Raw genomic sequence first — 1,153,433 nt, 5'->3', positions numbered from 1 at the left:
TTTGGCACTTGGCTCAACTGGCCATGAATTTCCCTGCAGGTTTGTCCTAATTGTGTCTCAGACACTGGACTTTGTGGCGGGATCTTTCAGTCTTTATTCCGAAGCTACTGGCACTCTCCTGCTTCTCTATTACTTTTCATCAAACCAGCCTCCTGTGCATAAACCCCTGAAGCCTACCTAGAGAATGAACTTTGTACTTTCCGAAGCTCCATGAGTTACACTGATTGGAGCTTCATAACGACAGCTGGAGTTTAGGTAGACTATATATTATTTTCCTTGTAAGAAAATAAACAATAGAAAGAGAAAGGGACTTGCTCCAAGTAACATACCCAGTGAACAGGAAACACTGGCCAGGAGGGCTGTGGTGCTCTGCCAGGCTAGGAGGAGTTCTACTCCAGCACTGCACTGCCTCTCAATCCACCTAGAGACAGTAAATCCCAATAAAGTCTGTGCAGAAAAGACATATGAGAATAGCACTCTCAGATCTAAAGCCTACCACTGGTGTGGTGCTTCTTTCCAAAAATTTTAAATAGCTTTTCATTACACCTCATGTAACACAGCACAATAATGGGCTTTTAGTCTTACTTCAAAAGTTAGACAACTCTGGGGGAGAGGAGGGTTTGGGAAACAGGGCCTGTAGGATAGCTTAGAAAGACTGGAACTATTTAGCTAGGAGAAGGGAAGGTGATGGGTAACTTAATAATAATCTTCAAGGATTATTAAAAGACCAGCTGTTAGCCATTTCCACCCGGGTAGTAGGGAGGAAATTGCAGTAGTGAGAATTTAGTTACAACATTACGAAGAAACTTTTTTTTTTCCCCTTTAGCTGTAAGGTCTATTAGACACCAAAACATGATAGTAAGCAAAATTGTGGATTTTTTCCCCTGGGAATATCCCAGGATAGCGTATATACGCTTTCCAGTAGTTCCCTAGCAGTACTTCTTGGACCATTAAGATCAACGTGCTTGGAGCATCCCTTACAAATACAGATTCCTGGGACACGCTTCAGACCTCCCGAGTCACAATCTCTGGGGATGGGAAAAGGACTCAATATATTTTAACAAGGCCCCAGGTGAGTCCTGTGCACAGCTGAGTCGGAAAAATCCTTGTGTATATAAAACCAGTAAAAATCTAACACAGCACAAATACATTGCGTACCCACTTGGTGATCCTACCACTACTGTTAGCCTCAGGGAATAAATAAAAGAAAGCAATATAAATTTAGTCCTTGTGGAGCTTTCAGGAAAATAATTAAAGACTAATGACGAATTACGGGAACTGTTTTTTGCCTTTCACATAGTGTGATTTGGGGAGAGTTTCTGAATTCCTTTGGCCTGAGGAAGAGTTTAACTAAAGAGTTAAACGGAGGAGTTGCATAAAATGGTTGCATAAGTTCCTGTGAAACTTTAAAATAATACTATGCAGAATAAAGCCTATTTTCCAAAAATAACTAAATGCTAATTAAAGAGAATGAAAGGAACTACCAAGAGGGAGACTAATTTCTATGGACAGTAGCTCCTAGAGAATGTCTCAGGGTGAACATGAGACAAACTTGCCTTTGAAGGATGAGCGTGATAGAAATATATGTTCACATGCATATGTGGAGAGGAGGATCCAGGGTTTTCAATACTATTCTGTACCATGTATACACCTTACACCCCATTTGATATCTATAAAAGCTTGTGTTTTATAAGTAGGGACATTTTTTAAGAAGATTTTGTCTTCACTTAAATAGATGCTTTATAAATATTACCTGATGGAACAATCACTATTACATCATTTTCCAAGTGGCATAATAGAGCTTTCTCTTTCCCCCCAAAATTTCTAAGTTTGCCTGGTATGGGGACAGACAGAAAGGAAGAACAAAAGGCAGGGGAGGAAAGAAAGGCAAGTGGGAAGGAGGAAAAGCAAGCTATGGATGTAGAAATTAAACAGAGAGTAGAGGATGCTGAAAACCTGAGTCTAGTTTGGGTAAGAAGTTGAGTGCTCAGTTGTTTTTCATGGTTGTTGTTAATATAATTGGATGTGCTCTTTGATTGGAGAGTGACAAGAAGGTGGTACATGTGGATTTCAATGACGCATTTTTTTAAAGGACATCTGGACTTAAATATGGGAATATGTGTTATATTAATATAGTAGCTTCAGTTTTCCTAACCTGTTGAACATTTTCTCATTAAGTAGGACTCACAAATGGCTCTTGTTTGTTAATTTGTTATCTGTTCATAGGAGGAGAGCAATTTCTCAGCTTCTAATGGGCTTGGGTCTCATAGATTTCTGTCTAAGTCTTCATGGGCAAATGTGATGAGGTGACCAAATCATATTCATCTGTGTGTGGGCGACACACTTTCACAAGGTTCCCAGTAGTCAAGAGCTTGGACTTAATTAAGGACCAGATAAACATACATTCAAATCTTTGTTCTGCCTAAAGATCTGTGTAACTCTGAGTAAATATTATTTGCCTTACTGAGAGTCCTTTGCCTCAGGTATAAAATCAGGATGTCTCTAGGTGGACTCAATGAAATGCATATTTAACATTTCTTTGATCAAGTATATCTTATGAGATGTAACCATAAAGCAATGTACAATCCATTCTAGTCCATTGGGTGCTTCCTTGTTCTTAGATAGGCACTTTATCTACTCTGGCCACCAAAGAAAACATTTTAAGGTAACTAAATTATAAAACTCTATATCAATTTAAGAACAAACATGCCCTGTCCCAAACAATCCTCACAACCTAGAACTTGATATAAAATTAAAGCTTCTCCCCCCATTCCCACCTTTAGGGATATTTTGGGCTCACACCTGTAGAAGCAAAAGGGTACATGGATAGTGTCTGCTCCATTCCCTTCATTTTGTCTTCCAAACACCCTGTGATCTATGATCAGAACAAGGATTGGAAGGGAGGAATGACAGCAAGCAAGAAAGTTCCTCCTTGGCTGGCACTGGATGGAGATGAGATTCAGTGCTCTTTGCGCATGAATGATGTTTCATGCTATCCATTCCCACTATGGTTCTTCTGGCACTACCATCCCACTCAACTCCGAGTCTCTCTCGCCTGGATTTTTGTGACGTGTCTCTATACCATCTTACTATTTGCTACTCAGCCCACAGTCTTCAGCTATCCTGTGGTCTTCATGCCCATTCATGTGAACCTCTTACACCATTCTAGACAACTCAAAATCCGAGTTTTTATTGCCTGGCCTGTTTATGGTTTAGGGTAAAGGCCATATATCCTTTGCTCTACCAAACAGGGAGCATGGTTATTTCCAAAGCCACAGTTGTCTACTCTAAGAGTACAGGTCAGTTTATCCAGGTTTTTGACATTTATATTTCCCAGAAGAATATTCAATAAGCTCTTCAAATGGTTTCCCTAGAGTTGCATGTCTTGATGTGAAGTGACCAGGGAAGCCTTTCTCAGTTGTACCCTGGGAAGAGTGTAAGACTTAAGGCATATGCAGCACTATTTCCAAAATTCTTTCTTCACTCTCCAACTGATGGCTGTGTTATACCCATAATGAAAGGGTTGAAAAGCTGTCAGGTGACTATCCACTATTTTGAAATGTTTGCTTCTTGGTCTAGAATCTCATTTTAGATATGCCTCCAATCAAAATTTCCATTTTAACATCCTATTAGGAATATAAAACTGGTGATACAGTACTTGATCATTTTGTTAGAAAGGACAGTGTTCACAATAGTGCTGAAATAGTTATAATTGCATCCTATTATGCTTAGAGAAACACACCCATATATGTGATGGCACATTTTAAGAGTGGCATTGGCAAACAGGTATTTCCAAGAGGAAGTTCAGCAAGAATAAAGTCCATAGAGATGTCAGATTTATTTTGTTTGAGATGTCATGGTGGTTATCCATGGGACACCACGGTGTCATGGGGGGACGGATTCCTTTAAAACCAGGTCACACGACATGAAACAAACATACTGGCATCCAAAAGTTTGTTATAAACTATAAATACGATTACTTTAAAATCCTGATGTTCAGCATGAGAATATTGAGGGATTCATCTCTACTTTTTTTCTATCAAAAACTATTCAAGGTGTCTCCGTTTTATGAAGAAATTTTAGTAAAATCAAGCTTTCCTTCTCTCTTTATTCCTTCCGCCCTCCCTCCCTTCCTCTATCCCTCCTTCCCTTCCGTGCTCCCTTCTATTTTCCTGCACCCATTCCTTCCTAGATCACTTAAGGCAAAAGCCAATGATGAGATGGATCAAGATTTGTAACCTCAGGGAAGAAGGTCAATGCCTAACAGTTGTATTGGAGCCTGAATGGGTGAGGAGGGTGTTTGGGGGAAAGTGGCTGGTGGCAGTATCTTTGTATGCTGAAGTAGTTATATACATACATATCCTATGTCTGTGCCCTGAGAAGGCACAGGAACAGTGACATCTCACAACAATGAACACATCTGACGTACAGATCTGTGTCTCCAAAACATCCTCCAGTAAAAGGATCCTTAGAGAAATGCCTGACTTCAGGGTTGTGAGAGCTAAAGTTCAAGATGAGCCTGGCACAGCTTGGTGCATCAGAAAGAATGCAAATGTAAAGCATAATGTGGACCCACACAAAGGGCACAGAAACCAGCCAGAAGGACTTCCTATTGGAATAAGTTAGACATCCAATTAAGTTAGAAATTGTGATGGATTATAACCAACTGAATGAAATAGGCACCCATGAGTCAACTCTAATATACACAAATAAATAAATGAAAAGAATTGAGTACTTCTTGTTTTCTAGAATGCCACCTAATAAATGGAAAAGGAACAATAGTGATAGAAAATCAACATTTAGTAACCATAGCAATTAATTTCTCCAACTAACATTAATGGTGCTGAAACTAGTTGGTCAGAGTTTGATAAGGAATAGAATATTTGCCTAGAAAAATAACTCCTTACATAATACTTATTAATTATAGAAGTAACTGTGCAGTGGAGAATCCTATCAGACACAACCTCAATCAGGTAATCAAAGTCAATACTACTAGTAGTGGGACACACTGAAATTGTGTAAAACTTGATAGGATACAATGAGAAAAGCAGAGAATCTCCATTTTTAGTTTTTTTTCCCAAAAATCTAGAATCTAAACCCAATCATGAAGAAATCTCAAATATCCACATTAAATGACAGTCTACAAACTAATTGGCCTGTGATATGAAAAAGTGTCCAAGTCATTAAAGACAAGGATGGCTGAGAAACCAGTCCTGATTGAAGGATACTAAAATTATACGACAATTAAATGTGACATGTGATTCTGGAATGGACCTTTTTGCTCTAAAGGACATTTACAGAAATTAAAGATACTTGGAAAGGGTTTGTGAAGTTAGGTGTTAGTAATACATCAGTATTAATTTCTTAATTTTGGAGATTGTACTGTGGTGACACTGGAGAAGGTTCATGTTCATAGGACTTATCTCCTGAAGTGTTCAGGCGAACTGTTCACAACTTAGTCTCAAGTGTTTCAGGGATTTAAACAAAAGAATCTTTCTACTATTGCTGCAAATTTCTACAAGTTTGAAATTATTACAAAAATGTTTCTAATAGAGGAAAAGTTACACAGATAGGTGCTTTCTCTAGTACTATCTATTGCTTATTGTTCCAAGTCTGCTAGAACATGGCCTGATAGCATCTAGACACAGGAAGGGGGCAGTAAGCTTTCAGATTATCCATGTGCACAAGGGCATTTTTATACATAGGATACTTTGGAAATTTGCATGATTTTATGTAAATAAACATTATTAAGCCATACCAAATTGTATTGAGTGTACCAGGCATTTCATAAAGAGGGAAAAAAGTCATTAAGGATACCTAAAGAGTATTGAAAATGAGGTTATGGTCACACCTTCAAATATGTAAAATACTTTTGGATGGAAGAGTGCTTATATTTATTCCTATAGGCATAGAAAATAAACCAACTGATGGGAGATTGAGGTTTCTGATTCTGATTCAAGAAGAGATGACCTTATAATGAACACTGCTGAAGAAAGGCACTGCCTTGTGAAGTAATGAGTTCCCCATAGCAAGATCTGATCAAGCCAAGTCTGAGTGATGACCTGTTAAAGACATGACAGAACAAGTAAATGATGGCATGGAAAAGGTAAGTTGCCTGATTTCTAAATTCTCCTCAAACTGAAATACTTAACATCCAGGATTCCTTGAGCAATGGAAGGTGGAATTAATTAGGTCCACCAGACTGGTTTTTAGATTCAACTCAAGGAGGTGGAGTCTTAAAAAAAAAAAAAAAAGAAGAAGAAGAAGGTGGAGTCTTAAACATAGATTTTTTTTTTTTATTCTTACTCATGAGTATACCAAAGATGTTTCCATTCTAAGAAAAAATTGACTTTAAAATGCTCCGCCCGCCCCAGATTCAACAACCATTTCATGTCGATGGCCCTGGCTTCCAGTGGAAGGAAAAACAACAACGACAACAACAACCAAAAAAAACTTCTGTTCTGCCAACATAACAAAAAATAATGAGGTTATAGAAGAACACTGACTGATCGTCACTTCATAATTGAAAGATGGGCCTATTAAGGGGACACAGCAGGCCTGAGGAATTGTGTGATCATTTGCACAAACGCTAATTTTGATATGTGGTTCTTCATACCCATAAGCATAATGTGGCGGGGCTGGCATGATGAACACTGCATTCTTCCCTCAGGAGGCCTATGCCTCAGTGCATCGATGCCAGAAGGGCCATTTGCTGGGGCTGGTGATGGGGTATCCATCCTCTCTTCTTGTTAGGCTCACAGACAGAGCCAGTCTGAACTGCTGGGATGCTGTGTACACAGGGCAACCACCTTCTTTGCCAGAGAAGCCATCTTTCTCTGGATTATGTAAAGACGCAGCTATGAAGCCTGGAGCCAATGACCTCTCTTCTCTGCCCTCCGCTTCCTCAGTTACAATACAAGGGATTTGGAATAGACAAGCTAATGCCTCTGAGGCGATTCTGCTCAACAGGTGGTATGACATGAGAGAAAGAACTTGGGTTATCAAGTCAGAGAGACCTGGATTCAAATCCTGCTGCCACCCCTCCTGAACTCTCGGGCAAGTTTATCATGCTCTCTGAGCCTTACTTCCTCCAGCTGACTGCACATGGAAGGGATACCTTCTGTTCAGAATGTTGGGTATATTAGCTGGCACACAGCCCTAGATAAATTCTTGCTGCAGGGCTGAATTTTATGTATGTAAATTTACTCCACACCAATATGTGTAAGATCAAATAATTATTTACATCTACGCACATAAACCTTTGCAATATCTAGAGAAGATAAGAAAAATGGTCAAGTACTAAAGATGTGCTATGGATTTAGCTGAGTGAGAATTCTCTGCCCCAAGCTCACATAGCTCCATTAACAGAAGGCAGGCGCTCAGTAAATGTTTTTCACATAAATAAATGAACAAAAGGAGCCCATGGCAACCCCCATCCTCATAAGTGGAAATCCATGGTTTTAATGCAAATTCTAGGAAAATAGAATTTGCAACAAGGATATTAACTTGCCATCTGCTTTTTCTTCTTCTTTTTCTTAGCTCTATCTGGTTTGTTATGCTAACTTAGTGGAAGGAATATTTCTCATGGAATACTCTGAGTTCAGTTCCATTTAATCCCATATGGAAAGGCCCGTGGGTCTCTGAGCAACCCTAAAGTGGGTTTCTTATAAACATCCACTGAAATAAATAATTCAGGGCCTGTCCTCAGTCACACATGAGAAAGCCTCCATTAAATCCAATGGAGAATGTAAATGTAATGGTAGGACCGGAAAAAAAAAATTATATAACTTCCTGCAGATTCTTTTGGGAAAGATAATGAACTATAATGGCAGGGAATATTCTAATTTTCTCAAGCAGGAAAAAAGAAAATAGGTTGAGTTGGGAAAAATGGACTTAAAAATGGCACAGTATCTGATGTTTAAAAAAAATCAAATAAAAGGCCACAAATTGAATGGAATTGCTTTTGTTAATGCTGAAACTTGCAGCGCCAGTTAGAGCTCATTAAGAGGTGCTGGGAACTATGCAGATGAGATCAAGTTTGGTAATTGGCTGGTTCTGAATCCATTAGAAAGGTTATAGGGTTGTTTGGGTGGGTTATGTTTTATAAAGGAATGATTAGAAGTATATTAATGGGCCAGTGGGTTATGAGGCCAGGATTGGTTTGGTGCTATAATGTCTAGGATAGCATTAGGCTGGGGACAGGGTTATGTGGATAGGATTAAATTTGGGGAAGAGGTCAGCTATGATCATATTAGGAGGGTTACAGGGTTATACAAAGTGTCCTGTGTTTGATGGCAATGAGAAAACGAGAATCTAATTAGACTTCACTTGCATCCTTAGCACTTCAACTACGCTAACGCCTTTACAGGGAGAAATGGCTTTCCAGAATGTATGTGGGATCTGGACCAAGAGCCCCCAAGAGCTCAGATATTAACCTAAGCCCTTAATTCCCAGCAGAGTTAAGATCTTATTGGTGTGTTACCAAGATATAAAGAAATGCACACTGGGGAAAAGGAAGGGCTGAGGTAAAGTAAAAATCACTCAGGACTGGCTTCAAGGGGTGGTGGCATTTGAGTGGAGACATGGAGAGCTGAAAGGTACCCTTGTTACAGAGGTAGTAATGGAAAGTTTAAAAAAGCAGTGTAGGAAGAGGTGGCATTCTGTGCAAACATCTGGGCAAGATAGACCAGTGTCTTTGAGGAACTCAGAGGTCTTATGTGATGTGTGCTGGGGATAGTTGGGAATAAAAGAAGGAGGGCTGTGTTGATGTGTGCATTTGTGTGTGCAGTAAAGGAGCAGGCAGGAGAGGCTGGCCGAGGTCGGAGTCTGAAGAAAAAGTGGTTATCGGCTGGGCTAATAAGTGTGGCCTTGATCCTTTCTGCCGATCTGTCCTCACATGTATTCCACAGCAAATGAGTGTCAGAAGTAGACAAAATGATTTAAGAAATGATTCTGTGGACTCAGAATGTGTGCCAATGCTACATTTTACATTCTCAGCCTTTTCCCCTTCTATAGATGTTCAGTTCACTTAAGAATTCTAAATGTTCTGAGAAATTCTAAGTTACAAAAATGTGATTCCCTACTCTGCCATGTTTTAAGCTTTTTTGATCACAGATAGCTTTTTACCTACTCCAACCTCAAACAGAATGGTTATTAATATCCCTTTGAGCAAATGTTCTAAGGAAAACACTTTGGGAAATCACTGCTCTAGAAAAAGAGAAGTCCTTATAACAAAGACTAAGAAATAAGACACAAGGATACTCAATTTTCTCATTTTACAGAGAAAATATAATGATACTGGAAGGATAAGTAACAGCAAAAAAAGGAAAACAATTGATGTTGAAGTTGAACAGTCAGTTTGAATTATCTACTACCAAGTAGGCATATGACCTTGAGAAAATTTATTCTCTGTGTGTCTTAAGTTTTCTTAAGTATATGATTAGGATAAAAGAGGAATTTAAGACTATTAAATAAGATAATGCATGTAATGATGAACGCAGTGCCTTGTACATAAGAAGAGCTTGACTGATGTTAACGGTTGCAATAATTCTGAACTTCTCCACTTTCTGAGGTACTTTGGCATTCTCAGTTCAGCCTCCCATCTCTAAGTTCAAATGCGGGAGCTTGTCCCCCTATGATATCCAAATCTCCCTTTCATCTCTGTCCTAGATAAACACAGATTAATGCTCATCTTTAAGGGTAATCTAAGGAGACATCTTTGTAAGACAGACCAAGGTTGCCAGAGTAAAACTCACGGACTGGGTATCACTTTCCCTCCTGGCTATTGGACAGTAATGGTGATTGGTGATTGATGTTCATTGAATGAGGTGTTCATATGGGAAGTCTAAATATCTAACTAGAAAAAGACACAGGTTTTTGAGCTGCAAACACCCTAAGTCTCATGAGAGAGGAACCACCAGGTGACATGGATGTGGAGCTAGTAAAGACTCTAAGCTCAGGACTTTCCAGAGATCCTTGTGTCACCTTTATGCTCATTTCGTCATGGACAGCCAGGCCAGCTGCGGTCTGTTTTCTCAGTTCTGAACACTTGCCTGATATTCAGACTTTTTAAAAATTCTTCCCTAGCCTCATTAGGCTTCTTGGCTATAACCCTCTTATTAGTTTTTTAAAAAAACGTATTTTTTTTTCCTCAAAATTATCCTTTGTGGACTATCAGAAAGATCCTGGATATAAACTAAGTTCAAATGATTGGTAACAGGGGTGTCCCTCTTCTTCCAGGGGTTGGCTGGGTTACACTTAAGGGGAAAAATGTTAAAAGTCTGACCTGTGCTTCTCAGGGAGAGTGACAGAAGGAGACCTGAATTCTGTCCTAGGTAAGGTCCCTGCTCATTTTCAATCTCCCATGACTTCTAAAAAATAGCTAAATTTCTTCATCGAAACAAACTGGAAATTCAAATTGTTCCTCACCGTTAATACTTTGAGTTCAGTAATACAGAAACAGAAGCAGATTCTTTGCACCTTCCCTTTCTTCTTTTAAATTTTTGTTTCAACTTTCTTCCTCTTTCTTGGATATCTATCGATGCCTAGTATTTTCTCTCTGACACTCATAATACTTTACACACATTTCCGTGGTTGGGTTTGGTTCGTTTGGGATTTTTAAAGAATTTTTTTTTTTTTTTTTTTTTTTTTTTTTGGTTGTAATGTTTACACTTGCATCCCTCCAAGATTTAAGCTACTCCTTTTCTTTCTGCCTGCTCCTTTCATGGCCCAGGTTCTAAGGCTAAGCAAGTTTCAAAAGCGGCTGTTGGACAGCTACATCATCAATGAAAGCATTTTCTAAAATCTCAGTGGTCAACTTCACTGTACTCATCCTGTAATAAGAGGGCAGACACCATTGATTGCTGTTGTCCATGCCAGTGAAGACACAATGTGATCTGTGCTTAAAAACAAACAAAAAAGATTTAAAATAATCTTGAGTTGAGCAAATTCAGTAACCTGTATTTCCTGGTGAATGAGAATCTAATCGATTTTTCATGTTTGAAAACAAGACTTGGTTTGTATGCTACGTGAAGGGGAGTGCATTTCTTTCACTGTGTTAGAAATGTGTGAAAACAAGGGGTTTGGATGAAGACAACGGACAGACCCTTAACTATGAAATCACCAACGGGTGCCACCATAATAATCAGGTGTATTTCTAAATCAGGAACAACTTCCCCAGCAAGACTGTCTTCGCTCCCCTCCCACTGCATTAGGGCTCCCTGCCCAAGCTGTCAGCTTGTGACTGCATTGCTAATTAATGGCCCCGCTCGGCGCAGGTGGAGGGCTAGAGGAAAACCCACAATTTTCCCTGGGATCCTTTGTACTTCAGGTCTCTGGACTCTGAGACTCATTCTGCTTGATTTGCTCCCCGCTTTCCACACCAAACACACGCACACATGCTCATACCTGCGGGGAGAAGGTGTGGCCTCTCCAGAGGGGAGAAAGAGTGGGAACCATCTGTGATGTGTGCAAGAGAAACTGACTCAGGAGCTGGACTCAGTGTGAAAGAAGGAGCACAGTTGATAAATATACCCCAAAGGGTCATAAGAAAATATCGCCTTGATGTTCTCCACACAGAATAGCGTCCGACTAGAGGATATTTTCCCTCGGGAAATGTATGAATCCACCCAGCTCTTCATCCACACCAGCAAGGTGATTTTTATCAGCCATCCACATTTTTCTGTGCCCAACACTGTTCCACAGGATTACATCACCCTCATCCCTCACTCTAATTCCTATAATAGCCTCCTTCTTCATTATACAACCATAAAGTTTGGTTTATAGAAATCCAATTCTATTTTGAGTTTCCCTATTCCACCCCTGCTGCTTCAAACTTTAACTTCTTTCCATTAATCTTAGGAGAAAACCCTAAATTCCTAATGGCTCCCACCTTTCATGACCTTGCCTCTGCCTAACTCCCCAGCTCCCTCACATGCTACTGTGCATCTTTGTCACCATGCACTAGTTCTCTGCATAAACCACACCGTGTCATGCTTCATGACTTCCACACATGTTATTCCTTCTGCCCGAAACCTTCTTCTTCCAACTCCTTCCCTTACCTGTCATCTTACTCGTCCCAGAGACCAAAGCCTAAACATCTCTTGGTCATCAATAACACAAATCCACTGACACCCTGCAACCACCATTTTAAATCAGTCTCCCCAGTTAGAGCCTAACATTTCAGGTTTTATTTTTTACTTTTTTTCCCAGAGCACTCATCACAATCTGTAATTACACACATTTCTGTGTACATAACAACATCTGTCTCTTTTACCTGACCAATAAGGTTATCAACCAGGAGGGGACTATCCCCTCCAGAGGACATTTGGAAATGCCTGAATATACTTTTGGTTGCGAAAGCTGGAATCAGAGGAGGCATACTACAGGCACATAGTGAACAGAGGCCAGGGATGCTGCCAAAGATCCTACAATGCACAAGATAGTTCCCTGCAACGAGCTATCCAGCTCCAAAAGGCAATAGTTAGGAAACCCTGCCATAGACTGTGAGCTTCACAGTATAGGCCAAACCCATGCCTGTCTTAAACATTCCTGTCTCTCCAGGGCTTACAGTTTGCTTAACACAGAGTATGTTCAATGGATGTTGATTAAATAAGTGACTATAGAATGACATACACCATATTCCAAACACAGGGCCTTCACTTACTGATTAATCATATCAGGCCACGTGCTTCATGAAATATCAGACCAACATGTTTCCATTTGTGATATAATGGTAAATATGAAGAGTCCATGCTATCAGAAGCCTTGGAATCTAGAAGGGGAATAAGAAAGTAAGCAATAAGTTAAAACTGAGGGAAACTGTAATGCATGGTGCGTTGTAAGAAAATATTTTACCAGCTGAATGGCATAAAGGATTTTTTTAAAGGTACCTGGGTCCTTCATTCATTCAATAAATATTCATTGAGGACAAGATGATGGGGATGTGGCAGTGAGTACGACCAATGAGATTCTTGCCCTAATGGATCTTACATTTTCTTTTTTTTGTCTTTTTTTTTTGTTGTTGTTGTTGTTGTTGCTATTTCTTGGGCCGCTCCCGCGGCATATGGAGGTTCCCAGGCTAGGGGTCTAATTGGAGCTGTAGCCACCGGCCTACGCCAGAGCCACAGCGACGCAGGACCCGAGCCGCGTCTGCAACCTACACCACAGCTCACGGCAACGCCGGATCCTTAACCCACTGAGCAAGGGCAGGGACCGAACCCACAACCTCATGGTTCCTAGTCGGATTCGTTAACCACTGCGCCACGACAGGAACTCCGATCTTACATTTTTGAGGGGGAGGCATACATCAAAAAGTATACAATAAATCAATAAAGTCATTACAACTGAGCCATGTGCTATGAAAATGATGAATAAAAGGATGAGATAAAGCATATCAGGGAGGGTCCACTCTAAATTGAATAAGTCCTCTCTGAGGTGGCGTTTTTATAGGAGGTTTGGATATAATTGTGAGCTCATATAATCGGGAGCTATTACGAAAACTGGGCAGACATATTTTTAAGGTTATTAAATCACTTTTCAAACAAATGAAACAAGATATGCACCATCTCAGATGTAGGAGAGACCTTGTATGTTAGAGAGAGACAGAGGAGAGTCTAGGATCCAGTAAGATTCATGGAAATGGAAATCAACTGAAGCTGGAGATACACAGAAGCAAATTATGAGCATTTTCTAGACCATGGTAAAATTGAGGGATATCTAAATCCTAAAATCAATAAGAAACAATGGATGAGTTTTCTAAATTTAAATTTATATTTTAAATGTTCACTCTGGCTGTTTTATGAACAGAAGTGGAGAAGAGTGGAAACACAAGCCTGTTAGTAAGCCAAGGGCAGTGGTCTACGTGAGAGGTGAGGAAGATGTCCATATGGTGGTGGAAGTCGAAAACAAGACAAGTAAATGGACTTGAGATGTTTTTCTTAGTTGTGACAGACAGGAGTTTGTGATAAATTAAGTTTGAAAGGTGAGGGGAAATGGAAACTGAAGATAATATCCAAGTTTGGTCAGAGCAATTAAGTGTAGGAAGTATTGTTTAAATAGGAAAGACTGAGGGAGAAAAGATACTTGTGTATGTTGTTGGTGATGGCCAAGGTGGACATAGCACAACTGCAACATTCAGCATGAAAACCAGTAATAGCTTACATAGCACTTACCACATGCCAGACACTCTTTGATGCACGTTACACACAATCTTCAGGCCAACCCTGTGTGAGAGATGTGACCCATCTCCTCCTTTGACAAATGAGGCATTCAAAGTACAGAGAATTGAAGATACCTAACCTATCTTATGTGAATCAGCCAAGTATCATGGAAGTGAATATACAAACAAGGCAGTTAAACAGATGAATCTGTAATTCAGAATACGGTTCTAGGCTGGAGATATCAAATTATAACCCATCAAGAGTTTAGATGGTCAGAAGATTTTATAGTTCTGTACAAAGAGAATATAAACAAAGGCAGAGCTGGGGGAGCCTTTATGCTTTGGTAATTTGATTAAATAATGTAAAGAAAGATAGAAACAAATGAATAAGTAAGTCTTGTTTCTATGGTAAATTTATATTCTGTACTAGTGAAATAATTGGAAAACATTGGGAATCTTACGACTTTCAGGCCTTTAGATGCCAAGCTAAGTAATTTTGGTTTCTGTAGGTATTCTGGGCTATGTGAGAGTCTTTTGTGAAGGAAAAAAAAAAAGTGCCAGCATAAAGTGTTTCTCAGAGATGGCAGAGCAGGCAGTAGAAGGTAGAACAGTTAAAAGTAGGTAGTGAATAGAAGTTTTGAAATCATTTAAAAGGCAAGCACAATACCAAATTTCTTCCCAGGGACAAGGAATAAAAGAGCAGAGTAAACAATACATGGTGTTAGCAGAGGAGGGGGGGCATCCATTGGGGGGGCAGATAAATTCATTTTAGCTGAACAGCCCAATTTCCCTGGGAATTCTCACCTTCAAAGTGATATTTCTCCTTCATGCCTCAAATATGTCCCTTCTCTTTCACTTTCCTTGAAGATAGGTGATTTAAGAGCCATTGGGATTTTGTCAAAGGAAACATTCTCAGGGTTTCAGGTTCTCAACAAATGGAGCTCAGATGAGAAATTTCAATCTGGCATAGACCTCAGCGTGGTGTGTATAAATCTCTTCACAGAGAGGCAAAGACCTAAATTATGCACATCTAAAATCTTCAAACACTTAAAATCTATTCTTCAGAGCCTAAATAGTTGCTGCTAACTCTTTTTTCCCCCTGAATAATCCTTATGCGAAGTTGCTCTGAAGAATGTGGAAAGAAAGGTAACTAATATTTACGATTGCCTTCTGTATTTCAGGCTTTGTGTTATAACCTCGACTACATCGAATGGCAATTAGACTGTTTATTTAACTAAAAGGATTGACACCTCTGCTTATGTGAACTTCTCACTAGAACACAGAGCTTGCACAACAGTCATATAGTTGAGAACATGAGCCGCACAGCCACGTTTTTCTGGGTTTAAGTCCCAGCTTCCATTCTATATAAAGGTATATAAACTTGATTTAATCCATCTTGGCTTATTTTCTTCATTAAAAAATGGGAACAGTAATAGAGCTCTTGATGAGAACTAAGAGTGAACAGATGTAAGCTACTTAGTGCAGCATCATCATATTACATCAATCAATTCTGTTATCTCTCTCATATATAATTACTGATCAAAATATCTGATGTTAGTATTGTTGGAAAATGGGATGCTCTAACTTGAGTTACTTAAGGAAGTGACCTTGAGGGTTGTTTGATTCAAAGAAATTGAGAAATACTGAGTGCAGTGTGATTGTACTGATGACCAAGCCAATACTGAGGGATAGCAGTAGAGTTCAGAAGAAGACAAAAATCAAGGTCCTAAATGGTGTGTGCAATAGAATAATCTTCAATATATGACATGAATGAGTAGTAAAAGGTGCTTAGAAACCAGTAGTAAAAGGCGCTTTTGACCAGAAACCTGGTCAAAAGGTCCATGCAGATATTGTGAGAACTCAAATATTGTTTTAAAAATATTTGAGCATCTGGGGGAGGAATAAGTCACTTATGTAAGATGCTACAAAGGTTCTATAAAGCGATACAATGTACAGTTGGAGACTGTGAGACACAAAGGAGCATTTTTCATAAGAGCATAAGAGAGATTTGTAATAGAGGCAAAGACAAGCTAGAGAGTGGTGACATCACCTCAGAGACCGCAAAGTGAGAAATAATAAACAGGCTTCAGAGAAGAAGTGTTGTCAGGGAAGAGTTGGTTTCAGAAACAAAAGAATGTGAAGGAACATTCTGTGAGAAAGTTTTTGACATAAAGGAGACATTTATAATGGAGTTGAGGTTATAACCAGCATAGAAATAAGAGTCAAGAGATATTTCAGAAAGCAGGAGGCAGAGGTTATTATAAACAATAGTGCATGGTAAGATTGCAACTATATGTGTGTGGCAGGAGAATAGCAGGCAAGAGGGCTTGAATTTGGATGGTAGACAAGGATGTCCACGATGAGAGCAAAACTGCAATGATTATCCTTTAGATTTCAGAACAACTGAACTGAAATTCCAGGTGCTTCTGGAAGCAAAGAAGTGGCTTTCCGAGTCTCTAAAGAAATGAGAAGTGACCATAATTCCCAAAAATGATTATGCAAAGTGATAAAGTGATGGTTCAAAGCCCTTTGCATTAAAAGGGATATCCAGGATGGATATAAGCAGTAAATAGTTAAGAAGTACAGTTTAAGTGATTTAAAGTGCCATTTCTGAAAGGGTTAGATGTTAGCTAAGAATGTGGGCTTGGAAGTCAGACTGGGTTCCAGTCTTGATTTCACCGCTCTGTAAGGTATGGTAAAATTTGCCTCATGACATTTCCATTTCCACATCTATAAAATGGATATAATAACAATGATAATAAAATAATACATTCTTATAATTTGTTTAAAATAATTATTGGCAAATAGTAACTACAACAAAAGTATCTGTTAAATTATGCAAAAAAACCCCATACAAACCAAAACAAGTGCTTGATTTTAGGGAAATTATATAACCATTCAAGTCTCAGTTTTGAGATCTATGACACACAGAAAACTACAGATACACTTCACCAAGTGTGATAATTAAATAAAAATTAAATGAGATAAACCAAGGAAAGCACATAGTACTATACCTGATACATAGCAGTCAATGTTTCCTATTATTTGTTTTTATAATCAATAGTATCAAATGCAAATTTATAATTATATCAGTAATATGAATCTTTATAAAAATCACAATATTCTTTGCATTTAAGGTTAATCATTGAATTAAAGACATTTAAAAATTTATATTATTTCATATTTTTAATTTCTTTTTAACATTTTATGTTAAATGGTGTATAACATTACATAAGTTTCATATACACAACATTTTATGCTGACCTCTGTATACACTGCAGCATGCTTACCACCAAAAGTTTAGTTTTCATCTGTAACTATATTGTTGATCCTCCTTACCCATTTGGCCCTCCCACCACCCCCTATAGATAAAGAGACTGTTTCATTCTCTTTATATGTTTGTTTTTGCTTTTTTTAAAAATTTGGTTTTTTTTTTTTTGTTATTGTTGGTCGTTAACATCCCACATATGTCTCAAATTATATGGTATGTGTCTTTCCCCATCAGACTTATTTCACTTAGCATAATATCTTCAAGGTGGGAAAGCTATTCTATGCTTCTGGGTTGGAAAAGTTAATATTGTAAAAATGGCCATACTACTCAAAGCAATCTACAGATTCCATGCAATCCCTATCAAATTACCCAGGACATTTTTCACAGAACTAGAACAAACAATCCAAACATTTATATGGAACCACAAAAGACCAGAATTGCCAAAGCAATCCCGAGGGACAAAAACCAAGCAGGAGGCAAAATTCTCCCAGACTTCAGGCAATATTACAGAGGCACAGCCATCAAGACAGTGTGGTACTGGTACCAAAACAGATATACAGACCAATGGAACAGAACAGAGAACCCAGAAATAAACCCAGACATCTATGGTCAATTAATCTTTGACAAAGGAGGCAAGAATATAAAATGGGAAAAAGACAGTCCCTTCAGCAAGTGCTGCTGGGAAAACTGGACAGCTGCATGTAAATCAATGAAGCTGGAACACACCCTCATACCATGCACAAACATAAACTCAAAATGGCTCAGACTCAAGTGTAAGACAAGACATCATCAAACTCCTGGAAGAGAACACAGGCAAAACATTCTCTGACATCAACCTTACAAATGTTTTCTTAGGTTAGTCTCCCAAGGCAACAGAAATAAAAGCAAAAATAAAGTGATGGGACCTAATCAAACTGACAAGCTTTTGCAAAGCAAAAGAAACCGAAAAGAAAAACAAAAAGACAATTTACAGAGTGGGAGAAAATAGTTTCAAATGATGCAACTGACAAGGGCTTAGTCTCTAAAATATACAAACAACTTATATGACCCAACAGCAAAAAAGCAATTGAACAACCCAATTGAAAAATGGGCAAAAGACCTGAATAGACGTTTCTCCAAAGAAGATATACAGCTGGCCAACAAGCACATGACAAAATGTTCAACATCTATGAGTGCTAGAGAAATGCAAATCAAAACTACTATGAGGTACCACTTCACACATGTCAGAATGGCCATCATTAACAAGTCCACAAATAACAAATGAGGGAGGGGATGTGGAGAAAAGGGATCCCTCCTGCACTGTTGGTGGGAATGTAAATTGGTACAACCACTATGGAAAACAGTATGGAGGTACCTTAGAAATCCATACATAGAACTACCACATGACCCAGCATTTACCCGGAGAAAAGTCTCCTTAAAAAAAGACACATGCACCCGCATGTTCATTGCAGCACTATTCACAATAGCCAAGATATGGAAACAACCCAAATGTCCATTGATATATGATTGGATTAGGAAGATGTGGTATATATACACAATGGAATACTTTTCAGCCATAAAAAGAACAAAATAATGCCATTTGCTGCAGCATGGATGGAATTAAAGACTCTCATACTGATGAAGTCAGTCAGAAAGACAAAGACAAATACCATATGATATCACTTATATCTGGAATCTAACATATGGCACAAATGAACCTTTCCACAGAAAAGAAAATCATGGACTTGGAGAACAGACTTGAGGTTGGCAAGGGGGAGGGGGAGAGGTGGGATGGGCTGGGAGCTTGGGGTTAATAGATGCAAACTATTGCCTTTGGAATGGATAAGCAATGAGATCCTGCTGTATAGCACTGGGAACTATGTCTAGCCACTTACAATGGGGCATGATAATGGGAGAAAAGGGAATGTATATGTGTATGTGTGACTGAGTTACCTTGCTGTATAGTAGAAAATTGACACAATAATGTAAACCTGCTATAATGAAAAAAAATCATTAAATAAAAAATATCTTCAAGGTCTATCCATGTTGTCACATATGGCAACATTCCATCTTTTTTATGGCTGAGCACTATTCTATTGTATACATACACAATATCTTCTAGGAAGTGAATAGATATTTTTCCTAAGAGGTCATACTGGTGGCCAACAGGCACATAAAAAGAGATGTTCAACATCACTAATTATCAGGGAAATGCAAATAAAGACCACAATGATACATCACATCATGCCATTTAGAATGGTTATTATTAAAAAGGCAAGAACTAAAAAGTGTTGGGGAAAATGTGGAGAAAAGGAAACCCTCATACATTGTTGATGGGACTATAAATTGATGCAGCCCCATACTATGGAAAACAGTATGGGGATTCCTCAAAAATTTAAGAATAGAACTACCATATGATCCAGTTATTCCACTTCTGGGTATTATCCAAAGAATGTAAAAACACTAATTTGAAAAGATATATTCACCTCCTATATTTACTACAGTATTACTCACAACAGCCAAAATAGGGAAACAACCTAAGTCCCCATCAATGGGTGAACAGAGTGTTTCATATCTTAAAAAGTGAGCTGTTGCCTCAATTCATGGTCACTTATTATCATCATAACTGAAAGAAACACAGATGAACACAAATTAAACATGAAGATCATAAACACATGTTATTTTTTATCAGCAAGCAGGGCTTGAAGAGAAAGAAAACCTATTTTAATGGGAAGCAGGATATTTATGCAAACATTAGAAGGCTACTCAGGTGTGCAAATGGAGATGATAGAACTGAGAGAGAAATAGATTAAGTAGGCATTTTGTACCTGATACTTACTAACCAAAAGCATAAGAAAACTGGTATTTATTTACCACATGGCATGCACTGCTCTGGATCAAGATAATCCTCTTAAGTTTCAGCAGCTGTGAGTTCCTATGGGACATGCATGCTGTCTTGGTCACTCTTACAGATTTATTGCCTATCAAATTTCTTAAAATATTTTTGATATTTTTCCTAATAATTTTTGAAATTTTTATTTCAGTTATTATGTTGATAAGTGACAGCTTAATAAATGAGCAGAGGTCTAAAAATAAATGACTGTCTTCTCCATAGAATTTATACATTTTGGTAATAAATTCACATGTTGGTCACAGACTAATCTGTAATATTTTATAACTTATAATTCCAAGACTTTATGAAAACAACACTGTGGTTGTTGTAAACTCCCTGTTTCTTAAAAAAAAATGAGCTAATCATAATTCTGATATCCTTTATCAGTTCTTTATTAGAAGCTATTGGGGATTCCTTTTTTATTTGTTAAGACCAAATTCTCAAAACTCTTTTTGCTACCCCAAGGGTAAATTTCACTTTCTCCTGTATGATTTTATGCATTTATAATAACACTGTCACATTCTTTGATTCTCTGATAATTACCTGTGCATCTCCTCTAATTTCTTCTGTTTGTTAATCATACATCCCTTCTGCCTCCACCCATCTGCTCATCTGTATAATATCAATGTTTGCCTTTACATACTTCTGGGGCATCAATTTTTGAACTCTACAAAAGTACTTAAGTTTCCCCTAGTCTGCATTTAGCCCATTTCTTTCATTTTCAAATAGATTGTTAAAATTCAAGATGTCTTGTAGCAACTCCTGCAATTAAGAGACAGACGTGTGTCTGGATGTATTATTTGGGGAAAAAAAATTAATTCAAGAAACAGCTGTAGTTCAGAAAGGAGCAATTTTGCTCTGTCCCTGGTACTGAATGTGATTTTTCTAAGGGTATGGAAAGGCATTAATGGCTTGTCCAGAATCCAAACAGAGTTTGATTTCTACAAACCACATGAACAGGTATGGAATGTATGACAGAAAAATGCATATGAAGGTTAAAAATATAGTATCCAATTTTATAGCACTGAGGTGCATTTGACAGTTTTATTCATTTTTCCCTTCTATAATTGGAAATGTTTTACATAATACAGATATAATGTTTGAGTACCATCATTTGGGCTAAATATGTCTTTATAAGTACTGAATGTTCCTCCATTAATTAAGTTCCAAGTTAACCCCTGAGCTTGTAAGACTGCCTGGTCAAAAAAAGCATACGTTTGAAATTCGAAAGATTTTACTTATAGCAAAGGCATTGGTTGAGGACCTAACATGTGTAACAATGTATACCATATATTGTTGGGGACACATATTTATAAGTTACAATAAATGTCAATAGTAATTAAAAAAATACTTTTGTGGAGAAGATATGTGACTACAAGATCCTTAACTCTATTGACAATTACTTAGGCAATGATAAATAAAAGGACGTGGAATTCTGAGTGTGGGACTAATCAGGTTCTGACTTGATGCAGACTATGAAAGGGCCTGTTTTAAAACTTAAACTAGTGCTTTGCCCAATGCTAGTTAATCCTAGCAGGATCTTGGGACAGGAGAACGGCAGGATGGAGAGAAAGCTTTAAGTTCAACTAAACGCATGGAATTTGTCTGCAAAAAGGCAGATATGGCATGTGGAGGCTCCAGTGAGATCAAATGGCTTAAGGAATGTTTGATGACTGTTGCTGCCTTCCCCGTGGGTTCTTTCACTTGGAATTATTCCACTATGAAATAGTCATCTGCTGGCTGCAGAGAGAGAGAGTGACAGGGAGAAAAGAAACATCTTTGCCTTGTCTAAACTTTGTGGAGAGGTTGTTGCACATAGGTCGAGCTTGTCTCCTCTCATTTATGTTAACAGGCCCTAGATCACTCTTTCAAGTCACTGCCTCCCACCATGGACACCACAGCACTTTGTTCCTTCAGGATGCCACAGTCACAGAAAGCTCCCATGATACTTTTCCAGAGGTGCATTTGTAAGGATTCAAATAAGCTCTCCTTCCCCTAGCTAGTCCACTAAGCTTTAATTGTAAACACACACACACACACACACACACACACACACACACACACACACACACTCCCACCAAAGTAACAAAACTCAGAGTAACATTACCAGGAATAGTCATTAAAATCAGAATGTGCTAATTCATAGCTGCCAATGTTAATACATGAGGGTTGACCTCTGTGAACTTTATACTTAATATCTTTAACAAGGAGTTACTCTAAGTATGTGTTTTCTTGGACTTTACTGTCTGACCTTTTATCTTCTGGGCAAATGTTTTATCCAAATGAACCTTCTCAGTAACTCAGAGTAAGTACTCAAGTCAAAGAACCATATATCAGTATTCTAAAGCATATTTTCCAGAATCTGCCCCAGTGATGCTCAAGAAACAAGATTTTGGCCAATTTGCCAGGATAATTCTTCAACTGCACTGTACTATCCATGCATTGCAGGTATTGAGCAACCCTGGCCACAAGCACTAATTTCCTGTTAAATGCTATTCATTCATATAGAAATGTGTACCCGTATGCATTTCCAGAAGTCTCTCAAGGAAGCTTTAATATCCTAAATTTAAAATCATTGATAACCCTTCTTGCAGTGACTTATCCAAATTTAACTAATCAAGTAAACACCAGGAGTGTGGTTAAATTCCAAGAACCCTGTATTCAATTCTTAGGCCATCTGGGATGCAAGGGAGTCTCATATCGTGGGGGTAAGTTTAGAAAGAAAGAAAGCCAGTAGAAGTCACCCTCTGGATATTCAGCTAGATGTTGCTATAATTTCTTTTCATTCACTAAATATGTATAATACAATCTATTCTACCTAGAATTAGGGTTATTGTGCTCTTTCTTTACTTTGGTTTATGTATGTGAGGGAAACACTGAAATCCAGAGAACTATTACAAATAATGACATGTTAATTGATTTGATAAATGGTTAGTGTGTACGACAAAAGTATGATATTTATCCTAGAAACAGATTTTGTGTGTGTGTGTGTGTGTGTGTGTGTGTGTGTGTTTTCTTTTATTTCCTTTGTTTCAAATACAAATCTCATAAATTGGCTAATACTTCTAAGCTGTACTTTCAAACCAGTTGCCGTCAGAAGTCATTGGGAAGAAAGAACTATTTCATAATGGATTTGAAAGGAGCTTATGCTATCAAGTTCTTAATAGACAGTTGTGCAGCCCTAGGCATGATGGGCACAACTAGTGGGTGCTCTCCGGAGATCCCCCAAGGATTCGATAAATGGAATAAATGGGCAATGGAGGATGAAGTGAATTGGAAAAGTGCCTGACTGACTTCGTAAATACTGGCAGGGAAAGATAGGGCAGGATTTATCTTCCAAGAGGAAGCCTATTTTACTTGGACTATGCACACATATATGTGCATGCATTTGTGGCCACATGTACACACACACACCCTTTGTCTTTGGCTTTAAATCCATCAAGATTCCCTGAGCTTTATTCTGACAGTAAGTCAACCCACCTGGACTTCAAGTGTAGTTAAAGAAAACCCTACCTATCCGGGCATAATTTGTCTCTATGTCTGTTGCTGTAAGAAGCCATATCTCTGGGGTTTGACAATCACCCAGAGAGAGCGAAGACAGCCTTAGGGTCTCAGACTAAAATTGCTTTTACTTAGAACTATTTATCAATATGCTTACTCCACTTTCTCAGCATTTTCCTTCTGTGGCTTACTTTTATAATGTAAATACCTACAAGCTACCCCTGAGAAAACAGAATGTCTGGATTTGATGCCTCCTCTGCTATCTTGGTGCCCTCCGTCCTTCAATTAGTATGTAATTGGAATAACCAATATTTATTGAACAACTATTAGATGGTAAATACTTAACAGATATGACCTTATTAAATTTGTATAACAGAACTGTAAGTTAAGTATTAGTATCTTTCTTATTTGATAGTTTAAAGAACTGAGATCCAGGGAAGTCAGTAATGATAATAAAGCTTTAGTCATAATCAAGGTAGAGACTACAATTTGAACCCAGTTTCTCCTGACTAAAAAATATTCCAGCTTTCTTAGGAGTTAAATTCCAGAATTCAGGCAATACAAGTTTCTTTTTTTAAAATATAATTTCCTGATAAGTCAAGAATGGTAAAATTATGTCATGCAGATTGCCTCTTTCAGTGCCCACATATTTACAATTAAATATAGGATATTCTCATGAGGTTTTAGAATATTTCTCAACATATCTTTCCAGGAGACAACCACCAATCAACTGGAATGGATTCTCAAGACAAAATGTGCTCCTTCAATCATTATCCAGGAAAATACAAATCATACCTGTTAGAACGGTGTTGGATGGTGGGGGTAATAAATAATATCCGCTAAGCTGAGAAGGAACTTTGAGACCAAAAAACAAAGCAGGTAATGCCAAAGAGTAATTTTGAGTAACTTCCATCCATCCATTCATCCAGAGATGCTCTCAGCTAAACTTGTACCTCCAAAAGGGATGCAGGGGGACGTAAAGGGGCCAAAGCTAAAAATACATCTGCATGGACAGGAAAGGGATTTTCCTCCCCTGCAAGGGTCTCGTGATCATTAACCACATTTATCAGCAAAATGATTTCACATCAGATGATGGCAAGGGTAAATGCTGATAGGGAAATTCTCTGGTTTCGACACATTCCTTGTAAGCAGGCTAAGGCTCAATCATGCAGAAAGGGGAGGGAGGGGATAGGACTGTGGCCTAAGATGGAGCTGATACAATGAAGTCATATGGTTCAGCCACACAAATGGCTATTATCAAAAAGATGAGAAATAAGTGTAGGTGAGAATGTGGAGCAAGGGGAGCCTTTGTGCCTTGTTGCTGGGAATATAAATTGATACAGCCCCTACAGGGTTTTGATGTTCCCACAAAAAATTAAAAATAGAACTACTATATGATACAACAATCCCACTTCTGGATATGAACCCAAAGGAGATAAAATCAGGATTTCAAGGAAATATCTGCACTCCCAGGTTCGTGGCAGCAATAGTCCCAACAGCTAAAATATAGAAATAATCTAAATGTTCATAAATGGCTGAGTGGATAAAGATCTCTTTCTCTCTTTCAAATGCGCGCACGTGTGCACACATACATGTGCACACACATGCAAACACACACACACACACACACACACACACACACAGAGGAATATTATCCAGCCACGAGATAGAGTGAGATGCTGTTGTTTGTGAAAACTTGGTTGGTCCTTGAGGACATTATGCTAAATGAAATAAGTCAGACAAAGGCAATACTGTACAGTCTCATTTACATGTGGAATCATAAAAAGCCCAAACTCATTAAAACATAGACTACACATCATCATAGTTTTAATAGACTCAACCAGAGGCTAGAAGGTGGAGGAAATGGGAAGATGTTGGTCAAAGGGTATAAACTTCCAGTTATAAGACAAACAATCTTAGGGATCTAATGTATAGCACAGTGATTATAGTTAATAATATTGCATTATATACTTGGAAGTTGCTAAGAGAGTAGATCTTAAGTGTTCTCACCCTAAAAAATAAATGGGAATTTATAGCAAAAATAGAGGTGTTATCTAAATCTACATCTCCACTATGTAGAGCTGGCAATTATTCTGCAATATATAAGTGTATCAAATCAATAGGTTGTACCCCTCAAAAACTGTACAATGTTTTATGTCAATTATATCCCAATAAAGCTGGAAAATCTTCAGAACCATGTGTAATGCATCAAGAACATAGTGAGTTTTCATTCAATTGTTCATTTCAGCCAATTCTGCAAAATTGCCTGTTTGGAAATTAAGATATTTTGCAGTAACTAGACATTTATGCAAACTTTTAAATCATGCCCTTGGTTAAAAATCATATTCTTATTTGGGTCTAAATAATCAATATGTCCCCAAAAGTAAAGGATATTTCCTGACAGTGGTAAGAGAGAGAGGTATCAGGATAGAAAATGGTCAGAGAGATGCAGCATTTTTGACTTTGAAGATAGAGGAAAGGAGCCATGAACCAAGGAACAAAGGTGACCTCAAAACAGATGCTCCCCTAGAGCACCTAAAAGGAATGCAGCTTAGCTAACACCTTGATTTTAACCTAGTGAAACTGCATGTCAGACTTCTGACCTACAGAAATGTAAAATAACATATTTGTATTGTTTTAAGCCATCAAGTTTGAGGTAATTTTTATGACAGGCAAATCTAATACATACAAATAGTTAGGTGTTTGGACCACTCAAGGCCTATACTTGATTCCCCAATCCAGACCCTCTCTAGATATTTTATCATTACCTTTTGATGAGTATCACCTAAATGAACAGATACTCAAGTTTCTAAAACAAGGTATCTGTGGAATGATACTGCAGCCTTGGCTCTACAGTCTGGTGAGGCTGTGGCTCTAGTCTTGAACTCAGGTGTTGAGCTTTCTATATCACCGACACCCCATATCTATTCTCCAAGCATGGCCAAGTCTATAAGACTATACTTTTTAATTTCTTCAAAGACTTTTTTTTTTTTTTTACATCTACTGTGTACCATTTCAGAACTGGTTACCAGGACTTGGTGGTAAACAACATGGACAAACTTCCAATGTTCATGGAATTTATACTCCAGAGAAAGAGTCAACAAACTATGGCCCATGGATCAAATCCAGTTCACTAGGTGTTTTAATAGAGTTTTATAGGAACTCAGACATGCCCATTCATTTGCATATTGTTAAGGCTACTTTCACACTATAACAGGATGGTGGAATAGTGACATCAGAGACTATAAAATACACATTACCTGGCTCTTTACCAAACAGGTGTGCCACCCTTTGCTCTAGAGGAAAGACAGGGAATGAAACATATGTACAAATATGAAGAAGAAGTACAGGGTGCTCTGGAAGTGTCTTAGAGTGAAGGTACAACATGTAACTAACCGGAAATAACCAAAAACTAAAGGATGCATAAGAATTAGCCAAAGAGAGAAAGTATGAGAAGTTAAGAAAAAGTGTCCTAGGTAAAAGATATGTGTAAATGCCAAAAAATGAGAAAGTACATTGTAAATTTGATTTGTTTTGGCCACGCCCACAGCATGCAGAAGTTCCTGGGCCAGGGATTGGACCCATGCCACAGCAGCCACCTGAGCCACAGTAGTGATAAGGTTAGATCCTTAACCCACTGAGCCACCAAGGAACTCCAAGAAAGTACATTGTACCTTTGACATTAAGCTGGGAGAGGAAGAATGGTCCAAAATGATATCAACCCACGGAACCTATGAGAGGCCATGTAAAGGATGCTGGACTCCCTACAAAAGGCAAGAAGAGATCAATGACTAGCTGTAAACTGGGTTTCCCTGCTCAGAGCTTAATTATCTCCATGACTTGAAACCCATTCTTGATCTCCAACTGCTTGGCTGCATTTCCTGTATCTGCCTAGACTGCAAACTCTTCTTCCAGAAACCTTGATGTTCCTTCCTTGACACCAGTACTCTACATAGCTCCTTGCTGACTGTCTGATTTAAACTCACATCCTTCTTATACCCACAGCTGACTCAGCTTCCTGATATGGGCTCTGATCTGGCCATTGCTTGGTTTATAGGTCATTGGTCTGCCATGGCATCCCTCACTTTCATGAATCTCTGCCCTCGTTCTGTTGGCATCCGGTTCTCATCATGTAATGGAAACAGACAAACTTACACAAACAAACAGACTGACAAGAGTTATCTTGACTTCAAGTCCTGGCTTCCTAACTTCATAGCTATGTGGTATTAAATAAGATGTGACATTAAATGACTCCTAGGAACCTTCATTTGTAAAATGGTCATAGAATTCTCATGAAGATTCAGTGGAAAAGTATGCTGTGGTACATCATCTGCATCAATGGACCAAATTAGCGCTGTCCTTGTATCTCAGTCTTTGCTGTCCCTTCTCACCCTGTGACTTTTTTTTTTTCCAAGTCTTGACTTGTAACTTGACTTTGTGATTTTCTTTGGTCAATAAAGTGGTAACAAATGTAACATATGCAGAGACATCAAAATGTGTTTAAGCTTCCTCTCATACTTCTTGGCCTTTCTCAGAAGAACGTGCCTGGGATGGTCTCCTGAAGAAGGAGGCAGGGAAGAAATTTGAGTCAGCCCAGTAGTCCAAGCCAAGGCTTCAGGCATGTGAGGAAGTCCTCTTAAGATACGGAGAGTTACCTAGCCAATACAGTGCTGACCATACACCATGTGAGCTCATCAAGTCTAGTTCAGAACAGGAGAACCGACCTACTGACTCTAGACTCATGAATAAAAACTAGTGTTTATTCTGTATATCTCCAAGGCTTTGTGGTTGACTGTTTCACAACAGTTTTTGTAACTTTTGCTTATACAGCAACTAACTGATGCATATACAGGAAGTGAGAGATAACGGTGTGCCAAGCATATATTCTGTGTTCAATAAACAGAAGCCCCTCCTCTCACCACTGCCACCTGTGTGATATAAATACCAGCAGGTGGCAACCCAGAATATGCTTTCATCATTACACTGGTTGGGGTGGAGCTTCACCTCTGCTGGGTTTCCAGATAGCATGCTTGCAGACACACATACACAGTTGATAGCAGTCAATTCTGCTACAGTCCCATGACCTGTGTGCACGCACACACACACACACACACACACACACAATTTAAATGGAGGGTCCTACCATCTGCATTCTTAAATGAGTGCCTTTCTCTCACCAAAGTCATGACTAAATCACATTTTCCATTCTCTATACATGCCCGTCATAGCTCCTTCATAGTCCTCTGCCCAGCAGAACTGAACAAACTACATCAGGTCAGGGTCAGCACAGCCTGGCTTCTGAAGTAGGTCTGGGGACGGTTTTCAAAGAGATGTGTTATTAAAGAAACAATGCCTTTGTCTCTGCCGCAGGGCTAAGTGCTGTTTATTTCCAGATGCTTTCCTGAAACACAGGGGAGGGAGTGCAGCTGCGTGTCATTCAAGGAGTGGCTGAGTCTGGATGGGAGGCAGCATTCAGAAGAAATGACCAAGTTCATCCCGGCCTGGGGACATGATGCAATAGTCTGTCCCTGACCAAAAAAAAAGAACTCAGTTTCCTTCTTCACTGGCCCACACCTGCTCCAAACTTCAACACCCTTCTTTGTATGAATAACACCATCTGTTTGTCCTTCACCTGATCATTTTTTGATATCTCCATATAAGTGTCTCCCTTGTTTCATGTTCTTACCTTCACACTGTTCCTTCCGATTGAGATAAGTACAGGCAAGTGGCTCAGACCACAGGATCCGGGAAAAAATTGTTTTCATTAGTATCATGTTTTGAACATTTAATCTCTATTTATCCTTGGACAGTCCTCTTCTTTAAGACTACTTTCATTATAACAATAGTACGTTTAAAACAGTAGTTGCAAAACACTATAGATGTGTTTTATGAAACAAAATGGTGAAATAATTCACCATTAAGTGTTTATCTCAGGGTTTGACCAAGAGCAAGAACTGAGTAAATACTTATTGTTATTCTATCAGTATCGTCATCATTTTTTGTTGTAGTTTTTCTTATTATCCTGACTGAGTCCCAGTATTTGTCTGGTTAAATATCTCACATCAATCTGAATCTACCCTCTTAACACTCCTATATAAATTATCCTGGAAACCTCTCAACTAGCCTCACCAGCTTTTCTCTCTTTGCTCTGATACTTTCCCCTGGCACATCGTCTCTCCTAGGGTAATTCCCATTCTTTGTTACATGATGCCTTCACCTCCTAGGGCTACCACAGCAAAGTACCACCCACTGAGTGACTTGAACAACATGATTTTATTTTTCCAGAGTTCTGAAGGCCAAACATCTAAAATCCAGATACCAGCAGAGTGTCCATGCTTTCCCTGAAGCCTGCGGAGTACTTCCTAGTCTCTTCCTAGCTTCTGGTGATTTCCCATTATTTTTGATGGTCCTTGGCTTGCAGATGCATCTCTCCAATGCCCCACCATCATGTGGTCTTACAGTGTCTGTCTTTACACAATTGTCTTCTTAAACGGATATCTGACATGTTGGATTAGGAACCCACCCTACTCCAATATAACTAATTATATCTCCAGCAATTATTCTTACATATAATGTCACATTCTGAGGTACCAGAGCATAAGACTTCAATTTACCTGGTTTTTTTTTGGGGGGGGGGCACAACTTAACCCATAAAACATGTCTCTTTAGGATCTGCCTCCTTTTAAATCTCAGTCCCCTTCACATCTCATCTTTCTCCATATAATCTCTTCTGGCCACTCTAAACTTTTTCTGGTAAGTTGATTATTCAGGGTCTTCTCTGCCACCTTGGAGCCTTTTACAGGCTGTGAGTTCTTGCCAGAACATTCCCACTGCCCTTCCCTAGTTTTGTCTGTTTGTTTGTTTTCTAACTAAGATTTGCTTAATCTTAAAAATCTCAGTTTGTCATGACATGTTATAAGAAACCTCAACTGGAGTTTCCGTTGTGGCTCAGTGGTAACAAACCCAACCAGTATCCATGAGGATGCCAGTTTGATCCCTGGCCTCACTCAGTTAAAGAATCCGGCATTTCCCTGAGCTGTGGCGTAGGTTGCAGATGAGGCTTGGATCCCATGTTGCTATGGCTGTGGTACAGGCCAGCAGCTATAGCTCCAATTCACCCCCTAGCCTGAGAACTTCCATATGCCATGAGTGCCATCCTAAAAAGACAAAAAAAAAAAAAAAGGAAAAAAATGAATAAACACATCAACTGAAGCTCACTTCATACCCATTAGGATGGCTATTATCTAAAAGAAGGAAAGAAGAAAAGGAAGAAAGGAAGGAGGGGAAGGGGAAATGGAGAAAGAAAATAATAAGTACTGATGAGAACGTTGGCAAGAAGAAACTGGGACACTTTTGCATAGCTGGTGGAAATGTAAAATGATGCATCTATTGTGGAAGACAGTAAGGCGGTTCCATAAGAAATTAAACACAGAATTAGCTTATGATACAATGATTCCATTTTGGGTATATACCCAAAATAACTGAAAGCAAGAACTTAGATTCTTACATAAAATATGCATAGTAGCATTATTCACAATAGTTAAAAGGTGGAAATAACACATTCATCAGCGGACAAATGGGCAAACAAAATGTCATATGTATATAATGTAATAGGTATGTACACAGATACATACATTCATACACACATACTATACCCTAGGATAGTACTCAGATTTAAAAGGAATGAAATAATTCTGATACATGCTATAACGTCGATGAAACTTGAAACATTATGCCTAGTGAAGGAAGATAAACAGAAAAAAACAAATACTGTATGATTTGACTTCTATGAGGTACTTAGAGAGTTAGATTCCTAGAGAAAGAAAGCAGCCTAGTGGTGACCAGGGACTGGAATCAGGGTGGGGAGTAGGAGGAGTTACTATTTATTGGATACAGAGTTTCATTTTGTAAGGATGAAAAATTCTTTAGATGAATGGTGATGATGGTTGAGAAAAATGCCAGTGTACTTAATGCCTCTAAATGATACACTTAAAATCGTTAAAATGGTAAGTTACATGGTGCATATATTATACTACAATTTAAAAACTTACCCCTAACCTTTCCCCTCCAGCCTCAAAAAACCAAGAGAATGTATTCTACCTATGTATATAGAGGTATCTGCATAATTCATTTTTTTAATTTAACTGACATATAATGCATCTATATGCTGATCCCTGATCCCTGACCTAAGCACTATGTAAATGATACCTCATTTAACCTTCATAATATCCTATGATATAAATAATATTACCATAGCTATCTTATGACCAAATACACTGAAAGAGAGAAGCAAAGCAATTTTCCTAAGGACAACAGTTTGTGTGTGAGACAAGCATTAGAGGCTCTGGCTCTGGAGTCTGGATGCTAAATTCGCACAGCTCTGATCCTGTTTATCTCCTCCATGATCTCAATGCTCAGGAGATCTAGGCTATATGCCCAGTACAGTCAACATGACTTTATTTTCAGGAGGGCTCTCAAATTAACCCCATCCTATATTTATTCCTATAACATTATTTCTATATTATTCTTTCATATTCCTTACTGAAATGAAAAGATCTTTCACTAATATTCAGAACATTTTCTGTCGTTTCCTAGTTACATGATCTTGCCCACATTATTTGTTTTCTGTGTAACAGACTGGTATCTAGCTTTTTGTACTATAAAACAGCCATTTGTTTTGTCTCAAGCTTTGGTGGGTCAGAAATCTGGAAGGGCTCATTTGGGAGGCTTATCTTCAACCCATGTGAGACATCTGAGGCTGGACAGTACCCTTCCAAGATCATAGCTTCTGAATGCACTTGGCTGGCACGTGGGTGCTACCTGGCATTTCTCTATCTCTTCATATGGCATCTCACCATTCTAATATAAGATAAATCCACTGGCTTGGGCTACCCACAGCAAGGTGGTCTCAGGATACTCACACTTTTTACATGATTGGCTTCCAAGAGGAAGAAAGAAGTGGTCTAAGCAGTTAAAGGGCCTGCTTAGATCTGGCATAGCATCATTTCCACCCTGTTCTACTTGTCAAAACAATCACCCATATTCAAGCGGGTGAGGAGATAAGCACCATCTCTTGACGGAATCATTGCAAAGTCACTTTGCGGAAGAGCATGTGAAATAGGAGATATCGTTGTGACCATCTTTGTGAATGCAAATTCCTGTTACCTATATCTTGCTGGAATTAGATAGATAGATAGATGGATAGATAGATAGATAGATAGATAGATAGATAGATAGATAGATAGATAGATAGATAGATAGATAGCATTTTTTCTTTTATATGCTAATTACAAAATACTCTATCATAGTCAGTCATGTGTGTAGCAGCAACTCAATTTTAACTAAAGATTAAAAATATCATGTATTGGTTTAGTTACCGAAGTACAGAATGAGAAAGGAAAGTTTTTTGCTTGTTTAAAGTATAAGTCCAGAAAGTCAGATACCTTCAAATTCTTTCCTTCTATTATCTATTTTTTTTCTATGTTGGCTTCAATACATCACCAGAACGGGAAAGAAGCATGAGACTACTAGAAATATAGCACTGAAATTTAAGGAGAAATTCCAGAGATGGAGATGAATATCTGAATATTATCTACAAAAAAATAGATAATTATTGAAGATGTGGAAATGGTCAGTTCTTTGAAGAAGAATACAGGGCTAAAGAGGAAAAAAGATGGAGCCAGATCAACTTGATTTTCAGGATGCAAAGTTTGCTTTTTGGTGTATGTGAGAGAGAGAGAGAGAGAGAGAGAGAGAGAGAGTGTGTGTGTGTGTGTGTGTAACTGGTTAGGGAAATATTTAATAAGCCCTTTACTAGAGTAACTAGTAGTTACCGGTAGTTCCTAGTGGTAACTATTAGAATAAAAACAATCTCTGCCTTATGTGTGTCAAAGCAAAGCTATAACCCTGAGAAACAAATGAGGTAACTAATATTAGACTTCAGGGTGAGACTTAGGGGACATCTCTCTAGTTCTCCATCTTCCTCAAGTGGGAAAGGTGGCCTGGGACAAATTTTCTGGCCGCTTTGGTTTATTTCTTAAAGATATAAAATGAGGAGATTGAACTATATGGGTGTTGGAGGCTCTTCAATTCTCAAAGTCTGTGCATTATAAAACAGCTTTTGCCAAGTATAGAAAATATGACACAAAACAAGATTTTACGAGTTTTAAAAGCTTGATTTATTCAGAGTGTCTGTGTACATGGATCAATTTCACCATATAAATGTCACCCATTCAACTTTTATTTTAGGTTTAGTTCTGTATTCCAACCAGGTCCACAAGGCCACAGCCAAATGGAAACCAGGTGAAGCACTGCAGACGGTAAACTACAGATGAGCCCTCCTTATGCAGCTGCTGTGGTCATGACAAGCTTTTGGTGAATAAAAGTTGTGCAGATTTAGTTGCTTCTTAATTGCATTAGAAAGTCATGCCTTTTAAAAGAACCTCAGGGTGACTCTCCTCATAAATAGCAAATGCATTTGTGATATGAATCCTAATGGCTTAATTAACACTCTGCAAACTCAGATTTCAGATTTTGATTTCTCCAGTGTTCTTCACATTCAGTCTACACTTATTGCATAGTCAAATATTTCTATTTTATTTCTGCTATAGAATAATTTGATATGCAGGTTGATATCTGCCAAACAGATCAGCCAGATGCATTTTGTCAAGCGGAACCTTTGCTAAGGTTCTCTAAAACCAATGTTCAAATTCATTAGATAATTACCCCTACTATCTGCTGGAGTTTGACAGCCAGGCCATTTTCTCCTTTTCACTGCTTCTTTCTAATCAGTCGTTTTATCCATTTTGGCCTGGTTTACTTACTTTTTAATAATTTCCTTTGTTTTTGAAAAATTCATAGGCACATTTTACTGATTGTAAAAGATGAATTCTTGCTATGTTTTACAATCACCACTGTATATCATGTAAAATAAAAATTATTTTATGATCTCACTCCTCAAGCCTCTAAAACAGTCACCGTTCAATTTGGTATACATTCTTTTAAACTTTAAGTCTGAATTTTAAAATGCAGTATATTATATTAATCTTTGTAGAAAATGCACACATAACCACATTGTTTTCCAATATTATATGGCATCCCACTGAATGCTTTTCAATTTATTAAGTTGATAACCCAATTTTAGTTAAATTGCCTGTTTTCATTTTTTTCTCATTTCAGTCAAAGTTGTATTGACTATACTTATTCAGTGCTTTACTCAGTATTTAGTATAATTTCTTAGAAGTAAAATTCTTGGTTTAAATAATATGTACATTTAATATTTATCTGTATTGATCTATTTTTCTCTACAAAATTATACTCAGATAAAAAAAAATCCCACCAACAGGGTACCCTTTTCTCCACACCCTCTCCAGCATTTGTTATTTGTAGACTTACTGATGATAGCCATTCAGACTGATGTGAGATGTACCTCATTGTGGTTTTGATTTCCATTTCTCTAATAATTAGTGATGTTGAGCATTTTTTCATGTGCCTGTTGGCCGTCCACATGTCTTCTTTGCAGAGATATCGATTTAGGTCTTCTGCCCATTTCTCAGTTGGGTTGTGTTTTTTTTTTTTTTTTCCTTTTCTGTTGAGTTGTATGAGTTGTTTGTATATTTTCGAAATTAAGCCCTTGTCAGCTGCATCCTTTGCAACTATTTTCTCCCATTCCATAAGTTGTCTTTTCATTTTTTGTTATGGTTTCCTTTGCTATACAGAAACCTGTATTGTATATCACTATCATTTAATATTCATTTATTATCCTTCAAAGGCTCATCTTGCCCTTAAAGCTTTCCTGACTGTCCCCAGCTGAAGCTGAATTCCTCTAGCACTGCCTCTCAAAGTACTTAAAGCTGACACCATTCTCTTTAGGACCAAATTTTGGAAGCACTTGCATATCCCCTCTAGTTGCTTCCAAAAGCAAACAATTCCTTCTGGGATAGGATGACATTTAGTTCATTTGCCTTTTCTTTCAATTCATATAATGGAGTTTAGAACACTTTAAGGACTCCATAAACATTTGTTGAATAGTCCACCCATTTCTAATCCTCCACCTTCACCTACCTCCGGAAATGTTAACTCATTCTTGTCACTTCAGGTTTGAGCTATTGTAGTAGGTAGTGTTTTTGGATGCCTTCATACTTCTCTCTTTCTCTTTCCTCTGCTAATTCATTGCATGCTCTCAGATCACAAGAGATGACAGAACTCAAGTCTGAACAAACCAAACAAGCAACTAAATGAATGAATAAACATTTACCTTTCTGACCATATAATTGTTTTGGGAATGGGTACATAAACCAAAAATAAATGTAGTCTTGTTTCCCTGGGACTCTTCTGTGTGGAAATACTATATCTTTCCTTTGTTGTCATGGTATCAAAAGAATGCAAATCAGACTGGCACTTGCACAGTCTATGACTCCATGGATGGAACCCACTTTAAAATCCAGAAGAGCCAATGCATAGAGGGGAAAAGTCTGTGAGAATGAGCATATGGGGCAAATTATTTGAGCCCTAGATCAGAACATGCCTGCTCTCTGTTTCTCCTCTGTACCTCCATTTATGGGAATCTCGGGAACTAGTTTAATATGTTTGAATTCCTCTTCAACATATCAAACTACTTCTAATAAGAAACACTGTCCCTTTTTACTTCTCTGCTTGTGGCCAATCTGAAACTTTCCCTTTGGCTTTTTCCTCTGATCAATTTTTGAAACCTAGGTTAATATCTCTCATCCCTTTTATGAAAGCTTCTTCAGTTGCCCACTCAGTTTCTCTGTATGCTTGGGAAAGAGGAGAGGGTTCTGTGAAGCACTACACATTTGATTGGGAGATTGGAATGGAAGACAGGATGAAAAAGCCAGAATAGTTTAAGGAGTGTCCAAAAAAAGACAAATGGTTACAAAAATTATAGCATATTTGTTCTTAGGCTATTTTCTACATATATAATAATGATGAGCCCTATATAATAAGAAAGAAATGCTTTTGAGATGCTTAGCAAAGCAGAACATAGTGTTGCAGACATATCATAATTGTAACATAAAATAATAAGTAATACCTTAAAACTAGAAAAAAATTTGAAAAAATAATTCCTTGGTTTTGGTATGAGAGTTATGGGTGAGTTTTTTCTGTAAATATTTAGGTTACTTTTACAACTGAAATAATTAAAATGTTTTTCTCTCTATTTTTCCAGTTTTCTACAATGTGTGTGTTGGGGGTACAAGTAAAGGTGGGAGGCAGAATACGTGGACTTGTGTCTCAGGAACTCTACTTAATATATCATCTTAGAAAGATTCTGTCATTGTTAGTCTCAACTTCACCAACTGTAAAATGAAGGTGAATGAAATTGATCTGAGGTTCCAAATACAAAAGTTTATGTTTCTTAATCTAAACAAACTGTGTGTATCAAGTGTTTGCTTATTAAACTTTAAGAGCTATTCTTTACTTTTCTAAAGAATAAATCTACTTCCATGTTCTTGATACTTTATAAACCACTCATGCTACCCTCTCCCTTTTTATAGAGAAACATATTTCTGCCCCAAAGATATTAGCAGGACAAATATACTCAATTCTGAATACTTAGACCAGGCTTCAGTGTTGAGATGATATAGAATAGCTAAGACTACGGTGAACTGGAGCATTTGTCTTTGACTTAATGGACAAAGCAACTATTCATCTCCTGCTGATAACATCCAAGCCAGAATGTTAGCTCAAAGGTGTAATCTTCCAATTCCTCAGAAGAAACCACGAAGACCTGATTTTTTTGGCTTGGTTTTCAGATGTTATATACTACAACAAATGAAAACCAAACAACTTTTACAAATCTTAGAAAAGGAACCTTTGGGATAAATTGAGTCCCTGAGCCATGAATTGGTGTTGTCTCAGTGAGATAACCTGCAAATGTTCTTTCAGTTCTGTGACTGATTAGAAATTTTTTGTTTATATTATGCCTCTGTATTTGTTTTTTTTCTTTATTATTATTAAATTATAGTTGATTTATAATGTTTCATCAAGTTCTGCTGTACAGTAAAGTGACCCAATCACACACATTTCCCTGTGCTGAACAGCAGGGTCCCATGGCCCATCCATTCCAAATAGAAGAGTTTACATCCAAATGACCTAAAAGTGCCCATCCTTCCTACTCCTTCCCCTTTCCCCTTTGGGAACCCCGAGTCTGCTCCTCAACTTGGTCATGATCTGGTTCTGGTTTTTTTTTTTTTTTTTTTTTTTAAGACAGGATCATGTGTTCCATATTTTAGACTCCACAAATAAGTGATATCATATGGTATTTGTCTTTTTCATTCTGGTTTACTTCACTTAGTATGAGAGTATTTAGTTCCATCCATGTTGCTGCAAATGGCATTAGTTTGTCTTTTTTATGGCTAATATTCCATTGTATATATGTACTGTATCTTCTTAATTCATTCATCTGTCAATAGACATTTAGGTTGTGTCCATGTCTTAGCTATTGTGAATAGTGTTGCTATGAACATAGGGGTGCCTGTATCTTTTTCAATGAAACTTTTATCCAGATATTTGCCAAGCAGTGGAATTGCTGGCTCATATGGCAGTTCTATATTTAGTTTTCTAAGGTATCTCCATACTGTTTTCCATAGTGGTTGTACCAGTTTACATTTCCACTGATGGTGGAGGAGGGTACCTTCTTTTCCACACCCTCTCTAGTGTCTGTTATTTGTAGACTTACTAATGATGGCCATTCTGACTGGTGTGAGGTGGTATGTCACTGAAATTTTTATTTGCATTTCTGTAATAATTAGTGATACTGAACATTTTTTCATATACCTGTTGGCCATCTGTATATCTTCTTTGGAGAAATGTCTATTTAGGTCCTCTGCTCATTTTTCAATTGGGTTGTTTGTTTTTTTTGTTGTTGAGTTAAATGAGTTGTTTATATATTTTGGATATTAGACCCTTGTCTGTCTGTTGCATCACTGGCAAAGACTTTCTCCCATTCTGTGGGTTGTCTTTTTTTTTTAATGATTTCCTTTGCTGTATAAAAGCTTTTGAGTTTGATTAGGTACCATTGGTTTATTTGTGTCTTTGTTGTCATTATTCTAGGAGGTGGATCAAACAAGATGTTGCTGTGATTTACATCAAGGAGTGTTCTGCCTATGTTTTCCTCCAGGAAGTTTATAGTATATGGCCTTATATTTAGGTCTTTAATCCATTTTGAGTTTATTTTTGTATATGGTATTAGATAGTGTTCTACCTTCATTCTTTTTCATGTAGCTTTCCAGTTTTCTCAGCACCATTTATTGAAGAGACTATCTTTCTTCCACTGTGTGTTCTGTCCTCCTTTGTCATAGATTAGTTGACCATAGGTACTTGGGTTTATTTCAGGGCTTTCCATCTTGTTCCATTGGTCTATATTTCTGTTTGTGTGTCAGAATTAATTGGCATTTATTTCCTTGAGGTCTTAGAAGGCAGGTATATAGGACACAGTTTGGTTTCATTATCCAGCATCCTCTTACTCTTCCCTTGTAAAAACTCCAGGTTTTATTTGGAAATGAACATCTTTCCTTCATCTTAAATCTATATCTCCCACTGAAGTTTGAGTCCATCTGTATCTCTAAAGATGACTTAAGGGAGTCAAATATTGTAATCCAATGACAAGATAATTTCAGGCATAGATAAGTGGCTTGAGCCAAGCCAATCAGAGACAAAGGGACTCAATTCTGGGACATTTTAAAATGCTGTCAAGAAAGGAGACCCAGGGAGTTCCCGTCGTGGCTCAGTGGTTAACGAATCCAACTAAGAACCATGAGGTTGCGGGTTCGATCCCTGGCCTTGCTCAGTGGGTTAAGGATCCAGCGTTGCCGTGAGCTGTGGTGTAGGTTGCAGATGCAGCTCGGATCCCACGTTGCTGTGGCTCCTGGCATAGGCCAGTGGCTACAGCTCTGATTGGACCCCTAGCCTGGGAACCTCCATGTGCTGTGGGAGCGACCCAAGAAATGGCAAAAAGACAAAAAAAAAAAAAAGAAAGAAAGAAGACCCACCCTTTTCTCTCTTGGACAGGGACTAAAAAAGCAGAATCCCTGAAATATATCAGAAGCAATACAGGAATCATGGGGCAATAGAATAGAATCAAAATACAAAAGAACGGCATCCAAATAGAGGAAACAGATATAATAGAATTGGGAGGTAAATAACGGATCTCTATTATATTATTTGTACTCCTATACTCAGCATGTATGAAACTGGTGACCTTGGATTTTCACCATGGGATACATTAAATCTTTTTTTTTTTTTTTTTTTTTTTTTTTTTTTTTTTTTTTTTTTTTTTGGTCTTTTCTAGATCCGCACCTGAAGCATATGGAGGTTCCCAGGCTAGGGGTCTAATCAGAGCTGTAGCCACCGGCCTACACCACAGCTACAGCAACACCAGATCTGAGCCACATCTTAGACCTATGCCACAGCTCACAGCAACACCAGATCCTTAACCCGCTGAGCGAGGACAGGGATTGAACCTGCAACCTCATGGTTCCCAGTTGGATTCGTTAACCACTGAGCCACGACGGGAACTCCCTACATCTTCTTTTTAACCTAAGCTAATTTGCATCTAGGTTTCTGTTAATGGCAGCTAAAACTCCAAGCTGCTATACATAGGGGATGCTTATGGAATGGGAGAATTTCCCGAGTCCTGGATTTCTTCAATGCTTACACTCAAATAAATAAAAGAGCATAATAACACTATTTCTCCATCCTCTAGGATGCTGGCTATCTTTACTGAAGCATGGCTAGGCATACCGTCACCATGTCCCAACACCATTTCCAGAGGTTATTCTTTTGAATAAACATTGTCAGCACCTTCTTTTTGTACAGTGGGAAAAGGAATGCTATTTTTCTTTCATCCTTGTTGCCATAGTCCCCTGCGGAACCATTTCAATTTAGTGAAGGAGAGAGGGACCCAGCAGTTTGTGTCTTCTGTTATGAATGTGGTGCTTGAAATGCCAGAGTCAATGACATGAGAAGCAGGGCTTCATTACTTCTCAGCTCACCCAGACTCCGGCTTTCCAGGACCTGGTGATAGTCTGCTGCCAGAAAGATACATTTGAATTTCAATGTGTCAAGTCTCTCTGGCTGTACTTTCCATGTTGCAGGCTGCAAATGGCTTTTAGAAATCTTTTGAACAACTCAGGGACTCAGCTCTCTACCCTCTCTACTCCTGCCTAACACTAAATTGTATGTATGTACTTCCTAGTTGTAATAAATAAAGGAATGGGTGGTCTAGGGAACAGCACGAGACTGCTGATGACAAAGCATCCAATACATAAGGACCTCTCAACAAGATTCTTTACACTTTAGATGAGGCAACATGGAGAAGGTGAGAAGCAGAGCATTTGGCCTCTGAAAGCAGGGTTAAGTCTCTTCTCTACCCTTTCCTGAATAAGTTGACAATAATGCCAAACCGTTTCCCAGACTCATACAAATCTGATACTGTTCTCATAAAACGGGAATGATAATGATGCCTACCTTCACAAAAACGTGATCCATATATTTCATTAAAGTGGGAACTGGCATTAATCGTAGCCATTTTGCAGTGAAGAATTAGGACTGAGAAAGGGAAAATTTATTCACTCATTCAGGAAGTACTTAAGATAGACATTAAGAGTTAAAAAAAAAAAAAGTGGTATCTGGACTCAGAATACCTAAATTCATATTCTTGTTCTAGTCATTAATAACTGTATGACCCAGGGCCTAATTGCTTGTGCCTCCCCTTCCTTTTCTATATGAGGACCTATCTCATTGGGTTATAGTGAGGATTTATGAAATAAAATTATTAAGTTTCCAGGACTGGCAGTCACAGAGTAAGCACCTAACCAACGTCTGCATAATACTGTTACTGATAATGTTATTTAGCTGCCTGTACTTTGCAATGTATTAGATACAGTGCTCAAGAAATGATGGTAGAATGTGGTCACTTTGAGTTGAGGTTCTGAATCTGATTTTTTTTTGTACTCTTTAGCTCTCAGTCTTTGGGCAAATCATTTCACTTCTTATGCCTTTGTTTTCTCCCTTCTAAAATTGGAAGAGTAATACCACAGAGTTTGGAGGGCGTATATGAAGATGACAAAGGAGTTATTTCATGTAAATCACTTAGTAGAACACTTAATATGCAATATATAAAACAGTTTTTCTTACTATTATTACCATTATTAGCAGTTTTATCAAAGTCATATAGGAAATAAGAGGCATAAATGGAGGAGTTTGTTCATTTGCTGCTTGAGATACTTTGTCTTGACTCTAAAACTCACACTGTTGCCATTATACTACATTGCCTCTCTTTTTAAGAAGATGAACAGCAAAGCCAAAGGCAATTTTAGATTTATTTTACTGTCATTTCAAGCAGATCAGTGTAGGGTGCCATATCACTTTTGAAATGTATATATATTTTAAAAGAAACAAAAAATAGCTATAATAAGCACCAACTGCTTGCAAAGCAAATTGTGCTAACCCCTATGCTCCCCATTTGCAAACATATTTGGATTACATCTGGAACAAAATCATTAGTGGCAGGAAGACAGATGTTCTTCAAAGTTTGGGTGTGCATGAAGACATGGAATATTGATGTTGATGTTATTTACTCATTTGATTCTTTGCTCTTTTCCAAAAAGATGGATTTTGAGCTTTTTCAAGATTTATTCTTTCTTTCTTTGGTTCGCAAGGTGACAAATCAAAGTTCACCCAGGAACTTGCAAAGTATATCATGGTGAGAGAAATCTGTCAGACGTGGAATAATATTAATAACTAGTATTGTGCAGTTGTCAATCAGCCTAGAATCTTTTCTCAGAAATAATTTAAGTATCTTCTTCAAACCAAAGCAGTATGTATACAGCAATGGAAGAATATGCCTGCTGCTATTAATAGATTGACTAATATAGCACATTTCACTCTAGATTTTAATTTTAAGTATAATTCATTAAAGCAAGATGAAAATTTCATTGGGTTCATTTGGAAGACATATACTTAAGGGAGAGAATACATGTAATATGATAGTCTATTAAAAAGAACACATAATGTGCCATGGATGGTACAAACAAATAGGAAATTTTATGAGAGTGGGAATAGAAGAATATGAGGCAATGTCCTTGAGCGATATTTGTTGAAACTGCTGTAAAAATCCCATATTTATTTAATGAAATATACTGGAATTTGTTTTACCCTGAGATCGTTAACTACTGAAAGTGAAAAAGGTTTTCTTCTCAACAGCCACATAACAGCTATATTGCTTTGTAGAGCCCAGTTTCAGGATGCAATATAAATTTATATGTGGACACTAATCAATATGTTCTCCATGTCTTCTCTGCTTCTCTACAGAACCAGATTCAAACTCATATAATAAAATGCCTTGGAATTCAGGAAGGAAAGAACATAGGTAATATCCAACAGAGAAGCTGTTATATACTGAAGGGTTTACATCACCATAAAATGCATATGTTGAAACCCTAACCTCCAGTGTGATGATATTAGGAGGTGGGGCTTTGGTGACATCAAAAGGTCATGTAATAAGTGGAGCCTTCATGAGTGGGATGACTGCCCTTATAAGAAAGAGCTCTTTTTCTACCATGTGAAGGTACAGCTAGAAGACAACTAGCTAGAAATCAGAAAGAGGGCCCTCACAAGACAATAAATCTGCCAGCATCTTGAACTTGGACTTCCCAGACTCCAGAACCATAAGCAGTAACTCTTCGTTGTTTAAGCTATCAAATCTATGATATCCTGTTACATAGTATATGCTGTATTATCACAGCCTAAACTGACTAAGACAGAAGGCAAACCCAAGTCAATTTTTAAATTATGCATTACATATTTTCCTTTGTACATTTGCTCATGCTCTCACTGCATTTGAAGTACACTTTCCACTCCTTTCTCCATGTCTAATGTGTGCCAATCTTAAAGTTCCAGCCTAAACTGCACTGTATTTATAAATCTTTCTTTAAATATCCCATTTGAGTTAGAATTTCCTTCATCTTTGCTCTCAAACCACTTTGTCTATTCCTATATTTTTAGGATTTAGCAAGTTAGATATGAATTTTTGCCTACATGCTTATCTTTCAAATTCATCTTGTAGACAAAGAATGTTGCCTTATATATCAGTAACAAATGATGCCATAGTCCTCAAGTCATCAGCCACTGCAACTGCCCTCAACTGTGCACCCTGAGGGGATTCAGGATACAGAAAAATAGGATACTGGCCCTAGATAGTAAAGGTGCATATCAAAGGAATGATTTCCAAAAGCCAAGACTCTTATCTCTTCCTATACATAGAAAATCACTAAATTCATTAACTTGAGATGTCTCCTATTAATTAATAATATTTTGATGTTTCAACTACCTGGTTTTTGTGTCGAAAATTCCCAAATATCCTGGCTCCTCCTTTACTTCCTCAGAGTAGACCCTCAGAGCTATCCTGAGGCAGGAGATAGATGGGTCCAGGCTGAGCAACTGCAATCTATCCCCTGTGGACACATACTTGAATATAAAGGTAATGGCATGAGCAAGAAGAAGCTTAGTCCTCCTTGGATAAAAGATAAAGGCACCACATGTTTCTCATTCTTGAGGTCAAGGAGACCTCCAGAACTACACACTTGCTGAAAAGTTCCTTAGGAGTCAGAGGAGGGAGGGGCTCCAGGCCACAGTACATCCTGTGAACTGCCCAGAGCACCTGTGCTGGAGTCTCTCTTGGCTAAAAGATGTGTGCACACATAGCAGAGGGGCCCGAGCCAGGCCAAATATGGACTCAAGGCCAGACAAAGCAAGATGATTGGCCAGAGGAAGCCTAGAAGAACTGTGGTGATTTAAACCCCCTCCAAAGCACACATTGCTCTCTTTTCTCTCTGCCTCTCCCCCTGACCCCAGCCTGCTAATGCTTTCTCCATGCATATCTTCTCTCTTAATAAATACTTTATTTGCCTCACTACTTCCAGTCTCTCTGATGATTTTTTTCCCCCAAAGGACAAGGCATGAGGACCTACATCAAGTGGTTAGGGTTCAGTGCTCTTACATCACAGCCTGCTGAGAACAATCTGAGAGGCTATGATCCAGGCTTAGGTCCTCAGTGTTGTCCACCAAATAAAACATAAGTCTCAACTTTTAGGTTGTACCTTTTTTTTTTTTTTCTGTTGACCAGCTATATAACTTACCCAAGAAATGAGCCCATGATCTACTCATCTTGCTTAACATGGCACACATCACATAGTAGCTATTCAAAACAACCTTATGGAGAGGAAGAATGCAGGATATTTTTTCTCTTATGTTAAATCTCTTACATTATCTAGCCCAGTGCTCAACACATAACAGGAGCTAAGTGAATGGTAGGTAAATATTGATATTTGAATGTTGACCAAACAAAGTCGATTTCATTGTTTCACAAACCTTATAATTAGGGCAAGCCATTTTTTGTTTTGTTTTGTTTTTCATGATTCAGTGCACAAAATTAGCCCTTTTGGATTCTTTTCTGTCTTTGACCTTCTTATATCTACTTCCAATAGGCCTTTTGTTCCCCAGAAACATTGTTTTTCAAAGAAAATAATGCCCCAGGGTGACTAATTTGCGTAATAAATAAGAACCCAATATGGTCTTTCCCACCCCCAATCTAGTGCCAAGTGTTTTCTCCTACAGCCAATTGTGCTCAAAACACAAAATAATTGTATTCACTGGGGGTTTTGGGGGGGATGATTTTTTATTATTTAAAAGAAATGTTAATTTGCTATTAAATCTCTTGTTGAAAGACTAATAGCTTAATGAACGCATTAAACATGTGCAAATTAGGTGTTTTTTTTGAACGCATTACTTAGTTTCAGATTGAAAGGGGGTGATATATCATCGTCATCTCTGCGGGAATTAATGAGGCATTAGGCCATCTCCTGTCATGGAAGCCAGACTTATGAATGATCCGCCGGTTTGCACATGTGAACCCTGTCCTGTTCTCTCTCTCCACCCACCACATACATCTTTTCTGGGCCTCCCACTTCCGCAGCCTGAGCTTTGGTCCTTGAAATACAAATGTTGGTTCACCATCAGTGCTGAAGTACAAAGTCGTCCTCTGCAAGTGACAAATGTTGTTTACTGTTACTAGAAAAGAGGGTGGAACAATGAGTGCATATATTAACATCACAGGGGAAGGGTTTGGTAGTCACTCAATTGCCATCTTGCCCTGGGAAGACACATCACCTCTCTCCATTTCCCTCAATCACCCACTCACTCTCAGACATCTACATTAAAATAAAGAGCCCACAGCAAGGCGAGCTATCTTAACTATAATAAGTGGCAAGGTGTTCTCAACTCAACAGCTTTTGTCACCAGCTCTCAATCTCTCCTCATCACAAGCACAGCTTTCTCTGCCTGCATCTTTGATACATTTGCCCTAGCCCGCAGTTCCCAAATCAGCAGTTCCAAACCTCCTTGAATGTGCAGCATTTAAAAGCCATCGGTTTAATCCCATGACATAAAATATCTCTTATCTTCATTTATTTTTATAATTAGCAGGTATGACATTTAAGAATCTCTGATAAATTTTCAGTGTACCTTGAGATAATTGAAGATGGCATGGCCTACTTGAAAATCAGGGAGAGAGAACCCTTGTGCAGGTTTAGATTAGAAATAACGTGTGTGGGACATGGAAATGTTATAACAATGTTAACTAATTTTTTCTTAAACCATAAAAAGCATAACAGAACATAATGATTTGCCCTACTTGTTCAGCTCAAATAAAAAACTTCAGGCCCCAATCTATGCATCTCTTAGCCACCAAATCTCCTCGTTGTCCTCCAAGCCCATTTCAATTCACGATCCACACTGAATGTAGGCTGATTCATCTTTTGCTACATAGTCCCCATTCCAGCAACTCCCTCTGAGGCAACTTTGGGTAATTTAACTTGTGATTCAGTATCAGTCCATTCTAGGTATTCTTTCCTAAAAGTATATTTGGGACAAGCGCATTCGTGTCCACTATCAATGACATCGTTAAATTGAGGAATCTCATGCTCCTTATACAAGTAAGGGCTTTCTTGGTGGGGGAGGAGATAGACATATACCAGTTTACTTAACATTTTTTTGACTGTAAGCAATAGAAACTGATCTACCTAGTTTCCTTAAAATAAGAGAGGGGTAATTTATTAGAAGGGAGGTCTTAGGAGTTAGAAGTCAGGGGACCTCCCAGGACCCAGCAACTATAGCTCCTGAATCTTCTCTTAGGACACTTGATACCACGATGATATTTCTGAGTCTGCACGGAACCTGTGTCTTGAGAACTTCACTTGCATAGGAGTCATCCCAGGATGAGTGTCTCCATGATGATCCAGAAGCTGTGGCCAGGGAAGGAGGATTACTTAGTACCAAGATTCTGGGGCTAGTCCCTTGGTATTGAGAACCTTGCTGGAGAAAATACATGAGTAGGACAGTCTACTAAATGCATCCCCATTTGGGAAGTGTGCATATGATGCTTCCTTATAGTAAGGCCCACACTTTAGCTACCTACCCCCACCACAGAAACACACACACACACACACACACACACACACACACACACACACACACACACACACACATACACACACACACACTTCCCACACCACCACATCCATGTTTTCCTTACTACTACTGCATTATAAGAACAGCAGTACCCAAGGGAAGAAAGCTGCTTTTCTGTAACTGGGGGAAAAAAAGAGTTGATTTGACTTGAGACGTCCAATTCCCTCTCTTCTTAGTTAACATAAAGAGAAACAGTAACAGGTATCAGATACTTTTCAAGGTTTTGGGTAACGATTTCAACTATGAGACTGAACATCAGGAGGTGATCCTTTTAGAACATTGGCTCTTCAGGAAGTGATCAGAAAAGTATCTCTTGGAGTTCCCGCCATGGCTCAGCAGTAATGAAACCCGCTCGTATCCATGAGGACACAGGTTTGATCCCTGGCCTTACTCAGCGGGTTAAAGGATTTGGCGTTGCCGTGAGCTGCGGTGTAGGTCACAGATATGGCTCAGACCCCGCCTTGCTGTGGTTGTGGCATAGGCTAGCAGCTGTAGCTCTGATTTGACCCCTAGCCCGGGAACTTCCATATGCTGCGAGTGTGGCCCTAAAAAGACACACACACACACACACACACACACACACACACACACACACACAAAACCCAGAAAAGTATCTCTGACTGAATGGTGACTATTGCTAATGGAATGATAATAATGACAATATCTAAATAGCAGTTCTCTGTATTTCACTGATGTATTTTAATGCTTCTCCCTTCATTATAATGCAGGAATGTTAAGAGACCAAAATGCACAAAATATAAAACCATTTACTCATGACCTGCTCTGTTTGCACACAGGCATTGCTACTGTGTTCTTCATACTTTGGGCAGTGTTTTGTAGCCTTTATTATTATTATTATTATTATTTACTTAACAATATGTTGTGGACTCCATACAATGATAACAATATTCTTCTAAAGCATTTACTACTACTATTATTACACATTGTGGTGTATTTTAATCATAATGCAATTAGAATATACAAAGAGGCAAAAAGAAAAGTCACCAAGAATCCTACCACTCAAGGATGACCTCTTTAAAAACAAGGTGGTGGAGTTCCTGTTGTGGCTCAGTGGAAACGAATCTGACTAGGAACCATGAGGTTGCAGGTTCAATCCCTGGCCTCGCTCAGAGGTTTAAGGATCCGGTGTTGCTGTGAGCTGTGGTGTAGGTCACAGATGCAGCTTGGATCTGGTGTTGCTATGGCTCTGGTGTAGGCCAGCAGCTACAGCTCCGATTTGCCCCTAGCCTGGGAACCTCCATATGCTGTGGGTGCAGCCCTAAAAAAAAAAAAAAAAAAAGGTGGTATCCATTCTTTCAGGTTTATTATAAAATGACTTTAATGTCTGCAGACCATTCCATTGCATGCATGTCTTTTAATTTATTTAAGAATTCCCTCTCACAGAGTATTTAGCTTATTTTTAATTTTCTTATCAATAACACCACTGCAATTATCTCCTTTATGAATATTCTGTATGTATCCTTTTTCAAAGAACTTTTCCTAGCTAAATTCCTAAAAGGGGAAATTATTTGTTAATGATACATGCATTTTAAGATGCCTCTTGGTAGGCGTTCTCATGTTTGTTTTCAAAGTTCTTTCAGATTTATTATATCATTTGATTCTCTCAATTGTGTCGTGAGGGTGGCAAGTGAGACATCGTTATCCTCCTTTACAAGTGGGAAGACTGAGATTCAGAGAGTTCTGCCCAAAGCACACAACCCTTCAGTGGCAAAGCCTGGCGTCTATTCTAGGTCCTTAGTCTCCAATTCATATTTAAACACAGATGTGCTGCTGACAGAGTAAAGATCCAGTTCTAATCCTAAAAGGAAAACATGGTATAATAAGATAGCTGCATTTATTGCCTACCCATCCCATCCTGGGTACTCTGGGAGATGATTTTAGATACATGATCTCACATAATCCTGACAATAAATGTGGGCCATTGGTTATATTGTCTCCTTCACAGGTTATAGGACAAAGGATTGGGGAGGTTAAGTAATTCCTTCAAAGACACAGAGAGAAGAGGCAGAGAGAGGATTTTGACTCCAACTTTGAAATCCATGCTTTCTCCCATCCATCATGCTGTCTATGGTCCTTAATGATAAGACTCCAACCCAAACTGATTCCCCTTAGGGAAAGCCAGTGTCTGAATGAGGCTGTTGCTTGCACTGAGTTTGAAAAGGGAGTGGGGTTGGGGTGGTAGGGAGAGAAAGAGAGAGAGAGAGGGAGAAAGAGAGTGCAGGAGAGCTATGTGAAGAGTCGGGGAGAATTTTTTTTAAGGTCAGACACAAAATCAGTCAAGGTTAAAGAGGCAGGCTCTAAACCCACAAGACCCTCCAACTGCTGGCATCAGAAAGCAAGAGAAAAGGAAAGGGAGCTGTGGAGTACATGCAAGTAGCACAGGAGGTGTAGTGCTGGTTTTTAACAAGGAGCTTCCTGCTGGGTAGGTGTGTGAGGGGGTCATTAATAGTGCTTACCAATCTCCTAGGTGTAAATACTCCCACACAAAGGCTGATGTCAATCTACCCACCAATCCTGTAAGACCTTGAAGGGTGATTTTGTTAAACTTTCATGATTGAAACTCTGCTGGATCTTAGAGGTACAAGTCTAAGAATATGATATTCATCACAATAAAATTAGCAAACAACTCTTGAACCTTTACTTTATATCAGGAGGTAGGCTAAGCATTAGGATAACAAAGTTAAACCAGGCAGCACCCTGACGTAAAAACAACAAACAAACAAACAAAAACCTCTCAGGCTACTGGTGACAAAGACATGTAAACAATTTAATGTGATATATGAGTCATAGCAGAAGCATATTCTAGGAACAGTGATGATATATTAGCAGACTGAAATAATCAGCTTCACTCCAGTAGGCCACCTGATTTTTCTGTACTTTTCATTCATACACTTTGCCCTTTCTGACAGTCCAAAATCCATAGCAATCAGGAAAAAGACTGTAAATAATTTGCATTGAATAAGCTCTACATATTCAAACACGTCTTATATCTCCAGTGATAGGGTTTCCTATGTCTCTCTACATCTATGGACAACATGCAACAAAATGACATTCTCAGTGGCTCTTCAAACTGCATTAAGTTTGTAGATGAAGATTGGAACTATTTTCAGAAACTTAAAATAAATTACCAAGGGAGGCACTTTCATCATTTATTCATATGGAGGCTCTTTATTTTTTATTTATTAATGAAGTTTAGAAAAAGGTTCTTATAGAGCATCAAGTGGCTTTCTTATAAAAATAAAAGTATGACTAATCCAGGTTTTAATGGTTCTATCCCAACCTAGTGTTCAACTTTGGAATAAACAGTTTTTCTCCTGAGAATCTTGAAACATAATGACCATTTCTGTGCTACTGGGTACCAACAGCCTAAACAAAGGCAATGAGATAAGTTCACAGGACTAAAATAATTAGACAGAGCCCTAAGTATTTCATTTATTTGAAAAAAAAATCATGGGGTGTATTTCTCATTCACTGAGGCTGTTCAACAAAGGTAACAATAATTTCCTGGGGATGTTTTACAGAAAGATTTCAAGCATTGGGGGTGGAGGGGTGGGGTTGAAATAGGTTATTGTTTCCCAAACTATATTGTGGAAACTGGGGAAAAAAAAAAGAGCTATAGGAGTTCCTGTCGTGGCGCAGTGGTTAATGAATCTGACTGGGAACCATGAGGTTGCGGGTTCGATCCCTGGCCTTGCTCAGTGGGTTAAGGATCGGCGTTACTGTGAGCTATGGTGTAGGTCGCAGACACACCTTGGATCCCATGTTGCTGTGGCTCTGGTGTAGGCCAGTGGCTACAGCTCCGATTAGACCCCTAGCCTGGGAGCCTCCATATGCTGCGGGAGCAGCTCAAGAAAAGGCAAAAAGACCCCCCCCCCCAAAAAAAAAATAGCTATGACATAGAAAAAAAGAATAATATTCAAATAAGTTAAGGAAACACATATTCTTTGTTTTTGTCTTTTGTCTTTTTAGGTCCACACCTGTGGCATATGGAGGTTCCCAAGTGAGGGGTCAAATTGGAGCTGAAGCCACTGGCCTGTGGCCTAGGCCACAGCCACAGCAATGAGGCATCCGAGCCACATCTGCAACCTACATACACCAACCACGGCTCCTGGCACGGCTGGATCCTTAACCCACTGAGCAAGACCAGGGATCGAACCTATGTCCTCATGGATACTAGTTGGGTTTGTTAACCACTGAGCCACGACGGGAACTCTAGGAAACACATATGCTATAACTACCTCTTAGAGACTCACAATATTTTTAAATAGAGTAAAGGATTTGAAAAGTTCTACTGTTAAGAAAACAGTTTAACTTTGACTAAGAATTTCCCAAGTTTGGTTTCAGGAACTTTTTAAAAAACAGGGCACTATTAATTTATGATATATCCATGCATCACACAAAGCACCAAGTTTGGACAACCGTGGACTAGGATATTGTTAAGGTTTATTCTAATGCTAGTGCTTTGTCTTCATCAAGTTCATATCCTAGAAAGACAATGGCTCACTGAAATTAATGTCACCTATAACCAAAGATAATTTATTAGAGAGCCTGTCTAGTCTGTCTCCTCTCTTTGTACCCAGTTAATTCAGCTCATTGTTTAGATCTCAATGCAACCCTGTTCTTCAGAGGAACAATTCTCATGAACCCTGTATGACTTTTTTGGGATAGTTATCATTAATTTGTATTTATCTGATTAATACATTTCTCCCATTTGTAAGCTGAAAACACCAAGAGGAAATCATTTATCTTTGCATAAAGTGGCACTTGCCATGCTTCTTATGATGCTTGTCACATAGTGGTTGCTTAATAAGCATCTGCCAAATGCTTAAAGAATAAAAACCCTCTTAGAAGTCTAAAGATTCCTTCTCTAAGACTGTATACATTCAGTCTTGTGCAAAAGATTTTGTTAATGACTTAGAGGAAGGCTAAAAGATGTGTTTATCATTTTGGTAATTGGCACAAAGTTTGGAAAGTGGGTATGGGATGATCAATGAGGGAATAAAAACAAATCTCATCAGGATGAGTCAATGGACTGAATCCCTAAATATGGCCTTTAATTGGGATAAATGGTTGGCCTGAAAAAAAAATCCCACTGAATAATTATAGTATAGGGAGGACAAGCTTAACAGCATAAGACATTTTCTTATAAAACAAAGTGCATGTGAACACACACACATGCACACACATTTCATTTGATAATTCACTAAGTATCAAGGGTGAGATACTGATATCGATGATGCAGATGTATGTTGATTTAGACTCCATTAACAGGTACAACACCAAGATATGGGTTTACAGCATAATGATTTGCTGTAGGTAGGTTTTGGAGGCAGACTTACAGGCTTTGAACCTCAGTAATGCCCCTCAGCAGCTACACAACTCTAGGAAAGTGACTCCATCTTTTTGTGCCTTGGTTTTCTCATCTGTAAAATGAGCCCTTACCTCAAAGTCTCTGTGAAGAATGTAAGAATTAATAGGTACTCCATCAGTCAGCTCTCAATAAATCATAGCAGTTATTACTAACAGCGATACTAAGATTAGTGTTACTACTATTACAATGATTCTGTTTTGAATTTTGCACAAGAAATTTCAATCACCTGGGGCATGAGAAGGCAGTAGAGAGTATTTGTCTGCAGTCTGCACTATGGGGTCAAGTAGACATGGATTGGAATTCTATACACCCTCCTATTAGTTGTATGAGCTTACACAGGTTACTTAACCTGCCTCTGCCTTTGCTTCCTTATCTACTGCGGGTACTTGAAAAGAGTGACTGAGTGGCACCTGAGAATCACTCAGTTTGGGGCCCACAAGAAGTGCTCAAATACATGGTGAGTGAGAATTTTGGAAAATAGCGAGATGGTTGGATAAGAGAAGCCAAGCAAGAATTCTAAGACAAGACAGACTTTAGACAATGCACTCACAGTTTTAAAATGTTTGCGGAGCTCAAATTAAAAGGAGCCTAGAACTCTGGCTTTCACCAAATAGGTATAGTCTAGGAGGAGATATCTTTTGAGATTAGTATATTAAAAAAAAAGAATATTTGAGCAGTCATAGCTGCCCACAAATGAGATGGGAGGCCTGAGAAGGTAGTAAGCTATTCACTCCAGGGGTCATTGAAGCTTATGCTGCACAACAATGTATAGGAGCTGAGTTAAATATTTTAAAAATCCCTCTGTGACTATAGTTCTTAACATCTCTTATAGCGTCATAAGCACATGTTCCTTTGGGCAGAAAAGCACTCTGACTTGTCTTCTTGTGAGAAGAGAGAGGGGTGAGGAAGGAATATCAGGGAAGCTGACTTTGTTGCCTTAAAAACAAATCTCTGTTTCACCATTTGTCACTCCTAAACACCTGTGTGGTATAATTTCTGACCATCCTGGCATTCAATGCAGGTGTTCTGACTCACTCATGGACTGGAATGTCGACCCCATTCTACTGCCACATGAGCTACCACTGCAGAGCATCTTCTACTCTGAAAGTCTGCAAATCACATCCAAATGCCACACTCTTAAGGCATGAGGGGACAGCTGTGCTTAAGAGCATTAAATCTCCCTTTAACATGAAAGGGAGATTTCTTTGACATGGAGGCAAAAGCAAGGGAAACCAAGGAAACAGCATGCAAATTATCAGGCCAGGATTTGCCCTTCACACAGGGTGAAAGACTTAGCATTCAGAGGAAGACAGAAATAAGTAGGTGGACGCTTGCCATGCTCTGCATGGAGTTGGCTGAATCATAACAATAAACAAAACATAATAGCACTATTAGTTATTCTCATAAGGTTACCACGCCCCATGCATTTTGCCTGCACTTATTTTTTCATTACAGATGAAATGCATACAGTTTCTCATAAGATACATAAGATTTCTGATACAGTGTTCAAGATGAGGATACAGAGGTTCTGAGGGATTTTCCTCAAATCATGAAGTTGGACAGGGCACACCCAAGATTCCGGTACAGCCAGTAGTTTTCAAAGACCATGTTTTCAACACATCTTGCTCTTTCAAGGTGCCTGCCCATTCTTATTCATCCAGTTCCTTTTCAAATCCTCTTCTTATCCACCAAAATACATTCTACCTGGTTTATTCTAAATTATTCTCTCCTCTCTAGACCCTCCCAAAGCACTGTGTGTGTGTGTGTGTGTGTGTGTGTGTGTGTGTGTGTGTGTACACAGCAGACCTAAATGCCATAATGACGGCATTTTGATATATCATTATGGCATTTAGGTCTGCTGAGAGTCAGTTAGTTGGGACCCTACTTCTGTGATAATTTCTGCCACAATGAAATGACGAATGTCGATATATTTTTCTGTGTAGCTCCTGTGGGCAAAGGGCATAGAAATGGTATGAGTGCATAGAAAAGTATATAGTAATATTATTGTTACTATTATGTTACATAAAGAAGAGCTAATACTTATTGAGGGATTACCATGTGTCAGATCCTATTCTAAGCAACTTTCATGCATTAATTCATTTAATACTACAAGAAAGCAGAGCAGTAGGGATAATTATCATATCCATTATGCAGAACATTTAAGTACCTTAGATACTTAATTACATGAACATGTCTTTTCTTAGCCTTGTGAACTGCTATGGTTTGCATAAGTTTGCTCACCTCTTGCTTCTGCCTCTTCTAAACCATCACCTATAAGGCTCCTAGGATTATCCTGTAAAAGCCAAGGTTACATCAGCCCATTCCCCTCATGATCTCATTTCCTGCAGGAAAGAGTCCAAACCCCTTAGTTGATCAATCCAGCTCTTCCTAACCTGGCCTCAGTTTTTGCTGCCACTGTATTTTCCTCTCCTTTATTCATTGTCTGTGCCCTATATCACCTGGAGGGACCACATCTCTGAGCCAGTTTTAATTATGTCCCTCATCCTAATATGTCCTTTCCTGAGCTTGTCTGCTGAAAAAAGTGAATATTCTATTGTAGCCCTGATCACACCGAAGGAAATTACCACCAGCTCCAACGTGGATGACTGAAATAATCTCTTGCCTGATGTTTCTGTTTTGACTGTAGATCCTGCCCTCTACAAAGGATCCCCAACAACAGCCAAAGAGAACTTTTTAAAAGAAGAAAGTCCAATTTTGTGACTGTCCAGCTTGAACTCTATAACTGACGTTTCATCATATTCAGAATAATAATATAAACCCCTTGCCTGCCCTTTGAGATACTACATGGTGTGGCTAAAGTTTTCTTTCAACTCTTCTTCCACAGCCTCTTCTGGTTGCTTCACTCCAGCCATGCTGGCCTTCTTTGTGTCCCAAAACCAAGGGCTCATTTTCCACTCACCCACTGATGCCTTAGTGTTTATATTTATTCCCTATGCTATTGCAATTAATAGTAAGAAATACATTCTCGGTCTCATTCCCAAAGCTCAGAACACAGAAGCGCAGAGCTCATAAAACCCTTGTAATTTTCTATGTAATGAGAGCATTAAATGTTGGGAGTTCCTGTTGTGGCACAGCGAAAATGAATCTGACTAGTATCCATAAGGTTGTGGGTTTTGATCCCTGGCTTCGCTCAGTGGGTTAGGCATCTGGCGATGACATGAGCTGTAGTGTAGGTTGCAGATGTGGCTTGGATCCTGAGTTGCTGTGGTTGTGGTGTAGGTTGGCAATTGCAGCTCCAATTAGACCCCCAGCCTGGTAACTTCCATATACAGTTGGTGCATCCCTAAAAAGGAAAAAAAAAAAAAGTGTTTTTGTCTTTTTAGGACTGCACCCACAGCATATGGAAGTTCCCAGGATAGGGGTCAAATCGGAGCTGTAGCCTCCGGCCTATGCCAGAGCCACAGCAACACCAGATCTGAGCTGCATCTGCAACCTACACTACAGTTCATGGCAATGCTGGATCCTTAACCCACTGAGCGAGGCCAGGGATCAAACCCACAACCTCATGGTTCCTCGTTGGATTCATTTCCACTGCGCCATGATGGGAACTCCAAAAAAGTGTGTTTTTTTATCACTTTCTTCCCTCTCAGTGGCTAGGGTTGGCTAACTCATACTGCTCAGTTCACAACAAGTTTTTATGATTTGTCCTTAAAGGATTGGCTCTTGCTTTATTTCTTTTATTCCCTGGCATCCCCATTTCCTTTCCCACATTATAGGCAGTTAGTCTAATGTATTTAACCTGGTATCCTTTTGTTTCTATGAGTTCTTGTTTGTAGGTTGTTATTTTGTGGCTAATATATGTTTAATGCATATAATGAGATTGTATGTTTCTCCTTCTCTTTCTTCTGTTCTCCAAACCCTCCCATGTTGCTGTTGTACATCTAGGATGCTGTGTCACATGACCTTCTGGTACCCTGTGATGTGCAGCTGCCACATCTTACCTGCCTTGTGCTCCAAGGAGAGGAAGCTCCTACACTCCTTCCACCCACTCCTTCAGTGAAAACCTTCTCAAGTCATCCCTTCATATCCATGTATGGAAATTCCTTTTGAACATATACCCAGAGAAAGCTTGAGAACAAGACTATCCCAAACACCTCACTTGTCTAGGGATCACTTGGAATATTCTCTAAAATGCCTTACTCATCTGTTCTACAGCCAGCAATGCAGGACAGCATCATAATCGCACATCCTTCCCCACATTTGCCATTATTGAACTTTTCAATGTTCTCTAATGCACTTTCTACATTATGGCACATATAGCACAGCATACTTCATGTTATCAGCTCATCATTTCTGTCATTCTCTTTAGCCTGTGCTTCCTAAAGGGGGGGGGGGATTACAAGGTGATTACTAGTCAAGTGCCAATCCATCACACAATACAAGCTTGATTAAAAAAACACGTTGAATAAAAAATAAGTTATGCTCTATCACTTCACTCCAGTTTCAGTTGGAATATTTATTAACTTTAAAAATTAGGAGTTCCCTTATGGCACAGCAGAAACGAATGTGACTAGTATCCATAAGGATGTGGATTTGATCCCTTGCCTCGCTCGGTGGTTCAGGGATCCAGTGTTGCCATGAGCTATGGTGTAGGGTACAGACGGAGCTCAGATGCCACTGTTGCTGTGGCTCTGGCATAGGCTGGCAGCTGTAGCTCTGATTCGACCCCTAGCCTGGGAATTTCCACATGCCACAGGTGCGGCCCTAAAAAGCAAAAAAAAAAAAAGTAAAATAAAATAAAATAAAAATTCTATGTGAAAAGTGTTATTTTAGGTGATACAGACAGACTTTCTCTAGTTTTGAGGAAGTGTTTTGATTCCTATATACAAATGAGGAAACTTGAGGCTGAGCAAGTTTAACCAACTTATTAGCTGAGGCTTTTTTTAAGGGCTATGTCCCAAACACAGGGCCCGTACCTGAGTCTGAGTGACTCCAAAGTCACACCCCCCCTTTTTCCACTGGTTCCAATTGGCTCTGGTAGGGATGAGATAAATAAATTAAGTGAAACTTGTTTTTGATATTGTTATGTGGTAAGTACCCTATCCCTCCCCTGCGGTAGCATGATTCTATAATGACATCATAAAGCATAGCTCATTAACTCTATAAGATAATGGTATCCCCCATTCAGGACATGCTTAAAATCACTTGCAATGATCTCTGACATTTGGGAACATTTATATATATTCTTATTTTCTGGAGAGTTCTTTTCTTAAGGGATATCAACTCAACCAGTTATTAATCTAGACACAAAATCCTTGCTTATCTACAAGACATTAGAGGATCTGTGAAATGTCTGGGTTGAAATGTATTAAATCCATGTGTAAGTGTTAATTTCTTACTTTGTGCTAGACACTGTGCTAAATTCTGACACATGATGATGAATAGGCCAAACACTGTCTGTTACTTCATCATTTGCTGAAGGATATAAGCTGAGCATGCAGAAAAGATGGAGACAAAACAAACAGAGAAGAAGCATCAGGGAAAAATGTGAAAGCATTATAGGGATGCTTAACACACCCCTGTGGCCAGGGAGACTTTTGGAAAGAAATGATTGAGATAAATAAGACCTAGTCAAGGGTCAAGGGAGATGGAGGAGGGTGTTCCAAGAGGAAGGAACAGAATGTCCAAAAGACTAGCAGGAAAATAAAGCCTTGCATATTCAAGGACATGAGAGAAGTTGGGCGTGGCTAGGGTACTAATTACAAGGGGGAGGGTAAGCTATTGGAGTTTAAAAAAATATCAGACAGTTGGCCAGCGGGGCCAGGCTATACAGGTCCACTGCAGGTTACCTGGAGTGTGTACATGAGGGTGTTAGAGAGCCATCGGAATAATAAGTCAGCAAAGCAGAGGGATAACATGAGCAGATTTGTGTTTTGGAAGATTTTCCTGGCTGCAGAAAGATCAGATTATAGAGATGAGATTAAGGATGGGAATTGATGGTAGAGATAAAAAGACCACTTGGGAGGCATTTGCAGTGATCCAGATGAGTAATAATGACAGTGTGACAAGAACATAGATATTAATGGTGGAGATAACGGAACAAACTCAAACATTTTGAAAGGAGGATAAACCTAGGGACTGGCTGGATAGAAGAGTGGGGAGTCAAGGGTGATGCAGAGGTCTCAGTGCCAATCCCCTGATATGCCACGGACTATAATTCCACATGCCCTGTCTCAGTGATGAGCATTCCTGCAACAAGCACTTCATTTAAGTAATTTCTAGAACAAAGAACAGCATGAACTTGGGACTGGAAAACTGACAAAATTTAGTTATCCTTACCCCACCTTTTAGTTTATCTTCTTAATTGGACCTGAACCCAGTCCCTAAAGTCCATATTGCCTGAACTGCCTAGGGTTGGGTACTGGTTCCCATTCTCTTCCAACTCAAATCGACAGAGCAAGTGCTGAGTGAAGGTGATCAGCCTGTCACCTCAATCAGAATGCCTTAGCAAGACAGAGTTCTTAGCAGAAAGTCTCTAAGTTCTTGGCCTTGGATCTCTCCATAGAGGGGCCTTCACTAGTACCACCTTATGATCTCTCTCAGCCTGTTTCACTCTCCTGATAGAAGGAGGAATGGGTTATTTCATTGGGGAATTTGAAAAGAGAAACAGTATGTATGGCTGAGACATGCCCCTCAATTTCATAGCTTCTGTGCTACTCCCCAACGTCTCCAAAATGCCACATGTGCCTTCTCTTGATCTGAGAGCTCAGATGAGCTCACCACTTCTTGGTACAAGGGTCTTTTTTCAAAGCTTATTTCTCAATAGGTCATTACCTCTGCTCATTTTACTCTTTCGTCCTTTCCCATTTGTCTTCCATTTATACCTTATTTTAAACTTCTCTCTTTCTCTATTTTCCATTTTTCTCCTTCACCATGGTCTCACTTGTTTCTCCTTTAACTTGGAGGTCTAAATCCTCTGTTTCAATATAAAACACATAAGGGGTTTTTTTTTAAATTATTTAAAGCAGCCTTGTTCTTTAACTTTCTCTCTCCTGTTCTCAGAAGCGATCAGAACAATTTCATATCTATTAATTAAACCTGTCTCACTCTGTCGTTCTAAATTACTTTGGAACCAGTGTTAATTTCTGAATAACTATCTAGTTTTGTAAATATGATTAATTGAGAAATATCATCCAAACATTTAAGACCGTCCTTTATCTGCCAATTACACATCTTTTGTAGGTAATTGCTATTGCCTCCATATTTAAATCTTCTAACACTGCCCTGTAGCCAAATCAGCTGGTAGAGACTCCAAGATTTTCTGGAACGTTTCCTGGAATGTCCTCCCATCTTGGGCTATTATACACCTTCCACTACTTACAATAAGGAACTCAAAACACACTTTTCCTAAGATGCTGCCCTTGACCAATGCTCTTCTGATCATTTATACACTGCATCGTGCCACACATATACTTTCTACAAAAGCACTTCACCAAATATTTAGACTTCTACTAAGATCCCCCTAATCTCAAATTCATAAAATAAAACCATGGATTTTCCTCCCAGAAGACTTGCATCAGGAGTCTTTAAACGTAAAGTCTGAGCCACGATGATGTGGAAAGGATCATCTCTATCCATAGCTTAGAGAAACAAACATGTGTTTGCTTTGATCAAGCCTTCATTGGCTTTACTACAGGTCATATTATGCTCTTGGCTTTAATAGGTCTGTGTTGAGTGTTTATTTTCCCAAGAGCAGCATTTAGGAACCATTAGTTATCACAATTCCCTTTGGCCCCATAATTAGAAATGGTGCAGAATAATAACGAAATATAAGAAACCATTTGCATTTACATCTTGTTAAATTATAATCATCTTACTTTTCTTCCATGAGTGATTTCTGCTCCCATTAGTGTCTATACTTCTACAGGTGCCATCTTTGTTATTTATTTTGTGTCCTTTAATACAACTTATTGGGCATTGTGGACTCAGTAAGTGATCAATAAGTGCTTGTTAACCAAGTTGGCAGGAAATGGAGTCTTTGGCATCTGCCCTTGAAAAGGAAAAACATTTCCAGCCCAGAAAGTGTGAGAGCAAGGGGTCCACAGAGAGGGGCCATTTGGAACCTTGGCAAGTTGCATGCTGTCATATAGCCTCAAAGTCCTGGGCTCAGTGCGTAGGGAATGGGAGAGATGATCCAAGCTCTAATCAAGGACAGATGGTTGCAGTGAATCCTCAGAGCAGCAGGCAGAAGAGAGGTGATGTGAGACAGGAGTTTGATCTCCCAGGAAATATTAGACTTTGGAAGGTACGTTCACCGCCTGGGCACACTAACTCTGTCCAGAGCCACTGCCCTGGGGATCTCAAGTGTGAGCAGATGAAGCATCAGAGCAACGGCTCCCGAAGATGACTATTTCTGTGGTGAGTCTCCATGGCTCCCAAACTCATCCTTTGTAATTAAAGTAAGAACTGATGAAATTTTTCATCCTTAGAATTTCTACTACCCTCTGACATAATCCCTGGAGCTTTAGATGACAGGCTGTGAAAAGAAAATCCTGAGTTTTCAGACTATTTGTCCTGTGCAGCCTACAAACAGTCACTTATCATTACCTTCCAACTATTCTATCATATGTATGAACACTTCTGCTCATGGCATTTCTTTTGCTAGAGGAAGCCCTCATCACTCCATTTCTCATCTTTTAAGATACAGCTTTAAAAATAAAAACAAACAAACAAACAAACAAACAAATTCTCTTCTTTGAGGCCAGGCAGCAAAATGTGATTTCCAGTGTGAACCTAAGAGACAGACCTCTTGGATTCCTATCTCAGCTGTCTTGTTCACTAGCAGTATGACTTTAGGCAAGTTACCTAGCCTCTTTTGACCTCAGTTTTCTAAAGGTAGAATATCATGTGGATACTAATGTACCCACGTCAGGGATGCTGTGATAAATAAATGATTATGTCTATCTGTGTATGTATATGTGCACACATATGTATGTAAAAATTATAATGTTATAATTATATAAAATGTATTATAATATTATATGTATTGCAGTGCCTGGCACTTAGTAAATGCTGAGTGCTACTGTCATGGTCCTTTAGTTTCTTATTCCTTTGAATTTCCATAGTTTGTTCTCTCTCTCTTTCTCCTCCTTCCCTCCATCCCTTCCTCTCTTTCATGCACCACTTCTCAATGCATTATACTAAAGTATAGTCCTAATGTCTGTGGAACTAACAAATGTCACCCAAGTCGCATTAGTATTAAGACCTCATCCTCAAGATGAGTCCTCAAAGGGGTGCCTTGCATGTGCACACACAGTGGTCCAGGGGATACACTCACCCCCATGTGTCACCTTCCCTGGTTTTTCTTTCCTGCTCAGACTTTGACTTGTTAGACTTGTCTCTCCCTTCACCTGCACTAGAAGAAGCCTTGCCTGCTGCCGCTCTTTTCTACCAAAGGAGTGGTGATGTTCTTGCTGAGGGTAGTGTCTCCATGTGCTCCCAATCCTACCAATCCTTGTGCTGCTGTTGGAAGGTTGGCTCTATATGGCAATGAATGGAGGGCAGCTATTCAAAGACAGGAATAGGAGGACAGGGCCCTTCTTCTCAAGTTCTGCATCAAATTTTGGCTCCTTTTAGTGTCTTAATCTGGGTGGCTTATAAACAACAGAATTTTTCTTTTTAATCTGTTCTGGAGTTTCAAAGTCCCAGAGGAGGGTGCCCTCTTCAGGGTCAGAGAATTCTCACTATATCCTCACACAGCAGAAGCCGCTAGAGAGCTCAATAGTGTCTCATTTATTTACTTTTTATTCTTTGAAGTATTGTGATGTCTCATTTATAAGAGCACTCATTTTATTTACAAGGGCTCCACTTTCATGACTTAAATACTTCCCAAGGGCCCCATTTCCTAACACCATCTTATTGGACACTAGGATTTCAACAAACAAATTCTGGGGGGACACAAATATGTGTAGCATCTGGTACCCAAAACATCAATGCATTGTGGTCAGGGCGGCTCAAATCATGGGAGATACTCATTTTTATATGACTTTCTGTGTTTTTTTCCCCATGCATCTCTTCAGCTCTTTTGCAATCGATTTTTTTTTCCTCCTCTACTAACTTCAAAATAAAAAAAACTTTGCCATGTGACTAGTAGCTAGAAATGTGTGTATGTGTATAAATGCTGACCCTTTATTATCAACATCATATACAGTTTTGAATATATAACCAAGATAAGGAAATAATAAATAACTAAAACTAGCACTGAAAAATGAAAAACATTGTTTAACTCTTTTAGGGATATGTCAAGAGTAAGAATATTTCAAGGGTTTTATGTATGCATCTATACATAAAGCTCTCATCAGCACAGTGATTTACAGTTTCAAAGCAACTTGCATATTAAATTATGATCTTCATCACAAACCTGAGAAGTAAACAATTTTTATATTATTTGCTTTTTCATGAGACAACTGGTGATCAAAATTTCTTGGAAAGTCCTCATAGTGGCCAAGTCTCCAAAGCCATTAGGTGGAAGGACAAGGAATTGAACTTGTTATCTGATCCAAAGTCTACAATTTACCATCAAACATACTAGCTCCCATGATAGCAATGACTCTCATCCTTATAACACCAAGCTAATTTCCCATCTGTTTTATAATTTTATTTGTAACTGATGAAACTTGAATTTACATGACACAATCCTGACACAGCACTGCATTCATAGAAATATATATATATATATATATATATATATATATATATATATTAGTGTAGCAATAACAGATAATTATAAAATTTAAAAGATTTCCTAGAGGACCTCAAAGAAAATCAAAGGGAATATTCTTTCTTCCAGGAAGCATAGGTCTTATCTTTCTTACTCCTTTTCCCTCCATTATTTTACCCTGTCTTAGGTAACTTTTAGCTCACTCCGATCCAAAGTCATCATAATACCAGAAATAATACAAAGATTAATACCAGAAAATGGGCTAAGAAACACAAAATTCACCTTAGGAGTTGAAAAATGTTAAGAAAACGAGTAGGGACAGATAGGTTTCTTTTGGAGTTAGGGAAAGGAAAATGGTAAGCATTTGCAATTTAATCTCTTATTTAAGCTCTGTCAGATGCCCTGACAACTCTGTTATGAGACAAGTGTGTCTGGCATGATTACTGCTTTGTTTTACAGAAGAGGAAACCGAGTCTTGAATATAAGTGGAGGATGTCGTCCTACTGCAAAAATATACACACCTGAGTATATGCAAATATAGATTTGCAGACACATACCCCATTATACTTCATTTCTCTGAATGATCCTTCAGCACTTGCATCTGATGCTCAATAAATTAAGGTCCAGGACATACAGAGGAGGAAACAGATCCTCTGCTTATTCATCTCTCTTATGATGTACATGGAGTCCTGAAATTATAGTTTCATCTAATGATTGTGCCAGCCTCCAATCTCTGGTATTAATCAAAGCCTGGTTAAAATGACAGACTGCGGTGAATGGAGAAAGACAGCTATGCTCGGGTCAAAGCCCCAGAATTGCAACCCCAGAGGTGAGACTCTGCTTTGCAATTTATGAACAGAAGGATCTGGATAATCAGAGGACAGCCAATAAATGTAAAATACCCTAGGACTCCCTCCAGCTTCCATCAGAGGCTCTGACCTCAAGCTTGACCACAAACTCTGGACTATAGTTAATCTCAGGAACTGTCAGTCACCACCCTTTCCTCTGGTTCAGATGGGTTGTTTCTAAAATTATAGAATTCTAAAGCTAAAAAAACAAGAACAGGAATCTGACTCCAAAAAAGAAGTTTGCTTTCAGATAGTAGAAGATGCTGCTGCCTTCTGCTCATATACACATCCTAGAACTACTTTGAGCTTCACTCGCTCCCACTATGCTCCAGTCACACTGGCCTCCTTTTTGCACCTTAAGTATGTTTTCTCAGGGCATTTTCAACAGCTCTCCCCTCTGCTTGGAATACTTCCCCCAAGAACTTTCTACAACATCCCAATTACCACTGATTTTTAAAAAATATTAATTCCTTTTAGAGATCTGGTTCTCCACCTTAACTAAAGGATTCTGTGTTAGACTGAGCCCTCTAAGAAGCAGATACCAAGATAGAATTAAACATGCAAGAAATATATCCAGGGATATGCTTGTGAGAGAAAAGCAGATGGCTCCTCCCAGGAAAGAGCTATCAGAGGAATACAGTTCTGACTCTGCAAGAAGCAAAAACGGGAGGAAAGAAGACTGGGTAAAAATAAACGCCTCTTAAGCTGTATTGCAATTCTAAAGGAGGTTTGACGTAGCCAAATGGGAGTCCTTGGGCCAAAATTGTATGTTAGAGGAGTCAAACGTCTTCCAATCTGCCGAGCTCAGTCAGCGACAGGGAAGCATGGCGTCAGTGCACATGAACAGTGGATGTTGAAGGTACCAATGGCCAGCATCTTTAGATCTGCGTGGTGCTTTCACAAATGCCATATACCCCTTCCTCCATTTTCCGTCTTCATCCAATTCTTCTAGTTAATTTTTCTCCTTGAATAGTCTTGTCATCTTACTATATTTATCCTTTTATCATTTGTCTCCCTTGGTAGGGTGAAAATTCTATGAAAGCAGGAATATTGTTTATCTTCATGCCCCAAATGATGCATTAGTGGCATAGTAGGTAGTCAGTAAATATATCTGATATGTTAAAAGGCTGATTTAAGTAATTGATAAATACGTCACTGAACCTTAGCCATAAAATACGCTCCCAACAGACTTTCTATGAGCTATTTCTAGAAATCCTCTCTCACCTATTAAGACATTGTAGTCTCCTCCCTTAACAGCTTTGTTAGTGCCTTTTTACCCACCTTCTGATCCAAGGCAAACTCTCTAACTCTTTAATTAGTCCTGTTCCCATATTACAGTAAAGCTAAAACCTCAACTGAGACCATCCAATGAGGCTAGCCTAATGATAAACTTTGGAAGAATTTTAACATTTATAAAATGCTTACTTCTAAATGAATTGCCTTATAGATCACTCATTCTTAGTACTTAAGTGTGTAGTGGATACTTTCTAGCCCAGTTAATGATCCGGTTCTTTCATTTTGTCCTGAGATTTCATGTCTGTCCAAACCTTTCTAGCTATTTTAAAGACTGACATTACTCACAATTGAGACATTAACCGGGTACTCTTTGTCTCTGTAGGTTTCTAAGTCATTCTGGCTGTGCAGAAAGTCTCTATCACTCGCACTTTTCTCCGGTTCTTATTAACTATTGTTATTATTGCTGTAGGATAAAAGCCTTATGAAGTAAGAGCCTGTGGATAGCACTAAGTTCTAAACTTATACAATGCTGAAGTGGTGTAAAGTGAATATTAATAATCCCAAATATGCATTGTGCAACTACTACATGCAAAGCTTTGAATTTTCATCAAAATCTTCCATTACACAAGATGCATGCAACTCTCCTTATGTCGTCACTGAGATGATTCATTTTGGGTTTTGACACTTACTCTTAAAAAGTATCCTTGAAGCTATTTCATTTTCCACTGTTGGATTTATTTATAGACTTATTTATTTATTTAAAAAATATAATGAGATCAATAAAAAATTGTGATTATAAAGTGGCCCTTGTGCTACAGACACACCATTTTTTTCCCCTAAAGACAAATTCAGCCATGTCACTCCCTTCAATGACTCTGAATTGCCTTTGCCCTTAAAATAAATTTCTAACCTATTATATGGCTTCATCTTATAACTCCCTTCTACCTCTCTAGGCTCGTTTATCTTAATTTATTTCACAGCACACAATGGATGTTCCCCACACTGAATTTCTATTTCATCTCAGGCCCTTCCTTCTTGGAATTTCCCCAAGCCCCACTCTCACCCCCAATCTGGTTTACTCTTGTCAATGCTTTAGGTTTCAGCTTAGAAGTCACTCCCTGGGGGAAAGCTCTGATCTCTCATCTCCAGTCTCCCCTCCACCTGGCTATACTATGTACCCTTCTGGGCACCCAAATAAATGATTACTTTCCTATCAGTGTATTAAAACTAATTGAGCACATTAGATTAGAAGATTAGAAATCACATCTGCTTTGTTTTGCTCATGAATGCCTGATACTAACTCAATAGTTGTTGAAGAAAGGAGAGGCGGAAGGAAGAAAGGAAAAAGGAAGGATTAAAATCGAGACAATAGGCCCAAAATGGAGTTGTTTATGCCATGCTCTACATCACCAAACCAAGACTTCATTTCCTTACAGTTTTAACTCCCTCAGAAGCGGAATTTTAAACCAATCAGGAATCAGCGGAACAGCACGTGTCAGGTCATTCCCCTGATAGACCCCTGCCACCGGCTAAAGGAAACTAACTTTGCAATAACCAATAACCCACTCTTTTGCCTTATTAATCTCCTTACTCCCCCTCATGTCTGCTTACAAAAGACGTTCATCTGCACAGCTCCCCGGAGCCCCTTTCCATCTCTTAGAGTAGACGCTACTCGAGTCAAGCGAACTTTTGCCCCCAAAAAACTCTTAAAAGTTTAAATATGCATTACTTTATCTTTGAACACTTCTAGTGACAGAAGACAAAACCCAAGGAGGCCCCGACAGCCCCCAGGAGCAACTAGGACAAGACGTGGGTACCTGTTTGGTTCCCTTAAACTCGCGGCTTCCTGGCCACTTCCCTGAAGGTCGTGGGTTCATCCTTCTCAGATCCCAGATCTATAGCTTCTTCATTACGAGCTTTAGACTTTGTTGAAGCGTGGTGTTTTCTGAATTGGGTCTGGAAACCAGACAGTCCAGGTCCGACCTAAAAACCAGACCATGTCCAAGGTCAGAATGGTTCAGACTTAAAAAGTGGACCAAGGTTGATCCAGCAATCCCACTCCTGGGCATCTATCCAGAGAAAACCACGACTCATGTACTCCAAAGACACATGTACTCCAATGTTCATTGCAGCACTATTTACAATAGCCAAGACATGGAAACAACCTAAATGTCCATCGACAGAGGAGTGGATCAAGAAGATGTGGTACATATACACAATGGAATATTATTCAGCCATCAAAAAGAATGAAATACCAGCATTTTTAGCAACATGGATGGACCTAGAAACTATCATGCTAAGTGAAGTCAGCCATACAATGAGACACCAACATCAAATGCTTTCACTGACATGTGGAATCTGAAAAAAGGACAGACAGAACTTCTTTGCAGAACAGATGCTGACTCACAGACATTGAAAAACTTATGGTCTCCGGAGGAGACAGTTTGGGGGGGTGGGGGGATGTGCTTGGGCTGTGGGATGGAAATCCTGTGAAATCAGATTGTTATGATCATTATACAACTACAGATGTGATAAATTCATTTGAGTAATTTAAAAAAATGAAAAAAAAAAAAAAAAAAAAAAAGCGGACCAAGGAATTCCCATTGTGGCTCAGCGGAAATGAATCTGACTAGTATCCATGAGGATGTGGGTTCCCTCCCTAACCTCGCTCAGTGGGTCGGGGATCCAGCATTGCTGTGAGCTGTGGTGTAGGTTGCAGACATGGCTCCGATCCCGAGTTGCTGTGGCTGTGGTGTAGGCCGGCAGCTGTAGCTCTGATTTGACCCCTAGCCTGGGAATGTCCATATGTTGTGGGTGGGATCCTATAAAAAAAAAGAAAGAAAAGCCTAGAGTGAGTGGTTCCAATTTAGAAACCGGACTGGGCTTGGAGTGAGACTGGGTCTGGAGTCTGAATCTGACTTAAAACTGAACTGGGTCCAGGTTCAGACTGGGTCTGACTTTAGCTGGACTGGGTCCAGTGTCAGGTAAGGACTTGGTGAATAAAATTTTGTTTTAAGGCTCAGCAAAGAGGTTTAACGTACTGAAGATAATCCTGAATTTCAGTGGCCATAGTGAAAAACTTTTAACCATCTTAAACAAGCTTATCCATTTATGAGGTGCCATAGAGTAAAAAGGTCTCAGCCAGGCACTTCCCATAAAGAGCAGAGGAAAAATATTTTCTTCTCTACAGTTTCTGGTGGCCAGGATGAGACCCACTGGACACCTCACTCACTCCAGAGCCTGCAGGCAAGATCCTGGGAAAATTGGCAGAGTCAGCCAAGATTGAGAATTCTTACCTGTCAGCTTTCCCAGGTCTCCATCTGCAATGTCTGGTCCAGAGAAGGAAATACAATTTCATGCTGTCCCTTCCTTTCCAAATTTTGAATGGCGGGGGAAAAAAAATTCTAAGAATTATGGAGTTCCCCTTGCGGCTCAGTGGGTTAAGAACCCGACTAGTATCCATGAGGATGCAGGCTTGATCCTGGGCCTCATTCAGTGGGTTAAGGACTCGATATAGTCTCTGTAAGGATGCAAATTCAACTCCTGGCCTAACTCAGTAGGTTAAGGGTTCAGCCTTGCCCTAAGCTTCATGGTAGGTCTTAGATGTGTCTCAGATCTGGTGTTGCTGTGGCTGTGGTTTAGGCTGACAGCTGCAGCCCCAATTCAACTGCTAGCCCAGGAAACTTCCATATGCCACAAAAGAAAAACAAAAAGAAAAAGAAATGGTAAGAACTGGATCTTTGAATTGTGTCTTGTGACTGTTTTCAGGTACCCATTAGTTGTCTATTCTTTCTCTTCCAGGGATGGCTATTGCCGTTTTGTTTTATCTCACTCTGTGTCCGGAGAACTTGGATTGGCAACTGTCAGACTGGGGAACAGTAGGGCAGAGAGGTGGGTTGTCACTCCACTTGTAGCTAGAGCCCTTCCAATACGTGACAGCTCTTAGGGGGAGTGTCCAAGTCTTTCTTGTCTTTGGCTATCTCTGGGAGCAGCTCTGGATCTTAGGAGGGTAATATCTTCTGCACCACATCTGTGGATATCCTTTGTGTCTATGGGGTTGTTTCATCCTGCCAGGAATATGTACTGTCTGTCCCAGCTGAATCTTGACAAGGTATTTATAAGGATTTTTTTTTTTAAAGCAGCTCTATGGTTATAAGTTGGACAAATTGAAAGCTGATATTCAGAGCCTAATAGGAATTTTTGGAAGGCCTTCTCTCCTAAGCTAGAATGAAACCCTATACCCAGAGGGAAAGAAAAACATTCTGAGGCTTTTGTGGAAGGATTTACTAAATCATCCCAAAGGCACACAGCTCTAAATCTAGAACATAGAATCTTTTGATTTCCATTTTAGCTGAAGATCTTCCTGATATAAAGAAGCAAATTGGAGATAATGTAGTTTATTGGGTGCATCAGACTCCTGATATTCTGGTTGCAACCAATTGTTTGAGAAATTAAAAACGACTGCCCTTGTCTTATAAGCTGAGTTTTTATAAGAACAGAAATGAGACTCTAGAGACAATTCAAAGCTCACTTCTCCTTTTTCACCAATCCCCAAACCTCCCCTACTTACTTATCTCAAAAGGCTTGCAGATACTGTAACAGATCTGAACTTAAGGAATAAAAGTCCTTCTTGGTAACACTTGAATTCTTTCTAGGTGCCTTTCAAGATGTAAATAGTCTACCTGGTCTTCTCCAGGAACCAATGTAATTATTATCAGTAAGAGCAAAAATAAAAAAGCTAAGTTGAAAACTAAGCTTGTGAAAGATCTTAAAAGTTTCCAGCTAAGTTTAACTTATATTCTACTTGCCAGAAACATAATTTGGATCCAACTGTTCTTTTATGAACTATTGAGTTTTGCATAATTTTAAAATAAAAGCTATAAGATTGTTTACATCTATTTGTATGTTTATGTATACCTATGTATGTATATTATAAATATGTGATTTTTTCCCTACCTTACATGGTATTGTCAAAATTAATTTTTAAAAGCTCTATTTAATTAGATTAAAGAAAAAACAAACATTATACAGATCAAGAATACTCTTAGAAATATAAAAATGAACCCAAATATCTTTCAAGTTCACAAGATATAGGACAAGCTTTGGTAAACAAAGCTAGTTAAATTTGTTGGTTTAATTAAAACAGGTATGTCTTTAGAGTAATCAGCACTAAATATACTCTATTTTACCTAGGTTTACTAAAAGTCAAGTAAGTTCATGTTATCATTGTTACAGAATTTGTAACTTAAGATGATGGTTAGTTTAATGTCTTGAGAAATGTTCATGACTAATTCAAATATAATTGTTAAGAATAAATGAATTAGGAGTTCCCGTCGTAGCGCAGTGGTTAACGAATCCGACTAGGAACCATGAGGTTGCGGGTTCGGTCCCTGCCCTTGCTCAGTGGGTTAACGATCCGGCGTTGCTGTGAGCTGTGGTGTAGGTTGCAGACGCGGCTCGGATCCTGCGTTGCTGTGGCTCTGGCGTAGGCCGGTGGCTACAGCTCCGATTGGACCCCTAGCCTGGGAACCTCCATGTGCCGCGGGAGCGGCCCAAGAAATAGCAACAACAACAACAAAAAGACAAAAGACAAAAAAAAAAAAAAGAATAAATGAATTAAATAGATGTAAGATAAGTTTATTAAAAAAACTTTTCAACAATAATATGCTTTATGTATATCTACTTAAAATAATTTATAAAATATTTTTAGCAACTGGAAACCTTGAAGTTATACTGAAATCAGTGACCATTGGGTCAGAGGCATAGGTAACAACCTGGATTTGCAATTAATATGTGCTCTGGAGGGCAATTATGGGGCTAAGCCCTGACCCAGTGGAATCCAAGGTTATCTCCAAGTGGTTCAAGTCAGAATACTGTTGAAAGGTAGGACACCCAGATGGTGTTGGAGAATTGCTTGGTGGCTGGAGGAAAAAAATCTACACCTTAGAACTGGAGTCATAATATTATGGGTTATTGGAAATTGATGACAATTGTAGGAAAACTATACTTGTCCTTTTGAGGTTGCAGCAGAGAAAAACTACCTCATATTCACCTAAATCACCCCTTAGTGTCCCTTAATGCACCCAAAAGAAAGGTCGTGCACTAAAGAGAAGGAAAAAGCCAAGCCCAGCAGGCATTTTACTCCAGAGGGATGCAGGGATGCAGGGCTGACTTAAGTCACAAGCACACTTCTTATATTCTTTCTGTCCTACTACTCTTTAAGACAACTTCACTTACAAATCAAACCCACAAACCAGAAGAGCACTGGGCTGTGATTCAGGAATCTCATATTTGCTGTACAGCTTTGCAGGTTTGGGCTTCTTATGTCCCCTTTCTGGATTTTGATTTTAATCCCTATCAAATGAATGAGGCGTTCTGTTCTGTTCTGTTTTGTTTTGTTATTTTGGCCACACCTGAGGCATGCAGAAGTTCCTGGGCCTGGGACGGAACCCGCACCACATCAGTGACAACACCTTAACCCACTGAGCCACTGAGGAAAGCCAGATGAATTAGTTTAACGAGAAACTACCTATAGCCTTTCCTAGCTCTGACATTCTATTGTCTTAGGTTTCCAGTGGCCCATCTGCCTTGGTAAGAGCATCCGTGTCCCTCTGGAGCTGACGAGCCCCCTCCTCCTCTGCCCACATTCCCCAGGACAGTGCATCATCTTGGACCCCAAAGGGGTGTCAGGCAGCCAGAAAATCTCATTTACCCACAACTATTTCCGTCATCAGGACCCAGGATATCCAATGGCAATTTACCACACGTCGTTAATATGTTTGTTATATTTTGTTGGCGGAATATGAAAGTTCATCAGCAAGCCGCACACAGGGAAAGCATATTGAAATGAGCATTATGGATCTGTCAGGCTGGAGTTGATGGCCTTTTCTCAGTACTACACTGTAAGTAAAACAAGCCCTGATTGAGTCAGCAGCCTCCTGGGTACTCATTTGCCAAAGTGTGGGGAATTTTAATGCTAAGTTTATCAGCCTGCATTAGGCAGGCTGGGTGAGGGTGGGGGTGCTGGGCAGATTGCTTTGGCTTAGGGGTATTACAGACCAGCCTGGAAGTTCCACAGACACCAGGAGGGAAGCTTTAAGTGGGTTTGGCCTCTTATCTTCTTACGGTCTAATAGATTTTGGAGATATAGTGCCCTGGAGTTTTAAAACTCGGTTTGCAAATCCTCCTTTTAAAACCAGTGCATTGAAGTGCGATGGAAAACAGAGAGGAAAAAAAGAAATATTCACTGAGGAATGGCACTGAAAAAAAAAAAAAAGATAAAGACAAAAGGGGGAAGTGATTCATTAAAACCCTAGATACTGAGAATGACGGATGCAAATATCCTTCTACCTTTTCGCCTCTGCAGGCAACTTCCAGGGAGGGTTCAGGCTCCCTCACCAGGGAAGTGTATTCTCTGAATAGAACTTTCTAGATGCCAATGCTGTCTAAAGGGATTTGTAAAGCTTTGTAAGACCAAATTAATGCACTGGGAAATGAATTTTGGAAACAAGATTTCCATTTTGTCTCTTCAGCAAAGTATAGGAAGCACAAGATGAGGGGAGCACATTTTGAGATATGGGAAGAGCTGTGCTTCTCTGATTTGGGGAGCGTCAGACATTTTCAGGCAGTTCAAAGAGGATGCCCTGACTCAGGCTCAGGTGTCATTAGTATTAACAGATAGTGATCTCATAGCAGCAAAGTCAATCACTCCATTGTTTTCTTCCTCGCCGAATGGCTCATCCATTGCTTTTTCCTTGAGCAGGCACTTGGTATTCTAGGAGTCAGAATCTATTTCTCATTCCAGCAGCGTGTAGCTGTGGGTCACCTGGCTGATGCCAGGACCATTCCACATTCCAAAGGCATGGAGCTATGGTCATTTGGCATTCCAGAGGCATTCTGAAGCTGCAGGTCATTCATTATGCCAAGGTTAGTTTGTCGGCCTGCAGAGCTGAGATCCTTATTCTGTGCTGGTTGAGACTGGAAACTGCAAGAAAGATGTAACTCCTCTGGTGTCAGAAGAATGGAGATGGAGAGAAAGACAGGGAATAAAAATGAATGGCGGATTAGCAATGAGATCCTGCTGTGTAGCACTGGGAACTATGTCTAGTCACTTATGAAATGATAATGTGAGGAAAAATGTATACATGTATGTGTTACTGGGTCATCATGCTGTATAGTAGAAAAAAATTGTATTGTGGAAATGACAATTAGAAATAATTAATTAAAAATGAATGGCAAAGAATTCTCAACTAGTTCTTAGATTGTATGATGAGGACAGTATATTGCACACACAAGGTCAAAGGTGGGAATTTTTTGAGGAGAAAGAAAATACAAATCAGATAATGAAATTTTGCTCTGACTTTCTTAATTAAATGAGAAGCAAAACATAGCATAGTTACAAGACATACCAGCTCTAGAATCAGTCAAAATAGGGTTCAAAGCATGGCTCTGCACCTTATTAATTGTATGGCTTTGAGTGATGTATCTATCCTCTTTAAACATCAGTTTATCATCTGTAAAATGGGAATAATAAGATAGCCTACCATTTTTAGATGAGACAACACCATTAATATTGTTTAGCACAATCTGTACCTCAAAGAGAATACTCTATAGGAGTTCCCTTGACATAGCACATTAAGGATCCAGCATCGCTGCAGTGGCTTAGGTCCCTGGCCTGGGAACTTCCACATACTATAGCCAAAAAAAAAGAAAGAAAGAAAGAAAGAAATACTCTACAGATTTGTGGTGATGATGATGATGATTGGGAGATTCTTGAATGGGCAAGATAATGATAACTTTTTTTCAATATATTATTGATACCCATTCACTCTTTTCCAATATCTTCTTCCATGTCAGCCACTGTATTAGGCACAGACATTTTTAGGCTAAGTCTGGACAGATTAGAATTGGACTACTGCCTAAAGGACTACAGTTTCAATTTAATAGGCTTTCAGTGAATTCTCACTGAGTACAATGCACTTTCCTAATCCCTGCAGTTAACAGGAAGATCAAGGTTACGACACATGACACATAGATAACTGTGGGTGTGAGGAAGGAGAAAATACACATACATCTCCATTACAGAACTGAGAGAATAATCAGACCAGACTATGGTTCTTAACATGCATGCAGACTGGACATTTCTCGGGCGCAGCAGTCCCTAACGTGATGGTGATGTGGGCAAGATGCTGGTAAGATGCCTGGACCATCCTCAGCATTGCATCTTCCTAAAATCCAGCAGGACAGGGAGTTGAAGCCAGATAAGGAAGAACAATGATTTTCATGCTAGACATATAAACTTTATTCTTCAAGGCTTGCTTTACTTTTCGTTCCTACAGATGGATGACATATGTCCTTCAGGAGCTTGCCACCAAGTTGCTAAATAGTAGAGAAGAATATACATGTGCAGCATATCAAGACCATAAACCTAGGACAACCATCAACCTAGGACAAGTATGATCTATGTTCTTTGAGGCCAGGAGACAAGCCAGACTCGGCAGGGTGTGAGGTTCAGAGACAGGCCACAGCTACAAGGAATCTGTGTGTGACTTGCTTTACTGTTAGGAGCCTGGGCCTTTGGGACATGTTTCCCTCAGGGAAGCCCTGACAGTGCCCCAGCCAGGAAACTCAAGGGGAAAGAGAAGCTTTCTCTGGACACGTGAAGTTGCTGTGGAGTCTGTAGAGCCTGCTTAGGAGGGTCACAGTGTGTGGCCTATGGCTGCAGCGGAGTGCTTGTTAAAAGTGGATTCTGTAATCCTCACCAGGTAACAGATTTCCTTGGAGCAATTCTCAGTGGCCTCAGAGAAATAAAGGTCAAAGTTTCCATCACGTGATTCTCAAGGGAAACAGCAAATCAAGTTGAAAGGGATTCTTGGAGAACGTCTTATGAGTCTTCCAAACATTTGTTGACTCTCTCCTGATTTTAAAATCTAGGAACAGAGGCTTTAGGGCAAAACAAGAGTTTCCAGCCAAGGTCTGTCACTTATTTAATTCGGGGGCCCCCTTAAGAAACGAATATAGAAATAACAAAAATTTAGACACGACAGTAAATATTTAAAATTACAAGTCATAAATTATAATGCTCATCTGCTGACAATGCTGATGCTAGCATATATTTCACAAAAGCCAGAAAACATGATTTGTTTATAACCTGCATATCAGACCTCTATAATATTGTTTATGTTTTATCTGTATAATTTTTATATTTTCATATGTTTTATATTACTTTCTATAAAGAGATTAGAAAGTTAATTCTTTTTTTTTTCCTTCCAGCATAATATTTTTCTTAACAGGCACTTTGAAAAAGTTCATTCATCTTCACAACTCATTATTGAAAATGAGTATGTAAATATTTAGAATTGATGACATCTTGGAAAAACTAGTATCAAATTTCTTTAATACAGGAGCATTAAACTTTCAGCATTAAAATTTCAAGTTTTCTTGTGCAGTGATATATCCTAAATATTCTTTGCATTGATAATACTCATTAACCAGTTTACAATCGGGGTCCATACTGGATCAGTATATTACAGCTTTGATGCTTTGTTGATGTCTGTAGGTCATATCAAATCAGCAAGAACTGAGGGTGAGCACATAAAAATTGATTGGGCCAGGCAATTCTGATCAATGGAAGAAATGAATAAAGGCATGGTCTAACAGAATTAAGAAGTTAATTCAGACAGAGTGCACGGAGCAAGCTGGACAACAGCTGGTAATGAGCCTAGAAATGTGTATGCATACCTTGCAGCTAGGTATGCAGGTGTGGAAAAATTATCAGATACTGACAAATGCCTGGAGATACACCCTCATACGTCCACATTTTGGAAACAGGCACCTGTTGATTTATCACTAAACTTAAACAAAAGTAATGTAGAGCAATCTAAGACAGTACTAGAAGCAGGCAAATATCATTTGAATCTTAGCTCTGTCCCTTCCTAATTGGATAAATCTTGCTAACAATAACTTAAGTAGTCATGGCAGAAATGACAAACAACACAAAATTATATCCCACTAAACTCCACAAATTATACACCCAATTTAAAAGTCCCTTTAGGAGGATGCCAAAAGGCCCACGCCACTGGACATAGAGTTACATTGAATAGAGGAGAGAGTCAGAGTGAAAAGAGACAGTGGTCTTGACCAAATATATAATGAAATATTTTCCTTCTGAAAATCTGAAATTAAAAAATAGAAACAAACACCTTATCACATTGCTAAAGCAATCCTTGGGGGGTCCTGAGGGTGACACTTCCTTGGCTTCCTGGTGTATCTGCCTCTGCTCCCTACGGTTTCCTTGGAGCTCACATTCTAGTTAGAGAAGACAGACAATAAACACATGTACAAAATAATAAATAGACAATTTCAGATGGTTACTGTTCAGTGAGGAAAGTAAAAGAACACATACTGAAGAGTCCCTGGAGGGAGGGAAGAAGCATATCTTACAGGGAGGAGTCAGAGAGGACCTAGCCCAGGAGGCCAGCTTGGAGCTGAGATCCACATCAGGAGAGATCCAAACTCCCCAACCTGCAGACTGGACCATAAGCCCCAGAATCGCAGCGTGACTAGTCCAAGCTCCCACAGCAAATCAGTGGCAGGACTAGGACTATGGCTGAGACATCTTGGACTAAATTAAAATCCCTTGCCACCACTCAGGGATTTTATAAAGGTTTCACTTTAGACATTCTTGACATATAGAAACTGAGATAGCCCTTAAGCAACTGTCTTCACTAAGTTCCTGATAAAGAGAGTAGCTTTTTTTTTTTTTTTTGTCTTTTTTGCTATTTCTTGGGCCGCCCCTGCGGCATATGGAGGTTCCCAGGCTAGGGGTCAAATCGGAGCCGTAGCCACTGGCCTACGCCAGAGCCACAGCAACTTGGGATCCGAGCCATGTCTGCAACCTACACCACAGCTCACGGCAACGCCGGATCGTTAACCCACTGAGCAAGGGCAGGGACCGAACCCGCAACCTCATGGTTCCTAGTCGGATTCGTTAACCACTGCGCCACGATGGGAACTCCTTGTTTTTTTTTTTTTTTAATCACCAAAAAGCCAAAAGCTGAGCAGTCAATTCAATAGTCAAACAGTCATTTTACTATTTTAAGATAATCATAATGATTAGAAAAACTCGTTTCAGGACCATAAAATCGTTTTAAAAAACAGAGATATATAGGAGTTCCCGTCATGGCGCAGTGGTTAACGAATCCGACTAGGAACCATGAGGTTGCGGGCTCGGTCCCAGCCCTTGCTCAGTGGGTTTTGATCCGGCGTTGCCGTGAGCTGTGGTGTAGGTTGCAGACGTGGCTCGGATCCCACGTTGCTGTGGCTCTGGCGTAGGCCGGTGGCTACAGCTCCGATTAGACCCCTAGCTTGGGAACCTCCATATGCTGCGGGAGTGGCCCTAAAAGGACAAAAGAGAAAAATAAAAATTAAAAAAATTAAAAAATAAAAGCTCTGAAAGATCAATCACGCAAATATTCTCTTGGTTATTTTGTTTAATTAAAGTATAGTTGATTTACAATGTTGTGCCAGTTTCTGCTGTACAGCAAAGTGACTCAGCCATGTACTCAGAACTTTTGAAAAGTATTATGTTCCATCATGGTCTATCCTAGGAGATTGGATATATTTCCCTGTGCTATGCAGTAGGACCTCATCGCCCATTTATTCTAAATGTAATAGTTAGCATCTACCAACCCCAAATTCCCAGTCCATCTCACTCTCCCACCTGCCACCCTTGGCAACCACAAGTCTGTTCTGTATGTCTGTGAATCTGTTTCTGTCCTGTTATTCTGATTACATGTTTCTATTAGAATGCATAAATCAACCAGTCAATAAACTAATAAAAAGACATATGTATTTAGAGAGGAAGAATACACACACAGTATAGACTTATGTGTGTATTTACTTGCTGTTTATATTTTGTGGACTCCAAAAACATGCACAAGACACAGTGATTTTAATAAATACACCAGAAACAAATGAAAGTAAAAGTTATAGAATTTTCTTTCCCCACCCCTGTGGATCATTGTGTGTGCACTCTGAGAAGGCTTTGTCTCTCTTTGATAACAACTGATTGAGTTTATTACTTTTTGCTTAAACACAGAGAAACTGAGGCCAGAGAGAAAATGAGAAAGTACTATTGATGACCCAATATATTAAGTGAGCTAAAGTGCTTTAAAATAAACTCTTTCATATACAGCTTTCCTTATAAACTCCCCCTGTTACCTGTTAAAATTATCATTTTTCATATGCTTTCATTTAGTCTTTGCAAGCCCTTTATTTCCTAGAGACTGAGGCTTTGCTTCTGATCTCCTCTCAACAGTGAGCCATCCGGGGATTATCCAGCCTCGGTCACCAGATCCTAGCAAAGAGTAAACTCTGCAAAGTCCAGAGGCTCAACCCGAAGTCAATCTGTTTCCCTTGAGGATTCCCAGAACAGATACAGGCTCCCACTGCTTAGGAATGCTGCCCTGCACTTCTCAATAGCATTTTATGACACATTTCTCAAATCAAATTTGAAAGCATAACTGAGTGGAATTAAATTAATGCCGTCTGGCAATGTCAGCAGCACCAGAGCTGCAACAGGCTGGCTTACCTTCTAAACCTTCTGGAGCTTCATGATACATATTCAGTCTCTAGTATTATTGAGAGAATCTGTGTATATCACGTGTGTGTGTGTGTGTGTGTGTGTGTGTGGTGGGGCTGGTGTGTGACTGAGTGGTCTTTGAGACCATAAAAACATGTAGTTACATCTATTTAATGATCACACAGGCCCCATGACCTTGATGGTTTTGAAATGATATTGATACTCCCTCTGTGTCCCACAGAGTACGTTTAGCATCATTATATCATTTGATCGTCATAATCACCCTATGAAGAAAGAATTCGTGGTTTTGTCTCCTTCCCTTATTATTATTATTATTATTTACTTGAAACCAAGTGCCAAGTCCCCAAATTCAGCATTCTTTCCACTTGGTGAGTTTAATAACAATAAAAACATCACCGGTCTTTCCAAGGTTCCCTTAACCTCTGTTGCTAAATCTAAGACACGATTTGTAATTTTCATCTTCATAGATTCCATAGCAATATTTTCTCAGTTATCACTTCCTCATTGTCAAAGGGTGTTTTCCTCACTTTGTTTCAAAATACACATCCTTTATTTTTCTTTCTGCATTGGCCAACACTTAATAATTTTTCTGGGGCCTCTTTATCTCTCTTTTCTAAACGTCAGATGTCCCAGGGCTACTTTTTTCCCTGTATTTAAACTCTTCCTTTGGGTGAGCTCATCTAGTCCATGTTTTTTTTTTTTTTTTTTGTATTTTGTCTTTTTTGTTGTTTTTTTTTTGTTGTTGTTGTTGTTGTTGTTGTTGCTATTTCTTGGGCTGCTCCCGCGGCATATGGAGGTTCCCAGGCTAGGGGTTGAATCGGAGCTATAGCCACCGGCCTACGCCAGAGCCACAGCAACGCGGGATCCGAGCCGCGTCTGCAACCTACACCACAGCTCATGGCAACGCCGGATCAAAACCCACTGAGCAAGGGCAGGGACCGAACCGCAACCTTATGGTTCCTAGTTGGATTCAATAACCACTGCGCCATGACAGGAACTCCCTAGTCCATGTTTTAAATGCCATTTTACAGTAATGACTTCTCAATTTACATCTTCAGCCAAGATGTTTCTCCTGAGCTCCAGATCCCTTTATTCAATTCTACCAGTTATCCTTACTTGGCTGCATAACAGATATTGATGGAAATGATCAATAAACAATCTATAAAAGGAATAGCAAAGAGTTTTATCTGAGCCAAACTGAGGACCATATCCCAGGAGTCACAGATTTGAGAAGCATTTGAATTGTGTTGGGCTACGAAATGGGGGAAGTTAATGAAAGCAAGACCTGCAAAATTACAGTAGGTTGTTTGTCAAGAATTATAAGCATGGAGTGAGGGTGCTTGTAAGCAAGGATTGGTTGGGAACTGAAACGGGTGCACATCTATAAGCAGAGACCTTGAAAGCATCAGGTAGTAGCTGGCAGCTGCTGGCAAATATTGTTTTGAGCATGGCTGGTGGTGTCCTCCAGTCTGCTATAGTTCAGAAAAGTCAAGTTCTTAAGTGATGCAGAAAAAAGTCTGCAACCACATCCACCATGGCCACTGGGCTCCATTTTGGATGCCTGAGCCACAGTTTCTCCATTTTTATTTATTTATTTATTTTGGCCACACCCGTGACACACAGAAGTTCCCAGGCTAGGGATGGACCCTGAGCTACAGCAGTAACTCAAGCCTCAGCAGTGACAAATCAGAGTCCTTAACCACTAGGCCACCTGAGAACTCTGTTTTGAGGTTTTAGTTCACACTTTCCTTTAATGGTTAAAGCAAATATGCAATGCATGTTTGATAAGCCACAAAACAGGTTGTCCTGTTTAGCATAAAATTCAAGGCAAATCAAGTATAAGCCAGAATGACTTCCGCATAGGTCAAGATGTGAAAATTTCTTCCTTCACAGCGTATCAATATAATATCCCAGTCTTGACCCTACCAGACCTACTCCCTGAAGTCTTACTCATATTTGTAAATACAAATTCCATCCTGTTAGTGCTCAATTTCAGTGCCTGTGCTACCCTTGATCCCTCTCTTGCGTCCTCCATATCTCATTTGTCAGCAAATCCTTGTCACTCTACCCTCAAAGTATGCCTAGAACCTGACCCCTCCTCACCTATGCACTGCTCCCACCCTACGTCATGACATCATCATCCTTTGACACAGACTCCAGAGAATTCCTCCCACGGTGAGTCAGAGCATATCACTCCAATGGATGCTCATTCAGAGTGAAAGCAAAATCTTTATAGTGACTTATAGGGTCTTACTCTGTCTTGTCCCCCAACTCTAGTATTTCTTCCAATAATTCGGCCACACTGACATCTTTGCTATTTCAGATACACACTAACACACTCTCACCTCAGGACATTTGAATGCGCTCTTATTTTTTTCAACCTGGAAAACAAATCTCCATGTATCTTTTCCTGTTATCGGTGTTGATACATCATTGTTGTTACAGTACAAATCACTTTCTAACACCATGACATCCATTTTTCATTCATTTGCTCGTATCTACCTCTTCCCTACCTGATCATAAGCTCTATTACAGCAGGCAATTTCCAAGCCTTGTGTCCTCAGTTCTTGCAACAGCAACCAGCACAGAGAAAGACTTGTCCTTGATTTTCATTGTGTGAATAAAGAGTTCACACTTGTGTCATGCATTGTAGTTGCCAAAGTGTTTTCACATGCACTATCCTGTGTTGAGCCTCAGAGCAATCCCAGGAAATAAAGGTAGACATTTTCCCATTTTAAAAATGAGACGACCAAGACTCAGTAAATTATGCGAGTCAGCCAAACTCATCAGGTTATCAGGAAAAAACCAGGTTTGGATGCTCAAAGTTCACATTCCTAGGCTGCTTGTCTTTCACTAATGATTTCTGTCACCAGGTGTGTGAGGGTACGTGACTACGAAGGAAGGCTTAGCATGCCAAGAGGTATCTGACTGCTCAGGTTTAGCTTCTAGTTCTACCTATTCCTACATTGGTTAAGTTATTTAAGTGTCTATTTTGCCTTCTCTATAATCACAGCATCTTCCACAATGGGTCACAATGTGTTAAATGAGTTAACACAGGTCAAACTGTACACAAAGTAAACATTCAAAAACATGCAATTCTTGGCATATGAGACTGTTTGTCCCAAGAGAAACAGGAGTTAGGAGATAACCAACTAGATTCGTGGGGAGAGACGATACATATGAATTTGGAAACTTCACACTCTTTGAAGGAATGCATGGATATTAGATGCTTGGATTTCTACTCCTGATTGCTGAAACAGAGTGCAGCAAGGAAAACTTTACACTTCATGCCAAGGTGAAGAATTCGTACCGGGAATGCTCTGGAAATTCAAGAGTTCAGTGTACCTTGCAAAAGTCCAGAGAAGCATCTTGAACCATGCGGTATTTGACATGACTTAATTCTTACAGGTTCTGACAGTTCTGCCAATATCTAACATCATGCCTGCACATAGCTGGCACATATAAATGTTTGTAGAATGAAAATAAAAATGGGGGTGAAGGGAAACTGGAGATGATGAAAGACAGCACAGAGCATGGAGAAAAAGGGGACAGAAGTAGGGGGTACAGAAAGTATATTAGTCACCTAATTCTACATAACAAAAAACCCCTAAATTTAGCAGCTTAAGACAACATACATTTATTATCTCTGGAGGGTAGCTGGCATGACAGATGACTTTCAATAAATATTTATTTTAGCACTAGTTACAGATATCATGCCAATACTTAGAGAAGTGGATGTTTTTATTCATTATAATAATATGCCAAGCAGTTTAGAAATATTTACATATGTTATCAAAATTTATCATCACAACAATCCTATGACATAACTGTCACTCTGTCTTATGAAGTCATTCATTAATTAATTTACCAAGCAAGCTATTTATTAAACTTCTACTACATGCCAGACTCTGAATTCAGAAGCATACAAAAGGATAAAAATCCCTCCCTTCATGGAGCTTATGTCAATGAAGGGAAAGACAGACAGTAAATATAGATGCATATACATTAAAATGTACAGTATGTACAGCAGCATCAGAGGGTGATGTGTGCTATCAGGATAAAAAGTAGGGAAGGAGAAAGGAAGCATCCTCAACACAGAGAATTAAGTAATTGCCCAGCACTGCACAACCAGCAAGGAGTAGAAACAAAATTCATGTTGAGTCTGAACCCAAAGTGTGCACTAGTAACCACAGACCATATGATAATAATGAGAACTTCAGAGATTCCATAGGGCACTTCATAAGTTCAGATTCCTCAAGCAGAAGGGAAAATCCCAACATAAATGGGAAATTTGCTTTATATACCCAGAAACCTGGAGATTCCAGGCCTGGAATGCCAGAAACCATGTTCCCTCTGAGAACAAGGAAGTGGCAATTTTAGCTTCCCATCCAGATACTTCAACAGCCAATAGAAGAAAATGAACACTTTCTTGGCCAAGAAGGCCTTTCCCAGAAGGAATGAGAAGACCTTCCCTTAGTGCCCAGAGCAAGGTCACCTGATCCCCACTAAGCACATTCCTGGCAAGGTGTTAAGTACCCTCAGTATTCTGGATTTATTCCTGGAGTCAAAACTATCCTCCCCTGTGTTAGGACAGGGAGCAGTGGTGATTTAAAGAAAATCTGTCAACAGGAAAAGTGGGAGTAGGAAAGCACCAGCATTTGCCATTGGTGTGGTTCACGCCTTATTCATGGTCTAGTGGTCAGGAATGGACACATCAAAGACATTTCAGAAACAGTTACTGATTTGAATTAGAGTAAGAACTAGGAAAAAAAAAAAACAACACACACACACACACAAGGAAAAGAGAAGGGGGAGGAGAAGTAGGAAAAGTAGAAGAATTTCCATTCTAATCTAAAGAAGAGATAATGCACAACACTGAATTGAAAGTGAAAAGACTCTGTTCCTCATCATTGCCCAGCCATTCCAGGGCTGTGCAACTTGGGCTAACCACTTAACCTCTCTGTGACTCAGTTTCGTGAACAGCAACTGCAGTCTAATAAGGCTCGTTAGTCACATTTCATGAGCAGCAGAAGATTTAATAAGATGCCTGTGTTCAGTGAGAAGAAAGCAATACGTGACATTCCAGTTCAAAGTGGGTTTGTTCTCCATTTACAGATGTAGAGAGAATTGGAAAGACTGTCTATGACACAAAGATAATTGAGTTAGTCAAGCAGATGATTCAAAGAGGGCACCACACATACACTGACACGTGCACTAGTGCGTGCACGCGCACACCCCCGCCCTCCAACAATCCTTTCTCATTAAAAAATAGTGGTGTTCATTGTTGTTTGAGCAATTACTGTTTGCTGTGCACTAGCTAAATAATGTATGAGCATTGTCTCATTTAATTTCGCCACAACCCATGAATTAGGTACTACTATTATTACGATAGTTTTCTTTTGAATTATCTGGAATAGACTTTTCAAATTTCCACTTCATTTTGCATATATGCACTTTCTCTTCACCATTAAACAGATGCCATTTCAATGAATGGCTATGGTCTTCAGGTTGTTTCTCCTAAATTTAAACACAGGCCTGCAGTCATTTTCCTTGCAGCAATGAACCATTCCACAGCCCTTTGAGCTGATCAGATCAAAACTGTTCAGGAAAATTTAGCACCAGGCAGTTTTGAAATGCTGAGTTGGCTCTGATTTTTTTCTTGACCGTCCTGCATTTGCTCAAGTCCCAACCCCAGAACTGGGTGTCCATCCATCAATTGTAATCTATCCCTCTCTGTACTTCCTCAACAGAAACCTTGACTGAGGAATCTCATTGACAATAGCAAGCTAGGATTTCACATTGGATTCCTTTTCCAAGCACTTTACTCAGATGATGTGCATATCTGATACGAGACAGAAAACCAAGGTCAGAAAGGGATTCAGAAAGAATGGGTGATTTGGCAGGTTTCCCATGAGAACTCCAGAGGAAGGGCCAGGGCTTAGGCCAAGAGCACCAGGTACAGAGTCAGGAGAGGTGAAAACTTACTCTGGCTCTGCCAACACCATGCTGTGGTGACCTTGGGCAATTCTTTTCAATCTCCTAGCATCAATTTTCCCATCTGTAAAAATGCAGGAGGGGGCGGCAGAGAACTAAGCTGAGGCTGGAAAGCACCTGGCCTGGGGGCCTGTGACAGACATCAAGAATCAATCATGATACTTTTCCCCACTGAGCCTACAATGGGTTCCTGTGTTCTTCTCAGCACACACTCCAGGTAGCCCCAAACAACTAGAGCTGGCATATCATTTAGAATACAGCTGTCATTCCTGGAGGAAATAATCTCCACCATCCATTTTGGAACTAATATTTTTGGAATATATTGCTGCTGTGAAAAGAATCATGAACTTGGGATCAGAAGACTGGGTTTAAATCCTGGTTCTGACATTTATTACTTCTGTGACCTTAAACAAGTCAATTCACATCTTTGATCTGTGTGTGTGGGTTTTTTTTTTTTTTTTTTGGATCTGCAAAATGGGAATAAAATATCAATGTCCTATGGTTGAAATGAAGATCCAATAAAATATAGGAGAAGGCATCCAAATATTGTAGATATTCAATCATCCATTAAAATAAATATTTTAAAGGGGGAATCTGGTGAGGAAAATGCATAGATGAGGAGATTGTGAAGGATGCTGGGAGCCAAGAGGAAAGTGAAGGAAGAAGAGAGGGGTACTCCTCCTGGGATATTTCAGCTCTTCCCTTTTCTTACCACTGCTGCTGATGGATCCTACAGTCCTGGTGTAATTATCAGCAGCCCACTATATCTCATTTCCTCCACTCTGGCAAGAGGCTTAAGTCTTCCTCTTTGGTTCTGATGTCTGGCTCAAAAATCAATTTCTGAAAGACATGTCTAGGAACCACCAGTATCTGCCTGAGCCCTCTCTGCTTTGTTCTCCTTCCCTATGTCCCCACAATTACAGGGACAGGTACATCTCAGCCGTATGGTATCTCAATGGAATACCTGGGCTTAGTTCATCTATATTCAATAGATACTGTGTATGTTGCGGGGGGGGGGGGGTAGTTTGAAGTCAGGGGATGGTGCCAGGGGCTTCTTTACTTCCACATCACTAACACAAGTGATGTGTTTTCAGGGCCTTGGTCTCTGTTTCAGAAATTTGCAGTTATCCTGCTCTTGGTAGATAGCTGCCCATGTAGGATAATTACGGTGAAGGTGTTAGAATACCAGGGCATAAGCATCAGTCCATTGGTCATTGGACAGTGATGTCAGATTTATCAATGGTAGTTACAGGTCCTCCTGCAGAGCTCCTCACTGAAGGCGAAGCGTGGGGCTCACTGCTGGAACAGAGCTGGGACGGTCTCAGTCCACATCCCTCCCTGCACTAGTGGCAGGAGCTTCATGCTCAGGCAAAACAGGGAAATCTTTTTTTTTTTTTTTTGGATGACAGCATTTGAATGTTCCTCATCTCTCCATTTGCCCCTAAGAATCTATAGAATCTTATCAAGTCTTGGGTGATTTTGTATTGCTTGGAGCAGGGGGACTCATTATGCAATTATGCATGCATCTTATCTTTTGTTTTAGGTCTGAATCAGTTTATGTACTTGTATTTTATAAATATAGTGTCACCCAAAGCATGAATAGGATTATGTTGAGGAGTGTATGCTGGGTAAAGGATGGGTTCAAGGTCCAAGGGAAGAAATTTGTTAAGTTCCTAAGGAGGCAAAAAGCATATTAATTAATGCTTTTAAATATTTTCCAGTCAGCATTTTACCTAGAACAGCTTTTACTCTAGTATAACCAATGATGTAGTAATTACTCTGTAAATCATAAATGTACTCTAAGCAGGACAGATGTTGTTTAATGAATTTGGGTAACCAAAGGCAGAGATGGAGATGAGTCTAGGAGTAGGGGCTAAGGAGAACTGGATCATCTTGCAAAGTAGATTAACGAGATCTGGAGGTTCCTGTAGGCCTCTGGAAGGGAAGGGGTCTGGAGAAGATGAGGAAAAGGGAAGAAATGATGGGAAGAAGTGATGAGAAGCTTGCCTACTTTGTTGGATGAAGCAACCATGAATAATCTGCTGTTGAGCAGCAGAGGGACTTTTACTATTGAGAACATCTATTACTGAGTCGAGGTATTATTGGTTTGCATTATTGTGACAGAAACTCCTATTAGCTCTCAAATTTTTCAAGAAAATATCTGTACATAAAAGTGGACACATATGAGTAGGGTGTGTGTGTGTGTGTGTGTGTGCGTGTGTGTGTGTGTGTGTGTGTGTGTGTACGCATGCGCAAGCAAAAGAAGGGCAAAGATGAATGTCCAGGCTGACATAGCACAGAGCAGTCTCTAGGAGGTATGGGGTACCATGTATATGATGCTGAGATGACTCATAAAGTGGGAAGATATGAGTTCAAACTATAAATGGAGCCCTGTTCAGAAACTTGCAAATATCATGAGAGTTTCTGACTTCCAAAGAACACGAAATTTGGGACCCAAACCAGGCTTGTCAATATCTCAAGGTTCAAGAAAGCTCAGTGAACATTTGGGTTTGGCACTTCCCAGATCACATGGCATCTTCCCTGTGGAGCCTTCAAATACCATTTGAAAAAAATTTAATTCTTCTTGAAGCTCTTGTATACTTTTGTTTCTACAGAACTTATTATAGATTTTGATGTTTATGCTTATCTCTCACATTAATTTGCTCCTCAATGCGATGATGCCTATTTGTTAATATTTCTTCAGCATTTACTCCTATTTTTTGTGCGGTGAGTTAAAACTACTTATAATAATTTTCCTTTACTTCCTAATTAAAGGAGAATACCTTTGCATTGGTTTATGCCCGGGAAAACAAGTTAATCTCATCAGAATGGCAGAAACTGTGACAGTATGTAAAGAAATCTCCAAAGTCGGCAGAAAAAAGTGAAAGACTAAAAAAAAAGGAGGTGAACCCCAAAGAAGAACCTAGAAATTTTGCTAGGAAGAAGACAAGCTCTCCCTAATATATAGATCTTTGTATGCAAATGGTAGCATCTTCCCTCCCCTCTTTTCCACCTCTTTCTTCCTCTCATTCTATCCTATTGGAACTTGAACAAAAACTAAAGGTTCCATCACCAGCAGCCTGGTGTTAAGTGAGACCCCTTTTGTGATGATGAAGTCAGGGAGGGGTCCCAGGATGACTTTGCCTGATAGACTAGGGACAAGACCAGGTATACTTCAGGCTATTGAGAGGCTCAGCAGGTTTTGGCAAATTGAGGGGAAACCTCAAACACAATATATGACATTAGGTTCATTTTGAAAATAATAGGTAAGACTGGGTCACTTTGCTGCACAACAGAGATTGAAGAAACATTGCAAATCAACTATACTTTAAAAGAAAGGAAATAACTGCTAAGTTTGAAAGGACCAGCTTATAAACAAACTTTTAGAACAAACTCCATTGCTAGGATACAGATTTTCAGAAACACAGCAGAACTTGCTACACTGCCCCACACTCCTATTCCCAAACCCCAGGGAATTTCAACACCACCCTCAGTGTTCAGTGGACATAATTTTACTATTTTCATTCTCAGGAATGTTTATGGAACACTCTGCAGCCCGCCTTCTTCTAATTTGGCCACAGGAAGATGTTCAAATTGATTGTTCGAAATCAATTTAAGGGACCATTAGTCATCCAGAGGCTAATTGCCGTTATTATCTTATTATTCATCATAATCCCAATAACACAAGAATAATGCAAAATTGAAAAGGTAAATCCAATTTGGTATGCAGTCATCAGAAAAGTTCGTCGTGATTTCTAAACATAGCCCCTGGGAAGGAGTTTCCATGCTCTTTGCTCCACTCAGTTTGGCAAATGTTTACTAGGCCCTTCCTGTGTATAAAGCCCTGAATTTGTTACCGAGATGGGGGCCGTGTGGCAGGGGTCAGGGTGGGGTTCGTGGGTTGTGGGAGAATACACCAAGAGAAAGCTTATGGTCCCTGATTTGATGGAACTTTCTAACCACAAAAGGTCATGTGTTTCCTCACTGTTATGGAAAAGAAATGAGTAAGTGTGAAACGAATTGCTAATTATTATGGGTGAATGGTGTAGGAAATGGGGAACTAGGAAGACTTCACAGAAGAGGTTTTTATTGTCCCAATAAAGAAGAAGGCATTCTTGGTAAAGAAAACTGCCTGAGGAAAAGCACAGAAAAAGTGTGGTTGTTTTCGGGGAGTGGTAGTACTCCTGTGTGGTCTAGAAAAGAAACAGTAGGCTAGAGAAAGATGGGTTGGGGAGAATTTATAGTTGGAGATGAGACTCAAATGGAATATTGCTGTGGGGCCATGATGGGCCAAGGTGGCAGGATCAACAAATTAGGTTTTATCTTGGGAGCAGAAAGGAAATCACAAAGGCTTTAAAGTGGGGGAAGGATTAATAGATGTCTCCGATTTGAATTCAGGAAGAGAACTCTGATGCCAATTACAAAAATTGGTTTAGAGATGGAGAAGCCTGGAAGCCAAAAAGCAACTAGATTTGAATCATTGGAAAAATATGGATGAGATAACAGAACTGCATCTGTGCTGTTAACCACATTGCCATGAATATTCATTTATATGGTTCCACATGGTAGAATATTATATAGTAGGGAAAATGAATGAATCATAGTTATACTCAGTGATATAGATGGATTTTAAACATATCAAATCAAAATAAAAGCAAATTTCAGAAGACTACTTATAATACCTTTTTTAAAGCTCAAACATAAACAAGCTAAATAATATGTTTGGAATATGGACACACATAGTAAATCTATATTTTAAAAACATCAGAAAAGCATAAATATACCATTCAAGACATAAGTTAACTCTAGAAAGGAGGAAGGAGAAAGGATTTGAGTGGGGCGATTTAAGTTCTTCAGTGATACTGCAGGTGCTGAGTCTTATGTTAAGTAGTAACTTACAAATATATTTCTTCCCTGTATATGTTTCAAGAATTATATTAATTTAAAAAAACCTGTTTTTCTATAAAAATTAATTTTATAAGGTCAATTTCCCCTAAGCAACAAGTAAGCAAGTGATTGAACAAAATATTCTTCTACTCCTGGACTCTTCTTACCTCAATATTCCAGATTATTCAAGACAAATGTTTCTGCTTATTTTTAATTTAATCAACATGATTTGGAGACCCAAGGATGGCTACTGCCTGCCTCAGGCCCTTTAGAAGAAGTTAATTCTTTCACACAGCTTGTAAGAATTGCACACAAAATACAACTATGGACAAGAAAGAGTTTCCACATCCCACTTATATGCTCAATCCATTGCTTCCCATTCTCAAATCTTCAAATTTCTGGTCCCTAGTCCTGGATGCTGGCTTTTCATGTCTGTTCCTATAAAGTGTACAATGATGACACTGCAGGACTCACATGTGCCAGGCAAATACATGATGAATTTTACATGAGAGAAGTCTTTGCATTCTTGTAACAACCCTATGAAACACTGCAATCTTAAGTCTAGGGCTTATAGTGATAAAATGACCTGCTGGTTCAGGCAGGTGGTAAGTGATGGGGACTGGTTTTGAGTCCAGGCAATCTGAGTCCAAAGCCTATCTTTATTTTATTTTAGTTTTAATTATTTATTTATTTTTGTCTTTTTGTCTTTTCTGGGCCACACCCGCAGCATATGGAGGTTCCCAGGTGAGGGGTCTAATTGGAGCTGTAGCTCCCGGCCTACACCAGAGCCACAGCAATGCGGGATCCAAGCTGTGTCAGCGACCCACACCACAGCTTGTGGCAAGGCCGGATCCTCAACCCACTGAGCAAGGCCAGGAATCGAACCTGAAACCTCATGGTTCCTAGTCGGATTTGTTTCCGTTGCACCACGATGGGAACTCCCAAAGCCTATCTTTAAAACCACTTTGATACATGTCTCATTAGCTTTGCAACATTCTCTCCCCTTGGTTTCGGTGGCCTTTGTCATATTCAGGGAAAGCCATGAATATCCACCAGTCACTGACAAATCAAGATTTTCAGGGAGGAAGAGAGGAGTCAGATAATATTATCCACAAAAATCAAAGATAATATTGTAAACTGACCTATTCCAGATTTTCAGGATGATATATAATTGCAAAGAGACTGGAAAAGGGAAATAAAATACCTCTGGGCTATGATGTGGGCTATAGGGTGAGGTGAGCATGATGGACCAGAAGGGGAGCTGTCTCCATCTACTGTCCACATGGACACTGCAGTCTAGATCTCTCTTGGAACTGGCATTCATCTCGAAAGTGGAAGATAATGGAGACTCCTGGCAAGAGAGGATGGGAGAATCCAAACTCTGGGTAGTCTGAAGGCTGTGGAACAGAGACTCAGCTGTGACTCTTTGTGTTAGGAGCAGACCTTAGCAGAGGAAAAACAGATTTATTAAGAGTAAATACAGAAGTCACTCATTCAGCCAAGCCAGCTGGAGTTCATTGCTGATGTCCAGTCATGGTGACCAAGAGCCTGGACTCCAAGGCCAGACAGCCTAGTTCACAGGTTGGATTCACTACATTCTGCTCAATGCCTGTCTCACTGGCATAAGTCAAAGGGGCCAAAGACTTGGCCCTCAAGAAAAAGTGGGAGTGGATGTGGTACTTCAAGGCCTCTTCAGGGAAATAGTACTCAAAGCCTCTGGCCAAGATAAGAATTATCAGATACTTATTTTTTTACCACCTATTCCATTGTAATGCCCCATCCCCCAACTTGAGCATCTTGGCCTATTCCTTTCTACCCTCTACTAGGAAAGATATGTGGCCCATTCCTCACCCCACCCCTATAAGGGCATTATATGCCCCCAACCAACCAGTAAGTGTATATTAAGACCCTTCTTCCCCCAACCAATCAGCAGGTCAGCAGGTGTATCATAAGATCTCTCCCCTCTCCCTGGGCTATAAGAACAGACACAACCAAGTGCTTGGACTTGGCTCTCCCTGATTATCAGGAGGTCATCCTACTGTACTAATAGTGTTCTTATCTCAATAAACTCTTCTTTCTCTTCACTCCAAATAAAGAAAAAAGAAGAAATAATTATTGGCACACAGTAAGTGTTTACTATATTGTCTATACTTTGAAAACTATCATCATTTTAAAGCCCATTTGCTTGGGGCAGAGTTTAAGGTCCACATTCTATAGCTTTGCATGTTTAGGACATATCCTGCCCTTCCTGGCTCTGATGGGACAAAACCACTGCTTAAATGTGCATCAAGTCCTTATTCTTGGATGAGGCTGTTGGAGTCAGGGGCAAGCAGAGTCAGAACTGGAAGGTTCCACCAAGGAGAACACAATTAGAGCTGGATAAAACCAACTGGAAACCAACACTTCAAGCCTGAAGTGTGATTGCTGATTTTTGTTGCTGTTGTTTCTTTAATCTTTTTCCAGTTGACAAATCTGTTAGAAATACCTCCTAGGGCTTGGTGGAGGAACACTTCAAAGTTTATGAGGGAGATGATGTTTCCATTTAATGGTACTGATTAGCTTTGGTTCAATATTAGGCAAGTTAGGGTAAATTTTTGCTGGAGGGAATCTTACTGCCTGAGTCCATAATCAGTGTATCCTGAAAGCATCAGGACACTTGGAGAACCTGGGTAATAGAAAGAATACTGGTCAGAGAGGGTAAGTCCTAGATTCTGGTCCCTAAGGATCCTGCATATAGTCTTGACTCCCTCCACCAGGAGTCAGGAAGTCAGAGAAGAACTGTCCTAAGTCCAAACCTCTGGACTGTGATGGTTGCTGCAACATATTCTTACAATGCAGCAAAAGCAAATAAAAGGGAGGAATTAACTAAGGTTGGAGAGCAGCAGGAAGGCTTCTTGGAAGAAGTGGCTTTTAAGCTGGGAGGTGGAGGAAGGATCACTTTCAAGAAGTTCAGACCATTGAGAGCCTTGGAAATGACACAGGTAACTTTGAATTTTATCCTCCAAGGCAGGGAGGCAACATCCTGTCTGGGAAAGAACAACTGAGCAGGTCAGGAAACCTAGACTCTTGATCATCTCTGCCTTTGGGCAAGCTGTTTACATTCTCTGATTTGGACAGGAAGAATGAGAACGTTTAGGGTCACTTTTGTTTCATTCAAAGGTTTTTGAATATGTTTTGTATGTACAAATATGTATGTGCTCTTGGAATAGGTAGCTAGTCTTTCCTTTAAGCCATCAATCATCCCTTTAATTGTCAATCAACTGCCCATCAAGGCCAGAGGATGCTCTTTCCTGTCAGGTGTCTATTTTATCCTTGTGTAATTGGCTCCTAAGTGCTTTGATGTATTGGCAGCCATTGACCCTGCTAGTAACTTCCTGGAAGGGGGAAGGTGAGCAAGTCAAGCAAAATGGCACCTTCAGAAGATAAAAGGAGAAACAAAATATTTATCTTTCCTTAGGTCTGTGGCGCCATCAAAAATTAAGTGTTCTTAGGAAGTAGGGCTGGATAAGGGCACATGAATTTTAAGGGGTCAGAATCATAAGCAGGATGCACATGAGCAATTATCTCAATGTGCCCTTGAAAGCAAAAGGCCACTTTCAAAACCCTGAAGAGGCAGTGTGATGTAGAGAGGGAAAAAGATAAAAAAACAAAAGGCAAACCATGGTCATAGGGTCAGAAGATCTGTATTTGAGGCCCAGGCCTGCTCCAACATGTGTGACTCTGATAAATGACCTGTCTTCATGGAGATTCTGCTACTTATTAAATGGTCCTAACAATGTTTATGAGGCAGAATTTCTAGGGAGAGTCAATGAGATAATATACATGAAGATGCCAGATAAACAAGTGGAATATAAAAAGGAATCAGTAAGGCTGAGAAATGATAGTTGGGTTTTTGTGAGTAAAAGGAACAAAGACTGAATTTAAGGCACAGTACTGAGGCGATAGATTTTAAGAGTGCCCATAAGTGAGCTCAAGTCTTAATGATCTACCAGAAGAGAAGACTCTCATTGAACTTCAAGTGTAAGGTCGTCCTTTGGATTTGAGAGCAAAAATCTGTGGTTCTAAAACTGTGTACCAGACCCTTGATCTTTGTGTTTTGAAGTAAAAGCCCTTTCCTTTAGTCTTCCAGGCCTTCCCTCAGTCTCAAAAGGCTGACTTAAGAGTTGATGATTAGGAAATATTGTTACAGCTAAACACTAGTTAAAACAGTCTCCATTACATCATGTCCTGCCTTGGCCCACTAACTTATTGCTCATGTTTATTTTCTAGTTATAGTTATATTGCACCTAGCGTCTGGCTTTTCACAAATGATCTCTTCCTTGATTAACTGCTTTCTTTTACTAATGGTTACTTTCCAGTTATATTGCACCTAGAACACCTCTAACACCCCTTCCCTGTGAGCAATCTTCATTCCACAGAGAAGGTCAAGGAATGTTAACCCCAAAGACAACCAGAAACCATCATCGGACCCACTGACGCTGCACATGATGACTCTGAAATGATCTATGGATGAAGAAAAATACAGACACCTTAATAAACAACCCTGTCTTCTGAGCTAAACCTATAAAACCCCGTGCTCTCCCCTCTCAAGACAGGACATAGTTTTGAGGCACTCATCTGCTGTGTCCTCCTTTGCCTAGCAAAGCAATAAAAGCTATTCTCTCTCTTCCTCAAAACTCTATCTCCGAGACTGTCTTTTCAGGAGGGAGCTGTGGTCAGGGACAGTTTCCATTTCTTGCAATGGAATGAGCTGTCACCATTATTGGCATGCCTTGCTATTAACTTATGCCTTCTTATCTGCCTTATTTTGCAGATTGGGATATGATAATTACAGTGCTTGTATAATGAACTTAAGTATGGATAGCCATGCTAAGATTTAAACAAGACCGAAGGGAGTTCCCATTGTGGCTCGGTGTGTTAAGAACCCAACTAGTATCCTTGAGGATGTGGGTTCTATCCCTAGCCTTGCTCAGTGGGTTAAGGATCTGGTGTTGCAGATGTGGCTTAGATACCGTGTTGCTATGGCGGTGGCATAGGCTGCTGGCAGTTGAAGCTCAGATTTGACCCCTTGCCTGGGAACTTCCATATGCTGCAGGTGTGGCCATAAAAAGGGAAAAAATAAATTCATAAATGAGACTGGAGCCCAAGACCTCTGCCCCTTTTTTTTCTTGTTTTCTTCACTACCCCCCAATATTCTGTTGTCTTTTTGTTTTTGTTTTTGACTATGCCAGAAACATGTAGAAGTTCCCAGACCACAAATCAAACCTGAGCCACAGCAGTGACCATTCTGAATCCTTAACCACTAGGCCACCAGGGAACTTCCCAATATCATTCTTAAAACTGGATTTTTTTTGTTCCCCTTGCCTTTACTTCCTGAATTGCAAAGTCTCCAAGTAAGAGCTTCTGTTCTTTATATTGGCACAGGACAAATGCATAGCACAGAGCAGGACTTTTGAGTGTGGCTCTGGTTCCATTCTGCTAGGATTCAGACCAAAGATCTTACAAATTGTGCTTTCTTGGGCAAGCTGCTTCATTGCCCTGAGCCCTTAGTTTGGGATTAACATCTGTGCACATTTCACAAGGGTATTGATTAAAATAAGCAAGATAAGGCAGGTGAAGTGCTCAAAACAGTACCTAAGCATATATTAAGTTCTAAAACTTTTTAATACTATTTAGTAGAATTAGTAGTAGTAATTGCAGTAGTAATAGCCATATCTTGGATGGGTGGATGAATAGACATACAAATGTATGAAGGAAAATTCTATGACATCTTTTTCTAAAAAGCTACTTCCCTTTGATGAGGATTTCTTGTTCTTTGGTTTGCTTTGGCAGCCTGACGAAAAGGGTGGGGATTCCAGTTTTAAACTATATCCCCCCTGGGTTATCTGAATAGAATGGCTGAAGCAGAGAAAATGGCCAATAATGTTAAGAACAGAGTCCATCTACAGAAACAGCTCCAGCTGCAAGATCATCAGCCTTGTAAATTATTTACGCTATTGTTGATCTAGAATCCACTGCTACAATTTCAAAATTAATTTACTCTAATTACCCCCACTTAATAAGATAACTTGTCAGTTATCACCACTCCCATAATCTCCCACATTTCCGTCTCTTTTTAGCCTAAATTATCCTCTTCTAAGCTTGTTTTTAATGTATTGCAAAAAAAAAAAAAAAAAAATCCTTGGAGGTATAATTAACTTTTTCATTCAGAATCCTAATTTCCTCTCCAGCTCTGTTGCTGCAGTATTTAAACTATTTATTATGCAAACTTGCAGAACTTAAAACTATGAATTATGTACAAATCTCGGCTTGCAAGCTCTGTCCTCATCATGGCATCTCAGTGCCTTTCTAGTTCAAGGTAAGCAAAGTGTGGGCAAAATGGATGTTGCAACATATGGGCTTAAATTTGAGACCAGGCTTTCTTAAGGGTGATTTCTCTATACTAGTTATTACTGTTTAATCATCTTTAACTCTATAATTCCTTAACTCTTTTAAACTCTACTTTATTGGTTGTTGTTTTGAACGATAGAGATTTTTATATCGCTTTTTTCAAGCATGTGTAATAAGTACCAATAGTTTTCCATTCATTCACTCTTTCATTTCTCCATTTGTCAGATTTTCATTGCAGAACAACTCAATGTCAACTGAACTAGGCATAAAAATGAAACACTAAATACAGTGTGCTCAGTCCCAACTCTCACACAGCTTATACTTAAGTAGAAGATACAGAGATTGAGACAATTACAATACAGCTTGGTAAGTGCTATGATGAAAGGAAACAAAGCAATGTGGGAAGAAAGAGAAAGGACATCTAGGCAAACTGAGGGTGATGGAGAAGGGGAGGTGTCCTATAGAATTTGATGTTAAAGTGGAAAACAGATGTAGGAACCAGTTGGGCAAATGAAGGGGGGGGAAAGTATTTATTTCTCTGTATGTGTGTTTATGTGGGGAAGAGTGGGCAAGATCGAAGTGGTCAGAAGGTAAGGATGTGTATGGCTAGAAGCTCAGGTAGATCATGACCTGTTCAAGATTTGGAATAAAAAAAAGTATGGCTAAAATGTAGAGACTGAGGAAAGGCAAGACATGGAGCCATGAAGAAAGCAATTGATACTATATGCTTATATCTCTTATACACTGGAATATTCACTTAATCCAACCCATTTTTCTAGAGGCAATGTAGTAAAAGATCACTCGACTGAATGCCAGAATCTGGAATTACAATTTTGATTATATGCCACACACCTATAATCAAGCAGGCATATATATATGTATGTCCAGCAGCAGAAAATCTGGTAAAAAAAAAATACCTCTGAACCATTAGTGTATCTTATACAAGTTTTGTGACTCATTTGTTTCAGTTTCCTCATCTGTTTAAAAGTGACGGTAATGGCACTAGTGTCCTGTGAATAGTCAGTGGAAAAACCTATTAAATTTTGGTCTTAAAAGTTCAAGTGAGACATCTAACTTCCCCCAGTGCATGTTCATTGTCATCTTCTACCATCTTCTACCAATGTTCCCCTGAAGTGGAGGAAGGCAAAGTATAGAATGAATAATAGATTATCCTTACTATGCTTCCACATGCTCAAAGCACTGTTTGAATGGTTTATATCTCTCCAATCACTTAAATGTTAAACAAATAGGAGGCAGACACTATAATTCTCACCATTTTATGGGTGAGGAATGGAAGCATGGAGAGTTTGAAGTAATTTGTCTAAAATTAGTGGTGTACCTATAATTTGATCCCAGGATGTCTGGAATCATAGCACCTTTCTGTATCACCATAGAACATATCTCAGTGGAGCAGAAATAAACACAAAAAAAGACAGTATCTTATGTTCTATAATGAATGGGTAGTGACTGCATTTTTCCCAGCTCTATTGAGACATAATTGGCATATAACACTGTTTAAGTTTAAAATATACAGTGTGATGGCTTGATACATTTATATATTGCAAAATGATTACCACAGTAGGGCTAGTTAACACCTCCGTCACTTCCACAAATTACCATTTTCTTAAATGGTAAGAACATTTAAGATCTACCCTCTTAGCAACTTTCGAGTATATAATAAAGCATTATTAACTATAATCACCATGCTGAACTTTAGATCTGCAGCACTCATTCACCTTATAACTGGACCATTGTATAACTTTGACCATCATCTCCCCATTTGCCTTATCCCCTATCCCCCCAGTAGCCATCATTCTACTGTTTCAATGAGGTTAGCTTCTTTTAGATTTCCCATAGAAGTGAGAACATACAGAATCTTTCTTTGTCTGACTTGGTTCACTTGGCATTCCATCCTCAAAGTCTACCCTCTATTGTCACAAATGGTAGCATGTCCCAACTTGCCATTGGGATCACACGCAGAGAGCCAGCTCCAGGGGAAGGGGGAGTGTGGGTGAGGTGTATAGAGGGCTGAGGTTGGCCTTTAGCCTGCTGGGGTCACAGCTAAGGCACCCTTATTAGTCTGTGAGCAGTCTTCTTAAGGAGTCTGTAACGTAATTAGTGGCCCTCACCCCCCTTTAATGCCTTTCCCAGTCTTATCTGCCGCTTTCCCAGCTTCTTCCTGCCTCCCAGTGCTGTAGCTCACAACTCTGCATGGGATACACTCCTCTTGAAAAGTTTGCTTTATACCACTTTACTTCAGCAACCACTCACAGTATTTTTGCTAATTGAACAAAATACGAAGAGAATTTTCACTTTTACAAAAAGAGCTGAATAATACGGAGGTTAGGCACACCAACCCTTCTCACAGCTAAAAATCTACATATCATGTAGAGTCAGCCCTATAAATACAGTTCTTTGTATCTAAGATATGACCAACAGTAGTACTTACTATTGAAAAAGTTCATGTTTAAGTGGTCCTATGCAGTTCAAACCCATGTTGTTCCAGGGTCCACTATATTTACATTGCATCAGATGTAATGAGTAATCGAGAGATGATTTAGAGTATGGGGGGGTGTATATAGGTTATATGCAAATACTTCACTTAAGGGACTTAAGCATCTGCAGATTTGAGTATTCATGGGAGTCCGAGAACCAATCCCTGGGGAGGATACTGGGGCTGACTGTAATTGCTTTTTAATTTTACACCATTTTGGCTTAAAAGTATTTCATAGGGAGTTCCCGTCGTGGCGCAGTGGTTAACGAACCTGACTAGGAACCATGAGGTTGCGGGTTCGATCCCTGCCCCTGCTCAGTGGGTTAACGATCCGGCGTTGCCGTGAGCTGTAGTTGCAGACGCGGCTCGGATCCCACGTTGCTGTGGCTCTGGTGTAGGCCGGTGGCTACAGCTCGGATTAGACCCCTAGCCTGGGAACCTCCATATGCCGCGGGAGCAGCCCAAAGAAATAGCAAAAAAGACAAAAAAAAAAAAAAAAGTATTTCATAGGAACACTCTCCTTTCATATAACAAGGGAAACCTGTCCTTTGGATGGAACAGGAGAGAAATGGGCCTCTTTGGCAATGTTGCAAAGGGGAGCCCCAGGCTGACTCTCTGTGTTTCTCCCCTGTGGGAGAAATCACAGGCCAAGAAGGTCATCCCTGACTCTGAGCTGTGTGCCCTGGGGAAGAAGTGAAGTGAGGAAAGTCACGTTGTTCCTCCTACCTTCTTCAATGCATCCAAGCTTGGATTTTTTGGCTCCAAAGGTGTATTGAGACTTGTCCACTGGAAACCTGTATTCCATAGAGGCTCTCTCATGTATGGATGACTGTGTTAAGTCATTGATCTCCAGAGGCTCCAGGAAAACAGTTGAGAGGGACTGGAGCAGGTCCATGGGCCACTGAAGAGTCTACAGTTAGGCTGAGGTCTGTCTGCCCATAACCCAACTCACAGGTGGACCAGAGCTTTTCTGGTTCCTTAGTATGTGGTTCTGAACCCCACAGCTCCCACAAAGGCACTTTTGTCTTGGATGGATGCCAAACAGTCATTGCTGAGGGACGGATAGGACTAGGACATCTTATTCAGCCGTGGTGCTGATGTCACCCCCAGTGACTGCATTTCCACATGGTTCTTCGTGATTCAGAAAAGGGAGTCCAACTGATCTTAACAGTTCAGGAACCTACTGTGTGACACGGAGAAAAGGCTTATGACTGCTTTTTGAAATGAAGGAGATAGGAAGATACAAAAGGTAGGTGGGAGTACCACAGTGAAACAGGAAACCAGCTCAACTGGAAGTCATGGGATTTGCATCTTAATTTTAACTACTCAGTAATTTATCCTATGTAACTTCTTCTGGCTAGAAACTTAGTTTGTACCATTGGAAAGCAAATAAGTTATTAGAACCAACCATTCAGGTAAATTTCAGAGTGGGTATTTTACTCTAAAATCTTAGAAATGACTAGTTGAACTAGAAGGTATGTTCTTTCCTTCTTAGAGTGATATCCCTGAGATATAACTTAATATTGAAGATAGCATTTCTTGGCAACTTGCCTAATAACATTGAAGGCAGTTAAAACTAAAGTATTTTCTTTTTCAAGAAATCACATTTTATTGCACCAGCTGTGGAGTTTATTTGTTTGCTCAAGTTCGCCCAGTTGGAGTTAATATCTCTTTGCTTTATATTCCTATTGCACTTTCTCAGTCCCTTTGTTATAACATTTATAACAGTCTGGCTAATATTAAGACTGTGTGCCTGCCATTGAATTAGAGCCCCCTAAAGGCAGGGATTGCTTTTATGATCTCTCTCTCCCACTGTGCCTAGCATTGTGCCCAGCATGTTGTAAGGACTCAGGGAATAGTCATTGACTTGAATGAACTTACATTTCCAAACCTTGATTTAAATTTTGGAAGTCATTGTGTTTTTCTATTAACATATTCTACTTATTTATTTATTTATTTATTTTTGTCTTTTTGCCTTTTTTTCTGGGGCTGATCCCGAGGCATATGGAGGTTCCCAGGCTAGGGGTCTAATTGGAGCTGTAGCCAGCCTGCGCCAGAGCCACAGCAACTCAGGATCCCATCCTTGTCTGCGACCTACACCACAGCTCACGGCAACGCCGGATCCTTAACCCACTGAGCAAGGTCAGGGATCGAACCCTCAATCTCATGGTTCTTAGATTTGTAACCATTGAGCCATGGCGGGAACTCCCTCTATTAACATATTCTTTACAATAGCAGAAGTCAGCTTGCATTTCATAAAAGCATGGCTGCTGAATTTACTTGTATTAGTTGTTAAAATTTATGAAAAAATAAAACAAAATTTCAAAATAAAATTAAAAGGCAACGGCCATGATGAAATTAATCCACAGCAGTAGTGGTAACAATAAAAATTGGTTATACAGTAAAATCCATAAAAAGGGATATATGAAAATCTGAGGTTTACCCATGGCTAAATTAAATGGGCCTATATGACTGTATACTGTTCAGTTTTTACAACAGGACAGGTTATATTAGTTACGTATATGCTCTAAAAAGAAATGTGCAAATGAGAAGACCTGGCTTCTGCTGTCTGTTCCACTTTTTACTTGCTAAGTGATCATGAACAAGCAAGTCAACATATTCCAACAGTTTCTTGATCAGTAAATATGAGTGGTAAAATCCATCCTGTGTGATTATATGTGTGGTAAAAAGTACATACTCTATAATTAGTCTAAAGGTGCAAATTCCTAGTTCCACAACTAATTAGACATAGCTTTGCAATTGGATTTTGGATTTTAGAGGAAAATATAATCCTATATTTTATTTTACTCATTTATAAAATGCCTTTAATCACAATGCTTTTCCAAAGATTTAGCGTAAAGTCTAAATGTGATTTTTTTTTTTTTGTCTTTTTAGGGCCACATCTGTGGCATATGTAGGTTCCCAGGTTAGGGGTCAAATCAGAGCTGTAGCCACCGGCCTACACCACAGCCTCAGCAATGCCAAATCCGAGCCATGTCCATGACCCACACCACAGTTCATGGCAACACCAGATGCTTAACCCACTGAGTAAGGCCAGGGATCGAACCTGCTTCCTCATGGATACTAGTCATATTCATTTCCACTGAGCCATGACGGGAACTTCTGAACATGATAATTTTTATACAATGTCGACCAGGTAATAAGTACTCCATGAATGTAATTATTTTTAAAATGTTTCTACTTTTACATAACTGGATCATGATGAAGTTCAAATAAGATAAGTGATGTCATAAATCTTAGAAGTTATGCATGCTTTAAAGGATGAAAAGAAGAGGGATTATTGTTATTGACATACGTATGCAATAAGTAATTCATCAGTTTTTTTCCTTCTTAAAAAATGGGCCTCTCTCTTTCTTTCTCTCTTTCATGAATGGGTTGAAAACTAGCCATAGAATATACATAACTTTGGTAGACAGAAAGAGGCTTCAAAATTTAAAAACAGTGTAGTGATAGACACATAGGAACATTTATTAGTAATAAATTTGATCAACATCTCACAACTACATAAAGATAAGATCCTAGGTACTCTATTTCCATAAGTGGTCTGATTTCCATCATGCCTCACTGATACCAAACTAAGCCTTGAGGGGATTCTGGAAAAACAGTATCCCAAAAATGCTATTGTGGACAAGCAGGTAGGTAGGATCTGAAGAGTGCTGTCAAGTTGCAGCTTCCCTTGAAATCCTAATGAAATGGAATATGAAGAACAGCTTTCCCTTTCCATCAAAAGAAAGCCTAGGGATGGGTGGGAAAATCCTGATAAATGGCTAATCTATCAAAACCTGCGACCCTTCAGAGAAGATGGTTTATGTGGGTCACAGAAGCCATGCCCTTCTACTGACATTCATGGGCAGGAGGACTTGAAGTGGGAAGACAGGAGATAGAAGAGTTGTGCCCTACTGCCTCATTAGAGCATGGACTGCCAGCTGCATCTCACATATCTCAAGAGACTGCCATAGGCAAGGTTTTCCTAGGAGCTTGACTGAAAGCCCCAGAAGCAGCCAAAGGCACATAATAAGACACCCTATGGGGCCTGCAGCCAGATATAGAGGCAGAACAGAAAACAAAATAGAGGGTTGAAGGAGAAAGATGTTACTCTAAACAACTACCAGATCATTAAAGAGCACCTATATTCTTTTAATATTGTAATTGTTAATACTTGAAAATTGTAAATCATTTACAATCTTATTAAAATATAAAAAATAAAATCCGTCATATTTTATTGGATGGGAAGATTTAGTATATAAAGGGTCACATTTCTGGTAATTAATAAAAAAGAGAAGGAGAAGAAAAGATACGAGAGAGGGAGGGAGGCAGAGAAGGAGAGAGGGAGAAGGGAGAGGGAAAGAGTGAGAGATCATGTAGAAAACAAAAATCTCAGAGCTCAAAGATAATATCTCAGGTAATGAATATCAAGAATGCAGTTATAAGCAACATAAAAAATATAGACCTAGTACAGAAATGATAGACATCTCAAAAAGAGAAAAATGAATAGAGAAGAAAACAATTTTAAAATTTAAAATAATAGGAAAAAAGTTGGAAAAACCATTACTAAGTAGAATTTATCATTTGACTATAAGATTCAAGTGAACATACAGCTTAATTCTCTATATCACCATATTGAGGGGAGAAACTGACTGACGTACCAAAAGATTGTAAAACAGCATTTAATAAATAAAACTTATTCTTAAGAAAATATAGTTAAGTAAGAATTAAACGAAACTGTTTAATACAATGAATATCAGGAAACCGTAAGCAATGACTGTGATCTATATTAGCACTCAAAAATGTTTTAGACGTTCTAGCGAATATTCAAAACAGGAGAATTAAATTACTTTGTTAAGTACTTGAAGAGAAGAAATTTAAAATCATATTTTTAAGCAAGCCTATATATATAGAGAGAACTCAATATTTCTGGTAGAAGACACAAAAATAATAAGAGAATGTGGTTGGTGGCTGGATAAAAATAAATGTATGAAATACATTTTCCCTATTCTAGCAAAATCAGTTGAAAAAAGAAATAGAAAAATTATCAAAATAGACACAAAGTATAAAGTTTTAGAAAAATTCAACATTAGAGAAGTAGGATACATATAATCCTATACAATGTTATTGGAAAACACAAAATAAAACCTGCTGAGGAGAGTGGCATGTCTTTGGATGGGAAGTTCTACTACCACAAAGAGTCAACTTTCTAGTAATTAAAATAAAAATTATATCAATTCCAATTAGAATAACCACAAGTAAGTTTAATCTATCTAAATATCTATCTAAACATCTATATATATCAGAATTCCCATCATGGCTCAGCAGTTAATGAACCTGACTAGCATCCATGAGGATGTAGGTTTGATCCCTGGCTTTGCTTGGTGGGTTAAGGATCTGGTGTTGCTGTGAGCTGTGGTGTAGCTTGCAGATGCGGCTAGGATCCCACATTGCTGTGGCTGTAGGCAGTTGTAGCTTGGATTGGACTCCTAGCCTGGGAACCTCCATATGCCATGGGTGGGGCCCTAAAAAGCAAAAAGACAAAAAATAAAAATAAAGAATAAATGTCTACATATATCTATCCACTATTGTTGTGAAAATAAGATAATTCAATAAAAGCATCATAAAGATAATATAGTCCTAAATAATAACCAAGACAAAGTGTCCAAAGTAGAATGGCAAAGGTTGACTTGCCTTACTGATATTTAAGCATGCTTTAATAGTCCTATATTCAACTCAGTAGTACTGGACTAAGAATATAAAATAAATCAGTCTCTGAAAAGGCTGATGATAGCTTAACTATTCTTGCACATAATCCAGGGACACTAGCTTTGCTATTTTTCAGACAGAACGTGCCAAGCACACTCCTATCTAAGGTCTTTACATTTGTGCTTTCCTCTGCTTCAAATATTAGATTTACACGCAATTGCTCTGCAGCAGCATTCAGGTTTCTGTTCAAGTGTCATTTTATGAAGAAAGAAATGTCTGGGCCCTCTATCTAAAAGAGCATCCTTCTTCACTCTCTATCTTCTGCTTTATTTTATTACCATCAGACATTGATTGGTTGATTGCCTGATTGACTGGCTGGTTGATTGATTGAGTTATTTTCTACTTTGCTCTACTAGAATATAAACTCTAGGAAAATGAGAACTTTGTTTTGTTCCATGCTGTAACTCCAGGACTTAGAAAATTGCATGGCAGAAAGTATATATATTCAGAATCCAAAACGAGGTCACAATATTTATACGAGAATTTAAAATATAACAAAAGTGGCATTTCAATGTGGGAGAAAAGGATGATTAAACTAAACAGAGCTGGCACAACTGGCTACCCATCTGGAAGAAAATTAAGTTGGAGCCTGTCTCACATCATAGAAAAAATAAATTCCAGATGGTTTACAAGCTTAAATACAAAAATAAAAGACCAAATAAATAAAACAAAAGTATATCAAGATATTCTAAGCATAAGAGTAAACTTCATGACCAAGAAAGGAAAGAGAAGAGATTAAAAGTAAAATTTAGAGTAGAACTGCTCCTGACACATGGTAAACTCTCAATAAATATTTATGGAATGAATGAAAAAAAGTAAAATTTATCTGTATAAAAATCAGAATATACATACTGCAATTATATATAATTAATATATATAAAGTATGTGTGTGTGTGTATATATATATATATGAGGTAGCCAAACAATGAACTAAGAAAAAACAAAAAAATTTACCAACCTAATGATGGAAAAAAAAAGTTTACATAATTTGTTTTAACTATTACAAATTTAAAGGAAAAAAAAATTGTAAACTCATAAATATTAGATCTAAATAGCTAATAAAAAAATTAAAAGATAGTCATACTTCCTGTGGTCAAGGAAATAAAGCTTCCACTATAATGAGCACACCTTTATATCTATCCTGGGAAAACTTAATGAATGTTAATATCTTTTTCTAATGGAGATGTAGGATAAAAATCACTTGTTATTTACCTAAATGTTCACTGCTACAGGACTATGGTAGAGCAATTCAACAATATTTATTAAAGTTGAATATATTCATACTCTATGTATTAGTCAGTTTTTTTGCAATAACAAAGAATCCTCAACTCACAGTTACTTAGACAACAAACATGTATTTGCTAGGTCTATGGATCACCTACAGCTCTGCTGGATTTGGTTGGAGACTTCTCTTTTGGGGAACCAGGCTCAAGAAACAACCACTGTTGAAGGTCTGTTCCTTTAATACAAGGAAACGCTCAAGAAGGCATCCAGAATTTACCTCTTAAAGTCACATCATAGCACATCCAAGGTCACTGGGGTAGAAAAATGCACTTAAACCTAAAGTATGCTCAAGAAGAGAATGAATATTTGCTGAGTAATACAAGAATTGATCACAATAGTCAATCCAGCATTTTCATGCCAATGAATCCATCCTCTGGAAATCAAATATGAACATCTACCTATCTATGTGAAAAGCAGAATAATCCCCCTGCCCTAAGAGGTTCATATCCAATCCCTGGAACTTGTGACCACGTTACCTTAATGTGGGATAAGGGACTTTGCAAATGTGATTAAGTTGAGGATTTTGAGATGGGGAGATAATCATGTGTTATCTTTGGGTCCAATGCATTCACAAGGGTCCTTATAGGAGGGAGGTGGGAAGATCAGTGTTAGTAATAAGAGATGTGTCGATGGAAGAAGAGGTTGGAATGATGTCAGGAAGGGGCTATGAGCCAAGGGATGGAGGCGGACACCAAAAGATGAAAAAGACAAGGCAATGGTTTCTTTCCTACAGCCTCCAGCAGGATCTGCCAATCCATTTTAGGACTTCTATTCTGTAGAATTATAAGAGAAAAAAGATATCTTTAAGCCTCCAAGATTGTAGTAAATTGTTACTTGCAATAGGAAACCAATTCTCTTTCTCATATATATAATAATACAACAATATAAAACATATATACATACAATATAACATTTATACATATATAATACATACATAATGTATATAGCACACACAATGTGCTTATTTCAAGATTGTTGTTAGTGTCAAAAATCAGAAATGAAAATTTCATTCATTATTGGAGAGGGTGAACATCACCCCACGTACAGAATTTGCCCAAACCTTAAACAATTATCTAGCAATTAACATATAAATTACAACATTTAACTTGGAGGATATTCTGAGTGGTATATATAAAAAAAAAAACCAGGATGTATATATTATGATTCTATTTTATAACCAGATTGGTAGTTTTCATTTTTAACAATAAAATTATGTTAGTTACATTACTTTGTGTTTCTACATTTTTTTCCATTTTTTTTTTTTTTGGTCTTTTTAGGACCACACCCACAGCATATGGAAGTTCCCAGGATAGGGGTTGAATCGGAGATGTAGCTGCTGGCCTCCACCACAGCCATAACAATGCCAGATTCCAGCTGCTCTGTGACCTATGCCACAACTCAGGGCAACGCCAGATCCTTAACCCCCTGAGCGAGGCCAGGGATTGAACCTGTATCCTGATGGATTCTAGTCAGATTTTTCCTCTACAATACCCAGGAGTGGAATTACCGGATCATAAGGTAGTTTTATTTGTAGTTTTTTGAGGAAATTTCATACTGTTTTCCATAGTGGCTATACCAATTTATATTCCAAATATGGAGTTATTATCATGATTATTATTTTCCAATCAAGAGTTGATAACCCTAGTTAGTGTAATTTCAGGAGCATTAACCATTAATTAACACAAGAAGTATTTATTGAGAGCCTATTATAAACCATCTACCACGACAGACCATCATTGTACAGAGATACAGTGCAGATTTTGCCCTCCTGTTCTTGAAGAACTTAAATTCTTACGGGAAGGGTAAGACTGGAGAGACAATGAAGACATTGCCATCAGGCTTCCTACCGTGCTCCACCACAGCCCACCTGGAGAAGAGACATCCTCAGCTCTGGTCTCCACAGAGCACTAAGAAGAACAGAAGTCATTTTCATGTAGTCTGCATTGTATTCTTTCCTCATTATAGAAGTAATTACTATCTATTGTTTTATGATACTGGGAAGATATAGAACAACAGGTAGTCAATAGTAAATCATAAACATTTGGGTTGTTTCTTTTCAGTCTTACATACATCATAAAAAATTATATTACACTTAAAACCATATTTACTATAATTATGCAATATATTATGTGATATAGGAATTCCCGTCGTGGCTCAGTGGTTAACGAATCCAATTAGGAACCATGAGGTTGTGGGTTTGATCCCTGGCCTTGCTCAGTGGGTTAAGGATCCAGCGTTGCCATGAGCTGTGGAGTAGGTTGCAGACTGGCTCGGATCCTGCGTAGCTGTGGCTCTGGCGTAGGCCGGTGGCTACAGCTCCGATTCAACCCCTAGCCTGGGAATCTCCATATGCTGTGGGAGCAGCCTAGAAAAGGCAAAAAAAAAACCCCAAAACAAAAAAAAACATATATATATATATATATATAGTGACATAATAATACATATATTTTATATTATACCTTTTCTACATTTAAATTAAAACAAATTATTCCATTTTAGTACAAATTATCAGTAGGATTCACTTTTTTTCTATTTGTGAAACAACTCTTAGAAAAATCATTTTTTTCAAAATGTAAATTGTTATTTATTTGATTTTTATGAAGTTCAACCACTGCCAAGCTGATGGACACTAAGAGAAATTAAAACAGAAACTGCATTTAGTGAGAGGTGGCTCATTTTCTCTTTCTTTTTTTAAAGTATAGCTGATTTACAGTATTATATTGGTTCCAGGTGTATAACATAGTGATTCACTATTATGTATAGATTACACTCCATTTCAAGTTATTATGAAATAACGACTGCATTTCCTTGTGTTGTACAATATATCTTTATTGCTCATTTATTTTATATTCAGTATTTTCAGTCTCTCCTACCCTATCTTGCCCCTCCCCCTTTCTATTCCCCATTGATAAGCACAAGTTTATTCTCTATATTTCTATTTCTGTTTTGTTATATATGTTGGTTTGTTTTTTTTAGATTCCACATATAAGTGATAACATAGAGTATTTGTCTTTCCCTGACTTAATTCCCTAAGCATAATACTCTCTAGGTCCATCCATGTTGTTGCAAATGGAAGATTTTCATTCTTTTTTTTATGGCTGAATAATATCCCATCCCATTTTCTTTATCCATTTGTCTTTTAATGGGTACTTAGGTTGCTTCCATATGTTAGCTATTGTAAATAATACTTCTATGAACATCAGTGTTCATGAATATTCTTGAATTAGTGTTTTCTTTTTTCTTCAGATACATACCCAGCAGTAGAACTGCTGGATCATATGGTAGTTGTATTTTTAATTGTTAAGAAATCCCCATTCAGTATTCCATAGTGGCTGCACCAATTTATAATCCAACCAACAGTGTACTAGGGTTCCTTTTTTTCCACATCCTCATCAACATTTTATCTTTTTGTAGACTTTCTAATGACAATAATTTTGACAGGTGTAAGGTGATAACTTATTGTGGTATCGATTGGCATTTCTCTGATTATTAACAATGTTAAGCATTTTTTATGGACCATCTATATATCTTACTTTAACAAAAATATCTATTCATTTCTTCTGCCCATTTTAAAATTGAGTTCTATTTTTTTAATTTTTGATATTGGATTGTACGAGTAGTTTATATATTTTGGATATTAATCCCTTATCAGTCTTATCATGTTTGAATGTTTCCCCCCATTAAGTAGGTTGTCTTTTTGTTTTGTAGATGGTTTTCTTTGCTGTACAAAAGCTTTTAATTAGGTCCCATTTGTTTATTTTGGCTTTAATTTCTTTTTTTTTTTTTTTTTTTTGTCTTTTTGCTATTTCTTTGGGCCGCTCCCGCAGCATATGGAGATTCCCAGGCTAGGGGTCTAATCGGAGCTGTAGCCGCCAGCCTATGCCAGAGCCACAGCAACGTGAGATCCAAGCCGCGTCTGCAACCTACACCACAGCTCATGGCAATGCCGGATCGTTAACCCACTGAGCAAGGGCAGGGACCGAACCCGCAACCTCATGGTTCCTAGTCAGATTCGTTAACCACTGCGCCACGACGGGAACTCCTGGCTTTAATTTCTTTTGACTTGGGAGACAGATCCAAAAATATATCACTATAGTTTATGCAAAAGAGTATTCTGCCTATGATCACTTCTAGGAGCTTAATAGTTTCAGGACTTCTATTTAGATCTTTAATCCAGTTTCAGTTTATTTTTATATATCATGATGCAATGTTCTAATCTAATTGTTTTACATGTAGCTGTCCAGTTTTCCCAGCACCACTTATTGAAGAGACTGTATTTTCTCCATTGTATATTTTTGCCTCCTTGGTCATATATTAATTGCCTATGGGTGCGTGAATTTACTTCTGGGCCCTCTATTCAGTTGCATTAATCTATGTGTTTGTTTCAGTACCAGTACCGTGCTGTTTTGATTACTGAAGCTTTATAGCATAGTCTGAAGTCAAGGAGCATGATACTTCCAACTTTGTTCTTTTTTCTCAATATAGCTTTGTCAATTCAAGGTCTTTTGTGGTTCTATACAAATTTTAGGATTATTCATTCTAGTTCAGTCAAAAAAAAAAAATGCTGTGGGTATTTTATAGAGATTGCATAGATCTCTACCTGATCACTTCCATTCCCTTCCTGCCCAATTTCATGCAATCTTTCTTACAGCCTTGGTTGTACAGGGGTCTTTCTGCTAGTCTCCAGCTAGGTTTCCTTGAGCACTGTTCCACGTGTTGATGTACTTTTTATGAGTTTAGGGGTGGGGGTGGGGGTGGGGGCTGTGGCGGTGAGTTCCATATCTTCCTACTCCACCATCTTGATTCATCTCAGAAAAATCTTTTATTTTTATTCCTAAAATAGCTTTATTGAGGTATATTGATAGGCAAAAACTGCCCTATCAAAAACTGCACAATCGGGAGTTTCCACTGTGGCACAGTGGAAATGAATCTGACTAGTATCCATGAGGATACAGGTTTGATCCCTGGCCTCACTCAGTGGGTTAAGGATCCGGTGTTGCTGTGAGCTGTGGTATAGGCTGCAGATGCAGCTCAGATCTGGCATTGCTGTGGCTGTGGTGCAGGCTGGCAGTTGTAGCTCTGATTCGACCCCTAGCCTGGGAACTTTCTTATGCCATAGGTGCGGCCCTAAAAAGAAAACAAACAAATAAACAAACGAAAAACCTGCACTATTTAATGTACACAGTTGGGTGGGTATGAACAAAAGTATATACACATGAAACCATCACCATGATGGAAATAACAAACAAACGATATCCAAAGTTGTTGTTCACAGACTTTCTGATGATAGCTTTTTTTTTAAATGCCTGTACCTGCAGCATATGGAATTTCCCAGGGCAGGGGTAGAATATGAGCTGCAGCTGCAGGCCTATGCCACAGCCATGGTGACAAAGGATCCAAGCTGCATTTGTAAACTAAGCCGCAGCTTGAGGCAACCCCAGATCCTTAACCCACTGAATGAGGCCAGAGATCGAATCTGCATCCTCTCAGACACTGAGCCACAAGGGAACTCCTGATGATAGCCATTTTGACAGATAATCAACATATACATCACCTCCAAAGTTATGGAGGGGACAATTTAGCCCTTTTGCCCTGAAAATTAATGGGTCCTTTTTTTTTATACTTCTAGGGGGTATTTTACCCAATAATATTCCATCTCGGATCAATGTGAAATGAAAACTACAGTATTTGAGAATGCCGGCTACAAAATGTTTACAAACCACAAATCTCACAAAGATGAACACGGAAAGAAGATCAAGCAGAACAACTGCTCCCCTGTTTTGCTGTAAGACTAGCTAATTGGATATCTACCCTTTTAACAAAATCTTAAGTGCACAACCCAGTATTGTTAATTATAAGGACTGCGTTGTAGGACAGATAGCTACAACTTATTTTGCATAACTGTGCACATCTGTTGAATATCGCCCTGTTTTCCTCTCCCCTCAGCCCTTGGCAACTACCATTCTATTCTTTGCTTTTATGAGTCTGACTATTTTCAATACTTCACATAAATGGAGTCATACAGTATTTGTCCTGTGACTGAGTAATATGTCACTCAGCATTATTTCACGATTGATTACACTGTAAAATATTCAATTTCACCAGTATGTTTTGGCTGTCCACTAGCATCTTGCCAAGAGTTGGTGATGCACAGGTACAGGAGTCAGTAGAGTCACCGCTGTTCTACATCTTGAATTAATCATTCCTCTGTGGTTATGTATGAAATTTGTTCAAGAGTTTTCCTCGTGAATAAGGTGGTGGTAAACATCTTAGTACATACTATTTTCTCTGAATTTAAGATTATTTCAGGATATAGTCTCAGAAGTAAAATATTTGGGTCAAAGGTAAAAATAAGAATTTTTAAGACATTTGATACCTGTTGCCAAACAAAATGAGACGAAAAAATTTACAAGTCCATTCTGAAAGGTTGCCAGCTTCTAGGACACAATCAATACTGTGACCTTGATGCAAGATGTATTCAATAAAAAAGCTGCCAACAACAGATATATATATATATATATATTTTTTTTTTTTTTCTCTTGCCTGATAAATGAGACCCAAGTGAAGCTATCTTGTCGGCAAAAGGGGAGGGAATTTAATATGTATTTACTTGGGGTTTACAGTGTGTCAAATACTACTTTACACTTGCTTTTTCATTTATCACACATATAAGAGCCTCAACGAATCAATACTTGACTGATAAACTTTTGCATGTATAAAAGGCTATAGTTTATATAGTGCTTTCATTTGCATGATTTCATCTCTGACTAACAAATCTTGTCAATCTAAGAATGTGTTTTCATTTGTCTGTTTTTCCCTGGAGTTCTCGTTGAATAACTTGTTTTTGCAGAATAATATTTAAAGAAATAACTTTAAAATGTGATTTACATTTTAAAAAGGAGAGTAAAAGAAAAGTCAGTGAAAATGCTTTCAGGGAACTTTATGAAAGCATTGGAAGCTTTGAAATGTGATTCTCCCTCCTTCTCAACAATTTCCAACAAAAGCTCAATTTGGTACTTCTCCCTCCTGTTTTGCCCCTTTAATTTTATGAGACCTTAGCTTGCCTTCTTCTCTGATACGTCAATGAAAGGGAAATACAGACAATGGAACTGTACCGATCTGAAATGCTTCCATCTGCTCCTCCCACCTCCTCCTCACAAGTAGATCTCCATCTCAGAAACGCCATTCTTTCTGAGGATAGAATTCCAGCTAAAACTGGTAGCTATTCTATAGGGACAAATGTGTACAATAAAACAATCCTTTGATTTAAAAGATCCATTCAAAGAACACAGATTTGAAAGAAGAAGAAGAAAGAAAGGAAATTGCATCTTAAGGATAAATAGCAGTCAACTTCTGTCCAGGGTAGTGGCAGTCAAATGTAAATAAAGATCATTCAATGAAATCATTGAAATGCTTCTCCAGGAGGAACAAATAGTGTCAGCGGGTTGTTCAGGCTGTGAGGTTGCTGAACACAAGAGAATGAAAATCTGGTTAGTAGCCAGGTAATTGGTGCTATGGAGATAGAAGGTATAGAGTGATAATAGCAATAATTACCTCTCCCTACTTTGTATAAAATATACCGCTTTGCTGCCTTTAGAGTGAATCTATAAACAAAATCTCATTGAAGTCTCATAAAAACCCTCTGTGGTAGGCAAGTCAATTATTACTAAGCCATCTTGTAGGTGACCAAACTATGAGGGAGATTTGCTTTCTCAAAATGACCCAGTTTGTTAGTATTAGATCTGAACTGGGTCGCAGTTTCATAAATCCAAATTCACATTTTTTTTTTCTCTTTCCCACAGCATCATAAAAAACATTTTTGAAGGAGGATTCTATTTGGGTAGACCTCCATTATCCATGAACTCTTCACCCACCCTTAGCACAATTCTAGAACAACAAATAAACAGAAAGTTTGAGAGGTTCCTAAGACAGCTGGAACACCTTGTCCAGCTTATCACCTTCAGTTATCTGGGGCAGGGCTTGGTGATGATTAGAGGGAAAGCAATAGTCCCTAGAGCTGGGCACAGATTCACTGGGGGTGGGCAGTGTCTTGGAGGTGTCCTGAAAGGACCTTCATCTCTCAGCTTTCTCAGAATCTTCAGTAATTTCCTCTAGTTATTATTCCCATGAATAAATGAAGGAAGCCTGCTTTGTAAACAGCTTTAGAAGAAATCTCTAGCACTCGGCCCTTCCAAATTAATTGCTACTTTCCATATAGAAATTTTCGAGCTGCCACTGTGTTAAACTAACCTCATTTCCTCCTATATTAAGTTTACTAGACCAGAGAAAGTCAGTAGATAAGATGTGTTTGGACCTGAGCAAGACATTTGTCAACTGTCTCTCCCATGTGGAAAAACTGTCTCTCCTATGTGGAAAAGGCTAGTATAATTAGAGGAACTAGTGACTGGCTGAATGATCTCACCCAAATGGATTCACATGACTCAAGATTGAAATTTCTAGCTGTGTGTCTTAGAAGAAAAGAGGGAGTGAATTCATCTTTCTTTTCAATCTCAACCTCAAAATGGTGATAATTATTTTAATAGGCAATGTTGGGATTTTGCTTATGTGTGCATTTTAGACTGACCAAAAAATACCTGCTTTTTTTTTTTTTTTTGGTAGGCACATGATCCAGCCATATGACCCTGGAGTCTCAGGACCCTGGAGTTAGTGAGATCCTGGACCATGTGCTCTATCACGTGTTCTTCCCTTGATCCAGCAAAGTCAAGAATTATTCTCCTCTAGTTTAGAGAAAGAAACTGGGGGACAGAGAGTTCTTTACACCTCTTCAAGGTCATAAAGTTTCTAAAAACAAATTCATATCCCTTGATATTTTTTTTTCCACACTCTCCATTCATGGTCAAGTTTCCATTAGGCTCTAGAAATTATCATGCTAAGTGAAGTCAGTCAGACAATGAGACACCAACGTCAAATGCTTTCACTGACATGTGGAATCTGAAAAAAGGACAGACTCAGCTTCTTTGCAGAACAGATACCAACTCACAGACTTTGAAAAACTTATGGTCTCCAAAGGAGACAGTTAGGAGGGTGGGCGGATGAGCTGGGGTTGTGGGATGGAAATTCTATAAAATTGGATTGTGATGATAATTGTACAACTACAAATGTAATAAATTCACTGAGTAATAAAAAAAAAAGTTTCCATTAGGCTCAGTAGGTGCAGGAGACCATAAAAAAGTTCAGATTTTGATTTCTTTTAAAATCAGAAGAAAAAAATAAAGGTAGTTCTAATAATGAATCTATAATAATGAGTTCAGTCTGATTTTTATCTGCCTTTATACCAATATAGTCATAAACTATATTTTAAAATATTTTTAATGGAACATTATTTCCCATAATGACAAAAGTGCCTAGGCCCCACGCAAGGCGTAACACAGTCCTGTCTCCATGCCAGTTCTGTTTTGCCTGCTTCCCTGGCACTGTACAAGGTAGAAGAGGAAGCAGTTGTTTGATGGGGTGGGTGGGCATCAGAGGCAAAGACTGGTTAGTGAGAAATATATTGGACAAATGACAAACGCTGGAGAGGGTGTAGAGGAAAGAGTACCCTCCTTCACTGTTGGTAGGAATGTAAATTGGTACAACCACTATGGAAAACAGTATGAAGGTACCTCAGAAAACTAAATATAGAACTACCATATGACCCAGCAATCCCCCTTCTGGCATATATCTGGACAAAACTTTCACTGAAAAAGATACATGTACTCCTATGTTCATCACGGTGCTATTCACAGTAGCCATGACATGGAAACAACCTAAATGTCCATTGACAGATGAATAGATTAAGAATATGGGGTACATATACACAATGGACGACTACTAGGCCACTAAAAAGAAGAAAATAATGCCACTGGTGGCAACTTGGATGGAACTAGAGATTCTCATACTAAATGAAGTAAGTCAGAAAGAGAAAGACAAATACCTTATGATATCACGTATATCTGGAATCTAGTATATGGCACAAATGAACCTTTCCACAGAAAATAAACTCATGGACATGGGAAACAGACTTGTGGTTGCCAGGGGGAAGAGGAGGGAGTGGGATGGACTGAGAGTTTGGGGTTAGTAGATGAAAACTATTACATTTGGGGTAGATAAGCAGTGAGATTCCGCTGTATAGCACAGGGAACTCCATCTAGTCACTCGTAATGGAACATGATGAAGGATACTGTGAGAAAAAGAATATATATATATATATATATATATATATATATATATATATATATAACAACACTGGGTCACTTTGCTGTATAGCAGAAATTGACAGAACATTGTAAATCAATTAAAATAAAAAATTAATTTATATATATATATATTGGGATAAGTCAGTGAAGAATGAGAAGGGTCTTGTGCAGAGCAGAGGGTGCTGCGGTGGCTAACTCATGCCGCATGTTTACCTTGCTAAAACTTTCATTGTCTCACTGTCCTGATAAATGCAATGGAGGAATTTCTATTCCCTGATTCCCACACTGGCCCATGTAGGGCTTTCATGAATTTACTTCAAAAATGATCAGTAACGTCTCATTTCTGTTGAAGCCTCTGAAGCCACAGCAGAACTTTTTTTCTTTTCAATACCTAGAAGGTCGCAGTGTATTACCAAGAGCAACAACAACTGACATTTGTGTAATATATTGCAGTTGAAAATTACAGGCTTTGGATTCCAATAAACTTTGGTCCAAATCCTGGTCCTACTCTCTCTGCTGAATCACAGACTAGATTATATCTCTCTTTATGCCAGTGCACTCAAAGTACACTTTTTAAAATTATTATATGGAAAGAAAGGCAAAAGAAGTTATTTAAGCTCCCTAAGCCTTGGTGTCCTCAGCTGTGCATGAGAGATCCAGAGTAGCCACCTCAGAGTTAAGACACATTAATAGTTATTCTGGCAGCCACTGCCTTTATTTGTACCCCCATATTACAGATGAGCAAACAGATTCACATAGCAGAAATAAATTACCCAAGGTCATATTCAGAGAGAAGTAGGGTTCAAATTTCATTACAGAACCAATTCTTGAGCTTTTCTTCGTGACCAAACCCAAGTTCTCAGAATTCGATTCGAAGTCACTGAAATGACAAAGACTTCTTTGATGATAGGACCATCAGCGGGTGCATCAAAAGAGTTCAGATTGCTATGAGGAGCAAGGATTACAGCAGTTTAAGAGAAATGGCCTGCTACTTCAAATTTCATTCTTATCTCTGCCATTATTCCTCAGCAGTCAATGTTTCCAATAAATGTCTTTGTCTCTGGTAACATCCCAGGGACTTTGGACTTGAGATTTTGTTCCATTAGGAACTTTCCAGTGAGACCAGGAGACCATGATCATGTCCCTTATTTGTTCTGTTTCTCTTTTTAATTGAAGTATAATTGATGTGAACAATATAGTAATTTGTAATTTTTAAAGGTTATACTCCATTTATAGTTATTATCAAAGATTGGATCTATTCCCTATGGTGTTCATTATATCCTTGCAGCTTATTTTATTCAAAAAATTTTGTTTTCTTTTTACAGCCTCACCCACAGCATATGAAGTTCCTGGGCTAGGGCTCCAATCGGAGCTGTAGCTGCAGGCCTATACCACAGTCATGGCAACACAGGATCCAAGCCACATTTGCAGCCTATGCTGCAGCTTGTGGGAACACCAGATCCTTAACCCACTGAGTGAGGCCGGCGTTCAATCCTTCATCCTCACAGAGACTACATGGGGTACTTAACACACTGAGTCACAATGGGAACTCCACTTGTCCTTTACTTTATACATAGTAGTTTATACCTCTTAATTTCCTACTATATATTGCGCTTATGTTACCCCTCCCCCAGCTCTCTCCCTACTGATAACCACTAGTTTGTTCTCATATCTGTGAGTTTGCGTCTTTTTTGTTATATTCACTAGTTTTTTGTATTTGTTAGATTTCACTTATAAGTGAATATGATCATTTTCCTTTAATGCAAGTATCTCTCATTTACTTTTGTTAGTTAAAAAAAAAAAAATCCATGGAGTTAGGAATTAGAGTTATTTAGCGTACTAGAGACTTGAAACAGATATTACATAGGAATACTAATTAATATTTGATTATTAATTACATTTAATACTTAAATATGACCTATCTATAGGACTATACAACTTATAAAATGCTTTTAAATGTAATTTCATTCACTCTTCACTAATATTATAAAATAGGCAGGACAGGGACAATGATTTCCCATTTAGAGGTAAGAAAGTTGAGGCCCAGAAAAGTGAACTGATTGCCTCATGCCATACCCCCCTGAGCTGAGTCTTATATCCAGGACTGCTGGTTCCATGTCCTTGGGAATAGTATGGCACATTTCCAAACAACTCTCCGGCCATTCTCTCAAATAATCCACAAACGGATGCCCAGTTTTTAGATCTGATGTCTGGGAGGACACAGGTGGACCATGATCTTTGCACCTATGCTCACAATTAACTCAAGCAGTGTTGACTAGAAACTTTCTCTGTGCAGAAGGACTTGTGAGACTCTTCCGGGAGGAAAAAAAAAAAAAAAAAAAAAGGAATGGTCAAAACATACATCTGGTATATATATCGACAGCTAATCACAAGTAAAAGCATACTGAAATAAGAGCTCCAGAAAATGCATATAGAAACCACTACAATGAAGAGAGGAAGAAAAATCACCTCCTATTGGGAGACTGGTGAAAGATTTATAAAGCAACAATGCTGTTCTGGCTTGAGGATAAGGACAATGTTGGTGGTCATAGATATAAGAAAGAGAACAGACTGAAGGAACTGCCATTGAGGGAATATATGCAAGTACCTAACCTGTTTGCAGATTGGTAAATACAACCTCCATTTCCTAGGTGGCATAACATAGGCACAGAAGGGTTTCATCAGTTTTCCTAAAGTTGTAACCTTCCCGGAAACATGAGAAGTAGTTCAAGCTCCCATTGGATGTTCTTCCCATGACATTGATCAGGTCCTAAAAAGCCTGACCTGTCCTTATTCAGGGCTCATCCCCTGAATTTCCAGGTGTCTTCTCCATTCTTTCTCAAAGAATATTGTCTTCCCTCAGCAGGGAGAGAGCAGCTCACATTTCTTTGCAGTCAGGACCCACTTCCTATTCTGAACCATCTGTTCACTCTACTGAGGGAAAGGAATCTGTACCTACCTCTGTTCTGACTTATCCCTATTACCAAGATCCCACAGAGCAAATGGCCTTGTTATGTGGTAGCAATAGGCAATAAAAATACCTTGTGTGTGGCACTTAAGAGTACTTTACAACTAAAAAACTCCAAGTAGTTTTTAAAATATTCATCATGTTTAACAATGCCTCCTTTCATTCCTGAGTTGGACTTGAGGTAAGGAGAATGGGGTCCTGGCCACAACGTTGCAATGTCACCTTCATCAAGCCCTTCGTCTACTAGCCTCCAGTGCCCATATTTTATTTTTATTTTATTTTATTTTTATCTTTTTTAGGGCTGCATGTGCTGCACTCGGAAGTTCCCAGGCTAGGGGTCGAACAGGAACTGCAGCTGCCAGCCTATGACACAGCCACAGCCATACAGGATCTGAGTCTCATCTGTGACCTACACCACAGCTCATGGCAATGCTGGATCCTTTAACCCACTAAGCAAGGCCAGGGATTGAACCCGCATCCTCATGGATACCAGTTGGGTTCATTACCCCTCCGCCACAAATGGGAATGCCTAGGTGCCCAACTTCAAAAACAGAAATAAAAAAAAACATGGACCAAAGCCCTTGGGTGTTAACATTTGGGTTAATTTTCTAGGGAAAGGAATGATAGGGCATCAGCAAAAAAGTTTCAGATATCCTTGGTTGGCTCAGAATCACTAATCATTCTCTTTCAAAGAAAAGTCATTTTACATTTTTGTCCCAGTGACCCTTTGAGGAAACATGCTCAAGGTTTGGGGGGCAGAGACAAAGAAAGATGTGTTTGAGGCATTTTGTTCTCATCAAAGTCCAAAAATTCATTTGCATATCTATGCCCCCCCATTCCTCATTGATTATGAGCTTACTGTAACCTAATGAACAATAATTCTCAGTGTTGAAGCCAGACAGCCCCAGAGACACAGGATTTCCAGCATTTTCCACAAGGCCTTGCTTGAACTTTGCATCTTTCTGAGTCTTGATTCTTCTTATCAATTAAGTGGTATTAATAATATTTGTTGAATTGTTGTGTAGGTTAAATAGGATGAAGTATTTAAAAAGCTAATATAGTGCCTGGCACAAAGAGTCCAATAAAAGCTATAATGAGAAAATCTGGTTAAACAGCTTCCCATTTCTATTTTTGGAGGCAATCAGGAATTAACTAAAAGTAGAGCCAGACAGACCAGGCTTCAAATCATGGCTGTGGCATCCACTTAACACCTCTACACCTGAGTTCCCTCATCTGTAAAATGTAGATCACTCTGTCTAGTGGAGCTGTTGTGAGTGTGAAATGAGACAATGCCTACATAAACAGTTCATAAAAGGCCATATTCATGGAAAATTCTTGATCAGTGTTAGACACTATCATTATCATTGATTATTCTTTTGTGAGGTTATTTACACGCTCCATCATCAATCAGTCTGAAAAGACTTCCTGAGCACATGCAAGGTGCTCTGCTGGACACACAATGACAAACATGTTCCATTTGCTTCCTCAGATGAGCTTATAGTCCAGAGACAATTAAACTAAAAAACAAACAAAAAGGTATAGGTATTTCCAATGCAGTATCCTACAGTATTCACAAGATGCTAGAGAACTGCAGAGAAAAATCTTTAATTTGTCTGGGGAGTATGTTCAGAGAGGATTGCATCATGAGGATCATGGGTAGATTGAGCCAAGAAGGATTAACAGTTATGAGACATCACAGGGGGCTAAGAAAATATGTGTGTTCTAGGAAGGTGAATATCGTGAAATAGTGATTCTCAAATTTTGTGTCCCCATGGAATCACCAGGGCATCTCTGAAAGCCACTGATGCCTGGGGTTCTTCCCACACTAATTAAAACAGAATTCCTGGGGGTGGGATGCAGGCATCGGTTTTTCTAAACTCCCCAGGTGATACCATTGTGCAGTACAGTAGGGAGCCACTGGCATAAAGGATGACACACATAATTAGTGTGTGGATGGAAAATGTACTGACGTGGAAAAAGCAGGGACCAGTGAGGATGGACTTAAATAATGGGACAATGAGCTTGGATTTGACTTACACATGATGAGCAGCCATTGGGGGACTTAAGAGGGGCAAAGAGAGTGTCCATATGTGCATTTTGGAAGGATCTCTTCAAACATAGCTCAGAATTTAATTATAGGGGAAGAAAAAAGTTTAAAGTGATACACAATCTTCAGAATGCATATAATCTGTAGATGAGTCCTGGAAGAGTGTTCTCTGGATATGCTCTAATAACATGGGGAGATGATGCACATGGTGGTGCTTAAGGCTCTCAGACATCCAGGAAAAGTTTTTTGGAATATGGGACTCTGGTATTTGCACCTTAAGTTCTCCTAAAAGACTGAGGACACCTGCCAAAGGACTTGAGGAACCATCTCACCAAGAATATTTCGTCACTGAGGCGATAGCAATTCAAGACCTGTGTGTGGATCAGGCCAGGGCAGAAACAGGGTCAGTTCTTGGACAGAAGGCTTCTTTGTGTCCCAGTCTCCTCATTCAGGGCTTCTCTTTCTTTTGGTCAGTTTCTCTGCTGGCCTTTCAGTGTTCAGTGCCTACAACTCCCCTTGTCTTTATTTCTATTAGAACTGGCATCCCATAAAAAACCCTGAAATGTGCCACCGACTCTTTACCGAGGCAGGAATCACTGTTTCTGAGTCTGGAACAAACTCTAGCTGTGGAATGGAAGGGTCTGTCTGCTCTGAAGAGAGATGTAAGAACCTGCGAGCTCTGAATGTGAGTGGGGGACCTCCTCTGGCTGCTGATGGGGGTGATCACTGGCTGCATCGATGCATAAAAGCAGACCCCTATCATAGCGCCACCAGGCAGATCAAGGACAGATCAGCTCATTTAGCACTAGCTGAGGCAGCTCAGGACCACAGTGACATGGTCACATCTGACTTGGCACTTCTCAGGGGGAGGCAGGGAGAAGGAGGATCTATCTTGACCCTAATGAAGAGATGCCGACAAGAAGGGGACAGGCAGCCATCCCCAACCTCCAGCTCCCAGCATCTTTAAGGAATCAGACGTCTATATGCAGGCAGAGAGCTGCATTCCTGTGACTCAACAGTGACACCCAGTGACTCTCTCTGTCAATCCCAGGTGGCTGTTCCCAGAGGATCTTGGAGGGAATTCATTTCAGCCTCCATTACCTAACACTGGAGCAGCGGCAGCAATCACATCAAATTCAGTCCCGAATAAGACAAACATAATAATAAATCCCAGTTTGCATTAACATAATCATCTAACTGTTGAAGCATATTTCTCTCCCCTATTGGGCCATGTCTGATGTCAAACATAATAGCACCACACAGCATTGTACCTGCTTGACTTTGGAGTCACATGGAGGTGATTCTCTCATTTATATCCTTTGTCCAAATTTAGCAGGCCCTTGTTTTATGTCATTCTGAGGCATACACCACACACACACACACACACACACACGGGTTCATGGAGACTTAATAATGGAAATAAAACCCTAGAGACAGGATGTAACATATCCACATCATTAAATATTGGGCCTCATGAATCTGGAGATGCGAGGCAGAGATGAACAACGTGTGGTGTAACCAGAAGAAAGTCACCAGCACAGCCTTGGGATTCCAAACTCTGGCCTATAAATAAGAAGTAGGACTTGTGACATTTAGCTTAGGAGACAAGATTGCATGGAGCGAAGAGAAGAGGCGGGGATGGTTTCCTTCCCTACTGGATGAAATGCATTAAAAAAGGTATTATACTGGTTTTATTTGGTCCCAAAGGGTAGAAATAGAACTAATGAGTGGAAGTTTTAGGGAAACTGCTTTCAGCTCAACATAAGGATATACTTTATAACATTTGGATCTACAGGGAAATGAAAGAATTTCAGTAGGCAGAGAATTTCATGTCATCAAACACATAGCCCAGATATATCTGTTAGCTTACTCCCAGTTGAAAAAAAACATGATCAAGAGGGGAACAGATACAGAAACTGACTCGAGTAACTTTAATAAGTAAAAGGACAGAGATGTAGGCGGTCAAGAACATAGGGATGTAATTGGAGAAAGGATGTAGGGGGCTGATGGAAATCTTTCTCCAACTGTCACTATTTTTTCTAATTAAAGTGTTTCCTTCCTCATTCTCATCAGATCAGCATTTTTTTTTGTTTCTCCTGCTACCACGTGCGTAGAAGATGCTCCCTCCCTCTATCTATGTACTTGCACGTGCCACGTAAAAACAGATACGTCCCCACCTCCACCTTGTTTGCCTTTCCCTCGTTGTTTCTTTCTCAAAGAAGCCGCAGTTAGGATCAGGCTCTGACTCTGGGTGCAGGAAGGAGAGATTTAAACTGTAAAATTCTGGGAGAGGGACTGGGCCACATAGACTGTAATTTTCCAGGTCACTGAAAGATCCACTGTCCAGAAGTTTAGAAGGGACAGATACACTGAAGGAAGGAAATGGGTACAGAGAAAACTATGAGACCTCTATTTTCCCTTTAAATATCAGATTTATTGGTTCTCTGATTAATTCTTTTTTTTTTAATTTTTTTTAAGGGCCAAACCTGTGTCATAGCCTGGAAGTTCCCAGGCTAGGGGTCAAACGGGAGCTGCAGCTGCAGGCCTATGCCACAGCCATGGAAACACCAGGTCCAAGCCACATCTGCAACCTATGCTGCAGGTTGGGGCAACACTGGATCCTTAACCCATTGAGCAAGGCCAGGGATTGAAGCTGCATCCTCAGAGAGACAAAGTTGTGGCTTAACCCGCTAAGCCACAAAGAGAACTTTGATTCTCTGATTAATTCTAAATCATGTTGACCATATTTCTCAGTTTCACTATACTCGTTATTCTCTCAAGTGTCTTATCTTATTCTGCCAGTGGATATAGATGATGGAATGAGAAAGTGTAAAGAGAAAACTGAGATGATAGGAAAAGAAAGAAGCAGCATAAAGGCAGGGAATATGGAAGGGTGCGTTTGGGGTTCTGATTCCATTGCAGACTGGCCTCCAATGAGCAAAAGTAGAAATCAAAACTCGGAAGGCTTTAGGGACTAAGCCAAGCTGGTATTGTCGTAAAATCTGTCTTAACTAGTGGATGAGGTCACGCAGCTGGATTCTCTGGCAAGTAACCAAGCAGGGTGTGAAGATGTAGGCCAGGAAAGCTGAAATTCAAGGTTAATCTTCAGACCCAGTAGGAATGTAAACCAAAAACTGAGACAAACACCCACTCCAAAGCCTGAGTGACCACAGAGAGAGTTTCAATTCCTGGGAGCAGCCTCATAGCTTCAGAAACATGGAGATATGGAGATCTGCTTTGGAGACATATCTGAAATAAAGTCCCAGCTGAATCTCTTACCAGTTACACACACGGAGGCAAGTCATTTCCCTTTCCTGAGCTTCAGTTTTCTCATTTGTAAAAGCAGGATATCTGTAGCCATCTGATAGGACCAGATTTATCTGAGGATTAGAAAAGATATTAAACATAAATCACCTAACACACTGCCTGGCACATCACAGATGTTCTTTGACAATAACCACCAATTTCAGTGGGAATTGGGAAGGGAATGGTCAATAGCGCCCACTTCAAGCAAGCCTGTGCAATTTTTGAAATGATAGCTATCCAAATTTTGTAACTTAGCTGGTAAAGCTGATTTGACAAATTAAAATGTCTTGGTATTGACACAGACAATATTGAGGAAGGCAATGGCTTGTGTGTCAGACAGCTATGCATTTTTTCCTTCTCATATTCTCTTACACTATCATTTTTTTCTGGTCTTTGCTATAGCAACCAGCCATACTCAGGTGTAGCCTAACAGAACTTGACCTTGGCTTCACTGGGTAGCTCTTGCTTTTCCTCTGCCGCGGCTTGTCTGTCTCAGTTACATGGATCCATGGAGAAGCCTGATCAGCCATTCTGATGCCTGCACAAATCGGCAGTTTCCTGGGGGTAACCCAGGACAAAGGGGGCAGGAGTTAGGGAATACATATTCCCTTTTCAAGTCTCAGACATTCCGGGGGCACAACCCATGCAGTTCCTCAGAACATCACCAACAAGGTTGAACTCGTTTACTGTAACAGTAACCAGCTCAACAAAAAATGGTCCAAGCCATCTTTGGATTGGTTGCTTTTCCTTTTTCTCCATTCCACCATTCCCTATCCTCTAATCTTTGGTTTTCCTCCCCTTCCTATTTCATTTTTCCATACCCTGCACTCATGTACCGTAGTATCATATGATCCAAAATAAATACCTTCCATAAAAGCCCTTGTCTCAGCGTCTGCTTTTTTTTTTTTTGGAGGGGGGAGGTGGGGAATGCAAGCTACATCAGACCAAGAGCTGTGGCAAAAATTTCACAATTTTAGCATAAAAGAGCTGGGTAAGACTTCATGGATAATCTAGTTGATTCCGACATTTTATGGATGTGGCTGCAGAAACCGAGTAGGAAACTTCAAAGCCACATGCAGCATAGTGCAAAGGAGAAATCAAAATGTGAAAGGAGAACGGAACACTGGGGGGTGGGAAGAAGGGAAGAGGAAAGAAAGATAAAGTCACCTGGGTGATGAGAGAGAAGAAAGAGCAAGCCATTAAAACATCTTAGCACAGTGATGATGACATGTACTGAATCTACCCTGTCAGCAGAGAAGAGTACAGTACCAACCCTGATAAATGCCAGGTTTCCTTGCTGACACTTGATAAAGGTTCCATCTAGCAGCAGAGCAGCAGCCAAGAATGGGGTGATGGTGCTGCCTGCTGTTTTAACCCCCACAGCTCTCTAGTGCGTGACATGGAATTGGTGCTAAATGAATGTTTTTGGAATAACTGGCAAATTAGAGAGGTAGAACTCCTTAAGCATTTCCATCCTGAATGCAGACAGACCTAGCATCACCTTGTGTAATCTAGCTAAATTTGAGTGCTCATCTTTTTCTCCTTTTTTAACTATATTGTGTCATACCACATTAAAACATAGTTTTAGGTGTTCATATTATAGTGCGTAATATCCTTGAGTTCTTGGATATACTTCTATTTTCTGCTTACTCAAGTCTTTGACAACTTGGTTACTCAAAATCACATTTTCACATATTGCTAGCTCCTTACCTTTCTTATATAGATGATGTGGAACCCTTTCATGCTCATGAATGTAAACATGCTTATTTCCTTTCTCTAGTCTCACATATTTTGATTATATCAATGTTGCTTTTCTCAAGTTGCAAATTTTGAAAATAACTTCTTTCATTCACTTAGAGAAAAACAAAAATAGAAACAAAGAGAAGCAACCTACTAAGTACCATGTACCAGGCATGGTGCTGTTTATTGGAGCTAAACTGATGAAGACACATTTGCCTGGGTTTGGAGAGGCCAAACAGTATCATGGTAGAAATTTGTTTTCCCACTTGCCCCCTGTCCCTGGGGAGGGAACACCTTGACTTACTGGGGTAGGCATTAACCTGAATTGATGCTCATCTGAGCACTTCCAGGAATAGTGCTGGTCAAGTGTTTCTTAGGGACAGAGTGCTGTGCTTTGTCTCCGAGAGAAAAAGTCTAGCACTGAATTTAAGGTTCTTCTGGTTAAAAGTGCACATATTTCCCTGCCTTTGGTAGCCTCTATTAGATACAGTATGGTGCCTGGTACACAGCATCCATGATCTTTTTTATAGCTCTTCCCACCTTTTAAATTATGTGGCCAGTATTTTCATCTTTGCTGCGAGCGACAGGAATATGGGCACCATGTCTGTTTCTTTCAGGACTATTCCATTACCATGGGGCAGGAGATCTACGATGTTTGTTTTGGGCTCTATGATTCCATTAGATTGATTTCCTGATTAAATGAATGAATATATTACCTACTATGATTAGATTTCTCAATGGTATGTTAATATACACTGTTCATCACAAACAGTGTAGGAATGACTTAGGGTATTGACCAATGCTTTTCTAACTGAGGGTCTCTAAATGTGACTTTGAGGTTACCACAATTTGCAAAACAGAGATGAGAACCCTGTGTCCTCTTCAAACGACCAGTTTCACTTACTATCCATTGATAAATTGGAGTCTGGGTAATATTTTATTGAAGAAATAAAAGTAATGGGTTATCAAGAAAGTATTGAAAAAGATGAACTCCAACAACCTCATAGCATGTAGAAAACAAGCCTGAGTGGCACAGAGTAACTTGCCCAAAAACTCACTGCTTACTAGTGGAAAGCTAAGTCTCAAAACAAGACCCTCTGATTTGTGTGTGTGTGTGTGTGTGTGTGTGTTTTTAGGGCTGCACCCATAGCATATGGAGGTTCTCAGACTAGGGGCCAAATCAGAGCTGTAGCTGCTGGGCTACACCACAGCCACAGCAACGTGGGACCCGAGCCATGTCTACAACCTACACCACATCTCATGGTAACACTGGATCCTTAACCCACTGAGCAAGGACAGGGATCGAACCTCCATCTTAATGGTTACTAGTCAGATTCGTTTCCACTGAGCCATGAAAGGAACTCCCTGATTTTTTTTTTTTAATAATAGCTTATTATTATTCCTTTCAGCCTATTTCTAGTTTTCTTGGTCACTGAATAACCAATGCAAAAAGCCTGTTATATTAATGATATTAGTCTAGAATTTTTGATATATTCACGTACTCCCTAATTTTGATTTTTTTTCCTATTTCTAGTTTAACAATTTCATTCCATGGGGACCCTTTACTGCAAGCAACATTAAACTCTCATTGGATACAGTCTGAGACACAGATAATAACTCAGATACAGGTAAATTCTCCTCAACATTTCAGTATCTAAAGATTCCTTATTTTCCTTTGCTTATATACTTTTAATAATTCTCTCTCCTTTTTTCTAATCTCTCAATCTTTACCTATTGACAACTATTAGGAATCTCAAAGTGGCTATTGCTAAGTGCCATCCTAAGGTCTAATCGAAGTATTCCACTAAATAGAGTCACCAGAGCAGAAACTAATGCTAAGACCACATTGTTTCCTAAGTTGCCAGGGGAAATAGAAGAATGAAGTTACTGAGAGGACTTGTCCATGCTGAAGGTGTGCAGAATTGCTGTGCACTCAAAAAGGTAAATGACATGAAACAACAGCAACTACTTATTGAATGTACAATGTACCAGGCACGAAGAGGAACGCTATAAATGGCATCTCACTGGACCTTCATATGAGGTACATGATACCATGACTTTATTTTACAGGCGAGGAAAATAAGGTTCAGAAAGGTTGCATGGCTAATAAGTGGCAGGACTGCAACTGGAATTCAAGATTTTCTGCTTCCAAAGTACATGCTCTGAAGAGGCTGCTTCTGAGAAGGCTGGTTCATTAACAGCACAGAATCTAGAATATAGGTGATGCTTTTGTCACAACTCAAAAGAGAGAACAGCGGGGAGCTTGGATGAAGCTGCTGTGCACACTTCCAGCAGCCTTGTACCAAGATGCTCACAGCCTACCTGTGAGGAAAACACCTTGCTTCCTGTTGGATGGGTAAGGGAACTTTGGCTTGGAGTTGCCCATGGTCACCTGGCTAGGAGCTGTCATGGTCAAGATTTGAAGCAAGATTGGACTTCAACTCCACAACCACAGCTTTTTTTGCTCAATGATATTTGACACGTATGTCAACTATAGGATTCATTATCATTGTCGTAGAAATTGGTTGCCCTTGCCTCATTCTATCTCCTTCAAAACACCCCTTAAAATGGTGTTTTCAAAGGAGTTATGCTATACCAAACACTGGGCTAAGCATTTTCAGGGACACCAAGATAAAAACAATGTAGATTCTCCTCTAGAGTCTGTGTAGCCTAAGTAAAGGAGATACGGTGTAAAAACACAGAGAATAGTAGAAATCATGTTGACGACAGTGCTAGTAGTGTTTACCATGGGTCAGACACTCTTATGAGAGTCAACACCTCATTTAATCCTTATTTCAGGCAGCTGTTGATACCTTGCCTGCTCTCTCTTTGTCCCATCTAAGTTCACATGCAATTGATGTGAATGACTTTGAGAATGCTAAACTCCTCTGACCTCAAGTACCGACATCCCTCTACTTTTTGCCTGCCTTTATCCAAAGGCAGGCGTTTTCTCAGGCAGCAGCCAGAGCATCCAGGAAATGTCAGAGTTCATGCCTCCAAGGACAACCCTTAACCAGTGAGTGATAAGGGTGAGTAGATGAATAGCCCAGCTCCCCCATCCCTTAGTAGAACAATTCTAGGTACATTCTACAAAGTTACTCAAAAGGTGTCAGCAGCCTGTGGGGGAAACTGAATCATTCATGTTTCTCTCTTCCCTATCTTACTTCCCCAATTCTCCTGCCAGGGCTTCTAGTATTCTCTCCCAAATGAATGATATGCACCCAAGCTGCCGTCTCAGAATTTCTGTTGAGGGATAGAAGTGATTTGAGAAACTAATCCTTGGGATGGTATTCTGGAATTGGAATGATCATGGGGCAGATAAAAGCAAGGGGCTGATTGCTGCTTTTTAGAGTAGTGATAACCCATATCCTGGTGTAGTATCACAATTAGCAAGACTTTCACCAGAGGTGAAATGAAATGAGATACAGGAGAAAGACTGGTTATGCAACAGTTTTAGCACTTAAAAGATATGGTGACAATGACAATTATAAAAGTGATGGAATTGGATGTATGTTGGCAAATGCCCTAGAGGTCCTGAACATTAAAAAATGTAGGTTTTCTCCATGTGCCGTGGGTGTGGCCCTAAAAGAGACAAAAGGACCAAAAAAAAAAAACATGTACGTTTGGTTTAATCACTATCAAATCAAGGTGTCCTGTTAAAGCAGAAAAATCACCATTGCGGTATTTCTAAACTAGAGGAGGGTGGTTCATTATCAATAGAGAAGATGGGCTGATACTTTACTCAAAAATCAAAACTCTCTTAAAAAAGTGTAATACATTAGAAAGCTCACATGACTTCCTCATCGCTAGCAGCCAGAGGGCAGACCATCATGAAAATCAGGCATAATATTAAACATGTAGCTACTCTGAGGAACTACAAAAGAAGCAGAATATAGTACCAGTAGGTCTTATATGCTAATTTAGTGCTTTGGTAAAGAGCGGAACTCAAAGACTTGGAAAGGGATATTTAGGCAGAGGCCCCCGGGAAAGTGAAGTCCCTAGATTACCATCCACTCTCCAGACTGGAAAAAAACAGCTTTATTGTCCTTGCTAAAGAAAAGTAAACTCTCATTGCCTGGAGACCATTCAAAGATATCATCTAAAACAATTACCTTCAAGAATAATGCTCCTACTCAAGATTTTTTTCCTATCTCCTATTCCTATCTCCTATCTCTAAAAGTGGCTAGAGTCACATTTTAGTATAGCCCACGTGGCATATGGAAAGAGACAGCCTGTTGAACTAAGCAAAGAGTAGACCTAGATAATATATACTCCAGGAATGTAGAAGGAAAGTTTGGGGATGAATCTTGAATATGGGATATAAGGCTGGGTCAGGGAAAGTTTGTGTCTACTTATATGGGCACTTTCCTAGGACTTGAGATTTAATATCATAGAAAAGACACTTAAAGGAGGAACCAGTGAAAGTTAGCCCAGAGAATAACCCCTGAAGAAAAAAAAAAAAAAAAGAAATGTGCTAAGGGGCATGGTGTGTTAATATCATTGACAAACTCTATTCACTTAGGCATGTTTGTATGTATGTATGTATGGTTGGTTGGCAATACTCTCTTGGTCAGAGTTGATTAAGAGATACTATCACGGAACTAGGATCCCATAGTCCCAATAGTTGATAGAAATTTAGTACAGGAAAGACCAAGTTTCAGCATCACTGGACACAAGGTGATTCCATAATTGGAAGCAAGGTCAAAGTTGCCATTCAGAAGGATTTTCACCGCCTTGGATTTGTGGAAATGCCTAGTATATCACGATGTTTCTAGGCCTGATATAAATGGGAAGCTCACAGATATATGTTTCAATTACATAACCAAACGTTTTTAAAATCTGGTCAATGGAAAACTACATTGGGTGCTACAGTGGGAAATCATGATCTCTTATTCTGTTTCTGGTCTGAGACCCAAAACATAAGGGAAAAAAGATCATCTTGATAAGGAAGCCTATAGGATTATTTAAATACATGCAATAGGTATTTCCCCATTTCTTTCCTTCAAAGGAACTTATAACCAGTGCTGTGCTGGACCTGGCTTGTAGAACCTTCAAGAGCAAACTGGTCATATCTCCTCCTAACTTTGTGTTCAGTGACATGATGCTGATTGCTAATTAGCCATGAGCGGGGTTTTTTATACCAGAGAAATTTGTCAATGCTATACACCAAGGTTTCATTTTTTATTTTTGTTCTTTCCCTTAAAATCAGATTATTAAACATTTAACAGGTTTTCACTCCCTATAACAATGTACTAATTGTATTGTTTGGGAATAGAATTTGGGAATAGAGAATATCTAGATTTTTCTGGAGATTTTGGATACAGACTATAGTTGATATTGATACAAAGGGATCTAAAATGACCTCTTTTAAAATCGGAGCATATGATAAAGGTAACAAGTGGAATCCTGGCTCAAGTCTACCTCACGATTGATTCCTTGATATACATACCCGCCCTGGAGTAGTGAAATAAAAACATACATCCAAAAAAATCTCATACTACATCTAAAAAGCTTTTGCACAGTGAAGTAAACCACCAACAAAACAGACAGCTTCCTGAATGGGAGAAAATATTTGCAAATAATATATCTGATAAGGGGATGATATCAAAAGTATGTAAAAAATTCATAACCCTCAATATAAAAAAATTAAAAAATGGGGACAGGATCTGAATAGAAATTTTTCCAAGGAAGACAAATAGATGGCAAACAGACAAATGAAAATGTGCTCAATGTCACTAGTCATCAGGGAAATGCAAATTAAAACTACAATGAGTTACCACCTCACACCTGTCAGAAAAACTTTTATAAAAAAGACAAGGATGGTTCAACATATGCCAATCAATCAAGGTCATACACCACATTAGCAAAAGAAAAGTCGAAAACCACATGATCATCTCAATAGATGCAGAAAAAGCATTTGACAAAGTCCAACATCCATTCATGACAAAAACTCTTACCAAAGGGGGTATAGAGGGAACATATCTTAACATAATTGAAGCCATTTATGACAAACCCACAGCAAATATAATACTCAATGGAGAAAAGCTGAAACCCTTCCCACTAAAATCTGGAACAGGGCAAGGATGCCCACTCTCATCACTATTATTCAACATAGTATTGGAAGTCCTAGCCACAGCAATCAGACAAACAAACAAAAGAAATAAAAGGCATCCAAATAGGAAGAGAAGAGGTAAAACTGTCACTGTATGCAGATGATATGATACTATACATAGAAAACCCTAAAGACTCACCCTAAAAACTACTTGAAATTGCTGGAGGGGCTGTGGAGAAAAGGGAACCCTCCTGCACTGCTGGTGGGAATGTAAACTGGTACAGCCACTATGGAGAACAGTTTGGAGATACCTTAGAAATCTATACATAGAACTTCCATATGACCCCGCAATCCCACTCTTGGGCATCTATCCGGACAAAGCTCTACTTAAAAGAGACACATGCACCCGCATGTTCATTGCAGCACTATTCACAATAGCCAGGACATGGAAACAATCCAAATGTCCATCAACAGAGGATTGGATTCGGAAGATGTGGTATATATACACAATGGAATATTACTCAGCCATAAAAAAGGATGACATAATGCTATTTGCAGCAACATGGATGGAACTAGAGAATCTCATCCTGAGTGAAATAAGCCAGAAAGACAAAGGCAAATACCATATGATATCACTTATAACTGGAATCTAATATCCAGTACAAATGAACATCTCCTCAGAAAAGAAAATCATGGACTTGGAGAAGAGACTTGTGGTTGCCTGATGGGAGGGGGAGGGAGTGGGAGGGATCGGGAGCTTGGGCTTATCAGACACAACCTAGAATAGATTTACAAGGAGATCCTGCTGAATAGCATTGAGAACTATGTCTAGATACTCATGTTGCAACAGAAGAAAGGGTGGGGGAAAAAACTGTAATTGCAATGTATACATGTAAGGATAACCTGACCCCCTTGCTGTACAGTGGGAAAATTAAAAAAAAAAAAAAAAAAACACTACTTGAATTGATCAACAAATTCCGCAAAGTAGCAGGATATCAGATTAACATTCAGAAATCAGTTGCATTTCTGTATACTAACAACAAAATATTAGAAAAGGAATAAAAAAAACACAATACTTTTTAAAATTGCACCCCCAAAAATCAAATACCTGGGAATAAACCTGACCAAGAGGTAAAAGACATATATATGTTGAGAACTGTAAAACATTAATCAAGGAAATTAAAGAAGATGTAAAGAAACAGAAAAATATTCCAAGCTCCTGGGTCGGAAAGATTAATATTGTAAAAATGGCTATACTACCCAAAGCAATCTACAGATTCAGTGCAATCCCTATCAAATTACCCATGACATTTTTCACAGAACTAGAACAAACAATCCAAACATTTATATGGAACAACAAAAGACCCAGAATTGCCAAAGCAATCCTGAGAAACAAAAACCAGGCAAGAGGCATAAACTCTAGCAGACTTCAGGCAATATTACAAAGCCACATTCATCAAGACAGTATGGTACTGGTACCAAAACAGACAGACAGACCAATGGAACAGAATAGAGAATCCGGAAATAAACCCTGACACCTATGGTCAATTAATCTTTGACAAGGGAGGCAAGAACATAAAATGGGAAAAAGACAGTCTTTTCAGCAAGGATTGCTGGGAAACCTGGATAGCTGCATGCAAAGTAATGAAACTAGAACACACCCTCACACCATGTACAAACATAAACTCAAAATGGCTGAAAGACTTAAATATAACTCAAGACACCATCAAACTCCTAGAAGAAAACATAGGCAAAACATTCTCTGACATCAACCTTATGAATATTTTCTCAGGTCAATCTCCCAAAGCAACAGAAATAAGAGCAAAAATAAACCAGTGGGACCTAATCAAACTGACAAGTTTTGCACAGCAAAGGAAACCAAAAAGAAAATAAAAAGACAACTTACAGAATGAGAGAAAATAGTTTCAAATGAGGCAACTGACAAGAGCTTCATCTGTAGAATATACAAGCAACTTATACAACTCAACAGCAAAAAAGCCAACAACCCAATTGAAAAATGGGCCAAAGACCTGAACAGACATTTCATCCAGGAAGATGTACAGATGATCAACAAGCACATGAAAAAATGCTCAACATCCCTAATTATAAGATAAATGCAAATCAAAACTACCACAAGATACCACGTCACACTAGTCAGAATGGCCATCATTAGTAAGTTCACAAATAACAAATGCTGGAGTGGGTGTGGAGAAAAGGGAACTCTCCTGCACTGTTAGTGGGAAGGTAAACTGGTACAGCCACTATGGAAATTAGTATGGAAATACCTTAGAAATCCATACATAGAACTACCATATGAACCTGCAATCCCACTTTTGGGCATTTACCCAGACAAAAGTCTCCTTATAAAAGACACATGCACCTGCATGTTCATTGCAGCACTATTCACAATAGCCAAGACATGGGGATAACCCAAATGTCCATTGACCGATGATTGGATTAGGAAGATGTGGTATATATACACAATGGAATACTACTCAGCCATGCAAAAGAATGAAATAATGCCATTTGCAGCACCATGGGTGGAACTGGAGACTCTCGTACTGAGTGAAGTTAAGTCAGAAAGAGAAAAACAAATACCATATGATATCACTTATATCTGGAATCTAATATATGGCACAAATGAACCTTTCCACAGAAAAGAAAATCATGGACTTGGAGAACAGACTTGTGGTTGCTAAGGGGGAGGGAGAGGGAGTGAGGTGGTTGGGGAGCTTGGAATTAATAGACACAAACTGTTGCCTTTGGAATGGATTAGCAGTGAGATCCTGCTGTGTAGCACTGGGAACTATGTCTAGTCACTTATGATGGAGCATGATAATGTGCAAAAATAGAATGTGTACATGTATGTGTAACTGGGTCACCATGCTGTACAGTAGAAAAAATTGTATTGGGGAAATAATTATTAAAAAATAATCACAAAATTTTTAAAATCTTAAAAAAAAGATAAGAAATAACAAGTGCTAGTGATGATGTGGAGAAAAGGGAACCCTTATGGACTGTTGGTGAGAAGATAAATTGCTCCAACCACTATGGATGACAGTATGGAGGTTCCCCAAAATAGTAAAAATAGAACTTCAGTATGACCCAGCAATTTCATTTCTGGGTATTTACCTAAAACCATTTTTTTTTTTTTTTTGGTCACACCTGCAGCATGTGGAAGTTCTTGGGCCAGGGAGCAAATCTGTGCCACAGCAATGTGTTGAGCTGCTGCAGTGACAATGCAGGACCCTTAACCCACTGTACTACAAGGCGACTTCAAAACACCAATTTGAAAAAAAGCATATGTATCCTTATGTTCATTGCAACACTATTATAATAGCTAATGTATGAAAATAATCTAAGTAGCCATTAATAGATGAATGGATAAAGAAGGTATCATGTACACACACACACACACACACACACACATACACAGGAATATTATCCAGTCACAAAAAGAATGAAATCTTGCTATGTGTGGCAACATGGATGGATTTAGAGGGCATTATAGTAAGTGAAATAAGTCAGACATAGAGAAACAATTACCATTTGATTTCACTTCAATGTGGAATCTAAAAAACAAAACAAGTTAACAGAACAAAACAATAATTGATTTGTAGATACAGAAGCATACCGGTGATTGCCAGAGGGGAAGGGGAGTAGTGCGGGGCAGATAAAATAAGCGAAGGGAATTAAGAAGTACAAGCTTTCAGCTATAAAATGATTAAATCATGGGGATATAATGTACATATTGCAACAGTTTTGTATGGTGATGGATGCTACCTGTCTTAATTATGTAATCATTACATAATGTATAAAAATATCAAATCACTATGTTGTATAATTGAAACTAATATAATATTGTATGTTAATTATGACTGTAAAATTATTTTTCTTTAAATTTGTTTTTGTTTTTTCAATAAATTTTATTGGAGTGTAGTTGACTTACAAAGTTGTGTTAGTTTCAGGTGTACAACAAAGTAAATCTGTCATACATATTCATATATCCATTCCTTTTCAGATGATTTTCCCACATAGGTTGTTGCACAGTATTGAACAGATTAACATGTACTATACAGTAAGTCCTTGCGACCTATCTATTTTGTATATAGTACTGCATATATGTATATGTCAACTCCAACCTCCTAATTTATCTCTCACCATCACATTTCCCCTTTGGTAACCATGATTTGGTTTCAAAATCTTCTGAGTCTGTTTCAAAATTGTTTTTAAATGTCCACTGTAGCATTATTCATAACAGTGGAAAACTGAAAACTATAAATTCTCAAGAGGTAACTGGATGAACCAATTGTGTACTATTCATACAATGGGATATCATTGAGAAATAGATTTTTGATGCAGGCAATGATATGCATAAATCTCAAAAACATGATGTTGAGTAAAAGAAGACAGAAACATAAAAATGTATAGCTTATGATTCTATTCAAATGATTTTCTAGAACTGGGAAAACTAAGCTATTCTAAAGGAAATCAAATAAGTGGTTTCTGGGGAGAGGGGTGTATCTACTGAAAAGGGACATGAGGTAACTTTCTGAGGATAGGAAAATATCTTGATTTGAGTGTTGGTTACACAGGAGTATACATTTTCAAAAACTGATCAAACTGTACTCTCAAAACTGTACATTCTATCTAAATTTACTTGAGCTAAACTTTTCTTCACTGAGTGCTTCCAGTGTATCTGTCATTACTCTAAGCACTTATATAAATCACATCACTTCTTTCTCAGAGCAATCTTATAGGTATTCTTTCTCATTTTACAGAAGAAGCTGAGGCATGGATACATGAGTCAAGGCCAGACAGCAAAGACATAGCACAGCTAAGAGTCAATTCCAGGCAGTCTTAAACTAAAGCAAGGAGTCTTCATGTCTATGTTGCAATCAAGCTCTCCCCAAAGTCTGCAGCCTTAAACATTGACAATCACCTAAGAAACGTAAGGTTTGTGAGCATTACCTGCCATTTCAGAAAAAAGTTGCCATCATATAATGTTTTCTTGGAATGGTAACAAACACTAAAAGATGCCTGCAATGAACGGTGGGGAAATGTATTGCAAGCTTAAATGGTGACTGAAGGCTCCAAACAGCATCCTTGAACTGCAGGCAGGGAGGCTGGCTGTCAAGAACCATCAAGGGGAGAAAGCTGCTCTGTGTGAGGCTGATCAGACAGCACCTAGAATACTGTAAACAGTTCTGGGCATCTCAACACGAGAGAGCTGTCAAGAAATTGGAAGAGATTCAAAGAGCATCAGGGAGCATGATTAAAGGACTGAAGGGATTGATTTATGAGAAAAGATTAAAAGAACTAAATACTGCCTGCATAGATGGAGCATAACCAAGGAGGGACATACTAACAACATAAATATTTGAAGGGCATACACACAGAAGGAGAAAGATTGTTAATGTTGCCCTGTGGAGGTATAAACAGAAATTAGAGGATGGAACACAGAAATGAAAATGTTGTCCAAATATTAGGAAACATGTCCTGACAATGAGGTCAATTAGACTTTGAAAGAACTTCCCAGAGGACAAGTAGAAATCCAGTTGTCCAAGCCACTGGCAATCAGTCCTGGCACAGAACAACAACATCCTAAATACTTTGGTCTAGAGGCAGAAAAACTTTGATTTTATGGAGGGATTTCCCCCATCTCCTTAAGTATATAAAGGGAAAAAACAGTAAAGCTATTTGCAGTGCTTCAAATACTTTTATATGTAATATTTACAGCAATTCTTAGTGGGAAATATTCCACCTCGTCTACAAATCAGGGATGCTCAGTTTCAGAGGAGTTTTACACATCTTGCAGGTGTTAAGGTACAAAATAGGAGTTCATTCCAGTTTTTAGAACTTCAAAGCATGTATCACTTTCATACATGGATAGATATGAACACGACTTGCATTAGCCATTTTGAATATATTGTCAATATATGTTTTTTTCAGTCAGAGAAGAGCTAGGGTGGATCAGGGTTTGACTTTCACCCCCAGAATACTCATCTGACCCAAGACAATCTTAGGCAGTGCTTAACTTTGGGACAACAAAGTCAGGTCTGTTTTCAAATGAGTTATAAAGCTTCAAGAACTATTGTGAAGGATATGTTTCTTCCTACACTCTAGGACTGTGAAGTTGCAAGTTCTCATAAAACTTTGACTTTTTATTCATAATTCACTTGTACATTTTATATATGTGATATATATGTGATATATATATATATATATATATATATATATATATATGCATTAGACATTGCACTGAGAATAGAGATATGGACAAATCAATGTCCCTTAAGAAACTTACCTTTAGTTCAGGAAAAAGATAAGGGAGAAATTTTAGGAAATGACAGGTAATGATAGATGCAATTAGGAAAGAGAAAACAGATTGAGGAAATGGAGAAGATAAGCTACAGACTCAGAGAAAATATTTGTAAAAGATATATCTTATAAAGAACTGTTACACAAAATATACAAAGAAGTCTTAAAACTCAACTACAAGAGAATAATCTGATTAAAAATGAGCCACAGACTTTCACAGACACCTCACCAAAGAAGATATACACATGGCAAACAAGCAAGTGAATAGCTGTTCCACATCCCACACACATCATCAAGGAAATGGCAGTGTGATACTGCTACACACATATCAGAATAGCCAAGGTCTGGAACACTGATTATACCAAATGCTGGCGAGGATGCAAAGAAATGGGAATTCTTATTCATTGCAGGTGAAGATGCAAAATGGGACAATTGCTTTGCAAGACAGTTTGGAGGTTTCTTACAAAACTAAACATACCCTTACCATATGATATAGCAATCATGCTCCTTGGTATTTTACTCAAAGGAGCTGAAAACTTTTGTTCATACAAACACCTGCACACAGGTGTTCATAGTAGCTTTCTTCATAATTGCCAAAAATTGGAAGCAACCAAGAAACCCCTCAGTAGGTAAATGGATAAACCTATGGCACATCCAGACAATGAAACGCTATTAGTTTCTCAAAAGAAATGACTAATCAAGCCATGAAAAGACATGAAGGGAACTTAAATGAATACTACTAAGTGGACAATCTGAAATGGGTAGATGGTGTATAATTTCAATGATAAGACATTCTAGAAATTGCAACATTAAGGAGGTAAAAATATCAGTGGTTGCCAGGGTTTGGGTAGGGGCAGAGAAGGAGGAATCAACACGTAAAACACAGAGCATTTTTAGGGAAGTGTGATACTATAATGACAGATACAGGTTATTATACATTTGTATAAACCCACAGAAACTGCAACACCGAGAATCAACTGTTACGTCAACTATGAACGTTGGGTAATTATAATGCATCATGTAGGTTCATCAATTGTAACAAATGTACCACTCTGGTGGGGGATGTTGATAAGGGGGTAGGTTATGTTTGTATGGGGGCAGAGGTGTAGTGAAAAATTGGTACCTTCCCCTTAGTTTTGCTATGAACCTGAACCTGCTCTAAAAATAGTTTTATGTGCTTCCATGTGCACACACAGCCACACACATACAGAACGAGAAGCTGAATTGAGATGGGGTTGTGATTGGTAAGTTTAGATCTGGAGGTTTGTGAGGCCATGTTAGGAAAGTAATATCTGAACAGAGATCTGATTGAAGCAAGGGGGTGAGCTCCATAAAAATCTGGGAAAGGACAGATCAGGCTGAGGACAGCACAAGGACAATTGCCAGGGATGGGATGGGTTGGTCTATCTGAAAGAACAATAGTCAAAAGTTTGCTGTGGCTGAGTTGAAGAGAGGGAGTAAAAAGTGTTGAGCTGGGGTGCAGTCAGGGGACAGACTCTGAAGGGTATTATTGTGATTGACTGTAAGCTCATTTTACTCTGACTGAAGTCAGAAGCTACTGGGGGAATTTGAGCAGAAAAGGAACATGGTCTCTTATGTTTTTTAAAAAAATTCTTCTGGGTACTGTGTACAATACAGACTGTAGGCAAGTAAGGATGAAAACAAAAACACCAATTAATGGGCAACTGCCATTACTGGGTGAGAGGTAACAGCCACTTGGACCAGGGTGGCAGCAATGGAGGTTAGGGAAAATAATCCAATTTTGAGGGTATAACCAATAAGATCAGCCAACGAACAGGGATGTGAGATAAAGAGAAGTATCATTTTATAACATATCATGATCCATCTCAACAATTTCCCCATTTTCTTTTCTAGATCACAAATCCCTTAAAACAAATATTAATCACTACATTTAAGGCACTTAGAAATGCTTGGAATAAGAAACATTTGGGATTAAGGCTGCCTGGAAAAGAACCTCAGCTCTGCAATTTATTTGCTGAATGACCTTAACTAATACACAGTGTCTCCACTTTTTGCATCTGTCAAGTGAGGAATTCACTGAAAGCCCCACATAGGTTATACAAGTGGAAGCAAGGGATGTGAACAAGATTCTGGGCTTTGAGCCACTCCGATTTCATCCAGAACAGCTCTACTTTCATTAGTCTATATATTTATTACCTATGTAAATTTTCATTAGAAAAAAAAAAGTTTGTGGGTAAAAGATAAATGAGGTTTTTTTTTGTAAAAAACTAAAGCAAGCCCCTCCCCCCAAAAAAACCCACTTCTATTGAACTTGAATTACTCAAATTCTTAAAACAAGCTTGGATCTCCAAAACTTAGGAATCACTCGTCGTCATGATTAAAATCTCTTCCAGTTTTCTTATGCTATGTTTCTTTTGTTTCCTCAGCAATTTTGCTAAGACAGAGAATCTATGTATAAATAGAAATGCATACTGCCATGTCCTTTACACTTATAAACTTGACTTGCCACAAAAATATTTTTTAAACTGTAGGCAAACTACACTATAGATTCATCCAAATATAAGGGAGATTCCCACACTCTCCCTATCTATACTGGCAAATTGATAAAAAAAATAAAGCATGACGTGACTTATAACAGAAAACAGTCATTTAATTTTGTGTTTTTTTCCCTTATATTGATTTCCTTTTAACAAATAAGTTTGTTTAAAAATTATCTACTCGAGAGAGGAATCTGGCTGGAAGGAGGGTTTGCTCAGGAACGAGAAACAGTTAAACGTGTTCGGGGCCACTGCCCATTGGAAATCAATCAGAAGTGAATATAATGGAAGTTGGTGGGAAATAGGATTCCATTTATGCAATTGTGATTTACAGGCAACTTTTTAATTTTCTTTTTTATTATTCAAAGACCCAAAGTCTAGTCCCAGCTCTATCACAAATTAGCTTTGTGAAAGAAAATAACTCAGTTATTCTAAACCCAAGTTTCTTCATCTGTGGAGCCAGACTTGAAGCTCCAGTGATGTTGGAGGCAGATCTACATTTTTCAAAACCACACTTCTACAACCCAGCATGTAACAGAGAAACACTATAATTCTTAAATGGGCAGATGAATGAATGAATGAATGAATGAGGGGGCTGGAAGTCATATGGTAGGGTAGAAAGAATTCAAGGAATTAAAGAAATTGAAAGACATGAATCACTCATCCTGGCTTCCAAAATCATCACATGCATAACTTTGGGATGATATAATTTAAGACCTTATTTTTGTCATGTATAAAATTTACCGCACCAAGATATGTGAAAAGATTTTACCAACAAGAAAATAATTGGTGCAGTTCTACCCATTTATACGTGATTTCTGAAGTAGCTTTAGAGCTTTGTTATTCTCTGACTGTATCCTTCACCAGAGTTCAAGGACAAGTCTAGTGATTTCCTGAACTCCAGATTGGCTACCTATTATGGAGTGATTCTCAGATAATAAAATTCAGAACGAACACCTGAATGGCATGGATACTGCTGAAGCCAAAGTCTCTCCCTCTCCCTTTTTTATTTATTTTTTGCTCATTCTACTGTCAGATCATATTAAAAAATCTTAAAGAAAAAAAAATCAACACACACAAAAAAGCCATCTGAACAAGCAGTAAATATACCCAGATTATGTTAAAATATATTAAATATAATAAATGTGTGTTGCCTTTTTCATGAACATTGCCAGAGTTATTTTGGGGCTTGATTCAAATCCAACCTCCCTCTGAGATATAAAGGTTTTTAAAATGCAGTTTACAAGAGAAGAGAATTTGCTTTTATACAGTATACTTTATCCTCTGGGTTTCCAAAAGAGCATCATAAAGCAACATGTCAGATCCTCCCCTTGTGGGAAGTGCAGCCAGATTCAAGAGGCTTTGTGCATCCAGTGATGGGTCATGCTGAGCTCTGATCAGATGACTCTTTTACAAGGTGGCCATGGTGTATCCTGCTAGGGTTCAGACTACAGAGGAGCCCCAAAGGGGGAAGTCAATTCACAGGAGTAGTGCAAAGTGGGGTTTTGAAATTGAATCCACCAAAGAGGAGAGGGAAACATTGTGGAGATGAGATATGAAAAATACCCTAAGAGTAAGAAAGTGAACGGACTCATCTCAGAGGTTTCTGCTGTGGCTCTACGTGGATAGTTCAGAACTCATCAGTTCTTCACATCCAGCTGAGACCTAAACAATGCAATTAATTCATGGTCGATGCTTGCCCAGCTCTTCCCCTAGTCCCAACATTTAGTGAGACCATTTCTCACAGATATTTGACATCACGTCCCTCTCACTGCTAACCCCTCACTGATCCTACAGTTAGTTCACTTTTTCAGATCTTCAGTGCCTCTCTCCTGAAATACTTCACGGGTTCTTTTAATGGCCTCCTTGCTCCCAAATCTATAAGAAGCAAGTCATTAGATTATGTAACTCATGCTACCTTTCAGCACATATAGTCAATTGTATCTTCCAACAATCCTATGGAGTAGGTATTATCATTATCATTTTAGGAATAAGAGGACTCATGAGATTCACTCATGTATTATTTTTAATGTCAAATTTATTTTATTATTTTTTCATTTTATGATTTTTATTATGTTTTCCATTATAGTTGATTTACAGTGTTCTGTCAATTTCTACTGTACAGCAAAGTGACCCAGTCATATATATATATTTTTTCTCATATTATCCTCCATCATGTTCCATCAAAAGTGACTGGATGTAGTTCCCTGTGCTATACAGCAGGATCTCATTGCTTATCCACTCCAAATGCAATAGTTTGCCTCTACTAACCCCAGATTCCCAGTCCATCCCACTCTTTTTCCCTCCCCTTGGCAACCACAAGTCTGTTCTCCAAGTCCACACTCAAGAATTTTTAAGTGAAAGAGAAGTATTTATTCTCCCTGTGGCGTGCTTCCACTGTATTTTCTTTCTATATTATTGCCCTTACACTGTTTTATGATCTATCATCCATATGTGCATTTTCTAAACAAGAACATAAACTCCTAAGGGACCGGGTCTTATCTCATTCATCCCTCTATCTCTGGTACCTAGAACCCAGTGACTGCTATTTAAAATTTTGAATGAGTGTGTAAATGCATGCATGAAAGAATGCATACATGAATGAATGAATTAAAATGAATCGTGTTGGTGGTTCCACAGTTCCGTAAAGGGCAGAAGGGTGGATGTGCATTGTTCCCTGAAGCACATTTTATAAAATTCTAGTTTAATGAGATAATTTATGGCAAACAAAAAGCTTTCGAGTCCAACAAGACTGTAAAATTTGAAGATTCTCCTTCAGAATATTCTCTAATCAGACTCAAGAAGTCGCAAAGCACAGACATTAAAAAAAAATGTTGGAGTTCCCATAGTGGCTCAGTGGTTAATGAACCCAACTAGTATCCATGAGGATGCGGGTTCAATCCCTGGCCTCAATCAATGGGTTAAGGATCCGGTGTTGCCTTGAGCTGTGGTGTAGGTTGCAGACACAACTCAGATCCCGAGCTGCTGTGGCTGTGGCATAGGATGGCAGCTGTAGCTCTGATTTGACTCCTAGTCTGGGAACCTCCATATGCTGCGGGTGGCCCACCCCTCAAAAAAAATGTTGAATGCAGGGTTTCCCATGTCTATTGGACCTCAGATGTCTCCTTCTCTTCTTCCCCCTCTTTCTCTTCTCCTTACTCCCCTCTTCTTCTTCTTTTTTTCTCCTTTTTGCATAAGAGGAATTATCCTTTAATCCTCCAAAATAATTACTATACAAATATAAACTAAGAACCACAGGGCCAAAACAATACCTCTTCTGAGTCTTTTAGATACTGTCTGCAGGCAGAGACCTCTCCAGGAGGGGTCTTCAGAGTGAGATTTCATAGATCTAAACAGAAGACACCTCAGAAGTTCAGGGGGTTGGTCCTGTGACAGCCCTACTCTGAATCATCTGTCGTGTTCTTCTGAGTCTAATGTAAGCTTCGCCAGCGTCTCTTTCTCCAATGGTTGGAAGATTCTGGAGAATGTTAAAAACGATGGAGCTCTAGGGTTTGGTGTGCAGGTAAGGCACAGTCTTGGTAGCTGTGTCAACCACGAGGAATGTTTTATTGGAGAACAGAGGCATGAACAAAGTTCTGTGCATTTTCCACTCTGAGAGAAACTGAAGAAATCACAAGTCAGTTCTCAGCACTGACTCACAGCCCCTAAAATGGTGAGGATGGAAAATCACTGCTCTGAGGAGCAACAAAATGAAATATTTCTGAACACCTTTTCCTGACAGGTTTAAAAAAGCAAAGGGAAGCAAAGGAAGGGGGTTGGTTGCTGGCTGTGAAAGTCTTGGATGAATATATTGAGAGCAGTTATTTTAGTGGTGCTGGTGGTAAAAATTAAATGGAGGCCTTATGGGAAATGTACGTTTCCTCAGAATGTGTTGGGCAAATGCAGGTTTTTAGAGGCACTCTCAGAAGCTGGGCAGAGGTGGCAAAGAATACAAAGTCAGAACAAGGACTGGGTGAGAGAAGGAGGGAGACCAGAAAAGACACACTTTGCAAAAGCAGAGGAGATAACATTTAAGAACATCTGGGGTAGATACTCCATTCTAGCAAAGCCAAGGAAGGAAGAAGGGATGAGAGGAAGATAAGAAGGAGGAATCAAGGGAAGGGGAAAGAAGGAAGAAAGACAAAAGGAGGAAGGGGGTAGGGAGAAGAGACTTCAGAAAGAACATAAGATAGAGAGGAGAGAGAGGAAGGCACGAATGACTGTCACTGCAAATTAATAAGACATGGCTTCATAAAACTGCAGAGACCCTGGCGGTCAGACTAACCTGGGTTAAAAATCAGTATCTGCCATTTAGAAACTGCAGTCCTTAAACAAATACATACATTCGCTGAATATTTGTTTGTTTCCCTTTTTTAAAGTGGGGATAGGAATATCTGTTTCACTGAGTCACTTTATTATGTAAATTAAATAATGTTCACGAAGGGTCTAGTACCAAGCCTGATATATTGGTAGCGCTCAAGCGTGGTTACTTGAAATAAATTAGTAACATAAGTATCTAGGCAAAAAGAGGAGAAAATCAATGTCCTTGGCATAATGAATTTGAGGCATATATGTTAGCTTATATTATGGTTATTTTTAGTAATAGTGATATCATCATTAATTATTTCTGATCAAGATAATCTTATGCCTTATGCCTGTGTATCTGATGTTCTGTAGAATATTAATCCTGTCGGTAGCACATGAGAAGACTCCCTGATGATACCATCTTTATCTAAATCTGAGTAGTGGTTTCAAGAAACAGAAAAACCATTCTGACTAGCCTTGGCCAAGGAGTTTATAAGTATGACAGCGGGTTGGGCAGGGAAGTCAAGTTCAAAAAGGGCTTCTTGGTCTCTCAGTGGTCCAGAACCGGGCATTAAGAGGCCTCCAGACAGAGCAGGCTTCTCTCTGGGTGGGCACAGCTTCTCCTCACTGTGTCTGCTTTGCATTACAAACACCAGACTTCTGTCCCCAGATACAAGTGGACACAACTGTCCTGCTCTATCTTGAGATGGCCACAGTGCCCCAATGTTTATCAGCATTCTTCAAGAAAGAGTCCCAGTTTACGTGAGTCTCAATTTTCTACTTCCAGGACAGAGAATCTGCCCTTCAGGTCAAGAAGCAGGAATCTTGCATTGCCTAACAAACTGAGAGTGGAGGATATAGGGAAAAGTTCCTGGGAAAGAGTCAGATCTCTAAAAAAAAATATTTGGCTTTGAGGTTTTGGTGAACCATTATACCTGTTTGTATATTAAAGATGAAAACATCTGCACACACAAAAAAGAAGCTGTTCAGCTTTGATTAACTCAGATTTTATAAAACTTATTTTACCCAGAGCCTTTGATTCACCTTAAAACATAGGATGGAGCTGTACATGATTCACCTGTACGGGATTTTAGAGCCAAGGGAAGAGGCATAGGAAACTTAAACTACAGGTGGGCCATAATGATCAGTGGTTCTCTGTGGTCCCATTTCACAAGTGAGAACCGAGACTCAGAGAATGAAAATATCCAAGGTCACTTAGCTTGGGAGATGGCTAACTAGTACCAAAGCTCTGAATTCCTAGTTTTGTGTTTTCTTTCACACCCTGCTGATTCCCTAGGGCTGCCATTGTTGAGGCATTATCAGATAATCTATGAAGCTGGCTACCACCTAAACCCCCTAATCCTTTAAACCCTCAGGGATTGGGAGGTCGAGATTGGATTTTTAAAGGGAACCAATGAAAAGACCACATTTAATTCACTTGGCTGGGGCACAGCTATTTTGTAAAGTGAAGGATGAACCCATTATGATATTCTTCCCAATTATAAAGTGCTTCAGCTACTTCATTCATTAAAAAATATCTAATTTCTCTGAGACAAATTGGTAGCAATTATCAATCACCAGTGACCTTGTATTGGATGGATTCAATGATGGGCAAGTGATAAGTACCAGAATGTGGCTGAACTCACATCCAGACCATCCTCTTCTTCCAATTAGCCCACCCCTATATATAAACAGTTCAATAACCTGGCTTCTTAATTTTGTTTGAGTTTTCATCATAAATCTTTAAATAATATGCTTCAAGTTCAGCCAGTAAAAAGGCAATTAGATGTTTCATTTGCAGCCAAAGTATAGCTATGTTGCAGAATTTGGCTGTTTAGCAGGGGACATTTTGAGATACAAGATTAAGATAACAATGGAACTAATCTTTGCATGCTCAATTACTTCATGTGATGCTTTGCCTGGATCCTGTTACCTTCAACGTTTCTTTACTCTGTTGCATGATTTGACTCTCAAAGTTACATGCTTGGTCACTGGGGCCAATCCGGCCTCATTGTAGAATGGCTAAGGAATGTTAGCTCAGTCATTTGTAAGACTAAACAGAAAGGTAGTTTTTATTCTCTGAAAATGGGTTTATTTAGCCTCCATATTCAAGGATATTTGCCTTTGACTTCCTTTCAGTGGAATGAGTCTGTGTCTGCTGACTCTACTGAGGATATCTAGATTTCCAACCTTAAAATTTTCCAATCTGGTCTATCAAATACTTGGCTCCTATTCTTAGACTTGATGTTGGAGAAGTATCATACAAACCATATGCCATTGTCTGAGAATACAGAAATTGGTTGTCTCATAAAACCTATACCAAGTTTTTAAGAAAATAGAATTGATAAATATAATGTTCATATTATCTGTGATCCATTCTCAGTTATATATTTAAATCAGGAAATTTATAGCTTCCACTAAATATTTTCAAAAATTAAATTATTTGAAAGATCCTCCTATAACAGTATCAGGGAGCAGAAGCTATGAAAGTCACCTCAGCAAGCCTTTGAAATAAACAATAAACTGGCAAAATATAGGTGGTTGGGAAGTTCAAGATCAAGGTGCAGGCAGATGCAGTGATTGGTGAGGACTAGGTTCCTGGTTCATAGAGGACTCTTTTCCCTGTAATTTTCCATGGCAACTGGGGGACGAGATCTCATTGGAGTGTTTTTTATAAGGGCACCAAGTCACCTCTCAAAGACCTTACTTCCAAAATACCATCACTTCGGGGATATGGTTTCAATATAAGAATGTAAGGGGACACAAACATTCAGTCTACAGAATTGTGGATGTAGTTAACCTTGGGATTGCAAATTAAAGCATTGCCATTTTGATGAAAAGAGGTTGCTTTCAAATACAATCTGAATGGTGTGGTTAACAACAAAAAATATTATGAGCCCAAAACACATATGAAAAGATGTTCAACATCACTAATTATTAGAGAAATGCAAATCAGAACTACAATGAGCTACCACCTTAAATGAGCCAAAATGGCCATCAGCAAAAAGTCTACAAACAATAAATGCTGGAGAGGGTGTGGAGAAAAGGAAACCCTCTTACACTGTTGGGGGGATTGTAAATTGGTACAACTACTATGGAAAACACTATGGAGATGCCTAAAACATCTAAAAATAGAATTGCCATTTGATCCAGCAATCTCACTCCTGGGCATCTATCCAGAGAAAATCATGACTCAAAAGAATACATGTACTCCAATGTTCACTGCAGCACTATATACAATAGCTAAGACATGGAAGCAACCTAAATGTCCATTGACAGAGGAGTGGATAAAGATGTGGTTGTATATAAAGACATATACACAATAGAATATTACTCAGCCATAAAAAGGAATGAAATAATGGCATTTGTAGCAACATGGATGGACCTAGAAATTATCATGCTAAATGAAACTAGATAGTGAGACACAAACATCATATGCTATCACTTATATGTGGAAGCTAAAAAAAAGGATACAGTGAACTTCTTTGCAGAACAGATACTAACTCACAGGATTTGAAAAACTTATGATTCCCAAAGGAGACAGATTGCGCAGGGAGGGGGGAGGAATGGACTGGGGATGTCGGGATGGAAACACTACAAAATTGGGTTGCGATTATCATTATACAACTATAAATGCAATAAAATCCAATGAGTTAAAGAAAGATATTTCAGAAGTTTAAAGAAATAAATCTTGATCCTATACTAATACAATACATATTTCTAGTTAAAAAAATACCATGAGTAAAACTTTTCAATCTCATGCCAATGGAATAGAGTATAAAATAATAATTATTAATTATTGACAGGATAGAAGAAAGAATGGCTCAAGATTTTAATCCAGAAGCCTATGATAAGGAGATGAATTTTGCATATGCGACAGGACAACAACATACCATGAAGACATCAGTTTCCAAAAGAAAACTGATACAAAACTGGTACTGAAATGAGTGCTGGAAATATGGAGAGTCAGTAGTTACATCCATTTTCAGATAGCCTACAGTCTAATGAAGAATTCAGAAAGTCAGTTGAAGTGGGGAATGCAGAGGGATCAGAGTGGTCAGAGAAATGTGCATTGGTAGTAAAGAAGAGGAAACTTACCTGGGCACCTGAGGTAAGGTATGGAGGAGGGAAAACGTCACTGAAGGGGATCAATGATCAACAAAAGATCAGCAGTAGGCTGTATAGGTGGTAAGAGGATACTCTCAGAACAGGGTACAATTTTAAGAATAAAGGAAACTTCAGTGAAGATGATAAAACAAAAAAGGTCAATTTTTACCAGTTTATACAAGGCTCCATGGTTCCCAGAGCTTTATTCAAACTACATGAAACCAGCTTCTAGGTCAAGGCTATGGTAGCAATCCAAGATGTGTGCGTTGAAAATATAAACTGCCTCAATAAATGTTAGCGGGGAAAACACAGTTTATTAAGAGAAACCAGGAGTCTTTTGAAGGATGACCTTTTGAAATATACATCAATAAAGATAGGCGTGTCATTTTACAAACTACTTCTCAGTGTGGATAATGCCTGGAACATTATAGAAAGATTGGATGTCATACTATAGAGGTTGGTTTCTCAACTCTTGGAAGAACTAGTTACTTATGGCTCCTAAATGTGAATTCTTAATAACTGAACTGAGACTGTACCTTTGAGCCACTGAGTATTATTCATCAACATACTTCAAGTATTTGGTCCAACACTGAGCAGTGCTTGAACACATCTGAAATCTGTGAGAATCTATTCTAAGTCCTTAAAGAATAACACAGCTTTCATCCAAAACCACTCCTCTTTGATTGGTTCTTCAGTGTCACCCCGACCTCCACTTTGATAAATCAAATGACTGAGACTGGAGCAAAACTGTTTATCCTGCTATGCTTGAACTATCAGCATAATTTGACAGAGGTAATCACTTCTGCATTTGATACACCCTCTTAACTTTCCTTCCAAAACAGCATACTCTTCTGGTTTGTTCCACCCTCACTGACCACTTCGTCGTAGTCTCCTTTGCCAGCTCCTCTTCATCTCGCTGACTGCTTACCTTCAATGTACTTCCAGGCTTAGTGTGAAACTTCTTGGCATCTACTTATTTGCCTGAGAATCTCACTTCATGACTTCGAATATCATCAATGCTTCATGAACCTCAACGTTTCCCAGCTAATCCTGATATGAGATTTGCTTATTATAATGCCAACTGAACATTTCCTTAACTTTATAATAGTCACTAGAAACTCAAAAATCTAAAACTGAACTCTTGATCTGCTCCTTTTCTCCCTCCGAAAACATTTCACTAGAGGCTTTCCTATCTTCAGGACATGGGAACTCTATCTCGACTTTTGCAGATCAGAAATCTTGGAGTCATTCTGAGTCTTCACTTTTTCTCAAATCTCATTTCCAATTTGGTACCTAATTTTGTGGGTCTTACATCTGAGGTTATCTTCAGATGTAATCATTCTTTTTTAAAAAATTTATTTATTTATTTATTTTTCTATGGCTGAGCCTGCAGCATATGGAAGTTCCCAGGCTAGGGATTGAATCAAAGCTGCAGCTGCAGGCCTACACCACAGCCGCAGCAATGCAGGATCCAAGCCACATCTGTTGCAGCAATGCTGGATCCTTAATCCACTGAGTGAGGCCTGGGATCAAACCTGCATCCTCCAGGGCCCTATATCAGGTTCTTAACCCATTGAGCCACAACGGGAACTCCCAGATTTAATCATTCTTCAGCAGCCCCACTATTCCTGTTATGGTCCAAGCTACCCTTATCTCTCACCTGAACAATTACAATAGCCTCCTAACTATTTTTTCCTCTTTCTACCCTTACCAACCTTCTCATCAATTCTAAACACAGAAACCAGATTAATTCTTTTAAAATGCAATTCAGATAATGTCACTCCTTTGCTGAAATCCTTCTAACAATACCATCTTCCTGTCACCAAGAGTGTAATGGCCTACAAGGCCCCATGTGACCTGAGGTTCAAACTACTCTAATCTCAACTCCTTTTCTTCACCACCCACAATGATACCCTTAATGTTCATTGAACATTGAGGCACATGCATATCCTGATCCTTTGAACTTGTTCCCTTTGCCTTTGCCTGGAATATTCTTCCTCTAGATATGTCACCTATACCACCTTGATGTATTTGCTTAAACCTCACCCTCTCTTCGGTGAGGCCAGAGATCATCATATTTTAAATCGTCTTCATTATCTCCTGAAATCTCCATTATCATTTCCTCCTCTCTTCTTTTTCAATGGTATTTTTTACCTTCTAATCTATAATATATTCTAGTCTATTCTTTTTATTAAGGGACTCCCCAATAAAATACAGTCCTATAAGGGCAAAGACTTTGTTTTTTTGTACTGTTTTATACCCAGTGCTTAAAACTGTTATTGTAACATCCATAGTAGGAACTCAATAAATGTTTGTTGAATCAATGAATGAATAAAGATCCTAAAGTTATAGAGTATGCTAGAGGCAGAAGCAATCTTAGGAATTATCCAAGGTAATTCTCTTGTCTTTTTTTTTTTTTTAAATAGATAAAGAATCTGAAACTTTGAGAAATAAACTGACTCGTCTGGAATAGGAACATAGCTCGCTAATATATAGTTCAGACTATCATTTTCCTTGCTGTGTCTACAGAGTCAAGTACAGTACTTGACCTGAAGCAAGGGCTCATTGAGTGTCTTTTGAATGAGTGGCTCCAGTGTCCTTTCCACTACACCGTACGGACAGCCTAAACTTGTCATTTGGGGGCGATATGGGAAGAGGATGGGTAGAATAGATTACTTCCAAAGTTTATTTTGACTACACATTTCTATAGAAAAGGAATTCTAAATATCTTGCTAGTTGTTATATAATCATACTTTCTTTTCTCCCATACTTTTTCTCACTCTCTTTCCAATAGTTGTGTAAAACTTCCCACCTTCTCTCCCAAAAAAGAATATATAAAAAAATCTCTCCTTGGACTGTGAAATAAGTAACTTCTGAATACAATATGAAGAATATGCATTCCTAGGTACCTGAACCAGATTATTGGCTAAGGTTGTGGGTTTTGAGGGGATTTAGGTTAGCTCCTATTTACCAGGAGTATTTTAATTCCTGAAATTCCATCTTTAACAAATTAGCATATTCTTTTCTTTTCTGTTTTTTTTTTAAATGCAAAAAATAAGTTCATTCATTCTTCATTCAACACATTTTGAAATGTCTAATAGTCTTTGTGTGAAAACATTGAACATAACAGACATAGCATTGTCTTCATGAAGTTTACAGCCCAGTGAGGGGCCTATATTCATAAAATAATTATATAAGCATATAGCTAATTTTAAACTGTTGTAAGTGATTTAATGAAAATTCCAGGTTGCCATGAGAATATATAGCTAGTCTGAGACTGAAGTGGGTCATGAAAAGGCCACAACTGAGCTGAGACATGAAAGATAAAGAACACTAACTAAGAAGTTTTTTAAGAGTGGAAGATTCTTCCAGGAAGTGAACACCTATGCAGATAGATATTTTCAGGGTAAGTGATAAGGAGGTGACAGCTTGGCTCATCCAGTAACCAAAAGAAGACTCATTTTGTTGGAATGAATAGGACAAAGAGAAAACAAGTCTGTATATATAACAGGGTCTAGATTTTCCAGTCTTTAAGAGTAATGAGGAGGGAGCTCCTGTTTTGGCTCAACTGGTTAAAAACCTGACTAGTATCCATGAGGATGCAGGTTTGAGCCCTGGTCTCGCCTAGTGGATTAAGGATCTGGTCTTACCATGAGCTGCAGCAAGCTGTGGTGTAAGTTGCTAGGATCCCATGTTGCTGTGGCTATGGGGGTAGGTTGGCAGCTGCAGCTCTAATTTGATCCCTAGCTCGAGGAACTTCCATATGCCACAGATGTGGCTCTAAAAAGGAAAAAAAAAAAAAGAGTGACAGGGAGGATTAGAGATGGGAAAGATTTGGTCCCCCAAATTAAATTGTGCATATTAATATTTCAGTGATTTAGGTTTTCAGGTAGAAAGATTTGTAAACAAGATGAGTTGTTAGTGGATAACATGAGAAACTGTTTTTGAACATAAATTTTATCTAATTCAGAATTTCCCCAGATACCATTCCAAGTCTGTGTAGACTTGCATATTTTTTTAGCTTTGCCACCACATATGCAACATATCTTAACTTATGTCTTCTTTTTCCCCCTTTTATAGAATCTCACTTTAAACAGATTTCCCTGCCATTGTTTTCTAGAAAGCTCTCCCAGTGTGTGAGCTTAAAAAAATGAGTTCAATCTTAGTTCAGTTTGAGGTTTCTGCTATAGTTCAAGTCAGGTCTTGATTTGCCTGAACCAGTTTCTCTTCCCTGGGCGATATCAGTCTTGCCTAGATCTGCTCTTTAGACGAAATAGAGTTGATAGTTTCAATTTCACAAGAACTCATATTAGAAGCTATTTCTCTTTTAAATAATAACAGAATTCCAGGCAAAGATGGTCAGGTGGCAAAGTTTCATAAAGCTGTGAACGATAGGCTAGTACTGGAATTGATTCAAATGTTTAATTATTCGTTGAGAGAAGGTTGTCTGGAGGCTTCACACAAGAAGAGACTTTATTGATTTTTATTATTCAGGGAAGGTAATAATTTTGATATAAAAAAACAAGCTCCAATTCCTCTGTTAAGCAATAATGACAAAATGTTTGTCAAAATAATGCTAGCAACTGAGAGAATGAAGGGTCCAAAGAGCCCCTCTTCTTTATTTCATGTCATCAATCTTGTGGTCTCCAAACCTGCAGGGAATGTCACAGTAATGTAGGTTGCATCAAAGATATTTCTGAAGTTGAGAAAAGATACACCAATTTTTTTTGTATTTATGTCAGTATCAGACTAATGTCTTTGACTGAGTGCATTGTAATAACCAGCCCAGTAGTTTCAGACATCAGCCTATATTTTTTTAAGGAGTCTTGTCGTCCTATACCATAGGTAGATCATGGCCACAGAGGTCCAAGGTAACTAGGTCAGACAGTATAAATAGATGAATATATATCATGTGCTGTGAGTGAACAAAAGTAGATGGAATTTGCAGAGGGATTAGGAATAGATACAAGATGAAAGAATAATGTAACAAGTAACCTGAAGTACTCAGATGCAGCCTCATGTAAATAAAAGCACATTTGCTGAATGAGTTTAGAACCCCTAAGTTTTAGGTTTACTTCTGCTCCTAAATAGAAATATATTTGGGGGAAACTACTTTGTCTTTTCAGGCTTCAGTTTGTACACGTGCAAAATGGAGTCAATTAAAAAAATGCCTGAAATCCTTTCCCAGATCTATGCTTTTATAAAGATCGTTGAGATAATGATGGAAGGGTTTGGGAGCTTGGACTATAATGGGCTAGAGGGAAATTGGGAGAAGGAAATGAAAAAGAAAATATCAGCAGAGTTTCCAGTCTTAAGGGGAGATGGAGGTGAAATGAGGGAGTCAGAAGGGTAAATATGAGGATGAATGGAATTTCTAGTTCTATAAGAATTAAGGTTGATTTACAAATTTATACATTGATGAAACAAGGCCAGAAGTCTAAAGAAAATGCATCAGCTGAATGGGCGCCTTTCTCCTTTTCCCTCCTGAGTTTTCAATCAGATTTACCAACTGTATATTCTCCCTATTCTTCTCCACCACAATCTGTATTTATGGAACATTCAATACAGGAGCATATGCCAAGTCCTCACCTCATGTAATCTTGAAACATAAGTATTAATGCCCTCACTTTATACATGGATATATGAAATGTTGAGGAATTAAGTTTATGATCAAGTTGAAATGTCAATGGTTAATGCCATGAAATAAATCCATAACCCTTTCTGGAACTAGACAGGGACTACCTCCAAAGCGCTTCGATCCCTCTTACTGGTCTGTACCCATAGGAAATGCTCTAGATCATTTATATCACTGGCTACTTCAGGCATGTAATCAGGAAATCTTCAGTGACAGATAACAAGAATCTGCATCTGAAAATAGCCGAGGTCGTAAGAAACATTTAGGCAACTTTATCTTACGCAGTGCCAACTGATTTCTTAAATAAATTTTCCTGAGCTAACTTTCCTGTGAAGGTTATAGGAAAGTGATAGGGGAAAAACCACAAAGGAGACTTTCTTAACAGTAAAAGGAGGGAGAGGGAGTTAATGATCTTCGGTGCAGATGTGGTAACGGACCGGAAGAGAGGTGAGATGATAGGGCATTCAGGTTAAAGATGACTGAACCCAACGTAGTGGTTGATTGGAAAAGGGCAAATGAGGGAGAGGGAATGTCTACAGGGATTTTTTGACTTGGAAAGTGGCGCAGGTGATCCTTAAAAACAGGAGGGGATTCAGTGGTGTGGGGAGAGATCCTTTCTTTACTGCCCATTCTATGAACTTAGTCATGCTTACGTGCTATTGTCAGCCATGTGAAGATGCGTAGGTCATTGATTTTCACTTTTCTGAATAAATCTAGTATGCCCCCGACTCCAGACCCCATTCCAGGCTTTCGCCTCCCTTGCAACCTCATTGAACCCAGAGAGTTACTCAAAAGCCTCACTTGCCTTTACGGGTTGAATAATGCAAGCAAAGGAGGTTATCCACTGACAATTGAGTTGGGTCTGGACCTGTCAAAGTGAAATAGAGGTTGGCAATTATCCCAGAAATGCCTTTGTAGACCATCAGTCTAAAAAAAAGTAGACCCTTAAATTTTACTTAAGTAATTTGAGTAAAATAAGATTTTTACTCACATGATTTAAACCTTTGTAGCCTACTTAAGAATGAATTTTCACCATTCTTTAGTTGTCTGTAATGTTATGTGAGAGGACCTCTTCTTCTCTCAGGGCTTTCTCAGACTACTTTCTGAGACTATCAGTCTTTAATCACCTGAGACTAGGCAAGTGTGGACAAGTCTAGTCATTTCTCTAAGGTTTCAGAGGATGTTCCCAGACTCCAAGGATTAGAATGCAACCTCACCTCCCTCAAAGTGACTTGAATTTCCTGTGTAATATTGATACATAATATAAGAAAAGCACCTGGCCCTGCTCTTTTATCATTATTCTGAAGAGTGACAATGCCCAAGAATTAAATAAAAAAAATCTCCCATTATCATTGGACATTGACGTGACATCAAGTCTTACCGTAAGTAATGGTTTAAAGGAAGAGAGAAGGGAATAAGAAAAATCATAACAATATGGGTTCATGTGTTTTGGGAGAATGGAAACAGTTTAAATTATTAAACTGTCAAGTTGTCAGAACAGAGACAAACTCAGATCTGGAGCTGAATCCCTCTGTGGCCCTCGCCCAGAGAGTGGAGAGCACAGAAGGAAGGGGGGAAAGAAGAGGTTTTAAAATTCAAGTGCTTCCTGTCCTGAGAGTGAGTTTCTATCGTAATTCCCCAAGAGTCTGATAGCTAGTGTGTCTCTTTGAGTCATAGGTGTGTTTACTTATTCTGAGCGCAGTCCTTAGGGAGGAGAAGGACTAAACAAGACTGAAGCATGTTCTGGAAGAGAAGAGGAAAGGAAGACATCATGGTCATGCAGAATGTTTTAAAAAAGAGGTGGTGTTTTTTAGGTTGGCTTCCTCTACAGAATAAAGAAAGATGCATTCATTTGAATAATATAGGTTCATGACATACAGCCCCAAAGTTATACTCCCACAGTTTTAAGTTGCATTTTGAAAACTTGGGAAACTAAGAACTAGCCAAATCAGCATGAGGCTTATATATGTGTGCGTGTGGGGGGGGGTACACACACATACTCGTTCACATACGTATGTACATGAAATATATTAATCTATAGATACACAATATAGATATAGATATTCATATACTGATTACTGATATATTATATAATATCCCTTTCAGCTCTACCTTCCACCCTGATAGCTTCCCTTACTACATAATGTTTGTGATTCTGAAGACTTTTTCTGTGTGTCTGTAGTTGGAGTGCATAGATATTTGGAGCATCATCTTGAGAATTTGTGGAAAATTCTCTCTCTTCCAAACAAATAAGAGAAAGAGAGAGGATGGAGAGGGGAAGCAATCTGATTGTCAGCGTAATACCAAGCGCTTGGCAATGTGATCTTTGAATCTTGTTGAAAGCCTACTGTGAATGATCCTTTCTCTGAAACATGTCATATTTTACCTCTTGGAATAATCTCTCCTCTCCTACTTGCCTGACCATTGCTGCACCCAAAGTGAATGAGTGAATGAGCAAAGCAAGTTAATGTTGTGAATTTATTTGCCATGCTTGAGGATCATGACTAACAAAAAACAATGTAGAATTAATTATCATGCATTATAGTCTTTTTTATTTTAACTTGTCAAAGCTGTTTCACAAAGAAAGGTGCATCTCCTGTGTGTGTGTGTGTGTTTGTTCTTGAGCATCCCCCCCTGTTAACACAGCAGACACACAGGTACGTCTCATTGTCTATGAACATTCATCCAACACATGAACCTTACATCTTAAAGCTGACATAAGTGTGAGTTTATGTCTATGGGTTTGATTTTCTATATTTCTTTTCACAGTTCTCTTAGAAATAGATTTGCACCAGGATAATCAGATCATCTCCCTTTTTATTCTTTGATTGTTTGCTGTATGTCACTTTGCATCCTTGTGTTATCACTTGTTGGTGGAAATGTAATTACCTGTCTTGTATTTTTGTCAAAATGTAGTCAAGAATGTTTTATTAAAAAAGGAGAGACTGTAGCCTCAACCACTGCAGTCTTAGCACAAGGATAATTTTTTCAACAAGTTCTTTGGCTCTTTGTTTCATTTACTTATATTTTCCCCAGCTTTATTGAGATGGAATTGATACAGAACATTGTATGGGTTTAATGTGTACAGCACGATGATTTGATATGTGTATATATCGGGAAATGATGATCACAGCAACATTAGTTAACACACTCATCTCCTCAAATAGTTCAATTTTCTGGTGATATGTGTAGCAAGAACTTCTAATATCTAGTCTCCTAGCAAGTTTCATTCATGCAATAGAGTATTGTTAACCATGGCTACTAGATTATACATCACATCCCCCAAAATTATTCATCTTGTAATTGGAATCTTATAACCTTTGACTTTTGACTACTTTCACCCATTTAACACCTCCCTCTTACACACTCAAACGGCAACCACCAAACTGCTCTTTCTATGAATTTCTTTTTTAAAAGATTCCAAATTAAGTGAGATCATACAGTACTTGTTTTTCTCTATCTGACTTATTCTTCTTGGCATGATGGCCCTTGAGTTGTAAGTGGAAGGATTTCCTTCTTTTTGTGGCTGAATAATAGCCCACTGTATGTATCCTATGTATATACAATGGAGATAGGTACACACTGTTTTAAGTTTGTTTGATTGTCTATGTCTTCTGGTAGTTCACTGAACTTCAGTAGAATTATTCTGAATTCTTTGTCAGACAGTTCACAGCTCTCCATTTCTTTAGGGTCAGTAATTGGAGGTTTTTTTCTTTTTTTTTTTTTCCCCTGTCTTTTTGTCTTTCCTAGGGCTGCACCCGCAGCATATGGAGGTTGCCAGACTAGGGATCTAATCAGAGCTGTAGCCGCAGGCCTACACCAGAGCCACAGCAGCACTAGATCCGAGCTTCGTCTTCAACCTACACTACAGTTCACGGCAACGATGGATCCTTAACCCACTTAGCGAGGCCAGCGATCAAACCTGCAAACTCATGGTTCCTAGTCGGATTTGTTAAACACTGTGCCACGACAGGAACTCCTGGAGCCTTATTAATTTCCTTGGATGGTGTCATATTTACCAGATTCCTCATGATTTCTGATTCTTTGTGTTGATAATCTGTGCATTCTACTAAGTGGTCCCCTCTTCCAGACTTTATAATTTGCTTCAGCAGGAAAAGACCTTCAACAGTCAGCCCAGTTTAAGGTACTAGACAGTTCATCGGGCAGCATCTATGGGCAGGCAGTATCCCTATTTGGCCAAAGACACTGCTTGTGCTCTGAGGTCAGCAGTAGGCTGAGCTGTGTAGCTGGGCTGGTTTCTGAGGCTACCCAGGGTCACTGTTCAGGCTCCTTGGTTATGCAGGGCCAGAGGCTGTACTTAAGACTTGGGTGGGCATGGTAACTTGGCTCCTTGACCAAGTGCAGCTGTAGGATAGGCTTCAGAGCTGCCCAGGTTTTCTGGTCAGGCTTCCTGGTCCAGGAGGACTGGAGGTTACACTATGCAGTTGGACAGGGCTGAGAATTAGCTTCCTTGTCCAGGCAGAGCCATGGAACAGGTCCCATGTCCAGTATAGCTTGTTAGCTAAGGATCCAAGACAGGCAGACTGCCATCTGAGCTCCCTGGTCAGACAGGATGGGCTGCTGACTAGGATCTCTGCTGGGTGCTGCTGTGAGCGGGAATGCTGTCTGCCAAGATCTGGGCACTTGTCACCATAAAAGTTGCTCCTCTTCTCTGTGGCTACTGATCTCTGGTGGTCAAGCCCTTCAGATTCCCCTAGTGATCTCTGTGAAGTGAGATGATGGGACTCCTGGGATGTGTCCCACACTGCTGGGGGAGACGGATGTCCACCTTGGGGTCTCTGTTTTTTTTCCCATTGGGGAAACCATAAGCCCAGAAGGGCCCTCTCAGTGTGGTGCTGTTCAGCTGGAGAAGGGATGATGCTGTCAGAGTGTAGCTGTTCTCCTCACCCTTCTAACACAGTCTTTCTTGGTCTCTGTGGTCCAAGAGGTGCTCCAGACTCACCTCTAGATTCTGAGATTTTCACAGTGGTGTCCTGTCTATGGATAATTGCTAGTTGACCTTCCTATGAGGGGGACCAAAGTCAGAAACAATGTACATTGCCATCTTGATGACCTTACTCCAGCTGTCTTCTTTCAAACTAATATTTTCCCTCTCTCTTTTCTTTTTGTTCCTTGTATCTATCACTTTTATTTATCTTTGCAATGTTTTAACATTCTCTTTATCTCTTATTTCTTCCTGGACCTTTTCTGTTTCTCATGGTCTACCTCAATATGTTTTTCTTTCATTGTCTTCTGTATAAGACATAATAATTATAGCTAGTTTTTCTTTTTTTTTTTTTTTTTCACTTGTTTGTCTCCTTTTGATAGACTACAGACACTTTTGCTATTGTTATTGTTGCTTTCTAAGGTTGCACCTAAGGCATACGCATGTTCCCAGGCTGGAGTTTGAATTGGAGCTGTAGCTGCCAGCCTACGCCACCAAGGCCACACAGGATCTGAACCGCATCTGCAACCTACATCACAGCTCACAGCCACACTGGATCCTTCACCCACTGAACAAGGCCAGGGATGGAACCTGTATCCCCATGGATAGCCAGGTTCATTACCACTGAGCCACAATGGGAACTCCCTAGACTACAGTTACTTTGAAAGACAATATTTTGCACCTGAAAAGCTAAGTCTAACACCTTTCAAGGATTAGCTCCCCAAAAGTGTTGATTGATTTAAATAGCATTCCTGAATTCAGAAGACCAAATGAGCAACTAAAGCTGATGGTGTTTGAAACTTCTGAGCTAGTCAGGCTATCTTCAGTCCACTGCATACATTATCTTTTTAAATTTGTGTATTCTTCACATGATTTTCTCTGTCCCTGGAACATCCCACTTGTACTTTTCACCCTACCTCCAGCTTTGCCTAATTCCCATTCTTTCCTAAGCTTTCAAAACTGATGTTATCTTTTCCAATTAGTCTTATCCACTTTGTTTAAATATCAAATGTAAAAAACCTGCTTGGTGCTCTGATAATACTCTAAATTTTATCATCATATTCTGTGAACAACACCCCATGCTATTTTTTCCTTTTCACTTGTCCTTATTTCATACAAGGAAATGCACTTCATGAAAATGTGGGTGTTAAAGAGGTGGTGGTGGTTATATTTGTTTGCTCAAAGAAATAACCCCAAGGTATGTCATATGCTTGGCCTAGAGAAAGCTTAAATATAATATTTGCAAAATGCATGAATCATTGTTAAATTACCCATGGTTGTGAACAGGTTGCTTACCTCTTTGCAAACATATATGACACCAGATGCAAAATGATCCTTCTGATTGTTTATTCTCATTTATCTGCCTTTAGATGCAATTTCTTATCTTAATAAAATATGTTTTTTAGTTAGTCCATAGGGATTATGCATAAACCTGGATCACCTATAGAAGTGATTCCTATATTTAGTAATCCCTAAATCTGTCAGGTACAGAATTTTCAAAAAGAATTGAGCACTGTTAGATTAGACAACACGGTGGAAATGTTTGTCAGACATTCAAACGTCTGTACATGGGCTGGAATGTGGTTAGTGGTATGCATTATGAGGTCAAGTGATTAAAATTTTCTAAAATGTGGCTGGGAAGCACAGACAATTAAACCTAGGGTTTTAGGACTGATACACAGAACATTCCCAATGAAGGCTTTCTACAATTTATGAAACTGCCTGCTATTATCCAAATTTTAATGTTTACCCTACAGAAGACTGTCGGGTATATACATATATATATAAATACAGAGACTGACACTTATAAGCATACAAATATTACTTTCTGTTGTTCTATATGACTGACCACATCATTTTTGCTATTCAATCTCACTTAATTCAGAGACTATGACTGATTTAATTAAAATCACCCAAGGTATTTAAAAAAAGAACTACTGATGGAATAAGCTCACTTCAGGTACTAAAGTGGCCCTCAAATATAGAGAATTAGAAAAAGGATGTGTGAGAGAGAAAGAGAACAAATCATTAACATACGAAAGGATAAAATAATCCAACCAAGTTTCTATGTCCAGTGTGATAAGAAAAGGGATGAATATTGCTGAATAAATGAACTGTAAGGTGAGTAGCAATGTCCATTTAACCTTTGCCTTTATGCTAAGAATCGGTTCTATACCAGGGTGTCACATGGCTGACATTACACCATTAGTGAGTCAAGGTATGGGTAGCCTTTAGCTTCTTCGAATATCTTTCACATCTACAACATTTAAGTATTAGTTCAAACACTACTTCTGCCGTTGAATATTTTCCTTCTTCTGCCAGAGAAAAACTAATTTCTCTTTCATATGTGGTTCCACAGCACTTTCTCCTAACTCTTACTGTAGCATTTTCACATTTCAATTTTTAGAAAAATATTCAGTCTCTTCTGCTAGACTCTGGGACTAAAGTTCAAGTGCACAACTGAAAAAAGATGAATACTTAAGCAATGTATATTCTAAACTTGTATATTGACAACTGAATGATTATACTTTGCTCTACCCTCATCAGGATCTGGAGAGATTAAGGGCCGGGGCAGATAATGTTTATTTGGAATGAGAGAGAGAAAAGAAAAATGATGGGGGCAAAAAGAAAGAAATTAATACTCACTGAGATGAAAATAGAAATAACTGCATTTTGGAGTTTCTTCCATATATGTTCTGTTTATACTTTATAACAGCCTTATAAGATTATTTTAATATTTTTGCTTTATAGAAGGGGAAAATCAATAAAGACAACTTTCAGGGGATGGGGGAGGTGGTAAGGATAAGCTGATGGAGAACAGGAAACTAAGAAAGGGTGTAAAAGGGAAAAGAAACAAAAAAAGAGGATACTGAAAACAAATTTTATGTAAATAGGCACCAGGATGTGTATTGCTCAAAATAAAATATAGATAGCTGTAAGAGAGGGTTCCAATGATTAAGATATCTGAAGCATATTTCAAATTCTCCATTCCTTGACTACATGGATAACATGGCAGAAGAAAATCAATTCTGTATAAATTAGAGCATGGATTGCAAATTGGCTGTCTGCTAGTTGAATCCAAACCACTGTGGCTTACATAGCGCTCTGAAAGTCAAGATGCTGCAAGTAAAATTTCAACTGTTGGGTTTTATTGAAGACCCAGCAATACTGGGCCCACATTTCCATACGATTACAATCACCTAGATAAGATTATAGTAGCCCCTTTAGATGGAGTATGCACCCTCTTGTTTGTCAATATTATGTTACTTATGTGACTCCTAGGAGATTCTGAGTTTGTAACCATTGGCCTTAAAATATACCTTTCAGGAATTAAGAGGATACTTGAATAATCATGAAGCACAACCTGTAGTAGATAATGAGTGAGTAGGTAAAGATAATTAAAATGTATGGTTCTCTCATGGAATTCAGAGGCCAGAAGGCTAGATTAAATATAAGATCCTGCTGTGTAGCATTGAGAACTATGTCTAAATACTTATATCGCAACACTACAATGGGAGGAAAAAGTATGTATACATGTATGTGCAACTTGGTCCCCATGCTGTACAGCAGAAAAAAAATAAATTAAAATATTAAAAAAAAAGACAAAGGGAGTTCCCGTCGTGGCGCAGTGGTTAACGAATCCGACTAGGAACCATGAGGTTGCGGGTTCGGTCCCTGCCCTTGCTCAGTGGGTTAACGATCCGGCGTTGCCGTGAGCTGTGGTGTAGGTTGCAGACGCGGCTCGGATCCCGCGTTGCTGTGGCTCTGGCGTAGGCCGGTGGCTACAGCTCCAATTCAACCCCTAGCCTGGGAACCTCCATATGCCGCGGGAGCGGCCTAAGAAACAGCAACAACAACAACAACAACAAAAGACAAAAAAGACCAAAAAAAAAAAAAAAAAAAAAAAAAAAAAAAAGACAAAGGATGCCACAGGAGCGGCCCAAGAAATGGCAAAAAGACAAAAAAAAAAAAAAAAAAAAAAAAGGAAATATGAAAATGCTACAGTAAGAGTTAGTGGAAAGTGCTTTGGAACCAAGTATAAGAGAGAAGTTAGTTTTTCTTTTGCAGAAAAAGGAAAATATTCAGCAGCAGAAGTAGCATTTGAACTAGTAAAGAAGGAATAGGGTTTAAAAATTATAGATTTCAAAGGCATTCTGGGGAGGGAATAGCAAACACAAGGCATACATACAAACATATAGCATGTATAGGATAACATATAGCATAGGTAACACGTATAGGCATGGAAAATACAGGATATTGAGGGGGGGATAATAATTGAATATGGCTATAATATTGAGTGAAAATTAAGAGGAAGAAGTAATGATAAATTGATTAATAAATGGAGATGAAACAAAGACATCAAAGATCCTTAAAGGTCATATTAAGACACTGTTCTATAAGCAGCAATAGCCAATGGAAAGATCTGGAGGTATTTAGTTGGCTTAATATGTTGGAAGAATTTGATTTTTGGAAGTGAGAGATGTAGGAGGTCAGAGGCCAGCATGATTCCTACCAACGCTGGCAATGATTAAGAAAGAGAATGCAGAAGTTCCCACTGTGGCACAATGTGTTAAGAATCTAACTTGCAGCAGCTTGGGTTGCTACAGAGGTGCAGGTTTGATATGCAGCCTGGCACAGTGGGTTAAAGGATCTTGTATCCATAGCTGCGGGGTAGGTCACAGCTCTGGCTTGGATTCAATCCCTGGCCTGGGGAACTTCCATATGCCTCAGGTGTGGCCATAAAAAAAGAGAACACAGTTTAGCGGTCATTTTTCAATTCATCAAACATAAATTAATTCACTGTAATACTAATCAATCCAATATATCATTTATCAATCATATCATTTTGGATACTGATATTAGAATTCTGAACAAGTTCCCGACCATATCTGCTTCCATGTTGCTGAGACTCTAGCATAAAGCCCAATAGAATCAAATGAGAATAGGAGAGGCTGAGAAGTGAAAAAGGTAAACAAAGACACTTAAAAAAAATTAAATAATATGGAGGTTCTTTTAAGCACTCTAAAATCATATTTCTAACCCCATTGTTCTCCCACTTGGGGTCTAAGATACAACTAATGGAATACTGCATGTTTGGTTTAATGGTACCAAGATTTGTCTGGAAATGCAATCTCAAATGTGCTCTGTGATTAGTCTCAGAACTTTTGTTCAGTTCAATTTTTCTGCTACAATTTTTCTTGCTTCCAATTTTTATCTCCAAAAAGAACAAAGAGAAAGGCATGTGAATGTGAGCAATATATATATATATATATATATATATACATATATATATACACACACACACATATATAGAGAGAGAGACAGTGAGTGATTTTCACAGCAATTTTGCCTTTATGTTGTATTTCATTGTCTAGTCTTATAATAATGTGATGTTTTTCAAAAACCGATGCCTTAGCTCTGAGAACAGTGCCTTGCTGTGCTTTTAGAACTTTTGCTGTTTGTAGGCTGACAATGTATAGGGGGATTAAAAAAGATGAGAAAATAGAGTTTTAATTTTTCATAATGATTAATTTTTGACCTTCCTTTTCTTGTTTGTTTACTAGACATACATCTCAGATCCTTGCCTTTGCAGTGTCTTCCTTGCTACTTCTTTGCTCTTGGAGGAAAAGCTTTAGGGAAATGAGGACTGGATATGTGGGCTGAAAGCTTCTGCTCTTTCAGCAAATTCTAATCCTTTTTTTGCCCAGAGCTTTGTGGATGGATAACAGAAATAGCAGTGACTCATTATCACCTGGGTGTGGGTGGGTTGGGTTTCAGGAGCCCTATATCCATTTAACTATATGATCCTAGCAAGCCACTTCTCTGAAGGGGGCAGTTTCCTCACCTATAAATTGAGGGAGGAGGCTAGATGATCTGCAAGACAACTCTAGGTTTATGCATAAGAATAAATTGAGGGGTTCCTGTCATGGATCAGCGGTAATGAACCCGACTAGTACCCAGGAGGACTCAGGGTCAGTCCCTGGCCTCGTTCAGTGGGTTAAGGATCCAGCATTGCCGCAAGCTGTGGTGTAGGTCACAGATGTGGCTCAGATCCTACATTGCTGTGGCTGTGGTGTAGGCCAGCAGCTACAGATCTGATTCCACCCCTAGCCTGGGAACTTCCATATGCCACACATGCAGCCCTAAAAAGAAAAAAAAAAAGAGTAAGTTGGGAAATCAATGACATGTGGTTAGATCCCCTTGCGCAAAAACGATCAACAATCCCTAAGCCATATTTAAGAAGGAAGAACCTCCTCTCCAAAGGACACTGTTAAGAAATCATTACCTGCGTATCTAGGTTAAAATTACTTATCTCGGAGTTCCCATCTTGGCGCAGTGCTTAATGAATCTGACTAGGAACCATGAGGTTGCGGGTTCGATCCCTGCCCTTGCTCAGTGGGTTAAGGATCCAGCGTTGCTGTGAGCTGTGGTGTAGGCCAGTGGCTACAGCTCCGATTAGACCCCTAGCCTGGGAATCTCCATATGCCATGGGAGCGGCCCAAGAAATGGCAAAAAGACAAAAAAAAAAAAAAAAAAAAAAAAATTACTTATCTCTTCTTTACATTAATCAATTCTTCTTTTAAAATGTACATATCTTGGAGTTCCTGTTGTGGCTCAGTGGTTAATGAATCCAACTAGGAACGATGAGGTTTTGGGTTTGATCCCTAGCCTTGCTCAGTGGGTTAAGGATCAGGCAATGCCGTGAGTTGTGGTGTAGGTCCCAGATGTGGCTCAGATCCCGCATTGCTATGGCTCTGGCATAGGCCACTGGCTATAGCTCTGATTAGACCCCTAGCCTGGGAACCTCCATATGCCAAGGTAGCAGCCCTAGAAAAGGCAAAAAGACAATAATAATAATAATAATAATAAAAATAAAATAAAATGAAATAAAATAAAATGTACATATATTGGGAATCTTTGGAGGATGTTAGTTACTCTCTCTTTAATTAAGTTTTCTTATGATTAGTGCTATAAAGTGTAAGGATCCTTGGCTCCATGTATTTCTAGGCCTCAGTTTTCTAGTTTATAAAATGGAATTAATAACAGTGTTCATTGTGAAAATTGAGTGGGTTCATTTATGAAAATTGTTCATACAAGTGGCTGTCAACCCAAAGCATCAAATTCCATAGCATTTTAGAATGTGCCAATGCCATGTAATTAGTTTCAGGTACACAGTGGAGGGTGGTGGTCAGTAATGGGTTGTCGGCTAGAAGATAAATTCATTGGTGGTCAGAATAAGAGTTTGAAAGGAGATTCTTGGGCTGGGTGGATACTGGATAAAGTAAAAATAAAAGGGATTCAAAAGATGGTTAATGAAATTAGCAATACTCAGTCTTCCACTGCATTCCATCAATCCAAATAGGAGCTTGGCCAGAACCCAAAGGTCATCAGTGGCTTGATGATCTAAGAATCCTTCAAAATTTAGTGTGAGGAATGTCTTTCTGCTGCAACCTAAAATATTTGCCTACTCAGAGTCTATGTCTCTTCCCAAATCAATTTTTTTAATATAATAATTTTTATTTTTTTCCATTATAGCTGGGTTTACAGTGTTCTGTCAATTATGATATCACTTACATCTGGAATCTAATATACAGCACAAATAAACCTTTCCACAGGAAAAAAAAAATCATGGACTTGGAGAACAGACTTGTGGTTGCCAAATCAAGTTTTAAGTTAATTTTTTTTCTGTCATGCAAACTCCTACTTCAGATGATGTGAATCTTTTTTTTTTTTTTTTTTGGTTCTTTTCAAAATTTCAAAGTTCATCCAGTAGATTAAATTTCAGTACAATGTACCATATATTGCATTATCTTTTGTGCAAATGTCTCCACCAATGGAGAATAGATATAACCTGAGAATCAGATTTGGGTAAAATTATATATTTTTCAACTATGACACATAAATATTAAGGAATTGACCATGTCCTCTAACTGGTAAATTCCAGAACTTGGGTTTAAATCCAGATATCCGGCAAAAAAAATGGATCCTTCCTTTGAAAATATGTTCATACTGTTTGTATATGCTGCTTGAATATTAGAATAAACCTGGGTGTTCTTATTTAGAAACATAAATTTTTGACCTGTACCTGGTGAGTCAGAATTTTTGTAAGAGAGACCTGGTTGTTTACCTACTGAATAAGCACTTCAGTGTGGTTCTTATAAACAAAGAGATCTGGAAGCTCTTGGTGAAGGGGTTGGAAAGAAAAGAATGAATGTCACCCATTCATTGAAAGGGACCTAGACATGCCTGATATATTTGCCTCCATTTCCAAATAAGCACATCGTGAGAACTGAATATGTTTGGATAATGATAGAAAGTATAATAAGCCACTGGTAGGAGGGAAAAACAAAAGTGATTCACATAGAAGTGATAGAGCCCACCTATACTAGAGAGTCTTGGGATGCTAGATGCTCAGCAGGCACTGGGGGGTTTTCTCTATCTCTGTGATATGACCTACCTGTTCCTGGAGGCACATCTCCTCTCTAGGGAAGTACATGGCTTTGGGCATTGAGGTAGAAGTGCAATAATGCTTATATAGAAGAGAGTATAAAAATGTATCCCAAGATAATTTTCCAAGCTGATGATGGGGGTTGAAGGGAAAAGAGAAAGTCATTTTCAGGCCAATAATCCCTATTGCACAGCCGCTGTGAGCTGTGTGAATCACTGAGCACATTTCAAGGAATAGCTGTCATGTGTCACTAACTGATTCTCACTGCAGATGGGCTCCAGGGTACTCAAGATCTATTTTGGGGAGGCCACAAGCAGCGAAAGCCTGCTGGTGTCACTGTAAGGAAATCTCAGCCACCCTTGAAAATATGGGAAAATAAAACCTTAAGTCCAAGCATATTTTCCCCTTGATATGATTCACACTGTGTATATTTCTTCTCCTTCATTCCCCATTTCTACCCTCTCATCTCCGTGCTCCCTTCTTAGGCAACACCATCATTGTTCCTTTCTCTTAAGTCTGTGGGCAAAGTATGAACCTTGCTTGGAGTTGTCCATACACCCAGAAAGAAGAGAATAAAACAAGACTTAGTGTACATATTGTTATGTTTTTGTCATTCCAGTGACATGACATTCTCCCAGGTACAACCATTTCCTTTTTTTTTTTTTCCCACTTGCCAGTGAGATGTTGATACCTGGGGCTACCTTCGAAATTTCTACTGAAGTTATAGTCCCAGTGGTGAGCAGAATAATGGCACTTCTTCTCCCTTTATAGACACTTCTGTCCTAATCCCTGAAGTCTGTGAATATGTTACATTTCATGGCATAGGGACTTCACAGATGTGAACAGATTAAGCATCTTGTGATGACAGACATTCCTGGATTACCAGAGTGAGCTCAGTGTAAGGACAAGGGTCCTTATAGGAGGGAGGAGAGTCTGAGTGCAAGAAGGAGATGTGATAACAGAAACAGAGGTTGGAGTGAGAGGGATACAGGTCCCTGAGCTAAGGAATGCAGACAACCTCTAGAAACTAGGAAAGGCAAGGAAATAGATCATGACCCAAGCCCTCCAGAAAGAATACAGCCCTTATTTTAGACTTTTGACCTCCAGCAATATGACAATACATGTATGTTGTTTTAAGACACTAAGTTTGTAGCAAATTTTTACAGTAGCAATAGGAAACCAGTACAGCCCCAAAGATCAAGACTATTCATACTGGATCATCATGTGAGTAAGGAATAAACTTGTATTATGTATTTCACTGTAATGTTGATGTATGCTTTTAAAATTGGGTCATGTCATTGAGAATATTATAGACCCTAGGCATTACACTTCATGATATCCTGAGAAGTTAAGTGTTCACCAAATTGAGTCTTGCTCCATTTGTCTCCATTCTTCTCTACCTTGATTCTCTACTTTCTTTCCACTTTCTCATAGTTTCAAGTTCAATTTAATTTTGTAGCCTCTACCAATGCCTTTTGTGATTATGTCAGGCTAGAATAAGTTTAAACAGCCATGCATTTTTTTTCCTCTGCAAAATAAATAAAGTGGATAAATATGGTAAAACAAATGGAGCATCTCAACAAGGAATTACCAAAAAGACAATTTTAAAATGCAATTATCTGCAGTGCATCTGTTCAAACACCCTTACCACCATTTTTCTCTCTAAATTTCGACTTTTCCTTCTGGTGGCCCAATTTCATCAGGCTTTTGGATAGGTTTCATTGGAGACAGGGGTGGAGTTTCAGGCAAGCCAATTGAAATTGTTTACCTGCTAATGTCATCTTCCTACGTTTTTTCGGTTCTTTATGAATATGGAGATAGATGGGCTCATTGCAGAAGCCAGAATGCATTTTCAAAGGGCTTTACAATTGTTCCTATCCACCTTTACATGCTCTATTTTTATCTTACCTTCTGTAAGTATCTGTACTAGTCAAGATAGGTTGGAAGCAATATACACCAAGGCTGTATGTAAAAGCAGAGTTGCAAGATATGAAAAACCAGGACAACAGAGCCCCAAGGAATTGCACGAAGATGAGTTATATGATGCAGGACCTACATTTGGATATTTGTTACCATGAGAACTAAACTTGCACTGTGTCAAGTACCAAATTTTAGAGTTGTTTGTTTTAATAGTTGTTCCGCTCTTCCCCACACAGATGTTAGTGAAAAAAGTACAGAGAATGATCTGTGTGGTCTGACTTTGTCATTGTAATATACAGAATCATCAAAGTGAAATGACTTTCCCAAGGTCACATATATGACAGTGGCCAAGCCAAGAATTTCCAAGTCTCTTGACTTCATTCAGGCACTTCATCCACATACCCAATATTTAATTCCTTCAAATAACCATTGTCCATCATTCCTAGCCCTGAAGCAGCCAGGGAAATGTCTTCAAGTCTAGCTCATAGCACTCTCTGTTGCATTGATTTTCTAGGAGATTTATGGCATTGACCTGATCTCAATGAAGAAACTAAATCCAATTCGCTAAGGAATTACAAGCCTGTCCGATCAATAATCTATTTATCTCCTTCACTTTGCCATCTTTAGACACTCCAAACTTGTCATAGGAAATTGAAAGCATTTTAAAAATATAATTATGCAGCCTCAGGAAAGGTCTCCGACATCTCTGAAGATTTTCAATTGCCTTTGAGGAAATACTACCCTTGTCTGTGTAATAAAGATCACACGTTTCACCATCCAAGTATCTAACCTGGGCTCATTAATAGAAATACAGTGTCAGGATAATAGGGCTCATAACGGAAGAGTTTTCCATATTGGCAAAATTCTATTGGGATATTGGGCTCAGTTCTGGGAGCTAGGTTTACGAATCACCTACAGAATTGATGCCTATCCAGAAGAAAGCAACCCAAGTGATAATAGGAATGAAGTATTTGAATTATGAGGATTATTTGAAGAAGCTGGATATTATTTTGATGTAGAAACAAAGTGAATAAACTTGAAAGACAACCTTAAATAATCAAAGGCTGGTACCTAGGTAAAAGTTCTTATTATCCCATATAGATGCAGATAGCAGGCATAGAATATACTCAGACAATTTAGCTGGGGTATTTTAATTTGGTATAAGAACAAGCTTTCTTATAATAATTGCAATTACCATAAAATAAAATACCCTTTCCTGGAAATGGCCATTTGTATGCCACAGGAGAAATGTGAACCAAATAATCAGTTCTCTAGAGTGGACTATGGATTTAAAATGGGAATCAGTGGGATTTGGGTGAACATACCAGATGCTGCTCCTACCTGTTACACTGATGCAACATCTAATCCTGCCTGTTGCTACATCCGCATTTACATTAGCCCATTTATCCTTGCTCTCTTCTTCCTGATCCTTATATTTCTAGCTACATCCTATTGCCTTGAGATTGACTTCTGATCTCTTAAGAGCAGTGATGCTTGAGATCTCTCTCTTGGGCTCTTTGGTCTATAACGGTCGGTTCTGTTTTCTCCCATAGTTGCATGCATGTGTCTATATGATCATGTACTTGTGTCTTGAATTTTTGAGTAAAAAAAGTCTCTGTCCCCCAAATTATGTAAATCTTAGTGCTTAACACAAAAATCTGAAAATAAACATTAGATGTTATTATACTTATTCTACAAAGGCTTTACCTTCATATTAATTTCTTCTTATTGCACACTATTTCTGTTGTCCACCATTATCACCTTTGTGCCTCATAAGAGTATCATCTTCACTGCTAGATTAATCATCCCCAAACTAACCTGGATCAATTTTTGGAGAAATGCAAGTCAAAACTACAATGAGGTACCACCTCACACCAGTGAGAGTGGCCATCATTAAAATGTCTACAGATAACAAATTCTGAAAGAGGTATAGAGAAAAAGAAACCCTTCTACACTGTTGGTGGGAGTGTAAACTGAAAACAGTCACTATGGAAAACAGTATGGAGGGTCCTCATATAACTAAAAATAGAATTATCATATGATCCAGAAATCCCAATCCTGGGCATATATCCCAACACCACCATAATTCAAAAATATACACGCATCCCTACGTTCATAGCAGCACTATTCACAATAGCCAAGACATGGAAACAACCTAAATGTCCGTTGACAGATGAACGGATAAAGATATGGTACATATATACAAGGGACTACTACTCAGTCATAAAAAATTAAATAATACCATTTGCGGCAACATGGATGGACCTAGAGATGATCATACTAAATGAAATAAGTCAGAAAGAGAAAGACAAACCATATGACATCACATATATGTGGAATCTAAAACATGACACATATGAACTTATCTATGAAACAGAAACAGATTTACAGACATAGGGAACAGACTTGTGGTTGCCAAGGGGGAGGGGTGAGTGGGAGGGATAGATTGGGAATTTGGGATTAGCAGATGCACACTATGACATAGAGAATGAATAAACAACAAGATCCTACTCTATAGCACAGGGAAATATATTCCATATCCTGTGATAAGCCATAATGGAAAATAATATGAAAAAGAATATATATGTATAATTGAATTGCTTTGCTGTAAAGCAGAAATTAACACAACATTGTAAATTGACTATACTTCAATAAAATAAATAAATAACCACAAATAAGGATCAGTGAGGTTGGCTGCTCAAAACTGTTGAACACATATCCTGTTTGATCCCTACCACTGTTCCTCTTCATACATCCATTCCTTGTACTTATCAGTCCATGAAAATCACCCATAGTCTATCATCTTCTGCCTCTGTTTATGTAATTTCTTCTATCATCCCATTCCAGCCACACAGTTCATTAGCCATCTTCAAGACTGCTCAAAGCCACCCTTTCTTTGAAACATCAATGACCCCTGGTTCTCTACATTTTTTACATGATGCTCATCTCACCTAATTTTGGAGTAATTATGTCTGTGTATGTTTCTACCTCTCTTATTGGGACCTAAACCAATGGTTCTCATGTTTGAGGAAACATCAGAAGTACAAGGAAGGCTTATGAACCACAGATTTTTGGGCCACATCCCAGAATTTCTGATGTATCAGGTCTGGAATGGGGACCAAGAATTTGTATTTCTAATGGCTTTCTTGTGGATCTCAAGGCTTCTGTTTCAGAGACCACACTCTGAGACTCAAGACTGGTCTAGACCTAAATACCTGGTAAATCAAGTCTATGATATCTGTTAGTAAGATTTCAATGTTAGTTGATAGCACCATTGGCATTTTGAGCTTTATAATTCTCTATTTGCGGGGGGAGGGCTTATCTTATGTATTACAAACAGTTTAGCAAGACCCCTTGTCTCTACCTACTAGATTCCAGTAGGACCCCCTCCTCCAGTTGTGATAAGCAAAATATCCTCATGTATTTGCAAACGCCACCCTTACTTGAATTGAGAACCAATGAATTAAAGGATACAGAAGTATCTGATTCTTTTTGTTGCCAGTGAATTTTCATCCTAAGAAAGTTCTACACACGAAATTAAAAATCAAATAAGATAACACTTTGTTAAAGCAAGTGTTCATGTCTTATTCATTTCAACATGGGGCTTCTGTAGAGCCAGGCTGAAGCTCACAGGATTCCATCTCGCTGTGATTACTACATCTGGAAACTTTACTGTGGCCCGACCAGCTTCAGGGTACAGGAACTTAAGTTGTGGTCAGCCCACATGTGTAGTCTTGCTAAAATAGGACACAATATGCCTGCCTGGGCCTCCCCAGGGAGTTCTCTGTCCTTTTAAACAGCACCAATTGCACAAACTTGGGAGGGTGGTCGACAAAGATAAAAGCATAAAAAGGAGCATAACAGTTTAATAGACAGTATTCTGTCTAGCTATAAACACAGTCCTATGTGTCTCTTGCAATCTGAAAGGTTTCTACTTCCTTTGCTTGGGAAAGAATGAAAAACAAGCTGACACAGAAATGGTGAATGTTCCCTTTTCTGGTTTCTCCTTCCCGTATGCTTTATACAGAACAGAAATTCTGTGTTTGTTGAATAAATAATTGAATGAACAAACACAGATAAATGAAAGCTATGGAGGAAGAAGCTTGAACACTATCTTGAGAGTGCTGCTCAAATTGAAAATCCTATTTTTCTATGAACATACTGTCTGACTTCTCAGAAATATGCCACAAATTGCTTAAACACAAATAAAAGATTGAAAACTGACTTCCCATACTTAAATTACTAATGTGTGCCAGGCTCTTCTACATGCATTATCTTCTCATTTAGCCTCATAAAAGCCCCATGAAATTAGTATTAATGCTTGTGTTGAACTATGAGACGACCAAAGTTCAAAAAGGTGGAGACTTGCCTAAGTTTGAGCCATTGGTTAATGCCAGGAACAAAATCTGGGCCAGTGTTTTTCTGATTCTGCTGATTGTGTCACCCACCTTAAAATCCTCTGAGATCAACACCACTGTGCAATGCACACTCCCCCACATGGCAGGGCTTGCTCCACTTTGACAATAAGTTACTGAGTTAGCTCCAGCTCTGAACGTGACAGCATTTGTGCTTCTTGCTACAAGCTCAATATCTTCACTCTTAGATTGATAGTCCTCCTATCCTTGCTGAAAATCTCTAGGTAACACAAGTACTGCCAGTGCCATTGAAAGACATAAGACCAGAGACTCTGTGGGTTTGGAGGGTTCAAAGGGTGGTTCACAATGGCTAATAACAATAGCTAGGACCTAGGTATTAAGCATACCTCACTTTCCAGGCACACCCCCAAGACTTCTGAATCAGTAATTTCTCATGACCTTCAGGACAAGTCCGCAAGGCAGGCACTGTCATGATTCCTGCTTGACAGATGAGGATACCAAAGTTCTGAGTGGTGATACCATCTTCATCTTAACAAGGCTCAGGGGAAGTGAGTCACTTATTCAAGGTCAGATGTCAGAGCCAGAGCTCAAACCCAAGTCTTCTGATCCCTACTCTTGCAACTATTTCTATCACAGAAAAGTTAAAAAAAAAAATACAATCAGGCTACTTATTGACTTCTGTTTCCACTTCCTCTCCTCACGGGGTAACACTATCTATTCAAGGGTATACAGATGAGGCACACTGTGTGCCCTTAGGAGTCAACAACAGTGGATATAGACCTAGAAAGTGGGGGCTTTTAAGTTCAACAACAGTTCTGGGTCCAAATCCCAACTCTAATGTATTTCCTATAAAACCTTCAGAAAGCTGCTTTCCGTATTCAAGCCTCAGTTTCCTCATTTGAAATTTAAGGATTATAACTTTACCTCCTTCATCATGTCACTATAAGAATTAAATCATCTGCCCAATTGAAAACATTCTAAGTATTCAAATGGAATTGATCACTACTCTAACAGCTGAGAAGATAACCCACATCTGTGTAAAAAGAACTGAGAATACTTTTAAAAGTTGATGTGAACATACTTTTAATTCTAAGAGCTAAAAGGAGGGATGTCTCATGATGAGCTTAAATATGACTAAAACATTTTAGCTCTAAAGGATTCTCTTTCCCCTCTTTAGATAAGGAAACCATAGCTCAGATACAGAAGATGACTTGCTTAATCTGGTAGGAACATTGGGGATTTCAATTCTGTTCTGCTTGCTTCCCATTTGGTGTAAGTCATCAGAGAAGACTTTGCAGGTCTTGAAAACATGTGGAATCCCCTGAGCACAAGGATATGTGACTCTTTATAAAGACAGGCTAAACATGAAAGGATTTACAGTGAATGTATCCTTTCTAAACCTTTTTTCCTACTTTCATCCTCTACACAGATGAAATCTACGCCGAAAGAATCGTGTATCACATCATTTAATCCTCAAAGCATCCCTACTTCCTATGAGGTGGGTATCACCTCCATTTTAAAGATAGAACAAGAACAAAAATAAACAAATGGGACCTAATTAAATTTAAAAGTTTCTGCACAGCAAAGGAAACCCTAAACAAAATGAAAAAGACAACCCACAGAATGGGAGAAAATATTTGCAAATGAAGCGACTGACAAGGGATTAATCTCCAAGTTTATAAACACCTTCTGTAGCTCAATACCAAAAAAAAAACAAACACCCCAATCAAAAAATGGGAAGAAGATCTAAACAGACAATTCTCCAATGAAGACATGCAGATGGCCAAAAAACACATGAAAATATGTTCCACATCACTACTTATTAGAGAAATGCAAACAAAACCACTATGAGATACCACCTTACACGAGCCAGAATGGCCATCATCAAAAATACTACAAACAATAAATGCTGGAGAGGGTGTGGAGAAAAGTGAACCCTATTACACTGTTGGTAGAAATGTAAATTGGTGCAACCTCTGTGGAAAACAGTATAAAGTTTCCTCAAAAAACTAAAAATAGAATTACCATTTGATCTAGCAATCCCACTCCTGGGCATCTATCCAGAAAAAACCATGACTCCAAAAGATACATGAACCCCAATGTTCACTGTAGCACTATATACTACAGCCAAGGCATGGAAACAACCTAGGTGTCCATCAACAGAGGAGTGGATAAAGAAGAAGTGGTACATATACAGAATGGAATGTTACTCAGCCATTAAAAGGAAAGAAATAATGGCATTTGTAGCAACATGGATGGACCTAGAAATTATCATGATAAGTGAAGTTAGTCGGACAGTGAAACACCAACATCAGATGCTATCACTTACATGTGGAATCTTAAAAAAGGACACAATGAACTTCTTTGCAGAGTAGCTACTGACTCACAGACTTTAAAAAATTTATGGTTTCCAAATGAGACAGGTTGAGGGGGGGGATACACTATGGGCTTGGGATGGAAATGCTATAAAATTGGGTTGTGATGATCATTGTACAACTATAAATGTAATAAAATTCATTGAATAATTTTAAAAAATTAAAATAAGATAAAATTAAATTAAATTTAAAAAAAAGGTAGAATAAGAGAGGCCTGGATATATTAAAGCATGTGGCCAAGATTATATGGTAAATAACTTACAGAGCCTAGATTTTACCTCTTTAAAATTCATGCCTTTTCTGTTTCATTATTTCTTTCACACACAGAGTCTTTCTTTTCTAGGCCAACTACACCGTCTCTTCCCCTCCTCCCTTTCTCCACAGGTGCCCTTAGCTATGTCATATTTTAACCTTGCCAAGAGGAGAAAGAAACCTTGGAGAATTGACCACCAGGCAGAGAGAGAGACTGGTCTGCTTTTCGCAACAGCCTTATTTCATGCTTTTTCTTTTTAACTTCTAATACTATTTGCCACAGAGGCCTGTTTGTTAGGTTGTTGTTATATGCAGTGGCACATATGGGAGAAACTAACTCTGCTCTGGAAGAAACAATTGGAATATACATAATAGCATATTTGGAGCTGCATAGAAAGACTGCAATTCACAATGCTCCATATGTTCTCAAGTATGTTCCCATGAACATCTCTGGTGCTGGAAAGCTAGTGCAATATATGTCCCAGCTTAGATCAAATTGTTCACACATTACAATTTTGTTGTGGAAAATAATCTATAATGTTCATGAAAAATAACATGCCCAGTTCCTAAAATGTAATTGCTGTTATTCATTCAGACACACTCTAGGTACATATCATGGTTCCTTTAGATAAAATTTTGATGGGTCCCTAGTAACTGAAAGACAAAGTGGGTATAGAGGGAACATACCTCAACACACAAAGGCCAAACCTACAGCTAATGTCACAGTCAATGAGGAAAAGCTGAAACATTTTCCTCTGAAAACAAGATGAGGATGCTGACTATCTCCATGTTTATTCGGCATGGTATTGGAAGACCTAATCACAGAATTAGGCAAGAATATTTAAAACAGGCATGTAAATTGGAAAGAAGCAGTAAAAATGTCACTCTTTTGCAGATAACATGATACTATATATAGAAAACCTTAAACACTTGGGATTCCATTAATCTGGGTCTCATTTTGACTAACATATAAATGGTTTGTTATAGAAATATATTTGAAAATTTGGGAGAGGACACTTTGCTTCAGGCATTATAGTAACAAGGGTATAGAAATATTCACAAATTATTCTCAGGAAGAGCATTTACTTTTGGATGTAGATTTTATGCTATGCTACTTATCATTCTTGGAAGGCTCTTAGAATAATAAAAATAAAGCAACTTCCATCAACTAAAAAAGAGAAAATCTTAAAGACTCCAACAAAAAAATTCTTGGAACAAATAATTCAGCAAAGTCAGGATATAAAAACCTATATACATAAATCTGTGGTGTTTCTATACACTAAACAAACTTCCATAAGTAGAAACTAAGAAAAAAAACCCTCATTTATAATTGAATCAAAAAGAATAAAATATCTAGAAATAAACTTAATCAAGGAGATGAAAGACCTATACACTAAAAACCATAAGATACTGATGAAAGAAATTGAAGATGATGCAAATTAATGCAAATATATCCTGTGTTCACAGATTGAAAGAATTAATATTATTAAAATGTCCATATGACCAAAAACAATCTATAGACTGATTCAATGTAATCTCTATCAAAGTTCCAATGGTATATTTCATAGAACTAGAAAAAATAATTCTAAATTTGTATGGAACCAGAAAATATCCCATATAGTCAAATTAATCTTGAAAAAGAAAATGAAACTGAAGGTAGCATGCTTTCTAATTTTAAACACTACTATAAAACTAGAGTTATCAAAACAGTATGACACTGACACAAAAACAGACACAGAGATCAATGGAACAGAGTTTTGAGCCCAGAAATAAATCCACACATGAGTGGACAAAGAGGAGTTATTGTTGTGGCTAAGGGGGTTAAGGACCCAATATTGTCTCTGTGAGTATGCAGGTTCAATCTCTGGCCTCACACAGGGGGTTAAAGATCTGGTGTTGCTGCACACTGAGGCACAGGTTGCAAATGTGGTTTGGATCTGGGGTTGCTGTGGCTGTGGTGTAGGCTGCAGTGGCAGCTCCAGTTCAACCTCTGGCCTAGGAATATGCTACAGGTACAGCTGTATAAAGAAAAAAATTATATATATATATATATATATATATATATATGTATACACACACACATATATACACATACACACACACATATATGAGACCGAAGCAAAGAACATGCAATGGAGGAAGAATAGTCTCTTCAATAAAAGGTGTTAGGAAAACTGTACAGCTACATATAAAAGAATGAAATTAAACAACTATCTTATATCATACACAAAAATGAACTCAAAATGGATTAAAGTTTTGAACATAAGACCTGAGACAATAAAATTCCTGGAAGAAAACATAGGTGGTAAACTCACCGACATTAGTCTTACCAATATGGTTTTGGATCTCACTCCAATGGCAAGGGAAATAAAAGCAAAAATAAATAAATAGGACTACATTAAACTAAGAAGTGTCTGCACAGTGAAAGAAACAAATAAACTAAAAGACAATCTACTGAAATGGAGAAAATATTTGCAAATCATGGAGAAAATATTTGCAAGTCATATAACCAATAAGGGATTAATATCTAAAATGTATAAAGAACTCATGTAACTCAATAACAACAAGAATAAAAAGAAAGCAAAAATGGGCAGAGAATCTGAATAGGCATTTTCCCAAAGACATACAAATAGCCAAGAGGTACAGGGAAAGATGTTCAATGTCACTAATTATTATGGGAATACAAATTAAAACAACAATGGGATATTATTTTATTTTTTATTTTATTTTGTTGTTGTTGTTGTTGTTGTTATTGTTGCTATTTCTTGGGCCGCTCCCATGGCATATGGAGGTTCCCAGGCTAGGGGTCGAATCGGAGCTGTAGCCACCGGCCTACGCCAGAGCCACAGCAACGCGGGATCCGAGCCGCGTCTGCAACCTACACCACAGCTCACGGCAACGCTGGATGGTTAACCCACTGAGCAAGGGCAGGGATCGAACCCGCAACCTCATGGTTCCTAGTCGGATTCGTTAACCACTGCGCCACGACGGGAACTCCTGGATATTATTTTATATCTGTTAGAATGCCTAGTATCCAAAAGACAAGAAATAACAAATGTTGGAGAGGATGTGGAGTATATCCGCATCCTGTGGGTGGGACTGTACATTGGTGTAGCCACCATGGAAAACAGTATGGAGATTCCTCAAAAAAATTAAGACTAGAACTACCATGTAACCCAGGTATTCTACTTCTGTGCATTTATTTGAAGAACATGAAAATGCTAATTTGAAAAGTTATATGCACCCCCGAGTTTACTGCAGCATTATTTACAATAGCCAAGGTATGGAAACAACCTAAGTATCTATTAATGGATGAATGGATAAAAAAATTGATATACTTTCCTAAGGCTGTCATAACAAATTGCCAAAACTTTAGGGGTTTGAAAAGACATACATTTATTCTCCCACAGCTTTGAAGGCCAGAAATCCGAAATCAAGGTGTAAGCAGGGTTGGCTTCTCTGGAGGCTCCAAGGAAGGATCCATTCCATGCCTCTTGCCTGGCTTCGGGTGTCTACTAGTAGCCTTAGCATTCCTTACCTTAAAGACCCATCACTCTAATCACAAATCACCCTTGGTCTTCTCTCTTTCACTTTTTTTTTTGGGGGGGGGGCTATAACCTACGGAAGTTCCCAGGCCAGGGATTGAATCTGCTGCACAGCAGCAACCTGAGCCACTGCAGTGACCCTCTTTCTTTTTCTTATAAGGACACTTGTTATTGGATTTCAGGCCAGCATAATCTCATCCCAAGGATCCTTAAATTAAATACATCTTCAAAGACTCTTTCCAAATAAGGCCACATTTGCCACTTTGAGGGTCTATATATCTTTTGGAGAGAGGGCTACAATTGAGCTATATCATTTATTAGGAAATGTGCAGAAAAGCTAAAATTCTAGGGGGGTATAATTTTGGAAAAATTATAGTGGATGTTCATCAAATAATGATTTATTGATTGAAACCTTCTTTTGATGGGAACAAATCATTCAATTTTTTTGGCCCAAGTTTCATAATGTGAAATAATAATAGTGCTTTTTTTCTTAAGTTAAATTTGTTTCTTTCTTTCCTCTTTAAAAATTTATTTTGTTTTTATTTATTTTTATCAAAGTATAGCTGATTCACAACCTTGTGTTAATCTCTGCTGTACAGCAAAGTGATTCTGTTATACATATACATTTTTATTTTTATTTTTTTATTAAAGTATAATTGATTTACAATGTGCCAATTTCTGCTGTACAGCAAAGTTATTCAGATAACTTAATTCTTTTTAATATTCTTTTCCATTATGGTTTATCTCACAATATTGAATACAGTTCCTTGTGCTATATAGAAGTAACCTGTTGTTTATCTTCCTTTATTTTCTTGATATTGATAAATTTTATTATTTATTTTTATACATATATATACATATATATATATATAAGGCTCTGCAAAACTATAATTTTAGCAGAAGGGATTCTATCTCTTTTTAAAGTGCTCATCAATTGAGGAATCAAACTTGTAACATGCATACCACTTATAACTGCAAAATAGACACCTATTTCCAAAGTTTTCTCGTTTATTGAAAACATCAGAGTGACACTGTAAGTATACTCTAAATGATATTACCAGTCTTCTGCTTTAGGCTTCCCTATCACAGCCTATAATCTCAGTTAAATGGGTGATTTGAAATACAGATGACCCTTAAACAATGTGAGGGTTATGGGCACTGACCTCCACATAGGCAAAAATCCACATACAATTTTACAATCAGCCCTCTGTTTTCATGGTTCCACTTGTGCTGATTCAATCAACTGTGTATCATGTAGTATTGTAGTATGTATTTATTGACAAAAAACTGCGTGGACCCACACAGTTCAAATTTGTGTTGTTCAGGGGTCAACTGTTCTCTAACAGCTTCTATGAACTGTGCCTTTTGTGTACAATTACCCTCAGCAAATTCTATTCCCTGGCAAATGGTTTTATTGCAGATTTATTGTTGATTTCCTATTTAACAGTCATCCTCTTACTTTCTAAAACAACAACAGTTTGTGGTTCCATAAATACAACCTCAGCATGGGGATTGAATCATGATGGTTTTTTTTGTTTTTGTTTGTCTTTGTAGGGCTGCATATAGAAGTTCTCAGGCTAGGGGTCAAATCAGAGCTATAGCTGCTGGCCTACACCACAGTCACAGCAACTCCAGATCCGAGCGGTATCAGTGACCTACAAGGCAGCTCACAGCAGTGCCAGATCCTTAACCCCCTGAGCAGGGCCAGGACTCGAACCCACATCTTCAAGGATATTAGTCAGGTTCATTACCGCTGAGCCACAATGGGAACCCCAATTAGTTTAAATGTGGCCTCACGCTTGGTTCTGCCCAAGAAGAACATAAGAAAAGGTCTGTTGGAAAAGCTTCAGGGGTTGGGGGGAGAGTTTCATTGTTTTTTAAAAAGAAACACACGAAAAGGACAATCCCTTCTCTGTCTTTGGGAGTGGTCAGTCAAGATGAATACTGGAACAACTGTACACAACATGCATCTATGAGGGAAATTTTATAAGGGGACAAATTTACATGCTGAATGTGGCCAAGGAAAAAGATGTTAAAAAAACTTGTGAGTCCATGATACTTTGTTGAGTCACTGAATTAACTAACCCAAGCTTTATCTTAAATGCTTTGTAAGTGGGGAAAAAATTTACTTTCAGTTAGGTCTTTCGTTATTAAAATGTATATCATATCCTCTGTCATATGCATTCATCTTATAAAGTGATATAATTATCAAAGCCTAGTTCTAACTCTACCCCTCTTTAAAGAGTTTTTCTACCTCTCCAAATTTAGAATTTAAAATCTGTGGCCTTGTGTTGAATTTTTATCCAGATATTCCTGTACCCAGGTCTGTGTTCTTAAGAACGAAGTACTACATTTATTAAATTATTTCCTTTCAGCTCCAAATCCATCCTTATTTGCCTGGCTATGTGATGCTGGAGCTGGGCTCTATCAACATTCTCCCTTCTGCAATGGCTATATTCTTCAGAGTTCTCTTTACCCCTCTTAATAGTTAAGCCTTATTTAATAGTTAATAAATCCTTATATTGGAAGTCCCCTTTTCAAATTAAGGATGCATTTTGTCTCCTGACTGAAGCTTGATCAACACACAATACAGTGAGAGTGATGAATAATTACTTCCTACAATGGGTTGCTCTTTCATCCAAGATAACAGAGGTAACAGCCGTAGCTATAAGCATTGTGCTTATACTGGTGATTAGGTGATGAACAAGCAGACAGAGTCCCTGCCTGGTGACAGAACACTCAAATTAGCTATCCATTTAATCAATATTGGAGTGCCTGTTGTATACCAGGTACAGTTCTAGGTGCTGCAGATAGAGTGGAAAAAAAAGAAACTCAACTTTACCAATCTAGTGGAATTTATAATAACCACACAACTAAAGATATATTTTAAAATAATGAAATATTTAAAAGTATAAAAATTAAAATTATGAAGTGAAAGAAAGGATATGGGTACTATAGCAGATGATATCATGGGGAAAGTAGATGAGGAAAGACCTCTGTTACAGATCCAGTTGTATCCCCCCAAATCCATATATTTAAGTCCTAACTCCAAATGTGACAATATTTGGAGATAGAGCCTTTAAAGAGGTAATTAAAATTAAATGAGATGATAAGGGTGAGGCCCTAATTCACTATAAGGTGTCTCTGTTACGAAGACAAAGAATAACAGTGATGCACAAAGAGAGAAAAAAGCTCTAGGAGGACACTGAGAGGAGGGAAGCTGGGCTAAGGCTCTCTACCTGAAAGCTAAGGAGAGAAACCTCAGGAGAAACCAACAAGGTCAGCCAGCCTTGATCTTGAACTTCTATACTCCAAAACTGCAAGAAAATACATTTCTATTGTGATAGGTACCCAGCCTGTGGTGTTTTGTTATGACAGCCCTGGCTGACTGTTACAACCTCAAGAAAGATGAGAAAAGACACGTATGAAGAAGAGGCATTGAAGACGGGATGGGAAGAATGGGTAGAATTTAGTTAACTGAGGTGGGGAGCAGAAGCTTCCAAATAAAGCAAAAGCACCGAGGAAGACACTTTCTATTTTCTAGGATTTAAAAGACACACGGTGCAAAATGAGTATGAGGAATGGTGTCATGAGGTGGGGCTGAAGAGGGGGCAGGTTCCTGGTCAAGCCGGGCATGGTGGGTCACGGTGAGAAGCTGAAATTTACTATAACTGCTGTGAGAAACCACTGGAAATTTCCAAAAGAGTTGATGATCATGATCTGACAAAATGATGTTCTTTAAAAATCACTCTGGCTATTTTTTGCAGTGAATGAATGGATTGAAAGAGGTAAGAACTGAAAGATGAGAAATCAGAAGGTTACTGGAGTAGCCTTGGAGAGAGTAGAGTGAGCGGAGGGGAAAAGGTTTAGTACACGTGTCTAGAATAAACACAGGCTCAATTCTCAAGTAGAAAGTATCTAAGCATAACGTAATGCAGGCTGAATATATAACCACCAACATCAAGGTTGGCACCACCCAGAGGTCATCAAGAAGATGGAGAAAGCAGCTTGTTCACACACGGGGGGAGGAAGCCGCTCTCTACACCCCAGGGAGATGCAGGCAGGCTTTGCTCTGTGTTTTTCCTCTGCAATCACTGGGTTCCCCCCAGGAGAGAAGCTGCTTAATACAACTACCTTCTCCTTACTCACGATTGTTTGTGGTTCTGATTAAACAGCCTCCTGGCAGGAGGAAGTCCTTTCTGGGAAGGGCAGTGAGAGGTTTGCTGTTTCCCAGAAAAACCTGGCAGTTATTAGGCCTTGTTAATAGTAGCTGATGAGTTAATTGTCTTCCCTAACAAGCCTTCCTCCAAGAGACAGACATAAACACTAGCAGGGGGCTGCATGAAAATTGCCAGGTGCTCTGCTCCAGGCCTCCCAGGTCAGTACAGGACCTGTGATTTGCTGTTCCTGCTTAGGGTGAATGTGTTGGTCTAGGGCAGTAAGTTCAAGATGTTGATGGGGAATGATTTAAAAGCAAACGGAAAGCCATGGTTTTCTCTACACGTGGTACGAGAGCACCTTGGCAAAAATCACTCCTGCTCTGTCATTTAAGCATCAGGCTTTCCCCCTCCTACACTCCTGGTGACTGGCATCTACCACAGAGAGCGACAGCTGTGGGCCCAGCGCAGTTTCTCTGACCCACTTAGCTGAGCCTGGCCTCTACTGCCCCCTTCTGGCGAACATACACACAGCTGGTTCTTGGCTCAGGTCTTTAACTCTTTAACAGGTTATCACTAGGACTCCCCTACCCAGCCTGACCACTGTTTCCCCTTGCGTATCTGGACCACCTTATTTATTTTCAGTTTGCTTTTAGGTCTTGACTTGAAAACTGGCCAAATACGATTTACTTTCTGACTTTCTGAATCTAAGGGACAAAAACTTTCTAAAAGGAATTGCACCCATTCATAGAAAGATAAAACGTTAGTGTCGGTAGTTAAAGTTCATCTAATCCAAAAATTTCACATGCATAACTTCTGTGCATATCCTCTTTATCGAGTCCTGTGTCCATAAAAGGCATTTCTAATTAATCATACTGTACTTTCTTGCTGATCCTAGACATGATCTCAGTTCTTTTGTTTTCACCATTAATCTTTTGGATTGGACTGGAGATAAAACTTATACATTGCTTAGTTACTACCTTAATTTTACAGATAAGAAGCAGAGACCAAGAGCGGTGATAAGAATTGGATAAGAAACTATAAGAAACTGCTCACAGAATAGAGCTCTTTCCACTGAAACTGACTGTATCCCTTTTTTTTTTTTTTTGTCTTTTTGCCTTTTCTAGGGCCACTTCCCCTGGCATATGGAGGTTCCCAGGCTAGGGGTTGAATCAGAGCTGTAGCCACCGGCCACAGCCACAGCAATGTGGGATCCTTAACCCACTGAGCAAGGCCAGGGACCAAACCCGCAACCTCATGGTTCCTAGTCCAACCTTAACCACTGCACCATGACGGGAACTCCTGACTGTATCCTTAAGAAAAGGGTTTCTGGAGTTCCCATTGTGGCACAGTGGAAACGAATCCAACTAGGAACCATGAGGTTGTGGGTTCGATCCCTGGGCTCACTCAGTGGGTTAAGGATCCGGCATTGACATGAGCTGTGGTGTAGGTCGCAGATGCGGCTTGGATCCTGCGTGGCTGTGGCTGTGGTGTAGGCCGGTAGCTATAGCTGTGATTAGACCCTTATCCTGGGAAGCTTCATATGCTGCAGGTATGCCCCTGAAAAGACAAAAAAGACAAAAAAAAAAAAAAAAAGAAAGGGGTTTCCTTTTAGGGCAGTTTTTATGGTCCAGTTTGTAAGGCCATCTTTTTAATTATCACAGCTTATAGTGTCCCCTGCAAATTCAAATGTTGGAGCCCTAATTCCTAATGTAACTGTCTCTGAAGATAGGGTCTCTGAAGAGGTAATAAAGGTTGATTAACATCATAAGGGTGAAGCCCTAATCCAAGAGGACTGATACCTTTCCAAGAAGAGGAAGAAACAGGAGGCATGAGTACATACAGTGAAAAGGCCATGAGAGGATGAAGGTAGTGGTCATTTGCAAGCCAAGAAGAACACTTTCATCAGAAACCAACCCTTATGAGAAAATGAATGTATATACATATACATATTATATGTATGTATGACTGGGTCACTTTGCTGTGCAGCTGAAATTGATAGAACATTGTGCATCAATTATACTTTAAAGAAAAAAGAAACCAACCCTGATAGCATCCTAATCAGAACTTCTGGCCTCAAGAACTGTAAGAAAATTGTTGTTTAAGCCACGTAATCGGTGGCATTTTTTTTCGGCAACCTGAGCTGTCTTATACAGATGGTCATTCATTTGCTCAAACTTGCATTCTTTATCTAACATAGTGGTGGGCACCCTGCCTGTTAGAATCCGCAAGTGGGAAAATTCTATTTTCTGTATTTCTCCCAATGGAATAACCTTGGGTGCTGGCAGACAGCATTTAAAGTTCTTCTGAAGGAAATTATTGGTAGACACAAACTATTTTGAGCAGAGGGGAACACAGAGATCATGTATTTCAACCTTCTTACCCTTTAGACGAAACTTCATAGATTTTCCCCACAGCTCCTAATCGTCAGTATGGGAATCTTCTTACCCTTTAGACGAAACTTCATAGATTTTTCCCACAGCTCAGAAAGAGCACTGAGATGGCACACTCTCTTTATCAGGGTGGCGCATCAAACAAATGAATTTATCAGTCATTTAAAGTTATCCACTGTACTTGGTGCTTTATGAACAGCATCTCAAGCCACCACCACAAGTCTTGTGAGAAAGATTATATTCTCCTTTCCCAAAAGCGTGAGACAAAGCATTTTTATAACTTGCTAAAGGTGATGGTGGTGGACATTACCTGTGTTTATTTATATGCAGCCCCCTCTCCTTCCTGGACACTCGGAGGACCTGCCAGGCTCTTTGCATTTAGGCAGGGCCATTCCACTAATTTTGAACACTAAACTCTGAACAGAAGTAACATGTCTAGGTTGAGACAGTGAAAATCCATGCAGAAACTTTGAGCTCAACCTTTTCTCTTAAACAGAGTTTGTGGAAACAGCAATTTGCAGTGATAAAGCCATGAGACAGACTCTGCTGGAATTACCAGTGGCTTCTTATAAGGCAGCTTCCCTGGAACTTGCTGGAGCCACTACTATTTGTTGAGTCATTGATACATGGGGTTTGTTTACCACAGTACAGCTTATTCTATCTTGATTAATATTAACTACAAAGCAAGTATGTCCACTTAAAAGCAAAATCTTGTTGGGTCATTTTCTTTTTGCTATATTGTAATTACAACTTCTCTCCACCAATTAGGCTACTTCTAAATGATCTCTGAGCCTCATTTTTCTCAAATGTAAAAGAGTTATACTGCCACCTACTTAAGATAGTTGGTGCAAGAATTAATTGAGAAAATATATGTGTGGATATATGCCCAAGAGTGGGATTGCGGGGTCATATGGTAGTTCTATGCATAGTTTTCTAAGGTACCTCCATATTGTTCTCCATAGTGGCTGTACCAGCTTACATTCCCACCAACAGTGCAGGAGGGTTCCCTTTTCTCCACACCCCCTCCAGCATTTGTTATTTGTGGACTTATTAATGATGGCCATTCTGACTGGTGGGAGGTGGTATCTCATGGTAGTTTTGATTTGCATTTCTCTTATAATCAGGGATGTTGAGCATTTTTTCATGTGCTTGTTGATCATCTGTATATCTTCCTTGGAGAAATGTCTCTTCAGGTCTTTTGTCCATTTTTCAGTTGGGTTGTTGGCTTTTTTGCTGTTGAGTTGTATAAGTTGCTTGCATATTTTAGAGATGAAGCCTTTGTCAGTTGCCTCATTTGAAACTATTTTCTCCCATTCTGCAAGTTGTCTTTTTGTTTTCTTTTTGGTATCCTTTGCTGTGCAAAAGCTTGTCAGTTTGTTTAGGTCCCACTGGTTTATTTTTGCTCTTATTTCTGTTGCTTTGGGAGATTGACCTGAGAAAATATTCATAAGGTTGATGTCAGAGAATGTTTTGCCTATGTTCTCTTCCAAGAGTGGAACAAAGAATGTATACATGTATGTGTAACTGGGTCACCATGCTGTACAGTAGAAAAAAAAATTATTTTGGGGAAATAACAATAAAAAAATAAAAAAATTAAAAAAAAATATATGTGAAGTATGAGAAACAAAGTAAACACCCAAATTTTAGTTGGCTATTTACTGAGCTCCATCACCGGGTGGAAATAAACTAATGTCTTCCTCTGGACACTCTTGCATGGGTCATATTTCAGGGGTCGCATGATCAAACATACTCAGGAACCATGTAGTTATGATAAATTAGTCATTTAAACTGGACATGGTAAACTAGAGCACCCTAGAGCCTTTTAGAAGGGGCAACACTGCTCAGAGGCCACTGATAGTTGCTGGATAGGATTTTAAGGCCTGTGTATGGGAGATACTAGAAATCCAAAATTTCTTTTTTTTTTTTTTTTTTGTCTTTTGTCTTTTGAGGGCCACATCCGTGGCATATGGAGGTTCCTAGACTAGGGGTCAAATCAGAGCTGTTGCTACTGGCTTATGCAAGAGCCACAGCAACGCCAGATCCAAGCCAAGTCTGAGACCTATACTACAGCTCACAGCAATGCTGGATCCTTAACCCACTGAGTGAGGCCAGGGATCGAACCCGCAACCTCATGGTTCCTAGTCAGATTCATTTCTGCTGTGCCACGATGGGAATTTCTGATGAGATATATTTTTATTTTTATTTAGGAACTTACTTATGTTTATCTTTACATTTGCAAAGATTGCAGAGTTCAAATCAAATGTACATATCTGCAGGCCAAGCAGGCCTACTGGCCAGTGGTTTTTAACCTTTGGATTTAATTCTAATGTTAATTTTCTAAATCTAGCATGAATGGCATCCTTGTGAATGCTGGGCTTCCCAACTAGACTGTCCCTGGAAGAATGGGACTTCATCTTTCCATTTCTATGCACCCCTCACCTGACAGTACATTAATGAACTTGGAAAAAAAAAAAAAAAAGAATGAAGGGCTAGGTTGGCTTGACTTCCTAATGCCTTGTGGTAGACTTTTGGAAGTGAGGGATTTGATTTAAGCAATTTAAAAGTAATCTTTTCCAAATCGAGAAAGTAGTTGGCTCAAGTTGCTCGTTCCAACAAAAAGCTAAGAATTACCCCCACTGTGGTTTGAATTAAACTGTGTCCCATCTCGTTCTACATTCTGATGTCATAGACGCATATCCTTCTTTATAAGACAAAATTCAACAGGACACTGGAGAGCTAGTCCAACGTTGTCAACTGAAAAAGCAGAGTTCCCTGAGGGCATGTAAGAGAATTCCCAAAGAGATGGTAGAGTATGGAAATATGCACTCCATATTATCTATTACTTAAAGTGGTTTTCAGACACAATTACTATTTAAAATGTAAAGTGATATTAATGGAGGATGTTGAATTTGAACATGGGGTGTCTAAGAATAATAATGAGTCATATAAATTTCTGTTTGTTGAATGCTACCATGTGCCGAGCACAATTCCAAGTGCTTTACTAACAATATCTCATTTAACGCCTAATGCCTTCTGAGGTATGTAATGGTAATTTCTCCATTTTAATATGGAGTAACTGAGGCTCAGATAGGTTACATAGATCTTGCAAATTGCTCAGAAGAAGTATTCTCTCCATCCAGTGCTAAAGGCCATGATCTAAGCAAGAGTTCCCCTTCTGTTATAGAGACCTGTACTCCCACCCCTCGCTTCTAGAACAATCTCTTGGTAGGAGTCCCAGGAGGGACCTTGGTGAAAACCATTCACTTCACATGGAGACTTCACAGACAACTCTTGGTGATATAGTCTTAGGCTGATATAACATTTTCCTTTCTAAAGTTCCCCAAGCCTTTCTAGCATTAATAATATTATATTTTTATATCATCACCCCATTTTCAGATGGCCAAATTCAAGTACAAGGAAATTAAGTATCTTATCCATGTTGTGATTCATTTAAGTACTACAAAAAATTAAAACCTAGGATCTTATTCTACAGCATATTAGATAGATGGTTTGGTGCAAGTTAATTATTTACCCATGGCTGTTTCCTTGTCTGAAAAAATTGGGCCTCTACGTTATATGACTGTTTTGATGATTAAGTGACGTAAGAAAAACAAAACAAAATAATAGCACTTATTAATAGATGCTATTGTCATTTGGTACAGAGTAGGTGCCCAATGAATGCTAATGTTTTTAGAATATTTACCAACAATATAATTACCTGAGTATTTCAGCATCTATTCCTAAATGCCAGCAACTCTAAAATATTGATATATATTTAGCAAATATCACCGATGTTCAGTTATAGGGTAAAAGAAAAAAATATTATTCTTTAGGGTGTGGAGTTATTTAACGAGAATATTACATTTTGAGTTTAGGAAAATATGGTTATAGATTTTGTGAGATGCTCACCCATTAAGGTAATCTCTGCTTTATGTTGTCTTTGAGTTATTTTACAACTCTGATGAAAGTTGTAGAAAACTAACAGTAATACAGATAACTTTTTTTTATAGAAGTATAAATTTTATCCATGGAATGCAATACATGATCACTCTATGGATACGGAACATTTTCTGCAAATTTGAAATCTAAAAATTCATTTGTATATTGATTTCAGCATTTATCAGATTATAATGTATAAAACTTTTTTATTATAGTTCATTTACAGTGTTCTCTCAATTTCTGCTATACAGCAAAGTAACCCAGTTATACACACACACACACACATATATATATTTTTTCTCACATTATCCTCTATCATGTTCCATAACATGTGATTAGATATAGTTTCCTGTGCTACACAGTAGGATCTCATTGCTTATCCACTCCAAATGCAATAGTTTGCATCTACTAATCCCAAACTCTCAGTCTACCTTACTCCCTCCCTCTCCACCTTGGCAATCACAAGTCTGTTCTCCATGTCCATGAGTTTGTTTCTTTTCTGTAGACAGGTTCATTTGTGCCATATATTAGATTCCCGAAATACGTGTTATCATCTGGTATTTGTCTTTCTCTTTCCGACTTACTTCACATAGTATGAGAGTTTCTAGTTCCATCCATATTGCTGCAAATGTCATGATTTTGTTCTTTTTTATGGCTGAGTAGTATTCCATTGTGTATATGCACCACATTTTCTTAATCCATGCATCTGTCGATGGACACTTAGGTTGTCTCCATGTCATAGCTACTGTGAATAATGCTGCAATAAACATAGGGGTACATGTATCTTTTTCAAGGAAAGTTTTGTCTGGATATATGCCCGGGGTGGGATTTCTGGATTATATCGTAGTCCTATATTTAGTTTTCTGAGGTACCTCCATACTGTTTTCCATAATTGTTGTACCAATTTACATCCCCACAAAAAGTGTTGGGGGGTTCCCTTTTCTCCACACCCTCTCTAGCATTTGTTACTTGTAGACTTGCTAATGATGGCCATTCTGACTGGTGTGAAGTGGTACCTTATTGTAGTCTTGATTTGCATTTCTCTAATAGGGATGTTGTGCATTTTTTCATGTGCCTGTTGGCCATCCATACGTCTTCTTTGGAGAAATGTCTGTTGAGGTCTTCTGCCCATTTTTCAATTGGGTTGTTTTTTTGCTATTGAGTTGTATGAGTTTGAGGTGTTGTGTATTTTGGAGATTAAGCCCTTGTTGGTTACATCATTTAAAACTATTTTCTCCCATTCCATAGGTTATCTTTTTGTTTTTTCATGGTTTCCATCGTGGTACAAAAGCATGTAAGATTGATTAGGTCCCATTGATTTATTTTTGGTTTTATTGCTTTGGGAGACTGACCTAAGAAAACATTTGTATGGTTGATGCCAGAGAATATTTTGCTTATGTTCTCTTCTAGCATAAAACTTCTGAGTTTTTCTTTGAACCAGTTGTAACACGGTACTGACCCCCTTATTAATTAGTGAATTGAATAAAATAAATAATGTGTTCATTTTATATTTGTATGACAGGCATAATTTTATCTCTGAAAATATGTTTCTTTAGATAAGAGTCAAATACTGTGAGTTTAAGAACATACTTTGTCATTTATTGCAGTATAACCTCAAGCAATCACTGAATTTATCATCCTGTGGGTTTCTTCTTCAGTAAGATGATTTTAAAAATCATTCTGCTCTTTTAATAGGGTGATTCTAGATTCTAATGAAAAAATTAAAATTAAAGTGATTTAAAGCTATACATTTCTACACCAATGCCAGGGATTGGAAATTATTCAGTGAGTGGTGAAGCTGAGGCAGAAAGTTTAAGTGGCTCATGGTTAGTAATTTGTTGGAGACTGAAATGTAGCCAGGCTGGTTGCTGTCTAGTCTAATATCCCCATCCCATCACTATGTGTATTCCCCTCAAAATCACAGTATACTGGCCTGAAACAGGAAGCTGGTAGCAAAATGATTGTGCATACTATCAACAACAACTACAATAATAATAATAAGTCTATTAGGATAGGGCTGCAAGGCAAGTGGATTTCCTCTGCATATAATCCATCACAATCTCAAAAGAAACTACTTCCTTCTACACAGCTCAGGACCACACCAAGCCCTGATGGAAAAGCCATTTCCTTCCAAAGGAATGAACATGCTGAATTCAGAGCTCACACATGCAATTTTCAAATTTTAAAAAAGCGCACCTTATCTCCTGCTTCTCCTCAACTTACCAGCTTGGAGTGGCTAAATTTAATAAGACAATTTTCTTAGAGTAGTGAACTTTTGGAATCAGGAGAAACTTTAATATCATATCCAGCTCCTCTGGAATGCATATAACCTCCCCTTCAACAGCTCAGCTTTCATCTGAGATACTTATATGAGATCCTTTGTAAAATTTATATTTTCTACTTTGGCCAGATTCATCATCATTCTGTAGATTCATATTGAGTTCAGCGTTGGGTAGGGCTCTTGGTTCCTAAACCTGAAGAGGTATTATGCAGGGTCACTGTTAGGCCACCATGTCTCCGTAACAATAAAAGCTAACCTATTTCAATTTATGCTCCTTATTTCAGCCTGACTTAATTTAATTTCATAGTTATATTTATCTAACATCAGTAACTTTTTCACCAGCAGTGAAGTCTTGGAAGGGGAAGGAGACAGAGACAGAGAAAGGACTAGGGAACGAGGGATGGGGTAAGGAAAGAAACAGAGAAAGAAAAGAAACACATCACCTGACCTAAAGAGCTCATCTTAGCTGCTTGAGTAAGGGGACCCCCAGGAAGTCAGGTCACTTCCCTGGACTACAGGTTTCCCGTTGAGCCAAAAGGACTCTGGGAGGTATGGCTCTGAAGTTCGAACCTAGAACATGAAATGACTGTTGCTCGCAGGAATGCACTTTGCAGGATATGAAAATGCCTAGGCATTCTCTGCAAGCACCATCCGGAGAGGGATATTTACTACCTCTGTGTGTGGGAAGAGACCAAAGCTCTACAGAACTCACCAAATGCTAAATGGCTCGCTGAAGCTCCTTGTAGGCCTCTTTCCCGGATGCTAATTTATCAACCCCAAATTACCCTTTACATTACATGACTATGTGAATAAAGCAAAATGCTATGTGGAGTGAAAAATCGAGCTGCATTTAGGGAGCCTTTTTTACAGTGGAGTTAAAGGGCTGCTCTGTATCTATTTCGGGGAAATATTCAAGGGCCCCAGGGGAGCACAGTAGAGGGATGCAATTGAGAGGAAGAATCCACCTCCGCTTCCCCCGAATTCAATTTTGCGCATTCTCTGGAGTTAGGAGATTGACACACTGAAGTGAGGCTCAAGGGTCAAGATTCACAGGGTAAGACTGGAAATGCTATCGTGCTCCTCCTCTTCATCTTCCACTCTGCGAAACCTCTTTGCTCTCAGCCTCCCTCTATTTGCTAATGGCATTAGCACTCCAGACAACTACTGGACTAACAATAAGCTCAACCCTCTTCCTTCCCTCTCTTCAGTTGCAGCAGTGCTGTGGATTATTTAATTCTAATGCCCTTCCTTCCCACACCCACCTTTTCATTCCCAACACCCACCTAATTTCCACCGAGTGTTTTCTTGCACCCTGGGAGAAAGGCACTAATACTCTACTCTCTTTATGAACAAATCATTTAAATAACTTGCCAAGTTCTTCCAGTTTAATCCAGGTATGCCTGATCCAAGTGCCTTGATAAGCATATCAATCTGCTGCCCTCTGCTGTAGGATCTTCCTTAATCACATTAGTCAAAATAATTCCTCCTTCCTCTGCTCCTCTTGACTCTGTTTCAGCTTTCTCAAATGTTAAGGAGGGAACAAACCTCCCAAGGATCTCATTAAAGTATAGATTCTGATTCAGTAGGTCTGGGGTGCAGCCCTGAGAACCTGCATTTCTAACAACCCCCCCCCCCGGGGGGGGGTGTTTGCTGATGCTCTTACACCAGAGCAAGGCTCTAGATGCAGTTCGCTTTGTCTGATTTCTATAATCATTCTATAACTTCCAGTGTTTCATGGGAACAATCAAGGTTCATTTCTTTGGAATGTTTAATACTAATTATCATTCATATAGGACAGTTATCACATACTGGTTTTTATTGCAGATATTTCAATATTAAATATTACCCACCAAATATGTCTATTATAGAACCCAGAAAATAAGTGTTCCACAATTCTGCATCCCCCAAAATACTCTGTATAGGATTTTCTATATATTAGTCACCCAGAAAACTTTGCTGCATTAATCAATCATGCAGTTACTAGTGACAGGAAGGCGTTGAGGTTTTAGAGATGGTCCTGGCACATATCCTGGTCTCTATGATCTATCCTCTGAAAGAAACTGCAGATTTCTTGCAACACATAAGCAGTTACTGGGGGAAAGTATCACGGAAGCAGAGAGACAGGGCGTGTTCAAAAAGAAAGGACACAGGATTAAGATTCTAGTGACCTGGCATGTGGCCTCAGCTGTGCTTCTCATTCCTGTATGATTAGCAGAGGCCTCTAGGGGCCTCCTTTTCTTCATCTGGTAAATGGTGAGTTTGGGCTGCATTACGTTTCATCCAGCTCAAACCATCAATGAGCCTCCAATGTCCCTTGTTGTAGGAACAGGATGGAGAGGAACACGGGGCCAGAATGCAGTATGCTGGTTCCTTCTGTCTCTTTCATTCTCCAAAGAGGTAAAAAGGGCATCCTGTGCTCTGGGCATCAAGGCGGTTGCAATTGCTGTGCTCTTTTTGGACTTAATCTGTCACAGCTGCCTGTAAACTGCGGCTGAGTGGTGGGTGATGGGGGCTGCTTGAACGAGCTCCATCAGCGATCAATTTACTATCCTACAGCTATTCAAGATTGCACCTCATTTACTCAAAGAATGAACTGTTGCAAGACAAAATCTCTGCTGACATGACTGAAATAGGTCATGTTTCCACTGTTGCTTAAGCAGCGGGTGTTGTTGGACTCCCAGGCTCTACAAGGGCTGCGCTAGAGGTGTGGGTACAGATGATTCATGGTTCTTGGTGCCTAGGAAAATTATTCCAGGCTCCCAGTGAGGCCTGATTGGGATAAAGAGACTCTTGATCAAGGCCAAATGAGGGTCAAGGATTTATAGTCAAAAGATTCCTGAATGTTATAACTAAATGCTATCATCTGTGAATTGAGGAAGCAATCTCCTTTTATTTTTCTCAAGACTCATAGCAGTGCTGCAAAATTTAGCACAGAGCTATGTACACAAAAGGGTAAGCTGAATGAATGGATGTGTTAATTTTGCAAATATTTATGAGCCTTCAGCTAGGCATTGTGTATACTAATATTTTGGTTATCTCTTAGTACTTAACAAACCACCCCAAAACCCTGAGGCTTAAAGCAGTCCTTTTATTACCTCTCACAACTGTGAGTTGAGTGGATTTAGCTGGATGGTTCTTCTGTCCACAGAGTTTGGTCATTTGGATACTTAGCAGGGATACAATGCCCAAGAAATCTCATTCCCATGGAGCTGGCTGTTGGCTAGCTAAGAGTTCAGCCACGCTGCTCAACTAGTACCTTAGCTCTTTACAATGGGACTTCTACATGGGTTGGGCTTCTAACAGCATAGGACATGGATTTCTAGATCCATAGGTCTAGGAAGCAGAAGCTGTCAATCCTCCCAAGTCTTGGTTACAGAAGTACCAGAATATCACCTCTGCCTCATTTATTGGCCACGGCCATCAAAAGGCCAGCCCAGATTAAAGAGGAGAGGAAAAACTCTCTCTCCTGATAGAAAGAATAGCACACACATATAGGGAGAGGAAAGATAGTTAGGGACATCTAAACAGACTTGATCAGTTTTTGTTAATCACCTGAATGAGTCTATTTAATTTGCATAAAGTACTAGAATTAAAAGCATAAAGAAACATACCAGCTAAAACGGCTGAAATTTAAAAAGACGGACAATGGCAACTGTTGACAAGTTGTGGAACAACCAGAATGCTCATATATGCTGGTGGAAGTAGAAAGTGGCACAACCTCCTCAGATAATATTTTGACAGGTTCTTAGAAATGTAAACACAAAAGTCACATCTAATCTACAGTGACACAAAGCAGACTCATGGTTGCTTGGGGCCAGAAGGGCAGAAAGTGGGATGATTGACAAAGAAAGGGCACAGGGGAAGCTTATGAATTGAAAATATTTCACTTCTGGATTATGGTGGTGGTTACATGGATGTAGCCAATTATCAAGAAATCATCAAATGTACATTTTAAATGGCTGTATTTTCACCCATGTAAATTATAACTTAAAATTGATTTTAAAATGTCACTGGGAAACTATATTCAATATCCTGAGATAAAACATAATAAAAAAGAAAATTAAAAAGAATATATATATAACTGAATCACTTTGCAGTACAGTAAAAATTAACACATTGTAAATCAATTATACTTCAATTAAAAATAAATAAATACAGGCGTTCCCCTTATGGCTCAGTGGTAACGAACCTAACTAGTATCCATGAGGACATAGGTTGGACCCCTGGCCTCGCTCAATGGATTGGGGATCTGGAGTTGCCGTGAGCTGTGGTGTAGGTCACAGAGGCAGTTTGGACACCACATTGTTGTGGTATAGGCTGGCAGCTATAGCTCTGATTCGACACCTAGCCTGGGAACTTCCATATGCCATGGATGTGGCCCTAAAAAGACCAAATACATACATACAGACATTCATAAATAAAATTTTTTAAAAAATAAACATAATGTTCTAGATATCTCTTGAGTGTCCAGGGCTCTTTTAAATGTTATTGATGGGTTTGGGGAAGAGAGGCGTACTTTTTTTGCATAAATCTACCTACCACATGGTTTAACTGAATCTTCCCTGTTTCTTTTAGCTACCATGCTCCTACCATCACTCTGCCTGATTTGTTTTTGTTGTATGTAACACAATTCATTCCTCCAAAGCAGTAGTATCACAGGACTGCTGTGTAGAGCAGCAAGTTTTTCTTTTGTTTTGTTTTGTAGCTGTGGCAACACCAGGGATCAAACCCACATCTCTGCAGCAACCCAAACTGCTGCAGTTGGATTCTTAACTCCCTGTGCCACAGCAGGAACTCCAGCACACATTTTTCTGAAAGGTTTGTGTGGTAGGACTTTGATGGTGCTGGATACATCACAGCACAACATATGACCACAATCTAAATATTGAGTACCGCTTTCTTAAAGTTTCTTTTCAAAATTACCATAGGAAACATATCACTGGATAGTTCTTGCCTAGACCACACCTGCTGGCATATTTCTATGGCACCATATATAAGTTCTCTGAAAAAAATACCTGTAACTACCCCATATTATCATTCATGTGACTTTCTTAAGCACCACACATATAGACACTCTCATTGCAGTGTTCACTTTTTTCTTCTCCAAAACAGTAATTTTTGTAAAGAGGGATTTTAACTTGTTATTAAGGCAACTTATTCTTAAGTTAAAATTTAAAGCAGCTTGAGTCCTTCTTTCCCCCATTACGTAGATGGGTAAAAAACAACCCAAGCATGCACGGACTCACAGTGCAGAGGAAGAGACGATGCAAAATAACATGGCACTGTGTAAGAAGAGCTACCAGCAGAAGTTGCTGGAGCACAAAGAAGAAATACACTCAACATAAACAGGTGCCAAAAAGGGTGATGAGGCTAGCAGAGAAGGGTTTCTGGAGGAAGGGTGTCTAAACTGAAGTCTTAATGGATTATTCAGGATAAGCTGTATCAAAACATGGGGGGAGGGTAGAGTGGAGAAGGCACAGAATATTGAAGACAGGAAAAATGTCAGAAGAAGGGAAATTCAACTTTTGATCATACATGAAAACCAATATATTGACTTCTGGGGGAAAATCCACTGAATTACATAAAAGAAGAAGGTCTGGCTTTATGGGTAGGTTACTCTAGTGGACTGATATTTTCTTCTTTCCCTCTTGGCTTCTCTTTCCAGTGGTTTCTCCTATGACAATGAAAATGACTGTTGTAATTCCAGACCCATGGCCTCATTCTGAATCACCCACAGCAGTAGTTTATACAATTGGCTATGTATTAGAATTACCTGTGATCTTTTAAAAACAAAATTACAAGCTTCCAGGTTAGAGGATAAATGTACACATTAACCACACACACACACACACACACACACACACAATGTACATGTACATTCACATGTTAGAATTACTGACAGAGAGAAAAATATATGAAAAAATTGTGCATAGATATTCACCTTCACTCATAACTATAGGTATATATACCAACTGGAACTATTTCTTACCTATCAGATGGACATAAATGCTATAACACACTCTATTGGCCAGGCTTTGGGCAAGCTGATACTCTCATACATTGCTGATCAGAATGCAGACTGGTACGATCAGTTTTGGATGGGAATGTGGCAATATCTAATAAAGATGTATATGCCATTCGACCCATTTAATCATGCATATATTAATTTATTCCAATTTTTATCCTCCAGATACACAAAAATATGTATATACACAATTATTAATTGGAGTATTATTTGAAATTTTAAAATATTGGGAACAACAACATAAAAAGGCCTAGAGGGGAGTTCCCGTTGTGGCACAGTGGTTAACGAATCCGACTAGGAACCATGAGGTTGCGGGTTTGATCCCTGGCCTTGCTCAGTGGGTTAAGGATCTGACATTGCCGTGAGCTGTGGTGTAGGTTGCAGACGCGGCTCGGATCCCGCGTTGCTGTGGCTCTGGCGTAGGCCGGTGGCTACAGCTCCAATTGGACCCCTAGCCTGGGAACCTCCATATGCCGCGGGAGTGGCCCAAAGAAATAGCAAGAAGACAAAAAAATAAAATAAATAAATAAATAAATAAAAAGGTCTAGAGTGGTGGTTGGATAAACTGGTACCTCCATAAGTAGAGTGCTATAAAATACAGCTAAAAAATAATGAGGATTATTTCCATGGATGAATATGAAAAGATTTCCAGGATACACTGTCATTTAAAGAAAGCAAAATGAGAGAGTTCCTGTCATGGCACAGCAGAAACAAATCCAACTAGTACTTATGAGGATGAATGTTTGTTCACAGTGGGATCTGGCATTGCCATGAGCTGTGGTGTAGGTCGCAGATGTGCCTCAGATCTGGCGTTGCTGTGGCTGTGGTGTAGGCCTGCAGCTTTAGCTCCAATTCGATCCCTAGCCTGGAACCTCCGTATGCTGTGGGTGCAGACCTAAAAAGAAAAAAAAAAAAAAAAGCAAAATGAAAGAAAAAAAAATATATCTATAGACACTCCTTTTGTGTAAAAAAAGAAGAAAGAAGAAAATACAAGTTTCTGTTCAACTGTGCATCAAGAAACAGAGGATGGAGAACTTAGAGACTAATGAGATTGGTTACCCATGGGCTTGAGTGGGAGTTTGGTGAACAGAATGTGGGTGTAGTAGCACTTCTCTAGGGATAGCTCTGTGTAGAGTTTTACCTGTAGTACCAGATTAATGCATCACATAATCAAAAAATATTAACAAGTATGGGGAGGGAAGAAAGATAAAACAGAATAGAAATAGAAACAAAAGTCCCGTACTGAATTTGAAATGCATAGCTTAACCACACAGAAGGGGGAAAGGTCACTGACCTATTTTTTGAATGCTGTAGCTTAAGATGATCTGGAGATTTTAACATACATGCAGGATTGTGAGCCATCAACCTAGGGAAAAAAATTAGGATATCTTCTAATAATGTTCACAGAAAAGAATTTTTTTTCTTGAAACCAGCCCCCTTCCTATTCCTATGTGACTTTATTTCCCCCTAGCCACTGAGATTAGGTCACTGCTATGTGGCTGTGGCCAGGGAAATGGCATATATTAACCCATTAAGCTATTCAGGCTCATCTCAGAAGCCAAATTTGACAAAGGTGGTGTCCAATTCCACCCAAGAGGCATGGGTGCTAATGAAGTAAAGATGATAACCCCCCAAAATTATGGGGATTTCTTTTTAGAAAAAAAAAGAATAAATAATGGAGAAATATATTTCCTGATGAAATGGAGAGAAAATTTACACATCCAGCCAAAAATTGTGCATTTGAGGGGTAAGGATGCAGTAAGGTCTGCTCCAGGAGTCAACACATGACATTTTATTTTATTTATTTATTTATTTCTTTTTCTTTTTTTTTTTTTTCTTTTTTTTTGCTATTTCTTGGGCCGCTCCCGCGGCATATGGAGGTTCCCAGGCTAGGGGTCCAATCGGAGCTGTAGCCACCGGCCTATGCCAGAGCCACAGCAACGCTGGATCTGAGCCGCGTCTGCAACCTACACCACAGCTCATGGCAACACCGGATCGTTAACCCACTGAGCAAGGGCAGGGACCGAACCCGCAACCTCATGGTTCCTAGTCGGATTCGTTAACCACTGCGCCATGATGGGAACTCCAACACAAGACATTTTAAATGAATGGTAGCAAACAAACAAACAAACAAACAAACAAAAAAAAAAAAAAGAGGAGGTTTGGAATTTAGGAGAGTCAGCTTTGAGGGTTCTAACTTTGAACAAGGGAGATGTTTGATAGTTACTTTAAACACAAAATAAAAACAAGGATGGGAGATTTTCAGAAACCCAGCCAACTAAAAACAGTCCCACTAAACTCAAGGAGGGATAGGCTATCTTGTAAGATCCCAACAGTCTATAATCATGAAACATGACAGGATTCTCAAATTATGGTGTGCATCAGGATAAACTGAGAGCTTGCTGTAAAGAAGATTCTTGAGTTTTACCACATAAATTCAATAGCATGGGGTGAGTCCCAGAGATCTCATTTTGAACAATCTTCTAAGGAGATTCAGATGTGGGTGGTCTGACCATCACACTTTGAAAAACGACTGCACTGGAGAAAAATGATGACATTTATCTAGTCGGTTTGAAGTACTGAAAAGAAAATAAGAATCCAACTGACAAAATTCAGGTTCAGATTTTGAACTTGACCCCTGGGCCTGGCAAATATTTCCTATCCCAATGTTAATCATATCTAGAATAAAAAAATGCACGGATTACTGTCCACTTTCCATGAGCCATGTCATTTAAGCCTCACATCTAGAGGAAAGCTTCAGTGTTAATGTGTTTAGCATTATCTCAGTAAGTGGAAGAGATAGGGATTCTGCCTGACTATAGAAACTGAGTTTCAGCACTGTGCTATCTGCTACCTCCTTAAGAGAAAGTATAGAGGTAACTCAAGTTAAAAAAAAAAATGGGACTGTAGAGTTCTGCAGAGATCCTGATTGGGATCAGCCTTACTTCTACAAATGAGTGGTAGCAGGCGTGGTGGTAAAGACAACTTTATAGGAAAAAAGCAATTATAAAGGTAGAGGGAGTCCTGGATAAGAAGTCAAAACCACAGAAAACAAAAGCCAAAATAAACAGGTGGGACTACATCTAACTAAAGAGCATAGCAAAGGAAAAAATCAACAATTTTTTTAAAAAAAATTTACAACATACAAACAGAATACATACATACATACAGAATGGGGCAACATATGGAATGGGTGAAAATATTTATGAACCATAATCATTTTTCTGATAAGGGGTTAATATCCAAAATATCTAAAGAACTCATACAATAGCAAAAAGCAAAAAATCCAATCAAAGAATGGGCAAAGGACCTGAAAATACTTTTTTTCTGAAGAGGAAAGGAAGTAAATGGAAAAATGCTAAACATCAGAAATCATCAGGGAAATGCAAATAAAAACCACACTGAGATACCACCTCATACCTATTAAGATGACTATTATCAAAAAGACAAGACAGGAGTTCCCCTGTGGTGCAGCGGAAACGAATCCAACTAGGAACTATGAGGTTGCGGGTTCCATCCCTGGCCTCGCTCAGTGGGTTAAGGATCCAGCCTTGCCTTGAGCTGCAGTGTAGGTTGCAGATGTGGCTCAGATCTGGTGTTGCTGTGGATGTGGTGTAGGCCGGCAGCTGTGGCTCCGACTGAACCCCTAGCCTGGGAACGTCCCTATGTCACGGTGTGGCCCTCAAAAGACAAAAGAAAAAAAAAAAAAAAAAAAGACGAGATAACAAATGTTAGCAAGGATGTGGAGAAAAGGGAACTTTTATATACTATTGGTGGAAATGTAAAATGATACAGCCATTTTGGAAAACAGTATGGAAGTTCCTCAATTAAAAACTGAACTACCATAGGATCCAATAATTCTGCTTCTGCGTATGCATCTGAAGGAAATGAAATCAGTTTCTTAAAGACATATCTGCACACCTCTGTTCATGTACCATTATTCACAATAGCCAAGTGATGAAAGCAACCTCATTGTCCTTGGATAGGTTAATGGATTTAAAAAAAAAAAACTGTTACTCATATACACACACAGGAATATTACTGAATATTATTTCAGCCACAAAAAGAAGAAATTCTGCCATTTACTTCAAGATGGATGAATAACTAATTTGAAGGGAATTACACTAAGTGAAATAAATAAGCATACAGAGAAAGACATACCGTATGATATCATATATATGTGGCATCTTAAAAAATAGTTGATTTCACAGAAATGGAGAATAGAATGGTGGTTGCTAGAAACTGAGGGAGGGGAAATAGGGTGATGTACATCAAAAGGTGAACATTTTCAGTTACAAGAAGTTCTGAGCATCTAATGTATAGCATGATGACTATAGTTAACATGATAGTGTATATTTTAAAGTCACTGAAAGCAGACCTTAAGCATTCTCACCACACACACATATGTACACAAGAATTAACAAAGGTTAACTATGTCAGGTGAGAGAGGTGTTAATTATCTTGATCTTGGTAATTATTCTCCAAAGTATATGTATATCAAATCATCGTGTTGTGCAATTTAAATGTATACAATTGTATTTGTCAATTATTCCCTAATAAAGTGTTTGCAAAAGAGAGGAGTAATATATCACCTAAACTTTTTTTCTTTTTCTTTTTCTTTTTTTCTTTTTTTTTTGGCTAAAGTCTTTTTACTTTGACAGTTCTCAATTTCTAATGTGTGGAAGAATCACAATCAGAGCATGTTAAAGATACAAATTTCCACATGGTTCTCCAGAGATTCTGGTGTGGTGGTCTGAGGTAGGAAGCTGTATTTTAAACCAACTTCCAGGACAGTCTCTTATTTCTCTCTGAGGAACTGCTCTACATTCTAGACTCACTCTAGCAGTAGTTTTTTGTTTTTTAATTTATATAGTTGATGTAAAATATTATGTTAGTTTTTGGTCATTTTTAAGAATGGGCCTTTATTTTTTTTATTTTTTAATTTTGTGAAAAAGACAAAATATGGCATATGGAGGTTCCCAGGCTATGGAGGAACCGCGGCATATGGAAGTTCCCAGGCTAGGGGTCAAATCAGAGCTGTAGCTGCCAACCTACACCACAGCCAGAGCAATGAGGGATCCCAACCACATCTGCGATCTACATTACAGCTCATGGGGATGCCGGATCCTTAATCCACTGAGCAAGGCCAGGGATCGAACCTGCATCCTTATACTGTCGGATTCATTAACCACTGAGCCAAGAAAGGAACTCCAAGAATGGGCCTTTGAATTTTGGTTTTATTATAGGTATTTCATGTTGTCGAACATGTTTTTTGATATTTCTGGTCCTCAAACCTTTCCATTTATGAACGGAGAGTGACAGCCTATATACTTTATAGAGAAATGTAGAGAAATAGGAGATCTGAAACTGACTCCAGGTTTTTCAAAGAAATCATAATTAAAACCCTCCAAGATAGAAACCCATAAATTCAGACTTTACTGAATCAGGACATCTCTAAGTTGATAATTTTTATAAATTAATAAAATACCCTTGCAACTTATAAATAAAAAGTATTTTTCAAAACATAATAAATGTTTTAAATGCAACATAATCAAAGGGTGGGCATCTTTTTTGCCTAGGACACTATATTCAAAACTTACAAACTACCTATTTGAAAATGTTTGTAGGTTGCCATTTATTTCATGATAAAACAATGATCCAAAAGTTGGTTATGAGAAATATTTTGAAAGCATGTCAGCAATGCTAAATCAGCTCATGCCTGGGAAACCCCTTTTAATGTTGATGTGGAAACATCACCCAGAATGAGAGGGAGGTCTTATGGTCCTTCCTTAGTATGATTAAGCCTCTATCTCCTCTTATGTATTAGAATATCGTCAGGTCCTAGAGGGAAATAGAGTTGCCATGCAAATTCTCTGCACAAACAAATAAGCCAATAACCATTAAGAAGTACCCACGCCACTCTAAATCACTACCTCTTCTCTAAGAAGCCTCTGAGTGTCTAGCTAAATTTCTATGTGGCAGAATGATGGAAATCAGTATGCACCAATGTGCCCACTGAAGTGACAGAGCAAACATCCCAGCTCTACTGACATTACCACCAGGTACCGAGTGCCTAGGTCCCATAACAGTTGGTTTACACACATGGTTCTATTTAATCCAAATTTGGCTCTATTCCTATATTTCTGGTTTCCTTGGCTACCAATCAGCAACATCTCTCCTCAGCTATGCTGCTGCTGATACCTAGAGAATTTCTGGTCCCCTAGCACTGGCCTTAGCCTCTTACAACTTGATCTTTGCCCTCAAAGAATTCAAAGGCGAAGAGAAAAAAAAAAAAAACAAAAAAAACAGATATATAAATCAAATGAAGTGATGCATTTTGATAAGGGATAAAATGAAGATGATTCACTGTGTCATAGGGATTCAGGAGAAGTTGCAACTTGCTCTACAAGTTATAAAAGAATGACTCCTGGAGTTCCCGTCGTGGCTCAGTGGTTAACGAATCTGACTAGGAACCATGAGGTTGCGGGTTCTATCCCTGCCCTTGCTCAGTGGGTTAAGGATCCGGCGTTGCCGTGAGCTGTGGTGTAGGTCGCAGAGGTGGCTCGGATCCTGCATTGCTGTGGCTCTGGCGTAGGCTGGCGGCTACAGCTCCGATTGGACCCCTAGCCTGGGAACCTCCATATACCACGGGAGTGGCCTAAGAAATGGCAAAAAGACAAAAAAAAAAAAAAAAAAAGAATGACTCCTCTCCAAAAATACATTCTCCACTGAAATTACAGCATCATTCCCTAAGCTGTGCACAGCAACATGGCAAGAGTTTTTTATTTGTTTGTTTTGCTTCTTTTTTGGGGGTGGGGGGCCCACCCATGGCATATGGAGGTTCCCAGGCTAGAGGTCAATTGGAGCTGTAGCTGCTGACCACAGCCACAGCTACAGCCAGGTAGGATCCAAGCTGTGTCTGCAACCTACACCGCAGCTCATGGCAATGCTGGATCCTTAACCCACTGAGCAAGGTGAGGGATCGATCCTGAATCCTCATGGATGCCAGTCAGATTTGTTAACCGCTGAGCCACGACGGAAACTCCGGCAAGTTTTTAAGCAGGAGATCTTTAGTGGAAATCTTCTCTTACCCGCCCTCCACCCAGACGTTCCCACTTTACCATTTCTAGGTCACCATATCACCACTTCTCAGAATTAGCAGAAACCACTATGCACTCACCATATTTTTAGCACTGGCCAAAGTTCCATTTCTACAAAGTATAATATAGTTTTCTAAGGATGATAAGACAATCACATATCACGTTGGTTGTGACAGTGGCCCCCTCTTAAGCTACCGGTGAGGAAATTTGGGGTCACTCCATTATCAAGTCATTGCTTTTGAAATTCAATTTCTTCTCAGGATATCTATTTTCACTGAGAGGAAAGTTGTTTGAGAAATAAGGAGAGGCTTTGGCCATTCTTTTTCTTGTAGCTCCCCCCACCAACACACTTCTTTTTGTTTTTTTCCCAGGCAGAGGGTAATTTGTATAGTAGCTGAAATAAAAGCAGCTTAACAGATGAAATCCATGGTCAAAGCCTGTGGACATCATTGAGGAGTTAATGAAATTTCTGTGCCTGGAACAGATTATTAGGCAACAGCTGAGATTGGAAAAAAAGATTAAGCTACTGAATTGCTGGCAGAACCAAAGGAAGGAGTCTAAAGTCAGCATTCATCATGCCTCATAGAAGATGAACAATTCGGGAAATAGAATTGGGTGATTTGTTCTGAGCTCTGAAGGCACCGTGCCTTGTCCTTCCCCGACCTAAAAGAGTGGACGTTGCTTCTCTTGCCCAGTGCATTCCGTCACTCTCCCTGAGTGAAACTCTGCATAACACTTGTACATTTGTGTGCACTTGTCACCTAGCATTCTGGGACCTCCAGGACCCTCCCTGAAACCCTTTTCCACAGAATACCTCACTACATAAACTCTCATTTGCGGGTCACCAGGCTGTTTTTGCACAGAACGTTTTGCACAGACACTCATGATGTGTTATTCACTGATCTCTAGTTCCACATCTTTGTTTATATTATTGCCGCATCTAGAAACAATCCCTTTACCCTTTATATTTAGCTATAAGATAACAGTAAAATTGGAATTTGACCTAAATGATAATAGGTAGAATTGCAAGAGTGATTGCCCACGTGCTGCCCTGCACATGCTTGGGCTGAAACATAGAAGACTCAGAAATGTTTTTTGCTCTCAAGGCAACTAGTCATAGAAGAAAAATGACATAATCAGAAAAGGTCATTTTTCAATGAATCCTTATGGTGTCTTAATAGCTTCCATTTATTGAGTGTTTGTTTAGTAGGTGCCAAGTATTGTACTAAATGCTTTCCATGAACTACCACTTTTATTTGTCACAAATGTTTCGCGAGGTAGGGCTGTACTTATTGCCACTAAATTTACGGAAGAGGAGATGCTCAGAAAGGTTGAGCAACTTGCCTAACGTCAGGAAGTAACTAAGCAAAGATGCCCAGTGGCAGCTCTCTGATACCAAAGTATGTATTCTTTCCACCTTGTCATGCTGAGGATTAATTTAACTTTAGCATACACAATAAACTAAAGATGAGAGTAAGACTGAAAAAAGGAGTTAAATAATCCTGTGATATTCTGAGTAAAAGTTAACAAGAATATGGATATGGAGGTGATATCAGAATGGGCAACAGTGACTAACATGCTAAGGTAGTCTCTTTAAGGAGGACTGCTTGTGTAGATGCAGGTGCAAAGAGAGAGATGTCAGAGATACCAGGAAGATTCAACCTTAGTCAATAAGAGTATGGTCAGCCCTCTGTACCCATAGATTTTGCAACCATGGGTCCAACCAACCAAAGAAAAAAAATTTCCAGAATGTTCCAAAAAGTAAAATTTGAATTTGCCACAGCCAGACATACCTACAGAGCATTTACATTGTATTTATGATTATTTACATAACATTTACATTGTAGTAGGTATTATAAGTACTCTAGGGATGACTGAAAGTATATGGGAGGATTACATAAAGTCCTATGCAAATACTACACCATTTAATATAAGGGAACTTGAGCATCTGTGGATTTTGGTACCCGTGGAGGTCCTGAAACCAGTCCCCCATGGATTCTGAGGGGCTACTGTATATGCAGAGAGAAGAAAATCTCTTTGGAAGTAGTGGTTTCCCTGTAACATAAACCTGTTGGCTCAAACTTTCTTCTGGATAAAAGTCCTCCCAAGTCACTAAAAGAACAGTAATACCCACAAGAGTCTTTAATTCTTCAAGCTAACGAGCATCAGCCACATTGCTTGTTTGTCACAGGTCAAGACTTTCTGGTCTCTTATTCCCACAAGACTTCTGTTTCTTCTCTAAGGAAGAAGTAAGAAAGATTTAGAAGAGGTTGAGAGGGAATGGTTCCTCTTCCTTCAATTCCAGCCACAGTGGAGTGAAGTCAATTGGCCTGCACTTGATTTTTTATTTAACTTGTTGGTGCAGTAAAATGCTTTGGATGCAGATTAACTTTCTCCGTTCGATACTACCTAATTGATTCACCTACCTTGAAGCAGAAGCTTGCAAGGCTTTTGATAAATAGATTGAAAGGCTTTCTTTGTTTCATAACTGCCTCCATAAGCAATACCTCGACTAAGACAGAGAATCCTAAGTATTCTCCAGAGACATAAAGCACCAGCATTGGGGTTGGGTGGAATAAGGGTTTTTCTCCTCCACTAGAGGTACCTTCCTTTTACTGAGTAACTATAAAGGGAGATGGGAGAGATATTCCACAGGTAAAGTTAATGGGAGAGCTACTCCACAGGCAGCACAGGGGATCATTCTGTATTGAGCAGAGTATGGGCTGGAAACTGTGTTTGTAAAAGCGAACAATATTTTGTGTATCTGTTAGGGAACCATTGACTGAAACTGCCCACCTTGGCGAGGCACAATAATAATGGTTTGCAAGAGTTGTCTCACAACAGGAGGCCCCAATATGGAATGCAGTGCTGCCTCAAAAACTAACAAGGAGGAACTGGGAGGAGCTGAGAAGAGGGAGGAGGTGACCAACCTCCCAGAATCTTTGGCGCTGGAATCTATTTGGCTGAGAGACACTCATGTCACAAAGAATGACCCTGAGTCAAACCAGGAATGACCCTGGGCCAAGGAGATGATTTGCCAGAGGCAACCAAGAAATGAACTCCATTACCATAAAACCTGAGGCTGAGAGCCACATGGCAGAGCAGTTCTCCTGGGTTCCCTTATCTCTCTGCTCCCTGCCCGGGCACCTCTTCCCAATAAAGTCTTTGGCCTTGTTAGCACATGTGTCTCTTTGGACAATTCATTTCTGAGTGTTAGACAAGAGTCTGCTCTTAGGCCCTGGAAGGGGTCCCCCTTCCTGCAACATATCCATCAAGAAAATCTTATGAGTATTAAAATTCAAATTCTGGGGCTATGAAAACCAATGCACTGAGAAGTTAAATAACTGGACGAAGACAGCACGGTTAGAAAATGCAGGAGCAAAAATTCTCCCTCCTTGTCAATGCAGAGCCCTGGTACATTCCTTCTCTGAAGACAAAACCCAAAGGCTGTTAAACCAGGGAATTTAGAACTGAGAATGTCAAAAGCAAATTGTGATAGGATGAATGCCTAACAGTCAACTGCAATGCCTCCTTTTCTGCTAAGAATGAGAAAAAGCTGAGAGAAGGCAGGGGGAACCCTCTCTCCAGGGGCATATGGAAAAGTGGCACTGAAGTGAGAGATGTGGCAGGGAAGGGGCCTTTGATCATGGCACAAAGAAGTTATGCTCACAAGAAAGGATACTAGAGCAATCAGCAGCTGTCCCTGGCCTTAGGATGAGGCCACGGCCTCAGGGCCTGTCTCCAGTACAAAGGTAAACACCAGATATCCTCCCCACACCTGACTGTGCACTTCCTATTTGATCACTGAATGTATACACCTCCTGCAAAGAGAAAAGCCATCTGGTAGACTTTGCTCACAGTTATTCTGCTCCTTTTCAGGTCCATTTCCCATATTTTCCTGCTGTGTTTCTTCCATAGTTGTGTGTACACTTGAATGCACATGTGTACTGCACTAGCTCATAGGCCACTGCAGGTGTGTTGTATTGAGCGTGTACTGAGAAAGTTGCATACATTGGGAATCTTCCCTTCATTCCTTCTGCCATTGATCAATACTCATTTACCAGTACCACTGGATACCCAATGCACTATTACATGCAATATAAAGCATGACCTTTACCTTCAAGATATTCACAGATTAGTATCTACTGAAGAAAAATATATAACCTGGAAGTTGAGAATGATGTTTTATTCAGCAGACAAAACTGACGACTTAAGCCCAGAAGACAACCTCTCAAGAGAGCTTTGAGGAACGGCTCCAAAGAAATAAAGAAGGAGCCAGGATATATAAGAGTTTTTGCAACCAAAGCCAGATAGTCAGAATATCAAATATTATTATTAATTAAAGAAAACCAGCCATCTCAAGTCAATGAATTTAGCACTCTTCCATGTATGGGAAGATGCAAGAGTCTGGGCTCATTGAAATCATTCCTTTGATATGCACCTTAACCATCTAGGGCAGCTATTTTATTCCTTTCCAACTTGAACCACCTCAGAGTGCACAGTCTGAGCTGTGCTGGCCAAGGGCTTGATGGCCACAATACCCTTTGTTTACTGATATGGCAGGTGACATTCTTAGTCCACTATGGTAAGGGAAGGAGATGTGATGACACTGGCTAAGGTGTTGTATTATACGGGAGATGAGTGTGTTGTCTTGGGCAGTCTAAATAAGGAGGATCCACAATGAGGGACAGAATTAGAAGAATAAAGAAGTTTAATAATGACAATATTTATAGAGTACCTTATTCTTTCTAGACATTGCTGTTGAACACTTTCCAGGCCTTGGTGTCAGACAAGACTCCTGATCTAGTAGGGCAGGGAAGACACACAATAAACAGGTTCTCAAACATGTAAGTTAAGGTCCAATAGTGATTCAGGCTAGGAGAGAAATAAAACAGGATAATACGATATCAAGTTGCTCAGGAGTGAGAACAACATTGAATGATGTGGTCACAGAAGCTTATCTGAAAAACTGATATTTGAGTTAAGATTTAAATAAGAAAAAGGAAGCAGAATAAGATTGACTGTCACACAGGAAAAGTCATGAGAAAAGACTTTGGGCCAAAAATATCTCATAATGATGCCTTACATCTCACCATTGTTCATTGACCTGGTGTGACAGACAGGGAAAATGTAACTTTTAGATCTCCTACCACAGGGGGCATTTCAGATTGATGTCCCCAGCTACTGCCCCATGGATCCACCATGCTTCCCATGAGCCAATCCCAGCCAGCGGACCCAAGGCAATCAATGAAGGTCCACGCCAGTGTGACAGGAACTAATCAAACGGATGACTGTGGCTCAAATTCTTCCTATTGACCTGGGCGAATCTTTCCTGAACCAGGCTATACCCGGAAACTCCTGTCACTCCAGTCTTTCTCTTCTTTCTCCTTCCTCAGGAATCAGACCTGTATCGTACTCTGAAGGCTCTGTCCTCTCCTGCTCCCTCCCCTAATAAATCCTTAATCATTCTTTCTAGGCTTGGACTTCTCAGTGGACCCCTCAACCGCAGCTATGTGCAGGAGTTACCCAGCAGAGATCCTGCCTTGGGAGAAAGAAAGTGGAAAAGACAAGATAAGTGCTAAAGACCGCAGTGCAATATGTACACATGAATAGTAATATGTATTTACATAAAAAGAATAAAAATATCAGAGGGAAAGAATGGCTGGGAAACCAAGAGGCTACGAAGTAAAATTCAGAAGCAGCCAGCTGATGGTTAGGAACTAGGCAGAGATCAGAGGTTCATAGTAGACTCTTGAACCCAGAATTCAGTGGAAGACTCAGGTGCTAGAAACTGATTTTCTTAAGGAATTCCCTAATGAATTGAAAGTGTTCTCTGAGTATGCTGCGTAAGTGCATGAGAATTAGAATAACTTTCTGCCTAACATTTCTCAAACTCTCCTTTTCAGCATGAAGTTCTCCTATAACCTCTTTTAGCCCACATTCATTTTTTTGCAGTGTGAACTTAGTAAGACACTAAATCTCCTATTGACTTTCTCTCGAATGCATGGCGTTAGACAACTCTCATAGTTGGCTGATGACTGATGTTCGATATAGGAGGAGACCTAAAATACCCTAGAGGTCCTGAAAATCTAGAAAACATTGGAATTTAAAGGTCGAGGTTGCATGTGGTAACATAAAGTCTCCAAGGTAAAAGAAAATCCAAGATTGCATTGATGAGCTCTTTTAAAAATTATCACCTTCTGGTAACTTTTCACAGATGTTATAACTTTGTTGTAACATCTCTGGACAACAACAGATGGAGGTTGTTTTGGTAATGGTGGTGAGGTGAAAGGTCAGGGAGAGGGGGCTGTATGGAAGAAGGGCTTTATTATGTATATAAGGCTTAGTCAAAATATATTTTTGGACCAAGCTACAAGTTGTCTGGAGACTTGCCTCATGATGTCACAGTCATAATGGCATGAAAAAGAATAAAATTTAAAAAAATTCCAACAACCATAATAGCTTTGTTTTTTTCTGAATGATTTTCAAGAGACTGCAAGTATGAGGGGTAGGACTAGGTGTCGGTTATTTACATGATAATGGGTCAAAAAAAACTGAGGACACAATGAAAACTCATCAGGCAGGCAGGTATTCCATGAAGAGTATGTTGAGAAGACATAGGAAGATAATTAAATTCAGGACTCCGTTCAGAATTGATGTACAGAGATCCAGGTAGCCTGTTCACACCAGGTGAGATCCTACAGAATCAAGAATGAGATACTTATCTTCTAAGGCAAGTCCTTCAAAGCTCCTGGTATATGATGTACTACAGAGAAGTTGTGATGACAATGAAAATCTTAAAAATATTAGAAGGTTGTGTGATGATAATTAAAGAAGAAACTTTAAACAGATATAAATTAGTAAAGAAAAAAGAGAATTTAAGAGGGCAAGAAGCGGGAGTTCCTGCTGCTAAGTAGAAACGAATCTGACTAGTATGAGAATGGGGGCCTTGCTCAGTGATTTGGGGATCTGGCATTGCTGTGAGTTGCAGTGTAGGTTGCAGACGCAGCTCGGATCTCATGTTGCTGTAGCTGTGACAAAAGCTGGCAGTTGTAGCTCTGATTTGACCCCTAGCCTGGGAACTTACATATGCCAGGAGTGCGGCCCTTAAAAAAAAAAGTGGGGGGGCAAGAAGGCAAGACGGGAATAGAAATGCCATGCACATGTGAAAATTACCAGATCACAAGGGAGAAATGTATATAGCTAAAGAGACTCTCTAAACTCAAAGCAAAGGATTAAACAACAGGTCACCCATCACAAGACATCACTTATGTAGCATCTATAAAGTATATACAGAGTTTGCAAAGATGAAGAGCATTCCAATGATAATAGAGGCTGGGTGAACATCAGTGGAATGATTAAGAGGATTAGTCTTATTGGTTGCTAACTCTTGTGACATAAGAGAGGAGGTGTGTGCCATATTAACAGAATGAGAAAGGGAGATGTTTCCTAGGAAAGAGGTAGAGGGGTTGGAACTGAAGAAGTTGATGAGAGAAAAGGGCTAGTGGTACTTAGAAAGAATAGGGTTAAAGACTTCCCACCCCATTTTATATCTTCCAGAGAGTTATTTCATTTTTATTATAGTATATTCCCTTTCCCAGTGAAAACCATTTGTTGGGACTATGTTTCTTGATGGGTATAATTATGTAACTATTTGTAAAGTGTCTCCACCTTTTATTAATCCTGAGGAAAGGGAGAATTTCCCTTCAATTCCATATGACAACAGCTTTTCTGATAATTTCCTTGAGGCCTTAATCTTGTTTGCTAGGTTCCAAACACTCTCTCCAAAGCACTGGTCTCTCTTAACCACCCCAGCCATATCTGACAGAGGGAGCTTTTGTTTTTCTATAAAAATGGTACCCCACAGCACAGTGGTATACCACAAGCCTATCCAAGGTGAAATCACATGTTAATTTCTAATTCCCTTGGGCTACATATACCTGCAGGGACAAATCATGAAGATGATGCTTGTCTGATGGAGCTCCAAACTGAGAGCATTATGCAGTGCTCATCTCTTGCTACCAATAAGGGGGAAGAGGTGCAGTAGAAGCCCAGACCAGAAAAAAAAAATAATGATTGGGCATTTTTACTAAAGCACTGGAGTACTTCGTCTCAAGATTGTAAGAAAGTTCTACAGAGCTGTAACATTCTCCTCAAATGGCAAAGCAGTGCCAAAGGGTGACCGAGTGAGTGGTGGTAATAACTGTGGATGCTTTTATAGACAGAATCTGTGAGGCATCATTATACCAGGGTAGTGATTATGTTGTAATTGTTACTGACTTGTTTAGTGCTGTTTTGAGTCCTTGTGTGCCTTCAAGTGAGACAACAGAAATTCTAGTATTTGAATGTGTGCTGCCAACCACAGATGCTTCTCACCACTGCTGTGTGGATTTGACCAGAGTTGTCTGTTCATCATGACTGTCATTCCTAGGAGCAGGAAGGTGCATGCATGGGTGAATGTCTGCAAATGACTTTTTCTGACTGTGGAAACTTGAAAATGAGAAAGCTGAGTATGTCAATACCACTAGAGGCTTTGGGGGCTAGAGGCTATAAGAAACTATTTACATAATTGAAAAGAATTCTGAGAATATGCTCCATTTCACAGGGGAAAGTCCAAGGACCAGGTGGTAGAGTCTGCTTTGGTGATAAGACAGTAAGTTGTGGCAACAGTGTTGTGCATTATCATGGACTAAATAGTTCAAGAGAATGTCCATTTATTCCCACAAACTTATATAACGGGGCAGTCATTAAATTAGATTATGATGCTAGTATCAAAATGAGGACTTGCAAATTTCACTCTACCTCACTCTGAAGTATAACCTCCCCTCAGTCTGGTTTCCAGACAACATCTTGGCATGAACTTTCAGTTCTAGCTAGACTGACCTCCTTCACATTGACAAAACCATCTTCCATTTACTTAAGACACTATGCTAAGTCATTATTTTAAATCATCACTAATCCTCAAAATAGCTACATGTATGGTTGTTATTTTATCACAATTTTAAACGTAGAAAACTGAGACACAGAGAAATTATATAATATGCCAAAGCTCAAATGGGTAATAAGTCACAAAGCGTGGATTTAATTTGAAATGGTATAGTCCAAAGCCTGCACTTTTTTTCCTTTTTCCCTGGATCTTGAGTCTCTCCTCTCTAAGCTTTTGCTTTGAAAAAGATTCGAGGTTTGTTTCCTATCTTGATTTACTTTTGAATTCCTGATCATCATGGGGAATTACTCATTTTCCAGGTCTTGGGGATAGAGGGGGCTGGGTGACTGAGTAAGGGCCCCAGCATAAAAGGGACTGGGGAATTGAGCAGTTTATTCCATTTCCTGTATGTATGAAGTCATAAGGCAGAAGCCTCTTAGTATAAGGCTGAGAATCAGTCAATGGCAAGAAAGAATCTAGACAGACTGCCTTTGGAATGGATTAGCAATGAGATCCTGCTGTGTAGCACTGGGAACCATGTCTAGTCACTTACGATGGAGCATGATAATGTGAGAAAAAAGAATGTGTACATGTATGTTATAGTTGGGTCACCATGCTGTGCAGTAGAAAAAAAAAATAATGTATTGGGGAAATAAAAAAAAATTAGCAAAAAAAAAAAAAAAACCAAATTCTAGATAGACTAAGTGATGTGCATATTTGGAGAAGTAGTAAAAGGCCACATAGGGTTGAGTGACTATGTTTATCATGGCATGAATGCCTTCTACTAGGCATGTATGTAATCTGAGGACAATAGGGTGAACTGGAACTGGTGTCTGTGTTCGATGCTCCAATCCTGTGGTTGGGGGGGTGGTCACACAAACATGTTTGTTGAAAATATTTTAACATTTCCAGCAAAGTGTTGATAAAAAGACCTATGTTAAGGATTATTTTCTTGGAAAAAGAGAGCAAAAGATGGGAGAAGGAGATGTTGAGAAAGCAGGATTCAAATGGAAGCATCATGACAATTGAGTCACTGCAAAGATGAGAAGGCCAGAATAGGCCTCCAGGGAAAGATTATGGAGCTTTTCCAACTCCATTCCTTTCTCTAGCCATCAAATGATGGAGATTTGTTGAACATGACACCTGGCTGCTCTGCATTATGGATGTGAATGGAGAGACAAAAGAGAGAGCTAATTGTTTTCCATGCATTCAAGTTTAATTTGGTGCACTTTTAATTAGAGATCTGATGGGACTGGGAATCAGTTCCTTCTGCACAGGCAGCTCCTGACAGCAGGTGACTGTGTAGAGGAAAGGGATTATTACAGAAGCCACTCAGGTCACGTTGACATCAATATAGCAGTTACAGAGGATATACTGGGAAATGTTGGCCCTGATGTCAACAGTGACCCATTCAAGATGAAAAGCACTCAGCAGGATGTGAGGCATCAGGGCTTAGCCAACATGTGAAAGGCAGCTAGTTTCAGAACTGGTAGAAGGGAGTCACCAATAAAATCATCTCTAAGAAAGAGAAAGATAACATCTATTGAGCAACTTTTATGGGTCATAGGAACATGGAACATAGATCAAAAGTTCTTTCTTTTAACACTCATAATTATCCTTCCTGCTTTAGACCCTTTTACAACTGTGGAAGTTAAGGTCAAGTAGTTATTAGGGATTTGCCCTAAGTTTACACAGTTAAGTAGTCACTAAAGCCAGCATCCAGCTCAATTCTACCCCACTCCCAGATCCATGCGCCTTTCCTTTTCCTCTGAGTCCCTAACACATTCCATCCTTTCTGGCTTCTAGAGTAATCAAATAAATCTATTGTCACTTAGAGAAAAAAAATGAGTAACTGTGTAAGTTATCCATCTCATTTATTTATATATATTATTTTTTAATAAGTAAATTTATTTTTCATTTAAATTTTTTTTTTTTGGTCTTTTTGACGTTTCTTGGGCCGCTCCTGCGGCATATGGAGGTTCCCAGGCCAGGGGTCCAACCAGAGCTGCAGCCGCGGGCCTACACCAGAACCACAGCAACATGAGATCCGAGCCACGTCTGCGACCTACACCACAGCTCACGGCAACGCCAGATCCCTAACCCACTGAGCAAGGCCAGGGATTGAACCCGCAACCCATGGTCCCCAGTCGGATTCATTAACCACTGAGACACGACAGGAATTCCTTTCATTTAATTTTTGGATTCAATTTTTCAAGTAGTTACACAGTAGCATCGGTAAATAAGACAAGTCCTTTCTGTAGTAGCTAACAGCCTATGATACATGTTATGTTCATGGATTTGTGGAACATCCATAGACAACACCCTGTCCAACCCTCTTCCCCCAAATTGAAATGGTCTCCTCCAATAGGAAGCAATTATGTACTAGTCTAAAACTAATCAAGCAATATACAAAAGGCTTAAATGATAATATGGCCATTTTGACTCCTCAAAATCCTACTAAAATAGTGCCCATGGGTACAGATTTTCAACAAATTGTGCTCATTTATTTAAAAAACATAACTATCTTACTAACATGTGTAGAATCCCCAATGACACAAAATTTGATGCGTCAGTCAGATAGGTAGATGTTCAGCTTTAGGTCCAAACACTTTTATTGGCACATCTCTCTCTCCACATCCCTTTCAGTGTCTTGAGCTTTTTTCCTACAAGGAAGAAGAAGGCAGCCCCAGTGACTTCTCTCTTTCTCTGAAGTATAACAGGAAGTCCTTCTAAACTCCTTTTCCATCACCAGGCATGGACTACTTCAAGAGCTTCCTAACCTGAGTCCCTGGTTTTCATCCTTGCCCTTTTTTAAACTAATCTCTTTATAGAACAAATATTCTATTTAAGCATTTTTCATTGTAACACAAAACAGATGCAAAAATCCACAAAACAATGTAGAGGTTAATGGGTTCTTGTAGGGTAAACACACTTGAAACCACTACCAAGGACAAAAATAGAATTTTGCCTTCCACCTCAGAAGTCCCTCTCTGTGTCGGCTATTTCTAACTCAAATATCTCACTGAACCCAAAACAACCATTCCCCTAATTTTTTTTTTATGGCCACACCTGAAGCATATGGATTGAATCTGAGCAGCAGTGGTGACCTATCCAGCGGCTGCAGCAACGTCAGATCCTTTAATCCACTGCTGGGCCGAACCAAGCAGCTGCAGTAGGATTCTTAACCTACTGTGCTACAGTGGAAACTCCTCTCAATTTTTTTAAATTATATTAAAAATAACATTTTTTGACCCATGGAACTTCCTGGGTCAGGATCCAACCTATGTCACAGCAATGACGATGCCAGATCCTTAACTTGCTAAGCCACCTGGGAACTCCTCCTGACTTCTACAATAATCTCTTAAATGTATATGTGTGAGTGTAATGTTTCGTCATCAGATTTCCTTGATTAGTCTTGCCTATAATCTATAACCACCATGACTATTTATTCCCTTTTTTTTTTTTTTTTTTACTTACAATTTATCTGTTGAAGTGCCCAAAGAATTAAACTTGTAGGGTTCTCCACAGTCTGGTTTTTGTTGATGACACATTCATGGTCCAGGTCAACACATTTTTCACTCTTAACTTTGACAGCTGGATCTAGAGCCGTGATCACACTCATCTTCAATCCCTTTGGCAAAACTAGCAGTGGTGGTGTGTGCTTTCATCAAAAGGAACATCACATCTGCTGTCTCTTTTTGACAAGTTCTCAGTTGTTACAGTGCAGTGTCTGGATCCACTCATTCATGAGGAGTTGCCAAATGTTGATATTCAAATTATTCATTTCTATATTTATTAGTTGATGTACTTTTGTAAAGAGGTGCTTTCTTGCCTACTGTGTGGTTAGCCAGTGGTAGAGTTCCTGTGAGAACTGTAGACACAGGTAAGAGAAACACTGGGATTTTTTTTGCATTTAATTACCAATTTTCTAGATAAAGATTTGGTGCACTATCATGGCCAAATGTGACAAATTAGATTTTGCTGTTTTGTTTTACTATAAATATCATCAGGAACTCATGAAATTAAACATACTTGAGAATCTTCAGTTAATTGCAATTACCACTCATTCTGAAGCCCAATTGCCTGTGTTTGGTAGTGAGATCTTCCTTATGATGACTCTTGAGACTATCTGACATGTCTTTAACTGATCTTTGAATGCTTTCTCAATACTGGAGATAATAAGATGTTCCAGGTTCATCTTGAACACTTCTTGCCCCAGACCTGGCCAGATGGCCCCGAGCCATTTCTCCGAGAACCATTGCTGTGATTTTTTTTTCTTCTTTTTTTCCCTTTAAATGAAATGTGCTATCTCAATACCACAATCAGTACATTCTCTGTGATCATTACTACATTGCTAACACTTCTTCTTTAGACAGAACTTGAAAAAAAAGATATAGGTATAGATATAAAGATGTTGCTATATATAGACATAGATGCTGCTGATATTTTCAATTCTAATTTAGAATTACAGGCCTTTTTGTTTGTCGACTTTCTTGCTTCTTTTTAAAAGCTTACCTTCTATGTAACATCTACATCACTCCTCTTGCACAGCAAGAATCTCGGTACTTGAGGATACATACAATAATATAAGTATTTTCATTTCGTTTATCCCACATTACCTACACAATGTTCTTAGACTAACAATACCAATACCACCAGCACTAAAGTTAAAAAAAAAAAAAGGTCACATTTTATTCTCTTCACTTTCACCCCCTCAATTTTTGTTGCTGTTGTTGTTAAACTCTCACTGTCTGAGCATATAGTTTTTATGTACTATTTTCCATTGTTCTAAACCTCATGTAATTTTAAGTCTGTAAGTCAGTACAGTTGACTCTTGAATAAATTTGGGGTAAGGGGTTGCCAACCCTCCACACAGTTGAAGGTCGTATAATTGACCCTCCCTGCATCTTTGGATTCAACAAACCATGGACTGTGTAGTTCTATACCATTTACTATTGAAAAAAATCCACATATAACTGGGCCGGGACAATTGAAAACTATGTGGTTCAAAGGCAACTGCACACGTTTTATGCACTACACTAGCACTTATGTCAATGTGATTCCAATTATTTTATGTCATCAGAAGTTTATTCCAATTATATTATGTCCTCAGAAGCTTATTCTCTAGCAGATTCCTTAAGAAAGAGCTCATCAGGATAGCATTTCCTTGGTTCTTGCATGCAGATAACAGTTTGCACTCCTTGTACGTGAGAGTCAATTTTGCTGGATAACGATTCTTAGCTTAATTTTTCTGCCTTTGAATATGAAATACATTACTCCATGTTCTTCTGACATAAAGCATTGTTGTTGGAAGTCTGGAGATGGCTTTCTTTTTTCTCTTATAAGTCACTTGATATCTTCGCCTACATGTCCAAGCGATCTTTTTTATTTAAAGCCTTGTAATTTTACAAGAATATGTCTTGTTATGGTCTTCTTGGGTCAATATACTCACATATGTAATTGCTAGTGAATAATTCAATGCTGATTACTTGCTCACGGTCTGTTAGTCTTGTCCTAGACCTCTTGTCCTCATCTGACCAAAATCTCTTCAGCTGTTGTTTTTGAATTGACCTACTGCATTTCTAATGAATACCTGTTGACTACAGTGGATTTTGATTCTCTGTTGCTCCTCTCTGTTTTCTGCCACACAAATGTTGATATTATATATGTCTTATGCATTCTGGCAGTTTGCTTATAGTTCAGTGTTCCTGGAAATATCTTGTCACCTAGTTTTGTTGTAAATATAATCCAGTGGTTTTTGGCTTTCCTATCTAGGTTTCTTTGTTTCAGGTAGTGATTAAAAGAAAATAAAAGACTTTGCTACTACTGCCATCTTCCTAGAATCACCCAAGTAATTTTTTTAATGCCAAATGAATTATGTCACTTGGTATTCTAGCAACTTCCTATGATTTCTCATTTTTGTTTTGGCCACACCCACAGCACACAGAGGTTTCCAGGTCAGGGACAGAACCCACACCACAGCAACAACCTGAGCCACAGCAGTGACAATGCCAGATCTTTAACCCGTGGCAATACCAGGGAACTCCTGATTTCTCAATTCCTTATAATAAAACTACAGTGCATTATCCTAGCCTATGAATTATTTTATTATATGTCCACTATTTACCCCTCCAACCTTATCTGTTTCATTCTTCCTCCTTAGGAAGTTCTAGGATTTTCTTCTCCAGACTCTTGGCATTCTCCTTGTATGTTCTTCCTTCTGATTTCCATGTTTATCTCTCTCATCATTTTAAAATTTTAGCTACATTTCTAAGAGATTCTCTCAATCCTTATAACTTAAAGAAGACACCATAAGTCATCATCTGTGACATTACCTATAGTACTTATTTATTTAGCACTAATTACTAACTAATATTGTTTTGCTTTATGTATTCATTTCTGTGTCATTCAGGAGTCAGCAAACTATGGTCTGAAAGCCAAATTTGGCTGGCCATGTTTTTATAAATAAAGCTTTCCTGGAACCCAGTCCTTTATTTCTTATCCATGATCACTTGCATTATAATGGTGGAGGTGAGTAGTTGCATGAGAGACCCTATGGCCTGTGAAGCATAGAATATTTACTATGTGGCCATTTACAGAATGTTTCCAACTTTCTTGTTAGTTCATCCTTCATTTCCTCTCACTAGAAGGTAAGATCCACAGTAACCTGAGTGTTGTCTATATATTCTCACTACTTTACCCTCCCCATCAAGATTAGTAGCTAGCATATGGTAAGCTACCTCTAAACACTTGAGAATAAATAAACCTTGATCTTGAATTGTCAGTATCATTTCTAGGCTATCAGATAGTTGTAGGTTTTTCATAGGTTATTCATACCTTAGTGATAATTATATTCAATTCACTACCCAAATTCCCAGTGGACAAAACTGAAACTAGACTCTTAAAGGCATTAATTCTAAGAAAGAACTTTCAGGAATTTACATTTTTTGGTGATGATTAGCAAATACATGAATGTATAAATATTTGAGAGCATACCAGCTCTGAAGACAAGATGAGTATTTATAACTCTGTTTTACTATTAACTGGTTATGGGTAGTAGTTACATCACTTCTCTGTTTATTTATTAATCTGAAAAATAATGCTAATGAAATATCTACATTAAAGGATTAGAATGAATATTAAATAGGAAGAGTGCGCAGCCGCTAGTAAGGACTCCACATACGTTAGATGATAATAAAGAGGATGAGATGACAATGATCATGCTTACGACGATGACAATAATGATGACAACAACTATGGTTTTAAAAAAAAGAGGTTGAGTTGGAAGTAGAGGGAGAAAGGAAGAAAACAGAAGAGGAGAAAGAGAAAATGATAATGTGGGTAAAAATAAACTCAATAAGTTCAATTTATTGAGATTTTACTCTGTTCCAGGCACTATGATCTGTGGTTTCCATGGATGCATAATTTAATTATTCCAAGAGTGATTTGAGGCCAGCACACTAATATCCCAGTATTACAAATGCAGAATCCACACCCCATCTTAGGCTAACTTACATAGAAAGGTCCTCCACAGTCTTAGTTCTTGACCTATGTAGCTTTCTCCTTCTGTATCCCTAAAGATCCTCATGTTTAAAATGTGAGAGGTGTAGATTTTTGCCATCAGGAGTCTCCAATCTTATCGTCCCAACGTGGTTTAAATACGGCCAGTTTCATATTTTGTCATCTTCAAATACTGGTCTAAATTTTGCAATCATCCTGGGCTCCTTCCCTGGAAATTCTTATTTAGTCTACTGACCATGGCCATCTGTCAGAAGAAATCAATTGGGGAGACTGATTTCCACTGAGGTGCTCACAATGAAACCTGTTTAACTGCTGTTAACTCTCTGCTCAGATATAAGTTCTTGTAAGTTTGGACTTTGTAACTCCAAGCTTGTTGGCATAGGAAAGGAGCCAACCTATTGGCAGGGAACATCAATTCAGTTGCTTTGTAGTAAAAAGAATATCAACTGCTCAGAGCCAGGGATAGCTCTAACCTCCCGACTCTCAGGTCTCCCAACTCCTGCCTTGTACCTGGTAAAGAGAGGCAGTTCATTGGTAGCAACAGCAGTGGCATTAGCATTGATAATAATAATAGTAGTGGTAATAACAGCAGTAGTAGAAGATTTAATATGAATTGACTACTTAGATACCAGAATGTGTGCTAAGCATGTCACCCTTCACGATAATTCTATGAGAAAGTGAAATGCTCACCTATTTTATAGATAGAAACACAGAGCCAAGACTGAGTAAATGACTTGCCCAAGGTCACATTGCTAGAAAATCACTGGCTGAGCCCATATTACATTTTGTTAGATTCTGAATCTTTTTTCTTAATCATTATGCAATATCTTAGAAATCTATACATATAGAAAATAATTTCTAATGTCATGCTCTAATCTAAAGAGGAGATAGCATCCCATTTTATAGATGGGAGAATTAAGAATCATCAAGGGTAAGTGTTTTTCCCCTTGTCCATCAGCACCATGATATTTGTTTTATGCTACACCCCAAAATACCCATAATATATATCAGAATGTTTATCTTTGATCAAAGACCCCCCCACCATTAGCTATTACTCGTCCTCATACATACATCCAAATCATTGACCAAATCTGCTGAACTGTGTGCTGGTAAAGATTTCACACCTGGCTCTTTGGGATGGGGTAGGGTAGACTGGGCTCTAATTTCTCACATTTACCAATTTGCATGTTGTAAACACTCCCACTAGAGCTGATTTTAATCCACTAACGTGACATTATCTGAGCAGGGTCACAAAGGAGGTGCTAACAACAGGCTTGGATAAGTTGGTACAAGTAACATGTATCCTCCTCTTTCTCCACATCTCCTCTCCTTTCTACCATACACCTATATTCTTAGAATGTAAGAATCTTTCCTTGTAGGTTTTTGAATTTTTGTTTTTTGTTTTTGTTTTTTTGGTCTTTTTAGGGCCACACCTGTAGCATAGGGAAGTTCCCAGGCCAGGGGTTGAATTGGGAGTGCAGTGCAGGATCTGAGCAATGTCTGCAACCTACATGATAGCTCATGGCAACGCTGGATCCTTAACCCGCTGAGTGAGGCTAGGGATCAAACCTGCGTCCCCATGGATATTGGTAAGGTTTGTTACTGCTGAGCCACAATGGGAACTCCCTCCTTGTAGGTTTAACCTAGACAATGCCCCAAATCCATGATGAAATGAAGACAGCAATGTGAAATACACTGTAATGTACGATTGCAAAGAAGTGCTTCATTACTGATTCTGTAGGTCTGGGAGGAGACTTTGATTTTGAATCAGAGTCACCTGGAAGTTTGTTAGAAGGGCAGAATCTCTGACCCCACCTCAGATCTACTTGATCACAATCTACATTTTAACAAGATCTCCATTTGACTTATCTGCCCATTAAAGTTTGAGAAGCTCTGATCTCAAGAGCCCAAAATAGTCTAGATTGACACCTTTTTTCTACAGTTTTCTATGATAATGATTTTAGATATAATACTTTTTAAAAATTACAGAAACTGGAGTTCCTGTCATGGCACAGCAGAAACAAATCTGACTAGAAACCATGAGGTGGAGGGTTTGATACCTGGCCTCGCTCAGTGGGTTAAGGATCCGGCGTTGTCGTGAGCTGTGGTGTAGGGTGCAGACATGGCTCAGATCTGGCGTCACTGTGACAGTGGCATAGGCTGGCAGCAACAGCTTTGATTAGACCCCTTGCCTGGGAATCTCCATATGCCGTGGGTGCAGCCCTGAAAGGAGAAAAAAAAAAATTACAGAAACAAATGTTGCTCCACACTCTGTAAGCAACAGCTTCAATTTGTAAAACTGTTTATAGATAGTTAAAAAGTTTTCCATAAAATAAAAATAAAATTTCTTTGAAAAAAATATAGAAGTGCTTGCAGCATGTTTCCCATTTCCTAGATGCTGTACCTTTTTAAATACCAGTATGAAAACTGGTATTTGTGTTTGTTACGGATTGAATGGTGTGCATCCCCCTAAAATTCCTATGTTGAAGCCACAACCCTCGGAGGGGCTGTATTTGGATATGTGGCCTCTAAAGAAATAATTAAGGTTAAATGAGGTCATAAAGATGGAGTCCTGATCCAGTAGGATCAGTGTCCTTACAAGAAGAGACAGACACCAGAGCATGTCCCCTCTTTCTCCCTCTCTCTCTCTTTCTCCATGTACAAACTTGAGGAAAGGCAAGAATGCGGCTACCTACAAACCAGGAGGAGAGCTCTTGCCAGGAACAGAATCGACCAGCACCTTGATCATTGACTTTGATTCTCCCAAACTGTGAGAAAATAAGTGTCTTTTTTTTTTTTTTTTTTCAGCTACCCAATATGTAGTATTGGTATTTTGTTATGGAAGCTCCAGTAGAAAAATGTATTCAACAACATCACTATGTGATCGTGAGCAAATCTTTAACTTCCTTTAAGAGGCATGTCAAAGAAAGGATTGAAATAAAATATTTTTCTTTCTTTTTTTCTTTTTTTGGTCTTTTTAGGGCCACTCTCACGGCACATGGAGGTTCCCAGGCTAGGGGTCTAATCGGAACTGTTGCTGCCAGCCTACACCAGAGCCACAGTGACGTCAGATTTGAGCCACGTCTGCGACCTACACCACAGCTCACGGCAACGCTGGATCCTTAACCCACTGAACAAGGCCAGGGATTGAACCTGCAACTTCATGGTTCCTAGTTGGATTTGTTTCCACTGGGCCACGATGGACACTCCAAATATTTCTCTTGATTTAATTTACACTATCTTGTGTTTCTAGGGTGGCCATTTCCCTTTTCTAGTTATGCTCTTTTCAGGGAGAGTTGGGCAACTAACATAAACATTATAAGCTGTCTTGAGTACTAAATATGATACGCTAGAATAATCATATTTAAGTTATAGTATATAGGGAAATAATTGTAAATGAAAAAATAAAGTCCTAAGGGGACCATCATACCTGGTCTCTGATAAGGGAGATGGGATTTGGAATTTCCCACCATTGGTTGTGGACCTGTATCAGGGCAGGTGCATTAGAATTACCTGAGATAATTTATTAAAATATAGATTCTGGTAGATGGAAACTACTACATTTAGGATGAATAAGCAATGGGGTCCTACTGTGCAGCACGGGGGACGATGTCCAATCTCCTGGGTTAGAACATGATGGAAGATAGTGTGAGAAAAAGAATATATATATATATATATATATATATATCAAACTGGGTCATTTTGCTGTACTGCAGAAATTGAAGGGACATTGTAAATCATCTATACTTTAACAAAAAATTTAAAAAATATAGATTCTGTGGTGAACTACAAGAATATAAACCTGAAAAATTTATAAGGTCATTTTTCATTATTGGTGTGAAACAGCTATACTGTAGCGATAAGCACAAAGTTGGGGAGCAGTAAGGAGACACTGATAAAGGGCATAGAGTTAGGAGAGCTATGTTATAGTTTAAGCTTACAATCAAATAGTTCATAATCTTGGATAAGTCATTTCCTTTCTCTGGGTCTCAATTTCCCCATCTGTAAAATCAATAAGCTGGGTTACATGGTCTTTAATCTACCATCCACCCCTAACCACTTTCAATATTTAGTGATTAGTACAAGGATATTAGGCACTTTTTCAACGTCAAGGTGAAAAATAGTTTAGCAGCCCATGGATTAGTGGAGATGTTTCAAGCACAACAAATCATAGCATATTGACAATCCTGTCTTCTAGCTAATCTTAAATCTGGCCCTGGATTAATATCCACTAACCTTTCTGTTCAAAGAGAATATTTGGGCTCATGCATTGTTCCTGCCCTGATTCCCATAACAAGATACCCTCTTGTGTGCATGAGTAAAAAGGCAATTGAGAAGTCAAGAGAAGTGACTTTCAACGTGTGATCCAACACCCCAATGGACTCCTCTTATTTCCTGATAAAATCTATTAAATCCCCTGGATTTGGGGGTGTTATGTATGTTTGTCAAGGGTTTTCAAAAGGTTAAGAAATGCCTCTTTATCAAAAACAAAACAAAACAAAACAAAACGAAACAAAAAAACCCAGAACAATGGTGGGCACACAGTAAGCAGTGGACTTTTGTAAATGCAATGGATGAATCTTTCGTGGTTGTTAATTTTACTACTCCAAAGAATTACATAATTTCTGGAATCATAAGGAGAGGCATGGGTAGAATGGAAGCGTCATATAATCTCTCAGATTTGTTGTAAAAATCAAAAGAGGAGATGGCGTTTTGCAAACTATAAACCCCTGGATAAATAAAATTTAGGTAATTTAGTTATATATATTTTCCTCTGAAAATGTTCTCATTTTCTTCTTTACTTGTTATATTACCCTTGCTGAACAACGGTCAGAATTTAGTACCTAAAAAAAGCTTGAAACATTCACTTCAATGCTGAGCAAGTGAATACTAGAACCTCAACACCCTGAAAAAATAAAATAAAATTAAACAAATGTCCATCAAGCTGCAATGGTTTAGACCAGCTGAGCTCTAAAGATATAAATTCAAGTGTGAAATCTATCTAAGCAATGTCAGGAGGTGAATCAAAGCACCATAGGCAGAGGGCGTGAGGACCTCACCTCAAATGGTCTTTTATTCAGGGTTGAGAGGCTACAGGCTCGTAAGTATATGTGTGCATAGGTGTACATTTCTGTGTGTGTTTAAATTTTCCAACTGCATACATATCCTGTATTGCTCTTTGAAATAAAGTGCTGTTTACAAAGAATTGAAAATTCACTTCTGATACATTTATTTAAAATTAGGATTTCTGTCTTGATAATTACTTTTCAGGTATTGAAAACCGTTCCTCTTGCAGAAGGCAAATCATTGATTATTTTCTATAAATCAGTGGAAAATAGATTTTGCAAATGCTGAGTAAAGAGCCTGTCCTGTGTTTGTGTGGTTAAGTCTTTGACCACAGACATAATCTTAGATCTATTAATTCATAAACTAATTTAATGAAATAACTAGGGTGAGCAATTTTCCTCAAATCCACTGTCAAGGAGATCAGGGTTCCTCAAGCTTTAACAGGTCTTTGAGTCTCTTTACATCTACAGAGTGTTGTGACAGGTTTTATTTCCACAAGTTTTCATTGGCTTCCTTGAAATCCCCTGGGGTCTAGTCAGGATTGTGTGGAATGTTGGGAAAACCAGAAGTTCATAAGCCTTGCTGTTTCTGTCACATACTTGGGTTAACTGAGCCTGGACTGAGTCCTTTCTGAAGGTGCTCAGTTATTGAGTAGCTTGAATAAGGCTGGAAGCAACAAAGACTGGTATTAAGACCAACCATCTCAAAATCACCTTTAAAATTGTCTTTAAAATACAGAATCCACTAAATGAATTATTGTATAATAGATTGAATCCTGGAATAGTAAAAATAATAATAAAATAATGAAAACACTGGTGAAATATGAATAAAATCTATAGTTTAGTGAACAGAAGTATACCAAATATACCATAGTTATGTAAGATGTTCAGGTTAGGAGAAGCTGAGGTAAAAGATATAGGGGTACTCCCTAAACCAGTTATACAACTTTTTTGTAGATATAAAATTATGAAAAAAATTAAGAAGTTCATTAAAATATAGAATCCATGTTCCTATGTCAAAATGAGCATGAAGCCAAAGAATCTATTTTTGAAAAAAAAATGTATTGCTACAGGGTATAACACATTGAATCAGTAAAAATCACGAGTCCACAATATTACTCAAAAAAAAAAATCACAGTTTGCTGAAAAGCACAATATGATATAGAACATGAAGTTATTTATATACATTTTAAACAAATATTTCAAAATACCATGTAATATAAGTGCAGCCAGAGGTAGGACCCATGGACGGGAGATGGAGAAGTCCTCCCAACTCTAAAGAATGCTATTAACTCATGGGCCATCTGGATCAGGGTGTTTGCATTACCTATACGAGGGGATGTGAATTTGGCCTTGCATTACAATCTCAGGGGAGACTTTTCAAACTCTAGATTCCACGACTCCCTAAATCTATTAAATCAGAATCCCAGTGAATGGGGCTCTGGTCTATGGAGTTTTCTAAAAGCATCCCAAAGTAATTCTGAGGTACAACCAGAATTGAAAGTTACTAAAATGCAAATTTGATTTAAGGGATAAAAAGAAGTTTCAGACAATCAACGACCTCAGTAATGGCAATGTCCATGCATTTAAGGACATTAACAGCTGCACCTAGAAATTGTGTAAAGTGTAACTCCCATTCATATTTCTTGAATATCTCAAATTCTCTAGGATTATATGGAAATATTATTCAATATCCATAAAAATGGCTCAAACTGTTTGAATTTGAGCATCTCTTTCATTGCTTCTAGAAATACATCTATGATTTGTTTGGGATGGTAGTGGTGAAGAAGTTTTTGGTGAGCTATGTTTGCTCCTAGCTTCTTCAAAATAGGTTTTGACCTTCACTCTTAGCACCTGTCTCTTCAAGGTCAAGATCATGGAAACAAGGTAAGCAGCCACACTTGGCATGCAAAGGGCTCAGTCTTTTTGTGTATAAGCTAGGTAAAATAATCAAACTCTACTTCCTTACTCTCCTATACTGGCTTTACTCATGTCTGCAAATGGAATTTCTTCTAATGCTTAACTCATGGGTGCCTTCATGAAAAAAAACACACACCCATCCTTCAAAACTTCATTAGAATCCTACACTGTCTATAAAACACTTCCTGGCATCACTCTTCTTCTTTGTCTTATTCAAACTCCTACAGCATATATTTGGTACTATGTAATTAAGCAGTTAAGTCCATTCTAACATTTTATTATTCTCTGTCCCTTCACCTGTGACAGGAGGCAGTGGGATAGAGTGAAGGAAATCACTGGGGTCATTTAAAACCAGGTCAAATGCAATCTCAACTTGAGCTTTATGTTTTCCTCCTGATAATTAAGAGATACTAACATTTATTTTGTAGTGCTGTTGCTTAAATAGTGAAGCATGTGTAAAAGTGTCTAGTGTATTATTGCGGCTACTCAATAATTATCAGTTTTAATTTATTTATTTCCTCATTTATATTTCTTCACTCAGTATTGCATAAGGGCTAATCTTATAATAGTACCTAATATCTGTAGTGAATTTTACAGGTCCTAAACTCATAAAGCAATCTGCTGAAATATGTATCCAAGCACTTTATAGATGGAAAAGATGGTGAGATCCTAAACAGTTAAATATCTTCCACAGACCACACCATTTATAGGGAAGTCTGCTAACAGAGCCTGGCCCTTGTTGCACCAATGCCAGGATACCCTCTATGATATTACGTTAAATATTCAAACAGCCCAATTGAAAAAAAATGTGCAGAAGACCTAAACAGACATTTCTTCAAAGAAGACATACAGATGGCCAATAGGCACAAGAAAAAATGCTCAGCATCACTAATTATTAGGAAAATGCAAAGCAAAACTGCAATGAGGTACCACCTGCCACTGGTCAGAATAGTCATCATTAACAAGTTAACAGATAACAAATGCTGGATAGGATGTAGAGAAAAGGATACTCTCCTACACTGTTGGTGGGAATGTAAACTGGTACAACCACTATGGAAAACTGTATGGAGATACCTCAGAAAATTAAATACAGAACTATCATAAGATCCAGCAATCCTACTCCTGGACATATATCCACACAAAACATTCATTCAAAAAGATATATGCACCCCTATGTTCATCACAGCACTATTCACAATAGCCCTGACATGGAAACAACTTAAAATGTCCATCAACAGATGAACGGATTAAGAAGATATGGTACATATATACAGTGGAATATTAGTCAGCCATTAAAAGGAAAAAATAATGCCATTTGCAGCAACATGGATGCAACTATAGATTCTTATACTAAGTGAAGTAAGAAAGAGAAATACAAATACCATATGATATTATTTTGTGTGGAATTTAAATATGGCACAAATGATCCTATCGACAAAACAGAAACAGATCACAGACATGGACAGCAGCCTTGGGGTTGCCAGGGGGAAGTGGGAGGAGGTGGGATATACTGCGAGTTTGGGTTGGTGGATTCAAAGTATTATATTTAGAATGCATAAACAAACAATGGGGTCCTACTGCACAGCACAAGGAACTATGCACAATCTCTTTGTTTAGAACATGATAGAAGATAGTATGAAAATAAAATAACATATATATATTATATATATGTGGGACTAGGTCACTTTGCAGGACAGTAGAAATTGAAGGAACATTGTAAATCAACTGTAGTTTAATAAAGATTTTTAAAAATATATTTTGTGGGAGTTCCTATTGTAGCACAGCAGAAACGAGTACAAGTATCCATGAGGATGCGGGTTCAATACCTGGCCTTGTTCTGTGGGTTAAGGATCCAGCATTGCCATGAGCTTAGGTGTAGGTCACAGACACAGCTCAGACCCCATGTTGGTATGGCGGTAGCACAGGCTGGCAGCTGTAGCTTTGGCAACTATAGCTCTGATTAGACCCCTAGCTGGGAACTTCCATATGCCATAGGTGTGGCCCTAAAAAGCAAAAAAAAAAAAAAAAAAAAAAAAAGTAAACTGATTAAAATAATTAATGAATCCAAAAGGAAAGAATTACCTTCTATGTGCCAAGTTTTCAGTTAACCATGCAAGATACAGTAATGAATGGGACCAACTCAATCTGTGTCCTCACAGAATTTAGAGACCAGCAGCTGGGACAACGACTAGTCAAGATTAGAGCAAATGGACCCATCTGTTTTGATACATAACTCTGTCTCACTAACCCCTCTCATTAACCGTGATGGGTTAATGAGAGTCAGCAATGCTTCTAATATTGTGGCCCTCATGATCAGTGGCACTCACTAACGGTGTTGGTGGCAGGACGGAAACGAACTCACCCTTACGTCCATGCAACCCTGTCCTCATTAGCTCATGTCAGGAACTTCCAGAAGCTAAGCACTATTACAAGACAGATGGCTACAATTATTGGAAATAATCACCATTAGTCGATCCTCTTCTCCTCAAGAGAGTGGTTCTTTGGTGTCAGAAAGAAAGAACTTCTCTCACATCATCTTATGTTCCCTGGGGCAAAAGTTCAGCCTCACCTAGAAACGTCCTCACTTAACGACTGGTGTCTTGTCACAAAATGGCTCTAAAAGACCCACAGCAACGGGTGTCATAAACAGCCTGTTTCTACTGCCAGAGTATTAGGCTATGGGTTGGGTTTGTGTTGAAAAGACATTCAGATGAAGGTATGAATCTGCCTCGCCTCAACCCTGTGTGTGCTCCCAATTGGGGGCATTTGTTATCCCATTGAGAGTCATGGCTGACATGAAGCCAGAGCCAGCTTTCTACCACCCTGCTGGCCCAAGACTCAGTCATTCTAATACATGAGTTCTTTAGACACCTACCTTCTAGCACTTGTTACTTCTCTCATCGGCCCCTTTTCCCCTGCTTAAAGCTATATATATTTGGGGGAGCCGGATATTTGTGGAAATATTCCCTAACTTAAAAAAATACTAACACTGCATCTAAATTTTGTCTTATCTGTAATCTAGCCCTTTGTTTCCCGTTTTCTTAAGAAGGAGGGTCCCTTAGAGCCTCTATCTAGTCTACCATGTTGCTGGAAGACAAGAACCAGGCAAATTAACCTGCTCTTTTAGAGTCTCAGTAACCCCAAAAGGAAAATAAGTGGATTTAACTAGGATCTCACATTTCTAAGATTATTTGACCAATAGTAACAATGGAAGAAGTGATGATGAAAACATAGTTGAGTGGTTATGGTCAAAAAAATAAATTGTGGTAATTTAGCAGTGGCCTCAGGGAATAGGAGCTACCTTGGAGTTCATTCTCAGTATCTTTTTGCAGTGCCCGCTCTAATTAATTAAAGGATTTTATCATGTTTTGCTGTATGTGATTTGTCTCCTCTTAAGTTCTCTTCTCAATTTATGTGTAGCAGCTTGTCTGGGAATTAATCCTACAATTACTATATAAAAAGAAAAACAAACACACAAACAAAAATAGCTAGCAATGATTGCAATAGTACAACAGCCTTGGTTTTTAAAGACTTGAATTCTTAACTTTTTTGATTCCCGGTATTGTTTAGACTCTAAACATATACCCTATATCTATGTAAATGTATAGGACTGATTTTGTAAATTGGCTCAGTTTGACCAAATAGTTGAAGAGGAAGGCTTGAGAATTTCAGGCAGACTCAGGGTTTACCTCTTGAGCCACTACAGAAGAATGAGTTGTTTTGGTCACATGTGCTATTAAGTGCGTATTGACAGTGGTCACTGTGTATCCATCAGAGGCAGAAAGAAAAGGTAATCTAAGTTGAGGTTGGTGTGTACTCCTGAAACCAATTATTATGGAGAGTGGATTAAGAATAATAGGGCAGACACTAAGCAACAATAAAACCTGTTTACCCAGCTGAGTCAATGGCATAATAGAACAGAGCCCCTGGAGATCAATGAGCACACGGTTTAATCAGCACACTTGGAGTCGTGGCACACGAATGGGCCCTGCACAGCTGGTGTGCTCAGCACCATGCTGAGATGGAGCAAAGTAATCACTCGGATCTTTCCACCACTGTTTCCCCATTATGCCCCTCTTGGCCAGTGAGGCTCAGAGAACCAAGAATCATGTGTGAGACACCGGGAGATGGATCCCTAGCCAACCACCACTGGAAAAATCATAGAGGGGTCATCAGGTGGCAGAGGTGGCACCATTCTGTTGGCCCAATCGGCACTAAAAATGCAATTAGGATGGAAGCTAAGTAAAATGATTTGTATTTCAACCCATTTCTGACGTTTGACTGGCAAACCTACATCTATAACACCACCCTAGAAACTCATATGCAACACAGAAAAAAATAAAACTATTCTGCCCCATACCTGGTTTTTGCTCCTGCATTCCCTGACACAGCAAATGACAAGTCCATCCACCTTGTTTTAAATCTCAATTCCACCCTTTTCTTCACTATGTAAGTTTCAGAAGACAAGGGACACCATCATTTTTATTCACCTTCTTATCTCAGGAAATCTAAGGAAGTATTTGTGAAATGGATGAACAATTGAGATACAAAAAATTTTAATGGACTGTACAGGTCTGCTGCAGGCAATATGTACTTTCATTAAGAAAAGAGGTGGGGAGTTCCTGTTGTGGCGCAGTGGTTAACGAATCCGACTAGGAACCATGAGGTTGCGGGTTCGGTCCCTGCCCTTGCTCAGTGGGTTAACGATCCGGCATTGCCGTGAGCTGTGGTGTAGGTTGCAGATGCGGCTCGGATCCCGCGTTGCTGTGGCTCTGGTGTAGGCCGGTGGCTACAGCTCCGATTCAACCCCTAGCCTGGGAACCTCCATATGCCGTGGGAGCGGCCCAAGAAAGAGCAACAACAAAGACAAAAAGACCAAAAAAAAAAAAAAAAAAAAGAGGTGGAATCAGCAAAGATAAGCATCTCAATTTTAATCTGATATAAATTACTCAAAACAAAGAAATAAGCCTCTCATGTCAATGTATTAGTTTCTTATTGCTACTATAATAAATTACCACACACATACATTTATTATCTCACACTTCTGGAGGTCAGAAGTCTGGAATGAGCCTCACTGGGCTAAGTTCAAAGTGCTGGCAGGGCTGCAGTCCTTTCTGGAAGCTCCAAGGGAGAATCTGTTTTCTTGCCTTCCAGCTTCTGGAAACTGACCACATTCTTTGGTTCCAGGCCAACTGTTTCAACTTCAAAGCCAGTAGTGGCCAGTCAAGTCTTTCTCACTGCTATCTCCCTGGTTCAGATCTTTCTGACTCTCTTGACCCCCATTTAAGGACTCTGGTGATGACACTGGGCCCATCTGAATAATCCAGAATAATCTTTTTACCTTAGTGTCAACTGATGAGCAAACATATTTTCAGCTCTAATCTTAAGTCCCCTTTGCTATGCAACATAACATAGTCACACATTGTGAAAATTAGGATAGGGATCAAACCTGCACCACAGTTGTGTCCTGTGCCACAGCTGCATCAACAATGCAGTATCCTTAACTTGCTGTGACACAAGGGAACTTCCACTACCAAAATTAATATGCAATTTCATTATAAAACCCATGTTCCTTTGGAAAGCCATTATACAACCTGGGTCCTCAGTTTCCTTATGTATTGATCAAACTTCCCAACAAATATGAAGCACAGGCATATTCCTGGCACATGGGGGATGCTCAATGAATGTTATTTCTCTTCCCCACATATGTTTGTGATAAACTAGCATGTATTTGTGTGAGGAACTATTCTATCATAAGGAGTTTATACCCATACATATCTTCCCTGAATGACTGTGAGCTCTGCAAATGCAGGGACTCTGTCTTTATGCCCACTGTCATGTCTCCTGTCCCAAAGTGCCTCTCAACAATAAATATTTGCTGAAATAATGAATAATTCTTAGTGCAATAGACAAGAATGTTTCTCTGTCTTCCAGGGGTGTGATCTCCTAACTATATATCTTGTCACAAATTTTCCTGGTTCATCTGACTCAGTCCATGTTGCCTAAACCATTTACTCCCACGTACAAAATAAACTCTGACAAAGTTAAAAATCCTTGCTTACCTAATGCTTTAGACTCTTTCAATCTGCTTTCCTCCAGCTACCACTATGCCTCCTTGCAGAATCCACTTTTCTCCCCTTATGGGACTGCAAAGACACAAAAGAAGTGTAATTCTGAAAATGAATAATTGATATTTCTTCAGAGCGACCTACCCTATTCTACTTGTTCTCTTAATTTACTCAGTTTATACCAACTGATGACAGAAGCCCATTGTTTTGCTGAAACATTAACTTCACAAAGTCATTCTGCTCCCATCTGCAGCACTAAAATTAATGATTCCCTCTGCAACATCTGTTTAATTAACTATCGGCACCATAGAAGAGGCGTCCAAATACTCCAGCGACTAAATCAGGCTCAAATTAGGGAAATACGATGTTAAATTGTATCAGGGAGAAGCCGGGTTTATCCTTCCGAGCACTGGCATTCATTAGCTAGTAGCTAACCCATGCATCTTCATAATGAAGGAGTGTCAGCAGTGCTTGGCTATAAAGTTCTCATTTAGGGGCTACACAGGTCCCTCCTATCATGGTCACTGTGAGGAGTTGCAAAGAGGGACTTAGAGAGCCCCAGAGGTAGCACATCATTCCATCATCTTTGTTCCTGGAAAGAGCAATGGAGCTGCAGTTGGGCATGTGCAGGCTGAGGGATTCTGGGAAATGGTAGTAACGGGGACATATGTGAGTCATTTCTATTAGTAGTGGTCCATTTTCCATGAATCCTTTTAGTAATCTTTGCATAATTTTTTTGCATTGATCTGCACAAGGAGGAAACTTGTCTGGCCTCTTCAGAGGCACTGGAAAACCTCTCTAGTTCATACATTTGCAAGCATCCCCTTAACAAAGATCTATAGAGAACTTACTATATTCAAAGCATCCTATTAGGCATCAAAGAAAGGCAAATTAGACACAAATCCTGATCACCTTCAATGTGCACCAGAGTACACTTTCAACATTAGTATAAACCTGGGTGTTCACATCTGTGCATACACAAATAAAAGCAACTAGATCTGTGCTAGTTCTGAGTGAGAGTGAACTGAATACCATCTCTCCCCTTGCATACTTTATGTGTATCCACACACACATCAACTAGAGAACTAAATACAAAGAATAAAGTAAGCAACACATTAAGAGAAATAAGGATCGACCCTTACAGTTGTTCAGAAGGGGGAGATATACTAAGTTGGGGGGTGGTGTTAAGGAAAGAGATTTCAAGGAGCAGAGGTCCCATTGGTTGGTCTTGAAGGAAGGAAGGATCTGCGTGTGTGGCTAAGTGGTGAAAAGGCAATTTAGAGGTAGAGGAAGAGGGAAAACTCTTGCAGAATCTGGGAGCAGTGCCTCATCCACCTCTGTGGGTGGAAAGGCTGCTTGCAGAGAAAAGGCTTTACTTCCTATCATTCTCCTAGTCCCTGGCCCATAGTTGGCCTTAAGTAACTAGATCTAGCTGGATAGTATCGAAGAAGACCCTTACACATCTACCTACAGGTGCTTGCTCTCTCTGTTTATTGAGTTTGCCATCCTGTGCTGACACGAGCACCTGGCCTCCCAACCTGAGCCTGACATTTTGAATAATCCTCTGACTGGCCCTCTCTCTCAGACTGTGGCCACCATGCTTCACTTTAGCTTTGCATGAGACGTGGACCTTTAATCACAGACTAACTAGTTGTTAGTCTTGACACCTATTTCTGGAAACTACTTGACTAAAATTAATATGTAAATATCTCTTAAATTATAGCATTCAGATGAAGATGCAATTTTTTCCATGCTGTCTGACCAACACCAAGGACTATGATAAACACGACTTCTTCAAACACTGAATAACTCAGTCTGGGTTCCTTTTGTACACCAGAGGAAGAGTTACTGAAGTGTGGATGGGGAAAAAGTCTTCTTGGCCAGCTACCAAGCCAGGGCCAGAAGCAAACAAGGTCAGTGAAGGGGAGAGTGAGACGGCAGGGAATTGAAGGTCAGCTTATAAAGCTCTCAGGAAACATACCAATCCATTGGACAGATTACCCAAGATGCAGCCATGTGCCTGACTTGACACCAGCTAGGCATAAGTATGGTGGCTGATTCAACAAATTTTCCACTTTGTAGGGTTTTTATGTTGCTATGGTGACAAATGTGGTATGAAATTGCAAGTTTGCAAACTATATGGTGAGGGAGCTCCTGAAAGCAAGGGCTCAGAAAAGCCAAAGATGTGAGAGGAGCTGCGGAAACAGGACAGGGGCAGAACGGTCTAAGAATTCATCGAGTTTCCCCACAGAAGCATCCTCATGACCTTCCCCTCCTTGGCTGCTAAGTCTCCAGATCTTAGCTGCCAGGTGAGACAGAATATCAGATGCCAGATGTGCACATCTGTTGCTAAGTCACATGCATGAAAGGAAGGGGGCCATGTAAAATTCTAAGTTTATTTTTAAAAGAATTATTGAAGTCTGGCAACTTCTAGCAATGAAAAAAGTCCGAATAACTCTATCAGTGATGTTGCCTAGTTGTTGCCTGCAGGGGACAAGAGATCTTTTTCCTCCCTTGCTTCCTTGTTCATTCTCCTGCTCTACAAACCACTGTGGCTCATTGACTCAATGTGAGTGTCTGTTTACATACATATTACACCTAAACTGGTCAAGAGGTGGGATGTATGGTGGGTAGGCATCCAGACTCCCAACATCAACAGACAAGTTCCAGTTCTACTTATTCCCAGAGTGAATTTGAGCAGTTTATCTCATATTTCTAAGACTCAGGTTTTATTTAGCTGTTTCCTTTTTAATCTGAAAAAACAGTGGCAAGAAAGTATTTACTTCATGAGGTTAGCATGAGTATCAAAGGATATAAGGGTCACAAAGCAGTAACTAAAGTGTTTGTCCTGAGACAACTACTCAGTTGTTAAGGTTAGGATCAGCTAACTTCTAGGATAATTTTTAAGAAGTATGGACATTAACCTTCTTTTTACATGAAAGTTAAGCCTCACTGTTATTAGTGGGGAAAGAGTGAAAAGAGAATAAAGGTTAAAAGGGATTTTTAAAATTTACTTCTCACATGCAATGACAATGATTAACTGAAATTGTTTGGGGGATGTACCCCTGAAGCTAGGATGCCCCAGGATTCACTCAAAGATCATGAAAATAAGTCCACGATGACAAAAGGAAAATAATCTCCAGTTTGGACAGTGACAGGGGGACAGGCGGGCAATCTAGAAAACATGTGAACATCAAGTCCTAGGAGGATACCCAGGAAAGAAAACAGATGGAACACAACTTTGGAGACGCCAGAAGGCTTCCTCAGAAATCCAGATATGGGGGCAAACAAACATTTGGCCTCAGGGATGACTATCTGCAGGCAAGTCTCAGAGCAAGTTCAAAGCAGTGTTTGGACCAAGTTTCTAGAACCTGGATACAGAAGTTACAAAAGGAAGACACGACCCTTCTCCAAGAGTGACAAATCTGAGTGGTGTGCTGGAAGGTAGCACAGGGCACCGGGACACCATATCAATTTCTACAAGGGGATAAAAATATAGAACTGTTGGAAACAGTCCAGAAGTGCTGAAAATTCACTGGATCAGGTGCTTCAATGATGAAATAAAAGTCATTGTTCTATTTGTATACATCTGTGAAATAACAGAAATAGAAAAATACAGCCAAACATGAGTGTAATAATTGTACTAAATATCTACTATATCCAAGTACTTGCATTTGTTTCCTTTCAAATGTCCTCTGGAGTTCCCGTCGTGGCGCAGTGGTTAACGAATCCGACTAGGAACCATGAGGTTGCGGGTTCGATCCCTGCCCTTGCTCAGTGGGTTAACGATCCAGCGTTGCCGTGAGCTGTGGTGTAGGTTGCAGACGCGGCTCGGATCCCGCGTTGCTGTGGCTCTGGCGTAGGCCGGTGGTTACAGCTCCGATTCGACCCCTAGCCTGGGAACCTCCATATGCCGCGGGAGCGGCCCAAAAAATAGCAACAACAACAACAACAAAAAGACAAAAGGACAAAAAGACAAAAAAAAAAAAAATGTCCTCTAATATTTGCCTCTTTGTGGGGGTTACAAAGCAGTGACTATAATTTTGAGCATGTGAAAAATTGGTCTTTGAAGTCCAAGTTTGGATTTTCACTGCACAATTTGAGTACGAGGTGTTTTAGTTTCATTGTGTTCTGGTTACTTGTGTTATTTTGCCCACGGCAAGAAATGGGGTCCCGTAGAAGGCCTTAATTATTAGCTTGTCGGTATTTGCATAGGGAGTCTAGGGAGAGACAGTGACAGAGAAACACTGTTGAGAAGTGGGAAGAACTCTGACATAAGCCCAAGTATTCCAGCTAGAGAGATTTTAGCCAGAAGATGAGGAGCTCCTGGGTTCTCATATTACATTAAACCAAAGCACTAAATATAATGGATAAACTTAAAGCTGGCTGTCATCATATAGGCTTATGGTTGGTTTAGAAACAAACATTTGAGTCATGTTTGCATCAAGAACATTACTTTGCTGTACACCTGAAAATAACATTGCATTTTAAGTCACCCATACTTCAATAAAATTTATTTTAAAAATCAAGAATACAATTATCTTGAGCTCTTGCTAACAGGCAAGGTTTTCTGAGAAAATTCATAGCTAATATAACTAAATTTTATTTAAAATAGGCTCGCTCAATACTTGTTAATTAATAATGAATGCAAAATGAATGATTTTTTTGTATCCGCCTGCTCTTTAGACTTAATGGACATAAAGATACATTACAATCACTTCCAATTTGTATTTTAATTGCAGTTTCAATCATTTCAGCAGCTGAAACTCCATACAGGAGAAGAAAAACGATCCAATGAAATTTTACATCTTTTCTGTGATTGATAAGATGTTCTGTTAGTCTGTGTCTGTTACATTGGTTTAACATACATTATTCCAGTTAAACTTCACTATTACTTTAGTAGGTATTATTTTCTCTATTTTATAGGCAGGAGAACAGAACAATATTCCAAAGTTACTTGGCTAGTAAATAGAAGTGCCAGATTTATGTTAATCCCAATTCTTTGCTCTTATCCACTATACAAGGCTATCTGAAATGATAAAGTACTAAACGAGATCATTAGTAACTAAATATCCCTAAAATTTGACATATATATAAATTTGACACACACACACACACACACACACACATACCTTTTTTTTTTTTTTTTTTTTTTTTTCATTTTATGGCCACACCTGTGGCATATGGAAGTTCCTGGGCTAGAGGTCAAACTGGAACTGCAGCTGCCAGTCTAAGCCACAGCCAAGGCAACATCGGATCCAAACGCATCTGCAACCTATGCTGCAGCTTGTGGCAATGCTGGATCCTTAACCCATTGATCCAGGCCAGGGATCAAACCTGCATCCTCACCAACACTATGTCAGGTTCTTAACTTACTGAGCCTCAACAGGAACTCTCATATACTTTTCAAAAATACTGTGTAATTTAAAAAAATTAGAAAAAATATTTTAAAAAAAATCCAGTACAAGCTCTAGATTGGAAATTCAGGTATCTGATCTGCTGTCAAAATTGAGGACCTTTGATAAATATAATAATCTCCACTGACCACACAGTTTCCCTATAAATGAAGATGTGGGCCAGATAAATTGTAAGGTACAATGTGTGGTTTGCAAGAAGTAAGTACTTGATAGAACTTGAGAAGCATCCTTTCCACCTGGAGGAACATTAAGTTGACTTTGAAACCATTTCGTGTGGGTCATATGATAAAGAAACTTATGGAAACATGGATTACTCACATTCTGGCTCTGGAATCCCATCTGACTGGTTATTGAACTAGACCATACATTTACATTTAGTGTCTTGACACAATTTTCATATTCTTTAAGGCTAAGAATCTTGTCAGCATTTCTCTTCCTTCTTAGGGATTTCAGAGTTAATACACAAATGCTTGTTCAATGAAATATTGCCTGCTGAATGGGCTACTTTTATTCATTTTTTTAATTTATTTTTTCTGTCTATTCACTTTTAATACTTTGTTTACTAAAAACTAGGCTTAACACAATAAAATGATTGCTATCTCACAATCCAGATTTCAGATATTCTAATTGGCCTCTTGTGTTAGTCTGTTTGGGCTGCTATAACAAAGATACCCTGAATTGAGTAGCTTAAGTTCTAGACTTTTTTTTTGTTGTTGTTTTTTGTCTCTTTAGGGCCACACCTGCAGCATATGGAGGTTCCCAGGCTAGGGGTTGAATTGGAGCCACAGCCACTGGCCTACATCATAGCCACAGCAACCCAGGTTCTGAGCTGCGTCTGTGACCTACACGACAGCTCATGGTGACACCGGATCCTTAACTCACTGAGCAAGGCCAGGGATCTAACCTGTATCTTCATGGATGCTAGTCAGGTTCGTTAACCACTGAGCCACGATGGGAACTCCTACAGACATTTATTTTTCAGTTCTGGATAGGATATGGGGAGTTCAAAATCAAGGCACTGGCAGATTTGGTGTCTAATGAGGGCCTGCTTCCTGGCTCACCAATCGTCATCTCTCTGTGTCTTTACATGGTGTAAAGGAGCTCTGTGGGGGTCTCTCTGAGAAGGGCACAGATCCCACTCATGAGGGCTCCACCCTCACGACTAATCACCTAGACCTCACCTCCAAATACCATCACGTTGGAGATTAGGCTTCCATGCATGGATTTGAAGGGTACACAAACATTCACTCTATAGCACCTTCCTATAGATTATACGAATCAGCAAGAGCCATGAACCTGACTGTATTTTTAATTACTCCAAAATTGTGGTTACCAAGCTATGCTTGAGTTTGTCTATACCAAGGATGACTAACATGTGGTTCAGTGGCAACCTCTGTCTCATCTGTTGCCCACACTACTCACTTTTAATGAATCATAACACATACACAATTACCACAGTTTTTAGACTTCAATCAAGAAACAATATTCTCACTACCAACTGATTAGAGACAATACATAAACTGAAATCTTCTTACCTTCAATAGGCTAGTACGAAAAAAAATGTTAATAACCCACATTGAATCAGGGCCACAATATTGGACCAGAAACTTTTTTTTTCCCCTTAGAGGGACACTTTTAATAAGCATTAAGAATCAGAGAACAGCAGGCTCCCATCTCTTCCAAAGAACTATATGAAATAAATATGGGAGAAATCACAGAGAAGAATTTTCAGGAGCTACTTAGCTGTCCCTAGCTTGATATTTGCTATTGGTCTCGTTTAAGCCATTGGGGACATTTTTCTTCCTGGTGGGAATTATAAACCTGGCACATACCAGGAGTCATAAAATCCCCTCTGGTATCTTTAATCAATCATGACTAGTATATCTACCATACATTCTCCAAGTTTAAAATAGAATAAAGTCACATAATAATCTTTCTCCCAGCAGCTAGACTGCCTTTCAGCACAATGACCCACACTCTATGGCTGCATTAACAGATACGATCTATTCTTTAATGGAGCTCAGCCATGGGGATTAGCTACCTGTAATGCAGTTTGGGCTGTCAAGCACTCTACCAAACTGCTAACACATTACAAGTTATAGGCATCAATTCTTTCTAAGTGAAAGGCATTTCACATTCAAAACACTTCAAACCTAATAACGGGAAATTATCATGATGGATCCCCTTCAGCTGCCGAAAGGTAAAGAGATGGAGAGAAAAAAGACAGGCACCCAATCAAAAAATTCATATCAATTCTTTCTGATCTACCCGGGGCAGATTAAACTCGAGTAGTGGATAAGCTGTCAAAAAGATTGCAGAAGCTCAGCTGTGGATCAGAAGTGTTTCTGTTTGATGGAAGGAGGCAAATCCTAATAGAATAAGAATAAAGTCCAATGGATGAGATGGTCCAGTTTGCTTACAGTCAGAGTGGCCTGGGCCATCCAGGAAGACCAGGGAACATACATCATATTTAATTTCCTTCATGTTCAGTGTTACAGCAGGACACTGGAAACATTTGGGGAATCTGACTTGGAATAGGATCTTGAAAGAGACCTCCAACTAGGCAAGGGGAAACTACAAAGTTTTATGATTCCTGTCCTATTTTATAGGTCCTTCCGAGTGTGGTCAGACTCACACGGACTAAAGAATAAACCAGAGGACTATCTGGCATTCTGGACACCATGTCCCATTTAAGAGGGAAACTACTGTTATCTATATACGACTCAAGTATACTCATTCATCCATTCACTCTTATTCAATTACTTTTCCAATTTTGGTTGTATATTCATATGGGTATACTAGACAATATGGATTTGAGGGGCTTTCTGAAAAACCAAGGAATCCAAAACATAAATGAAAAAAAAAAAACTAAACCATTATTTTCTGGTGCAACTGCTACAGAAATAGTATAATATGTAGTTATCATTACTTACCATTAAAAAATCTTTTAATTCAAATATGTGCTAGGGTTGGCAAACAGGTTTCATCTAGTTGTTGGAGAGTTATGTTTAGTGAGAGAGACCAATTTGTGTTTGGTGAGAAAGAGTGTTAGGACTGACTAAAAATGTCTGCATTGGGAAGAAAGGGTATCGAGAGTGCGGAGCCCTCCTGCCAACTCTAAATCTCTAACCTGATTGCATTCCCACTTTCAGTTTTCCTTTTTTTAAACTTTTTTTTTTTTTACACTGCTACCAGTTTAACATCCTAGCATTTTATAGTTAGATGGCCTTGAGCAAATGATTAACAAATGTTAATTTTAACTTTCAGAATATTTAAAATGGAGCTAAAGCACAGTGCCTTAAAAGCAATTATTCTGTGCCTTCCACACATTCAGGTTCAGGGGAATAAGAACATGCTCAGTAGACAAGGTCCACAGCCTCATGAAGAGGGACTGAACGGAGTCCAAAAAATCACACCAATATATAATTTTTTTAACTTAGGTTAAGTGCCGAAAAGGAAAAAACAAAACACATGCAATAATAAATCATATAGAAAAGGGATTCTTTATTACCTGAGATGGGGCAGGGGAGTGTCAATTAAGTTTTCCTGGAGTAACTGAGGTTAAAATGGATATGAGCACATATAGACATTAACTAGGGAAAGAAGCATTGTGAACAGAATGTGCAAAGGCCCTGAGAATGGAATGAGAGTGATTTCTTTAAGAATGAAAGACAAGCATGCTTGGAGCCTCAAGAAGAAGGCAGAGAGATGAGGAGCTAGATCATATTGGATATCTTATATCAGGCTGAGGATTTTGCTTTTTATTCTAAGAACAGGAGAAACACGTTAAAGGCTTGCAAGCAGGACATAACTACGATCAGATACACATTTTAAAAAGGATCACACTCACAGTATCTTGGACATAATACTGGGGAAGGCAAAAGAGGAAGCAGCAGAAAACTGTTTTAAGTGCATTCATTTTTCTCCAGAAACACTGAAGTTATATCATTGTTAGAATGGAGACCAATGATGTGGCTTAAGAATAAAAATGAGCAGAAAAACTGATGCCCAAGATTAGTCACAAAAGGATCAGGTCTATGATTTTAAAATATTGCAAATAACTCATATTTATTTACTCCTTACTTAGAGTATTGCCTTGTGCTATGATGTGAATCATCAAAATGCTTTGTCCCACTTAATTCTTATATGAGCCCTATCAAATAGTCATTACTACAATCTCCAGATTATGAAAGAAAGAAAAAAAAAAGGTTAGCAAAATACCCTGTGCATAGACGACAGGACCAGGCTTCTGTTTCAGGAGATGGAGAGAATTAAATGCCCAAAACCCAGCTGAACGTCAGTCCTGCTCCAGTCTCCTGACTCTGGCTGGTCCCTTTCCATCTAGATATCCGGAATGGGTCTTTTGTTCTTTATTAATGCCTGCATTTCCTCTGAGTCTGCAGTGTCTTCTTGGGTCCCTCAATCCCCATCATGATACCCTAGTCCACCTTCCAGAAAGGAAGCGACAATGCAGCTGAGGAGAGAGATAGGAGGGATGAAGCAGTTCATTTTTCTTAAAATCTATGTTCTGAAAATGCCCATGATTATAACACTGATTCTACTTACTCTTCTGACTCTGCTGTAGCCTGAAGGGGAGGACAAATTTTCATTCCTGTCAAAAAGGAGCTGAGGAAACCGTGCCTATTTAGCCTCATTGGAGGATACAGTTTTGGAGATTCTGTTAAGACTGTCTCATTAGTCATACAGCATTTGCACATTGATGACTGAAGGCAGAATATGACCTTAATTACATTATCATGCTAAACTTGATGTTTTCCTTGAGGGCCAGGGGACAAAGGGAAAGGGATGGAGGCAGCAGCTATAGGCCAAGGATTGAAAACTCCTTGATAATATGTGACTGGTAATTAAGAGATAGGGGTGGGGAGAGGGCATGGAAAAAGAAAACAAATAACATGTCTTAAATGCCTTTTTATCTCAGGATCTAAGCTATGCATTTATACATACTGTATATAAAATAATTAGTAAGGATACCAGTGAATTTATATTACAAATAACTGAGGAAATATGACAATAAATATGCTTATTCTAATGTTTTGGGGTTTGGAAAGCGCTGTGAAACAGGAAGGCATTACTGCATTGTGTTTTAAGGAGGCCAATCAGTAAGTAAATACATCTTTCTTTCCCCGAAGTTCAGAAATAGCAGAAATAGCAGAAATAGTTCTAGGACTTAGGCAGGAATCAAAATATAAGCTTGTTATTGTTAAAGCAGTATTGCAGAGCATGTTTTGGGCTTGAGACCACGATCAAGCTTTCCTCTAAAGCACCTACTTCCCAGATTTATTCTTACATACCTGGGTACAGGCGGAGGGGCAATGGACAGGACAGGTTACTCACAGGGGCACCTGGAAGCAAGATGTTCTTAGGAATCCCTCTCCCCACTCAGTCATTCCAGTGTGACTCCTCCTCCTTTGGGGAGGAGCCAGCTGTGGGAAGGGACCTGAAAGGTTCCCTAGAAAAGCTCCCACAGGAAAACATGAAGGATAAGAATCAAGTTTCTGCAATCACACAGCAAAGTTGAAAAGCACATGCTTTAGAGGAAAAGAGACCAGACACTTAATATGTTACCTTCCATAGTTCCCTTAACAAGACCCTAAGCCAGGAGCATCATTTACGTTTATTACATAACTGATGCTATATTTATTTCAAAAAGTTGATGTTTTTGTGGAATCTGAAGACTAAAACAAAAAATGAATGTACCAAAAAAGAAATAGACTCAGACATAGAGCACAAACTAGTGGTTACCAGCAGGGAGAGGGCAGGGGCGGGGCAGGGGGGGTGGTGGTGGTGAAGGTACAAAATAGGAGTAGAGGATTAAGAGGAACGAGTTGCTATGTATAAATAAATAAGCTACAAGGATATATTGTAAAGCCTAGAGAATATAGCCAATATTTTATAATCACTATAAATTGAATGTAATATGCAAAAATTTTGAATCACTATGTTGTGAATTCAACCTAAGACTAACATAATTTTGTAAAAAAAACTATATCTCAAGGGGGAAAAAATGTAATTGTAATGTATACATGTAAGGATAACCTGACCCCCTTGCTGTACAGTGGGAAAAAAAAAAAAAAAAAAAAAAGAATAAAAAGAAAAAAAAGTTGATGTTTTATTCATTGTAGGAACTTGGCATTCATTTTGGTTACTATTTTACATTTTACAACTATATCAAAATACTATAATATTAAAATGTTTTTTATCTTGATTACTGAGATTATGGTGTCCTAGCATACTATGTTTCATACAGCAGGTCTCAGCAAAAGTTCCTGAGTACATTACATTGTCTAAAAAATGTTTCCTCTACCCAAGGACCTAACAGTGTAAAATAGGGCAGTGCTTTGTAAAGATTGATATAAATTTAGTGTGTAGTATATAAATTACTGATGCTATCCTAAATGATCTTATTTAGGCCATACATTAAAGTATTTAATAATTTTTGATAGGCATGTATGTATTTTGATAAGCCTCTAATTACATAAACATATATGCATACATATAATTACATTTAAATTTTAATTTCATAGATATTATTGCTTAGCATGAGGTTAAATAAGACATGTTTTTAAAAGTACAAAGAGAATATTAAGTACATAAAATATAAGCAGCATTCAAATTTGGCCAAATGTCTCAAACAAGTACACAGATAATTGGAGTTTGAGAAGCTTGGTAAAAACACAATCACTTTAAAGTCAAATAATGGGAACATTACAATAAATAGTCTACTAGATGCAGGAAACATCAACAGCAGTTATTGAGAGAAAGGGAAAATTAATTCCAAGCAGTGGGTATTTGGGAAGGCTTTAAAGAGGAAATGATTTTCAACTAGGACTTGAATGCTAGAAAGGATATCAAGAAACAGATGTGAGATCATTCTCCGAAGATCCAAGGTCCAAACTACATGCTGCATTTTATTCTGGGGTCTAATTCTATTTCATTTCAGCTGGCCACATCTCTAAACCATTCAGGAATAGCTGGTTGTGTTTCTAATCCCCATGAAGAGTAATTTGCATTGCATTTTAAGGTCACCTAGTTGATGGGGATAACTTCCCATTTCTCCTTTAACATTGCCTGATTGTCTCCTAAATTTGTTTACGATGCATTTATAGCCAAGAACCCAATTAAGGGTGTTCCAACCCCATACAAGTATAATCAGCAGCACCTGGAAACAATAACAGTGCCCCCCCTCCCATTTTCACCAACACACACCCTTTTTCTTGTAAATGTTATATCACAAAATGAAAGTCAGTCACCGATCCATTAAATGGGGGTTGTAATGGGAGGGACAAGCAGGGAGCTCTATCTGGGTTGAAGAAGATAAGCTGCATAAATCAGCACACCTTGCAGCTGAACATTTCTTTAAATAGCTGAACAGGAAAAGAACATGCCTCTTCTATTAATATTGCCAGCACTCCCTCCTGTCTTTAAAGGAAACCAGCCTGGAACACTGGGATGGGGCAAAGACTACCATTCTATGCTGAAGTGCAACAAAGTCAGCTATGATTTTGCATCCGTCACCACTGCAGTATTGAAATTGTCCCTGGGGGCAGAACCTGTCCCAGAGTATTCTTGGAATCTTTCCTCCCTTACATCCTATTATGTCCCAATTTACCCTTTTTTTTTTTTTTTTTTTTTTTTTTTGTATTTTAATCTAATACCTTTCTCTCACGTAGACTCAGCTAACAAAAATTTTTAGGTAGGCTAATTTCAAGAGGCAACATATAAAGCTACACCTGAGCTAAAGTGATAGCTTTCTCAATTATGAACTTTTTTTTTTGAATGCTTAAAATCCTGCCTGAAGTTTTAATTTGATTTAATTTACATGCTATTTTATTTATTACCAAGGTGTCTATTGTGGACTTAGTATACAGAAGCTTACTGTAGAAAGCAGTCAAGTATAAGATTCAATGGAGAAAAAGAGGAAACAAAAATGAGTCAAAATCATACCAACCGAAGATAATAGTTTTGTTGCAAAGACAGTAAAATGCATCCAAAATGCTTATGAAAAAACCTTGGGGTTGGATGCATTTCAGAATTTGTTTAGATTTTAGAAAGTTAATTTGGAACATATTCATTATATGACATATCACCACAGGTTCTGAGGCAGAATTAGTGAAAATTATGAATATTCACATTATGTGCTGCTAAAGTCTATAAATAAACTCATGTCAGTTCAGGTTAGGTTTTGTGGCCAAATGTGTTTTGGCAACAAAAAAATGGAAAAAAAATACATTTAATTTGCAGAGTGTTTGGATTTCCAAACTGAACATTAACGCTTACATTATTACTATTCTCTAAACTGCTCTTTGACATGATGGGTATATTATAAACAGCTTTCAATGTGCAAAAAATATGTATCCACACCATCACTGAATACCAAATTTTCACTGTTAAAATTTTAATACGTACATATTTTAAAATGCAAATTATAGAGAAATGCGAAACGAAGATGCTAAGTACCATTTCAAACCACCTTCGGAAACAACCACTATTAAGTGGAGAAGAGTGTCCTTCTCTGCCCTCATTTTGTAATATATATATATATATATATAACCTTATATAAAATTATTGATTTTTAAAAATAGGAAAATTATGCATACCATTTTGGAATCTGGTTTCCTTCTGTAATACATTTTTAAAATATTCCTGTATCATTAATATAGCACATCCTCATTCTTATGAATGCCCTCATAACCAAACACACAATGGATGAATTTCATCCCCTCCCTTCCTTCCGTTCTTTCTTTCTTAGCTTGACAATTAACTATTGTTTCCAGCACTGTTCGAAATACCAGGAAAATAGAAAGAAATCAGACAAAAATCCTTGAATTCAGGAAACAGTTTCTACTGGAGAGAAAGGCAATGAACAAGATAAAAGGTACAGTTTAGAGTATATTAGATAGGATGATGACAATGGAATCACATACAGGGATAGGAAACATCAAGCTGAGCCTGCATATTTAGATGGGTTGATCAGGAAGACAGGATGGCTGCCACTCCGAAGATATATTTGAGTAAAGTCTTGCAATAAAGAGTAAGCCATGCAGATATCTGGAGGAAGAATAGTCCAGGCAGAGAGACTATCAAACACAAAGACTGTGAGAAGCAGACCCAGAATGTGTCTGTAACAAAAAGGAAACCAGCATGGCTGATGCCAATTAAACACAGAGAAGAATACAGGAATATGTCAGAGATGGAATTAACGGGAAGATGTGGTAGGCCATCAGAAGGACTTGGATGTCACTGCAAATGAGATGGAAGTTTCCAGAGGATTTGATGCAGAGGAAGGAAAGACTTAGGTTTTATTTTAAAATGATGTTTCAGTGTGTTGAGACGAGACAGTGGGTGCAGAAGGGGAACCTGGAAAACCATTCTAAGAGGCGACTGCAATTATCTAGGTAAGAAATGTCTTGGATGAGTTTGACAGTGTGGAAGTGGTGGGCAAGGGACAAGTTGCACCTTCATTTTGAAGGTGTCTGTGACAGGGTTTGCCAATGGACTGGATATGGTGACTAAGCGAATGGAAGGTGTAAAGGGTCTCAGCCACTGGAAGAAGAGAGAGTTGCCATCAGCTGAGATGGGGAAGATGCTGGAAGAACTGGTTTAGGGGAGAACATCAGGAATTCATTTTTGACCATGTTAAGTTTGAGATATATGCAGCATATCCAAGTAGAGATCTCAAATAAGTAATCAGCTAGATGGAGAGGAAAGATCCAAGCAGGAGGTATATACGTAGGAGACATCAACATTTAAATGCCTTGACAAGGTAGGAAACTAGATAAGAATCAGAAGGATGAGTTAAATAGAAAGATTTTATTAAATCATTGTCCAGCTTTTGGACATACCATTTTGTTCCTTTTTTTTCCATTTACATAAAGAACGGAAAACCTTTATACATGTGTTTTGAAGACATGCCAGACTGCTTGAAGTTAATCTTCCTCATGAATAACTGTTTGATGAGAGACACATGTAAACATGGTGAATGATGCTTCATCAGTGGGAGTATATTTTTGTTCTGTGAACACAACGAGTAGCTTATGATGCTGCCTGGAGTCAGTGACATTTCCTAGAAGGAGATGCCATTTAAACTGCGTCCTCTAAGTTGCAAAGATATTTTGCACTTGGAAAGACTAGTAGAGAGGAAAAGCACATTCAAGGTACAGAAGGAACACAGTATGAACAGAGAACAGATGAGGAAGGAATGTAAAAGACCCTAAGAAAACTGAGGAAACCACATGGAATTTGAAGAGCAGCAGGATGTGGGAAAGCAAGTCAACTTGGGACCAGACCCTCAAGGATTTTACATTCTAGCTAAGGAATTTTTTATTATGTTTTAGAAACGCAATATAAAGAGATGGTAGAGGTATTTAAGTAGCAGTAGGTGATTTGATTAAATTGCTATCTATGGAAAACAAAAACATAAACCTCCATTGGCAGTAGGTAGGGTTAAACTTAAGGAATCTAGTATATTTAGACACGTCCTCCAGACTTTAAAGACTGGTTTCAGCAGGTAAAGACCTTCACCTCTCTGCTCCCTGGCTGATAAGATTACACACAGAATTGCAGTTGTCCTGGGGGGAACAGGTGACAAGGTTGTCCCTGGGTCTGCAGTGGGATCTGCAGATGTCGAGGTTGTTCCCAGGGCTCAGGTGGGTGTGGATCCTGTCTCTGAGTCTATGGAACCACCTCCTGGTACCTTGCTCAGTAGGGTAGCAGTGGAACAAGTATCGTCAGACAGCAGACTATTACTGGTGTACGGTCAGGTGTGGCTCCTGCCAGGCCCCTGGGAAGGCTGCTGCCTGATCACTGGAAATATCCCTAGAGGGCAGGCCTAGCCCTGGACTGTGGCTGAGGGACTAAAATAAAGTCTCAGGGCTCCGTCAGTTTCTGCAGCCAAGATTGAAGTCTGCACACCTGGCTCTGGAAGCAGAGATGGGAGTACTGTCATCAGATCCCTGGACAGACTGATCTGGTTCTTGTCTAGCTGTGGGGATGTGGCTGATCACAGAGCAGTTTCAGGATGTCCTAAGACATAGATAAGTGTGTCTCTTGTCTTGTCCCTGTGCAGGTGAGTCTGCTTACACACTCTGTCTGGGAAAGGCTGGAACTTAAGATAAAGCTCTTTTAAGATCTCTGGTGGTATAGATGGACTGTCCCCCACTAGCTCCCTGGGCCACAGTTCTGCTTCATGGACTGTGACCGGGAGGGGCTAGAGCCAAGTCTAGGGCCTGTACAAAATCTCCTGGAGTGCAGGCTGGAGTGTCTTCTGCTTGGTCCTTGGACTGGCAGGCCTGCTGTTACACTATGGCTTCGTTAGGGCTGGAGTCCAGTTACAGGGTCCTTTTGGAATCTATGGTCAGAAAGAGTTGGGTGGTCTTATTTCCAGGGACTCTTGGACTGTGGCCAAGAGAGTTGGGGGCAGTTCACAGGCTACTTCAGGGTCCACAGCCCAAGTCAAGTCCTCTCTCTCTCTCTCTTTTTTTTTTTTTTTTTGCTTTTTAGGGCCACACCTGTGGCATATGTAAGTTCCCAGGCTAGGGCTGAATCAGAGCTGCAGCTGCTGGCCTATGCCACAGCCACAGAAATGCCAGATCTGAGCCATGTCTGCAACCCACACTGTAGCTCTTGGCAATGCCAGATCCTTAACCCACTGAGCAGGGCCAGGGATGGAACCCACATTGTCATGGATACGGTCACGGGTTCATTTCTGCTGAGCCACGATGGGAACTCCCCAGAATCAAGTTTGTATGTCTATCATATGATGCACAGTTGGGTGTGACACCCCCTGGATTTCTTCATGTATGGTGCTAGAGACATGACCAATGTCAAACAGGGTTGTAGCTGGGTCTTCAGGGGTGTGGAGCTGTTTCCATGTCTGGAGCTGGGACCATGGTCAGCAAGTCATCCTCCTGGATGTCAATCTGCCTTCTCAAAATGTCTCTCCTTGGTCTTGGACTGCGCTAAGGTTTCAGTCTCCTACCTGACGCCCTGCACTCCCACAGAGGCATGTCTGTTGATGAATACCAAATTGTTGTTTTTGATGGGCAGATATGAGCAAAGGATGTCTTATTTGGCCATCTTGCACATTTCACTCTGCTACTTTTTTTGTTGTTGTTGTTTTTTGTTTGTTTGTTTGTTCTTGTCTTTTTAGGGCCACACTCGTGGCATATGGAGGTTACCAGGCTAGGGGTCCATTGATAGCTGTAGCCACTGGCCTATGCCACAGCCACAGCAACACCAGGTCGGAGCTGCATCTGTGACCTACACCACAACTCACGGCAATGCTGGATCCTTAACCCACTGAGCAAGATTAAGGATCAAACCCCATCCTCATGGATACCAGTCGCATTCATTATCCACTGAGCCACGATGGGAATTCTTGCTCTGTTTTTAAATTTCATTCAACAAGCACATAAGGGTTTGTCTGGGACAATTTGATACACTCTAAAGATATAAATGTTTCCATTCCTCCAGAGGTTTAGTTTTCTGCTCTCCTCCACAAGACTGTGGATTATTTTAGAAGAAGAATTTTCTCCTCCCATAGAGGTATAACACAGTACTTTATGGTAGATGCTCAATAAATTGTTCCAGCTCTTTGTTCATAAGAGAGATGGGCAAGGTTTTCCTGCTTGTGAATTAGGACATCTCTGATTGCTCCACAGTCTTAGCAAAATTCATTAAACAGATAACCTGTGACTTTTTCACATTAGCTTATATATTACTTGATCTTCTTCTGGAACTTAAATGCCCTTCAATTCAATGAATGTTTGCTAAAGATTATTTTGAATAAGGTCTTGTGAAATATTGGCAGAAAGAATAAATTTAAACATTATTCTTGCCTTCAAGGAGAGGAGAATCTAGTCAGAAATGCTTTTTTTTTTTTTTGACACTTAAAACAACACTAAATGTTTAATGCTCTAAGAGAGTCAAAAGAAATATTCTTGGAGATACAGAAAAAAAGGGGGCAATTAAATTAGGCCAGAGTCAGAATGGAAGATTTTTGTGGCAGATGCAGCCTGCAAGCTCTTAACTGAAAAGGGCAGTGTGGGGAATGGTTAAGTCTTTGGACTTTTAGACCTTTCCATGCTGGTTTTAAACTCTTGTTCAGTTCTTATTGGATTTGGGTAACTATTGTTCTCTGTACCCCTCTGACCTCACCTATAATATGTAGATTATGATAGTTCCACCCACCCATGATTGACTTCATGTTAAAATAAGACACTATATTCAATGCTTATCACTGTATCTAATATATACGAAGAAGCAAATAAATGGAACCTTTTAATGTTGTTTTAAATGGAAACATCTTATATTCCACCTTTGTATGTTGCAAGACCTTTGCCCCTCTAACATTGTGCTAGGATCTGAGAAGAAAATATCAGACGAAGGCCATTTCTCTTACATCGTTGAATCGATGCAGAAGAGAGGAGTTAAGAAAATAACCCAAGGAAACCTCTCCACAGGACATTCCCAACTCAGTTTGGGGGTCTTGTCGATGTTCAGAACACATCTCAAAGTTTAAGTTGTGAGGATTTGGCTTTCTTGAATCAAAGAGAAACTCAAATCTATTTAGCATTCAGAAACCAGCTCCAGCTGTTTCCTCCAAGAAAAAGTTATTCTCCTTCTCCTTCTGTTATCTTGATGGCCTTTGTCCCACTTTGATGGTGTGTCTGTTAGTCTGGGTCACATCTCCTCTGTATTCTCCACAATGCCAGAAACATGGCTGGAATTCATTAAAAGTTGCAACAATTGGGACCCTAGTCATTTGAAACCCCTAAAAATGTTAGCATACTTATACAACTTCCCTTTTTCCTAATTTATAGAAAGAAGCAATGCTGAAACATAGTGGCTATTCATTCATTCATTCATTCACTCATTCAATTAAGTCATTGATAAAATAAGCTTCAAATGAAACAAAGATTCCCTAGCACTGACATTGTATAATGGAGTTTGCAAGATGGCTCATGTTTTAATTTCATTATGCTATTGTCTAAGTCTCATTATGTTACTGTAAGAAAGACTGTATGAATAGATTGTTTCTTTCCCACCATGCCTGGTAGATACTTAGGGTATATTTGTTAACTGACAATAGAAAAATCACATAAATTCTCTGATCCTCAGTATTCACGTCTGTTAAAAGAAGATAGGATAATAATATTTACCTCTTAGAATCATTCTGAAGATTTCATGCATTAAGAACTGTGGCTTGCTTACAGCTGGACACAAATAAGAACACTCTAAAGAAAAGAAGAATTTTTAAAAAAGGTAGATAAACTTGTTTACTCATGTATAGACTATGACATCAAACTCATGATGGATGTGAGTGGGAAAAAAAAATGCCAAGTAACTTTAAAAATACAGATTTGTTCCAAATCAGCAGTCTAATGGAAGGTAAAAACCTAACTACAGGAAGGATGCATAAAAATAGATTTGGAACTGTACTTCAGTGGAAGTACAAAGCAGTCATTAGACTTCCTCTGCTCAGGAAAGAACCTCTCTAGCCTAAAAATATCACCTACCTGGTTCTGGTTGCTGGAGTATGCCTGTTGTGGGGATGGATACATCAGGGTCTATTAAACTGAAGCAATTAAGTATTTGCATCATATAAACTCATCTGCCTCGTGTCAATCCTGTGCTGATCAGGCATACTTCCTTCTCATTTATCTTCCCACTTATCTGGTCTATAGAGAGAGAAGGCACTGCCCAGGCTGACATAAAACTCCATCTATATTAGATTTATATTTCTCAGTGTAAATTAATATATTGTTTTTCTGGCCTTAGTCATCAGCTTCTTGTGAGATTTGTTAGTGTAAACCAACCTTCTTGAATCTGATAAACTCTGAAACACTTTGAACAATGAGTATGTGAGACAGGCTAGCAAAGGGACAGTCCGTGAATGGATCTGGACCTACAAAGGCAGTGCACCCCACCAAGACTTGTGTGACCAGGCAACTGGCCTTTGCTAACTGAACAACTCTGATGTCTTTATTCTTAAACTCCACAGCACCTAATGGGTGGATGTTCTATTTTCCATGTCTATAGTTCACTTTTTTTTTTCTTTTGCTGTTTTATCATGGAGAATCTTCATTCAATGGGAAATAAAGCTATTTACCCAAGATTTATAGAACCAGACATTTTTCTCTGGAAAGAGAAGTCTGGGAACATGACTGGCTTTCAGGAGTTCAGAAATGAAAGAGAAAGGGAGCTTTGAAAGGGGCTTTGTGTCTCCCTTTATTAAATTATAAGATGTAAGAAGTCTGATTTTTTTTTCACTTTTTGCAATCTGATATTTTTATTTTTTGATTCTTTAGATGAAAAGGGAGTAGATCACTGAATTTTTGTTCATCTAATTCTGGACTGTTTTTCTACTGTTACTGAATCCAGAATTAAAGAGAAGAATACTGAATTTGAATATCTATACAATGATGCTGAACTCCATGTCTTACCATATCCTTACATTATTCTCTACTTTCTCCCCTTTCCAGTGATATATTTCTAACGAGGGAAAAAAAATGATGTTTCATTATATCAAATTTGCACTGGCAGGTGACATGATTATTAACATGGACAATCCTAAAGAATTTGAAAATACCTATTAAAATCAATAAGTTAATTATCAAGGTTTCAGGGAAAAAAGAATAATCCAAAATTGCATTGTATTTTTACATGCTAGCAGCAAAAAAACAAACAAACAAACAAACAAAACAAACAAACAAAAAAAAAAACAAAAAAAAAACTGGAAATAAATAAAACAATTATATTTATAATGGGATTATTTATTGAAAAATTAGAAATACTTTTAATAAGAGTTATATAAGACCAATATATTAAAATCTGTGTAACACTGCTGAGGGGAATTTAAAAAAATAATCACCTACATAAGTGAAAATATATAATATGCTATGGATTCAAAAACTCAATATTTTTAAGATGTCAATTCTCTCCAAATAATTTCAATAGGTAGTTTTTTAGAGGTTGACATGCTGATTCTTGATTTATATGGAAGTACAAAGGGCCAGGGATATACAAAACAAGCTTGAAAAGGAATAAAGTTGGGAGACATACAGTACTCTGATTTCAAAATTTGCTATAATGCTCTAGCAATCAAAACAGTGCAAGAGTAGAATAAGGATCAGTGAATGGGTCAGTGGAACAGAATGAAGAACCTAGACTATTTCAACAAAGTGGTGGAGGAATCCAGTATAGACAAATTATATTTATATTTTTTTCAAGAAATGGTGCTAGTTTAACGAGGTATTCATTTTTTTAAAAAAAGAATCTCAACTCCTACTTTCCATCCTACACAGAACTTAACCCATAAAGACTCACAGACCTAAACATGAGAGCAAAAATACTATAAAGTCTTTACACGGAAACATAGGAGAATATCTTCCCAACTCGCAAGTAAGCAAAGAGTTTTAGACATATAGGAAAGAAAGAACTGTAAAAGAAGAAAATAATACATTAGACTTCATCAAAATCTAAACCTTCTGGATATCTGAAGAAAGCATTAGGTAAATGAACAGGCAATTTAATAAAAACGGGCAAAAGTAACAAACAGTTCACAAATGACCATGTCCAGTTTAGGCAATAAGCACAGGAAGAAGTTCTTAATTTAACATCAGTAGCAATCAGGGACCGCAAATTAAAAACACAGTGGGAGACTATTGTACAGCCACTAGAATGGCCAATTAGAAAGAGTGACAACACAAAAGCTTGGTGATACTGTAGCGCAAGTGAAATTCTCAGCCAGTTTTGTTGAAAAGAAATTGTACGATCACTTTGGGGGAAAAAAAATCTATCCTTTTTTTATAAAAGTAAACATATCACTATACCTTCCCTGTGACTCAGGAATTTCTTTGCTAGGTAGAGAAATGAAAATGCATGTTCACATAAAGATTTGTACAAGAATTTTCCTAAGAGCATTACTCCAAATACCCACAAATTGGAAACAGTTCCAAATGTCTACCAGTAGGAGGACAGATAAGCAAACTGCAGTGAATTCACTCAGCAGTGAAATGAATGAATCATGATGCAAAACATGGATGAATCTCAGAAACATCTTTCTGAGTGAAAAAAAAGCTCTACACAAAAGACCTGTGTAGATTTCATTTACTGTGTGACTTCACTTATATGAAATTCTAGAAAAGGTAAATAAGTATGGAGTGAGAAATAATAAAGGCATTCTTTTTTTTTTTTTTTTTTTACAGGATGGGGACAGGGAATGCCTGGTCAGGAGGCAAAATTCCAGGATAAATTTTTCTCTTGTCTCCAGGATCTAAGTTCACATTTCCTATCCTGTGACATGAAGTCTAATCATGTTACCTAATTTTTTGGTATAATTTTACCTCAAGGAGCAGTGTTTCATGAGAAGAATATATGTGGAAGTAAGAAAATAACCATTAAGTGGAACATCTTAGGAAAAAGAAAACATACACGACTTGGCACTGGAAGACATGCAGATGTTATTTCAGCCCTTCTGACTCCAACATGGCTTTGGCTCATTTATGGCTTTTGATTTTTTAAGGTGTTTATTGTCTCATAATGTCTCTATTCAGCTTTCTCAAACCAAAATGCTTAACTCTCCTTGGGTCACAAATTTTAAATCATCTGGTAGGAAATCTAATTGGTTCACTTATCTCAGTCCCCCTACTGTCTCTAGAAGTCTAGGAAAGCCATACTTAAATATACAAATGGCATCGAGTTATTACTTAAACCTAGATTGATGGATTAATTGTAAACAAAGGAGAATACACAAAATGAGTGAATCATTAAGAAAATGACATGTTGGTTGGCACGTGTATGAAAAATGCTAAAGGAGGCCAGTGGACTGATAAATGTCCCCTTCCAAGACATTTACTAAACATCTTCGCCTCCACACAATGGAAATGACCTTGAAGGTTAATCAAGACACTTCTAATTATTAGAACGTTGACTCACCTGAGTCAAAGACACTAGCGCTAACATAGGCTGTTAGCATTACAAAGGAAAGTTGGTCTTTTAAACCACGTGTGTTTCAAAGTATTTGCATTGTAAGATTTTAAAAAAATTGAAAAAAGAACTTTATCACTCCTCAATTGGACAAGCAGACATCTGCATAAGGAATAACCAAGGCAAGAGATGGAAGATTTGGATGTTTCGCGAGTCAGAGAGGAGAATAACTTGCCTTTTGAAGCTTGATCAACAGGATACTGACAAGTCCTCTGCAGTGTCAGGGTAATATATGTGTATGTCATTTATAGCTTGGGGAATATTTTTCTCTGTATTCATGCTACTCAAACACTACCTTCTAACTAACGTGAATTCCCTAAGCATATTTTGTTTGCCCTGTTCATACACTTAACTCATCCTCTTTGCTCTGCAATAAAATTGCCCTCCATTATCTACTCACTTTCTGATTAAATACTTGTCACCTCCTTCTTTCTCCTTCCAGTAGTATTGTACTAGGACATTACCATAATACCAACTTCTCACCTCAAATTTCTTATGGGGACTACATAAGGTCAGCTTCATTCCTATTCAACTCAGTGACTGCCACAAAGTGGACAATCAATTAGTATTACAGCCAAATCATAATGCCTTCTTATGGCCTCATATTTACTTGCTATTTTGAAGATTCTCTTCAGTAGAATTATTGAAATCAGGTTTAGCAATGTGAGTTTCATTCTTTTCTTTCTTTATTGCCAGTAATTACTGGGCAAAAAAAATATATCTTTTTTTATATGCCTGTATTTAGTTTGAGGAAATAAATTCCAATAAGCTAAGGACTAATGGCCAAATAGCTCCCAGTAGGTGGGGTTATACCATTTTGTGAAAAATATCATCTTCTCTCATTCACCTTAGCTGAATGTAATCTTTCAGGTTGCTACCTGCTGCCTCAAGACATTTTTGTTTCTCTTGAGAATGAGTTCATGATTACGGAAAGGTGAGATTTAAAGAGGAGAAGTGTAAAGATTGGGTAAAGCTCAGTAATTTTGGATGTCTCCAATCTAATAATGTCCATTAAAGTGCTTTGAGCTGTTTAAAATACTAACTGTATCATTATATTTCTGTCTCTGCTTTTAGTATAGGCCTAGAGTTAAAGCATTCAATAGATATCTCTTTTCTTTTTAAAGGTCTCCAGGATCTATTTAATTTTAACTCCAGTAATAGCAAGATTTCATTATTGACTATTCTTTGCTATCAAGCACTTTCTCATTTTTACTTTAACCTATTTTTTTTTTTTTTTTTTTTTTTTTTTTGCTGCAACCTAGGCATTTACATGTCCTTTTTCAAATCTGAATCTTACTTCTACAGGCTTGAAGCCAGCTGTGTATGTGCAAAATAACTCCCCCTGCTTCCTGCCATATTCCTCCCATCGTTTTTGTTTCTGGCTAGATCACACTTTGTTTAAACTCTATATAAGTCAGTGCCTCCAAAAAGCTATTCAAATCCTTTGGAACCATATTAATGTCCTATGCCCACCACTGTACTCTTTGTCATGACATCTATCTGCATCATACTTTCTAATATCATTCTTTTTTTTTTTTTTTTTTTTTTTTTTTTTTTTGTCTTTTTGTTGTTTTTGTTGCTATTTCTTGGGCCGCTCCCGCGGCATATGGAGGTTCCCAGGCTAGGGGTCGAATCGGAGCTGTAGCCACCAGCCTACGCCAGAGCCACAGCAACGCGGGATCCGAGCTGCGTCTGCAACCTACACCACAGCTCACGGCAATGCCGGATCGTTAACCCACTGAGCAAGGGCAGGGACCGAACCCGCAACCTCATGGTTCCTAGTCGGATTCGTTAACCACTGCGCCACGACGGGAACTCCTCTAATATCATTCTTATGTCCCTTTTTAAACTATCAATCCCTGGAAAATAGGCTCCACACCTTATCCATTGTTTTTTATACTGAAGGTCTTGAAGACAATGAAAAAATTGCTTTTTGAAAGTATGATGGATACTAGACGCACAGTCCAGTTTCTAGTCTAGGACAATGGGTCAGTAGGGGTTGAAAGGAGAGATTATTGTCCCTGAAACTCAAGAAAACATTCTAGTTCCAGCAAAATCCTAGGACGAGTTGAAAAAAAAAAAAAAGTACATGTATGTCAAAATTTACTCATGATTAAAAAATATATATCTTAGCAAAAAAAGATCTTAGGGAAAAAGGGGAACTACCTCAATTTAATAGGAAGTATCTACAAACTTCCTACAGCTAATATCATGTAAGCTCATACATAACAGAGAAAGATTGAGTGTTTTCCCTCTAAAACTGGGATCAAGTTGAGGAAGCCTACTCTCACCACTTTTATAACATATGATACTGGGAATCATAGCCACTTCAATAAGGCAAGAAAAAGAAACAGAAGGCTTACACAGTTAAAAGGAGGAAATAAAACTGTCCTTATTTGCAGATGATTATCTATGGGATCTAGAAAAATATTCTAGAACTAATAAGTGACTTTAGCACCACCACAGAACAAGGTAGACAAAATATGTCACAATGAGCCACACATAACAATATTAACAATGAACATATAAAAACAAAAAGTTTAAAACACAATGCCATTTTCAATCATACCAAAAAAATGAAATACTTAGATTTAAATATGCTCCATTGGGAAAAATCCTGGGGAATGATTTTGACTGGTCCATTTTGTGCCATGTGTCCTCTCTGAATAAAATCCTGTGACTAGAGAATTGAGTTATATGATTGGTTCAGCCTTGGGTGCGTGCCTAGAGTGTGACTAGGATAGAGGTGCTAGGGTTGACAACTTTAAGTAGAACTTCATTTTGAGGTTGGAGATAATTCCTCAAAATAAGAAGGATACTTTGCTCAGATTCTATCTAATGAATACAATGATAAATATTGACTAAATCACCATCCCTCAGTTCCCAACATTACTATTATACCTGACACTCATTTCTCTAGGCTTTGGACCATTAGATATTGGTCCCAGAAATTAGTGAGTATAAACTAAGCAGATGGAGCTGACAGAGATGTGTACAGGCACCTGGAGGACATGAAATATTCCATTAAGCAAATTAAGTTGGAAAGAAATTGGTTTGGTTGCTGAATGTGACTGAAAGATTTAGAAAAATAATTGCTTTATGTTTTATTTAGCATTCCTATCAGTTGGTTTAGTTCATAAAGGAAACAGGAAAGAGCTCTTGATAATATAAGCAAAAGAGAACTACTGGAAAGAATATTGAGGAATTTACCATTCTCATGGATATCTGAGGTCCAGGTTTAGAATTCAGGAGTTAAGTCTGTTGCAGATGGCTAGCCAGCAGGAATACAGTAGTTATCCAGTATCAGGAATAGTCTTATGAGAATTTTATGTCTATCATTTCTGGCTTCTCATTCTTCCTACTATTAAAATGAAAAACCACAGGACCAAAATGGCATCATTTGTGCTAAAGCCCATGATGCCAAACCTAGACTTAAAATCTGACTTACCTACTGTTTCAACCTTTCCCAGGAATGTGATCTTAATCAACAAATCTGGAATTTTCTGGTCAGCACCCATGAGGTAATCTGTCCCAGGGGCCCTCTCCATCCTCCAGAGGAAGAAGAAGAAATCTACATCATACAACCCTGTGGTTCTCTCCTGCTAAAAGATCTAAAAGATGCCCTGGTCTAAAAATAATGGTTTTCTTTTGCTAATAGCTCCCCTGCCCCACCCTTATTCCTATAAAAACCTTCCATTTTGTACATTGCACTCTTCTACTTCCTAGATAGGATGCTGCCTGATTCAAGAATCACCTAATAAATTTAATTAGATCTTCAAATTTACTCAGTCAAATATTGTTTTTAACCACTACCACTCTGGGATCAAATACAGAATCCCAAGAGGGAATGCCTCGTTGCTTGAGTATCAATTCTATGTCCACCCCTGGGTGTACTGGGGTAGAGGAATGCATATCCACCCTCTTGAGCTTTTGCAGAGAAAGTCATCCTGAATTATCCTCCGTATTCATTTCTTTTGCTGTATAAAAAGGTACTACAACCCAATGGCTTAAAACAACATCCAGTTCCATAGCTCAGAAGTCTCATCAGGCTCCCTGGGTAGCCAACTCATGGTCTCTCAAGGCCAAAAGCGAGTGGTTGCCAGCCTGGGCTCTTAACTGGAGTCTATGGGGACAAATGTGCTTCCAAGATTATTCAGGTTGTTGGCTGGCTTCTGTTCCTTGAAGTTGGATGACTGAGGTTATCATTTTCTGGCTGGCTTTCAGTTAAGGGTCACTTTCAGCTCTGAGAGACAACTCTCCAATTGTTGTATGTGCCTTTTTCCATTTTCAGGCCAGCAATGATGCAGCCAACCTTTCTCATATTTTCAATCTCTCTGACTCTGACCAAATGAAGAACATAGCAGAGGTAGCTTTTAAAGGAATCCTGTGATTAGGTTAGACCCTTCTAGGTAAGCCCCCTATTTTTAATTTTTTTTTCTCCTTTTACAGCCATACCTTTGGCATGTGGAACTTCCCAGGCTAGGGGTCAAATCTGAAATGCAGCTGCCTGCCTAAGCCGCAGCCACAGCAACACTGGATCTGAGCTGCATCTGTGACCTATGCTGCAAGTTGAATCAACACTGGATCCTTAACCCATTGAATGAGGTCAGGGATCAAACCCGCATTCTTATGGTCACTATGTTGGGTTCCCAGCCACAATGGAATTCTTTCCCTATTTTAAAATTAATAGATATGTACCTTAATTATATTGGCAAAAACCCTACTGCCAGTAAGATAACATAATCATGATAATAGCACAAGAGGGCCATCTAAAATTCTATATACTACACCTTTCTATCCAAAATAGCTTCAACTTAAAAAGACAAAACAAACAAAAAAACACAATGTGAGCATTGTGAGAAGTTTTATTCAGGGAAAAATGAGGCAAATTTATGACCATAGGGGGAGCCCTGTGAACTCGAGACTGGCACTTGCCATCTGCCTCTACAAGGGCAGAATCATGAGCCACTACAGCTATTGACTCTGAAAGAGTTCAGAGTGGAGATCAGGAGTGAGGCACTCTGTGCTCTGGGAAAACTGGCAGAACTGGTCTTCAAACAGTTATTTTCAGAAGATTTTATTAGTCCAATTCTTGCATCTCCTCGTATCTAGAAAAGCAATAAAATCCTTCCTGGTGATATCGGTTCCTTGTGACTAGGAACAAACTTCTGTAAAAAATGTGTGCTTGGTTGCATGTACCTCCCTTCTTCACCAAAATCAATATAATCAATAAATACTGACATCACCCCCACATACTCAATATATACTGACATCACCCCCCACCTCTTTGAGCGGTTTTTCAAAGCTATCTGAAATGCTGCCCCCTGGGCTATAGTCCTCATTTTGTGGCCCCCCCCAATTCAATTCACAACTCTCACATTGTGCCTTTTTTTAAAGTTGACAATAGATACAAGGGTAAAGAGAAAATGCTGTCAAAGAGTATTAATGTCTGTTAGGAAGGGAAATTTCCTGAACAGCCTAAACAAACAAGTAATTAAAAACATTAAATGTCCACTTCAATGTCTAAACTTTATTTTTTGAAGGACTGATGTGCAGAAACATAAACATTTGGACATGTGTTTTGCAACAATAATAAAAAATACAATAATAAGTATTGCTCTTGGATTGGTATGCAAAGTGATTTAACACATGAGAATCCCAAGGGACGTGGTACTGATGTAAAGGACCACTGAACAAGGAGTCAGATAACCTGGATTCAATTATCTGCTCCAATAGCAATGCACTCTATAACCTTGAATAAATTACTGACTTCTCCAGAACTGTTTCTTGAACTTTAAATAAGACAATTGGGCTAAATTATCTCTAGGAGTCTTTCTAACATTACATTATGCTGTAAAGTTCTTACGACTCAAAATTTAGGTGTGGGATGCTCTGTGCTTTACCAATTAAATTAAAATATATACATATATACTTAGCTAATGCTAGAAAAGTTACAATGAAATTGGCACATACACAGTTCTGGAACTGGTGTAAATTCTGTTATCTCTCTGGGAAATAATTTTGTATAATAAATCCAAAACTTAAAAGTATTGCTATGGATTGCTAGGAATATACTTTACCATACTGTATACAAATAAAATAGTCAATTACTTCAAGTCTGCATTCACTGAAAGATGTTCACTGTGGCATTGTTTACAATAAAGGAAATATGAATATTATATAAATCATACTTCTAAAAGAAGAACAATTATTTAACTTATAAAATATTAATGAATGTGATACAGACTTGACAAACTGTCTTAAGATCTGCCTTGCAATCTGAAATATGATTAGGGAACAATATGATAAGTATATGAATTGCAAGTTTTTAAAAATACATATGCTTCTATGTACATTTTGGAGGCAGGCACATAAAATTCAAGTGTATTTTTTTCATCTTTTTTTAATTTTAATTTTTTTGCTTTTTAGGACCACATCCAAGGCATATGTAGGTTCCTGGGCTAGAGGTCCAATCGGAGCTACAACTGCCACTCTACACTACAGCCACAGCAATGTGAGATCCAAGCCGCATCTGCAACCTACACCACAACTCATGGCAACGCCAGATCCCTAACCCACTGAGTGAGGCCAGGGATCGAATCCACGTCCTCGTGGATACTAGTCAGGTTTGTTGCTGCTCTGCCATGATGGGAACTCTGGTAAGAAATATCTTAATGTTCCCCAATAAGTGTACCCTACCTAGAAAATAATGTCTTCTACTTTCCATTGTCAAAGATGTTTACTCATCAATAGATGGAACTTACTGCCAGAAATCAATTAGTGGATTTAAGACATTCTTAGTGTGAAAACTATGACATTTGGAGGAGAGGAGCTGCAAGTTGACTGGGGACAAGTTCTGAGACAATTTGGAATGGTATCTTGATATTGTAGCATTTTACTTTTCCAATTTTCTAATATTTGCTATAGTGCATTCTGTTCCAGTTTGGCCCATATTACTTTTGCTTATAGCTTCTGGGTCCCTCTCTAAGCTGTGCTAAACATCTAGACCCTGAATTCTGCATTTATCCACAGCTTCTTACTTTCTGTCTTGGGTTTGCTCTCCTGAAGTATCTCTAGTCATTTGCCTCTAGCAATAGCCCTCAGTTCTGAAAGACTCTCACCATTGATCCTCTTTCAAACCCAGGCTGCACTCAATGCGAATAAAGAGAATTGTATTGGGAGTTGCCGAATTATGTAGCTGTTACCAGCCAAGTCAAGTGAGCCAAGGTCAAGATCCTGAGATCAGAGTGAAAAATGACTATCAGGAATTACCTGATCAGTGACCAGATCTGAAGTTACTAAAAGAAGGAGCCATGTAAGAATTAGCCAAGAGGCCACTCTTGGGAATGAAATGATGAAGAGGACAGCAGATAGTTCAGGACTAAGTGTTTGTTTAGTATCCTTTGGAGGATTCAAATTCCTGATAAATAGGTCCTAACATATCACAAAGCTGAAAAGAGCATTCTAAAAGGGCTTAAGACAGGTGAATGAACCCTGCAGTGAAGCATGGTACCCTAGGAAATAGAATTCTCTGCAAATATTATCAGATAGTAAAAAAAAAAAAAAAAAAATACCCCAGAGGTTAGCACACCAGACCTCCCATAATCTCCATGGCTAAACACAATCACCCGTGTAACATTTGTATCACAAATCAAATTCATTCTCCAGAAAACAAAGCCTAACAGATTGAAAATTTATTAGCATCTGTTGTGTTGTGATTATGGCTTTTAAAATGATTCATATCACATGTGTAAAATGCACAAATACGTTTCACCATTGTAAAATACATGGCATTTTGGTCGTATATAATGAAAGATTTTTATCTAACACAGGATGCTGCCTTTTTTTATTGCTCCCTGCCAAGAGAATGCTTGGAATACTTTTATTGGTTTAATACACTAATAAAATGGGATTGCACCCAATACGAAAGCCAGAAGGACACCCATATTGAAGAAGGTGGATTAATTGATTCCTCTGAGGAAATAAACTACCCTTTTGTGAATTTAACTTTGAGAAAGAAGGTTGTTTGAGTAATCACATTTTGAGGTGTCCATTCTCTGAATACAGTTTTATCATTATACATTTAAAAATACTCTGTTTCTCTCAAGAAACAATAGAGATTACATGACTTTTCATTGATTCCAAGGCCACTCACATCAGCAGGTGAGGCTGCAGGAGCTATGAGCAGAAGACTCTAAGAAAGTAGTCCTGGGTTACAATATATTTCTGGGTTGCTCAAAAGCTGGTTCCTCTTTTTGTAGGTTAAGTAAATACATGGAAGATGTGGATTCATAGTGATTTAGACCACTTAATGCTGTTTATCTCTCTTGGAAATTAAAACTGTGAGAGATAATTGTCTTCATTGAAATTAAACATTTTTATCATATTTATTTAAATAAACATCAAGGGATGGGGAAAGGTCTCTAAGTGATGTTGTAGCAAATAAGTCTTCAAAAAACTAGTTGCCAAGTGAACGGCTGAATAAGTAAATGGTTACGTACCATAGAGAGAAAAATGAATGTACTGCTGCTGGTTCAGGACAAATTTCCTGCTTCTAAAGTAGAACATCAAGGCAGGGTAACACATGTGGAATATTAGACAGATCAATACATTGATGGACAGACTGATAAATAATAAACAAACGAAGCAAAGGAAACCAAAGCAAACACACAGATTCAGAGAGAGTAGTGTTATCAGAGGGGAAGGAGAGTAGGGGGAGGGTGAAATGAGAAAGTGGGGACGACCCTAAAGTGACAGACAAAAACTAAGCTTTTAGTACTGAGGATGCTATAGCATATATAGAAGTCAAAATGTTATTTTGTACACATGAAACATACCTAGTGTTATAAACCAATGTCACTTAAAAAAAAACCATCATAACTTGGTGAAGGCATCCTGCAAGGGTTGAAATCTCTAGCTTTCATCTTATTAACCATGCGACTTTAGCGAAGATATATAACCTCTCTGTGTCTCCCTTCTCTTATGTGTAAAGTAGAAAATATTAATATTATCTACTATGGTAATAATATCTACTACAACATCTGTTGTGATGATTGCAGGTGTTCATTTTAGGTGTTTGAGTAGTGTTTGACACATAGTAAACTCCACATACATGCTAGCTAATATTACATAGAAATTTTGGAACCACCATTTGAGGCTGGATTATTCCTGAACTTTCCTCCCTACCACTCTATCACATTAATTCTATCTGAAGATACTTAGTATGTGATCTCTCATATCATGCTTTGCTAACTTGAGTGTGTCTATTTCTATCTTTTCAAAAATGGACATCTTACACAGAGCAGCAAGGAGGTCATCAAAACTCAACATTTTACAAACTTCCCAAAGTATCAAAGAGTTTAATGTGATTTTATACAGAATCTGACATATTAAGCATATGAAAGTTGAACCATCCTACTTTAAGGGGAAATAAATAAGAGAGAGTTTTATTCCAAAGATTTTCATCCTTATCCCTTGGAACAACTTCTATGAACTTTCCTTGGTCCTTTCTAGTTGGAAAATGAGCAAGACAACTTATTTGTTCCACTGAGGAAGTCAGTGCTCAATATGGAAAAGTAAAGTCTTACACCAGGGCAAGAACTATAAAAAGGAAGACACGATGACAAATGTATGGTTTACAAACTAACCCTATTATCCTCATAGGTGCTTTAAATCCTGCCTTTGTGAAGCAACTTAAAAATAGTTGTTCATATCAAGAGTATAAAGCATTCACCATAATTAACCATTTGTCAGGTTTATGGAGGTGCTACTTCATTTTTTTGACTTAAAAATTCATTCATGACTTAACACTGAATTATATTGGATATTGGCACAGAAAATTATATTTATAAATCTCATTTTTCTAGTAATCCTATTGAATTAGCACCTTGTCTGACTCGTAGCAATTTCCCTGCCTCTGATGCCTGAGACTACAGGTTTTTATAGGTCTTGAAATCTGCTAATTTATGTCACTGAAACTGTCTAGCGATCTACTAGATTATACGGATTTTCCTTCTCAGAGACACCTCTTCTTTGTTCTCTATCAGCCCACGGTATCTCCCATAGTTAATCTGGAGTCACAATTGTGTTTGGTAATGTGATACAGTGATTTAAAATAAGAACTATGTATCTGTTCTTTGTCCTTGTTTCTGGCATAGAGCTCCTAAAACCTTGATGATCTCCTAAGAGATAAGAGCGATAAAACTGTCTTGATATTCATAACAAACCTTTGTTGACCATACAATTTTTTTTGTTAATAGGTGACGTTTTGAAAACATCTAAGGATGGGGGATGACTGTCAGGGGAATCAACCATATGATTAGAGATTTGGAATTTCCATCTCACCCTCTTGACCTCCAAAGACAAGAGAGAGGCCAGAGAATGAATCAATCAATGGCTAAAGATTTAAATAATCATGGCTATGTAATGAAGTCTCTATAACCCCCCCCACCCAAATGCAATTCAAAGAGTTTATGTGTTGAGCATATGAAGATGCCTTGGGTGGAGGGGGCATGGAAGCTCCATACCCACTTTTCCATGCCCTGCCTGTGCATCTCTTCCATCTGGCTGTTCCTGAGTTGTATCCTTTTGAGTAAACCATTAATATAATCATCAAAAGTTTCTTTGTATTGTGGGAGCCACTCGAGCAAATTAATCAACCCCCAGGAGGGGGTCATGTGAACCTCTAACCCAGGACTTAGAAGCACAAGTGAAAAGCTGGACTTGTGATTGGCGTCTGACATTGTATATGGTGGGGGAGCAGTCTTGCAGGACTGAGCCCACAGCCTGCGGGAGTTGCGCTATTTCCAAGCAGTGACAACTGAGTTGAACTGTAGAACCTCTAACTGGTGTGGAGAACTGTTCGATGGTATTACGGGGAAAAAAACAAAAAAAAGCAAAACATATTGGAGCAACCACATAAGATGCTGGTACACTTGCTTCCTCAGATACTATGTTAATCAGATATATTGGCTTCTTACTACTCTCTGAAGCTAGATTCATTGCCTCATTGACTGCCTTCCACAATAGCTGAATCCAATTCCAGGTTCAGATCCTTTTCCTGCTAACGTTGATACCCTCAGAAATTACAGGGGGAGTGGCCATATCCTAAACACCTGTCCTCTTTGCCCCATACAGGGTGATACTCCTTTAATAATTGGTTCTCAGCTTTTGAATAATTAAGTATTCACAGGTGAGCTGCCTGAGCTTTATTTCTATTCCTGAGTCTCTTAATTTCTTTCAGTCTCCGGATTACCCTAGCTGGTGAGCTCAGGGGAAAGCTATGTATTTTCCTGTGCCCAGGAATTTAATCTACTCACTTCTTCATCAGAGACAGTTAAGAGCAGTGATGGAGAGATTTAGAGGACCACCCCAGACAGATGGAGAATCAGATTGTAATGAACAAAACTACTTTTCATTGCACCTCATTGCAGTTCTGTTGGCAGTACAGCTTTTATGTTGTGTTTCCTGTCTATGATGGCCTCATTTACCAGAAAAGTGTCTGTCACCACCGCCCACAAAAAGAGGCTGATAGAGTCTGATTAAACACACACACACACACTTTCCCAATTCACTTTCAAAATCCGGAGTGAAAAATACTCCAAAGAGTAAAATAGAAAATGTTACATCTCAGCTGTTCACTCTTTCATTATTATTCACAAGAGACTAAAGGTAGTGAATGGGCCAAGCAAGGCAAATAAGGCTGACAGTTAATCCCTTTTCTTTCTTAGTCAGTACAGTCCTTTGAGAATAACATTTAGGTCAGTGAATGTCCATTTACATGCTTTCATGAACTTGAAACACATGGCTGGATGTATTCGCTCAGTCAACACGTATTTACTGAGGATGTATTACATACCTACGACTGTGCTTAACAGTAGAGACATGAAGAAAAAAGGAGACATCTTATGTTCATGGTGCTTGCAATCCATGACATTTAAAAGTATTTCCTATACATCAGATATGTGTGATAGTCTTTCAAATATGGATGGAGACATCAAAATCCCAGATGTGAGATGTAAGGAAATAGGGAGGGCAGAGATAGAAGAAACTGTTAAAATAAAACACATATTGGAGTAAGGGTAGACAAAGTTTAGATGGAGTTATATAAGTCTCTCATAAAACCCTCTTTGTCAACATCATAAAAGCCATATATGACAAACACACAGCTAACATCATTCTCAATGGTGCAAAACTGAAAGCATTTCTATTAAGAGCAGGAGCAAGACAAGGATGTCTACTTTCACCATGTTATTCAACATACTTTTGGAAGTCCTAGCAATAGCAATCAAAGAAGAAAAATAAATCCAAGAAGCTCCCATCATGGCACAGTGGAAATGAATCTCACTAGTATTCATGAGGATATGGGTTGGATCCCTGGCCTTGCTCAGTGGGTCAGGGATCTGGCATTGCTGTGAGCTATGGTGTAGGTCATAGAGGTAGCTTAGATCCTGCATTGCTGTGGTATGGCTGTGGCCAGCAGCTGTAGCTCTGGTTTGACCCCTAGCCTAGGAACTTCCATATGCCACAGGTGTGGCCCTAAAAAGACCAAAAAGTAGCAGGGTGGTGGTGGGGGAGGGATCCAAACTGGAGAAGTAAAACTGTCACTACAGATGACATGATACTATATACAGAAAATTCTAAAGATGCTACCAGAAAACTGTTAAGAGCTTATCAATGAATTTGGTAAAGTTATAGGATATGAAATTAATACCCAGAAATAACTTTCATTTCTATATACTAATGATGAAAGATCAGAAAAAAAAAAAGGAAATAATCCCATATACCATCACATAAAGAAGAATAAAATACCTAGGATAGACCTGCCTAAAGAGACAAAAGACCTGTACTCTGAAAACTATAAGACACTGGTGAAAGAGATCAAAGATGACACAAACAGATGAAAAGGTATAACATGATTTTGAGTTGGAAGAGTCAGTATTGTCAAAATGGCTATACTACCCCAGGAAATCTACAGATTCAAAGCAATCACTGTCAAATTACCAACATTCTTTACAAAACTAGACATTCTGACACTCTTTAAAGAACTAGAACAAAATACTTTAAAATTTGTATGGAAACAGAGAAGACTCTGAAGAGCCAAAGCAATCTTGAAAGAGAAAAATGGAACTGGAGGAATCAGCCTCCTTTTACTTCAGAGTATACTACAAAGCTAGAGTAATCAAAACAGTAATGGCACTGGCACAAAAACAGAAATATCGATCAATGGGACAGGATAGAAAGCCCAGAAATAAACCCAAGAACTTATGGTCAACTAATCTATGACAAAGGAGGCAAGAGCATACAATGAAGAGAACACAGTCTCTTCAAGAAGTAGTGCTGGGAAAACTGGACAGCTACATGTAAAAATGAAATTAGAACATTCTCTAACACCATACACAAAAATAAACTCAAAATGGATTAAAGGCCTAAATGTAAGGCCAGACACTATAAAACTCCTAGAGGAAAACACAGGCAGAATGATCTTTGACATAAATTGCATCAATATCTTTTTTGATCCACCTCTTAGAGTATTGAAAATAAAACAAAAATAAACAAATAGTACCAAATTAAGTTTAAAATCTTTTGCACAACAAAAGATACCATTAAAAAAAAAAGGACAACCCACAGAATGGGAAAATCCTTGCAAATGAGGCAACTGACAAGGAATTAATTTCCAATTATACAAACATCTCATGCAGCTCAATTAAAAAAAAATCAAAAAATGGGCAGAAAAATCTAAGATGTTTCTCCAAAGACAGATAGATGGCAAAAAAAAAAGAAAAAATGCTCAACATCACTAAATATTAGAGAAATACAAATCAAAACAAATAGTCACCAGTCAGAATGGGAATCATCAAAAAGTCTACAAACAATAAATGCACGAGAGGGTGTGGAGAAAAGAGAACTATTCTATACTGTTGGTGGGAATGTAAATTGGTGCAACCACTATGGAGAACAGTATGGAAGTTTCTTAAAAAACTAAATATGGAACTATTGTATAATCTGGCAATCCCACTCTTAGGCATATACACAGAGAAAACCATAATTTGGGAGTTCCTGTCATGGCACGGCGGAAATGAATCCGACTAGGAACCATGAGGTTTTGGGTTCGATCCCTGGCCTTGCTCACTGGATTAGGGGTTCAGCATTCCATGAGCTATGGTGTAGGTCACAGATGCGGCTTGGATCTGGCTTTGCTGCAGCTGTGGTACAGGCTGGCAGCTGTTGCACTAATTGGACCTCTAGCTTAGGAACCTCCATGTGCCACAGGTGCAGCCATAAAAGCAAAAAAAAAAAAAAAAAGAAAAAAGAAAAAAGAAAATAGAAAACCAAAATTTGAAAAGATACAGGCACCCCAATGCTCATTGTGTAGCACTATTTACAACAGCCAAGACATGGAACCAACTTAAACATCCATCCACAGAAGAATGGATAAAGAAGATGTGCTACATATGTACAATCGAATATTACTCAGCCATAAAAATAATTAAAAATGCCATTTTTAGCAACACGAATGTACCTAGAGATTATCATACTGATGAATTTAAGTCAGGCAGAGAAATACAAATATAATATGATATCACATATATGTGGAATCTAATAAAAATGATACAAACAAGCTCACAGATTTCAAAACCAATCTTATGGTCACCACAGAGGACACTGTGGAGGGGAGGGAGGAATTAGGATGGGAGTAACATATACACACTACTATATAAAATGCACAACCAGTAAGAACTTACTGTATAGCACAGGAAAATTTATTCAATAGTTTGTGGTAAACTGTATGGGAAAAAAGAATGAACAGATAAATAGATAGATAGAGAGATAGACAGACAGACAGATAGATAGCTGATTCATTTTTCTGTATACCTGCAACTGGTATAAAACTGTAAGTCAACTATACTCCAATAAAATAAAAAAATACCTATATGTCTTTTATCTTAGCCTTTATTATACTCCATTATAATTATATTCTTCCCCAAAGGACTGTGAGTTCCGTGATTATAGGAATTTCACATATCCCACTCACCAATGCTCCTTCTGTGTCTAGCAGAGTTCTGGCATAAAGTACACAGTTAATAAATTTTGGTTGCCCTGCTGAATTAATATGTTAAATGAAGATATTGTCCTGACTTTACATGTAATAGCAAGTTCTAAGAACAAGCAAATGAATCTGATGAAAGGAAAGTAATAAATACTTTTTGTTGAATCTTTACAATAGTCTAGTCTGTAGCATTTGGGAAATATGTATCTCAATAACCTTAGAGGAAAAATTTTAATTTTTTTTTTCATATTTTACCAATTAAGAAGAAAAGAGAGAGACTAAAATTGAAAGATTTCAAGGAACTTCCCTGATCATATAACTGCTAAGAAGCAAAGACAAGATTCAAACTCAGATGTGCTTAACCTCAAATTCTGAAACTTTTATCAATATACTGAATACTCTTGAGCTGTAAAGAATGGAGTGGGATAGACTGGGAATTTGGGGTTAATAGATGCAAACTATTGTCTTTGCAATGGATAAGCAATGAGATCCTGCTCTATAACACTGGGAAGTATAATCTAGTCACCTATGATGGAGAATGATAATGTGAAAAAAAAAACGTATATACATATGTTTGACTGGTCACCTTGCTGTACAGCTGAAAGCTGAGAACACTATAAACCAGCTATTATGGGGAAAAAATCATTTAAAAAATTTTAAAAAACCCTCTACCATCATAAGATTAAAAAAATAAGAATGGCGTTACTTTAACAAGGTGAAATTTAAAAAGAAAAGAGTATAGGTTTTATGTTTTGATGCTATAATAATACTCCAATGCAGAAGTAAGAGGTGAGAAAATCATATGAAAAAATAAAAAAGAGTCCCCACTGTGGTGCAGTGGGTTAAGAAGGCGACTGCAGTGGCTTGGTTCACTGTGGAGGTACAGGTTTGATCCCCAACCCATTGCACAGTGGGTTAAAGGATCCAGAGTTGCTGCAGCTGTGGTGTGGGTTGCAGATACACCTCTGATCCAATCCCTGGCCTGGGAACTTTCACATACCACCGGTGTGGCCACAAAATGAAAAAAAAAAATAATAATAAAACAAATTTTGGGAGACTGACCTGAGAAAATATTCCTGAGGTCAGGTCAGTCTCCCAAGGCAACAGAAATAAGAGGAAAAACAAACCAATGGGACCTAATCAAACTGACAAGCTTTTGCACAGCAAAGGAAACCAAAAAGAAAACAAAGAGACAACTTACAGAATGGGAGAAAATACTTTAAAACGATGCAACAGACAAGGGCTTAATCTCTACAATATACAAGCAACTTTATATAACTCAACAGCAAAAAGGCCAATCACCCAATGGAAAAATGGGCAGAAGACCTGAATAGACTGTTCTCCAAGGAAGATATACAGATGGCCAACAAGCACATGAAAAAAATGCTCAACATTGCTGATTGTAAGAGAAATGAAAATCAAAACTACCACGAGATACCACCTCACACCAGTCAGAATGGCCATCATTCATAAGTCCATAAATAACAAGTGCTGGAGGGGATGTGGAGAAAAGTGAACCCTCCTGCACTGTTGGTGGGGTAAGCTGGTACAGCCACTATGAAAAACAGTTTGGAGATACCTTAGAAATCTATACATAGAACTACCATATGATCCCGCAATCCCACTCTTGGGCACATATCCGGACAAAACTTGCCTTAAAAAAGACACATGCACCCGCATGTTCATTGCAGCACTATTCACAACAGCCAAGACATGGAAACAACTCAAATGTCCACTGATGGATGATTGGATTAGGAAGATGTGGTATATATACACAATGGAATACTACTCAGCCATAAAAAAGAATGGCATAATGCCATTTGCAGCAACATGGATGGAACTAGAGACTCTCATACTGAGTGAAATAAGTCAGAAAGAGAAAGACAAATACCACATGATATCACTTATATCCCATCTAATATAAAGCAAAAATGAACATTTCCACAGAAAAGAAAATCATGGACTTGGAGAATAGACTTGTGGCTGCTAGGGGCGGGGGGTGAGGGAGAGAAGAGGGAGGGAGTGGGAGGGATCTGGAGCTTGGGGTTATCAGATGCAAACTATAGCTCTTGGAATGGATTTACAATGAGATCCTGCTGTGTAGCATTGAGAACTATGTGTAGATACATCACAATAGAACAATGGGAGGAAAAAAAATGGATACATGTTATGTGTAACTTGGTCCCCATGCTGTACAGTGGAAAAAATAAATAAAAAAATAAAACAAAAACAAAAACAAAATTTTGTCAAAAACAAGCAGATTCGAGACAGCAATAAACTATACCTGCTCAAAGGCTGTGGTAATTAGATTAATTAACTAATTAATAAACTAACCATGATGGTAATTCTATTCTATTGTTTTTAAAGATGCTCAGACCAGAGCTGGAGAATAAAGTCTGGTTCTGGGCAGCACATAAGTAATGGGAGGTTATCAAATTGAAGCATATATCCAGAGGGAAATGACCACCATTGGGAAAGGGTCAATGACTTGTCATAAAAAGAATGGGTCTGTTTATCCTGAGGCAGACCTGACATGACCTGAGGTATTATGATCATAGCCACACCTTAGCTGAAAGGCCATCATGGGCAGGAGGTGCAGACTTGTTTTGCCTGTTCCTAAGGAATCAAATTTTGATCCAAATGGAATCCTCAGAAAAAGTGCTTTAGTTCAAATGAGAATGAGCCATGGGAAAATGGAGCATGCTGCCCTTAGAACACTGTAACTTTCTTCTCATTGGAAATGTCCCAAGAGACACTGAGAGGCTGCAATTTAAATTGTTGTAAAGGGGACTGAACTTAGGTTGTTGGACTACATCAGGGTCATCAACTATGTGATACACACACTGCTACCCTCTCATGAAAGCTCACTAAGGCATCGCTACTCAATCAAGGCATCTTTCATGATGCTTCCCACTTCCAAGTTGATCTGCTGGCAAGCAAAGTAGAAGCACACTTACTTCCCCATATTAGGTTCTAAAGCCTGGCTGCCCATCAGAATCAGCTGTAGAAATTTGGAGCTTTGAAAAACTACAGATTCCCAGGCTCCACCCCCTCCTCTCCTGAATAAAGGTATCTATGTTCTGAATCCAGGAAATCTATGAAAATTATCTTTAGCTGACTCAGATGCGCTGAGTCTAGCACAGACTGGCAAACTGGTATACAGCAACAAGTCATAAAAGATCCATCCCAATCCTTTGGATCTTATTAAATCAAATGATCAAGAGTAAAAGTATGTGTGTCCATGAATATGTAAGCTATTTGAATCTCTGTTTATATGTGCATGTATTACCCAAGCATGCAATGGTTATGTGTCCCACGGTCCTCACTTTCCATGGATGAAATTTTGTGTGCACACCATCCTGCAGTACAGATTTATGTGTACGTCAGTCCCCTGACTTACACCAACTGGATGAATCATACTACCTGTTGGAGTATAAAAGAGCAAACATTAGTAAAACTGATATTACGCCTTGTGGTGGTGACTCAACCAAAGCAAGCACATCTGTCATGGAGGAAGAGCCTGCCAGCTTTCCACCAGGGGAAATGCAATTGAATAGTAATGCACCATACGTAAAGGAACTTCAATAATGCTCTCTGCCAAGTTAAATCACCTTAAGTTGGAAATGTGTGCCTATCCTAGGCAAATGCACAGTCACATAGTATAAACAGGCCAAAGACTTTGTACTCAGTATGTAACATTTTAAATACATAGACTCCTCTAACAACCATCAGGCATTGTGCTCAGAACTGAGGAAACAATGCTGACCTAGTCCTTTAAGAAGAGTGGCGGAAACATACTACTCTGGAAATGAGAGTTAATTCTAGGGAGGAGGCAAAGACAAACTCATGTAAATAGAGTCCCATAAGACAAGACCTATTAAGGCATTTGATCTTTAACTTGGAAATGAGGGAAGTGTCAAGCCCTGAAGGTTTCAATTAAAATGGTGCATTTTCTTTGCTGAAAGACCACTCAGGCTGCATTGTGGAGAAAGAGGAGTCAAGGTTAGAGAGAAATATACCCAGTACATGACTGTGTTACAGTGGTGCACTGGGGCTGTCCTTCTGGGTGGAGAGAGATTATTGTCAACAACTATATCCAAAGCAATGACTTCAAGTTGATAGTATGTAATTGGCATGGTGGGAGTATTTACACCACAGAGCAACATTCACATAAATGTGAATGTGAGTGGTGCCCCCTGCTGGAAGCCACCTGAATTTCCTATTCCTGAATCCATCTTTACCTTTAGAAGAAATTCTAAGTGCCTAATACAGTTTATAATAAGGCCCCTCATCCATCTTTAGCTTCTGCATTCCCGTTTTTTGGTTGCCATCCTGATCTACTTAATGTCCATCTCACTGCAAAGGTCTTTTCTTCCCCTCCTCCTGGGGTTTGCACAAGTTGAATTCTTCCCTACTCCCATATTCCTTAACTAAGTTCTTTGCCTCTTCTAGACTTTGGACTTTTGCCTCTTCCAACTCTTCTTCTGGGAAACCTTTGCCTAATATTAAAACATCTAAAAACATGTCGAGAACTTATTATAGAGCATGCTGAAGTACTCAGAACAGTTCTAAGTTCTATATAAGTTCCTTCACCTGCATAAACATTTATAAGGCTACAAGAGGATTTTCCCCTCAGAGATCTGGTTGACAGACCTTTATTAGCACACCACATTCATGTCAAGCCTGTATGTTGTGTCTACTCACAGTATGAATAAGAGCACCAATATAAAAGCCTAATTTAGAAGAATTTCACTACAGAAGTTGAACATGAGGAGAGAATTCTATTGATGAGAATACCTATCAGTCATAAAAGGCCTTACCCTCTGCAAAGTACTTTTATGTCTATCTTCTATTTATCTTTATTTTATTTGATTTATTGTTTTGTATGTGCCTGTGGCATGCAGAAGTTCTGGGGCCAGGGATCAAACTCCCACCGTAGCAGTGACAATGCCAGGTCCTTATACACTAAGCCACCAGGGAACTCCCCCCTTCTTTTTTTAGAAAAAAAAATGAAGATAATGATCACATTTGTAAAAAAGAAAAAAGAAAAGCATAACAAAGATAACAGAACTTTTGAAAAGACTGAATGGAAAAATTCAGGCAAATACCTAAGCAGAATGCTGGGCACATTTTAAGTGCTAAATTCAGAAAATTGAAATAAAGGACTGTGATGTAAATTAAATAACAGAAGAGGGCTCTAAAACCAGAAGTTCATTTAATTTCTGGCCCAGTGTTATGTCCATGATGCTTCATTCATTTATTTATCCATCCATCCACTCAACACATAGGCAATAGATACCTACTATTAGGTACTATTATGGGGAAGCGGCAATAAACCCCAAACTAACTTTGCTGTCAAGGAATGAATATCGTAGAAGTGACTGGAAGCATTAGCATATTAAAAATGAGTAACTAGAAATTCGATGTAACTGCTGGATATTGATTTATGCTATGAAGCATCATAAATCGCCTTTGGAAAGAGGTGAAGAAGGATGGTGTTTAGGTGGGGAGGGGATACCTGAAGGCCTCTCTGTGTAGGCTATTCAGTTGACTCCATGAAGAGAAAGAGCACAGTGGGCATGGCAAGTGCAAAGGTCTGAGGTGGGAGAGTGCTTGGTGTGTTTGAGATGTGCAAGGAGATGCTAGAAGCTGGAAGAGAAGAAGCCTAGGAGGGGAGAATGGCAGAAGATAAGACCGAATAAATAGAATCCAGATCATCAAAGATTTTATAGGTCCGTGTACAGTCTTTGGTGCCCTCCATTGAAATGACTGCAATGTAATGAATTTAGACTGATTACAGTGGGAGGTGGAAGATCACAATTAACATTCTGAAAACCTTTCCTATAAGCTTATAGAACCTTCCCATCAGAATGTAGAGGTTGGTTGGTCTCCCTGGATTCCTTCAATCTCTCTGTTTCTCAGCCACTGTTATTGGCTAAGTGTGCATGTGTGCATGTATTCATTCATTCATTCGTTCATTATTTATGACCCTCCTACTATGTGCTAGACATTGTTGCCAGTCCCCAGGAACAAATCAGGAACAAATAAGGTCCTTTGCCCCCAAGAAATCGACAATTCAACAGGAAATAAACATATTCACAGATAATAAAGTAAGGATTGACAAGGTCTATATGAACGAAAATATTCAGAAAACACATGTTCCTTTACATCCCCATGATTCACACCCATATGTACCCTTGTAAAGACCCTTCTCAAGTGCCATTCTGTGACCCAAAAAGGTGATGCAGCTTGTGAATTTGCAGCACTGCACAGCTTGCTTTGCCAAGCCTGGAAAAATTAGCAATAAAGGCAGGAAAATATTATTTTGTTGTTTTTTAACTAAACTCTATAACTGGAATAATATTACCTTTAATGAGGCTGGGGAACTTCCTCTGAGGAGTCTAAAACCCTTTACTGATGTTATTCCATTAATTCTCCCTGTGTCTGGAACTTGGCACCTGAAGCACAATGCATTATGCAAAACCAAAGCACACTTTGCATAAAGAAAAGATTGTGTTTCAATGTTTCCCTTGTGCTCAAGTTCAAAATGCTGGTGGATCTGCCATTGGGCGTATATCCTATATCCATGCTTTTGACGTGAAAAATCATCATAAGCATCATATATCTACTTGCTGGGAGAGAGAGGAAAGTAAGAGGGAGAGCAAATGGGGTTTGGCATACATAGGCAAAAATGCCCCTCAAATTTTTTATTAGATTAAGGATAAAATGGTAGAAGCCATCTAATTCAATAGCGGTCTATGGAAACCTTTTGCAAAGTGCTATTTGAATTCTGCTAAAATTCTAGGCAGATAACTGCTTGAGCAAGTAGACTTGATGCACCAACTGTGTGTCCAGTCTGGGGCCAGACAATGTGTAAAAGGAAAATGAGATCAAGACAAGGTCTCTCTTTCAGGCTGGGAGAAATGACTGCCTTATACAAAGCAGCTAATTTACAATGCAAACTTAGAACAAGTGCTAGATTGGGAAGTTTAGCCTTTAAGTGCTTCTTGGAGTTCAAAGAGGTGGAGATCAATGTTGGATGGAAGGATAAGAAACTCTTTATGATGAGCAATAGATCTGAACTGATCTTTGAAGACCAGGAAGGATTCAGAAAGGTGATTTCTAGAGTTGAAAAGGGTTGCCTATAACCCAAATATTCCAAAATTCAGAGCATCTTGAAGTCACCCATTCTTCCCTGGGGGAGGCTTCCTTCTCAGACTCTACATAACATAATTTCCAGGAACCTAGGAATCCTCTCATAATTCTATGTTTCCTGAGTAGTGATGCCAGTGCTTAAATACTCCTATGGGCTGCCTGTCATCTTCCAATTCAAACTCCTTTTCTCTATTTTATCTGCTCATAATGGCCTCTGTTCCTCACTTCTTCACCCTAACTGCCTACCTTCTGCCATCACCTTCATGGCCTTTCTCTGTCTCTTCTCACTCCCCTTCATTCCTTACTGTCCTGATTCAGCTTCAGCCCATGCATAAACCTGGCCTTCAATGCTTAAGTTCTATAACACCAATAACCCAACACTTTTGAGGAGGCCTATGTTATTTTCCTGAAAGGCTAGGGGTAATGGAGGGGAAAGAGAGCACAAAGACAGAGGGGCTTAAAACTGGGCATCCAAAATCACTGCAGCAAAATTAATGAACAGCTCATTCCCCATCCTCTGCACAGCAATCTCTTATTGGTTTCTGGCCCAGAGATCCCTGGCCTGGGACTTATCCTTAAGGTCTGAATCGCATAATCTTTGCCTATACTCAAGGTACCTGGGGTTGCATATCTAGGTGATCATTTTCTAGTTGTGAGAACTTAAGCAAGTTCTACTGCTGGGGACTAAATGAGTTTGTAGAGGAAAAACACTTAGTGCCTGGAACATCTTCCCAGATGCCACTATTAGCTATTAAATTAACATCATAACCCTTAGTACAGCCACTGTGGAAACCAGTATGGAGGTTTCTCAAAAACCTAAAAATAAAAGTACCATATGATCTAGCACATCCATTCCTGGGTATATATCTGAAAAAAATTTACCAGTTTGAAAAGAGACATGAAGCCCAAGGTTCATAGCAGGATTATTTACAATTAGCAAGTTATGGATGCTACCTAAGCATCCATCCACAGATGAAAGGAATAAAGATATGATATATATATATATATATATATACATATTGGAACACTGCTCAGCCATAAAAAAGGAATGAAATTTTGTCATCTGCAGCAACATGGATGGACTTGGAGGGTATTATGCTAAGTGAGATAAGATGGGCAGAGAGAGACAAATTTGTATGATGTTACTCATATGTGGAATCTTTAAGTCATCTAGTGACTATAACGATAATGAAGCAGATGCACAGATACAGAGAACAAATCAGTAGGGAGAGGGAAGTGGGGAGGAACAATTTAGGGGTGGGGGATTGAAAGGTACAAGCTGTTATGCATCAAATAAGCTACAAGGATATATTGGGCAACACGGGGATATAGCCAATATTTTATAATAACTATAAATGGAGTGTTATGTTAAAAATTGATAATCACTGTATTATATACCTATGACCATTACATTATATACAGCAACTAAACATCAATTAAAAAAACCAAAACAATACACTCTCACCTTCACCAAAGTTCTGGGCCCTATTGTATTTTTCCAAGGAAAACCAGAGGACCCAGATCTTGCAGTTAAAGGAATTTCTGTACTCAAAGTAGTCTGGCTCTCTGCATTTTCCCCTTTCCCAGTCAGGTGGTGCCAATCCTTTCCTTTCCTGTCCTTTCATAAGGTCCACTTAAGAGTTTCCAAAAGAGTCTTCCCTAACAGAAATGCAGCTACCTTATTAAATATTTTTCTCCTAGCCCGAGTTTCATAGAGCCATATCATCAGAGCAAATAAAATATCTTTTATAATTATATTTTATAATTGAAAGTGTCCCTTAGTAACCCACAGACATCAGGGACTTCTTTTTACAAATGAGGGAACTGAGGCCCAGAAAGATGAATGCCACTTGTCAAGGCCACCCACAGAATTAATAGCTGAGGCAAAACCAGAAATCAGATTTTCTCCTCTTTCTTCCTGGTTTATGTCTCTTTCTGGGGGTGAGCCTTTATGCTATCGTTTTCTAGGATGAAAATACTCACCTGTCCTGATTTTTGAAAGCGAAGCATGGCAGGCTCAGAGCATGAATGTCCAATGTCTTGAATTAACTTTTTTTTAAAGGGTTTTGAAGACCACCGACCAAGACAACCTCAACATTCCCCTCAGCTTGACTAAATTTAGACAGATTTCTTACATAGTCTAGGCCCCTGAGTTCCCTTTCCTTAGAGCGTTTACTTTATAAAACTTGTCATTATAAATTCTTTCTGTGTTCCTTTGAGGTCTAACTCCTCTCCCAGCCCCTTTGCCATTTTACAACCCAAGCATGTTTTTCCTCAAGGAACTAGCAGCCAGTGCTTTCAAATACAATCATCCAAGAAGACATCCCAGTCTCTTTGAGAGGGTAGGAATCTAACTTCAATAAGGAACAGATAGCACACACATACCTAATCACCTTGACCAATCTCCACCCCAGGTCCTGCGGTAATTTTCTATTAACTCACTTCAGTGCTTAAAAAAAAAAAAAAAAAAAGAATCCTGCCTTATGTTTCAGGAGAGTTGAGTTCAGTGCTGAACTGAAGTCTCTTTCACCTACTACAGTAGCCTGCATAAAATCTGTACTGCTATTTTTAACAAATGTCTGGTGCAATTTCACTTTGACAACACACAGTCCAGGACAAAGGGTTGCTCCAGCCCAGCTTCCTCTTTTGTTTGGGAAAGCACGAGCAAGTTAACTGGAAGCAGCCCAAATACTGCTGATTCATTTGCATTTAAATTGCCCAAATGGCATTTGGTAAGAGCTATTTGATGTCCAAGGAGGCTTTGGAGGCTTTTAAACTTCAAAACAGAAGGTCAGAATTGATCAGCAGGAAAAGAAATTGGGGCTAAGTGGCCAGGTTGATTTCCAAGCTTCTGACCTGGGAAGTTGGTTTCAGCTTGAAGCCTGAGGGAAGTGAGTCCTATCGACTCCCTCCAGGAAGGGCCAGGGCTGGACTGTGGGTGGGATGTCTTGAGGTTTTACTTTCTGGGATGCTATACTTCCCTGATCTGCTAGGGAAAGAGCAGAAAACAACAGCCAACCAAGGATCCTCTCACTTTCCTAGAAAATTATGCCTAAACCTGCTCATTTTTACCAAGCTCAAACACATCATGTATTCACTGAAGACATTCATATAATCAGTGACTGACTTTTTTTATTTGTAAAATGCAGATAGTGTTAAATTAACTAAACAAGGAGGCCTTTAGATTGAGGTGGCTGTAGTGCCGAGGTGACCTAAAAATCAAAGGAAAATTTAAGCATGTAAATGCCTCAGGGTCACAAAATTGAAACCTAAGGAAAACCAATCACAAACAGCCAACTGGTGAAAGAGGATGCAAAAAACAGAATGTGAGAGACATACTGTTGAATATTTGAACACCATGCTAAAGGCTACAGAAAGGCTGAAGCAGGACTCTCTCAAACACTTAGATTATCATCACTGAGGAGGAAAAGAAGGCTTAAATACTCAGGTTCTAGGTTAACCTGGCATGTCACTTGGCTGTTCTAAGCTTCTGAGATTCATAGTGCATTTATTTGCCACATGCCTAGTCCCCCTATATTTAGTTTATCTTGTCTTGCTTCATAGAATAACAACTTTCGAACAAGCCTTAGACATCATTTAGTTCAAATTCCTCATTTTACCAGTAAATATGATTTAGTTTTAAAGACAGAAAGTGAGGAAGTTAACCAAGATCACACAGCTCAATAGGGGAAGACCAGGACAAGAGACAGAATCAAGTTCTTTTAGGAAAGGGGATCAATGAACACCTTGAAATTGTTTATATGGTATTTTCAGAAATTGCTTTATTTTTCTCAATGAAATCCACGAATCAAATATTTTAGGAACCACTGTTATATGAGTTTTTCCAAGAAGAGCTCAAGAGGTACAGGTAAATTGCATTTAGACATCATTTTCATTGACTTATTTAAAAGCCAAAATGGGAGAAGAAATCTAGGAAGGAAGCAAACTAAAATAGAACAAATAACCTTCCTCTAGTTTCTTTAATCTACTGACTGGGAAAGATATATTTTCTAGAAATACTGTGCTAATACTAAAAATAAACATAGACTAAAAAATAAAAAAGGATTGCTGCTGATGCTGCAGTTAATTGCAAATGATTCCGATATCCCACATTCCCTCCTCTGAATGTTAAAGCACCTGAGCCATCTGGAATCAGAGCCACTGCAAACTTGCCACTGTGTGACATCACTCCTGGCTGTGTGAGTTAAAGGAAACAAAAGCTTTACTGGTGTCATTGCTCTTCTAAAAAGGATTCCAACAGTAACGCAAAAGTAAATAGCAGATGGAAAAAAATGATGCTTATAACATTGTGCAAGTAAAAAGGATTGTTGAATCTGCTTTAAATCCAACTTACAGAGAAGATGTAATCTCTTCCAGTTGAGAGTGTTATACAAAGTATGGAGGTGGGGAAAACATTCTCTTGAATTTACTCAGAGAACAGATGATTATTATTGTTATTTTAATTACTGATGATTATAATGATAACATGTATTTTATAATAATTATAATATAATCATCATAATAAATATATGCAAGCAGAGACACTGCAAAGATGTAAAGGAATGAAGCAAGAAATTGAAGACTTACATAGGAAATGCAAAAATGAAAGTGATGATATAGGAAAATGAGTTCAAGATATCACCTGATGTATTTTATTCATATTCATTTCTTTAAGGGGAAAAAAAAAAACCTACAGAATCCTTTCCTTGTATCAAGTAGATTCTGTGTTTATTATGTTTACAGGCAATCCTAAATTAGTGCATGGGGCAAGCAGGCACTCATGCCAGGATTTGGAGAAAGAAAGAAGTTAAAAATAGTTTAGCTATATTAATGGAATAGTAATCAGCAAAAGACATATGATACAGGGTTTCTTTTTCAATGGTCAAAAGACATATTAATATGGATTCTTTTCTAGGTAGATTTTCCTGCTTCCCTTTTACTGAAGAAGGAATGAAGACTCAGAGAAATTAAAAAAGCTGCCAAAGGCACATGGCTGGTAACCCCACAGGGTTGGGATTTAAAACCACATTTGTCTGCAAAGCCCAAGCACACCCAATGATGTGTTGCTACCTCCCAACCCTAAAACATCTACATTTAACGGACTGTCTTTTTGTCTTTGCTGTGGTTTTCCCTTTGCCTAAAACACATTTCCTACACCAGATTGTAGTTACTCAACTATGTCCCATCATCTGAAACTTGGTTCAAAGTCCATCTGCTCTGCAGAGCTTTACCCAAGTGTCTCCAATTGCTAGTTTCTTCTTCCTTTGAATCCACATGTAATTTTATATCTATATTTCTTACAAGTGCCTTGCTTTCTACTTCATACCACAGATAATTGCAATTTACAGAGCAGGGATAATGTAGTTTATGAATAAGACCTTTCGGCCTTTGTGTCAGAGGTCCATCAAGTTCCAGCTCTAACACATTATCTAGCAATATGCAAATCAATTAACATCTATAAGGCTTATTTTCCTAATCAAGAAACACAGATCCTAAACAAGGAATGACTTTTGCTCATCGTTAGGGTAAGAAACAGGTTAGCTGAAGAGGTAAAAATACTGTGTTTTCATCAGATTTGAAGAAGCGTATTACCTGAGATGTTCGCTGCAAGAAAGGGACCGCGAGATAAAAAGGCATTAATAACATGGAAGCTATGGTGTAACAGGGTCAGACAAGCATTTCAGGCTAGAAAGTAACTCTATTCCATGACATTATACAGGGACTCAGTTTCCTTGCATCTTCTCATACCTACATTACTCTTCTTCTTATCTATACATTGGGAGCTGGGTCACAAGTTCATTCATGTTCTGGCTGGAAAGGAAAGTTGTGAAGTCAAGATCAACTATTTTCACTTAAGCCAAGTAAGACAGAAGTCACACACACATACATCATTTTTGTCCTTATTCCATCATCAATACCTTAGTCTCCACAGTAACAGCCAGCTATAAGTCACTATAAAACAGAACCTCTAGCTAGGTGGCCATGAGTCCAACTTAAACTAAATCATTATAAAGATGGAGAGAATGGGGGTTCCTGTCATGGCTCAGTGGTTAACAAACCTGACTAGGAACCATGAGGTTGCGGGTTCAATTCCTGGCCTTGCTCCTCGTCGTGAGCTGTGGTGTAGGGTTCAGGCATGGCTCGGATCCCGCATCGCTGTGGCTGTGGTGTAGGTTGGCGGTTACAGCTCCGATTCGACCCCTAGCCTGGAAACCTCCATAGGCTGCAGGTGCAGCCCTAGAAAAGTAAAGAAAAAAAAAAAAAGAAAAAAAAAGACAAAAAGGGAAAAAAAGATGGAGAGAATGGATTTTTGGGGAAAATAAGCAGTTTTTGTCACAAAGGAAAAAGTAAGATGGTATCACAAGCATCAATAATCATTAAGGCAAGAAGATGCAAGGTAGACCTGACCAGCAGGCTTCATTTAAGTAGGCAGAAGAATGTAGCAAACCTTTTAGTACAGTTCAGTATGCATAATGAGGTTAAATGATTTGGAGAGATGCTTAGGCTATTTGAATATGCTAATTGTGGGTATCTACAAACAGATTTTAAACACTCCATGAAGAAGTACAGCTGTAGCTTAGAGAATAAAACTGATGGAAATGATACTACATCATTATCAATACCTTAATATGCTTAGTGATCCATAGAAGATGAGAAACGGCCAATGTTGCTTGATTCTATACTTCAGTGACCAGTACAGTTATTCCTCACATGGCATTCATTGTAGGGGAAATATTTTTAAAAGCACTACAGTTAAGACATTAAGAAGAGCTCCCTAATTGAAGGTGGCAAGAGATCCTAACATTTCTGTTTTGGATAGTACAGAATTTTTTCCTCTGATTAGAGGTGGAAGGATTGAGGGGGGCAACCTCTTGGTAACTTCATTTATAACAAGAATTTACAACAATAAGCAGAGATGTGGGGCTGTTATGATAGAGTCATGAGGGGCTCTCCCAATAAATCTTAGCGACACAATGAGATAGAGAAATAAGAGTATCTCTGTACAGTACAGAGGTAACAGTTCTGGTTATTTCTTGTTTATTTCCAATGAAGATGTGCTTTTTGGAAACTGCTTGGGAATTTTTAATTATTAACGAAAGCAATACAAATATTTACAAGAAAACAACTATAAAATAAATGGAAAAAGCACACCAACAAATTATCTTTTAATTACTAAATATTGGATGAGGCAGCTAAACACAGTGCTGCGTTTGAATGTGAGCTCTTCCAGGAATGGGTCTTAGCCACCCAGGGCTGTCTTGGGGTTTGTCCTCCACAAATAACAAGGGGAAAATCCTGTTTGTGATCATTTAAAGTCAAACAAAATATCTTTACAGCTTAATACCTAAGTTGTACTTAAGGTAATTTATCAAGCCTTTTTGCTAACATTTAAGGATCTACAAATCACTTACCCCATCACTGTGGTTAAGACACTTAGCTTTGCTGAGTCTCTGGGCCTCATTCTGTAAAACAGGTGCTGGGGAGGTGGTGCAGATAGAGGGGGCTGGGGATTGGCAAAGGTGCTTTCAAATATATTAGGCCCCTGATATTTTGAGCTTATAATTTTCTCAACTGTGGATGCTTCAAATTGAATAAATTAATTGGCTGCTAGAGACTAGACCAAAGATCCTGTCCAACACACTACAGTGGAAACTCTGATCTGGGCTCTCATGGGCCTTTGACACTGCGATGACTAAAGGACCCCAGTTACTGCTGGTATGTGGCTAAGTCTTCCTCAAGTTATCCCTGGGGAGGCAGTAATTATTTCTACAGTACAATCAGCAGCTAACAATCACAGCTCTGGTATCAGCCTTTTTCAAAACTTGGCGCCACCATTTGTGTGTGTGTGTGTGTGTGTGTGTGTGTGTGTGTGTGTCTTTTGTCTTTTAGGGCTGCACCCACGGCACATGGAGTTTCCCAGGCTATGGGTCAAATCGGAGCTATAGCCACCGGCCTATGCCAGAGCCACAGCAATGCCAGATCCAAGCCGTGTCTGTGACCTACACCACAGCTCATGGATCCTTAACCCACTGAGCGAGGCCACATTTCAAACCCGCAACCTCATGGTTCCTAGCCGGATTCATTTCTGCTGCACCACGGTGGGAATTCCGTGCCACCATTTTTAATATCCTGATCTTTGGCCAAGCATTAACCTCTCTATGACTCAGTTTCCTCATCCATAAAATGGAGAAAATAGTGCTACTGCATAGGAGTCTTGTGAAGATTTAAAGTGATAGGTACTTAACATATTTAGTGCACAGCCTGGTCCTTAATAATTACTGAGTAAATGCTTGTTATGGCCATTTCTATTTTCATTGACTGCAACTCTAATTTAGACACATCCTGACAGATAGATGGAGCCCAGGGGATTCCACCTTTATGGAAGTAGGAATACAGTCAACCACAGGATGATTTCTTAGGACTTAGCAGGGTCCCTGTACAAAAATATACACATTTCATGACTGTCTTTCCAGCTTATAGTCACCTCACCTTTGGAAACAGCTCCTTTCTCCCAATCCATGGGGCTAAGCAACTAGTATCCAGGTTTGAGCTGATACTCTGCTCACAATCCCAGCACTTAGTTGTCCATGAGATAATGATTAGAGCCATGATGAGCTAGTCCAATTTTTTTTTTTTCTTGGTCTTTTCTGGGGCAGCACTAGCGGCATACGGAGGTTCCCAGGCTAGGGGTTGAATCGGAGCTGTAGGCACCGGCCTATGCCACAGCCACAGCAATGCGGGATCCAAGCCATGTCTGCAACCTACACCACAGCTCACGGCAATGCTGGATCTTTAACCCACTGACCTCATGGTTCCTAATGGGGTTCGTTAACCACTGCGTCATGATGGGAACTCCGAGGGCCAGTCCAATTTTTGTTACTGGAATGTGGAATTGAGACTAAGGATCTCTTAGTGATTGGTCTCATAACATGAGAAGTTGGGAGTTAAGATGTGGCGGTATTTTTTACCATATGGGTCAAGGAGAGGAAACAGCTTCTGTCCAGATGGGGAAAAAAATCAAGCAAAAATCAATGATGAAAAAAATAAAAGTGTCCTAAAGATTTTCCAGGCTCTCTATTTCATTGGTTTCTAAATATGTTGGCCCATTAGAATCAGCCAGGGATCTTTTAAAATCTCTAAAGGCTGAACCACACTACAGACCAATTAATTAACAGTCTGTGGAGGTGGAACAGGCATTAGTACTATTAAATCTCTCTGAGAGATTATAATATTCAGCTTATTTTGGAAACAACCTCTAGCCCTTCCTGAGAGTTCATTACAGAACTAGCCATGGGTTACATAAGCCATGCCAATATTCTTACAATTAATTCTCTGATTTCTGCTTATGCTTTTTGAATTTACTTATTTTAATTTAAATAAAAATTTTAAAAAGACCATCTAAATTGGTATTTGGGAATTACATGCTTTGCCTGCACTACACAGGGAACCAGGCAAGGGTTCAATTGCCCAAACTAGTGTACATAGTAGGAATTTAACACCTTTATTCATTGGAATCTTTACTTATACACTGTTATTTCAAAAAAAAAAAAAAGACAAAACAAAAACAAGAAGCCTTTAAAGTTGTATTCAAAGATAAAACTTTACAGCATGTAGAATTGGATGAAAAAAAAAAAAAAAAAGAAATGGAGATAAGCTTTAGACTTGGTAAACCAGGCATCTGTTAATGGTGCTTCATGATTTTTTTCAAAATTTCCTGGTAGTCAAAGAGAAAAGGGTAACTGGTTTAGTCAACCAATTGAACTTTCATTTGTATCTAGAAATACAAATGTTCTTGGTATAAAAAGCAAACATGACGTTTTCCTCTTAGGTCCTTGTTAAAAAGATACAATGCATCTGGAGCATGGTCAAGGAAATATAGCAGAAAACCAAACACAATGGATGAGTCATAACAAAAGGCCAGAACAACAAAAGGGAGGATTGTGCTGAGTCAAACCAAAGAGCCAAAAGAGGGTGACAACCTCTTTAAATCACCCCCTTTTCTATGGAAAGGAGAAATTCAACATTGTGCCAGAAAGCCAACACCCTTCTCCACCACTGAGAAGAAAACTGTGGATTTGAGAGCAGGAATCCAAGTGAGGCCTAAAATGGCTTATTCACAAGTACCTGCCACCCTAGGTGTTTACTGTCTCTGGGGACTGCCTTCCAAGGACAGTTTAGGTAGAATTTCAATTTATACTCTCTGTTCCTTTAGCTGCATCCCTGACCATCTAAGTCACTTCTGGCTTCTTTAAAATCCCCTGTCTACTCAATTAATGTCCTCTGCTTAGGATCTCCCTGGATTTTAGACTACGTAATTAAATGTTAACAGCATCACCTATAGATTTCCAAATACTAGTTATCCAAATGTATGCACAGGCACTATGTGTCAAAGAGAAAGGTGAAATGCAGATTCCTGAGTTGCACCTCTGCAGACTTGATTCACTTGGTCTTAATGGGACATAAGAATCTATCCTTTTTTTTTTTTTTTTTTTTTTTTTTTTTTTTTGCTTTTTAGGGCCATACCTGCAACATATAGAAGTTCTCAGGCTAGGGGTCGAATAGGAGCTATGGCTGCCAGCCTACACCATAGCCACAGTAATGCCAGATCCTCGACCCACCAAGCGAGGCCAGGGATCAAACTCACATCCTCATGGATTCTAGTCGGATTTGTTTCCCTAGAATCTATACTTTTAAAAACACTCCAGATAACCTTGATTCAAGCGGAACCTGTTCCAGACAAGAAGAACCTTGTATTCTCAGAGTATGTCTTCACCACCTTTCTCCTGGTTCTTTATTCTCACCGTCAGGCCATATTTCCTGAACATTTACTATATTCCTGGAACTACACTCAGACCTTTCCCATGAATCAACTAAATAATTCTGTATAAAACCCCTTGTGATAAGTATCATTTTCCCCATGGTACAGGAAATGGAACCAAGGCTCAGGATCCTAAATAAATATTTTAAGATCACGAAAAAGTATGGGTGTTATACAGATACAAAAAAAAAAAAAAAAAAAAAAAAAAAAAGACACTTTTGCTTTTCAAAGGCAAAGATGCGATCTAGTTGTGTAGGAATTCCAGCAGCACAGAGCTGTGAGTACCACTGACTAAACTGAGATAGTCAATAGCTCATGCCTCAGTTTCTCCATTGTCAAATTAGAAATGACATTGGTGCAAATAAAGTTACAATACTTCAGGGGAAACATGGGTTCCAGGTGCAAAATATGATTAGCATGACAAGAAATGTAACAAATTGATTACGCTGCTGGTTAGATACCCAGAGTTCTCACAAAACATCATCTTGCTGCACTAAATGCCAATCAATGAGGATTAAGTGGATTGAATTTTCCTTAGAGAAACGTGAGTTTTTAAAATGAAAAGGAAAAAGGCTTGGATTAATAGTTTCTAAGGGTTTTGTAGACACAGAACTAAGGAAATCAGTCATTTGATAAACTTTCTATTAGTAGGGAAAACATGATTCATTCAGAATCATGGAAGCATTGAGTATAAAGTCTGGAAGAAACTTATTATGTGAAATATCATGATTAACAAAATAAAATCCTCAGCGTATCCTAGATCTATGAAGGCAAAAATTAATCAGACTATTTCCCTAAATTTCCATTTGATGTAAATGTATCTCAGCTGGTACACAAAAAATATACAGTATCATACAACTATATATTATATATCTATAATAAATATATAACGTATATGTATATAATCTTTTATCTTTCTGTGTCTCTATAATGCAAATGCAATTTTAGTACAGTGGGTAATACTGAAGTTAAACTGATGATACTCTTAAAGCTTTCAAATTCAGAGCAATCGTTGATATAAATTTGGCGGACATCAGACTTCTGTCAGGAAAAGATTAATTTCCATTTCATTGGTAATTCAGGGCCAACACTTTATTCTCAGTCACTATTGCATTTGGAAAGGCAAACCCCCTACAGGCAGTGTTAAGCCAATTGCTGAGCCCATTTGGACTGGACTAGCACATCTTTTACTTCCATCGCACAGTTCTAAAAGTTCCTATCAGATATTAGGAGAGACTTTAAGCCACCATGGCAAACAATCACCTTGCATGGACCAATAAACACAATTTCAGGTAACAAACAGGCATTGTGAGAGAATTAGCCAGATATTAGGTAAGGCTATTGGTTGTAGTTCTTGTCCCATTCACTTCACTGTCTGCCTTGGCGCCTTAGCCTAAGACCCTTTATTCCTTCCTGCTCTAAACTGTTCAGGACTTTGCCTTTTGATCTGATGGCTTCAGTGGGGTGCTACCTAACACCTGGCTTTTCAGATCATGGTCTATAGCTACCACCTAGATATTTCCTCCTGATCTTGATCCTGGATGACTCTGCCTCCATTTTGCCTGGGCTTCATACTCAATAACTGATTAATTAAAGCTTTCAAGTATACATATTGACACTTCAGGGTGCTTGGGAAGGCTCACTGTGAGTAAGATTATGTATTGTCTGTCCCCATGTTACTCTACCACAGTCTAATAGGAAAGACAGGAAGGCAACAACCCATTCCCATTAGTGTGTGAAGCAGTAAGGTGGGAAGAGTACAAAGAAAGTGACTTGGACATGCTCTACTGGGGTCGGAGAGAGACTTTAAAGGCGGCTGTGGTTTAAGCTAAGACTTCAAGACAAAGACAGGTAGGGAGAGAAGAAATAAGTGTTCAAATAAGGAAAACGGCACATATTCAGGCCTGGAGGTAAAAGAGAGTCTCTGTCTTTAAGGCAGAGAAGGAAATTGTGTTACATGACTTGAAACGACATTCAATTAGAGAATCAGTTGAGAAGGATATCAAAGATATGGACAGGGAATAGATCTGGAGGGGCCTTGAAATCCATGCCAAGGAGTTTGGATTTTATGTTTGGGGCAAGGACATTCTATTAAAGGGTCTTCGGCACTCTCCAGTAAGATGGTGAGGAGTTCTCTTCTGGCACAGTGGGCTAAGAATCTGGCATTGCCGCTGCGGTGGCTTGGGCCACCGCTGTGGCACAGGTTTGATCCCTGGACCAGGAACTCCCTCATGCCCTTCGTGAGGTCCAAAACAAAACAAAACAAAACAAACAAACAAACGAAAAACTCTTCTTACTGGAAGTTCCCATCTGACACAAGGGTTAAGGATCCTGTGTTGCCATAGTTATGACAATTGTGGTTCAGGTTCGATTTCTAGCCTGGGGATGTCAACATGCCATGGGAGAGGCCTATATATATATATATACACACACACACATATATCTGTATTTATATATATTAAAACCACCACAAAAAAAAGACGATGAGAAAAATCTTTGAAAAATCATTCTTGTAGTACATAAGAATAAAATGTTTCTTTTGCCCTCTATCCTGCAACTAGCCATACTGAAGCATATTCAAGCCAGTATCATGGCAGAAGGGTCTACGTTGAAAGCTAGCCCACTTGGTCTCCTCCTCAGGTAAATACTATTAAAGAACAATGAATCTGGACCCAGCATGGCTTCCCCAGCACCCATTCTGGTGACAATATTGGGAAGATCAATAAGTAGCATCTCTGAACAATAATAATTCCTATGAGATACACCATTCCTTTACATAAGCAAGAAAGAAGAGACTAAGACAGGAACCAAAAAATAGACATTTTATATATCATGCCAAAGACTGCTGAGGGTAAGAAAGAATCTAAGAAATGTCATCCATCATCCATCCAGGCATTTGTCTGCTCTGACAGATTCTGCAGGGACCAAGGACATATTGCTGGTGATCTTGGGGAGGGGGGGTACATTCTGTGTCTGTGTCCTTAAAAGGTGAACTTTAGACTGGGGACATCCTTCATTATCTCTTCTGCAAGAACCTCTTCATTTAATAATCATGTAAGAAGGTTCTTAACTGATTTGCATTTTTAATTTGCATTAAAAATATTGGGAAAGCTAGTGATTAGCCCAGTAGATTTTCAAGCTAGGATTTTTAGATCCCAGGATTGGGGAAAAGGTTTCAGATCCAGAGCCCCAAGATCTGCTTCAACAAGAAAAAAAAATCCATTATTTCAGTTTTGTTTCTGTGTGTATGCGTGTGTGCCTTTTAGGGTCGCACCCCAGACACATAGAGGTTCCCAGGCTAGGGGTTGAATCAAAGCTGTAGCTGCTGGCCTACACCACAGCCACAGCAACGCCAGATCTGAACCACATCTACGACCTACACCACAGTTCAAGGCAACGCTGGATCCTTAACCCACTGAGCAAGGCCAGGGATCAAACTTGTGTCCTCATGGATATTAGATTTTTTTCCGCTGAGACACAATGGGAACTCACATTATTTCAGTTTTCTACATAAGGGTTCTGTAGGTAATATATTTCAGTAATGAAACAATTCTACTGTTTGGGAGAAAGTCCTAGAAAGAATCAGGATGGTGGGGAAAACAAAAACAAAAACAGAAGACTTGAGCTTAATTAACTGTTAGACTTTAACATGTCTCTTCTGAGTCACTATTTCCTCAGCTGCACACTGAAGAAGCATAGTGGATAAACTAGGGTGCCTTTTAGATTCAGGATTCTGATATATATCTTGAAAGCTTCAGGAATGCAAAATAGAAGTCTATCTGCTTCTAGAGTAAACTTTCCTAGGAAGAATTTCAATCTCACCCTTTACTTCTGCAACACCCTTTTGTGTGAAGCTTATTTGATGAATCCCACAGGGTCTGCCTTTACTTCATTGTATCATTGCCCTAACTTCAAAATATCAAATCACACTCATATCTGCAGTCAGTAGTTCTTAATATAAGACAAAGCTCTGAGCCTATTCTCAGGACAGTTGGTACATATACTCAGGTTTCCATGCAACTTCAGATCCCAGTAAGCCCATTCATGCACTTGTCTTAGAAGAACTTTGCCTAACTTTATCAGAGCAATCATTCAACAAATATTTGTAGACTCTTGAAGTCCACATACCTCTCTCTCGAGTCAAAGGATCTCAAATTAACAGATACAGTTTTTATATAAGATTGCATTTTATTTGTGTAGGGGCTCACAACCCCTAGGAAAAGTCAAATCTGTAAACAGGTCAAAATCCAAATAGAGCTGCATCTATGGTGCTAGAAAGGTTAGAGGAGGGGACTGATTCAGAATCACACAGCTTAGAAGTGGCAGAGCTGGGGGCCCAGTCTGTTGGCTTTTTGCCAAATACACTTTTCCTTTCATCTAAAGATTCACAAAAGCTGCTAACATTTGAGTTCTACCTCTGTCTCCTTGAAGGACGTTGGAGGCTTTAGAAGACATTTGATGGTCCTTGACTAGGAGCATTAAGACACTAAATTATATTGACATGGTCCATAAATCACCAAATGAGTGAAATTCAGACAATGGGCCAGTGTGAATAGGATGCATCAAGAATGACAGCCACTGAGATCAGGTTGACGATTTGCAGGCTACATACAGAGTAAGCATGGGAGATGCATCCTTCGTGTTAGCACATTGTCAAGCAAGGAAGAGAGAGAGAAAGACAGTTCTTCCCTAAATCATGGTAAGGACTGCATACAATCAGTTTGGCTCTGGAGCCAGACTCCTTGACTTCCAATCAAGGAAGGCTTTACTGTGTGCTTTGTGATCTTGAGCACTTTAAGTACCTTTTTAATTTTTTATTTTATTTTTGAAAAATATTTATTTTTTCTTTTTAGGGCTGCACCTGTGGCACATGGAAATTTCCAGGCTAGGGGTCAAATCAGAGCTGCAGCTGTTGGCCTACACCACAACCACAGCAATGCCAGATCCTAGCCACTATCTGTGACCTACACCGCAACTTGCTGCAACACCAGATCCTTACACATTGAGTGAGGCCAGAAATCAAACCCACATCCTCACTGACACTGTGTTGGGTTCTTAATCCTCTGAGCCACAACAGGAACTCCATGTCCCTTTTTTAAATCACTTTATAGAAGGAGTCTACAGATTAAATGTGATAACTTGTAAAGTGATTAGTTTGTTCAGAAGAGGTGAAGAATACCTAAGATAATTTTTCAAATCTTATTTTGATTTGCCTCATTTTAGTTTACAATAATACACTGACATTGTTACAGGAGACAAAAATTTCATCAGTTATATTATTGCTATTAACTTGTCTGCAAAGGATATAACTAAGCTTATCTCCTGTACTTGGGACAGACAACTCCCCCCACAACTTTGGCACACACAGAAATATTCTTCCATCAACATCACTGCATTACTCTTTACACAAAGTCTGCTAGTCAGGCAGGGCTATCCTGTTTTATAAATATTAAAACTGAGTCATTAAGAAATAAAGCATTGATACTACTATTACTATTCCTGCCACCACCACCACTACTATCACTGCTACTGTTACCACCACAACTACCACTATTACTACCACCACTGCTACTACTACCTACTGTTTAATAGTATTTATTATATGGTCAGTATGGAACAACTTATTTAAAATGTACTTTTACAATGCACTCTCACATAAAGTCTAAGATGTAGATTGCTTGTTTGCCCTTCTAGAGGTGAAGATCTGAAGTTCCTAGTGATTAGTGACTTTGCTGCTGTAAGGGTGAAGCTAGATTCCAGTTTTAAGTCTGTTTGGAGTTCTAGTTTCCTAGACCTGAGAAGCCCACTCAGTCAGTGACCTACTGGTAAGGCCACATTCTGGGTCTAGGTTTTCTGATTCTTTCTGCTAAGATCTCCCAAAAGTGCCATAACAAAATACCACAGATTGGGGGCGGGGGGTGCTGGTGGCTTAAATAGCAGAAATGTATTTCCTCACAATTTTGGGGGCTAGCAGTCCAAGGTCAAGGTGGTGGTAGGGTTGGTTTCTTCTGAGGCCTCTCTCCTTGGCTTGTAGATGGACATCTTCCCCTGTGTCTTCACACTGTCTACTCTCTGTATGGGTCTATGTCCTAATTTATTCTTTTTGTAAGAAAACTAGTCATATTAGATTAGGGTCTACCCTAATGACCTCATTTTAGCTTTAACTGCCTCCTTAAAGACCTTATCTCTAAATACAGCCATATTCTGAAGTACTAGAGGGTAAGACCTCAACCTAGGAATTGAGGGTTAGGAGAATACAACTCAGCCCGTAACATGGAAGCCTTGACTTTTTTTTTTTTTTCCTTTGGTCTTTTGTTCTTCTAGGGCCGCACCTGAGGCATATGGAGGTTCCCAGCCTAGGGGTCGAATTGGAGCTGTAGCCACTGGTCTACACCACAGCCACAGCAACGCCAGATCTGAGCAGCGTCTGGGACCTACATCACAGCTCACAGCAACGTCAGATCCTTAACCCTCTGAGCGAGGCCAGAGATCGAACCCGCAACCTCATGGTTCCTAGTCAGATTCTTTTCTGCTGCGCCACAACAGGAACTCTGAGGAAGCCTTTACTTTTATCAGTCTCTGGCCACCACAGTTTCTCTGACAAAGGAAATGTTCCAGTTATTATAAATGTCCCTGTATTTCAGAATGTGTTAGCTGTGACCCAAAACAGAGGACAATGCCAACCGTTATAAAAGAAGTAGTGGTCTCGATAGAGGAGGTTTAGAAAGAATTGAATAGAAAGTGAATTTCCAACATAAAATAATTTAAAACACACAGTCCTTGTTATAAGCAATTATATAAGCATTATCTTAGTTAACACTTGCAGTAATGCTATAGTGGCTATGATAATATGCTGAGGAAGAAAAACTGTCCTATTTATTCTCCATTGACATATTTGCCTTTATCAGAAGATATTATTTCATTGATCAAGCATTTATTGAGACCTATGATACATCTGGCATGGTGCTAGGTGTAAAGGTGGTTGAGAACTTTTGAATGTCTAATACTTCATGAGGAATTGGGGTTAGGAGGAGCCCAGGTCATTAAAGAGAAGGACGGTCATATAAAAAGGGTGGGGTGCACATTGGTGGCCAGGAATTCCTGTATACATTTTAGAGATACTTATAGAAGTGTTGGGCAATGGATAAATTAACCTCATTTTTCCTCTCTTTCTCCCCTGCCCCCCAACTCACCTTTTTTGATGACAAGTGTTGTTTAAATTCCTCCATCAATTGAGATAAATGAGTTTGGTAGAACGTCTCCCCTGGCATTTGGGAGAAAGGTTGTTATAAGGATCTCCTGTTCCCTAGTCCTCTATACCCCTTTATACTACTAAACTATACTTAGTTTAAGGTATGGTCTTACCTATCTTAGGCTCTAAGGTCAACGATGCTTGAGGGAACCTGGTGGTAGGATTCCATCTTTATATATATATATATATATATATATATATAAATTACTGAGATAAATTGCCACATGAGCTTATATATAGCAGCTGAGTTGGACAGGTGCAGTTGAATAGGATGTACCCGGAAGAGGCCACATTAAGCAGATGATGGCATTGTGTCAGAGAGGTCAGTTTAGATGGAGGGAAATAGGCAGTGTCCATAGCGTGGAGATCAGCGTCATGATGAGAGGGGTGAATGGGACTGGGGTCTTTGATTCTTGAACCAAAACACTTCACTCAATGCTCTGTCTGGGGTTTGTATCTTTCAAAAGTAATTTGAAATTGTTCAAAAATTTTAGTCACATGTGAATTGGGCTCTGAATTAGACAAAGTCTTTAATATAATATATGAATCAGGTTTTTAACTTGAAAGGCATTAGCTTCCCTTTCCTTTTTAACATCTCTGTAGCCTGTTTACATTCATGGCACCAATTCTGTCTTTCTGATTGCTAAATACTGTGATATTTACTTAGATTCTTAGTTTTTTCTCCATTGGAGTTTTTCATATGGCCAGGTTCATCCAGCATGGAATTTGGGGAGTTTTGTAGGTCAACTGGGACAAAATGCACTGTGATTTTCCCTATTATTAAACGTTTTTATATCAGAACAAATTTGTCTTTCAAATTGGTCAAGGTTGCTTGCAATTCTAATATGTCTTCCTTCCCAAGACTATGGCAGTAGTTTTCCACATTCCCTGCTTCAAATAGTGCCTTATTTTTTAAAAAATGGGGCAAGCATCATTAAGAATAGGATGAATAGATTCTTGCTGAGGAGGTAAGTCACTCCTGGGGGAAAAAGACATTTATGATCTGGCATATGGTGAACATTCTCTTCAATGCTGGTGATGGTAGGTGCTTGTTGGGTGTAATTCACGATTAATTGTGCCCAACAGTTCAATAATAATTCAGATGGAAAGAGAAATGCAAGAGGATTCTTAGTTCCTGGGGCTGTTCTCTTGAAAACAAATAGCCAGAAACTAAGACTCACTTTGGGGAATTGTGCTGTAATTTTTTCCCTCCTCTTTTTGTGCTCTACCACACGCCCTCTTTTTTTAACCTCTCTTTACCCTCCCCTCTTCAATCAATCTTTGTGATTCCCCCTCATCTCCCCAGTCTCTCTCTCTCTCTTTTTTTTTATCTTATAGGCCACTGAGCTCCCTGTGATAGAAGATTCTTCAACCTGGAACAGCAAACCAAAGATTGTAGCTAGAACAGAAAATATTTTTTTCTGCCTGCATCCACATGAAATGCAAACACACACAATCACCTACTTAATGATGATTCTTCCTATATTTCCTTTCTGAAATGTCCAGAGTGAGAAGGATGGGAGTAGTTGAAAGAAGGGGCGGGGATTCTTCCTAAAGGATGACAGACAACCACAGACATCCTTTACTCTGCCTACAATCTGCTGCAAGGAGAAGAGCAAATTCAGCAGTTTTTGCAAAATTACCAACACAGCAAGAAAGGCAGGCAAACAGATTGCTCAGATGGACTGACTCTTAATAACTAGATCTATCAAGTCCCAGATTTGCTGCTTGCTGGGAGACTTCAAAGTGGGCCTGCTTTTAAATAGCATTTGATTTCCCCAAATTGGGGAAAACCCTCTGACACATTTAGTAGTGTGGGCCATACTTTGGGAGACACATGGAGGTTTTTGAATCATGCCACTGAAGATGACATCAAAGTCAGTTTCTCCAAAGAGTTGTCATCATCTTGGCTCCCTTTCTTTCGATTTATCTATGATCCAGGTTGGCTGCCAACTCACCACCTGTTTGTACCTACACATCTACTCCCTATCCTTCTCTCTCCTGTTCTGAGCCCCAGGAAGCTGACTGTTACTGAATATCAGTGGAGTCTTTTGTTTTATGGCTTTTGGGGGGCTCAGCCAATGGGAGGTAGTGGCAGTTGCTATGGAGGAGGAGAGAAATGAGGTGGGGGTGTTTATTCCTGAGGTCTCTTCCTGCAGCCTGGCCATATCCCTTTACAGAGCCACTGATCCTGCTAGGTGGCCCTCCCCTATTACTAATAACTAACCCCTGAAGGTTTCTATAACTGCCTCATAACCTTCCCTCTTCAGACCCAGGAGTACTGAATGTGTTCTGTTCTTGCTCAAACAGGGGTACTTTCTTGATCTTCTTTCATGTCCCTTAACCATACCTGCCTGATTGTTAACAGTCTCTACATTAAGTTTTCCTTAAATACCCTATGAGTGTGCCACTTATTTCCTGTCAGTACCTGGGCAGTGCTCAAGGGTCAGGATTATTCACTCAGTCAGATGAAGACAGTAAAGATACCTAAGCCATAGATAAGTAGAGTTGAATTTACACATGTAGGGCAGAGGCTTAGGGAGGTCAAATGCTCTGCCTAGGGTGACAGAGAGAGTCATTAGTGGAGCCAGGATTAAAACCCATCTTCTTCAGAATTCACGTCCCACATAAATTCATTCCAAATGAATTCCATGGCCACTAGCCCCATAGGTTCCCCACAATCGAAAGATGGAATTACCAATGTGTACCATAAATATCTTCAAGAATCACAAAACACATTACCAGTTTATAGGTTTTGAGAAATCCTATAGTAAGGTAACTGGTTAAAGTCAATTTTGTTTCAACTAGACTTTAGCACACATATCACCATGGCACCTTTTGGCTTTTTGTTTTTCTTTCTCACAACACCCATTTGCATCCTATGGAGGTAATGGTCTGTGAAATCCAGATTGGATTTCTCTGCTCCCCTAAGCATACTTTAAAAGTGGACTACTCCAGGGCTCCACAGTTTATGCATCCTTCTTTCAAGCTTCCAGTACAGGGTAATTTGAGCATCTCAGCTCTGATAATGAGGCACAGATTGTGACTGAACTTGGATCGGGTTAGGTCCAATTAAGTACATCCATAGTGGTGGGGTCATATCATTGGACTGTGACTGCTCAGAGCCTTTGAGCTGAAGAATGTGCTCAACAACAGGTGCCCAACTGGGCCTTCGTAGACACCCCCAAATACACACATCTTCAAAAGGTAGAGTCTAATGATTTGCATAGCCCAAGAGGACAACTTCTTATATAGCTGGATATTTTCATTCTCCAACAATGATGTGAAGACATAGCTATACCAAAAAAAAGACTTCTTCTAAAAGTAGTTTTTTTTTCTCTCCCATTCTATAGGTGGATGATTGCCTCTTCACAACACACACACACTGTGTTCCCCTCAGTACTCCTTAGATAACTGCTCTCTATTTCCTCTAGTCAATAATGTCACTTAGCCTTACTTAATGCGGCTTCTGCTTTAGTCATCACAACTCAAGGTGAGGGGAAAAGGAAGGGAATTAGCAAGTATCGAATACCTGTATGTGCCAGATCCCTTTATATCTCACTCCTTTCATTTTTTTCCTCAGTGTTTCCCACACGAGGAAAGTGCAGCTTGGCACATTTATATTCCCTGCCCAAGGTTTTCCAGCTCACAAAGGTCTTCAACTGCCTGCTGGCTTACCAACATTCATTCCTTTATATATTTGAGGCTACCTTTTATAAAGCATGCATTGTTACAGGCACTGACAGCACACAAGATGCTTTTTAAAAATACTACAGAATTGACCTAGACGCAATAATGAAAATGTATGCATGGGACTGGAGGCTACAAAAGGGGCAGTGGCCAATTTTATGGAGCAGTCAAAAAAGACAGTGAGTTTTGAAGTGGGTCCAGCAAATGGAAACGTTGTTGTTGAACATGGTAAAGTAAGACATTCCAGGTGGAGGGAAACAGTACGTTTAGGACTTGGCCTCGTACATGTAGGAAACCATGATTCAGCTGAGTTTTGAAACACAAAGTGAAAAGGAGCATGCTAGAGATGAAGCTGGTGCCGTATACAGGCTCTGGTCTCAGGGCCTCATACTGCAAACCATGCCAAGGGCCTATCTAATGTATAAAATTCACTAAAGAAGCCCAGAAGAACAGAATGCGTAATGGCCATGAGGGCCTGTGACTCTTTCACAGAAGAGACTGCATTCTGGATTTGAGATCATGTAAAAAAATAATTAAAAAGGAAGAGTTATAATAGTATATCACTCTCAGTGCTCGAGTGTCTTTTGGCTGGAGTACATACATGGTTCTCTTAAGATAACTAAATCTTGTTTGCTTTAAATAGGACACTCAGTCTAAATTTGACCTGCCCACAAGTAACATTTTGTCAGGGTCAACTCTTAACATGTCAACCTAGAGAGTTTTGGAATGGGTGACAGTTTTTTCTCTAACACCCATGGGAATTACCCCCCACCTCCCAGCCCAAATCATGCTATTTTCCAAATGAGTTTACTAAGAAATCAAACTGGTTTGCTTTAGGACCATTAATAGGGAGTTGATTTTCTTTGCTCAAGCACCCCAAAGGGCCTGTAAACTTGGATATTTAGCACCGTTCCCGCCTATGGGATATTGAGATCTCTCAGGACCTCTTACCCAAAAACAGCTTCTGCAGTTCCACGTTTGTATGCTAATTGATAATCCTTATTTCTTAGTAATGCTTCTTTTTGCATGTTATTGGAATTGGTTGCAGTGTAAATTAGGGCGAGGGAGAGAGAAAAGGCTGAATATCAGTAGGTGAATCGAGCCTTCATAAAGAAGGCAGACTGTAAAGCTGCTTCATAAAACTGCTGCAAAATTGCAGCGTTTGGCCTTGAGTTTCCATCTTAAAACCCAAAGAGGCATTTTATTTTTAAAAATTCATGTATTTTTATTTATTTATTTATTTATTTATGCATGCCATACCCACGGCATATAGAAGTTCCCGGGCCAGGGGTCAATTTGGAGCTGCAGCTGCTGGCCTATGCCACAGTCATGGCAACTCTGGATCCTAGCCACATCTGTGACCTACAGCACAGCTTACAACAGTGCCAGATCTTTAACCCATTGAGTGAGGCCAGAGATCAAACCCGCATCCTCATGGACACTATGTTGGGCTCTTAGCCCATTGAGCCAAAATGGGAATTCCTTTTTAACTTTTTTTTTCTTTTTTATTATAATGATTTTTATGTTTTTCCATTATAGCTGGTTTACAATGTTTGGTCAGTTTTCTACTGTACAGCATGGTGACCCAATTACACATACATGTATACATTCTTTCTTCTCATATTATCATGCTCCATCATAAGTGACTAGACATAGTTCTCAGTGCTGCACAGTAGGATCTCATTGCTAATCATTTCCAAAGGCAATAGTCTGCATCTATTAACCCCAAACTCCCAATCCATCCCACTCCCTCCCCCTCCCCCTTGGCAACAAGTCTATTCTCCAAGTCCATGAGTTTATTTTCTGTGGAAAGGTTCAGTTTGTGCTGTATATTAGATTCCAGATATAAGTGATATCATATGGTATTTGTCTTTCTCTTTCTGACTTATTTCACTCAGTATGAGAGTCTCTAGTTCCATCCATGCTGCTGCAAATGGCATTATGTTGTTCTTTTTCATGGCTGAGTAGTATTCAAATGTGTATACATACCACATCTTCTTAATCCAATCATCTGTTGATGGACATTTGGGTTGTTTCCATGTCTTGGCTATTGTGAATAGTGCTTCAATGAACATATGGATGCATGTGTCTTTTTCAAGGAAAGTTTTGTCCATATATATGCTCAAGAGTGGGACTGCTGGGTAATTAATACAATATTGTGAATCAACGGTACACCAATAAATTTTTTTCTAAATTAAAAAAAATTAATGTACCTTAGAAAATTATAAGTAATTTTTTTAATTTAAAAAAAATTTTATTGGAGTACAGTTGATTTTCAATGTTGTATTAGTTTCAGGTATACAGCAAATTGAATCAGTTACATATCTGCCTATTCATATATACACACACACATACATTCTTTTTCAGATTCTTTTCCCATATAGGTTATTACAGAATATTGAATAGACTTCCCTTTGCTATGCAGTTGATCATTGTTGGTTATCTAGTTTATATATAGTAGTGTGTATATGTTAATTCCAAAATCATAATTTATTCCTCCCCCCACAATTTCCCTTTAGTAATCATAAGTTTTATTTCAAGATCTATGAGTCTGTTTTTGTTTTGTAAATAAGTTCATTTGCATCATTTTTATTACATTTCACATATAAGTGATATCATATGATATTTGTCTTTCTCTGCCTGACTTACTTCACTTAGTATGATAATCTCTAGGTCCAGAGGGCATTTGCTTATGAAACCTCAACTCATTACCCAATCTTACAAAGTAGAATTGAAAGGAACAAAAAGGATAGTACAATTTTTGTTAATAAATCTCAATTCGGCATTTGTTCCTTCGATCACAGATTTTCCAATGATCTAAGCATCTGATGTATATAATGAATATTTATTATGTCTAATACATTGGAATTGATACTACTATATTGAGATAATTATATGTGAATGCTGCCCTTAAGAATTGCTCACTAGACTATAAGTTGTCTGAAGATAGGTGCTGTGTTTACTTTGTCCACTATTAAGTCTCTAGAACCTAGCAACATATCTGGAATATGGTGGATATTAAGAATCTAGATGGGATTTGGTGATCCCACCCTGTGTCTTTCCTTTAGTGGAGGCAAGATAAAATCTTTCCATGATCTCATCTGAACAAGAAATGCACATCAAGAAAATAGCTGAATTTTTAGAGTGCTTTTTGATTAATACTCCAAAGCATGAAATGATGTTCACTGCAAAGCTTTGAACAAGCTGTGTGTGAGAACATGAATTCCACTTCCTTATTCTGAATTTAAAATGCCCTCTGCAGGGAAATTCCATTCAGCTTACTTATCCAATTGCAGTTAAAGAATTGAAACAAGATAATCTAAAAGTGATAGACCTGTCCCAATTTTCCATGTCCTTACAAAATACTTTTGCCACACCACCTGCATGGAGATGAAAAGGGCCCAGAAGGTGAGGATGTGCAGAAGTACTGTGCCAAAATTTACCTACCTCGTTAGAGCAAGTTTAGGGCATCATTAACACCCGTGAATTAACCTTTGCCCTTAACAGCGGCTCAGCCCATAGGTAAACCAGGTCAGAGAGAATACATTAGGCTCTACTAATTCAAAGTAACCTCTTACTCTGAAGGGCTTCCACTGAGACACTAAGGACTTTGTACTTTATTCTTTAGGAAATAGAGAGCTATCATAACCAGGTGGCAACCATGGTAAAGGGTCAGTACAAGGGAGTTTCTTTGTGATGAGTTTCTTTGTATCTTTTTATAAATACTTATTATTTTTTAAAAAAATTATATATATAGACAATATATATTCATAGACTATACACACACACACACACACACACACATATTCTTTCTTAGATTCTTTTCCATTATAGGTCATTAAAAGATATTGAGTACAGTTCCCTGTGTTACAAGTAGGCCCTTTGTTTATCTATTTTATATGTAGCAGTGTATATATTTTAATCCCAAATTCCTAATTTATCCCTCCCCCTTTTCCCTTTGGTAACCATAAGTTTGTTTTCTATGTCTGTGAGTCTGTCTACATTGTGTAAATAAGTTCATTTGTATCATTTTTAAAGATTCTATATTTAAACAATATCATATGGTATGTATCTTTCTCTGCCCGACTTACTTCACTAAGTATAATACTCTTTAGGTCCATTTGTGTTGCTGCAAAAGGCATAATTTCAATCTTTCCGTGGCTGAATAATATTTCATTGCCCATTCCTTTATCCATTCTTCTGTCAATGGACACTTAGGTTGCTTCGATGTCTTCGCTATTGTATACAGTGCTGCTATGAACATAAGGGTGCATGTATCTTTTCAAATTAGTGTTTTCTCTGGATATATGCCAGATCATATGGTGACTCTATTTTTAGCTTTTTAAGTAACCTCCATACTGTCATAAATGCTGGAGAGGGTGTAGAGAAAAAGGAACCCTCCTATACTGTTGGTGGGAATGTTAATTTATAACCACTATGGAAAACATGATTGTATCTTAAGTGTAGTGACAGGTACATTCATCTAGATACTGGATTAAATCACATGGAAGCGCGCGCACACACACACACACACACACACACACACACACACACACACACACACCTAAAAACTGGTGAAAACTGAGTAAGGTCTGTAGTCTGTTAAAAAGAGTATACCAATGGTGATTTCCTGGTTTGATACAGTACTAGAGTCATATAAGATGTCACCACTGGGAGAAGCTGGGCGAAAAGTTCTTGGGATTCTATATACTGTTTTTCTAATTCCCCTTGGATATCTGGGAGCTTGGGGTAATGGAGGCAAGCCATTGTTTTCAGAATGGATTAACAATGAGATCCTGCTGTGTAGCACTGAGAACCATGTCTAGATACTTACAACGGAGCATGACGATGGGAGAAAAAATTATGTATACATGTATGTGTAATTGGGTTCCCATGCTGTACAGTGGAAAAAAAAATGTGTTGGGAGAAATAGCAATAAAAAAAGAATATCTAATTATTTCAAAATAAAAAGTTGAGAGAGAGAGAAAGAAAATCACCCTCACCTTCCTCAATAAAATGCTAATTTTTCAGGAAGTTGAGACTCCCTGCATTAGCATCTATGATGGGGAAAGACTAGAGGATAAGTGTCCACTTAAAGTCTCATGCTTCCCCCCATCTATTCCTACATTAGCACAATTCCTTTTTCCTAATTCAAAAATTTGACTCTGGGAAGAAAGAAGTAAACATATCACAGACAGAAAAAAAGATTCAAAAGTGAAAATAATCATTTTAATCATGTCTTCAGGTTTGATACACCCCACAGGGGAGCAGCTTGAAGCCAGGGGGAATGAGTAGATTCCAAGGAGGCTATGTTTGGAAAGTTTAGAATGAATTCCTTTGAAATTTATGGACAAAGTGAAGGCAACTGTCAATTTCACTGTGTCACAGTCTTTATTACTCTTTAATAGCATGTCACCTTTACTTAAAGACTTTATGGACCCACGACGAAATACAACCTAGAAGGGAAATAGCATACAAGAATAATATTTTCATGCAAAGGAGTTTTTAACATTCTAATGTGCTGGCACACATATTTTTCCAGTTTTACAATTATAATAATTATTTGAAAGAATTATTGATTGGTTCTTTAATTAGCTTGGGGATATATATAATTAATTTTTATTAGGTTCATTTTACTTTGAGGGAAATGAGGCACCAAGGACTTAGATGACTTCACTGCTTGTCTGTATCCCACTGAGCTAGGAAAGTACTGACATTAGAACCCTGCTCTCTGGAAGAACCACAGCCTTGACCATTATTTTCTGTGACCAGGCTGGGCTCTGACTTCTAAGAAACATCAGAACAAAGATACTATGCCTAATAATGCATGGGAAAAACAAACAAACAAAAACAAGCACTAAACTATGTATTCTCAGAAAATTGCAAAGATACATATTTTTCACACATTTGGCAAATGAAATTGCAGCCATTTGCATGAAGCTTTCAAACAGATTTCATTCCAAGAATGTTAAAACAACAGAAGCTGCAACTGAGTGTAACTGTGTTCAAAGCCAGACTTTAGGGCTTGTTGCAACTGAAGGCTTCCTGGTGAAACCATCAAATACCACTAAGGCCTCTTCCCAAAGTTTACCTCAAACATGAAAAATAATGGTGTTTTTAGATAAAGTGGCCAATAGAAGAAAATATATTTTAAAGAATATAATTATCTAATTCTTCATATTGGTGTATCACAGTGTTGAGGGTAAATATGATCTTGTCAATAAAGGGTGGAGATTCAATGGGAGAGCCTCACAAGAAAAAAAATCTTGAGCTTCTATCTCATATCTTATACAAAATTTAATTCCACATAGACTGATCACCCCAAACTGAAAAGAAACAATAAATATTTTTGAAGAAATCATAGGAGAACATTTTTTAAATTCTTGGAATTAAGAATAACTTTTCATTTTGATGAGTTGTGCAGTTTTTCTGGTTTTCTCCCAGGTGTACATATAATTGAAATTTTGCTTGAGATTTTTTCCTTGTAATCTGTGTCAATTTAATTCTTAGATGAGCTTAGATCTTAAAACCTAGAAGGTTAGAGAAAAATTTCTTCCTCCCTGACAGCAACCATCAGAATAAACAATCCTAGTATATTAACAGAAAGGAATAGTATACAGCAATAAGAATGAAAGATCCAGTGGTCCACAGTCATTTGAATATAATATTGAGCAAAAAAAAGAGAACAGACACAAATAACACACACACACACAAACACACTTTTTTAAAGACACATCTAATGTAGGCAGTTTCATTGTATGGTGGCAATGACAGAAGAACACAAGAAGAGGTTGGAGAGTGGAGATAATTTTCTGTTTCTTGTTCTGGGAGATGGTTGTATGAGTTTGCTATGTGAGTGTTCGTGGAGCTATATATTTATGATACATGGTCATTTCTGGACACATACTGTACTTCAATTTTTAAAAATTTATTTTATGGAAATTTTTTAGAGTTACCACTCTGTTTTATTTATTCATTTATACACTCACTCATCAGTTATTCTGAGAATCCTTCACGTTCTGGGTACATTTTCAAGCAATGGGGTTACTACCATCAGCAATCCATGAGGTTTACTATAAAATACCTCTTCTTTTATCCAGTTTTTCAATATCTCTTGGGGTTATTAAAAACAGCTTCCTAACTGGACTTCTTGTTGTAGGTATTATCTTCCTTAAATTTACTCTCAGTTATGGGGAAAGAAATCTTTCAAAATTTTAATATCCTTCATGTCCCTCCTGGCACACAAGATAGACTGAAGTTCCTGGATAATAATAAGCAAACATTTTAAAAATAGTAACATAGCTAAGATTTATTAAGCTATTGTCTGCTGGTGACCATGTTTAAACTTATTTCATCATAAGAGTAGGAATCTGTTTTGGATTCTGCATCAGTGATCCCATTTTATAGATAAGGACACGAAGGCACAAAGAGGAAATGTCACTTATCTAAGGTTTCACATGAAGATGAATTTAAGTGGAGCTGGTCTACCTGTAAAATTCATGCCTGCAACCTAATTTCACCTATTAGACACTTTGTGGAGTGTTTCTGCCCAACTTTTCTGCTTCACCTCTTCCCATCTCCTTCTAAAAATTCTACCCTGCCTGTAGGGCCCTGACTTTAGATCTTGCTTACTCATACTCTATTTCATTCCTTGGCCAGTATGTATTCATCTATTCTCTTTTCGCCAACCTTTCCCTGGCCATGATCACATTTCTCAGCACAACTCCTAATGGGATTTCCTTGCTCTCTGGCCAACAGGTTGAACCCCCAAATTTTACATCTACATTTATTGGCCCTTCATAATATGGCCCAAACCTACCTTTCTATTTGCCTAACTACTCCTGTCTACTCATCATAATCTTCTAATTCAATTATTCTTAATTCTTTTTCATTCTCCATGTCACTTTTCTTAAATCCCCTTGCCCCATCTCTAATGGTCCATGTCCCACCTCTCCTCAAGACCCACTCAATAAGTAAGCAAAGTATCCTTATTTATTATGCACAGAGTTTTCCTACAACCTCAGATTGGATGAGGTGTCCCTCCTTTGTTTTCTGCTGCTCCTTCTGTTCCCATCTACCGTTACACCATTACTTGTTTCTATGGTGACAGAGTAGTACAGGGCCTCTACCTTTATACCAACCCCCATCCCCTATCACACACACATGTAATTGTCCTTGGTGCCTAGAACACAGCAGATACCCAGTTCAAGTCTTTTGAACTACACCGAAATGGACCTGCGATAGGAACCTGATTTCAGTCTAATGGACAAAAATGAACATAATGCATTCATGCAGTGTTTTATGATTTTAAACTATATTTTCATCCCTTACTTCATATCACCTTCTTAAGAATTATTATCAACATTTATTGTGAAACTCAGGCTCTGGGATATGGATTTACCCAACCAAAGTAATACAAAATTATGAAAGAAATTCAAAGCTTCCAGAATGTGAATATCTCTAGAAAGTATCTCTGTAAGAATGTTATTTTTGTCAGAAACACAGAAAAAAATGAGGAGATACGTTGTTTTAAAAACATTTCTCTTGTCTTTGGTTGGCTGTCAGATCTTCAAGGTCATTTACTATCAACTTGGGATCAAAGGTTACTATTATCAAAATTGGATCTCTGGTGTTTCTTTTTATTTATTATTTCCCTTTCTTTTTAAGTTCTACAGAGTGAACTCCCTGGAGTCAAGAGGACACAACAGACATTATTTCAGTAGAAGACCATGGATTAAAGACAGACCACCTGGAAGAAAAGAATCATAGGAGTCATCCAGACAAGACTTCCTTTGTCTGATTTCTTAGCTTCAAATCTCAGGACAATAATAGAACCTGGAAAAGGAAGGTGTAACCTGAGAAACCTAGTGGCACTTGCGGGGCTGAAACATGGGTTCGAAATCAGTTAAGAGAGTATTAAAAATATGCCTTTATATGATGTGTTTATATGCATTTATTTAATAATGACTAAGTGCCAGGCATGGTGCTGGGTGCCAGACATACAAATAGATCTGGTCTTTTGCTATTATGGAGCTCATAGCCAAGTGACTAACACAATTGGAAGTGAATTAAAATGCTCAAATATATAATTATAAAATGCAATAGGAATGCAACCCAGCAATTGACTTCTTGGGCGTTTTTTTTTTTTTTTTTTTCAGCTAAATAAAAACATGTGTTCACATAGAAGCCTTGCTTGTAATCACCAAAAACCAAGGGGCAAAAAAAAAAAAAAAAAAAGACAAAAAACTTCAGATGTTCTGTGGGGGTAAATGGTAACAAGCTATGGTATGTCCATACCATGTAATACAACACATATCACTGTAATGCAATGATATACCCCAAATTGGTGTGATCTCAAGAAATTTGTTCGGAGTGAAAAAAGCCACTCCCAAAAGGTTACATATATTTTATTTACATAAAATGTTTAAATAACAAAATGATAGAAACAGAGAACAAATTAGTGGTTGCTAGAGTTTAGGGATGGCTCAAGGTTAGGTGTGAGGAAAAGGAGGTGATTATAAAAGGGCAATGTCTGGGGTCCTCGTACTGATGGACCATTCAGTGTCTTAGGCGTGGTGGTAGATACGTGGACCTACATAAGTAATAGAGTTGCATAGAACTAAACACACATAGGTAAAGAGTAAAACTGGGGAAAGAAGATTGGTAAAGTATACAAATATCAGTACACTTGTTGTGATACTGCACTGTGGCTTTGCCATAGGTTACATTTGGGGGGAACTTTGAAAAAGAGTATAGTGGATTTCACTATATTATTTTTTATAACTGCATGTGGATCTACAACTACCTCAAAATAAAAAAGTTTAACTAAAATATAATAGGAGCTGTAAGAGAATTTGTCTGATAGGATTGATGTATATGACAGAGGAACTTGATGGAGCCTGGAGAGATCAGTGAAATCTCTCCTGAAGATAGGACACTTAATCTGAGGATGAGCATGTGCTGCCTGGGCAGAGAGCGAGGGGCTTCTTGGAGGAGGGGTCATGATGTGTGCTTAGAACTGAAAGTTAACTTACAGAATACTACAAAATAAATTAAAAGAGGTAAAAAAGACTGCCTGTCATTCAGGCCATTGTACGTCATTTTAAAGGTTGGTTCTTTACTTTGTGCTTTTGTAAAATGTGATGATATGAGGAATGCCATGGCTTTCTCTGGGTGACTCCAGGGAATAAAACTATCTTCCTTAGAAATACCAATGGGATGATTTTTACTCTACCTTTCTAAAAAACAATTTTTTAACTTTGTAAATCACAACACTGTGCCAATTTTTGCTCTACAGCAAAGTGACCCAATTATTTATACATAAATGAAAAATGTTTATATATAAATACATAATTTTTTATTTATATAGACATATTACTTCTATATAAATAATTGGGTCACTTTGCCGTAGAGCAGAATTTACACACACACACACACACATACACTCCCTTTTTTATATTACCTTCCATGATGGTCTATCTCGAGAGACTTAAAGAAACCAAAGCTTTTAAAAATGTTTTTTTCATATGGGTCTGTGTTATAAAATAGTGCACCTTCCTTTTCCTTATTTGAAACTATTCATAAGGGTGGTTGACCACTGTAATGTTGGACATATATAACGATTAGGAGCAATATTAAAATAGATGATATCTAAGTTTCCTTTCCATTTCTATGAGATTATGTCTTAGTGTTCATCTTTCACAGGGATAAAGAAAAAAAGGGCACGCAGATTTGGGCGCACTACCTGGAAATTGATCATAGCATCTTGAGCTGACTTAAGGAATTGTTCTATTGAGTAATCGCAACATTCAGGTTGCAAGACCCTGAAGCATGGGGAGTGATAACAGGCATGACATCACAGAGGATTTCAGACATGGATCCCTGGAGTCATTTCTTCGTCTGAGTGGATGTGTCTTTTCTTAATGGTCTGCATTGCAGGCTACTCATTCTGGCTTGGGTTATAAACACAAGCCCTCCTATTAATTTCAAATGATGCATTTCTATCTCTGGCGATGAATAAAACAGATCAATGCCACCCGCATGTTTTATTGGGCCTCCTGTGAAATGAATCTGTAGGGAGACAGCCAGCAGGATGGAGTTGACATGCAGATGAGATTTGTAAGTGAGGACATATTGATTATTTTCATCTCGGCTCAGGCAGTAATTCCACCCAACGCTGCTTCCCCTGTTTGAGCTCATTATTTATGCCATAAAAACACTATCTCAACGATAATAACAGGCTTCATTTACAAGCCAGAACATAAAGCATCAGCGCTTAAGATTTCAAGAGGTAGGAGAGGAGAGAAATTTAACAAGTCCTAGAGAGGCACAGAACTGCCTCTTACAGCTTTTATATTCCTTCAAAAAGCAAGAATGAGAGCAGGTACTAGATTACTGAGCTCTTTATTAAAAACTCTAGATTTGTACAAGGTTGGATTTGATAGAGCACTGAGAACTTTCTCCATAGTGAACCTTTCCTATGGATACCTGATTTTTACTGTGTCATGCCTCTGCCTCTGTTCAAGGTATAGAGCACCTTTTTGGATGCCTCCTGGCACTTGTGTGTGACAATCTCAAATACCTATTTGAGTGTCCATTCAAATGGAATCACATTCAGCAGAAACGAACAACTCTTCAAAGTAAAGACTTTTTTTTTTTTTTTTACCCCCAGTGGGTAATTTCTATAGTCAACATGGCCTATCTCTAACGTTATGTCATCAATATCAAGGAAATCTCCTTTTAAATGTAAACCTAATGCAGGTAACTCACTTCAGGTCAACTAGCAGTCATTGTACACATTGCATTGCTCTTTGAAGCTATAAGAGTTTCTCAATTAGATAAGACATGGTCCCTGCAATCAGGGAGTCTTAGGCCTGGGGAAGGAGTCATCTTATAGCAAGAAGGTCTAAACACTTAGAGAAGAAGGAAGAAATAATGACAACATGGAAACATGGAAAAACTTCCTGTGACAGGTAATGCCTGTCAGCTAGGTCCTAAAATCGGTAGTATTCCTCAGCTGCATTTTTTTGTTTAAAACTTTGCTTCATTCCCTAATGAAAGAGTAATATATGTTTATTAGAGGAATTTGAAAAAAAATTATAGCTATGTAAGAAAAGAAAATGAAAACGAGGTCAGTATTTTATCATACATAGAGAATAGCCATTGATACTGAAGTATGTTTTCTTCCACACCTTTCCTATGTAGATTTCATATACAAAACAGATGCATACTTTACATGTTTTGCATCAATGTGTTTTTCACCTAAGAATGTGTTGTGAACCCCTTTTTTGGTCATGGCATGTTCTTCTCCATCATTCTAATGACTTCAAAGTATCCTTTGTAGGCACGTCTCATATCTTATTTAATCAATTTCCTAATATTGGACATTTAGTATCAAAAATGTCATTGTGATTAAAAACAATATTCTAATGATCATCCTAGAAACAAAATCTTTACTCACATCCATGATGATTAATTGAAGATAAATGTCTTAAACCAAAATTACCAGATTAAAAGACATTTTTAAAGTTGTTGATAGATACCAGTATGGCATTTTTGAGAAATGACCTATCAATCTTCTTTCCAAACAATAGATAGGAGTGTGACTTCTTAGACAGTTTTCTGACAGGCAGAGCTGATGGGGAATGTTTTGTCCACTGGTAAAATAACCTTCGCAAGGGTAATGTAAATATTTGATGGTATTCAGTCCTCATATCTAGGCATAGCTGGAGATAAAGTTTAAAGGGAGGTTTAGAGAAAGTGAGTAAAAATAAATTTGCCTTTTTTTTGTTGTTGTTGTTGTTGTTGTTGTTGTTGTTGTTGCTATTTCTTGGGCCTCTCCGACGGCATATGAAGGTTCCCAGGCTAGGGGTCCAATCGGAGCTGTAGCCACCGGCCTATGCCAGAGCCACAGCAACGCAGGATCCGAGCCGCGTCTGCAACCTACACCACAGCTCACGGCAACGCCGGATCGTTAACCCACTGAGCAAGGGCAGGGACCGAACCCGCAACCTCATGGTTCCCAGTCGGATTCGTTAACCACTGCGCCACGACGGGAACTCCTAAATTTGCCTTTTTAATTCATCAGCAAAAATCAGGCACTGACGAATGTTTTCAGTGAGTTGTATCATTAGTATAAATAATATATGTTCATAATAAAAACAAATCCGAAAAACACAAAGGACATAAAATGAACAATAATGGTTGCTTCAAGTCCTTGCTCTGGTTGTCTTCCACTAACATAACCAATAAAGAGTAGTTGTGAGGCAAGAGATAGGTGGACCCTAGAGGGACACTGCAACTCGCCTCTTGTTTACACTTCCCGAGGAAGAAGACAGGTGGGCTCCAGGACAAACATTTAAAACCAGCCACCTATTTATATACTTCAAGACAGAAATAACAACTGGCACAAGACAAATAACTGGTACTTGTCTTCTGTGAACTATTAAACAATAGTAATGACAGGATCAAAAGAGAGGCTGAGCCCTGAGTGGGAAGAACAAAGAAGTCACATACTCCTCATTTTCAGGGCCAACTACTCATGAACAGAGACCCCTCTGGGTCAGAAAGGGAAGCGGGGGGCAGGCCATAATAAGATAACCTTCCTGCCATGCTTTGCTGTGGAATTCATCTTGGCCAAAAGATGCACACACAGATTGGGGAAGGCCCTGGGTCAAGTCGGGTGTGAAAAATAAAAGAAGATAATTGGCCAGAGGAGGACAAAGATCTGGAAAAACTATCCTATGTATGTAGTTTAAATCATTCCCCTGGCATGCTCCTCATTTAGGGGGATGCCCGCACCCTCTCTTCTCCTTTGTGTGTGTGTTACTGCTTTTCTTCTATCTTAGATAAACAGACTATTCTCTGTGTGTTCTCCTACATGTTGCCCTGTATTTCTAACGATAAACTCTATCTATACCTGTTTTTATAGTCTTTGCCTCCTTGAAACTTTCTTGATTTCAACAGAGGCAAGAATCAATCCAATTCTATTTCTAGCCTCTAGCTGGTCTAGTGGCTAGGATTCTTGGTTTTCTCCTAGGCTGCTCAGGTTTAATTCCTGAGCAGATAATTAAGATCTTGGTTCAAGGCATCACACACTGTTGTCTCTCTGAAATCAGTTGGTCATATTTCCAGAAGAGTTTATTCAAGTATACTTTGCGGCCTTGGATTTTTTTTCTTGTGGCCTTGGATTTTTTTTCTTTCTTTCTTTTTTTTTTTTTTTTACCAAAATGGGATCGCTTCTCTGACTGGTTAACTTGAGAAAGAATGAATTGCACATACTTGTCTCAGCTTCTTCCTTTCTTCTCTTTAGGGAGTTTGGCCCTAGGGAACACCAGGAAGTGCCCCTAAAGGATCAATGTCTGCCCAGCAGGGAATCCCTCTGATGGTCTAAGGCTGCGTGGGCATTCTAGGAGGCCAACCTATCTGAAGAGATAAGCCACATTCTCTAGCACAGCTTTTGTTGTTTATTTAAAGAGGTTATTTTAGTTTTCACATATGCTATTCCTTGTCTCATTTCTCAACCGATTCTGAACTTAGGCAGGAGATAGGTGTGCTATTTGCTGAGTACTCTCTCAAAAAACCCAATGCATGTAAATGTAGAAAATTTAACCAGTCTTCTGTTATAGGTATTCACATTGTTTGCAAATTTTTTTAACCACATAAAATGCATACTTCCAAAAGTAAATGTGAGTATATCTGTAATATAAAATATAACAAATGTAATTACTAAATGAAAGAGTATGTAGTCTTTAAATTTTGATAAAGACAAATTGATATCTGCTTTTTACATGTTACATATTTTACAAATTTACAACTCATTAATAGTTAATGGGAGATTGGATTTTCCCAACCACTGCCAATATGCAGTATTCGCAAACTGATCCATACCATCCTGATAGGTGACAAATGGTATCTCATTAAAACTTTAATTTGCATTGCCTTAATTATATGTGAGATTGTGCTCTTTTTCATGTTTACTGGCCATTTGTATGATTCTCTCTGGGGCTGCCTCTTCATCTTCTTTGTCCATGTTTCTGTTAAGTCACGTGCCTTTCCATTATTGATTTTTAAGAGCTCTTTGCATGTAATGAAGCCATCCATTTCTCTATATTATATGAATAATTATGTGAATAATTTTCCATGTATTGTCTTTTGATCATGTGTGGACATTTTTGTCTTTTTTGTCAAGTGTCATGTAGTCAAATTTCCAATTGCTTTTATGACTTAGCTACATTGACTACTATTGGTCAAATGATCCCTAAGAGAACATACCACTTAGACTGGAAAGGGAGATTACCGAAAAACAGATATGAATCTGAAGAATATTATAATGACTTTAATAAGCAGTCAAGACGAGGGTAATGGTAAAGAACTGTATTACTCTGGACTTGGAAACAATTCTAACACGTTAGACTATTTTTAATAATCAAGGATACTCCCTTTTTCAGATGTCAACTACTTATTTTCCTCTCCTTAAAGAATGAGAAATGTAATAATGTTGCCATCATAGAGGATGGTCCTAGGACAATATCAATTTCATACCTATGTTATTATTTATTGATGAATGTTATATCTCTTTGTTAACCTTATAAAGGATTACTTCATGATGCTTATCAAAGTAATGATGACATTTATTTACGAATTTTTACCATTTGTCTTATACCAAAATTTCCTTGAAAATATTTTAAACAAGCAGGGCCTGGTGGGACCCCTGTGCACAAAAGCCCCTGTCCCCCAATTCTTGTTTTCAGGAAATCAGCCTAACGCAGCCTCCATGGCCTTCCCTGGGTCCCAAGGGGTAGGTTCAGACAGTTGCTGATCAGGGAAGGAAGGGGATGCAGAGACAAGGAACAGTCAAGCAACAACAGTAGAGCCTTGGGGCAGGATCCTGATTCCCTTTCAAGAGATACACATAATGATGTAGGCATTTGCTACATCTAAGAGAAAAGTTATATTCCTTATGATTCTTTTAGAAATGGATACTTTAAAACTGAAAAGCTTGGGGCCCTTCCTTGTGCTTCCTCCCTCATTTGATTGCACCCTAAACACAATCACCTGTAAACTAAAGATTAGGCACAATTACCTTTGGGTTAAAGATTATTAGCACACCCTGTTTTTCAGGAACTTTCCTAGTTTGTTCTGTTCTCTGATCAATATGCCCTTTTTGGAAGTACTGTTACTCTAGGCAATAACTCAGAAGACCACCACCAGAATCATGCCCAGATCTCTTAATACTAGCTTTGATGACTAAGATTCCCGCAAAGAAAAAAAATGCATGCTTGTGTCAACCTTGATTCTTACCTGAAATCCTGTTTTTTCCTCCTTTTAGACTCTAAAACTCTCTGCAATTCTTCCCCAAAAGAAGGCACAGTCTTTAAGGCATTATCATTGCGTGGCCTCCTTTGCCTGGCAAAACAATAAAAGCTATTTTTTACTCCTTTACCCCAAACTCTGTTTCTCTTTGGCACTGGTGGATACAGGCAGAGTTTCAGCACCAATATGAACCATGCCTGTTATCTATCTTAGCACAAAGGTAACATATACTAAGGGTCCAATAAGTACTTTTATAAGAATAACTAGTAGCTACCATTTGTATAGTGTCTAAAATTTAAATAAGGTTTTGGTACTTATAAAATATATCCACATACAGAATTTTATTTGGATGTTTAATGGCAACAGTAACTCTGTGGGTTAGGTTTTATCCTCATTTTATTGTGGAGGAAATTTTAGGCTCAGATATGTGACATGACATTTCCAAGATCACACAAAGAGCGAAATAATGACTTCAAGCCCAGACTTCACCCAATGCATTTTCCACAGTGTCATGCCTCAAGTTTAGAATCATATAAACTCTAATATGAAAAGGTTAACAAATTTTAAATGTTGCCAGACTTAGTAGTTCATAAAATAATTAGATGGCATTGTCCATTAAAATATATATATATGCAAAAAAACCTAAAAGTTGAAAGTTAAGTTTTATTCAAGGCAAAATGAGGACTTCAGCTTGGGAGGCAGCATCTCAAGTAACCCTGAGAAAACCACTCTGAGGAGTAGAGGATTTGTAGAGCTAGGATATGTAGGGGTTTTGCAATAAAGGGTAAGTAGTAGGAACAAAAGATTACCGCTAATGACAAAAGATCAGATATCTCAAGTTAAGGAATTTAGTGCTTTTTTATGTCTAGAAAAGATGCAAGGTCTGGGCTCACTGAAATCATTCTTCTGATATGAACCTCAGCTCTCTGGGGCCAGTACCCTTTGTTTGCACAGCCTGAGTTTCCTCAGGGCTCACCATTAGGAAGGGCTGCAGTCTGATTGGCTGCTAGATGGCAGGTATTCTTTGTTTCCTTCCTGAGTTCCCTCAGGGCTCACAGGCTCACCCTTGGAGGTGGCTGCAGTCACCCGATGACTGTGGCATCTTCTGTTTCCTGATATGGCAGGCAATATTTTATTTCTCAGTATACATCTTCATTAGGTGGTTCATAAAATTGCTGTGGTGACTTTGATGTTCAAAGCCAAAGGTTATTTACTCATTGTAAGTTATTGAGAATACACTGTGTGTCAATGGATTTTTTTTTTCCTCCTGAACTCAGTATGAAGAGTGTGGCTTTATGTTGGAGAAAGAAGGGTTTGGGTTAGCTAGTAAGATGACTACTTTAAGTTATGAGCCACTCTGTCTAAATTCAATTGTTACTCTTAAGTCAACCAGATGTACTAAGAGAGTAGAGCCTTTTACGACATTTGAGATTTAGACAAGAAGCTTTTTTTTTTTTTTTAAGGGCTGCACCTGCAGAATATGGAAGTTCCCAGGCTAGAGGTCAAATCAGAGCTGAAACTGCAGGCCTACACCACAGCCACCAAAATGTGAGATCTGAACCACATTCGCACACTACACTGCTGCTCTCAGCAATGCTGGATCTTTAAGCCACGGAGTAAAGCCAGGAATTGAACCCGCATCCTCAGGGATACTAGTTGAGTTTGTAACCCACTGAGGCACAAGAAGAACTCCAGATAAGAAGCTACTTGTGGTTTCAGTAGAGCCTGACCATTGGCAAACCCCACAACACTAAGTAACTCACTCGCACATACACGACTATGTACTGAATGCCTGTTTTGTACCAGCCCCGCTGCTGGGAGCCAGTGATTCCACAGTTGAGAAGTGGGGCAAAATCTCTGCATTCAGGAAGCATATATTCTAATAGGGTGATAGACCAAAGACAATGAACATATTAGTAAACAAATCATAACAGCTCCTGATTTCTGCTGCTATGGAAAAAAAAAAAAAAGGCATATGGGTGATAAACCAGAAAGTAATCAGGTGTGAGGGAGATATAAGAGAGATGGGTCAGAGAAGTCCTCTCTGAGGAGGTGATTGTTAAGCTAGATCTGAAGACTGGACTAAGCAATATACTAGAAAACCATCCAAGGCAGAGAAAAATAATAAGGATCAGAGTCTAGAGGCAGGATGTTTATGTTCACAAAACAGAATGGAGGTTTTTGAAGCTAGAGAGGGAAATGAGACATGATGCAGTCAAAAAGGTCGACAGGAAGAAGATCAAGCAGGGGCACAGGAACAGGATAAGAAGTCTGGTTTTTCTTCATTAAATGAGACATCATGAAAGAGTTTTAAATTGGGAGATATTTTGTGCATGAACAATGTTACCTGCCATAGCAGTAAACAAAGGATGTTGCAGCCATCTGGCCATGCCAGCCCCTGCCCCTGCTGAGCCCAGAGGGAACTCAGGATGGAGACAAGTGGGCTGCCCACTCCCAAGCCCTCACCCACTGCAGCCACCCTCACCTGTGTACCCTGAGGGGACTCAGGATGGGAAAGCAGTGGATATTGGCCATTGATACTAAGGCCAATATCAAAGGAATGATTTCACTGAGTTCAAATTTTATCATCTTTCTATACATAGAAAAGGGCTAAATTCACTAACTTGAGACATCTGGTTTTCTTTTATTAACAGTAATCTTTTGAAGTTCTGACTACCTGCAAAACTCCTATATAACCTCACTCCCCCCTACCTCTTCAGAGCAGGCTCTCAGAGCTACCTGAGAGGCTCTGTCCCAGGCTTAAGTCCTCAGTTTTGTCTTCCAGATAAAATACAATTTCCAACTTTTAGGTTGTGTATTTTTTTTTAGTTGACAATTATAATGTCATACATTTTCTTTTAATCTATGATACCTAAATAGAAAGAGTTAAGAGAAATGGGCATTAAGAAACTTTTATAAAATTCCTGCTCTAGTGGAAGCACCAAAGTCCAATGGGAATCAGCAAATTTAGAATGAGATTAGAGTGTAGAAGGGAAGGAGAGTGACCTCTGTGTTAGGGATTTACGGAAGAGGAAATGCTGCTGATGGTAAGCTCCTGGAAGCACCCGTGCTTTGAAGAACCTCTTCTAGCCTCTTATTTCTAAAACTGATCACAGCACATCCTGGCCACTCACCCGTGAGAAGTCTGAAAATTACCAATGGGGATTTTGGAGAGTTTTATTGCAACATTTTCTTTACTCAGGTAAATGAATGAATGAACGAACATATACATAAACAAGCAAATAAAATTTCTCTCAGAGTTTCAGTTGAAGATGAGATACAAATTAAAGCAGTGATTTCAAAACCCACCTTATCATCAGAATTGTTTGGGAAGCTTTGTAAAGATTAAAATTTCTAGGTCCCACTTGTGCAGATTCTAACCTGCTGATCAGTAGGGCTTTGTGCCCAGGAATCTGTATTTTTTTTAAAAGGTCCCCATTAAATGTTGATGTTCAGCCAGGTTTAGCAACATTGAATTAGCTAAGCTTGCCAAGTCCCTTTCAGCCCAATGAGTCTGTAAATTATCAAACTGCAGTGGGACCAACATGGGACCATTGCTAGATGGTGCTAATGTGGATTGCCAAACTGTTTCATTTTAAATTTCATTTGAAGAGAAAGCCAAATGATATTAGCAAATAAAAAAAAAATTTATTGGCATGAAAATTCTCCCAGCTGCTATGCATTGAAGGGACAAATTACTATATGTATACATTCTGATTGTCTGAGAGAGAAAATGCATCTTCCAGGGAGACATGACTTATGGTCAAGGGAGTGTTTAGGCACAGGAAAAAAGTGTTTAGGATTATCATACATTATTTTTGTAAAACTCCCTGTGTTGTCACTTTGGAAGAAAATTTTGATCACTGTGGCTGTGTCTTCTAGTTATAAGTTGTGTTAAGTGATGAGGAAGCTGATGTCAAAGGCATACCATGGGTTCAAGGTCACATAATGAGTCACTGATCAAAATAGTGTTCAGTTATAGACTCTACAGTGTTAATTATGTCATTAGTCTCCCAAGGCAAAGCAACAGCACAAATCAACAGAACTGTTTGTTTAGATGGAAATTACATTGTTTTCTTTTACCAGAGTAAACCCTCATAGGAAAAATGATAGGATATGGAGGGAGAGGAGTATTGGCAAAGACTTTTCTTCATAAATAATTTGCTTTTTCTACACTGGCATCATAATATTTGAAATGCTAGCATGAGTAACGCTTTTTGAAGAGGGAAACTTATGCTTGCATCAGGCCACATTTCCTTTTTTATTATTCCTGGGCAAGATAATAGAGTAAGTATTTAACACGTGTGTTCACTCTTTGACATTCTTTCAACAGAGTGGGATTTTTTTTTTTTTTGGTCATGTGGAAGTTTCTGGGCCTAGGACCCAACTCACATGATAGTGGCAACCCAAGCCACTACAGTGACAAAGCCAGATCCTTAACCTGCTGTGCCACAAGGGAACTCCTAATTAATTTGTTTATTTAACATGGAGCTCCTCCCGTGCAGCAGTCAACATAATGGACAGTAAAAGTGCAATGACAACTAAAACACAAACCCTGTTCTTATAGAAATGCTAGCTAGTACCGTGGCAGGGTCCTGTGCTCATATAAATATACTAGACTAGTTGATATAAGTCTATTCAGATACCATGACTTTTTTTAAGAAAAGAAACTTTTATGGAAAAGAATCTAAAAAAGAATATATCTGAATCACTTTGCTGTACACCTGAAACTAACACAATCTTGTAAGTCAACTATACTTTAATTTAAAAAAAACAAATAGGAACTCCTGTTGAGGCTCAGCAGGTTATGCACCCCACTAGCATCCAGGAGAATGTGGGTTTGAACCCTGGCCTCACTTGGTGGCTTCAGGATCCCACATTGCTGTGGCTGTGGTGGAGGCTGGCAGCTGCAGCTCTGATTTGATCCTAGCCTGAGAACTTCCATAATACTGAAGGTGTGGCCATAAAAAAAGCAAAAACAAAAAAAGAAAAAGAAATTTTCTTTCTGGGATGGTCTTTCAGCAGATTTTAATTTCTAAAGGTGGCCAAAAATACTTCCCCTCTCACATGCTCCTTTCATGCTCCCTTTTTGGACTGCTCTCTCTCAGCATTCAACTGCCACCTCCGAATAGCCCAAACCACAAGGTGAGATCCTCACACATCATCTGGTTCACAGTTGCAGCTGAGCTGAGAGTCGGAGACATCCATGTCCAGATTCTAATTATCAAGAAAAGAAGCCTCTAGGTACTTCTACATCCCAATCATTGAAGTCTTTCCAGAAAAGAGCCCAAACCTCACCAGGCAGAAATCAGTTATTCTCACTGTATTCTGGCTTAATTAAATAACAATAATAATATCTAATACTTATTGGACTCATTACTTGTTAGGCACTGTGCAAAGGGATTTATATAATTAGCACTCTCCCATTTTATCCTTAAAATGACCATATGACATTGCCTATTCTTATTATTCCCAGTTTACAGATGGTGAAACAGAGGTTTTTAGAGGAGGTGACTTGCCCAAAGGGATACAGTTGTTCAACAACAGGGCTGAGACTGGAACCCAAATGTAGTTGGCTATCTCCATGCTGATATGTAATTTATTTTTGCCAACAATCAACTTAACTTGTCAATCTGTATGAGTAGCTAGCTGAATTATCGACCTATAGAATCCATAGCATAATAACATGGTTTATTTATTGCATGACAATGTTTAGGGTCATTTATTATTCAGCAATAGCTAACAGAATGACCCTCTCCCACTCCTTCTATTAGTTATAAGAAAAATCCACATCCTTCAGGGGGTCAGTTTAATCGCCATTGCTAAAAGAAGGGGATGGTAACACGTACAGAGCTAATTGTACACTCTAATTTTCTAGAATGTACTATGTGCTTGCTTTAAAGACATTAGTCTTTTCCATTATGGACCTCATTTTATAGAAAACCACAATTATTTTGAGCATGGAGAAATAAATGCTCAGACATTACCTCGAGGTAGTATTCCCTCTTCCTGGATTGATATCTTTACATTCAGCATCCCCTTTAGCCTGCCTGCCTCATCCTCATCCTTCAGGAATCAGCCAGATTTAAATTTCATTGGAAAGATTTCCATGATCTCTATAATTTAATTAGTTGGGCCCCATCTGCGCTCCCAGTGCATCATGTACCCAGTAAAGCAAGTATTTCTGAATGGTCAACATTTACTGCCTATTTTCCCAGCTAAACTCTAAGAGCCTTGAGGACAGACATATAGGTTAGTTCACTGTTCCATCTCTATAACTTATCACAGTGCCTAGAAGATCATAAATGATCATCAGAACTAGCATTCAAGTTTTCAGGATCTCACCCCAAATCTCTTACATAACCACTTAATTCTTCTACATCTAATCAATGAAATCCTCCTTTTTTTTTTTAAAGGCTGTACCTGCAGTATATGGAAGGCCCGGGGCTGGGCTAGGGGTCACATTGGAGCTGCTGCTGCCAGCTTACGCCAAAGTCAAAACAACCTGTAATTCCAGTCACATCTGTGACCTACATCACAGCCTGTGGCAATGCCAGAACCTTAACCCACTGAGGAAGGCCAGGGATTGAACCTGCATCCTCACAGACACTATGCTAGGTTGTTTTCCTGCTGAGCCATAATGGAAACTCCTCCAATATTTTTCTATCCACCCTCATCTTCTTTTTCACTCCCTCAACTGATTCAGGTTAGAAGCCTGGCATAATGAGCCCTCACTGGTATCTAGGGAAAGAGTGGGAGGAGGCAGGAGCCCTGGATGGTTGGGTGAGATGAGGTAGACCAATGACATCCATGGGTCCTGGAGTTAGACTGAATCTTGGCTTCATTACCTGCTTACTTGTGATCCTGGTCAATTGACTTAGCCTTACCATGCCTAATTTTCCTTATTTTCAAAGTGGAGTTAATAGGGATTGCTGGAGAAATTAATGAAATAATGCACATCAAGAGGCTGGCTGTGGGCATGGCTCATGGCAAGCATTTAGTTATCATTGGTGATCATCTTCCAGAAATAGCAGTGGAAGTAAAACCATGAGCACCAGGCAGGGATTGCAAGTCACTATTCAAATTGTTTCACTTCCCAGATAGAAGTCTTGCAGTTTGATGTCTCAGTCACCTGACAGTTTTTCTCACTATATTTGGGACATTTAAATATCTACAGGGCTTCACCCCAATTATTCAGTTCGAACAACAAGAATAATGATGTCTTGAGCTCCAACAGAAAAAAGAAGAGATGTTTTCATTTACTGAGCACCTACTATGTGCCAGGGAATTGTTGTGGCTTTTGTACTAGGGAATTTTAAATTACCATTAAATTCTCCACTCTCAGGAAAAAAAAAATTGAGATTGAATTTGAAAATCTTCAATGTGTTATTCTGGACATGGAGCTACTGCAGGAGTCAAAAAATATTTTAAAAGGATTTAAGGTGAATAAAAAAAGTGTTGCACCTTTAGATTTTCTAATGTTAATTCACATAATATGGGCTTAAATTCAGTATGAAGCTGCAAAGGAATACTTGGAACTTAAACTCATGAGGGAGATTTTAAGTAGCTCTTTTTCCCTTGAGGAGCTGATGTTGAAAGGAAGTAAGAAGAACCTCTAAAAACAGCACTGAGACTATCATTAATTTGAAACAGAGCCACTGGGGATGGAAAAAAGTATTATGTAGCTTCTCCCTGGGGTCTGGACCAGAATGATTCCCCAGAGGGTTATTTCCAGTTCTGTGTGAGTTAATGATCCCAGTGTAATCAACCCTAGTCAAAGAGAATGCAACATAAAGAACAAACAAAAGAAAATTGTTGAGATTACAAATAAACTCTCCTTGGACATATGCAGGCTCACAAAGCTAACGACTTCCCCATTCAGACTCTCTGGTGGCAGTCTATTGTAATAGCCCTAAACATCCTGAGAAAAGTATTATCGAAGTTGGGGAGGAGTGGCTATTATGGCTGAATGCTGAAGAAGGCAGTTTGATGAGGGAGGAAGGTCTTTCTCCTGTGTCTGCCTTTCACTGACTGGAAAATGCAAAGCCCAGGGAAGGCCAGCCAGATGCTTGGCAAAAGCCATGTTAGCTTCTATAAAATAACAAAGGGGATGGAGTCGGGGGCGGGAGGGGTGTAGGAGTACACAGCCCATCCTGCCACAGGAGAACTAGGGTGTTGCTTGAGGCTTGGATAGGATACTTATGGGAAAAATTCAACTGCATGCAAAGAAGGGCAGTAAACATAGAAAACTCATTAAACACAACGAATAGAAATAGCACCCAGAAAAGAGATGAATGTGTTGATTACAAACCCCCGTGTTTGTAAAGAGAAGGGAGAGATATTTTAGATATATGATAACGTAGTTCAAGATTTTTCACATTTTAAAAAAAATATCAGAAGTCAGGTATTGGTGAAAACTTGTCTGGAAGTCCAAATCATAAAACACAACAAAACATATGTACCATGTTTAATGAAAAGGGCAAACTTAGATCCAATCTTTTCTCCTTTCCTCCTGGCCCTGACAGTTGCCCTGGGACACCCCACAGAAACCTGAGAGATCAGAAAACACAACTTGAAAATCTTTTCAGTCTGGCTTAGCTACAGGTTATTCAAGAATCACCAGAGAAGCTTCTCTAACATACTGAACTTCAATTTCTTTATCCTCAAGTTGGCAGTAATGGGAGTTCCTGTCATGACTCAGCAGAAATGAATCTGACTAGCATCCATGAGGACACAGGTTTAATCCTTGGCCTTGCTCAGTGGGTTAAAGATCTGGTGTTGCCATGAGCTGTAATGTAGGCCGCAGACACGTCTCAGATCCCAAGATGCTGTGACTGTGGTGTAGGCTGGTGGCTACAGCTCTGAATTGACCCCTAGCCTGTGGCAATTCCATATGCCACAGGTGCAGCCCTTAAAAAAAGAAAAAAAAAGTTGGCAATAATGCAAACCTAACAGGAATGTAGGAAACTTCATGAATGAAACAGTTCAGTGCTTGGCATATAGCAAGCTCTCAACCAAAGTTGATATCCTTATATCTGGAATCTAATATACGGCACAAATGAACCTTTCCACAGAAAAGAAACTCATGGACTTGGAGAACAGACTTGTGGTTGGCAAGTGGGAGAGGAAGGGAGTGGGATGGATTGGGGATCTGGGGTTAATAAATGCAAACTATTGCCTTTGGAGTGGATAAGCAATGAGATCTTCCTGTATAGCACTGGGAACTATATCTAATCACTTACAATGGAGCATGATGGAGGATAATGTGAGAAAAAGCATGTATACATGTATGTGTGACTGGGTCACTTTGCTGTACAGTAGAAAACTGACAGAACACTGTAAACCAACTATAATGGAAAAAAATAAAAATCATTACAAAATAAATAAATACCAGATATCCTTTCAAAAAACAAATAAACAAAAAACTAAGTTGCTTCTCTCTTTACCACTAAACAACATGAATTCTGCATTCTCTGGAAATCGTTCTTAGTACTTTGGCACCACAAATTTAGCTCATTTTAAAGTCCTTAGTGCACATTTAGTAGTGTAACACCTCACCATTCTACCACCTGCAGTTATTATTAACAAAACACTCAGAGCAGTTACTGTATCATTCACCACATATTATAAACAAAGTAGAATATGATTACATTTATTTTCTCAGACTTCTACAACAACCCATCAGGATAGCTATTTTTCCCAATAGTGTGGATAGAGAAAAAAATTGAAATTGAGGGATTTAAGTATGGTACTTTGTCAAGATCCTACAAATAGTAATTTTTAGAGAACCCAAGAGTTCCTGTCGTGGCTCAGTGGTTAACGAATCCGACTAGGAACCATGAAGTTGCAGGTTCAATCCCTGGCCTTGCTCAGTGGGTTAAGGATCCAGTGTTGCTGTGAGCTGTGGTGTAGGTCACAGATGCAGCTCGGATCCTGCGTTGCTGTGGCTCTGGCACAGGCCGGCAGCTACAGCTCCGATTAGACCCCTAGCCTGGGAACCTACATATGCCGTGGGAGCGGCCCTAGAAAAGGCAAAAAAAGCCAAAAAAAAAAATTTTTTTTTAGAGAACCCAGATCTGACTCCAAAGTCTTAAATCAACATATGAATACCTCACAAATCATTTTCTTGATGAGGCTGAAAATTCCTTGAGTCCAAGGAATTATAGATCATTTATTTATTCATTCATTTATTCAACATTTTATTGGGCACTTACTATGCAAAGATACTCTTTTAAGTCTTTCATGGATAAACAAAACAAACAGAACTCACTGTTCTTAATAAAAACATGAAAATGTGTTCAATGCCATTAATCATCAGGGAGATGCAAATTAAAACTTAAATGAGAGAGCACCACACGCCCATTAGAATGGGGGAAAATAAGACATGGTACAGAGTGCTGGCAATGATGCAGAGTGACTGGCACTGGTGATGAGAATGTAAATTGGTACAGTCACTTTGGAAAATATTTTTTTTTTCTTTTTAGGGCTGCACCTGTGACATATGGAAGTTCCTAGGGGTTGAATAGGAGCCGTAGCTGCTGGCCTAGCCAGAGCAACATCACTGTAGGATCTGAGCTGTGTCTGTGATCTACACCACAGCTCACGGTAACGCCAGATCCTTAACCCACTGAGCAAAGCCAGGGACTGAACCTAAGTCCTCATGGATACTAGTTGGGTTCGTTACCTGAGCCATGACAGGGACTCCAGTTTGTTTTGTTTTGTTTTTTTTTTTTTTTTTAAGTTAAACATACACTTATGCTGTGACTCATTCCAAGACATTTACCCAAGTAAAAAGAAAACAAATGTTTACAGAAACACTTGTTTCTAGTAGCTTTATCAAAGCCAAAACCCTGAAAACAATCTAAATATCCATCACTTGATACATAGATAAACAAACCTAAAAGCTGTATACCATGGAAGTTCTCAAGAACAACAGACTACTGATAAATGCAACAGAATGGGTGGATTTCAAAAGCAAGATGAAAAATACTAGCTACAGTAAGCTACATATTGTATGATTTCATTTTTATGACCTCTGAGGAAAAAGAAAAAGTACTGATCAGTTGTTTCTAGGAGACAGAGGTGGAGGGGGGTGACGATAAAGAGACATGTGATCAATTTTTGAGATGATGGCACTGTCTTGCCAAACTGGCTAGAGTATGGACCGGCAGAGGCTGATTAAGAATGGCTACACAATATCACCCTGGCTGGAATGGACAATACATGGGGATTTATGGTCCCTTTCTAAGCACAGATCCCTCAAGTGCTCATCTCCATTGTAACTATAAGAGGCATGATCCCAGGAGGAAAGTTTAATCTTGAATTAGGCAGAAAAGATGAGTAAGTTAAAATACCTGGAACTCAAACTGCTACACTCAACATCATTGGGGGAGGTTGTAAAATGCAGACGCATGAGCTTGATTTTAAAGATTTGCAGAAGAAAACTGGAAACCTTCTTAAAAGTATGTAATTGATAATCCTGGTCCATGTGGCTTCAAGATCCTGGACTAGAGAAATGAAGATGCAGGAGAATTAGCTCAACCATGTGCTCTTGTCTGGGTAGGAGAGGAGGAAACTTCATGATCCAGGTATAATTCAAGGTGTCAGCCTACCTGGGTCGGATTTGCTATCCGGGGAGATCCACAGCCATGAGTGAAATGTGTACTCAGGAGCACAAGCAAAGAATGACAACTGAGGACCGTAAATGACTTGTCAGGACCTCTCACCTTGCAGTCTTTCTTACCCTGGGTTCTTCATCTGAACCACAGATCACAGACACGATTCGAGTAATGATTTCCTAGATTCTTCCAGGAATGTTACCTATGGAGGACATTCTAGATGCATGGGGGAGAAGTTCTTTGCCTGCACATGAGGGATTCCTTGGACATTTGGGCTTCATTCTCTTTCTGAACAATGACTGAAAGAGGCTAGAGCAGAAAATATCTCCCATGCGATAGGATCAGAAGTAGGTGGAAAAAAGGCAGGAAGTCTCATGCTGCAAGATCAGAAAGGAAGTAAAGATGTCAGAAATTTCCATCTCCCCGACTGACACATATGCCTTGGAAGACTAGCCGTAAACCAGCACTCTTCAAGAAGAGTGGGGAGGGATGAATTAGGAGTTTGGGATTAGCAAATACACACACACACACACAGATGGATAGATAGGTAGATAGATAGATAGACATATAAGAGACAATTAACAAGGACCTACTGTTAGGTCCTTCTTAATTACCTATTACATGGTTCCCATATAGCATAGAGAGCTCTACTTAATATTATATAATAACCTATATGGGAAAAGAATCTGAAAAAGAATGGATATATGTATATGTATAAGTGATTCGCTTTGCTGTACACCTGAAATTAACATCAATTATACTTTAAAAAAATTTTTTTAAAAAGCTTAAGAAAAAAAAGAATCATCTTGTTCTCTTTATTATATCTTTCGTTTATTCTAAAAAAAACTCAGTGTGTTTGCTCATGCACATTTTTTCTTTTGTATGTATTCTATTTATTTATTTATTTTATTTTTTCCCGCTGTACAGCATGGTGATCAAGTTATTCTTACATGTATACATTTTTTCCCCCACCCTTTGTTCTGTTGCAATATGAGTATCATGCACATTTATTGTGTGTGTGTGTGTGCATTTGTAGGTGGGCACATAAGTGCATAGGTTCTCACCAATTAGTTTCCAATCTCTACAATAATCTTGGGCCTAGTCCAAAGGGACTGGTGGTCAGCTGAGGTTGGTGGTGTGGGCCATGTGTTTGGGCCACGAATTCTCCTTGCCAGTCATTAATCCTCAGGAAATGGACCACACTCACTAGTTTAAGCTCTCTCCTGTTCAGAGGACTGTGATCTCCATATATTGTGAAGAAAAAGATGTTTAATCAGTATTTGCAGTGTACACACTGACAGCTGGAATATAAACCTGTGGTTCTTTAGCAGGGCCCCCCAGATGTGTCCTTATAGTAACGTTGCTTATAAAGCGATTTGGTGATTTCCTGTTGTTTCTAGTCCTAATGAACTATTTACTTCTCATTTTAAGTAAGAAATCAGCATGATGTTTTGGAAAAAGCTCTGCTCCAAGAGGGAGGAGAACTGGCCTCTTTCCATCCCCTACAGATACCTGTGAGGTTCCATGTACATAATACTTACTCAATGCATATATTTGTTTAATTGGATTGAACTTGACTGGCTGTGACTCTAAATGGTTCCATTAATAGTAACATAGTATTTTCTATTCAATTACATATTTGTCTGTCTGTTTTCTGAATTGCTTCCTGGGACATACCTTCAGTGAGTTTGGGGTCCTTGACCGTTTATTTACTGAATGTTCTCAATACTTAAAATGGTCCTTGATCCCTAATAGGTGATCAATAAATGTTCCTTAGATAAATAATCTTACATTAAGTTTTTTGAAATATGCCAGACACTGTACAAAACGATTTAACATATATTATCCCATTTGATTAAGTTTGTCTTAAATTTAAAAATTAAAAACAAAATTTTTATTACTTTAATGTGCACATGCATCTCCTGACATCTTGTGAAAATGCTGACTCTTGTTCAGGGTTGGGGTGGCATCTGATACTTTGCGTTTCTATCAGGCTTCCAGGTGCTGATGCTGATTTCTGTAGCAGAAAGGATTAAATCCTTATACCAATACATTGCACAGAGACTATTCTCCCCCTTTGTTTAGAGAAGGAAACTGAGGCTTCTACATGCTCAGTAACTTATCCAAGGTCACACAGTCTATGAGCAAGAGAATCTTATAACATACAAAAAAGGTCTCTATGTCACTGAGTTACAATTCCTGAAAAATACTTATCCAGGTATGTGCATTTAGATTACTGCAGGTAACTGTTTCAGGTATGCTTAGAGATAAAATACCTAATTTATTCAATCAATTAAATATTTACTGAAGGTCATTTTTAGGTAGTTCTCACCTTGTTTGGAAGATGCATCTCTATCTTTCTTTCTATTTATCCATCCATATACAACTGGCAGTAGAAACAAGAAAGGTTTCTCTCTGCAGAATGCGTATATGTGTATATATATAATTTTATCGGCATAGAGTTGACATACAATGTGTGTATTGTTTCAGGTGTTCAACAAAGTGAATCAGCTATACATATACATATATCAATTCTTTTTCAGATTCTTTTCCCATATAAGTTAGTACACAATACTGAGTAGATTTCCCTATGCTATACAGTAGGTCCCTGTTAGTTATCTGTTTTTTTTTTTTTTAATTGTGGTAAAACGCACATAAGAAAATTTACTATTTTACCTATTTTAAAGTTTAGGGTTCAGTGGCATTTAGTACACTTACAATGTTGAGCAACTATCATCAGTAATTCTAAAACATTTTCCTTAGCACAAAGGGAAAACCCACACCCACTGGGCAGTCATTCCCCAATTTCCCCTGTCCTCAGCTCCTGGCTATGACTACTATGCCTTCTGTCTCTATGAATTTGTCTATTCTGAATATTTCATAGAAATGGAATCAGATGTTATATGGCTTTTTGTAGCTGGCTTATTTCACTTAGCATCATGTTTTCAGATTCTTTTGTGTTGCACATGTATCAGTATTTCACTCTTTTTATGGCTAAATATTTCACTGTATAAATACATACTTTTTTATTAAAGTATAGCTGATTTAAAATATTGTGTTAATTTCTCTTGTACAGCAAAGTGATCCAGCTATACACACACACACACACACACACACACACACACACACACACACACACACATACATTTCTTATATTGTCTTCCATCATGGTCTATCTCAACAGACTGGATATAATTCCCAGTGCTATACAGCTGGACGTCATTGCTTATCCATTGTAAATGTAAAACTTTGCATCTAGTATCCTCAAACTCCCAGTCCCTCCCCTCTCCTCCTTGGTAACCACAAGCCTGTTCTCCATGTCTGAATGTACGTATTTTTAAAATCCATCCATCAGTTGGCAGACATTTCCACTTTTTGGCTATTGAAAATCACCTGCTTTCTGTCCTTTTGGTTATAGATCTAGGAGAAGAATTATGGGGTCATATGGTAATTCCTTGTTTAACTTCTTCCTCTTTTTCTTTTCTTTTTCTTTTTTCTTTTCACAGCTGTACTTGCGGCATATGAAAGTTCCCAGGCTAGGGGTCAAATTGGAGCTGGAGCTGCTCGCCTATGCCACAGCCACAGCAACACTAGATTCGAGCTGCATCTGTGACCTATGCTGCAGCTCACGGCAATGCCATATCCTTAACTCAGTGAGTGAGGCCAGGAATCGAACCCGCATCCTCATGGTCACTATGTCAGGTTTTTAACCCACTGAGCTACAATGGGAACTCCATTCCTTGTTTACCTTCCTGAGGAAATACCAAACTGTTTCCCACAGATGGCTGAATAATTTTATATTCCCAATAGCAATGCATGAGATGTTCAATTTCTCCACATCCTCACCAACACATTTTCTGTTATTCAACTATAGATCCTAGGGAAGGTGAAGTGGTGTGTCCTTGAGCTATTGATAATCATCTCCCTAACGACTAATGGCTGCACCTGTGATCTTAATCAAAACCCTGAGCTAGATATCACATTAGCTCTTTTCTCTTCCCCAATTCGGACCTGATCTATCTATAAGCCTGCTCCAGAAATATGGAAGATGACTGGGTTGTTGGAGTCCTCTCTATTTCTCTATCTAGTATTTTTCCTCCAATTTCTCTGAAGACTCCTTCTTGCTAGGTGATGCTTAGAATGCCTTCCTTAGCCTTCAGGTACTCACCTCCAGCTTAAGGCAAGGTCCCTCTGCCTTAAATAGGTAGCCCCATTAAACAGGACTCAAGGCAAAACCATCTCAGCTTCTCCATCTAGTCCATGGAAAACACTTATGCACCCTTGCCCTGATCATCTCTTGTGCAGGCTGAGCTCATCATAGCAGCATTCTCATTCTCTGCTGTCAAAACTGCTGGCCACCCCGGCCTCACCCTTTAGTTACCTTGGGCAGTAGACTTACTTCACGTCATAATGTCCCTCAACCACAGGGACATAGTATCATGTTCTCTGGATAACCCAAGGAAACCTGCACTCTCTAGACTTGGGGTGAAGGAGGCTGCCCCCCACCACCCACCACCCCTGCCATCTCTCCATCCAGCCTTCTCCTTACAGATCCCTCACCTACCCACTCTCTTACTGCTGTTCTTCTGTTTGTAAGGTTAGGAATTATGGAAGCTGCCCCTTTACATTTATACATTCTATATACAAATATAACGAGGATTTGCATTCACTTTATTATTGACCCCTATTATGGGCTGAATTACGTTCCCTCAAAATTAATATGTGGAAATTCTAGCCCCCAGGACCTCAGAATTGCCTGGATTTGAAGACAGGTTCTTTAAAGAGGTGATTAAGTCAAAATGAGGGCCTTAGGGTAGGCCCTAATCCAACTGGACTGGCGTCCTTACAAGAAGAGGAAACTGGACACACTAGAGGACACCAGTGGCCCACGTGCATAGAGGAATGTTCACGTGAGGAGGCAGCTAGAGGGTAGCCATCTGCAAGCCAAGGAGAGAGGCTTCAGAGGAAATTAACCCTGCTGACACTTTGAGCTTGAATTTTCTAGCCTCTAGAACTATGAGAAAATAAACTTTGGTTGCTGAAGCCACCCAGAATGTGGTATTTTGTTATGGCAGCAAACTAATGCAGCCCTGCAGTGGAAACTTAGGCAGGGAATGGCTCATTCCAACTGTCAGTTACATATAAGAAGCCTGGTGATCACCAGCTCTGGATTCCCACATCCCCATCCCCACCCCCCCGGGACTGGCTTTAACCCTTACTAGCTGTGTGATCTTGGGAATGTTTTTGACATTGGTTTTCCAAAAAGATTCCCATGTGCATAAAGTAGAAATACTAGCGAGGAGACTGTGGTGGCCACATGTTGTTACAGAGGGTTTTAAATCAACGGACAACCGTTTATTTGCTCACATGAGTCTCGCTCCAACCCCTGAAGGATTCTAAGGCTTCAATGTGAAAATCAATGTGAAAGCACTTTCTCAAAAGTGTTACAAGTGATCATTAATACAATCATAACATCTACAAAACTGTTAGTGGGGGAGGGGAATCAATCAGTGTGTTATTTTGTTTTGAGTGCAGGGTCAGGGGGTAAAGTGCTATACACATCCCCTTGCCTGTCAGCAACCAACAATTAATCTGTCTCGGGGTATTTTTAAACATTGGGAATCATGCATTTTCCATTCACCAGCTGGAAGACTGCCATACAAAACAGCCAGCGTCAGCTATCAGCTAAATTAATACTTACTGATACTCAATTCCTCCACCAATTTCTTCACTTCCACCAGTTCATGCAAAGCAGCCAACACCAAGTTCCCTGGAGCTGAGCTTAGGAATATATGTGAAGCCTGATCCTTTCACTCTGATATCCCTGGTATTAGGGATCCATTACCTACACAGCACCCATATTTGTTGGAACATGTGCTAGAAATTTCACATATATGCAGTATCTCATGTCAGTCCCTTCAGGTGGGGGTTAGTAATTCTATTTTATGTTTAAGTAATTTGAAGCTTCAGGAGGTCAGTCATCTTCTATCCACACATTTGACAGGTTGTAAATTAAACACATTTCGCTAATTCCTGAGTTTATGCTAGAGAATATGAAAAGGAGCTTGCAATCCTGGTGAGGAAGCAGGCCATATAAATTATACTAGCAAATATATTTATACATTTTTTTTTTCCCAAAGGAAATTCACAACATAGCCACTGACAATATGGAACTTAAGATCTTACTGGAGGAGCAGACAACAAACACACATGGAAATGAACACAGATTTGATTTCTAGGAAAGGACATCACAGAAGGAGTGGTAAAAATTCAGATGGCTGGATGAGGAAGTATACTTAATCAGAAAACTGAGGGTGAAAAGTAGCCATCTGTCCAAACGGACAACATGGCGACATAGTCCCGAGGATACGATTCAAGCCTCCGTCTGATCACGAACTTGTAGTTTTCTAGTAAAGTTGGCATATTCTCCTTTTTTACTGAAGTTAAAAGTTAGGGATTTTAGTATGGACCCAAGGATAGAAGAACCAAACTGTAAGACCTTTTTTGTGACATTACCAGCTGGTGTCTTTAGGAAATTCATTCCATCTTTCTGAGCTTCAGCTTTCAAATCTGCCTTGTTAAACTTACAGTGCTGTTCTGGGGATCCATGGGGCAGTGTATGTGAAAATGCTTTTGAATGGGTTACACAAATGTAAGAAACTGTTGAAAACAGCAAACATTTCCAACAGGAAAAAGTGAGCCATGTCTGTCATTCATGTGATGTTAATCCAGCAGGTTAAACTGCTTACAGAAGAGTTTAGCAAGTTAGATTACCGCCCTGATCACAAATCTGGTGACAAATCATTTTGTTACTCCCAATTGCTTCCAGGGTGTGCCACTCAGCCTTCTCCCCACTCTTCTGCACCTTTCCATCACCAGAACCTCGAGCACCGTGTCCCAAACTTCTAGTATTTTAAGACCTACCCAATAGCTCATGGAGACGTAATATCTAGATTCCAATTCCTTTCTCATTGAATATGAATCTTGAGCCAAGGAATATGAGTACATGTGATAAGCAGTACAAGTGATTATTGTAATTGGCTTATGTGGAGAAATACTCAGGTCACTGGTCCTCAAACCCATGTGCACATAAGCATCATCCATGGAGCTTATGAAAAAATAAATTCCTGGCAACAACCGTCAATACAATTTCTTATTTAGTGTGTTGGGGTGGGGGGGCTAATTGAAGAATTGTACTTTTAACCAGCTTCCTCCCTCTCCCCAACTGTTGTCTGTGGTTTATTGCTCAAATGTGAGGAAGTGCTGGTCTAGAATGGAAGGGATCATCACCTCCTGCACCATCTGAACATCCACCTCCCCTTCTCTCCACTGTCTACATCAATTCCACTTCTCCCAAAAAGTCCTGAAATTCCTGCCCTCTCCTCTACTGCCCTAGAGTTATTTTTAACCATCATGGGAGAGAGAGAGACTTTCTGACATCACTCCATGCTATGACTTGGATTGTTATTAATTAGATATTGGAGGTAAAACGTAGAGTTTGGGGATAATTGGAAAGGAAAGGAGAAAGAGAAGGAGGGGAAGAAAAGGAAGGGAGGAAGAAAGGAAATGAAGGGAGGGAGGGAGAGAGAGGAAAACACAACCTACAACTGAAAATTCTTTGTAAGTGCCAGAAATAGATATGTACGTCAAAAACAAACAAACAAACAAAACACAACAACAACAACAAAAAAACCTTAAAGTCAAATGTGATGTATCTGTCCCACATGCTTATGGGGCAAGTGGATGTAGGATAAGCCTATGCTCTGAACGTGTAAAACATCTGTGCACTACTACAAGATTCCTGGCTTAGAATGAGAAGGATAGATGTTCAGATCATAGTGAGGTATTCTCCAGAGCCCCTCAACTCACATTTATTATAACGATTTTAACTCTGTTTGAGGAATATATGATCCTTCCTCTAAAGTGGGGTCTGGGGAAAAAAAAATGAACTAAAGAAAGGAGCAAGGAAAAGAAAGTAAATCATTTATCCAGGCAAACTATAGCTTCTCTGGATCCAATCTGTGATGGAATAAATGTTTGTGTCTTCTCCCTCCAAACTCATGTGATGAAGCTTAAATGCTGGAGCGGAGGGTATTTGGAGGTGAGGTCTTTGGGAGGTAATTCGATCTTGATAGTGGAGCCCTCCTGAATGGCATTACTGTTCTTATAAAAAAAGATATGAGAGAAGATTATGACACAGGTAGAAGACGGGCCATTTGAACACAAGGAAAAAAGCCCTCACCCCAAATTGAGCCTGCTAGATCTTGGACTCCCCAGACTCTAGAACTGTGAGAAATAAACGTTTGTTGTTTGAGTCACCCAGTTCATGGCATTCTGTTACAGCAGCCTAAACTGACCAAGATAGAATCTAGCCCACACCAGACTTTTCTAAATCATTAAGCCTCCCCATTGCCTGTGTGTAACTTTCCCAAATTCAATTACAATCATCAGTGAAAGAAAATGTGCTTTATAGCAGATGTGATAAGTCGACACAAGAGGATTTTGAGGGGAGGGGGTGGGCAGAGGACAGGGATGGGTGAGGTTAACAGCCACCTGCATGTTTGCTCCATCAGTGGGACTCCTTCCACATGAGAGCCTCAAGGTTTGTCATTTGAGCCAGCTGGTAGGATTCATGTGGACTCCAGCTGTGTTCCCCTTTCCTAGAAGCTGTCCACTGTTTCTCCTGTGATGAATCTAGTTCTTCCTTTCTTTAGTAGAGTCTTCCAAAGCGTGGGAAAACAAGACCAAGTCTGAGCACTTGTTTTGACTCCTTTCGCTTTAGATGCAAGTATAACATGGCCCAGTTTGCTACTTGCTACCTATGGACACTGTTCAGTTGTTTCTGGTTCTGTGCAAAGAACAGAAGACTGAATAATCAACCTGAATGATCCTTTTGAAAATGCATCTAAGTTCATATCGGGTACTTGACTGGGTCCCCTCTTCTCCCACCTCAGATGGACTTTAAAATTTTAATGGCTTCCAATGCTCTTCTAATGGAGAGTGAAGTAATAAAGAGCCTGTGAGGATGTGCACAATCTGGCTTCTACAATGTTTGAAGCTTGCTCATCACCCTGCATGGCTTGTCCACCTCCCACTCACTCAGTCAGTCTTCTCCTATCCCCTACTCTTGAGTTGAGACTCAGCCAAACTTGTGTTTCCTCAAGCTGTCCCCAGGCGAGTGCAGGCTCTCCATGGGAAGCAATGGTCTTTTAGAGCCTGCATTTCTCCCTTATCTCACTTGCTACAATTATCATTAAATTAATAACAACTATGGAATCAGTTGTTTAATGACCATTGTTAAATTCTCTAGAAGAATGTCAACTCCATGAAGATAAGGTACTACTCTTGTGTTTAATTAACATTCCCAGAGTTTAGCTGGGTGGCAGCAGCCCAAGAAATGTCTTTTAAATGAAGAGCAAACAGAAGTGAAGAGTATTTGTAGGAAAAGGGTCTGTGTTGCTTTCCTTTCATCTTCATTTGCAAATGTGCATAAATTAGTAGAGAGCAGGCCACTTCTGTAACCTACAAACTCTAGGTAAAGGTGTTAGGAGCCTTTATTTCCAAGGGCCTTGGATATCTAAATTCACTCATTCCTGAAATTTTTCCTACACATTTTTAGAAGATTTTCCTCCTCCTTGGGAATGTTGGCTTTCATTCTCTTCTTATAGACTTACTACTCTCCTTTGTACCATGCTGCAAATGGAGATGTAAGTTTCCCTCCTGTCTTTCACTTTATAAATAGGCGGGTGCATCTGAACCATTTCTGAAAATGAAAAGTATTGCTGAATATTTTAAGGGGTAGGAGGAGGCAGAAAAAGTGTTTTTACATCACAGCAGTACAAACAACTTTCAAAATCCCTTACCACCATACAGGTCTCCATCTGCCAGGGCCCTCCTCCCACTACATCTATGTTTTCAGCTCTTTCCTTCATCTTCTCTCTGCCTCCCATTATTTTCTTTCCCCCTAAACACTCTTTTCTATCCATTTACGTCTTCTATATGATCTCGGGAGTTCCAAAGAAACTCTTCTTCTATTCTTCAACAGACAGATTTTTCCTCTTTGAATGTCTTGTCATGTTGTAAAAATGGATCTGATTCTGAATCGTATTTTGGGTTATTTCTCCAAAGAAAGATAGTTCTTGCCCAAGAAGAATCTTATTGTCAGACAGTAAGAGGGTGTTTATTGATTTCATCTTACTGTTTCGCCTCTTTAAAGAATTTAGCTTGTGTCATATTTTCTTCCCAAAAAGTGTATACTATAGAAAAACAAACTAATAATGGAATTATATAGAACACTTAAAAGCACTAGCTAGAGAAGCATATAAATCTGGGTTAAAGTCTCCTTGAGCCTACAACCTGTAGGACTGCAGGTAAATTGTTTAAACTTTCTAGTATTCTATTTACCTATCTGTGAAATGAGAATAATAATGCTTCGGGACTTTTTAGTTGCATGAAATAGTAAATCATTTCATTGTTTAAGCCAGTATGAAATGGTTTATTTTTTCCTAACCATCAAAAGTTTGATAAATAACTCCCTGTTATTATCTCATGTATTAATACATGGCTTTTCCTATTTTAGAACCATCCTCTCAGTTGACTTGATTTATGTTTCTATATTTGCTATAGAATCACAGCTTGGAACTTGCTAATTCCTCAGCAAGTAATACTAGTGATTACAATAAAATAAAGTTATTATTTTACTTTTTAAATATTCAGTATGCTAGGACTATGCTAATTATCTTTCAATGTATCATTTTAAATAAACAAATTTATATATATGTTATATATGCATGTTTTTAAAATTTATATTTACAATAAATACATTTTAAAATAAATAACAACATACATATACAAAATGTTTTTTCTTCCTCCTTGACTATCAATGATTATAGTACATTACCACACACACACATATACATATAAACTTGATTTTTCCTCCTTGCCTATCCAAATCTTTCCTATCTTACTATTCTGACCGCACTGATACAGATATTTCCTTGGGAAGGTACCCTCTCCTATTGCATAAGCGCCAGGTAAGAAGTCAGGTTGAGGAGTTCCTGTCATGGTACAGCAGAAATGAATCCAACTGGGAACCATGAGGTTGCTGGTTCAATCCCTGGCCTCACTCAGTGGGTTAAGGATCTGGCATTGCAATGAGCCCTGGTGTAGGTCGCAGATGCGGCTTGGATCTGGCGTTGCTGTGGTTGTAGCGTAGGCCAGCAGCAACAGCTCCAAGTAGACCCCAAGCCTGGGAACTTCCATATGCTGCTAGTGTGGCCCGAAAAGGACAAAAGACCAAAAAAAAAAAAAAAAAAAGAAGTACGGTTGACCTTAGCTTTAATTTGTTGCAAACTAACTCCGTGTGGGACATTCTCCTGGCCATAATGTTGGTTCACAAAAAGTCAGCTCGAGGTAAAAGAGGATAATTAACTTGATGTGGAAATCCACCTGGTCTATGCCCTTGATGGAAGTGAGGAGCCCTAACTGCTGATGGTGGCCATCTCACAACCAGAAGGAAAACCAGTCTGCCACTAGGAAGAATGCCAAGTCAAGAAAACCAGGAAGAAATAAAGATTAAATCCTTGACCAAACTATTCCTGAGACCATATATTTCTGGCTCTTTTAATTATGCGAAAGAGTCAACTCCTCTTTATCATTGAAGCTAATCACAAGTGGTTATAGTAATAATCTACCAAAAGTAAGCTAAATAATATACTCATTACTTTGTGATAATATACTTTCTATTCAATTTTGCTGCTTTATGTTACTATATTTACAACAATACCTTTTTTTATCTGATAAGACTAGACTACTGTTACTGATATTCTTTCACTGAATAGTGGACCTTTCACATACTTACATTTCCAAATAAATATAAAATCATTTAATTAAATTTCAAAGATAAGCATTGTTTAGATTTTGACTTGAATTACATTAAATCTAAAAATCAAGGTTAATAGAAAATTTTCCAATATTTTCTCTTCTCATTCAGGAACCTAGTGTATCCAACTATTAAATCAAATCTTATTTTGAATTCTCTCTAATGTGATTTTATACATTTATCTATGACTACATATGGCCCACTCAATTTATGCCTCTTTCACATTCACTGCTATTATCAAAGGATGTTTAAGTATGATTTTTTTTTCACAAATGGTAATTGTTATTATACTAACATTCTTCCTGGCAGTTTATAGTCATTTTCAGAAGCACAGTATTGAGGAAGCGGACCAGCAGGATCTAATCATGGGTCAGGCACTGACCACCTTTATGTATTTGGGCAATACTTACCCCTGTGAGTCTTGGAACCCTCATCTTTGAAATGGGACATTCCTCACAGGCATGTTGTGAATATTAAACAAGTTAATTCATGGAAAACACGGAGCATTATGACTGACACACAGGCAGCCCTCTGTACCTCTTAGGTCCTATCATCTATTGTCATTTTTGTTATTACTGGTGTTATCCACATTCTTACTTTTAATGGCTTTCTTAAAAATGAAATTGGATTGATATTTTCCTCTCTATCCATACACACACACACACATACACATGTATATACATATACATATTTTCCCATCTCCCTCTCACCTTTTTTATGTTGGTATATTTGTGAAAATGGATAAAATTAAAAAATGGTAATACTATTAGTGGGCATGGTATTTACTTTATAAAATTTGAAAGGATGTTGATGGGCTTTCTTCATCGACTGTAATCATGTTCATAACATTTGGTTTTAGAGTGATACTCTTTATTATTTTAAGAGTGGATTATTTCTCCCCTGCTCTCTTCCCCTTCCTCTTTTTTTTCTGACTTCTTTCTTACTTCACAAATGGTACATAAAAATATATTTTTATGTGAAAACATCAAACAATAACAAAAGATAAACAAAGTGGAAAGTTTTTGTTTAACACTGACTCCATCCTTCTTCTTGTCCATCAAACTTCCCTATTAAGAGTTCAATATGGGGGTTCCCTTCATGGATCAGCAGTTAAGGAACCCAACTAGGATCCATGAGGATCCATAACTCACTCAATGGGTTAAGGATCTGGCATTGCCATGAGCTCTGGTGTAGGTCACAGATGTGGCTTGGATCCCACACTGCTGTGGCTGTGGTGTAAGTCAGCAGCTATAGCTTGGATTTGACCCCTAGCCTGGGAAATTCCACATGCCCTGGATGTGGCCCTTAAAAAAAAAAAATTCAGTATGTGTTTTTAAAGTCTTTAACTGTGTTGGTAAAATTCATACACATACACACAAATATAAATTGTAGGGCTTGTTTTTCTGAAAATTTACTTGTTTAACCTTCTAGCTTTTGTACAAACTGAGCTACACATTTGTTTTAATTGATACAGAATATTCCATGACATCTTCATCATAATCTATAATGATATAAGGCAATGTATTTAATCATATCCTTATAAGTAGATATTTAGAGATTTTAATTTTTCACTATTACAAATTGTGTTATAGTGAATATTCTTATATACATCATCTGTTGGCATATGTAAAGGACTCAACAGGAGAAAAGTACAGAGGTTAACTGATAGATGAATGGATATGTACATTTTTATTTGACAAATATTGGTAAACTGCACTCTAAAAAATTTCTAATACATTCCTATTTTTGAAGTCATTTTTTTTAAATTTCTATTTGAGTTTATTAATTGGCTTTGAGCATTCATTGATACGTGCTTGTGCATTTTCTTGTTCTTCCTATTTCTACAGTTTATTATATCAGTGTGTTCTCTTGAACTATTACTGTATTCCTATCCAAAAATACTATCCATTTTGAAAGATTAAAAATAATAGGTTAAAAAAAGAGGTAAAAAAAAACATTAATGAAAACATAGAGTTTTTAAAATTCCAATTTAAAATTACCTGTTTGAAAAATATAGAATTGTATACAAGCTATAAAATTGTACTAATAAGTTACAGAAATATTGGAAAGAACAAAGGCAAAATATAAGATATTTTTAAAAGTCATTAATGGATATAAGCAATTATTTTTTTTTTGTGGTATTAAAAGTGCTTATTGACTCTTCTAAGATGTTGAATGATTCCAAAATGGAATTTTACCCTCTGAATCTGAATTACAGAATATAACACAAATAAATAAAAATATATACATCAAAGGCAAATAAGAAAATAAAAATCAAATGTATTTTTAACTCAATTGAAAGGATAATGGCTGACATATTGTTTTGATATTCTGCAAAGCTGTATTAAGTTCACTCATCAAAGGTGTAATAAATATTTTTGGTTTGAACAGAAAAGTCAATAGTTTTTTACAAGTAATTTGATCCAAAGCCAGAGAAAAAATAACAATAAACATATAGGCAAATAAACTCTTACGAATAAAAGCAAGAGTGGTGGAAGCATACACTCAAAATTGATAAAATATGATATAAAGATGCTCATTGTACTGTGAAAACCATGACACTTGGTGACAATTATGTAGTATTGATAATTTTAATAGAATGAAATAAAACATCATAATAAAAAAAGCAACAGGCTTAAAATATACAAGAAGTACAAGAAATATAATTAGTTATTGGATTCAGCTCATTGTTACACTGTGTGACAGCTATAGCAGGGGGAAAAAAGGCTTAGATTAGTTATTCTTATGGGGCAGGTGGGACATATCACAATCCTCAAAAAATATTACTATTTTTCAAATTAAATAGACTTTGGCCTCAGTCTAGGCATTCTTATAGCTCATTTCTCTTCTTTGTCTTAAATACCACATCCAGAAAGTGATGTGGCCACTGTCACAGCCTCAGTTATTAAGGGAAATATGTCAATTTCCTCAGGTTTGCAGCATGAGAGAACAGCTGAAAACCACATAAGCAGTTTATTTCCTAAATGTGATTATTTATATATATATATATATATATATATGTATATATGTGTGTGTGTGTATATCTATCTATCTATCTATCTATCTATCTATCTATCTATCTATCTATATATATATATCCCTTCATAAGGAATACATGTTCTTTTTCTATATATAGAGATTGTATAAATAAAATTTAAAATTTACCAGCTAAGGTGGAAAAAAGAAAAACTGTTCTCTCTAGAACCTAAAGACAAATCTTAAAAAAGAAATCAATAATATGAAACAAATACAGAAGACCAATAATTGAAAAATGCATCTCTAAGTAATAGATAAAAGATGAAATGTGGGTATAATAGATGAAGTTTGTTAAATATAATGTGAAACATTATTTAAAGTGTTTCTTAAGTGTTTATAGTCTTATTAAAAAGAGATTATACATGCAAAACACAAAATTTGCTTTTCCACATCAAATACATAAAATGTAATAAATATTCCATAATACTTCAAAAATGAGGCATCTTTATCAAATATGTTAGAAATATATAGAAATTCTTTCACTAAATATCTAGACAAGGGTCCAGGATGCCAAAACCTTTTATCTAAACAAATGAGAACACTTAAAAGATAATTTTCTCAGGCAAACCTGCAAGTGTCCATTTAGTGGTCAAATTCTGGGCTAATTTTGATGTTTATGAAAATCATAGACACGTATTGACTCAGGCAATGCAGAAATACAGTAATGCAACATAGGAAACCAATTAAATTTTGCAAGAAATGGACATTGGAGGAAATGCACATTTTAAATTCTGGTTCTGACACTTTGCTTTTTTTTTTGGCCCAAGTTGGACACTTTGCTAACATTGTATCTCATTGACTTTTTGGAATTCCCTTTTTATCTTCTATAAAAGAGGGAGTACAAATACAGGAATCTATGTTTTTTACTAAATCACATGCTTTGATGGTTATTTGAAGATCTCAAAAGACTGTGGAATTATGGTCTGAGGAACATGGGGTAAAAAAAAATGTACATGGAATAAATGCATTTATCTTTATCTTCTCATTAAATCTTACGGTAAAGGGATTTTAAAAAGTGATAAACCCAGAAGGATGGCAAATTTTTCATAGTCTTAATGCTGTAGGAATGGCATTTAACATATTATTTTTTTAAAACAGAGGAAGGTGAAAACTAAGTACCTGAAAAGGATGATGGCAATAGGGAACAAAGTGGATCGATGTTGCAGAACTGGATAAAGGCTCATAAATTAGAAACATCCAGTTTTTCAGATGGCTGCAGTAAAGTGTGGGTTAAAATGAGAAGGACTAGATAAAAGTCTGAATAAAAAAAAACAATTAGGTCCCAAATTCTTCCTCTTAGCACACATAGCCAAGAAATTACTGCCCCCATCTTTGCAGATGGAAAATAAGTTTACTAGTTTAATTTAACAAAAGAAGCGCAAGCCGCTGATGCCACAGAGAGCAGAGGTGAAAAGAACTAGATTAAGTACAAAGATACATAATTAACTATGAAACCCCATGGCATCTTTCTCCAACACAGCTCAAGATAATTAGTAGCTAGACATACTCCCCATATCGGACACTGGAAGATTCCTAGGAAGAAAAACTGATCCAAGTTACAAATCAGGATATTTAGTGCCAATCTCTCTTTGGTTCTAATCAACTGTCCTTCAGAAAACACACTAGTGGACAATACCCAACATGATAGATGGGTTAACATAAATGCTTCATTTACATATGAATAATACCTAGGGATAACCAGAAATTTAAAAGAAACTCTATTCTGAAAAAGGCAAAAGCAAAATCAAACAAACAAAAAGGATTTGGAGGAAAACAATTTTCAAAGTACAATGAAATAATCATTGTAATCAATAACATTAGACATCTAAGAGAAAATATTAAAGTTACCAAAAAAAATAGAGAATAATAATGAGCTCTTGGAATTTAAATAAGTGACATATATATTTAAAAGGATGGGAGAATAGGAGTTCCTGTCTTGGTGCAGCAGAAATAAATCCAACCAGGAATTCTGAGGTTGCTGGTTCAATCCCTGGCCTTGCTCAGTGAGTTAAGGATCCAGCATTGCTGTGAGCTGTGGTGTAGGTCACAGACACGGCTGGGATCTGGCATTGCTGTGGCGGTGTGGTAGGCTGGCGGCTGTAGCTCCAATTAGATCCCTAGGCCTGGGAACCTCCATGTGCTACAGGTGCAGCCCTAAAAAGCCAAAAAAAGAAAAAGAAAAAGAATGGGAGATTAATGTGAAGAAATTTGAAAGTAGAATAAGGAAACAAAGAAAAAGCAAGGAGATGAAACAGTAGAACATTAGAAGCCTAGAGTAGGAGGACAAAAATCTGATTGTGAGAAGTCAGAAGGTGAGAAAAGAAAAAATGGAGAGCACAAAATAATCAAAGATATAATTCAAGAACAATTTCCATAAATAAAGGATATTTTTATCCAGACTGAAAGAGCCAAACAATAATGCAGTACAACAAATCTTAAAGCTCTATATCTTAGAATATCCACACAAAGTTTTAGAATTCCAACTATAATACGTTCTTAAATGCTTCTTAGGTGGGAAAAAAATCAAAGCAGTTAGATTTAAGAGATCAGGAACCAAAATTCCATCAGGCTTCTTATAAGGCAACAATGGACAAATGCCTTCAAATATCTGAACGAAAATGATTTCCAAACTAGAGTGCTAAACCCAGATAAACTATCAGTTAAATATCAATTAGATCTCACATAAGTATCAATTAAATTTCAGATTTAAAAATAATTTTCCAGTAGAATATGCTTCAAAGACCTCCAAAGGAAACAGATCCCTATATGGCCAAATCCAGAAATAAAACACATTATTCAAAAATATGAAAGAGTTGAAAGTGATAAAATGATACCTTCAATGGACTGAGGTGAGGCTAGAGACTATTTTTGAAACCACGACTTCATTGCATGCATCTAAAATGCATAAAAAATGAAAACAAGCATGCAAAATTATGTAGGAGGACAAAAAACATTGTCCCTGAGAACTAAATTTATATCTGAGCTTCCCTGATGTCAAGATATGAAGAGAAACAAGTCAGATAAAATAATATCTGTTAATATCTGATAATATGTATTTTATATATGTATGTATACATATGCAAAGAAAAATAATATTCATATACATAAAGAAAAATAAAATGTGTTCAATTCCTTGAAAAGAGAAAAAATACATTGGTTAGAAACTGAATATTTGCTACAAATAAGATGCTATTCAAATATGCCTTAAGGAGTTCCGGTCGTATCTCAGTGGTTAACGAATCCGACTAGGAACCATGAGGTTGCAGGTTTGATCCCTGGCCTCGCTCAGTGGGTTAAGGATCTGATGTTGCTGTGAGCTGTGGTGTAGGTGGCAGACGCGGCTCAGATCCCATGTTGCTGTGGTTCTGGTGAAGGCCGGCAGCTACAGCTCCGATTAGACCCCTAGCCTGGGAACCTCCATATGCCACAGGTGTGACCCTAGAAAAAAATACAACAACAACAATATATATATTGTTTTTTGTCAAACAAATCATTATAATTGGTATCCATGGAAAACATAGTGTTTTAAAACTCAAGGCTTCATGTAAGAAGAATGAAATCCATTTGAGATTCAGATGGAACAGACTCCTGATCCCTGAAAATATGGGTATGAGTGTCTGTATCCGTGCATTGTGAGTGAAAGAGAGAGGCACCAGAGAGAGAAACTCAAAAGTCCTAAGGGTCTCATAAAATTCTAAATGACAAAAACCTTTTCCTTTCCTTCACCTGCTTTCAGTTAGACACAGAGGTAATTCTGCCCAAAGTTAAGACACTAGTTTCATCAATACAGGAGATGGAGAAAGGTCCTCTTGTTCTTGACGGTCTGGAATGTTTCAGGCTCCTCACATGTGCTACCAGCTCACTCACTTCTAACTATGAATTGAAAGAAATGGTCTTCTCTCCACCCTGGTGCACTCTTTCTCCTCCTCTTCACCCCATTCCCTTTTATCCGCTGACTCTTAATCAGCTTTCCAGGTATCCTGGTTAATATAACTCCTCTAAGTAGATCTCTTCCATAAGGGATGTACCTCTTCAATTAGGCTTTTCAAAAGTATCCTGTATTATTTTTGCTTATATTATCCTGTGTTATTCTTGATTATATACTTTGCCATATGTTTTGCATTGTTTTGCTGCAGAGACATACAATAAAAGCTGTGTTTTTAATAATGCAAAGGAACAATGCTCTACTCTATCCACTTTATTCATAGATATATAGTGATCGCCAACCACAAAATTTTCATTCATTCAGTCAGTCAGTCAATAAAATACACATTGAACACTCATTCTGTACCGAACACTTAGATAGTCCTGGTATACAACCTTGGACAAGGCAAGTGACATTCCTCCCTTCAGAGAACTTGCACTATGGTTGCAAAAACAAATCGAGCACTCATTCTGTACTAAACACTTAGATAGTTTTGGGATACAACATTGGACAAGGCAAGCGACACCCCTCCCTCAGTGAACTTGTATTATAGTTGCAAAAACAAATGAACTAAATTAAAGTGTATTTCTCACACTGTCATATAGTTGAGCAGCAAGTAGCTATTATCTAACCCAAAAAGTTGTGTTTCCTAAAGATGAAGTAAAGTTAAAATAGGTGCAAAGTTTTCTTTATATTGAATCAACTCCTCCTTATTAATAAGAATCACTTGCTACTGAGTGGATTTCTGTAAGATGGGCTGAACCTTGAAATGCACCTGCGGAAGACTGGCTAGGAAATCTTCCTGGAGCATCGTCTTTTCTGCCTTGTTGAGGTGTGGAAGGAGTTCTTCCTGTGTCACTGTTGATTAATCCATGTCTCAGCTTTCAGCTGCTTCACACTGAGCTCACTGTAACTTTAAATATTGATAACCAAGCTCATACATCACAGAGCTGAGAGAATGACAGTTTCAGTGCATAATGGCTAAAGCTTTCTACAATAATCAGATATTCAATAATTCATGAAAATATATCCCCCCAAATCAAATTGGAAGCTATTTTGTGTAATATATTATTTAAAATTCAATATTATAATGCACACAACTTCTCCTCAGCCAGAGGAGGACCATTTCAAAATGTGATTATGTATGGACTCTATTTAAAAGTGACAATTCTGCTTTTCATTTGTTTAACAGCTTAAGCAGAGGAGTTCAGCTGGAACTAAGTCATCTGACAATGAAACCCAGGTGGCCACAAGCAACTTTGAAAAAATGACATCAGGACCTGCAAAAAGTGCACATACAAGTGGGTAGGAATGACGTGTATTTGGGGGGAAAATTCTTAATTTGTTCAGGCCTACATCAATTCATTCCCAAAGCCCCCTCCAAATTAACTATAATTTGTCATCACTGTAAAATAAACTGTGAACTCCTAGGTCTCAGAGTCAAGACACCTTCACCCCACCCCAGTGTTGTGAGCAGTCTTATTGCTTTCAAAGACATTATCTACTATGCTTTTTGCAAGAAGATGAAGGGAACGTTGTCTCATAAGCACAGAGTCAGATTCTGGTTTCATCTTGTTTCCTTCTTGGAATCAGCCTTCTATTTCTCCTCTGTCTATCTGAAACCTTCTTTCAAGAAATATATTCCACTGAGAGAAGCCTTTCCTGATGTTCCAAGCCAGATATGGATCACCCTTTCTCAGAACACCTGCATATTATTCTACAAGCAGCCCACTTATTAAGCTGTGGGTGTTCAGAACAGGACTCCTCAAGATATGTATGTGGATTCTTTTGAGCTAAAGCTAGTGGATTCTCTGTGAGCTCAAGAGAAAGTGCTGCTATTCCCTTAACTACCTAGAAGAATTTAAATTGGAGAGTTTTCCCAGAAAAAGTCATAACCAGAAAAAAAATTTCATCTCAATGGTCCTGTTTATATGGCAGGGCAAACATCTAATTACCTAATATCTGCTCTTAGCATCCTATGAATGATCCTTCTGTTCTTAGAAGTCCAGACCCCTATCCTATTCCTTAGCTGAGGATGGCATATATAGCTCATTTTACCTTTCTGTCTTTGAACCTTTTATGTCTGTGGGGTTCTTGTATATATGAAGTTTAATTTGACTGTCTCCTGTTAATGTTCCTTTGTCAATTTTCATCTTAATCTAGACAGAAGGCTCAGAAAGGTAGAAGGATATTTTCTTTTCCCCTACAGAGCACTGATCACACGTCAGGCCTGTGTCAAATGTCATGAACTTAAACGTTGTTCTAAGTAGATACTAGCTCTCCATTGCTACCCACATCAGCTGAGGAAACAGTCTCAGCAGTGTTCACAGAGTTCCTTAGGAAGTACTAAACACCAGAATGATTTCACAACTCCCTGGTGTCTCATTAAGACTCCATATCTGTTGACTAGCTGAGTCAATAAATGAACCCCGAGTGGTTACACAGCAAGTCCCCGTCGTGGCTCAGTGGTTAATGAACCCGACTTGTATCCATGAGGATGTGGGTTTGATCCCTGGCCTTGCTCAGTGGGTTAAGGATCTGGTGTTACCATGAGCTGCGGTATAGGTCACAGATGTGGCTCAGATCCCACACATGGCTGTGGCTCTGGTGTAGGCTGGCAGCTACATCTCTGATTCGACCCCTAGCCTGGAAATCTCTATATGCCACTGGTGTGGCTCTAAAAGACAAAAACAAACAAACAAATAAACAAAAAACCCTGATCATTCAATTGTGTATATCTAGTGTTGTCTTCTAATTTTGCAGACAATGTGGTTGGAAAAGACCAGTACACCTACATTAAGTGAAAAGAGAATGCTGTATAAGAGCAAAGCATGGTGTTTTAGAACAAGGGCTGAATGACTAAAGGCCCTGTCAATAGCTCCTGTCAATAGCTGGTCTCTGATAATTTGCAAGTGGATGACCTTGAAAAAAGTTATTGACTTTTCTGGTTCTCAGTATCTTCATCTATATTCTATAAGAGGAAAACTTCCGTAAGTAGTATAGAATTGTGTGTTAAACTGGAGGCTCTAAATCATGAAGGTCCAGGTTTAGATGTCAGCTATGACCTGCAGGACACTAGGCAATTTATTAATTATCTCTGGGCCTCTGGTTCCTTACATGGAAAAGTTGCATGGTAGTGGCTCCCTATGAGTTGTATGTGGTATCCTAAATGGAAATCATGCAGAACAATGCCCATTACATAAAAAAGTTCTAATTAGATGTTAGTTATCATTGTGAAGTGTCTGTAATTGTCACAGCACACAACACACAGTAGATCCTGAGAAAATGTTTCTTTCCTTCTTTCTCAGCACCTTGAAAAACTGACTTAACTGTGTGGGAACTGAACTCACCTTATTTATTAAATCAGAATAATAAAACTGACCTTCCTCCAAATAAGCAGAGATAACTGACATTTTAATAATATTTTCAATTCTAAGATGCCAATTACATGCTTATGATCCAGAATTTGTAGGCTGGAAAAAAGTAAACATCATCCTCAGTAAAAGATTGTTAGAATAGGAGGTACAGATTCAAAGCTATACAGTAAGTCATAGAGGAAAACAAATATCTCTTGGATCGGGTGATTAACCAAAGGGTCTACAGGAGTTCCCTGGTGGCCTAGCAGTTAGGGATTTGGCATTAACACTGCTGTGGCTCAGGTTTGATCCCTGGCCCCAGAACTTCCACAAGCCATAGGTGGGGCCAAAGAAAAGGATTCTATAGGAAACTTGGATTTGAACTGGGTTCTAGTATGTGGATAAGACAAAGAATGGTGGAAAGGATAGAACATTATGAAAAAGGTACCTACCTCACACAGATTCCCACCATAATTTCACCAAATACTGACTGGTTTAGATAATTTGATTATATGTTGCAACACTTTCTGGCTGTAGACAGAGTAACTCACATAGAGGAAGAGTTTCATTTATATCAGCATCATCATCAGGTCTTCCTTTATTGGTTGTCTATCTGACCTAAGTGTTGTGCCTTTATTATTCTTAGTTATTTGATATACCTAGTATTAAGCATAATCTTTTTCATTCAGAGATTAGGAACAGAACACGAGATTCAGCAAAGTCAAGTCACTTGAGCAGCGCCCCCTCGCTGCGTTGGAGCTCAGATGTGAAGTCAGGTCACCATCATAACCTCATGGCTTCCCTCTGTTTTAGACTATAACATTTTAAGTGATTAGAAATTTAATGGATTATCAATATTACTAAGCATGCCTACCTCCATAAGACTCCATTAGCATAATTAAAATATGCAAATTATGAATTTTAGACCATCTAAACAACAGCAGCCACATTTTTTTTTTTCCTGCCAGGGAATACTGGCTTAATGAGATTGGACTGTCCCCATGCTACAGATGCTTAAGCCAAGAAATGGGAAAGAATGAAAACAAGCATACAAGGTAAAAAAGGATGCTACTGGCCCTACCCTGGGGATTTAGGAATGTACAGACAACAATACCCAAAGGAAACCAAGCAATTTCAGGTGTAAACATAGGCACTATTATCAGTCATCCATTCACACCCAATGGGGTGATTTACAGGTCGCAGAATTATTTTTACCCACAAGTCTGGCATAAAGTGTACAATTCTAAATAATGTATTTCCTTCCTTCCATCACTCCTTCATCCCACCCATCCTCCTCCAGTTATTTCTTAAGCACTCAACCTGTACCAAACACTGTATTAAGTCTTTGAACCATACAATGATCCATAAGAAAGGCATGGATGTTGCCTTCATTGAACTTATAGTCTACTGAGCTCATGGGCAGTTAAGCAGGAAGTTATAGTACCTGTGATATTACATGTTGCTCATGAAAAAGCACTTAAATGTTATTTGAAAGTAAGTTGAGACCTGAAGGATAAATAGGAGACAAATCAAGTAAATGCTCTGTGTGTGGTTATCTGGATATGGGTGGAAGTGTACACATACATACGCTTTAGACAGAAAAAAACATGTGAAAAGGCTTGAAAATGAATGAGGAAATAGGAGAGAAAAGTTCCAAGTTTTTAAAATGTGTAGTAAAGGGAGTTCCCATTGTGGCACAATGGGTTAAGAACCCAACATAGTATCCATGAAGATGAGGCTTCAGTTCTCGGCCTTGTTCTGTAGGTTAAGGATCCGGAAAAGCTTTCACCGAGAAAGTAAATAGAAACAGGCAAAAAAAAAAAAAAAAAAGGATCCGGCATTGCTGCAGGCTGCAATGGGAACAATGGCAGTTCAGAAATAAGGCTCAGATCTGGGGTTGCTGTGGCTGTGGTGTAGGCCTGCAGCTGCAGCTGGGATTCCACGCCTGACCTGAGAACTTCCATACGCTGCAGGTGTGGCCCTAAAAAACAAAAATAAATACATAAAATAAAACGTGTAGTAAGGCTTAGCATGGTATGCTTTGTATGCATCAGGTGGGTTCAAGTCCAAAAATGAGGCTAAAGAGGTAAGCAGGATTCAGAGCAGGGCCAAGTAAGTAGACGCTGCCTCATTCAGAAGGCAAGGAGAGACTATAGAAGGGTGGCAGAAAGAGAGATGGGGCCATATTTGTTATAAAAACTATCCTTGTGGTTAAACATAGAAGATTTTGGAGGATCTGTTGCAGAGAAGGATTTGATTAGAGAGGTCTCTGCTGAAATACAAAGGGTACATGATACTAGTTAAAGACGTCTCCCTGAGAGCATAGAGAACTTTGACTTGGAAAAATGGAAATCTCAAGGGATATCAAAGGCTCTCTCTCAATAACTGTGATGCCGTCTCTGACTGAGAGATGGGGGTATTTCTGCTGGACCCAAGAAGCACGATTAAAACCAGGGGACAGAAACCAAAGGAAAGCTCACTCTAACAAGACAGCTGAACAAAGCAATGAATTCTCTCAGGTCATTATCTGGATCTTCTGGTGGCCACTCTGCCTCTTTGCCTTGCCATTGTCCCCAGGTGTCAACTCCAGGCAAAAACAAAACAAAACAAAAACAAAAACAACCCCCCCCCCAAAAAAAACCCTAGATATATCAGGTCTTTGGTAGCCTCAAGGCTGTAAGAGCATGTCTAACCAGAGGCAAAAATAGCTGCCATAAATTTTCAATCTAGTTGTGTGCGGGGGAAAAAAAACCCCTCTGCCAAGAGTGAGCAAGAAATCTTCTCTTCTCTGCAAGTGCAAGAAAACCAACACCTCCAGCTGTGGGAGGTAACAGCACCTCAGGTGTCTGCCCCAAGACACCACACTCACTCAGCCCTTTAAGAAAGTCACGTTTGAAGCAGCTCTCTCAGCCCATCCTCTAGGTCTTCACATTATCTTCACCTTCAAGACTGAAGATTGTCCCAGGGGTCTCTGGTAAATAACATGGACTTTATATGAAAATGCTTATCTGCTATTTTAGTCTGTTTGGGCTGCCATAACAAAACACCACAGGCTGGGTGGCTTAAACAACACAAATGTATTTCCTCACAGTTCTGGAGGCCAGAAATCCAAAGGTTCTTGCTAATTTGGTCCTTTGTGTCCACATTCTTCCTGGCGTGCAGATGGCCATTTTCTTGCAATTTCCTTGTTATATGTATATGAGGTGGGGGGCAGGAGTAGGGTAGGGAGACTGAGAGAGTCTGGTGTCTCTTCTTACAAGGACATTAATCCTATCAGGTCAGGATCCCACTCTTACAATTGAACAATGAGGATTAGGACTTCAACAAATGAATTTTTGTGAAATAGGGTGACACACACATTCAGTTCATAACACCTACCTTTCTTCTAGAGGTCTCAAGTCCAATCCCTGCAATTCAGCACATATCCATCAACAAATGGATATTCTGTGTTTTATGCATCACTAATATCACAAATCTTCCATTCTTCTCTACCCTTCCAAATACACCCTGTGGACCATGGTGTCTCATAAGCAGATTCCTTTTCATCTACAAATTCCGCCTGAATGTTCATTTCACCTTTTCCTCCAATGAATCCTCGACATAATGTTTACCTCAAGTACAGTGTCTTCCTTCTCCCACAGATATTGCAAGGAGTGCCTGGACATGGATATGTGTCCTTCTCTCTCCCCATTCCAAGCCTCCCTTTCCCTTTATCTTTCCTAGATGGTTCTTTTAAAGACACTCCATCACCCATTGCTATTCCTTGTCTCCACACTTGGCTTCATGGTCCTACACATTGCGCCATCAGTGCTTCAGGCTTAGAAGAGCCCAGAGCTTGGTTTAATGCTTTTCTTGTTACCTTCCTGAAATGTTTAATACTTTTTGAACAGGAAGACCCACATTCTCATTTTTTACTAGACCCCTGAAAAGTATGTGACCGCTGCGACTTGTTCTTATTGTCTATTGATACTCTGCCTTATTGGTTGATACCTTAGCACATAGTTCACTGCTTCCCATGCCATTATTACTTTCCTTATTTGGGACAATTTCAGAATTTCTATAGCTCTATCCAACATTCTAACCTCTCAGTTCCTTAACTTCCTCAGCTCCCACAATCTTCTCTGTTATCCTTTCAGTGACCTGGCAACACTATACCCTAGACCTCATTGCCCACACTAACCACTTCAGCTTTGAAATCTAGGAGGTAAACTCCTCATTTCCTGGCTCTCACCTCTATCATTCCAGTTCATTTGCCCAGTTACTCCCACTCCAGTCATTTTCAGACCTCACCAAGGCATCTGGTCCATTCGCCACGCTATTTAATTTTTAAAAGTTACATAGCACTTGATCACTTCAAAAGAATATATGCAATATGTAAACTGAGGAAACATTCTTAAAGCAATACTCCAGAAACCTTCCATTTGACATAAAAATAAAAACTTTCAAGAATCCCTGAAGGCAATTCTACATTTCATCTTAAACCCATTCCCCCTCCTCTTTTCTTCCACCCTAAAGTAGCCATTATCCTATATAATAGGTGTATCACTTCTTGCTTTCCTTTTTACATTTTTGCTATATATGTATATAGTAAGACTTGTTTTATGCTATATGACATTTTTTTGCAACTTTTTTCCCATTCAAAATCATGCTTCTAGGATATAGTTGTGTTCTTTTGAGTAAATGCATTAACAATAATTATTCTTTGATATATGCCTGGGACTCAAGTGTCTGGATAGTTGGATTCTTGCAGGTTCAACCTTACAAGATAATGTCTAATTGTTTCTCAAAGAGTTTATACCAATTTGCATTTCCACCAAAAGTGTGTAAGCATTCTCAGTGATCTACATTTTTAAAAATACTAAAATTGTCTCAATATAGATATTATTTTGCACTTCCTGATTACCAAGGATGGATATCTTAAGTTTATTTTACATTATTTTTCCTCTTTTGTCAAATGCCTGCTCAAATTTTTGCGGATTATTCTATTGAGCTGTCTTTTTTCTTAATGATTTATAAGACACACTATGGATTCAAGATATTTTCCTCATTAGATATTTTCTTCTAATTTGCAGTTTAATTATAAGTTAAAATAAGTCTTTACTGTCTCTTCTGATAAAAAAAGAATTCTTAATTTTGATTTCATAAATAATCAGTCTTGTCTTTCCTTTTTTTAAATGGCCACAACCATGGCATGTGAGGTTCCCAGGCCAGGGACTGAATTCAAGCCAACAGATCCTTTAACATACTAGTGCACTAAGCCAAGAATCAAACTCATGCCTCTACAGCAACCTGAGTTGCTGTAGTCAGATTCCTTTTTTTTCACTTTTAAAACATTTCATTGGAATATAGTTGAGATAAAAAGTTGTGCTAATTTCAAGTGGACCGATAAATAAATCAGTTATACAGATACATATATCCATTCTTTTTCAGATTCTTTTCCCATTTAGATTGTTATTAATTTATTGAGTAATTTTCCCTCTGCTATATAGGAAGTCCTTATTACCTATTTTATATACAGTTGTGTGTATATATCATTTCCAAACCCCTCATTTTTTTTTTTTTTTTTGTCTTTTGTTTTTCTAGGGCTGCACCCATGCCATATGGAAGTTCCCAGGCTAGGGGCTGAATCTGAGCTGTAGCTGTGGGCCTGCAACATGGGATCCAAGCCACGTCGGCAACCTACACCATAGCTCACAGCAATGCCAGATCTTTAACCCACTAAGTGAGGCTAGGGATCAAACCTGCATCCTCATAGATTCGAGTCAGGATCGTTAACCACTGAGCCATGAAAGGAACTCCAAAAGCCCTAATGTATCCCTCCCCCCACCGCATTTTCCTTTTAGTAAACATAACTTTGGTTTTGAAATCTTTCTGTTTTGTAACTGGATTCTTAACCCACTGTGCCTCAGTGGGAACTCTAATCAGTCTTTTCTTTTAAGGTACACTAATTAGGTCTTATTTAAGATACAACTTCCTATACAAAGTAATAAGGACATTCATGTATAATTTTTTTTCTAAAGGAATTAAAGTTTTCACTTTCATATTTAAAGCTTTGATCCACCTAGGATTGATTTTCCAAAATCAGGTCCACTGAAGCACAATGAACACAGTAAAATGTATATGTATTACATATAATGAGTATAGTTGAATGGATTTTGACAAATTTATACAGTCTTGTACCTACCATCACAACCCAAAGTATATTTTCACTGACAGACATTTGGGTTGTTTCTGATTTTTGGTCATAATGAATAAAACTTCTATAAATATCTGGGCAAAAATTTTTCTGTGAATTTGTCTTCCTTTTGGGGTGGTAACTATATTGTTAGGTCATACTGTGAGTACATATTTAATTTCATAAATTGTCAAAATGTTTTCCAGAGCAGCTGTACCATTTTACATTTTTATTAGCAATACATGAGAGTACCATAGTATTTTCATTATGTATTTATTTTAGCCATTTTAATAGTGTATAGTATAGTTTATTGTGCTCTGAATTGAATTTTACTAATGACTGAAGATATTTAGTATTTTTTAATGTGTTCTCGTCATTTGCATATCATCTTTGCTGAAATAACTTTTAAAATCTTTTGTCAATTTTCTTCAGTTGGGTTGCGTATGTTTTTATTATTGAGTTGAAATAATTCTTTTGTCTATTTTGCACCTTTATTAGATACAGATTACAATTTTTTTATCAATCTGAGACATAATCTGTTCATTTCCTCAATAGCGTTTTTTGAAGAGTTAAAGTTTTAAATTTGCTAAAATCAAGTCTGTTATTCTTTTTTCTCTTATGGCTTATATGTTTATATTTAGTCTAACACACCTTTGTCTAACCCCAAATCTCAGTCATTTTCTTATGTTTCCCATGAAGTTTTTAAGATTTTTATATTTAGATCTATGATAAATTTGATTTATGCTGGAGATCCTGACGTGGCACAGTGGTTAACGAATTCGACTGGGAACCATGAGTTTGCGGGTTTGATCCCTGGCCTTGCTCAGTGGGTTAAGGATTGATCCGGCGTTGCCATGACCTGTGGTGTAGGTCCCAAATGTGGCTCAGATCCCATGTTGCTGTGGCAGTGGTGTAAGCCGGCAGCAACAGCTCCAATTAAACCCCTAGACTGGGAACCTCCATATGCCGTGGGAGTGGCCCTACAAAAGGTAAAAATACAAAAAAAAATGATTTATGTTAACACAATATGAGATATGAGCTAGGTTTTTATTTATTTTGCATACAGACATCCAATTTTAACAGCATTAACTGAGAAAAATAATTTTATTTTTCTAATAGCCTTTGCTGAAAATAAATTCACTTCTTCATCAATACTTCATTTTCTTGATTAATATAAAGATTAAGTATTATAATCAGATAAATCCAAAAATCAGATACTGGAAGCCTACCAACTGTGTGTGTGTGTGATTTTTTTTAATAACTACTCTAGGCCTATTTCCTACCTAAACAAAAATAGATTAAATTTGTCAATTTCTGCTGAAAATCTGGCTGCAACTTATATTCTTTGCATTGAATCTAATGAAATACCAATTTTAGAAAGATGTTAACAATATTTCATATTTGAATTCATGAACCAGTATGTTTCTCCATTAGTTTAGGCTTTAAAAAAATTTTGTCCCTTAATATTTCATTGCCTTACCTTGTTTAAAATCTTATGGGGGTTGAACCAGAGACAGAAAACCAGTTAGAGATGTATATTAAGAGATTCATTGTAAGCAGTCAGCTAATACAATTGTGCTGCTAGTTAGGAAAGTCCAAAATCTGTAGGGCAGGCCATTAGGAAGTTCAAAGCTGTCAGGAAGGGCAGGCTGAAACCCTGTGAATGAACTGAAGCTGCTGTCTATAGGATTTTTTTCTTCTTCAGAGAAACTTTAACTCTGTTCTTAATGTCTTTCAACTGACTGAATAAGGTCTACCTTCACTATCTACAATCTGCAAAATAAATTGATAGTCTAGAAACTTGGAGACCTCAGTGTCAGAAAAGTGAACTGTATCTGTATCCTAAATAACCTAAGATAAGATTGTCGCTAAGAACATGTCCATTAGCAAAAATCAGATTAAAGGTGATGTTTATACACTGCTGGACACACACCTGTTTCAGTGACTTCAAGATAGAATTCCACTAAACTGAGGGAGATAGGTGTAACATAATCACAGAATCTAGTAAATAATGGAAAAATAATGGAAGATCCTATAGGATTAAGAACTATGAACATAAGGACAACCTGGCTGTGGAAACATAAACATACAACCTTCTGGAAAACATAGGTTGAATATTTGTTTTATAGTTGTTGGGCCTCCTCTGTCCTTTCTGCATTTTATTACCAAAGAAACCAAAGGATGGCATGAAAAATATCAGTTGACCTTGAACGACAGAAGTTTGAACTCTTTGGATCCACCAATAAATAGATTATTTTTTAAATAAATGCATACTACAGTACTACATCATCTGCAGTTGGTTGAATCTGCAGATGTGGAGCTATGGATAAAAAGGTTATGTGTGGGTTTTTCATTGTGCAAAGGATCAGTGCCCCTAACCCCTGTGTTGTTTAAGGGTTAATTGTAATTGTTCTACCCCCAAGTCAAATTCTGAGGTTTTAAACTTGTTCCTCAATGAAGAAAGGGGCAATAAAACTTTATCATTTGTTATCAAAAATTGATAATGTCAATTATCCAAGGACACTCTCTCCAATTTTATTTTCATATAGGACAACAGGAATATCAGAAAGGAAAACTTATTCTGAAGGTAAAGCCATGGGCCATGGAGGACAATGGACAAATTAGTGTTTCTCACAGAGCAAAACCAGGGTCCAAAACAAGAAACTTACTACGGTCCCAGTGGAGAGCATGATTGTAACACCTGACAATTATCATTTCACTGATGCTATGGAATAATGACTGCTGTATGTTTTACATTTTTATTTGTTCACAATTTGGCTTGAACTCTTTCTTTTTTTTTTTTCTTTTTTGCTTTCATTCCAGCACTAGTATTCTGTTTCTACTCATTTATTGTACATTGGATATAAAGAGAGAGTAAGAACATGGTATGGTAGATATTGTGTACTTATTCATAGATTTCTAGACTTCCAAAACCACCAAAATAGGATGTGAAGGATCACAGATTTGGGGCTGGATGTGACTTACATTATTTCTCCCATAAGCAGACAGTGGTTGTGTGGAGTATACATGGTGCCTAAGTGGCTAGAAGAAAGGATTGTGGCTTAGAATATAAATTTTTCCCTAAGAATATATTCAATTTCCTTACTGCTAATACTAGATTTCCTTTCCTTGCTATGGTTTAGCTGAGTACATGGTCATCCTTAAAAGACATTTTATTTCCTAAACTTTTTCATAGCAGATTTCACCATGTGAATAAATTTGGACTAAGGAGATCCTACTGGAAGTGACTGGCACAATCTCCACCTCACCTCCTTAAAGATGAGTTGTTTGCTTTGATGCCTCCTTTCCGACTCCTCCTCCCCTTTCTTCTGGTTGAGAAGTGAAAATAATTTGATTCTTGGATCCAGAGATTAAATTTGTATTTTGAGAAAAGGAAAACCAATAAACCAGTCTAGATCCTGAATAACTTCATGGGGAAGAACCGTCTGGCAATATCTGGACTATTAAGTCAGAGAGAAACAAACTACTGGGAGAAGACAGGAGTTAGATTCTGGCAAACACCATCAGACAACTATAAACTCTAGAAAAATTATACGGATCAGATGGCAACTATAAACTCTAGAAAAATTATACGGATCAACTACATGAAGGCACTGCTGAGTGAAAAACAAAACAAAACAAAACATGATATCAGAAGGGTTGTCAAACCTTGAGAAAAAGCAATGGGAGTGAGTATAAAGTCTCCTACTGGCATGGCTTTTAGATTAGAGACTATTTCCAGATGTCACTCCTTGGGAAAGCTAAGACTTACAAAGAAACTTTCAGGTTTGCTATCCTGAAAAAAAACATAGAATGGAGTTTGGAGCAACTGTACAGTCGGAAAGTGTAGAGAGATGCTCTAGCGAGGAAAGAAGTAGGAAAATAATCTAGGAGCTAAAGATTCTAAATAGGAAATCTTCTAGAATAGCTGAATTATAAACCTAGACTATGAACTTCAAAGGTTTTAAGCAGAATTCTAGCAGCCCAATTAAAGATAAAAACATATAAACTGGAACTTTAGAGTCTGAAATTTGACTTCAGACAAATCAACTGCCAGATAAACATGAGAATGCCAGTAACAAAAAACAGCACCTTGCAAATAAAGGCGAGATAATCCAGAGTCTTGATAGCATATTGTGGAACATGTTCAGGATCCAATACAAAATTCCTACTTATATGAACAAAAAGGAAAATGTCACTCATATTAAAGATAAAGATAATTAATGGAGACTAATCTTGAGAAGCTACTATAACACTGCTTAAGGGCAAAAGAGAAAATATTCTTATAATGGAAAAAAAGTAGGACATTTCAACAGAGAAATAGAAACTGTAAGAAGTTCCAACTAGAAACTGTGACTAAAACTGACAAAATCTGAACTCAAATTTAAAATAAAAGAATAGGCAAAAAAAAAACAGATTTGAGATAGCAGAATAAGGACTCAATGAAATAGAAGATCAAAAGACCTCGTCTGATGTGAATTAAGAAAAGAATTCAAAAAACAGAATTTCTCAGCCCTCCTCTTGGTGAATCTCTAATGGTCCAATCTGCATATAATTGGAGTGCCATAAGAAGAGGATACAAATTGGGCAGGAAAAGTATTTGAAAAGACACCAGTTTTTTCTTCCCTAAATTAACTGAAGATCTATACTAACAGAGTTAAGAAGTCCAGTACAATGCCAAGCAGAGGAAACAGAAAGGAAACCATGCCTAAGCATAAAATGGTGATTGTGACTAAAATAAAAAAATAAATACAAAGACTTTAAACCAGCCAAAAAAAAAAAAGCATACAAAGGAATAATAATTTGAACGATCACTGACTTCCCATCAGAAACAATGAAATTGTATTTTTAAAGCACTAAAAGAAAAAAAAATTCTGAAACCTAGAATTTTTACATTCAATAAAACTGTCCATCAAAAATAAAGGTGAAACAAAGAATTTTTAATACAGAGGACAGCTAAGAGAATTTGATGCCAACAAATCTGCACTTCAAGGAAGCTTAAAGGAAGTTCTGCAGGCTGAAAGGCAATCATAGCCTATGGAAACCTGAATGGTCAGGAAGAAGGAATAGCTGTGGAAAGGTGTTCATGCATTATCCATGGGCAGTTACAAAATGCTGTTTTTCTCTTAATTTGCTTAAAATAAATATGCCCATTTAAAGCAAAAATTCTAACACTGTAATGAATGGTTTCAAATATGTCACTAATATACATAAGAATTATTTCATAAAGGATGGAAAAGGGTTAAATGGATGTATAGTTTCCAGTTTTCTGTATTTTATTTGTAATGGTAGCACTATGACTTTAAAAGTGAAAACTTGGAGTTCCCGTCGTGGCACAGCAGTTAACAAATCCGACTAGGAACCATGAGGTTGCAGGTTCGATCCCTGGCCTTGCTCAGTGGGTTAAGGATCCAGGGTTGCGTGAGCTGTGGGATAGGTCGCAGATGTGGCTCGGATCTGGCACTGCTGTGGCGTAGGCAGGTGGCTACAGCTCCGATTAGACTCCTAGCCTGGGAACCTCCATATGCCACGGGTGCAGCTCTAAAAGACAAAAAGACAAAAAAATAAAAAAAATAAAAAGTGGAAACTTGAAGTAAAAATTTGAGAATGTAATTGTAATCTATAGCACAATGTATCAGTTTCCTAGGGCAACTGCAACAAAGATCCACAAACTGGGTGACTTAAAACAACAGAAATGTATCAAATCACATTTCTAGAAGCAAGCAGAAGTCAGAAACTAAGGTAAGGGAAGGATCCTTCCTTGCCTCCTCTGGATTCTGGAAGCCTTAGGTATTTCCTGCCTTTCAGATGACATTCACTCTGTGAATCTTCCTCTACAAACAGAATACAAGTCATATTGGTTTAGGGCCCACCCTGTTAAACTTGATCATCTGCAAAAACCCTATTACAAAAGGTCACATTGACAGGTGCCTGGGTTTAGGAATTTAACAGCTTTTTGAAGGAAACAGTTTTGTACAAGTAACTACTAAAAATATAACTATATATATATAATTTATATCATAGTGTTTTAGGAGTTTATTAACACAGAAATTTAGCATGTATCCTAAAAGTAATATAGTTACTATTATTATTCCCATTTTATTGATGAAAATCCTGATGTTTAGGCAAATTAAAGAGTCTGCCTAAAGTCTCATATCTAGCAGTTGGTTCATATTCTCTGTAATTTCAAGAAGTGCACTTTTAATCACTACGTTCTATTATTTGGCCTCACTGAGATTATGCAGGTAGCTTGAGGTAGCTCAAGGTCACAGCCCTGGCTAAGACTGAACTAAAACTGGAACACAAGAATTTGGATTCTCAGGCCAGAGGTCTTTTCGCAGTAGCTGCCTGCATGTGCTCTCTCCCTCTCAATTTGCAGAGACCTCTAACAATAGATGTCCAAAGGGAGCTCATGCTTAACGACTTTGATTAATTTTTCAAAGGAGTTGACAATCACCATAGATATAATTCACTTGGACTTCTAGTAGGCTTTGGTTACCGTGCACATCAAAGGCTAATCCATAAGGTTAATGTGGAGGGGGTTGGTGGAGAAATAGTCCATTGGATAAACATTTTACAATGGGTACAATAATGGAGGGCAAAAGGTCTATAGAAAGTGGCCTTGGCTCAGGTCAAAAAGATTCATCAATGCCAAGCTTAATCTAACTCATGCATCACTTACCTGGGAATGTTAAAAATGCTCTGTTTAAGAAAAGCTTTTTTTTTTAAAAAAAGCTTTTGTTGGAAACAATTAACAGGTCCTCTAAGAAATCTCATGTTAAGATATTTTTATCCTTTTTATTTTATTTTACATATTAGGGAAATGAGGCTCAAAGGAATTCATAAATGTGGCACTTTTTTTTTTTTTCAGGGCCACACTCGTGGCATACAGAGGTTCCCAGGCGAGGGGTTGAATCAGAGCTATAGCTGCCGGCCTACGCCACAGCCACAGCAACTTGGGATCTGAGCCATGTCTGTGACCTACACCACAGCTCATGGCAACAGTGGATACTTAATCCGCTGAGCTGGGCCAGGGATCAAACACGTATCCTCATGGATACCAGTCGGATTCGTTTCCACTGAGCCACGACAGGAACGCCGATGTAGCACATTTTTACGCCAGCCCTTTCAAAGCCAGAATTCAGGAGGACAGACTTCTAACGGTGACTCTCTACAGAAGTTAGGTATTCCCTAGAACCTGGTTCTTCTCTCACTTTCTGTACTTTTAAGAGTAGGATATGAATCAGATAATCTAAGTGTTTTTATAGCTAAAAAGTTCTAGAATTCTGTAATCATATACTTCTAGGAGTAGATAATACCTTCTTCCTGCTGAAAAAAGAGAGAAGCATCATGGATAAATAAAATGAATCATCTGGTGATTATCAGAAACATACTCATTTTCTTCTTTGGTTACAGGAACATTTCTATTTCTGAAGGACATCCCAGACTTTGGACACTGTGCGGCTAGAGCCGCAATCTCTGACTCATCAGCTCTGTTTCAGGTTCTGTCCTAATTTTCCTTCTAAATGTACATCTACTTTTCACCTAAGTCATGATTTGTAGTTGAAAAAATAACCAATGGAGAGAGGCAAAGAGGACTGTGTGCTAAAGAGGCAGATGTGAGTCTCTGAGATGAATCACAAATCAAACAAAGGCAAGATTATAAGAGATTTTAGGAGTAAGAAGGCTCCTTTCTTGAACTTATTTTCCTGCGTAAACCAGCAGGCCATCCTAGTACTCAAGCATGAAAGTATCCAGTGATAGAGACAGAAGATGATGCAGTTAGGCATCACTGATTTTTGGAATCTTCTTTTGTATCTCTCATATAATCCCTAGTTAATATTTTTTGTTTAAAAAAGTCAGTGTAGAGTTCCCTTGTGGTGCAGCAGGTTAAAGACCTGGTGTTGTCACTACAGCAGCTTGGTTGCTGCTGTGGCACGGGTCTGATCCCTAGCCTGGGAACGTCCACATGCTGTGGGCATGGTGAAAAAAAAAGTAAATGTATTAATTTGAGTCAGTTTACCCAATCCAGGAATCATCCTCTAATAGCTTGATAATTCCTACTTTACGTTGCCTACTAGGAAACTCAAACTGAGTTTATATTTCCTTTGTATGCTTTTCCTTAGCCAATTTTTCAGCTTAAATGAAATGGAAAACCTATTAAACAGTGGCTGAGTGGCTTAAACAGATTAAATGCTTGTTTTTTCATGTGTTAAAATATCAGAGGTAGGCTGTCCAGGACCTGCACGAGAGGGTCACAAGTCATCAGGCATCTGCTTTCTCCAGTGCACACTCTGCCATGCCTGCTTTCTGGCAGAGTATGCCCATGGTCTCATGGACCAAGAGGACTGCTGGAGTTCTAACCTCACATCTGTGTTTCAGGAGACAATAATGGAGCAGTGTGAAGTAGGCGTTGGGGTAGATCGCTGCAAGGCTGTGCCATCGAGTCTTGGGAGTTGTTTCTTTAAGTGATGATACACATGCACACTGGCAAGAGGCGACTCGCCTGCTTTCTTTTTTTTTTTCTCTTGCTTCCCAAATACATTTAAGAATTTGAATTGTGCCCACTTTATTTCTAAATCCAGAGGATGGGGGAATCTAAGAACTGAAATCAACGTCACCACTAAGGTAGCTGATACCGACAGAGAGGTGAGAATGTGTTTTCGGAATTACACATTGCCTTTCTAACTGCAGAAGTAGAGAAAGGGGACAGCCAGTGCCATTCATGGGCCTTTTGATTCTCCCATATTTTCCAGTGCAGGCAGTTGTTTATTCTCATCCTATCTCTTGCTCTTTCTATCTAATATGATTAAGGTGAAGAATACAGCTGTTATAACTATAAAACGAGCCATATTCTTTGTAACATGAACTAAATGAGGCACAGAGAGCTGAAGTGATATGTCTAAGGTCATAAAATAAAGGGAGATATCAACCTATACCATCCATTACACTGGAGCATAGGGACGTAGAGTTAAGACAGTTCTTTGATCCTGAAGTCATATTTCTGGGGTCAAATACTTCTCGTCCACTTACTTGCTAAGTGTTGTTGGGCACACTGTTTAAGTTCTATGTACCTCAGTTTTCTCCTCTGTAATATGAGAACACTAATGGTACCAATCTCAAAGGGTTTTGGGTGAAAATTAAATGAGATCATTTATGCAAAGCATTTAGTACAGCATTTGGCTTATTATTAGCACTTAATCTCTTTTAGCTAAGATTTAAGAAATGACAGAGACTAGTAAACATTTTGTCAATGGATAAATTAATACAATACACAGAATGGAGTTTGCCCTGAGTTTAGAGAAGGCAGTGATCCCTGAGAGCCTGAATGATGTGAGAAGTATTCGCAGAGAATTCTGCATGATTTTTCTGGCTGGGCTTGCTTGTTTAGTAACATTTTTTTTTTAACTGCTGTCCAAGCTGTTAGCTGGAATTGAAAGATACAGTGATGGTTAGAGGGCCTATTTAGGAAGAGCAGAAAAATGCACTGGGAGTGAATCATTTGTCTGGACACAGAAGGCTGAGTCAGGGAGAATGGGCTATCACATAGGCAGATTGGGCTAAAGCCAAGAATACTGGGCAATGACTGCTCTGAGGGATAATTTCAAGCCAGGCAATACCACTCTCTCCATGCCCCCAGCCCACTCCCCAGTTCAGAGTTTTTCAATAGTTCTCTTATAACTATAGGAAGGAGAGCACAGACTGGTACAAAGGGGAAAAAAAAAAAAGGAACTTTCCAATTTGTCCTCCACTAAGTTACTAATGGCACTGTGGGCTTCCTGTCCAACGAGCCTCATATGCTAGGGAAAAAAAAAACAGTGATTCAACCTGAGAAACAATATGCTAAAATTCATGGCTCTCCAATGACAGAGAAGACTTTCCTAGGGAGTAATGAGTTCTCCAAAGCTAGAGGGGTTCCAGGACACTCCAGATAATCTAGTGGGAATAGAAAAGGTTCATTAAGAGAAATGATTTTGATGACCTTCAGCCCAACACCTCCATCACTTTACATTCTGGATTGAAGTAAGAGTCATTAATCAAACACTAGCTTTCCTGACCGAACAGGGTAAAGGCTGTAGCTGAAGTCAAGGCAAAAATAACCATAGTAATTAATAAATAGTTTCTAGAAATCTACCACAGGGTGGACAGTGTCCTAGGTATTATGGAGGGTTGAAAGTTGCATTAAGCATAGTCACTGTCCTCAGAACTCGCAGGGAGGGTAAGGATGAAAAAGTATTTTCAAATCATTACACTATTCATTCTTTCTTTCTATCTAAAAGGCAATTGTCATTTACTGGCAACTACATTCTAAGCTCTCCTCTAGTCTGTAGGGATAAAACAATGAATAAGCTCAGACACTGGTGTCAAAGAGGCAGGACAACTACAACAGGTTTGGGAAGTCAAGAACTACTTCTTACTGGAAAAAAAAAAAAAAAGAACTGCTCTTAGAGGATATATATTCAATTAAGGAGACAAGGAGTAGAACAGAATCTTCCCACATTCAATCCACATTTCGGTCCAAAAGGGAGGGAGAGGGTGTCTAGTGCCTTTAAGAATCTGAAGGAAGTTCAATATCAAGGGGTGAGGATGGAGAGGTACTTAGGAGGAGAATCAGGATGCTTTTATAAAACTGTATTAAAAGGTTTGGGCTTCATCTGGAGATTAATGGAGAGCTACTGATGACCTTTCAGCAGAGTGACATCACCAGATGGATGTTTTGTAAAGATCATCCTGGCTGCTGTGTGTAGAGTGGACTGAAGAAGAAAGATTTGTTAGCAAGCTGTTGAAATGTTTTTGGAGGTGAGACACTATAGCTTTGAGGCTAAGACAAGGTTGGAGCATCTGCTGATTGTTTTTAAATCCCAGTTTTTCTCATTCTAGATGTGTGGCTTTGGACAAGCCGCTTCTTCTAGATAATAAAGATAGTAGAAGTACCTGCATTAGGAAATGATTATCAAATTAAACAAGCAGGCATATTATGTGCTGAGGACAGTGCTTGGAAATTAGTAAATACTCAATAAATACTATTTATTATTACCATGATTATTACACGGAGGTGATGGTGAACTTGGTATTGATGGCTAATCTGAGAAGCATGTGCATAATTATGGAGGTATTTCAGAAGATGGGCATTAGTTGAATACTGTTGAGTCCCCCAAGTACATGTTTAGTTACAAGATTGCTAACCAAGACACAAGGACACACATATGCAATTTCAGACACACACACACACACACACACACACACACACACACACACACTCTCTCTCACACACACATAGATTCCCATGGGCTAGAATATTCAAGGAATGCTTCATAGATCAGCTTTGATAATCAGGTATACTTTGAAGAAACTAAAGATTGAGAGGAGAAAGGAGGGCACTGCAGAGAGGAGAAAAATCAGGGGAAGTATGCTCAAAAGATAGAGCCTAACATATTTTTAAGGGATTCCTTCATTCATTCAGTGAGCCTTTACTGATATATTCTGTAAGTCAGGCAATGTTCTAGTATTGGGACTAAAACAAAGAGCAAGAAAGAGACATCTTTTGGCCTTAAGAATTTATACTATTTTGGAGAGCTTCCAGAGTTAGTTTTAACTCAATTAAAAGCCTCAGGAAACCTGCATTATTATATGTAATAGGCTGCTGGTATTAAAGCCAGATCCCTGTTACCTGACAGGTGAACCTGTTCCCTAGATGCTCTAAGTACAACTGCCAATGAATCACTGATTTACTTGTCCCAGCCAATAGGAGTCAGTTTTCCTGAAGAAACCTAGAAAGTTATACATCCCTCAAGAATGGCCTGAAGACAAAGACTGACTGACTGATAGATATGGGATAAAAAGGCCAGCACTCTTACCACAAAGTTAAACTAGCTCTGTGATGCAATTCATACTCTGGAGAAGCCTGGAATCAGGCTGAAGTTAGACTCTTGCTTAGCTGTACCCTATGCCCTAGGCTGCTTCCCCTACTCCATACAGGTTTTTCCTATGAAATCTTTGTCAATAAGTCACTTGTTCATCTGTACCCAACCCAGGCACTGCTCCTGCAAAACTCAATGTAGGACATCATTGACTGTATTTTTTACTGTTTTCTTTCTCAAATCCAATTATTTTCCCCAGCCTCCTCATACAGATACAATAATTATTTGATCTGGTTGCATCCATCCTAAAAATGGATGCTGATTTTCTAAGTATTGGGGATATATATACATATATATGTACATATATATATATGTATATATATATAATCCTTTTTTTGATACTATTGGCAAGGTTCTCATGGCTACACATTCCACCAAGCAGCATATTATATTAACTTACAATCAGCACCTCTTCTTCAGCACATTACTGGGCATCCCATTCCATTCCTAACAAACAGATAAGGAAACCAAGAGCACTTAGAAGTTTAGAGTCTTGCAAAATAAAGTCATACAACCAGAATTAAACTCAGAGTTTCCTGTTTCTCAGCCCCATACAGTTTCCATTATTCCAGAGTATAGGAAGATGCTAAGTATCCATGGATTGCACCTGTTTGCTTGTTGGTTTCATTTTGCATTCATGTATATACAATGAGAAGGAATCTTGATCCCTGCTTGGCTATGCCAACAAATCAGATATGTTGGGTTTGCACACCCCAGCATTATGGAAAGACTCAAGTAGCACCTTCAAAAGCCTGCCATCTGGGCCAACAGGCACATGAAAAAAAATGCTCAACATTGCTGATTATAAGAGAAATGCAAATCAAAACTACCATGAGATTCCACCTCACACCAGTCAGAATGGCCATCATTAACAAGTCCACAAATAACAAGTGCTAGAGGGGTTGTGGAGAAAAGGGAACCCTCTTGCACTGCTGGTGGGAATATAAACTGGCACTGCCACTATGGAGAACAGTTTGGAGATACCTTAGAAATCTATACATAGAAATTCCATATGACCCTGCAATCCCACTCTTGGGCATCTATCTGGACAAAACTCTGCTTAAAAGAGACACCTGCATCCGCATGTTCACTGAAGCACTATTCACAATAGCCAGGACATGGAAACAACCCAAATGTCCATCGACAGATGATTGGATTCGGAAGATGTGGTATATATACACAATGGAATACTACTCAGCCATAAAAAGAATGACATAATGCCATTTGCAGCAACATGGATGGAACTATAGACTCTCATACTGAGTGAAATGAGTCAGAAAGACAAAGACAAATACCATATGATATCACTTATAACTAGAATCTAATATCCAGCACAAATGAACATCTCCTCAGAAAAGAAAATCATGGACTTGGAGAATAGATTTGTGGCTGCCCAGGGGAGAGGGAGGAAGTGGGAGGGATTGGGAGTTTGGGGTTATTGGATACAACTTGGAATGGATTTACAAGGAGGTCCTGCTGAATAGCATGGAGAACTATGTCTTGATACTTATATTGCAACAGAACAAAGGGTGGGGGAAAACTGTATACATGTAAGAGGAACTTGGTCCCCATGCTGTACAGTGGAAAAAAATTAAATAATAAAACAAAAAAAAAAAGCCTGCCATCTGTAGGTACTAATCATAATGCAAATGCTCAATGGAAGTAAAATGAAAATCCTCTAATAAAACTTTTATACTACAGAAACTCCAATAAGACTGCAGAATTTCTGGTATTTGGCCACCATTAGGTCCCCAATACTTCTCTGTGTACAGAGTTGGGGGATGTTGTCATTTATTACACTTCTCAGGCTGCTGGGGTTCTCACTGTCCTAAATTAAAATGTTCCTGGTTTGTTTTTTGTAACAGAGTTAGTACATGTACATTAACACACACAATTACCCATGAAGATGTGGGAAGCTCTAAAAGTCACCAGAATGAGAGGAAGGGAGAAAATGTTCCCAGGAGTATGGATGGAGAAATTTATAATCTAGACCAATGCTAACTCATTCTAGATCCCTGTTCAGAATTGACTGAATGTCTTTTACATGCATAGCAGAATGTGTAGAACTATGACAATAGTAGGAAATAATTATAAGTCGTGTTTATTCCAATTTTTCAAACCCACTGCATGATACAGACCTGGGCAAGGAACACCCAAGAAATGTTTATTCACTAAATGTTTGAATTTTACATGCTATTTGAAGACCAATCCATATGTCATACACTGTGGAAGATATCATCATCTAGAAATAAATTATTTTTGAATGATACACAATTGTAGGGATAGGAAATGTTCTTTTAAAGACAAAATCTGCCTGAAGGATAAGAAACTTGAGGCCAACTTGGGCTTAATTTTATACTGTGCAACTAATTAGGTGTGTTGAACAAGCAAGTGGCTTAACTTTTCTGGTTTCCAGTTATCCTGAATATAAAATAAGGGGTCACACCAGGTGATGGAGGACTCCTTAATGGTACCTTGAGATTGTAATATTTTCTGAATTGAACTACAGTTCCTATGCTGTGTAAAAGTTTCCCTAGCCCTAAAATAAATTCCTATGGGGTTTGAGTTCCATTGAAACATATCCTAAAGGAAGTGTGCATTTCCCCTACATATAGAATTTGGTGACGGGCAGGTTGCCTGAAAAGATATTTCACTGCAATTAGTTTTCTTTACTCCTTGACAGAAGGTTTTACAGCCCAGAGGCAACTTCCACCAGGATAAAAATACTCTGCACTGTCAGTAGAAGATATTCTTATATAATACGCACTGATTTTCTTCTCCCCATTTTGCAAGAACCCAGAGGGATGGTGGGGTTTGCTGACAAGCCCAAGCAGGTCATCACACATTACTCCCTTGTCTGATAGAACCAGAACATTGCTGATCTCAACTATTCTGCGGATAAGTTTCTGAAGAGAACACTAGGTCAAGGGTAAGAATTTTTATCATTTTTTATTTATGCATATTATTTCCTTTTAAAATAGAAAAAATAATGAAATGTTTTATTAGAACAGCTGTTCTCAACCAGGAGTGGTCTTGCTTCCCCATCTCCCCCACCAGGGGACATGTGGCAAAGTGTGGAGACATTTTTGACTATCACAACTAGGGAAATTCTCCTGGCATCTCGGAGGTACAAGTGAGGGATGCTGCTAAGCACTCTACACTGAACACGATGCCCCCTCCCAAGGAATTATCAGGTCACACATTTACCCTGCACTATAATTTATACATATTTTTTTCTATGATTCTTTTCTTATTTTCCCTCATAAGCAAATACAGGTCCTTCCTCCTCTTATAGTAAAACTCATCAAAAGTTGAAAATATCCTAGTAAAAATGCATTTAACTCATCTAACCTACCATACCGTAGTCTAATCTACCATAAATGTGCTCAGAACACTTACATTAGCTACAGTTGGGCAAAATCACCTAACACAAACCCAATTTATTATTATTTATTATTTATTGCATAATATCTTATGTAATTTATTGAACACCACACTGAAAGTGAAAAGCAGAATGGTTGTCTGGGTACAGAATGGTTGTTAAGTGTATCCGTTGTTTCCCCTCATGACCACATGGGGATGGGAACTCCAGCTACCCAGCAGAGTATCAAACCACATATTACTAGCCGGGTAAAATAAATAAAAATTCAAAGTACAGTTTCTACTGAAGGCATGTCTCTTTCACACCATCAGAAAGTCAAAAAATTTTAAGTTGATTCATTGTTAGTCAGCAACCATCGGTATGAATTACATAGTTATAATCACAGTTTACATGTAATTTAGCATTCTCTCATTAATACCAAATTATTAACATTTTCACATTTATGTTTATGTTTCCCTAATTGCCATTTTAATGACTGCATAAGGATCCTTTGGGTTGATGTTCCACAGAATGCAATGCCCTCTTCCTAGCATTGATCATTTAGACTGTTTCCAATATATCCCTTTATTTTAAAGACCTCTCGCAAACGGTCAGGGATGTAAACCACTGTGTCAACAATATGAGTTTTGAAGTCTTTAGTTTTCCAAAGATTTTTCAGTTAATCTTGAAAGCGTGGATATCTTTCAAGTGACTTTTCCAAGGCCACTTGGTAGTATTTTGCAATATGTAAGTATATCAAATTAACATGTTATATACGTCAAGCTTATATAGTGTTATTTGTTAACTATATCCTAATAAAAATATATTTTAAAAATTATATAAAAAGTACTAGGCATCCTGTGTAAAAATAAAAAATACATGTCAATGACATCACTCAAATGTAGTTATTTACCTCTTGGGTTTCTCATTAAAAATATAATTTGGAAGAACAAAGCCCACAGAAGAGGTGGGCATATACAAATCCAGTACATCCTGCAACAAAGCCAAAGAGCACAGATCATTTACTTTTTCTAACATCTAGAAATATATTTATTTCCCATACCAAAAAAAAAAAAAAGACCCCAAGCCCTTATCCTCACCACCATAATTTTCCAAGTATAAATTACAAAGTTTAGTGGGGAATCAGGACTGAGCACAATAATCTATGACTCATTTCAAATATCCCTATAGGTTTGCTCCAAGTCACCATGCAAGGGGAAAAAAATGGGAAATGGAAACCATCTTGCCCATATTGGAAATAAACAGTGGAGTAGATTATGGTAAAAAATTATTCTAACCAATGGCCATCTTTGTTTCTCCTCTCTCTCCTTCTTTTCTTCAGTCCTTCCTCCTTCCCTTCACCCCTCCCTTTTTTTTTTTTTTTGCTACAAATAACTTTTATAGTCTAACATTTTATTGTCCTAAGTCTTCTGACCTATTCTTCTCTCCACCATTAACTTAGAATTAGTGAATTGTCCCTTTCCTCCAAAACCACACTTCCCCCTTGATTAATGGAAGAGCCAAATAAGTAGTCATTTGAGAAATGCTTGAGTAGACAGAGTTAGTGAGGGTTAGGGAAGTACAGAAGAGGTAAACAATCAATTAACTAGAAAGGTTCTGGAGGGTGGCCCAGAGAAAGCAGCACTCAGATTGGTTCCTGCGTGTTAAGTAGGAGTTGATTCTATGAGCAGCATAAGACATGAGATCCAAAGTGGAGGGGAAGCTCACAGAAGAGTGGGCATATACAAATCCAGTATACCCTGCAACATTCAGCACAAAGTGCTCCCTTTATAGAGCCTTTCCTGATCCGCCAAGGAGGAAGTAAGCTCTCCCTCTTTTTAACACACAAAAACTAAGAATATCCCTCTAGTGAGATGCTTCATTTTCTACTACATATATTGTCTTTTTAGGGCCAGGCCTGCGGCATAGGGAGGTTCCCAGGCTAGGGGTTAAACCAGAGCTACAGCCAACCGGCCCACGACACAGCCACAGCAATGTGGGATCCAAGCCACATTTGTGACCTACACCACAGCCCATGGCAACGCTGGATCCCCAACCTACTGAGTGAGGCCAGGGATCGAACCTGCGTCCTCATGGTCACCAGTCAGATTCGTTTCCACTGAGTCATGATGGGAACCCCTCATTTTCTATATTTTTTATTTTATTCCGAATGACAAAATCTTTGATGGCAGGAGGCATAGCTTGCCCATTTTTCTCTTACACATGACAGTTGATACAGTATGTTAAAGAGAGTAGCTGCCCATTAAATAGTTTTACTGAAATGACAAATGAATGAATATTTACCAAAGAGTATAATTAAAGGGATTCCAGGGATGCTGACCTTTCCATTATGCAGATTATGTTTGCAGACACATGATTTGATCTGATGGTTAATGAAAGTATTCTGATTCCTGTAGTTTTCAATGTCACGTACAAATTTAAAATCTGTGTACTTAAGAACTAAGACAAGGGGAACAAAAGAATACATAGAAAGAGGTTCAATAAAACAAATCGATAAAGAGGAGGAACATGAAAGGATATGGGTTGCATTAATTATCTGTTGCCACATAACACATGACCTCAAAATGTAGTGGCTTAAAATAATAAACGGTATGTCAGTTTTTTGTGAGTCAGGAATCCAAGTGGGCTTAGCCAGGTCCTCTGGCACAAGGTTTCTCACAGGGCTGTTATCAAAATGGGGGAAAAACGTTTTAGTTATCTCAAGATTCAAGTGGAGAAGAATATTCTCCCAAGCTCACTCACAAGGCTGGAAGGTCTCAGGTCTCCAGCTGTGAACAAGGCTGGAGACCTCAGTTCCTTGCCATGTGGGTCTCTTCATAGGTAGAGGAATGGCTCCGAGGGAGAAGGTGAGAAGAAGGACAAGCAAGATGGAAGTCATATCCCATAGCTTTGACCATGATCTATTTATTTATTAGAAGCAAATCATTAGGCTAACACACAAGGGGAGAAAATCACACAAGGGCATGAACGCTAGAGGTGAAAATCATTGTGAGCTATTTTAGAGGATGCCTAGCATATGGGTTAACAAAGGGAAATGAAAACCGATTGTGAGATTGGTTAGAAAAATTAAGAAAGAAAAGGAGCTAGTGGAGAGAAAGAGCTAAAAGAAAAGAAAAAGGAAGAGAGGATAGCTAAGTAAAAATAGTAAAAAATGGGGAAGGAGATATGAAAGGCAGGAGACTGCACCTATATGCTTTAAGTTTATGCCAAGTATTTTTTTTTCTCCCCTCCTGCAGTTGCCCTGATGAGAGAAACAAATCTCTCTAGAGGAACTGTCTTCAGTGTAAACCTCCCAAGAGGGGCCTGCACCACCAAGAGGACATAAACTGCTGTTTATATTCTCCATCACGACCAACTGTCTCATTGGGCCTGGAACAACCTTTTAAAAAAGAAGTTTTGATCCACTAGCCTGGGGAAGAACGTGCTTCAAAATTCTTGACCTTTTCCAGTGTTCCTAGGGGCCAAAAGTGTTTAGAGAAGTGAAAAATTCAATTTCTCCGCTTGGCTTGTCATTCAGACCTTGAAAAGAATAGAGAGACGGACCACTGCAAATATTCCCATGGTTTTGCTCCAAGTCCCTAGGGGAAGGGAAAAAAATGGGGAATAGAAACCACTTCCCTATCTCATGCTGGATAGAAAACAAGTTTTAAGCAATTTTGCACATTTATCCCAAGCTAAAAAGATATAAAGCAGTCCAAAATCCCATCTTTTATTCAGAATCCCTCCCCTATCATTAGATGAAACATACCAAGGGCAAAGCTAATTTCCTGCCCACACATACTTTTAAGTAAAATACTAATACTTTAATAGATGTCTGTATCTTAAAGGCTTATGCTAGGCTCTATTTCAAAAAGTTTTTCATGTTCTTACCCATTTATGCCAATATTTTCAAAATCAACCATCAGCTAACATCTTTTGCAAGCACTTCTCCCACTGTTTAAAATTTCTTCCATACAACTCTCTTTGCTTGGAAAACTATTTTTTTCCACTTAAGGATTGTCTTAATATTCATTTATTTCGTAAAACCTTTCTTGTCCATGCCTCACCCTGGATCAGATTGAGTTTCCCAAACCTTCTATCCTGGAAACCTGGGCATAGACCAATCAGAAACTACCACAGTGTACTCTAATTATATACTGAAAGTACAAGCTGTGCCTTTTGCCTGTAAATTATTAGCACTTATCTTACTGCTTTACTCATAATATATGCTCATTACACATCTGTTGAATAAGTGGGTGAACAAAAATTGGATATATAATTAGGTTTTAAAACTAATAAGCTAGAAAAATCCCTTCTTTTCCCTAGGATTCCTTTGTAAAGAACCAATAACTGCCCAATTGGCAATGCACAAGTGTACTACAATACCTGACTATTGGACTATCTATTGGAAGCAAGTAACTGGATCCAGCTTACCCTCAAAAGGATAGAATTACACAAGTGTATGGACACCGCTGGGCTGGGAGTGGGTATCTGATCCTCTCTGTGGTAATTACATTATGTTCCATGGGGAATGCAAATATAATCCCAGATATCCTACCTAGTCTACTGAACATTTGAACTGAGCAGTTACGTGAAGCCTAAATTGAGGCAGCCACTGTCACACTACATATTAAATGGAACAGGATGATACTTCTTTTTGTAAAGACCAGTGGGAAAGATCTGGTTTCCAAAGCTCCCCATTTGTTTAGAATGTTAGAGTGCCAGTCAGTGGAAGTAAGAGAAGTTACCCTTGCTTCTCTGCAAAACCAAAGTACAAAGATGCAAACCTATGTGATCCTGGGCAATGGTCTGAGGGATATGCACATAAACCTGACCTTCAGCTATAGGTCTGAGGTACGGTATGTCTAAAACCCAAGTGGACAGAGGACAACTCAAGGGTGATGCACATGCATCTATGAAATCTGCCTACTTTACATATTAAAACTGTCTTAAAAATATATATATATACACACACACACACATATGTACTTATATGTATATGTTTGTTTGTATGTATGCCTCTATGTATGTATACATATGTATTCATATCCATAGAGATTACAGACAGAGACAGCCTTTTTCACTTGGCCACACACCAGGTGTTTTGGAAGGCATAAGACTTTCTTTGGCTTCAGGGACACTTTAGTGTGCATGGGAAGGCTTGGCTTACTCACACAATTCTTAGTGAAGTCGGAAAAATCAAGCAGAAAAATATGTAGCTGAAAGGCTCCTGAGTGGCCAGCTAGTCATTCACTAACTTTCAGGGGATAAATATACTGTTGCCAAGAGACTGAACGTGAGGAGAAAAATGGCTATAAGGACATGTGAGTCTCCTGATTTTTAGGTTAGAAATAAAAGGAACTCCACTTCTTTACCTCACTAACCATGGGAGCACTGCGGAGGGCTTAAAAACTCCAGTTTTGTAAGCAGAATGTGAGGTCTGAATGTTGACTACACCATCTGCAAACCTTTGTTTTGCAAAATGGACACATTATGATTTCTGTGAATTCCAAGCTCTGTCTCCACTTGAGGGCTTGTTATAATGATGAATTAATGAATACCCATAAAGCATTTAGATTCTGGCGCATAATACTTGCTCAATTACTGCTAGCTATTGTTCTTACTAAGTTACTATCCTTATTGTTGTTAGAGGTACTTGTGACCATGGCCCTGCATTTAGTATTTTGATTAAAATGGGAGTGATTCAATAAATGTCATATTGATATCTCCTATTCTGTGAAGTTCTCCTGGGCTTCCTTCCACATAGTACTTTGTAATGGCCTTTGTTACAGCATAAATAGTGTTATTTTTACACACCTGTAGCCTCATCAGATTGTGTGGTCCTTAGAGTAAGGACTGTATTTACTTTTTGGATTACTCTGGCACTAACTAAGCCTCTAGAAAATGCTCTGAAATCAGTTTGTTCTGCTTCTGAATGGACACTAAGCCTGCAATTGTGTTGGAAGTGGCCTAGTGGTGTATTAGGACAAAATATAAAAATAAAAAAGAAGCACGTGATAGCTTTAGCAATGGGGCTCACTTGAGAACTTCTAAACCGTACATTTTATCTATTTATTTATTTATCTTTTATGGCCACACCCATGGTGTGTGGAAGTTTCTGGGCCAGGGATTGAACCCGTGGCACAGCAGCGGCATCACCAGAACCTTAACCTGTTGAGCCACACAGGAACTCTTAAACTGCACATTTTATATAATCATCATCACCATTGCTGCTGTTACGATTTATGGAGAGCTTAGTATGTAGAAATATTTGACCTAAAACATTACAATTTGGGTGTGAGAAATCATTAGTCTACAATGCATAAGAAAACACAGTATCAGAGATTTCCCCTAAGTTAGTTATTGTCTGAGCTAAAATACAAAGCAGTACATAGTTTTTATTTCAAAATTGAGGTTCTGAACTATCATACCATTTTGCCTCTAATCTATTTTTCCATTCACTCGTTTATTCAGCCATTCATTCATTTAACACTTCATAAGCACTTAGTATGTGGCAGGCTCTGACCTAGACAATGTTTAGTTATTATTCTGCCTTGCACACAAGTGAGTAATTTTCTGAGAGACAGTATAAACTATCCCCTGGTTGGCGTTGCCCAGGTAGACATATTTCGCCTACAGTCCTTACTCTGCTTCTACTCATCTTATTCCCTATATTCTCATTTTCCCATTTATGAATGGAGGGGAAAAAAAAAAACCCAATAGCACTGTTAATTCTCTTAGTGACAGAGCCAAGTTTTCTTGGCTCTGAAGGACTTGCCCTCCTGACTCAATGCACCATGTACCAAAGGTAATTAGGGCAACTTATTTAAAACTTACGATCTAATTAGTGGCTTTTAATGATAGTTAATTACATAGAGAGCAACAAAGCAGTTATATTTCCGACCAAGCTTTTTCCCAGACTGAGACAGGAACAGGTATTTATTTGGAGTCATAAAGGAGAGGGGACATTACAGTTAACATCTAATTACACAGAACTGTCCCTGGTAATTATGAGCAATGTGATTTTATTTATCTGACAATTATAGGGGCTTTGAAAACTCTTTGACCTGGGAGACTTGGAAAGGGGACAGAGAAAGAATTAAATGCTATACAATGTCCAGGCATATTTTTTTTTTTGAAATTGATCAGGTGACTGAAAGTTGGAACAACCAGGGAAAGAAAAAGAGGGAGAAATGCTCTCATATCTACTAGAGAGGTAATGATAAGGTACACTGGATTATGGAATATAAATAACATACAATGGAATGAATTAATAACAACTCTCATTCAAAGACCTTCACCACTTGCTAGCTTAGCAGAAAACGCATCACTCAGAACCCCAGTTTTCTATAAAGAATATTTGCCTCTCAAATGTTTGCTACATGAGTGACTATACCAGTATGAATTTAGGGAAGACTAAGACATTTCTGCCTCCCCTCAAGAGTCCTCAAGTTTAGTAAGAGAAACAAATATGCAAATAAATTACCCTAATAGCACATTTTAGGTTCCAGAGATAGTATTATGAGACTATGTAAAAGTTAATATAATGCATTAATATGATATTGTTAGAAATAATTATGCTGGTAGTTAAACCAATTATGCCATTATTATATCAATGCAACAAACATTCACTGAGGACTTACGATATGCTGGGCACTCCAATTTCCTGCCTATGGAAGGCACGGCTTCCATAATGACTAAAGTAGTGGAAAGTAGGATCTCAGCCCCAATGTGAAGAGTACTTTTGATCGTTCCAGTACCTATGATCTGTTTAGGCCCCACTTATCTTCTCTAAGGCAGCTAGGGTCCCTCTTCATAGAAGCTGGGCTTTAGAGTCAGATTGATCTGGATTCAAATCCAGGTCCACCCTCTGTAGTTCTGTAATATTGTGAGACTCAATTTCCTCATCTGCTAAATGTCAGCAATGCAGTGTTACTTCTTGGTAGGACCAAACACCCCACCTGATTTCATACCCACTCAACATTGCCAACATTAATAATTTTGATCCAATTATCCCTAATGAAATATTAATGTGCATGATTATTGTAAATTCCAGCTTTGGAGGCAATATGGTTAATGAAAAAAATGATATTTTCTGGAATCAAACAACCTGGACATGTTCTTTTGAATAAATATCCTCTTTTACAGCTTGACTTCTTTAGCTTGGGTCTATACCATTATATTACTGAAAATAAATATGCATCCCTTTTTTGTGGCACTGCTGGATTTCGATTGAATGTAACCTTGAATTTTGATTTTTTGATAAATGCAGCTTAGTGTATGGAAATAGCTCCAAACAGGGAAGTGGTTCCAAATGGAGAATCATGTGCCTTGGGTTCCTCCCCCAGTTTGGTCACAGAGTATGTGATAATAGATGAGTCCTTGTTTCATGTTTCTATTTCTGCATTTCTAAAAAGGGGTGCTGGTGGGAGGAGAGGGGGACTCTGTGGTCCCTTTCATAATTAAAAACTGACGGTTCTAAAAAGATTTTATTTTCACTTTCTTCCCCCATCCCTACTCCTTCTCTGGAGAAGATGAAAAAAGAGTTCTTTCCCACCACCTCGCCTCTCAGAATAGTACTCATCCTAAAAGCATTTTTTTTAAATATGATATGCTAGGAGTATTTTGCAGGAGAAGGTGTATGAAATGAAGGTATATTGTATTTTCCCAGGTTTTTTCATTTTGTATGGTTTTAACCTCATGCATAAGACAAGCAAGAATCCTGTGTCCTCAGAGTAACTTAGCATTGTGGGCACACGATCTGTGGTAGCTGAAGTGCTCCAACAACTTGCTACTGACTGTGGTTCATGACAGGGAGACGGCATAAAAAGGCCACTTGGTTCGTAAGAAATAAAGGGTTAAACTGCACATGGAATTATCATTTTCATTATTAATTTATACTCATAAATCTCTGTAACCTGAATTTCTATAGCTTTCACCTCTAAAATCCAAACTTGTGACCAGAAAAAAGTCCAGGAGCTGTCAGATGACGTTTGCTATTACATGTGTGTGCCTGTCGGGGTGGGTGAGTGGGTGGCATGGTGGTAAACCAGTCTATGTGTTGGCCCCAGGCCCAGCTCAGTCATTAAATCACTGAAGGATCTCTGGCAAGTTGCTTACCTTCTAATGGGAGTGACCTGGCATGCCCTTCCAGGGCTGCCCAGTAAGACTTTGAATTTATGTTCTCAGGCAAGACTTAACTCCTCTTCGGGTAATTCAAAGTGCTAGTTCCAGGCACCCATTGTCCTTCATTTATCTTTCCTTCTGCCCCTATCCTTTTTCCTTCCATTAATTAATTTATTCAACATATATTTATCATGTATCCTTCATGGGTTAGTCATTTTTCTAGCCCCAAGAGATCAACTGAGAAAAAAACAAAACAAAACATAAATCCATGCTCTTATGCATGTTATAGTCTATGAGGGGAAGAGAACAATGAAAACAAGTGAATAAGATGTTGTTTTAGAAGGCAATTGGAGCATGGGGGCGGGGGTTAAAGTAGAGAAAGGGAGCAAAGAGTGTTGGAAACATGATGATTCTAAATGAATGGTCAGAGAGAGGCTCAGTGGAGTGACTCAAGACTCCAAGGAGGGTAGTTCCCATTGGGGCTCAGTGGGTTAAGAACCTGAAATAGTGTCTGGAGGATGCGGGTTTGATCCCTGGCCTTGCTCAGTGGATTAAGGATCCAGCATTGCCACAAGCTGAGGCTAAGGTTACAGATGAGGCTTGAATTTGATGTTGCTGTACCTGCAGCATAGGCCTGCAGCTGCAGTTCCAATTCAACCCCAAACCCTGGGGAACACATTCCAGGTAAGGCACATCTGATGTGCTCAAGGGACAGCAAGCAGGGAAGACTTGTTTCTTGAACCAAGTGATGAAATAGAGAAAGGCTGCAGACAAGGTCACAAGAGAAACCTGCAACTAGATGGTACATGGATTTGTAGGCTGTTAGCCTTCCCTTGGAGTTGAATGGAAGCCATCGGAAAGCTTTGGGAAGGACTGTCACATGATCTGAGTTTTATTTTAATAGGCTCACTCCAGCATCTGTGAAAATAACAGAGAGGCCAATTGGGAGGCTCCCATAATATATTACCATAACTCAGATGAGATACAATGACAGAATAGACCAGTGTGGTAGCTGTGGAGATGATGAAAGATTCTGAATATATTTTGGAGATTTTCATGTGATGTTAACTATAAAACTTGACGTCCTCCAGAGTTATTTACAATGTTATAAACCACAAAGTACTCAAGATGTGAAAATCAACAGGAAATTTTTATTTTAGGTGAGATATACCTTCAGATAACAGCGTTTAGCCTTCCAGCAGGCCTGCTATGTTTCCCTTCATTCAACAATTATATTGTTAATACCTTACCATGTTTCAGATATATGAATCAGAGTCATAATCAACTTACACAATAAATCATTATATAACAAACTATTATGTATAACTGACAATCTACACATAAAGTGGACCAGGTTATGTTGGTTTTCCTCACCATTTGGTAAAACATCATATCTGCAGATTTAGTGCCACCCTAGCCATACAGAGCCCTGATTAGATCCCAGAAGCAACTTCATGTTTTCCCATGTTGACCAATGTTCTACATAGCATCCCCAGTTGCCTAACACCTGTTCTATCAAGGGCCCCTCAAAGTCACACTCCATTTTACCAAATGAGAAAACGCACTCAGGAATTGCATGGGAGTGAATGATAACCAACTCTACAAATGCAACTGAAGTGATTTTAGGGTCTATGGGTACTATATTAGAGAAAGGGGTGGATATTGCAAATTTTAGATACACTGGGGCTCACATAGTATTTGCGCCATTCTGTATTCTTTGTGATAAAGATCTGATTAGCAAGTATACCCTGAAGTATGGGTAGTGCTATTTGGATAACTCCTGGTATATTTAAACTTCAAAGGTGTCTATACCATCTGTGTTAAATCCCCAAATCTCACAATGTTTGGAACCATGGGGTAAACTCTTTGGGATGAATGTTCTCCAGAGACTCCCCCTCATAAGGCTGGCTTGGCTACAATCAGAATCCTAAATAAGTTGACTGCTTGAACCATATACAACCTCGCTTCCAATTTCCAGGGAGGAAATTAATCCAGAGCAGGGGCTTTTCTGACCACAGTCAGATGATGATTAAGTGACAGGATCGGCATCTGACTCAGTTCTACTGACGTCGTCTGTGTTGTCCTTTCCCTCTCATATTGTGCTGACCATCACTCTAAATAGTCCAGTGCTCATTCAGAAAAGGCATCATTGGGGAGTTCCCATTGTGGCTCAGCGGTAATGAATCTGACTAGTATCCATGAGGATGCGAGTTTGATCCCTGGCCTCACTCACTGGGTTAAGGGATCCAGCTTCACTGTGAGCTGTGGTGTAGGTTGCAGGGGTGTCTCAGATCCTGCATTTCTGTGGTCCCATTGAGAAAGAACAGTTCCTTGTCCTCATTTTAATATATTCATGTATTGGAAAAGTAATCACGTTTTTGCTCCGAATTGTAAGAAGTGACTAATGATACTCAAAGTTTTATTTTTTTTCCTACAAAACACATGAGGAATCAAGATAGTTAAAAATCATCAACTCATTCCCCCAGGATATTTCTCTGTTGGAACAGGTCTCAGTCTAAGCAAGTAGCTCTAATTTTAGATTAGCTGTAAATATATTATGACCTTATTTTCACCTAATAATTTTACTATTTTTAGAGAATATGATGGTCAGGGTATTTCTGTTATTGGAGATTTAGCTAGTCTGAGTCAGGAAATACACTTGCACACATACACAAAGAGGCACAAACACACATACATGTACATATGTATTCCAGTTGTGTTGTCAAGTTCTGGACTCAACATGACATATATCCGGAACCACAATTAGCTATCCCGAGTTGTAGAAACATTTTAAGTGCGAGAGAAACACTCTAAAATAGAAGAGACTTATTAACAGATGATACATATAGATTTTAAAGCATAATATACTTATATTACCATAGTTCTATGATGGTATTTTATACATCCCTTTATAGCTTATAAGACTTAGATATTCTTGCTATCTTCGTTTGTTTTTTTGGTTTTTAGGGCCTGCATGTGGCATATAGAAGTTCCTAGGCTAGGGGTCAAATAGGAGCTGCAGCTGCCAGCCTACACCACAGCCATAGCAATGCCAGATCTGAGGCACAGCTGTGACCTATACCACAGCTCATGGCAATGCTGGATCCTTAACACACTTATCAAGGCCAGGGATCAAACCCACATCCTCATGGATACTAGTCGGGTTTGTTACTGCTGAGCCACAATGGAAACTCCTTTTTTTTTTAAAAAAAAAAATTGAAAAATGTTGATGTTAGTAAAGTAATTTTATGTATCTTACACAACTGGAGAAGCTGAGAGTTAGAAAGGGAATTACCTTGCCCATGGTAATAGGTAGCTTTGAGCAAAACTAGGAGTAGGTTACACATTTCCTCTTTGTACTTATACTTTGTCCATATTCTGATTACCATTGTATGTGCCAAGGTAGCACCAATGCATAATGTGAAGTGATGTTGGCTATTCAGCTGAGGATGGGACCTAACCAAAGCAGGGCCTTTGAGACTTCTTTCATATTCTTTGGGAAGTACTAAAGCAATGTGTTTGTCAAACATAACCAGGCATCTGAAGGTCATTACATTTATATGAACAAATCATAATGGCTTCTTCTCCATACTGTCAAAACTTTCACCCTGCCTCACTTGTTCCTATCCATAGACTACCTGCCTTGTGGTCTCCTGCTTTCTCTAGCAACACTTCCCCCCAGAATATAAATCATCTCTAAAATCAGCCAAGCTAGTAGCAACTCTACTACATTGTTCATCACGTTACTGTTCTGTTTGTACATTGAGCCATGGGAGGGGGTGATAAAGACTACATGTCAGGACAGGATGGGACCACTGTAGCCATCAATCATACTTTATCAACGTCAAGGCTAAATCCCAGTGGATTCAAGTGACTTTTCCTGCAGTAAAATCTGAACTAGGACAAGGGATTCCTACTTTGACCTATAAGGGAGTAACTGCTACAAGTTTTTTCCTCTTGCTCTAAACTTAACAGAAAACTGTACTGTATACGTGAAACTTTTTTTTTCAGATCTTGAACAAAGAAGCAGTACTAATATGACACCTGAGGCAAGAAACCAAAAAGGTGTGATCTATGATATCCAGTCTTTCTATCGAGAGGAAATTTCCAGGCCAATATGCAAGCTAAGTCTGGCCAATTCAGTGAGGTGAGGAGACAGAGACCAGAGTTCAGGGAGACTGAGATGGCAAGAAATTTCAGGGAATAATTTGGAGAGGAAAGAGCTAAACAAACCAAAAACTCCAAAAATCAGCATATAAGACTCTTGGAGTCTTGGCTGAATGTTAAGCTTCACATGCACAGGTTGAAATTCCATAAAGCCATGTGACAAGAGCAACTGCCAGAGAAAGAACCCGAGAGCTGTTAGCTTAAAAATTCCCCAAGCTCATAGGAGGCTAGGGATCACTCAATATCCCACTAACCTGAATGGAAGCTTTAATGAATACAAAGGTTGTTCAGTAAAGACCCAAGGTCACACCATGCTCTAGAGTAAAGACTAGTCTAGACCTGGAAAAAAAAAATCTAAATGAGCTTAAACATCATCAGGTTGATCCACAAATAAATTAGTGGCTGGACCAAATCACATTCAACATTCTTTAAGGACAACAACAGAATTCAGCCCTCAGCAATGTAAAATCTGCAAGGTTTGGCAAGCAATCAAACTTACTAGATATGAAAATAAGCTGGAAAAAGAGACATCTAACCAGGCAAAGAAAATGGTCAACAACATCAGACTCAGAAAAGCAATAGATGATGGAATTAGAAGATAAGAATTCTTAATTAGCTAGAATAAATTTTATAAATGTGCTCAAGGGATTAAAAAAAGATACAGACATAATGAAGAGAGAATCATTACTTTAAATGAACTATTCATCAATTTGGCTCAACCTCAGAAGACAAATCAGGGAATTAAAGACATAGCAAGAGAAACTATCCAAAGAGCAAAAGGCTGACAAAAATAAACAGAGCATCAGTATCTCACAGAACAATAAGAACTATGGTAATTAAAATTCAATAAGTAGAAGGATAGATGAAAAGGAAAAACATGATGAAGGTGATAATTACTTAATTTTTTTCAAACTTGGCAAAAATAATAAATCCAAAGATCCATGAATCTTAACACCCACCCCCACCAAGGAGAAAAATAAAAAGACCACCAGTACATTTAAACCAAATTGTTGAAAACCAGGGATGAAGAGAAAAATCTTAAAAACAACAAAGGCAAAAAAACATTACTTACAGAAGAAAAAAGGAAAAAAAAAAGAATGACTACAGAATTATGAGGACAACACAATGGTACCTTTAAAATCCTGAAAAATATTAATCCAAAATTTTGTATTTTTTGGAAAACACAGACTTCTTCTAGTTAAAGCTGGGAAAATTTGCTACCAGCAAACATATTCCATAAGAACTATTAAAGGTAGTTCCTCAGCCAGAAAAGAAAGGGTAGCATATGGGAAAACATAACTAAAAAGGAGGGAAGAACATAAACATGGTAAATAAAATTATTAACTTAATTTTAGATATAATTAAATTTAAAGCAAAAGAAGCAATGTATTATGTATGAGGTTTATAATGATCATTATAATGACTGTGTGTTCTCACCACTTCTATTCAACAATGTGTTGGTGGTCTTACCCAGTGTGATAAAAGAAGAAAAAACACTTTTTTTGATATTTTATTTTATTTTATTTTTATAATGATTTTATTTTTTCCATTATAGCTGATTTACAGTGTTCTGTCAATTTTCTGCTGTACAGCGAGGTGACCCAGTCACACATACATGTATACATTCTTTTTTTCTCACATTATCATGCTCCACCACAAGTGACCAGACATAGTTCCCGGTGCTATACAGCAGGATCCCACTGCTTATCCATTCCAAAGGTTAAGTTTGTATCTATTAACCCCAAATTCCAAGTCTCTCCTACTCCCTCCTCCCTCCTGGCAACCACAAGTCTATTGTCCATGTCCATGATTTTCTTTTCTGTGGAAAGGTTCATTTGTGCCATATATTAGATTCCAGATATAAGTGATATCATATGGTATTTGTCTTTCTCTTTCTCACTTGCTTCAATCAGGATGAGAGTCTCTAGTTCCATCCATGTTGCTGCAAATGGCATTATTATGTTCTTTTTTATAACTGAGTAGTATTCCATTGCATATTTGTACCACATCTTCTTAATCCAATCATCTGTCAATGGATATTTAGGTTGCTTCTGAGTCTTGGCTATTGTGAATAGTGCTGCAATGAACATGCAGGTACATGTGTCTCTTTCAAGGAAAGTTTTGTCCGGGTATATGCCCAAGAGTGGGATTGCTGGGTCACATGGTAATTCTATATTTAGTTTTCTAAAGTACCTCTGTACTATTTTCCATAGTGGTTGTACCGATTTATATTCTCATCAACAGTGCAGGAGGGTTCCCTTTTCTCCACACCCTCTCCAGCAGAAAAAACATTTTAAAAGCTACTAGGCTTATAGAAGGGTTTTAGTAAACAACAGGATACAAAGTTAGTATCTACCTCCAACTATTTCTATATTTTAGTACACAAATGAAATTGAAAAACACCATATTGCAATATCATATATGATATTAAATAATTTGGGATTTAATTAAATATAAACCAAGGCCCATAAAATAAAAACTATAAAATATTTTTGAGATTATGTAAAAAAATTAAATAAATGGAGAAATACACAATGCTAACAAGTTGGGAGACAATAGTGCTGAGATGTTAAATTATCTCAAATATCTGTCATTTTCATGCACTCGATTAAAATCTCAGCTGGCTTTTTTGTAGAAATTGACAAACTGATTTTAACATTTATATTTTAAATTAAAGATAAATATAGTTAAAATAATTCCAAAAGTTAAAAACAGAATTTCAAGATTTAACACTGTCACATTTTATTTAAGGATTTTTAAATTAATGGTGTAACATTCCCATAATGACAGATATAGAGATTGGAACAGAACAGACACAGGCACATATATGGTCAGCTGTTTTTCAAAAATTGCTGCAGTCTTTAAATAAAGTGTATTATTTTTTAAAAATATTGCTCAAGCTACTGTGTATTCATATGGAAAAAATAAATCATGACCCTTACCTCACATCTTATATGGACAAAAAAATTACTTGAAATGGCTCACTGACCTAAAACACTAAAAGTATAAAATTTCTGGAAGAATATTTTTCCAAACTTATATTAATAAAACATTTCATAGGTAAAACAAAAATGCACAAAACAGGAGTTCCCACTGTGGCTCAGCAGTAACAAACCTGACTAGTATCCACCAGGATGCAGGTTTGATCCCTGGCCTTGCTCAGTGGGTTAAGGATTTGGTGCTATTATGAGCTATGGTGTAGGTCACAGCTGCAGCTTGGATCCCACATTGCTATGGCTATGGCTTAGGCCAGCAACTGAAGCTCTGATTCGACCCCTAGCCTGGGAACTTCCATATGCCTCAGGTGTGGTCCTAAAAAGACACACACACACACACAAATGCATAGGAGTTCCTGTTATGGCTCAGTGGTTAACAAATCCCACTAGGAACCATGAGGTTGCAGGATCGATCCTAGGTCTTGCTTAGTGGTTAAGGATCCAGTGTTTCCATGAGCTGTGGTGTAGGTTGCATATGTGGCTCGGATCCCGCATTGCTGTGGCTCTGGCGTAGGCCAGAGGCTACAGCTCCGATTAGATCCCTAGCCTGGGAAGCTCCATATGCTGCAGGTGCAACCCTAGAAAAAGCAAAAAGAGACCAAAAAAAAAATGCATAAAACATAAAAGCATTGATAAGTCAGACTTAAAACTAAAATTCTTCTTCAAAAACTACCCTTAAGGAAATGAAAAGCTGGTACACACATTGACAAAGGATTGATATCTAGAATATATATATATATAACTCTTGTAATTTTATAATATTAAAACACACAACATGGTAAAAACTAAAAAAAAAAAATTGAACTTTTCGCAAAAGTAAATATACATGTCACCAATAAGCGTACAAAAAGGTTTTTGACATCATTAGTCATCATGGAAATGAACACTGAAAACACAATGAGACACCCCCAGAAACTCACTAGAACAGTTAAACTGTAAAAATTGAAAATATTAAATGTTCTTATGGAGGTGGAGAAACTAGAAGTTTCCTACATGGCTATCTATAGAGAATGCAGAATGGTATAACCATTTTGGAAAACAGTTGAACAGTTTCCTTTAAAGTTAAACACATACATAGCACATAACCCAGCAATCCTACTTCTTGGTATTTACCTGAGAAAAATTAAAATACATGACCTCACAAAACTTGTATGCAAACATTTAGGGCATCTTTATTTCTTTCCACATGGCAGTTTTGTTTTTTTTCCCCCTCACCTGTGGCATGTGGAAGGGATTGAACCTGCACCACAGCTCTAACCAGCAGTGACAATGCTGTATTCTTAACCCACTGAGCCATGAGGGAACACTTAGGGTATCTTTATTTCTAATAGCCCTAAAATGAAATCAATACAAAGATTCCACAGGTAAATTGGCACACAAATGTTGGCATATTCTTCCAATAAACTACCACTCAGCACGACACATTAGATGCTCATCCATGTCTTTATGTCACTGGTTTGTATTGTTAAGTGAAAAGAGCCTGACACAAAACATTTTATACTGTAGGATGCATTCTAGAAAAGGCAAAACTATTGTGACAGAAAGATCAGTTATGTTTCTAGTGGGAGAAAGGACATAAAGGACATTTTGGGGATGACAGAAATGTTTCATGTCATGATTTTGCTGGAGGTTACATGAAGGTATACATTTGTTAAAAATTCATAGAATTGCAAATGTAAAATAGGTGCATTTTGTTGTATGTAGAATAGGGCTTGATAAAGTTGAATGGAAACCATCGGAACTAAACTGAGCCTTTACAATCCAACCTCCTCTTTCTTCTCTAACCACATCATCTGTTCTTCTTCCCCAGACTCTTCTAGCCAAACCAACTTCAATTTCTCACACATTCCAGGAGCACTCCAGCCTCGGGTGTTTTTATTTGCCATCGATTTTGCCACAGATACCCCATGACTCTCTTTTTATCTCCTTTGGTACTTTATTTGAACATTACCTTCTGGTTTAGACTTTCCCCCAAAGCATATTTAAAATGTCCAATTCCCTTCTCAACCCCAAATATCCTCAGCCCTTTCTCTACTTCATTTTTCTCCACAGTCTTTATCATATAACATGTTAAATATTTTCCTTCATTCTTACCTATCTACCCCACTAAAATGTAGGCTCTGTGAAGGCAGAGATTACTAATTTCGTTCACTACCATCATCTCAGTTTCCAGAATCATAGCTAGTACAAAGTAACTACTTATTGTTTTCTTCTCCACTCGACTATTACTATAATTTAACCATTTTAGACTACATTTGCATTTTATTCTGGCTCAGGCTTTTTAAACCCATCTCAAAGAAGAATACAAAATCTCTCAGTATACTTGTTCTAGCGACATATTCAAAGAGGCTGGTTTTAAAAACAAGGATACCATTTAATGGTACGATGCCGAAGAAGTTGGAAATAATTCAGCTTATTGAATTCAACTAATTTTCCAATACCACAGAAACCCTATATAATGAAGCAGTTAAAGAAAAAATGTATGTATGAAACGTCTGCAAAAATGATAAGTGCTGTAACACTTTGTTAGCTGGACCTTTGACCAAAAAAATTCTAATAAGCAGCACTTGAACATATGGACCACTATTTTCTGACCAAAGCTTACTACTCTCCTATTTTGCCCTCCAAAATCCAATGGCACGTCTTATCTTATCAATAAGATTCCAGGCCTTGCAAGGTAGGAAGGAGGGAAAGAGAGACAGACAGAGAATGAGCATTTTTGGATATTTTAATGACAGTGAGTCTTCATGCCCATTAACTATATGGCCCAATCACTGACATATCATCTGATCAATTATATTAGTATTTCTTCACCTTGGGGAGCCCATACATAGGATGAAAATAAAGAATGTGAAGGTGAAAAAACAAAGTGCTTCCTTTCCCTCTAGCAATAGGACTCTAGCAAAGTGAGCAAGAAAATAATTTCTCCTCATAAGAGATTTTCCAAGAAGTTCCCACAGGCCTTCAGTTACTCAAAAAGCTGTATCTTAAAATGTGTAGTAGCCAATTAGCCAACACTCTGGAGATGGATGAAATGACCTTAGTGTCATCAAGATGGGTGGCCGTCCCTACATGATTGGGTGTTGCTGTGGACTGATTTGCTGCCATTTTTATGGTTCAGTACCACAAAGCAATTAACAGTGAATGAATGAGCTTTCCCCATCTTTACTTGAAATGGTGGCTGTATATCATTGTGTCAGTCTCTTGGCAGACTCAAGAAATCTAAATTTAACAGGTGACTGCTTCCTCCATGGCTGATTGCAGCCAATGGATCTTCAGGATACCTACTCCTAGCCTGATGATCCGGACCAATAGAACAAGCTGCTGAAGAGAAAGGAGAGGAATGAGGCCCACTTTAGAATCCATGATGCACAAGAGCTGCTAAGCAACTCCTGCACTCCTGCCTAAATAATTTTTCAAATTTGAAAATCAAATATTTGAAGTGATTATGATGACTGGTTTCGATTTAAGCTGTGGTGGCAAAAAATAGGGGGATGAACAGACATAAATACAGATAGATAGACAGATAGATAGATGGATAGATACAAACACATACAAAAGCAGACACTGTTACAGAAATAAAGAAATAAATTCAGTTATTACCTTATTTTTTTATGGCCACACCTACTGCAGTGCCCAGGCTAGGCACTGAATCTGAGCTACAGGTGTGATATACCCTGCAGCAGAAAGAACACGAGATCTTTTAACCCACTGTGCTGGGCTGGACATCAAATCCACACCCCCACAGAGACTTGAGCCACTGCATTTGGGTTTCTAACCTATGGCACCACAGCAAGAACCCCAACCTTATTTATATATCATTATTGGCTATCCTCTTGATCTGCTTTAGGACAGTATTATTTATTTATTTCTAATTGCCTGAGGCCAAAATTGGGCCAATGAAGGTAGGTTAGTAAATGTTGAAAATCTCAGTCTATCTGAACTGGATGTTACAACTATGTTCACACGGCAGCACATGATATCCGACATTGAAATTTATCTGAGTTGGTCAAATGGTAAAATATGACAACTGGGGTTAATGGAAAGGTCCTTCTTCATTGATACTGAAGGGAGTGATCCCTAGAAAATCTGAACAGCCCAGCATTTCCCACATAGGAGAAAAATCCAATGAGGAAAAGCCATTGGACTAGGAGGTCTACTATTGTCATAATAAACTGACATGAGAAGTTTTATTATTGTCATTTTACCAATGAAGAAATTAAGGCAGAAGGAAGTTATATTACTTGTCTAAAAGCACGCAAATCAGAAGAGATGAAGCTGGCTTTTAAACTCAGGCATCTGTCTCCAGAGTCTGTGATGTTAAGTAATATGTAATAGCATATCTCCATGTTGTGTCTAATGTAATCTACTTTTGGAATCTGAATATGAGTGGTTATCTGTGATTATATAAGCATTCTTCTAAGTTAATTCCAAATTTTCCTTAAGAATATAGTCAGGGTTATGGAAAACCATGGTATCCATACAATGGAATATTATTTAGCCCTTAACAAGGACTGGATTACTGATACATGTTACAGTGTGGAAAAACCTTGAAAACATTATACTATGTGGAAGAAGCCAGACACAAAAGGCCTTTTATTACCAGAGTCTATTTCTATGAAATATCCAGAAAAAGCAAATTCACAGAGACACAATGTAGATTCATGGTTGTCAGTGGCTGAAGGGAGGAGGAAATGGGGAAGTGTCTGCTAAAAGGTATGTAGAATTTTTTATTAGTTGGTCATGAAAATGTTCTGGAATTTGATAGTAACAATAATTTACACAACCTTGTGATTATACTAAAGACCCTGAATTACACACTTTAATTTGGCAAAGTTTATGGTATGTGAATTATATCTCAATTTAAGAAAAATATATAGTTGAGACTGGGAATAAAAGGAAATAGAAATAAGAGTTACTACTTATTGAATATACGCACTGAGAACTGCACAACACTTTAAATGTATCATCTCATTTAATTTTCATGACAGCCCTTAGAAGTACGTGCCACTATCCCTACCCTAACTTTACAAACAATATGAAGTTCCAGAGAGTTTAAATGACTAGACCAATGTAATTTGGTAAGTGGTTGTGGCAGAGAGTAAAGCCAGACCTGTCTGACTCTTAAGGATCTCATGCTGTTCTGCAACCACCTAACAATGCAGTTTCCTGTGAATTCCCTTGCTGGCCTGCAAATAATTTTGAAGACAAATAAAGGTCAAAATTCATGGTCATGATATTTAATACCATCTGCTTTCACAGGTCCCTTATGACTAGAGAGTGAATGTTTCACACCTGGGTCACACTCCACAAGGAGAGTTGGCAGTGATTGTAGACATGCTCACAAGCGGACTGAAAGGAAGAGAGCCAGGAATGAGGATGCTGGTCCATGCTAGAGCTGGCATCTCCAACATGGAACCTCCCTGTGTCTCAGACAGGCTTCACTGTGTACATGTTTCTCAAGACGTCCTGGTTTGCTTGGACACATTGAACTTCTGTGGCTGAAAATCCCTAGGAATTGTGGAAACTCAAGTCATATTAATAATATCAATAAAAGTCCACAATTTCTGAGAATTTATTATATAGGAATAATCGTGTTATGTTTTGACTATTCCATTAACTATTCATAATAACCCTATAGAGTGAGTACTTTCATTAACTCATTTTATAAGTAATAATACTGATTAAGAGGCTAGTAACTGCTGAGCATTTAGTAAATAATTAGCAATTATACAGTATATCATGCCATATATATATAATTTAAATAAGTGAACAAACCCATGACGTTTAGAAAAATGAGGCTGGTGACAGTGTAGTGGTATCACTTTGTGGTTTTAATATGTATTTCCATAATAACTCATGTGATTGAACACATCTGTTATTTTTTAAAATGTCTATTTAAGTCATTTCCACAATTTATCTAATGAACTCTCTGTATTTTTTTCCTTGATATGTAGAAGATCTTCATTTATCTATTTGTACAGATAATATTGTGCATCTTTCTACATGTGAGTTATATTTCAACTAAAAAATTAGTTTGGTAAATAAAACAGTCTGATTCCAGGGATTATATACTTAGCTAGTGAGTTCACATTTCGATAGTGCTTTACTTTTATGACTTCCATTTTAACTCTGTTCCATTTAATACCTCCCCCCAAATATTTGGTAAATAGGTCACATCATTATTCCCATTTTTGAGATGAAAAATTTAAAACTTAGTTCTCAGAGACGTTAATATGGTGGCATTGATCCTAGAAACCATTTCCTCCAACTTACATATTTACATCATTGACATTTATTTATTTATTTATTTATTTATTTATTTATCTCTTTAGGGCTGCACATGGGGCATATGAAGTTCCCAGTCTAGGGGTCAAATCAGAGCTATAGCTGCTGGCCTACATCACAACCGAGGAACAGGGGACCCGAGGAGCATCTGTGACCTACACCATAGCTCATGGCAGCTCCAGACCCTTAACCCACTGAGCGAGGCCAGGAATGGAACCCACATCCTCATGGATACCAGTTAGCTTCGTTACCGCGGACCATAACGGGAACTCCGACGTTTATTCTAAATTATGGTAAGAACACTTAACATGAGATATGCTTTCCTTAACCAACTTTTCAGCATATAACACAGTATTATTAACCTTAGGCACAATGTACAAAGATCTCTAGAACTTTTTCATATTGTGTAACAAACTTTACACCCACTAAACAACTCACCTCCTCCCAGCTCCTGGCAACAACCATTCTATTCCATTTCCATGAGTTTTACTATTTTAAATACCTCATATAAGTGGAATCATGGAGTGTCTGTCCTCTGTAACTAGCCATTTTATGTGGCATGATGTCCTCCATGTTCATCCATGCTGTTGCATATGGCAGGATTTCCATCTTTTCTAAGGCTGAATAATCTTCTCTGTTTATCTGTTGTTGGGTATTAGGTTGTTTCCGTGTGTTGGTTATTGTGAATAACACTGAAATGAATATGGGAGCGCTAACATCTCCAAGATCCTGATTTCAGTTATTTGGATATCTATATCTATATACATATCTAGAATTGGGATTTCTAGGTCATACGATAGTTCTAATTTTATATATTTAATTATTTATTTATTTGTTGAAGAATCTCCATACTGTTTTCCATAGTGGCCACACCACTTCATATTTTTATCAATAATGTATGAGGGTTCCAATTTTTTTCATAGCCTCTCTAGCACTTGTTATCTTATTTAAAATAACTATCCTAAAAAAGGCAAGAGATGTCTCATTGTGGTTTTAATTTACATTTCCTTAATCTTCACTTCTTCATATACCTATTGGCCTCTTGTATGTTTTCTTTGGAGAAATGTCTGTTCAAATGCTTTGCCCATTTTGAAATCAGGTTTTTTGGTTTCCTATTGAGTTGTAGGTGTTCCTTACATATTTTGGATATTAGCCCTTTATCAAATATGTGTTTTGCAAACATTTTGTCCCACTCTATAGGCTGCCTTTTTATTTTGTTAACTCTTTCTTTTGCTGTGCAGAAGGTTTTTGGTTTGATGTGGGCCTACTTATCTATTTCTGCTTTTGTTGGTTGTGTTTTTGGTGCCATATAAAGAGAGACTGTCATACTAACTGAAATAAGTCAGAAAGAGAAAGACAAATACCATATGATATCACTTATAATTGGAATCTAATATATAGCACAAATGAACCTTTCCACAGAAAAGAAAATCATGGACATGGACAATAGACTTGTGGTTGCCGGCGGCGGGGGGGAGGGAGTGGGATGGACTGGGAATTTGGGGTTAATAGATGCAAACTTTAGCCTTTGGAATGGATAAGCAGTGGGATCCTGCTGTATAGCACCGGGAACTATGTCTAGTCACTTATGATGGAGCATGATAATGTGAGAAAAAAGAATGTATACATGTATGTGTGACTGGGTCACCATGCTGTACTGTAGAAAACTGACCGAACATTGTAAACCAGCTATAATGAAAAAAATAAAAATCGTTATAAAATAAAATACTGATAAATGTAAAAAAAATTTTTAAAATAAAGTAGATGATCTCTTTAAATACTCTGGCAAATTCTTGACTACATGATAGCCTTTTCTCCCTTACTATTTAAATGTGACCAAGGCTTGCTTCATATTCCACCTTCTTTAAGAAGTATTTTCTGACTTCTCCCTGTTTCCCTCTGTAATTCTTTATTTTTTTTTATTTATATAACTCTTTCAACTTAAATTATTGGCTGGATTTTTTATTGGATATCTCCCTCAACAGACCTTTAAGTCAGAGGTCATATCTTTCATTGATTTATTTCCTCTATGGCTGTGGTTCAAAGAGCATTTATTACCATCTAATCGAACAAGAGGATGGATTTTGGCATCCTTGTCCACTGAGGTCGTCAACCTCCTGGCCTGAATTCATTGGTTCTGAATATTCAATCTTTTGGTGTAGTTGAAAGACAAAATAGTGAAAAAGCCCATTGGATTTGGCATGTGAAGATTATAGCCTAATTATATCTAGTTACTACTGGTTGTGTGACATTGGGTACATTCCCCATCCTCTCCATACTCCCTCTAATCTCCTCATCTGCAAAGTGGACAAAGAAATGCCTATTGTTGATTCCTCAAAATTAATATGAAGGTCACATGAGGTACCATCCATAAAACTCTTTGGCATAATAGCCAGCAGTGAACAATTTTAAAAAAAATAAAGAAAATAGTGTTTTCCCAGAAAAACAGTAACTGATAATAGCTTCAGATATTACTGTACTAGGTGACAGGAACACTGAAGGACCATAATGTTCCAAGTAAAAATAAAACAGTTCTTAATGGTGAAATGTCAGACACAGCTGCCTGAGGAAGGTATTGGGAGTCCTGGCTTTTATTTCTCAAATTATATTTTACAAAGTAAAGCCTCCTTCTATCTACTGAAAAGTCCAGCTGGAAGAAGCAATAGAGGGGAAAATGGGTAGAAAGTGCTACTAGAGTCAAATTCAGGAATGAAAGAACTGGGGGAGAAGAAAAATTAAATTATAATATTGTTGGGGTTAAAAGGTGCCTTAGAAAAAGTCTAGTTTCAGGCCCCCAGTAGATGCTTATTTGGTCCTTAATTTATCCCAGAAAAGCATTTAGAAACAATGTTCATTTCCACTTTTTGTATGCAAAAATCTCACACAATGAGAATATACAATCTCATAGTTTGGAATTCATCTATACCAGTCTGTGTTTTCCTGGTTACTTCACAAGGTGTCACCTTGCCTCCTGGTCCTAGCAGCCAGTCCCCAATGAATCAGATAGAGCCTGTGACCTTCCCAACAGGACTCAGAACCTTGGCTTCCATTCTCCAATCTGTTACTATGGACCTGGGACCAGAGTGAACAAAGCCAATCAAAAAGCCTGTATTTTGTAAAAATCATCCCCCGCTTGTGTTAATGCCTGCAAGCTGGGGTGGTAAGGGTTGCTGCTTAGAAACAATGGCTGGACATTGACTGGTTTCAGCAGAGAGAGTGCACTGTAATGTATGATGGTGCACTGAATGGACAAGCCTCACTCACTAGCTTATGCTCAAACACAGAAGGAACCAAAAGGAGAGTCTTGGCAATGGCAAGTTCCCCAGTCCTAGTCCGCTCATTCCTTGTTCCCTGTGCCAAGCTGAAAGCCAGCTGGACATGCCCCAATTACTGTGGTCAATCAAATACAGAGAACTTTTAGGCCAGAGTTTTGTTTTTTTCTTTCCCTGGACTGCTGTGAAGTCAGCTGTGCTGGCTGTACAAATGTGACCTACAGCCCTTCATGTGCCAGATGTGAACAGATGTGCACTTAGCACGACTTCTTTTATGCCAACCACCAGCTAGTGCAGCAGCTGATTAGAAGAGACAAGAAAGAAAGAACAGCAAATGTGACTGTGTAACTGGCTAACACAGCAGTATAACATTGCAAGCTAAGCAAAGATTGAGGATCCAGGTAAAATAGGACCAGACTTGAATAAGCAAGGTCAAGGGAAAACAAAAAATAGAGTATAAAGGAGGATCAGAGAAGACAGGTCAACTTTTATTTACTCCATTCTTTTGGTCTGAAGAACATGCTGGTAAGCCCAAGCTTTGCCAATTTAGAGATAAGCAAATGAACACATGTAGATAAGTGAATTTATTTAAATGCTGAGGTTATTTGGAAAACAGCAAATATATCACTAAGACTTGGAATACCAGCTTCTAACAGGAGCTTAGGACTTTAAGGGAAGTGACATTTAACTTGCAGATAGCACTGAGTAGCCTACAAAGGAGATGGGGCTTCAGTTTCAGGGAGGCAAAAAAAAGAGTCATAATAGGAGGTGTAACTCTAACATGATGTAGTCTGACTGACAGTTCAGAAGAAACACCCTGTAAGATGTGTTGGAGAGGTAGGGAATGCAGGTGGGAAGACCAGGAAAAAACTCAGACAAGGGCCTAGGTCAGAGTGATGTGAGACTGAATGAGACAGAGAGGTGGTAACCAAGGGACATAGGAACTAAATGGAAAACTGCAGAGATGAGCGTGTGAGGGGTGTGTACTGTACCTGAGAGTGAAGATTCAAAAAGGATGGAAAATGTGTAGAAAGGATGCCTGGGGGCAGAGGAAGAAGGAAGTTAGCCTCTAATACTTGTCTGCTGAGTGCCTAGTACTGTGTTGTAACGTTTACACCAACCCAATAGACTAGCTAATATGCCTATTGCTTGTTTGTTTTGTTTTTGTTCTTTAACAGACATGGTAACCAGAGTGACCAGATGTTCCAGTTTACCCAGGACTAAGGGGTTTCAGAGACATGGGGCTTACAGTGCTCAAATGTTCACTGGAGCATCTGAGCTCAATGCTTAGACCATTTAGATCACTTAGCCAAATTTATATGCCTGGAAGGAACAAAGTTGAGACTTACTTTCTCTTTCCAAAACCCACACTTTTCTCCCCAGGCCATGCTGATTCTCAGAGAAAAATGATAGCATTACCCAGAACAGCAATATAGAAGGAAAACCACATTTGATTCAGATAGGGAAGAAGGTATGGGTAAAATTTTCTATTTTGGAAAACTTGACATTCAAGTTTTCTAAAATAGAGGCTTTCATTATTTACTTTTTTTAAGTCTTTTTCTCTCATACTCTCAATGTTCATCAGGCTGTCCTCCCTCAGTTTGTTTAAGGGCTCGATGCAGAGTGGTTATTTTTGTGACTGGATAATTATCTATATTTTAAGCTTAGGATCCAGACTCTGAGTAAAGGTGTGATATGCATCTAATGAATAAATATCTGCCTGGTTTACATGATTCGCTTGTGTCAAGTTGCCTTCCTCATTTCTTCCAAGAAAAAAATGACAGATCTGAGTTTCAGTTAGGGTCAGGCTGCAACTATGGGGTAGAGAGGGGATGAAGCAGAGACCCTCACACAAGGTTCTGTGAAGGTCATTCAAGGAAGGAGGGGTCAGTACAATTTCATTACTTCCCTTGCCTTGAATCCCTGTTCGTTTTCTTGTTAGGTCAGAGCAAGTGTGGTCCCTGACCTGTGGTATCAGCACCATCAGGGAGTTTTTAAGAAATCCAAATTTATGGCCCCACTCCAAACTTACTGAACCAATTTTTGGGGTGGATCCCAAGAATTTCTGATTTAGATGTCTTCCAGGTAATTCTCATCATCATGAAAGATATTAAGCTCTATGGACCAAGAAACAAAATCAAGGATATTGTACATATGCTTATATATTATATGGTCTCTTTTATGACTGCTCAAGCCACCTGTTATCATATGGAAACAGCCATAAGTGATTGATAAGAGAATGAGTGTAACTGTATTGCCATACAACTATATTAATGGACACTGAAATTTGAATTTCATATAATTTTCATCTGTCACACACTGTTACTCTTCTTTTGACTTATGTATGCCAAAATTTGAAAAAGTAAAAACCAATGGCCTGGGGACATAGCTTAGGAATTGTACTTGAGAGAATCTAGAACAAGTAAGGGAAGATAAGGACAAAGAAAGACAATGTGAAACATCCATTAGTCAATATCCAAATGTCCCAAGAATACCAATAAACTGCCAAACTCCTATAGCTAAAGAAAATGTGAATTTCATAGACACAGAATTTCAGAGTTGTCTCTTGAACATTCAGGCATTGTAAACACCATAAATATCCATTTAGAAGGGTTGGATATATGAAATATGAGTAACTATTCCTAGATATTAAAAGTTATTGAGGTAAGGACATTTGAACTCTGAACTAGATATTGGATTACATTAAATACTTAGTGTTATGTTTACCAATTGTAATAATGTATTTTTTTAAAAAAAATGTGTCCCTGTTCTTTATAGATATTTAGAAATATATATTGAGTAAATTACATATATTCAGGGATGGAATTTGCTTCAAAATAAGGTAGAGAGTGGGGATGTAAATTTTAAAAAGTTGGAGTTCCCATTGTGGCTCAGTGGATACGATTCTGACTAGTATCCATGAGGATGCAGGTTCTATTCCTGGCCTCACTCAATGGGTTAAGGATCCAGCATTGCTGTGAGCTGGGTGTAGGTCACAGACTCGGCTGGGATCAGGCATTGCTGAGGCTGTGGTGTACGCTGGCGGCTACAGCTCTGATTCAACCCCTAGCCTGGGAACTCCCATATGCCACAGGTGTGGCCCTAAAAAGACAAAAAAAAAAAAAATCAAAAGTTGACCATGAACTGATAATTATGGAAAGTACATGCTAGACACATGGGATTAGAGTTTTATTTTCTATATTTTTAACATTTAAAATCATTTATTATAAAATATTAATTTCACCCCCCCACAAAAAAATTATTGCTGAGGCAGAGGTAGGTGTGGTGATGTGGAACTATAAGCAGGCTGTATTGTTTACTAAATAAAAGCAGATACAGAATAATATGCAGATGATTTATTTATGCATCTTCCAAATGGTTCTGTACCATCTAGACTCTTTGACATTTCAATCTATGTCTCACAATCCTCTAGGTGTCTTTCTAAAACACAGCTTAGATCCTGTCTCACTCTTGCTTAGAAAACTCTAGATGCATTCCTCTGCCAACAGAGTGAAGTCAAATTCCATAGCATGGCATTCGACTTCTTTCACATATGTCCATAATGCATCTTTCCAGATAGTCCTCATCCTACTCCTCTTTTCTAACATACTCTATACTTTATAGTGAAATAATCAAGTGCACAGAATTTAAAATCATGAAGCCATACCATAACCAAATTCTGGCCCTGATACTGGCTGAACCTTGGAGAAATCCTTCTGCCTCTCTGAGCTCAATAAATTCACTTACAAATGGGAATCATAATAGTGTTTATCTTATATGACTGTTTTGAGAAACTGATATGTGAAAAATATTTAGTATTGAGTCTTACATTGGTAATAATTCCATAAATGTTAGCTATCATTGCTAATAATTATAATGATTTAGCCATTTATTTTCTCATTAATTCCATAAATATTTATTGCACTCTCATTAAATGCCAGGCATGATCCCTTGGCTGATAGTACAGTATTCACCATTCTAGATATACATCATGCATTTTCAGTGTCGTGCCTTTGCTTGAGCTGTTTTGTTTTATGGATTATCCTTCCTACTTCTCTGTCTGGTAAATGCATATTTATTTACTTTAATGACCGAGTTAATGCTTTTATCCCAACTCCACTGTTGCTCTCAGAATTACTCATGTCTTCTTTCCTATACCATCTTAACACTCCACTCAATTAATGATTTCAGTAGTTATTAGCTGGCTTCCTGACTTTTGTCTACATATTCATCTTTTTCACAGACTGTGAGGTCCTCCAAGGAAGGATCCATTTTTAATTTACCTCTGTATTTCAGAAACTAGAGTCTGATCTGGTCAGAGGACCCTCAAGGAATCTCTTTAAAAGTGATATACATTTCCCTTTCCAGTAGGAAATGAAGTCTCAGGTAAGTGGCTGTCATGATCATCTAGTACTGAAGCAGAAGAGATGAGACGTTATAAAGACTAACCTTCATTTTTCAGATGGTCAACATGAACGCCAATGAAGTACACTGACAAAGTCCCAGACTTTCAGCTTATTCATTCATTCTTTCAATAAATATGTTCTTGGTGTCACTCTGCGCTTAAGTCTACCAGAAACTAGGGGTAGTGGTGAGTTCCTTCCACAGCACCACATTGTTGTAGTGCCTATTAACAGACCTTTTTCAAAGGGCACATTTGATTATGTGATTAGGAGACACATGGCTTTCTGAATGGGGGCATCATTGCCACAGAAAGGGAGACCTTGGTTGAGGAAAAAAAGATGTCCAAGAAATTACACTTGGCTGAAGTCACATTTTGTTCTGGGGTCAAATGCATAGATTACTTTCTGGCTGTCTTGGGGATTCCTATTATCTATTCCCAATTCTTTCTCACTAGTAATGATTTAGGGAAATTATCCTAACATCCCACTTTGTGCTTTCTCACTTTTATAGTAGATTATACCAGCCAATGGTTCTCAACTTTGTTAGGTCACAAGAACCATTTAAGACCTAGTGAAGGCTATGAACTTTCTCCCCAGGAGAGAAAACTGCACACATGCATTTGTGCATACACACACACACACACACACACACACACACACACTCTCACAAACATTTCTGCAGCATTTGTGTTATCACTGCTTTCTAACCTAGGGACCTATGTTCTCCAGATTAAGACTTCTGGACTCAAGGGTCTCCAAAACACTTGTGATTGCATAATTCTACCTTGTCAGTTTTGTTCAAAACATTCTTTCTGCTGGATTTTTCAGCCATAGCGTGTGATTGGGAAATGCTACTCCAACCTGCCACTCTGTCTGCCTCAGCTTAGGTCCACAAAGGAAAGCATCAGGCAAACAGCTGCACATTTAGCCATCATGGTCTGAGGATGGTGGGGAGAGGGGAAGGAAATGGGGATTCGTATCATAGCGCAATGTATGTCTCCTGCCTGCCTTGCTGGGTTTCACTTATTGAATTAGGACAAATTGGAACTTTCATAAACTGTGATATAAATCATTATCTCAAGTTAGCAGATGCAGTCACACCAGGGTAGAGCACTGTTAATAACTCTGCTGTATTAGGACTGATTGGAACAATTTGAAACTTGTTTCTCTCAGCTTGATCAGCTTCATTGTAACCACGGCAATTATCCCATTTCACTTTCAATGGCTCAGCACAGACATGTTGCTGCTTTATATCCATCCTTCTTAATGAAGCCAGCTCAGACTTTTGTTCATTTGTCAAAGAGCTATCCTAAGCAAACAATAAATAACTCCGCCCCCTGGGGTATAAGGTAAATGCTTGCAAGACTGAGATTTCCAGTGGGTTAGACAAATACAATTTTCATATGTTGGTGATTCCATAGATTTATTTATTTATTTAATCTTTTCATATCTGAGCAGCTGCTATGTGCCCAAAACTGATGTGTTAGCCTGTGGGACACAGAAAATTGGATGAAACTATATTGTGTTGCACCTGTGTCATTGCTATTTTTCCTGATGGGGTATACATCTTTGAGGGCAGGGAACATCCTTTAATAATGATAATGGCTATAATATATCAGCTCTCTACAGTGGTCCAGGAACTATGCTAGCCAATTTGTATCCAGAAAGCTCAAGGCAAAGGATGCCACAGAATTGCAAAGGAGTTTATAAGAGAGAACTCCATCTTTGTGCTGAACTGATCAGTAAAGACTTTACAGAAGCAGAAGTATATAAGCAGGAGCTTAAAGTATTTGACAGATGAAGGTTGAGGAAGAAAGTATATTTCACATAGAGAGAAGAGCATGATCCAAAGACATACTTCATTACTTTATCAGAACCCCAGATCAAATACTAGGTGGCACAGATAGGGTGGATAATTGCCAAACAAGAATCCTCTTGAAAACCTTATAAAATTGGGATAGTTGCTAATGAAATATAAATAAAAAATAAATGTATTCAACATTTAGCATATCTGTTACCCTCATATTACATGAAGTCCCAGACCTCTGCTTTTACTGGTGTTTAACTGAACATAACAAAGATTTTGCTCAGTGTTTTTGTGATTACAAAGGCAAATAAAACTCAGTAGCTTAATGGGCTTCCTCTTCAGTTGAAGAGAGCAGGTTTCAGGTTGGAAATTTATATCAAAATGCAAACCAGGAGGTTAATAAAAAATAGATAAATTTAGTGGAACATGTTTTCTTTTACTTCTCACCCTCACGCTTTACCTGTTTAACTCCTACTTAAGGGTATTCCCACAGAGACATCAGGAAACCACTCCTGTTATATACCCCCTTACAAATCAAAGTACTCCTGATTTTGATTTAATATCATAGTACCCTTTGAAACACTATTTGTAAACTGTAATATCATTGTAGAGGAATATTTTATTTTAATAAATATACATTTTCATACACTTACTTCCAAAGTAAGAAATAAAGTTTCCATAAAAATATTGGAGCCGTTGTATACTTCTGCTAGATTCCATCCCTCTCATTCTCATTCCTACCCTGAGGTATGCACAATCCTAGATTTGGTTTCTAGTCTTCTGTGGCTATATTTATAAAATTCAGAGTAAGATACTAATCCAGAGTAGTGCAATAACATCATACTTTCTTTGTTCACGGATGTGTTTGAGATGTAGAGATGTTGGTCACATAATTTCAGTCCATTCATTTTTACTGTTGCATGATATTCCACACAGGCAAAGCTAGTTGTTTCTGTAAATTTTTGGATAGTTGCCTTTCCTGTGGAGCCAGAGCTCCACAGTTGTATTAGGACAGGATGTTTCCATCTCTGTACTCTCACTAAACTGCACAGCACCTGGACCAAGCAGAGGCTTGGTGACTATGGGCTGTATGAATGAGCATGTCCACGAGGGAACATAAATTAATTTCAGATGGGAATTCTGAGGAGAGAAGATGGCATACAAGCTTAAACATTCACTATATGTATAATGTCTTCTAAGAATTGCAAATAGGAATAAAAAAACTATAAAGGAAGGAATTAAGGACATATGTAGGACTATAGCAGATGGAGAGTAACATATATCAACAAGATAAATGAAAAGTTGAGCTGGACAGAGTTTGTGGGTCTCTTGATGATAAAAGTTTAGGAATGACTTTAAGCCATTTTGAGAGTATTTTTGTGCATGGTGTGAAGGTGTGTTCCAGGTTCATTGATTTACATGTGGCTGTCCAGTTTTCCTACCACCACTTGCTAAAAACACTGTCTTTTTCCCATTTTAATTCTTGCCTCCTTTGTCAAAGATTAATCAACTCTAGTTGTCTGCATTTATTTCTGGGTTCTCTATTCTGTTCCATTGGTCCGTATGTCTGTTTTGGTACCAGTGCCACACTGTCTTGATGACTGTGGCTTTGTAATATTGCCTGAAGTCTGGGAGAGTTATGCCTCCTGCTTGGTTTTTGTCCCTCAGGATTGCTTTGGCAGTTCTCAGTCTTTTGTGGTTCCATATAAATTTTTGGATTGTTTGTTCTGGTTCTGTGAAAAACGTCATGGCTTAAAGACTTAAACATAAGATAAGAAGACACCATCAAACTCCTAGAAGAGAACATGGGCAAAACATTTTTTTATTTTATTTTTTTGTCTTTTTGCCTTTTCTAGGGCTGCTCCCACGGCACATGGAGCTTCCCAGGCTAGGGGTCTAATTGGAGCTGTAGCCACCCGCCTACACCAGAGCCACAGCAACGCAGGATCAGAGCCGCGTCTGTGACCTACACAACAGTCATGGCAACGCCGGATCATTAACCCACTGAGCAAGGCCAGGGATTGAACCCACAACCTCATGGTTCCTAGTCGGATTCGTTAACCACTGAGCCACAACGGGACAGATGTTTCTTAGGTCAGACTCCCAAGGCAACAGAAGTAAAAGCAAAAAAACCACTGGACCAAATCAAACTGATGAGCTTTTGCATAACAAAGGAAACCATTAAAAAAAAAAAAGACAACCTATGGAAGGGGAGAAAATAATTTAAATGATGCACATGACAAGGGCTTAATCTCTAAAATATACAAACAACTTATACAACTCAACAGAAAAAAAAAAAAAAAAACAACCACCCAATTGAAAAATGGGCAGAAAACTTGAATAGATATTTCTCCAAAGAAGATACACAGGTGGCCAACAGGCACATGAAAGAATGCTGATCACTAATTATTAGACAAATGCAAAGCAAAACTTCAAAGTACCACCTCCCACTGGTCAGAATGGCCATCATTAACAAGTCAACAAATAACAAATGATGGAGAGGGTGTGGAGAAAAGGGAACCCTCCTGCACTGTTGGTGGGGATGTAAATTGGTGCAACCACTATGGAAAACAGTATGGAGGTACCTTAGAAAACTAAATATAGAACTACCATATGACCCAGCAATCCATTCTTGGCATATATTTGGACAAAACTTTCCTTGAAAAAGATAATTGTACACGCATGTTCACTGCAGCACTATTTACAATAGCCAAGACAAGGAAACTACCTAAATGTCCATTGACAAATGAATAGATTAAGAAGATGTGGTACAAATACACAATGGAATACTACTCAGCCATATAAAAGAAAAAAATAATCCCATTTGCAGCAATAGGATGGAACTAGAGACTCTCATGCTAAATGAAGTGAGTTGGAAAGAGAAAGACAAATATCATATGATACCACTTATATCTGGAATCTAATATATGGCACAAATGAATCTTTCCACAGAAAAGAAACTCATGTACTTGGAGAACAGACTTGTGGTTGCCAGGGGGAAGAGGAGGGAGTGGAATGGATTGGGAGTCTGGGGTTAATAGATGCAAACTATTGCATTTGGAGTTGATAAGCAATGAGATCCTACTGTATAGCACAGTGAACCTTATGTAGTCACTTATGATGGAACATGATGGAGGATAATGTGAGAAAAATAATGTGTATATATATATATGTGTGTGTGTGTGTGACTGGGTCACTTTGCTGTACAGTAGAAATTGACAACACTGTCAACAATTTTCTTTTCTGTGGAAAGGTTCATTTGCACACAGTGACACAGATGTTCTTATTTCAAAGTTTCTTCACCTTTCTGACACATTCCGCCCAGACTGCTTAGAGCAGAAATTTAATTCTCAAAAGTACTGATTCTTCAGCCAAGGCACAGAAGGTCAGATGGACTGCCTAAGGCCATACTGTCACCATAGTGAACCCAGGCCTGCTGAGGTGGACTCTGCCTTTCCTAGGAAGCTGTGTGAACTGAGAAGGAGACTGAACTTCTCTGAGCCTCTTTCTGTTTTGTCTGTAAACCTGAAGTTAATACACCTACCTGGCAACACCATTGTGAAGACTGAGTGACTCTGTCATTCTTATTAGAATTACTCATTTATTAAGCACACATTTTGGAGCAGGTTATGTGTTAAACACTTTATGAGCATTATCTTATTTAGAATGATCACACCAAAATGGGTTTGAGTCCTGGCTCTACTGCCTCCAGGCTGAGTGTCTCTGGGCAACTACCTCAACCTCTCTAGGCCTCAAATGATACATTTCTTTAACAAAAAAAATTAGTATTTATTCAATTTTTTTCTTTGCTTTTTAGGGACATGCCTGCAGCTCATGGAAGTTCCCAGGCTAGGGGTTAAATCAGAGTGCAGCTGCCAGTCTACATGGGATCTGAGCCACATCTGTGACCTACACCATAGCTCATGGCAATGGCAGATCCTTAACCCCACTGATCAAGGCCAGGGATTGAACCCACATCCTAATGGATACTAGTCTGGTTCGTTACTGCTGAGCCACCACAGGAACTCCTTATATGGTTTTGTATAATTCAAATAAGAAAATTAATATAAAGCACTTAACTCAGTATCCAAAATCCACTTGTTGTTTTTGTGAAGATAATTATTTGGCCTATACCCCAAGGACCCTTTGAGCCAAGTAGCTGAAGCAACAACAACAACAGCAGCAGTGATAGTAATAATAATAATTTCACCCAAAGATTAGTGACATCTGAATACTTCCTAAGGAAAAACCTATAGTTTTTGAGTCAAGAGAGGTTATTTTTAGAGAAGAGGGAGGGGGTAGATCTTGGTAAAGTGCACAAGCAGGACTTCCAGGGTGATGTTGTTGTCTATATAAATACAGACATAGATATATACACACTGTACAAGCACTCACGAATATAGTGCTCACCAGAGTGATATTATTTATGAAAACTTCTCAAGATGTACACCTAGGATTTATATTGGTATCGTATTTCAATAAAATACCTTTTAATTTTCATAAGTATATCTCCATATACTGGGATCCACTGTTGGGTTCTTTTTTCAAATTTTATGACCTATATATGTTAATTCAGGTAATATTTCTTGGGTACTTTTCTATGTGCTTGGGAAAAAACACGTGAATCAAAAATGACCCCTGATCTCCTGAAGCTCATGGCTCATCTCCTTTCCTATACAATACCAGACCTATTTGATGGCACTGAATTTACAGTCTGTTCTGAGATCTGTTAATCAACTTCTCCTTCTCTGTTACTCTTGTACGTAAACTCTTCGCTCTTTCTTACCATCTCTTCTTTTTTACAAACTTCAGAATTCTGTAATTTTACTTTAAAATCCCTATTGGATTTCCAAGGGGAACTGCATAATTTACAAAATATAAATTTAAATAGTAATTAGTTAAAATTATTTTAATTTAATGGGTTTTATGTAGATACTGTGATTTTTTTTTTTTTTCGGCTGAACCCATGGCACATGAAAGTTCCTGGACCAGGGATCAAATCCTAGGCACAGCTGCAATCTGTGCCACAGCTGCAGCAATGCCAGATCCTTAACCACCTGCACTGGGCCAGGGATCAAATCCATACCTCTGCAGGAGCCAGAGCCGCTGCAGTCTGATCCTTAACCTACTGTGCACAGCAGGAACTCCAGATGCTGTGATTTTTATGGTTAAAATTCATTTAAAATATATATATTTTTGTATCTGATGTTAATAGAAATTTTCCCCTTTCTATTGCTAGCTCAGAGAAAATACATTGACTCTAATATTTTCTATTGTATTCAATCAGCTTACCCAAATTTATTATTGATTCTGTTGTATGTTTTCCCACTCTAAACCTCTTATTGTTAACCCATGATCTTGACTTCTTTTCCTACTGAATATGCTAAAGCATTTTAAAAATGTGAATAATGAAAATATTAATTATTCTTGCCTGACATATTACTTAAAGAGAAATGGTTTTGTGTTTTATTTTTTAGAACCATAACTTCTATAGGGTTTTGATGTTAGCCTTTACAAAATCCTAAGTTCCTTTACTTTATGGTTTATTTAGTAAGGCTTCTAATTTTTGTCTAATGCCTTTTCAGCATGTATTGATACAATCATATGATGTTTATCCTTTTATTTGTTAGTATGACAGATTAACCAGGAGTTTGAATCACCTATACTTTTCTAGGGATAAATCTGTTATTCTAATTTTGTGGTTTCATTGCCTGATTTTGTGTGTGTGTGTGTGTGGGTGGGTGGGTGTGGGTGGGTGGTGTGGGTGTGTGTCCGTAGGATTAGTCCACAATTTTCTAACTAGAATTAGACCAGGTTTTGGATTTAAATCCCTAGTGGCTTCATAAAATAAAGTTGAGAAAATATATTTTCTAGGGAGTAGCATATTTTAAACAACACTGAATTTTTTAAGGGTTAGATACTCATTTGTGAACCTATTTCTTCTGGTGTCTAATTTAATAGTTGCTACTTAATCATATAGCCTCTTTTATTAGACTTGGTTTATTTACAGTTTTGAGGTCAATTATAATGATTTAGGAAATCATCCTTTTGCTTTAGGTTTACAAAACTTTAACACAAAAATGTATGCATTTATCCTTTGATCACATTTGTATTTGTTTTACTATCTTAATATTTTTAAATTTTTAATATATTTTGATCCCTCTGATCTATTCTTAATCACACTAACAAGAGGGCTACCAATTTCACTGGTGTTTTCCAATGAACCAGTTTACATGCTGATATACAGTTGTTTACCAACTTTGGGTTCTATTTCATTAATTTCAGGTTTTATCTTTAATAATTCCCTGAACAGAGTTTCTGTGATTTCATTTTTTGCTTATTTTTTCCCTTTAATTTCTCTAGGTTAGAACTGCCTTTAGACTTCTTTCACTGTCTTTGTTAACTGTGAAAGCACTTGTGACTAAGACTTTCCCTGCCATGCTTTGTATTGCTTTCTAGATGGTCTGTAGTTTGACTTGTGATTTCCTCTTTGTTCCAAAGGTTATATAAATTTAACTTACTTAGTGTCTAAGTAAGTTAAAATATTTGAGTCAAATTTTAATATTTATTTCTACTGTAATTAGATTATTATGACAGAATGTGTCCTGTGGTAGCCATGCTGCTATCCTCTGTTCTTCAAACTGGAATACACTCTGGCTCTTTTAAAATCTCCTTGCACCTTACTTTCTGGGTTGGGTACACACGTGCATGTGCACACCTGTATGTCTGGTATGTGTTTGCCTAATTTTGCCTCCACTGGAGTGTGACTCCCTTGGGAGTAGAAAGAATGTTTTATCCTTTTTATGTCCCCAGAGCCTAACGGAGTTAGGCACATTGCTGGTGTTCAAATTTTCATTTGATTTGAATTTAATTGGACACAATGAATGGACCCCTTAAGCAGTGACTCTCAGCCCCCAGTGCAGGCAGTGAATATGTGACTGTCATACATGTAAGTGAAGGTGATTCTGAACTCTGAATCTCACCACATTAGTATTTTTAGCCCCTCCTTGCCCTACACTCCCCACTCCCCACCCCATCCCCCACCCCCCACGCCATCCCTGATAGTTTTCATTCCCTGCTTCCAAATGCCCAGGGAAGGCAGGGGCATATTTGAAAATGTTGTGAAATATAGCCGTGCAGTGTTTAACAAACAACATAACAAAGGCATCTGTCAGGAAGCATCACCTTCTGTTCCTAGGAGACTTCCGCCAGCACCGTGGCAGGCTCACCCCGCTTCTCTTCCTCTCTGCTCCTTCCCTCTAATTACATGCGGTGCTCTTTCTCCATCACACAATGAAAGAGGTCCTCATTCTGGCAGGGAAATGAGGAAGATTGGCTAGGGAATAAATCCTGCCATAAGCAACGTTTCCTTCTCAGACAAGCGAATTTGGGCCAGGTCACCTATATGAATCGATTTACAAGGATTGAAAGGCCACTTCATGCCTAAATAAGCCATTTGACTGACAGAAAACAAACAAAACAAAAAATCTCTATTTTCTCACTCTCGTCATTAAAGCCCCAAATCTTAAGAACTACATTCCATGTCCTCATCAAGCTGATTCATACCTACTTTTCCATCCAAACCTCCCTCCCTGCATTTTCTCAAAAACAGAATTGGCTCCTAACTTCTGCACTTTATGGCCTCTTTACACACCCCCAGTTTATGTTGCTTTGTCCCTTAGGATGCAAACTCAAATATAATTATAACATCAATAATAATGGCCACTTGTATTTTGTACTTATTGTGTGCCAGGAACCATACCAAATGATTCTATTTATTTATCTCATGTAATGCTTACATGATCTTATGAAGGATTCTGTCTTATTTTCCCCATCTGTCAGATAAGTAGAGTTTAAAAGAGATTAAAATATAAAGGAAAATAAAAATAACAGCATCTAACTAGGAAGTATGTTGCAGAGGTATGATTTATCATCTTTGCATATGGTAAATATAGAAATGTAGTCACTAAGCTCCCTCTCCTTTCCTACTTGTATGGATTTCTCCCTCCACCCTGGTGAAAGCCTAGGTCAGAGGCCACCTCTCCTACAAAGACTGCCCAGAGCCACATCAATGGACTCATCTGTTTCATGTCTGTGTGCCCCACCTCATCACTTAGTTTGTTCTCCTCTCTTGGTCTATAAAACTGAGCCCATTCTGCCCAGGGAAGAAAGGCATCCTCCACGGGACCACCACTGCCCTGTTTCACAGAGTGACATTTCATCAAGCAGCTTATTATTCCTCTGTTCCTGGTGGTGTACATTTCAATTAAGATCTGCACTGTGTTCAGGTAAGAGGAAGGCCAGATAAATCAACTTTCAAATTCCAATTACCTTTTAGCTAGTTTAGAAAGCTAGCTGGTATATGGTTTCATCTTTTCTTATTTCCTTGAAATATGTATTATTTTTCCTCCCATTACACTCACTGACAATCAACTGCTCTACAGCCGGTGTTCTTAAAATAATGAAGGCTTAATGATACTGACAGCATTTAGGTCTTTTTAGAAAATTGCTTTAACTTCCTTTTCGTTATTCCATTCACTTATTAATTCATCAAATATTTACTGAGCATCTATTCTGTTCCAGGCATTGCCCTAGGTGTTGGAGACTCAGCAGTAAATAGTCTAGACAAGGCCTCATTCAAAAGAGCTTACTGTCAAGTCACATCTGCAGACCAGCTGGCAGGAAGAAAATGCAATGGATTATAGAATAAGGTCTGATGTTGTTAGGAACAATAGTTTGCATTTACTCAGCTTACTCTTTTTTTTTTTAACACTGTGTTTTACCAAAATGAAATTATTGTATCTTTATGAGAGTAATCCCATCAATGTCTCCAATTTACAGATTACTTCTTGAGAGAAATCCTGTTGTCATCCTTATCTTACAAGTGAGAAGACTGAGTCTCAGAGGTTAGGAAACAGTCAAGGTCAAAGAGTTGGAAAATGGTGCAGCTGGGATAGGCTGACCAGGTTCCATGCTACTGATAACACCATTAATGCTAGAGCAGCACAGACTTCTTAAAGGATCAGCACCCTCTTTACACGGTGATAACAAACCACTCACCCCTATAGTGCTCAGTCTCTCAGCCTGCCTTCCATCCTGGTACGAAAGGAGGAGTTATAAATTAGGAACAGTTATTCTCAACCTGGGAAAACTGCACCCTTGGGGGACACTGACAATGTCCGGAGACATTCCTTCCATGTCATAGCTGGAGGTGGAGGTGGGCGCTGTCATCTAGAAGGCAGAGGTCAGGAATGCTACTAAACACCCTATAATCTCAGGAAAGTCCCCTCACAATAAAGAATTTATATGTCAATGACATTGCTATTGAGAAGCCCCGGAAGAGATGAAAAAGAGCAGCAACCTACAGAAAATACTCACATCAGAGTTGAACATGTGTGCAGACCTAACAACATTTACTGAGGGCTGATCTTGATTCTAGACCAAAATATATGTTTTTGAGCTCACTCAATAAAAACACTCTAACCACTATGGGAGATATTTCTAGGCACTTTTCTTGCAGGGAATTAAAAAAAAAAAAAAAAAGCATACAAAGTTGGATTTTGTTGTAAGTTGTGGTAATTCATATCTCAAATCTGGAGTCAAACAGTCCCAGATTGAATTCCAGGCTCCTATCTTCCAGGCTGTGTGACCCTTCTTCATATATACATCTTATCTAACCTCTACTAGCTTCACCTGAGAATTGAAAAACAACAATGTTTTTTTTTCTTATAAGTTGTTATGGGATTGAAATAATATAGCACATACAAGGTGCTTAGCAGTAAAAGCTGGGCACTTGGTCATTACTCATAGATGGTTGGTTATGATTGTTAGTATTGTAGGGAAAAACAAAATGGGTCTAGAAGGCTAGAGCTGCTTTCTCACAATCACATAGCTGATACGTACCATGAGTCCACAAACATCTTTAAGACCTACTTCATGGGTCTGAGTGTACCATCCTTATGTTCACCTTCCATGGTATATTTTTCCATTCTCTTCTTCCAGGACCTTTACATCCGGGTCGCACCTCAGGGCACAGACTTACCTTGCTATTTCAACTACACAGCCTATGATTCTCCTCATTTGGCTGGACATTCCCATCTTCCTTCCGGCATTGCAATTGGAGTCATGGATACCTTTCATTTGTAAATTTGGCCTTGTCTGGTTCCTGAGCCAGCTTGACTAAGGCAGATGGTACACTAGCCTCAGGCCCACCGGAGTGTGCACTACAGAATGAATCCTGCTGCCTTAAATATCCACCTGGCATCTGGTGCTTAGGACACACTCTCAAAACTTGTGTGCACAGTAATTTTTTTTCTCTGATTTCCTCTGCTGTCTTGCTCCTACTCTATGCCTGAGATTCTGCCTCAGTCTCCCTATCTGGCATTCTAATTCGATGATGTATCTGAATTGATATCTTCTCCCTCAGCCCATTCAATACCAACATCCTGGTAGCCACTGGTAGAGGACTAGGACTTCTACCTCCCAGTTTCTCAGCATCCTATCGAGATTAACCGATCCATCTGAAAAGAGTCTCTGCCACTTGTGTCTGGAGGACAGCAGCTGCAGGATGTCATTACATTGCCTTGTCTACTGCATTATCTTTATTTTGTCTACAACAATTTAAAATTTACACTGTGCCAAGCACCTTGTGAAATACTTTACAATCATTAATTCTTTTAATCTCTATAGCAATTCTGTGAGGTATAACCCCATTAAACAGAAGAAACACATAAGTAACCAAGGTCACATGATTGGTAAGAGGCAAAACTAAGATCTGACACAGTCTTGTTTATTTCCCAAATCCATGCGTATCACCTCGAAGCTAAGAGATGCTATCTTGGGCTATATAATTTTTCATTCCAGATTCATTGTGGGGATTTGCTTCAATAATCAGGTTCCTGGACCCGGCAGCCCCTCTTCAACTTGGTCCTTCTGACTTCTCTCTTTTTCTAGCATATGATGCAGCATCTTAGACATCCTTTATACAGAGACCTTTGGGCTACACCACATTCTGAATTTAAATGCACTATCTGAATTCTCAATGCACTCCTTCTACATTAACTGCACACTTTTCCCTCTATCCTTTCTGCGACTATAATCTGGGCTTCTCTGATTTATGTTGGTCCATGACAACCTGTGACCTAGTGTGGGCAGACTTTATAACCATCATCATAACACCATCAGCAATAACATCACCACCGTCATTACTACACTACACCACCGTCACTGTTCTCATCACCACCATCATCTTTGTCTCTTTCACCATCATCACTTAGCTTTTATCATGTACAAAGAAATGAATGAGTAATGCCGACTCAGCTTACAAAGTTCTGTTTGGTTGAAGATGTAAGGCACAGAGAGACATAAGCAAAATAAGTGACAATGAGAAAAAGCCACTGAGTCCACCTGCATATATTACAGATGCCTAGGAAAGTGTTAAGTTGGAGTCGTGGGAGGAGAAAAATTAGGAGGGACTATGAGAGAAAATAAAAGATGATGAATATGAGTGGCGTTTATCTAGATGTGCAAAGGTTAATATGATTTAGGTAAAAGAATATAAAGAGGGCACAACAGGAGGCACAGATGATATGAACAAGTATTAGAGGTAAAGGGATTCATGATATTTGCAGTCTTTGGTAAAGCAATCATTTTGTCTATCGCTAGTTATTTATTATGGAGGAACAATGAGGAATAGTATATGAAGTACGGGGATTGAGAGTAGGATGAGCATTTAACTGGAAGTTCTCTCCATGGTCCTCAACAAACATATAACTTAGAGTAAATAGCATCCAGTATTCAATGAAAAAAAGCATCAACAGTGAACAAAAGCATCTTAAAACTCTTTATTTACTTGGTCTTACCAAACAGTTTACTATTCATAATTTCATCTGAAAATTTGAGCAATCCCCTGTAATAAATATTGTTGATTGCCCTGTGAGCTAGGTATGAATTTAGGAATGAGAAAATAAGAACTCAGAAAGATTAAAGAATTCACTTAGGGCTATCCACCTAGGAAGGACTTGAGTCCTGATCTGTTGGCTTCAGCTAGGAGCACCCCCAAAGACCATTACTACATTTCAGGGTAAGATGTGAGAAAAGGAAAATCAAAATTGATTCCAAGAAAATCGGACAATGGTCTTTCCTAATTGAAAAGCATGTGGGCAGATGTGTATAGCATGACTGGGCTTTGAAGTACTAAAATCACAAGACTCTGGGATTCCTATTGGCTTGACTGTCCCAATCTCCCTCACCTATTTGAACCAGATGGTTATAATAACCTCTATCACCAGGGCGATAAACAGAAAAATCAGAAAAAAAGTCTGTATTATAGGTTGTTATTAAAATCAAAATACCTGTGGCTCTGTGCTTCGAAACAAAGTATTGCTATCTTGAATATTTTGATTGGATCAAATGCTTTGGTGTCTACTCCTTGATCACTTTTCTCCCCCCTGTAAAAGAGAAGGCAAAAAGGAAGAAAGGCCAGCCAAAGTATTTCAATAACAAAGTAGCCACGCCAATTCCCCAAGGTGCAGGTAAGCAGCAGAGAAGCAATCAGAAGGAAGGGGAAAAGTTCAGCAGAAACTAGTCTAAAAAATAGCAAGATATAGTTTGACAAACACCAGTCTGTTACTGCTGCTGCCTTGAGTGGCCATTTCCCCTTAGAGTGACACTTTTCAATTATGAGATGGTAGCTGAGAGCATTCTGGGCGTATCGGCAGCTGGCTGCTATTTCCTTGTCCAATTTTTTATACATGCCGGGAAAATGAACCCTTGTTTCTACAGCCGCTCTTTTCCAAATAGTAATAGCAAAATGGTATGATTTATACTCCACACCCCCCCACACACACAAGCCCCAAAGTGAAGCTTTCTAAAGGAAAGACCCCTGATCTGGTTTTGGAGATTAATTAGAGTTAATGTCCACTTGAAGATGAAAAACAGTTCAGAAGAAAATGCCCATTACTTGAAAGCTTCAGGAAACACTGCATATTCATGAACGAATAAGCAGTTTGGTGTGACTACATCGGAGTGTGTAAAGTGGGGAAAGAAAACAGAGTTGAGGGAGAACTACGGAGAAATGAGTAGATCATCATTGATAACCCATGCTACTACAAAAAGCTATTGATAAATGCTATCTAAAAAACAAAGGCAGGAGTTCCCATCGTGGCTCAGTGGTTAACAATCCAACTAGGAACCATGAGGTTGCGGGTTTGGTCCCTGCCCTTGCTCAGAGGGTTAATGATCTAGTGTTGCCGTGAGCTGTGGTGTAGGTTGCAGACGCGGCTCGGACCCTGCGTTGCTGTGGTTCTGGCGTAGGCCAGCGGCTACAGCTCTGATTCGACCCCTAGCCTGGGAACCTCCATATGCCATGGGAGCGGCCCAAAGAAATAGCAAAAAGACAAAATAAATAAATAAATTAATTAATTAAAAAAAATAAAAAAATAAAAAAATAAAAAACAAAGGCAAGCAACTTATCTAGTGCTTAGAACAATGACTTGCTCATATTAAGTGAATATTTGTTAAATTGATTTGTTAACTTTGTAGATAATATAATACCATATTATAATAACTGTTATGGATATGGGCATTTAAGATACATCCCCTGACTTAAAGAAGCTGAAACTCAACTTAGAAAAAGAAAAAATATTTTTAAAAAAGTACATCCACAAAACACAAAACTAAGGAATCTGAACTAATCAAAAAACTAAAAAATGGTAGAGGTAAAATATACTTGCTGTAGAATATTAGAGGAGAGGAAGACCCTAATAGGTTGAGTCTGCTTAGATGACATCTTCAAAAATATGGAGACCAAGAAGAGGAAGTAGTAGGTGCAGAGGAGTTTAGAGGGATGAAGGCTGATGGATGAGAATGAATGATGTAATGAGTCTATCATATGAAAGACAAATTGGAGAGATTAGTCCAGTCAATTGGTGGGGTGATACTTTGGGTAGGAACACTAAGTATAAAGTAAAAGAGAATGCATTTACTTTGGAAGAAAAGCCTTAGATTTGGGCTTCTTATTATGCCACTTATTATGTGTATTAGAGACAAATCATTCACGTTTTTCTTGGAATAGATACCTATTACTTCATCTGCCTAGTAACTCTTCTTGTAGCATTCATTTCTTCTCCTATTCAACCATGTGTCTGCACAGAGTCTGCCATACTCTGAAAAGTTTTATCCAGCCCTTCAACTATTGGCCACAATTACTGGTAGAGGGACGACCACCTGACCAAAGCTAGGCTAACCAAAGTCCTTTCCAGGGAATTTATATTCAAATTGCATTAAGAAAGGATGGCTGGTCTTCCTTTTGTGATGTGAACTGCAAGATGTAAAAACTAGAGAGTTATCAGCACCTGTTTTTTTTTTAATTTTTTAAAGATTTTTTATTTTTTTCATTATAATTGGTTTACAGTGTTTTGTCAATTTCTGCTCTACAGCAAAATGACCCAATCTCTCTCACACACACACATAAACACACACACATATTTTTTTCCTCAAACTATCCTGTTCCATCATAAGTGACTAGATATAATTCCCTGTGTTTTACAACACTGAAGGAGCTGTTCTGCAATGACAGAAAATAAATATAATATATAGAAAGAAGTAGAGATAAGCATAGAGATAATCCTAGTGGCAGTGAGGTCCCTGAGTTGTGCCGATTCTGAAATTTGAATTTATCTGTTTCTTTCTTGTTGTCTAGGTATCCATACTTTTGTTTGAATCTGAAAGATCCTTCCAATAAATCCTCCATTTTACCAAAGTTAGCACAAATTCAGCTCCCATCTCTTACAACCAAAGAAATTCCAACCAACACATTTATAAAGCAACTTCTTCATTCCTAAGACAGAAACAGCAATCCCTCATTTAAATAGGTTTCTGAAAACTGAATGAATGTAGATGAGAGTGTCTCACTAAATACAAGTAAGTTGTTTTACGATTATTATTACTTAAAGTGAAAAGTATGTAGTTTGACCTCCCTAGTATTTTTTAACTGAAGTATAATTGATTTACAATATTGTAGAGCAAAGTGATACAGTTATACACATATATTCTTTTAAAATTTTTATTGGAGTATAGTTACAGTATAGTTAATATTGTCTTAGTTTCAGGTGCACAGCAAAGTGAATCAGTTATAATGGATATATATAATGGATATATATATATCCATTATAATATATATATATTATATATATTATATAATGGATATATATATATATAATGGATATATATATATCCATATTTTTCAGATTCTTTTCCCATATAGGTTATTACAGAATACTGAGTAGATTTCCCTATGCTATACAGTAGGTCCTTCTTAATTATCTATTTTATATATAGTAGTGTATATATGTTAATCCCCAACTCCTCATTTATCCCTTCCCCTCCTATGATTACTCTTTGGTAACCATAAGTTTTATTTTGAAAGCTGTTTCTGTTTTGTAGGTAAGTATTTTTGTAAGTATTTTTGTATCATTTTTATTAGATTACAATATAAGTGATATTTTATGATATTTGTCTTTTTCTGCCTGCCTTACTTCATGTAGTATGATAATCTCTAGGTCCATCCATGTTGTTGCAAATGACATATTCTGTTTATCTTATGGCTGAATAATATTTTATTGTACATATGTGCTATATCTTCTTTAGCCACTCCTTGATGGACATGTTTCCATGTCTTGGCTATTGTAAATAGTACTGCTATGAACATAAGTACGTACATATGTTTTTGAATTATAGTATTGTCTGGATATATGCCTAGGAGTGGGATCGCTGGATCTTATGGCAATAGAGTGTTATAGAGAAGAAGATCAAAGAGTCAGAGGGTAAGGTAAAGTTTACTGTGTGTAGTACTGAATGGTATTTTGCTTGAGGACCCAGCAACTAACATTTGTCCTTCAACCAATAACCTCTTGCCAAAAATAATTCCAAAGCATAGGGGTGAGTGAGTGTGTGTGTGTGTGTGTGTGTGTGTTTGTGTGTAAGATGGGAAGTTGAACAATAATGTAATTATTAGCCTCAATAATTTGTAATCCTCAATGTAGAACTCTCTTGTAAACAGTCATATCATTTAACTTCAAGTTCAAAATCTCCTCTCCCCTTTCCCCAAATACATCTTTTCCACCACTGGCAATCACCCAAGAGTAGAATACCTTAGAGTGTATGTGGATAAGGATACAGAAAATTGTACCCAAAGATGAAATGCTCAGATCTTGACCCCAGAAAGACAAAAGAGAGCATCTACTTTGAGACACACAGTGGTTCTACCCACTAGTAAACCAGACTCCCCACTCAGAGTCCAAAGGTCTGTCCCCATGATGTTACTCTGCTCTCCCATGAAGAGGGACGAGGATAGACCTTCTGGTCCAGGTCACTGCAGTGTGCTCTCCTGACAAGGTCCCTCATCTGTTTTTTGTCTTCTCCTAACTGACTTCATATTTGTTTACTTTTTAGTCCCAGTTTCTTCCTTTTATACCTTAAGGGTAACCATTGCTATTTATCTCTTTGATAGTAAGAAATAAATCGTTACTTATTAATGAGGTAAGTCATCTAGCATGTAGTAGGTACTTAATAAACACAAACTGTCTTTCTCTAGATAGTAGGATCTTAAGGGATGGTTCATCACTTACTAAAATGGTATCTCCCTTATTTATTTTATTCCATTTTTTGTCACCAAAAACTGGAGTTGAATATAAAAGTTCTAGTTTTCCTGCAACTCTTCCAGTGGTCTATAATATTTGCAACTATGAACAACAGATAACACCATATCCTTGTCATGTTTAGTGCTCTGGGATGAGTCAGGGAAAATTATGTAACCAAGAGACACAGTTCGGACTGTAATTATGATTATTATTAGCTGTAATAATAGATCATAATAGCATCTGCTAACAGCACCACCACACCAGAACTCTGCCTAGGCCTCATTAATCTGGACCTCACTAATTTGCAATGTGTACTTATTTGACAATGGTTAGACCAAAGTTCTCCCCTATATGATCCCTGAGTTTAATTTTTAATGTAATTTGAAAAATATCTGGTAAAAGCCTGAGTGTCTAACACTGAGCTAGGCTCTGATGTAGAAATTAAAGACTCTCCAGGCTACCAAGTCGGGCATACTAGGATTCAAATCCTGTAACTGCCATGTTCACATTCACATGAGCTCAGTTTTTTCATTTATAAAATGGATATAATAATGACTAAGCTGTTACAATTTTTGCAAAGCCTGAAATACAAACATGTAACAAGCACTGAACATATCATAGTTATTATTTTTATGATTGTCAATGATGATGATCATGAATAAGTCAGGGAGTATATATTTAACACGGATACAGAGGAAATAATTGCAGTATCATGGAATAAAACGTAAAATGCTGTAGCAGAAATATTTACATAGTGTTGTGGGATCATAAATGAGTTTCCAATTAATTCTATTTGAAAAAGGCAGGAAGGGATTCGGTTATCTACTTAGAAGCCTTAGAGAAGGAATATCCTTTCCTGAGTGTTTAAGGAGACAAAATGATTCATGTAATGGTAAAGAATACTCATTATTCTAGAAATAAATAACAAAATATAGCAATCTGGTGTCAGAAAGGCAAGGGTTACCATAAATATAAAATTCTAAAAATAGGTAAAAGGAAGATCATATTGAATACATTAATAAAATAAGCACCCTTTTCTTCCAAGGTCAGAGTATTTAGGATGCTTTTAAAAACTCTTAATAGAATCATTTAAAAATCTTGTGAACTATGATAATCATATAACTTGTCTATTTTTAAAAAATTATTTTATGCCTTGGAAGCAAACCTAGGCATGAATTTAGGCTATTTTCTCCACATGAAATAAAACAAATATATTTATTTGAAAAAAACTCAACAGCTTAGCTATTTTATTTCTTTTTTTTTTTTAAGACTAGAGGTACATTATCATCATGTTAACTGGAAAAAAAAAAAAGAGAGAGAACATCCCTTGTAACTATTGCTTTGTTTTTTTTTAATTACTTTAACATTTTTATCAGTTTTACCAAGGTATAATTGACAACTAAAATTGTAAAGTATTTAAAGTGTACAATGATGATTTGATATACATACACACTGTAAGAGGATTCACCTCATCAAGTTAATTATCACATCCATCACCTCATAATTACTTCTCTCTCTCTTTTTTCCCTTTTGGTGAGAACATTTAACGTCTACTCTCTTAGCAAATTTCAGTTACACAGTTCAGTATTATCAACTATAGTCATCATGCTATACATTGGATGCTCAAGTGTTATTCGTCTTACAACTGAAAGTTTAGATGGTTTATTTCTTTAGAGCAATTTTCTCCTATTAGTCTGGGTCAGTGAGATTTGACTACTGAAATCATTATAAAGGACAGGCAAACTATGAATTACTCAGAAAGTTATTTAACTACTCTACAGCTCAGTTTTTGCAGCTTCAACATGGAGACCACAGTCTAGAGCCAATCTGCCTTACAGAGGTGAACAGGAGCTGGTCTGAATCCTTGTTTGTGTGACCACATTTTTTTTTTCCTTTGCTTTTAGGGCCCTACCCACAGCATAGGGAAGTTCCCAGGCTAGAGGTCAAGTTGGAGCCATAGCTGCTGACTTATGCCACAGCCACAGCAACGTGGGATCCAAGCTGTGTCTGTGACCTACACCACAGCTTGTAGTAATGCTGGATCCTTAACCCACTGAGTGATGCCAGGGATCAAACCCGTGACCTCTTGGATACTAGTCAGGTTCATTTCCACTGCACCACAATGGAAACTCCTACCAGATACTTTTTTAATGAGTCCTTTGAGATCAGAGTCCTCATTAAAATCTCTTTTACATCCCTAGGGATTGATACATAATTGGTGGTCCATAAATGCCATTTAGAACAAAGGGAAGTAGCTCACAGGAATGTAAGCTATGATTACGATGGCCTCTTAAATGTTGAAAAAAAAAAAAAAAAGCTACCAATAACCATAAAGAACAAAGACATATTGGGAGGCATCCAGTATTTCCCATCAATGTAAACTGTGCATATCAGACAGTAAATGGGCATTTCCTTCCAAATGTCTCTAAGAATGACTCAGTTCCCAAGGCACAGAATGATTCCATGGCCATCAGAAGTTCCAAAGAAAACTGAAGAATTATGTCTGGACTGCTGCTAACACATTTATGGTCAAAATCAACTCAAATAATCCCCAACTCCATGGAGTGAGGAGAACCGCCTCAAACAAGAGAATTCAAAGTTAAAACCAAATCTCTTCCAGGGTTGTGGTAAAAGAAAATACCCAAAATAACTACAAAACAATAAATACCATGCTTACACATAAAGTGGGAAAAAGCTGGATGGGAAATATTAAGAGGAAAACACTTAACTGAGTGTCTCTTGTATTCCAAGGGCTAACTAACACATAGCATCATATTATAAGCCTGAAAGAAAGGCACATTATGCCCATTTCAAGGATGAGAAAAGTAAGGTGAAGAGGTGCTAAGTAATTTATTTAAAGTCTTATAAACAGTAACTGCCAAAGCTAATATTTAAATCACTGCCCTCTTCCTTCAAAAGTCCCTTGTTCTTTTTTCTTCAACAGCTTTTCCAAAGCATCTTTGTTATACCTCAAAATGTACATGAAAAAAAGTTGCTGGATGAAATAAATTTTGGAGACTATGTTCATTCAAGTTAGGCAGGATTAATTGTGATTATCTGCCTTGAGAGTTTCCAAGATGGAAATACAAAATGTACAATGTCATAACATAGCTTTCAAGAGTACTCTCTTTCTTCTTTTAGATTTAAAGCCACCTGTTTTTATTCATCCTCCAAAAAATATTTACCAAATGGCTATTATATAATCTAAACACAAAGATAAAAAGGTGAAAAAGATTCTGACTGTAAGCAATCTGAGTCAGTCAATAAAAGCAAAATTTTGCAATCTGCCTGTTAGTATCAAGGCAGTGTTTAGTCTACTCTGATTCTGACTCTGAGGAATAGATCTGGGTGGAAAACAATTAAACAAGTAATTATCATTATGTGCAAATATGTGGTATTTATTCATTCATTGAGTACTTATTGAGCATTTACTCTGTGTCAAGCACTGGATTAAACTATCAGAACACAGAAGTCAAGTCGAAGATATCCCCAGCCATTGGGGAACTTACATTCTGGTGGTTAGACAGAAAAAAAAAAAACAAAAACAAACAAAAAAAAAACAAATACAAAATGTATGCTTTCAAGGTGTAAAAAGGTACAGGAATAAAGGCTAAAGAATAGATAAATGGAGAAGAGTAGTCACAAAGGCCTTGATGAGATGACAATTACATTTAGTTCTAAGTGGTGAGAAGTAGCTAGCCATGTCCAACACTAGTTCAGAGATAGGAGGTAGACAGGGTCCAGTTTATATAACATTTTGAGAATTTTGGTAAGGAATTTGTTCTTCAGTGTTTAATGGGAAACCACTCAGATATTTTAATCAGGAAGAGTAATAGAATTTGATTCACATTTCCAAATTATCATTCCTGCCTATGAGGAATGGACTGTAGGTGCTCAGAAGTAGGGCAAGGAGGTCAGTTGAGAGGGCAAAGCAGTAATGATTAGAAAGAAAATGGTTGCTTGGGTTTGCAGAGCCATGGTGGACGTAAAGAAAAATGGGAGAATTCAGGACGAAATTTTAAATAAAGCTAAGATAGCTGGATGAAGGATTGTTCTGGGAATAGGATGAAATAGAGAGGGAAAAGAAAATATCAAGAATGACCGCTAGGCCTCTGACTTGAGCACAGATGAAAGTCCTTAGTTGGGGTATCTGAATGGCTGCATATGAATTGAGCAATTGATACTGAAGACCTTTCAGGGGAAATTATATTAAAGATGCACCAGAAGAACGACCAGAAGAATCAGGCAGGATTTACAAATCTGAAGAGGATGCCCCTGAGAGATATAAGAGCCTGTGTCTTGGCCTGATGGCAGAGAATATGCTAACTTGGAAAACATCAAGAAGGCTTAGTATGGCCCCTAGAGCTTTAAGTAGGAAGGTGGGAGGAAGAAGAATGTGGTGGGCGTGGGATGGGAAGGGAGATGAGCAATGGGATTGGCATATTAGGCAGGAGCCAAATCAAAGAGAGTCTTTTAAGACATGCTACCGAGTTTGGATTTTCTCCTAATGGCAATGGGAAGACATTAAAGTTTATTAGGCAGGGGAACAGCAGGATTCATCTAAACTTTTAGAAGAATGATCCTAAATGCTTTATGAAAAAAAAAAAATTAAGTGAGCACAAGAATAAGACTGGGTTCCAAATGTATTCAAAATGGTGCACTTTAGGAAATTCTGACCTCCTTTAAGAGAGAAGAGAATGTAGGATAAAGCCTATCCTAATGGGGTATTAACACAATTTCCATGGAAAGACAGTTCTGGTATCAATATGAAGAGGAGGATAAAGGGTATAATCCTTCAGTGAAGGCAAAGCTGTAGTTAAGAATGCCTGTGACTAGTCTCTACCATTTTATAGATTAGAACTCTTTCTCTGCACCACCTTTATGGGATAATATAGGATTGACTCCAGGAATTCACCAGGGCTCTCAGCAATCAATGGCTTCAGTTTTCCTTCTCCATTATGAAAATTTGCAAAATTTAACCTTCTACCTCATTCTTTGAAGGGAAGGAAAGGTAATTCTACCATTTGCATCACCCAATATGGTTTTGGGGGTGATTTTCTAGAAGAAGTTAAGGCAGTATAACAAGTTCACGGTGTTTTTTCCAGATAAGCTGTGTCTGAAATTACTGTCGGATGGCTGATTCTGGTCTTAATTCCTCCAATATGTCAAGATGTGTTCTGGAATATAAATATTTTAGATGAGGGTATTTGATTTCAATTTGCCTATTTCTCATGAAAATATAAAATCTCCTATTCTCCTTCCTCACACAAAGATAATTAAGGTTGTTTTAACAAACTAATAACCTCATTTCCAATAACATCAGCATTACTTTGTGTCTCCAACAGGCCCACAGAATAAAAGTGAGACCTTATAACAACATAATGAAAAATTTAGCAACCCCCCCCCCCCAATAAAGAGGGCTGAGAATGCTGGTGAGCCAGAGGCAAGAACTGTGTGTACTTTTAATGGTGACACACCGTTTTTAGACCCAATTATGTAAATTCATCCTGGGATGTTGTGAGTGAGGGTTGGGTGATCATTTTCCCCACTACCACCCACACACATGCACACCCTGGGATTTATAGCAATTATGCCAATTGTCCTATTTATGGTACTTGACACATTTAATGTAAGAAAGGGACAATGCATCCTATTACCTCTTATTATAATGCAGCATGGTGATGAATGGTATAATAGTGATGATAATTAAAATGTGTTGTGCATAGTTAAACATGAGTTTCAAGGTTTGAAGAAGTGCCTATTATCACAGCCTTTTTTCTCCATCTTGTCTTCTAAAGAAAGATGCAGTATCTTACCTGGCTTGTCTGCATTTACTTGGGTGGTTCAGAAAAAAACACTCACATTACCTGGAGTTCATTCCCCTTTGTGCAGTTCTTTCTTTCTTTTTGCTACTCTGTGTGGGACCTCTGAGTGCCCTAAAATTCTCTATCTTTAGCTCTTTCAGCTGACAGTTCTTCAAGCAGAGGTCCCTGAACTCTAGAGTCTTCAAAAGTCATTAGATTTAAATTGTCATAGAAACACTGGGGAATAATGTTAAGGTTCTGAATGTCAATTTTCCTTCTTCTTATTTTAATATATATGTTCTTGTTCTGTGACCAAGGGCTCTAAAATGTAAATCAACTGCCCTGAGTTTCCACAGAAGCCAGAATGGACTGGGCGACTTTTGTGAATCACTCAAGCTATTTGAATTTCCAATCACCTTTTCTATAAAATGGGGATGATGTTAACTGCCCTGGTTTACAAACACAATTGTGATGGAAATAAAAGTATTAAGAAATTAATCTATGCAAATATGTTATACAATAAAATATATTATTACATATATGATAGATGAAAGCATAAGAAAAAGACTCACATCCACATAGCATTTGATAGTAAAGAAAGCTTTTCAACATAAAGTATCTTCTAATATTTTCTTTACATGGCCATGCCTGGGGCATATGCAGATCCCAGGCTAGGGGTTGAGTCAGAGCTGCAGCTGAGACCTTCACCACAGCCATGGCTACCCAGGATTTGAGATGCATCTGTGAGATGCAATTTGTAGCGATGCAGGTTCCTTAACCCACTGAGTGAGGACAGGGATCAAACCCACATCCCCATGGAGACTACCCTGGGTCCTTAACCCACTGAGCTGCAATGGGGACTCCTACAGCATCTTTTTAAAATTTTCCAACAGTGTCATATATACAATTTCATACATTTTATAAGAGAGGAAACAGGTTTATGTTTATTAAGCCAAAGTCACAATGCTATTAAATGGCTAATCTGCATTTGAGATCTAGTATTTCTAATTCTAGACTAAGGCAGAAATTTCAATCTTCTGTGCAAAAAAGATTAAGAAATAGGGCAACCGAAAAGAAGAAACTGGTATTAAAAGAGGTGTTATTGGGAGTTCCTGTTGTGGGTCAGCGGTAATGAATACAACTTAGTATCCATGAGGATGCAGGTTCAATCCCTGTCCTAGCTCAGTGGGTTAAGGGTCCAGAGTTGCCGTGAGCTGTGGTGTAGGTGGCAGATGTGGCAGACGTGGCTCAGATCCCACATTGCTATGCCTGTGGTGGGCCAGCAGCTACAGCTCCGATTCAACCCCTAGCCTGGAAACTTCCATATGCTACAGGTGTGGTCCTAAAAAGACAAAAAGTAAATAGAAAATAAAAAATAAAAGAGGTTATGTAGTGCCAAACAGAGTCAGGTTTATGTTCACCCTTGCTTCTGTCTAACATAACGTCGTCAATATTTGGTCCAGTGCTCTCCTACTCTTCTGCATGACTTTTACCTTTCTTGTTCTCCTCAAGCCCCCAACCTCTCCATGCTCACACTCATCAAAACCCAATGATTTTGCATCCTATTTCACTGAGAAAATGACAGCAATTAGAAGAGAATTTCCATAAGCTCCCACTTTCCATATTCCCTGATCCCCACTTACATTACTATTTAAACCTTAGCATTACTCCCCCACCGTTTCTTTCACTCTGTCCCCCCATCTAAAGCTAACTCCACTTGTCCACCAGATCCCATCCTTCCTCACCTACTCAAAGACTTTGTGATAGTGATCATTCCTTCCTTTTCTCTTATATCATTCATTCTTTTTTCTACCAGGTCAGTCTCACCATCACGCAAATATGCTTGGTTAAAATAATTAAAGAAGAAGAAAATTATCTCCTGACTCATTATGCCTTTCCACTTTTGCCCCATTTTCTCTGCTTCCCTTCCTGCAAAATTCCCCAAAAGTCTTATCTAACATTCTGTCTCCAATTCCTTTCTCCCGTTATCTTTGGAAGGATTCTAGTTGACTTATGACTACTAACATTTCCCTTATCAAGAGCAGCAATGATATCCACATTGTGAAATTCAACAATGAATGATCATAGATATTCTTGTATGTTCTGTTCAATACTATAATCCAAGCTATGGGAGGAAGGCTTCGTGTATGGACAGTGCTCAGAGAATACTTAGTGAGCGAGTCAGTGTAATATAAGGCAGACCTGGGCTTTAATCCAGATTTTCCCACTTTCTCATTGCTTGCCATTGTGAGTCCCTTAATTCTGTCTGAGCCTCAATGTGATCATCTTTGCGAAAGGAACAATAACAATGACCTATTAGGGATATTGTAAGGAGGAAATGAAATAATATATGTACATATATTAGTGACAAATAGAAAATGCTTTGTTGTTACAAGTCTATTTCAAATAGAATGGTGTATTTTATTTGTAACAAGGCTGATTAATAAAGGTGAAGGTTTCCGAGGATGTTTCAGATGCTTTAAAAGTTTGCACTGAGGGTAAAACAACAAATTACACATTAGTTGTGTTAGTCCGTTTGCAGTTAGAATTTCTTGATGAGGCTGAGACCTCCCCAAAATAACTGTTGAACATCCTGAACAGGTAAGCCTCTCCAAGGTAAGACAATGGAAAGTTTGCTGCATCATTATCTTGTGTGATTGCTAAATCTAGGAAAATAAAACACATTGCCCATTAAGCCTTCCTAAGGGTGCAGTGTGGAAGAGAAGTAATTCATTCCAAATGAGTGATGACTGCTAACTGATGTCTTGCTCATTTAACAGCCCAGAAAGGGTATTCTGCCAGCAATCCATGTCATCAAGGAACCGTAGTGAAATTCCCTGGTCTTTAATTAGTGGAACCGATGACCTTTCAGAGGTCAACTCCTGTAACCAAGGCATTTGATTGGTGATCTTACTGTTTCTTTAAAGGAAGTGTAAAATATCAATGCTCAATTTTGTTAAATACTTACTTATTCTCATCTTCTTTACCAATATTTTCTTGTTGATTATTTCATAATGGTACTGATGGGATTGATGTTTATTTTAACGATGGCTGCCGTCATCTTTTAGAGCTATTAGTGCCCAGAAGTGAAGCTTACTGACAAATAATTAGAAGACTGAATCTTGGAGGATGTGGGATCTTTTCTTGTCTCATTTTTGACACTGTCAGGAATGTCAAGGCAAGGGAGACAAGAATATGGGAAGTCCCTACTTCATTAAGAATACGTTGCTAATAAAGCAATTTTTGTTTCATCAGCTTCTTATCACATTATATTTCTCTTTTTCTCATCATAAATATAGGTTCACATACACAAATACATGTGTACTCAAAGCATGAATGTACTCATATTGGATCCATATTCTCTGCATGTACTTTCATCTGCTTATATGCACACATGCACACATTCACAGGCACATACACACAGACAAGCTAAAATGCATATGCCGTACCCATTCACCAAAATGAGTATTTTTAAACACAGCAACCAGAGTACAGCCACTCACACTTAGGCACATTTAAGGGTACCCATGAAACATGCAAAAACCCATATAAACAAGGCACACATACACTTAAACATATGTGCACATACACATACATAACATATGTAGTCAAAAATATTAATTTAATAACTAGTTCTTCTTTTTAGTAGGATAAACAGTTTTAAACGGGCAATTCTTATTTATTTATTTTTCCTTCTGAGTACATTAATGAATTTGTAATACGCAACTCTGATAGGATATTTTTAAACATACATTGTATTTATAGCATATTGCATCCAGTAAACAATCAATATTTGGTGAGTGAGAGAGTGAATGGATGGGTGAATAAATGAATGGATATGAGCAGGGAAGGGCGAATGACTCTGCATAATAGAGTGCAGAATTTTGTAGCACCATGGGGAGGAGGGATGGGATGAGGCAGAAGAAAGCAAACAAGATGAACTGAGCTTCAGAGAACAGTGGGAATGCAAGTGTTGGCCATACTCCCATGGAGCTATTACAAGAATAAATCTGTTTTAAATGTGGGGCTCACAACCACTGGTCATTTCCTCTTTATGATATCATATTTAAAGATGTCACCAACCCCAATCTTTTCATCTCTATTGCTTTAGGGAGAGAACCAGAAAGTTACTTAAGAAATTCCCTTGACTCTTATAATCAAATGTATCATTACTCTATTTTTGTGTAGTAAACTACCTCTTCAAACAATGTGACTTAAAACAATGGTGATTTATTATTTCTAACAGTTCAAAGGGTTGGCTGGACTGGTTTCACCTAGTTTAATCATGTGTCCTATTGAGGTGGGCTGGTAGGTCCAAAGGTGGCCACACTTTTATGCCTGACAGTTGGTCTATGCTCTCAGCTAGGGCTCCCTGGTTCTTTTTCTTGTGGTTTTTCATCCTCCAGTACACTAATCTAGCTCTTTTGCATGGTGACCTCGGAGGAAGTTTTTAAAGGTGAAAACAAAGCAACTGAAGGTATCTTGAGGCCAAAGCTCGAAAGCCTGCATAATTATACATCTGCCATTTTCTATTAGTCGAACCAAGTCACAAGGCCAACCCAGATTCAAAGGGTGGGGAAGAAGACCCCATCATCTGATGGAGGAGCTGCAAGGAAATTTTTGGCCTTCTCAAACCTACACACCAAATTTCCCTGATGGCTATGTTTTCCTTCTGCCTTTGGGAATTCCTAAACCTCCTCACGTGAGTTCCTATCCATCCTCAAGACAAGAAGTTAGACAACAAGACCCATGAGGACTGTTCCAGCCTCCTAAGGAAGATGGATGTTTGACTGGTTCTCTTTGCTGTGGTCAGGATCTGACATCCAAGGCTGGGATCCAGGTATGCCTATTGTAGAAGCGGTTATTCATCACCAGGACAGGTGTCCATTAGAAACTGGACCAGAGCCATGGACTCATTTGTCACAGTTCCCAAAGGAACCTTCACTAGTAATGAGTACTGGGCACTAGAGACCAAGGTCAGTGTGATTAAAATGCCGCCTTGACACAGAAAAAAATCCACTGGGTAAGTATGTGTGTTTCACTACGGATTGAAGTTACTCTATAGGAAAAATATGGAAATTTCCTTAACTCACTTCAGATGCTCTTTTACATACCCCCATGCTTTTACACTTTTGTAATCAGGGCACACATTTATTATTTTATGCCCTCATTCTCCTAATTAACATAACTAATTTACCTTCACATTATGTATAAACATATATCTCTGTCTTTTGAACTTCCCTTGTGAATATGTAAGATATTTGTAAGGTATTCATAACATCCCACTTTGCATTATTATTGCTATCTATATATGTCTCACTTCTCCTAATTTATCATCAGGGCTGCTTTCATCATCACTGTCATCATCATTGAGGTCACTCACTGATCAACCGCCATTAACCATGCACCATACACTGTATAGATGTTATCTCCAATGCTTACAAAACTCTAGGGACCGTTATTGTCCCCATATATTTAATGAAGGAGAACGCTAAGTCTAAGAGAAATTTACTAACTTGCCCAAACCTCCATTGCTAGTAGGCAATGGAGGAAAGATTTAGTTCTATGGCCTATACCATTATTATAAAAAAAATGGTAAGAAATGTAAAGACAGGATCCAAGTCAAAATAATTTTCATAGATTCCATGTTAGCTAGCAGGGTCCATATATGTAAGACATACTAATACATATTTTTAGAAGAATATGCTATTTTATAGAACATGTTCATATATGGAATGGTCATTAGGAGCTTTATTGATAAAGAATATAATTATATTTTTTACTATATGATATCATATATTGGGGTATGTTATTACAACACACTTTGCTTGCCCATTCCCCTACTTCTGAAAATGCCTGCAATTTCCACATTTCATTCTATCATGAATATACAGGTGTCAGTTCAAAGACAAGGGAGGAGAGTAATTAAGAGTCACATGGGAGTTCCCGTCGTGGCGCAGTGGTTAACGAATCCGACTAGGAACCATGAGGTTGCAGGTTCGGTCCCTGCCCTTGCTCAGTAGGTTAACAATCCGGCGTTGCCGTGAGCTGTGGTGTAGGTTGCAGACGCGGCTCGGATCCCTCGTTGCTGTGGCTCTGGCGTAGGCCAGTGGCTACAGCTCCAATTCGACCCCTAGCCTGGGAACCTCCATATGCCGCGGGAACAGCCCAAAGAAATGGCAAAAAAAGACAAAAAAAAAAAAAAAAAAAAAAAAAAAAAAAAGAGTCACATGGCCCTGGGTTGCATTCTATTGACTTCCCAATTTCTTCTCCCAGAACTCTTCTAATTCAAGACAACATAAAATCCAAATTTTCAGATGTTCACAAATCCTCTTAATGCAACTCTAGCAACCAGGCAAAAATCAAAGTATCAAAGAAGGATCTAGATTATTTTTAATCATCACCAAAAAGAACTTGAACATATCCAGAGAGCTTCATCAACATTTATTTTACTTAATTAAAAACCTACAGATAGAGATTAGCTCTCTGCTGTCCTGAAAAAGAATTCTTTAGCACAGTAATGATTTATAATTTACTAGACAGTGTTTAACTGACTTTTGTCCAGCATCTGAAGACACTTATTATAAAACTGGTCACTGATGCTAATGAAAAAAATGGATTCCTGACAACAGTCTTATACACACTTGAATTTAGATAGAAAATGATATATGTCAATCCTGATCCCAAGGAGAAGAAATAGAAGTTGAGCAAATGGGGAAAGAGACGGCTTTTAAATTAATTTTATGGTCAGAATAAATGGACTAGGCTAAAAATTCCCAACAATGGATGTTCTACACTTGGGCATTTGAACAGTGAGAAATGTTTCATGGCTTATACATGTAAATGTGTGGGTGTGGGTGTGTGTAAGTGTGTATGTGTGTGTGTATAAAATACTGTCTCGGAGTATATATATATATATTGAGAGAGAGAGAGTACAAAAATATATATATATATTGAGAGAGAGAGAGTATATAGCCCTATGTACATGAATATATAGCTTTGCATGTATGTGTATATACATGTGTATGTATCTGTGTAAATATGTTTAATTTACTCATGAACATGAGTGTATATAGATAAGTATGATTAATTTGATTTTTCATCCTGACATTTATTCAAAGAGGAATAACTTAGGAGAGATCAGATGGGAAGAAAATAATAGATTTCTATCCATCTTCAATTCAAAACAAGGCAATACTCTGCCATTTTAAATGGTTGAGTTTCTTTTTAATAGCAACCAAAAAATAAAGAAAAAATATTGCAAGTTGATGCTTTATCTCCTGCTGTTTATGAACCTTCAAGAAAATCAAGTACATGATTTGGGAGAAATGTGTTGCCACTTAAATATCCCCACAACCCTGCTTTCTATCGCCAGCACACATTTGCAGAATGAAAAACTCTTGAACAACATTCCTTTATATTATTGATTAGAGTATATTTTTAAATTAAAGGCAAATAAATAGGTTTCTATGATGACTCTGGAAAATAAAACAACAGCATAGTCACTGAGACATAGAATGTTTAAAAACCAGAAAATGAGGGACTCAGACCACTCCCTCCCCAGTGGTCCTGCTCAGCAGAATGCAAATCAAAACACTTCCTAATCTAAAGCATTGCTCTTAATTTTGCTTCTAGATGCATGTACTTTTGCAGCTTCAGATGCATTTGCAAAATTAAAAGCATAATTTATCTCCAAAATGCTCTATTCCATCAGCCAAGTGACTTTTTCCTGATGAAAAACCAGCTCTAAACAATGCTTGTCCACTATTTGGTCTGGTTTCAGGAAAAGCAGTGGAATAATAATCTCCAATATCCAGGATGGGTTATGGAGATGTAAGTCAGTTCCTCTCTCTCCTTCGAACAAATAGAGGCAGGTTAAACCAGACTTGTCTCTTCTTCTATAGCTCACCCTGCATCATCAAGCCAAGTGATTCAAAATACATGAACTGCCAGGAAGAGCAGTGAAGGCCCTGCAACCAGAAGACCCCAAGGGAAAGTTGTTTTCCTTGGACTAAATAAGGGCACAGGTAGCATCTTTTTAAGCTGTGAGCACCAGTATGGGAATGGAAAGTGACAAAAATTTTAGTCTAAATAGCATTAAGGAAGGTCTATACAGAGCAAGTAGAGTTCTGTAGACTCTGAACTACATAGCTAAGGCAATACTCTGCCATTTTAAATATTAAGAATATCATATCCCAGGAGTTCCCCGATGGCTCAGTGGCTTAAGGATCTGGCTTTGTCACTGCTAATGGTAGAAGTTCAATCCCTAGCCTTGGAATTTCCACATGCCACAGGTGTAGCCAAATCTACATGTCTATCTATATCTACATATAGAGAACTCACTGAAGTCCAATTATAGGTGGTGACAATTTGGTATTATTTTTTAGTATTATTTTTTGGGACATATTTGAATATCCACTTCATTTCAAGACTTCAAGCATGTAGCTTATGATTGGTCCCTTTCAAAGACATACTCTAATGTTATTGCTATTGTTTAATCAACAGTGGGTACTAAATTCCTGGTTTCCCCTCCAGTTTCCCCTAAATCACTTTAATTCAGTATTTCACAGTCAGGGATTTTGTGCACACATGTGTTTCAGACTTTTCACAACCAATAAACTGAGCTAAGCATAAAGAGCCAGACCTGAAACTTGAATCAGAAAGAGTAAACTGGCAGATTCTGTAAGTCAGCAGGGCCAGAAGAAGAAGGTCATCCAAAAGAGAAAGAAAGGCACACTGACAGGTCCAGAGACAGTGAGAAGCAGCAGCAGGGTTATATGCTCAAGCAAGGATGCTAGTGGGAAACTCAGGCAGAGAGTGGGATTAAAACTCAAGTGACAAATCAAGGTCAGCCTTGGCTGCAAATGTAATAATGTTAATTATTTCTTTAGCACATGGAAGGGAAACCAAGGTCTGACGGTGGGTGTGTGTGTGTGTGTATGTGTGTGTGTGAATGTGGGTGTGTGTACGTCTGTGTTCTATCATGACTTGCAACTTAGTTGTTATCTGCTCCATGACATATGGTGAACAAGGTATGTAGTCAGAAGTTCTGACCTAGGACTTGTAAGGATCCACTCTTTCACAATGGATATTGAATATAGGATTTCTAATATAATGGATAAAACAAAGGATATTACTGTGGTTAAAATGTCAGGCACAGGAATATGGTTTCTCTGGTTTAAATCTCAGCATTGCCAGCTACTAATTGTATGACTATGAGAATGTTATTTAACCTTTCCAGGGTTCAGTTCCTTTAGAGCTATACTGGGGATCATATAAATTAGGTAGAATCTCTTTCTATAATAAATAGATGGTAATTCAAACACACAGTGGAAGTTTTTTTTCCCCCTCATTTATATAACACATACAGTGTGTTGTTTCTGGTCACCAGATTCCCAGATACCCCTCTTCCATATAGTGATTCAGTAATCTAGGATCCCTGTAGCTCATGGCTCCACTACACTCTAGGCAGGACCTTATAATCATCTGCAACCACCCAGCTGGAAGGAAGGAAAGACATGGAGGAAGTCACCCCTCTTCTATACTCACATTCCATAGTCACATGGTTATATGTGGATGTAAGTGGATCAGGAGAATATAAAATCTGACTGAATCCCTGTTTCTCAGGGATGGGCCTACTCTATAGTAGGGTGAATAATGGCTACTCAAATATGTCAGTCTATGATCCCCAGAACCTATCAATTTTACCTCATTTAAAAAAGTCTTTGCAGATGTTATTAAAGTAAGGATTTTTGGGGAGAGGATTAAGATGACGGAATAGAAGGACTGGAGCTCAACTTCTCTCCTAAAAACAATAAAATTCATGACTAAAGGCTGAGCAATCTCCACCCAAATGGACCACCCAAACCTTAAAAAAGATATCCTACTCCAGAAGAAAAAGAGGAGGCCACATCAAGAGGTAGGAGGGGCGATTTCACAATATAAACAACCCCATACCTCCCAGGTGGGAAGCCCCACAGACTGAAAACTAACTGGCTCACAGAGACTCACCTACAGGAGGGAGAGTTCTGAGCCCCACATCAAACTCACACCTGTGCAGATCTGGCACTGGGAGAAAGAGCCCCTGGAGCATCTGGCATTGAAGGCCAGTGGGGCTTGTGCACAGGAGCTCCACGGGACTGGGGGAAATGGAGACCCCATTCTTCAAAGGCACACACAGACTTTCATGTGCACTGGGTCCCAGGGCAAAGCAAAGTCTCCATAGGAATCTGGGTCAAACCTGACTCCAGTTATTAGAGGACATCCTGGGAAAACAGGGGTGAGTGTAGCTTGTTGTGAGGGAAGGACATTGGAAGCAAAGCTCTTGGGAATATTCAGCAACTTGCCTGTCTCTGAAGGTGGCCATTTTGGGAAAATCTGGCCCCACCTTCAGCTCTGAGAAGCCCCAGGAAAAACAACAATCCAGGTGGGATCACAGCCCTGCCCCTCAGTAAACAGGCTACCTAAAGACCCCTCAGGCACACAGCTGCCTCTAATCCCATCCAGAGACTAAGCCCCACCCACCAGAGGGATTAGAATCAGCTCCACCTACCAGTGGGCAAGCATCAGCCCCTCCCAGCAGGAAGCCTACAGCAAGCCCCCATACTTACTTCAGCCACAAGGGGGGCAGACACCAGAAGTAAGAGAGGCTGCAATTCTGTTATCTGTCAAAAGGTCACCACACCAAAAACCTATAAAAATGAAAAGGCAGAGAACTATAACTCAGATGAGGGAGAAAGGAAAAAAACAAGAGAAAATCAGCTAAGTGATGAGGAGATTCTCAGCCTCCAGGAAAAAGACTTTAGACTGTTGATGCTGAAGATGATGCAAGACATTGGAAATAAACTGGAGGCAAAGATGGATAACTTACAGGAAACACTGAGCAAAGAGATACAAGATATAAAACTTAAACAAGAGGGGATGCAAAATACAATAATTGAAATAAAAAATTCACTAGAAGCAGCTAACAGTAGAATACAGGAGGCAGAAGAATGAATAAGCGAGGTGGAGGACAGATTAGTAGAAATTACAGATGCAGAACAGAAAAGAGAAAAAAGATTGAAAACAAATGAAGAGAGTCTCGGAGAACTCTGGGACAACGTTAAATGCACCAACATCCATATTATAGGGGTGCCAGAAGGAGAAGAGAGAGAGAAGGGGACAGAAAAAATATTCCAAGAGACAATAGCTGAAAACTTCCCCTACATGGGAAAGGAACCACTCACTCAAATCCAGGAAGCACAACGAGCACCACATAAAATAAACCCAAGGAGGAATACACCAAGACACATATTAATCGAACTAACCAAAATTAAAGACAAAGAGAAAATCTTGAAAGCAGCTAGGGAAAAGAAACAAGTAACATACAAGGGAACCCCAATAAGGTTATCAGCAGATTTTTCAGAAGGGAGTGGCATGATATACTTAACGTGATGAAAGGAAAAACCTCCAAAGGAAAAACCTCCAACCGAGATTACTCTATCCAGCAAGGCTCTCATTCAGATTTGAAGGAGAAATCAAAACTTTCACAGATAAGCAAAAGTTGAGAGAATGCTGCACCACTAAATCAGCCTTACAACAAATAGTAATGAAACTTCTCTAGGCAGAAAAGAAAAGGCGCAACAGGGAACAAAAATTCAACAAATGACAAGGCTCACCAGTAAAGGTATGAAATCATCCATGCACAATTATACCACCAAAATCAGAAATCATGAGAAGAGGGTACAAATGCAGGACACTGGAGATGAACTTGCATTTAAGAGAACAACAACTTAAAACAATCTCATATACATATAGACTCATATCAAAACTTCAGAATAACTGCAAACCAAAAATGTACAGTTGATACACAAACAAGGAATCTCTGGAGAAGAAATATATCTCATAGTAAATAAGTGCATAATCCACCATGAAGGGGGTCATTTGACATCATTCTTGGAATGCTGAAGTCTTCTTAGATCTGATTCTGATTTCCTCTCCATCAAAGAATTTATGATGATTATATTTAAATAATGCAACTGTATGATTAAATAATACACTTCTACAATTGTATTATTAATAACCATTTCTCTCCATGGTACAATGTAAGGTCTATAATGTCTTGTTTATCACATCACTTAGAAAGGTGTAATGCCTATATTGAAGAATCAATAAGATGAAACAAATTGTAAGGACATATTTATATAGTTACACTATTTTTAACCAATTTATGCATTTTATATTTTACTTATTTTCAGAGGGTGTATTATTTTTGTTATTCTTACCAGTTATTCTTTTTATTATGCTATATAAAATATTTAATGGTTTAAAAAAAAAAAGGATTTTTGACATGGGGAGATCATCCTGGGTTATCTACCAGGCCTCCAGAACTGTGAGAAAGTAAATTCATCTTAAGTCACCAAATGTGTGGTAATTTGTTACAGCAGCTACAGGAAACTAATGCATACTTCCATACAAGAGGAGGACATATTTCATTGGAAAGTTGGTTATTTATGCCATGGAAATATCAGTCTCTATCTCACAGGATTACGGCAGAATTAAATGAGATAGTTCATATAATAAGGTAAGGAAATTAAGAGTTCAATTTACATGTAATTTGTAAAATATAACTAAACTTCTGAAGTCTGAAAGTGATTTAAATGTAGGAAAGAAGGGCTCACCATACACGTACTTGCATTTTAATGTATTTTTAAAAATATATATCTTATGGTTTTTGTATAGAAGAGGAAAGGGTGGAGTTACAGTACTTTAATTGGGCAATATCCATAAGAGCCTACAGTGTATGTGCAGGCCATTGGTGCTGGCAGGGAAAAGAGTAAGGAATGGTGGATTGGGGGATGCTGCAAGGATTATTGATTTAAATATGTAAATCCATATAAATTAAGAAAGCCACTGACTGGGTAAAAGCCTTATGGGTTTATATTTATTCTCCCACCCCCTTTTTCCCTCTTTTTCTCCTTCTTACATACTATTAGTGAATCCATGACTACATAGCCAGCTTGAGCAGAGGGGGAAAACGTGTAGGCATCACTGGAAGGGAGGGAGAGAGGTTAAAATCCCCTTCAGCCACCTCTGTTTTTCATTTGTAATTCTTAAAATAACAAACTGGAGAATAAATTGAAAACAATATTCTCAAGTGAAGATCTATATTACCTGAGCATCCCATTTGTCTCTTCTTATCTATTCACTTGTGGACACTGAAGAGTTAGCTGTATTTATTTAAGTCATTAAATCTACTGTGCCATCAGACACCCTCTGGGAATGGTTACGCAAATAATTAAAAAAAAAAAAAAGCCTGATTTTTCTTTTGCACTTGTGACATATGTGCATGAACAGTGAATGAAATCTGTGACAATTAGAAAGGGGAACTTCAACCCTCACGGCACAAAAATTTCATCCTCAGGGGTCTTAAATTCTATCTAAATCTAAATATCTATGTAATCTACCAAATGAAATTTGCCTAAATATAAGCACAAATACAAAAATGTGCGATGCATATATCATACATTATGGTTTCACCAGAGATAATGAAATTGTTACACATGGCTTATTTATGCATTTTTAAGATCTCCTACCTCACTCATCTGCAATGATCATACATTTAAACATTCACAACAATAGTAATTATATGCTACATGTAATACTAGCTGTTACTCCTTTACTATGAGTCAGGCACTGAAATAAACATTTTAGCCGCATTATCTCATTTTTTAATTCTCCCAACACACTGATGGGACAGTGGTTATTACTATCATTTTGGACATGTGTAAACCTATACCCAGAGTGTTTAAGTGATTTGTCCAGGATGAAACAACCATCAATATCAGAGTCACATGTTTTGATTATGAACTTCCCAGTCTCAGAGCCCATGTTCTCAACCACCACAAAGAGAAGATAATCTAGATAATCTAGGGTAAACCACTATTCCATCTGCTTGCAAAAAGGGAGATGGGGTTATAGAACTTCCCAAATACCATGAACATTTTCAGAGAAAGTTCCCAATCAAGACTTTGAGTTTTGAAAATTCTAGTTTTTTTAATCTTCTCTCACATAATACTGAATTTAATTTCACCTCCCAACATAATACATTATTGAAAAAAACAAAAAAGAAAAAACAAAAAGAAAGAGCTCAAAGCAATTAACACCCTCACTCACCTGTAGAGGAGACCTTTGCCATGAGAAATGAGAATTTCATGGGTGTAGACCTAAATTCTTTGTTTCAAAACAAGGATCATTATTCCAGAAATGAACAAAATAAAAAATGATCTTTACTGTTACTGAGAAAGCCCACTTCTAAGATGCCGCAAGGGCCTACTGTATTTTCACTTGGCTGCAAACTGACTCCACTGTCACATTTATTAAACCCCTGGCCCAAGGCACTTTAACCAAGGCAATAAAACAAGAGTTCTGCTGTTCCTATCTCTTAATTTGAATATTCTCAAGGAATCTCAGAAAAAGAAGAGATCATAAAGGTTCACTTGGCCAAACCATCAACGATTATATAAATCTACCTCTAATCTCCTCCCCCAAATAGATGATCTCTTCTCATTCATTCACTTATATGTAGTAATCATCTAATGCAGATTATAATGTGAAAGACTGAATAATTGACTTTCAAAGCTTTCAAAGACTGAGACCTAAATCCAGACTTCACTGCTGCCTACTGGCATGATCTTGGACAAATTATTTAATCTCTGAGTTCTCAGTTACCTTATTTGACTTCTGGTAATAAAAGCATTGTTCACAAAGTGGATTCTCAGCAAAGAATTATTGTTGTAATCCTTATTGGAATTTTGGTAGATAGAAGACTGCGATAAAATTAGCTTCTCTTTGCCTCAGTTTCCTCATTTGTTAAAACTATACTAACTGAGAAAGAGTAAATGACTCAATACATGAAAATGGTGCCTAGCACACAGTGATCATTTAAAAAGTGTAAATATAATGTATTATTAAAAATAAGTAAAGCTCACAAAAGTGCATGCATCATTGGTCTTTAAAGTAAAGAGCCATTCAAATAGGATGAGGTAAGTCAAGACAAAGTGCTTAAAGGAAATCTGAACTGAATTATTTGGAAATCTATAATTGAGTGGATGAGCTTTTCTTCAATATGCTAAGATTATACACAACTAGAAAAGCTTGTTTAAACATAGATGTGAACTATATTGTACAACATGATGGAGTTAACAGCCACAATTCAGAAGCAATTTTTCCTGGGCTCATGCAATTTATATTTCTTTTTCCCTTTCTTTTCCATCTTGGGGCTTAGTAGGAGACAATCCTTCATGGAGTTCCAGTCAGCTGTCAACTCTGAAGTATGATTTTTTTTTTCCATTTAAGTCTCAAGTTATTGATGGGCAAAACATTTCCTCAACTTTTTTTCAGTGTGAAAAAGGACTCTTTAGTCACTCTCTCATAACTCAGGAAAGGTTGTACAGAATGTGTACGTGTGTGTGTGCCTATGTGTGTGCATCCTTATATGTTGACCATGTGTACGTTTCTGTTGGCAAACTTCAAAAATTATCTTAAAAAGCATACATGACCCTTTTATGTTGTGTCATCCTTTGTAAATTCGTTAATACTGCTGTGCATTTGTGTTTGCATATACACAATATTTATTTCATGTGTGTTACAAACTTACATGTTTTTTCAAGTTAATTTCTATATATTTACTTCATAATTCTGCCTCAACTTTCTGCTTAACAAAATTCCTTACATACAGAAGAAAGCTAATTAATACTTGTGGAACCCAAGGTCATGAATGAGGCTTGCTAGACACATGTTGCTGGAGATATTAAGGAAGAGGAAAAGAATGATTTAGCAAGCATTTAATTCAAGTTAGCTAAACTGCTAAGTTCATAGTAACTTGTTAAATGCTCCAGGTAGAGGTGATGGATGCAAATGGTTGAATCCTAGCATTGTTTCTCAGTCACAGGATCAGGCAAAATTGCATTTTCATAATCTGGGCACTACAAGCTTGAGATGGGAGGAAAAAACTGGGATAAGTTAAGGCTTGCTAATAAATACTACAAACTTTACTAGAAGTTAGAGAATGGTCAATAAGCCAGATGAAAATGAATGAATATTAGATAGGAGTTAAAAAAACAAACACTGTATAGCACAGGAAAGTATATCCAATCTCTTAGGGTTATAGTTATCTGGGAGCTTGATTTGATGGGAAGTCTAAAGCTGACTCACTCGCATGGCTGGTGGTTGATACTGGCTTTTGGTGAGGTGCTCATCTGGGCTACTGTGGCAACACACAGCCTATCTCTATGGTTTAGGCTTCTCAAACCATAGCAGCCGTGTTTCAAGAGAAGGTATGCCAAGAAAAAGAGGAGAGAAGTGAACATTTTCTTCCTTCTTAAAGGGTATGCCTATAACTGATATATTATCACTCCTTCCTCATTCTTATGGTCACAGGGACAGTCAAACACAGTACAAGGGAAAACCTACTCCAATTCTCAAGGAGAGAACGACAAAAAAAAAAAAATTCTGACTATCCTTAATCCACCAGACATAACCTTATCCTGTTTTATGGGACAAAAATACTTCACAACTAGATAAAATATCTCTTTCCATCATTTGTGATGAGTTTGCTTAGGTTATACATGGCTGACTATAACTGTTTTTTCTTATTTCTTGATTTCTATAACCATCAAAGAGGAAAAATTTCTTACTCAGGGAAGAGATTACACCTAACATAATACACACTCAAGTAACTATGGATTATTGTCCCGATGTCTTGTCTAATAATCCTCTCCTTATAGTTTCCATGTTGGATATAAATAATTTGATTCCTCATTTATTCAATAGTATCACTCCCGCAGCTAGGCTCCCTCATATCTGCAAGGGAAAGAGTATCTCAGACACAGGATAACTAGATCTTAGACTTGCCTCAGCTATTTTCTAAGTGACCTAGAGCAAATCAGTAAACTCTCATCAATTTTCTCCTTTATATGTGTTGATAATAAAAAATAACACCCTATTATAATGAGATAGTGAATGTGAAATTGCTTTTGTAAAATGTTATATCAGGTGAAGGATGACTATCTACTTACTAGGAACCCTTCTGCTGAACCCTCTGGGGGTACAGATTGTGCTTGCATGGAATGTTGCTTTGGCTGGCTGAAGTCAGCCAGCTGACACTGACTGTATCATTGAAAAAGAGGCCTCTGCCCACAGCCACTACATGCACAATCGCCTTTGGGAAGAAGGCCATACACCCGTGGGGTCGCCATCTGTTTCAGGCAGTCAGCCAGCCAGCTCCAACCTGTCAACCAACCATCTCCTAGCTCGGCTGTTCTCTTCATATTATATCTTAACCCCCTGTAATTTCAATCCATTTTATTGACTGTTTAGATTCTTGGTCTGTAGGATACAAAATCATCAGTTTGACTAACATGAACACTGGACCAACAAGGTGTTCTGGAGCTGCATAGGCATGTGGTTTGTATAAAGAGGATTCCCCAGGGCTCTTTGGGAAGATGACAGAAACTTTTGTAATGTGCTGTTATTGCTTCAAAGTTTTAACATTACCACCACACTGCTGGAACCTGGGAAATAGAATTAACTTTATATATAGGATGAATGTCACTCAATTCCCAAATTAAAAGCATCATTCTTTTTCCCACGTTTTTATTTCCCTGGCTTACTCACTTTGCCTGAAACTCTACACTGGAACTGAAGTTCAAAACAAAATTGATGATATGACTCAAAATGGGAAATCATCATTACTTAGCAATATAATTGAATTAATTATTACTTAAGCAATGGCTTTCTACTTGGTTCCTGACGAGTAGAGCAGAAGATAGGTGTTAGTATCATAAAGGATGGGAAAAAGAAACATGGCAGTTTTTCACATTTCTGATAGAACAAAACAGGTACACATGAAGATAAGGACATTACCGACTGGGTAAAGGAATAGAACGCAAGCCACTGAAGCAAAAGGCAGAAGGGGGAGAGGCATTTATTACAAAGCTGCTTGGCAGGACTTCCACGGAGGAGATGTAGTAGGTAGAGCAGTAGATTGATGTAGTAGATAGGGAGATTACTTGGGGAATGACAGTGGTAGCCAATTGCTTCAGGTTATGCACAGCTGATGCTGTGTTTGCTAGCTTCTATCATACTTTCCTCAGAGAATTTGATTGTAGTAAATTACAAAATAGCCACAATACTTTGGACCAACTTCCAAGTGAAGTTGGTTTCCCCACCCTTTGGATCTGGGCTGCCCTTAGACTAGCTTTGACCAACAAAATGTGGAGGAAGAGATGGCATGCCAGTAAAAGCCTAGGCTTTAAGAAGTCTAACACTATCAGTTCTTGTTCTTATAATCTGCTATTAGCATGTGAAGAAACCTAGGCCAGCCTGCTGGAGCATGAGAGGCACTGAACCCCAAGTGCCCTGACACCCTCAGCTGACTGCCTATCGAACCAGTACTGACCACAGGAGAGTGAGTGAGGCCCAGCCAGGAACAGCAAAAGAACTACCAATTATGTCCAGACTGCACTGCCAACCATGGAATCATGAGCTAGTTAGGTGATTGCTATTTTAAGGAATCAAGTTCTAGAGCAGTTGATTATGCACCAACAGTTAACTGACTGAGTGATGCAACACAAATAGATCTGATTTGGGGGTTATTCATGACTGTGTGTGGGACATTTGATCTTTCCTACAGGAAAAAAAAATGTGAACTTATTAAGGACATGGTGGAAGGCAGAGGAAAGTTTGGCTGTGGTCCTCATAAGAACTGATCTGCCTGGTCTACCCTACTTGCTGAGAGCTTCATCTTTGTCTTCCACTCAAAGGTAAGAGTCTTTGAAAATAAGATTATAAGAAGGTGATGATCGACAATGATTTTGCACCTTCTGCAAGGGATATTTACATCTTAAAGTATATAAGCTTTAACCCAAAGTAGTGAAAATAATGATGACAATGTCAGGTGCTGAGGTAATAATGATAATATAACAATGGTAGTCATCATAATAAGAATGAAACACTTTCATTATTGAATACTTTCTATGTTTGAGGTACTGTATAAGAATTTCAATAGGACACTCTCATTTAACCTTCACAATAGTAATACCAAAAAATATAGCCCTAATTTTTTTTTAGATGATGAAACCAAATCTCAGAAAGTCAAAGTGATTTTTCTCAGGTTCATAGTCGTAGGGAATGGAAGAGCAAGGATTTGAATTTAGCTTTCCAAGACTCTCAGAATCACATCCTTAAATCTTTACTTACTCACCAAATAATAAATGACCACCTACAAAGAGTCAGGTACTCTTCCAAGTGGAAAGAACAATGAGATTCATAATGTTTCTGATTTCACAACGTTTATATTCTAGTTTGGAGAATGGTAAATAAACAACAAGCAAATCAACTCAAAATTAGGGTAAGTGCTGTGAAGAAAATATATATAATGATATGATAGATGCTAATCTCTTGATTACTTAAGATTGGGTTGTTGTGGATGTCATTGAGATATATATATATATATATATATATATATATATATATATATATATATATATATGACAGGGAAGAATAGTCAAATAGTCATGAAATACCTGAGAGGAAAGGATTCTATTAAGAAGGAAGAGTTAACACATAGGTCATAGGACTAAAATGACTCTATACTGTTTAAAGGACAGAGGGTAAGGCTGAAACACAGTAAGGTAAGCAAAGAGTGAGTAAGAGATACTCTAAAGATAATCAGGGGTGTGATTCTTTAAGGTACTTCATGGTGTCTTTGCAGATCACAGTGAATAGTTTAGATGTTATTCTAAGAGCAATGAAAATAATTGGAAGATTTTAAGTAGGCGAGTTATGTAATCCAATATATATATTTTTTCTGAAAAAAATTACCCCAGCTTCTATGTGGAGAATGCATTTTATGAGACAATGGTAAAAGCTGTGAGAACAATAAGGAGTACTGAAATCATCCCAAGGAATAATAATGGCTTGGGCTAGGGCAGAAAGAGTTGAGACAGAAAGAAGTGAATTAATTTGGAACATCATTTGGATATTTAATTGAGAACTTAATGATAGAATGATGGAGTCCAAAGGGGGAAAAATCGAGGATGACATGTAACTTTTAAGATCAAAGGATCACGTACTAAAATGAGAATGACTAGGGTAAGAACAGGTTGTGATGTGGGCTCAACAGCTGTGTTTTTGGTAATATCCAAGAAAGATACTGTTATCTAGGAGTATGATGTCCAGGAGAGTCAGTACCAGAAAGAATAACAAGGTGTTTACCTACAGATAGTAATTAAAATCATGGGGTTGTATGACTAGATGAACTCACCTACTAGAGAAATAGGTCAAGAAGGAGATCAGAAGTGGCCAGGATTGATCCCTCGGCCACCCCAAAAATTAGCAGTCAGTCTGAGAAAGAATGATCAACAAAGGTAACTGAGAACAAGAAACTAGTGTAGAAGAGAAGCAAACGCATTTTAAAACAAGTAAAATAGACAATTGTGTCAAGTATTTCTCAGAGTTCCAATAAGAGAAAGAAAAGGGACCATTTGACATGGCAACTTGGGGATAATTGATGATCATAACATTTCAGAGGGTTCTTGAAAAGCCTAACTGGAATGGGTTTAGGAGAGCATAGAGGGGCAAAAGTGAATTAACACTCTACACCCTGCCATATGTCAGTAAGGAAATAATGTATTTTGCAGAAGTTGACTTTCACTAGCTACCCATCTATTGGTTGCTTGGCTGAAAAGTCAGAGAGATGGATAAAAGAAAGGTATAAGGGTAGTGTTCTCTGAAATGGAGAAATTATAGTGATTCTAAAATTGTATTAAACTAATTTTAACATAATCTCATTATAGACCAAGTCTTATTCTTACCAATGTGAAAGCTTTACAAAAGCATGAAACTCTTACATCCAGGGCGGACTAACCAATGTGTAAGCAAAGTACTAGAATACAAATTAACCTCTAGTATAGAATAAGTTCCTTTAACTAACAGGATGTTTTATGGGAAAAGTCCAATATTGATGACTTGAAGAGTTCCTGTTGTGGCCCAGTGGTAATGAACCCAACTAGTATCCATGAAGACGCAGCTCAATCCCTGGCCCTGCTCAGTGGGTTAAGGATCCAGCCTTGCAGTGAGCTATGGTGTAGGCTGAAGAGGTGGCTTGGATCTCAAGTGGCTGTGGCCCCGGCCAGCAGTTGTGGCCTCTGATTTGTCCCCTGGCCTGGGAACCTCCATGTGCTGTAAGCACAGCCCTAAAAACAAACAAAAACAAAACAAAACAAAACAAAAACAAAATAAAACAAAAAGGAGAAGAAAGAAAGAAAAGAGGATGACTGATGTGGATAAGAGAGACAGAGGAGGGAGCATATTATCTAGTATTGCTAATGTGAATATAATTTGGTAAGATCTAAAAAGGTAGATTAAGATCAGTATACAGAAGACTGTGATCCTATGGAATGTATTGTGATGTAAATGAGGAGCGAGGAAAGAGTATTAAAAAGTGAGTATTATATTATTAGTAAGTGCCAGATGATTTGGAGATGAGAGAATGGAGGTGGTCAGACCTTCCATAGGAGGTTACTAAAATAGACCACCTAAGAGGTAATGAACTATGAAACAGGGCACCAACAAATAGGAATGGATAATAAGAAAGGCTTCAAAGATGTTGCAGAAAAAAAGAAAAAATGCCCCCTGCTGTGGGCTCTTAGCAATCCACTCTTGTGGTCAAGTCCATGGTGGATCAGACTGTTAGCACTTTCCAGCACAAGGATTCATAATCTGGGGTTTCCCGCTGTTTTCCGTATGAATGAGGAGCTGTAATGACAGACAGGTGTAGGGAGAGAGCACTGAGAGTCTATGCAGAGTGGCAGACTGCAGCATGTGATTGGTGCATTCATGAGCATGGTCTTGCTCACTGCAACCATTATAGAGGATTTTGCTTATCTCTGACCATCTGCTCTAGCCCAGGATATCCTCTCTCCTCTACCCTGCAGACTCTCAGGATGCTTTCCCAGGCAATGATGGAAGGAGAACTAGAAAGGAGAAAAAGGAAAAGCTGTCTCCTCCTTAAATTGTTCTGAGACTTAGCTCTATATTGGGGTGGTGGTGCATGCATGCATTCACACTTAGAAACACTTGGTCCCAACATGTAAAATGAATAAAGGCATTGCTGTTCTGATTGAGACTGGGATAAAAGCCTAAAAGTCCACTTCTTGGCTGGCACTATGAGGTCCTCTTAATGGCCTTTGTGGGATTATAGGAAGTGCAGTTAGAAAATTATTGATCCAGTGCCCTCATTTTCATGCTAGGAAACATTCTCAGAGAGATGAAGTTACGTTTGCAAGGCCCCACAGCTTTTCAGCAGCATGATGCCTGAAACCAAGCCCTACTCCAGTACTTTTCTTCATAATAAATTCATTCTGTTCAGGATTAATACTGTCTTTCAGTTTTTCTGTGGTTTCTAGCTCATTGTATTAAACTTGTCTTTTGAGTCTGACGTTGACATGTGGGGTCTTACTGATGGTGAGGAAACTGCCTCTCCCAGGGATAGCCAATTACTGGAGTAAACAATACATCTCTGAGATACCCTTCACATGCAAACTAACCAACCCCAAACCCAACTCCCTCAAACACACACATCTCCTCTGACTTTTATGCTCTAAGCCAAAGTTCCTGCCTTAATCACCCCAAATCTAAGTACCAGACAAGTCAGGACAACCACTGTACCCCAAAACATGCTGAAATCATTTACACTAGTCAATCCCACACCTGTTTGCCTGCCTTACCTGTTTTTCCCCCCATGGAAACCACAGTAAAGGCCCTTGTCCATGTTTCCTCCCCCTACTTCTCCCTCCTGACCTACCCCTCATGCTTCTCATGACCCTGCATAGTGTGGCAAGCCCCTTCCCCTTGGGAGCTGTGAGTAGCAGACTATTTTTTTCAATGGCCGTCATCTCCTGATCCTTTGGACTCACAACAGCTGAATAACAATAAACTCTACATGTTAAAACACCCATGTCTTTATACTATATGATCCAGCATATGGAGGTTCCCAGGCTAGGGGTCGAATCAGAGCTGTGGCCACTGGTCTATGCAGAGCCACAGCAACACGGGATCCGAGCTGCGTCTGCGACCCACACCACAGCTCATGGCAACGCCAGATCCTTAACCCACTGAGCAAGGCCAGGGATTGAACCCGCAACCTCATGGTTCCCAGTCGGATAGGTTAACCACTGCGCCACGACGGGAACTCCTAGACTCACCCACTTTTTAATCAGGAATTGCATCACCAATGCTACTGGTTGAATGCCTGCATTAAAAAGAAAAAAAAAATCCTCAAGCTTTGAGGTTAGTGGTTCCCAAAAGCTGGTCCATGTTCTAAGTCAGTGATAACAGAGTTCCAGGGGCAACTTAGGGGTTCAATAAATATATGCTAAACAAATGAACTCTTAAACTCTCTAGACTTTCTGAATAGGAACCTACAAGTTAAAGTGGTAAGTATATATTTTAGTTAAGTCCTTCCAAGTGATTCTGATGCAGAATCAGGACTGAGCAACATCACTGAGGTTGTTAGATTAATTCTTGCTGTGGCAAAATACATATACCATTAATTTGCCATTTACCTATTTTATTTTACTTTATTTTTGCTTTTTAGGGCCGTACCCACGGCATATAGAAGTTCCCGGGCTAGGGGTCGAATCAGAGCTATAGCTACCGGCCTACGCCGCAGCCACAGCAACGTGGGATCTGAGCCTCATCTGTGGCCTAGACCACAGCTCGCAGCAATGCTGGATCCTTGACCCACTGAGCAAGGCTTGCTATTGAACACACATCCTCAAGGATATTAGTCAGATTCATTTCCACTGCGCTACAACAGGAACTCCCTTAACTATTTTATTTTAAAAATTTGCTCATTGTGATAAAATACACATAACATTTAAGCTAATTTAAAATGTACAATTCAGTAGCATTAAATATACTCACAATGCTGTACAATCATCATCACTATCTAGTTCCAGAGATTTCCACCATCCCAAAAGGGAATATATACTCATTACACCAACACTTATCATTTCCCCTCCCACCAGGTCTGAAACAGTTCTTCATTTTTTTGGATCCATCCAGGTCAGTATATCTCTTGGGTAATGTTTACATTTCTTTTTTGTATCCTGAGCCTAATCATATCAGACCAAACTTGCCCATCTGGTGTGATTTGGAGACTACACATATCATGGTTTTTTTCCTCTTGATCTGTTTCTATTTGTCCAAATCCCCTTTAAACTGTGCTCTCTGAAACCTGGCATGTTTTTAATAGGAAGCATAAAGCAGAGCTATCTCCTACTTGGAGGCTGACATTACATTTCTTTAATTTAGCCTTAAATTGTTTTAGTTTTTAGAGCGGCTATTTTACACTTCTGATGAACACTGAACTTGACAACTAATTTTTCATATGTGCTGCTGGTAAGTCTCATTTCCTTATGTGTAAAGATGTTTTAAGAATCTAAATTCAGGACTTTACATTCATCCTTTTTAAATTTGTTTAAAGCACTTTTTTTTTCCAACTCACTGAGATCTTTTGAGATCTAATATTACAATTTAATTATTGGCCCGATTCAAGTGAATTTCAAATGTTATCACCAGGCTGTATCTTCCAGGGCTTCTGAAAAGATTAAAGAACATATATATATGTATATATATAAAATGTGTTGAATTTTATGAGTCTCAGAAAGCCTTAGACAATGCTTTGCAATATCCATCTATCTATTCAGTAATTCACAACATTTACTTAGAATCTTGCATATGCCAAATACAGCAACTGTGTAGTCTGTGATATTATAACACTATGGGAAAATTTAATCCCATCTTGTATTAGTCAGTGGATAGGCTAAATATCCATGATGGCCATCAGAAGGTGTTCTGTCCCAAAAGCAGAGAGCGTTCTCCTGGTTTGTACAGAAGAGGAATCAGAGAGATCTGAAGACTGAGAAAGACCCAATGTGTGGTTGTTTCTTGCCTTTTTTTTTTTTTTTTTTTTTTTGCTGCACTTGTAGCATATGGAAGCTCCAAGGCCAGTAGCTCCAGTAGCAGCAACCTGAGCTGCTGCAGTGACAACCCCAAATCCTTAACCCACTGCACCACAAGGGAACACTGTGGTTGTTCCTCTTAATATGGAAGAAGGACTATGTGAGAAGAAGTGTGGGCAGTCTTCAATGGCAGAGAGACATTAGCAATAAAAGGGGGACTTCAGTCCTACGACCTCAAGGAAATTCTTGCAGAAACCTGAATGATTTAGAAATAGATTCTTCTCCAGGGTCTTCAGATAAATTCTGAGTCCAGTCAACACCTGGATCTTAGTTTTGTAAAAGCTGGAGCAGAGGGCTCAGCCAAGCCTACTTGGATTTTTGACCAGCAGAAACTGCAATAGCAAATGGTATTGATTTTAGCCTCTAAATTTGTGATTATTTGTCATGAAAAAAAATAAAATGAATAGTCAGAGTCTAGTCAGGAAATAATGCTAGGTTTTACGAATAGAGGGCATTTCAGTTTCATTTGATTGGTCAAACAGACAAAAACAAAAAAACAAAGAGGTAAGATGCAAAATAAGGGAGTCTGAGTCAACTTAAGGATTCTAAGAACAGGAAAAACCATCACCTCTAGGACTAGGGGTACAGTGGGAGGCAGAGAAGTTGCCAGAGGAGAGTTGGAATGATAAGAGAAGTAGACTAGTGAGAGCTGGAACCAGAGGCAATGAAGTCACTCAAAGTGCTACTCAAACCAAGGAGAATGGGAGAACTACTCTTAAATTTCCCCTTCTACCCTACTATTGTTCATCAACCCCTCCCACTGGCTACTCTACCAGGGGGCCAAAGAGCAAGGACTCTTAGAAGATGTTGTAATGTTTTCCATGTGATTTAGAACAAAGAGAGAGAAGGATAAGGAAATGAATTTGAGAGTAAGAGTCAAAGTTCCAGTACAGAGTTTTCACTATAGATTTTATAGACTAGCTAAACAGATTAGAAATAATGTAACTGCCATCCAGTATAAGTCTTACAATTTGCAAAGTTTGGTGTCAAGCATATACATGCATATACATGCATATCTCATGGAATCCTCTCAACAATTTTGAGTTAGATTGGCCCAATTCTTCACTTTCCCCTGCTTCCTCAATCTTGCCATTGCCTTATCTTGGGCCAAATTCCTCTCCTTATCCCTGACTCCAAGATTTAGCAATCTGACTTTCTTTGCTGATGATGCAGTGTGGTTGTAACAATGTGCCAGTTCCAGACCTTGGCTTGAAAAAGTGTCATATGTTTTCCATGATCCCTTTTGTGTCTGCCACTTCGGGGGAAGAATGAGTACCAGTTAAACTGCTGACCCGAGGAAGATGAGACAAATGGAGCAGAACCACCCAAACCAATAACCCTCAGGGAGAAGCAGAGCTGCCTCCACTGCTGCAGCCTAGAGAAGAGCTCCAGCTCAGTCCAACCTCCATCAGCCTAACCCAGTGATTAGGAGAGTAAGTGATTCTGTTTTAAGCCACTGAATTATCTCTTGGTCATCTATGCAAAATAATTGTGGTCATAGTTAATAGTGACAAGTCTTGAGAGTTATACAGCAGATTAACGAAGTGCAGATGGTTAAGAAAGCCATCCATGATCACAAGAGCCAGTCAGGATCAGAGAGGGCTCAGTTCTTTGCTTAGCCTGATCACTATACTCCTAAACACTAACTGTACTTATTACAATCAATCTTGGATCTTTGCTTTAAATTGGGAAGTAGGAGCAGGAGTTAGTGATCGCTTTGGGATTCATCATTCAGATCCCACCTTTTTTATATGGAATTTCTGTCAGAGTGGCCATTCTTTTCTTAAGAAATGAGATATTACCAGGAGAACCCAGCTCCCATGGAGAAGAAACAAACACAGGGCCCAGAAGCTGTCTGACTAAGACCATGTCATTCATCGTCCCCAAGCTGCTCAGAGACAGTGATGCAGTGTTCCAAGCTGCCTCTGAAATAGGCGAGCAGCTGGGCTGGAGCTTACAGCTGGTGATTTAAGGTAGTGGCTATACCATTCCATGCTGCCACTCTGCCCTCAGAGGAATTCACATAAGTGGGGAGTAGATGAGCTCTCAAGGGAGGTGGTCAGGCCAGTGGTGCTGAAGCATAGGGGAAATTTATGGCAGTGTTTCCAAATGCTGCCAGCCAACCAGTTAAGCTTCAACAGACTGAAAAGTCTTTTCCCTTGCTTTCCTCCATTTATACCACTACCATCTAGTAGTGATTCCTGGGATCCCAGGGCTGGGTTATAGCTATGAGAGCCACCCAGGATCTCATCTCTTTATTCTTCTTTCCATTCAATGACTCATGCTTCTCAGCCCCTTTGTACCACCCATCATAATAAAACAGTCACAGTGGGAAAAGTACAAGATTAGACATCAGAGACCCGGATTTGAATCCCAAATCACAATAATTATCATTACATAATTGTTGGTGCTATTAAATAATGTTAGCTAATCAGTATCATTATCATTATTACAGCTAATAATTATTTAATGTAAACTATAAAATTGTATATATAAATCATTTCAGGCAATAAGCCTGTGAGGTAGAGAGCATGACTCTCACTTTAAAAACAAAGCAACTGCCACTCAGAAAATGTAAATGACTTGCCCAATATCCTACAGATAAACGGGTCACGGAATTAGCCTTGAACCCAGCACAACAGGCTTTAGAAATCACTTTGCCAAACTCCTTAGAGGCCCCACTTCCTAGCTGTGATTCCCCTCCTTAGATGCCCCACTTCTATTGGACAACTAACCTAATTAATTTTTTTCACACTCATTTTGGTTTTATGAAAAAGAAACCATAATAATACATCTGTTTGTCTGGGTTCATTGAGTTACAAGTGATAGAAAATCTAATACCTACTGGTTAAGAGCAAAAGAGAAAATACTGATTGATGTAATTGGGGGTGGGGGGGTACTCAGACGATGTCATCTCTCAACACTGTTTTTCTCTGGGTTGGCTTCACTCTAGGTAGGGTTTCTACAGATGGTGTTCATGACAGCTACAGGCTTAGACTCTACTGGCCACAGCAACTGCAGAGACAAAAAAGCATCTTTCCACAAAAGTTGCAACAACCATCCTAAGATATGTTGATCCAAAATCAGTCCAAGAGCACAAATAACAGAATATATTAATTGTATGTGACTAGGTTATGCTTCAACCCACACAGAAGTGGGTTGGTGAACCACCTAAACTACTCATTGTGGAGACTGGACTGTATCAAAAAAAAAAAAAATCAACAGATTGTTACTAGAAGATTAAGGAACCTGGCATGTTCTCTCTCCTCTCTCTCTCATTTTTTTCTTCCTTTCTTCTTCTTCTTTTTTTTTTTTTTTTGCTTTTTAGGGCTGCACCTATGGCATATGGAAGTTCCTAGGCCAGGGGTCAAATCAGAGCTACAGCCACTGGCCTACATCACAGACACAGCAACGCGGGGTCCAAGCTGCATCTGAAACCTACACCACAGCTCATGGGAATGAGGAACTTGGCATATTCTAAGCATTTACTAATTAATGCATCATCATATCACAAAATCTTTTTACCCTTATTCTTCACAACATCCCCAAGAATACACTGGGTGGGTATTATTAGAACCACCTTATATTTGAAGAAAGAATAGCTTGGAGCAAAGAAAGCATTTTTATAAGATCACATGGCTAATAAGTTGCAAAATCAGGAATCATACTCAGATATACCAACTCCAGATTTTGTGCACTAATTTTAGAACTGGAAACAGTCATCCTCTTAAGTGGCAGCCACTCTCTTGAATAATAGCATCTTGAGACTTAACCCAGTACTTGTGAGTATAAATAAAACTTTCTCCTCAAAATCCATACAACAAGGAACTTCGACCCCACTTATCAGAAACACACCTTTCTGGAAGACTTAAAGGTTGAGACTTGACACTGGCATGTTGAATTTCTTACCTCCTTATATTCCCTTCCCAATTGGAATGCAATTTCAAAAGGCTAGAGCAAAAAATAAAAAATCAAAAAATCTTGGCTGTTCTCTGTCTATCTTATCAGCTCAGCAGAACAGGAGTGATGGCTGCCCAGGAGCCATGCCAGCAGATGAATTTTGCTTAGTGAGCATAAGTTCTTGGCCCAGAGTTTATCTTTATAGGTATGCTATAAGGAGGCAATGAGGGAAATGGAATCTGAACTGAAGAAGAATCACCATGAAGCAGCAGCTGAGCAAGAGCAGATCCAAAGCAAAATCCAGCTGTGAAACCAGTCAGGAGAAAGAAAGTATTGAGAGCAATATGCAAGTGGGAAATTTAGAAGGAACTGCACACATTCTCACATCCATTTATATAAACTCCATTGGGGTATTCTGTAACCATTTAATATAGTATTGGAGAAATATGTTTATTGACATGTAAAGATACAGGAAAAAAAAATCAGGAGTGCTATCTCCTTAATCCCTAATCACTCCATGAGATATTATTCCCATTTTCAAGATGAGAAAACCAAGTTCACTAGTGTTATATAAACAGCCCAATGTTTTAACCATGTCAAAGATGAGCATCCATATTGACTTTCACTATGCTATTCTGGCCCAAAATATCCACAGATAAAGGCCATGAAAACCTCACCCTAAGACATAAAGACCCACTGTCTGAAAAGTTGGCATTATACATATGTTTTGTTTTCTTTGTTTTATCTCCCCTTTGCTTATATGGATTTTCCTACTTTTGTTATAATGATGATTATAAGCACATATCACTTTAATAACTCAATTATTATAAGTCAAATAAAACTTAATTTCTATTAAACATTCAAATAAAGTTTTCTTTTGCCATATACCTACATATGTCACTTTAATAATTCATCATTATTATGAATCAAATAAAATTTACTTACTATCAATTAAAAGTATTAAACTTTTAAAAACCATACACCTAGTAATTTTCCTTGTTCTCTGGGTTCAGAAATGTATAAAACAGACTCCTTCCAAGAGCTCAACATCTTGAGCCAACAAGATACGATCCTTATGAATAAACTGTAAGCAATTATTAACACTTTGTTCTATAGGAATCTAGCTGAGGGAGTGATGGATGAGAAAATTCATTTGCATTTTAGCATTGCTAATATTTATGGAAATTCAAAGACTTAAAAACCATCATGTATATCATTTCATTTAATTCTGAGAGTAAATATGTAAACTATTTAGGTGAAATATTAAGACCAGCCCATTTCTGATGGGGACAGCATGGCTCAGAGAAGCTGAGGGACTTTCTGGGAGTCAGTTGATTAATACAAGACAAAAGATGGTTTTGAACCCAGAGAGGCTAACTCCAAGCCCAAAACTCTTTTCAGCATAGAATGTAGCCTCTTGTGTAGCATGTTATGCTTTTGAAAATGTTTCATATTTATTTTATTTATTCTTACTAAGGGAATTAAAATTTTCTATTAAAGTTGTATCTATTTATTTAAATTTAATAGGGATAATACAAGTTTGCTCATGTACCCTTAAACTCCATGAGCTAAGTCTACATTATTATATCTACAAACTGACAGCAAATTACCTCGTCTAGTGAGGTACCTCATACTAGTGGGCTATGATACTCATAACAAATATAGATTGAGAAGTCTAATGCCTTGCCAGATACTAAATTTATATATTTTTCTCAAAATAATTTTGTCTTCTTTTTATTATGAAAATATTATATGGTCATGCCCATGGTTTTTAAAAATAAAGTACAGGGAGAGAAGAAAATAAGTCCATCAGAATTTCATTCCTCCCAAGATGCCCACAGCTTCCACAATCATATTTCTGAAAACATACTTCCATATCTATTGTTTTATAATTGTTTGTGAATGATTTCCTTGCAGGGCTATTGTTCTGCAACTAAGGCAATTAATCTACTTAATTTACATAGAGTATTTATACCAAGAAATATGTTAGGTTCTGGGGATACAAAAGTGAATAACCCCACAAGAAAATTATATTTGGGAATTAAACATTGAAAATATTTAAAAAAAAAAAACTTAACTACGGGAAGAAAAGTATAAGTTTTGCTGCCTTACATTTAGTTCTTTTACAACTCTTTATTTACATTAATACTAAATTAAGTACATTCCATTTTCTTATAAATACCAGAAATTTCTCCCAATTACCTACCCTCTTTTGTCTAAATATAATAATACTCTGCTCTAATTTCTTTTTAACATATGTAGAAACATAGTCATAGAATATTAGATATAGAAGAGGTATGATAAGGAATACAGAATAGTTACTCAAATATTTTTGTTCAGTTAATGAGCAACTGAATGAAGGAAGGAGGGGAAAACCTGCTATTCAAAGGGTTCAATGAGAGGATTCTATTGAATTGTATGTACAGACTCTCCTGTGTTCCTGCAAATTGGCTACATTCCATCTATGCCCCCATGTGCTTGAAAGATTTTAATGTCAGGACAAGAAAGCATTGCTAAAATTGGTGAAATCTGAATTTCTTCCCTGATATTATATGTTTTTAAAATCACAAAAGTGGTATGTGCAATTTGCAAAAAAAAAAAAAGATTAAAACAATCAACGGGAGGTAAAAATTTTAGTGATTGTCACATCTCACCCCATCCTGATCTCAATATTTAATATAGCCATTTGACAAAAATGCATGCTTTTTTTAGGTATTATTTTTACTTTTATATTTTAAAATAAAATAATTTTATATTATAATTATATTTTAATTAATTTCTATCACATAACTATAATCATTGACATAAATTTTATAAAAAGACATGGCATCATACTTCATACTCTACACATTGTACTTACTATAAAGGGCAAGCCTACAATTTCTTGTGCTAGTTTTTCTTTGTTTGTTTTTGGCTGCACTGCAACACTGCACCCATGGCATGTGGAATTTCCTGGGCCAAGGATCAAACCTGCACCACAGCAATGACCCAAGAGACTGCAGTGGCAATGCCAGATCCTTAACCTGCTGTTCCACAAAAGAACTCCTATTTTGTGTTAGTTTTAAATAATGTCATGTTTGAGAGTATGAGTTCTGCATCCTGGCAGATGCAGGTTTGATCCCATGCTACCTATGTTATCTTGCACAACTGATTTATCCTCTGAGCTTCAGTTTCTCCTAGAGTCAACAGCAATAAAAATATATATATACCTTCCTAACAACAATGTAGTGAAGAATACTTGACATCATCTGTAATAATATTATTGATGCAATGACATTCTCTAAAGCATGGATATACGGCTTCAAATGGCTTTCCCTCAAAATTAATGTCCAACCCAACCCCCAGAATGTGACCTTATTTGGAAATTCAGTTAATGTTGCACATGCAATTAGTTGAAATAAGGTCATGCTGGATCAGAGTGGGCTCTAATCCAATGACTGATGTCCTTATACAAAGGGGGAAATGTGGACACGACGTACATGGAGAGGAGAAACTCATAGGAGAACAGTGCACTCTCAAAGGCAGAGACTGGAGGAATAATCTGCATGCATTGCCAGATTGGAAGAGGCAAAGATCCTCCCCTAGAGCCTTCAGAGCAAGCTCGGCCCTGCAAAAGATTTGATTTTGAACTTTCAGTTGCCAGAACTGTGAGGCAATACACTTCTGTTGTTTCAACCCACTTAGTTAGTGGTACTCTGTCAACACTGCCCTGTGAAGCTAACGCAATGGATATATTTTTAGCCCTTTTAAAATTCATATACATTTAAAGTGTCTTATCATTATTGCTTTTGTTTGTTGTTATGTGCAATGTTGTGGGTATTTCCATGACTGATTCCAGAAATATATTTGTTGAGCTAAGGATAAATATATTTAAATTTTTGATGGCTACTGCCAAATTGCCCTATAAAAAGGTTGTAAAAAACTATACTCTGGCATCAATATATGAGAGTGCCCTTTCTCTATATTCCCACTAAAGATGGATAGTATCATTTTCTCCATATGAGAGCTGTGAAGGAGTATTTCAGCACTTAGTATAACTTATCCGCACTTTAATTTCTCCTACCTATAAAACTGAGAAGGTAACAACATTTATTTTTCAAGTTGTTGTGTGAATAAAAGTGTCAAATACTTAGAATAGTACCTGACATACAATGAACAGCTTAATAAATGCTGCTTTTTTTCTTTATTATTATTATTATGACTGAAGTGTTTAAGAAGAATAACCAGCCCAGAAACCACAGTATCTTCCATTTAATAATTAGTGCAAATTATTGGTGAGTGTGAATACTTTTCATTCCACCTGATTCCAAGTCTATTTATTTCTCATCAAACAGAGCTTTTCTTGATCTTGGTCAAGTAACTACAAAAGAGGTGCTTTGTCTCTATGGTTGTCTCATTAACTGAGCACCTTGTTTTCCATTCTTTTCTTTCTTCCTCTCCTCTTTCTTTCTTCCACTCTCTTTTCCTTCCTTACTCTTTTTTTTTCCTTTTCCCTCCTCCCTCTCTCCTTTTAATTCCTTGAAAAAATAAACTGAAATTCAGAGAGGCAGAAATGTATTTTGGGTAAATATGTGTCTTTAAAGATACATAGTAGATATACAATTGGAAAAAAGACTGATTAACATCCAATCTTTGCTATTAGTAAACACATTTGAGACAAGTCATTTAATGACTTTGCATGGTAGTTTCATTATTCATTCATTCATTTCTTTATCTCACAAATATTTCTCAAGAACCTTCTAAGGGCTTCTGTGTGAAGACACAACGGTGAATAAGAGAGATGTAGCAATTGTTCCCACGGGACTTTAATTTTATTGTGAGAAAGATATTAAAATCCAAAATTCAGTGATTTCTTTATTGTTGTAATAAATCTACCCTCGGAAAGTGAAAAAGCAAGTATCAGGGATATTTATCTTGGGCTGGAAAGTTAGGGAAGACTCCTTTAAGGATGTCACTTTGCATCTGATATCTGAAATATGCCTAAAAGTAATCCAGGCAAAATGGGAGCAAAGGACATTTAGCAGAGAGAACAGGGACGTAAGGCCAGAAGGCATACGGCTCACAATTGAAAATCTGAAAGACTACTTGTGTAGTTAGTTAGAGGGTAGGATAGCTGGATAGGCAGGGGCTGGATATGCACAGTATATAAGATAGGTTAACAATCTAACTGCTATATGCAAAATAAAGTATATTTCCACTGCAGGTCAGAGTTGTGTGAGTGATTTCATGACTCTACTAAAATGGGTTAATAGTAACATTATTTAAAATCATATCACAAATTGTTTATGCTTTGGGAACTTCTCACTCTAATAATGGAATTGTGTTGGGGGCAGGGGGGCTTGAAGCAGGGAAACCATTGAGGAAATTCCTATAATGGTCAAGGAATGAAGTAATACCATCGGAGTATCATGTGTGACATGAGCCATATGTGAAAGACTTTAAGGAAGAACAGACTTAAAATTTTTAAAAATGTTGACACTACCCAGCTCCCATGTGATGACTAAATCTATTCTCTATTTGGTTGGAGAAAGCACTTTGTTAAGAAAGATTCTGAAGTCAAGGCATGGGAAGGGAAGTGTATCCTGAGTAATTAGCAATGGTTACCGTGAGTACAGGAAGGCTGGGTAACATCAGGGATTCTCCCAACATGCTTTGCCTGTCAAACATTTATTTTGCAGGCCAGTAACTAAGACCAGAGAGACCAAGTGAATTTTGAGATTTCACTTTCCACAGTCTGTACTAAAGCTGAGATGAGTGCTCCTCTTTCTGGTTTCCTAGGCTCTCTTTATAGTTTACTTTGCTAGACTAATCTGACTCTAAGGCAATCATTCTTCTCATTCATCTTTAAATATTTCCCTTCTAAGAAGTATGAATCAGATCACCCACTACTTCAGATCAGCTTTAAAACGTGCAAAGTAATGTATCATGCTTTTCCTGAAATAATTATAAAATATTTATCAATAATAAACTTAAGTTATACTCTAAATAACTACTGGACTTAAGTATTATTTCCTATATAAATAAGAAATAAATATTGTTACTAAGCATTGTTTTATACTGACTTTATTAAAGGCCTCAATTTTTGCTAGCTTGTTGTCATGGGCACTAGAGGGCTTCAAATGAGAAGAGATGTATGGACAAACTGTGAAGCTCTTTCCCTGAGAAGTACAGAGCAAGTAGGGAGGGTGTAGAGAGAGAGAGGCTGGGGGAGGACACATGATGAGAGTGGTAACAGAAATAAAGAGCTGTATGTGTTAGAGACATTTTGGTGACAAAATAAAGATTCACTGCAGAATCAGACCTACCTTAGCTTATTCTAAGAGTGCCTTTTCAGGCATTCATAATTTTTTCCCCACTTTGGGTGAAATTCTAATAATGCTTAACTCATAGTATTGTTCTAAGACATCATGAAAGAGCATGTAGAGACCACAAAATGGCTTTCTGTCAAATAACTTCACTAGACTGATGGGGTTTATTTTCTGGAAAACAACTCTTAGCCTCAGCTCACCTCTTCCTATTCCTCCAATATAGGCCCTACCCAACAGATCCACACAGAGCCTCAACTCAGAGTAAGTGATACATTGGAAACAGAGATTAAGTTGATCAGGATTTTAAGAGGCACTTTGCTAGCCTGAGTACATATCCCAATTTTCCCAGGGCAATCCTGTTTCCATCGATTGTCTCAGTATCATTATCAATTTCTCCCCCTCTTACTCTCAAAATACGGATGATAAATTATATGATTATCTGACCCTTTGTACTTGTATATATATATCTTCCCCCTTCCCTTCTTTTTTGGCCTTACCCACAGCATACTGAAGTTTCCAGGTTGGGGATCCAATCTGAGCTGCAGCTGAGACCCATACCGCAGCTGCAGCAACACCTGGATCTTTATCCCATGCACCACAAGAACCCATCCATGTTTTCTTCTGTGTTCTTTTCCTCTTTTGATATTTTTCTCTCTCATTCACACTTACTCTTTTTTTTTCTATCATGTACTTCAATCTCTCTGTATTTCAGTTCCTTTATAGAAGCACATCTTCCCTTTACTTATGAATTTTTTATTTTTCTTTCTCTTCATCTTCTCCTTCACACCTTCTCCCTATCAAATAGCTATCCTAAGTTCTTATTCTTTATTCCCTCTTATTCTATTTTCGTCCTTCTTCCACCCTTCTCTGTCTATCTTCATCCCTATCTCCCTCCTATACCCTTCTCCTCCCTGCTTCTAATTTCCATCTCTGTCCTTGTTGTAGTATTTCCATCTGCATCTTACATAGTAGGGTCTGGGAGAAGCACCTCTAAAAGTGGACTAGCTGTCTCAGTTTACTTTTGGTCTGCAGATATGGGCCCAGGAAGACAGGCGGCCTTGTGGAGGATGAGTAATGATATGGAAATGATATATTTGTCACAGCTTGCTAGCTACAGAGGAAGGTTTAAAATAGGAACTGAAAAGCAGGGGTGGCCCGAACCCAGAATAGATGGTCTCAAAGCACTGATGATTTTAAAATTTTATTTGGCAAAGGGTTGGGTTGAGGTTACGCACACTTCACCGCAGGCTCACCCTCCTTCCGGAATGTAATCACAGAGCAGCATCATCATAAAAACAGAAATAGCTCATGCATCCATTTGTCACCCCTTAGGATACAGCTAGTCAGAGCATCCCTGAGTGATAGCCCAAGAGCAGGGACATTAAAGCAAATTTGTTGGTGCCACACCACAATTGAGTTCAGGGTCAGAAGAGAGGGCAGGATGGATTCTATGACTTGAGATGAGGCATATGACACAAAAGGGCTTGCATCTTCCTAAAATGTGAACACATTTGACTCTAAACTCTCCATTCTGACCTAGGAATCAGGAAGGCAGGCTGTATCTTCCTATCAGTAGGACAAAGAATTTGGATGCTGACTTTGGCTACTTTCAAGTTTCCTGGAAAAGATAAGAGACCACCCAAGGAGATGGGTGATATTGGGTATCGCAGATATGAACCAAGATTTGCTCACTTTCTATGATAACACCCTACCTTATTTGTAATAAAGAACTGCAGGCAAATATTGCCTGAGGCTCAAAGAATATTAGACTTGAAAAAAACCTCAAGGACCTAGATTAGTATTTAATGTGCAAACAAATCACCTAGGGATCCTGTTAAAAATGCAGATTCTGAGTCAATATTTCTATACATTACAAAATGGTCACCATGATACTAATTGTCATCATACAGTTACTGCATTATTATTGACTATATTTCCCACGTTGTAGGGGCTAACAACAAATAAACAAATCTTGGATAATTAAAAAATTGCAGATTCTGATTCAGTAGGTATGGCTGGAACTCTGCAATTCTAACAAACTCCCAGCAGCTGCTATTTCTATTTTTATCTACAGACCCCATTTTGAGTAGCAAGAACCTAAAATGTTTCCATCTATTTTTGCATGTGAAGAAGCCTTGAGAAAGAAGATGACGTATCCAGGATCACCATGTGCATTGCTGACAGAGCTGGACAGGATTGTTTTTATTTGTATGTTGTATTATTCTCAGTAGCACAACCCCTGGAGTCAGGCAAGTCCAAGTACAACCACCAGACTGCTATATACCAACAAGTTTTTCACCTTGCAGTTTCTTCATCCAGAAATTGGGATGAATAATCCCTTTATGCCATCAATTTGTATAAAAATTATATAAGAACATACATAAAAATTGATTGGCAGAGTATATATTTTTATAAAATAGTCTTCCTGTTTCTTACTCTATTCAAGTAAAGCTAATGTTTTGAACAGAACTGTCAAAAGCACAACAAAATACTACAGGGAAGAGAAGGGCATAACTCACAGATGACTTCCTCTGCCTTCTAAGCATTCAACAACCAAATAATATAACCAAGTTTCCAAATTAAAAGTTTCTGGTTCTAAGAACTCCAACGCATGGTTGTGCAAACTGAACTATGTACAAGTTTAGCATTCATATGATAATTACCACAAAATTGCATATTATCACAACTTTGTGGCAAGCAGTAAAGTGTGCAGAGTAAGTGGTAATTTTTTCCTGATTTGCACAAAGGTCTCTTTGTACTCGCATGGGCGCTGCCTTTACTCATTCTCTAGGTATACTCCCTAAGGGGAATGTACAACTTCATTAGCATCCTGCTTAGCCTTCCTCTCTTGGCTTTTGTCTGTCCTTAGAGAGACAGGAAAAAGTGTTTTTAAGACTCTTATGAGTCAAATACCCATTGCTCTTCTTTACAAAGCAAAATTTAACTCTTTCACCTCTATAACTCACCTCACTTTCTCCTACTGCCTCTCAAAAAACACTCCTCAAACACAGTTGACTATGAGATCAATCTCACTCAAACAAGACCCACTCACATCTAAGATGTTACAGGTGTCCTCCAACTCAGCTGTAGTAAGAAGATAAAAGATCCATAACCACATTAATTATAGCATATATTGCACAGAAATTATACATAAATAATAAGGGAGGTTAATATTCTCATGGAGAGTGTGAGTAAACAATGGAGGATGTTAGATTTGGAGACACAATAATATAAAAATTCTGCCCTTAGGCAGAGAACAATCTCCCTGTATAGTGCCCATACTGTTAAATACAAGACCCCAAAAAAGTCACAATGATAAACTCCACATCACTAAACTGAGATTTAATTACAGCTTCAGTTTTCTCAAAAATGGAATCTTAAGACCAGCCAATTGGAAATCACCTGATCAGCACTAGTTGGTTCACCTTCCTTACATACTTCTGCCATCCCCTAAAAGAAAGTAACTTTGCATTAACCGATCCACTTTTTTGCCTAGTACAACTTCCTTGTTTCCACTTCTTTCTGTCTGGAAAAAGCATCCATTTTGGACAGCTCTTCCAAGCTCCTTTCTCTCTGCCAGACTGGATGCTGCCCAATTTGAACTGATTTTCACTCAAACTCTCAGAACTTTTAACATGCCTCAGTTTATCTTTTAACAATGCAATATAACATGATATTTTTATTAATTGAAAATACATTTGCTCTAAACCCGAATAAAGAACTCTCGCAAGCGGGATATTGTAAGTGGCATTTTATATCAGATCCATACACATGTTGTAGTCTCCATCACAGCTAGTTCTTTCCACATACTCTTTCATTTAAGCCTCACAACAACATTGGGAATTAGGCATATTAACATTTCACCACTGATGCAACAGTTATCTCAGAGAAGTAAAACATCTTCCTTAAGATCACTAGCATATGAGTTACAGAGCCAGGCTCCCGTATCAGATACCTAGAATTCTTCTTTGTTATATTTTTATTTTTGTTAGATTGGGGCACCCTAGAGATTGCAAAGACTCATCAGAGCCTGAATGGGTGGGTCACAGATGTTCCAACTTCTTCCCCACAGTCCATGCCACCTGGCACCACCTGGCCCTATGATCCATTGCCAGGTGGAAAGGCCACCTCATTCCATAACAATCAGAGCCTGGAATGAAAGCAGTGAAGTAGGCAGCTGCCCTTTCTGTGTTCTGTTTTCACTGCAATTGCTGCTGAGATAATCAGATGTTCATTCCAAGTGATAATTTTTTGTTTGTTTATCCTAGCCATTTGATGCCCAAGCTAGGTTGTGGCTGGCAAAATGAAAATTCAGCAGGGTGGCTTGTGACATCTGAGAGTGGGGAGGCAAAACTGGCACCAAAAGGTGTATTCACAGCCAGCAATGAACAGCAGGTATGGTTCAGATTTTTCTAATATTCAAGAAGAGAAGGAAAGTCCCAGATCTCAGGCACTGACTCTGAAATTTTCAAGTTCTATTATCAAGACCAGAAAGACACTACTTGCAGGCTCAGAAAACCTGAGGGTGCCTCTTGGAGTCTCTTATCCTCTCTTGGTTGTCCCTCTATCATTTATAAAACAGAAGGTTAATAAATAATTATGCTATAAATGATTAAACTAGAAAATGAACCCATCTGTTTAAAACACAGATATTTATTGGGAGTTTCTATATATCAGGCACTGGGCTATTTGCAGCAGAGATAATGGAGAATAAGATAAACAGGGTAGCTACTCACATAGAGGTCATGGTTTTGCAAACATCAGCAGTAATGAACAATGATAATGTGTATTACAATGTGATGGTAGAGAAAACTACTAAAATTCTCCTTGAAACTCTTCTCATTCTGCTTCTAGGATGTCACAATCTCCTCACTGGCTCCTAACTTACTGATCTCTTCATATTTCCACACATATATTTCAACATTTTAAATGGGCTAAAGAGTCACATAAGATCTACCCCTTATTATCGCTCATAATGTTCCTCTTCACCAGGCCCACTCTGGTCACATGATCAGACACTGCTAAGCATGCTCTCCTGCCCCATGTGCATTGTGCTTGGTTGTCTTTTGATGGAAATGTTCTTAACTCTATGAATCGGTATGGTATCACCTTTGCCCCTCAGCCTTTGGCCCTATTTTCATTTTTTAGCTTATTATTCCCCAACCACACTATTAAAAAATGCAATGCTCTCTCACAATGACCATTTATCCCTTGCATTATTTTTTCCCAAGTCAGTTACCACCACCTGAGGCACTTTATATAACCTAATAAACAATGGTAAACAGATAACTATAAATCCATGCTCAATAAGGAGAGTGGTTTTCACTTGATTCCATTCATGGCTGTATTTCCAAATATTGATGTAATAAGGCAAGGCACAAAGAGGGTTTTGGATAAATATTTATCAAATGCAGATATGACTGGATGAATGAATAAAAGAATGAATGAGTATAGTGTTTAACAGGAAGACCAAAACTTGTCTTAGATTATTAGGGATTTTAAGAGTTTTTTCATTTAGCTGAAGAAAAAAAAAGTTATATAGTTTTTATAATATTAAAAAAACCCTCAATTGTAATTACAATTATTATTACCATTAGTGGAGTTAGTAGGTTGATGTGGAATCTGGTTTAAGTAAGTAAACTGAATCAATTTCATGATGACTGCATTTACTGTTCTCCCCAATTATGGTATCCATCATTTAATGTGATAAAATGAATTTCCTCTGATAGAGGAAATACCTTTTTCTCTCCTATGTACATTGTGCACCAGCAAATGGGGCTCTTCAGAGTTCCTGCTGTGGCCCAGCAGGTTAAGAATCTGACTGGTAACCATGAGGGTATCAATTTGATTCCTGGCCTCGCTCAGTGGGTTAAGGATCCAGTGTTGCCATGAGCTGTCATATAGGTCTCAGATGCAGCTGGGAGCTGATGTTGTGGTGGTTGTGACATAGGCTGGCAGCTTCAGATCTGATGAAACCCCTAGCCCAGGAACTTTGGGAATTTCCATATGCCACAGGTGGGGCCCTAAAAAAACAAAACAAAACAAAAAGAATGAAAAAAAAAGAAAAGCAAATGGGGCTCTCAAACACATTTGATAATACAACTAAAAGACACAGTATCCTGACAGGGATTGTAAAAGCAAAGGGAAGTTTATTAATGTTTGCATATATTGTAGATTTCTGCATGACATTTAAAAAAAAGATGTGTTATGCATTTTATCAGACTCAGAAAAGCCACAGAAACTAAGGTGAATTTTGTTTTGCATCCATCTCATCCATTCTAAGAACAGTTCCAAAACATATTATGTATATTTAATAAGTTGCATAATGCCCCTGTGAACCGGGCACAGACCCTGACAATATTGCACAGGGGAAGATAGTTGTTTGTTGTGGAAACCAAATGACTAAGTTGGGAATGAAAATGAGGTCCAAAATTGTCACAGAAGTATTATTATATACCTCCTGGAAATTCTGTTTCCATTTTCAAAAATCCACAAATTGGAAGGATGATGGGTTCCCCTTTGTGATACCTGTTTATATGTCACACTTATGCCTTTTAAATTAGAATGGGACACTGATCTGGTATGCTTGCCCAATAAAGAAACTGAGTGACTCAGTATAGGGACATCAGTAATGGGGAAATGATGCACAGATTTTTACAGCCAAAATCTCCTGAATAATCAATGTATAACTCTTCAGTTTACATTTGCAGGCATCAAAAAGAAGAAAAAAGTAAACAGGAATCAAAAGCCCTATTAAACATTAACTCTGAGTGGAAACATCACTTAAACTACACAGCCCGTCAGTTTTCAAATTTTTCTACTGAAAACTACTAATTTGACTTGCAAAGTGATCATGGGCAATTGTGGTTTTCTTTAATTTTCTCTATTTATTGAGTTATAATCACCTACAACAAGTGCATTATTCAATAACTGTACATCTTACAAAATGGTCATTATACCAAGTCTAGTTATTATCTGTCACCAAAGTTATTGAAATATTACTTTTTTTTCCCATGTTGCACATTTCATTCATATGCTCATTTATTTTATAACTTGAAGTTTGTATTTCACCTATGTCTTTTTTTTTTTTTTAGTTCTAATAGTTTTTGGTAGCATCTTCAGGATTTTCTATATGTAGTATCATGATATTTATAGATAGTGACAGACTTTCTTCTTTCTTTCTAACTTGGAGGTTATTTTATTTTTCTTGCCTAATTGCTATGGCTAGAATATCCAATACTATGTTGAAATAGAGGTGAAAGAGTGGGAATCCTTGTTTTGTTCCTGACCTTAGATGAAATGCTTTCAGATTTTCACTACTGAGTATGATGTGTGCTGTGGGCTTTTCATATATGGTCTTTATTATGTTGAGGTATGTTCCCCCTATAACCACTGTGTTGAGATTATTTCCATAAATGGATTACTTTTACTCAAAATAGTGTGCTAAAACAGTTTTCTACGACATTACTCTCCATAAGTATCATATCTTTTCATAATTACATAAAAAATAGTGATTCATGGACATAACTGGGATGTCCACCCTGTCAGATGATGACTATAAAGAAACCTAGGAATGAGGATTAAAGTAAGAAGATGGCCAAATAATGGAGTTTTTTACACAATACAGCTTTGCTAATTTTTACAAGCATGTACATGTATTTGTACACACACGCACATTTATATTGATTAGTTTTTGTGATTCAAGCCTTAATTAACAATATTAAGTTACTCTAAAAATACTAGCTTAGATTTTTTAAGTGTTTTAAAGCTCTAACATACTAAATTTAAATAATAATGACTAATGTTAAAAAAAAAAGAAACACTAAAGTTTGTAAAGAAATGGAGTTCCCGTTGTGGTGCAGTGGAAATGAATCTGACTAGAAACAATGAGGTTGTGGGTTTGATCCCTGGCCTCACTCAGTGGGTTCAGGATCTGGCATTACCCTGAACTGGCTCAGATCTGGTGTTGCTTTTGCTGTGGCATAGGCCGGCAGCTACAGCTCTGATTAGACCCCTAGCCTGGGAACCTCCATACGCTGTGGGTGTGGCCCTCAGAAAGACAAAAAAAAAAGAAAAAAGAAAGAAAGAAAAAAGAAAAAGAAACATTCCAGTACATTTTTTTTTTAACTGAAAGAGCACTTGTAACATATATAATAAATCACTGAACTATACTTGAAGGATTCAATGTGGCAATCAATATCCCAGTAAATCAACTCTGACAATTTACTGTCATCATCACTCTTGGACCTCTGATGCTCTAAGTTCTTTGGGATAACAGTACAGAGTTCCTTGTCCTCAACTTCTGCAAAGTAAGAGAGGGAAGGCTTGAAAATGTCTATTATTTCAAATGCCTACAGAACATGTACCTTCATATTTACAGGGAAATCAGTGGCCTCAAGCCTCTACATGTTCATGGCCTTTTGGACTTTATGAACTATAACTTCCTGCCTCATCCAAACCACTCACGTCACCTGGACTCTGATGTTATGCCTCAAATACAACAAATACATTTCTGCCTTTTTTTCTCAGATCCCCAACACTAAGTCCAGTCTGTTCCCATGTCACCTTATTAAGCAAAGGTGCCCTGATCACATCTACCAGCTGCTATGCGAGTCCTCCCTTTCCCTTTCCTTTGATTTATTAGTCTCTATAGAACTTATACCCATCTGACTCATAATATACGACCTTTTCTATTTGTTTACTGACCACTGTACCCACTATAGTGGTAGGCATCACAAAGTCAGGGGCATTTTCTGTTTTGTTTATTTCTTACTGCTTCTGTTGTTGTTTACTATTATGTGCACAGAACCTTCAACATTGCCTGGCACATAGTAGGCACCCTTTGATATCTGTAAAATGAAATGATGCATATAAATAAACCAGTATGATAAGTTCAACTGATAATATGTGCTCTGAAGAAAATAAATGAACAGGATTTAAAAAAAAAATAGTTGAGCATCATTTAGACAAGGGACTAAGGGAAGGTCTTTTGCAGTATTTAAGGCCTAAAATGATGATAAGGAGCCATCCTTGGAAGAAACAGGAACAGAACATTTCACACAGAAGAAAGAGGGTCTTTTAAGAACCTAAGTGGTAGTAGGTGTGGGTGGGATAAACTCAACTTGTTCAAAGGGCAGAAATAAGGTCAGGGAGGCTTCTGTGCAGAGAACAAGAGGAAATGATTAGGAGATAAAGGTGGAAGGGAGGACACAGGTTGACTGGGTAGGATCCCGTGAATGACTGTACAAAGATGAATTTCATTCTCAGTGTAGTGGGAAGGTTTTATTTACCTACATATATAGGCAGAATCATGAAAGTTGTATGATATCATAGCAATGGAGATAAAAATAACAATAAACCTTCCCCTCATTGAAATATAAAACTGCCTTTTAAAATTCAGGACCAACCAAGCAAAACAATTTTATCAGGCTTAACATTTTTGGTTTTAAAGAATTATCTTTACTTATGCAGATGCACTATTATAATACTGAATAAGCTTCTTCAAACCACCTGCTTTTTCACAGGCTTACTCAGAAGAGTGTTGCCTACCAATCCCACTTGAATATTGGTGTATTTCAGTTTTTCTCAAACTTAGAGATTTTAGTCAGCATCCTTTAGAAAACTGAAAAAAAAATCACTGTTCATCATATTCACTGTTCTATAGCTACGGGCTGTTTTTTTTGTTTTGCGTGGAAAAAAATGGCCAACATGCTCATCTAATTTACTATTGAAGTATTTTCAGAACCAATTAAATGTTTACATTGTTCAAAATTAGATGATTAAAACTAATAATGTTAAGACTCCTTCAGTCAAGAGAATAATGCTAAGACAAATAAACAAAAACCCTTGAAACCCAGCAGAAAGTACTTATAAAGACATCCACATTTTGGTAAATAAATACAACAGAGTTAGCAGTATGGAGAGAAACAGAAGAATTAGATTCCTTTGAAAAGAGCAGAGTGTTGCTGATACTGTTATGTTTAAGAAGTTGGAAACCAACATTCTTAGCGAGTGAAAATGAGTGAGAAGATAAAAAGACATCTGAGTGTGTCATGTGTATGTAATGTCTTCCCTTACTTCTTTGGTTACTGCCCATTAGTCCATGTATAGATACTACCAACAAAGTCCCTCAGCCTATGACCTATAAGAATAAAGATCTACTCTGTAGATGTCCTTTGTGTAGCTATGGCACTTTATTGCTTGCTCAAATCCATTACATGTATCATCTTGCCTTACATGAGACCTAAGTGGCTTTGTTCTTATTAGCAACAGAAAATGTAATTTCTGCAACACACTTAGTACATCTTAGTCTCTAAAAGCACCCACCAACTAAAAACAAACAAATAAAATTAGATTCTTGGAGAAGAGGCTAATTCTTTGGCTAATGCAGGATACCTACAGGATGATGAGCCTGGAGTATCCTGTCTCAGTAGAAATCTTCAAAAAGTGCTCAAGGAAAAAAAAAATGATGAAAATAGAGTCATCCCTCAGTACCATAGGATTTGTTTTAGGAACCTCTGTGAATACCAAAATCCAAAGGTGCTCAAGTGCCTTATATAAAATGGCAAAGCATTTGCATATAACCTATGCACATCTTTCTGTATATTTTTTATTTTATTATTTTTTATATAATGATTTTCATTTTTTTCCATTATAGCTCATTTACAGTGTTCTGTCAATTTTCCACTGTACAGTATGGTGACCCAGTTACACATACCTGTATACATTCCTTTTCCTCACGTTATCATGCTCCATTGTAAGTGACCAGACATGGTTTCCAGTGCTACACAGCAGGATCTCATTGCTAAGCCATTCCAAAGCCAATAGTCTGCATCTATTAACTCTAAGCACCCAATCCATCCCACTCCCTCCCCTTCCCCCTTGGCAACCACAAGTCTATTCTGTAAGTGCATGAGTTTCCTTTCTGTGGAAATGTTCATTTGTGCCATATATTAGATTCCAGAGATAAGTGATATCATATGGTATTTGCCTTTCTCTTTCTGACTTACTTCACTCAGGATGAGTCTCTAGTTCTACCCCTGTTGCTGAAAATGGCATTTTGTTCTTTTTATGGCTGAGTAGTATTCCATTGTGTATAAATACCACATCTTCCTAATCCAGTCGTCTGTCAATGGACATTTGGGTTGTTTCCATGTCTGGGCTATTGTGAATAGTGCTGCAATGTACATGCGGGAGCATGTGTCTTTTTTAAGGAAAGTTTTGTCCAAATATATGCCCAAGAGTAGGATTGCTGGGTCATATGGTAGTTCTATGTATAGTTTTCTAAGGTACCTCCATACTGTTTTCCATAGTGGTGGTACCAATTTACATTCCCACCAACAGTGCAGGAGGGTTCCCTTTTTTCCACACCTCCTCTAGCACTTGTTATTTGTGGACTTATGAATGATGGCCATTCTGACTGGCGTGAGGTGGTATAAATGAAGTTTTGTTTTTTGGAACTTTCTGGAATTTTTTCTGAATATTTTCCCTCAGTGATTGGTTGAAACCATGGATATAGGATACAAAGGACCAACTGTATTTCAAAAGGATGCAAGGGCCAAGTGAAGGGGCTCCTGCTGGTTAAAGCTGGAAAACTTTTAGCAGCAAGATAAATAAAGTCATACTGGATTATAACCCAAAGTGTAAGATGAATATTCATGAGTCAACAGTGATACAAATAAATGATTGAATAAATAGATAAATGGAGGAAAAGAGAATGCAGAAAAATTTTAAATACCTTTTGTAGGCACTCCATCATGGTAGCTCCTCTCTCTTTAAGTGTAGGCTACACATAGCAATGACTTTCAAAAGGGAAAGATTACAACTTGCCAGAGGAGAAGCCTGGCAAATGTGACACCAGCCAACTGATCAAGGTCAACGTCAACAATGATAATTGATGCTGGTAAGCATTTTCCCTTGATATGTTATGATGAACATGGTGCTTTACCTCTGTGGTCTTGCTCCCCAAAACATATAGCCCTCTCTAAACATCAGAGAAATTCAAACTGAGAAACGTCCTACAAAATACCTGATCATTTCCCCTCAAAACCGTCAAAGTCATTGTCTATAGTCAACTTCAACTGGCATAACAAAATGCCAAAATACGGGTGGCTTAAACAACAGAAAATTGGTGTCTCACTGTTCTGCAGGCTAGAAGTTTGAGATCAGAGTACCAGTAGGGCTGAGTGAGAGTCTCTTTCTGGCTTCCATAGTGGTGTCCTCACTAGGGCAGGGGGAATTGGGAAGAAGGGGTGAGAAAGGGAGAAAGAGTGAGAGAGAGAGAGAGAGATAGAAGACGCTGTCATGTCTTATTTTAAGAACTCTAATTCTATCTGGAGGACCCCACATTCTTAAACTCATCTAAACCTAAAAAGTTCCCATATAATATTGGGTACTAGAGCCTCAACATAGACATTTTGAGAGGGATATAATTAATTCAGTTAATAGTAATCATCAAAACAGCAGAAAAACTGGATAAACTACCATAGCCAAGAAGAACCTAAGGCAATATGAAAACTAAATGTATTGTAGTATCCTGGATGAGATTCTAGCACAGAAAAAAAAGGAAATTAGGTTAAAAACTAAGGAAATCTGAATAAAGTAAGATTATAGTAGATTATAAAAATATATAAATATCTGTTCATCACCATACTAATAAAAAAACGTTAGTAACAGAAGAAACTTGCTGCAGGGCATAAGAGAATTCTGTGGACTCTCTTTGTAATTTTTCTGTAATTCTAAAACTCTTCTAAAAAATAAAGCTTATCTTTAAAGTACAAAATTGGAAGGTTATTTTAAAAGCCCAAACCAGGATATGCTGGTTAACTGCAGATCCTTTTCTCATTACAAACCGTAATCCCTTTTAAATATCCTGTCTAATCTATCTGCTTTGAGACCATTGGGTGGCAGGGGTCTCTACAGGTTAATTAAGCTGTTGTTATGTGTGTGTGTTTTAAGCATTTGCATTGCATGCTATGCACTCTTCTTATTTTTTTAAAATTCTTTTTGGCCATTTCAACCTTTGCCCCCATTTTACCATTACAAAGTGCTAGTTAAATGGGAAAATTCCAATTCTGGACCCTTTATTATTAGGTAGACCTGGTATTGTATAATCTTTATCACTGTGCAGTCATCAGCTAATTAATCTGTGTAGTGTTCCTCAGACATGACTATTCCATTCACTATATATATAGTGCAGAAAACTACCAGCAGAGTGACTTTTTTGACACTTCTCTGTAAGTTCATTAGGATGTTAACTAACTTCTTAATCCAAAAGTTCTAACATAGACAAAAGAGGATGTTAGACTTAGAGGGATACTTAAAAATATTTTAGGTCATCTCCTTTAAACATTTACAGTTTCTCCCTCAATATATTTGATGGGTCATTCGAGGCTCTCCTGGAATAGTTCCAGTGCTGAAGAACTCACTGCCTCATAAGGTAGCTCTAGAGAGGGATCACTAGAAATGATAAGTATAGAATTAGAGCTTGCTGCCACGATAATTACCGCTGCTACATGAGAGCACTTCTTGGTAGTAACCTGCAATACGCTTTCCTATTACTTTAGTACTTTGGATCTAGTTCAGAGCAACACAAAGTAAATATACTTTTGAGGTATCTGGAGGTTGCAAAAGGACAGTGGTCTATAAAGAAGGTGGCGAGACTCTAACCCCACTTCTGGAGTAATTAGAAAATAATTTTCAAAAATAACATAATTTAAATCACTGATGAAAGAACAAAACCAAGAAATATTAATACAAAAGAATAATCATATATATGTTTCTAAATTACTAAATTTAAAGACATTATTTGTAGTCTTTATAATCTCTAAGGAATGACACACTCAAAACATGTAACCGTTACTTGATTGCCTCCTTCTAAAGATGGAAAGTCATTCAGGACACAGGAAAAGAGGCTTAAGTTTTGTGATAGACCTTTTGTTTTCATTAGATTTTTTAAATTGGTTCATTTAAAAATTAATTTGGGATTTACACATTACAGCTATAATAGGTAAATGTTTGGAAATGTGCACACTTATGAAGAAGAGAGAAAAATCTGCATGATTCAAAATCTTGGCTACTGATCATATTTTAATAATTTCCATTTGATTCCTCTAGATATGTTTTAGGTGACTTAGGTCACATTATATATACTAATTTTATACTAATTTATTGGCTTAACATCCATCTCATGTACATGCATTTTTAATCACAAAATCATTATGAATATTTTAATGGGTAACTGGTATTTCAAAAGAATGTGTCACAGATAAATAAATATTCATTATTGATAGAATTGGCTCCATAATGTTTTACCCTGTGTTTGGTATTATGCCCTTAGGGTGAATTCCAGGAATGTACCTCTGGAGTCAAAATGTTTAGGCATTTTTAGGATGGTTAATGCATTTGCAAAATTGATGACACCTGTTTATAACAAGGGTTATAAACATTTTTTAAGGAGATGCTCATGGATGAATACTCTTTAGTAAAGCAGTAATATTTTATCTGAATTTAATGACTGTTTTCCAAGTGCATTCCATACTATAAGCCTGGGGGAGGAGAAGGAAAGGGGAAAAAGAGAATGTACACATTTTTGTGCTTATGTTTCTGGTGTTTTTTGAATACGTAGGTTTTTTTTTGTTTGTTTGTTTGTTTTTGCTTTTTAGGGCCATACCGATGGCATTTGGAAGTTCCCAGGCTAGGGGTCAAATTAGAGTTGCAGCTGCCAGCCTGTACTACAGCCATAATGTCGCAGGATCCAAGCCACATCTGTGAACTATACCACAGCTCACTGCAATACTGGATCCTTAACCCACTGTGCGAGGCCAGGGATCGAGCCCACATCTTCATAGACTAGTCGGGTTCATTACTGCTGACCTACATTACTGTACAAATATCTATGATGCAATTCAAGATATGAATATCCAATGAAACCAGAAAATCTCAAAAACTTGTATATGCATGTATGATATGTGGGAACATTTTCAAGACTCTAAAAATTTAAGAAGTAGTAAATATTTCTTACTATTTATTTGTTTAAGGTTTTTAAAAGGAAGGCTGGTTCTATTTTTAAACAAACACCTTTTGGAAACTTTCAAGCATTATATATACTATGTATTGCAAGTAGGAAATATATCTTTCTGAGAATACTGCACACTGATCTTATTGTGATTGACTTCATAGTTAAGTTTGAAATTTTATATTTTTCCAAAGAAAGATGAAAAATTGCTAATTTTGGTAAAGGGCCGTAAAGATCTTCCGGCACATAAAAGGAAAAACAGACCCGTGGTTTCACATACTAGTTATTTACTTACATTCTGAACCTGTATCTTTATCTACAAAAAGAAGGAAAAATAACACTTGTTTCTAATAGATATTCTAAAGGTAGAAATAGATAATTCAGTTAAAACCTATAATATAATATACATTTACGAATCTTCCAGTCAAGTCTTTCTCTTTTTCTCAAATGAAGTGCTGAAACATTTGAATATGGCCAAAGGTCTACCTTGGAGATACTGCAGGTTTGGTTCCTGACCACTGAATAGAGTATATTAATAAAGTAAGCATTATAAACTTGTTTCCCAGTGCACATAAAAGTCATGTTTATACTGTACTTCAGTCTATTAAGTGTGCAATAGTGTTATATATATTAAAAAAGTGCATGCCTTCATTAAAAATGCTTTATTACTAAAAAAAATGCTAATGATCATTTGAGCCTCCAGTTAAGCCATAATATTTTTTGCTGATGGAAGGTCTTGCCTCAATATTGGCAGATGCTGACTGATCAGGGTAGTGGTTGCTAAAGGGTAGGGTAGTTGTGGCAATTTCTTAAATTAAGACAGCAATGAATTTTACCACATTAATTGACTCTTACTTTCACAAATGATTGCAGTACACAATGCTATCTGAGAGCATTTTTACCCATTGTAGAACTTCTTTCCAAATTGGAGTCAATCCTCTAGAACCCTATTCCTGCACTATCAACTAAAATTATGTAATATTTCAAATCCATTGTCTTTCAACAGTCTTCACAGCATTGTCACCAGGGAGAGACTGCATCTCAAGAACCACTTTCTCTGCTCATCCATAAGAAGGAACTCTTTATTCGTCGAAGTTTTATCAAGAGATGGCGGCAACTCAGTCACATCTTGAGACTCTACTTCTAATTCTACTTCTACCACTATTTCCACCACATCTGCAGTTACTTCCTCCACCTCAAAGTCATCCATGAGGGCTGCAATCAATGTCTTCCAAACTCCTGTTCATGTTGACAATTTTGCTCTTCCCATAAATTGTAGTCTTAAAGGTCATCTAGAATGGTGAGTCCATTACAGAAGGTTATCAATTGACCTTACCCAGGTTCATTGGAGAAATATCTATGGCAGCTTTAGCCTTACGAAATTTATTTTTTAAATAATAGACTTCAACATTTAAATTATTCCTTGATCCATAAACTGAAGAATGAATGTTGTGTTAGGAGGCATGAAAATAACATTAATCTTATTGTACATATCAATCAGGGCTGTTGGATGACTAGATGCATTTTCAGTGAATCTAGGATCTCAAAGGATCTCTTTTTCTGAGCATAGCTCTCAACAGTGGGCTTAAAATATCCAGTAAATCATGTTGTAACCATATATGCTTTCAGGCTTTGATGTTCCATTTCTAGAATGTAAACAGAGTAGATTAGGCATACTTCCTAGGAGTCCTAGGACTTTTAGAATGGTTAATGAGCACTGGCTTCACCTTCAAGCCACCAGCTGCTTTAGCCCCTAACAAGAGAGTTAGACTGTCCTTTGAAACTTGGAAACCAGGCATTGGCTTCTCCTCTGTAGCTATGGTAAGTGTAGATGGCATTTTTTTCCAATATAAGGCTGTTTCATCTACATTGAAAATCTATTTTCAGCTTGGCCACCTTCATTCACTATCTGAGCTAAATACTCTGGATAACTTGCTGCAGCTCCTGCATTAGCACTTTCTGCTTCACCTTCCACTTTGATGTCATGAAGTTGGCATCTTTACTCAAGCTTCATGAGCCAGCCTCTGCTGGATTCAAGCTTTTGTTCTGAAGCTTGGCCGAGCCGGAAAAAGCGGGAAAAGATCTCAGACGGTCTTTCTGAGTCGGGCTGCCCTGGGGAGGAGCCTCTTGGGTTTCCAGCGGTCCTGCTACCCACCCAAGCCCCCAGGGGGTGCCCCACTCCCGTGGAATAGCGGCTCAGCACTACCAGCCCCCTGGAAGAGCCCCTGCAGCCCAGAAAAGCTGCAACAAGCTCGGCCAGACTGTGAAAAGATCCGCCTACATTCTCAGGCTGGCCTTCTGAGTTGGGCTGCCTTAGGGAAGAGCCTCTTAGGTTCTCAGTGACCCAGATAGCTGCTCCAGCCCCCAGGGGGTGATGCACTCCTGAGGAGCTGCTGCCCACACCGCCAACCCCCTGCAAGAACCCCACAGCCTAAAAACACCAGAGCAAGCTCTGCATGACCAAGTGAAATCTGCTACCATCGCGGTGTGGACCTCCCAGTCCTGTCTGCCCTCAGGAAGCTCTCCTTTGCTTCAAAGAAACACTGTTAGCCCCATCAACACTCCAGAAAAGCCACACTGCCTCAAAAAAGACTGACCAACAACGCCAGCCCTCAGGAAATATTCCACGGCACTGACAAGGAAAACACTGCCCGATAACGGAGAGTACAACTCCCTCAGGAGAAAGAAAACAACAAGCAAGATGAAGAAGCTGAGAAACCACCCCCAGTCAAACCAACAGGAGAACTCACCTAAAACACTCAACAATGAAACAGATCTCTGCAGTCAGACAGACCTGGAGTTCAAAAGAGAAATAGTTAAAATACTGAAGGAATTAAGAGAAGATATGAACAGTAATGCAGATACCCTCAGAAAGGAGCTAGAAAATATAAGGAGGAGCCAAGAAAAACTAGAACATTCATTTGCAGAGATGCAAACTGAACTAGGGGCAGTAAAAACCAGAATGAATAATGCAGAAGAACAAATCAGTGATATGGAAGACAGAATAATGGAAATCACTCAATCTGGTCAACAGACAGAAAACCGAATCAAAAAACTGGAAAGCAATATAAGAGACCTATGGGATAATATAAAGCGGGCCAATCTACGCATAATAGGAATTCCAGAAGGAGTAGAAAAAGATAAGGGGATGGAAAATATATTTGAAGAAATTATCGATGGAAACTTCCCAAGTCTAAAGGATACTGGGTTCAAGATACAAGAAGCACAGAGGGTCCCAAACAAACTGAACCCAAACAGACCCACACCAAGACACATCATAATAAAAATGGCAAAAGTCAGTGATAAAGAGAGGATCCTCAAGGCAACAAGAGAAAAACAGAATGTTACCTACAAGGGAACCCCCATAAGAATATCAGCTGATTTCTCTACAGAAACACTACAGGCCAGGAGGGAATGGCAAGAGATATTTAAAGTGCTCAAAGGAAAAAATATGCAACCTAGAATACTCTATCCAGCAAGAATATTATTTAAAATAGAAGGGGAAATAAAAATTTTTTCCAACAAACAAAAACTTAAAGAATACAGCAACACAAAATCCAGGTTAAAGGAGATATTGAAAGGGCTTCTCTAAACCAAAAAGAAAGGTAGGAAAGGGAAGAAAAAAGAAAAGAAGAAAAAAAAGAAGAAGAGGAAGAACTAGGACTGAGGAAACTGCAATCAGAGAGCAGTCACTCAAATAAGCCAGCATACAGACTTAATCATGCACATGCTTCAAACAAAATAAAATTAAAAAGAAAAAAATAAAAAAGAGTCATCAAAACCATAAAATGTGGGCAAGGGATGTTAGGAAGTAAATAACCCTTTTTGTTTGTTTGTTTGTATGTCTCTCTGCTTAATTTTAATATAGTAATGAAGTGTTTGAACTTACAGGACCATCAGGCTAAAACACACAATTATGGGAAGGGGTTAGCATACTTAAAAAACAGGGCAACCACAAGCCAAAACCAAATATTGCATTTGCAAAAAATGAAAAAAAAATACACTCAAGCAGATAACAACAGGAGACCATCCAACCAAAAAAAAAAAAAAAAGTAAGGAAGAATGGAGAACCATAGAATCAACTGGAACACGAGGTTCAAATGGCAATAAATAATCATCTATCAATTATCACCTTAAATGTCAATGGACTGAATGCCCCAATCAAAAGACACAGAATGGCTGAGTGGATAAAAAGGCAAAAACCTTCAATATGCTGCCTACAAGAAACTCACCTTAGGACAAAAGATACATATAGATTGAAAGTGAAAGGGTGGGGAAAAATATTTCACGCCAATAGACATGACAGAAAAGCAGGAGTCGCAACGCTCATATCAGACAAAATAGACTTTAAAACAAAAGACATAAAGAAAGACAAAGAAGGACACTATTTAATGATTAAGGGATCCATCCAAGGAGAGGATGTTACTATCATCAACATATATGCCCCAAATATAGGGGCACCCAGATACATACAACAAATATTAACAGACATAAAGGGAGATATTGATGAGAATACAATCATAGTAGGAGACCTAAATACCCCCCTCACATCAATGGACAGATCCTCTAGACAGAAAACCAATAAAGCAACAGAGATCCTAAAGGAAACAATAGAAAAGTTAGACTTCATTGATATCTTCAGGACACTACATCCAAAAAAAGCAGAATACACATTCTTCTCAAATGCTCATGGAACATTCTCAAGAATCGACCACATATTGGGACACAAAGCGAATCTCAATAAATTTAGGAGCGTAGAAATTATCTCAAGTATCTTCTCTGACCACAATGCCATGAAATTAGAAATCAACCATGGGAAAAGCAAAGAGAAAAAACCTACTACATGGAGACTAAACAACATGCTGCTAAAAAACCAATGAGTCAATGAGGAAATCAAGAAGGAAATTAAAAACTACCTTGAAACAAATGATAATGAAGACACAACCTCTCAAAATCTATGGGATGCTGCAAAAGCAGTGCTCAGAGGGAAATTCATAGCAATACAGGCCTTTCTCAAAAAAGAAGAAAGATCCCAAATTGACAACTTAACCCTTCACCTAAATGAATTAGAAAAAGAAGAACAAAAAAGTCCTAAAGTCAGCAGAAGGAAGGAAATTATAAAAATCAAAGAAGAAATCAATAAAATAGAGACTCAAAAAACAATAGAAAAAAATTAACGAAACCAAGAGCTGGTTCTTTGAAAAGGTGAACAAAATTGACAAACCCCTGGCCAGACTCACTAAAAAGAGGAGAGACAGAACCCAAATAACCAAAATTATAAATGAAAAAGGAGAAATCACAACGGATACAGCAGAAATACAAAAAACCATAAGAGAATACTATGAACAACTATACTTCAACAAGTTTAACAATCTGGAAGAAATGGACAATTTTCTAGAATCTTACAGCCTGCCAAAATTGAATCAAGCAGAACCAGACCAACTGAACAGACCAATCACTAGAAATGAAATTGAAGAGGTCATAAAATCACTCCCTACAAATAAAAGTCCAGGACCAGATGGCTTCACAGGTGAATTTTATCAAACATATAAAGAGGAATTGGTGCCCATCCTCCTGAAACTCTTTCAAAAGGTTGAAGAAGAAGGAATACTCCCAAAGACATTCTATGATGCCACCATCACCCTCATTCCAAAACCAGACAGAGATACCACCAAAAAAGAAAACTATCGGTCAGTATCTTTGATGAATATAGATGCAAAAATTCTCAACAAAATCTTAGCCAACCGAATCCAACAACATACCAAAAAAATTATACACCATGACCAGGTTGGGTTCATCCCAGGTTCACAAGGATGGTTCAACATACGCAAATCAATCAGCATCATACACCACATAAACAAATAAAAAAAAGTCAAAAATCAAGCTTTTGTTCTGCAGCTTCCTCACTTCTCTCAGCCTTCATAGAACTGAAGAGAGGGCTTTGGTTTAAGAGAATGTTGTGGCTGGTCTGATCTTCTATCCAGACCACTAAAGCTTTCTATATGTCAAAATAAGGCTGGTTTGCTTTCTTGTCATTCATGTATTCCTTAAAGGACCTTTCCATTGAACTCACCCCTTAACTGTGAAACAAGTGGCCTAGATTTGGGGGTCTATCACATTTTTCGGCATGCCATTTTCACTGAGCTTAATAATTTATAGGTTCTGATTTAAGTGAAGAATGTATACGTCTTCCTTTCATTTGAACACTTAGAGGTCACTGTAGGGTTATTAACTGGCCTAATCGCAACACTGTTGTGTCTCAGGGAATAGGGAGGCCTGAGGAGAAGGAGAGAAATGGCCAAATGGCCAATGAGTAGAAAAGTCAGAGCACACACTACATTTATTGACTAAAGTGTTTCATGGTTCTCAAAACAATTACAATGGCAACATCAAAGATCACTGATCACAGATTACCATAACACAGAAAATACAACGAAAAACTTGGAAATACTGCAAGAATTACCAAAATGGGATGCAGAGACCTGAAGTGAGAAAATGCTGTTGGAAAAATGGTGCCAGGAGTTCTCATCATGGCTCAGTGGTAACAAACCAGACTAGTACCTAAGAGGATGCAGGTTTGATCCCTGGCCTTGCTCAGTGGGTTAAGGATCTGGTGTTGCTGTGAGCTGTGGTGTAGGTCACAGATGTGGCTTGGATCTGGCATTGCTGTGGCTGTAGCGTAGGCCAGGAGCTACAGCTCCGATTCAACCCCTAGCCTGGGAACTTCCATATGCTATGGGTATGGCACTAAAAAGACAATAAATAAATAAATAAATAAATAAATAAATAAATAAATAAAAAAGCCAATAGGCTTTCTCAATGCAGGGTTGCCACACACCTTCAATTTGTAAAAAACACAAGATACACAAAGTGCAATAAATCGAAGCACACTAAAACAAGGTATGCTTTTACTTGCCACCCTTATATATTGTCTATTTATTGAAAAGTGTAGCCAAGATTCCCCACCCCCTTTTCTTCTTGGACATGGCTTCCAGGCCCCTCCCTGTATATCTCAGTTTATCAACTCTCCCATTTCTTTGTTATTTGTGACAAAAAAAAATTAAACCTAAAACATCCTCAGTATCTTGAAACTGTTGCATCGTTTTTCTAAACCTATTTCTATTTCTCCTCTTCAGTGTTATCAGCTTGAAAACATAATCTATGAGAGTGATGTATGTCACAGTTAAATACAGTTCTCTCTTATTCAAAAACTCACTTTGCCAACTGTCAGGGCATATGCATCTCTAAAGTCTTTATTGTACTTCCTGCCACGATCCGTCCGTCTTACTCATAAAAAGCTTTCATTAGCCACCCTTAGGTAGAGTCACTAAAATAATTTCCACCAGCCAGCACATCTTCTCCTCTATCTAGAATCTCATCTACTATCGCATTGCTGATGCCCTTGGACCAGTTAAAGATTTCTCTGGTTTTATGAGAATTAATTGCTTTGACATTAATTGGATTGGATCATCTCCTGATCTTTACCTCCTGGGATAAATGAGACCAATATGTTCTCTACTCCCCTGACTCTTATTTATTAATGAGTAGATAGAAGCTAAAGATGACAGGAAGTCCAAGTGCTGTGCTTTGCTCTGTGATACTCTGATGAATCCCCTAAATGGACCTGGCACATTAGGATGTCATCAGAACCAACTGTTCCTTTCCCATTGGAAGTAGGTTGCTTTAGCAGATAATGTCTCATACCTAGGTTCTTGCTTGGGCTTCATTATATGTAAACTTTCTCCAAGAAAACATACCAGTTTGAGAGCAGAAAAAAAAAAAGAAGTAACACCTGCTCAGTCTTGTGATTAATAACTTGTGTGTGTGTGAAGATGGTACAATTTGCTTTTTAAACTTGACTGTGGGTTTCTTAATGGAGCTAAGAGAGCAATGATTTGATGTCACATTTTTCTTTCTGGGAGAGGGTAGTAAAATGGATCGGGAAATGTCTCCCCACCCCTTTGAAAAACCTGGAGAGGAAGGCATCTTCCCTCTGTTGTCCATACCCAACTATCAGAGAAAAGAGGTCTATTGAAATATCAGATAAATTCATTGAAAAAAAGACTCCTGTTTTGATCAGAGGAATGACTGTCTGGAGGATATGAGTATTTAGACCATCACATTTATTAAAAAGTGTAGACAGGGTAGAAACTTTTATTGGTCTCTTTTCTGTTTTGTTTTGTTATGTCCTGAACTTTCCACATCAAAGTCATTCATAGAATCTAAACTCTTCCCCAGCAAGGCCTTGTACAAGTTAGATATTTTTAAGACTGAAACAGATTTTTCTCTGTGATAAATATCTATTCACTAAGAAGAAAGCATAAATAGGATGCCTGGCATATTGTAAAATTTACAGGGTTTTGATATAGCTCATTTATTGCCCATTTATTTTACCTTCAACACAAACTAGAAACCAACACTCATAATTTCCATTTCACAAATAAAAGAACTGAAACACAGATTTAAGTGAGTTTTTCACTATTAAGCAAATTAATCAGGGAGTCAGAATCAAGATCTATGTCACTTAAATCTTACCCTTATGTTCATTTTATACTCTTCTGGTATTTATTTGAATTCTTTATTTCTACTTTATCAGTTTAAAAACATATTTATAATTTTGTCTTTATGACCATCTCTTATTAAATGTTCAAATAAAATATTCATTAAATATGCTTAATTTTAAGTATGCTTCAATTCTTCCCATAGCTATGGCCTCCTAACCTGACACAAAGAAGTATTTAAGAATCCCAGTCCCTATTTTCAACCCAACTCCTAAATTTTCTTGGTCTTTGCTTCTTTATACAACTGAAAGAAATATCTATGACTGTAACACACAAACCCAAAATATATGATGGATCAAACATTACATAAATTTACTTCTTACTCAAACTCAAAAATTGGCATTCCCAATTGATGGGCCGCTCAAAGATGCAGCATCTTTCCATGGTGTGCTTCTGTGATGGTCAATCATGCCTTCTAAAGATGCCTTGTTTATTTGCACAAAAGGGGATAGGGAAGAGTATGGAAGTACATACATAAGAGCTTATGGGCTTAGCCTGGAGTAGCACATATCAATTCTGTTTCTGTTCCACTGGTTAGTACTCAATGACAGGGACAAAGATAATGGAAGGACTGCCAGAAATGTGTGCTCAGGAAGAAGAAATGTTTTGGAAAAGTGCTAGCATTATGTTACAGTCTCTACAAAGTTCTACCTCACTTCTCATATTCTGAAACTGAGGATATGTAGGATTATATAAAATATTTGATAAGATAGAAGGTTTTATTTTAGATATCTGTAGGACAATATTTTAAAGTTTTCTTTAATATTTCTCTTTTCCTATTTTATTGTTCCTTAGATAGATCTCTCACAGTTGGAGTTACATAGAATCCTGTTCAAAACAGAATTCTCTGACCTGAGTCAATTTCTCTTCCTGCATCGCATTAGTCTATTGCTATTATCACCCTCTTAGCTCCTATTTTTTAGTGGTACTATAGCTGACAAACCTTTGGGGTGTCTCATAATTTATTCTTAAACTGATTTCCTTTTGATTCTATGGATTTTAATTTTATAACTTTCCCTTCAGGCAGTTTCTGGCTCATTCTATTTTTTTTTTCTTAAAGTTCATCGAGCCAGCAATACCTGATATGATCTCCAGTGAAGATGTCAAACTTAATTGTCGAACCATCACCATGCCTTATCATTGCATCCTTCTTTAATGCCACCGATGCCACCAGTGTTTTACTCAAGACAAGTCAAGAATAGTTCCTTGGCTTGTAAGCTTTAGTGCAAACTCTTCCCAAAATCAATTGTTGATGACAGTGTGGAATTAGTTCCACAAACTATGCCCCAATGTGACATTCATCATATCCATTTTATTGCAGCCCATTGTTTTTTCAACAATTTGAATTTGCCATTGCTTCTCGTTTGTACATTTTCTTTGCCTTGTGGATTGTGATTTAGTAGAATAACATACAACTGAGTTAGCACTCTAGCTCTGTCACTTAGAGGATGTGTGACCTTCAAGATGTCATTTAACATTTATGACACTCTGTTTTCCCATTTGCAAAACAAAAAAGGACAATTATACCTGCTCAACGGTGCTATGTTGACTATTACGTGGGATTTTAGATGTAAAAGCCCAGCACATTTCCTGGAATATAAGAGGTGTTGAATGATTTTTCTCTTTCTTCTTGGTTGAAGAAACCCATAAAACCTAATTCATAGGTTCAATTTCTCTATGCCCTATGGCAATACACCAAAATTAGATGTATCAATGAAACTGGATTGAGTTATTCCAATATATTATTAGGTTTAGAAGGATTCTAAGGAATAATTTAGTGTAACCTCTTACCTACAACTATATGCCAGGATTTTCTTTTTTCTGTCAGTTAACACAAAGGTAGGCCTAAAGGTCTAAACTCAAGATGGGTTTATAATTTAAAAGGGAGAATTGGATGCCAACACATAATTGTGAAAGAGAGTGCTTATTTCTGATTAGTGAGAAGCAAGTAGGGCTTCTTGGATATTATATTTAACCTGAGTCTTGATGAATTTGCAGAGTTTTAGCAGGTGGGTATAGAAAATGCTATATGCATATATATGAAGGTTTAATTCAAGTGGGACTGTTTGAATATCAAGCTGTATACTTACATGTGATAGGAAAAACCTTCAACATATCCTCTATGCCTCACCAGAAACTCCATTATACGAGAGATACAAAAGACAGAGTTTTGCCATCTTTATTAAGTTTTAACAATCAAGGTTTCAAAATTAATATTTTCACAACTCACTCAGATAAGCCCTTTTGTGAAGGACATATTTCACCCAAGAATGAAGTAGATCTGTGTCCCCCCCACTCATTACAGTAGTATTTGGTCATGGCTATACATACTATATTTATGTATCTGTCTCCCCACTGTGTTATGAATTCAATTATGTATTGAGTATCTTCTTTGTGCCAGACATTTCTGCGTAATAAAAAGAGATCCCTGTCCTCGTGAAGAGTACATTCTAATGTGGAGAGACGGATAACAAACCTAAAGAATAAAATGTATATATATTATGCCACAAAGTATATATAACCTAGGCAATCACGAAAAAAGGAGAAAGAGGCAAAGATACCAGAGAGAGCTTCAGTAGAAGAATTTGTGTAGTTTCAGATAAGGGCAATAGGGTAGGTATCTCCGAGGAGGTGATATTTCATTAGACTTGAGGAGGTGAGAGAATCACCCTTGCTAATATCAGGGGGAAAAAAATCTAGGCAAAGAGGACAACAAGTACAAAGACCCTAAGTTTTGACCATGCTTTGTGTGGTGCTGAACAGCTAAAAGGCCAAACAGCCTAGAGAAAAAAAAAATAAAGGATAAAATTAGTAGGAAGTGATAAAAACATTATCGTGGGCAGGAATATGGTGATCGTTTTCTACTTTTTAATGGTTCAAGTGTCTGAGGGCTCATTCCTTGACCTTCTCTTCTTTTTCAGCACCCCTTTCTTGGTGATCTCATGTAGCCTGCTGGATTAAAATAAAGTCTTGGAGATGAAGATGTCCAGATTTATATTTTTATGGGAAGACCGAAAGGACCTTGTAATGATTATATGTACTTTCACTTTTATAGTGAGTGAAAAGTGCAACCAATGCATCATTTTAAACAATGAAGCTCACAGTGTGATTTCTATTTTTAAATAATGATCCCTATATTGTATTGAAACTAGATTGGTTGGGTGCAGCAAGAGAGGGCAAGTATGGTGGCTAAGGCAGTGATCCAGGTGAGAGATGGTGCTGATGTGAAACAGGATAGGGGCATGGATTTGGAACTTATGGTGATGGCAGAACCCAAGGATTTATGATCTATTTATTGAATGTGGTGGGGTAAGGAAAGAGCGAAGTCAGGAATCAATTCAAGGAAGGAGACACTGCCAATTTAGATGGGAAAGCCTGTGTGAATAACAGGTTTTGGGGGAAAGATTAGTTCAGTTTTGGACTTTGGGCTTACAATATCAATTCATAACAATAAAGACATACTGACTAGGCAAATGGGTAGATGTCTAGGTCAGAGGGCAAGATAAAAGTCTAAAATAAAAATATAAATTTGGACATCTTCAGCCCTAAGACTTTATTTTAATCTGGGAGGCTACATGAGATCACCAAGAAAGGGGTGCTGAAAAAGAAGAGAAGGTCAAGGAATGAGCCCTCAGACACTTGAACCATTAAAAAGTAGAAAAAAAAAAGAAAAGGAATCAGTAAAACAAACTATGTAGCAGAAACTAGTGGAAAATTATGTAGCAGTAGCAAGAGGAAAATCAACAGAAGAATACAGGAAACCAGGTGATAACTGGCAAGAAGGAGCAAAAGTGAGAAAGTCAATAATTACCTAGGAAATAAGAGTCAGCCTGAGAACTGACCACTGGCTTTGTTAACATGGAGAAGGTCACTGGTGAACTTAGCACAGACAGGTTTAAAAAAATGATGAACGCAAAGATCACACAGGAGTGAGTTCACGAGCAAATAGGAGGAGAGGAATCAAAGGCAATACATATAAACACATTTTTTGAATATATTTTATCCTAAGAGAAACAAATACGGCATAAGCTGAGTTTTCTTCTTCTTCAGCTCCCAGAATTTTTATAGCAACCAGAACAATGCAGTTACTACCACGATGGTTTTGAATGAATGAAGAAAGAAAACCACTTGGCTCCAGGAGAAAGTGTTTGGCGAATGCTTTCTCTTCAGCATCTACACGCATTCGGGTGCTTGGAGCAATAAATTTTGTCAAAAAATATATTAAAGCTATTTATTAAAAAATAAAAATAGCTATCTTTATGCTCTCACACATCTTGTTTTTTAGATTCTCATTGAACTTCAAGTACTTTGTACAACTGCCCCCAACTGATCTCTCTGTCCATGTTCTTACTCTTCTAGTTCACTTGTAAAAACTGCCTGATGATTTTTTTTTTCAGGCGATTCTTCATCCACAATGTTTCCACATTACCTGAGGAACACACTTTATGATTCTTGTCTCCATCCCATGTTCCAGCAAAATGAAACAATGTTTTTCTCTCTGTCACAGGAATACTCTGGTTTCCCATCATCACATTTTAACTCATTTTGTCCCCTCTTTTCTACTCCTTTACTTTTAAAAATCTAATTATCTTTAAATAATTCATTACAATGATTTTTCTCCATGAAGTCTCCTCTCATTCTACAAAGTTTTCAAAATGCCCAAACTTCCAAAGAATTTATTAAGAACTTTTTTGGTGACCTTTCTTGTTACTCTATAACATGCATTACAGTTATTTGTATATTTTACTTATTCATTCTCTATTTGTGTTTAAATATAAATGAGATGCTGTTATTTAACTTATTTTTTTTCTAATTTTTAAGGGCAGATTTATAATTTATGTTGGTTATAAAAACCACAGTCAAGGAATCCCAATTCTTACTCTACTACCCATGGTTTTTGTCTCCTTTCTTTAACCTACACAAACCAGACTACAGAAACAGAAAAGAAATATATTATTAATCTTTATAATTATGAAGTTATAAAATATTAACATAGTAATACTAATTACTATTAATATTAATAGAAGTATACTACTACATAGTTTATTAATATTACTAAATATGCCAGGTATTCATCTAAGCTCTTCAACCTCCAATGATCCAGATCACCTGATATTCATGCACCTGTGTAGCTCCTTCCCCATCAAATATGGCTGACCTTGTAACCAATGGGATATTGCAGAAATCATTTTGGGTGACATCTGAGATGAGGTCTTAAATGGTGTTGTGACTTTTGCCTTGATCTCCTTTGGATCTCTCACTCTGGGCAAAGCAAGCTGCCATAGCAAGGGGATATTCAAGTAGCCAATGAAGGGAGCTATGTGGGAGGAAACTAGGCCTCCTGTCAATGGTCATTACCAATGTGCTGGCCATATGAGGGAAGTACTTTGGAAGCAACCCCTTCAGCCCAGTCAAGACTTCAGATGACTGTAATTCCTGTCACCATCTTCCCTGCAACCTCATGAGAGTTTCTATGACGGAAACACCCAGCTAACTCCCTCTAAGATTTCTCATCCATGTAAACTATAAGAGATATTAAAAGTTTTCTGTTGTTTTAAACCTTTATGTGTGGGAGTAATTTCTTATACAACAATAGATAATTAATTCATTTTCTATTTCTTTGGCTTACTCTATGACATCGGGCAGGTGACATAACCTTAAACTTCTAAATTAAGGAAAGCATTGAAACAGAGAATAGCAATGGGTCCTTATATGTTGAGTACTCTGTAGATGTACATGTGATACCTCACCATGTATCAGGGGAAACAATTCAATATTCCCTGAGAATGTTTCTGCTAATGACCATTCATTTACTCTAGAGTGGTCTTTTGCAATATCTAACTCATTAGTCTTTAATGCTGCTTCTGGGGATTAAGATGGCAGAATAGAAGGACTGGAGCTCAACTTCTCTCCCAAAAACAACAAAATTCACGACTAAAGGCTGAGCAATCACCACCCAAATGGACCAGAAACCTTAAAAAAGATATCCTTCTCCAGAAGAAAAAGAGGACGCCACATCAAGAGGTAGGAGGGGAGATTACATGATATAAACAACCCATACCTCCTGGGTGGGAAGCCCCACAGACTGAAAACTAACTGGCTCACAGAGACTCACCTACAGGAGTGAGAGTTCTGAGCCCCACACCAAACCCTCACATGCAGGGACCTGGCACTGGGAGAAAGAGCCCCTGGAGCATCGGGCATTGAAGGCCAGTGGGGCTTGTGCACAGGAGCTCCACGGGACTGGGGGAAATGGAGACCCCATTCTTAAAAGGCGCACACAGAGTTTCATGTGCACTGGGTCCCAGGGCAAAGCAAAGTCTCCACAGGAATCTGGGTCAAACATGACTGCAGTTCTTGGAGGACATCCTGGGAAACAGGGGTGAATGTAGCTTGTTGTGAGGGAAGGACATTGGAAGCAAAGCTCTTGGGAATATTCAGCAGCTTGCCTGTCTCTGAAGGTGGCCATTTTGGGAAAATCTGGCCCCACCTTCAGCGCTGAGAAGCCCCAGGAAAAACAACAATCCAGGTGGGATCACAGCCCTGCCCCTCAGTAAACAGGCTACCTTAAGACCCCTCAGGCACACAGCTGCCTCTAATCCCATCCAGAGACTAAGCCCCACCCACCAGAGGGATTAGAATCAGCTCCACCTACCAGTGGGCAAGCATCAGCCCCTCCCATCAGGAAGCCTACACCAAGCCCCCATACTTACTTCAGCCACAAGGGGGGCAGACAGCAGAAGTAAGAGAGGCTACAATTCTGTTATCTGTCAAAAGGTCACCACACCAAAAACCTATAAAAATGAAAAGGCAGAGAACTACAACTCAGATGAGGGAGAAAGGAAAAACCCCAGAAAATCAGCTAAGTGATGAGGAGATTCTCAGCCTCCAGGAAAAAGACTTTAGACTGTTGATGCTGAAGATGATGCAAGACATTGGAAATAAACTGGAGGCAAAGATGGATAACTTACAGGAAACACTGAGCAAAGAGATACAAGATATAAAACTTAAACAAGAGGGGATGCAAAATACAATAATTGAAATAAAAAATTCACTAGAAGCAGCTAACAGTAGAATACAGGAGGCAGAAGAATGAATAAGCGAGGTGGAGGACAGATTAGTAGAAATTACGGATGCAGAACAGAAAAGAGAAAAAAGATTGAAAACAAATGAAGAGAGTCTCGGAGAACTCTGGGACAACGTTAAATGCACCAATATCCATATTATAGGGGTTCCAGAAGGAGAAGAGAGAGAGAAGGGGACAGAAAAAATATTCCAAGAGACAATAGCTGAAAACTTCCCTTACATGGGAAAGGAACCACTCACTCAAATCCAGGAAGCACAATGAGCACCACATAAAATAAACCCAAGGAGGAATACACCAAGACACATATTAATCAAACTGAACAAAATTAATGCTGCCTTTAATATATTGCCCTATCCATCCATAAACCCACCCCCAGAATGTTCTAGAAGGCTGGCATAAACCTAACTCTTTAAACTACAGTGGAAGCGAATGCTTCTAATTTATGCTGCCTTTTATTCTGTACATTATTTTGCTGTTAATACTCCATCTTGACTCCATCAATATCCTTTTGCTACTAACAATGGAAAACAAAAAGCAAATGTCTCATTTATTCTCTTGGCCAACAAAAAGGAAATGCTCATGGCTCTAGTTCTTGATATGAATGGAAGGATTTATGATTAACTTTGTAGGAGAAGAGAATTCATACAATGGAAACCATTGAGTTTGAAAGTCTAGAGATGTGGATGCTAGTTTTTTACTCTGTCACTAACAACCTGAAAATCTTGGGCTAGTTTTTTTGTGTTTTTGTTTTTTTCAATTATCAACTTGAAGTATAGGAATAGCTTGCTTTAGTCTGCCACACACATAAGTAATTGGGAATATATTGAGTTCTACAATAATTTACAATACTACAGAGTGCAGTGATGATAGCATCTTTATCAACATGTATCTTGCAGCCCATGGCTGACAGTCATAGGAATCATGTAAAGTCTATTTCTAAATCTGGCTCAAAAGGAAAGACAATGAAAGGGTAAGTACTGACATTACACAAAATTCCAATATCTCCTCTCAATCCAAAACCAAGACTCTGCACTTTTTGTGTCAGAGAGTAGGGGCAGTGAAATATAAAGGAAATATTATAAATATAAAGATGATACTATCCTTTTAAACTTGGAATATTTTCCTTATAATATTTTTTCTAATCTCTGGACATATCAAATCTGCCCATAACCACTAAGGAATATGGACTTCATTGGAAAAATCATATCTAGCAATGGATTAGTAGATATAATTTCTTTTTTCAAAATCAAGTTGATTGTACATATCTGCTACAAGAAGAAAAGCAGGCTATTATGGAGTTCCTCATCACTAAAATATAATCTGTAAATACAGGAAAAAAAACAGACTAAAGAATTGTAGAATCTAAGTTTATATAGGATGGCACAAAGCTGAAATATTGCTTGAAATTACAGCAGCTATGACTTCAGATACTAAAGAGGTGGGCTAAAAGTGGGCTAAAACCCAACCCCAGTGAAGCTTTTTTACCACAGGAGATTTTTAAAGTTCTATTTATTAGCATTTCATACTTGATTTAGATTCAAGAATTCAATTGCCTTTAAGTTTCTGCTTTATATTATGAAAGCCATGAGAGCTGGCTGATATTACTGAGATATAGACTGTTTTGTGAATATAATGGGTTTGGATAAATAATATGAGGTTCTTTTTAACTTTGACACACTATGACTCTTTTTTTGCTAATTTGAGCCAACTCTAAATTATAGTAAGTGTGAACACTAATGTTGTCTGTTATAGCAGAATCCACTGCCATCTAGGCTGAAAATACTAAAAACATGTGTAAAAATATGCATCTCATGACCTCACAATGACCTGAGCTAATCTTTAATATATACATACATTAGTACAGAATCAAGGACAGTTGGATTAGAACATTTTGGTAGGCTCGAAACACACTTTAGATTGCATGATAGGAAGGTAATTTCAGAGCAGTCCAGGCAGAATTACATAAGAACAGATATTTGGAATAGGAATCCAAATTTTGACTTCTTAGATCATTACTGAAAACTAAGTTTTAGTTGGCATGCTGATTCAGCAACTTCTTGAGTTACTATGAGAAGAAAAAATACGTGAGCATTTTAACTCAGAGAAAAAGAGTGGCCCATTGTAGTAGCCATGTCAGTCATGGTTATAGGATTGGGCAGTGATAAAATGTGGAATAGGCATATGCCAGACCTGGACAGGGGCCAAAGAAATCTGGGGACAAATGGGCTCTTTAGTTAAACTGTTTTCATTTTACAGATGAAATGGTAGAGAACCAGAAAAGTTATCTGAATTGCCTAAAGTCATACAACAATTTAATCTCATCACTACTTCTAAAATTAAGTCGGTTGACCTTCTCGCCCACTCCCATTCAGTATGCTTTCTGCTTTGTGCTTGTGTTTCCAATTAAGAAGGCAAAGAAGGAAAACAACAGACACAGAAAGGTATAACTTATATACTGGTTCACTATTGCAAGGTCAAATTTCACCCTTACCTAACACTACCTGCAAAATAACTTTATACGCATTAAAGGGTTAAATAAAAATATCATAAAAGAAAGAATAGGTATAAAAGAGTCTGATTTTAGGAGAGGGAAGCACTTCCTAAGCAGAAAGCCAAGAAATATAAATTTCAAAGAAAAATGATAAATTTGACTACATGTGAATTTTAATATACCATTTATCAAAAGTAATATAAATAAATTCAAGGTGAAATCAGACAAAAACACACTAACCTTGATGGGAAAGGTCTTGATGTTCTTAAAAAAACAACAACAATCCCCCCCCCCCAAAAAAAATAAACTCACTTCATTCCAAAAGACAAAATATGATAGAAAAAGGGCAAGGATCCCGAATACACCAAACCCAAATGGCATACAACCATGAAACTATTCTGAGTCTCACAAGTAAATAAAGGTGTGAAATTAAATAAGATATTGCCATGTTCCCCTATCAAATTCACATATATTTTAAATTTTAAATTATCATTCTCAGTATCAGTGAAGGAAAATTAAGAGTTATCGTGATGTTAGCATATTGCATTATTTGTTCTAGATATGTGCTGCCAGTCTCTACTCATTCCATTCATAATATAAGGTCCCTGGCTGTACCCTTCTCTGAGGGAAGAGCATTTTCCTCACCTTATTTGGTAGGCTTGACCATGTGACTTGGCTTCAGCCAATGGTATGTGAGAAGTACCCTGCACTTTATCTGAACAGCGGCATTAAGCATCATATTAATCATATCATTACTCTAATCCCAAAAGTCCAAGCATGTCCCAGATAGAAATGCTCCTTCATCCTGGATTCCAGAATGAAGGAAACACATGGACAAGCGCCAAAACTGATCCTCGGTGAGTAGATACTATAACCAAGAAATCAGCTTTGGTTGTTGAATGCAATGAAATTTGAAATGTTGATGCTGTTTTTACAGCAGCATAACCTAGCAAAAGCTAATGAATGTAGTAGGAATATAAACAGTACATCATTTATTAAAAATATTTTAGCAATAAATATCAGGAGCCTTAAATTTAGCTGATATTCTTGACTTGAAAATCCCCTTCCATGACTCTGTGTGCCAAGAGGTTCAGTGCAACATAACCCTTGACACTAAAAACCAGAGGCAAGCCAAATGTCCAAAATTAGGAGAATAACTACATAAATCATGATAAATACATATTCTGGAATGTGACAGAGATTTTTAAACGGTATTTACAAGGAGTATTGAATGGCACAAAAAAATACTCTCCATATAATATGAGGTGACAGAATAGTGCATGCATTTGAAATTGTAGAATGATGCCAGATTTTTAATATATACAGATGCATATGAAAAAAGGTTGAAAGGAAATATATCAAAATCTGATGATTGCTTATTACTTGATGGGTGAGAAAAAAAGTATTTTATTCTCTTTCTTATACAGCCTTGTATTTTAAAAATCATAACCAGCAAAAGTGATTCTTTTTATAATAAGAAATATATACTTTATATGTACATATGTATATATATATATATATATATATATATATATATATGTTTTAAAAAACTCAAATTGACCTTATTTTGCACATGAGAGAATGAAATATCAGAGAGGCTGAGGAGGTCCTGGTGAAGCCTGATTTAGAACTGGTTCTACATATGCCTTTAACTATTATACATTTATTGCTTTAACATTATACTGTCTTGATGGTAATGTGTCTGCTCAAATATCTTTCTCATGAAGATGACAATCTTAAATCCATTAACCTACTTACAACCTTACAACAAAATTATATAAAAAGCAGAACAGACGCATAGGCCTTCTTATTTTATAATTCAGATTTCTAACATTCATTCAAAAACTACTTAGAATCTCTCAGGCTCTGAGGACTCTACTAGACACAGGAGATTCAACAGTAAATAGAAAAAGGGGCCATCTCATCACTGAACTTCAGCTACGTAGATAAGGCACATTCTTTCCTCATCAATCACCTTCTATTGACATCATCTCCTTATTTCACCTTTAAAGCATCATTACAAGCACCAGAGTGATTTTTACATTGTAAACACCTAGTAAATATTATTTCCTACCTTTTTTACTTTATTTTAATTTATTTTTTTTCCTCATTGACAGCATATGGAAGTTCCTGGGCCAGGGACTGTATCCAAGCTGTAGCTGCAACCTATGCAACAGCTAAGGCAATGCTGGATCCTTAACCCACTGCACAGGGTCAGGGATAGAATCTGCACCTCAGTAGTGCCCAAGCTGCTCCAGAGACAACGTCAGATCCTTAACCCACTGTGCCCCAGGGGGAACTCCATATCTTGATTTATTTTTAATTTTAATTTTATTTTATTTTCATCTTTTTAGGGCCGTACCCTCATATATGGAGGGTTCCAGCCTAGGGGTTGAATCAGCGCTACAGCTGCTGGCCTACATCACAGCAATAGCAACATGGGATCTGAGGGGCACCTGTGACCTACACTACAGCTCACAGCAATGCCGGATCCTTAACCCACTGAGCAAGGCCAGGGACCAGGGATCCAACCCACATCCTCATGGATACTAGTCGAGTTTGTTAGCCATTGATACATGATGGGAATACCTTAATTTTTATTTTAAATAATCAAAATCACCTGGAAGAATACTAGCACTTTTCTCTACAGAGTGTGGGACACCACTTACTTAAGAATAGACAGAAAATGTATCTTGAGGTTTTTAATGTAATTTTCTATAGATTTATTAATTCTCCCTCACTTTCCTTTATTGACAAACTTTTGTCATTCTTCCAACATCTTCTTTATAAACAACGCTTCAGTTAATATCCTTCTGTACCTAATTGTGCACTGGTGTAGAAAAACAAGAGGAGATGGATAAACAACTGGTGTTTGCATGTTTCTCTTTTAGGAATACCCTTCCTCATGTATACATAATAAACTCATCTTCACCACTGAGAAAGCCCCTCACTCTTTCTCTCTGAAGATATTTTCCACCCCTCTTCCTTGCTAAGCATTCATGCTTCAGTGCCTGTATTTGTTTTCTAAGCCTGCCATAACAAAATACCATAGCCAGGTGCTCGCTTCGGCAGCTCACTAAAATTGGAATGATACAGAGAAGATCAGCATGGCCCCTGTGCAAGGATGACATGCAAATTTGCGACGTGTTCCATATTTTTTAAGCAATGAGACCTTGCTGTATAGCACAGGGAACTATATCTAGTCACTTGTGATGGAACATGATGGAGAATAATGTGAGAAAAAGATGCACATATATGTATGACTGGGCCACTTTGCTATACAGCAAAAATTGAATAGAATATTGTAAATCAACTATAATAGTATAGGAACAAATACTGTAAAACTCTTAGAGGAAAACATAGGCCAAACACTCTCTGACATAAACAACAGCAGTATCCTCTCAGATCCACCTCCTAGAGTAACTATAAAAACAAAAATAAACAAATGGGACATAATTAATCTTAAAAGTTTCTGCACAGCAAAGGAAACCCTAAACAAAACAAAAAGACAACCCACAAAATGGGAGAAAATATTTGCAGATGAAGCGACTGACAAGGGATTAATCTCCAAAATTTATAAACACCTTCTGCAGCTCAACACCAAAAAAAAAAAAGAAAAAAAAAAAACAACCCCATCAAAAAATGGGCAGAAGATCTAAACAGACAATTCCCCAACAACGACATACAGATGGTCAAAAAACACATGAAAAAAATGTTAAACATCACTAATTATTAGAGAAATGCAAATCAAAACCACTATGAGGTACCACCTTACATGAGCCAGAATGGCCATCATCAAAAATTCTACAAACAATAAATGCTGGATAGGGTGTGGAGAAAAGGGAACCCTATTACACTGTGGGTGGGATTGTAAACTGTTGCAACCTCTGTGGAAAACAGTATAAAGTTTCCTCAGAAAACTAAAAACAGAATTACCATTTGATCCAGCAATCCCATTCCTGGGCATCTATCCAGAGAAAACCATGACTCCAAAAGATACATGCACCCCAATGTTCACTGCAGCACTATATACAATAGCCAAGACGTGGAAATAACCTAAATTTACATCGACAGAGGAGTGGATAAAGAAGAAGTGGTACATATACAAAATGGAATATTACTCAGTCATTAAAAGGAAAGAAATAATGGCATTTTTAGCAACATGGATGGACCTAGAAATCATGCTAAGTGAAGTTAGACAGACACCAACATCATATACTATCACTTACATGTGGAATCTGAAAAAAGGACAGACTGAACTTCTTTGTAGAACAGATACTGACTCATAGACTGAAAAACTTACGGTTTCCAAATGAGACAGGCTGGGGGGTGGAGGAGTGCACTGAGGGTTTGGGATGGAAATGCTATAAAATTTGGTTATGATGATCGTTGTACAACTATAAATATAAATAAAACTCATTGAGTAATTAAAAAAACTATAATAGAAAAAAATTAAAATCTCAAAAAAATACCATAGACTAGATGGCTTAAACAATGGACATTTATTTTCTCAGACCTCTCAGACAAGCTGTCAAAAATTTGGTTCCTTCTGAGGCCTCTGTCCTTGGCTAGAAATGACCATGTCCTCACATGGCTGTCCCTCTGTTACCTCTGTCGTAATCTTCTCTTCTTACAGGGACACCACATTGGATTAGCATCCACCCATATGACCTCATGGTACCTCTCTAAAGGTTTAATCTCAAGTACAGTCACATTCTGAGGTATTGGGTGTTAAGACTTCAACACACAAACTTAGGGGACAGACAACTCGGCTCACAACAGTGCCACTGGTTTACTTAACTGCCCTCTTTTCTGGTGTGTGAGCCCATCCTATGGCAAGGTCAACCATCAATGACCAGTACCTAGTCCACTGTAGGTATTCAATGCCTGTTGGCTAGATCCATTAAACTGTGAATGTTGTAGAGCATAGAAACCAAAAGAATACAGAACAGGAGGAAGAAGTAGGAGGTAGAATGAGAACTGCAGGGAAGGTTACCTGCGACATGGACTGAACTTTGAGTAAAGGGTAGATTTTGTATCCACAGAAGATAGCTCTCCACCCCATAATGGAATAATACATCCAAAATTATGGAGTTTGACAAGATTTGGCAGATTAATGGAAGAGTAAAGGGAATCAAGACTTTCAGGACTGCTGGGGATCTAGAAATCATCTAATCCATAGGGTTGCCTCCACCATCTCCAGGCAAGGCTACTCAGGCTCCCCTTGAACATCTCCAAACATGAAGGATACTTGTTCCAGCTGCAGGGTTGAATTATTCTAGTTGTTGGAAATGGTATTTACCAAATTTTCCTCATTCAAATATCATCTGAATGAGTCTGGCTACATTTGTATACCATACATAACTCTTATTTCTTCAATCAATACTTTTAATTTAAATAAATTTTCATTTTTCATAGAGTGCATTTAAATGATACTTTAAGAAAAGGAATGTATACACATGTATGACTGGGTCACTGCTGTACAGCAGAAATTGGCACAACACTGAAAATGAACTATATTACAATTTTTAAAAATAAAAATAAAATGGCACTTTATATTATTACCATAACTACTTGAAAACCAGTATCTGTTGGCCCCGATAGAGGTGTTGGTATAAATAAATTTATAACCATAACTTTTATCAGCAATGTAACTATACATACTTAATAATATGTCTTTTACCATAAATGCTAGGTAAGCCACACTTTGGGAAATTTTATTAGAATAAACCTCTTTAAGTGAAGCTTAAATTATTACATTTGGCTATTTTAATAAATGTAACATGTTCAAGTTATTAAAGGAAGAAGTCCTGATTTGGGATGAAGGTGGAGGATGATGGGGATGGAGCAGTCAATGCAATGAATTTTCCTGGAATTATGCCTAAGTGTGGCAGCCACTAGAAAGAATATCACCACCTCACCACCGTGGCAACACTCAAAGGTCAGTGGCTTTATTTAGAAACAGGTTCCTCCTACTTCATGCTTTAATTTAAACTCAAAAATAATAGAGCTCTATTTTAAGTGATTAAATACAGATTAAACATGTCCCCTACAACTTGATTTCCTCTGCAAATTTGCTCAGCAAATCCTTTCTCCATAAAGAGTAGAAAAGGAAATTTCGAACCAGCTTCAATTTGAATGAGGACTTTAAAAAGGTTTTGCTTAAAAGACTCCTGAATTCGTAGTCCTGGCTAATTTTAATTTGCTTTCTGACCTTGAGCAATCATTTCATTCACTGAACCTCAGTCCCCAAGCCTGTGAAAGAATATCACTGTGGACTAGACCAGTGGTTCTCAGAGTGTTGTCCCCAGAACATTATCATAGGCAATGGCATGGAACCCGCAAGAAATGCAAATTCTTGGGCTAAGCTCCAGAGAGACTGCATCAGAAACTCTGGGGTGGGGTGAAGCAATCTGTGTTTCAACCAGCCTTCCAGGTGGTTCTGATGCTGAAGTTTGAGAGTCACTGGACTAGCAAATATGCAAAACTCCCTCCGCCCTGCCATCTGTGAAGTGCTGTGATCTTGTGGTCTTTGAATGAGAGGGAGCAAGAGAGACTCTGTGTTACCCTGTGTGAGAGGGAAAGCTGGCCAGGTTGAGATGCTTGAAGAATGCATTTACTCTTTGAAGGAGAGTCACCTGGCCTCACTAATGACCACGGATCCCATGGGAAGAAAAGTCCTAGGAAGGGTTCCTCTGGCCACCTCAAAAGGAAGCAGAGACAACATGGGAGCATTCTCTCCTAGGGCTTAGTGATGGGAAGAAGCAGGTAGATGATGTCTTCATTAGGGACAACTCGGCATGCATCACACATTGTGTACACAAACAGGAGCGGTGTGTGATTTGGTCCCAGGAGTGGGGTTCCTAGACATATGGAGAACTCCCATAAACCTGTCCTCATTTTTTTTTTCTTCTCCATTTTAGTTGGAGTAGAGTTCTGAGTGAATTGGGAAGTGATGGAGAGGTAATTCAATGCAAGACCAAGGGAAGGGAAAGTGCCACAACAGCTGAGGCCACAAGGCAGTTTCTGTCCCACATATTCCTGAGAGAGAAACGATTTTCCCAACAAACAAATTCATCACAACCTGGTGGAGCCTGTGCAGATGCAAAAGTGGCATGGAAGGGAGCTGGAAAGCTGGCAACAGTGAGGAAGAGAGGCAGAGAGGAATTCTGGCGCCATCTAGTGGCCTATAAAGCAACACTCTTGTCCTAACATATCCAAGGATGGCTGGCACAGAAGCATCTTATTTAAAAGAAAGCCTTTAATTGCCAGTCCCCAGGGAATTTGGTAAACCCTGAGCTCCCCACCATGCATGAGCACAAAGTGACAGCCCTGATGGTAATGGCAGAGATTAGTGGGAAGGAAGCTGCAACTAGATCAAAGAATCCCGACTGTATTAACAATTCCTTCCAATTGAAAAGCACTCCACCGTTTACAGGTAAAAGAGTTCATCCCATCCTCAAGCTAACCCTGAGAAGCAGCCACTCAGGGTACAGCCATTCCCCATTTTGTAGATGAGAAAACTGATGTCCAAAAAGATATGACTGAAAGTCACACAGAGCAAATGCTGGGGACAAAACACCAACCCTAAACAATTCTGCCCTTTAACACCAAATCCACGATTCTCTCAGCCACAGGAAAGAAACAGACTCTGACAAGCTCAGAGTGTATGAAACCCAGAAGTTTACACTTTTTCAGAGGTATTACCTGAACATATCAGAGAGCCATGGCTTTCGAATGCCAGAATCAAAATCAATTATTTCTACCATATTGTCCTTAGACTCTCGCTTGCTTTCTATCCTGAAGAATATAGAGATACAAGTTGTTTGTTCCCTTACAGAGGAGCTAGGATTTAAGCATAGTGAACAAAAAAGGTGAAAAGACAGAATTATATGACCTACCTGACTGGCTGGAAGAGACTGCAAATGCTTAGGTCCTTTAGGGACAAGGAACAAGTAAGGTTCTTCAAAACAGAAAACCAAACTCTCATTTGAGCAAAGTGAGGGTGAGAGCATCACCCTTGGTTCCCTGCTCCATCCCTACTCACAACAGAACTTCTACTCCTTCTTTTGTTTAACGTGCCTCCTCACACAAAATATATTTTCTTAACGACCATGTAAATTATATTGTGACATTTTGTGTATTAAAACTCTCCAGAGGCTTTTCATTTCACCCTTAGGAGAAAACAGAAACCTTTTACTACGGACTTGGACCCAGGTGATCCTGCCCTTGCCAAAGGATTGGCATGCCATTTTCTGCATCATTCACACCTCCCTGCCTCACTAGCCTTCGGACAGATCCCACAGTGAGTCAGGCCAGGTGCTGCCTCTGAAACCATACAGCTGTTTCTTTCTGATATCAGAAAAAGGATTTCCTTGAAGTGCTGGCATGGTCCTTCAGGTCTCTGTCTAAATGTTACCTTCTAAAGAGCCCTTCCTCCACCTCACCCACTATACTGCCCCTCCTTTAACTGTCTACCATATTAGCGTTTTTCTCTTCTCTTTTCTCACTTCCTACTTATCCCATAAGAAATTACTTATTTGATGCTTTCCTTTTTTATTATCTATTAGCCAACTCAAATATAGCATAGGATAGAAGAGATGGTTGTGGAGTTTCTGTTGTGCTTAGTGGGTTAACAACCCAACTAGCAGTATTCATGAGGATGCAGGTTCCATCCCTGGCCTTGCTCAGTGGGTTAAGGATCCAGTCTTGCCACAAGCTGCAGTGTAGGTCACAGATGCAGTCCGGATCTGGCATTGCTGTGGCTGTGACATAGACTGGCAGCTGCAGCTCACACTGACCCCTAGCCTGGGTCCATATACCCAGGTGCAGCCCTAAAAAGAAAAATAAAATGGTTGCTGTCATATTTGCAGTATACAGGATTGAGATCAGAGTACATATTCAATGAACATTTTCTATTTCTGGACTCAATACAGAACCGTATCAGTGGATAAGCACTGCATATATACTGTCACTTAAGGAAAAGGTGAAACAGAAGTTTAGTAGGGAAAATATGGTTATTTCAGTCAATGGTACTGGGTGGGTTAACTGGACATCTACCTTTAAAAAAAAAAAAAAGGTATATAACATCTGCAGCCCTTAATTACTGCTGGTAGACTGTAAGTTAGCACAAGCACTTTAGTAAACTGCTTGGCAGTATCTTCTGTAAGTGAATACACTTACCCTATGACCTCACAATTCATTTCATGATTATATACCCAAAAGCTATATTCAGGAATGTTTCTACCCAAAAGGTACAAAAATGTTCATAGCATCACTATTGTAATAGCTACTAATGCTATCACTAGTAGGAGCAGTTAATTCCTAAATTGGAAATAAGCTTAATGCCTATAATTAGCAGAATTAATAAATTTTGATATATGTACAGAATGAAATAGTATGTGGGGATGAAAAAGAATAAATCATTGCTTTATCGAATCATTTTGATAAATTCCACAAGCGTAATACTGGACAAAAGAAGTCATAGTCTAAACAATACAGAGAGTATTAGTCCCTCTATTTAAAGTTCAAAAAGAGGCAACACTGATTGCTGATGATATGAATCGAGAAAATGATTAACTTTAGGGAGAGGACAGTAACAGACCTGGGGGGTTAGGGTGGCATTTTATCATGCTGGTATTATTCCCTTTCCTAATCTGTGTGCTGGTTCCATAGTTGTGGAGTCTCTGTGAAGATTCATCAAGATGTACACTCAGTACTTGGGCACTTTTCTGTATAAGTATACTTCAGTAAAAAATAGATTACATAAATTATTTGATGAAGGAAGAAAGATGGAAAGAAGAGTTGGCAAGAAGAAAGGAAGAGGAATGAGAAAATTAAAAAAAAATACTAAAGAAAGATCAAAATAGTATTGATTCATTTTCTACTTCTCAACAAAGTGTTAGAACTCCCACCACCTTGCTGTGAGGACCTCACCATCAACTGTGCCTAGTTCTGCATTCAAGCCTCACCTCCTTCTAGAAGTCTGGGTCGGTATCTGCCGTATGGGTCCCATCTGCTGGCCCCTTTCTCTACCTGTTGCCTTCCTATCTGGCAAAAATAATGGATGCATCAGGACAAGCCCAGATGTTTCAAACTAGTTCCCTTCTAATCTTCTGTGGGAAAGCCAAGTCTGGAAAGAATATATGCTTAATGTTAAATTGTCACTAAGCTGGCAAAACCACAGAGATGCATGACCAGGAGGAAGGGACACTGGAGAACAGTCACCTGAGAAATGGTTTTGCAAATTGGGAAAAATTTAGTCTTGGAAAAAAGGATGCAGATGTGCTAGAAGTCGCCACACTTAGCCCTTCTCTCCTGCCTGACATCTCCTCCTATAGCCCTGGTTTTATGAACTGACAGTGGTAAAAGTGAGGGCCACACAAGAGTGTTCCAAGTTGTTTTGATGAGATCAGGTTATGACAGTCCAAACAGTGGGACACGAATATTGCTGCTATCAGATTCACCATAGCAGTTTGTTCAAAATATATTTTTCAAACCTTGTACCAGACTTATTGATTGAGAAACTCTGTGATCTATACTATTTAGCAGGTTCCCTAAGTCATTCCCCAGTAGCAGGGCACAGAGGTTAAGAGCATCTATTCTGAACTGGCAGATCTCTGTTGGAATCCCAGTTTTATCACATCCTTTTTGTACAGATTTGAGTAATTCATTTAACTTTATCAGCCTCACCTTCCTTATTAGTAACATGGAGATGGTAATTGAATTTATCTTTTAGTGCTGCTTTGAGTTTTAAATGAAACTCAAATAAATCTGTCTACAGAACAGGAACAGACTCAGAGACATAGAGAACAGACTTGTGGTTGCCAAGGGGGCGGGGGAGGGAGAGAGATAGATGAGGAGTTGGGGTTAGTAGATGCAAACTATTACATTTAGAATGGATAAGCAATGAGGTTCTACTGCATAGCACAGTCTCTTGGGATACATCATGATAGAAGATAATATAAGAAAGGGAATACATATATATGTATGATTGGGTCACTGCTGTACAGCAGAAATTGACCAAACATTGTAAATCAGCTATATTTTAATAAATAAAATAAAATAAATGCTGGGTTTAGCAATGATCGACAAACATAAAGTGCTCAAAAATGTCATGCACAGTGTCCAGCATTGATGTAAAATCAGTACAGGTATTTGGAAAACACTAGTTTAAAGGACTTTCCCTCTCTCATTTACACAGAGGATGTTAGCACAGTGATTATCAGCTTACTCTGTATATCGACAAACTCACATACAGGTGATAGATGCTCTGTCCACATATCACCATCCCTGTGGATTATTTCCCTAATAGATAGTTATTTACTTATTAGACTGTAAGCAAAATGAGGGCAAGGCTCAAATCTACTTAGCTTACCACTACACCAGACACATTTAGCTTTTTATGTAGCATTGTGCCTGACATAACACATGCATGTAAACACAATGCAGCATGAATGAATGCATAAGTTAATGACTGAACCATGGGCATTCACAAGGACGACCTCTCAGGGTTACATGACCATAGAGTTTAGAGCTTAAAGAAAGAAAAGTATCTGGCCATAATCCTCTCTAGGGAACCTAAGACTCCATAGGATTGAGTCTTAAATAAAATTTTCATAAATAAAAATTAAAAAATAAATTAAAAATTTTCATAAATAAAAATAAAAGTTACATTTGAGTTTCAAGTAAACAACAAATGGGGTTCTTTTTTAAGTATAAATATGCCCTATACAATATTAGGTGCATTCTTATACTGAAAAATAGCGATTATTTATCAGAAATTCAAATTCTACTAGGTCTCCTGTATTTTGTGTAGTGATCCCAAAAGACCGGTCTAGTCAAGTACTGGAAATGAGGAACTATTAAATATGGCAGGGGTGGTAGTTAAAAAAAAATCAGTACTGTATAAAGATCTGTGTGTAAGGTGTGTGGGTGTGTATGTGTGTGTGTGTGATTGAGAGAGAGAGAAAGAGACTAGGGCTTTCACTAAGGTTTTACTTTTTTTTTTTTTTTTTTTTTTTTTTTTTTTTTTAGGTTTTACTTTTATGGCAACAAGTCAAAGGTTAGAATTTTGGAGTTCCCATCGTGGCGCAGTGGTTAACGAATCCGACTAGGAACCATGAGGTTGCGGGTTCGGTCCCTGCCCTTGCTCAGTGGGTTAACGATCCGGCGTTGCCGTGAGCTGTGGTGTAGGTTGCAGACACGGCTCGGATCCTGCGTTGCTGTGGCTCTGGCGTAGGCCGGTGGCTATAGCTCCGATTGGACCCCTAGCCTGGGAACCTCCATATGCCACGAGAGCGGCCCAAGAAATGGCAAAAAGACCAAAAAAAAAAAAAAGGTTAGAATTTTAACTGTTATACTCAGCTCCTTGGCAGTTCTCTTATGACAGAAGTATTCTCAGCTCCATCCTTTCTTACGCTGGCTTCTCTAACTAAAACTGAGACCCATGTTTTAGCTAACAAATAATTTGCCTTCCTAAGATATATGTAAACAAATTGTTGACTCATGAACTTTCTAATTGGTCTCAACTATTATTTGATCTAAACTCATAATGATGCCGGTATGGAGATTCAAATGATGCCGTCTGGGGATGAAACAGATCACCTGTAAGGCCCTTCCCCTGGTCGTGAGTATCTTCATATACATTCACATGCCTTCTTGTGTCACCACATATGTTCAAACACATTTTTGAGAAATACAGGAAAGGGGCTAAGTAAGATGTTTAAATTGACAGAACACTGTAAACCAGCTATAATGGAAAAAAAATAAAAATCATTGAATTAGAAGAAAAAAAAATTTAAATGGGAATAAGACTAGAGATCATTCCCAGAGCTCCTGTGCTTCTCATGGTCCATGAGAGCCATGTCATTTAATGCTGTCTTACGACTCCCTGTCCGTTTCCCTCTTAATCCCCCTCACACTAATCTATCGGGTTTTTTTATAATAACATGAAATTCAAACCTATTTAAAACTGACCAATTTACAGCATGAATTGTTTATTTTTGACCTCCTCTTAGAAGGTAATCTTGTTCTCAATAAATGGCCAACTGAGGCATGAATCTGTCTTAAGTGGAAAAAAGGAACAGTTGATGACAAGACTACTTAAGACCCACTGCCGATCTAACATTTTCTTTACCGCCCAGGTGTCAGAAATACATAATATTGACCTGATCCTGCAATACTCTTATACAAAGCACTACCTCCCTATTTCTACTCTTTTGCTCCCAGGAATAATTTGGTAGGAGGGAATGTAAGATATGGAATAAATAAGATTCCAATGACCTGTGTTTCAACTCTAGCTCTACTAAACAGCTCTGCAATTTCAAACCAATCACAGCAGGGTTCATTTTCCCATCTATGCAATGACAGGACTGTGCCAACTGAACTCAAAGACACCCTCTATATCTAAAGGTACTCTGATTTATGGTTCCTGAAATCTCACATCAAGGTTTCAGCTAAAAAGAACTAAGAGGCTGAAACAGAAACAGTGTATGTCTCTGTGAAGAGGCAGCGTGAGCAAAGCAGTGACATCACAAGGAACCAGAGAAAGTGAGACCCAATAAAAAATTCTGTTGATTTTACTTTTTGTAGTGGTCTAACTTTTGTATGGCTGAATTTGGAAGTAGAAGAAATAGTACAGTGTTGCCAACCATTCCAAGCAGCAAATATCGATTTGAAGTCATTTGTTATAATGACTTTAACACATCATTTTGTATAGTCAATTACTCCATATTTATGATATAATAATGCCTTGTTTGTAATAATGACAATAATAAATTTTATGACTTATTGAGAGCAGACAGTGTGCCCAATAGAGAACTAATCATTTTGCACACAGTACCTCATTTGAAACTCAAAAGAGTCCTTGTGGAGGTACTGAGTGTAAAACCCATTTCACAGATGAGGAAGCTAAGGTTTGGGTGATTAATTTATGTGCTCATCATCACATGATCTGCAAACTAGAGTTTGGAGTTTGGGCTAAGGTTGGTGTTACCAAGGCAATAACCCGCTCACGTGCTTTCCCTAGGCTCTAGTAATCATTCTGTGTCCTGGGTAACGGTGCTGTCTTTCTCCATCACTAGTATCAGCATATCCTTTAACACAGGCAGCGCTAACCCTTTGCCCCTGCCTATGCTTGGCCCAAGGGAAAGTCCTGGTACGTTCACAGCAACAGCAGAATGTGTGCTGTGATAACTTGAAAACAAATGATTTTTAGCTTTATCTCTTCACCTAAATTCTAAGAGTTGTGCCTGTGTTGTAATCGATTCCCCTAATTCGCCAAACAATGATCAGATGACACCTAAGTACTTAGTACCTTCCATTAAATTATTTAACTGGTGAGATTTCAAGTTCCTAAAAAAGAGAAGAGGAAGTGTGGGGATAAGAAAAGTAAATATTGGTTTAGGCTACAGAGAAAATGATTGAAATAATCCTGGAAACATTGACTCAATGTAAAATTGATGTTAAAGGCCATTAAGAGAAAGTCCGTCCATTTTTAAAAATTCATTCATGGAAGTACTCATTTACTCTACAGATAGGTGTTAGATACTGGTAATTCAAATGTGAACCACAAAAATGTGGTCTCTGTCCTGAGGTCTCAATCCTGTGTCATGCTGGTTTCTCTAACCAGGAGCTTATAACGTGTTTTGTGAGAGTAAGCATGTGTGTGTGCATGTGTGCAGTGTGTGTGTGTGCGTGTGTGAAGGTGGAAGAGGCACAGAGGGAATGCTGATTTATAGAGGAGCATGGAGATGTTACTGTAGGAAAACTACAGAGGCCTGTGGAATCCAAGAAGACATTTAGCTCAGACTTGTGTTAAGAGGAAGCGGATCAGAAAAGACCCCCAGCGTGAAACTTTATCTGATATCTGAGTTAAGACTTGAGAGGGAATAGGAGTCAGGAAAGGGGAAATGGGTAAGGCTGACACTATCCTCTGACAACCAAAGTTATTTTCCTCCCTGCTCCTTTTTGTTGTTGTTGTACAAAGAGGTGAGTTCTAGGAAGTATCCATATAAGTCTACTAATGGGATGATGGCGTTCTGAAAGTGATCTCTTGCTACATGTTTAGAGGAAGGCATATAAAAAGAATCTGCCTACCTCAGGTAGAAAAGTGCTTTATGCCTCTGAAAGCTGCTGCATAATTGGGAGCTGCTGCAACTATCTTGTGACCATGAGGCACAGGCCAATAGACTCATGAAGCCAACCTTCTCAGAGCCCTTACATTAATAAGTTGCTGAATTAATGCTAGCAAATATTTATTTATAAACTTATCTTCAGGTGAGAAAAATAAATCTCTTTGTTTATGCCACACTGTGATTCCTGCTACTTGTGGATGAAAACATTTAAAATGGAACCAGGGGCTGAGGGGTATAAAACTGTTCAGGTAAAAGGCTTGAGGATATATTATCATATTTCAGGATGTAAAAGAAGCTTCAGAGGAGTGGAAATGATAATAAGAAGTTGAGATGGAAAGAGAAGAGAAGAGAGGGACCATGGCTTGCCTGGCTTTTATTCTCTTTAGTTCAGAAAGTATGCAAGGGTAAGAAAATATTTTCTGTTGCATACCTTCTGGGCACTAGGGATAAAGAGACAGCAGTCCCTGCTCCCATGGAGTTTGAATTCTAGGGGTAATGGAAGTGTTGGGCTTGCACAATTTTAAATAAAGCGTTCAAGGAAGACCTCATTGAAAAGAGGATCTTTGCACAAAGACCAAAAGGAGATGGGAAAGCAGAGAAGGTGAACGTCCAGCTGAAAGGCAATCCAGGAAGAGGGAGCAGAAATAGCAAAGACAGACTTTCCTTGACACTTTTGAGAATTGAGGAGGCCAGTGTGACTGGAGAAGTGAGCCAAAGGGAGTGTCCTAGGAAATAAGTAGTGGACAGGGGAGCATTGTGTGTCTGGCCCTTTAGGTCACTGAAAGGTTTTTATTTCAGATGAGCATAAAATATGTTGGGGGTGGGGGAAGGGATTTGGTCAGAGGAGCAGCAGGATGAGTTACATCTCATAGGACACCTCTAAGTTCAAACAGATAGAGGAGAATGTGGAAGAAGTAGGGAGACAGGTTGAGGAGCTACTGTAACAACGCAGGTAAGTTTTGAGTGTGGTTTGGACAAGGCTGGACTTAGTACATGTGGTGAGATGTGTTTGGGATTTCTATTTTCTTTGATGATTGAATGCCAGGGTTTGATGATGGATCGATAGTAAGCTATAAGAGAAAGAGAAGAGCCAAGACTAATTCTGAGGGATCTACTGCACTGAATGACTGAAAAGATGGATTTGTGATTTATAAAGATGGGAAGTACTGTGGAGCGATCAGTTTGGTTTTGGATTTTTTGTTTAGGTATAAGTGGAGCTGTCACATATGTGAATGGATGGATGAGTCTGGAACTTGGGAGAAAGTCTAGGGCTGGATATAGAAGTCAATCTTCCAAGTAGAGATGGTATTTGACACCATGGGACTGGAAGAGATCACCAGGAGAGTGAGAGGAGGAAAAGCAGAATTTCAAGGACTGGAAGCTAGTCCCTTGCAGTGATGAGAGATGTCAGAGATGAAGAGGAACCAGTAAAAGAGACTGAGGAGAGCACTCTGGCAGAAAAGGCAGGCATTGTGGTGGAGGGAACCCAAAGTGTTTCAGGAAGGAGAGGAGAAAGTTGACATCATACCTTGAGTTAATGAAGGCTGATTTTAGATCTCCAATCCACTGATTTTAACTCTAAACACAGGGGAAATATTGGAGTGGAGTCACCAGCCCCAGCTTGCTTCAATCACAGATTCTGTAAATCACTAGAATGTTTCCTATTAATTTGGCAGAATGGAGAAAGGGCTAGAATCAGAGTCCACATCCTGGAGTAGGAGGAAAACAACATTGTCAGGATTAACAGATGTTTAGGGCATGGTCATTTTTCCTTTCTTTTTTTTTTTTTTAAACATTAAACAGTTAATCTGCAAAAAAGACAGAGACTGCTTTTCCCATCAGCTGATGAGTTACAACTGCTTAAGAAGCATCCTGGAAGGAGAAGACAGCCCTGGTGAGTCTTCATCATATAACTGTGCGTGTCAAGTGATGTGAGAAATGCTTGAGAAACAGAGGAAGAAAAAAACTAGTCTCAGCTTTGTGCATCACTAAGGAACAAGAAGGAAAAGAGAAACCCATCTCTCTCTCTCCGGTACACAGAAATGATGGAGCGAGGAAGTCTTATCATACCACTCTCCATGCTTCATAAAATATGAGTAACTTTTGGCAACCAGTCAAAATGAAAGGGAAAATATGCAAAGCAGGCACATACTCTTCTGCACATCCAGGGCGAGATAGGAGAAACTAGAGCTTCAAGGTTGATTTGTCCAGGATGGGAAGGTAAACTATTTGTGCTGTGTGTGTGTGTGTGTGTGTGTGTGTGTGTGTGTGTGTGTATGTGTATATATGTACATATATATATCTCACTTTGCTGTACACCTAAAACTAACACATTTTAAATCAACTATGCTTCAATTTAAAAAAATTGTAAGGCCTACAGCAATCAATGAGAAAAAAAAAAAAAAAAAAAAAACACCAAAAAACAAAAAAACCAAGCAAACAAAAAACAGTCATTTTAGAGCTGGGAAACACCTTATAGATTATAAAATCCAAACCTTTTATATCAGTTATGTGGAAAACTACAATTCAGAAGATAACTGACTTGCCTAGAGTCACACAGCAAATCAGCAAAATTTATAATTACATTTCACTTAATTATGAGCAAGGGCAAACATTCACTTGAAAAGATGTTCAACATTGCTAATTATTAGAGAAATGAGAATCAAAACCACAATAAGGTATCATCTCATACAAGTCAGAATGGCCATGATCAAAAAGTTACCAGAAACAAATGCTGGAGAGGGTGTGACAAAAGGGAACACTCCTATACCAATGGTGGGAATATAAATTGGTACAGCCACTATGGCAAACAGTATGGAGGTTCCTTAAAAAACTAAAAATTGGAGTTTCCACTGTGGTACACCGGGTTAAGGATCCAGTATCGTCTCTGTGACAGCTTCGGTTGGTGCTGAGATGCAAGTTCAATCCCCAGCCTGCCACAGTGGGTTAAGAATCTAAGATCTGGGAGTTCTCATCGTGGCGCAGCGGTTAACGAATCCGACTAGGAACCATGAGGTTGCAGGTTCGGTCCCTGCCCTTGCTCAGTGGGTTAACGATCTGACATTGCCGTGAGCTGTGGTGTAGGTTGCAGACGCGGCTCGGATCCTGAGTTGCTGTGGCTCTGGCGTAGGCCGGCGGCTACAGCTCCGATTAGACCCCTAGCCTGGGAACCTCCATATGTCGCAGGAGCGGTCCAAGAAATATCAAAAAGACAAAAATGAAATAAAATAAAATAAAATAAAATAAAATAAAGAATCTAAGATCTGGTACTACTGCAGCTGTGGCATGAGTCACAGCTGCAGCTTCAATTCAATCCCTGGCCCAAGAACTTTCATATGCCATGGGTGTATGTGGGGGTAACACTAAACATAGAGTTACTATGTGATCCTACAATACCACTCCTAGGCGTGTATCTGGAGAAAACTCTAATTTGAAAGGATACATGCACCTCAGTGCTCATAGCAGTACTATTTACAATATCCAAGACTTGGAAGCAACATAAATGCCCATTAAATAAGATGTGGTACATATATACAATGGAATATTACCCAGACATTAAAAATAATGAAATAATGCCATTTGCAGCAACATGGATGGACTCAGAGGTCATCATATTATGTAAAATAAGTCAGACAAAAAAAGACAAATAACATATGAGATCACTTACATGTGGAATCTAAAAAAAAAGATACAAATGAACTTATTTAGAAAACAGAAACAGACTCAGACAGAAAACAAACTATGGTTACCAATGGGATACATGGAGGGATAAATTAGGAGTATGGGATTAACAGATACAAACTATTATACACAAAACAGATAAGCAATAAGGATTTACTGTATAGCACAGGGAATTATATCCAATATCTTGTAATAACCTATAATGAAAAATATTCTGAAAAGAAATATAGATAGATAGATAGATATAATTCAATCCCTCTGCTGTATACCTGAAACTAACACAATATTATAAACCAGTTATACTTCAATTAAAAAAAAATATTAAGAGTAATTTCCTTAGGTAAATCTCTCTGCTCTGAGTGTGAATTCAGTCTACCTGGATATACTCCAAGACTATTGCTCTTTTTCCTTATGTTTTGCCAAGAAGTAAATCTGGTACCTTTTAACATTCTTTGGTCTAGCCATGATGATAAACCACTTGGGTTTTCAGAGAATTCCACAGAGTTTCCGTTTATAAGACACTCACACACCCATTTTTTATCCTGGCCCCACTACATGAGTAAACCAATGGAATCAGCCTGATCTTAAAGATGGGAACTGAGGCTCAAGTTCAGAGATTTATCCTATTTGATCTAACCAGGTCATGATGAAGCTGAACTGAATCCAAGTGCATGGTTCTAAAAGAATCAAGGGACCTGAATTCAGTTCTTGCTTCCAGGACCTAGATATAATAAATGGTATTGTCCTCCCGTGCCCTGTGGCTTTAGGTCTTTCAAATCCATTCAATTCCTTGCTAAGGTTACTGATCTGAAAGAAGCAGCAAATGAGAAAACTCAAGTTTAGGTTTGTCTTTGTTATTTTTACATATATGATTTTTTTGAGCTCCAACCACATTATGTTAAAAAACATATATATTCCTCCCCAAAAGCTTCTCTTCTTCCAATGAGCTAATAATAAGATGGTTTATTCCACATGATTGATTACAGAGATGCTGCTCATATATCCAAGGGCTGACATTTTAAATCATGTCTTCTTTTCAATTGAAGGGAATAAAATGATTTTCATATCTTGACATGATGGATTATTTGGAAGATGAAGCCAAAATCTATAAGAGTTCAATCTATGGCTCCCACCAGCTGATAGAATATTATCAAACCTTATTAAAATCATGCATGACTTGCAACTGCAGCTTTATATCTGACAGTAAGCAAATATAATGGCCTTCTGCCTTCAGATTGCACTTTTGTATTAATGTGGTGGTTGATATATCTATTTATGGAAGGATTATAGGTGATGTAAGTTTTACCTTTACAGATAAGTGGTAATTCCTTTGTGTTTAATCTCCATAAGAGATGGGGGAAATCTAAAATAGTGATGAGGCTGAATGTTTATCAGAGGCAGATCTATAAAGAGTCTCTAATAGCAAATAGCTAGTCCCACAAGGATACCTCTTCCTTATTTTTCTAAGGATCTCCTCCTTTAACCCAAACACCTTGGAGGTATCTCAGCTATAAAGATGAGTCACCAGGGCATACAAGCTGAAATTTATGCACTCTGGTGTAAGTTGACTTATCGAAACAGAAGGCTTCATTCAACCAAAGTTATGTCGCAGGATATGGAATGTAGAGACCAGCAAGTGTTCTGAGGGTTAGCACGTTTATGGAAAAATCAATGCTTAAGTTATCATTTCCTCTGATTTAATTATAATTCCAATTTTCTTTTTGGATGGTACACATCAAATAAAAATGGGTTGTGTCATTTCATTGTAAACACTAACCCATAAATCTGGGCGCTGCTGTTGCAGGACTCCACCAGAGGCATTCAACTCAGCTCCTTTATACCTAGAGTTAATTCTGGTTGTGAGATTTGCAGGGTCAAATAGCAAGATTCCTAGTAATCACACAGATGGCATCCATTAAGAGGACATCCAAATTGTTCTAAAGGAAACCAAACATTCAAGCTGCGACTTTGCTAAGAATTAAGTAAGCAAAAACTTCCCAATTAAAAAGTAATTTGGTAGACGGTAAATATCTTGAAAGAAGGACTTGTGTCTCTTTCATTTATATACTCCACACACCTCCTAAAGAAGGGCAATGCAGTCTTATCCTACAAGCACTATTGTAAGTACTAGAAATAGGATGGTGAAAAAGAATGGTGTGTACGGCCCCTGAACTCAGTATACTACCCCAATAGTAGACACTGCCACTGAAGAAGAGAGTGAATAAAGAATGATGTGTGCTCTATTCAAGAAAAATAAAGTTCATCACAGGAACACAAGCAGGGGCCTAAGTAATGGATATCTCATGGATGCTAGAAAGATAAAAGCAGTGTCCTGGTGGATAAGGTGAAGAAGCGGCAGGGGGTAGGGATGGAGTGGGGTGGTATATTTGAGGAAGAAGGACCTGCATGTAAAAAGATGGCAAGAGGAGCTGGTCTTCCAGCATGGCTGGTTTGGTGGACATGGGCCATGAGTCATGATGAAAAGGTTTCACTTTATCCTAAGGTATATGGGGAGTCATAAAAGTGTTTTGACCAGGAAAGTTACATGTCTACTTGTGTTATTTTTCTTTTTTAATTTTATTTAATTTTATTTTTTTTTTTAGGGCCAGACCTGCTGCATATGGAAGCTCCCAGGCTAGGAGTCAAACAGGAGCTGCAGCTGCCAGCCTATGACACAGAAATAGCAACACTAGATCCGAGCCACGTCTGCAACCTACACCACAGCTCATGGCAATGCCGCATTCTTAACCCACTGGGTAAGGCCAAGGATTGAACCTGCAACCTCATGGATACTAGTCAGGTTCTTAACCTGCTAAGTCACAATAGGAACTCCAACTTGTGTTTTAGAATATAGCCACATATATTCAGTATGTGGCTCTGGAATGAATTAATGAAAGAATGAAAACATTACTATTTATGGTAAGAATGAGTAACATTTCTCAGTCTCTAACTTTTCCCCTCTGATTCTCTAGCTTTTCTCCAACAAAAATCTTATCAAAGTACCCTTTGGTGAAAATGATTTAGATACACATATTTCAAAGATGAGAAAACCAAAACTCCTAGTAATTCAATGGCTTTCCAAAATGTCATAAATCTAGTTAGCTATGAGTCACTGTTTGATAACAAGTCATTCTGTTCCCAGCTCCCCAAAATAATACAGCTCACTGAAATCCCCCAAACCTGATAAAAATATCAAATTGGAGAAGAATAACTGTAAACTTCAAGTGCTGAGGGAAATTTAAAATTCTGTTTATTTACTATTTGATTACCGTAAGAATGATTTTATTACTCAAAACATCTAAAGAATTACTTGGGCATTATAGTTAGGAATGAGTAAAATATATATTAGATTATTATTAAATAGATACTGAGTGTTTTGCGTATAGGTTTTGTTGTTCTGTTGTTGTTTGTTTTGTTTTTGTCTTGGCTTTTTTTTTTTTTTGAAGGGCTGCACCCATGGCATATGGACATTCTCAAGCTAGGAGTCTAATCAGAGCTACAGCTGCCAGCCTATGTCACAGCCATAGCAGCAGGGATCCAAGCCTCGTCTGTGACCTACACCACGGCTTATGGCAGCGTTGGATCCTGATGCATGAGCGAGGCCAGGGATCAAACCCCAATCCTCATGGATACTACTAGGATTCATTCCACTGCACCACAACTGGAACTCCCCTGCTTTTTTTAAGGGCTGCACCTGCAGCGTATGGAAGTTCCTGGGCTAGGGATCAAATTGGAGCTGCAGCTGCCAGTCTATGCCACAGCCATAGTAATACCAGATCTGAGCTGAGTCTGTGACCTATGCTACAGCTCACAGCAATGCCAGATCCTTAACCCACCGAGCAAGATCAGGGATCAAACCCGCATCCTCATGGATACTAGTCAGGCTTTTAACCTGCTAAGCCACAATGGGAATTCCCTGGGTTTTTGTTTTTGTTTTTTTTTTTTTTAATGTTCATTTGTTTGATTGGTTATTTATTTCTGTTTAGGTTATGTGGTTGGTGGGATCATGAAAAAGGCTGATCATCAACCTGAGCTAACCATGTCAAACAGAAACACATTATGTGGAAACATACTCACAGTACCAGAAATGACCATGAGAAAACATGCCCTTGGGAACTGATGGGAACCTTGGAGAGAATTGTAGACTTCCATGGGATAGAAACTGGAAGTTGACTACACAACATCTAGATATGCTTGCTATAATCTGGGCTAGAAACAGCTGCCCAGAAGCCACATTCCATATTTGCCCACTGTAGTGTGTGTCTCTCTTCCTCAGCAAACTTCTCTACAACCATCAATGCCCTCCATGGCAATGACTCGTAGATTCAGATGGTCAACATGGATCTCACAACTCAGCCCTAGATTCAGTTCTCCAAATGCCTGTTGGACCTTTCTATAAGGATACCCTCTACTCTCATTTTAGCCTGTGCCAACATTTGCTCCTCACTCCACCTTCATAGATTTGTCCACCACTCATATCTAAAGAATCTCTAAGACCACAGGTAATTCTACATTCTTAATGCCCTTGTCCCAACCCCCTTCTTTCTATCCCCACTGCTGCTACCCTTAATTCAGTGGCCCATCATGGAAGTAATTAGTATAAAACCACAGGGACTATCTTTCTTATCCAGTGAAAACCTACTTTTTCAATAGTCTAAACATTTTATTCTATTATTTTACTAAAACAAGATTAAATTATGTCCACACCAAAAAAAAAAACTGTAAATGAATGCTAATAATGGTGGCTTTATTTGTAATAACCTAAAAATGAAAACTACCTAAATGTCTTCCTTTCAGTAGGTAAAAGGATAAACAAACTATGGTACATAAATAAACACAGTAGACCATTGCTCAGCCATAAAACGAAGGAACTAATGATACATGGAGTGACTTGCATAGATCTCAAGACATGCAGTTTCTTTGTAGTGACACAACAGTTTTGTATCCTGATTTCGATGGTGGTTATGTCAGTCTGGACATGTGATAGAACTGCATAGTAATATGCACACCCGCACACGTGCACACACACACACACACACACACCCAAGAGGAGTACACATAAAAATCAGTAAGGCCCAAATAAGGTCTGTGGTTTTTTTAATAGTACTGTAGCAATCTTGGTTTCTTGGTTTCAATATTGTACTGTAGTTATATAAAATGTTACCACTGTGGGAAGCCTGATGAAGGACATGGAGACTTTGTATTATTCCTGCAATTTCTTGTTAAATCTTAAATTATTTCAAAATTTAAAAATTTAAGAAATTATGTTTTTTTCTAATCTTTTCTCAATCGTTTATTGGCTTCCCTTGACTTCAGAATAAAGTACAAATGCGTGAGCTTCAGATTTAAAATCAATTTCTCTCTCTAGTTTCACCCTTCCAATTCCCTTATGTATTATTACACTCAGAATTCACTCCTAGACTAGGCCATGTATTTCCTCTCATCTGTGTTTTTTTAACCTGTGTTACTCTTAATTTGAAGTGGTATTTTGCAGACATTAGTTTATGAAGTGTTCCCAATAACTCTCTAATAGTTTTCACTTTTCCCATCTTTATAGTGAAATCATTGAAACATAAAGAAGTTAGATCACGGGGCTGGCAGGAAAAGAAGGATTCAAATCTGGCCTTTTTGACTCCTTAGTACCATATTTATTTATATATGCTGATGTTTGGATTACTTGTTTGCATGCCAGACTAACACGGCTCATGCTTTTATGCTTGTAATTTTTTGTACTGCTGTATTGCATAAAGTAGGGATTCCATAAACAACTATAGAATGAAAGTGATCTTAACCCCATGATATACCATTTTAGATACATGCAAATCATTATTTTCAGAAACAAGGTGAAAGGCCCTTCATTATAAGCATAAATAAAGATTTAAAATACAAGTAATTTTGTAATGCGAAGGAATTAGTAATCTGAAATCAGTGGGTGGGGCCCTGTGTATTTACAAAAGCTTCTCAGGACCATCAAAAAGTCCTACCACCCACTGAGATGCGAGCCATGTTAATGATGGGCTTGGCACTAAAAGAATGAATTTTTTTGTTTGTTGCTTCCTATGAAGGGATCCTCATTTTTCACAGTCCAGGGCAAGAGACAGGAGAAATGAGTCAGCAAGGAGTCCAAGTGTGAAACCTGTAAGCAAGCAGGTCTGAGAAGCCCCACAAAGTCTTCGGTTGAACTCTCCATCAACTTTTTGAAATTAAGACAGATTCCATCTATAGGAGCCAGGTGAACCAGCACTGCAATCTCAAATATCCATCTATCCATTGTTATTTTATTTTATTTTATTTTTTCTTTTTACGGCTGCACTGGTGGCAAATGGAAGTTCCCAGTTCAAATCAGAACAGCAGCTGCTGGCCTAAGCCACAGCCACAGCAATGCTGGATGATAGCTGCATCTGTGACCTACACCACAACTTGTGGCAACACCAGATTCTTAACGTACTGAGTGAGGCCAGGTATCAAACCCACATCCTCAAGGACACTAGTCAGGTTCTTAAGACACTGAGCCACAACTGGAATTCCCTTTCAAAATTTTTTTGATTTTTTTTTTAAATTTTTATGGCCTAGTAATTGTTGACAACATGGTATGGTATAGTGAATCTAAACCACCCAAGAACACACACCCACACACACACACACTCTCTCTCTCTCATATATCACACAATGCTGTGGTTTTATGGACTTCATCTTGAACCCTTACTAAAACCCCGAGTACAAAATCCTTGATATAGAGGGAACTGCCTAATTTGAGGGTCAAAGAACTGTACAAAACAACTTTAAGCCAATTTTTTATTTTATAACCCTTTACTTGTTGACTGACAAACCAGAGCAAATAATAACTGTGCTACCTAAATAGAAATGAAAAAAAAATCAGAAAACATAAATATGTTAGTATCATATTGAAAAGTTATATAAGATATCATATATGAATGCAATTATTTGGCCCAGTACATTCAGCAAAGGCAATAACCTTTGAAAAGTAATGAGCATTGAAGGAATTGTGAAACTCAGAATAAAAGGGTGATTTCTGATTTCCCTGTTTTCTCTAAATTCAGTCTATTCCAAATGTATAGAAATTCAGATGGCAGGTATAGTGGTATTAGGACTATTTCAATATATTCTGATACTCCTTCTGGGCACTCCTTCTGGTAGTGACTTGTTTTGGATAATGAGGATATAGGAAAAATGATGTGCAATCACTCCCAGGTGGAACCCTTTAAGTCCAGAACTCAATGTACTGTGCTTTCCTCTTCTGCTACAATGATACTGGAAATGCATCTAGAGGTAGAGTTTGATGAGATGAAACTCCATCAGTCCAAATGCCTGAGCAACTACAATAAGCATTCTCCCTTCTGACCAATTTTGTACATGCAGTGTGAACAAGAAGTAAATTTGTTAAGTCTCTGTGGTTTGGGGCTTATTTTTCTCATATAACTATCTGAATCTATACACAGTATATCAAACTCCATGCTTTGTCCAGCTTCAATCCTTGCCCCCCACCAGTGGATTGGTTTTATAAACTAAATGAGGTATTTTAAGCACTTATATGTTTTAAGACCACTAAGCAGATTATATCTTATAAATCACATATAACATATAAGATTCCAAACATGGTTACCACGCCTTACTTCCCTCCTTGTATAGGCATGTTATAACTTATCAAGATTAGTATTAATTATCTTCCCCTTGAATTTGAGCTAGACTTAGGAACTTGCTTTACTTATAGAATGTGGTACAGATGATATTATTACACATCCAAGGATGGGTTATGATAAAACCTAAATCCTCTGCCCATGCCTCTAGAACGCACCCTCAAACATCCAGCTGCCATGCTTGAAAAGCCCAAGTCACATGAAATCACTTATGAGATTTTGAGTTGACAATCCTTGTTGATTTTCCAACCCCCAAATTAGCATCAATTCCCAGGCAAGTATATGAGCCATCTTGGATATCCAGCTAAGTCAAGCCTTCAGATGAGGAGCTCCCGTCAATATCTGAGTGTAAGTACATGACAGACCCTAATTAAGAACTGCCCTGCTGTGATACCAAGACACCTATGAGATAATGAGTTATGAGAACCTTGAGAGATAACAGTAAATTGTTTTAAGTCACCAGGTTTTAGATTTGTTATAAAGCAGTGCATAATCTGAGTTCTGTGCTATATGCTTAATGTTTATATGAAATGGAAACAATGATGCATACCACACAAGATTATTACAGAGATTAAATTCTGTACATACATAATATGCTTTGTATAGTGTCTGTTGTGAACTGGAGATTGGCATTTGCCATCTGCCTCTACATGGACTGAATCATGAGCCACTGCAGCTGCGAACCCTCAGCACCCCCTGAAAGGAACTCAGGAGTGAGGCACTCTGTGCTCTGGGAAAATGGGCAGAATAGATCATTAGATAGTTAGATATTTTCAGGAGAATGTTTTATGAGCCCGATTCTTGCATCTCCTCATATATAGAAAACCACTAAAATCTTTCACGGTGACATCTGCTCCTCAGGACTAGGAGTAACCTTCACAAGACTAGCAGCAACCTTTGTAAAATGTGTGCATGTACCTCCCCCTTGACCAAAATTACACATACACTGACATTTCCCCCGGCCTCTCTGGAGTGGTATTTCAGAGCTATCTGTAATGCTGCCTCCAGGGCTACGGTCCTCATTTTGCCCCAAATAAAACTTAACTGTCAACTATTAATCTGTGTGTATTTTTAGGCCGGCCCAAATTACTAGCCGTGTGATTGGGGTTATAAACCAAAGGTATTATATCACACGCTCTTCTTAGACATCTCACTCTTTTCTTTTCCTCATGGTGATATAAAAGTGTATGCCCTCATGTGTTTGGAATTACCTCTCTCTCTGCCATTGCTCCGATTCTGGGTTCCCTTCCAAGTCCTCCTGTTCTTCCTTGTTATAGGGAAATACTTCAGCCCAATTTTCTCAGTGGTCCAAACCAATTCCAGTAAATAATGTTATTACTGGATGCCGCTATCCTCTCTCTGATAATTAGCACATCCTGCTTTCCTCCACTGTGGCCCCCACTTCTTGGCAATACTTGACAGGTGGATAAAGAGGTTTCCTATAGGACTACAGGCTCTGAAAGGCAGAAGCTGGGTAGAAGCAACTTGTTCTAAATCAGAAAGAAGGGGGCATCAAATCATCCAGCCATCCTTTTGGAACCAGCTCTATGGTATGTGAAATTAAAAGAAGAGAAAAATATGTGTTACTGGTTATTACTATGTTTTCCTCGCACACAGAGCCATCTTTGGTTTACTCAAGATCACTGAGCTGCACACTGCAGAAAGGCTTAAAAACACTATAAAGACAAAAATAAAGTCTTTATATGTTCTAAAACAATGGTAGTCAAAGTTTTTTTTGGGGGGTTGGCGGTAGGGAGGGGATGATGTGCTGGAGGTTAACTTTGCCACCACCAAAAAAAAAAAAAAAAAAGTTGCCCTTTAGAAAACAAGCAAAATGTGGGAACAATTACAAAGAATTTCTGATTAATCAGACTAATGCAACCAACAATTCTGCAGTTCCCGTCATGGCTCAGTGGTTAACAAATCCGACTAGGAACCATGAGGCTGCAAGTTCGATCCCTGGCCTTACTCAGTGGGTTAAGGATCTGGCATTGCCATGAGCTGTGCTTTAGGTTGCAGAAGCGGCTTGGATCCCATGTTGCTATGGCTCTGGCACAGGCCAGCAGTTACAACTCCGATTCGACCCCTAGCCTGGGAACCTCCATATGCTGCAGGAGTGGCCCTAGAAAAGACAAAAAAAAAAAAAAAAAAAAGAACTTTAAGAGGCTGATGGTAATACATGGTAACTAAACTAGCCCAAGGGTATTTTCTTTAAGTCAAGATTAAGCTCCTAGACTCACTATACTTTTAATGCACTTGGTAGCATATACCCCCCATTTTCTTTCACTGGCCCCCAATATAAGAAAATTGTATATTTTTAGATCTGTGCTTATATGAAACTTTCATTTCTATTATCTGTATGGTTTTCTCAACTATAACCTATAAAAATGGAAATTTATATGACATCTACCATAAGCAGAACAAATATTACTCCAGGTATGACTAGATCAAAAGATTCAACTAATGTCGTCACAATTTTTTTTTTCTATCTTTTTTGGGGGTAGTTTCTCAACTGTGATTTCTTCTGTGGACCATGTGGTATCCAAGATGGCCACTGGAAACCTTGGGCTTACCTGGGCCTTAGTCTTAGAAAGAACTGACTCTTTGGGGATGGTTTCAGGTTTTTTACTGAACTGGTTTCAGTTATATACCCATGCAGAATTTAATCAAAATTTTTCAGTTTTCTGACTGTCCAGGCCTGTGTTTTTGCCTCACCCCTAAGGCCAGGCCTAGACTTAGACACACTTGAAATTCAGTCTGAAAATTGGAGCAAGTTTTTTGTGTAAGACAAATATATTTTCAGTAAATTCTTCTTTGTGATTATCAAAACAACCCCATGAAATAAACATGGACAGAATTTCTAGGAAAAGTAGGTCAGGCAACAAGCAAGATCTACATCTTAGAAGCCAATAGGTATCTGTGTATTTGAGTTTTCTAAATGTAGCTCTGTGCCTTCAGTTAAACTATATGACTTATAATAATCTCAGTTTCTCGTCCCTTAAATTAACATGGCATGCATGATGATAGTTTGTATTAAATAAGATAAGAAAAAAAAAAGAGCACTGTGTGTTTTAATAATCCTGTATAATAAACAGCCTCAAATTTTAATGGCTTACAAGTTTATTTCTCAACTGTATATAGGTTCGCTGTAATTCTGCTCTGATTAACTGGGCTTGGCTCTTTGGCTATATGTGTGTTCACATCTGCTCAACGTGTTTCCTCATTCTGTGACCAACAGCTACCCAGGGTGTGTTCTTTTTACAGCAGATGGCACACGCATTAACAGGATAAGGAAAAACCACATAAACACACTTAATGGCTCTACTCACATTATATCTGCCAACATCCCATTGGCCAAATCAAGTCACATGACAAAGCCCATCCCTAGAGTAGATAATACATGCTCCCTAGTCTGGTGAGAGGCATTGAAAATTACTTGGAAGAGGCTGTTCCTGTATAACTCCCCTACAGAGAAGGAATGAAGAATTGGGAACAATAACCCAGTCTACCACAAAACCATAGTTAGCAATAAAAACGAAATACGAGATTTATCACTGTAATTCATCTTTTGAAAAAATACTGTAGAATAAGGAATTTAATATTAGGAAAAGTGTATAAAATTTCTTTATTTCCCATGATGCTGTACTCTTTCCTGCAATACCACATTTCCTACAGTAGGTTGGTACTGGCTTCTGACTCTATTGATATTTAACTCCTGGTATTTGCATCCTGGCTGCATACCACTTCTCCTGAACCTGCTACAACTGATCTGGATCTTCTTTCTTCTTGGCTCACAATAAAGGCTGGTGAGCCTGTAAGTCACTTCTGCAGTGCAGCACAGTGCCTGCCAATTCCACTGCGCTTGTGGTGAAGTTCTGCTTCAGACAATCTGAACTCAGATTTCAGAAAGCCTATCAACATAACTTGATAACTTTTGTTACTAGATACTCTGGTAACTTCAGCTTCCAAAATGCCAATAAACACAATTGCACTGACTCTTTGAAATGTCTGTGTTATGTTAATAGGACACATGTTGGTTTGCAAGTAACTATACTTGTTGATTGTTCTTATATGTAAGACACAACCCATACAGATGCGATTCTCCCAGTGAGGCAATTTGAGGTCCACCTGCTGTGTTATTGCAACTTCACATCTGTGGGTGCTGAGATGTCCTCAAGAGGCAAATGGTGTAATAAACAAGGACCAAATAAATATGATTTTTGTAAATATGGGACGTGTCAAAGGGGACAGTCAAGGCACCCATAAAGCATTGAATACGGACTTTCATGGTTTTATAGCACTTCAGAAATTGAATATGCCTCTTTCCCATTTCTCTCCTATGCCACAAATGGCTTATTCAAAATTAATAACATCATCACCTTTAGAAGACGCCTCTCTCTTCTCTGAGAATTTTTTCCACACTTAATAGGACTGTAGAGCTGGCTCAAAGACACAAGAATGTGCCAAAGACCTATCAGTTTATCTCTTCTAACAATTTCAAGTAAGACATGAGAGACCTGGATACTGGTGTTATCGAGTCATATTAAAGCACTAAAACATGAGACTATGAACAACTCTTTTTGCCTTAGAACTGTCTTGTTCCTCTGGCCTGAGTAGTAGTGAACTAATTCTTGGATCATGTGACTTACACCATTAACCCTCTAAAATTTTTCTTCCATTACTTTAAAGAGTGCGATAAGGTCCTATCTTTTCCCAACCTCATTGTGTTTACAGCACTATCAATATCAGTAATTCAGGACAAAGGTCTTTCCCTTCTCAGTGGTCTTCCCTCATCCAAACTGCCTATACAATCGGTTCTAAGTCCTGGCTATTCTACCTCTCCACTTTATACATGCCTATAGTCTGCTCTTCACCTTGGCTTTCATCACTCTTAACAAGTGTATCCATCTCTAATCCTGGCCTCCTTTCAATCAAGCCTCTGAGCATAAGAATCAGTTTTAATAGGGGGAGAGATTATACTAGCATCACCAAACTTCCCATTTGTGTAGAGGTTTTATAATCCCTGGTCATTTAATCCCCCCTAAGAAATATAGGATGTTTTCTCTTGGTTCTATCTTTATGCTCATTTTACACATAATGAAACTGAGACTCAGAGATGTTAAGCAACCTTTCTTAGTCACACAGTTGGAAAATTATGAAGCTAAGCTTAATATTCAAGCAGGCAAACTCAAGAACGCATGCATTCAACCACTAAATTTCCTCCCCAGTGAGATATGAGCTTAAACACATTTTACAAGCCTACACATGTAGTGGAGTCAGAGATAGGCTATTAAACCAAATTTCTCTGACTCCATGCACTTTACTGTGCTCTACTTGTACAATTCCTTAGAGTAAAAGTTCCTTTGGCAACATATTTCCTTCTACTGATATCAAGACCCTTCATAGTTTTGCTCTAACTTCCTAGCCTTTATTTCCCATCATCTTTGCCTTTCTATATCTAACCATCTGTATCTAACCTCCATATCTCAGGATCTCATCATTAGGAGATAACCATTTTCTCTTGCCATTTCCAGCTTTCCCATTTCAAATTAGCAAAGTTCTATCCATCATAGTCCAACGTGAATATTGATGAACGGTGTGAAAATATCCCATTATATTCAACTCTTACAGTGCAAAAGAAGAGGCAACTCCAAAGTCACCTACTACAAGGGAAAATGTGATAGAGGGGAAGTTATAGGGGAAGGATGAAACAATCTTAACTAATGATTATTAACTCTGAGGGAATGAGAGGGAGTTTCTACAGCTGAGGTTCCTGAAGCTAAATCTTAGCCTTTGTTTCTGACATTTGTGCTTGGGCTTCTCTAGAGTTTGGAATGGTTTCTATTCTTCTTATCTACAACTCAGTAACTAAAATTCCATGGAGCATGCAGTAAACACTCAATAATTGTTTTATTCTTCAAGCTATGTTAGTTGATTTTTTTTTATCACGTCTCTAAGTATGATTCATTATATTATTTGACACATGGGTGTAAAGTGAGTTTGAATCACCTTAGTGATAATAACAACAGACACTCTACCACTTGAAGCAATCTATCCTACATTTGAACCCTGCTATTTACCATAATTTCTAAGAATCTTGTGCTTCTGGGTTAATAGTTCACATTGGAAGTTGTATGTAATTTCCACCACTAGAAGAAGAAAAGTAAAAGAAGGATGGGAAGGAGAGAACAAAGGAAAACATTAAGAAGTGGGAAGAACAAAAAGGTCACTCTTTTCAGTCAATGTCTCTCTCCCTACAGTTTTTTCTTTTTAATTTTTTTTTATTAAAGTACAGTGGATTTATAATGTTCAGTAAATTTCTGCTGTGTAGCAAAGTGACCCAAGCATATATATATATATATATATATATATATGTGTGTGTGTGTGTGTGTGTGTGTGTGTGTGTGTATACACACATACATACATACATACATATTCTTTTCCTCATAGTGTCTTCTGTCATGGTCTATCACAAATGATTGGATATAGTTCCCTGTGCTATACAGCAGGGCCTCATTGCTTATCCCCTCTATTTTTTATTTATTTATTTATTTATTTTTGTCTTTTTGCTATTTCTTGGGCCGCTCCCACGGCATATGGAGGTTCCCAGGCTAGGGGTCCAATCGGAGCTGTAGCCACCAGTCTACCCCAGAGCCACAGCAATGCGGGATCCGAGCCATGTCTGCAACCTACACCACAGCTCACGGCAACGCCGGATCGTTAACCCACTGAGCAAGGGCAGGGACCGAATCCGCAACCTCATGGTTCCTAGTCGGATTCGTTAACCACAGCACCACAACGGGAACTCATCCTCTATTTTTTTTTAATTTTTTAAAAGTATATTTGGTTTATAATGTTCTGTCAAATTCTGCTGTACAGCACTGTGACCCAGTTTATATGAACACACACACACAGTCTTTTTCTCACATAAAAATGATTTAATTATAAGGGAACCCTCATAAGGCTATCAACTGATTTCTCTACAGAAACACTGCAGGTCAGAAGAGAGTGGCAAATATATTCAAACTTCTAAAAAGGAAAATTTGCAGCCTAGAATGCTCCACCCATCAAGAATATCATTTAAAATATAAGGAGAAATAATTTCTCCAAAAAAACAAAAACTAAAAAAGTACAGCAATACTAAACCCATTCTAAAAGAAATACTGAAAGGGCTCCTATAAATAAAAAAAAAGAAGTAAGAAGAAATAGAATGGAGGAAATCACAATTGGAAGTAATCACTTAAATAAGCCAGTATACAGATCTAAAAGAAAAAAAAAAAAAAGCAACAATAAATTCAAGGGACAGCAAAAGGATAAACATGAAGATGTTAAAAAAAAAAAGATGTCAAAATCATAAAATGTGAGGAAGTAACATAAGAAAATTCAGACTCTTTTTAGAATGTGTTTGAACCTATATGACTATCAGGCTAAAACAGGCAGTTACAGCAAGGAGTTAACATAATTGAAAAACAGGGCAACCACAAATCAAAAGCAAACAATACATTTATAAAGACTAAAAAGAAGAGATACAAGCTTAAAATAAAAGGAAATCATCCAACCAAAAAAAAAAAAAAAGAGAGAGAGAAGCACAGAATCAACTGGAAAACAAAGTTTAAATGGCAATAAATACATTTTTATCAATAATTACCTTATGTCAATGTACTGAATGTTCCCATCAAAAGACAGAGTGGCAGAAAGGGTAAAAAACCAAGAGCCTAAAGTATGCTGCCTACAAGAGATTCAAGTTAGGGCAAAGGACACCTATATATTGAAAGGGAATGAATGAAAAAAGATATTTCATGTGAATGGAAAAGACAGGAAAGCAGGAGTTGCAATACTCATATCAGACAAAATAGACTTTAAAATGAAGACCATAAAGAAAGACAAAGAAGGACACTATTTAATGATAAAAAGGATCCACTCAAGAAGAGGATATTACACTCGTCAATACACAATACCCCTAATATAGAAGCATCCAAATACATACAACAGATACTAACAGACATAAAAGGGGAAATTGGGAGGAATACAATAATAGGAGATTTTTAACACCCCACTCGCATCAATGGACAGATCCTCTAGACAGAAAATCTCTAAAGCAACAGAGATCCTAAATGATACAATAGAAAAGTTAAGACTTAATTTACATTTTTCAGGACATTACATCCCAAAAAAGTCAGAATATACATTCTTTTCAAGTGCAAATGTTACATTCTCAAGGACGGACCACATCCTGGGGCACAAAACTAGCCTCAACAAATTTATGAGTATAAAAATTATTTCAAGTATCTTCTCTGATCCCAATGGCATGAAATCAGAAATCAACCACAGGAAAAGAAATGAGAAAAAACTGACTACATGGAGACTAAACATGCTACTAAAAAACCAATGGGTCAATGAGGAAATCAAAGGGGAAATAAAAGATAACTCGAGACAAATGATAATGAAAATACAACCATTCAAATCTATGGGATGCTGCAAAGGCAGTTCTTAGAAGGAAGTTGATAGCACTATAAGCCTTCCTCAAAAAAGAAGAAAGATCTCAAATCAACAACTTATCCTACTACCTAAAAGAATTAGAAAAAGAACAAACAAAACCTAAAGTCAACAAAAGGAAGAAAATCATAAAGATGAGAAGAAATAAATAAAATAGAGATTCAAAAACAATATGAAAAAAAATCAATAAAACCAAGAGATGGTTCTTCGAAAGGGTAAACAAAATTGACAAACCTCTGGCCAGACTCACCAAGAAGAGGAGAGAATGAACTCAAACAAACAAAATAAGAAATGGGAAAGGAAAAATATCAATGGATACTGCAGAAAACAAAAAACCGTAAGACAATACTATGAACAATTACATGCGAACAAATTTGACAACCTAGAATAGACAACTTTCTAGAGACATACAGCCAACCAAAAATAATCCAGAAGAAACAGATCAAGTGCACAGACCCATCCCTACAGTTTTCATTGTAAGTATGAGATTCCCAAGGTGTTACTCACAGTTTCTTCTACAGACACCTCCCAATAAGTTTTCTTGTTTCTGAAATGAAAGATTATGGTTAACTTTTTTTTTTTTTTTGTCTTTTCATTTCATTGAAGATAGGATGAAGCAAAAGACTGTGGCCCCAAAAATCTCATTTGGTGACAGTGAAATCTGGGTTCTAACCCTATCTACCCTACTTGGTTTTGGTGAGGTTATTTAGAATATCTAATATTTAGATTGTCTTTCTATAAAATCACGTATTATTTTATATGGATGGGTTGTTGAAAGATTTAGCAAAATATTACCTCTCAAGCGGTAAGCAAATCATAAGCTCTAAGTAAATGGTCATCATTATTCTTATTTGTGCAGTGCCCTCCCCTTCTCAGTAAAATAGCAATAAACTGTGTTTATTAGTGAGGCACAATCTGTCTTCATTCTAAGCCACGGCATGACTTGTGATTATATCCATGTTTCCATAAATCATATAATACATAACCTAAGTAGACTTAAGGAGTTCCCCCCTCCCATGATCTAACTTCAAACCTAAAGAAATATCATCCTAGATAAAAGGAAGGAATTTTCCCCAGGATTACATAAGTAGCTTAAAGCAGAGCCAGAAGGAGAACCATGGCTTTTGAGAAAACATCCAATGTACTTACACCTAAATCAATGCTTTCCAAGATGCAAACTCAGATGATAGGAAGAGGTTGACTAATGGATTAACAATCTAGGTATTTTATCTAGTTCAACTATATTTTTTTCTTAAATTAAATGACAAAGAATAAGAGATAGCAAAGAGAAAATTTGTTAATAAATTAGTGTTTATTTGTAAATAAACACTTTCACCAATTCAATAAAGATCACCATATCACCAAGCTAAGCCAATATTCATGGTTGGCCCAGCCCCTGGTGACAGAATCAGGTGACTTGGTTTGTGACATGGCTCTGCTATTTGTAAAGTGACCTTGGGAAAGTCATTCTACAACTTTTAGGTTATTTTATAATTTGCACAGTAAGTAAATCAAAACACTGCCGAGATGACTGATATAATACATTTTTAAGGGTTTTTTGGGGGAATTAAGTTTTATTTTGATTTTTACATGATTATTGAAATAAATCTATAGACAACTAAGTGTCAAAATATAAAGTATAAAGCTAAATGATATCTTACATATCTATACACTTAATTTTTCCCTTTGCAAAGGGTCCTATCCCATACTCTCCTTACTCAAAGAATTATGATCGTATTCAAATGAGATTATTTGAAATACACAGTTCTAATTAAAAAAAACACCTCATTGCGTGCTTGCTAAATATAAGGTTTTAATAAGAATCCATTATCTCACAAGGTATCCTGTTTAATCTTTGCAGCAATCCTGTGATACATGTATTATTATCTCCATTTTATCAATAAGCGACAGTGAAGGAGGGGTCAGGTAACTTGCCTAAAATCATACACCTGAATTACAAACCTAGGGCTATTTTCCTCTAAAGGCAACCTGTGCAGTTGTCATCACCATAGTTGTGGCACAATCACAAAGTCACTCTATGAATGTAGCCAGGTCTCATAACTGAATAGGGCAGGAACAGTAATTTAGTCCCCCCTATCATCCTAAAACATTGTTTTCCTTTCAGTCAAAGAGGAAAAAAAAAAAGTGGGTGTTACAGCACTTAAACTTTAATTTGCAAGTCCTATTCCCATTCAAAACATTTCACTGGTAAGGATTATGCTTTCATTGGGGCAAAGAGAAAGAGGACTAGGGGTTGAAGAACTCTTGGTCTTCTCTGAGAAGAGCCAAAGATGATTAAACATAAGAGAGAATCTTCTTTCCTGAGATCACCAACCATGTCCAAGGAACAGGCCTATCCAAGAAGCACTTGCAGCCTCCATTTCACTTAATCAGCCTTATAGGTTCAGCGGAGTGTGGTTTACAGGGTTATCCAGGGAAGTAATCAATGGTGCCAGCTTCCTTGTCTTTACACAGTGACTCTGGTGTATTCATAATTGGTACATCTACGATCCACAGAACTGTGCCGTAAGGACATGCTGGGATTTATCTGGCAAGAGAAAACACTCTGGCTGAATCTAAAATGAGCTGTGCTTGCAGGCCTCATCTACCTGGGAAAAAGACCCAGGGGAAATAGAAATAGAAATGAGAAGCATACCAGGACCTAAGAAAGGAGACCTCCTGGCTTGGCAGGACCTATGGTTTATCCATGAAGACACAGGGGGCTTGGGAAAACATGATGATGTTCATAAATACAACTTCAGGGACCTCTAGTACTTACAAAAGGCATTCACACATACCACCTGTACCCTCAAAGGTGCTCTGGAGGCAGTTCTCATTGATCCTCTCCATTGGGGGAGGATTGTGGGGATCAAAGAGGTCACATGCATTATACTGCTAATGAGAGGCAGAACTAGGGCTCCTGGTTCCCTGGGTAAGTTCATTTTCCAGTATGCTGGGTAGTTTTCAAGGATCCAGAGAAGAAAGCATCCTGAATCAAAAACACAAGTGTGAAACAAGCAGAAAGATGGAGTGAGGGGTAAACCACCAGAGAAACAAAGTGTCTCATCAGAGAGGAAGACGGAGCATTGTATTCCAGAACACAAATTAGAGAGGAAATTAAATGGCATCTTGCTGGATAGAGCAACAGACTGGACCCAGGACATCGCTGGTCTGTGACAGACTCCATCGATGAATTGATTTCTTAGGAATTATAAGTCACACAAAGCACTGAACATCTAGTTCCTCATTTATAAACTGAAAAGAGAGAAGGAGGAAAATAAAAAGGGAGAAAAGAAGAAAGGCAGGGAAAGATGAAAGGAACGGGAAGTAAAATAAGTGATGAAGATAAATTAGTGGTAGGAGACGTTTAAATGCAGGAATAGAGTATAAAAGTATCACAGTGAGATGAGAAAAAAAAAAAAAGAAATTTGTCCATGAGCAGAATAGGATGTTTGGTTCTTATTTAGTCCTTCGAACATTCATTCACTTATCCATGTGTTTATTCATTAAGTTTCTCATTACTGGGAATCAATTTGGTACAAAGAGACTAGAAACTGAAGACAGAGGTGGTAAAGCGTAACTTCTACCTTTAAGGAACTCTCAATGGGAAGATGGACAAATAAACATATAAATTCAGAATCATGTAGGACAAGTATCTAGAGATCATGAAAGCACGAATAGTTCCTAAGCTTAATTTTGCGTCTGGTACATGGACAGATGAATGTTCAGAAAGGAGTGGGGTTGGCTAGAGCATGTGTTTCCTAGAATTGGGGACAGCTCAGGATGAAAAAAGGAGTTTCCTTGTGGTGCAGTGGATTAAGGTTTCAACAATGCCATTGCAACAGCCCAAGTCACTGCTGTGGCACGGGTTAGATCCCTAACTCAGTGAACATCCACATACAATGGGTGTGGCAAAAAAAAATTATGTACAGTGGGAAAATAAAAAAAAAATTATATAAAAAAAAATTAACCAGGCAAGGAGAGGGCTGAGAGAGGCATAAGGTCTTTCAGTATGAAAGGAGAGTGGAATGAATACAGAGTAAAAGATGAGAGAGAATAATGCATTTAAGAAAAGGGAGGACATTTGGACCTGCTGGAAATTAGAAAACAGAGATGAGGCTGAAGCTGATCAGGTGGTAGGGCCCAGCTTGGGAGCTGGCTCAGGATATGTGGACTTTATCCTGAAGACAGCACGCAGTCTATGAATAATCTCAGCCTGGGCAGGGACATGATCAAAGTTACATGCTTAAAAGACTATTCTTGGCTCATTGTGAAAAAACTGAAGCGGATGAGTCTAGATGCAGGAAAACTAAGTTGTGAGGCTCACTGCCCTGATCCAAACAGAGCTGACACGGATGGAGACTCAGGTGAGCCCAGGGAAGTGGCACCACACCCCCAGCACAGGGGTATGTGGGCCTGAAGTGAAAACTCGACTCAGGCTGGATGTCATCTCAAGTCTGTAGGTTCTTTGACTAGTCCTCTGTTACGCACAATGACTTCAATGATGTACATTAAACAAACTATCTTCCCTTTTAAAAACATCCTTCACTTTTCTACCTCTTGCCATTCTCCCCTGGAAAACTCCTATTCAAATTATTCTGGGGTAAAAAGGTCTTGAGGAAGAAGCTGCTGAATACATTTTTCTCGGCGGATGCCAGCTCCCTGTACGGCAATGATGGAAAATCCCACATCCCCCCACTTCTCTGACACACAATGACCCATCTCCACCCAATTTCAAAGAAACAAAAGATGTCTCAAGGACTCCTTTGGAAAAATAACCATCAATAGGATGTGACTAGGCTGTTTCCATGGCAATTCAAGCTTTTTTAAATTGTAATAATTTCTGAAAATGGAAATTTCTTTTGTCTCCTAATGTTATTTTCTTTTGTAGTATGCAGGTATTCACACTCACACAGAAGCAGTTTGGGTCAAAAAATAGAGTAAAATAAAAGACTTAAATCTCTTGGTTATTTTCCTACTTCTTACAGCTTACTAGCCTGGAGAGATTGTTGAGCCTTTTAAAGGATGTATCAAATAGAGTGTCAATGTGGGAGTTGGAGAAAGGATTATCCTAGTATTTCGACTTTTTTTTTTTTTTTTAAATATAGGCATTTCGGGAAAAGAGAACACTGTGCATAATACCCACCACTCCCAAATTTTCTGGAGTACACACCATGCCCTCGAATGGCAGTTTCTTCCCAATTAAAACCTTACAAGGCTAGGGATGGGGAACCTTCGCCAGGCAAAGAAATCCATAGGAACCAATGACACCTGGCCAGCCACTCTCAGTTCCTTTTCCATATATAGGGCACCAGTTTGCGGACTGCGACGAAAGTTTGTTTTTATGTTATTGATTAAAGCCAGAACCTCTCTTCCAGCAGTAATTCTCACCAGGAACAATTCTGACCCCCATGGAACATCTGGCATTACTGGAGACATTTTGTGTTGGCATGACTAGAGAGAAGATAAGGACAGGGAGGCTGCCAAACATTCTATGGCGCTTATGACAAGCTCCCCATAACAAAGAATTATCTGGTGTAAAATGCCACTGGTACCGAGTTTGAAAAAACTCAGCCTTAGAAATTGAAAATGCTGCTAACACAGGGATAGTGGGTCAATCACTGGAAAATAGATTTGTCTTCATGGTTTGAATTGGGAACGTGTGTCTAAATGGGTCAATACAATGACAGTGAAGGGGTCCAAGACTCACTTTAATTTCTAGAAATGTCATGAGTTAGGTCTCCAATTGGGCTGGTAAGGGAAGACATCCAGGAATCCATGAGCCAGGTAAGTCCTTTCATACTTTCATTCACACATTAATGGAACAATTTGTTCAAGACATTTCAGGCACTGGGTCAGGTATTAAGAATTCAACAATACACAAAGCAAAGCATCCTGACTTAATTGAGAGTCTTGTAGGAGACAATAATAAACAAATGCACAATTAATATTTCATAACAGTGGTAGTAAGTGCTAGGGAAAACTAGAGGCTTTTCATTTATTTATTTATTTGTTTTGACTATAAGTTGGAGGACTATAATCTGGGAGGGAAAACTTCCTAGAGAAAATAGACTTTAACCTGAAATCTGACTGATGAGTAAAAAAAATGGAAATGATGGATTTTGGAGATATGTCTCTGAGGCCCAGCCACCAAACTGGTCTAACATGTTTCAATCACTTGTGCTTTTTGAGTTCAGGTATTTTAACAACCCAAAGAAAGGAGAATTAGATGTTGATGGGGACACACAGAAAACAGATGAAGAACTGAAACAATGCAGAGACAACCTGGTGAAATAAAGTGATACCTACAACTGTCTAATTATGCACGAGAACCTGAGTTTACCCAATGACCACAGTTCCAATAAATACTAAGTTCATCCTCTGTGTGAAGTAAAATTTTAATTATAAATTTTAAAAAAAAGATGTAGATAAACTGAAGGCTGAGGTAAGATTCAATAGGATCCTAGTATCTCCGTGAGTTACAGGACCCCAACCCAAAACTTACAGCTGGATGTTCTTGTTTTACTAAGCTGCACAGAAATGGGGGTCAAGGACACATGATGACAGTTGTCATAATCTTCTAGCTAGAGCTACTTCTACTGTTTCTATCCTACTTTTTGCTTTTCATCAACATCTTATATGCTCTTGCTCAGATACTTTAAATGCTGGTATCAATGTAAGCATACACACAGAAAAGTATGCAAATTATGGATAGTTTAATAAGTTTTCACAAGTACATTTAGACAACTGTCAGTTAAATCAAGACAGAAAATATTACCCTGGAGTCCCCTTTGTGGCTCAGAGGTTAACAAACCTAACTAGGATCCATGAGGCTGTGGGTTTGATCCCTGGCCTCGCTCAGTGGGTTAAGGATCCAGGGTTGCTGTGAGCTGCTGCGTAGGTCACAGACACGGCTCGGATCCTGCATTGCTGTGGCTGTGGTGTAGGCCAGCAGCTGTAGCTCTGATTCAACCCCTAGCCTGGGAACTTCCATAGGCCACAGCTGCTGCCCTAAAAAAAGAAAAAAAGAAAAAAAAAATATATATATATATAAAAACCCCATATCCCAGAAATCTTCCTTGTGGTACTTCCTAGTTAACATCTATCTCTACCAGGATAACTACTATCTCAGTTTGCAACACCATAGATCAGTATGGCTTTTTTTTTTTTTTTTTTAACACTATTCAAAGTACAGAATTGTATTTCCGTGTCTGGCTTTTCTTTCCTAAAATTGTATAGTGAGCTTACTCACTTTGGTGTGTGAATTATCTTTGCTATATTGCACCACTTAAGCTGTAAAGTTTGATAGGCTATGATTTCATTACCTTTCAATTTGAAAGTTTTATTCATTTCCATTGTGATTTCCTTATGGATATTTAAATTATTCCAATGCATATTCCTTAATTTCCAGATATCCATGATTTGGGGCTTTTAATTTCTAATTTAAGTTTGTTTTTCTGTTCAGACAACATACTCTGTATATTTCAGTCCTTATACTTGTTTCCAATGATGATGGACTTTACCAGGGTCTTCCAGGTATGGCTTCCTTCACTTTTCTGATGAGAGCTCCAAAGGGTAGCATTCAACTCTGAGGATGCAACACTCAGTCTTACTCAGACAATAACACCGCAGAGAGTGTTTTATTTTTGTGAGTTTTTTCCAGAAGTGACTCTTTTAGCATGTATAAAAATCACTAGAGGAATATACATATATATGTTATTAGACGTATATGTTTAACTTATTAAATATATATTTAACTCATGCCATAAAGTAGTATGATACACATAAGTCATAACTGAGAAAATGGCATCTTTGGTGGCATATGTTCCTCTTGGGAGACAGTTGTCTACAGAGTTTGTGTTTCTTCATATCTTGTGAGCAGAGATACTAACAGCATTTGGTCCAGAGTATCTTTTCAGAGCTGTTTTATACTTAAAAAATAGAGATAAATGGATGTCTCTTTCTGGGGTAAAGGGCAGTTTTGTTTGTTCTTCGGTATAAGGAAAATGACACCTCCTGTTAAGAGTAAAAGCTGAGCAGGTTTGGTTGCAGCAAATTATAAATCTTGGGGTTTCCTAAGAGTTGGAATTCCTTAGCTGTGATGATTTAAAACCAATATGGATAAAGCATCTGACTGGGCTGTTCTGATGAGTCTTGTGAGACTGAAGTGCCAAGAGGTACTGATGTTAATAGAAACTAAAGCTCATAATGCTTGCTGTGCAGTGAATAATAAAATCCTTTATCTCTGACCCAGGAGTTTCACGTTGTCTGTCATCATCCATGAAATCGTGTCAGGCTAACTTTTTAGTTTGCAAGAAGGACAAAAACCTCAGACCCTTCGTTGTTCGGATAACTCCAAAGAATGCCAGTTACACTCTGATCATCTATGCAGGGCTAGACAATTTAGTTTTCCTTGTTACTTTGGCTTTTTCTATCACAGTCACTTATATAACAATTGTCATATATATATATATATATATATATATATACCTACATATATCATAAAAGGTTTATAGAAAGTATTTTGCAGTCTGGAACTCTTTTCTTTAGGGTAGGGGTTTTTAACTTTTTTTTTTTTTTTCTAACTCCATGGATACCTTCAGACATTTGGTAAAGCCCATGGACCCTTTCTCATAATAACGGTTTTAAATCCATACAACAAAATTGCAAAGAGGGTTTATTATATTGAACTAGAGTTATCTAAATATTTAAGTCAGTTTGTGGTAACAGAAATATATTGCTTTCATTTATGTTTTAAATAAAAAGATCCAGCATGGAACTAACAACTACCATAAATGTTAAGTGCTCATATGCACAAATAATATTTCAAAATGTCTGCAACAACTATGACATGAAAATATCTGTGATTCTGTTAAAGTTACTATTAATGCACAATTACTGCTATAATTAATGTAGCTTGTTTTCTACATTAATAGATTGTGGTGGAGTTCCCATTGTGGCTCAGCAGTAATGAACCCAATTGATGTCCATGAGGACTCTGGTTCGATCCTTGGCCTCACTTAGTGGGTTAAGGATCTGGCACTGCTGTAGGCTGTGGTGTAGGTCACAGACACGTTGTTATGGCTGTCGCATAGGCTGGCAGCTACAGCGCAAATTCAGCCCCTAGCCTGGGAATTTCCATATGCCACATGTACGGTGCTAAAAAGGAAAAGAAAAAAAAGGTGGTAATGCAAAATTTCAATTACAGGATAGTAAAAATAAATGTAATTTCCCCCCTTACGAATAATGGACTCCTTGTTTAAAATCTCTGTCTTACAGTCTCTGAGAACCTTAAGATAACCTTGCAAAAGTCAAAGCAAAGCAGATTACATTAACTGAATGGTATTATGCTCCTGACGTTAATGTCCTCCATAGAAGACAGTGATTTTACTTCCCAGGTACGTCTCAGAGGTATACATTTTTGACCCATGATCATGTAAATCAGAGCGCTTTCAATTTCCAGAGTTAACAGGAGGAAAGTTGTGTGTTTTTGTTTGATTGTTTTGCATTTTACCTCTACTGCTTCTGGAGTATCATATGCTTTAAAACATCCCAAAGAAGTGGGAGGTCCCATCGTGGTGCACCAGAAACAAATCCCACTAGGAACCACAAGGTTGTGAGTTCAATCCCTGGCCTCAGTCAGTAGGTTAAGGATCTTTCGTTGCCATGAGCTGTGTTGTAAGCTGCAGAAACTGTTCCGATCCCACGTTGCTGTGGCTATGGTGTACGCCAGCAGCTGTAGCTCCAATTAGACCCCTAGCCTGGGAACCTCCATATGCCATGGGTATGGGCCTAAAAAGCAAAAAAAAAAAAAAAAAAGTCCAGAAGAAGCTATGCCTTGAAATAAATTGCCACATAGAATCAAACCTAAGAATTCAAAATCTTTTAATTTTTACAGATCAGAGGTAAGTGTAATGTCTATTATGAGTATCACAAGCACAAAAGAAGTAAGATCAGTATATTCATCCTAAAGCAATTAGCCAGACCAATGGAGGAAACAAACGGAAAGGCAGATATATAGACCTTTAAGCTATTCTGTCTCATGTTACCTGTCAACTTATTAAAAATTATTTGGAACGAGGATGAGAGAGAATTGTAAAGTACTTCTGTTTGTATAATTTTTCTCAAATCTGATTAACGACTAAGCCTCAAAACCACGAATACATGTCAAAAGATTCTGTTTTAGTATTGTTTTTTTCCTATAGAATTATTAAAGAGCACGCACACATAGACTTTTTAGTTTCATACAAATTCCCACACAAACTAATACATAAAATTGTCACAACTATGTTTGTTTCCATTAAAGGAAAATGCACAACCTAAAAGTTGGGTATTGTTTTATTTGGGAACCTTACTGAGGACTATACCCAGGGTGATAGCCTTTCAGATAGTTCTGAGGAACTGCTCCAGAGAGGTAAGGGAGGAACCAGAACACTCAGGGGGTTTTGCTGAAAACAAAACAAACAAAAAAGGGAGTTTCCACTGTGGCACAGTGAAAATGAATCTGACTAGTATCCATAAGTGTTGGGTTCAATCCCCGGCCTCGCCCAGTGGGTTGGGGATCCAGCATTGCCATGAGCTGTGGTGTAGCTCACAGACGTGGCTCAGATCCCACGTTCCTGTGGCTGTGGCATAGGCCAACAGATACAGCTCCAATTAGACACCTAGCCTGGGAACTTCTATACGTCATGGGTGCAGCCCTAAAAAGAAAAAAAAAAAAAAAAAAGACATCTCAAGTTAATGATTTTGGTGTTTTCCTATGAATGAGAACATGCCAGAGTCTGGGTTCATTGAAACTATTCCTTAGATATGCACCATAACTATCTAGGTCCACTACCCAGAACACTGCATGTTTCCTGTTTGTCTCCATCCCAAATTCCTTTCAGAGTTCACCTTCAGGGAGCTACAGTGGCTGATGGCTTGATGGTGAGCAACATTTGCGGTTTACTGGAATGGGAGGCAATATTCTCTTCCAAACTTTTGGGGTCGGAATGACTATTCTAAATTACAGATGAAGAGAGGTGAAATTCAGAAATTTGATGTCTTGAATGCAGTTAATGAAACTAAGTCTGATCATCTTTCCTTGACACTGCTCTACTGGGGTCTGACCATCTGGAGAATCTCCATATAAAAAATCTTACTTCCCTTTCTTGAATTACATGACCTGAACCTTATTTCGGAAATTGCTCATGGAACATGAAAATAATAATGTTAACCGTTATAATGGCGACATATTTTTTTCATTGCACAGAGTGATCACATAAGGTAAACAGTGAAACCAAAATGCATATCCAGACAGAATGGCTTCAGAGCCCTTGTTCTTAGACATTGTTGTGAAATCTTTGCTTTGTCCTTGCTCTCTGAGGGGTCCAATGCCCTTCTCAACATTCTTCCATTCTCCAGGCCATTACCATTAATCAATACAAAGCTCTCCTTCATCTCAGATCATAAATCACCAGGCTATCCTAGTGTTGCTTGGTAATGGCTCTGATGAGCCAATTCACGCAAAGGTGTGAATGAATAATGATGGTTTTATAAGTTTTCTACTTGGGAGTCTGTTTGCATTTTAAGAAGGTCCACAAACACTTCTCCAATGAAGTGTGAAATTTGGAGATTTCTGAGACTATTTTCAGGCAGATGAAAGGAGAAGTCATGCTGGTCAAGAAGGGTTTAAGCACCTTTCAAACTACCTGGTTTGCAAAAATTGGAAGAAATAGAAGGAACTGGCATATGAAGGCTAGCCAGAGAGAGGAAAAATAAGCCAGTTTCTTTCTGACAAGTGGTGAGTCATACTTACCTCCACAGAGGGAATTCATTCTTACCATTAACCCCAGAATAGATTGTTGCATCTGCTCAGATGTTCCTCTGGGCAGATAGTCATCCTATTTTTGGATCATTAACACAACAGAGCAAGGTTCCTAACACCCACAACTCACCTATCTCTCTTGGTCTGCAACTCCCTTACAAGGCTTTTAGAAACTTTCTCTTTTTCTTTTTTGAATATTTGGGGGTTTGGTGATGAAGGTTTTTTCTGCTTGCTTTATTGAGATATAACTGACTTATAATAGCATGTGAGTTTAAATACAACATATTGATTTGATACATTTATATACTGCAAAATCTAAATTAATTTATGAGATGGGCCATCTCCTTTTATAAAGGTTGTACACCTAAATGACTTGGAATTTACAACAACAACGAGACAAAAAGCTCAGAAAAGATATATTCCTTCAAAGTGTTCTACCTTAACAAGTTTCCTTTGTTTCATACCTTAGATTTCTCCCTTGAAGCTTTTACATGGAGAGCCTGTGATGAAAAATTAAACACTAGTGATAGATTCATTGGATGTATAGCCAATGTGAATAAGCCCTTTCTTAATACTCACTGTTGAAGTTATTTTTGGAAATTCACTGTCATTATGAGAGGAATTCCCTTCAGTGGGATGCTGAACTAAGAGCTATAGACAAAGCAGAAGGATGGTGAAAATCTTCTGTTTATTTATAGCTGAATAAACACTCTCCACCCCTATTGAAGAGTTCTTTGGCTAAACGTTCCTTGGAAATAGCAGTCCAGGCTCAAGATCTAAGTGAGGCTTTTGACATCCTCCTTAATGATTGCAAGAACTCTAAGTTCTATCAGAGCCAGAGCTTGTCTAACTGTCTAAGCCAGCTGCAGACATGGCAAGAGAAAACCTGCACAAGTCAGGTCTAAAGAGGAAGGCTCTGCTCAGGGCTGAGAAAACAAAATTACAAGAGTGTCAATTTGAACAGGTTCACTATAATATTCATTATTAACTGATGGTCACTCAAATTTTCAATTGTTTTAATAAGGTTTGAAACACTTCCTCTCTTGGGTAGAAGTTAAGAAGGGATCATGGGACGAAGGACCAAATATATATAGATACATACATATTTTTATATTTAAATATATAAAAAAACTAAGCCATAGTTGATTTACAGTATTGTGGCATTTTCTGCACTGCAGCATGGTGACCCAATCATACATATATACATATTATTTTTTTCATGCTATCTTCCATAATGTTCTATTCCAAGAAAATGGAATACAGTTTCTTGTGCTGTAGGACCTCATTGCTTATCCATGTAATAGTGGGCATAGACCAAAAAAAAAAAAAAGGTCAAATGAAAGCACACCATCATTTTTTAAATTATTATTTAATACATTTATAAATTTGGGGACCCCCTCCAACAGAAAAAAAAAGGAAAACACAGTAAAGTTAAATATAGAATCTGTTCTTTTCTGCTAGCTTAATGGAGTTATATAGTCTTCTCTAAAATTTCTTTTCCCTCTTTCTTTCACCTAATCTCTCATGGCATTTATCTGTTAAATGAAGAATTACTATATTTATTCTATAAAGAGATTCAGTATTTAACAATACAGGTAAAAACATTTAACACTGTTTAGTACACTGATTGTGATTAATAAAATGATTTTATAATCAAGTAGGTAGGAACTAAATTCCTTTTGTACCAATTATAAGCCATAACACTCTGGATGAATAGTTTATTTGTCCCTTATTCTTCTCATGTGCATCATGCAGTTAAATAACAGGTAATAAAGAGGACTAAATGAAATATGATAAAGAATTTTAGTACAGAGTACATACTAGACACTCAATTAATTGTAGTTATTAACACTACTTGAGACTATTTCAAGAGGTATATGGGTTTCCATGTATTCTTACTTGCATTTATCAGTTGGGAAGGTGGATTTAGAACATGTAAAACAATTAGAAAGTTACACAGAAAGAAATTTTGATTCCTTTAAAGCCACTCACATTTGTCTTTTGGAATGTGCTGATGCAATGTTTTGAAATGCTTACTGGTTATGGCAAAGAATAGTGGTAGAAGGTCTGGAGCCACAAAGCCTGGTTTAAAACCAACTCCAGAATTTATATAATCTATGTGAACTTGAGCAAGATACATAATCTTTCTTCCTACATTCCTCATCTGTAATAGGTGGATAATATTACTACCCACCAAAGACAGCTATTGTGAGGATTACATGAGTTACACATTTATCTACTTGGAAAAGTGTTAAGGACATAGTAAGCTACTCTCAATGTTAGATATGTTTCTTTTCATATTTATTCTCCAATGTAATGATACTTAATGAGTATAACACACAAGATTATATTTTTATTAGTAGTAAATTCAGCTTTTAAATTGATCTATATTGTTCCATGCTTATCATATTAAAAGCTGTTATTCTTTTGTCAGGCATTTCTCATCAGTGACATAATATAAAACTCTTCATAAGACCCAGGTAGGATCAGGGAAGCTCTGATTTTCAACTTATTGAATTTATGGGTGGGTAAGTTAGCTCAAAGTTTAGTGTTGCACACACATAAAAGAAAGTTGTTTTCATCACTCTTGTAAGGAAGCAATGATGTATATGCTACAGCTTTTATCTTACTATCTGATTATGTCTACCTCAACACACGCTACTGCTGCCCTAATGCATCCTCTTAAAGTCCAGCTGAAAGTCCAATTACCTTAGAAGTTCACACAAACTGCAACTGTAAAGGAAAGCAATATGTAAACAAGCAAAGATCAAAATTCTGGAACCTTGTGTCAGTTCAGCGCCCTGTTCACCACCTTCTGGAAAGACTCTCAGAAGAAATCCTCAGGTTTGCTATAGCTTCCCCTCAGATTAGAGCTCCCTCTGGCAGCTGCTGTGTTAATACCTATTTACACCTTCCTTGAGCCTCCTAAAACTTACATTTACCTACCTGCTTTTAGTTTCTCCAGTTCAATCCCACCTACTTTCAGCTGAAAATCCTGGTCTTCTGAGTCTCTGAACTTCCTTCTAAAGGAGATGAACACAATACCACTCTCTCTCTCTTGCATTTTTTTTCCCCTTCATTTATCCAAGGCTACCCAGTTTGCTTAAATCACACAGCCTTGATTCTTACAGGAGTTAGGTACTTAGTCACTTAGAATCCATCTAAGTAAACAATGGAAAAGATTTCGTATAGGCTTTTTACAAGATTTTCTGAGATAGACTAGGAAGTCTTGGTATAGAATGGGGATTGTGAACGCTTCCCATAAAAACTAGAGTTTATTTTCTGCCCATTACCCAGTCACTGTTTTATTGTTTGTTTCAGTGCATGTAGCAGAGTTCTCACACTGCATACCCCGACTGCCTCTGCCTGCATAAAACATGATGCTCCACCTCGAACAATGCTGGAATACATTACATAAATTTCCCTTTGATATCCAGCATGTTTTCTACTCTAATAGAATCTGAGCAGAATCACATCTCCTTTCCCTCAGTGTTCCCGTTGTGCTTCATAACTCTCTTCTGCGAAACCAACAACCATCCCCCAGCCGTTAGAAGGGATATGTTTTAGTGAAGGGTGGAAGCAGCCCAGTAGGGCAGAGCCAAAGATGATCTAGCAAATAGCTACTTGGCAGTATGTGAGCATATAGTCCAAAGGAGTAGGAAGCTGTACAGTCAATCTCTCTTACTCATAATTCTTATAGGAACAAACTCAACCTTATTGTTGATTTCAAACCCAATCTTATTGTTACCCTAGGTGAAACCGTTGAGGGGAGGGCAGAATTGGGAGGGTGGGAATAATATACACACGACTGTAGAAAACAGATGATTAATGAAAGCCTATCGTATAGCACAAGAAAATCTACCCAATAGTTTGTAGTAAACTATATGGGAAAAAAGAATGGATATTATATATACAACTGATTTAGTTTGCTATACACCTAAAAGCAATACAACATTGCAAGCCAAATATAGTCCAATAAAATTTGTTTTTTTAAAAAGTAATTCTTACAGGAATGGAACATTGGGGTTGTAATGCAGCATGAACTTCCAAGCCTTTCTTATTTCAAACCTGATTATAAATTTTCTTAAATTTCTGGGGTTTCTTTCAGTGGAAGATACTGCATTTGACTTCACAAGACTCATGTCAATTTCCAGCCTCTAAAACAGGCAAATACTCTCTGCCTTCCTTTGCAACCAGAGGTGCTCATGTACACAGTTAAAGCCAAAGAGCCACAAGTTAACATCTGTTATTAGAGTTCCTTAGAAAGTGTTTACTGTCCTGATAAAAAGAGAAAAGGAACAGCTAGATAGGCACCACCCTTTACCAGTAGAATGCTTCCTTGATACCTGGAGCTACAATGTCTGTCCATCCATGACCACAAGGAAAAGACCAAGGTTATCAGAGACGCCAGCCCTGATATTGCTGAGACACGGAACCACTGTCAACAGCTGTCTAGTTCATAGATCTTGTTAAAGGATAATCAATTCATAAAAAGTCTAAGTTGAGCCAGGTGTAGCATTTAATTTATTTTAATTGCAATAAAAAAGTCTTTCTGTTAAACTTCCATGACTTCTTATGTTGAACTAACAAAAACATTTTGCTCTATATCTAAGGACTTTCAGGACTTTGCAATTATTCTAAATACCACAATTTTATATGAGGTCTGAGAAGTCTCAACAAATCTTAAGACCCAGTTTCCTAGAAAAGCATGTAGTAGAAATTGCATCAGACCAGACAAGTTTCTGTTCTCTTCACTCTCACTGTGATCTTAGAAAAAGCAGTTCAGAGACTGGGATACTAACCCTTAAAAATTAAGTCTGGAGTTGGTTTACATTATGTTTTAGTCCTGAGATTCAACAATTCCATCTCAGGACCTAGAGTGCACTACAAGTTTATAATTACTACCTGTTCTCCATGTCAAGGTGACATAGGCAAGAGCATACTGGGAATTCAGAAACCTGCATTTCTGTGTGCTTGATGCCATTCACTCATGGCTTTCAGTTTTCTGAATCTCACTTTCTCACCAGCAGGAGATCATGAGTAAATCAGAGGTCACACTCTGGTGGCTCTTAGGCTAAATTCAATCTGCACTTGTGTTTTGTTTGGCTGGGGAGGTTTTTCATTTTGTTTTTGTTTTTTAATTTCTTAATATATAAAATTAGTGATGTAATATCTGTATTTTTGGATTTCTTTGAAAATTCAGTCTATTTGGTAATGCTGGGCCCACATTCTTCCATCAAAATAATCACCTAAAGTAGAGAATCAGCTGCCCCACTGAAAACAAAGCCCACATCCTTCACTCACAATACTGCCTACTAGACACACTTCACTCACTCAACATTATATACCCAGTGACCATAATCATTTGAATTTTTAAGCCTTGTAACAGAAAATTGTTAAAATTCCGTTCTAACTCTAAAACTGTCTCTAAAGATTCCCATAGTGTAAACTGAATAAATCATTAAGAGGATTTGGTTCACAGGCCGAAGAATATGATGTCTAAAGCCCCTCCCAGCCCTAATATTCTTACAATTCCTGACAAGCTAAGATGTTCCTGATACTTTGATGTATTACTTGACACATCACTGGCAAGCCAGCCTGAGCTGGTCTTAGAAGTCACTAAAGGGAGCAACGCCTCACTTGTCACCATTGATCTGGGATGAAAACATTGATAGGTTAAAATCAGGGGTTGCAGGTACACCTTCCCTTCAGTTTTAAATAAACACAATCTGTCTACCCAGCACTAAGCAACTGTTTCTTAAGGCGTGTTTTGTAAATGTGTTTATAAAGCAAGAACCTCCAATCCATCAGTCCTCAAAGAGCTAATCAATATATTCCAATCTGATCTCAGAGAAGTTTTGCCGCTGGGAAGTTTAATTTATTTCAACTCATGGCCATGAAAAAAATGAGCAGCCATGGCATTTTGACAAAATAGAAAAAGTAGACGATGTTGTATCCAGCCACAGTTCCATTTCAATTTTCCATTTTATCTGGACAAATCACCCCACTGAATGCAATGGCCATGAAAACTGATCAGGCATGGGGCTCGTCTTTAAGCCAAGTTACCAAGAGTATATAGATGGCAGCTGGAAGAGGCATTGCTACTCACAGACCACGCTTCCTGTTAAAACATTTCTGGGGAGGGAATAGGAAGCCTGGAAAAGAGTTTTGGTATGTAATCTACTAGATAAATGTCCTTTTAACAGCATTGGTATCTAGATATAATCACTTCCCATAGCTAGGGTGTTTGCCCCTGGAAAATAAATTTCCCTGATGTCTGCAAGGGATGGATATCAAGTGCCATTTCCCTTTTAGAGTTTGGCACAGTAATGACATAAGCAAATCCCAGGAGAGTGTTTCTTATTTTTATGCACTCGAAATAGAATCCAGGTCTATCATATATCCAGAGACAGCATAGCTTTCTAGCTGGCCCCAAGGGAAATATGCAGAGTAGCAAAAATGGAAATGTGTTATCCTGGGAACCCTGCTTTATTCCAGGCTGCATCAGCGGCATATGTTTGCATAAGTGATACATCAGTCCCCACTTTTCTTATCCAGAGTTAAGAAAGAACACTGTCCACTGTCTTTAAAATACAAAGATATAAGGTTTGGAAGACAAAGGTGAGGTGAGGTGAGAGACTGAAGAAGGCTAATGGGAAGGAGGTACTTTTCAGGCAGGACTTTTTTAAGGAAATCTATCCAGAAAAGGAAATTAGTTTAAAAAGAGCTCCAGAAAGCAAAACTATACTTAAGCATCAGAGGCAGACCTCATCCCTACAGGTACAAAGATGAAGGTACAGTGAAGAAAGGACAGATGTCCTGATTCCCTCCTGGCCCTAATAAGACAACTTCTCCATCAGAGTAAAGCCCTGGAGTGTGATGTCCAACTGGAAATTATAACCAGGACCAAGAAAAGCAGTCAGATTCTTCCTGGGGTCTCCTTGGATTCAATAATTATGATGATATAGGAAGACTTCCTAGGAATTTCAAAAGCAATGAAACATGGAAGAAAAAACATTAGACTTGAAACTTATAATAAGGTCTAGACACCACTTTGCCACTAATTTCCAGCATGACTTAACTTCTTGGCAATTAAGCTTCTTCATCTCCTAAACAAAGTCATTGCATTAATTGTTTCCAACAATCTTATATAACTCAGAAATGCCACGATCCTCACCTGAGATTCCCCCATACAACTCCATAATCTCTATTTTATATTAAAATACTAGCTTTTTGGTTATATAAATTAATTTTCAGGATGCAACTGCATGGGTCAATTCCAATTCTATAAATTTAAACCTTTATAATATTCTTTCACAAGTAGGAGACATCTAGTTTCAAGGTCATGATGTAGAACTGGTATAGATTTATGGCATTTATATTCTTTGAAAGTATTCATCCTCATTCATAAGTTTTCAAAGGTTAGAGCAGCACAACCAGAAAATATCTCCTGAAGAGAGTGACCTGTTTTAAAACATCCTTTGTGGAAAGGGAGAATTTATCTCTGGCATTACACATGGGTTCCTGAATAAGCATCTACTAACATTCTCAGAGTTCCTGTTGTGGCTCAGTGGTTAATGAATCCAACTAGGAACCATGAGGTTGTGGGTTCGATCCCTGGCCTTGCTCAGTGGGTTAAGGATCCGGCATTGCCGTGAGATGTGGTGTAGGTTACAGACGCGGCTTGGATCCTGCGTTGCTGTGGCTCTGGCGTAGGCTGGCGGCTACAGCTCCAATTAGATCCCTAGCCTAGGAACCATCATATGCTGCAGGAGCAGCCCTAGAAAAGGCAAAAAGGCAAAAAACCAAAAAAAAAAAAAAAAAAAAAAAAAGCATCTACTAACTAACATTCTCTAAGGAAGCAGATTCAGTTGACCACAAATTCAGAGAGGACGGTATTGACTGCAGGACTGATCATTTTCTAGAGAGTTAAGTTACAATAGAACTTAAATTATATGCAATGTAGTGTTGTTTAAAAAATGTTTATATGGAGATCCCATCATGGCTCAGCGGAAACAAATCTGACTAGCATCCAGTAAGGATGCAGGTTCAATCCATGGCCTCGCTCAGCGGGTTAAGGATCCAGCATTGCCCTGAGCTGTGATGTAGGTTGCAGGCAGGGCTCGGATATGGCATTGCTGTTGCTGTGGTGTAGGCCAGCAGCTACAGCTCCAATTTGACCCTTAGCCTGGGAACCTCCAAATGTTGGGGGTGCAGCCCTAAAAAGACAAAAAAAAAGTTTATATGGTATTGAATTATAAAATGATACTAAATTACATACAATGTAATGTTCCTTTGATTAACAGAAACAGACTCACAGATCTTGAAAAATGTATGGTTACAAAAGAGGATGACTAAGGGTAGAGGAGGAATGTGCTGGGGGATTGGGATAGGCATATGCACCCTGAGTTATCTGAAATGACTGGCCAACGGGGACCTTTTGTATAGCACAGAGAACTCTATGCAATATTCTGTGATAATCCCTGTGGGAAAAGAATCTCAAAGAGAATGGATGTGTGTATATGTATAACTGACTGTGTTGTACAACAGAAATTATCACAACACTTAAATCAACTCTACTTCAATAAACTTTAAAAAGAGAAAAAAATGAAAATTATATGATACTAAAATACCCCCCAAAATGGCAACAAGCATAAGGAAATGACCTTTATTATTCCTTTGAAGTCTGTGAGATTGAGATTGCTATTAGGCAAATTGTATCTAGTTTGTATCACTGCATTGTTAGAAGGATGAGGACTAACTAGAAAGAGTCAAGAGAATTATGTGGGTTGACCTAAAGGACAAGAACAAAGTCAACATTAAAAAAAAAAAAAAAAAAAAAAAAAAGCTAAGGAATTTTTAGATGTCTACCTGTAAGAAAACTTAAAAGTTGTCTGTCATTGTCATGCATAAGAAAATATATAAAAACAGGAAAAAAACCTGTACATATGAAAGGCACAGGAATAACTTTAGATTTTAAGGGAATAAACAAGAGGACTCCAAACCAATTTATAAAAACATGTCCTTAGCAAGACACTAAATGTGGTGCTATGTCTGGTGCTATGTTTCACAGAGAATGAAAAAAAAAAAGATAAAACCAATATACTAAACTTCAAATCACTCATTCTTTGGGGAGGGAGATAAGCTCATGAATATATTTAAGCTCCAATGTAGGGGTGGGCCTAAAGGGCCTTTATTTATGAATTTATGAAGTTTTAAACATACAAACAAAATTTTTAAAATATGACATATTCTAGATAGATCTCCTAGCATTATACTATATTCATTCTGGGTCCAAGTCTAATTATTTAAAATTATAAGGGAAGCAGAATAACTTATTGTTTAGGCATGGAGCTTGGGCTCTGAAGACTCTTTATTTTCCTATGTACTTATTATCTATGCTACCTGCAGAAGGGAGCTTAATTAGATCTGTTTGCCACGTCTAACTGGGAGGGCCACCACTGGATACCGTTTCATAATGGTCCTACTGGATGCATGTGTCTTCTTTTACCTGCAGGCTATATTTCATTGGTATACTGATCCCTGGACAATTACGTTGTGGGCAGAGTTGACTTCTTCAACACAAACTGCACAGGCTTCTTCAATGTAATTCAAAGAATCACCTAGTGCCAATGTCCCAGCTCAAGTAATTTGCCTCTTCCTCTGCCAGACTTTGAAATTCCTCCCACAGTCTTAGAGCTCTCCTAAGGGAAGAGGTGCTGCTTTTTCCTCTTGGTGTGAACCCAAGATAGACACTGGATTATGCTTTATTTTCAGCCTCTTCTTGAAAGGAAGAATCCCTGATTCCTTTTACTTCATTTTTCTTTCAGCCTTTGGTAGAGTCAGGCCGAGGGGCCTATTGCTTATTTCACATCTTCCTCTTTCAGTGGAAGGAGCTGGTGGTACACATGGATTAAGAGGTTTTCTCTTCCCAGGTGAACGTGCATGGCATTCCTAAGACCAAAGTCCTTCTTTGATTTGGTGAATTACTAATTAGGGAGCATTAGGCACCTATAGAGCTATTAATAGCATACATTTTGATTTACAATTTGTATTGCCTCTTCTGTTATAGTACCTTCCAAAATCCTTTGGGAAGTACAGTTTAACAGGGTAAGACTTGATATTTCTGAATCTCAGATTGTAATCGCATCATTAGGGGAACCTACCCATGTATTTTTCCTCAGGTATCAAAATTGGCACAACAGAGTGCAAAGAACACTATGTAGGAAAATCATGGTGCTACATTTATTCAAATTAGAGGCATCTGGGATAAGATAGTTTTAGGCATGACAGATTGTATTTATTACCAAGGCCTTCTTATCTCATGGAGTGACCCTTGTGTGGTGGTTAATTTTATGTGTCAACTTAACTGGCCACAAAATGCCCAAATTAAACATTATGTTTATGAAGGTGTTTCTGGATGAGAATACATGTGAATATGTGGATTTAGTAGACTGCCCTCCCCAGTGTAGGCAGACATCATGCAATCTACTGAGGACCTGGATAGAAGAAAAGGTGAAGGAAGGAGGAAATGGGTTCTTTTTTTCTTGCCTCACTCATGAGCTGGGATATCTCATCTCATCTTGTCCTCAAAATGGGACTGACTTCTCTGGTTCCTAGGCCTTTGTCCTCAAACTGAATTACAGCACCTTCTTTCCTGGGTTTCTAGCTTACAGACACCAAATTCTGGAACTTCTCACCCTCCATAATTGTCTAAGGCAATTCTTCTCACTAAATCTCTCAATCTACTCTGTCTCTTATCTCCAGCTGGTTTTCTTTCTCTAGAGAACCTTGACTGATATACCCTGGGAGTGTTTTCTAAGCCCCTTAGTATGACTTTTACTACTACATATACTGCTGCCTTTACTTTAATACCACCTTTAAAAATATAATCAGTACTGATATTTCAATGAGCTACAAATGTTCAGAACAATAATCAGGCACTATTCTAGGATTACCTAAATGAACACAGAACAATTCATGGGGTAGGTACTGTTATAACAACAATTTGAAGCAAATGGTAATTGTCCTCCATCACACAGACTCTGTTATCTATTGCTGGATAGCAAATCATTCCAAATTCAGTAGCATATAACCAGAACATGCATTATTTTCCCTAGATGTTAGTGGATGCCTGATGGCTTTCACCCTGGGTTTTCAGATGCAGATTCAGACACTGGCTGCGGCTGTAACTATTGTTAAGGCTTCTTTACTCACATGTCAGGCCACAGGGTGGGGAAGACTCAATAAACTGAGGACTGGAATAGATGAGACTCCTAGGACATCTTTCTCAAGGTCTATATGCACTCTCTAGCACGGAAGCCTCACAATAGCCATACATCCTATATGGATCACAATACCAGAGGCACATTTTCTGACACAGAGTTGGGTGGAAGATACACCCCACTCTATGACGGAGGCTCAGAAGTCACACAGTATCACTTCCATCACATTCTGTGTGTTAGAAGCAGGTCATTAAGGTCAGCCCATACGCAAATGGAAGTGAATTAGTCTCAACCTCTTGATGAGAGAAGAGTTAAAGACGTTAGTGCTAAAACCTTTATTTAAATTTCAGGTTTTCCTGACTCAGCATCTGTTCCTAGCCTTCACTGGCTACACTTTTATAAGGTGCTCGGAAGACTGCCCCCAAACACTTGTCCACTTAACCCATATGGTCATACACTCAATTGAAGTTGAAGACACAGCATAATGATCTCTTCAGGTTAGTGTCAGTCTGACAGGAATGCTCAATATGTGCTTTTGAATCCTAGAATCTTCAAGAACTGCACTTTTGATGAAAGATGTAAAAAGCTTCTAGCACTAGGATAGACTTTGAAAAACCCCTTCTTTCCTTAGTATATTCCTAAGTTTCTGTCTCTTTCTGTTTTTGTCTCCATCTGTCCCCCTTCCCTCCTTATTTTCTTTTATCTCCCTGTTATTTCTTCTTTTTTAAATCACATACAATTTGTGGCCCATCGGTGTGGTTTTTACCTATGTAGCAAGGCTTATATTCAATCCAAACGAAATTAATTTTTTATGTAAAATTCCCCAATGGCCATGGTTTCTTAAATATCAAGATATACTGCATCAACACCATTCCTTCTGACAATGAATCTTCTATTTCTATCAAAAAAGTAATCAAGTTTTCCTTGAATGATTTATTCTCTAGAGAGCTAGGCCAGCTTATGGCTTACGGTTCTGTGATCATTGAGGCACAAGAAAATTTCCTGATTCTTTATATTTGTTATGGTACTTTACTGAACCATGAATTTCTATGAAAGGTTGAGATGACGGTGATTGGATTTCTTTCCTATTTGGAACTTCTAACTCCCTCAGTGTCTGGTTTTGCATTCATTTTCAGAGATCTTTCTAAATGCCCACTCAACTTAAAATGGATGAAAAAAAAACAAACAAAACCCACAAATCAAATGCATCGATGCCTCTTTCCTACTTTTGCATAAGAATTAACAAGGTGGATGAACTCTCACTTTCCCACTTTTCCTAACATCCACAAATACCCTTAACTACTTTCTGTACACTGAAATCTTTTTTTTTGTTTTGTTTTGTCTTTTTAGGGCCACAGGTGTGATATATGGAAGTTCTCAGGCTAGAGGGCCAATCTGAGCTGTAGCCACCAGCCTACACCACAGCCACAGCAATCAATGCCAGATCCAAACTGCATCTGCGACCGACACCACAGCTCACAGAAACGCCAGATCCTTAACCCACCGAGCGAGGCCAGCCATCTAACCTGCATCCTCATGGACGCTAGTCAGATTTGTTTCTGCAGACCACGACAGGAACTCCCCTTTTCTTTTTTTTTAGTTTTTTCTTTCTTTTTCTTTTCTTTTTTTTTTTTTTTTTGAGAAGGCTTTGCAACTTTTTCCATGATGTCTGTACACCAAGTGTGGGAAATGTGGCTTGGAACCAAGAGCCTTGATTCTGCGTAAATTCTGACAAGCCACTTAATGTTTTTGAACATTAACTGCTTCATCAGTGAAATGGGGAGAATAATTTCTCAAAGCCTAATTCACAGGGGTATTTTGAATGTTTCAATGAAATGTTTCTTACCCTTTGTTAAGCCACTTTTCCTATCGGATGAACATAAGAATGTCATACGCTCTGTAAATGTAATTTCAAGATTTAAAGTACATTAAATATTATGACATAAAATAAGACGAGAGAGAAAAGGAGAGAGTAAGAGAGAGAGAGAAACTCAAAATTTTCCTCTAGAGGAATTTCTCTTGGGAACCACAAAGCTAAAGATTTCAACTGTTTTGTAAACTGATAAAGGACCTACAGTCTTTCAAATATATAATCACAAACATTTTTGTGATATTTAGCTTACTCCTGCCATTTTAAAGTTAGAAAATTCAAGATTAGGAGTTCCTATGATGGTGCAGTGGAAGAGAATTCGACTAGTTTCCATGAGAGTATGAGTTTAATCCCTGGCCTTGCACAGTGGGATTAAGGATCCAGTGTTACCAAGGTTGAAGACACGGCTTGGATCCCTCATTGCTCTGGCTGTGGAGTAGGTTGGCAACTGTAGCTCTGATTGGACCCCTAGCCTGGGAACTTACATGTACCGTGAGTGCAGCCCTAAAAAGCGGAAAAAAACCAAAAATCAAAATTATATTATTATAAGCTAGTAATCAAACTCTACTTTCTACTTTCCTGGCCATAAATGTAGAATTATTCCTACTCCTCCTCAGAATATTTAGTGTCATTTCTTTGTACCCACCACATAGAATCTTGGTTCATAAATTCTTGATATGTTATTTCTTTGTTTTTTCTGAAGAGTAAAACTCAACCCCCATATAGATTGTAAACTCTGCGAAAGGAGAACACATCTCTGTATTCATCACCTCTAGTTTCAGCTTGGTACCAAAAAAAAAAGCTCTGCTCTTCAACAACTTGTTTTAGTCTTCTTTTTTAATATATCTTGGTCACAGCTTCCCTTCCCATGCACTCCCACAATCATGATGGGATCATGCCTGAGTTACTCATCCTGTCCATACGCAGATAGGCACCTACGTCTCTTCAAACATCAATTTTCAGGACAGGCTAGATAATCAAACTCTGCGTCTAAAGCCCATTCAGACCACACCAGTACCTGTGTAGTGAACGAGATATTTCAGACCAGGCCAGTGTAGCTCTAAACACTATTCTCTAGGAGCAAGAAGAACAGTGCTTTCAGTACATCTAGCAGATGGGACCGTCACATGCATGTAGTTAAATAAATCCATAAAAATTAAAACAAAACACACAGCACAGAGTTCCACAGAAACACAACATCCTTGTTAGTTGCCATGGCCTCTACTTCTCTTTCAAAGATTAACCATTGTTATCTGCCACCTCACACAGTACAGCTACTGTGGTTATTTCATGTGTTCCCATTTTCCTGCCAAAGGTAAGAATAAGGAATGCCTTTCTGCATCTTTTCACTCCAATAGATTAAAATAGAAAATTTCTACCTATCCAGGGAGTGCAGGTGAATTTCAATGATAACTGAATTAACTCTGAAACAAGTACAATATCACTGTAACACTTTTCCATTTAAAAAGTGCTATTCCTTTTATAGAGTCCTTTCATATAGATTCAATGAGGTCTCTGGAAACACAGACCCATAATATAGGTAAGAAAATCAAATTATAAATAAGGAGGATAGATTGACAAAACTCTTAAAAAGAGAAAAAAAAATCAGGGCACAAATTTTAGCAGTATGAAAAGAAACTAATATTTTGTAAGTACGTATTTCATGTCAAAGAACTATGGGTAAATATCGAATATATCCTATCTTACTTAAACCTCATTATTCAAGGCCTCAAATTAACATTTCTTCACAGAATCTATTCTGGAAACTCTCAGCCTTAATGCATATACCTCTTCTTCCTAGTACCAATGCCCCCAAAATGTAGATATGACAGTAAAAATACTGCAAACATTTAAAAGAATTAGAAGTGTCTTCATAAATTGAAATAGGGCTTATCTAAGAAATGGGACTTTGTAATGTATCCCCTTGGCCAGGCTGAACTACTCTCCCCGGAATCCTCTTTCCTCTGTATTTCAGGTTTGAATACACCACTAGCAACATTATCCTGGGACATCTGGAGAGCAGAAGGAAAGCAACAGCCACTTTGGGTTTTATGCTCAAAAACAGTCTGAACAGGTACTTTATAGCTCACCTGCTGGTTTACCTTGGTGCTGTGAGGCAACAGCCAGGCCTGCAACTATTTCACTTTTTCAGGATCTTCTTTTAGCTCTGCCTACTTCCGAACCAGGAGTGTATTTAGCTCTGTGATGAGGACATCAGATTTTCCTGCAGGACATCCATGTATCACATTTCATGGCATTGAGAACGGTCCTGGGTTTCTGATCATTCCCAGAGATTGTATTTCATCAACTCCAGGACATCAATGCTCTCCTTCCTTAATGTCTATTTTACCTGCCTGTGACAACAGCCATATATAGGGGGTTTAACCAGTGCCACTACTGGGCAAAATCAAATCCCTATCACAAATATATCCTTAATATTTCTCTTTCCCTCGCTGAATCCTACCTGATACATAATTTGTCACGGAGAGAGTTTATAGAAGAAAGGTATCGTACAGGTGGTTTTTCTGGACTATTCTGGATTATCTTTTTTCCCCTCTCATTTAGTGAGATTTAAAGATTCAAACCACTCCTACTTCCAGTGCTTAAGGAGACACTAGTAGTCCACACGGTGTCGTGCCAGAAGTGTTATGCAAATTGTCACCTGCAGACCTGTAATCAAAAGCCTATAGAAAATAAGCCTAAGTATATGCTGCCATAGAATATTTTAGTTAAAATAAGGCATCTAATGCTGTTGATTGGTTCTAAATGTACAGGAAACATGGGGGAAGAAAATGATGAATGTACAACTTTACCAGCTAAAGTCTGCATAACAGACCTGAAATTGTCTATGTACGCCCTAAAATAACCAGTATCTCTTTAGGACCATAGGCCCTGGATTTCTGAAAACCAGACCCAAAGTCTCATCTTTCAGGGAGCTAAATTATGATGCAAATTGAGTCCCCCAACTCCTGAGGATCTCTGTTATTAAAGGTTGGGCATTAATCAGAGATAAATAAAACCCTGAAATACACAATGAGGCACAGGGGTATATTCCAATAAATTTGGGGATTTTGGACCCCTAAATGCTGTGGAGTCTTCTTTGACAATAGAAGCAACCCTTCCACGCCTAACGAAGCTGTGATGGTCTACAAAGGACCACTGATGCTACTCAGGAACCACCTCTACTTGTAATATACTTTGCTTCTAGGCCTGTAATATACTTACGTTCCATCAGGCCTCAGAGTGAACAAAAAAAGTTTAACCTACACACATGTATAATACATACCAAATCACTGATTTTGCCAACCATGACCCCACTGACCTGGAAGGTGAAACCACTATCTGGCTGCTTTAGAGTTCTCATGCCAGTAACTCAACCAGAAGTGATAGGTAACTTTTAGCAGCTGGGGTGGGTAAGCCTAACTATCATGGAGAAAATGACTTGCTATTATATAATTGGAGTAAGAAGGCATATTCCTCAAATGTGGGAGAACCCTGGTTTCTCTTTTAGTCTTCCCATGCCTGTGATAAAAGACAAAAAAAAAAAACTATAACAACTCAATTCATACAGGACTATTAGTGGACCTGACACTTAAGGACTGTCAAATTAAGATACTTAAGGAGTGACAAATTAAGATATTCCCTAAAGGAGTTCCTATGGTGGTGCAGCGGAAACAAATCTGACCAGGAACAATAAGGTTGTAGGTTCGATCCCTGGCCTTGTTCAGTGGGTTAAGGATCTGGCGTTGCCGTGAGCTGTGGTGTAGGTCAAAGATGTGGCTCAGATCTGATGTTGCTATGGCTGTGGTGTAGGCTGGCAGCAGTAGCTCCAATTCAACCCCTCGCCTAGGAATCTCCATGTGCCGCAGGTATGGCCCTAAAAAGCAAAAAAAAAAAAAAAAAAAAAAAAAAAAATTCCCTAAAGACAATAAACTATGGAACAGAGACAGTGAAAGAGGTAGTTATACATATCAGATATGACCACATAACTGGTTGAACTATGAAAACTATAAGAATTATGAACCTTATATCTTTACACTGATAAAACTGTGTGCTTTTCTTTAGTAGTTCCCTTTTCCATTCCTCTTCCATTTAACATAAGATACATTCTCTTATCTAGGTTATAGGATATGAAAGGGACAGTGTGAATCAGCTAGAACAATGAACATGACCCAAGATTAAAAGAGGGTCTTTATATCCTCCTTTGGGGAGAGGGCGACAAAGATTTACATAGCATGTGGTTGTCTAGCACAGGGTAACGCAAAGCAAAATGACCTCTTCAATTTCCTAATTTGAAAAGAGTGGACTGTGGCAGCTTTGTGATGTGTCAACTTGGCTAGGCAGAAACATTTCCCAGAAATTCCTTCTCTGTAACTTTCTGGTTATAGTGAGCAATAGGAGATACATTTTATTAGATTTGGAGAGCAGAAGTGAAGCAAAAGCCATGTTTTATAATGGTTTTTGGTTTTATAAGTCTGGGGCAGGTGCTTTGTTCTTTGTATACCTTGACATTTATCTACTGACTTACTTCATTTTACGGACAGCAGGTGGGTCTGCAACTGCTTCCTCTTCACCTGGATGCTTTCCCAGCTTCTCTCTTGGACCAGGTGAGTGCTTGGCACCATGATGGAGAGTGCTGAGGGTGCAGTTTCTCCTATAGAGCACCCATTTTGGCCAGGTTGGAGGAGTGAGATTGACAACAGATTCAAGTATGTCCTGATGGGTTCCAGTTTACGTTGGTAGGTCCCAGCTTGGACTTGCTCTCCCTTTTTTTTTTTTTTTTTTTTTTTTTTGCTTTGTAGGGCTGCACCTGACACATATGGAGATTCCCAGGCTAGAGATTGAATTGGAGCCGCAGATGCTGGTCTACGCCACAGCCATAGCAACGTGGGATCCAAGCCACGCCTGCAACTTACACCACAGTTCAGGGCAATGTGGGATCTTAATTCACTGAGAGAGGCCAGGGATCAAAACTGCAACCTCATGGTTCCTAGTCAGATTCATTTTCGCTGTGCCATGAGGGGAACTCCTCTCCCTTTTTATCTTTTCTTCCTAACTGCCTGCATGGCAGACTTCAAGTTCCAGCATCAGACACGAAGACAACAGCCTTAAGAGACTGTTTAAGCTGCTCCCTCAATGGCATAAAGCCACATTCCTGAAAACAAATTCCTTAATATTTGTTCTGCCTCTACTGAGCTCTGACTGATACAGGCCTTTTAATTAACTTTTAACCATATCCTTTGTTTCTGTGTTTCTCATTTAATGCTTCTTTGGTAATAATAATATGTCTTAATATTACTTAATATTAATAACCACTCTGGCTCTGAGTACCCAATTCTGTAACATGGGGACAATTTGGGGTATGTTAGGATCCAATGTGAAAACAGAAATCATAAATACAAAATACCCTGCACCTAGCAAGCACTCAATAATGACAGCTATTAGTATTACAAATAAACATTAGTGTCTGTTTAATAATTACAATCTCTAAAAAACCTTTGCTCTTCTAAACCCCAAGAAAACAGCCACAGAGGTAAGCATTAATATTATTATTGTTGTTGTTCTTGTTCCCATATTGCAGGTGAATAGAAAAATATCTTCAAGGGCTTATATGATATTTGGCCAAGGGTTTTTTGACTCCAAGGAAAGACAGAACTTAAACTCTTGGAATGTTCTGCCCACATTAAATGCAAATCCCCTGTTTATTCTGGTGCCAGAAAATGTCGAAATCAGAAACAAATGTGTTGATTCTCTTTCTCCTCCAACTGCCTTGCATCCTAACATTCTTAGCTTTGATGCATCCTTCCCGGTCATATTTGATATAGCTGTGCAACATCTTTTTTAGGTCAAGTCTTTGCTTCAAACACTCTATTGCCAGTTCAACTTGTCAAAAGTTGGAGGGAACATGTTTTAAGCATTCAGCAAGCATTCTTCTGAAAAGAAAACCACTATTTCTAATGAGCGTTTGAGAGCGCAGTGGATTGCAGAAACTGTTTTCTAAGATCTGTCACAAATGATTTAGTTTTATTAGTTTTAATGGCCCTTAGCTCCGGGCATGGAATATAAGTGAAAATTAAGATATTTTTCATGAGATGAAAATAGATTTCAATCAGAGAGAGTGTTTTTCTCCCCACCTCTTCCTATTTGCTTATTTAATTTTATTTTTGGCAGATGATTCTGGTTAAAAGGAAACCACTGTGAGAGATGGGAACACAGGAATATTCTTCCATGAGAACAAAGCACTCCTTGTAACTGGAAGCTTCTCTGTTAATTGTGTACAAGTTGGCTGATATGGCAAACTCACAGGCAGGATGGCAGAGAAAGGGCGCAATGTGTTAAATTGGGAGTTTACTCTGGGTAGGAACAAAGCAGTCAATATTTTCACTCATAACTAAAAATTTGTCTTAGGCACAGAAACAACCATGGAACCCATAGATGGCTACCAATTCATAATATCTCTTTCTTGTTGCTTCTCCTTTTCTACACTTTAGGTTTTCTTCAAAAGTTTTGTTTTTCCTCTTCGTTCTTATCACTCATCACTAACTGAAAAGTACTGTAATCTGAACAAGTCTATACACTTTATTCCCTGTAAACAAGTTAAGCGCATTTCTCAAACAACTGGATTGTTTTGCCAATCCATCCTCATTGCTTATTTGTGTGCATGGTGTGTTGGTATACGGGGTTCAGTGATGAGTGTGAGATTGTTGCAAACGCTCTGCTTTAGCATTTTCCCATCCTTTATGCCAAAGCAACTATGTGGTACAAAACCTAGGAATCCTCAGGTTTCCACTAGCTCTGCCAACCTTCTACTACCTTTATAACCTTGAGGAAGCAATTTCAATTCATGTCATAGTTTCCTCATTTGCAAAGTATTAATCTTGGGAAAGAACAAGATCATACATTTAAAACCAAAGGGGGGGGCAAATTCCTTGTCTTCATGGAGATTACAATCAAACATAGACAGTTAATAAATTCAACACAAAATTAGACATCACTGCATATTAGGAATAATTATGAGAGCTTTCTCTGTTATTTGTTGATGGCTATCTTCTGTCGTCACATGGTATTCCCTCTGCACCTCTCTCTGTCCTCATATCCTCTGCTTATAAGAATACCAGTCATATTGGAATAGGTCCCACCATAATGGTTTGATTTTATTTGCTTCTGTAAAGACCCCATATACAGTCACATTCTAAAATACTACGCTTTAAGACTTTAACATGTGAGTTTGGGAGGGGGACACCAATTCAGTCCATAATGATTATGAAAAAAAACTGTAAAAAGAAATCGGGTGCTGGTGAGTGGTTCCACATTAATGGGAAGATTCAGGGAAGAACTGACTGAGATGGTGACATCTGAACAAACTGAAGAAACGGGGAGAGTAAGCACTGGGAATACCTGGCAGGAGTGTGATTAAACAGAGGGGACACTCATTCCAAACGCCCTGAGATAGGATGGACCAGAATGTCAAAGGGCTAATGTGTTGGCCTGTGTGGCTACAAGAGAGAACAGAGATGTGACCAGTGACATAGCAGGAGCACAACATTTTTGGAGGTCTTGTGGGTGATTTTAAGGAACTGGGCTATTTCTCTGAAATAACTGGAAAGCCACTGGAAGTTCTTTTGTTTATTACATTTCATTATTATTTCTTTAATAGTTATTTACCCAATACATTTTTTTCTACTGTACAGCATGGGGACTCAGTTACACATACATATATACACATTCCTTTTTCTCACATCATCATATTCCATCGTAAGTGACTAGACATAGTTCCCAGTGCTACGCAGCAGGATCTCATTGCTAATCCATTCCAAAGCCAAGAGTTTGTATCTGTTAACTCCAAGATTCCAATCCATCGCACTCCCCCTCCCCCTTGGCAACCACAAGTCTATTCTCCAAGTCCATGATCTTCTTTTCCGTGCAAAGGTTCATTTGTGCCTTATATTAGATTCCAGATATAAGTGGTATCATATGGTATTTGTCTTTCTCTTTCTGACTTACTTCACTCAGGATGAGAGTCTCTAGTTCCACCCATGTTGCTGCAAATGGCATTATGTTGTTCTTTCTTATGGCTGAGTAGTATTCCATTGTGCATATATACCACATCTTCCTGAGCCAATCGTCTGTCGGTGAACATCTGGGTTGTTTCCATGTCTTGGCTATTGCGAATAGTGCTGCAATGAGCATGTGGCTGCATGTGTCTTTTTTAAGGGAAGTTTTGTCCGGATATATGCCCAGGAGTGGGATTGCTGGGTCATGTGGTAGTTGAATGTATAGATTTCTAAGGTACCTCCATACTGTTCTCCATAGTGGTCGTACCACCTTCCATTCCCACCAACAGTGCAGGAGGGTTCCCTTTTCTCCACACCCCCTCCCGCATTTACTATTTGTGGACTTGTGAATGATGGCCATTCTGACTGGTGTGAGGTGCTATCTCATGGTAATTTTGATTTTCATTTCTCTGATAATCAGTGATGCTGAGCATTTTTTCATGTGCTTCTTGGCCATCTGTACATCTTCCTTGGAGAAATGTCTCTTCGGGTCTTTTGCCCATTTTTCAAATTGGATTGTTGGCGTTTTTGCTGTTGAGTTGCGTAAGTTGCTTGGATATTCTAGAGATTAAGCCCTTGTCAGTCACATCATTTGAAACTATTTTCTCCCATTCTGTAAGTTGTCTTTTTGTTTTCTTTTTGGTTTCCTTTGCTGTGCAAAAGCTTGTCAGTTTGTTTAGGTCCCAATGGTTTATTTTTGCTTTTATTTCTGTTGCTTTTGGAGAGTGACCTGAGAAAACATTCATGAGGTTGATGTCAGAGAGTGTTTTGCCTATGTTCTCTTCCAGGAGTTTGATAGTGTCTTGTCTTATTTTTAAGTCTTTAAGCCACTAAATGCTTAGGGTTTGAAATGTGGCTGACATAGGGCACTCTCACTTCCCTTAATTCAAAATCCAAATATACACCTCTGAAAATCTTTCTCCTGTTGGTAGAGTGGACCAGAGACAAAAGGGTACATGAACACATACCTGAGATATTAAGAAAGTCACATAGAACCTATAAGGAAAAGAAAGACCCTGTAGTTGTTAACATATTTCATGAGACACATGGGAAAATAAAGACTACTCTCTTCAAATGACATTTAAATAAAGTGACCCTTCTCTTGACTAAAGATGGCTGAATTTTTGGAATTTGACAACAAAATACAAAATTCTTCATTCCTAGATCTGGGGATTTGAGAGGGGATACATTAGGTCTATGTTTTATGATTGGAAAGCTTGAATCTGTTTCTTCTGTGTTTTGGATTTGGATTTTAAGAGGACGATTAATGAAAATGATGGCATTCTCAAATGGAATTTATTGAGTTCAAATCGTCTATAACTTAGTAAAATAACCAAAGGAAACACATGCTGATTTATTTAGATATGTGTAGAACAGTCAGTCTAAATATAAACATATTATGATATATCAAATATGTATTACATAAAATGTAATCAGTCTGCATTTTTTTACTTAATTTTATTTCTGGGAATGTCTACTTTATGTGTGTCATAAATTATATGTTATATTTATATAATATAAATATTTGACCATATATTTATAAACAGAGTATATAAATATATTTCATACACCATACATATCATGGTGTTGTATTAGGACGGATAGTGTGTGATGAACTAATTGTTAAAAAACATGCTTGACTGTTTGGAATCTCCACAAACTTTTTATATAAGTGGTTAGCTTTCAGATATTCTAGATTTCCACAAACAAGATTAAATTTTATTCTGATTACAAAAAACAGAAAATAAATGGAAAAACTTTAAAAACTTAAAGATGTTACATGTTGACAATGTGATGATGTCAGAATACCAATGAAAGAAGTAGATGTTAAACTTCAAGAAAAGGAAAAAAAAAAAGTAATTCAGTGATACTTTCTGCTCTGCTAAGATCTCTTAAAGTCCTTTGATCAGGTTCTGTATGCTCTCTCCTGGCTTCCGTGTGATTTGTTTCTAACAGAGTGCACCTGTGACTCACGTTGGAGGGTAGCTCTTGGGTTATCACAGCACTTGGCTGGAAAGTACAGATACTCAGGAGTGCTTAGGAGTTTCCATCTGCCTGTGATGGCACTTAGCCAATGACTGGTGTAGGAGTTTCAAAACACAGCTCCTTGGCCACAGGTACACAAATTCAGATAATAAATGACACTAGAGTTTTCTCCTTTTGGGCTCCCTCTATGGATTCTTGCTTGAAATTGATCCATTGCATGACATCCTTTACTGCTCTTTTCTAATCTCTCATGCCCCTACTAAGTTTTTCTTGGGAGTATTTCCTTAGAAAGCCACGTGTGCAGAGCTATTTAGCTTAGGGGGCCAAACTAAGACAGATGACAACCCCCTCCTATTACAAAATATTGTATGGTTTTTGTGACTGTTTCATCTTGTGAGGTTCTCATTTAGACAGTTTTAAAAAATGATTCTTTAAAAGTTAAATAATTAACCTTAAATCATACAGAACTTCAAATACAAAATCAGAACTTAATCGTGAATATTTCTGAAGATGGTAGAAGGTATATTGTTTTGAATGATTTTCATTGAAGTAGCTTTGTGTGATTTTTTTTTTTTTAACTTGGAGGATCCTATTCCCAAGGCAAAGTTATAGTAGGATCAGGGACTATTTTAGGAGTTTCTTATGGGGTACATTGTATTTTCAAATCAACAATAATGGGAGTTCAGTGCGGGGCAGGGAAGGGTGCTGACAGGAGTCTGACTCAAGTGCTGTTCTACCTCTGATGCAAGACAGATATTGGATCCTGACATAATCCTTTAGAGCTGCTGATATCTTCCTTGGAGATGATTATTAATTATGAATACTCATGAGGTTAAGACAATAGCCTAAAGCACTGCTTTGCCCTATTCTTACCTATAAGTTCTCTATAAGCAATTATGAGTATTTCCAGAGGAACAGAGAGGTCTTTGCCTATTGTCCCCCCAAAATATGTGTTTAGTTAAAAACAATGGAAAATAGACCTAAAGGTTTGTCAGGTTTATTGGTTTAATATTTTTTTTGAATTTTAGAGTTACATCCTTAAAAGCAACTGTCAGTACTTAGAAAGTGTATTGTAATTGCTGTCTTCATAATTACAATAATACAGCATATGGAAAATATTTTCACTTCCAGGTGATAATTATCTTGCTTTCTACTTCACAAAGAAAAATAAAAGAAAATTTTACAAACTCATAGTATTTGTCTGCTTATATATCAATGTCATTATCCTTATATGTAAACTTCCTTCCTGTTACCCTGTATGAAGGGTCTATATTCCTATCTAAGCTTGTTCTAACCACAGCCTTCCTTGTATAGTAAGAGTTAATCCATTCTTCTAATAGTTCAGAGCATAAACCTCAATGATATCTTGAATCCCCTCTAATATTACACACTCATTTTGTTGGCAACCTTAAAACTAGATTGGCTCTACCTTCAAAGTATCCAGAATACTATTGTTAACAGTATTTCTAGTTATATTATTATGGTGACTTTCAAAATTATCTCTTAGCTGTTCCTCTTTTCCACCTGCAAGAATGGTTCTCAATAGGGGCATATTTTTATTCACCAGAGGACATTTCACAATGTTTAGAAACATTTTTGTTGGCTACAACTGGCATATACGGAACTCTCTAGTGGGTAGAGGCAAGAGACACTTCTGAATAGCCTACAATGCCTACAGGCTCCTATAAGAAAGAACTTTGGGGAGGTCCCATTGTGGCTCAGTGGTAATGAACCAGACTAGTATCAGTGAGGACGTGAGTTTGATCCCTGACCTCGCTCAGCAGGTTAAGGATCCAGCTTTGTCCTGAGCCATGGCATAGGTCACAGATGCGGCTCAGGTCCCATGCTGCTGTGGCTGTGGTGTAGGCTGGTAGCTCTAGCTCCAATTCAACCCATAGCATGGGAACTTCTGTATGCTACTGGTGTGGCCCTAAAAAGCAAAACAAAAATTCTGTCCCCAGAATGTCAATGGTATTGACATTGAGAAACCCTTAATCTATAGTCTAGTCTTGAGACAACTAGCTGAATGAGTATATGGAAAGGTGAGTCTGATCAGATCATTCCTCTGTTCAGAACTTCCAGTGGAATATTGGAAAAGGAATACAAAAATACAATACCTTTTAAAATTGCACCCCCAAAGAATCAAATACCTGGGAATACACCTGACCAAGGACTTATATGCCGAGAACTATAAAAATTAATCAAGGAAATTCAAGAAGATGTAAAGAAACGGAAAGATATTCCATGCTCCTGGGTTGGAAAAATTAATATTGTAAAAATGGCTATACTATCCAAAGCAATCTATAGATTCAGTGCAATCCCTATCAAATTACTCAGGACATTTTTCACAGAACTAGAACAAATAATTCAAAAATTTATATGGAAACACAAAAGACCCAGAATTGCAAAAGCAATCCTGAGGGACAAAAACCAAGCAGGAGGCATAAGTCTCTCAGACTTCAGGCACTATTCCAAAACCAGTCATCAAGACAGTGTGTTACTGGTACCAAAACAGACATACAGATCAATGGAACAGAACAGAGAACCCAGAAATAAAACCAGACACCAATGGTCAATTAATCTTTGACAAAGGAGGCAAGAACATAAAATGGGAAAAAGACAGTCTTTTCAGCAAGGATTGCTGAGAAACCTGGGCAGCTGCATGCAAATCAATGAAACTAGAACACACCCTCACACCATGCACAAAAATAAACTCAAAATGGCTTAAAGACTTAAAAATAAGACAAGACACTATCAAACTCCTGGAAGAGAACATAGGCAAAACACTCTCTGACATCAACCTCATGAATGTTTTCTCAGGTCACTCTCCAAAAGCAACAGAAATAAAAGCAAAAATAAACCATTGGGACCTAAACAAACTGACAAGCTTTTGCACAGCAAAGGAAACCAAAAAGAAAACAAAAAGACAACTTACAGAATGGGAGAAAATAGTTTCAAATGATGTGACTGACAAGGGCTTAATCTCTAGAATATCCAAGCAACTTACGCAACTCAACAGCAAAAACGCCAACAATCCAATTTGAAAAATGGGCAAAAGACCCGAAGAGACATTTCTCCAAGGAAGATGTACAGATGGCCAAGAAGCACATGAAAAAATGCTCAGCATCACTGATTATTAGAGAAATGAAAATCAAAATTACCATGAGATAGCACCTCACACCAGTCAGAATGGCCATCATTCACAAGTCCACAAATAGTAAATGCGGGAGGGGGTGTGGAGAAAAGGGAACCCTCCTGCACTGTTGGTGGGAATGGAAGGTGGTACGACCACTATGGAGAACAGTATGGAGGTACCTTAGAAATCTATACATTCAACTACCACATGACCCAGCAATCCCACTCCTGGGCATATATCCGGACAAAACTTCCCTTAAAAAAGACACATGCAGCCACATGCTCATTGCAGCACTATTCGCAATAGCCAAGACATGGAAACAACCCAGATGTTCACCGACAGACGATTGGCTCAGGAAGATGTGGTATATATGCACAATGGAATACTACTCAGCCATAAGAAAGAACAACATAATGCCATTTGCAGCAACATGGGTGGAACTAGAGACTCTCATCCTGAGTGAAGTAAGTTAGAAAGAGAAAGACAAATACCATATGATACCACTTATATCTGGAATCTAATATAAGGCACAAATGAACCTTTGCACGGAAAAGAAGATCATGGACTTGGAGAATAGACTTGTGGTTGCCAAGGGGGAGGGGGAGTGCGATGGATTGGGATCTTGGAGTTAACAGATACAAACTCTTGGCTTTGGAATGGATTAGCAATGAGATCCTGCTGTGTAGCACTGGGAACTATGTCTAGTCACTTACGATGGAATATGATGATGTGAGAAAAAGGAATGTGTATATATGTATGTGTAACTGAGTCCCCATGCTGTATAGTAGAAAAAAATAATGTATTGGGGAAAAAGAAAGAAATAAATAATTACATATTATTCCATAGATTGTTGTAATCATTTTCTACAGCATTTTAGGTAGAAATTTGGCAAATAATTAAAAGTTTATTTCAATTTGTTATTATCTCTTATATGTACCTCTTTTATGGGTGGGGATCCTTTGAAAAAATACTGGGTACATGAAGTAAGATGCCACCTTTCCTCTGTCTCATAACCACACATCATTTGACAGCAATCTAAACCTACCCAAAATACCTCATTGAAAGTAGACTGACTTATTCAGTACCAAAATCTAACTGTATCCCAATCTCACTGCAAACTCTAACCAGTTTATTGACAGGTGCAGAATGTATCAAGATAAGTAATAAGTTACTAAGGAAGGACTCCACTCATTAATTCTGACATAGTTTCAGAGCATTTTGTACTGAAAAGGGAAATCATGATATATATACAAAGTCAATAGTTTTGACATCAGAATACTTAGTCCCCATCTCAGTTTCAGTCATTTGTGATACAATTTCGCCAACTGTATTTAACATAACTAGCCTGTAAGATGAAGATAGATATAATTACTCACAAGACTGCTGAAAGGGTAAATGAAGTACATATGAAGAAGCTTCTCTATAATCTCATGTGCGGAATAACAATGCAATATACAGCGCTTTGACAGTGTGTTTCCATCTAATCAATAACGCTGATACTGATATTCCTAGCAGTAGCTGGTTATGTTAAAAATTAAAAATAATATTTTTATTTTTACCCAACGTTAACTCATAGGCAATATTTGATCAAGGCTAATAAAAATATTAATTTTTAAAAAATAAAATTTCCCATTTTCTTGACTAGCAAATAATGGGAAAGCCAATGGTGTGCATGTGTATGGACGTGTGTGTGTGTGTGTGTGTGTGTGTGTGTGTGTGTGTGTGTGTGTGTGAGAGAGAGAGAGAGATAAAAAGAGATAAAGAGATTGAGAAAGACAGAGTAAGAATAAAGAGAGTCGTCAATTAAGTTTGAATTTCATATGATTTAACCTCTCATCCTAAATCTAGCTATTAATTCCATATTCCTAACAGAATGAGAATAAACGAATTATCCCAAGAAATGTTATCATATTTTTTAAACCGATGGAAATTAAATTGAGTAGAAAGCTCAAGAGGAGTTTTTTTTTTTTTCTAGTAAGATTTAATGTCGAGTTGCATACACCAAAAGGTCAGGACAGAGTTTGTTCAAGCCTCTGAATTTCTTAGACGTTCACAAGATCAAATCAGTAAAAGCTGTGTATCAACCCATCACTTAGTGGTCAATAGTTTAAAGAACAAAACTGATCCAAAACCTCATGATTTCAAGTCCCTCTGGTCCATTTTTAGAAACAAAATATGGTAGTTCCAAGTTTACATAAACTAATGTGTCCTACTGAATGAAACAGTAGAATGAAGATTGGAGCAAGATGCGTAAGAACATTAAAAAGAGATCAAGGACTATCATTCACCAGCTGCATGAATCTTGGACAAAATACATCTATTCACACACTAAGTTTCCTTAGCTGATAAAACAACTTATACACAACTGAAAATAAACTTTAGACCACCTAAATTTAATTATTTATGAAGTAACAAGTCTAAACCTGTCTATACAAAATTAAAAGTTAGTTATTTATGCGATTTGAAAAGCATGAAAAATTGTGTTTCTTGTTCTTCATTATCCTTAGCATTGCTACCCAGGAGTTAAGTCATTTTTATGTACTACATTTAGTTTACATAAAATCAATGAATGTTTTACCAGATTAAAGCTAATTTGAAATCACTGTCATATCCAAAAGAGATGAATTTGAGACAACAGAAGATGGAGAGTGGAAGAAATAATACCTTTTGGGAGCGCAGGCTTTCAATTGGGAAAGTACTGGCACATTTTAAAAATTCATGTGGTCACTTTAGACCTTGATGGAGTAAACTGGTACTAGATCAGCCCCCTTTCTGTAAATAACTATAAAACTGTATAAAATACATGAAATGACAATTTTCAGATGTTAAGAGGCTGTACAAGCCTTTGATACGTGACAGAAAGATCCTCATGAAAGCCCCAGCTTCTGCACTGACAGAAATTCACAGATTGCAGTGCAAGTGATGAAAACACAAACTGTTTCCAGCCTGATGAAGTCAGAATGAAAAGAATAGGGTATACATCTGCTGAAGTGGCTGAAGTTGTGGAAAAGGATAGTAGGGAAAAGGGGGCAGCATAGAAAGATACCCTAGAAATGTGTATAGGCAACAATGAATTAAAAGCTACGAATAACAAGGATAAGATTCCATAAGATCGATCAGAGAACACATACTGGGAAGCTGAGAGATGACAAGAGGTTCAGAAGTCACAGAGTACTGGGAAACTGGCATTCTTACGTGCCAGAGAGGAAAAGACCTCACTGAATATTCTGAGTTTTCAATTAAGACACCAAAAGGGTCACAACTAAGGAATAAGAATAATCTAACTCTGGACTAAGAACTCTTCTAGACCCACTGAAATAGTTACTATAATCAAATCTCAAAGGATAAAGCTCAGCCCCCAAAAACTGACTACTTGCCAGAAGAAAATTTGACATTCTCTAAAAGAAAAGGACAAAATTCAGAATCTCAAAACTACAGCATCCATGTTGTCCCGTACGTAATAAATAAATAAGTATATAAGCAGAAAACAATGACATAAAATGAGGGAAATTGTAGTCAATTAAAACAAATCCATAGATTATGGTGATGTTGACATTATAGACAATGACTTTATAGGCAGAAGAACTATATAAAACAGCTATTATACAAATCTTAAGGATTTAAAGGAAAAGATGAATATAATGAGCAAAAAGATGAGGAATGCCAACATGAAATCAACTTTCAAGAGAAACAAATGGGAATTCTAGAAAATTATATGACCTGATATGAAAATGTCCATAGATACATTTACTAGGATACTTCAAAGCAAAAAAAAGAGAAGATTGGTAAACTGACTGCAGGGTAAGAGAAACTATACAAACATAAGATAAGAGAGAAAAATGTCTGAAAATAGGAGAACAAGACTCTAGAGATCTATGGATAAATATCAAGTAGTCTTCAATAATTTTAATAGGAGTAGAAAGAGGAGATTTGCATACAAATATTTGAAGAACTGAAGGATTAAATACTGCATATTTGATGAAAAAGTATTAGTATCTAGGGCATGGAAGTACAATATATTTCAAGAAAGATGAACACACACACATTCAACACACATACACAAAAGCATATTTAATCAAATTTTTTAAAGTCAATTTTGTTTAAAGTCAATAAAATGTATCTTAAATGAAGAAGAAAAGAACACTGCATTAAGGAGAAAAAGTAAAATTAATAACAGAAATAAACACACACCATAGATAGACATTTTTCATATAAGTAAAAGTTGAGAGAATGTTTCCCAACAAAACTGTATTATTAAAAATAATAATGTAAAAGAAAATTCTTTTTCAGGCTAAAGAAAAAAACACCGAATGGAAACAGATTTAAATGAAGGAATGAAGAGCACCAAATAAAATAAATACCTTGATAAATATAAAATAATCTTTGATAGTGTTAAAATATAACTTCATAAAGCAAAAATAATGAGATCCCTGATGGCATAGTGGGACAAAGATCAAGCCTTGTCACTGCTGTGGCGTGGCTTTGATCCCTGGCTTAGCAACTCCCACATGCTGTGGACGTGGCCAAAAATAAAAGAAATAAGACACTGTGACTGATTACATGTAAAAGGTAAATATATAGAAATGATAGCACAAAAAAAGAGTAAGGAAGAAAAGGAAGTACTATATACTGCTTTAAGATTCTAATCTATTAATTAGTATAATTAATATTGTCTGAAAATAAATTATGATAGAGCAAAACTATACACTTTAAACCCTAAAGAAACAAATCCAACAATTATGTTTTTTATTGGCTTAGCTTATTTATATTAAACATGTGAAAATTAAAAAGAAAAGTAAGAAAGCACTCAATTCAAGGGCATGAACACACAGAATATCTACAAACAAATATCAGGATGATAGGCTTACATCCAATAGTATAATGAATTGCATTAAATGCAAATTTATTAAAACACTAATTAAAAAGTAGACAATATCAGACATAATACATGCTTTATATAAGAACACACTTAAAATAACAATTTAAAAGTAAAATGATATAAAATTATATATCATGTAAACACTAACTGTAAGGAAGCTGGAGTAGATATGCCAATATTGGAAAAAAGAAATTACAAAACAAGGAATATTATCAGAGGTAAGGCAGGATATTTCATAACATAAAATCAATTCATCAAGACAACATAAGAAAATTTTAAAAAAGGATTTTCTATAAATTCCAAATAACAACAACAACAAAAAAAAAATGGAGAGAACTAAAGGAAAATAAATCTATAATTACATTATCAGATTTCAGCATTCTTTACTCAGTAATTGATGGGATAATAGGGTTAAGTAAAATATGTTTATACCATAAAACAAATTGATCTACTCGATAATAGAACTTCACACAATAATTGAAGACTACACATTTTTCTCACATACACATGAAACATTTAATAAATCATTAAAACAACTCTCAATTAAAATGCCTGAAATCATACATAGTATGTTCTCTGGCAATAATGGAATTGATTAGAAATAAGTTAATAAGAAAACACCTTAAAAATCTCCCCAAAGAGCTGGCAATTAAATATACAATTCTATGCAACTCATAGTAACTCAATGGAAATGAAAATACAAAATATAAAAATTCATGGTATGCAAATAAAACACTGCTTAGAATAATTATAGATTTAAATGCTTATCATAGAAAAAATGTTTAAAATAAGTCTTCTAAGCATCTTCATAAGAAGCTAGAAAAAAGTTAAATTATAAGAGAACAAAAAAGATAAGTGGAAATTAATAAAAAGGAGAGGAATTCCCATTGTGGAGCAGCAGAAACAAATCCAACTAGGAGCCATGAGCTTGTAGGTTTGATCCCTGGCCTTGCTCAGTGGGTTAAGAATCTGGCATTGCCGTGAGCTGTGGTGTAGGTGGCAGATGCAGCTGGGATCTGGCATTGATGTGGCTGTGGTGTAGGCCGGCAGCTGTAGCTCTGATTCCACCCCTAGCCTGGGAATCTCCATATGCCATGGGTATGGCCCTAAAAAGCAAAAATAAAATTAAATTAAAAAAAGAAAAATAAAAAGGATAAAAGCAAAAAAAAGGTAAATAACATAAGAGTTTTGAAAAGTTAAAGAAAATAAGGAAAAAAAACATTAGCTAGAATGGTCAAGAACAGGAGGAGGATACACAAATTTCAGAATATTCAACAGCAAAGGGGAATTTCAATACAGACTCCACAAATTTCAAAAGTAAAATAAAGGGATAGTATAACTTTTAGGACAAAAAAAAAAAAAAATGTGTTAAGTGAGATGGACAAACTACTTAAGAGCTACAAATTACCAAAACTCACACACATACAAAACACACCACACACAAATAGATATCTGAGTAACTAGTAAAGAGCTGAATTCATAGTTTAAAAGTTTCACAAAAAGAAAACCATATGATTAATGACTTCAGAGGTAAATCCTTTCAAATATGTAAGACAGAAATAGCATCAATCATAAACTCAGCAAATGAAGGCAGACACAACCTTTTTCATCTCTTGTATGAGCCCAGCATAATACTGTTATCTAAAGTAAACAAGGACATTATAAGAAAATGAAACTATAAACCAATATCCTTCATAAAGATATAAAAATACTCAAAAATATTAGCAAGAAACATCCATATATAAGGATGGGTGATATAATATGACAAATATGGATTATCTAGGAATTGGAGGTTTGGATTAACATTTTTAAAAAATCAATTTAATTCATAACATTAGCAGAGGACACTCACATGATCCTCTCTAAAGAAGATGAAAGTGATTTGAAAAGTTAATATTTATTCAAAATAACTCTCAACAACCAAAGAATAAATTTTCAAAATGTTTAACTTGACCAAGAGCATCAACATAAGTTCCAAGGCTAAGCAAATATTCAAGGGAGAATAACTAAAGCTTCTTCTCTAAAACCAGATGCTAGAGTTTCTACCCTCATTGCTTCAATTTCTTACTAGAGTTCCCAGCCAGGAGAAAAGGCAAGAAACATGAATAATAAAGATGTGAACACTTTTGTTTTGAGTCAAAATGGCATAATAGGGCCTGCATTGATTCTCCTACCTGAAACAAACAAAATGAACAACAAAAAAATACTGGAAATAATGATTTTTTAAAAGACACTAGACAACAAAGGAGAATGATTTCTAAGAGATGGGAAACAAGATAAGCCCTACTATTGCCCTGGTTACTGATCTGAGAGTTTCCAGGGCATGACAAAAAGAGTGGAAATACGAGTGGAGCCCAGTGGTCTCTAAATTTAGCAGAAGGAGCTGAAAGAGTCCAAAGTGAATAAAGCAGCTATGGTGAACAAAACACAGCAGCACAGAGGAGACAGCCATATTGAGAGAATTCTGGAAACTTCCAGAAAGTTGTCCTTGAGTATCCAGAAGAGAGCTGATCAGAGTACATATGTGAGAAAACCACTTGAAGCCAGGAGAAGAATTTTCCAAAAGGAGTAGAGGGACTGCTGCTCAAGCAGGAACAGGTATAGTACCTGATGTTAGCCAACCAGATTGGAAAATATGATCATCACAGCATTTTGACAAAAAAATTCAAAAAGATACTTGAAAGAATATATAACGGTGGCAAGTAAGCACAAGAAAATATACTTTATATCATAAGTTATTAGGAAACTGCAAATTAAAACCATTGTGTGAAATCAATGCACACTCATTAGGATTAGCTAAAATTTAAAAACTCCCATATTAAGGGGGTAGCAAGGATGTGGAACAACTGAATTCTCATGTATTTCTGGACAGAAGTAAAATGGTGTAACCACTTTGGAAGACAGAACAGCAGTTTCATATGATCCAGTCATTCTATTCCTAGATGTTCACCCAAGTGAACACGAAGAATTTGTTCATCAAATAATTGTACATATATGTCCTATACTTAAAATAGTCATAAGTGAAAAATAACCCAACTGTTCATCAACAGATAAATGGATAACAAAACCTGGTTATTTCATATAACAGAATAAGCCTCAGCGATAAATTGCTCTGCAAGAATTAACTTTTGATATATACAACATGAATGACTCTCAAAATGATTACGCTAAGTTAAAAAAAAAAACATTAGATGTACAATTTCATTATTTAACTTTATAGAAAAAATAATATGCATTAATTAATAAGCATTTAATTGGCTGTCTGCAGACAAGTAGGTGGGTTTCAGGAAAGGTAGAGGCGAGAGAATACGAAAAGGCTTGTGGACATTTTGGAGGCAAAGGGCATGTTCACAAACTTGATTGTGGTGATAGTTTCATGGGTGTAAACATATGTCAAACATAGGATAAAATGCAAGAGAGACTCTCTGCAATTTCACGATATACCAAGCTTTCTTAGAACACAAAAAGAACTAAATGTAAATGATAAAATATTAAGTTGGGTTTCATCTAAAGCCATTGTTAATATTTGTTTTTAAACTGGTTACTTGGAGAAAGTATTGTAAATACAAATATTTGACAAATGACTTTTACCTGGAAAATATTACAAATAGTTTTACAACTCAATACTAAGAATAAAAAATTCCCACAAGATGGGAAGACTATGTAAATACACATTTTAAAAAGGGATAATGGCATAATGGTTGAAAATCATAAATTTTTTTCACCTACATTAATTCTTAGGAAAATCATTTTCGAAACACCTTCCTAGAATAACTAAAATTAAAAAGTCTGGCAAAATCAAGTGTTCATTAGGATATACAGAAACTGGAAGTGTCATATAAGGCTGATAAGATTAAAAATGGTACTTTGGAGAACATCTGGTAATTTCTCATAGAGTTAAGCATACTTTTACCACATGACTGAGCAACTAGGCATTTACCCGCAACAAACAAAAACATATCCAACACAAAAAAGTTGCACAAGTGTTTGTAGCCACTCTATTCAAAACAGCCATATTGGAAACAGTTCAGTGTTTAATATGTGTAAATGCATAAACAAATTATGATATACATGGTATATGCACGCCATGGTACCTAACTAAGCTATTAAAAAAATTACTCAAAACTAAAATAAAATGAGTAAATCTCACAATTAGGCAAGACATAAAAGGGTACACTCTCTATTGCTTCATTAATATAAAGTTAGAGAAATTTCAAAATTAATTAATTATAATAGAAATAATCTCAGTTTATTTAGGGTGCATGGTAGAGCAGGTTGCCTGGAAAAGAACATGAAAAGACACGATGGGGGGATAAAAAGCATTTTATTTGATTGATAAAAGCACACCCATACCTTCCCAAATTTTTAAGAGTGTACATTTAAATGATGGTTTTATTGTATATATTTTATATCCATGGATTTTATGTAAACTTTTGAATATATATATTAAAGATGGAGATGATAAAGTATTAGTGTCAAATATATATAAGTTGAGTTAGTTTTATCTTGATATCTTGCAATTTTGAAAAGCTTACTTATGTATGAAAGTTTCTCCATAGTACCACATAAATGTTTATAAGGTTCCTTCCCACCCACAGAACACCAACTTCTTACCGCCCCAGCCACATTTAGTCTTTTCCAACAGAGTTAAACAGCAGAGATATGGAGAGTAATACAACAAACTATATAACATACTGTGTAATTGAAATGGACCATAATCACTAATATTAAAGACAGTGAATCATTCTAATAGAGCTGTGTTCAGCAAACAATGAAAAATTATGTGCCAGAAAAGCTAATGCTGGTTTTAAAATGAACAGAAATGAAGTGAAATGGAACCTCACTTGTTATTCATGAAGGTCAATTTAACGTGATTTTTTTTTCCCCCAGCATCACAGCTTTGTGATTATTATTGTATACCTGAGTGCTATTTTATAACCTAATAAGACAATAAAAATAACCAGCTGGTGATGATTTTGTTTAAAGCTGAGCCTAAATAACCCCCTAACAGACATCAAGTTAAACATGCTACTGGTTGCAATGCAAACAAGTTCCAACATATCAAAAGTCAAAGGGAATAAGAGGCACTCAACAATTAGATTTTATTTTAGCAATTCAAAGGGAGAAAGACAGGCAAGTATGAATTAATCTTTGGTGACATATTTTTCAAAGCTAAATATCACATACTTACCTCTACTTCTACTGTAATATTTACTTTTAATACACATCTGCTATATAGTCTGGAAAGGACATATCCTAAAATTAGACCCTTAAGTGGCACAGGATGAATGCTGACACTGCAACTTGCTGGTAATTTCCAGAATATCTTGGAAATCTCAAGCAGGAAAACCTATATAAAAGTTAATTAAAATATGCCTAAATAATATCATCACCAACACTAAGGGAAATAGTGTTTGGACAGCAAACAAACAATCCAGTAATTGAAAATTTCCCTTAAATTTAGCTTTACTGGGGTTTACTGGGGGTCTCTATAGATTGCAGCAACAAGTTTTCTAGTTTTTTTCTTCCTATAGAATTTACCCCATTTTGTGCTTATCTCATTTTTAATTTTACTAAAATCCCAAAGAGACAAATTAGTAAGGAGGCAGAGTCTGGCTGAGTGCCTTCATTAGCTCAGCGCTAATAACTTTTTTCAGCACCACGGATAGCGCCTGACATCACAACTCAAGCTTATCCAAAAGCTAATTATTTTCCCTGTTATAAAACAAAGGTTCTATATCAAAGGCCCATAATGCGACACAGTACACCCTCTAGATGCACTGATTTGCAAATAAATCAACTGTGTCAGGAGGGAATTTAAGCAGAAATTACACAAATTGCAATTATACTTGCAATGGTACACTATTTAAATGCACTGTCAGTTATTCGTGGCAAGATGGCACCCATGCCATTCTGAGGGTTTAGGGAAAAGACAGAATTCTCATCTGTCACAGCCATAAAAGTATTCGTTCTTCTGTTTTGCAATTTATATATTCCATTTTAGCTTAATTCATAAATAATGATGTGATTTGGAAAGCCTTAAGGGCCCATGACCAAATGAATGAAGTAGTATTTTAATCACACACACACACACACATCTGCACACTTACCTATTTGCTTTAGGCAGTTATGCTATTGTATATTTTCTCCCTTGAACTGATAGGTGTTCTGAGACATATGCAACATGTATCCTCTAGCTTACTTACAAAAACAAAAGCAATTCATTACCATGGGCCACAGAGCTTATCCTTCAGATTACATCAGATCCTCAGAGATTCAGAAGAGTTGAAAAACAGACCAAAGTGTACTTAGCTGAAAGTTACACTCAGATGCTAATAACTAGCACCCCAAAGAATTTCCCATGGGCCTGTGTCTACACTATTTCAAAAATAAAGAAGACTTGAGGAAGAAAATAATGTTTCCACTTCCTCCTTTTTCAGGCCAGAATCTGTTAATTTGGAGCAGTGCTTGTGTTCTTTGGTTTCCTAGGGGTGAGCTCTTTAGAAGTCTCTCCAACCTCATATGGAAAAGAGTAGAAGAGAAACAAGATGCCTACAAGGCCCCTCAGATACACAACATGCAATCTAGGAAGCACTGAACTATTACAGGTAATTAAAAATATCCTCCACTCTGACTAAATGTGCTTTAGTGATTCAAAATAGTTAATACCCCCTTTTTACAATTTTTATTTTGGTTATATATCACAAAGATTGCTTCTTATACCATCTCTCACACACTTATTCTTTTTAATTCTTGATTTAAAAGGAAAAAAGAGAATGCAGTCAATAAACTGTCTTCTGTAATTTTGTCCATTTCCTCTTTGAACTTGGCCTGTGGAACATCGTTTCCATATTAATATCAGCTGTTTATTTCACTCACCGCATACTATCTCACTTTCATTTCCCTTGGTTTGTTTCCTAGGTTTTTATCTTGAAATCTTTTGTTATATGCCAGACAGAAGTCTGCCCCTTGAGTTCATTTGTTATTCCAGTCTCATACTCCCTATTGAGTTATTTTCTTTGCTGCAATCAGTCTTTAAATACAATCCAGTAAAGATACAGCAATGATTTTTGACAACTTGACCTTTCCCTGCTTTCTTACACTTGTTTAATTAGGTACTACGTGCAGCTGTGACTTGATCTTTACAGTTTTCTTCTGGAAAAAAGAGAGATATGTTGCTTAAAGAAGGTCAGATTTGGCAGGTTTTCTAGTTACTCCAGGAATTGACATTGGAGACTTGGAGGCTGGAGGAGAGAGGGAATGCTAGAGCGGTTTTATTAAATACAATAATAATAAAAAATCTGATCTGGACAGAACCCTTGACTCCAAGAATAAGTTATAAAATTCAGAGCTTTTCACTTCTGGATTGACAGCTTCAAGTAACTGCAAATCATGATGGTGGAAGTGTTCATTTTGAGCCTGTTTTCAATGAAGTGACAGGCCAAAGCCAGGTTCCAATAGGAAAATACCTCAAATAACTCAAAAACAAAGATATGAGTCTAATTCGAGATGAAAATAGAGCAGACAAATCCAAAGGGGTTAGATATAGGGTGTCTTAATATCCAAACTAGTAGAAGGCAATGTTAAAAAGAAGTATAATGAAATATTAAAATCCTGGCAGAAGTAGAACTGGATATGAAATTAAGACACTGAACTCAAGTTCCAAAACAGTCACCTACTCATTTTGAGATTTTATGGAAGTCATTTCACCTATTCTTGTATTTAATTCTTTATTTATGTAGTTATAATTAACAACTGCATATTCAAAAATTATATTTTAATAGTTTGATATTCAACCCTCATAAGGTATGTGAGGCTCTGATTACTATCTCTTTTGTCTCAATGAGACTTGGTAATTTGTCCAATGTAACATAACTGAAAAGTGACAAAACTAGAGTGAATTCTAAAATCAAAAACGATGTTTCTCATTTACTATTATTCACTGATTCTGCTGACAAATTTTATTTATGTACATTATATATTTCCCAGCAATTTTTAAATATTCATTTATTTCATTATATCACCCCTGCAACATGAGGTGAGTATCTCTGTATCAGATCCACAGCAATACTCATCTCTGGTTTGGTTATACTCCCTCTTTCTGTTTACATACCCATTGTTTTTTGTTGGTGATGGTGGTGTGGGATGACATATCTTGAAACCAATTTTTAAACAAAAGTTCCACTCTACTTTGTGTTTCAGAAAGGTGTTTTTGCTGAGAATTGAATAACTATATCATGCCTCAGAAAATACTGATGATCCAGGAGAATCAATCCAATTTGATATAATTCAATTCAGTAAGTACTTTTATTGCATGCTTATCTTGTAATCAATCCAATAATAGAGTCTACGAGAGAGACAGAAAAATGTGATGGTTTCTGCCTTACAGGAATATAATATTTCATTATAATAATATGATACTGACATATGTCAGATCTCAATAAAACTATTGGATGGTTACTGATTATATTCCAAGAGAAATAATCCTGTTATGCAATTTTAAAGCAGAAAGAATGCAACAGTAGATGAACTGGAGTTCAATATGTGACCTGAATAATGAATAAAGTAAGGCTAGACAGAGGTGAGAGAGAAAGTAATTTCTGAAGTTATTAAGGATTCTGATGTGGGGTTTTACATAGAGTTCATAAAGCAAAGCAGGTATACATTTTTCCCTGGAAAGGAAAAGTAAGGGGAGAGAAGATCACTCATATCTACTTTGTCAAAAGTTAAACTGTCAAAATATGAAATTACCATGTACATGTTGATTTAATACATACATCTTATTTTTTTGCAATCACAGTAATACTGAATCTTTTTTTTTTTTTTGTCTTTTTGCCTTTCCTAGTGCTGCTCTCATGGCATATGGAGGTTCCCAGACTAGGGGTCAAATCAGAGCTGTAGCCTCTGGTCTATGCCAGAGCCACAGAAACGTGGGATCTGAGTCGTGTCTGCAACCTACACCACACCTCACGGCAATGCCAGATCCTTAACCCGCTGAGCAAGGTCAGGGATCAAACCACAACCTCATGGTTCCTAGTCAGATTTGTTAACCGCTGAGCCATGATGGGAACACCTCAAACTGCTTATTAAGCTGGTTGCACTGCAACAGTGAAAGAGAAGTTATTTTCAGTGATTTTATAAAATAATTTTATTTTATCCTTGATGATATATATTCTAAGAACAAAAAAAACTATAACCACATTTTTTAAACCATGTTCTGTAGTCTTATTAGCAGTGAAATTGAAACTGTTTTTTAATTGATTATACATACATACATATGTATATATGCACATGCATATGCATACATATATGCAAATGATATAAATTTTGTTGATTAAGAATCAAGATTTTCAATGTAATAAATACATCTGTAGGTATAAAAATCAAAAGAATTATGTAAAACCTTTAATTTTAAATTTTAATTGGAAATATATGGATTCATGATACTTTTTCCTTAAAATACTTAAAGGTCTAGGAGCAATGACAACACAGTGAAGAGAGAACCAAGATAGAAAAAGCAGATACAGAAAGAAGTTGAATTTGGAAGGTGTAATTTTTATACAGGTCAAATAAATCAATGACTTTTTAAAATGAAGTTTCAATTATAGAATAAAACAAATTTAAAAGATTGAATAGATGCAATGCATAGACTTTATATCCTGAGTACAAAATATAAACAATTAGGATATCTGACTAGGTACTGGGTATTAGATAATATTTGATAATATTTTAAAAGTCCTCATGTTTGTTATTTAGAAAAATGTAGAAAAATATTTACAAAAGAAGTGACTTGATTTCCAGGGTTTGTTTTATAATAATCTAAACAAAAAGTAGAGAATTTAGATGATTCAAAACTGGCAAAATACTTCTAATTATTGAAGGTGAATTATGGCTATATTAAGATTCATTATACTACTACCTATACATTTGTGTATATTTGCAATTTTCCACAATGAAAACTGGCGAGGAGATTGGGAGGAGAGAGGAAAAGGTAGTTAACTCCTACCCAAAGGCCAATTTTAGCTAACAATATGGGAACTTTATGAAGAATGGAAGTGTCCTTCCAAACACTTTATCAGAACTTCACGTCATTATAAAGCCTTTAATGATTTAATGACTGAATTTATTATGAGTTACTATTGCACTTAGTGGTGTGATTAACAAATATTTATTAAGGGTTTACAGTGTCAAGTGCTAATGCTTAATTGTGACAAAAATTTCTCTTGCTTTCACAGAGGTTTCATCTGGTGGAAGAGTGAAAAAAAGCAAACAAATAAAATGACCATGGGTTTTGATGATTACTATAAAGAAAGCAAGCAAGGAAATTAGATAAATAGTACTGTAAAGAGAGTAGGATTTTACGGTTGTGAAGAAAAAGCCTCCATATGGGACAATATTAAAGTTCTGACCTAAAGGATATCGAGAAAAGAAAATATCAACAGCTGCTATGGGCAGACATCTAAGTTCTTCAAGATTCCTTGCCTAAAAAAACACACACCCTTCTTAGTTATTCAGCCAAGTCTAATCTAGATGGTGACGGGAAGAGATTATAGAGATGTAATTAAGGACCCAAATTAGTTGACCTTAAGACAGGGATAGTATGCACATGGAGCTGATTTAATCACATGAGCCCTTTAAGTGAAAAGGATTTATTCTAGTTGGTGGCAGAAGTCAGTGATTTTGAAGCATGAGAATCATTTAATGCACTGTTACTGGCTTAAAGATGGAAGTGGCCATGTGGCAAGAAAGGCAGGCAGCATCTAAACCCTGAAGGCAACACCTGATTGACAGCCAGCAAGTAGACACCTCAGTCCTACAACCACAAAGAAATGAATTATATCAACAACGAGTATAAAAGAGGGTTTGCTTTGCTTTGCTCTTCTCCAGAGTTTCCAGAACAGCACACAGTTTGAGTGACACCTTGAGTTTAGCCTTGTGATACCCTGAGCAGAGAACCTATCCATAATGAGTCAAAATTCTGACCTACAGAAGCTGAGTCTTTCACACAGCATCTGAAGGGATACTCTCTATGGGAAGTATTTTAGTGGTGGAAAGTCAAATGTTCTTCCCTTTGAGAAAAACTTATAATAAATGCAAATGGTACACTTGTCAACAGAGATACTTTAGGCAGGATAATACTTCAGGCTCCATTTCAGTGATGAAAATAATCTGGGGTTTGTAAATTGAGGAAATGAGAGTTTGAATGAAACGGTTAACGTGTATGTAAATTTAATAGGATTCAGGTACTGCTTAGATGGGAGGGGGCAAGGGTAAAAAGAGTGGAGAGAGTAATATCTTGAATTATTAGAAAATTTGTGATGCTGAAAATGGCAAATTAGAAGGACAGGGTTGTTGGGGAAGACAATGACTTGAGTCATATGCAAATATAATTTAAAGTTACAGCAGAGTGGGTAGAAAGGCTAGACAGAAACTAAAGAGAAATGGTGAACTGGAGTAAAATATGGGGTAGTCATTTCAATAAAATTAAGAAGTATGTAAATAATAAGTATGGCTTTTCCCAGAAAAGGGAAAAAAAAAATCTAGAGACTGAATCTCACAGATGATTATAATTATATGCTGGACCTGGCTCACCCAGGCTTGCCTGAATGCATTTTGTATATTCTGTCCTAACTCTGTATTCACAGATTTATCTCATGGGTAGCTTGAACTAGACCATACTGTTGAAGTATTTAAAACATATACATCAGCAAACACTATAATCAGGTCCCTTTCCTCTCCCTACCACAGAGAACCGGTTGTTAAACATTTACTGTTTAGGGCCAATTTCAGAGTAATTTGTTTTTATTGTTTGTTTAAAGGCCTAAGGTAGTTGATTGTCAGAGAAGAAACTACTATCATGAAAATTGTGTGCCTACTGTGTAAATTGTTCAAGATATCCAAAAAGTATGGATGACTTTTGAGACTGTGAATTTGTCATTAATAAAAGAGAGCATTTTCAATAAAGTAGAGGCCAAATGGCAAGAAACTGGGCAAAGATTTTATGCTGAGAAAATACATTCTAAGTAGAATGCTATTATTTTACCCAAATGACATAGTTTAGTATATCATTTGCTGGGATAAGCATCAGATCTGAAACCCTTATACTGTCACTATCGCTTATCTTTCTGAGCCTCGGTTTCTCATTTGTAAAATCAGGGGTTTGGATGAAGTCCTCTGAAAGGCCTATTCCAGGTCTGTTAGTTGAGAATTGATGTTCAAAGATGTCCAAGAAATCGGTTAAAAAAAAAAGAAAAGAAATAAAATTCTGGCATCCTCAGACGCCTCTGACTACACTTCTATAATTGCATCCTTTCTCCCATGAACTCCATATCTGGAGCCATCTCTTCTAGGAATTAAACACATGCATCATATCACATTTGGTACAGGTATTATTTAAGCGAAGAATGAGACAGTCAAAGGAAGCTGATTAATGTGCTATCTCAGAGGTGGGGGGAGGGGGAAGAGGGTTGTATTAAGTGAAACTACCTCTCCCACTTCATCCCTTCAGCTCAAATTATTAAGTCAGTGCTGTCAAGACAACTAAAATTATTCCTTGTGGTTGAAAAAAACAGATCTTTATTTTTCATGCTAAATTTTGAAACACATTTAAAATTACTTTGATCAAATATTTATCATGGAGAATCTTCGCTCTTTTCTCTCGGGGGGTTTCATGGATAACTTGCTAATATGGACTTTCCTTGGGAACTTGTTTATTGGTCGTTTCCTTTGACTGACACTCAACAGCTTGATTTGTCACTAGCTTTTAAACCTGAGAATTGTCTTAGAGTTCTGTCAACCTGTTCTGATATCTGCCTCAGTGTTTTGATACCTATGACTGAAACTATACAGGGGATTGGCGACCAAAGTTTTATCATTCACTGAGGGAGAAGATGAGCTGTGGGGAAATTTAAGTTCTCTTGGTGGAGCAAACACACTTAGCATCTGCATCTAAAGTAGCTAGTGAAAGATTTAGAAGCTCTGGAGAAGTTCCAGTCTCTTACCCCAATGTCTGATAGTATTCAATGCCAGAGCTAGAAATTCATAGAAACATACGAATAGCAGATCAGAGTATGTACATATGTGTATATATATACACACATATGAGTCTATATACACAAAAAAATGTTGCTCAGCCATAAAAAATGAATGAAATAATGCCATTTGCAGCAACATGGGTGCATCTAGAGATTATTATACTAAGTGAAGTAAGCCAGACAGAAGAATATAAACATATTATTTTGCTTATATGAAGAATCTAAAAAAAATTACAAATGAACTTATTTGCAAAACAAAGACTCACAAACAAGAAAACAAACTTATGGTTACCAAAGGGGAAAGGAGTGGGGGGAATAAACTAGGAGGTTGAGACTAACATATACACATTACCATACACAAAAATATAGAACCAACAAGGACCTACTACATAGCACAGGAAAATACACTCAGTATTTTATAATAACCTATAAGGAAAAATAATCTGAAAGAGAAGATATCTCCTAAGTAGAATGCTATTATTTCACCCAAATGGCATGGTTTAGTGCATGGTTATATATAAACTGAGTCACTGTGCTTATATCTGAAACTAATATGATATGGTAAATCAACTATACTTTAGTGAAAAAACCCTAGTTTAAAAAGAAGGGAATGCTGATGAACCTGGCAAAGTAATTTTTGGCCGAGTCTGTGTTTGAAGGAAGGAGAGAGGATAAAAACATGAAGAAGCAGAGAGAATTAAAAAAATGTATTTTAGAGGCTGATGATAGTCTTAAAAGGAAATAATTATAATTGGCTGCTGGATAGGGACTTAGGATGAAGGAGGATTATCTGTTTATTTATTTACTTTTGTGAAGGAGAAATTTATACGTCCATAGGCTATAAGCACAGATTAAAAACAAAGAAAGTGGACTAGTTTACTGATGAAGTGAGATACTTCAGAAAGGACATTCATGACTAAAAACGTCCAATTTTATAGGATGTGAGAAATTTCTGAGAACAGGCTACTATATGGGTCCTGGATTCAGTTTCAAATCCTAATCTCTGTATTGGATCAAAGAGAGATGAGTGGTGTTACTACCATGTGATGGTACTTGAAATCCCTACAGGAATTGGGATGATCACTTTTAGGCATGAAATGTCCTGTTTCATAACTCTTTACTAGAGATTAGAAATGATCTTGGACAAACCAATCTGGACCAGAAAACATATAAGAAACCTGAAAACTATACGTCTACAGTTATCTGAGATTAGCTGAAATCAATATTTCCACTGATTGACTGATACAAATAATTTCAATTCACATTTGCTTATCTATATTTTCAATAAAAGGTGATGGACCACCTGCCATGTTCTGGGCACTATTATACATTTTGGGGATACAATAATGGCACAAACGATACTTCCTTGTTCTCAAAAAATATACATTCTGGAAGACACAGAAAAACACACAAATGTAGAATATAATGCTGGGTAGTCTAAGGGTCAGCGAGGACTGCCATAACAAAATACCACAGACTTGATGGCTTAAACAACAGAACATTTCACAGTTATGGAGGCTGAAAGTCCAATACCGAGGTGCCAGAAGGGTTTGTTTCTGGTGAGACATCTTTTCTTGGCTTGCAGATTGGACCTCCCAGCTGTGCCCTGGCTTGGCCTTTTTTTGGGGGTATGAGGTGAAGTATCTCTGGTGCCTCTTCTTTTCATTATAAGGACACCAGTCATACTGGATAAGGACCCCACCCTTATAACCTCATTTAATCAGAACTGCCTTATCTGCAAATCTTGTCACACTGGGATATAAAGCTTCAACCTATGAACTGAATTTACATATAATTCAGTCCATTAACAGATAATGATGACTGCTACAAAAATTAAAAGAATGGAAAATAACAGAAGGGGTGCTATTTAGATAGCACAGCCACACACACACACACAACTGAGGCAGTAATTTTGTATAGAATACTGAATCATGTAAACAAGTGATGAGAAAGCCAGGAAGCACATTCCAGTCTGAGAGAACAAAACATGCAATGCTTCTGAAGAAGTTGCAAGCTTGATTTGTTTGAAGGACATCAAGAAGGCCCACATATCTAGAGCAAAACAAGCTGTATGAGTAAAATCTAAATATTGCTGACCCTTAAACAATATGAGGTTTAGGGGCACTGCCCCTCTGTGTAGATGCAAATTCAAGTATAACTTATAGTAGCCCTCTATAAACATGAATTCAACCAAACACCCATTGAGAATTACTGTAGTATTTACTACTGAAAAAATTTGTGTGTAAGTGAATCCAAGCAGGTCAAACCTATGGGGTTCAAGGGTCAACTGTGATTATATGAGATTGATACTCATGTATTCAATACATTACCTATTGAGTTTCCACTATATTCTAGGTCACAGACTTGGTACTAGGGATATCAGTTATAAATTAAAACAATTTGAAAAAACCTTCAAGAGAGATCTCATACAACAGCGCAATGATTCAGACACATGGTCTTTTTCGTCTAAATAGAATTTGGCAGTCATTGCCATCTGATGGCTAATCTATGTAAAGTTACAGGAATGAGACTGTCTATATTATTTCTCTGCCCTACCACTCTGTAGTCGCATCGGTTTGAGCAAGTTACTTAATGCTTCTAAAGCTGTAATTCCTCATTTGTAAATTAATATAGTAAGGTTTCCTTTCTCTTTTATGATTAATATTACTTACGTTAATTCAAGAAAACTTCCCAATACAGAGTTGTACTTAGTATGTACTCAATAAGCAAGACTTTGTTTTTTTGTTTTACAAGTTACTCCATATACAGTTGGAGGTTATCTGATTCCAAAATAGTCTGTGCCTGAAGAGTTATTATGAAGAACCCTTCAGAAGAGAATTGAAGGAGAGGCTATCAGAAATGCAGATGAGAAATTAGTATTCTGTAGTAAAGGCAGCATACAAAACATGCCTTAGGTCAACTTTCAGAACCCTGTGTATCTAAGGGTAACAGACATTTAGAATAGGGTTGCCCATTGTTTGGGAAGAAGGCTACAGATGAAAAGAGAAGGCTAGATGATTTGTGTAGTAATGAATTAGAATTCCAGACTAAGTATGAACTCATATTTAGCTTACAATTATTACAATATTAATTACTTATAGATGTATTTATAGATATATATGTCTATGTAGGTTAGTATATATACACACATATATTTCCATATCGTTCAGACCTTGGTTTCGGATACTTCATAAGAGAAATGGCTGATTCTAAGACAAGGGCAGGGAATACAGAAGATGAGCCAGTAGCAAAGAGTGTATCTAGTATGGCAGTAAATGTGTAAGACAAACATGTAGCATTCTATAGTACTAGCAAGTGCTAAAACATTACACATACATCCCATACAAATCTCCTCCACACCCCATCCCACCTCACAACCCACACTGAAGAGGGGAGTCAAAAACTGGGATCAAAGCTGAAATATTTAATCCAAATAGTATTAGGTTACAAAAATATTCATGAGACATATCGATATAAATAATTAAACAAATAAACATATGGGGAGACAACAAAAATCCCATATATAAGAATTACAAAGATTATGTAATAAACTGCCTTTAACACAGTGGAACATAGCTTCGTATGCCTTAAGTAGGCAAAGGAAAGAAAAACATAACATTACAATGGTGAAACCTTATAAACATTACCTCAAGCCAAATGATCCAAGTGGTACGGCATATTGATAATATATACCCTTTATATGATGTGAATGACGCTTTACCTCTGCGGTCCTTCTTCAGAAACACACTGCCTCAGTCCAATCATGAGAAAAAAAGCATCAGATAAAGCCCAATTGAGACCCATTCTACTAAAGACCTAGCTGGTACTCTACAAAAGCTGTCGAGTTCATAAAAAACAAATCTAAGGCACTGTCCCAACAAAGGGCCTAAGGAGATATGACTACTAAATAATGTGATACCCTAGGACAGATTCCTAAAACAGAAAAAAAAGGACAAAAAGGAAAAAATGAGGAAATCTGAATAAAGCATAGACTTTAATAATAATAGCAGTATCAGAGTGTTTATTGTGACAAATATGTCATAGTGCACGACATTAATGGAAGACACCAGGTGTGCAGTACACAAGAGCTCTCAGTACTATCTTGATAATCCTGTTAATCTATTTTTTTTTTTTTTTGTCTTTCTGTCTTTTCTAGGGCTGCACCCACGGCATATGCAGGTTCCCAGGCTAGGGGTCTAATCAGAACTGTAGCCACGGGCCTACACCAGAGCCACAGCAACACCAAATCCGAGCCGCATCTTCGACCTACACCACAGCTCAGGGCAACACTGGATCCTTAACGCACTGAGCAAGACCAGGGATTGAACCCGCAAGCCCGTCATTCCTACTCGGATTCATTAACCACTGAGGAATGATGGGAACTCCTGTTATCTAAAATTGAGGTTTTTTAAAAGCAAATGAAAGAATGATTTAAAAAAAAAAAAAGATACTAAGATATCTAATTGAGAGTTTATATCAATAATGGTCCAGCACTGGCATTCCCTTTGTGGCTCAGTGGTTAACAACTAGAATCCATGAGGTTGGGGTTCAATCCCTAGCCTCGCTCAGTGCATTAAGGATCCAGCATCACTGTGAGCTGTGGTGTAGGCTGCAGACACGGTTTGGATCGCACATTGCTGTGGCTGTGGTGTGGGCCAATAGCTGTAGCTCTGACTCGACCACCAACCTGATAACCTCCATGTGACACAGATGCGGCCCTAAAAAGCAAAAAATAAAAAAATTAAAAATTTAAAAAAAAATAATGGTCCAGCATCTCTAAATGTATTTTTCATGGAACAGTATAAGCAAAATGCTTTAGGAAAATAAATCATTTCTTTGGTCAAATAATTTTGAGACAGGCTCCATATTGCAAGAGCCTTTAGAGATGCACAAAGCACATCAGATGATATTAAGCACATCAGAATATTAAAAATTCTAAGAATCTTACAGAAAATATAAATTATTGTTTACCACTGCATTTCCTAAACTTACTGTAACCATTTTAATTTTTTGGCCATATTGTCTAACATCTGTGGAAATACCATTCCCTAGAACATACTTTGGGAAGGGTTTGTTGTTCTGTTCACTACTGAAATCAATAATAAGCTGCTTTGAGATGGAAATGCTGTAAAACTGGGTTGTCATGACCATTGTGCAACTATAAATGTAATACAATTCATTCAGTTAAAATAATTCCTTCTTAGAAAAAAAATAATGAACTGCCTATGGAGGTAATACGTGATATTCTTGAGGTGAAGTTATGCAGAATAAGATATGATGGAAGAATTTGTGGATGGCTAATGTGCCAAAGAGAAGGCTTTGGTAAAACACAGTATCTGCCATCAGAACTTGGGGGAAATATCCTTTTGATAATACCACATGCATAACCTAGTAGACCTAATCCACAAGAAACAAAAAAGTGACTTCAACATGAAGAAAACTCTGAGGAATTTGAACTACTCAGGAATATATCTGGAAGGCATTGAAGTCTCAGTTCCTAGAGGTGTTCAAGTTCTAAGATAAGGTACAAATGGACAATATAAATCGATGTACTTTATTGGAGGAAATGATCTCGGCAATCTCTCCCAGTCTTAGTATTCTACTTATGCATGTATCCATTCACAAAATGGTTAGTGCCTATTATGTGACAAACATCATGCCATTTTTGGTGTAAAGCATTAGCATGTTTTTGGCTCCTCCTCCCAATTTCAATCTAATGGGAAACAAGAAAATGAGTGCTACAGAGTTCCCATTGTGGCTCAGTGGGCTAAGAATCTGACAGGTATCCATTAAGGACATAGGTTTGATTGCTGGCCTCAGTGGATTAAAGGATCTGGCATTGTGGCCAGCTGTGGCAAAGACTGCAGATGTGTGTGGCTCAGATCTGGTGTTTCTGTGGCTGCGGCATAAGCCAGCAGCTGCTGCACCGATTCAATCCCTAGCCTGGGAACTTCCATATGCCACAGGCACAGCCCTAAAAAGAAAAAAAAAAAAAAGAAAGTAATAATAAAAAGAGTGCTATGAAAAAATGAAAAACCATACTAGAGAATGGGAAATTTTCCAGAGAAAGAATATTCAATAACAGCTTTACATACTTAGGTAGTTCAATGTGCCAGGCACTTATTATGTTTACACACCGAGTCATTTCATTCTCATAATTTATGAAGTGGATTCTATTACTATCACCTTACTTTACTCAGGAAGACACTGTGTGACCCAGAAGTTAAGTGACTTACCCTAAATGATTCAAGTATTTAATATCAGGTGGTCTGTCTCCAAAGCTGGATCTCTTAACCACTAAGTACCACTGTCCAAATTAAGACTTGAAGGATGAGTAGTCATAAAAAGCTATTTGGACATATGTGTGCATAGCAGGGAAAGGGAGGGAGACAGAAGGAAGAATAAAGATTTGAAAGGGAAAGGAAATAACTTGTTCATTCTTTCTGAGAAGTGAGAATAACAAGGAAGCATTTAATAAATTTAAAGTACCTTTTGAGTTATTTCCCAGACTAAAATTCCTGATAATAGCAAAAAGAAAAGAAAGCAGGTTTCTTTTCCATTTTATTTCTTTCATTTTCCATATCCTCACCCAAACATCCACCTTCCTTCCATGTACACAACCATACACAAACATAAACTTATATAGCACAGGAGTTAATTTGGAAAACTAAAGAGGTATATAACGCCTTTTTAAAATCACATCTCCATAGAGCTAAGGTCAGTTCTTCCTCCCTTCTATGTACCTAGGAAAATTAATTTAGCAAAGCTAAATTAGAAAAGGTAAAGACTCCATCTATCAGCTTACTCATTCCAGATTTGTATAGCACTTAGGAATGTGAGAGGGCTTGCCTGAGGGCCCAGCCTGATGGTGGTGATGGAACACTGGGTAAAGCCTGCACAGCCCACAAGTTCTCCAGCTGCTGAAACCGCATATTTGAAAATGATTGAGTTACTCCAGCAATTATGAAATTGGATACCACTCAGGCCTGCAAGACTCTTTATTAGACACAGTGATTCAGAGTTTATAAGACCATAAATCCCATCTGTAATGAAGTACTCCAGTCCTAGATAGGTTGTCCCTCTTTGGAAATGGAGCAAATGTCCAGAGGGCTGGTCTGATGACCAAGGTCCTGGAAGGTAGAAATGAGCATAATAAGTCTACTGACCCACAGAGCACAGGTGCTTCATACTATGTAAAGTTCCTTTTCATATCCTTACTTTATTCTCACTTGAAGGAGGAAGATTTTTAAATCCTCATTCAATTAAGGAACTGAGTCTCTGAGATAAAGTGACTATCCTGGATCAAACAACATCCAAAGCTGGATAACATGTTTATGCTTTTTCTTACCATAACCCTCAGGGTCATGGCAGAAATTAGCAAATCTTGCTCTGCAAGGTGGTAAGTCAGTTACAGACATGACAACACTATATAACCTCTATATAATAAAAGCAGCATACATCAATAAGCCTTTTCTTTATTTCTAAGTCAGGGCTGTCTAGGGGTCTGGTGATCTAGACTGGGCATAAGGGGATTCTGCCTTCTGTGCTTCATCCTCCTCCTGGGAACAGTAGGTTAGTCTGGGCATGTTCTTTTCACTGTATGCAAGATAACACAAGTCATCTTGAGGCTGAGCCTCAGAGCAGCACTATCATTTTCACCTTGTACTACTGGCTGAGAGAAGTTAGACAGATCCATAGTCAGAAAGGAGTGAAGTATATCTCATAGATAGTGGAAAGGTAGTACTGACTTATACAGAAAATAACATGGACAGCAATGAAGAATTTGGACAATCTACCACAGAGGATAGATGACTGTGGATCATGAGGAGAGAAAGTTGAAAATGTATCTCTCTTACCACTGACAGCAAGTCTGAAGCACACTGAGGCTCAAGAGAGTTGGACAGGGACCTCACATAGTACCGTATATATTTTAAGATTTTAACGTTTGTTTGAAGTAGGGATATGACGTGGTCAAACTTACATGTTCAAAAGATTAGAGCAAGAGAAACCAATTAGGATGCACGGGATAACTGGTAAGAGATTACAGATGTAACAAGTGGCAGTAGAGATGCGGGCAAAGTCTCGACTCTCAAAACTGCATCTTGGAGTTGAAAGGGCCTAGAAACTGACTGAAGTGAGAGAAGCGAGCACTGAGGGAGATGGTGCTGCATGCTGTGAACGAAATGCAAACTTCTGGCCTCAGCAACTCGGGAGATACAAGTAGAGAAAAGAGGAAGAGACCCATACTTTGCTCTATTTGCCAACGGTACCAGTCCAAAAATGAACTGTCAGAGTCTCTGCTTCTTTGGAGCTAGGCACTGCCTGTGGCCCCAGATTCAAAGGAACTTTCCTTTCCTTCTAGGCATCATCTCTACTGGCACTTTTTAAAATTTTTTTTAGGATTTTATAGTGGAAAATGTCAAATATATTACAAAGTAGAAACCTGTACACTCTTAACTTACACAATTATCAAACTCATGGCCGATTCTACTTTATACATGCCTACAACCATCCTCCACTAAAATTTCTTTAAAGGGAACTCCTGGATTGATATTTAAGAATATTTTAAAAGGCATCTCTAATAAAAGAAAAACTTAAATACTACATTAGACCTAAAAGAAAATAATAATAAAAAAAATTGAACAACATCAGGTAAGTCAATACCCAAAGGTCCCTGACGGGTTCATATTTTTAATAGCTTGTTTAAATTACTATCCATATAAAGTTCATATGTAGACGTCTCTTAAAGTTCTTACAGTCCATAAGAGTCCCTACATATTTTTCCATGCAACTTATTTGTTGAAAAAAAAAAATTTGTTCTATAGCATTTCCTATAATCTGAATAGTTGCTTAGTGTGTTCTGTGATGTATATCATTTCTCTATGTTTTGTATATCACACAAATTAGTAGTTTTATAAAGACTGATCAGGTCTAAGTTTGATTTTTTTTTGACAAGATGGGAAAGGAGCATTTTGATAGAGCATGTACCATGAAAACATCAGTGCAGGTGGAAAGAGAATGCATTCAATTCAGCTGTTTTTCACCTTTTTTCCTCCCTAGATTGTAACCCTGGAAAAATCATCAACCCATCCACATTTCAGTTATCAAAATGGGAAAATGGAAAGAATAATGTAAATTACTGATATGAGATTAATAATGCAATGGTTCTTATTTTGGTTTGTACATCAAAATCACTTGATTTGTTTTGAAGTTCAAACGCCTAAGCCTTACATTAAATAACCTGAATCAGAATTTCTGGTATGGGACCAAGATGTCCATATTTTTGAAAATCCTCAGGGAGCCCTTAGGTTGAGATCTACATACTAGACAATAAGCATCCCCTAAGCAGGGACTGTGTCTTGCTGACCAGGTTCTAGCTTATATTTAGCCCTCAACAAATATATTCAAGTAATAGCATGATGAAATAGGGATGGATGTATAGCTGGTAGGATAGATAACTAGAAAGATGAATGAATTTTAAAGTTTGATGACCCTTAATTAGTGATAGAGTGATTTTTTTTTTTGGTTTGTTTTTTTTTAGGGCCACTCCCACGGCATATGGAGGTTCCCAGGCTAGGGGTCTAATGTCTAACTGGAGCTGTTGCTGCCAGCCTATGCCAGAGCTACAGCAAATGCCAGATCTGAGCCACATCTATAACCCAGACCACAGTTTGCAGCAACACCGGATCCTTAACCCACCGAGCGAGGGCAAGGATCGAACTTGCAACCTCACGGTTCCTAGTCGGATTTGTTAACCACTGAGCTATGATGGGAACTTGTCTGATAGAGTGATTTTTAACTTCAAGATAAAAATTATATAGGACTACCCTATACAACACAGCTTACATCATAACTACTCAGCACTGTCTCTGCAGTGGATCTGGTTTGATCCTTGGTCGGGGAACTTCCCTATGCTGCAGACGCGGCCGTGTGTTTGAAGGAAAAAATAAAAATGAGTTCCCGTTATGGCTCAGTGGGTTAGGAGCCTGAACAGTATCCATAAGGATGTGGGTTCGATCCCTGGCCTCGCTCAGTGGGTTAAAGGATCTGGCATTGCTGTGAGCTACAGTATAGGTCACAGGCACAGGTTGGATCTGGCATTTCTGTGGCTGTGGGGTAGACCAGCAGCTGCAGCTCTGATTCAACCCCTAGCCCAGGAACTTCCATATGCCATGGGTGTGACTATAAAAAGAAAAAAAAAAGTTATCTAATATTTAACTGAAAAAAATCAATTAAAACATTTGTAATTTGGGCCAATATGACAAGCACTCTACATATAAATTCCAGAGTTTCTTTAATAAACTTAAATTCAAGCTATTAATTAGAAGTGTTTTCAATAAAATGGGACTTGGGAGTTAGCATAAGGAATACCAAAATATCTGAGTAGCTATCTTGGGAATGAATGGGATTTGTGAAGGTAATCAAGAATGTTTTCATGTCAGAAAATTTTTTGTGTGGATAGTAATCAAACAAATTCCATTTTTCTGGATATGGTAAATATTCAGGACTAAGCACAGCTGAAGAATCTCACCACACATATAAACACATTCTTGAAATGTCATGAAATTTAGGTTGAGGAGAGGATATTTTGAAAAAAATGTCCACGTCTTACCCTGTGCACAAATAGTACCACGTTCCCTAAAAGTCAGATAAGCAAGTGTCTCGTCTTAATCTAATCATCTGTGGTAACCACAAGGATTATTAATAAAAAAGAATTGACTATAAAAGCCAAGAATTACTGAACTGAAATGAGTGTGAGTGTATGTGTGTTCAGGGCTCTAACGGCTATTAAGTTTTGCACAGTTCTATTGTGTCTCCAGTTATTTGTCTTAGGATCTGCCTCTTCGTGTTCCCACACTGCAAATGTTAGCCTTTGCTATTGCTTTTATTTGATTTTGACATTTAATTGGTGAAGATTGTAAGCATCGATCTTTCTACCTCCCAGACTACCTGCTCTGTTTACCTAAGAAGGTTTTTGTAACAATACAATATGAAACAATATGTGAAACACATTATCGTTCAATAAAAGCTTACAGATAGGAAAACTTATGAATATGACCATCCATTACCACCATCATCACAACAGCCTCAGAACTGGGGACTGGTGATGAGGGTTAGAGCAACTCCTTTTTGTGAGGGGACCAGTGGCAGTCATGCCTCCATTAGATGATGATTCTCCCTCTCACATATGGAGAGGAACCAGGCTAAGTATTTTGCAAATCCCCAAAGAAACACCTGGATGTTTGCCATGGTGGACAGGCAACACAATTACTGAGGTAGCAAATAAAGGTTAGAAGGAAACAATGAAAGTACTGCCTTCTCTATGAGCTTCTCTACAGCTAACCAGCTCAAGACAGAAGAACTCTTTGATCTCTATGTCTCTGTGTATTTCTCTCTCTGATCTGAATGTCTCCCTCTCTCCCCTAGACCTCCAACTCTGGTCCATGTCAACCAAGAGGGGAGAAAGCCCACCGTAAAGTATAAGGGGTGGTCACTTAACTCTAATGATGTGGGGTTACCCGGCAAGCGCAGACTTCCCCCCCCCAGGTGCACTTGGTAATCAAGGTGGATGTACCTCAGTGGAACATTTTATTACCACTTTTTCTTTCCATACTATGAGCTTAATTCTTCTTTCTCTGTGGGTTTTCCTCTGTGATATTTTAATCATTATTATAAAAGATCCCCAGCTACCTGAGCCACTATTTCTTCTGCCTCTAATTATTAGAAGTGTGATCTTTGGCAACTCAACTTCTCTGAACATTTGTTTTCTTCATTTTAATACAGACACGATTTCTGTCCTACAAGAATCTTGGTGACTTAATTAGAAAATATTTGAACATGATGTATAAGTTGAACAAGACAATCAAATAATGAGGTATAATTATTGTAATTTGGTGTCTGACCCAATTTTTCATTCAAGTTTCAAAATCTATCATACTTGGGAAAATATTTGAATACAGGACTAAGATTCCTTTGCCTGGGGTTTTTTTCTTACGTACCCACTATGAATGTTTGGTAAGGGCTGCCTTCAGTACCCATTGGGAAGGATTTTAAGTTCCTTTCTAGGCTCTGCAGGGGAAGAATTCTATGATAAGTAAGCAGTATCTTCCACGGGCAAGGGAGATAGTGTCAAGCAAGGGTATTTGCTAGCTCCATACAATGCTCTAAAACAGTATCATAGAATGGAGGTACATAAATAAAATTCACTCCAGACGTGTTTCATAGGACCTAAGCCCACATTTAAAAGTTGGAAAGTTTTTCAGATGTTTGTATTTTCTTGAAATGTGGAAGATCCAATGAAACTATTGCCACACACTCCAACACTTTCCCCATGGCAATAAGCAAAAGTAAGTACTGTTTCCATTTCTCCTTTTAGATAAAACATGAGCTCTCCTTTTTTACCTAGGCCCTACCACTCCTTATTGCCTGAATCCAGTCTGTTTCTCTCACTCACTTTATTTTCTAAAGTTTCACAGACATTATTAGTTCTGATTGCTGGCTTAGAGTTTTTCAGGTTTTTTTATTTTTGTTTTTTGAAGAGATTAGTGTGTCAAATTTCTCTTCAAAAATCAAGCAACCACTATTTGAGGACCACATGTTAAGAGATTTGAACTCTGAAGACTAAAAGTATTAGATGTTCCAAAATACTGTATTGTACAGGTTTTCTCATTTCAAACCCAGCACTGTAGGTCCAGAAAATGTCAATGCCATTATGCATTGATCAAGCCTTTTAGCAAAAGGCTTCATTAAATGAATCATCGTCAACAGAGAAAAGCCAACTCTAGAGCTAGAAAAAAAAAGTCACACCTCTCTCTTCTTCCCTGTAATCTCTCAGAGCTGTCAGGACCTGGCCAAAAGCAAAGCACAAGCAATATAAAATGAAGTGAGTAATTCACCATTTGTTGAGGGAACATAAATTAGTAACTTGTTATGATGTCACTTTTTATTTTTTAAGCTAAAAATCTCCACAGATAAGTTTAATGTGGAAAAGTACATTTGTTTTCCTTTAATAGGACATGCTTATCCCCACCCCACCCCCACACACAACATGCTCATACATCCCCTCTCAGATCTCCTCTAATTGAACAAAGTGGACTTAATTTGAATTAAACTGTCAAAAATACTCCACTTAAATTGATGTATCTACCTTCCCAGCTAAAATGGATTCATTTCTGTGCAATACACAAGAGGTGTTGATGGACTGTGTTTTGTGAACTAGAAACATTTTGCATGCATCTCCGTGTCATGTAACTCAGGTATGAAAAGCAAAAGACATGTGGCAGGAGAGCAGGTCATTGAAGGAATAAGAAACACAAAGGGCAGGTGAGGGGCATAAGCTTGAGGAACTGGTTGTGCTTTTATTAAAAAAAAAAAAAAGAAAAAGAAAATAATCACTCTCTTTGCATTTTTGGAGGCAGAGTCATTTTTCAAATTCGATGTGTTAAGCCCATCTTAAGTCTGATGCAGTTCACCTTCAAAATCCTCCACACTAGGCATTTTAATGATGTCTTCTATTTACCAGCATATGACTTTCAACATGAAAACAGCATTAACATTTTTTTTAAAAAAGCTGTATTTTTAACATTGTGAACTTACTATCAAATAGTGATTTAAAAAATATATATATCAAGAAGTCTTTGCGGACTTAACAGTAGATTGTCAGTTCTATGTTCACCCACTAGGGAATTACAAAAAATAAATTCAAATGTAATAACTAGTTCTACTTTCAGGGATATTATAATTTAATTAGAGGACATAAAACAATTACTATCATATTTGAGTCAGAAAATAATTTAACACTTAAGCCTAAGGTTGTGGTTGTGGGCTATAAACGATGAAGAAAACAGAAAAAGGAAATCAATGTGAATTTTTATAAATCAAGAAGCTTCATCAGTGAGGTTCACTTGTGGGAGATGGAAAATAATGCTTCATGCTTGTTGGGGAAACTGGAGCACTGCTCAACAGTTTTGGCAGTTTTGACCAATGCAATGCCGTAGATATTAAAAGAAAATTAAATAGGAAGCAAAACACCTGTTTATAAATCACTCCATGAACATTTGAATTGCTTTTTGTAGGTCTCTGGAAAACATGGGAGTAAAAGAATACAACTTACGACATGAAATTAAAACTGGCCTCCAACCTCCCTATTTCACACCTATATATTAGAATCCATGTATTCAGACACGATTGCAAATAAGGAAGTTTAGAAGAGTAGTCACCTAGCTTGTTACTCAGCCAGCTGCATGGATGAGACACAGATCTGGCTCCTTGGTTAATTCAAAGGCAACACAGGAGAAAAAAAAAAAAAATACAACAGGGCTCAGACCTGTACAGCCCAGCTGAGTTGCCCACTGCAAGAAGACGAGAGTAAGATTCTATCAATCGACACTAATTTTTATCAGTGTCTCTGCCTCCTTGTAAAAGGTAGTTCTTTAGATTAGCAAAGAACTCCTCTATCCCACAGGGAGGATAAAAGAAAGCAGGTGCTCAAAGGAGTTAAAAGCATGATAGATCCCCTACTTTACGAGCCAAAGATAAAACTTGAGATCAATAGCAAATACATTTCCCACAGTTGGGAAAGGGAATTGTCCCATATACCTACAATGGTTCTAAGGGAGTCTAGAAACAACTGACTTATGACTGTGAACTTCAATTTCCCCTCACCATCACACAGTACTTCCAAAAGTCTCTTTCAACTAAATATCCCATCTGTTGTACATCAGAAATATCTTAACATATCTCAAAATACAAACATTTTGAGGGCTACATATAAAAATAGTAGCTAATTTAGAGAGAAAGTAGATATGAGACTAAAAAAGATTGTAACTTAAGAGAAAAAGACTTAAAAAAACCTAGTGATATAAATGCTGGAGGGAAAGATTATCACGGTCTTCAAATATCTACATCATTATCATGGTAAAAAAATCATGCAAATTCTTATGATCCAAATAATAAAAGTAAATGTAATCAAACATACTTCCCCAATCAAAGAGGAAGCACTGACTCTTTAATAACTTAACAGGGATTCTGTATAGAGTTTAGGCAACCATCTAACCTGAAATTCTCCGATTCTGTAAACCTAAGGCTATCCCACATGCTTTTAAACCATCTCTAACCTTTAGCTCCAGGAATAGTCTTCAAATGTTAATCTATTTCCTTTGAATGCATAAGATGCATAATATTTTTTTTTCACCATTTTCTTTCCACTGTACAGCATGGTGGCCCAGTTACACATACATGTATACATTCCTTTTTCTCACATTCTCATGCTCCATCATAATTTACTACACATAGCTCCCAGTGCTACAAAGCAGGATCTCATTGCTAATCCATTCCAAAGGCAATAGTTGGCATCTATTAGCCCCAAGTTCCCAATTCATCCACTCCCTCCCCTTCAGCAAACACAAGTCTATTCTCTAAGTCCATGATTTTCTTTTCTGTGGAAAGGTTCCTTTGTGCCGTATATTAGATTCATAATATTCTTGATTGAAGGCATATGAGTCCACTTTTGGAACTTGAACACCCACTGAACTTGGTCGAGACTGGGCCACATTTAAGAGAAGCTAAAATTTCCTAACAGTGGATTCATTCAATATCATGACTTAAAACACCATCTTTATGCTAAAGAAACACAAATTAGTTGTCAGTCAAATCTCACCTTTGAATTCTAGATTTCTAACACTAATGGCCAAATAGAAATTTCCTGTTTGATGTGGTAAGTATCACAAACAGTATCTTTAGTTAGAAAAAAGTAAACGAAAGTGGTGTGCATGTTTAACCAGCCCTCTATCCACCCCCCACACACATACAAAAAGCCTTTCCTCCTCCAACATTCCCATTCTCAGTAAAAAGCTTCAAAATCCACTTGTTAGCTGAGATAAAACACCTTAGAAGTGAACCTTAATACACTGCTTTTTTCTCACTTTCTACTTGCAAATATCTTCTGTTTCCTTCAAGTCTACCTCAAGATCTATTTCAACTTTATCTTCTTTCTATTCATCCTCTCAAGGCTGCCATTATAAACCCCCTATACAATTACTATTGTCTCTAACTGGTCTCCCTCCTTCCACTTATGGGTCTTCCTGGTCCACTTTCCACACCAGTCAGTAGAGGAAGAGGTGGCAAAGAAGATGAAATGCTTGAGACCATTGTGTTTACTAAACAAAATATTTTTCAATCATGAAACATTATCTGCATTTTGATGACCTGGATAGTGTTTACTGTAGTGGGAATCACTAAAAAACACTAAATTTTCACTCAAAAAAATCCTTATTTCTAGAATTTGGTATGAAGAGTGGCAGATTCAAACTCGGATGAAGTAAGAATTTCTCTTTATCCCAGTGAGTCTAAATATTCTTTACTCTTTTCTTTCCATGCTCTTTTAGAAACTTTAGGTTTGAAAGACCATAAAGATCAAAAAAAAAAATTCACTTATTCATGATACACAAGCTTTCTGACTTATATTCCAGGTTCTGGGAGAGCAAGCAGTAATACAGGCATTAGCAAATCAGACTTTTTCTGCTTTCACATGGATTACCGGGTTGTGGAAAATAAAAGTTATTAAAACTTTACTCAACTGCTTCAAACCATATTAAGAGCCAGGCAAAGAAAGATAAGCTGAAGTTCGTACAAGAATGAAGGTAATCACCAGATGAAAGTTTTGTTTTTGTTTTTCACACAGTATCTTTAGTTTCTAGTAAAATTATTCCAATTAATACCCTGGACTATTGCCATTTAGATGAGCAACTTCTGCACCACTTTCTCTCCTACCACCTCTCTACTTAGAAGTAGACTTTATTGGAGTTCCTGTAATGGCTCTGTGGTTAACAAATCCAACTAGGAACCATAAGGTTGTAGGTTCGATCCCTGGCCTCCCTCAGTGGGTTAAGGATCCGGCATTGCCATGAGCTGTGATGTAGGTTGCAGACGCGGCTCTGATCCCACGTTGCTACGGCTCTGGCGTAGGCCAGCAGCTACAGCTCCGATTAGACCCCTAGCCTGGGAACCTCCATATGCCATGGGTACAGCCCTAGAAAAGACCAAAAAAAAAAAAAAAAAGTAGACCTCATTTAAGCAAAAATGATGGTTTTAGAAATAGGAGTATAGGAGCGACACTGAAAGGAAAGAGATATCAGAAAAACATTTGAGTAGTATGCCTCATGAGATTTTACATGCTATTCTTTTTTTTTTAATTGTACTTTCAATATGAAGTAGAAATAAATATCCTACATTTTGTTCCTATTTTTCTTAAGCACAGGGAAAGAAATCATCTTTGAGATGGCAAGGAACTTAGCAAAGTCTCATACATAGACGAACTGGCATGTCTAAGCTCCAAGTCCAAGTTCATCCCCTCCCGCCCAAATCCATGCATCTATTAGTTGCACCATACAGCATTTGCATCTTCCATGAATTACGCTATGTCTGGGTTCTATATGGAAAAAAGCTAATAGGACCTTGGAAATAAACCAGAGATTTTTAAAGAGATCCCAGAGGCTTCCGGACCAAGGTCCTTTTCTGGTATCTGCCAGTTGAGCTGTCTCGCAAACTTTTCCTTTCAGAGTCCTCTGGGATTTTTCATAATTATGCACTGTTTTTCTCCAGCTTCCTCTCTTCAATTCCCTTGCCCCTTTGGCCCCTCTCAAATGGGAATTAATCTAGCCTTGAACAGGCTGTCACTAAGTAAAGATTTTACTGTGATTATTGCTTGGGAGAAAGATGGTGCCTTTCCTCCCCCCTTCTCCAAATGCCTTATTTGCAGACTAGAAATCATGGGGCATGTGTCCAATTGATACATTTCCCTTCAAATAGCAGATCCAACGCTCAAGTGGGATGCAAATTTAATTATTCCACATGTACAGAACAGAAACAGAATCTCATTGTTAAATTTGTTCTCCTATGTCGGAAAGATTAAAAACAAAAGATGTTGAAGTGGTTTGTGTGAGCGGAATATATTTTGGTTCATAAAAATGAGAGGCAATGAAATAAGGTTAGTAAAGGGCTTATTTCTACCACATGGATTTATTATTTCTAAATGTTTCTTCTCTCAGAAATCTTTGCTCCTCACCTGGGAACCCCAAAAGAGACCTTAATCCCTTTCTCTGTGGTGATTTCTCCAAATCTCCTTCAAACACCTTATCCTCCAGCCAAGCCTGTCTATTTACTTTCTTAAAATAATTTGGAATAAAATGGAGGTACAATTAACTAAAACATAACTATGAGTCTAGTGACTAGGAGCCTCTGTAGCTGGCTACTTAGAATCTAATCTTGGCTTTATGGCTTAAGGTTTATATAAGCTTGAGCAAGTTACTTGACTTCTTTATGCTATGTCTCTTGCTCCATAAAATGGGGACAATGATGCTAGCCATTTCCTATGGAAAAAAAAAATGAGTCAATACAACAATTGTGCCTATAACAATGCCCAGAACTGGTAAGCACTCAGCGAATTATAGTTATTTTCAGAATACATCTTACACTTACTTCCTTTTCCTCTTCAGCACATACTTCAAAGCTCAACTTGAAGTTGAGTTACGTCACAAATCCATTCCTCCACCCAATGGTTCTCATCTTTAAAATTCCCATAAAACATTAAAGTCTTCCTACCCAAATCCCCTGGAACAAAGAAAGGTGATGAGGATAAAACACTTGCTGGTCACTCAAATGATTAGGATAAGCAGTGTTTAAATTACAACCCTCAAGGTCTGACTCTATACCCAGACCCTGGGCCAAGATTATGTCATTTAATCTTTGCAACATTGTTGGAGGGAGGTTTCACTATTTTCATCATATAGATAAGGACATGGAAAGTCCAAATCTGAGACCTCTGATAAGCTTGCATAAGCACACAAAGGCAGCAAGAAGCAGCCTGAGCATTTGATGGCATGTACCTCTGTCTGGCCAACTACAAAGTGCTTATTTGTAACTGTTCAGAAATACTATCCTATCAACCCTCAGGCTGGAGAAAGGATGGCCTATGAAGCACTTCTATGTCAAATTTGAGTTTTCCAAGTTATTGGATTTCTTACAGGCACATTTTTTTCTGTTAATGAGAAATGCTACAGAACTGAAACTTTGTTAAGAGTTCCCCTGATAAGTCCTAAATTGAGATGGAGGAAGTGAGAGTAACATTCTCCTTCATTCACTCACCTCATCTAGCAATATCTATATACCTGAGAGAAGGACTGCTTTCTTACTTGTTCAAGGTCTTCCTCTTTCAGCAGCTATGGTTTTTTTGAGCCTCATTATCGGGTCACCCCTCCTTTTCTTCTCTCCTCAAGCCAAGAGGACTTTTTAAAATTCTCTGTATGTTCACTCTTCTTTATCTTTAAAGTTTCTCTGGCCAAGTTTCCACAGTTCTCATCTCACTGCAAAATTCTTGCCTAACCAAATCTCATCCTAGCCAGCCCTTCCTCTGGGAAGACTTTCTCCTTGGTCACTCCATGGATCAAACTGCATTGCATGTACCCATTTATTTCTCATTAACTCCTCAGAAGCCTGTACTCTCCATGAGAGTAATGGTGTTTTCTAATTTATACACAGTTCCCCAAACACAGCATCTGCTTACACGGAATTAAGAAAGAGAAGGAGGAGTTGAGAGAGGAGAGGTAATGAAGGAAATGGAGAAGAGAAAGAAAAGAACTGTAACACAGATTTCTGACTCCTGGTCTGGAACACAAATTTTTCTCAATAAAACACCTCCAGAAACTCTCAACACTAAAGAAAACTGGAGAGAAAATCTTTTACAGGTTATCAGAGCCTTATTGGTGTTTGAAAAATCCCTCAAGCTTTTAAGCAGCAGTTAACTTTAATTCCTCCTCCCACCTACACCATCCTCCCTCCCCCAAACAGCATATAAAGAAAAATAATTTAAGACTGAGATTACCTGAAGAGAGGAGCCAAGTGACGTAAAAAGAAGACTCTTCCAGTAATGTGGAGACAGACTTCACCCCTCTCCCTTCCCTTTTTTATAGCTAATGACTTGCCCTGTGTCCGGGCCCAGTGCTTCTTAAACCTTAGTATGCATAAAAACCACCTGGAGAGCTTCTTAAAACACCTCCCTAGCTCCCAATCTTCAAATTAGATTCTAACTCAGTAGGTCTGAAGTAGGACCATCATTTGTGTTTCTAAGAGCTTGCAGGTGATACTGATATGCCCACCTTGCAGAGGAACCTTCTAGTCTCTGGTCTTGTCTAGACAGTGGGTCACAGAGTCATCAGTGACTAGCAGGGTGACACTGAAATAATGGTAGCGTGAACTGTGGACTAATCTGAATGTTTATGATCCTTGAGAATTTTATTAATGTTTTGAGCCACTGGAGGTTTTGTGAATGCTATAAATGGGAGCTTAATTTCATATTTTTGAGAAAATAATGGAAACATGCATTAAGCATATTTATTTTCTTGGCAGTACAAACACTGTCATTTGGTAGGACTAAACTAAAAGGTTTTACCACAAAGTAGAATTCAGGGTAAGCTGGGTTCCGCATCAAACAGCTTTGTGTTTGAATCCCATTTTTTAATCCATTCTAGCCATATCCTTACATTTTCTGTTTTTTCACATACAAAATTAACATAATTACATCTACCTCATACTATAGCATGTGATAAACAGTCTATAAATGTCTCTTACCAATGTAATAACCAGGGAAAACAACTTCACAAGATAAATATTACTATTCCTCTTTTATTGATGAATACACTGAAGTTTAGATAACTCATTTAGGGTCAGAAAGCCACTTAGTGTTAAAATCAGGATATATGCATGAGTCAGCCTGATTCCAAATCCTTTGCTCTTAACCACTAGGCTATAGTGAATGGAATCTTTGGTGTTGAGTTGATGTGATTTTAGGGATACCTAAGAAACCTAAAAATAAATAGCTCTGTGTATGCAACCCTGCTATTCCTCAACCCAGAATGGGAATCCCAACCCCATACTTGCGCACAGCCTTTGGTATTATGAGGCTCTGTGACCTCCACCTCCTTACTGCTTCTGTAGGGCTCCTCTGTACCAGAACAAAGAAGGCAGCTGAAAATCATGTATCAATTATGGATAATCATGTCTCCATTTAGCACAGGCAAGTGATTCCTCATTGTCTCTGTCAAATAAAACCAGGCCTTTGCTCAAGCTGTTTCCTCCAGAAACCATAGCTTTGATTCCTCCACCCTGAGCACAGTTAGATTAACATTAATGATTTTTCTACTCAGATGCATCCCAGAGCATTGGACCCTGCCAAGCCATATTCCACTCAGAGTGATTCTTGCCCTGGCCTCTTGCTTGCAAAGTGGCCCTTTCTCAATTTGGAAGTAGCAGCTGTTTAACAGATGCTCACCCACTTAGATTTGGAATGGAGACCTTGAAAGATGTGGAGAGAGTCTGGTAGGCCAGGAAAGAGAGCAGGGCATTGCAGATATACTGAGATGAATTCTAGAAGTAGAGAGCATAGACCTGGCAGGGGAGAACTACCACAGGGCCTGATAGTTGACTTCAAGTGATGGAGACAGAGCATTTAAAACAATTTTAACTCTTTTTTTTTCTCTTATCACAAGCTAAAAACTGCAAAAGATATAAAACCAAAAGTCTACATGTCCTAACTTCCTTTCTTCATTCCAAAGATCGTCACTGTTTAGTGTCTGTGTATCCTAAAACTTGTATAAGAATCAAGGCATTTAAAATAAATATTTACAGCTTTGCAACCACAAATGAGATTACATGATATTCTGTGCATCATTTTAACATTTTTCTTGAAGTATAAGAAAAATGCATGCATTTTAACTTTATAACTCTTTTTTTTTATAAGCTGAATGCTCAGGTGCAGAAAACAGAACCCCAGAAGTTCCCGACTACACTGTGCTTTCATTTAATAAAATAACTTCATGATTTCTCCATTTCATTATATATAGATATACCTTTTTTTTTGTCTTTTTCTTTTTCTTTTTTTTTTTTTTAGGGCTGCAGGTGCAGCATATGAAAGTTCCCAGGCCAGAGGTTGAATTGGAGTTATAGCCCTGGGCCTATGCCACAGTCACAGCAACACCAGATCCTTAACCTACTGAGCAAGGCCAGGGATCAAACTCATGTCCTCATGTATACTGGTTGGTTTCATTACCACTGGGCCACGAAGGGAACCCCGAGATCTACCATCTTTTGATAGTTATGGAGTATTTTGCTATATGAGAGATTATTTATTTAATGAACTGGCTATTGATAGATATATCAGCTATTTCCAGTTTTGCTCTGTCAATACCACCAAGGACATTAGTCTAAGTATATCTTTGCACACTCCTGAGAAGTATTCTTTAGACAATATTATTGAAAGAGAACTGCAATAACAGAAAGTATACATATTTTAATAGTTTAGAATGTCTTAAAATTGCCCTGCAAGAGGGTTATACTAATCTATACTCCCACACTAGTACCAAATTTAGAAAAACGTATTTTTTAAAAATATTACTTGCTGAATATATATCATTAGGAATATACCGATAAACAAAAAAAGGAAAAATTACCAGCTGTCTTATTACCTAGAGATAACATTTTTATACACATATGAAATATTTGTCTTAGATTCAAATGAGAAGAAAGGGGGTTGATCTGAAAAGGCATCATGAAGATACAGACCAGCCTGTTACAAGCTCAGCTAATGTTCTAAAAGAGCTGATCTCTTTCAGTTTAGCACCAAAACTTCCCCACAGCATGATTTTGGCAGCTCCTAAAGCCCCTTCTCCTCTCTATTTATTTAGGCTGACTACTTGAGGCCTGGGAGGAGAGGAGACCCAGGTAGCTGGCTAACTGGGCAGTGTGGCTTTTTATGCTTCCATTGAAGATGATGGATTGGTATTGTAGGATCTTTTCTTTGAAGTCTAGATTCTCTGATAGAACAAATAGATCCTTATACACTGTCACCGAGAGGCAAACTCCTTTCTTTCTCTCTCCGTGCATTTCTCACTGCTGACAATCATTGAGTAATATCTCTATTCCATGTATATGGGAAGAAAATGTTCAGAAAAGAGACTCCATGAGGAATGAGATGTCATTAAACATAGCATCAGATAAAGCAGAAACGTTCCTGCTGTATCCATCTCACTGTCCCTCGCTGCCGCTGCTTTTGGTTCTACCTGTGGCATCATATTTCTAAACAAACAACTCGAATGATTCTTCTGGGAGTATTTTCACTCTACTTGCTATCTTCAGCCTTAGGGTTCCTGGCAAAAAGAACCCAGTGCAACAGAGGTTTTCGGAGCTGAAGATTTTCAAATCTTAGAGGTGTCGGGATTCCCCCAAACCTCAGAAACTTTGGTGGACAGCGTTGAAAGAATTCCTTTTAGAGAACCAGCTCCTGCAGACATGTATTAGAATACCTCCCTACCATACTAAAACACACTTAGCCTGCGCTTAGATGACAAGTTAAATCTTAGATTTTCCTTCTCCCCCAGGATGTGCATTTATCTTATTTGCAGCCAAAATCTCAGAGCCTAAAGCAGTTTCTGGCACAAAAGCATTATCCTCTAAACAGCTAATTAAATCATGAAAGAATTAACCCAACTTTACCTCTCTACTAGACTATCCCAAAATCCATGCCTTCTCTTAATTTGCAAACATTACGAATTACCAAACCTATTCTAGTTCACCATTCTTTCTCACTCATTGAGTATTTGTCCACTGTTGTTGGCAGTATTTTAGTTATCCTGTGGTGCTTCCCAAAGCTTACAGAAAGAACTATTTAGGAACACCATGGTCTAGCCAGACTAGAAAGAGTAAATAGAGACTACAAATGACATTAAGAGGCCTATAGAGTTGGATTCAGCTGAAGATGCTGGAGGAAAAAGCAGGCAAGAAGTAGATGAAGGTATGAAGCAAACTTTGAGTGTGGACATGGTTAACACCTGGGTTGCCCAGCAGGTGTTAATGGGCAGGCAGAATGCAATGTCAGGAGGTGAGTTGATGATAAATGGAGATCCTGCTGAGACAATGATGAGACAGAAGTGAAAAGTTCCAGTGGGACCTAAAGTTCAGGAACAGGACTCCATTCTATTAGGTCCAGAAAGAGAAAGGTAGAGCCTTAGTCTGAGAGGAGACTTTGTATGCTTGGAACTCTTTCTTGACTGGGGCTCAAACACTGAGGATCAAGGCTTAGATGCTGTAAGCAAGACGGGGGGAGCAGGACTGGCCTTGCTCAGATGAATGTAGAACTCAGTTTCAGGAATGTGGATTTGGAGTGCAAGACTGAGTCCTAGGCTCCAAGCAAAGCTGTTGTTATAGCAAGAATGAATCCTCACCCAGTGGAAGGCATTAGAAAGTGAGCTCGAATAGCCTGCAAAGATCCTCTAGTTCTGTTTGTGTAAAGAAAGACAGGACTTTACAAGGAATTTCATCTGTGGTCACTACTTCTGCTGCACCTCTCTACATTTTTCTTTCTCATTGTTCCCTTCTCAGGAAGCTCAGGTTACTGCAGCAAATACCATCGACTCAGTGACTTAAACAACAAACATTCATTTCTCACAGTTTCAGAGTCTGGAAGTCCAGGATAATTGTGCCATCATGGTCAGGCACTGGTGAGAGCCTTCTTCTTGGCTTATAGATTGCTACCTTCCCACTGTATCCTCAAATGGTAGAGAGAGCTCACTTTGGTGTCTTCATTTTCTTCTAAAGGCCCTAATCCCATCATAGAGGCTCTACCCTCATGACTTCATTTAAATATAATCACTTCCAAAAAGGCCCACCTCCAAATACTGTCTCTCTGGGGATTAGGGCTTCAACATATGGATTTCAGCAGGACAGAAACATTCAGTCCACAGCAGTCACACATAGTACAACCAGAATGAACCTGCTTTATTTTCTTAAATGTACCATAGATTTTGGAAATGCTGTTCCCTTTGCCTGGAATGCTTTTCCACACCCTATTTGTCTAACTCATGATCATACTTTAGGCCTCTGGCTAGAAAACGCTGTCTCTTGGAAGTCTTAATTATCTCTCCATTTTTCTGAGATACTCCTTTCTGTAGCCCCATAACTCACTCCCCTGCTCTTTCGTAACACTTATCCTCTGAGGAGGCAACATTCTCTTTCCCTCTCTCCCTAAATGGGATGCTAATTAATGGCAGAGGATGTGCCCACCTCAGTCATGACTGAATCCTGAACACCTTGCATTCAGTACATTTCTTCCTCCATGTAGTAAGTGTTCAGTATTTGTTCAACAGCTGAATACATACATTTAAAAAATGTCAGTTTGGGTTTACTCATTTTTAATAAAGTGCATTAAACGCCTCTCAACGACCCTGGCATTTCTATTATAAATTACGATGAACATTTCTCTTTATTTTAAACAAGGAATAATCCAAACTCTTAGGAGACCATAGCTGGTTTATACCTTGGGCCAGTCTTAAATCAGTACCTTAGTACAACATTTTAAGCAAAAGAAGTTTTGGACGGGAAGTGAGGTGACTTGAGTTTGCAAAACAGATCTATCCCTCAAATTCTGCGATTCGATAACTATAGTTTAAGATTTTTTTCTACCCAGTGAGCATCAAGTAGACTGTGAATATGAGCAATCTCACCAGCAATCCCTGAGCTCAGATCATCATGATCTCATAAGACAAGAAATGTTTATTCACCTGCCCAAGTGAGTATGGTGGCGCTTCTTGATTCCTATCTGTCAACTATGTTGACTGGACTGAATTTTGTGTAGTGACTCTTTTCCTCTGTCTCCCCTCTCTCTATGAAGAAGAGATCCTCTCTCTTTTTTTCCTCTCATTTCGCCTTTCTCTCTTTCACCTACCTACTCCAACTCTCAGCATCTCTACTGCATTATTAACTGGGACGTGTCCAATTAAAGGGCCCATGGACCTTCCTATTTCATGGTTGCTCACTAGCAGTCAGATTGGCAGGCCAAAGAGGAACTGCAGTTCCTCAGACACTGGCTGCATGAACTAACAGAAGAAGATGAGCAATGAAAAGGAAGTGTGAGAAATCAATAGACTCACACTGGCCCCACATGTCCACCTGCATCTTTATGCTCTAGGAGAATCACTAGGATGATTGTAGACATCATTACTACAGTATTTATTTTCATCCCTCTTGCCTATCAAATACCTGGCTACAATCAGGAGTCTATTGGAGTCTGGCATTTAAAGCTCTCTTAATTCACTCTGGGTCAGATTTCTAGTCTTTTCTCATGTTGTCTCACTAACAAGCCAGATGCTGCTTTTTTCTTTGACTGACTACAGGTCTAAAATATTGTGAGATGGTTGTATCATCGACGAGAAGGGAGGGGGCTTGGTCTTGATGATTTTTAAAGTTTCTTCTAATTCTGGGTCTCACAAATTCAATGGCTAAATGAATGCTTTGTCTGAGACTGAGAACTTGCTCTTGTCCTCATAAATATTTATTTATTCAAGAAATTTTGATTGCACATGTTGTGCCAGGTACTGGTTTATGCTCTTGGTTTTACTGATCATGGCCACCTTTCATGCTAATTTTAAACAGACTCTGCCTGGTGATTTGTGCCAGGCATCATACCTCCCTATAATAGCCACAGTCTCTGAACCCCCACAGTATGTACTTATCTGCATGTTTCTCAGAATATGATTCACAACTATCTGACTCAAGAGAAGCCACTAGAAAGTAGAAAGTAGTTAAGAAACTGACCCCTGGAGTCTGATCCTACCTTAGGCCACCTACCAACTGGTGAAACACTGAGCAAAGCATGTAACCATTTAGAACAATGCTTGGTAAAATCAGTCTTTAATAAACATTAACTGTCAGAATCACACAGAGATTGTGTGAAAATGCAGGTTCAGAGATGTTTACGTGATAGAATGAATGTCTGTTTGTTGCAAGGAAAATTCTTATTTATTGAAACTTGTACAATTACTGAATTTTATACCTTCTCTCCAGTTTCCTTGTGCTCCCTCCCATTCTCCTATCAAAGACTGGCTTCAAATCCCATTCTTTTTGAGAGTTCTGCACCCAATTTCCAATATGGGTGGGGACTCCCCCATACCGTCAAACAATTCTGGGACACCAACAGAAGTGTTCTATAATTAAACTCAATTCTGACACTCTCTGTTTGGACATGCATCATATTCCACAGCCTAAGGAATCGGTCCCACAGGAACACCTTCCACTTCAGTTGTCAATCCCAACTGAAGCACCTTACCTGTACTTCTGGGAAGTTGGCTATTAATCAGTTTCCTATGATCCCATTCTCTGGTTTGATTAATTCACTAGAGCAGCTCAAAGAACTAAGAGAACCAGATTCCTTACTAGATTACTGGTTTATTACACAGAATAAGCAAGGATGAGTCAACACCCAGATGAAAAGATACATAAGCCAAGGTCCTGAACAAAGGAGGTTCTGTCCTCATAGAGCTTGGGGCCCAAATCAGTGATACATGGAAATGTTGCTGCTCACTAACCTGGAATCTATCCTAACGTCCTCCTCCAGGATATTATAAAGGCCTCCTTACATGGACATGATTGATTAAATCACTGACTGCTGGTGTTTGATTCAAACCTCAGCCCCTTTACTCTCCCCAGAAATCAGGGGAGAGTGATTTCCACATTTCCATTCAAGTTGGGTTCCTCTGGCAACCAGCGCCAATCCTAAGGTGCTTTCCAAAAGCCACCTCTTTAACATTCACGTGTGTTGGAAAAGGGCATGTTATTTATTTATTTTTTTCTTGCTACTCTTCTGCCTTAATTTGTTGAGTCAGTAACTATAGAATCAAATGTTCTGTTTTCTGTGCGAACGGTGCTTTATACTATTCCCATTTAGTCTTTGGTCAACTTGGTAATTCTTAGTTTTATCTTAAAACTTGATTTTCTCAAAGAAGATTTATTTTTAAATATTATTTTCACATCCTCATACCAGCTACAGAGGAATTAAATTCACTTGGATTGTTACCGTGCTCCCAAATATCCTATAATTCTATTATGCTGTGTAAATTACAATTGCAATTTTTTTTTTTTTTTTTTTGTCTTTTTGCCATTTCTTGGGCCGCTCCCACAGCACATGGAGATTCCCAGGCTAGGGATCGAACCGGAGCTGCAGCCACCGGCCTACACCAGAGACACAGCAACGCAGGATCCAAGCCGCGCCTGCAAACCACACCACAGCCCACGGCAACGCCGGATCCCCAATCCACTGAGCAAGGCCAGGGATCAAACCCGCAACCCCATGGTTCCCAGGAAAAGGGCATGTTATAAATATCAGAATATTTATTTCATCTTTGTGGCTTTGAAGTAATTTCAGGAACTGAGGATGACAGTCTAAATACTATAACAAAAAATGCTTCCACTGTTCAGGAAAATCTAAGGGGGAGCTGTGATATAGGAACCATGGAAGAAGACCAAATATATATGAGAAATATTATTTTGTGCATTTGAAGAACCAAATATGTATCTCCTTTAAGTCACAACATTGCACCTGTCTTTTCTGAGATGTATCATCCAGGCAAGTTGCTTGAACTCTCTTACCCTCAATTTTTTTTGCACATACAAAAACAGAGGCAATATGTTCAGTGTCCCTGGTAATGATTAATAAGGCAAGGATTAAGTAACATAGAATACACAATAAAATTATAGCTACTGAAACCAAGCAGGACCTGGCAGGAACCTACCAGCCCCTCTATGTATGGAGGTTCCCAAGCTAGGGGTCGATTTGGAACTACAGCTGCCAGCCTATTCCACAGCCTTAGCAATGTGGGACCTAAGCCGCGTCTGTGACCCACACCATGGCTGACAGTAATGCTGGATCCTTAACCTACCGAGAGAGGCCAGGGATCGAACCTGTGTCCTCATGGATACTAGTTGGGTTTGTTACTGCTGAGCCATGATGGGAACTGCCCACTGAGCCATGATGGGAAAGCCCCATGTTTCTTGTTTGTAGAAAAACACTTTAGTCTCCTATGCCCTCCCTAAATTCTAAAGAACAGACTCAAGCAGTTACTAATTAGGGACACAAGGGAATACAGAAATAAAGGAAAAACAGTTAAACAAGAAAAGCAAGGATAGTTTAAACAGTAGTTCATCAATGAAACAGAGTCTTAGTAGTACCTCCCCAAGGATGGATATATATATAAAACAATCTTATGCATACCTTTGAGTTAGTCTGCAGAAAATAAGACACCCCACCAAGCAGAGATGGTGCCTATGTGCTGACCACAAGCACTCAGATCTCAGACTGGTTGGAACCAGAAGGCTGATGATTAAGATTCCCGAAGCAGTATCCTATTACCTCACTACCAACCAACCAGAAGAAAGTTCATAATCTGCAACTCTCACTCCAAGATTTTTAAGGACTTTAAAAACCCTTCACTTAAAGCTATTTGGGAGTTTGGGTATTTTGAGCACGACCTTCCCATTCTCCTTGCTTGGCATCCAGTGATAAGTGCCATTTTTTCCCTCATCGCAACCTGGTGTCAGTAGATTGGCTTTGCTGTGTAGCAGGTAAGCAGACTCAAGTTAGTGCTATTAATAAACATAAACACAGAATGGTATAACATGTCTTCATAGACCCACAATGTATATCCAAGTCTCTGGACTTAAGATTAAGAAGTTCTCTTGTGGCTTAGTGGGTTGAGGATCTGGCTTCTCACTGTGGATTTGATCCCTGGCCCAGGAACTTCCACATGCCGTGGGTGTAGCCATAAAAGGGGAAAAAAAAAAAAAAAAAAGGATTAAGATTATCCCATCTAGGAGCTCCTGTCTTGGCTCAGTGGTTAACAACCTGACTAGTAACAACCATGAAGACTCGGGTTCGATCCCTGGCCTCGCTCAGTGGGTTAAGGCGCCAGCGATGCCATGAGCTGTGGCTCAGATCCCGTGTTGCTGTGGCTATGGCACAGGCTGGCAGCTACAGCTCTCATTCAACCCCTAGCCTGTGAACCTCCGTATGCTGCAGGTGCGGCCTTGAAAAGACAAAAGACAAAACAAAACAAGATTTTCCCATCTAAAGCAATCTTGGAGGCTTTGGAAACATGGTGACTTCCAAGACCAATGCCCATGATAGTCAAAGTAGATAAAATTCCATGGAATTAGACATGGTTGCTATGATATTGACATCCTCAACATTCTCTTCTAAAAAGAAATTATATTTCCACTCAAGTATCCCTTAGAGCAACAACGCTAGAATAGTCTGTTTGAGGACACAACACACTATTCTTTTATTGTAGAACCCTGCCTCACCAAGGTTACATTTAATTGATCAGAGTTGGCTACTTGTCCCTCAAAACAGCTAGAACACAGACTAGTCAGCATCCTATGAAATGGTCTGGTATAAAACATAAGCTAGACAAATTATATTTTCGCTGTAGGAAATCTGAACCAGTACTTAGAGAATGACATTGATACCTGTGGGGAAGGTAAGATGGTTCAGAGTCCAGAGCAGTGGGAGCCCTGAGATTCTGAGAAAGTCATATGAGGAGGATGCAGATGCTGCAGATGCTATGACTAAGTGAATACTACGACAGCAGAGACAGAGACCAAAGAACAGTGAAGTCAGTCTTTAGTTAAAAAAAAAAAAAAAAGATAGAGATGTCAAGATCCAGAGAATACCAAGATTATACTAATTTTGGAAAACTAGAATAAATACCTACTAGTGTTTGCTGCCAGAGTCTCAAGAACTTTGTACTGTTTTCAATTTCTGAGAAGCTGAATGAGCACTTGGCTGGCATGGCATAAGGGAAATTCAAGAATCAAGTTGAGACTAGGCTAGATAAACCTCTAGGTGTTTCCTAATTATGAGAGTTTATAATCAAGATCCCAAATCATTACGCCCACATAGCTTACTGTCCATATCAACATCTTTTAAAATCCATTGCCTTCATCAAGATAATTTTACTATTCCAGGAAAATGTTGCCTAGAAAGATAAAAACCACAAATAATTTTATTGTTTATTCCAGATTCTCTACCAAAAATTTGTTTCCAAGAAGATCAACTCTTAATCTCTTACCTAGCATTAAAGAAAAATTGAGTCCCCATGACTCTTCCAACCAGTGTCCACAAATCTTATACAACGATATCAAAAATCCTTACTCAATCGTAGTCAAATCTCTTCAAAGACTCAAAAAACTCATAAAAGTTCTAACTTTATCCTCTACAGTCCAAGACTTCACTAAGAGTCTGCCAAGATAGTATGTTCCCTTACCATAGTAAGAAACAACTCAGCTTTTTCTTATCAACTGGTTGTTTTCCCTTTTAATATCATGTTGAATGAGACATGAGCAAAAAAAAAAAAAAATCCCATGTGACTTCTAGAACCTGAAAGCCTCATGCTTTAATTATTCCCATTATGCATTGTAAGACTCTGGCAAGTGACCTGAATTAATCAGGATTTTATCCCTCTTCCCACCCACTCCCATTATTCTCTTTCCACAATTCTCATGCCATGTCATTTCTCTCACTCCTTTCCTTTTAAAATGGAGGTACTTCTACTCTCATTTCATTTTCTACAAGTTTCTGAATTGTTCTGGATGAACCTCTTTTTCATCTCTGTAAATTTATCTCTATTTTATTTTCATTCCAGTTGTAAATATTTGAAATCTGTAATAGATCAAACCTTTGTTAAAATCCCTTTCAAATTATATTTGTGATGCCTGGAAAAGATGATGCGATTTTTCTTTTTCTGCTTGTCTGCATATGTGTGTGTATGCACACACACACACACGATGTCAAAAGAAACACATAAAATGTCTACCAACATCAGTCCTTTCACCAAATAGCAACCAAATTAAAAAGAAAACCATAGATAAATTCAGGTCCATATTTTCAGAAGTGAATGAGGACCTCTTTATTTCCAATGCAATAGAAATGCAAAGAGGAAGAAATCAATGCAAACCAGTATGTCTTGGATCAGCACATTTTAAAACAAAATGTACCTTTGTATCTAAAAATCTGAAAGCCATGAATATTTAACAGAGAGAGAAAAGAATGATTTTGTCAGTGCGTAAAGCAAGTCCCAGGGAAGCTTAAATTCTGCTGCCTTCTATTAGCTTCTCTGCTCAGTAAACAAAATGAGTCATTCAGGGGAAGGAGAGGAAGGAGGTAAGGACTGGGGGAGGCTGGTGAGAGGAGACATGAGTCTTAAGAAGGGGCAGACTCAGGAACAGTAGTAGAGGGGAGAGAATGATGAAGTTTAATGCCAGCCAATGGTCATGTGCTCTCTGGCTGGGTATAGAGCAGCTGGCGACAGTCCGTGAAGAGAATTTTCAAAATCCTGTCTGTTCTCCAAACCAAAGGAAGCAGGGAGTGGCTATTGTATTAAAGGACCTAAGGGATTGATTTGGCTGCTCCAGGATACAAGTCTTGTCCAGTTAATTTCTCCAAGGCTCTCTTTCCTCACCTCTTAAAAAGGCAGCAATATCAGTTCCCTGCTTTAGGAGGATATCTTGAGGATAAGTGAAGCACATTTGCCAAAATCCATGCTAAATATTTGATGGCTGTGTCTGAAGCCATGCAAGGGAATATTTGAGCAGCTTACCAGCTTCATGGGGGGAAGATCCTTAATGCGGCATAATTCGGGACTTTTATTAGAGCCCAACCCCTATCATTATGACTCAAATAATGCTCCCAGGAGCTTGCCTGAAACCCAGAAAACAATATCCTGCAGGCTAATGATATATTGATTCTTTGGCTATGAAGTCTGCAGAAAAGGAAAATGCTGACCAGCAGGCTGGGATAGTGTAAGTGGGTGTGGAGCTGCATTAAGCAATACTAATCAACATATGCAGGTAGTCCTTCAGCCTCCCCCCACATCATCCTTGAACTTCAGACTGGCATTCTGCCCCCTTTAACTTTTAACAGATAAACTCTGCAAGAGGCAGCATAGTGTTGCACGAACTGAACTTTGGACTGGGAGTTGAAAATGAGGGTCAGCATCCTAACTCTGCAATAAACACCATTCATGAATCTGAGTAAGGCACTTCTAATTCTTTTATTTTTAGAATGTCAGGTTTTCAGTCTACAGAAGAAAAAAAAAAACGTTCTACAGTTCTTTGTATAATAGAAGGAGGAGGGAAGAGACCTTCATTGTGGATATAACACATATCACTTCCCTGTTTATGCTTTTTCTAACCACTCCGAGCTTAGAGCCTATATTTCAAGGCTATAAGCTTTGACTATAAGCTATAAGCCTTGCTGGAGGCTGTCACAGCCTGAACAACCATTAACTAATTAAGAGGGAGCAAATCAAGTTGTCAGAAACCTCTAAAACTAATAAGTCCTAGTAAATCGGGAGATCCTTTTTTTTTTTTTTAATTTAAGAAGGTACACAGCAATCTCATTGCTTCAAGGCCAGGCATGCTTCGCACAAGGTATCAGCAGATGACCCTTGAAAAAAGATTTCTCATTAAATGCAGTATCCCGAGGCCATTCCTTCGTTCAAAGCTGTCCTTGGTGCCTTAATTTTGGATGAAAATGCAGATATTCAGAGGAAATAAGAAGTCAGCACCACGGCTGTCTTCTAGGAGTCTCTTGAGCCCTCAGGCAATCAGTCTAGAAGCAAAAGTCTCTTACGCAAAGGGACACTTGAAATCCATCAATTATCCACCTAAGCTGACTAATTCTTCTTCATGGCTTCTTGATGATGACACCAGAGCAGAGGTGCCATCTATACGAAGGCTGACTTTGTATCAGCTGAAACACAGGAGCCACCCAGGAGCTATAGAATAGTAAATGCTCAGGAACTGCCATATTAGAGATGGAGATGACTGGCAGAGGGGCATCTGACTAGGACCATATCTGCAAGTAAGACACACTTACCCTAGAGATGGGAACGGAACCATTCAGCAATAGTTAACAGAGTTTCTACTCTGGACTCACACTTGTAACTGAGTATAGAGGATAAAGAGTTGAAAAGACAGGGTCCCCTCCACTTAAGTACCATACCATAGCTTTTAGCAGTTATATAGAGACATTAACAAACTTCGGACCGTAGATGGTTAATAAATCGAAAGCATGTCTACCCCTCTCATTGCATAAGGTGCTAAGGAAAGACATTACAAAAGAGGCAATATCTGAGCCAAGACTTGAAAGATGAGTAGGATTTATGAGTGTAAACAAAAAGAGGGAAGGCCATTCCAGGCAGAGGAAATATTACTTGTAATGGCAAGGTCTCTAAAATAATGATTTTTTTTTTTAAAGCAGCATGGAATGAAGAGGCACTGCTGAGATACTTGTCTGCCCAACAAAAACACCCACAATTTTATGCCACCGTTTAGGGAAGCCGTGATCAGATACTGAGCAGGTGCAGGACTTGATTGATTGCAAAAGGTAGAAACGTCACTCAGGAGGTTGTGGGGAGAGGGGATAAAAGATTGTCAAGTTCCGGTTCAAGATGGCGATGGAACATGCTCCTGAATTCCCCGCTTCCTACAAACACACTGAATGTACCGCCTCACAAGCCATGGTTTACTCTGAAAAGAGCTTTAAACAAAGCGACTCTTGCAAGTGAGGCAAAGGAGAGAAGGCCCACAGCAAAGCAGTGGGGAGCGGCCCGGCCACACCCAGTCACTTCAAGGCCACACACCCCTCCACCCTCCACCGCGTGAGCATCCCACTGTCCGGAGGGAACTCAAAAGCCGGAGCTTCTCCTGAGGAGGGCTTGAAGCCCACACTGGGCGTTTCGACTTTTTAAGACCTACACCTGAGCGACAAGCCCCAAACATCTAGCTGGGAAACCTGCCAAGGCCGGCTTGCACACGCCTGCCCGTGGCGCTGAGAGCCGTCTGCGGAATGGCCCTAGAAGAGCTCGCGCTTTCGGACTTACCTGCCTCAGGGCCCAGCGAGAAGCTGCTGATGGAGGGACTCCGGCCTCGTGGGAGAGGCTCCTTTGCAGAGTGTGGAGTGTCAAACTGAAGGACAGGGTCTGATTCGACACACATTCGGAGGCTGGCTGAGGTGTACTGTGGGACGAAGACCGCCAGGCGCCATCATTGTGCGCGAGCCTCGCTGCGGACGCCTGACGCCACCTTCACGGTGGACGCTGGCCAGCCTCCCGGGCTCCCTCGCACATGCTCCGCCCGCAGCGTCCCCCGCCTCGGCGCATGGGGCGGGGTGGGGCTTACACGCAGCTGTCCCCCACCCGGAGACCTCAGTACATCTCCTGGCCTCTGGGGGCCAGTGGCATGTTGGCTTATGACTCCCACAGAACTGTCAGCCGCAGAAAAAGCGTAATTCAAGGGCTGCCACCTCCAGGGCACAGCAAGAGGGCTGCAGGCCCAGGGGCTCAGTCTTTCTGTGAAAGTGGTCAATTAGCTAATCATCAGAGGTGCGGCTTGAGAGACAGGCGCCTAATTAAACACGAGTCGAAGAGCTTCAGGTCACCCCGTCTGGAGACGTTGCGGGGCTGCATTATCTCCAGAGTGCCAGCATCTCCTGGCCGGACCCGTTGCAGGCCTGTGGTGCTGAGGTCTCTGTGGCTGCTGCACAGGGGACATCTAGAGCCTGGCTTTGGTGGCCAGGAGGACTTGTATTCCTGGATGTCATGGACTGTTACAATCAGAAATAGTCCTTGGCAGGCTGCCAACCCCAGGGCACTACGTGGACAGTGGATTGAATCACACCCCCAGTCTTTCTGCAGAAGAGGCTGGTTTGGCCAAGCACCTAGAGACCACACAAGGTAAGTCTGTGTATGCCATCTTTACACTCTCCCTCTGCCTCCCCACAGCTTTCTGGTATCTCCCAGGCAAGAGCTTATGCACTCATTTAGACCTCTGATTTTTATGACTGCTGCCCAGGGGACACCCCTAATTCACCTGGCTCTGGTGGCTTAAGCTTGTGGTCCCATTGGACTGTATATATTTGCATACTTTAAAAGATGCTCCTGAGTGTCTGGCTTCCAATCAGCCTGAATTGAGGTGCTGAGATCCTCCGCTTTGGGACGCTGACAGGTCTTGGCACACCCTCAACTCCTGGGAGCCCTTAAAAATAAAATAGGCTGCATGGACAATCAAAAGGGTTTTGGAGACAACTAAGAGCTGGCACAGGGTTGAAAGTTAAGGTTTATCTCCTCCTTGAGGTCACTTTTTCAAAACGAGGAGAGGTGGCTGTTTAATGCAAAGAAAGCAAGGCAGAATGTCAGACAAAATGTAGAAATGGAGGAATAAGCTCCAGACAAAAGAGCAAGATAAAACCTTAGAATTGTCAAATCATGGGTGGTAGGGGTAGGGAGACAGTATATAGCCAGGAGAAGAATAAGGGTGCCATTTCAACAAAAAGGGTGAAAGGTGACCCTGAAGTAGTATGGCAACAACTGGAATGGTATCATGTAAATGATATTGGAGTGACGGAATTAGCACTGAAGTTTGTGATTGACATGGTGAAGGGGATGAGGAAGATTGAAAAACATCTCACCTGTGTTTGGGCTGTTAGTGAAACTTTCTCACTCAAAGCAATTCTCCCATTTTCCTAAGTTCTGAGGCATGTGTTAATTCAGTTGCAGCACCACAAAGCTGTGACGGTCTGTGTTATCAAGTTGGCGGGAATTGAATAGCAGAGAGCCTTTTCCTTAGCCTTTCTAGCGAACACCCATTGACCTGCACTGCACCTTCTAAGCACAATATATGTATTGAGGGGAAAATGATAAAAGGTCACGACACCCCATACAAACGCTGGTGGAATCTGTCACCCCATGTGGTCTAATTCTTTCGTCCAAAAAGTCTGTGAAAGTGGGGATGCCAATTTTTGAAACTGTATTTTCAGGGTTTACAAAATAGCTCAGAAAGAGGTCAAAATGGATGTTTTGAAGTCCATTTAGATTAGATAGAGCTCTCTCTGGATTTCTTTGGGTTTTCTAAACGTGTGTGCACTGAAAAACTGAAGTTCCTGGGTAGGTAATGTGAAGACATGAACATGTACTTGCACAGAGGACACAGGAAAGATCTGAGAGTCAAAATGCATAGCATATAATGAAACAAAATAATTAATGGCTTATTTATTTGCTAATTAGCTAAGTACTTGTGGAATTTCAAACATTATAAAATTTGCAGTGAGTATAATGGTGGAATTAACAGTTTAGAAGTAAATTTAATACTCAATGGTGAGTATTGTGATGGAGTTATGAAGTGTTATGGGAATGGATACATTTAGCTATGGATTCAATTTCCTCTTAAACTCAGGGCTACGTATGTCATTAGTGGAGGAACCAGGTAGGAAATGCATAATAATTCATTTATCAACCAATATTTAATATTGGTCCATGCTTCAGATATTGAGCTAGGTTTGGGATGGATTTAAGATTATTTAGAGGTTCATCCTCCTCCCTAGACATTTGTAGACCAGTCATGGTAAGATATGGACTCAAGTAACTTTGAAATCAAGGACCTATGTTAAACACCTTCATAGAGGAAGTACTACAGGATTTGAGCACAAGGAGTTGAGTCCAATTGAGAATCTGTCCAGAAAATTTTCAAAGTTCACAGAAACATTAATAAAAATAAAATAGGTTAGGAAACATAATAGAGGAATTGCATTTACTGGTTCTTCTTGTGAGAAGGCCAGCCAATTGGTACCAAGTACGTTTGTTCACTCTCTTAAACTTTTGATCACTGTCTACTACACTGAATTCCTAAGTCAGGCCCTCCCTGTCTCACTCCTGGACTGCTTCCCAGCAAACCACTCTCTTGGTCTTCCCTCTCAGGTCCTGTCTTATCAGTTTGGACTGCTCTAACCAAGTACCATAGATCGAGTGGCTTATAAACAACAGAAATTTATTTCTCATAATTCTGGAGGTCGAAGGACCAAGATCAGGGTGCCAGCATGGTTAGGTACTGGTGAGGACCCTCTTCCAGATTGCAGACTTCAACTCTTCATTGAATCCTCCTATGGTGGAGAGCAGAGAAATAAAGCAAGGTCTTTTATGACTCTTATGAGGGCACTAATTAACTTTCATGAGAGATCTACCCTCATGACCCCATCTAATCCTGACTACCTCCCAAAGGGCCCACTTCCTTATACCATTCCATTGGAGAGTAGGGTTTCATCATAGGTCTTTTTAGAAGACACAAACATTCAGTCTATGACAGGCCCCTTCTAAGTTTTCTGACACTGAGCAATCATTTGGCTTTCTAGAAAACAGGCTTCTGTGTTCACTTTCTGGCTTAATATCTCTAATGCTTCTTTTGATTAAAGCAAGTGTGATCATTTGGTTTCAATGACCTCATCTCCCATCATTTCACCCCATTTTACCTTTACAACTGTGATGCAATTATCTGAAACTTTTTTCTTTCCTTTCCTCTAAACTGTTGTTTTAGGAGTTCCCATCATGGTGCAGTGAAAATGAATCTGACTAGGAACCATGAGGTTGAGGGTTCATCCCTGGCCTCACTCAGTGGGTTAAGGATCCGGCATTGGTGTAGGTCACAGACGCGGCTCAGATCTGGCATTGCTGTGGCTCTAGTGTAGGCCAGCAGCAACAACTCCAATTAGTCCCCTAGCCTGGGAACCTCCATATGCCACGAGTGCAGCCCTGAAAAGACAAAAAATAAAATAAATTGCTGTTTTATAATTACATGCATTTTTAAAATTTATTTTTATTGAAGTATAATTGATTTTTAGTTGAAGGCATATAGCACAGCTATTCTATTTATATATAAATAAATATTTTATATATATATATACATATATACACCTTTTTCAGTATCTTTCCCCTTATAGGTTATTACAAAACATCGAGTGTAATTCCTTGTGCTATACAGTAGGTCACTGTGTATGTGTTAATACAAACCTCCTAATTTGTTCCTCCTCCCACCCCCCTTTCCCCTTTGGTAATCATATTCTATGTCTGCGAGTCACTTTCTATTTTGAAAATAAGTTCATTTGTGTGTGTGTGTATAAGATTCCACATATCAGCAATTTTTGCCTTTGTCTGACTTAGTATAGTAATCTCTAGGTCCCTCCATTTTGCTTAGACCACATTATTTCATTCTTTTTTATGGCTGGGTAATATTCTATTGTATATATGTACTGCATCCTTATCTATTCATCTGTCGGAAGGACACAGGGTGCTTCCATCACTTGGCTATTATTGTAAATAGCCATGCAATGAACATTGGAGTATTTTTTTAAAAATCATGATTTTCTCCAGATATGTGCCCAGGAGTGGGATTGCAAGATCATATGATAGCTCTATTTTTAATTTTTTTAAGGAAACTCTATACTGTTTTCCATAGTGGAAGTACCAATTTAGGTTCCTGCCACCAGTGTAGGAGGGTTACCTTTTCTCCCCACAATCTCCAGCATTTATTATTTGTAGATTTTTTGATGGTGGCCATTCTGTCCAGTGTGAGGTGATACCTCATATCTTAACATACATTTTTTAACGTGCTTACACCCTGACCTAGAATTGATCCCCTCACTCTGTGTACAAAGAAACTTCTATTTACTCTCACAGGACCCATCTTAATGATCCCCTTTACTGTTTATATATATAAAATCTCTGAGCCTCAGTTTCCTCCTCATCCCTGTTTCTTCTGTAGTACTTATAGTTTTAGAATTATCTCTTTTAGACCCTCACTGAACTTTAAGTTCTTAGAAAAAGGAACAATGTCCATATTTTGTATAATATTTAATCTGTAAATTTTGATCATTTTGGTATTCTAGTAGTCTATATTTTTTGTAAAATAACTTACAGATTTTCAGTGTCTCCAGTTACACCCTTGCTTTAAAGGATGGTCAACAAAACGTTACTGAATGACTCATCAGAAGAAATAGAACTAGCTTCATCCCCTGGTTTCATTACATATCCTCTGTGTAATTTTGCACAACTTTTTTAACTTGTTCAAGGCTTAAGTTCATTATCTATAAAATGAGGATAATAATACTGAGCTCATTGTGAGGATTAAGTGAAATAATGATTGTAAAGTTCTTGGCTCAATTCCTGGCATGTCTTATGCTCCTAATAAATTATTTATATTAAAACTATTGCTATTAATTACTGTTTTAACCCGAGCAAGGCTCTTCCTCCATAAACTTTATTTCCTTCCATCTTGGTTAAATAAAAAAGGGGAATAAAAACTTCCACTGTGCCCTCCTTATAAGACTTTAGTAATTATACAATTAAATATTATATCTTTGATTACTTTAACAATGTAACAAACCATATAATTGTTAATACTAATCATTGTATTTCTCAAAACCTTAGGTCACTTGGAAGACCCAAGGATGAGGCTATAAATTCTCTGTGACTAACACGAAAAATGTTTATAGTTTCTCAGAGTGTTGTCATAGTTGATTCTGTGTCACCCAAGGTTAAGAATTGTGGGTAAGATTAATACAGTCAAAAGTTTCCTTTTAATCATGGCTCACAGTATAAATCAGTTATTGCATCTTTTTCCTGTCCCAATAACTGCCTAATGTAGGTAGAATTATTAGCTGCTGTTCTGCCTCAAAGTACACATTTGTACCATCATAATTAGTCTGGCCTGAAGTGATAGGATGATTAAGGGGTGTTTCTGTCAAGATTTTGTCATTCAAGATTTAAAAGCAACCGGTTCTTAATATCTTGCCCAGGTCATTGTAAAATCTTCAATAATGCTGCAGTAGACAAAGGAGCACTTATTAACATTTTACCAAATTATTCAGGACTCTCAAACAGTTAGCAAAAATACTAATTTATCTGTTCAAAAGCTGTATCTCCCACAAGACCCATAGCAGTTGCTGAAATAATAGAAACTTCTTCCGTGAAGCCTTTCTTAACCACTGTGGTCTACATCATTTCTCTCTATTCCTATTAAATTTATAGTGCATTCTACTCGATTTCTCTCTTAATTACATGCCTTGTGATACTACTGGAACTGCTCCAGGTGTGTATTCAGCTAGATAATTTACTAGCCAAAACAACTTAAAAATTACAAGCCCATGAGGATAATCTTGCCCTGCTTTCCCCCAAAATTTATGTTGTTCAAATGATATATTGGAATTTAAAATAATTTGAGAAATGAAAATATTTAGATATTACTTAAATGTCAGTATCCAACCATTTTTCATTATTATTATTATCATTATTTTGCTTTTTAGGGCTGCATTCGCAGTGTATGGAGGTTAGGGGTCCAATCGGAGCTACAGCTGCTAGCCTACACCACAGCCACAGTAATGCCAGATCTGAGCCCTATACCACAGCTTACAGCAACGCCGGATCCTCAACCCACTGAGCAAGGCCAGGGATTGAACCCACAACCTCATGGTTCCTAGTCAGATTCCTTTCCACTGAGCCATGACAGGAACTTTTCATTGTTAGCCTTTCATTATTTCATTTTTACATTAATTATATGTCATTATTCTATTATTAACTTTTCATTATTAACTCTTGTTTTATACACTCTCTAAAAACCCCATTTCTTCCCACAGTCTTAGTTATCATGTTTTAGATAGTTCTGAAATCTGTCTCTGTATGTTTTATCTCTCTCCATGATTGCGACACTGATATATCATGTCTCATAATTTAAAATTTATCAAATTTAGGGGTTCCCTTTATGGGTCAGAGGGTTAAGAACTCAACATAGTGTCTATGATGTTGCGTGTTCGACCCCTGGCCTTGCTCAGTGGGTTAGGGATCCGGCATTGCAGCAAACTGTTGCATAGGTTGCAGATGCAGTTGGGATCTGGTGTTGCTGTGGTGTAGACTGGCAGCTGCGGCTGTCATTTGCCCTCTAGCTCCAGGAACTTCCATATGCCACAGGTGCAGCCACAAAATGACAAAAAATAAAAATAAAGTTTATCGAATTTGACATCTCCAGGTATCTGCTCATCATTTTCTCTCCATACGTGTGTTTTTTTTTTTTCTTACCGTGTTGGGTGGTACTTCCAACCACCTGGTTCCTACAGTCATGAACAAGGTGTGCTTGTTTTCTCCTTCATCCTCACTAACCATCACTTCTAACCACCCACTAAATCTGATCACATACCCCTCAAATTTGACTACTTCTGCAGCCCTGGATCACTGTAATAAACTATGAAGAATCATAATAGAGGGAGCTCCCATTGTGGCTCAGTGATAACAATCCCGACTAGTATCCATGAGGATATGGGTTTGATCCCTTGCCTTGCTCAGTGGGTTAAGGATTCCACATTTCCATGAGCTGTGGTTTAGGTTACAGACATGGCTCCGATCCTGCATAGGCCGGCAGTTGCAGCGCCAATTCAACCCCTAGCCTAGGAACTTCCATATGCTTCAGGTAAGGCCCTAAAAGAAAAAAAATAAAATAAAATAGAATCATAATAGAATCTTAAAGCTTTCTCAAAGAATTTTTAAGTAAGATTCTAACTGGCTTGGAATTCCTGTTGTGGCTGTGGTGTAGGCTGCCAGCTGCAGCTCTGACTCAACCTCTAGCTCCAGGAATTTCCATATGCCTCGGTTGAGGCCCTTAAAAGAAAAAAAAAAAAGATTCTAAATGAAGCCTAAGTGATTTCTCTAGCTCCTGACATGCTTCTCACACTGCTAGAGGAATATTTATAAATAAAGCAAGGAGCCAACTCCTGCCTAATTCCTAAACAACCGTTATTCCCAAGACAATATCCAAATTCAAGGATGGTTTACAAATCTTTTAGAGTAGTTCTTCTCAAATGTAATGTGTATACACATGATCTGGAGCATCTTGTTAAACTACAGTTTCTGACCAGTGTGTCTAGGGCACAGGTCAGATTATAGTTTCTTTTTTTTTTTTCTTTTCCCTTTTTTTTTTTTTTTACCTTTTAGGCCCACACCGGTGGCATATGCAAGTTCCCAGGCTAGGAGTCGAATTGGAGCTGCAGCCGCTGGCCTGTGCCACAGCCACAGCAACACAGGCTCCAAACCTCATCTGAGACCTACACTACAGCTCATGGCAATGCCGGATCCTTAACCCACTGAGCGAGGCCAGGGATCAAACCCACATCCTCATGGATATTAGTCAGATTTGTTTCTGCTGTGTCACAATGGTAACTCCCAAATTATAGTTTCTGATCTAGTGTGTTTAGGGTACAAGTCTAGGAAGAGGGTGAGTTGAGCAGCACATTCCAGGTAGACAAGGAAGCATTCACTATCAAGGCTGTGCCAGTACTCACCTCAGACTTTGCATGAGCCTGAGAGTGACCCCTTAAATTATGTGCCTTAGATGCTGCACGCATCAAGTTCCCAGGTGATGCTGATGCTGCTTGTTTAGGACCAGGTGAGAAGAACATCTTGAATGATCACTACCTATCTACCTAATTTCATCTCTCAGAATTTCTCATTTCAAATCCTACCTTCTGGCCATACTAAACGATTTACTTTTTTCTTTCATTTCTGAGCACATGTTGTTTTTGCTTGAGGTGATTTGTACCCTTAACCTTCTTTGCCTGTACTTCTACAAGTTCTTATACACCACTTTCTCTAGGATGCCTTCTCTGACTTTAAAATAATGGGTTAGGTACCTACCCTTTCTCCTTCCACAGCCCCAATTATATCTTATCTTTAGCATTTATCCAGTATAATATTCTGTTTAGTTGTCTGTTTCTACAAACCAGACTCGTGGGTTAAAAACATGGGCTTATTTATTTGTTCAGATGAAGCCACAAATACATTTCATAGCACAGAGTAGGTAATTAACATGCATTTGATAAATAAAAGAATTGAATGTTAAATTTTGCGCTTGTGCTATCTTCTAAATTGACTTTAAAATCCTTTAGTAATGTCTTCTATAATTCTCACTCTAATTTATAGTGCATTGTATGTCCTCAATAAATATGCTTTCATATCAATAGAAACAGACAACAGTTTGCCTTTACTGAAGTCATTCAGTGAATAATTGTTAATTATACACCCTCTAGGTGCTATGATTTCAGTGGTAAACCATAGTAAAGTCCTGGTTTTCACAGCATTTATAGAAGGCTGTACCCATGGCATATGGAAGTTCCCAGGCTAGGGGGTCAAATTGGAGCTACAGCTTCAGTCCTACACCACAGCTCACGGCAACACCAGATCCTTAACCCATTAAGTGAGTCCAGGGATCGAACTCGAATCCTCATGGATCCTAGTCAGGATCATTAACTGCTGAGCCACGAAGGGAACTCCCCAATTTAGGTATTTTTAACATTAAACTTTTTTTTAATGATTAAAAGTTCAAACATGTGACAAAGGGGGGTAAAAAAAAGGGCCTAAGAGACCTGAACTCCGGGCATGTAATAATTAAAGTTAGTGGGAAAACATGGGATTTCCCATCATGGCTTAGTGGAAACGAATCTGACTAGCATCCATGATGATTCATGTTGGATCCCTGGCCTCGCTCAGTGGGTTAAGGATCCAGCATTGCCAGGAGCTGTGGTGTAGGTCACAGACTTGGCTCGGATGTGGCATTGCTGTGGCTGTGGTGTAGGCTGGCAGCTACAGATCTGATTTGACCTAGAAACCTCCATATGCCACAGGTGAGGCCCTAAAAAGACACGCCCTCAAAAAAAAAAAAAAAGTGGGAAAACAGAAGCAATAGGAAAAGGCAGAAGGGTGGATACCACAGATATGAAACAAAGGGGAATTTGAAGCAGACAGAAAGCAGCAAGTATTGGAAAATGCTGAAGGGGCATCTGGATCCTGTCCTGCTAGTGTGACCATAGGTAAGTTATCTATCTCCCTGAGTCTTTTGCCCTCAGTCTGCAAAGTAATTATAGCATTGCCTATCTCCCCAAGCCGTTGTGTGGATAAATGACCTTAATTCGGGCTGTAAACTTTAATGCTGTCAGGATCTGAGAGTGCTAAAGGCAGTTTTGCAAGACCCTTTATATAGTCTCTGAAGTGACGAGTCCCCCTCCCTCTGCCTGAGGTGTTTTGCCACATTAGCATGGATGAGTGCCTTGGGATACAATGCTCTAGAGGTAACTCAGGAAAGGGTAGCCATGCAAGAGGCTGAGAGGAGCAGGCAGAGAAGTCATGAGCGTCACTGGGTCACAGAAAAGAGGGCACCCTCTCACAGACTAATGCATATGGACAGGGGTGTGATGTAGGGCAATTGGGACCTGTCTTCAGTGTTAATTAACCTTTCTCACCCTTACACTGCAACAGACAGTAGTAGTTATCGTACTCCCAAGAAGGGGATGTAATTAGAACAGATGGAGAAAATACAGATGAAAAGAAATAGCACACTTATTCAGCTCCAGGGGGTTCACACCCAGGGATTTTGTTTAGTGAAGGCAGGGAATTTTTTTTTTTTTTTTTACCTTATAACCCAGGTGTTTTTCTCAAGCCCCTGAGGTAAGCCAGCTGTTCTCTAAAGAAAGGGAGGAAAAATGGAAAGCCTGTCTGGAATCCAATTTTCTCTTCTTCATCTCAGTATTTCTAAAGCCTCATAGTTTTTGGAATGCAATAGACGTTCAATAGATGTTTTAAATGAGTATATGAATAACATTTCCATATAAGGATATAAAGTCTAGAATTAAGGAGGACACCAAGAGGCCAAGAATTCTTAAATGCCAGAGCAGGAAGACCTTATGGAATCATCCCATTTCATCTTATCAATTGGACCCAGAATTTTAGAGAGATTAAAAAAACAAAAAACAAGAAGCAAAACAAAACAAAAAGAACTATCCTAAACCACATAGCTGAACAATGGCAAAGCTATAACTAGAACCCAAATTTGTGTTTATTTATTACACCACCATGATTCAGTCACTCACATCATAATGCCATTTTGATGGTACAATTAAGAAAAAAGCAGCAGCTGGGAACTGTAGAGATTGTAAATGTGGATAAGCAAATAATAAAGGCAGTTTAACCAAAATCGAATTGACTGCATATTGGAGACGAAGCTGCATCAAATTCAGTCTATTTGTCGGCCAGCCTGGCAGGTGATATTGGGCAACCAAGGCACTGTGGAGAAAATTGTTCGGTGTAGAGATGAGGTGTAGACAGAGGGCTGTTGAAGGCAATTAAGCACTTAAATGAATTATTTCCCCCCAAATGTATCAAGGTATAATTCACAATTAAACATAGTATATATTTAAGGTATGCAGCTTGATGGTATGATGCACATATACATTGGGAACAAAATCACCATAATTAAGCTAATTAATATATCCATCACCTCATATACTTTTTAAATTGTGAGACAACCGAAGATTTACCCTTTTAGCAAATTTCAATATACACTACAGTATTGTATAGGGGAGCAGAATTTGTGACCCTAAAATATGTCTCTTTGGCATAAGGATTATTTTAAGCAGACTATTTTTAAGAAATAGCAGACCTGAGAGGTCTGAAAACTGAGTAAAATTGACTCTTTTGTAAAGGACATTTGCATTTATAAGAGAAACCTCTATTTGTAAAGATGTCTCCCTCTCCAGAACAGGAAGAGAAGGATGACTCAGACTCTGGAAAATCTTGTTAAAGTAGAAGCCAGGGACTTTAATCTGCATAACAACCTTACCCTTGTGTCTTATGCTTTCCCTGGTAACTTCCCATAACTGACTCCCCAGCCCCCACATCTTTTGTATTTGGCTGAAGGTGGTGTGCCACTTTGCAGCGTTAACTCAGTTTTCTTGGGTCTCTCCAAATATACATGGTACTGAACATTTTGATTTTCTCCTGTTCATCTGACTTATGTTAATGGAATTATTAGTCTAGCCAAAGTACTTAGAAGGGGAGAAGCAAAACTTTTCCTTCCTTACAGTTATTAATCATAGTCCCTTTGTACTCCGTGACCAACATCTATTTTAAAGAACTTCTCTTGATGAATATGAACACCTTCATGACACTTCTTTTCAGGGTTATGAAAGAAAAAAGGTCCAGAAGACTTCTATTTTTTATGATGATTTCCTCCTTGAAAACAAAACCAAAGAAAGAAAGATATCTTGCTTGCTTTGCCGTGCTTACCTCTAGTATTTATTGGGTTTCCACATTAGAGACTCTGTGATTCTATGGATATTGTGATGGCTATCTATGGTATTGTTTGGAAACGCTCTTCTTTTGGGAAGTATCCCCATTTCATAGAACAAAAGAAGAGGGCAGTATGTTCAGCTATATTTCCTCTCCACTGGCCTAAGATTATTGGTAGTGAACATAATGCAAGTCAGGGCCAAAGTTCTGGCATAATTTGCATCCCTGTTCCCCACTGTATGTGAGGCTCATCTGTATCTTTTCCTTTTCAACAGTTATTTAAAATTTCTTGGATTCTGGGCGACATTGGCTTTCCTTAAGCTAATTGATCTCTTTCTTCTCCTTCAACCAAAAAATACCCAATTATAATAGAAACACGAATTAAAAAGTAGGAGTTCCCATTGTGGCTCAGCAGATTAAGGATCCAGTGTTGCCTCTGTGATGATGAGGTTCAACCCCTGGCCTCTATCAGTGGGTTAAGGATGCAGCGTTGCTGTAAACTGTGGCATAGGTAACGGATGAGGCTCGTATCTAGTGTTGCTGTGGCTGTGGGATAAGCGTCAGCTGCACCCCGTTTGACCCCTAGCCGGGGAACTTGCATATGCCACAGGTGCGGCAATAAAAAGAAAAAAAAAATTAAAAGTGATCTTGATAGTTCTATATTTATACATCATTTAAAATCATATACAGCTGAAACTGAGAGCACTAAGAGCCTGAACCTAGCCAGAACACAGATTGGGACTTGAATCCATGGTTTTAAATTAAAATCACTCAACCGGTGTCTGGACTCACTGAGGTTCAGGTTCTTCATGCCTCTGCGCAGAAGGAATTCAGTGAGAGACAAAGTGATAGGCAAGAAATAGATTTATTAGGATAGAACACTTGTGAGAGATGCAAGCTGGCAGGCAAGGAAGTTCTGCCCCCAGGATCCAGTGGGCTACAGTTTTATTACTCAAGGGGAGTGGGAGTCAGAAAAGCCCACCTCTTCCTTTTTTGGGAGTAGTAGTTCCTCCTTGGTCTCTGATAAGGTGTGTATTCAAATCAGCAGAAGAGTGGTCCTCAAACTCACGCCCTTGGTCTGAATATTAATGCAGGCCTCATCCCATTCCCCAACCAAAGACCAGAGGCAATTCTCACACCTCCACTAGTCGAGCAAGCCTGCCTTGTTCTCTGATGGCTTTTTTTGAGCAATTTATTAATTTACAGTGATCTCCCGACCTCCCCTAGATTTCCCTCTCAGTCTGTGATCCTTTATTGGGACTTCTACAACTACCTGTGCCTGTTGCATCCCTATCACAACATATGTAAAATTCACATACATCTCTCAGAGCCCAATATCATTAGTTCTATTTACAAAGGGAATAGAAGTAACCTCAGAGACATCATGGGACATTTACAAGCTCACATGGCCAGGGAATATGAATTCAGTGATGTAAGTCTAACCCTGATTTTTTTGTTTGTTTCTTTCTTTCCAGTACAGTTCCCAGTCTGTACACAGGGACTTTAAAGTTTATTAGAGGCCCATAAATAAATAAAATACACATAGAAAAAAACAAAAAGTAAATGAGCATAAATTGCTATGAATCAAAGTAATTTCGTAGATGAGGCATTCTAGCTAAGTCTTTTTTGTTTTTCTGAGTGTTGGAAGTTATAATAACTCTGGCTCAAGTCGTCAGTGTCAGAAAGTGAGACACGTGGACAAGGAAAAATCTCGACAAGGCTCTTTACTTCTGCAGAAGGGCATGGGCACTCCAAAAAGTGTGCAGGCCAAACAAAGGACCCTCCCCTATTTATCCCTAATGCAGGTGATTTACCTGTCCCCTTCCCAGTGGTCAGGTCAGGGTGCACATTCTTCCTGGTTGGCTAATTTGAAACAAATTGTTACTGGGAGAAGAAGGAAAGAGGAGGGGAGAACTCAGGAAGGCATTTCAGCAAAATGGGGTTAAGATTTCCTCTGATAGGAGTTCCCGTCGTGGCGCAGTGGTTAACGAATCCGACTAGGAACCATGAGGTTGCGGGTTCAATCCCTGCCCTTGCTCAGTGAGTTAACGATCCGGCGTTGCCGTGAGCTGTGGTGTAGGTTGCAGACGCGGCTCGGATCCTGCGTTGCTGTGGCTCTGGCGTAGGCCGGTGGCTACAGCTCTGATTCAACCCCTAGCCTGGGAACCTCCATATGCCGCGGGAGCGGCCCAAGAAATAGCAACAATAACAACAACAACAACAACAAAAGACAAAAAAAAAAAAAAAAAAAGATTTCCTCTGATAGAAAAGACATTATGTTACTTTCCACATGAGGCCAATTCCATCACGGAGCAGTGGGTGTTGTCACCACACAGCAACAAATAATTCTCCAGATACCATGAGTGCCCTGTCATTCAAATGAATTCTGAAAGTACCTACCCAGAGATAACAGCAGATTCCTCAGATTGCTAGCAAAATCCTACAAGACTTCTCTCCCCACCACCATTTCAGATGCTAATTGTAAGCCCACTTATTACCTCTATTTTCTGGCTATAGTTTGGGGGTCCCAAAGATCTCCTCCTAGGACTTCAGCTGCCAGTCACAAGCCCAGGTTGTTACTGGACTTTTGACTGACTAGCTGTAAAATTGAGAGGTTCCCACAACCCTCTCCTCAATTTGAATAATTTGCCAGAGAGGCTCACAGAACTCAGAGAATCATTTTACTTACTAGATTACTGGTTAGTTATAAAAGGATATCACTCAGGGACAGCCTCACTAAAAAAATAAATTAAAAAATTTAAAAAAATTTAAAAAAATGCATAGAGCAAGTCATGGAGAAAGGACTCAGAGCTTCCATGCCCTCTTGAAGCAGGTTACTCTCCCCAATCTTAATGCATTCACCAGCCTGGAAGCTCTCTGAACTCTGTCCTCTTGGGATTTTATGGAGGTTTCATTATGAAGGCATGATTGATGAAATTATTGGACCTTGGTGATTGATTCCACCTCTACCCTCTCCCCTCCCTGGAGGTCAGGGGTGGTTCAGTGTGGGTTCCAAACCTCTCACCGCAAGGTAGATTCCCTTCCAACCAGCCCCCAAATACCAGTCTTTCCAAGAGTCACCTATTAACAAAAGACACCTTTATTGCTCTCATCACTTAGGAAATTCCTGGGATTTTAGGAGCTCTGTGCCAAAAATGAGGACAAAGACCATCACACACTTCAAAAACATGATAAAAAGGTATTTCTAAAAAGGTCACAAGTTGGTCATGAGCAAAAGCAAAGTGAATGAAAATACAAAATGTGGCAGGAATTCAGCTTTCATGGAATAGTACAGTGGAAATGAGACCTGAAAGTATTTAAGGACCCTGTTACTGAAGTTCTTAAAGTTGTCTAAGGAATTTGGACTCTATTTCAGTAGTATTGAGAATATAGCAGAAGCCTTGGGGAAAGGAGATAGATTCTTCAGAAATCACAGGTTGAATTAGTGGTAGGAGGAAACACAGGTGTGTGGGCGGGTAAGCCATTATAATGATCTTCATTCCTCCAGAACTTCGAATTTCTGTGTCAGAATGCAAGGGCATGCTTTATGTCCAGACTGGGAACTCCATGTATATACCCATTCTTTCAAAATGTTAGCTCTTTGATCACATGAGCAGCATATCTCTTATTTTTTAAACCATTTACCTTATTTTAAACCTGAGTCTGAGGCCACATCTCTGCTACCAACTACTCACAGTTCCTCCTAATTCAATAACGGTGATTCAAGACTGCTACAGGTCTACCACCAACTGCATTTTATGCTGTAACTCCTTTTTCTGCTACATAAAATAACTTTCTTCCTACTCCTTTATAGTCTTACTCACAGACCAGCTTTTGTCTTTATTTTTCTCTTGCATTGCTCTAGAGGGAGAGATAAGAAGTTTTCTATTCAAAATAGTTTTTTAAATGTGGCTTTTGCAAATTGGGATTGTTTCATTATGCCAACATTCTCCAATGTTATTCATGTAGAATAATTTCCCATGTCCTCTTTGAAAGGAAAGTTGGAGAACAGTTGAAAACCCATTTTACCTAAATTGTAGGTGTTCAGATTCCTAGGAAAATTTAAGAGGACAACAATGAATGAAAAATCCTGATCCCCTTTTTAAAAACTTTTCTCCCCTCTTCTTTTTATGCTTCTACTGTGTCATATAAATTCCTGTTTTTTGTTACAGTTCCTTTTATATGCTTATCACCATGATTAAATAGTAAACTCATTAAAGGTCAGTGTTGTTTTATATTGAACTGGATCCCATTTTGGAGGGCTGCTTCATTTCTAATGATTCTTTAATCTCTGGGAACTCCTAGGTATGAGACCCAGCTGTCTTGCCTGCAATATTTATCTGTACACCTCTGGTCATAGCAATTTTATCCTGAATTGAAGAGCTGACTCAATTGGAACAGTCAGATTCTCTCTTCTGGAAAATTATAATCTCAGAAGGAGAGACAGATGAGCCATATTGATGATAGCATCAAAGAGAAAATCAAGACTCCTTTTCCCCTACATCCTCTGAACTTCTATGCTCTCCACTTCCCCAGAGTCTTAGTCATTCAACTCTGGATTTAAGAAGATACCCAATATTCTTTCAAAATCTCACTTTTTAAGTTAGTCCACATTGGCTTCTGAGACCTTAATCACATGAATCATATCTAATTGTGTTTTTCATTGTCTTTCCACAGCACAGATCTCAGAAATTTACACATATTACATGTTCAAGATACAAATTAAATGAATCAACTTGAAAACATTGGCACAAACATTCAAGGTTCACCTCCAAGAGTGGAAAGTCAAATGAGAATTTTGTTAGTTGTAGCTTTTGAACTAAATCACAACTTTAGCTTGGCCTGGTGACTTCCTTAGACAATTCCTATCTGGGCATTTCAAATGAAGAGATTATATCACATGAACTTTTAGTTTACTCTGAGGCCCAATTTAAGATTCTTGTCTCATATTACTTTATAAAGATACAAGGCCTGACATCAGTGAAAAACTTTTTGGGTGACAAAATGTGTTGGGTCATCATTTATCTTAATGTTCACCTCCATATGTGCAGGTCTCCTTGTACAACATGAATGCTAATTATTTGTAAGTTTTTGATATAGTAACATCAGAGCTGGGACTGAATCCAGATCCTGCAGCTTCTAGTTCAGTATACTTTCTTTCATCCCATGCTGCTGCTTCAGCTCTACTGCCACGTGTGGAAACATCTGTCCCACAGTCACCCAGACAGTCTTTCCAGATCACCCTCATTAGTCATGTAACACAGTCAGAATTCTTCCCAGAGAAGCAGTCCTTGCCAATGAAGATGAAGTTATCATTACTGTTTTAGGGAACACACGGCATTAATGGAAATCTTGGTAAAGAGGTGACAGTGCTTGGAACAGAACAGACTTTAAGAGGTCAGAATTGTTTTCTGTGAGTTGAAGGGCACCCTGCTCTTTCTATACCACACACCAGTGAATTGCAGTTTTTCAGAACCCAGTATATGACGGTTTTATCTTTGATGCTAGAAAGTGATGGCACTGGAATCAGAAAATGTTGGATCTCCCTGGAGATGACTCACCTCCATGAGATGACTCGGATGACTGGAAGGGACTTCATTTCCCTGGACTTTGACTACTTGCTTGGTGTTTTTCCAGCTGTGTTCTGGGAAGGTCTAGGTAGTATAGTAGGGTCTCAGAAGGCACTTTGCAATAGCCAGTGTAGAGCAAATGTGTAGAGTATAAAGAGAATGGTGCACAGAATAGGCTTCAGGGAGTCTCCTCTCCATTCAGCACAGCTCTGCTTGGTGTCATGCCCACTGAATTCTCTAACAGAATTTATTTAGGGGTAACCATGAAAGCTTTTAAACAACTCTTTCTTAAAATCTGAAAATGGGCTATCTCTCTCCCTCTCTCTCCCGCTCTCTCTCCCCCTTTCCCTCCCTCTCTCCTTCTCTCTCTCTCTTTTCCTTTCTCCTACTTTCCTCTCTTAGTCTTAATCCTAAATGGGGACGACTAAGGGAATTGCACACGTCATGGGCAATGCATCTCTACAAGGTGTTCAGAGCAAAACAATTTGTTTTTCTTTCCTGAAAAACAACATGGATTCATGCATCTCCAATTTCTGATTGTCTTTGTCATTGTGATTCTTCACTATATCAGCTTATCAATTCAAAATTAATTCCTGAAACCTGAACTCAGTTTTTCTCTCTGACAAACCAGCTTTTCAACAAGCCAGCTGAGGCTCAGTAAAAGGCAGTTTTTACATGTCGTCTTTGTGGTTGGCCAGCAATAAAACTTTAAAGTTATATTTGACCTATCTCTCTACTTTAAATATTGCATACACTTATTCACCTATCCATGCCAACACTTCTTATTCTTTTGGAATTTCATACACATATGCTTCTTTTTTTTTTTTTTTGTCTTTTCTAGGGCCACTCCTGCGGCATATGGAGATTCCCAGGCTAGGGGTCTTATCCGAGTTGTAGCCACTGGCCTATGCCAGAGCCACAGCAACAAGGGATCCGAGCCGCGTCTGCAACCTACACCACAGCTCACAGCAATGCCAGATCCTTAACCCACTGAGCGAGGCCAGGGATCGAACCTGCAACCCCATGGCTCCTAGTCTGATTTGCTAACCACTGAGCCACAACGGGAACTCCCACACATGCTTCTTGATTTCAGTTTCTGTTCTCATAATCCTAGTTGAGAGAAGCATCTCCTTTTTTTTGGTATGGTAGTTCTATTGTTTTTAATTTTTTTTTTTTTTTTAGTGTAGTTGATTTACATTGTTCTGTCAATTTCTGCCATACAGCAAAGTGACCCAGTCGCACGTCTATACACACTCCCTTGGATGCTGAGGTTACTGCAGCAGTTTCTCAAGTATCTGTCGTTATGTACAACCATTCTAAATCTCTCATTCCTTTACACAGTCAAGTCCTCATGACCAGATTAATCTTTCTGGTATGCTGCTTTGATATGTAGTCAGTAGGGCTTTGTAACTCTAGTACCTCTGGAATAGATTTAAATCCTTCCATATTCTGTCCCCCATCTTATACATCTGCATACATTATCCAAAGTCTTTTTTAATACAAAGACTTCTCTCTAGAATATTGATTCCTTTGCTGTATCAGGAACACATATATTCTTTGGATTCCAAGAGAGGTAATCTGATACGGAATTTCAGCTGTTATATTTGATAGGACATTCTTCATGTATAAAACGGAGAATGTGACAGTTGGTACTTTTCTCACTAGGATGCAGGGAGAACTAAGGATCATGGGTTAAAGGATCACTTATAAGAGGTAATGATAAACTTTATGTGAAGTTAGAAGCCTTTAAGACACACTCTCTAAGGTACAAGGGCAAATTTCATATTTCCATGTTGTAATATTGCTTCACCTGTCTAAACACAGATGGAAGAAGTTAACATACTACATTAATTGAAGCAGTTTCAATATTTATATCACATTTCTGTGATACTGTCAAAATAATGTGTCTTCAGAGAATCCTCCTTTATTCTAAAGTTTTACTTATTATTTTTTATTTATGCATTTGTCACTTCTATATTATCATCTCCAACTATAATACCTCATTTCCATTTCAGACATATATTTCTATTTGCCCATCACAGGGATTATGCTCAAATCAAATTCATTGCTTTGACTTGAACAAATTGCTCTCCGGGCCATCTTTGTTATGGTATTCACTTTTCACAAAATCCCTCAACCAGACTCCTTGGAATTATCAGTGACTCCTGCACTGTTGAACAGTTAGGCAGGAAAATATATACCATCCCGTGTATTTTTAAGAGAGATATAATATAAGGAATTGATTATACAAGTGTTGGAGAGATGGTGAGAGAGAGTCAGAGACAGAAGAGAAGGCAGAATTAAGGGCTAGAAACCAGCTATTATTCCTGGGATTAGCAGGACAAAGAGAAGGTGATTATTATCTAGACCTTCAGTAAGAAGATGCTTCACAGAGCTTGGGCTGCTAGTGAGAAGGGGCCTGGGGGGCATTGGGAAGCTCTGACTGGTACCTCTGAAAAGCTGGAGTTTGGAACCAATTGTGCTACCAAGTAAAGTGTCATTCCTCGGTCATTGCTGGCAAGTGCAGGAAGCAAAGTAAGATAGAGAGTCCCTTCTACTTGTTTCTAGCTTTTTCATAATCCATAGTTGCATAACTTCCAGAAAGGTGGGAACCAGAAAAAATGTAATTTCAGAAGTTTAGTCCCAGCATAAAAAAAGAAATAAAAGACAGATTTGGAACTCAGAGAAGTAGTTTTCACATCTAAAAGGTTGACATGTCCTGAAAATTCTCCCTTTGACACAGTACTAGAATGCTTTATTTCCCATTTCCTACAGCCCTGCCCGGATACAGGCTGTCATCATCTGTTGTCCAGACTGTCCAGATAGGCTGCTAACCTGTGTCTCTGTTTCTTCCCTCAAATCCATCCTTCACACCTACACTCTAGTTACTTTCTAACAACCATAATCATGTTACAACCTGTTTGGAAACTATTAAAAATCTCTCATAGTTCCTCCACTGAATCAGCATATTTCACTCTGGGAAATTTCAAATATACTTTGCTTCATCTCCGCTCAGAGAACTTGTCTAGGAATATTTGTCCCATCTGCAAGGAAAAATAATTTCCCCACAAAACTTGATAGTATTCTCTATTCTGGCTTTCAGCCTTCACTGAGTATATATTATACACAATACTTCAAAAAAAATCATATTTTCATTTGAGGGCCTGCTGCTTTTACTAAAGTATAAACGCCTCAAGATGGGTTTCTCTGTTTATTTTTTGGTACCTACAGTGCTGTCAGGTTCTGTGTTTATTTATTTGTTTATTTTTTTACCTGTGGTACTCTCTAGAGAGCCTGGCATATAGTAGAGGCTACAAGCTATTTGTAGAATGGATGAATAATAAATCTATCTATCTATCTATCTATCCATACATCCATGTATCTAGATATCTAGATATCTAATTAAATAATCAAACTATTTGGTTTCTTGCCCTGCTAGGTTTGCATGTTGTTTATCCATATCTAAGTTTCCCAGAGATCTGGATCAGTATTCCCTAAAGAACAGGCCCTGTGTCCCACAGTGCAGTCAGGGCTAGGGGCAAAAGTTGGGCAGGTGCAAATACTAGCTCAAGAGTTGAGGCTTGAGTTACACAAAAGCCTGGGAGTCTTGGGAGAAAAGTGAAGTTAAAGCAGCGTGGTGGTCTACTGGAGTAATTCACTCTTGCTACCCTTCTCCCTTCTTCTCAGAAACATGAAATTAGTCCTTCCCTCCCTGTAACCCCTGCCTCCTCTCCATTTCCACCTCCTCATTTTTAAACGCCACTGTTTTGGAGAAACATAGTGCTGTTCCAGCTGCAGGCACTAAATCATTGCTGTACTTTGGACGTGAGCTGCGGAAGGGAGTCCTGTGATGAATGGGGCTGTCCGTATTTACATTGGCTGTGCAACAGCTGTGGGGATCATCCTGTGCAATGAGTATTCTGGGCAAACTTGGCTGGTCCCCACCCCACTACCACCTCCCCCACCTCCTCCTAGCTCAGTGACAGTGACTGATAGGCCACTTCTAAGGAAAACTGCCCTTTAGAACAAAGGAATTGCAATGCCCCCTCTTGTCTGAGCGCATGAATACACACACTCACAGGACTCACACACACACACACCCCCACCTCACTCTCAATCTTTCAATGCCGTGTTCTTTTTGGCAATTTCATATTTCCCTGGATAACCTTGCAAACAACAAAATTTCTCAAGTGTAGGCAGGTGATGTAGGAGAAGCAATCTCTGTCTTTTAAAAAAATCTCCTTATGGGCTTTCAGAGACATACTGCATTGGTCATCCCAAAATTATTGCCCAAGGCAAATTGTGTCAAATACAGGTCATGCTAAAGCCCATGTAAGCAGGGCTTTTTGCCTGTAGGCAATCTACTTTTCTGACAATGTTGACTTGAGTTCTTGAACCAAAGAGACAGAGAAGAGAGAAAAGGGAATACAGATAGCTAAGATACATCACATCTATGTAGTTCTTCACAGTTTATAGTGCATGCCATCCCCTTTTACTTTCAAGCCTGAAGGAGAGGAAAGTGTGTGTACAGATTATGTGTTTCACACCATAAAGGTTGAGCAAGTTGCACTAATTCCATTACCTAGAATCTTTTCGATGCAGCGTGCACATCTGCTCTTCAAGCTTTTAATCTGTATCCTTTTTTTTTTTTTTTTTTGTCTTTTTGCTATTTCTTTGGGCCGCTCCCGCGGCACATGGAGGTCAAATCGGAGCTGTAGCCACCAGCCTACGCCAGAGCCACAGCAACGCAGGATCCGAGCCGCGTCTGCAACCTACACCACAACTCACGGCAACGCCGGATCATTAACCCACTGAGAAAGGGCAGGGACCGAACCTGCAACCTCATGGTTCCTGGTTCCTAGTCGGATTCGTTAACCATTGCGCCATGACGGGAACTCCTGTATCCTTTTAATTTCAGTTTTTGCTATGTGATCTAAACCTGAAAAAGATTGCCATCCAACTACATATCTTTTATAAATCTCCTTTGGACCTAGGAGTTCTTATAGGTTCTGATAACTAGGCATCAAGACGTAGAGATCATTGCCATGACCTTAATGATCCCATGGGTAAATCCATTGCTTTGTTCCAGCCCTTATTCTATCTCTGAGTGGGTAACCAAACAGTTACTGGCTTGACAAGAATGAATCCAAGTTTTCAGATGACTCATCAAGAATTTTAAAATTTCTTTATAGAACACATAATTGAAATGCTATTCCTAGGTTTCTCCTTCATATGTTTCAACCTGCTCAGGGACACTTCCTGTAATACCGAGCAAAGAGGCTACACAATCTATTATAATTGTTTCCAAACTCTACTCCATAAAATCCTAGTGGGTCAGTGAAGCCGTGCCAGGTTCCAAGGCAACCTGGAGCAGGAGGGAGGAGCAGACTGAGTTGATTAGAGCGAGCCTCCAGAGCCTCTTATGTTCCCACATAAGATTTTATTTGAACAGAATGTTCCAAATCTAACACAAAGATGCTAAAAACCACTTAGTAGATTTAAGTTTCAGTTCCCTACCCAGAATTTTGTTCTTGAACAAATAATTTTAGTCCCCTGAGCCCCCTTTCCCAGCAGAAAAAGGAAGATAGCAATAAAACCTATATCCGAGTGTTGGCATTAAAGTTCCAGTGGTAAAACATCTTGGAGAAGCCATACTTCATAAAACATTACAGAAAGCTAAGATACTAGGATTGTCAAATCTGTTTCAAAACAACCTCTTTTCCTCCTATGTACCCTACCACCATCACCCAAAACAAGATCATCAGGATATGCTTTGGGACTTTGTCGGGCAGCCACACCCACCACTGGCTAGATTCACTGTATGCCTGTAACCCTATCAATTCTGAAACTTATTCAAACACAAAAGAAAACAGAGTAAGGTGATGGTTGAGGACCCAGGGGGCAGATTCCAATTCTATCATTTACTTGTTGTATGCTCTTAAGTAAGTTTTGTTTGTTTGTTTTGCTCTTTAGGGCTGCACCTGTGGCATGTGGAAGTTCCCAGGCTAGGGGTCAAATTGGAGCTGCATTTACCAGCCTATGCCACAGCCACAGCAGTGTGGGATCTGAGCTGTGTCTGTGACCTATACTACAGCTCAGGCAGTGCCAGATCTTTAGCTTACTGAGTGAGACCAAGAGTCAAACCTGCATACTTGTGGATACAGTTGGGTTTCTAACCCACTGAGCCACAACAGGAACTCCCTTAAGTTTCTTAACCCAGCAAACCCTTTTCTCATATGTGAAATAAAATTAACTCATTGAATAAAATTGTGAGGATTCTATAATGTAATGAATCCAAAGAGTTTGGTACCAGCTAGTGATTTCATAAATTGTCTTTGCAGTTATTTTTATTTTTTAATTTCTTTTGATAAGAGTTATGAAACAAGGAGTTCCCGTCATGGCGTAGTGGTTAACGAATCCAACTAGGAACCATGTGGGTTAAGGATCCGGCATTTCCGTGAGCTGTGGTGTAGGTTGCAGATGCGGCTCGGATCCCGCGTTGCTGTGGCTCTGGCTCTGGCCGGTGGTTACAGCTCTGATTAGACCCCTAGCCTGGGAACCTCCATATGCCAAGGGAGTGGCCCTAGAAAAGGCAGAAAGACAAAAAAAAAAAAAAAAAAAAAAAAAGAGTTATGAAACAAGAAAGCAGGCAGTATGACTAAGATGCAAACAAACAAACAAAAATCAACCTCTAAAATAAGGGTGATGTGGAGGGATTCCATCATGCAATCACTTTAGAAAAAACTGTCTTCGGTGTGGTTTTCATAGCAGAATTTTTCATGCTTTACTATTACTGATATCAAAGGAAGATGTTTCATGCAGCATCTTCCAAACCTGCTTGACATTGAAACTTACATCTGCTTATGTCTGCAGTATCCTATAAAACTTTCAGTGCCATGATAGATGTGTCTATATCTGCTCTGACCTATATCATGACCACTAGCCACAGGTGACAGTTGAGCCCTTTTCAATATGACTAAGAAACTGAGCTTAAAGTGTATTCAAGTTCATTCATTTCTAATTCAGATTCCAGTAACCACATGTGTCTAGTGGCTACCACATTGGAGAGCACAGATCTAGAGACTAGTGTTTCAGGAAACACACTTTGGAAAATGCTGTAGCACTACTAACAGCTGGGCAAACTGTCAGATGCTGGCAGGGGTTTGAGGAAGCAGGGTGATATGGGCAGAAGATTGCTTGTTCTGCTCAGGGAAGGAAACGTCATGAACAACAGCTGATCTCCTAGGCGGGTTTACTGAGAAGCTAATGAAGCTAAAGCTTCAGTGCTGCTCCTTTGTGCAGGTTCATCTAAAGTCTTGGGAGTTTTTTACATGGTCATATATTAACAGTAATATGTATTAACCATAATTGATTAAAACAGATCTTTCTATGGTAACTTCCATTATGTAATGTTTTATATCTTGCTGGTTGGTGACTGTGCAGCTATAAACATTTTTGGAGTCTGGATAATAGGAAGTTGAGATGGTGATACAGAATTTGGGTGTAAGATATATTTATATGGTCCAGAGTCACTTTAGAGTGTATATAAGTTATTTCTAGTCATTCTAGTGTAGGAATGTTTTCAGTAATATTTCTAATTCTGTGAGCTCAAAAAGCTTGTGAGGAAATCTAAAAACCGTTTACATTTTACAGCCCAAATAGGAAACAGACTCTCTAAAGATGTTCGTAAATTTGACCACAAACTTAAAAATCTACATGACATTAGAGTAATTAGTGAAATTCAAAGAAACTTCTCTGAAGTATCTATAATGGAAAACAACTTTTAAGCAACCTTATTAGAGAAAAGATGAAATTACCTTTTAGTTTCTCTTTAGAGAATATTACAAAAGCATTGTCATGGAAAGACTTGATCAAATGAAGCCAAAGAAAAAATATCTAAGGAAAAATTACTACATAAGTGTGTCAGAAAGTTAATTTTTTTAAAATTATGTTGTTTTCTGAATTTAGAGAATTTAAAAAAATTTGAATTTATTATGAGTTATTTTATTTATTTTTTTTTATTTTATTTTATTATTATTATTTTTTTTTTTTTTTTTGCGTTTTAGGGCCACACATGCAGCATATGGAAATTTCCAGTCCCAGGCTAAGGGCAGAAGAGCTGAAGCTGACAGCCTATGCCACAGCCACAGTAACTCAGGATTAAAGGTGCATCTGCAACCTATACCACAGCTCATGGCAAAACTGGATACTTAACTCACTGAGCAAGGACAGGGATCAAACCCACATTCTCATGGATACTTGTCAGGTTCATTACTGCTGAGCCACAGTAGGAACTCTCAAAATACTGTTTTCTTTGTCTTTTTTTTTTAAGGGCCGCACTTACGGCACATGGAGGTTCCCAGGCTAGGGGTCAAATGGGAGCTGTAGCTTCTGGCCTATGCCACAGCCATTATGCCAGATCCAAGCCACATCTGTGACCTGCAGCAATGCCAGATCCTTAACCCACTGAGTGAGGCCAGGGATTGAACATACATCCTCATGGATGCTAGTCAGATTTGTTTCCGCTGAGCCACGACAGGAACTCCCAAAATATTATTTTTAATTCTTTATTTTGTGTTTGAATTTTGTACTCTTGTTTTAAAGCAGCCCCTTACCCATTCTATAATTTTTACTGTCGACAAAATCTACATGAGGGTACAGATGTCATTTTAAATGTTCTTATCATATGCCAGGCATCATTCAGAGCACGTTGCATGGATTATCAAACTGACTCTTTGCACTAGCCCTCTATCGGAGGTTTTATTATATCTCAACTTTCAAGATGAGGAACTGAGGCATAGATTTTGCCTAAATTTACAGATCTTGTAACTGAAGAACTGGAAATCAAACCTGAAAGGATTCCTGCTTCTGGTTTGGAAGCAGAAAGTAACAACAAACTAATTGCTTCTGTTAGAACTATCAAGGGAAGAAAACACACACACACACACACACAAATTACAAAAGTAATATATTTCTAAAAAGTGATCAGATATTTATGGAAGATAAAGAGTGTAGAAGAATTAATCTCCAGAGAGCAGAGAGCTTTTTCTCTGCTAGTAGAATCACTGCTTTCTTCGTGGGTGGGGGAATACTTGACTCTAGACATAGGCAGGAGATAAGGCTTGCAGTAGGCAGAGAGTCTTTTGTGAGGGAAAGGACAACTAGTGAGTGGAACTTTTGACAGCTATGTGGGATTAGAATCTGGAGGTGCCCCAAACCCTAAGTGCTTTTCCCCCACAGGATCTGATGAGTGCTACAGTGGAAAGGGAAGGCAGAATGGTGCCTCTGAAAATCAGAGGAAAACCCCACACAGTGTTGCAGTACATAAATCAAAATAGTCTATATTGTCATTTATTGTTTTATTATTCACCCTAATTGCTGCATTATAATCCATGGTGTGGCCATAAACAACTTCCTCTTCACCTTACTATCTAGGAGCATTTGGATGGATTCTGATTTTGGGTCGTTGTAATAGTGTCACTATGAACTTTCAATTGCATGTCTTTTGGTGGGCACACTTATATTGGGGATGTACCCAGGTGTGGAACTGCTGGGTCATAGGGGGATCATATAGTCATTCCTTTAAATAACAGGAGGGACCAAGTTTTAATTGTTTTAGCTTTACTGTAGATTTTTCAGCCTCACTGAGATATGCATAAGTTACAACTATAAAATTGACCTAATTACCATGTATCTCTGTCTATATTTATTTCTCTTTCTATGTATCTATTAAGAGACAAGAAGACAGGAGGAAACTATGGAGAAAAAGATATAGAAGAGAAAAAAGAAAATGTAGAGTCAGAGAGAAGAGAAATGGAAAGAAGGAAGAGAGGGAGGGAAGGAGGGAGAAAGGAAGGAAATAAACAAAGGGACCATCTAACTTGGAGAAAGAGATAAGTAGAGAGATGGAGGTTTAGAATGCATCAATTCATACTTAATGTGTGCATTTTTTTAAAATAAAAGCACAAAAACATATTTTTGGAAAGATACCTTTATCTACTTTGTGTGTGTATTTTTTCCTTAAATTAGTTGGTGCCTTTGATGTATAAAGCGTGTTCTTTTAAGTGTGTTGACAGTAAAAGCGAATGTGTGTTTGAAATAATTCTTTATTTCCAGTATTAGAAGTAAACAAGATGTCAGATTCTCTGCAAGACAGGAGGAGAGGAGGACAAGAAAAGCAGAGAGATGTATATGTATATATACAAGAAAGGAAAAAAGAGTTTTACAGAGTTACAGATCAGGGTGAGGGCAGGGGGTACCCTCCTGTCCTCCTGTATTGGACAGTGGAGGCTGAAACTCCAGCTTGCAGCCCCCTTTACAACATGGCTCACTTTGTGATGTGCAGATCAAAATAATTTACTTTTAATTCTTCCATACGGACTCTTACCATCTGATCTTAAGGTGCTTTTTGTCCAATCCTAGAATGTCAGGGCCCAGAGAAAATTGCGAAGATTATTTGTTCTAAGACTTCACTTTATATATGAGAAAGGCTGAACCCCCCAAAAGGACCATGGCTTGCGGAGAGAGGCCACAGACACAGTCTCTGATCTCTTCTCTACCCCTACATTCCTCTGTGGTTCCAACTTCTTTGCTGTTTGGGATAGTATTTATTTCCAGTAGGATATATACTTAAAAAGCTGCTGAAGCTTTATTGGTCTTGAATTGCATTTTACTTAACCTTGTTTTCTCTTCTCCTCCTGGTCCTAAATGGGAACTCGCCTAAAGAGTAGAGCAGAGCAGTATGTTTTTGTTGCTTTTGTTTATTAGGAGGAAATATCTGGAATTCAGACAAGAAAAAATATTCAAATAGAATTATACAATTAAAAATAATGAAATTCAAAAAAAGATGCAAAGAGATTTAAGAGACCATGTAGTCTACATATTAGAAATGAAATAACTGAGTCTCAGAAAGTTCAAATAGGAGAGGTATAGCTTGGGTTAGAATTCAAGTCCTTTGACTCTCAAGAGATTTGGTATAAAATTTAGTCTCTGCTGTGGGTTAAAGAGACTAAATTGCTCTTCTGATGCAACAAAGGAAATACAGGTCTTAGCTTCTACCCTCAAGGAGTTTACTAGAGGTGAGCCAGGTGCCATAGGTATGGCATTTTCATACTGTGGAAGTCTTGTTTGATTCAGAGAGAAGGAGATGAGAACATCAGCGTACCCATTGTGTGTGTGGGTGTGGTGGGCTGTGTGTGTGGGGGCGTGTGTGTGTAGTGTGTGAGATGGGGGGATAGTTAGGGCAGACTAATAATTACCCACTTCATGCCAGACATGCCGTAAACAAAGACGGTGCCATGGTGAGATAGATGCAGTTTATGATCTGCTGTGAAAACAAAGAACAACAAAAATACAAAATGAGAGACACGCAGAAGTTAGAAAGAGAGACAAAACAAGAAAAGAAATAATTAAGGAGCTCTAAGTAAGTAGGGGGTAATAATCAAGGGATTTCTTGGAGATAGAGTAAGGACAACAGAGGGCTAAATATAAGATGACTTAGAAAATGCAAGCATTTTAAGAAGTATCGTGGATTGATGAGGACAGAGGGCCCAAGAATAGCTCTCTTCTCTCTTGCTCACCAATTCCATGTTACTATGCTGTGTGCTCACACAGATAAAGTGGTCTCTTTTTCACTCCTTTCTCTGTGGGTTTCATTTCTAGTCACACTCTCAGCTGGTTAATTCCCTTCTCTCTGAGATCAGAGATTAGATACAGCCTGGATTTATTGCTGGAAGACATAAAAAGAACTATTCCTATCAAGGATTCAAATGATTAAATATCCCACCACAGAAATATTTTTAACTCCCCACATAGTAGAATTTCACCTGCCCTCAGATACCAGAGCTGGTGTTACCCAGGGCTCTGAGTCATGGGGAACAAGGGCAGAAAGCAAAGGGATAGAGGCAGTGAGGAGATAAGACCAGGAATGAGAAACAGGAATGGATTTTAAAACAGGGTAGGGAGAGGCTGTAAGAGGGAAAGGGTGAAGAAAAGGAAAAATGAGAAAATAAGAAAATAAGGAGGAAGATGTGAGTAGCGTTGAAGAGGCACTGCTTCTGGTAGCTTTGGACCAGAAATTGAGAAATTGGGAAACTTAATCAAACACAGGAATAAAAAGCAAAAGGCAGAAGAGAAAATGGTGTTAATTTTTTTCCTAATCTACTCTCTTTATAATTTACCCTTAATTTTCATTTTTTATATCTAAGGACCTTCCATTCCTTATGTTACAGAATCCCAGAACTGGAGAGCATGGAATGTCCCTTTTAAAAGTGCAGTTTTCCCAGACAGTGCATGTTGCAACCTAGTGGTTCCATTCACATTGTGTTAGGCTGAAGTCCTCACTTCTGTTTTGTTTGTTCATTGCATTTTTGCAGACAAATCAGGTATCCAGGGTTCTCTTGGAAACACTAGAAGATCTAGGTAACACTTGACTTTGATACTTACACATACAATTATTGGAAGCCAAATACTATCTATCCCCCATTCAGGCAGAGTCCCACACTGTTGGTTATCCACAGTCCCCACCGGCCTCTCTCCCTAAGGCATTTGAGTTGACTACTTAGGATTTGGTCCAATCCATCTGCTTCTCATCTTTCTACCTCCCCGTACAAACCTTGTACACATTGTGTGCTTTGGAAAACAGAGGCCAGCACAAGCCAAGGGACTGCCCAAGGTCACATAGTTTGTCTCTGCCAGAGGCCAAAGCAGAGTCCAGCATTCTTTCCACGACCTCCGTGTCAACTTTGAGGTCCTTTGTGATGACAGCTTTCTACACATCAGGGCTCTTGTCACGCCATCCACAAACTCAGCCTGTTGCCACCTATCTGGGATCATCAGCCTTAGCTTTGAGATTTCAAGATCATTTCAAAATGAGGAGGGACCTCATAGTTGACTTTAACCATCCTCTGCACTTCACAAAGAAACCAAGGTCCCTAGTGTTTACCCACCTTGCTAAGGTCATACTCCATGAGAGCAACAACCTCAGACCCCAGGCTGCTTCTCAACTTCACACACATTCAAGCCACAGGACCCTGCAGGGCTGCCATTTGACTTCACTTCCCTTCATGCTGTTTCCTGGGTCTCGGACCCAAACATTCCCACATTTCCAAGGATCTCAAGTGCCTCTCTCATCTGATTCTTAGTTCACATCTGTACCTTAGCTGACTTGTTTTTTTTTTTAAACTCAATCCCCCACTGCTCTCTGCCCCCAGACTCCAGCTGTCAAGTGCCTCCCCCTCTTCTTCTTTTTCTATTTCATTAGATTTAATTTTACCATGATTTCCTCCCAAATTTTCTAATTTAATCTGATGTTGACTTTGACATAGTAGTATTTTTCTTGACCGTTCAGTGTAGCACTTACCATCTGGCCTGAGAATTTAAATGATTCTTTCTGTTTGTTTCTCTCTCTCTCTCCCCCCACCCCTCTCCATCTCTCTCTCTCTCTCTAGCTGTCTCTGCACCTCTCTCTCTCCTACTTTCTCTGTCATTTTCTTGTCTGGCTCTTTCTCTTTTTTTTCCTTCCCTTTGCCTCTTTTTGTCTTCATCTTTTTTCACCATTTTACTTCTCTCCTCTGATCTCTTACTCATGACATCTTTTCTCTCACTTTCTCCCTCCCCCTTCCCCTCTATGAAAATTTTAGATTCCTTTATTTCCCCCAAGAGAAAGATGGGATAGGTTCCAGGTATGGTCAGAGTAATAGGAAAACACATATATTTTAAGCTCCAGTCCTCATTCCCCCTTGGGGGATGTGTAGAAGCATCTGCTCTACTAAACAGTGCATTTTGCTCACAGGTTCTCCTTGTCTTGGGGATACATGTTTCCTGTTCTCCTCTCTCAGATTTCCAGTCCTCAGATGGCTCTTGACTTTGGACTTTCTGCTTCATATTGAACTAACCATGAATGAAATTCAAGGAACTTGGAATAGAGTTTATTGACTGGTATTAAGAGCTTGGGGAGGTCTATCGTAATATAATTTTTGATAGACCAGGGACCTTTTCCATCTTTGTAAATCATATTCCCTGAATAAAATAATGGTGGAAAATTATGCTAGAGAGGGAGATGAGGAGGTAGGCAAAAGATATGAAGGAGGTTAAGAGGTACAAATAAACCACAGGCATATAATATTCAGCATAAGAAATATGATCAATAATATTAGAATAACTTTGGGGACAGATGGTTACTAGACTTAGCATGGTGATCATTTTATAATGTATGCAAATGTAAAATCATTATGTAGTACACTTGAAAGTAACGTCATATTGTATTTCAATTTAAAAAATAAAAATAACTAGAAGCAAAAAAAAAAAAAAGACTAATCAAGCAAGGTAAAAAGAAAATGAGTGTGAATGTTTCACAAACCAAATCACTAAATTATTTTTTCTACTCTGTCCCCTTTCGGATTTTAACACAACAGTTTTAATTCTTTGAAAAAGAAATCGTAATGCCCATCGTGGCTCCACTGAAATGAATCTGACGAGCATCCATAAGGATGTAGGTTCGATCCCTGGCCTTGCTCAGTGGGTTAAGGATCCAGGGCTGCTGTGAGCCGTGGTGTAGGTTGCAGACCCAAACCCAGCTTGGATCTGGCGCTGCTGTGGCTGTGGTATAGGCCAGCAGCTACATCTCCAATTAGATCCCTAGCCTGGGAACCTCCATGTGCCACCAGTGCAGCCCTAAAAAGACAAAAAGAAAAAAAAAAAAAAAGAAAGAAAAGGAAAAGAAATGGGACCATTGAGAGGATAGAATGAAGAAAAAAAACACACTATGGAAAAAAGAAAGAGGACGAAATTACAGTAGCCACTTAGGTTTTTGCTAGTGAGCCTTGAAGAGTTAAATTAGGGGATAAGGTAGGGGTTAGATTATATTGCCCGTCTTTTTCTTTTATCTTCTCATGTATGGACACTCAATAATTAGTAATAATCAGATCTTTTCCAAGTGTGAGATCCTAGGATGCCATCATTATCACAATTATATTTATTTTAAAGAGCGATTCAGTGCTTAAGAAACCTTTCTCACATACCCTATTTTATTTTATTCATGGCCATGGTTCTAATAGTAAGTTTAAAGGGGAAGGGTGGGGTGGGGATTCTATCCTTTCTCTAAAGTTTGAATTAACTGGCCTTTTGTTATTATTGGAGGTTGATAAGATGATTGAATAGTGTTTGAATTCAGCACTGTAAACTTCCCAGAAGAAATCGTATATAAATGGACCTGAGGATAGTTTGTAAACTGGTAAATATTACCCTTCTACGGGACTTCAAAGAAGCATTTGTTACATGATGATCATATCCACTGTCATTTATAAAAGCCAACAATTTCTAGGGCATACACATCGTATTTTCATTTTTCATCCAAGGCTTAAATATACCCATATTTACGTATGAGTAAATAGAGATGCAGAGAGGTTAACTGATTTTTAAGGGTCATGAAGCCAATAACTAGTGGCATTTTATTTCAAACCTGGGTATACCTGCTCAAAATTCATTTTTTTCCCATAACACAGCACTACCTGCCTTTCCGGAAATAAATGGGTGGAGGAGGAAAGGTAAAGCTATGACCTCAAATCAAATGATTTTATGTGTTTTTTTCTTTTTTTTAATCAGTCATCTTTCTTGTCTCTTCCTTAAATGATTCATCAACAGAGGATAAGAATCATTAAACAAATGAATAAATGAATAATGACATCTTTACTGAGATCACTCATTCAGGAGGCAATGGACCGGTTCTTCCCCATGGCCTCTTCAAGTTGGAACATTTCAAGTAGATTTGAGGGAGTACTAAATATGTTTTACAGAGAAAAAAAAAAATCTACTTATCAAGTCATCCTCCTCCTATCAGGACACCTGCTGGATTGCAGTCAAATTGCCAATGAATAATTAAAAGCTAATTTCCATAAAGTGATTTGCCATCCTTTATTGGTTCCTGAATTACCCTCAGATGAGCTACTCCTTAGAGGAATGTTGGCTGGCTTTAATGTGTTTGAAGCCACCCACAATGGCCAAGCAAGGGTCCCCAGTGTCCAGAAAAGGAGATGCAGGTGCAAGACTCAAAGCATATTGCTGCTTCTGAGAGGGAAAGCAGGCCCTCTGGAGCTTACTGAACTGAGCAGAACACAGGAGGTGGTAGCAAACCTCAAAGACAAGCAGCTCATAGAATAATTGGCAGATGCTAAAAGACACCTTTGTGAGAACTTCTCTTGTGGTTTTTAAGCCACACACATTCCACGAAGCTGCAAAGAGAAGTGTATTTCTGGCCCCATTCTTCCACTATGTCCACTCTGGCAAAGCTGGAAGGGACCTTGAGATCAATTGATTCGGTACCTTTTTAAATTACTTTGGGTCCCATTATATATTTTTTTTAATGCTCATTCAGAATCCAGCTATAAAGGACAGATAAGAATGGATCTCCTTTAGTTATACTTAGCTGAATGGCTTGCGTGTGTGTGTGTGTGTGTGTGTGTGTGTGTGTGTGTGTGTGTGTGTGAGATCAGTGTGTAAATATTTATCAAAAATGTAAATATGCATATTCTTTGACACAGCAATTCTAGTATTCTAGCATCTAGCAAAACTCTCACCTATGCAGAATGGTGTGCATAAACATGGTCTTTGCTGCACTGTTATTATGCAATGTTTAGGATAAATGAGCAGAATTTATGAGCTAACATCAGAAGGTATCCAATACCAATTGCTATTAAAAGTTTTATAGGGAGTTCCCATTGTAGTGCAGTGGGTTAAGGACACACATATGTTATATACCTATATACATGTATATATATATGTGTGTATATTAAACATCATCACCTATGGAGAGGAATATAGGCTTAAACCAGTTTACATGCTAAAACATATTCTTTATATTTCCAGATTATTCAAGTAATTTTTGAATTTTTGAACAAATTTATAATTTTGTCATTTTCTGTATATTCCTTTCATAATCATAACTAGATTTTTCATTTCAGAGATGAATTTTTCTTTCAGATCAATTTTTTTCTTTTATAAAGTCTATTATTTTATTATGGTTTCTACTATTAGCTCTATTCATTTTAATTTTGCCCAGATTTTCCCAAGCTCATTGAATTCTAATTCTCTTATTTCATTACTTTTCTTTAAGGAGAATGGGTTTGAAATTGTATTTTTTATTTGAGTTCATCTTTAACAAAATATTTTTGTTTTCCATGAAATCTTATGTATCTTGGTGTAGAAGTATCTTTATAAAGTGGTATTACATTTGACTCTTTTAAGGATCCAAGGATTACTTGATACTTTACCATTTTTTTAATGTTAATTTTTGATCCTGGGATTCTGACGCAGTATGAACGATGAATTCAGGCTTCACATCCACCTATGACCCGGCTCTAGAGTTTTGATGAATTGTAGGAAGTTTCCTAAATTTCCTATTTAGAACCCCAGAAAAGTATTCTTTCTGATTCATAGACCATAGTAAAGTGTTTCTCACCCCCTTTCAACAATAAAGAGAACTATGGCAGGCTTACTGTTCTGTCAAGACCCAGGTCCCACTTCCTTTTCCATATGGAAGGTAAATATTCATTATCAGTCTTTTTTTTTAATTTTTTTATCTTTTTTTTTTTTTTTTTTTAGTTTTTTGCTTTTTAGGGCTGCATCTGTGGCATATGGAGGTTCCCAGGCTAGGGGTCAAATCAGAACTGCAGCCTCCAGCCTACACCACAGCCACGGCAACACAGGATCCAAGCCACATCTGCAACCTACACCACAGCTCATGGCAACACCAGCCCGTTAACCCACTGAGTGAGGCCAGGGGTCGAACCGACAATCTCGTAGTTCGTAGCCGGATTTGTTTCCACTGAGCCACAACAGGAACTCTGCATTACCAGTCTTTAGAACCTGTGTCTGCACACTGAACCCCAGCCTAGGAAAAAGAGCCTTGCTGCTTTATTGAATTGGTTTTAAATTACTTCTTTGTATCTACCAGCTAAGTATTTTTTTTACCCCTTAAATTCTGCTAAGTGATTAAAGATGAATTTTGTTATTTTTTTTTTCTAGTGCTTCTATAGTTTTGCAATGGAAAAGAGGATATATGGTAACTATTTTATTGTCAAAATGTCTCTATTTTCTCTGCAATTGAGGAATAATTTAAAAATTGGAAATAGGAATCAACTAATCTTCCCCTAGTTTCCCAAGGTTCTTTCCTGGAATTCTCAGGTTCCAAATAATAATTTTAGTAATTGCTAATAATATTGATGATTTACTAAGTGCTAGGAACTTTTCTAAGTAACTTACAGATATTAGCTTATTTAGTATGTATAACCTCATGTGGTAGATACCTTTAATATCATCACCATTTACTGACGAAGAAACTGTGGCATGAAGAATTTAAGAAACTTATTTAAGATCCTTCAGTGTGTATGTAGCAGAACTGGAATTTGAGGGCCAAACGTCCATGCTCTTAATCACTATGTGCCCGTCTGCTCTTCAAGTAAATTAAAAACCATGGCAGAAGTTTACCCCATCTCCCTCCCCTACTGATATTGCTAGTGAGGCATAGAAATTCACCAGCAAATACTATGGAATCTTAAAATCTGAGCAATCAAAGTTAATGGTCACAAACGATAGTAACAGAACTTCACACCAGGCAAAACTCAGGGCTGCTTTTGTTTTTGAGTTACTTTTGGGCATTTTGGAATCTGTAGGATCATATAAACTCACACACACATATGAGGTAGGTAGGTAGGTAGGTGGGTAAGTGAGTGAGGATGGTATGTCAATAAAACATTTTATGGGTAACATGGAATGCTGCAACTTTTGTTCTCATCTGCTGTGATGTGCATGGAGAAAAAGAAAATAAATGATAAATGAAGAATCTTTGAATCTATTGATCAAGTACAGTGCCCAGAATATGTGCCAAAACCAATTCCCAGCTTCATTATTGACGTTTCCTAAAAAAATGGAAGACTATTCTGAATGAGGTTAATGGAGTGAGAAATAGCCCAGGGTGAAATACAAATAAGATTTGGATGGGAGGGTAATGTGACCATAGTATTTCACCAGTCAAAAACCTTAAAAAAAATTATTTCTAGATCAAAACATTACTAGATGAGTTTATAACTAGTTTACTAGGAGATGAGACTGTGGAAACCAAAAGACTTTGGATAATGAGTTCATTTATAGTGCTTTGTAGGATTAAGGACCTTTATTGATAAGTGACAAGAATAATTAATAGTATTTGAAGCAAAACTCTAATCAACAGTGTCATTCATTCATGGCTATATAATGATCAGAACAAGGGCATCACTTTTAAATTGATGTACAAGAGAAAGTTTTATTTAGGGCTTCTTAAGTCTTATCACATACTGTTATAGTGAGAATGAGCAAGGGTGAAGTAGAACAAAAAAATTTCTTGCCTCCATGCTAAATGTCCTGTACAGCACTGAAAAGCAGGAACTTGAAGAAGAAAGCACTTCTTTTGCTAACAAAGAGCATCATCAGAACTTTCATATTTCAGAGAATCACAAATGCCTTTATATAGAACAAGGCTGCACAACAGAACTGCTGCACTGATGGTATTTTTTTTTTCCCATCTGTGCCACCCAATGTGATGGACCCTAGCTACTGACTATTAAGCTTTCAAAAATGTAGCTAAAGTGGGAGTTCCCGTCATGGTGCAGTAGTTAATGAATCCAATTAGGAACCATGAGGTTGAGGGTTCGATCCCTGCCCTTGCTCAGTGGGTTAAGGATCCAGCGTTGCCGTGAGCTGTGGTGTAGGTTGCAGACGCGGCTCGGATCCTGTGTTGCTGTGGCTTTGGTGTAGGCCTGAAGCTACAGCTCCGATTAGACCCCTAGCCTGGGAACCTCACATATGCCACGGGAGTGGCCCAAGAAATGGCAAAAAGACAAAAAAAAAATAAAATAAAAAAGTAGCTAAAGTGATTGAGGAACTACATTTTTAATTTTAAGTTTTTATTAATTTAAATTTAAATAGCCATGTGTGTCCACTGGCTGCCCTATTGAACAGGGTCTCCCAGTGGTCAGGCTGCAGCTGAGGCATTGAAGAGAGGAGATAGATACTGATTCTGGGCTTACAAGTGGGCATGGTTCTGGGGATTCTCTTTATCTCTGCTCACACAGGCATTACTTAAGTGATATCTGTCCTTATCTATCCACAAAAAGTCACTTTACTCTTGGATTAATGGGAGATTAATGAGAGTCAAAACTCTCAGTCCACTAATGCCAACAGAATCCATTTCATCTTGCTTACATGATGAAACATGATAAGGAAACTGAATCTTTCTACCCCTTGAAACCTTCCCTCTTCTCAGGAATTTATGTTTAAAAGAAGAAAGAAAACCCATGTATGCTTACAACAGAGTATTACTCTCCATTAAAGGTGAAATTCCACCTTAAGAGCCCATCTTTTGGGTACAAGCAATATATTCTTGAAAACCTTTCTGAGATGTAGTAATGTTACCTAACAGAGTGAACACATATGATAAGAGGGACTCATTAAAACCTTAGCAGTCATCAATTTATCAAGCTAGCTAGCCTTCTGGGAATGTGGTTTAGACTAGTAAATTGCTCTAAGTACCACTGTCACTTCCAAAATGTTAGTGGAAAAAGAGAATTTAGAGCTGATTTAGTCTAAAGCTTTCCTTTTACAAATGGGGAAACTGGGGTTCAAAGAAAAGTGGAATAACTTGTCCAGAGGCAATTAGGAGTGGCAGCTTGTTGTAGAATGTAAGTTTCCTGAATTCTAGCCTAATTCCTTTTCTAATGCACTGAAAGTCTCCCCCAGGAATATTCACTCAAGAACAGCAAATACCTTTTATGTGAATATGCAAATCCTTATTTATTGTTAGTGGAATTTGGAGCTCTGTATGCTAATCTCTGAGGCTGCATCTGAACTTGATGGGAAAGACTTGATGGGATAGCAAAAACAGCACCTATACCAAAGATGTACCATTCTTTTTTTTTTTAAGTGTTTGTGGATATGCCTTGGGAAACAGAAAAATCTGGGCCAATAAAATTCATAAAAAAATATATTTAAGTAATATGTAGAGGAAGATTAGATTCCATCTTCTGGTAACATTCCAGGGATAACATTGAGAAGGAAAATAGTACATAATACTCTGGAGTAAGGAAACATGGATTCTAATCTCAGGTCCAGCTTACTTGCTATCTGTTTGTAGAAAAATTAATTTATTTTTCTGAAGTCTAAATTTTTTTGTTTGTAAAATAGAAAAACACAAAACAAAAAAAACTTCAAAAATTTTCTGTGAGAACTGCATGAGATTGATGGATATAACCCATCCACTGAGGCAAAGCATATAGTAGATACTTAAAAGAGTAGTTCCCCTTTTTCATGTGTGAGTTTGTATTCATCCAAAAGTTTCCTAACCATGGAATTTGCCATGAAATAGCACCTTAAGAGTTCCCATTGTGGCTCAGCAGGTTAAAACCCAGCATTGTCTCCCTGAGGATGCAGGTTCAATTCCTGGCCTCACTCAGTGGGGTAAGGATTCAGCCTCGGTATAGGTTACAGAAGGGCTTGGATCCAGTATTGCTGTGGCTGTGGTGTAGGCTGGCAGCTGCAGTTCTGATTCAACCCCTGGCCTGGAAACTTCCATATGCTGCAGGTGTGACCATTAAAAAAAGAAGAAAGAAATAGCATCTTAATAGTCATGTTCCAGAGTTCCCATCATGGCTCAGTGGTTAACGAATCTGACTAAGACCCATGAGGTTGTGGGTTCGATCCCTGCCCTTGCTCAGTGGGTTAAGGATCCAACTTTGCCGTGAGCTATGGTGTAGGTTGCAAAGGCGGCTTGGATCCCGAATTGCTGTGGCTCTGGCTTAGCCTGTGGGTGCAGCTCCGATTAGACCCCTAGCCTGAGACCCTCCATATGCTGCACGTGCAGCCCCAGAAAAAGACCAAAAAAAAAAAAAAAAAAAAAAAAATCCTGTCCCAAGCCTCCTCACCTGTATATGTATGCCATCCTGTACCACCCATAGAGGTAAAAACATAGAGAATCCTCAACATCTTATGAAACCCTGAACTATAACACACAAGATTACATGAAGAGCACATCCAACTAGTGGAATATAAAACCCTCAAAACTATTGATGTCCCTGAGTGTCCTCTTTGAAAGGCCCCCAGGGCATTCTCAGGTCTGGGAAAGGTAGGTATCTCCTAGCTGCTTCTTCCCCAACTGCCCTCCCTATTTTACTCCTTGATGTGGTACTGTTGACCTCTTATCAACTCTATATCCTCAGTTGAGTATCACCTCTATTATTGATCTATTTATTATTTTTTAAAAAACGTTACGCCCTACACTCTGTAAATGATGAGGCTATAAACAATGGTGAATACACACATGGTCCCTAAGTTCCTAAGACCTAAGTCCAGTGAGGAAAAAAGCACATTAATTGAGCTTAGCAAATACTAACACAATCTCACCTGTGTTCTTGCTTCCTTGTAGTACTGCCAATTAATCCTCTGAGTCCCCACAATGTGAGTGGATGGGAGAAAAAACAGCCCACTCTTTATTTTCATACATCATAAACTCGTCCTCTCATGCCATTTTTTTCCTTTCCTTTCTTTGTACACAGTCCTTGTGTTTGTCTTGCTAGGCTTTCTTTCTATACAGAGCACAGACCTATGTCACCAAGATGTTTCCTATGCCGTAAGGCACCAGCTGTGGCTATGCCATCGACTGCCTAATCAGAGCACAGCCTAATTACAGACATCTTGTGTGTGATTTTTATCTTGATCAGATAATCAAAGACAACTCATTACTCAGATATTGAAAGAGAGGGGTGCATTATGGCAGTGATGCTCTATGGTGATAACCCTGATAGAGTGTACAGAGTATCTTGGGGGGTATGGGAGGGGGAATTTCTAGGGGCATGCTGCTACTAGACTAGACTAGAAAGAATGGCAGTCCATTGATGAGATGCCCAAAAAGAAGATAAAGTGTGTCTGAAATGAAAATTTTTGGCAGTACAGCTATTGATGTGCACAGAATATCCAAGAAACACGTTCTCTTTTGTAAAGGAAGGTTCGCCTGTGCTGTATTTTCGGGCCAACACCATTACGGCTTTATTTAGATGTGTGTGAAGGAACCATCTGTTCCAGCTCACAGGAGGGCCAGGTCTGCATCACAGGCATTCCCCCCTCAAGGTCCAATCACGGCACCTGATGCAAAAGTTTCCTGATGTGATGCTTGACTGAAAGCTAATGACAGGGAACACTTCATTTTTCAAAGTGTGCTTTTTCTCGGAAGCAAGTGTGCTCTTTGATGATTGCTTTTCTCTTCCCTGCAGCCCATAGAAACAGCATGAAGAGCGGAGAGCCTGGGATACGAGGACAGTTCTCCATTTATTCTTTCTTATATTTATTCCTTCCTCTATTCAATAAGCACATGGTGATGCCTGCATTTGGGACACTGCAGATATACCTGTGAACAAGGCAGATGAGATTTTAAAGGTGATTACATGTGTAGTGAATAGACAGTAATCAAATAGGCAGTTTTTAAAAAAGACGTACTACCTGGTAGTAATCTGAGTTTTGGTAAAATACATAGGGCTGATGAAAGCAAAGAGACTAGGTGGCCACTCTCCATTGTGTGGTGGTAGACAGATTGTCTTTAAGCTAAGTTGCTAATATCAAGGAGTCAGCCTTGCAAAGTTCTGAGGGAATATGTATTCCAAGAGGAGGCGCTACCCGGGGCCAGCTTCCTAGAGTGAGAAGGACTCTGCTGTTTTTGAGGTATGAGGTGTCAGTCTGCCTGGTGTAGATAATTGTTGAGATGAGGCTGGAGTGTCAGGCAAGGGGAAGATCACATATGACCCTAAATGATAGGATTAGGGGCTTAACTGGTTGCTATGCATAATGAGTTCAAGACTCGGAATAAGGTGATCTGATTGAAATGGTGCCAAACACTGCTGAGTTCCCATGAAAGACGTCTGGCTATGCGTCTGCTACGCAGCTTCCCCTCTCTATAAATATCATCCTTTAAACTCTCAAAGGAGGGAGAGGTAATAAAATTTGAGACTCCATTGTTTATCTCTGCAAACCTTTCCTGTTTTCCCTCCCTTTCTCTCAGACCAAGATTGGTACCATCCTCAAGAATATCATTGCTTCATGTATATTTATGATGCTGGGTGGCTGTTACCTGTTAACAGAGTTGCCTGGCTGCTTCTCTCCTTAGCGTGTAAGTTTCTTGAGTCCTCAGGTCAATGATGAGACCTCTCTTTCTCTCTAGACCTAATTCAAAGTTTTGCTCATTGTATGTCCTTTGTAATTGGCCCTTGCCCATGCGTTGTTTTACCCTTTATGATTATCACATCATAGTTTAATCTCTAGGGAGCTCAGAGTATCTATTTATTCTTCTACCCTGTCCTGAACCTCTGTCCTTTCCTGAAGCTCCCCTAAGCTATCTGCCTGATGATCTAGGATGCTTCCTTCTCTCTCTCCTTCAGTGGGGGTTGGATTTTTATTTTGGTCAGATGGCTCTCTGAATACATCCCTACCCCTACTCCATGTTCCTTCACAGTCACCTCCCTAACAAAATCCTTGCACATTTAGTCTCATCTTGGGTAAGTGATTATCTTCGAATCATTTATTGCAAAATATTTATTGAAGACCCGTGATGTCAGACATTTTGATAGTGGCCTTCAATTCAACTCAACCAAGATATGAGGTTCAAGAAGCTAGCTGGCAACCAAGACTAGTAACCAGATATAATACAGAAGGAGAAATGCTTCAACCAGGAGTTCAGTAGGATATAAGAGCATGGAGAAGCACCACATTCAGCCTGTATGTTGCCTATATGTTGGCTGTAGTGGGGATGCAGGGTGAAATCACAGAAGGCTCCCTAGAGGAATTGTTACCCATGGTGAATTGGGAATTGTAAGTATAAATAAAAGTTAGCTAGAGAGGCAGTGGGAAGGTGGCACCAAGAAGGAAGGCAGTACTCCAGGCAGGACAAATAGGAAAGAAGCCTCCAGCAGTAGATAAAGCAGGTGTGTTGTTTATCAAGGGAGGGGACATGAAAAGAAACTGAGAGTGGCAGATAAAAGGTGGAGGGGGTTTGTCTAACAAAGGCAACCATGGCGAACAGGACAAGGGGAAAGATCCTGGGAGGAGAGCTTGGAAGGGTTTGTTTTATAAAAGCCAGATTCAGGAGTGTTCCCTATTGACAGAATTACATGGTTATTTGGTTGACTGGTGGGTATATCTAACCCAGATTCTTCCATGCAGGAAAACAGGTAGCAAGGCATTAAAAATTACATTGCTCCTTAATCACATGCTGTTAAAGGCAAACAGAGTGCATTCATAATTTGGGGGGGTCCTGGGCATAGCCCAAACATAACATTTATTTGATTTATAGCTTAGTGGTCAGAACTGCGCATTTAGGAAGTAGACCATCCAGGTTTCAAGACATGCTCAAGTCATCCCTTGACTAGGGGCAAGTAATTAAGCCTCTGTGAACTTCAGTTTATTCACCTATAATTTGGAAATGGTTATATTATTTTTTAAGTAAAAATAAAATATGGTTTTTATGAAACAAGTCTCTGTGCCAGACAGGGTAATCAGTGTGTCACACATTTATTTATTTCCGAGAGGTATTTTGCAGAATAATATATTACAATTTCATGAGTAAGGACTATTTCAAGGTCACAAAACTGGTAAATGGTAGACCTGGCATTTTACTTGAATTTATTCCTTTAAAAAATATCCATGTTGTAAGTTAAACACTGTTCAATTAAAGTGATGCATCACACTGGTAAAGTGTTCTGGGCTTTCCTTCCCCTGTTACACTACCTTCCTGATTCTCCCTGTGAACACTCATATCTTGATTTAAGAGGCAAGGACCTAAATGATCAAGGCCTGGGAGCAAATTGAGAGCCAGACTCCACATTCAATAGGATAAAAATCAAGGAAGGTATAGAGAGGAAAAGCAGAGAAGGTGTTGGCAGGTCAGTAAGGTAGTGATAGACAGATACGAGGCCTCAGTAAGATGAGGAGACAGATATTAACAGGACAAGAGAGAGGGGATTGAGGGGAAAAAAGAGGATTCATGGACAGTAACAGCTAAGCACTTTACTTATCCAAAAAATTACTTTGGCCTGCACATTTAGGCTGTAAAAATATATCTTCAATCAACAAAAGCGGGCTCTTTCCAAGGACAAATCAAAATAGCATCTTCTGCTTGTCTTATAAAATCTCTCTCTCTCTCTCTCTCACTCTCTCTCTCTCTCTCTCTCTCTCTCTCTCACACACACACACACACACGCTACTGGGCAGGGTGAAAACCTTTTTCTTCCCATCATTGTCACTGAGTGAGAGGCACTGACTGAAGATTTAGATTGGCTGGGTCTGACTTCAATAAAATGAGAGAGATAATGATGCAGAAGGGCAGTAGACTCTTGCAGTTCTAATTTGTCCCCCATTGTTTCATTATTTTAACCTATATTAGTAATTATTATTATGAGATATGGGAACAAAGATACATTTATATACATCTGTTATTGATCTTTCAATATGCATTGAGCAAAGTGCTAATCAAAGTTGTATATTATCTAATGTAATCTTCACAAGAACCATATGAGATAGGTGTCATCATTAGCCTAATTTCCCATGTAAAAAAACCTGAAAATCAAAGTCTTTCATCAAAGGGTGCCTCCATTTAAAAGGCATGCCTTAGCATGGGAAGCAAAAAAGAAATTGCACTGAATTAGGTTCAAGGACTAAAGTTAGATTCCCAGTTCTACACTATCTTAGCTGTAGGAGCTCATGCAGTACTGTTTATGCTTTGTAAATATCTCCCAGTTCTATCCATTTCTCTCTGTCTCCAACACTGGTATCCTACAGCCAAGCCACTGTTACATTTTGTTTTGACTTTTGCAATCTCCTTGTATTTTATCATTCCATGTTTACTTTGTTCTCCTTCTAATGCATTACACAAGCTGCACCCAGAGTGATTATAGGATGGAAAGGTAGGTAGCAAAGATGACTCAAAATGTGTTGTTTGCCCACTTGGATAGAAGGGAATGACATTAACTGATAAGGGGGTCATCAGTTTTTTGAGGGAGGGGGTAGCTAGATCTTAGTCCTAGTGAGTTAGTTGTAGGTATAAAAAGATATGCATTATCTTAATTTTCTTCTTGCTGTACCTACATCCACTTTGTTGGGGTTTTTTTGTGATTTAAGTGAGAAAATATACATGACTTTGTGGAATAACATCTATACATAAAGTGCTATTAGGAAGACTATTTTTTTCTTGTGCACCACACAGAGTCATTGGAAGTTTTTAAAACAAATGCATACAGAGCGCCTGAAGGTCTTTAAAGGAAAATTGCCTTGAAAATATTAAGATAAATAAGTGGAGAAACAGGCTCTTGCTCTCTTGTGAGTCTCTTTCTTAGCTTCCATAAAGAGGATAGTTCTTTTTTTTTTTTTTTTTTTTTTTTTTTGTCTTTTTGATATGTCTTGGGTCGCTCCCACGGCATATGGAGGTTCCCAGGCTAGGGGTCTAATCGGAGCTGTAGCTGCCAGCCTATGCCAGAGCCACAGCAACTCGGGATCTGAGCCTGTCTGCAACCTACACCACAGCTCACAGCAACGCCGGATCGTTAACCCACTGAGCAAGGGCAAGGATCGAACCCGCAACCTCATGGTTCCTAGTCGGATTCGTTAACCACTGCGCCACGACGGGAACTCCAGGATAGTTCTTTTTTGTTCAGTTTACCTCCACACGTACAAGCCCTGTTGTTTGACAGAAGATGTGTGAGGGGCTAATTCTAAGAAGTATATCAGAAATATAACCACTAACATGTTCTAAATTCTAACCCCATGTTTAAGGAAGAATATGAGCTAGAGAATACTGAAAAGGAGGATAATTTCAACTTAAGCAGCAACCCCAAGTCTTGTCACAGAAATATGCATTATCACAAGAGAATTTCTACAGAATAAGAGCTTATTGTTCAAAAGTGGACCAGAGAATGCTATCAATATTAATTATTCCTCCTTTCTCCTCAGCATCTTAGATGAATAATATTAATTAATTATTCCTTCCTATTCCTGAGTGTCTTAAATGAATTGCCTCTAGATCAGTTTAGCACTAGACTTTATTCCATGTCATATTAGATAAATATTTTGTTTTTAGATCTGTCATCTCTGCTAAATTAAAATGATAAAATTAATGCCCATTTGCGGAATGCCTACTTGATGCCAGCCACTGGTCTAGGAATATTGCATGTATTTATTCAATTCTCACAGTACCTCTTCTAGACAGACACAGTAATGTCACTTCACAGGCAGAGAATGTGGGGGGTCTGAGGCTTAGAGTCACTTGTTCAGAGCTTGCTTGTTAATAGGTAGAAGTACCTTCATTCATATTCGCATGTTTGTCTAATATACTGAATTCAAGGATTTTTTAAAAAAATCTTAATATGGGAGTTCCCGTCGTGGTGCAGTGGTTAACGAACCCGACTAGGAACCATGAGGTTGCCGGTTCGGTCCCTGCCCTTGCTCAGTGGGTTAATGATCCAGCGTTGCCGTAAGCTGTGGTGTGGGTTGCAGACGTGGCTTGGATTCCGCGTTGCTGTGGCTCTGGCGTAGGCTGGTGGCTACAGCTCTGATTTGACCCCTAGCCTGGGAACCTCCATATGCCACCGGAGCAGCCCAAAGAAATAGCAAAAAGGCCACAAAAAAAAAAAAATTTAATATGTTTCATAGGGCCAGGGGGGTACCATTGTGGTGCAGCAAATCCGACTAGTATCCATGAGGATGTGGGTTCGATCCCTGGTCTCACTCAGTGGGTTGGGGATCCGGCGATGTCGTAAGCTGTGATGTAGGCTGCAGATGCAGTTTGGATCCTGCGTTACTCTGGCTGTGGTATAGGCCAGCAGCTATAGCTCTGATTCAACCTCCAGCTTGGGAATTTTCATATACCATAAGTACAGCCCTAAAAAGCAAAAAATAAAATATATATATATTTAATTTTATTTTTGTAATATTTTATAAATATTATATATATGTGTATATATATATATATGTTTCATAGGGCCAGTCATATGTCACCAATAGGAGTTTATCACATCCATGGGCAAAATTCCTTCTCAAAATATTCCTCTCAATTAGATTAAGAACATGAGATCCAGAAAGTATAAAGTCTATGTGAAACACATGATCATTGTGGAGTTGGGCTTCAAGCTCAGTCCTTTTGCCTGGAAGTTCCCATGGTGACTCAGCAGTAAAGAAACTGACTAGTATCCATGAGGATGTGGGTTTGATCCCTGACCTCTATCAGTGGCCTAAGGATATGGCATTGCCATGAGCTGTGGTGTAGGTAGGTTGTAGACGAGGCTCAGATCTGGCATTGCTGTGGCTGTAGTCTGGCAGCTGTATAGCTCCGATTCGACCCCTAGCCTGGGAACCTCCATATGCAGCAGATGTGGCCCTAAAAAAAAAAAAAAAAGGACCAAAAAAAAAAAAAATCCTTTTGGCTGATTCAGATTATTTCTCTAGACCTTGCCTTCCTTCCCAGCACAACAGCAAGCCCAGAGATTTGGGAAGTTACCATTCAACAAATATCCTCTCCTTGGCTTCTAATTCCCATTTCTTCCCTAATGATGGGAGGGATTCCACAGGAAGTAGTAATTTCTTCATGATCTGAGATCACAGCATGCAGCTAATTATAGAAATAAATAACTGGTGACTGGAACCATCTGTCCTTCCTTTGGCAAACACCTTGCTTTGCTGTGAAATTAGTGCCACCTGCAACCTGTGGGCCCCTCAGAGACACAAAGGCTGCCCCTTCCACATTCAGAGGTCGGCTGCTTTATTCCTCTGAACCCATAGTCACAACCCCTGGGCTGTCACACATCCCCAGAGAGAGACAACTAATGAAGCCAGCTGCATTCCTGAGCCCTTTCCGTAGCTGAAGGGAAAGAGCAAAGGCAGCTCCCAGGCTTCAGTCCCTGGAGGTGTTGTGAGTAGCATGGATATGCATTGTGGTCACTCTTAAGGTCTGTCTTCCTGGGCCAAGGGCAACAGGCACTTTAGCTTATGCTGTTCATTCCCTGTGGCAGGGACACACATGCCCACTCTGTCCAGTAGCAGTGTCGATTTATAAAATAATGTTATAAATCCTTGAGCTCTGCCTTGCTCACTTTGGAAAACAACTAGTTCTAGTTCAATCCCCAGCCTTCTAATCACGTGGTCTTAGATACATTGTTGTACTGCTTTAAACCTCAGTTTCTTTGTATGTAATTTGGGAGAAATAGTAGGCCTATTTATTTATTAGGGCTGTTACAAGGATTATATGAGATATGATAGATGATAAATATTAGTATAATATATAGGAAGCATTCAATATCTTGTGGTTTCCACTTATCAGAAATGAACACTTTAGTTAAAATAGAACATAGGAACTATTACTCTGGGTTCCAAAGGCCCTAAAGAATCTACAAATGCCCTGAAAATATTTGAAAAACTTTGTGCAGGTGATGGTTTGTCTTGAGAATGTGATATTGTGATTTATTAGAAGAAATAAATATTAAATCTTTGTGCCCATTTCTGGCACAGAGATCCTAAAACCCTTGGAGTTTCCCAAGTGCTGAGAGTGAGCTGGGTGTATTTTGTTATGTTAATGAGGTGACCTTAGAAAGACCCTAAGGATGGGGGCTGATTGCCAGTGGAACCAACCATCTGATTAGGGGGCTGGAATTTTCAGTCCCATCTCCTGACCTCCAGTGAAGGGAGAGGGGCTGGAAGTTGAATTAATCATGAATAGGTAATTATTTCATGAAGCATGCCTAGATAATGAAGCCTCCTTAAAAACTCAAAAGGATGGGATTGGTGAACAGGTAATTTGGGAATATTGGCATACTAGGAGAAGGCATGGAAGCTCAGTGTCCTTTTCCCTTATCTTGCCCTTTGCAGCTTTCTGATCTGCCTGTTTCCAAGGTATATCTTTTTATAATAAACTGGAAATTTGGTATATACAATATTTCTCTGATTTCTGTGAGCTACTCTAACAAATTAATCAAATACAAGCAGGGGGCCAAGGGAACCTCTGATCTGTAAGCAGTGGTCAGAAGCCTAGTTGACAACCTTGACTTGTGATTGGCATCAAAATTAGGGGGCAGGGGCATAATCTCAGAGGACTGAGCCCTTAATTTATGGGATCAGCTGCTACCTCCAGGTGGATGCTGTCAGAATTGTAGGGAATTGTAAGACACCAGGGTGTCAAAGCATTGCTTGCTGGTATGAGGAACCACCACCCTACCATTCCTACTGTGGTGGAATTAGGTGCAAAACCCTTAGAAGGAGTGAAAGTGATTCATATCTTTGATCAGAATCTCAATGGCATCCTCTGACCTCCTCCCACTTTCCCAATTTAGACATTGGACACTTGGAAGATTTCCCCCAGGTTTTTCAATTATATTTCCTTCTGTTGTGGAAACTGCACACTCAAAATCACTCAGAGTCTCTTAGGTTTGGAAGCAGCCTTAATCCCTCTGCTCTCTATCTGCATCACCAAAAGAATGAAAAAGCAGATCCTTTAGTATGTCTCTATTACTACCTCTGTGATAGCACTTCTCTCCAGTTGGTGATTCATTAATTTTATCCCAACATGCCCTGTATGAGTTGTCTGGTGTTGGGAACAGTATTGTGTGTGACCCCCCTGGCATCTATTATTACATGAACACAGCAGACATCTATTATTACTTGAGCACAATTTCAGTTATTGTTTCCTTGGCAGAGATCAGGAACTTAAGTCAATAATTCTACTAGTCTTGGTAGCATTTAGCAGTTTAAAAAAATGATTTCACAGTTGTTATTGGATCTTTCCATAGGCCTATTATTGGTATTTGGGGCAAAAAAAAACAAAACAAAAAACTTTACTCCCATTGTATAGATAATGTAACTGAGACTCACTGCAGACAAGGATTAAACTGGTTTCTCTCTCCCACCATCCAGTAGCCATAAATCTAGATCTATGAAAACACCTGTTACTATTTTTTTGCCCTAGTTTTTGCTGAGAGAGGAATTAAAAAAATGCCTCCAGGTAGCCTGCTACTTAAGTCCTCCCTACTGATCCCTTCCCCAGGATTAATTCAGTTGCATGATTTGCATAGCTTTGACATTTCAGTTATCTATAAGATTGACACCGTCATCTACCACCATTAGGTAATTGTTACTTACTTTTTTCTTAGCAAATAGGTACTGATCTTCCTTGACCATGAAATATCAGGATACATATATATTTAATCTCAATAGAAAAAAACCCCAATATTAAAAAGTTATATTATAGTTTTTTGTATTTGACATCCAGAATTCTGGGAATCTGCACATGGGCTTCAGGAGGTCAGTAAACTCTCAACACCCAAGCTTTTAAGAATGGCTACATGATGTTATGATATTCCTTTATACAAAGAAAACTCTGCTGGAAAGGTGGACATTGACAGCATAAAGAATGTCTGGGTGGTAAGAAGTTTTATCGAGGGACTAAGGGGGTTAATAAAGATGGAGAAATGATGTGTATAGACTACTCATTTTGAGTTTATTCAAAACACAACTTTATAATCTATTATTAAGCTGGAAGTAGATACACCCTAGATTTATTCTTATATATACATGGATTCATAAGTAGAAACATTATTTTCAGGAGTTACCATCATGGCTCAGTGGTTAACAAACCCGACTATCATCCTTGAGGATGTGGGTTTGATCCCTGGCCTTGCTCAGTGGGCTAAGGATCCTGCCTTGCTGTGGCTGTGGCCTAGACTAACAGCTACAGTTCCAATTTGACCCCTAGCGTGGGGACTTCCTTATGCTGTGGGTGCAGCCCTAAAAAGACAAAAAAAAAGAAAAAAATATTATTTTCATATTACCAGGATTCAGAGTACTACTTGGCAAGAGTAGAAGAATCCCTTCAATCATTCAGTGCTCTCTCATCCATTCATTCAATCATTCCTTCATTCATCTAATATTCATGAAACATTGACTATGTTATATAGCACATTTTGTTAAAATCATGAAAGCAAGCTGGGGAAGGAAATAGACAAGAAACTAACAGACACAATACAGTTATATAAGCACCACAGTGGAAGTGTGGACTGGGTGCTAACAGAAAGTAAAAGGTAGAAGAAGACATAAATCAAGCTGGAGGCTTCAGAAAATGCCTTGCAAGGGAAGTATTGCTTGAGATAAATTTTAAAGGATGTGTTTATGTTCAACATTACAGATTAGGGAAATGAAGAGAAGGCAGAGATTTCAGGTAGAGGGAAGCCTATGTAAAGACACAGCAATTTGAGAAAGCCTCTTTGCTCTCAGTTACCTCTGACCTAACCACCACCCACACCAACAAGTCTATCTCCTGGTCCCTCCCAGTGCTGGCATTAGTTACTTTACCTTCAGTGATAACTGCCCAGCTGTTTCTCAGGTTAAGTAACCTCTTCTTTACAGAAAGTAATTCTTACCAACTACATAAACTATAGAGCTGGTTCTGCACATTTTAAAATATTCATTTGCTTTCTAAGAAGTATCACCATTGGGTTTCAGACTAGGATGAATTCTTGATGGGATGAGCATGTGATGCAACTTATAAAATGGTGGCTACTCTCATTTCTATAGAAATGATTAAAGGGAGATCCACCCGCATGCAACACATTTTTAAGTTGCATTTACAAAATACAAAGTCTCCAGAAACATATATTTTAGGTTCTACCTATATCTTTCTTACTTAATCAGAATCAGTCTGATCCATTTACTGTGTGTGTGGTTGTTTGTTTGTTTGTTCGTTTTTTACTGAAAGTCATCTACCCTTATACTGTATTCTCTATTCTCTCAAACTCCCTTATCCAACTCTTAAAAATCTCAGGAGGTGACCTAATGGGAGCAGTCTTTTATTTTTTGCTTAATTTTTGATCCCCCCCTCTCCCAGGCTCAGCATAGAGAAGTGGATTCTCAAATCAGTTTTAAAATCATTATGAATTCTTTGCATTTGACTTTTTAGTGGGAGCTCAAAAATATTTCAGGATTTTAGAGCAATAATTAGACCTATCATTTTAAACAAATGCCACATAATTTGTCCACTCCTGAGGAAAATCTTGCTTCTGAAATGGAGGGCAAATATTTAAGAATGAAATGAGACTGACATTCACATGAATTAAAAAACAAGTGGTTTAAATCTTTAAAATGATTTCCCTGGTTCTTGCTCATTAGTCAATATTGCAGAGTCACGTGCCAAAATTTTGAGCAGTCCCCGCATTTCAAAGACCATTTCTTTCCCCCCCCTCTTCATTATTAATGCTAATTTACATGAGCTTTGTGGTAAGTGATTGCTAATGTTCCTATCACACCAGTTTCAGCTTCAGAAATTCTAAGGAAACATTCAGGAGTCTAATTCTTAGTTATTTCTCTTTTTACCTGAGCAACGTTGAAAGTGCAGCTTTCTTTCAGCAGGAAATAGTGAATGCCAGGAGGGCAGTCTGGGGAATGGCAAATAAAGACAGAAGAGAAGAACCTCTCAGCCAGAGTGGTAATCAGAGAATTTAAAAATTATTTTTTGACAATACAGACAGCACTCGCAGAATGCCATTCCCTTTTAGATGGAGTTACTCAGTGAACCAATACAATAGAACAAGAAATAAAATGTCAGACAATTCATGAAACAAAAATTATTGCTCTTTACACATCTTATTTCCAAACTATAGCTGAGGCAGTCTGTCTTAGAACATGACCCAGAACATCACATGGCTGGGATGTGATGGCACCAGTCACACAATGACAAAAACTCAACAGTTGAAATTAGATCATTGGCTAAATTCCCCAAGCCCCTCTGCTATGTCGTTTGAAAACCTAGTCCCTGCTTCAGTGATGATGATGATGTCAGCAACAGTAGTATCCAATAAAAATAGAATTCCTTATTATATAGTATTTATTAATAACATATATTAACTTAACAATAGTATACATTGGGGCCAATAAAATAAGGCTGGTGATTTGTTTTTGTAGGGTCCATGAACTAAGAATGGTTTTTCCATTTTGTAGGACTATTAAAAAAAAAAAAAAAAAAAGGCAAGCATATGCCACAGAGACTACATGGTTTACAAAATCTAAAGTATTTACTATCTGGCCCTTTACAGAAAATGTTTGCCAACCCCTCATATATATTAATATTCATGTAGCATTTGCTTGATGCCAGATTATTGTGTAATAAAGAATTTTGTTGGCTTTTGTCTCTGGTTCTTGGGAGGGAGTCTCTACACTCCTGGAATTTATTTATGGTGGGCTTCTCAGATGATATCTGACTTCATGCTAATGAGGTGACTTAATGGTGGGTTCCAGTATACTCTTAGGATGGGGGCTGACCATGCTGGGAAAACTAACATGAGATTACACAAAGCTGGAGTGAGCTTCGAGGTTGCCAGGAGGGTTGTCCATCCTGAGAACACAGAAGCTTTGTGTTTGGGACTCTCTCAGATCTCGCCCTATGTTGGTCTTCATTTGACTGGCCCTGATTTCTATTCTTCATAGTAAAACTGTAATCAAAGGATAGCACTTTCCTGATTTCTGTGAGTTGTAGAGAATTATCCAACCTGAGAGGAGAGTGGAAACTCAAGAATTTGTAGCCAGTTGGTCAGAATGATAAACAACTTGGGGACCAGAGTTTGTGGCTGGTATCTGAAGTGAAGGCAATCTTGGAAGGCTGTTCCCTTAGCCTGTGAAGTCTGCAATAACTCCAGGGAGTTAATGTCAGAATTGCATTGCACAGGCATTTTCCCCAAATTTTTAACAATATTCATCCTGAAACAACTCCATGAGAAGGGTGCTATTTTATCTATATTTACAGAGAAGGAAACTGAGGCACAAAGTGATTGGGTAATTTGCCCCAAGCCACATAGCTAGCAAGCGGTGGAGTTAGGATTTAAACTCAGACAGTCCAGCCCCAGAGGCCAGCTGAAATTGTAACCGTCCTGATCTTTTTATGCTTCATCTGGTGGTAGAAGGATGGTATTAGGCCTAAGATTCAGAATCCAGTCCCTGTTTTCTTTGCCTTGGCCTTGAAGGTTAGTTCTGATCCTAAGCCTTAACTGGTTTCTTAGACTTTTTTACTGTGTGTTCCCCACTTTGGGTGACTGGATCCTTGATTTGTCCCATGTGTTCCAAATACCAGGACAGACTTGTTCAAAAGAAAAATCATGAACAGTGGAGCAAGGCAGACTTAGATTTGAATCCTGGCTCTGCCGCATGGTTGTATCAGACACATTACTTGATAATCCCAAATCCTGCTTTTCTCATCCATAAAATGGAAAGGTAGATGAGTGAAAGAATAAAAGTGTATTCAGGTGTTCTTATTGGGGAAAGACTGGGTCTTAAATTTGTCTGAGTTATGAAGCTGCGGGTACTACTTCAGTTTCTATACACACAGCATCCATTTGGATCCATGGATTTGCATGGGAACTACGAGGTATTTACAAAACTACCAGTGGGCATGGAGAAGCACAAATCAAAGGGAGAGCCTGTGCATCTCCTGAGGGGGGTGGAAATCCTTTCCATTCATCAAGGAAGAAAGAATCTAGAAAGAGTGGGTAATAGGGTTTGAAGGTGAGTGGACAGATGTGGTTCTTTCCAGAAGGTTGTGACCCTTAATTAACCCTGTCCTTGCCAAACATACTGTTAGCATGTGAGCCCACTGGGAAAGAAAGGGCCACACCTGTCAGCTCAGAGATGTTGCATTAATTCCTACTCCTCTTTTGCTGTGCAACGTATTCCCCTCTAACTCAAAACAATACAGAGGGAAGGCAGTGGCTCCCTTCTCCCTTCACATCAAGGAAGGGCTGGAAAGCATCAGGGCCTATGAAATCAGAATTTGCACTTTAGTGATGTGAGGTCAGCAAGCTCAATGGATTTCAGGTTTGATTATCAGTGAATAAGCTCGATTACAGTGGGGACTTATCATTGTACTGTGATAGCTGGGGAGGAGGGTTGCAGTCGTTTCACATGTTCATCTGCATAGGTTGGTGTGATCTGTCTGGCTATGTTTTGGTTCCACGAGTTGGCACATAATAAGTATTCAAACATATTTTTAAAAATCTTTTTCATTTTCTTTCTAGATAGTTTCCTGATGGAGTCTTACCATACTCTGCCTTCCAGGGCCTGAAGATGTGCCTGAGACCTAGCTCTTACTCCATTGTAATAGGCTACCTCTTTGCTGCCTGCCTGACTGCAAACGTCCACAATTAATTGCTGCTCCTTTGTCCCTATTCTTGCTGTGGAAACATTTGGGGAAGCTGAAACTTGTTCAAGATCATACAGTGCCACCTGGGGCCTTCTGGAGGCAGGTGTCAGGTAGGTACTACAAAAGCATCTTGTTGGTTTTTGTCCCTGTCCATTGCTTTATTCTTCTCAATAGCTGAGCTTCCTTTTACCTGGGCCTGTAGCCCCAAATCAACTCAATGTGGACCCACCCATACCTGAGTGTACCTCAAGAAGCATTATGTTTCAAAATTTCTTCAGATTTGTCCCAGCCCCACCCTCAGCCGTTCTCTACCCCAAACTCTTTTCTGTCCACCACTTCCAGGGGTTCACTGCCCAGGACAGTGGCCTCTCACCACATGTGGCTATTGAGCACTTGAAATGTGGTTAGTTCGATTGGAGATGTGCTGTGAGTGTAAAAGGCACAATGGATACCAAAGCTCTAGTACAAATGAAAGAATGTAAAATACCTCCTTGACAGTGTTTGTGTTGATTTCATGCCAAAACAATAAGAGTTTAGATACATTGTGTTATATGAAATATGTTACTAATATTATTTCATCTCTTTATTTTAAAGTATGGCTATTAGAACACTTACAATTATGTATATGGCTCTTCTCTGTGATTACACTATATTTTTGTCAGTGCTGTTAAGAAGACCCTTTAAAAACAGAATATGGACATTCTCTTCCTCTGATTAAAGCCCTCCAAGAGTCCCTTAGGCAAAGGTCAAATTCCCTAACATGACCTGAAGATTTTTCTAATCTGGACCATTTGCTTCTCCATCTCCAATGCTCCTGCCCCCCGAATCACTTGCAGCCCTGTGAACAGGCTCTGGTTTCTCCTCATGCCAGTTTCCCCATCTGGAGAGCCTTTCCTTCCCAGAGTCCTCTGCTGACTCATCTTTATATTTCAGTTTAGATGTCACTATGCTCTAGTGTAGGTGTCCTTCTTCTACCTCCCCACAGTGTCCTGTGCTTGCTGCTCTCATAGCCTTCATCACAGCACTAGCATCCCCAACCAGGGGCTCTGTCTTGCTCTCAGATATGTATCTAATGCCTATATTAGTGCTGATATATAGTAGTGACAATGCTTTTAAAACTGAGGCACAACAGACACATTTTTGAATAAATAAATGAATCAATTGATAATCATTCTTTTAAATTAATAGAGCATATCTGAGATGATCAATTCATCAATGAGCTGGTGAAAGAGATAAGTAGGATTGCTTTGGAGACCATCCCTAAAGACTCAGATGGCTTGGGAACAGGTGCCTGATTCCAGCTTCACAGGGACCATGGCATCCCTTTTGGCCAGAAGCTCAAATCTAAAGTTTACTGTAGTCATAGATGCTGGAGACTGCCATTTTCAACAAGTTTATGCACAACTGGCATTTGCCTCAAGATGTCTGGTAAGGAACTCTGCTTCAAAATTATCCTTGCTCTTGCACTGTGGTATAGCAAAGGAACAACACCTTTGCCCTAAGACTCAAACCAGTTATGTTTTGTGCAGATCATTCAGGCCCCAGACCCTTCTCTGCATGATGCTGTCAGAACAGGGGAGCTTTCTGACCTTCAGCTTGTAGGTTTCCATGGTAATACTTGTCCTTTATCCCTTAGTGTAGGGACATTGAGGTATTTGACCTCACCTACCTTGCCGTAATGAAGTATTCAAAAGTAAAACAAATCTTAAGTCATTACCTAATATCAAGATATGTTTGGAAACCTCAATTAGTTAATTCTAGTTCTCACATTTGGGCATAGTATCCCAGAAACTCATGTTCTCTCATTCTTTGATCCAGTCAGCCCTTTCGATATCTTGTTCCTCCAGTTTATTTAGGTTCACTTGTATGCTTCTGCTTCTACACGGCTCTTACCTGGCTTGTCCTCATATTTTCTTTTTTCCTAAGAAAATCTTACCTATTTTTAATAACCTGGTCAAAGCTCTTTTCCTCTATGAAGCCGAAATAGATCAACTAAATCCTCAATAATGTCTTCTTATCTGCCATTATATATATTATCCTTATTGTTCTCTTTGGCACTTCAATTTTGTCTTAATGCAGTCTTTTGATATTGATTACATCACCGTGTTAGTATTATTTAACCTTTCAAAAGATTATGTCGTGTCTTCCAATATATCACATGCTCCCTGAGGGCATAGTCTGTCTTGTATATCTTCATCGTCAAACTGGAGCCTAGCACCTGGGTCAATAAATTTATTCTGAACTGGCTGGTGGGTAATAAAAAGAAAGGATAAAGTCAAATATGGTTTGAGTTGGTAAAACTAGATCAATAACATTATAAACTGATATACTTGAATTTGCTGAAAGATCTTGATGAGTGGGAGGAAAATGGGTTTATAAGCATCCATTTTTCAGATTTATTCCTCCCACTTAGTAGCTTTGAGTACAGACTCTATCCGAGTGCTGAGGATCCATTGGTGAATGAAACAGGACAATTTTGACCTTCAGAGGGCTTAATATTTTAATAGTAGAGGTAAATAAAGGAAAATTGTAAAATGTTCATTACATTAGACAGTATAAGTATTATGAAGAATAATGTATTACGTGCTAGGGGATAGATGTTGCTATTATGAATTAAAAATTTCTAAGTCCAGCAAAACTAAATTCAAAACAGCCTCAATTATATATATGGTTTGCATTATTGAGTACATTAACTATATAACTGTCTCTTTCTGTAAAATGGGTAAGAATGAGTATCTACTTGGGCATTAAATGTTACATTAAAATGTATAACACTTTTTTTTTTTTTTTTGGTCTTTTTGCTATTTCTTGGGCCGCTCCCGTGGCATATGGAGATTCCCAGGCTAGGGGTCCAATCGGAGCTGTAGCCACTGGCCTACGCCAGGGCCACAGCAACGCGGGATCCGAGCCGCGTCTGCAACCTACGCCACAGCTCACGGCAACGCCGGATCGTTAACCCACTGAGCAAGGGCAGGGATCGAACCCACAACCTCATGGTTCCCAGTCGGATTCGTTAACCACTGCGCCACGATGGGAACTCCTGTATAACACTTTTGACATATTGTAGGCATTCAGTATATTTGTGCCAAATATAGGACTACATAAAAATCTGTAGAGGTGGAAGTACGCACATATCTGTATAGTTGTGATTGTATTCTCTGTTGTATTTATACATCCTAAAATGTATCCATATGCTTCAAATGCCACCACCTCTGTGAAGCCTTGCTTGAGATCCTCCTGCACAAACCAGGATACTCCTATGCTCCCCAAACCTCTTTAGATGTATCTCTCTTATTTGTGTGCATATTATCTTCCTACTAAGGCTATTAATTCTTTAGGAAAAAAATCTGTGACTATTGGAATGTTACACTTTTTGATGTGTTCCTTATTCACCTATCTACAAGAAATACAAAACGAAGTTCTATACAACTTACCTGCAAAAGAGCCTCAATATTGCTCCCTTTTCACCTGTACTACTCAAATGTAAGCTGTCACCACGCCTCCCTTAATCTCTGACCCTGCAGTACTTAACTGATCTCCTAATTTTCATTCCTAATTTTATTTCTATATCATAGTCAAAACTACGTCTTTAAATATGAATCTAATTAAGCCATCTTGTTCTTAAATCCTTCTATAGACTCTAATTAGAGTTAGAATAATATTCAAACTCCTCATGCAAAGCCCTGTGTGACCTGGTCCTGTCTGTGTTTCACACAATCCAACTCACTAGTCTCCTTGCTCACTGCTCCTCAGCTATTTTTGTCCTCTTTTCGTTCCTTAAATTTTCCTTTTTGTATTCCTCAAAGCATTCTACCAGAAAAAAAAATTTTTTTTCCCATTCTTTGCCCAAATAAGACTATATATCTTTCAGGTCTCAATTTAGAAGTTACTCCTTCAGGAGTTCCCATCGTGGCGCAGTGGAAACAAATCTGACTAGGAACCATGAGATGGCGGGTTCGATCCCTGGCCTCGCTCAGTGGGTTAAGGATCCAGCATTGCCATGAGCTGTGGTGTAGGTCTCAGATGTGGCTTGGATCTGGTGTTGCTGTGGCTCTGGTGTAGGCCAGCAGCTGTAGCTCTGATTGGACCACTACCTGGGAACCTCCATATGCTCCAGGTGCAGCCCTAAAAAGCAAAAAAAAAAAAAAAAAAAAGATTCCTTCAGAGAGAGTTCCCTTGTGGCAGGGCAGGTTAAGGATCAGGCATTGTCATTGCACCTTGTGTTGCTGCTCTGATGTGGGTTCTATCCCTGGCCCAGGAACTTCCGCATGCCACAGGCGAAACCAAAAATGACGTTATTCCTTCAGAGAAGCATTTTGTAATTATTAATCTAGATTATTCTACCTACCTCTCTTTTAAAATCCAATTATGCTTCTTTATAATTTTTACCGCAGTAAGTTTGTAGATTTACTTTTATCCCCTCATTTGTCTATAAGCTCCATGAGGGAAGAGCAACAACTCTGACAATACAAATTTGTGAAATAAAATAATGGGATTTAAATCAAATCTTGATACCTCCCTGGTAGGTACTATTAATTATTTGCTAGTTGAATTAATATTTATCTGATTTTTAAAGTAAACAAAGATATACTCAGCATTATATAGAAAGAGAGCCAGTGTCAGTAGAGGCTCTGACGTTTGCAGCTTTGGTTCAGAGCCTAGAATGCCTTCCTCTCTCCTACTTAGCACCAGCAGTCACGTAGCTGGAAAATGATGGTATTTTTAGCCCATCTTTTCCCTACAGCTCATCTTCCATCAGTGACCTATTCCAGCATCCTTTTACTAGCTAATCCAGAAGAAAAAAAAATGTGTAACTCACGTCCGTTCTGGATTTTTGAATATTAGATTACATCCTTGTCTATATTCATGATCATTGTCATCATATTTTAATTTGTGACATGGATTGAGTCACAGTTTGCTCTTCAAATCAAATATGTTGCATGAAAAGACGAGTATATAGAGAGGTTTCCATAGCCTGGAATGATAGAACTAACCAGATGAAATTTCACATGGAGAAATGTAAACGTCTGCCACTATTCACTTAAAAAATATAGAGGCTAGGAAGAACGTAAGTTAAACTCAGCATGGATGAAATAGGCTTGGGGCTTTCAGCTGGCTCAGTATGTTTCAGGAATATAATACATGTGGAGACCAAAAAAATATATTTGATTTGGGATGAATTAATAGAAATAGAAATTGGAGAATAGAAGAGAGTCTATTCCATTAGGTGATCAGGCAACCTAGACTAAATAAACACTTTAGGACATGATAATATATGGAAGACATTTATAAAGGGAGAAGATACAGAAGGTTACCAGGAAGGTGATGGAGAGGAAAGCACAAAACTAGAGTAATAGAGATGCATATCTTAAGAGAGAAACAGAACATAAATCATGCAATAGGTGTAACAGCACAGTTGAAAGAGCAAAACTTTGGGATCTTTCAAATATCAATATAAATCTACACCTCTCAAGTTTCTTGATATATGACCCTGTGCCTTTGTCTTCTTATCCAAGAAACAGGTATATCAACTTCATTAATTAGTTGTGAGGCTGCAATAAAAGCAGTCCAGAGCCTATCACATGGCAGTTAGCCAATGGATATTAGACTTCATTATCAATATTAATCCAAAGAACCTTAATAGAATGACTAGGCTTAATAGGTGGTAAGTTCCCTGTCTGTCTGGGAATTCAAACAGAGACTGGATGAGCTCTTATTGGAGGTGGGAGGATGTGGAAGCAATTCAATATTAAATAAATAACTATACTGACTTCTAAATCTGATTTGATATTATTTTTAAATGAGAGTATTTAACAGTCCTGGATGGTAGAGAAGGGGGAGGGAGGGAGAGAAAGCAAGAGATATTCAGTCTTTAATGAGATGATTTCCATCTTTGAACATGCCATGACCTTTTTAGTCATCTTATCATCTGAAAAATATTTCCAGGCACCTTATAGACTACTTCCTTACCCCATTTCCCCCAAACTACCTTGCCTCAAGCAAGTTCATATTCTGTGGATGCCTGATGAGACCCTTGGGCCACAGAGGTAGCATCCCAGCCCATCCAGGAGAGCCCCATCTCTGTATGATTTGGTCCTGTCTGCTCCCTCTCCTTCTCTTCTTCAGCCCCTCTGTTTGTCCTATAATGGTTTCAGTCAGCAAAATCACCCTGGGGACAGATAAGGCTCTAGTAACCCATGGCAACCAGCTGCCTTTGGATATAAAATGGCTTTTCCATAATTTCATAATGTGCTTCATTGGAGGGGCAGGAGAAGAAAATGGGAAAAAAAATATATAAGCCTGGCTCTGAAGGGTGTTGCACTCACACCAGGGAATGGAGGGTTGTAATATTCTCCAAGTTGATTACACCACCCTTTCATAGGGAAATCACTCTTTCTGCCAATAAACTTAGAAAGGCCCTCCTTACTGTGTGGTTCAAAAGAACTCTAGGACTACCCAAATGCTAATGATTTTTTAACACAAGTGTGGCAGGCCAGTTTGGAGAAACAGGCTAAGTTGTCCCCAAGTATTCTCAGACAGGCCCTTAAAAATGCTATTGAAAAGTTATTTTCCCAAAATATGTACTTTCCTCAGGCCTATTTAATTAGTTCCCAACACCCATATATTGAGAATCATAGAATTTAGAACTGAAGGAGGCAAAGACAATTATCTTTTTCAATCTTTAATTTTATTACTGGAGTTCCATGAGTAGCAATGACTATACCAGTTAACTAAGGTCAGGGCTGGCTAAGGAGGGTCTGGAACCAAGGTCTACTGATTCACAATACAATATTCTTATACTTTCTCTCTTAGAGAGTCTTGTTTACTTCTTTATCATTGTCCTCTGCATAGTTTCTCTTTATTTTCAAGTTTCGGTAAATTTAATGAGTAATAGCTTACTGAGGGGGATGGGTATATATCCAGTAATCTAGTTTTTATAACAAGTAATAAAACGATAATAATAATGTTATACCTTACATTTCTTAGAGTCTTCATTACTCTAAGACTTTGCAGTCACTTAGGATTTCAGTGGTTTTAAGAACTGATTTCTGAATTTTCATCAGATGTCTCAGTTTCACAAATATTTGATTAAAATAGTGTTCACTTTTTTGTACAACAGAAGTTGAAGAAACATTGTAAATCAACTCTATAGTTTAAACAAGAAAAAAAAATTATTATTATTATTATTATTATTATTTTGTCTTTTTGTCTTTTCTAGGGCCGCACCCATGGCACAGGGACGTTCCCAGGCTAGAGGTGTAACAGGAACTGTAGCCGCCGTGCTACACCACAGCCATAGCAATGCGGGATCCAAGCCGTGTCTGCGACCCACACCACAGCTCATGGCAACGCCAGATCCTTAACCCACCGAGCAAGGCCAGGCATCGAATCCACAACCTCATGGTTCCTAGTCAGATTTGTCAACTGCTGTGCCATGCGGGGAACTCCAAAAAACATTATTTTTAATTGTTCATTTTTTTCTGATACATCTTTATTGAGGGTATGCTCTGTGCAGAGTCCTATCCTCAGTCTTTAGGAAACATCAAATAATCTATTGAAAACTATAACAACAAGAAGAATAAATAACCCATACCCCAGTTGATGTAAGTCATGTTTTATCAAAGTGAGTAAACTATGTTTCTTAACCTTGGCTGCTAAATTAATCTGTTTTAGTGTCAAAGGTGGTATTCAAGTTCTTTTCTTAATTACATCATTTGATATAATTATATCATTTGATATTGCCAGATGCATTGCTGCAAGACTTACTATTTGAAAATACTTTGCTCTCAGAACCTCATGTTCTACCATAAAAATGTAATTTAAAACAAATAAGAGTTTGAAGTTGACCCCCAAAATAATGATCTTTTAAAATCTCTCATTCTTATAATTTTTGTTCATCAAAATGACTCCTTTTTTCATTTAGGAATTAACATTAATTTTTAATTTGATGTTACCGTTTTTTGAGTCCTCATATTTTCAATGTACACATGAAATGTTTACAAGTGAAATGACATAGTCAAAGGGGATCTGCTTTAAAAAATGGGGCTGTGGGAAAGGAGAGATCAAATAGAATTGGCCATTAGTTGACAGTTATTGAATCTGGGTGATAAATGCCTCGTGCTTTATTTTGCCATCACTTCTATCTTTGTTTATCTTTGAACTTTTCCATTATAGAAACATTATATTCAAACAGTTTTTTTTTTTTTTCTCACTGAGGGGCTTCAAAACAAATAAACAGCAAACATTTGGGTTTATAAAATATATTTGTTGTACTAGTAAAATACTAGGTTTTGTTCTATTTATTTTTATTATAGTTTATTTACAATGTTGTGCCAGTTTCTGCTGTGCAGCAAAATGACCCAGTCATTCATACACACACACACACACACACACGCACACATACATATACACACATGCACACACACACACGCATATTCCTTTTCTTATATTTTCTCCTATCATGGTTTTTAGCATCCAGACACTAAGTAAGATTTGTTTGCAGTTTTGCTCCTTGTGAATAGTGAAAACCATTGTGCTACATCAACACACTGAAAGGTGGGGTCACTAGCATGACAAGCTGCATTTTATAGAAAGGACAACAGAAGAACCCAGGGGATTCTATGATTTATGTAAGATCATGCATCCAGCTGAGGACAGAGCTGGGACATGGACCACATTTCCTAACCTTGAGCTGTCTCTCATCTATAAGAAAAAGAAAGTTGCCTTTTTACAAGTTCAATAATTGAAGGAACAGAAAGATATGGTCCTGTGATGGATTGTAAATGAAGTCTCCACACAATAGACCTTTCCTAAGTGAAATGGCATTATCATATTTTTACTGCCCAAAGGTGCATGCTGACTTCATGCCCTTACACTGTATTAAACACATTTACGGGGAAAAAGCTATTTCCCGTGCAAACACAAGTTTATAGGAGAGCAATCAACAGGCATTTGATGTAGTTGGTGCCAAACAGGAACTATCTGTTGACATTTTTGTGTTATTTTATGTACTCTGTGTGTGTTTATGCAATTTTTTTTACATTAACTTCTCCTTTAAATATATCTTCCAGCCAGCTACATAATTGGATTTTCTTTTGTTATAAGAAGTGAACATAAATTACCCCTGTTGGGTGCAGATTAGGTTACAGGATTTCTTCTCTTCTGTCACCGTCAAAACCTGGGTGTCAGAAAGCTTTAATATTTAATGCAGGCCTAATTAGTCTCAGTTGGGCCCAGGGCACTTAGCAAAACCTGACACCAACCATAAAGTCAAGTTCATTTAGAGAGCATAATTACCAGTTATTTCTATACTGCAATAAATGCCCATATTAGAGTAGCCTTCCTCCTCACCCCCTGACTTTACAAGTAAATTGAAAAATAAAGAAAAAGAAAAGCCTTGATTCCTAATGACAGTAGACAAAGATTATGTAATTTGGTTCTGGGTCTGACATTTGTGAGATGACTTAGAGAACTTACAAGTATATAAAAATAGAATCAGAAATGGCTAGATAAACTGAGAAGATGAATCTGTAACAGGTTGTTAAAGAAAGTTAGCAATTCATAAGGATAAATTGCTGCCATGACCAACATTCTGAAAATACCATTTAAGTACATATTACCAGTCATTCACAAAATGTATATTGAAGTCTTCTTTGTAAGGCAGGCATCATACTAAGCCCTAGGGCAACAGTGGCAAAAAAGAAAATAATTCTGTTCTTGGGGCGTACATTCCAGCAAGGAACCACAGAACTTAAACAAAGCATATGTTTAATTCCTATTTACACTTGTGATTACCACTACTGTAGAGAGTCATAAAATGCTAGAGTAGCAGGGTGACCTAACCTTACCTGGGATTTCATGAAAAGCTTCCCTGAAGTGTGGACATTTTAGCTAAGATCTGGAGAAGGGCAAAAGAGTGAAGAGAAATGAGAACACAGAGAAGAAGCAGGGCATGTTCATGGAATGAAAGGTCTATGTGATGGCACCACCCCCCACCACCCTGCCCCCACCAGAGGCCTTGACAGTGAGAGGTTGAAGTAGGTGGGAATCAGATTATACAAACCCTGCTGGGCCATGTTAAGGAGTTAAACAATTAATTGTGTACTTTTGTTGTATAATGTCTTTCTTATTTGGTATAATGCCTGTCTTATTTCTCTTCAAATCTGACTTAATATACATGCATCAAATTAGTGAATCTATTGAATCAAATGAATTATGAATCAAAAATTATAATCACAGGAGTTCCCGTTGTGCCCCAGGGGGTTATAAAACCCAACTCGTATCCATGAGGATGCAGGTTCAGTCCTTGCTCTTGCTCAGTGGGTTAAGGATCCAGCATTGCCATGAGTTGTGGTGTAGGTTGCAGACACAGCTCAGATCATGCATTGCTGTGGCTGTGCTATAGGCCAGATACAACCTTGATATAGATGAAAAACCTTTCTCAGCCAGAATCTGAAGCCATCTCAGGTGACTTGGAAACAGCACTCTTGATGCTATTGATGGCCCTTTTGTGGTCAAATTCAATAAAGTTTACTCAGTCATCACTGTGACTTGAATCCCTGAAGCATTTCTCACTGTTAACTGGCCCCACCCCCTGCCTCTGCCCCTGAGTTTGAAATTCTATCTGCTCCAGTCTTATCATAAGAATGTTTGATTTTGATGCTATTGTTATCTTCTGGACCTTTCTAGATGTGTTTTTTTTTTCCCCCCCAAGTTCCACCACTCCTTTTATTTATGTACTTAAACAAAGGATTTACAGTTTAAAAGTCAATAATTCAAGTTTAAACAAGGCAGTCCTCCACTCCACTTCTCCTCAGAATTAATGTCTTTCAACAATTTTTAATGGTTTCTTCAGGTATTTATCTCTGTATTTCTAAGACACAACTGTATGTTGTTTCACTTGTTAAAAAAAAAAAAAAAAACTTAGCTATCTTAAAGTCATACTCTGAAAAAAAAAAAAAGTATTTGGTTTTCTGACATGATCCACCAATTAAAATCATTTTTCTCCATTCTTAGAAATACAGTTGTGTCAATTTTATATTTATATTTAGAGTTTATATTATCATGACAGTGTAAATATTACCCACAGCTAAAGTACATATAATATGATGATTATGTGTTTTGTGTGTGTACAAACATATATATAAACTTTTCCTGAAATTAAAATGGACTGTTTTTTTACATTGGCTAACTTTTCCATTTTCTTATCACTAATTCCATCTCAGATATTTTCCCTGAAGTGTAAAATACATTAGGTAACACTAGTGCATTGGTTCCTTTTACTTTTCTTTATCTTGGAGCCATGAACCATGAACCCTCCATCTCCTCTCATTGGCCCTCTTTGTCCATTAGTTGCTAGCAACTCTTGACCTTGGGCTTTCTTCAGCCATTACCATGACACTTGCTAACTTTTTCAGGATGGATTGCCTATTTCCTGCTTATGTCTTCTTCCTCCTTGGATTGCCTTCTGATTTAGGTGGCATACACTCTCCGTCCTCGTTATAAAGTATACGTAAGGGTTATGTTTTTGTGTTCCTCCCTGGATGTCTGAAATATTCTTATTAAATAATTGCTTGTGTATAGAATTCTAGGTTCGAAATGATTTTCTTTCAGAATTTTTAAGGTATTGTGCTACTTTCTGTCAGGTTCCAATATTGTTTTTAGAAAGCCTAATGCCATTCTGATTCCCAGTCCTTTTATATCTGATCTGTTTTATATCTCTTGGAAGCTTTAAGAATATTTGATTTATTTGTTATGTTCTGAAATCTTATAATGATAAGCTTTGATATGCTGGGTATTCCATGGGCACTTGTTGAATTATTTTTTTGGTAAATACTGTCTTTCCATTTTACCTGTTATCTGTAACTTACTTTAGTCAGATATTAAACTTTCTGTATTAATCTTCTGTGCTTTTATTCCCTATTTTTATCTATTTTTGTACTTTCTGGGAGATTTTCTTGACATTAACATATATATATATATATATATAAAATTTTTGCTGCCATGTTTTCAGTTTTCAAACTTCCTTTCCTCTATCTTAACATGTTTACAATATTGTTTTTGTTTTATTGATTAAATGTCTTTTTTTCTCTCAAAGTAATAATTATATTTTTCCAGACATTTCTTTTATTTTGCTCTTTACATTATTTCTATGTCCTTAGAGTTCTTTTTATAAGATGCATTGTGTGGGTCTCTTTCATATGAGTTTCAATTTTTTTTTTTTTTTTTTTTTTTTTTTTGTCTTTTATCTTTTGTCTTTTTAGGGCTGCACCCATGGCATATGGAGGTTCCCAGGCTAGGGGTCTAATCAGAGCTACAGCTGCCAGCCTACAAGAGAGCCACAGCAATGCCAGATCCAAGCCATGTCTATGATATACACCACAGCTCACAGCATTGCCAGATCCTTAACCCACTGAGCAAGGCCAGGGATCAAACCTGCAACCTCATGGTTCCTAATTGGATTCATTTCCGCTGAGCTGTGATGGGAACTCCATATGAGTTTTGATTTTATATCTGTATTTTATCTGTATCTATTATCTCTCTCTAATCTCTCCCACTAAGAAGTGTCCTCAGAGCAGCTTGCCAGCTGGTGGACTGTACTGAAAGGTGACATAAATCTTATCCACTGCACTCACTTTCTTTAGAGGTGAATGTCTAGAGGACATAAGCTTTGATTCCAACATTTGGAAGGAAAGTAGAGGCAGAATTCCAATTGCTATGGTTATCTTCCATGCATTGCCTTTTGTCTAGCTTAATTTGCACCTAGCCTTCCTGCATTCCTGAGACTAGAGTCTCTCTGATTCAGTCTTTTAAGGGATTGAGTCTCCTGTCTTACTTTTTTAAAAGAGTGCCAGGCTTTTGAAGGAATTTTTTGAGAGTCTGACTGCTCAACACCCATACTCTCAACCAGCTCGCAGTTCTAACTATTATTGCTGCCTTCGGAGGTGCATGTTGCCTGGCTCCTCCAGATTTCCGAGATGCCAGTCAATTCAGCCTTCTCTGATGGGTTGAGTCAGTCACTACTTAACCACAGGCTTTTACCCATTGTAATTCTAATGACATTCCTTGTTATCTATCAACTTTTCTCTCATTCTCTTTTACTCTATAGATGTATTTCTGTTTTGGTCCAACACTATCATTTTACTAGGTTTTGAAAAAGAGTGAGAAAAAGTCTCTGTTCTGTCTAGTGTGTTTAACTCCAAGTCCTCATTTTTCTCTTCCATATCCTTTTTTTTTTCTTTATACAAATCTTTAGTCACATTGTGCTCAGGAACACCATGTATGTACAGTCACAGACCAAACCAGTTCCACCAAACATACTTTTCTTGTAGTTAAACTCACATGTTTTACAAACATCTCAAATTTATTGCATCTAAATTTGGATGAACACATCATCATTCCTGACCACAAAGTAAACTCTTGGTTAATATTCAACAGCATAATACAAAAGAGAATTAATCATTTTCCCTTTAAATGTAATCAGTAGAAGTTGCAAAGCCTATATTGAAACATAATCTGTTCTTTCTTATTCAACAAGTGATTACTGAGTATCTCCTATGTGAACACAGGCTGATAGACAAATAAAAGCATTTACTGTGCTTTTACAGAACTTGCACTCTTGTGAAGAGAAAAAAAAACGTAAGCAAGGAATTGCCCCATGTAATGTGATAAATGCCACAAAGGAAGGGAACCACCTGGGTTATATGGACAGGGATGACTTCCCAGAAAACAGCACCTGAGTAGCATATTGAAGAATGAGTAGAAGTTCTCCAGTTGCTGAAGAGCACTCTTAGCCTAGAGAAAATATGTGCAAGTTTTAGGAAGAATAAAACAAGTGTGGTTCTTTCAGAGGAATGGTGAGTAATTCAGTCTTTCTAGAGCCCACAGTGGAGAGTTGGATTGGCTGGAGGCTACCCAGGAAAAGTTTTGACTTCTATTCTAAGGAATTGGGGTGCATGCCCAAAAGATTTAATTTTCCATTTGATCAGGAATGTAAAGAAGTCCTCCAGTCTAATATTAGACACTTGCATGTTTATGCAAACACACACTTACACACATGGGCTCACAAATTCACACACTCATATGTATCCTGTGAAGGCAAGATTTTTGGATTGTTATATTACCTATGTTGGACTGGGTAATGTTATCTGGAGTCAAATGAAGGAAAGGCATACATGTCAGAGTGTATCGTACAACACAGGTAAAGAGTCACAGCCAGGGTAATCAATAGAGAGTCTATGCCACATGTATCTGGGAAATCTGATGTCCCAAAGGAACCAAACCTACTTTGCTAACAATTGAATTTTCTTTCTTTCTTTCTTTTTTTTTTTGTCTTTTTTGTCCTTTTTTGAGGGCCACACCCACGGCACATGGAGGATCCCAGGCTAGGGTTCTAATTGGAGCTGTTGCTGCTGGCCTACACCAAAGCCACAGCAACACCAGATCCAAGCCACATCTGCGGCCTACACCACAGCTCACAATGACGCCAGATCCTTAACCCACTGAGCTAGACCAGGGATCGAACCCTCAACCTCATGGTTCCTAGTCGGATTTGTTTCTGCTGCACTACAACAGGAGCTCCCGACAATTGGATTTTCTAATTACGGTGTGTAGTAAATTCCTTGCTCCTCTAACTGTCATTTGAAGCCATATGGACATTCTCAGGGGATAATGCAGAAAGATTTTCTACCCTCTGGGTGAAATAATCTTTCCAGCACTGGGAAAGAATGGGACTCTAAAGCACATAGAAAAAAAAAAAAAAAAAAAAAAAAAAAGGGTTTCCCTAATTTCTGGATTCTGGAAAGAAATGTCAGACTGAGAATTAGGGGAAGTTTTTATCAGGATACCATGAGGACATTACCAATAAATGGAAGATGATAAAAGAGGAGACCATATATGTGGTGGACTGCTTTTCATCGTTATAAAATATTTTGACGCCCAGGTTTTAATTTGATGCTTACAACCCCATGAGAGAGACAGAGCACTTTGTATTATCCCCACCTTTACACAAAAGTACATTCTAGAAAGCTGAAATTTTATTAGCATCATATAAGTAGAAGGCCACTAAGCCTGACTTGGAATCCTGTCTCAAGTTTAGTGTTTGAGAGTCAACCCATCTTTGCCCCAATTTTCTCTCTTGCCTGGCATAGGTATATGAAACTTGGTTTGGGCTGTGAGGGTTCATAATGGGTAGTGCTTACCTCACAGTTTTTTGGCAGCCATGGTAGCTGACAGATATTCCAGGACTGTTTTATAAGAAATACAATATTCCTGAGACCGTATCTACAGGTTTATTAAAGGCATTTGTGCTTATATGCATCGGCCTTCATGACAGCAGACAACAAGGGGTTAAAGATGGGGCAGGAGGGAAGATAATTGACATGTGGGCCTGTTGGTCTTTCCCCAGGCCATCTGGGAGCTTAAATAGCCAACAGTTAATTAAAAATAAACTGACACTTTACTTTAAGGATAGTTTTAATAACCATTTATAAATGTTACATTAAAAATTCATACACTGTTATCAACTCCTGCTAAGGATTTACAGCACAATGAAGGTGTTATGAATGTTTTATAGGTACTGGGGAAAAGGCTTTTCCTGTAGAGACATTTTCAGAAGCCTATTTGTCTTTTCCAGGCCACATCATGAGTGCTTGAGACAACAGCAGCTTATGGAATAAAAACACTCCCAAAGTTCAGGCTCCAGTCTTGTCTCCATGCTTCTAACTGGCTGCAACTCTTTTCCTTAGGTATAGTGTGTTCTTAGTAGAGTGTATATTCCAAGTAGGAGATGATGTAGGGCAGAAAAACAAGTTGTCAGCGGAAACTCAAAATGGCACTGGTGAAAAAGATCTTGCATGTCACCAACAGAGAAAATGAGCAGAAACTGAAGATGCAATAGAAGAATTGACTAAAGAGTTATCATGTCTGGTGACCCATGGATTCTGCTAACCCAAGATATCTATTGCTGCTTTTCAAAATTCTGTTTTGCTATGAAGCACTAGATTTTTATCTTGTATAAATTTGGCCACAGTCTGTGAGTTTGTGTAAAATTTCTACGTGTTGCACACATAACTTTTTGACCATGAGTTTGGAGAGATGGTTTCATTTTACAAATGGCAGTTGAGCAGGTGTTAGGCTCAGAACTAAGGACAAGTCTTTACCAGCCACTACTTTTTTTTTTTTTTTTTTTTTTTTTTTTTTTAATCTTCAGGCAGGGGCCATGAAGTTGCATATGTTGCAGGGATTGAGGAAGAAAACCCCAAATTGTCTGCATCATAGTCAACAATTTGCAAGTACATGTCCTTGTTCATGAGCCAAGATTTACAAACTTTCTCTCTTAACTGTTTAGGGTTTGTGATGTTATACAAATGCATGACTGGATTTTAAAAACCCTGGAGAGTTGCCTCCAGTGGTGGCCTGGCTTCTCAAGTTAAGCAAAAGAGAAGGAAATGGAAATCAGTGGTACATTTTTTAAAAAAGTTTCTGTTGACAACATTTAAATTCTGTCCTCTTAGCAAATTTCAATTATACAATACAGTCTTATCAACTACAGTCACTCAGTTATACATCAGAACCTCAAACCTTATTCATCTTAAAGCTGAAAGCTTGGATGTTCCCTTTTACCGGCATCTCTCTAGTTCCTGCATTCCCCAGATCCTGGTACCCACTTTTCTACCCTCGGTTTCTATGGGTTTGACTTTTTTTTTTTTTAAGTTTTTTACATATAAGTGATATGATGCAGTACATTCATTTTTATTTCTTTGTTTTCCTTTTAGTTCTGTAAGTACAGATCAGAGTTACTTGAACTTCTTGATGGGGAATTTATGGATTGTGAATTAAATCTAGTTCTTGATGCCATTCTGACTGAGCAAAATATCAGCAGTAACCTACAGTTGCAGAAACACAATGCAAACTTTATTAATAATTACCTAAGAGAAAGTAATATGAAAAATGTGTTTAGAGGAGCATCAATTTGTGTATGAGGCAGTGTTGGTTTCTCAGTCTTTATCACTTTATTTCATTGTAATCATTCCATTCTCTGACTGGAGTTTTCCTGGGTGTGCTTTTGTATATATCATACCTATTTCCCTTTATTAATTGTGACATAGCAATACAATATCATAATTATCATCACATATTACAGGATGTAAGCACGTTTGGAAATCTTTGTTTTTGGACTTCTAAAAGAAGCCTTTAGCCTTTTCAGATTTCAAAACTGTATCTTTTAAAGTTGGACTAATCAAAAATTGTATACTTTATTTTCTTCCAGTAGAAACAGAAAGACTGAGAAGAAGAAATAGAAATAGATGGAAAGGAAGCCAGAATTAGAGCAAGCATGAGAGAGACAGAGAAAAGAAAAATGTGAGAACAAGAGACAGAGGCTATGTGTAAGAGAATATGAGGGGAAGAGAGAAGGGAAGAGACAAAGTGAGGTATAGGAGAAAGAACAGAGGCAAAAAACAATTTTACATCTTTGGAAGTAGTTAAAATAATGCTTCTCTGTTATGAGATTGGATCTGGGAACCATCAGATTAGTGTCATGTTACAACACAGTTGAAAGTGTACTGGGCTTGAATCTGTGTTGTGCTTGCCTGACCCTAGTGGCCACACTTCTGCCTTAGTTTTCTCCTTTATAACATCAGGGTAAGTATTAATTTTCCCCCACAAATAGGGCAGTACCTTCCTTATGGTATTGTTGTGGGAAGCAAATGAGATAATGGATATAACTTTAAAACAGCACTTTGTAACCTGTACCTTTTCATACAGAAGATATTATTATCTTCAAAGTAACACTTTGTAACCTACCATTTTCATATGCAGTATATTATCATCCTTCTAAAAATATATTATAGGGACAATAGAATTGTATGTAAGGAAACAAAAACAATGAACAATAGATACCCTGCACCATCCCTCACACTGCAGGCTTTCTCTTACTTTTCCCTACCTTCCTTCTGCGATTTTGCCTGTAAAGGCAGTTTTCCCATTGCCATCCATGGACTGCTACTTTGTTCTTTACAAATCTATATCTGGGAGGCCAAATTCACTAAAGCATACACAAGAGGGATTACTGCTGTTCTGGCTTCAAAAAAGTTTGTTTCATTTGTTTCATCCTTTCATTCAGACGTGCTGGATCAGACTCCCACTGCTCCTCAGCCTTATCAGCTACCATGTCTGTCAGGCAGTGCAGAAAAAAAGAAAGCATTACTGTTGGCTGCATCCTTACCATACTTGTCACATATATAGAAAGATTGTCTTTCCAGTAAACTTCCTAAACTCCTTCCTACTTATACTTTCTCACATGGTAACCTATGAAAATATACCATATGGATGTAACTTTGTATGCATTTAAAAATAATAATTAGCTTTTAGCACTCAAAAGTGTTGACATTTCATAATCCATTAATGTTTAGATAAGAGGAAAGAAATCTGAACTCAGATTGAGTGTAGAAGCCTGGATTTATTTCTGTTCCTGCCAGTAATTGGCTGCTGTCTATGTGATCTTGAGACAATCACGTCTCATTGCCTCTAAGTTTCTTAAATATGAAGTTAAAAAGAGCGGATGGAACTAGAGATTATCATACTAAGTGAAGTAAGTCAGAAAAAGAAAGATAAATACCATATGATATCACTTATATGTGGAATCTAAAATATGACACAAATGAATCTATCTATGAAACAGAAAAAGACTCACAGACATAAAGAACAGACTTGTGGTTGCCAGGGATGGGGGCAGGCAGGGATGGTCTGGAAGTCTGGGATTAACAGATGCAAACTATTGTATATAGGGTGGATAAACAACAAGGTCCTTCTGTATCGTCTAGGGAAGTATATTCAATATCCTGTGATAAACCATAATGGAAAAGAATATAAAAAAGAATGCATCTATATGAAGTTAAAGAACTCAATGGTGATAAATATTTGGCAAGTCTGTTGCCACTTCTTACCTTCAATCCCCCAGAAATCAATCTAATATTAGAAATTTTATGTATTTACTAACAGTTTAGGTTGAATGTTTGTGTCCCCTAAATTCATGTAATGAGATACTAACCCCATATAATGCAATCCTAAATAGAGGCTTTGGGAAGTCATTGAGTCATCAGAGTGGAGCCCTCATGAATGAGGTTAGTGCCCTTATAAAAGAAACCCCAGAAAATTTTCTTCCCATTTGCCATGTGAGAGAACAGTGAGACTACAGCGATGGCTGTACATCCATGCACATCCAGAAATGTGAACAATAAATATTTGTTATTTAAACCATTCAGTCTATGGTATTTTTTGTCACAGCAGCCCAAATAAACTAAGGTACCAACTACAATGCTTTAGGCTAAGAATTTAAGAATGGAAGAATTAACCTTGGAACTGAATTTTGAATATTGAGCAGGAATCACACAGGTGCAGATGGATGTAAGCCATTCTAGATGATGTCCAGAGATAGGACAGAGCAGCATAATCATTCATTTATTCACTCATCCAACATCTCTTAGTTAAGTATCTATTCTGTGACAGTTTCTATTCTAGGGACTAGAGATTCAGCAATAAAAAAGAGAGGTGAAAGTAGTTCAGTTCTTATGGAGTTTGCTTTATAGTTGGGAGAGAATGTGTAGTTCCATTTAGCTGGAGCAGAGAGTGCATTGAAGAGGTCACTGCTCATTGTTTGGAGTTATACTAAGTTGGATAATGGAGAGGCTTCAATTCTAGCCTAAGTATGAACTGCATGGTGAGGCAGTGGTGCTGCTCTTAAAACCTGATAATGGGCCATTGGTATCAATGAAGACTTTCCTAACCAGAGCAATGGAGCAGAGAAGAATGTGCCTTATAGTGATATGACATCTGATTTGATCACTAAGGGTGATCCCAGAAAATAGGGCTGTAGGTGTAAGTTAACTGAAGGAGGAGAGGAAGTGTTCCATCCATAATGGAAATAACCCAGGATTTGGAGTCAGACCAAAACTTAGTAGTTGTGGAACTCTAGAAGAAGAGTTATTTAACCTTCTTAAATAACCTTCTTAAATAGTGTTGATTTCTTCAATTGTAAAACGAAGCCTAATTGATATACTTATTTTGAGGTTTAACTTATAGGATCATTCTACTCAAGTCTAGCAAAATGCCCCATACCCAGTTGTTCAATCATTGGTATGAAGTATTTTATATTTTAGTGCCAACTTCTCTCAAAGCATTTGATAACTTACATACGACCTTGGCAAAGGGGAGAATCTTGACAGATGTTGCTGAAGAAGCAAATGAACAAGGACTTATACTGAGAGACAAAAGAGGAATCCTCCACCCTAAGCTGAGAAGTTCTGGGGATTGTACCTTGCTTTGCTAGAGAGAAGAAATGAGGGGGAAAGTGGTCTGCTTAAACATGATAGACACAGAATTTATATTACAAGTTAAATATTATTTGTTAAATTTTCCATTGTGAGCTATGCAAATTTTTAATAAAACATCTGCCAGCAAATTATATTATCTTTAAAAAATCCATTTATGAAACATGATCAAAATCCCCAGTGGAAATCTGTGAGGTAGGAAGAGGTAGATGGTAGAGTCTTTCCTACAAATTAAGAAATAGAAAATCAAAGAACAGGTTCAGATTTTAGCCCATGGCCATCCAGTGAAGTGTGGTTAGCCCAAGCATGTAAGTCTTTTGATTTGGATTCTAAAATTCCTTCTACTAAATGCATCTACAGTTTTACTGAAAATCATATGTCCAATGAAGGATAAGAATCCTTTACATCACCTATTAAAACAAACCATTAAGTGGAGAAGAAAGTATGAATAAGCAGAAGCTATAGATAATAGAGTCACGGATGCCATGAGTTGGAAGATTTCAAAAGCCTAGTTTCAAATGTTTGTTCTAAATATGACTAGTTTCTCGTAGTAAATAGGAAGGAATCTCATATATTTACAGTGAAATCTAATCATTATGTATGTGAAATAATTTAGCTCTGTGCCTAACTAATACCTATTAATAAATGAAAGGGACAAGTAACCTTGCTAAGGTTTCATCCAATAAATTGTACTGTACAATAATCCCTTACATTTCCTAAAGTCGTAAAGTCAGAATTGCTTTAGCCAAACCTATGATAAATGACTCAGTTATTTCAGGGTAACTTGTTCAATTGCTGGCGAATACTCAGTAGACATAGTCTTCTTACATTTACTTCAAATGTGCTAGTGGTCAAATGTGCTCGCTGCTCTGTGGAAAACACTCTATTTACGCATAGACTATTTTCTTTAAATTTAAATTCTTTTTTTATATAATGATTTTTATTTTTTTCCATTATACCTGGCTAACAGTGTTCTGTCAGTTTTCTGCTGTACAGCGTGGTGACCCAGTTACACATACGTGTATAGATTCTTTTTTCTCACATTATCATGCTCTATCATGTGACTAGACTATGTTCAAAATATGTATGGTATCATACCTAATATTTGTTTCTTTAAGCTTAACACTCCAAGGTTCCCCAACTGGTTTATCAAATACTGATTTTGAGATTGCTTTTAGGTCTTCTGTTCATTGTTAGTACAACCCTTTCAAAAACTACTTACAAAAATCTATTTGATTATAATCAGTTCTATGTACCAGTAGCAACATACATGGTTCCCTTTTAGATATACTGCTTCACTTTGTTTTCTCTCTTCTCTATCATCCTCTCTTCTCTTTCTCCTCTCTCTCTCTTTTTTCTCTCTCTCAACTTAATCACGTGTACTCTGGGCCTCTTAGAGTCACACTCTGTTCCTTGAGCCATTGTGTGTATTCAGTGGAATAGATTTACTGTGCATAACATCTTTAGTTGGTCTTATAACCTTCAAAAATTTCATATTTTAGAGCTTATTTTTAGAGGTTATATCAATGGGTACAAAGGTTATATCTTGAATTTTATCCTTGCTACAAGTCTGAGTTTTAATCAGCCTTTAGTACTCAGAAGCCATCTCAATTTTATTCTTTGCTGGTGGGGACAGAGAAGTAATTTCCTTTTCCAGTTCTGAAAATCCCTGAATTGATGAATTCTCTCTGTTCCCTTCCATTTTTACTTACAAGCCAAGCAACACTTTTCTGAAACCGTATCTTTATTAATATGTTTCCAGATTAGCCAGAAATACAAAATTCTCTTTCATGGCTATTTCTCCTAAACCCACAAGTTCATAAGATATATAATTTTCTTCCCAAGTTACCATAGATAATGGTTTTATCAAATTCTTTGTCTCTGAAAATTAGAGAATATGATCTTTCCAACTCCCAATCAGTTTTCTTACCCTATATCAAACAATTATGAGGCCAGTATCACATGTTTAAAAGTTTTATTGCAGCCGTTCTCAGTTTCTAGGTATCTTATACTACATCAATCAGGATGGGGAGGCTATTCTACTCTAATAATATAAAATTCTCAGTGGACTAAACCAAAAAGTTTATTTTCACTCAAATTCCATGTCCACTTCAGGTCAGGTGAGAGCTCAGCTCCATGTCATCCTCAATCTAGGATCCAGTATGAGGGAGGAACTGCCACCTGGATTCTGCCGATTGCTGTGCATGGTTCTAAAAGCTGTTGGCTAGAAGATACACAGTTCCACTGGCCAAATCAAGTCATATGGCCATAGACAACTTCAAAGTTGTGTTGCAGTGAAAAAAATCAAAATGCAAAATATATGGGATGGATTGGGGTTAGTTGTTCTATTACATTTGAAATTGATGAGAAATGAGGTCCTACTGTACTGTACAGGGAACTACATCCAATCTCTTGGTATAGAACAGGATGAAAGATAGTATGAAAAAAAGAATGTATTTTTAGAGGAAGGATCAAGATGGCAGAAGATTAAGACATCGTGCTCACCTTCTCCCACAAATACATCAAAAAAACACAACTACGTGTAGAAAAATTTGCACAGAAAATCTACTGAATGCTGGTAGAAGAACTTAAATGTCCAAAAAGGGCAAGAAACCCTCCACATAACTGTGGGTAAAACAAAAGAAAAAAAGAGAGAGAGAGAGAGAAAAGGAATCAGGACAGGAATAGCACTCCAGAGAGAGAGAGAGAGAAATACTAAAGAGAAAAGGAAACCACACCCTGGGAAGCCACCTAACCAACAGGGAGATCATTGTAAACAGAGGGACCTCAAAGTTCCCAAGAAAAGCACAGCAGCTGGACTGAGGAAGGCAAAGCAGAGTAAGAGCCACACAGATTATCTCTGTCAGTGCCCTGGACAACACAGGCAGAGGCTGGGCGCTGAGACTCAGGTTCCAGGGGGTCCCTTCTGGGAGAAGACTTAGGGTTGGCTGTTTGGAGACAGCCTGAGGGCTCGGGAGTGGTGTGCCATGGGTGGGGGAATCGAATGCCACAGCCAAGAGAACCTGGGAGGAGGTATAGGCCTGCAGGAGAAGCAAGGTGCCACTGTTGGGGAGAGCAAAAGGAGGAGGAGCAGACTGCCATAGGAATCTCCTTTTCTGTGCACAAAAGGACTCTCAGAGGGCAGGGCACCTCTGGAGCAGGCTACGAATGGAGAGAGGCCACTTGCTTGGGCTACGGAGATCAGGCGCCTCTTGTGTGTGCTAAGGGCAGTAGGGGGAAAAGTGTGGGGGGGGTGCCTCTTGCATGATCTACAGGTGGTGGGGACAAACCACAGCAGTCATCTCAGAAAGCAAAGGGAAGCATGGCCTGCACCTCTAGGGGTCTGTGAACAGGCTCCACCTGCAACCCCAATCACCTCAGAGGTCGGCAAAAAAAAGGGCACTGAAACTGAGCACCACCTGTTGTTGCTCTCACTCCCCTGGGAATACACCCACCGAGCTGTTGCTACTGCCAAACACTCAGGGCAGTGCCCACACATGCCTGATCACTGTCACTTCCCAGGACCCTGCAACTAGGAGCCTGTGCAACACCTCCTCCTGTATGGGCTAAGTGGGATGGGGTGCTTTGTAAGTGCTCCAAAGGTGGTGGGGGTAAATCACCGCAATTATCTCTGACTCTAAATGTAGGCATGGCTCACCACCACTAGGGGTCTGTGGACAGGCACCACCTGTGCCTCCAATCACCTCAGAAGGTACCACAGAGGAGGGCATTGTGACTGAACACCACCTGTTGTTGCTCTCACCCCCCTGGGAACTCATTCTGCCACTGCCATTTCCAAATGTTCTGGGCACGACCTAAATCTTCCTGAGGCTAATTACCACTTCCCAGGGCCCTGCAACTAGGAGTAGCCTGTGTTGCCTTCCTACACATCCTTGCTACATCCAAGAGCCCAGCAACCAGGCAGTGACTACTAGCCCTGCCCATTGCCTCTTTCTCCCTGGAAACACACTCAGGGAGATAACAGCCTGCTCACCCCAAAGAAGGAGACAACAAATATCCAAAAGCCCAAGTCACAAATAAATAGTAACCTGCTACAAAATACAAAGGGGCATTCTTGCACAGAAATAGCCCTCCAAGACTGCAGTAGTGGGTTTCCCTAAACTCACAGAAAAAGAAAAATATAAATGAAATGAAGAAGCTCAGGAACCATTCCCAGTTAAAAGAAGAGGAGAATTCACCTGAAGCAGCAAACAATGAATGGACCTCTGCAGTCTAATAAACACTGAGTTCAAAAGGGAGATAGTGAAAATGCTAAAGAAATTAAGGGCAAATATGAAGAAGAAATTAAGAGGAGATATAAACAGTAATGCAGATTACTTTAAAAAGGAACTAGAAAGTAAAAGGAGGAACCAAGAAAAAATAGAAAGTTCATTTGCAGAGATGCAAACTGAGCTAAAGGCAATAAAGACCAGAATGAATAATGCAGAGGAACGACTTAGTGACTTGGAAGATAGAATAATGGAAATCACCCAATCAGGAGAGCAGACAGCAAACCAAATGAAAAAACAAGAAAGCAATATAAGAGATCTATTGGATAATAAAAAGTGAGCTAATGTACGCATAATAGAGATTCCAGACAGAGAAGAAAAAGAAAAGGTGATTGAAAATATATTTGAAGAAATTATGTCTGAAAACTTTCCAAATCTAAAGGAAACAGATATCAAGATACAGGAATCACAGAGGGCCCCAAACAAGTTGACCCAAACAGGCCCTCACCAAGACATATTATCATAAAAATGTCAAAAGTTAAAGAGAGGTTTCTAAATGCAGCAAGAGAAACACAAAGTGTTAATTATAAGGGAACCTTCATAAGGCTATCAGCTGATTTCTCTACAGAAACACTACAGGTCAGAAGAGAGTTGCAAGATATATTTAAAGTTCTAAAAGGGAAAAATATGCATCCTAGAATACTCTACCCAGCAAGAATATCATTTGAAACAGAAGGAGAAATAAAGAATTTCTCCAACAAACCAAAGCTAAAAGAGTATAGCAATTAAACCCATTCTAAAAGAAATACTGAAAAGGCTTCTCTAAATAAAAAAGAAGAAGAAATAGGATGGAGGAAATCACAGTGGGAAAGCAATCACTTAAGCCATTTTATAGATCTAAAAAGGGAAAAAAATCTAAAAATGATAAACACAAGAAACAGCAGAAGGACAAACATGAAGATGTTAAAAAAGAACTTCAAAATCATTGAATATGGGGAAGGAAGTAAGAAAATCCAGACTCTTTTTTAAAATAATTTGTTTGTGCCTATATGGCAGTCAGGCTAAAGCAAGCAGATACAAGAAGGGGTTAACATACTTGAAAAACAGGGCAACCACAAATCGAAACCAAACATTACATTCACAAAAACTAAAAAAAAAAAAGTACACGAGTATAAAATAAATGGAAACCATCCAACCAAAAAAAGAAAGGAACAAAGGAAAAACATAGAATCAACTGGAAAACAAGGTTTAAAATGGCAATAAATATATATTTATCAATAATTACCTTAAATGTCAATGGACCAAATGCTCCAATTAGAAGACACAGAGTGGCAGATTGGATAAAAAAGCAAAAACCTACAATCTGCTGCCTACAAGAGACTCACCTTAGGGCAAAGGACACATATAGACTGAAAGTGAGGGGATGAAAAAAGATATTTCATGCCAATGGACAAGACAGGAAAGAAGGAGTTACAATACCCATATCAGACAAAATAGACTTTAAAATGAAGGCCATAAAGAAAGACAAAAGGACACTATTTAATGATAAAAGGATCCATTCAAGAAGAGGATGTTACAATCATTGATATACGTGCCCCTAATAGAGGAGCACCCAGATACCTATAACACAAATTAACAGACATAAAAGGAAAAATTGATGGAAATACAATAATAGTAGAAGACTTTATCACCCCACTCAGATCAATGGACGGATCCTCTAAACAGAAAATCAGTAAGGCAATGGAAATCCTAAATGACGCAATAGAAAAGTTAGACTTAATTGACATTTTCAGGACATTACATCCAAAATAGTCAGAATATACATTCTTCTTAACTGCACATGGAACATTCTCAAGGGCTGACCACATACTGGGGCACAAAACTAATCTCAACAAATTTAAGAGTAATTATTTCAAGTATCTTCTCTGACCACAATGGCATGAAAGTAGAAATCAACCACAGGAAAAGAAATGAGAAAAAACTGACTACACAGAGATTAAACACCATGCTACCAAAAAGCCATTGGGTCAATGAGGAAATAAAGAACTAAATTAAAAAAATACCTTGAGAAAAATGGTAATGAAAACACAACAATTCAGTATCTATGAGATGCTCCAAAAGCAGTGCTTAGAGGGAAATTCATAGGGATACAGACCTTCCTCAGAAAGGAAGAAAAATCTCAAATCCACAACTTAACCCACCACCTAAATGAATTAGAAAAAGAACAATCAAAATCTAAAGTCATCAGAAGGAAGGAAATCATAAAGATCAAAGAGGAAATCAATAAAATAGAGATTCAAAAACAATAGAAAAATATCAATAAAACCAAGGACTGGTTCTTTGAAAGGGTAAAAAATTCATAAACCTCTGGCCAAGAGGAGGAGAGAAAGAAACCCAAAAAACAAAATAATAAATGAAAAAGGAGAAATCACAATGGATACTGCAGAAATACAAAAAAACATAAAAGAATACTATGAACAATTATATAACAACAAATTTGACAATGTAGAAAAATAGAAAACTTTCTAGAGACTTAGAGTCTGCCAAAACTGAATCTCTTGATTCAACTGAACACACTGATCACTAGAAATGAAATTGAATATGTAATAAAAACACTCCCTATAAATAAAAGTCCAGGACCAGATGGCTTCACAGGAGAATTCTACCAAACATACAAAGAAGAACTCATACCCATCCTTCTTAAACTTTTTCAAAAGGTTGAAGAAGAAGGAGTATTTCCAAAGACATTCTGTGACACCACCATCACCCTAATACCAAAACCAGACAAAGATACTGCCAAAAAGGAAAATTATAGGCCGATATCTCTGGTGAATACAGATGAAAAAATTTTCAACAAATTTTTGGCCAACTGAGGAGTTCCCGTCATGGCACAGTGGTTAACAAATCCGACTAGGAACCATGAGGTTGCAGGTTTAATCCCTGGCCTTGCTCAGTGGGTTAAGGATCTGGCGTTGCCGTGAGCTGTGGTGTAGGTTGCAGATGTGGCTCAGATCCTGCATTGCTGTGGCTCTGGCATAGGCCTGCAGCTACAGCTCTGATTAGGCCCCTAGCCTGGGAACCTCCACATGCTGCAGGAAGCAGTCCTAGAAAAGAACAACAACAAAAAAATATTTTGGCCAACTGAATCCAACAACATATAAAAAAGATCATACACCACGACCAAGTGGGATCCATCCCAGTTTCATAAGGATGGTCTCCACGTATGCAAATCAATCAATGTCATACACCACATTAACAAAAGAAAAGTCAAAAACCACATGATCTTCTCAATAGATGCAAAAAAAGCATCTGACAATGTCCAACATCCATTCATGATAAAAACTCATACCAAAGTGCGTGTAGAGGGAACATATCTTAACATAATAAAACCCTATTTATGACAAACCCACAGCAAATATAATACTCAGTAGAGAAAAGCTGAAAGCCTTCCTGTTAAAATCCGGAACAAGACAAGGCTGCCCACTCTCACCACTTTTATTCAACATAGTGTTGGGAGTCCTAGCCACAGCAATCAGACAAAAGAAATAAAAGGCATCCAAATAGGAAGAAAAGAGGTAAAACTGTCACTGTATGCAGATGACATGATACTATACTTAGAAAATCCTAAGGACTCCACACAAAAACTACTCAAACTAATCAACAAATTCAGGAAAGTAGCAGGATACAAGATTAACATTCAGAAATCTGTCACATTTCTGTATACTAACAATGAAATATTAGAAAAGGAATACAAAAATACAATATCTTTTAAAATTTTGCCCCCCAAAAATAAATACCTAGGAATACACCTGACTAAGGAAGTAAAGGACTTATATGCTGAGAACTATAAAACATTAAGGGAATTAAAGAGGAGTCAAAGAAATGGAAAAAATAATCCATGCTCCTGGATTGGAAGAATTAGTATAGTAAAAATGGCCATACTACCCAAAGCAATCTACAGATTCAGTGCAATTCCTATCAAATTATCCATGCCATTTTTCACAGAACTAGAACAAACAATCCAAAAATTTATATGGAACTATAAAAGACCCAGAATTGCCAAGCAATCCTGAGGAACAAAATCCAAGCAGGAGGCATAACTCTCCCAGACTTTAGGCAATATTACAAAGCCACAGTGATCAAGACCATATGGTACTGTTACCAAAACAGACATTGAGAACCCAGAAATAAACCCAGACACCTACAGTCAATTAATCAAGAACATAAAATGGGAAAAAGACAGTCTTTTCAGCAACTGGTGCTGGGAAAACTGGACAGCCACATGTAAATCAGTGAAACTGGAACACACCCTCACATCATGCACAAAAATAAACTCAAAAAGAATTTAGCATAAGACAAGACACCATCAAACTCCTGGAAGAGAACATAGGGAAAACATTCTCTGACATCAACCTTACAAATGTCTTCTCAGGTAAGTCTCCCAAAGCAACAGAAATAAAAGCAAAAATAAAGCAATGGGACCTATTCAAACTGACAAGCTTTTGCACAGCAAAGGAAACTATATATATATATATATATATATAAAGACAATTGACAGAATGGGAGAATAGTTTCAAACAATGCAACTGATGAGGGCTTAATCTCTAAAATATACAAACAACATATACAACTCAACAGCAAAAAAGCCAACAACCCAGTTGAAAAATGGGCAAAAGACCTGAATAGACATTTCTCCAAAGAAGATATACAGATGACCAATAAGCACATGAAAAAGCCTCAACATCACTGAATATTAGAGAAATGCAAATCAAAACTACAATGAGGTACCACCTCACACCAGTCAGAATAGCCATCATCAACAAATCAACAATAACAAATGTTGGAGAGGGTGTGGAGAGAAGGGTACCCTCCTACCCTGTTGGCGAAAATATAAATTGGTACAACCACTATGGAAAACAGTCTGGAGTTACTTCAGAAAACTAAATATATAACTATCATATGACCTGGCAATCCCACTCTTGGGCATATGTCCAGACAAAGCTTTCCTTGAAAAAGACACATGCACCCGAATGTTCATTGCAGCACTATTCACAATAGCCGAGACATGGAAAAAACCTAAATGTCCATCGACAGATGGATGGATTAAGAAGATGTGGTACATATATATACCATGGAATACTATTCAGCCATAAAAAGCACAAAATAATGCCATTTGCAACAACATGGATGGAACTAGAGACTCTAATAAGGGAAAGACAAATACCATATGATTTCACTTATATCTAGAATCTAATATATGGCACAAATGAACCTTTCCATAGAAAAGAAACTCATGGACTTGGAGAACAGACTTGTGGTTGTCAGTGGGGAGGGGCGGGGAGTGGAATGGATTGGGAGTCTGGGGTTAATAGATGCAAACTATTGCTTTGGAGTGGATAAGCAATGAGATCCTGCAGTATAGCAGAGGGAACTATATCTAGTCACATGTGATGAAGCATGATGGAGGATAATGTGACTGGGTCACTTTGCTATGCAGGAGGAGTTGACAGGATACCGTAAGCCAAGTATAATGGAAAAAATAAAAATCATTTAAAATTTTAAAGTGAATGTATTTTATATATGTATGTAGACACATATATGTATATATATGTGTGTGTGCATATATATATATGTCACTTTGCTGTACAGCAGAAACTAGCATAACATTTTAAATCAACTATAATGAAAAATATGTACAAAAATTAAAAAAAGATACAAAAAGGGGGGAGACAAGGAAAAGAGAAAAGCAACCAAGAGAGTTTTATATCGTGAAAGCCAAAGGGTGAAACTATCTCATAAATGAGAATGCTGTTGGCAAAACCCATGAGTGAGAAATGAAGTAAGATAGAGCCCTATAAATAAAATGGTGACAAAATTAGTAAAACTTGAGTGACAATAAGATTCTAACAACTCCAAGAACACTGAGAGACAAGAATGTGATCTCACCCTCATTAATGCAAACTTAAACTTACCTAAATTGCCTCTAAGATTGCCTCTACCCAATAGGAACTCTTCTGCAGACCTAGGATTCCAGTATGTGGAAATCAGTCTTTTAATTTTCAATAAAATAGACTCAAGTCCCCAATGAGCAATAAGTCTCACCAGTTTTTTCTATTCAGAGCTTCTCACTTCCTCTGAATTGTGGAAGAAAATTTGGAGGCCACACAGTTCAAATGAGAGTCCAGCTTTCTCGCCAGAAGTCAGCTACTACTGGTTATGATCATTGCCACACACAGTCTTATGAGAATAAAGACTCAGCCCCACCAGTGATGTCAATGAACTGCTTATCCAATTCCCTGGTTATTCAAGAAAGGCTCATTCTATTAACTTAGTGCTAAGACCAGTCATAAATGCTCCTTACTAGAGTTCTTAAATTTGTACTTTTTGGTATTTGCTTCTTTCATTACTGACTGTATAGAGTTATGTCTTAGAAAGATGGCCTTCTCAACAACTGTTAAGTTTTCATCCCTTGCAGAATAACTGTCTCCTTTTTCTAAGGGGTCGGGCAAGACTTGAGCTGTTATCATCTTTCCAACCATTGCAATCCAAAGAGTGCTATTTCAGGACTTCCTATCTGGCTCACAACAAACAGCCCTATTTCATCCCCTTTCTCGGATAATGCAAATCCACACACACATCCTTCTAGGGGCCGTTCACACATTTCTGAGGTCTTATTTGTGGGGAGAATAGGAGAATGCTGCTTTCATGAACTCAAAATGAATTTATTGTACTAAATGTGACCATGGTGACTTTCTATCACAGAGCTCTCCTGGGAAAAGCAAAGCAAAACAAAACAGAAACAAATCAATAAGCCAGCCAAACCTACATATGCTTGGTCTCCTGCAAAGCCTTCCTCTAATTTTTCAGTGAAGGGTTCTTTATTAGTGGATTATTTTATATTTTATAATTAATGTTTCTAAATGTAACATTTTTGGTAATGGAAAAGAAAGTTTAAATATCAAGATGTACCTGGCAGTCAATAATAGGTGAATGAATGAATGAATGAATGAATGGTATGTATCCACTGCTGCATGCTGTTCATAGCTCTGAACAACAGCCTCAGCACACCAATAACATGAAAAATACCTGAATTACCTGGAAGCATCACAGTGGCTGCTACATCAGCAGTTATTTTGCCTGTTGTTTAGAGGCTGTGAAAATTAACATAAGCTGGCAGGAACACTGGCACTCTATCTAGGAGCCATTTTTACCTAGAATAGAGGTGCTTTCTTTAGATAAAATACAGTCGGTAGGATCACAGAGGATGAGAGGCACACTGAGCAAAGATCAGCATCAAACAAGGACTAAGAACAAAAAAAGCACCTTGAGACAACCCAGCACCATGTCCTGTTAAGCAGATTGTGCTAAGCTCTGCTACCACACAGGCAGATACATAATTGTTTACCTGCAAGGATGGAACCTTTAAATATTAAGATAGTTTAAGTGAAAACTATTAATGAGAGCCCTCCTGGGCTGGTAGGTGAGTTTTCACACAGGGATTTAACAGAATCAAATATATGGTGTTTATTGTGGATCAGGCACTGCGCTGGATCGTTGTCACGAAGAAGCGGACCTATGAGACATAGCCCTGCCCTCTTGAAACACATAACCTTCTATTTAGTACATACTTTATAAGAAATTTCCTTGAGAAAAGCTAGAATAAGGGAAAGAAAAACCAGAATGATTTTGAGATGCCATTAACGATTGTACTCTTAGCCCCAAAACATCAGGACAGATGCTAACAATTTATTTGCCAAAGCTCAGTTTATTTCCATCATTTACATCCTCCTCTCCCCTTTGCACAGGTGCACATACCCCTTCACACACTCTCTTTTGGAGATTGATCCCTGCTGGATCCCAAGTTTCTTTTTTTTTCCTCCTCCTTTCCCGAGTTTGTCACTCTGAGATCACTCACCCAGGTCTCCCAGCAGCATTTTTCATCTAATCTTCTTTGTAACTCCAAGGTGAGGGTCACTGATAGATATTTTTTCATAAAAAAACAAAACCACAATATTTCAGAGAACATAAAAACCAGAACTTGGTGGTCAGAGAGCCAATTAGGGCAATCTCTGAGGTTTGTCTCCCTCCACTGTTCAGCGAGGGGATCAGCAAGACATTTCTCTGCTGGCTTGTGCCTGGAATGCCAGCTGCATTAACATATGCCTGCTCACCTCTTCAAACATCTGAGAGGAGGTGAATGGGATGCTCACATTTCTCTCTGGATTTCAGTTTACTAACCATCCATGGCTGTCCCTACTATAAAATTCAGTTCTAGAAAGCTGACTAATATATATTTTACTTTCATAAACTCTCTAAGCCTTTAATCGAACCCTTCCCCTTGATAGCAATTTATAATCTACCCAGGAGGAAAACTGGCCAAGAGTTAGAGGAGGAAGGCATAAAATTAGCGAAAGCAGGGTCCCTGTTCAGACACTGTTCCTCTGGTTGTGTTCTCCTGCCTGTCTTTGAAAAATCCTATTCACTATCTAAATTTCAGTCTCTTCGCCTGTAAAAGGAGAAGGTAATCTGGAAATGAGAAGATGGGATAAACAGAATGGTGCAGTTGAGGAATGGGAAGTGACTTTGGCCATCATTTAGCCTAACTGCCCTGCCATACTTACAAGCAAACTAAAGCAAAGTGTCTGTAAACCTGCCACTGCTTAGAATCACTTGGGAGGCTTGTGATGCATGTGCCCTGCACCCAAGCCCAGGTTCTGGCAATTTTCATTTAAATGGTCTGGGAGAAGGTTCAGTGTTGGTACTTTTAAAAGGCTCCTTGAGCAACATAGTGTGCGACCAGAGACTAAAACAAAAACATCACCACTCAAACACAGGAAAAATACCTAAAACCCCCAAATCACATTGCCTTATAGAGAAGGCAAACACTGCCTAATATCTGGTGGAGGAGCTCCTGAAAACAGACCCAGGGTATGAATGCATATTTTATATATTATAATACACCACTGCTTCCATATCCTCAGTGGCTAGATGACCCATCCCGCTCCTTCTAGCTGGCTGCAATTTCTCCCTCCATAAGCTACCAGAGCGCTTATCACTTCTTCCCTCTTATTCAGGTGATTAATTTGCAGCCTTTATACAGGCTTTATAAGAATGTAAACTTTCATTGAGTTCCTGCTGTGGCAAGCAGGTTAAGGATCTGGCATGGCTGCAGCTGTGGCGTAACTTGCAGCTGCAGCCTGGATTTGATCCCTGGCCTATGAACTTCCATATGCCTCAGATGCAGCCAGGAAAAAAAAAAAAAAAAGACTGAAAAAAAGCATTAAAAAAATGTAAACTTCCTAAGAAGAGAGACTACAATCCACATCATTCTACACACTCCATATGGCCAAGGACTTGCTGTGTGTTATACACAAAGAAATATATGCTTCCCAATAGTTTTCTTCATACCCCTCCTCCTCCCTCTCTCCACCTTCTGTACCCCAAGCTGTATTTTCTTCTGGGCTAATTCACCCAAATTGCTTTTTTGTCATCACTTTCATTTTTCAGGTGGTAACATCATATCTCTAGCTAACTGTGCTTTTTTATTTTCTTTTTTCTTAGGCAAAGGAATCTAACCCTTTGAACAAACCCCCCAAATTACCAGCCATGATGACTAAAACAATTAACTCCTCTTTAGTGTTTTGGGATTAGTTTCACTCTATTCTTGGGATTATGGTTAAAGGGCCATGAATGGGTAAGCTCTTTCCTCCAAGGAGGCAAAGGAAATTCCCTTGAGTCATCTCCAGTTCTGTTGTACATTCTAATATTTGCTAGTGTTCCATTATTCAATTACATGTTACTCTTTGCTCTGAATGTTACCTGTCTTCCACCTGCCATTCCATCTCTCTCTCTCACACACACACCTCTCTTGCAATACATCTTAAATATCTTTGCTGTTGTTATTTATCCAGTATCTTCTTCCCTTTATTCATTAATATACCTCTTGCCCATACTTCCAAGGGTAGGAAAAATTCTACTTTTTTTTTTTTTTTTTTTTTTTTTTGTCTTTTTAGGGTCACACCCACGGCACTTGGAAGTTCCCAGGCTCAAATCGGAGCTGTAGCTGCTGGCCTATGCCACAACCACAGCCACACCCAATAAATGTACACCTCAGCCCAAGGGAATGCTGGATCCCTGACCCCACTGAGCGAGGCCAGGGATCAAACCCATGTCCTCATGGATACCAGTCAGATTCATTACCGCTGAGCCACAATGGGAACTCCTAAATTCTCTCTCTCTTTTTTTTTTTTTAGAGTCATCTCTGATGTCCCAAGCCACTATCGACAGCTGTCGTCTCAGCACAGCTGATTCGAAATCACCTCTCATTAGGTGACCCTTTATATAGTTTTAGTAAGAAACTATTTTCTTACTGTTTTTTTTTCCCAAAAGAATGTAAACAACATTAGAAATCATTCTTCTGCTTCTTTTCTGTTTCCAATATCTTCCAGTACAGTGCTAGGAAAGCAATATGGTGGTTATCAGAGGCCAGATATACTGTCCACGACTCTGTGCTAGATTTTAGTCTAATATTTCTCTTCTGACTAATTTAATCCTCCTCACAACTCTAGGAGTTTATCTTCATTTTGCAGAGACAATGATGCACAGAGAAATCAACTAACTCGAGTTTACACAGCTAGTAAGTGGCAGAAACAGTACTGGGCCATCTAACTGCAGAACCCATGTTTTAAATCTCTATGTAGTACTTATGTGCTGATTTTACTTGTTAGCATAGTGTGTGCTTACTGTGTAGTCATAAGGAGCAAAGAAGATGGTAACATAAATCCCTTAGTACAGGGCCTGGCACACAGGTCTTCAGTAAATGGTAAATGTTATCATTACGTGGAACAGTCCTAGCTGCGCCTCTTACTTAGTGTGATATTACATTGATCACGAATAATCTCTGTATATCTACAGGCTCCACACAGGATGGACTTGGACAATCAGCAAGGGGCATTTCAAATGTGTGGGAGACTTATTTTCATGTGAGGTGTCATTTTTGGATACCATAATGACTGGAGCTCTACTGGCCTTGAGCAGGGAAAAAGGCACGAGTCTGCATATTGAGCTGTTTTCAGACCTGCACAACAAAGACCACTTTTCTCAAAATTTAAACAGCACTCTTGTTAGGAAATGCTGGACCAAGTAGTTTAAGGTCCCTTCAAGGTTTCAAATAACAGTTTTAATATTGGGCTTTTTGCTAAGATATGATTGCCTGTCAAAAGTTTTAATCTTGATCACTTGCTAAAAATTAGCTCAGCACTACTCATCAGCTAGCCAGTATTTAAAACACAGGGTTATGTATTTAAAATTAATGTGGGTCAGATACTATTTCCATGCAGTATGGAAGACAAGTCAGTTTGGAGAGCATACAGCTGCTCAATAATGCAAATAATGCCTATTTTAAATAGTGTATCACATTGTTTTTTCAGTGTGAGAAGCAGCACGGCATAGTTAGAAAAGCCGAGTCTGGAAGCAGAGAAATCATCTTCTAGTCCTGGATCTATCAGTGATTAGCTATGTAAATGTGGGCATATTATTACCTTTGTGGGATCCTGTTTCCCCAAATGGGGAACAACACAGTATGTTTCATATGTTTTAAGAATTAGAGGAACTTAGAATTAACAGTGCTTGAGAGGGTATGGAGAAAAGGGAACCCTCCTGCACTGTTGGTGGGAATGTAAATTGGTACAACCACTATGGAAAACAGTACGGAGGTACCTTAGAAAACTATGCACAGAACTACCATATGACCCAGCAGTCCCACTCTTGGGCATATATCCAGACAAAACGTTCCTTGAAAAAGACACATGCACCCGCATATTCATTGCAGCACTGTTCACAATAGTCAAGACATGGAAACAAACTAAATGTCCATCTACAATTGGATTAAGAAGATGTGGTATATATACACAATGGAATACTACTCAGCTATAAAAAAGAACAAAATAATGCCATTTACAGCAACGTGGATGGAACTAGAGACTCTCATACTGAGTGAAGCAAGTGAGAAAGAGAAAGACAAATATCATATGATTTCACTTATATCTGGAATCTAATATAGGGCACAAATGAACCTTTTCTCAGAAAAGAAAATCATAGACACAGAGAACAGACTTGGGGTTGCCAAGAGGAAGGGGGAGGGAGTAGGAGGGACTGGGAATTTGGGGTTAATAGATGCAAACTATTGCCTTTGGAATGGATAAGCAGTGGGATCCTGCTGTATAGCCCCGGGAACTATGTCTGGTCACTTGTGATGGAGCATGATAATGTGAGAAAAAAGAATGTATACATGTATGTGCAACTGGGTCACCTTGCTGTGCAGCAGAAAATTGACAGAACACTATAAATCAGCTATAATGGAGATAATAAAAATCATTATAAAAAAAGAATTAGAGGGACTTCATTTAGAAAGGCTGGCACATGTTGGTGGCTCAATAAATGGTCTCCATAATCATTTTTATTATTTTTTTCATCTTGTGGAAGATATTTATTGTTTCCTCCCACTGGACTAGAAGAGGAAATGCAATTTTGAATCTGGACCTTGGAAGATAAAGGAAGTTTTGATCTGGTGGATAAGTGGGCAGATTTATGACCACAGAACGCAATGGCTCTAATGCTTTCATTTATTCCACGCATATTTCTTGAATAGCTGTTACACACCAAACGCTATAATAGGTCCTGAAGATAGAATAAAGATGATCTTCACACTCTTAGAATTGGCCCTCTGGATTATTTTGCTTTGTCTCACTATCAAGAAGTGATGACCTCGGAGTTCCACTTGTGGCTCAGTGGAAACAAATCCTACTAGTATCCATGAGGATGTGGGTTTGATCCCTGGCCTTGCTTAATGGGTTAACAATCCGTGTTGCCGTGAGCTTGGTGTAGATCGCAGACACGGCTTGGATCTGACATTGCTGTGGCTGTGGTGTAGGCCAGCAATTGTAGTTCCATTTGACCCCTAGCCTGGGAACTTCCATACGCCACAGGTGTTTGCATCTATTAACCCCAAACTCCCAGTCCATCCCACTCCCCACCCCCTAAAACAAAACAAAAAAATTGTGACCTACTGCTGCCTTTTCAAAACTCTTTTTTATAACTTTCAGTAACATCACTCTAGACCTATTGACATGTTTCTATTTTTCAGCCTTATTTTTATACAAAGAAACCATAAATCCTCTGAGGTATTTTTTTAAATCCAGGAGAGTTGCATCTTCCATAACAGCCTACAGACAGACATACCTTATATTACCTCTGTGCCTCAATAGCATGAATACAGTGGATACATTATTTACTCATGCTTGTCTTGATTTTTCTCACTATTAAAATTAGTTTGTAAAGTTCCTTGATCTATTTCTTGAAAAAATCATTTAGCAGTAATAAATGCTTAGGAAATGCATGATTTCACTGGGTCTTTAACATGTATGGTGAGTCTCTAAGTGGTGGATACACTGTTTTTAGAATTCTACAAGTCAATTAGACCTGAGGAGCCCTCTTAAAAATATTTTCCCGGAGTTCCCGTCGTGGCGCAGTGGTTAACGAATCCGACTAGGAACCATGAGGTTGCGGGTTCGGTCCCTGCCCTTGCTCAGTGGGTTAACGATCCGGCGTTGCCGTGAGCTGTGGTGTAGGTTGCAGACGCGGCTCAGATCCTGCGTTGCTGTGGCTCTGGCGTAGGCCGGTGGCTACAGCTCCAATTCAACCCCTAGCCTGGGAACCTCCATATGCCGCGGGAGCGGCCCAAGAAATAGCAACAACAAAAAAGACAAAAAAAAAAAAAAAAATTTCCCCATTATATCTGGCTTGATAACAAATGCTGGCAAGTTCATATGTACCTACTAGTATTTTTTAAAAAAATTGTTAAGGTATAGTTGATTTACAATGTTCTATCAATTTCTTCTGTACAGCAAAGTGACCCAGTCATACATATATATACATTTTTTCATCATATTATCTTCTATCATGTTCTAACACAAGTAATTGGATATAGTTCCCTGTGCTAATACAGGAGAACCTCATTACTTATCCATTCTCAATATAATAGTTTGCATTTGCAAACCCCAAACTCCCAGTCCATCCCACTCCCCCACCCCCTAAAACCACAAGTCTGTTCTCCAAGTCTGTAAGTCTGTTTCTATTCTGTAGATAGGTTTATCTGTGCCTTATTTTATTTTATTTTATTTTATTTTATTTTATTTTATTTTTGCTTTTTATTGCTTTTTAGGGCCGCACCCGTGGCGTGTGGAAATTCCCAGGCTAGGGGTCAAATTTGAGCTGCAGCTGCCAGCCTATACCACAGCCATAGCAACATGGGATCTGAGCCTCACCTGCAACCTATACAGCTTATGGCAACTCTGGATCCCCACCCTACTGAGCAAGGCCAGGGATCGAACCTACGTTCTCATGGATCCTGGTCAGGTTCATTACCACTGAACCACGACAGGAACTCCTTGTGCCATATTTTAGATTCCACATATATTTTATCATGGTGATATCATATGGCATTTGTCTTTCTCTTTCTGACTTACTTCACTTAGTGTGAGAAACGCTAGTTCCATCCATGTTGCTGCAAATGGCATTACTTTGTTTATGGCTGAGTAGTATTCTATTGTATATATGTACCACATCTTTTTCATTCGTTCATCTGTCAATGGACATTTAGGTTGTTTCCATGTCTTGGTTATTGTGACTAGTATTGCTATGAACATAGGAGTTCACATATACTTTAGAATTGTAGTTTCATCTAGTTATATGCCCAAGAGTGGGATTGCTGGATCACACAGTAGTTCTATATTTAATTTTCTGAGGAATACCCATACTGTTTTCCGTAGTGGTTGCACCAATTTACATTCCCATCAACAGTGGAGGAAGGTTCCCTTTTCTCCACATCCTCTCCAGCATTTGTTATTTGTAGACTTATTAATGATAGCCATTCTGACCAGTGCGAGGGGTGTACCTACTGCACTTACTCATGTCTTTCTCTGACGTATTTCATGAACACTGGTTTGAATATATAGCTTGAAAGTTGATGTTTCTTTTCCTGGAAAAAGTGGGAGATAATTTTAATTAATTTTCAGTTCTGTAGTTAAAGCAAGCTAATTTTATTTTCAATTTAAAGATATCAGGAGATGTTGCAGCCAATAATTAAAATGTTTAAATTATCCCATTTAGGTCTCTTATTTGTTCTGTCCCAAAATACCAGTGATATTTGAATGACTCCTAGCAGCTGCTGTCTTACAAATTTACATTCAGAAAATAAGACTTGAGTATCCATTATACTACATGTGCTATATATTAGTAAGCAGTGAAGAAAAAGAGATAATTATGGCTCATGCCTCAAGGAGCTTATAGTCTAATAGAGAAGACAGTCATATTAATAGGCAATTATAATATATTGTAATAATTAGAAATGTGTCACAGAAGAGGGCATGATTATCTGGTTGAGCAAATTTCTGGAAAAAAAAATTCTTAGGACCCAGACAAATGATTTATTACCACCGAGCAAATACAGTTAAACCAAATCCCCTCTTCTTGGATCTCAGAAAGAAACAAGAAAACATCATAAACCACAACAAAAATAATGGGTCAGGATACTTGAATTTTTCTTATCCATCACCCTTCTTTTCCAGGAGTGACTAGAAGACTATTGGCTTAATCTCTAGAATATATAAACAACTTATACAACCTAACAGCAAAAAAAACCAATTAATCAATGGAAAAATGGGCAAAAGACCTGAATAGACATTTCTCCAAAGAAGATATACAGATGGCCAACAAGCACATACAAAAATGCTCAACATCGCTGATTATAAGAGAAATGCAAATCAAAACTACCATGAGATATAACCTCACACCAGTCAGAATGGCCATCATTAATAAATCCACAAATAACAAGTGCTGGAGGGGCTATGGAGAAAAGGGAACCCTCCTGCACTGTTGGTGGGAATGTCAACTGGTACAGCCACTACGGAGAACAGTTTGGAGATACCTTAGAAATCTATACATAGAACTTCCATATGACCCCGCAATCCCACTCTTGGGCATCTATCCGGACAAAACTCTACTCAAAAGGGACACATGCACCCACCCGCATGTTCATTGCAGCACTATTCACAATAGCCAGGACATGGAAACAACCCAAATGTCCATCGACAGAGGATTGGATTCGGAAGAAGTGGTATATATACACAATGGAATACTACTCAGCCATAAAAAAGAATGACATAATGCCATTTGCAGCAACATGGATGGAACTAGAGAATCTCATACTGAGTGAAATGAGCCAGAAAGACAAAGACAAATACCATATGATATCACTTATAACTGGAATCTAATATCCAGCACAAATGAACATCTCCTCAGAAAAGAAAATCATGGACTTGGAGAAGAGACTTGTGGCTGCCTGATGAGAGGGGGAGGGAGTGGGAGGGATCGGGAGCTTGGGCTTATCAGACACAACTTAGAATAGATTTACAAGGAGATCCTGCTGAATAGCATTGAGAACTATGTCTAGATACTCATGTTGCAACAGAAGAAAGGGTGGGGGAAAAAATGTAATTGTAATGTATACATGTAAGGATAACCTGACCCCCTTGCTGTACAGTGGGAAAATAAAAAAAGAACATTAAAAAAAAAAGACTATTGATTAATTAAACCTCTAAGAGCAATTGTACTTTGAGGAAAGACGAGGGTCACCTAAAATAAGAATTGTCTACAAACACACTTTGAATATCACCTCCAAAGAGCCAGCACGAGGTAGTATATCCTCACTCTAAATCTCCAGCCTAGCTGACAAACATCAAAGCTGTTTTCCCACAATGCCTGTACCCTAACATTGCTTCCCCTAGTTACACCCAATTCACTGAAACCGTATCACTGAAAGACATAAGGATGCTCTTGGTAATGACAGCAGCACACCATTACATTTTGTTATTTTCTATAGTCTACTATTTAATTTCTACCCAAATCCTGCTCATCAGTTTATATAACCTACCTTTTTAATTTTTAAAAATTATTTGCTTGGTATAGAATTCACAGTTAATATATTTTTTCCCTCAATTTCTTGTTTTTGTTTTGGCCGCCCCATGGCATATGGAGTTCATCCAAGCAGCTGCCACACCCTACATCACAGCTGTGTCAGTGCTGGATCCTTAACCCACTGTGCAAGGCCAGGGGTGGAACCTGCATCTCTAAACTCCAGAGATGCTGCTGATGCAGTTGCACAGCGGGAACTCCTATAACCTACCTTTTATAATTGAGAATACTAAGACTCAGAAGTATTGAATAAATAATTTCAGGTCACCCAGCTACAAAGCATTGCTACTGAGGCACAATTTTCAGTCATTTGACTTCAGTTTAGTGGTTGTTGTTACTGTTTTCAGCTTAAATTTTGTGAAGCTTCTATGTCTAAATATTGAGCTGCCGAGGAAGCATCCTAAATATTAATCGTGGCTTAGGTCCATTATGATTTATGAGCTAGAATTACCTTTGTTCCCAAGCTATTGTTATGCAGAAGATGACATCAAAACTATTCTCAGACAAAGACTATCAGCCTAATAGACCCATTAGAATTTTTATAGTGTTTTAATTGAAAATAATACTCTTTAAAGTTATATAACTTACTTAACTGACTAGATCATGAGTTCTCAAGTTAACATGAAACACATCCTTGGGGTCTTATACAAGGTCGTTTGAAATTGCCACCCTATTAACTATAAATCTACTTCTTTCCCACCCACTCAAGAGAGCATATTGGAATTCAAGTGAGTGACAATATAATGTATAAACTTCAGTCTAAGTGATCATAAAAGTAAGTTAGTGCAAAAACTTTTGTACCTTAGTTATTATTGTTAAGACACTAATTATAATACTCCTCACTCCAGATCAAGACTCACTGGGGTACCACAGTACTACCAATTAGAAGACTGATTTATTCATTTACCACATAATTTGGGGTGGCTTTTTTTTTTTTTTGTCTTTTTAGGCTGCACCCGTGCCATATGGAGGTTCCCAGGCTAAGGGTCTAATCGGAGCTATAGCTGCAGGACACAGACACAGACATAGCAACTCAGGATCCGAGCTGCTTCTGTGAGCCACAGCTCATGGCAATGCGGAACCTTACCCCACTGAGCAAGGCCAGGGATCGAACCCGAAACCTCATGGTTCCTAGTTGGATTTGTTTCCATTTTAGCATGACAGGAACTCCTTTTGTAGCATTTCCATTGACTTTTGATGAAGGAATGTTTTTAAAAAAGTAGCTTCAAATATTAGCATAGTTATTTAATCCTTTGCTTTCATTCAATCTCATTTAAAATTCACTAAAAAGAAACCTGGCAATAATTATAATGATAAAATGACTAGTATTGTTATAGTATTTTATAATTTATCAAGTATTTTCACTTCTATTACACTTGATCCCCAGTAATCTTTTAATATTTTCAGACCATTTTACAGATAAAGAAGCTAAGATTCATAAAGGAAATGTTGAAGATATGAGAAACTGTGTTTATTGCCAGTTTTATCATTCTAAGGTTAATGTTCCTAAAAAAGAAAGAGGAAAAATTAGAAATATACAAATCCAGGGAGAATTACCTCAACCACCTAATCGGAAAGAGTAGCATTAACCTGGGATTCGTAATTCTGATTGGTTTGTTCTGCATCAATACAGTTAATTAATATACAACTCCAAATTAGCTTTTGCAGGCAAGAAAATGTCAGCAGGTTTCTTCTTGTCCTCCTGCTAAGTAGAGGACATTAAATCATTATTACACATAATAGTTCCTAATTTGCAGGTGGAAATATTAGCTCCCGAATGCATAAAAATCACTCTGAGCCTGAAGGTCAACAGTTGCATATCAGATTGTTTTGGTTTCCTGCTGGTCACTTTACAACACAGTTTAATGGTTACCATAGTATCTTTCTTCCAAAGTGAATTATGACCTGAACCTCATCTCTTGATCTTTACTTAACCATGAGGTAGCTAGGAGACAGCATTGTCAGCGGCCTTTTCCAACATAGGAAAGGAAGCCCAGAAAGGTTAAGTGACTCAACAAAGGTCACAGAAAATTTGACTGCTCAGTGGATCTTCCAGATTGGTACACACTTTGGAGGGAACCGATCAATCTATTTCTTCTTGCTTATCTTAATGTCTCCTCTCTTCTATTATAATTCTACGCCCCATGACATTCACGGGGATAGTGGAAAATGCATGGCTTGACCAGCAGCAAACACTCTGTAAATAAAACTGCAATTACTGCCTGAGAAGACTGGGACTCACCAATGCAGCGTTTTATCTGCTGGGTGGCCAATTCATTAAAACAGATATCTAGTGTTTTAATCACTCTGCCAAACCACCATCTGTTTCCATCCCAGCCTCCTCTCAATCCTAAACATGCCCCCATACCTCCTGCCACAGTCCCAATCAGGTTTTGGTATAGAAATGGACAGCTTGTGAGTGGAATGTTGGGGGCCTGTGCAATAATTCATCTTCTGGGCATGACAGAACAAGCTGTTGGATGCTGTGAATATGCATAGCAGGTCTTGCTGGGCAAAATCCTGGATCCAAAAAGAGGATGGCTCCCACTTGGTGGAAACAAATGCTTCCTTCCTCCTCTTCCCACCCTCCACTTGAAATAGTTACCAAATTTTCTAGAAAGTTTGAGAAATATTTCAGAGCCCAGGAATACGACTCTTGGATGAATAGGTTCTGAATCCCAACACTTAGGAGAAGAATCAAGATCACACATGCAGTTTTCTTAGTAGCAACATGACTATCATTTAATAGATTCTTGTTATGAATTAGGATCAGGTCCAGCCCTTTACATAAACTATCTCACTTTAATTTCTAAAATAACCTTAGTGGATAGTAGGCTGTGTTCCCATTTTACAGACAGATCAACTAAATGAGACTGACTGCTTGTGTCCTTAACCTAAGGTCACAGCCATTAGATGACAGAGACTGGATTTAAACTTATATTTCTTTGACACCAAATCCTATACCCTTAATGATTATATTATCTACCAAGCTTTCTAATGCCACAAAAGTGTTAGCAATCAGCTGCTTCAATGACAATTTTATGTCAAGTGCTGTGACTTGCAGTGTTATTGCCTTCTTTTTATTCTCATTGGGTGGTTTTTCTTAATTTCACCCTTTATAAACCAGCAAAAGCAATCTCAGGCTCAGAAGGTACAAAAGTACTTAGTTGAATCTCAGTAACATAGTCTTTTGATGTCATAGCCCAAAGCTTTTCCTGAATAATGTGTAGCCATGAATATGTGTTCCAGACCTTGGTAAATTGGACAAGTCTTTTTTAATTGAAATATAGTTGATTTTCAATACTCTGTTAGTTTCAGGTACACAGCAAAGTGATTCAGATATATATTTTTTTCAGATCATTTTCTATTATAAGTTATTGCAAGATACTGAATGTAGTTACCTGTGCTATACAGAAAAATCTTGCTGCTATTTTATGATAATAGTATGTTCTATTAATCCCAAACTCCTAATTTATCCTTTCTTCCTTTTCCCTTTGATAAATATAAGTTTGTTTTCTATGTCTGTAAATCTGTTTTTGTTTTATAAAAAAATTGTTTGTATTGTTTATAGATTTCACATATAAGTGATATAATATCTCTTGTTCCCTGCCTGACTTACTTCACTTAGTATGATCATTGCTAGTTCCATCCATGCTGCTAAAAATGGCAATATTTCATTCTTTTTTATGGCTCAGTAATATTCCATGTGTAGTCCATCAATAGATGAATGGATAAAAAAGATATGGGCAAGTCCTTTTTTTTTTTTTTTTTTTTTTTGTCTTTTTACCATTTCTTGGGCCGCTCCCACAGCATATGGAGGTTCCCAGGCTAGGGGTCAAATCGGAGCTGTAGCCACTGGCCTATGCCAGAGCCACAGCAATGCAGGATCTGAGCTGTGTCTGCAACCTACACCAAAGCTCACGGCAACGCCGGATCCTTAACCCACTGAGCAAGGCCAGGGATTGAACCTGCAACCTCATGGTTCCTAGTCGGATTTGTTAACCACTGAGCCACGATGGGAACTCCAAGATATGGACAAGTCTTAACTGAGTTATGACTGGGCTTCTGCTTTGCTGTCTCCCTGCCTTTCTAACCTACAGGGGAAGCACACATATTCATGGCCAGAAATGTACTGGAGCTGTCTTATGTTCAACACTGCGGGTTCCATAAAGTCAAATTGGAAGGTCAAACAGGTCCAGTGACATACATTGCAGGATTCAAAATAAACTAAAAATGGGAGGCACCTTATTTCAGAATTATTAAGAATTTCAAGACAGCAGCAATACAGTATTAAACCAAGCATGGCAACCTTGTAAATGTGTGATCCTGTACATCTGCACAGGTGACATGCTCATGAAACTGGTCATGTCTTCATAAATGTTTTTCTCTAGAAATGGCTCTATTTTCTCCACTGTATTATTCTCCTAGAACCCAGAGTAGAAAGAATGCTGGACTGAGAGACTATAGCCCTGGATCCTGGTTAAGGATGCGTGGTTAACTGGCTCTGTGATTTTAAGTTTGTCATTTACCTCTGGTACTGAAAGTCCTCATAAACTCTGGGAGTTGGACTAGGTAATCTCTGAAGCCCATGCATACTGCCAAGCCTACAGCTCTTACTTAGATCATCCAGTGGCCTCCCTCACTCTACTTAACTTCAGTTATCTTTTTCAACTCCCCTTTCTACCAACGCAGCTCTGAAACTAATAGGTCACCCTAATACCAGCACCCCAGCCAACCATGGTCTTCATTCTTCTCAGCATCATCACCATGCTAGGGAAACACCCCTCCCAGTTTAGTTACCAGGCTGCCATTGCTCATGTCAAATCTTCTCATTGACTGTGATGCTTATTCTGGGCCATTTATAGCAAGGTATTTTTAAGACTGTTAAAGAAAGAAAAATTGTTCTGGTTTAGTCTACCAATTCCATGATAGTGAGGGAAGTAGCAAGATTATTTTCCCCAAAAGGACACATTTGTTAAAATCATGTATTCCTGTTTTTTTTTTGTTTTTTTTAAGATTTCTGTATCAGGAAGATAAGCAAAGGCATAGAAAAATGGCTCTTTTAGCTCCATTTCAGAATAAAAGACTTTCTTCCAACCATAACTTCTATCCTATGAAAAATTATAGAGACACCAACTTATCTTTTCTATCTCTAATTTCCCTCCCCTCATCCACTCTACCAAAAATAAATTCCTTTTGCTTTTATCTTACTCCTGTTCTTGAGTCCAGACTAAATCCCTTTCCTTTTTTTCTTAAAACTCTTCCTGGGTCTTTAAATTCCTCCCACCCCAACCACCAGCACCACCATCCTCACCACTTACCCAAGAAAAGCTTCAATACCTTTTCTTTTCTCACTTCCTTGGGGAGTATATTTCTGTAACTCTGTATTTAAAAATTCTTGCTTTTTGCTTGAGACAGATTTGGGAGTATCAAAACTTGCTGTAAAGCCTATTTCAAAGAGCTCAATTTCCTACTTTTTGGGTAAACTTCCCTGATTTCCACCCATCCAAATTGATGTGATCTTTCCCTTAACATAGCCCTTTCAAAATACTTATTACTTCTTAATTACTTCTTCTTCTTCTTCTTCTTTTTTTTTTTTTTTTTTTTTTTTTTTTGTCTTTTTAGGGCCGCACTCTCAGCATATGGAGGTTCCCAGGCTAGAGGTCTAATCGGAGCTGTTGCTGCTGGCCTATGCCAGAGCCACAGCAACGCCAGATCTGAGCCATGTCTGTGACCTACACCACAGCTCACAGCAATGCTGGATCCTTAACCCACTGAACGAAGCCAGGGATCAAACCCACAACCTCATGGTTCCTAGTCAGATTCATTTCCACTCTTCCATGACGGGAACTCCCTAATTACTTCTTGACATTGGTTAAAAGTATGTATGTGTGGAGTTCCCACTGTGGCACAGTGGGTTAATGATCTGGCTTGTCTCTGTGGAAGTAGCTATTTGATGTCCAGCCCAGCATAGTGGGTTAAGGATCTGGCATTGCTACAACTGTGGTATAGGTCACAGCTTCAGCTCAGATTTGATCACTGACCCAGGAATTTCCATATGCCATGGGGGCAGCTAAAAAAGAAAAAAAAATAAGTATGTATGCATTTGCTTAACCTCTCCCATCAGCTTATAAGTAATTTGAGGACAAGGAATAAACTCTCCATGGCTAAAAGCATGCCTTGATTAGATTAGAGTCACAGTGAGTGTTTGTTGAATGAATGACTGTGAGCTATTATCAAGGAGACAAGCTAAATCAGGAACAACTGGATTAGAGTCTTATCTCAGCTGACCTCTCCCCCTAGATGTTCCCTGTTCATGTTTCTCAACTCCTGAGTCTATCAAAAGCCAAGTGAAGAGGCTCTTTCTCTGACATCATTCGTCTGTCCTGTTAATTTGTGTTAAGTGGTACTTTATCAGAGCCAAGCTTTTAAGTCCATTAAAAGTCTCACAGCTTGTCTCAAAGCTGGGAACACTATAAAAGACAACATCAATCCTGGGGCTCTGCCCTACACTCAAGACAAGCTGATGCTTTCAGTCTTGGTCTCAAGATCAGCCTCCCAGACCTCCAGAATGATCCCATGAAATGACAGCAGGCCTTGGAGTGTCACCTCTTCTGAGATATGAAACAGGCTGTCCCAAACTCAAGAATCTCTTCTAAAGATACCAGCTGGAGAAGAAACAAACTTCCATGCCATTATCCTCAAATACCCTCATTTCTCAAGCCTTTACAGTACACTTTTAAAAACTGCTTTTTAAAAACAACAAATTTTACAGGCCAGACAGTGCTCACTTACCTGGGAGATTCGTTATAAAAATATAGATTCCCACAAACTATCTGCAGAGAGTATGGGGGTGAAGCTCAAAAGTATCTATTTTAAAAAATTCCCTCTATGTTTTTTATTTGTAGGCCAGGCTTAGAATTTCTAAAAGACTATTGTGGAGTACAAAGCAACTTAATATCTGTTGTCATTTCATTTCATGTTCATAGAAATACCTACGAATAGTACTCCCATTTTAGGAATGAGAAAACTAAGGCTATGAGAAGTCTGATGACTTTGCATAGCATGATTCCTAATTTTGGTCTTGAGTTAGAACATAAGCTCAGATCTTCAGACACCTGGTCTAGGGCCTGTCAGCTGTTCAGTTTGAGGCTTAGCAACTACAGTTACTAACATATTAGCATGAAGCAATTTATCAGGCTGCACTAAAGAGGATGAGAAAACCAGAGTAGGACATTTTAATCAGAAAGAGAACAATATGAGCAAGAAAAGTTCATGTAATGGGAAAGCCCTTTTATTTTTTGTTTGTTTATTCTAGGGCCACACCCACAGCTTATGGAGGTTCCCAGGCTAGTGGTTGAATCAGAGCCGTAGCTGCCGACCTATGCCACAGCCACAGCAATGCAGGATCCAAGCCGTGTCTGCAACCTACACCATAGCTCACAGCAAGGCTGGATCCTTAACCCACTGAGCAAGGCAAGGGATCAAACCCTTATCCTCATGGATACTAGTAAGGTTTGTTATCACTGAGCCATGATGGAAACTCTGGGAAAGCCCTTTTAAAGCCCTTGCATATACCTGGAGAAAACTATAATTCAAAAAGTTACATGCACCCCTATATTCATAGCAGCACCATCCAATAGTCAAGATGAGGAAACAACCTAAATGTCTATCGACAGATAAATGGATTAAGAAGATGTGATACACTTAATATGAGAATCTCCAGTTCCATTCATGCTGCAGACAGTCTTACTTTGTTTTTTTATGGCTGAGTAATATTCTATTTTATGAAATAAGTCAGAAAGAGAAAGACAATTACCATATGATATGATTTATATCTGGAACTTTTCCATAGAAAGAAAATCATGGACGTGGAGAACAGACTTGTGGTTGCCAAGGGGGAGGGGGAGGGAGTGGGAATTTGGGGTTAATAGATGCGAAGTATTACCTTTGGAATGGATAAGCAATGAGATCTGCTGTATAGCGCTGGGAACTATATCTAGTCATTTATGATGGAGAATGATAATGTGAGAAAGAGAATGTTTACATGTATGTGTGACTGGGTCACCTTGCTGTACAGTAGAAAATTAACAGAACACTGTAGAGCAGCTATAACAGGAAAAAATAAGAATCATTAAAAAAAGAAAAAAAAAGATGTGGTACATATACAATGGAATACTGCTCATCCATAAAAATGAATGAAATAATGCTATTTGCAGCAACATGAATGAAACTAGAGATTTCGTACTATGTGAAGTAAATCAGAAAGAGAAAGACAAATACTATATGATATCACTTCCATGTTGAATCTAAAATGTGACACAGATGAACCTGTCTACAGAACAGAAACAGACTCACAGACGTAGAGAACAGCCTTGTGGTTACTAAGGGGGAAGTGGAAGGGAGTGGAATGGACTGGGAGTTAGTAGATGCAAACTATTATGTTTAGAATGGGTAAGCAATGAAGTCCTCCTATATAGCACAGGGAACTATATCCAATCTCTTGGGATAGAACATGATGGAAAATAATATAAGAAAAATTATGTATGTATATGAATGACTCATTTTGCTGTACAGCAGAAATTGGCACAACATTGTTCATCAACTATACTTTAAAAAATAAAATTTTTTAAATAAAATAAAAGTCCCTATAATCTGGGAACCAAAGAAGGAAAAAAAATCTCAAACAATCCTATAGATGGTCAACCCTTCTTACATATTTTTTTCTTTCCCATCTCCATAACACGTTTCTTTTTTTTTTTTCCTTCTTCCCCAGCAATGACTTGGTCCCATTACCAATACAAAAAGCGTTAGATCAGATGGTCTCAGCTTAACAAAAAGAAACTGGTAATGAAGTGTGTATAGAGGCACTAAGGTTGTTGGTTCTGAACCATTACTGCCATGAGGAAGGTACCTCATTGCCCTTTTCCCCATGTTTACTGCCTCCAACCTTCTAATAATCAGCTCCCTCTCCAAAGACAGAGAGAGGAAAAAAAGGTGCTGATATGATTGATCTGAGTTGAGGACTTTCACTGAGCTGTGTTTTAACTAGTGGATGAGTTTACTCTGCCCCAGAGGTTAACATATATGTGTATCTCTTATCTCTTCTTAAAAAGACTTGCAAATATACAGCATACAAATATGCAGAACTTCAGTGTATGAATAACATGTCATAACATGTGGAGGAAGGAGAGACTGTTTCCAATTAAGCAGAATAAAATGATTATTCCTATAGGAAAGGATCAAATCAAGCATCTCTGTCACTGTATATACATTATCATTTAGATAGGGAAAGACTTATTTTGGAAAGTCCAGATTCCAACTATTTCTCCCCAATTGATCATCACTACCCAACAGCTTCCAAATCAGTCTCCATGATTCCACCTTCATCCCCATATCTAATTACAACTTATCTGCTTTAGTGATACACTAAAAAAAAAAAAAAAAAAAAACTCAGATCACAATAGCTTAAACTAATTTAATGCATTCTCAACTCATTAGCAACAGAATTCAAAATCCTTAACATGGCCCATCAAGGTGCTCTATGACTACCACAGACTGCCTGTCTGACCTCAACTCAGGCTCCCCTTACCTTCACTCATACTGCTCCAACAGCCATGCATCCTTGCTCTTCCTCAAGTAGGCTGAGGTTGTTCTGTCCTAAGAGCTTTATTAGTTACCCTTCTTTTTCCTAGAATATTCTGTTTATAGGCCTCTACATGATTTCTTTATTTCCCTTAGGTCTCTGATTGAGAATGTATTATCATAGAGGTCTTCTAGGACCACAAATATATACTTTTATTACCTGTTCTGCCTAACATGGTGTCAGACATTGTGTCTGCGCTTAGAATTCACTGTCATCACTTCCTATCAACCAAAGTCTGCCTCCTTTTAATTTTATCTGTTTCTACTCTCATTGGACATATGCTGAGTTGTTCTGCATCACCAAGCAACCACCAATTCTTGTGACCCAAATAAAAAGAGATTGTTTATATTAAGTCTTGCTTATTCTAAGGTCCATCTCAGGCTGGTGGCAGGGAGAAGGGCTCTGCTCATTGTAGTCATTCAAGGACTCAGAGAAACAAGTAGCTGCCATTGGAATGTTTCCAATTACTATGTCAATAAAAAGAGCTTTGACCAGACTCAACCTGGAAATGACCTCGAATCTCATTGTGTGTTTATTGGCTGTATGTAGTTCCTCTTCTGTGAAATTGCTTGCCTTTTTATATTGCTTTTATATTGTTTATATTGCTTGCCTTTTTTTTTTTTTTCTACTGAGCTTGTCCTCTTAATAATGTGTAGAACTTATTTCTGTCTTCTTGGTACTAATCCTTTTTTAGCTATGTGTATTATAAATGTCTTTTCCCAGTCCTTCTAGTCTTTTCATTTGCTTTAAGGTGTCTTTTGGCAATAATAAAAGCTCTTAGTTTTAGTGGTATCCAAATTGTCAGTCTTTCCTTGTCGAAGTGGAATCACGGAGACCAATTTGAAGGCTTTTAGGTGGTGGTGGTCAAATTGGGAGAAATAGTTGGCTTCTGGATCGTGTGAACTGAAGAAATTTGATGATAAATCAGGTATGGGGAAGATATTTGAGAAAGGAAAGATGAGTAAAATATGACTTAAAGATTTGGGGCTTAACTCATTAAAATGGGTAATTTGTTGAAATTGCAAATGTGAAGGAACAGATTTGGGAAAGGCAATCAAGAGTTTGGTTTTGGTCATGCTCATATTGAGTTATCTATCTGATATCTAAGAGTAGATGGATTAGGCATGTGAACATATGAGACAGAGTTCATGGAGAATATTGAATTAAGACATGAACATTTGGAAGTTTACAACATACAGAAGGCTTTTAAACCTATAGGATCATAAAAACAAATGAACGAACAACAACAACGACACCAACAACAGAAAATCCTCATGCCTATGGAGTTAAAGTAAATAGATCAAAGAAAAAGTCCAAGGACTGAGTCCTGGGGAACTCCAACATTTACTGACCAGGACAAAGTGGTAAAAAATGGCGAATGAGAAAGGTGGGAAACCAAGAGAAAGCAGTGCTCCCACATCCAAATGGAGAAAATATATCAAAACAGAGAATAGTCAGCTATGTCCAGGTAACAACAAGACAAAGATTGAGAAATTACCATTGCATTTGGCAATATGGAGGCTACTGGAAGACTTGGCAAGAATAATCACAGTGTGTTTTGGTGAATAAAGTTTGGAATAAGAATAAAATATGGGACTGACCTAAGGTAGCTGGGGAAAGATAAGTGAGTAAGCTGAGATTTAATGGGTAGGTAGGACTCACATTAGTGAATTAAAGCATAGGGAGTATGAGTAAGAACACTACAGGAAACACAAAGCCCATACAAGTGATTTCAACATAATAACAAAGTGTGGCCAAAGTGATAGGAACAAGGAAGTGAGAATTATAAGTTGGAAGGTTAGGCTGGAACCATATTACATAGGACATGATTAAAAGTTCATATTTTTTCTGAAGGATATTGAAAAGAAATATAGGGGAATTTAAGCTATGGACCAGTTATAGCAGATTTGTGTTACAAAAGGATAATTCTGAAATGAAGAAGGGAATGAGGAAAACAAAAGCATATGTAGGGAAATTGGTTAGAATATTAGTAAAGTTGCTCATGTACAAAATGATGGTAGCATAGGCTTAGCTAGTCTATGGGGATATGGATTAACTTGAGAAATATTCAGGGAGTTCGGATTGATAGGATATGGTAGTAGGTGGTTGGTAAGAGAAAGATCCTTGGAGGATGACTTCAAGGATTTGGGCTTGAATATGTGGGTCAATGGCCTTGACCATACAAACAAAAGAAGGTTTTGGAGTCATGAACGTAATGAGTTAAATTCTAGACAATTTGAGATGTCAGTGAGATTTTCAGGTGAAGATGGCACATATAAAGTGCCAAATTCTGCCAAGTACTATGCTGGATTCTGAATAAAAGTCACTTTCTAACCTCAACAAGCACATAGTGGAGTTCCTGTTGTGGTTCATCAGGTTAAGAACGCGACATTGTGTGTGTGAGGATGTGCGTTTGATCCCTGACCTTGATCAGTGGGTTAAGGATCCAGGGTTGCTGCAAGCTGCAGTATAGGTTGCAGATGCAGCTCGGATCTGGCATTACTATGGCTGTGGCATAGGCCTGCAGCTGCAGTTTTGATTCAGCCCCTAGCCCAGGAAATTCCATATGCCACAGGTTTGGCCATCCCTCAAAAAAAAAAAAAAAAAAAAAACCTCATAGTTCTGCATCTATATTCCTGTGTGAGTATAAAATCGTATGGCACTTTCCTCATTCTGAATCTGCTACCAAGTCTGAAAACTAAACTTGCCCAGGAATAGCTGGAAGGAAGGAAAAAATGTTCCAAGTTAATATACTTTAACTAGGCAACAGTCACTCCTAAAAAAGATCAGAATGTGGTGTGAAATATGCTAATAGACTTTATGCAAATGAAGGTTCACTGTATTAACTACAAGATCAAGGGATAACTGCAAGTAATTTGGTAATGGGCTGTAATTATCCTTCCATCTATAGCATGGGGGTGAGGGTGATGCATGAATCAAACACAATTACTAAATACTTTCACATTTCATCAGTGCCTTCTCTCTATCAGGTACTTGGACATACCTGAAAAGAAAGCCACCACAAAATGAATAAGTCATTTTTAATGTTAAACAAGAAATAGTTTATTTTCTCTTTCTTTTATGTTCCCTTTTTCTTTTCTCTTTTCTTCTTATTTTTAACACAGTGGTGTCTGAAGAGAAGTCATCTTTCCTAAAGTATTAGCATCTAGACTATAATTTCAGGTTTGACAAGTACGTCTCTGACTTTGGGTAAAGTTATCAACATCTTCCATTGCTTTATGCAGAAATGTTAGCATTTACACTGACCTCTTTAAAAGGATATCAGAAATGACTGCCTTATATCTATTTGGAAATAGGACAATTTTTTTTTTCTTTTTGACTTTTTATTTTGAAATTTGAAGTTGTTGGAAAAAGAACTTTTCTTCCCCTACTGAATTATTTGAGAATAATTTGAAGGCAAGTTATCCCATTAACCCTAAATACTTTTTCTACAACTATGATTTTATCCTGTGTAGACATGGTCTGGCCATACCAATCAGGTAATTAACACTGATACTATCTACTCCCTACTATCAAATTCATTGAATACATTGTTTTTCTATCAGTTGCCTCAGTGATACTTTTTGTAGCAAAGTGATTCAATCTAAGATCATTTAGTCCACCTGTCCCTTTAGCCACTTTCAATTCATCAGTCTTTCCTTGACTTTCATAACCTTGATACTTTTGAAGATTAAAGCCAGAATGTTTATAGAATGTCCCTCGATTTGGATTTGTCTGATCTTTTCTCATATGCAGATACAAGTTAAACATTTTAGGGGCAGAAATATGTCAGAAACCATGTGTTCTTTTTAATTGCATCCTACTGGCTCCTCCACAATTTCAGTTTGAACTGTTATCAGTGATGCTAATCCCTTGACCAACATGGTTTCTGCCAAATTTTTCTTTTGCAGAGCTATTTTTTTTCTCTTTGAAATGAATAAGTATTTTGTAGGTATTTTAAGATACATAAACATCCTATTCATTTTCAGACTTTCATCTACTAGTTTTAGCATCAATTTATTTTGTATTTGCCTGAATTTAATTATTACTCTGATGGTTGAAATCATGTTTTTAAAAAATTCCATCACTTGTTTGAAATTTATGACTTGACATTTTAATGTAATGAGATGTTTTCTCTTTTCCCCATTTGTTTATTCTTTTAAGTCATGTCAATATGAACTCATGGATTTCTATTATATTCAAAGTATTATAATCTGTTATTATTTTTATTTATTTAAATTATCTTAGATTTGTCCAATTGGAGGGATCTCATTGAGGATTGATTCTTCTTTAAAAACAAAATAAAACAAACAAAAAAACATGTTTCCCTGGTGCTCTGAGTTCTACTTTACTATTGGCACAATAAGATGTTCTAGGCTCATTTTGTACTTCTCTTTTCCCAGAGCTTTGGCAACAGCCATTTTTTTCAAGAATTCCTTGTGATTTTAGTGGAGGATTATATTTTGAAACCAAGATATGGATGCAAGATGTACTTGCTGTGCTGGATGACATGATACACTGCACAGACTCCAGCTGTTCTGGTAGCGCTGTCCCCAAATTGCCCTTAGCTGTCAAATCCTTTCAGGGATCACCTCAACTGAAGGAAACTATCTTGCCCAAGGCCGTGTTTGCTATTAGAAATATCCCTGCAATGCATAACTTGTTATTAAAGGTTTGGACTCCTTGCTCCAATTTAGGAAGATTCTGAATTGCTATCCCAGTTCCTGTGGGGGCAGCTGAGGTCTTCATGGAGTCTGATACCAGCTTAACTTCTCCCTTTGCTCAGTTCTGCTCCCTTTCTCTTCCCTGGATAAGTAAAATTTCCCAAAGCACTCCATACTAAATGTTCAAAGTCTGCTTTATGGGAAACACAACCCTATAACCCTAAGAGATGTTGGGTGTTACTGTGTTCAGACCCTCTAGGAACAGAACTATGGCATATATTATGCAGCAACCTTTACCTGTACCTCTATCTATATCTGTTTCCCTAAATATTGGACAACATGGATGTGGTAGACAAAAAAATGTACACCACTACCGCCAAAGATGTTCACATCCCTGCAGGCTGTAATATGTTAGGTTACATGGCAAAGGGGAATTACAGTTGCAGATGGAATGAAGATGGTTAATTGCTGTTTTTAAAATAGGGAAGTTATCCTAGACTGTCTGGGTGAAACCAATCTGGTAACAAAGATCCTTAAAATTGGAAGAATGAGGCAGAAGAAGGGAGGCAGAGGAGATGTGACTACAGAAAGTCAAAGTAATGCAATGTAAAGACTTGACCCATAGGTACTGGCTTTGGAGATAAAGGAGAGAGGCTACAAGCCAAGGAATATGGATGGCTTCTAGCAATTGGAAAAGACAGGAGAAAAAATTATCCCTGGAGCCTCCAGAAATGAATGTAGTCCTTTTGATACCTTAATTTTGCCCAGTAAGACCCATGTTGATCTTCTAACTTACAAAAATGTAAGGTAATAAATCTATGCTGTTTTAAGCCCCTAAGATTGTGATAATTTGTTGTAGCAAGAATGGCCAACTAATATAATGAGTTTATACTGATTCCACTAATTAATCCACCAACACAGGGTTTATTACAGTCTTCACTCTTTCCATATTTGTAGCTCCCCTTTCCAGCATTGAGAAACTTGGCTTCCATTAGGCTTAATATGTTTGTTTATTGGATCAACCCCATATCTGCTGGACCACTTTTTTTTTTTTTTTCTTTTTGCCATTTCTTGGGCCGCTTCCTGCAGCATATGGAGGTTCCCAGGCTAGGGGTCCAATCGGAGCTGCAGCTGCCAGCCTATGTCAGAGCCACAGCCACAGCAACGCAGGATCCGAGCCACGTCTGCAACCTACACCACAGCTCACGGCAACGCCAGATCCTTAACCCACTGAACAAGGCCAGGGATTGAACCCGCAACCTCATGGTTACCAGTCAGATTCATTAACCACTGCACCACGACGGGAACTCCCTGGACCACCTTCATTTGGCCACTTCTCCTCTGCCCAGCCACCACTGCTCTCCCATGCAAATTTCTTCCTTGCATGGCTCTCAATTAATGGCTCTTAGACTTAATTACTAAGAAAAGAAAATATGAAAGGAAGGAAATTAAGGAAGAACGATGAAAGAAAGGGTATGAACTGGAGAGAGGAAGATGAGATAAAAGAAAAGCAGCCAAATCAAAATCAGAATTTTTTTGGGGGGGGGCAAAGTCTATGCATAGAGTCTATGGATAGATCTTAAGGAGTCATTGTATTTATATAACATGCTCCCCAAATATTTTGAAAAATCAGTCCTGGGATTTACTTCCCCAGGGTATATAGATCAATATAGTTTTCATCACTTTCTCGAAAGAGATGCCTGAACTCTAAGTCATCAAAAAGCAATGAGTTTATAATTGTTTAGTTGAAAGCAGAGCAATGACCTAAATGTCCTTAAAATCTATTCATAAGCCTCGTGGTAGACTATAATAGGTCTTCAAAACACTCACAACATAAATACTCTTTAGGAGTTGTAAAAATTTTATGTTCTTTATCTTAGTTTTATCTGGGATGCGAAGGATCAGAAAAAAAATCTGATAAGTTCTCCGAACTCCCCACATTTCAAAGAGAGAGAGAGAGTAGACCATTCATAAGGAAAGCTATAGGATTGAGAAACTAGTTTTCCCAGCTAATGTTACCAACTCCAGCTTCTATAAGGACCCAGGCTGAAAAGACCTCGGGAATGAATTTATTGAAGAAAAAAAAACTTTTTTTTTTTTTTTCTTTTTACAGCCTTATCCACACACAGCATATGGGAGTTTCCAGGTTAGGAGTGGAATCAGAGCTGAAGCTGAGGCCTATGCCACAGCCACGGCAACACCAGATGGCATCCACATCTGCAACCTATGCTGCGTCTTTCAGCAATGCCGGATTCATTTCTGGAGGCTCTAAGGGAGAACTCAATTCCTGGCTGGATCCTTAACCCACTGAATGAGGCCAGAGATCGAACTCGCATCCTCATGGAGACTATGTTGGGTTCTTAATCTGCTGAGCCACAATTGGAACTCTGAAGAAAAATTTTTATACGTGTGTGTACCTACTCCTCCCAATCCTTCAATCCCAAATACGAATCACTTGTGGAGGTTCCAGGTAAATGTCTTATAACTCCCTATGAAAGAAGAAGACAGCTTTCAGTATCAGCCAGGCACAGCTTACCATGGTACTTTGACTTTTCTCCTTCCCTGAAGCCCACCTTAGAGGAGTCCAAAATCAAGGCCTTCAAGAGGGACAAGAGATGGACCAGGGAAAGGATAATCAAGGCCTTCAAGAGGGACAAGAGATGGACCAGGGAAAGGATAATCAGCTGGCCACAATCCTCTTCCCACTATAGGTGCTTGGGATTAAAAACTGTATCGACCTTCAGGGGTAGGATCTTTAAATTAGCTAAGAGTTGGCAGGCTTAGGATAATTGCACTGGGCTATAGATTTTAATCACAGAAATAAGATTATTTCTAAAAGTCAAAATACTATTTTCACAAAAAAAATGGAGGAAAAATATGGTATCTGCCCCAAATTTCATATAAGAAGTAGGGAAAAAGATATGCCCATGTTATGTGTTTGAATGGGCTGTGAAGGAAAAATAAAGTTGTCTTTTGATTATTTTCTTGTGTCAACTCCTATACAAAGTGACTCTTTTTCATCAAAGATTATAGTGAAAGGGTGGTAGATATTGAACAACTCCTACTTTTCTACTGCCTAGTAGAAAAATCCCTAAGAAACATATTCTTTTCTTTCTTTTTTTCGTCTGATGCATGAGTGGGCAAATTAGCTTAACTCTAAATCCAGCATCCAGCTGTAACATTCTACAATCCTAAAAGCTATTACTCAAGGGTATTTTGGTGCCCTAAAATGAAAGGATTTGAGTAAGTAAACAATTGAGGGCTAATTGCATATACATTAGATATCTTGGGATATTTTAGTTAACTTATTTTGTTTTTCTCACCTGAAAACAACTTAAATACTTTTGAAGTTTCTGGGATTGACTTTTTTTCTTATTTAAATTTACTTGCTCTCCAGTGACCAAGGCTATTTCATGAGTGCATTGCTCTCTTCCACCTGTGTCCCCAGTCACCATTGGAAATAACAATGATTATTAAGAGAAAGAACAAATGGGATGACTCCAGAAATCAAAAATCCTTTTGATGGATGATTTCAGTGGTTCCTCTGCCTTTAATCTTGGGAGTCTTAAGTGTACTTCAAGATACAATATCTCATCAATGAATAAGTAAATATTTGTGAGAAATCTATGTTGAGCAAGACCCTAAGCTTGGCACTCAGAGCACCTTTTCAATTGAAATTATCACCATCTAAAGCAATTCCAAAAACCTTGTCACTTTCCTTTCATAGTCTTGATAACTCTTGTTATGAAAAACCCATTTCAATATTCTATATATTATACTGCAATCCTGATTCACAGGGCATTGCTGTTCATTGCCTGAAATCACTTAGGCGTAGGCTTGGCAGATACATGTGTCTGTGTGTGTGCATTCATGTGCACACGTATATATTGTACTAGCCTGAGCATGAAGAAGGAACACAAGTAAGGATATTCTGAAATAGGCTTTACCTTACAAGTGGATGATTGAAGGAGGCTCTACATTTATAAACATTGCTGAGAAATACAAGGGCTAAGATCCCTAACGTGTAGGTTGGACTGACCTGGGATTAGTCTTATCTGTTTCTACAGACACAAGGTGTTTTACCTTCTGTTCGCTTTACCTTTCTCCTCTGAAAAATGGGACTAAGAGAAATATAACCTGCCTCATTTAATGTTCTGTTATCAAATGAGAGGATACCCAAGTGTTTACCTTAGAGTCTGACACACAGTTTATACTCAATAAATGGTGTTTTTTCAGTGCTTGCTGTATGCTTGTGATCATGATAACCTGATATAGTAGTGTGAATTTAGTTACCATGAGCACTTTCTTTATCTATGTGAAGCAGCTTATACTGAGAATTATTTAGATGATTGTCTACCTTCATGCAACTATTGAGTGAGAGAATTCCAGACTCAGCCCCATTCCTAGCCATGACATTCTGCTCTCCATCTCCTTCTGCACAAGGATGCCCACAAAGACACATGCCTCTGTGTGCCTAAAACTTCTATCTTCTTGTGACATCTTAGAACCAGGGAACCTTTGAATTGTAAAGCTGGAGGGAACCATCAGTAGTAATATTGGAAATGCAATTCTAAATTTTTAACAGTCCTGTGGAGATTCGTAGGTTTAACAGACTTTTGCATATTTTATGTATTTCAGTTCTGAACTTCCCCGATTATCTTGACGTGGACAGAACAAACTATTGTGCCAATTTACAGAAGAGGAAAAATAAGGATTTAGAGTTTTCTTTGGCCCTCGTTGGTTCTCAGTGGAGTGACTTTCTGAAGCCCACCCATCTGGTAAGTGATAAAACCACGACTCCAACTCAGACCTTGTAATTCAAGCGTGATGCCCTTGTCCCCTAACATGTGAATTATAATACCTCTTATTTATTGACAGTGTCAGTATTTGATCAACACTATTCTAGGGTTTTATGTACCTCAACTAATTGAAACTTTGAAATAAACTTTTTGAGATGTGTATTAGCATACCTTCATTTTCCCAATCAGGAAAAATAAAAATAAAAAAGAAAAGAAAGACCTGGAGAATTTAAGTAACTGATCCAAGATCTGACAAAAAAGAGGTTTAGAAGCAGGCACATGAATTCAGGTCATTGTACTGTAGAAGTTAATTCTCTACCACTCTACTACAATGCCTCAAGACTAAGAGACCAGAGAGCTTTGCCATGGAAGATTTCATATTAAGGCCTTGCTGAAAACCATTGCTTCTTTCATGCACAAATTATTTTCAAGCTTAAGTATGTTGTTCAAGGTCAAACTGCTATTTGGTAGAGTCCTTTTCCTTTCTATTCAGATTCAAGTCCTCATCTAATGCACATAACAATTGAATTTAATTTTCATAAAAAATGCAATGTACACAATCTCCCCATCACTTCAGTTTTTCCTTCATCCATACACATGCTGGATTTAAGATGGTACAGAGCAGTGAAAATAGCTTTTTAAAAAGCATGGAGTCCCAAAGACCTAGAGCTTTAGTTTTCTTACTCTCTAGAGTCTAAGTGGCCACTAGATGAACCTGAAAGACAAAATAACTTCCTGTGGAACCTCTCTGGGTTGTTGTTTTAAAGAGGCAAACTGAAAGGAAAGACGTTGTTTTTAAAGTCACTTATCCTCTAATCCACTGGGTCGCCTTGCTGTGATGCATGATGGAGCAGAAAGTGTTTAAAATGAAAGCTCATGTTGGTGGGAGTATAAATGGGGGAGTATTTCTGGAGGACAGTTAGGCAACATAGATCAAACTGAGAATACATGGATCCTTTAACCCAACAATCCCATTGTAGAAATAAATTATAAAAAAGGATTTATATAAGAGTAACAAAGGGGGGGGGGATTGAAATATTGACAAACTGGAAGTAACCTAAATATTACTCAGTTAGGAAACTGTAACAACAAACCACGACAAATCAATTCAATGGATTTAAAAGTTTTTTTTTTTTAAAGAATGATGAAAATCTATATGTAAATACAAGAAAAAATGTTTCAGAATTTCTGATGAGTAAATAAATAGTTTACAGGTAAGTACCTAAGTGTATTTATAAATGCAACAAATGTTTACTGAGCAAGGATTAAATGCCAAGTATTGTTCCAATGCAATCAAATTTGTCTCACAAGTATTTTGTGTGCACATGCACAATGGAAGAGATATCTAAAGAGCTGTTCACATAGTGATAAAAGCAGGGGATGTGGGGGAAAATTTTACTTTTATTCTATTTTCTTGTCAGAGTTGTTTGCATTTCAAAAGTAATCATCATATATTGTTTTTATAATTAGAAAAGTCAATAGAATTCATTTAGAGAAAAAGGTGAAATAACAGCCCACTGGTGGATGGACCATTTGCCATGATGGCTCTGTTCCAAGAAGCATGGAGGAGAGGGCAAGGGATAGAATTCCACTGCTACTCTGCTTTCCCAAGAAGTGGAAAGATAAAGCCCCCTCCCAGTCCCACTCTGAAGGGTCATCTTTTAGGCACAGAGATGGAGGTCCAGAAAATGTTGTTCTCACTATTGGGGCAGTTAACGTGCCTGGAGTTATCTGAGTCACTTAGTCAGCTGCATTAATTACAGATAATGAAGTTTGCAAAAAGAGGCCAGAGGAGGAGGGCTGTGTCAACAATTTTCCCTAGAGCTCAATGTCACTTCATTATGCTAAATCTTATCCAGAGCGAAGATCTGCTTATCTGGCCTCTGAAAAATAGAGAAGATCCCTGCTCTTGAGTATTAGCTACATGGATCAACATGTATGAGGCCATACTGTAAATTCTGGTGATTTTCACATCTGATTTTAAAATCATTTGGAGAAAGATTTTTCAGAAAACACCAAAGCAGTAAAATGTGCCCATGATTCAATTAGTCTTTTTAAGCCTGATCATTAATGTATTTTAAAAGCTCACTAGGTGATTCTAAACATATAACCAACATAAACATACTGACTGGCCTTGGAGAAAGAACTACATTCTTATCTTACCTCAAAACTTATCTCTTGGGTGGTCTTGGGCATAACATTTCATCTCTCTAAGCAATCATTTGAAATCCAAAATGACGATAAAAATATTCATTTTACCAAACTCATGTGGTTGATGTGAGGATTACATGAATGTCTGTTAAAGTACTTTGTGAAATGCTAAGTGAATAGTATTATAAGTTAGCAAGCTTTTATTCCCTCTACCCAAATATATCACTTAATTGAAGATCAATATACTAAAGTGTTATTTCTCAATATGTTGAATGTGAACTGTCTGCATTAAAATCATCTGGGCCACTTGTTAAAAATGCAGAGTGAAAATGAAAAAGAATGTCTGGAAATAGGGCCCAAGATCTGCTTTTTAAACAGACAATCTCTTGTGATCCTGTGGAATAAGATTGAGAACCAAGACTAAACTCTTGCAAAAGTAGATGCAGCAGACTGTGATAACTCTGATATGGGGCAAAGATTGGCAGCAGTTCAAAAGCAGCAACCCTTCCAGCATCTGGTTAATATTAATAACAAGAGCAGATCAGAAGATACAAATTCATCTTCAGCCTTGACCATGTCAGGGTACATTCTCTTAGTGCTCTTTTGACATTCTGTGCTATGTCTTGTAGAAAGGATTTATCTCACCTTTTGGCCTAAGACAAAAGAGTAGAGTGCCATTGGTGAAATTCACATGAGTTAAAGGCATGGTCTGGCATGGCTTTGTATCACCCCTTTATTACCTAAAGGTATACCTGCAGGCCCTTGTTGAATGGGGGCCTTTGCTCACTCTGCTTTTCAAGGTCTCTAATTCCATGGACTGATCCAGCACCTTGTCCAGTACAATGCTTTCTCATGCCTGGTCTTATTGCCTCTTCTACTTAGAAAAATGTCTATACTTGAGTTGAAAAAGCTCTGAGATCTTCCTCAGGAAATGTTAAATTCTTAAGTGTTGTATCCTGTCTCCAGTAACACAAACAATCCCCCCAGACAAAGAAAGAATTTAAGATACTGTTTACAGCTTGATCAATTTTTACTTTTTTTTTAGTACTTGGAGTAGTTGCCTAGGAGATAGTCATCTCAAGGAGAACAAGGTAATACACACTCTGGCAAAGTCTCTTAAATATACTTTTCTGATGAGATCCTACTGTATAGCATGGGCAACTATATCTAGTCTCTTGGGACAGACTATGATGGCAGGTAATATAAGACAGAATGTGTATGTGTGTGTATGTATGTGCGTGTGTATATATATATGTGTGTGTGTGTGACTGGGTCGCTTTGCTGTATAGCAGAAATTGGCACATCATTGTAAATCAACTATAATTTTTCAAAAACTGTGAAAAATATACTTTTCTTTACAAATAAAGAGCACTAGGCTGTGTGGCTGAAGTCTTGGGATCATGTCTTTGTACCTGTCACTTAGGAACTAAGTCACTTCATCTCTCTGAGCCTCAATTTATAAATTTGAAAATGGGGAAAGCAAAACTTTTCAAACATTTCTCTAGAAACAAGATTTTGTGAGATTAAATTGAAAAAAAATGATAGGATAATATTTGCAAAACAACTATTATAAAAAGTTTTGTAGGATTTTACATGACTGCAAACAATGATTATATCCTTCAAATAATCAATGTTCTCCTCTCAAAATAGTATCTTTTGCAAGTACTCAATGATTGCTAATTTTTTTTTTAAACAAGAGGCAAATCCCATCCTACTGTACGTGGAAGTCTTAGTTTGGAGTGTGAATGACTTTCAGATCATCTGCTCTCAAGGGGACATAGTGGCACAAAGCACTAAGAACAGGTGGGTTCCTCAGCACTTCCAGGGGGAGTATACAGACTCTCAAGGATACAAGATATAGCTGGTGAAGGAGGCAGGAAGAATAAGGGCAAGGAATGTGGGAATATACAAGATTCCTGAGTTCAAGCATGTTAGAGATGTTCTTTTGGTACAAAATTTAGATGTTTTGAGATAGAGAATAACCTTCTCTTTCAAAACCTCCACTGACTTAGGATAAGCCCGAATGTGTCCCAGGACCCTGAGAGCATCCTGCCTGGAACAGATAGGACATCTTCTTTTTGAGGGACATGAGGGAGGGTTGCTGGGCCAGGTGTTAGCAGAGCAAATTAGTGGCAGGTCATCCCTTTCACAAGGATAAGCTATTTCTCAATAAAAGTATTCTTCCTGACAGACAGGGGCAGGAAACACTAATTCACAGGCTTTTAGTGGCTGACAGACACTTCCCATTCATAACTTGCTCTCTGCTTGCAGTAGCCATTAAACCAGTGGCAGGAGGCTTGGGGCTCCAAAGAGAGCAAGCTGACCTTGGTCAGGGTTAGTGGGGAAGAGGAGAAAGAGGCAGCATGGTGAGACATTGAGATCTACTCTTATAACAGTAAAAATAGAATTAAAATAGTCCAAGACCATTGCCACTTAACCTTAGAAAATTCTCACCCAGATAGCCTGATCATCTTTGTTTCCACATTATAGGCTTTTAGATGGTCAGAGTCAGAATAACACAAAAAGAGAACCTAGTTAACGCCCCTTCTTTACAAAGTTCTAGGGAGGAGAAGTGGTCTTTACTTAGATACCAGTATATTCAGTGTCATATTCAGAGTAGAGATTGTCGTGTAGAGATAATTCTTAAAATACATCAGGCAGCAGATATGAAATTTCTATAATTTATCATGCAGCATTTTGAATGGACCTTGTAATTTTTTAAATGCTAAGAAAGGTGAAATATTTTATTTAGCTATTTAAATTTATAGGCAAAATAAAATATATGCATAGTTATAATAACGGTAGTACTAAAAATGTGTATTTGATACTTATGTACCCGACATTGTACAAAGCGACTAATGTGGATTTTCTCATTTAGCCCTCATAAGAACTCCACAAGACTGGGTGATTTGTTTTCCTATTTTGCAGAAAATAAAACCAAGACTCACTAAGCTTAAGAGACTTGTTTATGATCACAGTTAGTGGTAGGCAGAGCTGGTATTCAAACTCAACTTATAGGCCCTCAATAATCCTCTAGATGTATTCAGACTATAAAGAGAAGTAACCAAGTGAAGTAGTTATAAACATAAACCTTGGAGGCCAAAGTGTCTGGGTTCAATATGGCCTTTACCATTTACTAGCTGTGAAACCTTGAGCAAGTTATCTAATCACCTTTCCTTAGTTTCCTCATCTGGGCAAATGCTGTTATTATTGGTACATATGTCAGAGGGTTGCTACGAGAACAGATTATGTATGCAAAGCATGCAGAACCATGCCTGACACATAGTTTAGGCATCATACGTGATAGTGAGGATTACTGTTAAATGAAAAATCAAAAGAAAAAAAAAAGTGAAAAAAGTCTAGAATCTGGACTTATACCTTATGATTCAAAAAATAAATACTGAAAACCTACTATGAACGAGGTGTTATGATACCTGCTGGGAAAATAATGATAAAAATATCTGATAATGTCCCTAATAATGAAAGTACAGGTTCAGTAATAAGTAAATATAGCCTATCCAACTGTTACATAATGTTGTAAGTATTTTATAGCTTATAATGAAGATGAAGAAATTGAGGCCTAAAAGGCATACTTGCCAGAGGTAACAGGAATGAGGGATTGAACAGAAGTAAAATCTAAGTTCTTATTTTTCTAATTCTAAAAACCTGTGTTCCCATCTGTTTCTTTATCTTGCATTATAAATGTGTGTTTGTGCTTGTGTGTCCTAACAAGAAAGAAAAGAAAAGAAAAGAAAAGAAAAGAAAGAAAGAGAAAGAAAGAAAGAAAGAAAGAAAGGAAGAAAGAAAGAAAGAAAAGGGGGGAGGAAGGGAGGAAGGAAGAAAGGAAACTAACTTCCAAAATGATGCAGAGAGTCAGATATTTTACTTTAAGTTCAAAGCTCTTTTTTATCCACATTATTGGCACCTTATTGGCAAGGGTTACAGAAGTACTAAAAATTATAAAGAAACCCTGAGATTTTTAGGCTTTTTGGATATCAACACAGAATTAGAGTTAGATTTAATTGTTAGCAATTTCTTTTTATCCTTACCTGATGGATAGCCTGTCTATCACACTATCTGCCATGAACCTCTTTCCACAACCAGGAGGCACAAAGCCAAGGACGTTAACAATGTAAAAAGATAACATAACTTTACATTGCACCCTATCCAAGAATGAAAATTGGATGGATTAAATTCCTAAATGGGAAGAAAAGGTTAATAAAAGTTTAACAGGGGATAGCTTTGTGACCTTAAGATTAGGAAGCACTTTTAAAACCAAGACTCAAAAATCACAACCCACAAAGGAAAACATAGATGGTTTTTAATAGATCAAAATTAAAATGACTTTTTAACAAAAATGATAGCATAGACAAAGTTAACAGACAGGTGCCAAACTCAGAAAAGATAATTGCTGAATTAATAACTGACAAAGAATTAATTAGAAATCCTGCAAAACAGTAAGAAAATGCTATGAAATCTAAAAAGAATGGATTAATTATTTGAATAGTATATGAGGGAAACTTTGAAAGGCTACTCACTTGTAAGAGATGCTAAACTTCAGCACTGATAAGAGTGATACAGATTACAACAGTCACAAGATAAAATTTTAAAAAGTTAGAATGGCAACAATTAGAAACACAGATTCCACATGCTTGTGATGGTAGGTCAAAATGGAAACCCTCATGAACTCCTGATAGGACATAAGGCAAAAAGCTACTCTGGGGAAAAAAATCATGTTACATTGATCCCATCAATTCTGTTCATACTCTAAATACATCAACTATGTTCTTATGCATAGGTCCCAGAGAAACTTTTCCTGGTGCATGAGAGCCATGGACACTGTTACACACTTGCTCGTCTTTCATATGGTAGTAAAGAGTTGAAGACAATCTATGGTCTATCAATTAGAAAGCAGATTAATAAAATGAAATGTTGTATTCACTTCATAAGATTTATACTTTGCAGTGACCAGAAGAACTGAATTGTATCAACATGTGGTGATGTGGTCTGTTCCCCAAAATATGATGTTAAGGGAAACATCATAGAAATAATACTTATAATACAATTTGTCATAGTTTAAATGTCATATACCCATGCAGAAAACCCTATATTTTCCAGACTTTAATATATATAAATAAATATATTAAACAATATTGGAAAGAAATACTTGAATAGAAAATTTATAGGTCCCCATCAGGAGAGGGAAATAAGATTATAAATGTAAAATGCAGGGAGATAATAAAATGCATGATGACTGTGTACTAGGAATATCTGAGTGGCTATGACTATTTGAAGTAAGGATAAAAACAGTAGAGGAGTCGCATATAATATTTTACCATTTTTGAGCACTTACTATATGCCTAACTCTGCACTATGCACTTTCCATTAATTATCACACTTAACTGTCATGAAACATTAGCAAGAGAGTATTGCATAGCTATTTTATGAAGGAGGAATTTGTGGCATAAGGAAGCAAAATTGCCAAAGGTTATAAGGATGATAAGAGGTTGATCCAGAATTGGTACCAGGGACATTATTTGTCTGAGTCCAAATCCTGTTCCCATCTCCATTGTCTTACCTCACAATTGTTTTAAGAGGGAATTTTATGTGAATATGCACAGAAGAGAATAATAAAGGAAAAGCTTATTTCAACCTAAAGGGTCTATGAATCATTTTAGTTTTGAATTTCCAAGTATTAATCACCTAGAAAATCTTAGGTAGCACAATAAATCTAATCTTGAATATGCTGTGCTCCATTTTGCATAAGGTGGCTGTGGATGGGGATGAGAATTCCAACCCCTAGTTATTATGTCTGACACAAGGTAGGTACTGGTGATTGTTCTTCAAATGGTGAAATGGCTCAATCAAGAAATATACTTAAGTTGGGGCTGAAGTGGAGTGTAAAGTAGCTCAAGTTTTAAATGATAGGCATGTCTAGACAAAAATGATTGGAATCAAACTAAATTAAAGATTTTGTCCCAGATGGTTTAATTTATTTGGACATGTGATGAGTCATTATAAGCAAGCGTCAAGACAAGCATCAGTGGAAAAATTAGTCGTGGTTCCATCAATGAATAGAATTAAGACCACAAGTTAAGTGCCATGGTTGGTGTTCAGTCAGAACCATGGACAGCACAACAGGTCTTACTGAGACCTCTGTCCTTTGTCAGCTGCGTATCATATTTTCTGCCACCCTAACCCATAATGCCATCCCCTGGACAGTAAGGGATCTATCTTTCTAGAGTTAGATCCTGTTCTTCAGTGTTAGAATTTGCATCTTCTTCCTTCTTAGGATTTACAGCCAGTTTTATGGCTAAACTCTAAGGGTAGGTTTACATTTTAGCTTGAAGAGTTTCAGGAAATAGGTAAGCTCTGATTGTAGGGACTATCTAAGGATTATCTTCATCAATACATCCTTACTCTAAGGCTGACCCATAATCATCCCTGTCCACTAAGTATGAAGCAGTAGTTCTGATGCCTGGAATAAAAATTCCATCTACCATTTAGTGATAATAGAAAAATGATTTTCTTTAAAGCCAACAGAAATGCCCAGATTTTCAAGCAGGGTGTCAGGTATGTCCCTGTGTTTCCATTCACCTTTAAATATGCAGTGGTTCCCACCTCAAAGGATGACAGGGGAAAGAAGAATATTTATGATAGAGTAAGCAGAGGCAATTCATATCATCAGGTAGCATGGAGATAAAAAAGAAAGCAACCCTGGAAGGTAGGATGCAGCTGTAGAAAGCACAGGGGAAGAAATAATAAGATATAGATTTATTTCTGAAATTTCCAGTAATGAGCTGAGTGGTTTTGGATTAGTCATTTAACTTCATTCTGCTTCAGTTTTCTTATCTGTCAAGTGAGAATAATTATACTTGTTTTGCATGATTCACAGAACTATTGAGGAGAAGTAAGATAATACATGTGGAGGTTATTTGGAAAATGTTATATAGCTGCTATTGCAACCCAATAATTATTAATGGCAATATGTGTCCAGAGAAGGTGCCTTTTAATTGGCAGGGGCTTACATACATCAAGAGAAAATGTTATCCTCACATACATGGAAATTCCATAGTAGGGGAAGTGAAAGTGTGACTTGAGAAATTTAGGAACTATTCATTCAAAATGGAATGGAAATATATTTTGTCACACAGAGAATCATAACAATGTGAGAAGATCTAACAGGAGATGTCTTTAAGGCCAAGAAAATTTGTAGAGAAACACTAGGGTCATTCAGGAAATAATTAGATGGCTTCCTGGGAAAAATAAGACTGGATGTGGTGAGAAAGAGCAAATGGAGCGCAAAGATAGAATGTAAGAAGTGAATAATAAGACAGCCTAGGAAGATCTTATGGAAGATATCTTGCTTTTCCCAAGAGAAGTTTGTTGGATGTTAATGAGAGTGTGGTTACACAAAGGAAGGATCATGTTCCATATGGCCACCCATATATCTTTCATAAAATGACAGTTTATATCCAAATATTGAATGTTAAGAGTTGAAAGGGTCTCTGAGATTGATTAGCAATTCCCTACTTCATGCAGGAATTATGGATATGCATTAACTTACTTTCAGGAAAGAAGAGCTCACTACCTCATAAAGCTACTCGAACGTCTATTCTTTTTAAAATTTTATTATTTTAAAATTATAGTTGATTTACAGTGTAATGCTAATTTCTACTTTACAGCGAAGTGACTTATGCATGTATATACATTCTTTTTTTGTTTTTTAGGGCCACACCTGGTGGCATATGGAAGTTCCCAGGGTAGGGGTAGAATCGGAGCTACAGCTGCCAGCCTACATCATAGCCATAGCAACGCGGGATCTGAACCACATCTGTGACCTACACCACAGCTCACAGCGACACCTGATCCCTGATCCATTGAGCGAGGCCAGGGATCAAACTCACATCCTCATCGATAGTTGGATTCATTTCCACTGTGCCACAATGGGGACTCCCTATACATTCTTTTTTCTAATATTCCTTTCCATTTAGTTTATCCCAGGAGATTAGATAGAGCTCCTTGGGCTAACAGTAGGACCTTGTTGTTTATCCAATCTAAATGTAATAATTTGCATCTACTACCCCAAACTTCAATCCATCTTTCTCACTATTACCCCCCCCCCCATATTTGGCAACCACAAGTCTGCTCTCCATGTCTGTGAGTCTCTTTCTGTTCTGTAGATAGGTTTATCTGTGCCATATTTTAGATTCCACAAATAAATGATGGAATTTTTCTTTCTTTTTCTGACTTACTTGACTTAGTGTGATAATCTGTAGTTTCATCCATGTTGCCACAAATGGCATTATTTTGTTCCTTTTATGACTTAAGTAGTATTCTATTGTGTTTGTGAGTGTGTATGTGTGTGTGTGTGTGTGTGTGTGTGTGTGTCTGTGTGTCTGTGTATATTATCCATCTTAATCTGTTTATCTCTCAGTGGACATTTAGGTTGTTTCTAAGTCTTGGCTATTGTCAATAGTACTCTTATGAGCATAAGGGTTCATGTGTCCCTCTGAATCATTATTTTGTCTGCATATATGCCCAGCAGTGGGAATGCAGGATCATTTGGTAACTCTAGTTTTAGTTTCCTGAGGAAACTCCATACTGTTTTCCATAGTAGTTGCACTAACTGACATTCCCGCCAACCATGTAGGAGGGTTCCCTTTTCTCCACAACCCCTGCAGCATTTGTTATTTGTGGATTTGTTTAATGATGACCAATCTGACTGCTGTGAAATTGTACCTCATTGCAGTTTTGATTTGCATTTATCTAATAATTAGAGATACTGAACATATTTCATGTGCCTCCTGGCCATCTGTATTTCTTCTTTGGAGAAGTGTCTATTTAGGTCTTCTGCCCATTTTTTTTATTGGGTTATTTGTTTTTTGTCGTCAAGTTTGTTACCTGTTTGTATATTTTGGAGATTAATCCCTTGTTTATCACATCATTTGCAAATATTTTCTCCCATTCTGTAGGTTGTCTTTTTTTTTTATTGTTTCCTTTTCTGTGCAAAAGCTTGTAAGTTTTGTATAGTCTCATTTATTTATTTATTTATTTATTTATTTACTTTACCAACTTTTATTCTTTATATGAAGCTAACATTTGCACCTGTTCTATGTCTAACAAATAGCTTTATTCTATGTTAAATATTTATTCACCCTACCTCCTAACTTCCTGAATACCTGATTGGGGCTGGACACCATACTAAGCAGAGAGATTTAAATATGGAAAACAGAATCTGACTAGGGTCCATAGGATGCAGGTTTGATCCCTGGCCTTGCTCAATGGGTCAGGGATCTGGCATTGCCATGAGCTGTGGCTGTGGTGTAGGCTGGCAGCTGCAGCTCCGATTTGACCCCTAGCCTGGGAAATTCCATATGCCATGGGTGTGACCCTAAAAAGCAAATAAATAAATACATAGATAGATTAAATAAATAAATAAAGAAAACATATCCTTAAATGATTTATAGGTGTAGAATGCAAAACTGATCTTGATCATGGGGAAAGAAGGACTGCACCCTCCTCTAAAGTCCTTCAAATATTTGAATGAAATATCTGAGTCTTCCCTTGAACTTTTATTCTACTACATAAATGTATAGTTTGCCACCAATCGCTTATTTAATATTGTTTCCATATCATCTCATGTTACTACTTTTTTCTTTTTTGAATATGAGACATTTTTAAGTTTTTATTAATACACAATATCCAAAACGTTAAGGTAAATGAGCAGTTATTTTTTTTAGAACTGTGCATCCTCCTGAAATAAGAAGTATACTATTAGAAATTTATGAAGAATACTCCACAATCATACGAAAGGACAGACGTTGGGATTCACAGATAGCCCAGCTTTTCTGGATCATAGTCAAACACATAACAATAGAGAAGAGCTCTAGATTTTAGTGATTTGGACAGCATGATGTAATAAGACAAACCTTGACCTTAGAGTTAAAAAAATATATGGATTTGAATCCTGTCTCTGTCATTCATTAGTTGCAATAATACTGCTATAATATACCACTCCCTTGAGCATATTTGATCATATTTAAAAATAGGAATATTATCTACCTATTTCATATGGTACTGAGAAGAAAAAAAAATGAAAACAAAATGAGATCATATCTATGTAAGTGCTTCATAAACAATAAAACGTAATGCAAATGTAATATGGCATTGCTATTCTTATAATCAAATGGGTTGACACAGAACAAAATGTTCCATTCTGTAATTACCTGAATTCAGTAAATGTGTGTTATAGCCTAACAAATTAAAATCCCAGTGGTGCTAATAGCTACCATTTATTGAAGTTTTATTGTGTGCCAAGCAGGGCCAGGTGCTTTGCAAACATTATCCCATTTGGTTCCTGAGATACAGAGAATGTTATGAGTTTACCCAACCTGATTCATTTTCCTTTGGGGCACAAGCAAAAGTACATTTCCCAAGTTTACCTGTAATAAACTAGGTCATGTGATTGAATACTGCCCTACCCAGGAATGCCCAGGAAATGCCCTGCATGATTTTTAGTCTCATTCCCTATTAGCTGGAAAGATATAAATGCTCAGATTGATCCCTGGAACCATGTCCTGAGAATTACTGAAAGTTAGAATTCCTCTGTCAGCCCTTTGTTCTTGTTTGCTGTTATGGATCAAAGCCTCCTCACCAAAGTCCCCATGCTAACATGACATATTAGAATGGGTGGTAAGCAATAAATAAACTTGTTGTATTAAGCTACTAAAGTTTTAGAACTGTTTTATTATATAACTTAACATTAATCTTTTTAATTTATTTTTATTAGGGTATAGTTGATTTATATTGTTTATTCAATTTCTGCTGTGCATCATAGTGACCCAATCATATATATATATACACACATTCCCTTTCTTATATTATCTTTTATCATGGTCTATCCCAAGAGACTGGATATAGTTCCCTGTGCTATACAGTAGGGCCTCATTGCTTATCCATTCTAAATGTAGTAGTTTGTATCTACCAACCCCAAACTCCTCATCCATTCCACTTCTTCCCCTTGGCAACCACAAGTCACTAGAACCTAGCATTAATTATTCTGATTATTAGAGTACTTGAAAATATTTACTTTTTGCTACAGTCAGAAAAGAATGTCCCTAGGATTTCAATGCTATATCAACCTACCAGCAACTGGACTTAGGAACTTCGTTTTCCTCCTTTCCTAACCATAGGGGGTTTTGTCTGCCTTGTTCACTGCTTTATCTTAACTTACTTGAAGAGGATTCAATCAGTCTTTGTTGAATAAATCTATAAATGCATAAAAACCTTTTGATGTTGATGGTTGCTTTTAATTCTAATTTTCCAGATAAGGAAATGGTAATGCTGATTAATACACTCTCAAACACTATGAGAAACTGCCTCATTTGACCACACCAAACCTGCAATTAAAGACAATGATCATGTTTTATCAACTGCAACTTCCTATTATCGAAATGCTGTCTCCACTTGAGAACAAATTTTGTGCCTCATAAAGATGGGCCTTAAGGGCCAATACGTTACTTCCAAATCATCCAGTGAAGTTATGGGATCAATATATGCTGCTCTTCTTTTTTACTTAAATATAGTTGATTTTCAATGTCATGTTATTTTCACATGTATAACACAGTGATCAATATATACATATCAATATTATTCTTCAGATTCTTTTCTCTTATATGTTATTACAAAATATTGAGTTTATTTCTTTGTGCTATGCAGTAGGTCCTTGTTGCTCATCTATTTTGTATATAGAAGTGTGTATCCGTTATTCCCAGCCTCCAAATTTATCCCCCCCCCATTTCCCCTTTGGCAACCATAGGATTGTTTTCTATGTCTGTGAATTTCTTCCTGTTCTATAAATAATTTCATTTGTAGCTTTTATTTTAGATTCCATGTATAAGAGATATCATTTGACATTTTTCTCCATCTGGTTTACTTCACTTTGTATGACAATTTCTAGGTCCATCCGTGTAGCTGCAAATGGCAGTATTTTTCATTCTTTTTAAAGGCTGAGTAATATTTCATCTTGTGTGGATATGCTCCCATCTTCTTTATCCATTCATCTGTCAATGGATATTTAGGTTATTTCTATGTCTTGGCTATTGAAATGGTGTTGCAGTGAACATTGGGGTGCAATTATCTTTTCAAATTATAGTGTAAGACTGGATACTATACAACTGCTAGAGGAAAACATAGGCAGAACATTCTTTGACATAAATCACAATGATATCTTTCATATCTGTCTCCTAAAGTAATGGAAATAAAATAAAAATAAGCAAATGGAACCTAATTAAATTTAAAAACTTTTGCACAACAAAGGAAACCATAAACGAAATTAAGTGACAATCTATAGAATGGGAGAAAATATTTGCAAATGATACAACCAACAAGGGATTAATTAACAAAATATGCAAACAGCTGATATCGCTCAATATAAAAAACAACCCAATCAAAAAATAGGCAGAAGACCTAAATAGACATTTCTCCAAAGAATATATACAGATGTCCAACAGGCACATGAAAAAATGTTCAACATCACTAATTACTAGAGAAATACAAATCAAAACTACAATGAGGTATCACCTCACTCTGGTCAGAATGACCATTACCAAGAAGTCTACAAATAATAAATTCTAGAAAGAGTGTGGAGAAAAGGGAGCCCTCTTACACTGTTGGTGGGAATGTAAATTGGTATAGCCACTATGGAGAACAGTAGGGAGGTTCCATGAAAAAAAAAAAAAAAATGGAGTTACCATTAAAAAAAAAAAAAGTGGAGTTACTGTTTTTTGTTTGTTTGTTTCTTTTCGTCTTTTTGTCCTTTAGGGCTGCACCCGCGACATATGGAGGTGCCCAGGCTAGGGGCCTGTTCTAAGCTGTAGCCACCAGCCTACGCCACAGCCACAGCAACGCAGGATTTGAGCCACGTTTGTGACCTACATCATAGCTCAAGGCAACGCCAGATCCTTAACCCACTGAGCAAGGACAGGGATTGAACCTGCATCCTCATGGATGCTAGTTGGGTTTGTTAACTACTGAGCCACGATGGGAACTCAGGAGTTACCATTTTTTTTTCTGTTAAAAAAAATGGAGTTTCCATGATCTTGCAATCCCATTCATAGGCATATATCCAGAGAAAACATGATACATGCACTACAATATAAGTTTAACATTAATAAATTCCATTCCATTCTCTAACCAACCAGACCGAATTTGATATCTCATGGACCATCATTTCTAAGAGACTTAAAAAAAAAAAAATCAGAGAAAAAAAAATGAAATGGTAGAAAACCTTACTGATTACCATTTTTTCTAAGACACTATAAGAAATAAAAGAAAGAAAACTACTTCTAATTAAATGCAATAAATCACATTTAGTCTTAAAAGGGGCATACACCCTTATTTTTCTAGAAGACACCCCAAGAGTAAACAGGTTAAAGGGTATTGTATAATTTCACAGGTATGCCCTGATTCTAATCTAGTTCTTTTGTCTTAAACACCTCAACTGGTTCAGTTAATACTATTTCTATAGCATATTATCATGCATTTGCTATTACCAACTAGTAGCAGAAACACTATTGTAATGGGTTATAGTTAAGGACTGAGTTTATAAGAAAGCCAAAATCGGTATTGAAATCTGATGCTGCTGTTCATCTACTGTAAAATCTTCCACAGTTCAGTAAACTCTGGACTTAAGTTTCTGCAAGTGTGTGATGGGGGAATGCTAGTGCTAATTAAGTTAATATATCACAAATCTTTTAGGGTGATTTACACATAGCAAACGCTTAAGTACAACTATCTGCATCATTGTTATTAATATTCAAGTCAGTATCTCATCGAAAGCTTTTTGATACTAGATTTGCTCTTCCTTCACTAGGACTTTGAGTTCAATAATAGATACTATTCTTTCTCTGTGTTTAGTTTGTTTATTTAATACAAATTTATGAAGGGCATGCCCAGTGTTAGAAATCAGGAATAAATATACAATTAAAATACACTTCCACCATCAAACCTCATTGGATTTATATACCATCGGTAGTATTTAGCAACAAAAAAAGTTAGGGAAAAACAATGAAAAATTTCACAACCCAATTAGTACATTACTTAAAAATATAAAGTCTCCTTTCTGTGAAATGCATTGTAAAACCATAATGAGAGCAGACTTCAGATTTCAACTCCAGTATGCAAAGAGCTTGGACATCAACATTCATTCTTACAAGAGAAATTTCAACAAACTGAAAATCAGAGACCTTTAGCAGAGAATGGAGTTTGCAGGGTACACCTCAACCCTGAAATCTGGAGTGACAGGCTCACACAAAGAGCTAACCAAGTTCTGCTTAACCTGGAGCAGAAGCAGGCAGAGTCATAAACTGGTAGGAACACATAAATGGTAACTTTAGGTTCCTGGAGACAGTGTGGATGAGTATGAGGATGAGAAACTCCTGATTACTACAGTCTGAGGCATCCCCACACATTTGTGGCCTTTATCTTGAGAACCCCACCAGGCTCTCAAGGTAAAAATATGAGAAAGATCTTGTAGTTCTGGAAGAAGAATTCAAAATACATTTGACCTTTGAATACCATGAGTTTGAATGGCACAGGTCCAGTTATATGCAGATCTTTTTCAATAAACACTTATCACAGTACTAAGAACCTCAGTGGCTGAACCCATGCGTGTAGAACCATGGACGCAGAGGACCTACCTTAAAGTTATAAGTGGATTTTCTACTACACAGAGGTCAGTGCCCCTCACCCCCGTGTTATTCAAGCATCAGCTATGATATGTAGGCACTCCACCTTTAAAGTGGTACAGCATAACTCCCAACTCCTTAAGTGTGGGCTGTACACGAGTCTTTCTTTCCAGAGAATAATACAATATTAAAGGGGGAAAGAATAACCTCAGCAAGAAGAAAGCTATCTCAACTAGGTGATCAAGGTTAACATCTGCAGTAATAAATCACATTGATGGCATGTACTCTTAGTGTGACGTGATGAGAATGTGGCTTTATTCCTGTGGTCTTCTACCTCAAAACCCATAATTCAATCTAATCGGTAATTGCCATTTTAACTAATCTTGAAAACATCAGACAGTTGGAGAACATGCTACAAAATTCCTGAGCATTACTGAAAATTGTCAAGGTCAAAAACAAAGTCTGAGAAACTGTCCCTGCCAAAATGAGCCGAAGGAGAAAAGCTGATTAAAAATAATGTAGTATCCTGAAAGGGATTCTGGAACACATGCAAAAACTGGATATTCGGTGAAAACTAAGGAAATCTGAATAAATCATGTTTTTGAAATAATTTTTTTTGAGATACCATTAACTCCCTATTACCACAAGTAACACAAAAAAGAGTGATAACGCCAAGTATTGGCAAGTATTTGGAGGAACTTTAGCTCTTATAATCATGTAAATGGTACATCCAACTTGAAAATAATTTCATAGTTTTTTTTTGTTTGTTTGTTTGTTTTTTTTTATGTCTTTTCTAGGGCCGTTCCCGTGGCATATGGAGGTTCCCAGCCTAGGGAACAGCCACAGCAATGCCAGATCCAAGCCGTGTCTGCAACCTACACCACAGCTCGTGGCAACACCGGATCCTTAACCCGCTGAACAAGGCCAGGGATCGAACCCACAACCTCATGGTTCCTAGCCAGATTTGTTAACCACTGAGCCATGATGGGAACTCCAACAATTTCATAGTTTCTTACAAAGTTAAACTCACACCCTACTATGATACCCAGATGTTCAACTTATACACATTCACCTCAAATAAATTAAATCCTTTGCCCTCACTAATATCTGTACATAAACATGTAGAGCATCTTTATTTGTAATGGCCAGAAAACGTGAAAACACAACCCAGATGTCGCTCTGCAGGTGAATGAATGAACAGATTTGGGTATCTTCATACAGCAGAACACTTTATATCTCTGATCTAAAAAACCAAACCGATATGTGCAACAACATAATGAAAACTCAAAACTTTATGCTGAATGAAGTGAACCAGAGAAAATGTACATTGTGCATAATTCCATTTATATAACGTTCTAGAAAATGCAAACTAATCTATAGTGACAAAAGTCAGATCAGAGGTTTCCCAGAAATGGGAGTAGAGAAATGATTGATTACAAAGGACTAGAGGACACTTTGAAAAGTGGTGGAACTACTTGTTATCTTCTTGTAGTGATGGTGTCACAGGCACATACACATATGAAATATATGTAACTGCATACTCACAGTGGCAGCTCCTTGTATATCATTCATTCCTTACAATTTGTTTAAAAAATGAGCAAAATTTTGAAAAACTTCTTCCCTGCGTTATTGTCAATCATTTCTAATGTCACAAGCACGAGATTGCCCAATTGATACAATAGTTATAAAGTATTTTAATACATTTTACCTATCTTTACATGAAATATTACAAGGAAGCCATATACAGAGTTCCTGTTGTGGTGCAGCAGAAATGAATCCGACTAGGAACGATGAGGTTGCGAGTTTGATCCCCGGCCTCACTCAGTGGATTAAGGATCTGGCAGTGCTGTGAGCTGTGGTGTAGGTCAAAGACTCAGCTTGGATCCTGAGCTGCTGTGGCTGTCTTGTAGGCCAGCAGCTGAAGCTCCGATTTGGCCCCTAGCCTGGGAATGTCCATATGCCATGGGTGCGGCCCTAAAAAAATAAAAAATAAAAAATAAAAGAAGCCATATACATCCAGTAGATTAAAATGAAGCTGCTCTACTTTAAGTTAGGTTAGGTTTTTTGAAAGCCTTGTCCTCTTACTGCCCCCTGCTTTCTACCCCAGCCCTAACTCTACTTCATTTCCCCCCACAGAATCTTGACTGCTATTACTTAAATATCCGACCCCATGCTTTTTAAAATTAGCAGGTCTGATTATGCCTTTCGATCATAGTAATTTCAGCTTTGACAGTAAGTCATTATTGCCTTGGATAAGTCATTTCATTTCCTTAGATATCAATCTACTCATTTAAAAAATATATTAGTTAATTATTTTATTGGAATGAATCAATTTAACCAAGATTAGATGTTTCTAAATGAAAAGTAGAAAAAAATTTTGCCAGAGAGAATTAGTTCTAAAAATGGAAAAGACTCCCATGATTGTCTTTTAAAATAAGTAAGCATTTTGCTATATTATATATCTTAGAACAGTTCATGCAATAAATATCCTCCTCATTTTGTGTTTGTTGATTTTATTTTGTTTTTAATGATCCTTTATTAAATGATTTTTATTTTTTCTATTATAGTTGGTTTACAGTGTTCTGTCAATTTTCTACTGTATAGCAAAGCAACCCAGTCTCTCTCTCTCTCTCTCTCTCACACACACACACACATATATATATACACACACACACACACACACATATACATACATTCTCTTTCTCACATTATCCTCCATCATGCTCCATCACAAGTGACTAGATATAGTTCCTAGTGCTAAACAGCAGGATCTCATTGCTTATCCATTCCAAAGGCAATAGTTTGCATCTACTAATCCCAGACTCCCAGTCCATCCCACTCTCTCCTGTTCCTCCTTTGCAACCACAAGTCTGTTCTCCAAGACCATGAGTTTCTTTTCTGTGGAAAGGTTCATTTGTGCTATATATTAGATTCCAGATATAATTGATATCATATGGAATTTGTCTTTCTCTTTCTGACTTACTTCACTCAGTATGTCTCTAGTTCCATCCCTGTTGCTGCAAATGGCATTATTTTGTTCTTTTATATGGCTGAGTAGTATTCCATTGTGTATATATACCACCTCTTCTTAAGCCATTCATCTCTCAGTGGACATTTAGATTGTTTCCATGTCCTGGCTATTGTGAATAGTGCTGCATGAGCATATGGGTGCATGTGTCTTTTTCAAGGAAAGTTTTGTCTGGACATATGCCCAAGAGTGGGGTACTGGGTCATATGGTAGTTCTATATTTAGTTTTCTGAAGGACCTCCATACTGTTTTCCATAGTGGTTGTACCAATTTACATTCCCACCAACAATGCAGGAGGGTTCCCTTTTATCCATATCCTCTTTAACATTTGTCATTTGATGGCCATTCTGACAGGTGTGAGGTGGCACCTCATAGTAATTTTGATTTGCATTTCTCTAATAATTAGTGGTGCTAAGCATTTTTTTAACGTGTTTTTTGGCCATCTGTGTATCTTCTTTGGAGAAATGTCTATTCAGGTCTTTTGCCCATTTTTCAATTGGGTTATTGGCTTTTTTGTTGTTGAGTTGTATAAGTTGTTTGTATGTTTCAGAGATTAAGCCCTTGTCAGTTGCATAATTTGAAACTGTTTTCTCCCATTCTGTGAGTTGTCTTTTTGGTTTTTTTAATGGTTTTCTTTGCTGTTGAAAAAGCTTGTCAGTTTGATTAGTTCCCATTGGTTTATTTTTGCTTTTATTTCTGTTGCCTTGGGAGACTAACCTAAGAAAACATTTGTAAGGTTGATGTCAGAGAATGTTTTGCATAGGTTCTCTTCCAGGAGTTTGATGGTGTCTTGTCCTACTCATTTTTTTTTAAATCACTGTGATGAACAATATTACTTATGGTTACTTACTTGTCCAGTATTAGCTCTGAATAATATAATTGTACTAACAAAGTATCTATTAAAACTTCTCAAGGTTTGATGTGGGAAATGGAAACCTATCTAGACATTTCAAAGGAAAGAATTTAATACAGGAAATTAAATGCTTACAAAACCGTCGGAAGGACTGGGATAGAAATGGCCAAGAAAGATGATGTGCATCAGGTTCAAAAATCTCAGGTAATTTTCTGCCAGTTATGTCACTACTAAGAACATTTAAGTAAGTAATTTATAGGAGAATGTATGAGAGTCACTGACAAAATATCACATCTTCCTTCTTTTTAATCCAGAATCAACTGATGCCATAGTGAGAATGCCTTCTTTGTCTTTCTTATCTTCCAAATATCTTGCCAGTACTTCTTACTGGTAAAGTCCTAAATTATAGTAAGCTGACAAAAAAAGTCTAAGAAATGTGAATTTTAGCCTTCCAGTTGATATGGCCTAATATGGTAAGATGCTAACAGATAGTCTACTGCAGGTAGTATATTTAATGTGATAAATGAAGGACCAAAGTTTTCTACCAATAAAAGTAGTAATGAGCAGTCACTAAGCATTTGTTCAGTGAATGAGTGAATATGTTCAATGTAGCATAAAATTATGAGTCAATTTTATGAGGAATCCAAGCAAGTCTTGAATGTGTGAAGATCTTCATAAAAGAAAAGTCAAGTACATAGAAAACAAACTGATGGTTACCAAAGGGGATGAGGGGTAGAGGGAGAGCTTAATTAGGAGTTTGAGATTGAAATACACACTACTATGTATAAAATAGATAAACAAGGACATAGTGCATAGCAAAGGGGACGATACTCAATATATTAACATATATATGTGTATGTATATATATATATATATATATATATATATATTTATATAGAGAGTCACTTTTCCGTACAATTGAAACTAACACAACATAGAAAATTAATTATGCTTAAATAAAAAATGTTAGCCAGCCAAAAAAATAAGAAGTCCAGTATAAAACTTCATGTATCGATTGTATCAGTTTGCTTTTGCTGTATAACAAACCACTCCAGCTAAATGTTAATTTAGCTGACAGTTCTGTTGGTCAGAAATTTAGTGTGGGCTCAGCTGAGTTTTTCTGGTCTTCTCTGAGCTCATTCATGCAGTGTACTCAGCTTCCCCTCATGACCTTAGGGTTGGTTTGTCTACGTGACTTCGCTACAGTGACCCAGCTCTGCTCCATGTGGCTTCTTATTCTCTGAAATGGTATACTGTGCTTGTTTTCCTAGACACTTCTTAGGTTTGGTGAGGGTGTAGATGTAGAAAGCTTGCATAATGGTGACGTGTGTGTGTGTGTGTGTGTGTGTGTGTGTGTGTACTACTAGAGTCTGCTAATTGATTCAGCCTACAGCTAAAAGCTGTGTAGATAAGAATGTTGATTGTAGATTGGAGTATCAGGGAATGCTAGAGATCAGTTATGTGAACATTGCCTGGTTCTGCAGCATTAGGTAGTGTTTATAGAATCCTTTGCTTATAGCACTAGATATAAGAGAAAGCAAAGGTAATCTTCCTGAATGGCCTTGTATTGCAGATGACATATATTTAACTCACAAATGTTAAATTATTTTTTCAAGGTCTTACATCTATCAGGTGCATTCAAATAGAACTGAAACGTTACCACTATGCCTATTAGTCTAGGGCCTTGAATATCAAGGAGAAAACATTTTGACTTTCTTAGTACAGAGTGGATTTATAAGCTATATGGCTAAGAATGTGTTTGTGTGTGTGTGTGTGTGTGTCTGTGCGTGTGTGTATTCGGTATACGCATACATGTATGTACAGTCACACAGAGAGTAGGAAAAGGAGGCATAAGAGTCCCATTTTGCGTAGGCCTGCTGCCCAATTTTAATTTGGCTCACTTTCTAATTTCTTATACCCTGAGCAGAAGTTATTCCCAGAGTTAATTCATACACACACTGTTTAGCACATGCCATCTGCTTCTGGAAACTGTGGCTGCACACGACACATCCTATAAGGTAACTAGTTTCTGACAGAAGAAACACAGATATTACCTATCTTTAGGAAAAAACAAGTAAGTAATCATAACCCTTTCACACAGCCATTCCCTCCATCCTATGAAAGACACACAAGATGTACCCTCTTCAAAATCTCATCAATGTATTTTCCAGGATGCTTCTCGATTTGCACTGAAGGGTGCAGAATCTCTAATTCTAAAATAAATAAATGAAATCTGAATTAGGGACAAGTTGTAGTTACAATAAAATAAGTAGAAAAAAAGGAAAACAGTATTATTTTTAAGGGTGTTAAAATTGATAATGGCTTGTATAGTATAAATTTGATGAATCAAACAGCTATGGTTTTTTTTTATCTCATTTTCTGGATTTTTTAGTTTTGTGATCACAGATAATTTGTTTGACATCCCTGAGTCCCAGTTTCCTCATCTTTGAAAACAAGGGGGTAGTGGATAATAGCACCTATACATCCTCTTTATTGTAATAATTAGTATTGATGAATACATATCAAACATTAAGCACAGTGCCTGGCACAGGGAAAATAGTATATTCTCAATATTCTCAGTATGTTCTTTATATTCAACAAAAACTAGCCAAAATTATATTGTTATATTAAATTTATAGCAAAATTCAGTACAAGTTTATAATTAAACCACTATGTTGCTGCAATTCACACATTAAATGTTAGGGGGAAATATTGGATGACAGAGATCAAATCAAATTGCGAGTAAACAGGAAAAAAACTAGGTATGTGCCAGGTATTATATCAGGGGCTTCACAAATTATTTTACTGAGTTCCCCCTTTACGTGTAGGAAAACTGAGACTTAGATAAATTGCTTATAATCTTAGAGTTAAGAATTGGGGTTGGGGGGTTCCTGCTTGGCATAACAGGATCTGTGATGTCTCTGAAGTGCAGAGATGCAGGATTGATCCCTGGCTGGGCACAGTGAGTTAAGGACCTGGTGTTGCTGCAGCTGCACAGGTCACAACTGTGGCTTGGATCTGGCCCCAGGAACTCCACATGCCACAAGGAGGCCCCCCCCCAAAAAAAAAGTAGGGTTCGAACCCAGATATGACCAGCTTCTAAGCCTTTGAGTTAAAAGAAGATTGGAACCTTATTGTCTGTTTTTACTTTATCCAGATCACTTCCTGCTTTTGTCATGTTTAATCTAGATAAGCAGTCAGAACATGAGTCCTGGATCTGGATGACCACACACTGTGCCAGGAAGTGTTGAATTATATAATGTCCAACAAAAACATTTGTTGTGTTTTCGGTCTAAATTGACAGTAAAGTTCAAGAGGTCATACAACTTGGACTGATGCAATCTTTTCCTGATAAAGAAGCCTGATATGGAAACTAGAGCTCAGACAATGCTGGAGAGTTAAGTAGGATGAAAAATGTCAAGGGGCTCAGGAGACAGAGAGAATGATGTTAGGGGTCAGTGACCTAAAGATCAGATTTCTCTGTGCCAGTCCCTGAGTGATAGGAAAAGATGTGGCCACTGCAGTGACCCAGCAATAGGAGCAAATTATGTCACAGTGTTCTGAGGATGGGATTGCAGGGCCATAAATGCTATTTTTGGAATTCTTCCTCCAGGAAGACTTGTCCTTTTTGAATTGCTATAGAAGGTATGAAAGAAACAACTGATCGTTCTGATATGTTTCTTCTCAAGGACATTTTTGTCCCTGAGCTTTGAAGACTGATCAACTGATGAAATCATGGCTTTCTCAAAACTCAACTTCATAGCTCATAACAGATCTGCATACATAGTAGGTGATTCCTACATACCTGTGGCCAGTGATACAATTCCATGTTCACGTGGAAAGATCAAGGTGCTAAGGGGAAGACTTAGTTTAACACCTCCTGTATACAAGCTCACTGTTTTCTTACCTCTGAATCAGGAGTTAAAGCATTGTTTAGGGTGAAAAAAGGAGGTAAGGATTATGAAGATACTATTTCTACTTCCTATATAAATCCCTTGAGTTATTCATATATGTTCATAGATATTATATATTGCCTGACAGAAGACTAAGATCCACATCCAGAGGTCCAATGCTTGGGTTCAATTTGCAGGTTATCAGAGAAGAACCTGCCCCCATGATCCTTTTGCTAGACCTTTAGTAAGTAACAGCCACCTGCCTTCTAAGGAGCTGTGTTGCCTTTACTTTGGGGATCCTCTTTCAAGAGTAGAAGCTAAAATGTTGTGCAGCTACTCAGTAAGTCAAACCAGGAAGTTAGTAGGCATTTAAATTTTTAATTTAATTTTTTAAAATGTTCATTTTTATTGAGATATAACTGACATATAACATTGTATAAGTTTAAGGTATATATATCATAATGATCTGATATATGTATGTATTGAGAGATTAATTACCGAAATAATTTTAAACATCCATCATCTCCCATAGTTACAATTTTTTTCTTGTGATGAGAACTTTTAAGATTTACCCTTTTAATGACATTCTAAATACTATGCAGTATTATTTACTAAAGTCACCATTACATCTCCAGAACTTATTTATCTTATAACTAGAAGTTTGTACCTTTTGACCACCTTCACTCATTTGCCCCAGCCCCAGCACCCCTCACCTCTGGAAGCCACCAATCTGTTCTCTTTCTCTGAGTTTGCTTGTTTGTTTGTTTCAGTTTCCACATATAAGTGAGATCATACAGTCTTTGCCTTTCTCTGACTTATTTTAGTTAGTCATCATTTTAAGATTCTCCTCTCATCACACCCATCCAATCATTCACCTACTCTGTGCATATCTGTATCTCTGTCCCCACTGCCTCCTTCCTAGTCCTCTCAGATTTTTCACAAGGATCTTCAAACATGTCTACTTCCGTTCTTATTGCCTTCTAGACACGCCCTACATTGAAAGTGATCATTTCATGATAACATGAAAAATACCATGTCCATAAGGGTCATGAAAACTCTTAGCTTAATATTCTCACACAGCTTTTTTTCTCTTTTAAGACAAGAGCCAAAACTCATGAACGTCATTACAAGACCCTACGTATTGTCACCTTTTCTTCTCTTACCATGTAAGCTCTCCATCTTACTCAGTGCTCCAGCCCTACTGAACTCTGTTCCATGAACTTTCCAGGCCTCTCCTGCCTATAATGTAATTCTCTTTATACATTTACCCTTGTTCTCCCAGCCCTACAGGTCTCAGTGTAAATGTTGCCTCTTGACATGACTTTTTTAGCCCTGGATCAGTTGAAGAACTTCTGTTATAGCCTCTTTTTTATGACAATAGCTTTATTTATTTTAAAAAATGTTATTAGAGTGGTGTTGACTTACAGTGTTGTATCAGTTTCAGGTGCACAGTGAAGTTAATCAGTTGTACATACATCTACATCCATTCTTTTTTCCCATATAGGTTATTACAAACTATTGAGTAGATTTCCTTGTGCTATACCTCTTAAATATTCCTAAACTTTCTTTGTCAGATGCTCAGTACTTGGCACATATTTAGAACTGAAAAATTATCTACTAAGTGCAGAATCAATAAATATACATGTGAACTGAATGTTTCTATAGATTAGTTTCTTTTCATGATAAAGATGACCCATGCCTTCACAGAGAATCATTTTTTCCTATTCCTAGAAAATTTCCTTGCTCTCAAAAATTTAATGAATGAATTTATATGAATTAGATTCAACAACAGATTTTATTAGATCAATTCTTCCTTTTCAGTGAGTCATGAGATATGTTCAAATACTGTCGAAATTGATTATTACGTACACAAAAAAAGGACACTTTTGGTTCTAGTGGCCAATCTGAGAGGGAAGAGACTCAGGTGAAAAGCAGAAAAATATTGAATGAGATTCTGCATTTGCCTTCCCTGAGCTCCCTCTCCATCTCGGGTCTCTTAAGCATGAGGCCTGGAAAGATCTGGCTGCACAGAAAGATGCAAGGCTGTGAGTTAATTTATATGATCGTAGACAGCAAGAGAGTTGTTTTAATTGAAAGATATAATTACCAGGTGTTGAAGGCGAAGGGGTTCATTAATTTCACAGACACTCTGTTGACTGAACTGTCCTCATTTTAATTTTTCGCGACACATCAAGGAGGGGGACACCTGTGGGTCATGGGAATGGACCAATCCTGGGCTTGCAGACACTTAGAATTCCACCCCTGGGGCAAGTAATCTTTTGGAAGTGAAAAACCAGGTTGTTTTCTCCTGTTTAAAACTCCTCATTATAAAACTCTGAAATGATCCTCATTGCCCTCTCAGGCTCTGTGAAGCCCTTCATAATCTGGCCTTTGCCCACTTCTCTTTTCTCTGTTTTCAATACACACCCCCATCCCTGGGGTATCTGCTTCTGACATTTTGAACAGATAATAATACAAATAGCAATTAAAGTTATCATAATCATTTTTCACCATTACTACTTCTATGCATATTTACTGTGCTCTCACTGTGTACAAAACACTGCCCTGAGCATTCCTTTGCTTTAGTTCATGGGGTCCTCCTGATGACCTCTGGTAGATGCTGTTCGCATTACTTGTCCAAATCAAGCTGATAAATCAAAGCAAAACCTGGATTAGAGTACAGGTCTGACTTCAAAATCTACAGTAAGTCAGAAAGAGAAGGACAAACACCATATGATATCACTTATTTGTGGAATCTAAAATGTGGCACAAATGATCCTATCTACAAAATAGAAACGGGTCATGGACATGGAGAGCAGACTTGCGGTTGCCCGTGGGGAGGAGTGAGGGAGTGGGATAGATGGGGAGTTTGGGATTAGTAGATGCAAACTATTACATTTAGAATGGGTAAGCAATGAGGTCCTACTGTATAACACAGGGAACTATATCCAATCTCTTGGTATAGAACATGATGGAAGATAGTATGAGAAAAAGAATGTGTGTGTGTGTGTGTGTGTGTGTGTGTGTGTGTGTAAGTACGTATGACTGGGTCGCTGTGCTATACACCAGAATTTGGCACAACAATATAAATCATCTGTACTCTAACAAAAAATAAAATAAATTAAAAATTTTTAATTGTTCTTTAATCACAGATTTTTGTTGATTGAATCCTATTGCCTTCCACCTTCATATGTGTGTTCTTTGAAGGTGAATACTAAATCATGGTAACTGGCGTGCCCCCAGCAAACAGCCATGCACTGGACAGTTAGAAGGCCCTCAGGAAATGTGATGATGGATGGAGTCATGGACAAATGAACACTCCTTTCCCCACTTAGTGACACCATCCTGCTTATCTTGGCCATATAAGTCAAATGTTCTCCACCTTGATAATACACTTTTGAAATATGGGCATATTAGTATTCCATGAGAATCATGAGATCATCTCATATGCCTGGAACTATGAGACCTTTTTGATACTTGAATGTAATCTAGAAAAAGGAGACTAAACATCGTAGCAGGAATAAAAATAATAATAGCAACTAATTATTACATATCAGCTACGTGTCTAATGCTAGCCAAACTTTACCTCTAATCTCTCACAACAATAGTTTGAAGTATGAGCTAATACCAGTTCTATTTCATGGAGAAAGAAACCAAGAAGTAATTTCCCCAAGATTAGCTATTACGTAAAAGAAAAGGGGTTCAAATTTAGGTGTTTCTGACCTCAAAACTTTTCTCATATTTTTAAATAAATAGCTCACTATTTCAGCACCCTTAACTTTAAAATTTTGTTTTAGAGTGTGGCTATTGACTAGAGGTATATTTCACATAGAGGATGAGAGTTTACATGCAAAGTAGGGAGGCTATTTTAGTGGGAAAATGACCTTGAGTTTGAATGTCCCTGATGGTATTGGTCCAAATTATCCACATACCCCAGACCACAGTAAAGGCTGACAGTTCAATTAGCCAAATATGGGGGGAAATAGCATTGATTAAGTAGGAATCTTAGGAAGTGGTTAATTACATTTCCTGGGTAACTGAAGACATTTTGTGTTTCAGCCCATCTTAATGAAAATCTAAATATATCAGGCCCTTTGTAGAGAACAGATCACAACACATTTATTTCTGTGTCCTTGAAGCTTACTTAATCAGGCTTTGCAGAATATAACACTGTCTTCTTCAGTGTCTCTACAATTATTTTAGTGTTTAGTAATGATTCCTGATTCTAGAGAAGAGATTGTTTTCTAATGTTTGCAATAAGATTATGCTGTGACATTATAACACTTGAAAAAGTATATCACACCAGAGAATTTATAATTTAATGATTGGAAATCCATAGCTCTTCAATTCCATTCTTCTGAATCTCATTGATGTCTTCTTTTGAACTTTGTTTTTGCCTTCTTCTAAACCTCAGTTAAGCCCATTTGGGGCAATAGATGCAGAGTAGTAAATGATTTTCTGGAAGGCATACTGATCTCAGAAAATTGTCTGGGAGTTGTTGAAAGCTGCTAATCCTTGGAATTGATTTAAATGATAGATTCTTGGCATTTATATACATAATCTGCCTGTTGGTTCCTTGGTGTTGTTATTTTTACTTTTACTTGCCTTCAGTTTATGCAGCATATTTACAAGGCACACTGATTCCTATGGTTGCAACCCAAATATCTCACACTCCACCAGTTAACATGTACACATGTGGCAACACTGGTATCAGTTTCCAGATCCCAGTTGTTCCAAGCCTATTCTGCTTTATTACTCCAGTCCCTCCATCACCAGTGGTGATGTTTCACATGGGTTTAGGAGAAAGTCTACTGATTCTTCCTCCTCTTCAACGTGTCTTCTCACTGTCCCTGCTTCAGTGGGTGTAGTTGTTTTTACGTGGTAATTGCCCACATAGAGAGTGTGATCAGGGTGCACATTGATCCACCATGGTCTGTTAGTGGGGAAGGGACCTGTCTACATGTCAGAATTCATCAGAGAGGCCTCAAAGCAGGGTTTCTTTAGCTCAGTCTTACAAATCTTGTTTGAGCATTATTCCCTCTACTTTCCATACTTTCCCTAGGAGTTCAAATCCAGTTCCTTCACAGGATAGGAAGAATGGATGCCATCTCTACGGCCTCTTTTGCTAGAAGCTTTTTTTGGAGGAAATAAAACTAACAATAACAGTTCTTTCTCTAGTCACTTAGCCTTCATCACTACATGGCTTCTTCAGAAGCAAATGCTGAGACAGAGTTTTGGGAAGCTTGATTTTTCTTAGGAATTAACATCTGTGAAAGAGAATGGAAGCAGAATTGGGTGGAGGGAGAATGTGAATTGCAGTCCGGGCTCAACAAAATCTCTATCCACATGGCAGGGAGCACTTAACTGAGCATCCTCCATCCCTGATCCAGCACTGGGCTGAAACAGTCAGGCCTGTATACCCATTGAAGTCAGTCACGACATGTAAGGTCGTGGCCTCAATGAGGTGGCTCTCTGAAGTTAAGGCTGACTCTGAAGAAGCTGTCAATGGAGGACTTTTGCAGACATTTCTGGCAATACGGCAGCCCCTCTCTTCTGGCAGGGGATCCGGGCTTTGTTTATCATGGTCCTCAAACAAAATGGTCTCATGCAGCTCTTTGGATGGAAATAAATACATGGCTATTTGGGTGACATCTAATTCTTCTCCCAGAAGCATCTGAGCCCTAGCTATCACTAGGAAAACAAACTATTAGCCTCATATTGGATTTACATGTGCACAAGTTTGAGGGCTTACCTGTGAAGAGCGTGAAAGAGTATTCAATATCCTTGATACATATATCAATTTTTTTTTGTCTTTTTGCCTTTTCTAGGGCTGCACCCACAGCATATGGAGGTTCCCAGGCTAGGGGTGAAATGGGAGCTGTAGCTGCTGGCCTATGCCAGAGCCACAGCAACTTGATATCTGAGCCGCGTCTGTGACCTACACCACAGCTCACAGCAGCGCCAGATCCTTAACCCACTGAGCAAGGCCAGGGATTGAACCCACAACCTCATGGTTCCTAGTCAGATTTGTTAACCACTGAGCCACAACGGGAACTCCACATATATCAATTTAAAGGTCTCAGTCCTTCTCAGTGATTACCCTGGAACTGATTGTTCATGCCCCACCAAGACACAGAGTGGACCCATAAAGGAGTTTTCCACTTAGAGTGATCAGATTTGGACTGTTGGATTATTCAAAATGGAGAGAAAGCATGGGAACTCAAGTGGTCAGAGCCCAATTACTAAATCAAGGCCATAGACACCTACAGTCAGAATTAAGAGGGTCAGAGACTCATTCCAACATATAGACTCATTATTTGAAGCAATACAAGGCCAGAAAGATGCATTTTGCTAAGAAAGAGACAATCTAGACTCTTTTTATGTAAGTCTTGACTTTCCAGTAACATTTTTCAAAAACTGAAGTATAGTGGATATACAATATTATATAAGATACTTATGTACAAATAAGTATAGTTGGTATACAATACAATGATTCACATTTTTTTTCTTTTTTCTTTTTTTGCTTTTTAGTTCTGCACCCACAGCATATGAAAGTTCCCAGGCTAGGGGTCAAATTGTGCTGCAGGTGCCAGCCTATGCCATAGCCACAGCAAGATGGGATCCAAGCCATCAGATCCAAGTCTGTGACCTGCAGCGCAGCTCATGGCAATGCTGGATCCTTAACCCACTGGACGAGGCCAGGGATTGAACCTGCAACCTCATAGATACTAGTTGGGTTCATAACCCACTGAGACACAGCAGGAACTCCCATGATTCACAATTTAATTTCTGGTAACATTTTCACAAGTAGCATCAATAATAAAATTTTAACACTTTTTACAGAACATATTATATATAAGGCACTCTATTGAGTCCATTCTACACATTATCACATGAGTCCTTAAAATAAACCCATGATTCAAGTGGTATGCTGTCTATTGTGTAAGTGCAGAAATTGACTTTTTTTATGCTAAAAATTTCCCTAAGTTAGTAGCCAGTAAATTGTCAGGCCTCTTTTCTCAGTCATATTCTCTTGTACCCAGGGAGGAGAACAAAGGCCAATAATAGTGAGTCAGGGAGAATAAATTTGGGTTAAATACAATAAACATTATAATGATAAGGATTGTCCAAACAAGAATTGGCCACCCTGGTGGATATAGCTCCATCACTGGAAGGGTTCCAGCAAAGGCTAGCTGGCCATCTGTCATGTTCCTTGCAGAAGCAAATTCTGACTGGCTGGGAGGTTGAACTTAATGATTTTACAATGCCCTTTCCGATCCTGAGGCTCTGATTTAAAATCCCTGGTAACCTCTGTGATTTCCATTTCAATTCTGTTTCTAAGTCTTTATACAGCTGACTTGCTTCTCCAGTGTTCTGACTTCCTTTTAATTTAGAGTGAACATTTCTAGTTAAGAATGGAATTTGGATAATTTATACTTTAATATAATTCTCATTGGAAAAAGATAGATGCTTAACTATCCTCTATGCCAACATAACAAAGACAAAGCTAGAACATTCCAGAGCCTACTTCAGGGCAGTATCACATTCAGAAGAAACTCTAATTTCTTATAAACAAATGTTTAAAAATGTTAAATTTTGGAATTATCTTGTGGCACAGCATGTTAAGGATCCGGCATTGTCATTACAGCAACTTGGTTCACTGATGTGGGTTCGATCCAGGGGAACTTCCACGTGCCACAGGTCTGGTCAATAAATAAATAAAATTGAAATGCCATCTTTAATGTTAAAATAAGATACCAAGCATCATACTAAGAGAAAAAAGAAATTCCTTAAAGTCATTTTTTCATAATGTATTTTTCTTATACTTAAAGTGAGTAAAGACAGCTGCTCCCTAAATATTTTCTCATTTCAAGAGCCCTAACCCAAATTCTATACAATTTAACCTCTGCTGGAATTTACCCGTTTTCTACAGATCTTTAATTTTTTTCCTAAGAGTTTCCTAAACCCTTTCCTATTTAAACAAGCTGATCTTTCCTTTTCCTCCAGTTTTTTGTTTGTTTGTTTGTTTGTTTGTTTTTTAAGGGCTGCACATGCTGCATGTGGGATTTCCCAGTCTAGGGGTTGAGCTGCAGCCACTGGCCTACACCACAGCCACATAAATGTTGGATCTGAGTCAAATATGCAACCTATACCACAGCTTGCATCAACATTGGATCCTTAACCTGCTGAGTGAAGCCAGGGATCAGACCCACATCCTCATGGGTACTAGCTCTTAACCCGCTGAACCACAATAGGAACTCCTTCCTCCAGTTCTTTATTTCACCCATTAACCTTGAGTATCATTCTCACAGAAGGCAGAAAAGAAGGGAGCCTCCAGATACTCACATTTTATTATAAAACTTAAGTATTTAAGAACCTTCTCAAAGAATAAAACGTATCTACTTGTGCCACCTATAGTTCTTGCTTATCCACAGCCTGTCCCCCTCCTTCCTGACCTTTCTTCTCAATCTCCAAGAGGATCCAGTGGGATCTTCTAATGATAAACATTGACTGCATCCTTTAAAGTCATGTTTAACCAACTGAGGTGTGAGTAACTTAGACAAGTCCAGAGTAGTGAACCACACTGGCTTTCAGAGTCAGTCCCCCCCCAGTCCTGATTCTATTCCTCTTGAGAGAAGGAAGCTGGGATGTCGGTCATGTTTGTTGTCCCCCAGTCACAATGGCCTACTTGATGTTCTGCATCTTCAGTTTATCCCCAACATTTTCCCACTCATGCTTGGGTCTACAGCGTACAGGGAATCTTCACCCAGTTTTCCATATCAAAAGTGATGGAGGAGATGGAGCTTCTGGCATTCTTTGAAGCATCAGCTGAAGTTGAAACCACTTATCCATATCTACCTAGGTCATATTTTGAAGACTCCAAATTTAGGAGGCTGTAGCAGCTCCAGGTTCTTATCTATTATCTGGTGTTTCAGTCTGAGTTCTGCTACTTGATTTGTTCCCAGGGAGACACCATGATCACCTTTTTTTTCTCCTCCCTTTTCCCCTTTCTCTCATTAGCTTTCCTAACAGCAAGAATCCAGGCATCTGATATAGGTGGTGAAGTCTGAAATAGTTTTGTAATTTTTGGCCACAAATTGGTACTGCACTGACCTGATCTAGGAGTTTCTGATCCTCAAAGTCACCTTCCACCACCTGCTGCCCAATTATCAGGTACAGAATTCTCTCCAGTTTGGAAGCGTGTGCAGCTCAGAAGTACCTTTCCTGACGACGTGCAGCTATCAAATAGACGTAAACATTCTCAGCTCTTATTCATGCTTTCTAGGGGGTTCATTCAGGCCGTCTACAGCCAAAATAGATTGCATAGAGTTTATAAATAAATCCTGATCCTGGACCCCATAGATTCATTTAATTGCCAACATTTCTCCTCCTTCCCCCACTTCTTGGTTCATTGGAGATTTTGTCCACAAGTCAGTGTTTCATTTGTTTGTTTTTGCTTCTCACATGGCCATTGTAGTTATCCCTGCACATTGTTAAAATTCTTTAACAGAGTAAAAGAAGGTTCATGAATTTTTTTTTCTTTGTACGAGCATTGTAACTTTACATATATCACATTGTTAAAGATTGATCCTGACACAGAGTGTCAGGGCTCCCTGTTAAACAGCAAAAGTCATACTGCTTGGTGGTGACCCTATCAAAGACACAGTTTATAACTCACTAAGCCAACTTTGAAATTATTAAATTCTTGATGAATTGTTTTTAATTTGAGCTAGTCACATAGTGTTACATATTGTGCACAAAGTGAGACTTATTGGTATTTTATGTGATGCTATTTCTAATTTGCAGAATTCAAATCCACATAAAATGCTACTATACTGTAGCTTGTAACATTGATTCCAAAATGTGCTTGATTTAGTACCCCAGAGCCGGAGCTTAATTCTCAGGGATTTTGTCTTCAAAATGTGGCCCAGGAAAAAGCCTGCAATTAGCCCATTATGTCTGCTGCTGACTACCTATCCTGTCTGATAGAAGGTTTGTAATTCTTTAAGATGTTGAACATCCATAGGAGCCACTTAAAAAAAAAAAGTATTTAAAAAAATGTATTTAACCTAAAATTCACTATGGTAGCCATGGAAATGTATGGTTCAAATCTCCTGCTCTGAGGAACCTAATTGACAAATGGCGTCAGCCATTGTCCCACTAGATCCATCACCTCAGAGGCCACACTTTCCATAGGATGTTCCTACAGCCAGTGACTGCAAGCAATTGAAGTGCTGATCTGTTCCTGTGAGATGTAGGACTCCTATAATGAGTTATTTAGACCCTTCTGGAAGCTTCCTTAAACAATTGCAATCTGAGATTGTTCTTATCCAACCCTCCTTCCTGCTACTCCTCTTTCCCTGGTATTGTATTTGCATCCCAATCTAAAGGTTCTCCTTGCCTTCTCCTACTCCCTTTATCCTTCATAGGCACTTCTTCCCCAATAAATCTCTTGCTTGTCTAACCCTGTCTTCACATCTACTGTTCCGCAGTAATGATCTTTAGACTTCCTCAGTTTCATGAACATCCACTTTTAAACTGTATTGCCTAAGTACCATAATCTGATCTCACAGAGGACTCTGCAGTATCTCTCTGGCAATGAGGAGGCATTCTTGGGACCACTGTTTCTCAGACTGGATCAACATCTAGCCTGTGTGACACCGGTCCATTAATTGGGAAGCCGTGAAGAATATATACTCCTGTCTCAGGTGCAGGGCGATGGTTTAATCTGAGTTGAATCTGAATATTGTAATTTTTATCCCAAATTCCAGATATATCTTCTAGAATGAAATCGAATAATGTCTGACTACTCCATAAATCTCAAATCTTTAACTTTCCCAACAACTGTTAAATATCCCCTCCTCTCTCTAAACTTACTAAAATTCTTCTTTCAAACTCACCCAGCCCATGATGCCTCATATTATTCTCAGTCTCTGCACACACCCTTTAGATCCTTCCTTTTCTCCCAAGTGTAGCTCTGTCTTTCCAGTGTCTGCAAAGCTAGCATGTTGCTTCTCCACTTCACCTTTCACACCTTGCCTTTTTTTCTTAGGAGACAGAAAACTAGAGAGGATATCAACATAACGTTAACAATTGTCTTTGTTCCTGTTACTGCTTCACACAAGTAAATGGTTATTCCATCTCTACAGGCCTTACCTCCAGCATCTTCTCACTCTCCAATCAGCCCTAAGTCCGGTGAGAAACTCTCAGGTTTACTTTTGGGTCCTTCCAAGAGAGGCACTCGTGAAACTAGCCCAAGCATTAGTAATTCAGCACCTTTCATAATGAAAAATCCTTTCATCCAAGAAAATTTAGGAGGCGGCAGAACGCCTGGCCTTGTGGCTAATTCAGCAGTGATCTCTCATTCGCCCTGCTGAGGTCGTTCAGCTCAGTCAGGGGTTGGCTAAGGCTGAAAGAGAAAGAAGTGCATCCCTGCAGGCTAGTCATGGTCCTCCTTCTGCCATTCCTCCCTGTTGCACACCCCATCATCAATCCTGGCCACCACTACCTGCTAGCTACTGCTTGGCCTGAATTGGTATTCTTCCTGCCTTACCAGTCTGCGCTTAGATTTATGATTTACTTAGAATTGGATTACATCAAGGCTCAAGGCCAAGGCGCCATAATCTGTCACCGTCTCCACCGTGGCCAAACACAAACATTTGTTTTAGCTGCATCAGCATCCCTAAACTCTGTTCAAAGGATACCCATTGTTAATCCCCATAGCAACTGAATCTTGTGTTTTTTTTCTTCTCCACCCCCAACTTCTTTGCCACCCTCCTTCTTGGTTCCAAATAAAAGCATTGTCTTCCTCAGGTGATAGATACTCATAATTTAACAGAATGGTGACAAGTCTAAGTTATGCTATTGAAATATATCACAGCTAGAGTTGCTTTGCTATTTGTTTTTGTGCTGAATAGCAGCAAGTGTTTTAAGTTATGGGTCTCGTGCACACACACAAAGAGAAGAAAGGGAGTATATGTAATTGTCTCTAGTATTGATGATGGCTCCTTGCCTGCTTAGTAAAGTCTCAAGATACAAAATCAGGGTGCATATTTTTATACTTTCTTATTGTTTATTAATAATAGTGAAAAGAACCATATTTGATATTTCTGTAGCTCATCACAGTTAACAAAGAGCAAACATTACATCATCCAAACTTTACAGTATTTTGTTAAATGAAGGTATTTATGCTCTATTTTATGGCTGAGGAAATATAAGTTCAGAGAAGTAAAGTAATGTGTCTATGCTTCTAAAGTTAGTAAGGAACAAGCAGAGAACTGAAGGCAGATCTTTAAATTCTAAACTGAAAGCTCCTCTGCTATACCATCTCTGCTTTTTTAACAAATGAGATAATATGGTAATACATTAATTTAAAACTGACTCAAGAGCATCAGGAATATATCTTAATGAGATATGTCTCTTTTAAGCTATGCAAAAGTGGAAGTACAATGGGTTAATTGACCAGTACTTTTGAGGATCTAGGGCATGCCCAGGTATTGGAGAGAGAAGTCAAAAGTAAATAATACAGAAAATGAAATGGATTGAGGAGAACTAGCTGTTAGACAAACTCAGCCATTAACTCACTTGAAGTCACTTTTCTTCTCTGAGACTTACTTATGTGTAAACTGTGGGGGTTGAAATAGATTATTTCTAAGTTGAAAAACTTGTGATATTCTCAAATTCTATCTTAAATGGACATTGCACACTTAACTTTGTGCTTTCTAGCCTGAGGAATGAAAACAGAATGAAGTTTCTCTCTTCCAGTATCTATCTCATAACATAATTAATGTTCACAAGGCTTAGATAGTGTCACAAACACACAACACCAAACAAAAGAATAATAAACTCTATTTAAATGTTATACTTTAAACTTTAATTGTATGTAATGCAGTTGGCTGAAGAAAGTTCAAAGAGGGCCCAAGCAAGCAAGGAAATGTTCATGGTATAAGAGAAATCTGAGCTAGATGATGAAGGTGAGGAGAATATGAAGGAGTAGGAAAATGATAGTCCACATCCAATGGGAAAGATGATATAAATTAAATCCCAGGAAGATGATATAAATTAAATCCCAGGAAACAGAACGAAATGGAACATTTCCATTTAGCTATGGGTGTTGACTTTTCTGTATCACAGCTTTCTGTTGTGAACCTTTGAAGTTGGAGCAAAAGTTGGTACAAAGGGACAAAAATGACTGTTCTCCATTGATTTAAAATTCAACTTTTGGAGTTCGCATCGTGGCGCAGCAGAAACAAATCCGACTGGGAACCATGAGGTTGTGGGTTCGATCCCTGGCTTCGCTTAGTAGGTTAAGGCTCCGGCATTGCTGTGGCTATGGAATAGGCCAATGGCAACAGCTCTGATTCGACCCCTAGCCTGGGAACCTCCGTAAGCCACGGGTGCAGCCCTAAAAAGAAAAAAGACAAAAAATAAAATAAAATTCAACTTTCAAAAGTTTATCCAGGGAGAGGGTGTAAAGGAGAGGGAAGAAGAAGAATAGAAAATAACAAAATCTAAAACAGCATGATATCAAATGTTAGTTTTGGAAGGAAGATATAATCCTATCTAATCCAATCAACTAAATATGAAATATGGGGGAAAAGGGATCCAGAAAAATGAAGGGAGTCTTCCAGTGATTACAATGACCACAATCACAGTGATCTGCCCACACTCTCTGTCCCTATTCTGATGTTCTGGGGCTCTTTGGGGACAGTAAAGAAAACCAGAAAGGAAGATAGACAAGAATAGCTAAGAGGGAAGAGAGTGGGGAGGGGAAAAAAGGACTGAAAAATATGCCAGTAGGATTTCTTACTGTGTCAAATCTACGAGAAATGATGGGAAACTAGAATGCTCCTCCTGTTCTCCCCTCATTGTATTGAGCACTTCTTTGAGTCTTTTGGTGGCCAACAAAGACAAGAGGTCACCGAAGTTAGATCTTCAGTCTGTCTCTCTGCTCTGTCTATATTAGATTCCCAGCTTGGGTTACTGTTGGTGGACAGGAGCTTGAATCAGAGTAAAGCTGGTTTTCAATGAGCTGTGATCAAGATTACTGGTTCTCATCCTGATTATTAAATAATCTCAGGAGACTTAAAAAATGTCCAGGTCTGTGCCTACCCTCAAAGATTTTGATTTAACTAGTCTGGGGTAGGAATCAAGATTACTAGGTTTTTGTTTACCCAGATTAAAAAATGAACTTCAGGACTTCCTTTCATGGCTTAGTGGTAACAAACCCAACTAGTATCCATGAGGATTGGGGTTTGATTCCTGGCCTCACTCAGTGAGTTGGGGAATCTGGCATTGCTGTGAGCTGTGGTATAGGTTGCAGACATGGCTTAGATCCCATGTTGCTGTGGCTGTGACATAGACCGGAAGCTAGGCAGCTACAGCTAGAATTTAACCACTGGCCTGGAAACTTCCATATGCTGCTGGCGCAGTCCTAAAAATAAAATAAAATAAAATAAGACTTCAGAGTGATCTTAATCAGAACAGATATCTGATTGAACCAAACAGTTACATCTAGGAAGGAAGGATGGAAAGGAGGGAGGAAGGAAGACTGGAAGGAGGGAGGGAGGGAAATCCCTCTGATGGTCATACCCTTAACATTCCCTAGAGTGGCTCTGCATTTAGTAGAAGAGAGCTGACTTTTCTAAACGCCACAGCCCGAGCCTGAATTGGCCTTGCTTTTCTAATAACAATGGACCTGGGAAAGGAGAAAGACAAGTATCTCTGAGACAGAGGGCAAAACATAGTGCTGTGGGTCAGTGGGGCTCCCCTGTCTGTGTTTTAAGCTGAGAATGTCAGCATCTTGATAAGAGCTATCAGTGACTGTGACTCCTCATGAACTCTGGAGTCTTCCATCTCAATCTCTCTCCTAGGAAACGCTGACCTTCGTCAGCCTCACTCTATTTTAGGGGAAACTTTACAAAAGTTCTGTTCCCATGAACTGAATGGGATTGCTAGCAGAAAGAGAGAAATGATGGCTGTGCTTGAGGACATTCTGAAGGCAAAACATCCCAGCTCCTGTCCAAGCAACAATGGGAACTCTCACTGGATAATTTTTTCAGTTTTGTCTGTTGGTCAAATTTAATGAGGATAATAATAAACCATGTGGAAGTGTTTACTATTTTCTAACACCTTTCTGAGTATTGTAATTATATGCTAACTTTAAAATAATGGATGTTTTGCCACTAGTATGTATAATATATAAGTTGAATGAGAGTTGCATATTAAGTATGTGTTTATAGATTTGCATTATATGTGCGTATAAAAATATGCATAGTATTGGTTAAATCAGAATTGAACAAACTGTTTTGGAAGCACAATTAGAGGGCAGTCTATTAGAGGGCAGTAGTAGTGGGATTAAAGACATTTCAAAGAGCCTGTGACTTCTGAATGAGAATTTGATGTTGAGGTATTTAGCTGGGTTGGAAATATCAGGGAGAACATCTTTATTGGAAGAGAATTTGAGGGGACGGATTCAACTCAAGAGTTTCTGGGTGCTTCTGCTATCTTGCAGGGCTTGTTTGGTATGGCTCGAGGATACAACTGTGGCAAAATGAGCTGAATTGGTGACATCATCACTTCCTAAACCCTTCCATGGTTTCCTCTTGTCCTTCAGACAAAGTTCAAACTCCTTCCCGGCCTCCAAGGCCTCCAAGGTTGTAGCCCGTTCTTCTCTGTCTAGATTCATCTTACACCTCATTTCCTAACCTTTCCTCACTTTGGCTACCACCAAGGCCAACTTTTTGTTTCTCAGACAATCTTTTTGTTCCCTCATTTTGATGAGTTCTAACAGTCTTTTCCCTCTACCTGGAATACACTTTTGCCCTCAGTCTTTACCTTGTTAGTGCCTACTCATCTTTGAGGTTTCAGCTAAAATGTCACCTTCTTAAAAGGACATGTGTAAGTCTCCAGACCAGCCTAACTTTCCTCCTATTTCCCTTTTAGGAACATTCATCATAAAACTATTTTTTTTAATTTTTAATTTTTTTTTTTAGGATTTCTCTCCCCACTGGACCTTAAAAAGACTGTGCTTGGTTACCAGTATGTTCTTGTTACCTGGTATTTTCCCTAGCACTTAGCTCTTAGCACATTTAACAAGATTTTCAAAAATCTTGTTAAAAGAGGAGTTCCCATTGTGGCTCAGTGGTAACAAATCCAGATAGTGGCCATGAAGACACAAGTTTGATCCCTGTCCTTGCTCTGTGGATTAAGGATCTGGCATTGCCATGAGCTGTGGTGTAGGTCACAGACACAGTTAGGATCCCACATTTCTGTGGCTGTGACTGTGGCCGGCAGTTGCAGCTCCGATTCAACCCCTTGGTGGGAAATTTCATATGCCTCAGGTGTGGCCCTGAAAAGCAAAAAACAAAACAAAAAAAACAACAAAAAAACATCCTGTTAAAAGAAAAAATAAAACCAGATGGTTAAAGACCATGCCTGGTAGGGTCAGGACATTATCCAACAAGTGAAAGGGGTCTAGTGTAGATTTTTTAAGGTAGAGGAAGGACAATCAAGCTACTGAGAGCTGTCTCTGTGTAAGTGATGCCAAAATTGGAGGGAGCTGAGATTTCCGGTATGGAGAGACTCCCTAACTCTTAAGAAGCCATGTTAGTCAGTCTGTGGCTAGACCAGAACCCTGTGTTGTTGTTGCTGTTGTTATTGCAGAAAATTATTCTTCTCCAGCCTCCCTCCCCTATCATATTCCCAAATGATGGAAAGTGCAGCCAATCAGGTGAAGCAAGGATGAAGGAAGAGGAAAAACCCTTTCTTCAGTTGCTTCCAAAATCTCCCCAGTGCTTTGATTTGCTTTCAGAGAACACTTTAGCTCAACAAACAATTGCAAACTACCCGGTTGCAAGGTAAAATGAAAAGCCCACAGGCATTAATTATATATAGAGATATTAAAAAAAGAAGCTACTGCTTAATTATTGTTTGCAAATCTCAGTATTTAAATTGACTTATTTGCAAATGTCTGTTTAGAAATTGACTTTGTAATTATAAAGTCAGTGCAGGAATATCTCAGGCCCTGGAGGAGTCTCTAACGAGGAATGATAATGTAACAGCCAGAGTGAGACATCCTGAGCTGCATTTTAATAACTAGAGGTAGTTGTCAGGAGGCTGTGATGCTTAAAGGAAAATCCCTAAACTGGCCAATGAAGGGGCCAGAGTCCCTGGTTGGCTAAGGATCACTGGAGGAGACATGAAGAGAGAGTCAGGGGGCATAGTATTCTAAGAACCTGGCAAGGGTGGGAATTGGAACTCTGGGAGAGGCTAAGAGTGTGCTGGGTTGTGTATGAGAATAATTCCTCCTTAGAAACCAGCCATGGAGGTTTCAAGAGGTCACCTGCCATGATCAGGCTCTCCCTCATTACTGAATAACAGGTACTGGAGCTATGGATTGAATTGTGTGTTCCCCCACCCCACACCTAAAATTCAAAAGCTGACCTTATGAATACCTCACAGCTTGTGACCTTATTTGGGAATAGAATCTCTGTGATGTTAGTTCAGATGTGACCATACTACAGTAGGGTTGGCCCTTAATCTGATGACTGGTATGCCTATAAAACAGGAAATTCTGGACACAGACATACACTTGGGGAGAATGCTGTGTGAACGGGAAGGCAGAGATTGGGGTGATGCTTCTATAAGACAAGGGATGACAAAGATTGCCAGGAAACAACCAGAACTGAAGTGGAAGGCCTGGAACAGATAGTCCTTCAAAGTCCACAGAAGAAACAAACACTGCTGACACCTTAATCTCAGACTCTTAGCATCCAGATCTATAAGGTGATGCATTTATGTTGTCTGACCCACCTGATTTGTGATGCTTTGTTACTGCAGGCCTAGGAAACTTCTATAGCTGTCACTGTAGTAGTTGTGGTTCTCAGTGACATAAGCTAACTCTACTAAGGGACTGGAGATGGGCCAACCTGGAGTTAACCAGAGGTTCTCTCGAAATACTAGAATATTAGCCGTGGAAGTCCCCTGAGCTTAAAATTATTATAGAAGTTCCTACTGTGGCTCAACAAGATCGGCAACATCTCTGCAGTTCTGGGCATTGCCACAGCTGCAGAATAGGTTGCAGCTGTGGTTCGGATCTGACCCCTGGCCCAGAAACTATGTATGCCTCAAGGTGGCCCAACAAGGAAAAAGAAAAAAAATCATCAGGATGATCAGTAGTTCTCAAATATGATTATGTTTGAAACCTGGAGACTTTCAAAAGCATCATTGTTTCTGTCTAATACTCAGAGATTCTGGCTTAATTAATCTGGGGATTCCTTCTGGGCATCGGGCTTTCAAAAGCACCCCAGAAGAATCTACTGTGCAACCTAGATAAGGTCAACTGAAAAAATGCCCAACCTGAAAGTTTAGTATTATATTTTATTAGGCAGACATACCGAGAACTTAGACCTTGGAGGCAGCCGGTGAAGAAGAAAGGGAGGAGCCAGGATGTATAGGAGTTTTTGCAACTAAAAAATAGGTAGTCAGAACATCAAAAAATTTCTGTTAATTAAAGGAAAAACAGACATCTTAAGCTAATGAATTTACCAAATGGTGACCTTGGTTGCTATTATTAAAAGAAAGTTGTCAACTTCCAAATGTACACAGTATATTTACAAAATTATATCACATATACTTCCTTCTATTGCTTCACAACAGCTCTATGATATTAAGTGGGGCAGATATGTTTCACTACTTAAAAGAGGGTGAGAAAGTAGAGAGAAATGAGACTGGACTGCAAATGACACAATTGGCTACTGGCAAAAGAGGCTTCAGACTCAGGACCATTGAAACTATTCAAGTATCCTTCTCCTCACCTGCCTAGTGAGAGTGAAGTTAAACTGCCTTGATCTAATCTTTGTTCGCAATCTTTCTAAACATCCATCACCACCTCTCTATCTTTCAGGGGAAAATTTATGTACAAAAAACATACTAGATTCAACTCAAATGAGGGTGGTCTATTCATTCCCTAGAGATAAAAGTCTTGCATGAATGCTGAGCCTCCATTCCAAATATGATTTCTCAAGACAGAGTGTTAATGGACAGTCTCGCCATCACAGTGTTGGAGGGGTACCAAAGAGGGGTGATGTTGCCATTTTGTATCTAAATATAGGCTTATTAACCTGCTACAAGATGACCATCTTTGTTCATTATACTCACCCCCATGGAATGTGAGTATAAACCCAGAGCTACTTGATTCCTATCTACAATTCTAATTCAACTCCAATTCTATCCTTACATAGCAGATAGAATCCAGGCTTTGCACTTGTACAGATTTAGGTCTAATATCCAAGTCTTGGCTCCAGTATTCACTAATTATGGAACTGTGGGGAATCAAGTACTTTGAGCTTTAATTTTCTCAACTGAGTAATAGAAAGATTAATGCCTACTCCAAGTTTTCTGATGAATCAATTCAAGTAACATTAATTATATTACTTATATATGTTGAGCCCCTCAATAAGGTCAGTTTGAATATCCCCTCCCCACCATGAGTAGTTAAAAACAACAGTTACAGGCAGTTATGGCTGGTCCTATTTTGGGCCATTACATGAATTGTCCCAAGCCCTAAATTGTAATTTCACCTTGAGTGTCTTTCTAGTTTTGAAACTCCTGCTTTAGCAAACTTTTCAAGACTCAATTTCTCTGCAGCAGATCAAGCTTTCTTCTCATTCATTAATCCTTCTGGCGGCTTAAATTTTGTTCTTAATCCAGCCCCCAGCTCCTATTTCTCTGTGATCCCTCTGGACCTACCTTATTTTATGTTCTCCCTGCCTTCTGTGATACCTCATACTCCTTCACACTAGATCTCCCTGGTCTTGACCAACAATTTTTAGTTATTTCCCAAAGAATAAGAACATGAATGAGGGAGTATTGATAGAATGAAGACCCCAAGCTCTTTAGGAAAAAGATGTCTCACCAAAGGAAAAGAGCTAAATAAAGACAGTAGGACAGAAAATCAAGAGAGAGTTGATTCTTAAACTGTTGAGTATCAAATGCTCAGAATAAAACTCTGAGTGTGTATTATTAGTTATGGGAATGTGGTCTTTGATCTCTGTTGATGGATATCCCTCTCCTCCTAAGGACCCTCTAAATTTGTATTCTTTTATTGTACTAAATCAACATGGAGAAAGCAATCAAGGTGACCTGGCCTCCGGAATTACAAAACTAAAAAGTGATGATTGCTGTGGGAGATGTTATATTTTGCAATATGACTTGATTCACTGAAAAATTTTAAGCAAAGCTTCTAATTCAGGTGCACACCTCAACAATATGCACATACTCTATTTCTGCCTAGTATACAGATTATAGAATTGAGATTCTACGTATAAAATAAAGCATGTTATAGAACAGGATGTGGTTCATAGCATCTGCATAGTCAATGAAAGTAACTGCTACTACAAGAAAATGCCTTATTAAATCGTAATGATGGGTCACATCCAATGGGCCCCACATTTCTTGAATCCTCATATTGTTCTATGAAAATATACATATTCTTATTCCTATTTTATAGATGAGAAAACTGAGATGTACATAAAATAAATTATTTATTCAAGGCAAGTTTTCTCATCCAGAATCAGTCAGCAAGAAGTGAAGGGGCCATCAAGCAGTGAAGGTGAAATTTGATCTAGTCCTGTATGATTTCAACATCTGTCTCTGCTTGTAACTACTAAATGATACTATTTAAGAAGTCAAAGAGACTTCACATTTTTCTCTCCCCTCAACCCTTTAGGAAAGAATAAGATAAGGACTCAGTACTATTATTTATCTCTATACCTGTAATATTTCCCATCCTGTTCCCTCATTTTTGAAAGGAGAGGGCTGAAGTCATCTAGAAAACCCCTTTAAGCCCCAATGCTTTATTGTTTGGATGCAAATACTTCCAGTCAAAGCAAGAAGCTACTGCTGAAGGGAAGGAATTAACACTTCAGAATTAATACTCCATTTCATTAACAACTAGATATGTTAAATGCCATTCAATTTGTTTGCACCATCAAGTCCTGGGAAGGTGTCCATGCTTCTTGTAGATTTCCAATAACTCTCCCTCACCAATAAAGTTAATTTCCCAAGCAGTCAGGCTCAGATTTTAATTCCCAACCTTTAATATTCTCCAGCCCTTGGGCCATTGGTGGACCTATGTGAGGTGATGTTATCGGCTGCCATCTGAGTCCAAGTTAGGACTCTTTTGGATAAAGGCTACACAGGTCTTCCCTGCACTGAGAAAAAAAACCTTAACAGAACCCAGGTATAGAGCTCTTCTTCTCCATGCCTACCCCTACCATACCCACAGTGATTTTCAGGTGGCAGGCACCATACATTCATGGGAAGTTAGGTTTTCAGATCCAATACAGATATTACCTTCTTCCTGAAATTTTCACCCACCAGTACGGGCTGAAGTGAAGGAATCCTAGCATGTCAAGTTTGGAAAATATGATAATAATAATAATAGTGCTAACAACAGTAGCAGTAGGAATAACATTCATTTTTAGATATACCACATGATAAATATAGCAATAAATGCTATGTATACTTTTTTTTTCCTTTTCAGAGCCACGCCTGCATGAGGCATATGGTTCTCAGGCTAGGGATCAAATCAGAGATGCAGCTGCTGACCTATGCCACAGCCACAGCAACGCGGGATCTGAGCCACATCTGCAACCTACATCACAGCTTGTGGCAATGCTGGATCCTTAATCTACTGAGTGAGGCCGGGGATTGAACCCTCATCCTTATGGATACTAGTTGGGTTAGTAACCCCCTGAGCCACAACAGGAATGCCTACATTTTTGTTTTTAATCTTCTTAAATCAAATTTATTTGTATTAGGCTACAGTTACTTTAGAGTGTTGCATCAATTTCTGCTATACAGCAGAGTGACCCAGTAACATTCTATTACTCATATTATCTTCCATCATGGTCTATCCTAAGAGACTGGATATAGTTCCCTGTGCTATACAGCAGTGCCTCATTGCTTATCCATACTAAATGTAATAGTTTGCATCTACCAATCCCAAACTCCCAATCCATCCCACTTCTTCCTCTCTCTCCTTTGGCAACCACAAGTCTTTTCCCTATGTCCATGAGTCTGTTTCCTTTTTGTAGATAGGTTCATTTGTGCCATATTTTAGATTCCACATGCAAATGATAACAACCCAATGAGGTGAATACCACTGTTACCGTCATTTTACTTTTGAGGAAGTTAATTGGTTATTTATTGAATTGGTTTTTGGTTATTTATTCCTGCATGACAAGTGACCCCACTACTTAGCAGCTTAAAATAGTAATTATTATCTCACACAGTTTCAGAAGGTCAGGAATTTTGGAACAGCTTAAGTAGAGGTTCAGGCTCGTGACTTTGCAGTGAAGATGTTTCTCAGAACTGAAGTTCATCTGAAGGTTCAATTGAAGTTGGAGAATTGACTTTAAAATCCAGTCATGTGGTTTTTAGCAGGATGCTAACCTCGCCATGTGGACTGCTTCTCACAGTGTGGTGGCTGGCTGTCCCCAGAGGAAGTAAACCAGAAGAGGGGAGGTAATCCAGGGGCAGTGCCTTATGACCTCAACTAAGAAGTGACCTACCACATCTGTATTCTCTATCAGTGACACACACCTACCCTGAAACAATCTGAGAAGTAACAGCACAAGGGCACTTACCAGGAGGTGGAGGCCCGTGGAGGCCACCGTGGAGGTTGCCTGTCACACAAACTAAGGTGACACAACTAATAAAGCAGTTGTAAGGAAGTGGATTTACAAACTCAAGCTATGTCTGACTCTGTAACCTGTGCTTTTTAACCATATTTTAGCTGCCTCCTTGAAAGGTTTTCTTGTTGTGCAATCCACTTTCCGGGGTTTATCATTACAAATCAAGCTTTGACCAGAGAAGCAGAACCACTAGAAGTGATCTAGAATGAAAGCATTATTATAGGAAACTGATATATATAGGTCTGGATGATGGTTATACAATCTGTGCAAGGCAGTTTCTCTGGAAGATGGTGCTATGGCCTGTGGTCTGCATAGAAGACAGTCAAGAAAGAAAGAGTGGAGGTGGTGTACAGAAGAACAAAGACAAACTAGAACCTGCAAAGGCAAACTGGATCCTGCAGGGATAACATGGAACATAAACTGAGCTCTCAATGCCTCCAACTCCCCAAATTTGATGGAGTATGTTGGTGACTTGCAGCAGAAGCTTGTACCCTTCCTTATGAGAAGCTGGAGAAGATTAGGAGGTTTCATGGGAGCGGAAGGAGCTGCAGAGCTGCTGCAGCCTCAAAGTGAACTAGGAGATAAGCAACAGTGTGGATGATATGCAACACCTCTGGTGTCCTTCACAGACCTTCCAGGTCTAAACAGAATATGGTTACTGCTTCACTTCCTCTTTTCAAATGTTGTATAAAATGTCTTTTGTGGCCCACAGTAACCCTGCATTTTTCAGGCAAGGGAATTCTTGGAAAGTTAGTACCAGCTTAGCTAAATTGACACCATACAATCCCACCATTTCTTCCATTTTGTTGCTCATCTCTATAGTAGCACCTACAAACCCAAAATGTACTCTATCCATGTATATATACCATAATCAAAAAATACCCGAAATACACATCAGGCCTCTGCATTCTCCATGCTTCTGCATATTCTAATCCTTCTTTCTGGAATATCTTACCCCAACCAGGACCATCTTTATGGGCACAAGATTTGTGCACAGGGTCTCATGCTGAGAAGAGCCCAGAGCTTGGTTCAACACTCAGTGCATTTGAAACCTTCAATAAACATCAGTTGAGCTGAGTACTTTACGACAGCTTTGTCGTACTGGTTTCTAGCCTCTGCATCATTGTTTCCACTAATGGCCAACTCGTTATTTTACTAAGGAGCCAACTTTGAACAACTATTTTTTTTAAGTTTTATTGATATATAGTTAAGGTACAAGGCTGTGATATTTCTGCTGTACAACAAAGTGACTGAGTCATACATATATACATATCCATTCTTGCTGACTCTTTTCCCACATATATTATCACAGAATACTGGGTAGGATTCTCTGTGCCACATAGCAGGTCCCCTTTGGTCAATCATTCCATATACCTCAGTGTGCATATGCCAGTCCCAAATCCCCAGTCCATCCCTCCCACTCCTTAACTGTCCCCTTTGGTAACCGTAAGTTTTTCAAAGTCTGTGAGTCTGCTTCTGTTCTGCAAATAAGTTCATTTTGAATAGCTGTAAGGGCCAGAAAACTCTTCCTCATGAGGAAGTCTAATTTCATCTACATTGTCTTCTAAGAGTATCTGGACACTAGTCATAATTTCACCTAGCTATCACAGAAAAAAATAAATCTGCTCTCTCTTCTAATGATATGCTTCAGGCATGTGAAGGTGGAACTCACATGCTACTTACTATTCTGTTTATATTTGCATATTGAACTGTCTCTGTGGCATGGATCTATGCCTAGTGTATCTCTGTGTTATTCACAAGGCAGAAGACCAGAGCCATCTTGGTGAAGGATAATTGGAATGACTTGGCTCACTCTCATGTGTTTCTAGTTCTCCTGCAGAATACCTTAGGCATGTTTTCATGGTGATGGAGGAGGCACAAGGAAGACGATAAGCCTACCTAGTAGGTTTTTTTCCTAACCCTTTTTTTTTTTGGTAATGATATTTATTTTTTCCATTATACCTGTAATACTGTAATATACAGATTTACAGTATTCTGTCAGTTTTCTACTGTACAGCAGGGTGACCCAGTTACACATACATGCATACATACATTTTTTTCTCACATTATCATGCTCCAGCATAAGTGACTAGATATAGTTCCCAGTGCTATACAGCAGGATCTCATTGCTTATCCATTCCAAAGGCAATAGTTTGCATCTATTAACCCCAAATTCTCTATCCATCCCAAGCCCCCTCTATCCATCCCCCTCCCTCATGGCAACCACAGGTCTATTCTCCATGTCCATGATCTTTGCAATAGCCAAGACATGGAAACAACCTAAATGTCTATTGGATTAAGATGTGGTATATATACACAATGGAATACTATTCATCCATAAAAAAGGACAAAATAATGCCATTTGCAGCAATATGGATGGAACTGGAGACTCTAATACTAAGTGAAGTAAGAAAGAGAAACACAAATACCATATGATATCACTTTCCTAACCTTTTTGGTTGAGTCATATCTCATTGACTGATAGACTGATCAACCATCTTGATTTTTCTGAGTGAGGGATTTCCCTGGGACTGAAGAGCTTTCCAGAAAGTGAGATCTTCAGTGCTAAAAACAGTCCAGGGCAAGACAGGATGGTTGATCACCTGCCCAGTAATGTGACCAGGTCCAGAGCTGGGTGCATTGCAAAGCCATGGGTCAAAGGGTACGGATATGAGGGGCAAAAAGTTGGGGCCATTAGCATAATGGGCTATTTGGTTTTGCATCACTCCTAAGCCAGCCTTTAGACCAAATCAGTTCATGTTGTCTACATCCTTTATCTTCAACTAAAAAAATACCAAACACAGGTAAGGGAAGTGGAAGGCATGTTGCTAAAACACAGTGAGCTTTTGTTTATTTTAAAAATCCTCATACAGCTATGTTTCAAGTTGATAGCAAAGGTCTCTTGGTCAGCCGCTCCCTAGAGCATTTCCAAAAGAAGCTTATGTACTTTCCAATTAAGCCCAGGTGAACTTAGCCTTGACCTGTAGCTCTCAGTGTCAGTGCAATGCCAAAACAACTGGATGAAAAATGTAAAATGCAGGGAGCAGATTTTTTTTGGTTCTTGTTTTTATGTTTTGTCTCCACTAGTCCAAACAATTTTTGATTGGGTTTTTCTTTCAGATAAGGTCAAACCCATGCATGATGACCTGGCAGTGAGAGCCTTCATCCTCTGCAGCCACCTACCTCTCTGACTTTTTTCTCTATTGTTGACACTCCACTCGCAGTGGATGATTCAGCTAATCATCTATTTTTTCATCCACTTATTGGACACATCATTGACTGTATACTGTACTAAACCCAAGGACTACAGGGATGAATACATCTAAATAAGTGATTTCTAAAGAACTAGCAGCAGACATAGATTTTTTTTAAGCAGGTAATGCATGCAAATATTTATATACAATAAATGCAGAAGGTACCACCACAGAGATACATATAACGTAAATTTAAAGAACAGTACTGCTCTCCTTGCCTAGACAAGCTATAAAACATTTCAGAGATGAGTATCCTTAGGTTATGTCTTTATGGAAGACTAGATGGTCACTTATCATTAAGCAGAAGAGTTCAACGCATGGGTTTTAGAGTCAGACCAGGTTTAGAGCAATATCTCTGTGTCTGTGTGTGGCTCTCTGTGTTATGGATAAGTTAATTAATTTCCCATTTTAATTTTCTCATGAATAAAATGGTCTTTTAAGAATTAAATGAGATTAAGTTACGTGTATAGGTATATCTACGCACACGTATAGTACTTAGCACTGTGCTTCTCAGAAAGAAATCAAATTATAACTATTACCATTATGGTTAGTTCTGATAGAGAAGCAGCAAGAGTGGTTTAAGCAGAACACTCTTATATAGCAAATACTAAATTCAGGAGCATGGAAAAGCACAGCATATTCCTGGAATCAACAAATAAAACTTTGGTTAGGACACTGAGTGTTACGTGTCAAGATGCATGGCAGAAAGCCCAAATGGGTTGTTAAGGAGATATCATTGGAGAGGTGAAGAGATAACTAAGAGTGAAGGAATCCTGTATGCACTTGAATGAGGGCAGTCACTGGACAACAGAGACAGTCAAACTAATGTTTTAAGAAGATCCACTAGAATACAAGAAGATGCATAAGAGCTAGGCCACATCTGGATTGCTGCTTCCTCTGCAGACTTAAAAGAGTACCTTTCTTGTATGGATGTTCCACAGATATTTGCAGAATGAGCCAGTGAGTGAGTGACAGTGGCATCTAGGAGGCAATTAGACAACGCAACTATCTGCAGCAGTTCAGGTGGAAACCAACCATTTGACTTACATAAATGGCAACAGTAGTATTTTAAGAAAAAACTAGGGGACAAAACTGTTAGGGCTTGGCCATTGGCCATAGGTGATAAGAAGAAGGATAGCATCAGGGTGATGTAGATGTTAGCATGGATCGCTGGGCAAAATCCCAAGGCAGTAGGATTTATAGTAAATCAACCCTTCACACTGGTCCAATTAGAATGATTTGCCATATTTGTGTGCAACACTGTTGGGGGGTCCAAGTGAAATCATAGATTTGTGAGTGCTTTGTAAGTTGTAAAGCAAATATATAATGGTGGGAGATATTTATTCATTCACAGGAGTTTGCCTATTACCTGCTCCTCATAATTCTAGGTGCTGTGGATATAGCATTCAGCAGACAATAAGTCATTCAAGGAGTTTGCATTCTACTGTAATAAGAATTAGTCTAATTTTAAGTTGGGCAAGAATTATACATGCTCCTCCACTCACTAAGAGCCAAGGTGAATTCAACTCTTTCATTATACAAGGAATTTTCTAGACAGAATTTTATATAATTATGGGATAACCCTCAAAATAAATATATAATACCCATTTTGAAGATGAGAAAATGAGACTTCAGGTACATAAGTAAAGCATGTCGAAGTTTAAGTGGTATAATATGATGTCTTTCTTTCACTGTCTAACTTCACTTAGTATGATCATCTCTAGGTCCATCCATGCTGCTACAAATAGCATTATTTCATTCTTTTTTTTTATCGCTGAGTAATAACAAAAATTTTACTTAAATTTTAAACATGGACTTGCATAGGCAATATTTTATGAATATATATAACATATGCATTAGACATAGATATGAACATAAACAAGAAAGATACATATGAAATATACAAGACTGTATGTTTACAAAAGTGTGAATTGAGTTTGAGGGATAAGCAGTAATTTTTCCAGATTTAGCAAATAAAAGTATAGGGCACCTGGTTACACTTGAATTTCAGATAAAAATAAATAATGCTTAATTATACCTAAGTAATATTGAATAAAAAAGACCTTTCCATCCTTATGAATTTCAGCCTGAGGGAACCTACATTGAAAAGCAGCAGTAATAGATTCTTTTGTTTTAGTCCCAAACATTGCATGCGGCATATTAAATATGTGTACTGTAATATTTGTGTTATTTATCTGAAATTGGAATTTAAGTGGGCATCCTGCATTTTTTCTGTCAAACCAGTCATGGAGAGAAACAATAGTATATAATAAAGAAAAAAGCATCTTGCACAGAAAAAAAAAAAAAAAAAGAACATATAGTGCTATAAAGGGGTAAAGCCAGGATTTGAACCTGGGTAGAGAGGGGATCATGATGGACTTTTTCAGCAAGGAAGGGTGGGAAACACTGTATAATTAGGAAGGTAATAATAAATATTACAAATGCATATTTGGAAACTAAAATGAAATCATTTTTATTTTCATACCCTAAGCTATAAATTTAAAGCTCAGCCAGTCCCCCTTGGGGCATGATTTGAAAGACTAGGAAAGACTTTTCTAGATAAAAGCTTAATGGGGCTTTCGTAAAGACCCTTCCCAGTTAAGAACCTCAGCCACTTACATTTTTAACCTAAAACTATTATAAAACAACAACCCTGTGAAGTTAAATACCCTTGTTAAAGTGATCACATATATTCCAGTTAAATAATAGCCGTAGGAGAATGCAATTAGCAGATTCGGTCAGGAGAGAAAAAGATATGTTTTCAGATGAGATTGGAAATGAGATGGAGAGTCAATGAGGCAGAAATATACAAGATATGTTTTTCCCCTGAAGTTTCTTGAATTCTGTTATTAATGATACCTTCAGATTCTGAGGGCTCTGACCGGAAAAGAGCCATTGTGGTCAAGGAGGTTCAGGGAGACTGACACATAGTCTAACCACAACCTCTTTCTGCCTAGTTCTTTCTGGATTGTCACCATAATCTTGCTCCATCCCTGTTGTATTTGTCTATCACTTGAACTGAGAAGCAGTCAGCCATTAGGTTTAGGCACCTATCCAAAGAGAAGAAGGCTGCCCCATTCCCCATCCCACAGCCCAACCAATGAGAAGGAAGTCATCAACCTGGAAACTGCAAACAGGATACACGCAGCCCAAATTATATTCCCCAAGTCTTTCAGGTATGCTTCAAATGCCACCAAGTATTTTGACATGATTTGGGATTTGACATTTTTTTTTTTGGTCTTCTAGACAGGTGGCAGAAGTGCAAATATCCATCTGTGGTTTTTCATGGAATGTGCTGTACTTTTAGTTAAGAATGCAAAGGAAGGAAGTAGATTTCCTGTGAGTCAGTGAGGGGAATAGAAGGCTTTCTGTTCATATGGACCAGGTTTAAATTTTGACCCCTATATTTACTAATGGGTGTCATGTGTTCATATTGTTTATCATTGTATCCTGTGAACCAAGAACATCTCATAGCATTTCAATAAATAATATTAGAAAATGAATAGTTGTGACCTTGGGCAACTCTCTTTCTCACTCTCCTTTTCACACTCAATCTTGCTGTTGTACATTTTCTCTCTCCCTCTCTCTCTTTCTCTCCCCCGCCACCTCTCACCTCTCTCTCCCTCTCTCTCCTCATGACAAAGCCCATTATTAAAGTCATGCGAAGCATTGGATGAAAGAAAGAATACGTTAAATTCTGACCCAGCTCCTGATCTACAATAAATATTTTAAAAATATCATTTCCTTTCTTCTCATAATTAGGAAAGATCAACCCAGCTGTATTATGTACTAGTCTTACCCTTAACCAGATCAGTCACCATCTCTGAGACTTGATTTCCTCATTGTTACAAAAAGAAAGATGAAGACATTTCATCCAACTCTCAGAGTTGCTCTTAAAATTACAAGAGTGTATAGAATTGGATAGATTTAGTAAACAGTAAAGTACCATTTCAATATTCATTGTCATTATCCCTATTATGACTTTATGGATTTAGGTCAGATTTTCTCATGAAGACACATCTTCTTTTGATTGTGGGAGCTATCTACTGTGTCCATGGCAATCTTGGAGTCATTATTAAAAAATCCCACTATGTTTTTATTAACTAAATCTACCTTTAAGCAGCCAGATGCTTTCCAGTGCATCTAATTGCACAAAGCAAGAGATCCTGAAGGAATTCTTGTGGGCTCAAGGAGCATTACTAATGGGGGTCCCTTTTAGGGATGTAATTTTGGAAGCAATTTTCCATGAAATTGCTGAATGTATGTACATACCCATATAAGTTTGAACCCATTTGGTATAAGTTTCATTTAGTCCAGTGATTGCACTAATGATATTTTTCAGTAGATATTCTCATTTAAAGGAGAGGACACATTTATCTATTTATTGCACATGTTCAAAAAAAATACTGCAAACTGGATTGTCAGATAAATGTTTCTATGAAGGTTTCCATATTTTTTCTATTCACCTTCACTGATAAACCACCACACACCTTTTACAATTGAGTAAGAGAAAGTTTGGGTCATGGAGCTGTCTTCAGTTAGGGATGAAACGCACATCAACAAAAGGAATTACATTTCATCCCTTTGTGACCTGACAGACTAACATTGCAAGTGGTTTTGGAGCCAGGCAGACCCAGTTTCGAATTCTACATCTTCCCTACATAGCAGATTGCATTGAGCTTTACATTTTCATGCTTAAAAAAGGGTGCCATAATATCAATCGCTAAAGGTCTACCAGGGTTGTTTTCAGAATAAAAAGAACATAAAAATGTAAATAATGTGCTTGCTTAGTACCCTGACTGACATATAGCGCACTCATTAAATAATTGATGTGCATGGCATCCTCATAGTATATAATTTTATTTTTTAATTGAGATATAATTGGCTTATAATATGTTTCAGGTATACAACATAATTTCAGGTGTACATAATTTTAAAGGTATATTTCAAACCAATATTTTATAGTTATTATAAAACATTGGCTATATTCCCTGTGCCACACAATACATCCTTGTAACTTATTTATTTTATACATAATAGTTTGTACCTCTTAATTCCCTATCCCTTTCTTGCACCACCCCCTTCCCTCTCTTCACTGATAATCACTACTTTGTTGTCTATATATGTGAATTTATTTTTTATTGTTATTCACTAGTTTTACTTTTTACACACAAATAAGTGATATCACACAGTATTTGTCTTTGTCTAACTTCACTAATACCCTCCAACTCTACCCGTGTTGTTGCAAATGGCAAAATTTCATTCTTTCTATGGATATATAGTATTCCATTATGCATTTATATTGAAATATATATGTATATACATGTGTGTGTGTGTGTATATATATACACACACACACACCACATCCTCTAAATCCATATATCTGCTGATGAACACTTAGGTTGCTTTCATGTCTCAGCTATTGTAAATAAAGCTGTTGTATACTCTTTGATATAAGTCATAGCAGTAGTTTTTTGGATCTGTCTCCTAAAGGAAAGGAAACAAGAGCAAAAATAAGCAAATGTGACCTAATCAAACTTAAAATCTTTTGCACAGCAAAGGAAACCATCAACAAAATGAAAAGGGACTCTATCAAATTGGAGGAATTATTTGTAGATGATATGACCAATAAGAGGTTACTCTCTATCCATTATATAGTAATCTCTTTCTCTCTCTATATATATAGATATACATATATATATATATATATATACATATATATGTGAGTGTGTGTGTGTGTGTGAATACAGCTCATGCAACTCAATATCACAAAAATAACATGGTTAAAATTCTATTAGAAATAGTCAGAAGCCTGAATAAACATTTCTCCAAAGAAGATATACAGATGGCCAACAAGCACATACAAAAAATGCTCAACATCACTGATTATTAGAGAAATTCAAATCAAAACTACCATGAGATATCACCTCACACCAGTCAGAATGGCCATCATTAATAACTCTACAAATAACAAATGTGGTGAAAAGGGAACCCTCCTGCACTGTTGGTGGGAATGTAAGCTGGTACAACCACTATGGAGAACAGTATGGAGGTACCTTAGAAAACTATACATACAACTACCATATGACCCAGCAACCCCACTCTTGGCATATATCCAGAAAAAAACTTCCCTTGAAAAAGACACATGCACCCACATGTTCATTACAGCACTATTCACAATAGCCAAGACATGGAAACAACCCAAATGTCCATCAACAGATGACTGGATTAGGAAGATGTGGTATATATACACAATGGAATACTACTCAGCCATAAAAAATAGCGAAATAATGCCATTTGCAGCAACATGGATGGAACTAGAGACTCTCATCCCGAGTGAAGTAAGTCAGAAAAAGACAAATACCATATGATATCACTTATATCAGGAATATAATATAGGGCACAAATGAACCTTTCTACAGAAAAGAAACTCATGGACTTGGAGAAGAGACTTGTGGTTGCCAAGGGGGAGGGGAGGGAGTAGGATGGATTGGGAGCTTGGAGTTAACAGATGCAGACTATTGCCTTTCGAATGGATTAGCAATGAGATCCTGCTGTGTAGCACTGGGAACTATGTCTAGTCACATATGCTGGAGCATAATAATGTGAGAAAAAAATGTATACATGTATGTGTAACTGGGTCACCATGCTGTACAGTAGGAAAAAAATATATTAGGGAAATTAAAAAGAGAGAGAAATTGTCAGAAGACTTGAATAGACATTTTGCCAAAGAATACATGCAGGTGGCCAACAGGCACATGAAAAGATGCTCAACATTGCTAATCATCAGAGAATGCAAATAAAAACCACAATGAGATATCACCTCACATCTATTAGAATGGCTATTGTCAAAAAGACCACAAATAACAAATTTTGGTCAGAATGTGGAGAAAAGTGAAGCCTTGTGCACTGTTATGGTGCATATAAATTAGCATAGAAACTTTGAAAACAATATGGGGGGGTTTCACAAAAAGTTAAAAATAGAACTACCATATGATCCATCAATCTACCCTTGGGTATATGTCCAAAGAAAATTTAAAATGTTAATTTGAAAAGACATATGAACCTCATAGGATTTTGATGCTGAATAGAACCAAAGTAAATTGTGTGTGTATGTATGTGTGTAAAACCTTAAATCCAAAATAGTTAGGTAATAAGTCCAAATGAATCTAAAGCTATACAATTAATTAATCAGTAGCACTGGGAGTAGAATGAACTTCAAGGGACCTTGGAGATGAATCAGGACAGTCTCTCATATTTCAGGGGATGAAATGAAGTGCAGAGAGGATATGTGACTTGCCATGGTGGATAACAAGACTAGACTACTATTCTTTTTTTTAAAAAAAATTATTACTGTTGATTCACAATGTTCTGTCAATTTCTGCTGTACAACAAAGTGACCGAATTATATATACATTCTTTTTTCTTATATTATCTTCCATCATGTTCTATCACAAGTGATTGGATATAGTACAGTAGGACCACATTGCTTATCCATTCTAAATGTAATAGTTTGCATCTGCCAACCCCAAGCTCCCCATCTATCCCACTTCCTCCCCTCCCCCTTGACAACCATAAGTATGCACTCCATGTCTGTGATAGACTAGTATTCTTAAATTCTAACTAAATAGCATCTCTTTAGAACATCCCTTCTCCCAGAGTTCCACACAACCCTTTTCTCCATCTGCCTGCCTTCAGCTTATCCTCACTCCATGAATATAAGTTATTGGACTACTATTTTAGAAATGCAACCCATTATATCACCCTGAACCTTAAGTCTTACCAACTTTTTCCCAAGACAGAAAGGAGGGAATGGTGTATTGGAGATTTTTTTTCATGTCTTCCACTTCCAGAAAGCCAAAATGCCATTCTCTTTGCAGCTGTGGTGTGTGTGTTTGTGTGTGTTCACATATGCACACACATGCACGTATGTGATGTCACCCTCCCAATTATACTCAGTGTAGGACATCAGCAGCAACTTACAGGTTGCCAAGCCATTTCATTATCCTCAAAGATAGCAATATCAGTGATTATCATGGTGATGATAATAATCCTAAAAATATCCAGTATCCATAGTTACTTAAACTATCTTGACACTACAGACAACTAGGCTGTTTTGGTCTCAGTCACTGATAATCATGGCCATACTGTTACTGAGTCATACACCTGGTTCTCTCTTACATCCTTTAAACCCTCTGCAGGTGAGTTTTCCACTTTACTGCTACCTCCCATCTGCAGATGCTTCCAAATTAAACTAATCTATTCATTGTGTCTTCTCCCTCATCTTTTAAAAATATACATCATTTTATTATTTCCAAAAGACTTCATCTGACCTCATTTATAACTCTGAGTTATATTATTATTCTATTCCCTTATCCCTTATTTGCTCTAGCTTTTAAAAAAAACTCCAGCAATTTGTCTCTATAATCTTCCATTTACTTCCTCCAATTCCCCAAGGCATGGTTTATGCCTCATCTTTTCTGATGTTGATGTCTGTCCAAAACAGCCATGGTTCCCCATTCTTAAAGGCAATTGCTTTTTTATCCTTTGTTTATTTTACCCTTCAGAACACAGAGCATTGTTGATCATTCCAACCCCATCATTGAAACTTACATGAAAAAAGCTGCCCCTAAAAAAAAAGTCACAATGAGAATTTACTGGTGTTAACTTATCAAGAAGCCTACCGAAGGAGAAGAGCCTGCTTTTGTAGCACTGCAGACTGGTGAAGTGAATTTTAACTTGAACGCTAGATCTTCATAGTCACTTTCCATTATTCAGGATTATCCCACAAATCTGGTGATTTTTTTTTTTAAGGATTTAGTCTTCTCCCAGCCTTCCTGACCCTCACTTTGAAATCAGAAGGCGTTCCCTTCGTGGTGCAGCAGAAATGAATCCGACTAGGAACCATGAGGTTGCGGGTTCAATCCCTGGCCTCAGTGGATTAAGGATCTGGCATTGCCCTGAGCTGCAGTGTAGGTTGCAGATGCATCTTGGATCCTGTGTTGCTGTGGCTCTGGTGTAGACCAGCATCTGTAGCTCTGATTCGACCCCTAGCCTGGGAACCTCCATATGCCTCAAGTGCAGCCCTAAAAAGCAAAAAAAAAAAAAAAAAAAAAAAAAAAAAATCAGAAGCCCTGATTCTATACCAGACACAGCACTGATAGAATAATTTGGATCTTCTCAGTTTGTGTTCTATTTGCTTGTTAGATTTCATTTTATGTTTCACCATTATATCATTTATATTTAAAAAAATAAAGTGAAATATTTCTCCAGTTGGAGTTTGTTGACAAGGAATTTCAGCAGCTGGATTTTGCTATTTTGTTTGGGCTTGAAGAGCTGGGTGCTGGACTGTATCGATTGCATTGTTGGGCCTTGTCCAAACTACTTTAGTGTGTATAAAAACATTCTCAGTGACCCTTACCTTGAATATGGGATCAAATCATTGCTTTTCAAATTTCTTAAACAACTGAAACATTTTTAACAGTGAGAATTTTTTGTCCATGATATCAAGATTTTATTAACCATCTTATCTCCTTTCCAATTTTATTTCTTATCAGAAAATGTAGGTCAATATAATGTACAATAATTTGGAATTTGCTGAAACTTCATTTGGCCTTTATCTATATTTTTTAGGTGGAGAGAAATTTTATAGAGGTTCCATCTTATATACTGTTAATTTTATTAATATGAAATATTCTCTTTTTCCTCCCTTTTTTAGCCCCAAATTTCAGTTTATCTAATACTCTTATTGCTATCCAAGCTTTTTTTTATATTATATGTCTTGGTATGTATGTTTTTCCTTTTTATTTTGAGAGAAATATTTCTTATAAGAAGCATATTACTGAATCTCTTTTTTCATTAATTTTTTCTTTACCAAAAAGAAATTTAAAAAAATTAAAAAAATTTTTAAAAATTAAAAAAATTTAAAGAAATTTTAAAAAATTAAAAAAATTTTTAAATATTAAAAAAATTAAAAGAAATTTTAAAAAATTAAAAAAATTTAAATTTAAAAATTAAAAAAAAGCTTTCCTTCCTCTGTTAAATTGATAATATTTTATTTCTATGTTTCCCTCTTCTAGTCTGAAAGTTACATATTTTGTGGATATTACCTTAATGGCTTCCCTAAATTAGTTTTTTTTTTTTTTTTTTTTGTCTTTTGTCTTATTAGGGCTGCACCTGTGGCATATGGAGGTTCCCAGGCTAGGGGTCTAATTGGAGCTACAGCTGCTGGCCTACACTAGAGCCACAGCAACACCACATCCAAGCCGCACCTGCGACCTATACCACAGTTCTGGGCAACGCCGGATCATCAACCCACTGAATGAGGCCAGGGATCAAACCCATAAACCTCATGGTTCTTAATCAGATTCGTTTCTGCTGTGCCAAGACAGGAACTCCCATTTTTGATTATATATATAATTTAAACACATACACATATTCTTTTTCAGATTCTTTTCCATTATAGATTATTGCAAGATATTGAATATAGTTCCTTGTGCTATACAATAGGTCCTTATTGTTTTTTTATATACAGTAGTATGTATATGTTAATTGCATATTCTTAGTTTATCTCTCCACCATACTCCATCCCCTTTGGTAACCATAATTCTTTTTTTTTTAATGAGACTAGTTTGTAAATAACTTCATTTGTGTCATTTTTTAGATTCCACATATAAGTAATATCACATGATATTTGTCTTTGTCTAACTTACTTCACTTAATATGATAATCTCTAGGTCCACTCATGTTGCTGCAAATGGCAGTATTTCATTCTTTTTTATGGCTGAGTGATATTCCATTGTGTATATATACCACATCTTTATTCTTTCCTCTGTTGATGGACATTTAGGTTGCTTCCAGGTCTTGGCTATTGGAAATAGTGCTGCTCTGAACATTTGGGCCCATGAATCTTTTCATTTGGAATGCTTTTTCTTATTTGTTTCTGTATCTATTTTAGATTTTTAGTTTGCAGTTACCTTGAAGTTTTAATATTGGAGGCTATATATATGTATACAAGATTGTTTTTAAGTTGTTGGTCTCTTAATTGCAAGTGCATCTCCAGTGTCATGCCTTTGTACCCTCTTCTCATGATTCCTGATTTTGGTAACATATTGGTGTGTGGATGATTTTCTACCTTTACTATATGTACACCTTTACCAGTGAGCCTTGTCATTTGCAATATTTTTGTTTCTAGTTGTGGCTTTTTCTTTTCCGCCTAGAGAAGTTCCTTTATTATTTGTTGTAAAGCTGGTTTAGTGTGCTGAATTCTCTTAGCTTTTGCTTGTCTATAAAGCTTTTTATTTCTCCTTCAAATCTGAATGAGAGCCTTGCTAAGTAGAGTAATCTCAGTTGGAGGTTTTTCCCTTTCATCACGTTAAGTATATCATGCCACTCCCTTCTGGCCTGCAGAGTTTCTACTGAAAAATCTGCCAATAACCTTATCAAAGTTCCCCCGTATGTTATTTGTTTCTTTTCCCTAGCTGTTTTCAATATTTTCTTTTTGTCTTTAATTTTGGTCAGTTTGATTGATATGTGTCTCCAGGTATTACTCCTTGGGTTCATTTTATGTGATATTCCTTGTGCTTCCTGGATTTGAGTGAGTGAGTGGTTCCTTTCTCATGTTAGGGAAGTTTTCTGCTATTATCTCCTCAAATATCTTTTCTGTCACTTTCTCTCTCTTCTCCTTTTGGTACCCCTGTAGTATGGATGTTGGTACATTTATCATTGTCCCAGAGTTCTCTTAGACTGTCTTCATTTCTTTTCAATCTTTTTTCTCTTTTTTGTTCCACATCAGTGATTTCTACTACTCTGTCCTCCACCTTGCTTATTTGCTCTTCTGCCTCCTCTATTCTGCTGTTGGTTGTTTCTAATGAATTTTTTATTTCAGTTATTGCATTTTGCATTTCTGCTTGCTTAATCCTTAAATCTTGTATTTCTTTGCTCAGTGTTTCCTGTAATATATCAATCTTTGCCTCCAGTTTATTTCTAGGATCTTGAATCATACTCACTATCATCATTCTAAAGTTTTTCATGGAGGTTGATAATCTCCAGGTCATTTAGTGTTTTTCTGGGATTTTGTGTTGCTCCTTTATTTGCCTTCTCTGCCTTTTGATTTTGTATAGATTTTTGGTGTGATGCCCTTTTTTTTGCAGACAATAGAGTTGTAGCCTCTCTTACTTCTGATATCTGCACCCCTTGTGGTTGAAGTTGGTATGGGGGCTTGCTGTAGGCTTCCTGATGGGAGGGACTGGTGCCTGCCTTCTGGTAGGTGGAGCTGATTCTTGTCCCTCTGATGGGTGGCACTTTGTCTCTGGGTGAGATTATAGAGGTGGCTGTGTACCTGGGGGGTCTTTAGGTGGCCTGTTTGCTAACGGGTGGGGCTCTAATCCCACCTGGGTTATTGTTCAGCCTGGGGCTTCTCAGCCCTGATGGGTGGAGTCAGATTTTTTCCAAAATGGCCACCTCTAGAGAAACATATGCTGATGATTATTCCCAAGACCTTTTCCTCCAATGTCTTTCCCCTGCAATGAGCTAAAGTCACCCCCTGTTTTCCCAGGAGATCTTCCAAGAACTGCAGTCAGGTCTGATCCAGATTTCAGTGGAGTCTCTGCTTTGCCCTGGGACCCAGTGCACATGAAAGCCTGTGTGCACCTTTCAAGAATGGGGTTTCTGTTTCCCCCAGTCCTGTGGAGCTCCTGTGCACAAGCCCTGATGGCCCTCAATGCCAAATGCTCCAGGGGCTTCTTCTCCAAATTCCAGATCCCCAAGTGTGGGGACCTGATGTGGAACTCAGAATTCTCACTTCTATAGGTGAGTCTCTGTGATACAGTTACTTTCCAGTCTGTGGGCTGTCCACCTGGTGGGTATGGTGTTTCGTATATCACATAATCACTCCTCCTACCATCTTGATGTGGCCTCCTCTTTGTCTTCTGGAGTAGGATATCTTTTTTGATATTTTGCAGTCTATTTGGTTGAAGGTTGTTCAGCAGTTGGTTGTAATTTTGTTGCTTTTATGAGAGAAGGTGAGCTCCAGTCCTTCTACTCCACCATCTTAATCCCATTGAGGTGGATCAGTTCTGGAGCCTGGAGGTACCAGCATGGTCAAGTTAAGGTGAGGATCTTCCTAGCTTGTACGGAGCTGCCATCTCACTATGTAGTCACATGACCTCTTCTTTGTGTTCATGCACTGAGAGAATAAAAGCCATAAATCTTTTTAAATTAGATATTTCTCCAGATATCTGCCCAGGAGTGGGATTGAAAGATCATATGATAACTCTATTTTCAGTTTTTAAAGGAACTTCCGTAGTTTCTCCACAGTGGCTGCATCAATTTACATTCCCACCAACAGTGTAGGGGAGTTCCTTTTTCTACACACCTGCTATATAATTTATTATTTGTGGACTTATTTATTGTTACTAAACTTTTTATTTACTTTTTTAAACAACAGCTAATGTTAATCAGAGTCTATAGCTTCCATCTATCCAAGACACAAAATTTAGTTATGTTCTTTCTCCAGTTCTCATCACATAGTTGGAATCATTGGAATTTTAATTCCCAGTTGTTATAGAAAATATGTGTATGCACATATTTTTCATGTCCAGTGTAGAAAACAATGTGCCATTATTTTATTTTCTCATAAGTACTTATTACCTACCAGTATTTCCTTCTGTATTCATTATTCTTTAAGCATATGCTCTAATCATTCTTTAGAAATATTTTTGCTAGTAATTTCCTAAGTCCTTGTTCATCTGTAAATATCATTATTCTCTCTCATATTCAAATTACAATTTAGTTAGAAGGATCATTCCTATCTAAAATTATTTTGTAATATATTCACATGTTCTGCCTGCCAAAGCTGTGTATTCCGTGTTCCTTAGCTTCTCTTTTATATTTGCCATCTCCTTATACCTTGGATGCTGTGGCAGCTTGGGCTTTCCAAGGAATTGGATATGGTGGTGGAATTAGGAGTGAAAAAAATTACGAACATATAAGACCAGTGATATCAAAAGGGAGTGGCAGGATTCAGGGGAAGGGAAGAGCCGTTAGAATACTATACTTACTGAACTGTCCTTGTCAGCCCAAAGCATACTCCAGAGCAAACACTGCTCATTAGAGGACCCCACATCACCACACCTGGCTGGGAGCTGGTGTGAGAGTTGTATGATCTTTTTTTTTTTTGTCTTTTTATCCTTTTGAGGGCTGCACCCACGGCATATGGAGATTCCCAGGCTAGGGGTCTAATCAGAGCTGTAGCCACTGACCTACACTGGAGCCACAGCAATGCCAGATCCGAGCTGCGTCTGTGATCTACAACACAGCTCACAGCAATGCCAGATCATTAACCCACTGAGCGAGGCCAGGGATCAAGCCCACAACCTCATGGTTCCTAGTCGGATTCGTTTCTGCTATGCCACAATGGGAACTCCAAGAGTTGTATGTTCTTCACTCAAAATCTGAAGCAGTCACTTATGAAGCCACCAGCTGAAGACAGTCAACTAAGCACACCCGAATTTGAATCCTGTTTTAATGAGGTCTGGGTGTGCATCTTATGTTACAGAGATACATTCTTGGAGATTTTTTTCTTTTTATGGCCACACCTGTGGCATACGGAAGGTCCCAGACTCAGGGTCAAATTGGAGCTGCAGGTGCAGGACCATGACATAGCCACGGCAATGCCAGATCCGAGTTTCATCTGTTACTTTTGCCACAGCTTGTGGCAGTGCTGGGTCCTTAACCAATTGAATGAGGCCAGGGATTGAACCCCCATCCACACAGAGACAGCATCAGATGCTTAACCCATTGAGCCACAACAAGAACTCCAATTCTGGAAGATTTTTTTACAACTTGATATTGTAGATTACCAGTCTCTCCTTGACTCTGTCTATTTTATTCTTCAGTCTATCACTCTTGTCATTCCTGTCATTACTTACATTATATAACTGGTTCACTTTTATTACTAAGATCCCCTGCTTCCTCTTTTATATAGTCTCTTGGTTTTGCTTCATGTAAGCGCTACTTTTTTTTTTTTTAACAAGAATGTTAATTATCCTTATTATAAATTTCTGCTTTTCCTAACAACTCTGTGTTTCCCTCTTGTTTCCTTTTCATAGTGCTAATGCTTACATACTTTTATTCCTTGCCTACAAGCTTATGTTTACAGTTGCCTTAAACTTCAAGACCATCAGCTGACTCTTCTTAAGCCTTGAAGCTTCTAAGTGAGCTATTTCCTTTGCTCCTTCTGATAAGATTAAGGATTGAGTGTAATGTGGCAGCAGGAGAAGAGCTTCTCCCACCGACCTCTCCAGAATTGCTGGCCATTCAGTTTCTGCTTTGCCTCTCATGTAGAAATGGTTCCTCTGAACACAAATGCTTATCCTGAAGGCCTGGGTGGTAGGGATGGTTCACAGAGCCTGACCACCTTTCAACCCTTATCAATTTCCTACCTCCCATGTAGGAAGGTGTGGTATTCACACCCAGGGTATGAAACACACCCAGGGCTGCCATGTGCCTACCAGCACTACCCATACTTACCTACAAGTCTCTATAGCTTCTGCTTCCTTTGGTCAAATCCTACCTTTTCTCAGCCTCTTAGATTCCTCCCAGCCTCTATTTTGAATATGCCTCTGTAATAATTCAATCAAAAGCCTATTTTCTGACATTTCGTGTGTTTGATACAGATCATGGAGATAATGGCATAAACCTCAAATGCCTTGTTGACTAGAAGCCCCACCTTAAATAAACTTCAGTTTTTTTTCCCAATAGGAACATGGATCTGTGTTCATCAAAGTGATGATAGGGGGTCTAAAGCCTCTCTCAGGAGGTCCCTTTGCATTTCACCTATGGCTCCATGGAATAGTGTTTAAAATCATTGTATTCATGATCTCCAGGGTCATATTACTCATGTATTTTATGATTCTAGTGTTCAGGAATCACTGTGCTATTTGTAAAAACTCTGAAGTCTCAGAGAGCAAGGCAAATAGAATCCCCCTTCTTTTTTTCTTGTTGCACAAACATAGACTGTTAAAGAGCTGGAAAATCCCATAGGCTATTTCCTAGGTCCAGTTTTGAACAAAGACAGGACCTTCCCTTCCCTTGAACATTTTAGGTCTCTTTCTCCATATCTATCTGAAACCAACTCTTCATTTTCCACATTCAGTCAATATTTCTCCCATTTTATTTCATTACTTATTACCTCCATGATAGTAGTGGCCGATAGGTTGGGCAGAATGCGTATAAAAGCAAGTCGTGAATGTCAGTTTTATGCTTAGTCTAGGTCAGAGAAACCACCTTAAAATGGCTGAATGGATTAGCAATGAGATCCTACTGTGTAGCACTGGGAACTAGGTCTAGTCACTTATGATGGAACATGATAATATGAGAAAAAAAGAATGTACACATGTATGTGTAACTGGGTCACCATGCTATACAGTAGGAAAAAAAATGTATTGGGGAAATAAAGAAAAAAGAAAAAAAGAAATAAAATGGCTGATTAAGGGTTCTTGTTGTGGCTCATTGGTAACAAACACCATTAGTATCCATGAGGATGCAGGTTCGATCCCTGGCCTCAATTGGTGGATTAAATATCTTGCATTGCCATGACCTGTGGCATAGGCCACAGGTGAGGCTCAGATCCTGTGTTGCTGTAGTTGTGGTGTGGGTGAGCTTGACCCCTGGCCTGGGAACTTCCATATGCCATACACGTGGCCCCCAAACAAACAAACAAACAATAAACAAACAGAAAGCAAAAAAAAAAAAAATGGCTAATCACTTGTGAGAAGCTTGGTAATTTCTTCCCCACTGTTTGTTAAAAATTATTAAGTCAGATCTTGTGCTTTTTGGAGTAATTTTTTCATACATTTTAGTTTTGCAAGTTGAGTTCATGGAAAGGACTCTGAAAGATATCAATTGAGTGGTGCTCTGTTAAATGTCTCTAGCTGAATAAAAATGTCCCTATAGTGTTTGAGGTGGAAAAAAAATGTGAGAAAGAGAATCATGAAATTTCCTGCAGAGGAAAGTGTGAGTGCCATTAACATTCCCCACACAACATGGAATCATATGAAGGCAGGTCTCTTCCAGATGTTCAGTGAAAGCAACAGCATGTGCAGGCAGAAAGACGTCTGGCCAAGATAATATTCTGTAAAGGGGGGGAGGGTTACTGACTGATTTTGCCCACGAAGAGCACCTATGTTTTGGCAATAATTATTATATAGAGTTTGCTCCATCAGTCTATCAGTCTGTAAAAGCATTTCCCCATGTGTGTTCTGCAGAACACGTGTCTTATGAGATGTGCTGTGAAAAAAGACCCTGGGGTGAAATAACTTTGGGAAATATTCCACACTCGCTCTTCCTTCAGGGGAATCTCTCATGCTTATTTTCATATTAGTTTAATTATTATTAACCTGGCATTTCTCACAGTATTTACCATAGCACCCTCTCTGTTAAGGTTCCTTGACACCTGTTGATGTGGACAGGTATTATGTATCCAGGTGATTAAGAGTGTGAGCCCCAAAGGAAGGACCTGATTTCCAATCCTGGGCCTTCCATTTACAACTAAACCTCTTTCAGTTTGACTTCCTTATCTACAAAAGGGAAACATTAATGGTTACCTTGCAGAACTATTATGTTCTCACCCTCGTACATCTAAAGAAACTAGCTCAGTACCAGCCATGTGCAAAGGGTTCAGAAAGCAGGATTTGGATAAGCAGTGATTATCCTAAGGAAATTAGTCTTAATAGAAACTCCATAAAAAGGAAGACTCGGAAGACTTATAGAGCTGTAAACCCATGGCTATTTCACTTTTCCTTCATTTGGTCCTGGCAATATAGTAGAATGAAATGGGAGACCCAGAAAAAAAAGTTTTCTGTGGAGAAAAATAAAAGAGATAGACATACCCCTTAAAGTCAATCTCCATTATTGTTCCTTTAGTGGAGCCCTCTTTGCACCCAGTTTCCCTTCCATCAATGCCCTAAGACAATTTATATGTACTTCCAGACACTTATTTTATGTTTCTCCTGACAAGGAAGTTGCTTTCTATAATCGCTATGTTGTCCTTCTTTCCCCACTATCCCTTCCTCAGTGATGAACTCAGTGCCCTTAAATACAAGTACTGTTCTGTGTAGCTGAGGTCTTGGCTGATGGAGACGTATTTTTGCCATCAGTTAAACCTCAGGTCAAATTTGAATTGAGACCTGAGCTGTGTTTTAAGAGAACAACTGACCCTAGTAGGAAGTGGTAGGTTTGAATGTTCCTATTAATTTCTGTTCTTTACTACTGGATTTGGTAAAATTCTTAAAAATGAAGAAACAAAACATTAAAATTCATTTGGCAGATGTTCTTATGTGTCCAGCCTAGGTGCTCAGAATTTCAACATTAAACCTGTTCAAACATTAACTATGATTCAGAATTCAAGAAAAGGCACAGAGTGCGATATAATGATTGAGCACCTGAGCTTTGGTGTTCAGGACTGGGATGTGCTTATATGTAAATAATCTACTTGGCCACCGCAGGCCTCAATTTTTTAATCTGTAAAGTGAAAAAAGGTACCTAATTATGAACATTGTTGTTAAGATTAAAAGGAATAGTGAAGAATATTTGTTGGCTTAGGAGACTGCTGGTTTTCAGGAAAATATGATATTCGACAGAGTTTAGCAGTTTTTTAGATTGCTCTCCCAGAATGGGAATTTTGCGAACCATTCTTTCTCCATCCTGATATTAGTGCATCTCATGTCCATTAAAAAGATTGCTGAACATGGAAGATCATGAACATGGAAATGTTACATTCAAAGTCAGAGCTATCAGACCAAAAGGCCAAGTCTTATCTGACCTAGACCTTAAAATTTCAGAGTCTATTAACAAATGGGCATTTGTTTCTGAAGAGAAGTTATAGGAGGCCTTTAATATCAAATAATTTCAAGGCTTTGCTAAAGGGATGATTGAGGAGAGTCCTACAAGAATGTAGTACCTGCTCTAATCTAAGTCTCCTTGGACCAGTTTATTTTCTAGACATGGGAGAAACTGACACAGCACACCAGGGATAGGTTCATAGTTTACAGATAAGGAGCCAAGGTCCTTTTTGTCAGTTCTTTCTTTGGCCATGTCTAAACTGCTATTCTACCGGTGTGATGAGTATTTGATACAAAATGACTATAGTAATATGTTTTTTATCTACTTGCTACTTTGCCTGCATTTTAGTAATTTCTTATGGTTTTAATTCCCTTGGCATGTTCTTATTAAAAATATACTTATTCATGCATTATATCATATGTTTATATTCATTTAAATGGTAGCAAATCTATATCAGATGTTTCTTACATCTGTTGCCTCTGGTTCATGCTGGGTTATTTCCTCTGTGTTTTGTGATTTGGAGTTCTAAGTTCCTCTTCTTTTTCAGTATGAGCTGAGAACATATCTCTTTAGTCAGGAACTGAGTAGGAATTTTCCAGTTATCTAGAGGAGATCACAGACTAGAGATCATTAGTATGGTAATAACAAAGCTTGTGGCTTCAAAAACCATAAAGATATTTAAATTCAAACCCTATACCCCAAAATTAAACAGGGCTATGATTTTAATTTCACAGATTCTTGGAGGATGTTTTTCCACCCAGAGACTAGTGACAGGTGGACGTGTTTTCTTGAATTTATACTATGCTAAAGATTGGTGTTGAATGCATTCTTCTTTTCATAAGGAAGTCCCAGCCTAATGGAACATAGGATCAACTCTCATCTTTACCCCTGGTGAGCCCAAGGTCATATCTGCTGTCTCTGAATATGTGTTAAACTCTCTAGCCCCTAGTTTAGGGGCCATGCTCCCTCTCTGCTACAGTGTTAGCATCTGCATGCCTATTCCTATTTGTAGTTCCATTTATGTTCATAGCACTGGGGGGATTTCCCTTTGGTTCTGACAGGCTATGCATTTAGAGTAAAGTTTGCATCACTTTGTTGAGAATGTCTAAGTGTTTATTACACTTGGTTTTTGGTTTATGCAGTCAACTATGCTGTCCCAACCCAGAGTCAAACAGGGTTGTGATTCGGGGGGAGTTGGCAGCACTAAGGGATATCCAGTATGGTGGCTCTCAGGCCTTCCCCTTCTTTCAGCAAGAGGAAAGACTTTTATCTGTTTTATACACTGGGCTTCTGAATAAGAGTTGGTTGCACATAAGGTTTCAGTCTTTTAAAATAAAGTTTTAAAATCCTGCATTAAACTTTATAATAGACAGTATTGAGGTTTTCAGTAAAGAACATAAATCTCATTGTCCAATGGCATGAGCACCTGAAAAATTCCAAACAGCTTCAATCATTCTACAGACAAACATATATCCCTTTTATGTTCCTGGAACAGAAATCACCCTGAACTTGAGATGTAGTTGAGGCGATTGCACTTCCCCAGGGTTAAGTTGAGCAAAGCCAGAGGCCCATTAACTTTTGTGAACTAGGAAAAGTTCCTTCATTAATGCTGGCAGCAGAGGGGACCTCATGTCTGGAAGGAGTCAATAATGCATTAGGTTACTTCAGCTGCAGAAAGAGTTCATTGACTATGTCCTTTTAAATGCTATCTATAAAGGACTTACACCATGGAGGCAAGAACTCCTCCAGTCCCAAAGAGGCTCCAAATAAGGTGGAATATTGACTGTTGGGACCTTGTCCTAGACAAACTATAGCAAAGGGAATAAAACAAACATGGAGGGGTGAAGAAATTTGGTAAAATAAGAGAAGAAGGTGAAAGTAGAGAGAGGGATCAGACATTGCAGAAGAGAGACAAAAAGATGCTAACATAGGCAAAATCTTCATTTGTTAGATATGGAACGTTGAATGTCTTGAGAGGCTTGCTAGAATCAATAGAACAACCTTCAGTTCACCAATTAACATACAAGTATAAATAGTTTCCATGTCTGACATGTCTGATTAATATGAACTCCAATGAAGTTCCCTCCCACTGCCTACAGGCACATGCCATTAGCCTTCACTCTGTCTCTACACCAAGCTAAGCTCATTTTGACGCTGAGCCACTGGACAGCCTATCACTTCTCTCAGTGGTACTTCTCCACTTGGACTTCTTATTACTTCAAATGCTACTCAATCAAGGATGCTCTTCCTGCTCTTCAACACACACTTTCATGCAAAGCTAAAGGAGGTTCCCCTTTGACAAGCCTTCTTAGCACTCTGCAACTTCCCTTCAACATACTCTGCAACTTCCCTTCAACACAACTGTAATGATGTTATTATGTTTATCATCTTTTAAAAATATATTGCTTTCCTTACTAGAATGTATATTCCATCAATGCTTGGACAGTCTATTTTCCATTTTTAGGACCATCCCTGGAGTTCAAAAAATATATCTTGGGGAAATAAAAAGTTTAAAAAAGGAAGACAGATTTTTTTAAAGTTAAATATAATTAGTTTTGTAATAAAACTCTCTCCAAGAATTGATCATGAAGTCAACTCTTGGTTCCCCCTAAGACTACCAAAAAAAAAAAAAAAGTCTATTGATAAAGAAAAGCCAAGTTTATTAGATTTACTACAGGAAAAAAGATGGTCTTAGTGCTATTTTCAAAATAGAAGTAAATAAGATTTTAGGGCCCTGGGTGGGTGAATGTAAAATGGAAATTCGTTGGAAGAGGGCAGAAATTGTGACACAGTAGATTTGGATTGATAGGCACAATAAGGTCGGGAGTCTTGAAGGCATTTTTGATGAGTAAGGTATCAATCGTGATAAGGAAGTTGTTTGATTGGTTCACAGGCTTATCCTGCATGAGCAGGTATTTCCTGAAGCAAGCAGTTAAATTATTATTTTTATTCTCAGCATATTATAGCAAAGAAACAGATATATTTGTAAGATCCCAGAGTAGTTTGTCCTAGAGAGACAAAAGTATGATTACCTCTAGTATTATCAAACACAGGCACAGGGAATGATTTTGGTTTGAATTCTCAGGGCCCCCCTTTGTGGTCATACTTTGGACTGAGCTTAATGATAAACCATTAAGCTGGAGACTTAATCAATTCAGATCTCCATTGATACTTGATTGCTGTTATCTTACTTTTTAGACATCAAAAAATTTCAGATTGTCATATTCTTTTCTGTTGGAAAATTATTTCTTGGATCATTTAATGGGACAGTGTCTTCACTTGGATACTTCAAAGCTGAGAGAAGAATTATAATCAGACCATGTGGTCCATTTCTAAGCCAGGAGCCAAGGATCCTACATGAAACCAAGAGAACAGATCCTGTCCCAAGTTTGGAAGATCCCACAGAACCACATATGGGTTATTGGGTAAATTATGTAATTTCACATTCTTTTTTTATGTTTAGTCTGTGAAGGTTATTTCCTCCTCACAATCCTGTTTCCAGAAATAAAACTACAAAAGCTCTAAGGATTTTTATTTATGTTGCCTGATTGTCCATATTTAAATTCAGTCATTAAGCCTTAGGATTGTCTCTAAGAGTAAATATCTTAGAGAAGAAGTTAGGTTGCCTTTTGAGAACTAGTATGAGCTGGCATAGTAACCCCGTAAGGTCTGATAATAAAAAAAAAAAATTGATGTGTAGAGAAGGGAAGCAATTTGCTAGAAATTGGACAAGTAGAAAATATTGAATACTGAATATGAATCTGAATTCCTCTGATTCCAGAGATTGTGTACATCCCACTAGACCACATAATCTCCCTTTGAGGAATAACATGAAATGCAGTTCTGTGTTAACCCCATACATTTTTCCCCTAATAATACATTTATAGTGATATTATTCTCACTTGATATCTAAACTATTTATCTTCAGAAGGATAAATGGGGGCTTGGGATTTTCTTGGAGACAAGGAAAGGCCACAGGAGGGACTATAAGGAGACTCACAGGATGAGCTTTGCTCTTGTGGTAGCCAGGTGTAGGATGCTCTCAAACAACACAGAGATCCCTGCTTGTCACCACGGAGGGTTAAAAACAAACTCCTTAGAGATAAGGATATCAGAATAGATCCATTGTCAGATGGGAAGGGCTGTTGTTTTCCAACTTTAAGAAGGATGCATAATTTAGGCCAAGATAATCACCAGTGATGCATACAGCAGAGATTAATTTGAAAATTTAATATCAAAAGATTGGAGGACTTGCTTATGAAGCCACAGCTTTTAAATTATATTGGGGCATTGGTTGGTAACAAGTGCTCAGGAGCCTCAGTGTGTAGAAGAATATTAAAAGATACCACATGTCCTCTAATTAAAATCACAGCAAAATGGAGTAATGATTGCAGATATGATATTAACAAAGGGTAGGAGGACTACTGGAAAACAGTGCCAGGAAGCCAACAGGGGCTGGAAACCATGGCCTCTGTGGGGAGAAGCCTTTCTCCAAATTGCAGTGAAATCCCTGGAAATTAGCAAGAGCCAGAGAGAAAGCTAATGTTCATTAGTGGCATTATAGGAAATGAAAATATTGCTCTATCGCACATGATTTGGACAAAGGTTTGGTCTGTTTGTTCATTGCAAAATGGCAACTGGGAGCAATTAAAAATGGAGCCTGAGCTTGCAAGCAACTCACAGCAAACAATAACAATCAGATGTTCCCAAGCACTTGATGCTTTAGGAATTTTTGGTTGGTTGATTGTATTGTCTCTGTGTATTTGTTTGTTTGCTTTGTGATCTTTTTAGGGGCAGGATAGTATGACAAAGCCAGCAAAATGGAAGTTTCCTTCATTCCTAAGAGGACAGTATTGGGGCTGTTCAAGAGAGCTGGCAGAACTTGTGCATATGAATCTTTCCATAAAATTGGGATGAAAAAAAAATGTCATTAAGAGCATGTCCAGCATGTTCCAGGCATTTGTTTCTAAGGAAAAGGAGAAGATTTGACATGATATCAGTATGAGGTTTTTAGATCACTTCTATCCAAATTAGAAAAACCTAGTTGGAATTAGCATGAGCCATAATGACAAATGAGATAATAGGAAGATGAGTGAGACTATTCATTCTTCCCTTCATCAGCCCCATCCCTGTTTATCCTTCATGATCAGATTTGCCTCCTCTGTGGGTGATACTTCTCAAGTTCTAACCAAAGAATGGGGTGAAACCCAGACCAAGAATACTTTTTAAGTGGAGGATATTCTTATGTATTGCACATGTGCTGCCACCTCCCATTTGATGCTCACAGAAGACATCTAATCCACCACAGCACTCTTCCCACTGACTCCAGAAGCATGCTCAGAATCCTTCTCAACAAAGGGTTCCAAAAGTCACTATCAATATTCAGAGTTATCATGCAAGATACTAGCACACGAGGGACATTCTAAACATTTTGGATATTCCCCAACACTTCTCATCATCAGGAAAGGAGAATATAGACAGTGAGGAAAGAGTACAGAAGTCCAGGGCTTCTCTTTCCTCTACTGCTTGCCACTCTTGTTATTTTGAACAGGTAATGATACCTCTTTGATCCTAAGATGTTTCATCTATAAAACTGAAGTACTGTGCACCAGTAATACTTTGGAAGAGATAGAATAATAAAATGCAATAGTAGAATATTCTGTGAGCTATTGGAAGATATGAAAGAGAACTCTATTATTGGTATTAAACTCTGGTAATTACTAACTTCATTGTTCAACTCTTTCACAGCTACAGCAGACTTGCTGGCAAAAGTACCTTTGCCCAAACTTCTTTACCTCACTTTATACCACATTACCTGCTTTAGTTGTCTTCAAATTTGAATAGCAATCAGAATGGGGAAAGAGCTTCTTAAAACATAGATTACTGGGTTCCTCCACCAGGGTTCCTGATCCAGTACAACTGAGGAGGTAGGGCCCATGAATTTGCGATTATATCAAGTTCCCCAGCAATTTTTATGTTGCAGGTCCGTGGACACTCCTTAGGGAATCTCTTAGAGATTTAACCCATTTAACCCTGTTTAACCCATTTCCCCTATCTTCTTCGGTGCATCTGCAACAAACCAAACCCGAGAGAACTCTCATTTCCCAAAACTGCTGCACCACTGAGAGTTTTCTATCCTTCCTATGAGGCTTAACATGTTTATCGGTATTTTTAGGGATCTATTCATATGTATGTACCTTGCCTTCCCAAGAGACAAGGGAGTTCTGAGGCTTTAGCTTGGTGACTATTTCTATCTTTCTCTATCATTTCTGACCCTTGTCTAAGCACACAAGCCCCAAGGTAACCCCCTCAAAACAGCTTCCAGGTGGTTCTTAAAGATCCCCTAAGTTTTTGCCTTAAGGGTGCCAAGGAACAGCTCCCAGGCATCCTTTTTCAAAGCCAGCACAACTGTCACCATATTACTGCTGTCCTAGGCAGATTAATTTTCCACTGGACACAGCTGTCCTTTGTTGGTGACCACAGTGCATCATTACTCTGTCCTCAGGAAGGGACTTGCCCCCAGCTTCAAGGCTCCTTTGCTGGGAGAGTCCTATAATTATGCCAGCCTTTTCCTTAATTTTCTACAGTAGCAGAAATTAGACTATAATGTATTTGGAGATTTTTCTAGAGGTCAGTACATCTAGAAAGAGGTAACCGCAGAAATTAATTTACAATTACAGCCCAGGCCTAGACCCGTACTATGGTCCTGGCCTTCTGACTTGTTTCCAGCGCTTCACATGGCCAGATTCTGCCACTGGCAATAATCCAGTTTTCTTTGAGGCTTGGAGTCCTAGACCCAGAGAAAGAAAGACCGTTTACCCTCACTGCAGTCTTCATCCCACCTCCTGAGTCCTTGTATTCCTGCTTCCACCTCTTATCAGCACTCTTTGAGAGTGGACATAGCCAATGTCTTCAGGGAAAGCCTCGCTCTACCCAAAAGAAGTAACCAGGCTCCCTGGTCCCAATGATATAGTCATAGGATAGCTAAACATCAGTACATTTCCATGTATCTGCTGTTTAGCCTTAAAATGCTTTTTTTTTTGTCTTTTTGTCTTTTTTGTCTTTTGTTGTTGTTGTTGTTGTTGTTGTTGCTATTTCTTGGGCCGCTCCCGCGGCATATGGAGATTCCCAGGCTAGGGGTCGAATCGGAGCTGTAGCCATTGGCCTACGCCAGAGCCACAGCAACGCGGGATCCGAGCCACGTCTGCAACATGAGCCACAGCTCATGGCAACGCCGGATCATTAACCCACTGAGCAAGGGCAGGGACCGAACCGGCAACCTCATGGTTCCTAGTCGGATTCGTTAACCACTGCGCCACGACGGGAACTCCTTAAAATTCTTTTCTGTCTTAAAACATCAATGACCTTGCTTCTTTTTCATTCTCTCCTTATCCAAAATCCCCCCCAACCTTAGGGTATAATTTCTCCCACAGTCACCTTATTACATGTGTTGAAATGTATTGGGAATGCATTAATAAATAAATGCATATTAATTTCACCTCTTTGTATTTATCTAAAGGCCACTCTGTCTTGGGAAACACATTGAAATGGCTAAAACAGAGCTCCCAAATTGCCAGTCTCTCCTCTGCTCCTAATGCCATTTCTCTTACCATTCAGCTATCCCCCACTTCATCAAGGTACTTTTGCAGCAGATGAAAGTCCTTGAGCCTATTTGTCCACACAATAGGCCAACCTTTTATCCATTCTGGACCCCTCCTGAATAATTCTTTGCTTTGCATCTGCCAGTGTTTTTACCCAGGCAACCACAGGTGCTTGCTTGGAAGGCACTGCCTTGAGCAAAGACTGCTTGTTTTGTCCCCATTGCTGATTTGTTAAGATGAGCCCGTCCATCTGTCCATGTGCCAGAGACCCTGGGTGGGGAAAAGCAATAAAAGGAAACCATTCTTTGACAGCCCTCCTGGCATAATGCCAGCATGAGCAGAGGTTATTATCTCGTAATGTCGCCGCTATTTCCAATGGGCCCCGATGGATCTGCTGACTGGCGTAACAAAAGGGGAGACACGGTTAACACAGCCCCTGTGCTTTGTAAGGGGCAGCATTGTGCTGGGCTTTAAGTGGCTTTTACTGCCTACTGATCTGTGTATTGACTGCAGTTCGACACTGCTTCTCCCATGGGAATTGTCGCTGCTGTATTTACTTAATAAATCCCAACTTTGGTGATGACCACTGCAGGGCTGACCTGTCTCCTGTGCTTCTTGATGGAATAGGGAGAGAAACAGGCTAAAAATGTGAAGATAAAAAATTGCTATATGACCTTGGATGAATCCCTTCTCCTCTACGAGCTCTAAGTCCTCCATCTATATCCCAGATCTGACCCAAGAGGAGCTGATAATTCCTCAATCCTTATTTCAAGACTTCCAACTCCCAAGAGTTGCGGCATGAACTGCTTCAGAAGGCCCCCAAAATAGCAGCAAAGTAATTGCAATGTATATTCTAATAGCAGCAGCTGTAGTAACAGAGCCGCCCCCTCCCCGGGTTTCCTCTTTAGGGGTGATATGCCAGAATGAGAAACAAAATTACTGTGTCTGTTCAGCAAATTCCTCCTGACAAAATCTTTAAGCGTTGACAAGAGTAATATACTGAAAATTAGTTTAGAAGTGTTTCAAGTTTCAAAAATCAATCAAAATCAAATTAGGTTCTGAAGACGCTGTCTGTTGAGTTTTAGGAAAAAATAAAGATTCGCTTCAGCAACTCGGGAAAGTGGCTTCGACCCCCAAAGAGGTGACTCTTGCACAGAAAACAATTGTCCTTCTTACAGCTACCTTTTAGACCCCCTCCAAGGACCTGGCTGAGTACTCCTTTGTTCTCTTGTCCCAGACATTTGTAAATAACTTACCAGTTGACCTACATTTTAATCCCATTTCTTCCCCTCCATCTCCCAACCTCCAAACCCCATCCAGAGCTGAATGAGAGAGAAACATTTTATAAAGTAAAAGAACTAGTCTTACCTCCCAGGGCAGTAAAAAGCCTGATGGTGGGAAGAAAAAATAAATTAATAGCCCACGATCTCCCCTAATCTTGGTCTGATTGCCAAGTGCAAAAGAGTGGATGGTGGAAAAAGAATCATATTTAGGATATGGGAAGGCAAGCTTCTGCAGGGGCGCGTAATGAACAGGAGTTCCAGCTTTGGCTTCAGCCCTTCTCTAGATGCATAGCTCATAAATAACGGTCTTTTCCAGCCTGGGAGGACAGCAGTTATTGCATTGACATTCATGCTCAAATTACAGTGGCTAAGCTACAGTGACCCATCCTGATTACCCTCCCTGCTTCTTAATGTTTTTTTGGGACTTCTCAGAGGAATTGACCTGTGTCCACGAACCAGACTGGCGCCACAGTTACCACAAAGAGGTCCTCTTGTTTTTTTTCTCTCCCACTCGTCAATGCCCATTACGTGCAAAGCTGCCATAGCTGACATGCTCCTTGAAAGCTACCATGCGTGGGTCTAGGGTGTAATTAGCCAGTGTTTCCAAAGTCTCGTATCCTCTGGGTAGATGTGGACAATGGCCTCCCTCTGCTCCCTCTGGAGACCTAGTGTTAACACTGCTTGGAGCTAGAATCATTTTGTTCACAAATATTTTGTTAAAACATTCAGTTTCTGGCAAGTGAGTGTTTTCATGGTCCATGCACGCAAGTCAGAAAAAGAATTTTTCAGCATAACCAGGTGAAGAGAAAGAAGAGTTTATTGAGATAAGAGATGCTGCTGGCACAGCAGCAATATTTCCTGATAATCAGGGAGAGCCAGCCCCAAGTATGTGGTCATATCTGTTTTTATAACCCAGGGAGAGAGGAGAGGTCTTGTGATATACCTGCTGATCTGCTGATTGGTTGGGGAAGGAGGGGTTTTATGATACATTTACTGGTTGGTTGGGGGTATATAAGGCCTCTAAAGGGGCAGAGAAAGGAGTGGGCCACTACCTTTCCTAGTAGGGCGTAGGGAAGAATAGTCCAGGGTTGCTCAAGATTGGGGAAGGGGCACTATGACAAGATGTGTAGGGGGATGATAAATGTCTGGTAATTCTCGTCTTGGCCAGAGACTTTGACTTCTATCTCCTTGAAAAGGCCTTGATGTTCCCATGTGCATGTGTGCATGCCTCTGTGTGTGTGTGTGTGTGTGTGTGTGTGTGTATTGAGGAACTGGAGTTGATACTCTGATTTGTCATGACTCCAGCACTATGAACTAATGTCAAACTTATCTTTGAATATATTAGCATGGAATATCTCCCCAAATCTCCCAATGTAATTGGGTGGGGGTAGAATTTGCTCATGTTTCTCATAGTAAGGCTCTTCTAGCTGTAACTTAGTACAAGAGGAACAGTCTGCCCTCTGGCCCAAATAAACTTCTCCAATTTTTAATAGAAAAAAAAGAAATGGCAACCAGTTGAAGGGACAGATTTCCAAGTTTCAAAGTCCCAAGGATCTTTAGATTTTCAGAGCATGTTTTACTTAGTGCCTTTCTTATATATAGCATTTCTGTGGTGACCTCTTCATGGCCAAATCAATCATTACTAACCCATTAATTTAGAGCTATGCACTTATGCACATATACACAAGCTCACTAACACATAGAAGAAGAATTTTATCATCAGGTTGCCATTTTCATCAGACCATAATTTCAAATAATCATATGTCTATATCCCCTAGAGAGTTTAATTTATTGAAGATTTCAGTGACTTTCCAAAGTTAATAACAACTTCTTTTAGGCTCCCGACATCCTCACTTTGGGTACCTATCACCATTTTTTGGAATTGTCAAGATATTGCTTCCTCACTACATCAAAGATGTTAGCTCTCACTCTTCCCAACTTTGTGCCAGCTACTTCAGATACATGTGAAGGATTTATCTGTGGGTGCTTTCACTCTTTGCTTGGCTACCTCTGATTTAGACAGATATCTTGAGTTAAACGTCCTTTCTCCTGAGCATGATGTGCTTCCTGCATTCAGCAAAGCCTGGGACCAGGAATATCCTAAGCTGGTTGATGCTGACTCTCCACCCATAACTTTGTGGCTGGGAATGCCTAGATGGAGGGCTTGTCTATTTATCCCAGAAGCCTAAAAAGAACTTGGCATCCTGTGAAATCAGATTGTTATGATCATTATATAACTCAGATGTGATAAATTCATTTGAGTAATTTAAAATTAATTAATTAAAAAAAAAGAACTTGGCATATATTGTATGCTCGTTAGTTCTTGCTTAAAGGTATAAATGAATGGATGTGTAGATGAGTGGATGGATGGATGGATGGGTGGAAGAAAGGATGGAAGGGAGGAAGAATAGATGTAAGGAAGAATAGAAAAGTAAATGATGAAATTAATATTTATTTTCTGTAAATAATAATGACCTTAATTATGCTACAAAATCATCCCATTAAAAATACATTTTTTTTGAATTCCCGTTGTGGCTTAGCAGTAACAAACCCAGCCAGTAGCCATGAGGATGTGTGTTTGATCCCTGGCCTTGCTCAGTGGGTTAAGGATCCAGTGTTGCTGTGAGCCATGATGTAGGTTGAAGACACGGCTTGGATCTGGCATTTCTAAGGCTGTGGTGTAGGCCAGCAGCTGCAGCTCCAATTTGACCCCTAGCCTGGGAACTTCCATAATATCACAGGTGCCACCCCAAAATATATATATATATATATTTTATATTTATATTTATGATACATTTTATGATAAATGTAAAAATGATACATTTTTATGTCATATAAAATATGATACATATTTTTATCAAAAATATGATCTATCTATCTCCGTATTTTTTGCCTGCTTAATAAATACCACATAGGCATTTGGAAAATTCAATGTAGACTAAACTAAAAGTTACAACTAATTCTCTGTCGGAATAAAGCTACTGTTAAAATATTGTTGTGTTTCTATATGGCTCTTTTTCTGTGCTTATATAAGACAAACATATTTTTCCTTAACAAAATTCTTGTAAGCATATTCTGAGATTTATAACATCTCTTCTTTTTCATACTTGTTATATATACCATGGGATATTTTACTTCTTAGTATGTTCTGAAATGTTCTTATAAGACCTGATGTTTAATGGCTTCACTGTATTCCTGGTATAATCAAATATGTTTACTTTTCCATTCTTTGGCATTTGTGGGTTTTTAAAATTTCTTTAAATTACATATAAATAAATATGCTATAATAACCTTATATATCTTATGTGCCTATTTTAGGAACTCCTGGGTGAGTGCATGTACCATGCAGATGAGTGCCAGTTTCAGAGCATTCCCATTTTTCTCATTTTGGGGGTACTTCTTAAAAGCAATAAGAAAACAAAATAGTTAAAATCTAATAGATTTTCATAAATAAATTACTTCAGGATTAAGTTATATAAATAGAATAAGACCACAGTTTCCTGAAATTAAAATCCCGGGAACCATTTTGATTCTTCCATTTCCTTTCCTGGCATCAATGAATCATTGTCTTGTCCATATTACTTTCATAGTATGGCCTAAGCCTTTATCGTCTCCAACCCTTCTGCCACTGTTGTAGTTCAGGTGCTATGCTTACTCTCCTGAGTCATGTAAATTGCTTCTTGTAAAGGCTCATTGCCCACAATCTCTCTTTTTAATCTAACATTTCCCAGGGTGTTTTCCATGGAACACTGGTGCCCATGGGATGCATGATGAAAGAAGTTCCATGACAAATAAAATTATAAAAGCTTTCCTATTCTCTTTCCTCTTGGAGATTCATCAAGCGTGTCAGTGTATGAGATGTTGTAGAAAGTCCTATAGTTAAATCATCAAAACAAGAAAAATCGATAGCAAAAAGCTTAATTAGCTTGGTTGAACCTAAAATTTACTAACCTTAACTCATTCATTCTTTCCATAAATATTTGTTATATAATTACCATTATACATACCATGTGTGTTAGCCATGTGTGTATTTGTAGGTATATGTGTGTAAGACACCTTTTAATAGCCAGTTGAACTTGTGCCTTAAGAATATACTTTGGGGGATGCTTTTATATTGAATCTTTCACACAGCTGATGACTTAATTTTCTAAACACTGGCTATAATCATATATACTTTTCAGCTATAAAAAAGTTTGTAAGAAAATTCAACTATTTAAAACTCTCAAAAAGAGAGTTTTCCAGTACAATATAAATTCTATATTCCTACCATGGCATTCAAGATCCTTCCCAATCTGTCTTAATTACAATTTTCCAGTCTTCAGTTTCTCTCTTGAGTCACCAGAAAGTCCAAATGTATCAATGTTCTCTCTCTTATCTGAACATGCCTTAGATTTTCATCTCTTCCTGCCTTAATTTCTGATATTTCTTTTGTTGATCTTCTTGAGGGGCAATAGTCAATTTACCTCCAACAGTAAGTATCAAAATCTTGCCTAGCTTCTCCAATGATCATTTCTTTCTTACCCTTCCAATGCCAACTATAATGACCTATCTATGAAGAATTTTCTAAGGTCCCAGGAAAAAAAAATACTCAGAAAAAAACCTCATTCTTTCTTTTCTCTTCTTTTCTTTTCTTTTCGCCTTTTAGGGCCACAGGTGTGACATATGGAAGTCTCCAGGCTAGGGGTCGAATTGGAACTACAACTGCTGGCCCACGCCACAGCCATAGCAATGTGGGATCCAAGCTGTATCCGTGACCTATATCACAGCTCATGGCAATGGTGGATCCCTGACCCACTGAGCGAGACTAGGGATCAGACCCACATCCTCATGGATACTAGTTGGATTCATTTCTGCTACACCACAATGGGAACTCCCTCATTCTTTCTTAACAGCCTCCAAAGCTGACAGGGTAGGAGACATTATCCTCATTTTCTAGGTAAGGAAACTGAGATCTGAAGAGAGATTTGCTAAAATGATGGACTAAGCAGAGAGAATAAACAAATTTACCTGTTTGCATGGTTGTAGGTTCTCTGCATATACTATAGTCTTTGCTAACCATCTAGTAACATGAAAAGCATATCAGAGGTTAGAAAGGGAGAGCTGGAGGAAGTGAATGTCTTCTCCCACTGATGGGTTGGGGATATCAGCATCTATTTAGACCAAATACTGTCCTCCTAGAAGTCCATAAACCTCAAGTTAAAGTATTCTGAAACAGAGTATCATTGGAATGCACAAATATGTATTGTACTTTTACATTATTCAGGGCACTGTAAATAAAAGTATAATGTTCCAATGACTGTCATCAGCTCACATCACTATTACTCCATTCTAGGTGTCACTTGTATTGTGGAGAAATGAAAATTTATATCCCAGAAACCCATGCCTAGGATGGTTCTAGCTTAGAGTTTGACGGTGGAATGGAGGAGGGAAAGAGAAGCTCTTATCGTCTGGAATAGTTGCAGCCAGATAGGTTGAGGTGTCATGAGATTTTCAGTGGCTTGCCAGAAAGCCTTTTACAAACTACATACTCTGCAGACCCACTGGAACAGAAGCAGGAGCTTCCCAGAGATTCCTGTGAACTGCAGTATGTCGTGGGGACGTGTTTGAGAACTGCCCACTTTGGTGTTTCAGGATGAGTTCTTCTGTGACAATTCCCTGACCTTTGCTCCCTTAGCTTCCCATAGTTGAGTAAGCCCTTAATGTCCACATTCATTCACTCTTACAGGGAATATGTAGAATGGCTTATGTTTTATTGACAGAACCCTGAGACACTTAGTAGGTTATGGTCTCTCTACTCTGTTCTCTAGGGTAAAAACTTTTTTTTTTTTTTTTCCTTCTGTAAGGAGCCAGATAGCAAATATTTTTGGCTTGGTTGGGTAGTCTGTTCCTATTGCAGCTATTCAGCTCTGCCATTGTATCACAAAAGCAGCCATAGAAAATATGTAAGCAAATGCATATGATTGTGTCTCAATAAAACTTTATTTACAAAGCCAGGTGACAGGCAGGATTTGGCCCATGGGCTATAATTTGCAAACCTTTGCTTTAGAAGTTTGAGCTATTCATATGTGTCAGTTTATGATTCATGGTCTTCACTGATATATGCAAGACCCTTTGCTTGATTTCTTTTTGATGTATATAGTTCTTATTTATCTGTTTTCCTCTTTATGCTAATAGATAGATTGACACATAGATACATAAATAAATATAAAATGGATATGTATAAATCCATTTTAATATATTCAATATAGATTTTCCTTTGTATTTGTGCAAAATGTGTACTTGTTTTATAGCACATGTTTAACTTTAAATAACTAAATTTAAATAAATTTAATTTAAATAAAATTAAATTTTATATCATATTCTTTTCTTCATACAATACTATATCTTTGATAGTCTGTCTTAATATAATGTGTCCATCTAGTTCATTACTTTTAACTGATGAGTATCACTTCACAGTGGGGGTGGTAGATGTTAATTAGCATTGTCCACCAATATGGGGGTTCTTATTCTGCATCATCGGATGATTGACTGCAGCCCTGAAGAGTTGTCTAGACACTTATTGCACTCTGCAGAAGTGAAAAAATACATTTCTCTTTGTGCTCATTTATTACCATGGTGTTACCCACTTATTCTCATGTGTTGACCTAAGTCCTAAATAAATATGCCACGATATGTATTCATCCCAAATATGACCCTACTAGTAATGAAGCACTGAATAGCTTAGAGAACATCACACAGTGAGTAAAACGACAGTTTCTGGAACCCAAGTGCCTGGGTTCAAATTATGGTCCCACAACATACTAAATCTATAATGTGGGGCAAATATCTTTACTTTTTTGCTTCTGATTCTTCATCTATAACATAGGAATACTGCTAATGCATACCTTGTAAGACTAACATAAGATTAGATTGGTAGGAGTTCCCATTGTGGCTCAGCAGGTTAAGAATCTGACTAGTATCCATGGGGATGGAAGTTCAATCCCTTGCTCAGTGGGTTAAGGATCCATCTTCGCTCTGGCTGTTGGCATAGGTGGGCAGCTCTAGCTCTGATTTGACCCCTAGCCTGGGAACATCCATGTGTCACAGGTGTGACCATAAAATGATAAAAAAAAAAAAAAGACTCGATTATCAGGAGTTCAAGTTGTGGCTCACTGGGTTAAGAACCTAACATAGTGTCTTTGAGGAAGTGGGTTCAATCCCTGGCCTCACTCGGTGGGTTAAGGATCCAGCATTGCCACAAGCTGCAGCATAGGTCACAGATGTGGCTCGGATCCGGTGTTGTTGTGGTTGTGGTGTAGCCTGCAGCTGCAGCTCCAATTCAACCCCTAGCCCTGGAACTTCCATGTGCCGCAGGTGTGGATGTAAAAAGAAAGAAAAAAAATTAGATTATTATAATAGTACCTACTATATAGCACAGGGAACTCTACATAATGTTCTCTAACACCCTATATGGGAAAAGAATCTGAAAAAGAATGGATGGATATATGAATATGTATAACTGAATCACTTTGCTGTACATCTGAAGCTAACACAACTTTGTAAATCAACTATCCTCCTATATAAATTTAAAAAAAAAATTAAAAGATTAAATTATTTTAACAGCACCTTAAAAATGTCAAGTATTTCCTCAGCATTTAAAAAGTATTCCATGTGTTTTTAAATAAAAAAGTTAAGCTGCTTGTCACTAAAATGTTCAAATACAGGATTTAACATTTAAATGCTCCATGCTTGCAGGGGATGAGCAGGGCAGGTATTGTTGCCCCCAATTTGCAGGAAAGGAAAGCAAGACTCAGATAGATGAAATCAGTTATCTAAGGTCATGTTGCTCATCATAACAGAGCAAGATTCAAACGTCTGTCTTCTGACTCTAAGAGAGTAACTCCTCGTTTTCTTTGGTCCAAAGCAATAGGGGACTCGATATGGGAAAAGCCATCCAGCATAACCTGTTATGATGGATAATAATACAGGAGCTCCAAAAGGAAGGCATGCTGAATTCTAACCAGGCAGTGTGGAGGTGGGGGAATTAGAGGGAGGAGAGAGTGAAAAGACCAGCGTATGGAAGGGCAGAAACTGCCAGGGAGGTGAGCAGAGACGTTTCCCCAAGGGTAGAAGGAAGGAAGGTTAAAGTCCTATTGATCTTGAGTAGGAAAACATTCTCCTGACTTTTCATCCTGCTTTCAGAGCAACTGGCATCAAAAAAGGGTCTGTTACTGAGCTCAGCTTTGGAGATGGCACGAGAGATACAACAGCCGAACAACTACTTGCTGACATGGAGGGCACCAGAGTTGTTTTTGATGATATGAGCTGAGCTTCAAGGTAGAGGAGATGTTAAAGCTGATAAAATGCATCAGGGATGGGCAGGCAGCAGCCAAGCACAGGCATCCTCTCAAAAAATAAGCCATTTCCTGACCTGAGAAGAGGCTGGCTTTCTTTTTACAAGAAGTTGCAAAACTACCCACATCAAAATAAGAGGGTGGAGGGCAACAGAGCATGTTACAATTTCCAAGGTGCTTCCTCAGCAATTACCTTGTAGGCTTCTCAAAGCTACCCTATGAGAGTAGGCTGGGCTTTGTTTATGATTCTTGTTTTATAGACAGTGAAACTGAGGATGAGAAAAGACAAGGACACAGAGCCAGAGAAGCGAGGGTAGGAGCCTATTGTGGCTTCCCTGTAATTGCCCGATTATCTTTTCACCGAAGCGCATTATATCTGACCAAACTGACTTTTCACAAACAGGGTCGATAGTGTCCCTATATGAATATAATGAACATATTTGAATGCATCTATCCATCTAACTCAGTTATATACCCATGTATCTTCATTTCCCATTTATCTTTATAATCTATCACCTATGATCAATCCCCATTACCTATCAACAATTTTATGATTATCATATCATTGTATCCATAATTTATCTATCTGTTATACCTCTTGATTGGTCATCTTTGCATGACTACACTAACTGATGTGATGGATGTTTGAATAATTACACCATAAGGAAAGGCACACTAACATCGAAAACATCAATGCAGTGTTTATAAACCTTGCATTCTTGGCATTGTCTCACTGACTTATTTAATCTCCCAGAGCCTCTGTTTTGTACTTTGCCAAGTAGAGATAGAAATGCCCACATCCCGGCCTGAAAAGATATAGTAAGACAGTGATTATAAGATGCTGAGCACAGTGCCTGGCTCAGAGTAGGCCCACAAATGTAATTGTTCCTTCCTGCTCACCCTGACCAGAACCTTGCTTTCCTTCCTGGTTATCTAGCTTTTGCATAGATTTTATTTGGCCTTAGTTTGTTCTTTAATCTCTGAACTTCAGTGTCATACACCATGTGAGTGGGTTATATGAGCATTTGCCATACACCCCTGGTTCCAAGGATTATTCATTTTAGATCAGATGCCATGATTTGGCCATCCAACTATAAGATTCTTGAGGGAAAGCCTCCCACTTACCATTTTGTTAACCAAGAGGCAATTCTCAATCCACTCTTCTGACTTATCTGAAGAACTCTGCAAAGGGCTTTGCTCATAATTGGTGCCAAGTAAATATTTGACATACTAGATAGAGAAGGAGTTCTCAAAGTAGCACCTTTGAGCCAGGGAGGGTTTGGCAGTGGAGGGCACACAGGAATTGATTCTCTACATACATAGAAGAACTGGGATGGCAGAGTCCTCTGCAGTTCTAAAAGAAATTTTATTTATTCATTCCTTGAGTCTATAGTTATTGAGCAAGTAATCTATTGTTAGGTCCTGTGAGATATGCTAGAATACAAAAGTCAGACATGGACATACTGTTTGGAAAAGTAAAGAAACACTCCCATTCTGGGGAATATGATAGAGAGATGCATGGGACCTGTGGGACCCAGAGATGGTAGACATCTGATATTTGTCTTCCAGTGTTTCTTTGCACCTTCCTCTGATAATAGCACCCCCTCACTTTGAAGAGCTAAATATCTATCACTCTCCATAGTTCATGGCATTCATGTGACCAGGTCTGGCTAATTATAAACTCCTCTCCTCACCCATAATTGTTGATTCAAACAGGGGTATGTGATCCAGGTTGGTCCAGTTAGGATCCTTCTGTGGAAATGTGTAAGCAAATGCTGATAGAAGATCTCTCTTTACATGACTACACTTGCTTGAAATAAGCCAAGATGTCGGGAGACATGTTTCTACAATCTTTTCTTAGAGTCTTTGCTTCTATTTTCTATGCTGAAAACTCCATCTTGTCCTGCTTTACATTACCCCATATTCCTGCTTGAAAAAGAGTTGCAGTGCTGGTAAATAACTTAAGCTTAAGAACAAAGACCAAAAGGCATAAGTTATTCATGTGGTCAGCTGAATGAGGACACAATGCCTTGGACTAGGCATGCTGGGACATGTGCAGATTGGCACTATCTTTGCACAGCATGATATGTCCTGTTAAAACAAGAGAAAGAGGGACTTCATGGCCCCAGGGGGTTTATGAGCAGTCGTTAGGAGAATACGCATCAGCAAGGAGAACTAGGTGCAAACCTAGGCATGATGGGGTTGCAGCAGATAGACACCCTTTCTGTGGAAGCATAATGGTGATTCTCTAGATGCTATGCATAGATAGCTAATGCCAGGCTTCCTCAATACTAATGATTGTTAAATGCCTAAAGGTCAGAGTAAAAACTTAATCAGCTACCAGCTATGTGACTTCTAAAATAATAAAAAACTGGAGTTCCTGTCATGGTGCAGTGGTTAACGAATCCAACTAGGAACCATGAGGTTGTGGGTTTAGCCCCTGCCCTTGCTCAGTGGGTTAAGGATCCGGTGTTGCCGTGCGCTGTGGTGTAGGTTGCAGACACGTAGGCTGGCAGCTACAGCTCCAATTAGACCCCTAGCTTGGGAACCTCCATATGCCGTGGGAGCAGCCCAAGAAATGGCAAAAAAAGACAAAAATAAATAAATAAATAAATAAATAAAAAACTATACCCTGCACCTATAATCCCCCTCCACACTTGACATAATCCTAAAGAGCACAATAAAACAGTGTGGTTTCTTTAGGCAGCACTCTCGGTCCCTGAGACCTTGAGTACCCCGGTTCCCACCTATAATTAAGATAAAGTCTCTGTGTCTTGTTTTATGTTAACTTTTTCTTAAGTTTCACAGTACCCCTTCTTCAGCCCTCACCTGCTGAGCTGGTCACCATGGCACCAAGAGATGTATGCTATTTGCTGCCTCCACTCCACCCACTGAATTGAAAACCTCTTTGTGCTGTAAGAAAAAGAGGCCAAAAAAAAATAGGATGATGCACATAAAAGGAATAAAGAAAAAAAACAGATTTGGGGTAATTTCAAAGTAACTAGCACTCCCTGAGGCCATTTGTACCCCAAATACATGAGCCAGTAAATTTTCAATTTGCTCAAAATTTGAGCTTTTAATACATACATTTTCATACCACTATAATATTACTCTAAATCTGCACAGACCATTACACCATTTTATTTACTTATTTATTTTTTGTCTTTTTGTCTTTCTAGGGCCGTACCCACGGCGTATGGAGGTTCCCAGGCTAGGGGTCTAATCAGAGCTGTAGCTGCCAGCCTACGCCACAGCCACAGCCACAGCAACGCCAGATCTGAGCCACGTCTACCACCTACACCACAGCTCACAGCAATGCTGGATCCTTAACCCACTGAATGAGGGCCAGAGATCAAACTTGAAACCTCATGGTTCGTAGTCAGATTCGTTTGTGCTACGCCATGACAGGAACTCCGGTTACACCATTTTAAAACTACTTAATTTATATCATCTTGTGTGATTCTTAACACAATATTGTGAGATGGTTGGTACCATATTATGATTCTACCTGATGAGAAAATTGATATCAGAAAAGGAATGAGAAGGTTGAGGCTGGTCAATTTAATTGTGGTTGAAGCTGAGAGAGAAGTTAAACTTTCTGATGTTTAGGGCAGAGTTCTCACTACATTTGTCCCTAAGTCTTATTGCCAGACCACATATTTAAGTGCTTAGTCCTAACTATAACTGGCCATTTGAAGCCTATCACAATATCCTACTATTCCACATTCAGCAAGGTGGGAATATAAATCTCTCAGTTCTTCAACATCATTGACTATATGTGGGTTTAATATCTGTCTGTCTGTCTGTCTGTCTCTCTCCCACCTCTGTGTGTGTGTGTGTGTGTGTGTGTGTGTGGTGTACACTATGTCTAGTTCTCTTAGAGAATTTTATTAAGAAATATATTTGGGGGGATTGATCAGAGTCCTGTGGATAGATTCCTATGCAAATACCACTTATTAATTAGACTTTTTGATGTTGCTTAAAATGTCACCTGTCAGCCTTAAATTGAAACTGACTAATGCAACTTGATCACATTACCTCTGAGGGACTTGAGTTACTGTGCTACATTTGAAATGTAAGGGCATGGAATTGATTTCAGCAAGGTACTTTAAAGGTTTGGTGAATCACTTGTTTCTGGGCAACCCAAACTCTGAATTCCTGAGCATCCTTGAGGCATGTGGTCAGCCCAAGCCTAACCTCTGTTGAAAAGAGGCCAATTACCTGACTGCAAATGATGCCAAAGTGCTTTTAACTGACCTCAGTCCTGGAAAGAAGCTAGTTGAAAAGCACATTATTGATCCACTCTTCCAAATATTCTGTCTTTGAATTTTTTATTAATTAGACTCTCAGAATCTTGTTAAATTAGAACCCTTCCAAAGAAATTAATTTAGTCTTTTACAGTTTTAAAATATGCAAATATTTATTAAGATTTTAATGCTATTGTCTTTGTCATTGCTGTTACACGAATGTGAGGGGGAGAATTTGCTGGTGTGTTTATTAGTTCTGAGGCAAGTACATAAGAAAGAAACACTCTGAGAACAATTGATTTTTTTTTTCCCAGTCAAACCTTGTCTAAGACAGCATTTAAAATGCTGTTTGCTGACCCTTTTGAACCATCTACATAATAACATCTATCTAAAATCGAATACTAAAAACAGTTTGTGTTATCTCAAGAATGGGTATGCTTCATTGTGTCACGTTTTACCTGTTCTTTACCACCTTCCTTGAAATGAAAGTCCAAATTTAATGGTAAAACATAGGCTTCTTCCCAAACTTATTTCTGCAAAACTTATATGAAAAACTCCACTCGTCGAATGATAACTATCTGCTAAATATTTTGCTGATTCCAATGCATCTCCTCCCTGTAATTTTTATTTTTGGCTTTTTATTCTACAATTTGGTAAAAATATATACACGCTGGTGGTTTGAAAAAGTTATCAGAAAGCTTTATGATAAATCCCAGCATCATCACACCCTGTTCTCTATTCTTGTTGCTCAAAAGGAATCTCATTTCTTAAAATCAGTTAGCATTATTTTCTAGTATGTAGCACAATATTTCTAAAGATTATGGTCTGAGTGATATTGTTTGATTTATCAACTTTAGGCGTTTTTCTGCACATTTAACATCTTTCCATAAAACAAACAAAATTATAATTTTAATTTTAATAAAATACCAATGTTAATATTGTCTATTATTACAAATGAAACTGGAATTTGCTTTTCCTTTCTGGAATGTTTTTTGTATTTTTACTAGATTAAATAATTGCCTGTCTTTACTTTCATAAGATTCTATGAACTTAACATCATTGTTATGTTGACACATTCTGAATTTTGTTGCTTTTTTATAGACCACCTTCTCCCATCCAAACTGTAAGTTTTTAGAATCTTCCATTTGCCCTTGGTGAAGATTGTTATAAAAGTTTATGATTATATAGCTTTGGGTGTGTCTTTTTAAAAAAATAATTTTATTGGAACATAGTTGACTTACAGTGCCTTGTTAGTTTCAAGTAAACATTAAAGTGAGTCAGTTATACATATACACATATCCATTCCTTTTCAGATTCTTTTCCCACATAGGTTATTAGAGAGTATTTAGTAGATTTCCCAGTGCTGTACAGTAAGTCCTTGTTATTTATCTATTTTATATATAATAGCGTATATATGTTAAGCCCAGCCTCTCAATTTATTCCTCTCCCCCAACATTTCCCCTTGGTAACCATAAGGTTGGTTTTGCAATCTTTGAGTCTGTTTCTGTTTTGTGAATAAGTTCTTTTGTATCATTTTTACTAGATTCCACATGTTATTAATCTCATATGATACTGGTCTTTCTCTGACTTACATCACTTAGTATGATAATTTCTAGGTCCATCCATGTTGCTGCAGGTGACATTATTTCATTCATTTATATAGTTGATTAATTTCCCATTATATATATATATATATATATATATACACACACACACACATATCTTTATCCATTCCTCTGTTGATGGCCACTTATTTTGCTTTTATTTCTCTGCTATTATAAACAGTGCTACAGTGAACTTTTTTTAGCTTTTAAAAAAATCTGGTCAATTATGGGGAACTTTCAATCTGGAAACTCTGTCTTTTAATTCAAAAAAATTTCCTTTATTTAACAAAACAGAATTCCTATCATATGTATATTGTTCTGTATATGGTTCTTTATTATCTTCTTTTGTCTTCTACCATAAACATTAGGAACGAACGATAGACAAAAATAACACAGTTTATTTTATTTTATTTTATTTTTATTTTACGGCCACCCCAAGGCATACGGCATTCCTGGGCCAGGGATCAGATCTGAGCTGCCCTTGCAACCTATGCTGCAGCTGCAGAAACACTGGATCCTTAATCCACTGTGCCAACCACCAAGGATCAAACCTGCATTCCAGTGCTCCCAATATGCCACCAATCACGTTGTACCACAGGAGGAACTCCAACAGAGTAATTTTAGTGGGTGGGTGGTTTATTAAAAAGAATTGTTAACTACAACATGGCATTTCAGTAATGGGGAACTAGCTAACAAAAGGTAAAAACAACTCTAAAGACTATCAAAGTAGTAGATATAAGTAGTGGCCATATCCCTAGCACTGTGATAGAACCCCAAGGAAGAGTTCCCCCTCTAGCCCTTGGGTGAGATCTGGTCTTATTAGAGAGGATGTGCCATGGTTCTGGGGATATGGGAGAACTTGACTGAGGTGCCTCACCAGCAGGTGATGCTGCTTGTCTTCTGAAAGACCAGGGGAAGCCCTCCACAGGGAGGTGCCCTATCAAAGAACACTTTACAAAATCACACAAGAGGATTCAGGATGGCCCATGTACTGCTGATTGTCCCTGTACTGCTGACAGTCCATGCACTGCTAACCCCTGGCCATTACTGGCTACCACATTCTATAGGAATTGGGTGCTGCAGAAGCTGTGTGCCCACAGGAGTCTGGGGAGAGGAGAAAACTTGAACCTGAAAGGAAAACTTTTTCATTCTCCAGTGTCCCTCCAGTTCCCTCTGCTGACTAAGTATAACCTTAAGCATGCTGGCAAAGGAAAAATATTTGTAAGACTCATCTCCCTTATCTCAGAGAAGGTGGTAAAGGATGTGTTTAGAGCTGACAGGCAATACATTGATAAATGGCTCACATAGTTTTGTTTTGTTTTATTTTTTAATAAGTTTTTAGAACAGTTTCAGAATCACGGAAAAAATTGAGCAGAAGGTACTGAGATTTTTCATATATTCCCTGACCCATACATGCCTAGCCTCCCCCCATTAAAACATCCCTCACCAGGATGGTGCATTTTTTTTTTTATAATTGATGAACATTTAAAAACAGAATTGATGTACAGAATCCATGGTTTACATGAGACTTCACTCTTGGAGTTATACATTCCATAGGCGTAAGGAAATTCATAGTGACATGTTCCCACCATTATAGGATCATACAAAGTGTTTTCACCACCCTAAAAATATTCTGTGTGCTGCCTCTTCATCCTTTCTTCCCCCAACCCCTGGCACCACTAATCTTTTCACTGTCTCCATAGTTTTGCCTCTTCCAAATTGTCACGTAGTTGGAATCATATGGAATATAGCCTTTTTAGATTTGTTTCTTTCACTTAGTAATATGTATTTAGGTTTTGTCAGTGTCTTTTCATGCCTTAGTATCTCATTTCCTTTTAATGCTGAAAACTATTCCATTGTCTGGATGTATCATTTATTTGTCCATTCATGCCCTGGAGGACATCTTGGTTGCTTCCAAGTTTTGTCAATTATGAATAAAGCTGCTATAAACATTTGTGTGCAAATTTTTCTATAAGTATACATTTTTGACTCCTTTGGGTAAATACCAGAGAGTGTGACTGCTGGATCACAATGTAAGAGGACTTAGTTTTGTAAGAGACCACCAAACAGTTTTCCAAAGTGGCTGTACCATCTTGCATTCCCACCAGCAATGAATAAGAGTTCCTGTTGCTTCACATCCTCACCAGCATTCAGTATCACCAGTGTTCTAGACTTGGGCTATTCTAATAGGCATGTAGTGGTATCTTACTGTTTTAATTTGCATTTCTCTAATGATGTAAGATGTGGAGCATCTTTTCATGTGCTTATTTGCTCTCTGTATAGTTTCTTTGGTGACATCTCTGTTAAGGTCATTGGTCTGTTTTAAAATCAGATGCTTTGTTTTCTTATTGTTTAGTTGTAAGACTTCTTTGCATATTTTAAATAATTGTTCTTTAATATATCTTTTATGAAATATTTTCTCCTGTTCTGTAGCTTTTTTTTTTTTTCATCTTCTCGACAGTGTCTCTTGCAGAACAGACTCGCATACCCTTTCTCTTTTTTGTCTTTTTCTACTCTGAATTGTTTTCAACTTTATCTTTCAACTCTTTTATTGGAGGTTTACAGCACAGAGATATGCATAATTTATGGGACTTATTTCTCATTTCCTATTGTTATTTTTTCATGGCATTCTTTTCTTTTTTGTAGATACAACATCTAGCTTATATTATTAATAAGCTTTAGCTCCAAAGTTTGATTCTGTTGCCTGCCTTGTTTTCTTCCATTTTTTTTTTTTCCTTCCTATTTGTCTCACTTATTTGGGGAATTTTCTGAACTGTCAGTTTATTCTTTACTGCCTGTTATTATTCTAGGCACATGAAAAAGATATGTTTTGTTTGCATGGGAGAAGCTTATATCAAAGTGAAGGGGTGCAAGTCACTAATTTTACTGATTGATCACAATAACCATATTCCTTTTTTCTGGAATTACTGTTTCCCTCCAATCCCCTGCCTTTGTTTTTTTGTTTTTTTGTTTTTTGTGGTTTTTTTTGTCTTTTGCCTTTTCTTGAGCTGCTCCCACAGCATATGGAGGTTCACAGGCTAGGGGTCTAATTGGAGCTATAGCCACCGGCCCACAGCAGAGCCACAGCAACGCCAGATCTCAGCCGTGTCTGCAACCCACACCACAGCTCACAGCAATGCCAGATCCTTGACCCACTGAGCAAGGCCAGGGATTGAACCCACAACCTCATGGTTCCTAGTCGGATTCGTTAATCACTGCACCACAACAGGAACACCCCCTGCCTTTGGTCTTTATGCAAAACTGCTATATGGTTGATAAGAACTCAGGGGCTGTAGTGACATTCAACTCCTTTGTACATAGACACTTAATCAGTCTCTCAATTTTCACCATCCTGTGATCCTGTTACTTTTATGCATTGACTTTTTGGGACAGATTGGTTTGTTTTTCATCACTCTCTCTTTCTGAGGGCGTCTTATATTGTAGGTTCTGTCCCTTGGTTGAATCCTCCATCTTCACTTTCCAAAATTTAATGAAGTCTCTCAAGCAGTGCCCTTTCTTTTTCTTCAGGTTCCTTGGTTTTTGTGCATTTATATGATTTTTTATTCCTTTACTTTGACTTGAGGGGTATGTTCAAAAAGGAAAAGATAAATGTAGTACCCTATTATATTTCATTTTCTAATTCATCAGCCTTATTAAACAATCATTTGTTGAAGCCAGAATTATTCCTAGAAATGATCTAGTCACAAATGATAAATAAAATTGTCCCTTAGACAATTTGAGGGGTCGTTGCATTGACACATTGCACAGGTGAAAATCCATGTATAATTTATAGTCAGCCTTCCTTATATGCTGTTTCCCTGTGTCCCTGGTTCTACATCCACAAATCCAAACACAGGAGGGGTAGTACCGTACATTTACTACTGAAAAAAAATTGTGTATAAGTGGACCTGCACAATTCAAACCCATGTTGTTCAAGGGTCAACTGGTTTTACAAGTTCATGTTGAGAAAATGATACTGTGGAACAGTGGGAAAGAATAGGTACATGAGAAAAAAGTGGAGTAAGTGAATGGGTAACGAAATAAAACAAGAAATGATTATATTGGTGGACAGCAGGGTGCGGTGGAAAGAATATGAGACTCATAACTTTTGTCCTGGGTCTGTGTCTTATTTGCTGTAATGGCCCAAGCATGTCATCTCTCCAGCCTTATCTGAATTGCCTTGTTGGCACAGTGGATCAGAAAGGATGGAACTTGAAATAGGAAGGATCCCTTTCAGACTTACATCTCTGCTCCTTATTCTTCATCTTCTTTTTAAAAATTAACAAATTCAAGGATATGGAAACTGTGCATTTTCTTAGGTCACTAGTTTTCAACTATTGGAATGACACAGAGAACAATGAGAAACTAATCAATCTTTAAAAATTTATTTTTACAGCAGTACACATAAACAAACACATAATCTGTACAATTTCAAAAGCTCACATGAGGATCTCCATGGAGTAATGTTGATCGCAGAAATTTTGTGCTCCTGCAAGGTGACCTCTGGTCTTTGCCTTCTAGAGGGGACTGCTGATGTGTGTATCCTTGGAAATTTGAGGCTTTCTAGAACACAGCTAGAAAAGAGCAAAGAAGAACATTTCCGTTGCATGCAAACCTTGTCATTCAGGTGAACCAGTTTTCTCTTTGTAAATCAGGACATTTGCAAATGTTTCATTAGCTTTGGCCTAGATCGCTCTGTAACAAATGCATTTCCTGTATGGTGCAGATGATGTATCAGCACCAACAGCTCACTGGGCCTCCATTAATTACACAGAGAGAAAGAAGGGATTGTTTGAATGGAGCCCCAGAAATTCCGTTTGTGGAGAGGGGACGGTGTTTGCCTGGGAAAGGAAAGCCCTCCCATGTTGTGGGAATCCTATGTACTTTCTGATCTCTTTCTTTTCGATAAAAGTGACACTGAATCTTTTATTCTTTCATTCATTGACCTAAAATTAACTGAGCACCAGGAAAGATGCTAGATGCTGGAGATAAAATAATAAACAAAAGTCATACAGCCCCCGTCCTTATGGAACTAAGTTGTGGAGGTGACAGTAGTAAAATAATCACAAATAAGAATATAAAATTACCAGAATAACCTGGTGGCTCGAGGGTTAAGGATCTGTTATTGTCACAGCTGTGACTTGGGTTTGATCTCTGCCCCAGGAACTTCGGCATGCTACAGCCTCCTCCACCTCCCCCACCAAAAAATCTAAAATATAAAATTACTATAAGGATCAGGAACCATGAGAACAAATAAAGGAGTGCAAGAGTGTGCTTCTCTGGCAAGAAGAGGTCAAGGAAATCTTCCCAAAGGGATTGACTTTAAAGCTGAATTCTGGAGGACCAGTAGAAAGTAAGCTGAATTGGGGGAGTGGAGAGTAATGATACTGTGGGCTGAGACATGTGTTCAGTATTTGCCAAATAGAGCTCTAGAGTGTCAGGAATATAAAAAGATTGTAATTAAAGGAGGCTGCAGAGGTACATGGGTCACCCATGCAGGGCTTGTCATCACTAGAAAAATTTGGTTTTTGTTGCAAGAGCAACAATAAGACTATGGGGAATTGAAGGGACACCAAAATTAATCAGAAACTTGTGCAAGCAATGTGTAACTAATGATTGGTACATGAAAAGCATTTATTGAATGCTTCCTATGTGTTCCATTAGATGGAGGATAAACTGTTTTACAAAAGGACAGATAGTAAATGTTTTAGGCTTTGAAAGTAGTAGTTGCAGTTACTTTTTTTTTTTTTTTTTAACAACCTGTTAAAAATGTAACACTAATCTCAGTTCAAGGACTGTGCAAAAACAGGAGCAGGATTTGGGCCATAGGCTGAGCCATGTTTTCCAACTCCTGCACTAGACCATGAGCTTTATGAGGGCACAGACAATATTTCTCTATTCATTGTAGATTCTCCAGTGTCTGTCATGGTGCCAGGTACATAGTGGTTGCATATACATTTTTTTCAATTAAGAAATGTGGACTTATTAATGATGGCCATTCTGACTGGTGTGATGTGGTATCTCATGGTAGTTTTGATTTGCATTTCTCTAATAATCAGTGATGCTGAGCATTTTTTCATGGGCTTGTTGGCCATCTGTATATCTTCTTTGGAGAAATTGTCTATTCAGGTCTTTTGCCCATGTTTCCATTGGGTTGTTGGCTTTTTTGCTGTTGATTTGTTTAAGTCACTTTTATATTTTAGAGATGAAGCCCTTGTCAGTTGCATCATTTCAAACTATTTTTTCCCATTCTGTAAGTTGTCTTTTTGTTTTCTTTTTGGTATCCTTTGCTGTGCAAAAGCTTGTCAGTTTGATGAGGTCCCAATGGTTTATTTTTGCTTTTATTTCTGTTGCCTTGGGAGACTAACCTAAGAAAACATTTGTAAGGTTGATGTCAGAGAATGTTTCGCCTATGTTCTCTTCTAGGAGTTTGATGATGTCTTACACTTAAGTTTGAGCAATTTTGAGTTTATGTTTGTGCATGGTATGAGGGTGTGTTCCAGCTTCATTGATTTACATGTGGCTGTCCAGTTTTCCCAGCAATATGTGCTGAAAAGACTGTCTTTTTCCCATTTTATGTTCTTGCCTCCTTTGTCAAAAATTAATTGACCATAGGTGTCTGGGTTTATTTCAGGGTTCTCTATTCTGTTCCATTGGTCTGTCTGTCTGTTTTGGTACTAGTACCACACTGTCTTGATTACTGTGGCTTTGTAATAGTGCCTGAAGTCTGGGAGATTTATGCCTCCTGCTTGGTTTTTGTCCCTCAGGATTGCTTTGGCAATTCTGGGTCTTTGTGGTTTCTTATAAATTTTTGGATTGTTTGTTCTAGGTCTTTGAAAAATGTCCTGGGTAATTTGGTAGGGATTTCTTGAATCTGTAGATTGCCTTGAGTAGTATGGCCATTTTTACAATATTAATTTTTCCAACCCAGGAGCATGGACTATCTTTCCATTTCTTTACATCTTCTTTAATTTCCTTGATTAATGTTTTATAGTTCTCAGCATATAAGTCTTTTACCTCCTTGGTCAGGCACTGTTGGTGGGAATATAAGCTGGTACAACCACTATGGAGAACAGTATGGAGGAACCTTAGAAAATTATACATAGAACTACCATATGACCCAGCAACCCCCCTCTTTGGCATGTATCCGGACAAAACTTTCCTTGAAGAAGACACGGGCACCCTCATGTTAATTGAAACACTATTCACAATAGCCAAGACATGGAAAAAACCCAAATGTCCATCAATAGATGATTGGATTAGGAAGATGTGGTATATATACAATATGGAATACTACTCAGCCATAAAAAAGAATGAAATAATGCCATTTGCAGCACAGGATGAGACTCTCATCCTGAGTGAAGTAAGTCAGAAAGAGAAAGACAAGTACTGTATGATATAACTGATATCTGGTATTTAATATATGGCACAAATGAACCTTTCCACAGAAAAGAAACTCATGGACTTGGAGAACACTTGTGGTTGTCAAGGGGGAGGGGGAGGGAGTGGGATGGATTGGGAGCTTAGGGTTAATAGATGCAAACTGTTGCCTTTGGAATAGATTAGCAATGAGATCCTGCTGTGTAGCACTGGAAACTATGTCTAGTCACATATGCTGGAGCATAATAATGTGAGAAAAAAATGTATACAGGTATGTGTAACTGTGTTCACATGCTGTATGGTAGAAAAAAAAGTGTATTGGGAAAGTAACAATTAAAAAATAAACAAATTTAAAAATAAAGAAATAAATTAAGAAATGCCTGAGCTAGGTATTTTAAATGTATTATCTACTCATGACCAAAACCAAGTGAGAAAGTGGTATTGTTCATTTTGTCTTGTTGTACCATTATTATTCATGCTGTTATTATCACCTTAATGCAGAAAAGGAAAACATAGTTAAATTTGCCTAAGTTCATGTAGCTATTAAGTGAGAAGAGTCAGGATTTAAACCAGATCTATAAAATGTAGTCAGCCCATTGTATCCCTTCTAATCATTCTGTCTCTTTTGTAAACAACGCACAAACAACTAGGTGTAATATAGCTAACCAGCAAATGAAAGAAGCACGGCCTAGTGTTATGGGAGAGACATGCCATTCAAAATAGGAGACAGAAAACCTGCATCCGTCTCCCCTCTCTCTCTGCCAGCGTGGGCTACCATAACACATCATCACCACCTGGATGGCGTAGACAACAAATATTCATTTCTCACAGTTGTGGAGTGTGGGGCTCCAAATGGTAAGATCAGAGAGCCAGCATGGATGGGTTCTTGATGAGGGCCCTCTTCCTAGGGACATCCTCAAATGGCATCCTCAAGACACGACTGTTTCATCAACTATCTTACGATCAAAATATTCAGTCCAGTTTGGAAAACCAGCACAGAACATTTCAGAAAGAAATTTCCTGAGGGATATTGATGGTTGATTTGATAGGCACTATAGGGTAACTTGCAGACTTGAAAAAACTCAAAGACACAATGAAGAGACAGAACATAAGAAAAAATGAAAATAATCAGAAATTGTAGAAATAAACACATAAGCCAAAAATTAATAGTAACATGTTTCACATGAAGCTAACTAAAGCATGAGCTGGTTTTGAGGGTTTTTTTTTGTTGTTGTTGTGTTTTGCTTTGTTTTTCAGATGAAAGAGTCTACATTTGTACTGGTCTTAAGTACATCCTCTTTTTTAGTTTTATTGAAATATAATTGATTTACAGTGTGATGATATCTGCTGTACAACAAGCTGATTCAGTTACATATACACATAACCATTTTTTCAGATTATTTTCCTGTATAGGTGAGACTGTTAGGTAGAGTCCCCTGTGCTATATAGCAGGTGCCTTTAGACCATCCTTTTCACATACAATAGTGTACCTCTGCCATCCTCTTTGAAGTAACCGGATGGTGGTCAATGATGTCATAACCAATGTGAAGGTATAGTCTGAACATATTCTCTGGCTCTGAATTAATTCAGTTTTCAATCAATTGTTAGAATTAATCCGGAAACACATCGCAATGAGAGAGGAAGCACTCATTCTCACGGTCCTAAAAATCCAAGTTCAGCCCTTGGTCTACTTTTCCTCCTTAAATTTTGCTCCTTCATTGCCTTGCTTGCCTGGCCCTAGTTTCAACCCTGTTTATACATTTCCAACCTCTATGCATTACTACTTTCTTTCATCGCCAAGGTTATGTGACTGGCATACCCTAGGCTTCCTGCTCAAAGAGTGGTCCAAGCACCATCAGTGTAAGCTTCATTTTGGAAACGTGTTTGAAATGCAGAATCTCTGGTCCTGCCCTAGACCTACTAGATCAATATCTGCATTTTAACAAAATCCCTAGATGAATTGTATGTTCATCCAAATTACAAATCACTGATCCAGTCCACTTTCCTTCCTTACTAAGGACCTTCCCACTTACCGGTCTATTAAAATTAGCCATTATTGTTTTAAAGCAGTGGCTATAGAATACAGGAATGTCTTATGGGACCAGAACTACAGAAGAAGAATACAGAGGTTAAGATCACACAATTTAAAGTAGGACACAGTTGTCTGCAAGTTTTGGCTTCACCACTTGGTATCTAGGCATTTCCTTAACCCCTTAACTTCACCGTCTTCAGATGGTATGTTAGTTGATGTAGGCTAGACTACACTGGGTAAAAAAAAAAAAAAAAAAAGATCCCCAAATCTCAGGATTCTGTTCTATATATATATATAGTTATGACTTTTCTCTGAATTGTCTTCGCTTTGTGGTCCAGGTAGACTGGGCAGCCTCAATCTGGGACATTGCTGTTCTAACGGCAAAGAAAAAAGAGAGATGACAAAATAGACACAGAATCTTAAAGCTACTACTTAACAGTGACACCTGCCACTTCCACTCACTAAGTCAGCTTTGAGTGAACACAAAGCACATAGGGAGAGACACTGCACTGGGGTAAACAGGGAAGAACAGTAATACGCTTGACAATGGAAAGAGTAATAGTAGCCACCTCACGTTATTGTTTGAGATTTGAATGAGTTAAAGCATGAGACATCCTTGATCCTTTGCTCAGTAGCAGCGTGGCAACTTCACCTTTCTCAACTTCACTTTCCATATCTGTAAAATGGGACAGTAACACCAGCACTTAATAAAACTTCAAAAGAGTGGCACATAGTAGGCACTTTAATGGAAAGAGATCATGAACACAATAAGAATAATGCCTTTTTTTTTTATGCTCTCAGGTGTGGAAACTACCTAATCTGCATAGAAAATCCTGAATTAGAGATACTGGAGGAGGCAAAAACAGCCATGAGTTGCTTCATTCTGTTTCCTCTGGGTCTGCATCCTTCCTTGCAGTAGTTTGACAGCAAGCCTGACCTCCTTCAGAGACATAAGATGGAAGAGAGTGTGTGTGTTCTCAGAGATAACATGGGGCAAGTTCAGGGATTACTAATTGAGTTTCTGCTTACCTTTCATATTCATTCAGAATCCCAACCGGAACAGGGGTTAGTTATAGCAATCTCCCTCACTCTCTCTCCACCCCCGCCCTCATCTGCTGACAGCACTCATGTCTCTTGCAAAGTTTCTTTCCCACTTAAATTGTAACCCTAATCAGAAACTGATGTGACGGCAAAACTGGGGAAAGAGAAACATGTGGTCTAGGAGAGTACTTTGAGACTGGCTCTGCTAGCATGGTAAACGCTCATGCAAGGAATTTTAAATTCTATCCCAGAAATGGAATCTACCAGAGCTCAGACCCTCTATGTGGTCCATATAGATACAACTTGTGGTTTGACACTGGTTCAGAGAATCCAGAATATTATGTAAAATTGTAGAGTTTACCAGTTGCTTCCATGTGATGTGGCTTCTTTAACCCTTTCAGAACTTTCAGGAAATGAACATAGCTATCATGGCCCCACTCCAGAAATGAGGACAAGAGAGGTCAGCAAAGCAAAGTGCCATGCCTGTGAGGGCAGAGTTAGAAAGTGAAGTGGCGAAGGTAGGACTAACATCCATATTTTCTGCCCCATGCCTTATACTCATTCACTACACCATGTTTTCTCCAAAGTCCCATTACCCTGTGGTGTACAGGCAGAGTGAATTACTGGAGCTATGGAAGTGAGAGTCCAGGCTTCAGAAAGCAGTGACCTGGAGTTCCTGTTGTGGCTCAGCAGTAACAAACCCAACTAGTATCTGTGAGCACACAAGTTTGATACTTGGCCTTGCTCAGTGAGTTAAGGATCAGGATCTGGTGTTGCCCTGAGCTGTGGTATAAGTCACAGTCATGGCTTGGATCCTGAGTTGCTGTGGCTGTGGCATAGGCCAGCAGCTACAGCTCTGATTCAACTCCTTACCTGGGAACTTTCATATGCCATGGGTGCAACCCTAAAAAACAAAAAACAAAAATAGCCCCTCCAAGGCTACTTCTCCCTCCCCATGCTCTACCCCACGGGGTTTTCTGTTTCCTCATCACCTCTGTCACTGCTACCACCTAGCCTCCTGGATTCCAGCAACCAGAAGAAATTTTCAGGTGCAGATCTGACCATGTCACTTCCTCCTTAGATCCCTTCCAAAGTCTGCCCTCATAATAGGGACTTTTTGACATGGCCTGTGACAGCTAATATGCCATTCTACCCTCTCTCTAGCCATGAACTTTTACATTTCTCCCTTCTCACTTTTGTGGACAAGCCAGATTGAACTACTTCCAGAAATTGGATGAGCCGAAGTTTCTTCTTCCTCTGCATCTTGCAAATGTTGTCTTCCTATCCAGTTACCACTCGCTTGTAGAGAGCCATTTATAGAAGTGTCTCTTCATCAGAACAGATGTTCTGATAGCACCCTTGTCTGTGCTAACTCAGTACTTCTTGCTGCACTAGAAATGTTTCTCTTTCCCCACCCCATCATACCTACTAGACTAGAAGTTCTTTGAGGACAGAAACTTCCTTATCTGTTTCCATACCCATGGCTCCTAGTGCAGGGTGAAGCCTGCAGAGACAGCACAAGAAATGAATAAATGAATACATGAGAAGACCTAGAGCCAAGGGCATTTATTTTTCTAAGTGTCACATTCACTGCCACACCTACAAATATGAGAGGACATATCTGAAGTCATCTCCCCCCTCACTTTTTGAAGTGAGCTGGAACAAGAGGTTTCAGAGCTGAGAATTGGAGAATTCCTTGGTATTTGGCAAGAAGCTTGAGAGACGTTGAAGATAAAATTCAGACCCCTTATTCTCATTCAGTCACAGGGGGCAAAGGAAGGGGGGAGACACTAAGCATCTTTCCTTTGAGGAACTCTAAAGATCCTAAACCTGTTCTGCTATCAGTGATAGTGACATCCTTTCATCCAGCTGTGTGACACTCAGCACATGATTGACCTTTCTGTATCTTAAGTTCTTCACCTATTATATGAATTGAAAACAATACTGAAATCTTTTAGACTACTGCAGGGTAAAAAGGCTTAAGATACATATTAGTCAACTCAGTGTGTGGATTTTGGCCTGATTTGAACAGGAAGACCATAAAAAAAGACATCTTTGAGACACTTGAGGGGATTTCAATATGAAATGAACCTTAGATACTAAGAAATTATTTTTAATTTTGTCAGGTACAATTACAGCAAGGTGATAGATGATAGATAAATAGATAGGTAGGTAGATGATAGATAGATAGATAGATAGATAGATAGATAGATAGATAGATAGATAGGATATTATACACACATCCATTAGAGCTTCATACTGAATACTAAAATATTTATAGATAAAATGACATGATGTCCTGGATTTGTCTTAAAATATTCCAGAACAATAAGTAGAAATCCACAGATAAAATAAGAGAGGCAAAATGTTGATAATTGCTGAGGATAGGAAATGGGGACAAGGAGGTTCATTATAAGTTATAAATTCTGTCTAAAAATATTTCTACAATAAAATGCAAAAATATAGTACCCTCTCAGAGTTATGAGAAGTTAACATTTATAAAATGTATAAAAATGTGAGTCCCAAATAGTATTGTTAAGGTATATTAAATGCATAAGCCTCAATTATTGGCACTTGGTTCATTCACTTTTACAGACTTAGTCATGCTACTTTTTTTTTTTTTTTGCTTATGCACAAAGTTGTGCAATGATAACAAAGAATGACAGCTAATATTATTAATAAAAAATAATGACAGCTAATATTAAGTGGGCATTTGCTCTAAGCCAGAAATGTAGTAGGTCCATTATCTTCTTTCTACCTTCACAGAAACCCCAGGCAGTAGACATTATTTAAACTCCACTTTAGAGAGGAGGAAGTTGAGGTACTGAGGGATGACATCATTTGCTCAAGATTGCCAAGTTAGTCAAAATTAAACTGGAGCTGAAATCTAGACTTGTTTAATTCCAAATCCGAGACTAGCCTAATCAAAATGAAGGTCAGGGTATGAATGAGAGCAAAACTGGATTTAAATTAAATTTAAGTTTAAATACTCTTCCTCAATCTTCTCCCTGTCCTGATCTAGTAGTATTTGTGAAACCCAACCACGTAATAAGATTATAAAAGAAATTCTTAGCAATCTCTCCCACTCTCTTTTAACCCAGTCACCTGAAGGTGAACTGATGTTAAATAAATAAATGTTTGGGGTTATTAATGCAAACTATTATATTTAGAGTGGATAATCAATGAGGTCTTACTGTATAGCAAGGGAACTATATTTAATCTCTTGGGATAGACCATGATGGAAGATAATATAAGAAAAGGATATATATATATTTCTTTGCTGATTGACACAACATTGTATATCAACTATACTTGAATAAAAGTACAAAAAAATCTAAACTTTAAATAAATAAATAAGTAGCCCCTAGTTAAAGAAAGGTAACCTGCAAAATTTTATATCAATGTCTGATCAAAACTCTTAGGATGGTAGAACCCTCTACTTAGTCCATATTATGGGAATATAGAACATGAAGGTATTTCAATCTTTATGTCATTCCCCCACTTTGAGTCATCCAGATTGCCTTGAATTTAAGGTCCAAGATAGTTTATGCACAAGCCAGACATTCTAGCTTAATCTTAATCTCTCCTTGTTTATCTGCCTCCTCGTCCATCTGAATAAAAGTGACACACCTGAATACTCTCAGTGCTGCTTCTCCTATTTGTAACTGCTATATCTCTAGAGCATGAAACAGTGCTTTTCAACCCTTGCTGCATATTACAATCCCCTACAAGGTTTTTAAGATATGCTGATGCCAGGGCCCTACCATCTGTCAGTTAAATAGAATAAGTTAAATGGGCCAGAGAGTCAGTTATTATTTTTAAGTGCAGTAGGTTATTCTCATATGCAGCCAAGATTGATAAACACTGGCACAGAATAATGCCTGGCATAGAATAGGTATTTAATAAGCATTTGCTGAAAGAATGAGTAAATGAATGAATAAACATCTTGTCTTAAGAAGTACTTACTAATGTGCATTCTTTATCAGTCTCAAACCTCAAGCATGAATGCAAGTGAGCTGCATAAGGCTGCACATTCTGTTTTACTTATTATTATGATTTTTTTTTTTGGTCTTTTTGTCTTTTTCTAGGGCCGCACCCATGACATATGGAGATTCGCAGGCTAGGGGTCTAATCGGAACTGCAGCCACCGGCCTGCACCACAGCCATAGCAACGCAGGATCCGAGCCGATTCTGTGACCTACACCACAGCTCACAGCAACTTGGGGATCCTTAACCCACTGAGCAAGGCCAGGGATCGAACCAGCAACCTCATGGTTCCTAGTCGGATTCATTAACCGCTGAACCACAACAGGAACTCCTGTTTTACTTATTTTTGATTCTTTCACTTCTAGCATATAACCTCGGTGTTTATTAAGTGAATATGCTGTCATATATACCCAAGACATGGGGCATTAAGATCTCTTGGACCAATGGAGAAGAGTAGTATAAATGAGAGTATATGAAAGGAACATACTTTAGGAATCAGGTGGAGCTGAATTTGAATTCCAACGTCATTACCTACCAACTCTCTGAACTCTGGGCAAGTTTCCTCATTTGTAAGTGTGTTTAAATGACTCTTGTCAGCATTACTGTGCAGCTTAAATGGGAAGATAAGCAGCAAAGTATTTAGCTTAGTGCCTAGTATATTAAAGGTACTTAAATAATGTCACCTTCTCTTCTCATTTCTGTATTTTCCCTTTGACAGGGGTCCAGCCAGACTGATTAGGTTAGACCTTTGAGAGTTGACCAGAGAAGAGAGAGAGGGAGGAGATAATGAGAGGCAATGAGCAAAAAATAGAAATGACTGAGGAAAATGCAATAATGATTATAGAATAGAAAAATGCTTATTAGCCACAGCCCAAGAAAGCCACATCTTCAACACTTGCATTTGTCATTCTTCTCCCTCTGTCCAATTCAGATATGTCACACTGCTGTGAATTACTGTCCTTGGGCATAAGCACTGGACGGTAAGTGCCATGAACACTAATAACAATATTTATCACTAAGGTAAGCAGCTCCATATTGAGGTATCTTAGGCCAAGCATCTAACTATCTGGAAAAGCTCCAAACACTATGCCTCATGCCTTCTTTCCTAGCCTTTCTTGGAAGGAGGGACGTGGTACAGTTGAAACATCCCTGGCTCGGGAATCTGAAGAAGCTGGGTTCTAATTCAGTTCAAATGGGATCACAAATGTATTCACCTGCGACAAGGGGGTAAGGTCTCAAAGAAATCATCTCTTGATGCCCCTTCCAACATTCCATAAACCTCATGGCAGTCTCCCTTATCCCATTTCAGCCTTTGGTGATACAGTCAATGAACCATACTCCTCCTTAAGAAATTTTACTTGGTTGCACTTTTGGTGATACTAAAATTGGACCAGTTTATTTTGTAATGGATTGATCTAGAAACTTGGGTAGAAAAAAAGGTCCTTTGTCTTTAATTGTTCTGGTAATTTGCATATGTTCTCACTGCCTTAACAGTATGAATACTAGTTTCTACCTCTTGAGACTTTTCTTGTCCTCTGATTTGAAGAAAAACTACAAGGTTGTTCATGTCTCCTAAAAAAGAGAGTTAGACCAAGATATAAAATGGCCTCAGAGGTGCTTCCAAGGAGTTACTGCCTATTAACTTTAACCTTGGAGGCTTGGGATAAATATCTTTCTCTACGGTTCTAGGAGCAAATGTTGTCTCTCTCATCCCCTCTGTTTCTCCTCCTTTCCACTTTTTAATCTGTCCCCTGTCCTTAGAAAGTTTGTAGTTGAAATTACCCAATCCTACCCACCTGGAAACTGTACAGAATCAGAGAAATCCTGAGAAATCCCATATGTTGACAAATTAGATCAGCTAAGCTCTCAGTTTTAGGGATAGCTAGTTTTATTGCTCATATATTCTTCCTTGATTGTCTCCTTGGACTTGCTTTTTTCATCACAATGATTGCACCTTGTCCTGCTTTAGCCCACCCTAGAACCACCCTAGAATTTGGATAAAGACTATGGGAAGGAGTACACTTTGCTCTCTCTCTGTCCTCTGGGAAACTGTTTTTTTCTTAATGCTCTCATGGGCGTTGGTTGGGTCATCAAGATCAAATTTGAGTATTATAGGATCCTGAGTCAGATTGATTGCCATCACTCTCACTGCAATTTACAGGTACTGGAGAATAAACAGTGTAAGTGATAGGAATTTAGATATTCAGTTAATGTCCAACACCTTTCTAAAGGAATTCATTCTCCCCTGTCTGCCAAAGAATGGCCCATGGATCTTAAGTTTCAGGGTTATTTGTTTGTTTTTTTCCCATTGCAATGTATTATATCTCATATATCTGGTAAGACTCGCAAGATCCCATGGTCTCTGGCTTCTATCTTTTCCTGCAGAATCATCTCCCACCCTCTTTGCTTGCTCACTCCATTCCACCCACACATGTCTCCCTAGTTGACAAGTGCTCTAAGATCTTTCCCACACTAGGGCCTTCAAGCATGCTTTTCTCACTGTCATGGAATGTTTTAATGCTGCTTATGCCTCCCCACAAACACACACTAATTTTTGTCTGGATGCTTCATTCCAGAATGCAGGTATTCCTGTCTGTTTTGTTATTGTTGTATTTAGAACAGCTCTAGGTACATAGTAGGCATTACATAAATATTTGTTGAATGGATGAATTGTAGCATATATCTAGTCTCTAGAAAAGAAAGCAATTGGACGATTGGACAGAAAGAAAATTATAAATTCAATAATAAGCAGAGGCAGCTGGCAAAGAGAAGGCAAGGAGACAAGCTCAGAGGTCTGCTGGTCAGCAAAAAAAGCCACTGTCAGGAGTGGAAGCTCCTCCTAACAGTATGGCACCAGTCAGAGTATCGACTCTTCTCTTCACAAGCAGCAAATTCATTTGCAAATGAAAATAAATAAAACTTTATTGAAATATGAAATTGCAAATAGGAACGGCTGGTTGGGGCCCTTTGCAGCGATTATGCAAAAAGACATTCATTCGCTTGTTATTACATGCAAATAAAAAAGATTCTTTATTTTCACAATTTATGTACTCAGGGAAGCTTAACAGGGCTCAGAGGTTTGTGTGAATCTTAGCAGCTTGGTTCATTGGATTTTCCAATCAGCTAGAAGGGCAATGTGGTTTCATTAAACACCAGGATTCTTCCAGTGTAGGAAGTGGCTGACTCTTTCACCTCTATCTCATGATCCCTGTGGATTCCTTAGATTTGATGAATCTCCTAATCAATTACCAACATAGGGTCCCCCACATGCCACTGGATTGAATACATTGATGCAATGCTAACAGAAGCCTGCACGTCCTTTAACTTCTGACCTTGTTGCCCCAAACTTATGTCATCCTAATATCTTAAGGCAGCATATCAATAGCCATGTATGTCTTAAAAGATGGGATTTGAATCATAGTATTGGGCATATGATGACGATGTTGGCTATTAGTGGTGGCCGTCGCTGGATGTGTTAGTGGCTGAGATAATTATACCTGGAGTCAGACAGACCTGGGTTTGAATTCCAGTTCTGCTTCATGCTCACCAGACTTTGGGCACATTACTCACCCACCTCAAATCTCAGTTTCCTTGTTAGTAAAAATGGGCACAACAGTAATAAGATGTATATGCAGAGCCTGGCATATGGTAATCTCTACATTGGTGGTAGCAGCAAAGAGTAAGGATAGAAACTTAGCAGTGATTCATGGAAGGAGCAGAGTAAGTCCCGACAGACCCTGCTTAGAATCCCAGAAGCTTCTTGATCTTGGACGAGTCACTCCATCTCCCTGAATTTACATTTTCCCATTTGTAAAATAAAGATAATATCTAGCTTTATCATACTGTTTTTGAGATTAGCTTTGTGTGCTTTGGTGCTTGTAAAGTTTCCTACCTGGAGCTTGATGCATAGAAGCTACAAAAACAAAAAGGCAGTTGTTGTTGTTGTTTCTATTACCTTTACTCATCAGTCTCTTTGTGCCTTAGTTCCTTTATTGATAAAATGCAACAATGATGAAAATCCCATTCCAGTACTGCAGTTTGTCCCCTCTGTGATTCATCCCACCCAGATGTACCTCTGCTGCTGGGAGCACTGGCCTTCAGCCCAGACTCTCAGCTCCTGTTTCACCCTCTTCCCCTGTGCTCTCATTAACTACTACTCTTTACAATTAAATTGTGCAATGAATGTCAAGTACCTGGGTTGAAAGAATTCTAGCTTACCACTCTGAGTATAAATTTCCACCAACAGTCTTTCTGGTTGGATCATAATTCAGGGGCCATTAATCACCTACCTGGCCTCCAGGACCCAGCAAAGGCAGAGGAGTTAATAAAGACCTTGTAGAGAAAAGAAAAGGCACTACAGCCAGGGCTGGGAGATGTATTGATAATCACGGAGTGGGCTGCAGATTGCTAGAGAAAGCCCTGGGTAATTAGAGACCTTAGCACTAGGTGTAGTATTGATTCTACCAGATGTAGCAGAGTCTGCTGTCTTATATGGAGGCATAGACAATGTCTGCCTATATAGTCTAGTTAAGAACTGTTTGGCAAGAACACCTTCTCCTAGCTAGAAATCTCCGCCCCCCCCCCCACGCCCCAACTACTTATTGTAACAACATTCTACCAATAGAGATTAGTTTCTCTGAATCATTAGTGTTAGGAACTTTAATTATGATGACACCAATCCTCTGTGATATTTTAAAGTAGTTGATAGTTTACAGACTGCTTTCAGTTTATCATATTTAACTGTCATATCAGGTAGGAAGGAGATAAATTGTCTTATCATTTAATAAAGAAAGAAATTTTAAAAAGAATAAAGCAGTTGAGGCACTGTATGTTTAAGTGGTTTTCCAAAGGTGTCACAGCCATTAAAAGGAAGATCAGAGGTTCTAAGCCACACTCTGGACAACACATCTGCTTTTTCAGCGTGTACTGCATTGTTCAGACCTAGGAGGAATTTTCCGGTCTGAGGGTAGTTAAGCACTGACAACAACCCCAGGAGGCTGTTGATCTTTTAGAAAGAAATTAGCTGCAGCTTTGTTTGGAGACAGAGAAATAGTGTAAATATTTTTGGTGCCATGTTTTGTTGATTCTTCCATGAGCAAAACCATGGTAAATTGGAAAAAGAATAGGTCCTAGTTTGACAGACCTGGTTTGCTTCTCAACTCTGTCTTTTTCTTGAGCTGTTGAACCTTAGTTTCCTCTGCAAAAAAAAAAAAAAAAAAAAAAAAAAATTCAGTGTGTAATACCAACCTTGCTTCATATGATGAGGCTTAAAAGAAATAGTCAATGTGAGGCAACTGGCACATAGTAGGTACTCAACTAATGATAGATGTGATGGGTTTTACTAGACTTTGCTCTTTGCTAGTCATAGTTATACACAATTATAATAGTAAGGATACTTTCAGCTCAAGGAAGAAAACTCAACTAAAGTGAGGTTAAGTAAATTTAAAAAAAAAATTTGTTGACAAAACTGAAAATTTTCAGCTACCACTAGATTCCAGTGTTCATCTGAAGTTATTCTTAGGATGGTTAAGAATTCATGTGTTATAACAAAGAATCCCTAGATATTTCTGCAGTTTAACATTCAAAGATTTGTTTTTTGGCTTATGGTACATATATGTGATAGTTAAAATTTTTTTAATAAGTATTCACTTCCCTTCTCCTCCCACTGTGACTGAATATATTCTCCATCATTAAAATTGGGCTTAAGCAATTTTTTGGCCAATAGAACATTGACAGACATCACATAAGCAGAGGCCCCACATTTAGTTATCTAGCTCAGCTTGGACTCCCACACTCTTGTGACATATTATGAAAAGAATATGGCCCAGGTAGCTTTTGCCCATCCACCTGGCCCCCGACAGGGACACATCAAGCAGACCTCATGGCCTGGATAGTTGTTGCTCTAAAGAGAGTAGGAATCACATGGAACAGAACTGAAGGCAACTTTTAGCCTAGATCTTGGGGTCCCACCTAGCCCAGCCAAGTTGTAATCCATCCATAAACCTGTAAATGTGTAAATAAGTTGTCAAAGTTTAAACAGCTGGAGTGTGGTATGATTTATTTTGCAGCACTATTGCATTAAGACTCATATGCACAGTGGGTCAGTTGGTGAGAGGGGTTCTCTGCCCAACCAGGGACTCAAATCAAGACAGGCTCTATCTTCCTTGTGTTTGAGGACTTTATCACAACATAAATGACTTACAATAAACTACTCATATTTAAACCGTACAACTGATAAATGTTGACATATGCATTACTGCAATCACCATCACCACAATCAGGACAATAAACATATCCATCACTTCCTAAAGTCTAATCACACTCCTTTGTATTCCCTCCCTAACTCAATCCTTGCCTTTTACCTCTGTCCTCAGGCAAACATTGACCTACTTTCTATTACTATTGATTGCTTTACATTTTCTAGAAGTTTTTATAAATGGAATCATTTGTCTTGCATTCTTTTTTGCCTGGGCTTCTTTAACTTGGCATAATTATTTTGAGATTCACTCCTGTTGTGTATGTCAATAATTTATTCCTTTAAATTGCTGAGTAGAATTCCATTTTATAAATAAATTGTAATATTTTGAATCCATTCATCAACATTTGGTTTCTTCCAGCTTAGGGCTGTTACGAAAAATGGGGCTATGAATATTTGCATAAAAGTCTCTTGATTGATACTTAGGATTCAAATGGCTGAGTCACATGGTAGGTGGTGTTTAACTTTTAGCCACCTCTCTTTTTAGATAGGCGATGCATCACTTCCTTGGAGAGTCTGTCACTTCCACGCACAGGGCTTTGATGTGTCCTTGCCACACTGCCCTGCCTCACTACAAGGGGCTGAGGAATGTGGAGTGCCCCGGTCTCCTCCTCATCAGACTTTTGTCTCTCAGCCTCTTGGTTCTGATTTTTTTTCTGGTAGCTTTACTTTATCTGGCAGGCTTTTGTTACAAGTTGGCTGGAAGGTCACTACCATATTAGACTGGTATCTCACTAGATCAGCAATTTAAGGGAAAAGGGAGTACCGCCTTTATACACATATTACCAAAGTCCACTGTTCTCTCTCATTTGCCTGGCTGGGGTGCCATGCTTATTCATAAACGATGGCTAGGGAGATGGAATAAGCCAGTGATTATGCTGGGCCATGGGGTTGGATCAGTCTTCCTAGATAGCATTGTCAGAGAGTTAAGGAAGGATGATTCTCCAAAGGAAAAGCAAGGGCCTTCTTCCAAAATAAAGCAGAGGTAAGCAAACAAACACTTAAATAAACAAAAAACTCTGCTGCAGTGATAATGGTGGAATCATGTCAATATTTGTGTCTTTCCTTTCTACCAAGGGCTTCTCAATGGCAAATTGAATTATGCCACTTTACTCAATCTCTTTTCCTCTTCCTTTCCTCCAGTGGACTAGGATGCCTGTTATTATGTTAAGATAATATCAGACTGTAAATTCATCCACCCTTAAATATCAGCACCATATAAAAGAAAACTAAGGTAGTGGGGTGCAGGGGCAGGTGGAGAGGGAGTTGCCAAAAGAAAACGCCAAACAATAAAGGATAAACCCTAAAGTTCCATCCAGCTCTAAGAGCCTATTTGTCTATGATTCTATAAGTCTTCTCATATTATCATAAGATTCCCTGAATTGAGATTTCAGTATGCCTTGATTCTTGAGGCAGCCCATGTTCTTGAGCAGTCCACACTTTGATCCTGTTACTGAGTTCAGATCATAAGGTTGATACACCCCTGAGGACAGATTGACATTTTGATGCTCCTAGTTAGCAAAACTATGAACTGGGGAAGCTGCATTAACAAGCAAATAAATTTATGGTAAGCCGGTGCTAAAACAAATCTTGCCGCTTGTCTGTAGCTTTTAAGAATTGAAATATGTATGTAACCAATAGAACTGAGGGAGCTCTCTGCTCAAAAATATCATTCTTCTGTCTTTCCCTAAGATGCAGAGAAAAGGAAGAAAATGCAGCAGATACCATGAAGCCACTGGATTACTAATGAGGGACCACTTTGGGGAATTGAAGGGACCTTTTATTATCTTCTCTGCTCTTGATTCAGTTTCTGTAGCACAGACTGTATCACCCTTTGTTCTTCCTATAGACCCCAAAGGTTTCAATCTTGTTGCTTCTCCTTGCAGTGACCACTTCATACTCAATCTCTCAGGATTTCTTTTCTTTAGGAGGATAATATCTGAGAGGTCTTTGCTCTTCTGAGCAGTAGCATTGTATTGGGAATAGAGGGCATTGGTGATGAGAGACCTAAGTTTATATCTGTGATCTGACACTAGCTAGCTGAGCCCTTGAGCAAGTGGTAGCAAGCCTAGGTATGCTCATCCATAGCAGCATCACTGAGAAGATTTAGTGAGCCATCAGATGTAGGATACTGGAGAGAGAAGAAGGATATGATAAATGATAATTCTCTCCCACCACTCTTTAATATACCCAAGGGATTTAAACAAGTTCCCTGAGGGATTTAAACATTCCGTAAAGAATTTCAGTACAGAGAACAGAAACTAGATGAGTAGACAAACCATGTAGGCATGTTTTAATTTTTTTTTTTTTTTTTTTTGTCTTTTGTTGTTGTTGTTGCTATTTCTTGGGCCGCTCCCGCGGCATATAGAGGTTCCCAGGCTAGGGGTTGAATCGGAGCTGTAGCCACCGGCCTATGCCAGAGCCTCAGCAACGCAGGATCCGAGCCGCGTCTGCAACCTACACCACAGCTCATGGCAACACCGGATCGTTAACCCACTGAGCAAGGGCAGGGACTGAACCCGCAACCTCATAGTTCCTAGTTGGATTCGTTAACCACTGCGCCACGACGGGAACTCCTAATTTTTTTTATTTTTTATTTTTATTTTTGTCTTTTTGCCTTTTCTAGGACTGCTCCCGTGGCATTTGGAGGTTCCCAGGCTAGCCCTCTAATCAGAACTGTAGCTGCTGGCCTACGCCAGAGCCACAGCAACATGGGATCTGAGCCGCGTCTGCGACCTACACCACAGCTCACAGCATCACCGGATCCTTAACCCACCAAGCGAGGCCAGGGATCGAACCTGCAACCTCATGGTTCCTAGTTAGATTCGTTAACCACTAAGCCATGATTGGAACTCCTGTTTTAATATTTAAACAATATCTCAGTATCTTCAGACTGCTCAATTTTGGTTGACACAGAATTAAGTGGAGCCTTCCTGCCAGAGCATGATATTTAAGCCAACTAGATTTTCTGGGGAAAACTTAATTTCAAATATCTATTCTTTTATCTAATAAACCAATATAATATCTCTGAAAAATCCAGGATTTCAAAATCTAAACTATAACTAGAACTCATACATTGAAGTAGTTCATATATCTTTTTTTGAGGATTTGGAATTCAAGAAATAGGATCTCCTCTAGACTTTCTTTTCTTGATGCTTGATGCAACAATGTCACTAAAGTCTCATAATATCAGCCATTACTAACCATCCCTAGATTGTCCTATTGATTTTCAGTAACTGTAAAGCATAGAAAGAGCAAAAATGTTCTCTGTTTTATGAATGAGAAATCTAAGGCTGAAATGGATGGAACAATTTACCCTAAGTCAATCATTTAGTAGGATGTATTGCTAGGGGAAGCAAAGAGAGAGAAAGAGTTATTAAAGAACACTGGAAACTGGAAAAAAAACCATGCATTTGTTTTATTAGTTATTAGCATAAGTGATAATTATTTTGGGTGGTATAAGAATTAAGATACTAAAGAAATACCCCTTGCCTGATGTGGTTGATTGAAAAGTATGGCCACAAAGTCTTCTATGCATATACCTTTGCAACACTGATCTTGCCATCTTCCTTTTAGAAGGCAGTTTATTTTTCTACCCCTGAGGTATGTTAAACTCCTTTAAATGTGTGCTAACCTGTGATATACTTGGTCCCATAGACTAGATGTGTGATTTCTCAAGAAGGTCTGCAGCTCTTCTCACAACCTCTTAGAACCCAACTATCATGTGAGGAAGCTTAAGCTAGTCCTGTGGGAATGTTGCATGGAGGACAATTGAGGTGCCTAGATCAACAGCCCCAAAGAACTTCCAGGCACATGAGTGAGGTCATTAAAGACTCTCTAGCCAACCAACAACCAATGCACTAGTCAAGAAAATATGTATTTGAGGGTCCATGAAGCTCATAAGAATAGGCCATTTCTTACTTCTTCTTAGACAACTCCTCAATTTTTTTATGTACAATATCATTGCTGTTACTAATATTAAATTCACGTAACAACAGAATCTTAGAATTTGAAGAGTCTGAGAAATCACTGTGTGTATGGTATGACTATAGTCCTCACAAAATCATTCATATGCCTTCCTTTCATCTCAAAATATTACCAGTTTAGGTAATATATCATATGACCACTTTATCTACAGAGACTCTCATCTGCAGCATCTTTGGTAACTTTTGCCTTATTATTTCCAGCCACAGGATTTTCGTGACTTCAGAAGCCTACGCATTCTATCATGGAGTAGGTGCTCCATATATTTCCTTATATAAAGAAAAAAACCCGCTTTTTCTTACTTCCCACTTATCAGTTTCTGATATTTGAAGATAACTATCATTACTAACTTTTTTCCCATCGCTAAAATCACACAACCTTCCATAAGAATGCACACGCACATACAACCAATCTTTTCCCTGAGTTAACAATCCTAAACCCTTCAAAATTTCCTCAGATGCAAGAGATGAAGGATTCTTAGTTATCATTGCCACCTTCTTCTCTGAATATAAACTTGGAACAAAATTTGAGTTAACCATTGGATAGAGATGGTAGGCCAGTTTCTCTGATTCACTCATCACCCAGAAATCTCCCATGTCATGGAATTCTTAACAAGACTTTCAAATTCTTTGGCAGCCACATTCAAGTATCATAGATTTATTTATAGGAATATTGAATAGGAAAAATTTAACTATGGAGAATGGAATAAGAGAAAATGAGTTCACTTCTCAATTAAAATAGCAAAACCTTGATTGGAGCTAAGAGCTTTTGGGTGCAGTGGAACTTACTGAGGCTTCAAAGCATGTATGAGCCATGAGTCATTGATGAGGATCACAGGCTCCAGAGTTTGATAGAACCGAGTCTAATCTAGGCTCCACCATCTACTCTTGTTTTTAAAATTTATTTCATTGAAATATAGTTGATTTTCAATGTTGTGTTAATTTCTGATGTACAGAAAAGTGATATATATATATGTATATATATATATATTATTTTCCATTGTGGTTTATTACTGGATATTAAATATAGTTCCCTGTGCTGTAGAGTAGGACGTCTAAACTCTCAGACCATTCCTCTTCCATCCTGCCCCTTCCCCTTGGCAACCACAAGTCTGTTCTTTATGTCTGTAGGTCTGTTTCTGTTTCATAGATACATTTGTGTCATATTTTAGGTTCTACATGTAAGTGATATCATATGGTACTTTTCTTTCTCTTTCTGAATTACTTCACTTAGCACTACAATCTCTAGGTCCATCCATGTTTCTGCATCCACCATCTACTCTTTTTGTGTCTTTATGTTAGTTCTTTAACCACTCTGAGTTCATGCTGCTGTGTCTTTAACAAATGGATTCTGATAATACATTTATAGTATAGTCGCAATTATAAACCTGTACTGTATTTGTGGTACCTAAAAGATCTTAATGAATGTTTGCTTTTATTATTTGTGATTCAGTATAGGTGGAATCAAGATTTAGGCCTTTTCTAATAGCTAGTATAATTTGAATAGGCTTCCTAAACTCTTTGAACATTTTCTTATTTGTATGATCTGATTAATACAACTTAACCTCATAAGGATGTTTAATTCGGAGAGGTACAAGTTGATAAAGCATGGAAAAGAGTTACATAAACTAGTAAAACATGTAATTTTGACTTAAGCCTACAACAGATACAGTCCTTGCAGTCATGGATTACTATCTGGTATAGGAAATGGCCAGGTTTTTTTTTTTTCCACTTTAATTAGAGCTGTAACGGGAAAGAACAGAGTGCTTTGGGATCCTAATGAGGGGCATCTCATCCAGACTTAGAAGATGATCAAGCAGGATCTCCAAGAGGAAATGATGTCTAAACTTAAATGGGACAGATGAATAAATGAGAACCAGATGAAGGGATGTGGTGTAGGTTGAGGAGGAAGAAGCAACAATGGAGGAGTAAAAAAACACCTTGGTACCTGAAGGATTCTTATGAATTTGAGAATTAAAAGAAGTGCAATATAACCAGAAACTATTTGAAGCACCCTTAAAATTATTGCTGTTGGAGTACCATTGTGGCTCAGCAGGTTAAGGACCCAACATTGTCTCTGTGGAGATGTGGATTCAATCCCTGGCCTCGCTCATTTGGAGTTGCCACAACCTATGGTGTAGGTTGCAGTTGCAGCTCAGATCTGGTATTTACATGGCTGTGGCACATGCCTGCCACTATAGCTCCAAATCAACTAGTAGCCCAGGAACTTCTATATGCTGCAGGTGTGGCTGTAAAGTATATAAATATAGTCTGTAGTCCTATGAATAAAGGCCATAATCTCCATTTCCAGGATGAGAAAAATGAATCCCAATGAAAGGTCATACTTGGGTAAGGTTTAAATAAAAGAAAAAGCCATAATTGAAACTTGGGTATTGGGTTAAAGCCAGTGTTGTTTCCTTTGACCAAGCACTCAGAAAGAGAAGAAAACTTTGAGGATTCAATACTCTTGACATCAGTGTTTCCAACCACCAGTCCTAAGAGACAGGGTGGGCAGCTAATCATGTGCCCTTGATGCATCTTTGTGGAGGCTGACTTGATGGAGACAGGTGTAGCCAGTGTTGTCCTCCCTAGGGATCACTTATACCTTAATCCTTAGAGAGAATGAGTCTTTGGCAAGCATGATTCTCAGATGGTCCAGATGCTAAGGAAACTCTAAAGAAGCTGTGAGAATAGAACAGGAAGGCTGAGCAGTGAGAAACATGTCTTCAGACAGGATCCTGAACATTTAGACCTGATCGGCAACTGCAGTCTCACTGAGAATTTGCAACCTACCGTGAGCGATTACAGCTTTCTGTAAGCATGAGTGGCCTTCCTGATAAAATTCAGCTCCAAGGAATTAAGGAAGAGCCCTCATTTTGTTATTTATCAAGCCCTTCCCTATCTCAGGCCAGCAGCTTTATTGTTCTATGGCTGCTTCAAAGGACCCTCTCTGGAAAGACGCATACATTCTCTCCCTGAGCCTTATCGGCCTCCCTCAGACTAGCTCATTTGCCTAATGGCATGTCCACTAAGGTAGTGGAAGCTCCATATCTGAGCTGAGCAACTTCTCACTTTTGGCCAGCTGCAGGAACTCCTGGCCTCTGTGTTGGAGGCTTACAACTCACCAGACATCCCATTTCTCCAAATCTTGACCTGGCTGCAGTTGGCTGCAGACCTGAGAACTTCTTGGGACCAGATGTTTAAGACCCACTGGGTTCTCCAATATGTCATGTTCTCTAATATTCATGGGCTGGCTTTACACTTAATGATGCTGTGGACTTTCTGTAGTTTCTTTCCTATATTGGACATTGATAAGGGACCAGGGAATAGAGAAAATATTGTGGGATGGATAATGGATTCCAGACAAATTTAAGGAATCTTATGATAATTAGATATTTGACTTTATATGATACTTAAATTTTCAAAGTTTCATTCCCATTTATAAAACAGGAATAATAAAACCTACTTTTTTTAGGTGGGGGGGGGGTGAATATTAGGTGATGCTATGCCAGGAAAAATGAAAGGAAATCACTTATTCAATCAAGAGATTTTTTTTTAGTTACTCTTAAATATGCTTTTTCTCTGAATAAGAGGAAGCAAAGAGAGATATCATGAAGAATGAACACTATGCTTCATCTTCTCCATAGTATCAACATTTGAGAAAGCAGATGTTTGAGAAATGTTTGTTTAAATGGAACTAAACATCTACCGAAGACCTTGGAACTACAGGGAAAGAAACTAGCTTAGAGTCAGAATACAAGGGTTTATTTTATGTGACAGCATTTATTTTAGTTTAGGGGACTGGATTGGAGTCTAGCATTTTGCAACAATATTTGACATGAAGCAAATTACTTCGCTTCTTTAAGTGCCAGTTAGTCCTGCAAAATGGGTGTGATGATGCTTTCACATATCTGGAAATGATCATTTATGGAACCAAAACAATTGGAAGCCCTCTACAAAAGAGAATATTTTAAAGTCACTAATGAAGAACAACTATAGATTAGATTCAGATATTGTATTTCTCCTGTTTTAGGCACTCCACTTATATTCTTTCTGACTCCATAACGGAATTCTGTGAGCAGGACTTAGTACCTTTACTACGGAGGTGAAGAGACGAAAAATGAGAAAAGTTGTGCCTTGCCAAATGTCGTGTTATGGTACTCCATCCTTCCAGTTGCTTAAGTCAATAAGGGAGGTGCCCCTGGTAGCTTTTCTTTCTCATCTTCCTATATCAAGTCCTTCTAAAAATTGTAGTTAGTTCTACCTTCAAATTATACCCAGAATCTGATCATATTCCATCTGCTTAAGTCCCATCATCTCATGCCTCACTTTCCATGTGGTCTCTCTAACCGCATTTATTATCTTCTCTAGAATGAGTCTTTTGAAACCTCAGTCAACACAAGTCTTCCAGTCAAAACATCCTTATATTTTCCATCACAGTCAGAACAAAAGCAATGGTCTCAGATGCCCTGAGTGTTTGGATTATTTTCTACCTCTAAAACCTTCACTCTCCACTTTTCCCACACCGCTCAACCCTATCAGATTTGCTGCTTTGCCTTTCCTTGACTAGGACACATATGCCACTACCTCAGGACCTTTGCACTTGCTTCTCCCTTGGTCTGGAGTGCTTTTCCTCACATGGCTCACATTTTTAATTCACTGAGGGCTTCTTAAATGTTGGTTTATCAGAGTAGCCTTCTCTGGTCGTTCCCACATAAAGAAGGATCTCTCCCTCTCCTATTATTTACTAAGCCCTTAAACCAGTTTGATTTTCATCTTAACACCTCTTGTATGCTATGTGCTATAATATTAGGTAAGTTTTAAATTTTCTTATTGTTTGTCAACCTAGAACACAGTTGTAGATGGACTTGGAATAAATTTCGCTTCTCCACAACATTATGGAACTACACTTTACATGAAATTAAGTGTATTCATTTTAATGTATAGCTTGATGAGTTTGACAAATATTCTATAATCAGAGAGAGAACATATTTGTCACACCAAAAAGATCTCTGTGCCCCACTCCTCATCCTAGGCAACAGGCTGATCTGATTTTTAGAACTATAGAGTAGTGTGTATATCCTCTTTAAGAGTTCATAGAAATGGAGTCACATGGTAGATACTCTCTTGCATCTGGCTCTTTTTGCCAGATCCATCATGTTTTTGAGGTCCATAAATATTCTTCTGAATATCAGTATTTTCTTTTTATTATTAAAGAGTTTTCCATTGTAGGAGTTCACGTCATGGTGCAGCAGAAGAATCCAACTAGGAACCATGAAGTTGCAGGTTCGATCCCTGGCCTCACTCAGGGGGTTAAGGATCTGGTGTTGCCATGAGCTGTGATGTAGGTCGCAGACGCAGCTTGGATCCAGCATTGCTATGGCTGTGGTGTAGGCCGGCAGCTATAGCTCCAATTGGACCCCTAGCCCAGGAAACTCCATATGCTGCAGGAGTGGCCCTAAAAAAACAAAAACAAAAAAAAAAAAAAAGAAAAGAGTTTTCCATTGTAATGAATATACCACAATCTGTATACCTATCAACCTATTAATGGGTTTGTTTTGTTTTGTTTTTTGCTCTCTAGGGCCACACCCATGGCATATGGATGTTCCCAAACTAGGGGTCAAATTGGAGCTGCATTTGCCCGCCACAGCCACAGCAATGTGGGATCCAAGCCACCTCTGCAACCTACACCACAGCTCACAGCACACCAGATCCCCAACCCACTGAGCAAGGCCAGGGGACCTGCATCCCCCTGGATACCAGTTGGATTCATTTTCACTGCACTACAATGGGAACTCTTTGATGAATATTTAGATTGTTGCCAGTTTGGGACTGTTATGAATGAAGCAACTATGACCATTTGTGTACAAGTATTTTGTGAACATGTTTTCCTTTTCTTAGGTAAATGTTTGGAAGGAAGATTGCCAGTCATAAGCTAAGTGTATGTTTAACTTGGCTCTAAATCTTTTTCACTATCTAGAACAAGTGTCTGCCATGTAGTAAGCACTCAATAAATGCTGACTAATTGAAAACTTGAACAATAGTTAGCATGGTTATAAGTCCAGATGTCCTTGAGCGCCAAGTTAAAATTCTGTCTACTGATTCAAATTGACTGACCAGGGGAATGTTATTGATGCATAGGATCCATTCCAGACTTGTATGGTCAGTGCCTGTGTCAGCCACCCCATGAGACCTTCAGTGAAACTTTTCACGATGGAGCATGTGTGGAGACAACCCTGACACGAGGCAGTGTTTCTCTGGCCTTTATGTTTAACAGGCCTTGCCTGTTTCCTTCCCACCTGGGAGCCGCTGTTATAATCCCCAGAGTTCTCTCTCTTTCCCCTCTCGCAATCCCATTATCCTCCTGCCTGGAGAGATAGTTCCTCTGACAACACTGCCAACACAGAGACTCAAGTGGATGTATTGAATTCACCACCTGGTGACTACAATTAAAATTCCTCTCCTTTGATTTATTTTGGTTGGGGGAAAGAAATCATTTAAGTTCTTGGAAATGCAGATAAGAGATGATATATGTCTCATCCATTTCCCTGATAGCAACACTTCCAGCTGCTAACACAGATGGAAAAGAGACTTCAGTCACACCCACACTTGACTACCTGAATCAAAGGAAAGGTGAGGTGGTGGAGGGAGAAACAGGGAAGAGAAGTGAGGCAATAGTCCAGAGGAAAGAGGTAATGAGAAACATGCATGCTATTTCTGGGAAGAGGATTTAAACCAAAGAAAGATGTACTTCTGCTTGATTCACAGTGTTGTCTTTTCCACTGAGAATGCAGCCCCTCTTTTCAATCAATTGAATAGAGAGAGAAATCATCTTGAAGACAGGGTGCAGTTGTCCCTAGATATCCACAAGGGAATGGTTCCAGATCCCCCACAGATACCAAAATTTGAGGATGGGGGATGCTCAACTTCCGTGTAGAAACTGGCACAGTATTTGCATATAACCTATGCAGATTCTTCTGTATAGTTTAAATCATCGCTAGATGAGTTATAATACCTAATTCAAGGTAAATGCTATGTACATAGTTGGTGACACATAGCAAAATCAAGTTCTGAGGACTTTCTGAAATTATTTTTTCAAATACTTTTGATTTGTGGTTGATTAATCTTCATAGATATGGAGAGCCAAATATAATCTAGAAGTTCTTACCCTGGGGTTGGGAAGGATCAACAAGATAAGAAATATACTCTGGAGTTCCCATCGTGGCTCAGTGGTTAATGAATCCAACTAGGAACCATGAGGTTGCAGGTTCGATCCCTGGCCTCACTCAGTGGGTTAAGGATCTGGTGTTGCCATGGGCTATAATGTAGGTCACAGACTCGGCTCAGATCTGGAGTTGCAGTGGCTGTGGCACGGGCCTGTGGCTACAGCTCCAATTGGACCCCTAGCCTGGGAACCTCCATATGCCGTGGGCGCGGCCCTAGAAAATACAAAAAAAAAAAAGAAAAAGAAAGAAAGAAATGTACTCAAATCCATGTTACTGAAACAGACTCACAGACATAGAGAACAGATTTATGGTTGCCAAGGTGGAAGGAGGAGGGAGCGGGTTGGACTGCGAATTTGGGGTTAGTGGATGTGAACTATTACACTTAGAATGGATAGGCAACAAGGTCCTGCTGTATAGCATAGGGAGCTGTATCCAATCTCTTAGATATTGGATATAGTCACTGTGCTATACAGCAGAAATTGGCACAACATTGTAAAACAACTATACTTTAATAAAAACAGTCCTATTATTGATCATATTTATGTCAGAGTGAAAAGTAGCACCCAGGTCTTCTGACTCTCATATTCCATCTATTTCATCTTGCTCCTCATCCACACGTCTTCCAGTAGGAGGTAGCGAGATTTGGTCTGTATTCCAATCATACCACTGGAACAGGTCCTGAAGGTGGACAAGGAAGGTGTAACTGATGCCATTGGACATGAGGAAAAGGAACTCAGAGTTAACAGTCAACTTATTTCTTCAAGATGTACTTAGTAGGCCTAAACTGGTGTGGCTTCAGACATCATAATCCTAATCCCTCCTTCTGACAGCGGATCCTTTTACCCCCATCTCCAGACCTACACATGAGAGGGCAGTGTGTCACTCAGGCTGGGCCAGAGTGTGCCCCTCTTGGTGGCTGTGATTCGCTTAAGTGATAGACACATCACCCAAGCTAAGCCAATTAGAAACCTCCTCTGAAATTTTTCAAAACTGAAGTTGGATGTGAGCTCTGTTTCTCTCTGTTAAGAGACTGAGAAACAGACTTCAGATGAAACGGGAGCTACAGAGAGAAAGCTGCGAAAGTAAGCGCTACTCAGCAAGGATGAGGAGAAAAGGACAAAGCCAAAAACAGTGTTCTGACATCCGTCCCTTGGTGTTTTCTTCCCAAGGTTCAGGTTTGCATCACTCTCTTATCTGTGCGCTATCCATGCATGCTCTTAATAGTTCCCTTTTCTGAGGAGAAGAAACAGAGGAGAATGGTTTACCTCAAACTGTTTCCAACCAGATATTCCATTTATAACTGAATGTGTCTAAATGTGACCCAGGTGACCTTGTCCCTTGGAATTGGTCTTTTCAAGAAAGTCTTTGATATCATTTTAAACAACTGCTTATATGCTCTCAGTGCCAAAATGGAGCCAGAAGGAAGATGCCTGGGGTGGGGCAGCGCAGGTAACCATGCCACTGAATGTGGAAATCCCTGTGGAAGACCCGTTTCCTGTTCTTTCTAATTTCAGTGTTACAAGGTTTTCTCATCCCTTTTCTGCATCTCCTTTTTCTCTCTCATTCTCTCTCTCCTCATTTTCTTCTACTACTCTTTTCCTCCCTCTGTCACCTTTTAATATCTGTGGAGTTCTGATGCCCCCTGCTGCTGGCTGCAGGCTTCTTGCTGGCTGCAAGAACCTCACATTTCCCCAGTTGCTGGCATCGCTCATTCTTGGTTGCTCCTGCCTCTGTGTCATCTGCACCAGTTCTCTCTTCTCTCACTGTGTGTTTCTCCTGCATTATCTAAGTGACTGCCTCTTTTCTGGCCATCTCTCTGCTACTTGTATCTTGTTCCCCACATCATTGTTTCAGCCTCTTTCTCTCTACCTACTTTCCCAGTGTCACTTTCTGATTATGCCCTTTCTGCCTCAATCCATGCCCCCATCTATATTTCTGAATTCCTGGGTTCTTGTATCTTGGTCTGTTTCACTGGCTCAGTTTCTGTCACACACCCTCACCCACTCATTGGTGGAATGTTTCTTTCTTTTACACACCTCTGACTGTCCTAAGAAAATTTAACCAGGAGGTAGTCAGCCTTACTGAACAGCTGAGATGAGTAGCTCTTTGCACAGAAAGTTCCTTTGAGAAGAGAATCTTTTTCACTAGGTTCCAGAAAGTTCACGTTCGATTCCTTCTGCAGACTTTACCACCAGCTTGCGTTGTGAGATTGGGCAGGTTATTTACCCTTTCTGAGCTGTCGGTTTTAAAGATGTGCTCCTGGTGGTGGCTCACCATGGGGAGAGAGTAAGTGTTAGAAGACTACAGGCCATCTTCTATATCAGAGGAGAGAACTATGGTTATCAGGCTCCCTGTAAGTGAGCAAGTTGTTCATGTCCTGTCACATCTGTGCCTCTGGAACTCTCTGTGTGAGGTGCCTGCTTAGGAGGTCATGCTGATGGGTAGATTCTTTGGTTGACAAATGAGACTAATATTCCAAGAACCCCACTGGCCCAAGTTTGTTTTTCTGCCAAAGTGAGCTATCATTAGCATTTGAGACTCACACCCAAACAACCTAACCAAAGTGTATCACCATCCATCTGGGTTCACAGAAGGGGACCATCAGTGGTCTAATAAAACTGTGAATGACTGAGGCTGACCTCCCAGCCATCCCTGACTCTTTCCTCTGTTCAGCTTTTCATAATTAGTCGTCTTACTTTCATGTGTCTTCCCAGACTATCCTCTCCCCTTTAATTCTTTTGCCTAGACTAAGCTTATTGTTTATGAAAACATACACATGTCTGTAAATTCTACATCAGTGAGTTTCTCTGATGGAAAAGCCTATGTCACAATCAACTTTTGATTTTCCTCGATGCTTAACAGCTTGTCATTTTAAAGGCAATAGGTACTGTTTTTGTTTTTGTTTTCTGAAGGTCAAAAAGAGTGGGAGGAAACAGTTCAGGCATAAAAGAGAAAAGAAGAGGAAAATATAAATGATAGAAAGAAAAGAAAGAAAGGGAAATATTTTAAAAGTGTTTTTTTTTTTAACCATATTACAAGGCTCATTTAAGACATGAAGTACACTTTATTATTGGTTTACTTTTTGCGTTTAAGCACTGATTATAGAGAAGGAGGACCAATATTTGGAAAGGTAAAAAAAAAATCTCTGAGTCAACTGAATACCAAACTGAGAATGAAATTTTTATATTTCTCAAATCAGAAAGTAATCCAGTAAGAAAGCAGCACTTGCTTTACAGGGTTACACCTTTGAAAACAACTTTTTCAGGGCATGTTTATCCTGCAAAGCAAGATGCCTTCATAGCCCAAATACACTCTCTCTGCCAGCCTCAGGGAAACCACTCAGCATGTGGTAGCCCCTGGTAGTGCTGTTCCCACCATTATCATCACTTTCCCCACAGCGCAGCCTACCCAGGACAGATGCTGGCAATCAATACCAAACACCTCACACTTAAATCCATCAATGAAAAGGCTGTTACAATAACAGCAGCTATTTTATGTGGCTACTGATTTCTTTGGGGCCTCCCCAGCCCAAAGGTAGGAAATAATAACTGGTCATTTTTCATCAAGACAGACAATACAGGAAGACAATTGGAGCAGAGGTGCTTCCTGTGAACTGTACCGCCCATGCAAGTGCTGCCTGGAGAGAAGATAAAAACCCACTTGCTAGTAGTTTTTTAATGCTTTTGTTGATGAAGAGTAGCAATAGGTGTCCTCAAGGCAGCACGGTCCTACATTCCTGGTCAGATCCATCCCTGTGGTTTCACATGAGCCTCTGGACAAGGCTGTGTGACTGTGAAAGGGCAGCTGTCAGCCTCATTTCACTGATGGGCAAAGAGAGACAAGAGAGGGGCTTATAAGCAGCAGAACTAGGGCTAGAACACAGAGCTTCTTTCCCTTCCCCTGTTTTTTGTTTGTTTCTTTTTTTTTTTTTTTCTCCTCAAAATGAATAGCAAGGAAATGGTCTAGTCATACAGATCCAGACATTGATTAAGTCACACCCAAATTGTGGTTTTGAAGATTTATGGTTTATGGCATAAAGTGAAAGAAGCATTACGCATGTATTATAATCCTGATTTTTAAAAATTTTATACAGATACATCACACATTATATATCAACCAAATAAATCTCTGGATGCTGATATAATGTGCGACTTTAGCATCTTCCTTATGCTTTCCTGTGTGTTACACACTTCTTATACATGTAGTCCAAATATTTTTAGAAAGTTAATTTTAATATATCATTTCAATTAATAATATATATTTTTATATACACATACAACTCAAAATAGATAACCCCAAGAGGAAAATCCTCTTTCTACTTTCTCTTGTTTTTCCCCTATAGAGGCAATAAAATCAGGTAGCAGCAGAATCCAATCACTGTTCTAAACCACAGCCCCCGTCAACTCCATGACCTAAGTCAAACACTTTCTCTCTCTGAGCTTCACAATCTTCACCCATCAAAAAAGGCATATTTCCATTTCTTGCCTAATTTATATGCTTTTTGAAAGACAAGTGAAGTAACAAGATTTTATGCATGTAACCCAAGTGTGCAGGCAGACGGGAGGGGATGTGATGCAAGAGGGGGTTCCCTGCTCTTGAAACCAAAAATTTATTTGGAATTTCCTTCTGTCTTCACCAAGCTGTAGGCTGTAGCAGCCCCAGTGATTATCTCTTCACAATCAAATGGGTGCAAAACTAGGGCAGCAGATGTATCTCCAATGGAGGGGGTGGGAGCCTCTAATTGCAGGATTTACATGAGAGGAGATTTCCCCAGAGGCAGAGAAACTGACTGCAGTGGAGACAGGAAGAGCTATTTTCCCAAACAGAGCAGGGCAGGAAGGCTTTGAGAAGATGCTGCCTTGCTTGTGACCCTCAGTGTCCTTAGAGGAAGGAAAGGAAGATAAAACTGAGACTGGGTGGTAAGCAATTGAGTTAAATTTAAGAAAACTTTATTGAACAGCTACTTTCTGCTAGGCACTATGGGACTAGGATGCAAATAATGCCATGGCCAAGAAATGAGTGTTGAAAAATATTTTTTATGGTGTCTTCTGTGTGTCAGGGATCCTGTTACACTCTTGATTTAAATTGTCATATTTATTTGTTACAGTGGATTTGTGAGGTAGATATGAGTCTGGATAACTGCCTCAATGCATCAGGTGTTCATTCAACATCTGCATCTGCAGGTCTGCACATATGCCAGCTTCTCCTGCACTAGGATTCCTTTTCAGAGGCTGTTCCTTTTACCTAGGAGGACTTTCTCACCATCCCCATTTGAACTAATACTCCTTTGAGAATTAGTTCAACTGCCATCTTTTCCAAGAAGTCTTTTTTCACCCACCTATTCTCAAGCTAACTGAGATGCCTAACGATTTCGTTGTAGTTATGTGTTTACTTGTCTGTATCCCTCACTACACCACATACATTTTTTTTTCCTGTTAGAATCTCTGGTGCCTATAGTAAACCAGACAAAAGCAGGTGCTCAGTAAGTGTTTGTATTTTAAGACCTCTTGGAAAGAAAGAAAAAAAGATAAACGGATGACTAAATGGATGGGTAAATAAATAAGTATGTGAATTAAATCATCAATGAAAGACAGCATGACTGTTTCTGATACAGTTCTGAATGTTGCACATGTAGATGGGGAAAGAGGTAAAAATGACTGGAACACAGAACAGTTGACAAAAACAGATAGGTCACAAATACTAACATCAAAACAATGCCACATCCAGAAAAACTGTGGCTATTTTTAGCTTGCTGGTTCCCAAAAGTAGTATCGGATTTCTTGCAATTGACCTGTGCATTTTGAAAACATTCAGCTATCCTGCCAGTTTCTTATCTGGCGCATCCTTTGAGGCTCAGGTTAAAGCTTCAGGCCTCAAAGCTAGATGGGGCAAATACCTGCTTCAAGCCTCCTGACTTGACTCAAACTGCGTATATGTGACTTACCAGCTGATGCTGATAGTCATGCTTAGGATCTTCTACTGTAATAGAAATTTTTGTGCTGGAGAGAAAGGTATACCAAATAGTTTTATACCCCATAAATCTGGCTTCTTAAGGTTTCAGAGTAATACAACCAGCAATAATTAAAATGCTATTCTATTGTTTTAAAAGTCTTGATATTGGCAAAGGGTTAACATTACATGTATTTTCTATTTACTCTTCATGATATCCTTAGTGTGGAAGGTGAGATCCTCTTTCTTGGAGAGGTAAGAAAACTGAAACTAAATGAGAGTACTTACTTTTCTTTTGTCTTAGCCCTTCAAAAACATTATAGGTTTCCTTTCCTTTCCTATTATCTTTCCTCCAGTATTAGAAACTATTGGTAATATCTGATCCTCCTCTCTTACTGGATACATTGAAGGACCACCCATCTTAGGCCTTTATAATTAGGAAGGGCCATGTGACTACTCCTGGCCAATGAGCTATAAGCAGAAGTGCATATGTCTTTGGTGACATAAAGCATTTTAACTGCTGGTGCAAGATCCTTCATCACCCCATATCCCTGTCAACGTCTCATGTTCCTTCTCTCCCTGTTGAAGCCTCAGGTTGATAACAGTCACAAGACTAAAGCCACCTGTATAGCTTAGCCACTGCCCTGAAGAGAGGCATGGACTTTATATAAGTGAGAATTAAACTTTACCAGTGTTAATTTGAAAACCATTGGAGTTTGTCTCCTAACCCATTTTCACCTGATAAATGGAGATGCTCCTATGAAGAATAGCAAACCTAACTTTTGCCCTCTGAGCTGTCCACCCCTACACTAGATCAGAGTTACTATGCCCACACTTTCCAGAGGTTTTTCCTGTACTCTGCACATAGCGCTCCCCTGGTGAGCTACAGACCATTAATCATGACCCTGTAATCATCTCTGGAAGTGCACTTAAACTCAGTCCCTGATCAATATTCCTCCCCCGGCTGCCCTACTCCTACTCCGTTCTCCTGCATCCCTGAAATAAACAAGCTTGGATCTCCCCAGGTGACCTATGCTCCAGGTGCTTTACAGGCCAGATCCCCATCTGCACATTCCAGACCCATCAACCTAGGAATTACAAAAAGTCAGTCAAAAGATCCTTTGCAAATGTGAACACCTTAGGAGGTGGAAGAAGTCATCCAGAGATAGAATTAAGAACATGAGGAATGCAAACTACCTAGTGCTTGCATGCCCTCTGCAGCAAAGCTACAAGAAAACATTGTTTCCCACACATAACACCTCTAGTGGCAAGGTGTTCACTAAGCTCACAAGACATCTTCTTTAATGTTTGGGCACTTCTGACTCTTCAGATGGTTCTTCGTTGTCTTGTAATTATGTATTTCCTCCAAGGCCCTGAGGGTGCCACTTTTAGAGTCAAACAGAGGAATGTGTTCATCTACACAACAACTCTTTAGGAATTTGAGAAATGTTGCAGGATCTTCTGCATTTGGCAGTAGTACCCCATCTCCTTTGAATTTAAGCCTTGTCATTTACACATAAGGAAATTAAATCCCAGAGAGAGAGAGAGAGAGAGAGAGAGAGAGAGAGAGAGGCACTTAATCAAGATCACATAGCTCCCAATCCAGTGCTCTTTGTATTTATTTATTTATTTATCTCTTTATTCAACAAATATTTTTAAAGTGCATAGTAGGTAATATGTGGTAATAAATTTGAATATGATTCAATCCCTGCCATAGAGGAGAAAAAATTCTAGTAAGAAATATGGACAGTTGAAACTATTCTAGTTACTGAAGCAGGTAGAGGAAATTATATTTATTAAATGTCTACTAATTATCAGGCCTTGTCTGGTACCTCACATATATCATTTCACCTAATTTTTCAACTGTAAGGCTGGCAATATTGCCCAATCTTGCTGATTTAAAAATTTTAATACTATTCCAATTGTCTATTGCTGCAGAACAGACCACCCCCTAACAGGGGTTTAAAACCATCTTATTCTGCTCATGGATTCTGTGGACTGGGAAGTAGGACACACTATTGAAGAGATAGCTTGTCTCTAGACAAGGTCTGTAGCCTGAGCTGGGATGAGCTGAGATTGAGCTCAGATGGGATTCTCTATCAAAGACACCCACACGTGGTCTCTCCATTCAGTGTGGGCTTCTGATGGCAACTATGTTCTACTGACTTAGTATCAGAAGCATGCAGTGTCACATCTATTGGTGTCTATAAGGCAAGTGTGGATTAATTTAGAAATTGGACTGCAGTTTGTGATGTGGAAATGGCAGAGTCACCCTGCAGAAGAGGTTGTGGGATGGGGAATATATTATCACCATGAAAAACACTCAAGGTTTCAGTTGCATGGGTGGCACATGGCAAATGCAGGTTTTGAACCCAGGGCAATCGAGCTCTGGCAGATTTTGCTGTGATATTTCGGAACATCGGTAAATCCTTATGCTATTCCATGGAGAAGACGCCATTTGGAATGGGCTTGGAAAGAAGGGGGAGATGGCGGAGTTCCTGTCATGGCTCAGTGGTTAATGAATCTGACTAGGAACCGTGAGGTTGCGGGTTCAATCCCTGGCCTTGCTCAATGGGTTAAGGATCTGGCGTTGCTGTGAGCTATGGTGTAGGTGGCAGACATGGCTCAGATCCCGCACTGCTGTGGCTGTGGTGTAGGCCGGTGGCTACAGCTCTGATTAGACCCCCAGCCTGGGAACTTCCATATGCTGCAGGTGTGGCCCTAGAAAAGACAAAAAAAAAGACTAAAAAAAAAAAGAAGGGGGAGATTGGCACCTAGAGACAATAGGAGTTCTATATTTGGAACAGAGGATGATTAAAGTCACAAAGGGAGCCATCATGTACTTCTTTTACTATCTTTGGGCCATTTTCTATTCCCAACAAGGAGACATGGATAATTATCCTTCACCAGCAGTGACCAGGAACACCAGGCATTGGTATACAGTCCAGCTACAGACAGAGAACAAGACTAAATTGAAGAAAAGAAAAAAAAGAATAGCTCAATTTAGGAGGCTCAGAGCAGGCCAAAATGCTCCATGATAAGGCAAAGTGTGATGGCAACTATAGCCTGTTGTCTGTGGAAATAACCTCTTGAGCCTATGTGTAGCCAAAATGAGCTCAAGAGCATTTGGCATGAGAATCTTAGGAAATTTGGTGGGCTAATAGTGTACCCCATACTTAGAAAGATAAAAGTCCCGCTTAATCCTAAATTATAGAGGAAAAGACTTTCATGGAGATTTTAGAAGCATCAAAACTGTAACAGTTTTCAACATCTGCTTTCAGCAATCCTATCATCTACCCAACACATTCCCATAGCTGCAGACAGCAGTATCAGAACCCATTTTATCATACATGTACTTCATTGCTTGTTTATTGACCATTAAATCCAGGAGAATGTGAGTTCTATGTTCTGAGAGTCTCTTGGTTCTGTATCCTTAGCACCAAGGGAGATGCCTGCATATAGTAGTTACTCAGTGTTTGTAAAATAAATTAGTCTCTAGGGAGAGGAAAAGGGAGCCAACAAGCTTGTGGCTACAACCTTGCTCCTTAGTCTTGGGAGGGTTCATATGACCCTGTAATGTTGTCGGTTCCCCAGCTTTGGTTTTCTTGTCACCCACACCCACATGCTAAATTTCGTATGGGAACCCTGAATTCAGACATTTTTGGGAGACACCCTCAGATCTTCTACTTAGTGTCTCTGTGATCTTGGCCCCTCATTTAACTTTTTTTTCCATTTAGCTTTTTTGAGCTTTAACTTTATCACAAATATTTTCATCAGAAGGTTGATGTGAAGATCACATCAGAAAGGTGTTCGTCAGGTGAGGATGAGGCAGAGGCCTCAGTCCTCTGGTCCAGCCAACCCCAGGTTACCTCCTGCCAGGCTTGGATAATGAAAGGTAAAGGACAAGCAGAAAAGAGAAAAAGCAAAGAAGGGAAAAAGGAAGAAACATACAGGAGGAACAGAAAAATGAGGAAGAGAAAGAGGCCAGGAAATAGGAAACAGAAACACACACACAAAAAAATTTTTTTAAAAGAAAGAAATGAGAGTATAAGATGGAAAAAGGAGAGAGTGGGAAGGAGATGAAACATGAGGAGGAAGGAGGTAAAGAAAATAGGGATCCTCCATATGTTGTGGGTGTGGCCCTAAAAAGACAAAAGACAAAGGAAAAAAGGGAAAAAAAGAAAATAGGGAGAAAAGAAGGGATGGGAGGAGAGATGGAGGTTGAGGAGAAGTGTGAGGGAGAGAGAGGAGTAGAGGAGAAATGGGGGAAATCAGGCTGATAGGCAGAAAGAAAAGAGGGAAAGAGAAAAATGGGAAGAAAAAAAATTGGAAAAGATTGGAGAGGGAAAAATTGGGGGGAGGGGAATGCAGATGTTCCTCAAAGAAGGATGCCAGGATTACCACAGTGATGTCAGGGCTCAGTGGTCATGCACTGGCCCCAGAACCCAGGCTTTGGACCCGCCTGCAGGAACACTGCCCCTGGCTATCCCTGTCTCTGCCATCCCTCCCACTGAGCATCTCTAGCCAGGCAGGAGGCAGAGCTGGGGTCCCCAGAAAGGCTGGGGGCTCACCCCCCACCCCCAGAACTAATCCTTTATTTCATGCTCCCCAGCCCCTCTGATTAGCTCTGACAATTAGCACAGCCTTGGCTTCCTGTTGAGGGCATGATGTGGTCTCCAGCAGACACCATTAGCCCTGACATTATGGGGATTTATTCACACTATTACCATGACTCACATTTTAGTAATGAGGTCGCTCTTCCCAGGGCTCAGTGCTTTGCTGTCAGCATCCCTCCCCCTGCCTTCCCACAGTGGCTCCATTTCCATCTTTCCCCTGAAAATTTCCTGGCTTCCCTCCTGGTCTCCACCACTATTCAGGGGTAGAAAACAGAGAGTGGTTTCCATAACTTCCATCTTGCAAAGAATCAGAGCCACAGAGAACCACTCGGCTAGACCAAGTCTAGAAACAAGCAGTAAGAAAACACACAGTATGAAGAGTGGGGCTTTTTCCTACAGAGACAGAAGGGAGGTCAGGGACCTGCTACCAAGAACCCAGGTCTAGAAAAATGTTTGTATCACTTTACCCTGCTTGATGTAATTTAGAATGTCAGAGGAGAACTAGACTTGGAGACAAACATCTCAGTGCATAGGTGGGGAAGCTAAGGTTCAGGGTGGGGAGAAGTCTTGCCCAAGATCTCACAATGAGTGGTAGTTAGATCTTGAACTTGAAACTTCTGACTCCTCTTTCCTCCCTAATCTTCCAACTTAATAAGTCATGTATCTATTCAAGCAAACACTTGAATTGAGGATCAAGGACCAGCCCAACTCTGTTCTGAAGCCTGCAAAACAATTAGGGCTGGCTTGGTCATACCTCCCCTTTGCACCTCTTGAACCCTGAATACATATATCAAAATTATGGACTTCAATGTTACACCTATAATCTTTTGTCTCAGGAGGGTCTCTCCTCCTTTAGACCAGAATCTTCAGGTTGGAGCCCTGATCTTATCCACTTCTGTTGCCCTGATACTGGCACAAGGCCTGGAACAAAATAAATGCTGAGTCAATGTTTGACGAATGAATAAATGAATAAGCTTCAATCTTCTGATCACCTGCCAAGTTTCAGAAAACCCTTTCAATTCAGGAGATTAAGCTTTGTCCCACCTGCCTCCTAGATTATGGTCCTGATCCTTTTGCAGGAAGACATCACTGTTTCTCTCGTCCTCCTGATTCTTGATTTTCCCAAACTACATGGGGAAGATGCACCACCTTCCTCTCATGAGACCAATTAGTGCTGATTTAGAAGTTTATGGAGTGAGTTCCCATTGTGGTACAGAGGAAATGAATCCAACTAGTATCCATGAGGAAGCGGGCCTCTCTCAGTGGGTGGGGGATCCAGCCTTGCCAAGAGTTGTTGTATAGGTTGCAGATTCCACATTGCTGTGGCTGTAATGTAGGCCGGTAGCTACAGCTCCGATTCAACCCCTAGCCTGGGAACTTCCATATGATGCCACAGGTGCAGCCCTAAAAAGCAAAAAAAAAAAAAAAAAAAAAAAAAAAGAAGAAGTTTTTAGAGATTTATTTGAACTTGAAGGAGGGGAAGCAAGAAGCCCTTGATTCCCCAGAGGCTGACATGACCATTTTCAAGCTTCAAAGTTCTCTTTCCCTACTTCAGTGAATCACTGAGCGCTTTCCTAAGCAAACTGAACGAAATAACAGCTTTTAAAAGAAAGAAAGCTAGGTTATAATTTTTCAGGAGAAAAAAAAAGCGGGGAGGGAGGAGCCAGAAGGATGTTTAACTCAACAGGAATCTGATTTGGAGGCTCTCAGTCCAATGTGGGGAGATGACTCCAGGGGAAAATATCCCACTCCCAAGACAAAGACCCATGGTGGGCTATGAGTGGGCCAGATACAAACAGGCAGCTATTTCCACCAGGTAGGCTATAAATCCAACCTTTATTACCTTTTATTATGTTGTTTCAACAGACTCTTAAAGACAGCCCAACAGTCAGTTGATAGCTGCACTAAATCTCTTTCATTTTCTCCCCATATTACTTTTCGCCTCCTGGATTTTTTCCCTCTCTCTCTCTCTCTTCATGAGTCAAATTTTATCGGTCTTCTCTAGAGGATGGCAGTAGAATAGAAACATTGTTTATGATTGGGAAACAAAACCCAACAACTCCCAAACCCCAAAACTGAGCAGGCAATGAATGTGTGTGTGTGTGTAACCTATATGTGTATACATTTTATTTGTGGATATATACATACACACATACACACACACACACACAGAAAGGAGAAGAAAAACAAAATGACAAAATAGGGATGGGGGGTTGGCAAGAATGAATTTAATAGCAATTTACTGCTAAGGTATCAAAAGCCTAAATTAAAATGAAAATAAACTAAGGGTCACAATTTCTAAAAATGCTGCTTAAGGAACAGAATTCTGTTAAGAAGTGAAAAGTAGTTCCAAGAATACTGTGAAGAGGTGAAGTGAGGTAGAGAGGTAGAGAGAAGAGAAAAGAGAAAATGAACAGGATACAGGGAAAAGTAAAGTCTAGAATCTTTCTGCCTGAGCTCTGAAGAAAGGCTCAGAAATGTTTTCATTGCATTTGATGAAACAGTGATTGAGCAGATATTAAACAAATATCTTTGACCAATGTTCCTTTCCTTTATTAATCAAGTCTTAGTGCCTCCTAGGGGACTAACACCTAGGTACCCACTTCCTTAATGCCCATCCTTAATTATGACTCATATACAAACACCCCCCCCAAAAGATGTGGACAGTCACCTTTTTTGAAGACCCTTGACCTGTCCTCCACTTATTCTTAAAGAGTCAACTGTTTCAATGCATTCTTGAAACTGCCCCCATGACTCTGGTCTTCCTCTGAGGCCCTTGCCATCACTTCTCACTGCCCCATGATGTTTTTGGTCTTCCAGACATGGAAGACTTTTTTCACCATAGTGCTATTCCTTTTTTTTTTTTAACTCAATGAATTTTATTGCATTTATAGTTGTACAACAATCATCGCAACCCAGTTTTATAGCATTTCCATCCCAAACCCCAGCCTATCCCCGCAGCCCCCCTACCTGTCTCCTTTGGAAACCATAAGTTTTTCAAAGTCTGTGAGTCAGTATCTGTTCTGTAAAGAAGTTCATTGTATCTTTTTTTAGATTTCACATATAAGTGATAGCATATGCTCTTGGTGTCTCACTGTCTGACTAACTTCACTTAGCATGATAATTTCTAGGTCCTTCCATGTTGCTGTAAATGCCATTATTTCATTCCTTTTTATAGCTAAGTAATATTCCATTGTGTATATGTACCACATCTTCTTCATCCACTCCTCTGTCAATGGGCATTTAGGTTGCTTCCATGTCTTGGATATTGCATATAGTTCTACAATGAATATTGGAGTACAAATATTATTTTGTGTCATGGTTTTCTCTGGATGGAATATATATATATATATTCCTTTTCTCACATTATCCTCCGTCATGTTCCATCACAAGTGAGTAGATATAGTTATATCTGATTGTTACCTCCTTGAGAACTGAAATCATGTTCACCCTTGATTTAGGCTGTGTGTTCACAGCCTGGCTCAACCGCTTATGGCTGTGTGATCTTAGGCAAGTCACAATCCCCTGAGAACCTCTGTTTCTTCATCTGTTGAGTGAGAGAAACACTGCCATCTACATCATGGGGTTGTAGTAAGGATAAAATAAGACAACAGATAAAAAGCCACTTTATGACTAGAAGGTAATAGGCTCTGTAGTTGGCTTTATTCATAAGAAAAATAAAAATAATGGCCAAGTCTTTAGAACATCATGAGCTCATATAACACAATGGTTCTAAGCTCAGACTCTGAAGCCAGACCTCATAGATTCTGTCACAAGCTATGCCACTTACAATTGTACGACTTTAGGCAAGTTGCTTAAACTCTTTTGCCTTCATTTCTTCATTTGTTAAAGATACAAGCAACACCTATTGTACAGAGCTCTCATGGAGATTAAATGAACTAATTCAAGCAAAGTGCTTAAAGTAGTTCCTGATGCATGGAAAAGGTTTAATACAGGTTAACTAGTATTATTGTGATTGAATTAAATGATACACAGTAGGAATGCAAGCCACAATCTCCATTCTCTTTCCACTCCTAGGACTAAAGGGTGTTAACTCAGAAAATGCATGCTAAAGGAATGGGATTTTTATTTCCTATTGTCAAGGTAAATGTTAGAACCCATCATTACCAGGCATTTGCTTTTCATTTGTCTTCCTTATGCTTCAATATTTTGTTCAGGTAAAGCCACCCTACACAACTGGTGCCCAGAACTTGCATATTCACCAGATAGGAAACTTGAGCTGTTTCTAATGAGGAAATCAATTTTTCAGGCCTTGTTAGAATTGCCAAACAGGGTTTCCTGCTGGGCAGTTTCATTTACTTGGCATCTCCTACTGAGAGACACCGGTACCATTCACAGGATGGGGAACAGAGAAGACAGACAAATGAATGAGAAATACCAACTGAAATTTGTCAACACCTTCCGGAGAATAAGAACAGACTGTTTTTTAACAAAATGAATGTTAGAAGTTAGGCAAACTCATTACATTCATATACTTTGAAAATGTCAGGGTTAAACAATGAAATCTGAGAAATCATCTAATCCTGCACTGGCCAAGTTCTAGTTGGTTGATAGCAGCTGCTGGGAGCAGAAAGGAAAGTATGATTCTGAGGCTGCTTCATAGCTCAGTGGGAAAGTGTTCTGTTCCCTTAGTGATGTCTGCCATGGGCAAGGAGTTGAGTAGTGTTGGACCAACTTACCATGTTCTTTCTATTCCTAATCTAGTTCAACTTCCTAATTTTCAAGGTTGCAAAACTAAGGGCTACTATTCTGCTGATGGTTTCAAATCCCCTATGTTGGGAAAAGAAAGGTTTAGACTATGTTCCTTTTTAAATGCCATTTTAGAACATGCAAATTTACTGCGGAGTCAAAAACCGAACATAAACAAGATTGATTTGTGTATTCTTGGCAAGCAGTTAAACAGAAACAGCTAAATAGATTTTATGTGTTCTTGAATAATGTCTGATTTCTTGAATAGTTTAAACCATCTTTTTCGTGCCCCCACTGGTAACTTTGTTTTCCATTTTTATTGCCTAGAAACCTATTAAAAACTGTCTGGTATTTGTTAAAATCTTTACTGATTCCAAACTATTAAGATGTACAATTAGACTTTACTAGGAATTTAGGAATAAGCATAACAAGAAAAGTATATCTTATATCTGTGCTCAGTCTTCTAAGAGTCTTAACTTAAAGGAAAAAATTTTCAGGTAGTTCATGGATTCATGGATTTTTGTAGTAATTTTTATTGTTGCTCTAACAGTTATTCTAACTATAGGATCTGGATTTTTTAAAAAGTACTCTCCCTTATAGAATCCCATTTGATCCTCACATTAGCTCTGTGAAAGAGGCATAAAGAGTAGTTTTATTCACATTCATTACCAGAGGGGGAATGAGCTTCAGAGAGAATTGGTTGAAAATACTTATTAAATATTTTTTTCCTCTTTCTCTCCCTCTCTCCTCTCTCTCTCTCTTTCTCTCTGTTTCCCTCTCCTTCTCTCTCTCTTCTCTCACTGTCCCTCCCTCCCTCCCTCTTAATAAGGAAATCACAGATTGAAAAAAATAATGTCATTGATTTGATCCTAAATTTTAGCCTTCTGTATCTCTCCCATCAATCCTTATACCGCTGGACAATAAACAGGTGTAAGTCAAGTTGCAAAACCTTAAATGCTAGATGAATGGCACAGGATTCTAGAATCCTATAATGAAGAAAGTTACTTCCAGTGGTGGAATCAGAGAAGGATCCATGGATTAAAGGGACTGAATTTGATTTTCAAAATGATCTAAAACAAAGAAAAGGAGTTGGGAATGGAAGACATCTCAGAGAAGTTTAAAAAAAGTGTCATAAAATCCTTATCTTAAAATCAATAGAAAAAAAGATACTACACAGTCTCCTTGGAATTAAACAAATGAAATACTGTTTCCAATTACTCCTGTTTCTTGATTGTTATTTTCAAAGCTGACATGAAGGCACCGGTTCTACCATACACCCTGACCTTGTTCAAACGTGTGTATAGTTTATAGTAAGCAGTAAACCTCTTTCTGATTTTATTCTTTGCTATTTGCTACATACGTGACCTCAAGCATATGATTTCACTCGTTGCTCTCCCCCCACTTACTTTTTTGCTTAATCTGCCTAAAATGAATAATGATGTCTATCCTCTGGTGTTGGTGTGTGGATCATTATTGACATACAAATAGCACCTGGCAGATAGCACATGTTCTGTGCTTTAGTTTTCCTCTTCATCTCTGTCAGGAGTACCTATCTGGCTCCAGAGGAAAGAAAATATTTGATTTTTGCTAAGTATAACCAAACCTGTAGACGAGAGTATCAGTACTGATATTGAACTTTGTGTGTATATGTGACATAAGGTAGAACATTTCATCAATTTCTGGCACTGTTCAGCTAGGGATTTAGGGTAGATCTACAGGAAAGCATGGAAGTGACTAAATGAAGTCAACCTAGTGAATTGTTCAGGGATTGTGATGCCTTTCCATTAAAAAAAAAATGAAAACTTTTAAGTCCTATTAATTTCCAGCTTGATCAAGCAGAAATCATTCTTTAGAAATGTTGCTAAATATTTATTTGATGAATATGAGACACATGACACAATATAACATATATGAGAACAGGTAATGTGTGTTGTAATAGGTTCCATTTCCTAGAACGAGACTTAGATTGGATGAAGTCAATGGGGTGAGGTAACAAGCTATTTGGACTCAGAAGCACCCTGCTTCCTCCCAGCCCCCAACCCAAACAATTGAGTAGAGAGAGCAGTGTTCAGCTCCGAGGTACTCTTTCACTGACCTTAGGCAAGTCCTTGCTCAGAAGTCTCTTCTTCCCCAGGCCTCCAATTCACTCTTACCTCTCACTTTCTTTTTCCTAAAAGTGCTGCCCTCTCGCTGTTCTTTTAAAGTGCCAATCTCCTGGGGAATTAAAGCTCTGAGCTGTCTTTGATAATGCTGAGAACATCAGTTCCTTCCTGACAGAGGCAGGTTAGAAGGTTCCTTGGTTACGATGCTAAATGCTCTGACATGACCTTGGTTTCCTTCTGACCCAGGTCAGGACAGAGATGTGATGTGACTGACACATCTTACCCCACATGTGGCCTCTGGTGACTGGAGGTTGACACCTTCCCCAGCCCTCCCCCTGCCCCGGGTACCCAGTCATCTCTCCCTGTGGAGCTGATGGCACATTGGCATTGCTGACAAATGACTCATTTCCAGCCACATAAAATGGCTTCAATCTTCTCTTCTGCGACATCTCACAGATTACCTCCTCCGCCTCCTGCTTTTCTGACAGCTTCATTCCAGCAGTGCATTATGTTAAAAATCACACTTATTATGCCAAAGTGGGTCTGGCACGATTAGAGTTTAGTTTTAATCACAAATGTGGATATGCTGTAATGCTGGGGTTGATGCTCCTGTGGAAGCTGTGACTTGCACACTGCAGGCTCTTGGACTCACTGTCCTCCCCACCATACAGCCTCACCTCAGGGGACTGGAAAGAGACTGACCTTTCTTTGTCATTCTTTTACTTTTATTTGATTGTGGAGTGTCTCCATGAACTGTCACCCACGTCAGAAACCAAGATACTAACTCAGAGTCCTTCTGCATCTTTGTTCCTCTTGGCCATTCAGCCACCCAGTTTTCTTCTTTCATTGGTTTTCTCCGATGCCCACTGCCCTGCCTTTGGATCATACGACATCACCTTTTTTCTTAGAATACTATAAAATCCTCCACATCAGTTTCTCTGCCTCCAGGCCTACCCTTTCCAGAACAGTCTCCAAAGTATTTGTTCTAAAATGCAGATCAGCTCATCTGATTCATTGTTCTCAATCCTTTGATAGCGCCTCAGTGACCTTGCCATAAGATCTTCACCTTGGAATCCAAGGTTTTGTCTTACTCCTTCCCTTGCGTCTCTACCCCAGGCCACCTTCATCTGAATACTGTTAGGCCCCTAAGGTACCAAGTTACTTGGAGATCTTCCCTTACATTCCACTCTTGAGTTCCTTCCCTTCTTTGCTAAAGCTCATTCTTGAATACCTGGTTTTCCTCTTCATTAACCTCACTAATACATTCTCAACCTGCAGGGCTCATTTCATATCCAAGAAATCCTTCAAGACATGTCAGTCATCCCAAAGGAATTTAGGGCCCCTTTTTGAGGTTCAGACACTCTGTGCCTCACTCCATCCTGCCATAAATCTCATTAACATATTGGTTCCTTTACTTGTTTTCCATTCCACTGAACCCTGAACTCCTTGAGGACACAAGTGCCTTAGTTGACTCTGGGTACCCAGGGACACACACAGTGTAAGGCGACTGAGTAGTGTGTGCATCCTTTCTGCCTGCAGCTCTACCTTAGTAATGGTTAGTGGGTACATTCTAGTCCTCCACACAGGACACATTTAAGTATCCCTCATCCCATCTAATCTTCACAACAAGTCTATGAAGAAGTCATTTTAAACAATTTTACAGAGGAGAAGAAGGAGCCTCAGGGAGGTTTAGTAAATTGTTCATTTTTATTCCATTAATACCAGGTAGTGTAGTACTTAAGTACTTGCTGTCAGAAATCTACATTGGATTTGGGTATAAAACAGATATGGTTATAAAGCTAGACCATAAAGGGTCAGAAGGAATTTGTCAGTTTTTAGTAGAATGATAGGGATGTTCATTCCAAGCAAAACAAAACAAACAAACAAAAATGTGTCCCTACATGTTGATATTAGTATAGTCACAGAGCTGGAAAAGAGGGAGGTGGTTAAGAAAAAGTCCTGGTCTCAGTACATCCCTGCTAATTACTAGCTGTGTGATCTAAGCCAGTTTCCTCACGTCAACTTCCTCATGCATGTAATGGGAATAGTAAAACTCCAAAGTCCTTAGATGATTGTGAAGATACAATGAAATAATGTGTATATACATCCCTAAGAACATCCCCTGACAAACAGTGATGGCTCAATACATTGTAGCTATTTCTAACACTACTGTTCCAGTTATTTATTGTTGGGCAAGAAACTACTCCAAAACTTAGTCCTGTTAACCATTTGACTCTGAGCATCAGGATTTTAGGAAGAGCCCACTGACTGTGTATTCACTTCTAGGATGGCCTCTTCACTCACTTGTCTGACATCTGGGCTGGGCTGGCAATTGCATAGGAAAATGATGCTATTTGTCAGCTGGATGCTTAGCTCGGGCTGTTGACCAGAGTGTCTACAAAGACCAAATAGACCAGAGTGGTCTCTCCAGGAATGTGGACTTCTCACAGAGTTGCAGCTTGTTTCCAGAAGAGTAAAGGGATCTGAGCAAAAGCCAGGAGGCCCTCATGAGGGATCTTCGGACATGCAGAAAGTCACTTCTGATACGTTCTCTTGTTCAAATAAGTCACCAAGACCAGTCCAGATTCAGAAGGAAGTAGTTAAACTCCACCTTTCAATGGCCTACCATATAGCTAGTACTACTGGTAGGATCATAACATTTAGAAGCTATCACAGAGACTCCACTGGTAGAAAGGTATAGAGTGTGAAAAAGGGATGATTAGGAGCATGGAGCGGCTGAGAAATTATTTCATCACTGTGGCAGAGTAGGAGCAAGCACACTATTCCAGCCTCTCTGCTACACCCAGCAAAGCCCGTGAGAACTAAGTCAGTGGATTTCCCAGCCCCAGGGGGTATATATATAAACCAGGGACTCAGGGGCAGCACTCTCTGAAAAGGACTGAGAATGCCAAGAGCTTCCCTGGGATTTCTTTTCTGAAATGAAGCTGCCAACTCTCTCCAGCCTCTTTTTGTTTCTTACATGATGGAGGTCACGCTGAGCTATTTTTCCCAAACTGTTGAGGTAAGCGGATAAAAGGTCTCAGTTATCTTGGCCATCGCAAGCTGGAGTTACTCATGGGGAACAAGGCAGGAGGCATACAGAGGACGCAGCAAAGTGGATGTTATACATGAAAGACACTCTAGCACAATGTACTTCGCATTTCTTCTCTCTCGCGGTGCTGATTTTTTTTTAACCATGTGGGTTTTTGTCACCGCAAGATGTGTGTGGCCTCTTTTCTCAGGTCATTGATCTGTCTCTTTTTTTTTTTTTTTTTTTTTTAAATAACCCATCTCTTTGTGGCTGACCTGCTCTTACCTGTTAATTTCATTAATGCTTCTGTGATGTCTCTGAGAAAGACCTAAATAATGTAATGACTTCTACTGTTCTGTTATCCTTATGAATTCCTGACACTAGCAACACACAGAAAATCAAATACATGCAAATGTACATTCCAAGACATACTTTCACACATATGCACACACATACCCAGAGGTGTCAAAATATTCTGGATTGCCTGGGCCAGTCATGGATCACCTCTGTTTTCCAAGTATAATTATCATCAAGCACACATAAATATTTCATTCTCAAATATGTCCCTTATGGATGATAAATTATGGAGTTGCCTCAGTGTTCCAGCATACATGGTGCATACCCCAATAAAATGTATAAACACATGCCAACACACTGAATTCCTCTTCTCTCCATAAACACACACAAAGGTAGTCAACCCTTCTAAAACTTACACTTTCAAATATTTGTCTAAATCATCCTTTCCACATTAAAAACACATAGACTTCACACAGACACTGAGACTCTTAGAGCTACAAACATGCAAAACAGAAACCTAGGAAAACAACATGCAAATAAAAATGAAAACAAAATACATATAGACATGGATACTAAGATATCCCTCAACGTTCCTTACATAAATGGGCACCTTCCAGGAGGCTGTAAACACCTCAAGGACACAAAAAATAACCATGCTCAAAAAAACAAAAAACAAAAAACAAAAAACAAACAAACAAACAAAAAAAAACAAAAAAACCTTCATATACATACACATGCTACAGGCAAATCCAACCATGTACTTTTGAAACTAATTATATTGGAATCTACATTAAACCACTTTTAGGATGCAAAAAAAAAAAAATAACACACATTCATTTATAGTGATGCGTGCAACATACTCATACTCACACACAAATTCTGACAACAAATCTCTCCTTCCATTAACACTTCCCCTCATTTCGCCTTAGAGTACAGACCTCATGCCAGTGAACATCATCACAAAAATCTCACAACACAAGTCTTCTCCTAATGCAGATAATCCATTTGCTGGAGATGCATCTTACCTGACTCATGGCCTGGACTCACTGCCCTGGCCACCAGCATAGACTCCAGATACACTTTTGCTAACCTTTCTTTGGTTCCAATCTAGACAGATTAATAGCTCTTTTCATCTCAGAGGACAAAGAAATTCCATGTAGGAAGGATGACCATGAATAACAAACACAAAAAAACTGGTGCCAAGGGAAACCATGGAATCCAAAGTTAAGAATTCAGTTATAGGTTTACCTCTGCTACAGATTTGCCAGAAAACTCGGGGCAAGTTCCTGTCACTTGCAGGCCCTAGTCTCTCCACCTGTGAAATTAGAGATTTGAACTTGACAGTCTACTTTATAAGAACCCTAAAGCTATGATTCAAGTTCTGTGGATATTTCTGAACCAGAAACTGCTAGCAGGTAGCAACTCTTATTTTGATAAAATAAGGGCACTGAATTCTTCTGCCTGAGTGGTATATGGAAAGGTGTGCACAATTTGGAACTGAAAAACTTCAGTTCGAATCCTTGCCTTCCTTGAATTAATTAAGTGAATCTATAATTATTTATTTAGTAACTACCATGTGTCAGGTGCTGTTCTGGGTATGGGACAAGAGGCTCATCTGAAACAACCTCCATCTTCACAGTTTAGGTGGAGAGAATGATACATCATTATGTTGCTCAAAAGTAACCTAAATGGTTCATCAACAGTGGGTTGGATAAAGAAGATATAATACATACATGCAATGGAATATTACTCAGACATAAACAATAATGAAATAATGCCATTTGTAGCAACATGGGTGGACCTAGAAATTATCCTATTCAGTGAAGTAAGTCAGAGAAAGACAAATATTATATGAGATCACTAATATGTGGAATCTAACAAAAATTATACAAAAGAACTTACAAAACAGAAACAAAGATTTTGAAACCAAATTCATGGTTACCTAAGAGGAAATGTGAGGCAGGAAGGATACATTAGGGGATTGGGATTGACATATACACACTACTATATATAAAATAGAGAGGTAACAAGGACCTATATATAGCATAGGGTAATCTAGTCAATGCTGTGTAATAACCAATATGGGAAAAGAATCTGAAAAAGAATGGGTATATGTTTAGTGGATATATGTAACTGACTTACTTTGCTGCACACCTGAAACTAACACTACTTTCTAAGTCAACTATACTCCAATAAAATTGATTTTAAAAGAAAGAACCTGGGCATAAGTTATTTAAATGCTGTGGGGAGTTCCCACTGTGACTCAGTGGGTTATGAGCCCAACTAGTTTCCTTGAGCATGTGGGTTTGATCCCTGGCCTCGCTTAGTGGGTTAAGAATCTGGCATTGCCATCAGCTATGGTATAGGTCACAGATGTGGCTCTCAGGTCCTACGTTGCTGTCGCTGTGCTGCAGACCAGCAGCCACAGCTCTGATTCGACCCCTAGCCTGGGAACTTCCATATGCCAGTGTGGCCCTGAAAAAACAATAAATAAATAAATAAATGCTATGGAAGAGGTAGTATCATGTAGAGTTAACAAAACATATTGTTATATAATATTATACCATATTATTACCTTGTTATCACATATGCAAAAATCCACTTCCATCTTCTTTTCTGTATTTTTCCATTTTCTTTGCTCACACACATCTCCATCTCCGAAGAGCTCAAGGCAAGCTTCAAAGTGTCTTCCCAATTCATCCATGTTCTGGCATTGAGTCCCTATTTCTCACATGGCAGAAAGGACAGAGCAGCCCATAACATTCTTGAAGTTGTGCAGCACTGCACAGCACTGATATTTAATTTCATTACTTTTATTCATCCAGCCTTGGGTACTTCAGCTTGTTGGGTTCCAGCCGCGATTAATTGGTAGATCTCCCACTGGCTCCTGATTAGCTGCTTTTGATTAGGGCCTAATGACTTCATTCGTTCCCTAATTCAGGGGGATGAGTTGCAAAACTGCCAACAAACTGCTCAAACAGAATTACATTTTCCCAAGCCCTGAAGACATCACTTAGGCGATGTGTACACCACATTCTCCCACCCTCACTCCTCTTTCTCATTGCCTCCCAACCTCGCTGCACAGAAGCAAGGGAGAAAGGAAGCTTGTGACCCAGCTCCTGGCTGCTAGAGCAGATGTCGCAAGAAAAAATCCTCGACTCCTAGGAAGAAGTCACCCCCCACCTCACAACAGCACCAGCTCCCACCTAGTGCCCTAAGGGAAGCCTTGGTGTGTAAGAACTTTCCTGAAATCATCACCTTCTACACCTGCTACTTGCCTTCTTCAGGAATAAGAGACAGGCCTGAACTTTGACCTGATCTTTGGCCACAAACATTTGAAAGCTCTGACCCATCGCAAAGGTCAAAAGACAGAAAAAACAGTCTCTACCCAAGTTCCAAATTTACTGAGACTGCCCCTGGTCCCTAGGGCTGGCTCTGACTCCCCAGACCACAGCCCCTGACATCCTACACTAGAGAGCAAGATGGTCAGAGAGACACACTTCTGCCTAAGGATATGAAGTCCCTTGGGATGCATCCTTAATATACAGATTCCCAAGCCCCGGAGGCCCATTTCAGAAGATTTTTGTCTATTCAATACGTCATTCTGCAGATTAATATTTTTTATGCTTTTTAAAAAATTTTTTACTTAGACATGATTGATTTATAGTATTACATTATTTTCAGGTGCAGAGCAGAGTGATTCAGTATTTTTACAGACTAAACTCTATTAAAAGTTATTACAAGGTAATGACTATAAATCTCTGGACAATGCAATATATCCTTGTTGCTCATCTATTTTTATATAGTAGTTTAAATCTCTTAATCCTATACCCCTATCTTGCCCCTTCCTTCTCCCCACTGGTAACCATTAGTTTGTTTTCTATATCTCCAAGACTATTTCTGTTTTTCTATATACATTCCATTGTTTTATTTTTTAGATTCCACATATAAAATGATATCATGCAGTATATGTCTTTGTCTGACTTATTTTATGAAGCATGATATTCTCTAGGTCCATCCACATTGCTGAAGATGGCAAAATTATATTTTTATGTATATATGTATACACACACACACACACACACACACACACACACACCACATAGTCGTTATCCATTCATTTGTTGATAGACACATGGATTGCTTTACTATTTTAAATAGAGCTGCTATAAACATTGGTGTTCATGTATCTTATTCAGTTAGTATTTATTTTTTCTGGTTATATACCCAGGAGTAGAATTGCTGGATCATATGGTAGTTCTATTTTTAGGTTTTTGAGGAACTCCCATACTGTTTTCCATAGCAGCTGCACCAATTTACATTCCTACCAACGCTGTATAAGGGTTCCCTCTCCTCCACATCCTTACTAACACTAGTTGTTTGTAGACTTTTTGATGATAGCCATCCTGACAAGTGTGAGGCAACAGCTCATTGTTGTTTTGATTTGCATTTCTCTCCTGATTAGTGATGTTGAGCATCTTTTCATGTGCCTGTTACCATCTGTATGTTTCCTTTGGAAAAAATGTCTATTCAGAACTTCTTTCCATCTTTTGATTAGGTTGTTTGTTTTTATATTAAGTTGTATGAGCTGTTTATATATTTTAGATATTAACCACTTGTTGGTCACATCATTTGCAATTATTTTTCCCATTCTTTAGATTGTCTCCTCATTGTGTCATTTGTTTCCTTTGCTGTGCAAAAGCTTTTAAGTTTAATTCTATCCCATTTGTTTATTTTTCTTTTATTTCTTTTACTTATCAAAGTACTTATGATATATTTTATAGAACTAAAACAAATTAATCCTAAAATTCATATGGAACCAAAAAAGATCTCAAATTGCCAAAGCAATCTGGAAAAAAAAAAGAACAAAGCTGAAGGTATCACCATCCCAGACTTCAGACTATACCACAAAGCTACAGTAATTAAAACAGCACGGTAAAACACAAAAATACACAGATAGCTCAATAAAACCAAATAGAGAGCCCTGAAATAAGCCTGAGTGCCTATTAATATCCATCAGAGGAGGCAAGAATACACAATGGAGAAAAGATAATCTCTTTAAAAATGGTGCTAGAAAAACTGAAAAGAACATTTCCTCACATCATATAGAAAAGTAAACTCAATATGGATTAAAGAACTAAATGTAAGACTACAGACTATAAAATTCCTAGAAGGAAACATAGGCAGATAGGCAGAGCGCCCATTGACATAAATTGTAGCAATATGGTTTTTTTTGGATCTGTCTCCTAAGACAAAGCAAATAAAAGAAGATTTATATTATAATTATATATATTTAATAAGGAATTTTGTAAAAATTTATTTAACACTTACCATGTGCTAAATTCCATTTTAGACTCTTGGGAACCTTAGGTGACCAAGACCCCATCCTTGTCCTCTAGGAGTCACTGTTCTCTGGGGAAACAAATCCTTTTATTGACAAATCAACACAATCAATATGTGTAAGTGTCTCTAACATAATAGGTGGTAAGTGTAATGTGATCAAAAATGCACATGCACACAAACACACACACACGAGACTATACTAAAATACAAACCATTTAGAATGCAGTAAAGAAAAAAGTAATTCTTCATTACTCCAGCCCTCAAGGTATTCGTCCCAGAATCAACTACTATTAGCAGTCACTTGTGTTCTCTTCAAACTTTTTATATTCATATGCATTCATTTTAAAATGAAAAAAGTGAAATTCAGCGAAAAAACAAAACAAAATGGTGACTTGCCGAAAGTCACAGGCTAAGATGACAATGACGGAGGCTATGTTTCCCCTACTCTCATGCTTTTTTCCAGAAAAACCCTAATGACCTTTCCTGGCTCAAGAGACTGGTCCAGTCATCTTAAAGATGGTAGATGTGGGCTTAAGAGCACTGCCCCTTGCAAACTAACAATGAGCTAAGAGAAGGGTATGGGAAGAACAGAGGGAGGTAGGAGGTAGAGCACAGAACTTTAAAAGAGCTCTTACAACTAGAGGACACTATCTACACAAATTCTTCCAGAATCTCCAAGCATCCTCCCTGATTTATGTCCACTCCCTTCTTACCGATGTTTAGCCAGGGATCCAGCTGATCCTGAGTCTAGATACCACCCCTATCTGGCCCTGGCTTCTACATCTGACTATAGGCCATCCATCCATGATACTGGTTTTCCCCAATAATTGGTTGATGATGTTTCATTCATGCCTCCTATATATTCCAAAACTCCAGGCTGTGTTTTGAATTCTTTGTATGTGTTATGGGCTCTTACACCTCACAAAGATTCTCTAAGTCAAGTGACTGTCATAGCAAAAGACTATATATATGAAAGAGGACAGCTGTGCTGTGAATAAAATAGCTCAATAAGAAAAGCATGCGCTTTCAGAGTTCCCGTCGTGGCACAGTGGTTAACGAATCCGACGAAGAACCATGAGGTTGCAGGTTCGTTCCCTGCCCTTGCTTAGTGGTTTAAGGATCCAGCGTTGCCGTGAGCTGTGGTGTGGGTCATAGACACAGCTCGGATCCCACATTGCTGTGGCTCTGGCATAGGCCGGTGGCTACAGCTCCAATTAGACCCCTAACCTGGGAACCTCCATATGCCATGGGAGCTGCTTAAGAAAAGGCAAAAAGCCAAAAAGCCAAAAAAAAAAAAAAAAAAAGAAAAAGAAAAAGAAAAAGAAAGAAAAAAAGAAAAGCATGAGCTTTAGAAACATACAGACTTGGCCTGTAATTCTAGTTTTGCCATTACAATGGATAAACATTGGGAAAATTACAGGGCTTCTATAAAATTCAATTTATTTATATAAAAAGAGAATGGTCATATCTAATTTTCAAATTTTTTTGAGTATTAAGTAGCAAAAGGAATTTGTAATGGGTCTAATGCATAGAGGACACTTCACAAATAGTAAATACCTTAATATTTTATTTATTAATGTCTATCACACCTAGTAAAACATAAGCTCCCAAGACCAGGAACTACATTGTTTAATGGACTTGTGTACATCCAACATCAAACACTGTACTTGGCACATAGTAAATGTCTAATAAGCATAGACTAAAAGAAAGAATGAACAGAAGAATAATTTCTAATTGTCAGCTCAACCTGAACTAAAAGAATAAGTCTTGGAGAATGGTGGAAAGCATTTCAAGCTATGGGAAATATACAAGCAAAAGCAAGTTAGTATGTGGAACCAAGTCATTTGAAGGGCTTGTAGAAAAATTGATACATTTGGAATAGAAGATACACTTCCCTCATGAGTGAGATATTGCCTATGACACATCCCATTCAGAGCAGGTCTTCAATATGTATTTGATAAATGATGCTGAGAACAAACACACACTAAACTTATGAGAAAGCCTGAGGTCACCATAGCAACTTGTAGAATTAATCCAAACTACTCAGGTGGGAAGCCTGTGACATCTCCTAGGACCCCAAGAGGCTGACACAGTGCTATGGGTAAATGAAAGGGAGCCACACATGCCAGGCAGTGATGGGACAAGTAGAGGGGCAGTGACTGCTGCTGAAATTAGCAAGGAGTAAGTGTGCATTTGGGCCCTGTGCAATCTTAAAGATGCTATAGCTTGCTCTACATGTCTTTACCTCTCCTTCTCTGCACAAATTGAGCAATTGAGGTGGCAATAAATTGATGAAGTGTGCCAAATTGCCTTTTCTTCCGTGTGCTGAATTAAAGTTTCTCTCTCAGCAAATGAAACTAGGGGGATTTCAACCAGACAGTATCCCTGGGGGAATTAGTGATGCACTCTTAGCAAATCAGAGACTAAACATTGGTATTTTTCATGATGTTTGGAGACAGGTTGGCATGGGGGAGGCGGATGCATTGGAAGGATGAGAGAAGATAGAAGGGGGTGCAGCAAATAAGCTGTTTTTTTCGAAACCCCTGCTATGATTCTGCTATGACTCATGTCTTCTTCAATAGCATTATTATAATTATACCTGTCATTTACAGAACACTCGCCAAGTGCCAGAAACTGCACTAAGCACTTTACACACATTATTTAACTTAATCTCCATGACTACCCTATGAGGACACATAATTGCCTCCAGGTAACAGACAAACTTTAAATCAGAGAGGCCGATTAACTTGCCTGGTGTCACATTGCAAACTGGTGGCAAACTGGGATTCTAACACGGGTCCTTATGATTCTGAGTCCCAACCTTTTCACACTGCTGCCTTCCATTGCAAGGCTTGATGTGAGGTCTTGCTTTAGGGCTGAGTGAAGGTGTTTGCTCAATGAGAAAACAAACAGACTACAGTGAGGAATTATATGTTTATCTATGTCCTACCTTTTAACCCTGCAAATTTGAGACAGCTTTCAAAATTACTGCAGTGAAATTGAAAAGTGCAAATATAAGCAAAATAGAAGGCCCAAGCCAGTATAAAAAATACCGGGACTAGATATGCGGTGTCTAGCATACAAATGTTATTAAATTTAAGCAGTAAATTCAGCTTGAGCATCCTATCTGCTGAAGCAAAAAGGAAAACACAATTGTTTGCTTGATGTCTAATATTTATAAAGGAAATGCATACCAATTCTTTACAGAAAATTTGCTGATAAAAGTTTATCACCCAGGAAAAGATGATAGTATAGTCAACAGGCATGCACTGAGAGTTTACTGTGTGTCACTTACAGAGATAGGGTCTAGAAATATACTTAGGAACTAAACAAGCATAATACCTGCCTCTTAGACCCTTCAGTCCAGTTGGTAGATAGTTCTAAAACAAATATAATAGCATTTTCAACTATTCAAAGAGGCATTGAAGCAATGGGATTATCTAATTCAATCTGAGAGAAGCATGGAAGATTTCCTGGTAGAAGTGATATTTAACTAGAGGCAGAAATAGTATTAAGCAGAGATGGAAGAATAAATATTTAAATGTTTTGTTATAGTTGATTTACAATGTCTTGTCAGTTTCTGCTACACAGCAAAGTGACCCAGTCATCATGTTCTATCACAAGAGATTGGATATAGTCCCTGTGCTGTACAGCAGGACCTCATTTCTTATCCATTCCAAATGTAATAGTTTGCATCTATCAACCCCAAATTCCCAGTCCATCCCACTCCCTCCCCGCCCCCTCCTTGGCAACCAAAAGTCTGTTCTCTACGTCTGTGAGTCTGTTTCTGTTTCGTAGATAGGTTCATTTGTGTCATATTTTATATTACACATGTAAGTGATATAATATGGTATTTATCTTTCTCCTTGACTTACTTCACTTAGTAGGAGACTCTCTAGTTGCATCATGTTGCAGCAAATGGGATTATTTCATTCTTTTTTATAGCTGAGTAGCATTCCATTGTGTATGTGTACCACATCTTAATCCATTCGTCTGTCGATGGACATCTTGGTTGATTCCATGTCTTGGCTATTGTAAATAGTGCTGCAATAAACATTGAGGTGTGTGTATCTTTTTGAATTACGTTTTTCTCCAGATGTGGCCAGGAGTGGTACTGGTGGATCATATGGTAGTTCTATATTTAGTTTTATGTGGAACCTCTATACTACTTTCCATAGTGATTGTACCAATTTACATTCCCACCGACAGATACAAAGTAAGGGCTCGGGGCCTTGGATAAGGGGAATGTGACAGGTGGAGGAATAGCATTTTCAAATGCTCAGAGGTATGGGAACGCATGTCATATTCAAGAGCCAGAGAAGTCCAGTGGCTAGAACTGAGTAAGAGAGAGAATGAGAGAAGAGACTAGAACATGTAAAATCAGAACACTGGGGCAAGAGTCTGTTGTACCTATTCCAACTTGGGTAGTTGCTTGAAATCAGCCATAGTGGGAATATTTACACAATTGAAATTGATAAGCACTATGCATACAGGACTCTTTATTTCTTTCACAGGCATTTAACAGCTCACTACTTCATAAAATCATATTTAAAATTGATAGTCCTACCAAGAAAGTACCATGGAGGGAGAACCAGCTGAAACCCAAGGGATGGGAGAAGGCTTCTTGGAAGAGATATCATTTGGGCTAATGATAACAGTGGGCAAAAATCCAATCTAGCAGGTTGGAACCTTAAATCCAGAGAGTTATTCAGCAGCCAACACATAGTGGGAAAGCACAGATGATCAACCTTAGAGAGAGGCAATGTGCAGAGATATTTTGTCCTCTTGCAACAAGGGTGTTCAAAGAGGGGTCAGCTTGGAGACACCTACTAAGCAATTATTACCAGCCAGTCTGTAGTCCAATGTTCCACAAAAGAAGCTTGGTCCCCTGATAAGAGAAGGCAGGACTGTGAGACACCAAGCAGAAATCAGTCCTGCAGTGATGTCAAGCTGTGCAGGTAATTTAGACAGGGACCCAGGGATGATATCTGGAGTCCATGATGCAGATATCCCTCTTAGGAAAATTCAGGAGTCCAAAAGCTAGGTCACAAGGGGACAATCATATAACCTAGTTAGATACAGAATGATCTGTTTGTGGCATATCAAATAGGTTGAGACTGGGGCTGCAGGTAAGCCTCTGGGAGCCCCAGGTGTGTGGAGAGAAAAGACAAAGCATGAGTCAACTAGGATTTGGTGATTTGGGCATAGGCAGGACTGGGTGAACAATGTGACAAAAGCAGGGAAGAGCCGGGGAAAGAAGCAGTCTCTCCTCAGGAAGGATGGCAGTTCTAGTGGCTAAAGTTAGAAAGGTTCATTAGGCTGAGATGTTAAGTGCCTTAAATACTTGGCAAAGATCCTTTTACATCATTCAGCAAGCAGTGGAGGGAGAAGTGGTGATAATGATAGTGTCCAAGCAGGGCCATCAGTGATGTGCCCAGAGCCATGCTTTGAGACTAATCTGGTACTAATGTCTGTGGGACCAGACAGTAGCAAAGTAGGGGCAGAACTCAAGCAGCACCATTTAACAGTAGCCTCCTAACAAGTGGTGAGGAAATAGCATTTGAGCTTACTGTGCACCATTTCTCACCACTGGGAACCCTTTTTGCTCTTCTCATGTATCCCCTCACTCCCATCAATCTACTGAAATCCTTCTCTCAATCAAGAGATTGTTATATAAGAAACAAGTATCCTAGAAAATACGACTCTCATAGTTTCTCCCCAAAAACATTTTTACCCAGTCTAAGTGTGACCATGGTGTCTTTCAAAATGCATTGACCATTTTTTTGTGTGTTTTTCTTTCTAAATCTGAGACCAAGTGTTGCAGATAATGTTGCTAATTTGATAAAGAACCCTTTTATTCCTGCTAAAGTGCTACAAGGAATGTCCTAGTACAGTTTCACTGAAATCGCTTATAAGTAGCTTGACCTCACAGCTCCATCCTTGGCAAACTTAGACGGCATCACTATGGAGGTAAATACTCTTACAAAATTAAGCATTGATGGGTATAGAAATATTCCTGCATTTGAGTCAGAAGATACGGATTTAAATGTTGGCTCTGCCATTTCAGAATTGTGTGACGTTAGGCAAGTCGCACAGCCACCTTGAACCTCACTATGCCCCTCTGTGAAATGGAATGATTATCTCTGTCTTCCCTGAGAGGATTACTGTAAGGCTCAAATGCGATAATGCACAAGAAAGCTAATTAAAAAACACACGCACACAAATTGCTGCTCGGATAACGAGCAATTTCCTCATCCATGGCTCCTTCTCTTTGGGGGTTTCCATGTGCTTCCCAGCCTAAATGAGAAGCCTCATGCTGTACAGTGTATGTTCAGATAAAATGGAGGGGCTGGCTGACCTTCTTGTTGACTACAGGGAAGCCATAATTGTTCTTTCATCCTGGCAGAGCCTCTTTTCTCACTTTAAAGGTGAGTTTCAAAGGAGAAAGGAGGATAGGGCCTCAATCATCTGACTCTGAGTTGTAGACAGCTGAGAAGGGGCTAGTCCCCGGCTCCAGAAGCTCTTCCCTCAGCCATTGTGGACTCTGCTTATTTTAGCAAAACTCCATCTTGAAGGCTGAGGGGAGGGGGATGACACAGCCTTGGATCCTCCTGTCTGGTTGGATCTAGAAGGGCTATTGTATGCTTTTCTCCCAGGACCAGGCATCTCTGTCCTAAGATCTGAGGGGACATTTATCTTCCTGAAACACATACTAATCTGTCAGTCACAGATGAAGATAAGGGGATAATGAGCAGGAATGGAAGGGGAAGTGGCCATTTTGATGGGCAGGGAGCCTGGTCTTGGGGTCATGCCTCCTCCTTATGCTTAGAAGCAAGGAGATCATGGCAGTGGACGGAAGAGGCCAGGAAAGCGCTGCAGTACACATGGGAAAGAGAGAAAGCCTATTCACATCTCAGTCCGGACACTTCTCAGCTCAGACACTTTTCTGAGCTTCAGTCTTCTCCTCTATGGAATGGGTGCCCTGCTAGTGGTGATGTTACTTTCCTAATATCACAGGCTGGCCTGACAATACCGTGATATAAAAGGTGGGAAGACATCCTCTGCTGTGCTCCCCTGTGCCATCATCATCATCATGTACCCCCGACCTGTATCCCACTCTTTCCATAAAATCGGACCCATTATTCTGGTCAATAAATCTGCTTACCCTGGCTCTTAGTAGGTTGGTACATATGGTTACAATTTCCCCCTTCTAATGAAACAGGGCTTCCCATTTTTAACAGCCTTGTGTTGTCATGATAATTTAGTTCCTAAACTAAAAAGGATCCTTCAGAATCTCTGCAAGCCTACCTAGGATAAGAGTTAGGACAAGGGAGACTGAATGAGTAGACTCCATGAGCCTGACCTCCCTTCCACTAGAGCAGACCCTGTAATGTTTTACATATGTGATTTCTGAGCCACAATGCTGCAAGGGGAAAACATGGTAATAACAATATTTGAAAACTTTGTTAGAAATGCAGTGGCAGTAAGGAAAAGCCTCTCCAGAAATGTGTCCAGGGCTTAGCCTATCAAACATCAACAGGTTACAAGTAGATAGATGGATGCGTACATGTTTTAAACAGAGCCTGCACCCAACATGGAGGCAGGAAAGCTCAGATGTTATGGTGTCATCATGCATACTCTTCACCTATTTCTCTCACTCTTCCAGATGTCACTACTGCTGTCATGCACACATGGGCTTCCAGCTTCCCCACAGCCGGTGATGGATGGGAAAGCTAAAGCACTAGTACTTTCACTTTATTCTGAAGGTCTCCTCAAGGAAGGCCCATTTTTCTGGTTTTCTCTTCTGAGAGCATCAGAGTAGCTGTGATTCCCTAGGGGACACAGAGGCTCATCAGCAATGCTATCCAGCTGGGCCCATACCCACCTTCACAAATGAGCTGTAGTAAGAATACTTGCCACAGCAACAGTGTGCTGGGACCTGTGCTAAGAACTTAGAAGTACATTCTCTTTTCCCGTGATGACTCTGCAAGATACATATCAGGACCTCTTTCTTATGAAGGAGAACGGTGAAGCTCTGAGCAGTTAAGTATCTTGTCCAGAGTCAGATCGCTCAAAGGTATCACTGCTATCATTCACACTCAGGTTTTTCTTTCTCTCCCCAACCTAACTCTTTACATTACACTAAGCTGACTTGCTCCTTAAATAAAACCTTAGACCTTCAAACAACCCTGGATGAACTCCTCTCTGGGAGATGCAGTGTTCGGCAGATTTTAGGCCACTGTATCAACTCCCTCCAGCCATTTTCACTAACTCAAACAGGCACATGCATGCAGAAGTCCTTATATTTCTGCAATGATTTTAGTCAACTTACTACACATAGATTCCCCTTTGGCTCAATCAATTCAAGACTGAAAATGGGATATGAAAGTGAGTGAATGCTTGAAGAAATGTATGGATAAGTGAGTAAAGGAAAAATTAAGTGAATGAATGAGTGAATGAATGAATGAGGCATCCTGCAAAACAATGAAATCCACCTGTTAAAGTCAATGGGTCATACAGCTGAGGCCAGGGTGTCAAACAGATAGGAGATAATTATACAGGGGGGTGGGAGGGAGAAGTTCTAGAAGGGAAGCATAGAAATTCTCAAGGAAATATTTGAAAGCTGAGAATACAGCCTGTATTACTGAACAGGGAGACAACTGCAGAGATCAGGGTTGGGGCTGCTTCCAATGCAAGTGGCAGATAAATAAACATAGGCAGAGCTTTCATTGGTGGTGAAAAGAAGGAAGAGAGAGCAGTTATGACATCCTGCTTGGTGCATTTGGCACAAGTCTTACTGTAGGCTTTGCTCCAACCTGTGTCATCAGGAACAGGACTCAGGTGATAGGAGAACCACAGGTTCTGGGAAGATCAAAGGCATGCTTTTATGCCTCAATTAAGGTTCCACTTGTAAGACTTTTAAATACAATGTAGCCTTTCTCTGCTGGGCTAGGCCAGACACAAAGACATGTGTTGGGTCTTTTTGGAACACAGAGCCGAAGAGCATCTATAATTAACAGTTTCCCTCTGCTAAAGGGAATAAGGCTTTGGTACATAGCATAGCTTGTGTGTAAGAATGGAAACTATAATTCACAGGATACTGAGTGGGCTGTCTGCCCAGGACTGCCTGTCAAAGCCTGATAAGGCTTCAGGGCACAAAAAGTTTGAGGTAAGGAATTAAGAGATAGCATTACCCAGGAAGAGAGAGGAAGAGGGGTTGGAGGAAGAGGGGTTGGAGCAAGAAGGATGGCAATTCACCATGTGTGGAAAGAACATCCAGTCAGAGTCGGAAAACCTACATTTGTTGTGTTCTGGCTTCACCACTTTCTGTGTTGCCCCTTGGGAATTCATAGAGATCCTTAAATCCCACTTTCTTGTAAGAAGAGGATAACAAAACCGCCCTCCAGGACTGTTGAATCGAATCTATATTCCTTTTCCAAGGAAGCTTATTTCAGTATGCTCTTCCAGGGTCATACTGATTCACTGATAAACTTCCTATGAAACCCTGAATAAGTACTGTTATTGCAAACCAAGGAGTGTCCTGAAGCAGAGTACTTAAATTTCATTTATAACCCAGGATGAATGGCTTTGGACATCCTAGGGGTGGAACCATGCTCCTAAAACCAAGAATTGGGCACCATATAGACAAGGATGACCCGGAACAAACTGGGTTTATAAAAGTACCCATAAGAATATTAAGGCAGTTATATAAGGAAGGGAATTGCAGTGAGTACTGGTGCAAAGGAAAGCACTGGAGACCATGCACAGTGTTAAAATCTCAACCTTTGTTCTAGAAAGAACCTGTATAAACAGGAATGAGCAGAAGCACAAGATGCAAAGCAAAGGGCCACTTTTTGGTGTTGAGGGAAAAGGCTGGATGGCTGCTGTGTGTCAGGCATCTTCACAAAGTTAAGTGACTGCAGAAAATTCAAACCCACCTGTCTGGTTGTAGAGCCATCATTTTCACTGTTCACTGTATTCTCTACCTCCTCTCCTATTGTATGGAAAGACTGCTCATTCAGCCGGGGGCCACCAGGCCTGGGGAAAAAATGGTTCCGGGGTGCGGAGAAATGTGTAGTACTCTCCCTTTTTGAACCATCCTAACTCTAGATGTATCTGCATGTTTTCCCCCTCCTGTCAGACCTCTAAGTAAAAGGATATCACTAAGTTTTGAGACACAGAAAATTATATATATCCCAAAGAAAAACTTTCAATGCTCTCACTTCAAACAGCCCATTCATCCCCCAATGGCCAGTGAGAACTCCAGGAGCCATAACGTTTCCCGCGTAAATAAAGGGATGGAAACCGTGCACACACGAACACCCACCAAAGTCTTCTTCCTTTTATTCTGGCTATAAACGCAAGCGAGCGCCGCAGAGGCAGCAGGCATGTGTGAGCCGCCCCGGCCTCCGTGCAAAGCCTAGTTCCGTTCTCTGGTGCAGAGCCAGGGGAGCCCAGCCTTTCAAAGCCCCCTTTTGAAAGAGGCCGGCGACTTGAAAGGCGGCTCAGATGTAATTTGCTCGTCGGAGCCAGCTGCACAATAGGCTCCGCGCCAGCCGGGGCCTGCTGGCAGACCGACCCTGAGAGCCTGCGATCCCTGCAGCCCCGCGCAGCAGCCCCGGGGCGCCGGGCGGACTCAAAGCCGGGGAGTCCTGGCGTGGCCCGCCTGCGTGGCGCTGGCGAGAAGCCCGCACAAAGGAGTTCCACCCAGAGTGGTTACTGTGGCAAGGCTACCCACGGGACTTCGGGGCATCGGGCTGTTTTCAGTTCTTTTAAGCTCTCTTACTTCAAAGTTCTCCATTTGAAGCTGTTGAGAAAGCCTGATAGACGCAAAAGAAGAAAGAAACAGCAAGATTTAAAAAGTAATTTAAAAAAAAAGTGAAAAAAAACTTCAAATTAAAGGAACAAAAGATAATTTTTAAAAAGTAGTTTAAGCAACAGAGAATAAAATCACGAAGGCGTTAAGAGCAGCCCTCGCCCACACCTATACCTGACTCACTACATTCTAGCTACAGTGAGAGGCTCAGTGAGGTAGAAGCTTTGGGCTTACCAGGAATTGAGGCAAAACCAATCCAGGGGAATTAAGAGAGGAAGTCACAGACAAGAACTGCAGTGGCTTTTTAGTCTAAACCACATATTTCCTCTTTGGTAGTTTTGCAGATCAGCAAGTAAATGTGAATATTTCCCACCGCTCAAAGAAGACTTCCCTGTTAATTACATTCCCACTATCACTGACTGATCTTCAAATTTAGGTGTTACTTTGCTTCCATCACAGATCAACCACCAAAGGTCAGAGAGGTTAGGTAATGTACCCAAATTAACATAGTCTGTAGTGCCAGAGACCTGAATTCAAACACAGCCCCTGTGTGTCATTTGTTTGTTTGTTTTCCAACATGTTATTCTGACTGCAAATAAATAATGCAATAGATAAATAAATAATCAAACGAAAGAAAAAAAAATAGGAACAAGTCAGTTGAAGTGTACTCTAATCCAGTACTCTAAAGAGACTGGAGTCTCAATGCTGATACCCAGCATGTAAGCACTATATATCACGTGCAAAAGCCATGTGAGACTCAGTGGAAGAAGTAATCAGAAATCAAAGTCTCATTGCTCTGGGGATTCATTGTGCCGTAAAGGAGAGGGAAAAATGGAAAGTAGCATTTACTGGGGAAAAGATTGGCTTGATGATAACACACAAAGGATGGTCAATGCTTGTGAAGCAGAGGCTAATAGGGATCATGAATGTTGGCTTAGAATCCTGGTGCTACTGCCTCCTTACTGTGTGACCTTAGGCAGATCACTTAACCTCTCTCTTCCTTCATATCATATTCAACAATAGAGGTATTATGAATCTGAAAATAGTGGGTATGTGTAAATTACGTAGAATAATGCTTGGTATGTTTTAAGTGCTGAATAAATATCTGCTTTTTGTCAAACTCTGCTATAAGCATTTTGCATTTATAATCTCATTAAGTCTTCATGGCAGTAACAGAGGTGTGTGAATATATCCCTAGCCAGTAAATGAGGAAACTGAGGCACTGTGAGTTTCTGGCAGGTTCACTCATCTAGGAAATAAGGAACCAAGCTGTAGACTTATGGTCAGTCTAATTCAGGTTTATTCTCTTCAAAACTATAGTATTGCTTCCTAGTACTCGTATCAGAAGTACACATTTAAATTTGACTCAATCAAAAGCTTTTCAAACATGTCTCAAGTACTTTCTCTGTGAGGAGCTTCCATTAGGTACTGGGAATGCAGAGAGAACAAACCTAGTTCCTAGTTCCAGGTTCCAAAGAGAGCATTTTATCTATCATATTCCTGTGGCAATTGAAGATTTAAAAAAAAAAAAAAAAAAAGTACTCCAACCTTAGCTGCCTCAGTTCTCCATTGCAAGCCTTTGCTTCAAACAGACATCTATCTGGGGCTTAATTCTCCCTCCTTGGATCTACCCCTTCTTTATTGTCTCTAAGACTGAAAATTTTAAAGTATCCAAAGGTATCAGTAAAGCAAGACCCTTAGGAGGAGCAACTACCTATCCACGAGGTTTTAGTTAACCTCACATCTAACACAAACATTTCCTTACAACATCCTCAGTGGTCCTTGAAAACCTCCAGAGACAAGAGACTGATTACATTTGGGGAACATCCCCTTCCTTAGGCACACATTTCCAAGTCCCAATAATTTCTTCTTCTCTGGAACTGTAAATTCCATCCACAATTCTAATTTGTCCATTGGAATATACAAAATAAGTCATCTCTTTTGTCTTGTTTTTTTTTAATTGCACCCCTCTCTTCCTTCCATCTTCATTTTTTCTCTGAATTCAACATCTCTGTGAATCCTTTGATGCGTCCTCAGAGAATAGGATTTTCAAGCATGTCAACATCCTCAGTCGCTTTCCTCAGTAAGGTCTAGAGCTTGTCAGTGTGCATCTTAAAGTAAAGATGCCAGAGAGAGAAAAACCTGGGTCCCGCCAGAGGCTTATAGCTAGCCTTCTGTTTGGGCGTTCAACTTTTTCAGGAATGCTGTCTGAGTTTGCATTAGCTTCCCTCTACCTTGGGAAGGGAGGATTCAGTACCAGCAGCAGTATTGTTAGTTCATCTGCATCTCTGTTGGGGACAGGAGGAGCAGGTAATTAATTGTTTCTCTTCTGCACTAGGCAGCCGGCTTTCTTTGGAAAAGTTGAGCATCCCTCATCCAGCAATGGTTTCTGCAATTAAAGCTATCTACAGCCAGGAGTTTGATTAATAGCTGGGAGGTTTCTCCTTTGCTGACAAATGAAAAAAAGAGAAATCAGATAGGGAGAAGCTGAATGCATTTGCTTAGCACAGGGCCTGGCTAATGTTCTTTCCAAAGAAAGAACTGCAGCAATTTTCTAGGGACCGAGAATGGGGCAAATCCCTTAAAAGTTTGCAAAGTAATGAATCTGAAAAACAGATGTGCCAGTTTCTCAGGAGCAGAGCAGAAAGGGCTGTAATCAGACATCTCTGAAGCTAGAGAAGATTGCTACTCATGTGGCACAGATGACAAAATAAGGACCAGTAAAGGGGACCTGGTTTTCCCAAGGTCCACAACCTGCTAAGAGAAGCAAGGCCAGACAACTGTTGCCAAACTTTGCATTTCCCAAAGGCATGGAGTCCCTTTATTCTGGAACAAAGGATAAGACCAATGGGCATAACTGTCGCACTTGAGGAGACTAAAATCCTAACTCCAGAACCTTAGATACAGGATCCAGCCATCTCCAGCACATGACTGCTGCCTGTGGCAGAAGGTGTGTTTAGCAACCTAGGATGAGCTCTATAAGAGAGAAATCTGCCACTGTATAAGTTCCACTCACTGTTCTTAGTTTTACCCTCCAGGACTGTCTTGAAGAATTAACATCTCCTGCTTCCTTGGAGATGAGAAGACAGTGGCCCTCTGCTAGGAGCACTGGAGCACTCCTCTTCTCTCCCTGCTGAGCTTCCCAAGCTCCCAGAACCTCTCCTCAAGGGCCTGGAGGAGATGGGGTTGTGAAGATAGAGGGCCAGTGAAGGAAGTCTCTGTGCTGTGGGGCTCAACCATCAGCACCAAGACAGGCCCCCAAAGGCAGGGAGGGAAGCACAGGCTGGACAGGAGGATGGATAGTGCCCAGAATGCTCAGGGCTATTCCTGGGGCACAGCCAGAGCCAGGAGACCATGAATGTAAACATAGTAATGAGTAGTTAAGGCAAAGAGCAACTCAGAAATTAGGACCACGGAGGTTACCAGGAGCCTGAGGAGCCAGGGAGGCACAAGGCCATCCCCAGTGAATTCTGGTGGATATTGGACCTCTGCAGTGGTCTGCAGGGATGGCTCTTGAAAGTCCCAGGCCCTGTTCCTACAAATGTGCTTCTGTTAAGCTTGAAGGCCCAGCTCTCTGAGAATAGGGTGTGGCAGAACCCTGTGGGTGCAGAAACTCCCAGGCTGGAAGGCTGTGGTATCAACTGAAAGAAAAGCCATACTGTGTCTCTAAGACTCAGACAGATCCTGTATTTGAATGTCAGCTGTTATAAAGCTACATCACCTTGAGCAATTCAATCTCCTACACCTTGTTTTCCTCATCTGTAAAGTGGGGTTTAGTGATGATTAAATAAAATGATATATTTATAGTACTTAATACAATGCTTGACACATAATGATAAAAATCACAGCAAATAGTATTCATAGTATTTAATGTTCACAGTTTTTACAATTTATAAGTGACTGGAAAAAAATCAAAAAAAGAAAACAATTTCATGACACACATGAAAAATATTCACAATTCAGATTTCAGTGTCCGTAAATAAAATTATATTGGAATCACTCTGTCCATTCATTTATATTTGTCTTAGCCACTTTCGAGCTGCAAAGTCAGAGCTGAATAGTTGCAATGAAGATGATATGGCTCTTAAAGTCTAAAATATTTTCTCTTTGGTCCTTTATAAGGAAAGTTTGCTGGCCTCTTGATTAGATCCTTCTCCCTTGCCTCTTGCTTGCCAGGTCTTTTAAGCTCAGTGCAGGCCCAGCCTCCTGGCTCTAATAGGCTTTGCACAGGGGAATTTGAGCTCTGGACTCGGACATACACTGTAACTCCCAGGTACAGTGACTGCATCCTCTGACACAGGCATGGGATAATTCTCCACGTGAATGTGGGCTGATAGACGACAGTCTCCAACTCCCCATGGGGAGTTGAAATAACTGTTTTCCCTAGAGTGTATCTTCCCCCTCCCCTGTGCAAATGCACGTGCTCTTTGCAAAGTCCTAACAATTCAAGTCATAATGGAAGGGAATCTCACCCATTTTATTGCCATAGTTACCAAGATTGCAAGTTTAGATGCTGTATTAGCAGTAAGTGCACGGTAATAATAGAAGTCAGGGAGGAGGGGACGAAAAGGATTCTGGCTCCTGTTTCTCCCTACAGCATCCTTCAGGGCAAATATACCAGAGACAGTCTGCATTAAATTGCAAAGTTGGCGATTTTCTTTTTTTAAAAAAAAAAATCCAAATAATTGCTTTAAAATCTCCTGTCTCCTTCTGACTGGTTAACCCTCACGTAGCTCACCTCATCCTGAAACAATGAAAAGGAGGTTAAAAGAAAAATAAGTGGCCAGGGTTACCATGGAAACCAAAGTGGAAGGCAAGTGAAAGTCAATTTAAGGTTTAAATGCATATGAAGCAGATGTATGTGTGCGGACATATTTGCATATAGATATCCATCTCCCCTCCTTTCTTAGATCCATAATGTGTTTTTCCTTCTGGGCTCATTTCAGGACCCTTCACCTCCAGGGAGATTGTCCTGACAATTTCAAGCCACAGTAATCTCTCTCTTCTGGAACTACATTTGAACTGTAGTCTGGACTCAGGAATCAACCCTTTAATATACGCAACCCCGGTAAGGAATCATAAGAACCTGCGAGGTCACTGAATACTGCATGCTGTCTTATCTTTGTGCCCCTCTCTTGCTGTTCACACCACCTGGAATGTCCTTGCCTACTTCTTTTATGTGACTGGCACCAATTATCCTCCCAGCCTCAGTGTAGACAGCAGTTTCTCTACACTGCTTTTTCTCCATCCTTTTGCTTCCTTTCACTTCTCCTATACTGGAGTAGGGCTCTCTTTTCAAGGCTGGCATAGCTCCCATTACAGCGTTAGTCACATTCAGTTGTAATTGCTGCTTACAGGGTTACTGTCCTCCCCCCCCTGCCCCGCGCCCCCGCCCTCCAGACCCTGACACACTGAAGACAGGTGCTGTTTTACTTTATGCACCCTCATTGCTCAATAGAAATATCTATCATGGAATTAATGAATATTAGAATAAATAATCCAAACTATGCAACCTAGGTCAAAACATCCATTAACATATGCCAAAAACAGTTTCAATTGTTATTATTATTGTTGCTAATTGTTATCATTATCTTTAAATGCACACTGTACTCTTTCCCCATGTTGATTCTAAAGGAACTTTTGAGTATGTGAGGGAAGTGCAGAAAGGCGAGATGTAGGGGGGTTGGAATGGGAGAAACCTTAGCATACGATAATTGGGTAAAATGGAACTTTAGCACAAAAAAGCTCAAAAGATGTGATTCACTGAGTTCACTTCTCTGAAAGGAGTCCTGGGAAAGAACATATTCTTTGTGACTCCAGAGAGCAGGTACAGGGGCAACAAATGAAAGTTGTTAACAGAGTTTGTTCTTCATAAGGAAAGAAGTTTTACAACTGTTCAATATTAGAAAAGGCTGTCACTTGAGGTAGTGTGTCTCCCAGCACAGGAAGCATCCAAGTGGACATGAATGTCGTATATCAAGACATTAGGAAATAAAAAGTATGGTGAGTGTTAAATAAATATAAAGAGAAAACTGGAATTTAAATTGCTGGAGGGCTTGGTGCCAAGAAATGATGAGAAATATGCAGAACTGAGTAGCTCACAGCCTGAGCACCAAGAACTGTTTTGCGTTAATTTTTCTAGCAGAATGGCAGCCATGGAAGAGTTTGATGTGGAAGGTAACATGATCATTGATATGAGTTTTGAAGATCATTCGGTCAGTTGTGAACAAGATGGATAGTGGGGGCAAGCCTTGAGAACATCATGCAGCTGTTACAACAGCCCAGGCGATGGAGGCCTGGATGAAGGCAGGGCAGCATGGTTGATGATGAGCAGGAGCATGAGGGATATATATCAAAGCAGAAGAGACAGGCTATATCAACCTGTCCCGCTAAGTTGGTTCTGCTCACTCCCTGCCACCCCTGTGTCTCCCATCCTGGGAGAGAAACCTGCTTCCTGTTTGTCAGAGCAGCCTTGGACTGTCGGCTGGGAGGCAAAGGTTGCAGTCACCTTGAGTGGATTCCCCACGCAGCTCAGCGAGAAGCAGAGCTTTCCCTCTGCTGCTCTGTCAGCTCCACTTTGCATCAAAACTGCTTTGTATGTCACCAAATTATTAAAGTTGCGGATTGTAGTGCTGTGTCAGGCGATGTTGTGCTGAAACTGGGTCAGTGAGGGCTATCTCTCTGTCAAGATGTGGGCTCCTGGTGTCCCCACATGCCAGCCCTGGTTGCAGTGGCTCCTTGGCAGCCTCTCCCCAGCCGGCTTTGAGAGGAGAACATAACTACACAGCTTGGCCCTTCAATTCAGCAGCTCCAGCAGTAAATAATTCCCAACACATAGATTGAAGGGGGTCCCCTGTTTTCACCTTCATTGTCTGTGCTCACAGGGATGGCAAAGTCTTGCTTTTTCAAGTCTCTTTCGAATCATCCCTTTTCATAGATAAAATAGCTATAACAAGTGGAGAATCTACTGTTTCAAAACCCAGGGATGCACATTTCCCCTCTGCTGCTCCAGGAAGCTCAGGGGCGGAAGGGGAGCAGAAGGGCATAAACACACAGAAATGTGGTCGGTGAGAATGGAAGCACTTCAGGAAGAGACACGAAACTCCACTGTAGAAGGAGTGATCATGCAGCACAGGGGCCAAGGAGATGTGGACCTGGGGTCAGAAGAGAGAGGAAGTTCCTGCTGGGCCTGTCCAAAGTCAGAGGGAGCTTCTTCAATTCAATTCAATTCAAGGTTTTCCAATTCAATCCAATGACTGTTTGTCAAAGACAAATTATGTAGCAGCTGTGGTATGAACAACAGAGACAAAATAAATGTTCCTGTCCTCATGGACAATAAATGAAATATAGAGTATAAATGCTATAGTATGTCAGAAAGTGTGAGCTATGGGGGAAAATATATATATATATATGTATAGAAAGAGAGGGAGAGAGAGAGAAAGACAGAGACATACGGAGACAAAAAAGGGGAACGAGGAATGCCAGGGAACAAGGTTGTAACTTTTAACAGGCTTTTAAAATAACACTTTAAGATAAGTGACATTAAGAAGGTGATATTTAAATAAAGAAGTGAAGAGGGTAAGAGAATTAACCAAGGGAACTGACTGGGAAAGCATGTTCCATGCACAGGGAAGAACCATTTCGAAGGCCCCAAGGCAGTGTGCCTGGCAGATCCAAGACACAGAACAGAGGACACTGAGGCTGGAGCCATGTGGATGACAGGAAGAACAGTAGGAGATGAAGTTAGAGAAGTCCGAGAGGCAAGATCAGAGTGAGCCTCATAGGTCCATGTAAGGACTTCCTCTTTCACCAAGAGTGACAGGGAAAGGCATTGCCCAGGAAGACCATGAGTTCTCAGCAAAAGGTAGATCATTATCTAGAAAGAATGCTCTAGAACGGGGTTTCTCAACCAGGGGTGGTTTTGCCGCTAAGGGGACACTTGGCAATGTCTGGAGACATTTTTAGTTGTCACAACCAAGGCAAATATACTACGAGCATCTAGTGAATAGGCCTGAGATGTTCTTAAATATTCTACAAGGCATGGACAACGAAGAATTACACAGTACAAATGCCAATAGTGCCAAGGTTAAGAAGCCCCGCCCTAGAAGGGCAGGCAAGCTTCAGTTGGCCAACAGGATCCATGTTCTGAGAAAAACATACCACCCTCACAGGGCCAACATATCCATTAAACAGAGTATGAATAGTGCTTAGGGTTCATGACAGTTTTATAGGGCTTTTAAAAGTTTTACTGAAAACTTTTTACTTTGAAAAAAGAAAATATATAATTTATCATAGATTGTATTCATCTTTATTACCAATATGATCATAAAACATACTTTTTTTAAAATGAAAGAAGGGACCTGTGAGGACAGATATGCCAAGGGCTCCAGAAGTCATGTTGGCCTCTTCTGACATTAGATTGGGGACATCTCTGTATTCTTGAGTCTTCCATTCACCCACCGTGTTCCTAAAGAATCCGATCTTGTCTTGCCATCTTTCCTGCCCAGGTGAATAGAGTTATCATCATAGCTTACCACCAAGTTCAGGCAAACAGCAGTCATTTTTATGGACTCACAAAACATTTTCAGAGCGGAAAGGGTCTTTAGCACTCATCTGGCCCGGACACCTCATTTTCAAGATAAGGAAAGTGAGGCCCAGCCAAGGGAGGTGAACTAACTACAGTCACACAGGTAATTTGTACCAGAGTCAGAACTTGGAGCATCATCATAGAGTTCATATTATCAGCTTCCATTTCTGAGTTTCACAGTTGGTTGACACCAATTTCCTCAGAATGAAGCTCATGTTGTTCATTGGGTGAAGAACAAAAACAAAACAAAACCCTTAATGTCATTCTTTGCCATTTCTTAACGCTTTCCTGTTTTCAAAGCTCTTTAAAATACTCTTTCACTTCATCTTTACAGTAACTCTATGAGAAGCAAGGAGGAGGCAATTCTTTTTTTTTTTTTCTTTTTTCTTTTTGTGGCTGCACCAGCATCATATGGAAGTTCTCAGCCTAGGAGTCAGATCAGAGTTACATTTGCAGCCTATGACACAGCCTCAGCAACATAGGATCCAAGCCACATCTGTGACCTACATGCAGCTTGTGGCAACACCAGACCCTTAACCCACTGAGCAAAGCCAGGGATCAAACCCAAATCCTCACAGAGACTATGCTGGGTCCCACTGAGCCACACCAGGAACTCCTGGAGAGGAGGCAGTTCTTATCATGCTTATTTCAGATGCAGAAACTGAGACTCAGCAACCCACATACGTGACTATTCTGGATTATAGAGCTTAAGGGGTGGAGTTGCAGGCTTAAATTCCAGTTTATTGACTTCTCTTTCAGGACTGTCTTCCAAGCCAACACTTTTTAAATTATTATTCTTGACATGTCACATGGTGCCTACATAATACCTTGTATTCAGTAAATGCTTGTTAAATGAATAGCTGAACCATGCTGTTCCATAGATTAAATCATGCTCCCAGAAACACAACAACCCATGTAGTAAATGTCTGATACATCATAGTTAGAAAGATGTTGGTCTTATTCATAAAAGTGCCAGCATAGAATGGAGGGGGGGAGGCATTGTAATTTCAGTTCACTTTTGTTTAAGAAAAAAAAAATCCCACGATACTTTAGTTTTTTTTCCCCCGTGTCATTTTCATAAGTAGGAGAAAATAAGTACAAGTATGAGGAAATAAAATGAAAGATGATAAGGTGTCAAAACTCCAAATTGTCTGGGAATTACTACTTGAGAGAGCCAAATAAACCAGATTACTCTGCTGACTTGCTTGTCTTCCTGCTCTAAATTGCTCTTATCTTCTAGGTGGGGGCCATTTAGCCCTGTCTCCATGCTCCAGCCTGCTGCACACTTGGGAACAAGTCTTGTGCCTGGCCTGTAGAAATGTGAAAGGTCCCAGTTAGCAGCTCAGGAACTCAGCAGTAAGGCAGGCAGCGTTTTGGGCCAAGTCCGATCTGGTCTTACAGACTGTAGTTGAAACCTGGATGTCCTGTGCCTATGCCCCTGCCTTATGGCCTGTTATATAAACTGGGTCTTTGTTTCCATTCATTCATGTTCACAAACTCATAGTGAACACCTACTATTTGTCTTCACCTCACTTATTCTTCCAATTATTTACAAATATATATCGAGCACATGCTATTTGTTAGGCTTGCTGAGAAACTCAGAAAAAAAGACATAGACTAGCTTTTGAGAAACTCATAGTCTAGAAAAATGCTTAAGAAACATATCTGTAAGTAAATTAATGGCTACAAAATGAGGTGATTAGACCTACAAACAGCATGGACAAGGTCATCTGAGAACGGACAGCAGACAATGACTGGCTCCATGCAGAGCAATGGGGTGATTGGAGAAGGCTTTGCAAAGCATGCAAAAAAAAAAAAAAAAAAAAAGTCATAGAAGGCACTTTAGAGATAAAGTGAAAGAACACTCCAGGTGGAGGAAACAGCAAAAGCAAAATCAGATGTGTATAAGGGGCCATGTCACTTCTGAGAAAGTAGCATTGTTCCAGCAACAATGAATCTCAGGACTGAGTGCTTATGATGGGATCGGCAATGGGTTAAGTATTTTATACACATGATTTTACTGAATTTTCCCCTCCAATTCTGAGATTTGCCTATTTTATAGATGAAGAAGTGCTTGCTGACATGAGGCAATAGATGACCTAAGATTGCATAGCTAGTGAGATGAGCCAAAAACTGGGCATTGATATGTCACTCTCCAAAGTCTCATTCTTAGAACCTACCCTGTGCTCCCTGCTCCACATTTTATTGGTGGGCAGAGTGGGTCCTAGGAACATGAATGCCTTTTATCAGGATCACAGGGCTGTGACAGGTTGAACCTGCAAATAGATCCAGGGTTTATGTTCTGTAAGCTATCATTCTGTGCAGGAATTTATTAAAGATATTTCAGTATAGAAACAGGAGCATTTCTCCCCACAAGTTAATAACAAAATCCCAGCTACTCAGCCCCCAAAACAAGTGTTACCCTTATGGGACCAACAGATCTAGTGATGCAAATAACCCCTGAGTCTTTTGTGTTGTGAAAACTACCCAGCCAGAGGAGTTTCAGGGAAAATGAAAGGGAAAGACAAATAATGGGCTGATGAAACAAGAATCTGAGGGTCTTTGGGGGAAAATGGGAAAAATAAAGACAACGGATTAGACGGTGGAAGCACTTGAGAATTGAAGGAAAATGTAGGCAGGAGCAAGGGATATGCAAGATGCAAGCAATAAAGAGGACAGCGAAGGCTGCTCTTTATAGAGAAGCAAATGGAGCACACATCAGTAAAGACAGCTTTGTGTGAAATCCACAGAAGTGAAGTGGGGAGGGGTATTGTGAGAAATTAATGGGGAAAAAGCAAAGAGTTGAGACTAGGCGTCCCACTGGTGATGGAATGCACATCCCAGTAGAAGGAAAAATGCATGACTGAGGAAGTTACAGCCTGAGGACACAAAGGAGTAACACAAAGGAGACAAGCTAAGAGGCTTAGAAAGGAAGCCTTGAAGGATGAAAATAGAATCACACAGACACAGAGATATCACAACTCAGAGTAGGGGACCTATAATACAAGCAGGGAACAAAGCATGTGGGCTCCAAATGAAGAACATTTGGAGATGAAGATAAATTGAGCATAATAAAAGATGCAGTGTGGATTGAGGAAACATAAATGATTCATGAAAGGAGCAAGAATTGGTAGCTAACATTTATTGATCATTTGTTAATGTGGCCAGTATTTTACATATGGTCTATCAGTTAATTCTTCCAGCAGCCCTATGTTGTCAGCATGTTTAACTGTAGAGATCCAGCAGAAATTATATTTTTTGGCTGCACCCACAGCATGTGGAATTTCCTGGGCCAAGGATCAAACCTGAACTGCAATTGTGACCTGTGCCACAACTATGGCAATGCTGGATCCTTAACCCACTTTACCACATGGAAACTTCCAAACAGATTACATTTCTTGACTGAGAACATACCTCTAGTAGTACTAGAGCTAGGACTAGAATTCTAGCATTGAGATGTGCCTCTGTCCAGTGACACTCCTTTCTCCCATATTTCAACCAGCCTCCATCAGATTTGGTGGGTTATATACCAGTCAGTTGAGAAGAGCATCATAAGCTTGGATGTTCTATTTCATATACTCTTTGATGTTAAAATACAACCAATGGTAACGTTAAACTGCATCAAGTGATGTGCATACTCCCCAGAGCACAGAGATCATTCTGTAAATATTGGTTTCTACAATTTTTCTTAGCCAGAAATTGGTCCTGGGATTGATATGATTTATGTGTGAGCAAGAATAGATAAAAAGTTTAGAGGGAAAAAATGCTAAAATCTCTGATCATTTGGCTACTGACAGTTGATTACAAGCATCTCTTCCCAATTGCATGCTTAGTGACTTCATGTTGATATCTTGAAATTAGCCAGAGTGGAAATATTTATACCACAGAAACTGGCAAGTATCGAGGCTTTCTGTCCCCCACCCCTGCCCCCAGAGAGCTGGCTGTTAAGCATTCATCAGCACACCAATGAATATTCCCCACCTGGCTGGGAAGAGTTATGATCTCAGTTGTATAATAGGAAAGGGCAAACATAATGTTTTTTTTTTTTTTTTTTTTAATGAATTTGCCTTTCCCCATAAACATGCACGCGCGCACACACACACACACACACACACACACACACACACACACACACACTTGTAGAAGCAAGATGGTTTTCTTGAAACAGTAAAACTAATTTACTTGGAAGAAGATTTTGATTGTCTTAGGAAAAAGCATGACATTCGGAAGTGACTAAATATGACATATGAAGTTACACGTTTAAAAATGGAATCGAACAACTGATATTCAGACATATGCTAAAATCTTGAAGTATAGCAGTAATCTTTATGAAAGTCTCTTCTGTAAAAAAAAGGCCTCGGGGTTTAAATTCTGACTTGGCCACTTACTAGCCATGGCATTTTAGGCCAGTTAATTAACTTCTCCTTTGCAGTTGCATCTGTAAAATGAGGTTAATAACCATGCTTCTCAGAGGAAGTCAGTAGGACTCTGTGAAGCAACACAGGTCAAATGATTTGCACAGTGCCTGGGACACAGAGATCACTCACTAAATGCTGGCTTCTAGAAAGATGCTGAACCAGAAATTGGGCCTGGAAAATTGGCACAATGTACATGCAAGCAAGAAGAGACATAATAAAAGAAGAAACATTTTTTTTTTTTTTTTTTTTTTTTCATGTTCTAGAGCAATAGATGGAATTAACCCTTCAAGTGCAGGAATATTTGATCCCAACATACAGGAGATGTTTCACCTCCTCTTAGAGGAGGAGAGAACTGAAAATGCACTATGAAGTTCTCAGATTCCTTCCTATGGAGTAAGGTGGGTGGATGGGTTCTATAAGTGCTTCTCAAATCTACCTGGTTACCAGAATCACCCAGGCAGCTTTGAAAAATATATACTTCCTGTCTCTAACTCAGAAATGTCTCATTAAATCTTTATTAGGTGTTGAGGGTTTATGAATTTCTCTCCTTTCCAAAGCACCCTCTCCCCAGGAGATTTTGGTGATCAGCCAGGGTTAGTAACCACTGAAGTGCATCTCAGCTCTGTATCTATAACCAAAGCCCAGGGTATTTCATATCTAACTGCAGGCTCAGCCTCACCTCTAGATACTTCTCTTGTACCATCCCCTGCACCAGTATTTGGGGCCACTGACAATTAATGCTGAGCACTGTTTGGGAAATAAATCACTGCTTGCAGGGAAGCTCATTCCAAATTTGGTTAGGTCTGGTTTCCGTGATAACACCGGCTTGGGCTAAAGCCATGTCTCCTGTCTGTTCCATCTATTACCTTAGCTTTATCTCTCAGGGTTACGGAGAGTCTATGTAAGGGTGTAAGTCAGCGCAGAGCCTGGCATCTTGGAAGCACTTGGGAAATATCAAAAGGAGACTTAAGGGCCAGAAATCTTTAAGGAATTCAATGTACCTACAAACTCGGGCCGGGGGGTGGTCTCTGATCGAGGAAAGCTTCCTAGAAGAAATGAAATTTTAGCTGGACCTTGAAAGACAGAAAAGTTTTGAGGAAGTAGAAACTGGGTGTTAAGAAATGGTGATACTCCTTATTGTAAGAAGGGGCAAGATCAGAATAAGCTTTGATTTATTAGTCGTGGGATAGTATAGTAGATGCATCAAAGGGGAGAGCACTGGAAGCAAGAAGTCTCCCCTGCATGAACTCTGCAAACAGGGAGAAGCCTATGGCACAGGATGGTGAGAGGGTTTTAGACCATGAGAGCAAGTGAGGATTCTAGTATTTATAGAACCCCAATTATGGGCCCTCATCCTACCTCTATTATCTAAAGCCATCCCTACCTAAGCTGAGAAGGTAAGCATCCTTATCCTCATGTTACATAGAAACAAACTGATCATGAAGAAGGTGAGATGACTGACTCAAGGCCGCCCATGCAGGAGGTGTAAAAATCAAGATTCAGACTTGGGCTAGCCTGTCTCTAAATCTCAGGAGTCTTGAGACATATGATTAAAATCTAGACGAACAAAGGAAAAGGTGAGAAGGCAGTCATTTGCAGAGGAGGAGACAAAGACAAATACCATATGATATCACTTATAACTGGAATCTAATATCCAGCACAAATGAACATCTCCTCAGAAAAGAAAATCATGGACTTGGAGAAGAGACTTGTGGCTGCCTGATGGGAGGGGGAGGGAGTGGGAGGGATGGGGAGCTTGGGCTTATCAGACACAACTTAGAATAGATTTACAAGGAGATCCTGCTGAATAGCATTGAGAACTTTGTCTAGATACTCATGTTGCAACAGAACAAAGGGTGGGGGAAAAAATGTAATTGTAGTATATACATGTAAGGATAACCTGACCCCCTTGCTGTACAGTGGGAAAATAAAAAAATTATAAAAAAATAATAAAAAAATAAAAAGCTCCAAAAAAAAAAGAGGAAGAAAAAAAGAAACAGATACACACATGCGCGCGCACACCCACACACACACTCACACACGCACACACACACACGGGTCTGCACCAGTACATACTGCGATTTAAGCAGACCTCTCCCACTGTCCTCTAGCTAATATATTCTGGAATGAGTTTCGGGGATCTAGGAGAGAACAGCATGTCAGTGCATAGGAAGCAAATGATAGCATGGGGATTATTGATAATCCCCCTCTCCTATTTCCAACTCTCCAAGGGACAAAGAGGCCTATATTGTTTTTTTCTTTTTTTTCAGGTTTCTTTCCTTTCATAACCACTAGCCTGGAGTGTGTCTCTTTTCCCTCCAGTGTTTGACCAAGTGCAACAGGAAGCATGACAAGACCAAGCCTTTGCAAGGGAATACAAAAATAATAAAAAACAAAGTCAGGCGTGTTAGGCATTTACATGCAGAAGGGCCTCCTGTCTCTTCCACTTGGGGCCTTTGCTCAAATTACATTACCTTCTGTCTGTTGTCATCACAGCTGTCTATACTAGCACATCTAGTGCTCAGCTATTGAGATGAATGAGGGGATGTCATGCAGCTGGGTTAGACCCCAAGGGACATCACTGCTGCTACCTTTTCCCCAAAAGTGCAGATTGTGTTTCAGGCCCTGAAGGTCCCACTCCATACTTCATGAGATGGAACTCAAAGGGGCCAAGGATTCCAGGGCTCCTGAATGTTTAGTTCCTCCTGTAACAAGATCAGGAATCTCTTTGACATTCATCAGAGCAATTGAGGTTATGGCCTTCACATTCTGCTGACTGGTCTTTTGACTCATCTTTTCCCTTTAAATCCATCTGCCACACCACCCCCTGAGGGGCAGAACTGAAGCTCATTTCTTTTTTTGTTTGTTTTTTGTCTTTTTGCTATTTCTTGGGCCGCTCCTGCAGCATGTGGAGATTCCCAGGCTAGGGGTCCAATCGGAGCTGTAGCCACCGGCCTACGCCAGAGCCACAGCAACGCAGGATCTGAGCCGCGTCTGCAACCTACACCACAGCTCACGGCAACGCCAGATCATTAACCCACTGAGCAAGGGCAGGGACCGAACCTGCAACCTCATGGTTCCTAGTCGGATTCGTTAACCACTGCGCCACGAAGGAACTCCTCATTTCTGATCTTATATCCCTTCCTAGAGTAAAGAGCTTCACCATTTCCCAATGCCTTAAGAAATTGTAGGTCCTTCCAGATCTGGCCCCCTGCTATGTTTCCAGCCTTCTCTCTTCTTTATATTACCCATAGGTTTATCATGGAAAATATAACTTATTGATGGTTCTTACTATGTGATAGTGTGCCAACTGCTTTCTATTTACTATTTCCATTTATTTTATTCCATTGTAATTCTCTGAGGCAAGTAAATGTTATCCTCATTTCACCAAAGTGATTAAACTTAGGAACAGGGGAGTTAAGTAACCTGCCCTGGGTCACACAGCTTCTATTTAGGTCTGTCCATCACCAATCCCCTACCCCTACTTTTAATCACTAATCTTTGCCTTGTGTATATTACACTACAATGTAACCCACAAGTTCACATGTGTCTCTCAAGTAAATCTGCAACTCTAACAGATTCGGAATAGCATTTTTGTTCATTGTTCTCACCCCTAGCTGGAACAGAGCCATGGCAGATATTCAGAAAATGTTTTCTAAATTGTATTATTTTACATTATATCTCCTAGTGATAGAGATGTGGCAAGATCTACACTTTAAGTTCAAGTCACATTTACATTTCTGTGACTTCTGGCTTTGTAATGATCCAGGACAGAGTTGTTAGCTGCTCTGTGCCTTAGTTTCCTGACTGTAAAATGAGGTTTGAGTGAAGAGTAAATGAGTAAGCATTGGAAGAATGTTGGGCATAGGGGAAGTTCTCCACAAATGTAAGCCCTAGTTATCAGGTGGCTGCCTGATGACCCATAGAACTTTGGTACACTTTTAGGAACGTGCCCATCACACGGCTCGTCCCCGTCTACTCTGCTTGACATTGGCCCTTCTGAGTGGGGAGGGCATCCTTTGTTTGGGTTTTTATACCACTCCAATTGAAGGCCTGGTGGGTCATCTGAGCTCAGTCAAGGTTTTTAAATGAGTAGGCACAGAATTCCAGAATTGTGTCTATGTTGCCATTCAGGCCATCGGGGACAAGAAGCCTACTTGATAGCGATTCTCAGATGTCTCCTCCAGTTTCCATGCCTGGGTGAACTACATTCCAGTGCTTCCTGATGCCCCATTCAACCTTTGCTCATCCCCTAGTTACTGAAGCTGACCACATGGGCAACTGTGCAAGAGCCATGTGCCAGGCACTGTGCTGAGTGTCTTATGTGCATCACCCCAATTCATGTGAACACATTACAGTGAGTACCCCAGTGTACTGGAGAGAAGCTGGTGAACAAGAAAAACTATACTCCTCATGGAGGGGGCAGAGGAGAGAACCTCTGTTTGAGAGCATTCAGCATCTCTTACCTCCCAAATCTCAATCAGTGTCTTGTAGAAAGTCAAATGTGCCAAGTTAGGGGGAAAAAAAAAAGAGGGGTCTCTCCAGAAGGCAGAGGTCTCCCAGAATGTCCCTGCATCAGGACAGAGGCTTTCTACTCTAGGCTGGCCAGAAGCTCCTGCTGAGCAAAAGGCAGGGTCTGGCTTGAACTGCCTTTCTGGGCAAGAGTTTATTTCACATCCCAAGACCTGTAAAGTACCAACTCTCAGTGCTTTTTCTGTATCACAGGTGAAAGTAATGGATGAACTCTTATGCATAGGGAGGTGGATTTGGGCTCAATTTAAATATTTCTATTTATATATCCATCAACAGAGTTGTCAAACAATGAGATGAGACACTTTGGGGAATAATCAGCCCCATCACTGGAGCTCTGAGCATAATCTGAACAATCATGAATAATAGGTATTTGAGGACAGGATTTTAGAGCCCAGTCTTGGTGATCGGGTACACATGAGTTCCAGCCTCACCTCTTACTGACTATAATTTATTAGCTAAATGATTTGGAGGATTTATTTCAACCCCCCCAAGCCTCATTTCCCCTCTGCCCAATGGTAAGGACACCTACCTCATGGGGTGGTTGGGGATATTGAATGGAGTGATGCATATAAAACAGCCAGTGTAATGCCTGGCACATGGTAACTGCTCAAAGGCTGTTTTATTTAGTAAATGTTGAATAAATATATTTATTTCATTAGTGTCATTTTTATTCTTATTGTTTTATGGTAGTGGATGGAATTTCTGCATTGGTTAGAGTGTTGAACAAAAGTTTTAGATAGATATATAAATAGATAGATAGAAAAATAGAGAAAGGAAGAGAAGAGGAGGCTAAAGCCTTTAACCAGAGCCCCAGACATAAACAGATTCAAGTAGAACCACTCCAGCAAATCCTTCACATGTGTCCCTGCACTTCCTCTCCCATTTGTGTTATTATCATAGTGGTAGCAACCATATCATTTACTACTGCTACCACCCCCCCTACTCCAGTGTTGTCTCCTTCACACACTGAAGTGAATCCTTCTTGCAGCGGGATCAGGCAGATCTGCCTCCATTCTGGCCATGCCTCTCACTGTCCCTGTGACATTAGGCGGAACAGGAGGCTAGTGGGGAGAGACAGGGGGGCCAGGGCCCAAGTCAGCTGTACTAATATGCCCTGTTATACAGAGCACTTCAGAAGATTTCTTTTTCTGGTGTTTCATATTCTGTCTCTACCCCTCAACTGGCATCTCCCTGAGGGCAGGAGGCAACTGTCTTTTCTCTTTGTACCTTTTCACCACCTGGTACAAAACTTTGCATTCAATGAATGCTCTCTGGCTACTAGTTTCTATAGTTGCTAGTTTCTAGGTGATGGATTCTTTTCTACTGGATTGTCTACTCCGGAGAAGTAAAACTGCTGTGTCATGATTCTTTGACTTTTTTGTCATAAAAATAGGGGAAGGAGAAATTGCATAACCCTGTTAAACAACTGACAGCAATTTAACAGTGAAATGTTCCCTTTACAACAGTGATTCTTAGCCCTGATGTTGTAACATTCCAGAATGTCCTCTTGTTTCTTGAAAGGGAGGGTGGGGACACCACAATTCCCGGAGAGTGTTTAAAGCAAACCAAATAACAAGTCACATTACCTCAAGTCTGAGTTATAGCTTTACCAGTGTCACCCAGCAAGTTTGTCACAACATCAGAATGAGAACTTGAGCCTCCTAAATAACTACAATCCAGTAGACTGAATACTAAGAAATTACTGAGACTTTAATATGATTATATGCTCCCTGTTTCTTAACAAAAGCACACACCAAAATCTAGTATTTTTCAGTGGTTGCTAAGTGCCTTGCTCTTTGCTTTTATTAACTCATTTAATACATTATCCTTAACTGAAAGAGGAGCAAACTGACATGGGATAAATGGCTTTGCCAGGGGTCTAATGACACCAATTAACCCTTGGCATATATACAATTAACTATTTCTGCTATAGTCTTTCCACCACCTTGTGCTCTAGCCATGCTCTTCTACCTGCTGTTTCCCAGATTTAAGCTTTGCATTCATGCTTTTTTTTTTTTCCGTCTAAGAATTCCCCTTTCTCATCTTCCACCATGCTCCACCCACAGGACTATCCTTTTAAAATGTCCAGCTCAAATTAAAATAGCACTTCTTCTGTAAAGACTTCCTTGACTGTTTCCAGGCCGAACAATGCCAGCTCCCAAGTAGGCAGAGCAGTTTGTGTGCGTTGGGAGCATGTCTTTATTATTTATTCCTGAACTTTCATGTGTCTTGCAGGGTACTAACCAATGTAGCTTTGCTGTGAATGTTAGGTGGGAGGATGAGAGAAGTGAAGAAAACTTCCAAGGAGAAAAAAAGTGAGAGCTTTACTTCAGCTAATTAAACTGCCAGCGAATCTGAGAGGCGGGATTACTATCTCAATTTTACCTCTGAGGCATATGAGACAGTTACTATAAGATTTAACATTAGAGCACGGATCTGCCTGATTCCCAAGCAGCATTTCCTCCAATATATTAGGAGAAGAAAAGGAACTTTCTTTGGGAGATGCAACTGGCATTGTCACATGCAGAAGCCGTTAGTGGAGTTCACACAAAGAAGAGAAGGAAAAGAGCAAAGTGAGAGAGAATATCAGAAAGTAAGTAAGGTGGAATATTGACAGTTCTAGGTAGTGAGGGAGACAGGGTTTCCCAGGAAAGAACTGACTTAGCACCCAATAAGCAGGTGCAAAGTGGGGATGATTGCGATGGCATTTAGACAGAATTGAACCCCAGATAATTGTACAGGTTTTCTTCAAACCTGTTTCCAAAGCCAGAAAAGAGTGAAGGGCACAGACAGGGGCCTGCTTCAGGCAAAGGAAAACTAATGATTTAAAGGCAGATGCCACAGCTCAGAAAGAGGTGGCATGACCTCACTGCTTGAGAAGGGAAGTACCTGGGAGGTCTGGAAGCCTGGCCACTGAGTACATCTTTGGTGGCTGTTTGCAGCGGCATATGGCTGAGGGATGAGGGCAGCCCCACGTGATAGAAGGGATAATCAAGGATGGCATTTTAAGAAAGAGAGCAGGAAGGAATGAGGAACCAGAGGTCTCTGCAATTACCAATCGCCAATTGTGAATGTATGCAGAGTGTTTACTCTTAACAAACGAGAATCACAGATGGTGACAGGCACCAGGGGTCAGACCTCCATAGCTAACTGTTTAGGAGCCTGTGAGATATCACTTTAAATGTCAACTATGGGAAAGGAAGGGGTAATTGCAAGCATTATAGTGTAAGAAAGCACTTGGATTTAGACAAGCTGTAGTTTTCTCCTAAAGATGATTCAAAATAGCCAAGTATACACATTGCTAAAATATGGAAGACTCTTATAAAGATGACATATGGATTAGTTTTAAAACTTTTTAAATGCGTAGGTGAGATCAGAGGTGTTTGGGGAATTATACACTTGGACATAAGAGGAATCCTTCTTTCAAGGAGTGTTCCATCTGGTAGGATACTAACCATTCCTGTGTATATAGCACTTCCCTAAAATGTCTTGAACCCCCTGTTTCATTTGCTTCTCATAGCTGTCATGGAAGTGACTTCATGAACCATTCACTCTCTGGATAAAGAAACGGAGACCAAGGGACAAAGAGATCAGGGTTGGTTTGTTAAACAAATAGTGGTGGAGGCAATCTGCAATCCTGTTGTCTTAACCTCCGCTTCCATAGTCTTTCACCTAACCCTCAACTGGATTGATAATTGAATCTTTTCCAGAAATGAGGGAGAGTGGAGAAAATTATAAATGCATGAATAAATCCCTGCCTGATTAATGAGTGTCCCATTTTCATATAGTATCAGGAGTTTTAACCCACTAGAACCACATGGTAAGGATGCCAGAACGTCTGCATGATAGAGCTACACCTCTAATCATAGAATAGAATTGCTGGAAAGGGCATTATTCCAACCCCTGCATTTTATAGATAAGGAAGTAGTCCTGGAGATGTGAACCTGCTAGAATGTCAGAGAGCTGGCCTGACCCTTAGTGGCCATTTGGTTCACTGCTTTCCAATAAGCAATCTTTCTCATGGCATTTTCACTTTTTTTCTGCATCTGCATACCTCTTGCATTATTCATTTTGTTCTCTATTTTGTTTTGTTTTGTTTTTTTGAAAAAGGCACACATTATAATCTTAAATATATATTTTAAAGGATTCTTTACTACTCCTCAAACTTATCACAAATAGAAAATAATCTTTATAATCATAATTATTAAATTATAATCATTTAAAGCAAAACATTCATTGATTAACCACATGCAGTCATCTCTTTTACCAACATATTGTACTTTGGAAGGTGCTGGTCCAGTTCAAGTGTCCCATTTTACAGGCAAGAAACTGGAGTCCAAAAGAGGAGTTTTGAACCATGCATCTACTGCCTCTGGACTTATCTCAGTAGCTAATATTCTAGTAACTGGCCAAGATGGTCCCTGCTCCCTGTGGTGCTCAGACCTGGACAAGACATGGAGACCACAGCTAATCCAATCAAAGACAATGTGTGGAAAGGACTCAGCAGGAGCCAGCAGTGAGCTGACTGGCCAGAGATTTACTTCCTGCCATTAATTTAAAAACTGCTCTTTTCAAGGAGGAAGTTTTTACAGCAAGTATTTCCTACTGGAGAGCAGCAGACTCCTCCAGAGGATTCAGGTTCTCAAGTTTAAAGGCCACGTCTATTGAATATCAACACTCAACACCCAGTGTCCCACCGACCCCAAAAAATACCCAAAAGAGGCTCCTGGAAAGATTGGTAAAAGCCCAGCACATTCTCACACTGGAGATTTTGGTGTTTTCAGGAGAAAACCATTTTTGGAATCTTGATAGTGAATGGTAAGGCAAATAGTCAGTTTGCAAAAGTGGAGCTGACAAGTTATTTTGATTTATTTTGCAACAGAAAATCAGGAAAATAAAATTGGCACCAGATGCCTCAGTGAGTTCAAGGCAGACCATGACAGTTTTCTGATATAAGTTTATACTAGGTCTCAGCTATCCTGGAGCATGAAGAAGGGACACTGGCAACACATTAGGAGGAACAGAGAGAACTAAACACTTGCCTAGGTCACATCATCTAAATGGATGCCGTGAGCTCAGAATCTAACAGGCCAGGCTAATCTCTCAGTGACTCTGATCTGGTGAGATTGAGACAAAGTACCTGTACAGAGTGAAAGAAAGAAAACTTTCCTCACCAAGAGGAGGTTTTTTTTCGTTTAAAAATAAGGATCACATATTTCATTCTGTTGAATTTGCCTTGGCTGTGATGAATCTTAGCAATAAATCTCAAGGACAAAACCAGTCATCTCCTAAATCTGGGATATTATCCTCTGTTTTCTTTTTTCTTATTTTGTCGTTTTAGGGCCATACCCATAGCATATGAAAGTTCCCAGGGTAGGGGTCTAATTGGAGCTGCAGCTGCCAGCCTACACCACAGCCATAGCATGCAGGGTATGAGCTGTGTCTGCAACCTACACCACAGCTCATGGCAATGCCAGGGATCAAACCTGCATCCTCATGGATACTAGTCAGGTTCGTTACTGATGAGCCACAACAGGAACTCTCTTATCTCCATTTTCTATTGTAATTGTAATTCTCAGGTCTATCTGTGCGTTAAAATCACTTGGGGAATATACAGATTCCTTAGGCTCAGCTTCTCGTATTAAATTGGAATTTCCAGCAATAAGGATGATAAACAAACTAGAAAAAGAGGTAGAAATATATAATTAAAGACCTCACATTATTCTTTTTTTTTTTTTTTTTTTTGCTTTTTTGTTTGTTTGTTTTTAGGGCCACACCTGCTGCCTAAGGAAGTTCCTAGGCTAGGGGTCGAATTGGAGCCACGGCTGCCAGCCTACACCACAGCAATAGCAACTCAGGATCTGAGCCACGTTCTGCTATCTCCATCACAGCTCACAGCAATGCCGGATCCTTAACCCAATGAGCAAGGCCGGGGACCAAACCCATGTTCTCATGGATCCTAGTCAGGTTTGTTAATGGCTGAGCCACGAAGTGAACCCCTCAGGTGATTTTTAAGCCAAGCACTTTTTGAAAACTCATAGTTGATGAGCTTTATCATCTTGATATATTATTTCCACTTTTAACAGTTCTTTTGAAATCATCTCAGTTGTAAGTTGCTTGAAGTGCTTGCTGAAAACAGACCGAGTACAAATTAAGGGAGAGGAGGGAGCGAGTAAGAGACAAAGAGACACAAGAAAACATGACATGTTAGATTAAGTAGCTTAATCTATGTTGCCTTTTTTTTTTTTTTTTTTTTTTTTTTTTTTTTGCTGTGCCTATGGCATGGCATATATAAGCTCCCAGGCCAGGAACCGAACCTGCACCACAGCATAACAATGCCGGATCCTTAACCTGCTTAGATTAAGAAACTCTTGACTAATATAACTTTAGTATCTTGCAACAGAGAATGCTTGTCTAACCTTTGGAAAGTGACTTCCATTACCCATCTGAGAAATAAAGTCAAAACCAATTTGTCTGGGGACTTTTTTTTTTTTTTTTTTTTGCTTTTTTTAGGGCTGTACCCTTGGCATATGGAGGTTCCCAGGCTAGGGGTCTAATCAGAGCTACATTTGCCAGCCTACACCATAGCCACAGCAACACTGGGTCCTTAATCTACTGAGCAAGGCCAGGGATCGAACTCAAAACCTCATGGTTCCTAGTCGATTTGTTTTCCCAGTGCCACGACAGGAACTCCTGTCTAGGGACTTTGTAAGAAGTTCAGAGCCTCTGAAGCTTTTTCATAGAATTCTCCTTAAAAAAAAATTCCTGTTTCCATAGAACTTCTCCCAGGGAATTCCTTAAATAGGAAGAGTATTCATTATTTTTTAATGGAGGAGAGAAGACCAAGAAGAGTCTAAAGAGGAATAAACATAAGACTGAATCCAAGGAAAAAAAAGGGCCAGGCAACTACATCCCACAGCCAGGCCCTGGGAAGATGGAGGCACAAGGTTCTGGGAAGCAGTGGATAAAAACCAGGCTGGGTTATCTTAGGTCAGTCCTATCTTGCACGGCTCATGGGAGATGGGGTGTTGTTAGTGTGAAACAAGAGCTCAAATTGGCGACTGACTGGTTTTGATTTAATTACATAGTGAGATAGTTTCTTAAGAGCATACAACGCCATCCTTTCTCCTAAACGTGGGTTTAATTTCCAACAAAACACTTCTCACATAAACAACACGTCTTTTCTAAACCCTTATTGCCATTCCCAGAACTGCTTGCAGCCTTTCAGAAACCCATTATTTTATAATTATAATCAAGACTATTAGGACAGGACGATTTGTGCCAAAAAGCACATTTACACCCAGAATTGTCACTTAGCACTGTCACAGGGAGGTATCATCTCTATTTCTGTAGAAATCAAGGGGAGTAGCTGACACTGCCTTATAAAATTTCAATTTCTAGATGGCATGGGAGGTACTGACCTTGTCTAAATTATTCTCCGGTCAGTCCTCTGCCTACTCCTGGTAGAAGAGCTGTTACTTGGTGGAAAGAATGCAGCCCTGGTAATCAGGCCAACTTGGGTTCACATCCTAATTTTCCTCCTTCCAACTGGACAAATCACCTTTGGACCTCAGTTTCTTCATGCAAAAAAATGGTAAAGCTACTAACACTTCCCCATTTTAATTTTACAATTAAATGTGTTAATACACAAATTAGAACAGACCCAAGCATGTGCCAAAAGTTTAGAAAATATTAGTTGTTGTTGTGATTAATACATAGAAGCTGTGTGACAGTGGATAAGTTACTCATCCTTTTCTGGTCATCCACTTCCTCTTTGCTAAAAGGAAGAGATTGGTACCTAAGCCACAGGGTAGTGGCGTCAATCAGATAAGCACACAGTATGCTCAATGTATTTGGTTACATTTGATCAGCCACTTATTCCACAGGTTTCTCTATGAGTTGAAAAGTTCTTTGAGTCCCATAAGGGAACCCAAGGTGTGTGATATTATTCTAGCCATCTGGAAAGTCCTTAGCTTTTGGAATTTCCCCCATAATTTCTGTGTTCAGTTACAGGTCTTTGATTTCCTTCAGGAAGTCAGAATGACGAGAAAAAATGATATAGCAACTTAAGCATGTGGTTTCCAGGAAAGGCATCATCTAGTGGGACTGATTTGACCATTGTTAAAAATCTTTTGTCGCACATAACTTTTATTTACTTTTCCCCAGACTCTTATGTTTGTAATAGTAATAATAGTTAGTAACACTAGTCATAATTCTCTTTGGTCAATACCAATAAAAATTGCGATAGTGAGTGGAATTCTCTTGTGGTACAGCAGATTAAGGATCTGGTGTTGTCACTACAGCAGCCTGGGTCACTGCTGTGATGCAGGCTCAGTCCTTGGCCTGGGGATTTCCACATGCCATGAGTATGGCAAAAAAATCTATGATAGTGAGATAGGAAATTTTATGCATTTTTGTGAGAAGAGGGCAGTGTTTAAGAGTCCTGGCTATGGAGTGAAGTGGACTTACATCTTAACCTCAGAGCTGCCATTCATTAACAGATGACTTTGGACACATTAGAGAATGATTCCAAGCATCAGTCTACTCATCTGTAAATTGGAAATAATTAACATCTTCCTAATTCATTGATGTGACAAAGCAAATGAGATAGCACATATAAGGCCCTTGCACAAAATAATTGCTTAATTAAAGTTAACTATCCTCATTATTATCAGCATTGTCATTACAGCCCAATGAGGTCTCCCAAGAAGGTAGTATTACCCCAGTTTTATGTATTGAAATCTGAGCCTCAAGGCACTTGAATAACTTGCCCATATTCACCCAAGTAAATGAAGATCCTGGACCAGATCTTAGTTTCTGCCTTCCCAGGCAGCATCAGGATTATGCTCCATTATAAATGAACAGGGTCTGGGGTTTGTTTCATTTTTTTTTTTTTTATGCTTTTTTCAGGGCCATACCTGCAGCATATAAAGGTTCCCAGGCTAGAGGTCAAATCATAGCTGTAGCCGTTAGCTTATGCCATGGCCACAGCAATGTAGGATCCGAGCCGTATCTGCAACCTACAACACAGCTCACGGCAACCCTGGATCCTTAACCCACTGAGCAAGGCCAGGAATTGAACCTGCATCCTCATGGATGCTTGTCAGATTCATTAACCGCTGAGCCATGACAGGAACTCTGAACAGGGTCTGGTTTTTTCCCCTTTTGAAATCCTAGCATCTCTTAATTCAGTGCATCTTTCAGAGCTAGGACCCTGCTGTCTCTTTCCATCTCTCTCCCAAAGAGTTAAATCCCTGTGTTTGACTCTAGGTGTGAGACCCCCTGCCTTAGAGAAGTTCAGGCTTCCAAGTGTCTGTGTTAACTTCTAACAGCCTTGGGATTGCTTTCACTCTTAAGGCAGCCCCTCCAAGAAGGTAATTTTAGAGCTGTGCTCTGTCTCCCTTCCACTCTCTATTTTATTTTCATAGAAGCCCTATCACATAGAAGAGGCTGACCCTTCCTATTCAAGAAAAAAAACTTGAAATTAGAGAGATTAAGAAATATGTCCAAAATTATATCATGAAGGTGTGGTGGGACCAGAATTCAAACTCAAGTCTGCTATTTGCATCTGCCAGACTTAGTAGCCACACAAGGGAAGTCCATGTAGGATTTTTTTAAAACCTGAACCCCCTGCATTTAGCAACAATGGCTAAAATATTCTAGCAGAAGAAAATTAAAGCCAAAATGTCTAGCCACTTTTGATTTTCAAAGCATCTATATTCTTCTTCAATTAACAAAGTAGATTGCCAGAATTCTAGGTACTGGGCTGAAATTCTAAGAGCAGACTCAATTATTTGTGCCCTCTTATTGGACAAGCAAAAAGAAGTTAGAATAATGGTACCAGTGGGAAAGTCAGTTCAAGGGGCATGCTTTGTTGCTCCTCCTTCAGACAATCCAACTTAAACTCTATATCAAGATGCATTGCTAAAGTTGATGTACTGAGACTATATTAGCTAAACCACCTTATTGTGTTGATTTCCAATGATACACCCTGCCATTTAATGAAGGCATCGAAGGAACAGCCTTATTGAAAACCATGTGGTAGGTAATTGTTATACATAAGTAGCAAAGCAGCTGAGCCAGTCTGGAAAGCCACCTGAATGGACCTACTTGCTGGAAGTCCTAGGAGCCTTGTGGAAAATACTTTACTCCACTGAGAATGAGAGTTGAAGAGGGAGAGGCTTAGTCCATCATTGTCAGAAGAAAAGGTTGATTTTGAGTACTGCCCAATACACATCCTTTGGGTTAACCTTCAAATCTAAATTCTGGTATTGTGCCCTGACCAACCAGTGGAACCATAGGAGGACTAATTGTAATTAGGGAGTTTCTTTCTGTCTTGGCCCCCACCCATAGAACTCCAAACTCCTGAAAATCAAAGCCAGGTTCCTGGAAAGTCTTACATGAACTCACAAAAGTCCTGACAAGAATGACTGAAAGGTCTGTTAAAAGAGAATGTTTAAATACAAACTCTGCCCTTTTCTATCTGTGGGATTTGGGATAGGGTATTTACCATCTCAGAGCCTTCATTTTCTAATGGATAATAATGCCGATATTACTAGTGCCCATCTCTTAGGCATGGTTTAGGAATTAAAATTAGATATCATACATATGGAGTTCCTGTGTGGCTCAGGGGGTTAAGGATCTGGCATTGTCACTGCTGCTGCTTGGGTCACTGCTGTGGTGTGGGTTGGGTTTGCCTGGCCCAGGAATTTCCACATGCCGTGTGCGCAGCCAAAGGAGAGAAGAAAAAAAAGGTATCATACATAAAGCTGTAGAATAGGACCTAAAAATAGCCATTAAGAATAATTATTATTAGAGAAGGCTTCTTCTCACATTCTGCCAAGGTTTTTGGAATCCTTGGAGTTAAGGAACCAAGTGAAGGAAGTGGTTGAGGACATCCATGCTGACAACAGGAACGGAGAACAGACATGGAAATCTGGAGCCCCAGGAACTGCATGGGTGACAGTGAACTGTGTTCTGGGACTTGAAGGTCTTGACTGGGAAAAATAGAGGACAATATCCCCTCCAGAGATGATTCTTCACTCATTCATCCATTCTTCAAATAAGCAGGTGTCGTATTCTGCAGTGTGCCAGCTGTTGAACTCAAGGCTAGGGAAGCAAAGGGTAAACAGACTTTCGGCCTTCCCAGGTCTCCCACTCATTCTTGTGAGAACTCCAGTGAGTTCATGGAAGACCCTATCAGAGCCTGCTGGTTGATTTCTAGAAAGGTTAGAGTGGCCATAAAGGGCCTAGTGTTCTGACAATCCTGTGGGCAGAGGCTGAGTCAGAAAGAAACTGCCCAATTACCCTTACAGTCCTCCTGCGGTCTCACAAGTGGGAAAAACAACAATTGCTAAAAAGGTGTTACTGAGAAGAGCCCTCAATGTTTCTCATAAAGTCCCAGAGGATTAGTCCCCTATAAAAAGAATGTTTCTTGTATTGAATGTGTATTACTTTTAATACTTACAAGAGTTTTGCAAAATAATTACTGCCCTCCTTTTATATTTGAGTTAACTAGACTCTCAGAGAAGTGAATCCAAGGTCCACGTGGTGAGTGGTGAGTGAGAGTTTTGAGCTTTCTCCAAAAGCCACACTAACCAAACATCAGGAGCTCTCTCTGGAGTTAGGACTGGATAACACTATGTTAAAGCTTATTAGTGCCTTTTTTTCCCCTCTTTTTGTTCTTTGTCCCCATTTTCCAGTTCTCATTAACTAAACTTGTCCATGCTTAGTTTGTTTAAATCTCCCTCTTGTCCTTTAGGAAAAGAAATGTGTTATAAATAAAACCCTCAGTATATATAATGTCTGTATGCATATGCATTTGCCTAATGTTTCATGGTTTCAGTGAAAAACCCTTGACTACTCTCAGCCATACGAAGTTTAGGAGTTTCACTTCCCGTTTTGTGAACGTGAAGCATGAAGCGACAGGGGTACAGTGGAAAGTGAGCTGCCCAGTGTAGGCTGGAAGCCAGTTTCAGGCCCTGCCACTTTACTCTGTGGCCTAATAAATTACTTCCTTGAACTTAAGGTTTTATGTTAGTCAAATACAAAAGTAATTATTAATCTGCTACCTTACTTGGAGCATAAGAGATTCAAATGTGGTCATAACTCAGTGTATATGTTCCAAGTTGTAGGGTATTATACAAATTTAAGGCAATCTGATCACAATTAATTTTTCTTTTCTATCCAACCCTTTATCTTTCTATAATCTGGACAATTAAAATTGCAAAGAGCCTGTTCTAGGCCTAACTTTCCTCTTTCTCCCATTTATGTTTCTGTCATATCATTTCCTTCCTTTTTTGTCTATCTCACCTTCAATTTTCAGAATTATCACTAGGAGAGGAGACTAATGGGAAGAAGTAGTAGGAAATATTCCAGCTGTATTTTGATTTTCCTCCTTAGAGTCTTGGATATTCACTCAAACTAACACACAAATGCAGAATGCATACTTAAACAGGAACACAAATACTCACATCTAGCCTGAACACACACACACAGAACATATGCCTTCAAGCATATTCAGAATCTAATGCAGGCATTTGTATATAAACAAACACATACAAACATAAGAGTGAGGACCTTTCTCAAACACTGGGCATCTACATCAAATGCTCATAATTTCCATTACACTATAAACACACCTTCTTCTGTGCAGATAGGATCACACAAACACAACAGGACACAGAGAGGCATGCACACAAATACATGCACATTCAATAGTGCGTAAGGCCTATAAGCACATTCAGGCATGTTCAACAACTCCAGCCATGCTCCAAAAAATACACTCTGGAATACTCAAGTCACAAACACACTCCTGAGGGTGACCATATATCCAGTTTTTGACAACTGTATTTTCCAAATGTCCTCATTGCCCTTTATTTGACTGTGCCATTCTAAGGAAGCTGGGTGAATCCACTTTTCTAAAAATTCCCCTTAACCTGACCCACAGTAACCCCAGGGACATTTTTTTCTGTGATAACATTTAATCTTTCCTAAATATGGTCCTGGAGTGACACCCAGCAGGAAGGAGTGATGTGTGCCCCCCACCTTGAATCATTTCACAATCCCCTGAAGGATGCAGTGGTCCATCAAACAATATTCATTTGCTGCTGTTCTCAATATGTGGTCAATCCGACGACATCAGCTCATGTGTTTCTGGGGTCATCAGGAAGAGATGACCTCCTAAGGTCATCCCACCTCTTGCACTGCCTCTCTCACCCAAATTGCTTATTATGAGACCGGGAAGTTGGACTTGTCTCCCTTTATTCCAAGAAGTGCCACTTTCAACCAAATTATTTTAATGCTACCTTCATGACAGTCATAACTTAGTAGGTAATAACTTGAGAATGACATCAAGTGACAAAGTGACAGTGTATTTTACATATTTTCTCAAAAGATAGTGGTTAATTATGGAAATTTCCAGCATGTTTCTAATAGCCTTATGATACAGGTTTATAGAGGAGACATGAAAAATGAGAACTGGATTTATAAAAACAAAAGAATATATTAGTTAATAAATAGAACATCTAATGGAGTACCAGGGATGTTTTTGAACTGACTTAAAAGTGGAGGAGGGGTAGCTGAATCAGGAGCCTTCTGATTTAAACTGTGTTCAGTAGGAAAGGGAAAAATGAACCCAGACCCTGGTCAGTTGAAACTACCCAAACCAATTTGTTTTAACATAGTTAAAACATGTACCATGATGCAGTTTCCACTAAAAAGACTCCAGAGAAGAACTCTGTCCTTTTCTCAGCTGACTGAGACTCAGGATCTTAGTTCTAATACAATTTGATGCGCTAAGAGTTGAATTGGCTTTCCCTGTCCTGGACGCCTTAGCTGATTTGGTCGAAACATCCACCTGGAAGTTCTGTATTTTAGAACAGTGTTTAGTCCCTCTAAATTGTAAACTCCATGAGACTGGCAGTCCTGTGTATCTCGGGCATCACTGAATCACCAGCCCTTGGCACAGTGCTTGGCATGTTGCAGGATTTAGTACTTGTTAACAAGCACGGGATCCAGCTGACCAAGGGACACGTTGGGAGTTTTCCCTCCTTAAGTGAAGGCTGTTGTATCATGCTGGTTGCTTTCTGAATCCTCTGTTCCTTCTGGACTCCATGGTTTACCATCCAGCAAGGCTTTCTTGAGTCGTCTCCAGAAGATGTGCCGCCCCAGGACGCTGTCCTCCCACTCCAGGTAGGTATTCCTGCTGAGAAGGCGATACAGCTCCACCTGCTGCCGCAGCAGGGACTTCTCCAACTTCTGCAGGACGATGAAGATGATGCCGGCATGACTCCTCAGAAACTGCCAGGTCTGGGCAATCTCATACTCAAAGATACACCATCGGCTCTGTATGAAGTGCTGGGACACCACGACAATAACCTTCCGACTTTTGTGGAAACCTTCCTGGATGATGTTAGCAGCGATGGCCACACCGGGAATGAAGTCTCTGTAGTGAAGGCAGAGATGAAAAGGGGGCACCCCCTCCTCCAAGTTCTTTACCAGTTCATTCCTCACCCAGTCTTCGTCCTGGCTGGAGTAGATAACAAAGGCGTCATAGGTGCTTTCACCTCTGCCATATTTTTTGCAGCCCACAAAAAGCAACAAGTGGAAATAGAACTTATAGACCAGGATTCCTGCCACAGATACCAGGAGGAAGGTGAGAACTGACGCACTAATGACGGCCTCGCTTATCTGACAGGTGGCGTTCCTGAAACTCAGCACAGGCAGGTCCTGCATTTCTAAAGGTTGTGTACACACCATTTGCTCAGCTCCCACAAGGAGCTGCTTCTGGTCCTTGACCCACTGCAAGAAAGTCTGGTGTTCACACGCACAAGAAAAGTCATTCTTAGTGAGATTTAAAAAAGCTAGGCTCCTTGGCAGATGCTGTAGTTCTTGTTCCTTGGAGGCCACGATAAGATTGTAACTGCAATCCAGAATCCTGAGGGAGTGGAGTGGTTTATAAGGAAGTGTATCCAAGAACAAGAGTCTGTTGTGACTCATATTTAGCACCTGAAGCCTAGGGAGGGAATGAAATGCCCTCTGGGATACCTGTTCCAGTTGACACTTAGAGAGGTCCAGGAGGATTAAGTTAGTCAGATCTGTGAAGACATCAGGAAGCAAGTTGTTCTGAAAAGAATTGCCAGCCATTTTCAAGGTTTGGAGGCTGACCAAGCCAGCAAAAATGCCACGGAAGACAACGTGGATGTTAGTATAAGAAATATCAAGGTAATGGAGGTTTCTGAGTGATAGGAATATGGAAAAGTCATTAGCCTGTTTCAAACTGGAATGCTGGAAATCCAGGTATTCTAGTTGCTCTAAGCCCATGAAGTTTGACTTCATGGTAATGATTTCATTGAAGCTCAGATCTAAATGCTTCAGTTTGGTTGTCCCAAATTCATTGTGAGAACAGCAACCTTTAAAGCTCAAGTGATTTCCACTGAGATCTAGAAACTGAAGGTTTGGCAGGTTAATTTCAGTAAAAGTGTGCATATGTTTATTGTCTTTGAAAACAAACTTTTTGAGAGAGTTGAACTTCAATGCAGGAAATTGTTGAAGTTTACAGTTAACCACTTCTAAGTGTTGCCACCTGAAATCATTAGGAAGGGCTTCTAGACCACGCAAATTCAGACTCAACAGAGAAATCACAGAGGCATTTGCCAAACAATTAAATAAGTCAGAAACATCATCTGGGAATTCACCAAAGTGTGCTATCCGGAACTGTTCAAGGGTCAAATTGCACAGTTCCTCCAGGACAGATTTGTCAAAACTTTCCAAGTTCCTTTCATTTTTAAATTCTCCCAAAACCAACTGATTGATTTTTGAACCAGCCAGACCTTGAATACAAGTTTTCATTACATCCGAACTATTAAAATTACTTCGCAAAGTCAATCCATTGAGCCTAATTTTGTTAAAGGCACCTGGTTCAATAAAGTTTAAAGGGTTCAGGGACAAGTCTAAAGAGAGATTGAGTAGGGGCACTTGATGTAGAACCTGCAAGTGTTCATGATAAATATTTTCGATTTTGTTCTTAGAAAGATCCAAATGCTCCAGGTTGGGCAGGTTAGAAAAATATTCAGGTAACTTGAAAGAATGGATATGATTGTGAGCCACATTAAGCTCCTTCAAGGTTTTAAGATGTCCAATGGGGAAGTCCTCTAGAGACGCTAGGTTTGTCTCAACGGCAACCAGCTTCTGTAAACTTGGTAGTCCAGAAAAGGCTCCCAGGGCTAAACTCTGGATAGGATTTCCCGTCAGTATCAAGGTGGAAAGGTAATTTAGGCCCTGATATGCATCATCGTCAATTGTCTGAATTTCACATCTATAGGGAAGAAAGGTACAGATTATATAATGTTTCTGTTGAATAAAAAATTAGAATGAAATATTAACCCAGTCATCTAAGTCTTCACACAGACGTGGCATGCCATATGATGGTGCATAGGCAAACATATCAAGTGAGGCAGATAAAGCAATGAAGAGGCCCACAAATTTGGTACAATTATACTGGCCACCATCACTATCTTTTTGTCACACTAGGTGCACCACACTAAACAGAGGCAGCTCATCCATCAGAGGGAAATCAGTTAAAGATCAATACTGGGGACCCATGAAGACAGAGCTGTGGATCAACTTTCGACATTTCCTGTCATGTAAAATTGTGATTATATATGCAGTTGGTGCATATGACACAGATAGTTGGTTGTTAGCCATGATAAATAACTGGTAAATTTCAATTTTAAATATATAAAAGATTACATCAAAATAACAGATATCTTTAACGTTCATGAAAAGATTTCTATACAAGGGGGCTTTTAGAGAAGCAGAGTATTAAAGACAAAGAGAACATTTTACTTGGAAGCAGCAGATACGGACATGAATTTCTGGTCTGCCGTTATCAAGACATGTGAACATATATGAACCTCTTAAACTCACCTTCTTTCTCCTCTACAGAAAGAAAAAAATATGTATCAATAGATTTCCATAGGAAAAAAAAAGGCTGACTGGTCTATCACAAAGCATCTTTAAAAGACAAGCAGAGGTACTGTACTTAAGCAGTGTGAAGCAGTATGAAAAGGCAGAGTTTAGGGAATTGGGTGGACTGGAAGTTTGGGGTTAACAGATACAAACTATTACATTTAGAATGGATAGACAACTATATCCTACTGTATAGCAAGGAATTATATCCAGTTTCCTGAGATAGACCATGAGGTAAAATAATGTTTTTTAAAAAGAGTAACTGAGTCACTCTCCTGTAGAACAGAAATTGGTACAACATTTTAAATCAAACATTAAAAATGAAGAAAAAGAAAAGGCAGAGTTTATCTTTTGCACTATTAATTGTCCTTGCCCTAATCCAGAATCTCCTCCTGGCTAACCAGGAAGGGAAGCTGGCCATTCTCTAAGCACATATTTAAAGACTCTGAGAGTCATTCCTTGGGTATGTGGTGGGTCGAAGATGATTTATAATAGACAGCGTTTGATAAGAAACCACTTCTTAATCTTTTTTTTAAAAAAAGAGGGTTGGTTTGTCTACTTCAATTCCATAGAGTTCTTGTACAAAATTCAGTATAGTTCTTGACAGAATTCTTACTCAGAAAACTGAGATTTTTATAAACTAATGGAATGCTCTAATAGTATTTTATACTTATAAAGTCTACTTTGTGAGGTTGTTAAAATACATGGCATGTTAATCTTCAGTATCACAATTAACCATATGGGATAAAGATCATCATTTCTGTTTCACAGATGTGAAAACTGAGACTTAGGGAGTTGAAGCGACACTCCTCAGGCCATATGTCAATAACTGTTGGAGGAGGACCTGGCTCAAGTCTTCTGGCCTCCGTATGGCTCCATGCCACTGCCTTTAAAATGCTCCATTTCCCCCTTCATTACAGTCTATCAATGTCCATGTTAGAGCATAAAACGTCAGATGCTTACCCTTCTACAGGAACACCTACCATCCTCTTCACCTTTATTAAGAGTTTCTATAGTAAAATGTCATATATACAGTATTTCTTCATGTTTTACAAACTCTTTAAAGATTATAGTCCATTATCTAGTACATTTCTAAATAAGGTCCCTGATGATGAAAATCATTTTAGGATTCAATTCCCCCAAAAATTATGACAATAACTCCACCTATGCTAATGAATGATATACTTCCCTGAATTAGAAAATAATCTGAGTCACTGTTCTTTCTCACCACAGATGTTTTCCTTTGATCTTGTAATCTTTCTCTTTAGGTTACTTGTTTCTTCTTAAGTCCTGGTCCTCTACCTCACTTTCAATATTCCAGACATTATTGGCATCCCGCTCAGTTTGTGAAATCTGTCTTGATTACTCGCTGCATAGAAGGTCTCTTTTCTAAATAACATGATGTGTCACCTCTAGTTTGCTAATAACTTATCACCTATCCTTATCTCAGGTTAAAAATACGGAATCAGAATCAGGTAACATCTTTGAATGTCTATTCTGTGCCCAGCACCCTGCTCAGGATTTTAACATATTAGTTCTTTCAAGTGGATAGGCCCTCCTTTATAGCTAGGGTTGTATGTTATATATCAGCAGACTCTTGTTTCCCAGCAGAGTTAACAACATATAGAAAGTAGTCAATTAATATCTGCTGATGAAAGAGTTGGAGTCAATTTACTTCCCTGACTTAAAATCAAAGATAGAGTTGTCCTGAGAAACTGACTTATCCAACTGCTCATTTCTGAGATAAGAAAGCTGAGACCTGGAGAAGGAGGTGGCTTACCCAAAGTTTTATAGCAAATAAGACATCTGTTGAATGAATGAATAAGTGAATGAAGATGAGACTCTACTAATCAAGCTTTCTTACTTAAGAATTAAATGAAAGAACAATGAACATTTTGCTCTGGATAGTGGTAAAAGCTCATGCATTACCTGGATAAATCCAGCACCTGCAGTTCTGGAAAGCTGGAGAAGCTATTGCTGTCTAAATGACTCAGGTAGTTAAAGCTCAGGTCCAGTATCTTGACTGATGTGGGGATGTTGTCAGGGATTTTGTAGAAATTCAGCTCCATGCATTGGTAACTAATGTTAGGAACCACCTGAAATAATCAGACATTAGATGCAGTGTCTTCCTGCATGCACCCTAACAGACTTCCCTGCATCTCCCCTCTCTTAGACCAGAGCCTAGGAGGCCACTGGTATAGGCACAGGGGCCAGTCAACCTTCTTTCATCCATCCATCCTTCCATCCAATCTTCTGTTCATCTATCCACCCATCCATTCCTGTATCCACTCACTTCATTCTTATAAAATATCTTTTTCTGGATTAGGAAGGGAAAAGGGAAAACTACTCTGTACCCAGTGTTTAACCTCTACTACCACAATGGCACCATTTATCGTGAAGCAGTCAAGGCAAGTAGTGAAGAGCTGAGGCTCTAGAGTCCAAAAGCTCTGGGTTTCACCCTAGCTCTTCCCTGTGATTTGAGGCAAGGAAGGCCATTGTTTTTCTGAATATAGCCTTCATTGTATAGAAGCTTAGGGAAGCGGCCAGTCAGATATCCAGATCTCTCTTAGCCATACCCCAGTTTTTGGCATTGTATTCTTTCCCTTGGATCGCTGACCTTTGAGCAGACGAGATAGAAATGGGGACATATCTTTGAGGTGCATGGACTCCAATGGTAGAACCTAGTAAATAAGATCAAGTGCTTGATGCTGCCTTGGTTCCTCTGCTGGTTTCGATCATATTTTCTCAAATTCTTTGTTAAGTCTTGTTCTCTAACCTCCAGTTTAATTTCCTAAGTCTCTGATTTCTTCAACAAATTTCCTTGCTTAAGCCAGTTAATTTTGGTTTTCAGTTTAAAACCAACAGAATCTGTTAAAAGGATTAATGGGATAAGGTATTTAAAGGTATGAAATCCTATTACAGTGTAAATGATCAATACATGTTAACATATATTATTATTGGCTATTATTAATTCCCCACTATATACCGGCTTGTTTCTTATATGTAACATACCTTAATTTAATCTTCAAATAAACCTTTTAAAGAAGAATTTAGAAAGATGAAGTAATGTGTGTTAAGTTTTACAGGCCATAGTGCAGTTCTTTGCTTTATTCACTTGTCTCCTAAAATATTATTCCCCATAGGGTCCTCACAGACCATACTGTCTAATACGTGATAGTTCAGGCATTCTTCCCTTGCCTTCTTTTATCCTCCCTCACAGGACGAATCACTATGTAATATTATGAACATATGTTCCATATATACTATTCATTTTCCTCACTAGACTGCAAGCTTTGAAAGTCTAGCTCTCTGCTATGTCTGCAGCAGTCAGAAGGTGCCTGGGAAATAGTTAATGATCTATAAATATTTGTTGAATAAATGAATGGATAACTGCTTAAATAGATGTTTATTCAAAACCCAGTTGAAGGCATTTTCTGCTAAGTGCTATAGACAACACAAAGACCAATGGGATATGGCTCTAGACTTCAATGAGCTCACAACTGAGAGAGTTAAAAGAAAAGCACAAGTTAGACTCCTGAAAAGGGGATGAAACCAGACTTAGAACATTTTCTCCTTAGTTCATTAAAAAGTGGAGATCAATACTGGATCCAGAGATTATAGACTGTAGAAGGCTTCCAAGAAAGAGAAAATTTCAAGGTGGGTCTGGAAGGATGAGATTTGGATACATGGAAAGGAAGGAGAGGAAGGAAGAGGGCACAGCAAGTACAGAGGGGTGAAAAACTAGCTCAGATTAACGTTGTGTGGCAGGAGTGGCAAAACCTCAACCAGAGGGGAGGGCCAGATAGGAGGCCTCGTACTTTGTTCTGTGGCAATGCTTTCAATCACATTTAAATGAGCAACTATAATGTGAGATGCACTGGGATAGAGTCATAACTAAAACCAGAAATTATCTTGACCTCTTATAGATTCCATTTCAAGGAAAATACAAGCAATAGACAAATAAAATATATATTTATATATATATATAAAACATAGGTAATACATGTTTTATATATATATAAAATATAAATATACACCTATATGTGTATGTGCTACAAAAATGTGCTATCAAAATAAAGCAGCATAGGAAACTAGTGGCAAATATGGGGGGTGAGGTGCTCTATGTGAAGCAATCAAGGAAGACTTATTGAAGGAGGTGACATATAAGCAGAAATCTGGATGAAATGAGGGATTAAGTCATAAAAATATCTAGGGCTGTACTGTCCAATAGGGACATACTGACCATAATGAGCATAAGAAATATGGATAGTTTAAACTGAGATATATTGCAAATGTAAAATATATACTAAATTTTAAAGACTTAAAACCAAAGAAGGAATGTAAAATATATTATTAATGCTTTAGTATACATTGCATTTTGAAATAATATTTTGAATGTACTGAGTTAAACAAAAATATTATTAAAATTAATTTCACTTTCTTCTTTTTATATTTTCATGTAGCTACTAGAAAATGTAAAACTACATTTTAAATTTAGTTTAAAAAGTTAACTTAGTTGAATAAAAATTTAATTAAATTTAGTTACTTAAATTTATTATTTAAATAATGTCACATGACCCTATGATATTACCACTGAGCACCACAGATCTACGGGGAAGGCATTCTAGCTAGAGGAAATAGCCACGGCAAAGGCCCCATGGCAGGAAAAGGTCCTGATAGCAATGGAGAGTTAGTGCAAGTTTTTAAGGATGGTAATTTGTTAGAACTGAACCTCAGGAAAAACTGCAACAAACAAACAACAAAAATGTACAGGTTAGATTAAATGACAGGGACAATGGGACATGAGACTAGTCCCTGTCCAAGAGTCAAGGCCAAGGGAACTGAGGATCTGCCCCAGAGTGATCCTGGAGGGAAGAGAAGGGTTGGGCAAGCTTTGGAAATGGAGAGTATTGGGAGCATGGGAGAAGGAGGAGCCACATGGTCCCCACTGCCACCCCCCTCCCCCCCTTGGTTTTATCCTGGGGGGAGCATGATTGGAGGATCTATACCTACTAACCTAACAGCAGGAAAGACACAGAGAGGAGGACAGTGAGAAGGGAATTGGGGAAACAGAGGACTTGCAGATAACAGATTTGTCTTTGTTACATATCAAAGTATATTGTTTCTTCCATGTCCCCAGTGCCAGGACTCTGGCAGGTTATGCTTTTCTTGAGTTTCTGACCCTGCCACATCCTAAATCCAGGACATTCTTGTGGCTGTTTGGGTCTGCCATGGGCTTCCAAAGCAATTGTAAAGTCCATGCAGTGGAAGAACAAACAAAATCCATCAGTAATGAGATTATGAACCAACTGATTGATGTTTCACAAAGAAAGCAAGCATTACATTAGCTGATATTTTATAACTTGTCTCTTTTTTCCTTCTTTCTTCATTCCTTTCTCTCTCTCTTTCTCTGTCTCTCCTTTTCTAACTTCTGTCTTTTTATCGTTTGGACAGAACTATGACCAGAAGTTGGAAATCTGCTTAGAAATTTCTATTAAGAGACTAAAAATATCTTCCTGAGATTGAAAGGGGCAAATAAAACAGCTCAAAGCAGAGTATGCAAACCACCAACAGAAAGGAATGACAGGAAGCAGGCTTCTTGCAACTCTGTACTGAAGCCTATAATTCTTTTATGGATGTGAAAACTAGTCTAAGAGAGGTTGGGTAACTTCTTCAAGGTCACACAGCCCAGAATTGGAAAGGCAGTGATTTTAAACAGGTCTATCTGACCTAACGTCCCATTAGCCCTTTAAGTCCTAGGTGGGACAAAACCCCATGGGCTGCCTATTAGTGCGCTCTTACCATGAATTTTTTGGTCCCTTTGGTCTCTTAAGTCTTTAAGGTAATTTGACTTCTGTTTGCTAATGAAACTAACCAGGGCTCACCAAGGGAAGCTCTAGGCAGAGAGCAGTTTTTCAGAAGCAAGGCAAAGCTCAGGGGAAGCTGAGCAGACTCCTACCACATACCTGCACGCAAGGGTCCCAGCTCTCAGATCTCAGGCAGGAGAGAAAGGCCATGGCTGGGATCGTGGCCACAGCCAGGCGGATGCGAGGAATCATCCTGGCATTTTCCGTGAACAGAAGTGACCCGGAGAAAGCATGACCCTCTGTATCTGCTGGTCAGAGCAGCCTCCCAGGCACTGCCGTCTTCTCTCCTCAGCACACTGCCCGGGGGCACTGACTCTATTCAAAGCAGCACTGGGTTAAGGGGTAAGAGGAAGTGAGAATGGCAGCCTTCGCATTCTGGACTTTTGTTTCTCTAATATTTATCTCCTCTGTCACCAGAGGGGAAGTTAGAAGAAGAAGAAGAAAACCTGTAGACCGGAGCTGGAGTAATAGCAAGAGGAAGCTGGCTTTTATCCCAGGAAGTCATCTGACCTCAGTGTTGTTGAGTTTAGGAAAACAGTCAGACTGGTCAAACAGCCTGTGTGACTAACTGCCTGGGACGGTGGCTTTCCACTTTTGTTTTACTAGTGGAAATTTACTGTCTGTGTTAGTTTGCTAGGGTTGCCATAACAAAATACCACAGACTAGGTGGCTTAAACAGCAGACGTTGATTTCCTCACAAAGTTCCAGAGGCTGGAAGTCTGTAGTCAAGGTGTCAGCAGGGTTAACTGCTTCTCTCCTTGGCTTGTAGATGGCTATCTCTTCCTTCTTGTGCCAAAGTTCTTTCCTCTTGTGTGTCTCTGTTCTAATTTCCTCTTCTTATAAGGACTGCAGTCATACTGGATTAGGATCCACCCATATGATGTAGTGACCTCCTTTTACCTTAATTACTGTTGTAAAGACCCACTCTCAAAATACAGTCACAGTCTGCAGTACCAGAATAAAGACTCCAGCACATGAATTTTGGCAGAGGATGCGATTCACTCATAGCACTGTCCAATTTTATGAAATCTTGTGAAGAAGCCCACATTTATGAAACATTGAAAATAGGGCTCCAGGGAAACACCGTTTGAAAAGTACAAGAATATTGGGAAAAGATTGGGATGAAGAATCAAATATACTGAAATTCAAATCCTGGCTGGGTGGTTTATGGCCTTGTAGCATTGGTCAAGTCTCTTAAACGACTGAGACAATTTCTGGTCTGTAAAATGGGATAATAGTTTTAAGCACAACAGAAATTCACCTTTATAAAGTTTATAACAATAAAACCATGTGATAGTAGTCAAATGATGCAAGCCACGAAAGCATTCGTTTTCTGGTCTTTAAAATGGATATAATCACATTCATATTGTGTGACTGAATTAAGCTGATTTACATAAAATGCCTGTTCTACTGCATGGTTCATCAGGATATTCCTCAAATTGGAGGCTATTAAGATGATTAAAAATATGAATAAAATGAGGGTGCTAATATGTACCTCAAATTATTGTTATGGGATTAAATAAGGTGGCATTTGTAAAGCTTTTAGGACAGATTATGTTTAGAGTGTAGAAAGCACAATGTAAGTTTCTGTTAAATAGGAACATAGTTTAAAATGGTGCCATTGCTGGTATTGTGTCCTAAATAGTTCCACCAAGATATCCATCAAGGACCTCAAATCCAACACATCTAAAATCAAGCTGTGAGGGAATGGGTCACAGGGGACGGAGCACAAACTCTTGCAAACTTCTTCAGCACTCATGTAAAATTAAGCTAAAAATAGTCCCAAACATTGCTTTGAGGATTAATCGAGACCATGTAAAGGTCTTCAAGTCATGCCTGGCACAGAGTGAGTACCCAATAAAGCTTAGTTCCCTTGAAAGTTAAAAACATTTCACTTCCATAGTCATCCAAAATGGATATCTCTTTGACTTCCTCATTTCACTCATCAAATGTGTATTAATGTTGTTTTCTTATTTCTGTATTCTTGATGCCCAGGCTTTGGGGACCTGGCTCATGGAGCTAGACTGAGCTGGCCAGTTCTTAGAGATAGCATATGATTTTTTTCTGGAGCATACCTTTCATGTGCAAACTAACCAAACCAGAATCTGTACTCTGAACCCCCTCCCCGGTGTCTGGCCTCTATCCTCTTCTGCCCTAATCATAACAGGGCCAGGTACCAGACAAGTAGAGAAAGCCCCTACACCCCAAACCCTGCTGACCTTACTCAAACTAGCCAATCCTAAGCCTGCTTACCCTGCCCTTTCTTGCCTTTCCCAAAGGAGCCACAGTGAAGAGTGCCTTCCCCTTGCTCCTTCTGCCTCCTGAGGGTCTCTAGTGCTTTCCCATGTGGCTCTGCAGGGTGTCCTGTGTCTCCTCTTAAACCATGAGTAACAAACTACTGTTTCAAGAGCAATCGGCTCCTGAAACCTGCATAATAGTAGAATCAACACTTTAAAACAAAACATTCCAGCAAGCCTAGAGATTTCATCTGTAAAATCATTTCTAAAGTATCAGTCTTCATTTCTATTCACATGATGATTGAACACATTCCTTGGCCTGCAGTGTTGCAATGCACTGTTAAAGGTTCTCCCAGACCCCCAGTTTGAAAGAAAACACACTTTAACCCTTAGGAAGATGATGCGCTTCTTTCAAAGTCTCAACCCTTCCAATCCAGCCTTTATCCTGAAATCGAAGCAATCTTCCTAAAATGCAAGTAAAACTAGCCATGTCAATAATGGTCTGAGGCTGTGTATCATCTAGATTTCAAGCCTCTCATTCTACCCCCCACTAGACACACACACAGAGTCACTGATGGTTTCTGCTGTACAGCACCAATTCTGTTCTACCCTATGGAAAGAACACAGAACTCTCAGTGGGTTATCTGTGCCACAGCCTTAGCATCCTTTAATATACATTTCATGATATTTCAAATAAATTAGTAAGAGTGTACAATCACAACATAGCCTGGCTCAGAGAAGAAAGGCCCTCGATGTTGGGCATTGCTAAGAACCAAATCTGATTCCATCCAACAATTCTAAGTTTCACATTTTTTCACATGTTAACATCTCTCAAATCAGAATATGTCTCAGAATTGACAATATATTACAATTATTATTGGCAGACTTATTTTGGCTTTCCTTGTGGCAAGTGAGATAATAGTACATCTAATGATCATGGGTACATTATATTCAATGAGGAATAGTCTGTCAATAAGAAAACCAAAAAAAAAAAAAAAAGTGAGGGGCTCTTTTCAAGTCAAGAAAATAAATGGTTAGATAATAAAGATGATTGTTTCTTAAGTACTCCTTGGAACAAGTGCTGTACTAATGGGTGTTTTGCATCTACAAAGAAGCTAGAGGACTCAAGGTTTCCTAAACTTTTTGAACCATGGTGATTCTCTTTTATCCTTCAATACCCATTACCAGCCCTGTATCCATTAGCATGCCCTGAAACCATGTTTCTGTGATCTACAGTAGAAAAAAACATTGCTCTTAAGCAGAAGCGTGAAGGATAGTCTTCTCGCACCAAAGACCCAATTCCTGTCTCTAGGGCTAAGGTTGTCACATTAAGTACTGCCCTGTACATCTCAGGATTTTTCTCCCCAAAACATCTGGTACCAGGAGCAAGAGAGTGTACCCCACAGGAGCTATCAAGGCAAACAGCCATAGTAGTGCCTACTGCTCCCCAGCCTGAAATGTCTATGGCATTTCCTGTGTTATTTTTTAATACATTTCATTGAGGTATAGTTGACTTACAAGTTGTGTTAGTTTCAGGTGTACGTCAAAGTAAAGTAGTTATACATATACATGTATCCATTCCTTTACAGATTTTTTAAAAAATTATTTTGAATTTCCTATCTCCGTATTATCTGTCTCTGTACTAGACTAAAAACTCCATGAGGACAGAGGCTTTGTCTACTGTTCACATATATTGAATGCATGGGTAGATACTCAGTAAGTAATTAGTGAATGGGTCAATGAACAATATATCTGAATTTGTTTTTTAATATGTAGCCGGTATTTTAGAGTATCTGTCACCTTTCCATACTGAGTAATGATATTCTCTTATAATATGTTCAGTAATTATTCTGTGGCTTTCTTCTCATTATTTTTCTTTTAAATACTTGTTCTTTATACCTTTATGGTGTTATACTTTTCTGCCTCCTAATAGTCCCTGAAAGTACATGTACCTCAGTTTAAGCAACACAGAGAATAGTAGAGTTACAGTAAGTGGATTAGGGTAAAAGTCCTTATTGCCATAAAAACTGGCTTCTCTTGAGGTAGAAAAATCCTCTTTGTTTCTTTTAGCCATGAACCTGAGGCAGTGGCTGGTTCATTATGGCAAGACAGTCTTCTCTCTTTGTTCTATCTCTGTCCTCAACCAAATCATTCAGCAGATCTCTGCTTGTCCATGCAGACCCTGGAAAATACAGTGTAATATAGAGAAGGCTATACTTTAAAATATTTTATTATCCTCTTTACTTCCTGGCATCATCATTTTCTGGTATGTAACTTATCTTCAACATCACTGTGTTTCCTTAACTGTACAAGGAAAATAACATTGTGGCCTCATTAGTAATATTATTTGGAAGTTAAATGAGATAATACATGTGCATGTACTTGGAAATGTTACAATTTTACACAAATTTTTACTAACATTCACTAATTCAGTCATTCACCAAATACGTATTAAGTGGTTTTACATCTGCCAGGCACTTTTTTAGGCACTAAGCATATATCAGTGAAGAAAAGAGGCACCTTGGCTTGCTTTGAGCTCATGTTCTAAGGAAAGCGCTAAGAGCAATTATAAATAAGTACATTGCATAATGTGTTAGAAGATATTAAAATCTATGAGTATAAAAATGAAAAAAGTCAATAGTATGATTCAATGTAATTGATACTAAAGTTTTAAACAGGGAAGTCAGTATGGGCCTCACTGAGAAAGTGACATTTTGAGAAAATTCTTTTTTTTTTAACAAATAAATGTAGAGTTTATTTTTCCCATATTCCTATTAAAATAAGTTCAGAATTTTCTGTTAGAAGTAAACATTTTTGAAAGAGGAATTAGTGCCCATCCTCCTTAAACTCTTTCAAAAGGTTGAAGAAGAAGGAATACTCCCAAAGACATTCTATGAGGCCACCATCACCCTCATTCCAAAACCAGGCAGAGATACCACCAAAAAAGAAAACTATCGCCCAATATCATTGATGAATATAGATGCAAAAATTCTCAACAAAATCTTAGCCAACCGAATCCAACAACATATCAAAAAAATTATACACCATGACCAGGTTGGGTTCATCCCAGGTTCACAAGGATGGTTCAACATACGCAAATCAATCAACATCATACACCACATTAACAAAAAAAAGGTCAAAAATCATATGATCATCTCAATAGATGCAGAAAAAGCATTTGACAAAGTTCAACATCCATTCATGATCAAGACCCTCGCCAAAGTGGGTATAGAGGGAACATTCCTGAATATAATCAAAGCCATTTATGATAAACCCACAGCAAATATAATCCTCAATGGGGAAAAACTGAAAGCCTTCTCACTCAAATCTGGAACAAGACAGGGATGCCCACTCTCACCACTGCTCTTCAACATAGTTTTGGAAGTCTTAGCCACAGCAATTAGACAAACAAAAGAAATCAAAGGCATCCATATAGGAAGAGAAGAGATCAAACTGTCACTGTATGCAGATGACATGATTCTATACCTAGAAAACCCTAAGGACTCAACCCCAAAACTCCTTGAACTGATTAATAAATTCAGCAAAGTGGCAGGATATAAGATTAACATTCAGAAGTCAGTTGCATTTCTGTATACCAGCAATGAAACATTAGAAAAGGAATACAAAAATACGATACCTTTTAAAATTGTACCTCACAAAATCAAATACCTCGGAATACACCTAACCAAAGAGGTAAAGGACCTATATGCCGAGAACTATAAAACCTTAATCAAAGAAATCAAAGAAGATGTAAAAAAATGGAAAGATATTCCATGTTCCTGGATTGGAAAAATCAATATTGTGAAAATGGCCATCCTACCCAAAGCAATCTACAAATTCAATGCAATCCCTATCAAATTACCCAGGACATTTTTCACAGAACTAGAACAAACAATCCAAACATTTATATGGAACCACAAAAGACCCAGAATCGCCAAAGCAATCCTGAGAAACAAAAACCAAGCAGGAGGCATCACTCTCCCAGACTTCAAGAAATACTACAAAGCCACAGTCATCAAAACAGTGTGGTACTGGTATCAAAACAGACAGACAGACCAATGGAACAGAATAGAGAATCTGGAAATTAACCCTGACACCTATGGTCAATTAATCTTTGACAAGGGAGGCAAGAACATAAAATGGGAAAAGGAAAGTCTATTCAGCAAGCATTGCTGGGAAACCTGGACAGCTGCATGCAAAGCAATGAAACTAGAACACACCCTCACACCATGCACAAAAATAAACTCCAAATGGCTGAAAGACTTAAATATACGACAGGACACCATCAAACTCCTAGAAGAAAACATAGGCAAAACACTCTCTGACATCAACATCATGAATATTTTCTCAGGTCAGTCTCCCAAAGCAATAGAAATTAGAGCAAAAATAAACCCATGGGACCTCATCAAACTGAAAAGCTTTTGCACAGCAAAGGAAACCCAAAAGAAAACAAAAAGACAACTTACAGAATGGGAGAAAATGGTTTCAAATGATGCAACTGACAAGGGCTTAATCTCTAGAATATATAAACAACTTATACAACTCAACAGCAAAAAAACCAATCAATCAATGGAAAAATGGGCAAAAGACCTGAATAGACATTTCTCCAAAGAAGATATACAGATGGCCAACAAACACATGAAAAAATGCTCAACATCGCTGATTATAAGAGAAATGCAAATCAAAACTACCATGAGATACCACCTCACACCAGTCAGAATGGCCATCATTAATAAATCCACAAATAACAAGTGCTGGAGGGGCTGTGGAGAAAAGGGAACCCTCCTGCACTGTTGGTGGGAATGTAAACTGGTACAGCCACTATGGAGAACAGTTTGGAGATACCTTAGAAATCTATACATAGAACTTCCATATGACCCTGCAATCCCACTCTTGGGCATCTATCCGGACAAAGCTCTACTTAAAAGAGACACATGCAGCCGCATGTTCATTGCAGCACTATTCACAATAGCCAGGACATGGAAACAATCCAAATGTCCATCGACAGAGGATTGGATTCGGAAGATGTGGTATATATACACGATGGAATACTACTCAGCCATAAAAAAGGATGACATCATGCCATTTGCAGCAACATGGATGGAACTAGAGAATCTCATACTGAGTGAAATGAGCCAGAAAGACAAAGACAAATACCATATGACATCACTTATAACTGGAATCTAATATCCAGCACAAATGAACATCTCCTCAGAAAAGAAAATCAATCATGGACTTGGAGAAGAGACTTGTGGTTGCCTGATGGGAGGGGGAGGGAGTGGGAGGGATCGGGATCTTGGGCTTATCAGTCACAATGTAGAATAGATTTACAAGGAGATCCCGCTGAATAGCATTGAGAACTATGTCTAGATACTCATGTTGCAACAGAAGAAATGGTGGGGGAAAAACGGTAATTGTAATGTATACATGTAAGGATAACCTGACCCCCTTGCTGTACAGTGGGAAAATAAAATTTAAATAAAATTTAAAAAAAAAAAAAAAAAAAAAAAAAAAAAAGAATTTCCTAATGGAAAAAAAAAAAAAAAAAAAAAAAGAAGTAAACATTTTTGCTAGAATTACTTTGGCATATATTTTAGTTTATTTTTCTTTTTTAATCTTATTTTATTTTTTATTAATTTTTTAATTGCTATTTCCCCAATACAATTTTTTTTTCTACTGTACAGTGTGGTGACCCAGTTACACATACATATATACATTCTTTTTTCTCCCATTACCATGCTCCATCATAAGTGACTAGACATAGTAGTTGTTAGCTATGTAGATATCTGGGAGAAAATCCCAGTTAAAATAGTTGGAGTCAGTTTTACTTTTAGGAAATGTTCGCCAATGACTGGAGACATTTTTGGTTGTCACAGCTTGGGAGCAATAAGAATTGCTACTGACATCCAGAAAGTAAAGGGCAGAGATGCTGCTAAACATCCTGCGATGCACAGAACAGACCCCTAATCCAAAATACCAATAGGGCCAAGGTTAACAAACCCTGAGTTAGAGGTGTAAGCTGGTGCAAAGGTCTAGGGACAGGAAATTACCAAAACCAATAAGGAAGCTAATATGCAGAGGCATGGACGACCATCTGGACCATGGGCATGATAGGCCAACGTAAAGACTTTGCATCTTCTTGACACCATCCCCATCCTCCTGAGGCAAGCACTGTCTGTCTCTTCTCAGTGCTCCCACAGCAACCAGCTGTCAGGCTCAATAGGGATTAATTGTGTGCCTGCGTCACTCAGCTTTCAACCCCTTGTGGATAGCAGTCAAATCTGGTCCATCCTTGTACACCCTGTGCCTATCACAGTGCTTAATACCCAGCAGGAGTTTGATGAATGTTGTTTGTATCGATGATTATGATAATAATTTTGATTTGATTAATTTGATTTTTATTTCATATACAGGCTAATAAGATCCAATAGAGGACAGATTGTGTTTGTTACATTCATAGCTGTAGCCCCAATGCCTAGTAGGTAGCAGATACATAATAAGTGCTCAATAAACACTGACCAAATACAAGAATGAGTAGGTTGTACATAATTAGCTCTTCCTTTAATTTCTGGCCAGTCAAATTTCTCCTCTTTTTAGCAAATACTCTTGAAAAAGAGGAAGTAGATATTGAAAAGGAATACCTGCTCTTTTTCCTAGAAGACAACCTATGACAAAATACTCTGAGACAGTAAGTGATGCAATTATGTGCTACACTTGCAAGTCACGTTATAATACATCATTGTAGACAGTACATGCTTGCATAACCTAGGGCATGTATCTTTAGAAGGAAAAGGGTAAGGACATGAATAAGTAAATATTATTTATTAACTAGCTGGTTGATTCCATAAGTAACTCCCCTTTTTTCTTATTCCCCACACTAGAGGAATCCAGAAATCTAGAGGTGACCAAATGGGAAAAGGATGGACAAACTTGTAACCTGGGCGAATAAATGCATAGAGAGCATTGAAAAGTTTTGTTTTCAGTAAAAGTAAATGTTTTCCCTGAGGTTGAAAGGATACAATTCTTTTTCTTTTTTTCTTTTTTTTACAGCCACACCTGCAGCACATGGAAGTTCCCAAGCTAGGAGTCGAATTGGAGCTGCAACTGCCAGCCTACACCACAGCCACACCAATGCCAGTTTCGAGCTGCATCAGTGACCTGCACCATAGCTTGTGACAACACCAGATCTTTAACCCACTGAGCAAGGCCAGGGATCGAACCTGCATCCTCATGGACACTAAGCCAGATTCTTAACCCGCTGAACCACAATGGGAACTCTAAGAGACACAATTCAGTCCATACAGAGTAGAAAGTGTGATGCAAGATTCAAAGCAACATTCCTGGTACCCCAGATTTATCCCTAGCCTTTGAGAGAATCCTACTTATAAGCCATCTCTTCTACTGCAAAAAGTCATCATATCTCAACGCTGTTTCTCACATGCTCTCCCAGTCCTCTGCAGACCCTGGGTCCTTAACTCTTCTCTTCCTTCCAAAGTCCAGGTGTTGTGTTAGCTACAAACTTCAATAGGATTGTTAGTTTTTCCCTATATGGCTTGGTGTTGTTGATAGATAGAGGAAAGGAGAAAATCTATAGATTCTAAGGAGAAGAGCATGGACAATAAGGCCCTGTGGACCAACCACAAAATAGGAGGGGGGAAAAAAACTAAAATAAAAAGAAATCCAAAGGATGGATACTCACATGATGAAGGTGAAACTCTTTTCAATCAATTATTTTATATTTTAGGTTTATATCAATACTTTTCTCTTCCCTGCTTTGAGTCAAAATAGGAAAATAAACAAACAAACAAACAAACAAATGGAAATCCTTTCCTAGTGCTTTCCTCTTAGAAGGTTGAGGCTCCAGAGAGCAGGAAGATGAAGAGAGACGGAGAGAAAATAAAAAGGTTTGATGTGACATTGTGGAAAGGAATTGTGCTTGGGTGGCAGAAAAACAGGTTTTGAATACTAAACATAAATATGTTTCTGTTTTGTCTCTGCCCTTTTGATCCACGCCAAAGAGACCATGCCTTTTTCATCTCTGACTCCTCTAGAGCTCTGCAAAGGGAATCACTCAGAGGAAATATTCATCGAATATGTCCTGAATGACTCAACAAGGGAAAAAACCTCAGTGACTTGGCATAGAATAATAACTGAAATGCATGGACTATGCATTTGATGTAGTGTCTTTGTTTCTAATGCTTCATTATTTCTTAGCTGTGTGACATCAACCAAGTCATTTAACTTTGATAAACTGTAGTTTCCTTCTCCATACAATACCTCCTATAAAGAGAAAATGAGATAACTTAGGCTATGACCATGACAAATTTAATATTTATTATTTTGATGTTAGTACTTGATGGGGACTTTTCACTGCTTGTGGGAAAGCAACACCCAATGCACCTATCTGTTAACAGACAGCTTTTTCTGGGTTGATTTTTTTTTTTTTTTTTGTCTTTTGTTGTTGTTGTTGTTGTTGTTGTTGCTATTTCTTGGGCCGCTCCCGTGGCATATGGAGGTTCCCAGGCTAGGGGTTGAATCGGAGCTGTAGCCACCGGCCTACACCAGAGCCTCAGCAACGCAGGATCCGAGCCGCTTCTGCAACCTACACCACAGCTCACAGCAACACCGGATCGTTAACCCACTGAGCAAGGGCAGGGACTGAACCCGCAACCTCATGGTTCCTAGTCGGATTCGTTAACCACTGCGCCACGACGGGAACTCCTGGGTTGATTTCTTAATATCTTACCTTTTTGAGTTAGTTTCCTACAACTTGAGAAGATACAAAGTAAATGGCCAGTGGAGCACCTACTACTTTGTATGTTGAGGCTTAATTCCCACAATCTGTTTCCTTCACTACATGCTGCCTTTACCAGGATTACTGAAAATCTGTGTGAAAAGAGCTGGTACGCAGGATGTTTGGGGTGGAAAAAAACAAAACAAAACAAAAAACAAACAAACAAAAAAACTTGTTTTCCAAAGCTTCAGACTCAGCTCAAAGCTGCTCTCCACATGGTCCTCTGGTTCCTTCTTCAGCTTCCTCTTTTCTCAGCCCCATGCTTACATATAGCAATCAAAGTGACCCTTGCTTTACTCTGGATTTATTTAGAAATCTGATTCTGGCCCTTATGCATACTTACTTGTTTTGAAAGGAATTTTATCATAGCTCATATCCTCTCAAAACCAGGAACTCTCCAGGACAACAACCTTACTTTGCACATATATGTGTTCTACTTTACCCCAAGGTAAAAATCAATGAATGAAAGGAAGTGAGGAAAGGAGGAAGAAAGGGAGGAACATAATAAATAGACTTGATAGCAGAATAAATTTTTAAAAAGTAAAGATTGGAAAACTATGTATAACATAACTCCCCAAACAAAATAAAATTGGCACTACAACAAAGCACAGCATGAAGCTCAAGAGCCATGGAACTTAAAGAAAAATAAATTCTCATTGTCTGAGAATTGAAGCAAATCCTCTCTCAATTTCCTTCTAGTAAGGTGCTCTGGAACTGCATGGTCAGGGCTGAACAAGGAAGCCCACAGTCCCAGCTGCCTTGGGACCTCTCAAATAGGCATTTTCTCCATTTCTACCAACCACAAGCCTTTGTTTCTGCCTCTGTCTCAGACCAGGTGGACAACACATGCTGGAGGATGAGCCATTCTAAAAATCTCTCTTCTACTCTTGGTAGGTGCTTTCCATGGAGGTCCCTCAGTCCCGTCTCACTCCTTCACCTTTAAATGTGCTGAAAAGTGAATTTGAAATGAGACCCAGAGCCATATGGCAAAGCTGAGGGGCAGCATATGGTGGCAGATTGCTCAATGCTGATATGTAGCATCTTTAAGCTCACTTTCCATCTCTCTTTACACAGGAGGTAGTGATAGGGTCAGAGTTCTGTATTGTGAATTGCTCTGCCCTTCACGTGGGAAAATGAGACTTATAATACAGCATCCATGTTAAAACTTGTTTAGTTTCTTAGCCCTGGTGGAGGTAGAGTCTAGAGAAATATCTATACTCCTACTTATGATCAGTGGGAAGTAAACTGTTAGGCTTACTCTGTGAACTTGAACTATGGCCTGTCCCACAGAAATGTGACCTCTAAGTCAAATATAACTAGGTCTCACCTGCAGATTTAGGTTATGCCAACATAAACTATAGATGAGGACAAGTCAGGCCATGGAAACAGGGAGGATGCTGCTACACAGTCACTACCATGAGGGGACAAGAGGATAGAAGTTCTGTGGTCCCAGCAGGAAAACTATTTTTTAATAAGCTGAAAGACCTGAAAAGAAAGGGGTATCAAAGAAAAGTGGAGAGTCATCTGCAAGGAATCAAAGGTAAAGAATAAGCATGCATAAAGAAGTCAATAATTCAGGATCTATCTCTGAAAATGTTGGACTACTTACCTAACTTCATGACCCCTATCATCATTATTGCAAGGACAAAGAATACTATCATAATTAAGTCATATTCCAGAAAGCTTGACTGGCCAATTGGTAGTGGTTTGGGTCTGCCCCACCACTTGTGTCTTTTATAAAGTCAAGTTTTCAAGAAAATGCTTTGCCTGAATATGAACATTTTTTTTTCTTTGTGAAAACTAAAACTAGTCATACAAATGTACTTTTTCATATAATTAAATCTGGCAAAGCTGGAACTCAAAACCAGATTTCATTTTTCATTCAAGCTGCATAATTACACTGTAATATCAACAAATAAACCAGCAAATGAGTAGACAATGGGAAAACCCTTTAACATGGGAAAAGGGAGAACCATCACAGAATTCCCCAGGGAAGAAAGACAAACCAGAGAGAAAAGGGTTTTAAAACTTTGAAATGTAACAAGTCAATGTGATTCTTATCATCACCATTACCATCATTAATTGAGGTCCAGTTAACGTACCAGAAAGTATCAACGCTAAAAATCTATCACTGAGCTGTCACTAGGGCCCTAAACAGCTTTTATGAGCTGTACTACACCATTCACCTAACGCCTACAATTCAGTTTTCTTTTAGTATACTCACAGAGATGTCCAACCATTACCATAGTCAAATATTTTCATCATCAGAAAAAGAAACTTTTAGCTACCACAGCCCTACCCCATATTCATTGCCCTAGCTCTAAGCAACTGTTAATCCATTTCTCTCTATATAGTTTTGCCTATTTTGGACATGTCATATAAATTAAATATTTTAATGTGTATTTTGTGACTTGCTTCTTTCACGTAGTATACCATTTTCAAGGTTTTTCCATTTTGTAGTTATATCAGTACTTCATTCCTTTTTTATGACTAAATAAAATCCTATTGTGTGACTATACCACAACTTGTTTATCTGTTTATTAGTTGATGAATATTTGGATTGTTTCTACCTTTTCACTATTAAAAATAATACTTATATAAACATTTATGAACAAGTTTTTATATGCACTTGTTTTAACCATTCTTTGGTATATACCTAGGAGTGGAATTACAGAGTAATATAGTAACTGTGTTTTTACTCATCTGGGGAAAAATTAGACTATTTCCAAAGTGCCCATCCCTGCCCACAGTGTGTGAAGGTTCAAATTTCTGCACATCCTCACCAGCACTTATTATCACCTTTTTTTATTCTATCCGTTCTAGTGAGTGTGAAGTGATATCTCATTGTGGTTTTGATTTGCATTTTCCTAATGACTAATCATGTCAGGCAACCTTTCAAGTGCTTCTTAGCTACTTCTGTCTTCTTTAGAGAAATATCTACGTCACTGTTTAGCTAGCTAGTTATTTAGACATAAATATTCTGAATATTAGTGTTTTATCAGATTATAATTTGCAAATATTTTTGTCCATTCTATGGATTGTATTCATTTTTGTGATAGAGTCCTTTGAATCACATTGTAAGTTTTGAAGTTTAGATTATCTACTGTTTCCTTTGTTGCTCATGCTTTGATATCATATCTAATAATCTAAGAATTGCCAAATCTGAGGTCATGAAAATTTATCACTGTTTTCTTAGAAAAATTTTTACTTTTAGCTCTTACATTTAGTTCTCTGGTCCATTTTGCGTTAATTTTTTTATGTGGTGTGAGATAAGGACTCATTCTTTTGCATGTGGTTATTCAATTTTCCCATCACCATTTGATGAAAAGACTAATCTTTTCCCGTTGACATCATTGTTGAAAATCAGTTGACCACAGGAGTTCCTGATGTGGCACAGTGGGTTAAGAATCCAACTACAGCAGCTCAGGTTGCTGCAGAGGCATGGGTTCAATCCCCGGCTCAGTACAGTGGGTTAAAGGATCTGGTGTTGCCACAGCCACAGTATAGGCACACCTGTGGCTTGGATTCAGTCCCTGGCCAAGGGACTTCCATATGCTGTGGGTGTGACAATAAAAAGAAAAGAAAAGAAAAGAAAACCAGTTGACCACAGACACATAGGCTTATCTCTGAACTTTTAATCTATTATCACATTGATCTATATGTCTCTCCTTATGCCAGTACCATACTGTCTTGATTGCTGTTTCTTTACAGTAAGTTTTAAAATAAAAAAGTCAGTCCCCCGACTTTGTTCTTTTTCAGATTGTTTTGCATCTCCCGGGTCTTTTGAAATTCCATGCAAATTTTAGAAGCAACATGTCCATTTCTACCAAGAAGCCAGCTGGAATACTGCTAGAAATTGCATGAATCTGTAGATCAATTGAAGGAATATGATCACCTTATCTATTTTAAGTCTTTAAATCCATCTAACAACCTAGTGATTTTTCTTTTCTGTTATTGTACTTTTCAACTCTAGAATTTCCATTTGGTTCATTTTATAATTCTCTGGCTTACAGATGAGCCCAGTGAATCTAGCAATATCTTCCCACTTGCCAGTCATCACAACTCTGACTATTTTGAAAGAATTCTTGAGCTTAAAATTCCTTGCTGTGCCGTGTAAATGAAGTTAGTTCCTTTGGGAAAAGATTAGGAACTACCTGTTTGTTTGTTTGTTTGTTTGTTTGTTTGTTTGTTTGGCTACACCCAGGGCATATGGAAGTTCCCAGGCCAGGGATCAAATCCTAGCTGCAGCTGTGACCTATGCAAAAGCTGTGGCAATGTGGGATTCTTAACCAACTGTACCAGGCCAGGGATTGAACCTGCGCCTCAGCAGCAACCAGAGTTTCTGTGGAGCCAATGCTGGATCTTTAACCTGCTGTGCCACAGTGGTTAACTCCAGGAACTACCTGTTTTAAGCCTGCTTCTTCTCCTAAATCCCTGACCCAGAGTTCTGAAGCTGGGGATTGGGATAATGCCATGCTTTTCTCTAAGTGACATCTCCTACATTAGGAAATGAGTGCTCAGTGCAGGGGATGGCCGTAGTGACAGGTCTTCTTGGCTCACTTCTGTCAGCACTGAGCCACTGCCTTACAATCTTGAACAAGGGAGATGAGCTTCACAGTATTCTTAGTGGTGCCTGCCCAAGGTAGAGCCTCCAGCCCATTAGTGGGGGCTGAGCAAAAGAAGGAAGCAGTCACCATTTGGCTGAACTCACATGGAATGTAGCCTCATCAGCAAGTAGCTAGAGCCAGATGAGAAATGCTGACATACTCCCCCTAGGAAGATAGCCCCTCAACTGGGAACCAGGTGGGGATGGAGTCCTGCATTCTTGACAGTATAAGTCTAGAGTCCAATTTCTGTCTCATTGAGCTGGGAATAGGGAGTGAGTCTTGGTTTTGAAACTATAGATTCTCACTTTTCCTACCAAGTGTTAGTAGATTTTTTAATAAATATTTCTTCATTTGCTGTATGCTTTTTGGACCATTTCCAGAGACTTTGAATGCTTTCTTTAAAAAAAAAAATTCACCAGTTTCTGTGGGGTATATGTCCACAGAGCTCCTCATGCTGTCATACCAGAAGTAGAACTCAAATGTAGGTAATTTCATAACAGTTTTAATATCCTAAAATAAGGCCAGTAATCATAGGACAGGCAATGGGCAAGAAGAACAGTAAGGAAGAGGTAAATAGGGCTTAAAGGAAAGGAAAGGAGAAGAACAATAAGAAAGGTAAATGATGGGGGAAGCAATGACCATAAGAAAAGAGAAAAACATATGGAAAAAAAACCTGTGTAAAACAGCCATATTTGACCCCAGTTGGGTCATAAACCTGAATATGGAGCAACAGATATAAAGCTAATACTCCTGACTCTGTGCCTTCATCACCTACTGACTTACCTTCCAACATCATCTAACTATTTCGGGGATTTGTGTATCAAGTTTCCCAAAAGTGATCTTGAATTCTTACAAAAATTATGTACTTCCCTGTTCTGTCTCAAAATATATAAATCCTATCTTTGAAGGATCAGGTCAAATGCCACCTCCTCCAAAAAGCTTCCCCTACTTCCTTACAGCTGTCTTGGTTCCTGTTCTCTCCATTCTCTGATTTTTTTTTTTATAATTTATTTGTATCTCCTTGGTGAAATTATCATTTTTTCCTCTTGCACAGAGCCCCTTGGTTCCTGCTTATTCCCAAATCTAATCCTCTAAGATACCTGAAGAGATTTTTTTCTAATGTGTTTCTCTTTTCTTACATTAACCAGGGTGAACTTATGATCAATAACCCTAATCAATAGAAATATGTAATTTTTAAAATTATGGAAGGAGATTGGCACAATGACATGCTTATAGTCTTTAATCCATCAAATGAATGGATAACACTGAATAAATGAATGTCAGAAATAATAAATGTGCATATTATCAGATTGGGAAACTAAGAAAGGCAACTCAGTAACCTTGTGGAAAATGAAGTAAAGACAGGACAGGGAAACTAATATTCTTTTTTTAATTTTTTTTTTCTTTTTACATCTGCACCTGTGGCATATGGAAGTTCCCAGCCTAGGGGTTGAATCAGAGCTGCAGCTGTGGGCCTACACCACAGCCACAGCAACACCAGGTCAGAGCTGCATCTGCGACCTATGCTGCAGCTCACAGCAACGCTGGATCCTTAACCTACTATGTTGGGTTCTCAACCACTGAGACACAACAGGAACTCTGAAACTAGGATTCTATTCCTCATGGCTCTGTTTCTAAAACTTGCTATGTAATCTTGAGCAAAGTACTTGTATCTCGTCTCTACTTCAGTTACTTCATCTGTAAATATAGGAGGTATAGTAAGTTTTTGTTTGTTTGTTTGTTTTTTCCTGCTAACAGTTTCTGGTATGATATGAAAAGAGGCCTATGAAAAAAACAAAACCTAAAGTGTAACAAATTCTCAGGTATTATAAATGTAAGTGCAAGATTTTTTAAAAATTAGTGCAAAATATTAAGAGAAGGCGATTATAGCTATAGGACACTCTGTACTCCAGTTTAGCTTCAAAAAAGTCAGATCCCTTCTTCTCCCTCAGTTAAACAACCAACTCGAAGAGAAAACCTACAATTTAGAAATGTTTACTTTTAACAAAGGATGCTAGACATAACATCACAGTTTAGAAAATCTTATCTCTCTAGAGTTTTCAGCCTAGATAATTGAATCAGCCTCATCTCACAGACTCTGCTAGCCCCCTAGTCTATGGAGGAATCTGGTTTAAAATTGTCACTCAGAATTGTGAGGGACCTTAACATCTCAATTAAATAGTTGACATAAGAACAAGATGAGAAGAAACTGAGAAGGTGAGCTGGATAATTCTGGGAGGAAGGGCATTTTTTTCCTTTACTGCACAAATCTTCATTTAGGTGGATATTATCAGCTCCATATAAAAACGTATAAAGCCACAACTACAAATAATTCAACAAAAGGTGCCCACTTTCTCCAGGGAGGACTGCAGTTTCAATATCTAACTATACAAAGGAAATTGAGGCACATTGAACTTCTCCCAGATCATAGAATGAATTACTCATGGGCTTAGGACAAGGAATCTTCCAAATTAAGCCAGACTTTTAAACAACAGTTTGCCAGCAGCTCCCTTTTCCAAATGCCAATAAAATATCAGAATCCCACCAACAACAAGAAGGAAAGATACCTCCTAAGGCTGTACCAGGGATATGGATTCATCACATCAAAATCTGAGCTTCAATAAACATTTTCATCTAGAGTTTCTCCTCTGCTCAGAAGTCATATGGAATTACCTACTGAAGGAAGAACATACTTCCTAGGAGAAGAGGAGAGAAGCTGTAACCTTGCCCTGGAAGTACTTCCTTCCCAAACCATTAAGAACCATTCCTTAGCCCTTGTATAAGCAGTTATCATCAAGTTTTGGGAAAAAAAATAAATTAAGAAGACTGGAGAGTAATTCATATAACATATTTATTCCATTTGAGTGAAGGCACAGTGATAGAGTACAGATAGGGTATGTTTTGGATACTGGCATGTTGTAGTTTGAATCTCTGCTTCCAAGTTGGACAGTTGTGAAACTTTGGGCCACCACTCTATCTCCATCTATAAAATGGGGATAAACATACATTTCTTATGAGGTTTTCAAAAAGATCACATGAAAAAATAATATGCAAAAATTCTAGTATGATGTCTGGCACATAGTAGGTATTCTAGATATGTAAAATATCTTTGTTTTCATTTTTCTTTTTTTCAAACTACAAGATAGAGTTTTCCATGCCCCAGATTTTCTTCTCTGGGTTGAAGCTAGAACAAATAATGCTGTAGACCCATAACAAAGACTGGCTGGTCTACCCCACTGCAGTCCATTTAGCCTACCTTTGAGCTTGGTTGTATGCTTGGCCAGTGGCATTAGGGCTAGAGGAAAGGACACTGGACCCCGTGTTAGGAGACTTGAATGATTCCCTAACTCATTTGCAATAGGACCTTGAACACATCACTAGGTCTCTCAGAGACTTAAATACCCTATCTGTAAATAGGAACTCATAATCCAAGCTCTGCTCTCTGCTATTTTTTTTTTTTTAAGTCTTCACTAACCTAAGTCTACTCTCCAAATCACCCAACTACCCTACATGAAGCCAATATTTCCTTTACGTCCATGTGGCACTTTATAATTTAGAAAACGAGCTCATATTTATCAACTCAGAACAAGTCCTATCAACTCAATCCTCTGCCCAGTACCATGATGTGAGGGAAAAAAAAAATCAAATTTCTATTCCACTTGAGCCTTTTCAATTGAACCAATTACATAGGATACTAAATCCAGAAATGCGCTTAGAATAGTTTCAGACATATAGTAAGGTCAGTAAATGCAAGCTACATTTGTTTTATCTCAAATCCTAAGATTTTTGTTAAATGGGGTCATGTCTTATATCTCCTAAAGTGCATCTCTGAAAATCCCAAAGTAGATAGGACAGCTGGGTATAGAGAGGATGCATCAAATAAATCAATAAATACTGACTAAATTGATAAATTTGCTGTAAAAGTACCTTAGAAGCTAAACACCTTTCAGATATTCAACCATAGAGGTCTTCAGTAGTGAAGAAAAAGAAAAATATCTTCCTGTCTTCCTAGACCACAAGTACATTGTACGTGTGCATGCATGTGAGTGTAAGTGTAACTGCACCTCCTCTAGTCAATATCTAGCTAACAAAAAAATAGCATATCTTCAGAGAAGTCTATGCCTCTCATGCCAAAGCATTCATTACTAAAATGGACCACACACTTCATGCATTCCAGTGGCGAACCCAGACCTTTCTAAGTTCCTATGATTCCAGTAAGGAGTGAACATACAAGGGCACACACTAGAACTGCTTAGACCAATCTATATGTTCAATTAGATGTCATCTCCATCAAGCCTTCTCTGGACAACCCATCCAGCAATACTGAGCCATTCTTCTGAGTGTGAGAGGAACATTATCTGTGTTTCTCCAGTTTTCACATTTGAGCCCTCTCAGAGGTTACATATGTCTTATCTTGAGGCAGCATGGTGTAGAGACAGACCATGCTTTTCAGAATTAGGCAGATAATGTTTAAAATTTCAATTCTGTTGCTTATCAGTTAAGGATCCTGGGACAAATTCTGAATTAATGGAACCTACACATAAGAGCTATCATTGGGAAAGTGAAATAAAATAGTGCATGTAGACATTCAACAAATGTTAGTTTTTCTTTTCATCCCTTTTTTTTTTCTGCTAAGCATTTGACTGTAGGTTTTGGATGGCCCTCTTTTAGTGTATTGAATTGCCCCCCTCAAAGGAGACTTTAAAAAAAAGTGTCCTTTTGCTCTAGGCACTCTTTGAGCATTCTCTGCAGAGTTAAATACCCTTAAGACACAGAAATTCTCTCTCTACTCCTACCCATCCAAAAGGGAGGGTAGAGAGATTTCTGGTGAAGAGTTATCCTTAGGAGAGTGAACAGAAACAGATGACATATTTTGATCTCATTATTTTCTGATCCCTTTAAGCATCCAATGAATTTAGGTAAATAAGTATATACTCAAATAAATACCCCAAGTATGTACAGTTTTTATCCCTGGCAAAATAAAATTGATTAGTTCACAGAGAACTTCAAAGAATTGTTGTACAAAATATAAGATTAAATTAAAGAGAATCATAAATTACACTCAACTTTCAGCCTTCACATTCAATAAAAAGTGTGGTTTCATAGGTGACCCAAGGTTAGGAATAGTTAATTGAAATATAGTTTTACTTTCTTTATGCACTGATAATCAGGGTCTAAAGTAACATGTACATGCACGCACACGCACATGCACGCACACACACACACCACACACCAGAGTTAGGGACCTGAATCAGTCTCTATTCCTGGGGGAAAACAAGTAATTAAACTGATGGGTAACGAACATTCAAAGATAATTACCGGTAATACTCAGACACACATCTGATGATTAATAGCAATAGATTCCATGGAGGTGATTAATAAAGAGGCAGGCGGGGTAGAGATACTATATAAATGATTAATAATGAAACTCTTCAGTCCTTGAAAGAAGACTGAAGGAAGACTAAGGAGTAGGTCTTTCCCCACAGCTGCCATTAAGAGAGTTTTGTGGCGTTGAGAAAACTAGGGAGAAGCTGAAGGTAGAAACTTGCAAACAGAGAATATTTACAGAAGTATTGAATAAATGGTTTAATGGCTCTGTTTCAAAGCCCTCATCTAAAAATGGGATAAGATGATTTCTCAGGCCTTTTTTTCTCTATTTTTTTAAGGCTGCACCTGCAGCAGATGGAAGTTCCCAGGCTAGAATCGAATCAAATATGCAGTTGCCAGCCTATGCCTCAGCCACACCAACACCAGATCCCAGAAGCATCTGTTCCCTATGCCTCAGCTTGTGACAATGCCTCGTCCTTAACCCACTGAGCAAAGCCAGGTATTGAATGTGCACCCTCATGGATACTAGTCAAGTTCTTAACCCACTGAACCACAACAGGAACTCCTCTTAGGCCTTTCTACCTTTATTAAAGATTGATTATCACTAATTTCTCTAAGTGTCTTTTTAGATAATGAATACAGTGAATGTGAGACTGAAGAAGATTGGGTTCAAAAGGTTTAATTAAAAGTACAAGAGGGAATTGCCATCATGGCTTAGCAGGTTAAGAACCCAACTTGGTGTCTATGAGGATTTGGGTTCAATCCCTCATCTCCCTCAGTGGGTTAAGCATCTGGTGTTGCCACAAGCTGTGGCGTAGGTCATGGATATGTCTCAGATCCAGTGTTAATGTGGCTGTGGCTGTGGTTGGCAGCTGCAGCTCCAGTTCAACCCCTAGCCTTGGAACCTCCATATGCCACAGGTATGGCTGTGAAAAGAAAAGAGAAAAGAGAAAAGAAAGGAAAGGAAAGAGAAGGAAAGGATAAGAGAAACAAACACGGAGTATTTGCCAGCAATTGAAATTGGGAATCTCTGAGATTCAAACTTCAGTGTGGATTCATGGACCAGAAAGTGTGGGTTCAACAATGGTCTATTAACAACATTTATCTAAATTCAGCAGTTGAGCATAGCTCCATCATCTAAAAGTATGCCTTTCAAAGCTTTCTTCTCTGCAAAATTTCAGTGAAAGTTTTCTTCCGTAAAAACAACAATTCTTGAATGGAATAGCGACTAGTAAGAAATTTGTTCAGCATGTTTTATGTGATATTCTCAAAAGTTCCCCCCCCTCCAATTTTCCTTGATGCCTGTGGTATTTGAATTCAATGCACAAAATTAAAAAAAAAAAAAAAAGGAGAAGAAACATTTCTTTGTAAGGCTCAAAAGAAGTGAGTGTAAATAATGGAGTAGAAAAGACATCTTGACAAAGCCCTTGATCCAGTTCTTCCATATTTATGACAAGGAAAATGAAAACATTAAAGGGATTTTCCCAAAGATAAACAGTTGGAAAGAAAACTGTCTTAAATCCAGTTCAGTATTGGACACTCAGCTTAGAATAAAAACATCTGAATCATTTGCCCCCGCTCTGTTACTAACTGTGTACTTGAGAAAGTAACATTAAATCCTTCTGACTGTCTCAGGACGGTTTTCAAGGGCTCTCGGTGTGGACATTCTAGGATTCTGGATTCTTTTCTGATTAGACACATTCATGGTGAACAGATCACATCAGCTTTGATCCTAAACTTACAAGGACAGGGGAGCTGGAGGGATTTTTTTTTTTTTTTTTGCAAATTCTCCTTTAGTATTCCAAATGGAAAGAGGCATCATGATGAACAGACCCCTACTCTTCCAGTATTTTTTTTCCTTGATGACTTTATTTTTTTTAATGTTATTGGAGTATTATTGATTTACAAGATTGTGTTAGCTTCAGGTGTACAGCAAAGTGAATCAATTATATATATATATATATATATATATATACACACACACACACATATACATACATACGTTCTTTTTTCAGATTCTTTTCCCATATAGGCCATCACAGAGTATGGGGTAGATTTCCCTGGATTATACAGCAGGTCCTTGTTGCTTGCTGATTTTGTATACAGTAGTGTGTATGTGCCAATCCCCAGGCTCCCAGTGTATCCTGCCTCACAATGTTTCCCCTTTGGTGACTATAAGTTAGGTTTCAGAATCTTCAAGTCTGTTTCTGTTTTGTGGATAAGTTCATTTCCATATTTTTTTTTAGATTCCACGTATTAGTGAGATCATATAATATTTGTCTTTAGTATTTCACTTAGTATAATAATCTCTAGATCCATCCGTGTTGCTACAAATGGCATTATTTCATTCTCTTTTAATGGCTGAGTAATATTCCATCATATATATGTACCAGGTATTTTTTATCCATTCTCCTGTTGATAGACATTTAGGTTGTTTCCATGTCTTGGCTATTGTAAATAGTGTTGCAGTGAATATTGGGATGCATGTATCTTTTCAAATTATGGTGTTCTCTGGACATATGCACAGGAGTGGGATTCCTGGATCATATGGTAGTTCTATATTTAGTTTTTTAAGGAACTTCCATACTGTTCTCCATAGTGGTTGCACTAATTTACATTCCCTGATGCTTTTAGACCTTTGACTTTAATTCTTTTTTTTAAGTGTTCTGTTTCCTAGCTGTATGGATCTATCTCAGGGAAAAAGACATTTGGCTAAATATTTTGAGACATTGGCTACTTATTATTTATAAGATTTGCATACATTTTTAAGATTTTACCCTGTTTGAATAAATTAATTAAACGATTTCCTGTTTATGCAGCTCCCAATGGAGTTGCATAGCTCTCCAAATTGGGTAATTTTGACCATCTCTTTTGCTAAAATTGCAAGCCAGATTTCTCTCCCAACTTTTGTTCCTTTAAGTAAAAACTATTCCACACTTGACAGTTAAAATAATGTGGGTGGAAGACAGATCTTTTTTGCACACTTTTCATTAAATCTCCAAAACCTCTTTGTAACTCACCTTTAATGCTTTAGACAAAATGATATTACTAAAAATGTCCAGCGTTGACAAAAGTCATTACTTTCTGTTCTCTTGGACGTGAGACCTGAAACCTAGAAAAGGTCTTCATTAGCATGTAAGCATTTTTCCATACTTTGCAGAACCTGTTCTTGAGTTAAAGTAGGAGAGAGGAAATACACAAAGCTGAGAAATGCCCCACAATTTTGACATCATCATCTTTATCATCATCCTCATAACCAGCACCATCATAGCACACTTTCATGGCATCATTCTCTTTCGGGCACAGATTTGAGTACTTTACATAAATATTAACATTATGAAGTAGAAATGAAAATGCATTCACAGCTTGAGTTATAAAAACTCAACTTGTAAATATCCTATTGAACATTTCCTCTTTGGCCATTCAAATACAGATCCACCCTGCAAAAAAAAAGCAGTCTTGGAATAAGAGTACCACCCAGTGGTGATTTTCTTTTTGTCCATTAAATTTACTGTTTCTTTTCCATTAAGATTTTTTTATCCCCTCCAGTAGGGATAGTCATATGGGCTTTCACTTAGTAGGTTTTAGTTCTTTTAGCCTCTGATGACCTCTCTGTAGTAGACTGTAGAAATGGATCATGATTTGCCTTCCTTTCCAATCTCTGTCATTATTCACTGAAAAAAAATTGTACTTCTCCACAATAATGACTTGGGAGTTGACCTTGTGATTTTTCTCAACCTATGAAATGTAAAGTGTGAATATAAAGTGCACCATAGCAACCAAAGGCTTCACATTGGCTCCTGTTGTTTGGCTTGGTCTCTTGCACTCCTGCCCTGCACCTTAAGAAGATCATATCCATGAAATGGATAACAGATGGAGGCAACTTGAACCAACTCATAGCTTGAACCTGAGCCTCCTAGTTGATTTGCAGACCCATGAAAGCAAAAATCAATGATTGTTGCAAACCACTGAGATATGGGGCATAGTTTGTCACTCAGCATTGCTGTAGCAGTGGCCACCTAATACATTTTAATGTGTCCATAAGCATATAAATTAACTCCATTACTCCCCTGCTTCCTCTCCCAAATCTTGTTCAGTTACATTCAGTAAATCTACATTCTCCCTTCAATTATTTCCTCAGATTCTATTTATGAGCCTCTGTAGTTTCTAACAATGGCCACTAAACATAAGTTTTTCTAGTAAAACTTTATCCAAAAAAATAAAGTATACTTAATCAGAAATTTTAAAGATAACTTTAAAATGACTTTATGTACAATGCTATAACTTTCATATTTTCCTTCAATGTTATTCTCGTGACACTCAATCCAGATTACCTGAGCTTGAATACTGTCTTCAACCTTTACTAGCTACAGTGCCTTAGACGTGTTTCTTAACCTCTTAGTGTCTCAGCTTTCTCACATGTAAGTGGGATTAACAGTAGTATCGACTGTGCAAGGATCTTGGCAAGATAAAATTAGTTCATAGATGTAAAATGATGAAAGAGTCTTGAGAAATGGTAAGAACGCAAAAAGCTTGGCAGTTAATTTCTTCTTAATCATCATCATCCTCATACCGTCATCACCATCCATCACCTTTCAAACCAGTGTATGGGGTTCGGCTGCCTTCTGGTTTTAATCAGTTGTTTGTGAGTATGTTGGAAATGAACAGATATCTGTAATTTCTTCTAATGGGAAGATACAACTACTACATATAATTTTAGATACACATTACTATATTCATGTTTTAATAATTTGAAATAATGTAGTCCTCAGAAGACCTCTCTAAGGAAAAAACAGGGGGGTGGATAAGCGGTCATGCTCAAATTTTAATGATAACAACAAAAGGCTAAAAGAGGTTAAAAGGACTTATGTTGAAATCTCATGAGTAGTTGTGCAGACCTGGTTGGGAAGACCCAGTTTATAAATAGACCCATAGGAAAAATATTTATTAAAACGTGAGTATAAAAGTTCTTATCAAGGAGTTTCCACTGTGGCACAGTGGGTTAAGGATCCAACTGCAGTGGCTTGGGTCACTAAGGAGGTGCTAGATCCATCCTCAGCAAGGGCACAGTGAGTTAGGGATCTGGCATTGCCACAGCTGAGGTATAGGGTAGGTCACAGCAATGGTTCAGATTCGATCCCTGGCCTGGGGAATTTCCACATATCACTAGTGGAGCTGAAAAAGAACGGGGGGGGGGGGGAGTCATTAATAGGCTTCTAGTGCCCATGTTTCTCCAGGTAAGCCCAGATCTTTTTCCTCCTCTTCTGCATCTGAAATATGTGTCCACCTCTCACTGCCAATAGGTTGAAGTGGCTTTGAACAAAGCAACTAGGGAGTGAAATTAAGCCTCGAATATTTGGTCCCCAGGAATTCAGTTGTCCCTACTATATTGATCACTTCTGATCTTTAAATCCTCTACTCCTACATTATGTAATATTCCAACCTTATGTCTTCAGATTTGCAACCTGTCCCCTCTAATTTCTCCTATTTAGAACCTATCTCTGTGTATCTGGCTTATTTCTCTCTCCACGTTTTTACCTTTGTCATATTCCTGACCAGGACTGCCTCCAATTCCTCCTTAGCAGGATAGCATTCTCTTGAACATCTTGTTTGAATCTCATGGCTTCCAAAAGGTATCTCTGATTTGTCCAAACTCATGCTGACCCATTTTCTTAGTTAGTGACCCCATAATACTTCTATAATAAATGTCTAAGAGTTCCCATCATGGCACAGGGGAAATGAATCTGACTAGGAACCATGAAGCTGCGGGTTCAATCCCTGGCCTCACTCAGTGGGTTAAGGATCTGGTGTTGCCATGAGCTGTGATGTAGATTGCAGAAATGGCTCAGATCTGGCATTGTTGTGGCTGTGGCAGAGGCCAGTAGCTATAGCTCCATTTAGACCCCTAGCCTGGGAAACTCCATATGCCACATGTGTGGCCCCAAAAAGCCAAAAAATAAATAAATAAAAATAAAAATAAGTGCCCAAAAAGATAAATGTGAGAACAAAGCTATTCCAATTAAGAGGGAAAATTTCCATATGTAGCTGTACAGCCATATGTGTGATTATTCATTTTCAAAATAAGTAAAATATAATATTTGTTGTGAACCACAGAGAAATTAAAAAGGATATGTCACAACAGATACTACAGAAATACAAAAAAACATGAGAGAATACTATAAACAACTGTATGCTAACAAATTTGACAACCTAGAAGAAATGGACAACATTCTAGTGACTTACAGCCTGCTAAAACTGAATCAAGAAGAGATCAACTGAATATACCTATCACTAGAAATGAAACTGAATATGTCATAAAAAAATCACTACAAATAAAAGTCCAGGACCAAATGGTTTCACAGGCAAATTCTACCAAACATACAAAGAGGAACTTATACCCATCCTCCTTAAACTTTTTCAAAAGGTCGAAGAAGAAGAAAGAACACTCCCAAAGACATTCTATGACATCACCATCAACATAATTCCAAAACCAGACAAAGATACCACCAAAAAAGAAAACAAGAAAAAAGAAATATAGATGCAAATATAGATGCAAAAATTCTCAACAAAATTTTAGCCATCCGAATCCAACAACATATAAAAAAGATCATACACCACGACTAGATGGGATTCATCCCAGGTTCACAAGCATGGTTGAGCATACACAAATCAATCATCGTCATACACCACATTAACAAAAAAAAAGTCAAAAACCACATGATCATCTCAATAGATGCAGAAAAAGCATCTGACAAAGTCCAACATCCATTCATGACAAAAACTCTTATCAAAGTGGGTATAGAGGGAACATACCTTAACATAATCAAAGTCATTTATGACAAACCCACAGTAAATATAATATTCAGTGGAGAAAAGCTGAAAGCCTTCCCACTAAAATCTGAAACAAGACAAGGATGCCCACTCTCATCACTCTTATTCAACATAGTATTGGAAGTCCTAGCCACAGCAATCAGAAAAACAAAAGAAATAAAAGGCATCCACATAGGAAGAGAAGAGGTAAAACTGTCACTGTATGCAGATGATATGATACTATATATAGAAAACCCTAAGGACTCAACTCGAAGACTACTTGAACTGGTCAACAAATTCAGCAAAGTAGCAGGATATAAGATTAACATTCAGAAATCAGTCACATTTCTGTATGCTAACAATAAAATATTAGAAAAGGAATACAAGGAGTTCCCGTCATGGCTCAGTGGTTGACAAATCAGACTAAGAACCACGAGGGTGCGGATTCGATCCCTGGCCTTGCTTAGCGGGTTAAGGATCTGGTGTTGCCGTGAGTTGTGCTATAGGTTGCAGACGCGGCCTGGACTCCGTGTTTCTGTGGCTCTGGTGTAGGCCGGTGGCTACAGCTCCAATTAGACCCCTAGCCTGGGAACCTCCATATGCCACAGAGCGGCCCAAGAAATGACAAAAAGACAAAAGAAAAGAAAAGAAAAGTAATGCAAAAATATAATACCTTTTAAAATTGCACCCCAAAAAATAAAATACCTGGGAATAAACCTGACCAAGGAGGTAAAAGACATATAGGCTGACAACTGTAAGACATTAATCAAGGAAATTAAAGAAGATGTAAAGAAATGGAAAGATATTCCATGCTCCTGGGTTGGAAAAATTAATATTGTAAAAATGGCCATGCTATCCAAAGCAATCTACAGATTCAATGCAATCCCTGTCAAATTACCCAGGACATTTTTCACAGAACTAGAACAAACAATCCAAAAATTTACATGGAACCACAAAAGACCCAGAATTGCCAAAGAAATCCTGAGAAACAAACACCAAGCAGGAGGCATAACTCTCCCAGACTTCAGGCACTATTACAAAGCCACAGTTATAAGATAGTGTGGTACTGGTACCAAAACAGACATATAGACCAGTGAAACAGAATAGAGAACCAAGAAATAAACCCTGACACCTATGGTCAATTAATCTTTGACAAAGGAGGCAAAAACATAAAATGGAAAAAAGACAGTCTTTTCAGTAAGTGATGCTGGGAAACCTGGATGGCTGCATGCAAAGCAATGAAATTAGAACACACCCTCACATCATGCATGAAAATAAACTAAAAATGGCTGAAAGACTTAACTATGAGACAAGACACCATCAAACGCCTAGAAGAGAACATAGGCAAAACACTCTCTGACATCAACCTCATGAATGTTTTCTCAGGTCAGTTTCCAAAAGCAACAGAAATAAAAGCAAAAATAAACCATTGGGAACTAAACAAACTGACAAGCTTTTGCACAGCAAAGGAAACCAAAAAGAAAACAAAATGGCAATTAACAGAATAGGAGAAAATAGTTTCAAGTGATGCAACTGACAAGGGCTTAATCTCTAAAATGTATAAGCAACTTATACAATTCAACAGCAAAAAAGCCAACAACCCAATGGAAACATGGGCAAAAGGCCTGAAGAGACATTTCTCCAAGGAAGATATAGAGATGGCCAATAAGCACATGAAAAAATGCTCAACATCCCTGATTATTAGAGAAATGCAAATCAAAACTACCATGAGATACCACCTCACACCAGTCAGAATGGCCATCATTCATAAGTCCACAAATAACAAAGGCTGGAGAGGGTATGGAGAAAAGGGAACCCTCCTGCACTGTTGGTGGGAATGTAAGCTGATACAATCACTATAGAGATCAGTATGGAGATACCTTAAGAATCTATACATAGAACTACCATATGACTTTGCAATCCCACTCTTGGGCATGTATCTGGACAAAACTATCCTTAAATAGACACATGCACCTGCGTGTTCATTGCAGCTCTATTCACAATAGCCAATACATGGAAAAAACCCAAATGTCCATTGACAGATGATTGGATTAAGAAGATGTGGTATATATACACAATGGAGTACCACTCAGCCATAAAAAGAACAACATAATGCCATTTGCAGCAACATGGATGGAACTAGAGACTCTCATGCTGAGTGAAGTAAGTCAGAAAGAGAAAGACAAATACCATACGTTATCACATATCTAGAATCTAATATGCAGCACAAATGAACCTTTTCACAGAAAAGAAAATCATGGACTTGGAGAATAAACTTGTAGTTGCCAAGGGGGAGGGGGAGGGAGTGGGATGGATGGGGTGCTTGGGGTTAACAGATGCAGACTGTTGCCTTGGAATGGATAAGCAATGAGATCCTGCTGTGCAGCACTGGGAGCTATATCTGTTCACTTATGATGGAGCATGATAATGTGAGAAAAAAGAATGTATACATGTATGTGTAACTGGGTCACCATGTTGTACAGTGGAAAATTGACAGAATGCTGTAAACCAGCTATAAGGGAAAAAAAATTAAAATGATTATATAAGAAATTAAAAAAAGAAATATAATATTAATACTTTGAGGATAACTATCTTTGATGAATCATATTTCAGTATTGTTTTCATGACTAAAGATGGCTAAGAGGAGGAAAGTAATACTAGTATCAATATCTTATACTTGGTATCCTTCATGCTTTCTTCAATATCCCTAAAGAAATCAGCCTGAATAAACCTGAGTAATCATTAATATTTTAAAATAAAAGTATTTTCCCATTATAGAATAGAAATATATAGCCAACCTAGAAAATTTTGGAAATTTTTAAAGAAAAAGTAAAGAATTAAAAATACCTTTTTGATCCACCCTACTCTGATACATGTAGAACAATTTTTGTCATAGTTTTGCTAGTGTTCCTTTTTTCATACTGCATTTTAAGTGTATTTTGTCTGACAATATATTATTTGAGATATGTAACAATTGCATAGACGGATACATCTCCATTTCACATACAAAGGAATTTCCACTTACAAAAATAAGCGACTCACCCAAGTTTGCACATGGGGATAAGCCAGAAAGACCAATTTCTTCAATGTCCTATAAATACTGTGCTTTTGTCCCTGTTTTTGTATTCTGCCCACAACCTCCCTCCTCCTTGCCTGGAGAATTTATTCTTCCTTCTCTGCCTAAGAAATTCTATTCATCTTTAAAACCCACATCAATGTAGAATATAGGATTTGCATTTTATGGTCATATCTGTATGACCTTGGACAAGTTGCCTGTGAACTCTGAACTTTAGATCCCCTGCTTATGAAATTGACCTAACAAGCAGTGATGGGAATTAAATGAGAAAGTAGATGTCCATGACTAGTTACAGGTGGAGCCAGGATTTAAACCTGATCTGCATGACTCTACCAAAGATTGAGAAGATTTGTGAAAGTGCCTCTGTCCCAATTGCGCCTTATGAATTTCTCCTTGAAAACTTTTATCTATCATGGAGAAATTGTTGTTCCTAGAAACATGAAGCACCAGCTCTATGACCTTGGGCTGATTTTCACTCCCTGAGCCTCCTCAATTCTCATTGGTGAAATAGGGTTACCAATAGTGCTTACTTCATGAAGTTGTTACAGAAAGTAAATAAAATGATGCATGCATCTGACACATATAAGAGTTCAATAGATGACAGATTTTGTTATTTTACCTTAACAACAACAGTAAAACCATAATTTGTTTATATCTAGGTCCTTTTGTGTATTCCATGACTTTTCTGGCCTCATAATTTTTGATGCCAGGCTGGAAAACACCCTGTGCCCTTTATCATTCTCCTTGAGGGATATCAGCAATGTTTCCTCAAAGGAGAGCAAAATATTTCTAATGCAGGCACCTTCCTAAGAAAGAAAAAAGAAAAGAAAGGAAAACAAGAAAGATATGGATTGTGAAGCCAGGTTGTAACAAGTGCTTTCCCTCAGAGCTGGCTGCTCACCATCTGTCTTCTTGCTCTATTGAATCCCACACTTACACATCTGCTCCTAGAGGTGTCTTTGCAGGAAAATGATGAAAGGAAAGGAGTGGTGTTCTTTCAGGATAACACAAGGGGCCAGACAGACAGATGGGATAAAGAATGAGGATACAAGTGGGGAGGAATAAAATAGGCTGTGCAAAGAGATTAGGAGAAAGAAAAAAGGAAAAATGAAAAGTGGAAGAAGAAAGAAAAGAAAGGAAGTGGGAAAAAAAGAGGAAATAAAGTGAGAGAAAAAATATGAATAAGGAAATAAATCACAGTAAAGAGAAAAATGAAGAGACGGGAAATAGGCATGATGGAAATAAATGTAGGAAAGGGGAAAAAGAAAACTAAAGTGATGAAAAAGAGACATAAGGAAAATTAGAAAGAATGAAAGGTGAATGAATGAAGAATAATGAAAATGATATGAAATAAAGTGGCAGTTGAAGTAAAATAAAAGGAGAAAGGCAAGAAAGGAGAAGAGACTGGAAAAAATCAGAAGAAAAATATTAAATAATGAAGTTGAAAAAGTGATGAAGCAGGTGCTGGAAATTAAGAAAACTACTGCTATTGCTGCTATACTCAACAGCCATCAGAAAATACCAAAATGTATTTATAGGTTCCACCCCCATGTTTATAAAGCAGGATGCAAATTAACAAGTTTGAGTTCCCTTATGGTACAGGAGGTTAATGATCCAGCATTGTCATTGCAGTGGCTGGGGTTGCTACTGTGGTGTGGGTTCAGTCCCTGGCCTGGGAACTTCACCATGCAGTGGGTGTGGCAAAAAAAAATTTAACAAGATCTTCAGATGATTAACAAGCCTAAATTTGAAAACTACCTCATGACATTATGCCACTGTCACACTGTTTGAAAACTCCCTTGGTCTTTGTAGATAGAATATAATATTCTTTGCAGATATAAAAGACAATGAAGAGGTGGAAGTTCCTTGGACTAGGAATTCAGGGTCTGTTTCTAGCCATGCCTTTAACTAGCCCCCCAAACCAGCTACATGATCCAAAAGTCTCAAAGGAGTGGATGAAAAAATTTATATTTAAAACATTAGAAACTGCTTGACAGTAAGATTTATGGATGATTGTCATTGCTTTTTGATGCATGTGACATTGCTTTTGTTTCCCCAATTGTGAAATGAGTATTAAACACGGATCTCACAAAAATGTTGAATATCAGATGTGATATTGTATGTTAAGTACCAAGCACAATGTCTGTCATACAGCAGATGCTCGACAAGATTGCTGCCTCTACTTTCCAGTTTGGAAAGACATACTCCAAGTGGTTGCTGCAATAGTATTCCCCATACTGTGGGAGTTGCTCGCTTGATTGGCATGGGAGTAAGGAAGCACTCACTTCAGGCAACGGAATACGATGATGCAGCAGCAGCTCCAGGATTTCTGCATAATTGCTGTAGTTCAATGAGTGACGGAGTGAAGAGGGATTTGCTTTGACGTTGTGTTTGTGCATCAAACACATTACAATTACTCAGGCCTTCCTTATTTAAGAGACTGTCCAATAAACCTGTGGGACCTAATCAAACTTAAACGCTTTTGCCCAGCAAAGGAAATGGTTAACAAAACAAAAGACACTATACAGATTGGGAGAAAATATTTGCAAATGATATGACAGACAAAGGCTTAATTTCTAAAATATACGGACATTTCAAACAATTCAATAACAACAACAACAACAAAACCCAACAAACAACCCAAACAAAAATTGTGCAGGAGACCTAAGCAGATATTTCTCCAAAGAAGACATCCAGATGGCCAATAGGCCTATAAAAAGATATTCATCATTGCTCTTTATTAGAGAACTGCAAATCAAACTACAGTGAGGTGCCACTTCATGCCATCAGAATGACCATCATCAAAAAGTCTATAAAGAATAAATGGTAGAGAGTGTGTAGAGAAAGGGGAAACCTCTACACTGCTTCTGGGAATGTAAATTGGTGACGCCACTATGAAAAACAGTATAGACATTCCTTAAAAGACCAAAAATAGAACTACCAGTAATCCCACTCCTGGGCATATATCATAAAAAAACTATCATTTGAAAAGATACATAACACTCCTATGTTCATAGCAGCACTAGTTACAATAGCCAAAACATGGAAACAAACTAAATGTCCATCAACAGATGAATGGATAGGAGTTTCTGTTGTGGTGCTGTGGAAATGAATCCAACTGGTATCCATGAGGATGAAGGTTCAATCCCTGGCCTTGCTCAGTGGGTCAGGGATACAGTGTTGCTGTGAGCTGTAGCGTAGGTCACAGACATGACTTGGATTCTGCATCACTGTGGCTGTGGTGTAGGCTGGAAGCTGCAGCTCCAATTTGACCCCTAACCTGGGAACTTCCATATGTTTTTCCATTAAAAAAAATTAAAAGAAAAACAGATGAATGGATGAAGAAGATAGTTATGTTAAAAGCTTTATGTTAAAAAAAATAATGAAATAATGCCATTTGAAGCCATATGGATGGACCTAGAGATTATCATACTAAGTGAAGTAAGTCAGAAAGAGGAAGACATATGTGATATCACTTATATAAGGAATCTAAAATACAAAACAAATGAACATATCTACAAAACAAAAACAGACTCACAGACAGAACCCATGGTTGCCAAAAGGCAGTGAGGGAGGGAAGGATTGGGAGTTTGGGATTAGCAGAGGCAAACTATTGTATACAGCATAAAAAACAAAATCCTACTGTTTGCTTCAGGGAACAATATTCAATATCCCATGATAAACCATAATGGGAAAAATAAAGATTCTCCACATACCAGCAACATCAGCATCACTAGGGAGCTTGTTAGAAATGCAGAATCTTGGAGTTTCCATCGTGGCTCAATGGTAACAAACCCAACTAGTATCCATGAGGATGCGGGTTCAATCCCTGGTCTAGATCACTGGGTTAAGGATCTAGTGTTGCTGTGAGCTGTGGTGTAGTTCGCAGATATGGCTCAGATCCCATGTTGCTGTGGCTGTAGTGTGGGCTGGCAGCTACAGCTCCAATTGGACCTTTAACCTGGGAACTTCCATATGCTGTGGGTATGGCCCAAAAAGCAAAGAAAAAGAAAGATTCTGAAGTCTCAATCTAGATCTATTGAATGAATATCTGAATTTTGGTGAAATAACCAATTGAGTTGTATGCATATTAAAATTTAATAAGTCCTGGATTAGATATATAAAAGGCATAGCTTGGAAGGGCAGGGATGGACATTAAGAAACAAGGGACTACCAGCCCCTCCTTAAGCCATCCTTGAATACCAACTCTGTTAGGAGAAATACCCCAGACATCTGTGGGGAAGATCCTACAATCACCATCTTTAAGAGGGGAAGGGAAGGATTAAGAAGGGAGGTGGGCTGGAACAACTACCCGAAAGTGCTGTTTCCAAAAATGAAATATACGAGTGGGCCCAAGAATACCTTTTTAAAATGAAATTTTACAGAGGAGTAAAACACAAAACAAATATAAGCAGAGCTGTTCTGCCTAAAACAGTGGAGAATCAACCAAAACCTCCGAACTTCTTGTCTCCACCTCCACCCAGGCCAACTTAAAGTCACTTCCATGGAACGCTAGTTTGAAAGCCACTGGCCAAGACGCAGTAGCTTTTATGGGTCAATTGCGGTGTGACACGGCAGGTGAGGGAAAGTGGCCTGAAATATGGACTTGTCCTTAGCCGAAACTCGTGAGTAAAACAATCACACACCAGAGTGTCCTGGGTGATTGCACCTAGGGTTAGGGGTGAACAAACCAATGTGTGCACCACATGTGACTTCCAGTCCAGCTCTGCATTGGGGAACAGCAAATCTGTGGGTGGCTCTAACCCAGCTAAACAATGAAGGCATTCATGAGCAGCTGAGACAGTCCCCTCCTTCCCAAGCAGTGTATCACCTTAGTGCCTAATGAGGTACTTATCAAGACCTGTTACACAGACCTAATACAGCGGGAAGCAGATGGACCTAGAAAGGAAATGAAACTCACAGTAGCTAGTACAGTTGTTTAAATCAAGAGAGTTGGGCTAAGAACCAAATTATCACTGTTGATCCCTCAAACACATTTTGAGAAGTCAGTGAGAGGGGCAGATTCATTGCAAGGCATCATCATTTTTGTAAACACAGATGGAAGTAAAAGGATTTCCAGGGGTGAAGGTCTTATTTTCCACTCAGCTTCTTATTAAATGGAAATTCAGAAGCTGGATTTGAGGTCAAATGCAAGGTCCCATGGAAGATAAAATACATGCAAATGTCTGGAAATTCAAGTGTTCGGTCCCACTGGTTTCTGTAACCTGCAATAGGCTATTCAGACGGTCAGGGTATTAAAATCACACATGCACAAGAAGATAAATATATCTAATATGGGCACTGGTAATTTTGAATAGACAATATTAATGCTAATTATAATTATAATCAAGTTGGATTGAACAGTAATAGCTGATCTGATGTAATTATTAGTAACATGTGATTATCTTACATTTATTAAGTTCCTACTATCTGCCAAGCACTTTGTATGTGTTATGTCACCCTTACTCACTGCTGATTCTCTAGTAACTAGAACATTTCCTAGCGCATAATAGGGGTTTGACATAAATATATGAAATAAATGTATAAACAAATGAAAATCCCCTCATTGGCCCCAAAGGCTAGTTATTATTATTTTCTTTATACAGAGAAAGCAACTGTTTTGGAGAAACAAGGTGTCTTTTTCAGTACTCAACTGATATTGCTGATATCCATGTGTCAGAATTAGCATGGGGGAAATTCTTTTCTCAAGATGCTACAGGGATGTGTGTACACATATGGATTTCCGTGACAACTAGAATTCTGAGCACTTATTTTGTGCCTGTACTCATAATTTTATACTTTGTATTTCCTTTTCATCCTTCTCCCAGATCCTTCCAAGTTAGAGAGCAGTACTACCATTTACAAACAAGGAAAATGGAGATTTTCAAGATCGAATAATTGCCCAAGTCCTCATATAAAAGTCCATGGTAGAAGCAGACGAGGCTGACTCCAATGCCAAGGTTTTCATCATTTGGCTACTGTCCATGTCCTCCCCCAATGTGAACAGAAAAGTCACATGCACAACAAGCCATGAATTACAACTCCAAAATGTGACTATACACTTTGCTCTAAAATGCCAACTCCTGATTCTAAGCCTTAAGTATATTTAAATGATTGTAAGGAGTTAGTGAGTAGAAAGGCTATCTACAGACTTCTCTGGATTAGTTTGTCCCAGGTTGGTTTTCTTTGAGCTGGCCACTAACTCATAATAATGCAGCCTTCAGTAAAAAAAGTCTGGACTTTATAAAATATATGATATTTCTTCAGACTTTGAGCCCTTAAAGAGCAAGAACGCTGCTATTCCTTTTTTGTCTCCCTGATCCATGGAATGATGCTTGCCACATAGAGGTTCTTCATGAAGTTAGGAAATAAATAAATAAACAAAGCATTGATTAGCTGATCTGCATGTTCTTCCTTCCAGTGGCAAATTATACTGTATATCATTCTAGTCAACTTAGAATTAAAATAATTCCATTCTAAACCACTCCATCTTTTTTTGGGGGGGAGGGTGGTCTTTTTGCCTTTTCTTGAGCTGCTCCCGCAGCATATGGAGGTTCCCAGGCTAGGGATCTAATTGGAGCTGTAGCCACTGGCCTACACCAGAGCCACAGCAATGCAGGATCCAAGCCACATCTGTGACCTACGTGACAGCTCACAGCAATGCTGGATCCTTAACCCACTGAGCAAGGCCAGGGATCAAACCCACAACCTCATGGTTCCTAATCGGATTCATTAACCACTGCGCCACAACAGGAACTCCTAAGCCTCTCCATCTTTTGTCCTCTCTATAATCCTAAAGAAAATATAATAAGCACTCCATACTTTCTAGCCCAGATTAGGAAGTTACTATACTGGGAGGATAAACGCAGTCTTCCTAAGCCTACATCCCGGAAGTGGTAGATATGCTGTCATTAAAACTAGATGATTCCATTAATCCAATGCAAGTCTTACAAAGAGTGGCCACTTTAAGTGGTATTTGGTTGATATGAGGCACTGCCAAAAATGCAAGTGGCTGATTTTCTTATGCCAACCAGCTGGGTGAGGGGAAAATACTGCTTTCTGGAAGTCATAGCTGAGTGATGTTCTCACCTGTAGCCTCTTAAACATCAGACAAAATCTGGAAAGGTCTCTTTGGAGAATATTGATTTCAAACTTTCATAGAGCACTTGACAGCCTACCAAGCACTTTTGCTTTTATTATTCCATTTGATCCTTAACAAGCAGGACAGATATGCAAGGGTGGTAAAAAACAGGTTCAAAGAACTTATGTGATTTTCTCAAGTATAAAAAAATAAATGACAGAAAAATTCTATAATACATGTCTTATGACTCCTTCAGTAGAATCCTCTCACCCTTCCTAAGTGTGAGATAGACTACACCTACCTCCTAATGTTCTGGGAGGCAGCCTGGACTAGTGGAGCTGCACTACTTAGATGTCAGAGAAAAAGGTTTAGGTCTGTCTTTGCCTGTCACCATCAGGATGAATTTAGGTAAATAATTCAGGAGCATCAGTGCCCCTCAGCCATGACAGGATGGTGCTCTATTCTTCCCAGGGTCAGTTCATAATTATGATGGAGCATGACATCATATGTCAATTCTTTGTCTTCTTCCTGAAGAATGTACTCTTTGGGCACAGCAATCTTTACAATGAGAGAGAGAGAGGGAGATCCTGAGAGACTATGAAAGTGGTGATGCAGGCCAAAGGTGAACAGGACCAAAATAAAGAACCCATGCAGTTTTGCTTAGGAGATTGCCTGAACTGGGTTCCTCTACAGAGGGAAAGTGAGAACAAGGATGTTTCCCTGGTGGCTGATGAGGATCAATACGATTATAGACAATCTCTTTAAGGAAACACAGAGAAACAGATGAATGGATGGGCGGGTCTCTCATTTCAAAGAGCCTCATTAATTGTTCACTAATTCCATTGGTGACCCTTATTCTCTTCATGGATTTATACCTTAATTCTTGCCTATGTCCAGATGCTGATGTGACAGATTAAACTTTAGAAAAAATTTTAAATAATACTAAGAACAAGCATATATGGTGCGCTGAAATTTCCAAAATGTTTTTCATGGACACATAACACAGCATGCAGCTCTCCCAACAATCATCTGAGTAAGGAAGGCCTTACTACCCTCTTCAACTTAGAGGTGCAATTGAAAGTCACTTGCTAGGAGTTCCTGTTGTGGCTCAGTGGGTTAAGAACCTGACATAGTGTCCAGGGTTTGAGCCTTTGCCTCACTCAGTGGGTTAAGAATCCAGCACTGTCTTGTAGGTCGCAGATGCGGCCAGGATCCGGTGTTACTTTGGCTGTGGCATAGGCTGGAAGCTGCAGCTCCAATTCAACCTCTAGACTGGAAACTTCCATATGGTTCAGGTGCAGCCATAAAAAGAAAAGAGGAAAGGAAAAAAAAGTCCCTTGCTAGAAATCATGAATGTAGTAGGTGACAAAGTTAAGGCCTAGATATGATCCTTAGATGTACCTCTCCCTGATCTGTTGTTATTTCTATAACATGTTGAGTTTGCAGTCACCCAGATTTATGAGAAGAGCCACAACTCTGGATATGGAGCTATCCTTTTAATGTCCCATTATTAATGTCTGAATCATAATTATTAAAGGACAGTCATCCTCAGTTAGAGTCCAAATGAAAAGAGATGATCTGGGTTCCAATATCTAAGTCCTATAATAGCACACCCTTTCCCATAAAAATTCCATATAGCCCAACATTGTGGTTCTGTATCTACCCCAAACTCAAGGCTTCTATGGAAATGTCTATTCACAGCTCTTGAGTTTACCATGGTGTCGGCCACCCTAGAATAAAAGGACTCTGGAATCAAAGAAAGTGTCTTAACCTATCATCCGTATCAATTGCATGAAATATTCTAGCAGGTTCTAATAGATATTCATAAACATTAACACTGTATTTCTTCATTCATACATTTTTTAATTATAAATGCCATAAGCCTTATACTCAGGTATAATCCCTAATGAATCCTATGAGCAACTCACATGAAGCCATGACTAACTACAGTTTTCATAAGGTTTACACAAATTCTATCAAAAGTCTCTTATGAAGATATACCCAGAGATACAAACAATTCTTAGAAGCCTTTTTCAGCCACTTGTAGTTTGTTTGGATGACATGCATAGAGTTACCTGTTGTTGAAAGTCTAAGATTAATTTCTGAAAGATGAATTAAATACTTACCCAGGTTAAATTCCAATATACAGTTATTACCTTATTGTCATCTGTCAGTATCAACACATACAAAATAAGAGTATGTTTTTTTTTTCTCTCGTGATAACTGGAAGCTTGTACATTTAAGGGAAATTGAATAAAAGCCAAGCTGGTTCAATTATGCAAATTCAAGGAGATGACTGACTAGGGTTCTAGGCTTTCTCAACTTGGTCCCCATAGGTAGCACACTGGGGCCTCCTGAGTGCCTCTTATTTAGACCCCAACTTTCTTGATGCAAAATCTTTAGAAAGTGTGGTTTCCGGATTTCCTAACACATAGAAGATTAAAAGCAGAAAATTAGAAGCTGGGTAAGAGGCAACTTCTAGACAATAATCCAGGAGACAGAAAACCATACAATGTAGATTTAAAAAATTTAAGAAGCAACATAAAGGAAGCTATTTGGTGAAAGGACACAATCTCTGCCTGTCCCAAAGGATGTCCCTCATAAGAAGCCAGTGAGATAATGAATGGGATCATTAAGCATAGTACCAAATTTGGTGTAAGCACTCCATATAAAGAAGCTACTAAAAGATGCTGAAAAGAAGATATTGTGGCAGTACTGTGGCAGGGTATGGTAACAGAGCAGATGCACGTGATGCTATTTCAAACAACCACGCAAAGGTAAAATGAAATCTGTTAGTCTCTACTGAAGCCTTCAAAAAGTGTGTAATCTTCTATTTGGAAAGATGTTCAGAAAAGTTATTAAAAAGGAAAATGTTTTCTTGAAAGGTCCAAGTTTCTGTTTGTGAAAAATGTTACTTAAGTAAAATGTCTCATCTCCTGGGTATGCTGGATCAATAAGAGCAGTCCTATCCATGTTCACCCCTGCAATCTTTTTTGTACTTTTATACTTGATAAGAGGTTATATGTCTCTTATCCCAAATTACCCATTTTCCCTTCCAGTGGGTCAGCTAAGTTTTGACTCGGGGCACTCTTTACACATGGTTCTTATCTGCTCTCCACACCCACTCCATGTCCTTGTCTAAAGTACAGATTCATTCATGTCTTTATTTATTGCCTATCTCACTCCACAAATGGTTGAAGGTGGCTTACAGGAAAATATGCAAACTGATAGGGAGGGAGAAATAAATACATAACAACGGAAAATTAGGAAATGTATTTCAGGGGAAGTATTTGCTTGCAGATAGGCTGCATCCAAAAATAGAGCTCAACCATGATGGGCATGTCTGGCATTCAGAGGGCCCAAATGTGCCCTAAGTGGTAAGAAGCACCAGAGGGTGACATGGGGAGACAGCATACAGTATATGCATGCCCAGAGGGAAGATAAGCTGACCCAGGACAAAATCGAATCATCAGAGGCCATGATGATTTAGTTACAGTCCTACAGTTGTTGCTCAAGTCTGTTGTTGAGCCAGCCACCTGCAAGGGGGTAGGTGCTATCGGTAAACCAGAAAGGCTCAAATTCATCAAATTCTTTTAAGCATGGAGAAACAGTTTATACTGCATTCTCAGGGAATATAACATAGAGGAAGGAGAGAAGTTAAATATCCCCTTTGACTTACCTGAGGTTGCTCTGTATCTTTTGCTCTGTAATAGTTCAAGTATCAAAAGATGGTGACACTTGGCAAGTTAGTAGCAACAACCTCTAGGAAACTTTAGAGCAACAGAAGAAACTATGGTTCATAGTGGAGAGAGGAACAGAAATACACTTTCAGGAAAGCCATACACAGAAAAGAGGGGGCTTTGCAGGGGGTGAGGAAGCAATGGCAACCACCAACACAGTAGTCCTAAATTAGTGACGGTGCCAGTTGTATTGACTGTTGCATCTTCTGAGCAGGACCAAAATTCTTAGCCCTTCCCTGCCTGCTGCCCACTAAGGGAGTTCAGGCTTTTCCCACTACCTTATCTCTAGCCTCCAAGGGCTGTCCCATAATTGCCTTATTGGTTTTCTAGGTTTTTGTGATACAGAAAATGGAGAAAGAACCACAGAGATTATAGGAAAGCAGAAAAGAAAGACAAGAGATGCATGAACTATGGCTGGAGGGGATTTGTTTTTTTTGTTTTTGAAGCACAAAACAAGGCTGCACAGAGATGGGATAGAGAAGATTTGGGGTCTTTGTTTGTTTGTTTTGTGTGTGCGTGTGTATGATTTTCTTTTAAAAGGAAATGGTGCCAGAAACCTGATGGGATGTAATGGCTGTGTCTAGAAGCGAAAGTGTGGATTTTAATGAAGGAGAGTCTAATCTATGCATAGCATTGCTATTATGATGCTTGCAAATGGACTACAAATAAAGATGAATATATGCTGAAAATGTGTTTGGGGGACTGGACCATGTTGCCCACTATGGTGCTCTAAGATTGCACCATGAAGGTCATGGTTTTGTAAGTGTTATCCTAGCCATGACTCTTTGGTCTTCCATGAGAAATTCTGCTTTGTAACACAGCAGCAGTTCTTAATGGAGCAGTGGAAGCTGCAGAAAATGTGTCCAGGAGCATATATGAGAAATTTATAGGGACTCAAAAACAAACAAACAATGGAAACAGAAAACACTTAACAAGGGAGGGGAGGAGGAAAAAAGGAGGTTTTGCAGGAGAGGAAAAATGTGCAACTACTGTGTCAGCAGGTGGAGGCCAGAGTTAGTGCAATTTGAATTATTGTTGTTAATGAATTAATGGTTTGGTAAAGTGGGAAATATGCAGTCTCTATAAGTTATAATAAAGAGGATTCCCCCACGTACCTACGAAAAGATTGTTTCTAGAGTTCCCATTGTGACACAGTGGAAACAAATATGACTAGTATCCATGAGGATGCAGGTTTGATCCCTGGCCTTGCTCAGTGGGACAGGGATCTGGCATTGCTGTGCACTGTGGTATAGTTCGCAGACATGTTCCAGACCCCAAGTGGTTGTGGCTGTGGCTGTGGCTGTGGCTTGCAGCTGTAGCTCCAAGTCGACCCCTAGCCTGGAAACTTCCATATGCTGCAGGTGCAGCCCTAAAAAGCAAAAAACTCATTTCTGAGTTTTTATCAGAAATGGGTGTTGGACTTTGTCAAAGGCTTTTTCTGCATCTATTGAGAAGATCATATGGTTTTATTCTTCAGTTTGTTAATGTAGTGTATCACACTGATTGATTTGCAGATGTTGAAGAATCCTTGCATCACTTGGATAAATCCCACTTGATCATGATGCACAATCCTTTTAATGTATTGTTGGATTCTGTTTGCTAGTATTTTGTTGAGGATTTTTGCATTTATGTTCCGCAGTGAAATTGGCCTGTAATTTTCTTTTTCTTTTTTTGTGGTATCTTTATCTTGTTTGGGTATTAGGGTGATGGTGGCCTCATAGAATGAGTTTGGGAGTTTTCCTTCCTCTCTAACTTTTTTTGTAATTGTTTCAAAAGTATAGGTGTTAGCTCTTCTCTAAATGATAGAATTCACCTGTGAAGCCATCTGGTCCTGGACTTTTGCTTGTTGGAAGTTTTTTAATCACAGTTTCAATTTCAGTGCTTGTGATTGGTCCATTCATCTTTTCTATTTCATCTTGGTTTAGTCTTGGAAGATTGTGCTTTTCTAAGAATTTGTCCATTTCTTCTAGGTTGTCCATTTTATTGGCATATAATTGCATATTGTAGTCTCTTATGACCCTTTGTATTTCTGTGATGTCTGCTCTGACTTCTTTTTCATTTCTAATTTTATTGATTTGAGTCCTCTCACTTTTTTTCTTGATAACTCTGGCTAAGGGTTTATCAATTTTTTTGGTCTTTTCAAAGAATCAGTTTTTAGTTTCATTGATCTTTTCTATGATTTTCTTCATTTCTATTTCACTTCTGCTCTGATCTTTATGATTTCTTTCCTTCTGCTAACTAGGTCTTGTATGTTCTCTCTCTAGTTGTTAGATATAAAATTAGGTTGTTTATTTGTGCTTTTTCTTGTTATCTGGGGTAGCCCTGTATTGCTATAAACTTCCCTTTTAGAACTGCTTCTGCTGCATCCCATAGGTTTTGGAGTGTTGTATCTTTGTTCTCATTTGCTTCTAGGTATTTTTCAATTTCCTCTTTGATTTTTTTCAGTGATCCATTGGTTGTTTCATAGCATGTTATTTAGTCTCCACCTGTTGGTATTTTTGCAGTTTTTTCTTTGTTGATTTCCAGTCATATAGCATTGTGGTCAGAAAAGATGCTTGATATGATTTCAATTTTCTTAAAGTTACTGAGGCTTGATTTGTGGCCCAGAATATGACCAATCCTAGAGAATTTTCTGTGTGCACCTGAGAAGAATGTGTATTCTGCTGCTTTTGGATGGAATGTCCAATAAATACCTATTAAGTCCATCTGGTCTAATGCTTCATTTAGGGTCTGTTGTTTCCTTGTTGATTTTCTGTCTGGATGATCTGTCCATTGCTACAAGTGGGGTGTTAAAGTCTCCCACTATTATTGTGTTACTGTCAATTGCTCCTTTTAAGGTTGTGAGCAGTTGCTTTATATATTGAGGTGATCCTGTGTTGGGTACATACATATTTACAATTGTTATATCTCCTTCTTGGATTGATCCTTTGATCACTGTGTAATGTCCGTCTGTCTCTTATAATATTTTTTTTATTTCAAGGTCTCTTTTGTGTTATGAGTATTGCTACTCCAGCTTTCTTTTGATTCACGTTTTCATGGAATATTTCCTTCCATCCTCTCACTTTCAATTTGTATGTGTCTCTAGAAGTGAAGTGGGTCTCTTGAAGACAGTATGTAAACGAGTCTTGTTTTTGTAACCATTCAGCCAGTCTATGTCTTTTGGTTGGGGCATTTAGTATATTTACATTTAAGGTAATTTTTGATATGTATGTTCTTATTTCCATTTTATTAACGGATTGGATTTGTTTTTGTTGCTCTTTTTTCTTCCCTTCTTTTCTTGTTCTCTCCTCTTTTGGTTTGATGACTGTCTTGTGGTTTGGATTGATTTTTCTTATTTATGTGTGTATCAATTGTAGATTTTTGGCTTGCAGTTACCCTGAAGTTTTGATTAAGAGTCTACATATACAAGATTGTTTTAAGATGTTGGTCTCTTATAATGGCAGGTGCATCTCCAGTATCCTGCATTTGTACCCTCCTCTTCTCGTGATTTCTGATTTTGGCAGCATATTTATGTGTGGATGATTTCCTATATTTACTGTGTATATGCCTTTACTTGTGATTCTTGTTATTTGTAGTATTTTTGTTTCTAGTTGTGGCTTTTTCTTTTGCGCCTAGAGAAGTTCCTTTAGTATTTGTTGTAAAGCTGGTTTAGTGGTGCTGAATTCTCTTAGCTTTTGCTTGTCTATAAAGCTTTTTATTTCTCCTTCAAATCTGAATGAAAGACTTGCTGGGTAAAGTAATCTTGCTTGGAGGTTTTCTCCTTTCATAACTTTAAGTATATCATGCCACTCCCTTCTGGCATGCAGAGTTTCTACTGACAAATCTGCCAATACCTCATCAGGGTTCCTTTGTATGTTATTTGTTTCTTTTCCCTGTTTTCAATATTTTCTCTTTGTCTTTGGTTTTGGTCAGTTTGATTATTATGTGTCTTGGGGTTTTTCTCCTTGGGTTTATTTTATATGGTACTCATTGTGCTTCATGGGTTTGAGTGAGTGGTTCCTTTCCCATGTTAGGGAAGTTTTCAGCTATTATCTTTTGAATATTTTTTTCTGTCCCTTTCTCTCTCTCTCCTCCTTCTGGCACCCCTATATTATGGATGTTGGCATGTTTAACATTGTCCCAGAGTTCTCTGTGTCTCTCTTCATTTCTTTTCAATCTTTTTTCTCTTTTCTATTCTGCATCAGTGATTTCTTCTAGTCTGTCCTCCACCTCACTTATTCATTTTTCTGCTTCCTCTATTCTGCTGTTGGTTGTTTCTAATGAATATTTTATTTCAGGTGTTGTATTTTGCATCTCTGCTTGCTTAAGTTTTAAATTTTGTATTTCTTTGCTCAAAGTTTGCTGTAAATTATCTGTCTTTGCCTCCAGTCCATTTCCAATGTCCTGTGTCATCTTCACTATCATCAGTCTAAAGTCTTTTTCCTGGAGGCTGATAATCTCTAGATCACTTAGTGGGCTTTCTGGATTTTTTTCTTCCTCTGTTATCTGAGTTATAGTTCTCTGCCTTTTCATTTCATATAGATTTTTGGTGTGGTGTCCTTTTTGCAGACAATAGAGTTGTAGCCTCTCTTGCTTCTGATATCTGCCCCCCTTGTGGCTGAAGTTGGTAAGGGGGCTTGCTGTACGCTTCCTGAAAGGAGGGACTGGTGCCTGTCCACTGGTAGGTGGAGCTGATTCTTATCCCTCTGGTGGGTGGCACTTTGTCTCTGGGTGAGACTGGAGGTGGCTGTGTGCCTGGGGAGTCTTTAGGCAGACTGTTTACTGATGGGTGGGGCTGTGATCCCACCTGGGTTACTGTTTGACCTGGGGCTTCTCAGCCCTGATGGGTGGGGTCAGATTTTCTCAAAATGGCCACCTCTAGAGGAACACATGCTAATGAACATTCCTGAGATCTTTGCCTCTAATATCCATTCCCCACAGAGAGCCATAGTCACCCCATTTTCTCAGGAGGTCCTCCAAGAACTGCAGTCAGGTCTAACCCAGATTCCTATGTAGTCTCTGCTTTGCTCTGGGACCCAGTGCACATGAAAGCCTTTGTGTTTCTTTCAAGAATGGGGTTTCCATCTCCCCCCATCCTGTGGAGCTTCTGTGCACAAGCCCCACTGGTCCTCAATGCCAGATGCTGTAGGGGCTCTTCCTGCCAATGCCAGATCCCTAGGCATGGGGGCATGATGTGGGGCTCAGAACTCACTCCTGTAGGTGAGTCTCTGTGACACATTTACTTTTCAGTCTGTGGGCTGCCCACCCAGTGTGTATGGGGTTGCTTATATCATGTAATCACCCCTCCTACTGTCTTGATATAGCCTCCTCTTTGTCTTCTGCAGTAGGATATCTTTTTTGAAAGTCTCCAGTCCATTTGGTTGAATGTTGTTCAGAATTTGTTTGTAATTTTGTTGTTTTTATGAGAGGAGGTGAACTCCAGTCCTTCTATTCTGCCATCTTAATCATATGGTTAATTTCTTAATCTCTTCTCTTCCTCCTCCCAACCAGGATACTGTTAAGTTCATTGAGGCAAGGGAGTAGTCGTTTTATCTTTGTGTATCCAACTCTTGGCATTGAGTGCTCAATAAATATTTGTTGAATGAAAAAAACAAGTCATTTAATCCCTGGAGCAGTTTCTTTCCTTTTTAAAATTGGCCATAATATCTGATCTGCCTACTTCATGTATTTCTTTTTTAATTTCATTTTATTGGAGTAGAGTTGATTTACAATGTTGTACTAACTATAGGTTTACAGCAAAGTGAATCAGTTATATGTTTACATACATCTATTCTTTTTCCCACATAGATTCTTACAGAACATTGAATAGATCTCCCTGTGCTATTCAGTAGGTTCCTATTAGTTATATACCCTGTTTATGGTGGTGTGCATGTTCACGTTATTTCTTATCATGATTGAATGAGATGATAGACCTTAGTAAGTTGTTTAATGTTTCATAATGATAATAGTTTCCATTTATCAAGCATGTCCTCTGTTCTTGCACTGGGTGAGATGCTTTATATTATACATCTAACTATTTCATATTGATAAGAGGGGGTACAGTTATTCCCTCTGAACCCATAGGGACAACTAGGCATAAGGAACTCAAGTGACTTGTCCAAGATCATAGAGTTAGTAAATAGCAGATTTGAAACTCAAATCCAGATTTGGGGAGTGGGAAAGGGGTATAGACGTTGATATTAATTACAAAACTCTAGGGGTTCAAAGGTAGTGAAATACCCAAATAAGAAGTTTATCCGAATAGTCAAGGAAATAATGTTTTGTTGTTGATGTTTTTTTCTTTTCTGTCATCTGACCATCACTGAGACCTTTCTCAGGAAACCTGGAATTTTAATAGCACAATTACCCCACCTGATTAGTCAGAATTGCTGTTTGTTTGTGCATAAAAGATAACTCATTATGGCAAATATGCATTAGAAGGCCATAATATATGCATTTATTCAATTAAGGCTAATGTATTATTTAAGGCTTGGTACGTGATATTTATCACTAGCAAATGCTAATTTATACAGATTATCAGAGTTTAATTAGGTGCACAGCTTGTGAGGATAGCCTGTGACTTGGGAGGTGCAACCATGACTCACCCGACTCTGGGCCAGTTTATTAGAGGGTCTGGCAACCTACACCATATGTACACTTTGGCTAATAAACAGCTTTAAAAGTAAATGACTGCACCCCATTTCCATGGTCCCAGCAATTTCTGATGAAAACCACTGCCTGTATCTGGGAGAGATACCACTCACCAGTGAGGGCTGACTTCACACTATGCACCCATCCTCCGTCAACCAGACTCAGTGCTAATAAAGTAGGCACCTTCCCCATTGAACCAACCCACCTCCATGCAGGAGACAAGAGAAGCCTTGAAACGTTCACGCATTAAATGAACACTGAAAATCTACTCTGTGCTAGGCTTTGCCCTCAGCTTAGAGGATGTAAAGACAGATGGGTGCAGGGGCCCTGTATCAGGGGATAAGGGTTATACAGTCTTCTAGGGCACAGAGGTTAGCATCCCGCAGTCTAGAGACGAAGCCCTGACCATCTTTATCAGCTATAAGATCATAAGAAAATCACTTTAACCCTCGAATCCCCAGTTCCCTCACCTCTTGCAGGGAATAAAAAACACCCTCTTGTAGGTTGTTGTGTATATAAAAGAAGCCACTGCTTTTGACATTAAATGTAAACCTGCCCTCCTGCCCACATGCTTTACTCCAGATATTCACTCACACCCAACAGCACTTGATTTTTTTTTTCCTTTTTAAGACTTTAGGTTTTCCTGTGAAGACAGAACAAGGTGTTAATATTTCTTGTTTCACACCATCTACCCTAAAAATCCTTATCAGAAATATGTTTCTTCAGCCTATGTTTCTGTTCTCTGTTTCATCAGGTCCTGCTTCCATGTCTTTCCCCAGATAGAACATACCTTATTTCCTGTGGTTTGTCCTTCTCAACCTTCCATGTCTTGCATCTCAATAAGGAGCTCCTGAAGCTTACAGAGCCCACCTGTAACAAGGGAGCCTTGGAAAATTCCACCTCTGTAGGTTCAGATCCTTGCCTATTTACATAACATCGACTGTGCCTAATTTGAGAAAAAGATGGACTGGATAAAGCATAACTGACTATGGACTTTCCCCTTAGCAAGAGATCATCTCTTTGTAAATAAAAGGGAGAGAAAGAGAATGAGATGCTCTTCAATTGAGGCAAAGCCTTATCAAGTTTAAATCTCATAAAACCTGTCTCTAAACTGCTGGGGTAAAAGTAGCAATGCCTTATAGCTGTGGACTCTTTTGGTTGTCAAGCCGGAGGCCATTTTATCAGAAACAGTTTGGAGATGAAATATTTAATGAAGTGAAAGAGAAGAAAATAAGCCACCACTATCTTAGTATAACTATTTCTCCCCCAAAGTTAAAACAACTGTACTGACCACCACATACTCCCCACTGGAGCTCTACAAATGACATTTTACCCTGTATCATCAGTGAAGCAAGCAAGACACCAAAAAGAGAGATATGTGATCTTTGCACATCCTTCTACCTTATCTTCCTCTGTTCCTCGCTCATCCTTTTCTTCCACTAAAGGTGCTTCCACTAAGCCCATAAATGCCTGAAAGTTCCCCTGACTTTTGGGTTTTTTCCTCTTTTGTCTCAAGTCCTAACAATGACCTACATCTATAGATGTCCACATCTCACCCATCCTTCAAGGCTCAGCTGGAAAACAATTAGCAGTTTTTTGAGTTCACACCACACACTAGCTACTAATTTGTTGCTTTATTTGCATCAACCCACTGAATTCTTACATTCACCCTAAGATGAGTACCCTTATTCTCCTCATTTCACAGATGAGGCAGCTGAGGCCCATGGACCTGCCCCTCATCAACCAGCTTATATGAGGTGGAGCTGGGATTTGAACCCTAGGAGATAACCCCCAAGTCTCATGCCTTTCATTTCATTGCCTTCTGTGATTTTCCCCTGGGGTGTTCTCCTTTCCTTGGAGCTTCACTGACACTTAATGTTCATTTCTGGAGCTCCTGCTGTGGCGCCATATGATTGGTGGCATCTTGGGAGCACTGGGATGCAGGTTTGATCCCTGGCTGGGCACAGTGAGTTAAGGATCCGGTGTCACCATAGTTATGGCTCGCAACTGTGGCTCAGATCTGATCCCTGGCCTGGGAACTCCATATGCTGCAGGGTGGCTGAAAAGGAAAAAAAAAGAAAAAGAAAAAAAGAGTTCACTTTTCCTAAGACATGGTTTACATTCTATCCTGCACTGAAATGATGCCCCTCCTTCCTTTATCCCCCTTCATTACTTGAAGGCTGAATCCACAACAGGTTTATCTGTTTATTTTCTTTTTAAAAAGTTACATGCATTGGGGACACAATAAATATTAGGGCAAAAAGATGGTAGATCAGAACCAGACCACAGGATTTTTCTGCAGAGGGGATGTACCCATTTTAACACCAAGAGGCCACTGTTGAACAGTGGAAATCTAGGGAAATATTCTTTGGTTAAACAAAGGATTTCCCCCTTCATTCCTTTCCTCTATGCAATATTTGAACTGAAAATGTTGGTTTATAAGCAGACTGATGTTGGAGACTTAAAAAAAAATGTAGGAGATATATCTCCACAGCAGGAAATGAAAGGAGAGAGAAGGGAAGTAACTGTAAAGAAGCCAATTTGGTTTTTTTTCTCAAACATGAAAAGAAAAAAAAAATCTATACTTTAACTAAGAAATTATCATCAAATGCCCAGGGAACCCCCTGCCTGTCCAAACAGAGAAAACACACAAATGTTCTATGTGTGTCTTTGTGGGCTGTTAATTTGGTACTGGCAGTGAATGGGAGCAGTATTACGAATCCAAAAATGCGTGAATATAAGACAAAAAGCAGAGCAGTCAGAAGTTGGAGGTGCATGAGGCTGGTATAGCCTGTGTATCCAAGGATCTAGGGTTGTGAGCAATTTTAATACATACATGACATGTATGAGAATACAATACATACATGATATACATGGCAATACAATACATACATGATATACATGGCAATGCAATACGTATATGATATACAAGACAATGCAATTCATACATGACAATACATCCCTGACAGGGGTCAGGACTCAGATCTTATAAATCCATCAACTTTTCACTCAAGTACCTTCCCAAACTTGATATTAAAATCACCTTCAGTGATTGTTTAAAAACACATATTCCCAGTCTCCATCCCAAGCTTTCTGAGTCAAAATTTCTCCAAGAGGCACCCTGGAATCTCTCCATTCAGTAAGTGTTCCTAAGGATTCTTAGGAACAATGGAGGCAGGGAAACACTGCCTTGGATGATGGGAGCTGACTTCCTGCTTTGCAACAGGCTGAGTGCAAGGTTAGAGAGTCTGGGCCCCAGGGTAAGGTGCAGAAGGAGGCCAGCTTAGAAACAGGGACAGCAGGTCACTTAAATTCTCCAGGCCATGCTGCCTCCATCTGTGAGGTTACCTTGCCAGCTTCACACCATTTCCGCTAGGTCCATGCAGTGCTTTCTGAAGTCGACCCCCTACCCTGGTTTCTGAGGGGTCGTTTGCCAACAGCTACCTCATCATGACCACCTAACTCTGCAAGGGCTGAGTCCTTCCCAGAACAACCCCTACTATAAAACTTCCTCCTGAGTATACAGGAAGGGGCTCATGGAAGCCATTTTTCAAGACGGCCCCCAGTGATTCTGTCTACCTGCATCCATGCCTCAATGTAGCCTGCTTCCATACTGAACAATCTATGATGGTAGAAAAGTGTTTTGTGAAAATAGAAGTGTGTCTTCTGAGGCTGGTTACCCATGGCACTGCAGCCTCCACGTTGCTCTCTTAGGTCACTGGTCACTCTCTCTAGGGGAACCCAGCCACCATATTGTGAGGAAACTGAAGCAGCCCTTTGGGGAATCCATATAGCTAGGAACTGAGGCCACCTGCAACTGTCACCATAATTCTGCCACATAAGACATCTTGGAATCAGATCCTACAGCCCAGGAAAGGCTTTAGATGACAGAGGCCCAGGCCAACATCTTCAATACAGCCTCCTGGGAGATGCTGTGCTGGAACCACCCTGATCAGCTTCTCTTGAAATTCTGATCCACTGAAATTGTATGGGTTATTGTTTTACGCTGCTACATTTTAAGGTAATTTGTTTTGTAGCAATGGATAAATATACAGTCTCTCTTTCACCTATGTCTGCTATGGCTTGAAGAGGGTCTGGGGAGTAACCAATGCAGCTCAGCAGGTTAAGGACCTGACATTGTCTCTGTAAGGATATGGGTTCGATCCCTGGCCTCACTCAGTAGGATAAGGATCTGGCATAGCTGTAAGCTGCAGCATAAGTCACAGATGTGGCTCAGATCCAGTGTTGCTGTGGCTGTTGGGTAGGCCCCAGCTTCAGCTCCAATTCAACTCCTGTCCTGGGAATTTACACATGCTGCAGGTGTGGTTGTAAAAACAAAACAAAACAAAGGCTAAGAATTGATGGTCCATTTAGATACTAGTTAGGGTAATAGTAACTAGCAGCTATTGCATGCATACTAACACGTTTGCATGCATCACTTCATGTAATCTTCTTAAGCAACAGATACCATATTCCCATTTTATAGGTGAAGAAATTAAGATTTAGAGACATCAACTAATATGTCCAAGACCTCTGCTTTAATACAGGTGAAGTCAGAACTTGAAGAAGGTCTACTTCAAAAGGAATTCTTGCTCTTTGTAGTTTAAGGATGAGTAATATTCCATTTATGTTTATGGTACATTATCCACTCATCTGTCAATGGACATTTAGTTTGTTTCTATATCCTGTGGTAATGCTGCAGTGAACACGGGGGCGGAGATATCTCTTTGCAGTCCTCATTTCAATTATTTTGGATAAATACTCAGGAGTGGAATTGCTGGGTCATATGGTTATCCTATATTTATGTTGAGGCCTTAAAATAGAAGGAAAATTCTACAGTGTGTGTGGCAATATGGATAAACCTTGAAAACACTGCTAGGTGAAGGAAGCCAGCAGCAGAGGCACAAATACTGTATGATTCTACTCACATAAGGGAACTGAAAGAGTCAGAAAGGAGAAGGACGGGTGCCAGGGGCTGGGGGAAATGGGGAGTTGATAGTCAATGAGTAAAAGTTTCAGTCACGCATGATGCATACATTCCAGAGATCCTCTGTACAGCACTGCACCCACCATTAACAATACTGCACACTTAAAAATTTTCTTAAGAGGTACAGTCACAATGTTCCTATTATGAAAAGAGAAAAGAATTCTCTACTCTGGATCTGCTCACTATAAAGTCTCTAGGCAGTTTGCATCCATCTCAGCTCATGCTGGTCAAAGGTGTGCTGTCTCCCTGGGCCTTGGTCCTTATCTCTGTGGAAAGAGGATGTGTCAGGCTGGCCCTTGATCTGTGTGGATGTAGTGGGAGGAATATGGTCAAGCTCTCTGAGCCTCAGCTGTCTCATCAGTCACATGGGGATAATCACTGTTTCACAGGGCAGTTGAAAGCATTCAGTCTCAGGATGCACATGCCATTGTTTTGTAAACCCTAACAGCTAACACCAACGTAAATTATTGTTTTTATCCGTATTATTATCTTAATGTATGCCAAGCTCATAGAGTTGATTGGATTAAAAGAGCCAATTATGACAGCCCACCCAGGGTCTATGGAAGGGCCCCCAGCTTTAAAGACAGTTGATGCATCGTCCTTTCCCAGAACGTGCGAGAAACACTGAAAAGCTATTTATTGTCTTCCAGCTATAATTGATTATGGGATGAAAGTTGTTTTGTCGATCTTCCATCGCAGTCCTTGAATAAAAGGTTAGTAAATAATAATGATAAAAAAACCCCACAATACATTCTCTTTTGAATCCTGCCCACGCAGCCTCACTTACTTGTATCTTTTTGAAAATGGTCTTTATGAATATCAGCTTCTGGGAAAAAATTGTTTCTCCTGTTGAATCATCAATAGTAAAGAAAAAAGCAGATTAAAATGATTGCTTTGGCTCCCCATCCTTGGGGGCCTCCCTGGTGTAGGTGGGAAGGGATTAGAGGGACTGGGAAAAAGAGGAGGAGAGACAAAACTCATGCCTGGAATTTCCAAGCCATAGAGACTTTTTTTTTTTCCTTTAAAATTAAAAACACAAATCAATTTCACTCAAACTGTAAAAGCAGAAAGGAATGGGGGATGTGATGGGTAATGTTTAGAAATAAATGATTTTTAGAAGTTGATTGTGACTTGAAAATTGAGAGGGTCTGCTTTTTTAAAATGAAAAGAAGAGCTGCAATTTACACACACACACACACACACACACACACACACACACACACACCCCTCCTGGAAACAGCTGTGGTTTTTCTCATTTGTAGCTGTGAGGCAGGCTTTCTCCTGGACCACAGCCTTCTTGATCTGTGGCTGAACTGGTCATCATCTCTGTCCAACATCGCTCCCCTTCCACCTCAGCAACACACCTAAGCAGAGATTCTCCCAGCATTCTTTTCTTTCTCTTCTTGGGAGGACTGCAAATTCTGATGCTAGTCCCTGTCTCTCCCACCAAGTTTTAATTTGAAAGCAACAGAGAAGAGGATGAAAACTAAGGGTAATGGAGGTGGAAAGAGTGAGCCAGAAAGAGAGAGAAGGGGAGGGACGGCAATTAAGGAGTCAGAGAAGAAGGGCTTAAAAAAATTGTAGGAGTTCCTGTTGTGGCTCAGCAGAAATGAACCTGACTAGAATCCATGAGGATGTGGGTTTGATCCCTAGGCCTGCTCAGTGGGTTAAGGATCTGGCATTGCCATGAGCTGTGGTGTAGGTCGTAGATGTAGCTCAGATCTGGTGTTGCTGTGGCTGTGGTGTAGGCTGGCAGCTATAGCTCCTATTCGACTCCTAGCCTGGCAACTTCCATATGCTGCAGGTGCGGCCCTAAAAATAAGTTTTAAGAAAATTGTGATTGGAAGCTGACTCTTTGCCAGAGATTTGGATCAAATCATTTCTTCAACCATCACCACCCTGGTTGCCATCACCTCCACATACACACTCACATTCACATGCATGCATACACTCCCATGTACAATCACACATAAAATCATACACATGCAACTTCACACCCACACACAGTCTCACACACAGTTAGACACACACAAACCCTCACATTGCCCACATTAACCCACAGACAGCAAATGCTGAGGAAATAACTGAGGAGGGTCCAGGGTTTGGGACTGGTGACTTTTCCTGCACTGTACCTTCTCTCAGGGGCTCTGGCAACACTTGCTTATAACTTTTTCCACCACCGCCTCTCATTTTCCTCACCCAAGGGGGCAACAAGTCACTGCCCCTCAACCACCATAGACACAGTCCTGACAGAGAGATAAAAAATGTGGGGAAACAGCTTTCATGTCGTTAAAAATGGGTCTAACTCCAAGAGGCTTCTTTCTTCACTGGCTGCACCTGGAAGACATTGAAATTGCTTCTTGGAGTTCCTATCGTGGCTCAGTGGTTAATGAATCCGACTAGGAATCATGAGGTTGCAGGTTCGATCCCTGGCCTCGCTCAGTGGGTTAAGGATCTGGTGTTGCCATGAGCTATGGTGTAGGTCACAGATGCGGCTTGGATCTGGAGTTGCTGTGGCTCTGGAGCAGGCCAGCGGCTACAGCTCGGATTAGACCCCTAGCCTGGGAGACTCCATGTGCCGCGGGTTCAGCCCTAGAAAAGATAAAAAAGACAAGGAGAAAAAAAAAAGAAATTGCATCTAGATTCCTAGCAGGACCTGCATTCCCAGCCTCAAAGGCTGCTGTCCTCTCTAGAAGCCAGCCCCAGCAGCTCTGACCCTGGTCTGGGGCACCTCACTCTTCTTTCCTGGCCTTTTTCTGCAAGTCAATCCTTCAAACCACTAGAGGTTGTTCAATCCTTCTGTGGCCCTGCACTGCCATCGTGTGGCTAAATCGAGCACTGCAACCACTTAAGCCACGAAAACCAGTGACTGTTTCAATGGGTCGCGCTGTGGAGAAAGATCACGGCCGATCTCTAACCGATCATAAGCAGATTATTTTCATGTTCGTGTAAGGAGTGCTAGGAAAAATATCCCAAAAGATATTTAGATGCCTTTTACACATCTTCCATCCGCTGGTCCCTTTTCATGAAATGCACCCCCCCCCCTCATCTAAGTGTTACCCTATGCTATGAGAAGCTTGCCCAAATATTTAAGCACAATTAACCTCTTTCACCTTCAAACACAGGTTTTGCTTCATTTGTTGTGATTGTACTGCTTAGTAAAATTTTAAAATCTATGGAAATTAAATGCGTGTGTATCTCTCTCCCCTACCAGGAAGCGAACTGGCAGATGGCAGTGACTGGGTTTTATTTTCTCACAATTTGCAAATAGTAGGAAGTCTTTAAATGCAAATTGGAGGAAGAAAATACTGCAAATAAATGACTCACTGCTTCCTTAGCTACCCCGCATTTACTGACCTGCTGACCCCATTCTTACTCTTCCCAGCACAGTACTCAGAATCCCGGGGGATGTATTTAAAGGCATCTTCTGGATATAAATAGGTATATGGAAGACATATATGGGATATTATATATGAAAATTATATAAATGTATATGGAAGATATATGCATCTATACATATATATGTGTCAATAACTGTGTGTGTATTTATATATGTACACACATATATAAATATATATGGAAGAGATATATATGGAAGGTTGGAAGATATATGTGGAGTATACATATGGAAGTTTTATATAAATAGCTTTAACTTTATTGTGTGTGTATACCAGAAAAAAAAAACATTTGGAGAAACTGGGGGTGGGATATATAAACCTTCATATCAGAACTAGATTTTGCCCATACTATGAGCTGTGTGCCCTTGGGCAAGTCACCTTCCCTCTCTCAGCCTTATTTTTCCCAACTGCATAGAGAATAATGAATCAAACTAATCACTAAGGTGCTATTCAGACTCATGACACAGGCCATTTTAAACAAACCTACGATATAACTAGTGGAACTTAGTGTACAAAGAGAGATGAGATGCACCATAGTTTCAGTCCTTCTCCATTTACTCCAAGGCACAGGGCTTCGGTATGCAGAATAGGCACTCGATAAATACCTCAAATAAAATAGTAGATGAAACAAAACATAACTGCAACAAAAAGAGAGAGAGAGAGAGAATCAAGGAAAATGGCCATAAAATAGAGGCAAACAGCCAACATCGCAGCTCCATTCAGTACTCACATTTAGATTTTCTCTCTCCTGACATAGGCATGCTGCAAAAGACCATGTCAAGAGCTGTCAGTGAAGGCTGTGGTGGGCTTTTCAGAGAAGGCTTTTTACAGCACAAGTTACATTCCCAACCCAAAGAATCTGGCTCTAAATAAAGGGGGAGGATGGTGTTTGAGATGCTGTGAGGGCAGCACAGGGAGAGACGAGAACAAGGCAGACGAGAACAAGGCAGACATGACCAGTGAACAACAACTACCAGGAACACTAGCCCCAGGCCTTCAGCCTGACTTCAGAAGCCTCTCTCAAGACCTGTAATCCAGATGTGTATTACCTGAAAAATCACCCTGCTCCTGCAACCAGAAACCTGAGCAGAATTCTGTGGCTGGTCACATTCTACTTCATAGATTGTTAGACATGGTCCAGCCAAACCTCTTGTTTTTGAAGAGATACAGAAAGCAGCAAAGAGCATGTTGTATTCCAGGAAGCCTCTTCCTGTGCCTTGCAGTGGCTCAGGCACATTCTATGTGCTTAATAAGTTGTTCAGTACCATAGCCTGTTGGCACTCTTCCACCAGTATCATTAGACATCCGAGTGTAAGCCAAGAATGAGGCTGGGCAGACATCTACTCCCAATGCAACCACTTGAAGAATCATTACCCTGAAAGCACAGAGCCAGGAGCTTGGATGTTCATGCTCTCAAGTGAAACAGTCACCATGAGGCCCTCAGAGTTAGTCAATGAAAGGCTGGAAGGCTTAATACTAATTGCTGGCTTATGCATCTCTTCTGCGTATGTTTTCCTGATGAATAGAGTTATGATTATTTAATTTGTAATGGACCAGAAGGAACTGATTTTATCATGGCTTATGGCCAGGAGCTGGGGATGCTGAGCCTAAGAATTTTTAAAAGTGTATCTCAAATAAAAGAGAGTAGCCAGGAGTTTTCCTTTCTATTTGCCAATATTGTATGTATTCCTATTCAGGTGGAATATATTGCTTGCATTTCATCATCCTACTGCCTTTTGGAGTTAAGCGATAGCGCAGAGGTTATGGTGGGATCCTAGGAGAATGGAGTTCACAGAGACCTCAGAGGTGGACCCATCCGGGGATGGCAAACACATGGCACCAGTGTTGCTAGGCTCCCAGCTCCCATCTATGACAGATCTTGCTAATCCATCAAGCCATTTGTGTCTTCCAGCAACTCCTCAGCACATTCCCCCAGATGAATCAGGGTACGCACTGGAGATGCAACCTATTTCTCAGCTTTGAACCTGAGATCTTAGAAGGATGAATTTCCAATTGCAGTTAGGATCAGAACTGGAACTCAGTTGTTCTGATGTCCAAAACTTTTCTTCTCTCCCTCTGTCAATTGCAAGCTGCCTAAAGACGAACATCTTTTCCCTTTTTTACCTTGGTATTTAAATATATATGTGTGTGTGTGTGTGTGTGTGTGTACAATCAATACATAGATTATTTTTCCTGTTTGGCATCTGACCATCCACCATGGGATCCAGTATAGAATTCTACACTCCATCTTCAGAAAGTTTCAGATCCGCCTGTTTGGGCAAAGTCCAAGTTCAGTAGGAACAAGGGTTGAGTTGGGTTCGTGATGTATGTCTAGAGTGAAAAAGGAGACAGCACAAAATGTATGTTTTTATTGCCACCAGGGATCAAGGCCACTCCCTACTGGTTAAGTTTAAATCTTGAGTAAATGTATTGGATGATCTGGGATTTGGGCTAGAATGCTGAATTTGAATGCTCTACCATAAAGTGGTTGCATGATTTGATTCAAAACTTTTATTCTCTTCAAGCTTTAGTTTTATTGTTCTCCCCCCCCCTTTTTAATGGCCACACTTGCAGCATATGAAAGTTCCCAGGCTAGGGGTTGAATCAGAGCTTCAGCTGCTGGCCTACATACACCACAACCACAGCAACATGGGATATGAGCCACATCTATGCCCTACATCTAAACTTGTGCAATGCTGGATCCTTAACCCACTGAGTGAAGGCAGGGATTGAACCTGCATCCTCATGGATACTAGTCAGGGTCTTAACCCGCTCAGCCATGACGGGAACTGCCTAGTGTTACCACTTATGAGATAAGCATGGTGATTCTCCCTCTCCCTTACCTTGCCAGATTCTGTGATGGTTGAGTATATGGTCATGAAGGAATTTTACAAATCATAAAACCATACACAAATGTGATGTTCCCTTAGATCACTGACCTCAGCAATCATTCAATAAGGGAAATAGAGAATCCAATCCTTAAAAAAAAAAAAAAAAAAAAGATGCTGTTACTGAAAGCTGGCTAGGTACTTTGATATTCAAGCATGCTCCTGGTCTGAAGCTTATGATTTATCTATCGTGTAAGAACTATTCACATTTGGGCATCATATACTCATTAACCTGGACACTTGTCAGGAGAGAGACCGTTCAGTCCAGGAAATAAATTGTCTTGTGACTGGTCTTACTCATTGGAAAATAATGATGTCACTGGTTATTAACCTACAGCATTTGTACCAGATGAAAATTTCTGCCTTCTGTCTCTTGCCTTGGCTTCCCTCCCTTGCTTGTCCATGTCTTGTTCATGGTCTCCTTGGCCCTGTTTAGGGATGTGGCTACAGTCTTCTAACTGGGATCCCCTCTCTGCTATGACCCACTGAATCTACCCTCCATAGAACCATCAGAATGATCCTTCTGTTATGTCTCCATTCAGAAATCTTCAGTAGCTTCTCAGGCCCTTCAAACAAGGTCTGTACTCCTGAAAATGTCAAACAAGCCTGTGACAAAGTGATCTCTGTTTGGTCTTCCAGACTCACCTTAGCCACTCTCTACTCACTTAAAGCTCTACAAAGAACCTTCTGGTCACCCTTCTCTTGATGCCCTGAAATTTCATGATGTTGAATATTTGTTAGCATTGTCCTCTCTGTCTTAAGATCGATCCTTCTCCATCCGATTGGCAGAACTCCATTCATTATTTAGGATAAAGAACAAATGCCATACCTATTAGGACCCCATTGTTCATTGCCCAAGGGCAGAATTAATCATCCCTGTCTCTGTGCTGTTCCCATCACTTTATATACACTCTACCCAGTTTTCCATTGAGTTTAGACTCTTTATGTTGTCCAGTTATCAGTAAATATTATCAGATCATGCACCCTATATATTTTTGTTCTCGAAAATTCTTTCAGCATATGTTGAATCATCCCACTGTAGGGTAATCATTTGTTTGAATGTTTATCTCATCTGTGAGACCATGACCTTCCTAAGATGAGAGACTCCTCATCTTGCAGTCAGTGTCTACACAGTAGCCAAACCCTTTTATACATCAGATTATGCTACACTCTTATGCAAAACCTTCCAAATTTAAAATAAAATCCAAACTCCTCACCAGGACATCAGGACCCACTCAGCTGGCGCCTTTCTGGTCTCTTAGCCTTCTCAATTCTCAACCTTCCCTCACACCTGGGCCTTTGTTTTACTCCCCAAAGTAAACTTTGTTCCAGCTCAGGCCTTTTGCATGTGCTGCTTTGCTGTATCCCCTGCCTGAAAGCTGTGCCCCAGATTTTCACAAAACCAAGTTGATATGGATCCAGCTCTAAAGGGGAGGCTAGATATGAAAGAAAAAGTTAATAAAAATCAGCTTCACCCAGGCTCTGGAGAAATGGACAGGCCAAGAGAGAATAGCTTTTAATGACTAGAGATAGGAAAGTGAGGGTATTTATTAGTTTGTGGTCCCTGTCTTTTCTCTCAGCTGCTCAGCTCTCATTTCAGAGGATGTTTCTTTGGGAAGGGATCTGCTGACCACCATGTCTAAACTAGCTCCAGCTGGTTTACTTTCCACCCATTTTACTTTCTGCATACCACTCACCACCCTCTGAAATCATGCTATGTATTTATCTGTTCAGAGTCTATGCTTATCTCCTTCTGCTAGAATTCAGGCACCCAAGAGATGACACCATCCTTGTCCTGTTCATCACTGGCTTCCTGGGGGGTAGAAGCACACACAGGGGAGGCATTCAATACATAGGTGTTTGTTAAGGAATGGATGCCTTCATCTGGTTACCCCATAAATATCTGTTGAACAAATTAATTAATAATTAAATTTTAGGTGGCAGCAATTGAGCTTTTTTTTTTTCTCTTTTTCATTTTAAACATAAACTGTTTTAAGTAATCTAGGGATAAATTATTCAAGTTTTGGAATATCCAGAAAGGTTCCTGTGGCTCCCTCTTGGCTTTTCTCTGTTAATTCATCTTTTTAAGCATAAAAAGAACAGAGCAGATAATTCTATTCCATCACAGGACTATTTTCTTAGCAAATCTGGATAGTAAATCTTAGTAAGTTCTTACCAAATCTGGATAGTAAATATGGATAGTAAATGGCCCTCTCTTACTGGGTCCAGGGTGGAACCAGCAGCTGGAAATGAAGTTTTTATGTTTTCTAAAGACTATATTCTATTTCCCCCCCTTTTTCTCCCTGTTTTCACCTGCTTTCTTTTCCCCTCCTGCCCCCACCCACATATAAGCCTAGAGAGAGTTTATTCCACTGAATGTTTCATGAGCCAAAACCAGCAGCTCATTACCCGAGAATGGCAGGAACAGGGGGGGATCAGGGCACTAGGTGAGGGTAGGTGAACAGAAAAGTCATTTAGGTGCACACAAATCATCCATCTGGCATACACCATGACTTCCTGCCATCTAAGATTTCTCTAGTTCTCACTCTACATGCGGGGAGAACGTAAAAATGGATTAGTTCTTCTTCAGTAGCAGAAAGCAGGAAAATTCAGAGAGATGAAGTCACTGGCCCAAGGTCACCCAACACTGCAGGTGGCCAAGTCCAGCTGTGAGACCTGAAACTGTCCCTTCAATCAGCAGGTCTCCCTAAGGCTGTCCTGGCACTTTGCTACTAGCTTGTAATTTCCCTGGCTCTGAATTGGAGGCAAAGTATAAAAGAAAAACAAAGTTAATACAAATAAAACTCACCCAGACCCTGAAGGGATGGACAGACCAAGAGAGACTGTTTATTAGAGCATGAGATGGTACCAAAAGTGAGAGATTTATTACCTACTGGATTAGATGTACCTGGGTCTTTCTCAGAGACTCCCAAGGCTCTTTCTGACTTAATTTTGAAGCTCTAAATTCTCTCATTGACCTCTGTGAGCCTGGGCACATCCAAAAGGCATGACAAAAGAGAGGTGCAAAGATTGTGAACAAGGTTTGTTATGCAATGTTGGACATGTTGTTTGGACATGGGAGCTGAACATCTTCCTCCTCAACGTCTGGAGGGGAGTGTGTGGTCCAGGCCAGGTCAGTTAGAGACCTTAGCTCCTGTCATCCTGCCCACTGTGATTGGTTCAAAGACAAGCACAGGACACACACCAAGCTAATGAGAACACTCCTGGGACTGTTTTAGAATTATCTACAAAGATGCTTTCTCCTCTCTAAGATTTCAAGGTGTAAGGACCATGCAGGCTTGGAGCTCTAGGGTAGAATCTCAAGGTTCACAAAGGCCCACTGCAGGATGTGGAGAGGGGCTTCAACCAGGCTAAGGAAACAATATTGGGAATTTGAGATCCTGAAGGAATGCATAAGTGCTTTCTCTCTAAATCTGTAGATCTTTCATCACCCTACACACACACGGTCTCCCTCCCTCCTTCCTCCCCACTCCCTCCCTCTCTCCCTCATTCCCTTTCTCCTCACCCTTCTCCTTTCCTCTCTCCCTCTCCCCTCCCTCCCAGAAATTCCCTTCTTCCTTGTCAATGGCAGGCATGCCCTGATCCAACCCACTGAGGATGTGGCTTTGGTAGCACCTTTCTGCACTGTTCATCGTGCATCCCCCCCCATCAGTGCCCTTCTCTTCATTCCATTGCCTCTGACCTCTTCTCAGAAGTCCTTCCATCCTCACACTGTTCCATCTAGCCTCGCCCTGGCCCTGCTCACCCCTGCTCCTGACCCTCTACCTCTGCTTCTCACTTCCCTGGGGACCTCGTAACCTCTTCAGTAGGTCCTTTTCAATATTAGCACCATTTCTTAGACCCTCCCCTGTCCTTCAGTGCCTCTCCCAGAGGGGTAGTCGGGTGTGGTGGTGGAGAAAGGCAAGGAGCACAGCTCAGAAGGGTCAGGTAAGGCTTCCAGAAGAAAGCAACTTACAGGCTGAGCCCTGACAGTTGAGTGATAATTGCCCACTGAAGGATGAGGGGAGAAGCAGAGTGTTCCCCATGAAGGGAACAAAATGTTCCAAGGCCTTGAGCAGGGAGAGCTCTAACTACTCTCTACATGGAGATTGATAGGGCATAAATGAGATGAGGCCAAAGCACTAAATAAGGAGAAGATTCTGAAGGTCATGGTAAAGTGGCTGGCTTTTATCTTAAGGGAAATGGGAGACGCTGAAGAAAACCTATGCAGGGCCTTCAGCTGAGGTGCCACCTGTCCACCTCACTTTGGGCTGTCATCTCTAGCCCCATCTGACAGCTTTGTTCTTTCTTAGCTCCCCTTTCCTGTCACTACCTGTCAATTCACCTTGGGTCCTTATATTACCTCTTGTACCTTTCATACACTCTCAGCTGCTACTAAGCTAGCTCTTTGTCTTAGCTCTTTGTCCAAGTCTTATGAATTATGGTCTAGACTTTTACTTTACTTTCTTTTTAAAAAATTATTATAGCTGATTTAAAGTGTGCCAATTTCTGCTGAACAGCAAAGTGACCCAGTCATACATACATATATATATATATATATATATATATATATATATATTCCTTTTCTTATATTATCTTCCATTGTGGTCTATCTCAAGAGACTGGATGTAGCTCCCTGTTTTATACAGTAGGACCTCATGGCTTATCTATTCTAAATGTAATAATTTGCATCTACCAACCCCAATGCCCACTCTCTCCCCCACCCCCTCTTGACAACCACAAGTCTGGTCTCTATGTCTGTGAGTCTGTCTCCATTGTGTAGATACATTCACTTATGCCATGTTTTAGAGTTCGCATCAAATGGTATTTGTCCTTCTCTTTCTGACTTACTTTACTTAGTATGAGAATCTCTAGTTGCATCCATGTTGCTGCAAAGGACATTATTTCATTCTTTTTTCATGGCTGAGTAGTAGAAGATGACTCTGGCTGCATTGTTCAAAACCGATAGTAGAGGTTGAGAAGGAAGGCAGGGAGAAGATTTAGAAGGCTGTCGTTAGGGTGGAGACTAGAGATGATATCCCTAAGTGAGGGAAATGAGTTAAACGTCAGGTGTCTGCTGCCCAGTTTCTGCAAGTAGTTCTTTCCTATGTTCTGTCCAGCAGTTAATGGTGAGAGAGTAATCCTGTACCATCATATTTTCTTATGGCTGGATGTGGAAGTATCCCTAATAGTATTCGGTAAACTGTATTGATTATTTTATCCTCATGATGACACATAAGACGCCTACTTCATCTTCCCCATTTTGAAGATGAGGACACTAAGACATAATGAGTTTTGGTACTTGCATAGTGTTATTCAGCTGGTAATAGTTTTGCAATTGGAAATAGGTCTTTGACAGTAATTACCATACTCTTAACACTAACAAAAGTCATCTCAACACTGAGAAAGAGGTTTTGTTTCTTTTTAATTATTATTTCCTTTGCAAAAATATTAAATAGTATTATTGTTTGATAATATTTTATTTTCTCTTAGCTTTAAAAGAATACATGTTCTATAACAGAATTTCACAAATTTGCCTAATCGTTAAACTCACCTGGGGCACTTGAATAAAAATACATAATTTTCAATTGCCTTTCATGGACATTTTGAGTCATTAAATCTTGGGTGGAGCCTTTGGTTTTATAAATCACACCAAGAAGAATTCCTGTCATGGTGCAGCAGAAAAAAATCCGACTGGATCTGGCGTTGCCCTGAGCTGTGGTGTAGATCACAGATGTGGCTCAGATCTGGCATTGCTGTGGCTGTGGCGTAGGCCGGTGGCTATAGCTCTGATGGACCCCTAGCCTGGGAACCTCCATATGCCGCGGGTGCGGCCCTAAAAAGACAAAAGACAAAAATCAATCAATCAATCAATCACACCAAGAAAATCCTATGATCAGACAAGTTTGTCAAACATTCTGTATAAGATGCTTTTTATTGGCTGTGTAAGATTTAATCTTGTAGATAGTTCACAGTTTAATTTACAGTTCTCTGCTGGTAGATTGTGGCTTTTAATGACATTTTAATACTGAAACAACACTGTGATGATCAGACAAGTACATGTCTCTGATTATTTCCTTAGAGAACCATGGCATTTTAACCAATCTCTCCAGCTCTATGACTGAGTTTCACATGCTTAGATACCTAGCATGAGTGCTTCTCTACTGCAAATAATTCTAAGAATGTATGCCCTGAGGGGTGGGATACAGGCTACAGACTGGGGGAAAAGAGGCTCATAGAGTACAAATGCATAAATTTCATTGTCTGTTTCTTTTTTTTTTTGTCTTATTTTTTTCACGGGGGCCACACCCACAACATATAAAGGTTCCCAGTCTACAGGTCAAATCGGAGCTGTAGCCGCTGACTTATGCCACAGCCACAACAATGCCAGATCCAAGCCATGTCTCTGACCTACACCACATCTCACAGCAACAATGTATCTTTAACCCACTGGTGAGGCCAGAGATTGAACCTTCGTCTTCATGGATGCTAGTCAGATTCATTTTCCCCTGAGCCACGACAGGAACTCCTATTTGACTATTTCTTAATATTAGTCCATTTATATATATCAGACACCCATTAGCATTATATATATACTTTCCAGTGTATCACATTTTATCATCTCTGTAATCCCACAGGAGAGTATTATCCTTAATTTACAGGTGAGTAAAATTGAGTTCAAAAATGTTAAACTTCCCTTGCTAGTGGTAATACACATATGTGTACGTATTATTGATTTTATATGTATTTGTATTATATATAATATAAATGCACACAGTATATGTACATATAGAAGGCATACTATGGGTCAGTACTAAGCATGCAACTATTTTACGTTTAATCCTTAAGACAACAATATCATTAGGTGTGTGTTATTATTATATCAAAGATAGAGTCACTATTGTTGTCCTCTTTTTTTTCAGATGAGAAAATAGAAGATTTTGTTTACACTAACCAAACCTATCCTAATATAACCTGAGAGGCAGTTTTAGTATTAAGACCCAGATATAGTTCATTCCTAGACCATTTCTGATTTCCAAATCCCTCTAAATGTCTTCAATTCACCTATCATCAAGTTCTAATTTTCAATTTAGAAAAATATATATTCCCCACATCTTCCCTAAAACTCCTATAAACTGTGTAACTTAAGGAAGACAAGGAGCCAGCAGCAGGCTTGTATTTCTGGAAAATGAGAGAGGGCAAGCCCCTATTATCTGCGTTGGGGTAGAGACAAGGCCTCTCTCTCATTCCATTTGGCAGAAACAAACTGAGTCCAGAGAAGAATGAGTGTGGTGCTCTGAATGGGGCTTCAGCTTGATTTCAGCTTCCTGCAGAAAACTGAGGATGCTGAGGCTGAAAGGCAGACAGGAGGTGAACTGGTGTGAAGGAACTCTACAGATTTAATCTTAATTTTAGTAGGAAAATAAATCAAGTTATCTATGTTTTCAACTTTCAACAGAATGATGCAAAGAACATAGGGAGAAGGTGGGCTTGGCACCACAGAGAGAGTCTAACCTCAACTTCACACCTGCATGAACTTGAACTGATCATGACCTCTCTCTGAGACTCCTTTTCTTTATTTGTAAAGCAAGGCAAAATCTAATCAGAGGTTGATTGTGATAATTAAATGTGATTATGTGACTACAAGGCTAAGCACTTTTGGGTTCACAGTGTACTCTTATTATTAGATCTTTCCTTGCCTTCCCCCAAGGTTCCTTTTTCACAGTCCATCTTCTGTGGCTCTCTCAGGAGGCTGCTTTCAAGTAAGCCCATGATGGTACGTAGGATGGTTTCTGAGGAGGGTCCATTAGAAGGAGGAATGGTTACCAGCCCTAGAACAGGAAGACCTCTTGGTCTTCAGCTCTTATTTTATAGGCAGTATTGAAAAAATTCTGAGCTTATAACAGAGAGACCAATTCCAGTATTGTAATGTCAACCCTGATGTTTACTAACAGACTCTGGTTGAGTCACTTTGGATACAGATGGCATTGTTCTAAAATGGAGACAAGGAGTTCCCTCTGTGGCACAACAGGATTGGTGGTGTCTTGGGAGCACCAGGATGCAGGTTCAATCCCCACCTGGCACAGTGGGTTAAGGATCCAGCATTGCCACAGCTGTGGCACAGATCTACAGCTATGGCTCAAATATGATCCCTCGCCTGGGAACTCCATATGCTGTGGGGTGGCAAAAAATAATAATAATAAAATAAAATGGGGATAATAATAATAACAATAATATATGCAGGAACACCATGAATATCAAAAGAAATACTGGTATGTAAGCACAATGTATACACATCAGTTTTGGTCCACAGCTGTGTCCCCCTGGACCAATATCTACACCATAACAAATAAGAGGCTTGCAACTTATGGTTAAAATCTCTTCTTTCTCTGATATTCTGCGGTTCTATGATTTGACTAAGGTCTTGCCAAAATTGAGGTTGCCACACTCCTAATCTGAGTGTTTTGACTTTATATGGCTATCTCAGCTCAGAGATGTGTACCTTACAACTTTGGGGAAAGTCTTGTTCCATAAAAGAGTTGCCTCATATGGTATCTCCAAATTTCAGACTTTTCTAGATCCCTGGAAAACCCTCATCTGATCTGTGTCCTAGGGAATTTACCTACCTGCCCCACCTGTGGTATTCCCTTCCCTTCCTGTGTTTATTGTGTTTTAATTTACACTGTATTGATAAAGAAAACACATCATTCTTGAGTCAAGATATATGGTTTCAAGTCCCAGCTATTTTGCCATGTGGCTAGAATTTCTCTCAGGAAAAAAAGAAAAAGAAAAAACAAACAAACAAACAAAAAACCCTAAAAGGACATAAGTTAAAAAATCCTAGGTCTGCCAGTCAGTCAAAGTTTAAAAAAAAAGAATGACTCATCACTGGTGCAAAGAGTAGTTCACAGCCCAGAACCCAGACATTAAGTTTGGGTAACAGGGATCAATGAATAGCAGAACTATTGACTAAATTAAGTTACTCTTGGGAGTGGATATAGCTGGGGCTATAAAATCACACATTTCTAGGTTCCTTCAGCCTGGAAAACATCAAACTTTACACAGGCTCTGAAAGTCAGTGAATCTTGAGTACACTTATGTGATACAATATAAATAATAAGGATCTAAATCCTTATCTCAAATACACCAATTTCTCTTCTAATAGAGGTCAAAGAAAACTTGAAGAAAATCCAAATTGTCATTTTCTCCCTGCGTAACCCTATGCTTTGGGCTACTTCACTAGAATCTCCTTGAAATTAATCAACATCTAAAAATTTTGGAGCACCTTATCTTAACTAATACTGTAACATTTCTCCTGCCCAGGATCTATTCACCTGGATCCAGCTATGCCTGAAGTCCAAATATGTATGTGCATGTGTATGTATATATTATATCAAATACATGAACCTTATGATATTTTGTTTTCCCCAGGCAAGTTTGAGTTATATTCCCGTCACTTGCAATTGGAAGTATATCTGACCAATGGAAAAATTATCTGCCTAATTTAAAAGTATTTGATCTTTTTACATAATAGGGCTGATATTAATATAAATTAACAGATTTTGACCATTAACCATATTTCTAGTTCCAGCTACTATGCTAGGAAATGAGAATACAGTGATGAATAAAATAAAGTCTTTTCCCTAGAGTAGCTTGGTCTAGTTGAAGAGACTGGAGTGTCTGACCATAGTGATAATATGGGAGGTTATCATTTGGTTTTCCTAGAGAAGTTAGAAAGTCTCTATAGAAGAGGTAACATTTGAAATGGATAGTGAAGGCTTGTTAGAAATTTTTTCTGGTAGAATGATGGCTCTCAATCAGAGACATTTTTACTCTCCATTAGACATTTTTGTTTGTCATACTTGGGGTGTGCCACTGATTATGCAAAGCATCCTACAATGCACAAACAGCTCCCACAACAAAAAATATCTAACCCCAAGTGTCGTTAGGCATAAGGTTGAGAAGCTCTGAAGTAAAGATATTAAGAATATTCCCCTATGATCATAGCAGCACTATTCACAATAGCCAAGACATAGAAAAAAAAAAAAAACAGACAGATGAATGGATTAAAACGATGTGATACACACACACACACACACACACACACACACACAATGGAATAACACTCACCATAAAAAAGAATAAAGTAATGCCATTTGTAGCAAAATGGATGGAACTGGAGACTCTCATACTGACCATAAAAAAGAACAAAGTAATGCCATTTGTAGCAACATGGATGGAACTGGAGACTCTCATACTGAGTGAAGAAAGACAAATACCATATGATATCACATATCTGGAATCTAATTTATGGCACAAATGAACCTATCTATAGAAAATACAAATAGACAAACTCATAGACATGGAGAACAGAGTAGTTGTGGTTGCCGGGGGGGAGGAGGGTGAAATGGGATGGACTGGGAGTTTGGGGTTAGTAGATGCAAATTATTTCATTTGGAGTGGATAAGCAATGAGATCCTGCTGTATAGCACAGGGAACTATATCTAACCATGTGATGGAACATGATAGAGGATAATGTGAGAAAAAGAATATATATATATATATATATATATACACACACATATAAAAAGAATGTATATATGTGTGCATATATACACATAAAAATGTATATACATAAAAAGGAATACATATATATGAATGACTGGGTCACTTTGCTGTACAGCATAACTTGACAGAACATTGTAAATAAACTATAATAAAAAAGTTATTTAAAAAAAGGACATTTCAAAACAAGGTGGACATAAAGCCAGGAGTCATAGTTAGTTCAGAATGATGGAAATGTCATTTAGAGAAAATAGGTTGAAGGCAAATGACAATTTCTGATCTTTGAACTTGAGGGCTTTTAACATTATCCTGTCAGTGTGGGAAGCTATCAAAGTTCTTTCAAGATTTGGATTAGGAAAAAAAAAAAAAAAAAGCCTTCTGAGCCAGAAATCTTGGAAGAGGAACATCTCTACAAGTTTCTTACCTTTGACTTTGAATGGGCGGGGCTACTAAAATAGAGGAGATAAGGATTCCCACAGGAGACAACATTAGCAAACTGTGAGGCTAGAACCGTTGATGGGTTATTAACATGACTGCTGAATTTGACCAAAACGATACCACTGATATTGATGAGGAAGAAAACCATGGGGTTTGGCTTTCCTTCTAAAAATGTTTATTGGATTCTGTGCCAAGCAGAGGCCCTCTCTGCAAACAGCCTTATCCATCTCCTCTGTGACATTTATTCCCTCTCTTTGGACATTCTGCAAATTCATCTCGGAAGAATTAAATATTTGTATAACGAGTAAGTTGCTGGTGACAGGTGCCAGATTGATGACTCTGGAGTAGGAAGCTTGAAGTGCTCACGTTCCTCTCCCCGAGATGACAAGAGAAGAGTTATGTGTGTTGAAAGATTGATCGTCAAGCTGTCCACAGGCACCTCTTTGGCCTCCAGAAAACAGTTTTAAAATTAGACCCAATCTGGAGGCCTCTTAGAGCCAAAGAGGAGTGTGTCATCATGTTGCTGTTCTTTTCCCTGGTTACCTTTGGTAGAAGTGACTTGGAGCTTGTATTCAAACATAGTCTGTACTTATACTTAAAAGGTTGCATGTGGTATCCTCCCACCTCCACTCTGAGGCATCTCCACTCTGTAGAGTCACTGGGTTTTAGCGCTAAAAGAGATCCCAAAGATCACATAACTTACATTTCCACTGTACAGATGAGGGAAGGGAAAGCTAGAATCAGATTCATGACTTACCCGGGATTGTACAAGATGTCACAGAATAAACTAGAAGAAACCTTAAGTGTTTTCTTCTTTTTTTGAGAGCTGTCCTGACCCATTTCTTTTTTTACCCCCTAGCTTTGTTGAGATATAATTGGCATAACATTGTTCATGCTTGTTATAAAGTGTGATGATTAAATACACTGTATGTTGTGAATTGATTACCACGATCAGTTTAGTTGACACTTCTTCATCTCACATAATTACCATTTTGTTGTGGTGATGGTGAGAATATTTAGGATATACTGTCTTAGCAATTTTAAAGTATACAACACTGTGCAGTCATCATGTGGTACATTAGATCCATCCAAATTTATTCATCTTATAACTGGAAGTTTGAAAAACATCTCCCCATTTCCCTCATTCCCCCACCCCTTGATAATCACCATTCTACTGTCTGTTTCTTTGAGTTTGACCTTTTTTGATTCCACATATGAGTGAAATTATATAGTATTTGTCTTCCTCTCACTTATTTCACTTAGCATATTGCCTTCCAGGTTTATCCATGTTGTCGCAAATGTCAGGATTTCCTTCTTTTTATGACGGAATAATATTCACTTTTGCATATATACCCCATTTTCTTTAGCCATTCATCCCTCAATTAACACTTAGGTTGTTTCCATGTCTTAGCTATTGTGAACAACATTGCAATAAAAATGGGGGTGCATATATCTCTTTTAGATAATGATTTTATTTTTTAGGGTATATACGCAAACACATATCTTAAGTAGATGTCCCCTTAGCTAACCTGACCCCCCCATCCCATTATCCTGCTCCTCATAACTATAAATGATAGCAAATTTATCATTAAGGAATGTCTAATTTTTTTCTATTGACCATGCTAGACTCTTCACATGTATTAGCCCTGATTTTGCAAAAACCTTGGGAAATAAGTGTTACTAGAATAATTCTACAGATGAGGAAATTAAGTCTTACAATGCTTAAAGTGCCCATATCTCACACAGGCTGATGAATAGTCTTTTTTTTTTTCAGGACCTCACTTGCGGCATATGAAAGTTCCCAGGCTAGGGGTCAAATTGGAGCTGTAGCTGCCAGCTTACGTCACAGCCGTAGCACTGCAGGATCTGAGCCATATCTGTGACCTAAACCACAGCTCACTATAATGCCAGATCCTTAACCCACTGAGCGAGGAGAGGGATCAAAGCCACGTCCTCATGGATCCTAGTCAGATTCGTTTCTGCTGTGCCACAATGGGAACTCCTCATTCAAAATGTAAACCAATTTTTGTATAATTGTGTTATATTGTGCAGTCTATGCAAGTTTGCCCCCCCCTTTTCTTCTACTCTTTCCAGCCCTAATGTCTATGTCCACCAAGTGGCTCTTTTTCAAGCAAGGATCAGGAAATCAAGGTGGTTGACAAAATTCACACTTTTGTTTATTTTTTAAGGAAGAAAACTTTCCCCTATTCCTGATATTCTCTTTCATGTGAAGAAAGCTCCATTTTCATTTTGCAGATGTTTTCTTCTGCCCTCATTTGTTGAGTGTTATCATGAAAGAGTATTGCATTTTGTCAAATGCTTCTTTCTGCATCTATTGAGATGATTGTATAGGTTTTTTCCCATTCATTCTAGTAATATGTGTATTAAATTGACTTCTTTTTATATGTTGAACCAACCTTGCATTCCTTGGATTTATCCTACTAAGTTATAGTGTATAATGCTTTTTATGTAGTGCTGGATTCAGTTGCTAGTATTTTGTTGAGGGTTTTTCGTCTCTATTCATGAAATATATGGGTCTCTCATTTTTTGTGTGTGTGATGTCTAGGTCTGGCTTTGGCATCATGGTAATACTGGTCTCATAGAATGAAATTTTCCTCTTCTATTTATTTATTTTTTTCAGTTTGAGAAGGATTGGGGTTAATTCCCATATAAGAGGAAGTGGAGTAAACTATCTGCTGAGTTTGGAAAGAACACCTGGATATGAACAACTTCCCCTTCCCTCTCTTTCACTTGAGAGTGAACCACTTTCAGGGGAAGGTGGGGGTAGGGAGGAAGCTCATCTCAGTTTCCAGTGCTCTAAATTTCAACAAGGAAAGGAAGGCATGTTTTGGCCTAAGATACCTGCCACTAGTTGTGTAAGTTTCTCTAATGCTGGATTCAGCATAAGAAAGATTACTTCCTTGCATCACAACCATTTTATTAATAATAACTTTATCCATAGCAAAGATAATATTCTGAACTTTGTTTGCCTTTAAGTCTAAAACCTGGTCTGGAAAGAGGACTTCGTAACTCTTCCAGGTTTTCTTGGACTTTAACAATATGAAAATAGAAATCTCTTATTTATGAATTCCAGAAAGAACAGTGAAATAATCAGTGGTGCCTAAAAATTACCACATAAATTAACAGAAAGAATATGGGATTTGGAATCTCAACACTTGAATCAAGAGTAAAAATAAAATATGCTATATAGTGCTTTGCATGCATAACTACTGTTTTTAACTGTCCTTCTTCCCCATGGGCTAGCATATAAAATTAGATGGGATATTTATCATGCAAAGCTTCTGTTTGCATCTCTGAAAATGAGACTCAACATACTCAGTTTCTAAACCACAACTTTCCTTTATAGCAAGTGGTAGAGCCCACACATGATGGCTCACAAGGCTGGTTGTGTATATCTCTTTCAACTCCACTTTCACTTGGTAGATTGAAATCTGCCACAATGGAATTAATTTCTCCAGGACATCAGGAAATTTTATATCAAGGCTTTTTTTTTTCCACATAGAGAACCAGTTGTTAAACATTTTACCAACACAGCTAATCCAATCTTGCCTCCCACTATTATGTATGATAGCTAATACAGCCTCTTCTGAATTTTCCTGGGTTCAAATTAGCTATTGTCAGAAGATAGGCAAAGGCAGAAAGAATGCAACTCCACTAGGTTTCTTAAGAAACACAGCTTCTATGATTTAGGATCCCCTCACTCTCTATTTGTCACTTTCCAACTGCAGCTTAGAGAGCTCTGTCACCCACATGAGTAGATATCTTTCAGCTTCTTTGTGGTCCCTTACCAACTAATACATCTTCTTTGGATATCATTTTAAGAAGAGAAAACCAATAATTAGTATAGTCATTAGTTTACAAAGTGCTCCTGGGGCTTTATTTCATTTAATCTACATGATTCTCATATATATAAATGGTGGATTTATTATCCATATTTTTCAGTTAAGAAAACTGAGAGTCAAGAGCAGTTGTGACCACAACCTTGGGGTAATTAATTAACAATACTGTCTGTCTTTATAATTAACCCTTTCCTTTTTGGATCCTTATCCTTATACTGTAAATATGCTCAGGTCTCACATATCCTTTAAAAAAAATAACCTGGCCTGTTGTTACCCTCTATTGACTATTCGGTCTATGTGTTTTCTTTATCAGCCAATCTCTGGGAAGACCAGTGAGCACTTGCTATATTTGTGTCCTCTTCTCCTCTCTGCTCCTGTTCACTCTCCAATTACTCTTCAAAAGGACGAAAGTAAAGAGCTTGCTGAGATCATATATTCCCAAGTCAGATAGACCTGCATTTGAATCCAGGTAATGCCATGGACTAGCTTTGTGCTCTTGAATCAAAAACTCTTCCATAACCCTTAGTTCCTATCTATAAGTGGAATCATTGCACCTACATCAGAGAGCAGTTGTAAAGATTCCAGAATGCAAGTTGAATTCTTGGCACAAGTTCTGATAGTCAGGACATGCCATTTATTATTACTATGAGTCTGTTAAATGTTACATTTTGGAGTATTGGGTCTTTATACTTTATTTTCATTTGGCATCTGTATACTCAACTGGTATTTCCATTTCATATATGACCACTTTTCTCTTTTAAGTGTCTACTTTAAGTGTCTGTTATGCTTCCTTGAACTTTTCTGCCTCTGAAGGTGATGTTCCCTAAGGTTTCATCATTGATCTATTGCTTATGTTACTACACATTTGTTCTAATTTATCTCACTGGATTCCAGGCTAATTTATAGATGCTCGTTCCCAAATATGTGTCTTCTGTCAGACTCCTTTAACTTCAGAATCATATATCTTCACTTGGATGACCAAAAGCCATTCAAACTCATTAGGTTCAAAATAAGAACCATCATCATAATTTACAAACCCACTCCTGCTTTGCCATTTTCTGTTTCCTTTGGTGCACCACTATTTACCCAGTTACAGTACTATTCACCCAATTATCTGTACTAGAACTTTGTATGTGAAATTTAACTTTCTCCTTGTTCCTTCATAATCACAATTTTCCCATCCTCTATGTTTCTACTATCTGTTATTCAGTGAGCTGAATGATGCCCCAAAATATGTCCAAGTCCTAATTCTGGGAAACTATAAATGTTATCTTTTTGGAAAAAAAAGAGGATATTTGCTAATATGATTAAGTTAAGGATCTAACATTCTGGGTTATCCAGGTGTGTCCTAAATGCCATAACAAGTATCTGTATAAGAGAAAAGCAGAGGGAGATAATACAGGCATAGGAGAAGGTGATATAAAGGCAGAGTCAAGGACTGGTTATATCTGCAAGCCAAATAACACCGAGCGCTAACATCCACCAGAAGCCAGCAGAGGAAAGGTATGGATTTCCCCCAAGAAACTCTGGAGGGAGCATGGCCCTACCAACATGAATTCAAACTCTGTCCTCCATAACTCTTGGAGTTGTTTCGAGCCACTAAGTTAGTGGTTCTTTGTTACAGTGGCCACAGGAACAAGTATAGCCCTCTTTTCATCCTCACTTTGATACATGTGATTCTCCCCTTTTCTCACTTGGATGACTGTAATAGCCTCTCTCCGCTTCCTCTACAACTTTCAATCCGGTCTCCCTCCAAGCTATTTTCTGGTAGTTGCAAATTAAGATCGTGTTACTCCTCTGCATAAAATATGATAAACTCCAATGTCTTTAACATTGTTCTTTTCTTTCACAAACTGATGTCTCTACCTTCTCTGCAGCCACACTTCATCCCACATCATTCTTTAACATTGTTTCTGACTCATCCAATTGTCTGTGTTTCTCTTTTTTTTTGAGTTGTCTATTTATTTATTTTTTAAATTTTTTGGCTGTACAATGATCATCACAATCCAATTTATAGTATTTTGAACCCACAACGCCAGTGCATCCCCCCACCCCCAAACTGTCTCCTTTGGAGATGGTAAGTTTTTCAAAGTCTGTGAGTCAGTATCTGTTCTGCAAAGTTCATTCTGTCCTTTTTTCAGATTCCACATGTCAGTGAAAGCATTTGATGCTGGTGTCTCATTGTATGGCTGACTTCATTTAGCATGATAATTTCTAGGTCCATCCATGTTGCTAAAAATGCTGGTATTTCATTCATTTTAATAGCTGAGTAATATTCCATTGTGTATATGTACCACTTCTTCTTGATCCACTCTGCTGTCGATGGACATATAGGTTGTTTCCATGTCTTGGCTATTGAAAATAGTGCTGCAGTGAACATTGGAGTACATGTGTCTTTGTGAGGCATGGTTTTCTCTGGATAGATGCCCAGGAGTGGGATTGCTCGATCAAATGGTAGTTCTATTTTTAGTTTTCTGAGAAATCTCCATACTGTTTTCCACAGTGGTTGCACCAATTTACAATCCCACCAACAGTGTAATAGGGTTCCTTTTTCTCCACACCCTCTCCAGCACTTACTGTTTGTAGCCTTTTTGGTGATGGCCATTCTGGTTGGTGTAACATGATACCTCATAGTGGTTTTGATTTGCATCTCTCTAATAATGAGTAATATTGAACATCTTTTCATGTGTTTTCTGGCCATCTGTATGTCTTCTTTGGAGAATTATCTGTTTAGATCTTCTGCCCATTTTCTGATGGGGTTGTTTGTTTTTTTGGTATGGACCTGCAGAAAGTGTTTATAAATTTTGGAGATTAATCCCTTGTCAGTCGATACATTTGCAAAGATTTTCTCCCATTCTGTGGGTTGTGTTTTCATTTTGTTTAGGGTTTCCTTTGCTGTACAGAAACTTTTAAGTTTAATTAAGTCCCATTTGTTTATTTTTGTTTTTATTGTCATTATTCTAGGAGGTGGATCTGAGAAGATGTTGCTGTCATTTATGTCAGAGAGTGTTTGGCCTATGTTTTCCTCTAAGAGTTTTATAGTGTCTGGTCTTATATCTAGGTCTTTAATCCATTTGGAGTTTATTTTTGTGTATGGTGTTAGGAAGTGTTCTAATTTCATTTTTTTGCATGTGGCTGTCCAGTTTTCCCAGCACCACTTATTGAACAAGCTCTCTTTTCTCCATTGTATATTCTTGCCTCCTTTGTCATAGATTAGTTGACTGTAAGTGTATGGGTTTAGTTCTGGGCTTTCTATCCTATTCCACTGATCTATATGTCTGTCTTTGTGCCAGTACCATGCAGTTTTGACGACTGTTGCTTTGTAGTATAGTCTGAAGTCCAAGAGCCTGATTCCTCCAGCTCCATTTTTCTTTTTCAGGACGTCTTTGGTTATTCTGGGTCTTTTGTGCTTCCAAACAAACTTTAAAATATTTTGTTTAAGTTCTGTGAAAAATGTCCTTGGTAATTTGATAGGGATTGCATTGAATCTGTAGATTGCCTTGGGTAGTATAGTCATTTTGATAACATTGACTCTTCCAATCCAAGAGCATGGTATGTCTTTCCATCTATTTGTGTCATCTTTGATTTCTTTCATCAGTGTCTTATAGTATTCAGAGTACAGGTCTTTTGTCTCTTTAGGTAGGTTTACTCCTAGGTATTTTAGTCTTTTGGATGCGATGGTAAATGGGATTGCTTCCCTACAATTATCTCTCTTTCTTGCCATCAGGCTTTTTATGCTGAGTGTACTTTTTGTGTTTATTTCCTTCTCTATCTCTTCTTTGTTACTCTGAACTTAGAACGCATTTTAATTATTATCTTGGTTTAATCTTTATTCCTCACTGTGTTGTCAGCTTCTTGAAAGCAGACACCATGTCTTATTTTTCTAGCACTAATTTTCCTTTTTTTTTTGAAGAGCAATTTGCTTTTTTTAATAGTGATTTTTATTTTTTCCTGATTTACAGTGATTTACAGTGTTCTGTCAATTGTCTACAGCACAGTGAGGTGACCCAGTCACGCATACCTGTATACATTCTTTTTTCTCTCATTATCATGCTCCATCACAAATTACCAGATATAGTTCCTAGTGCCATAGCAGGATCCCATTGCTTATCCATTCCAAACATACTAGTTTACCTCTATTAACACCACATTCCCAGTCCCTCCCACACCCTCCCCCTCCCTCTTAACAACTGCAAGCCTTTTCTCCAAGTCTGTGATTTTCTTTTCTGTGGAAAGGTTCATTTGTGCCATATATTAGATTTGAGATATAAGTGATATATGGTGTTTGTCTTTCTCTTTCTTACTTACTTCACTTAGTAAGAGAGTCTCCGTTTCATCCATGTTGCTGCAAATGGCATTATGTCATTCTTTTTTATGGCCAATTAGTATTCTATTGGGTATATACACTACATTTCCTTAATCCACATCTGTCAATGGACATTTAAGTTGTTTCCATGTCTTGGCTATTGTGAATAGTGCTGCAATTAACATGCAAGTGCATGTGTCTTTTTCAAGGAAAGTTTTTTCAGATAGATGTCCAAGAGTGGGATTGCTGGGTCATATGGTAGTTTTATGTAGAGATTTCTAAGGTATATCCATACTGTTCTGCATAGTTATACCAATATACATTCCCACCAACAGTGATAGAGGGTTCCCTTTTCTCCACACCCCCTCCAGCCTTTGTTATTTGTGGACTTATGTATGATGGCCATTCTGTCAGCTGTGAGGTGGTATCTCATAGTAGTTTTGATTTGCATTTCTCTAATAATCAGCGATGTTGAACATTTTTTCATGTGCTTGTTGGCCATCAGTATATCTTCTTGGGGAAATGTCTCTTCAGGTATTTTGCCCATGTTTCCATTGGGTTGTTGGCTTTTTTGCTGTTGAGTTGTATAAGTTGCTTGTATCTTTCAGAGATTAAGCCCTTGCCAGTCACATCATTTGAAACTATTTTCTCCCATTCTGTAAGTTGTCTTTTTGGTTTTTTTGTTTTGTTTTGTTTTTGTGTTTTTTGTTTTTTTTTTTTTTTTGTCTTTTTGCTATTTCTTTGGGCCACTCCCCCAGCATATGGAGGTTCCCAGGCTAGGGGTCGAATTGGAGCTGTAGTCACTGGCCTACGCCAGAGCCACAGCAACGTGGGATCCGAGCCGCGTCTGCAACCTACACCACAGCTCACGGCAATGCCGGATCATTAACCCACTGAGCAAGGGCAGGGACCGAACCAGCAACCTCATGGTTCCTAGTCGGATTCGTTAACCACTGCACCACGATGGGAACTCCTGTCTTTTTGGTTTTTTTATGGTTTCCTTTGCTGTGTAAAAGCTTGTCAGTTTGATAGGTCCCATTGGTTTATTTTTGCTTTTATTTCTGTTGCTTTGGGAGACTGACCTGAGAAAACATTTGTAAGGTTGATGTCAGAGAATGTTTTGCCTATGTTCTCTTCCAGGAGTTGATGGTGTCTTGTCTTGCATTTAAGTCTTTGAGCCATTTTAAGTTTATTTTCATGCATGGTGTGAGGGTGTGTTCCAGTTTCATTGATTTACATGCAGCTGTCCAGTTTTCCCAGCACCACTTGCTGAAAAAACTGTCTTTTTCCCATCTTATATTCTTGCCTCCTTTGTCAAAGATTAATTGACTGTAGGTGTCAGGGTTTACTTCTTGGTTCTCTATTCTGTTCCACTGGTCTATATGTCTGTTTTGGTACCAGTACCACACTGTCTTGATGACTGTGGCTCTGAAATATTGCCTGAAGTTTGGAAGAGTTATGTCTCCTGCCTGGTTTTTGTTCTTAAGGATTGCTTTGGCAATTCTGGGTCTTTTGTGGTTCCAGATAAATTTTTGGATTGTTTGTTCTAGTTCTTTGAAAAATGTCCTGGGTAATTTGATAGGGATTGCATTGAATCTGTAGACTGCTTTGGGTGGTATGGCCATTTTTACAATATTATTTTTCCAACCCAGGAGCATGGAATATCTTTCCATTTCTTTAAATCTTATTTAATTTCCTTGATTTTTAGTTTCTCAGCATATAAGTCTTTTACCTCCTTGGTCAGGTTTATTCCCTGGTATTTGATTTTTTGAGCTCTAGTACTTATTTTCCTAATAAACCTTATTTATTTTCCTAATTTCCATGTATTTCTAGCACCCAGGTGAGAATAGATGTGCAGTAAAAGAATATTGCTGAAACATAGCTAATACTGAAATAATTTACTCATCCAACTGAAAAATGGCCATTGTCATGATGGCCTTAATGCCATCCTAAAAGGATTGTCCCACTCACATCCAAGTCTGGCTCTGAAGATATTATTTGTGCAAATGATATGACAAACCACACATTACTAACAATCCATCCAGAATTTAGCATTCCTTAATAAAGTAATTAATAAAATTCTACTTTTCCCAGGAAGCCTTCTTCAACTTTTCAATGCCCCTAACTTATTTTAAAATCGTATCCCTCCACTGGGTAGTCCTCATTCTACTTTCTTATTTGTTATGTGCATACACACAATATATGTGTATATACACAGACACACACAATTAAACACACATGATTATGTATATTTACTTCTCAGTGTATATGTAAATGCAAACAACCATCTACATACATATATAAACATGAATGTAAACAAATACATATATAAGTTTGTATATGTACAAATATATATGTGTCTATGTGTATTTCACATGCATCTATTCATATCACATTATTGGGTGACTGTATAGGAAAAATACTTTGGAAAAAGATAATAATAGATGCAACTGTAGAGCACACAATTTTAAACTTGAAAAGAACTTAGCAGTCAATGTTACAATTCCTTTTACTTTACAAATGAAAAATATTGAAACTCAGTAAAGTGAACTGACTTGCCTATTGTTTCCTAGTGAAATAGGAACAAAATTGAGATGAGAACTGTAGTCATCTGGCACTGTGGCATATGTGCTATTTTCTTCCTTCCCTTCAAGACTGAAGCCCAAGATTTAGCTCCAACAGTCTCCAAAATGTCTCTAACTCCATTTTTTAAGATTCTAAATGATTAATTATCTTTATGGTACTTTTTGGCCAACTTCTAATCTCCTTCACCCTTGCCAATTTCCACATGAAATTTTAAAATGTCTCTCTTTAGAAAGTAAGAAAGACCTGCTAACCAAGAGCCCAAGTCAGACTGGTCTCTTTAGTGAGTATGACACTAATAAGATTTATAGCATGACCAGAGTTTGCAATTTGTGGTGACAACTAGAAAATTGCCCCAATAAATATTTGACATGATTTTGAAAGCAATAAAATATTTTACTTTTTACTTCATTTTCTCCGGGAAGAGAAGAGAAAGAGCCACTGCAGGGCAGGGTAATGGTGCCATAATTCTTCTGAGGTGAGATTATGGCTGTTCAACTCTGGATAAATTTCTCCTCAGGTATGAAGAGGTGTCAGACTGGGCTATGAGTCACTGTTCTCCACATCACCAGTTTCCGGATCCTTTGGAAACTATCTTGTGAAACAAGTTATGAGGTTTTGGACAAAAAACAATTTCCTAAACCCTGTCATCGCAACTTGAATCAAGCCTTTTTTCTGTGATGCATCAATTCCTGACATTTGGTTTGTTTGCCTTTCCCGTGCTTTAGGATTTCTATATTTAATCCCAAGATGTAAGAAAGCAAGGAAGGAGCCTTAATACATATTCAGGTCTAACCTCTGTCAGTTGATTAGATACTCTTCGATATCCTTACCAAGAAGTCACCAAAGTTTCTGTGGATGTGTCTATGGACTAGGGGCTCCCTGACTCATGAGGTAGACCAAGTCAATTCATGATGGCTATAACTGTGACAACTCTCTTATCTGAGAAATTCCTTCCATACTGCTTATTTGATGACCCTATTTATGTCCTCTAGAGCCACATGGGTTTAAATCAACTCATTCCTCTATGATAAATCTCAGATATTTGAAGACACCATTCATTTCTAACATTTACAGACTGACCCCACTGAGACCATGCCCCCCCCCGAAAAAGGTCTCATTATTTGTCTTAAAGGGGACCAACAGTGGACACTGGCTGACACAGAGGGTCTAGATGCCCGTATCTTGGTTTTGATTCCCCTAGAATTAGATCTTGAGGCAAGGATTCAAGTTCAAGTACTTTATTAGAGAGGTGATAAAAAAAATCTGTAAGGGAGTAAGGAATTGAAACAGGGTTAGCAAGGCAACCAGTAAAGAATGAGTTATGAAGCAAGCTGCCACTGAGGACAAATGCAGGTATATCCTGCTGGGGCCAATATGGAATACACATCTTAGGATTATCCATAAGGCGAGGGAGCTGGGGGTTTTAATCTACCCCCTCCTGTCAATCATTGCTTGAGGAATGCTTAAGGGTTTTTCTTGAAGAATAGTAACTCCCTACCACTTGCAGCCTACTACTGTATAAAAAGTGGGGGCTCTGGAAACCAGGGAAAACCGTCGAGCAAAGAGATATAGATGTTGGCAGTTGGTAGTCAGTCAATGAAAAAGGCATAGGCTGAGGGGATATGGATGGGTATTGAAAGTTTCTGCTACTCCCATTCAATGTTAAACTGAAGAATGATGACACCCAACAGTGAGAATTCAGCCAACTGATCATGGGCCAGCAAATAGACTTCCCTCACACCTGGCTCTGCTCACCAGATGGAAGACATAAAAATAGAGGAGGGATGAACTGTATTAAAAAGTGGACCATATACTCTATACACCTCCTCCAACTCCACATCACCAGTGCAGGAAAAACTATCCTGTATGTTTCTTTTTTTTTCTTTTTTTTTTTGGTGGGGGCGGCACACCTATGGCATATGGAAGTTCCCAAGCTAGGGATCGAATCACAGCTACGGCTGCCAGCCTATGTCACAGCCACAGAAAAGCAGGGTCCAAGTCACATCTGCGACCTATACCACAACTCACAACAACGCTGGACCCCGACCAATAACTGAGGCCAGGGATCAAACCCACATCCTTATGGATACTAGTTGGATTCAATTCTGATGTGCCACAACAGGAACTCCTTATCCTGCCTGTTTCTATTTGGCCTATGAGCCAGATTAAAAGGGGGGGGTGGGAGAAGAATAAAATTTCAAGACATCTGAAAATTACATGAAATTCAAATTTCAACATGTATAAAGTATTGTTGGAATACAGCCACACCCACTCATTTCTGTATTATCTATGGCTGCTTTCACACTATAACTGCAGAGTTAAGTAGTTGCAACAGAGAACATATGGCTTTTCAAAGCCTAAAATATTTACCATTTACCCTTTAACAGAAAAACGTTGCTAACCCCTGCACTAGAGCCTTGGAAAGGTCCAATCTGTATGGGGATGTGAGAAAACAAAAATCTTTAAGTAATCAGGACTAAGAATTGAATAAAATAGCTTGAATATATGAAAATGGTTTAGAAGCAAAGAGCATGACCAAAAGATATTGTTAGTGACTCTTGCATAGAGTATAATTGCAGTAACAGTTGGAAGATTTTAAACCATTTCATGTTTATACCCCAGAGAGTGTATATTCACATACATACATCTTGATTATATATGTTCAAATTCTTCTGATGTCTCCTCACTCTTGAAATGGAGCCCTATGACCTTGCAGCATCTTCAAGGACGTACTCAGGTGGTTCCTGTCTGCCACTTTGACCAGTGATACTTTGGTACCACTTTGATCATCTCCCACCCTCTCCCTTGATCCCTAGGACTCATCACCCTTTGTCTCCACTCTACTTGCTCTTCCTCAAACACATCAAGCTCTTCTCCCACCTCTCCAACAAGACTCTGTTCTAGTTCCTCTCTACCTGCCATCCTTCTCCCTCAGCTCTTTGAATGGTTGTTTCACTTGTATGTTTCAAGTCTCAGCCTAGATGTCACTTGCTGAGGGAAGCCACCTAAACTGGCTTTATTCCATCATCCTATTTGTTTTCTTCAGAGCATTTGATTTGTACCTGAAATTACATGCATATCTATCTGATTACTGTTCCCCACATACATAAAATAGACCATGACCTTCAAGAGAACAGGGGCTTTGTCTCTTTCATTTGTCACTGTATCCTTGGCTTCTTATAATTTTGCATATTATTCCATCTCTTGATTTTGCTGTAAACCTAAAACTGCTCTAAAAAATAAATCCATAAAAAATATACTTGGCCATTTAAAACAAAAATAGTAATGCATTTTGGAGTTTGTAATTAGAAATAAAATGCATGAGAAAAAAGAACAAAGGTCAGGAAAAAAGAGACATGAAAGCATACTCATGCAAGCTTTTTATAATATGAAGTGGTATAATGACATTTGAAGGTAGACTGTGATAAATTATAGTGCAAACCCTAACGCATCCATAAAAATCCACAGGAAAGAGCCTTATCTAATAAGCCAACAAAAGAGATAAGTCACAATCATGAAAAATACTAACCCAAAGGAAAACATAAAAGAGCAAAAAGGGAACAGATCAAACAAATACTAAGTAACAAGTAGTAGCCTTAAACAAAATCATATGAAATGGGAGTTCCCGTCATGGCTCAGTGGTTAACAAATCCAACTAGGAACCATGAGGTTGCAGGTTCGATCCCTGGCCTTACTCAGTGGGTTAAGGATCCAGCGTTGCCGTGAGCTATGGTGTAGGTTGCAGACGTGGCTCGGATCCCGCATTGCTGTGGCTCCTCTGGCATAGGCCGGTGGCTACAGCTCCAATTCGACCCCTAGCCTGGGAACCTCCATATGCTGTGGGAGCAGCCCAAGAAATGGCAAAAAGACAAACAAAAACAAAAAACAAAACAAATAAAACAAAATCATATGAAAAATTACATTAAATATAAATTGCCCCAATATTGCATTTAAAAGGCAGAGATTGTCAGAATGGATAAAATAACAAGATCCAATTATGTATTTGGTACCAGAAATATGCTTTAAGTACAAATACACAAATAGGTTACAAGTAAAAGCATGAGAAAACATACCATACTAACCAAACAAAATGTAGTGGCTAAAATAATATCAAAGTACCATCAAGAGAGACATATTATTTTCAAGAGAGGTGATAAAAGTATTCATTCCTATGTGTAAGTCAGAAATAAACATATTACAAAGGAAAAAAGTTGCATGTATTAGGCACTCAATAAATACTCATTGAATGAATGATTATGTGGCTTTAAAGAAGTCAGAGTAGAATTAAAGAATGTTCAAAGACATTGTCATTTGTTAAAGTGGTGGTAGACCTACAGGCCTGGACACAAATCCTTATTTTATTCTTTAAATTAGTATGTAATAACCTTAGGCAAGATCCTTACTTTTTAAATCCATTTTCTTATTTCTAATTGGGGATAAAAATTCCTACCTCTGTGAGAGGTTATGATCATTAATGGGATAATGAAGCTTGCAAAGTCCCTAGGTACATGGTAGGGCTAAATAAAGGGTAGCAATTCTTTCCTTTGCTGTTATCATTACAAGTAGGCTGAGGTTGGAATAGGTATTCTTGGGATGGATAACCTAGTCCCACAACCTAACATTACAAAGACACAGAGGTCCGGGGAGGGGAAAGGGCTTAATCACAACTTCATTGCAAGTTCTGCTGCAGAGCCAGGACTGGGATCCAGATCAACAGTTGCCAAGTTCTGTGCACTTTTTACTTTACTAGCCTGCCTCTATCTTTACGTCAAACGTCAATTGTGGGCATTCTCCAGAGACCTTGGAAGCTGAATGTAATGTTATATGTTAAAAAAAAAATCCCTTTGCTAACCAAATATTGTTTGGGTGAAACATTTTTGCAGCAAACCCAGAGATGTTGTCTCTCATTCCCCCAGCAGCTTGCAGCTCAAGCAGAGTTCAGCAGTGCAGAGTGAAATGTTCTGATTTTTCTAACACTTTTTTATTTACCCATTTTGAGCCCTTCCATGTCCTGGGACTTTAATGCTCACTCTAAATAAAGTAGAAAGATGGTTAAGCCATCTTGGCTCTGCTCCCTTCCGCTGTGAGTATCTCATGAGAATGAATCCTCTGAAGTCTCTGGAGCAAACCAAGTTCTGCAGAGAGAAACACTCCGTGAAAGCAAGGATTACTCTGCACTAAATAATAATTGGCTTAGATCACTGAGATTTGACTATACTTCTGTGTGGCAGAGAATTAGCCTAAGAACTAAGGGGGAAATGTGATAGAGCAAGTCCGTATGCTTTAAGAATTGTTGGGCTGGGAAGTCTGAGGCCTTGATTTTAGTACTGAGTCTGCCAAGTGATCTCTTAGTGGCTCTGGGGAGCTCCTGAAACCACTTTGGACATCAGTTTTCTTGTCTCTAACAGGAGGAGATTGAAATAGATTGTCTCCTTCCCTTCCCATCCTATCTTGCTAGGAACATTCATTAGATATGAAAGAGGAGATGAGAGAAAGCAGGCAAGCCTAAAGGCTAAGGCGCATATACCAAAACAGCAAAGAGAGGGGCAGAAAGCCAAAACTGAAGGAAAACAAGGATGAAATTAAGACTGAGTCAGGCAAGGGGAGGCTGGATGGATTTTGCAGCTTACTCTTGGTGATGCAATACCCTAGAGGCTTAGGAATGAGGCAGCAGAGAAGATTGGCTTGCATGCTTGAAGAGTCTCCGTGAGAAATTGTGTTAATGAAATTTGCACACAGCTTGCCCCTTCCTCATTCCTTCTGCTGCCTGGTGGATTATCATCCAGACTGGAGGGTTTCTGATCTCATCTTGTTTTCTTCCCAAAGAGAGACAAGGAGACCATCTGTTCTGGTCTTCCCCACTGGAATACACCCCACCCTAGAGGCTAGCTGTGGGAAGAAGGGAGCCATGTCCTCACAATTTCTCTCCTCTTGAAAAAAAAAAAAAAAGAGTCCTGAAAATCCAGAGTCCCACATGTACTAGCCTCTTGTACCCCAGTCAAGAGCACTGCCTCCACCCCACCACCAAGCACACAGCTGGCAACAGTGCTGTTTCCATGGTGATAATGAATAGCAACAGGCAGTAATCAAGAAGGGTCGCTGGAGTCATAAGTCATTACAGATTGCATTTAAAGGGACACAGCTACTTTTAAAATGATAAATGACTTCCATATAGCCTCCCCTGCTCCAGTCACCCAGAAACAAATGTTTGCTAGGCGTTTGTTTAGCACGTTTACTTTCTTTGTATTTCTTTCCATGTGGAGAGTGGAATCAGATTGGTCAGCTTTTTCACCAGGACATCCTCAGCACAGCTGCTCATAGCCTAAGGTTTACAACACTTGGGAAGGCAGCCTAGCTAAAAATGAAGTCCTTCCTCTATCCCTGGCAGAATCTGAAATTTCTATGTGACAGATTCATCTATCTGGTTCTTTAAAGATACTGGAGTTCCAAGTGTCTCATTGAAAGTCAAATAGTCCTAGGAATCTAACATGCATTGACATTTAGGCTGTATTTCTGAATAATAGAAACTCACATAGAACTTGGACTCAGAATACATGTACTTGAGTTTCAGCCATGTCCTCAAAATGATGACCTGGGGCAAATCCTTTAAAATGTTTTGGACATCTACGTCTTCATTTTAAAATTGGAGATAATTATACTTAGTTTGGATAGTTGTCGTGAGGACCAAATGAGGTAGTAGATTTGGAAATAGGATATAAGCCACGTAGTACTTTCTTAATTAAAATACTTTTTAAGAGTTCCCGCTGTGGCTCAACCAAAACAAATCTGACTAGCATCCATGAGGATGCAGGTTCAATCCCTGACCCTACTCAGTGGGTTAAGGATCTGGTTTTGCCGTTAGCTGTGGTGTAGGTCACAGACACGGCTCAGATCTGACATTGCTGTGGCTGTGGTGTAGGCCTGCAGCTACAGCTCCAATTTGACCCCTAGCTTGAGAACCTCCATATGCCATGGCTGAGGCCCTATGAAGCAAAACAAACAAAACAAACAAAAACTTTTTAAACATATTTTTTTTAAATTCCAAGTTTAGAAGTGACTGTAATAATCATTTGGTTTTAAAAATTCCTACTTTAGATGAATCTGGGCAGGGAAGGTGTATTTTACTGTGTGACTTTTAAGTAAATCGCTTGCCTTTTCTGAATGATTTGTTTTATAATCTATAAAATGGGGGTGGTAACTTCTGCCCTGCCTGATGGGTAGGTTGTAGTGAAAATCAAAATAGCCCGTATGTAGGTGCTTCACATATAAACTGCTCAGTATGACACAAATGTAAGCTATGGTCATGTAGAAAGCATCTTGTAAAAATAAGATCGGATTAATAATCACATTCAACTGTTTTTTTTCTTGCTGCAAACCTTCCATTTCAGACTTAAAGTAGTGTCTCATTAAAGTCCAATCCTCCATGAGGTTAAAAATAAATTCCTTGCTTCACCCTATAATTTACACTTGTATCTTTACTATTCCTTCTCAGTCTCCAGAGCCGAACGTTCTTTAATGGTCTTATTGACAACCTGAGATCAAATAAACATGTTAATATGGAACAGGCATTCATTTGATCTGAGGAGCAGGGGAATTGGTCCAAAATGATTTTTGCATAACAGGTATTCCTCCTGGCAAAACATACAATTATTTTTGAGATCTTTTTTGCGAACTAAGATTTAAACTAAATTGCATGTCATTAATATTTCTCTCTGACTGTTGGTCTCAGTTTTTTAATTAAGTAACAGCTGAGGCAGGGTGCAATTTAGATACACCACGATCCATCTTCTATATTAAGAAATATTAATAATAATATTAGCGATTAATTATGCATGTCACCTCACAGAAGTCCTAATACAAGTGCAAATCAGCCACAGCAGTCTAAGAAAGTGAAGGTGGGTGTCTGTGGCCCTTTCAGTATCTTCACTGCATAAATCTTATTAAATTCTCCTTTTAAATCATCTCAAATTCACTGACTCATTGCAAAAACGACAACACAGAAACAACTACAAAAACACATTTCATTGCCTTGCAAACCCAACTTTAGAAATTTATATTTTATCTGAAAATAACTTCACTCAAGGTTTTATCACACACTTTCTTGTATCATTGCAGAAACTTAATTTGGATTTCCTTATTTCATCAAACTCTTCAGGTTCATGCTGACATATTAATCTAAATAACTACCATAATTGTTAGTATTAGCATCATTGTCATTAAATTTGCTACTTGAATTAATTTGATCTTATATTTTGATGCAGTTCCAGGAATGATTTCTATATATTTTTACATTTACTTACTGAAAATCTCTGTTCTTGCCTCTGAGCAAAATAACTAACCAGTTTACCACATGCAAATTTCTCAACCAAAAAATGGGGGTGCCCTAGAGAAATGTGACATCACTCTCCTTTCCCAATGCTACCGCACATGTGCATTCCCCCAGGGTTCTCCTGAAGGTTACTTGATAACCAGCTGTTCGGTGTAGCTCGATTTCTTTATCATTCATGCTCATTTCCTTCTGAGGAGCAAATCATTTATATGAAGGGCACACTCATTCTTGAACCTCTCCTCTTGGCCCACACTCCATCCTGCTTTTTCCCAGGTTCTTGTCTATTAACTAGCAATAGCATCTAGTATTTCTGTTTCAAGCCTTGCTTTCAACTATACAAAGCAAGCTTTCTCAATCCTGGCATATTGACATTTGGGGCCGAATGCTTTTATATCGTCCATTGTGCATTGTAGGATGTACAGCAGCATCTTTGGCCTCTCTCCACTAAATGACATTATCATCCCCCCTTCCCCGTCATCACAACTAAAAATGTCAAGGGGAGGGCACGACCACCCCTACTTGAGAACCACTGTTAGGAAGGGAGATTAGAACTGAAATGCTGACAATCCTGACAACCATGACAAACAATAAAACCTGTTCAGTAGACATTCTAGGAGAGTCAAACATTGATTAGAATTAGAGCTATGTTGAAAAGATAACTTGCTTGGAAAACAAATTAATGTGGATAAAATTAGATAGAGCTCAGTTAAGAAGAGCTGCAACCACCTGGGACAGACACGATTAGGTCCAGAGCTATGGCAAGGGTAGTAAGAACAAATACAGAAATAAGAGGTTTTGATCTGAGAACTATTTGAGCCATGAAAGTGATAGGACTTAGTGAATAATCAGAGGTGAGGATAATGGGATGAAGAAGAGTTGTGATAACTTCTACTCATGACAGGATCAATTGTGGTGCCATAATCAAACACAGATTTATAGTGCTGCTTTATTATGGTAACCAGGTAACAAGACCAGATGTGTGTCCTATTCATCTTTATATCCTTGTATCTATTCAATATCTAGAATTAGAGAAGGCTAATAGTTGTCTACCTTAGAAAGCCAAGCAATGTACTAGCACCTGTATTAGGTCCTTTACCTATAATCCATAGAGCAACCTTTGAAAGATAAAGATTTTTATCCCCACTGAGAAAACTGAGAAATTGAGAAGTGAGGAAAATTGTCTAAAGTAAACAAAACAGATTAGTGGTAGAGCCAGATCTCAAATCTCAGTCTGTTTCCAAAGCCAGTGTCTGTCCTTTGTGCCAAACTGTCTCAATTGAAATCTTGCCCTGGTTCCACTTATCCCTTCATCCTGAACCCAGGTGACACCTCCCACTCCCACACCTATTTTGGAATGAAAAAGCTGAGCAAGGGCATACAAGTGTTTTTGGCACTCTTCTCCTCCTTGCCTTCCTCCTGCTGCTTCCTTTCCTCTTTCTCTTCCTCCTTCCTTTCCTCTTGATTTAAGAATTTCTGTCTCTTGCACAAAGGGATACTTTTCCCCTCTCCGAAACACAGGGCAACAAGTTAGTGACTGCCTCCAGGCATTGGGAAATTGGACTGTTCTTAGAGAGCCAGAATGTTTGGGCTGAATGTCAATGAATCTAAAACATGATCGATTAATGTACCTTTCGCCACCACATGTGAGTTAAACGATTAGGCACAAAATTGCTCGAAGCAAAACTGTAATGTTCGATCAAGGCCAGAATGTTAGAGAAATGGCTGCAGCTGGTTTTTTGGACTCCAAGTCTGGTTAGTTTTCCATTTCTCCCAACTGAAAGCCCAACAGCTCTGTCTGTTCAGGACTCTCCCAGAAGAAGTGGGATTGCATAAGCACGGAAAGTTCTTTGTTATCTTTGTGTTTCATCCAGAACTGTAAGTAAACATGATCAACTGCATTATAAATGATCCTCTTAGAGGAGGAAGGGGTGTGGGCTGGACCCTATCAATCATGTTTGAGTGACAGGGAGATCTGTGTCTCTGGGCAACACTCAATATACCAAACTGATGCTGCCATAGTGGTAGGATATCAATCCGTGGTGGTCAAGGCTTTTAGTAGTCAAAGCTTTCTAATGTTGAAAATAAAGATAATTATGGTAACAGTGATAAAAATGGGATGACTATGATGATGGGTATATAACAGAGGGTCCTCAGGCTAGGGAATTTATATACACATGAGCAGTGGGCATCAAAAAAACAATTGTGCAAAAGCTAGACTGGAATCTTCAGTGGCATTTCTATTTCCTTCCCATTTTTTTTAAGGTTAAGATCTTGTCCTTGCAATGTTACAAAACTTAAGTCAACATGACATCCATCAGTGTCATAGGAAAAAAGGAATGAGACAGACAAGAGACAACACATTTTTCCCATGGCCTCTAGAGTTAAGGTGACCTAAACTGTGCAGCCTATATAGCCAGGGCTCCAAAACAAGGTACAAAGAACAGAAGAGAGATTGTTCACCTCCTACTCAAGGAGAGTCTTAGTTCTTTCAAGTAGATGAGCACTGCTTAGTGAAAATGATCGACACCTAAGTACAGCAGTGAAAAAAAAGTAGGTCAGTGCCTGTTTCTTTTCTTTAAGGTAGGAAGACCCTGCCCACTAATAAAATATGGTCCTGGTTGACTGAAGATTATTCTACTGTATAAGCAAAAAGAGTCAGAAATCACCTTCTTCATTCTAATCTGAGACGGATGTGTTCTCCCTATTTGACAGTAATGATGAAACAGTGCTCAGGACATTTGACATTGCAAAATAGAGTCTAGCCACTGTCTTGACTCCCAGAGATATTACTTAGCCATGAAAATGAAGGATAAGAGAAAGCTATTTCCAACAGGGACTTGCCAAGGCCTACGTTCTAAAGAAACTAAAGGATTTTCCCAAATCTGTGGCAGGGCTGTCTTTAAGCTTCACCAATCAGTGATGACAACAGCCCAAATAAGATACCTTATCTGTGTGAGTAAGTGGCGTAGATTATACCTTTTGCAGACACAGGTCATATCAACCCAGCACCCTGTCGTCCCCCCTCCCCTAACCTGTTTTATTTAAAGATGGAACTGGCGAAGTATGTAGCCTACTGTAATTGCTCAGAGGTGAAAATACTCAGCAGGAAAGGGAGTGTATGTTAAAGACCAATCTCATGAAATGTAAAAATAATAAAGTTTGTCTTCTAGATTTGCCTCTCTTCTGTCCTTCCTAACCTATGGCAGTACCTACAAGAAATAAATCCATCGGAGCTTTAGGAGTTAGACTGACCTTGCTCCACCTCCACCCCTTTCTAGCCAAATGTTCTTAGGCCAGTTACTTAAGTTCCTGGAGCTACAGTTTGTTCCTGGGTAAGATAAGCATAATGGAATTTACTCCTCTGGTTTTTAGCATAAAGTGAGATAACATATGAAAAACTGGCTTCCAGCTGTGGCCTTAAATAAAACATTTTCCTCACTGCATCTCAGTCCTTCATCTATAAAATCGAGGCATCTGTACCTAAAAATGAAAAGGTGTTCCTTTTTGTGGCTTAGTGGGCTAAGAACCTGAAATAGTGTCTGCAAGGATTCGGGTTCAATCCCTGGCCTCACTCAGTCGGTTAAGGATCCTGCATTGCTACAAACTGCAGTGTAGGTTGCAGATGTGGCTGGGATCCAATGTTACCGTGGCTGTGGCACAGGCCTGCAGCCGCAGCTCTAATTCAACCCCTGGCCTGGGAACTTCCATATGCTGCACATATAGCCATAAAAAGGATAAATAAATAATAAAAAGAGCTACCAATTATGTTCATGCTGTGTATTAGACATCACACTAAACTCACTCCTCAATACACATACCAGTCAATATATGTCACACTTGGCTGATTATAAAATTACCTGTTATTTAAATGTCTGATATCAGTACCTTCCTTTGGAGATTTTGACTCATACTACCTAAAATGGGATCTAGTGATTTTCTAATTTTAGGAAGTACCATCTGTAATTTTTATTATTAGGCAAGCTATGAAAACATGGGGTGTTATTACAAAGATTAAATGAGACGGTGAGTAAAATGTTTGATACATAGTAAGGGTTTGTGAACTGGAGTTTGGCACTTGTCACCACTTGCCATCTGCCTCTACCTGGGTTAAATCAGTGGCCACTGCAGCTGCCACCCCGTAGCACCCCCTAAGTGGAGCTCAGGGTGGAAATCAGGAGTGAAACACTCTGTGCTCTGGGAAAACTGGAAGAATAGGTCTTCAGCTAGTCACCTCTTTTTAGGAGATTTCATGTGCTCAAATCTTGCTTCTTCCTCATATCTAGAAAAACACTAAAATCCTCATGGTGATGTCTGTCCCTCGTGACTAGTAGTGACCTTCACGAGACCAGAAACAAACTTGTGTAAAATGTGTGCATGACTGCACGCACCTCCCCCTCACCTGTGTCATATACACTGATACTCTTTCCCCCTGCCTCCTTGGTGAGCCGCAAGGGAAGTCCTAAGGCTGTGAAAACACAGGATACTTGCCCCAATAGCTGAGCCATCTGTCAAAGGAATTTCAGTGATCCCAGACCTCTTTTGTTCCTACTACCTGTCTGTTGTTCCAAAACAACTCCTATATGTGGTGACTCCCCCTCGTTTCCCTGGAGCAGTTTCTCAGGGCTACCAAGAAGGTGTCTCCCAGGCTTAAGTCCCAATTTTGTCCCAAATAAAGCTTAACTCTCAACTTTCAGGTTGTGCATTTTTTTAAGTCAATGGGTTCATTAAGTATTTTGTCTCTACTTCTACTTTAAAAATCTATTCTTCAGATTTTTATTAATGCATAAAATATATGTAGCAAAGTGCTCAGCTCATAAGTGTACAGCTTAATAAGTGTTCAGAAAGAAGGGGTGCTGCATAACTACGCAGATCAAGGAACAGAATGTCACCAGCCCTTTGAAGTAGCCTCAGGCCCATTCCAGTCACTGTTTCCCAAGAATAAACACTACTCTGGGTTCTAACACTATAGGTAGGTGTTGCCTAGTTTTGAACTTTATGTAAGTAAAATTATACAATGTATGCTTTTTTTTACATTTAGCTTCTTTGGCTCAAAACTGTTTATGAGAGGCATCTGTGTTGTTGACTCTAGTTGTAGTGGGTTCCATGGTGCAAAGGTTAGCACTCTGGACTCTGAATCTAGCTGCAGGCCCTTCATTCTTGCTGTTGTATACTATTCCACTGTGTATTTAGTAATATATATATTTATATATATACAATTTTATATAATTTAGTTATATATATACACATATTTTATTCTACTCAATGGGCATTTAGTTTCTTTCCTTTCAGAGGCAATTAGAGATAACCATCTCATTTATATGTAATTTGACAAACATGTATAGACATTTCTGTTGGGTATACATCTAGGAGTGGAATTCTTGGGTCTTAACATTGGCATAGGAAGTTCCCAGTGTGGTTCAGGAGTTAATGAGCCCGACTAGTATCCATGAGGATGTGTGTTCGATCCCTCACCTCACTGAGTGGGTTAAAGTTCCAGCGTTGCCATGAGCTGTGGCGTAGGTCACAGAGGCGCTCAGATCTGGCCTGTCTGTGGCTGTGGCATAGGCTGGAAGCTGTAGCTCCAATTCAACCCCTAGCATGGGAACTTGCATATGCCATGGTGCAACCCTGAAAGACAAAAAAAAAAAAAAAAAAAAAAATTAGCATCAGCATATATTCACATCAGCATATTTTATCAAATACATTTCCAAAGTAATTGTACCAACTATACGTACCCATCAGCAGTACCTGGAGTGCCCATTGTGCCACGTCTAGCCAATATTGCGTATCATTGGTCTTTTACATTTTGGCCATTTTGGTGGATGTCCAGTGGTATTGCATCGTGGTTTTAACTTTCATTTCCTTGATGAGTAGTATTATTGACTATCTTTTCATATGTTCACTGACCACTTAAATATATATTTTTTCTTGTGAATTCCACATCACTGTTTTCATATTAACACTCCAGTTATTAAAACTTAGGTGCCGTTGTTCCTCATTATTCATGGACTCAATTTCCAATTTCTCTCACTTGCTAAAACTTATTTTGTAACCCCAGATCAATGCTCACGTGCTTTCATGGTCATTCGCAGGCACGCGCAGAGTATTGAAGAATTTTATTCCAAATGTGCAGATTCCCAGCTGAGATCAACAAGGTGATGCCCTTCCTTCATATTGCAGCTTCATCCCATAAACAGATGTCTTTTTTTGTGTGGTACATTTAGTTCCCTGTTTGTTGCATTTTGTGCTTTTGGTTGGTATTTCACGGTTTGAAATGAAGCCCAAGCATAGGGCTAAAATTCTGTGTAGTGTTCCTAGGCTCAAGAAGGCTCTAATGTGCCTGTCAGAGCAAATAGTTGTGTTAAATCAGCTTTGTTCAGGCATGAGTTATAGGGCTGTTGACCATAAGCTAATGTTAATGAATAGACACTCTATATTAAGTAAGGTATCTTTAAAGGAAACACATATAAAACAAGTTTATACACTGATTGGTTGATGAAAATGTTGTGAGCAAAGGCTTACAGCAACTCTACTGTATTTCCCTGTGAATGAAAAGTGTTGCCTGCCACATCAGTGAACAAAAGATGTTGCAGCCGTCAAGTCACTACAGCCCACCACCCCTCCCCCACCCCCAGCCCAGAGTGAACTCAGAACGGAGAAAGATGGGCTGCCTTCTCTCAAGCCTTCAACCACTGCAGCCACCCCCACCTGTGCACCCTGAGGATTTAGCGTGGAGAAAAGCAGGACACTGAGCCCAGATAGTTAAGGTGCATATCGAAGGAATGATTTCAATGAGCCCAGACTCTTGCATCTGCCCATACAAAGAAAAGCGCTAAATTCTTTAACTTGAGAAAACTGGATTTCTTTAATTAACACTAATCTTCTGAAGTTCTGACTACCTGGTCTTCTTTGCAAAAACTCCTAAGTATCCTGGCTCCTCCCTTACCTCTTCTGAGCAAGCTCTCTGAGCTAGCTGAGAAGCTGAGTCCAGGGCTTAAATCCTCAGTTTTGCCAGACAAATAAAACATAATTCTCAATGTTCAGGCTATGTGTTTTTTCAATCGACACTCTTAGGAGCAATGATTCAGTGTTTACCAGGCTGGAGTTTCCAGTGCTTTTATAGAACATAATTACTGTGCATAGTGAGGATTGACAGTACTCAGCATTCGTTTCCTCAGAGTAACCTGTAGGCTTGTTAGGATGGGCATTATGCCCCTACTTGACAGACAAGGAAGCTGAGGAGCAAAGAAGTACCATAGCTTTTCCAATGCCGCATTGCTAGCCAATTCAAACTCAGACCTCATTGTCAGGTGCCTGGACTCCCTGCCATGTCTTTTCTGCAGTGGATTGACCTTTGTGGTAAGCTCTTTCCAGCTCCATTTTGTGAATATTCCAACAGACATCTCCAGATCAGATGCACATTTGAACTGGTTTCCTTACCAGCTTTGCTTTTTGAATCCAAAGGTTCTCTTAGAAACTTCTCTCTAAAATTAATGGGCTACCATTCTGATGGTTTGTGGTTGATTACATAAATAGCAGCTAAATGAGCTAATGCTAGACTCTGAGGTAAGCTCTGTCACTTATAAATCATGCAGCTTTAAATAACTCGGTCACTCTGAGCCTGTTTCCCCAGTTATAGGCATAAGAATCTCCTCGTTCCTTTCCTCAGAAAATTGTCCAGTTTCTTAAATTCAATGAGAATGAGCCAGGCACTGTACTAAATACAGGAGGAGATACCAAAGAAAATAAACACAACTGCTCCCCTTGTGGGCAATTTACTAAAGAGGATAAAGAATGTGTTTAAATAACTGTAACAAAGAAGTATCAAATAGTAAAGAAAATAAGTAGTTATGGAAAGAGATGAGGGAATTGTTACTTCTGTCTAGCCAGTTTCAGGAATAACCTCAAAAGAAGAGAGGAGAAGTGTGAAGTAGGTCTAGAAGCAGCAATACAAACAAGAGCAGCTGGCACTTACTGAAGGTTTCCTATGTGCTTGGCCCTTTATATGTACCATATTATGTCCATCTACCAGAATGAATTATGGTAAATTCAAACAATGGGATGACATATAGCAGGGTTTCTCAGTCGTGGTACTATTGATACTTGGGACTGGTTACTTCCATTTAGGGAACTGCCCTTTGCATTGCAGGAAGCTTAACAGGATCCCTGGCCTCTACCCACTAGATGCTGGTAGTGCCTCTCCCCAGTTATGAAAACAAAATCATCTCCGGTCATTGCCAAATGTCCAGGGGAGGGAAAAGTCACCCTGGTATAGCACCACTGCTATACAGTAATCCATATGGAGAACTAGAAAAAGGCATGGTCTTTGAGGTAGACAGACTTGGTTATTCAAATGCTCCACCCTTTGGGTGATTCTAGGATTTCTCTGATCTTTTTTTCTCAGCTATAAAAATGGAGGTAGTAATAAGAACAGTCATGATAAGTGAATTAAATAAGGCATGTAAATTACTTGCTGTGGCACAGATAGGTATTGGAGAAACCATAGGTGTTATTTTTATTATTTTGTTGTTATTATTTGCTTTTTAGGGCCGCACCTGCAGCATATGGAAGTTCCCAGGCTAGGTGTTGAATCAGAGCTGCAGCTGCAGGCCTGTGCCACAGCCAAGCGACACCAGATCTGAGCCGTGTCTGTAATATACATCATAGCTCATGGCAACACCAGATCCTTAACCCTCTTAGCAAGGCCAGGGATTGAACCCACATCTTCATGGATGCTAGTTGGGTTCATAACCCACTGAACCACAACCTCCCCCATAGGTGTTATTTTCATATTCAGCCCTACAATAACTTAAGAGTTAAAAATTATTTCTACCTCTGTTTTATAGAAAATTAAACTGAGCACAGAGAGGTTAAATAATTTGCTCAGGTTTACTTTGCTCTCAAGGTACAAAGGCAAGCCAGCCTTCCTGGACTGCTTTAACCAATAATGATGTTTCAATAGATCAGGGTGAGATTAGCAGAAGTGTGAGGCATAGGGGCCAGGAGGGTACAGCATTGTATGGGATGGGGCCAAAAACCATTGCAAGAAGCCAGTGAGATATTTTAGGTACAAGCAGAGAGGTTTTTAATACTTTTACTGGAGAGAGAACCCAGACGAGATGGAAAGTGAGGAAGAAAATGAATAGAGGAGAGTGTATTTAAATTGAAAATTCAAACCAAAAGTACAATTTGGTCAACTCTCATTATGAGCACTTAATCATTTACAAAATAACTCAAAAACATACCTAGAGGTTTGATGAGTCACATCTTCTAAGGGTCAGATTCCATGCTGTCAAGAAAGGATAACGGCTATTACCACATTTTATTAATTCTAAGATGCTGAGCAAGAAGCAGATGGAAGAAAAAATAATGATTTTATTAAATCCAGCAACAAGCAGAACAAAGGAGAGGTTTGCTTTGATTTAGGCAACAATGGGGAGTTCCTGGGGCCTCGTCATGGCCCTGCTGGCTGCAAACTCTGTGACCATGGGCATATTTCGTCTCGCATCCACACCCTCTGAATCTCATGTACAAAATAAAGAAGGGACTTGCACCAACATGTTTTGGTCCCTTTCTTCTCTAACATACCAGGAATCTGAGTTTATCCCACACTTTCCTACCCCGGGGCAGCCTCTTTGACTCTCTGCTTTTAAAAAGGACACCATGTTGCAGCCCCGGCTTGGCAGGTCACCACTTTTACAGAAGGAAATGCAGCCTACAACATTCTGCATGCAACAATCCAACCCACTGAACTCTCTTGCTCCTCCTCTGATGAGAAACTGAGTTTTTATCCTGCCTCTCACCTTTCTTGCCCCCATACAGCCCACTCAGCTGACTGTTTCATTCCCAGAGTCAAGGGGGAACCTACTAATTGCAGGGGTGATTTTCTCTCATCATCTATGTCTCACCATCTTTCAATTAGAAAGGTTTTCTCTCAGACAGGCTCAAAGCTCTCAGGTATCCATCGTATTTTAGGACAAAGAAAGAGCACAGAAACATACAGAAGACTTGCTTTACAAGTAAGGAAACTAAGCCCCAAGGAAAAGGAGTGCCATGAATGATGGAGTTAGTACTGGGGCACTGGGCCTTCCAACTCTTAGTCTGGTTTTATTATTTATTTATTTATTTATTTATTTATTTATTTATTTATTTATTTATGTCTTTTTGCTATTTCTTTGGGCTGCTCCTATGGCATATGGAGGTTTCCAGGCTAGGGGTTGAATCGGAGCTGTAGCCACCGGCCTACGCCAGAGCCATAGCAACGCGGGATCCGAGCTGCGTCTGCAACCTACACCACAGCTCACGGCAACGCCGAATCGTTAACCCACCGAGCAAGGGCAGGGACCGAACCCGCAACCTCATGGTTCCTAGTTGGATTCGTTAACCACTGAGCCACGACGGGAACTCCTTAATCTGGTTTTAATTTGTCCTTTTCTGACGAACAACCATGGGTTTGATGACTTACTGGGTCCTTATTTTGGTGAGATGGAAGACAGAGAGGCTTCAAGTTTAAAATGTTTTAATGGAAGAACACTAATTAAAAAATTAAATAAATAATAAACAAAGTCAAAACAGGAAACAACCTAAATATCAATTTACAGGTGAATGGATTAAGATGTGATACATATATACAGTGGAATACTACTCAGCCATAGATAAGGTTAGTAGATGCAAACTGTTACACTTAGAAAGGATAGGCAATGCAGTCCTACTTTATAGCACAGGGAACTATATCCAGTCTCTTGGGATAGACCATGATGGAAGATAATATAAGAAAAAGAATGTGTATATATGTATGACTGGGTCACTTTGCTGTACAGCAGAAATTGGGACAACATTGTAAATCAACTATACTCTCATAAAACATTTTTTAAAAATAAATTAATAAAATGGAAGAACAATAACAACAAAAAGAAATGAAAATGATTAGCTAGCAGTGGAATATGAGGAATGTCTGTTCAGTGTTAGTAGACATAAACCCTACTTTTGACCAAAACTAGTACCTAGGATGCTGCCTACTGGATTATAGTTTTTCATTAAGTGCCAGAATCAACAGCTTATGACCAGAACATGTTCCAACCCAAGCTTTCAGGCTGGGATGGTGCTAACTTAAATTTGAGTCTAGAGCTCCGCAAGAGCAGTTGGTTTTGTTCCCTGGTGCATCTCAAGTGCCTTGCACAGTGCTTGACACACATCAGGTACTCAATTGGCATATGTGAAAGAGTTTTCTGGTTCATGCAGAAATGTTACCACAGCTTGTTTTAGTAAATATGTGACAAGAAAAACAAACCATTCCACTTGAAACTGAAACACCAGACTTCAACCCTGAATATGTTGCCTGCCACTTACTTCCCCCTTGGACAAGTCATATTTTTTCAAGAAATCTCTGTTTTTCCAAATAGACAGTAATTTATTACCAATTTCAGAGAGTTGCAAGAATTCAATGTATTGAAGGGTGAAAAAAACTTTCAAGTGAATAAATGATAAAATGTAAATGTGAGGCATCCAGACTACATAAAACAGGATTTCTTAGCCTGGAGATTGGCTTCATCTCTTAACTTCTATAATTGTGTGCAAAATCATGTGGGATTATTTATTTTTCTCAAAAATGGGTCCTCAGTTGTCATGCAATCTCAAAGACATGCATGATATCCATAATTGCAGCATTACCCACCCATATAAAGCAATAATAGCTATTCAAACTTATCCAGCCCACTCTGGTTAGTGAGCAGACTTTCTGAGTCTCTGGCTCCTCACCCAGCTGGCCCGCTCCTCCTTGTCATCTTTTATGGACTCCCAAGCTCCCCACTTGTGGCTTTGCTTCCAGTCTTCTTAAACAATGTGCACTAGTGGTCTCTGAGCTTGCCCAGTATCTGGTCTGAACCTCAGATGTCCTTAAGCCTCTGCTTCATCCATATCTTTAACTCCTTCCATAAAGTTTCCATGTCTTGCTCTGATTCTAGAGGCTCATTACCATAACTGCCATCCATCTGCATGCCTGCCTGTTTTAATATAGCATAATCTTTCTTCATTGTCTGTTTTCCCCTTACCCTTTCCTTCATCAAAGACTTGGGGCACCAACCATATACTATTCCATGCACTATTGATGATTTGATTAATGTATTCATCCAACAGTGGTCATTTGAGTGCTTATTATGTGTCAGCAATGAAGAATACATTCTATTTTTCCTTGTAGAACTTACATATCCATCCTGGGGACAGAAAGATGAAAAAGAGCTGGTTGCAGCCTCCAGAGTAGACAGAATATCTAAGGTCTTGGCAGCACTGATTTCTAGACTGAGATTTTTAGCCTTTGCTCTGCAGACTATGGGGAGTCATCGAAGTTTTTAGGCAGGAAAATGACATGTGCAAAGTGATATTTTAGGATGTTCAACCTGGTGACATCTACAGGGTAGACTGGAAGTGGCAGAGCCTGGAGGCAGGGAGTCTATAACTGTTATTGTCAAGGAGAAAGGCAATTAAAGGCTAGGTTAGCCTGGTGACTTTGGAAGAAGAGAGGAAGTGGAGAGATGCTGAAGGTGTTATGAAAGAATCAATATGATGGTGCACAGAACAATAGGAGAATGAACAAAAGATGATCCCTGCCTCTTAACAGACAAGCTGTGAAACTTCTATCCCATCTTCTCTGATTTCCTGCCTGTTTTCCCCAATCCTAGGTAGTTATACAGCTTTTAATATCTCCTTGGCATATATTTTAAGCTTCAATTGCCCTGTCTCCATCCATTGCCCACACTGTCATTAGGGGACTTATCTGAAGAGGCTGAACAGTCAGAGAGGAAATTGCAGGCTTGGATCTCTCAGGTGTCACCTAGAAAAGACAGTCTCAAAGGTCATTCCCTCCTCCCCCAGTGTCTCATGACCCGACCCCCTCATTTCCCTTCATTCCCCCTCCCCAGGTGCGGTTCAATTGGTCCATGGAGAAAGGAGGAAAGAATCAACAGGAGGCCTGTATTTGGTCTGCTGCCCAACCAGGGCCAGAAGGAATCTGAAGGGAAAATGGCAAGGACACCCAAGGCAAGCCAGCCAGGGGGAGGGGAGGGGAAGGCTGAGGATAGCCCCGCCATCTGACATCTGAGCCTGCTGAGCAGCTGTGTGTACCTGGTAATTACCAGCTAGCAACGGGATGCCCACCCCTCCAGGAAAGCCAGGCTCTGGGAAAGCTTATAGCAATGCTTGAGGCTTTCTTGGTGATCCTTCTTCTCTTCTCCATGTGTGAGTCTCCCAAAGGACCCCACCCCCACCCCACCCAGCAATACCTGAGCCATTCCCCTCCAGGACAGAAAATACATTATTAACTTCAGACTCCACATTTGGGGTGTTTTAGGCAAGTCATGGGTCCCTAGGCAGGTTCAAAATTACATAGTTTCCACTCCTCCCCACACCCCACTTCTCACTGAAATAAACAAGGACTTGTGAAATTGGTTATCTTTATCCGCCTTTGCCAGAAACTGCCAAATCTAAGAGATTATGCACAATAAGTCTCAAATGTCATTCCCTCCTCCCCCAATGTCTCACGACAGACCCCTTCATCTCCCTTATTTCCCTTTTTCATTCCCCCTCCCCAGGTGTGGTTGGCTTCTCCTGACCCTTGGCCTCTCTTCTCTTTCAGTACTTCCTTGAGGTCTGACTCAACATGACCTTCAGTCATTCTTTCTGGGGTCTGGAGACTGTCCAGCCTTTGCCTGTTTCTGCCCTAGGAGTCTTCTGTTCACCATTATCCCTAACAGAGGGATTGGTATTTTAAGGAATGAACAGATCCCAAAAAACCCACATTGCAATTCCGTATGAATCTCTATTGTTGCTGTCTGCCTGGAACCTTGTGCTCTCTGATCCCTGTTTTAGGAATGTACTAGAAGTCGGGAAGGCAGCCACTCAAGAGTGTCAAAGCAGGCCCCCCTCAAGAATGTGGTCATCTTTAAAGCCACTTCACCACAAAAGTGCTTTCCTATGCATCATCTGATTGAGACCTCACAATAATCCTACTCAGGACAATCCCTTATCCCGACCATGCAGATGAGTGACCAAAGCCTGAGGGAAGTCGGAGGATTGCTCCATGGAATTGGTACAGCTCTGATCCTCAAACAAATCTTCTAAAGCTGGACCTGCAGGAGAGTCAAGGCACTGTTGTTGGGGAGGGGAGAAGAGGAGGGGCAGGCCGCCATAAGAAACTCCCTGCTCCAGAGCTTGTGAATGTCCATGGGCTTAGATGGCGGAGTGACCCTTCAGAGGCTGTAGGTGGCGAGAAGCCTCTTGCTCATTTAGGGGAGATTAGGTGCTTCTTGTGCAGAATACCGGTGGCCAGGCACCTATTGTGTGGGCTAAGGGCATAAGGGGGCTAAATGCAATGTGGTGCCTCTTGCACAATCCACAGGTGGCAGGGACAGACTGCAGCAGTCGTCTCAGAGGCCGGAGGGAGGTGTGGCTTGCCACCACTGGGGGCCTGGGAGTGGCCTCCACCAGCGATCCCAGTCACCTCAGGGGTTGCCAAAAAAGGAAAAAAGAGGGCATTGGAACCAAGCATCATAAGCTGTTGCTCTCACTCCTCTGGGAACACACTCACCTTGCAGCTGCCACTGCCAAACACTCTGGGTGATGCCCAGACACTTGGTCACTGTCCCTTCCTAAGACCCTACAGCTAGGAGCAACTGGTGCAGCACCTTCTGTGTGAACTAAGTGGGGTAGGGTGCTTCTTGCATTGTCTGCAGGCAGCCGGGGGAAACCACCAGTTATCCCTGATTCCAGAGGTGGGCGTGGCCCACTGCCATTGGAGATACCTGAACAAAAATCACTTGCAGCCCCATTCACCTAAAGGGCACCACAGAGGAGGGCATTGTGACCGAATACCACCTGTTGGTGCTCTTGCACCTCTGGGAACACACCCACCCTGCTGCTGCCACTGCCAAGCATTCCTGATCTCTGTCACTTCCCAGGATCCTGCAACTAGGAGCACCCTTTACAACACCTTGTATGTGGGCTGAGTGAGACGGTTTGCTTCATGCATGGTCTACAGGTGGTGGGGGCAAACCACTGCAGTTATCACTACTTTAGAGATGGTCATGGCCTGCTCCCAACAGGGGTCGCTGAACAGGCACCACCTGCAGTTCCAGTCACCACAGAGGAGGGCATTGCAATCAAACACAAGCTGTGGTTGCTCTCACTCCCCTGGGAACTCATGCACCCTACTATTGCTACTGACAAATGCTCTGGTCACCTTGAAGATCTGCCTAGAACTTATTACCACTTCCCAGGGCCCTGCAACTAGGAGTAGTCTGTGCCACCTTCCTGCAGGTCCTTCCTGCTATTGAGAGCCCAATGACCAGGCACTGACTGCTGGCCCTACCCATTGCCTCCTTCTCCCTGAAAACACACTGAGCATCCTGGGAACAACAGCCTGCTCACACTGAAGAAAGAGACAGCAAATATTCAAACTCCCACACCAAAAATAAATAGTAACCCCCCAAAAATACAAAGGGGTATTCTTGCATAGAAGTAGACTTAAAAGACCAGAGTTTGGCTTCCCCAAACGCACAGTAAAAGAAAAACACAAGCAAGATGAAGAATCAAGAAACCATTCCCAGTTAAAGGAACAGGAGAATTCACCTAACAACAAAACAGACCTCTGTAGTCTGTCAGACATAGAGTTAAAAAGGGAGGTATTGAAAATTCTGAAGGAATTAAGAGAAGATATTAACAGTAATGTAGATACCTTTAGAAAGGAACTAGAAAATATAAGGAGGAGCCAAGAAAAACCAGAAAACTCATTTGCAGAGATACAAACTGAGCTTAAAGCAATAAAGAACAGAATGAATAATGCACAGGAACGAATTAGTGACGTGGAAGACAAAATAATGGAAATCAGTTAATCAGGACAGCAGACAGAAAACCAAATGGAAAAAACATCAAAGCAATAAAAGAGACCTATGGGATAATATAAAGCTGGCCAATCTACACATAATAGGAATTCCAGAAGGAAAAGAAAAAGGCAAAGAAAGGGGGATTGAAAATACATTTGAAGGAATTATGGCTGAAAACTTTCCAAATCTAAAGGATACTGATATCAAGATACAGGAAGCACAGAGGACCCCAAGCAAGCTGAACCCAAGCAAGCTAAAACCCATGTTATAATAAAAATAGCAAAAGTGAAAGATAAAGAGAGAATTCTAAAGGCAGCAAGAGAAAAGCAAAGCATTAATTATAAGGGAACCCCCATAAGGCAATCAGCTGATTTCTCTACAGAAACACTACAGACCAGAAGGGAGTGGCAAGATATATTTACAGTGCTGAAAGGAAAAAAAAAATGAAACTTAGCATACTCTATCCAGTGAGAATATCATTTAAATTAGAAGGGGAAATATAGAATTCTCCAATAAACAAAAGCTAAAAGAGCACAGCAATACTAAACCCATTCTAAAAGAAATACTGAAAGGGCTTCTCTAAATTAAAAAAGAGAGAGAGAGAGAGAGAGGAAAAAAAAGAGAAAGAGAAGAATTATGATAGAGGAAACCACAATTGGAAAGCAATCACTTAAATAAGCCAGCATACAGATCTAAACATTAACATGTTTAAAAAAAAAGACATCAAAATCATACAATGTGAGGAAGGAAAGTAAGAAAATATAGATTCTTTTTTTTTTATTTTAATGACGTGTCTGAGCCTATATGACTATCAGGCAAAAGCAAGCAGATATAGGAAGGGCTTAACATGCTTAAAAAACAGGGCAATCACAAATCAAAACCAAACATTACATTCACAAAAACTGAAAAGTACTCAAGCATAAAATAAATGGAAACCATCCAACCCAAAAAAGAAAAGAAAAGAGAAACAGAATCAACCAGAAAACAAGGTTTAAAATGGCAATAAATATGTATCTTTCATTAATCAACTTAAATGTCAATGGAGTAAATGTTCCAATCAAAAGACACAGAGTGGAAGATTGGATAAAAAAGCAAATCCTTCAATCCACTTCCTACAAGAAACTCATCTTAGAGCAAAGGACACATATAGATTGAAAGTGAGGGGATGGGAAAAGATATTTCATGGCAATAGACAAGACAGAAAAGCAGGAGTTGCAATACTCATATCTGAAAAAATAGACAAAATAGACTTTAAAATGAAGACCATTAAGAAAGACAAAGAAGGACACTATTTAATGGTTAAATGATTATTCAAGAAGAGGATATTACAATTTTCAATATATATGCCCCTAATATAGGAGCACCCAGATACCTACAACAAATACTAACAGACATAAAATGAGAAATCAATGGGAATAAAATAATAGTAGGAGACTTTAACACCCCACTCACAACAATGGACAGATCCTCTAGACAGCAAATCAATAAGGCAACAGATATCCTAAAGGACACAATAGAAAAGTTAGACTTAATCGGTATTTTCAGGACATTACATCCAAAAAAAATCAGAATATACATTCTTCTCAAGTGCACATGGAACATTCTCAAGAATTGATCACATATTGGGGCACAAAGCTAACCTCAACAAATTTAAGAATATAGAAATTATTTCAAGTATCTTCTCTGACCACAATGGCATGAAACTAGAAATCAATGACAGGAAAAGAAATGAGAAAAAAACTGACTATGTGGATACTAAACAGCTACTAAAAAACCAATAGGGTCAATGAGGAAATCAAGAAGGAAATTAAAAAATACCTTGAGACAAATGATAATGAAGACACATCCACTCAAAATCTATGGGATGTCACAAAAGCAGTGCTCAGAGGGAAGTTCATACCAATGCAGGCCTTCCTCAAAAAAGAAGAAAAATCTCAAATTGACAACTTAAACCAACACCTAAATGAATTAGAAAAAGAAGAACAAGAAAAACCTAGAGTCAGCAGAAGGAAGGAAATCATAAAGATCAAAGAGGAAATCAATAAAATAGAGATTAAAAAAACAATAGAAGAAATCAATAAAACCAAGAGCTGGTTCTTTGAAAAGGTAAACAAAATTGACAAACCTCTGGCTAGACTCACCAAGAAGAGGAGAGAAAAAAGCCAAATAAACAAAATCAGAAATGAAAAAGGAGAAGTCACAACAGATAGTATAGAAATACAAAAAACCGTGAAAGAATACTATGAACAATTGTATGCCAACAAATTTGACAATCTACAAGTTATGGACAACTTTCTAGAGACTTACAGCCTGCCAAAACTGAATTAAGAAGAAATAGATCAACTGAACAGAATGATCATTAGAAATGAAATTGAACATGCCATAAAAACACTCCCTACAAATAAAAGCTCAGGACCAGATGGCTTCATAGGTGAATTCTACCAAACATACAAAGAGGAACTTATATCCATCCTCCTTAAACTTTTTCAAAAGGTTGAAGAAGAAGGAACACTCCCAAAGACATAGTATGACACCACCATCACCCTAATTCTGAAACTAAAGATACCACCAAAAAAGAAAACTATAGGGCAATATCTTTAAAGAATATAGACGAGAAAATTCTCAACAAAATTTTAGCCATCTGAATCCAACCACATATAGAAAAGATCATACACCACGACCAGGTGGTATTCATGCCAGGTGCACAAGGATGGTTCAACAAACACAAATCAATCAATGTTATACATCACATTAACAAAAGAAAAGTCAAAAACCACATGATCAACTCAGTAGATGCAGAAAAAGCATTTTGACAAAGTCTATTCATGATCAAAAGTCTTACCGAAGTGGGTGTAGAGGGAACATACCTTAACATAATTAAAGTCTTTTATGACAAACCCACAGTAAATATAATACTCAGTGGAGAAAAGCTGAAGGCCTTCCCATTAAAATCTAGAACAAAACAAGGATGTACCTTCTCACCACTATTATTCAACATAGTATTGGAAGTCCTAGCCACAGCGATCAGAAAAATAAAAGAAAAAAAAGGCATCCAAATAGGAAGAGAAGAGGTAAAACTATCACTGTGTGCAGATGACATGATACTATATATATAGAAAACCCTACGGACTCAACCCAAAAACTACTTGAACTGGTCGATGAATTCAGCAAAGTAGCAGGATATAAGATTAACATTCAGAAATCAGTCACATTTCTATATACAAACAATGAAATATTAGAAAGGAATACAAAAATACAATATCCTTTAAAATTGCACCCCCAAAAAATCAAATACCTGGGAATACACCTGACCAAGGATGTAAAAGATATATATGCTGAGAACTATAAGACATTAATCAAGGAAATTAAAGAAGATGTAAAAAAATGGAAATATATTCCATGCTCCTGGGTTGGAAAAATTAATATTGTAAAAATGCAGTCTACAGATTCAATGCAATCCCTATCAAATTACCCAGGACATTTTTCAAAGAACTAGAACAAACAATCCAAACATTTATATGGGACCACAAAAGACCCAGAATTGCCAAAGCAATCCTGAGAAACAAACACCAGGCAGGAGGCATAACTCTCCCAGACTTCAGGCACTATTACAAAGCCACAGTCATAAGACAGTGTGGTACTGGTACCAAAACAGACATATAGACCAGTGGAACAGAATAGAGAACCAAGAAATAAACCCTGACACTTATGGTCAATTAATCTTTGACAAAGGAGGCAAAAACATAAAATGTAAAAAGGATAGTCTTTTCAGTAAGTGGTGCTGGGAAACCTGGATGGCTGCATGCAAATCAATGAAACTAGAGCACACCTTCACACCATGCATGAAAATAAACTCAAAATGGCTCAAAGACTTGAATATAAGACAAGACACCATCAAACGCCTAGAAGAGAACATAGGCAAAACATTCTCTAATATCAACCTTATGAATATTTTCTCAGGTCAGTCTCCCAAAGCAACAGAAATAAACCATTGGGACCTAAACAAACTGACAAGCTTTTGCACAGCAAAGGAAACCAAAAAGAAAACAAAAAGGCAATTAACAGAATAGGAGAAAATAGTTTCAAATGATGCGACTGACAAGGGCTTAATTTCTAAAATATGCAAGCAACTTATAAATCTCAACAGCAAAAAAGAGCCAACAACCCAGTTGAAAAATGGGCAAAAGGCCTGAATAGACATTTTCCAAGGAAGATATACAGATGGCCAACAAGCACATGAACAAATGCTCAACATCCCTGATTATTAGAGAAATGCAAATCAAAACTACCGTGAGATACCCCTCACACCAGTCAGAATGGCCATCATTCATAAGTCCACAAATAACAAATGCTGGAGGGGGTGTGGAGAAAAGGGAACCCTCCTGCACTGTTGGTGGGAATGTAAGCTGGTACAGCCACTATGGAGAACAGTATGGAGATACCTTAGGAATCTATACATAGAACTACCATATGACCCAGAAATCCCATTCTTGGGCATATATCTGGACAAAACTTTCCTTAAAAAAGACACATGCACCTGCATGTTCATTTCAGCACTATTCACAATAGCCAAGACATGGAAACAACCCAGATGTCCATCGACAGATGATTGGAATAGGAAATTGTGGTATATATATGCAATGGAAATAAAAAAGAACAACATAATGCCATTTGCAGCAACATGGATGGAACTAGAGACTCTCAGACTGAGTGAAGTATGTCAGAAAGAAAAAGACAAATGCCATTCCATATGAAACCACTTATATCTGGACTCTAATATATGGCACAAATGAACCTTTCCATAGAAAAAATCATGGACTTGGAGAATACACTTGTGGTTACCAAGGGGGAGGGGGGGGGAGTAGGGTGGTTGGGGAGCTTGGAATGGACTAGCAATGAGATCCTGCTGTGTAGCACTGGGAACTATGTCTGGTCACTTATGATGGAGCATGATAATATGCGAAAATAGAATGTGTACATGTATGTGCAACTGGGTCACCATGCTGTATAGTAGAAAAAAATTTGTATTGGAGAAATAACTATTAAAAAATAATAATAACAAAAAATTTTAAGTAATTAAAAAAAAAGAATCGGACTGCAGCAACTCTGGTCACTGTGGAGGTGGGGTTTGTCTCCCCAGCCAGGAGCAGTGGGTTAACGGATCCAGCATTGCCGCAGCTGCAGTGTAGATTCTAACTGTGGTTAAGATTCAGTCCCTGGCTTGGGAACTTCCATATGCCATGGGTGTTGCCATAAAAATAAAATTAAATTAAAAAATAGAGTAAGGGGAGTTCCTGTTGTGGTGCAGTGGGAATGAATCTGACTAATTTCCATGAAGATGTGGGTTCAATCCCCTGGCCTTGCTCAGTGGATGGGGGATCCGGCATCGCCATGAGCTGTGGTGTAGGTCACAGATGCAGCTCGGAATTCGCATTGCTGTGGCTGTGGTGTAGGCTGGCAGCTACATCTCCAATTCAGTTCCTTGCCTGGGAACTTCCATATGCTGTGGGTACTGCACTAAAAAGACCAAAACAAAACAAAACAAAAAGGAAGAGAGGAAAAGGAATCATATATTACCTACCTTCCACCTGTCAGGTACTGTACATGATGCTGCCATCTCATGTATTACTCAGGATTCTCTAGAAAACAGAACTGATAATAGATAAAGAGATGATGGATAGACAGATATAGAAGTATACATGAGGAGATTATTTATTAGAAGTCCCCTAAACTGCCACCTGCAAGCTGGAAAGCTACTGGTGTTATTGTCTCAATCTAAAGGCCTGAGAACCAGAGGAGTTAATGATGTAGGTCCTCCCAGCCCAACTTTGAAGGCCCGAGAACCAGAAGCCCTGCTGTCTAAGGGCAGAAGACGGATGTCCTGGCTGGAGCAAGCAGATTTAGCCTTCCTCTGCTGTTTTGTTCACTTCGGGCCCTCAGTGGATTGAATGGCATTCACCCACATTGATGAGGGTGACCTTCTTTACGCACTCTGCCAATTCAAATCCTCCTCATCTCTTCCTGAACACCCTCACAGACACACCCAGAAAGAATGCTTGACCAGATAGCTCAGCCTCCCTTCTCCCAGGCAACTGGCACATAAAAGTAACCATCACACATCTACAGTGTTTCTTAGTGTCATAGTCATTCATTCTTCAAATACTAATAATTTGTTGGCAGAGTTGAACAAAGTAGTAATAGACAATACAAGGCAGGGTCCTAAGAGCTATGCACTCAGAGTAGGCATGTACCCAGAGGAGGCACCTAAGAGCTAGGATTGAGTCAGTTTATTCTGCCACTTCACCTAGAAAGGCACTGATGCTCCGAGAGGCAAATTTTATTATATGTACTGATATGGAACAATCTCCAAGATACTTTGTTCAGCCAGGTATAAACTAGTGTGCCTAATATATTACTATTGGTGTTGGGGGAAAGTTTATTTATATTCTTGTATGGGCACTTTTGGAAGAAAATAGAAGATATTAGTAACTGAGATTACTAATCCAAGGAGGATTCTGGTAGTTAGAAAGGGAGATTTAGGTTTTGCTGTATAGCCCTTGGTAGTATTAGAATGTTTTTGTCTGTACATATGCATTATTTGAAAATAAGGATTTCCTGTAGTGGCTCATTGGGTTAAGAACCCAACTAGCATCTATGAGGATGCAGGTTCGATCCCTGGCCTTGCTCAGTGGGTTAAGGATCCAACGTTGCCATGAGCCGTGGCATAGGTTGCAGACTCAGCTCAGATCCTGCGTTGCTGTGGCTATGGCATTGGCGTAGTTCATTCCCTAAAGAAAAGAAAAACATAAAGCATGTCTAAGTCCATGATTGATTGCAATGAGATTCAAACCCAAGTCTCAAAACATCTTAGTAATTGTTTGTTGAAATGAGTATGACTGGAAATATAATATGGAGGGGCTTAGACCGAGTGGCAAAATAATTGGGGGGGCGTGTAGGCTTGAAACAGAACAGGACTCTGTGGGGCCCACCTGAGTATGAAAATCTTTTCTGTGCAGGCCTTCCCTGAGTTACAAAGGGCAGATTCAAACAGTTACTAATTAGAAAATTGAGGGAATGAAGAACCAAATAAAAAGCAGTTAAGAAACAATAGTGCAGCTATAAAGAGAGATCTAGCTCCTTTCCCATGGATAAACATAATAATCTGATACCTATATTTGAATTCTACTGAAACTAAGCCCCCCACCCCACCCCAGGGTGAGGGTGGTAGCTTCAGGCTGAGCACATGACTCCTAGAACACCCACCTGTTTTCTCCCTACCAGCCAATCAGAAGAAAGTCACATACTCTGCAGCCCTCAAATTTTGCCTTAAAAAATTCATCCCTGAAAGCCACTGGGGAGTTTAGGTCTGTTGGGCACGAGGCATCCCTACTCCTTGCTTGACCCTTGCAATAACCCTTTCTCTGCTCCAAACTCCAGAGTTTTGGTTTGTTTGGCTTCACTGTGCATTGGACACATGAACCTGAGTTTGACACAGGCTGTGAGTTCAAATGGGCAAGGATACAAAACTATGAATGACAGTGGTGTGTTCTGGAAAACTGGTCCTGCCAAGGCAGCTGGCGTGTGAAAGCATCCAGGGCAGTGAGCCTAGGTGGGGAGAAAGGGTTAGATTGTGGCGGGTGCCTGAAGCCTGTGATCCCTCTTTGGACATAACTCAAACTGTCACCAGGAGAATGTTGTGTTTGGGATTCACTTTTCTAAACGTGACCATTATTAGCAATTGTGTCAAATTGCCCTTTCCTAAAGGTCTCCCCATGGCTGCCAGAGCTTTAATGTTAATTGGACAGATTGTCTTTGGATTTGAAACACAAACTGTGATTAATGAAACAACTGTTAACGAGTTTGGCCTAAGGTGGTTTCTCTACCTTTGCTTCTCCTGCTGATGCATATTTGACTTGGTCCTGCCATGCATTTTTCGGCCTCTATGCCTGGCATGGGGAAATTGGTAGCCTGGTTTGAGAAGGATGGAAAATTCGATCTGGATGCCATCTTCAAAAATCTGTCCCTCTACTTCCCTCATTTTTTAGATGAGGAAATTGAGACTCAGAAAGGGAGTCTTGTCTAAGGCAACCCAAGGAGTAGGTGACAGAGTGAGCCTACAATCTGGCACCAGAGTTTAATTCTGAAAAATTGTTTAACTCCTCTTTCCTCTTCCTTTTCCAGCTTGTTTTCCTTGCCTTTCTCAGTCATTTTAATGATCAGACTTGCATGTCACAGTCTTGCTATGTCACAGGTGCATTATTTCCCCCCATATTTTTTAGTGTATGTCTTACTCATTGTTAGAAGTTTGTTGGGTGACATAGAAATATAGACTTTAGAGTCATGGCAAATAGAATCTGTAACTCATCTCTATTGTCTATAAGTTATGTAATCTTGAACAGTATCCTCAAATCTAAAACTAGCAAAATTATACTTATAAGATATTGCAAGAATTAGATATGTGATGTATATAAAGTATTCAGCAGGAGCCTTGGTGATAGTGTGTGCTTACTACATGGTAGTCATTTTTCTCACCTACTTTCACCTGTTTTCTGACTCTACTTTTGTCCTCCACCAGAGATTAATCTCTTATATAGCTGCTAAAATCCATCATATAAGGTTTGTGCTGGTCTATGATTTTTAGGGCAGGCATTTGGCTTTCTAAAGACATGCACACTGTCCCCCTCTTGTCTATAGTACCTAGAAATGCACAATTATTTTTAATAGGAAATAAAGACAAAACAAAGCTCAATAGAGAAAAAAGCTAAAATTAAAAATATATTCCTAAATTCCTGAAACTTAAAAAGATACCCATTTAGGTCATAATGGCTTCTTGATGAAATGACATTTTTATCATTATATATATTTAACTACCAGATCTAACCCACTGAGCAAGGCCAGGGATCAAACCTGCATCCTCATGGACACTAGTCAGATTCGTTTCCACTGAGCCAGGATGGGAACCCCTGTACTCAGATTTTGGAATTTGTTTTCTGTGGTTCCCTGTCTTCCAGCATTTCCCCCTTTTACTTTCCAGTTGTTCTGGCACTCCCAAACTCTGTCCTGTGATTTTTTTAGGCAAATAAGACTGCACAGTCTGTTTAATCTCTAAGGCATGTGAATGGAAATTATCTATTTCACTTCCACACTGACCCATTTAAGCTTCTGAGTTCTTCCTTTCTTACAGCTGGATATAGACGATGATGCTGACAAGGCTCAGAGAATGGCAGCATTTCAAGATATAAAAAGACTGAAGTATTACATGAAGTTGAGCCACCTATCAATTTGAATTATGCTAGTAAGAACTAAACACTGATAGAGTTAAAAACTAAATTTTTGGAATCAGTTACTATAGCAGAACCAACCTTGATAATAACAAGTTACAATAGGTTATTAAATATGTGTTTTTATTTATATATATTTACTTATACATACATGAATTCTTCCTGTTTTTGCTCACGAGTTTATTGCTAAACACATATTAAATAATACATGTAAAGAAAAGATCTATGTTCCAGTTTTGATCCAAACCTAAATATGACAGGTAGGGCAAAGGCACACGTTTTATTTTGTTCTCTTTCAGGACCACGGTTGTGTGCCTTGTAATGACTCAATTCTCCCACCACTTTTCTTTGTTTAAACTGCCAAGGACTGTTTGTCCCTATGGCTTGTCATGAGGTCACTTGGCTCTCAAATGCATCATTTATTGTGAAGTGTTTGGCAGGACAGTTTTCTCATTAGCCTGCAACATTCAAGATAGTGTGACACTCCCCTTCACTGAATCATTTTCACGATGTCAAATTAAATTCTTAATTTATCAACTAAGTCAATAAATTAATTTTTTAGTCTATGGAAACATCTTTTGAATACAACTCATTGCTAAGAAAGAGTAATTTTGTCATTATATTGTTAAAGGATTAATGAATACATTGGCAGATGCAGAACAAATATTGTCATTTTGACATTAGGATGGGAATGCTACATGCTGTCAGGCTTGCTTACCAACATATTAAAGGTTAAATGCTGTCACTTGGCATCATAATCTGGCATTGACATAATTATGAAAAACAAATATAAATGCAGGCTTAGAAATTAAATGGTAGTCTTTGTTGTAACTTTGTAATTTAGAAAATCTAAGGATTGCCAAAATTAATTCTTTTTAACCCATTAGTAAAACAATTAACATATGGACCCAAAGACAAAAATATTCTCTGTTTATAATTTTAAATAATTAAAAACAAGGTAGATGTCCAGTAGATTAAGAACACAACCCCTAGAGTTAAGCTTTCTGAATTCAAATGCTCACCACCGCTTCCTAGATGTGTGATCTTGGGCATGCTCCATAAAATTCTGTCTGTTCTATAAATAATAATGGCAATTGTGCTAAATCATATCTATTCATATTTACACTATCCCTGTCCTTCTAATGTCTCCCCTAAATTATCAAGGCCTAGAAGATTAGAAACTCCATTTCTTCTACCTCCTTACAAGCAGTGTTCCAATGTAGGTTCCACCAATGGAAAGCACTTCTATAAGACATTAGGACAGAAGAAAGGAAGAGCCATTCTTCTTTTGATTCTAGCCTCAGGGATAGCAGCAGACTAAAGAGACTTCTACAATGGCAGTGATGCTGATAGCATCAGGCAAGGGAACTTTCCTTCAGTGACAGTGGTGGCCCTATCTGGCTCTTGTAGTAGCTGTACAATAGCCAACTCCTGCAAATTGCAGCAACAGATGACCTTGTGAGGAGAATTAGTGTCACAGTGATTTCTTATAGTTCTTTATACCAGGTCAACACTACCCTTTTTTTAGAGGGGTCGGGGGCAGAGGTGTTCTGGTCCTTCTAACTATTAATAGTTCAGTTAATAGCTCCAAGTTCAGTTCTATTTATGCGTTTGATTTCTCTTTGCCTGAAATACTTAAACCTGTTTCTGCTCCCTTGATTCCTATTGACAGATGAGGTAGTTGTGCCAACAGAATAGAGTTGCCATGAGGATAACATGTGTAAAATACATAAATTCTGCTGTTGGTAAAGTCATTGTACCCTTGAAGATGTATCTCATGCTCTCATTCCTTCATATATCAAGTCATCTTTGGTTATCTCCTGGATGTGGCAGGTATTATTATATGGAGATGGCAGATTCTTTCAAAAAGTGAGTGGGTTGGTTTGTATGTTGTAACAGAAGATAACGTGGTTGGGTGAAGAATGCAAACTCTGTCTCTTGGACAGCAGCTTAAAGTTCAGTTCTTTTAGCCATAGCCAGCTTATTTAAACTCTACCCCATGCCTGAATGATCGAATGAATTGTCAGACAGAGATTCGGTAAGAGTTTACATATAGAATTTAAGCTGTCCATCTCTAGCTCTGCCCTTTCCAAAATCTGCCTCTCATTCCCAGCAAATATGATTGCCTCAAACTCTAACCTCTGATTTTGAAGCCAGAAAGGCTGTGTGCCTTCTATCAGAGTTTTAACTGCCCTGCATGGTGCAGCTTAGGGACTGACCTCATGCTGAGATAAGCTATAAAAAGGAACACCTCATTTTTCCTCTAAGTGAAAACTCCCCACCAGGATACACCTACTTCTGGTCCTTCTCCATTGCCCTGAAGTAGCTGTTTTTTAATATTTTGTCCATTATTTATCATTATCCATGGGAGGGCCAGTTTGGTAAAAGTTTATTTGCCCATTAGTAGAAGCAGCTCTTGTTATGTACATTATTAATATTTTATTGGTATAAATATATATGCATATTTTATTTATCTATTGCTGTATATTCAACTACCTCTGAACTTAGTTATTTAAAATAATAATGTACTTTTTTCTCATAATTCCATTGGCTAACCTGGATCCGTGTGATGAATCTTTGTTCCATGTAGCATTGGATGGGGTCTCTCACTCAGCTAAATTCAGCTGACAGGTAGTCTAGGCTAGAATTTCCAAGAATGCATTCACATGCTTGGAACCTCAATGTTCTTTCCTGTAGCCTTAGCATGTGGTCTAACTTAGGTTCTCTCATTAAATAGTGATCTCAGGGCAGTTGGCCTTCTCGCATGATACCTGGCTTTGTGGAGGGAAGGCTCAGAGGTTTTCAGACTTCTTAAGGCCTCGAGTCAGAAGCCCTAAAATCTCACCTTTGCCATATTCTTTTGGCCAATGCAGGTCACAATCCCAGTTTCAAGGGAAGAGGAAATAGACCCTAGCTCTTGCTAAGAATGATGCTGGAGCATGCAAGAAAGGGAAAGATGTATGACAGCCATTTTTGCTAACTCTATATTCACACACACACACACACACACACACACACACACACACACAACATTCTAGTGGGATGAATGAAGAGGGAGTGGTGAGAGGCTGTCTTCAGTGTTACCCGCGTATGTTTTATTCCTTAGGTGTAAGGCATAGTGACAATCTAAATATTTGTTAATTATAGGCAGCTGAGTAGATAGCCATTTGCTACTTTATTCTGCTATGTTTTTGTTCATTTGATTTATTTTGTATATTTAAAACTCTTCTGAATAAAAGGCTCATAGTCTTCTTGAACCCCCAAGGCTTTATCTGTGGGGTTGCACAGACTCCTATTGATTGGCACAGATCCATGTGTCTCTAGACAGCTTCCTACTCTAACAGTTGGTAATTCTACCTAGAAGGAGGAAAAGGACTAGGTGACCTTTAAAGCCCATCTAAGCTCCGTGGTTCTGTGCTGTTTCTGCTGTGCCTGGGATCATTTCATTCCCAACATTACCCCTTAATCACTCTCCCAGTCATTCCGCTCAAAAGCAGTTTTCTTTATCATGATGTTTTCATACCCTGAACTCTGCTCATTACTCGACTTCCCACCTCATTACCAGAATGTGCTGCTTGAGTTTTGCTCACTTAAAAATAATCTACCCTTATAGCTCTGTAGAAATTACCCAGCCAACAGGCATCTATCTCCTTCAGCATCCATCATTGAAGAGAGTGATTAGAGACACTGCAGAGACCAGGACATTCTCCACTGGGGTCACAATGGTGATTTTCGCCCTCTAGTCCTACAGAGCAATACCTTCAAATGGACCCATTTTGAAATGAAAAGCAAAGAGTTCTGAGGAGCTTTGCTGACTAATGAGAGAAAATTCACTTGTTAACTAAATTTTGTGATCACTTAAATAGAAATAACAATAATCTAATATAGGAAAATATCCTACAGAATAAGTGCAAAAAATATAGGTTTAAGGAGTTCACTCAGCCTTATTTGTAAGAATAGAATATCAGAAAAAACCTAAAAGTACTTGTCTATGGAATAATGACATGAATCATAGTACTTGCATACAAAGGATCGGTACTTAGCCATTTAAAAATTGAGGTAAAATCATATGCCTTGACAGGGAAAAGGGCTCATGAAATTTTAAATCAAGGTTAAAATTTTCAGAATAGTTTTTTATACTTTTATGGTATAATCCTACTTTTTATAAAATAAGATTTCAGGTATGTATTGTTATAAATACAAGAAATGAAAAAAAGAATAATTTTCTTTTATTGACTGCCTCATGTGTCATACTCTGTGTATGTATATGGCAAATTATATCGTTATTCTTCACAACACAAGGCTGGTTTTATTATCACCATTTTACATACGTGGAAACTAAAGCTCAGAACATTTAAAGAAACAGTATGCAGTCTTCTAGCTAGGAAGTAACCAAGTGTGCATAAGCTTCTTGGTATGTCTGCACACTTAACCAATTCACCATATTTTTGAACTTCTCACTGTATATTCTCTCAACTATCGAAATGATCAAAAGGAGTCCCATCATGGCTCAGCAGAAATGAATCTGACTAGGATCCACAAGAACTCGGGTTGAATTCCTGGCCTCTCTCAGTGGGTTAAGGATCCGGCATTGTCATGAGCTGTGGTGTAGGTCACAGACATGGCTCAAATCTGGTGTTGCTGTGGCTATGGTGTAAGCTAGCAGCTACAGGTCTGATTTGACCCCTAGCATGGGAAACTCCATATGCCTTAGGTGCAGCCCTAAAAAAGACAAAAAAAAAAAATCACAATGTCTTTAATCATACTCTGCTCTCCTCCTCTAATATTTTTTTATGGGGAATCCTAACACAAAGTAATATTTGACTAAGGATTCTTAACTGTGCCCTTTAATAGCTAAAACATAACATAGTTCAAAATTCAAAAGGATGTATTACCCCATCCCCCAGCAACACAGTTGTCTGCATCAAAGGTGGACAGATGTTCTCTGTTTTCTGAATGCACTTAAGTATCTGTATAGAATACATTACTACAAGTAAAATCATTATTAATGAGTAAGCACATTTATGATTTAAATGTATACTTTCAAATTTTTCCCCACAAAGTTCTTGCAAATTAGAATCCTACTAGGATTATGTAAGATTGCCTATTTCCAGATATCCTCATCAATAAAGTGTGTAGTCAGACTTTTGGATCTTGGATAATCTGAAAAGGGAAAATTATTGCCTTGATATAGTTTTCTTTGTTTGTTTTGCCACACCCATGGCATATGGAAGTTAACAAGCCAGGGATCAAATCTGAGTTGCAGCTGTGACCTACACTACAACTGCAGCAACACCAAATCCTTAACCCACTGAGCCAGGCAAGAAATTGAACCCGTGCCACCACAGAGTCAATATGGGATCTTTAACCTGCTGTGTAACAGTGGGAACTATGATATAGTTTTAATTGTCTTTCCACAGATTCAAAAAGATGAGAAAACCCCAAGCAGGAAAATCCCAAATAAATCCATAAGGGAACATTATAGTCAAACTTCTAAAAAAAAAATCTGGGAAAAAATTATACAAAGAAATTCTTGAAGGAGTGAGAGAAATAATGCTTTAGCTATGAAGAAGTTGGGTGGGGAAAACATTTTTAATTACAGAAAAGTTCTCATCAGAGACTGGAAGTAAACAGAAATGGCACAATGTTTCTCAAGTGCTGAAATAAATGGTAAAAAAAGTAATACCTAGAGCAACCAGTGGTAAAAGAAATACACTCAAAAACACTATAGATAATAGGTAGCTATAGCTAATAAGTGACTGCAGCATATGTCATAGACGAGGCTCGGATCTGATGTGGCTGTGGCTGTGGCATAGGTCACAGCTGCATCTTCAATTGGACCCCTGGACCACGAACTTCCATATGCTATAGGTATGGCCATCAAAAGATAAAGGAAGGAAGGAAGGAAGGGACTGGATTTTAAAATGTGTATCATCCGTGTGACGTCTATAAGAAACTCACTTCAAATGTAATGATATAGATAGGTAAAAAGTAAAATAATGAAAAAATATACATCTTGCAACCATTAATCAAGAGAAGGCAGGAATTAATATCAGATAAATAGACCTCAGAACAAAGAAAATTACAAAAAATGGAGAAGACCTTATAGTGATAGAAGGGTGAATCCACCAAGACGTATCAACCAACCCCAAATGCATGTGCAGCAAACAGCAGAAGTGTAAAATATATGAAGACAAAACTATGTAACTTAAAGGATAAACACACAAATCTGCAATTATAGGTGGTGACTGTAATCCATTTCTTAGCAATTGACAGAACAACCAGACAAAATAATAAGCAATGATATATAGAATAACCCAACAATACCATCAAAAAACAGCATCTAATTAAAGCTTATACAGTGTTAACACCCAACATCAAGTATACACATTTAAAAAAAAAAATCTGTGAAACATATACCAAAGTTATACCGCCTGCTCAGACATAAAACAAATTTTAACAAATTTAAATAAATTGGTATCAAGTAGAATGCATTCTCCATGCAGAGACCAAAACTAAAAATCAATACCAGAAATATAACAAGATGATCTTAAAACATTGGAAAACAAAACACTTCTACAGAATTCATTGATCATGTTGTTCATTTTTTTTTTTTTTTTTAATTTTTAGAGCTGCTCCCAAAGCACATGGAGGTTCCCAGGCTAGGAATCAAAATGGAGCTTCAGCGGCCAGCCTATACCACAGCCACATCTGTGACCTACACCACAGCTCCCGGCAACGCCGGATCCTTAACCCACTGAGCAAGACCAGGGATCGAACCTGCATCTTCAGGGATACCAGTCAGGTTCGTTACTGCTGCACCACTATGGGAACTCCAACCATGTTGTTCTTATACCAGCAATGAACACATGAACGTTGAAATTAAAAGTACCATGCCATTCAAAATCACTAAAATATGTACGTATATATATTATATATATAAATATATATATATAGGATTAAATCTAATAAAACATGTTTAAGACATCTATGCTGATAACTATGGTAACAGCAATGAATGAAATCAAAGCAGATTTAACTAAGTCACCATGTTCATGGATTGAGAAACTCAACATAGTAAAGATGTCAGTTTTCTTTCCATGTCGACACATTGGTTTCACAAAATTTCTATCAAAGTCTCAGCAGGATTTTTTGTGTATATAGACGAGATTATTCTGAAGTTTATCTGAAAAGGGGAATTAACTAAAATAGGTAAAAATAATTTTGAAAAAAAGAAGAAACTGAAGGAATCGGACTGTCTGGTTTCAAGATTTGCTCTATAGCCACAGTCATCACAAACGTGTGATGTTGGTGGGAAAATGGACACATTGATCAATGAAAAACAAAGAACTGAGACTGAATCCACACAAATATGGCCAATTGATTTTTGACAAAGGTGTGAAAGCAATTCAAGGGAGAAAAGACAGCCTTTTCAACAAATGGTGCTAGAGCAATTGGAAATCCTCAGTGGGTGGGGTGAGGGAGAATAAGAACTTCAACCTAAACCACACATCTTATAAAGTCACTTAAAACAGGAGTTCCCGTCGTGGTGCAGTGGTTAACGAATCCGACTAGGAACCATGAGGTTGCGGGTTCGGTCCTTGCCCTTGCTCAGTGGGTTAATGATCCGGCGTTGACGTGAGCTGTGGTGTAGGTTGCAGACGCGGCTCGGATCCTGAGTTGCTGTGGCTCTGGCGTAGGCCAGAGGCTACAGCTCCGATTAGACCCCTAGCCTGGGAACCTCCATATGCCACGGGAGTGGCCCAAGAAATAGCAAAAAAAGACAAAAAAAAAAAAAAAAAAGTCACTTAAAACAGATCCGACTTAAATGTAAAATGTAAGACCATAAATCTTTTGGAAAAAAACATAGGCGTGTATCTTTGGGATCTGAGCCTAAGCAAAGAATTCTTATACAAGTATGTAGGTAATAAAAGAGCTTTGAAATTCAGGGAACACTAATGCTAAGTGAAGAGTTCTTTAGGGAGTTTCCCTTGCAGCTCAGCAGAAACAAATCCCACTAGTAGCCATGAGGATGCAGGTTCGACCCCTGGCCTCGATCAGTGGGTTGGGGACCCACCAGTTGCTGTGGGTTGTGGTATAGGTCACAGATGTGGCTGGGATCATGCATTGCTGTGGCTGTGGCCTAGGCTGGTGGCTGTAGCTCCGATTTGACCCCTAGTCTGGGAACCTCCATATGCCATGGCTGCGAGATACCAAAAGTACAATCCATGAAAAGAAAAGGAAAATAAAATAAATTTATTAATTCACCTTCATTAGCATTTAAGACTTTTTTTTTCCTGAAAAAGATCTTGTTAAAAGTTTGAAAAGAGAAGTTACAGGTTGGGTGAAAACATTTGCAAGCAAAATATCCATCAGAGGACTAGTTTCCGGAATATTAAAGCCTCACAGACATGAACATATATTTTAACAGATATGCACAGGAAAGAATTTTTAACATCATTAGCCATCAGAGAACTGCAAATTAAAATGACAATGTGAGGATTTCCCGTCGTGGCGCAGTGGAAATGAATCTGACTAGGAACCATGAGATTGCGAACGCTGGCCTAAGGTGGGTTAAGGTTCTGGCGTTGCTGTGAGCTGTGGTGTAGGTTGCTGATGCAGCTTAGGTCTGGCATTGCTGTGGGTCCGGTATAGGCTGGCAGCTACAGCTCTGATTAGACTCCCAGCTTGGGAAACTCCATATGCAGCTGGTGTGGCCCTAAAAGGACAAAAAGACAATAATAATAATAATAATAATAAAATAAATAAATAAATTAATTAATTAAATAAAATGACAACGTGATAGTTCTACCTGCCTACCAGAATGCCTAAAATGAAAAATAGTGGCATCCAGTGCTGGTAGGGATATGAGGAAACTGTCACTGATGTGTTGCTGGAGTGAATGTAAAATGGTACCATCACTTTAGAAAATATTTTGACAGTTTCTTTAAAAAATTAAATATGCAGATATCAAAAGACTCAGCATGTGACTTGCTGGGCATTTATCCCAGAGAAATAAAAACTTTAGATCACACCAAAATTTGTGCACAAAATTTCCCAGCAATTTTAGTCATAATAGTCCCAAACTGGAAACAATCCAGTTGTTAATCAATGAATGAACGATTAAACAAATTGTGGTGCATGTGTATCATTCAATACAACTCACTAAGAAAAAGGAGTAATTGATTGATGTACAGCTCTTGATAATCTCTAGATAATTATGCTGAGTAAAAAAATTTCATCCCTAAATGTTACATACTCCATGACTCCATTTACCTAATTTTCTTAAGATGATAAAATTATAGAAATAGAAGACAGGTTGGTGGTTGCCAGGGGTTAGAAATGGAAAGAGGGGGGATGGACTATGCCTCTAAAAGACCCCAGTGGAAATCCTTGTGTTGATGGAAATGTCCTGTGTCTTGACTGTTTCAATGTCAATATCACGTTCGTGATATTGTAGTATAGTTTTGCCATGTGTTACCATTGGCAGAAACTGGGTAAAGTATACATAAAATCTTTCTATATTATTTCTTACAACAATATGTGAATCTACACTCACTTCAGAATAAAAATTTAATTAAAAAATATAGGAGATTTCCTGTCCAAGAACGTGGTCTGTCTTCCTACTTGTTCCAGTTTTCAAGAATATTTTACAGTTTTCCTTTGTATAGATCCTGATCTTGGGCACTTTTTTATTTATTACTATTTAAAATTGATCCTTTTTTTTCCATTTTATTTTCTTTTTTTTTATTTTATTTTTATTTTCCCACTGTACAGCAAGGGGGTGAGGTTATCCTTAGATGTATACATTTTATTTTCTAATTGTTCTGTGTTATTGGTATTGTGAATGTTATTGATTTCAGTATATCAGTCTTGTTCCTGCACACTTTATTGAATTCTCTGATTATTTGTAATAGGTTTCACTTTATTCTTTTAGGTTTTCCGATATATTATCATATTATCTACAACAGTGATAATTTTACATATTCATTCCCAGTGTTTATATCTGTGTTGCTTTCTTTTGTCACTTCTGAAAAAAAAAAAAAAAAAGATTAATAGCTATGAGATTTTTGGCGATTGTTGTTTTTGTTGATGGTGAGTAGTTCTTTGTTTCTAACTTTAATGGAAGTGCTTTCAGTGTTTAGTGTTTCTCTCCACTAAGGAAATATCCATCTTTGGGAAGTATTGTTAAATATGATCATACATTGTCTTTTAAAGGCCTCTAAATGAAGCACATTGTGCTTCAGAAAAATTGAAAAGTAATGCAAGTCAAAAATGCAAGGTACATATATAATTTTAGTTTTTCTAGTAGCCACGCATTAAATAGTAAAAATAAACAAGTAAAATTAATTTAAATAGTAGTTTTACTTAATATATCAAAAATATTTTACATTTTAACATGTATTCAATATCATAATTAATGACCCACCGTACATTCTTTTTCAGGACTAAGTTTTTGAAATTCTGCGTGTATTTTAAACTTTCAGTACATCTTAATTAGAACTGCCACAGTTCAGGTGCTCAGTAGGCTGGGTTGGGTTCTCTGCATTTCCATCATAACCTGTTTCTATCATTTTTCTACTAAACTGTGTTCTTAAGATAGAGATTCTTACTTCCCACACCCCTAACACATAGCACAGTATGCATAGTAAGTAGATACTCAACAAATACTCTTGGACAATGAAGAGGTGTTATTGCCTCCATGCAGATATAAGCCTTCATGCAGAGCAGGGGTAAGCAAATTTTCTGGTGTATCTTATGAATGGAAAAGAGACAACTCTATACATAAAAGAGTAGGACAAGGGAGTTCCCATCGTGGCACAGAGGAAATGAATCTGACTAGGAACCATGAGGTCGCAGGTTCGGTCCATGGCCTCACTCAGTAGGTTAAGAATCCGGCGTTGCCATGAGCTGTGGTGTAGTTTGCAGATGCAGCTCAGATCTTACATTGTTGTGGCTGTGACATAGGCCAGCAACTGAGCTCTGACTGGACCCCTAGCCTGGGAATCTCCATTTGCTACCAGTGTGGCCCTAAAAAGCCAAAAAATAAAAATAAAAAAAATAAAAAATAAATAGGACAGGCATTCCTGTCGTGGCTCAGTGGTAATGAAACCAGCTAGTATCCATGAGGATGTGGGTTCAATCCCCGGCCTTGCTTAGTGGGTTAAGGGTGAGCTGTGGTGTAGGTTGCTGATGCAGCTTGGATCTGGCATTGCTGCTGGCTGTAGTGTAGGCCTGGAGCTACAGCTCCAATTCGACCCCTAGCCTGGGAACTTCCGTATGCCTCAGGTGCAGCCCTAAAAAGATTTTTTTTTAAAAATGTAGTACAGAAGACTTAGATTGGAGTCTTAGAAGAGGATGGATTATTAGAGAAGAAAGTAATCTAGAAGGCCCACATTAAAACCTGCAAATCATATTTGAGGAGGAGGAAGAAGCAGCAGAATCCATAGGTGTCTGTCCAGGTCTTGTTGGAGAGGAGAGATGTAAATCCAGGGAGTAGATGTGGGCTACTTAAAATTTAAATGTTTTTTTTGTTCTCTTGGTTGGGGTAATGACATGAAAAAGTATCTACAAATCACCCTCCTGAAGCTTGCAGCTTTGCCTTGCCCCATTAGAGTGAGCCTTTCTCCAGGAAGATCACTGTCCAAAACCTGGAAATGGTGTGTCTGAGGTATGTCAATGGTAAAACTCTCTCTCCCTCTCTGGACTGATATTTTTATATTTCTCACTTTCTAAGACATTTTCATAGCTCCAGCCCATTCTATCACCTCTCTAATGGAAGATGCATTAGCTTCCAAACACTGACAGCTAGAATGACCCTTGTGATATATATCTTTGAAAAATTACTAAATAATAATAGTAATAACAATAGTAATGAATACTAAGTACCACATACTTACTATGTGTCAGGCACTGAGCTGAGTACTTTATCCACATCATCTCATTTAAACGTCATAAAATTTACAGATAAACAATGGGTCCCAGGAGACATAGCTCTTGACTTAGCTGGAACTTGTTCCTAATAGATCTAATTTCAAAGCTCACACATTCATACATTATATGTTATTACTTACAGTGTTAAACCATATTGAAATCTATTTGTAAAAATCTCAGTCATCCATCCTTGCTTTTGGCTCACTCCAGAACATTTGGATTTTGCTCCAGTTCACTCCTCTTCAGGGAGAACTCCATCCCCATCACATTCAGCCTTGGGATTAGATAGAGGAGAAGTGTTTCAGCGTGTCTGCTACTTTTTCTTCCCAGGAGAAGATGGGCAAAATGATTGACTCAGACCCCTTCACATATGGAGACTCCAGCCGCTCTCAGTCAGATGCGTTCTGTGTAAGGGTCAATTAAGATGTGTGCTTGATAGTAAACCAAGGAAATAAAGCACAGATGGAGGAATTTGGTCACAGTGACTGCAGACACTTTGACAGCTGCTGTGGTGATTACCTCACCAGACACTTGGATTTCAGTGAAGATTGTATTTTGATAACTCTTGAAGAGAAATAAAAGCATTTGTCTATGTGATAATGTCTTTAAAGGCTTTAACCTAGGAAGGGTGGAAATATTAGCAGACCTTAAGTTAGTGGTACAGTATGCCCTCTGTATCCACAGGTTCCACATCTGTGGATTCAACCAACTGCAGATCAAACGATTTATTTTTTCTTTTTAATTTTGGAAAGTTCCAAAAAGCAGAACTTGAGTTTGCCACTCACTGACAACTATTTACATAACGTTAACACTGTATTTACAACAATTTACATAGCATTTACATTGTGTAAGTTATTATAAATAATCTAGGGATGGTTTAAGATATCCAGGAGGGTATGTGTAGGTTACACACAAATGCTTTGCCATTATAAATGTAGATCTTGAGCATCTGAAGGGGTTGGGAGTAGGCGGTCCTAGACCAATCCCCTGTGGATAACAAGGGATCACTGTACTCAGCTTTAACTCCACATTAGAATCCCAGTTTGCACACCCTAGAGACCAATTGCATCAGAATCACTAGGAGTGAGATCCAGGCATCAGTACTTAATAGTCTCCCTGGATGATGCCAATGTCCAGTCAAGAAGCTTGTCAAAATATATGTTTCTCTTATCTTACCAAATGTCAAGTACATTTTCACTACCTTATTATCAATGTCTAAATTATTTACATTGTAGAAAGAAGACATAACCTATTCAATATCAACTCTTTAAAATATTTGATAATTTATTTATGACCACATGTCATAAATATGTGTAGATAGATATATTTTGTATATTTTAGAAAAATTATATTACCAATTTTTGTATATAGCGTATGTACATGTATGAATAAGTATACACACATGACAAAGTTTGTTAATTTTGTTAACTATTTTTGTCTGTTAAATCTATTAATTTATTTTTTCTTTTCTTTTTTTTTTGGCCACCCTGTGGCATATGGAGTCCCCAGGCCAGGGATCAGATCTACACTGGAGCTACAGAAATGCCTGATCCTTAATGCACTGTGCCAAGCCAGGGATCAAATCTGTGTCCCAGCACTCCAGAGACACCGCCAATTCTGTTGTGCCACAGCAGCAGCTTCTAATCTGTTAATTTATGATACAGATATTTTAAAAGCTCCCACTAAGGATAGGCTGTTTGCCAATTTTGCAAAGAAAAAAAAAATAATGAGTTCCCTTTCTGGCTCAGCGGAAGCCAATCTGATTAGCACCCACGAGGATGCAGATTCAATTCCTGGCCCCTCTCGGTGGGTTAAAGATTCAGTGTTACCATGAGCTGTGGTATAGGTTGCAGATGTGACTTGGATCTAGTGTTGCCATCGCTGTAGTGTAGACTGGTGGCTACAGCTCTGATTTGACCTCTAGACTGGGAACTTCCATATGCTGTGGATTCAGACCTAAAAAGACAAATATATATATATATATATATATCACTTTTGCTTTTATACTCTGAATGTATGTTGTTAGGTGCATCAGTATTCTTTAAATTATGTTTGCTTAGTAAATGTTTTTTAAATTTTACTCTTAAGTAAGGTATTTCTTCATCTCTCCTAATCTTTTTGCCTTGGATTTCATTTTGCTGGTATGTTACCTTGTAATGTTTTGTTATAATAGTATTCGAATAGTATGTCATTTACTTTACTTTTTCAAACTTACTGTTTGATTTTTGCTTCAAGTGATTCTCTTTTAAGGAACATTATAACTATATTTTTGAAAATCCATTCTGATAATATACCTTATAATGGCAAATTTTATTCATATACTCTAATGGTGACTGTAGCTATTTTTAGACTTATTTCTACCATATTTTTTGTTTCTTTCTCTTGTTTGATTCTGCTAGGATTGATGTGTTTTCGATATTTACTATTCCCCTCTGATGTTTTAGGAATGTATTTTCCACATACATAAATACAATCGACCCTCTCTATCCTTGGGCTCCACATCTGTGGATACAACCAGCCACAGATTGAAAATATGGGGAAAAATACCAGAAAGTTCCAAAAAGCAAAACTTGAATTTGCTGCATACTATCAACTATTTATACAGCATTTATATTGTATTTCTAACTACTTACATAGCATTTATTTTGTATTAGGTATTATAAATAATCTAGAAATGATTAAAGTATATAGGAGGGTATGTGTAATTTAAATGCAAATACTTTACCATTTTATATAAGAGACTTGAACATCTGTGGATTTGGGATTCCACAGGGGTCCTGGAATCAACCCCATGCAGATATCAAGGGATAGCAATAATTGTAAATTTTTAATGATGACTAAAATTATTCAGAATTTGATATGTTTTCCTGACCATAACAAATATCTTAGTATACACTATTTGCTGCTCAACTCCAGCCCCCATCATGTTAATTTTCTTTAGAGTTTGAATTACATTTTTCATGCAAACATAATTATTAATTTTACACTTAAAGTTAATTAAATGTACTGATATTTTATCAATTCTGTACTTACAGAAATTGCTCCATTATTTAGTTTTTTTAAAAATTAACTTTGTTTCTTATATCTCACATCGCATCTTTATTTTTTTATTACTATTTCCTTTTTTTTTTTTTTCCGGCCACACACACTCACAGCATGCGGTAATTCCTGGCCCCAGATCGAACCTGCACCACAGAAGTGACCCAAGCCCCTGCAGTGGCAGTGCCAGATCCTTAACCTGCTCTGCCACAAGGGAATTCCCTGGATTGGTATTTCCTTATTAATAAAAGGAATGCTGCATTTTTTTTTCTTCTTCAAAGAACCTGAGACAGGTAACCTCTCTTAATCTTTGCATTGTTAAAAATGCTGTATCTTGCCTTCACACTTGACTAAAATTTTAGCTGGATATAAAATGATGGGTTAAAACATGCTTCCCTTTAATACAATGAAATATTACTCTTTGATCTTTGAGCATCATCATTGCCAAAATGGGAAAAAAATACCTTGTCAGTCTAAATTCTATTACTTTGTGGTCACTTCGACTTAAATCTCCAGTAGTTTTTAAGATTGTATTTTTGCCTTAGTTCTTATACCATTTCATTCAATGAGTAAGTGTTTACTTGGTATAAATTATTCTTCTCTGTGGATCTTTGATCTGTGGACTTGTGTTTCTTCATTTCTGTAAAGGGCCAATAATTACCTCTTCAAATATTTTTCCTCTGTTTTCTTTCATCAAGTCTTCTGGACTCTTTAAAGCATCTAAGTTGGAGGTTCTCAAAATATCCTTGATAGCTCTTTTTTTTTTTTTTTTTTTTTAAGATGCATGCTTCTCCACTGAAGAATTCTGGGTTAGGTTCTTATTACTCTATTCCAAATCATTAATTTTTTATTGTTTATTAAGTAGAATTTATTCCACTCTATATGTTTTCTATAAATGTGTCCATTTTCAAAATTTCTAACTGGTTCTTTTATGTCCACATTCTGCAACTTCATTTTTTTGCTTGTTTCCTAATTTCTGGTGTGATTCGAGTTTTTTTTTTTTTTTCCCTGTGAACAACCTGCACATTTTACTATGAATCTTTGTCAAACATTTTGCAGAATGAATTTACTTCATGGTGTAGTCACATTTTGATGATTAGCTTTGTTGCATAATTTTCTCAGTACTAACTTTCTTCATATGTGCATGTGGTATGTGTGTATTTCAATGTCTGTTTTTCTTCCTATTCCTTTTCTCACAACTCCCTGTATTGTCCATACATGTATATGTAAATATTTTATGAGTAATTACAATGCACCAGACCCTATTCTAGCACTTGGGGGATATCTAGGCTACAAAACACACAAAAATAACTCCCTGCATGGAGGCTGCATTCCAGAGGGAAGAAACAGACAATAGATACAACACATGTATAAATCATATAGTGTGTTAATGATCTTGTAATTGTCTGCACCTGTTCTTCCAGGGCTCCCAGTCCAGAATGTCAGTTAGGGTCTCCAGCTCTGCTGTGATACAGAGCGGTATTATTTATTTATTTTTTTATTTTTTCATCTCTTACATTTATTTTAAAATATAAAGTATATATGTAGTCTTTACTTACAAAAGAAATACACATATGTATGTAAAGATCAATACATGGGAAAATAGTAAGTGTGGTCTCTTTTAAATATAGAATTATTATTATTTCTTAACTTAGTTGGAATTATAATATTTTATTTTATTTTATTTTCCCACTGTACAGCAAGGGGACCAAGTTATCCTTACATGTATACATTACATTTTTATCCCCACCCTTTGTTCTGTTGCAACATGAGTATCTAGACATAGTTCTCAATGCTACTCAGCAGGATCTCCTTGTAAATCTATTCTAAGTTGTGTCTGATAACCCCAAGCTCCCCATCCCTCCCACTCCCTCCCTCTCCCATCAGGCAGCCACAAGTCTATTTTCCAAGTCCATGATTTTCTTTTCTGTGGTGATGTTCATTTGTGCTGGATATTAGATTCCAGTTATAAGTGATATCATATGGTATTTGTCTTTGTCTTTCTGGCTCATTTCACTCAGTATGAGATTCTCTAGTTCCATTCATACTGCTGCAAATGGCATTATGTCATTCTTTTTTTCATGGCTGAGTAGTATTCCATTGTGTATATATACCACACCTTCCGAATCCAATCATCTGTCGATGGACATTTGGGTTGTTTCCATGTCCTGGCTATTGTGAATAGGGCTGCAATGAACATGCGGGTGCATGTGTCTCTTTTGAGTAGAGTTTTGTCCAGATATATGCCCAAGAGTGGGATTGCGGGGTCATATGGAAGTTCTATGTATAGATTTCTAAGGTATCTCCAAACTGTTCTCCATAGTGGCCAGTTTACATTCCAGAGCGGTATTATTTAAAGCGAAATCCGCAATTTGTGCTGATCCACAAACTACATCCTGTCCATGATGAGATAAGTATAAAAATTTAGAGAAAGGCTCTGGAGACTTTCATTTCAATTTGGTAAAGCAATTTTATTTCCATCAAATCTAACACAATAAAACTTTATCTTTTATTTTGCACATCTACTTTTTATTTAATTTTTCAGTTTGCTTTAATTGTATTTTATAGTACAAAAATTTTTGACCCCCCCCCCAAAAAAAAACCCTTCTGTGATGAAATAGAGGGGGAAAAAAACAACTCTGTTCTTTCTGCAAGAGTCTGAGAAGCATCCATGTAGTTTTTCAGATGTGGGACTAAGCCTGTAGGGGCTTTGTTAACCTTGTATCTAATCCAAAGGCTATGGACCATGCTTTGACCTCTCTCCTCCTTAAGGGTACAGAATTATGGAAATTATAGCCTCTAGTGGAAATTGGAAGCTTGTGTTTGTCATCTTCCTTTTGTAGGATAGGCATCTCAGCCCTAACTTTAGGAAGTCAATTTGCCATAGAGCATTTTAATTCTAATTATCTGGTGGGCACAGAAGGGATTTTCAAAATATATCTAACCTCAGGAGTTCCCTGGTGGCTCAGCAAGCTGAGGATCTGGCATTGTCACTGCTGTGGCTCTGCTCCTGCAGTGGCACAGGTTCAATCCCTGGTTGGAGGACCTCTGCATGTGGCAGGCACAGCAAAAAACAAAAACAAAAACAAAAACTTCAAAATATATCTATCCTTACCACTGACAATACTTGTTCTTTTCTTTCTGAGACCCCTGCTTGGTTCAAATTGACCCCAGGAAGAAATAACGAAAGGACTACTCAACTGAGTGCTGAAATTCCTAATTTCCAACTCTGGGTTGGCTGCTGAATTAATGGTGACCTTAACAATTAGCTAATCTCTTTTACAATTTAATCGCATAATATCATTTGCACAAGAACTCTTTGAGACAAGTAGAGGAGGATTATTTTTGTAAAGAAGGAAATGCTATAAAATTGGGTTGTGATAATCATTGTACAACTCTAAATGTGATAAAATTTATTGAATAATTAAAAAAAGAAGGAACCATGCAGTGACTTGCCCAAGGCAACCTATTTAGACAAACTTAGGTTTGTCTCAAAGCCCATATGTGCTATCTTATAAAATACTAGAATTGAATTGGAGACCTCTCCTTGAGCATATCCGAGGTGGTTAAAACTCAAACACTGCTGTAAAACACTAGCATTCTTTTCATGACAGGAATTGGGAATCCCATCCCAGTTGGAGAGTTCTCACTGAACTCTGCCTGTGGCTGCTGTAGCTTTGCTCGCAGATACTTGGATGTGACAGCTAACAGAGTATTAAACTCTGCCCCGTTGTCAGAGCTTAGAAATTGTGACTGACAGGTGCACCAGACAAGGTAGGGGAGAGCACAGGGTCTTGACAACTGACAATGTGTGTTTACCCAGATAGGGCTTGGAAGCTGCTGGGGAAGGGATCTGAGTCACCTGGAGACTGATTATACAATTATGATTTTCTCACTGTTTCCCTTCTCTTCTTCACACCCCTCTCCTTTATTGCCGTTGGTCTTTTGCAAATCCTGACTCCAACTTCTAGCTTCATTCTGTCTTGAATATAGGTCAAAGTCCATTTCGAGAAGAGTATAATAACAAAGCAAAATTCTGTAGAACAAAGCTATGCCTGTACTTTGGAATCTGACTCCTAGGAACAATGCTTTCTTTATCTAGTTACAACAAAATTTGAACTCTTATACAAACATTTTCCTTGAACACTGTCAGTATAATGTTCATTCTCAAAGCAGTGTTTCCTTATGTGTGCATCTCTCATGGAAGATTAAAATGTACATCCAAGAGCTACTTTGGCCATTACCATAGCAGTTGGTTATTAAAATGTCAAAATGACTCCTATTTCACAGATTAGGAAATTGAAGTTCAAAGAAGTAAATCAACCACAGTCCACAACCCTTAAATTGTAGGAACTGGGGATTTTGGACTCTAAATATGTCCTCTCCCATGTAATATTCTATTTTATTTATTTTTTTATTACTCAAATGAATTTATCACATCTGTAGTTGTATAATGATCATAACAATCCAATTTTGCAGGATTCCCATACCACAACCCAAGCACATCCCACCCTCCCCAGACTGTCTCCTCCAGAGACCATAACATTTTTCAATGTCTGTGAGTCAGCATATGTTCTGCAAAGAAGTTTCAGCCTGTCCTTTTTTTCAGATTCCACGTGTCAGTGAAAGCATTTGATATTGGTGTTTCATTGTATGGCTGACTTCACTTAGTTCCTTTAGTATTTGTTGTAAGGCTGGTTTAGTGTTGCTGAATTCTCTCAGGTTTTGCTTATCTGCGAAGCTTTTGATTTCTCCTTCAAATATGAATGAAAGCCTTGCTGGGTAAAGTAATCTTGGTTGAAGGCTTCTTCCTTTCATCACGTTAGGTACATTATGACACTCCTTTCTGGCCTGCAGAGTTTCTGCTGAAAAATCTGCTGATAACCTTATCAGGGTTCCTTGTATGTTATTTGTTTCTTTTCCATGGCTGCTTTCAAGATTTTCTCTTTGTCTTTAATTTTGGTCAGTTTGATTAATATGTGTCTCCGTGTATTCCTCCTTGGGTTTATTTTATATGGTACTCGTTGTGCTTCCTAGATTTGAGTGAGTGGTTCCTTTTCCATGTTAGGGAAGTTTTCAGCTATTATCTCTTGGAATATTTCTTCTGTCCTCTTCTCTCTCTCTTCTCCTTCTGACACCCCTATAATACGGATGTTAGTGTGTTTAACATTGTCCCAGAGTTCTCTGAGACTCTCTTCATTTGTTTTCAATCTTTTTTTTTTCTCTTTTCTGTTCCGCATCTGTAATTTCCACTAATCTGTCCTCCACCTCATTTACCCGTTCTTCTGCCTCCTGTATTCTGCTGTTAGCTGCTTCTAGTAAATTTTTTATTTCAGTTATTGGATTTTGCATCTCTTCTTGTTTAAGTTTTATATCTTGTATCTCTGTGCTCAGTGTTTCCTGTAAGTTATCCATCTTTGCCTCCAGTTTATTTCCAATGTCTTGCATCATCTTCAGCATCAACAGTCTAAAGTCTTTTTCCTGGAGACTGAGAATCTCCTCATTGCTTAGCTGATTTTCTGAGGTTTTTCCTTTCTCCCTCATCTAGGAGTTATAGTTCTCTGCCTTTTCATTTTTATAGATTTTTAGTGTGGTGACCTTTTGACAGATAATAGGGTTGTAGCCGCTCCTACTTCTGGTGTTTGCCCCCCTGTGGCTAAAGTTGGTATGGTGCCTTGCTGTAGGCTTCCTGATAGGAAGGGCTGATGCCTGCCCACTGGTAGGTAGAGCTGATTCTTATCCCTCTGGTGGGTGGGGCTTTGTCTCTGGATGGGATTAGAGGTGGCTGTGTGCCTGAGGGGTCTTTAGGCAGCCTATTTACTGAGGGGCGGGGCAGGGGGGCTGTGATCCCACCTGTATTATTGTTTCCCTGGGGGCTTCTCAGGAGCTGACTGACTGGGTAGGGCCAGATTTTCCCAAAATGGCCACCTCCAGAGAAAGCCATGCTGCTGAATATTCCTGAGAGCTTTGCTTCCAATGTTCTTCCCTCACAACAAACCACATTCACCCCTGTTTTCCCAAGATGTCCTCCAAGAACTGCAGTCAGGTTTGACCCAGATTCCTATGGAGACTTTGCTTTGCCCTGGGACCCAGTGCACATGAAAGTCTGTGTGTGCCTTTTAAGAATGGGGTCTCCGTTTCCCCCCGTCCCATGGAGCTCCTGCACACAAGCCCCACTGGCCTTCAATGCCAGATGCTCCAGGGGCTCTTTCTCCCAGTGCCAGATCCCTGCACATGAGGGTTTGATGTGGGGCTCAGAACTCTCACTCCTGTGGGTGAGTCTCTGTGAGCCAGTTAGTTTCCAGTCTGTGGGGCTTCCCACCCAGGAGGTATGGGGTTGTTAATATCACATAATTGCACCTCCTACTTCTTGATGTGGCCTCCTCTTTTTCTTCTGGAGTAGGATATCTTTTTAAGGTTTCTGGTCCATTTGGTTGAAGATTGCTCAGTCTTTAGTTGTGAATTTCATTGTTTTTAGGAGAGAAGTTAAGCTCCAGTCCTTCTATTCTGCTATCTTAATCCCTGTAATATTCTATTCTAAACATAGCTCTATGAGAGCTGTTTTTCCAGGAAGCTAAGAGTAGTATCTAGAGCATTTGTATGTTTTATGTCCTATGAAGGAGCAAATGCCTAGTGAGTGAGTTGCTAAGTATTTACTAGTTAGGATAAGTAATATCTTTTACTTCCTTTTCACCTCAAATATCCCAACTGCCAAAACAAAATTGGGAGTGAAAGCATTCATATTGTGAGGCAAAAAGGGAATGAGGATGGTATCCTTTATTCTATTCTGGTTTGAAATATTGGGATTTCAGTACAGACAGAGGAATCATCTCTTTTTGAGCTCCAGTTATGCAGGAATACAGTGCTTTTCCTAGGTCAATGATGACACAAAAGTAGTCCTACCACTTATTTTGTCCATTCTGTAATTTTCCAAACAGAATAAATTCTATTCTAAGGATGGGTTAGCTTGCAGAGATGCCAAATGTGTGGCAAAAGTGATTGCAATAAAGTATAGTATTACATTGAGGAAATCATGTATCCTTTCTATTGTCCCTGTGCTCCTCATAGAACAACCAAACATTATAGTTACCCTCACCTTGAGATGAGCAAGGTTGTATATAATTAGGACTCTATAATCACACATTTATGATCCCATGTGTGTGTGTGTGCATGCACTCTTCTTTTGCAAATGAAATGTAAATTCCTTGATGTCAAGAACCGTATTTCTTCTAGTCTATAACTTTTACAGCATTGGGGAATGGAAATACAATTACTGACTATCAGAGCAGGAAGAGACTTTAGCCTCATTTAGTCTAACTCTCCTCATTTCATGGATAAAGAAATAGGAACCCAGTGTACAGATAATGGGTGATTTGCCTAAGATCACCCAGCAGAGGTAGTATTTAAACCACATGTTTTGATTTCTTGATTTCTTTTGATTTTTTTGAACTCCTTGTTCTTTCCATTATATCTTACAGTAGATATTTGATATATAATTTTCAAATGATTAAGCAATAACTAAAAATCATTTTGTTTGTCATTTCAAGTAGTAGAAAGCAGTTTCAGTGGTTGAAGAAATTACAATAAACACTGTGCTTGAAGAGTTTTTATTTTTTATTAAAGTACAGGTGATTTACAATGTTGTGACAATTTCTGCTCTACAGCAAAGTTACCCAGTCATATATATATATATATGACTTATATTATCTTATATTATATTATTATCTTATATTATATTATAATATATTATATTATATTATATTATATTATATTATATTATATTATATTATTCTTATATTATCTTCCATCTTCCGTCATGGTCTGTTCCAAGAGACTGGATATAGTTCCGTGAAGAGCTTTGCTTTTTATGCTAAAATAAGAATCACCAAAAGATAGTAAGTTGATTTTTCCAAAATTATTTGAAAAAAGTTGTTTTAAAGGGCAATGGCTATTAGAATGTAATAAATAACCAATAAATATGAACAGATATGTGAATAAAGTATAGGGGATAATGTCCTAGGACTTCAACCTTGGACCTGATTACCTGTCTTGTTTAGCCTTTATAACTTATGTAACCTTGGACAAGACTCTTCAGTCTTTGCAAAATGGTTCCTCTTTTTAAGTTGTACACAGGATGATCTGTTTAACCTACCTCAAGAGGAAGCCAGGAGGTTCAGATTTCTTTGGAGCTACAGAACCAATTAACCAAACTGGGTTAATGAATGACTCATTCTAAGCAATGGCCATTCTCCTTTCATTTTGGGAATAGCACTTTTTTTTTTGGGGGGGGGCCTACATTTTCCCCTCACTCCATCCGTATAATCCACATTGGAACAATCATGTTCTGATGTAAACCTGACCCTCCAGCCAGAGTTAACAGGTTGAGAGGTAACACACACATGTCACCCCAGCTGAGCCAGTAATTCTCCCCACTGAGATTTCAGCTGGAATGGAGAGTCAGTTGAGAGTTACCATGGCTAAAATGCTCTTGAATTCCCTCATCTCTCTCCAGTGTTTCCTTCATTGACTAACTGCAAGCAAGCTACAGCCTTCAGATGTTCCAAATTGTGTTCCTATCCATTGGCTTTTCAACTTATTTCTTCTCCCAACTAGGTCCTACCCTCAGAAAGCTGCAGAGTTGACACCCACTCATCATTGATGCTTTAACTCAAAAGTCACCTCTTCAAAGTCCTCCCCTAATCACTTAACAAAGCAGCACCATTTTTCTCTATATCACATGACTCTGTTTTATCTTCTTTAGAGGTCATCTCAGTAGCTGAAACTACCTTATTTGACTTCGTGTGCATTGTTTGACTTCCCTGTAAAAACATAGGCTCCTGGAAGACAATTTTGTCTCATTCACCCCGCCTCCTCAGCCATCAGAATAATGCTAAAATGTACCCATTAATTTATAAGTTGTGGGCAGTCTCTACGCCCATAATGCTCTTTGAGGGTGAGCAGCACTGTCATGCTTTTATAGTGGAAGAAACAGGAACCCCAAGGACATAGTCATTTGTTCAAGACTCCATATGAAAGGAGTGGTCATGTCCCACCTGGTCAGGGTGGTTTCTCTAGAATCTATCTGCTAGTAGCTCAATGATCTCATACTAAGAAGATTTTTTTTTGGGGGGGGGCGGATATTTGGGTAGATGAGTGAAAGATCTGAGTAGGTAGCACATGCAAGTCAATGCATTTAGAACTATTAGGCATCACAGAGAAATTCTACTGTACAACTACAATGTCCTTTTCTTCTGGTGGAGCCATATCTGCTTATAAGTCTGTCACTAAAACATTTGGGTAAGGCTTGGGTGTCCCTACTTTGTAGTTGCCAGCCTTCCAACACTGATACCACTTTCTCATCGGCAGGCCCGGAAAAGCAATCGTAACAAGGGAGAGGAAGCTAGAAGCCTCCTTCTGTGTTCTGCTTTCCTGCCAGACCCCAGTGGGCTTTGTTTTACCAGTGAAAAATATATATTTTTTAACATCCATGAAAGAAAGCCAATAGTTGGCAGAGAAAGAGTGACCCCGGCGCATGCTTCTTCCTGTGGGGATTGAAAATAAGATTCTGTTTGTTTGATTTACTACAAGGTCAGGCCTAGCTGAGATTGGCAGAGGTAACCATTCCCACCTTTACTCTGCTGCCAAGTCAGGAAAGAAGCTGAGTTCTGGCCCATTTTTCACATTGAGGGAACCTCACTTGAGACAAGTAGAAGAATAAATCCAAGGTCACATGGAGGCTCAGTAATTATTAACAGTCTGAAATATTTGACAATATTTGACACTTTGCATGCGAACCTCTCTTTATATGGACAGCAACCCTACCCAGGAGACATTGCTACCTAAAAGGAAGTTGAAGCCAAGAGAGGTTAAATGACCAGTCCAAGATCACACAGCTAGGAAATCACATAGACTTTGGACCTCTATAAAGGCTGGATTCTTCCTGTGCCCCACTTGGGTCAACCCACCTAACCACTGCTTTTGGAGAAGAAGGCTCTCTTTACATACTGTTCCTGGAGAACATTTTAATTTTACCCCTTAGAGTATCAAAGACCAAAACTGGGCTGTACTGCATTTGTACAGTAAACTCCTGCTTATATCCTCATTCCTGTTCTCCCTTTCATGTTATTTACCTTGAAGCAATTTTATGGACAGGTGTGATTCCAGATTGTAGAGAATCAGAGAAGTAGGGATGGCAAAAACAGGTCAGCAACAGCTCCCAGGTCCAGAATGCTCAGCTGTCCCCACAAAGCCCATAAGGCACCTTCAGTACCATTTGGGCTTAGGGAAGATGGCTAGCAAACAGATGATTCTCCAATATTCTTTCCCTTCTGGGTAAACGGAATTCTCCCCACCTGTGCACCTTTTGACCCTAGATGGGTAGTTTAACATCTCCAAGCTTCAGTTTCTTGTAATGGTGAAATAATAATAGAAGCAACTATGTCATAGAGCTACTGAAAAGAATAAATACTTCTATGCATATGAAGTATCCAGGACAGTGATTGGTATTTAATAAATGCTTAACAAATTGTAGTTCCTTGTAGCTTTCTTAATTACAGTTTTCATGGGCCTGGGACAGGCTAACTCCTATGCATACTGCCAGACTGATTTTTGAATCTTCTTTTACTCTTAAAGGATGCTTTTAGCAATCATTTTAATTTTCCTAAATAAATACAGGTGACTTGTTTGTCTGATTGCCTATAATCCTCCAGAGTTTGCCATGCCTGATTGTTACCCCTCTAGAGACTGCATGGGACAGGGTGGCTCTCATATTTCCACCACCCACGAGAACAGCCTTCTCCCAGGCAGAGCTGCTGGACTTCAGGCAGATGGTCATTCCCTAAGACTCAGGCCAGCAGGTGTCCCTGAGCTAATTAATCCTGTGTGCAAGCACATGCACATGTAGAGAACCTTGTGGACAAGAATCCAGCATATCCATTTCTGTATTTCAGCATCTGACTCAAGCCTGAGACAAAGAGAGTGCTCAAGACGTGCTTGCCAAGAAAATTTCTATGTAAATCCCTATATTGTTAGAGCTCCTTAATAATGACAAACAGCAATATCAATTTAATGAGTGTTATGGCTAGACCCTGTGCTAAGCACTCTATGTGCGTAATCTTAGGAAATTAACAGAGCAAACATATAAAGATATACTATTGTCACCCCCACTTTAACAGATTAGAACACTAAAGTTCAGAGTGAGGAAAAGAGAGTCAAGGTTAAATCTGGGCTTTCAGCCCCCAGAGAATGTTATTTCAAGGAAACTGTACTGATGATATCTTTTCCCTCATTCATTTAATGCCATGGCTCCCACTAATCTGGCTACAATACATAGGAAGCCTGCACCGCCAATGGTGGGAGCTCGCTACTTCACAAGGCAGTGCAGCTTTAGTCTTAGCTGGTGCTAACTGCCAGAAAGTTCTTCTCCTATGGAGTTCAATCATTTCTTGGAGTTCCTTCCCACATCAATTCTGGATATGCCCTCTAGACGAACACAGAAACAAGGTCTCGTGTCTTTCCCATATGTTAACCCTGGTGCTATAATTAAAGTCTCCTGCTTACTCCAACTCAGAAAGATGGATCTAAAGAGGCAGGGGAGGGATAAAGGTATGATAAGAACTAGTCAGTTAATCTTTTCCAAAAATCTATAATAATGATACTAGCTAACATTTATGAAGCACTTAACATGTTTATGGAAACACTTTTTTCCCTCCATGCCTGCGAGGTTTATCTCTAAGTTTCCAAACAAAGAAAATTTCCCTGAGTTCCCATCATGGCTCAGTGGTAATGAAACCCGCTAGTATTTCTGAGGATGCAGGTTCGATCCCTGGCCTTGCTCAGTGGGTTAAGGATCCGGCATTGCCATGAGCTGTGAGCTGCATGTGCATGGTCACACATGCAGCTCGGATCCCAAGTTGCTGTGGCTGTGGCATAGGCAGGCAGCTGTAGATCCAGTTCAACTCCTAGCCTGGAAACTTCCATATGCTGTAGGCGCAACCCTAAAAAGAAAAAGAAAAAAAGAAAATGTCCCCATTGCTGTTAAAATAGCCATCATCAGACTGTGGACCACATCATCTGTGGATGTTGTCGACTTAGTAAATCCTGCATCTGTATTCCACGCAGGTAAGTGACAGGCTGTGGATGATTTAGTGGATTGTGACTAAATGTTGCTTTTATTTCTTCCCCACTAAAATTGTATCACACCAGAGTGAATGCAAACTGAAGTTTTAAAAGTGGGCTCTGACATGCTGGAAAGTGAGAATGCTTGGAAAAATGAGAGGGATTAATCAGTTAAAGCACCTTCCTGGAGACTGACCCTAGACTCCCCTTTAGCTCTAGGACTGAGAGCAGTGTTGATCAGGGACAAAAGAGGACTACATAATGGGTTTGAGTCAGGTGAAATAGCACGATGCATGCATTAGACACTTTGTCCTCAGTGTTGTAGCTTATATTCTTGGTGCCCCACTCATATCTCCTTGGTCCACACCAGAGGTCATCTTGAGGTTCAGTGAACAATTCCTGTACACATCATCAGTTTCCTGCCTCTAGCACCTGTTCGTCTCTCCCTGTTTCTCTAGCTTCAGGAACAAGATCAACCCACATACAGGGCAAAATGGAAGACCCCAGGGGTTAACAAACCCAGAAGGAAACTTAACCAATGAGGGATGAAGGTTGAGAGTTAAATACCCCAGCTTCCTTGCTTATCAGCAGGACAGTCGTGAGATGTGTTCTACACAGAATCTAAAAGTGTCCCCAAAAAGAATGAGAGTCAGTTGCCCCCTAGATAATACATTCCCCATGGACTTCACTTTTTCCCTGGCTTATTTGCTCATTCCTTCCCTTTGTTTCCTGGGATTGTCTCTCAGCTAGATTATCTGCATTCAGATCCTTGTCCTAGTGTCTGCTTGTGGATAAATCCAACCTAAAAGTGTTCTTGCCTATATTTTAATGGTGAGCATAACCTACTTTATAAGGTTGTTGGTGGAAATAAATAGTGGTTTGCTATGTTTTGGCACAAAGCCTAGCCTGTGCGTTCTAGGCAAAACAACAACCACTACCCCAAAATACAGTGCATCCTCTTTATCCTCATCACATCATCCTTGTTCTCATTCTTCTCTTCCTCCTGCTGCTTCTCTTCCCCACTCTCTTAGGGGGAATAAGAATTTTATCTGAGAAGTAATTGTACTAGTCATCAATCAGCAAGTTTAAAAACATTAACTCAAGACAAATCAAAAGTAAGTTTGGGAGTTCCCATGTGGCTCAGTGGGTTAAGGATCTGGTGTCACTGCAGTGGCTTGGATTACTGCTGTGGTGCAGGTTTGATCCCTGGCCTAGGAACTTCCACATATCACGGGCATGGCCAGGAAAAACAAAAAAGTTCAAATTTGGGAACAAATTTCCTTTGATTAAGACAAAGGGATACCTTACCGAGGGCTCAATTTTATTGAGTGCTGGCACTATTGTATATGAGTAGATTAAACTGAGCCACCTTATAGGTTACAAATAAACATAGTGACACTCTGTGAACTACATATGATGTACAAAGGCAAAAATAGACATGTCTAAAGAATAGCAAAAAAAAAAAAACCTATGATACTAAAAGATTTGGAGGTCTTGGGCAAGGATCAACAAATATGGCTCAACACCTATTTTTATGAACAAGGTTATTGGAACACAGCCGTGATCCTTTGTTTATGTGTCATCTATGGCTGCTTTTGCGCTACAAGAAGAGTTGAAGGCTTGCAACAGAGATCAGAGTCCACAAAGCCTAAAGATATTTATTAAATGGCCCTTCACAGAAAAGGTTTACTAACTCCTGGTCAAGGAACTGCTTTGATTTTTTTTTTAATGTATAACATATCAAGGAAGCATAAATAGTAAAATTATTTTTATATATTTTTTTACAGTTCCACACCATGAATAGTATATGCTGTCCCAGAATTCCCCAGCCTTATCTTTCATTACTTTGCTTTTTGATCCAAAGAACACTTTAGTGAGCAATGGAGCAGGCCATCCCAAAACAAAAACAATACCAGCCTTCCTTTTTTGAATTGTAAAAGAGGTATGAAAATTTAGGTTGGAAATGACAAGATTTGACAAGTCAATATTGTTGACCAATGGGTAGCCACCACACTCCTATCTCAATCCTAAAGGAAAAATAAAATCTATTCTAAGAATTGTCCAGACCTTAGCAGCTCTATATATAACAAACATGAAACATGATCCTTTTAAAAACAACCCAAATTATACATAATGCATGCTCATATTCTTAAACTGATCTGTTAGAGATTCTAAAAAAAGATTGCATATATTTCAATTTTCTGAAAATGTCTCTTTCTCTAACACCAACTATTTTTTCTCCCTTTTGGAGCTCCAGAAATTCTGGATATCTTCCTAAAAAATAAAAATAAAAATATTTTAAAAAAAGAATTGGATATATGTTTATGTATGCCTGATTCACTTAGCTATACACCTGAAATTAATACAACATTGTAAGTCAACTATACTCTGATTAATTTTTTTTTGAAAATAGCCAACAACCCAGGCCTGAATCTGTCAGTCCATTGCCTAAAAACCTTAAAGGAGTTCCCCTAAGAGCTCAGCAATAACAAACTCGACTAGGATCCATGAGGATGCAGGTTCTATCCCTGGCCTCACTCACTGGGTTAAGGATCTGGCATTGCTGTGAGCTGCGGTGTAGATCACACATGCAACTTGGATCCTGTGTTTCTGTGGCTGTGGTGTAGGCCAGCAGCTGCAGCTCCAATTCGACCCCTAGCATGGATACTTCCATATGCCACGGCTGCAGCGCTAAAAATAAAATTAAAAAAAAAAAAAACAAAACCAAAAACCTTTAAAGATCATCCTCTTCTCAGATTAATTTCAAAAACTTTGCTATCCCTTGTCTACTTACCTTTTTGCGTCTTGATGGTGACATCCACACACGGGCTCACTTTGCACACCCAGTGTCATATTTTTCACTGCCATTTTCCTGGCCGTGCACTTTCATCCACAGGCTTTTGTTCACATTGTTCTCTGCTCAAAACAACCCCTTTTCCTATATTTGTCTTTTTTAATGTCCTCCTTTAGAATTCCTTCCACATGTTACCTTCCCCTGAAGACCTTCCTGAGTTCTCATAGTCAGCATTAATCTCTATTCTTTTGCATCTCAAATAATAGTCCTGTTATCTACCCAGCTGCTTAAGCCCAAAATCTGGAATTATTCTTCTGTCTTCCCTTCCTCCCTGCTCATATCCAACATATCTCCCAGCCTTAACCATCCAGTCCTCGAGAGTGGTATTTAATCTGCCATGCCTATTTCAAGCCAACTATCATCTCACTGCTGAACAATTGTTTGTCTTTCCTTCTCATGTCCATTCTTGTTTACTTCCCTTCCATTCTCCACCCTATTTGTCTAATCTTTTTAAAAACGCAAATCAGATCATATCGCTCCCACTCTTCTGCTTAAACTTTCTAGTGGCCTCCTTTTACATTTGGAATGAAATTCAAATATCTTAAAGGAGGCCCGCAAAGTAACTCATGATCCAGCCGCTCGGACCTCACTCTAGCCATTCTCCAGTTCACTCTAATCTTGTGCTAAATGCCAGCCAACATCAGACGTTTTGTGAAGCTTTTCTCCAAGTCTGAAATAATTCTTTTCCTCACTCCTTGCTTGTCCAAATTCTTTATTCATAATAAAAAAAAAATTCATTTGAGATGTTTTTCATAACCCCTGAGACCAAACCAGGGCATCCTCCATTACCTTGCTTCGTAGCACTCGGTTTTCTTTAATCATAGACTTACTGCAACTTGACGTTATATATTTATTTATGAGTAACTTTGGAATGTTTGTTTTCCCTACCAGTCTGGAATCTGTAAATTTATGAACCATGTTATCTTGTTCAACATTCTATACCCAGTGCCTCTCAGTGTTTAGTACATAACAGTCCCTTGTTAAATATTTGCTCAAAGGAAAAATGAACAAATGAATAATTGAATGAATGAATGAATTATATATCATATTGAACATATATCACATAGTTGAATTCAAGTTATTGCATTTACAACAGCTTATCTGATACCAAATTTGTTTATGTGCATTCTTGTTTTCCTGTCTGAATTGGAAGGGCTTATGGGCAGTTGGCATCAATTATTCAGCATGGTGTGTTCCCACAGATGCTGGAACTGGGCCCTCTGTGAATATAAGTTGATAGGAATCAACCGCCTTACTCAAATGACTATAATGTAATCCCCTTGAGGACATGAGCATAATATATACAGATTTTAATCTCTAGGCTTTGGCACATAGTGGGTGTTGAATAAATGCTTGGTGAGTGCATGCGTGCATCTTTACCAGAAAATCAACAAGTCAGACCTCCTGGGTTCAGGAATGCAGAGTCAAGAACAGAGTTTTGGCCTTTTTCCTATTGATTTTCATATTTTAGTACCGCTGGATCATTTTCTTTTAAAAAAATTATTGGAGTATACTGGAGTTACAATCTTGTGTTAGCTTCAGGAATATAGCAAACTGAATCAGCTCTGCATATACATATATCCGTTCTTTTTCAGATTCTATTCCCATATAGACCATCAAAGAGTATTGAGTAGATTTCCCTGTGCTATACACTAGGTTCTTGTTACATATCGATTTTGTATATAGTAATGTATCTATGCCAGTCCCAATCTCCCAATCTACACTCTCCACAACATTTGCCCCCTGGTAACCATAAATTTGGTTTCAAAAATCTTTGAGTCTGTTTCTGTTTTGTAAATAAGTTACTTTGTATCATTTGTATCATTTTCTTCCAGGTTCTTTTATGTTCATTAAGTGTGTGTTGGAGTCTATACTCTGTAGGCCCTGAGCGAGGCCTGAAGGCCAAAGTACTAGCAGGACCCCACCCCTGATTTGAGGAGCTCATACTCTAGGAAGATAGAAACATGTACGCAAAATGTAGGTGGTACAGAGGCTGACCCAGATGCCATTTACAGGGTCAGTGCTGAACTCTACTTGTAGTGAGTACAGGCTGGTAGGGTTCACACCTCCTTTTAGAGAAGGACATTAAGCTGCCTGAAGCCACCTACCTCCACCAGTGAGCAGCCCTCAGCCAAATGGACATAAGAAGAGACAACCCCGTGGTGTGGTGGCTGCTCTAGAGCCCTGTCCTGTGGATCAGGCCCAGGCTAGGTCGTGCCTCTGCTCACATCTGTGCTTGGCTCTTTCCCCCTGCCTTCCCTACTTCAGCTCTCCTTACTGGTTTTTATTGAAGAACTCTCCTTCTGTTAAGTGCAGGTACCCAGACCCCTACCTCAGACTCAGCTTTGGAGAATACCTCCTAAGCCCTTATGTGGCAGGTATGTTGATAGGGTGGGTGGAGCTCTGAGAGCACAGGGGAGAGGTATCAAATATGGTCTGGAGACATAGGGTCTGAGAGGGATTCCTGGGAGAGAGGCATCCTGAGCTGGATCTTCCTAAAGGCATGGAATAATTTAAATCTCTGGAAATGTACAAGAATAATACAACATCATAAAACACTCACACACTCCCTGTATGGCTTGTTTCCTTGTGTGGTGCATAATTTCTGCTAGGAATTCATCCCAGTAGGGGTGTGTCTAGTGAGAGCCACTTATGTTTTGTCTTATAGAAGCATCCTTATGGGTTAGTTTGAGGGGTTGTTTGGTTGTTTTTGTGTGTGTGTGTTTTTATTGTTTTAGAGCCACAGCTACAGCATATGGAGGTTCCCAGGCTAGGGGTTGAATCAGAGCTGTAGCCACCTACCTACACCACAGCCACAGCAACAAGCCATGTCTGCGACCTACACCATAGCTCAGGGCAATGCCAGATCCTTAACCCACTGAGTGAAGCCAGGAATCGAACCCGGGTCCTCATGCTAGTCGGGTTCGTTAACCTCTGAGTCAGGATGGGAACGCCAATCGCTGAGCCATGATGGGAACTCCAGAGATTTTTTAAATATATATATATAATTTTTTAATTTGGAGTCTTAACACCCCAGAGATTATGAAAATTTAAACTCTACACATATATTTGGCTTTGGCCAAGGTTTCTGACTTCTTACAAGGCTCTGACTTTCACTTACAGCCCTGGTAAAATAGGTAAAATCCCTATTTCTTTAAGGCATCTGACTTTTTTTCTTTTATTTTTTTTTAAGTATACTTGATTTACAATGTTCTGTCAATTTCTGGTGTCTGTACAGCAGAGTGATCCATTCATACATATATGTACGTATGTACACACACACATACACACACACACACACACTCACACACATGCATTCTTTTTCTTATACTATCTTCCATCATATGCTGTCCCAAGTGATTGGATATAGTTCCCTGTGCTATACTGCAGGACCTCATACTCATGTCTTCTAAATGTAATAGTTTGCATCGCAATAGCCAAGACATGGAAACAACTTAAATTTCCATTAACAAGTGAATGGATTAAGAAGATGTGGCACATATAAACAGTGGAATACTACCACTCAGCCATAAAAAAGAATGAAATAATGCCATCTGCATCAACATGGATGCAACTAGGATATTCTCATACTAAGTGAAGGAAGTTGGAAAGAGAAAGACAAATACCATGTGATCTCACTTATATTTTGGAATCTAATATATGGCACAAATGAACCTTTATGCAGAAGAGAAACAGACTCACAGACATGGAGAGCATGTCTTGCGGTTGCCAAGGGGGAGGGGGACGAAGTGGGATGGATGGGCAGTTTGGGGTTAGTAGAGGCAAACTATTACATTTAGAATGGATAAGCAATGAGGCTTCTGACTTTGTTCCGGGTTTCAGTTCACCCAGGAAACTAGAGCCCATATTCATTTGCATAAACTCTCCCTACCCTCCATGTGAGTTAGGGATACATTTATTCACAACCTCAATTCCGGGTATTGTGGATTTCCCTTTCTCTGCTTTAGGACTGAGTGTGTACTGTTTACTCTTTGTTATATTTATTTAACATGTTTTATGTGTGTAGAGTTAGAGATCTGATGAAACTTTCCAGACATGCCCAAGCTTCCCTTTACTGGATCTGAGCTAAGTCTTCAAATACGAATACGTCAGTCAAGCAAATTAAAGGGGGAGGGGCACGTCAAGGAGAGAACACAACATAAGGAAAGAAGAGGGGGAAAGCATTGTGTGTGGGCGCCATCTTGCTAACTTAGTGTTGGTGGAGCCTGGGGCTCCAGGCTACCTCTATCCAGGCTGCTCCAAGAGCCAGTGTTCAGTTACTAGGAGAGAACACACAGTGGCAGGCACGAGCAGCAGATGAAACCCGGATCAGAGATGATGTGGCTGCCAAGAAATCAGAGACATAAAGGCAAGAGGCAGGTAAGTCACCGTGACAAAACACCAAGTCAGAACATGGAATAAATAAGTGGTTCTGCTGTGACTACCTCTCAAAATATCCTGGGCTTGGGGCCGGCACAGCTAGACATTTCCGAGCAAAGCAGCAACTGGCCCAAGCAAACCATGAACTTTACTTGTGAGTGTGAAATGTGCATGTGCATTGCTCCAGAGGGAACTTAAGGTTGGGTAATAATCTTTCCAACAGAGCATGCTGCTTCTCCAGTGTCCTTGTGGCTGGCCTTTCACGGTGAATGTGGGTGGTATAAAAACTTGGCTCCTGCATGTAAGAAACTTGGTGCCAAGGAGGGAGCAGCTTGAATCTGGAGTTCCTGGAAGAGCTGGAATGGGAAAGAGGAGGCTTGCGTTGGAGCAGCAGCTCATTATTTTTGCTACTTAGGGAACCAGCTCCTGGAAGAAGGCATCTTGGGCCATACCAGGAGCAAGGAGGCCACTTTGGCAGGAGAGCTTAAGGCAGTGGGTTTCCTCCTGGCTCCTCATAACCCCAGGGTTTTGCAGAAGGACCTAAGGGGTCACTCTTGGGAGAAAGAGTGATACTGAGCTAGAATATCCCCCCAGATTTATGTCCAACAGAATTGCTTCTGTTTTTAACTGGAGCAGTTGTGAGGAAATAAACAGGAAAATCTTTGTAGGATTTTTTTTTACCCCTTTAAAGAATTTCAGTAAAATTCACATAACATAAATCTCACCACCTTAACCATTTTAGTAAGATTCACAATATTGTACCACTGTTATCATTATTTAATTCCAGAACATGTTCATCATTCCCCAAATAAACCTCTGTTTATTTATTTATTTTTACTCAGTGAATTTTATTACATTTATAGTTGTACAACAATCATCCCAACCCAACTTTACAACATAGCCATTCCAAACCCCAGCTCATCCCCTCACTCCTCAACCTGTCTCTTTTGGAAATCATAAATTTTTCAGTCTGAAAGCGAGTATTTGTTCTGCAAAGAAATTAATCATGTCCCTTTTTTAGACTCCACATGTAAGTGGTAGCACATGATGTAGGTGTCTCACTGTCTGACTAACTTCACTTAGCATGATAATTTCTACGTCCATCCATGTTGCTGCAAATGCCATTATTTCTTCCCTTTTAGTGGCTGAGTAATATTCCATTCTGTGTGTACCACATCATCTTTATCCACTCCTCTGTCAATGGACATTTAGGTTGTTTCCATGTCTTAGCTATTGTAAATGGTGCTGCAATGAACACTGGAGCACATGTATCTTTTCAAGTCATGGTTTTCTCTGGATAAATGCCCAGGAGTGGAATTGCTGAATCAAATGGTAATTCTGATAACCATCTTAAAAAGAAAATTGTCAATAACACAATAATAGCAGAGGATTTTTAACACCCCACTTATAGCAATGGACAGATCATCCAGACAGAAAATTACAAAGAAACACAGGCCCTAAATGACGCATTAGACTAGATAGACTTAATAGGTATTTATAGAACATTCCATCCAAAAGCAGCTGAATACACATTCTTCTCAAGTGCACAAGGAACATTCTCTAGTATTGATCACATTCTGGGCCACAAATCAAGCCTTGAGAACTTTAAGAAAATTGAAATCATATCAAGAATCCTTTCTGACCCTAACACCTTATGACTGGAAATCAACAAGGAAAAAACTGCAAAAAACACCAACACATGGAGACTAAACAACATGCTACTAAACAACCAATGGATCACTGAAGAAATCAAACAGGAAATTTAAAAATGCCTGGAAGCAAATGACAGCAAAGACACAACACTCCAAAACCTATGGGATGCGGCAAAAGCAGTTCTAAAAGGGAAGTTTATAGCAGTACAATCCCACCTTAGGAAACAAGAAAAGGCTCAAATAAATAACCTAACTTTACATCTAAAGCAGCTAGAAAGAACAGACAAGACCTAAAGTTAGCAGAAGGAAAGAAATCATAAAGATCAGAGCAGAAATAAGTGAAGTAGAAATGAAGAAAACAAAGAGAAGATCAAAGAAACTAAAAGCTGATTTTTTGAAAATATCAACAAAATTGGTAAATCCTTAGCCAGAGTTATCAAGAAAAAAAGACAGAGGACTCAAATCAATAAAATTAGAAATGAAAAGGGAGAAGTTACAATGAACATCAAAGGAATACAAAGGGTCATAAGGGACTACTATATGCAACTATATACCAATAAAACAGATGACCTAGAAGAAATAGACAAATTCTTAGAAAAGTACAATCTTCCAAGACTAAACCAAAATGAAATATAAAAGATTAATGGACCAATCACAAGTACTGAAATTGAAATTGTGATTTAAAAACTTACAACAAACAAAAATCTAGGACCAGATGGCTTCACTGCCAAATTCTCCCAAACATTTAGAGAAGAGCTAACACCTATCCTTCTGAAACCATTACCAAAAAAAAAAAAAATTACAGAGGAAGGAACACTCCCAAACTCATTCTATGAGGCCATCATCACCCTGATACCAAAAGCAGACAAAGATACCATTAAAAAAAGAAAATTACAGGCAATTTCACTGATGAACATAGATGCAAAAATCTCAACAAAGTACTAGCAAACCAAATCCAACAATACATTAAAAGGATTGTGCATCATGATCAAGTGGGATTTATCCCAGGGATGCAAATATTCTTTAATATCCACAAATCAATCAGTGTGATACACCACATTAACAAACTGAAGAATAAAAACCATATGATCCTCTCAGTAGGTGCACAAAAAGCTTTTGATAAAATCCAACACACGTTCCTGACAAAAACCCTTCAGAAAGTAGGCATAGAGGGAACCTACCTCAACATAATAAAGGCCATATATAAAAAACCCACAGCTAAAATCATTCTTAATGGTGAAAAGCTGAAAGGATTCCAACTGAGATCAGAAACAAGAGGATGTCCCCTCTCACCTCTACTATTTGACATAGTTTTGGAAGTCCTAGCCACAACAATCAGAGAAGAAAAAGAAATAATAGGAATCCAAATTGGAAAGGAAGAAATAAAACTATCACTGTTTGCAGATGACATGATACTATACCTAGAAAATACTAAATACCAGAAAACTGTTAGAACTCATCAATGAATTTGGCAAAGTTGCAGGATACAAAATTAATGCACAGAAATTGACTGCATTTCTATATACTAACAATGAAAGATCAGAAAGAGAAATTAGGGAAACAATCCCATTTACCATCGCATCAAAAAGAATAAAATAGTTAGGAATAAGCCTACCTAAATAGACAAAAGACCTGTACTCTGAAAAGTATAAGATGCTGATGAAAGAAATCAAAGATGACACAGTCAGCTGCAAAGACAGGGGTTCCCTTCATGGCTCATCAGTTAACGCACTCAACTAGGATCCATGAGAATTTGGGTTCTATCCCTGGTCACTCAGTGGGTTAAGGATCTCGCATTGCCATGAGCTGTGATGTAGGTCACAGATACAGCTGAGATCTGGCATTGCTGTGGCTGTGGTAGAAGTCAGCAGCTACAGCTCCAATTGGACACCTAGCCTGGGAACCTCCATCTGCTGAGGGTGCCTCCTGAAAAAGACGCACACACACACACACACAGATAGAAAGACAGGTATGCTCTTGGATTGGAGGGATCAGTATTAGCAAAATGACTATACCACCCAAGGCAATCTACAGATTCAGTGCAAATTACCGAGGACATTTTTCACAGAACTTAAACAAAATATTTTAAAGTTTGTTTGGAAGCACAAAGACCCAGAATAGCCAAAGCCATCTTGAGAAAGAAAAATGGAGCTGGAGGAATCAGGCTCCCTGACTTCAGACTATACTACAAAGCTATAGTCATCAAAACCTTATGGTACTGGCACAAAGACAGAAATATAGATCAGTGGAACAGGATAGAAAGCCCCAAATTAAACCCACACACCTACAGTCAACTAATCTATGACAAAGGAGGCAAGAATATACAATGGAGAAAAGACAGTCCCTTCAATAAATGGTGCTGGTAAAACTGAACAGACGTAAAACAATGAAATTAGAACACTTCCTAACACCACACACACACACACACACACACAAATAAACTCCAAATGGATTAAAGACCTAGATATAAGACCAGGTACTATAAAACTCTTAGAGGAAAACATAGGCTGAACACTCTCTGACATAAACCACAGCAATATCTTCTCAGATCCACCTCCTAGAGTAATGACAATAAAAACAAAAATAAACAAATGGGAACTAATTAAACTTAAAAGTTTCTGCACAGCAAAAGAGACCCTAAACAAAACGCAAAAGGCAACCCACAGAATGGGAGAAAATATTTGCAAAAGACGTGACTGACAAGGGATTAGTCTCCAAAATTTATAAACACCTTCTGCAGCTCAATACCAAAAAAACAAACAACCCCATCAAAAAAGGACATATCTAAACAACCCCATCTAAAAGGACATATCTCCAAAGAAGACATACAGATGGCCAAAAAATACATGAAAAGATGTTCAACATTGTTAATTATCAGAGAAATGCAAATCAAAACTACTATGAGGTACCATCTTACACTGGCCAGAATGGCTGTCATCAAACAATAAATGCTGGAAAGGGTGTGGAGAAAAGGGAATCCTATTACACTGTTGGTGGGATTGTAAATTGGTGCAACCACTGTAGAAAACAATATGGAGATTCATAAACCCTCTATTTATTAAAGTTGCTTGTCAGTCCCTATTCTCTCCTTCCTCCAGCACCTGGAAACTACTAATCTTTCTGTCTCTATGGAATTACCTATTCTGAACATTTCACTAAAATGGACTCATATGTCTTTCGTAAGTGGCTTTTTTCACTCAGCATCATATTTTCAAGATGTGACATATATGTGGTACTTCATTCCTTTCCATGACTGAATAATATTCCACGGATGTACCGAGTTTTATTTATCTATTTATTAGTTGATGGGCACTTGCTTTGTTTTCACTTTTTGCCTGTCATGAATAATGCCACCATAAACATTCATGTGCAAGTTTTTGTTTGAACATATGTTTTTAATTTTCTTGAAGTTTGTAGGGATTTTAAACAAAAATCATTCCACAGCTTCCCTCTTTATTCCCCAAGGATGCCGCTGTACTACTAACTGCAGGAAGTGGTGTAATTAATGTGTCTTAAATGGGAATATGAATACTTCTGGGGGTTCATGGTGATGTATCCGTGGATACAAAGCCAAAGACAACCACAGTACATCTTTTTGAAGCAAGCTTATTTAAAGACTGGTAGTAGGACAGGAGGAAAATAATGTTTTTATATTAAATACAGACAAATATCCAATATTTCATTTGTGTTTTAACACCTTTGAAATTAGAATGCATTTTACAATCAATGCTATGCCTGTTTAATTTGCAGCATTTTTCCCTTTCTTTCTTAGTGATAAAACAATGATGTGTCTCACAATAAATGAATCTTAGGTTTTTATGGATTATAATATTATGGAGTACAATCTACAATTCACATAAAATTTTAAAGAAAAAAAGATTTTGGAATAGTTTGGATGGCTGCCGTTTCTGCAGGGTTCCTTGATCATCCCTTGTTTATGAAATAGAGTGGCACAAGCTGTGTCCAGAATACCACGGTGTCCCAAAGCCTCATGTAGATGGCCTTGCATGGCCCTCTCAAAGGTATTTTTCTGTCTCTCTGCCTTTGATTTGTCTTTCCACCCTCACCACAGGCTCCCAGGATTCACAGCCCTATCTCTAACACTCCCCCTTTGCTCATGTTCCCTCAGTATTGCTGAGACAGCCTGGCATTTTCAAGAAAAATTCTAGAAAAAAGCCAAGGGAAAAGTAAAAGGTGGAGTGGGGAAAGGCAATAAAAGCAGTAGAGAAAAGGTCTAATTTTCCATGATTGCATTTCTGATGTTACCATCCTATAAGAATGAAAAAGCATGTTAAGGAGTTCCCTCAATCTTAGCAGAAGTTAATGCTCTTAGGAAGCCTTGGCTCATGTTCTGGCTCAGTCCAGTATCAGCGATAGCTGACATTTGCTCATAAAGTGAGAGCGTTGGCGGCACAATTTCTGAGATTCCTCCACTACTGACATCCTACAGCTTGGTACTTTCGAAAAAGTTCTGGCCCAAGCAAAATGCCACCACTTGTCCAGAAAATGGCTTGGGAATCACTTGAATAGCTATATAAGTAAAACCTCTTGCCAAAATCACAAAGAGAGAAGAAGAAAACATAAGCTCATTGGGTTAACTCATGAAAATTAGCTGTGTGTTTTCAAAGCACGGCCATCCTAAGAAGGAGTGAGTTCAGAGATGAGTAGCTTAAGTTAGCAAAGTGTTACTAACAGCCATTTGGGTTACTTTTATTTATTGTAAATAAGTATCTTAGAAAAAAAATTAAATTAATGAACAAATTTTCCAAATCCAAGAAAAATTACAATTGCAAACCCCCCAAACCTTTTATTTTTTTCAATTTAATTTTATTGGAGTATAGTTGACTTACAGCATTGTAAGTTTCAGGTGTACAGCAAAGTGAATCAGGCATACATATAAATGTATTAATTATTTTTCCACATATAGGTTATTACAGACTATTGAGTAGATTTTCCTGTGCTATACAGCAGGTTCTTGTTTGTCACCTATTTTATGCAGTAGTGTATATATGTTATTTCCACCCTCCAAATTCTTCCCTCCCCCCAACGGTTTCAACTGTGGTAACTATAAGATTGGTTTTGAAATCCATGAGTTTGTTTCTGTTCCTTAAATAAGTTATTTTGTATCATATTTATTATATTCCACACATAAGTGTATCATATGATATTTGGCTTTGTCTGACTTACTTCACTCAGTGTGAAAATCTCTAGGTCCATCCATGTAGCTGCAAATAGAATTATTTCATGCTTTTTTATGACTACAATTCCATTGTATATATGGACCACATCTTCTTTATCCATTCCACTGTCTATATACATTTAGGTTTCTTCCATGTCTTGGCTATTGTAAATAGTGCTGCAAAGAACACTGGGGTTCACAGATCTTTCTGAATTATGGTTTTCTCCAGATATGGTTGTTCTATATGTTTTTTTAAGGAACCACCATACTGTCCTCCATAGTAGCTGCAGCAGCTTACCTTCCCACCAACAGTGTAGGTGGGTTCCCTTTTCTCCACACCCTCTCCAGCATTTATTGTGCATAGGGATTTTGATGATGGCCATTCTGACTGGTGTGAGGGAAAACCTTATATCTGAACCTAAACCAGAGCCCTTGGTGTTCCAGTGACTGGGTATTTCTGAAATTAGGAGAAGGACTACACAGTGCCTTATACCTTCCTCCCCCAGTAAAAGCTTCCTAGTCTTTGTACTTAAACTTATGATAAGGATGGGAGGACTTCTTCTCGAGAGCTGAATACTTTTCAACATCTGAGTCATCCCCTCCATGCATTTTGCCCTGTGAGAGGAGCACAGCTGGAGGAAAGGAGAATTGCACCACTGCATTCATTCTGGGTAACAGACTAAAATAAAGCTAAAGACAGGTTGAGGCATGTCACCAAAAAATCAGTCAAAGTTGTGAGTGCAATCCAAATCACATCTATAGCAAAGGTTGAAGGAAATAGGATTATATAAGCTAGAGAAGAGAATACCCATGATTTGGGGGTAGGGGTAGAAAGGAAACTATCTGGAGTTCCTGTTGTGGCTCAGTGGTTAATGAACCTGACTAGTATCCAGGAGGATGTGGGTTCAATCCCTGGCCTCATTCAGTAGGTTAAGGATCTGGTGTTTTCATGAGCTGTGGTGTAGGTCAAAGATGCAGCTCGAATCCCGCATTGCTATGGCTATGGCGTAGGCCAGCAACTACAGCTCCAATTCATCCTGGAGCCTGGGAACCTCGATATGCCATAGGTGAAGCTCCAAAAAGAGAAAAGAAAAAAAAAAGGAAAAAAAAGAAAGGAAACTATCTGCAGCTGCATGAAGATGTATTATGTAAAACAAGAATCAGATCATCCTATGATATCACAAACACAGCTATTGGTACAATATGAAGGGCACTCACTGTACAACATTAAATTGGTCCAAGATACTATAGTACACTTTGGTAAGATCTGAGTTCTTCAAGAAAGGTGGTGTTCCAGCAAAGTGTGCTCACCATCAGTCGTAAGAGCTCCCTAATTGAGTTGTAATAATCATTTAAGTAATGAAACCTCATTTGTAACATCCCTTTAAACCTAAAGTTCTCATGACCCCTTGCCTATCACAAGGGGAACTGAGATTCTCAGCCATTCCACGGGGAAGGAAGAATATAGGCTCTGACACCCTCAGGGCCTTTGGAAGTTAGCTATGCTCACCACCATACCACCAATGCTCTTCAGGGCCTTTGATTCAAGTTGAAATGTAAGATGAAATCAAATGCAAGATTTCCTAGAACAACTACAACAAAAGCCTGGCCTCTCTCACTCCTGACAATGTCTTAGTCTTAAAATTAGGGATCATAGGTCACCCCTTTTTAGCAGGTTGACACCTCCCACCTGACTCCTAGGCCTCTCTGCAGGTGGCAAACCCTTTGAAAACTTACTGTTCCCCACATACCACTTGGGAGGAAACTGCCTGCCAAGACACCAAAAATATTCAGACCACCTGAGCCCTTTCATGGCACACCACAATTCGAGCAAAACTGCTCTCTTTCAAGACAGACGACCCTCTTGCCAGCAATTGCTCAGATAGAGTGTTCATTCAAACATGCTGGGCTTGTTACCAGCTCAGAGCTCAGAAATCTTGCAAGTAATTTCTACCCGCCATCCAATCTGTTGCTTGCCCACCCTCACGCCCAGTCCTGTTTGGTCCTTCCCAAGATAGATGTGACATTATATACACCACTTTATGATCCTAACACAGCAGGTGCAGTTAGATGCATCCAACACTATATTAATGAGTCCTAATGAAGAACCAAAATAACCTACCTGTCACAGAAGTTATGTCACCCCATAGGAAAATTAAAGTCGTAAATCATCCCACGCATGGTCTATTTTTCCTTTGTCTCCACTTTGTTACTTCTGCCTGCCCCCAAGCCTGTCTTTGTTATGTGTGTTAGATCTTGCAGAGTGGTTCCTGCAGGTCTGGGTTTGGTTGTTGAATTGCCTCGCCATTTATTGTGTCATTGGTAGGATGTGCACTGATATAGGAAACAGAAAAGCTGGGTAGAAGTTCTAGCATCCCCTCTGATCCTCTGGCCATCAGAAGCCTTCATTTAAGAATCAGTCCCAGCCCACTCTCTCCCCATCCCCCTTGGCAACCACAAGTCTATTCTTGTCTGTGAGTCTGTTTCTGTTCTGGACCACTGGGTCACCTTGCTGTACAGCAGACATTGACAGTACATTGTAAGTCAACTATACTTTAAAAAAAAAAAAAGAAAATCAGTCCCAGGGCTAGCTTACATATGCTTCTGTGAGGATAACAGATGCAAATGTGCCCAGAAGGAACCTATTCCTACACAGCTGGCTTCTGCAAACTAAGAGATAAAGGACAATCTCCCTGCCCTAAAAATAATCATAGTGTGGTGTAGGGATCAGCAAACTTTTAATGAAAAGAGTTAGAGAATGAATATTAGGTTTTACAGACCAGATAGTCTCTGATGCAATTGTTCAACTCTGCTGCTGTAGTTTAAGAGCAGTTGTAGACAGTATGTAAACAAATGACCTCATGAATTTCAATAAAACTTTATTTATAAAAACAAATGATGGGCCAGATTTGACACTCAAGGTGTCATTTACAGACCACTTGTCTAGTTGGAGAAACAAACAAATGATCTTATTGTTAGAGTGATCAAGAGTGAGTGATATGACAAGAGGAAAGCAGCTAAAAGAAGTTAGGGAAGGCTTTCTATAAGAGATGAGGTTTGAGTCATAACTTGAAAGATTCAAAACTCTTTTTGAGACACGTGCACCCGCATGTTCATTGCAGCACTATTCACAATAGCCAAGACATGGAAACAACCCAAATGTCCATCGACAGATGATTGGATTTGGAAGATGTGGTATATATACACAATGGAATACTACTCAGCCATAAAAAAGGATGACATAATGCCATTTGCAGCAACATGGATGGAACTACAGAATCTCATACTGAGTGAAATGAGCCAGAAAGACAAAGACAAATACCATATGATATCACTTATAACTGGAATCTAATATCCAGCACAAATGAACATCTCCTCAGAAAAGAAAATCATGGACTTGGAGAAGAGACTTGTGGCTGCCTGATGGGAGAGGGAGGGAGTGGGAGGGATGGGGAGCTTGGGGTTATCAGACACAACTTAGAATAGATTTACAAGGAGATCCTGCTGAATAGCATTGAGAACTATGTCTAGATACTCATGTTGCAACAGAAGAAAGGCTGGGGGGAAAATGTAATTGTAATGTATACATGTAAGGATAACCTGACCCCCTTGCTGTACAGTGGGAAAAAAAAAAACAAACTCTTTTTGTTTGTTTTTTAGGGCCCCACTTACGGCATATGGAGGTTCCCAGGCTAGGGGTTGAATCAGAGCTGCAGGTGCCAGCCTATGCCACAGCCACAGCAACGCCAGATCCAAGCTGCGTCTGCGACCTACACCACAGCTCACAGCAGCACTGGATCCTTAACCCACTGAAGGAGGCCAGTGTTCAAATCCAAAACCTCATGGTTCCTAGTTGGATTCAATGGGAACTCTGGATTCAAAGCTTTTTGATCATTTGCCTGCCTTTCCTTCCTGCTGCACCACCATCTTCCCAGCTGAACTGCTTATCTATGATTAGACTCCGTTAGATTTTGAGGTTTCTGAGAGTTGCAACTGCGTCTTTGCCATTTCTGTATCTCCAATGTCAAGCTTAGTACCTGTACATAACCAGGGCTTCATGGATGTTTTTTGGATTCAGAGGTACTTAACTTTTACTTGTTTTGACCATGGAAGGTGGCATTTCTGTTTCACTCCCTGCTACAGCCTGGGGGAGACTTGGTAACAAGGCAAGAGCTTGCTAGCTACTAGTTCGGTCTGCCTTTAGTATCATGCTGTTATGCACTAGCAAAGGTGAATAACACTTAACCTTTCTGTGCCTCAGATTCCTCCTCTGTTAAAGCAGAACAGTGATATGACTTAGCTCATATGACTGTTGCAGGGATTCCATGAGTTAATAAGAGTACAGTGTTTAGAAAGGCTTCCAGCACAGAGCAATGATTCATGAAATGCTGGCTATTATTAACATTACAAAGCTAGGCCTGGCCTGTTTGTAGTAATATTGCACCTCCACAATGGAGGGGAAAGAGGCACTGCTAGTAGGTGCTGACAGTCACTTGGAAATTCTAACCAACTTCGTAGCTGCAGCCTTATTTGTTTGTTGTTTTAATCTCTCTGCCCTCGGCTGCTGCACAAGGAGAGGAGTTGATTGGCAGCTTAACTGTTTAAAATCAATATAAGAAACACTTGGAGATTAAAGCAATTTAAGCAAGGTACTGGCTGGGGTTGGGAGCTAAAACTGCTCTTGAAGGAAACAAGCAAAGGAGATGAAGAAAGTGGGTCAGAAATGAAACGGCGTGAAACTGTGTGAGTGGAGGTGATATTACAACAATAGAGCAGCATGACTTCTTCATCAGAAAGAGGTCGTTTCTTTTTAGAAAAAAAAAATATAATGTAGAATCTGGAGCCTTAATCTCAAAATTGCCCCTGCCTAGTACTGATTGTGCTGCTGATTTAAACACACCTGTCTCTACCCCGTGCTCCCTGCCGCCATGCCCCCCACCCACACGTGGGCTCACTTTCCCCTTCTCTAATCTCTGCAGGAACTTCCTTGCCAGGTAGAGATGGAGAGATTACATGTCAGCTTGGTTGCTGAGACCGCAGAAGACCAAAATCACTGGAATTGAGCCACAGAGACCAGGTAAGGTGGTGCAGGAGTGTCATGGTGGATGGTGGACAGTCACCCCAACAACCGTGACTATCCCAGTTAGTCAGTCTCTTCTCACATAGTAGAGGCTCCACTGAGGAAAGCTAAAACTCATTGAATCCTTGGGAAGTCCAAAGGCTCCTGAAGTAGATAAGAGAGCCATAGCATGCCCTATCCTACTTATCTCAGACGCACATGGGAACCTCCATCTCTTGCTCACTCCCCTTTATTCCTTTTTCCCTCCTCCGTTTGTGTGCTAGGAGTTAAACTTGTATGGACTTGACAGTGCTTAATGCATCATCAGTACTGCAACTGTTTCTGTCTGGACCCTAAAACCTCCTACCTTATATCCACCACATCCTGGTCCCCTACTGAGATAACCTTATCCCTAATGAGGAATTACATGTGTAGGGTTATAAGTGTTTCATACTTCTGATTCGTGTGTACATTATCTAAATTCCTTTTACGCTCAGAGAGCCAGGAAGATCAGACAGCTATGCTATTGGGGTACCCAAAGATCTTGGAGGGCTTTGGACCCACATCAAAGAAGGCCAGTCACAAAGGAAGGCATCTAACTACACGTGGAACATTTTAAGCAGGACGTGATCAGTACTGTGGGCTTTATTCCTATGTACCTTTGGCTATGGGCTTCAAGACACAGTCTATTCTATCCCCTTGAAAGAGAAAGGGAGTGTTCTTACCATAAGAATACTAATATATGTCATTGGAATAATATGATAGAAAGTCACTATATGGTAACATCAAGAAATCATTGAGGAGTTCCCATTATGGTTCAGCAGGTTAAGAACCTGACTGTTATCCATGAGGGTGAGGTTCGATCCCTGGCCTCGTCAGTGGATTAAGGATCCGGCATTGCTGCAAGCTGTGGCCTAGGTTGCAGATGTGGCTTGGATCTGGCCTTACTGTAGCTGTGACATGGGCCAGTGGCTGTGGATCCAATTCAACCCCTAGCCCGGGAAATTCCATATGCAGCAAGTACAACCGGGGGATGGGGGGAGAAAAAGAAATAAATGATTCACAAAGGATCAATAACAGAATTTTAAGCCATTAGGTAAAATGGTCTTGAAAATGGTATTTATGTGATTTCAAACTATAATCCCACAGATCACTTCCTAACTGAGGAAAGTAGTTTTAATAATGGAGACACCTGGGACTACCATCTTAACTAAGTGATAGGATTTAGCATCAACACTAATGGCATAAACGAGCATTATGTGTCCCTTGATGTGATTCTAAGTCATTTGCACTACATCTTCCCCAAAATCTAGTCCTGAGGAAACAGAAAAATCCAAAAGTTGGGACAATTCTGCAAGACAACTAGCCTGAACCTCTCTAAAAAAGTTACCTCTGGGGAAAATAAACAAACAACAATAACAACAACAACAACCAAAAAAAAAAAAACGAATAAAGGAGGGGCGGGTGTATAAAAAAAAACAAATGAAATGAGAGACCTTTAACTGGATCCTGGATTTTTTAAAAAAAAGAGCTATAAAGTATATTAAGGGAGCCCTTGGAGTAATTTGAATATGTACTACATGTTAGGCAATTACCGCATTAGTGTTAAATTTCTTGAGGGTGATAATGGTTGAATAGTTCTGTAAGACCAGGTCCTTGTTTTCTGTAGATAAATAATTCTGAAATATTTAGGGTTAAAATGTTATGATGCCTACAAGTTACAATGAAAATATTTGGGGGAAAAATCTACTCTGTGTGTGTGTGTGTGTGTGTGTGTGTGTGTGTGCATGCGTGTGCGTGTGTGTGTGCAGATAAAGCAAATGTGGCAAAATGCTAGTAATTGTGAACCTAAAGAAAATGAAAACTACATATTCTTTCATCATAATATTCTTTCAGACTTGTTGAGGGATTGACTTTTTTTTTCAAATAAAAATTAGGGAAGGTGGAAGAACTTCCCACCACTTTTTAATTGTATCTGTTTCTTAGAAAGTATCCTGAGCGATAGGGCAAAAGTCCCCAGAAAGTCCTATCCTCTCCTCTCCCCTAATCATTGCAAAAGGTTGTGACTTTGTAATTTAATTTTTCTCCCCACTCCACACATGAATTCTCTTACAAGGAAGATTTACCTGGGTATATTTGTGATGCTGAGCCAGGGTAAGAAAGAGGAGAAAGTTATGTGGTATAAATTTGAAGAAGAGTTTGCCAAGGGACAGTGGAAGAGAAAAGTGTGGTTTGTGGCAGTAAGTGGCGGGGGGTGGGGTGTGGTGAGGCTGATAGAAATCACAAGGGACGCCAAACATCTTCCCCAAGGTAGCCTTTCAGTATGACCATCATCACCTTCACTCATCATGGGCATCTTATTCTATTTCTCCACCCTCTAGTGTTCTTATAACCCATCTCTAGTTGTCCTACCCTACTTGGTATCAAGGACCTGAGTTGGGGGCTTTGGGTGCCACCTGTTTCAGCTGCTGTCCCAGAACCAGAACAGGTCAGACTACGTGAAGCCTAGTCCTGATTCCGTCTTCCAGAAACCCTGGCTTATGCCCTCTTGGGTCACAGTGCACAGAACTGTTCTTTCCTCCCACATTGTCCACCTAGAAAGCAATGGACCCAAAGCCCTGGAGAGCTGCCTTCTCTACCATCGCCAGGAGAGTGATGCTCCAGGGAGCTCTGCTTTGCTCATTTGCCTCCTGAAAAATCCCCTCTAAATGTTCCATTTCACAAAACAAGCAAGGTCTCTTGACTACCCTGCTTCTGCTGTTGTTGCCCTTTAATTAAATCTGACAGGCAGGCAGGCATGTTTGAGCTGGAGGTAAATCAAGGCCAAGTGGAATCAGGGAAGGGTGTTCTTCCTCTTGAGAACTAGAGTCTCAGCACAAAGCCTGAAGCAGAGCAGAGAGAAAATCAATAGTCCTCAGCCAGACTCATTTTCAAATCTGAATGTTGCTTGCTTGTGATTAGTAAGAAAAGAACATGGTGAAGAGTTTTTCTCTTGAGTTTTTTCTATCGTCATGTTCATGGTTGTTGTCTGAGGGTCTTTGCCTACCAGTCCAGCTCATTGTTTTAATATTCACTTTAGATCTAGATGATGATTTACTTGGAATAGTTGCAGTTAACCACATTTGGGGTATCTCTTATAGGCTTGTTTACTAGGCAGTCTTTGAGATCCTACTAAGTACATAGACTGTGGTAGGGTTATACCAGTTGGGGAAAGAAACATTTATCAAATCACATCACAGACTGGAGTTCCCATTGTGGCTCAGTAGGTTAAGGACCTGACATAGTCTCCGTGAAGATGCAGGTTCAATCCCTTGCCCTGCTCAGGATCTGGCCTTGCTGCAAGCTGCAGTGCAGGTCACAGATGTGGTTTGGATCCAGTGTTGCTTTGGCTGTGGCATAGGCCAGCAGTTGCAGCTTGGATTTGACCCCTAGCCTGGGAACTTCCATATGCCACAGGTGCAGCCCTAAAAAGAGAAAAAAAAATCACATCCCAAAGACTTAGGTACCCACATTGATATAGGGAGAGTGCTAAGAGTGATCTGGCTGGAGGACTGACCTCATGAGGACAGAGACAGAGAAGTTATTGGTGAGCAAGTGATACTAAGATACGATATTCAAAATGGCAAGGAGTTAGTTTGGCAAGGTGTGTCTGTGACATCTGTGTTGGGTGTATGCTCAGTTATGTGCGGGGTGTGAAGATGAGTGTTAACTGGGTAATGAAAAGAATGTTCTAGACCAAGAACAGGTTGTAGGCACAAGCCCTGAAAAGGAAGTGTGGTGGGTGGTTGCTGCATTTCACTCTAGTAAAGGAGAGACCCATGGAAATCAGCAGAATGCAGCCATGTGTACTAAACGGTGGTGGCACTCCAGTGTTTTTGATATCAAGAAGGCCTTTTCTCAAAACTATCTCCACTACTGAGTGTCAGCAGAACTTTAAACTCAATCACTAACCTACACAATCTTCACATACTTCTTACACTTTATTTCAGAGTACAAAGGTTAAGTCATTTATTCATTGATTTTTTTTTCTGGCAAATAGTTATTGAGACCCTATGATATGCCAGGCATGATTCTAGGAGTTGAGGTTACTGTGTTGAACTCAACTGAAAGTTTCTTATTTTATAAAACTTACAGTAAATCATCCCCACTCTATAAAGTCATGACTACCTGGACATGTTTCTAGAATCTTGTCTCTCTAGAGTAAATGGCTTTACTATTACTTCTATTGGCTGCTTTGAATATTAACTAGATGACTTCAACAAGTGCTGCTGGGAAAACTTAATATCCACAAGCAAAAGAATGAAGTTAGACGTTTATCTTACATCATATATAAAAATTAACTCAAAGTGGATCAAAGACCTAACCTTAAGAGCTAAAACTATAAAACTCTTGGAAGAAAATCTTTATGACACTAAATTTGACAATGACTCTGCATGTAATACCAAAAGCACAGGCAACACAAGAAAAAATAAATTAAATGCCATAAAAATTAAGAAATTTGTACATTAAAAGATATCATCGAGAAAGTAAAAAGACAACTTCCTGAATGGAAGAAAATATTTGCAAATCATATGTTGATAAGAGATTAACATCTAGAATATACAAAGAATCCTAAAACTCATAAGCAAAAAAAAAAATTTCAAAAATGAGAAAAGGGCTTAAATAGATGTTTCTCCAAAGAAAATATACAAATAACCAGTAAGCACTTAAAAGATGCTCAATCATTTGTCATTGAGGAAATGCAAATGGAAACAAAAAGATATCACTTAGCACCTATGAGGGTGGATGTAATCATAAAAATGGAAAATAAAGTTTTGCCGGAGTTCCCGTCGTGGCTCAGTGGTTAACGAATCTGACTAGGAACCATGAGGTTGCGGGTTCGGTCCCTGCCCTTGCTCAGTGGGTTGAGGATCTGGCATTGCCCTGAGCTGTGGTGTAGGTTGCAGACGCGGCTCAGATCCCGCGTTGCTGTGGCTCTGGCGTAGGCCAGTGGCTACAGCTCTGATTCGACCCCTAGCCTGGGAACCTCCATATGCCATGGGAGTGGCCCAAAGAAATAGCAAAAGGACAAAAAAAAAAAAAGTTTTGCCAAGGAATTGAGAAATTCAATCCTCATGCATTACTGGTAGGAATGTAAAATATTGCTACCTCTGTGGGAAGCAATTTGGCAATTTCCAAAAAGGTTAAACATAGAACTACCATATGACCAAGTAGTTCCACTCCTAGGTATATATCCAAAAGAGTTAAAAGTGGCGATTCAAACATACATTTGTACATCAGTGATCACTGCAGCATTACCACAATAACCAAAAAGTAGAAACAGCTCTAGTGCCCACCAACAGATTAGTGGATAAATAAAATATGGTATATACATACTATGGAATATTATTCAATGTATTAAAGAAATAAAATGTTAACATATGCTGAAACATGGATGGACCTTCAAAACAGTGTGTTTTGGACACAGAGAGCAGACTTGTGGTTGCCGGGGGTGGGGGTGCAATTGGTAGGTGCAAACCATTACATTTAGAATGGATAAGCAACAGGGTCCTACTGTACAGCACAGGGAACTACGTCCAATCTCTTGGAGTAGAACATGATAGAAGATAGTGTGAAAAGAAGAATGTATATATATGTATGACTGGGTCACTATTTTGTACAGCAGATATTGATGCAACAGTGTAATACAGTGTTTTACTCTAATAAAAAAAAAGTGTGCTTAGTGAAATAAGCCAGATAAAGATACACAAATATTACACAATTCCACTTATATGTGGTACTTGAAATAAGCAAATTCACAGAGACAGACAGTAGAAAAAGAGGTCACCGGAGGCTAGGGGAAGAGAGGAAGGAGAAATTATCATTTAGTGGGTACAAAGTATTTGTTAAGGATGATGAAAAAGTTTTGGGTATAGAAAATGGTGATAGTTAGCCAACATTATGAATGTATCTAATGCCACCAAATTGTACACTTATAAATGATTAAAATGATAAAAACTATTGTGTATATTTTAACACAATAGAAAAATTAGAAAAAAAGAAAAAGATGAGAGAGATTTTGAGTTACCTGGGTAAGCCCAAGAAAAGAGTTAAAGAGAACTAGTTATCAGGTAAGGAGAAAAGAAGTGAGTGTTTATGTACATGTGTGCATATAGGCAGGTGATGTTGGAGATGGGATAGGTCTTGGGACAGAGGGGTGACCAAGGGCACTTAAGTCTGAGAGCGAGATAATCAGGGAGCAAATGTAGGCAATACAGTGGCCAACAGACTTTGATGACCCGGAATGTTTAAATGTACATGGAATTTATATTTTTGTTTGAAGAAGATGGATAAATAACACCTCTCTCTTCCCCATTTGCACAAAAACATTAGACAGAAATGAAAATGAATTAAGAAGGCTGTGAATCCCCCAAATTAAAACACTTCTTTCCATCCCTTTCAATTTTAGTTGTCAATGCTGAGATTTGCGTGCCGTCAGAACCTCAAATCTCTTTGCAAGGGGCATATTTTGTACTTCATGAAAAAATGCCTGAACTCTATGACTTGAGAGAGAATAGAAAAGAAAATCTTCAAAAGGTAAGATGAGAATGAGATAAATAAAAGCAAGGAGTAAGAAGATATGAGGAGGGAAAAGAAAGAACTCCATGAATACAGAGGAAGATTGGTCTCCTAGGGATCCGCAGAGACACTAGATTCTTTGTATAAGGCGGTGAGTGGGTGTGTTAGAAAACATATGTAAGGAAAGATTATTCCTTTAAAAAATGTTTTTATTCTCTACTGTAAAACATAGTGCAAAATGAAGAAAATACCGGATAGGGCTTCTTGGCTTGTTCCCAGAGTTGGTTCTTTTTTTTTTTTTTTTTTTTTTTTTTTTTTTCATTTCTGGAAGGACAGAGCCCTCCTTTTCTCTTAGAAGAGGTGAGTAGGTACTTCTGATCACCCTTGTCAGCCTCAGCTGACCCACCTCCACACTACTTCTCCTAGAGGTGAGACCCTGCCTTTCACTTACTCTCAGCATATCTGACAGTAGTAATATCCTGTGACAACTTTTCCTTTTGTATGTGGGGCTTCCTCCCTTCTCTAGCAAAAAATATTGAAAATTAGGTTAAGTTTCTCCTGTTTGTGAATAGGGACTTAACAAAGTAGTAAGCATGAAACATTTACCATGCCATGATATAAGATAAAAAGACTGCCGACTATTTCAATATTTATTGTCTACTTTTATGGCAACGTACACAAATTCTTCCTTGAGAGTTGAAAGTCTCACACCTTGTGTTCTATGGTCTCCAGATAACAATGTTTCAAGTCTATTCTTGTCCCCAGGTGGAGAAATAGTTATTATAATGAAAATGGCCAAAATACCTAGGCTTTCAGGGAAGGATTTTCTAAGAGTCTCTGATAGCTTTTACTTTCAATGTTTTTTACTAACTGGGGGGAAAAATGTGAATGCTTTAATGCTGTACTCTTCAAAGTACAGAACTTGCATTTGGCCAGAATCCATTGCAAATTAAATAAAGAACCTAGTGTTCCCTAGCTGCATCAGGCCACGGAAATAACAGTCAATTCAGATATGTATGTGTATATACATATGTGTACATACATGTGTGAATGTGTGTATTGTGCTGAATTCATGTGTTTTCACATTTATGCAAGATGACCTATAAAATGATGTAAGTTCTAATTCACCCCAGGAAGCTGTGCATGAGAATGACACTCTTAGCCCTTAAAAAAAATTTGATGCAAACATTGTAGATTCTTTCTAACATACACCATTTATCTTCAGCCAATATAGAAGGGCAGATAAGATGCATGCACCCCAGAGTTCCCATCATGGCTCAGCAGTAACGAATCTGACTAGTAGTCATCAGGATGCAGGTTTGATCCCTGGCCTTGCCCAGTGGGTCAAGGATCCAGCATTGCCGTGAGCTATGGTATAGGTCTCAGACATGGCTCAGATCTGGTGTTGCTATGGCTGTGGTGTAGGCCAGCAGCTACAGCTCTGATGCGACCACTAGCCTAGTAATTTCATGTGCCACAGGTGTGGCCCTAAAAAGACAAAAGAAAAAAAAAAGATACATGCACCCCAATGTTCATAGTAGCACTATTCTATTTACAATAGCCAAAACTTGAAAGGAAGCCAAAATGTCCATCAACAGAGAAATGGATAAAGAAAATATAGTCCATGTATACAGTGGAATATTACTAGGCCATAAAAAAGAGTGAAATAATGCCATTTGCAGCTACATGAAGGGACCTAGAGATTATCATACTAGGTGAGGTTAGTCTGACAGTGAAAGACATATATAATATGATATTGCTTATATGCAGAATATTTTAAAAAAGGATACAAATGAACTTATTTGCAGAACAGAAATAGACTCACAGACTTTGAAAACAAACTTATGGTTACCAAAGGGGACAGGTGCTAGGGGGAGGGATAGACTGTGGGTTTGGGATTGGCAAATGCACACTGTGGTATATGGAGTGACTGGCCAACAAGAACCTGCTGTATAGCACAGGAAATTCTACCCAATAGTCTGTGATGGTCTATATGGGAAAAGAATCTGGAAAAGAATGGATGTGCCTACATGTATAACTGAATCACTTTGTGCTGCAGCAGGAATTATCAGAACATTGTAACTCAACTATACTTGAATAAAACTTTAAAAAAATGAAAAAAAAAAGAAGGGCAAACAATTAGATATCCGAGAGCCTTGAAGGCAGTGGCCTTCCTAAGAGCACTGACAGCCTGTGTGTCACTTTATTTACATAGATACACAATTTCTCAACCCAATATTAGAGTCACCTCATATTTTCTCAGCATTCAAAGAATGGTCATTTTTGGTATTCACTGTTCCTTATAGCAAAACAAAGTAGTTTTATAGAAGCTCTAGAGAACAGGACTCTGAGCCGAGCTGGGAAAATGAAGTCTTGTGATCCAGCAGCTGACCCTCAGGAGGGGTGGCCACATGAGATAGTCAGAAATTTAACACAATTGCTTGGGAGAACAAAAGTAAAATGATGCTTTAGGGAGTCATGTCTGGACAATGTTACTTCCCAGGCAGATCTTACTTTCTATACCCAATAGAGATGTTAGAAATAAAATCATGCCCAAGATACAAAGGCACCGTTTCCATCTAGTTCGCTCTTATTAACTCCCTAACTATTACCAATTTTTCTTCCTGTATGGACCTACAAATTGTATAGCGTGACTCACTGTGAAACACAGCTTTCTATGTTTCTAAGCCTATAAAATAGTTTTATGATCCCTGTGGTTATTTCGCCCAATTCACAATTTCAGTACTTTAGGCACTGATTTCTTATTTATTGGAGAGTCTGGCTCATTAGATAGTAGGTAAACGTTGTTGGAATTGTGCATTATGAGCCCTGATTGCTTTCTTCCATAACTAACCCTGCTCCTGGCCAACCTTGACCTCTAGGGCAGAATTGGTTGTTTCCCCCAGGCTGCATGTCGACATGGTGTCTAATTTCAGTTTAACACAACTCTCTGTTACATGGAATTTTTAATGCTTGGATGGCTTCAGAGCAATTTGGAGATGTTTTATCTACCCCAAAGCCATTTAGGTCTATGGAGAAACTTAAAATGCTCCATCTTCCTACCTCATATCCTTTACAGTTCTACTCCCAAAAGGGCTCAAAAGGTTGTGCCCTTTTCCCTGTGGGATTCCAATTATATCAGACAAGTTCATTACCCCAAACTGAGGTACAGAAAGTAGTATCTTAGAGGCTTCCACCGCTCAGAGTACCAGTAAGCACTTATTGAATATTCTTTCATGTTAATAGAGATACTCACTTTAAATGTATATATCACTAGTTATACTCCAGGATATTTTTTTTTCCTTTTTTGGCCACACCCGTGGCATGTGGAAGTTCCCAAGCCAGGGATCAAACCTGAGTCATAGTGATGGCCCAAGCTGCTGCAGTGACAATGCTGAATCCTTAATCTGCTGAGCCACAAGAGAACTCCACTCCAGGGTATGTTTTTTTTTAAAACTGTGTTCGCATATCAATCCATTAAAGCTTGTCAGGTGTCATGTTTGACACAATAATTATCATTATTATTATTATAATCATTGACAACCCACTGATTATTTTCTCCATTTAATAAACTAGAACAATATGATTTGGGGTTGCGATTTCCAGTGTTTACCTGTATCCAGTTCCACTCTCTTTTCAGGCACAGGAGAATATTATATGTCCCCACTGCCTTGTAGTTAGTCTCGTAGGTCTGTGTGTCTAGTACTGGTCAATGGGCTGTGAGAGGAGGTGATATGGATCATCTCAAGATGAAGTATTTAATGGCCAATTTAAGACCCTTTTGCACTCTCTTTAGCCACCACATTGACCATGGAGGCCATGTGTCCGAAATGGCACAGCTGTAGGGTGATGGTGAAGCCTCCATCAGCTTCTATCACTGAGTCACCAGATGGAGGATAATGAAAAATATACCTGAGTTTTGCTAAACTTGTGAGATTTTTAAAATCACTATAGCACAATCTAAACTTTCCTTACCAATAAAGATTTCTTTCATAATTGAGCAGAATGTCACGTGGCCTTAGTTCCCTTTACAGTTAGTGTTCAACATAAGACCAAGAGTCATTAAGACCTACAGTTCCTGGCTGGTCTCTGTATACCTATCACCCAGCGTGTCACAAGCAGCTACACGAGATTCTACCAGAGATGCCATAAATGACATTGCTTCCTGCAGTTCCAGTTCCATGCATGCAAGGGGACAGGGCAACTCAGGTGAAGTGAAAGTCACCTTGAACAACTTCATGAGAAGTTGCCAGTTTATGGAGACTAGAATAGGCAGATATTACTGTGATGATGTCGCATAAAATTTTGGTGGTTTTGCAGCAAAATCATTTGTGATCCTGACTCTTTCACTCACTAGCTGCATGGAAAGAGGATGGGTAGGTGCCCTGCCACAAGCTGTGTGTCATTCATGTCACAGGTGTGTCATTCTGGGCCTCAGGCTATCCAGAGCGCAGTCTTCTCATGGTGGGGGGCAAATGCACAAGAGACCAAAACTGAACACACACATAAGCCTCTGTTCACGGCATATCTGTCAAAACATCATTGGCCAAAGTCAGTCAGATGACTCAGCCCCAAGTGTTTGGAAGTGGGGTCAAGATGGGGTTGTACAGTCCACCTACTGTGCTTGGAGGCATCAAAGCCACATGGCAAAGGTCATAGATGTAGAATTCTATTAAAGGGAAGGAGAAAAAATAGAAAAAAAATTCATTCTACCAAAGGAATCATACTGGAATTGGAAGAATTAACTAATATTTTATTTCAAATGACTGTGCAATCCTAAATTAGCTTTTCCCAAGATAACATTCAGCTACATAGTATTTTCTTGTCCTGAAATACATTATTTATATATTTGCTATTTATTTATATATTTGTTTGCTGATTACTTATGTATGGATTTTTGTGCCTTGGCCAGCTGGTAGCTAATCCTTATCTTGTCTCTTCCTCCTTTGGCAAAGGGGCATATTCCTTTCCCTAGATACTTTTTTTTTTTCTTTTTAGGGCTGCACCTGGGGCATATGGATGTTCCCTGGCTAGGGGTTGAAATGGAGCTACAGCTGCCGGCCTACACCACAGCCACAGCAATGCCAGATCCAAGCCATGTCTGTGAGCTACACCACAGCTCACAGAAACGCTGGATCCTTAACCCACTGAGCAAGGCCAGGGATCGAACCCACATCCACATGGCCACTAGTAGGATTCATTACCGCTGAGCCATAATGGGAACTTCCATCCTTTCGCTAGATACTTGATTCTTTTTGATAAATTGTAAAATTACAGTTAGCTCCTGATTTAATCAATGAGTTATTATAACACTGCTTTCTCGGATTGTATGAACAAACGTGTGTATTCAACACAATAGTTTTTTTTATTTTTCAATTTATAGTTTTGTTGTTGAAATTGTTTTTGACCAATACAGTGATTGAGCAAATAAGTTGTCTCTATTTCTACTTCATCCCATTGTGATTTAACAAAGAAATTTAAGATTTCTTATTTTTCATCCTAACGCTTCCATCTTTCTTATCCATCCCTTGGTCCTACACATCAGGAAGGCATGTGCTTAGACAGACAGTCCATAAAGTGACTAATGAGAAGATAAACAGGCAGCTAGAACCATCATTGTTCTGCTGAAGTTTCAGCTAGTGAGGTTTTTTGCTGGGACTCAAAGTGTCCTTTGCCTGGTTTTACCCCAGATGCTGTTTTGGACTGTGAGTTAAGTGGAAGAACCATTTGATATTCAGTATGTGAGTCTATTCTTGGAACACATGAGCTGCATATGGAGTTGTCTGATTCTAATTCAAAAAGCATTTATTGAACACCTATGTTTCAGGCATAATCTGAATTGTAGGAATATAACAATAAAAAAAAAACAGACAAATTCCCTACACTTATGGTGCTAATAACATTTTAGTAGAATACTACATAATCTGGAAATACTTTTTTTACAGCCACACCCACAATATGGAAATTCCTAGGCCAGGGATTGCATCCAAGCCACAGCTGTGATCTACATTGCAGCTGTAGCAATTCCAGAACCTTTAACCCACTGCACCAGGCCAGGGACTGAGCATGTACCTCTGCAGCAGCCAGAGCTGCTACAGTCAGATTCTTAACCCACTGTGCCACACTGGGAGCTCCAGAAAGTACTTTTTAAAATAACTTTCTCGGGAGTTCCCATCGTGACGCAGTGGTTAACGAATCCGACTAGGAACCATGAGGTTGCGGGTTTGGTCCCTGCCCTTGCTCAGTGGGTTAACGATCCGGCGTTGCCGTGAGCTGTGGCGTAGGTTGCAGACGCGGCTCAGATCCCACGTTGCTGTGGCTCTGGCGTAGGCCGGTGGCTACAGCTCCGATTCAACCCCTAGCCTGGGAACCTCCATATGCCGCGGGAGCGGCCCAAGAAATAGCAACACCAACACCAACAACAACAACAAAAAGACAAAAGATAAAAAATAAAATAAAATAATAAAATAAAATAACTTTCACAAATAACAAAAACAACAACAAAAAAAAAAAAAAAAGAAGAAGAAGAAGGAGTTCCCTGGTGGCTCAGTGGCTTTCCTGCTGTGGTTCTCATCACCACTGTGGTGCAGATTCAATCCCTGGCCCAGGAACTTCCACATGCAATGGGTATGGCCAAAAAGAAACAAAATAAAATAGCCTCCATAAGAAGATTCCTACTGATAAATTTCCAATCACTGCTTTTACTTGGAGCATGGCCTCATCATCAGACTAAGGCAAGGAATAAAGGTATATTCCATTTTTCTTTAAATATTAGCAGTAAATGTGACCCAAAAAATTGAAATACCTTGAGACATCCAGAAGGCTACTATTAGAGCTTTTTAAAATTTTTAAATCTCTAACAAGGAGTGTGTTTTGTTTATTTTTTGAAGGTTTTAAGGTATATTTATTTTTATTTATTTTTTCTATTGTTAAGTCCCCAATACAATTTTTTTTTCTACTGTACATCATGGTGACCCAGTTTCATATACATATATACATTCTTTTTTCTCCCATTATCATGCTTCATCATAAGTGACTAGACATAGTTCTCAGTGCTACACAGCATGATCTCATTGCTTATCCATTCCGAAGGCAATAGTTTGCATCTACTAACCCCAAGCTCCCAATCCATCCCACTCCCTCCCCCTTGGCAACCACAAGTCTATTCTCCAATTCCATGATTTTCTTTTCCATGGAAAGGTTCATTTGTGCCCTATATTAGATTCCAGATATAAGTGATGTCATATGGTATTTGTCTTTATCTTTCTGACTTACTTCACTTAGTGTGAGAGTCTCTAGTTCTCTTCGTGTTGCTGCAAATGGCATTATTTTGTTCTTTCTATGGCTGAGTAGTATTCCGTTGTGTATATATACCACATCTTCTTAATGCAATCATCTGTCAATGGACATTTGGGTTGTTTCCATGTCTTGGCTATTGTGAATAGTGCTGCAATGAACATGCAGGTGCATGTGTCCTTTTTAAGGAGAGTGTGTTTTATTTTCTAGGCTCTTCCACTTATAAAAACACTCGACCCTAGACTCTTCCACTAGTGAGTTTGATGCAATATGCCCTGGGTGGGCCCTGGATGTTAATAACAAATGGTTCAATTATTCTTATGATCAGCCATGTTTAAAAAACACTGGAATAGGAGAAGTGAGAGCATAGGTCCGGGCTCTGAAGCTCATTTTCCGTAGTCATCGCAGCCACCTTGCAGTGCTTGCCTTTCTTTTACAGGCGGAAAGAGTAATATTTCCAAGATCACAAGTTAGTAAGTGGCAGACCTAAAATTGGAACCCAAAGACCAAAGGAACCCAAAGACCAAAGTCTGTCTCCATGATGCTTACTCCTTCTATCACACCACATCTTCTTTTATTTGCTCATTAGTGTGTTAATTCGGTCTTTGTTTCAAAATATATTTATTATTAGTACTAAGGATAGATGATATAGGAAGAGAATAGAATTTTGAGTGAGATCCAAGGAACTCAAAGTCTATAAAATACCGCATTTATTTAAGTCTGTGAAATACACCCTGGGAACACAGGAAATAAAAGTCAGTTACAGGTATGGAAGTGAGTCGCGGTGGAGGTGGCATCTCAGAACTCAGAATATGTACAGATGGGGACAAAAACCCAAGAATTCTGGGTAGAGGGAACAGCATGAAGAAAATCCTGGGGTCAGAAAACACTGATTACAGGGAACTGCAGGACTAAAGAAGAGAGGTTTCCACAGCCACACATCTAATTCTAGAACACCTAAAGCAGTTGTTCAGATTGACAGATGTCCTGGAGTTCCCTATGGCCTAGCAGTTAAGAATGCAGCATGATCACTGCTGTGGCACAGGTTCAAACTTCCACATGCTGTGGGTACAGCCAAAAAAAAAAGATTGACAAGTATCCTATACACATATCAAAATCCTTTTGAAAATTTGAAATCATAGCAACACAGGGCAATCTTTGTCCCTGGCACAATCTACTGAAGGTAGGTAATAGCCACCTCTTTCATAGGGAGCATCTAGTCTAAATCTTTTGGACCAGTCTACACATTTATATTATCTGCTCAGCCACTGTGTGCATTTGAGTTCAATCCTTTGAGTAAAAGATGTAGGGTAAGTGGCAACAGATGGAGCTACAAAGATGGGTTGGGTCATTGGCAGGTTTCTTTCCCCAGGGGACCAGTTGATGGAAAAGTTACCCTAAGGGTACTAAGGCTGTCTGCTGTCAGCTGCTTAAATAAGCTTTTAGCACTTTCCTCTATGTTGAGATGGAGGCAGATTGCAGTGACAGCCCTGGACAGGTCCACTCTTGCCTAGGAGTTCTCAGTCTGCTAAGCCTGCTGAGCAGAGAGTTCTCTAGACAGAAAGGAGGCATATGAATGGGGTGTGGGCTGTGAAACTGAGGGCTTGACCAACCAGCCTTTTCTTAAAAGGTGAAACTAGTCGATGATTAGTGGAGTTCTGCATTTCCATTATTACCTTGGGGCCTCTTCTTTGACTTAAATGTTAGCTTCGTTTAGCCAGCCAGGGAGACAGTAATGGCTCAATGAAGGGGGAGACACATGAATTTCTAAAACTGGTTTGGCATTTTCTTAACCTAGAGATAAATGCTGGGATGCATGTTGAGGGAAGAGAGAGAGAGAAGGAAAGAGAGAGAAACAGAGACAGAGAGAGAAACAGAAACCGAGAAAGAGAAAAACTCAACAAACATGTATTGAGGACCTACTATGTGCCCAACACCTTTCCTGGAGGTCAGACACCAGTGACCAGTGATTATAGTGGAGAACAGGCTGCACATGATTTTTTCATAGTAGACAAATATTATAGACATTATTTTTGTGAATACAATAATACATGAATATGAGGACTTTGGATCAGGTAAGCCAAGAGTAGGTGTAAATTGGGTGAGCCAGTTGTGCTCAGCTTAATGACATTTGAAGACTGACTCATTTTAAGAAATGGGTAAAGGAATATAGACTCAGTTCAGGGCAGTTGGTATAATAACAAGAGCATGTGTTTTGGAGTCAGCAAGTCCATGGTTTAAACTGTGCTCTGTCACTTACAAGCTCTGAAATAACTAGCAAGTTTCTTCAAGCCTCAGATTATAAAATAAGAATTATAATTATTTTATTATATCACAGAGTTTGAGAATTAACTGTTACATTGACACACAGTAGGCTCTTTATAAATAAGATATAATGTTCCCTCTTCATCTTACTTAGTGACATGGTACATATCATTAGCAATCCCAAGCAGTTTATTCATGCTGGAGGGTGGGAGACAAATTCAGGTTCCCAAACCTCTAAATGAAAGCTAATGAAAAATATATGTTCTCTTACTACCTTGTTTGGCTGCTTGCAAATGATGTCTCTTGATGCATGCTGGTTCCTCTGCTATTCCTTGACTTCAGACACTGAACTTTGAGTCTTTGTCACATCAGCAGCGCTGGGTAATTCCATACAGAAGTCTGACATTTCCAGTTGAAAAAAATAAATTGATTAAAATTCAACAGGCATGTAGTGTTCGGCATTTAAAGGTCGAGGAATCTAGGGAACTATCAACTGTAAGATAATTCAACATTTAACGTGGGTGAGGGTAACCAGGGTGAGTTTCCTTTCCTCATGGCTCTAGCATCTGACTGCTGGAACATAATTGTGGCAAATTTAATTACAGCCTGAAGATCGGCCATCCATCTTTATGGGTCCTTAGCAGTTGGGTTTCCAGAGAGTAAGGACAGATTGATTTGACTTTCCATGGATTATGTCCTCACTTTTGTTTTAAGCAGGAAAGAATCTTGGCTTTCCTTGCCTGAGCTCTCTGGAACTGCCTTCTTTGCCTTTTGAAATTCCCAGGATGACTGCAAGCCAGTTGGTCTTTGCTTAAAGGAGAGGAAGCAGATCTCTGTACCTTGAGCTGCAGAACTTGATTTATTTTGCTCCCTTCTGCTGGCGTGGTGGAAGTCCTGTTCATCATTAGGTAACAAATGCCTAGTATAGGACTGGCACCTAGTGAGTACGCCTGCCATAAATATTTGTTGATTGAATGGAATAAAAGACCACATTTGGGCTCTTTCAGATAGTATTTGATATTGGGCCCACTCTTATCCTCAATTTCCAACTTACTAAAATAAGGACAATTTACAATCATGTGTTACTTGTAAACAACCTGTTAATTTCATGTTTTCTCCACCAGTCAGTGGTCTTTAGTGCAGGGACTGTATTCTCAGGTCGGCTCACCTCCTCATTCCCAACGGTGCCCAGCACAGTGCCTCAAAAATGGTAGGGGTTCATTGGTTTAAAATAAATTTAGGTCTACACCATATAGCAGTAAAAGTACTGAAATGGAATCCAGGAAGCCCAGGGTCTAAATCCCTATCCTGTCCCCAATGTATGATGTGACCTCTAGATCTTAATTGGCTCATCTGTCAAATGAGAGATTTATGCAGGAAAATCTCCAAGATCCCAATGAGTTCTGATAGTCTTTGATCCTTATGCATGTTTTATCAGGACTTTATTCATTAGAGATCATTTATTGAATCATGGTAGTGACTTGAAATTATAGCAAGTAAAAAAGTTTCCTGAAACCATGAGATGACTGCAAGGGATGACATGACCACTCTCTGCAAATATCTAAAGTGCTTTTATGATGGGGCTGCTGATCACTTGTTCTCACTTTTACTAACACCAACAGGCTTTGGTTACTGCAGGCAAGGATGCAATTAGGCATGTGGAGAGATTTCTTGATTACTACAGGGATAAAATGATGCCTACTTTCAGTCTCCTCTACAGGTGAGAGCTTGAGTCCCCAATGAGTCAATCAATGAATCAACAAATATTTGCTAAGCCTGCTTGCTGCTCATTTTCCTCTCCATGACATTTTATTCAAAGTGTGGCTCATGAACCATCTGCATCAGAATCACCTGGAGCTCATGTTAAAAATGTAGATTCTTAGACTTGCTGCTACTGAATCTGACTCTCTAGGGCTAATGTCTAGAATCTGTGTTTTAATCAGCTTCCCAAATGACATTTCTGTGCATCCTAAAGTTAGGCAAACACTGTTCCTGAGTTTAATAGTCTTGAATAATATTTTCTCTCAATCTGGTGGCTATTAAAATAATAATAATGGCAGAAACTGTTTCTTGAGCATGAACTGTGGGCCAAACATCTTACTTATATAACTCAGTCACATTTGCTCTGTGAAGTAGGTATTACCCTACCGAAGAGATGAATACAACAGACACTGATTGGCAAAATGACACCAGCAGAAAGTCACAGGAATAGGGCTTGAACCCAGGTTTCCTGAATCTCTTTCGTGACTCTACAGCTCCTTCCCTGGCATGCTTGTTCCAAGGAAGGGCATTCCAGGGAGACTCATGTTCTGAAGCCATGACCTTGCTTTTGCCTGAAAGAGGACAAGAGGTAAAGAAGATCACAGAAATGCAAGCTCATCCATATTCAGCTTGGTCTGTTGGCTTCGAGTTTCAGAGAGGAGAATGAGCAGGAGAGGAGTCTCTAGTTTCCTGCAAAGATCGCCATGAATGGTTTCTTAAAAAATTCGTAGATTTTTTTTTTTTCTTTCAAGGAGAATGTGGGACTTTGTGTGTGATCTTACTGTGACCCCTACAGGTTACTCTAAGCAGAATAAGCTGACAACCTCCTTCACAGATATCAGTCCCAAGGAAGGACTCCAGGGAGTCACATTCAAAGGCCCCCATTTGCATCATTCCTTATAATTGCAAATTAAAATCTCCCTTTGGATTCTCAGCTTCTAGAGGTCAGCAAAAGTCACGGAGGACCTGCCCCTCCTTGCTTTGGACATAGGAAGCTAATAGATTATTAACTCGCAGAACTGATAATTTCACAGTGAAACTATCTAATAGCCATTATGTCCATTAACAACCATTACCTGACCAGTGTGTCAGAAGTGGGTAGCAAATTTGAGACAAGTAACATGGGCCAGTGGTATACAGATGCAGATTATTTTAGATGAGTCTTCCTGAGTCTTTTCCTAGCATCTTCTAGAGAGTTGGGATACAAGCTCAGATAATTCAGTGCGTTTCCAGCCTCATTCTTTAAAGGTTAAAATGTCACCAAACCAACTCATCTGGAATAGTTGAGGGAAAGCATTGCAGAGGCAGAGGGGATGGCTAAAGTGACCTCACTTCTCACTGAGGTTCATTCATTCAACTTGCCTTGATTGTCAGGCTAGGAGACCTGGAGACTGCAGGAATAACTAAGTCTCATTTGGCAAGAGCTCTTGGACTTATAATTCATTCGCTAGGTGAGGAAAACCTACCACTGGGGAATTCTCAACGTTAGAAGAGATGATAGGGCAGGATTATTTCAGGAAAATCAGATAAATGAAGGTCATAAGGAGTGAGTGAAAGGCAAGGCTGTGAAATTGCCTGGGTGCCCTTGCATAAGTCACTTAACCTCTCTGGATCCTGTTTCCTTATCTCCAATGTAAGGAAATTGAGTTAGGTGATCTCAGTGGTCCTTTCTGGCTCTTACAGTCTATGATTCTGTATCTGTTTTTCTACAAGTATAAGCTACTAAACTTAGATGTATGACTCGTCCAGAAATACTAAATCTATTAAAAATTTTCTAGTGCTCAGGAAAATCTGAAATCCACCTTAGAATCTAAGACTCCTTAGTGAGAACCTGGACCATCCCTGTCAGTTTATAGATGAAGACACTGAAGTCCAGAAGGGGAAAAGAACTTGCCTAAGTTTACATGCAAGTTAGTGGCTGGTACTCATAGAAGGTAGGCTTCTGGATTTTTTTTCAAAAATGGAGGTCATCCAGGGCACTTCCCAATGTACCACCTTACTGCTTATGCATTCCATACTTTTTTTTTTTTTGCTGTTTGTTTGTTTTTAGGGCCACACCCACAGCATATGGAAGTTCCCAGACTAGGGGCTAGGGGTTGGATTAGAGCTACAGCTGCCAGCCTATACCACAGCTGCAGCAATGCCAGATTTGAGCCATATCTGAAACCTGCATCATAGCTCAAGGCGATACCAGATTCTTAGCCCACTGACCAAGGCAGGGATCAAACCTGCATTCTCATGGGTACTTGTTGGTTCATTACTGCTAAGCCACAATGGGAACTCCCAATACTGGATATTTTTAAAAATTATTTTCAGATATAAAATCACTTTATATTACATTTAGATAAGCAGTGAGGCCCAACTGTATAGTACAGGCAACTATATCCAGTCACTTGGAATAGACCACAACCATATATATATATAAATGGGTCATTTTGCTGTACAGCAGAAATTTTCACATTGTAAATCCACTATACTTTAATAAAAAATAAAAAAATTTAAATCACTTTATTAGTTTTGGAACACAAGATGTATTATCCATGCCCCTAAGACTGCTTTAGTACCAACAGGTTTACTGATATAAAATGTACAGGCAAAACAGGAAGTTTTTTTTCAAAATGCAAAATAATATCAACAGAACTTAAGACATCTCCTCACCATGTCTCTGTGCTTCTTTTCTTCTTATCTGTAATTTGAAAACCAATTAAGGATTTCCGGAGAGGTTGTGGAGGCAGTCATGGAAATTGTACCAGCTGTAGAATTAGCGACATTGGTGTTGGTGAAGTTAGTGAAGGTCATTTGTTTAATTATATAATTTTGGATGCTTTCTGTAGTTAAAAAAGAAATTAATCATTAGACAATAAAGGGAATTTATTGTATCAAATACATATAATGTAGACATATAGGTAAGCTGCAGGTAGAGACTGATCCAATAGAGCAACAATGTCACCAAGAAAAACGGAGTTTTCTGTCTCCTCTTTCCACTTCAGTGTGGGTTTCATCCTTAAGGTTGTTTTTTTAATACTTGTGAGGTGCCTTCCATCAGTATTCTAGGCTATATGTTTCCTTAAATATGTCCAATGAGAGACATTTACTTCTTCTGACAGAGTTGTGAAGCTGACTCTCATTGGACCAACTAGGATCATTTATTCATCCTAAGCTAATAAATACAGTAAGATATAATAGCTATCATCATGATAATATTATGTTTGTTCATTTACTGAAATAAGTGCCAGCTCCTTGAGGCAGGGGGAGAATTTAATTCCTTCCTGAACTCCATGGGTACCACACAGAGGTTAAGATAAAGAGTAAGTATGTAAAGAATACTATACCACAATGCTGAGGGTCAAGATGATGCAGATAGTGGTACAGATGATGAAGCTGACAAGGTAGTGAGGATTTAATAGGACGCAGTTGGAAAAGCCATCACGGTAATAAAGATGATGGTGTTTATGATGGTGGCAATGGCAGAGAGCTGGTAAAAGGGAAGCTGATGATAATAATGAGGTTAATAATAAGGGGGAAAAAAGCCAATAGGTCAACATCCAGTTAACACAAGCTCAGTGAATTTGCTTGCCTTTCCCATGCATCCCTCCTAAATAATTTGCCTGTGGCTGCAACTCTCGTCTTTCCCTTTATATAATGCTCTTATATCCCCTTTTCCTGCTGATTACTCAAGTGTGGACACATAGTTCAGGAAAACCAATTCATAGTTTGGGCTATACTAAGTGAATTGGAATTTCTGCCAAGAATTTTCACTATGACAGTTGATAATGGGCTATTGACACGGCAGGTCCAGTTTTGTTTTGTTTTGTTTTTTTAGGGCCACAGCTGCCAGCCAGAGCCACAGCCACTGCAAGCCCAGATCCTAGCCACATCTGTGACCTACACTGAAGCTTGCGGCAGCGCCGGATCCTTAACCCCACTGAGCAAGGCCAGGGATTGATCCTGAATCCTTGTGGATAGTGGTCAGGTTCTTAACCCATTGAGCCACACCAGGAACTCTGCAGTTTTCTTTATTCTATATCATTTGTTCACAGTTATTCTCTCCCCAGCCTCGTCATGCTTCCCTGCCCCATTTACATGGGGTTTTACCATGTGTTCTATGTCAACCAATGTGCTATGAGCAGACATGACGCTAATCTCATATGGAAAGAAGCTTTCACTTTGATTTCTTGGCTTGGCTAGGTTCTTTTGTTCTGGGCCACCTCTATGAGAACAGCATGCCCCAAACAGTAGCTTCTCCTTCAGCCTTGGTTACAGAGGGAGAAGATATGTGGAATTCAGCTAAATCTAAGAGTTGGAGCTGACCCAAAACTCCCAAGAAATTTAAGAATTAAACATAACACATATTATCAACACAATAAAATTTAGAGATTTTTTTTTTATCCAGCATAGGTTGCATAAAACATGACTGATACATTTGTACCCAGGCCTAGAGCCAAATGCAGAGTTTGCTACGTCATATGCAATGGTTGATATGAGGAAAGAGAGAAACTCCAAGAAAGCAAAGGAAGTTATTCTGCGGAAAGAATGAAAAAATAATATCTCAATATCTCTCCTAGAGAGAGCAGAAGGAATAGAGTTGGCTCTCAGAACAAGACAATGGCATGATGAGTGCAATGCCAGATGCAGTAGGCCCAGTGCACAGTCTGAACCTCATCCCTACAACTGTCATTAGAACAGAAGCAACTCCCTAAGGCCCTAATATTTTATTTTATTTTCCTTTTCTTGTATTATTATTATTATTATTTTTTAGAATTCGTAATGATTTTTTTTTCATTATAGCTGGTTTACAGTGTTCTGTCAATTTTATACTTTACAGCATGATGACCCAGTTACACATACAAGTATACATTCTTTTTTCTCACATTATCATGCTCCATCATAAGTGCTAGACTCTGAGGGCTCATAGCTTATTTGCTTATTTCCTCCCCAAATCCAAGTGAAAGAGAGATCATCTCACTATGACTGGTTCAACTCCTTTCTCCAACTGAGGACAATATTTCCAACAAATCAAACGTTGTCTAGCCCAGATTCTATTTCCTAAAAGTTATCTTTGAACTCAGTTACACTTTTGGTTAAAAGAAATAAAACATATATCCAATGATCACTGGTGGTTTCTCTGTTTTCTACAGGAGAAAATTTCAGAAGGTAAAAGTTTCCATATAAGTTGAAGCCTCTTATCTTTTTTGGGATGTTACATAAATATTAAATAATCACAAACATAAATTTAAGATATTATCTGTATCAAATCCCAATTTCCTCATCTATGACATACTGATGTCTTAGGGACCAGGTAAGTATTATATAAAAGTATGAAGGGTGCATGATACAGAGTAAGTACTTTATAAATGACAACTGTTATTAACATAGGAAGAATGGGGTGATGTAGCTGAAGGAAAAAAGAAGTGGAAATAATTTGTGAATTAAATAACAAATACAGAGACACCACCCATACAGGGCTGTGTGGAAGAAGGGAGAGAACAAGTTATGCAAACTGCAAACCTGTCCAGAGCTAACAGGAAAGGAAACCCAGAGTGAATTCCATCTGCTTTCTGCCTGCACCTGCTATGTATTTACTTTTCAGCTTCATCATTAGAGGCCAAATTGTTATTTTTTTAAAACCTCAAAACATAAAGAGAGGGGAGAGAGATAGAGAGCAAGAAGGAAGGGAAGGGAATAAATATAATAGGTAACATTTATTGAGTTCTCACTATGTCCAGCACTGTTTTAGGTGTTGTGTATGAATTGATACATCTACCAATCATAATGACTCTATAGAGAGGTTACTCTGGTCCCTATTTTATAGGTAAAGCATGGAGATAACTGAGCGCTTTTACCCCAAATCTAACAGCTGGCAGAAAGGGAGAGTCAGCATTTAACACAGCCAGTCTCGTGCCACAGACTGACTTTTAAAATCCCTCCTTCATATCACCTCACAAAGTAAGCTAGTATGGAAAGGAGAAATATCCTAGGAGAAGGAGGAACAGGAAAAAGAGTATCATCCTTTCCCATTAAAGTAGATCTTTAGAGGTGGATCATATAAATCGAAAGCAGTCTGATTTGGGAGCAGTGCAGTTTGGGACTCTTCCTGACTCCTTTACTTACAGATGTCATTTGGTCGATAATTTCTGCAGGTTCAGGAAATCTCTAAACCTCTATTTCCTCAGTTGGAAAATCCTGCAGCTTCCTAACTCATCTCCGTGGATCAAATAGTAGGACAACAGTTATCTGTTTTAAAAAATTATATCATGTGGGAGTTCCCGTCGTGGCGCAGTGGTTAACAAATCTGACTAGGAACCATAAGGTTGCGGGTTCGGTCCCTGCCCTTGCTCAGTGGGTTAACGATCCGGTGTTGCCGTGAGCTGTGGTGTAGGTTGCAGATGCGGCTCGGATCCCATGTTGCTGTGGCTCTGGCATAGGCCGGTGGCTACAGCTCCGATTAGACCCCTAGCCTGGGAACCTCCATATGCCGCGGGAGCGGCCCAAGAAATGGCAAAAAGACAAAAAAATATATATATATATATCATGTCATTTAGGCAATTAGTTTATGGTACCTGCTCAATAAATGATAGCTGTTATCATGATAATTATATGGTATTATTAAATTAGTTGGAGAGAAAGGATCAAGATATTCTTCATCAAAGAAGTGGTATTTCAGCAGCTTTTAGTGGATGGGGAGGATTCTTATAGGTGGAAATCAGCTTGTTCTAGGAGAAGGAAGAGTATGAGGAAGGTATCATCATAGGAAAACACAATCGATGTTCTGACGTTGCTATTTCAAGAATCAGGGAAGCATATGATACATTTCAGAAATGCATTGCTCTAAAATTTGTTGAAAGACAACCTTTACGAGCTTCATGTGGCAGACCCTTAGCCATCTGGGAACTTTTACTAAATGTAAAGACAGTCTCAGAGGGATCTCCATCCTGGAGGCTTTACTGAAGCAAGACACAAATATACCCACAATCTGTTTCCACAGGGGCTGCCAGAGAGTGTCCAGCAGAGATCCTCTTCCCCAGAAGCAGGTGGCTTTTCCCTTTATTTTCTGCAGAAGCTACAAGAGGAGCCACTGATCAAAGCACTCATAAGCTCAGACTCCAGTTCCAGAGTCTTATTTACCTTGGGTCCAGGTGTTGTTAGATTCCTGAGATACATCCTCTTATGAATCACTCTTTATCTAAAAACCTGTGACCTAAAAAGTCAACATCTTCCCTCAGTAACCTAACATACATTGGTGAGCTAGAGACTGGATAACTACAAAGGGCAATCTACCTAAAAGGAGGAGGTAGAAATGGAAGTGCCATAGCTATCACAATTTTGCATAAATATTGTCAGGACCCTGTAATTTAGGAACAATTACTGTTCTTTGAATAATGCCCTGCATTTACTCCCTGGGAGTAGCTCCCAAATTCATTACTCCCTCTATTTATTTATTTACTGGTTTGTTTGTTATAGTTTTATTGGGGTAATAATTGACATACAATATCATTATTATTATTATTATTACTATTATTATTATTTTATCTTTTGTCCTTTTAGGGCCACACCTGCAGCATATGAAGGTTCCCAGACTAGGGGTCTAATCAGAGCTGCTGCTGCTGACCTACACCACAGCCACAGCAATGCCAAATCCGAGCTGTGCCTGCAAACTACACCACAGCTCACAGCAATGCCAGATGCTCAACCCACTGAGTGAGGCCAGGGACCGAACCTGCAACCTCTTGGTTCCTAGTCGCATTCATTTCCGCTGCGCCACGACGGGAACTCTCTGGCATACAATATTATTTTTGTTCCAGTACCAAGTGGTGATTTGACATTCACATACATTAGAAAATGATCACCACAATAAGTCTAGTAGCACTTTGTCACCATACAAAAATGTCACAGTGTTATTGACTGTATTTCTTTATGCTACATATTATATCACTGTGACATTTATTGTATAACTGGAAGTTTGTACGTCTTAATTTCCTTTAGCTATTTTGCCCAAATATCTATCCTACTTTTCCTTTGGTAACTGCCAGTTTGCTCTCTGTGAAATGAGGAATAAGTCCATTTCTATTTTGTTTCATTTGTTTTTAGATTACACATATAAGTGAGGTCATATAGTATGTCTTTATCTGTTTGACTTATTTCAATTAGTGTTATATCCTCTAGGTCCTCTATGTTGTAACAAATGGCAAGCTTTCATTCTTTTCATGGCTGAGTAATATTCCATGGTGTACATAATTAATACATCTTCTTTAACCATTCATCTATCAGTGGACACTTAGGTTTCTTCCATCCATGTCTTGCCTATTGTAAATAATGCTTCTATGAACATTGGGGTGCATGAATCTGTTTGAATTACTGTTTTCATTTTTTTCAGTTATATACCTAGAGTGTAATTGCTAGATCATGTGGTAGTTCTATTTTTAGTTTTTTGAGTAACTTTCATACTGTTTTCTATAGTGAATGCAACAACTTACATTCCTACCAATAGTGTACAAGGGTTCTCTTTTTTCCACATCCTTGCCAAAAATTGTTATTTGTGGAGTTTTTTGTTTTTGTTTTTGTTTTTTTGTTTTGGAGGATAGCTATTCTGACAAGAGTAAGGTGATATCTCATTGTGATTTTCATTTACATTTCCTCATGATTAATAATGTTGAACATGTTTTCATGTGTCTGTTGGCCAGTTGTTTGTCTCCCTTGAAGAAATGTCTATTCAGGTCCACTGTCCCTTTTTAAATCAGATTGTTTGGGTTTTTTATATTGAGTTATGCTGTTTCTTTATATAATTTGGATATTAACACCTTACGGAACATATCACTTGCGAGTATCTTCTCCTATTCAGTAGATTGCTTTGTAATTTTGTTTATGATGTTCTTTCACTCTGTAAAAGCTTTTTAGTTTGATGTAGTCCCATTTATTTTTGTATTTGTTGTCTTTGTTGTAGGAGACAGAGATCCCTCCCCCCAAAAATGGAATTGCAAAGATCTGTGTCAAAGAGCATACTGCATATGTTTTCATCTAGGAGTTTTATGGTTTCAGGTCTTACATTTGTCTTTAATCCATTTTGAGCTTGAGAGTTACAGTCTGATTATTTTACATGCAGCTGTCACTTTTCCCAGCACCATTTATTGAAGAGGCTGTCTTTTCACCACTGTATATTCTTGCTTCCTTTGTCCTGGATAAATTAACCATGTAAGTGAGGGTTTTTTCCAAGCCTCTCTCTTCTGTCTCCTTGATCTGTGCGTCTGCTTTTGTTCCAGTACCATACTGTTTCAATCACTGTACCTTTGTAGTATAGTTTGAAATCAGGGAGTATGATTCCTTTACCTTTGTTCTTCTTTCTCAAGATTGCCTTGGCATTCTGGATCTTTTGTGGCTCAGTATACATTTAAGGATTATTTGTTCTAGTCCTTGAAAAATGTCACTGGATTTTGGTAAAGATCACATTGACTCTGCAGATTGCTTGACAATATTAATTCTTTCAATCTATGAGCATGGTATATCTTTCCATTTATTGTGTTGTCTTCAATTCCTTTCATCAATGTCTCAGAGTTTTAAATATAGATCTTTCACCTCCTTGTTTAAATTTATTTTTAGGTATTTAATTTTTTTTCTAATGTAACTGTAAATGGGATTATTTTCTTAATTTCTCTTTCTGATAGACCATTGTTTATATATAGAAGTGCAATAGATTTATGTATATTAATTTTGTATCCTGAAACTTTACTGAATTAATTTATTAGTTCTAGTAATTTTTTTGGTGGAGTCTTTAGGATTTCTACGTATAGTATTATGTCATCTGCATATAGCTACAATTTTTACTTCTTCCTTTCCAATTTGGATAACTCTTATTTCTTTTTCTTGTCTGATTGCTGTGGCAAGAATTTCTCATACTATGTTGAACAAGTTTATTACTTCATTTAGCTTTTTACTCTTCCCATGGGATTGTGACTTTACCTTCTGAGATGTTCTTGCTATTTTATAAAGTCTTTTTTTAATTTAAGAACCTTGTTTACAGCTAAATAAATTTATTAGCCTATTCCTTGCCTATACAAAATTAGGATCTTGGAGGTATTATAGAAACAAAAGCTATCTCAGTCCCTTTTAATGCAAGCTGGTGATCCATTCTTGATACAACTTCCTTAAAAACTTTATGGGCTTTCTATGTATCGATGGAGAAATATAGACTCAAATATCCAATTCACTTTATAGAAGCAACAGCTATGTGTTTTTTTTTTGTTTGTTTTTTTTTTTGTTTTTTGTTTTTTTTTGTTTTTTGTTTTTTGTCTTTTTTCTATTTCTTTGGGCCGCTCCCGCAGCATATGGAGGTTCCCAGGCTAGGGATCGAATCGGAGCTGTAGCCACTGGCCTATGCCAGAGCCACAGCAACGCAGGATCCAAGCCGCGTCTGCAACCTACACCACAGCTCACGGCAACGCCGGATCATTAACCCACTGAGCAAGGGCAGGGACCGAACCCGCAACCTCATGGTTCCTAGTCGGATTCGTTAACCACTGCGCCACGACGGGAACTCCAGCTATGTTTTTTTTTGATATGCCTCTCTTTGCTTTGTCCAAATATTGCTTAAGGGCAAAAAAAAATGCCCTTAAGTTTCTGAGGAGCCCTTTGTCTGACTGAGATTGCTTATTGGGTACAACTTTAAATCTTTCAGATGCCTTAAAACCATATTTTTGATACCAATAGGCAGTTTCTTACCTTATAAATTATGTAAAAATTTAACTAAAGTTATATTTTGGCCAAAAATGAACATTTTAGTCATGATTTTTCACATGTCACTTTGGTACAAAATCAAAATATGTTAGAAAAATTTTTATCCATTTTTCCTTCTTTTTTAGGGCCACACCTATGGCATATAGAATTTCCCAGGCTAGGGATCAAATAAGAGCTGCAGCTGCAGGCCTATGCCACAGTCACAGTAACACTAGATCCAAGCCGCATCTATTACCTGTGCTACAGCTTACAGCAATGCCAAATCCTTAACCCACTTAGCAAGGCAGGGATTCAACCCTCTTCCTTACAGGCACTATGTCAGGTTCTTAAACCACTGAGCAACAATAGGAACTCCTATCCATATTTAAGTACACTGGTCTCTGTATCCTAGTTATGATATTTTTTTCTTGGTTTTAAAAATTTCTCAAACCAGTACTACCCCACAATATTATCTAATTATAATACTTTTTTTTAAACTGTATTTTATTTCCTGTTTCAACCCCACAATTACATTCATGTACTAGGATTATAATTTCCATTTTGCAGTTAAGAAAAGGGAAGCTCAGGGATTTCTCTTGTGGCAAAGTGGGTTAAGGATCTGGTGTTGTCACTGCTGTAGCAGGAACAGTCCTTGGCCCAGGAACTTCCACATGCTATGGGCACAGCCAGAAAAAAAAAAAAAGAAAAAGAAAAAGGAGGCTCAGAGAGGTTAATTTTCATTCCAAAATTATACCACTATTAGCATAACTGGCATTTAAACTTCAATTCGTCTGTCTTCAAATCTAGAAAATTGACCATTTCACTCCTGTGTTTCATCATAATAATCTCACCCTCTGGCATTACACTTTACAGTTTACCAAGCATGATCTCATTTGATCTCATTTAATCCAAGCCCAAGAGATTGGAGAAGTCTCTTTAATGGTCAAATAAATGGCTAAACTAAAATGCAAAACTCTCTCTTCCCTAATCTTCATCAACAAAACAAAAATAGATAATTTCAAAACAACTTTCCTTTTTTTCCCTCTGTAGGTTAAAAAACGGGGGGGCTTTGCCTAATCATTTTCAACCAACTATCCTAGAGCTTTGAATCAATAGCAAGCGATTGTGAATGTCTTTCCTCACTTTCCTTTCATTAAGTTTGGTTGATTTATGCAGTAGGAAAAGTGGGTCTGTGTGGCTGGGGAGAGATGTCAGACTGGACCTCATCTGTGCAAACTATGGGTGCTAGCCTTGCGAACAAAGTCTCTCACACAGAGTGCATAGTGGTCTGGCTGATGCCTGTGGCTTAGGAAGACTGAGAATCAGAAGCCAATTAGAAACAATCACCTATCATTTTTTTCAAACTCTAATCAACAGTGTATAAAACTAAATTTGGACTTCTATGCATTTGTTTATCATTCAACATTTTGAGCTACCACCTAGTGGCACTGCTTGCCAGCCAGCAGTTCAAAGTGGGAAGTTTTGCCATGTTCTCTGTATAACGGCGTGTGTTTGTCCAAGTGATTGCCTTCTCTATTGCATTTTTCCTTCCTGTCTTATAAGTTTGAATGGAGAGTGGAAAAATGCAAGCACTACTACTGATAGCAAAAGCAGAGATATAATAAGCTTAATACAATCCAAGAACAGCTAAAAATCACTCTTGGCATAATGTTTCAGTATGTGTGTAGGCTCTGAATGAAGGCTGCTTTGAATTTAGGCTCCATCACTTACTGGCTGGATGACCTTAGGCAAAATGCTTTTCTGTCTTCTACAAAATGGGGGTTATGATAAAATTCCTTTCTCATATGTTATGTGAGGATTAAATTACATAATCAGGAAAGATGCTGTTTAGAGACCTTGTAAGGCAGTGGTTTCCAAAATAGAGCTCCCTGACCAGCAATATCAGCATCACCTAGGAAATTGTTTGAAATACAAATTCTCCAGCCCCAACTCCAGACCTACTGAATTAGAAACTCTAGGAGTGGGACCAACAATCTGTGTGTCACCAAGCCATCTAGGTGATTCTGCTTCACTTTAATGCTGATACGGCCATAAATTATAATAGAAAAAAGTGTGCTCAGAAGTTAACTGATCTATATTTAAATTTCAGTTCCACCTCTTAGTAATTGTGTGATTTGGGATGAACTGTACAGCCTGTTGGTACCACTGTTTTCCTATCACAAATTTAGAACAATATAATGTTTATCTTGGATTTGTAATGAAAATTTAAAAAGCATATTGATGACACAACATCTTCAATACATGATACCTGGTTGTTTTGTGGTTCTTATTATTGTTTTATGACTTCTGACTTTAATTGCTCTGAATCCAACTAACTTTATCCTTAGTGGATGAAAATAAAAACTAACAGCATATAGAGAAATATTGAAAATATATCATGGAAAATTTATTCTAAAATTAAAGACAAATATGAATTTTATTTATTTTCTAGATATTTTGGAAAATAACCCTTTACAACATGGTAGTTTATAGTTTGATTTCTATACTTTTGACCATCATATACTTTTTAAAGAACATATCATTTCAGAATGTGTGGTCTTAGCAAAATATCACTGGCCCAGAGCTGGTTTCTCTCACTGGGGATTTCTTGATCTGCCAAGAAGGTGGGGGAAGATGGTCAGAGAAAGGGAGAATGTCCAGGGCCTGCCAGTCAGAGCCCTGAAGGCCAGTCCCTCTCGGGACAGGGTTGGCATTTGCTTTGGCCAGAGGCCCACTCCAAGAAGTCCTGCAGGGACCAGGCACTCCACGTGCCATCCCTCAGGTACAGCCTGAGCAGGTGTGACCAGCAGGCTCTCTGATGGCCTCTGCACCTGCCAGCAGGCAGGCAGAGTGAAGGATCCAAAAGCAGAGGAAACAGGAGAGCCAAGCTGCAGGGAGCCATGGAGACTCTTGGTTATGCCGGCCAGAACATAGGGCACAACAAACCCTCCTCCTGTGAAGGAAGAAGAAAAGAACAAAATGATTGTGCTCCTGGTTATTCTGCCACTAATTCATTGCGAGCATCCAGATAAGTCTCTGTCCCCTACACATTTCTCAACCTGAAAAATACAGGAAGACCTGCCAGGATTCTAACAATATGTATGTAAATCAAAAGTCTACCTATGGTGAGTGGGTTTTCTAAATCCTTGACCATGATGGTAACTCTTCTGCCAAACCCAAATAACCACCAAGCCTCAGTGCTGGTCCATATCTCTCCCTATGCCATTGCTGTTGGCATGGCAACACTGGCATCTTCACATGCCTGACCCCAGGCCTTTTCTCAATGAGGCTGGGTTCTTGGATGGCTGTGTTTTCCTTTTGCACATGTTTGGCCTGGTAACAGCCATTGTTGTGGATGCCCCAGGCATACATGTACCTGAAGGATTTAAGGACATTTATGATTTCTTGGCATTTCCTAACTTGGTCACCTTCAGAAGAAAAGTGCCTTCATTTTCCCTAATCCCTTTACCCTGCATTGTCTTTTCTTTCCCTTCAACACCCATCTCATCTAAGTTTGATTTTTGAAGAGAGTAAATTTAATTTGGAGTCACAGTTGAACTTCTTCAAGTTACATAACTTCTCTGAGTTTCAGTTTCCTCATCTATAAAACCAGGATAGTGGCATATATCTCATATCAGCATTGGGAAGATTAAACAAGAAAATACACACAACATGCTTCATTCAGGGCATCCTCTATAGTAGGTACCCAGCAAACAAGCACTAATTTTATTATCACCATCATCTTCATCATCATCATCATGTATTCAGAGTTACGTCTGATCTCAGCTACTTATTTCAGGTTTCTCTCCCTAAAGGACCGCAAACTCCATGCGAACAAGCACCTAGTTTGGCTCACTACTGTCTTCCTCCAGTGGCTGGTACCCAGAATAGGTTCCCAAAATATCTGTGAAATAGCTGTTGGAAAACAGAATCTGGACAGACTTTTAGAGTGCGGTATGAGTGTTTGTGTGTGTGTGAGTGTGTGCATGAATGCGTGTGTGCATGTGTGTTTCTGCATGTTGTGTGCTCCATTCTTGAAGAAGCTAATTCCCTCTTCTGCTGCACATATAGATCTGCCTCCCACTTAGAGCCTAGTCAACTGGAATGGCCCTTTGGGGATTCTGGTGCTACTCTATTTTAGTCCCTTCCCCAAGCCACCAGCCTGCCTGCCCTCATCCCCAGGGAGCCACAAGATCAGAGCAACAAACATTTATTACATACTTACCAACTGGTGTGAAAGATGGTAGCTGAAAAATGAGGAGAATAAATAACCAGCTTATCACAATTAGTGTCTTAAAAAAGAACAGAAAATGAAGGCCATTTACATGATATTTAGAACCCCAAACACAAAACGTCAAGAAATAGACAACTAGAGCCACTTATTTTGTCTCTGCCATATCCCTGATCTATTAACAACTGTATACTGAGAATGTACTATGTACCAAGCACCATGCCACTTACAGTTTAAAAGAAAATTGCAAATCTTTGCTGACCAGGAAAGAAGCATGGACCAGGGAAGAAAAATAATAGAATTATAATGCAAACCAGTAAGCACAGTGTATGGGAAGCACCAAGCCCAATGAGCGGCACCACTTTCTTCTGGATGAAGTCAAGAAAGTTCTTCCAGAGGGAACGTCATCTAAGCTCAGTTTCTTGGGAGAGTTAGAGTTAACCAGGTGAAGGGGAGGCACATGCAGGTGCACTGCACACAGGGTGAGAACATAATGCTTGCTAGGGAATCCAGGTGCTGATAATGACAGGAATACTAAAATTAAAATAATAGAAATACAGTAGCTAACACTTCTATAGCACTTACCATGTGCCAGACCCTGTGCTGAGCATTTTACACATTCTAACTCACTGAACAACCAGACCTTAGGATTTCAGAGGTTGAAAGCATTTGGGAGAAGACAAGTTTAAAAGTAGATGGTTCCTGGGAGGTTGGAGTTAGCAGATGAAGGCTGTTATCCATGGAGGACATAGACATCAAGGTCATGCTATATAGCACAGAGAACTGTATTCAATGTCCTATGATAAACCACAATGGAAAAGTATTTTTAAAAAGAGTATATAATGCATATACCTGAACCCCTTTGCTCTACAGCAGAAAGAAAACAACATTGTAAATCAATTATACTTCAATAAACACACACATATACAATAAAAAAATAAAAGTAGATGGTTTGAGATCTTAGTAGTTTTATTATAGGCTCTGGGTGAGGGTGGGTGTTAGAGTTTGTTTATGGAATGGTAGATAGTTACAAAAGGACACGATTTGATCTTGATCAAGTAGATGTTTTAGAGTGATTTTTTCAATGAATGATGGTGGATGGATAGGAATGAGCTTCCACCTGGAGGCTGGGAGATCAGTGAACAGATAGCTAGAGAGTTGCAGGTGAGAGATTTGAGCACCTGAGTCAGGAAGCAGTGTTGACTTTCTGAGGGCCACATGCTGGGTATAGAGCTCATTCTTTTTTTCCCCCAGCTCTATTGAGGTTGACCTAATATCCAACATTTTACATATTTAATGTACACATTTTGATGAGTTTGGGCATATGCGTACTCACAATGTGTTAATAGTCCTTCCCGCTTTCTCTGCTTCACAGTGTCTCTCAGATATCAGAACACTTGAGCTATCCCTGACACTGTCTTCTGGACCCTTCCCACTCACCAGCTGGGTTATGTGATATGCCGCTTTATTTCTCTGAGCCCTGGTTTCCTCATATGTTAAGTGATGGTAATAGGACATGCTCTGCTTATATGCAGAACAGGTTAACTCACTTTTCCACCTTACCAATATTCAACTGTGATGTAAATTTGAGGGCTGTGTTCTGCAGATGCAGGAAAGGAGGGTGAGGATGAGCATGAGCATAAGGATGAAGATGAGAATGGGGATGACCACAGCTTTCCAGAACCATAGCCCCTTGGTTTCACAAATCAAGCTCATTTACCATTCATTTATTCCTTCACAATAACTGACCCCGTTCCCCTTCCAGAAAAAAAAAAATTATCTTTTTCCTCTTGTCCCATTAAAATTGTGCTCATAAATCAGCCCTACTGCAAACAGGTTGCTGTCTTTAAATAATGATTAATTCTGGGTAGATTATTATTGATGTCTGGTTCAAGACCTAAACTCCCCTAATGTCCAGGGACTGTGAGGATGGTTTTAAATATATGTACCTTATGTGTAGACCTCAACTCCAGAGTGTTTTTGCTGCTGTATTATTTAATTATTCAAAATAGAAGTCACCGGCTACAGAAAATGCCTGCTTGCAACATGTAATTTGCCTTCCAAACAAGCTCATTTGGGCTTTGACATTTGACAGAGAAAGGTCTGGGAAGATGAGCTGTTCAGAAAGGGTGTCTCTGCATCTGACACTGCCTGAACTTTGGTAGGTTGATTTTTACAATCGCCAGATCATCAAAGGTTAAACTCATTTAAATTCTCCCTTTACTAACAAAGAAAGAAAACAAAATGCCACAAGCTGCCTTAACCTGCTGTCCTCCACTACATGCACTAGCTGAGGACTCTCAGAAATTCTTAATGTCTACAAAAGGTGCTATGAATTTGACAAAGTTAATCTGCCATGCCCTTAAGCACACTCTCTGCATCCTTTCCTCTCTGTGAAAATCCAGAGATCTCCTGCTCTGTTGAACTCGGCTCCATATAAAAATGCTTCCATCAGTACACATTCAGCCCTCCATTCCTTCGTTTTCCAGATTTTCTTGGGTTGGTTGATACCAGGCACAGAGCAGGGCACTGGGTACATAAAACTTAATGTGTAACTTCTCTGCCCCATCTCAACCCTGTGATGCTGAAATAATCTTCTAACTAATGTCCCTACCCCAATTTGCTCCAGTCTTTCTCCTCCAGGCACAGTGGAGTCCTTTGGGAAAGCACTAATGACTCTTTTCCTCAGGGTCTGCAAAATTGGCATTATACAACTGAGACATAAAGCCTTTATTTAATTAATTCACTGTATAAATAATTTTCTAGTATCTACTATATGGATGTACAAGGTATTGGGAAACAGAAGAGTGAGTGAGATGGACAATGAAGGAGCTTCCACTATGGCACAACGGGATTGGCACTGTCTTGGGAGTGCTGGCAAGAGGGTTCAATCCCAGGTGGCACAATGGGTTAAGGATCTGGTGTTGCCTCAGCTGTGGCTTAGGTCTCGACTGCACCTAGGATCTGATCCCTGGCCCAGGAATTCCATATGCCACGGGGTGGCCAAAAATTAAATAAATAAATATAGAATAAATAAAATGAATAATGAACTTTGCTTTCACAGCAGAGAAGTAAATAAGTAAATAAAGAGCACAGAAATAAATATATAGCTTTTACTATCTAGTTAAGAAATAAATGTAAGAGAGAATAAGAGAGGACATCCAACTTAGGTTGGTATGAGGAGGCCAGGGGACGTCTCTGGAATGTGAGGGAATGACAATCTAGGCAAAGCCTCGAGCATGAATAGGAGGTGGGAAACCCCACGACCTACTCCAGAATGGCAGTGTGTCAAGAGCCCAAGGGAGAGAAGTGAAGGTGGGCAGGTAGGTAGGGACTGCACCATATAACACCTTACAAGGTGGTATTCCTCAGCCCTTATATTCAATGCCAGGGAGATTTTTTTTTTTTTAAAATAGAGAGGCTCTGTCTTTACCCCAAATCAATTCATTTTGAATCTTACATGAAGGATCCTGAGCATGCTTTTTGGTTTATAAAACTCTCCAGGTGATTCAAATGTGAAGCCAGAATTGAGAACGCCTACTGTTAAATCTTATAAATTGACCCAAACTTCTGCTATGCTTCATCTCTGCCTGGCCTATCCATTCCCTAACACTATTCTATAATATCCTCTCTTCCCTTCATACTCTAATCCAATTTATAGCTGTTCATTTTTGTTTAATTAGTTTCCTCAGCTTAAAATTCAATCTCCCAGAGATCCCCTTGTGGCTCAGCAGTAACAAACCCAACTAGTATCCATGAGGATGTGGGTTCAATCCCTGGCCCTGCTCAGTGGCTTAAGGATCTGGCATTGACATGAGCTGTGGTATAGGTCGCAGATGCAGCTCGGATCTAGCATTGCTATGGCTGTGATACAGGCCAACAGCTATAGCTCCGATTCAACCCCTAGCCTGGGAATTCCATATGCCATGGGTGCAGCCTTAAAAAGCAAAAAAAAAAAAAAAAAGAAAGAAAGAAAATTCAGTCTCCCCTCTCCATATTGGTTAGAGATATTTTCAGCTGCAAATAATTAAAACTCTGACCATGACTAGCTTAAATAAACAGAGGCTTATGTTTTTCATATTATGAATGTCAAGGTAGATATTGGCTGGCATTGTTCAGAGGCTTAGTAATACCAGGGCCTGTAAGTCAGCCATCAGTTCAGGAAGAAGGGAAGAAAGATCAGCCTCAGGTCCTTGGCATCAGGAAAACAAGAGTATTCCTAGAAGCCACACTTTGGCTGACTTCTTGTGTATCATTGACCATATCTGCATGACAAGCTATCCTTAGCTGCATTGGGAGTCTAGGAGAGTGAAGAATGAGTTTGAAATGAGCGACGTAGATTGACCATGCTCCATCACCTTGCTGGGCTCTGTTAAATGGAATAAAGGGAGGTAGTTGATGTTGAGACAATAGATCCTGTCTTCGTCACATGCTCATAATCTGCTCAGTGGACTCCCACAGCCCCTCAATACATGAAAATGGTGGTTCACTGGAAAATGTTACATATCCAAGGTAACTGGTGCTAGAGGTTATGAGAGAAAAAATGGGAGTGATCCTTGCTTACAGAGTGTTTACAATCAGTCTCAAGTTGGAGAATTTTTTGTGAGTAGTGAGTGGGGCTGGGATGTCAGGATTCAGAGACAAGGTAAAGGGTGTAGGCTTGCATCTTTGGGAAACACCAAGCTCTAGCGGTCTGACTAGATTCCTGAGTTTGCATTCCCTAAAATTAAAGGACTTAAGAGAAGTATAATAGCAGGGAGGGTTATGAGAAGACCTCTTGGGTGACCCTTGGAGGATATGACAGAAGGAGGAAGGACCTGGGCTGCGAAGAATACAACTCCTAGTCCCACTTTCAATAGCTCCATGAGTCCTGGAAGAGGATGAGAGTCTAGAAAGAGATGATCCAAAGCTTGCCCAGGATAAGGGGTTAAAATTACCCTCAATAGTTTTGGCCTCTTTTGTGATCAGCACATATACACCCCAGGAAGGGACCACTTCCTCAAAATCCCTCTTTGAACTCTATATCCAGATGTTGTTTGTTTGTTTGTTTTGTTTTTAAAGCAAAAATCTATGATAATCAATGTCCTTTCTGCTGTGGGTGGTGGAATAGACAATAGGCTGTCACCCCAGAAAAATGATCATGGCTTGCTGCTCAGAAATATGAGTGATGAAGTTAATCGAAGCCTTTCCACTTTCAGCTGCTGACCCTAAAGTCATGTCAGGAAACCCCTACCAGATAATTCTGACTCTAAGGATTACTATCATTACATGCATTCTTTTCATTAAATCCTTATGACCTAAAGAGGTAGATTTCATTATTGTCCCCATTTTTCAGAGGAGGAAGTGGAAGCAAAGAGAGGTTAGGCAGGTCTAACAGGAGTGGTTGGAATTACAGTCTGGTCAGTCTGTCTCCAGAGCCCATGCTCCTAATCTGCATGCTACTTCCTGCCACAACCTATTATAATAAACTGCCTCCCATTTAGGAAGGTCTTCCTCATACCCACTTGGAATCTGTCTTTTGCTATTGCTCTAAACCCAAGAATATTACATGCCAACCATCCTACTCACTGTGTAATCTGAGGCCATCAGAGTGAGCCACAGACAATTCAAGAACAGTTTCAAGAACCAGTTGTCACCTCTCATTCCTACCCTTCTTCTCATTGGTTCCCATTCTCCTGTTTATCCCTCCTCTTAGCTTTTGCCTCTGGCCTCATGCTTGCATCTAAAATTGGACTGGATTTGGCTTTCACAGCTTTAATCCACTGTGCTTTTAAAGGATAAGAATTGTCTGACTTTCCCACTCTGCCCTCAAACTGGATCTCCCAGATGCTTTGGCTACTTTTGTGGAGCTAGTTCAAACCCCTTTGACCCCAATTTCAGTGTCAACTCTGACCCAACCCCTCAAAAAACAAAAAAGTGCTACCTACCTTCCAGTTTTGCTTTTGTTATTGTCAGTGTTTATTTTATGAATTCATGTTTGCTGAGTTCTTGCTTTGTGTTGAGCACTGTGCTAAACAGTTGCTCTGTTTTGTCTCAGTTAATTCATCCCCTCTAAACTCTGTGGGGTAAGTATTGTTATTGCCTCTATTGTACATACAAAGGAATTGAGCTGCACCAAGATTCATTCACTTGCATAAAGTCATAAAGCTATAAGGCTATAAGGCTTAAATATATATATAAAGCTATAAGGCGGGACTCAAGCCCATATATGGCTAACACCAAATTTTTCCCTTCTAGGGCTTCACAGAGCAAGCCTAAATCTTCCTTCATGTGACAGCCCTTCCAATATTAGGAAACAATTCTTGTGTTTCCTTGAGTCTCCTCTAGCTGCAGCAACCACAGGCAGGTCCATCCACCACTCTTCTTTTGACATGGTTTTACCTTCATCTCCTCATCCTTAACTCTACTCAGTGGTCCCATGTTCATCTGCTTTTGGAGCTTGGTGCAGACCTGTATTCACTCCTCCAGGTATGGTCTGATGAATGCATCAGGTGCAGTTGGCCTATCGCCTTCTTCATCCTTTAGGGTCTATTTCTGGCAAAAGAGTCATACATTATTTCAACAGCCTCCAAGACCCCAGTCAACAGAATGAATGAGGCCAGAGGGAAATTGCCTTGTGTTGACTGTCATCTGTGGAAACGGACAATATGAACGAGAGTAGAGGAGAAACTTGGAGAAGCAATACCTGGGGAGGAAGACTATCAGAAGACTCTTGAGATGGGAGTGGGGCTGTCATTGACTGTAGATGCATCAGTTCATGTGTAAAATATTACCCTACATCTAGATGCCAGTGGCCCAGCTTTTTCCTGGAAATTCCTCAGGTGGGAAGGCCACCTTGAGGCCATCTGATGTACTTACCTCTGTGTTCTGCTCAGCAGTTATTGTTTTTGATACTGGGCTCCCTTAGTCCTTGTGATCCTGTGACATAATGGAATCAAATTAAAGTCCCATTTACCAGCTTTATTGCCGATTATTTATAATACTCTCGTTCCAAAGTGCTTCTTTATAGAGTGCTTAAGCTTCCATCACTGCATAGAGCTTGCCATAAATGCCTTCACATGCATGGCACATTATGTCCCATAGCCACAGCAAAAAGGGGGAAAGATTATGCTCATTTATTTCATATAGTCTACTTTATTATTTTATTGTAATAAACTGCCATACCTTATGCTGCTTTAAAATCAATAGTTTGCATTAAAAATAGTGAAACATGGCCATTAATCTTGCTTAGCATTTCTGCTATTACTTTCTGATAGTGAATCCGTAATATAGAAAACGTAATAATTACTCATTCCCAATCAATAGGAACATTTCAAATGCTCCTGTGTGTCCCACTGCTATTGCATTGAAGGAAGGTGATGACACTGGGGGGTGTGGATTTAAAGACTCCTAGTTGGCAGGAAGTTCGTCATGCCCTCCCTGAACCTGCTAGTACATTCTCTGACTCTCAAAGATCCTTTTTAATTCCTTGAAACAATGAGACGGAATGGTTAAAGATCTGGGTTTTGGAGTCAAATGGCCTAGGCTCAATTCCCAATTTCAAAACTCGCAAGTACCATTTGAATGACCTTGGGCATGCTAATTCACCAGTCATTACCTCAGTGTTGCCACCCAGGAAAAGAAAATGAGAATGTCTGCCTGGCAAGATTATTATAAATTTTACAAGCAAACTTAACAGAACATGCTTATCAGAGCATCTGAATTGTGGAACATGCACTAGAAATGATAGGTACTGTTACACCATGTGCACTGGGTGTAGAGAATGGTCTGACAGTTGTTGTTTCCTAAGAGCTGGTAGCAAAAGCAGGTGGCATGGCGGGTGCTGTCTCTATCCTTCTGTTCCTTCATTTCGACCTGGCATAAGACGATCCAGCTGTGCTTTGTGGCAGTACCCAGCATCTGGACTTGAAACCCTGACAGGAGAAAATTGAGCCATCAGTTTGGCTGTGATGCAACAGGCCTTTTAACTCCTAACCCTTTGCTCTTCAGCAAAGTCTCTGTGGAGACAGAACAGGAGTAAATACATGGTTTTGTCAGTAAGTACTCTTTGATCAACACTCAAGTCAAATATAAGAAGAGTGGAGATTGTGAATGCTTAAGCCATAATTGATGGCATGGCTTTTCCTATCCTGTTTAATTTAATTCAACAACTGTTTATTGAACAGGTAACATGTGCCAGGAGAAAGCCTAGGTGTAAAAGGGTAAAGAGATTCAAAGATTAATAAAGCATAGTATTTGCTGTATAAATATCTTAAAACCTAGGCAAAGACACATATGTCACCTAAATAACTTGAGTCCAAAGTACAGGAAGAAAGATTAATTCTCTCTAATAGGGGAAGTGATTTCAACTTAAGTACACGTGAGTAGGCCTTCATCAAGGAAAATAGAGGAAGAAAAGAGCATTTCAGAGTGAGAATAACAGAAGCAAATACTAAAGGTAGACAAGTCACCTCTTCATGTTGCTCTACTAGCATAAAATCCTTCTAAATTCCCTGCTGCCTAAAACACATCTCTCAGCCTGAGTCCACTTACTGCATTATCCTAACCTAGCCTCCTAAAATGACATCAAAACTATTGTACATTGTGAACACAGTGTCCTCTGTTTCATGCCTCCCTAAGATTGCATTTGCCCTCTCGTAGACTCATCTACCTGAAAAACTATTCTCTAGGAGACTCAGTTCAAATATCACCTCCTCTAAGAGGCCTTCCCTGATGCTCTCAGGTAATATCACACTATTTTGGAACTCTTTGTCTGCATGTCTGATGCTGTATTTCTTAAACGAATCAATGAATGAATGCACATATGAATGAAGGGATGGATAAATGGAATCTTGAGTAGTCTACACAACCTAGAATAGATTTACAAGGAGATCCCGCTGAATAGCATTGAGAACTATGTCTAGATACTCATGTTGCAACAGAAGAAAGGGTGGGGGAAAAACTGTAATTGCAATGTATACATTTAAGGATAACCTGACCCCCTTGCTGTACAGTGGGAAAATAAAAAAAAAAAAGAAAATGGCAAGTCTGGAGGGGTTGGGACCTAGCCTATTTTCGGACATAGTGAGCTGGGCTTATGTGACAGATTAAGGAATTTCAAATTTATTTTATATAAGATTATGTAAATGGGAGTTCCTGCTGTGGCCCAGGTTAAGGATCTAGCATTGTGTCTGAGTGGCTTGGGTCGCTGCTGAGGCATGAGTTCCATCTCTAGCCTGGCAATGTGGGTTAAGGATCCGGTGTTGCCACAGGTGCAGCATAGGTCACAACTGTGGCTCAGATTCCATCCCTGGCCCAGGAACTTCCATATACCATGAGTGCAGCCAAAAAAAAAAGTTATGTAAATGATAAGATGGCCAGAATCATATCCTAAGAAGATTTCTAACAGTGAAAAATTTTTTAAGAGCGTAACTTGAGGCAGACATACAACTTAGACGATGAGATACCAAAATGTAATAGTTATAGAGCTGAAATGAATAGAAGAAAGTAAAGAATATTTAAAAGAAAGGACACAGAAGTTAGCCATGGATTGATTAGAAGAGGGAAGAAGAATAAAAAGGCAGAGATGAATCTCATATTGTCCTTCTTATAATTGAAAACATTGCTGGGAAGAGATGTTCCTATACCATTCTCCTCCCTACCCCACCTTGCTTTAAAAAAAAAAAAAAAGTTAGTATGTTCAGGTCAAATTCCAGGACAGATATAGGAGAATGTACTCCACTAGGGAGTCACTGAATTACGAGCAAAGTTGCCATGCTCTCTTCTAGTCTCTCCTTTCATTGTAACCAGATCAATAAGTTAGCTAGTCAAGCTTGCAACTTCCCCTTCTCTTTCCTGTCAAGAACTCCAGCACGTTGGTACACAAAACATGGTCCATGAACCAGCTTCAGCAGCACCAGGGAGCTCGTAGAGTGCAGATGCTTGGGTCTCACTCCAGAGCTACTAAATCAGAGTCTGCATTTTAACAAGATCCTAGGTAATCTATATGCACATGGAATTTTGAGAAGTACCGCTCCAGGAAATATCACTTCAGTATCAGACAACTACCTTCTGAAGGTTAGACTCTCAACCTGGGCTGCATATTAGATTCACCTGGAGAACTTTTAAAACTCTTCATTCTCCGGTTTGCATCTCGGGCCAATTAAATCAAAATCTCTGGAAGTAGGACCCAAGCAGCAGTAGTTTAATAAGCTCCCCAGGTGATTCCAGTATGTGACCAAGGTTGAAAAGCACTGGACTAAAGTTAAGACTTAGGTTGAACATAACAGGAGAAATCATCTGCCTTTCTCCTTCCTCATCCCGCACTTAGCCCTTGGCCCCAAGCTAAGTGTGCATGTCCTGTTTAGCAAAGAGATCAAGTTTGGGTTTGTGGCCCAGGCACAAAATAATGTGGAATTTTGCTTTCTCATTTGCCATCACTGTGTATGTGTTTATTGCCCTTCAAAATTCTTGGAAAGAATAGATTGTCTAAGACAGGATTCAGGAATTCTGTGTGTCTCCTAGCCAAACGCCTTTAGTAATACTCCAACATTTAACTGCTATTAAGATGAAATTTGGACCTCCATGCTAGTGAGAATAGAAATGCCACCAACTAAAACAGAGGTCATAGAGTTCCCTTGTGGCACAACGAGTTAAGGGTCCATCCTCTTGGGTTGTTGCTGTGGTGCAGGTTCAGTTCCTGGCCCAGGGGCTTCCACATGCCAAAAATAAAAAATGAAGTGAAACAGAGGACACGGAACAGCTTAGACTAAGGAAAAAGCTTAAATGGAGCATATTTTCTGTCTCTTCCCTTTATGAACACACATCAAATATTCTCCACTGATTATTCCACACTGTAGTTTTCACCTGTTGAGCTCTGTGGTTGGGTTCCTCACCCTCCTTTTCAGTGTTATAGATGAAACTATCTGACCAGAGGCTTGATTTAGTCCATATTTCATACAAAGAATCCAGTAATGGAAACATATCCAGAATATTAATTCTCTATGATATCTTCAAGAAAGGAGGGTAGATAGCATTTTCTATGGTGTTGGTTTTATTGCAATAATATAGGGCAAGCATCTATCTGAATCAGGGCTACAGCTGCTGAATATAACCTCTGTAATAATGAAGGCCAGGTTGAATTATCTTCAGCTGTGATTAATGAGCAAAGTTTTTGTTTTAATAAACCTAGTCTTGTTTTTCTTTGTCAAAAATAGTCTAGGTGGAGCTCCTGTCATGGTGCAGTGGAAACAAATCCGACTAGGAATGATGAGGTTGTGGGTTTGATTCCTGGCCCTGCTTAGTGGGTCAAGGATCCGGCATTGCCGTGAGCTGTGATGTAGATTGCAGACATGGCTGCTGTCTGGCATTGCTATGGCTGTGGCATAGGTTGGCAGCTGTAGCTCTGATTCGACCCCTAGCCTGGGAACCTCCATATGCCACGGGTGAGGCCCTACAAAGCAAAAAAAAAAAAAGAAGAAGAAGAAGAAAGAAAAAGAGAAATGGTCTAGGCTAAGCTAGTGGGCTAAATAGACGGAACTGAAGGCCTTTTCAACAAAAGTAGCAAGCAAGAAATATAGGAATGGCCCAAATGTATTTGTGGGGTGGGTACCTAAATGGATTTAGCTAACCCTAACCCTAACGCTAACAAATAAATAAAAAGAGACAGAAACTTCTGAAGAAGATCAAGGACATGACCTGGTGCCTTGCTGCTGGAAATAGTATTTGTGAGAATAATCATAAGGATAGTGTGAGTGGTGACTTTCTGAATATCTGCTCTATGCCAGGTACTGGATTAGATGCTCTAAAACATGCATGTGGTTATTTGACTATCTGATTTAAATACTACCCTTGTCAGACAGATATTATCTCATTTTTAAAAGAAGGGGTCTAAGGCATAGAGATGTTTAATAATTAAATGTTCAAGAAATTTATGGAGCTAGAATTTAAATCTATATTACTCTTAAAACCTATGGATCTTTTCACAGTACATTGTTCCCTCCAATTAACATAATGATTCTTAACGTGGAAGTAGTGGTAGATAGATACTCTTATGCATCCCGTTAAGAATGTGAGACACGCTCTCCAAATTAAAAAAAAATGCATTTCCTCCCAGGTACAAAATTTTATGAATTTTCAAGGAGTTTCCTGATACCCTTAATCCACAGAGAGTTCCATGTCAAGAAGCCCATCCCCAAAAACTTAATTAGTAGAGGTGAGAAGAGGACAAACAGGAAAAAACTGTGAATGAGGAACGCCCTGGACTTGCTCTCTTTGGAACAACTATATTTCTGATAATCGATTCTCTTAAAATCAGTTTACAAATTAACACATAATATACGTATATTTGCATAATTGCCAATTAATGCTTAAAACACTATCACCCCAACTTATCTGAGTAAACACACACACTGCCACGTAGGTTTCTGTGATGTCATGGTCATTGTCCATTAAAGCCCACACCATGCTGTGGCTGCGAAGTGGCCTGAGGCACACTCACATCAATCCAGGTCATTTCCTGCCCGTGAGATCGTACTGTCATCACTCTCTTCACTGTAATGGAGCATGCTTTATTACAGTGGAGTGGTTTTGTTTTTAATGGGTGCTCACTGAAAATAATACCTTTTAAAATGTGCTGGTGTCTAGTGTCCTATATTTCTCTTGACTAATTTGAAATAATGCAGTCTTTCATGTACAGACAAACAGTCTATAAAGGCCCCTTCCATCATCAGCATCAGGGCATTGACTTTCTCTGCTTTCAAGTGCTTTCCTTAACGTGTGTGCAGCCCTTTGTGACTTCTCTTCAATCATTGTGTTATGTTCCATCCATTCTTTTCTTGAAGGATGTCTTTCGTTTCCATCTTAATCTGATACTATCCATGTTAATTTGATCAATTTATATTGGAGAAAAACTTCACTTGACCTGGGCTCCGCAGCCCTTCTATAAATAGCTGTGGGGAGGGGAGTGTTTTTAGTCACTATGGGAGATTAAGCCATGATAAGTATAAACATGGGAAAAAGGAAAGTGTTACCTTGGAACTTTGGAACTGAACCTTGTACTGTTGGGGATATTTTGATTAGTGATATTTTTCTGACTTGATCTTCATATTATCAAAAGATATTCATGCATTCAACTGATATATCGAGTTCCTACTATGTGTTTGGTCCTGTAGAGAATACTTGTATCAGAAGCCTTGTTGTATTCAAGTAAAATTTAGGGGAGCACTAGATTAGATCAAAGCACCTGAATTCCAAATCCTGTCAACAACCATAAGAGCTGAAAGGGTTGCCATCTTACTGAACTTTCACTGGGGGTCGGGTACTATGCTGTGCTAAGTGCTATACAGACCCTGTTCCAATTACTGACAATAACACACTCTCACATCTTCCAAGATATTTTAATATCCTTTTTGTGAGAAAAGTATAGCATTACTATATTTGAGAGAGAAAAGACAGTCCCCAATATCTTAGAGCTAGAAAGATTCTCAGAGGTCATTCAGCTGCATTTTTTTCCTCTGCAAAAATGGGTAGACTGAGGCCAAGAAGGGAAGGGATTTTCCAGAGTCAAATACCAAGTCAGCCACAGAACTGACACTAAAGTCAGACCTCTTGGGTCTTAATGATGCATCAATTTATTCACTCATAAATGTATTGAGCACTTACTTGGGAGGCATTGAAGATATACTTTTATATAGTGGTGGGAAGGAAGCACATGGAATTTACTTTGCAGCGGCAGGGGGCAGCCATTGCACTGCCACTTAAATTACCACAATTATGAAAAAGCTATACATGCAGAAGAATTGCTCCAAAACTCTCAGGGTGTAGGTGAGGAGCAGTGTTCTTTCAACCCCACAGTACCTTCAGGGGAACATTTCCCAAAGTCTTTTTTCACAGTTCACTGGTTGTGCATAAGCATCCATATAAAGGGCTCTGTGGTCCAGTGTGTTTGAAGACGTGTCATACTAACCCCCTTTCCAGGAAACTCCTGGTGCCTAGGCTCTGAGAAGTCCTTCAGTTAAAAAATCTGCTCAACAATTTTTAACACTGAATCTTCCCTCTTATTTGACCTCAAAACACTTTTTTTCCCCAGATAACATTCAGAGATATGCAGAACTCTGTGTGATATAGAGAAGTGAAGTGCCTTTCTGTTCTGTCCCAGGGCAGAAGAACCAATGGAAATATCAAGAAACACATAAAGCTGTAGATGCTAAGTCTTTCATTATTTAGAGCAATTAGGCACCATGCTTCCTTCCACCATAATCCTAAAACCCCTCCTCTCCTCCATCTACCCAAGTACACACATGCTTTATACAAAACTTCTTCCAACTCTTACTCTACCTTTTGGAAACTGCTGCCAATGGCTCCATCTATTTCATTGCCATTGGGAAGGAGAGACCTAGATCCCTGGTCTTCAGTGGCCAGCAAGTCCTCACAACAACAGATCTAATCCTGAAATGACTCTGTGCCACTCTCCCAGAACACAGAATCATGAAGTCTTAGAAGGGGGAGAAAATTCAAGTTCACTTAGCATAACCTGCCCTGACCATAGTAAACAAGAGTAAGACACAGCCCGTGATGTTAAATGACTTCCCTGTGGAACTCTCTCTGTCACTTCCACCCCTTGGACCGTCTCATGGGAAGTCATCCTTCCATTGTCAGTTGATGTATCTTTTCCCCTGAAGTTTGTATTGCATGGCTTCCTTTTGTGCTTTCACAGCATTCTATATTTTCTCAAATGCAATCTTTAGCCTATAATAAAAGGTTTATTGCTTCTGCCCCAACCAGAAACTCCATGAGGGGAAGGTCTATTATCTGTCATGTTTGTCTTGTTCCCATGTAGCCTGTGGTCCCAGATTCACTTCACTCTTAACATGAATAGAACCAGTTGAAGAATGCCTAAGATCACTTAGTGAAGAATGGTTAAGACTAAAGTATTTGATTCCATATTCAGTGTTCTTTTCAACAAACTTTGCTATCCCAGACTCCCATGTCCAGATCTGAGGAAGAGCTAGAGACAGAGATCTGCAGATGCAGTGAGAGACCTTTCATTCTCAAAGCGGCTGGTGTTCAGTCTCAGCCAGTTTCAATCAAACCCTGTGAAATCCATAAGGCATCAGCAAACTGGGCTGAAAGGGGATCTAGGCATATGTCTCCTTCTAGCGGATCAGCATGATCCCCACACAATTATTATGGGAACATATGACAAAGTTCAGGCCAGCAAGGAGGGAGGAGAAGTTTGTAGAGAGTTTCTGGGCAAGGCTGACTGTACTTCTCAGAGAGGGTCTCTAGGGATGAGTGAGGAGATATGTAGCCCCATACATGCTGATAGTCAAATTATGGGCCAGATGTGGGGCCAGATTTAGGATAAAGTCAACTGTAGAATGCAGAGCAAATAAACAAGAAAAAAAAAAAAAAAACCACAGGGCTTCGTGATGCCAGTGAATCAGACCAAGTTGAAATCCATTCTTCTTCTGAACTTCTATGTATGGTTATCTCTTCCTCCACAAAAAGCAGCATCACTTTTGTATGCAAACTCTGTGTTCTTCTTTGACTCATGGCTCCCTAAGTAGTTCTATTTATGTTCAGAGACTTTTCAGTTCTTGCTCAAGTACTATTTCTTCAGTTTCTAGCCACAATTCCTATCTCAGAGGTATTTGAACAAAATGCATCAGGCGGGCATGACCCCTTTCTTACCTCTCCTTTTTGCTTCAGCCAGCGCTAGATGTTCCTATGAACAATAATTCATGAAAATAGATGCCCACTTCATTCACTTACTAAAATGTTTCTTGAATAAGTGTCTCTTTCCTTGGATTGAGCCCCTGTGGATGTGCTAGACCTTTAAGTTCCAAGAACTTGGCTGGAAAAGAAGCCCCTGATCCTTGCTTCCCACAAGGACCCCATGTGAGAAAAATAACACTCTTAAAAAGTTCATTTAAAAACATGAACTTTAAAATATGGCACAAATAAACCTACGTACAAAACAGAAGCAGACTCACAGACATGGAGAACAGACTTATGGTTGCCAAGGGGGAGGAGGAGGGAATGGAATAGACAGGGAGTTTGGGGTTGGTAAATGCAAACTGTTGTGTTTAGAATGGATAAGCAATGAGGTCCTAATGTACAGCACAGGGAACTATATCCAATCTCTTGGGGTAGAACATGATGCAAGATATTAGAAAATTTTATATATACATATGAAGGACTGGGTCACTATGCTGTATGGCTGAAATTGGCACAACACTGGATATTGACTATTCTTTTAAAATAAGCACAGAACAAATTTTAATTAAACTATAATTTAAAACTTAAAAGGAGAACATGAACTTTAGTGTTACAAAAACCATGATTTTCATTTTGACCTTGCCACTTATGTAACCCTGGATAAGTTGCTTCACTTTATGCTTCTCAATTACCCTGTCTATAAAATGGATGTTGTAAGCTACACAGCAACTAAAAATCATGAATATTAAATGAGAGAATATAAATTAAGTGATTAGCAGAATTCCAGGCACATCAGAGGTACCTAATGAATAGTAGTTATGAGGGGTATCTTTCGAATGGCCCCTGCTCCTGGTATTCAAGTACTTTTGTAATCCCCTTCTCTAGTGACTTGCTTCTAGCAAATAGGATACAGCATAGGAAATCACTTCCATGGTTAGTTATGAAGGCTGAGACTTCCATCTTGCTGGATTCTCACTACTGCCTTAGGTTACACACTTTGATGAAGCCAACTGCCATGTTGGAAAAATCCATGCAGCATGGAGATAAAGGTGCCTCAGGCCAACAGCCATCAAAGAACTGAGACCTTCAATCCAACAGCCTATGATGAGCCAGATCCTATCAACAACCATGGGGTGATCATGGAAGATCTTTCCCTACTCAAGCCTTGAAATGAGACTGTAGCCCCAGCCCAGAGCATAATTGCACTCACATGTTTTAGTGTGAGACTGAAGCAGGCATTCATCATCCACATTCTGATTGCTGACCCACAGAAATTGTTAGATAATAAGCATGTGTTGTTTTAAGCCTCAAAGTTTGGAGATAATTGGTTATGCAGCAATAGATAACTAATACCATAGCTATCAGGCTCTTACCACTGTTGATTCTGCTACTTCTGCAGCTGCTGCAACTGTTACCAACAGAGAAGAGAGTGATAGCCTAGCCCCAGGATTCCAGGGCTTAATTGAAAAGTTAGCCATGCATATTCTTACTAGTTTACCACATCTTCTATTTGTCTTAAACGTATTCAGGTTTTCAACATTTGATTCTACTCCTTAGTATATACATGATTCTTTTTAAAAGTTTAAAAGTAGCAACCAGTTAAATTCATTAATTTTCCCCACCTCAAGTATTCAAACCAGATGGTCATTTTAGGACCCTAGGTCTTATTTGTTTCTAGGCGTACTTCACCCTTCTCATGTTAACTATCATTCGCCTCAAGAAGATGCATCTTAGGAATGGTACCACCCTACACTTACAAACTGCCTGGTAACAAGCCCAGAGACTGAGCCTGTTGCCTTCATCTATAAAATAGGGATAACTCCTCCGTCTTTGGAGTGTTGTTTTGAAGGTACAGTAAGTAAGAGAATATTTATCAAGTGCCTGAGCAGTAAGTATCAACAAATGTATCTTTCATTTCAAATATCTCTTATGCATGAATCACAGTATGATGGAACATGGATCTTAATCTGCCATAGGAAATTACACTGAGAAATAAAAAAAACTCCACCAACATCAAAAAAGGCAAATAAATGGCTGAAATTCACAACAAACTCTTCTTTTAGGTTATCCTATGACTTCATTGCTTCAGGATTCCACAAACATAACTGTGTATTTTTTACCTTAAGGGGAAAAATAGCAGACTCTTTCCTCCTCTGAGGGTCTGAGGTAGCCACACATCAGGATGTTAGAACAAAACCAACCCATCTTTGCTGGGATCCCATGGCCTCAGATCAAATGGAAATAAAGGAAGATAGAATTGTAACAGGACATTGGCTCCATTAAGGACAACTGACCAGTGAATATAAAGCCCAGGGACCTCTGCAGACTCAGGCATGGTCTGGCAGGTCTTAGGGTTCCAACTCAGAGGGCAGAATAATTCCAGTTCCTTTGGAGTTCCCAAATCCAGGTTAGCTTTCTACGCATGGTGTAACCACAGTGAATATTCTTGTTTTCTGGATAAAGAAGATATAGGAACAAGGCCGTCTTGTGTAGCAAGGTACTTCTCTAATTTTACTACATAGACAAGTCAACTGGAGATCTTGTTGAAATGCAGCTTCTGATTCAGTAGGACGGGAGTGGGCCTGAGACACTTGCCCTCCTGAAATTCTTCCAGGCTTCCAGGTGATCCTGAGTATCTGATCCTTAGATTACATTTTGAGTAGCAAAGGTGCAGGGGAAAAGTTAGATGTTT

General features: G+C 38.7%; 2 protein-coding genes and 1 non-coding gene across 8 annotated transcripts; 2 read left to right on the top strand and 1 right to left on the bottom strand.

Moving 5' to 3' along the window:
- The first annotated feature begins 501,354 nt into the window (after positions 1–501,354).
- Positions 501,355–501,457, top strand: LOC146407179 (U6 spliceosomal RNA). Its single transcript, XR_014833665.1, has one exon. It is a non-coding gene; the product is annotated as a U6 spliceosomal RNA (small nuclear RNA).
- Positions 501,458–623,573: 122,116 nt separating this feature from the next.
- Positions 623,574–1,108,800, top strand: LOC110257084 (uncharacterized). Of its 3 annotated transcripts, XM_021075740.2 has the most exons (7): positions 623,574–624,872; positions 678,745–678,979; positions 739,408–739,547; positions 905,764–905,885; positions 995,134–995,196; positions 1,043,772–1,043,976; positions 1,055,914–1,059,264. In XM_021075740.2, the coding sequence occupies exons 1-2, from the start codon at positions 624,265–624,267 to the stop codon at positions 678,746–678,748; spliced, it is 612 nt and encodes a 203-aa protein (XP_020931399.1). In that variant the 5' UTR covers positions 623,574–624,264; the 3' UTR covers positions 678,749–678,979; positions 739,408–739,547; positions 905,764–905,885; positions 995,134–995,196; positions 1,043,772–1,043,976; positions 1,055,914–1,059,264. The 3 variants fall into 3 exon arrangements, 2 of the variants coding, with proteins under 2 accessions (XP_020931399.1, XP_084850206.1); XM_084994080.1 differs by lacking the exons at positions 905,764–905,885; positions 995,134–995,196; positions 1,043,772–1,043,976; positions 1,055,914–1,059,264 and adding exons at positions 742,765–742,810; positions 743,417–743,522; positions 746,518–747,377 and having other exon boundaries at positions 678,749–678,979; XR_014826103.1 differs by lacking the exons at positions 623,574–624,872; positions 905,764–905,885; positions 995,134–995,196; positions 1,043,772–1,043,976; positions 1,055,914–1,059,264 and adding exons at positions 633,673–633,817; positions 1,102,145–1,102,242; positions 1,108,673–1,108,800.
- Positions 931,602–941,633, bottom strand: TLR4 (toll like receptor 4). 4 transcript variants are annotated; one of them, NR_120680.1, is made up of 3 exons: positions 941,293–941,633; positions 937,256–937,422; positions 931,602–932,881 (listed from the first exon to the last, which is right to left on the bottom strand). NR_120680.1 is itself a non-coding variant. In NM_001113039.2 (3 exons), exons 1-3 carry the CDS (start codon positions 941,383–941,385, stop codon positions 932,408–932,410), a joined length of 2,526 nt encoding a protein of 841 aa, NP_001106510.2. In that variant the 5' UTR covers positions 941,386–941,633; the 3' UTR covers positions 931,602–932,407. The 4 variants fall into 4 exon arrangements, 3 of the variants coding, with proteins under 3 accessions (NP_001106510.2, NP_001280246.1, NP_001280245.1); NM_001113039.2 differs by having other exon boundaries at positions 931,602–934,673; NM_001293317.1 differs by having other exon boundaries at positions 931,602–932,885.
- Positions 1,108,801–1,153,433: the final 44,633 nt, after the last annotated feature.

This window comes from Sus scrofa, chromosome 1 (genome assembly GCF_054392235.1).
Source record: "Sus scrofa isolate SSC_HxYL_T2T_F1_AM1 chromosome 1, Sscrofa_HxYL_maternal_Yorkshire_Landrace_v2.0, whole genome shotgun sequence".
In the NCBI taxonomy this organism is placed as follows: Eukaryota; Metazoa; Chordata; class Mammalia; order Artiodactyla; family Suidae; genus Sus; species Sus scrofa.
The sequence above is the reverse complement of the archived record's forward strand: the minus strand, read 5'-3'. Positions and strand labels throughout refer to the sequence as shown.

What these genes read in the sequence shown, in the direction of transcription:
- TLR4 (NM_001113039.2), bottom strand. Translation starts at nt 941,385, where the DNA reads ATGATTCCTCGCATCCGCCTGGCTGTGGCCACGATCCCAGCCATGGCC. An exon ending in GCTGGGACCCTTGCGTGCAG is followed by an intron (nt 937,423 to 941,292) that starts GTATGTGGTAGG and finishes TGATTATTTCAG; the next exon opens with GTGGTTCCTAACATTAGTTA. An exon ending in CAGGTGCTGGATTTATCCAG is followed by an intron (nt 934,674 to 937,255) that starts GTAATGCATGAG and finishes TCTTCCCTATAG; the next exon opens with ATGTGAAATTCAGACAATTG.
- LOC110257084 (XM_084994080.1), top strand. Translation starts at nt 624,265, where the DNA reads ATGCTCCGCCCGCAGCGTCCCCCGCCTCGGCGCATGGGGCGGGGTGGG. An exon ending in GCACCTAGAGACCACACAAG is followed by an intron (nt 624,873 to 678,748) that starts GTAAGTCTGTGT and finishes CTTTCTAGATAG; the next exon opens with TTTCCTGATGGAGTCTTACC.